This window comes from Pan paniscus, chromosome 10, assembly GCF_029289425.2.
Source record: "Pan paniscus chromosome 10, NHGRI_mPanPan1-v2.0_pri, whole genome shotgun sequence".
In the NCBI taxonomy this organism is placed as follows: Eukaryota; Metazoa; Chordata; class Mammalia; order Primates; family Hominidae; genus Pan; species Pan paniscus.
Window position 1 is genome coordinate 11062179 of NC_073259.2, and position 973166 is coordinate 12035344.

General features: G+C 46.7%; 11 protein-coding genes, 1 long non-coding RNA gene and 3 pseudogenes across 23 annotated transcripts; 7 read left to right on the forward strand and 8 right to left on the reverse strand.

Annotated features, from left to right (window-relative positions):
- Nucleotides 1-55370: 55370 nt before the first annotated feature.
- On the reverse strand, nucleotides 55371-439370 carry ANO2 (anoctamin 2). Its single transcript, XM_008973750.3, has 25 exons — nucleotides 438561-439370; nucleotides 418898-419082; nucleotides 417318-417644; nucleotides 350429-350527; nucleotides 328838-328989; nucleotides 326821-326875; nucleotides 324165-324216; nucleotides 303766-303821; nucleotides 302506-302547; nucleotides 295960-296024; nucleotides 247291-247425; nucleotides 240329-240489; nucleotides 235463-235545; nucleotides 228659-228769; nucleotides 144124-144198; nucleotides 131126-131321; nucleotides 111252-111363; nucleotides 108953-109010; nucleotides 108708-108808; nucleotides 95723-95868; nucleotides 75079-75231; nucleotides 74668-74720; nucleotides 72547-72728; nucleotides 62278-62383; nucleotides 55371-60289 (listed from the first exon to the last, which is right to left on the reverse strand). The coding sequence occupies exons 1-25, from the start codon at nucleotides 438580-438582 to the stop codon at nucleotides 60020-60022; spliced, it is 2997 nt and encodes a 998-aa protein (XP_008971998.1). The 5' UTR covers nucleotides 438583-439370; the 3' UTR covers nucleotides 55371-60019.
- LOC103786379 (dynein light chain roadblock-type 1-like) lies at nucleotides 79942-80515 on the forward strand (annotated as a pseudogene).
- Nucleotides 439371-442222: 2852 nt separating the features above from the next.
- On the reverse strand, nucleotides 442223-618226 carry VWF (von Willebrand factor). The gene is made up of 52 exons (XM_003820327.5): nucleotides 617976-618226; nucleotides 616697-616751; nucleotides 614723-614887; nucleotides 604370-604472; nucleotides 603878-604086; nucleotides 589135-589259; nucleotides 568611-568827; nucleotides 566883-567005; nucleotides 565591-565702; nucleotides 564557-564603; nucleotides 558404-558540; nucleotides 557513-557651; nucleotides 556223-556323; nucleotides 551111-551306; nucleotides 550127-550342; nucleotides 545776-546016; nucleotides 539960-540054; nucleotides 537524-537684; nucleotides 529575-529678; nucleotides 527871-528009; nucleotides 524633-524767; nucleotides 522521-522667; nucleotides 519088-519228; nucleotides 518770-518883; nucleotides 516820-516976; nucleotides 515928-516086; nucleotides 515088-515223; nucleotides 511553-512931; nucleotides 509942-510058; nucleotides 509704-509844; nucleotides 509271-509414; nucleotides 506670-506834; nucleotides 505274-505317; nucleotides 504804-504981; nucleotides 489253-489473; nucleotides 487668-487860; nucleotides 487115-487456; nucleotides 485096-485295; nucleotides 478903-479005; nucleotides 478385-478459; nucleotides 476459-476563; nucleotides 475102-475307; nucleotides 469409-469558; nucleotides 464905-465015; nucleotides 462518-462698; nucleotides 461434-461474; nucleotides 460793-460909; nucleotides 446850-446948; nucleotides 445745-445873; nucleotides 445198-445237; nucleotides 443136-443233; nucleotides 442223-442552 (listed from the first exon to the last, which is right to left on the reverse strand). The coding sequence occupies exons 2-52, from the start codon at nucleotides 616749-616751 to the stop codon at nucleotides 442364-442366; spliced, it is 8442 nt and encodes a 2813-aa protein (XP_003820375.3). The 5' UTR covers nucleotides 617976-618226; the 3' UTR covers nucleotides 442223-442363.
- Nucleotides 618227-695711: 77485 nt separating this feature from the next.
- Nucleotides 695712-734460, forward strand: CD9 (CD9 molecule). 5 transcript variants are annotated; one of them, XM_063593299.1, is made up of 9 exons: nucleotides 695712-696332; nucleotides 696637-696818; nucleotides 721643-721751; nucleotides 728845-728942; nucleotides 729624-729698; nucleotides 731430-731528; nucleotides 731677-731766; nucleotides 732392-732475; nucleotides 733965-734460. In XM_063593299.1, exons 2-9 carry the CDS (start codon nucleotides 696753-696755, stop codon nucleotides 734028-734030), a joined length of 687 nt encoding a protein of 228 aa, XP_063449369.1. In that variant the 5' UTR covers nucleotides 695712-696332; nucleotides 696637-696752; the 3' UTR covers nucleotides 734031-734460. The 5 variants fall into 5 exon arrangements, with proteins under 5 accessions (XP_063449369.1, XP_008971997.1, XP_008971996.1 ...); XM_008973749.6 differs by lacking the exon at nucleotides 696637-696818 and having other exon boundaries at nucleotides 696013-696332; XM_003820325.6 differs by lacking the exon at nucleotides 695712-696332 and having other exon boundaries at nucleotides 696536-696818.
- Nucleotides 734461-763633: 29173 nt separating this feature from the next.
- On the reverse strand, nucleotides 763634-767842 carry LOC117975357 (ATP synthase subunit f, mitochondrial-like). The gene has a single exon (XM_055095286.2). It carries the CDS (start codon nucleotides 766789-766791, stop codon nucleotides 766522-766524), a length of 270 nt encoding a protein of 89 aa, XP_054951261.1. The 5' UTR covers nucleotides 766792-767842; the 3' UTR covers nucleotides 763634-766521.
- Nucleotides 767843-791137: 23295 nt separating this feature from the next.
- Nucleotides 791138-826149, forward strand: PLEKHG6 (pleckstrin homology and RhoGEF domain containing G6). Of its 3 annotated transcripts, XM_055095280.1 has the most exons (17): nucleotides 791138-791215; nucleotides 791784-792025; nucleotides 809719-809924; nucleotides 811192-811347; nucleotides 812558-812722; nucleotides 813107-813202; nucleotides 813421-813471; nucleotides 813807-813956; nucleotides 814855-814965; nucleotides 815099-815248; nucleotides 815407-815544; nucleotides 815851-815970; nucleotides 816295-816427; nucleotides 816543-816658; nucleotides 823951-824096; nucleotides 824774-825466; nucleotides 825659-826149. In XM_055095280.1, exons 3-17 carry the CDS (start codon nucleotides 809787-809789, stop codon nucleotides 825666-825668), a joined length of 2373 nt encoding a protein of 790 aa, XP_054951255.1. In that variant the 5' UTR covers nucleotides 791138-791215; nucleotides 791784-792025; nucleotides 809719-809786; the 3' UTR covers nucleotides 825669-826149. The 3 variants fall into 3 exon arrangements, with proteins under 3 accessions (XP_054951255.1, XP_054951258.1, XP_008971993.3); XM_055095283.3 differs by lacking the exons at nucleotides 791138-791215; nucleotides 791784-792025 and adding an exon at nucleotides 806804-808414 and having other exon boundaries at nucleotides 811236-811347; XM_008973745.3 differs by lacking the exons at nucleotides 791138-791215; nucleotides 791784-792025 and adding an exon at nucleotides 806805-808414.
- Nucleotides 826150-826293: 144 nt separating this feature from the next.
- On the reverse strand, nucleotides 826294-840154 carry TNFRSF1A (TNF receptor superfamily member 1A). The gene is made up of 10 exons (XM_008973744.5): nucleotides 839309-840154; nucleotides 831616-831769; nucleotides 831262-831390; nucleotides 830888-831037; nucleotides 830590-830668; nucleotides 828378-828451; nucleotides 828123-828236; nucleotides 827792-827820; nucleotides 827301-827589; nucleotides 826294-827145 (listed from the first exon to the last, which is right to left on the reverse strand). The coding sequence occupies exons 1-10, from the start codon at nucleotides 839345-839347 to the stop codon at nucleotides 826835-826837; spliced, it is 1368 nt and encodes a 455-aa protein (XP_008971992.1). The 5' UTR covers nucleotides 839348-840154; the 3' UTR covers nucleotides 826294-826834.
- A 4243-nt stretch (nucleotides 840155-844397) lies between these two features.
- Nucleotides 844398-874440, reverse strand: SCNN1A (sodium channel epithelial 1 subunit alpha). The gene is made up of 12 exons (XM_008973741.4): nucleotides 873288-874440; nucleotides 861620-861887; nucleotides 859585-859775; nucleotides 853324-853427; nucleotides 852819-852982; nucleotides 852297-852395; nucleotides 851985-852102; nucleotides 846879-846957; nucleotides 846716-846773; nucleotides 846502-846557; nucleotides 846279-846354; nucleotides 844398-845805 (listed from the first exon to the last, which is right to left on the reverse strand). Exons 1-12 carry the CDS (start codon nucleotides 873878-873880, stop codon nucleotides 845425-845427), a joined length of 2187 nt encoding a protein of 728 aa, XP_008971989.2. The 5' UTR covers nucleotides 873881-874440; the 3' UTR covers nucleotides 844398-845424.
- An 8220-nt stretch (nucleotides 874441-882660) lies between these two features.
- On the forward strand, nucleotides 882661-890655 carry LTBR (lymphotoxin beta receptor). Of its 2 annotated transcripts, none has more exons than XM_003820319.4 (10): nucleotides 882661-883404; nucleotides 883538-883634; nucleotides 883972-884097; nucleotides 884178-884330; nucleotides 885013-885109; nucleotides 885294-885391; nucleotides 887342-887449; nucleotides 887745-887770; nucleotides 889201-889429; nucleotides 889749-890655. In XM_003820319.4, the coding sequence occupies exons 1-10, from the start codon at nucleotides 883309-883311 to the stop codon at nucleotides 890024-890026; spliced, it is 1308 nt and encodes a 435-aa protein (XP_003820367.1). In that variant the 5' UTR covers nucleotides 882661-883308; the 3' UTR covers nucleotides 890027-890655. The 2 variants fall into 2 exon arrangements, with proteins under 2 accessions (XP_003820367.1, XP_008971991.1); XM_008973743.4 differs by having other exon boundaries at nucleotides 882715-883404; nucleotides 887339-887449.
- Nucleotides 890656-910231: 19576 nt separating this feature from the next.
- On the reverse strand, nucleotides 910232-910669 carry LOC100981551 (large ribosomal subunit protein eL31-like; annotated as a pseudogene).
- A 27030-nt stretch (nucleotides 910670-937699) lies between these two features.
- LOC117975284 (signal recognition particle 14 kDa protein-like) lies at nucleotides 937700-938052 on the forward strand (annotated as a pseudogene).
- A 297-nt stretch (nucleotides 938053-938349) lies between these two features.
- LOC117975358 (uncharacterized) lies at nucleotides 938350-950811 on the reverse strand. Of its 4 annotated transcripts, none has more exons than XR_010108793.1 (7): nucleotides 950677-950811; nucleotides 949549-950188; nucleotides 947849-947964; nucleotides 946475-947359; nucleotides 946158-946284; nucleotides 942742-942913; nucleotides 938350-938893 (listed from the first exon to the last, which is right to left on the reverse strand). It is a non-coding gene; the product is annotated as an uncharacterized LOC117975358 (long non-coding RNA). The 4 variants fall into 4 exon arrangements; XR_010108792.1 differs by having other exon boundaries at nucleotides 947169-947359; nucleotides 950677-950809; XR_008620341.2 differs by lacking the exon at nucleotides 950677-950811 and having other exon boundaries at nucleotides 949549-950578.
- CD27 (CD27 molecule) lies at nucleotides 942920-950609 on the forward strand. 2 transcript variants are annotated; one of them, XM_055095291.3, is made up of 7 exons: nucleotides 942920-944431; nucleotides 944624-944760; nucleotides 945345-945432; nucleotides 949381-949560; nucleotides 949749-949838; nucleotides 950103-950222; nucleotides 950476-950609. In XM_055095291.3, exons 1-7 carry the CDS (start codon nucleotides 944296-944298, stop codon nucleotides 950598-950600), a joined length of 876 nt encoding a protein of 291 aa, XP_054951266.1. In that variant the 5' UTR covers nucleotides 942920-944295; the 3' UTR covers nucleotides 950601-950609. The 2 variants fall into 2 exon arrangements, with proteins under 2 accessions (XP_054951266.1, XP_003820361.1); XM_003820313.7 differs by lacking the exon at nucleotides 945345-945432 and having other exon boundaries at nucleotides 944624-944755.
- Nucleotides 950812-951053: 242 nt separating the features above from the next.
- On the forward strand, nucleotides 951054-961547 carry TAPBPL (TAP binding protein like). The gene is made up of 7 exons (XM_008973734.5): nucleotides 951054-951520; nucleotides 952276-952506; nucleotides 952656-952925; nucleotides 956643-956981; nucleotides 957908-958210; nucleotides 960094-960177; nucleotides 961275-961547. The coding sequence occupies exons 1-7, from the start codon at nucleotides 951457-951459 to the stop codon at nucleotides 961406-961408; spliced, it is 1425 nt and encodes a 474-aa protein (XP_008971982.1). The 5' UTR covers nucleotides 951054-951456; the 3' UTR covers nucleotides 961409-961547.
- VAMP1 (vesicle associated membrane protein 1) lies at nucleotides 961484-970188 on the reverse strand. The gene is made up of 5 exons (XM_003820314.5): nucleotides 969721-970188; nucleotides 965414-965540; nucleotides 965031-965189; nucleotides 964137-964188; nucleotides 961484-963733 (listed from the first exon to the last, which is right to left on the reverse strand). Coding segments are annotated over exons 1-5 (357 nt in total). The 5' UTR covers nucleotides 969723-970188; the 3' UTR covers nucleotides 961484-963716.
- Between the last annotated feature and the right edge of the window lie 2978 nt (nucleotides 970189-973166).

A 973166-nucleotide genomic window follows, 5' to 3' on the forward strand; every position in this document is an offset into this window, starting at 1 on the left:
GCATAATTTTTGCAATATACTAACCATATTTTGAACATATTCATTCATTTACTTCTGCTACAATTCAACATGCAGTCACTCAACAGATATCTGTTGAGCACCTCCTAGGTACCAGACACCATTCCAGGTATTCAGAATATATCCCTCGTGGGGTGCACAATCTAATAATAGAAGGAGATGGATAATGAAAACTTCACATCATAAATGTTAGATGGTGATAAGTGCTATGGGGAGGAAAAAAAGGGAGAAAAAAGCAGAGCCGAAGAGAGAAGATCCAGAATGCAGGTGGAGGGTAGAGTGCAGGTTGCAATTTAAAACAGGAGGATCAGGGAAAGCCTCATTGATACACTAAGATTTGAGCAATGACTTGGAAAGGAGGTGAGGGATGAGCCGCGTGGAAATCAAGGAAAGGGCATTCTGGGTACAGGGCCCTAAGGCACGAACGTGCCTGGCATGCATCTGAACACAGCTTAATTCTGGTGAGCATCTGATTGTGGCTTCTTTGGTCTTCCTTGGGCGTGCCTAAGGACTCCTATCTTTGTCTCATTTATATTAAGTTCATGAGATCTGTGCTTTCTACTCCAGCTTTCCACTCATCTTTATAAAACAGTAAGGACAAAATTAAATGAAATGTGCAAAATAACTGCACAAACTCTGTGCTGGGTGCCTGGTGACGCGGAACCGTCGGCTGGCACGCTGCGCCCCCACGTGGAAGCTTGCAAGGTTTGGCCCCCTAGGCACGGAAGTTCCTATCTGGCCCCTGGAAAGCAGCCCAGGGGGACCAGGCTTAGTGCCCAAATGTATGCGCTGTGCAAAAGAGAAACTTATAAAGTCAAGGACCTCGTGGCCTGTTAGACAAGAGCCCGAGGGCAGGGGTGGGGGTGCAGTGCTGATGGGGATGTGGGCCACACCCGCTAGCTTTCCTCCCCGAGCCAGAGACGATGTTCCTGTCCTTGAACAAGAGAGCAGACAGTGCCCCCAGGCAGCTGTGTGCATGGGGGGAGGAGGGGGTTCCGGGAGGGTGCTGTGCTGCATGGCCCTCGACGCAGATGTGCACTCGCATGCGCTTGGCAAAGGTGCTCCCCGCACTGGACGTGCATTTGTTTTTCCTCCAGGACTGTGTTCTGGGCAAGGACCTCCTGAGGCACCCATGCTGCAGTTCCCAGAGGCTTAAGGACGGCTGCGGGACATGTGGGCGTCTGGGTTGGTGAGTCTGGGAACTGGGGAGGGGGCGTCTGCGAAGGGAAGCCAGCCCACCCCAGTCATAAATGCCATACTCTTAGGGACACGCAGGAGTATTTTATTGTTTCATTGAAAACTGAGCCCCCAGCGCAGCTGTTCTGCCCATGAATTCCAGGGGGCAGGGACGGTGCGGGTAGGAGAATGAGGGGAGGCCAGAGGGAAGTGGGGACAGGGCCCGCTTGTCAAGTCTACGAGATCTTGTTACTGGGGTTTGGGGGAAATTGGATGCGGTTCCAGGGTTCAAATCTTTCTTGCCCCACACACCAGGGCGCTGGCTCCACTTAAGGCCATCGAGATGAAAGGGCCTGAGTGTTTATTCCTTTGTCAGCCCAGCAAATGGGTTCTGAGCCAACTCTGACAGTCTGTTTTCAAATAGGAAAAAGCGTTTTTTAAAAACTCTTTGTTTGGAGAGCAAAACCTGCTATGTGTTAAAGGTGACAAGCTAGGCTGTGCTGCAGACAGGAACCCCTCCCGGGTTGGCTCAGGGAGGCTTTTGCACTAGGCACCTCCTCAGATTACACCTGGCCATCGCCTCCCTGTCTTTCCACTTGCAATTTTAAGGGTCACCTCTCCAAGGATGCCTTCTCTGACCACCCAGCGTAGTTCCCCAGGCACTCCGTTACTGTCCTGCTGTAACCCCTTCCTGGCGATCCTCTTCGCCTGATATTTTTGTGCTCACTGATGGATGAGCTCTGCTCATGAAAATGCAAAGTCCCTTAAGAGCAGAGTCTGTGTCTGTTCTTTTGGCTGCACTGTTACCTGCACAGAGAAGAGTGCCCAACCGAGAGTGTGCATTCAATACGTATATTTTATTAGTTGGAATAAATGAATGATGTTTAAGACCTGGCTTATGCATTTTCTTTAATGAAGAGATGGAGAAAACATAGCATGCTGGAGCAGAAGGGAGATTGAGGAGAAGAATCTGGACCAGCAAAGAAAAAGAATTCCAATTTTCCTTCCCTCAAGGACAACCTGCCCATAGATAAGCGCCTTGAGACCAAAGCCCATTATGGTTGCTGCCAGGCAGCTTGGAGACACAGGAATGGCCTCCCAACATCCCTGACCTCGGTTTTTGATACCTTTGTAAATCATATCCCTAATCTGTCTGCTCCTGAAATCCCTCCCTCGTTTTTAAAATGTTTTCCTAAAACCTAATGAGTTTGACTTGCTCCTTTGCCTTTGGAAAGGTTGTCATTTTACATTTTAAAAGTCAAAAAGAAACGCTTCCTATCCCTCTGGATCCCCCTGGAGCCAACAGTAGCTCTGTGGCCTTGAACTAGTCACTTCCCTTCTCTGGGGCTCAGTTTTCTGTAAAGGGAGGAGGAGATGGTGCTGGCTGTTGTCCAGGTCCATGCCAGCTCTAAAAGGCTGTGAGCTTCTGATGCCCACCCCCCAGTGACACCCACAAAGGAACTGCCTTCCCCTCCAATGGGACAGCGTGTGGCCAAGCATTCCTGGGAAGGGCAGGAAGAAGAGGGCCTCCTTCTAGCACCCAGGCCCTTGTCTGCTTGTCCCCTTGTCATCCTTCCCCTGGACTATGCCACTACAATGCATCATGAGGACCTTAGATATCAAGAGTGGAAACGCAGGGTTGTTCCCCAGAGTAAACAGACTACAGAAATGGCCCAGTTCTCCACTCCTGCATGCTAGTCCTTCGCCTTTTGAGTTCACACTCGTCTCAGCAAGAGCTGGAGCCTATGCCCTAACACCTGAAATTTGGATTGGCTTTCTGACTGCTTTAGCCAAAAGAATGCACTAAAAGTATCAAGGTGTAGGTGTGGAGCCCAGGTCTCAAGAGGCCTTGCCCAACCCTTCTCTCTGTCCCGGACCCCTGTAGCTGCCATGAAGGAACACCGAGGCTAGCCTGTGGGAGGATGAGACACATGGAGCAGTGCCAGCTGACCCAGCCAACACCATTCTAGATTAACAACCATATTAGCCAACTGAGCCCCAGACATACGAATGAGTCCCAGCCAAGCCCAGCCAAGATCTGCGGGCCTGGCTCAGATCAGCAGAAGTGTGCAGCTGACCCACAGACTCCTGAGTCACGATCACCGATTGTTTCAGGATGGTTTGTTACACGGCAATGGCTAATTGACAATACACCCTGGATCTACCCCCAGGACAGCCCACATCTTAGTTTGCCTTCTTGAGCATCCTTGCACGTGGTCTGCCCTTTCTGCCTCTGTACTGCCTAGTTTATGTCTTAAAAATATCACTTCCCTCCTGTAAGTCTGGCCCTGTGTATAGAAGCATACAGGCAATCGCTTACATGAGAGAATTTTATTTTTCAGGGTCTCTCTAAAACTGGGCGCCATAATGTGTCAGCTACTTGGGCCAGCCATGGTATCTGAACCGTGGCCCAAAGACTTGGTCTTCTGAATTACATCACACATAGTACATGTCATATAGAGGAGCACACATCCTACCTCCTGTCTCAGTGGCATGATAGGTGAAGTGGAAATCGGGTGCAGGAATGACCTTTATGGGGCTGGGAAGGAGGCTTTGTGGGAATGCAGACCTGACAGAGTGTTCCAGGAGAGGCCTCCGTGAGGTCACCGGAACTAAGCAGGGATTGGAAGCAGAGCCCCCAGGCACACCCACACTCATAGTTTTGCTAAGGATTGACCCTGTTTTCTTGTGCAAGTATTTTATTTTTCTCTAATAAATTAACATTTATTAGAAGTCTATTGTAAACCAAGCAGGCATCAGCTAAGCCCAGGAGATGACAAAGATAAATAATGAATCCCTGCCCTGAAGGAACTTACTAGTTCATAATCCTAAAGGTGCAAAATACCGCTACAAGTATACGCCAATAAATCATTAGATTCGAATTCAGTTCTTTCTTCTAAAAGTCAGGAGGTAAAACCAGATTAATCAATGATCAACAATTAGAAAAATCAATTAGGGTGATGTTTATATTGCTTATGTATTTATAGTTCTTCAAGTTTTACTCAAATTACATTTCTCTTTGCAAGTACTATTAATATTCAAAGCCAAACATGATTTCCAGTCTTGTCCCCAACTGCATCCTTCTGTCTTACTCACCTCTATACATGATATACCTTCATTCACCTAGTTCTATACATATCTTATCCATAGCAAATCCTGTAGCATTACCCCCACAACATACACAGAATCCCGCCAATTCGCACCACCTCCACCTCCACCTCCACCTCCACCATCCCAGTGCAAGCCATCAGCACCTCTCACCTATTCTTTTGCAAAAAAATTGGTAACTGGTCTTTTTGCTTCCATCCTTCTCTCCCACCTTCTATTCTAACCAGCAGGCAGAAAGATCCTGTTCAAACATAAGTCAGATTAGGTTAATCCTTAGATCATAAACCCTCCGCTATCTTCCCATCACACTTAACATAAAATCAAAGGCCCCAGATGACTTGGCCCTGACCACCTCTCTAACCCTGCTCTAGTCACATGGGCAGTATTGCTTTTCTTTACATTCACCAGACATTCCTACCTTAGTGCCTTTGCACTGGTGCCTGTTACCCTCCTGACCGAGACCTTTTCATGGACCATTTTTTTATGGCATTTCAAGCTTTGCTCATGTTTCACCTCTTTAGAAAGAACTTCCTTGACCACCAGAGCTAAAATAGCCACCGTCACCACTACCCCACAACATCCTTCACTTTCTAGCCCTTTGCCCTGCTCTAGTTTTCTTCATAGCACTTACCACTGCCCTGTATTATACCATGTATTTGTTTATTTACTTGTTCGTTGCCATGATGAGATCCCTAAAGGCAGGGGTCTTGCTTGGCTGGCTGGTGTGCTACCATATGTTAAGTATTTGAACAGTACCTTGCTTTTGTCATCTACGTAATAAATGTTTGTGGAATGAATCCCTAAGTGTTCACATTCATTCTGCTAATGTTTGTAAAGATCTTATTTTGTAAAATAAGTGAATGGGCAAGTCTATCATATAGCTCAAACAATATCACTCTTGGAATTCAGGACATGAACATCAAATCCCATTGCTTCTCTAAGAAAAAGAAAACAATTTGGACCACTCACTTCCCTTCTCTGAGCATTTGTTTTTCCTTCTTCAAAGTAAGTAAAACCATCCCTCTCCCCTCCCAACCGAAAAGGTAAGTACTATAGTTACTTCCATTTTATCCATGAGAAAACTGAGGCCCAGAAAAGGCCAAGTCAGTCTTTGCTGTCTCAGGAGGAGGATTTAGAAGGTCAATTCTGCCCAGGAATTGAGGCCAGAGAAAATCACTCTGTGGATAAGTTTTGATGCAAAATCCGAGCAGACTGTGTTCTCACTTCTTATAACAGAGGGAAGCGCCCCTCTGCCCAGCCGGGCCCCATCCCCTGGAAGGGCAGGGTGGGACTTGCTTCCGCCTGTTCTGTGGACAGTCTCTGTGCATGTGGGATTACTAGAAGAACTTTCAGTCTCCAGGAGCTCCAAGGCCTGCACTTCCCAGAGCCTTCTCGTCAGGCACAAATAAACAGTTGTTAATGTCTTCCTGGGCTTATGTGCTTGAGGCCGTCACAACCAGGAGCTCTGAAACTGGCACAGGCCGGGGTGCAGACACCCAAGGCCTCCAGGCTGACAGCTGCATGGAGTCATTTTCAATTAGAGAATGACTTGGAAAAGAAAAAAAATCCAGCATCAAAGCCTATCCTGAAGCCTGCCTGCCCAAGGCCTGAGGACTCCCAGGTGGAGCCAGGACCCTGTCACTCTTCTGCTTGCAAGGAAAGCAGCCCACACTATGTCCAGCCGGGAAGGGGGCGGGGGTGGCTTGTAGAATCCTGCCCCTGGTGCAGGCTCTGTCTGCTTCTAGACAGGAGAAGAAAGCAAAGGTGCCTTTGTAGGCCAGCTGTCTTGGGGAGAGAGGCTCACTTTCTGCAAGCCCTGGTGCTCCCCAGAGAGGCCACAGCCCAGAGGAGTGAGCTAGAAATTTAGAATTATACAGAATTGAATGCGAGCACTGGCCTTGCTACATGCTGGCAGTATGACCTTAAGGCACAGACATAGGGATGGTGCAGTGCCTTAGGGCCAGAAACAACAGGCACCATTAACCAGGGCCGGGACTAGGATGGGACAAAGGAGGCGCTTGCTTCGGGTGTACAATTTAAGGAAACTTCAAAAAACTCAGCAATCAGATAAATTATATTTTAAGACAATATTTTTTTAAGTTAAAATTTATGTTAAAAAAATCCATGATGAAGAAAATATCAAAATTTTAAATAAAAACAGGCTCCAACAATACCATGCCAAGCCATACTGGAGTCTGAGGCAAAAGGAAAAACTGTGCTTCCCTATATATGTGTATTTGTGCATTTTTAATGGTTACTATTTTCCCAGAACATTAAATGAGTTTTAAAAATATTGAGAAGTGTCTAAAACTCGCAACATTATTTTAAATTTAAATATTTTATGTATATCAAATCCAGAATGTATTATAATTTTACTTTCCTGGCTTAAAATGGAAGCAAACTCATCGATACTATTTTCAAAACCTGCTTACTTACTTACGCCATTTTCAGTTGAAAGAATTGCCATGTTCAACAATTTCTGCTGACCAAGTGACTACCTTAAATAATTGTTAATTAACTTTAGCTCGCTAAAACTTCAGCTCGCTAAAACTTCTTTCCCTGGACAGCACTGTAACTAGTATTGTTTAAAAAAAGAATTCTCAAGGCCATGTCCAAGTTTAGATAAGACTACACTAAGCAAAATTCCTGACTCTGTTTTAGAGATTCAAATCTAATGCTGATTTTGTATTGTAATTTATTGATATTACATGTTAAAACTATTTCAGATGAAATTTCAATAGGACTTAAATTGTCAGAATATTTAAGAGTCCAATCAATGACTGATTTTTGTAAATAAGATCTATTCATGAAAACTTTTCTGCAGTTTTCTAATTTTTCTACACTTAAAAATTCAAAATCTGAAGATATTTAAATTTTGCATGTGTATTTCAAATGTGAACTTGAGACATTTAAAATTTTGATTTCTATTTGATCTAAGCTGGTTTCATTGTAATTGATACTCTTAGCCATGAATCATATATTTCCAGTTTCCTTACTTTTTTAAAATTTATTTCCAAATTTAGGAAGCATGTTTATATCTCATGCTAAAGTTTTACTTTCATCCAGCATGTCAAGTTATTTATTCTCATTTGTTATAACTCACAACTTTCACTTGAAAAAAGTTGATCAAAGTAGATTTTGAAAGTATTGTTGACGAATTTGCTTCCATTAAAGTGAGGAAAATAAAATTATAACACATTCGGTTTGAGATAAAATGAAATATCTAAGCTTAAAATAATGTTGTGAGTTTTGAGACATCTACTTCCCAGATTTTCAATATTTGTTCAACTAGTTCTGGGGGAAAAAACAACCATTATACAAACATGTATGCAGGGGCACTGAGTTTTCCTGTGACCTCAGGCTCCAATATGGGCCTGCAGCACACTGTGGTTCCCAGCGGGAGGAGAGAGGTGTTTACTGGAATTGCAGACACAGCAGGGAGTGTGGAGGGGGCTCACTGGCTGAGACCGCTGCAGGGAGAGAAAGAGCTGGGGGAGCATCCTGACCTCGCTTTCCTCCCTCCCTCACATCTCCTGCTGGCATTCTGCATGGGCTGGACCAATTGCATGCCAGCGGGCACTGGGGCCTGTTGGTGTGGTCCAAATGGGTCAGCCGGCAGCACCGAGCAGATGGAGAAGGGTGGAGAGTAGATCTGGGGCAGCAAACGGAAATTCTATGGGACACTCTTGGTCTTTGTGGATCGACTCAAAAACAGAAGGTGATAATAACTACCTTGCAAAGTTTTCCTAAGAGGGAAATAGGGCAATATATGTAAATTGCCTCAAATCTCCTAAACCAGGGCTTGTATTACAGCTGAACAGGAGTAAGCAACAGCTGCTGGTGGTAGAGGGAGAGTGAGGGGGAAGGTGGGATGGGACACCTGATGTGGTATCCCTTGCTCCTCAATCAGCCTGAGGCCACAGGGCACCACCTGGGCAAGACTGACCCCAGCAGGACCAGCTCTGCCTTCAGTGAAACAGAGTGGTGGGATGGAAGGCACTTTCATTTCCTGAGCGAGCCTCAGTTTCCTAAGAGTCTGATAGTGATAGAATGATGCCTATCTTGCAGGATTTTGAGGACTAAGAGAGATAATGTACGTTAAAGTACTTTGTAAACTATGAAACATGTGAATGTTGTACTTGGGGTGGGAGGGCTCATGCTCATTTCATCTTCAAAACAGAAAACCACACTAAAGCTGTGGGGACATACTGTCTTCTTTACTATGAAATCAGAGGCAGAAAATATTTTCCTTACTTTAGGAGGCCATGTGTATTGTCCTTGTTTGACAGACTACTGAGTGTGCAGAAGTAAGGAATTAAGAGATTCTAATATCAACTCTGCCCCTGTTTCGCTGAGATACTTTAAATCTGGGTGCTCCTTTTGTCTCTCAACTTCTCCGGATTAAAAACACGGACTGTGATATTCAGTAGAGTGCTTTGTGCCTTGCAGAAGATAAAGAGAGTCGTCTTGACAGCTTAAGACTTTGTCGGCCTGTGTGACCTGGTACAGAAGGAACGTGCATTCCACGGCAGAGTTCAAAACTATGGAAGAATGCAGACACATCTAGAAAGTTTCAAAAGTTGGAATGGAACATGGAATTATTTTCCATGGCCTCTTCTCCTGGGGCAAAATTAGCTGGAAAGATCGCATACTTAGACCCCAGTGGCAGAGCCCAGCACCAAGCCCCCTGGGCGGAATCAGAGGAAAGATGAAACTGCATGGCCACCCACCGTTTACAGAGGAAAGATGGGACTTACAATTGCTACATGATCTCAGAGCCCAGCCCTGATGGCCACAAGCACACCTGTGCACAGGAGTAATCTGACCAGCTGAGGGCAGATGCTTTGCAGGACAACAGAAGTGGGATCATGGGGACCTCTCTGTGGGTTTACCTGGTCCTGTTGTGCTTGACCCCGGCCCTGAGTCAGTCACCACTCCCCATGGCCTTCATGCCTTACCTGGACAGTGAGAGGATCAGATGAGCAAAGAGGTTCCACAGTCTGAGTGCTCGGGAGAATGACCTGGGAGTCTTTTAAAAATTCAGTTTCCTTGGCTTCTTATCCTGAAAATTCAGTCAGTAGACAAGGAGCACAACCCAGGAATCTGTATTTGTCACAATCAGCTGTAGTGATTTTGATGAGCCCAGGTGTTCTCTAGGGTCCTACCAGCCTGGCACTCGGGCACCCTCTTGCTCCATGGGTGAAAGCTCGAGAGATAATAGAGAGATAATCGGCTGGAACAGAATTTCAGTGGAAGGGTGGGGAGGGAGGCAGAGCTTCTCAGGCACAGGGATGTGCAGCTGGGAGAGGTGCAATGACCGAACCTTTTTTACCTATTCTCTGAGTCCTTGTTGGTTTTTATTACTAACGTCATATGAGATTGTTACATTGTCTTGGCTGTGCCTGTGTGTCACATATTATGCTTTCTCACCTAACCCCAGTAAAATCCCACCTTCATTGATCAAAACAGGTTGTTATCATATGGACGCTCAAATATTTTTATGCACCTTCTCAGTCTGCAGAGAATTCCACTGCAAACAGCTTATAAGGTCCATGTGTTTGGCTGTAGGTTCTTCCTCAAACTGGCTGCTTCGTAGACAAGCAGGTGCCTCGGGGACTGTGTCTTCACATAAGTCATGGTCTGTTTTCCATGGGGAGGCTGCAAGAGCTAGGGGGACAGAGGTGACAATGCAGAAGATGGAACAAAGTAACAGCACAATGGGAGCGTGCAGAGGCCCGGGGATAGGTCTGGGTGTTAGGAGGACAACCTGGCCCTACTGGGTAAGTCAGGAGGCTGCGGTCTTAAGGGGATGGGACTGAGACTGCAGAGACTGGCCCTGCAGAGGTATCAGGAGGCCTGAGGCACACATTTGTTGGGCTCCATCCTGAAGACAGATTGGGGGACAGGGCTTCCAGGCAGCAGGCAGTGATAAGTGGCATTGCCCCAGCCCATGACTGGACACCAAGATCTAGTCCCGCACATAAGGGCTGCTGTACCCCAGGCTCTATGTCTGGGCTTTCTGGAGAGGGAGGCCAGTGAGAGGAGCTCCCCTTAGCCAGTCCTACCTCATGAGATGACTGTGCTGCGCTGTTTTATCTTTTACAGCACTCTGAAGGACTGCGTTCCCCATTGCATGAGGGAAGAAACTGAGGGTGGAGAGGCTCCAGGACAGAGCAGGATGGTGCTGGTGTTGAACTCTGAGACGACGTGACTACAATGCCTGTGCCCTTTGCTGGGAGGCTAATCAGAACCCAGGAATGGGAGGCTGGGTGGAAACCCGGCCAGGGTGCGTCCCCCACGGCAGGCTGGAGTTGCTGATGGGAGGAGAGGACTCCATGGCAGGTGTGGGTCTCCTCAGCCTTCCAGGCCTTGGGTGGTGTTGGTTACACTAAGACTGGGGGATTGGGGTAAGGGGCCACAGCCAATGCTGATTCTCGATCTCTCTCCAGTGGGATGTGTGCTGCATCCCCAGGCTTGGTGGGGAGACCTGGGTGCAGGAAGTCCAGACAGTGGTGAAGCCAGCAGGGCAACACATGTGTCCAACCTCCTCCAACTACAGGTGAGAAAATACCACCCAGGACCTGACTGAGACCCCATCCGGCATCAGTCCACGTGAACCCAGTGTCTGCAGGGAAATTTTACAGTCAAAACCTGTGCAGTCTGCTATGAACCAAGGAATAAGGAGGCTGCTGGAAAAGCCATCATTTTGCTGGGCTATTGATGTTGGTGAGAGTTGATCACAGTTTGAAAGGTTCAGAAGGCCATGCCTGGCAAAGAGACAGATGGGAGACCTCTCTGGTTGGGGCGAGAATGCTGTGCTGTGTGGGATGGCTCAGGGGTGGAGGTAGCGAGCCTGTGCTTGAGCGGGGCCAACCGCGAGTCAAGTCCTGGGCTGCCGCGTGTCGAGTGCGGCGGCCATGGGTCCATCCATGACTTCTCTGAGTCCCTAGTCCCCTACCCGTAAAAATGGAAGCAATAACGCAGACTTCTTAGGTCGTTTTTTTGAGACGTGAGATAGACCACATGTGTAAGGCATTCAGCGCAGTGCTTGACTTGTGTAGGGCTCCCAAAGCTGAGCTATAATTGGGTAATTGCTGATGCTGCTCAGATTCCAAGGTGAAAGGAGAAGAGACACAGGGATGCTGAGGGGGAGTTGAGGAGAGGTTGCTGCACCGTCCAAGAGGACCATAAACAACATCACAGAGGAGGCACACGAGGGCTGCCTCACACTCAGCAGAAAGGCCAGAGTGAGGGCGTGCAGCTGGCTCGCAGAGGTGGGCTTTCAAATCCCAGAGGAATGGGCTGACTGCACTGCCCAGGCTGTGGTTGCTCCACACTGAGGACTTGGGATACCCACCTGCCTCAGCTTCTTGGATGATCTCCAGAATGCCAGGCAGCCAGACGTGAGGTCATGCATTTACTGTAGGGAGCTGTGCAGCTGGGTGAGGGGAGGGGGCTACCAGGCAGAGGCTCTGCCTGCCTCAAAGTGCTCCAGAGGGGCTGGGTGGGCCCCAAAGTGTTCAGAGGGACTTGATCAGAGGCCCTCAAGCAAAGCATGCCTTAGGTGTAGGGTCAGGGGAAAGGGCCCAGCCTCTCTGCCCTCCCATCTCCAGCCCTGCTTCCATCTCATGGGCCTGGGCCACGTGGCCCCTCCCAAATCAAGCTCCTGAGCGAGGTGGATGTTGGTGCAGACACAACCGACCGGTCTGCCATGCATGTGTGAGAACACAGGCTGCTCCAGCGGCCTTGCAGTCACCCACCCAGCACCTCAGGCAATGGAAACCCCCCAGGAAATGGCCTCGTGTGGGAAGGAGGGCACGCCCCCAACCCTGGACACAACCTCCAGGGTTGAGAGGAGAGGCGGGACCAGGGAAAGGCTGCCCCAGCAGATTAGGCTTTGAGACAAGGTAAATGAAGTCAGGGTCACAGAAGGGCTTCTAACCCAACCCTCTCACTTCACACGTGGGGAAACTGGCCCAGAGAGGGCAAGTAAACAAACAGCTAAGGAGTTTGTGGTTGTGGAAGGTTGTGAAATGGCCCCTCAAAAGATATTCCCGTTCTAATACCTGGAACTTGTCAGTGTTACCTTACATGAGGGGAAAACAGGAGTCTTTGGCAATGTGAGCAGATGAAGAATCTCCTGATGGGAAGATTATCCTGGGGTATCTAGGTGGGCTGTAAATACAGTCACATGCATCATTATAATCAGACGGCAGAGAGATCTGAAAACACACAGAGGAGGCCCCAGTGTGGAGACCAGTAGAGAGAGGCTTGAGAACACGGGCCTTGAACATCAGAGTTGGTGTGGCCATAAGCCACCGGACCCTGGAAGAGGTGCATAACAGATTCTCCCCGCCAGCCCCTGAGTGAGTGCAGCTCTGCCAACTCTTGATGTTGGCCCAGGGAAACTGTTTTCAGACTTCTGGCCCCCACAACTGCGAGAGAATAAATTACGTTGTTTTAAGCTACTAAGGTTCCAGTAATTTATTACGGCAGCCACAGGAAACTAATACAGTGTTTTCCCTGGGCCCGGCCTGGCCTTGGAGCTGTGTCGTCCTATCGGTACCCTGGACCCATAAGAGGGAGGGATGGCAGGGGCAGAGAAGGCAGGGACTCCATTTTCCATCACAAGCTGTCTCCACCAGCCTCGCTGAGGGATGGTGATGGAGATGTACCATGTCCTCACTTCTATTGCCTGAGGTGCTGGGTGTGATGTGGAGAAGACATAAGAAACTAACGGCAAACGTGCTCATTCTGTCCTGCGTGTGCAGCGAGACAGCCGGCAAGCCCAGGATGCAGGCCGGGCCCTAAACCCCAGCTTCCGGCTGTTAACTGGGCCTTTCATGTTGTCGAAACACAGTTGAGGGTATTTACAGTGGATGTGGCTACTGTGTGGCACATAGTATTGAGAGCATCACATTCAGCATCTCGCTGTGGCCCGAAGGGGAGCTCCTGGGATTGATTAGGAAAGAGCCATTTGGAGAAGACATTGTTAAAACTGTTTGGTTTTTCCTGCCCGCCGGCTGAGAAGGTCCTGGAGGAGTCCTGCTTCTGCTGACAGGGTAGGGTCCTGGGCCAGAGAACTGGCTAGAACTCAAGACAATAAGGCAGGAGTCAGTCAGCCTCAGGATATCTGAAAGCATGGTGATGTCAGTTCAGAAGACAGGAAATCAAACCTGCCTCAGTGGCCTGCCAGCTGTGTGGCCGTGGGCAAGGTGCTCCGCCTCCTGGAGGTGGGCACAGTGAGATGGAAAAGTGGACGTGAAAGGGCTTTTGTCAGCTGTGCAGGTCCAGACCGCCATGTGAGCGTGCGGGTTTTCCTCCCCAGCTTCTACTCCACCCTGGTCAGGTCTGCCCATGGAGGGTGAGAGAGCTAGGACAGGAAGGTACTCACGGCTGTCCCTCTCATGACTGTCAAACGGTGCCAATGTTATCCTAGGGCACACACACACATTTTCAAGGAATTGGGGTGGGGGGATGGCCTTGTCCCTTGAGAACTATCAGTCTAGCAGGGGACACTAAACACATATGCAGGAAATGACCTTATTAGAAAGCAACACACTGAAAAGTGCCAAGTGACACAGCTCGGACTGAACATGGAAATGCTCAAAGCCCACACAACTGGAGCGCAGGAGCAGGCTAGACCGAGTCAGAGGACACTCGACACTCTCCTGAAGTCTGACCCCGTGAACGTCAAGGCCCAGGCCCAGGCCTGTGTGTGAGCCAGGGCAGGAGAGTCGGATGTGGTGTCTGGGAGAAGACTCTCTTAACCAGCTTAGGGCGAAAAGCGGGAAGGGCATCTCTCTTCTAGTTACTAGGGTGGAAAGGAAAAGGGAAGTTCTGGGTTGGTGACACTGTGGTCCTCTGAGCAGGCGAGAGCCCAGCACTAAAATACGACAGTCATTCGGCTGGGAGGACCCGGCTGAACTTAGCACTGGGTAGGTGGGGTAGAGTAGGCCAGGGCCTTGGCAAGGAGGAGCCATGCTGCCCTGGAGCACATCTCTGGTGGGGCAGAGCCCAGCATCAGCTCTGGCCACTGTGGACAGAGGCCCATCCCCAGATGTGAGTCCTTGATCAACCCCGGGGTTCCGCCTTCTAGGGCTCACATAGCCAAGGGGAGCCCCAGCCTCACAGAAGCCACAGCAACTAGGCAGAAACCACAGGACTGGCCCACGTGGCCAGGCGGCCTCAGAGCCGTGGCCTGCTGTTGTTGGGGACAAGGGCATGAACATTAAAGATAGAAGCCACAGTAACTCATACTCCTCAGATTGCGGTAAACTGTGTTTGTGCATAAGGCTGTTACGGTTTTATTCTTTTCCTCTTTGTCTCCTTCATTCTTGGTCACCAGTTCTCTTACCCAGCCCTGATGTGTTTGGTATAAAGCTTTGAATGGGAACATACTTTAAAAATACATTTTAAATGGTGTGTGTGTGTGTGTGTGTGGGTGTGTGTGTGTGAGACAGAGAGAGATCTACATAAATGACATTGTGCTATGGACTTTCTGGGTTTTTTTCCTTTTTCAAAAAACTTACCTTATGTTTTAAAGACTTGCTTGTGATGCTGTATGACCCTCTAAGTCTCAGTTTTGACTGCAGCTGCCTGGTGTTCTGTGGTCCACATGCCTCCTTTTGTCTTACCATACCCGTGGGAATATGTGCCTCATCTGCACCCAATTTCTTGTTCGCATCCCCTGGTGACCAGGGCTTCGGTCCTCAGGTCAAAGCATCCTTAGTTGAGCTCAACTTTCCCAGGCTTATCTCCAGGACACCTGCACCAGCCTATATTCTGCCAGCAGGGCATGAAGCTTTCTGTTTCCCTGGTCCTTACCAACTGCCAACAATCTGACAGATGCAAAGTTTGGGTTGTTGTGATAGTTACCAGTGTGGGTTCAAGTCTTCACTCCATCACTCAGCAGCTATGTGACCACATAAAAGCAGATAAGCCACATCTATATGCCTCAGTGTTTGCATCTATAAAATGGAGATACTAATATAATTACCATAGGGGGTGGTCGTGAGGATCTAACAAATTAATGAAAAGTATTCAGTAATTACTACTACTAGTAGTAGTACAGGTAGTACTTCCTATTGCTACTACTAACATTATCAGTTTTAATGAGGTTTACCACCCCTTCATACACCTGTTAGCCATTGGGTTTTCTCTATGGTGAATTGCCTAGTCATACCCTTTTCTCATTATTCCATTGGGTTGCCATGTTTTTGCTGCTGATTTGCAGGTGTTTGTTGAACATTCTAGACACTAATCCCTTGCTTATTTTTGGTTCTTGCAAACATCTCTCAATCCGTTCCTGGTTTGTTAACTTTGACAGTGCTAACTTTTGTTGAACAAAAATTCTGATAATGTTAAATCTGTCTTTTTTTATTTTCTTGTGCTTTGTATTTTTGGAGTATTGTTTAATAAATCTCTTTCCATGACAAAGTTACAAATATATTGTCTATTTCTGTTGTTAATATTATGATTCTACTTTTCATAAATAAAGCATTAGTCTATCAAAAGTTAACATTTAGTTTTGGTCAGGCAGGTATATAATTTAATTTTTCTCAATATATTTCTTTTTATCTTCATGATTTTGTAGTGATTGATACATGTGAATTAATGTAAGGAATATATAATACAAATATAATTAGTTTTTTTGTCACTCAATTCTATTGCACTGGTCTCATTACCTATCACACTGATTTTGTTACTACACTACTATGGATTTGTAGAACTTTCATATTTTCCTATTGAGTAAGATGACCTGTCCTAATTGGTTTTGCTTTTACAAAATTTAACTAGCTGTTTTGGGATCTTTATTATTTGATACACATTTTGGAATAAATGTGTCATGTTCCTTAAAAAATCCATATGAAATTTAAATTGAAATTGCAATGAATTTATAGATTATGTTTGGGAGAGCTGGCATCTTTACAATGTTAGGTTGTACATTCATGAGCAAAATACATTTCTTCGTTTACTTTTCTTTTTTACTTAATTGAATTTTAACATATCTACCTGAGGATCTTATACATCTTTTTAAAAAAGGCTTATCCTAGTTCTTATTGTTATTTTGGTTGTGTCTCACTAATTTCTATATGTTTCTAATTGGATTTTTGCGGAAATAATATAATCTACTGCTTTTTATTAATTGAGCTTCTATCTGTAAGAGTTGGTGAACCCTCTTGTTAGTGCCAACAGTGTGACTGATGATTCTATTGGTTTCTCTATGTGGTTGATTCTACCACCTGCCAGTAGTGTAGTTTTTGTCTCTTCTCTTTCTATTGTTGTTTCTCATACTTTTTTGTTGTTGTTTTATTGCATGGGCCAGTAATTTCAGTACATGTTAAAGAGTAGCAATGACAAGCATTCCTTATGCTGAGCCTCGGCTTAAACAAAATGTGTCTAAAGTTTCTCTCTTGGGAATGTTTATTGTAGAATTTTGGTATTACTCTTAAAGTAAAGAGATTTCTATTAGTAGTTTTTTGTGAGAACTATTACTATTTTTACTATTACTCTAAAAAGTTGTTGAAATTTATTTAATTATTTTTCTGCATCTATCAAAGATAATCATATTATTTTATTCTCCTTTAGTCCATTAATTTTGTGAATTACTTTGAAAAAATTTTTATATTAATCTTTCCTGGAAATAACCACTTTAATCATGATTTTAAAAAAATAGAGAGTTGGATTCAGCTAACAAATATGTTTTGTGATAGGGAGTAATCATATATGTGTTCAAAAGTGAAATAAGTTGTTTGAACTATCATTTGCTGACTTTGGAATCAGGGTTATAGTAACCTCATAAAAAGTTGGGCAGCTTTCTCTCCTCTTTTTCCTGGAACAACTTGCATAAGATAGATATTTATATATTGTTTGAAGTTTAATAGCTCTCTCTTCTATAAAACTTTCTGAGTTTTGGGCTTTGTTGAAATGTGTGAATTTGGGGGAGCATTTAATATTTCAATTTTTAAAATAAATGGCTGGGCAAAAGCAGGTGGATTGCTTGAGTCTAGGAGTTCCAGACCAACCTGGCTACATTGCAAAACCCCATCTCTACGAAAAATACAAAAAGTTAGACAGGCGTGGTGGCATGCATCTGCAGTCCCAACTACTCGGGAGACTGAGGTTGGACCTGAGCCTAGGAGGTTCAAGCTACAGTGAACTGTGATAGTGCCACCACACTGCAGCCTGTGCAACAGAGTGAGACCCTGTCTCAATAATTTTTTTTAAAATTATGACTTATTTATTTAACTTTTCTTCTGCCAGTTTTGCTTTATTTATCAGGATTTTATTAATCATACCTAAGTTTTGAAATGTTTTTCTATAATAATCTATGATAGTCTTATTTAAAAAAAAAAAAAAAACTCTGTTGGGTCTTTGTTTTTTTTTTTTCATTCATTTTATATTTTTTCATTTGTGTATTTTCTTCTTTTCTTAAAATTTGAATGCCTTGCCAGAGACTTATCAGAAATATAAACTTTTTCACAAAACCAACTTTGGGTTTTGTTTGTTTTCCACTTTTCTTAGTTCTTCATTTTGATGATTTCTAAACTCATTTTTATTTTCTCATTCCTTCTAAGTTATTTGGGTTCACTCAACCTCTCTTCTTCTAACTTCTTAAGCTAAAAGTTTAGATCATTTGTTTTTGTTCTTTCTTACTTAGTGATAAATATACTTAAAGCTATAAATTTCTCTCAGAGAAATGATTTCGTTGTGTCCCACAAGTTTTGACATGCGGTGCTTTTATTTTGTTCAAGTCCAAGTATTTCATATTTTTCCCTGTGATTTCCGCTTTAACCAAAGGATTATTCATTTGTATGCTTTTTAGTTTCCAGGCATATGGGATTTTCCTAAAGCTATCCTTTTGTTATCGACGTCTAATTTTATAGCATTATGGCCAGAGAGTATAGTCTACGAGGTGATGTTGACTCTTTGGAATTTATTGAGCCTCCTTTGTCACCCAAGTTCAATGTTGACTTTTGTGAATGTTCCATGTTTTCTTTAAAAAAAATGCATTCTGTATTTATTAGGTGTGAAATATATTTGTATTAGTTCAAGCTTACTAATTGTGTAATTCAAACCTACCATTTGTTTTCTTTTTGTTGGTTTAATTGATTAGTTTCACAGAGAAATATGTTAAAATTACCAACTATAATAAATGATGTATCTGCTTATTCCTATAGTTATGGAATTAGTCCATTTTCATACTGCTATGAAGGAATGCCTGAGACTGGGTAATTTATAATGAAAAAGAGGTTTAATGGACTCACAGTTCCACATGGCTGGGGAGGCCTCACAATCATCGTGGAAGGTGAAGGAGGAGCAAAGGCACGCCTTACATGATGGCAGACAAGAGAATGTATGCAGGGGAACAACCCTTTATAAAACTATCAGATCTTATGAGACTTATTCACTATCATGGGGGCAGTATGGGACAAACCCACCCCCATGATTCAATGACCTCCCACCAGGTCCCTCCCACAACACATGGGGATTATGGGAGCTATAATTCAAGATGAGATTTGGGTGGGGACACAAGGAAACCATATCAGTTATGTCTCAGTTTTTAAATTTATATACTTCAAGGCTTTATTATTAGGTGCATATATATTAGGGGCCATTGTGTTATCTGTAGTACCAGATACTATTTTACTGATATATAGTACCTTTCTTTGTTTCTTTTGATAATGTTTACCTCAAAATCCATTTTGTCTGATAAAACTGACACCCTTGCTATGTTTTTGGTACATATTTGTTTGACATATATTTTTCATACATTTTTATATATTGAGTACATAAAAAGGTATTTCTAACATAACGAGGGTATAAAAATAAAAAAAATACTCACAAAGCCACTACTAAGCTCAAGTAGTAGAACATTAGCTCCCTGTGTGCTTCTCCCTGATCCCATCACTCTCCCTCAGCTTTCAAAGATAACCTCAATTTTTATCTATCATTTCTTCACTTTTCTTTATGGCTTTCATATATTCAGATATTCCTACACAGTAAATCATTCTATTTTTTTATGCTTTTGAACTTTGTATAAATAAAAAAAAACTATCTTTCTGTGACTTCCTTGTTTTGTTAATATTATTTCAATGACTTGCTTATGTTTATGTGTACAATAGTAGTTCATTAATTTTCACTTCTAGATACTATTTCATAATCACAATATGATTTATATATAATATATACATATAAAGTAACTATCACAATTTATTTATCTGCTTTTCTGTTGGTTTTTAGTTTTGGTATTTTGGTGTTGTTGTCTTTGCTATTTCAGCATTGATGCCATGAATATTTTTGTCTGTCTCTCCTAATGTACATGTGCAAGAGTTCTTCTACCATGGTTGGGATTTGTTGGACGGACTAAGGTTTGGACTGTAATTGCTGGGTATGCAATTCCTCAAAGGTAAGAACAACCTCAAAATACCATTTGAGTATCCCTTATCCTAAATTCCTGGGACCAAAAGCATTTTGGATTTTGGAATTTTCTTTTTTATTTTCAGAACATTTACATTATTACAATTTTAGAATTGAGCATCCCAATCCTAAAATCTGAAATCCAAAATGCTCCAATGAACATTTCCTTTGAGTGTCATGTCAGCACTCAGAAAGTTTCAGATTTTGGAACATTTTGAATTTTGAATTCTCAAATTAGAATTAGGGATGCTCAACATATAGTATAAGCATTACAATTTCTTACTCCATGTATTTTGACCTACCTTTCCTAAATTGTTTTTGTCTCTCTATGCTTCATTTTGGAAAACTTTTTGAACCTGCTTTGAGTCATTAATTCTCTCTTCAGCTGTCTAATTTACTGTTTTATCCATCTCCTGAGTTTTAATTTTAATTGTTATATTTTTCTGTTTCTAAAAGTTATATTTGATTCACTTTTGAAATCTAGTTGGCCTCCTTTATAATCTTTGGTCTTGATAATTTTTTAAAGTCAGATTTTCATTTATTTAAGCCCAGCAAATTTTTCTTTATAGGCTTCACATGATGATTCCAATATCTAAAGCATTTTCAGGTGTGATTTTGATTTTTTTCCCTGAGGCTGGAGATTAATAAAGAGAGAAACAGTAGTTTGCTGTGTGAGATTATTCCAAAGAAAAGAGCCCATTTCTTGAATGGAATTCCAGCCAGAGGGTGGAGGGGCTAATCCTAGGAACTAGGTTTGAGAAGAAGGTAAAAGGCCCCGACCTAGCCCTTTCTGTCCCTTTCTCTTTCTTTATGGTATCTACATTGAAAAACACAAAATGGGAAAGCCATTTATCTCTCAGGCCACTGAGCCATGGCTCTCTGATCCTCTGAGAAATAGCCCTTGGAGCCTGAGAATGCTCCCTGATTGACTCTTTACTGAAAAACTCAAAAATAAATGAAACTCCTAGAGCCTGGGATTAATCTTATTTTTTGTTTGCAGAGTCACATGTGGAAGAAGTATGTCATTTTCATGCTGGCTGTATCTTGCCAGTACTCTTAGAGTTCTGCTAGAGAAATATCACATTCCCCACCTCTGCTAGCCACGTAGCAAAAAGAACCAGGGGTGGGAGAAATGGAAGATGTCTTAGGAAGAGCCAATTCTAAATGAGAATTGTAAGCAAAGTTTATTTAATGCGTATCCAACAGCCATTTCTCCTTTGACCCTCCTAAAAGAACCTGACATTGTTCAGCTATCCACTTTCAGAGGGCTTATTCTTCAGGGGAGACCACGGTTGTTTCTTCATTCTTGACAAGAGATGCAAGATTCTTCCTTTGGACATTGTCATTTCTGGATGGGATGCCTGGAAAGACTGCAGCCAACTTCTGACCACAAGAGGAACCAGCCTGAAGAAACAGCCAGCCCATGGAAGAAATCAGAGTCAGGAGAATCACAAGGAGAGGGACCAGGGTCCCCACAAACCAAGCTGGCTCTGCCTGCAGCTTCCCATGTCAGAAAATAAACCCCCTTATTGTTTAAAACTCTTGAGTCAGGGTTTTCTGTGACTTGTAACCAAAACATCCTGATTCAGAGGTAGGAAAGAACACTTTAAAATCAGCCATAGAATGGAAGAGAACTAAGAGACAGGTTAACCCGCAGACTTTCCACATCAGGAAACTGAGACTGGCTCCATTGCTAATTCCTGTCACCACAGTTAATACTGGATTTGACCTTATGACTGGTTTGGCCAATGGAAACCGATGTAAACATTTGGCCATTGTCAGCTGAAGTGATACATGCTGCCACTGAGCAGGAACTGGAAGAATGAGTGTGTGCTTTCAGAACTGCCTTTTACCCTCTTCTACTAGAAAGAGGTGATTCCATCAACCTGGTTCAGAAATGTAAACTGATATAGAGGAGAACTGCAGGCTTCCTACTCTGTGAATGGCATGTATTGTGGGTAAGAAATAAACCTTTATACATGTAAGATACTGAGATTTTGGGGACAGAGTGTTGTTACTGAAGCAAAATCCAGTGAAAGCTGATCTATACATTAAAGTTAATTAATAGGTCAATGAATTATTTTTTTTTGAACTAGTCTGAATTGAATTCTGTCATTTGCAGCTACAAGGTTGTCATTAACATACTCTCTTATGTTGTTCTCTTTTCATTTGTTTACATTTTGCATTCCCCTCCAGAGTTTGAGCAGAGACATCATCTTGCTCATCATTGCATCTCCAGGGCCAAGGATGGTGTGAGCTCCTTACATGTCTGTGTTTTTATCACTTGTTCCCTGCCTGTATAGTGAAGCCATTCGAGATGGAAGTAGGTGAGGGATCTTTCTGGCCTTCCATAACTCCACATTACAGGTATTCATGATCAACTCTGAACATTCCACTCTGCCATTTTTGTCTCTTATCTCCACTGACCCAATCTATCTGATCGAAATGAAAAAAAAAAAAAAAAAAAAACAGAATGATGGCTTCTCAAGTGGCTTCAGGTTGAGCAGTTCTGTCAATGTGGCCAGAGAAGTAGGGGTGAAGAGGGACGAGACAGATATTAGCAAAGCTTTCTGGGCTCTTCTGAAGCACCCATCTCTTTATATAGGGACCTAACAATTGACCAGTTTTCTACTGAGGGTGCCATATTTTGTTTTTCTAAGTGGAGTGAAGTTCTTGGATCTAAAAAGAAGCTCAGCCCTTCTGTGAGTAACAGATGGGGAAAGATGAGCAAGTTCAGGGGGATAATCGGTGCCAGTGTGGTCCTGGTGAATGGATGATGATAGCACTGGAGAGATAGGCCCAGGGAGAAGGAGTCCACTGGCCCAGCCAGGCACTTGGGGAAGGAGCCAGTGACGTCACTGCAGTCTGGGGACACTAGGGCACAATGGGCAGCAGAGTTATCCTCCAGGTCTGCTGACACCAGGCAACCTAGTCTGTGGCAGGAAGAAAGGATCAAAGTTTGACATGGAGGAGAGTGTTCCTGAAATTAGATTCATGGTTTGTTTCTGGGTCTAAACACAAGCATATCCACGTGTGTGTAGAGCATAAACGTGTACACACACACACACACACACACACACTCAGCACAGCAAACATCTACCTGTCTTCTCTGAGATGGTTTAGAAAACGGTTTTGAGCCATCGATCACTCTGGCAGTCTGTTGAAGTCCGTAGACCCTTCTCAGTATGTTTTTAAAATATGTGGAATATATTCACACACACAGGACTAAAAATGAAACCAATGACATTAAAATACAGTTGTCAATATGACAGCAAAGTATGATTTTAAAAAACCTATTCAGTAATGCATTAGATAACAAGATACTGCAATGCTTCTCTACAATTTCATTATTTCAAAGTAATGATGAGTATGGATGATACTTTGAAATATCAGCAACAATTAGAATATGATATAGAACTATCTCCAAATTCTACTGCTAACAAAGACACCAGTGCCACAAATCATAATGTGATTTGTTGCCTATATTCAAATTAGAAGTATATACTGTAAGTTAAAGATCAGTAAAAATAAGGTTGTTTTTTTTTTATTCGAATTTTTGGGCCCTCTGAATTCTATTCTAAGGTGCCCAGGGATCACCAATTTTGGATAAGAAATCTGGGTTTAGAGATAATCCACCTGAATTTTTTTTCATATATTCTTGGGGACACATCCTGCCCTATTAGTTCATACCTGAAAGACCCAGTTTCTCCAAGTTCTACTCAAGGAGGCAAGCTGTTACCTGATTTGTTGCTCTGGCCCGTTGTGCCAGGGAACCAGACCAGGCTTTGAATATGCATGATTTGGGTTAACGCTTGTCACTACTCCCAGTGCATCACAGAAGGCCTGGTGGCACAGATGGGGTCTGCTCTGTGCCCTCCAACTCGGCAGGCCTGGGATCCATCCCAGCAGGAGCAATGGCACCAATCCCTACCACTACCCCCATCTCCAGCCCTTGCCTAACTCTATGTCCCCCACCTACTCTTGAGTCCTTGAAGCCATATGTCCATCTGAGGGCCACCAAACGCCTGCAGGGATGAGAGAAGATGTGGGCGAGGAATCAGTACTTATTTTGCACCTAATATGTACTGGGCATTGTGACAAGCACTTTGTGTACATGGTTGCCACAACCCTGTGGCATGAGTGATAGTACCCCATCTTGCAGATGAGAACACACAGGCCATGGTGAAGTATGTTGCATATGGTGAATCCCAGGCCATGGTGAAATATGTTGCATATGGTGAGTCCCAGGCCATGTATGGGATTGCAACATACCATGTATGTTGCATACGGTTAATGGAGCCCAGATTTCCCAACATAATGCACAAATTCCCAAAAGTGAGAGCACACCGGCGCTGTGAAACAGCTCATTCCACCTTTGGGTAGCTCTGGCTCTCCAAATACCCTTATTTATTCTGAGCTGTAGCTTTAGGAGAGGGATGGCTGGTACTAATGATTAGCTTTAATTAATGACAGAGTGCTCATTAATGTATAATTCATCCAATAATGTGTGTGAGTATTTATTAGGTGTAGGCACAGGAGATGCAGAAGAGAAAAGCAAAGCCCTTTTCCCCTTGAAATTCACATGCCAATGGGGAAAGACAGGGAACAAAAAATAAGCAAGTAAATAAATAGTATGCCAGATTGTTGGTAGACCTCTGGAGAACAATGCCCATAAGGAAGATAACAGTGTTGGGGTTGGTCTAGTGGCCACTATGGGCTTTTCTGAGGGAGGTGAAACTTGAGCAGAGATCTGCAGAGGTGAGGGATAAGCCTAATGGGAGAGGAGCCTCCCACACAGAGGGACACCTGTCAAATGACAGTATGGAAGCCACCGGGGCAGGAGTGAGCACACAAGGAGGAAGCTGGTAGCAAGGCTGGTGTCCAGCCACGGTGCACCTATGGGGGAATACTGACCATTGCACAACTGACAAACTTCCACACTGGCTGGAAAATAGCCACTCTTCTGAGCTCTCACATGCCACACCAGCCCTTCCTCCAAAAAGCTTAGACTCCTCATATCCCGCAGCTATAGGATGTGATGTTGTGAAATATATATTTGGTCTTCATCCCATTTCCTGACATACCACTCCTAACATCCTTGGAATCTCCAAAGTGATTTCTTTTTTAATACTAATGAGTTGACTGAGGGCTGGCAGCTCCTGGGTAGCTTCAGGTTGAGGCTGATCACAGGAAAGACCAAGGCAGGACTAGAAGTTTGAGACTTTCAGCCCCACTCTTCAACCTTCAGGAAGGGGAGAGGGGCTGAAGGTTAAGTTGACCACCAATGGCCAGTGGTTTAGTCAACCATGTCTACATATTGAAACCTCCATAAAAAAAAAAATAAATAAGGAATGGCTTCCGGGAACTTCCAGATGGTTGACTTCTGTGGAAGGTGGAGTCCTGGAAGGTGGTGTCCAGGAAGGGCATGGAAGCTCTGTGCCACTTCCCCATCCTCATCCTATGCATCTTTTCATCTGCATCCTTTATAATATCCTTTTTCTTCTTCTTCTTCTTTTTTTTTTTTTTTTTTTGAGATAGAGTTTTGCTCTTGGCGTCCAGGCTGGAGTGCAGTGGCACGATCTTAGCTCACTGGAACCTCTGCCTCTTGGATTCAAGTGATTCTCCTGCCTCAGCCTCCCAGGTAGCTGGGCTTACAGGTGCCCGCCACCATACCCTGCTAATTTTTGTATTTTTAATACAGATGGGGTTTCACCACGTTGGCCAGGCTGGTCTTGAACTCCTGACCTCAGGTAATCCGCCCGCCTTGGCCTCCCAAAGTGCTGGGATTACAGGTGTGAACCATAGCTCCTGGCCTGTAACATACTTTATAATAAACTGGTAAATGCGTTTCCCTGAGTTCTGTTAGCCGTCCTAGAAAATTAATCCAACCCAAAGAGGGGGCAGGAATCCCAACTTGAAACTGTAGGTCAGAAGTTCAGGACAGAGGTCTGGGACTTGTGACGTGTCTGAAAAGGAGACAGCCATGGGGACTAAGCCCTCACACTTGAAAAACCCATACATATTTGGTCACAGAAGTCTTTTGTGTTGATTGTTGTGATGTGAGAACAGAGGGAAAATGGTTTGTGTTGTTTCCAGGCTCCCCTATGGTAATGCCTGGCAGAGTTAGAGTGCTTCAGAACCCTCCTCAAGACCTGTAGTGGCTACCGGTTTTGAACTGGTCAGTGCCCCGGCCATACCATTTTGTGCTGTTTAGCATTTTGAATATCACCCAAAGTCAGAGAGGGAGCTTGGATCCAGATCGGTTGGTAAGGTGTGGGGAAAAGAAAGAGAGATCAGACTGTTAATACGTCTATGTAGAAAGAAGTAGACACAAGAGACTCCATTTTGTTCTGTACTAAGAAAAATTCCTCTGCCTTGAGATGCTGTTAATATGTAACCTTACCCCCAACCCTGTGCTCATGGAAACACGTGCTGTGTCGACTCAAGGTTTAATGGATTTAGGGCTATGCAGGATGTGCTTTGTTAAACAAATGCTTGAAGGCAGCATGCTCCTTAAAAGTCATCACCACTCCCTAATCTCAAGTACCCAGGGATACAAAACACTGCTGAAGGCCGCAAGGACCTCTGCCTAGGAAAGCCAGGTATTGTCCAAGGTTTCTCCCCATGTGATAGTCTGAAATATGGCCTTGTGGAAAGGGAAAGACCTGACCATTCCCCAGCCTGACACCCGTAAAGGGTCTGTGCTGAGAAGGACTGGTAAAAGAGGAAGGAACGGCTCTTTGCAGTTGAGACAAGAGGAAGGCATCCATCTCCTGCTCGTCCCTGGGCAATGGAATGTCTCGGTATAAAACCCGATTGTATATTCCATCTACTGAGATAGGAGAAAACCGCCTTAGGGCTGGAAGTGAGACATGCTGGCGGCAATACTGCTCTTTAATGCACCGAGATGTTTATGTATGTGCACATCAAAGCACGGCACCTTTTTCTTAACCTTGTTTATGACACAGAGACATTTGTTCACATGTTTTCCTGCTGACCCTCTCCCCACTATTACCCTATTGTCCTGCCACATCCCCCTCTCTGAGATGGTAGAGATAATGATCAATAAATACTGAAGGAACTCAGAAACCGGTGGGTCCTCCATATGCTGAGCGACGGTACCCTGGGCCCACTTTTCTTTCTCTAGACTTTGTCTCTGTGTCTTTTTCTTTTCTCAGTCTCTGGTCTCACCCGATGAGAAATGCCCACAGGGCAGACCTCCACACAGGCTGTGGAGGGGCAGAGGCTCCACACAGCCTCCAGCTTGGGGGCTTCCATGTCACATGGCCACCCTGGCTGCCAGGAGGAGAATGCAGAGAATGGTCTGTAAGGGAGCAAGGACTGAAGCAGGGAGGCCAGGCAGTGGCCGTAACAGTCCCGCAGAGATAGCGAGGGCTTAGGCGGGGTACCACTGGTAAAAAATAAATTAATTAATTAAATAAAATAAAAAATAAAAAGTCAAATTCTAGATATTTTTTGAAAATAGAGCTGACAGTATTTGCTGAACACAAAAATGCAGAGTATAACGAAAGAGAGGAGGTAAGGATGATGCAAAAGGTTTTGATGTGAGCAGCTGAAAGGGTGGAGTTTCCATCAACAAGCATGGGGAAAACAGTGGGTGGCCTTTCTAGCTTTGTCTGGCATTTGGGCGAAAGACTGGCCCTTGGACTGAGAAAGGCATTACAGGGTTGAGACAATTAAAGGTTTTTGAACTAAGTAATTGGAAATCAGAGTGGCCATTAACTGTGATAGGAATCCTGGGGGAGAAGTTTGGTTTGGGACATATTAAATTTGAGATCAAAAGTAGATATTCATAGAATGTCCAGTAGACAGGTTTCAAATCTGGAGTTTGTGTTTAAAACCCTGAAACTGGATGAGAAATAATGGAGTAAAGGTAGGGAGAGAAAAGATCCAAGGAATAAGCTGTGGGGCAAATTAGGAAAACCTGGGAAAGGAGATAGAGCAGGAACAATCAGTGAGGAAGAAGAACCAAGAGAGAGAGATGCTGTGGTGGCCAGATGAAGAAAGTGTATCAGGAAGGCAGAAAGGGCAACCAGCTGTCCCACATGCCATGTCACTGGTTATCCACTCAGACAGTGGCCTGCAACCTCGACAAGAGCTGTTTAGGGGAAGTAGTGGGGATACATGTCTGATGGGTAAGAGTTCAAGAGAACATAGGAGAAAAATTCTTCGCAGTGCAGACAATTACAATTTAAAACTCTGTGGGTGAATTTTACTGTAAAGAGGAGCAGGTAAATGGGGTAATAATTAGAGGAAGAAGGTTTTCTACATTTTTTCTTTTAATATGGGAGATATTAGAGCTTCTTTGTATGCTGATGGTGAAAGGAGCCGGGCACATTCCTCAGCCCCGAGCTCAAAACAAACAAGCCCAGTACAAACACATCCCATCCTCCCATCCCACCACATATCGCCATATATCTCTCAAACTTCCTGAGCCCAGTACAAACACCACCAGGAAAGTCTCCGATAAGGGGACAGCCGTTCAAAGTTTTACTGAAAGAGCGGGAACCAAAAGAATTCCTTTGTTCCCCTGTAACTTTCAGGCTATAAAAAGCAAACACTCGCATTGTTCAGGGCCCTCTTGTATGCTGTGGAATGGAGGGACCAGGTTCGAACTTGTAGTAAAGATCCTTGCCGCTTGGCTTTGACTCTGGACTCTGGTGGTCTTCTTTGGGGAACTAACGGTCTGGGCATAACATCTGGGGGCCCGTCCGGGATTCCCCAAGCCCACCAGACCCCTGGTCAACGGATCTGCTAGGATCGATCTACTGATAGGTGAGCTGGCTCATCTCCGTTTGTCTGTCTGTGTCTGTTCTGAATCCGAATCTGTGACTCACGAGGTCTGAAACTGGAGCTGGCACAGTCCTGGTGGACGCGCTATAGGACGGCCAGCGGGGACTGGTGGGAGACGTCCCCTGGCTCTCATCTGATCTATATTGTGATCTGAGCTGCCCCGGTTTGGCGGGCAGCAGCTGTCTCTGATCTGAGCTGCCCCAGTTTGGCGGGCAGCAGCTGTCTCTGATCTGAGCTGCCCCGGTTTGGTGGGCAGCAGCTGTCTCTGATCTGAGCTGCCCCGGTTTGGTGGGCAGCAGCTGTCTCTGATCTGAGCTGCCCCAGTTTGGCGGGCAGCAGCCGTATCTGAGCTGCCCGGTTGGGCGGGCAGCAGCTGTCTCTGATCTGAGCTGCCCCGGTTTGGTGGGCAGCATCTGTCTCTGATCTGAGCTGCCCTGGTTTGGCGGGCAGCAGCTGTCTCTGATCTGAGCTGCCCCGGTTTGGCGGGCAGCAGCCATATCTGAGCTGCCCGGTTGGGCGGGCAGCAGCTGTCTCTGATCTGAGCTGCCCCGGTTTGGTGGGCAGCATCTGTCTCTGATCTGAGCTGCCCCGGTTTGGCGGGCAGCAGCTGTCTCTGATCTGAGCTGCCCCGGTTTGGCGGGCAGCAGCCGTATCTGAGCTGCCCGGTTGGGCGGGCAGCAGCTGTCTCTGATCTGAGCTGCCCCGGTTTGGCGGGCAGCAGCTGTCTCTGATCTGAGCTGCCCCGGTTTGGCGGGCAGCAGCTGTCTCTAATCTGGGCTGCTCCAGCGCGACCGCGATCCAGGCAGCTAACTCCGACCCGGGCTTCCGGTGCGCGCTTGCGATCTGAACTGCCCCGGTTTGGCGGGCAGCAGCTGTCTCTAATCTGGGCTGCCCCAGCGTGACCGTGATCCAGGCAGCTAACTCCGACCCGGGCTTCCGGTGCGCGCTTGCGATCTGAACTGCCCCGGTTTGGCGGGCAGCAGCTGTCTCTAATCTGGGCTGCCCCAGCGCGACCGCGATCCAGGCAGCTAACTCTGACCCGGGCTTCCGGTGCACGCTTGCGATCTGAACTGCCCCGGTTTGGCGGGCAGCAGCTGCCTCTGACCAGGGCTGCCAAAGTGCGCCTGCGATTAGATATCATTAATAAGTCAGATCAGATTTCCTTTACAGGGATTCAAACCCACATTCCTTTACAGGAAGAGACTACAAATTATTACAGGATGGGTAATACCCAGAGCACTCCTCTATCTCTCCTTACGAGTAATTTCAAAGAAGTTAGAGCAAGGGGCCATGATCTTGGTATAGAAATCAGGAAAGGAAAGCTAATTACTCTGTGTCGCTCCGAATGGCCTGCCTTTGATGTGGGGTGGCCGCCCGAAGGGACCTTCCGACTTGCTGTCATCACTAGGGTAAAGTCCAAGATTTTCCTACCTGGGCGTGCGGGCCACTTAGATCATATCCCATATATCCTCATATGGCAGGACCTTGTTGAGAACCCGCCTCCTTGGCTGTCCCCTTTCCAATTGGCCTCTGAACCCTGTAAGGCACTGGTTGCTCGACCACTAAAATCGAAGCAACCAACTGCCCCCCCCATCCTGTTCTACCTGACAGCGGGGACCCACTGTTCACAGAACCCCCTCCGTACCCCTCCGGGCCCCAGGCCCCAGCCCCCCTGGCTGAGATGTGGGAGGGAGCAGGCGGACGGGAGGCGGCCGGCACACACGGGCCCGCTGAAAGGGAAAGTAACTTTGAAGGGCCGGCGGGGAGGACGCGAGGGCACACTTCGCGGACTAGCCCCCCTCAGCCGCCTGACTCCACGGTGGCTTTACCCCTTCGGGAAATAGGACCCCCGGATGACACAGGAATCCCCAGGCTCCAGTACTGGCCATTCTCCACCAGTGATCTGTATAACTGGAAAACTCAGAGTGCTCGGTTTTCAGACAACCCCAAAGATTTACTGGCTTTACTAGATAAGTGTCATGTTCACCCACCAGCCCACTTGGGATGATTGTCAGCAGCTCCTCCGAATTTTGTTCACCACGGAAGAGCGAGAGAGAATACAGATAGAAGCTAGAAAGCTGGTCCCAGGGGACGACGGTCAACCGACTGCCAACCCCGACCTCATAAACGCAACCTTTCCTCTGACCAGGCCGGCGTGGGACTATAACACAGCAGAAGGTAGGGGACGGCTACACCTTTATCGCCAGACTCTAATGGCAGGTCTCCGGGCAGCTGCTCGCAAGCCCACTAATTTGGCTAGAGTATATTCTATTCTGCAGGGGAAGACAGAGAGCCCAGCTACCTACTTAGAAAGATTAATGGAAGCTTTTAGACAGTACACCCCCATAGATCCAGAGGCTCCAGGAAGTCAGGCAGCTGTTGTAATGTCTTTCGTAAATCAGACAGCCCCAGATATTAAGAGAAAACTCCAGAAATTAGAAGACTTGGAGGGAAAGTGGATTCAGGACCTCCTTCAGATAGCCCAGCAGGTTTACAATAACAGAGATACTCCAGAGGAAAAGCAATTTAAGGCCACTGAAAAAATGACCAAGGTCCTGGCAGCAGTGGTACAGAAAGAGCATCTACAGCCAGAGTACACCCAACCTAGGCGGCCCCCCCCCCCCCGGCATGATAACCTGAGCAAAGACCAATGTGCTTACTGTAAGGGGGCTGGCCACTGGGTAAGAGACTGCCCCCTTGTCTCCGAATGATTGCGGCCACGGCTCTGATGGTGCAAGATGCTGATAAACTTGTCATGGGGCAAGAATTGCGGGTCGTTACTCCACATGCCATCGAAGGTGTACTCAAACAGCCACCTAATCGATGGATGAGTAACGCCCGGCTCACCCACTACCAAGGACTACTACTAAATCCTCACAGGATAATCTTCCTGCCCCCAACGACCTTAAACCCTGCCTCGCTGCTGCCCAACCCAGACCTGGACACCCCACTCCATGACTGCACCAAGATACTAGCTCAGGTGCACGGAGTTCGAGAAGACCTGCAGGACCGCCCACTTCCTGACGCCGACCTCGTCTGGTTCACTGATGGGAGCAGCTTCATGCATCAAGGCCAGAGGCACGCTGGAGTGGCAGTAACTTCAGAGACTGAGGTAATCTGGGCGGAACCCCTGCCCCCGGGGACATCGGCCCAGAAGGCCGAACTGATAGCGCTCACCCAAGCCCTTACCTTAGGGGCGGGGGAAAAAGCTGACAGTATATACAGACAGCCAATATGCTTTTGCAACGGCACATATACATGGGGCCATTTACAGGGAGCGAGGGTTACTGACGGCTAAAGGAAAAGAGATAAAAAAACAAGCAAGAGATCCTAGCCCTGCTAACAGCCCTATGGAGGCCAGAAAAATTAGCCATTGTACATTGCCCAGGGCATCAGAAACTAACTACTCCAACTGCTCAAGGCAACTTTCTGGCAGACCAAACTGCAAGGAATGTGGCGAAGGCTCCCAGCCGACTCCTTGCACTCCAGCTCCCTGACCCGGGCCCCCGGGACTTGCCATATTTCCCTGAATATTCAGAACAAGATCTCCAGTGGATTGACAAACTTCCCCTGAAACAAATCCAGAATGGGTGGTGGACTGATACTAATGACCAAACCATCCTACCAGAAAAATTAGGACAACAGGTGTTAGAACACATCCACCAAACCACCCACCTGGGGGCCCGGCGGATGATAGACCTGATCAGACGCTCCAAGCTCAAAATCAGACATATAGCTGAGACGGCCAGCAGTATCGTGACAAGTTGCAAAGTCTGCCAGCTTAACAACGCATACCCCCAATCTCAAGCTGCAGCAGGAACAAGGCTCAGGGGAACCAGGCCCGGTATCCACTGGGAAGTAGATTTTACTGAAATAAAGCCAGGAAAGTACGGGTACCGGTACTTACTTGTCTTTGTAGATACTTTTTCAGGGTGGACTGAAGCATTCCCAACCAAAAGAGAAACTGCTCAGGTCGTAGCAAAGAAAATTCTGGAAGATATCCTTCCCAGGTATGGCTTCCCCATCCAGATAGGGTCAGATAATGGGCCCGCTTTCGTCGCTAAGGTAAGTCAGGACTTGGCTTCCATCCTTGGGGCAAATTGGAAACTACATTGCGCTTACAGGCCCCAGAGTTCAGGACAGGTAAAAAGGATGAATCGGACCTTAAAAGAGACCTTAACTAAATTGACTATAGAGACTGGCGCTAATTGGGTAGTCCTTCTCCCCTATGCTCTGTTCCGGGCCCGTAATACCCCTTACAAACTGGGCCTTACCCCTTACGAAATCATGTATGGCAGACCTCCACCCCTGGTTCCTAGCTTAAAAGATGACCTGCTTAAGTCTGAAACAGAAAATGTCTCTGAATTCTTATTTTCCTTACAAGCCTTACAGAAAATTCACCAAGAAATCTGGCCCAAGCTGAAAGAGCTATATGAGACCAGTCCCCCACCGACACCCCATCCGTACCAGCCGGGAGACTGGGTCCTGGTTAAGCGACACTGACAAGAGACCCTAGAGCCCAGGTGGAAAGGACCACTCCAAGTACTCCTGACCACACCCACCGCCCTAAAGGTAGAAGGCATTGCGTCATGGATCCACTACACCCACGTCAAGCCAGTGGACCCAACCTCCGACCTTCTGGGGCCAATCACGGCGGCGGCTGAAGCACCGGACACGTGGACTATGGACAGAGCTAAGAACAACCCCTTAAAACTCACCCTGCGCCGGCAGCATAGCTCACTGCAAACATGCAGTTAGGTAATCTAACTCTAACATTGGTCGCCCTAGTGGCCGCTGGGGAAAACATAAAGCCAGCTCCTAATCCCTTTATCTGGAGATTCTGGCTTTATGAAAACCAAACCCACCCTGGGCAACCTCATAAGCCCGGGAAACTAGTGGCCAGTGCAGATTGCCCCTCCTCAGGGTGCAATAGCCCAATTTTACTAAATTTTACCGATTTCCCAGTAGCCAAACCAGTGGCACCAATAATATGCTTCGAGTATGATCAGACTGAATACAATTGTAAGCACTATTGGTGGCACCAAAGTGCCGGCTGCCCTTATAACTATTGTAACATCCATAAATACCAATGGTGGGGTGGAAAAGAACAGATAGATCCCAGATGGCCCTTCCATCGCAGACGAGATAGAGACCTTTCATATACATGGATAGTTAGAGACCCCTGGAACTCCCGCTGGACCACGCCTCAACACGGGGCTGTATACTACTCCTCCGCCTCCACATGGCCTAGCAGTCACCTCTATCTGTGGCGGGGTCTAGTGCAGGTACGGCCCCTGGTCCATGGAAATATCCAGCGACAAGAAAACCGCCTGACACAAGATTTACGTCCTTCTTCCTGGTTAAAATTATTGCAAGAAGGATTAGAACTTGCCAACCTTACAGGACTTCACAGCCTGTCTGGCTGCTTTCTGTGTGCCACTCTAGGGCATCCACCACTAACCGCTGTCCCCCTGCCATGGGGATCCTCCACCTCTGCCCAAGCTAACAACCACCGAAACCTCTCATATGCCCCTATCCCTAACCTGCCACTATACCTAAACCCCAGTCAAGAAAAGTTTCCCTACTGTTTCTCAGGAACTAATTCCAGCCTCTGCAACATCACTGCAACGCCCCCTAACATCACCTTAAGGGCTCCGTCAGGCATATTCTTCTGGTGTAATGGAACATTATCTAAAAACCTATCAAGCCCCTCTGTTACCAACCTACTGTGTCTTCCTGTCACATTAGTTCCCCGGTTAACTCTACTTACTGCCGGCGAGTTCCTAGGGTATACCGGTAACTGGACTAGTGCTGTTATTCACCCAGACCCTAGACCGAGACCTACACGAGCCATATTTCTCCCCCTCATTGCAGGAATCTCCCTCACCGCATCCTTCATGGCGGCCGGACTGGCTGGGGGAGCCCTAGGTCACACCCTCATAGAAAGCAACAAGCTGTACCAACAATTTGCCGTTGCTATGGAGGAGTCAGCTGAGTCCCTTGCCTCCCTCCAGTGGCAGCTCACGTCCCTAGCACAGGTAACCTTGCAGAACCGGAGGGCCTTAGACCTACTCACTGCTGAAAAAGGGGGTACGTGTATGTTTCTAAAGGAAGACTGTTGTTTCTACATAAATGAATCAGGGCTTGTAGAAGACCGGGTCCAACAGTTACGCAAGTTAAGCACAGAAGTAAGAACACAGCAGTTTGCTTCAGCTGCAGACCAATGGTGGAACTCATCTATGTTTTCTCTGTTAGCCCCCTTCCTTAGACCCCTGCTGAGTCTACTATTTCTGCTTACCGTAGGACCTTGTGTTGTTAACAGAATTTTGCCGTTCGTTAGAGAAAGGTTTAACACTGTACAACTCATGGTACTCAGAGCCCAATACCAACATGTAAACGCTGAAACAGAATCAGACTTATAAGACCCAAGATTGGCTCTAAAAATACCTGAAAAGAAGAGGGGGGAAATGAAAGGAGCCGGGCACATTCCTCAGCCCCGAGCTCAAAACAAACAAGCCCAGTACAAACACATCCCATCCTCCCATCCCACCACATATCGCCATATATCTCTCAAACTTCCTGAGCCCAGTACAAACACCACCAGGAAAGTCTCCTGTAAGGGGACAGCCATTCAAAGTTTTACTGAAAGAGCGGGAACCAAAAGAATTCCTTTGTTCCCCTGTAACTTTCAGGCTATAAAAAGCAAACACTCGCATTGTTCAGGGCCCTCTTGTATGCTGTGGAATGGAGGGACCAGGTTCGAACTTGTAGTAAAGATCCTTGCCGCTTGGCTTTGACTCTGGACTCTGGTGGTCTTCTTTGGGGAACTAACGGTCTGGGCATAACAATGGGAATGATCCAAGAGCCAGAGGAACCTAGTGATGCAAGAGAAGCGAGGTGGCTGCCTCCCAGAGAAGAGGGATGTGCAATCTGGTGTTGGGGAGGGTCCCAGATGGGACCATGGAGAGGACAGGAGGGCAGGCTGTGCAAGCTCAGGGGCAGAGAGGCTGGAGGATTGGGGGCCAGAGAGGGGAGAGGTTGTTCACTAATGGCTCCCACTCCTTCAGTGAAAGAGAATTGGGGTGAAGGAGGAGGTGCTAAGGGTTTGAAGGGAGAAGAAAGATAATGAAACTTTTACTCAGTAGAGTGAATAGGCTAGGGAAACACACTGGGCCTAGGAAAGAGACACTTCCAACCCGAATTTCCAGGATCCATGGAGCATGGGAAAGGAAAAAAGCTGCCAAAGAAAGGAATGGGATGGAGGTGGTGGAAAAGGGAAAAAAACAGAAAGAGGACTGAAGGTTTTAGGGACTGTAGATTTCATCCATTGCACAGTTGGCCAGAGGCTGTTGCATGGGCAACATGAAAGTGTAGGCTTCGGAATCAGGTACAGACAGGAAAAAGGACAGGCTACACTACTTACTACCTTCAGCAAGACACTGAACAACCTCGATTTCTTCATCTGTAAAATGAAAACCATAAAGCTTACTTCATGGCATTGTTATTAGGATTAAATGAAATCATGAACAGTTGACCCTTGAACAACATTGAATTGCGCAGATCCACTTATTTTGTTCTGCATCTGTCACCCCTGAGACAGCAAGACTAACTCCTCCTCTTTCTCCTCCTTCTCAGCCTACTCAACTTGAAGATGACAAGGATGAGGGACTTTATGCTGACCCGCTTCCACTTAATGAATAGTAAATATATTTTCCTTGTGATTTTCTTAATAGCATTTTCTTTTTCTCCAGTTTATTTCATGGTAAAATACAGTATACAATACATATACAAAATATATGTTAACTTTTTTGTCACTATTGACTTTTTAAAGTTTTAATTTTTTTATTTCAATAGTTTTTGGGGAACAAGTGGTGTTCGGTTGCATGGAAAATTTCTTTAGGTGTGATTTCTGAGATTTCGGTGTACCTGTCACCTGAGCAATGTACACTGTATCCAATGTGTAGTTTATCCCTCAGCTGGCTCCCACCTTTTTCCATGAGTCCCCAAAATCCATTATATCATTATGACTTTGCATCCTCATAGTTTAGCTCCCACTCATAAATGAGACCATATGATGTTTGGTTTTCCATTCCTGAGTTACTTCACTTAGAATCATGGTCTCCAACTCCATCCAGGTTGCTGCAAATGACATTATTTCATTCCTTTTTATGGCTGAGTAGTATTCCACGGTATACATAATATATACCACATTTTCTTTATCCACTTGTTGGTTGATGGGCATTTAAGCTGGTTGCATAGTTTTTCAGTTGTGAATTGAGCTGCTATAAACATGCATGTGCATGTGTCTTTTTCATATAATGACTTCTTTTCCTCTGGGTGGATGCCCAGGAGTGGGATTGTTGGGTCATTCTACTTTTGGTTATTTAAGGAATTTCCATACTGTTTTCCATACTTATTGTACTAGTTTACATTTCCACCAGCAGTGAAAAGTGTTCTGTTTCCTTTTCACCGCATCTGCACCAACATCTGTTATTTTTTTATTTTTTAATGATAGCCATTATTGCTGAAGTAAGGTGATATCTCATTGTGGTTTTAATTTGCATTTTCCTGATGATTAGGGATGTTGAACAATATGCTTGTTGGCCATTTGCATATCTTCTTTTGAGAAATATCCATTCATGTCCTTTGCCCACTTTTTGATGGGATTATTCATTTTTTCTTGCTGATTTGTTTGAGTTCCTTGTAGATTCTGGATATTAGTCTTGTGTCAGATGCATAGTTTGTGAATATTTTCTCCCACTCTCTGGGGTGTCTGTTTACTCTGCTGATTATTTCTTTTGCTGTGCAGAAGCTTTTTAGTTTAATTAGGTCCCATCTGTTTGTCTTTGTTTTTATTGCATTTGCTTTTGGGTTCTTGGCCATGAACTCTTTGCCTAAATCGATGTCTAGAAGAGTATTTCCAATGTTATCTTCTAGAATTTTTATGACTTCAGGTCTTAGATTTAAGTCTTTGATGTATCTTGAGTTGATTTTTGTGTAAGGTAAGAGATGAGGATCCAGCTTCATACTTCTACATGTGGCTTGCCAATTATCCCAACACCATTTGTTGAATAGGGTTGTCCTTTCCCCACTTTATGTTTTTGTTTACTTTGCTGAAGATCAGTTGGCTGTACAGATTTGGCTTTATTTCTGGGTTCTCTATTCTGTTTCATTGGTCCACATGCCTATTTTTCTACCAGTACCATGCTGTTTTGGTAACTATGGCCTTGTAGTATAGTTTGAAGTTGGGTAATGTGATGCCTCTAGATTTGTTATTTTTGCTTAGTCTCACTTTGGTTATCTCGGCTCTTTTTGGTTCCATTTTAGGATTGTTTTTTCTAATTTTGTGAAGAATGATGATAATAGTATTTTGATGGAAATTGCATTGATTTTAGCGATCGCTTTTGACAGTACGGTCATTTTCACAATACTGATTTTACCCGTTCATGAGCATGAGATGTGTTTCCATTTGTTTGTGTCATCTATGATTTCTTTCAGCAGTGTTTCATAGTTTTCCTTGTAGAGATCTTTCACCTCCTTTGTTAAGTATATTCTTAAGTATTAAGTATTTTATTTTATTTTATTTGCAACTTTTGGAAATGGGTTGAGTTCTTAATTTGATTCTCAGCTTAGTTGCTGTTGGTGTATGGCAGTACTACTGATTTGTATATATTTATTTTGTATCCTGAAACTACCGAATTTATTTATCAGATCTAGAAGCTTTTTGGATGTCTTTAGGGTTTTCTAGGTTTATGATCATATCACCGGCAAATAACAACAGTTTGATTTCCTTTTAACCTATTTGTATGCCCATTATTTCTTTCTCTTGTCTGATTGCTCTGTCTAGGACTTCCAGTACAATGTTGAATAGAGGTGGTGAAAGTGGGCATTGTTGTCTTGTTCCAGTTCTCTGGGGGAATTCTTTCAACTTTTTCACTTTCAGTATAATGTTGGCTGTGGGTTTGTTATAAATGGCTTTTATTACCTTGAGGTATGTCCCTTCTATGCCGATTGTGCTGAGAATTTTAATCATAAAAGGATGCTGGATTTTGCCAAGTGCTTTTTCTGCATCTGTTGAGATAATCATATGATTTTTGTTTTTAATTCTATTTATGTAATGTATCATATTTTTTGACTCACATATGTTAAACCATCCCTGCATCCCTTGTATGAAACCCACTTGATCATGGGGTATTATCTTTTTGATTTGCTGTTGGATTCAGTTAGCTAGTATTTTGTTAAGGATTTTTGCATCTATGTTAATCACGAATATTGGTCTGTAGTTTTCTTTTTTTGTTATGTCCTTTCCTGGTTTTTGTATTAGGGTGATACTGGCTTCATAGACTGATTTAGGGAGGATTCCCTCTTTCTCTATCTTTTGAAATAGTTTCAGTAAGATTGGTACCAGTTCTTCTTTGAATGTGTCAATAGAATTTAGCTGTGAATCCACCTGGTCCTGAACTTTTTTTTCTTTTGGTGATTTTTAAATTACTGTTTTAATCTCGTTGCTTGTTATTGGTCTGTTCAGAGTTTCTATTTCTTCTTATTTAATCTAGGCAGGCTGTATATGTCCAGGAATTTATCCATCTCCTCTCAATTTTCTAGTTTGTGTGCATAAAGGTGTTCATATTAGCCTGAATGATCTTTGTATTTTTGTGGTATTGAGTGTAATATCTCCTGCTTCATTTCTAATTGAGCTTATTTTGATCTCGCTTCCTTTCTTGGTTAATCTTGCTAATGGTCTATGAATTTTGTTTAACTTTTCAAGGAACCAGCTTTTTCTTTCATTTATCTTTTGTATTTTGTTTGTTTGTTTGTTTCTATTTCATTTAGTTCTTTTCTGATCTTTGTTATTTCTTTTCTTCTGCTGGGTTTGTGTTTGGTTTGTTCTTGTTTCTATAGTTCCTTTGAGGTGTGACCTTGATTGTCTGTTTTTGCTCTTTCAGACTTTTTTATGTAGGGATTAAATGCTGTGAACTTTCATCTTAGTACCACTTTTGTTGTTTCCCAGAGGTTTTGGTAAGTTGTGTCACTGTTGTTACTCAGTTCAAAGAATTTTTTAATTTCCATCTTGATTTTATCTTTGACCCAAAGATCATTCAGGAGCAGATTATTTAATTTCCATGTATTTGTATAGTTTTGAAAGCTCCTATTGGAGTTAACTTCTAGTTTTATTCCATTGTGGTCTGACAGGGCACTTGATATAATTTTGAAGGAATCAGAAAAGTAATTCTGGTAATATGACAAAACAAGCTTCTGTAACACTCCCAGAAGAACACATTAGCTCCCCATCAATGGACCCAAATCAAGAAGAAATCTCTGAATTGCCAGATAAATAATTCAGAAGGTTAATTATTAAGCTACTCAAGTAGATACCAGAGAAAGGTGAAAAACAACTTAAAGAAATTTAAAAAACAATACAGGATATTGTTTAAAAAATTCTCCAGAGAAATAGGTAACACAAAGAAAAAACAATCACAACTTCTGGAAATGAAAGACACACTTAGAAAAATACAAAATGCACTGGAAAGTGTCAACAATAGACTAGAACAAGTAGAAGAAAGAACTGCAGAGCTCAAAGACAGGGCTTTTGAATTAACCCAATCAGACAAAGACGAAGAAAAAAGATTTTAAAAAATGAACCAAGTTTCCAAGAAATTTGAGATTATATTAAACAGCCAAACCTAAGAATAATTGGTGTTCCTGAGGAAGAAGAGAAATCTAAAAGTTTGGAAAACTTATTTGGGGGAATAATTGAGGAAAACATCCCTGGCATCACTAGAGATCTAGACATCTGAATACAAGAAGCTCAAAGAACATCTGGGAAATTTATTGCAAAAATAATCATATCCTAGGCCCACAGTCATCAGATTATCAAAAGCCAAGGTGAAGGAAAGAATCTCAAGAGCTGTGAGGCAAGAGCATTACCTATTACTTGATAGGTAGCAAAACTATTTCAAGTAATATTACCAGAATTACTATACAGGAAAGAGCTGTGAGGCAAGAGCATCAGGTAACCTATATAGGAAAACCTATCAGATTAATAGCAGATTTCTCATCAGAAATTCTACAAGCCAGAAGGGATTGGGGTTCTATCTTTAGCCCCCTCAAACAAAATAATTGCCAGCCAAGAATTTTGTATTCAGCAAAACTAAGCTTCATAAATGAAGGAGAGATAAAGTCTTTTTCAGACTAACAAATGCTGAGAGAATTCACCACAACCAAGCCAGCACTAAGAGAAATGATAAGAATTTGAAATCTTGAAACAAAACTTTGAAATACACCAAAACACAACCTTATTAAAACATCTCACAGGGCTATAAAGCAATAACACAATGAAAAAAACCTAAGATATTCAGGCAACAAGTAGCATGATGAATAAAACAGTACTTCGCATCTCAATAACAACACTGAATGTAAATGGCCTAAATGCTCACTTAAGAGATACAGAATGGCAGAATGGATAAATATCCCAACCAAGTATTTGCTGTCTTCAAGAGACTCACCTAACACATAAAGACTCACATAGACTTAAGGTAAAAGGGTAGAAAGAGATATTCCATGCAAATGGAAACCAAAAGTGAGCAGGAGTAGCTATTTTGGTAACAGAAAAAAACAGACTTTAAAGCAACAACAGTTAAAAAAAGACAAAGAGTGGCATCATACAATGATAAAAGGATCAGTCCAACAGGAAAATATCACAATCATAAGTATATATGCACCTAATAACAGAGCTCTCAAATTTATAAAACAATTATTACTAGACCTAAGAAATGAGATAGATGGCAACACAATAATATTGGGGGACTTAAATACTCTACTGACAGCACTAGACAGAAAGTAAGCAAAGAAAAAACAATGGACTTAATCTGTACCCTAAAACAAATGGCTTAACAGATATTTACAGAACATTCTACCCAACAACCTCAGAATATACATTCTTTTCATCAGCACATGGAACATTACCCAAGATAGACTATATGATTGGCCACATAACAGGTCTCAGTAAATTTAAGAAAACTGAAATTATATCAAGTACCCTGTTAATCAACTTTTTATGTTATGGGTAAGGCTTCTGGTCAACAGTAGGCTGTTAGTTAAGTTTCAGGGAAGTCCAAAGTGATACACAGATTTTCAGGTCTGCAGGGGGTTGACGCCCCTAACTCCCATGTCATTCAAGGGTCAGCTATATATAAAAGTCCTTGACATAGTGAGCTCACAGCACAAGAGCCGTGCATCTACCTGAAGCCTCACAAGCCAAGCCTGGAGTGCCTCTGAGACTCTGAGCATGGCATCAGCACTTGGTGTGACCTGCCTCTTCCTGGATTAGCAGGCTCACCTCCCACTAGCATTTCTGTCTCACTTACCCTCAAGTTCAAGCTCGGCCTCTTCCTCCTGTATTTAAAGGCCCAGGAGAAGTAGAAGGAAGGGGGCAGAGACTATTGCTTGCCTCTGCAAAATCTATCTTCCTCTTTCCTTCACCAATAGACCCCTCCTTTTTAAGGTGATGGGGCAATGTGTCCAGCAAAGAAAACTACTGTTCCCAGACTTCCTTTTAGAGAGGAGTGGCTGTGTCACTAAGTCCTGGACAATAATATGTAGATAGAAGTTATCAGTGGGGCTTCCAGAAAATTCCTTTAGAAAGGAGTCTAACTCAGCAGGCAGTCTCCTGTTTTACTCTCCACTTCCTCCTTACTTTTCCCTGGAATGAAGGGATGACTGGAGCAGAGGCTACCAGGCAGCCCTGATGTGGCCTTGAGGAGAGGAGCCAGCACCAGTACTACTGCTTGATCCCTGCCACAGGAGCTGTGTTTGTTTCAGCTGCCTTCCAGCCATGCCCCTACCCACACAGTGAGAAGTACCCCCTTCTAAACCACTTTGCATATACCCAGGACCCCAGGATTTCCTGACTGTATGGCTCCAAGCCCATTTGCAAGGCTGTGTCGTCTTCCCTGGGTCTGTCTCCCCAGTATGGACCATGTCTTCAGTGTGTGCACTCCTAAGTCCTAAGAGATACCCTGGGAAGATAGCCAGGGAAGACTTCTCTAAGAAAGCAATATTTGAGCAGAGAACCAAATAAAGCACAGGAACAAGCAATGTGAGGATCTCAGCAAAAGAGCCTTGAGCACAGAGGCCTTACGTGCAGGAGACTGGCATGGCTGAGGAAGCCATGGGGCCTGCCCATCTGGGGTGCTGGCACTGCAGGGCTCATCTCAGATCCCACCCCTCCTTCTTCCCACCCAAGCCAGCCCACACCCCTAGAGCTACTTCACAGTGGTCATGGAATTCCACTTCCTAAAAACAATTTTGAATCAAATAAATTCCGAATGTAAGTTCTAAATATTAGTCTTTTGCCCTCCTGAAATATTTCAAGTATTTTGAACACTGTTCCCACCCCTGCCAAGGTTATCATGATACTGACTGGAGGCTGGGGCAAGTTCGTGTCGAAAGGCTGGTCTGTTTTATCTGTTCCAGTTGCCATTCTCTCTTACTCAGAACATGGTTTCCTTTCATCTCAGACTAATTTCTTCCAGGCCCTGAGCTCATTTGCCCATTTAGTCTCTGTCATACCAGTCTTGGATGAGTTTGATATGGTTCCTGGCCTGGAGGCAGGAAGATGAGTGAGGTAACCTCCAGAGAAATCCACAAGCCACTGGAATCATCGGTGTCTCTGAGTCATGCCACCACCAACCGGGCCAGAGTTTGGCATATTTCAGCATCTTGGGGTCCTTTCTTGGCGGGAGGGAGAGAAGGGGTGGAAATGAATTAAGTGTAGTCAGGGGAAATGCTGTAAGTGCTGTCCTCCCACTCCTGGAAACAATTTATTGCATGGAAAAGATAGCAGGTGTTCATTAAAGTGGGCTTCTCAGCATGTAAATCCATGATGTAGTGTTGAGAAAACATAAGTTGCCATCAGTGCAGATGTATCTTAGCCACTTGGTAGCCCTTAGAAAAGACCCCAATTGTCTCCCAGTAAATTCACTGGAACATAATAAAGGCAGAGGATCTCTAGGGCTCTGAGGCTGTAATTAATACATTTCCACAGGATTACATTACAAATGATAATTACTAGCATTTGCGGAGGTGGGATGGGGAAGTGGGGGGACATGATCAACTGGAGACACACAAACTTTTGTCTTCACTCTAGTCTTATCAGGAAATCTGGAAGGTCCAAAATTTTTTGATAAGATTTCCACCGAGAAGCCAAGTTGACAGACGCCAAAGATTTTCCCATCTTGGATCTAATTTATGTTCTGGAATCAAAGCACAGGTAGGCAGCTACCCCACTTGTTTCCTTTGGAATGAACTCAGGCACATTTCTCCTGGGTGTGTTTATGTTGACCACCTGCAGTGACTTAAAAGCCTTAAGCCAAGACGGGGCAACTCTTCAGGGTGGGGTGGGCAGGGCAGAGCGCAAGTGGGAATTGATGGGACTTCCAGGATTAGGTATCCAAGAATTGGTAGCTTTGTGTGTGGAGATATTTTAACATTTTGCACTTGGTGCACCTAAACTCCTAGCAATTAAAGGATCCAGAGCCCACCTGCTGTGATAAGCATCACTCCTTTATCTACTTCCAGGATCACAGGGAGGATGAGTGGGCCTCCAGGGAGGAGCTGGGATGGTCTAGGGGCACACTTGGAGAACTTGTGGGGTAACAGCCATTTATAATCTAATACCAAAGTATTTCCATATTCTTAGTCCCTGGTGTGGTCCTGCTGTTATGTGTCAACCAAATGTCAACTTTCAATCTCTCTGATGTAGCAAGGAAGAGAGATGCATTGAGCCTGGGAAGAGGAGAGCACTGTTGCTTTCTGACAAAAGCCTCATCATGGACCCACCTCCTAAATACTCCACGGCAACTCCAGCCCTACGTTTCCTCTTCCCTCCCTCCCTCCTTTCCTGCCTTCCTTTCTTGCAGCAACCAATCTTTACTGAACATAAACCATGTGACTGTGTTCCAGGCACGGTATCAGGCTTCAGATTCTAATGATAATGAATGTATGCCCACTTCCCTTAAGGGAAGTCATGCAGATGAGTGGGCTGTGTGTACCTTTCCATTGAGTGGGAGCTCTGCTCTGAAGCTGCCAGTGCCCAGGCAAAGCAGCAGGGGGTCGGTGGAAGAAGCTTGAAGAGCAGGGAATGTGTGAGAAGGCTGTGTCCGAGTCTGTGAAATATGGTATAAAGGAAAGAGCCAGCTATTCACTGTGTGGCCGGGAAGTGAGCAGCCTTGAGTGGGGAACCACAGGTCAGTGTAAAACCATGGGTTGCGACCTGGCAGCAAACCAGAGACAAGCACTCCAGATGCAGTGAAGGCACAGGGAGGGAAGAGGAGGTGACAGCAAAGGGTTTATGCAATTAAATAGTGGAAAATAGGGCAGGAAGAAAATTGGTAGCAGACTGGCATTGAGGAAATGGCATGGCCTGTGAGACAGACCGAGGTTTCACTTCTGACTCTTGAATGTATTAGCTACCTGCCTGTGGGTGAGTTAGAGAATGTCTTAGAGCACCACCTTTTCCATCCATAAAATTGAGTTAATGTTTAATGTATGGGTGTTGCAGGGATTAGAAATAATGAATATGATGTGCCTGCTATAAAACTGGTCCCAGTGAATTGGTCCCTATCTACCTTCCTCACTCTCACTCCACAGCCCTTCCAACCCCAGACCCACACTTGCTACGGAGTTCCCCCTCACAGAATGAAGGAGGTGATGGGGGAGAAGTTTATTGAGGGAGTTGGTGGAGCCCCAAGCCTGTGCCACATGGGCATGACCACAGCAGATCTGAAGTCTCCCTCCAGTCCTAAGGAGCACCAGGGAAGGGCATGCCCAGGGATAGGAGATGAGGCTGGCATAAGATTGTGGATGGAACCCCGGGCATGAAGCTGAGGGAAGGGCACAGAGCTCAGCCGAGTGGGGATGGTACAGATGCAGAGGGAGGCCAAGCCAGGGGTGGGCACCCCATGAAAGCTGGGCACTGGGGAAGGCTCGGCGGCAGGACCCACAGCCGGTTTGGAGTGGCACTGCTCCTGCTGGCACAACAGGGATTGTGTACTCAAAGGGCCTAGCTAGATATTCAGCAAAGTAGTGTAACCTCTGTTGTTTTAGTGAACTTAGTGAATTGATAACCCTGTTGTCAGTTACCTGACACACTCAGTATAGTCTCTGATCTCTCTCCCTAGTTTAACTGTCCTGTTTTTGTTTATTTTTAGTTTAGAGATGGGGTCTCGCTACACTGCCCAGGCTGGAGTACATGGCAATTCACAGGTGTGACCATTGTGCTTTACAGCCTTGAACTCCTGGGCTCAAGTGATCCCCCACCTCAGCCTCCCATGTAGCTGTATTTTGCTTATTTTAATAGCAACTTCAAAATTTATTATAATAGCAACTTGAAATCTCTTTTGAAAGTGGGTAATCTATAAAAAACCAGTATCTTCTGTTCTTAAAAATCTCTTTAACAACAAGATATGCTTTTTTCTGATCCTTTGCTTTCAGAACCACATCCCAGCCCCTTCCTATCCCACTAAACAGGGGCAGAGAAATGCCTACATAATATCTACCCAAATATAAATTCTTATTTGAGTTGGTGCTTTTTAAGGTGCATCTGATTCTTCATTTCCACCTTTACTAGGAATGGATTTGACACTACAGACCCTCACTGATCAGTGGAAGACACTTGTAGGGAAGTAAAGACACCCTTCCTCACTCACCAAGTCTCTACAGGTGCTTGGGCATTTTCTGACTAAGTGATCCTGGAATATAACTGCACCTGTGTGGCATCTGATATTATGGGTTAGATGTGTGCCCCTTCCAAATCTCATGTTGAAATGTGACCTCCAATGTTGGAGGTGGGGCCAGGTGGGATGTGTCTGGATTATCACGGCAGATCCCTCATGAATGGCTTGGTGCCATCCTCACAATAATGAGTGAGTTCTCGCTCTGACTTTACACAAGATCTGGTTGTTTAAAAGATGTGGCACATCCTCCCTCTCTCTCTCTTGCACTCTCCCTTGCCATGTGATACCTACTCCCCCTTCACCTTCCTCCACGATTGGAAGCTTCCTGAGGACCTCACCCGAAGCAGATGCCAGCACCACATTTCCTGTACAGCTTGCAGAACCATGAGCCAAAATTCACCTCTTTTCTCTATAAATTACTCAGTCTCGGGTATTTCTTTATAGCAATGCAAAAGCAGACTAATATATTATCTCTAACAAGTGGTGTGTCTAGAGTCACCCTCTTGGTTTCTAGATGTGTCATGAAGCTATAGAGGGATCATCCAAAAATCAGTGGAAAAGCCAATTTTCTTCTGAGGGATTTCAGTCTTGATGATGAAGCATTTCAATACAGAAGTTACCCTCTCCCACAATAAACTCTCTTTTCTTTGGTCGATATTTATAAGGAGCCACTTAAGGAAACCACAAAAACCGTGAAAAATTAGTTTAAATTAATTTTCTGAAAATCATGGTCTAGTGGCTGAAATTTATACTTAAGCACCACTCGATATGTTTTTAATGAAGTCAGTGCAATGTTTTTAAGAAACCACTACATATTTATTCGACGTCAAAGCAGGACATTTGTTTTAAAAGCCAAGGCATGTTAACAGAAGTTAGGGGGAAAAGACAATAATTATTTAGTGAATCCTGGGCAGTGGCATTGCGTTTAAGGTCTTCCTCAATAGTTGACTCATCTGGAAACCCAGTCCTGAAATAGAGTTTAGCAAACATAGTGATGGCAAGAATACTAACCAGGCAGTGTTGTGTCCTAAGCAGAGATGGTTCCCGCACACAAATATTCCACTTCCTGGCACATACGCCCACCTCTTGGTCTGGCGTCACCTGGATTTTGAGTTCATCATTGGCTACAGTAGTCTCTACCAATGGATCTTATACTAGACATAAACTTATTTTGGTCATTGATGATAATGTTTGTCTTCTTCTATTTGCATGTGTTCATTACAGTACCTCCCTGATATTGATATAGTGCTCTATGGCTTACCAAAGACAACCGTGAGAAGGAGGCAGGGAAGGGATTTCCATCCTCCAGATGGGGAAAGCAGCTCAGAGAAGTTATGGCATTTACCTCAATGGAGAGCAGGGACTAGGACCCAAGTCTGGCTCTGAAACAGAGAGCATTTTCCACTAGAATATGCTCCTTCATCACCATATGAAAACCTGTTGCCATACTTCACCCAAACAGGGACAGCTTTAGAAATATGCCTTTCCCTTTTCTCCAGTGAGGGTCAGGAGCAGACTCTGGGCTGCAGCAGGGTGCAGTTTGACTTCTGGCTCTGGTGTTCACTGGCTTTGGGTTCTTGAGCAGAGGCAGAGTTTCTCTGAGCCTCCATTTCCCCTCTCCTCCCACCCCATACACCATCTCTGCCCACTCAGATGAGAGACTCTAGGTTCAGTGAGGGCTGATATTTACATAAATGTGGGATAATACATCACTCAGAGGGGAGAGAGAGTGGGATCTTCTGTAGCTTAAGATGGGCAATTTCTTAGATTCATCTTGGTTTGGAGAGCTGCTTGCTGGGAAGGAACTAGACTGATTCTCCTGGACACTGTGAGATACCCTACTCCTAATCCAAAATCAGTCTTTATCAGAGTGGATCCACCATAGAGGGGATGTCTCCACATGGAAGAGGAGTTTAGGCTAGTGAACTTGGCTTAATACAAAGAGCTGGGAGTTCCTGGGGAAGAGCTGAATTTGGCATGGTATGTGGTGAGGCCAAGACCCTCCAGGATCTCATCTTTGTGGCACGATAGGGACAACCTTGGAGCCCGAGTGTGGCTCATGACTTCATTGTGATTAGAAATCTATTCATCAAGATGGGACCTAATTAAACTAAAAAGCTTCTGCACAGCCAAAGAAATAATCAGCAGAGTAAACAGACAACCCACAAAGTGGGAGATAATATTCACAATCTATGCATCTGACAAAAGGTGAATATCCAGAATCTACAAGGACTCAAACAAAGCAGCAAGAAAAAAACAATAATCCCATCAAAAAGTGGGCAAAGTACATGAACAGACAATTCTCAAAGGCATACAAATGTCAAGAAACATATGAAAAAAATGTTCAACATCATTAATTACCAGGAAAATACAAATTAAAACCACAATGAGATACCACCTTACTCCTGCAAGAATGGCCATAATTGAAAAATCAAAAAATAATAGATGTTGGCATTGATGTGGTGGAAAGGGAATGCTTTTACACCACTGGTGGGAATGTAAACTAGTACAACCACTATGGAAAACAGTATGAAGATTCCTTAAAGAACTAAAAGTAGATCTAACATATGATCCAGCACTCCCACTCCTGGGTATCCACACAGAGGAAAAGAAGTCATTATATGAAAAAGATACTTGTACACGCATGTTTACAGCACAATTCACAATTGCAAAAATACGGAACCAGCCTAAATGCCCATCAACTAACAAGTGGAAAAAGAAAATGTGGTATATATACACCATGGAATACTACTCAGCCATAAAAAGGAATGAAATAATGGCATTCATAGCAACTTGGATGGAACTGGAGATCATTATTCTAAGTGAAGTAACTCAGGAATGGAAAACCAAACATTGTGTGTTCTCACTCTTAAGTAGGAGCTAAGCTATGAGCACGCAAAGGCATCAGAATGATACGATGGACTTTGGGGACTCAGGGGGAAGCGTGGCAGGGTAAGGGATAAAAGACTACACACTGGGTGCAGTGTACACTGCTTGGGTGACAGGTGCACCAGAATCTCAGAAATCACCACTAAAGAACTTATCCATGTAACCAAAAAAAAAAGAAAGAGAGAGAGAGGGAGGGAGGGAGGGAGAGAGAGAGAGAAAGAAGAAAGAAAGAAAGAAAGAAAGAAAGAAAGAAAGAAAGAAAGAAAGAAAGAAAGAAAAGAAAGAAGGAAGAAAGAAAGAAAAGAAAGAAAGAAAGAAAAGAAAGAAAGAAAAGAAAGAAGGAAGAAAGAAAAGAAAGAAAGAAAGAAAGGGAAAGGAAAGGGAAGGAAAGGAAAGGAGAGAAAGAAAGAAAGAAAGAAAGAAAGAAAGAAAGAAAGAAAGAAAGAAAGAAAGAAAGAAAGAAAAGAAACCTGTTCATCAAGAGCAGCAATGTGGAGAGGGCAAGTGTCCCCACATGTGCCACATGGAGCATTTGCCAAAGAGGACTGAAGACTCTTCTGCTATTTCTTTAGGGGAGTCTGTGAAAACCTGCTCTGAATGAAGTACGCTCTGGGGAATTTGGATGAATCTAGGGCAGGAGACCTCAAGAGGGAAATGTGCATGACCTCTTGACCTAGCTTTGTTAAAAACCATGTGGGCATGCATGTGATTAATGGGGGAAAGAGGGACTTTAATCCAAGTTGGTGGTGTGGATCACACTAGGTAAGTGTAAAATGAGCAATACAAACTGTTCACAGGAGCTTATGAAGGCTGAACATGGAGATGAGTGGGGAGTTCTTAGCACAGAAAGTGGCTCCTAGTAGGTGGCATGGTGGTGGTATTACTTTTATCACACCCTGTCCACTGGCATTTCTCCTTAGGCCTCCAGCAGAGAGCGCAGGGGTGGCATGTGCAGTCCAAGGTGGGCAGCATCATATTCATAAGCCCAGGCTGGAGTCTAAACCCCAGAGTGGAAGTCCTTGTAGCTGTGTGACTTGGGTAAGTTGCTTAACCCCTCCAGGCTTCAGTTCAGTGACTATTAAAACAGAGTTAATGATGACGGGTAAATTTACAGTGAAGCTAGTATAGTTTTGACTTCAAGGTGCCTTTCAAGGGTGCCCAGTACTCTAAGGATATATGGATAGTGGAGGGGAAACAACTTTCTTAGAGCTTATATAGGGAAAAAAAGAAAACTTGATAGACATTTTCCCAAATTTGACAGTAAGATTCACATGAAATTACCAATAATCAGGTGTGGAACTGAAAGAAAATTTTCTAAGTTGGTATTTTCTATCAGAAATACAAAGCAAATGTTGATCAAACTTGCTGGAAGAAAGATTGAATTATCTTTTCTTCTCCTTATTGAAAATATTGTTATGAAAAAGCAATCAAAGAGCATGCAGCCAAGGATGTGGAGGGGAAAGCATTGAAATATTATAAACATATGTGTCAGTTCATAAAAAGTGAAGTTATTTGTGTTTTCTGATGACATGTGTGATATTAGCCTGAAATTTATATTTTGTTGTGATTTCCATTTTCATGCTAAATAAATACAATTGCACCTAATTCTATTTTATAATCGTGGGTGCTTTTTTTTAACAGTCTCTAAAATTATAGGATCTTCTATCCCCACAAAACCAGGATCTGCCCACTTTAATGATGCCACCTGCTTTTGACATAATGTACATGGAAAAGTGCTGTACTTCTGCTGTCCACATACGTGGAGAAGAACTTTACAGGGGTATCTGGAAGGAGACTGGGGACACTGAGAAGAAAGATAAAATCAAGGAAGGAAAAAAGAATCAAAAGAGACAAGTGGATCTAGAGAAGCCTGGAGTTGGCAAATGAGAAAGCCACGTCTGAAGGTGACAGGACAGGGAACGAGAAGAGTTTCCTAGAGAAGTAGGAATGAGGCCCGTTGAAAAGGGATAGGGAGGCCTATGTTAGGGTCTCATCTGTTTCTCAACTAGCAGCCTCACCCAGACCAAGCAAATGTGGTTCTTGATAGAAGCTGACACATACTCTGAAGAATTTGATGCAGGCCAACCAGAGTCCATCATGCTGGGAGAAAACTAGGAGCAGGTTATGATGTGGGATCCATGTCAAAACATTGCCTCTTTCCTTTAGGGCCTGTGGCTTCATTCCCCTAATTAGAGAGGACATCCTGGCTTGGAAGCCTCAGTCCTCCACTCCTCTCTCTGTTAGGCCGACAGGAAGTGAGAGAAAAGAGGGGCAATAAAACACGAAGGTTCCTGAACTCATGTGCAGAGCTGTCTTTTTGAATTCCCATCTGGCTTTTGCCTTGTACTTCCTTTCTGGAGATAAAGCTGTATAAGCCTTGGGAAGGTGGAAGAGTTAAGTGGGTTCCACCGGGTCAGGATGCAATTCCTGAGAATGACTTCCAGCCTGGTTCGGAAGGGATCTGTCCCTGGGAACACTACCATTTGCTGCTGTGGAGGAGAACAGGAAAGAAGAGGTTGGGGGCAGCAGGCTCACCAGATGTGCAAATAGGGCTGCCTTCTTTTTATTATGATGAGGATTACTATAGTTTCTGGGGAACAATAGGTGCTGTTTGGTTCCATGGATGATTTTTAGGTGTGATTTCTGAGGTTTTGGTGCACCAGTCACCTGGGCAGTATACACGGCACCTAATGGGTAGTCTTTTAACCCTCCCTCACCCTTTCCACCAAGGCCCTAGAGTTCATTATCTCATTCTTATGCCTTTGCATCCTCATAGCTTAGCTCCCGCTTGTAAGTGAGAACATACGATGTTTGGTTTTCCATTCCTGAGTTACTTCACTTAGAATCATGGTCTCCAACTCCATCCAGGTTGCTGAAAATGCCATTATTTCATTCCTTTTTATGGCTGAGTAGTATTCCATAGTACAAATATACCACATTTTCTTTATCCACTTGTTGGTTGATGGGCGTTTGGGTTCCAGATTTTTCCAATTGCGAATTGTGCTGCTATAAACATGTGTGTACAAGTGCCTTTTTAATATAATGACTTCTTTACCTCTGGGTCGATACCCAGTAGTGGGATTGCTGGATTGAATGGTAGATATTTTAGTTCTTTTTATTTAAGGCGGAGTCCTGCTCTGTCGCCCACGCTGGAGAGCAATGGCACGATCTCAGCTCACTGCAACTACCACCTCCTGGGCTCAAGCTCCTCAAGTAGCCTCAGCCTCCCAAGTAGATGGGATTACAGGCGTGGTGACGCCCAGCTAATTTTTATTTTTTAATTTTTATTTATTTATTTATTTGAGACGGAGTCTCGCTCTGTCGCCCAGGCTGGAGTGCAGTGGCGCGATCTCGGCTCACTGCAAGCTCCGCCTCCTTGGTTCATGCCATTCTCCTGCCTCGGCCTCCCTAGTAGCTGGGACTACAGGCACCCGCCACCATGCCCAGCTAATTTTGCTTTTGTATTTTTAGTAGAGACGGGGTTTCACCGTGTTAGCCAGGATGGTCTCAGTCTCCCGACCTGGTGATCAACCCACCTGGCCTCCCAAAGTGCTGGGATTACAGGCGTGAGCCACCACGCCCAGCCTACTTCTAGCTCTTTAAGGAATCCCTGTAACTGTTTTCCACAGTGGTTGCACTAGTTTACATTTCCACCAGCAGTGTAAAAGTATTCCCTTTTCACCACATCCACGGCAACATCTTTTTTTTAAATTTTTTAATTGTGACTGCCTTCTGAGGAAACGTCGGCGGCGCTTTCCAGACCTTCCTGGCTGAGCCGGAAGTGGCGGGTTCTGCTCTCTGGCGCCCTCTGCTGTAGCAGAGCGGATCAGATACTGCCATAGGCAGGGCAAGGCTGAAAATCACGGTCAATGATTACCCCCACTTATTTGGATTGGGATACCTGAGACACAATTGCCCAGGGCCTGAGTTGCAGAAGACGGTGGCAGTGTGGAAGGTAAGACTGAGTCATCGACAGTGATCCACACTCTTCACTTCGGCCATACTGTAGAGAACCTGTTGGATTGTACTTGACAGAACAGGAATGAATGTTAGAGCTTATCCAGCCTAGCCTCCTGATTCACTAGCCAAGGAATGTGTGTTGGAAAATAGACACTGCAGGTAAAGATAAGGGCATCATCGGCAAAGGAAGTGCAGGTGAGGAGGGCTATGGGTGGCTAGCCCTACTCTCTTCCAGAGGAACCGTGAGAGTTTCGTATGAGTAAGAGCTCAGATGCTGCTTGAAAAACATAGTGGGGAGGATAGATTGATTCAGGGGAAGGGGACAGAGAAAAGAGTAACACTGGGAGGAGTGTGCTTCTGAAGTATAGGGGAATGGGACAAGGACATCACATGTTGAGAAAGAAGATGATGGGCTGAAGATTAAAAACTGGAGAACCAAGCTAAAACTGGAGTGTTTTCCCAAAGCAACCAAAACAGTCAGAATAGATATGCTGAGATCCGTTCCTGTACTGGAAGAATACTTTTCAGAGATGAAAAGTAAGTAACTGTGCAGACCAAATATGATCATTACATTTTAGGCACATTAAATAAAAGAAACTCACATGGAGACACATCCCAGTGAAATTTTTGAGTTACAAGAATAAATTTCAAAACCCTGCTAGCACCAAAGCAATAGGGGAAAAAGGCTTACAAAGGCATATCAATCAGGCTTCTTCTAGAGGCTGTTCCTATGAAACCCTAGAAGAGTGTGGATTAATCGCCATAGCCACAATATTTTGAAAGGAAGAATGGTGATCTGAGAATGGTAAATCCAGCCAAGTCATTGTTCCAACATAAAAGCAATTTCAGAGATGTATATGCTCAGAGAATATACCACCCAAATACCCCGTGTCTTAGGTCAGTTTCTCTGGAAAGCAGAGTCTAAGACCTGCAGACCTTGCGTGCTAGAGATTCCTGGGGCATCTGCTTAGTGAGGGAAGCAGAATTAGGCAGAGGGAGAAGTCGAACTGCAATATGTTGCAACAGAGGCCTCAGCCAATCCCACAGAAAGCTCTGGAGCTGGAGTAGCATTTAGAGTTAGAATCAAGGCAAGGTGGGCCTTACCCCCCTGCAGTGATGAGTCACTGGATGTGGGCTGCCCCAGAGTGGGACAGTGACCATGGCCTGGGCAGTTCCCTTACAGCTGAGGCAATTCCAGAGTGACCCACCTGTGACCATCACCAGCTGAGGAATGAACACCTAAGTCCTGAGGGACTTTGGTGGCAACTTTGACACGACCTTGTTAATTTTTTTTCAACCTGAAGGTGTACTCAGGTGAACTAAGGGACGGATATGACAATATAAAAAGAGCAAAGAGTTTTCCTAATTCATTTTTAACCACAAACCCTGCATGGCTATATATTTCAAATAAGCTATGGGGCAAAGATTCGTCCCTTGGTTTCCCATCTCATTCTTTTCCTTGCTCCAGGAAATGCTTTCCACAGCCTGCTGGAATTGTTGTAGAAAAAAAAAACGGGTTCTTGTCACATGCCCGGGATAATTTAGGCACATGGACACATTGTAGGGTGAGTAGGGCAGGGTTTATTGGGTGAAAAGGAAAGAATCTCTCAGCAAAGTGAGAGGAGTTCCTGTTAACAGACCCCCATCTCACAGACTGAATCCCAGGTCACCACCCAGGCACTGGAGAGGCTAGGCTCCTCCCCTCTGCAAACTGCTCAAACTTCCCGAGTCTCTACCCCCTCCTCCCAGTGCAGGCTAGTGGAAGATTCTCCGGGGACCGTCCCCCTTATCTTCCTCCTGCATCTACCAGAATGTCCTACCACAATTTATGACCACTCAGAAGAGCAACTGGCACATTCCCTTTCTATTTTTCTTAACAATGACTAATCTACCTGCAAGGTTAGAATATTGTGCTGGGAGGATTAGCAAAACAAAAGAATCCTACTTCTCTCACTGAAAAGCAAAATTAGGCCATTTCATTGAGCAGAGATGTAGTGGCAATTTTCTCCATCTTTAAAAGCTTTCTTGAGGATAGAATAATTCCATCATCACAAGTGGGATGTAGTAGACCCTTTGGATCTGGAAGGGCTGTGAAGGAGAGCACGTGAAGGAACGTCTCATCTCTTACTTTATACTATTCTTTTGCACAAAGAGCACATAAAGAAAATAGCCTTAAGATTATTTATCTGAATCAACCATCAAGTTGATTTCATTTATTTTTGTTTTTCATAAGAAAAGAATGGCGAAACCACTCAGTGACAGACAACCCTTCATAACAGCGTCTACCTGGGGCTGGTAGATGTCTCTGTTAACAAAGTCTAGAAGTTAGTGTGTGTGGAGTGATTGCAATTGTACATGAAAATAAGTGAATGGGAAAAAAGACTGATTGCAAATTAGTTCTTGGAGGTAAAAATTCAGGTAATTTAAACTTTTTACTTGACATTTTATTTCTTGCATTTTCTAAGTCTTCTTCAATGAGCATGGATCACTTTTATAATTAAACCAAATAAATGCTATTACAAATCAATGAATGTTATTGTACATATACCATAGGATCACAATTAAACTGAATTATTAACTACTATTATTTCTAGAAAGGAGGAATTGGATAATGAGCAATTTCTTTTTCTTTCTTCAGTGTTTCAGATTTTTGCTCACAATTTTTTTTTTTTTTGCATGTCACAATGGAATAAAAAATTTTCATTATTTCCTTAAAGAGCTCAGGGAAGGAGTCTTCATTGTTTGCTTTATTTTTAAATTGAAAGTGCACCTACCATGTCTTCATCCAGGTTAGCAAGTCTGTTGGAAAGTTCTCTTTACTTAGCCTAAACCCCTACCGCTGCTGGGGTAAAAGCAAGCACATCTGGTGGTCTGGCTAGTAACATGAGTGCTACTGAGACTTTGGGCCTGGGGATGGGGGCAAATTATAAAATTCCTATATTCCTTCTAGTGGAAAAGGGGAAGAAAGTTGAATCCCTCCCGAGCATAAATCTGTCTATGGTCTGTGATACAGTGAAGTACACATTTGGACTTCATCCTTGTTTCTTGACATATAACTCCTAAAATCAGTGGAATCCCAAAGTGAAGTGTCATTTCGTATGCTAATGAGTTGATGGCTGGCAGACCCTGGGTAGCTTCAGGATGGGGCTGGTCACCAGAAAGACTGAGGCAGCATTAGAGGGTTGAGACTTTCAGTCCCACCCCCAACATGTGGAGAGGGGAGAGGGGCTGTAGGTTAAGTTGTTCAAGGACGGCCAGTGATTTAACCAATCCTGCCTACTGATGAAGCTTCCATAAAAACCAGAAATGACTGGGTTCCACAGCTGCCAGATAGCTGAACACTTGGAGGTTCCTGGAGGTGGCAGCCACAGAGCCCGTACCCTCACTCCCAGCACGCTTACCTTGCTCTTCTTTTTCCTTTTGCACAGCAGCGATCACCTTCTGACCCACTGTGTACTAATAGTTTGCTCTCACTGTTGCTCTGCCTCTCTGACCCACACACAGAGCATAAGCTCCTGAGGGTAGGCGGGAATCTATGTTCTGTGGGGTGATGTATCCAAAGCGCCTCACGGAGGCTGACAGATAGTAGAAGCTCAGTACATACTTTTTTTTTTTTTTTTTTTTTTTGAGACAGAGTCTCACTCTGTCCCCTAGGCTGGAGTGCAGTGGAGCGATCTCGGCTCACTGCAAGCTCCACCTCCTGGGCTCACGCCATTCTCCTGCCTCAGCCTCCCCAGTAGCTGGGACTACAGGCACCCGCCACCACGCCTGGCTAATTTTTTGTATTTTTAGTAGATACGGGGTTTCACTGTGTTAGCCAGGATGGTCTCGATCTCTTGACCTCGTGATCCACCCGCCTCGGCCTCCCAAAGTGCTGGGATTACAGGCGCCCGGCCTGAGGGATTACCGTGCCCGGCCTCAGTACACACTTTTGAATGAATCTATGTTTATTGGAATAAAAGGACTGATGAGACACATGTAGTGAAAAAAGTTGAAAAGACAGCACATATAGCATGAAAGGAAAATAAAAACTCAGGACCCCAAAGTAATCTGCCAAAAGGAAAAAATGAAGCTGAAAGCTGAGTCATGCAAGAAACTGCCTTTCCTTTTGCTCCTAAGCAGACAGCTACACAGAAAAGTCTAGATAGCTCCACAGGAAGCTACTCTATGTTCACCTTATCTTACGTAAAATGCCGATTTACTGAGCACCAGAAAAACACAAAATCGGCTGTTCTCCTACCTGCTCTTTTTCCCTTGTAACATGTGGATTCAGTAACGAGATCACACCCTCCCTCTTACCCACCCCCAGCCCACTTTTTACCTTTAAATATTGAAGCCCTCAACATCATCTTCAGAAAAAGGCACAGACCACAGACCTTCTGTGATTCTGTGTTCTTTCCTTCTGGGGATGTCCTTCGCCTTGGCAAAATAAACTTCCAAATTGATTGAGACTTGTCTCAGATACTTTTCTGCTTTAAAATAGCATAACTGTGGTTAAAAGAAATTAGATGTGTGTGAGGGGGGAATGAGAGTCTCCAAGACCCAGCAAGTGCCAATGCCAATTATAGATTTGGAGATTGTGGGTGATTTTATTTGCTTCATTGTTTGTTGGACTATCTGAACATTTCTTGGTACGCAAGCTTAACCTTTATGATGATACAAAAATGTTTCTTTTAATTTAAAAAAGAGGAAGAAAAACAAGTGGGTCCTGAACCAGCCATGAGCAGCCAGTGGGCCTGGAGATAGCACGGTTGGAGCCAAGTGGGTGTCTTGGCGGTGGAGGCAGCCCTCAACCTTGACCATGGACTGTCACTGCTTCCTGCAAATGTCAACACCACCCACACTGGCCGTCATCCCTGGGGATTGCTTCCTTTGATAGGCCTGGAATCTCCGTGTCATCAATGCTGCTTGCAATAACAACTTCCTCCCACTGGTCACCGCACTCTCCCCAAATCAGGTAAAGCCTATTGTCAAATGATGCAGTGTTCCATACTGCTGTAGTTTGAACCTCAGCTCAAGTGGTAAGTTTGCATATTAAGATGTGAGAGGCCGGATACGGTGGCTCACACCTGTAATCCCAGCACTTTGGGAGGCCAAGGCGGTCAGATCACCCGAGGTCAGGAGTTCGAGACCAGCCTGACTAACATGGAGAAACCCCGTCTCTACTAAAAATACAAAATTAACCAGGCATGGTGGCGCATGCCTGTAATCCCAGCTACTCAGGAGGCTGAGGCAGGAGAATCGCTTGAACCTGGGAGGCGGAGGTTGTGGTGAGCCGAGATTGCACCATTGTGCTCCAGCCTGGGCAAGAAGAGTGAAACTCCGTCTTAAAAAAAAAAAATCTGAGGAAATTAAAACTGGTTGTAAGATTTCCTGTACAGGAGTGGCCTGGTACACATTAGCCTACTGCTCTCACTAAGAGCTGTATCTATGTCCTATTAGTCCCACAAAAGAAGAAGCCGCTTTCCTGAGCGAGGGTTGGCAGTCAGTGCAATTCTGCATGTTCCTAGGAGGAAATCAGAAACGTGGTGGGCAGCACTGGTGACCAGCCAGCACCTACAGGCCCGCACATTGCCAGGTGTGCTCAGACAGCAGAACCATAGCTGTCATTTTTCCTCTGGAGTACCATCCCCCCTGCAGCTTCCACTCAGGCATTTCGTTGGACTCTAGTCCCGCTGACCTGCAAGGAACCAGGACGAAGTGATTGTGCAACAGATTTCTGGGCAGCAGGTGGGCCTGAGGTGTATGAACGGCAATGATGAGTGATGTTTGGCCCGTGCTTCCAACTTTACATCATGATCTCAGCACAGCACTCTGGGAAGCTGCTACCAATTGATTATGTTAGTATTGCAAGATGTAACCTCTTCAGCATCGGGGTTTGTCATTAATTTGTATTTAGAATGGTAAACCCCTTACCTCCTGTGCCTTCACACTTCCTGTCTACTTGTCTTACCTAATATTTCTCCACGGCACTTATTACTATCCAAAACACTGTACATTTAGCTTATCGTCTGTCTTTCCCCAGGATGTAAGCTTCAGGAGGCAGGGATTTTGTCTCCTTTATCTTCTGCTCTATCTCCAGTCTGAGAACAACGCCTGGCACATAGTAGAAGCTCAATAAATAGGAAAGGAAAGGAAAGGAGAGGAGAGGAGAGGAGAGGAGAGGAGAGGAGACGAGAGGAGGTGAGAGGAGAGGAGAGGAAAAGAAAGGAAAGGAGAGAGAGACAAGGCACCAAAGACAACAGATGCATCTTTATAAAGAATGTGTCCATTTAATTTATTATTTTAAATCTGAACTTTCATAAAATGATGGTTATCTGCATTTAGCTCCAAACGTTTTTGTGACGTGAAGTGGAGACAAGCCCAGGTTTGGACCTTTGCACCTTACTATCAGGTCCAGCGGCTGCACCATTCAGCCCTGTAACTTAATTTGCATCTGCTGAGACTGTGGCAGCCCCACTGCAAGTGACTCAGTTTTCTTGTAGTGATAGTAGGTAGGGGATGCTGTGCTCCTGACTGCATTTCTCTTACAGCTGGCCAAAGTCAGAAATGATGGTGAAGTACAAGAGGGTGCCCCAGGGTACATGGGAATGCTCGCGGTGCCTGAGACTCTGGGGTGCAGAGACCCCAGTGGGGTTCCAATCCCTCAAAAGGATGCAGCTTAAAAGGGGACCTAAAAGAAACTTAAGCTTGAAGTTTCTGAGATGTAGCATCATTTCTCTTCCTTCCTACACTCATTCTGTCAGGCTCTTTCTTTTTACACACTACCCCCTCTTCAAGACCCCATCAAGCCAGGCCCCTGCAGACAGACAGCACGCCATGTGGGTGTAGGAACATGCTTACGTGCATGTGCGTGTCTCTGCTGCCGTGCCCTCCTCTGCTGCAGGCTGAACTGCTCACACATTGGTGTGCTGAGAGCCTGACGATATCATGCTGCCCAGCTGGCTTTGGCCTGAAGGTGCTGAGCCAGCTGCCCGGCTCCTGCTTCGATCCCCGCCTCCTGGGCTCCTCAGGGACGGCTCATCCATCAGCTTGAGCTTCTCATGCTCCTCTTTCAGGAAGAAATCCACTAATAAGCTCTTCTCTTTCTTGATCTGGTCGCTGATGTCCGTGGGGATGTCTGGAATCATCCAGTCCACGAGGACGCTCAGGAACATCACGAGGTTCTGCAAAAAGCCAAGGAGAGAGGGGCTGAGTTGGAGAGGCCCGGCCTGGGGAGGTGGCGGCCCTGGAGCAGAATGCCTCCGGGTCAATCCTGGCTTTGCAACTTACCAGCCCAGTGATCGCAACCAGTGAGCATAACTCTACCTTGGTGTCCTCACCCATAAAATGGAGCGGAAATACTGCCTACCCTGGAGTGGTTGTCAGGATGAAACGGGTTCATACATGTGGAGCATCTGCCGCAGTGCCCGGCACAGAGCAGGACTCCGTCAGTAGTAGTTACTGCTTCTCCCCTTCCCCAGGACTTGTGCCCCCACACCATCCTCAGAGCATTCCCATGTGTCCAGTTCTTGCTTCTTGGCCTCTAAGCCTCCAGGCCCTCCCTGCTTTAGAAAATGGAAAGTGGCTTTCTAGCAAGTGGCCACAAAGCCCAGTGGCTTCTCCTGGGCTGTCACTGTGCCACTTGTTCCTCTCCTCCCTCCATCTGGCTCTCTCTATCCTCTACACTAGAGACAGACTTGAGGTTTTTGCCTTGACTTCGGGCCTTCACTGACCCAACCCACTGCTGACATTCACCTTATACCGGTCTCAGTCACGGCAGCCACCTCGGCTAACCCTGCCTGTCTGGGAACCCCTGCATCCAGCTTGCCCCGATTGGGTCTAGGCTTTGGCACACACTTGCAGTGGTCTTCCTCCTGGCTGCTAAGCCACATCTCTTTGCTGGTGCACACAGTAGCTAGGACTACCTTTTCCCCAGAGCACTTACTGTCTCAATGAATGAATATAGGACAACAATGCCTGGCATGGCTCAGTGAATGCATCTGATTCCCATCCATTTCCCCAGGCCACACTTCACCCAGCTTTACCCAACACACTCCTCCCATTGTGATACTCTTCCCTGGCTGCCAGTTGCACTCTCACATGCCTTTTCCCCTCTGAGACTGGGACTGAGCCCTTGAACCCTACATGTTCCTAGGGGTTCAGGGGAAGACACTGGGGACCAACTGCTGCTTCCAGAGGCTCCTGGGCATCTTGGGTGCTTGGGAGCTGCTTCACCAAGTCACACACTCTTCCTCTGAATCCACTCCTTCCTGTGTGAGTGAAATGTGACATGTGACATACGGGAAAGTGAGGAGACTCCTGGGGGTGGGGCAGCAGGGGATGTCTGAGCGATCATTCAAACATATCGCCTCCATCTCTCCAGAGGAAGAATGGCTGTCTTCTTTAGGTGAAAGACTAGCCGATGGGCTTCTCCACTTTCTGGGCTGGGGTCTGGGGGCAGGATACTTTAGAGCCCCCCAGAGATCTGCCTTCGGGGAATACAAAAGCCTGAGGGAGCCAAAGAGAAAAGGGTCTGGGCTCGTTCTCCAGCCCTGCTTGAAGACCGGGGGCACCCAGAGTGGGAATTGGGGGCCCTCGAGCTCAGAGAATCTCAGCGATGCAATTGGAGCTGTGGCTATTGTCCCAGATAGGAATCACTGGGCTCGAGTTTACTATTCATTCAGGGATGGCTCGATGGCTCTGGGGGCCCTTCTCACCAGATGTCTCAGTGGCTAAAACAACACTAACAAAGGAGGGAGCCCAGAGTGCAAGAAGAAAGGTTCCAAACCTGAGCTCTTTCATGGCTGCAGAGATGAGATGGGGCTGTTTGTCTGCCCCAGGCTGGGACTCTGGTTTCAATGGCCCTTTTCCTTTCTTTGCCTTAGGTTTAAACAGGAATCTGTCTCCACCCTGCAACTTATTCCACATCTGTCTTGTAACCTTACACTGTGTTTTATCCTCTGTCTGCAAAGTCCACCCATTAAAGAAAGCCCTCTCAAGAGTCCTCCTGCTTCAACCAGGAAAGGAGCCCTCACTTCTGCCTGCCACACATGAAGCTTTCTTATGTCACAGAGTACCACAGGAACCTGGAGGTAGGTGCAAGCAACGAGTGCAGTGTCCTTACTCCTGCAGCCCGGATTCGAATGGGCTATTCCCTGTCCCAGCAACTCACCTGGAAGATTATGACAAAAGCCAGACGGGCGGACAGAATAAACCAGTACTGTTTCGAAAACTCATAAGGGTTCGGGGCCCATGGCGGCTCTCGGTAATCCTTAAACCTGCCCAAAGAGAAATGTGGTGTTAAGATCGGGAGCGCATGGAGAAAAGGGTGGTCATTCTCTGGGTGAAACCTCGAGGGCTGGCTGGAGCATCAGGCATGCATGCCCTTGGCATTGACTTGAGAAGCAGGGGGAAGTGGGGGGAATCTATGGCCTAACCAACAAATTTCCAAAAAGGACTAAAGTCCAAGAAAGCCAATGTCAGCCTACAAATGTCCTAAAAAGACGTTTCTACTACCCTCTCCAATAGCTCCCAAAGCTTACTTTGGTGTCAGGCATCAACTCCCAAAGGAGCCCAGGGCATCTGAGGGTAGTCCAGGCCAGTGGGTCCACCTGGGCCTCCCACTAGCCTGTGGCTTCTGTGTGGGTAGGGGAGACCCAGACACCCTGAATGGTGCTCTGCAGCCGGGGGGGTTGGGGAAGATGCAGACACCAGCAGGCAGTCTTGGGCTTCTTCCCCTTCCAGATGCTTCAGGACTACGGCCACTAGAGGGGCTGGCCTTGCTTCATGGCTGCATTCTTGAACCAAAAAGAAGGCTGATCCAGACCAAGCTGGAGGCTGAGTGAATTTGGGATGGGAGGGTCATTAAGCATCACAGTTGATCAGTATTCTGTTTTGCTAATCATCTTCCTGATCTGTCTGCATGGTTTAAACTACAAAATGTTAACGCCTGACGTGAGCTCATGCCTCTTTCTCAGACCCATAGAGAAGCCTTGGGTTTTCCCTCACCCTTGCCTTTTCACCCCCATCCCAGAATGATTCATCTGAAAACTAGCTCATTTTCTCAGACTCACATTTTTCTAAGTCTGGAAAAATGACAAGGGGCTGGTACCAGAACTATGACCCTTCCTGGAACAGTTTTCTCCATGGAATTCAACAAATCTTTGCTCATCCTGGGCCAGAGAAAGAGGTGGGTGGTGTCAGGCCACCAAGCAATGATAGTGGCTGCCAAGGAAGGCAGGTAGGGACTCTGCCCTGGTCAATCCCTGAGCAAAGGGTTTTTCTGGAAGGTTTCACATTTCATCTTCACGACAACATCCTCAGGCAGGCATTGTTACCCCAGCATAACACAGGAGGAAACTGAGGCTTGGAGAAGTTGAAGTGTGTGGCCAGAGTCTCGTGACCAGTAAAGGTGGAGTCAGGGTAGGAATGCGAGTCTGGCTGAATCTGGGCTTTCTTCCCATTATCACAGGGCATCTTACCAGTGGCCGCAGTTTAGGGGACATTCACAAGTAGGTGCTCTTTGGTCCCTTCTCCTGCCATAAATGAATTAGCTGCCCTAAAAGGTCCACGCAAAAGCTAGTTTGTTTTCCATTGTCCAAAGAGAGATGAGAGAAGAAGAGAAGAGAAAAAGAGGAAGAGAAAAAGAGACGCACACACAAAGATAGAAAAGGGCGCAGTGATAGAATCAGCAACAGAAAGACACAACTGAGAGGTGGACACTGGGGACTCGACTAGGGCTTGGCAGGAGGCCAGGAGCTACCCTCTCCCTGCCCGACTCCCCCTCTCCCAACAGCTGATCACAGCTGCCGCAAGCTTGGTTTGACATCCGGATGAAAAGCAAAGCTAACTGCAGCCCAGCAGAGCACCACGGGATTCATCATAACCGTCCTCAGCTGAGGACAGAAACATGGCCAGCTCCAGATTATCCTTGCTGATGGCAGAGAGGGAGAGCGTGGCTAAATGAATAAGAACATCTTGGGGTGGGAAAAACCTCAGACTCACCTATCCTCCCGTCGCCCCCAGACAGGACGCCACGGCAACAGCAATTTATCTCACTCTTCTAGAGACCTCCAGAGAAGGGTGCCACACACACATACACACACACACGTGTGCACACACGCACACTCCTTACCATGGGGAAATCCTTCCCCGGGTTCAGCCCAATCCCTACTGCTACAATGAAAGTCCATTTCTCTTGTTCTCTAGCTGCATCTCTGCAGGAACAGCTGCTCACTGACCTCGGTATGCGAGCCACTGCTCACCCCTCTTTTTTCCAGTCTGAAAAGAATCCATAAATAATCTAATTCTGGTTCCACCTCTGCTATTAACTCACCCCAGCTTTTGGAAATGTCACTTTGTCCTCCCTCAGTGTCTAAAACATGTTTTAAGTTTAACAAGCATATCCATCTAATTGAGGATCTGCAGAAAGACTAACACAGAGATCTGTTCAGAAAACTCTACTTGAAAATAGCTCGATGCAGATAGGCTAACTGTGGCTCTGTTAGGAACTGATGGTAGGCCATGCCACAGAAAAGAACAGTGAGCAATTTAATATTCATCTGTTCACATTTCTTTCCAAAGCTAACTTTATAAAAACTATGACCTGCAGTGAGAAATACATTTTACATTCATGCACATACACAGACTGCAATAAAAATTACACAAAACATACTTTGCTGTGTGCAATGCACTAGAATGACTAGTATTTTCCTATTCTACTCTATCTGATCCTAACCCACCCTATGCTTTTTTTTTTTTTTTGAGATGGAGTCTCGCTCTGTCGCCCAGGCTGGAGTGCAGGAACGTGATCTCGGCTCACTGCAAGCTCCGCCTCCCAGGTTCACGCCATTCTCCTGCCTCAGCCTCAGTCCCTCAGCTGGGACTACAGGCGCCCGCCTCCACACCCGGCTAATTTTTTGTATTTTTAGTAGAGACGTGGTTTCACTGTGTTAGCCAAGATGGTCTCGATCTCCTGACCTCCTGATCCGCCCGTGCTGGCCAACCCACCCTATTCTTTAAAATGCCGATCATGACCCACTAAAGTGATTTCATAATTCACTAATGAACCATGACTCATAGTTTGAAAAACCTTGATTCTCCTAAGCCCCTACCACCAGGTAAATGACTCGTTGTTTACATTCCAATGTAAGTTCAGATTTCACAATTGTTTTTAAATTTTACCCTAAGAAGTCGGGCTTATCAAATCTTTCACTGAGTAACTTAGAAGACACTAATTAAACAAAGAGATAATTAGCTTTAAGAATAGAAGTGTTCACCAAAGAGAGTGGCTAATCAACCGAATTATTTCCACCACCGTGATGCTGCGTGTTTTGTTTCTAAACCCAGTGCTTAGCACTGGCGACAGTTCGTGCTTTGGAGGTAGCAGGTGAGGGGTTGAAAGCCCTGTCCAGCACTGTCGTTCTCTGTCCTCTTGCAAGTTACCTAACCTTCTGATGCCCGGCTTTCTCATCTATAAAGTGGGCCTGAACTTTCCATCAAAGAGTTGTTCTGAAGACGGAGGGTCAACGCCGAGTGCTCCGCACACTATCTGGCCCATCAGAGGAACCCAATAAATAGCAACTATTCTTTCTCTTTTTACTGGAGGTTACTTATGGAATACACCTTTTCTGTTAAAAGAGGACAGAGCATGTAGACCACGGCTTCCAGTTCCTCCTAGCTTTCCAGAAGGATTTTTGAACATGCAAGCACTAAATGCTGCAAGTTTTAGTGCAAATCAGGAGTCAGCCAAGGGCACAGCCACACAGGGCTTCTCTCAGGACCTCTGTCCAGGTAAATAGCATGAAATGGGCAAGTGCTGGCTGGTGGGTGGAGGCCGCCAGACAGCTCCACAACAGACCCGTTCCCATGGCTTGGGGAGTTCGGGCCTCCTAAAGTCCCACTGAGTTCCCCAGCACTGGGTGAGCCCCCACAACTGGTCAGCCTCCTGCAGCTGCTAGCCGTGGCCCCCAAAGAGAAGCAGAGTTTTATCCCCAGCATATTATTTTAGGGATGTTCCTGGATCTCACCCTCACCCCTCCAGTCCTCCTTCATTTTCCTTGAGGCTTAAATAACATAAATTTTGAGAGTTCCCCTGAATTTTCTAATAAGGAGAGACTTCCAATAATGAGACAACTAGCCTGTCTAAAAAGCTAGTCTGCACCTGGAGCGGCTACGCCAGTTACTACCTGTAAGAGACCAAGGAAGTCATTCCCCATTTCCGAACCTAGGTCCCTGATCTACAGAGTGGAACTCCCAAAATGTGTATCCCAGCGCTGAGCATAGAGGAGCTGTCTCAATCCCAGCCAGGAGTGAATAATAGATGTGTGTGCATGTGTGTCTGCTTGTGTGTATACCTTGCATTTTAAAGGAAGACACTGTGAGAATTAAATAAGACAATCTAGGTGAATATGATTTCCGGAGCTTTTGCAGAAAATGAACACAACAGTTTCTTCTGGGATAGAACAGCTGGGGTGGGGGCTGAGAAGTGACCCTTTTCTTCTTATATACATACACTATATGTGTCTATGAAGTTAATTACTTTTATAATTAAAAAGTTCAAAATGGTAAAAGATGAATGTAATTAATGGCAATACACAGTTGATTCAAGTACATTTTTATAGTAAGCTTTCCTGAGCAAAATTATAGTGTTAATTTGAACAGACTCATATAATAAATGAAACTGATACAGAAATCAACATTATGTTTTAGCTTTAAAATTATGTTAATATTTTATCTAGATTGTTCTAACTGTGAAAAATCACATTGATTGAATTGAGTTTGTACATGACTTAAAAAGATTTCCATTAACTCAAAATATATTTCATTATAAAACAAACCCATGAAACAATACCTTAAAAGTCCTACAAGTTAATACTATGTTAATGCATAGAAAAATGCCTAGAAAACATTCACCCGTAAGTATCACCCTATTACTGTTGGAAGGATGCCTGGGGTTGGGCAGGGGTTAGGGTGGAGGCAAAACAGAGGTGGAGTGGTTACCTGTAATGTTTAGAATTTTTGTAGAACTAGACTAATAAATGACATGTCATTAAACCTGAAGTTTAAAAAAAAGAAAAGAAAAGAATCTTTGAAGATTTTTTATTCCAAAGTCCCCATTTTTACAGATGAAAAAACTGAGGTACAGAGAGGAGAGAGACTCAGGGCTCAGATGTCCTCATCCTGTCCTCACTTGCAGGGTGACTAGTGACAGTGACATCTGCCACAATTCATCACAACACAAAATCACTGTGGGCAGGGACAGTGCTGAAGTCAACGATCAGTAACAGCTTTTTAATGAGCTTTTGTTATGTAATGAATCAGCTAGTAAATGCATTTCTCAACTCCAAATAGTGGCATGTAAAAAACATTTTAGTAGCCCCAGTGGAAATTAATGTCATGTTAATGCTGAACACAACTACATACAATATTTTCATACCATCTGAGCTACTTAAAACTGCCTCCTGGAATTGGCCCTTAACAAAGGAAAACAGTACAGGCAATTAGGAACTAATGAGTAGCATGTCAATCCAGTGGTTGATAAGAATCAGGAAAGGTGGCACTCAGAAAAGCTAACAGCCTCTGGTTTCGGTGGGAAGCAGATGGGAGGCAGCCACGGGCTGGAAGGGAGCACCCCTCTTCAAAGACTTTTCTCAGGATACGGGGTGTGCAAGCCCTTAGGACCTGCAGGAAAACCTGGCAGAAGCCATCACAGAAGCTGCTGCTGGATGCTCAACAAACACCTCCAAGCAGACCCGCTGGGTTGACAATGCCCAGGTAGGCTCTTCAAGCTCTGAGACGAGATATCTCTGCTCCCTTCCAGCTGAGCTGGGAAGTCAAGCCCACATCCGTCCTCCAGGACGTGGCGGCCCTTCGACCCTGTCAAATGCTGCTAATCATGCCTGCAGATTGATGTCACGGGACTGTTTACGGAGCAGCCCTGCCAGAGCAGTCAGATGACAGAGGCAAGCATCGCTCCAAAATGCTGGGAATGCATCTCAAACGGGCAGCCGGAGACTTGTCCTAACTTTTATTGCTATTTTTAAGATACCTCTATCCCTGGCGAGGCTGGGTTGGAGCCGGAGACCTCAGTTTTATTTGACCACATTTATCTCCAGAGGTCACTGAAAGCTAAGAATAAGAAGGGTCAACAAGTTCCCAACGCTATTTGCCAGAAAATCATGGCAAACCTTGTTTCCCACCACAGAAGCAGTTTTAACTGGCTCTAGGACTAGCTGAAGAGTTATCTCTGTTTCTCAAAATACTTCTCTATCATAGTCCCTTCTCCTCCTCCTCCCCTCTCTCTTTCTTCTCTCTCTCTCTCTCTCTTCCATGTACACATATATGTATACGGAATTATCTCAAGAATCTCAATTCCTGACTTAGAAAGACATCCATAGAGGTTATGCCTCTGCTTTCTAAATCTCCAGAGAATTGAGTGACCCAGACAAGTTCACACAGCAGGCAGTGGATAGGACTCACATGAGGCAGAGATTTCCATCAACAACCCTTATCAATCTAGGAAACGCAGCCCCCAGAGCACACCTATTTGACATATTATGTCTAGATCACATGCTGACCCTATTTTCTGAACATCTACCTACATTTCACAGTAGGGCATCTCTTTATGTTAAACATAACCCTCAGTGTAACCCAATGGTCTTCACACTGTAGGCAGAGACGTAACACCAATAAAAAGCTTGATCTCATCACTGCCCTCTGAAACCCCTACAGTGGTACCCTGTGGCCCTAAGAGAGACTCCACGCACCTCAACAGGACCAGCATCCTCTCCTTAATACGGAGTTTGCTTTTTTCTTTCAGCCTCCTCTCTCATAGCTTACCCCTCTCACCTGAGCCTGTCTCCCTGGAATACAGTGTTCTCTCGGAACCTCCATCACCACCTGACACAGCCCTTGCTGCCCCATGACCTACCACCCTCCCCACCCCACTTACCAGCCAGGCTGACGTGGCCACATGAGTGAGGAGTTTCAATGTGATCGTCTCCATGGCCATTCTTGTACTGTTCATTCTTCAGGTTTCATCTCCCTTGAAACATCCCCTAAACACTTAAGTCTGTGTTAGGTGCAGGGCCTCCCTCCTTAGGGATCCCTTAGCTCTCTGCTGTTGCCCTATTGTCAATCATTAAAGCTGTATTTTAATTTTAATTCCTTGTTTACTTATTGTCTGCTCCATCTAGAGCTCTTGAGGGATGCACTGTATCTCGCTCCCTATTATACAACCAATGCCAAGCCTTTAGTAGGGTCTCAAAAATATTTGCCTAATGAATCTAATCCTCACTGGTACTGAGAGAGGAAGGAAAAATGATGGATGCTTCAAAGTCACTTCAGCTTGATCTTGGGATGATTTATTTTCTGCAAATAAATTTTCTTGGCAGAAATATAGAATGAAAGTGCACTTTCTATGCATGTGCCCACTGATAATTCTGCCACTCAGTGTCAGATTTTTTTCTAAAACGGGCCACAAACAAGCCATGATCTTATCTACTTGCATGGGAATAATGGGGAGATGACTATCAGAGCCTTATAGCTGGCCGGAAAATCCAGTGACTCTGAAGGCAGATACAAGAAAGCTCAATCTGATCCACACATATTCACAATACCTGGTGTCCTGGGCATTGGTTGTTTTGGCTGAGTAGCACCCATTTGCCTTATTTCTCACCACAGTTCCTGGCAATCATACGGAACTTAAAAACACAGTCAACATTGACTGCAGTGGAGCTGGGAGGTGGGCAGAGACTGGATTTGGGCAGACTGGATTGAATGAAAACTTGCCTAAGATTAGATCTACCTTCAACTTCCCATAGGGACCATTAAAATTCCTATTGATTTAAGCCTGTTTCACCAGTGATATACCTGAAAAGCATATTCATAGGTGTTAGTGGAAAATCCGATGGTCAAGGGCAAGATCAGAGACCCTTGTGCTCTATGAGGACAAGTGCTTCTAGAGCAACTAAAGAAACAGACGATGTGAGCCTGGCTTTCCCACACGACAAGTCACACTGGTGCTGCCTCCCATTGGACATGGAGGTGGAGACCTGCGCTGTTAGAGAGATGTGAGCTTTAGACCCTGCTTTGAGAAGACCTAGATACTACTGGAAAGGCCTCGAGCTGGTCCAGACCCTCTGCGCTGTGGAACTATGTCGTTGGGGTCTGCAGACCCAAGTCCAGCACCATGGACAGACAGTCTAGCATGCCAGCCATGCAGAAGGGCCCCCAGGCAGTGCATGGCCTGGCAGCAAATCTGCCTGCAATGTGATTTTAGTATGAGAGTCAGACTCTTCATAGGCCCAGATGTGAAAAATCTTGAAACATTCAGGCTAATATAAATTGACACTTATGAGTAAATTTATTCATCCATTCTCGGGTCTGGTTCCTCATTTTTTATCTTTTCTTGGTTGACGACAGTGGAACCCTGATGTTGTTGTTCCTGGAACTGGAATACCCTTCTATTTAAACCGTAGATTGGTACAGTTGTTTAACTCAGCCACCCAGGTTGGGAAAACCAATTGGTGTTCTCTCGTTCATGGTCTCAGACCACAAATCTGAACCTACGTGGCTGTCTTACGAAAGGCTGGCCTTGGGCACCAAGCATGACAGACATGCCCAGGGTCATCACTGCTGCCAACACAACTGAAAACACAGCTTTTACATAAAATATTATTGGGGATGGTCTAAGAAAGCCCTATGTTGGTCCCACAATACCTTCTCTTAGGTTTTTGTTATTGGTGTAATTAACTATTCTGATTTATATATATGAGGTAGGATCTTTGGTCAAGTGCTTTATTGGGACTATCTTTTAACCAGGGTACAAATGGGTTGAATAAACTATTCCCCTCTGCTCTTATTCTCTTCATTTGCCCTTCTTGGGTAAATAGTGGAGAGTTTTCCATTTCTTGGCTTCAGTGACCCCAGTGCTGATGGCCTTCAATCAGGACTCTAAGTTGGATGTCTCCAGAAGTCCAGCTTAGTGTGTCAAGGAGTTGGGTGAAAATGGCCCCTTGGATTTCTTAACATCGTTTTAAATGTAACATGATTGAAATCAAATTCATCATATGTAGCATAAAATTAGACTCTCTCAGCGTATTCCCTCTCCCTATCAATGTAACCACATCCCAGTCCTCTGACTTCAGTCCAAGCTTTGGAGATAATCCTAGCTCAGCCACTCTCCTATGTCTACTGTCACCAATTCTGCAATATTTCATGTGAAATAGCTCATCTTCTCCTCTCCTCTTAATTCCTCCCGCCACCCTGGTTTATGCCCAGCACAGTTCATGTCTAAATGATGCAGCAGCCCAGCTGCGCTCCCTGGGTCCTACCAACTCTAGCCCATTGTCCTCACTGAGAACAGATCAATTTCTCTAAACCTTCCCTTTATCCTATCATTCTCTGACACTAAAAAAGTCCAGTGTCTTCCTATTGCATCACATTCTAATTCCCGTCAGATTTCAGGACTTTCCATTATGTACTTTATCCCATCTCTTCAAATTCAACAACCTTTTGGCTTATGCTGTTGTAGGAGTTTCTACATTTACTGTATTTCCTTTATTAATCCCTTTACTGTGTCTCCTTGCTAACCATATCACCTAGCCCCAAGTCTTTATCCAACAGCCCACATTTGTCCCCACCCCATGACTTTGCCCATGACGACTCCCCACCTAGAATGCTTTTCTTTTCTCTCTTACAACACCTAGCTGCCCCTCCAGGAGGCCCACCCTTTCCATTCTAGTCCCTCAAGTAATCTCCCTCTCCTCTGAGCACCCACAATGCTCATGGTCCATACATAAGCTCACCAAATAACCTGCTATTTCCTATCTGTTCTGCTTATTTTCTTCTCAACCAGACCACAGCCCCCTTGATGGTGAGGACAAGGCTCTTTGTCTGCTCCATAGTGTCTAGAAAAAGGCAGTCCATAAATATTTTTTGAGTCATTGAAACTGATTTATAACAATTGATTTATAACAACTGCAGAGAGAGCAGGAGACAGAGGGAAAGGAGAATGATGTACAGCCGTGTGTTGCTTAACGATGGGGATATGTTCTGAGACATGCATCATTAGGTGACTTTGCAAACATCACAGAACGTGCTTATACAAATCTAGATGCTATATAGCCTACATCACACCTAGGCTATAAGGTATAGTCTATTGCTCCCAGGCTACAAACTTGTACGGCATATTACTGTACTGAATGCTGTAGGCAGTAATATAGTGGTAAGTATTTGTGTACCTAAATATATCTAAATACAGAAGATGTATGGTAAAAATATGGTATTATAATCTTACGGGACAATCGCCATATATGTGGTCTGCTGTTGTCCAAAATATCATCATGTTGTGCAGGGTTGTAATTCTAGGTCATCCCCATAATTATTTGGATCTATTGCCTCTGGTCCTCTGCTGCCCTCCTCCTGAAGATTACTTTACCTGCAGAACTGAACCTCCTGGTCAAACTGTGAGTTTTCTGGCTGCGTCCCCTCCTTCAGCTGGCTGACGTTGAAAAAGGAGAGGGTGTGGTTGACAAAGCCGTGCAGAGTCCCATTGTGACTGTAGGAGTACTGGTACACCAGGCGGGGGATAAAGTCGGAGGTGATCGCAATGACAAAAGCCTGAGGGACAGAACCATAAGCACTGAGTAGCCAGGATTGATGCTAAAAAGGACTGTCCACTCTTAGGCTCCCCATCAGAAGGAGCTGCTCTGACTGATACAGAAGCTCATGCAGCATGATCAGGTCCCTGAGCTCATGCAGCTGAGTCACATGCCTTTTCCATCTTTGATGTGTATAAGTATAATAAGTCCACCAGGCAGTGGCTGTCAAAAGAGCACACGTCAACCACTGCAGCAAAGGATGCTAAGTCAATTTGGACCATTTGGTGCTGGAAGGATTAAACCACTTCTGAGATATCTAACATTGCTGTTGAGCAAGCCAAAACAGGGTGCACGCTTTCCTGAAAAAAATTACCTATAGTGATGAGGGTACTACGTAAGTGTAATGGGCAAGGAAATGGAATGCCCATGTACATCTGCCCCTGAGTAGTACCAGAAAGCCAGAAATACCAAGAATATGATTCCACAGTTTGCTTAATTTGACCATTATCTCTCAACACTTTTTAGCATGTCATGTAATAGAAGTTATTCTTGTATCCATTTTACTTAAGAAAATGGAGACACAGTGGAGAAAGAAACAGGTCCTGCTAGGTGGAGCCACACACACCCAACACAGCATCTGGCATGTCTAAGTGCTCTATAAATGTCCATGGAGCAAACCAAATGACAAATGAATGATTGCGTATTTGAACACGGGGGTACTTTCTGCAAAGAAAGTCTTAAATCTTTTTGGCAGGTGTTTATACTGCATCCTGCACCAACAATTAAAGCCCTTTACCAAAATGTAGTTCAGATATTGTTCTCTAAATGTGTATGTGAATGTGAACGGCCAGAACCATATTTGAGAGTGAATAACATCATAATCATAGCTACAACTTACTGGGCACTTGTTATATGTACTTTCATCATGCCATTTAACTTCCCAAATGATCTTATTTGGTGGGTACTATTATTATCTCCCATTTGACAGATAAGCAAACAAGTCTTAAAGAGGCCAGGGAAGTAAGACTGCACGTCATTTCGTACTGTAGATGGAAAGTGATTAATACTCAGGGCCTCTGTTCTAACAGACACAACTTCAAAGTAGCGGACTGATCTGTTTTCCAAATTGCACCTTATTTCTAAGCCGCGAGATGTGCACTTCCTACATCACAACATTCAAAATGCAGTGGGCTGATTTGCTCTGCCTCACCTCACACCTTCCAGCCATTTTATGTGATCTGGGTAGGAAATCAGGTCAGAGTCAAATCACTGTTTGCCTCCCAAGGGAAAAGGGCTGTGGCTTTCTTTGTGTGCACTGAGCTGGCTGATATGTTCCTGGGAGGTGGGACAGGAGGCCCTTCCTGGCCACTGTCCATATAGAATACAGCAGAAAAGGAGCTGGCTGGGGCCCAGCAGGATTTCCTCTGCAGTGTAGACATGTCTGGCAAGGGAGTTAAGGAGGTCACCACAGGTGGGACCCTTCTTCTATGTCCTATCTTAACCTACGCAGTGCCAGAGTCCACGGGGCTAATTAAGATTTTGCACTGACAACCTGGAGGAACGGTAATTAGGGATTGTAGCCTGGGCAATGCTCCAGGTATTGTTTAACTCAGGAGGAGAATAAGAAAGGAAAGAGATGAATAGATATGTGGAATTCTTTCCGCATTATTCTTGGCTCCGAGGAAAGATCTGATTTTGACCGTCAGGGCCAAGGTATGCATTCTGATGGATAATTACCTTTCTTTCTCTTTGTGAAATTAAAAATAAACCTACACAGCCTCAGCTACAGCATGATGAGTTACAAGGCATTTGTGAGCTGTTAACCAGAGCACTGTCACCAATAAAGCTACAAATGGAGAAGGCTGGGAGGTGCAAGGGCTGGCTTCCCACTTTGAAGACCTCAGCTTCTCTGGAAGTCCTTCCCACAGAGCGAGTGTGTCACGAATGTAAGTACTTACGTTGCTGATAACAGAGAACTTGCCAATTCCAGAGAGGATGTCAAACCAGATTCCTACAAGACAGAAAAGACAGCGTCTGGCTCACTCCCACCCTCGGCCCAGTGATGACAACGCTGAAGCTCCAGGTGATGTTTTGCAGGTGAACTACGGAGCAGCTTTGCTGGGCCCCCCAGAATGGGCTTGTCTGGAAAGGCTTAGGTAGCCCCCCCATCTGGAAGCTCAGATCACAAGTGGGGGGTGGATAATGCGGTCTCAGAAGGCGTCCCTGCACTTCAGGATATGAGGATGAGGGACCCAAAGGGAAGAGGGGCTTTCCCAGCCCTCTTGATTCCTGGTGTGGTGTGACTGTGGCCAGAGGGGACAGAATGGCAGAAGGATGGGCCTGGTGGGACCTCTAAATGGGGCACATACCGATATCTTTGGTTCTTACAGCATCCGGCCGTCTCAGCTCTGTAACAAACTTCTTTGCATCGAGCCGCACTTCAATGACATTGTTGAGGAGGGCAAACACAGGTGCCAGGGGAAAGGAGGCCACGAAGAGGGTGACGAAACCAAATTGGATGACTGCGAGAGAGAACAGCATGAGGGCTTCAGCAGGAACAAGCAGGACTCAGGTCCCTTCTGGCTTGCAGCTACGGCCCCTTGTCCTTTCTTCCTTGGGTATCTTTCCCATATGGGATAATTTTTAGTCTCCCTTTTCCTCCTGTGTCACATACACGGTATTTCTTTCTAAGCACCTGCAGGCCTGTTGGTCAATGCCATCACTTGGGAGCAAAGCTCTGGATTAGGCATGGTGGGGAGATACAAGAAAAAAAAGTCTTAATTCCTTCCTTCACCCTTTACCACCAGTCACTAATCCTACTGATCTAACTCAGGGTTTGGTAAACTTTTTTAGTAAAAGGCCAGATCATAATAAACATTTTTGGATTTGCAGGCCATATGGTTTTGTCACAACGACTCAACTCTGCCATTATACAGTAAAAACAGCTATAGACAGCACATCAACAAGTGAGCTTGGCTGAGTTCCAATAAAACTTTATTTACAAAAGCAATATATAAAGTGACTAGGTTTGGCCCACGGGCCACAGTTTGCCTTCCCTTGAAATAGCTTTAAAAACCACCTCCCAAATTTGGACTCTTCTTTCCATGTCTACAGTCACTGCCTTTGTTTAGAAAGTTTATTCATCCATCACGCATTTATGGAGAGCATTTATAAATGTCAGGCCCTGTACCAAGTATTTAAGAAGGCAAAGGTCTGTTCTTGCCTGCAAGAAGCTGGGTTTGAAAGGGGAGAGTTAAATGTAGGCAAACATGCGCAACAAGGTTTTATGTGTGCCAAGAGAGAATACAGAATGTACTAGCGATAGAGAAGGCCCAAATGGAGAGGAACGTACATTGTTCAGGGCAGGGACTGAATGGGTCTCCATGCGGAGTCCCTGAGCACAGTCTGGAAAGATGGGCATGCAGTTTTCTTGAGGATTAAGTCAAAGAGACCTTCTAAGCTATGGAAGCAGTGTGAGCAAAAGCATGGTGGCACAGCCCATGCCCATGAGACAGCTGGAAAGAGTCCAGCCCTACCTGGACCATTGCAACAGCCTCCTGACGGGGTTTCTTGTCACCATTCTCCCAGGATGCTAGAGTCTATCCAGCACACAGCCCCTCTCACCTGATTCTGTTATCTACCTGCTTATAAAAATTCCTGTTGGCTCCACTCTGTTCACTGAATATAATCCAAATTCCCTACCGCTGCATACAGGTGCTTTATAATCTGCCTCCAATCTGCCTCCCTAGCTTCATCTCCCAGCATCTCCCCAGCAACGACCATGGTCCTGCCTTCTCATCCTCCTAATTGTCCCCTGCCACATTAGTTCCTTCCACTCATTTGTGCACAAGCATACACTCTGGCTGGCAAGGTTCTATGCATCCCTGAGATCACTCAAATGCCACCTCCTTGGTGAAGCCCCATCCCTCCTCCTCTGGACCCCACCACCCTGTGTTCAGGCTTCTGTTGCAGCCATCACTGTGGCTTCTGTGATTGACTTGCTCACACATCTTTATTTCCCACTGAGAAGGCAAGGCCTCCGTCCCTTCTAGGGGTTCAGTACATATTTGCTGATGGAAACACAACCCAGAGTCCAGGAAAGTTACAATGTAGTAGGACTCCCCTACATACTAAGGGCAAATTATTAAACTTTTCTGTGCTTCAGGTACTTCGACTGTAAATTGAAGATAATAGTAATACCCACCTAATAGGGTTCCCAGAAGGGTAAATGATATTACATACAAAATATGTACAATGTACATACAATGTACAATATGTACAATGTTGGATACATAATAACTGTTTAATAAATGGTATCTATTATGTGTAATTTTATTCTTATTGGAATAAATATCAACATGTACAGATGACTGCAATGTGTACTGTATACTTATATGCTAAACAGACACAAACTTAAGGTTTAAGCACTGAATGAGAGAGACCCGACTTCTAGACCTGGATATGCTTCTAACTAGAGGTATGATTTTGGCCAAGCCTGTTTGTTTCAATGGGCATCAGCAACCTCATTGATAAATTGAAGGGACCGGTTTAAATTGCCTCCAACTCTGATTTGCTGTGATGCTATGGTTCGCATTGTCTTAGACAAGCTTCGTGAGTCTAGAATATTCAAATGAAGAATGAAAAAACTGACACAAATGGGAAAAAAATTCTGTTTCTACAGAGGGATAAGAGCAACCACAATAGAAGTTTCAGGAAAGGGAACAGGCATGGAACTTTCCCCAGCCCAACTGCTTTTGATTTGGCAGTTTGCTCAGCCCACAGTTGTGGGTCACTGCTCTTGCTGATTCAACCCTGTCCACTGCCATTGTCCTTGGTGCCCATTAGGTTCCCGCAGGCCCTAGGAGGCCGGCAGGTGCTGGTCGGTAGCAAGACACCTGCACCGAAATACACAGATTTGTCAAGGTTGGGACCTTAGAGTGATACCTGACTAGCTGGCTGGCCAACAAGGATTGGAGGGTGGTGGAGAAATCCCCAAAAACAAGCTCTGGAAGCCAGTTCAAAATGCAGGATCTCTCTCATCTTTTAAATAAAGCTTTGCTGAGGAATTCACTTTGGAGTCAGGAATGGGGATAAGGCCAGGGGGGTGTGGGGATGAATGGAATTAACAAGGAAATGAAAACAGATGTTAGACTAGCATTCTAAAACCTATAAAATGCATGTCTGTGTTTAAGTATATGGATGGATGTATATTTATGGAGTTATAAGCTGGTCTTCTTGATTCTAATGAGCTCAGTTCAGCAGGGCAAATGTTCTTATCATGAGTGACTTCCTCCAGCAGAAATGTGCAAACTCCCCAGAGCCTCCGCAAGGGTTTGGCAAGGAGACTGATGGGGAGGGAGAAGGGTGGTTTACTTCTGAGGGATTGCAAATGTACACAGCATGCCCTCACCACATTCGTGCACATGGTACTCTGAAATCTAACTTCCTTCCAGGGTTATAGGGAAAATGGGACTCTCCACTTCCTCTTCTCTCTTCATATGAACTCCAGAGGCAGACATGAATGCTGTCTTCTAGGGCTTCCCTGCTGATTTGCTTCTTTACCTTCACAAACTCTCCAGACATGGACTCTCTGGTGTCCCTCTTCTGTCAACACAAACATCTTCCAGTGCTGGCTTGATGCTCTCTAATAGCTCCTGTTAATTACCCCAGTCCCATAACAAAACGTCCCTCCTCCTTCCCCTCGCCATGTAAGTCTCTATGTTCAGCGCTGGGTGGCCTCAAGAGACTGGGCTCAGCAATGCTGGACCTGAAGTGACAAGATCCTCCTGTCCCCTCCTCTGGTGTTACTCCACGGTATCCTGGGCCAAGAACAGGCCCTCTCTGCAGACGTCCCATTGCTGCAGATGTCGCCTGCTCAGACTGGGTAACCTGAGCATTGCCAGGATTCAACCCAAAGAGGCAGAAACAAATAGGAAGTTTTGTTTTATTTGGGGGAGAATAAAACATAAAACCATAACTCTCTAGCATGTAAATTCCACATCCAAGACTCGCTCTTTTCAGTCAAAGGTCTAAAATGCTGGGAGTCCTTCTGGGCTCACTTCAGAGGATACAATGATACCGGCTTTTGCCAACACCAAGATTTGTTTCTAAAAGCAGCAAGCCTCCATCAGAATAAGAGCAACACCGGAAATCCTCCATGCGCTGCATAATAGAAGCCAGCTCGGCCTGACCAATAACAGATTAAGCCTGGCCAAGCCAATTAGGGAGGAAACTTTGAGTTGATTTTCAACCAAATCTTTATAAAGCCTGCTGTAAAATGCTCCAGTAATGCAGAGCTCAAAGGCTGGAAACTCCTCCATGCAAACCCCACTGGTTTTCTCTTCTCACCCTTCAGCAGCCAAGGATCTTCTAGAATAACCATCAGCCCTACACTGCCTGAAGCTGGAGACGTTTCTGCATCAGTGATTTCCTGAGTTTAGGTTAAAATAACAAGGAAGAGTGGGTTAAACTAACCAAGACAACATTCAACAAGGACGTTTCAAGACAATCTGTTTAGAGAACACAAACAGTATAGTAGATAAAATAGAATGGACTTGCCAGGATTGGTGGAGAAGATTTTGATGGAATACAATTCTGATTTTTTACTCATTTATTTAAAATTTTTCAGTGAACATATCCAGACCCATTTCCTCCCCACCCATGTTCTGTGCTAAGGGCAAATATTTAGCAAATATGTTGGAGATCAACTCCGCCTGCCTTCCAACCATTCCAAGACCATTTGTACTTCCCCAAACTCACCATGATTTCTACATTTCTGAGCCTTGGTACATGCCACTACTGTCTGTAATTTTCCTTCTCTTCTGGTCGGCTGAGTAGGATGCTATTCATCTCTCAGGCTCAACTCAAACTTCGCCTTCTGTATGAAGACTCCCCTCCACCTCCATTTCCCACCAGCACTGCAGGTGGAACTGGGTGCCTTGGGCATCTCTCATCCTCACTCCCATAATGCCTTGACATGCCTCTCTGTTTATTTGACCTGCTCCCTAGATGGAAAGCCCCTTGAGACCAGGGGCCTTATTAGATTCTTTTCCAAGTCCTCACTCACCATCTTTTGTGGTGCCTATCACATAGCAGATGCTCAAAGATTATCTGTTTCATAAATCTGACCTTATTTTCACCATTTGTGAAACACACACACACATACAAGGTCAAAAATGAAAATGTGTGACCTGAGAGCACTGCACTTGCTGATGGTGAAAAGAGAGGTAAACATGAAGTATGAACACCTCTACATCGCAATTCTCATTGCTGCAATCGGCACAGAAGACTTTGAAGAAAATTGTAGTAAAAACAGTTGGTTAGGAGAGTCCAATTCTAATGAAAATGATTATAGCTTTTAAAAAAATGCTTTCTATTGTTTAATAAAAGCAACACAGTCTGCTTAAAGAAGTTGAATATTGGGGGCTTAAGAATTCTCCTTTTTGAGTGTTGGCAAAGCAGGACTACCAGATCGGTTGTAAATATCAGAGGTGGAGGAGACACTGAAGTGACTTCAGAGCCAGAGGGGAGTGCAGAATATCATCACGGTGAACAAAGATGGCATTCCCATCAAGAGCACCATGGTCAACCTCATCACCACAGAGTGCGCCAGCTTCCTGCACAGCTTCATCCTGAAGGCACGGAGCACCATGCATGAAAATGACCCCCAGAATGATCTCACCTTCCTTCGAATTTGCTCCAAGTAAAATGGAATTATGGTTGCACCAGATAAAGACTATTTCCTGATTGTGATTCAGAATCCAAACGAATAAGCCATTCTCTTGGCTCCCTGTGTCATTCCTTAATTTAATGAACACCCCCCCCCCGCCGCAAGAATATTAATGTCGATCATGTCAACAGACTGGCACATGGCAGTTGCCTTAGAGCCCACTCGAACCAATCCAGTGACCATGTGAGGGCTGGCGGCTCTGCCTACCCCGCCAAACAGACTCCTGTGTGCACCAACCTTCCCCAGAGCTCCAGGAGGGCCCTTTCTCCTGACTAACAGGTTTTGGAGCAAGAGCTTGTGAGAAACCCACACCCAGCTTCCTTCTGACATTCAGTTCACTTTGTGGCCCTTGGAGAAGGCTGTTTTTCTTTAATTAAAAATAACTGAAATGCTTAAAAAAAGAATCCTCCTTCTTGTGAGCCATTAATGAGCAGTGCAAGGGAATCATGGAAGGACACACTGGTATGAGCTTGTCTTCTCACTCAGGAGGCAGTAAGTGAAAGATTCCGCTAGAAACAGCCCATTAATACATACTTATGTAAGAGTACAGCAGGGGAAGGTCATCACTGTTTATTTCATCAGCCCATATTTTAAGGCTGTGCCCAGGGATCCCCTTTTCCCAAGAGCAAGGGAAGCCAACTATGCTTTGGGCTGACAACGTCTGGCATAAAAAGAATTGCAAGTGTCGATTGTACATATAAATAGGAAAAGACAGTGAGAAGAAAAGGCACGAGCTATTTTAGATCCTCAGCATGGGCCTCCATTGCTTAGAAAAATGGTGAAGCCTTGACAGAAACATAAGAGAGTTCTCAACGTCCATCACTCACCATCCACTCACTCATGCATTCATTCAGCAAGCATTTACTGAGCACATTCTATATACTGGAGACCATGTGCATTGCTAAATACGAAGATGAGCAGATTACTGTGGCATCCTTCCAAGGGCTCAGAATATGCTGTGGGGAAGATGGACATGGAAACAATCCTTGACAGCCTCACGTGGTGAGAACAAAATGCCAGCATTAACAGTGCTGTAGAGCGCTGGGCAGAGGTAACTGACTGTCACCAGCAGACCCATGGAGGCTTTGCACCATTCATCACTGGGCTCCACGTGAAGAACAAGTAGAAGACGCATAAGAAGATTTGCTATATGGTTGGTAGTTAAGGTCGTTCCTGCAAATTCACTGATCCAAATTCACAAAAAACTACTTAGGAAATAAGGACAATATGTGGAATTCCTTTTCAGTCTGCATGGAGTCACCTGGGGGTTTACACAATGGATCGGGCCTGATTCAAAAAGCCTGGGAAGTCACAACAGGAAGGGACAGGCTTGAAGTCACAGCTTAGGTATTAAGAGTTTACTGCATGCAAAGCAATGCAATGCTGGGACAGATCAGCAAGGCACATTTGGCTCCGAGTTTTCTTCATTTCTTTGTGTTTAAAGGAGACTCAGTCCCTGCTTTTTCTCCAGTCCCACATCAAAGCTAGGGAGACTTGAGTTGGCAAGATCTACTGATTCACTTCCTGGAGGACAGACTGGTAAACTTCCAGTAAATATTTACTGAAAGAACAAATGAATGGTCTGGCTTTCTCACTCTTGTTTACATTATCCACCTGCAAGATGGGAGTGTGAAGGACAATTATTCATTCATCCTTCCTCCCATCCCTCCATCCTCTCATTTGGACTGTGGTAATGTGGTGCGTGAGTTCGAAGGGCAATGAAACCAGTCACGACTGGAATGAAGTTCCCAAGCAACAAATCATTACTGAGGACCTTTCTTTGCTTTATTCTTTCTCCTCTACCTCTTCCCAAAAGGTTTGTGCAAAAGTGAACAAAATGAAAATAAAATTAGGTTTATAGGATTTTAGAAAAAGGAAATAAGGAGCACAGAAAAGAGGACAAAACAAGTAAGAAAACTCGGGGAACCACAATGCAGCTATGTTTGAGCAGTAACGTTTACTCTGAGCTTCCCGGTTGTTAGAGCAAGAAGAAAAATGGGGCAGCAGTACATTTCTTCATCAGTTTTAAACTAAAAGACTGCCTTCCCTCCATTCCTTCCTTCCCTCCTCAAGCACTGACTAGGCATCTTCTGCATCCCAGAAGCCTTTTGTGGTACGCTGAGGGCTGTGGTATCCAGATAAACTTTTGCCTTTTTTCTTAAGTATGCATGGGGATGCAGTCTAGGGCAGATAACACCAAGCAATCTATGCCTCAGCAGCAAAAGGACAGAAATGACCTGGGACTCAACCTACTTCTCAGAAATGCTGAAGCCAGCCCCTCGATGCTGCCTCAATTGTGTTTAAACGCCATTTGGAGAAGATGGCAGGAGCCTCATTATCCAGTGGAATGACTCAGCGTGTGTAAACAGGATGGCCCAGGGAAAGGAATTTCCTGGTTCTTTGAGCCATTGGCTTGTAGCGCACACACACTTGCAGTTCTTTGTGACAGAATATGTGGGCCTCAGTGCTGATGGTTTCTCAGGTATTCTAGAAAATCTGATCACTTACATCCAGCCTCTGTTGGAAATTTGGAAATTACCCATTGCAGCCTTTACCGTCCATGACCAAAGAATATCAGAGTTGAAAAGAATGTGGTGTCACCTAAGTTATCCCTCCATCTGAAGCTCAGGCCATTCTGCTCCTTTAATAAGTGTCCACTTTCACCTGATCATTGTCAGGCAGGGAACTCAGTACCAGAGCCCGTCATTTTCATTGTTTTTGATTCTCTGTCTCCGTTTTAAGTCACCAGGACTCTGGAGTATTTGCTATAAAGCATTATCATAGCAGTAGTTGTCTAATATATGGGGTAGTTTTCCTGAACTATCCAGATAATTGCATAAGTTCATCAATTTATGCTGCTATAGGAGACCAGCTCTATGGATGACAGCATTCCCTAATTACCAGCACTTCAAAATAAGGAGACTTTGCACTGCAAGGGTTGGTGTAGGTTGTCCCAACTAAATCAATACCACAAGGATGTCTGGAGAGTTTTCATGAAAGGTAACGTCTGCAGAGTCCAACTGACAGCCCGTCCCCACACCCAGCCGGCCCAAAAGGTCCTCACTACAGGATCACTTCTTTCATTCTTCCTTCTTAAGAAAACATTCATAGAGCACTTACTGTACGCCAGGCCTTGCGGTGAAGTGCTGTGAATCAATAAGACACAAATCTCACCCTCAAGAAGCTTCCATCACAATTTAGTGAGTATCATGACCCTGGGCCATTGGTCTTCAGGTGAGAAGAACTGACAATCACATCATTTATTTATCTGAATGAAACGGTGATAAAACTTTACCAAGAGATTCTTTTGGGACTTGTCACTAAACTCTTCCGGGATTAAACTTGGGCCTACATCCTTCTGCTCAGGAGGAAAAGTCAAATGGCTGCAAGTGTCCAGAGAACTTAAGCTTGCAGCTCTTAAAGCAAATGAAGAATTTCCTCTCATCGGCCCTGAGGAAAACCCCACGACAGGGCTGTGAGGGGCCTGCGGCAATGGAACTTTGAAGCCCCATTTTGGGGTAGGGGACAGTGATGATTAATGTCATGGCCAACTCTTGGGCCAGTTTTCTTTCATCCCCTCCGAGATGGGGGAGTGGGAGACGATTCCTAAAGTCCTTCTTAGTAAGCCCTTCAGGAAAAGGTTTGATATTGGAGATTCCCTCGAAAGCCGGCTGCTACCCTCCCAGGTTTCTCCAGCTTAATCCCTCCCTCTCAGGTTTCCCTTTGTCTGGAGCCAGCTCATCCCCACATCCACCGGCCTGAGGAGGCTCCCCACCCCCACGCACCTCCTCAGGCTGATCCCAGCCTCCCTTCACCTCGCGGCCCCTCCCCCAAGCCTGCTGGGCCCCAGCCCAGGTTCCAGTTCAATTTAGAAAAATGTAAATATAATACATCTCCCCCTGCTGCCTCCCTCCGTTGATGACCTGCCCCACCATTCCTACTGACAGGCCCAGAGTGGGCTCAGCGCACTTCCTGTCTGCATGGGTGGTCCTGGGGATCTCAGGGAAAGAGGCTGACAGCTGAGAGCTGGGCCGGGGATCACCATGTCAAGCACACCAGAGGCGGGGGGCAGCTTTGGTTTCATTGCTCTCATTTTTGTTCAAAGTCCAAGACATGGGCTCATTTTTGTTCAAAGTCCAAGACATGGGCCCTTCTGGAATTGGGGAGGTCTAGCCAGTTGGGAAGGAAGGAGGAAACCTCACTTCATTCCATCCTTCCACAGAAGCCCAAGTTCCTATAGGTCTTGAAGAAAGTCTCCCATGGAATGGTCTGGAAAGGGGCTCTAGCCTCAATTCCACTAGTGAGTCATCTGGGTGACCTTAGGCAACTCACATTACCCTGGGCCTCTTGGCTTTGAGGTGCGTTGTTCAACTAGGATGTATGAACTACCATGTCATCACTGGAAGGCACCCTGAAGGTCAGCTGGTCTCGTGGTCTGAAACTTATTATTCCTGTCAAGACACTCAATGAAAAATGATGACCTGCACTTCCATTTGTGTATGCTGAAACGTCCCTTCCTCAAAAAACATCTAGAAATCTAAGAAAGTGAGGGTGGCACTGACTCTGTTTTACCTTGTATTACTAAAACATTGGCAGTAGTGCATTACTTGTGACACATTGCACAATTGGTCCACAGACCAGTGGGTTGCATCACTGCAGGGAAAAACTCATTCTCTGGTCTAATTCCCTATAATTTCCAGGAAAAAAGGGAAGCCAGGGAAATTATACGACGCCATGCCCTAGGCCACACTGCTAGATAGAAGCAGAGCTGCATTTGCACCCGAGTCTCACCTGACACCCTGGGAACATGGGAAGGAGAGACACTCACTCTGCCTACAATGGTCATCTAAAGATAAAAGAGGCAGCAGATGTGAAGGGGCTTTTACTTCAAAGACAAGGGTGCAGAGAAATCAGAAGTAATGATATGGTGACTACCGCCAAGTCTTAGTTATCCCTGGAGATGGCAGAAACTATTGCCCCCAACGAAGTTTTGACATCTGCTGTGGACTTCAGTCTTCTCTCCCACCAAGCTAGTTCCCAGAGCTGCTGCGATCTTTGAACTGCATGGGTGGGTTCACATTACACCTTCTCTTATTTCCCTGGCTTACTCGCTAGAAAGGAGTGCCTAATAGGCCTGGGATGGGGGAGGGGAGGAGGCAGAGGAAGAAAAGGGGTGGCAGGAGAGGGAGACAGGGAAGGAGGAAGAGGAGAAAGAGAAATAAGGATATCCACCTCTCTTGATAATCCACTCACTGGATTATCAGCCCATAAATAAATGAGAATTGACCACGGCTCAGCATCACTAGAAAGTGAGATTCCGTTAGCCTAGGTAAGAGAAAGCTGAAGACATAAATGATACACTCATTTATTCAGTTACCCCCCTTTACAGGCTTACCCAATATGTTTTTAGTGACTATGCCCTGGGTAGGGGGTGCTGGGCAAGGCCCTGCAATTTGAAGAATCGGCCCTTGGGAAATTAATTACCAAAGGCATCTCTATTTTAGGAGACAGCTTGTCTGAAATCCTGTGGGGCAGGGGGAAGGGGGAGGTGGTAAGGAGCAGGTGACACGAGAGCTGGCTTTGGATGCATGCATGAGAAGGCGCAGGCAAGTCCAGGGCCGGGAGAGCACTCAGGACAGGCAGGGCAGGAGGGAGCTGTAGGGTGCGGAGGATTCACTTTCCTGGACCACAGGACATGGAGAAGGACCTAGGATTAAATAAACGAGAAGGACGCTCTGGGAGGGCCTCGCTAGGAGCACGGGAACCCTGATGGTTTTTGGACACCGGAGGGATACGACCAACACTACACCTCGGAAGGAATAAATGAGGCAGTGGTGAGACGGTGGTGGCTGCAAGTGGCTGTGTTGAGGATGTAGTTAAAAAAAAAGAAAAAGAAAAAGCACCAGGGAGGAGGCAGAGCAGACACAGCAGATTCGTAAGATACCCTATAGCAAGCTTGTCCAACCCCTGGCCCATGGGCCACATACGGCCCAGGACAGCTTTGAATGTGGCTCAACACAGATTCGTAAACTTTCTTAAAACATTACGAGATTTTTTTTTGCTCATCAGCTATCATTAGTGTTACTATATTTTATGTGTGGCCCAAGACACTTCTTCTTCCAATGTGGCCCAGGGAAGCCAGAAGATTGGACACCCCAGCTCTAGAGGAAAGATTGTTGACACAGCAAGCCCACTGGATGGGAGGCACATGGAGACGGAACAGAGAATGAGCAGTGATGTTAGATTTCTCAGCCAGGGGCCTGGAGGATGGTGGGGCCATTAACGTGGCACAGAACTCAGAAAACAGTCAAGGGTATGAAGCCTGCAGGCAGAAAGGCTTAGAAAGGTTTCCCCGAAATGGATTCTGGTCTGGGCCCTTCCCTGCCTTGTTTGAAGTCTCGAGACAAGCCTGGGGCAGTAAGCGGGAGAAGAGCCTCCTGCATCCAGTTCAGAGTTTGCTTGGCCTCAGTAGGTGGTTTCTAAAACCCAAAGACAAGGCCAAAAGAATGAGGAGAGCAGGCGATCTTCGAGCACACCTCTCTGCTGGTCAACCGGAAGCAGCAAAGACCTAGCCTCTGCAGCAAGCATCACTAGGCAAACTATTTTCTAGAACAGTAGGTTCTTTCTTACAACTGTGTGCCCATATGGGGGCCAATGGAATTTCCCCTTTGTCCTGGGAAGGTCTGCTGAAAAATCAACTCACGATAAGGCAGATTAACAAGAGAAAAAACTAGCGGCCGGGCGTGGTGGCTCACACCTGTAATCCCAGCACTTTGGGAGGCCAAGTCGGGCAGATCACCTGAGGTCAGGAGTTCGAGACCTGGTCATGGTGAAACCCCGTCTCTACTAAAAATACAAAAAATTAGCAGGGCGTGATGGGAATGCCTATAATCACAACTACTCGGAAGGCTGAGGCAGGAGAATCGCTTGAACCTGGGAGGCAGAGGTTGCAGTGAGCCAAGATTGCGCCACTGCACTCCAGCCTGGGCAACAAGAGCGAAACTGTCTCAAAACAAAACAAAAACTACCAATGTGTTACTGCTATGCACATGGGGAAAATCACAGAGTGATTGCCCAGTATCCCAATGTAGTACAGGTGCTTACATACCCTGCTTCTTAGGGGAAAGGGTGTGGGAAGTGCGGATGATTTTAGGGGAATAGTAAGTGATTTCAGAGGAATTTCATGGGCTTAAAGAACATGCAATGGTTTGGGGCAAAGTCTATTGAATCTGCAGAGCAGACAATGATTTGTGACAAAAGTCTGTCCAGGTTTGTTGACCGACTTTAGTCTTCTTTCCTGCAATGTGGGTTCAGTTCATGAAAACTCAGGGAAGGGATTGGAAGTAATTGTTCTTTTCTTTAGTAGGTCCAGACTTTTAGGCAGCTAAGGGAAATTCAGCCTGCATGTTGAGAGAGGTAGAGGATTGAGAGAAGGGTGGGAGAGATTGTTCTCCTTGGTAGGTCTGAATGGTCCTTACATACATAGGGGAAAAATCTCCTTTAGCACTGTTCATCTCTAGGATCTTTAAATCAAAATACTTACTATGCCAGGGAGTCATACTTTGGGGTGAAGTTCCCTGAGCTCCTTCACACATCTCTCTCTCACACCAGACCCTGAAACTCTGGAGGGAACAGGCATGTCTGTTGTCTCTGCGTCCCCAGTGCCTGGCAGCAGTGCAGACACCACAGCGCTGCCCCGGGGGAGGGCAGGAGGGGAGTCACTACAGAGGCAGGGATGTGGCCTTGGAGTTGAGGTCAGAGCCAAGTCTGAAAGAGATCATCTCACCCTGTCCACTAACACTAATGACTTGACCCCTTAGGGAAAGGAATAAATTAAAATCAGAGGTGACTTTTCTTTGAGGGAAACTCTGATAATAAACATGGTTCACTTTGGTCTTAGGAGACTAAAATTATTGCACATTAAAAATTACACAAATATGTCCATAGTAAAGAAGGTGGCCCACAGGTCATGGGATCAAGAGAAGCGGGACTTCTATTTCTCTACCAATGAAGGAAAAGGACTTATGAGGCCATTCATTTAATAATTATTTCATTGAGTTATCAGGTTCTAGTACCCATGCTGAGTGTTGTGACTAGAGAGGAATAAGACATTGTCCCTGTCCCCAAAGCACTCACATGTTTGAAAGGGTGCAGGTACAGGAGAAGAGGGGAAGAGAAAAACTGAGGATGGGAGAATGAGAAAATGGTGCCAAGGGCAAATGTGTCTGAGCCTGCAACACTCAGCAAGCAGTCACGGGTAGGCGACATGGCATAGGCAAATTGGACGTGAGAGTGTGAGATAACCAGATACACACACGCAGGCCCGCAAGAAGATGCAAAACAAGAGCCAGCTTGGGATGACCTCATCTGCTACACTGGGCGTGTGAACTTTATCTGAAAAGAAGTCTGTAGCGTTGAAGGATTTTAAGTAGAAAAATGAATATAATCTGGCTTGCATCTTTTAAAAGCCGTTCTAAAAAGCAAGAAGGAAAGGTAGAAGGAGTGAAAAAGAAGCAGGGAGTCAACTTAGGATGCATTTCCAGTAATTCCAAGGAGAAATGGTGAGGGTTCAAATAAGAATCCAAAATTCTCAGTAGAGGCAAAGTCAGCGAGGTAAGTATCCACAAATAGAAACTCTCCCCAGTTAGGGTTCGTGCAAAGTCAGAAAGTAGTCATGGAGGTTAAGAGTCCACAGGCGTTCCTCCTGAACCCAGAAGCTCAGACTTGCCATTTCAGGAGACAACTTGAAAGCGGCCACAAGAGCTTTAACATCTGGTCTCTGAGAGGAACCTGCCCTATGCATTTCCTTGACACGGTGATTTCTACAGGCCTTGGTGCACACTTCCAGAGAGCAGGAGAGGCTGGGGGTCTCTGCCTTTCAAAATAATTATCTGGCTTTTACTCCAAATGAATGAATAAGTAAACATGCCATCACGGATGCACTTACCTTTCTGTGAGGGTTTGACAGGATATAAGCTCATGACCAAGAAAAATAAGATCTGCTCTCATGACTGTGTGAATGAATGACAGAAGAAATTCATCTCATCACCCACAGTAATAGCCCAAGGGCCTCAAAATTGTGGTTGCATTTAAGAAGCTGGGGGAAGGCTGTAAGGGAGATAATTGAATTCCTGAGGCAGGATTATAATAGCGATTATTTTTTGGATGACTAGAGGAACAAAAGCTTGTGGGTTTTAGATAAACAGATGACAAAAAGAGCCCATCTGAGAGTCCAGACTTGTCAATAGAGCCCTGAGGGCTTAGAGTTTACTGAAAGGACAAACATGTTGGAGTGTTTAGAGCTCAGGCTTCTGATTCTTAGGTATGCCTTGGGGTCTGGTACCCTCATTCTTTAACAATTAGGGCACAGCCTACACTCACAGTACAGGAAGAACCTCCAGAGATCACCGTATTCAGGAGCTTCAAACTGTTTTGAGTCAAAAACTTTCTAGATTTGAGAGAAACTGAACTCTGGACAATAACAACGGTGGCCAATGTTCATTGACAGTCTACATGTGGAAGCACTCTACATGCATCAACTGATTCCCAGAATAGTACTATGAGGTAGGTGCTATTATCATCAAACCTACTTTTCAGATGGGAGAATTGGACCTGGCTGACTTTAAGCCTCAAAACCAGAGTCATGTAGCTAGCATGCAGCAGGGTTAGGTTTGAAAGCCCAGTGGTTCAACGGCAGTACCCACCCCTAACCACACTTAGCTGCTCGATGAACTTTAATGAGGGTTATTCTGCAGCCCAGTCTTTGTACTTGAGAAAAAGTATGTCCTTAAAGGATTAAGAGGATAGTCCGGAGATAAAAGAGATGAACGAAACCTAATCCAGAAAACGCTGTCCTCACACTTAATAAAATATGAAATAAAATAGCCATGTCTCTAAAACACATCTCTTAAGATTGAAAGTCATAGCAAAATGGACTAAACAATTCTGTGAGCCAATCCAGCTTGAAAAACCCCTGTATGATTCCTCTTCCAGATAAGATTGCATCAATATCAACTGAATTGTTGACTCAATCAATATCAGGAACAACCTGAATTGCTGAAGAGACTGTCCTGGTCTCCAGACTTGCTCCTCCCTCTAGGTGCTTAATAAATGTTTGACGAACGAATTGATAAATGAATTCTTGCACCTGTGTTTTCTCTTTTCCTCCTGAGCCTTACTATCCCTCCTCTGCACTTGCTGCCCAATTTCCCAAAGAGTATACAGTCACCACATTGGCCAAGATTTTACAACTACTTCATATGGTCTGATGTGAAATGCAAACCTGTCTGGTCTTCAGGGTTTTCCACTAATCCCAGGTCTGTATCTGAACCTTCCATACCTCAAAACTACCATTTGCTTTTCCTTGTCAACAGTTACTCGTGGCCGGGTGTGGTGGCTCATGCCTATAATCCCAGCAATTTCAGAGGCCAAGGCGGGAGGATTGCTTGAGTCCTGGAGTTAGAGACCATCCTGGGCAACATAGTGAAACCTCACAGCTACAAAAAAATCAAACAAATTAGCTGGGTTTGGCGGTGCATGCCTGTAGTGCCAGTTACTAGGGAGGCTGAGGTGAGAGGGTCACTTGAGCCTTGGAGGTCCAGGCTGCAGTGACCCATGATGGTGCCACTGCACTCCAGCCTGGGTGATGTAGCAAGACCCTGTGTCAAAACAAAACAACAACAACAACAACAGTTACTCATGGCCAGGAGACTCGCTGCACTTGCCAGTCCTTTTCCTTGGAATGCTCTTCTCTGTTCTTATCATCTATATGTAGATCTCCAGAATCAGAAGAGATCTCGGGATTACTAAATCAACCTCCCACCTACAGCTGGAAACCTCTTCAGAACATTCGTAGTTCACCATCAATTAAGCCCTGCTTTGAAAATGTAAATCCTTTACTTGTCTTGTAAAGTTATTATTATAGAGTTAACTCTGTCAAGAAACCTTTTCTCATTAATTAGTGCATGCATGCATTCATTCATTCCCTCATCTTTGTGTATCAGACATACCGAGTGTTTGAGTTTTGTTTTTGTTTTTTTTTAGAGATGGGGTGTCACTCTGTCACTTAGGCTGGAGTGTGCAGTGGCACAATCATAGCTCACTGCAGCCTCAGACTCCTGGGCTCAAGCAATCCTCCCACCTCAGCCTCCCAAGTAGCTAGGACTATAGGTGTACAACACTACACTCTACTGTTTTTTTTCTTTTCTATTCTTTTCTTTTTCCTTTTTGTAGAGACAGGGTCTCATTATGTTGCTCAGGCTCATCTTGAGCTCCTGGCCTCAAGCAATCCTCCTGTCTCAGGCTCCCAAAGTGCTGGGTTTATAAGCATGAGCCACTGCACCTGGCCTGGAGTGTCTGTTATATGCCAGGAAATGTGCTAGACTCTGGAGGCTGTGAAGATGAATAAGCCATGGTCCCTACCTACTGCTCTTTAGAGTCACCCCTTGACTGGGTCTGTTGAAGAACATATATGTAAGCAATACTACCATAATTCAGTAAGATGCCATCAGCGTGTGTGCCAAACACAATACTAGGACAGAAACAAGTGATGATTTCTCTCAAGAGGAACTGGGGCTTGACCTGGGAAGACTTCCTAGAGGAAGCACCGTGTAAAACTAAGCTAAGGATGAGTCTAGAATATTCAGGTCAACAACGTGGAATGGAGTGGTGTAGGAGGCTGGGAATCCCAAGCTTCCTATACACTGATAATTCTTTCATATCACATGACTTCAGGACTCAGGATATCAAGTGATTTATACTCACTGAAAGGGTATTCTCATATATTGCCCACGCCTGGGTGAATTGTTCTTATTCTTTCAGAAAGCAATTTGGTAAAATCAATCAAGAACCATAGAATGACCATACCTAATCACACCTATGTGAATCTATCTGGGTGAAATAATAATATAAATAAAAGATTATGTGCACAAAGATAGTGCTTATAAACCCAGCACTTTGGGAGGCCGAGGCAGGAGGATTGCTTGAGGCCAGGAGCTCAAGATCAGCCTGAGCAACAAAGATAGAGGATTAAAATAGGGAGAATTGTTAAATAAGCCTTCACTGGAAGATAGGCAAGTGAACTATGGCACGCTTATTAAAGGGATTATTACGCAGCTATTCATTTTGAATGTTATGTGATAACTTAAAATATTTATCCATATAATGGGAAATAAAAAAATAAATGTGAGTATGATCAAAATTTTATTTTTAAATTCATGTACATACAAAAAGGGTCTAAGAAACAGCACCAAAATGGTTTAAAAAAATTAAAAGGTTGGATTTGGGAGACATGTTCTCTTCTGTTTTCAAGATTCCAGGTATAAGACTGTTTTATTCATTTTAAGGTGTGGGGTTTGGGGTTTGTTTTTCTTTCTGGTTTTTCAGTCTATGGTCTGAATCTCACTCTCTACAATCTTGGTGTGAATTCCTTCCCAAAGTCACCAAGTAAATCTTCTAGTTCTTTACTTTTTTTTTCATTCTTCTCATTTCTTGGTAAGCACCCAAGTTGAAACACATAATAACATGGTAGATGTGTATTCAGTGGCATAGCCCTGACAAAGTAGAGTATATTTCCCTAACTCTGCCTTCCTCAGGCTTCAAGACCATTAAGAGGAATAACACTGGACACTTAATACACAGCTTTTGTATGTGTTAGGCCCTCTTCTAAGCACTGTATTAGCACTAAGCACTAAGACCCTCTTCTATTCACAGATACTAATTCATTCACTACTCCTGACAATCCTATGATATTATTATCTTTTTTTAATAGACAAGCAAATTGAGACACATAGGAGTCTTGATAAGGGCAAGTGGATAACTTACACAGGGTTACCCAGCTAGTTGGTCAAAAGCTGGGATTTGAGCCCAGGAAGTATGGTTCAAGGGTCTCTGCTCCTCTTTGTTGTATTTTAATGTTTTATTTCTCTTTTTTTAACTTTTAAGTTTAGAGGTGCAAGTGCAGGTTTGTCACACAGGTAAACTTGTGTCATGGGGGTTTGTTGTACAGATTATTTCATCACCCAGGTATTAAGCCTAGTACCCATTAGTTCTTTTTCCTGATCCTCTCCCTCTTCTCATCCCCACCCTCTGATGGGCCCCAGTGTGTGTTGTTCCTCTCTGTGTGTCCATGTGCTCTCATGGTTTAGCTCCCACTTATAAGTGAAAACATCCAGTATTTGGTTTTCTGTTCCTGCATTAGTATGCTAAAGATAATGGCCTCCATCTCCATCCATGTTCCTTCAAAGAACATGAACTCATTCTTTTTCACGGCTGCATGGTAGTCCACAGTGTACTACGTTTTCTTTACCCAGCCTATCACTGATGAGCATTTAGGTGGAATGTATTCTTTGCTATTATGAACACGTCTATATACATAAACTAGAAAACTTTGGGGTCTCTGCTCTAATCACTCAAAAGAGGAAGCTTTGAAATAGCTGAACAGACAAGGTTGACAAGCATGTGAAACCCACACAGCTAATTGGTGGCAGCGGAAGTGGGACCACTGGCGTCAGAGGGTGGAGGCAGATAAACAGATCTCAGGGTTTCCTAATGTAGGCCCTTCCCCAAATGGAAGTCCCAATCTCTGGCAGCACTTTCTTTCATTCTGGGTAAGAGAATGGCAGATGTAGAATGGCGTCTGAAATATGAGCAATATCCTTTGTGTAAATACAGCATCAGAGAGGGATTAGAGGTAGCTCTTAGCCAAACATGAAAGGCATAAAGGGGCTACACATTTCCTTAAACCAGGTCTTGATATTTTCTTTACATATTGTTTCTGAAGCAGACTTAATGATTGTTTGTTCTCTGGTGAGTTGTTTCAGATTACAAAGTTGAGGCTTTCCCTAGAATTGTAGACATCCCAGGGCTAGGACAATATTTCCATGGCCGTCTGATCTAGACCCTGCCCATTACTCCACTGCTAACAAACACATGCAATTTCCTATAACAGAATAGGAGGAATGCCCATTAGAAATGATGAGTGAGGTATCCTGTGCACAAAAAGGTACTGACGGCCCTCTGCTACAAGTGACTAGGTGAAGGGAGCAGGAGTCATATGCAAGCACTGAATTAAACATTGAGTGATTTTTTTGATGGATCTTATTGATGGTTCCCCATTGAGTAAATGTTTAGAATGTTTAGACATTATAGCTAAGATCTTTATTTATTTATTTTTGAGACAGACTCTCACTCTGTTGGCCAGGCTGGAGTAGAGTGACACAATCTCAGCTCAGTGCAAGCTGCGTCTCCCAGGCTCAAGCAATTCTCGTGCCTCAGCCTCCCAAGTAGCTGGGATTACAGATGCCTGCCACCATTCCTGGCTAATTTTTGTATTTTTAGTAGAGATGGAGTTTCACCATGTTGGCCAGACTGATCTCAAACTCCTGACCTCAGGTGATCCACCTGCCTCTGCCTCCCATAGTGCTGGGATGACAGGCATGAGCCACTGCGCTCGTCTTATACCTAAGCTCTTGATCTTTGGTATCCTATGCTTTTAATTCATTAGCCCCAAGTCTTGGAAAGAGACTTCTCAAACATCCATCCCAATAGAAGATCAGGATTATAGTCAAGTAGCCAACAGTGCAAAGTCAGCTGGCCTAAGTTGGGACCCTTCTCATAATAAAGAACTCATGGCTTCCAAGCCATCTCTAAAATGATTGTGTTCCATCAGCCAGTACTACGTGTGCTCCTGCCTTCAAGCCTTATCGAAAACAACTAGAGGCTCTGCAACTAGAAATACACCTCTCACTCCCTACCGAAATAGACCCAACTTTTTGTTAAAAAGCTTTCATCTTATCCAGCCTTATCTGATCAAAGTAGGGGATGCTCTTATATATTCTCCAAGTCAAAATGTAGATATCCTTGACCCAAGTGTCATCGGATACTTTCCATGAAGGAAGACTTTCATGGAAACTATATTCTTAAATTTCAGATTGTACTATTTCCCTTTCAGCTTTATCAATAATAGAAACCATGGAAAGGGGCCTGAGAGATCAAACTTTAGTTTATAGATGAGGAGAGGAATCACAAGGAAAAGAGAACATCATCCTAGAATTATCCACCAAACTGTTGACTGAGCTGCTCCAGGTTCTCCTTCCAGGTCTCTTTCTGCCCCATTCTTCTCAACTTTCATGTGGCACTGAAGGGAACACTGAATAGCCATGAAGCTCATGAAGAAGCAGAGGCTGTCCCAGTCATTTTCCCCAATCCCCTACCTTCCCCCTTCAACCCCACAGACCCCTTGTCTGAACCTGCCCCCAGTGGAAGGCAGGACCATGGGTTCTCACTCATTTCCATGTACTCCGGAGTCAGTCCTGTGTATGGTTCCAAGCTGTAGTCTAGGTCCCACTGCTCTGGATGTTTCGAATGGGCAGAGTCAGTTTCTCCAGCTTCGGTCTCATCTTTCAGCTTTCGAAATAGTTTCTTTAGCTTCCTGGAAAAGAAATGGATTAAGTTACAAAAAGCCTCTGGAGAACAGGGTTGGTTTTGCAGACAGAAAAAAGAAAAAGAACACAAAAGTTTTGACACTAAAGCCATCTCTGATCCAAAAACAAGTAGAGATAGAGAGACACTAAAGAGACTACTTTTCTCCTAAAGGCAACCTGAGGAAGTCCTTTATCAAGATCGTGCAGACTCCCTCCACAAAGGATGAGGTTTCTTCAAACCCCAAAAAACTTTTGAATTCTTCCTGCTGTCTGACAAGCAACAAGAGAGTTGGCCCTTCCTGCCAATGCTGAGACGGCACCAGTCCTATTGTCCAACAGGTGATCTATCCACCCTCTTCATGGGGGAACACAGGGCTGTTCTCCTCCTAGGTGAAACATTTTTCAGGTCTCAATAACATTAATAGCATCATCTTTCCATTAAAACCAAGCTAAACATTGCCCACCACTACTATGGACTGAATGATGTCTGCTGAAATTCATTTGTTGAAGCTCTAATCCCCAATGTGACTGTATTGGGAGATATGACTTTTAGGAGGTAATTTAGATTAAATGAGGTCAAAAAGGTGGAGTCCTAATTCAATAGGATTGGTGGCTTTATGAGTAGAGGAAGAGAGAAAGGGATATCTCAAGACCATCTGAGGACACAGAGAAAAGGCAGCTACCTGTAAGAAGAGCCCTCATCAGAAATTCAACCCTTTTCGACTTTGATCTTGAACCTTTCAGCCTCTAGAACTATGAGAAAATAAATTTCTGTCAGTTAAGCCTATGGCATTTTGTTACAGCAGCCTGAGCAGACTAAGACAACTACATTCAGGACTTTTTTGGTCTAGAATGATAATAATGGCCCAATTTCTCAGGGTTGAAATAAGAATTAAGTGAAACAATGTTTATACAGTCCTTAGCACAATATCTGGACACAGTAAGCATTGAATAGATGATACCTATTATTATTTTTAATACCGAATGCTAAAATACACCTTAGGGTGGAGTTATTTCATACTTCCCATTGATGCACAATGTACAGGGAATGGAATTGCAGTTTTTGCAATTACTTTTTAATGGCAAAAACTGCAATTACTTTAAGCAGCAACCTAATAGTTGGGAGACAGTAAAATGGTAAGAATCAAAGACTTGAAGTGTTTAAACGGGATTTTGAAGTCCATGCTTCATCTGGATGTAGGAACCTCCCCATGTCCCCCAACATTCTTCACCCAAGACCACCCAACCCCTGTGTAGATATTTCCAGAGGAGCACTTCTGGTATGATTAGGCATCCCATCCTTGTTTGAAAGTGCCTCTAACAGCTAATGAAAATCTAATAGTTCAAAATAATGTTTTGATCAGTTTCTGGTCTAATATTCCTATTTCCTATCAAGAGGATGTAGTATAGTGGATAAAAGTCTCATCTTTGGTGTCAGAAATTGTATAAAACCAGATTTCACAAATCACCAACTATATGTCCATGGGCAAGTTATTACAACTCTATAAGCTTTAGTTTTCTTATCTTTAAAATGGAGAAATAAATATTAACTTACCCATAGGGTGAGTTAAAAGACATAATCTATACAGCATGCTTCATTTAGGGCTTGATACATGTTAAGAGCATGTACCAAGATACATGCTCTGATAGACATTTATCAAGATAAATAAAGATAGACAAATATATCATTGTTCCTATTATCATCTTTATCACAGAAGGACTTAAAGAGTGAGCTGAAATTCTTTAGAATTTCATAAGAAAAATTTCATAGTAAAAAATTTCTAAGAAAAAAGTAAGCAATAATTCTGTGATAATAAAAAATTGAAAAAAAACTAGATGGAGCCTACAGATTCTGAAGCTAAATATGTGAGCTGGTTGTGATCCTGCCTGTGAGTCAGAACAGAAGGAGAGGATGCAGGAAAAATCAAAGAGAGAGAGAAGAAAAGAAGAAAGGAAAGTGAGGGAAGTCTAGAACCAGAACTCAAAGTGAGACTTCTCCTCCATGAACAGTAAACAGATGACGTGTTCAAATCTTTAGTAAAAAATTAGTGGTTTTGATTATACATAGAAAATTGAATATAAACATATATTTATCCACTTCTGAAATGCCACTAAAATACCAATGAATGAATTTTAAAAAGTATAAAACCACAAATTAATGAAAATAGTCATGAATATAGTAGTGTGTGAGGAATGTTGATGAATATCTTGGAAGATGGACAGTGTACGAGGGAGTCAGCAAAGCTGTGTGACTGGTATCAACTGTTCACAGTGGAAGATGGTAGAGAGAAACAAGCCAACTCATGCTGCAAATCTCAGAAAGGCTCAGGAGTTGGAGGCACCAGGTATACCCAAGGCAGGGGGTGGTGACTGGTCAAAGCTCTGCTTAAGGAACAGTAGACGCCAATGTCTCTGTACGCATGTTGCCTAGGTGACTAGCACTTCCCAATACCAACAGGAGCAAGAAGTTTATTCTGAAGAGAAAAATGAGCCAGGAAAAATCTAGATCCGAAATGAATTCAATAAAATGACAGAAAGATTAAAATCAATACTATCTCTCGGAAAAAAAGTAGAACAGACATAGAAATGGGCAATAGGAAAGAAAACATTAAAAAATTAATTGATCTAGGAACTCTTTTTTTTTTTTTTTGAGACAAGAGTCTTGCTGCATAGCCCAGGATGGGGTGCAGTGGTGTGATTTCGGCTCACTTCAACCTCTGTCTCCCAGGCTCAAGCTATCATCCCACCTCAGCCTCCCAAGTAGCTAGGACTACAGGCATGCACCACCAGGCCCAGCTAATATTTTTTGTATTTTTAGTAAAGACAGGGTTTCACCATATTGCCCATGCTGGTCTTAAACTCCTGGGCTCAGGTGATCCACCCACTTAGGCCTCCCAAAGTACAAGGATTACAAGCATGAACCACCACACCCGGCCTGAAACTCCAACACTTAATCAGAAAGAGAAGACAGAGACAATGGTGGGGAAGAAAGTGCAAAAGAAATAAAAGAAAATGTCCCAGAGGTGAAGGACATGCATTTTCTGATTGGAAGGACCCACTCAGCATAATGGTGAAAAAAAAGCCTCCAGCAAAACATATCGTCATGAGATTTCAGAACTTTAGGAATGATGGAAAGGATTCTAAAAGCTTCCAGATCCAGAGAAACAAACATAGATCCTCTACAAATAATTGGGAATCAAAAATAGGTTACAATTCTCCAGATCAGCCCTTGACACTAGAAGACTCTTCAGAAATGTATTTACATTCAGAAGGCAAATAATTTTCAGCATAGACTCCTATACCCAGCCAAAGTATAGACGAAAGTCAAAGACAGACTAAAGACACTTTTAAGTATGCAAGGTTTCAAAAAAATGAACTTTCTATGCATGCATCCATTCTCATGAAGCTCCTGGAGGATGAATTTCACCAACCAAGGATATAAAGCAAGGAAGAAAACATACAGAATCCAGCAAACAGAAACCCCACAAAAGAAAGAAGGTATTGAAGCAACTCAGCTTGATAGCTCTATAGAAGGTTTAGCAAATGAGCAGTTCTGGTTTGCCCGGGAGAACAGAGGATTCCTAAAAATCATCTCCGGGAAAAAAAAATGTGACTAATAAGACATGTGATGTGTTTGATGAAATAATCTCACTGGCAATGGGGACATTTAAACAAAAGTGACCAATAACGACCAATAAAACAAGAGTGACCAATATAAGGGTGTTATAAATGGAGAAGTTTAGTGATTATGAGAACATAAAATAGAGTCCTAACCTGGCCTAAGGCAGCGAAGTTCTCTTTGAGGAAGAGATGTGTAAACTAACTTAATTTATTAAATAAATAATTTACTCTTATTATTTAAGACTAAATAATGAAAGATGGTAGAAGAAGAAAGAGAAAGGTGGAGAGAGTGTGAGGGGCAAAGAGGTTATTCTAGGCAGGGAGAGTTATTTATGCAACAGCCTAAGGCAAATGTGAAAATGGCTCATAGAAAGGACTGAAGGGAATTCAAAATGCTTGCAGCATAGAGTACAATCAAGAAAATCATGAGGCAGGGCGCAGTGGCTCATGCCTGTAATTCCAGCACTTTGGGAAGCCGAGGCGGGCAGATCACGAGGTCAGGAGATCAAGACCATCCTGGCTAACACAGTGAAACCCCGCCTCTACTAAAAATACAAAAAATTAGCAGGGCACGGTGGTGGGCGCCTGTAGTCCTAGCTACTCGGGAGGCTGAGGCAGGAGAATGGCATGAACCCGGGAGGCGGAGGTTGCAGTGAGCTGAGATAGCGCCACTGCACTCCAGCCTGGGTGCAAGAGCGAGATTCCATCTCAAAAAAAAAAAAAAAGAAAATGATGAAAGGTAAGTCTTGAAAGGTAGTGTAGGCTCATGGCATCAAAGACCTTGTACACCATATTATGCAGTGGTTCAGGCGAGAGATTATGGTAGCAGAGTCTGGGGTGATAGCAACAGACATGAAGGGAAGTAGATATATTTGAGACATGCATAAGAGGTAGAATTAAAAAGTGGATGGTGGATCGTACACAGAAGGGAAGGACAATGAGGAATCAGCGATGATTCTCATGGTCTTAGGGCATGTGTGTGGTTGGTGGTGCCGATGGCTACGATAGAGAATACAACGTAAGAGGCAGTTTTGATGAGGATAAGGAGGAGGAGGAGGAGGAGGAGTTGTTCTTGCCATGTCTAAGTGGGGAAACCCACGAGACAACTAAGTAGAGATGTCCAGTAGGCAACTGCATATCTGTGCCTAGAGCCCTGGAACAATCTGGGACTGATGGAGATCTGAGAATCATCGTGGAAAGAGCGGCGGAAGCCCTAGGAATGAGCAATGCCAACTATGGATAGAGCGTGCGTCAGAAAAGTTATGGGATGGGATAGAGGGAAAGGAGCCTTCAAAGGACAAAGAAGGAGAGTCATGGGAACAGAAGGCAACTGTAAGACTGTGTGGCAAAGGCAAGGGAAGACACAGGGGCTATGGGAGGGGCTTTGTGGTCAAAGTCCCATCCAGTGTGGGTAGGTCAAAACAAATGCAGGGGAAAATATCCACAAATAGTCCTGTGAATTTATCATTCCCAGATTTCCTCCTGGATATCCCAGTGACCATTAAAAAAATAATAATAAAGAAAGTCCCTCCAGAGCAGAATTTAATAGGAATCCTGGAAGTTGTATAACATACAGATGGGCTTTTGGAAACCTTCAGATTACGATGCCGACCGTATGATGCACTCACTCATTAAAATAACTCCTTTGATGTTACCCCCCTTGCTTTTCTTTTTTTTTTTTTTTTATTTGCTATTTTTCCGTCCCTTTTTAATGACAAGTCTCAGAAACTCTTTCCGGAAGGCTCAGAGCATTCCCTCTGCCTGTGCCCCACAGGGTCACCCCAGGACCATGGTGAGTGTCCATCACACCTTGGGCCTCCCTGCAGCAGGAATCTGGGCCCTAGACAGGTCCCTACAGACGTGGCTCCACAGATCTTTAGCCTCATTAAATAAAGAAGGCAGAACCTAGCCCTAAATGACCAAAGATGAGGAACACATCCACTTCTAAGCTATGTATTCCTATTCCTTTTCCTGATACCTGACAAGGTTCAAATTTGTTCCTTAAACTTCTGATTTATGGCCAGATTCCACTGTATTTGAGGAGAACACAGACCTCCCTCCCGTGTTGGCTTTAAAGAGAGCCTGTTTTATGTCTGGAAATATAACATTTATCACATTTACAAAAAGAAAGCAGAAAGTTTATGAAATCTTACTAGCTGTGTCCAGGGGTACATTTAACAGCTATTTTTGGATATGATCTGGAGCTTTTAGTCAGAATAGAGATGGCGAGACATTTTGACCGTGGCAGTATTGATCTGTCTATCTGCTCTGTCTGTCTCAAAGCATGCCCAGGAAACAATGTGGCACATGAAAAAGGTGGCATTTACCCTTTCACCAAAAACCCACCTCTCCGAATGAGAAGAGCCCATTTCCAATTTTGCTTCGATGTGGACCGGAGCTAAATTTGAGATGGAATTATAGCAAAGAGTTGGGCTGTGGTGTGGCATGTGTTTTGGGGGCACTATGCAGTCTGGATCCAAAGTCTATTTTGCATGAACATATATGGGAAAGGCAAGGTGCAGGGAGGGGAGGAGGGAAATTCCCATCCATGGATTCAGATAATAAATACCACAAGATCAGATTCAGCCACGCTGCTCGCCATGTATGAAGTAATCTCAGAAGGAGATGCGTATGAACATCATCCTGGGGCCCAAAATGTTTAAAACCATCCGATCCTCTCTGGGAAGCATCGGCCACAACTGTGTCAGGCCCCAAGAGCCTGGGGTTGGGTGAGTGGGGACCATTCAAAGCCAGATCACGCAACCAAGTTTTATCTATTATCATGGCATTAGTCACAGAGCTGCCTTTCAAGTGCTCGGTGACCCCATTTTACTGCCTCCCTTTGAAGCATTTTGTTTCCCATCTCCAGGGTCTCTAAGCCAGGCCTAGCAATGATGGGGGCGGCTGCTGCCTGATGGAAGATGCCTGGACAGAGAGTGGGGCTTCCACAGTGGTCCTGTCTGGGGCACCTGCCAGAAGTAGAGGTGGCAGTTCATGTGACCCTTTGGAAGATCCTGCACTTGGTCTTGCATCTCATTAGAGGCCCTTGGGAAGGAGTTATTTAGTTATTTCCTTTGCTGCTCTTGTTCAGTCTCTCTCATTACCATCAAGAAAAAAAATCTTTGGCTTGCTACTGGTATGCCTTTGACAACTGCCAGGGCTTGCACTCTCATTTTTTACAAAGAGAAGGCAGATCTTAGTCAGAAAGCCTTGGAGAGGAAATAATGTCATTGATTGTTTAATAATAATGGTTTGTTTTTGTTGTATTTCTTTTCACATCATTTCCTATTTATGGAAACTGATGGTGTTAGTTTTCCAATTTCAGAAATGTGAGGATTTTAATTAAAAAGCAAGTTGGTTTGGAGGAAACTAATATGCAAATAGCTGTTTGCATAGGTAATGGGGGGAAATTTAAAAGTTGATTAAAAAATGACTGAAGAGTGGGAAGCAATGTTCTAATTCAAGAAGCCTGCTAGATTGTAAGATTCTCAAGGCCATCAAAATTATGTTATTTTTTTCAATACACATACATGCACACACACACATGCATGTTTGTGCACACGCACATACAGAATCTAATGAGAATGTTGCACCCTCAGAGAAAGAGATAAATTATAGCTGACTACCTGGCCTACTAATAAGGGTCAATTAGATACTCTTAAACATTTAAAAATTTTCTTTGGAAGAATCTTAGAAAATTGCTTTTAGAAGTAAAGGATCAACTAAAGATGATAAATCTTTTAATTGTAAATTCTTATTACATTTTTATTCCCAAACATTCTTATCCAGCACAATCACCCATCTAACCCCCCAGACTTGCCTCTATTTAAAAAAAAAAAAATAAATCTGGCCTTTAAAATGAATATGTACCTCCCTTGGGGAAAGAATTCCATGTAGGCTCTGAAGGTACATAAGAGCTGTACTGCCCACTAAAAGCCACTGAGCCAGGAACAGAAGAGAAAACGACTGTCCCTGAGTTGTTCTCTCCGGTTTCACTCCCTGGAGTCCCAACACTTCCAAAGCATCACCGTTAAACACAAAAGCTTATGCCACACAGTAAAATGTTGGCCACCTGGAAACCCCAAGAATGGTTCTTTTTTCCTCCGATGTCCACATTTTATGTTTTCTGGATAGCTAAGCATTTATCCAAGCTGGTTTTTAGTTTAGTTTTGTTTTAACGTAAAAAACTTTTTTTTTAAAAGTTAGATGGAAATATTTCTAGAATAACTTTGCCAAGGTCACACAGTGAGTATATTGTAAAGCCTGGATTTAAACCCAGATCTGGTAGGCCAGGGATCCCCAATCCCTGGGCCACAGACCAGTACCCGTCCTTGGTCTGTTAAGAACCGGGCCACACAGCAGCAGGTGAGCAGCAGGTGAGTGAGTGAAGCTTCATCTGTATCTATAGCCACTCTCCATCCTCATTAACACCTGAGCTCTGCCTCTTGTCAGACCGGTGGCGGCATCAGATTCTCACAGGAGCGTGAACCCTACGTGAACTGTGCATGCGAGGGATCTAGGTTGTGTGCTCCTTATGAGAATCTAATGCCTGATGATCTGTTACTGTCTCCCATCACCCCCAGATGGGACTGTCTAGTTGCAGAAAAATAAGCTCAGGTCTCCCACTGATTCTACATTATGGTAAGTTGTAAAATTATTTCATTATATATTGCAATTTAATAATAATAGAAATAAAGTGTACAATAAATGTAATGCAGTTGAATCATCCCAAAATCACACCCCACTCCCCCGGTCCACGGAAAAACTGTCTTCCAGGAAACCTGTCCCCTGTGCCAAAAAGACTGGGGACCACTGTGTTAGGCCACCAAATCTTTGCCCTACAGATGTGTTGAAAACTACTGGGTCTAATTTTTATAATTTACATGACTCCTTCCTCACTGGCAGGCTCAATCATCATTTCTCTTCTGACTATGAAAGACTTTCTTTTTCTTGTTTATGTTTCATCTGTGTCATCCATGCCAGGTACTTCAACTCTGAGTTGAAGGGGTCTGATTTATTGAGAGTGGAAGATGCAGTAATCATAATCATAGTGATCTCGTATGACCAAACTCAAAATACAACCTTTATAATTGTACAAATTATAAAGAACTTTGGGGATAAAAGATCCTAGGATTTGGCAAAAGAATTTTTGTTCTACATCCTTGAATTTAACTACATAATTATGTTGTACACATTCTCTGGCAGAGTAGAAATTGAAAGGAAACATCTTTTGAAAGAGGGGTGGCTTGTATTTGGAATCAGCAGTGACCAGCTTTGCTCATTCGAGAGAAATTCATAGGGTGTTAGAGCTTGAAGACACCTTACATATGATTTTAATGCCACCATATTCATCAAGAGATGAGGACAGTTAGACTCTGAGAAGCAGCTTGCCCATGGCTTTATAAGTTACTGTGCAATTGCCATTGTTTAAAGGGTGGCATATTTTAAAACATACAAAGTATTAAGCACACACCAGTCATAAACAAGAAAATTTAGCCTTCAAGGCATACGCCATGTGCTATTTTCACCTGTTATGGGGTGGATGGAGTTGAGGGGTGGAGACATGCCAACGTGTTGTCCAAACACATGCCCGAGTTCTTGCCTCTCTTGTATTCTACAAAAGCCTTCTGGGTCCAGAGAGAATGGGCTAAGCTGTAGATCAGATGACCAGGGATGAAAAAATGGGCATTCCATGCCCACAAGCTGTAAATAATTCTACTCACAGCAAAATAACAATGTACTGGGAAGGCTGGTGTTTTTCCCAGATGTTTAATTAGGATGAAGACTTTTCTTTATAGCAGTTGTGGAGGAGCTGGCCTCATGGTTTCAAAGGGGCCAGATGTGGCTTTGGTACCATCTGTATATTCTCTGGTTGTTTTTCCATAACAAATGATGTCTCTCTAAGATGGTAAGCTCCTAGAGAACAAGTGTCATCTGCCTGGAACAAGAACAAGCATCATCTAGCTTTGCTTGACTTTATCACTGAGTGACTTTCTGTCAGAAAGCAGGGAACGGGGGGCGCAGCTTCAAAGGCTGAATTTCTCAAGGTTGCTGACTTCCTGACTGATGACTAGAGGCTGGCTTAGGCAGGGAGGTGGAGTGAGGCAACCAGACACCAATGATCCCGCCAATCCTCCCCAAAGAAAATACATGCCCAAGTGCCCTCTGAGGTTGTCCCACTACAAGGTCAGAAAAGCACCCTGCATGCTTAGATGACCCAGTGTTAGAAGGGAATGTTGTGGATTCTCATTCCTTGAAGCAGGGCTCTCATTAAAAATGATATTCTTTCCAGGTAAATTAAACTGTCTCCTTTATAACTTTAGCTCTACAAATATATTTTTGAGGAAGACCAAAAGGGAGCCTTCTCTGAGGACCAAGGGAGCAGGTGGCTGCAGTATAATTTTACATGGAATGGGGGATTGGGATATACATCCTTTAGTGGTTCCATTCAGCCCAAGCAACCTAGGACTCCACAATCTTTCGATAGATTTAGGGAGATTCTGGGCTTTTGCCCTTACCAGGTCCCTGACACACCCCAAGACCCTGGTCAAAGAACTGCCAGCTCATTGGGCCTTACCTTCTCTACCTGTAGCACCAACTGGGTCATAGGTGTTTGTGATAAACCAGAATTAGTCTATTGCTTGTTTAGAAAATGTATATTTGTATATAAATTTATATCTATATGAAATATAGATATATTTTATAAAATGTATACATACATTTATGTATAAATATATGCATTTATATATTTTATAAGTATATTTATTTATAATATACTTATATTATAAATAAATATAAATATATTATATATAAATATTTATGTTATATATAATATAAATATACATATTTATATTATATTTCATTTTTTAAGTATATATTACACATACTTATATAAATATATTTATATATAAATTTATATTACTTATATAAATACTTATATAAATATATACTTATATATTTATATATAAATATATACATGCATATATTTATACATAAATATATACATGCATATATTTATACATAAATATATACATGCATATATTTATACATAAATATATATACATTTTATAAAATATATCTATATTTCATATAGATATAAATTTATATACAAATTTTTATATGTATAAAACATTTTATATGTTTTATAAAATATATATAAAACAAATATATTTATATTTATATTTATAATATATTTATATTCATATATGTATATATTTATATATAAATCTCTGACCAGGGTCTTGGGGCATGTCAGGAACCTGGCAAGGGCAAATACATGTATGTGTACACATATATACATATATATATATATGAAAATAAATAACATGGAAAAGGCCCAGCCTATCATGTTCATGGCCCAGCTGGCCCAGCCCATCAGAGTTGTCCATACACACACACACACACACACACACCCCTAAGGGAAATTATTTCTATAAAGAAAATGATGGCAGTCCATCTTGTAACATATGATGGTGGCAGTCTTCTTTCAAGACACAGACACATCCTGGAACAAACTTCTCTGCTTTTTTTTTTTTTTTTTTTTGCTTTTTTTTTTTTTTTGAGACAGAGTCTTGCTCTGTTGCCAGGCTGGAGTGCAGTGGCATGGTCTCTGCTCACTGCACCCTCCACCTCCAGGGTTCAAGCAGTTCTCCTGCCTCAGCCTCCCGAGTAGCTGGGAATACAGGCGCACACAACCACACCCGGCGAATTTTGTATTTTTTAAGAGAGATGGGGTGTCACCATATTGGCCAGGCTGGTCTCAAATTCCTGACCTCGTGATCCGCCCACCTCGGCCTCCCAAAGTGCTGGGATTACAGGGGTGAGCCACCGCACCTGGCCAGAAACCTCTCTGCTTTTGAAGACTTCTTTGACTGCTCCCAAACTCCTGACCTTTACTTATTCTGAATTCTGAATTCATACATAGAATATGCGGTCATATGCAGTCTATTTTGTCTCCCAGACTAAAAAGTTAAGCTCTGAGAAGACAAGGGCCGTTTCATCTACATTTTTCTTTTACTGTCTTAGCCATATGAGCCATGAGATAGAGGCAGTGGTGTCCCCTGCAAGTCCCCCTGCAGTGTAAACAGTGTTATTCCTGGTTATGTAGCTCAGGGCCTACTCTCTGGCCTTTAAAGAATACAGTATTCTCTGTCAGCCACTTTATTCTGAAACAAATGCCCTTGTTGCTTAAAGTAGCCACCCTGAATTCCAACTGCTGCAGCTAAGAACCCTGGGCAAACACGAGGAAACATATTTGGAAAGAAAGTGATTTTAAAAGGTTCATTATTGGAGGACTTCTCGAAACAATTAATGTATCTCTAAGAGGATGAAAAGTGTGTCACAGAATCTTATGGGTCCTGTCTGACGATTACACCCATCCCAGAATGGTCATCTTTAAAGTGATTTTCAAAGAACCCTGGGCCTGGAACAAGCTGTCCATCCTATCCTCCTAAGCAGAACTGGCCCAGCCTCTCAGTTACCCCTGGGCATCTCTGTCATTCCCTAGCTCTCTGATGCTGGGCTGCCTAAAAGCATCCCCTGAAACAGATTCTTCTTCAAAACCACAAGGCAATAGGAAGGAAAAGCAGAGGGGGTTACATTTTTCTTTGACCTGTAAGCATATTTTAACTTGCTCCGTCCTTCTTTCTTTTAGGTCCAGTATAAAGTGAGTCCGTGTTTATTTTCATGACTATCTAAACGCAAAACCTGATTGAAAGAAGTCCTATGACATTTTCATAAAACCCTGGGAAGCATAGGGGGGAATCCACATGATAATAACTCATTCACCAACTATTCCACCCTCCCCTCCTAAGATTATGTATTCCACATTTTCTTCTTAGAGATTGTCCTAAATGATTCCATTACATTTCAATAATTCACATTCATCTATCCACCATACTGAACATCTCTTTTACTCACTCACTGAGAGGACAAATAGCATTAAGATATTATGCACTCCGGGGGCCAAGACATCTGACTCCTGGCTCTGCTACTTACTAGTTATGTGTACTTAAGCAAAGGGTAAATCCTTCTGAGCCTCCAACATCTCAAATCAGATTGGCAAGCAAAGTTTGCCCCATGGGGAAAGTTATTGGCAAACTGACAGAGAATTAAATCACCAAGCTGTCTAAGAAGAGGAAAGGCCATAGAAAACCTGCTGAAAGGCTGGCACTTCTGGGCTAACCCCTGGCAGCAAGGAGAGAGGTTAGAGGAGTTCATTACATACGGGACTCCAATCTCAAAGATGTTGTTCTGGATCAACTGCTTCCCCAACATGATGATGCTGAGCTGAATGCAGAGCTCCATGAGACAGCCCCCTGGAGCACACTGCAGGGAGAAGATAAGGAAAGGACCAGTTAGAACAAAGGGGAGCTCTGAGAAGCAGGGGCGGGAATGAAGCCATGCTGTGCTGGAGATAAGAATGGGGCTGGGTTGGGGTGCCAGGCATGAAACACCAGTGGCTGTACTTGCCTCTTCCATGCGGTAACCATCGAATACATAGACGTAGCTTCCAGGCCTGCCCACAAACCTGAAATCAAACAGAGTGGGAAGAGTTAGGGGAAGAGAAAGCATGCAGGGTGGCTCGAGGACATGTCTTCTGAGGGGAATACCACCACCACTGTCCTCTTCGAAAGCACTGGTCAGGGCGAGTGCTAGATCACTCAGGGATAGGAGTGCACACCGTTATCAACAAGTAATCCCCTATAACACCTGGGGTTCACTTCTTAACCAAGTCAAATGTCAGAGGATAGGAATAAGCTGGGCAGAGGATGAAGCTGGGCCTGGTGTGTGTGCGTGTATGTGTGTGTATGTGAGCCTAAACACCATGCAGTTTGGATTATCTCTAAGTGCACTGTCGTCACACCTTCTTCCCTAGCTGGTGTCAAGAACACAGCTCTGGTTGCAACTCCTTAGTAAGAGTTTCTGATTCCCAGGAAAGCGAGGGTGAGATGGACTAAAGTTGAGAATAGAGATTCCTGGGGTCAGAAAAGAAAAATCTTGACTTCTTGCTGAAAATATTCAAAGGAATAAAAGAAGCTTGTCTCATTCCTCTTCTAAGTAGAGTCTATTTTATTGGGGGATAATAAGACTGTGCAGGTCAGGGAAGCAAAATGGTAAAAGCCCACCATGGAACCAGACGGACAATCAGAATAATCCTACTTACTTGCAGGGTCATCCCTGTGGTCACCTGTTGAAATCCTACTCATCCATTTAAGGCTCAGTGTAAGGCTCAGTGTAAGCCTTTCCTTTGCTGAAGTCTTCTTGTTGTCTCCGTTTATAACTGTTCCCCCAACACTTTCTTTATACCTCTTATTAGATCACTTACTGGATATAATCACTTACTGGAGATGATAGTGTGCTCTTGCTAAGGCTATCTCTTCTAGTATAGCACAGTTCATCTAAGGGTCAGGATCCTTTTGTCTTGCCTAAAACGTCATATGCATGTAATTTGCTACTGCCACTAAATCGACATTGAAAGCACCAATGAAGTGCATACTTCTTAATATGGACAGTCTCTCTGCTTCCATAATTTCATGACAGCCAAGGGGAGAGGTCCTGAGAAGGGGGCTGTGGTTTGGATGACAAACACCTCTGTAAGAAATTATCAAGTGTGGATGATGACAGCTCATGCTATTGGTGCCTGCTTAATGAGCTTTTAGTTCTAGGGAAGCTTTCCTGATGTTGTTGGTTGACGCCTATTGGGAAATTTCCTTGTAAGTAGCCAACTAGCTTCATCATAAAAAATATTTATCAAAGTGATTTTACATCCAGACTGACTGTAAAATAAAGAATTTCACTGGCCTTTGTCCCCGGTTCCTGCATGAACATCTAAATCCTTGGAATTTCCCTCCATAGGAGTGTCTTTGTTATTCCTAGCAGACCCCTAGGACTATACCTAAATTTAGGCTAATGAGATTACTCAGGATGGGGGCAGGCCATGCCAGAAAGATCAACCATGTTGGTTGAGGCTCTGAGTCATGTGATACTAGCCCAATCTCAGGGCAAGGGAAGGGCATTGGAGATCGAGTTCACTCACATGGCAAATAATTCCATCAATCACAAATGACTGATAGAATCACAATCCAGTGTGCCAGGAGGGTGACACATCCTGAGGACATGGAAGCTTCATGATTAAGAACCTCCTAAACCTGGCTCTATATGTCTCTTCCATTTGCTGATTTGGATTTACATCCCTCTACTACTATAAAACTTCAGTTGTAAGTATAGCACATTTCTGAGTTCTGTGAGTCATTCTAGTGAATTATTGAATCTGATGGAGTAATGAGAGCTCTGGAATTACAGCCAGTGGGTCATAACTGCCGGTGGCCTGAGAATCCCAGAGCTTGCCACTGGTGTCTGAAATGAGGGAAGTCTTGTGAGGGGCTGTGCCCTTAACCTATGAAATCTGTATTAACTACAGGTAGTTGGCATCAGAATTGCATTACAAGATCCAGGAGCCACTGGCTAGACATGAAATTCCCTCCTGCCTCATCCTCAAAGTTGAGAGACACAAATTCTTTCAAAACTCTCTCTTCAGGGACCACAGCCAAATCCCTGTAAAGTGCCAGGGTCATCAGAGTCTGAAGATGCTAATTCAAAATGATTGCCTGCTAACATTCCTTCTCCATGGGAAGGCAGGTGAAAGTGGGGCGGAGAAGGGGCTGACGCTGAGTGGACAATGGGGACAGGCTGACCCTATTGTCCTGACAGTAGAGAATCCAGTCTTAGTGGCAAATTGCCTTTCTACACATGACACCATTATACTCACCTCCCCTTGAAAAAGGCCACATAGAAGATGGGGGAGTAGGCATTGACAAACTTGAGCAAGAAAGCTTTGAGGATCAGGCGCTCTTCAAAAGTCTGTTCTGTTTTCGGAACCTCTGTAAGAGAAGAGCGAGGCTGATGAGATTGGGGTGAGATTTCTCACCTCTCCAGAGTTTTGACGTAGACGTGAGCTACTATCTCTCAGCTGACTCCTTCACAGCAAAAATCACGAGACCCATCTCTCCGGCACATTAGAACTGAAGTCATCTGGGAGGCCCCAGGTGGTCTGTCAGGTAATACGAAGTTACAGAAGGATAAAAAATATAGCATCACTGTCTTTCTCCGTCCACCTTCCTCCTCTTGTCTACTCAAGCAGTGGTTTCACACCGCCCTCCTCAAAGAGGGCCATGAGCATGCAGAGTTTGCAACCACCCCCTTTTCTGCACCAAGGGGAATTCAGTTTTCACCTGTGTCATTTCCACTTCCATGAGATTTTACTTGAACCAAGGTCCCTGGTCAAAAAGCTTATTAGCCACTGAACTAGAGTTACAAGGGTACCATGACTTGATTCCTCTTTCTCTCCTTCATTTTTAGCAGAAACAATGCTGAATGAATTTGAGCATTAATTTGGACGAATGCAGGAAAGCATTCATCTGCATGTCCTGTGGGGAACCTAAGACATTTCCCAGTCATACACTCAAATGATGAAGGCTTGTTATAGACAAGATGAGGGAAACAAACAGCTTGAGCCTAAAGTTTGACTCGTAGGTCACAGGCCCAGGGTGTTCTATCAGGTCCAAGCAGAGGAGTCAGCTGGCATTCCCAGAAGGACTCAGAGACACTGAGCAGAAACCTCAGAGGTGCCTTCAGAAGACTAGAGACACAGGAACCAGTGGACAATGGTTCAGGACACTTCCGAGGGACTCCACAGACCATGACAAATGGCATGGCAAGGACAAGAGGTGACAGGGTGATCTTAGTCCATTTGGGATGCTATAACAAGCTACCATAAACTGAGTGTTCAAGAAAACCTGGCATTTACTTCTCACATTCTGGAGGTTTGCAAGTCTGAGATCAAGGTAGATTTGGTGTCTGGTGAGGGCCTGTCTTTTGGCTCATAGACAGCACCTTCTCACTGTCCTCTCACGGTCAAGGGGAAAGGCATCTCTCTCAGGCCTCTTACATAGGACTCTTTCCCATGTATGTATGCTCTGCCCTCATGACCTCATCACCTCCCATACACCACACCTCCTAATACCATCACCTTGGCAGTTAGAATTTCAACATAGGAATTTGGGGGAACACAAATATTAGGCTTATAGCACAGGGCCACAGTCTTCAGAGGTAGAAGAAAAGCACTCATACTACATCATATGGACCAAGAAGCACAGCCTGAAAGTGGGCTGAGCACAGATACATGACGACAAGGCCATGCCAGCTGAGGAGTTCTGCGTCCAGATGAGACTAGTGTATGGGCCCCCTAACTTGCCTGCTCCACAAATTCACATATAGCTTTTGTAGGAATCGCTGAAGAAATGGACACAAAACCTTGTTTCTTCCGTGGAATACCCTTCCCTCACCCATCTCCTTATGCAGAAATCCTTTACATCCTTTAATATCCAGGTGAGTTACTACCACACTCTCTAGATCAGACTGTACAACACTCTCCAGATCACACAGTACTGCATCCTCCAGACCACACAGTACCACAATCTCCAATTCACACCATACCAAACTCTCCAGATCACACAGTGCCACACTCTCCAGATCACACCATAACACACTCTCCAGATCACACAGTACCACATCCTCCAGGCCACACAGTACCACACTCTCCAATTCACATCATACCAAACTCTCCAAATCACACAGTGCCACACTCTCCAGATCACACCATAGCACACTCTCCAGATCACAGTATACCACTTTCTCCAGATTACACCGTACCGCACTCTCCAGATCACACTGTACCACATTCTCAAGACCACACTGTACCACACTCTCCAGACCACAGTGTACCAACCTCTCCAGATTACACCATACTGCACTCTCCAGATCACACTGTACCACACCCTCAAGATCACACTGTACCATACTCTCCAATTCACACCATACCAAACTCTCCAGATCACAGTGTACCACCCTCTCCAGATTACATCGTACCACACTCTCCAGATTACACTGTATCACAACCTCAAGATCACACCATACCACACCTTCTGGATCACAGTGGGCCACACTCTCCAGATCACACTGTACCACACCCTCAAGATCACAATGTACCACACTCTCCAATTCACACCATACCAAACTCTCCAGATCACAGTGTACCACCCTCTCCAGATTACGTCATACTGCACTCTCCAGATAACACTGTATCACAATCTCAAGATCACACTGTACCACACTCTCCAGATCACAGTGTGCCACACTCTCCAGATCACACAGTGCCACGCTTTCTTTCCAGAAGCGTTACTACATGCCTTCAGCAGGTAGTTATTTTTTTGTTTTCGTCCATTATGCTTTATATGTCCCTGTGTTAACTACCCACACCCACGCCCTTTGAAAATTGACAATAGTCATTATCACTGATTCCTCAGTCCATGTGTTTGGATTCTCCCTAAGGCAAGGATTTAGGAGGAAGTGGTTTGTTTGAGAGGGGCTCCCAGAAAGCTTTGTGAAGGAGTAGGATGGTGAGAATGAGGAAAGTGGAAACCTAAGATAAATGTGCTCATGAACAGGTTAATGCTGCATCAACTGGGGTTCAGTCCCACTGGAGACCTCCTAAGAAACTGTGTGAAGCACACCTCCAAATTTGCACACTGAAAGGGGAGACCAAACAGGAGCCCCTCCTTGCCTGAAGGTCACCTTTGGGGCTAACTCCCTGGCTCTTCCAGCCTGTCCTATGCACAGGTGAACCTGCTCCCACAATCAGAGGACGCCCATAGACAGAGAGTGGCAGGAAGCCATTGGTGCAAAGAGGAACCATCTGAAGGTCACCTCCAGGGTGGGCCAATGGGAGGTGGGTGCTGCACAAAAGCGTCTGCTCCCATCCTCTGTGTATGACAGAAGGCATCATACGTAGGTGTGCACTGTCATTATCTCACTTAATCCTCACCTCCCTGGGTGAGCGAGGTATTACATTTCACTTCTGTAGATGAAGGGAATTGAGGCCCAGAGAGGTTACAGCCTTGCTGGAGATCACACAGCAGATAAGTGACAGATGTAAGATGTGAACCCAGATCTGCCTGCCTCAAAAAAACTAGTTTTTAACAACACCACTTTTTGCAATCAGAATGTCTGACCCATTATTGTTTTCATCAAACACTCTCTTTCACCTCCCCACCTTCCACTCCCAGTGTAACCTGATGCGCCTAAGAAATATTTGTACTTGGCAGGTCACATTCATCAAGCACCAGCTGTGTGTCAGGTGCCAGGCCAAAATGAATGAAGTTTTCCCCTTCCTTCAAGGAGCTTCACTGAGCAAGGTCTCTGTGGAGAGGCTTTTGCTCACTGCCAAGTCTCTCCCAGATTGACCTGTCAGCAGCAGAGTATCATCTCCCGTCTCATGGCAGAAAGAGTCTTAGGGAAAGGCTGCATTGCCATGTTCCAGTTTCCCACACAGCACAGTGAGCCCTTAATTCACTGCCAATCCTACAACACTGTCTTGAATATTAGGAGATGATGCCACTGGCAGTGATGACTGCTCTTACTGGTGCATTACCAACAACCCTCTCACACTGCACAACTGCATGTGTAAAGATGGCCCTTTAGAGGAAGATCAAAGCATGTAGGCCTCCCCTGAGTCTTGGAGAGCCTCTAATGTGTCCAAGGCTTGAAGACCACCAATGTAGGGGTCTCTGTGTGGGGACTAAGCTGCCAGAGAAACCTCAATGGGATTGAGAACTGTAGTGAATAGGATTACTTTGCCGAGCATCTTCAACTGCATAATGCATTGTTTAGGAAATACCGTATTTGGTAAAAATGTTGTAAAAGATTTAATAGAAATATAGGTAGACACGTACAGATTTTAATATTAAAAATTCATCTATAGCAAGGGTTACTGCAGGAAGAATAACGCCGGAGGACAAGAGCACACCCCCAAGAGTCCTACTTGTGTGAGACCTCCCCAGGCTCCTGGGTGAGATAGGGAGGCAGAGATTGGCCAGGGGCTCATCACACACATTCCCTCCTCCTGGATACACAGCTAGATGGGGGCAATATGAAGGAGCTGTGGCCAGACAGACATGAGTGGAGGTGGCGTATGCTGCTTCCAAGCCTGGGCCTCAATTTTTCCTGTGAGGTCCTCTGCTCTCTCTATCTCTCTTCCCTCATCTCCTGTGGAAAATGTCAATAGTACCACTGGAAAGAGGAAGCCCAGATTCCTGAATTGCCATGTGGAAGGCTGTCCTCCAAACGTCTGGCTTAACTACAATAGGAGCAAGAACTAAATGTTGGAGGTTTACAACATTTCTCCTGAATGTGCTCCAACATTTAGACGTGCTGAAACTGAACTACTGCAGCTGGCGAGGGAAACTGGGACAGGCAGGTCCTGAGGTACCACTTGTAACTTTCCTAAATGAAGAGAAAGACTTGCCCCAACTCAAGGCCTCGTAAAGTATGGACAGTGTTTCTGAGCAGGCCCAGAGGTCACTGAGGGTGGCTAGGGCCAAAGTCCAAGGCCTATATGCCTGTTGAACCAGTGGTCAGTTGTAGGTGAGGAGAAATGTGTTTGAGAGAAACAGTGTTTGAGTGTGACACTCTAATACCGTCTAGTATAAATCACTGGGAATTGATGCCAACATTATCCAAACAGCACATCCTCCAAAACTGAGCAAGTTAAACAACATTTTGGAGTTCTAAGAAAGACCTGCAGTAATTCAGAGAGGAAATTTCTAAGCTGTAGATACAGTAGTAAAACAGTATTAGTGGAGAATGGCAGCAGAGCCAGGGGACCAACAGCATCTGTCATAGTCCAAGCTTGATCAGAGACCTATTAAAGAGACAGGCAGGGGTAAGACCCTAGGACCCACAGCCCTGGGAAGGGACTTGAGAGTGGGAAAGCTAAGCGATTCTTTGGCGCTACTTTGCAAAGAGCATTGCCCGCTAGGGAATCTGGAGACAGCGGCGTAATTCTACAGGGGTTGAGTTGGAATTCTACAGGGGTTGAACTGGAATTCTACGGGAGTTGAATTGGAATTCTATAGCAGGAGTTGAATTGGAATTCTATAGCAGGAGTTGAATTGGAATTCTATAGCAGGAGTTGAATTGGAATTCTATAGCAGGAGTTGAATTGGAATTCTATAGCAGGAGTTGAATTGGAATTCTATAGCAGGAGTTGAATTGGAATTCTACAGGAGTTGAACTAGAATTCTATAGGAGTAGGAAAAGCCTTCCGTGATATTCCTCTGCTGGTGGAAAGCTTTGTGGTTTTCTCCTTCCGGTCCTGCCTGGGTGGGTATGGCCCCCCGAGATAAAAGACCTGGGTGATCCTGCACTGCTTCACCAAATAATCATCTGGATAATGATCTGTGCTCAGCATTTACAGCTAGCACTGCCGCTTCTGTCATTTCTTCTACAGTTACGTATGTTAGCAAATGCCCCATAAGATCTTTAGCTTCTTAGGCCTTTCCCCTCTCTGCCACCAAGAGGCCAGGTCCTCCCTGCCTGATTTGTGCGTATCAGGTCCTCACCTGCCTGAACGTGCCACATCCCCAACTTCGGCCTGATTCTCATTCCCCTTAACTACAGGAGACAATTCTGAGGCCCAGTGGAAGTGTCTGCCATTGAAAGGTCACTTTCGGTTTCGAGATCTCATCACTCTGCACCCTCATGTGACTCTGAACCCTCGCGCTCGCCACACTCCCACTCTTGCCCCACCCCCGCATACAGTTTGGAGGGCTTCTCTCCATAAGCAAAGTCCCAGAGAGACATCTTCCAGGCAGACCCCAGCTATTGCCAGATGTGCTCTAGTATGAACATGCATTGAATAAATGAATGAGTGAATGAATGACAGGAAAAATGTGTTTGGAAGAATGAAAAAAAATTTTGTCCCATATTAAAAATTCCCCGTCGTATTCCAAGGAGGACAAATTCTAAGGAGGGACTCTTTTTCTGAGCAGATGACAGGTGTAACCATATGACAGGAGCAGCCAGAAGACTCAAACTCACCGACCTAACATAAGAGGCGGGGGTGCTGGAGTTGGAGGCAGGACCCGGAAGGGTGAGGGCCAGTGCGATGGGAGGGGAAGGGCAGAGAGGAAATGGACTGACAGGTGCGGGGAGGGCCCGCTGGGAATTTTCATTAAGTGCTGCTGTGAGGTTTGCAGTGTGACCTCTTCGTGTGCCTCTCCGCAGAATCTTCAATCATGATTCCTTGAAATTGTTCTGGATTCACTCTTGGGGGACTGCTGAAGGACTGGGTTCTACTTCAAGATGAGCATGGGGAAGGAGCAGAGACTGATCTGGGTAACCAACGAGAGAGATTAGGGAAACAGGCAGACACCGTGGAAGGCAGAGGAGGAGAAGAGGAAGAAGAAAGAGAAGGGAAGGGGGAAAAAGAAGGAGGGAGAGGGAGGAGGGATGAAAGGAAAGGGAAGGAAGAAAGGGAGAACTTTTCAATACGATGTTTTTTCTTTTTCTTTTTCTTTTTTTCAATAGGAATTTGAGCCTCTGTCCAGTGTGCCTGAGGCATCCAATTTAACAATAACACAATCACATCTCATCTCTTTTAAATATTTTGGGGGCAAGAAAATTTAAGCCCATGTCACCTAAAAAAATAAGTAATCAGATCTGAGGGTCCGAAAATTTGGAAAACATATCTTGAAAACATATCTAGAAGGTGATCGGGATGAGATGTGGAGTGGCATATGTCTTTAATTTTATTTTATCATCCCCTTTGAACTGTGTGTCCTCAGATCTCCCAGTCCCTACAGCAATTCCCTCCAAGTTCCCTGCAAAGAGGATCTAGTCATTTCAGAGGCCTTTCCTCCAACTGGAAATGAGTGATTCCCTTCCTCCATACTGATAAATCATAGGCCTGGCTATTATTTATGAGTTTTATTTCTAAAAAACAGCCTGTGCCTGTGCTTTAGGGCCATGAGCCACCATAAATAAGGAGCATTTCCAATAAACGATCCAAATCCATGTGACAGGCCACAAAATCAGCTCGGCGCCCCAGCTTGGAGCAGCTCTGAGTCACAGTGTGTGCTTGGCCGAGACTTCTGGGAAAGGGGCCTCAGGGAAGCACCTCCCAGTGAGGGAACAAATGAAGGTCTGAGGCAAGGAGGGTTGCCACAGCCTGGAGTGCCACTTTGACTTTTGGATCTCTCTCACAAGCCAACACAGAGGGCCTCACCTGCCTAGGACAGAGACTACATGGCTGAAGAAATGGAGCAAGTGGGCAGGTGCAGTGGCTCATCCCAGCACTTTGGGAGGCTGAGAAGGGCAGATCACTTGAGGCCAAGAGTTTGAGACCAGCCTGGCAAACATGGCAAAACTCTGTCTCTACTACAAATACAAAAATTAGCTGGGCGTGGTGGTGTGCAGCTATAATCCCAGCTACTCGGGAGGCTGAGGCATGAAAATCGCTTGAACTCAGGAGGCAGAGGTTGCAGTGAGCTGAGATCGTGACACTGCACTCCAGCCTGGACAACGATGCAAGGCTCTGTCTCAAAAAAAAAAAAAAAAAAGAAAAAGAAAAGAAAAGAAAGGAAGGAAAGAAATGAAGAAATGGAATGGAGCAAGTGTTTCCAGAGGCCAGGTGGGGTGGGGTGACATCTGAAGTTCAGGAAGGGCTGTCTGCATCTCAGGCCACTAGGCAGGATTCCTCATAAGACAGACTTCTGGAGGGGTCTGAATCTCAACCCCATGAAAAAATGGTCCAGCCTTGTGCTTTGAACAACTCCAAATACAGTACCTTTAGATTGCATGGCTATGGGGATACGATGGAGGGGAATCTAATGGAGAGAGGGTGAGGAGACAGGCAACTCTCTATTATTCACGTGCCCCCAACATAGCACCTCCGCCGGGAAGCACCCCAGGTTGATTAGAGGCCATCTGAAAGTTTCACCTGCTTCCAAACTGTGGAGCAGGATCCCAACAAAGAGGGCAGACTCCACTTCCCGCCAGAAAGGACAATCGGGAATTTCTGTGCAGAGCCATTCCCACCATCAGCCCTTTTCTTTTACGTGCTAATCCTCTGCTGCATCGTGTCATGAAAAAATATGAGTGCAAATGACCCAGCTGTAAACTGCCTTGGAAAACAATTAGTATGAAAGCCCAGCTTCATCCCAGGGGGCCAGCTCAGGACTGAAAGTCCCCAGAGCTCCATCTTAATCCTATGGAAACAGCACGGCCAGGAGAGGACGCCAGCTGTAGGCTCTGAATCTTGGAAAAGCAGCTCCTCCTGACTGGTGTCTTCGACAGCCCAGCCGGTAAATGCATAACGATGGCAGCAAAAAAGAACAAGAAGATGCCCAAGCAAAAGTGCCTGCTCTTCCCCTTACCTCTCCCTAAGGCAGGCCACGCCTTTGCAAACAGCAATGTTTGCTGACAGCACAACCATCTGGGCTACCCTGCATTTGGGAATGGGGGGCGGGTGGAGGGACTGTCTGGGTACCTGGTGTCATGCTGTTGCCTTGGTAGTGCCATGGGTAGGGTGGAAATCACCCTAGGAGAAGCCAGCCAGCTGGGTAACGAGGCAGCCAGCGCATGACCTGAGGGAGCTGAAAGCCCCTGAACTGGGGATCTAGAGGTTGTGCCTGAGATACTCCTGCGGCCCAGAGAGCTTCCTAGCACAGGGGACCTATCCCTCAGAGTCAGGAAGGTAACTCTTGCCCCTATGCAAAGGAGCATGAGACCTACTGTGCTGGCTAGCAGCCTAGGCCAGGGTGACAGCACCCCCAGCACATCTCCTTTTAAGAAAAAAGGGACCTAAACAGGAAGGGAGCACTGGAGAGAGAGAGAGAGAGAGAGAGAGAGAGAAACAGACAGACAGACAGACAGACAGACAGAGAGACAGACAGACAGAGGCGTATTCTGTTACGGGCCAATCATGAGAATCCTCCTATATCCAGCACCTACTATGTGCCAAGCACCATACAAGCACTTGACAACTTCCCTAAGATTTTTCTCCCTGTGGCAAGGACAGGAGTGAGGAGAGAGCAGGAAGGTGTGTCCTGTCCCTGATCACAGACACCCCCAACACCCCTGGGTCATCTGGCAAATGCACACACTGGTCTAGAACCTGAGGGAGGAGGCATACGGTCAGTCCATTCTCAGCCCACCCCTCATGTCTTCCCAGAGGAAAACAACCCACAGGAAATTCTCCTGCCTTTCCCACCATTATCTTTTCTCATTCGACAAATATCTATGGAGGATGATCATGTGCCTGGCGCTGGGCCCCAGCTGTGCAGTGGTGGACAATCCAATCAGCTCCCGCCGTGTGGAGCTTCCAGTCTAGAAGGGTGAGGGCGACAACTGCAACCGTTTTAGAGAGCGGTGAGTGTTGAAGGAATATGTAGTGAAATGAGAAGCAGAAGGAAAGGGCGATGGGAAGGCTGTTTTGGTCACAGTGGTCAGGAAAGGCCTCTGAGGAGGTGACCTCTAAGCTGAGACCTGCAGGGTAAGGAGGAACCAGCCCCAGGGGCTGGGGAGAGCTCCAGGGGGACGCATCAGCCTGGGCAAAGTCTTGATGCAGAGCCCCAAGGCTGTGCAAGGAACTGGCCAGTCCACACAACCGGAGCATCCTGAGCCTGGTGGAAGTACTGGGAGGGGGAATTGGAGAGGAAGGCCAGAGAGTAAATGTGTGGCTCTGTGAGCCACAGGAAGTACAATGGGAAGCTGTTGTAGATTTCTGAACAGGGGAAGGATGTGACGAAATTAAATTTTTAAAAAATCACAAAAAGTGAATGGTGTTGGGAGGAGTGCGGCAGGGAGACAGAAGTGGAAGCAGACAGACAAATTGTGAGTGTGTTGTTGTCCAGGCACAAACCAGTCAATATGAGGATGAAACTTGTGAAAAGTGGTCAGATCTGGGATACGTTTGAAGGTAGAAAGAACAATACTTACCAGCAGACTGGATCCTAGGGGTGAGAGAGAGAGAGAGCTCCAGGGAATGAGAGTGCCAGGGAGAGAGAGAAAGAGAGAGCCAGGATAGCACTTGGACTTTGAAGTGAGCATTTGGGTGGCTGCTGGTGCCATCTCCTGAGATGGGAAGAATCGGTGAAAGGCACCAGGTTTGGAGGAAAAATTAAGTGCTCAAAGTTGGACACATTAAATTCTTGGCCCCTGTGCTTCTCCTTGGCCCCTGTGATTCTGTTCCCCAAAACCCAAAACCCCCAAACCCCAGCTCATGACCCAAGGCCATTAGAATATTGTATGAACCGAGAATCATCCTTCGAAGTACCCAGCCAGCCTGGAGGAGTCAGCACCTCAAGCAAATCCAAGCCTCAACGTCAAGGTTGGATTGGGTGATTTCCCAGGTCCTTCCTGCTTCTGGTCTTCTGTGTTCTACAATATGATTCACGAGGCTTTGACGGAAGACTAGAGGGGGACTCTGGGCTGGAAGTCAGAAGACCTTTCTGTCTAAGAGTCCCCAGATAAGGGAATTTATCTTTCTGAGCCTCAGTGTCCTAATTCATAAAATGGTACCTTCCTTCAACATTTATTGGGAAATACAGCATGGAAAGCACCAAGCATGGTGTAAGGGCTCAAAGATTTGCTCTTATTATGATGGCACAGCAAGGCACTGCAGAGATTTGCACATTTGTTTCCACTTCCTTAGTAAAAGAAGTGTTAGCAAGTTAGCTAAAAATCCCCTACAGAGCCCTCTTAGAAGGTTGGGGAGTGCATTTTGGCATCACTTGGGGTGGTGAGGTCCCTAGGAATCTCGCTGAGGGCCAGGGAGGTGAAATAGGCAATCACAGGATCTGTTGCGTTTTGAAGATTGAAGGTGGCAAGCTGTGTGCTCCCAGGGTGAGTTCCCAGGGAGAGCAGGGGCCCTTGCTATGGGTCAGGGTGTCGGATGGCATCCTGGAGATGCGGGTGGAAGTAACATATGTGTCCTAGAAACAGGAAACCCTGACAGCTGCAGCCCCTAGACTGAGGCCAGCCTAAAGGAGAAGACTGTCCTCCCTGGAAGAGCCCATGCTGTCCAGGCCTGGAGTACGGAGGGGCCACCTCAGCCACAGTCCAGCCTCTCCCATCAGAGGGGTGGGGCCAGTGTCCAGCAGCAATGTTCCGTAGGAGTGAGACCCAAGGAGCGAAGGGCAGGTTCTACCCAGGCATCTCCATGTTTAACTTCGGATGTTGGCCTGACCCCTCTACCACTGAGGATTGCAGCAGGAAACAATTCCCCTTGGATGGTTCAAAGGAAGCGACTCTAATGAAGCCCTTACTCACAGCAGTGAAGAGACGAGGAGAGGAAATGGCATGGCTGATGCCCAGGAAGAACCAAGAGGGAGAATTCATCCTGCAAGAGCTGCAGTTATGAAGAGATGAATTTTCTCCAGAGATGTGGGAGCATCAGGGAGAAGCAGAGGAAAACACCCCAATTCCCTAGTGAGGTAGAGAGGGGATCTGGGGAGAAAAGGTGCAAACAAAGGAGGAGCACCACAGCCCTTCCTTCTCTTCTGGATGCTTTAGTCCTGGGCTCCTAGAAAATCCAAAGAGAAAGACAGGAAGATATTGGACTTCTTGCTAACAGGAGAGATGAGTGCTGCAAGGACTTTGTAGGGAAATGAGAGATGTGTTCATGGTCACAGCTCATGACTGGGAAGGAATTCTTACCAGTTATACTGTGTTCTAAACAGTAGAATTACTGACCATAGGCTTATATAACTGGTAGGGGTGCTCCACATACTTGGGCTATAACCGTACTCACATTGTTTTATTAGTAGTCACAGCCTCCTGCCATCCTCTCTGTTTCCCAGACAACATTTAGAATAATTTAAGCCAACATCATGGAGGGGGCCCCCCAACAAGCATAGAATCCCCCCTGGCCACACCCTGGGAGGTTCTTTCTCCCCCACTGCCTGAGGCCACCCAGAGAGCCGGGAGCCCCAGAGAGCCAGAATCCTGGTGCAAAGCAGGAAGAGAATACAAGCCAGCAGACCCAACTTTCAGGCCAGATTGCAAATGACCAGCACTGTGGTGTCCCCGCAGACAGGCATAGGCCCCATTCCCCTCTGCAGCCCACGCCGGCCAGGCCCACCCATGTCCTGTGCTGGACTCTGCCCCTGATCAGGCTCCGCTGCAGAGAGCAGACCCCCCATCCCAGAGCACTGCATCCAATAAAGCCAACACTTTCACCCCGTGCTCCAAAAACAAACACTGTTCACATTTAGAAGATTAGATTCATATATGCTCAAAATATTCTTCTTTAAAGAATGTTTGGTGCCCTGGCAGCCATTTGTATCTGTGACACTGATTTTTCCGCCGTCCTTTTCCTTTCCTCCTGCTCTTCTCTCCTCAGTAATAATATATTGCCTTTTGCTAGAGTAGCTTAGAATTGGAGGAAAAGTTTAGACTCAAGACTTCCTGGTAGGGGCCAGGCACACTGGCTCACACCAGTAGTCCCAGCGTTTTGGGAGGCTGAGGCAGGAGAATCACTTGAGCCCAGGAGTTCAAGACCAGCCTGGGAAACAAAATGAGATCCCCTTCTCTACAAAAAGTTAAAAAAAAAATTAGCCAGGTGCCGTGGCACACACCAGTAGTCCCAGCTACTCAGGAGGCTGAGGTGGGAGGATCCCTTGAGCTCAGGAGTTCAAGGCTGTTGTGAGTTATGATCATGCCGCTGCACCCCAGTCAGGGCAACAGAGTGAGACCCTGTCTATTTTTAAAAAGAGAGAGAGAGATTCCTGGTGGCCTTTCAAATTTAAAAAAAAATTCTTTCTTTGTTAAAACTTATAAAGCTCGCAGGACCCCAAAGCCTGTGGAGCTCCTCTCTCTCTGTGCACGTGGGACAGGCGGCTGCACTCACAGCTTGCCTCCCTGCTGTCCTCCCTGCCTGGGGCATCTGAACCACACGGTTGTCCCCATCCCCAGAAATACTCGACCTCTTGTCATTTACATATGTGAGTGCACTGCATTCTAAATCTTCTGGAACCTTTGTGGTGTTTCCTGTTGCTCTCCCAATAAATTTAAACTTTTCTGGGGAACAAGGACAGCTACATATTAAAAGGCACTAGAGTGTCATGGTTTTAGCAAGGACAATGAGGCCAGACTCACCACTTATCAGTTCCATGACATTGGGCCTCTGATTTTCTTCTCTGTGTCTTCAGTCTTCCTGTCTCTAAATGGGAGTATTAAGATTACCTACCCTCCTGGGGCTGTTTTAAGGATTAAACATACTGATATATGTAAAGTGCTTAGAACAGTGTTTGGTACAGGGTAAGCAGTGTGTGTGTGTGTGCGCGCGCACGCACGCGTGCGTGCACATGTGCATGCATGCATGTGTACAAGTGTGTGCGTGTGTGAGATATAGGGTAAGCAGGGTGTGCATCAATGCACACTCATGCACACTACTAACTGTATGCTTCGGTCAAGTTTCTAAACCTCTTCAGCCTTCTCATAAGTAAAATGAAAGAAATGACCCATTCCCAGTGTTACTGTCATAATGTGGGGCAAAGTATGCAAACCAGTGTTGGTATGAGGTGGGCCCTCAATGGAACTCATGGCCTTTCCCCATCCCTCCTTTCACTCCCATCCCTGGCCCCGCTTCAGGAGCATCTGGGGCAGTGACACTCAGGAGTGGGCTGTCAGTAATGTCTAAGCACCTCCCAAGCACAGCCATTTTCATAAAAACCTTGACTTGACTAATACTCTTTTTTCAAGCAACTACAATGAGCCCAACCCTGTGACTTGGAGAGGTTGGACGGCAAGGGAGGGATGAAGTGCACCGCCCCGTACACCAGCCAGCATTCTGCAAAGAGTTTTGAAAGAAAAGACAAGAAGGAAAAGGAGGTAGCAAGCCAACAGCATTTTGAGTATTCAGCCTAGAAGCCTGCCATCAGCCGTGCCTCCTCCATACTGCCTCCTATTTGAAGAATTCTCCAAAGCTAGAGTAGAGACAGGCCGCCTTTCCAGGCCAAGCCTGACCATTGCCTATGTTGGTTATGCTAAGATCCTATAGTTTTCCTGCTCCCAGATGTATGGCTCAAAGGCACAATACCCCACTGGGTCCTGACCTGAGGAGGAAGCACACCTTGCACCAGTCAGCTCCATTGCTCTTTCTTCTTGCCTCCTGCCTTACCCTCCTACCATGCTGCAGCCCTGTCCTGTTTGCTGTATGTCCAGAGGCCCAGTGACCTCCCCAGATTTTGCCTGCTTCCTCCCCTAGGACCCGGACCCTTTCTCTACAGCCACCACCTGTATCCCCTCCTGGAGTGAATGGATCACTGGGGACTAAGAGACTTTGTCCCACCCATCCACTGGAATCCTACCCCCGCAGCACTCAAACTCCAATACTGATGCTTGCTGACACTGGCAACACACTCTGTATACTGTGTCTTGGCCAGCCAGGCTCCCTCTAGGACACAGCTCCAAATGCATTCCCTAGAAAGCCCCCTTCCCACCACCCCAGGGTTCAGCTCAGTCCTGCCTCACCAGTGCTGCGTTGCCTCCAGATTCCAGCATGCCTTGCATCTACGCTCCTGAGTATTGTTATGGCAGCCAGGGGGACAATCACTGTTTTTATCCGCCGCTGCTGCTAGCGGTAGATATCATTCTCAAGAAAATTAACAAATCTTGCCTTCTGTGATATATATTTGCAGCAAGAATGGACCTCAGATAGGCCTGACACCTCAGCCTCTTGAGGGATGCTCCCAGGAAACTGGTCTTCCATTACTCAGCCCTGTGGGAAACACTTGGGGACTTATTGGGGTTATTGACACCAGCTGTTTGCACCTGTTGAGCAAAGCGTATACTCACAGCCTCCTCAACTATCAAGAGATCTGGGGCAGGAAGCCAAGCGGGTGTTAAACCCAGCGTGAGAATGGCAAAGGAAGTCTTAAGCCTGGCAGACTTCTCATTCCATTAGGTGGCATTATCCATAGCTTTATGTCCCCATGGAGCCTGGGGGAACCCTGTAACCATATCTCTGCCTGTGGGGATACTGCTGGGACCTACTTTGTGGGACCATCTCTGTTAGTGTGGGTATTCTTTGCCATTAAGGAAACTTCAAGTCTCCTGATACTCTTGGTGCCTCTTTCAGTCACTATCCCATTGTGTCAGCTTTGCACTGGCCTTATTCATCTCAATAAGATCACATCCTTCTGTAGGCAGACAGAGTTGAAATAAGGAATACATAAATGCTCACTGTAGCCTCTACTGTGACTTAAAAGATACCTAGCCTATGGGCATTCCTTGAAAAATGTCTTTTTACATGCATGAATGAAGAGAGAGACGTATTTCACCAATAACTGCATTGACAAAAATGTGCTAAGATCTGCCATGGGCCAGGCACTGCGCAGGAAATAAAAATAAATGAAAGACAGGGTCACTGTTCTCAAGAGCCTTGCAGCCTGGTTGGGAGCAAGTGACAGAGACTTTTCCTGCTTACAGAATGACCATGTACTTTAACATATTTTCCAAGTTCTTCATAATTAGGCCGATTCTAGCCAGTGATCTGTGAGCAGATGGGATGAATGACGACTTGGAGGCTGAAGCATTTAACAGCCCCAGTCAACTCTCCAACTGTCTTCCCCTGACATAGTGTCCACAGCAGCCCCCATCAGTCTGGGTCCCTGAGCAATTGTGTGCAGCAGAGACCCCCGCCTGATCGCACTAGATATGTGGGCTGAGCAAGAACACAGATGACTTTATGTGATGCAACCAAGATATTGAGATGAATTTATTACCCCAGCAGAGCCTAGTCTATTCTAACACTGGGAACACACATATATGTGTGATGCGGTAAGATCAGACAGTACCTGATCGGCATCCAATGAATAGTGTGGATAAGAGTCTCCAAGCTTAGCCTTGGTCTGCAGGCTTTGCCTTTACTGTTCCATCTTCCTAAGAGTTCTCCTTCTAGATCTTTTTGTGGGTTGCTCCCTCCTGCCATCCGGGTCTCAGCTATAAAGCTACCACCTTGAAACACCTTTCCTGACCAACTCCCCCAGAGTGCACAGCCCCAGACCACTGTCTGTCTCATCACACCTTCCTCAGATTCTGTGGAATGGCCCTGCTTGCTGTCCATCTTTCTCTGGTCACAGTGAAAGCAAAATGAGAGCAGGGACCTTGTCGCTTGTCTTTGCTGTGTTTCCAGAACTGTGCCTGGCACGGAGCAAGCACTCCATCAACAGCTGATGGATGAACCCAGAAACAGAGGGTGTGTGCCAGGGGAGTCTGGAAGTGGGAGGATGACCACTGACAGCCGAGAGGCCAGAAGAGGATTTACAAAGGAGAAGCCCTTTGAAGGAGGGTCACCGAGGTCGTTTTGGCAGTCACAGCAGCATGAGCAAGGCCGGGGTGGGACAACACAGGGAGGCTAGGGTGACCATGAGCTGAGTGGGTCAGTTGGGGTGGAGGAGCACAGTGGGAAGAAAGTAGCTGAGAGCTTGAAATGCTAACTATAGGTACTCCAGGACCAAGGGAAGCTGTCTGAGGGTGCTGACTGGGAGCAATGTCCCTAAACCCACTGTTCGGGAAAGGTTGGCTGGATGGGGATTTCCAAGCTAGAGGCCCATTGAAAGAGGCTGAGGACAATGGCACAGGCATTAGGCTGTGAAAACCATCCAGACAGAGGGGAGGACCAGAGGACAGGAGGAATATGAAGAAGGAAGGATCAGGAAATCTTTGTCCAAAAAACTTCCCCGATACCCACTGCCACACAGCTCAGGGAGCAGAAGGAGCCAAGTCTAGAGCTCAAAGCTTCTTTCCACTGGATTCTCAAATTCAGCAGTCCCTCTCTGAGCTCTCTGGGGTACCCAGTATAAGGTAGACAAGAGCAATGCCCCAGAACAATGCTCACTGGGGTTCCTGATGGAGACCCAACACACCACTTCAGTACAGATGGTGAGAAACTGACATCAAAGTCACACAAAAGAGATTCACATTTTAGAGGTAGAATCTGAGTCTGAACCTTAGTAAAGTTAGCATGTAACACTTCCCTTGCGGGCCATGCAGTTTTTGTGAAGATGAAATGGAGTTACAAATTTTATTTTAAGTTTAAAAATACTTTATGAGTATCACTCTCAGAGAGAACAAAATGTACTTGTTAGGATTTTATCTCCTTTCCAGGGCACAGACTTTCTTATGGAGTCCTGGACATTGATCTAACAGCCCAGGGTAGCCGCTTTGGTCTAGGCAAGGAGGGTGTGCCAGTAGAAACAGTGAACATAGCTTCATGATGTGAAAGCTCTGTTACAGCCCATTTTATTTATGGCTTCAAACAGAAGAGTTAAGGCCCCGCCTTGCATATGGGAAGTATTCACTAAATACTTATTAATGAGTTTTCTATTGTTGCCAACTCTATTTGTCTTTCATCTTTATCACTATCTACAGCAATGCAAGAAAAGTGAGACAATGTGACACAAATGAACAGGAAGAAGAAAGGTCTACATCACCATTGACTTTCTGTCCTTCTTTTCCCTACTTCCTGCCCACACACTCAGCAATACCCTTTACATTGGATCTCCTACCTCTCCCTATTCTGTCACATCCTATTTCCCTGCTAAGTAATTTTGCAGACAGCTCCCGTCATGCCACGCTCTTAAGAAAAATCTTCAGTGGTGCTAGATCAGGACCACATGGAGCGGGTAGGGGACATTTATTTCTACTCCTGGTGTTTCCTCCATGCGGTGGGAGTGTAATTAGTTGTAATGGCTCAGCTTGTCTTCCCCCAGCTCAACCATTTCTCCTCTTGGGTGAGAGAAGGAGGAGTAGCTTATCTTATTGTTAAGTCTAGAAGAGGACGCTGGCATTCCTTGCCTAGCCTCTTTTTCTGCCCTTCCTTGGAGGGGAGCAAAGGGCCTGCAGGAGGCAGGTGTTCTTCTATGCCTCTCCAAGTTCTAAGTTCACAGGGCTGGCCCATCCGCTGCTGCCTGCCATGGAGAGAGAATGTCTATTTGGCTCTCTTCCTAAGCTACTACCTCCCATGTAGCCGTTCTCAGTTTTACAGCTGATATTTTGGCTTTGTCTACTCTTGCCTTGATCTAATTTCTCAGCTGGTTCAGTAATCAGGCCAGGAAGATGGTACTGTTTATGGCTGAATGCCCCTGGGAACTCCAGCAAACACTTTTCCATTGTCTATGAAAAAAATCGGAGTCCTCAGCCTGGCATTTTAGATTTTCCATCAAAAAGCAAAACAAAACAAAAAAAAACACGTTCTGGTCAACTCCGTCGGCCCAGTTTCCCACTCCATCTTGCCCTGGATGTGCCCTGGACGTACAGCCCTGGCACCGGGCTCCCCTGGCATCCTGCTCACACTTCATGCTTTCTTTCTCCCGTACGCTGAGCTCAGCTCCTGTTCCACTGGTGTTTAGCTTGACCAAGACTCTCCCAACCACCCAAGTGGCTCATTTGCCACTTTCCTGCATGCCTTTCCTGACCCCAGGGATCTGATCACTCCCTTCAGTGCCGTGTTTCCCGCTTGGTTTCCTTTGCCAGGAATCTTCCTCTCCTCCTGCCCATCCCCTCCTCCCTATATGCATGCCTGTCTGACTCTCACTTATCTCTGGGCTCTCCAGTCAAATGCCTCTCCCTCCAAAGCCTCCTGAGTCCCCAGGAGTGTTGGATGTTCTTCCAAAGTGCTTCCATAGAATCCTGTCTATCATTAAATATGCTGAATTAAAATTCTCTGCTTATTTTTCTCAAGATGCTTATGAAGAAACACAGATAACATTCACAAATATGCACATGCCTGGAAAGAGCAGAGCTGCCCCTGAGGATGGTAAGCTGCCGATAGCAACACAGAAGTCAAAGCAAAGTGCTCACCATGGGTAGTGTTACAGTAGAGGCCAAGCAAGGGAAAGGCACAGACAGAGCAACTTTCCGGAATTCTCCAGTCATTAGGAGAAGGCTCTTGATGAGGTGGTTATCCTATCAAGGGTCCGTGAATTAAAGGCATCATATGTACTATGAATGCAATCTCCGTATGAGGTTAACAAGAAGCTGGGGCTCCTCGTTACTAGGGTCAGAGAGGGAAATCCCTACATTCAGAGAGGGAAGGGATGAATCCAGGCCACCCAGAATAAATACAATGGGACAGGGTCTTGACTGTCAGCTTCCCCCATCCAATAAGCATGAATGCCAAATGCCAAGATGTGGTGCTCGGGCAACAGCGGCTTGCAGCTCAAATGACACATCTGAATATTGAGGCCATTGCATTTTTCTCACTGGCTTGAAGCTTGGGAAGTCTGATATGCCTCTTTGAAATCTACTCAGTGCCTGGGGAATGTGTGGATTTTCTGGGGCCTCTGACAATATGGGGATAGATAAGACCAATAAGACCCTCTTGGGCTCAAGTGTCAAAAGGCTTTCCTCAACTTTATAGATGCTGCTGGGAAAATGAGAGCTAAAGCTCTGTAATTTTTAACAGGAAGTCTTGAGTCTGCCTTGCTTCCCAGGTTAGGCTAAAAAGAACAGACACCACGGTTTACCCTTAGGGGATAGTGAGTGCCCTGTCACATGAGGCAATCAACACAGGCCAGAGGATTTGATCAAGAACATTACAGGAAGGATTCCTGCCTTTAGAGAAAGCCCTTTGACAGCCCTACAAATACACATACGTTGCACTTCCCCATTCCTCTAATTAAAATGCACTGTACAAAGCATCCTGTCCCTGTCCCATTTTTTTTATTTTATCACCAAAAGCCTTGCACGCATTGACTTAAAAAGGGCCTAAGACAGCCAGAAGTCTCGGTGACACAGTACCAATTTTGGTGAGCCACTTGGCCACAGCGCCGTAGATCTCGTCCAGGATGAGGATGACCACGAGGTTGATGATGACTGCTGTTGCTGTCACTGTCACGCGGACATTGGAGCGTGTAGCCTTATTGAGAGACAGAGCGGCTGCAGTTGTTATTCGATACACTATCACCCCAAAGACGATTGAGAATGTCAGGGCAATCTGTTTGGGAAAACAGAGAGAAGTACACATCAGCAGGCAATTACCGAGCACCTACTATTTGCTCTGCCAACAGTACCATTTGCTGTTATCAGATATTATTAATCTGGAATCTTTTGTTGGGTAACAAGGGATTCCAGATATTATTAGTCTGGAATATTTGGGTGGGTAACAAATTTTTAGGCAGAGTTCTGAGTGGAGGTGCATTTTCCAGGGGAGAATGTCTTAATTTTTGTCAGATTCCAAATGATTTATCACACACACACACACACACAATAAGGATGAACATGCTGGACCCTGTGGAGTGTTCAACACACATGACGCAATTTCTTTCATTAGGGAGCTTTTGATCTTCTAAAGAGATAACATGAACTCCTTTTAAATAAACCATAGTAAATAATGCCCAAGAATGTATTAAGTGCTAAATGAAGAGTATAATTGCTGAAGGAACTCCAAGTACACGGGAGAAAGTAAATTTGAGTGGTCAGGGAATAGTTTGTGGAGACAGTGGGATTTAAAATGGAGTTTTCATGAGAAGAAATAGAAAGCCATTGAAGGTACCTGAGCTGAGAAGGGATGAGTTACAGCTTGATAAGTAGAGGCAAGAAGGTTGCTCAAAGGAGAAAAGAGGGAATACATCAGGAGTGAGATTTTAGGAATCTCAGTCCTCAAGATGAACAAAATATCACTGTAAGATTTCTCTACTAGGTGACTTGAAATGGAGGACTCAGATTCCTCATTTGATAGAGAAATGTCTAGCTGCTGTGCTCCAAAAGGAGGGTTATAGCCACGTGACCTCTAAGGGTTCCCCCCATTTCCTCTCTCTAGAACCTAAGAATAAGAAGGGACTCTCTTAGACCTAGATCTGCCCAACAGCCCTTCTTCCTTCTTCTGTCCCCACATCCCCTCCTGTCCCCATCGCAACCAAGGAAGGATCATTTCCAGGAAGCACAAGGATGCTATGAGAAGCAAGTACCCTGAGTAAGCCTCTTAGAGGGGATAGAAGAAGGAGAGACAACTGCCAGGTGCATGCCCCACTCAGAGCAAATTCTAATTTGCTTCAGTCAAGTCAAGACTTCTTCAAGAAAGAAGACTTCCTTCTTAGGACTCTTTCTGTAAAGGAAGCTGTTCAGGTCCTATTTCCTCTGCAGGACAGAGAATGGGCACTGGCTATGAAGGACTAAATAGAAAACGTGGGGAGAGAAAACGGCAGGTGGAAGGCTCCCTGAAAAAATAAGCTGTGCTGGACTACACACACACACACACACACACACACACGCACACACGCACGGGGAGGGAGGCAGGAAGGAGGGGGTAAGAGGAGGGGAGGAGAGGCACAGGAGGAAAGGGGAGGGGAAGTGGGGGCCTCTGGCTTGGGCAGTGCTTTGCAAGCAGTGTGAATGACACTCCAGTGGCTTGCTAATGGGTGGCAGATGTGTCCAGGTATGGATGTTTTCAGACCTCTGGGGGGTACCTGGGGTGTGCTGGTGGCAGACTCAGCTCTTTATCCTGGTGGGCTTCAAAAAATACCAGTAATTGCCCTATGGGCCGTGTTGTGAAAAAGAAGCCCTTGGTAAGGAAGGGAGAAAGGTGGCATTCTCTGGGTAGAGGAAGGCTGTGTGTGTTTGGGTGTGTGTGGGTGTGGGGAGAGGAGAGGTTAGATGGGAAAAACACTCTGTGTGAGGCCCCTCTTCTGCTGCAGGGTGGGGGTGGGGAGCGGCAGAAACACCAGCCTCCAGGACTAAGTAGGGACTACTACCGTGTAACTGGGAAAACCTGGACATGACATCACCCCTCTCCGACAATGTAGACATTTTCATTTCCCATTCCTCTGGGATTGTCACTGCCAGATAGTAAGGGCCTAGAAAATGTGGTGTGAGATTCTTTTCCCCAAAAATCACTTTTGCAGTGAAGACCAGTGATGAAAGTATTGATGAGGCTGGGGAGGTGAGGGTATTGAGGAGTGAGTGAATGTGTGTGTGTGTGTGTACGTGTGTGTGTATTTGGGGTTGGGATTGGGAGACGGACTAGGGGAAAAAAAACAATGGCAAAAACATCCTTTGTTTAGGGTCTTGTGGGAGGGACATGAAGGAAGACGTGGGGAGATCAGCTTCTGTTCTTCTCTAAGAGGCCCAGCTGCTAAACTAGAGAAGGAAGAACACTCTTTGCTACTCAAAATGTGGTCCAAGGACCAGCTGCATCAGCTGGAAGCTTGATTGAAATGCGGAATCTCAAGCACAACTCCAGACCTACTGACCTGGAACCTGCATTTTAACAGAATTCTTTTTCAAATTCAAGGAGCACTGTTCTACTTGTCTAGAAAAGCCCTCTTTCCCACCCTCCCTTCCTCCCTAGCCCCACCCCTGGCACACCTCATTTCAGCTCTCTGGTTCTTTGCAGGTTTACCTTCTCTGGTCTTAATTTCCTATCCCACTATAGAAATCAAGCTCTGAACCTCTCATTTGGTGTTTCCCAGGGCATCTCAAGATTCACAGAGCTTTCGAGCTGCAGGAACTTGCAGAGCACCAACCCAGTCACGTGACCATTTTGGAGCTGAAGAAACGGGCATGGAAAAGTGATGTGATTTGCTGAAGTCCACAAGGTGTGGACTACAATGCTACTCTTCTGGATCATGGTAGAAATTTTAAAATCTTAGCATTTAGGAATCACCTATGTACAGTCTTTAGTCTCATACATAAGGAAACTGAAGCCCAAGAGGCAACAATGTGATTGATCCAAGGTCTGGAGGGTATATGGTAGAGCTGAGATGTTAATGGTGATAACATCATCAATACCAGCTGAACCATTTGTGCCTTCTAGATGTCTTTATTCAATGCATATCTTCACTAGCACTGTTTCTTTTTCTTTTTTTTTTTTTTTTTTGAGACGGAGTCTCACTCCGTCACCCAGGTTGGAGTGCAGTGCTGCGATCTGGGCTCACTGCAAGCTCCACCTCCTGGGTTCACGCCATTCTCCTGCCTCAGCCTCCCAAGTAGCTGGGGCTACAGGCACCCGCCACCACTCCTGGCTAATTTTTTGTATTTTTAGTAGAGACGGGGTTTCATCATGTTAGCCAGGATGGTCTCGATCTCCTGACCTCAAGATCTGCCCGCCTTGGCCTCCCAGCACTGATTCTTATAACTACCATGCAAGATATGCCTTTAATAGGTGAGATTTAATGATGATTTAGGATTTGAACCCTGCTCCATGGTTCCAAAGTCTACAATCCCATCCTGACATTAGAACCCAGGTTTTCCAGCACTACATCTAGTACTATTTCCACCACTTGTGGTTACATTATTGATTTTCTTTTTCTTTTTCTTTTTTTGTTTGAGATAGAGTTTCACTCTTGTTGCCCAGGCTGGAGTGCAATGGTGCGATCTCAGCTCACCGCAACCTCTGCCTCCCTGGTTCAAGCAATTCTCCTGCTTCAGCCTCCCAAGTAGCTGGAATTACAGGCATGCGCCACCACGCCTGGCTACTTTTGTATTTTTAGTAGAGATGGGGTTTCTCCATGTTGGTCAGGCTGGTCTCCAACTCTCGACCTCAGGTGATCCGCCCGCCTCAGCCTCCCAAAGTGCTGGGATTACAGGCGTGAGCCACCATGGCCGGCCCACATTATTGATTTTCTTTATTAAGTTCAATATGTATTTTCTGGCCGCTTATTGTGCGACCCACTGCACTGGGTATATTCCATGTTTGTGGTCAATCTCTTCCAACTAGGTCAAAAGGAGGTTTGTCTTTTACCACATTCTGTGCCTTAAGCCACTTCACAGCAGCGCCTCCCGTAGAACTGGTTTGGTAAAGATTCGCTGGTCAGCAGCTCTAGGGGATCTGGCTGCCCGGCACATGGTCATTTTATTATGGTTCCTGTTGTTTTTGGTGTTTTAATATCATAAGTTTACTTCTGGGACATAAACAAAATGCAACATAAGCCAGGCTACAGAGTCCAGAGTCCTACTTGATGCCAAGAGAGAGACAGGTAAGAGAGGGGACCTCTTCGCCACTCTCCAGAACTTGCATTCTGAAGCAAAGTTGAGAAAATCATTGCACACATAGAACAAAGATGATCCTAGTAGCAGCTGGATGGAGTCACAGGCCTCCGTTCACGAGCTTCTGGTATGCTCTTAGCAGAGAGCAGGGGGATTAGTCAGAGAAAACTCCACAGAAAAAAGTTTTGGGACAGTTTCCTATGGGAAAGACTTAGAGGAAAGAATAAGAAGGAAGAACTTTCCAGAAAAGGGAAGAGGGGCAAGTAGCAATGCACAAGGCACAAGTAACCTCTGCTGATCCCCAGCATGGCACACGATAGTAGCTCAAGTATAAAAATACAGGCACACGCACACACTAGCAACTTCATCATCGACATAGTACGCTGCCTATCCACCTAGTTTATTTACCCATTCAGTCATTCATAAAATGTGTCTTAAGCTCCTCCTTGTGCCAGTCTCAGTTCTAGGTTCCAGTGGAAAAAGGAAACAGAAAGCACTACCCTCACAGAGTGGATCTTCTAGTGGGAAAACATAGACAATAAACTAATAAATAGGTAAAATAAGTAGTACCTTCAGCACGAGAAATACCGTGGAGACAAAGAAGGCAAACAGGGTAAAGGGATCGGTTGCAATTTAAAATAGGGTGGTTGGGGAAGAGATAGGTGAGAAAGTGACCTTTTACCAAATACCTAAAGGAAGGATTTAAGGGAAGGGTGTTTCAGGCAGGCAGTGGCTGACACTGAGTGAGCAATGGGACAGGAGGAGTGGGAGATGGGCAGGCAGCCAACAGGGGACCCTGTAGTGTGAGGATGTGGGCTTCCACACCTCAGGAGATGGGAAGCCATCAGAGAGTTCTGAGCAGAGGAGTGATGTGAGCTGGTTTAGGTTTTAAAAGTTAGCATGCTGATGATCTGTCAGGGGCAGTGTGCAAATACGGAGATCAGTGAAGGGACTATGATGAGAATCCAGGCTGTGGAGGAGGATTTCTGATGGTGGACTCCCAATATCCAAGTGTAAGAAAATGAGTATCTGAGGCAAAGGAGGAAAGCTCAGGCACCTAGCTCTAGAGGAGGGACATCGCCTCTGACAATCCCCCCCTTACAAGAAGAAAACAGGAGGGCCCATTCAAAAAGGAAACTTTAGCTGAACACACAGGATTGGCGGAGAGGAAATTCGTCATTGTCCATGCTGGTTTCTAACACAAGGAGGCAGATGAAATAGCACTGGGGCATTTCTTTGCTCTCATCACCCCATGAAAAGCATTCCCAACTGACTCGGTAGATTGGCATGCCTGAAACCTTCCTAATGCCCATGGTCCTGGCATCTTCTGCCTAGGTTCAAGCACAGGGGTGAAGACAGGAATGAGATGAGAGATACAGTAGGTGTCTTTGGCTTACCCTAACTTTATCACAGAAAATTACTTACTTCTAAGCACCACCCTGACCCCTTCATCTCATGCTCCACACCTTGTTCTAGGGTAACGCTAAGTCCTTTTTCTTTAGAAAACATCAGAGTGAACAGGCAACCTACAGAATGGGAGGAAATTTTTGCAATCTACCCATCTGACAAAGGGCTAATATCCTGAATCTACAAAGAACTTAAACAAATTTACAAGAAAAAAACAACCCCATCGAAAAGGGCGCAAAGGATATGAACAGACACTTCTCAAAAGAAGACATTTATGCAGCCAACAGACACATGAAAAAATGCTCATCATCACTGGTCATCAGAGAAATGCAAATCAAAACCACAATGAGATACCATCCCACACCAGTTAGAATGGCGATCATTAAAAGTCAGGAAACAACAGATGCTGGAGAGGATGTGGAGAAATAGGAACACTTTTACACTGTTGGTGGGAGCGTAAACTAGTTCAACCATTGTGAAGACAGTGTGGCGATTCCTCAAGGATCTAGAACTAGAAACACCATTTGACCTAGTGATCCCACTACGGGGTACATACCCAAAGGATTATAAATCAATCTACTATAAAGACACATGCACACATATGTTTATTGCAGCACTATTCACAACAGCAAAGACTTGGAACCAACCCAAATGTCCATCAGTGATAGACTGGATTAAGAAAATGTGGCACATATACACCATAGAATACTATGCAGCCATAAAAAAGGATGAGTTCATGTTCTTTGCAGGGACATGGATGCAGCTGGAAACCATCATTCTGAGCAAACTATCACAAGGGCAGAAAACCAAACACCACATGTTCTCACTCATAGGTGGGAATTGAACAATGAGAACACTTGGACACAGGGTGAGGAACATCACACATTGGGGCCTGTCGGGGGGTGGGGGGCAGGGGGAGGGATAGCATTAGGAGAAATACCTAATGTAAATGACAAGTTAATGGGTGCAGCAAAGCAACATGGCGCATGTATACCTAGGTAGCAAACCTGCACGTTGTGCACATGTACCCTAGAACTTAATGCATAACAAAATATTAAAAATTAAAAAATAAAGAAAACTGGGCTTTTTTTTTAAGTGGGAAAAAGAAATGGGGACAAGTTAGTGCCAAATAAGGATTTTAAAAAATCAAATAGGCAGGAAACAATACAATGTATTGTCCAATCTGGAATACTTTTGAGAGTAAAGAAGAAGTGCTATTAATAATTCCCCCTGGTCTGGAAGCTTAAGCCTGGACGAGCTTGAGCACCTGACTGTGAAGGGTGATGTGTAAAGGGGGCTCCCCCCATTCCCACCACTCTGCTCCCAGCTCCTGCCCACATGGTTCAGTTCCTGGAACTTGCTGGTGGCAGTTGTGGTACCCCAGGCATAGTGAGATTCTCAATTAGTTATTGGTTCTGATACAGAATCTTACATTTATATCAAGATTTGGAGTTGGGTGGGGTTGGGAAAGGGAAGATTTTACAAAGGAGAGATAATTATGTATTGTTTGTGAACAATCAAAATATTCCCACTTTCCAGTCTAGCTTCAGGAGGTATCAATGGAATTTTAAAAAAAGAAAAAACTTAGAACTTTGGCAAGATGACCCCACCATTGACCCAGTTTTTAGTATTTGTTGAATGGTGGTCCAGTGATCTATTTGTTGTTGATGATGATGAGGATGACAATGATGATGATACAGATTTTTCTCTCAGGCAGCAGACAAGCTCCTAGTTTCAGTCCTCTCCTTGCCTGACTTATCAGTGGCATCTGATACAATTGATTGTCCTGCCCCTTTGAAATACTTTCTTGACTTCTGGGACTCTCTATTCTCCCCTATCCCTTTTCAATTCTCTTTTCTGTCTCCTCCTCATGCTCCCAAACTTCAGCATAGCAGTGTCCTGGGACTTGGTCCTTGGACATTTTCTCTATCTACTCTCATTCCCTTGGTGATCTCATGCAATCTTATAGCTTTAAATGCCTTCTATAATGATTAGGTCTCCAGCCTGGACGTCTTCCCTGAACTCTAGACTCATATGCATCAGGAGGGCAACTGAGTTAAGGAATAACTGGCAGATTTTGGGCTGCTCAGGATAAAAGCCTTAGAGTCATTCTTGACTTCTTTTCAGTTTTGTACCACATGATCAAATTCTTTCAGTCCACCTTCAAAATAGAACTAGCATCTGAACGCTCTTCAATCTCACCCTGCCCAGGCCACCGCACTTCTTGCATTATCACAACAGATTCCTACTTGATGTCCCTCTTCCCACCCTTGCCTTTCTACCAGCATTTTCTCACCCCAGCAGCCAGAATGATCCTTTTGAAATGTATGTCAGGTCATGTCACTCCTTGCAAGACCTCCTATTAGGTGTTCTCATCTCACATAGAATTAGCCCATGTCCTTACTGTGGTCTCCAGGGCCCTACCTACAGGGCTCCTCATTACTTCTCTCACTGTGTCCCCCTGTGCACTCCCCGCTGCAGAGTGCTCAGCTCCAGCCACACTGTGGCTCTTTCCTGCTGTCCCTCCTGATGCCAGGCATTGCTCCCCTTGGGCTTCTTTTCTTGCTGTTTCTTCTGCCCAGAATGTTCCCCCTAGAATATCCATGTGGCTGGCTCCTTCACCTCCTCCAGATCCTTGATAAAATGTCATCTTAATGAGAACTTACCTGACCAACCTATTTAATATATGTATTTTGTGTCTTTTTAAATTTTATTGTGAACATGCAGAAAAATCCATTTTACACACACACACACACACACACAATGAATAAAACAAACACCAATATAGCCCAGACCAGCACTGCCAGCAGCTCTGAATTCCCTTCTCCCCCGTACACATACATGATCTCCCATCCCTGCTGCTCCTTTGGATCCAACCACTGTGCAGAATTTTATGATAATCATTCTCTTGCTCATTTGATAGTTTTAACACAGAGGTATGCATCCTTAAACAATATAGTTGAGTATTGTCTCTGAACTCTCTATGAGTAGAATCAAACTGTATATATTCTTTCGTCTTGTTTTTTTCACCCTTGATGTTATACATAGCTATTAGTTTGCTCATTTTCATGACTGTGTAGTATTTAATTGTATGAATATGCCTCAATTTATGTATCCATTCTGGTGATGACAGGCATTTGGACTGTTTCCAGGTTGAGTTATTATAAGCAGGGCTTCCATGGAAGTTGTTGTACATGTATTTTGCTGCTCATGTACACAAGTTTTTCTAAGACAGATATCCAGGAGTAGAATTTCTGGGCCCCAGGATATATGTACTTTCAGTTTCACTAGATAATGCCAAACTATATCCAAAGTGTTTTTGTTTTTTCAACTTATACTCCCTATAGTAGAGTTTAAGATGCTCTTTTGATCTATATCTTTTCCAACACTTGTTACTGACAGACTTTTGGGCATATATGGTATCTCATTGTGGTTTAAATTAGAATTTCCAGGATTACTAATGAGATTGGGTACCATTTTATAGGCTCATTGGCCATTTGGATTGCCTCTTTTGTGAAGTACATATTCATCTTTTTCCTATTTTGTACTGAATTACTGTTTTCCATGTTTTTTAATTCTTTATATATGTTAAGAAAAATTCTTTGAGAGTTATAGTTGTTGCAAATATATTATCCCATTCTGATAATTTGTCTTCTCACAGAGTTTATTAGGTATTTTATGAACTTAAATTCTTAATTCTAATATAGTCAAATTTACCAGCATTTTATTATGGTTGTGCTTTTTGTATCTTGCTCAAGAAATTCTTCCCTACCCCAAGGTCATGAAAATATTTTTTTCTTATATATTTAAAAACTCGATTGTTTTGCCTTTCACAGTCCCTCTTTAAAATACACCTAAAATTGATGTTTTTGAGTGGTGTGAATAAGGCCCAGTTTTATTTTCTTCTGTATGGACACCCAGCTGTCCCAGAAGCACTTACTGAGAAGTTCATTCTTTTCCCCACTTATATGCAGTGCCACTTGCATTAATCTGGTTCTTGGGTTTCTATTTTGTTCCATTGGTCTCATCATCTCTTCTCACAAGAATGTAACATTATCTTACTTATTGTAGTTTTATAATTAGAGTAACATATCCATCCTTCAAGAGTTTCTTGACTATTCTTAGCCTTTGTGCTTCCACATAAATCTTAAAATCAGTTTATCGACTGGACAATCTAAAGACCTTAGAACATTATTGTTCTATTTATTGTCCACCCAACTTACATAGTATTGTTGCATATATTTTAGTTCTATCTTTTCTAACCTCATGAGAATTGGCATTATTATTTTCACAGTCAAGGTTCATATAGGTTTTCTCACATATTTACCACTTTAAAAGTTCTTCATTCCTTTCTAAAACCATGGTCTTCCATATGGGATCACATCCAAGGTACATTCTTAGAATTTCTTTTAATGAGAGATTCGGTTGATAGCAAACTCTCAGTTTCTATTTGTCTGTAAATATCTTTATTTTATCCTTATCACTACATGATATTTTTCTTGGGCATAGAATTCTTAGTTAGAAATTGTTTTGTTTTCAGCACGTGAAGAGGGCATTTCATTGTATTCTGACTTCCAATGTGCTATAAAATATCAGTTGTAAGTCCAGGTGTCTTTCCATTGAAGGTAATTTGCCTTTGGATTTAAGGCTGCTTTTGAGACTTTTCTTGTGCCTTATATACTCTATAATTTCACTATGATGCATCTAGATGCAGATTTATTTTTACTTTTTCTGCCTGGGTTTCACTAGGATTCTTCAATCTATGGATTGGTGTACTGCATCAAATTAGGAAACCACCAGTCCTTATATCTCCCTCATTACCTGTTCTCTTTCAACCTGTTTTCCATATTGCCAATCTTTTTTATCGCTATGCTGTATTACGGATAATTTATTCCAGCCTGTATTGCAGTTTACAAATTCTCTCTTCAGCTTTGTCTAATTTGTTGTTAAGTCTATCCATGGTTGAGGCAGGAGAATCGCTTGAACCCGGGGGGCGGAGGTTGCAGTGAGCCAAGATTGTACCACTGCACTCCAGCCTGGGTGACAGAATCAGACTCCGTCTCAAGAAAAAAAAAATCTATCCATGGTCGTGTGTGTGTGAATATGTGTGTGTGTGTGTGTGTACACATATATATACACATATATACATGGCATATAAAAATCATATATATAACAATAATATTTTTGTTAATTTCTATATATATTTATTTCTAGCAGATAGAGGTTTATTGGTTAGTTTTCATTATCTGCTAGATAATTTTCAAAATAGTTTCTTATTCTTTGTGTATATTTTTAAGGTTGCTGTTTTAACCTGTGACTGATATTTTCAGTATCTCTGGTCTTTGCTGTCTGTTCCCACTGGTTCTTTCATATGGTGCTTCAACTTCTTGAGTAATTAGTTGTTTTTGACTGTGTTCTCTTTATTGCCCTTGAAAAATTCTTTTGGGTGATTTTTTGAGGCCTGGCATAAATATGCTTCCCTACAGAGAGAGGTTGTATTTGCTTCTGCTGAGCACCTGGGAGCCCTACTAGTGTTAGGTTAAGTTCACAACCTGAGGTTCCCTGATCCTCTTATGTGGTGACCCAGGATAGAAAGCCACAGTAGGGATTGCCCCTGGCCACTTCTTAAGCACAGGATTTTGTTTCCCCTTTTCTCCCTTTTCTGCTTAGATCCATAACAAGTTTTTTCTGTAGTCTCATAAGTGGGAAAGGGTGTGTATAGTTCAGTTTCATCTTTACTCTGAACATAGCCCTTTGGAGTTCTGATTTAATTTGGTGAGGACATCCTGTTACAATCCCCATTTGGGGCCATCCATCAACCCTAATTTCTATCCTCCTTGCTCCCATAAAACCACCAAAACCAAAGCCTAGGTTTGCCGAGATGGGAAAATGTTCTCAAGGTAAAAGCAGCTCTAGTGCCCAGGTATTTGTTTCTTTGGTTCCCATTTTCCTTTAGATTTTACCCTGGTATTACTTCCTATCCTGTCAGCCCTTCGAGGCTTTGAGAAGATTGAAAAATACATTTATCCAATTTTTAAAAATAAATTTTAGCAAAATGGGATGTTACAAATATCCTAACCTACTACTACTGGAGATAGAAGTCTATTTTACCTATTTTTTATTATTTATTTACTCATTTATTGTCTGCAAATTTTTTAAGAGAGGGATTATTTTGTTTTGTTTTCTGCTGTATCCCCAGTGTCTAAGCATGGTGTCAAGCACATCGTTTGACTCATTAAATATTGAATGAATGAATGAATAAACTCTTTAACAATAATATGCATATTGCGGGGGGCTTTGAAGTGCTAAATTAAACTTCATATCATTGCAGCTTAACACACGGCAACTCACCACATCCTCTTGAATAAATTCCACATGCCTTGCACTTGTTAAGCAATGAGAAGAAAACAAATTTAGACTTCTAAACTTTGGCAAGGCACCCATCAACTCTGTACTTCATCTGAAAAATGAGGAGTTGAATTGGTGATATCTAAGTTTCCTTCACCTTTTAAATTTCTGAGACGAAAACACAATTCCTGTAGTTAACGGTCATGATGGCAAAAATAACGGTAGTGGTAACCTCAGGCCAGAGTCAGAGTTACAACAGTTTCCAGACCAATTTTTGGAATAAGTGATCCCTCTTCCACCCTGCAACTAATGTGTAGGCCTACTTAGAAATGCTCTGAGCTGTGAGTACACACACTCCTTTGTAAAGCAGAACCTCCAATCTTGAATACTGTAAGGAAGATTTCCATAAAGAGATATGGGGTATTAGTAACCCTAACTTAGTCCTCTGATTTTTGCCTTCCCCAAGGTCCTCTAGCTTCAGATACTGTGGTCTTGCCCATGCTGGCAACGAAGAATGAACTGCTACCACTTTATTGATCTAACTCAAATACGAATCACAGGGTTTTCCCTGAGCTTTCCCTGACACAGCTGAGACCGTCTGGGTCTTGCAAAAGGGCTGTACCAAACTCTAAGGCAAAGCGCAAGGAAATAAACCCAGCAACTATAGGAAAGCTGAAGAATCACACTTACCGAGCCCAAGCTGGCTATCTCCTGTGGCTTCCAGACTCTGGTCTATCCACAAACGTCAGAGAGAGCCACCCCACAGCCCAAACAGGCTGCTGCAATTGCAGCCATCTTACCTGATTCCTTCTCCAAGTTTTTGGTCTGTCTCCAAGCAGAAGCACCATCTCACAACCCACTCCCTGGAAGTTCCAACTTCTAGCATGGGTGGTCAATGGCCTCACTATCAGACAAGATCCTGCCCCTCTACACAGGACTGTGGCTTCCCCTTTACCAGCCTCTCATTATTTCCACAGTAGAATATAATATCCACAGTAGTCACATAACAGCATCTACATGCATGCAGTCACAGGCAAGTGGTCCCTCAAGGAAATTACCATGAATAAGATGGAGGCAAAGTTCATCAGGTAACCTGGGAAACGATCCTTCCAGGTCAGTTTATCTTCATCATCCTGGGGAGAAACAGGAGAGTAGAGACAATCAGGAGGCACAAATAACAGATATTAATTTGCTCTCATTTGCATATATTTGCATGTGATTGATCATTATCACTCTATATAGATATATTTCTAGTCACTGATGCCTTACTCTCCATATCAACAACAGCCCTCCTAATTTTGTAATTTCTAGATAAGTTGGCATAGCCTGGAAAAACTACAGTGAAAAAACAAGATTTGATTTCAGCCTCACACTGGGCTGAATTTCTAGTTCAACCACTTATCAGCTGTGTGATCCTAGATATGTCTCTTATTAACATTTCTGACATTTATTTTTTCATCTGTAAATTGGGCACGGTAGTGATACCTGCCCTGCCTACTACACAGGACAGTTTTCTTTGTTTTGTTTGAGTGAGAACCATGTGAATATAGTAAAGCAGTGGACAAATGACAGATACGACCCAACCACAGGGCAGCATCCTATAAATAGATTATCTGCTAAATAAAATACCAACCACTGATCTCAGAGCCTAATCGTTGTGCAAATTACCCACAATTTTGTTCCTCAAAGAGGCTACATGTAGTATTATGTGCTCCCCCTCGTCACAAATCCAAACATTTTGAGGCACAGGTTAAGCTGATCCATTCAATCAACTTGGCTGAGAATCCTACCCTTTTCCCCTTGGACTGGGTCCAGTTCACCCAGGCCATTATCCTGCGACAATCGTTATCAGTAACCAGAGTCCTCCTTCAGCGTGCTCTGAGGACCGTCATTTGGTGGGGGACAGGGGAGGGGCTGCCAACAGCTATGAATGGTAAACAGCTCTGCTAATTAAACAGCTCTGCTGTATAAATTTAGTTCAGGCACTTGATTTCTCTGAGCTGCAGTTCTATAAAATTAGAATTGATACAGCTGTCCTGCCTACTACACAAGGTAGCTGGGAAGACCATCTGAAGCCGTGTTTGGGAAGGTGCCGAGAATATGGCAGAGCACTCCCTGCCAGTAACGCAAGAATCCAGGAGTACTTCTGCAAGGTGTCTGAATGGGGCTCAGCGGTGAGCGCTCCAGGGCCCCTGCTCTCTCTCCTCTCCCCTCCTCACCACTGATACTCAGAACACACCTGATTTGGTGCTAGCAACAGTGCCATCTAGCCTTTGAAAGCTTGTACTGTAAGTGAAGGACGTTCTTATACTAAAAGATTTCTTTCTAAAAATCCCTCTGGGGCCCACTGTGCATTGATCTTGGTGCCAGGCACAGTGGGAGACAGAAGAAAATTGACATGATCACTACTCCTGGGGAGCTCACAGGCTAAGGAAACAGAGATGACACCCACACACCGAAAGGTTTAAGAATCCCTGGTCAGTTTGGGAGTGAGGGTTATCTTGGGAGCGAGCCTGAAGGGAACTGAGAAGAGGAAAATTCTCAGTGCATGCCTGGAACTGAGCGATGGGTCGAGTTGGCTTACTAAATTGTGGTAGAAATGAGTGTTATAGCTGAATTCACTTAGTAATTAGCACTTGCATTTACAGATTATGTAAACAAGCAATAGATTCAGGTTTGCACAGACTTAGTGATAGAATCCGGTTGCTAGACTCTTAGCCCAATAGGCTTTCCATCACACAATGAGAACAAGGTAACTACATCTTGTGGCCATCCTGAAGAAATAGGAACATATGAACCTATTTCTGATGGGATTGGAACAAGACTCATTCATATTCTTCCAAATAAGGCCAAACATCAAGAGGGAGTAGAGCTTCTTTCATTTTCCTTCAGTATTAATTCTTAGTTTCACTCACACACTAACGTTTTCCTTAAGGGTATTTTTTTAGGGGGTGGGGATGGAGTCTCACTCTGTTGCCCAGGCTAGAGTGCAGTGGTATGATCTTGGCTCACTGCAACCTCCGCCTCCCAGGTTCGAGTGATTCTCCTGTCTCAGCCTCCCGAGTAGCTGGGACTACAGACAGGCACATGCCACGATGCCCCCAGCTAAGTTTGTGCGTGTGTGTGTGTGTGTGTGTGTGCGTGTGTATTTTTTTAGTAAAGACGGGATTTCACCATATTAGCCAGGATGGTCTCGATCTCCTGACCTCGTGATCTGATCCGCCTGCCTTGGCCTCCCAAAATAATGGGATTACAGGCATGAGCCACTGCACCCAGCCACCTAAGGGTATTTTTAAAAGATTTTTCTTTAAGCTGTTGACAAGGAAAACTGAGGATGGGCTGACGAATGATAACACTCAATAGGGATTCTGAAGAGAAATTTGAGGGGCCAGGGAGGGACTTTTCCTGAGCCCCCCTGGAGTCTTGGTTCAGCCCCACTCAACAGACACAGTCTGAACAGTGCCAATGGGCCAGGCTCTGTGCTAGATACTGAGGACACGCTGAGGAGAAGGTTCAGCTCTGCCCAGGAGGAGCTCAGAGACCACCAAGGAAACAAGGAAAAGCACTTCTAAGCTAAACCTGATTAGGAAGGTGGCATTACTATTTTGCATAAAAATGAGACATAACTAAAAAGCAACCGAATTAAATGTCCTCTCAAAGCAACTTAAAGAAAAAATGCTCATTTTTGATATAACATTCTAGTGGATGTTGAAAAATCACCCCTTCTCATGTTTACATTGGTGATCTCTTTTTTCTGGAAGTCACAGCTCCCAGCACACACACAGTGCTCATGCATTCAGACACTCCCAACATAAGAAGCCAAGAGAAACACAAAGATTGCACCACTGTCTTCCAAGCTCCCAAAGTCACTAGTAAAGATGACAGTGAGTAAAGTAGTCTTTACTTATAACAATCTGGCTCTAATAATAGAAGCCAATTAAAACTCTCCGTTCACGGATACATTAACAATATGAAGACTTGCAGCAAAATATCCTTAACTTAAATATACTCTGCTTAAAAATCCTATAGCCAGCATATAAGACAGTACAAAGAGAAGTAGGCTTGGAACCAGGACATCCAAATTCTGAACTCTTGGCTCTGGTACTTCTTAGGTGAGTGACCTTGGGAAATTCCCAGATCATCAGCTTCCTTATCTGTAAAATAATTTATGTGCCCTATCTGTAAAATATAGTTAGATCTATCACACCAAATCGCCATGCATTTAAAATTACCCAACCTATGAAGCAGGTCAAGAGAGTGCAGGCACACAGAGGTATGAGAACTCTTAGCACCTCTCTGTCCTTTTAAAATGGAAATAACACTTGTCCCACCTAAGTGGCCCAGGTATTGTGGGATCACATGAGTGCATGCATATGAGAGAGCTTTGTAAACTGGAAGGCTCATAAAAGTAAGGTCTAACCAGCTTCATGATTATATCAAAAGCAGGTGACTATAAAGCACTTAGCTAATGCAATCGTTGTTAAGACAGGAGCCTAGCTGTCCTCTGTGCTAGCTTCTTTGTCTCAGCTCTTTGTGTCTATGTCCCTTGATGATGGCTCCCATTCTGAGCCTCCAGACAGCAAGTAGCACAGTAATAAAACCACATAAGTGCCCTTTTGGCAAGCTAAACATTTGGAAATGAAATCACTGAAAAGGCAATAGGTGAGAGTGCTATTTAAACAAATCCCTTGAAGAATAATTTTGTAAAGTGGCAATCATCCTTGAGTTGTTTTCTTCTTTTCTTTTTTTTTTCTCTTTTTCTTTTTTTAGAGACAAAGTCTCACTCTGCCACCCAGGCTGGAGTGCAGTTTCACAATCACAGCTCACTGCAACCTCAAACTCCTGGGCTCAAGTGATCCTCCTGCCTCAGCCTCCAGATTAGCTGAAATTACAGGCATAGGACACCACAGCTGGCTTCATTTTTAATTAAGATATAATTTACACACAGTAAATTTCACCTTCATTAGTGTTTACTTCGTAAGTTTTGATAAATATATAGTCATATAACCACGACCACAATCAAGACATAGAACAATACCATCACTTCCCATTATTCTCCCATGTCCCTTTGTAGTCTATCACCTCCCCCAATCCCCAGAACCTGACAAGATCTGTTTTATGCCCCTCTGGTTTTATCTTTTCCAAAATGTCATATAAGTGGATTCATAGAGTATGCAGGCTGTTGAGTCTGGCTTCTTTGACTTAGCACAGTGCATTTGAAATTCATGTTGTCCATGTGGTTGCATGTCTTGGTAGTTTGTTCGTTTTTATTGCTGAATAATACTCCACTGTGTGGATGTACCACAGTACATTTATCCTTTCACTATCTGAGGGATGTTTGAGTTGTTTCCAGTTTTTGGCAATTATGAATAAAGCCATTGTAAAAGTGGCTGTGCACTGTTTTTGGTGTGAACATAGGTTTTCATTTCCCTTGGATAATTACCAAGAAATGGAATTACCAAGTCATAGGGTAAGTATATGTTTGACTTTATAAGAAACTGCCAGACAATTTCCCAAAGTGAGTGTACCATTTTGAATTTCCATTAATAAGATATGGTATTTCCTTCCTCTATTTTCTTTCTTTTATTAAATAAATTTTTAATTTAGAATAGTTTTAGACTTACAGAAAAGCTTCAAAGGAGTTCCCATATACCCTGCACCCAGTTTCCCCTATTATATTAGTTAAGTACATTTTTCACAACCAATGAACCGATATTGTACAGTATTATTAAAGTTCATACTTTATCCATATTTTCTTATAAATATAACATAAAATCTAATATTACTTAAATTTAATAATGTACCATTTATATTAGTTTTTACCTAATATCCATTTCCTGTTCCAAGGTCCCCTCCAAGAAAACACCTTATATTTAGTCGTCATGCCCCCTTAGACTCCTCGAAGCTGTGATAGTTTCTCAGACTTTTCTTGGTGGTGGTGACTTTGTTAGTTTTGAGGTGTACTGGTCAAGTATTTTGTAGAATGTCCCTCAACACAGGCTTGTCTGAAGTTTTTCCCATGATTAGACTGAAGTTATGCATTTGGGGGAGGAAGACCACAGAGGGAAGGGGCCATTTTCATCACATCATATCAAGGGTACAGGCTAGAATATGACTGATCACTGATGATGTCAACCTTGATCTCCTGGTGGAGATCCTATCTGTCAGATTTTTCTATTGCAAAGTTTCTTTTTTTCTCCTTTCCATACTTTACTCTTCAGAAGAAAGTCACAAAGTGCCCACATTTAAGGTGTGGGAATTACACTCCACCTCTCTGAAGGGGCAGTATCTACAGATTCTCCTAGGTTTTAAATCCAGATTTTTATATTTTGAATTTGCTTAAAGCAGGACTGTAAAGAAGAGATACTCAGTCATACCAATGTGAAACCAGTGCAGGTTACTCCCAACCCTAAAAAGAGAATGAAGACAATAAATGCCAAGTGGCCAGGACTGGAGTAGAACTGGGTTTGGGCTTCAAAAGAAGCAGGCTGTGGTCCTCATTCTTTGGGAAGCCCACAACGGACAGGAAGCCAAACCTTGCCATTGTCACTGGCCACTTCATTATCATCATCTGCCTCAACCCTCCAGATAATAACAAGAGGGCCAGGAATAGGTCAGACTGGCTTCTATCAAAATGTTCATACATTGACCCTATGTTCTGGCAAATATTTTGGGGGCAGTGGCAAAGAGAAGAGAAATACAATGGATTTGGAAATACAGGATGTGGGCTTCATTCCGTCTCCGCCTCTTTATAAGCTGAGCAACCTAGGGCATATTGTTCAAATTATCTGTGTCCTCAAATCAGCATCTCTAATGGGGTCTAATGGGACAACTGGTAACTTTCCTTACTGAGCACTCAATGAGTATACCACATATGTGACAGTACTTGGAAAATTATAAGTTCTGTATAATTGTGAGTTGTATTACTCTTGTTTCTATACAGGAGGCATACATTGAACATCAAATATGTACCAAGCATCATGCTAGCACCAGGCACTAGGCATACATAGAAGAACAGCTCAAATTCTTGGCCCTGGGTAGTAGCAGAAACCGAGAAAGATGAACGCAAATTATGACATGATGTGACATACAAAGTGTCATGGAAACATAGAGGAGGGAGTGACTTCCAGCCCAGAGGATTAAGGAGAGACTTCAATGACTAGGAGACATTTCAACTGTGATTAAAGAATGATTAGAGTTTCCCGGGATGAAAAGGGGGATGAGGGTATTCCAGAGAAAGCACCATATGCAAAAGCATGGAGATACCATAACACAGAGTACGATCAAATGGCTCCGTGTAATGAGAAGTTAGTATTATACACAGCAGCAGGGTTTTAGGTAGATAAGGTTAACTCAGATTCCTGACTATCTGGTAATCTACAGTGCATCTTTCATTATGACATGAAGGATCAAAAATCAGAACAGAATGAGACTTCTAACTAGCAGATAGCAAGTCATCTGACAGTAGGCTGGCAGGGGTCATAGAGGACAAATAATCCAGTCCCTTACTGATCAGATCAGTCCTGAAGTACAGGAGGAGAGGTGACACACCCATGGCTAGTGAGTGACTTCATTCCAGGCAACACCAGAACAGGGCCTCTGATTTTTCTGTTCAGTTGTTTAGAAGGCTGTTGCTAACTGGTTCCTTTATAAGGAATGGTTGCTTCTAGATTTTTAATTCTAAATAATATTCAGGGGCCTTTGAAACATGATTTATGTTTTAATGCCATAGTAGTTGATTTATTCTGATGGTGGAAAATATTGAAAGCAATTGCTTACTTGCATTCAGTTCTGTGTACTGTCTGAGGAGCGGAGCTGAGGTGCTGTCTGCCTATCACTTCCAAGCCTTTACTCTTCTGTCTATGAGAGCCTCTCCTTTGGGGGGCACACCATTCAGCCATAAGGACTTGTACTTTGTGATTATCATCTGCATCACTATCTTCCCCAATCCTGCCATCATCACAAGCAACTGAGATCCAGAAACTGACTTGCTCTTCAATGTCCTAATGTCAACCCTACTTCACTTTGGCCAGCAGCTCCTCACCACAGTCCAAGTAATGTTGATATTTGGAACTCTTCACTTCCTATTCTTCCACTACTCTTAGTCTCTTATTTACAGTCTGGCCCATCACTCCAGTCACACTAAACATCACACACATGCTTCTGTGCCTGAGTTCTTCCAGCAGAGCCACATAACAGTGCCTCATATTGAATCAGAGCAGCCATCCCACTTCTCAATAAGATAAGGGATCCTGAGTGCCACTTAAAAAATTACACAACTGCATGGATTGATGTCACTATGCAGTCACAACTGGCAACATCAGGTGGGCCCCGTTGCTGCCTGGCCATACTTTTCTCACTCTCCTATACACCCATCGGTTGTGTCCAAATTGCCCCTCTCTCTATGCAAGTCCCCTATTCTTCTATCCCTTTTCTCCCACTCATTACATAACCTCACTTTTTTATTGGGAAAAAAAAACTCAAGATCATCATGTGAGAATCTCAACGTCTCCTTTTGCCACCTACAATTTTATCTTCGTTTTTTCACATCTGGCCTTGCTGTCTCATTTGGAGAGATGTCCCTCCCTCTTGTTGACTGCCAGTCTTTCCGCCTTTCCTTTGAATCTCAGCCTCTCCTCTAGGACTTTGTTCTCCTTTACCTTAAAACTGTTTTCAGACTTTTGCAGGTACCTTAAAAATCACCCGCAGGACTTGTTAAAACAGATTTCTGGGCTCCATTCCCAAAGATTCTGATTCAGTGGCTCTGGAATGGGGCCTGAGAATTTGCATTTTTAACAAGTTTTCAGGTACAGTGAGTGCTGCTGCTGCGGTGCTGCTGCTAGTCAGGGAACTGTATTAACTCTCTTAAACCATTTCCTTCTGCTGGGTGTGGCCACCCAGCCTGCAGACGCACCAAAGAATAAGAGCCACCATTTTTAAATTGTTTGCAATGTGACTGACAATTGGCTATGTGCCTTAGACATATCCCATTTAATTACTGCAATAACTCGTGAGGTGTGATTATTATTCCCATTCTATAGCCGTAGGACCTGAAGGTTCCAGAAGGTTATGGAACTCGTTCACAAGTGAATAAGTGGCAGCTCTGGAATCCAATGTGTGTGAGTCCAGTGCCTTCCTTGTACTCCACAGACTCTCATGTCGTGCAATGCTCTGTCATCTAAAAAATACATGGACCATGAAGTAGCCAAAATATTGGAAGGAGTAAGAAGAGAATAGTGTGACCAAAACTCAGGAAGGGACATAGAGGCACAGCTCTTCTTGACAGAGAGATCAAGTAAGTTAACAGCAGCAAGGCGTCCATTAGAATTTGCCATTAAGATCATCTGCAACCTTTGTGAGGAAATTTCAAGGGAATAGTGGGAGTAAAACCAACACTGCAGATGATGAGGAAGTGGATGGAAGGTGAGGGGAGAGCAGCTATAGTTTGCTTTCTTAAGAAGTTAGAGGGAACACAGGGTTGCAGTGAGTTTAATACCAGCACTTCCCCATACTCTTTTCCTAGCTAAAAGTGACCACCCACCTGTTGAGGACCCTCAAATTCTTATCACCAGCCCAGATCTCTCTGTTAAGCTCCAAACTCATTTGTCCAACTGCCTAGTGAGCATCTTCAGTGGAATGTCCTAAGCTCAAATGTCACAAAAAGAATGGATCATCTTGTTCCTTAAACCTTCTTTTTTATCCTAACTCAACCACGTGAACTGAACCATGACCCTTTGAGCGGGCAACACCTGAAACAGAGGCATTCCCTTGGGTTATTTACTCCCACACACTCACATTTGATCAGCCCCAGGTGTCATGGGGTCTACTTCTTAAACCTCCTGATCTTCCTCTCCTGTCCATTCGTACTTCTGATGGCTTAGTTCAGGCCCTGCACAGCTGACTCATTCCCCACCCACTGTACCTATTGATTTTCTTGTCTTTCCTCTTCATGAACTGTCAGTTCCAGGAGAGCAGAGGCCATATAGCTGGTGTCTAAGCATAGTGTCAGATACATAGTGCAAGCTCTTTAATTGTTTGTTCAACCAGTGTGTCTCCTATCAGGTGCTATCAGGACCTCAGTTCTGAAAACAATCTTGGTAGCATTTAACCAGCCTCACTTAGATCCCTCTCTATGTAAGGAGGCATGCAGGGCATGGCCTAGACACTATTAGAATTCACTGAGGCCAGTGGCAGGTAGAAATAAAATGGACAGTTTCTCATCCCTGTCTTCTTGGACACTTTGTCTGCCTTGATTTCCCAGGACAGGGGACCCAGACATTGCAGCAGGCCGAGGTCATCTACGGATTGGGAGGTGACTGAAGTCAAACACCTGTGGTCAAAGACACCACAGGGAACTGTGGATGGAGAGGGTTGGCAGGGCCAGGACACGGTTTCTGAGGGAAGTCACTTGGGGGAGCCTCTTTCCATGAATGACTTCAGTAAACCAGGGCAGCTTAAATTGCATGACAGATAGGAGCTGGTCCCAGACAAAAGGACTCATGGCAGAGTGGGATTTAGAGATTGACTTGATGGGGGGTGGAGGTGGCAGTGGAAGGCTAAAGCCCAGGTTCAACTATGTCTGAGAAAGAGTCAAATAGCAGTAGTTTGTTCCAAAGTCCTCATCAAGAACACAAGCTCCTAAAGTTGATCAAGCACCACTTATGAGATTCCCGTGCTGGGTGCCTCCATGACACATTGTGATTTGATATGGCTGGCTTGAGGAGACATGAATATGTGGAGCGCTTAGGGGAGGGAAGGCTGAGAAACAGCGAAACTCCAGAAAGAGAGGAAAAATGTGAAGAAGTGCAATATACTTTTCCATTTTTTTTTTGTTATGCTTTTTTGAAATAGGATCTTGCTCTGTCACCCAGGTTGGAGTGCAGTATGCTTTTCCATTTGAGGGCCCTTGGGACATTGTCAGAGATGAGAATCAAGGAAAACCCAGGTGCTCCTGGGCTCAGGGAGGAGGTACAAGTGGCCATCTGGTCTCACATGGCTGAAGGTCTCTGGTTAATGAGCTTTATGTATTTTTATGAGCCAGCCCACTGTGTGCATCAGTTGCCCTGAGTGTGGGGGATTCCCCAGTGCAATTTCAGGTGGAGATTAATAATTCTGGCAGCCAATGCTATAAATTTAGCCTCTCACAGAATGGCACATGTTCAAGGGCAGAGAGGGGACTCTGACTGCTTTCACAAAATAAATGCAAGCCATACACTGAGAGGAGTTATGCTGTGATCTCCTGGCTTGTGACTTCAGGCCACCTTAGCCCTCCACATATATGTGGACTGAAACAAAGGAGAAAGAGATAGTGAGGTTCAGGGCCAGCAATCTGTGAAATGGGACCATAAAGTTACATTTGAGAAAAAATATTATTTGCTCATTTGTCTTTCTCTCCCTCTCCTCATCCCCCTTTTCTTCTTCCTTGCTGGAGCTGGGCATCTCACCATGTCCTGGGAATACTGCAGTATGGTCTAGCCTGGAGGTGGCTGCCTGGGTTCAATTCCCAGCTTGCACGCTAATTGAACGTGTGACTTCAGGCATGTTACCAACTTCTCTATACCTCCACTTCCTCACCCATAACAAAGAGATTGAAAATAGTGCCAACAGTATGAGATTGCTGCTATGGAGATGAAATGAAGTAATGCATGGAATATACATAGAACTGTCCCTGGCACATAGTTAAAACCCAATACTTGTTGCCTATCATCATCATCATCAACAACATCATCATCGTCATTGTTATCATCATCATAATCATACCATCAAAATTAACATAATCATCATCATCATTATCATATCATCACTATCATCATCACCATCAATATCATCATATCAAAATCAATATATCATCATCAACATCAATATCATCGTATCAAAATCAATATAATCATCAACATCAATATTATCATTGTCATCAATATCATCATCATTATCATCATTAAATCATCATCAACATCAATATTATCATTGTCATCAATATCATCATCATCATCATCAACATCATTATCATCATTAAATCATCATCAGCATCAATATTATCATTGTCATCAATATCATCATCATCATCATCATTAAATCATCATCAGCATCAATATTATCCTTGTCATCAATATCATCATCATCATCAACATCATTATCATCATTAAAATCATCATCAGCATCAGCAGCATCATCATTGCTTTATCCACCAGGGACCCTGTGGCGCCAACTGATAAGGAAACCCAGTTAATTATGGGCAATGTTTTCTACAGCACAAACCCAGGGGCTGCTCTTCTTATCCCAAAATCTCATAACTGCCTTGTGTGAACTCATTCCACCACCTGGTCCCACTGTCCCCTCAGACCCAAGCTGCTCGATGCTCTCTCTCTCTGCTGGGTGAGCTTTCAAGGCCTCTCACAAACAGCACCTACTATAGCAGCAGAGGTTCCCCCACCAACTTCATCATCTTCTTTCTCTCTTTAGGTCTCCCTCTTAATATACTTCCTCCTCCAGGAAGCCTTCATGGCCTGACCAGAGGAGTAAGGCCAGTATTTGAATGCATATCTTTCCTTTCACTGAGCATTAGCCTCCCATAGCTCCTGTCACCATAATGTCAGCCTGCAAAATGGTCTTGCTCCCCACAGCCCAAGCACACCCAGCCTCTCTGGAGCTGAGCCTCCAGGTCCCACCCCTCAGCCCCGTGGACTCACCTATGACTGACCCTCGAAGCCTTCCAGCAGTAGAGAAAGACTTCAGGGACAGGGCCTCAGTCTAGGAGGGAATCTTGGCAAAAGGGCATAAGGCAGTCATGTGGCACAGCACCTAAGTCTGCAGGCATGCCTAAAGCCCAGGACAGAACGCAGTGTAATTTGTGGCTAAAATGGAAAACATTCTTTCTTCCTCCCACTGCTTGGTTTTCCTAGCAGACACAGAAAAACACTCTGGCTCCCCCTCTCCCCTCCTGGGGTCCAGCTCACTTGCTCTGCTCTTTCTGGCTCCCCAGAGAGCTTGCAGCTCCACTTTCTTTTTCTCAGCTCGCTGCCTCGTCCTCCCTGGGTTCCAGTACTGGGCTGAGCTTCTCTGTGGTCATTCCCTAAATCCCAGCTGTTCTGCTGTGTACCCTGCCTGGATTGGGATTGGAGACGCCTCTCCCCAGTCACTCTCAAGGGAGGCCCTTTTATTTTGTGATAGTGGTACAATGAGTCTTTGATGGGTTGCTTCTAATGAGGTGGGAAGGCCTGGGGCAAGCAAGTCGTCATCCCTCTCTGAGCCTTCTTGTCTGCAAAATAGAGAGGCCAGCCTAAAGCTATCAGCAACCTCCATTAGTACTGCAGAAGGTCCCTGACTTAATGATGGTTCGACTTACAATTTTTCGACTTTACAACAGGTTTATCAGGCCATTAAATGCATTTTCTACTTTTAATATTTCTGACTTATGACAGGTTTATCCACCATAACCCCACTGTAAGTCAAGGAGCATCCTGACATATGAATCCTTGATATACAGCCTTTTCTATACCATCATACGAACATCTTAAGCCAAATGACTATGAACTTTGAATACATCTAAACCCTGTGCTGTGGCCTCCAATGCTTACCATGATCCGGGCTTTGACTCCTCTCCAACTTCATCTCTTGCCATGCAATCTTTTGTGTACTCCATCTCAGCCACACTGGCTTCCTTCCTGTTCTTAGAACACGCCAAGCCGGCTTCCGTAGCAAAACCTTAGCATGACTCCTCTCCTCGCTCTCCACCCAGCTCCTCCCTCAGCTCAGCCTTCAATTCTCGATTCCAGCATCACTCCCACAATGAGAACTTTCCCACGCCCCTTGTCCATCCCTGGTCCATGTTATTCTCTACCACAGCACTTATTGCTATCCAAAGTGATCTTGTTTATTTATTCATCTCCTAACTGACTTTTTAAGGAAAACATCAGCTCCATAAAAGCAAGGAACTCCAAATCTCATTCAACATGGATCCAGCACTTGGGTCACGCTGATCACAGAATTCATTTGCATGGATGACTCAGAGAGTGGATATCAGTTTGGAAACAATAGCCGGGCTCATTTTGGTGGTGCTCCATGCTCATAATATTGGGAATGAGTATTCAGTCGCTGTGTTGGTCAAATCTAGTTTTGCATAGGAAGAACCCCACAAAGCAATTTTGTGCCACTGCTTCAGGTGACACACCAGTGCCAATCTCTCATGGATCTGAGGAAAACCGAAGGAAAAATGCAAAAGGTTCATAGCAACCTCTCAACAGTTTGAGAAAAATAGTCAATTGCGTGGCCCACAGACTTGAAGAGCAGCTTTTCTCATATGCATTGCAGCAAGGAGTGTTAAGTGACACCCAGCTATGATCTGATCTACCCTCCTGCCTCTAGCGAGCAGGCCATGAGCCTCCTGTGCTCATCACAAAGACATCTACAACGGCCATCCTGCAGCCACACTCAGCTCCTCTGCCTAGTGCTTCCTGTCCCTTTGGGTCACATAGAATTTCTTAGTCTGAACTCCAGGCCTGCAGCTTAATTTGGGTCCTTTTCTTTATGTTCTAGCCCACAGACTGGAGAACGGAACCTTAGAGCATTTGTTTAAAGTTCTTGATGAAATCTCTTATTCTTATTTTCTTCAGGCTCAATACTCCTAGTTCCTACCATTAGTTTTCCTACTACATAAACATGGAAGGGAATCAGAATCCTTTGTTCCTGTCTGTATCAACTCCCTTCTGTGCCTTGATGGAGCTCTAAGGGGTGCCTACAGCTTACTGTGCTGGGGGTGGGTGGGGACTTGAAACACAGGCCTTCAGCCCAGGAGGATGGGAAGAGGAGAGCTGGGGCTTGGCACACAGTGACGCTCAGGCCATGGGGAAGACAGGCCACCACTGTGACAGGCAGAGGCTGGGATGGGACATGAGGGCGATGCCACTGGGTCCCACTTTAGCTAATCCATGGAATCACATGGGGGGCTTTTAAAAATACCCCGATTCCTGGCCCTTCCCTAGATCTGCCAACTCAGAACCTGGGGGAGGGCCAGGAATCTGTTTTTGAAAATGCTTCACGGGCAATGCTGGGAAATGCTGTTTTTTAACTACCTCTCCCTCGCTGTTTTTGCTCCAGGGCCTGTACTCCTGTGGCTTGTTCCTCTGTGAACAGATTCTCTGAGAGGAGCTCACAGGGTGGAAACAAGCTTGGAGACAATTCCCTCATGCATGGTGTCAACACAGGATCCGCCATGTCAGCTGTCAGGCAGCCCCGCCAACTCGCCAACTGGCTCCCATGGCGCCCCTCCCTTCTCCCCCACCCTCAAGCTGATTACAGGGCTGGGGCAGATACTGATGACACTCAGTCCAGGGATGAACTTCAGACCCACTGCACTCTCGCAGTTGTTCAGGGAGTAAGAAGGGCAAGAACTGAAGGTGGGCGTGCCACCAGGCCTGCAGCCAAAGCTTGTTTTGATTTTCAAAGCATCTGCTTGACACACCAGAAAAGACCTAGACCTATGCAGCTACCTTGCATTTTGTGAATTTATTGGGTTTTAAAATTCCTCACTACACACAAAGCACTTTAACAAGTACCTTAGATCCTACAACTTAAGAGATGGTTGGTGTCCTCCATTCAAAGCAGAGGTGCCAGGCTTCTTAGTGTGGAAAAAAAAATGACATTTTGAAATGTGTTGGTAATTTTTATTTAAAGATTGTGCCCTTTGAAATCAATTTCACATGCACAATAATGAGTCTTGCCAACAGCCATGTGCTCTGGTCAGAAAAGTAAAGAAACATTGTTCATTGTTTTGTTAGCAACATCAATCAGTTCTAGCCTCCACCTATGGACAGTCATCGCTCTTATGCCAGGATGCAGACAACATACATCTAAAATAGTGTTTGTTTTTTAACTAGGATGGCAGAAGAAACCATTTTCAGGAACTTGCAACAATAATAAACTGGCCAAAAAAAGACGCTGCAATTGGCCCTCATCATGGTATTTGATAACACTGAACTCCCCTAGCACGCAATGTTTGTTGGTTTGGTTTCAAATTTTGTTAACTAACAGAGAATGGTGGTTAGTTCTTCTTCTTTATTAAAATCAAGGGGCCAGAATAAATGGGATAGGACCCCAAAAAAGGCAAGTTGGGTAGGACATGGGGAAGCACTTCCTAGACCTTCTCCAAACCTGGGAACACCCTGAGAGACAAGTTGTCCATTATGTTTCAGGGGAACAGAATCATTTCCAAAGCTGGGCCCTGACACTTCCTGCAGACACACTCAGAGCCACTATAACACATACTGCTCAGTAACCAGTTCTGAAATGAGTAAGTGAAATGACCCGTTAAGAAGGATTCCTCCTTCCTGCGTGTCCTGCAGGCGAGGAGAGACCATGCCCCACACATGCCTGCCTCTTCTCTGGGCCCAGTGCTCTCCGTGTCCAGGAGTCTGCCCTGTCTTGCTAGGCTGAAGGCATCCTGGACAGAGTCACAGCTCAGTGGCAGAAGCAAGTCTGTGTCCTTGGCACGAGGGGCTTCAGCTGGGCATGGGCCTCAACTCAACAAGCCTTGGTGCAGAGAGGAAAAGCGGAGCCAAACAGAGGAAGAAAATTCCATTAAGCGGAGGAAATGAAGCAGGGAATGGTTACACTGTGGGTGAATGAGCAGGTAGAGTCTCTTTCCTCCTTTCTCATTCTCACCCACAGGGCCCAGGACTAGGCCCTGTGTGCAGGGGACTGCTGAATACAGCAGTATGTGCAGGTCTTAGCATTGGAGAGCAGACTGAATGAACTCCACACATCCAACTAAGACTCAGCTCCTGCACATGATCACCCACTCACCATCCCATGTGGCAAGGAAGGGAATACCTGAGACCCAGGCCCAGGTCCCTGAAATGCTGAAATGCTCAGCCCATACCCTGAAATGCTGATGGCAGGAACCTCTGCACTGCTATGGCTCCCAGAACTCATCTCATCCCACTCTAGACACCAGCCCCGTCATCAGCCCCCTCCAACTCCCTAGTGAGTGCTGAGTTCAGAGGAATTTGTTCTGACCCTCAAGAGGGGTTAAGATACACTGATAGGCTGGTTGGGTCAGGCCTCTCAGATGTCACTGGTGCAGTGGCCCTACCTGCCTAGACAATTGAGAAGAATCATTTTACAATGATTTTATAAGCATTCATGGTGTTGTGGGGACTGGGCTATGACCTTTGTGGTCCAGGATGCTTAGTGTTCTAACAGAGATAGACGGGCTATGAAACAGTTACAGTGCAGTGGAGTAGTTGTGATATAGCCATGGCCAGGATATTATGGAAGCATGGTGGAAGAGCTTCTAACTTTTCTGTCTTTGGAAAAGATTCAGGAAAATTCATACATGAGTGCTTACATATACTTATGCACATATGTGCGCACGCATGCATGTGCATACACACAAACTCATGCTTGGTGGTCTGGGTATGTGTTAGAACAATGACCCTATCTAGCTAAGGTAGTGGGCCAAGATTAATCATTCCATCCATCTATCTACCCATCCTTCCATCCATCCACCCACCCATCTACCTATCCATCCAGGCATCCATCATTCTATCCATCTATCCACCCACCCATCTAACCATCCATCCAGGCATCCATCCATCCATCCATCCATTCATATACCCATCTATCCATCCATCCATACATGCATCCATCCATTTCTTATATGCTTACTATGTTACAGGCTCTTTTAAGGATTCTTTACTTATCTGATTTCATTTATTCCTCTCAATAACTTTATGAGATATGAATTATTAGTCTCATCTTATACATAAGAAAATTAAGACCCAAGAAGTTTGGTTGCTTGACCAGGGTTACACTAGTACACTAGTAAACAGCTGACCCAGGCTTCTCATCCAGATATGAATAATTCCAATCGTATGTTCTTTTAATCTCTTCTGAATTCCCCATACTGTGTTCAGAGGAATTTGTTTCAATCCTCAAGCGGGGTTCTCTTCTCCCCCATACTGAAAAACAGAAAACTGGATTTTCCAGGTACTAACAGATATTCAATACGCATAGCCTCTCTCTCTCTTTTAGGGAATTTAATGGGCAAATTCATAGTAAAGGCTTGGAGAAGTCCTGTACTATTTTCAGTTTAATCCAGCTTTCACTGATTATGATCATCATTATTTGATCATGAAACTTTTTGGTGGCAAAATACCCAATTCCTTGACATTGGAAGAGTTCCTTTACCCCCTCATCTGACCTAAGACCAGAACAAGGACTTCTGTCCCTAAGCAAGGTCTTTTTTTTTTCAGGCAGCAAATAATGATTTGACCTTAAGCCAACCAATAACCCAACCCCTTGCATCTCCGTGACATTCTTCTTCCATATGCCCTTCAGCTCCGTTTCTTCCCTGAACTGCGGGATGTCTCTGCAAAGCACAGAGGGTGCAGGGGCTACTGGACCTCCAAGAAGTGATGGATTTGGTCTCCAAGTTGACCCCTTAAGAGATGGCTGCTGCCCTCTGTGGGTCTCATCACTGCAATCTTCTCATCCTATCTCCTGGCTCTGAGTCTCAAATGTTTACTGGCCCACGACAAGGACCCATTCCCATGGTATTCATGCCATCTATCTCCGACTCCACTGCTGGGTGGCAGGACAATGGCTTTGCGTCTGTGCTTCATCCCGCAGACCCCAGCTTCTTCCTCAGGGAGGAATCCATCTGTACTTATTTCTCTAGATTCTTTTCCTCCCTCTTGTAGTTCTTTCTAAAAATAGAGACAGACTGGCATAACCAACCAGCAATGAGTACTCCTGTGCCCGGAGGGATGTTATTTGTTGCCCCAGAAAGAGAAACTGCTTCTCTCCACCTGGAGCCAGGACCCAGGAGCCAATGGTGACACAGTAGTGCCTTCATCTGAGCGAGCCTCTCCACTCTGCAGCCTGCCCCACATTCCAGTCCCTGGTCCCACTCTGGTCCCACCCCACCCCCACCCCCACCCCCACCCAGGGAGTCAACACATCATCTCTTTGCACTCCAGGCCCTGACTCACTGCATGGTTGGGGAGTGACGGCCAGGGAATCCACAGCCTCAGCTGATCCAGCCAGGCTTCCTACTCTGAGCCACCCCCCTGTGCCACTGGCTGGGGGATTTTTTTCCAATGAGCTCAAATCATAACAAATGATTAACGCACAGAAGTGGCTGGAGTTGGCCTCCAGAACATGCACAAGGCAACTCTTTCCTTAGTGAACAAAATGCACAGCTTAATGTAAGAGCTTGCCCTCTCCTTGGTCTCATCATCATCACCCAACTGCAGGCCCTGGACAAAGGGTAACCAGGGCTCTCTGGAATCCTGGACATGCCAGGTCAGAATTTGTGGATGATGTGTTAGGTTTTGATTGTCTTCTGATACAGAAACAGAATAGTGAAGGTTGAGGCTGGGAAAGAGAAGAGAAACCTACCTCACTGAAAAGAGTGGGCAACCTGGAAAAAGCTACCAGGACAATGAATACATAACAGAAATGAAGAGAGTCTTTCTTTCTTTCCCACCCATCTTTGTTCATCATGCAGTAGAGAAACATTGATGGTAGGGAAGGAGTGAAGACAGAAGGGAAGGAACGAGAGCCTCAACTTCTGCTCTTCCCAAAGGGGGCCACCCTTGTGTCCTCTTCTTTCACCCCTTATTCATTTGGGCAGGTATCCCAGGACTGCCCGAGTCAGGGTTCACCATCACCACTGGTTGACAAGCACTCATGAAATGCACAGCGACCTGAGCTCTGCCATTATTTATCTGCTGTGTGACGTTTCATGACCCAGAAGGAAAAAAAAATTGTTTAAGCTCCTCGTTACCAAATTTTACCTTGAAAAAATAAAACAGTTTTCAGAACTATGCTCATTACTTAGTCCACCCCTTTTTTCCCCTGGTCTCCAAAAGTTGGCCATTTAGATGTTCTCAGATGAAGACTCTTTGGTGGCTGTGGGGCAAAGAATTAACCTCAACCAAAGAGCGCCTTTGCAGTAGCTGGCCCCCCCACCCACCCCAGCTTCTGGGAAGTGATCTCCATAGAATGCCCTGCCTGATGGGAGTGTCTTTGTTTGCCTTGGGGCTTTGGCCATTGGACAATCTTCTAACGAGATCTATGAAGGGGGTTTTGAGCCACATTGTATCAGGTCTACCCCCAGAAGGGCTAGTGACTGAAGGTCAACCATGCAGGTGGAATGTGCTCAAGCCTCAGTAAAAACTCTGGACACAAGGATTGCATGAGTGTCCCTGGCTGGCAATACTCTGAACTTACTGTCACATGCCAATGCTGAGAAAGAAACACTGTCCTGGCTTGATGGAAGGAGGACACCCAGAAGCTCTGCTGTTTGCTGCTTTCTGGGACCCCACCCTATGCATTTCTTCCCTTGGTTGAAGAAGGGACCTGCATCCCTTCCCTGTAATAAACCATAACCTTAAGTACAACAGACTTTAGTGAGTTCTATGAGTCCTTCTAACAAATTATCAGGACCCTTGAATTTGCAATTGCTGTCAGAAGTGTAGATCAAGTTCCCACACTTCACAGTTGGTTAGCTCTTTACAGTTGGCCTAAAACTTCAGTGTTAATATTGATTAATAGATAAGCAGATGGCACCTCTCCTGGTGTGGTCATTTTTAATCTGGTACATTGACCTAATGAAGACTCCTAGTTCATGAAAAGATTAAACCTAGTAGTCAGCTTCTAGGATTGTATAAGCGTGAGTACAAATTGCCATGGTTCCAGGGTCACAACTTTTGGAAGTATTGATAGCTCTTTTTAAAAAATGTTTATTTTTATTTCAAGTTCCAGGGTACATGTGGAGGACGTGCAGGTTTGTTACATAGGTAAACGTGTGCCATGGTATTTTGCTGCACCTATCAACCCATCACCTAGGTATTAAGCCCAGCATCCATTAGATATTTTGCCTAATGCTCTCCCTACCCCCTTCCATCTCCCAACAGGCCCCAGTGTGTGTTGCTCCCCTCCCTGTGTCCATGTGTTCTCATTTGTTCAGCTCCCACTTATAAGTGAGAACATGCGGTGTTTGGGTTTTCCATTCCTGGATTAGTTTGCTGAGGACAATGACTTCCAGCTCCATCCATGTCCCTGCAAAGAACATGAATCCATTCCTTTCTATGGCTGCATAGTATTCCATGGTATATATGTACCACATTATCTTTATCCACTCTATCATTGATGGACATTTGGGTTGATTCCATGTGTTTGCTATTGTGAATAGTGCTACAATGAACATACATGTGCATGTATCTTTGTAATAGAATGATTTATATTCCTTCGGGTATATACTCAGTAATGTGATTGCTGGGTCAAATGGTATTTCTGGTTCTAGATCTTAAAGGAATTTCCACACTATCTTCCACAATAGTTTAACTAATTGACATTCCCACCAATAGTGTAAAGCGTTCCTGTTTCTCTGCAACCTCACCAGCATCTGTTGTTTTTTTGACTTTTTAATGGTAGTTATTCTGACTGGTGTAAGATAGCATCTCATTGTGGTTTTTGATTTGCATTTCTCTAATGATCAGTGATGTTGAGCTTTTATTCATATGTTTGTTGGCTGCACGAATGTCTTCTTTTGAGAAGTGTCCATTCCTGTCCTTTCCCCACTTTTTAATGTTTTTTTTTTTCTTATAAACTTGCTTAAGCTCCTTGCAGATTCTGGATATTAAACCTTTATTAGATGGATAAATTGCAAAAATTTTCTCCCACTCTGTAGGCTGCCTGCTCACTCTGCAATAGTTTCTTATCATGTGCAGAAGCTCTTTGGTTTAATTAGATCTTGTTTGTCAATTTTCGCTTTTGTTGAAATTGCTGTTAGCAATTTTGTCATGAAATCTTTGCCCGTGCCTATGTCCTGAACGGTATTGCCTAGATTTTCTTCTACGGTTTTATAGTTTTGGGTTTTACATTTAACTATTTGATCCATCTTGAATTACTTTTGGTATAAGGTGTAAGAAAGGGGCCCAGTTTCAATTTTCTGCATACGGCTAGCCAGATCTCCCAGCACCATTTATTAAATAGGGAATCCTTTCCCCATTGCTTGTTTTTGCCAGATTTCTCGAAGATCAGATGGTTGTAGACGTATGGTCTTATTTCTGAGTTCTCTATCCTGTTCCATTGGTCTGTGTGCCTTTTTTTGTACCAGCACCATGGTGTTTTGGTTACTGTAGCCTTGTAGTACAGTTTGAAGTTGGGTAGCGTGATGCCTCCAGCTTTGCTCTTTTTGCTTAGGATTGTCTTGGTTATACAAGCTCTTTTTTTAGTACCATATGAATTTTAAAATAGTTTCTTCTAATTCTGTGAAGAATTTCAATGGTAGCTTAATGAGAATAGCATTGAGTCTACAAATTACTGTGGGCCATTTTCACAATATTTATTCTTCCTATCCATGAGAATGGAATGTTTTTCCATTTGTTTGTTTCCTCTCTTATTCCCTTGAGCAATGGTTTGTGGTTCTCCTTGAAGAGGTCCTTCACTTCCCTTTGTTAGCTGTATTCCTAGGTATTTTATTCTCTTTGTAGCAATCGTGAATGGGAGTTCATTCATGATTTGGCTTTCTGCTTGTCTGTTGTTGGTGTATAGGAATGTTTATGACTTTTGCACATTGATTGTGTATCCTGAGACTTTGCTGAAGTTGCTTATCAGCTTAAGAAGTTTTGGGGCTGAGATGATGGGGTTTTCTAGATATAGAAGCATGTCATCTGCAAAGACAATTCAATTTCCTCTCTTCCTATTTGAATATCTTTGTTTATTTCTCTTACCTGATTGTCCTAGCCAGAACTTCCAATACTATGTTGAATAGGAGTGGTGAGAGAGGGCATCCTTGCCTTGTGTTGGTTTTCAAGGGGAATGCTTCCAGCTTTTGCCCATTCAGGATGATATTGGCTGTGGGTTTGTCATAAATGGCTGGAAGTATTGGTAATTCTTAATGAAGACAGAAGCTAAGAGTTAAACAACCTTCCTCCATGCACCCTCAGTACTTGGTTCATGCTGTTGCCATTACGCTCATCACTCTCCACTCTATGTCATGTGACTCAGTGCATATGACTGTGAGCTCCCTGAGAGAAGTGATCTTACTCACCTTTCACTCTGACAATCAGAGAAGAAAGTAACTCACTAAGTGTCTGATGAATTGCTGATCCTTCGCAGACATAAGCAGTTGTGTCCATGAATACATGGTTATTACAACCCCATAAACAGGTTCTCTTTAAACTGTGAGCCCACATAAAACTTTACAAGTCTCCTGTTCCTCTCTAAGAAGATATTCAAAAGGAAAAATCAACACAGAGGCAGCAGAGCATACTGCCAAGAGCACACGTGTGGGATTTGGAAACCATGGTTCTAGGATAGCACCATATTCCTATGTGGCTGCATGATCTTAGGCAAGTCACTTGACCTGAGACTAGGTCATCTCATCCATAAGGCAGTGAGAAATATTGTACCCTCTGGCCATGTTACAGTAGGTAATAATTATAAAGCATGTACTATTAAATAGTTCAGATTCCACAAACATTTTCTAAGCATCTGCTATGTGTTAGATACTCTGGAGGGCACTTCCATGCCACTGTTCCATGCCATGAAGTCCTCATATTCTGGCATTGAGGGGTAATAATGGGAAGGGGCTGGGAGTGGGAATAGAGATGACACAAAACTGGGAGCTGACAATTACTGAAGTTGGATGAAAGAAAGTGAAGTTTCACTACATTGTTTTCCCTATTATTTCATGTTTTTGAAATGTTCCACATGTATTAATTTTTTAAATTTATTTATTTTAGAGATGGGGTCTCACTCTATTGCCCAGGCTGGAGTACAGTGGCACAATCATAGCTCACTGCAGCCTTGAACTTTTGGAGCCAGTTAATCCTCCCACCACAGCCTCCCAAGTAGTTGGGACTAGAGGCTTGTACCACCATTCCTGGCTAATTTTTTTAAAAAAATTTTATAGAGATGAGGTCTCTTTATGTTGCCCACGTTGATCTCGAACTCCTGGTCTCAAGTGATCCTCCTGCTTCAGCCTCCCAGAGCGCTGGGATTACAGGTGTGAGCCACCACACCTGGCCAAAATATGTATTTTAAACAATCCTCTCAACAATTACGTGAGGTGGGTCTCCATGGTCTCACTTTACCCATGGAAAACCAAGGCTCAAAGCGACAGAAGCCTGAGGTTTCCACAGAATGTTAGAGGCAGAGTCGTGTCTAGAGCCCAGGTTCCCTGCCTCCATGCAACTTCACACTTCCCACCTCCCTAGATTGTGATGCATGGCTGGCATCTTCCCTCTCAGAAGCACACTTGCCCTCAGAAAGGGGCTCCTCAAGGTAGAGGTTTGTGTCTACAAGAGGTAGACCACTGTAAGCAATGAGGGGAACAGCTCCCCACCTTCCTTTCCAGTGCTGGGACCTCTTTCTACACTCAGTATGAAAAATTCAAGAAATATAGGGGTTCCTCAAAGTCACTATCATCATCTGTGGACATCTGCTGAGTCCCCAAAGCACTGGGCAGGCATTGCTGAAGCATGCAAAGGTATACATAACACACAGGGCTTCCCACAGCAACCTCCTCCAACCCATTCACAATAAATATTTTAAAGTGTATTAGCAAACTCTGCCGAGACAAAAAGCTCATTGCAACAGTCTTTGTCCTCCAAAGGAATTGCTCTACAGTAGAAAGAAAGAGAGGTTTTCTCATCTCTTCTGAAAAGGAAGGAACTGTGTGTGGGGGGGGGGCAGGGGGGAGTGGCGTGTGTGTGTGTGTGTGTGTGTGTGTGTGTGTGTGTGTGTGTGCGCATCTCAGGGCAGAGGGGGCAGGTTGAGCTGAGCACAGAGAGAACTACATTTTTCTAAAGCCACCCTAGGGACATGCCCATCTGCAGCTCTGGGGCTGGCTGCAGCTTGCATTTGTTTGGAAGTTCAACCCTGGGATGTATACAATTTTCCCCAAATAACCCCTTGGAGGGAAAAATAACACAGTGCAAATGACAATGCTCGAAAGCCTAGAGATATACTCAGCCATTTTCTTTATGATGACCATATTTTGCCAAAGTCTGTGTCCTGGAAGTCTCTCCCCATCCATTAATGCAGTCACCCAATGGATTGCTTTCCCTTCCCATGTGTTAACCTTTCCTTGAGCTCTTGCAGCAACACATTGCTTGGCCAAACCAGAATACACCAGGGAGCTTGGAAGATATTGCCCAGTCACCTCTGCAACCTCAGAAACTCCCTCTGGTGCCTGTGGTGTCACATGCCACATCCACATAGCATTGCACATGGTGATCCCTAGGTTCTCGCTGAGGACTGGAAGGGACAGCCTAAAGGTTTCATCCAAGTTTCCACCTTAAGCTCTATCTCGGTCTGCAGGTCAACTGACTCTTCAAGCCTCCATTCCCCACCACACCAATTCCCCACAGCACTGCCAAGGTTTTTCACAGAGCCAAGAGATAATCAGCAGAGCAAAAGCTAAACCCAAAGCCATGCTCCCTACCCTCCAATCCAGGAAATGTAAAAATATATCAACTTTAAGGCCCTGGAAAAAAAGTCAAAACCAAGCTCTATAATTGTGGTCTGTTTACAAGGCATGCTGAGTTGTCGGTGCATTCTCAGAGAGGCTGTTCATGTCTCATGGAGCCGGGGAACTATGTTAATGGTAACAGAAGTCTTCATGTTCTGCAGTCTGTGCCCTTCTGAACACTCTTGGTTTGAAAAGCAAAGTCCTTAGGTTGGAGAATCAAATTCACAAATGTCTCCTTCAGTTCACTTTCCTTCAGTTGAGTTTGGACCCAGAGTGTGGACCCATGGAGGTCAGCTACCTGGTTTAAGGGAGTCAGCTCGTGTGTGTGTGTGTGCACATGCATGTGTGTGTGCACATGTGTGTATGTCTCTGTGTGTATGCACACATATTTTCACAAATAAGAAAGTAGACAAAGCAGAAGAGATCCAATACAGTGAAAAATCTCTGCCCAGTGACCTGGCACTGAGGACTATCATCCACCCCAGGCAAGAGTCTAGAAATGAACAATTTAAGGATAGTTTGGGAGCACTTAGTAAAAAAATTAATGATTAGGAAGAGCCAACATCAGTATAATAGAACAGGTAATGCCAACATGACTTTCTTTTTGTTTGGAAGTTCTACATAGTCTTATGTCTGGATTTTAGGAGGCCCTTCCCACGAATTACATTTTTAAATAGGTAATGTATTCCTACGGTTCAACAAAACCCAATATATCCATGGGGAGGAATCTTCCTCCCATCTATGTCTCCATCTGCCCAGGTCTCACTCCTACCTCTCCACTCCCCATAGGTAACCATGATTATTAATTTCTTGAATAAGCTTATGGATGTCATTGTGAACATGGAAGCAAATACAAATGTGTGTGCATGTTTATTCTTATTTTCTCCCTTTTTTATGCAAAAGGGGCACACTGAACCCCTTGCTCAGCAAGGCTTTTGTGGAGGGCTCATGCTAGTTTTGTGGACAAGAAATGGGGACTAGATGACACCATGCAGTAGCAGGCATGTGGCTAGCTCAGTGCAGAACCAGAAGTGGAATCTAGCCTGCTCACTTTTTGTCCTATGTCCTTCCCGCTTGTCTCCTGGGTCTGTGTTTGCCCACACAAGGGAGTACTTAAGAAGCATTGGCAGGCTTCTGGGAAGCAGTTTGTCCTTGTAAGTGGTTTAAAATCTCCCCTTGGCAATCTTGCATATAGCACTCATTTGCTTGGTAAACCTTTTTTCTCATAGATCATGGAAAGGTAAACTTTGAGCCCTTTGCTCTTTAAGTGAATAAAATGGCCTAACTGTACTAAAGCTTTATCCCAGTGCTTGGTTCATAGTAGCCACTTCATAAAATAAACATTAGTTGAATCTGAATGATCACCACATTCCAATTTAATGGCACTTGGATTAAAGAGATTCATCCTAAAGAGACAGGGAATTGGATCATTTCAGAACCAGTCCCGTGATGGTTTACTTTGGTAGCACAGCCCTTCTCAAGCCAGTGGTCACTTCCTATTCTCCTGCCAGAGAAGCAGAAACAACAGCTTCCTTTGTATTCAGTATTGATTTGGGGGATCGCATGGGTCCTTATGACTACCTGCTGGCAATATTCAGTCCAGCCCATGGACAAAGCTGAGATGGAAGAGCAGGGAGTCAAGGGAGGTCAAGAGACAGGGCAAGGCTTGGGGAAGGAGTGAGAAGTCCTCTTCCAGGACCAACTTTCCCACTCCTCTTCTGGTTCTCTGAGACCACCCTCCTCCCCTTTTCATCTCTGAGGCATCCTTACCAACCAGCAGTTCCTCTGCTCTAACATCAGCTTGATCTTTAAGGCTTGCCTCAGTCACATGCAAAAGAGGGTGATCCCATAGAGAAAAAAATATTTAGCTAAGATTCCAAAAGTGAGGGCAAATCCCTGGGAATTTGCTGTTTTTGAAGTAGACTATTACCACTCTCCACTATAGGTAATTTTAAGTTTGCAGTAGCTAATGGGCAAAGGAAAGAAGAGTAAAATAAAATTGTCATGGGATGGTAACTTCCTACATTAACCTGCAAGGTATCCACCTTTTCCAGGCCACCAGAGAATCTAAGTTCAAGTCCCCAAACAGGGAACTGGGCTCTCATCCTAATTCTTCCTTAAGGAGCCAACACAGTCATTACCTCCACATAAACATGTCAACTCTCCCCACGCACAACCATGAGAAATCTCTCCAGCCATCCAGAATGGAAGGAACTAACAGCTTTTGGCAAGCAGCACGGTCTCACATACAGAAAGTGGCTGGCACGTGGCTTGCACTCAGGTCACAGCCTTCTATCGGCTGTCGTGGCCACCTCTTCCTAGAAGAAGCTCTCCCCAGGAAAAGCACAGAATTCTGCTGGGTCACAGAGCCCCTCAGGTGTCAGTTCCAGCCACTCCCAACACACTTCAGGTGGGCCACCTTGACTGCAGTGGTTATGATTGCTGGGTTTGAATCCTGTCTCTGTCACTTGATTCTGGATCATTATTTCAATTCTCTAAGCCTCAGTTTCCACATCTGTAAAACCCTGTCCCCTGGGGAAGTTGTGAAGAGTAGAGGAAATTATCCTTGCAAAATGCTTAGCAGAGTATTGGTAGGTTGTTAGTGCTGAGTAAATAGTACTTATTTTATCATCATCATTACGGCTCTTAGGAACCCAGAGCCTGTGAGGTGGGAGGCAGTACTGCAGCTTGAAAGCTAAGGGATGGGCAGTCGAGTTGCCCAAGGTCACTCTGCAGCCTTACTGGAATGAAAGCTCCATAGAATAGGGGGGTTGTCTGTTGTGTTCCCCAAACCTACAACAGTTCCTGACCCTCCATCAATACAAGCTGAATGAATGAATAGATGGATGGATGAATGAATGTAACTGAGAAGATGGAACTTGAGCCTAGGTCAGTGTGACTCCATGGTCAGATGCTACACTCTTCCTGCTCCGTTTCCATAGACACACACACATATACACACATATCCTATTTGTCCTTGTAAAACCAGCATCTTCCAAGAGTTTTCTGCCAGCTGCAGCTCATCATACCCATCTCTTCCCATCGTGCTTCCATGATACACACAGTCTCTGCCACACAATATAACAATTTATTAGACCTCAAACTCTCTGGGGGCAGAGACCACTTCTCAGCCACTGGACTTCTTAGTCTCAGTCTCAGCTTAAATCAGGCTCTTAAGAAGCACTTTCTGGTTGGCTGGCTTCTTTTGGGGGAAAGGGAGCCAATTGTCACCTCCTCCAGCCCCTCGTATTTCCAAACCCTAGCCTTTCTTATAGGAAAGAGGAAGGGAACTCAACTTTACGCTTGACATTTTTCGCTGAGGAGCCACACTTGTCCTTAGCCTCATAACCCATTCCCTCGCCTTGCTGTCGTCAGTTCTCAGATCTGCCCTAAGGTTGGGATATAGGATAACTCTGTCCTGACAGACAGGAGATGTGCTTCCAAGACCCAGCTCTGTCATTATTTGCTATAGGAATGTTCTCCTTCTGGGATTCAGTTTTTTCATCTGTAAAATAAAGATCTCAATGATCTGTGCATTCTCATCTGGCCATGTGTGCAACTCATGTGCTTGCCCCAGTCTCAGGGCCACGGAGAGTGGGACACATGTACTTCCAGTTGTACGGCCCTTCTGAGACTGGGAGGCCTGTCTTGGTCCCACCCTAGCCTCCTCCTTCCATGAGTTTCCACACTTATTTCTCTCCAGGCCTCTCCTGGACACAGGGCTCTGGACTCGGAGCCACATCACATCTTCCAGGCTGACAATTCTGGGCACCACTTTGTTCCCCTTCCTCATCTGGGTTTCTGCTCCTCACCAGGGATGAGATATGCTGACCTTCCCAGTCACAGGATCAAGAGCAGACAAAGTTGCAGCAAAAGTCACTGATGGCCTCTCCTGGAGGGGAAGATGTTCTCTGGGCACTCAGATACCAAAGCAAGAAATATGCGTTTAGAAAGGCGTCAAGCCACAGAAACAAGATCTCATGGACATATGGAGAGAAATGAAAAGAACACTCAGCCATGGCTTAGATAAAAGGCAAACATGCTGGGCAGTCACTTGAACAGGCAGGGGATGAACAACAAAAAGATGCCCCTCTGTTTGGTTTTAGAAGCATCGTGCCAAAACGCCAGGCTAAGTATGGCTCCCTGTTCACAATAATTATTGAGTAGAAAACTCAGGTCACAAAATGTACAGTACATCTCGTTTTATTTACACCCACAAGCACACACATGCATGCAAGGATTAGGAGAAACTACACCAAAATGTTAACGGTGGTCAAATTCAGAATAATTGTTCTTTGCTTTTTTTCTAAAGAACTTATGTGAGTTTCCATTTTTTTTTCCTGCAGTAAACAAAGATTATTTTGTAAAGAGAAAAAATATAGTAACTTATTTTTAAATGCCCCTCATCCTAAGTTTTTGAAAGTAGAATACTAAAAATAAAAGGTTTGTCTCTTTACAACTGTACTGTAAAGATGACATACAATCAAAAAGAAGGAAACAGGCTGGGTCCGGTGGCTCATTCCTATAATCCCAGCACTTTGGGAGGCTGAGCCAGGCAGATCACCTGAGGTCAGGATTTCAAGACCAGCCTGGCCAACATGGTGAAACCCTGTCTCTACTAAAAGTACAAAAATTAACCAGGCGTGGTGGTGCACACCTGTAATCCCAGCTACTTGGGAGGCTGAGACAGGAGAATCACTTGAACCTGGCAGGTGGAGGTTGCAGTAAGCCAAGATCACATCACTGCACTCCAGCCTGGGTGACAGAGTAAGACTCTGTCTCAAAAAATAAAAAAAATAAAGAAGAAGGAAACATAGGAGCTTCAGGCATAAGAGAAGAGATGGGGGTCTCAGGATTGGGGGGGAGAATGATGCAGAAAAAGGAAGAGGCTCCATGATTCACATCTGGAACAGTGGGGTGGTGCTGGGGAGGCCTTTGGCACCCATGGGGAAGGAGAAGGTAGCATGAAGGATAAATTGCTGCCACAAACAGGAAATGCAAACCATTATGTCCCCAAAGGCAACAGTGTCAAGCCATTTACTATTTCAGAATATAAGCAAGAAATTATTCTGTCCCTAAAATCTAGAGACCCAAAAAGGTAAAGTGGTGTTACCATCCATGTGGAACTGATGTCCTCCTTCAAGGAAAAAGAAAGTTCACAGCACCCAAATCCCCTCTCTATCCCTATTCTTCTCCCATCTTAGGAAGAAACAAACTTGCAGAAAGGGGAGCAACAGATGTTCTGATTCCGCTGAGACCCCTGGGTAAGTGCCTCTGATGAGTTGGGAAACTTCTCTATGCTGTTCTCCACTCTGAGGAGCAGAGGTCATGAGAATCCCACCCACCTCCATCCCTGACCATACCACTGCACCACCCATGCCTACTGGAGGTCAAGCATTGGGAGAGAGGAAGGCTCAGCTACCATACCCAAAGGAAATGACTACCAGTGAGGATTTACACCTTTCAAAAGGTGCTTCATTCCTGGGAAAGAGAAAAGAAGCATTTGTCCCAGCTTTTCTTCAATGGAAAATAGGGCCCTCTTCCCTGCCATTCCCACTTCCAGCATGGGGGCAATTTCCCTAGATGGCTTCCCTTCTCCCATAGGCCACATCCTCTTAGCATCTTTGAAAGGGACGAGCAGCAGAGTGGCATTTCAATGAATGGAAGGTTGTGAAAACAAACCTGCAGTTTGGACAAGATAAGCAGGAGGGAAGATCAGAGAGGTAGGGAAGAAATGTACCCAGGGAAGAGTGAGAATGAGGGCACCCAGCTTCCCACCCTTAAGCCATCAAACCCCTCAGGTCTGATGTGGACCAAGCTCGCTTCTTTGTGAGAAGCACTACTTTTCAGTCCTGATTCAGAGGTAGTGGTCGCTAGATAATTGATGCTGGCAGATTTTTACATGTAGGTTCCTGGGGTGGCCTTAAAGATGTCCTGACGCTGATTGAGAAAGACTTAGTTTGGAACATGGGCTGCATACGCTTGATGGCTATATCTCTACCCTCCACCAGATGTGACAGCATCATTTACATTAGGAATTCTGAAGGGCTGTCCAACCAGAGATCTGGACAAGTGCCTGGACACTGGCTCAAAGCCTGCCCACACTTGAGCCGAGATCCTCAGGACGCCAACTGGGTGGCAGGGGTATCTCCAGGCTCTGGGTTAGGAAGCCAAATTCTCGGCCTTCTCTTTGCCAGAGGAAAGATGGACACATTTGGGGCCACAGTTTTTATGTAAAAAGATATATAAAGGCAAAGATTGGGGACTGAGTTCAAAATTTTCCAAGGGATTTACTGGAACGCATTTCTGAGGGGGGACTGAATGCCATCTTCTGTGCTACGTGGAATTAGAAGGACTTGCAATTGGTGAAGTAAACATATCTAAAGAGTATTGATTAATGAAATGATGAAAGAAAATCCTTGACTTTCTTTCTCCTTCTCCTGCCACTCTCTTTCACCTTCTCCTGATCAACATTTTTTATCAGTGATTTGGATAAAGAAAAATCCAGCTTAAAATTTGCAGACATCACTAGGTTGGAAAGCAGATAAAAACACTGCTTGGTAGTAGGTATATCCGTGAAGATCTCAGGTGCCTAGCAAGGTTGGCTGAACTTAACAAGGGACATTTGAACTGGTCAACTGTAAGGATCTACATTTAGGTTCAGAAAAGCATGCAAGTGGGTATCGCTCACATCAATGGCAGCTCAGGTGGACAAGCATTCAGGGAGCCAGTTGAATCTGAACTCGGCATAAGCCAAAAGTGTGATACGACCTCTAAAACTCAGACAGCATTGACATATGTGTAACATTTGGAGCAAATTAAGTAAGAGTCCTTCCTTACACTTTGTACAAAAATTAACTCAAGATGGATTAAATACTTAAATGTAAAATCCCAAACTATAAAAACCCTAAAAGAAAATCTAGGCAATACAATTCAGAGCACAGACACAAACAAAGATTTCATGATGAAAATGTCAAGAGCAATCGCAACAAAGGCAAAAATTGACAAATAAGATCTAATTAAGCTAAAGAGCTTCTGCACAGCAAAAGAAACTATCATCAGAGTGAATAGATGACCCGCAGAATGGGAGAAAATTTTTGCAACCTATCCATCTGACAAAGGTCTAATATCCAGAATCTACAAGGAACTTCAGCAAATTTACAAGAAGAAAACAAACAACCCCATTAAAAAGTGGGCAGAGGACATAAACAGACACTTCTCAAAAGAAGACATACATGCAGCCAACAAATATACGAAAAAAGCTCAGTATCACTGATCATTATAAAAATGCAAATCAAAAACCACAATGAGATACCATCACATGCCCGTCAGAATGGCTATCATTAAAAAGTCAAAAAACAACAGATGTTGGTGAGGTTAGGAAGAAATAGGAATGCTTTACACTTTTGATGGGAATGTAAATTAGTTCAACCGTTGTGGAAGACAGCGTGGCGATTCCTCAAAGACCTAGAACCAGAAATACCATTTGACCCAGCAATCCCATTATGGGATGTATAACGCAAGGAATATAAATCATTCTATTATAAAGACACATGCACACATATATTCATTGCAGCACTATTCACAACAGCAAAGACATGGAATTAACCTAAATGCCCATCAATGATAGACTAGATAAAGAAAATGTGGTACAGATATGCCATAGAACACTATGCAGCCATAAAAAGGAATGAGATCATGTCCTTTGCATGGACATGGATGGAGTTGGAAGCCATTATTCTCGGCAAACTAACACAGAAACAAAAACCAAACACCGCATGTTCTCACTTATAAGTGGAAGCTGAATGATGAGAACACATGGACACATTGGGGGAACAACACACACTGGGGCCTGTTGGTGGTGGTTATGGTGGGAGGAAGAGCATCAGGAAGAATAGCTAATGGATGCTGGGCCTCATTCCTAGCTGATGGGATGATCTGTGCAGCAAACCACCATGACACACTTTTACCTGTGTAACAAACCTGTATATTCTGCACATGTGCCCCAGAACTTAAAATAAAAGTTAATGAAAAGAAAAAGAATCCACCTGCACCCACTTTTGGAGTTTCTATCTGGGACCTACAATTAAGAGGGATATTGAAAAAAAGGAAAGAGGGGCCAGACTAGGAGAGGGTCTGGAAACATTGTTAAGTAAGGAACGGCTAAAATAAATGCAAGTGCTTTGGTAGGAATGGAAGATACTCAAGCAAGGCAGAACGGCTGCCTTCAAACATCTGAAGAACGGCCCTGTGGAGCTGGCTCTGCCTCCTCTGTGTGGGCTCAGAGAGCTGCCTTAGGAGTCATGGAAATTGTGGGCTCCCTGATCAAAAGGGGGAACAAGCTGCATTATAAAGTAGTGAATTCGACATCCCTAGAAGTATTCAAACAGACACTAAATGAGCACCTGCCAGAAATATGTAGAAACATTACTGAAAGCCCCTAAATTGTCCCTTCCAACTGGGACTCTATAAATTCAGGGTCATGCAATGATGAAAGAAACGATCCCAGGGAACAATAAGAATCAGATAGGGGATAAGTGGCAGCTAGGCACCTGCTGGAATTCTGGTCAGAGGTGGATTAATGGGAGGTGACTCACAGGTGGTCTTAGGCTATAGGAGGGAGACAAGGTTAATCTTTTATAAGAACCAGCCTCTGCATGACAGACCTGCTCTACAGGGAAGAGCAGAAGCGTTCCTCTGCCCCAAGCTCAAGGCGAGACAAAAGCAGAATAAAGGGGAACATGGGTACTAGTTCCAGGCCCTGGTAATAGCAGTGTCCTCTCTCCTCCCGACATTGGTTCCTGCCACACAACCTGCACACAGGGATTTGCACAGAGCACTGCCTTCTGCTCCTTGTGGGGAGGTGATTGCTAAGCAGGAAAGAGACTCCAGGTAAACCCAGAGCAACAGGCAGCATTTCAGGTGAAAGTCTGGGCTGAAAACAGCTTGCCAGCCATCTGATTTCAAGGAAGTCACTTCCGCTATGTGGTCTCAGTGTTATCTTCTGTAAAGTGAAGGCAGGATTGGTGAAATGTAAGGTTGGTCCCTCTACCACTCACATTTTTTATGAGTCATGAATTTCACTTTTGTCTCAGTGACATCAAGGTCACTGGACAGAAGATTTGGGGAAGGGCGGAGTGCCCAAGGTGCAGTCAGTATCCCACCAGGATGAGGCCAAAGCAGAGTGTCCCAGGAGACAAGGTCCTTAAGGAGTTTTTGGAGTTGGGGCCAGGCGTGGAGGAGACTTGACGGCTGAGAAATCCTGACCCCATTCATTTTCCCACTCACATCCCTGGGAATAATGCTAAAAGTGCAAGTCGCATTAAAAGTTAATGAACAAATGCCCTACTGTTCTCTGGGTCACTTCCACCCTGGAGGAAATGTACTCTCTTCCTCTAACCTTTTCCTTCCTTATTCAGTTTCATATCCTCTTCTTATTCCCTGGAGTCCATTACTACTTATAGACCCCTGTGGTTGTTTTTTGAGTCAACAAGCTATTAAGCTCTTACATCTTTTCCTTGAAGGTCCTACTTTTCTCTCATTACCCTATTTGACCCACAAATCTATATTTCCCTTTCACTAGGCTCCCAAGAAAGCAGACGGTCTCTTGGAAGTTCCTTTCATGGGTCCAGAGGATAAGAACAGATTCTGCTGGAAAACAGAGGGGTGGAAGGGATAATTGGGGAAAATTATGGAAAAAAGAGGTCCATTTCTTTCCCTTTCAACTTACTTTTAAAATGGTACCAGTTTCTTCACTTTAATCAAGTTTCCCTTTAGCCAAGGAAGAAGGAAAAAAATGAATGCATAGAGATCCATGTAGATCAGTGGCTCTTGAATTCTTTATCCTAAGATCTGTTTCTCTCATTCTATGCTTCCTATCCCACAGTTTGGCATTCTTAAATTTCCCCAACTCCTATATTTATCAAAAACAAAAAGTAGGCCAAGAATTCTGGTCTTTTGAGATTTTAAGAGATAAATGAGCATTTCTACTAGATTGAATTATAGACTCTTGATGAGTTATAAACTATATTCTCTGATCTATCTATCTCTCTCTTTCTCTTTCTCTCTCTCTCTCTCTCTGTCTGTCTCTCTCTCCTACTCCTCCACCCCAGCTCTCTCAGGCTGGAGGGCTAGGCAAAGGGTGGGGAATATGGGAGGTCAGTGGTGACACTGGGGCTGGAGGCCTGGGTAGTAATGGGTCTGAGATAAAAAGAACTGTGCTTATGGCAGTCAAGGGTTCGGGCTGGAGGCAAGGCTAAGAGCTCCTGCAGTTCATGCTGTTCAGTTCCAATGTCCTGGGAACTTCCTGCCCCCAAGCTCAGGTCATGTCCTGCAAGCCAAGAAATACCACGTTAGGCACTGGAAGAGCCCTGTATGTGAAGACAGTTAAGCTCAGAAACAAGTGACAGAGAAGAACTCAGCCATCTCTTTCCCTATGTGTTAAGGATTTTTTGAGCTGCTGCTACATGTCTACCGCCATGCCAACTAAAGTGAGAAATGAAGGGATAAACTGTGGATCTGAACCTTTAAGGAGCTAACCATCTAGCAGATATCTTTGAGCATTCAAAACAGATGCTCATCTGGGTGGAATGGGTAAAGTTTGATCGTATTTGGAAGCAGACGGAAGGACAAGATGATGCTGAGTTGTTCTTTTCCACACTCAAGAGAAAGCACAGAGGAGTGGTGGTGACCATGAGTACTGGGGACCGTGGACTCCTTGAGTACTGGGGACTGTGATGTTGTCACCAAAACCCCCAAGCCTGCCTCTTCTCTGCCACACCCTTGACCCAGTAGAGACTGTATACTGTGCACTCTGTGTACCCTGTGCACTCTGAAGTAGATGCCAATCCTGGATTGTAAGACATCCTACCTCCAGCTCTGCCCCCTATTATCATCATAAGTCTTCCATCTCCTTCTCTCTATTTAACTCCACAATTAAAGGTGGAAAATAAGAGCTCAGGTAAGAGCCTAAATTATCTTATTTTAGGGAAAAAGAAAAATCAAGAAAGAGGAAAAAGATTGACGTGTCTCTCTCCCACCATCAAAAGCAGGGATGAAGTGGCAGAGGTCTTTAGGAGATTCAAAAATATCAAGGAAATGCAATGTACACCCTTTGATACACAAAAAGCCCCCAAGGAACTTTAATCCAAATAAAGAGACAAGGCTTAGACAAGTGAGTTAAAAAACAGACAAGCAAACAACAGATTTAAATAGGCAAATCAGACCTTGGAGGAGGGCCATGGAGTCATCTCTGTGTTGGCCACATACACCGTATTTTTCTGAACAGCATCAACTTTCACATCCAGTCTCATGCCACATCACATGTCCATGTCCTAATTTTCAGTTCAGAAAACAGAGTCGCCATACCGTTTACTTATTTTAATTTTTAAAAGAAATCTTAGAGGAAACCTGGTGCTGAAACCATGGTAGACTACAGAGTCACCAAAAAGTCAAACAGATGATCGGTGTAAGAGAACTTTAGAGGAGGGAGGAGAGAGAACTCAGTGAGGACAGGGCAGGGTAGGGAGGGCTTCCTGGAGGAGGCAGGGCAGGGCTTGAAGGATGGAGCAGTGAGCACACTGGGCTGACCAGGTAGCCTGGCTCTTCCAAGGCTCAGCCTCCAAGCTGTCTTGTCTCCCCTCCTACTTTCATCTCTCTCTTGAGTCTACTCCATTTGGGTCCTTCCTGGGTAGCACAGTGTCCCAACATCTATAATTCACCATGGCAGATGTGTGCAGGGACAGGAGGGAGTGCAGGGGTGACTGTAATCCACTTCCCTCCCTACCACCACTGCAGTCACAGGCAAGGCATAGGCAGGCCAAGTATATGCCCTGGGACCCTTCATGCCAGGTGTCCCTCCCACACCTCCACTGAGCCCTGGGGCTCCTCTGCTCGCCATGTGGCACCAAGATCTGTCAGCAAGCAGCCCCACCAGAAATGCCAGCTGCTCTCTGGTTTTTCACAGCCTGGGTCACAGTTAACACCAGGACTGCTGCTCCTCAGAGGGATAGGGATCAGGGCTCCAATTAAAAAATATTCATTGAGTCCCTGCCATGGGCTTGACACAGGCAATCTACTAATGAGCAGGAGAAGGTCTCTGCCATGGAGAAGTTGATCATGCAGTGGGGGAAACAGATGAGTACAAGAAGTCAGTGCATGGACCTTGGACACTCTGCGGGGAGCTGCCCTTCTCTGGGGGCAGTGGGAGGACAAGTGGTCTTGGCTGAAAGTGAGCGGCTGTCCATCTAGAAATGTCAGTCCTCCACAGAGTACAACTTCTTCTCAGCAACTCTACTTGTCTTTGAGCAAGGCTTCAAAGTCTTGCTCAAAAACATCACTTCACCTAGGAAACCCACCCCAACTAGCCATATTCCACTCTAAACCTCTGAGCATATGGGACACGGCATGCCACACCCCTCTGCAGATGTTGCTGGTGCCTCTTTCCTATGTGCTATATTGACTCCCATTCTGATCACGACTCCCTTGAGAATGCAGCCCATATTGTTTACTTGTTTTCATGTTTCCTATAGAGATCCCAGAGAGAAGGTGGTGCTAAAACAGTGGTTCACAGCACAGGTGTTGGAGTCACGGGTTCTGGGTGCAAATTCTGGCTCTACTGCTTATTAGCCTGGGAGACTCAAGCACATGACCTGTTTTGGTGAGCTGCTGTTTTTCCTCTATGCAATGTATGTCATTAACCTACTGTAATGACCTAATGTAGGTAAATGGTCTAGTTCCTAGGCACACAGTAGGTTCTCAAGAAGTCAGAGTTCTTTTTGTTCCAGACACAGCAGAGACTCATGTGACCCAGCAACATCCTATGCCCACCTTGGCTCAGGTATGAGGCACGAGTCCTGTCCACTCCTGGGCTGGTGAGTGGCAGGAAAGGCCAAGAAAGCTCCAAGTATTTGCTCAGCCACTTGGAGAAGGGCCTGGTCCTCAGGTCATCAGGCTCAATGGGCTGTCTCTGAACCTGGCCATTCTCAGAGGACTGGGGAAGAGTGCTAGGGAAGTGGGGGCTTACAGGGTAGCAATAAGACTCTTGGCATGGCCCCAGGGGTCTCCACGAGTCTCCATGGTGGGGAAGGATGGGAGGGGCAAGGTCGCAAGACAGCTTGGCCCTCCCAGTCAGATCAAGTCCTTTCCTTCACTCCCAGCACTGCCCTCACCATGCCACCTCTGCCCAACTGGAACAGAGAAGAGAAGCCACAGGAAGAGCCTGGGGCTGGGCACAGTGGCTCAGGCCTGTAATCCCAACATTTGGGAGGCAGAGGCTGGTAGATCAGTTGAGCCCAGGAGTTTAAGACCAGCCTGGGCAACATGGCGAAATGCTGCCTCTACAAAAAATATAAAAAGTAGCTGGGCATGGTGGTGCATGCCACCCACAGTCCAGCTATGTGGGGAGCTGAGTCACTTGAGTCTAGGAGGTTGAGGCTGCAATGAGCTGTGATCATGCCACTGCACTCCAGTCTGGGCAACAAAGTGAGACCCTGTCTCAACAACAACAACAAAACAAAACAAAAAAACACAAAAAACACAAAACCGGGATGACTGCCTGTCGACTGCCTGGCTCGTCCAACAGAATGGTGACATAGGCTTCTCCTGCCTGCCTGGCTTCTGGAAATAGCTGCTCTGCCCACAGAGGGCTGGCCATTTCCCCAGTCCTACAGCTGGAGCAGCACTCCCCTCAAGGGCAGAAGAGAGCATTCTCTTAAAACCAGCTGGCTGCTTCCCATCCTGAAAAGGATCAGCTTTGGTATCAGGCAGCAGAGACAAGCCAGCTCCCAGGCAAGGGGGATAACCTCCACCTAGCAAGCAGGTGGGAAACTCCCCCAGGAGCAAGTCCCGGGTAGCTCTCGAGAACAGTAAAGTCCCCTTCCCCTCCCCACTCTCTCCACTTCCCTCTGCACCCCCACAACATGAAAAGCATACTTGTGCTCTTACAGGCTGTCAGCCAAACCTGTCAACCCTGCAGGACCACTACCCACATCATCAGCATCTTTCTTAAACCCCTATTTTCTGTGGTGCTAACTAGATACCATGGACAGGAATTTCCAGAGCTCCCCTTAGATGAACCTCAGTGTATAAAATTCCTATATTCCTCTTTCCCTCCCAAATATTTATTAAGCACATACTATGTGCTGGGTTAATAGGGAGACAAAGATAAAGCAGACTCAATTCCTTCCCTCAATGAGGGGAAACAGACTCCTACTGTTAAGGAGTGCCACAAACCATAGTTGGCTGTCACTCATCATAAAATAGAGGTACATTTAAGGACCACAGAAGCACACAGGGGAGCGATTAATCCCACTGAAAGTGTGGGGACATGTTAAGAGAAGGCTGGGGGGGCCTTTACTCTAGAGGCCACCATCCCCTCCATGGGCCCCTCTGGGAAGCGGGCATGTGGCACCAAAGCAGGCAGCAAGCGCCCACCCAAGGACACCAGCTGCGCTGACGTTCACAGGCTGGATCACAGCAGTGGTGGGAGCCGTGCTGTCCTGAGGACTCGCAACACCAGTTCCATCAATGCCCTTAGTTCCTTCCTCACACAGACAATGGAAATGCTATGAGCCCACCTTGTCACTTAAGCCTCAAGTGCATCCACCAAGTCCCGCTTAGTGCTTCTGGAAACCTGGGTAGGTTTTGCAAAACAGACTTGACAGCAAAGGTGAAAGATCCCAGCCCTAGCAGAGGACATATGGGTGTGCATGCACACGCCCTAATCTGGATGGGGGGAAAGGGTGACAGACACCCCCTGGATGAAAGAGAAAGAGGGATGCCATCTAGGAAATACAGAAAATCATTTTAACCAACTGAGTTAAGCACTTGGCACATCTTGGACTGAGAATAGTTGAGGAACAGTGTTTTAACCAACTGAGTTAAGCTAGGTTACCAAATGATCGGACAAGGCGCTGCCTCCACTTATTAGAATTACACACATTTCCTGTTCTACTCTCTTGAGTTATTTTCCACCAGCCCCACAACTCCATAAGGATTGCACTGTTCACCACCTCGTCCTGTGCCTGGTGAGAAAAGTAAGTAAATACGAATGAACGCCCTGCAGTTCTTTCACCCCATTGCATACAGGACAAAACGAAGTGAAAGTGAGTGCAACTCCACACTGAGAAGACCTCCCTAAAGGGAGGATTCTTGAAACCCTGGATATACTTCCAATGAAGCATGTGCAATTTCCTTGCTTAAGAAACTCTATGGATAGAGTTGGCATCCATCAGTCTGGGCTGGTCAGGTGGGGTCCTGATGGAGGCTTGGGGACACCCAGTCCCTCTTGCACGTTATGGATGCTTTGGCTCTAGGCCAGATGCTAGCAGCGTGCAAGGTGTCCTCTGCATGAGGCCCTGTTTCCAAGAACTTGGAGTGCTGCACAAATACCCAACATCTGTGCATTTCCACAACACCTTTCTCCAAGGAATTCAACATGCTTACAGACATGATCTCATTCATCCTCTCATTCCCTCTGAGGCAGGGAGGGGACCAGCATGATTACTTCTGTTCAGTATGTGGGGGAACAAGGCCCAGAGATGGAAAGAAAGTTTCTCAAGGTTACACAGCAAATACAGGACTGCCAAAACAACAACAACAACAACACCAGGAGGTCAGGTCCAATGTCCCACACTGGTTCCCTCTCCTGACTTTGCCTTGACCTTGTGTTGAGATTTAAAAGCATTAAAGAGAGGTATATATTATAAGGACTGCTGAATTAGCATCATGAACATCCTGTAAAATCTGACAAGACCATTGAAAAATTGTATTAATCATCACCCCACACTCTCTTCTTCTTACAGGTTCCTAGTTCAGTCTTTAGGACCTTGTGGGGGGAACAGAAACAAAGAATAAAATGAAACCTACAAACAACAACTGTGATGGAAAATATGCCAAAACTATACTCCAAATCGGGACCTGAGCAGTGGGGCTGAGCTCACCCATTCTCTTGGGGAATGGGGATGGCTTTGGAATGTGCAGTGCTTTGGGAAATTAGCAAAGGGAAGGAAGCCTGGCCTGAACTGGAGACCGGGAGGCAAAGGCTGGCTGAGTGCTACAAGAGGCCGAAGCAAGGACAACCCATCACCAGCAGGACTGGTCACCCCTCTCTACTCTAATCAGAGGGCTTTCTTAATTAATCCAAAGCCCCAGCTATAACCCTCACAAAGGATTTCTTCCAGTCAATCCTTAAAGCCCCAGCTGTCTCCAAACAAAGGTTTGACTCTTGTACTCCCTTATGAGGGAGGCTTAAAATATTGACTAATCCTATCTGCATCTACTCAAATCCTTGGGAACCTAGATATAATGAGCTGAGACCCAAAAGGTGAAAATCTCAATTAGACATGCTGCTTTATCTAAACCTAGAAACAATGGTACACAGTTTAATCCAAATTTGCCTATTACTCTGCAAACAGGTCAAAATGTAATAGGGCCTGGGCAGCATCCAGTTCATCCAAGTCTAGGGTGCCTCTAACTCAGGCCTTCCTGTTCCTTCACTTTGTTAAAGACAAAACTCTGACCCATGGGAGTATCCTTTTTTTTTTTTTTTTGGTCGGAGCTTCTCAAGTGCCAAGGAAGACTCTATGTCTCCTACCTAACACAGGAGGGTCAGCACACCTGCCTCCTATGTCCTTTTCCTGCTGTCGTGCACAAGAAGTGCAAGTCTTATGATCTCACTAGGTGTGAAATGGAGAGGCGTGGAGGAATGAGGGAAGAGAAGGTGAAAGCCACAGGATGTATTGATTAGGAAGATAACTGATTATTAATTAAGAAGGTAACTAGTGATCACTAGAGAGACCATTTTCAGGAGATTTGGGGAAAAAAACAAATTGTGAGGTTACTAAAGAAGCCAAAGGAATGTAAGGAAACCAAAGTGGGAATTTCAAGAAGAATGGTCTTGAGAAAAGGGAGAGGTTGGTACCAAAGGCAAGGGAACTTGAGGCAGGTACATATCTGAGGGAGAGTTTAATCAGAAGGGCAGAATCTTTGACCTAATTTTGGTTAGAGAACAGGAGATACGAGGAGTTAGAGATCATCAATGCAAAAGAAAAGAGATCATTTTAGAGTAAAAGCCCAGGAGTAGACAAGGAGAGATGAGGTTGTTAGCACAGAGACAGGCTTTTTATGGGAGGCATAAATTGGCTTCATTTCAGTGCCTTCTTGGTGAAATCTAGGATCTGCTGTTCTAAATGTGGGCCTGGCCTCTCAGCTCCTCCTAGATGTGCCATCCAGGCCAGGTTTCCTGGTTCATTGATGGTAACCTGGTGAACGAGATCCTGCTTCCAAGCTCTCACTGATACTGGCTCACCGCTGTGACGGGCTCTATCTTTCCTTCCAAACTCACCTAGGATCTCTGCATTTGGTGTGCTTTTCTTCCATCCCAGCATAACACACAAGTAGGTGGACACAGACTCCTGTAGGGGAAGCCTACAGCACTGGATAGGCTTAAGAAGTGACATCTGCCCTGCCACAGTCTTTGATCTTCCTTGTGGCTCAGCTTAAGATGTGGCCTTACTGAGTCCCCAGCCAAGTGTCTGGCACATAGTAAGCACTCAAGAAGTAGTTGTATTTGACTTCCCTTCTTTGAGTCTTCTAATGGGAAAGGATGTTTCCCAAAGCAAGGCAGATAAAATGTTTCTTATGCAAGATGCTGACATAAGACAAACTCCTATAGTGACTGCCCCATGTGGGCAGTGTGAGAGCAGCAGTGACATGTGTAAGTCTCAGACCACTTGCAGAAACTGGCTCTCCACAGACCCTGTACAAGCAGGCACAGCAGGGCAAAGTCAATTCTACAGTGATTCAAGCAGATTTTGGTGCTGAGAAACAGTTGACTGGCTGGAGTTAATGATGAAGTCACTCCCTAATACAGGCATTCTCAACCAAGCTTATGGGATTGAAGGCGGACACCAACACACTACAGGGAAAGTGGCAAAGGTCTCAAAAAAAACCTCAGAATCCAGTCCCAAAGTCAGCACCAAAACATCTGGCTTTGAAATTTCCCTCCTCTGAGCCTCAATATTTTCTCACTCTGGATTCCCCTGAAGAAACATACTCTTAAGAAAACAAAGCCAAATAAGATTGGGTGCCCTGACAGCTGCTACTGACTTTGGATCTTCAGGAGGAAATGAGGCAACCAAAGCTCTTGGCCAGCTTCACGTTAACACAACTTGGCCAGCTATGGATTCCTGAAAGTCAGCATCCTCAGCACAGCAAATGCCTCCTTTGCTCTGGGCCTGGGCTCTTCTGATTCCAGCTAAGGCATCAGCCAAGTCACCCTGGGGCAAGAGTTCCAAAGAGTGATTGTCCAAGGCTTCCCAGGGGCACCTTAAGCATCCCAAGTATCACCTCGTAATGCGGCATGGGTTGGCAAGAACACATAGGCTGGGAGTGGAGGGTGGGTGCAGCCTATGACTCTTCCCTTGAGAAAGACAGTCTCTCGCTCTAGGTCTCAGCTAACTCCTAAGCTCAGGAAGAATCACCTCCTTTCATCACATTTAGAATGTCACCCCCATCCTGAGCATAAAAATGAACACCAACAAAAACAGAAATCTAATAAAAATCAAAAATTACACCTAAAATAATTTTTCAATTTCAGATTGTCAGTCATCAGGCATTTATTGAACACCTACTAAGTGCTATGCACTGACACATACAGGGAGCATATGACAATGACAAGTCCAACAGAGCCCCCATCTCACAGGAGCTTACATATTAAAATGGAGAGACGGCTGGCAAAGAAATAAGCAAATAAGGCCAGGTGCGGTGGCTCATGCCTGTAATCCCAGCACTTTGGGAGGCTGAGGCAGGCGGATCACGAGGTCAGGAGCTCGAGACCAGCCTGACCAACGTGGTGAAACCTCGTCTCTACTAAAAATACAAAAATTAGCCAGGCGTGGTGGCACATGCCTGTAATCCCAGCTACTCAGGAGGCTGAGGCATGAGAATCACTTGAACTTGGGAGACAGAGGTTGCAGTGAGCCGAGATCGCACCATTGCACTCCAGCCTGGGCAACAGAGCAAGACTCCATCTCAAAAAAAAAAAAAAAAAAGAAGAAGAAGAAGAAAAAGAAAAAAAGAAATAAGCAAATGAAAAAGACCATTGCAGGTCCTGGTAGGTGGAATAAAGCAAATTCCACAGATGAAGGCAGGAAGACAGATCACTGCATCCAGGGCTGAGATGGTGATGAGGAGAGGGCAGAGTGAGGAGCAGGTAGCCAAAGCCATCATTGAGTAAGAGCCTTCCAGAAGAAGGAAGAGCCAGTCAAAGACCCTGGGGTGGATATGCACTGGTGTGTGTGAGGAACAGAAAGAAGAGTGAATGCAGGCCAGGCACAGTGGCTCACACCTATAATTCTGGCATTTTGGGAGGCTGTGACAGGCAGATCCCTTGAGCCCAGGAGTTCAAGACCAGCCTGGGCAACATGGCAAAACCCTGTCTCTACTAAAAATACAAAATTAGCCAGGCATGGTGGTGCATGCCTGTAATTTCAGCTACTTGGGAGGCTGAGGCAGGAGAATCCCTTGAACCCAGGAGCAGAGCCTGCGGTGGGCTGAGATCATGTGCCACTGCACTCCAGCCTGGGTGACAGAGCGAGACTATCTTAAAAAAGAAAAGTGAATGTAGTTCAAGAGTGGTGAATAAGGCGAAGCATGGAAGGAAAGAAAGATAGAAGCCAGATCCTGTGAGGCCTGGTGGGCTATAACGGGAAAAGTCTCCGGTGGGTTTTATGTGGGCGAGTGATGTGATCTGATTTACAGTTCAGAAAGCTCACTTCAGCTAACGTATGGAGACTAGACTCTAAGGGAATGAGGCTCCAGATACAGCAGGCAGGCGGATGATGCAATACCCCTGGCAAGAACTGCTGGGGATCTGGACTAGGTTTGCAGTATGAACAGAGTGAAAGATGTTCAGAGCAAGGATAGATTTTAGTAGTAGAGTCAAAGGCACTTACCAGTGGATTAACTATGGGGTTTGAGGGAACATAGAGAATCTAGGATGACTCCTACGTTTTTGTCCTCCTCATTTTCTTTATGTAAGATATTCAAGGAAGATCTATGTTTAAGCTGGAGATTTGGATGAACTTAAGTAAGATACTTAAGTTCTTTAAGCCACTGACTTCTTCGTTGGTTGATGTCAGGATGTTAGTGAATGTTAAATTCAAGAATATGTATATACTCCTGAATTTGTTGCCACAAATTCTTGGCTTCACCTAAGCCCTTCCCCTATGGCCAAGGGCTTAAAGATCCTACATCCAGGTCTTGTCTTAGGCCATATTCAGGCTCGGAAAATGGCAAGAATCTAAGTTCAGGTCCTGGCGGCAGTTCACAGTGCTCAAGTGTGGGCTGCCATGTACCTGCCATGCAGTTTTCCTGTGAAACCCCTGCATCAAGAAACAGCCTGATTTTGTAGTGAGATGTCAGTAGCCTAGGTGGTCTGGAGGTGTGATGGCACGAAGCTGTCCCCTGCGCCCCGTAGTAGGGCCTGAAGTTCATGAGGCAGACAGTGTGAGGGAATGCTTCCGCCAGGCAAAGGAAAAGAGAGACTGAGAACAAAGAAGATTGAAAACTATTGTTTCCGAGGGCCAATCACCTTGTTGTAAAAATCCTTGTTTATTAACAATAATGGGAGACGTTAATAACTCCCTTCATCCTGAGACATGTTCCTCGCATGACCCCCTGGGACTCCACTTTTTGTTGGTTTTCTTCTTATCTCACTGGCCACTTCTGCTCAGTTACTTCGGTGCATCCATCATCATCCCATCTCTAAACTTCAAACAGACATAGGGTTCATTTAGGGACATCTCCCTTCTTTATCTGCATCTACCCACTGGGTGAGCTGACAAGGTCTCATGGCTGAAAAATCATCTAAATGTCAGTGACTCTCCAGATAAGAGATTCCCTTGAATGTTGCACGTTTCTACGTGGATATGCAGCAGCTGTCACAAATGTCACATGTTCACAAGTAAATACCTGATGTCTTCCCTCACTGATATTCTTCAAGTTCATATCAAAATCTTGGCATCATCCTTGACCTCTTTCTTTCATGCCTCACACTCACTCCATGAACAAATATTGAATGATTTGCCTTTGAAACATAGTCAGCACCTGAACCTGTCTCACCATCTCCGTGGCTCCTACCCTAGTTTGCGCCACTGTCACCTCCCCTTGGACCACTGCAACTGCCTCCACTGGCTCCCCACTCTGTCCCCGCCCCCACGGTCTAGTCTCCACTAAGCAGCCAGAGTGAGCATTCAGAAATGTTAGACTCATCCTGCGGTCTTCTGCTCAGAGCCCTGGTGACTTCCCATCTCATTCGGAGTCAATCCAAAGTCCTCAAAATATCCAGAGACCCCCTTCAATACCCTGGCCCAGACCCTCTCCTTCCTTCTTCTCCAGCCACTGCCTCTCTCAAGGCTGGTCCAGCCACACTGACCTCTTTGCTGTTCCTTGCACGAGTTTGCTCTACATCAGGACCTTTGCATTTGCTGCTTCCTCTGCCCGGATTCCTTTCCCCTCACTGCCACATGACCAGCTCCTCCACTTGCATCTGGGTTTGCTCAGCTGCCATGTGCCAGAGAGACCATTCCCGGAGCAGCCCTACCAGCCTCTTCACTTTCTACTGCTTCACTCTGCTTTGTTTTCCTTCATGGTACATATTGCTAGTGAACATATTATCTGGTATTTATCTATTCATTTGTGGTCTGTATCTTCTTACTAGACTGCAAACCCCTTGAGGGCAGGGATTTGTTTTCAATGCTGCAGCCCCAGAGTTTGTGCCTGCAACAGAGTGAGGCCTCCATCAACATAGCAAAACTAGAAGGTGGCCAATCTGGGACTTGAACCAGCTCTGTTTGATTCCCAAACTCTCCACCATAAAAAAATGTGCCCCACCAACCTGCGCCAGTCCCCAAAGCTTCAAGGATCTCTGCTTCAGTTCCTTAGCAGAAGGGTTTACCGGAGACAGAGAGAGAGAGAGAGAGAGAGAGAATAAAACAGACACAAATAGGGACAGAAGGAGAAAGCTAGAGGAGAGAGAAGGAGAAAGCCACAGGAGAGAGAGAGTGTCAGATACAGGCAGCCAACATGGGTCCTCTTTGGGGAAGGATGAGCAGTTCAGACCCACTAGCGAGTGGTGAGCCAGGCCTCCTAAGACCCACGCTAGGATCACCAGCTCCCGAGTGTCCCCACAAAGAGTTTACAGAGAAGCAAGTTTCAAGGAACCAGATTTTTCCTTCATATGCCACTAACTAGTGAACAAATCCCTTCCCCCTCTCGGCCTCAGTTTCCCCATGTATAAAATGAAGAGGGTAGCCTGAGTATAGTTCTAAAATCTGGCTATTCATCAGAATATCGATTTCAAAATTTTGCCCCTGGAAAGAATTTAATTCTGGAAGTTTGCAGTGGAGCAAAGGAATAGGTTTCTGGTTTTCTTTGTTTTGTTTGTTTGTTTGTTTGTTTGTTTTTTAACTAGCATTAATTTTCATGTGGGAGGCAGCATCGGTGGCAGGGCTGAGAGCATGGCCCTGGGTCAGAGATGGCCTGAATTCAGTGCTGATGATGCCACTTACCGTTTGTGAGCCCTTAGTCCCTAACCTCTCTGTGGTCCAGTTTCCTCATTAGAGAAACAGGGATAGTAACTAACTCTGTCAAGACCTGGTATGAAGATGAAGTGAGTTGGCACTTGTAAAACCACTCAGAACCGTGTCTGGTGCATACTTAAGTGCTACATAAGTGTCTGCTGAATAGTTCCTCAAGCCACTAGTTTGCTGCTGGCTGTGGACAACTTTCAACAGATTTTTCTGATATTCCATGATTCTCTGCCCTACTGCTCCCTAGAAGAAAAAGGAAATGGTCCTCATTAAATTTTTGTGTTAGAGTAGAGAGCACTCCAAGCACCACTCCTGACTCAATACCGAATTGGCCTCAGCAGGAATTAGGCCCTTTTAACTACGACTTTGAACAACATGCCAGATCAGGCAGGGTTATTTGACATTGATATGGAATCACTGACTCGCCAAGTTGAAAAGAATCTTAAGATCATTGGTCAGCATTCTTTTCAAGTACACATGGAACTTAAAAAAAAAAAAAAAAAAAAGCACATTCCAGGTCACAAAGCAAATCTCAAAAGTACCAAAAAAATCAACATCATACATGCCACATTCTCCAGACAAAATGCAAGTAAATTAGAAATAGCCAAGATACAAACCTATCCACCCCTACATCAATAGAAATGCAAAACACACTTCTAAATAACTCATAGAGGGCTGGGCCCAGTGGCTCACGCCTGCAATCCCAGCACTTTGGGAGGCTGAGGCAGGCAGATCACCTGAGGTCAGGAGTTCAAAACCAGGCTGGCCTACATGGCAAAACCCCGTCTCTACTAAAAATACAAAAATTAGTTGGGCCTGGTGGCGCGTGCCTGTAACCCCAGCTACTTGGGAGGCTGAGGTAGGAGAATCGCTTGAACCTGGGAGGCGGAGGTTTTGTTGAGCCGAGATCTCACCATTGCACTTCAGCCTGGGTGACAGAGCAAGACTCCATCTCTAATAAATAAATTAATTAATTAATAAAATAACCCATAGAATAAAGAATTCATAATTGAATTTTTAAGATATGAGGGCAGGCTTTTTGACTATTTTGCTCACTGATGAATCCACAGAACCTAAAACAGTGCCTGGCACATAAATATGTGTTGAGTTACAGGGGGAAAAAATAGTAAATGAAAAAACTAAATGATAAAAAGTTTACATGCTTTTTTTTTAGTGTCTGCAAATTAATGAGTTAAACATCCAACAACAAAGAACAACAGAGTTCAGTCCAAAGAAAGAAAAAGGAAGGACATAATAAATAGAAGACCCTGAATGAAGGAAATAGAAGACAAACAATAGGAAGAATGAACAAAACCAAACACTGGCTTCTTGAAAAGACTGACAAAAGAGAGAAAATAGATAAATGTCTAACGCATTGATCAGACCTTTAAAAAGAAACACAAACAACATTTAAAATCACAAAGGCAACATAATTGCAGATGCAGCAAAGATGTAGCAATTCTTCAAAAGACAATTCTATGAAAAATTTCATACCAATAACTTGAAAATACATAAATAGGAAAATATAACAATATGGAATCAAGAAGAAAATGAAAACATGAATATAACAAAACCACTAAAAAAAGCCTGAAATTAAAAATCTGCTCACAAAACCCAGAAGTTGGCACACGTTTTTTTAAATGAGTTTTATCAAACTCTCAAGAAACACATAATCCTGCCTTTCTATAATGTATTCCAGAGAACAGAAAAAGAAGGAGCACTCCAAACTCATACTGTGTGGCTTGTACAATCTTGGCCCTGAAACCAGACACAAAATGCAAGAAAGAAAAACTCTAGCTCAACATCACTAATAAAGAGAGATGCAAAAATCCTAAATGAAATATAAGCATACCAAACATAGCAATATATTAAAATAAGTACATAATGACCAAGTTGGCTTCTGTCAGGAGTACATGGAGAGTTTAAGATTTGCATTAGTGAAGTTCAGTACCTTTGCAGGTTAAAGGAGAAAAGCTACATGATTATTTAAATTGATGCAGAAAAAGCATTTCATAGTTTAGTTTAATTTAAATTATGCTAGCAAAATAGGAACAGATGGAAACTTTCTGTAATCTGATAAATGGTATCAACAGAAAAACTATAGTAAATATCCTATGTACCAGTAAAATACTAAAAGCAGTCCATTTAAAAACAGGAATAAAATAAAGATACCTAGCACCTACATTTTTATTCAACACTGTACTAAAGCCACTGGTCATACAGTAGAACTAGAAAAGGAAACAAAATGTAAGAACTGAAAAGGAGCTGGGCATGGTGGCTCACACCTGTAATCCCAGCACTCTGGGAGGCCGAGGCGGGCAGATCACAAGGTCAGGAGATCAAGACCATCCTGGCCAACATGGTGAAACCCTGTCTCTACTGAAAATACAAAAAATTAGCCGGGCGTGGTGGTGGGAGTCTGTAGTCCCAGCTACTCAGGAGGCTGAAGCAGGAGAATGGCATGAACCCAGGAGGCGGAACTTGCAGTGAGCCGAGATCGCACCACTGCACTCCAGCCTGGGCGACAGAGCGAGACTCAGTCTCAAAAAAAAATAAATAAATAAAATTTAAAAATTTAAAAAAATAGAGGTTCCAAGATGGCTGAATAGGAACAGCTCCAGTCTACAGCTCCCAGCATGAGCGATGCAGAAGATGGATGATTTCTGCATTTCCAACTGAGGTACCGGGTTCATCTCACTGGGGCTTGTCAGAGAGTGGGTGCAGGACAGTGGGTGCAGCCCACCAAGCATGAGCCGAAGCAGGGCGAGGCATCCCATCACCCAGGAAACGCAAGGGGTCAGGGAATTCCCTTTCCTAGCCAAGGGAAGCTGTGACAGACAGCACCTGGAAAATCGGGTCACTCTCACCCTAATACTGAGCTTTATCCAACGGTCCTAGCAAACGGCACACCAGGAGATTATATCCTGCACCTGGCTCGGAGGGTCCCACGCCCATGGAGCCTCGCTCATTGCTAGCACAGCAGTCTGAGATTGAACTGCAAGGTGGCAGCAAGGCTGGGGGAGGGGCCCCCGCCATTGCTGAGGCTTAAGTAGGTAAACAAAGCAGCCAGGAAGCTCAAACTGGGTGGAGCTCACCACAGCTCAAGGAGGCCTGCCTGCCTCTGTAGACTCCACCTCTGGGGGCAGGGCATAGAGGCAGCAGAAACTTCTGCAGACTTAAATGTCCCTGTCTGACAGCTTTGAAGAGAGTAGTGGTTCTCCCAACACAGAGTTTGAGATCTGAGAACAGACAGACTGTCTCCTCAAGTGGGTCCCGGACTCCCGAGTAGCCTAACTGGGAGGCACCTCCCAGTAGGGGCCGACTGACACCTCACATGGCTGAGTGCCCCTCTAAGATGAAGCTTCCAGAGGAACGATCAGGCAGCAACATTTGCTATTCTGCAATATTCGCTGTTCTGCAGGCTCCGCTGGTGATACCCAGGCAAACAGGGTCTGGAGTGGACTTCCAGCAAAGTCTAACAGACCTGCAGCTGAGGGTTCTGACTGTTAGAAGGAAAACTAACAAACAGAAAGGACATCCACACCAAAACCCCATCTGTACGTCACCATCATCAAAGAACAAAGGTAGATAAAACCACAAAGATGAGGAGAAATCAGACCAGAAAAGCTGAAAATTCTAAAAATCAGAGTGCCTCTTCTCCTCCAAAGGAACACAGCTCCTTGCCAGCAATGGAAAAAAGCTGGATGGAGAATGACTTTGACGAGTTGAGAGAAGAAGGCTTCAGACAATCAAATTTCTCCGAGCTAAAGGAGGATGTTCGAACCCATCGCAAAGAAGCTAAAAACCTTGAAAAAAGACTAGACGAATGGCTAACTAGAATAACCAGTGTAGAGAAGTCCTTAAATGACCTGATGGAGTGGAAAACCATGGCACGAGAACTATGTGACACATGCATAAGCTTCAGTAGCTGATTCGATCAACTGGAAGACAGGGTATCAGTGATTGAAGATCAAATGAATGAAATGAAGCGAGAAGAGAAGTTTAGAGAAAAAAGAGTAAAAAGAAACAAAGCTTCCAAGAAATATGGGACTATGTGAAAAGACCAAATCTACAACTGATTGGTGTACCTGAAAGTGACAGGGAGAATGGAACCAAGTTGGAAAACGCTCTTCAGGATATTATCCAGGAGAACTTCCCCAACCTAGCAAGGCAAGCCAACACTCAAATTCAGGAAATACAGAGAATGCCACAAAGATACTCCTCGAGAAGAGCAACTCCAAGACACATAATTGTCAGATTCACCAAAGTTGAAGTGAAGGAAAAAATGTTAAGGACAACCAGAGAGAAAGGTCAGGTTACCCACAAAGGGAAGCCCATCAGACTAACAGCAGATCTCTCAGCAGAAACTCTACAAGCCAGAAGAGAGTGGGGGCCAATATTCAACATTCTTAAAGCAAAGAATTTTCAACCCAGAATTTCATATCCAGCCAAACTAAGCTTCATAAGGGAAGGAGACATAAAATCCTTTACAAACAAGCAAATGCTGAGAGATTTTGTCACCACCAGGCCTGCCTTACAAGACCTCCTGAAGGAAGCACTAAACATGGAAAGGAACAACCGGTACCAGCCACTGCAAAGACATGCCAAATTGTAAAGACCATAGATGCTAGGAAGAAACTGCATCAACTAACGAGCAAAATAACCAGCTAACATCATAATGACAGGATCAAATTCACACATAACATATTAACCTTAAATGTAAATGGGCTAAATGCTCCAGTTAAAAGACACAGACTGGCAAATTGGATAAAGAGTCAAGACCCATCAGTGTGCTATATTCAGGAGACCCATCTCACATGCAGAGACACACCTAGGCTCAAAATAAAGGGATGGAGGAAGATCTACCAAGCAAATGGAAAACAAAAAAAAAGCAGTGGTTGCAATCCTAGTCTCTGATAAAACAGACTTTAAACCAACAAAGATCAAAGAAGGCCATTATATAATGGTAAAGGGATCAATTCAACAAGAAGAGCTAACTATCCTAAATATATATGCACCCAATACAGGAGCACTCAGATTCATAAAGCAAGTCCTTAAAGACCTACAAAAAGACTTAGACTCCCACACAGTCATAATGGGAGACTTTAACACCTCACTGTCAACATTAGACAGATCAATGAGACAGAAAGTTAACAAGGATATCCAGGAATTGAACTCAGCTCTGCACCAAGCGGACCTAATAGACATCTACAGAACTCTCCACCCCAAATCAACAGAATATACATTCTTCTCAGCACCACATTGTACTTATTCCAAAACTGACCACATAGTTGGAAGTAAAGCACTCCTCAACAAATGTAAAAGAACAGAAATTATAACAAACTGTCTCTCAGACCACAGTGCAATCAAACTAGAACTCAGGATTAAGAAATTCACTCAAAACTGCTCAACTACATGGAAACTGAACAACCTGCTCCTGAATGACTACTGGGTACAAAACGAAATGAAGGCAGAAATAAAGATGTTCTTTGAAACCAATGAGAACAAAGACACAACATACCAGAATCTCTGGGACACATTTAAAGCAGTATGTAAAGGGAAATTTATAGCACTAAATGCCCACAAGAGAAAGCAGGAAAGATCTAAAATCAATACCCTAACATCACAATTAAAAGAACTAGAGAAGCAAGAGCAAACAAATTCAAAAGCTAGCAGAAGGCCAGAAATAACTAAGATCAGAGCAGAACTGAAGGAGAGAGAGACACAAAGAAACCTTCAAAAAGCAATGAATCCAGGAGCTGGTTTTTGAAAAGATCAACAAAATTGATAGACCACTAGCAAGACTAATAAAGAAGAAAGGAGAGAAGAACCAAATAGAAGCAATAAAAAATGATAAAGGGGTTATCAGACTGCTGGCCTCAAGTGATCCACCCACTCAACCCCACAAAGTGCCTGTAACCACTGCACGAGGACTCCTCACGTCTGTTTGATCCTTACCTGACTTACTTGGGAACCATCTTCCTTCTAGTTTGAATCCCTAATTACAGATATTTCCTGTGACTTTATCTTTGCTCCTCTTTTTTCTTCCCTATATAATCTCTCACTGGAAGAGCACAGCCACTCCCATGGCTCCAATTGCCTTTCAGATGCTCCCAAATCCATCCGTCCAACACTGATGTAGCATTAAACCAACTGCTTACAGGGTAAATCCTCTAGGATTCTAGTCATTTTCTTTTTTTTTTTTTTGAGACAGAGTCTCACTCTGTTGCCCGGGCAGGGTGACCAGGAACTAGTCACTCAAGCTCTCTGTTAATTTCCTCATCTCTGAAAAGCGGGGTCTATAGATATCATTTCCAAGCTGTTTCTAAATTTCTATGAATTCATGAATTATTGACTCTTCCTGACATTAGCTGTTTGTCCAGGATATCACTATTATTCTAGGTTTATCTTTGACTTATTTCTATTTTTGTGTGCTGATTCCTAATCTGATGCCAAATTTTGCCATTTTTCTTATTGAAATGTCTCTCAAATTTACCCCATTTTATCCATTTCCTTGGTTTTCCCTTAGTCCTGGACCTAATAAGTTTAGACTTAGATTACTTGAAAGGTATCCAGACAGGTTTTCCTGCTTCCTGTCCCGTCCTTCATTCAAGTCCTCTGACACACCACTTCTAGATTATTCATGAAAATATAATAAAAATTGTCACATCCACTTAAGAGCATTCTTATTTAATTCTATGTTATCTACTAAAGCAATTCCAGTATTTCTGGCTAGTTTAAGACCCTCCATGACTCCATGTGACTGATCTCTCCAGCTTTCTCACCACTCCTTAGCACTTAAACTGCATTGAAACGGGTGTCATTGAAGTCACATGTACCTAAACTCCAGCTTCTAAGCCTTTATTCATGCTAATTCCTCAAACTAAAATGGTCTCTTCCACTTTTTTCCCAAAGATGCACATTTTTCAAGGACCAACTAAAATTCCACCTATTTACAGCTTTCTCTAGCATCTCAAGTCTCTGTTAAACTTTCTTCTCACCCAAATACAACAGCAGCTAAAACTCGATTATGGATAATTGATTATTGCTTCTTAATTTTTCAAAGCATTGTTTGCTTTAATTTCCAACCGAATTAAAATATTCCTAAAGACAGAAAAAAAAAATAAAACAATAATAGAATTGGAGGTTAAAGAATGTGATTTTTATAATGTAAATTCTGTGAAACATGTTCAGAACTTCTGGCTTGTTGTATGGTCAACTTTCATAAATGTTCCCTCATAGGGGAGATTTCAGCACAACACATTCAGTAATTGATAATGTAAGAAGACAAAAAAATCAGCAGGTATACAGAAGATGTGAAACCACAATTAGCAAACTTGATCTAAAAAACCAATAACACTACACTGACTGCTGCAGAATGCATATCAAGCTCATGTTTTACAAGTAAATTCCATTAAAAAAAGTCAAAAGAATATCAATTTGATTCAACATATGATACCACAGCCATAGTAAAAACAAGCCACAGACTGGGAGAAAATATTTGCCATTCATACGATTAACAATGGATAATATCCATAATATATAAAGAGCTCCTATAAACCAATAAGCAAATGATGCAACAGCAAAATAAGCAAAAGAGAACAACAACTCACATGGCCAACAAATATGGAGAAAATGCTCATTCTTACTGGCAACCCAAAAAATGCAAAAAATAAAAAAAAAAAGACCATCATACTGAAAACAATGAAATTGATCTCTTCTGCACTCTATACACAAAAATAAATTCCAAGTAGTTCCAAGATTCATGTGGAAAAGCAATCTTCCAATATTTTAGGAAAATAATAGAATAGCTTTATGATCTTGCTGGATAGAGAGACATTTCTTAAGACACAAAAACATACAAATCAAAGAGAAAAGATCAGTACATTTGACTGCATTTAAGTTAAAATGAAATATCACTTCATAATCATCAATTGACAAAAAATTAAAATCTACTATCAGCAAGAACTGGTAGGGATATAGAATAAGAAGAATTTTCAGACAGTGCTGATGGGGGTATAAATTTGCTCAACTATTTTAGAGAATAATTTGATTATATCCTGTAAATGTGTGTGTACTCCATGAGTAATTCCATTCCTAGAGAAATTCTAACATAGACGCCTCCAAAACACATATGTAAGAGGATTCATAACTGCATCCCTGGTAGTAGAAAATAAGGAATCAACCTCAATGCCCTTAAACAGGAAACTGGGTAAATAAATGATGGCATATTAATCCATGGAATATGGTAATTCAGTTGAGATGAATGCAGGAGGCCTACATATATCAAAGTGGATACATCTAAGAAACAACGTTAAGAAAAACAGCAAAATACTAAATAATATGTATAGTATAATACAATTTAGATGAAGTTTACAAACACGCAAAAATATCATACAGTATTTAGTGTATGTATGCATAATATAAGTACAAAAATATGAAAATGGTAAACACAAAGTTAAGAGCAGTGGTAACGTCAAGGAAGGGAAGGAACAGGGTGAGAAAGTAAGGGGCGCCCACATGCTTCAATTATATTTGTAACGGCATTTTTCTTTATAAATGATCTGAAGCTAATAGGATAAAATGTATTTTATGGGCAAAGCTGTGTCATGGTTCCATGAGTATTCATTAGCATTTTTATTTTTATTTTTTTTGAGACAGGGTCCCACTCTACTGTCACCCAGGCTGGAGTGCAGTGGCACAATCATGGCTCACTGCAGCCTCTAACTCCTAGGCCCTGGGCTCAAGTGATCCTCCCAACTCAGCCTCCCGAGTAGCTGGGACTACAGGTGTGCACCACAACACCTGGCTAGTTTTTTAAATTTTTTTGTAGAGACAGGGTCTCCTTATGTTGCCCAGGCTGGTCTCAAAATCCCAGGCTCAGGCCATCAGCCCCTCAACCTCCCAAAATGCTGGGATTACAGGTGTGAGCCACCATGCCTGGCAGCTTATTCTTTAGACTTTTCTGTGTATACAAAATATTTCCCAACTTAAAAAAAAATAGTATCAGTTTCCTCTAACCATCCAATGCAGAAATTCCTCACTTAATGTTTCTGACAATATCCATTCACCTGTGTGACAAATAGTGGTCTATTTGATCATTTCCAGAATTGGGGAGCTCACTACAATAGAAGATTACTTATTCAGAATGTCCAGGATCTGATCTGAAAAGGATGAGTGCTATTTTTGAGGTTTTTCACGCTTAGATCAAAAGAACAAAAAGATTGGGTGTGGGGGTGGGGAAGAGGGACTCTTCAGCATATAATATATTTGTAGAACTGCAATTAAATATTTCAAAGCCTTAGCTACTTGACAAAATGGAGAAATGTATGGGAACCCTCACGACTCCTGCATTATGAAGGCTGCCATAATATCTATTAGAATCTGCATCCACCCCGCCCATGTGGCTTCTGCAGCATCACCAACCAGTCATTCACAGCTCAACAGGTCACATACCCACCATGCGCCCTGGTGAGAGCAACTCGTTCTTTACTTCTTATAATAGCATAGTTTTTAAATGGGTGGGCATAAAAGAATGCTGTTTTTATAACAATCCTGTCCTTGGAAGCTTCTGGTATTCTCAAAATCCTGGGGAGATGGCGGGGGGAGGGGGAAAACAGCCTTTTACTGAACTTTGTAATGCAGCAATTCTGTTGGTGGGCAGATTTGACAGTTAAAAAAGTTCTTCCCCAAAGAATCTGAAATCTGTCTTCCCTGAAGGCATTTGGACCTGATTCTGCCCTTGGAAGTCCCCACCGTGAGCTTCTTTAGCAAGAGTAAGTGCTTGGTGTGTGTATGTGTGTGTGTGTGTGTGTGTGTGTGTATCCAAAACACAGACATCCTATACATATTTCCAATTGTGCCCCATATTTTCTAAGCTTTCTGATGAAATGTTTTAATTTCTGAGTCTGCCAAGATTCAGATATGAAGGAACTGCATGCAAAGAAATCACAGATTATAACAAGAATTATTTGAAAAATACATAGACCTTAAGGTGGTTATATTTTTAAAAACATAACCTACTTTAAGTAATTAAAACTGATATATCAATTGTCTGTCTCTTCTGGGAAAATTGTACCTTAGGGTCAGAAACATAATTTCACTAACAGATTGTACATTATTATGGTTTATCTATATAGTTGGAATCCAACAAGGTTTCACTGAAAAAAATTATGACACTTTATTTTCTTAAGAGCTGGTAATTTATGAAGACCGCTTAGTCAGCATATAGGATATGTTTTATGGGGAATGGAGATTCCATGATAACATTGTCTTTTAGGGGGTTTATGCTGGGTGTTAGCTATGTGGGTAGTTAACTTATAAACAATTATAGATCTAATAGAGAGCAAATCAAACATTGCTCATCTGCTCACGGCAAGAGAGGAGAAAAAAGAAGAAAAACTTGAAAGAGAAAGAAGAAAAAAGGAGAGCAGAAAGAAAAGGGGGGAAGAGCATGAATGCTATCCACTTTAAACAAACAGCAAAGATACAAGGGCAGCAGACTTCTGTCCATGGGCTCCCAGGCCAAGAATCACAGGTACACTTCCCCTCGTCACCCACCAGGATCACGTGAATCTATCCACACACAGGGAAGGCCAGGCTGCACCCTCTGCCAGATGTACTCATCCATAGGAGCTGGTCCTCCAAAGGGAATGCAATACAAGGTCACTTCTGGGTACCTCAATGCATGCACTATTACATCTCCTTAATCCACGTCTAATACTATACAAACAACTATGAATTCTTACAAACCCCAACACTATTGCTTTTGACCACTCTGTGGCTTCCTAACTAGATATTAATGGAGTTCTCCAAAACCTATCATAACTGTTGGTTTTGCCTCTTAAATCCTGATGTTTTTGCTTCTCTAGTCCAGCCTTCAGCAGACAAGGTCTGTATTTAATTTATGACAATCTCTTCTGCCCAGCTTCAAACTGCCTCAGACTGTTCCAACTCCCTTCTTTCTACCATTTAAGATCACAAGCTCCTGTGGTTCTTTCCAAAAGCCAAATGCTGCCAGGTCGACAAGGTTCACAAAGCCCTGTGGCTTGGGAATGAGGAAGAGTCTTTGACCTTGCTTAAGGGTTCAAGCTCTTTCTAGGTTGACACGGTGCCCTTCTGGGGGAGATTCGGGATGCCATGGAAAGACGGGTGGCCGAGGGTCAGAGAAAGTGCATTGTACGCTGGCTTTGCAACTGCCTGGCCTGTTATATGACCCTGGAAATATTCTTTAACCTAACTTCCCGCTTCACAAAGCAATTTCATGCACATTACCTTATTTTCTCCTCGCAAAACCTCCACCAACAGAACAAATACAATCACTTATGTTTCTGTATAAAACTCTGAAGTAGCTGTCCATCTTGCTCAGACTAAAATCCAAAGTTCTGATGGAGGCTGATGAGGCCCTACATGACCCTGTCTCCAGCTGCCTCTCAGATCTCATCCCCTCCCCACTCCCTTTTGCTCTTTCCCATCCTGTCACACTGGACTCCTGACTGCTCCTCTAACACATCAGGAATATACCTGCCCCGGGGCCTTTGCACTTGCTATCTCTCTGTCTGTGCACTCTTTCCCCAGATATGCATACTTTGTGATGCTGTCTGCTCAAACATGCCCTTATCAGAGAGATCTTCCCTGTCCACCTTACTAAAAAGTATTGCCTTTCCCTCCAGCCACTGCCCCATTTCTCTTTGTCCCCTTACTTTGCTTCATCTTTCCTTAGAGTACTTATCACATCCTGATACATTATGTATTCATTTCTTTATCTCTGTCACTGTCTGTCCTCCTGCCACTGGAATATAAGCTCCTTGAGAATAGGCACTTGGCTTTGCTCACTGCTATAACCCCATGGTCTAGAGCAGCACCTGGTACACAGTAAATACTCAACAAATAGTTGTGACATTTGAGTTAATGGTGTTACCTCCTAAGTTATATGTGAGTAAATTGGGAGTCATGGAGGTTAAATAACTTTCCCAAGGACATAGAGCTACTAATTCACAGCCAATGCTCATGCTTCTCACTGAAACTTGTAAGACCGGGATTCTACTCCCAACTTCTGCACTTGCCAGCCAGGTGACCTTGGGACAATGACATCACTTTGAATCTTGAATTGTATTTAACAATATATGATATGGTTTGTCTCTGTGTCCCCACCCAAATCTCATTCGAATTGTAATCCCCACATGTCAAGGGAGGGACCTGGTGGAAGGTGATTGAATCATGGGGACGGTTTCCCCCATGTTGTTCTCATGACAGTGAGGAGTTCTCATGAGATTTGATAATTGAAAATTGACAGTCTCCCCTGCACTCTCTCTCTTTCTCTCCTGCCGCCATATAAGATGTGCTTTGCCTCCCTTTCACCTTCTGCCATGATTGTAAGTTTCCTGAGGCCTCCCCAGCCATGTGGAACTGAGCCAACTAAATCTCTTTCCTTTATAAACTACTCAGTTTCGGGCAGTTCTTTATAGCAGTGTGAAAACAAACTAATACAATATAGCTTTTCAAATGTGCACAGATTTACAATTTACATAATTCCTTTAGGTCTATATCATGTCTGTTCTTTATAGTCATTACCACTCGGTGAGTTAGGTAGGATGGGTCCATAGTATCCTTTATAGAGAGGAGAAGTTCAGAGGACTCAAGGTGGTGCATTTAGAAAGCATCAGAAGCAAGTTTTCTGACCCAATTCAGGACTCTGAAGTCCTCTCCAGATCTAATGTGTTCCCAGCTTTCCCCACCCCCAGAGGATACCCAATCAACTTTCTAGAACATCAATCCAATTCTCCAAATTAAACATACCTTCCAAGCTTATCTTTGAAACATTTCCAACATTTGAAGCCGGCTCAGCTTTCCCCTGGTCTCTCCTTCCTCTGAACAGATGGTGTATGTGGAATTTGCACCAGTCTATCTGACGCTGGTAAACTGTCTTGTGTTCATTTTTTCTAAATGATATGTTCTAAACAATATTTGTTGACAGACAAGACATCCCAATATTGTCCACTCCCATGTGTCCAGTGCCATCTGAATGCCAAATTTCTATTTCTGGCCCAGACTTCTCTTCTGAGCTCTGGACCCAACTGCCTAAATGACTTCTCCACATGGATATTTTATAAACACCTGGATTCAACACATCCAAAATTGAACTCATTATCTTTCCCCCAGGCTGCTTCTTTTCCAGTCTTCCCACGCCTTAGTAAATAAAATCACTACCTACCAGTTGTTCCAACTAGACGCCTACACATGGTTCTTTTCCCTTCACCAAACCCAGTGAATGCTCTCCTGAGTAATCTTCAGTCGTATCTACAGCTCCTTCTTATCCTAGAAGACACTGTCATCATCTGCTGATGGACTCCCCACTAATGTCTCTGAATATGGTGTTATGTCCCCCAACACTCTCCACAGAACATTTTACAATGCAAATCTGATTATGTAGTGCCCCTGTTGCTAAAATCCTCCAGTAACTTTCCACTGGCCTTAAGAAAAAGGTCAAATTCTTAGTCAGGGCTACCAAGCTCTGCATCTCTGCATGATCTAGCTCCTCTTTGACCTTCAACCTCATCTGGAGGAACTCTCCCAACACTTCCTTCTACCATGAAGGCATTCTCTCACCTCCTCCACCTGCTAAATGCACTCTCTGTTAAGAGTGACACAGCAAAGTGGTTCAGGGAATGTGCCTCAAAGTGCAGCTGCCTTGGTGCCAAGCCAGGCTCTACCACCTAACGCCCTGTGACCTTAGAGCCATTGTTTAATCGATTTCCTTATCTGCAAGATAGGGATAATAAAGGCACCTACTCATAAGCCCCATGTTATAAAGATTAAAACTGCTTCAAACAGGGCCCAGCACTTGGTAAGACATGCAGCATATGCTAGGTCCTCTCAAATCCTCTCTTCTGCCTTGCCAGCTCCTACTAAGTCTTAGTTAAATGTCAGTTCATCAGCACAGCCTTCCTCAACCCTTTAGACTAGCCTAGCTTCTCCTGTTACACAGGCCCACACCATTTGTGTCACTGAATAAAATGATGATACAAATAATTACTTCCTTGTTTAATGCCAGTCTTTCCCATGGACTGTAAGCTTCATGAAGGTGAAAACATATCTGTCTTATTCACTTTCGCATCCACGGCTGCTAGCACAGTGGCTGGCACATAGTAGGTGCTCAATAAGCACTTTTTAAATACATTATTCAATAAAACATCACCTGAGACCATTTGCAAATTCCCTTCAGGTTCACTTTTCCAAAAGCCGCCCCTTATGTACTATACCGAGTACATGATCAACTAAATGTGCTGTCCCACAGAGCTCGGTAGTTGTTCCCCTCTATCCAGTTTCCTCCCTCATGGTGTTAGAGCTCCTGGTTTTAACAGGGTCCATAGCTTTCTAGAAGAAAAACTATACTCTCCACTATACTCTCCAACCTTTCTTCCTGTTAGGAGTGGCCATTGCCTAAGTTCTGGGCTATGGAACACGAGATGTGCAAATTCCAGATCATGCCTTTGAGAGGAAGGAGTGTGCCCTCCCCTTCAATGATCTCCCTTCTCCTCAGTGTATTTTTTCCCAAAATATTTCTAGCTCAACTCCTTCTAAGTACTTAAACCTCATCTCTACTACAATCAGAAAGAAATCAAATCCTGGACTGGACTCAGGTTCCATTTGCCCCTGGGCTTGGTGCCAACCAGAGGCCTTCCAGGTAAGCCATGGGGAGCAGGAATCTTCCTCCTTGGCATCCTCGCCCCTTAGGCTTCCCCAGCTCTTTATGTTACCATACCCAGCTCTGTGTTCATTCTCAGTCTGGTCAATCCCTTTGAGAGTCTATTCATATTTTCTACAAGCGACACTTTTAGGACAAATGAGTGTGTCCATTAGCCTCACTCCTGCTCTCCTCTCCTTACCTTCTCCTCATCAGCTGTTCTGTAAGGACAGAGCATCTTAGGCCAGAAGGTCTTGGGGTCATAGATGAAACTGCAAGAGGAAATGGATAGGCGCTGGGAGATGGCCCAGGGATCCAGGACAGTGGTGGGAAATAGAAAAAATACAAAATGAAAGTGAAAATGAAGTGAGAGGGCAGGGCCTTGAACACGCTTTGGGTGAGTGAGCTGAGTTAGGTAGTTGGAGTTGAGGATTCAACAGGAGAGGAGAAATGCTAGCCAGGAGGCTGGTGAGTGAAGAAAAGTGTTAAGAAGCGATGAGATTAGTGTAATTACAAGTTATTCCTGCAGATGGGAAGACCCCTGTGAAAGCCCAAGAATGTAGAGACTTTGCTTCCAGAAAGCTGGGCCAATTGGTAAGAGGTGATTGCTGTGGAGAGAGGGGACAGGTCCTGGCTGCTGCAAGAGCAGCTCAGAGACACTAATGGTGTATTCAGATCTACAAAGAGAAAGAGGCCTGAGGCCTGACACTCAGGTCTCCCTCTTGTCAGTGATGCAGGGCAGAGATGACCAAGAACACTTAAGCCTCTTGTAAATAGTTTACCAAGCACTGAGAATTAGTTTGCATCCCCCACCCCCACATTTCCAAAAGAATATTTGATTTAATAGATTGTTTCATATAAACAGGCTTGTTAATGTCAGTTGGGATGGGGAGACCTCAAAGAATGGAGGCAGTGGTTAAACAGGAGCTGGAAGTCTCTTGCCAAATGCTTTTCACATTTGCCTTCTGTAAACAAAGATGAAAACCCTCTGAGTAATGTAAACTTCATGTTCCAAAGTACTATGAGATCTTCAAAGGACGGCTTTATTTATCCAGGCCTATGGATAAGGAAATAGCACACAGTAAGGCCACATGAATCATTTGGAGACTGACTGGTACATGGGAGTTCTGACTTCTAGGGAAAATGCTAACCACAAGTAGAGAGAGAGAATCAAGAAGTTGGGAGTCATGTTCTTATCAATTCTGTTTAAAGAAAAAAAATAAACTGAGGCTGATAGAGTATGAATGATTGTCTCATCCAAATCTCATTTTGAAATTGATCCCTAGGCCAGGCGCAGTGGCTCACGCCTGTAATCCCAGCACTTTGGGAGGCCGAGGCAGGTGGATCACGAGGTCAGGAGATTGAGACCATCCTGGCTAACACGGTGAAACCCCGTCTCTACTAAAAATACAAAAAATTAGCCGGGCATGGTGGCACGTGCCTGTAGTCCCAGCTACTCAGGAGGCTGAGGCAGGAGAATGGCATGAACCTGGGAGGCAGAGCTTGCAGTGAGTGGAGATCGCGCCACTGTACTCCAACCTGGGCGACAGAGCGAGACTCTGTCTCAAAAAAAAAAAAAAAAATTGATCCCTAATGTTGGAGGTAGAGCCTGGTGGGAGGTGTATAAGTCATAGGGGCGGATCCCTCAGGAATGTCTTGGTGCCATTCTCATGGTGATCAGCGAGTTCTCACTCTATTAGTTCATGTGAGAGCTGGTTAAAGAGACTGGGACCTCCCTCTGCCCTCTCTTGCTTCCTCTCTTGCCATGTAACATGCCCGCTCCCCCTTCACCTTCCACCATGAAAGCTTCCTGAGGCCTCCCCAGCGGCCAAGCAGACGCTGGTGCCATGCTTGTACAGCCTGCAGAACCATAAGCCACATGAATCTCTTTTCTTTATAAATTACCCGGTCTCAGATATTCCTGTATGGCAATGCAAAACTAATTCATACAGAGGCCCAGAGAATAAAAATTGCAGGTCTCATATATGTAAGATGCTTTAATTTACTGACCAGTTCCCCAAGACCTGCTCCTCTTTTTGAAATCCAAGCTCTCATTTGAAATATGGGGAATCTAGACAGTGCCTGTACATGCTCAAAAATGTGAAACTGCTTCCTTTCAGCCACTTGGGAACTTTAAAAATAATGTGCACGCAATCATCATACATTAGACAATACAGACTAGAATGTAGATTAACGAGTCTGGGTTCCTCCCCATGATTTGTAATATTCCAAGGCCCTCCTTTGGATATTCCTTGAAATCAATTAGCCTAAAAATGTACTTCTGAAGCAAACAAAACTGCAGAAACAGACTTCTTGACTGAACAGGCTTTTCAGAGGTCATGGTGTCCAAATCCTACCTCCAAGCACATGTATATCAGCCCAAGTTAATGATAAGGACCTACTAACGGCCCTTAGGTAGTTATTTCTTACATTTAACCAAAATGTTGTGCCGAGCTGCAGTGAGGCCCTGTGCTAGAAGCCAAAGAAACAAAGTCAAACAGAAGCTCTCAAAGATAGTTCATCTTGAAGGAAAGATAGGAGTATCAATTAATGCTTTAAAACATCTATAGTAAAATTTCTCCTAAAAGGAATATACAGGTTGCTACAGGGTAGTAAGCAGTTGAATTGTGCTCCACCCCCTAAATGATAGGCCCGGGTTCTAACCCCAGGAACCTGTGAATACGACCTGACTTGGAAAAAAAAAGAGTCTTTGCAAATGTAACCAAGTTAAGGATCTCAAGATGAGATCATCATGGATTTAGGGTAGGCCCTGAATCTACTTCCCAGTGTCCTTGTAAGTGACAGAGGGGAGAAGAGACAGATACAGGAGAGAGCCATGTAAAGATGGAAGCAGCGATTGGAGTGGTTTAGCCACAATTTAAGAAATGCCTGGAGCCACCAAGGGCTGGAAGAGGCAAAGATGGATTCTCTCCTAGAGACTTCAGAGGGAACGTGGGCCTGATGACACCTTGACCTTGGATTTCTGGCCTCCAGAACTATGAGAGAATGAACTTGTGTTGTTTTAAGCCCTCCCGTTGGCAGTCACTTGTTGCAGCAGCCATGGGAGATGAATACAAGACCCAAGAGCTAAGCCTGCCCAGAGAGTGAGAGATGACCTCCCAGAGCAGATGTCATTAGCCCTAAGTTTTCTAGGACAAGAAGGAGTGTGCTGGATAGAGAGAGGGAAAGCAGATTCCAAGCAAAGAGGCTTCTGCATGTGCACAGCCACCAACGCATGACACACCAAGAGACGCTCAGAGAGCTGCCAGGAGCTGGGAAATGTTCGGCAGAAGAGGCTCATGTCAGGGAGTGGGAGGTGAAGTTGGAGAGGTGGGCCACATAGGGCCTTGTGGGTAAAGCCAAGAAATTTGAAAATAATCCCCTAAACTCTGGAGAGCATGAGAGGATTTTAATCAAGGGAGTCACATAATCAGATCTGCATTCTGGATGGATACCTCTGACACAGTGTGGAGAATGGACTGGAAGGGAGCCTGACAAAGGTGGAGAGACCAGTTAGGGGGTCACTGAAGTAGGCCAGGCAAGTGGTGATGAGGCCCTGAACTCAGGAGATGAGCAGGAAGGGGTAAATACCAGAGATGGTGAGTGGTTCAACCCTGCCATGGGACTCGTCGGGTGTGGCAAGTAAGAGGAAAGGAGCAATTCAAAACAGCTCCAAAGTTTCTGGTGTAGACAACTGGGTTGTTCAAAAGTGTTGTCATTTAACAAGAATGAACCACATGCATTTATTCTTGTTTTACTTCTTTAACATTATTTTTACTTCACATATACAGATATGAGGTAAACTTTAGTGTTTAAAGTTCTCTGTGGGTCTCGAAGTTCTTTAAACATTCCCTTCCAGAAAGTAGAGGGCTAAGTGATGGTTCCTGTTTTCAGGAACTTTGGCAGGTGGCTAAGGGCAATGCTAAATACCCCCTACCCTGGGTGCCAACATTGTCATCGGCATTGTGACAACACAGGAATTAAATAGCCAAGAGGGGTCGGTGTAAAAAGAGAAAGTTTATAGACCTTCCTGGAAGAAACCTGGACGATGACACACGGTGGGCTCTGGGGAACTGGGAACTCCTGGCTTGTTTATAGAACTGTTGTTACCAAGACTCAAACTGGCAGTCCAACCACCTTCCAGATTTCAAGTTGCCAGACCTTTCTGCTGAATCCAAAACAAGGGAAACTCAGTTAATCTTGAATCCTCTGTCTACCCAATAGGCTGAAAGGACTGAGGGGAACGAGTGTTCCCATCTCCACCCTTCCCCTCAGGACTCAGATGGCCCAAAGATGTAACCTCATTTTTCTGGTGATCCACCTCAGGCCCTCCCTCTATCTGCCAGGTCTCCACTTCTGCCAGAGAAAGGAGACAGAAGGAGAGATGTTAAAACTGGAAGAAACAAAATCAAGTATCGGGATCTGGCCCAAAGCCTGTGACTCTGAGTAACTTCCCCGCTTCTCCTAGGCCTGCCTATATTCTCTTACACTGCCAATTGTCTAAAGTTCTGGCCCATTCTTTTCACTTTCCTACAAGTAGATTATCTGCCACTCTACCGGATCACTCCAGAGTTAACTTTGTCTGGCAAAGGCTTGAAGGACACAGAATCATTTTAGCCAAATTCACATTAGACCCCAATCTCTGCTTATGTGTCCGAGTCTCTGAGCCTAAAGGAAGGTCAAGGAGGAAACTCAGATGGAATGCGTTCCCCTTCCTATCCTCCAAACATGGATTAAATTAGAACAGAGAAAGCAGGGAGACTGGTCCCAGCATCTCTAGCTGGAACTAAGGCCATGGCAGGTTATACACCAAGCACAAGAAACACCAGCCAAGCACCACGACTGACAAGCTGGGTGCCACTGCCACCTTTGTTTCCTGCCTGTGTCTCCAGAGAGCTAGAAATAGCATGGAACACTCCAGTTATGGGATAAAGGCTAAAAAATACACACAACTGGGTTTCAATATGGTGCTCGCTGTGGTCCATAGTTATTGCTATTGTTGTAATAGTAGTTATTGCTGTTCCTTCTGCTCCTCTTTCTCCTCCTATTCTTTCTCTTTATTCTTCTCCTCCTCCTTCTTCTTCCTCCTCTTCTTCCCTTTTAATAAGATCTACTTATTTTAGACATGATTAAGAATTTACATTTTCAGAATTTCAAAGGTGCCCAGTTTGGATTCACAACATGCAATAGTTAAGAATGTGAAGAGCCACTATCCTCAACTACATACAACTGGGAAAGCAGGTAAGGAAAAGCATAAAACACATTCCAAATTCAAAGAGCCCTATCAGATTTGTTTGGGGGTTTATGCTGCATTTTCATGATTCAACAAAAGGGTGTGAAGGCACACCCTAGGTTCTGTGGGGAGATAAAGTGACTATCGATGGGAGTTCACTGTCAAATGAAGAATGGTACTAAAGTAAAGAACACCATATTAAAGCATTTATTAAGTGCTCTTCTGTGGATTAATAATATTTTCCATAGGTCAACACTGTTTGTGTGTACATGTTGTAAAGTTGAAAAAAAAATCGGCATCCAAACAATAAGAAAAATGTTCCCCTTCTCGGAATTCAGACTGACCCTACTTGTCCTCTAAATTGTTTCCAGAAGTTAAAGTCACTGAAGGGAGTTTCATACATTTTTTGGTCAATCATTTACCAACCAGGACACATTTCTTCTTGGAGCTAAAGCCATAAAGCCACAGCTCATCATTTGTCCCATTGACTCCCCTGCCAAAACCTGGCCTTAGTCCAACTGATAAAATACCTTCATTGAAGAGCTCTTGATCCATCCATTGCCCCAGAATTCTCTTTCGCCATTAGTGATGGGGTCAGAAGATGTGGACAGTTCCAGGATTTGATACAAGTGACCCACCCATTCCCAGGATGAGATAAATTTCTCCCTGGCCAGAATTGGACCCCAACATCTAAGATGATGACCCATCTATGCTCCAGGACATCTGTTCTCTCAGTGACACATGCAAGAAGAGCAACAGCCTCCTGCTCTCCAGGAAAGGCAACTGTCAATGGGAGAGCTCTTGGACATGGATTAAGTGACCTGACCCAACGTCACTCGTGATTAAGCGGTGACAAAAAGGCAATTCTATGAAAGCTGCCCCTCTATGCTGGTGATGTGTTGAGGGTCATATCTGTGTAATTCCTGCAGACAGCACAAAAGCATGGGCAAAGAGGAACCCAGAAACCGAATAAAGATCTTGAGCTTCTGGTAATCTATCCTCCTGATATAATGCTCCTGAAATAGCCCAGAATTCAGGAGAAAAACATAAGCACAAGTGTGTTCGTGACATGTTTAACCATTGGGTAAGGACTAATAAATCCACATGATAAAATATTGGGCAACTATTGAAATAATATTAATAAACCATATTTAATAAGATTGACAACTTCCTATGTTCTGAGACTAATTTTTAAAATCATGACACAAAATTAAGTATTCAACAATATTACAATTTACATTAAAAAAGGGTTATAGTGGTCTGCCTAGGAGATGAAATAATAGCTGATTTACTTTTCTTCTTTATTCTTTACTTCCCTTCTTAGGTTTTCCACACTTAGCACATATTATTTTTATACTCCAAAAAATAAAAGCTATTTAATTTGACTAAGCCATGGTCTAGGGGGCAGGTGATAAACTCCTTGAAGGAGGATGTGCTGAGCCAGAAGGTGGCCAGATCCCAGAGTTATTGTGTTAATCATTGACCCCTTCCTCACACTCAAGCACTGGAGGTGGGAGGCTGCAGTGTGGCCCCTGGCTCTTTCCATCCTGCAGTCCAGTCTCTCTGGTTGTCAGCACGCTGTTTCATGACTCACTACAGGCTGCTGGGTTGGTCACTTCCCTTAAAATAACCCAGCTGGCAAAGAGCACACAGTGGTGCTAGGAGGATTAATTCATTCATGTTTATAGACAAGCATGCTGAGATTCTTGGATGGGAGTCTTTCCATGCTAAGAAGTGCAAGTATTCAGCTGAGTACATTTCCAGGGCAAATTTCCTGCCACAAATTCTCTAAACTCAGTGCAGATGCCCAAATTCAGGAGAAAATTTATGTAAGCTGGCTGATAGACCATGCACCATTATAATAAAAATGAATTGGATGTCAAATGTCTACAGGCAACTGAACACTACCATGTCTAGCCTTCCTGGAGAATCACGAAGCTGTATCCAACAGGCCCAGAGGTGGACAAACTCTGGGCCATTGATGGGCAGAAGAATTTCTTGGCCCTGGTTGGGCAGTAACTCTTCCAAGCTTATGTAAAATATCTCCCACCACAGTTGCATAAATGGCCCAAAGGTGCTGTGGAAATCAATACAGGCCCACGGCCCTAGACCAAGCATAAATGAAACCATGATGCAGAAAAGCATGAATGTGGCATCAGAATGCTGGAAAAACCTGAGAAGTATTTTTTAGGAAAAGCATCAGCATCAGCTCCCAGATGCGGAATTGACTTTGGACAATCTGTGGATAAAGAATGACTGGTAAAGCAAACCATCCCACTGCAAAGGCCAGCATTCAGCTCAGGCTGTGCTGCAGCCAGCTTCTGACAGGGAGAAACAACAGGCATGAAGAGTATGTGGGAACTGTGCAGAGGCCCAGCACAGAGCAAGCCCTTGGATCGCTCTTCCTTCCCACACCTCCTACCAGTTGGAGGACAAGCTGGGGACAAGCTGGTGCACGTTTGTCAGAGAAAATGGAATGCCCAAATTGACCCAGAGGGTATGGAATTGCATAGCAGAGGTTCTCTTCTAATCGTACCTCAGGGATTTCCCCTGAAAGCCAAGGTAACAGAAATAAGGAAGACCCCAAGGGAGTTGGTTTTGGACATCTTGTCTCAGAGGTTTGATCTAAAGAGATTAGAGATGTAGAAGCCTAGTTAAATTACAGATCACCTCCCTCCCTGCAACACCCTGATCCGGTTCCCCAAACTTGAAGGCTCTGTAAGATACGTAAGTAACTTAACATCCTGAGCTTACCCTTCCCATGAAAGCACCCACTCCTCTTGCCTCCAGAGTTAGCACCTCCACTGACCCCATTTTCAGTGTGTATTTCACCTTGTACTCCAGATCTGGCCTGGATGGAATGACAGCGCATCATTCTCATTGTAGGCAGGAGCCTAGGAATATTAAATACATCCATTGATCTGATCTTGGATGTTCAAAAAAACAAAAGTGGAAATACAGATCCTGTGTTCTTGGGGAATATTATGGATTAAGTTGGCTCCCAAATGGAGCCAACTCTAAAGAAGTAACCCAGGGAACTGTTGACTTACATCAGCTTTCCTCTGGACTTTGTTCCCAATTATTCATGACAATCTCACTTGGGCTGCCCCATCTGAAAGAAGAGGGGACCACATGGGCAGGCTTCTTTCTTTCCGGTAAGGTTGGGAGAATCAGTAAGGAAACCACTAAACACATGGAAGTCCGGGATGGGGGAGCTGAATGTTAGCACAGATTCAGATTGCTATTTCTTGTCATCTTGGCATTTGGGTTTATGGAATAAATAAAAAGCCAACATGTCTAAATGGCAATAGCTTGAGAGGGAAAGAACACAAATGTGCTCCAGGTTCTGAAACATATTCTTCAGAATGTAAGGACATGTCCCTCACTGAAACAGAGCAAAAACATCAAACGTTAGCAAGCCTAAGTAAGGGGGAAACCGCCAAAGGGCATCTTTTAGATGTGGTGCCTCCTCAAAGACCCCATATGATCAAGGCAGGAAGTTTATGGTCCTTCTGCTGCTGAACAGAAGTGCCCAAGGCACAGGAACAGCCCCTGGGATACTTCAGAACAGGGGTGAACAAGGGTTTGGAGCATGTTCCCCATTCTATCATCTGTCACTTCCCAAAAACGTAGTTCACCCAATGTCCATAGAAATTCCTGGAGTCTGCTTTGGAGATGACAAAGCCAACAGTCGTGTAGTAGAAAGAACAAAGGAGGTGGGGGGAGGAAAGCACATGTTTATGCGAGGTAAAGGATTAAAATTAGTGCCAATCATTTTCCTGTTTACCCCCACATCTGCCATTTCCTGGTCTAATACATAATGTAAGCAGAGTGGATCTCTGAAGGGACACTTCTCAGAATCCCTTGCCAACTGGCTTCCAGCTAGATTCAGTCAATGGAAGGTACTGGTGCCAGATTGGCAGGTAGATAGATGGAAGGGGAACCCAGAGCTTCCCTCTCCTCTCTCTATCTGCTTCATGCAGTGGCTGTAACTCTTCATACTTCCATTACTTGCTGGACTGCCCTTCCCTTGGCGGCCCCAATTTCCACCGTGCAGTTTCCTGCATGGTTCCAGTTCCCACTAGAGGACCTGGCACTGGGCCACCTCCTACTGATGGGAGGCACCCCAGCTTCCTGCTGATGCTGTCTCTGGGTTGCTTGCCCACCCTTATTTAGCTTGTCAGCCCTTCTGACACCTTCCTAGCTAGCTCCGTATATTAAATTCCCTCCACTGAACTCCAGGATTGCTGATTGTCTGACTAGATCTTAACTCATGCACTTTAGGACTTAGGAGACCCTGATACCGTTAGTGTCTGCTCCAAATTCCCTCAAAGCTTACCAGGATAATTTTGAGTCCAACTTCCAACTGCCAGCGCCTTCACTTCTTTGCCTAAAGGTTTCTTTTTGGTGACCTGAGCCTTCTCTTCCCATGTGCACTTTCAAGGCAGACTAGAAGTGCAGGAGAATTAAGACACACACACTCACACACTCACAGTTGGAGCTGCCCATAACAGTGACTGACAGGACCTCACATAAACTCAGCTCTCTCACTGTTCTGGCTTGAATATATGAGTCCCTGAAGAATTCATATGTTGGAACTTAAACCCCAAGGTGATGGTGTTAAGAGACAGGGTCTTTAAGAAGTGCTTAAGTCCTGAGGAGCTCTGTCCTCATGAATGGATTCATTATCTGAAAAAAGAAGGAAGCACTCTAGTGTCCTTTTGCTGTTCGGTCTTCTGCCATGTGAGAACGCAGCAACAAGGCACCATCTTGGAAGCAGACAGCAGCCCTTACCAAATATTGAATCTGCCAGTGTCTTGATCTTAGCCTTCCCAGCCTCCAGAGCTGCGAGAAATAAGTTTCTGTTGTCTAGAAATTACCCAGTCTAAGGTATTTCACTGTAGCAGCAGAAACCAACTGAGACACTCACCCCTCATGCAATACCACTCTAAAGTGCACGTTCTAAATCAGCTCCCAGAATTCCCAGGAGAACTAAGCTCCGGTTGAGTTGTCCACGGTGGTAACCTGATTGACCAAGCACCCCTTCTGGGCTGCCTTCCCTTGTCTCTCTCACTTGCTCACTCCACTACTGGAGAGTCTACCTCCCCCAGAATTTTGCACTTGAATCACTGGCTCAGGGTCTGCATCTGGGAGAATCCAAAGTAAGGACATTTTTTTTTTCATGCTAGTTCTTTATTCTTTATGAAAGTTAAAGTAATGCTTGGAAATAATGTGGGGTCCGTTCAGTGACAGGACTGCAACGATTTGGACAGTAAGCCCCTTCTCACCAGCTAGAGCATGGCTGAGCAGGCTGTGGTGGTGGATGGAGAAGGAGGTTTTTGCAACCTCTAGCTGGGCAATGATTGTCAGAAGCGCACAGTCTCAAAGCCTCTGTGTCTCCATCCACAAAAGGGCAATCCCGTCAGTTTTCTTTGAAAGCTCCTTTTGACCATCATATCAAAAGAATGGCAGGGAGCCAGAACACATTTTGACCCTGGAGGAATTTTTTACACCAGCACTTTTGAGTTTCTGGCACATTAAGGGAGAAAGAGCAAGGGAACCTGGAGGGCATGTGTGTGTTTCCAGTGAATTCTAAGGAAGTGAAATAACGACCTTGGCCCAGACAGCAAAAGACAAATTTAATTTACGTGCTTCTGGCCATATATGGAAAAATCATTTAAACTAAAAAAAGAAAAGTCCAAACTACAAGTCAATTGTGCCTAACATCACACATCCCAGTGGTATGTGCTGGCCTCTCCTAGCAACTACGCTATTCCAGCATTCCCAATCATTGCACATATTTGGGTCTTGTGTTTTCCAAGAAGCCATGAGGGTCTGGTCTGAAATACCATCCTGAATCTGCCCAGCCTTAGCTCCGAGGCTGGATCCACAGCTTCTCCTCCCCCACTGCACTCTCATTTCACAGGCTGCCCTGTCTCTCTCTAGCTCTGCTTCCATAACCCAGGCCTCAGGGCTCTCCTTATTTGTAACTTCTTAATTGAGACCCTGGCCAGTAGAAATGTATACAGTGAGCAGAGGAGAAGGTCTTATTTTAGCCAGAACTCCTGATGCTAAGAATCAACTCTCAGTTGAAGTGGGCCAGGCCCCCCATCTGATGGCCTGGGCCACCCGAGGAGTCTACTTGGGATGCGTAATTCACAGGCTCCGTGCAGGGAGATGTTTATGGACGCACTCTACACATCTCTGGCATCCTTCTCCCTGAAGCCCGAACCACGCTGGAGATTGTAAGTAAAGCAACGTCCCCTGGATTAGAAGTTGTCGGGTTTATTTTTAAATACCAAGGATTTACAAGGGTGCCCATGATGAGAAACCCTCAGTGCCCTCCTACCATGCACACTCACGTGAATACACACGTGTGCACAAACATGCAGAGACGGCAATAAGAGAGAGAGAATATACACACTGGGGCAGATGCACTGTAAGGCCCAAGAGAGAAGTCCGTGGGAGGCCCAAAGAGCAAGTGTGGAGGAAGCCAGCCCACCTGGCACTTTCCTAGCCCACAGTTTCCACAGGCTGTTGCCATCCCCAAATAAATTCCTGCAACTTTAAAACTCACTATTTATCTTTTTAAGCTTTCTGCTCTTGGCTGTCTGCTTTACTCTTAAATCTGTGTTGAACATAAAAGTTTTTTTGGTTTTTGGTTTTGGGTTTTGTTTTTTGTTTTTTTTTAAGAGGCAGAGACTTGCTTTGTCACCCAGGTTTCAGTGCAGTGGCACAATCACAGCTAACTGCTGCCTCTAACTCCTGGGCTCAAGCCATCCTCCTGCCTCAGGCTCCCGAGTAGCTGGAACTACAGGCCCATGCCACCATGCATAGCTATATTTTTAAATTATTTTGTAGAGACATGGTCTTACTACATTGCCCACGCTGGTCTCAAACTCCTGAGCTCAAGCAGTCTGCCCGCCTCAGCCTCCCAAAGTGCTGGGATTACAGGCGTGAGCCACTGCGCCCAACTTAGGAAGTTCGTTATGCAGCTGTTCCCAAACTTTCTTGGTTCACAGTACCCTTAAGGTCCCAGCAACTTTTATGCAATGCTCTTAGGCTAAAAGAAATACTTAACAGTTCCATGTGTTAAGTAGTTAAGTCCAAATAACTTAATAAATATTTATGTCCTAACAAATTAATAGCCATTGGGGAAAATATGCATAAATTGAAATAAACAATAATAATTTATTTCATTCTTAAACCTAATTACTAGCTAACAGGATGTGTGCACCTGTTAGACAACTTCCAACTTTTCTAATCTTGGTATCAGATTGAACAGCAACACTCATGCTTCCTGTTCCACAATGATTTTGTGCAGTTCTCACTGGCAGCAACCACAGAAAAGTCAGCTTCACTAAAACATGATGACATTAAAAAACAAAGTACTGGCCGGGCACGGGGGCTCACGCCTGTAATCCCAGCACTTTGGGAGGCTGAGACGGGTGGATCACGAGGTCAGGAGATTGAGACCATCCTGGCTAACACAGTGAAACCCCGTCTCTATTAAAAATACAAAAAAATTAGCCGGGCGCAGTGGCGGGCGCCTGTAGTCCCAGCTACTCAGGAGGCTGAGGCAGGAGAATGGCGTGAACCTGGGAGGCAGAACTTGCAGTGAGCTGAGATCGTGCCACTGCACTCCAGCCTGGGCAACAGAGCGAGACTCTGTCTCAAAAAAAATAAATAAATAAAAAATAAAAACAGTACTATAGAACATTGACACTGCTGAGGTAATACTGTGCGGCGGCGTATGGATGTCAAGCATTGCTGGGCTTCCCTAAGAAATGTTTAGTAATTCCATGTCACTTCTGTGAGTTTCCTATGGCACCCTGGGGTGTCTCGGGTTATTGGGAACCATGATCTGATGAAATCATTTGTCCATGACTTTCGTATGTGTGTGTGTGTGCACGCGTAAATAAACCCACAACCAGAGCCCAGAACAAATATGAATTTATACGTGAATAAAAATGCATGAGAAAAGACCTGGAAGGGCACAAACCAAACTGCTAGCTCCGGCTACTTTTAAGGAGACAACATTGGGAGGAAAAGAGGTAGGTCAAGGGAGGCGTTTGTCAGAATTTTTCTGAAGATGCTTTCATGTATAACTTGTGTAATTATGAACAACAACAATGACAACAACAAGCAACCTTGCCATGTAAGAGAGTGCTAACTTCTGTTTAGAAAGGGTCAGTCCCAAACTCCAGCACACTGTGGGTACACTGTGGATGAGCGCTTCTGGCTCACTCACTGAAATTCCTTACGGCATTTTTTTCAGGGGCCTTTCTTCCTTTCTCATTTCCCAAGGCAGCAATTCTCTGGAGGTGGTAGTCAATCAGAATCACCAGTAGCCATTCCCTAACTGCCTCCGCTACCACCTCCCCAGAGTCCAGCTGCTTGCTCACAGTCCACTCACATCGCGGTGTGATGTGGTGGCCGTGAAGGCTGGCTCTCCCTTTGGTGGTTTGGAGCTGCTGCTTGGAGGCTGCTAGGCAAGGACTGTATTTCCCTGCCTTCGGCTCATCCAGGTGGAGCCTTGTGGCTGGTTTCCGCCAATGAGGGGAAGGGAGGCAGGATCCAGTTCTAAATTGAAGTCCTAAAGTACCCCTAAGGAGATCCACATCCTAGACTGCCCACATCTCTACCCATACATTTCCTTGCTACATGCATTTCTCTTCTCCTACTCACCCATTTCTCTTGGCTGGGGTGCCCCAGGGAGTGACTGGGGATGTGACTGGGACGAGAGATGAAAAAGGAGGCCACTCCATGAGAAATTACAGAGAAGGGGCAGGGCGGGTGGTGGGGGGGCAGGTAGAGAAAGAAAGAGAGAGAGAGGAGCCAGAGACAGAAACCATGCACTGTCAAAAATAAAAAATTAAAGCAAAAGTTTAAAAAATAGTACATAAAATTGTCAGGGGGCAGCCTTCAGCAACAATTCCACTTTTGTGACACAGGTTCCAGGGAGCTACATGTCCCCTGAAATGAAGTGACTTGTTTCATTGTCCTTATTACCAAATATGAGAAGGCCAAGGGCAGTGTGCACAGATCCTCTGAAGCACAGGACTGCAGAGCTGAACCAACCCGCAGCTTCTCAGCCCTTATCAGACCGGCTCAGGGACTGGTCTGAGAGCACAGGGGCTTGACTCCCCAACCGCCCTTCAGCTTGGGACAGAACCCAGGCCATTTTCTGCCAATTCTTCCTCAGCTCATGCAGGCGTACAGGAGAGAACAAAGGTCCCAGGTGTCCTAATTCAGCCCTTAATAGCCAGAGTCCATGAAATGCCCCTATAATAAGGATGCTTAGAGCCCTTAACCACCAGGCCATAAACAGATTTCAGAAACATAACCAGGCTCACATCTCATCTCAGCTTCTCTTTTACTACAAGAATCTCTGGCAAAATAAGGCTCTTTCTGTGCCTCAGTGTTTCCCTTTGCCAACGAGAAACCCTAAGAAGAGGCTGCGATAATTATTTTGATTCTTTATGTTTTTGACCCTCAAGTGGTTATTCGGTCATTTAGTGCCTCAAAAGAGGGCACAAGGGAACTTCATCTACTCAAAGAACTGATAAACCACCCGAAGCCTGCGTGGAAAGCCTGGACCATGTCTCCCTGGGCCCAGAGTAAGAGGCAAGAGGGACCCTCATCCCCTGCTCACTGGGACTCCCTTCTCCACTCACGCGCATGCTCCAACAATGTCCCAGCTTCCTGTTGCTGTTGTCCCAGCCTCCGCAAAGGCCCAACAATTATGCATAATTTATTCCACGTGTTTGTTTATTGTGCCTGCCAGAGGCGTCTGTCGTAAATGTTTCAGTGCTTTAACTTTAGATGAGTTTTCTTTTGAAATAATTGTCCCCAGGGTGATGAACTGAGCAGTAAATTAACACCCCTCTATCCACGGCCTCCTCTAGGCTCCTGTCCCCTTCTAGCTGCAGTGCTCAACATAAAACATTCATTAAATGAGCATTGCAGGTGGCTCAGGTAGGGATGGGGGCCCCGGGGCCTGCGCACTGGCTAAATCAATATGTAGGTGACAAGTTCCATGAAGAATCTCCCAGGACTAGTTAAATAGGATTCTGTTTTAAAGTCCTTTCAGTGATATGTTTCATAGAAGTATGAAACCTACATTTGCCATTAGCCCCCCATCTCTACTTGTTCATGTTCTTTGCATCTTGACACAAAAATATATCTTTGCTCCTCTTTGAAGCTTTCTGTTATCTGAGCCCATCTGTGTCACTCCAATGACACCATCACTCAGACATGGTCCCTCTCCTTGTCTCCCTCACACACACACACACACACACACACAGTAACACAATCTCACACCACTGGCACACTCACCCATCCACACACATACATACTAACACAATCTCACACATGCTCATGCCACTGACTCACTCTCACACACCCGCTCAAACACTCTCAACAGTTCAGGGACGGTCTGAAAAACTGACCATTGGTGTATTTATTCATTATGTCAGGGGTGAGCATTCCTGTGCTTCTTGTCAAATTTTTATTTCTCTTCCCCGATAGCCTCTCCAACCTCCAACCAAGGACCCCACTTGTAAATGATTTGTGGCTATGTGTTCTAAAGTTACATCGACTTATTGCCTGGACTTTCGTGCCAGCGCTTTGCCAGTTGCTTTCAGATAGATTCTGCTGTTCCTTTCCTCTGCTCTGTGCTGACCCCAAAAACTATATTTCCTTGAATAACTCATCAACTGACTTTTGGTTAGGTCTGGCCAATGGGAAGTAATGATGGGAGCCTGGGGGGCAGAAAAGGGAAATCCAGGGTATTTCTCCTTTACTTCTTCTATCTGCTTCAGATGGCATCTCCTCTGGGATTCCAGCTCCCACTGGGTGGTCCTGGCTCCTGGGCTCTGGTAAGGCCAGCTCTGCTCCTGTCCTTGCAGCCCTAAGGTGGTGCCCACTTCCTGCCATGCTAATCTCTCTACTGCCTCACTGTCCTGCTTGCCTCAACATCCCTTCTTCTAACACCTTTAGAATTAGCTCTTCGTATTGTCTCTGCTGACCCACGTAGAATGAGTTTTGTCTTCTTACTGTACTCTAATAGAAAGTTTATTGGAAGCAAAGGAGGCATGAGCTGAGAAAGTGCTGAGTGAAAGGTTACAGGGATGAGAGGCAAAGAATAGCACTGCTCCTCAACCTGCCAGCTCCAGCACCTTGCCATCTGCACTCAACTTAGAGCTTTACCATCTTGTAGGAACAGAGAGAATTGGTGACCTGCAGGGAAACTTAAGAAAACCTCCAAACGTGTCCGGGATACAGCAGTCTAGAAAAGATTCAAACTGATTTAGGAAAAAAAAAAAAAAAATCCACGCTATTCTTTTATTAAAAGTTCCGGACTCAGTATTCTTTCTTGAAAACACAATCTATACCTATATTTATATTCCTGAATTTTCCCTACTGTCTGTTGAACCTCTAGCAGTAAACTGAGCTAATTCTCCCCACTGTTGTCCTCAGTGGAAATAGAGCATCACCCCACTAAAATTTACACAAAACCACTAATGTGGGGTAGCGAATTTGTCTCTCACCCATCTTTCCAGTGAATACCACAGTCCTTTCTGCCTTTAGTTTAGGAAAGAAGAATCAAACATGACTTTTTAGGAGTGTTTGAGGATCTATTGAAGGAAAACTTTCAGCAGACACAGGAGCAAGAGGTTAAAAGCATTGCTTTTGAGTCAGACTGCCTGGCCTCGACTCTGGCTCTGCCATGTATTATCATTGATCAACTTATGTTCCCCTGTAGACCTCAGTCTTCTCATCTGTGAGTTGGGGATCATAATGGAAATAATAAAGGAAATAATACCTGCAAAGCTTTGCACATTACATACAATAAGCACTCCATAAATGTTACTTATAATTTTATCATTATTAACATCCTCCTATGCCCACATCCTTGAAAATCAATAAGAGAAGGTATAAGAGCTAAGTTACTACCATATAAATAAATAAGAGACAGTCCAATCCCCCAAACCAATGGGTTGATGACCAACATCATCTCTGCACATCAGCAAAGACTGACTCTCAGAACTGGAGAGGCTGTGTAATCTAATCTACCTGCATGACAGCTGAGGTGGAAGAGACCCAGAAGGCTCAGCTGCCTGGTAATGGTACCATAACTCCTACCCCGGGGTCCTTATATATGGTTATCCCCTTATTACAGTACAGAGCATTTCATTACAGATCAGTGTCATGTACATGAGATGTGAATTGTTTTCAGGGAAGCTGATACAGTTTGGATATTTGTTCCCACCCAAATCTCATGTTGAATTGTAATCCTCGGTGCTGGAGGTGGAGACTGGCGGGAGGTGTTTGGATCATGGGGGTGGATCCCTCGTGGCTTGGTGCTGTCTTTGCAAAAGTGAGTGAGTTCCTGTGAGATCTGGTCATTTAAAAGTGTGTGGCACCACCTCCCCTATAACTCACTCCTTTTTCTCTCTCCTGCTTTCAGTATGGGACATGCCTGCTCCCCCTTCGCCTTCCACAATGATTATAAACTTCCTGAGGCCTCCTTAGAAGTCAAGAAGATACCAGCACCATGCCTTTTCTAAACCCTACAGAACCTTGAGCCAATTAAACCTCTCTTTTTTAATAAATTACTCAGTCTCGGGTATTTATAGCAATGCAAGAATGGCCTTAGAGGGAAACCTTATAGAGAGAGTTTTAAACAAACCAAAAAAAAAAAAAAAAAAAAAAAAGCAATGGCCTACAGGTAACATGAGACTTACAGTGACTTAATGGTGAAAAACTAAATTTTTTTCTCCTATGGTCAAAAACAAAGCAAGGAAGTCCATTCTCACCACTTCCTTTTTTTTTTTGAGACGGAGTCTCACTCTGTCACCCAGGCTGGAGTGCGGTGGCGCAGTCTCGGCTCACTGCCAGCTCTGCCTCCCAGGTTCATGTCATTCTCCTGCCTCAGCCTCCCCAGTAGCTGGGACTACAGGTGCTTGCCACCACGCCTGGTTACTTTTTTCTTTTTTTTTTTCGAGACAGAGTCTTGCTCTGTCCCCCAGGCTGGAGTGCAGTCCCACAATCTCGGCTCACTGCAAGCTCTGCCTCCCAGGTTCACGCCATTCTCCTGCCTCAGCCTCCCAAACAGCTGGGACTACAGGCGCCCGCCACCACGCCCAGCTAATTTTTTGTATTTTTAGTAGAGATGGGGTTTCACCATGTTAGCCAGGATGGTCTCCATCTCTTGACCTCATGATCCGCCCACCTCGGCCTCTCAAAGTGCTGGGATTACAGGCGTGAGCCACCGCACCCGGCCTCACCACTTCTATTCAGCATTGTACAGGAGATTCCAATCAGGGCAATTAGGAAATGGGTGGAGCGAGCAGGGATAAAATATATCCAGATTGGAAAAAAGAAGTAAAACTATCACTATTCACAGATAACATGATCTCACAAATAGAAAATCCTAAGGAATCCATTAAAAATTATTAGAACTAATAAATGAGTTCAGAAAAGTTATGGGATACCAGATCAATATAGAAAAATCAATTATATTTCTATATACTGGCAGTGAACAGTCCAAAAATAAAATCAAGAAAACTATATTTTCAATAGCATCAAAAAAATAAAATAATTATCAATAAATTTAACAAAATATGTACAAGACTTGTACACTGAAAACTATAAAACATTGTTGAAAAAATAAAAGGTCTACATAAATAGAAAGATATACCACATTCATAGAAGACTTACTATTGCTAAGATGGCAATTCTTCCAAAATTAGTCTATAGATTCAACTCAATCCCTAGCAAAATCCCAGCTTGCTTTCTTATAGACATCGACAAGCTAGTCATGAAGTTCATATGGAAATGCAAAACACCCAGAATGGTCAAAACAATTTTGAAAAAAAAGTACAAAGTCAGAGGACTCATACCCCCAAATTCAAAACTTACTATATAGGCACAGCAATCAAGATAGGGTGGTACTACATAAGAATAGATGTATAGATCAATGGAATCTAATTGATGTCCAGAAATAAACTCTTACATTTATGGTCAATTGACTTTTGATAAGGGTGTCAAGATAATTCAGTGAGGAAACAGTCTGTTCAACAAATGTTGCTGGGACAACTGAATATCTACATGCAGAAAAATACATTTGAATACCCTCCTTAAATCATACACAAAAATTAACTCAAAATGGATCATAGGCCTAACTGCAAGTGTTAAAACTATAAAATTCTTAGAAGAAAAATTAGAAATATCTTAATGACATTGGATTAGGCAATGGTTTCTGAGATATAACACAAAAGCATAAGTAACAAAATTAGATAAATTGAACTATTTCAAAATTCAAAATTTCAATAAAGTGAAAAGACAATCTACAGAATTAAAGAAACGATTTCTACATCATATTATTTGATAAGACTGGTAATCCAAATATATAAAGAATTTCTTATATCCCAAATATATAAAGAACTTAATATATTCCAAATATAAAAATAACTCTTACAACCTGATAACCAAAAGCCAATTAACCCAATATTTTTAAGAGGCAAAGGATTTGAATAGATATTTTTCCAAAGAAGACATGCAAATGACCATTAACGATCACTAATGAAGTTCACATCATTAATCATTAGGGAAATGCAAGTTAAAACTACAATGAAATATCACTTCACACCACTGGGATGGATAAAATGTAAAAAACAGATACTAAGTGTTGGTGAGGATGTGGAGACGCTGGAAACCTCATAAATAGCTGGTTGGAATGTAAAACAATATAGCCACTTTGGAAAAATAGCATGGCAGTTCTTTAAAATGTTAAACATAGAGTTACCATATGACCCAGCAATTCTACTCCTACGTATATACCCAAGAAAAATGAAAGCATACGGCAAAAAAAAAAAACTTGTACCCAAATGTCCATTGCAGCATTATTCCTAATAGCCCAAAAGTAGAGACCACCCAAATGTCCATCAACTGCATCGATAAATAAAATGAAGCAGATCCACAATATAGAATATTATTTGGCAATATAAAAGAACGAAGTACTGATATATGCTACAATATGAATGAATCCTAAAAAAATGTTGCGAAGTGAAAGAAGCTAAGGACCGCATATTCTATAATACCATTTACGTGAAAGTCCAGAATAGGCAAATCTATAGAGACAGAAAGTAGATTAGTTGTTACCCATGGCTTGGCAACTATTGGGTACAGGGTTTCTTTTTCGGATAATTAAAATATTTTAAATATAAATTGTGTAGATAATTGCACAAATCTGTGAATATGCTAAAAACCATTGAATTGTGCACTTTAAATGGGTGAATTTTAGTGTATAAAATTAAATCTCAATAAACATGTTTAAAAAGTAAACGGACTTCGTATCTTTAAAATTAAAAAGAAAAAAGAAAAGCAAACAGGCCTTGGGGATCAGGCAGAGCTGGGTTTGATTACCAGCTTCCCCACAGCTAGCTACGTGGTCTTAAGCAAATTCGCGCACCACTCTGGGCCTCAGTAAATGGTAGCTTTTTACCATTCAACAGGAAGGAAAGTAAGGAGAGGTGAGGATATGCAGCATCAGGATTACAGTGAAGGCAGAACCAAGGTGATCTTCTGGGCTGAGACAAGCACATCCAAGACCACCAGCTAGAATTTGATTCTTTAGTCCCTGTCTATTCCTCAGAAGCAGGTGCCTTTCCTAAACATTCCACATGCAATGGTGCCCCTGCAGCAATGCTATGCGGTGGGTATTGACTACAACTCTTCCTGCAGACAAGAGCAGCATCCATCTTTATCTCCCACCTATGGCTGGATTTGGCAAGAACAGAAGCATTAACAATGTTAAAGAAACTGAGGAAACACAAGAAGGATCCTGACAATCAAATTCTAGACCATTTTTATCTTACACTACTCATTTGAGAAGGTCATTTCCCCCCAGTGCCCATAAGGCATTAGATGCTTTGAGCTTTGCATTCTCAACAGTGTAATGAAAATAGATGTTGAATGCTAAAACATAAACATATGTATCATTCATAATGCATTCAGATGTTTTTTAATTATTCATGGTTCCTGAAAGTTATTTGGCCAATCATGCATATATACCCAAGCAATGCTTATATTAGAACCACAGCCTCAGTGTACACAATTCCAGTTCCTTGGCATTCCCGTCTATGGAATTAAAATTCAATGAGTCAGTGGTCAATAAAAGTTACATGTGATTTCCATAAAATTATCCATTGTATATTGCTATGGGGTGGAGAAAGAAGTTTGCACGGCGTTGCCGAAGCTGACAGAACACAGAGTGCTTGCTTTCTGCTGAGGGTGGCGGTGATGATTAGTCTTTCCTAAGAATGAATTCATTATTTCCCTGAATAATTGGTGGTCTTGGACTTGGTCTTCGTCTAGGAAAAAAAATAACTCTGAGGGCCACCCCCTCTGTTCTGTTTAAGTACTGTTTTCTTAAAAAAAAAAAAAAATGCCAGCACTTTGGGCTCGAAAACACCACATTCTTCTGTTTTGATGCTTGCATAAATTTGCATGTTAACATGAATGGTTCCAACTTAAAGAATGTGAAATGAAATGAAATTTGAATTCAAATCCAAGATGGAGAAAAGACATATCTAAAAGCAACAGATTTTCAATCTAGTGGATTTTTTTTTTCAAGAACCAGATTAAGAAAGACATAAACTCTCCTCTCTCTCTCTCTCTCCCCACCCCTCCTCGCTTTCAAAGACGGGTGGCACACAGAGACAGGTATCCCAAAGAGCATCCCCATGTCCCCCCAACATACATACTCTGAGTTTTTTTACGAACCACAGCACAAATTCTGAAGCTCTGTTTTAATGACTGCATGCCACCATGAAACTGAGAGACATGACTCAGAGGACATGGTCACCATCATGTTTCCACGTTTGGAGGTCCACCAAGATAAAATGAAATGTAAGGAACATTGCACGAGTAGCTTGAGCAAATACAGGCATGTATTTGCCACTGCAGGCCCTAAGAGCCATTTCTTGTTCTATCCTTTGATTTTCCCATTGCAGTTGAAGGCTGTATGGCATAGCGGTTAGAGGCACAGACTAATAGACCTGCAGTGGAATCCCAGATCCACCTACCATTTACTGGCTGTGCGACGTCTGGCAAATGACTTCATCTGTGGACATAACTTTTTTCATGAGCCTTCATTTACATAGCAATAGTACCAGCCTCACAGACTTATTGTGAGATAACGTAATACACTTAGAACAGTGTCTAACATAGAGCAAGCGTTCGATAAGGATTAGCCGTGGTGGTGGTTGGTCTGGTGGGGTATTGAATGTTATTATTATTCAATATTTAGATGATGGTAGGAATCAGGCCTGAAACTGTTTCTCCTCTAACCTGCCCTCCCATTTTGACCAGATAGCACCGCTATCTGGAAAGAGAGGTCAAGTCATAGCGAAAGCCCATTGCCCATAATCTCTGGCTGCAGGACAATGCGAGATGTCATGCTCTCATCTCATCCCGCCCCACATCAACCCCTTCTCAAGCCCAGTCTCCCTTCACTAAGGCGTGCCAAACGAAATGACAACAGGATCTCAACAAGTAAAGAGGACCGTGAGCAGCAAGCCCAGCTTCATACCTCATCGCCACACTCCGTCGTGTTTGTTTCCAATTTCTGGACAGCAGACTTGTTGCTCTCCTTTAGCATTTTCTCTCGAACTTTGGTTTCATACTCAGGCCTGGAATGTTCCTAAACCAAAGAGCAGTGAGTGGTTAGTAAACAAAAGGAAGAATGACCTTGGCCTTAGGGTTATAACCAGACACATGTACATTAACGTCAGCGTTTAGGATTGGATGCTATTGGATATGAACTGCCCCACCACACACAATCACAAGGCATCTAGACATCACATCCTAACATAAGAACACAACGTGAGGAAGAGACAAGGGACACACAACACTCGTCATCACACTGAAAACCAAACCTGGGCACGTTCCTGGGGATAGCGCCGGTGTTGAGAAAAGAGAGAGGAAATGTTAACTGGATGGTTGATACGAAGAGGGGCCCAGTGCTTTGCAGAGCAGTTTCACCAGAGGCAGAGGGATATCCCCGGTCATCCCACCAACTATCGTCAGACCTCAAACTTTAACTTTCAACAAGCCAACTCCCAGCTGGAGAAACAGATGTGCCCCACAGCTGGGAGTGAGGGCAACAACAAAACTCCTTCCCTGCTCCATTATTCTCTGAGCTAAAATGGCGACCAATAAACATCAAAGTCAAGGGTGGCCATAGGGAATCTTAAAACTCACTTGCCTGGACCTGTTTGCTGTGCAGCCTCGGTGAGTAACTCATTGGCAAGTACAGCAATGCTCAAGAGACCTCACTGGGCCATTCAGCAACACAAACCTGAGTTGTGAGTCACCAGGCATGGGAAAGAGCACCTAACTAATCCAGAGGACCACGGTCAAATCAGTGCAGATGCCGGGGTAGGAAAATGCATAACTCACTTCAAAGAAAATTTAACTGTGTACACCTGGCCTCATTGACGGGTCTTCCTTACGGTTTCCAGCTCAAGAACAAACATCTACAGGTCTGAGGACTTCATGTTCCTGCATCGTTTATCGATAACTACTGGGCAGGGATTCAGGTACTGGCTCACGATGGGCTCTGCCATTCAGGGAACACACATGTCCTTATCCCTGTCCATATGTCAGAGATTCCAAAGGTCAATGGGCCAGGCTCTTGACCCGTCTCTGGCTTTCCCAAGACACGCCATGATGCAGGAGAGGACAGACCATGTAAGTGACTAACAAGCATAACTAAAACAACTGCAGGCGGTGCCATTCTATCCTCACCCATTCTCCGAGGGGACGTCAGTCCCACCCCTTCCAGGAGGACTTCTCCAACTGTTGCAACATACCTACCAGGTGGGGTCTCCTCCCTCTCTGAATTCCGAAACTTTTATAGCTTATACCACACACTGTAGATCTTCATTACGTATTTTTCTTTTATTTTTTCCTCGCTGTTTTGCATGTGAGAGTCTTCTTATTGTAACATAAAGATCAGCTACCTGCTCTGTATTATTCTATGTTTTGCACAGTACTTGGCACCATGCAGAACACACAGAAATCTCTGAATGCTTGTAAAGTGCACTTGATTTTGTCTCTCACCTTCATCCGTTCTCCAACACAGCATTTCCTAATGTGTGTGCCAAGAGAATTTCAGCTAAAAAAGGATTCCAAGGTCTAAAAGACTGGAAAACACTAGAACGTATCGACTTTCTGAGAGTCACAATGAGCACATTAAAAACTCTGAAAAGTACTACTGTCAAGAAGCTTGCTTAATTTTCCTAAGCACATCATTTCCCGCAGAGCAACTTTTGCCTGTAACAATTAATAACCTGCAGGAATACTTGGAGAAGTATGGTTTGAGGTTCTCCCCCATGGCCTCTGAAATTTGGTTGCTTTTCTTCTACGTTATTCCAATGGGAGATTTTAATTAAAAACTTAGCAGTATCTTTCAGTGAGTTCCAGAACATGGGTTCTACATCTCTTCAAGCCAGAGGAGCCTCTCCCCTTTCAGACCCTGCACAGGGGCTAAGGGAGGCACCCCTAGCTGACCGACAGGATGTTTCTGATTATCTCTGGCTTTCCAGGACATGATGTGGCAGCACACAGAGGAGTTTGCTTGAATCCCTCTAGGTGTGGCTGTGGCTCACCTCCCCCCACGCTGGGCCCCAGCTCAAAGCTCCCTCATCTTTTTTTTCTTTTTCTTTTTTTTTTTTTTTTGAGACAGAGTCTCACTCTGTCGCCCAGGCTGGAGTGCTGTGGCATGATCTCGGCTCACTGCAACCTCTGCCTTCCAGGCTCAAGCAATTCTCCTGCCTCAGCCTCCGGAGTAGCTGGGACTGCAGGCACATGCCACCAGGCCCAGCTGATTTTTTTGTACTTTTAGTAGAGATGGGGTTTCACCATGTTGACCAAGCTGGTCTTGAACTCCTAACCTCAGGTGATCCACCCGCCTCGGCCTCCCAAAGTGCTGGGATTACAGGCGTGAACCACTGCACCCGGCCATAACCCTTAACTTTTTAAAGCAAGCCTAGCTTCCTGAGCACTCAGACAGGAATCCGAAACTCAAAGAAGAGACAGGCTGCGCTGCACTCAGCTGAAGCAGGCCTGACAAGGACCTCCCTGTTTGCAGCCAAGCAAGTGGGGTGAGGTTATGGAATCCCTCAAATTGGACAACTGAGCTCCTGGCCAGAGCAGAATCCAGCCCCTGGGAGGGCTGCTTTGACACACCCAGCCACGGGCAGATCAGCCTGATACTCCTGATGTTCCCCAGATACAACAGCACTGGATGGGTTATCTGATGCTGAGTCATCACAGATCATCACCCCTCCCATCGAGACTCTGGGAACTGTTTCCACGTGGTCAGTCTCCCCAGGAGCCAGCTGGGAGGAAGAACCCAAGCCTGCTCAGGACCACATTTGTCTGATGTAAAGAGGTAAGTCCAGAGATACATCCAACAAATGTCTTCAACCAGGAGTCATCAAGCACCTGCTATACTCTGAGCTCTTTCCAGGCACTGAGGCTATACTGCCAATCCTAGACACAAGATCCCTCCTTCCCTGCAACTTATCTCCAAGTAGAGAAAAGGTACAGTGAGTAAACCAGCACACGAATGAGAAACTAGCAGATGAGGATAACAATAGCAGAAGAAATAAAGCAGAATGGCTGCTTCAGATTGGGGAGTTGGGGGAGGCCAATCTGAAGACGGCAATGTTTTCACTGAGACACAAAAGCCGAGAAGACAGGCCTTGCAGAGTCTGGGGGAAAAGCAGTCTGTGCAACAGGAATAACCAGGGCAAAGGCTGGAATGAGCTCGAGACAGAATGAAGGCCTGAGTAGCTGGAAGGTCTAAGCAAGGAGGAGAATGACACAAGCTGAGGTTAGAAAGGTAGGCAGAGGATTTGGTTTCCTGTGAAACCAGAAAGAAGTCACTGAGGATATCTAAGCTTTGATGTGATACACGAGGGGTGGGAGAGAGATGGGTGGGCAGGATATCTGTGTTCAGATAAGGCCACACTCTCTAAGAGGCCCAGGGTATTCCTGATGTGACAGAAGGTAATGGGCAAGAGTGACCCAGTGAGCTGAAGATTATCCCATTTTAGAGTATAAAACTCTGGAGGTCTGACAGATCTCCCTGCAAAAAGGACAAACAGGATCAGAGGAGTCCTTCAATAAGTCCCGTGATGATGTCCACAGGGACCCCCACAGGCAGACCTGCACTGGCCCAGGGGGGTGGGCCGTTGGGCTTGGTTGCTTCTTTCCTTCCCCACCCTCATAAGAAAGCAGTCTCCAGTCTTCTTCTGGCTTCTCTCTGGTTTCCAAGCCGGACTTAAGCCCTACTGCTTGTTCTACCCCTCCTGGGGTGACCCACCTGCTGGAGGCACCCAGGTGGGAGGACTAGAGGGTGCACAAGCTTTGGTGTATGTCAGTTGGCACCCTCCTTTCCCCTGGGAAGCAAGTGTTTCCTAGTGGATACCATGGGGAAGAAAGAAGTCTTAAGGTTATAGAAAGCTAGACTCTCAAGCATTCCTGATACTGGGAGGTGTCTGGTTAAAATAGAAAAAACTTCTAACCATGGCTTTCAAGGACCCCTGCCTCCCTCCCTCCAATGCCCAAGTAACATCTGCCTTCCACTCACTCCTCGTTTTGAATGTGGGTTAAATGCTTCATATAAGTCCTAGGACCCTTGTTCAAGTCATTCGTACCTTGTTATCCTGATCTTCATGCCTTCCCATGGCCTGGGAGATACAGATTAGCAATCAGGACCCTCCCTGACCCGGTCACCAGACTATACTTTGTCCTTGTCACCACTGCATACTGAGCCCTGTCCCCTGAAGCCAACTTGGCTTTCAAGATATCTTGTTGTTGCCTCGCTTTCCCAGGTCAAGGCTGCTGCTGTTTCTTTCTCGTGGGCGCCCCTTCTTCCCTTTGCTGCCCATTAAAAGCCAACCAGTCTTCAAAACCCTGATTTTTTAAGAATTTCCTCTCTACATTAGCCAGAGCAATTTCTCTCACACACTCTCCACTCTATTCTAAATATTTATAGACCAAAGAGCACCCTGCTGGATGCAGCCCTTTGGAGATCAGACACTACGCCTGAGATAATTCCATATTCCATACAAAAACCTAGTATGTAATAGATGCTTAATGGCCATGTTCAGAATTGAACTGAAATTGATGTGTGCTAATCCAAACTAGAAATGCATTAAAGGAAAAGTTGAGGCTGGCCTGTGCACATGTGCGGCACGCCAGTCACGTTACAGAACCAACCAGCCTTGCAGCAACCTCACACAGAGATCCCATCCGGAATGTCTCCTTAGGCCCTGGGTAAACCCAGTCTTGGCCAGGCCCGTCTCAGCCAGCACATGAGCTCCTCAAATCATGTACCTCCCAGGAAGTTACCATGGCTCATTGGGTTAAACAGATAAACAGGAAACCTGGCTACAGAAAGAAAAATGGATTATAATCTCACTCCTGCCAGGGACTTGTTACAGAGATTTCAAGGGTATTGAGTTATAACTGAGGCTTTTCTGATGGAGAGACTATGTTTACACTTGCTCTCTAACAGCAAGACGTGAGGGCTTCCTCAACTCTACTTAGCAGGCATACTTAACTTGTCTCTGGCCCCACACAGGCTTGGAGGCCAAAATGCATCTTCTTCTCTTTTTTGGAAACATTCTACAGCATTAGTGGAGTAGGCACTCTACCCTACCCACCTCCCCCAGCCTCCCTCTCTCTCTGTCTCTCTCATATATATGAGACATATTTCAGCTAAATCAAATGGGACCAATAATACAAACATTTCCCCACTAGATCACCCGCATTCAAACTTCTAGTGTTCTTTCTATTGGAAGGACCAGTTTGGGAACTTTCCTGCAAGAAATGAAACTGTCTTTATTATTCTCTGTTGCTTATCTTCCTAAATAATTTGAATCCTCTCTGAAGGCAGAATGCATATGTATATTCTCTCTTTCACCACAGAGTTCATGATAGTATTAGCCTCAGGGTATATGCGAAATACCTAGGACTAGAGTAGAGTGGGTACCCAATATATGGTAATGCAATGGGGTGGAGTGGGATGGGGATGCAATTAAGTGAGAACCCATGGGAGGTGGAGAAAGGCTGTATCATTACATCTCTCCTTCCAGCACTTTCAGGCAGCACACCCTGCACTGGTAGATTCCATTCCATGCTGCTGCCCTGCGGGTCCTGCCACTCTTCTGCCCACCTGCTCAAAGGCAAGTAGACTACTTAGAGCATTAAGGAGAAGAAATGGTGACATGCCACAGATGTGGGGACATACAGGCTTAGGAAGAGACTAAATTAGGGATTCCACTTCTTTCTCATAAAGTGTCAGGGCCACAAGGCCCCAGGTCCCTAGTCCAAGGCAATCACTGTAGGAGAGTAATGAGCAGGCTTGTGTTCCATGCAGCCACCTTACTGCTGTGGCCAGTCCTTGCAAGTGGGTACTCAGGCAACTGAAAGTGCCTCCTGGCCCTTCTAGACGGCCCTCAGCCCCTCACCCACGATATCCACACTATTGAGAGTCCCTGCTTGACATCCCATCCATGGTGGCACCCGGTGTCAGGAGGCCCTGAAGGTTTTAATGGTCAGAACAGAGGGGCTTGCTGAGCTTGGAAGTGAAAGAAGAGGGGAGGAGGGCTGAGTGGCAGTGGGGTTGCTTTTGGAGGAGCAGGAATTATGGTGGGAATAGATCATGGGAGCAAGCACGACACACTGCCCATCATCGGCTCACCAGCATCGAGAATGGGGGGCTAGTCCTCAGAAGAGCTATAAGGGAAGGCTGATTTATTTGCATTATTTAAAGATCATCTGTCCAGAACACTGCTCTAGAAGAACCTATCCTTTCCCTTAGCTCACGCCTCCCCAACTCCCCAGTTTCACACACAGTGCACTGGCTTATACCACAGAGGTTTAGCATTTCTTTCTTCATTCACAGACATCAAAGACAACCAGCACCTGACACCCTGCCTCTCCTTTGGCCCTCAGGAGGCCCCCAGGGCATTCTGACATATCCCTGATTCTCTGGCTTTATGATCTCAAGATTACCTCTTGCCTCTTGTTCTTGCATCTTCTGCCACCTCTTTCCCCAGAGGAGGGCACTGGGACATCTGCCCAAACATCAGGCTCAATGCCCTCCAGCTCAAGGGAAGAGGGGGTACTTGAACTCTTGGCCTCAGAGTAGGTCAACCATGGCCCAAGTCCATGGAGCCAAGCTACCCAGGCAGCCACTGTGAGACCCAGCCAGTGACAGCAAACATACATGGTTATCTCACTCAAGAGAGTCCATTTCCAGGGTCAAAACAAAGCAAAAGCCCACAGAAGTATGTGAGAAATACGTGAGAGAACTCACTTCTTCCTCTTCTATGCCAGTCAGGTCCCAAAAGTAGCCCAGTCGCATCTGTAGCCTCTTCCAGTTTTCCAGGAACATGGTAGCTTAAAAAGAACAACAACAACAAAAACCTTGATTGTTTTTGAAGAGTGGATTCTGTACCCTTTGGGCTCACCAGTGGAGGTGGGGGATAAGCTATTTTAAATTTAGGAGCTCTCTTTAATGCATTTAGCCTCTTTTTCCCACTTCTAGGTGAAACTGCTAGAAATACTCCACATCCTTGAGAGCCAATAGATATGTTACACACACACACACACACACACACACACACACACGCTCCTTTCTCCACTTCTAAGTTATGAGAGAAGGGTAAACACTGATCTGGAGAAGTAAAGTAAGGATGGCGGGATGAAGAAAATAAAAAGGGAGGGGTCTGCAGGATTTTTTGACAAGCCTCATCTTGCCTACGCATACATTCTTTCTTCCTTCACCTTCATCAGCACTGTCACTTTTTCCCTACATTTCTTTCTTTCTGTCCCCAGCACCACTTGCCTCATTTGGGCCCTAATCATCTCATTCTGAGGTTACATAACAGTCTCCTAACAGTTCTACCTGACTCCAGACTTTCAGCCTTCCAACCCATCCTGCATGTAGCTGATAGAATAATCTCTGTAAAGTAGTATGCATTCATTCTTCCATTTGCTTAGCAAATAGTTGTAGAATGCCTGCCACACCTACACATCCATCAGTTTGCCTGCCCCACCCACGGCCCTTTGAAGGACCAGCACGCCTTTCTCAGCATGCTCTAGGAAGAACCTGATACCCCCGCGAGCACAACCCTACAGCCATGGTTTGTTATACCAGGGCTGAACATCTGATCCAGGGCCTGCTGATAGAGCACTCAGATTCCCTCCTTTGAAAATTGAAACCAAAAGACACAAAGAGGAGCAGGGATGGGAGAGACCACGCAGCACCTGAAAGGAGGGAAGGCCTTCGTTTCCCACAGCATCTCTAGCTCCAGTTCCCAAGAGGCCTGGTTATATTTCATTTCCTACACCCAGGAGCTTGTCTCTTGCTTTCTTAAAATAAATCTCTTGTTATTTGAGTAAGTTTGAGTGAATTTCTAATCCTGCAAAAGCACCAGTCCCAACTAAGGTATCTGCAATGTACAAAACACCATTCTAGGCATTGTCAGGGAGATTGGGTGAACTTCATGTGGATTTTTCTTCTCAAGTTGTTTACAATCTGTGAGAAGGGATTGTGAACAACTACAATACAAGACATAAAGTGATCAGGGCCTTAAGAATGACACAGATGAAAAAGCTGTGGGCCTGCGAAGAGAAGTGCTACCTGCCAGAGGAGGCATCCGAGCTGATTTTTGAAGGACAATGGCATTTGGGCACTGAAGGAGTGGGCAGAGGAAGGGTGCCAACACTACCTGCCTACATGTTCAATGGCTCCTTACAGTCTAAGTTCTTCTCTCTGGATTCCAGGACCATGTATGTCAAGCCTGAACTATCTATCTGAATCGCTCATCCTGCCATTTGACAACATACATCCCATGCCCGCATTACAGCTGGGTCATCCCCTCACCGTCATCTCCATACTCGACTTGCGCACGTTGTCCCTCTCTCCTGTGCTATCCTCCAGCTTCTACCCTCATCCTATCCTGACCCAGCTCAAGTCCCCCTCTTCCATAACATCAGTCCCCATGGCACCCTGTCCTCCTCACTCCTACTGCCCTATGTTCATGGCACCCTGGAAAGGGAGGGACATGACATTCCCTGAGGCCATCCCTACAGATCCACCCCACCTCTAGCAGGAGCCTGAGCACACTTCACTACATGCCATGCCTGACTATTGGCCGACACTTCATGTTTGTGATGTAATAACAGGACTGTAAACTTTTCCTGGCTCTTAGCTGCCTATGTCTACCTCGGTCACAACACAGAACTAAGAATATCAAACACCTATGCACTGGTTGAATACACAGTTACTTAAAGCTGCATTTGTTTTACTTGCAGCTACATTATGGTGCACTGATTTGCATGTTTTCATCTGACATGACATTTTGCATACACTGATTTGCATGTTTTTCTCCCTTGGATTTGAGGCCTTTCTCGAGTGTGTGTATTCCCTCCTAACACTGGCTTTGGCCTGGGGATACTAAGAATGGTAGTAAGTCCCTCCTCTTCCTACTGCTCCTTCCTTGGTTCCCGAGGAGGGCTGTGCACACAACAGTGCCCAGAGTGCTGACCGACTGGTGTCTCCATGAAGGGAGGAAGTCAGACTGCAGGAATGATGAGAGGGGCAAAAGAGTCATGGATAGATGAGTCGTGAGGGCAAGGGAGGACCACCATACTGATGGAGAGCAGCTCCCAGTTCTGGGTGCACATCTATGCCAGGCACTATGCTACATGCTCTGCATGCACACTCAATCACATGTCACAAGAGCACTGTGGGGTAGGTAATATTTCACTCAATTTACAGATGAGGACAACAATGCCCAAAGATTAAGTAATCTGCCCAAGGTAACAGGGCACCTTGGTCAAGAGTGTTGACTTTAGTGACACAGAGCTAGGTTCACATTTACCTGCTACGGGATCCCTAGCTGGTAAGGAGCAGAACTGAGACACACATTAGGTCTGCCTAGGTCAGTGTCCTTAACCTCTATTCGGAAAAGAGTTCTGAAACCCTGTCTCTTTCCTTCCCTTTTCAGTAGGACTTCACTCTCTTTCCCAACATACCCTGGAGTTTGAAGTCAGACCCACAGGGGAGCCAACAGACTTGGGTCCTGCTGACTAGTATCCCCCAAGACCTCCTGACTCCACACCGCCCCTTCCACTGCCACCAGCAGCCCAAGTCTCTCTCTATGTACAGCCATTTCTTCCCAGCCTTATTCCCAGCAGACCTGGGCCCTGACCCAGGCCCACCCAGCACAGCACCACTAATCATAATAATCATGGTAATGAGAGGCATTACTATTATTTTTAATTGTAATTTGTAGACAATCTTGCCTAAAGGTTCTTGGCTGCTGTAACTGAATACACAATCACATAAAGCACAGCAAGACTGTCAAAAAACAAAACCAAATCCTACCCTATGCCAGGAAGTTCTGGCGCAATCTCACCCCTGGGTACTTTCCCTGCACTGTGATGTGAAAGGAAGACAGTGGGTCCAGGGGTGGGGTAGGAAATGACTGAGGATCTCGTAAGGGGTGGGAGGTAGCTGTTCATTACAGCTATCGAGGGAAGAGAAGAGGCAGTTGTTGAAACTTGAAACTAGGAAGTACAATTGAAAACCAAGTTTCTCTACAACAGGGGATTATGTGTCCCAAGAAAGTTCTTGAAAGATTATAGACCTGGAGTTATTAGGTTTCAGCAACTCAATGGTGGTAATATCTGCAAGACAAATTATGGGCATTAGAGTTGTAATATAGCAAAAAATGAATATGTATTCTGGGTTCCAAATCAGCTCAGGTGGATCTTGGGGTAATTCCACGATGCTCCTGTTTGATAAGGAGACACAGAGCTGCCAGTGACTTCCCAGGCAACAAGCCCCAACTTCAGTGTGTTCTACCGACCCTGCCTGTGAATAGTCCCAGGAGTCTATGGTCACAATTCCATTTCCTCCTGCTCCCTGCTCCAGCTCTCAATGGGCTGAACACTGCCCGTGTGCTCCCGGGACGCAGCTGCTCTCCCTGATAATAGAGAATAGAGTGTGCCCTGGAAATTTTTATTGGTGGCCTAGCAATATGGGAATCTTTCCAGTCAAGTTCTGCCTCCACCCAATTGAAGGTCCCCACAGGGAATGGAGGAAGGTTGTGTTCTAGTTCTCCTAAGAACCACCGAGAACAGGCCTCTCCCTCTCCTCCTTCTCCTCATACGCTCAGGGACGTGTGACTCAGGGCCCATCCTGGCATATCCTCCGGGCCCCATGGAGTCAGTGATAAATCAAACAGCCTCTGCAGCAGGACTGTGGTCCTGCCGGTCTGTGATCCAATGTGCAAACCAAGGGCCTGCACATTCGGTGATGAGTAAAGGAGCAGGCGGCTACTCAGATGGCCTGACACAGGTTGACTTGGTCCCTTTTCTAATACTCATGGGTGTGTCTTCTTAGAAATGCTCAGTTACCATGGGGTGGTTATCCCACGTTATTCCAGTTTGTGAGAATAGGAATATGTGTGTGTGTGTGTGTGTGTGTGTGTGTGTGTGTGTATCTGTGTGTATCTGTGTGTGTTTACAGTCAGATACCTATGGCTCAGAACAAGTTTATTACTCCATACTCTGGGAGGAAGGGAGGAGGAGAAAAATGAAGGAATTATTTTTTCCTCCACAAATCCCTTTGGTGGGAATACCGAAAGCATTACTCTGGCATTAAATATTAAATTAAACAGTGCAGGGACAGTACAGTCTACACTCATGATGCCCTAACAATCGCACTGAACAGGAGTCAGGAGACCAAATCTCAGCCCACCTTTCCCATGAGCTAACTCTGTGACCACGGCAGTCACTCCACCATTCTAAGTATTGTGCTGCACGATATCTACAATCTCACCTAAGTCAGTGCACCTGCAGGAGTCTTACGGGTGTGCTAGGAGTTTTCAAAACAGGCATTGGTTCAAATTCTGAATAAATCACACATGGGGCTAGTACATGGTTAGCATGACTACATCTGAGAGAAAACAGATAAAGACATGAAGGATATTCCTGTTTCCATTCACACATATGAGTAAAGAAAAGAAAGGTGTCATCCTTAAAATACTTCTTGTGATGGGAAGAAAAAATGTGAAAGCAAGTAACCTGAAGGGGATGAGCTTTACAGCTTGGTCACTGTGCCCATGTAAAGGAATCACCCATATAAGCAAGCCTGGTGATGGCCACATACCCCACAGAGCCATGAAGATAGAGAAGAAGACGGTGGCAGGGTTGTCAAACAGGTGGCTGGCCCGCGCGGTCCCACAGGCTGAGCTGAGGTTCCAGTAATCACAGGACTTGTCACACAGGGGACACATGGTGAAGGCATTCTGCTGGTCACACATCTCTCTGCTGCAATAGATGGAGGTTGTTGGGTCAGGTGGAGCTCAAGCATGGTCCACTCCAAGAAAAATACATCCCCCAAATAGCTCCCATTTCCAAATCTATGGTTGAGTTTTTCAACTCCATAAGTAAGGAATGTTAAAGAAGTTAGCATTGGATTCTTCACCTGGAGAGTCTTACTTATACTTTGTTCAAAAACAACAATGAAAAGATGGGGTATGGAGCTCCCTGTCACTACAAGTGTCCTGGAAAGTTAGTGAGATCTGTCAGAGACATTGAGCATTAAATGATGCCTCATAAAGTCCCTTCAGAACATCTGGGGTCCATGAGGTTGGTGGAATGGGATGCATCCACAGTTGTGAATAAATCACAGCCTGAAGCTGGATTTCATCATCCATTCTTCAGTCTAGGCTGTTTTTGTAAAGCCTACTGGCTGTCTCACAAACAGGTGATACTGGTCCCAAGTAGAAACAAACACGAGTGTGTGGCTAGACCTGTGCATGCTCTCACCTCTAGAAGGAGAAGTTCTACGTGGGGAAGAACGGAGTAGATCTGGGTGGAAAGCCCTTTTCTAAGGGCATGAGCTGGAGAGCCACTTGTAGAATGGAGATTAATAACCTCAACCTACTAAGAATTATTATAACCATGAAATAAGATTAGGGAGAATGAAAGAGCAAGGCAAATTCTTCCAAGATCTAGATTCTTTGATACTTGGAGCATGAACCAAATAATCTCTAATGGCCTGTATTCCAACCTATTCTTAGTGTATTTCCATTTAATGGACTGAGGAATATATTTGAAATTCCATTCATTCGTTAGCTGACTAGCTGTATCCAACAGATTTAGGCTCATATGAATGCTTGGAAATAAGAACCAAAGAATCAGCCCTGACTGACTTTCCCAATAACCCTCTATACCATACACTGATAGGAAAAATGAATGAACTCATCCCTCTGTTGTGTAATATTCTCCCAGGGAGATGGGAGGATGGTTAAGCTCATGGTTCAGGGGGAAAGGGTGGAGAACTTAAGATTTCACGAAAGCAAAGCACTGGCTGTTCTTACAGGGCAGCTGGAGACAATGATGGGGAGGCAGGGGATCCAGCACTGAGAACCACAGCTGTTTCCAACAGAAAGAAGCAGCAGAGGGCGCTAGAGAGCATGGCTCACAAGTGGGAGCCACTGCTAGGGAGAGCAAGCTGGTGCCCTGTGTGCTAAAGCCAGTGCTCAGAGGAAACCTCCAAAGCCAAAGGATGCCTGGGTCTCTTTCCCCCTTCATTAAGAAGTTGAAGGGTGGCAGATTTATTGAGGGCTGCCACTTGCTGTCAAGCCCCAGTTTCTAGGCTTCTGTTTTTAATGAGCTACTAAGTCCACAGGAGGGAAAGGCCTCCTGTGTGAGAGAATGGAAATTGTCGGTCCCTGAGGATAAACCCCAGTTCCTCCACTGACTCGCTGGCAAAGGTCAATAAAAATGACTCATCCACGTTGAAACTATTAAATAGTCATATCTAAATAATACATTCAGCTGTGCTAGTTTCACCTGGGCATGTTCTGCTGGGTGACTAGAGAACCCAGTTTATGTCTTCTGGGTCAGACCTGTGTTTGCTATGTATATAGAGAAGGAATTGCTATTTTCAGAGAGGAAAGTACCCCCTTAAAAAACAGATTTACACAGAAAATCACTTGTCTGTATAAATTCTAGTAAAAGACTTTCGCTTTTAAGTCACGTCCAAGAACATATGAGTTCCTCAATGCTGCTCTTCAAGTATATGTCTTAGGGACTTCATTTAACTCAGCGGTTTTTTCTTTTAAGCATGCACTGAGGAGAGACAGAAACCTAGTCAACTGAATCCTAGTTGGAACTAGTCAATGCTAAAAGGTCAGGAATGAAAAACGTATTAGCAGCCAAGCGGGTGCAAAGCACTTTGAAACCTAAGTGCTGTGTAAATTGCTGGTCTTTAAATTAGAGTGCAGGCAACTATCCATCATTTGTACAAGATGGCAGCCACCATGGTATGGATTCTCCTCAAATCATTTAAATGTGAAGTCAGAATGCTTCATATATGTATTGGGGGGTTTTTGATGTAATCACTTTTAACAGAATTCTAGAGGAATTCTGGCTAAGAATGACATCGAAATGACTTTGTATTTTGTGAGAGAGACTGCCTCTAGACAAGCTGAAAGATGAGGGAAGCCTGCCCAGAATGGAAATCAGGTCTAGGGTATTCACTAAGCTGCACAATACACAGGTTTCTAGTGAGAAGTAACTGTGGCTATAAATCCAATGCTGTATTCCTTTGATTTATTATTTTCTCCAGAAAGCCTAAGAAGCTTGATAAACGGCTTGACAGTCCATTGAACCAAGACCCTAAAGTGAGCAATGTTCTTCAGGGTAAATCATTGCTCATGGATTAGGTGATTCAGAGCCCTGTTAGCACAACGGGAGAAGGTACAAAGAGGCAATCATTCAGGAAATTCAGACTAAACAGCTGCTATTAAGGTCTCAGACCTAAAGTAACCAATCTTTTTTCAATATGGTTTAGATTAATCAGCTTTTTAAAAAATGTCCTAGTGTTCTCTGTTCATGTAAGTGCTTAACAAATGAAATCAATCCCTTGGTGAGTAGAGACAGGGAAGTTCTATAGAGGTATCATGCACGCATGGAAGTATTACTTACAGGCTTATGCTTATATCTCACATATCAAAGTTAAATTACTGGGAATAAAAGGTATCATTTAAAGCTCCACCTCATCAATGTCAGTTTTCTGGTTTTGATGTTGTGCCGTAGTTACCTAAGACGAAACCACAGGAGGAAACTAGAAGAAGTGCACGCTGGGCCCCTCTGTACTATCTTTGCAAGTTCCTGTGCTGTAAATCTAAAATTTTTCCAAATAAAAAGGTTTTAAAAAGTGAGAGAGAGTAAATTTCAGGCTTGATGACAAAATTAGCAACCTCTAAAATAATCCCAGGAATACTGTAAGTTTTTAATCACAGTTATGAGTGGCTGATAGACACAAACCCTTAGAGTATGCATTTCTTTAGATTCAATATTGGTTTTTAGAGAATATCCCTTTGTTTATAAGGAGTGGCATTTTCTGAGTTTCCATCAGACCCACAGAAGTTGGACTTCTGATGAATTTACAATTATGTTTAAAAAACAGTTCCTCTGTTTTTAAAGAAATCTATTAAAATGTTTACTTTTTTCTAGTATTTACACCTTCCTGACTTGCCAGGCCCCATCCTGAGTCTGAAAAAACAACATCCAAAACTTCAATTTTGTAGTAATTTTAAACGTTTTTGACTGTGACCTACAGTTAAAACAATCTGTTACATCAGATTTCAGTATGCAAATACATACCTTCACTCTCACAAACACACTTATAAAACTGAAACAAAATCTAATGAAGCAACACTTACCCATCCGTCTTATAATGAATACTAATATTTATTGCATTCTAGCTTATCTTACCCCATCTTGTTTTAGTCCACTTGAAAGCCCATTAAATTGATTCCACAACCCACCAGTGGTTGTTGTCATATCCACAGTTGTAGAACACCATCCACTCTGACAGGCAATGTGACACATCCGCGGTAATGACTGCACTTTACACTTGAATATCCCTGCACATGCAAGAATGTGTGTGAATGTGGCTGTGTGCATCTGTGTGCAGACATCTATCTGCACGTGCATGAGTGTGAATGTGGCTGTGTGCATCTGTGTGCAGACATCTATCTGCACGTGCATGAGTGTGTGTGAATGTGGGCTGTGTGCGTCTGTGTGCAGACATCTATCTGCACATGCATGAGTGTGTGTGAATGTGGCTGTGTGCATGTGTGTGCAGACATCTATCTGCACGTGCATGAGTGTGTGTAAATGTGGGCTGTGTGCGTCTGTGTGTAGACATCTATCTGCAAGTGCCTGAGTGTGTGTGAATGTGGCTGCGTGCATCTGTGTGCAGACATCTATCTGCACGTGCATGAGTATGTGTGAATGCGGGCTGTGTGTGTCTGTGTGTAGACATCTATCTGCAAGTGCATGAGTGTGTGTGAATGTGGGTGTGTGCGTCTGTGTGTAGACATCTGTGTGCGCGTGCATGAGTGTGTGTGAACGTGGGGTGTGTGCATCTGTGCGTAGACGTCTATCGTTGCAGCATGTGCAGACCACGTCCTTTCCAGCTGTAGTGGTTGCTGCCACGTGTATTACCATGTGGGGACCCGGGGCACAAGTTCTAAATCCTGATATAAACCAGCCCACTGGTGCCCCACCCACTGCACTGGCAAGGTATGGGGTTTCCCACCCTTGGTCAACCTGAGGCCAGATGTCTAGGGATCACAACTGGCAAGGGAAACCCAAAAGCCATGTTTTCTTAGAACACACCCAGGTAAGCCCACGTGAAGCTACTGAGTTGTGAAGGAGGATATGAGCCCTCCGGAAAACTTCTCTGCTTATTAGAAAAAGCAAAGACTTTGGAACAGGAGGCAACAGAGTTCAACTCCCAGCACTGACAACTATTAGTTGTTGATATTGGACAATTTATGTGACCTCATGTAGCATCAGTTTCTCAATCTCTGTTCAGTGGAAATAATAATGCCTGTTTACGGCGTGTATAACATTGATCTCTTACAGGATCAAATAAACTAGTTTATAACAATCGCCTAGCATTATGCCCCCCAGAAGGTAGATAGTTTATAAGTATTAGCTCTTCCCTCATGCCTCATGCTAGATGCACTGGGGAAAACACAGCCCTAATAACCCATCTCCTGTGATAAAGGTCCTAGAACTCCCAATCAAGAGCACTTGCCCTCGGCCTCCCTCCCTCTCCCCCTTCCTTTTTCCCTTCACCCTCCAAAAAAAAAAAAAAAAAAAAAAAAAAAAAAAAAACTTGACAATTGATACTAGAGTTTTATACCAAAAAATCCAAACTCTTGTCTCTTACACCAAGTGATTTAGCTTTATTCTAGATATTGACAATATAATCTTCAGTTGATTTGATTTGCAAACCATTTGCATAGATTGACATTGATTTAGTTTTATTCTAGATATTGACAACATCATCTCCAGGTGATCTGATTTGTGAGACCATTTCTATAGAGTATGCACCAGTAGGCAGGAAGCAGGTGAGCCAGGAAGCAGGTTTCTGCCCACTGATGCACGCATACCCTTCCTAAAATGCAGTTTTTGGTTTTTTCTTCAGAATGGCCACTACTTTCCCCATTACCACCCCCAACTCTAATGATCCGCCCAGTGTCCTCATCCACCTGCCTATGGAGGGAACATCAAGTTGGTACAAAGCTATCCTGCCCCTAGCCACAATGAATTGGTCCGGGGCCTCCACCTAAGTCAAACGGAGTCATAGTACTTTTTCACTTGAGACCAATCGAGTATAAAGCTCTAAGGTGTAACACCCATGAGCTACTAGCAGCAATGTTTAATCCAAATGGAGAAAATATGTAGTGTAACCAACAAATGCTAGAAAGAGTCAGAGGCAGGAGATAAATGGAGTCCCTATTCCAGTGCTCCTTGAATGCTTATAATAAATTTTCTTTTTCACTTAATCTAGTTCAAGCTGCATTTCTATCACTTGCATCCAAAAGAATATTAAAACATACTAACCATGCTTCAGTTTGCAAAGACAATTCTGAAGATGGCAAGAGTGTTTAAATTCTAAATATTAGCTAAGTGTCTCTTTTGTTCCTTGTACTTTATTTCCACATATTTTGATTTATTCAACAATTATTTATTAATCTTCTGCTATGTTCCAGACACAGTCTCCTTTAATCCTTACAACACTATGACTTAGGCGTCGCGATTACCATTTTACAGCCAAGAATACTAAGCTTCAGGGAGTAAACTGTCCAGTCACACGGCTAATATATAACATTGTCAGTCTAAGTGCTTCTTTCCTTTTCCTTTTTTTTTTTTTTTTCAGAGGGGTCTTGCTCTTTCGCCCAGGCTAGAGTGCAGTGGCACAATCAATCACAGCTCACTGCAAGCTCAAGCTCCTGGGCTCAAGCAGTTCTCCTGCCTCAGCCTCCCAATTAGCTGGGACTACAGGTACATGCCACCAAACCAAGCCCAGCTAAATTTTTTTTTTTTAGAGATGAGGTCTCACTGTGTTGCCCAGGCTGGTCTCAAATTCCTGGGCTCCAACAATACTCCCTCCTTGGCCTCCCAAAGCACTGGGATTACAGGTGTGAGCCACCATACTCATCCCATATTTCCTTTGTGGGTTCTCTCTTCCTCATAAAAACTAGCTTTGATTCTATCTCTTGGCACTCCAAGAGTCCCGCCTTGGGGCTATTCCTCTCTGCAGTTTCTGACTTCCTGAAACAGAGGCTGTGCCTTCCTCAGCATTAGAGCTGCTTGCTTTCTCAGCTTGCTTTATTCTAGCATCATCTGACCACAGAGATGTGATTTCTACTCAGTGTCACTCCCCACACCTTGCCTTGGGTCTTATGGGAAACCAGAGGAAAAAGAAGTGATGAAGTGGAGAGAGAGAGGAAAAAAGTATTTCTCTGGCATGATTTTTCTTACCAGGAATTATCTGCCTGCCCACATCAGACACATCCCCCTGCCCTGGAGAAGAGCTTGACTAGAAGAGGAAGTAGGCCTCGCCTAGCATGGCTCTGAAGCCATTCCCAGAATCTGTAGCTCCTAGATCTGTCTCTGGAGGAAAGCTACATGTGTCATAGCGAAGGAGAATGATAGGTGAGGGCTTTGGAAAGAGGCATGTGAAATGTACTTGTACTGGATGAAACTCCAAATTATTAACATATGGCAACTGAGCCCTTTTCTTTAAAACTGATTTACCTGGGAATATCTTCTTCAATTGTTGCACATCCATAAAGAAACACAATCACTCCAATTACAGAAGATGGGATGAGGAATGATGTATATAATCCCAGCCAGGCAAAATACAGTCCAATTTTTTCTCCAAAATACTTTCTGGAAAAGAAAGAAAAGAAAATGAAACACATATTAAGAACATCATATACTTTCCTTATTTCTGTTTGTTCTATGCCTAAGTGTGGGTCAACATAGATATTCATTCCTCTTGTGACGAAAACAAAGGGATGGAGGCTGCACGGGGAAGGGGAGGCTTCAGTACAAAGAATCAACAACTGAGCTTTTCTGGAATGACGTGCATTCCATTGGAATCACATTCACACACCTGTCTTGGCTGTTCATGTGAAATAGATAGCCAAGAGAAAGAATCCAGCCCCAACAGCAAACTAAAAATATGCCACACATTTTGGCACCTTTACCAAACATGAATAACACATCATCATTTCATAAGTGCCATAGCACTCAACCCATAAGAAAACACACCTTTTTGGAACTAGCTTATTTAAACAAAACACACAGATCATATATTTGGGCATGTATACTTGGGTATGCAAACCAACATACACACACTTATTGAAAAACGACTAGAAGAAATCCAATAAAATATTAGTAATGGTTTCTTTGGATGATGGGCTTATGGGTGGTTTTTATTTCTTTATTTTTAAGCCACTTTACTGAGGTATGTTGGCATACAAAGAGCTGTACGTGTTGAACATATACAACTTCATGAGTTTGCAGATAAGTATACACCCATGAGAACATCACCAATCACTCCATAAAGTTATCCAGTACCTGCAAGTTTCCTTTTGCTCTCACCCTTGTTTTGTTTAATTAAAAAATTCTTTTCTCTTGTGTTAAGAGCAATTAATGTGAGATCTACCCTGTTAGCAGATTTTTAAGTATACAATACAGTATCGTTAACTATAGGCTCTATATTAGACAGTAGATCTCCGGGCATATATGCATTGTGTAACTGAAATTTTGTACCTTTTGACCAATATCTCCTCATTTTCCCCTCTCTGCAGCCCCTGTTAACCACGATTCTATTCTTTGGATCTATGAGTTTGACGGTTTTAGATTCCTCATAGAGGTGGGATCATGCTGTATTTGTGCTTCTGTGCCTGGCTTATTTCACTTAGCATAACGTCCTCCAGGTCCATCCATGTTGCAGCAAATGGCAGGATTTCCTTATTTTTAAGGCTGAATAATATCCATTGTGTGTCCACATTTTCTTTATCCATCCATCTGTCAATGGACGCTTGGGTGGCTTATACCTTCTGGCAATTGTGAATAATGCTGCTATGAATATAGGAGTGCAGATATCTCCTCAGGATGTTGACTTTAATTCCTTAAGATATACATCCAAAAGGGAGACTGTTGAATCAAATGGTAATTATATTTTAATTTTTTGAGGAACCTCTCATACTGTTTTCCACAGTGGCTACATTGCCACCAACAGTGAACAAGGGTTCCCTTTTCTCCACATCTGCACCAACACTTTTTATCTTTTGTTGTTGGACAATAGCATTCTAATAAGTGTGAAGTGATATCTCATTGTGGTTTTGATTTGCATTTCCTTGATGAATTGTGACATTAAACACTTTCTCCTATACCTGTTGGTCATTTGTATGTCTTCTTTGGTGAAATGTCTATTTAGGTCCTTTACTTAATTTTTTTATCAGGCTATTTGGTTTTTTGTGTGTTTCTTTGTTTTGCCACTGAATTGTAGAAGTTCCTTATACATGTTGGATATTAATCCCTTACCAGATATATGGTTTGCAAATATTTTCTCCCATTCTGCATATTGACTTTCACTCTGTTGATTGTTTCCTTTGCTGTGTAGAAGCATTTTAGTTTGATATATTCCCATTTGTCTATTTTTGCTTTTGTTGCTTGTGCTTTCTGTGCCATATCTAAGAAATAATTGCCAAGTCCAATGTGTAGAAGCTTTTTTTCCCTGTTTTCTTTTAAGAGTTCTATTGTTTCAGGTTTTACATTTAAGTCTTTAATCCATTTTAAGTTGGGTTTTTGTATGGTATAAAATAAGGGCCCAACTTCATTCTTATGCATGTGGATATCCAGTTTTCCCAATATCATTTATTGAAGAGTAAGTAGTATGAACAGTTTAACAATATTGATTCTTCAGCTCCATGAACACAAGGTATACTTTGTAAACCAAAACTTATTCTGAGACAGGTCTCAATCAATTTAGAAGTTTATTTTGCTAAGGTTAAGGACATGCCTGGAAGAAAAAAACACAGAGTCACAGAAACAGTCTGTGGTCTGTGCCTTCCTCCAAAGATGAATTTAAGGGTTTCAATATTCATCGGTGCCTTTCTCCAAAGATGAATTTAAGGGCTTCAATATTTAAAGGGGAAATATTGGGCTACTGGGTTGGAGGGGAAAGAGGGAGGGTATGGTATGGTCATCCACATGTTGCAGGAGAAAATGAGCAGGTAGCAGAATAGTCAATTAAGTATTCATCTTGTGCTCAGCAAATCGGCACTTAATATAAGGTGAACATAGAGCAGCTGCCTGTGGAGATATTTAGCCTTTTATCTGTAGCTATCTGCTTAGGAACAAAAGGGAGGGCAGCTTCTTGCATCACTCAGCTTTCAGCTTAATTTTTTCATTTTGGCAGAGTGAATTGGGGTCCCAAGTTTTTATTTTCCTTTCACACCTTCCTTTTATTTATATCCTCTTTAATTTCTTTTATCAACGTTTTATAGTTTTCAATGTGCAAATCTTTCACCCTCTTGGTTTAACTTATTCCTACGTATTTTATTCTTTTTGGTGCTATTGTGAATGGTACTTTTTTTCTTAGTTTTCTTTTTAGATAGGTTGTTAGTGTACAGAAATGAAAATGATTTTTGCATGTTGATTTAGTATCCTGCAACTATACTGAATTTATTATTTCTAAAAGTTTTTTTGGTAGAGTCTTTAGGGTTTTCTGCATATAAGATCATGTCATCTGGAAACTAAGGCAATTTTACTTCTTCCTTTCCAATTTGATAGCTTTTATTTCTTTTTCTTGACTAATTGCTCTTGCTAGAAATACTACGTTGAATGTGAGAGGTAAGAATGGGCATTTTTGCCTTATTCCAGATCTTAGAAAAAAAACTTTTTTTACTACTGAATATGATGTTAGCTGTGAGATTTTTGTGAATGACTTCTATTGTGTTGATGTTAGTTCCTTCTATTCCTAATTCATTGACAGTCATGTTCCTTCCATTCCTAACTTGTTGAGATGTAAGTTCTTTCTATTTTTAATTTGTTGAGAATTTTAAATCGTGAAACAGTGCTGACTTTTGTCCATTTTTTTCTCCATCTATTGAGATGTTCATGTGATTTTTATCTTCATTTATTGATTTGCATATGTTGAACCATTCTTGTATCCCAAGGAAAAAAACCCTTCTTGATCATGGTGTCTGATCCTTTTAAAGTGCTGCTGAGTTTGATTTACTACTATTTTGTTGAATAGTTTTGCATCTACGTTCATCAGGGATGTTGACCTATAGTTCTCTTCTTGTAGTGTCTCTGTCTGGATTTGGTATCAGGGTGGTGCTTGCCTCAGGAAGAATTTGTAAGTCTCTCCTCTTTTCCTGTTTTTTGGAAGACTTTAAGAAGTATTGGTATTAATTTTTCTTTGAATGTTTGGAAGGATTCATCCATGAAACTATCTGTTCCTGGGCTTTTCTTTGCTGGGAGTTTTGTTTTGTTTCATTTTGTTTGTTTGTTTTCAATTATTGCTTGAATCTACTTATTTGTCATTGGTCTGTACAGGCTTCCTATTTATCCTTGATTCAATCTTGTTGATTATATGTTTCTAAGCATTTATCCATTTATTCTAGATTGTCCAATTTGTTGGTGTATAATTGTTCATAATAATTCCTTTTTATTTCTGTAACATCAGGTGCAAAGTCTCATCCTTCATTTCTAATTTTATTTATTTGCAACTTCTTTCCTTTTCATTAGTCTAACTAAGGATTCGTCAACAAACTCTTAGCTTCATCAATTTTTTGTTTTTCTGTTTTCATATCCTGTCTTATATTTATTTATCCCCTAATCTATATTATTTCTTCCCTCCTGCTAATTTTGGGCTTAGTTTTTTCTTCTTTTGTAGTTACTTGAGATGTAAAATTAATTATTTGAGATCTTTCTTCTTCTTAAATGTAGCCATTTACCACTATAAACTTCCTTTTAGTATTGCTTTTGCTGCCTCTCATAAGTTTTAATATGTTGTGCTTTCATTTTCATTTGTCTTGAGATATTTTCTAATTTCCTTTTTTGATTTATTCTTTGACCTAGATATAGTACTCTTGGTTGGCAGGTTTTTAAAATTTCAGTACTTTGAATATATCATCCTACTCTCTCCTCACCTGCAAGGTTTCTGCTGAGAAGTCCACTAGTAGCCTTATAATGGTTCCCTTGTTTGTGATAAGTCACTTTTTTCTTGTTGCTTTCAAAATTCTCTACTTGACTTTTGAGAATTCAATTTTTTTCTTTTTTATATTTATTTATTTATTTTTATTTATTTAATTTATTTATTTATATTTTTATTATACTTTAAGTTCTAGGGTACATGTGCACAACGTGCAGGTTTGTTACATATGTATACATGTGCCATATTGGTGTGCTGCACCCATTAACTCGTTATTTACATTAGGTATATGTCTTAATGCTATCCCTCCCCCCTCTCCCCACCCCACAACAGGCCCTGGTGTGTGATGTTCCCCTTCCTGTGTTCATGTGTTCTCATTGTTCAATTCCCACCTATGAGTGAGAATATGCGGTGTTTGGTTTTTTGTCCTTGTGATAGGTTGCTGAGAATGATGGTTTCCAGCTTCATCCATGTTACAAAGGACATGAACTCATCATTTTGTATGGCTGCATAGTATTCCATGGCGTATATGTGCCACATTTTCTTAATCCAGTCCATCAAATTCAATTTTAAGGTGACTCAGTGTTAACCTCTTTGGGTTCAATGTACTTGGGTACATTGAGACTTCATGAATTTGGATTTTCATTTCTCTTCCTAGATTTGGAAAGTTTTTAGCAATTATTCCCTTAGTAAGCTTTCTTCCTCTTTTTCTTTCTTTAGTCTCCTTCTGAGTCTCCAAGAATGCATATATTGGTTCACTCTATGGTGTCCCATAAGATCTTAGGCTTTCTTCACTTTTCAACCTTTCTGTTTTTTCTGTTCTTCCAACTGGATAATTTCAAATGACTTGTCTTTAAGTACAATGATTCTTTCTTCTGCTTGACCAAGTATGCTACTGAAGTTCTGTATTAAGTTTTTTAGTTCAGTCATTGTATTCTTCAGTTCTAGGATTTCACTTTGGCTCTTTTTTATTATTTCTATATGTTTATTGAACTTCTGATTTTGTTGACATGTTATACTCCTAATTGTGTTTAGTTGTCTGTTCTCTTGCAGCTCATTTAAGACAATTATTTTGAGTTCTTTGTCAAGCAGATTATGGATATCAATTTATTTAGGGTAAGTTACTGGAGTCTTTTTCAGCTCCTAATAAGGTAGTATCGAGAATTCCTGATTCTTTGTGATCCTTGTAGCCTTAGAGTGGTGTCTGTGTATTTGAGAAGTAGTCACCTCTTCCAGTTCTTACTGACTGCTTTCATCAGGCAAAGACCTTCATCAGTCATGCTGGTCAGAGATTATGGGTGGATCAGCTGCCAGAGTAAGCAGGCAGTGCCTGTGGGCAGACTTAAGCTGGGTGGGGTCCAAGGGTGGATCTGCTGCCATGGTCCATGGGTGGGCCTGTTGCCAGAGTCTGTGGGTGGGCTGGCCTGCTGCTGGGTATGTGGGCAGGTGGGCCTGCTTCCAAGGTCCACTAGAGGACTGGGCTGCTGCGCCACAGACAGAGATTCTGTTGGGATCTGCATGAGAGTAGGGCTGCATTTGGTTTCCATGAGCAGTCAAGTTTGCTGATGGGTCCACGGGCAGATGAGCAGGGCTGCCCCTGGGTCTGTGGGAAAGTGGGTGGATCGGTCACCAAGTCCCCTGCTCTGTGGAAGTGGTCATGCCATTGGGGACATGGGAAGCCAGCTTCCTGTAGGGTCTGTATATGGGCAGAGTTCCCTATGAGCAGTGAACAGGCAGAGCTGTCACTAGGTGTTCAAGTGAGCAAGGCTGCTTCCAGGCCCATGGCTGGTGGTTCTGCTGCCAGAAAGCATGAGCCTGCATTCTCAGTGAAGTTTTTCTAGGTCTTGAGCTCCACCAGGGTTCTGCAACCTCTTACCTAAAAACCAGAGCTCTCATAAAGGTCTATTTTGTATATAGATGGTTGCTAAACAGGTGTTTCAGTAGAAGGGTGAGGCCTGGGGACTTTCTATTTTGCCATCTTGCTGATGTCACTGTATTTCTTTATTTCTATCTTTCTGCACTTAAAATTTTTCTACTTTGTTAATAAATTACTTTTAGAATGAAAAGTGATTTCTTGTAAAAAGAAAATTTACCAACTCATATATTTTTATTACAAGTTTATAAAGTTTGTAAATTACCAGTTAAGCCTCTAAAATACAATTTCCCCTTAGATAAATATTGACTATGGATGCCTGATGAGAAAAATACAATCTACCAAGGAGCAATATATTTAATTTCCCAAAAGCCTGTGACGTAAAACACAAGAGGGAAATGAGAGCTCTGTCCACACATTGATAGAAGAACTAAAGGGTAAGAAGAACAGTGAATAGAATCTATTTACCCACCACCACAGGTTCTGCTTCCACTTATGATGCAGACAATTGCAAGAGAATATAGTTCCCAGCCTAACAACAAGAGAAATCTGGATAATCCGTGAAATTATAACTTTGCTTGAGCTCATCAGAGAGCTGAAGTTGTAAGGTAACCAGGAGAACTGAATTTTTTTTAAATGCCAAGTCCGTCCAAGGAAAACTGGGATATGTGAATAGTTTTACATTTGACAGAGAATGGGAGGATGCGATAGTCCCCGTAAAAGTAAGAAGAAATAGCTACAATTTTAAAAATTCAGAAAGATGAGTATAAGTTAGCATGACAGAGTGTAATAACTGGGAGCTTCAAACACAAGAGCAGTTTGCCCTCATGCACAAGGTCATTTCCATAGACCTCATAAGGAAGATAATGGGTAAGGTAAGAGACCAAAGAGAGTCAGTCCCCTTAAGTTGCACACAGGTATGAAAAACCATGCACTTCCTGGAATTTTCTCTTATTCAAATCGAAAGCCTTAAACGGAAGAAGGGACCTGACCCAAGGACCTAGGCAAAGACCCACTGCTTCTGAAGCCTGAGATGGGTTGCACATACAGCCGATGGTACTTGGTGGAAAGGGTGGAAACTCTCCTAGGCCCGAGATTCTGCAAAATTACAAATTAGAAGTCTGTTACTGCTGAGGAAGGGCAGGAAACTGTCTCCCACCCAAGAATCTGTACCAGTAAAGGACAGAGTTTAATTGTGAGGGGCAGAGGGAGGACATGAATTCTAAGAAACCGTCATTTCTGAGGCTTGAGTGCACAGAACCTGCCTAAGACTGAGACAGGCATGAGAACAAAACTGCCCTATTTCCCTCCACAGCCCCACTTATAGTAAATAAGTGATAAGCTCCATTTATCACTGAGCAACAAATATCAACAGCCTGATTCTAGGGGAGCGGGAGGGGCATGGAGAAATACCCCATTGTGGCACAGGCATGCAGGGACTGCTGAAATCTGAGAGTGGAAAAGAAACAATGAGGACAATTCAGCACTCCAGGGCTCACACAAAGCATAAGGTAATAGCGTACTATCACTGAAGGAATGTGAAGTTTGTAGTGCAGTGCACTGAAGGTGACTCTTGCAACAACAAAACCTCACTCAACCAGATTGACTCAACTCTCCTCACTACTGACCTGATGGAATGGAAGAGGCATGTAGGCATAATACTACTTACCTCAGTTTCCACTGTCATTTTATACACAATGTATGGCATTCAATAAACAAATAAAATAAAATAAAATCCCATTGTCAGGAAATAAGGCAATCAATGAAGCTAAGCTTGATTCAGATGTCAGAATGATGCAATAGGGATTTTTAAATAACTCTAATTAATAGATTAAAGCAGAATCTACTACAAAAGATGTATCAAAAGAAAATACAAAGGGAAAAAAGAGTGAGGAAAAACAAATCTAGCATTCGAGAGCTGCAGGACAATATCAAAGGATCTATCACACATGTAATTAGAGTTCCAAAAGGATAAAAGAAAGAACAGAGAAGAATATTTAAATATGTTATGGCTAAGAATTTTCCAAAAGTTACAAAAAAAAAAACAAAACAACAAAACACAAATCAACAATGTTCAGAGAACCCATGAAGAATAAATACAAAAACGAAAATGAAACCCCACATACTTAGATACATTATAGTCAAATTTCCGAAAACCAAAGATTGAAAGAGAAAAATTTTAATTAAGCTTGTGGGGGAAGGAAATCAGATACAACAGAAGATCAAAGTCATTATATAGGACTTATAACCAATTTCTTGGCAGAAACTATGCAAGCCAAAAGTTAATAAAGTGACACCTTAGAGCAGGGGTCCCCAACCCCCAGACCACAGACTGCTACCTGTCCGTGTCCAGTTAGGAAGCAGGCCACACAGCAGGAGGTGAGCAGCAGGGTGAACCATCATTACCGCCTGAGCTCTGCCTCCTATCAGATCAGCAGCAGCATTAGATTCTCAAAGGAGCATGAACCCCATCGTGAACTGCGCATGGGAGGGATCTAGGATGCACACTCCTTATGAGAATCTAATGCCTGATGATCTGAGGTAGAACAATTTCATCCCAAAACCATTCTCCCACTGTCCCCAGCCTGTGGAAAAATTATCTTCCACGAAACTGATCCCTGGTGCCAAAAAGGTTGCGGACTGCTGCCTTAAAGTATGGAAAGAAAAAAAACTATTAACTTAGAGTACTATATATAAATTAAATATCTTTCAAAAATGAAGGCAAAACAATGTCTATTTTAGGGAGTAAAAGCCAAGAGAATTTATTACCAGCAAATGTGAACTGTAAGAAATGTTAAAGAAAGATCTTGGGCAAAAGGAATATAATCTCAGTAGAAATCTGGATCTACACAATGAAATAGAGAGTACCGGAAATGGTGAAAACAATGACAAGTAAGAGACATTTTTGCTATTAATTCCTTTAAAAGGCAATTCACTACCTAAAGTAGGCTTTCTCAATCACCATTTCTGAAACACCATCACCATTATTTCTGCATTTCTTTCTGCATTTTAAACTTTTCTACTTTGTTAATAAATCACTTTTAAAATTAAAATCGATTTCTTTTGAAAACAAAATTTACCAATTCATTATATTTTTTATTCCAAGTTTATAAAGTTTGTAAATTACCAGTTAAGCCTCTAAAAAGCAATTTCCCCTTAGATAATATTAATTATGGATGTCTGAGGAGAAAAATGCAATCTACCAAGGAGCAATATATTTCATTACTCAAAAGCCTGTGACATAAAACACAAGAGGGAAATGAGAGCTCTGTCCACACCTTAATGGAAGGACTAAAGAGTAAGAACAGCGAATAGAATCTTATTTCAACTTTTATATTTTAAAAAGAAATTTTTTTAGAGAGCTCTCATCCTAAACAGCTGTCCTAATGGTACCTATGGTAAGATCGAATTGAAAAGAGGACACAGAAGAGTGTAACTGTTAGCTTTTAGGGGTTTCCTTAAAAAAGATGTAAAGAATAGAAATTAGAACAAAAGCCAAATTACACATCCACTATAATTCCTCCTTCTCCACCTACTTCTAACCTCCCTTTATCTCCAATTCCCTGTCCCTGGCCCTCCAGAAGGTCTTCTGGATATCTGGGCCCCTAGCTTAAACCCCTCTCCTCAAAATCTGGTCCCATCCCCTCAACAGATGCCTTTAACACCTAAAACTCCTCCAACTTTCCCAGAAAATCCTTTAAACGTTCAACTGCTCGCTTTAACTTCCCTGCAAGATTTACAAAAAGCACTCTTGCCTGATCTCCAGGCATACAGGTTACTTGTGTAAAAGTTGACAGCCAGGAAATAAGTCGAACACGGATTCAGGGGACTTGCAGCCTGGCAGGCTCTGCTCTACCTTATAACTCCTCTTACTTCCGCGGGGCTCTGTAGTAAAACTTCATCAGCTCCAGGACGTCCCAAATTTTGGACCCCCACAGAAAAAAAAAAAAAAAAAAAATTCCGTAGACTGTCCTACACTTAAAGAGAAAAAAAGCTTTAAAAGTTACCCCAGATCTCTAATAAGCAAATACTCATCCAAAACTCCTTCTTAGAGAAAACCTACATTTTCTTCCAGTCCCTTGGAATTGTAAATCTTACTACATCTCTGAAATGTAAATATCTAAGGAGTTAACTAAAACAATGTCTACACCCACCAGAGACTAAAAAAAAAGAAGAAAGGGGGAAGAGGCTCTTTATTTTAAAAATCAACTGCTATAAAAAGTCCTATACCCCAAATTTAGTCCACATCCCCCATAAGATTACTTAGCAAGGGCAAATGGCAATTTTTAATGTATTCTCCACAGATATCGGTAAAAAAAATTTGGCCATCTAAGCAGGTAACCTTAACTTATCCCATGTGCAAAAACATAATTTGGATCCAACTGCCCTTTTATAAACTAGTGAGCTTTATATTATTGTACCTGTCTTATCGTTAAAATTTTTAAATGAAAGCTATAAGATTTATTTGTGTCTGTCTATATGTTCACATATGTTTATCCATGTGTACATCTATGTTTACATGGTATAAAACTCCTTTTAAAAAGTTATTTTAAAGTTAGGCATAGCGATACATCAGTACTCATATAAACCAAATACTCCTAAAATTGCTAGAACTATAGAAACTAACCCAAATGTTTTTCAAGTTTACATGACTTGTGTGCTCTTTGGTAAATAAGATTACTTTAACATTGTTAGATTAATGAAAACAGCTCTGTCTTCTGAGTTAGCAGCAAACAAAACAAAACAAAAATATGTATTTAACTTCAGAGTTCTTGCTTTGGCAATAATTGTCTCACATGTATGTGCTGCAAAAATAGTTAACAGGAAAATAATTTGAGATAATGACTAGCTTTGATGTTTTATGAAATTTTCATGAGTAATCCAAGCATAATTGTTAAGAACAAGTAAATTAAATAGATGTAAGTAGAATAAAATTGTATAACTGTATTTTTAAATAAGAATTTTGTTTTATAATATGTTTACTTTAGATGTTTCTCAAATCTCTTTGGTAACTACATTCTTAGGGTGTTGCTAAGTTAAATTAAATGATGGATATTCATTGCATATCTAGATCATTTCCAAGTGAAGTAAAATACTGAAACATTAATCGCTGAACATAAGGTTTAACTTTACCTACTTTTGGCTTCTTATTACAAAGGAACTAAAATACCTGGGTCTGTTAGTAAATATTTCCTGTTTGACATTGAAAAATTGTTCTAAGAGGAAGCATATGTTTCTAGAAATTATGAAAAGTGTATTTATAAAATGTTACATAACAATTTGAAACTGTTTACCTCTTAGGTTTTCACTAGAAAATAAGGTTACTAAGAGTTAAAATTTCTAACTAAGTATATAAAATGATAAGAGAAACAACACTATATGCAAATATAAAAGGAAAGTAAGATGTTAAATGGTATGAGCATGTGGAGTTTTTTGTTAAAGAAGAGTAATTTTGTCTAGTTTAGAGATTACTTAAAGGTTGTTTCAGAATGAAGGAAGAAAGGATATAGATAAAACTTAATGATGATAGAAAGGTGGGAAGAGATAGAAAGTGAAAGAAAATCTTATGCTCAAACTGACTATAATTGAATGAATTTATTATAAAGGTATTAAAATGAGCCTTAATATCAAAAGTATACTGAAACAAAACTAGAATTTGATCTTCTCCTTTAAACTGTCAAGACTTTCTTGGAGTATTGATAAGAGATAGCGAAAATTTTTTCTTCGCCTTTTAAGTTAAACAAAAACTTGTGTCTTACCAAAATAATTTATTGTGCTTCATATTGTCTTTTATTAGGTCTTTAATTAATTAAGAAAACTGAGTCTTTTCAATATGAAAAGAGCTAAGGTTTTTCATACAACTATGTCAATTTCTGCATTTGCCTTGAAGTCTTTTAATTGTCACTCTGGTTAAATGAATGATATAGTAACTTTTGATACTATTTACTCAAGTGTTTTAAACTTTTGTTATATTGACAAACATTTTCTAAAATCAAATTCAAAATTAAATATTTTTGACCTTGAACCAACTTTGGGACATCCCACAGGGACCAAGAACTCTCAAAAGATCTATAAAAAATAACTATTAAAATAGGCTTATTTAATACGTTAAATTACATGGAAAGTACTGTCAAATAAGAAATGATGTTTAACCTTCTTTGAATTATGTGAGCATATTAACATGTGTTCCAGAAATTGTATGAAATTCCTAAAAATATTATATGTCTTCGCATAATGCTATTAGTCATAATTTTGGTTATTATATTAAAATGGTATATACTATAGAAATAAGCAAATTTTCTTATCAATCATGCCTTGCTTTTCTCTTCTTAATTTGTCTCCTGTTACCTGATCTGTCTCAACTACAAATGTATGAGGGTTGAGGAAAAATTGTATTTCCCCCCAACACTAATAATTAGTACCAGAAAGAGTCTGGAAACAATCCCTAAATATTTGGAAATTAAACAACATCCTTCTAAATAACCTATGGATCAAAGATGAAATCACAAAGAAAATCAGAAAATATTTTCAATTCAGCGAAAATAACAAAACAGCATATCAAGATTTGTAGGATACTGTTAAAGCTATGCGTAGAGAGATATTTGTAGTATTAAAAAACAAGAAAGTTTTGAAACAGTAATCAAAGTTTGTACTTTAGGGAAGAGGTGAAAATTCAACCCAAAGCAAGCAGAAAGAAAGAAATAATAAAGATTAGAGCATAAATCAATGAAATTAATAGAAAAAAGTCAATGAAACTAAAAACTGGTTGTTTGAAAGGATCAGTAAAACTAATCAAGAAAATAAAAGATAAGATAGAAATTTCCAGTACTGGGAATGAAAGAAGGGACATCAGTACAGTTCTTGTTTATTCATTATGATGTGCTAATGCTAGTTATCTTTTCATGGGCTCATCTTATGTTCTCCACTATTCCACATTATCTAACTCTGGAAGAGGAAAAATGATGCGAAAAGGTAGGAGAGACATAAGAGGTAACAAACACAAACTTCCCTAATGCTTTCATCTTGATCATCTTGCTTAACCTCACTTCTAATTCTCACAACATCTTTTCGAGATGAGAAAACTGAAGATCCCTGGTCAAATCGACTTGTCCAAAGTCACACAGCTAGTACGTGGCAGAGCAACAATTTTATCTTTTCATCTGACCCTTCCATGTCAATACAGTAATAGCAGCAATAGTAACTGAGGTGTATTGAGGACTAATTGCCAAGCTGTGTTCTAAGGAAATTGCAAATATTCTCTTACTTTTTAGTTCTCACAGCCCTACAAGGTAGTATGCTATTATCCTTAAATTACAGATGAGGAAACTGATGTACAAAAACATTCACTAACCCAAGGTTGCACAGCTGGTAAGATGCAGAGAGGAGATTCAAATCCAACAAGTCTAATGAGATTCCAGCTTTCAACCTCCACATTATAATGAATTCCAGGAAGGATTTAGAGAAGAAAAGAAAATGGTTGGGCATGAGACATGCCCATGGCAAATTTGTTAATTGGACAGGACTACACATGGCTACCCATCCATTACCAACACCACCACTGCCATCACCATTCACCCCCAGTCCCGCCCTCCCCTGTTCTCCTGCTTTTTTCCAACTCTGAAGCTGTACCACCACAGCATCTCATCTGAGGCATTCAATCGTTCAGAGACAGATTTCCCTAATGGCACTCTCTCCACTCACACAATTTACAAAATTCTCCCTTTGCCTCTTAGGCCTGTGCTTAAGGAGCCCATATGATAAATTAAAGCTTACTGGAGTACTTAGTCACTTCTTTCAGGAAAACATTTACATTTACAGAGATACAATGCCTCATCCCTTAAAGGAAGGAGTAGGATATTGTGAGAGACTCTTCTAACTATCCATATAAACAGTTGACTATTCTGTCTACCCATAAAAATGCTATCAGCCAGAGAGGCAGTCCAGGAACCTGAGCACAGAGTCTAGAGACCTGGAAAAGGAAGGAAGAAAGGGCAGAATGCATTAAAGTAAGAATGCAAGAAACAAAGAAAGAAAAAGAATTATACCATTTAAGAGAAACAGCAGCAAGGTTAAAAATTCCGATGCCCACAGGAACCAGGCAGATAACAAAATGATTGAAGCCGACCAGGCATAACCAACTGTACATAGCATCTCTCGATTGGAAAGCTAAAACCCAGGTACCCGGGAACAGTAACTACTCAGCTCCAGCAGTCCGGGGTGACTTGTGGGAAAATGAGACCAGCGTTGCCACATCCTACAATTTGCTAAGAAAAGTTAGAAATCTTTACTTCTAATTTTTAAACATTAGCAACTAATTCAATTGAAAAAAAAATTGTATAACTGGATATTGTCTATGAGATATTAATCGGTATTGGTATCTTTTGTGGTATAACAGAGATCACAGAACACAAGCTCTGGTGTGGGAAAACCTGGGCATGAATCTTGCCTCTGCTGTTTCCTAACTTTGGAAAGTCTCTCCTCAAGTTCTCTCAGCTTTATTTTTCCCATTTAAAACCACGTTAATGTGAAAATTGAATGAGCAAGGTATACAAGGACACAATAAGCAAGTAATAAGTGTTCACTTCTGGTTATTTCATTCTGAAAATCCATGAAAATGGAACTTTTGTTTATCAAACACCACTGTTGTGAGTGACAAAAACAGGCCACATAATGGGAACAGATATTTGCATACATATATCCAATAAGGGATTTGTACCCAGAATACATAAAGAACTTCTACATGTTGCTAAGAAATAGATAATCCAGTAGAAAAATGAACAGAAGACTAGAATACTTCAAGAAAAACAACATCCAAGTAATAAATAAATAGCCAAAGTGCTCAACTCCCTTAATCATCAGGGAAATACAAATTAAACCATAATGCAGTATCTCTACACACCCATCAAAGTGGCAAAAATGAAAAAAGATGGAAAATGCCAAGCATTGGCCAAAATGTGGAGAAACCAGAACTCCCACATAGTTCTGGCAAGCTATAAACAGGCACAGGTATTTTGGAAAAACTGCTTGTGGCATCTGCTAGAGCTGAGCATAGGTATCCGGTATGACCCAGCAAGTCTACTCCCAAGTCTATGCCCAACAGAAACACACGTATGTGCACCAAAAGACACATACAGGGAGGTTCAGAGCAACACTACTTATAACAGCCCCAACTGGAAGCTGCCCAAGTGATTATAAGCAATAAAATGGATAAATGCATTTTGGTATAGTCACCCAATGGAATATTATATAGCAATGAGAATGAACAAACTACAACTACACATGACCACACAAGTGAATCCCACAAATATAATGTTGAAAATGGAAGCCAGATACCAGAGTATATATGTATTGTATTCTTCTATTTATATTAAGTTCAAAAATAAAATAATTCTTGCGTTAGAAGTTGGATCATGGCCAACCCTAGGGAGGCATTAATGGAGAGCATGGGGACTGGAGTTTCCTGGGGTGCTGATAATGTTTTTCCTTCATCTGAGTATTGGTTGCATGGAAGATGCAGGAAGCTGTATATTTATGGCACGCACACCTTTCTATCTGTATATTATACTTTGGTTTTAAAAGTTTTAAAAGAGGCAGCATAGTCACATAATATGCACACCAGCAGATTCCCTGCAGGTCATCTTGTTTGTCCCTCTGCTCTCAGGCCAGACTACATTCAGTTCAGGTCAAGCATATGTAACACTCTGGCTCAGTCGGAGACTAACCTGCGAGGTGAGTTCTCATCTGAAGGCAGCACAGGAGGCCAAGCTAACAAAAGACAAGGCTTCCAAAAAACAAGGCAGTAAGCCTTGAAAAGCAAGGCTGGCATTCGGCAGCACAGCCCAAGGCAGGATGGAGGCCTAACAATGGCTGCACAATTCTCAGGAGATCAGAGGAGCAGAGTTGAGCAGGAGATGATTACCATGGAGCAGGCTGCCAACAAGGCGTGTACCTGGAGAGTCAGCCCTGTCAGCTGGAGGGCTAATTTCTGCTCTCAACTCTGCCAAGCTGACTACTGGCCCTGCTCCTTCCTCCCTGGACTTAGAGAAAGATGTCAGGCTTTCCTGGTCCCTCAGGAGACAGATGAAAGGCAAAAAAATGTGGGTGTTCTTAGTAGTGTCATGGGCAGGTGCAGGGATGCCAGAGAGAAAGTTCTGAGGCTTTAATTAAAGCTCACAGTGCTTGCTTCTCTGGAAGACAGCCTGGAAAATCCCAATGACAGAAGAAGCCAGGCAAGACAGCAAAAGTCTCTCCTTGGTGAACCTAAGAGACAGGGCCAACATGGTTTCTGCATGCAAAATCACAAATGTTCCTGTCCTCCACCCTCAACCTCCAAGATACTATAAATGGACTATGGTGAATAAGGAGTGAGTATTGGAGAGAAAGAGAGGAAATGAAACATTTATTCAGCACCTATATGTGCCAAGCCTTAAGCGAAATGCTTTATACACAGTATCTCATCTAATGCTTCCCAAACTTTCTAAGGCACGTTAAAAGTTAGAATTAGGATTAGATTCAGATGGTGAAACAGTTGATGGTATCTCAGTCTTTAAAAACAAACTCTTTGGGATAAATATTCCGTGAATTCAAGACTCGAGCTATTTGTCAGCATGGGCCCTTCCCCCCCATCTGCTTTATAAGGTAGCAGCTAGGTGCAGGTGGAACTGAAATTTTATCCTTCTGATGGAAAAGTGGAGGGCCTCTCTGGCCCACAGGCTGTGGCTGGGAATTTTCTTGTCTAGACCCTGGAGGCTAAGCTTGTCTCTGCTGCTCTGAAGCTGAGCTGGGGTGTCCCTTCCTTGTTCCACCCCAGCCCCTTCCAGTCCACTTGTTCATGAGAACCTCAGGATCCTCCAGACGCCATATATGGACTGTAGGGGGTGCAGCTACTATGTCATGTCTATGTACCGAGATGTGTCCCTCACCCTTCCTGATCTACTATCTGGGCAGTGCCAAGGCACCCTAACATCGTGCCAGACACTAGGCTTTTCTAAAGGACCTGTAATTTTCTAAGGGTGTTCTCTTGCAAACACTGTGCCCTAGGATTCACCCCAAAATATCTTTGTTCCTACCTCCCCTTGCTTCCAAACCCATTCTCACAGCCGCATGGTTTCACCCCAAGGGCAAGAATAATCAGTCCTCAACCCTCCCCTTCTCTTCCTCTCCTTCTAAGGATCTTCCCTCATTGGAAAGGCTTGTTCTCCCTTCCTGGCTGGTGGGAATTTCCCCAGGTCATATTCCCGCCACCCCACTCCCAGGGAGTGTTTGTCTTCTCTTCCTTTCCCTAGGGGCAAAAGGAAAAACAAGCAGAAGGGCTGTTGGAAAAGAAGAGAGTCTATATCAAAAGGGATTTCAAAATTTTTGTGAGCAGAGATATTTCATATTCATTAAACAATGCCACTAGTCAGTCTCCTTTCTCAAGACCCACAATTCAGGAATCATGGCCCTTCTCTCCAGTGAGCACAGACGTGCACGGAGGACTCACAGCCACAGCCCCTCAGACCTGGGCCCCTCTCCTCAGCCCTCTACTACCAGCTCTTGCCTTCTCATCACCAGCCTGGCCACCGAGGGACTGACCCAAGCCTGTACGGTAGGTCTCCTGACTGGCTGTGGAACAACAGCAGCTGGATTGTCACCACTCTGCCAAAACCAACAGCAGGACCCTGGCTGTCTGCCCCTGAGCTGGGTACGGGCCAGCAGACACAGTAGCCACTCCTCAGATCAACAGTGGGCTGAGGAGTTCTTAAGAACTGGAGAATTCTTGAGAACTCACAAGGGCTCTGAGTTCTTGATCCTCCCAGGAAGGCCAAGAAAAGGCCTCTTGCTAAAAAGCACATTTTGCTGCTATGGAGCTAGTTCAGAAAGTACAGTAACAAGAGGGCTGGGCTCGGGATGGCAGCGCTGTGGAAGCTGAGCTTAGCTTATGTCCTGACAGCTGGAAACAACACAGCAAATGGGATGAGAACTGCTCAGAAATTCCAGAAAGGCAGAGGAAGAAAACACACCATTTGCAAGGAGAGGACCCTAGATTTACGACACTGTCCTGTGCTGTGCCACTTTTAAGAAGACGTTCCCTCTCTCCAACCAATCCTCTCTTTAAGAAGGTTTCCAAATAAAGAGCCATCGTATGGAGCAAGGGAAGCTGCAGAGCCAGGCTGATGGGGTACAGGTGGGACCAGGAACCAGGACTGGCTGGCCTGGCGTGGCCTGTCACTGGCTCTGCAAGCAGCAGACGCATTCAGAGGAGCAAACAGGCCCAAAGACCAAGAAAGAGAGCCAGGGGCCAGACGAGCAAACACTGAGTTCAGGATGAACCAGAGAAATGAGGTGCAAGTGACACTTAGGTAAGTAAGTAAGGCATACAAGAGATGAGAGCTAGGAAAGTAAATTACAGCAAGAAAAACAAAGCAGGCAGAAACCGAGTCACAGCATTGGCAGAATCCTCATCTGAATCCAAGAGAAACGGTAAAGGCAAGTCCTGATTCCAGGTCTCCCTACCTACCTGTACATTCCTATCAGTGGGTGGTGGATGGACCTCCATTAACAGCCACACCTCCCCATCCAGAAGGAGAGGAAGATCTCAGAGTAAAATAAAATCGCTCCATTTCTGCGTGCACCCTTCATTCTAGGTACTCTGCTGAATGTTTTGCACGCATGATCCCTTAGGATCCTCACAAGAATCTAAGTGGATACAGGTGTTTGCAAACAAATGGCTTGTGAAGGGTCCTTTCCCTGGGTATTATACACAGCCCCACCTAAGGGCAGAAAGCGTGGAGAGCAGTGTGGTCTATGTTTCAGCCTCCACTAACCCCTCGGCTGGGCACCTATGGGCAATGTACAAAATTCACAAGCCTGTGTGGCAGCCCGAGAAGGAGAGATACTGTCTACATTTAATAGATGAGAGAATGGAAGCTTAAAGGTGAAACACATCTTGCCCAAGTTGACAAAGCCCTTAGGTTGCAGACCCAATATTCAAACTCTAATCTGTTGAGGGAGAAAAGCCCCTGCTCTTAACTACTAGGCCACATGACAGAAGCAGAGAGAAATGCCTTACAGGAGTTCATAGCACTGGAAATAGATTCCCAACGACCCTAAAATAGCCAAGAAACCCCATTTGCCAGTTATATGATTTGCCCCAGTTCATGGGATGGAACCACAGAAAAGCAAAGTGAATCATATTCTTCCAGCTCATTGGTTTCCAATCTCATGAACCCACCAGTCTACTTGACGTTTCCCCATGAGTGGCTAACAAGGGTCCCAAGGTTAACAAGATCAAAGTGGAACTCTTGGTTTCCTTGTTGCACTGGAACAATTCCTCTTCTCCCCAGTCTTTCATATTTCAGCATACAGAACCACATCTAGTTGCTCAGGACAAAAACATGGAAGTAATCATCTTTGGCTTTTTTAAAAAATCAAATTCCACTTCCAATTCATCAGTAAATCCTATAGACGCTACTTTCAAAAATACACCAAATCCAACCATGTGTCACCATCTCCACCACCAATACCCTGGCCAAACACGGTCCCTGCAAAGACCTCCCTGCTTCTACCCTTGCCCCATGCAATCTTTTCACTACACTTCTGTCAGATTCTTTCTTCCTCTGCTCAGGATGATTTTCTGACTTTATATCACATGTAGAAGAAAACTCAAAATACTTTTCAGGATCTACAAGGTCCTGTTGCATCTGGCCCCTCTTTGGCTCTGCTCCAGCTACATGAGGCACCTTACCATTCCTCAGACACACCACACCTGCTCCCACTTCCATGCCTCTGCCATGGTTGTGCCCTCTTCTCATGCTCACTCCCCTACCTCCTCCATCTGCTCCAATGTCACCTCCTCAGAGAGGCCTTCTGTGATCACCCCATCCCAAATGGCCCCAACCTCTCTTCCTGCTTCGTCTTTCCTCATGACAATGATCACTACCTAACATTGCTTTCTAAATTTGTGTTTTTGTCCCTTTCCACTGCTAGAATGTAAGCTCCATGAGAGCAGAGACTTGTTCTGCCCTGTTCACTGTTGTATTCTTAGTGCCTAGAATGTGCTTGGTGCATAGCAGTGGCTTAATAAGCATTTGTTCAATGGATGACTAAATCCTCATCAAAACCCCATAAGGTGGGTTATAAAGCCTATCCCTGTTCTGTGCATGAGGCAAGCGCAGCTCAGAGAGATTGAGTAAATTATGTAAGGTCACACAGCTAATGAGAAGAATTCAGACTCAAAGCTACCTAATTTCAACCTATGCTTACCCATGACATGTGTCTTTTAAGTAATAGTGTAGATGATAATGTAGATTTAAGCCTCCCAGCTTAAAAAGCGTTATCATTTATTTTCTATTTTATAAAAAAATGGAAGATAACCCTAAGGTTCATCTAAAACAGAATTCTCGGCTGGGCGCCGTGGCTTATGCCTGTAATCCCAGCACTTTGGGAGGCCAAGGCAGGTGCATCACTTGAGGTCAAGATTTCAAGACCAGCCTGGCCATCAAGATGAAACCTCCTCTCTACTAAAAATACAAAAATTAGCTGGGCATGGTGGTGGGTGCCTGTAATCCCAGCTACTCGGGAGGCTGAGGCAGGAGAATGGCTTGAACCTGGGAGGCAGAGGTTGCAGTGAGCTGAGATTGCACCACGGCACTCCAGAGCAAGATTCTGTCTCAAAATAAAAAATAAAAATAAAACAGAATTCTTCATTGAATGGTTTATAAAACCTTGTGACCTCCAAAAGGGGATTCACAACAGAAAAGACAGCGATGGTATCTGTTCCAGTTTTTATTTGTTAAAAAGCAATAAAAGAAATTATTTAAACATCATCTGTTCATTAATAAACAGCATGAGAGCTTCCAAGTACATGTCAAACAGTGATTAGAGACACATGTTCATGCCCCAGCTAGCCCTGCAATCATCTGTAGCCTGGTGGTTTGGGTTTCATTGTTTTTATTCTCATTATTGAATATTGCTTTACTTTTTACCCACAATAGATTTTTTAATAAAGAGGAAAACATAAAGAACACTGATGGTGAAAAATATCATATTAATGCAGAGCAAAAAAAAAATGACATGAAAGAAATCAATAAATTTTTCCTCTAGATGATGTTCACACAGATCCATAAACTGCATACAACTGATCAAAAGTATCATATGACAGAGAAAGAATTCCATTATGAAAACCCAATGTTAAAAGGGAAGGGAGTTATTACATCAATTACATCCGACTGGCTTTTCATTATTGGTAAAGATTGTCTCCACCTACCAAGTGTAATCTACACAGAAGTCCTTGCCGTAGTCGCCTAAATCTTCTCTTTCAGCTTATCTTTTGGGAATAAAAGATAATTATTAGATTAAAAACCAGTTAAATGTTTAACTCAAGGGGCAAACATATCAAATTTCATGTGAAAATAGTAGATTTTGTCTAATTTGACGCTGTAATATGATGATAAATTTTAATCTAAGTTTTTATATACATCATTACCCAAACCAAAGATGATATACTCTGCTATTTAAAAATGTATTTGTTGGAACATCTTGTTTTTTTCTTACATAATTTAATGTGATAGCATAAACAGCATGTGCCACACTTGTCAAAAAAGAAAAGGATAGACTCGCCTTTATGTATAGTGAATATTATAAAAGACTGTATGCAAGTGAACTTTACAGTACAATATCCCCTAATATATAGATCTAAACTAAAATATTTTTGCTGAAAATCATTTCTTCATCATATACCACATAATATGGATGTTAATAGCCACTCCCAAGGGAGTCCAGGGGATTAAACACGTGCTGTCAAGAAAGGGGTTTGTGTGGAGCTGCTGACCCATTCTCTGCCTTGCTCCACCTGGCCTGTGCCCCAGGAGGCTGATGTCTGTGGACTGCAACAACCAGGCTCCCTGGCTAATAGCAGGCATGAGCAGGAGTCAGCGGATGGGAGAGTAAAGAGAGTGGGGTGTTGATTTCCCCAGTTCCCTGGCTATGAAGTCCTGCCTTGGCAGTGGGTGCCACAGCTTCTATCAGAGCTTTTCTCCCATGCACCAGCTCCGGCTACAGCCCTCTCTGGGTTCTGTAGTCACTCCTTCTCTTGTCCCTTCCTGCCAGAGGTGTCAACAGCCCTCCCATTGTTGCTTCCCCATTTTTTGTTGATTTCCTGTAGTCCTCAATTACCCATTTGAGCATGTCACCTCTTCCTTGCCAAGTCTCTAAATAATCCAAGATTCTAAAGTCTAAAAAGGGGTCAGGGGAGTTAGAAACTACTTGTCTGTTATAATTGTTTCATTTTACGAATTGGGGAACTCAGCCTAAGGGAGATTACAAGACTTGTCCAAAATCACCACCAACAGCAAGGCAGAGCCGCAATTAGAAACTGGATCTTAGATGAGAAGATTTATATGAGTTAATTAAGTGCTTGAAACAGCACTTGCCACATGGAAATACTCAGAAATGTTAGCTACCATCATCATCATCTTTATCATCGTGCTAATTCCTAATTCAGTTATGGATTAGAAAAGGGGAAATGGATCAAAAATTCACAATCTTTCTAGCTTAAGAATTCAAAAAGTAATCCTATTTGGTAGATGGAGAGAAACCAAAGCCCAGAAAGGTTCTCTCCAAGGCTGAGCCACCGCCCCCTACAGCAGGAATGAGAAAGAGGCACCAAGGCTCACAACTTGGTGAGTGAGCATGGGATGCCTTCTAACCCCTCACATTCCCTTGGTCAGGTGCCTTGTTCAGTGAACAACCTGCACAACTGTCATACAATGGCCCTGTTTCAGGTCCCCCAGCAAGTTAGTGTCACTGTTAAATGAAAATGACCTTATCTCATTGAGTTGCTGTGAATATTCACGAAGACAGCATATGCAAAGTGCTTTAAAAACTCCAAAGCAGAGGATTCCAAGATGAATTACTGTGGCCTTCTTGCTCCACATCCTTCCAAACTGAAAAGCAGCCAGAGACTAGAATGAGAAGAGCTTGAAGAATTCTTTGACTTTGCTATTCCATAATGTGTGGGCATGGCAGAAAAAATAATAATAATAAACCTTTTCCACCTTATGACAAAAAGTTGTTCTTGGGCAGGATGCAGTGGCTCACACCTATAATCCCAGCACTTTGGGAGGGCAAGGTGGGCGGATTGCTTGAGCCCAGGAGTTTGAAACCAGCCTAGGGAAAATTGCAAAACCCCATGTCTACAAAAAAAAAAAAAATCCATAAAAATTAGCCAGGTGTGGTGGCACGCACCTGTAGTCCCAGCTACTCAGAGGCTGAGGTGGGAGGATGCCTTGAGCCTGAGATGGGGAGGTTGCAGTGAGTCGAGATCACACCACCACACTCCAGCCTGGGAAACAGTGTGAGACCATCTCAAAAATAAAAAAGTTTTTCTTCAGTGTTTTCAAGGGGAAAGAAAGAAGAGCACTAGGATGTGTAACAATTGTGCTAAGGAAAGAGTTATATTTTATGTGAAAAGTTTGATGAAGAAATGCCTTGGTACAAAGCACATCCTTTGCTAAAAGCTCACGGGCAATGTTGGTGTTAATGTTTCCGAAGGATACCTGATGCCTTGTTGGAACCTCTAGGAGAGCTGCGTCAGGACCCAGCCCTCCCAGGGACAGGGCTGCTCTTCACGGAGACAGGCTGTGCCCATCCTGAACTTCCAAAGCCCAGGTCCTGCCCCCAGGTTCATCCATGTGAAATTTCAACTGAGCCCTCATTCGTACTTCTTTCAAATTCAAGGTGCATTTCTCACCTTAGAAATAACCCTGTCAGTTCTGCACCTAGGCATTGCATCTCTTCTTGATGACTTTCTTTTAACCAAAATTTGTCGCCCTTTCCTCCACCAAGCAAGGAAAAAGAACATTTATTGAGCACCTACACTGTTTTTTACATACGTAGATGGTTTAATCCCTACTCTATGAGTCAGAAATTATTCCCCCAATTTGCAGATCAGGAAAACCATTTTCAAAGAAGCTAAATCCCTTGCCCAAGGTCACACATGCAGTCAGCTACACATCTGGGTTTCCAACTTGAGTCTATTTTGAGAGCCTCTGATCTATTCCATTGCCCTACTTTTTTTCAATTCCAAACTTTTTCTTTCCACTGCTAATTTCACCTCCCTTTTCTACCACTAGAATATTATTAATGGATAAGAGAATAGAAATAATTACATGCACACAGAGAGAGAGAGAGAGAGAAATTCTACAAAACAGGAACAATCTCCATTGTCTCATCTTAACCCAAAAGGTCACGTATGCCCGTATGAGTCATGTTAAAAATTATACAAGAATAAAGATGAAACACTTCCCAATGATTTTTCTGAATATCAAGATGCATCCTCCTGAACACCATCAATCCTTTTTTTTTTTTTTTTTTTTTTTTTTTTTTGAGATGGAGTCTCGCTCTGTCGCCCAGGCTGGAGTGCAGTGGCGCAATCTTGGCTCACTGCAAGCTCCGCCTCCCAGGTTCACGTCATTCTCCTGCCTCAGCCTCCTGAGTAGCTGGGACTACAGGCGTCTGCCACCATGCCCAGCTAATTTTTTGTATTTTTAATAGAGACAGGGTTTCACCATGTTAGCCAGGATGGTCTCGATCTTCTGACCTCGTGATCTGCCTGCCTCGGCCTCCCAAAGTGCATCAATCTTTTATTTAGATGTGTGTCAGAACAATTTTCTCCTTCTAATCTCTCCATGATAGACCTCTTTTGCCTCTGAGACTGTGTACTGGTGCAGAAACCCTTCTTACCTGAAGTCTTGCCCAGAACCAACTACAGTTTTTGCTGTGCTGACAGTAAAGGGCAGTAGTAAACAGAGGAGTGTGGGTTGAACACTGACACAAAAGCAGCTCTAAAAGCTGTCAATACCAACACCAGCTAAAACCCATCCTCACGTATCATGATTGAGGGTGAAGATCTAGGCCTGCCAAGGCTATTTACATGAGAGTTAATGAAAAAAGTCCACGCTCTATCTCCAAACCAATCAGTCCTTCCTCAGACCACACATCAATAATGAGCACTGTTGGCAAACATATGTCCCCATACCTCACCTGTCTCATTCTAGGACTTACTTCTGATGCATGGTACCACTCTTTTATCACTGCTATCCACAGTACTGACTTTGTGCACACCCTATCACATGCAATCTTCCCAAACACTCTTTGTAAAAGAAAGTGAAGGTCACAGGTGTTCGACGACTGACTCAGAGCCAAGCAGCTGTGGTAGGTGAATATGGAGACTTACACCAGGTCTTTGGCTACCATTGCCTGCTCTCTTGTTATGTAACTGGTTGTGTCTTGTCTACTTGGCTTCATTGAAAGTACCTCAAGGACTTATACATCTTTTTATTCCCACACAGGCATTGTACAAGGCCCTGTCCTTTCCAAGCACTTGACAAATCCCTATTGAATGTATGAACAAATGAATGTGTGACATGAGCATCTTCCACGTGTCAAGTAATGGCAAGTGGAAGAATGCATCAGCTGATGTGCATGAGAGACATTTAGGAAGAAAGCCATTCAGGGACGGTACCAGTTTCTGTCACCAGGATCCTGGTTACCCGGAAGAATCTAAATGTGAGTAACCTTTGCCTGGACTCGGCCATGAGCTTTCTCTTAGCATATTTTAACGTAAGGACTAGAGAATGAGAAGCTCCTTTGATCTTAGATACAGTCTGGGTCTCACTGACTTCTTCTCATTGGAATCTACATGTAGAATTTCAGCAGAACTTGAGGGTTAAGTCCGTGGTCACACACTTTCTCAACCTTGGCCTGACTCTGGAGGTGTCTGGGGGCAGAACAATGCCATAACCTGGAGGACAACTCCAAAGTTCGAGGAGAGGAGCCTCTACATTTGACAGACTCCAAAGAACTCAGCTTCTAGATCTTAGGGAAGGGTCACGAACCCTCCACTTAAACCTACCTGAAGTTCTTTCAGAACCTGGGACATATGACAGTGTATGTGCAAATACACAAAGAATAAATATTGAGGGGCAAGAAAATCAATGAGCTTAAAAATAATTAAATGTGGAAACTGATATGAGCCTGAGCTTGGAGGAAATTTAAAAGCCACTTTTTAACAGACAAGAAGTTTACAGGGTCCAGTTAGCTGTAGGTGAGGCACCAGCTTTAACCAAGAGTTGTCAGCATTACAGATGACAAGAAGAAATGATATTTAGCTCAGATAGTGAGGTCATAGGGCGGCAAAAAGCAGTATGCCTCATTGAGCTCTGCAGAGAAGTAAAGATTCAAGCATTTGTCCTTCACCTCATGTTGATGATACAGAGAAAGAGACAAGGTCATTGGGAGCAAAGGCTGCAAAAAATCAAGAGAAGAAAGAAGAGTAGTGTCCTCATGTGACCTTGGTCCTTTCAAAGCCTGGCAAGTGGCAGCATGAACTGAGGGGACCAAAAGGCCAATGTGGGGCTTGTAAACATGGTTCCTGAGACATCCAAAGGCTCTTTCCCAGCAATGCTTTCTTATTATTTCAGGGCAACTGCATCACAAACATATGGATTTGATTCCACCTCCCCACCCCCATCTTCCTCTCCTTATGCCAGAAAAGCACATACAGATTTTTAAATGAAAAGGAAAAAAACAAAAGAACGGCCAGGGACCAAAATGCATAGTATGGTTTTCAGAGAGCTTGGAACATGCTAGGAAAATCACTGTAGCTGGTCAACAAATCCAAATGGCAGCAGCACCCAGCCCTGTCATGAACGTTCACAGCCAGAAAAGTGACTGCAAGGAGGTGGGAGCAGACATTTGGTCTGCCCAAGGGGACAAAAAAGAAATAGCCCCCAAATGTCAAACACTGGGATGGGTAAGGTGACTCATGTGAGGGTGACTCCACCTCTGTCCTCAGACTTTATCAAAGGGATGGTGTCCAGCTGTTCCCCATCTCCTCTGGAAATGGAACAGAACAGCTTCTATTAGACAGAAGGGAATGCAATTTAGACATCAAAAGGAATGCCCAGTTGTAATCCACTGTTATAACAAAGCAGATTAATTGCATGCCTACAAGCCAATCTATTTATTAATATTTATTGAGTGTCTACTCTAATAAGACTAGCGTTATGTGTCAGACACTAATCTAAGTAGTTTTCAAATATTATTTCCAATCTTCACAATAGCACTACAAGATGGGTATTCTTAACCCTATTTTATAGATGAGGACTGAGAAAACAGAGAAGTTAAATGAGTATTATAAAGCTAGGAAATAATGGAAAACTAGGATTCAAACTCAAGTGTATCTAATTCCATTTTTTTCTTTATTCACTGTAATTTGGCTCAGTGCTAAAGGGGTTCTTTGTACCATCCTGCAGAAAGTGTCACATTATTTTACATCTGAATGAATAAATAAATGAAAGAATAAATGAACAAGTACAAATGATGGGTCTTGCTGCTGATGTTTATACCATATTTCCTCAATGCAAATATGCACTTCCCCACATCTAACATATCTGAAATCAAAATGCAATTCCAATAGATGGCATAGCATAATGTAATTGGCAGTGCTCTTTAGTGTTAGTATTACATGAAATAAATGTATATCTTACAATCAGCAGATTCTTAGAAGCAATGAAATATGGTCATCTCAAACCAAGACCAGTTCCACATGAAAGTGTAATGAACAATATGGGGCAATGGATGTTAAGTGCCAAATAAGGTATGTGTCATAGGAGATCAAGTGAGAAGAAAAAAATTTTGAGTCCAGAGCAGTCCAAAAACAGTAGGATCAATTGTAAATTTAAAGGCTTATAGAATTTTGATGGAGGTGTGGAATGATTATGTGAGGCATCCCTCTCAGAAGAGTGTAAGTTTCTTAAAGGTATGGATCTTGTCTGATTTATTTTTTGGTTCCCAAGTTCCCAGTTCTGCATTATTCAAGAAACAATGGGAGTCACTCCTTCCTGGAAGTATTGAAAAGGAAGGAAAGCCCAACCCAGCCAACATTTCTGATTATTACTGCCCAAGGGCAAAAAGAGTTGAATCAAATGGCCTCTGGAGAACCCTTCTAGATCCATCCAGGATTCTATACCTAAAATGTGAAACCTGATTGGTTGCTAATCTGATTAATTGTGAAAATTTAGTGTGCAATCACAGTGTCCAATCAAGAGTACACTCAGTAAGACTTTTTTCACTCCCTTTTCTTTGGTCAAACTCAAGCTTCTTTCTCCCATTTCTACACTTTTAAATCACTTCTCTCCCAACCTCCACAACACATACTAATACTGTCATTTAACCATAAATCAATCTCCCTTCTCCATTCTCAATTTAAATAATCTAAAATGCCTATTTTCTTCAGGAATACTCCACGGTTTTAGAAACAGGGACAAAAAGCCTTTAATAAGGACTTCCTCCAAACGCTCTTCTTTCTAAACCCTATCACAATAGATGTAACATCCAAAAAGAATTCCTCCATGCGAAAAGTCATGGGTGAAAATCTGCGGAGGAACAGGAAATTCACGTAGTCCCAAGGGCCCTCCTCATAAATTACTTAATAATTACAAAGGAAGACCAGTAGCCTCACAGTGGAGGAATCTGGCAGAGACTGTCATAATCCAGACCAGAGCTAACATCACCAAAAAAGAGACATAGCAATGGCATGCACCTCCTCTCAGGATGTTTTGGAAAGGAACAAAGTGACTTATGTAGGTGTCTTGCTAAAAGTGCATCATCTGAATGCAGTCATGAGGAAACATCAGACAAAGCCAAATTGACAGACCTTCTATAAAATGATCCTTTAGTCCTCAAAAATTTCAATGTCATGAGAGACAAAGAAAGGATTCCAGATTGAAGGAGGCTATATAGAGACATAACAACTAAATGTGACATGTGAGCCTAGGTTGATTCTCGGACTAAAAAAATGTAAATGCTAAAACAGGAAACAATTGGGACAACTGATTTCAAAATGGATTGTAGAATAGGTAATGGTATTGTATCAATGTTAAACTTCCTGATTTTGAAAATCAGATGTAAGAAAAAGTCTTTGTTTTTAGAAAATACACACATATATTAGATTACTTCAAGAGTAAAGTGGCATGATGTCTGCCACATACTCTTAATTGGTTCGATAATAACATGTCCATATTATTATTAATATACCTCTATGCATATACTCCTATAGATTCATATATATTCATATGCATCAGAAGAGTAAATGTGGCAGATGTGAACAACTGATGAATCTGAGTGCTGATAATAGGGAGTTCTTTGCATTATTTTTGAAATATCATTAATTTTTAATGGCGAAATTTTGCACCAACCTAACACATCTTATAAATCTGAAATTGTTTCAAAATAAAAAGTAAAAAAACAAACAAATAAAAACAGTATCTCTTTATTTTTTACAGTAGTCATTTGATCTGCGCCCTGGCCTCCAAACAGCAATGTCTGATTTCTTAGGCTCCAAAAGCCATCACAGAAGAAAACAGAGAAACTTCCGTTAGCACATCCTAGCTCTTAACACATTCAGTCATTCCTTTGATTTCAGTAGAGACTACAAGCAAACAAAGTGATAGTTGGAAATAATTATCTGAGCATGAAACAATTAGTGCAACAACCACAGAGAGAGAATCACTGGCCGTGTACGTGGCCGCAGGAGGATCCTTCGCTTGTAAACACACCAACTGGGAAACTCAGCCAAACCCCCTCTGCCCTCAGGAACTGCGAGTCTTAAATCAAAGTTACAAGGAAGGGCAGGCCGTGGGGCTGTGTATATTTTGAAGGAGGCCCTGAATACAAGAATAAATCTGTTCCTGGAAACAGCTTTTGGAAGGGAAAAAAGGAAACCTTGATGACTTTGTGAGATATTGGGATGGCTTACAAGGAGAAGCCAACGGGCGTCCTTCCCTAGACATCTTTAAAAGATAAGAAAGCCATCTAGGAAAATGTTACAATGTGTAAAATTTTCTTTCAAGTACTTCATCATAGAAAGTGTGAGAGTTTTGTCTTACTGAACTGAAGATATGGCTCAGGTAGCAATCGAGAAGGCTCAAGGCCAGGTGTTCAGACAGCCCAAGCTCAGAGGTGGCTGCTATGAGCATTGCTGCCCTCATATCACTATCAATGACCAGAACTTGGTTAATTAGCATGCAAAGTGTCAAAAATTGATTTTTATGGGTGAAGACAATGGCCTGTTGACTAGCATCATGAATGTTAGAAAAGGGCTCTCATTTGGAGAAATCAGACGCATTCAAATAATATGAACTGGCCAGACATATTCCATACATACTCCTCACTCTTGCTAATTAATATCTATGAGGCCTGTACCCTTTGAACTCAGGGGTGGTGCCCCAGGCTAAGCCACTAAATGGCCCTGTGCCTAGCTGAGTCTCTGGATTCTGTTTCTCTGATGTTGGTTACAAGATTGACAAAGTTCTATCTCTAGGATTGAGATGTTTGCCTGGAGTAAATCTTTTAGGCAAAGAGATGATCAGAGAATATAAAAGAACAGTAAATTTGGGCACCCTTAAAAAGGTCATATGAACTACTTCTTTTTCATACTTGCTAATAAATGTTTAGTCAATAAATATCACTTATTTTAATACTTCTTCAAGGACCACTATTGTCTGTCAAAAAAGAATTGTACATAAATGCAATGGTTTAGGTCAGCTTGCAACAGATGAAAGAGGTACGGTCTGCATAAATGGAAGGCAGCAGGCAAGATGACCTGTTGGTTGGCCTTTTTGTTAATGATCTGTAATTTAATTCCACTGTGGTCTGAGGATATATGCTGTATGATCTCAATTCTTTAAAATCATTGGAACTTGTTTTATAGGCTAGAATATGTTCTGTCTTGGTAAATGGTCCATGTGCATGTGAAAATAATGTTTCTGCTGCAGTTTGGGTATAGTATTCTATAAATATCAATTAGGACAAGTTCATTCATAATATTGTTCAAGTCTACTATATCCTTACTGATCATCTACTTGGTCTATCAAGTACTGAAAAAGATGGTATCACCAATATGTAACTGATTTGTCTATTTCTCCTTTCCGTTTTGTCAACTATTGCTCCATCTATTTTGAAGCTCTGTTATTAGGTACACACATATTTAGGATTTTTATGTCTTCTTAATGAATTAACCCCTTTGTCAATATAAATATTATCCATATGTCTGATAATATTCTTTTCCCAGACCCTACTGTCTGATATTAATATAGCCACTTCAGTTTTCTTTTAATTAGTGTTTATATGGTAGAGCTTTTTTCAACCTTTTTAACATATCTGTGCCTGTATATTTAAAGTGTGTTTCTGGTAAACAGCATATAATTGGGTATTGCATTTTTATTAAATCTGGCAATTTCTACCCCTTAATTTTGATGTTTAGACCATTTATACTTAATGTAATTATCATTATGGATTTAAGTTTCCTACCTATCTCGCTATTTTATTTTGCACTTGTTCAGAGCCACTGTAGGACTAACCTTGTTTTTTTCAGGGATTACCTGCCTATTGTCTAACATCTGAAAATAATTATTATAATTTTTAGCCATGTTTCCAGTTGGTTATGGCAGAAAAGCTAGTCCTGCACCAGTTACTCCATCATGGCCAGATGTAGACATAGGAAATCTGCATTTTATAGGTTTTTCAGGTGATTCTGGTGTGCTGCTGGAGCTGGGAGCCATTGCTTTAACCCAAAGGTCACAAGTTTAAATGGAATTGTGGAAATGTAAGCCACTGGATTGGCTATAAGGCAACAGGGGATGTTGGGAGTTGAAGAGAGCTAGAGAGCATGGGCTCCAGTGGAAAATATCCACATTTAATGTTTTTAAAACATCTTTTGAGCCAAATCTTAAAAATGTCTACTAGCAGAAATCTTCCTTGAGATCACAGAATGCCACACCTGTGTATCTTCCCTAGTACCAATCTACCACTTTAAATGGGGTGCCCGGAACAGAGCACAATCCTCCATGGTAGACTGACAGCTCAAAGGTGATGACCCACAGTTACCTATAATCTACATTCAACAAGTTCTTTACTTCAGTGTGAGACAAGTTCATGTTCTGGCAACACACTGAGAGCTCATGCTCAGGGGTGCTTAACTCACCTACACTCCCCATCTCTCACACAAATGCCTGCCAAATCAGACCTTTCTGTCCCGCATGCTGCTAACTGACTTTACATTTACCATGATTACATTTTATCTTGTTGGTTTTGGCTCAGGGTTTCATCTTGTCAAGCACACTTCAAATCTTGATTCTCTTATCTCTCAAAGTAACCTTTACCCAGATGGGCATCAGTTGAAAATCTGGTAGGTATGCCTCCTATTCTCAAGGACCCAGAGCAAGTGACTAGAGCCCATGACACAGCCCTCTTGACTGACGAATCAGTCCCACCTTTGTTCTTCATAATCTCTACCCCTAGGGGAACGGGGAACAGAAAGAGATGAAACACAAACAAGCCAACCCAGCTCTTAGGAAGTATCATGGCAAATTGCCAGGGTGATGGTGAATGTATAGTCTGCATGAGCACTTTGTATAAACATTCCCATGAATACTCCTGCCGCTCATTTCACCAGGTAACAGGTAATGTTAAAAATGGAGAAGATGGGGCCACCCTTGAGCAAGGCTGTGAAGTCATCATTTCTGTTTGGCTGTCACTCAGAAGGCCCAGCTCTGGTGCTAATTAGCTATGTGGTCCTGGGCTACAGAGTTTCCTTTCCTGAGCCTTGCCTTCCTCATCTGAGGTTTCCTTCTCAAGAAGCTATCATTCTTGTCCCACTCTGGAACCCCTTCTCCCACTAGGGGTCCAGCCTGTGCCCCACTTCCGCAAGGCCCTGCTTTGCACTGGCTACGACCTAATTCTGGGAAAAGTAACTAGGGGCAACTTTTCCTATCCCTCAAACAACATCCTTAAAGTTTTATCTTACCAGTTTTCTACTTAAAATCCTTCTACATCACTTTAGCTGAGTAGCCACAATCTCACAATCTGACCTTACCTGCCTTTCCTGCCTTACATCCCACCCTAAATTCATGCACACTCTTCATTCCAGCTACAGTCAGCTACTTGTAACCCCTCAACAATTGTGCTTTTTCAACCTTTCATGCCTTAATTCATGCTATTCCCCCCTATCTGGAATGTCCATCCCCCTCTCTATACCCAACTCATAGCAATTCATTATTCAAAACTCAGCTTAGCCACTGAACCTTCCAGGAGGCCTCCTCTGATGGATTCAGAAGCCCTTCTTGTGTCTGTCCAAGAGCCACTCTACATATTGTGTCTCAGCATTCATCATGCTGTTGGCTGACTTATCAATCACCTTTTCCAACTTGACTATAAGCTCCTTGAGGGCCAGGATTTTTTGTTAGCACCGTCTGAGCTGGTTCCTGCCACAGTGTAAGTATTCGTTGAATCGTTGACTAGACTGAATGATGAGTGAGTTAATGACTGAGCCAGTTATACCACATGGGTGGCTGCTTACTTCCTGCACTGGAGGGGCCAAGCCAGGCAAACTTAAGTCCCCATCAGAGCATCCTGAGCTCAGGCTTGGCCTCTTGGACTCTGCCTCAAAGCAAAAATCTACATGTCAGAGACTTCCCTGATGTGACTCCCTGGGCCTTTCACTGAGTTCTCCACCCTCTTCCTAAACCTCCTCCCTGAGCAGGACAAATTAAATGAAAGAAGGGCTGGGAAGCCTCCACCAATGCCTTACAACCAAGGAGGAGCCACACTCCCCAGATGTGCTGTTCAAGAGAAGTGCTCTGGTCCCTGGAATCCAAGAAGTCAGAGAAGCCTCCTGGAAAAACATCAACTGGAAAAATCCATTGCCAACCAGCCCTTCACCAGGCCTCTCCCCTGCCGAGTTTGCTCATTGCTTGAAGTCTGCAACTCACCAGTTGTTTATGTTCCTAACCCCGAGTTCAGGGGCATCTGCAATTTAATTTGAGCCATGGATAGACAGGGCTGCTCTTTGTTGGAGTTGCAAGAGTATAAACAACCTTCCAGGCTGAACTCTGCATGGCATTCCCCAGCTCCACCCCTACCCTGGACCTATAAATACCATCTATCACTTTCTAAGATCACCTCCAGCAGGCCCAGACAGTGGTAACTTGTCCCCAAGGCTGGAAGATGTCACTTGAAGTGAATGGAAAGAGAGTAGCTGGGATGGATTGGTAAAGACAGGGGATGAGAGGGAAAAGGGGTGAAGACTTAGGATTATTGGAGGAGGGAGAAGGAAAAAGTTCAAGAGGACCAGCGAGAGGTTTAGAGGGAGAAACATGCAGCTATAAAGCCTGAGGATAAATCTTCAGGGGGATACTGGGGGACAGCAAAGAGGGGTCACAGGGTTGGGCATGTTCCCAGCTCATTCACCACAGGAAGCCCACTTTGTGTCTCATCCTTCTTCACTGCTCACTGGTCCTGCAAGCCCATGCTGGAGGTTACTATCACTTCTCATAGACAGAGCACCCCATATTAAATTCATCACTCACTGTCCACCTGTAGGTGACACATCATTGGTTTATGTCACTGGTTGTGCAGATAAGAGCCCCAGTTACCATGAAGAGCAAATCTTGAAGGCAGTATCCAATGGCAACAGGACAAGGGAGCCCTTCCAGTCCTCTTGTACACACACACACACACACACATAAACACACATACAAGCACACAGACACAGTTCCCATGCACCACCCCTACGTGACAACTCAAAGCCATTTGGAGCAGCAGTCCCCATGCTGGTCCCCCGGGCCTTCCCAGAGAGTATCCTGGCCTTCATGCCAGGTCCCCTTGCCATGCAGCTGCCATCTACCCTCCAGGCCAGCAGCCCCTGAGATGCCACGCAGACTTTTCCATTCATCGTCCAGAGCTCCTTAAGTGCCTCTGATATACACCATGTGTCCCAACAGGAAAACACATACTCATCAACTCTACAAAATGCTCCAGATGTGATCAAAGCCAGAGAGGCAAAAGAAAACAGAGATGGGGGTGTTCAGGAAGGGGGAGAGGCTGGGGGAGAGGAAGAGAGAAATCCAGGGACTTGGTTGAGGGGACAGGGGGCGGTGCCCCTGGGGTGGTGCTTCCAATGGATGAAGTCTACAACTAGGTCCAGACTCTTTGATTCCAATCCCTGGTTCAACTTGACCCCCCTGTGAGATCCTAGGCCCTGCCCCCAGACCAGCTTCAGGATTGAGATTCTATCTCTGAAGAACCATAGGAAGTTAGTCCTGGAAGGAATGCTCTAGAGCACCTGGCCTACCCTTCATTTTTAGGTGAGGAAGGTGATGTGTAAGTAGACCCACCTAGAGTGTCATGCACCACCTCTGACCCCACACATCCTTCTAACTCCCGGGTCAGTACTGTCTGTATTAAACTTCAGTGGGTTACAGTGGCACACATTAAAGGCCCTTCATTTGAAAGAGGCCTCAGACATGATATCCCTGTCCCCTTGCCTCCTTAGCTCTATTGGAGGATTTTAGTCCCTTACAGAGTGAGAGGATGAGCCTGGATGGCTTTTAAGACCCCTCCCAGACCTAAAATTCCTAAGCCTTCAAGATCTATGGCAAGCCCCCCTCACTTAAGGAAACAGGGCTGTTTTGCTCCAAAACCTCCTAGAGTCCCTTTGCCATCACCGCTGCACATCCGATCATATTCTCCGCCTCCCCACCACCTCCCCGGGAGTTGTCTGCATGTCTCATCAACACAGTGCTCTTCCCTTAAAGTGGAGCAAAGCAGTTAAGATAACAGGCTCTGGTGTCAAACTGCCTGGGATTTGGGGCAAGTGACTTGTCTACTCTGTGTCTCATCTTGAAAATGATGGGGACCAGGATTGTGCCAAGTTCATAGAGTCACCATGACAATTCAATTAGATCATGCACACAAAGGGCATGGTAAACTGGTCCTTGATGAGCGCAGGCTGAGTGATATGTTCGCAGCAGTCATTCACATTCCCACTAACACAGCCACCATAGGTGAGCAGGGAGAGATGCTTCATGTCCACTGGAGCACAACCTGGTGAGACCATAGGTTAGTTATGATGTCAGGGGGATGAGGAGAGGAAGACAAAAGAGGCTCTGGGCTCAGAGTCATGATGGCCAGGCTGCCCACAAGTCCTTCAGAAGGACAAAGGGCACATAGGAGGAAACCATCCTGTTAGACACAAAAAGCACAATCCCAGTTCCTTTCCAGTGCCCCAGCCAGAAGAACCCCTGATCCTTCAACTGATGACAATGGGCCATGCCAGCACCACCCACACACAGGCACTCACATAAGCCAAACCTTTCAATGATGTACCCTTTCCTTAGGGTACGGTCCAAAATCCCTAACCAGCCCAAAAGCTCCTCCGTGACCTGGCTCCCCACAAGCATCTCCGCTACAGAGCTGAAGCTCCAGCATCCCAGTGCCTTCCCCCAGCAGTGGGGCATACACATGGTGGAGAAGCCAGACTCAGGAGTTCAGATCCTACCTCTCTCACCAACCATGTGACTTTGGGCCACTTAATAATGTCTTTGTGCTTCAATTTCCTCTTCTGTATAATGAGGATGATAGTATCGATCTCGACGGGGTGTTGTGAGTTAGCAAATGCCAAGGGGTAGAACAGTGCCTGCCACACAGCAAACATCTAACTGTTAGCTGTTGTCATTATTTTCCTCATCTTTGCCTGGATCATTTTTGTTTTGACCCATCCAGCAAATCATACTAGTTTAAATGTCGCTTCCTCAGGGAGATCTCCAATTAGGTTGGATGGCCTTATATCTCCATTCCCATTACACTTCTGTCCTCCTCTCTAGTCATCTCTGTCACACTTCCGGTTAACTATGCACTGTCTCCCCTGCTAGGTCATAAGCTCTGTGAGGCCAGACCCAGCTGGACCATAGGTCCAGACTTGCCCGAAACAGTCCCGCCTTTTACCTGTCGTTGCACTGTGGCAGCCTGGATTTGTGTCAGTAAATACTAACTCCTATGCTAGCCTTCCCAGCTCCATGGATTTGTGCTTGGCCACATGACTTGCTTTGGCCAATGGAATGCTAGCAAATGTGATGTCAGCAGGTGCCGCAAGAAGTACTTCATGTTTTCCTTCTTTCCTGTGCTCTGCTGAGTCTTTGTGAGCAGAATGTGTCCCAGAAGCTGTTGAATCTAAGCAAAATGTGCACACCTGGGGCAAACTAAACACAATCCACAGCCCAGAGCCAGGACCAACTAACTCTCAGCCTGAAACAGAGCTTTCCCATTCAACCCAAAGACACATGAACACAATACAGAAATGACCTTTGTTATAAGCTGCTGACCTTGGGATGGTTTGTTATGCAACATTAATGTAATAACAGTTAACTAGTACACACAACATCATTATTAATAGCTCTCACTTTCACTAGAAAAAGTGTCCCCAGTAGGATGATAAATTATCTAACTGCCCACCATCAGTCCATATCTATCTCGTTCATCACTTTAACTCCAGCACCTAATACAGTACCTGGCACAGAGAAGGTGCTCGATGAATAGACTGGATTAAGTTGAACTGAATTATATGTTTGTCTTTTGTTTTTGTTTTTGTTTTTGGAGACGGAGTCTAACTCTGTCACCCAGGCTGGAGTGCAGTGGCGCGATCTTGGCTCACTGCAACCTCTGTCTCCAGGGTTCAAGCAACTCTCTTGCCTCAGCTTCCTGAGTAGCTGGGATTACAGGCACCCGCCACCACACCCAGCTAATTTTTGTAGTTTTAGTAGAGACAGGGTTTCACCATGTTGGCCAGGCTGGTCTCAAACTCCTGACCTCAGGTGATCCGCCCACCTCGGCCTCTCAAAGTGCTGGGATTACAGGCGTGAGCCACCATGCCCAGCCTGAATTATATATTTCTTAAATCTCTTTCCTAAAACATCAAGTCTTTGTCCCACCTGGATGCTGAGAGGTCTGAGTCTGGGGGCTCTGCCTTCTTTTTCTTTCACATCATCCCCATAGAGATGCTCCTGATGCTGCTAGCCGGCTGTCAGAGCATCGGAGACCTAACCTTCTTAATCCACAGAAGTCAAAAGAGCTAGTTTTTCTAAAAGGGATGTGATCTCACGGGACTGGACAGAGAAGAGATCATCGCAGGATGAACAAAAGGAGAGGGATAGAAGCACAGTAAGAGAGATCTACGCGAGGCACCAGCTTGGGCTTTCAGGAGATGCAGTGCCTCTGAGTAGGGCAGGGACACCCTTAGTACATGGCTGATTCGCTTCTCTCTGCCATGCAGCTTACCTTCCTGCCCCAGGGCTGAGGACTGGGCAGAATGTCAGCCTAAGGAATTGCTGCCATTTTGTTAGAGTTGATGACAGCTGGAAATCATACCATTGCCCTCATCCAGACTAAAATGCTCAAATGAAAAGTTAAAAATCCCAGTCCTCCAATCCCCTGTCTCTCTTGACTAGGTTCAGTTGAATGTGGACTCTATGAAAGAAACCAGTAAGGATGAGCCTACATCTCTGAGGGTTTCCCGAGTCCCTGCCGCAGGCTGAGTGACTAAGGCTGAGCTCCCCAGTCTCTTCACGGCTGAGCCAACCAATTTGCCAGAGGCAGGCAGTAATTCCTGGCAGCCACCCAACTGTCAACATCTTTGAATACCTTGAGATAATCCCAAGTAGGTACTAGAAGACAGCAGTCTCCCAGGCAGGGATCTTGAAGGTTTGTGTATTTTTTTTCCTTTCTTATGTGTGTGACTTCCAGACCCACAGAATGCTGTGGTTTTCCATTTCTAAAACAGAGGCATGTGCCTGTACAAAAAGCCTGGGCATGCCGGGCTAATTAAATTTAGCTATCTTGCGGTTGTTGTTGTAACGTGTGTTCTGCTGATGTTATTCAGTGTGTTAAGACGTTTTCTGTTTATGTTGGTTACATAGCCATGTGGTGTGGGTGGAGAACATCACTCCAGGGAATATTATCAGGAGGACTGAGGTGCTCAGGGGTTCCAGGGACACGCGGTCAAACAGTGGCTCCCGGGATCAAACAGTTGAGCCGTGTCCCTGGTAACTCACAGGACGCCAGTCCCCTTGCTCCTTCTAAGGCAAGATCAGTCCCTCAGGTCTACCTGAGGTCTTGATTCCCACAGACAGAACTGCACCTGCCATCATGCAGCCTAGAGATTTTGTAGAAGAGATGCAACTATAGGGAGAGAAACTTCAACAGATCTGCAGGGGCTGAATGACTTTCCCAGAGACTCCCCAGGAGAGATGAGAGAAGAACTGAAACTCCTTGTGCCCACTCTTACCTGCCCAGCTGGGAATACGAGACCTGAAACCCTTCCTTTAGCCCTCTGTTTTTCCACCTGCCTAAATTCCAGAGAAACCACCTGAGATCCTCTCCTGAATTTCCCCCACCATCATGTCCCTTGTCTAGCTCAGCCCCGGTGCTTTCTTCTCAAGCCATTCATCTGCCTTAGCCCCTTTTCAAGTCTCTTCTCTCAACATTTCCTGACCAAGAATGCTTAAATCCCAATCTTGTAAATCCCCCAACTATATTTCTTCTCTTCTTCAAATCTCTGCTTCCTGCTTAAAACTCACCTATGTCGTAAGTCTCATTTTTGTGTAATCTGCTACCCTGACGCCAGTTACTAAGCCCTTCGAAGCCTCTCCCTACCTTGCCCAGCACTGCCACACAAAGCTTTGTGTGGCTACTTGATAGCTGGAAGCTACTTGATAGCTCTGTGACCTACCCAAGAAGTTTTCTTTCGTGAGGACCTTGTGTCCCATCAGTACCCTTCAAGCTCCCATTTTCCCCCTTCTTTGAGGCTTCAACACCACACCCAGTACAAAGCTCTGCATTCAGCAGATCCTGATGCAGGGACTGACTCTTGCGCTGTTAACAGACTCAGAGCTCTATTTTTAAGAAAAATATCTGATAGGGTGGATTTTTCATGACGTCCCCAAACAAGCAAGGGGGGCCAAAATACAGCTCTTCATAGTGAGGGCCCCCTGCTGTAGCATCCTCACTCTAGTCCCATTGCTGAGGCCCCTTGAACTTCAGTAACATCATTTCACTCTCACTGGGAAGCAAAAACAGTCATTTCCAGCACAAAAGCAGGCCCTCTACAAGCTCCCCCACCCAACAGAAACCAGACTCCAGGATGAACTGTGGAAGCGTCTTACTTTGCACACAGTGCTAACTTGCTTGGGTGTCTGGTTGCCGAAGCTGCAACTGAGACAAAGCAGTAAATTAGAATTGGGAACAGAAGCTACTCAGTTGACAAAAGCAAGAAGTGACAGCTGACAATCTGACAACATGGAAGGAGTCAGAAAAAAAAAAGATCATAAAAAATAGAAATGAAAAATCAAAAACATGGCATTCTGGGGTTGCTGAACAGAGGCCCTGAGAGTGATATTTTACTCCTGCTAGGCACAAAGAGGGATGTTCATAAAGATGGCCCCATCATAAGCCAAGGTCGACTATGGTCAGCATGCAGCCCGTACCAGAAGACCACACCATGGTTTTCCCTGGGAGATGAGTAATTGAAGGGATTAACACTAGAGGGCTGGAACCCCAGCTAGCCTGACATCCACTGAATGGAACTCTGTGGCACCTTCAGCTACAGAGTACTGTGAAAAAAATAAAAGTTTCTAGAGTTAGACAGGCCTGGGTTTGAATTCCAGATGAACTTGCTCTGTGGCTCTGGGAAGCCTTTACTTCACTGAACTCAGTCTCCTTGCCTGTGAAATGAAGATAAGAATACCCACTTCACAGGGTCGCCGTGAGGCACAGAGGTCACAGACAGAAAATGCATACAGTGGATTGATTTACAGTAATACAATATGATTATACTATATTTGTCAAAGCTCTTAAGCTAAGGAACCATATGAAATTCCACCACTTTAATGAATATTATAATTTCCCCCACAGGGAGTCAATAAATTCGTATTTAACTACAGCCATTTATTTTATTTGTATTATATTGTAATAGAAATAATTATTGTAATATAAATAAATGTATAAATACATTTATTTGTATTCATTTAGACCTACAGCCATCATCACAGTATTTGCACAGCTCTTCATCTGAATCCTCCCAGTAATACTGTGGGCAGGTAGCACAGGTGCTATCACCCCTATTTCATAGCTGAGAAAACTGAGGCTCAAGAGAGAATGACTTGCCCAAATATTACATCCACTGGAAACAAATCTGGAGGTAAAACTGAGTTCTTCTCACTCTTAACTCACTGCTCCTGGTCTAAAGGAATGTCCCTGGGCAGGTGCGTCAGGGTCTGACGAACACATACACAGGCACATTACCCATCTTTGGACTGTCAGCCTCACTCCTTCTCCATTTTGTTCTGAGAATAGGGAACTCTTCCTTGCTGAAGTCCGACTTTATAAAGACGCCTCTCCAAATCCTTGATCACATTACTTTTCCTTCTGTGAAACAGTTCCAGCCTGGTTATGTTTTCTTTAGGTGTGATGACCTAAGTCAGACACATGTGAGGTTTTACCATGATTCGGTAAATCACTGAGTGATGCAATCCTAGCTTGGTTTTAAAATGTATTCTGAGAATTCGAGGGGTCTGTGGTGCTGCATCACATCACACTGATGTTTCTAGAAAGAGTTACAATCATCCCCAAAGATCTCTGCCTGATGCATAGCTGATACCTCTGAGCCCATCACAAATGGCTAGTCGAAGGCCAATTTTCCCTCGTGATCTTTTCCATATGTTGTTTTCCTACAGCCTCACAGCTACTTTCTATAAATTTTCTCCATCAGCCTGTCCCTTTATTTCCCAGAAAACCCAGTGGTCATCTGCAAGCATGGAGATTTCACTTTGAACTCAAGCTCCTTGAGAGTGGGGTCATGCTTACATCATCTCCGTATCCCCAGGACCAGTGTCTGGATAATGCAAAATATGTGGTGGCTTAACTGCTTCAGCGAGGTGTATGTAAGGCTCCTCCTCTTCCAAGTTACCCCACCAGTGAGTCCCAAGAAGGACGATCACGATGATAAGGCTGTGTGGGGAACACACGTTGATATGGAAACGCAGAAAGGCCTAGGAGTATTTGGGGTGTGGGAAAGAAAGCTTAGGTATATGAGCACTGTTGTGGACACAATTGTTATTTTCAAATATTTAAAGGGTTGACCTATACAACAGGGTATACTTGTTCTGTGCAGCTCCAGGAAGCAGAACTAAGACCAAAATAAGGGAAATCAGCAGTTTTCCTTCTAGTTTCACGACTTCCTATGGGCTAGATATGCCCAAGACAGAAACAAACTGTCCCAGAGATAAGGTGCTTCCTATTCCAAGAAAAATCAAGCAGAGGCTGGGCATTTGCTAGATGAATATGCCACAAGAAAAATTCTTCATTCCTTCCTTCCAGGGCCAGCTATCCAACTGTCTGACCTCTAAGCTTCATTTGCCTCTGTGAGGCTATGGTTTGTTCCTAGAGGTTCTGGATAATTGAAAGCTTATTGTACAACAGGGCCAAGACAGCACAAACATATAGCTTGTCATATTTTTCAGACTAATATCAGCTTTTCCTCCCTGGGGCATGACATAAGCTGATCAAGGAGGCAATGAGCTGATGCCAGACAGCTCCTTCCTTCCCCAGCTCTGCCCTGGAATTCCAGGTGGCCATGGGGAACTTGTGGAGCCTCTTGGTGCCTTGGGATCCACCATCCATACCATGTGGCTGATAAGACAGGAAGGAGGATGAAAAGTTTAAAACAGGAGCCACCATCTCTGGAAGGCTGTTGTGAGGCTAGGAGGCCACCCTCAGAAGACCAACACAGTCATTAGCTGCCACCTTGAACTGGAGCTGGTAGCATTTTGAACTGGAGCTGGTAGCATTGTACTCCAACTCCTGTTTCCATTGGTCAACCACAAGACCAACAGCCTTCCCTCCGAAAGGGTACAATTGGAGGAGAGTGGCACTCCATGGAGGAAATGAGAGAAAGGAGACTGGGGCAGAGCCTTTCCACAGCTTGATGGGATTAACAGCATGACTTATATCCTGATCTATAAAATGGACCAGAATGTAACGGCATGGAACATAATCATCCTTGTTTCTGCCTCACCTCAACCAGCTGTTGCTGCTTTTCTCTGTCTACCCTTCTCTCACACCCTCAGAGGTAAAGGAAGAATAGACTTCAGGCCTATGAGGTATTATTTCCTTCCAGGCTGCAAAATGTTTTCCAGCTAAACCCAACCATCAAATGATAAGACCCGTGCAAATGCCATGGTGCTGATCCCACGTGTCATCTCTCCTTAGCTTCCCTTCATGCATCCAGCCTCATTTCCTTCCAACCCTGGATTGCCTGCTAATTCGTGGGGCAGAGCAAGGGACTTGGGCCAGGTTGGCAGGGAATCCTTACAGACAAGGTCTGCAAGCCAAGTTCTTGATCTCACCACTCCCAATCAACGGTGAGGAAAGATCTGGCTTTGAGTCAATGTGATTTTCAGTCATTAGTATCAGGCTAAACTATAAATCCTTACACAGGGCAGTCCAGGCTGGTTACAAAGACACACTCTTTCACCTCAGTCGTCCTTCAGAAAGCAACATTTCTGATTCAAGGGCCACCTCTTCCAGGAAGTCTTGTCTTATTCCTCTAGCAGCAATTACTCTTCAAATGTGATCCCATACTGCTAGGTTTGAACATTATTATAGTCCTGAGAGCCCTCGCTATATCCTGTCTTGCACACATTTGTCTCCTTACATAACTCCTAGATCTTAAAGGCCATAAGCTCTCCCTTCATCGTTGTTGTGCCTCCCCATACTGCCAAGCAAAGAGACTTGCTCACTGTAAGTATCAGTGAATGTGTATTGTGTCGAGCTGAATTGCCTTTCTCAATCCCAAAGAAAAATCAAGGAGAAAGCAGCAGGGCTAAGGAAATAAGTAATCACAGATTGATCAACGTTTTTCTCTCTCCAGTTCCTCCTCTAACCCAGCTGTGGCCTGGCCAGTCCTTCCCCAGCCTGGCCTGCTGAGAAGCCTCCTAAGAACATGGCTTCCTCGGTCTCCCTCCGGGGGTGCTCAGATGGCTCACAGTTCAGGAGGGTGGAAGCAGAGCCCAGAGACAAGGAGGGATGGATCAAACCACACAGTCTCTGGTGGCAGTGCTGGGGAACCCTGGCAAGGACGGTGACCTGTGCCTTGCAGTAGGAGGGAGATCCCATTCGTGGCATGTCAGGCTAGAGAGGGCTGGTAGAGATGTGTAGCAACGTTGGGGCACAGTGCCACCCAAGGGCTCCTGAAATGGTAACCCCATAGAGATCACTCTCAGATCCTCGTGGAAGCTGTTCCATATCTCAAGGCTCTAAGCTGGCACATTTCTAAGAGAACTCCAGAGCTTCCACATGGGTGGGCTTCATGCCCAGGGCCTGACTTTAAGTGCAGGAAGCCTCACTCATGAAGTGAGCACCCCAGGAACAGGTGGGAGTGAGTAGGGACCACTACCCCTCTTCAGACTGCAGGCCTGGTTTGGTACAGTGAAGCTCCCCATCCATTATCCCCTTGGTGAACTCCCACAAGTCAACAGGCTGCAATCCCTCTGAGCTGAGTACAGTTCTAGAACCCTCTCTTTCCCATGCTGTCACAGGCAGGCAGTGGCAGCTGCTTTAGAATAAACTTTTTGTACATTAGTTTCAGCAGAGTATAGTCAGAAGAGAAATCAAACTCAGAAGATGCTTAAGACCTATTGTTTTGTCTCATTCATATCAAAACGTCCAAGCTAAGAAAATCAGCCTGGGAGCAGATACTAACTTTAGTAAAAAGACAGATTACGGCCCTGACTAGTATTGGGTCAGACCTGTACAAATCGAAAAGGCCTCCAGTCCCCAAGTTTTCCCAGAAAATAAGGGCTATTTTCCTCCTGGGTTTTAGAGCATTGAACCAGAGAAGTGCAGGCAGAAATGTCCTTCTCCAGCTGTGAGGACCCTCTTCCAGCTCCCTAAAGGACTAGAAGAGCCATTTCACTCTAGCTCAGGAGTCATTCCTCATATTATCAGCCACAAGCCATGTTTCTGACAGGGCACAAGTGCTGCTGGCTGAAAGTGCCCAGGAGGTCTTCTGGATTGGGGTGCACTCACTCACCGAGGTTCCTGCTGGATACCTCTCTAGGGAACTTTCCAGAGAGCTCTCACACACACACTCACACACACACAGTCACACAATCGCTCATTCATACACACTCATGCACACACTTTCACATACACTCACACTCTCACACTGACACACATGAACACACTCATACCCACTCACACACATACACTCACACCGACACACGCATGCACACACACACTCATTCACACGCTCATACACATACACTCCCCGCTCACACTCACACACTCATGCATGCTCACACTCTCACACACACCCTCACATATACACTCTCCCAGACACACGTATTCTGTGGCACACACACACTCTCATACTCTTACACTCACACACATGCACTCACACACACACCCACTCTTGCACATACACACACACAAACTCACAACACACAGAGACACACTCTCACATGAACACATTCTCACACTCTCACACACTAACACACACAAACACTCTCATACAGGCTCACACACACACTCAGGCCTGCAGGCCCCAGGTCTCCAGAGCAGAGGCAGGATCGGGAGGAGAGCCCTGCGGGGCTGGAGGCCATCAGCAGTCTCACAGTGCAGCCTGCTGGGCACGAACGACACTGCAGCCGGGTGGAGGCAGGGGCCAGGGGTGCAGGGAAGGGTGTCTTGCCTCCCCTCTGTCGACTTTCAACATCCAGGAACGGTGTCTCAAACCCCAAGACTCAAAATGAGGCCTGAAGGCCTGCGGAAGGGGAAGGAGAGCTAGTTCCAGGGCCTTCCACATACAAACAGGTCTCCTGCCCCATGAGCTCTCAATGGCTCACACAGAGGTTTTAGAATCTTCCAAACAATTGGCACAGAGGAGGAGCACTAGGGCTCCAGAGGAGGAACAGAAGCTTGGCGCTAAAAATGAGGAGCTGAATACCCAAAGAAACGGGTGGGAAAGACCTTGGCCAGGCCTGTGCATGAATTATCATGTTCCGCCTGTGCCAGATTCCCCTGCTCCGTCACTCTTCCAACACAGACCATATGAGGGCAACTTCTCCGCGAGGCACACGGAGGGTGCCATGCATGGTAGTAAGTAGTCATGGAGCAAAACTGTCATGGTGTGGGGCCTGTGATGGCTCAGGAAGGGAGCCACAGGCTGGACTCTGCAGGCAGGTGGGCCCCGACAGGAGGTGGGAGGAATGATGGAGAGGAAGTGGCAAAAGAGAGAAATGATGCTGAAGAAGAATCCCCAAGACTCAGAGTTAGACTGGGGAGTGGGAAGTGAAAGTGACGCCAGTCAGGGATTACTGAGGTCTCGGGTTGTGTCATGATGAAGAAGAGGAAGGAGAGGACTTGGACAGAATCAGGGAAAGCAAGTTGGGACCATTTGGTAAAAGAGTGTAAAATGAGGAGTTTGCTGTGCTCACTGAGTCTAAGTAGCTGCTCCCTGCACGCTCCAGCCCACATTTCTCTCTACAAGTTCTCCAGGTACTCGCCCACTTCTGCCCCTAGTGCTCCCCACCACCGGCCCTTCCATCACTTCTCTTTCCAGCAGTTTCTTGAGGTCAGAGAGTTCCTTATGCCACTGGGATGACAACCACCATCACCATCTGCCTTGGCTCCCCACACACATGCTGCCCAGCGTCCCATTCTCCTGAGGCTCCTTCCTCCTCTCCCTCCTGACCAAGACTTGGCTTTGCCCAGGGGCCGTGGGAGTGTTCCAGGCCATCTGATCTGTGAGGAGCTGTACACAGCCTCCGGCCCTGCTCCAGTACACCGTGCCCTGTCTAGACAGATTTGAGCTCTCCATCCTCAGGAACCGCCAGGCCCCAGAGCAGGGCTCCGCTCCAAAGGCAATACTTCCCCTGCAGGTGAGGCTGCTTTGGTGGCCAAAACCGAGTGCATATTGGAGCCATTTGCCACTTAGCTGGCAGCGAGTCACCTGAAGTCTCTGCGGGAAAAGATAGGGCTCTCTGGTAGGGAGAATTTTTATTTTTTAATCGTACTTAAAAAAAAAAAAAAGAGTAGTTGGAGAAAACAGGCGACAGAGTGGGTGGCCACTTGAGATTCAGAGAGAAAGATCAAAGCCCACCAAGAATGGAATGATCAGCCTTGGTGTGGCCCAGAGAACAGTCTAGGTGGCCCATGCCACATGAAAGGCAGCCAGGGGACGGGAGACAGGGTGAAGGCGCCTGGTCACAGGCCCCGCATGTCCCTGCTCCCCCACCCAAGACCTTGGTTCACGGTCCTCAGCTGGAACAAACACCTGCTTCCAAGAGACATCCAACCAAGCTCTGTCCGCTGGGAGGGCCGCTGCATCTCTGTGTAGGAGGTGAGCTGCCCAAACTCTGGCCTCCACGTGGCTTTCTCTTTCAAAGAAGAAGCTGGAATTCCTCCCTCTAGACTCGATTCTCCTGGCCGCTGCCCCTCTCACAATCCCAGCCCAGGGCAACCAGCCAGGAACACGCTCTATTCTCAGGCTGATGAATTAGCTCATTAGGTGACTTCAGGGCAGTGAGTCCACCATGTCCACCATGGAGCAGCCTCCTCCTGCAGGCTCCAGCGGCCCATCTTTTCCAAATGAGCACATTCTACCATGTGAACTCACAGATCCCTCAGCTCAGCCTCCCAAGTTAGGACAACCAGGACCCTGAAGATCAAAGAGGAATTGGGGCTTGCCCAAAGAAATGGTAGCACTTAGTGGCCAGGCCCGGACCAGAACTCACGTCTCCAGACTCTCAGCCCAGTGCTGTCACACAGTACTGCTGCCCAACATTCCAACCAGAAGATTGAGTTTCTAGAGCCCTGAAGCCATTTTAAACTAGTCAGACCTACGACATTCCAGTAAGTTATTTCCAAGGACTTTTCACTAATGTTCAACAGAAGCTGGGGAAATGTCCAAGGAGCCAGAAAACAGGACATCATTCTGTGACAACACAGAAGGGAGGAAACCCAGGGCCTAGTCTCTCCTCCTTTCTAATTTGGAAAAGCCATAAAAAGTCCACATTCTGTCAGGCCAGCCAGCATATTCCTCATGTGATTTGCTAAATCCACCCTTTCCTGGATCAACACTGGCACTTGGGCATAACCCAAGAATCAGCTTCATCCAGGTTCTTCTCTAGGACAAGACTAAGGAAAAGAAATGAGACAGCTCCATGCACCCCTCCCAGAGAACAGGCAGGGAAAGAGACCAATGTTGAAGACCTCAAGGTGCAGGTCATGGTCTATCAATCTACAGTATCTTTTGCCCCACACAGCCTCCATGTCCCTCCCATGTCCCCAGCTGCTTCCCCACCCATGAGACACAGAGGAGGGGATCATAGAAGCTAGAAAAGAAGATCCCTCCACTTGAGCAAAGGACTGTCAGAGTCAAAAGGTTTATGATACATCAGGACTTGCATCTCCAGGATACTTCCAAAAGTTCCCTACCACCTCTTACCTGATGAGGTCAATAGGTTGGAACTTATAGAACACTCCATAGCGCGCCCATTCTTGATATAGCAGCTAAACAAAGAAAATAAGGAAACAGGTTAGAGGTAGAGATGGGAAACTTCACCTGATTTTGTCCATCCTAACAAGTCAGATTTTTATCCCCAAAGTCCAGCTTCTAAGAAATTCTCATGAGACATCCAGGGGGAGATGTTCAGAATCGGGAGGCTATGGAAACTGGCTTCTCCTTCCTCAAACAATAGAGATGAACTTCATCACACTCTGAGGCAGTCCTGCACCTGATTAGCAGAACCCCGTCTTCTTTATTCCCACGTCTTGCCTAGTCCAGCAAAATGAGCCCTAATGTTCATGATTCACTCATTTAACAAGTATTTATTGACATCTCCTTATGTGCCAGGCACTGTCCCCACACTGGATACAGCAGTAAGCCACAGTCTGCTTATACCCTGGTGTGGAGAGATAAACATAAACATATAAACAGATAAGATTTTGAAATCTTAATGAAGAAAAATTAATCAAGGTCAGGGAGTAGAATGTGAAGGAAGGGAGAGGAGTAGGGTGCTGTTGTAGACAGGATGGCCAGGGAAGGCCTCTCTGAGGAGGTGACATTGAGCTGAGACACAAAGGAAAGGGGGAGGGTGTCCCAGGCAGGACAGTCTTCTTGTGCAAATGCCCCAAGGCAAGTGCATATGGCACATCCTAGGAAGAACAGGGAACCAGTGTGGCTGGGGCAGAGTGAGCACGGGGAGAACTTGGAAGACAAAGTCAGAAAGAACCAGGATGGCCAGATCTCTTGGGGATTTGCAGGTCATGCTAAAATCTTTGTATCAACACTGGATGAAATTTGGGTTTTGAAGGAAGCCACTGGGAGATTTGCAGTAGAGGGAGAAACAATCTGACTGAGATTGCAGAAGGCTCACTCTGGCTGCTGTGTGGAGAACAGACTGAGAGTGATCAGAGGCATAGGGAAGTTACTGGAATGGTCCAGGGAAGAGATGATGATGGCTTGCACCATGGGGGCAGCAGCAGATACAGTAAGAACTAGTTGATTCTGCTTAGATTTTAAAGGTAAAGCCTGTAAGATTTACTGCTGGATTGGATGTGGGATGAGAGTAAATAAGAACTTGGCCTGAGCCACTGAGTCATGGTGATGCCTTTTACTGAAATGTGGGAAGGACAGGTTAGTGGGGGTGGAATTAAGAGCTCACTTGGGGATGCATTTTTTGAGATGCTCTTTGGGTATCCAGGGGCATGGTGAGCAGCTAGATATGAAAATCTGAAGTTCAAAGAAGAGTCCAGTACATTCGAGAGTTATTGAAGAGGAGGCAATTTGTAAAGTCATTAAATGATGGATGTTATTGCCAAAGAAGAGATAGTAAGTATAGAAGAAGCCTGAGGTCTGGGCCCTGGGCACGCCACCATTTAGAGGTCAAGAGGGTGATGAAGAATGAGTAAAGGAGAGAGAAGGAGAGGCCCAGTGATGTGGAGGAGAACCAGAAGTGTGTGGCATCCAGGAAGCTAAGGGGAGAAAGGATTTCAAACAAAAGAAGATGACAAGCTGTGTCAAATGTTGCTAATGGGTCAGGTCAGATGAGCAGTGGCCACTGGACTCAGTGGCTTTGAGGTCACTGATCACCTTGACAAGAGTGGCTCCAGGAGAGGGGTAGGGGCAAAACCAAACACATCAGGCCAGGCCATCTTGGAATATTTCTGCAGCAACTTTAGCAGGACTAACATGTGTCTCACTAAACCTGTGTATCAATCCCAGTAAATAAAATCATTCAGTAAAGGGTCATCATTAGACCTCATCTAGGTATCCATGCTGAATCAATATCGGCATTTTATTAGATTATATGTCTAGAATTGACAGATTTATAATACAGCTGCTATTTTGTTACATTATTTATTCTCCTACCACATCACACACATTTCACGAGGAAATCTGTCAAGGAGAACCTACTTTAATCCGGTACTTCGGAAGCCCATCTGAACATCAGCCCTACAGAGAGCCATCCTGTTTACCTAAGAATCTTTAAAGACATGATATTAAAATGGAAATGAGAACCAGCGTTCTTGCTTAAAGGTGATAGACTTTTATTGTCACAATGTCTTCCAGCAACTGCAAAACAGGACCAGAAACTACACAGGCCCTGAAAGGGCAAACTGCACCAGCATTTACCACCACTCGCAATGGAGGAAACCCAGATACAAAAGGGGTCACTCAGTGCATGAAGGCAGAGGAACATCTGAATTCATGAGCACTGCTCCTGCTCACTCCAGGGCAGTGGCTAACCTAATCTTATTCTTATTAGTACATCTCCTCCTCCCACAACTTGGGTGCTTCTACTGCCTGAGTTTTTACTCCCTGCCCTGAGTGCAAACCCTGGGCTCTCCAACACCTGGTTGTCATAGTGACATCATTTGTTGCCCAAAGGGAGATATGCTTGCGTCAGGAGATGCAGGCAGGGCACCCCCTCGAGAGCTATGGGACGTCACTGTCTGCCTCATAGGCTCTGACCTCCAGAGCAAATTCCTCCCCAAGTCATATGTCCAGGCAAAACCTGAGCTTGAGAACACCTATCTGCCACTGCCCTGAAGGCAAAAACGAAAAATGTCCCAGGAACCCTGTATGGCCTCAACGGAGAGCTGACCTCAGAAGCCTTTTCCCTGGTTGAATCCCAGATCTGCTGAAAGAGACTTCCAGAAAGTCCCTCTCTCACCACGGTCTCTTCTAAGCACAAAGATGTATCCACAGCTTGTGGATATAGACGAGGAGGAGCCAAGAGAACTATCTGGGCTTGATACAGAAAAGCTAGAAGCATACAGAGGAGGCCATGATCAGGCAGCCCCTGAAACAGACAGCTGGAGCTACAGAGCACCAAAGCTGGGAGGCGGTGCAGCAATTACGCCTGAATGCCCAGGCCAGCTCACATGCCTTCTGTCACCTGCAGGGGAGGCAGGGAGGGAGGTGGAGAGTGCTGTAGACCCTTCCCAATCTTTAAGAAGGTTTAGTAACACATAGTTAAGAGCAAGTGGATCATGCTGAAGTCCAGCTTGCAGGGTCCCAGAAGGGACCAGCAGTCAGGGTGAAGGGAGGCACACTCTGGAGTCCTACCCCATATGGACCAGCATGGTGTGAGTAAAGCACAGACACGTAACAATCCCTTTAAACTTGCAGAGTCTAGAGCCTTCTAATGCAGCTCTTAGTGAATCCACTTTCTCCCTTACAGGTTCACCATGTCCTCTCTTCACCAAATGGCAAAGCTAGCAAATAAACCAGGGAGGGACTACTGCTCCTTCTTAATGGACAGTGCCTGATTCCAGAGCCCTGGATGTAATCCCAGATGTGTCTGTCTGCCACAAGCCTTTACAGCAGGAACCATCCCACCTGATGGATCAGAGATAGAAGCAGCAAGTTTGGCTCCCCAGGGATCACATTTGACAGAGGTCATCAATTTAAGAATTTCACGAGACTATAAAGGAACTCAAGTGTTAAAAACCCTTTGCAACAACCCTTTGCAATGCCAGATAACATCAAGGTGTGTGGGACTCATGACCCTCTCTGAGGCCACAAGCTCCTCAGAGAGCAGCTAGACCTGAGACAGGCAGAAAGATGCTATAGCCACCTTGGAGGCATTCAAGGGACGGGGCAGCCTGAATGGAAGAGACTTAGATTCTACTCCCAGATGCCACACTAACCTATTCGAACATTTTAGCAAGTAACCCCACCTCTCTAGGTCTCAGCTTCTCCATACAGTAACATTAAAGTCGTGCAGCATGGCAAAATGAATCCTCAGTTGAAACCAAGAAGAAAAGTGCCTTTCTTGTGAGGAAGGCAAGTCTTAAAATGCAGGAGTGACTCTCTCCACAGTTTTCAGTGGGTCACTTACTAACTATCCACTAGGGAAGACATCCACCTGCAAAGGCTGGAAAATCCAGGACTAAGGGTTTCCAGAATGCTAAAGGAAGTCACATCCAAAGTTCTACTTTGCGTTCTCCCCTGTAAGTGGGTGAAGAAGCCACAGAGGGCCAGTGGGAGCCGGGCAGAGCTGAGCAGATGGTGACAGCCACTTCTCTGGGAATTTCCAGGACACTAGGCAGCTTTGGCAAATGGGGAACTAGGCAGCTGCTGGAAGCCAGGAGGGACCCATCTACCCCCACGCTGCACCCTCTTCCGGTTGTCCTGGCTTCTAGGAAGGCAGGAATTCCTTGTTCTCAAGATGGAGGAAGCCTCTTCTTAATGACCCTCCAGGAGGGGAAAGAAAGAGACTTCCAGCCCCTACCTGGGGCTGAGTCACAGAAGCTGCACAATAGCACCAGGTGAGCTTCAGGAGAGGGAGACTGACATTCTCTAGCGCCTCTTGGCTTGCCTAGAATCTGCCTGCAATGAGCCTGGGCCTTGGGGAGAACATGGGAACAGCCACAGATGGTAAGGAAGAGTGAAGGAGAACATCCAGGTGCTGGCAGGATGGGCAGGTTGGGACACCATGGCAAATAATCCCTACAGGCCCCAGAGAAGCCACCCTACACTGCAGCTCCCAAGACTTCTCCATGTCCTTCAGCTCCAAATGCAGGGGGTCCTTCCTTGCACCTAAGCAAAATGCTTCCTGCAACCACCTCGAAGAACACTTGACAGTTATAATATAATGAAAACAAATAAATATGCAGCACACACTTGGGCGTTTTTGCTCTTTCTCCTTCAGGATATGTTGTAGGCACCACCCACATACCACTAAAACTACAGAAACAAATCTAGCCCTGCCGTGAGAATCTCTCTTGCTTAACAGAAGAAGCTGTGTCAACATGACCACACAGCACTAGCTGGGATTTGGACACTAAGGTTTTAGTCCTGACTTCACGAACATTCAGGGACATTAAAACCAGTCTTCTCTCCTGGCTAGGTATCACCAAGACTGGCCAGCAAGCCCAAGGAAAGGCCACAAGAAAGGGTCATCTTGTCCTTCAAAGACTTGTTCACCTTCACGAAGCATCTTTCTGACATCAACTTTGGGAGTTATCCATGGAGATGCAATTCCATCCTGGCTGGGCTCTCCCTGCCTCCTAGTTCCCACCTATTCTACCAGGTGGAGTGGACCCTGACTTCATTATATCAGCCAAAGAGAAATATTTTCTGATGGGAAAATTTTTTGTTAAAAGGCATTGCTGTGGTTAACAGTAATTTCATATCTTTCCAGAGACAAATACATATTTTTATATCTACAACATATATATTGTAAATAGTCCACAATTTACTTCTTCCATTAGTGCAGGTAACAGAAGGCTGACTGATCTCTCCTATGACTTGCTGTGTGTTCCTGGTCTCCGTAATGATCCTAGACAGGCTGGGGTCACCACCTGTTTTCTTACGCAGGCAATGGATGGTGATCACCATTTAAAGGGAAGGAAGGAAAAATTAGAGAGTGGGAGGACAGAAAATGGTTGGGCGAGAGAGGTGAGATGTGGTGAGACATGCTTCCTCCTTTTCCTTTAAATCTGATGCGGGACTTTTCAGGAAATTAAACACCGAGACTATTAGCATCGGATAGAAAACAGATGAGGTTAAGACATCGCAATACTATAGCAGATTCCCTGGTCAGGCAGAGAGGGGACATGTGTAAGCAATCACCACAGTATTTCTGGAAAAGACCTTTTATGTTTTTAATACTTAACACTTCATAACAGGGACTAATAGGCAGGATAAAAAGAAGCCTGCTCAAAAGGCAACTTGGGGCATGAATGATTTTCCAGACAACAGAGTGGGGGAGGGAAGTTGCTTGAGCTTCAGCTCCTCAACCCTCCCACCATCGCCCACCCTCCTCTGCTCACTAGAGTTGTTGAAGGTGGGGAGAAGCCAGCAGGAGGATGGCATAAGGGGATCATCGGTGCATCCCCACTGAAGAGGTTGGGCCATTTTCCTTCCCCTAACTGTAACCTCCAATTCCTAGTTTCTTGAACTACAAAGCACAACTGAGCCTCCCTCACACTCAGATTGCTCATCTATAATTTGGGAGTGGCTATACTCCACCTGCCTGCCTAAAAGGAAAGAAGAATCACCTAAAGTTGACCCTCCAAAAGCTATAACGGCATGGATCATCGCATGTTTTAAGCAAGAGCCCTGGATTTGAGGGCTAGAGGTGTTCCGAGCACCATCTCTGTTTCCTGTGGCTGTGTGATGTAGGCCAAGGTGCTCAAGTTTCTGTGTCTCCGTTTCTGCATATATCAGTTAAGGAATTTGGACAGCCAATGTTTCTCAACTGGTGCTCTCTTGCCATGGGAGGGTGGGGTGAGGGCTGTGTGTGGAGGGCCATTGGATATATTTCACAACAGTTGGCATTGTGGCTCTCCAGGCACTAAATGCAGTAGCAACCACCCTCACATTTCCAAATACCTGGGTGGGGGAAAGGGGGGAGCTGGTAAAATTGTTGGAAAGTAGATAAGCAGGTAAAGAGAACATCTAAGACACTTCTAGCCACTTCCACACCCACCCGTAGTCTCGCATGCCCAAAGTCCAGGATGCTGCACGAGGCAGGCTTACCTTCCTGTCATTCATATCGTCCTCTGGACTATCGTATTCACCCTGTGGAGAAAAAGTGATGCTGGATAAAGCCAATGAAATTACCAGAAGCAGGTGCCAAAGGAGAAAGGATTTTCTTTTTTATTTTCTAATATCATTGCTTTTTTTTCATTCCCATTTAAGGAAGGTCAAAAGCATGGCATGGTAAGGGGCTGATATTCCATTTTCTGAGCCATCAACACTTGCCACATTTCCTGGGATAACTTCTCACATGAAGATGTGCCCCCTCATCCACTTCAGAGATCAGCCTGTGCCCCCTCGTAGCAATGCAATGGCAGAGCTCCAGACTTTAAATGGTTTAGCCCATCACATGAAAAGCACCTGTGCCATGACATGCTCACTCTGTCCGTAACTGCAGAACTTAGCAGTGCATATGCCACTGCAAATATGTCAGGAATTAGAAGACTGCCATCTGAAAAATTCCTGCTGGCAGTCAGGGAGCCCCACCTCAGCAGTCTCAAATGGCACTACCACATGGCAGGTGCCCAAGACCTGACCAGTCTGATGAATAGTGAAGCCACGGAGCATTTAGCTCAAGGACCAGTTACATTCTCGTAAACTGTCTTGAAGAATACCATTGCATTGTATCATGGTATGTTCGTAACATTATCTCCAGTCAAGGAGAGCTTTCATTACAGTCATTCTGTTTTCTTTACTTAACCAAAGCATTGTACAAGGAATTCTGAGAGATTTTCTTCAAAAAAAATTTTTTTTAAATGATGATCTTTCGTTAATATGTACCTGCATGTTAAGGAGGAATTTCACATCTGCACAAAACTCTCCCATACAAAATATCACTTTCAGGCAGCTAAGGAGACGTCTGACAGTCCAAGTTAGGGATTACTCAGGCCTTTCAGTCTCCTTCCACCACCATCCACCACCCTCATCAACATCTCCTCCCTTTAATCACCTCATGCCACATCTGTATAGTTACACTTTTGCTAAAAATAAAGCTAGGGAGTACAAGAAAAGCTCAAACAAAGCCCAGTTTATTGTGTCATCTGGGGAAATCATTGGCGAGACAGTTTGAGATGATTGGCAAAAATCAAACTGGGGATTATTGTCAGCAATGAGTGGTCCAGGGTCAGCCAAGGTATTTTAATGTCATGATTCACTCCTGCCTCACCCTGCAGGTATTCACCCATTTCACTGCCACTGAAAAGTTGTGGTTTTCAATGTTTTGAAGACTACAGAGAGCACGCTGATGAAAATAGTACTTACGTCATGAAGAGGGTAGGCAGCCTCATAGATATTGTTTGCGATCAGAGAGTTAATACCTACAGAAGAAAGGGAGATGAAAATAGTAACTCTGGAGCAAGCGTTTCTCAACTTAACCCCTGTTTTCTGATAAATAAGCTTTCACATGCCCCCCCAGTTGAGAATCACTGCATCCTCCTCTATATCATCCAGGCTAGAACTTTTTGTCAAGCTCTGGTTCTTAGTATAAGAACAATATTTTTTCATTCTCTAAATACAAAATTATGTTTTAATATCAAATATGCTGTCTCAAAGTTCACATTCCTCCTGTCTTCAAAGATTCCAGTCATTCCATTCCAATAACCTTCCACCACCATCAGGTGAGAATCTCTGTGCTCCATGACCGCATAGGAATGGTTATATGGATCATTTTAATCATGATCTATAAAATTGTATGAGAGCATCCGACTGCACTTTGAGCTCCTTCCTGCTGTTTCACAAGGCAGTGTTCGCTGTGACTGATCTGCCGCCTGGACCATAATATCCCTGAGGTGGGCAGGAAGCAACAGGGCAGTGGTTCTCAAAATGTGGTCTGGGGAGCCCTGGGAGTCCTCATGAGGCTTTCGGGGGTCCCTGGAGGAAAACTATTTTTCTAACAGCACTAACGGTTTCTAACTGCTTTCTCACTCTTCTTTCACAAGTACATAGTGGGGTGTTGTGGCACATGCTGACATCATCCCCTATGGCTAATGGCATGTGTGTTTGTGTATTCTTGCACTTTCACAATTTCTCAGCCTTAACTTCTCATGCAGTAAACATTGGTCGACATAGTCAATGCAAACACCCTTTGGGTGTTCCCAATAATTTTTAAAAGTGTGAAGTTACCCTGAGACCAAAAAGTTTGAAAACTATACAAGGGATTTATGTTTTAATTCCAACAGTGTCTCACACCACTTGCACATAGCAGACCCTACTAAACAAATGTGAAATGAACAAATGGCTCTGTCCCTCCAACTCCATTATACTCACAACAGAGAACCTTCTGCGCAGCATAAAGTCGTCGTTATTTACTTGTTTCATTCTTGGTTTTTTTCAGAGACTATAAAGTGGTCTGTGTGTTCTGTCTGAGTCGGGATGGTCTGTCCTAGGTCGCTGGCTTCCAGATGGGAGGGATTATGTCTCACCAACTCGTAGTACCAAGGATCCCGCCATACGAGGATCCACATTTAATCATGGAGGGGGAGGAGAGGGGGAATTTCTGGTACACAATGATTTCCCTTGTCTCGCACTTACTTTCTGCCCTGAACCATTCTTTCCAAAGAGACTGTAGACTGTAGTGAGATGAGGAGATAATTGGTTTTGGAGGGAAAGATGTATGATGTCCAAATGCTAAGAAATCTGCATTTGCATGGCTCTGAATAAACGCCGAGGTTGGATAACAAATCTAGACAACATTTACTCATTAAAATTCATGGCTTCCCACCTCCCGCTCTTACCCAATGCCCCACCCACATGCTCAGAGACCCACAGAGGATCTCAGACAATCCTCTCCCCTCCATCAGCCTCCTCTTCCTCAAACCTCGCCCCCATTTGCCACAGTTCCAGGACATTGGATGGCACAAAGACTATTCTCCAGGCCCCACGTGGGAGCAGAGGCCCGCGGCAGGCTGCCAGGTGTGCCCAGTAGAAGTGGCTGCTCTTCCAATGAGTTGAAAGCTAAGTGTTTTGGTACTGCTGCGTCACCAAAGGGCCAGTCCTTTCCTGATTTTAAGTTTCTTCCTTGGCATGCACATAAAACATGAGAAATAACTTTGTGGGGTGAGAGGAGCAGAGGGTGGGGAGAGGGAGTGCAGATGGGGGAAGGGTGCCTGGAGGTTCGCTAAGCTGCAGATTTGTCTGACTCACAAGACTACAATTTCACTCTGAGCATCATTACTCAGTTCAAGAGCCATAACCACAGCAATGGGAAGCCACCCTACCATAATCAAAGGGAGGAGTCCCAAGCCGGGAGGGGAGTTTGTGGGAGTTTGTAGTTAAAAGCTACAAAGTGCTGTAGGCATGGATAGAGGTTGAAGCATCACAGGCGGGTAGGGCCCCAGCTAGACCGCACCCCAGAACCTACCCAACCCAATCCATACAGTCACACCCCACAGTTGCCGTGGCAGCTGTATATACCCTTAAGACAGTCCCAAAACTCTGTGGAAAAGTCCAGCAGTTGTTTTCACCAACTTAGCTCATCTGCTAATTCTCAGCTTGACTTTGCACGGTAGCCGAGTGTCTGGAAGCATCCGACCATTAGATCGACAACCTGAACTCCTGGTCCCAGCTGCCAGATCCTCAGAAATGTCTCAAATTATTGGGACACTAAAGCCATGCGCCCTATCCCCCATCTCAAATAAAGCTTCCTGTGCACGGTGCAGCTGGAAGTGAGCAGCTTGCTTCACTTCCAGGACAAGGTTTGCTCATTGTTTTGTGTTCCCCAGAGGCCTGACCTGCGTCAGAGAGCACTCCTCTCACCTGTGTGTCTCACCGCACTTAGCTCACAGCTGGAAACACAGAAGAGATGGCAGCCCTAACAGTCACCGGCCCTACGGCTGCAGTTATCTCAGTACTCCTCTTGTTCATCGCCTTCCTCACTGCTTCGTTGAGCATTCTATGCTCATGAAGAAACTTTTACACTCCAGCTGATTGTTCTGCCTCCTAAGACAGAAAGTCAAGGTAAAAGGTCCTTTGCTTTGGAGCAAAGATTCAAGTTATAAAACCAGAGTTGTCCTGACTCAGATAACCAGAGCCCCCAAAATGCCGCAACTGGATGTTTCTCTGTTCCCTCTAGCTGTGTACTCCCTACTTTTCAGGTGGTATCCTGTGGGCGATCCCAATCAGTGGCCGATAAGGGAAGGGAGGAGAAAGTGCATTAGCGGAGGAGGAATGGGGCGGGAGAGGCATGTTGAAAAGCAAGCATCCATCCACAACTCTACCCAACAACAGGGATTTGCTTTGGCCTCCCCGTTCACCCAGACTTCAGAAACCAAGATTCTACCCCCAAACAAGCATGGAAATCAGTTTAAGACAAGAAGAAAATAATCAAACGTTTTTAAAAAAGAGTCCCTGCTTTGAAAATTGAAATTCTGATTTTTTTCTTTCTTTTCAGCAAAAAATGGGCTAATTGGTTCCATCATGCGCCATCCATCTGGCCATAATGGCAAAGCTTTCTTCTTCAGGATTGCATCTATATTCTTTCCTCTCAGCTCTCGACCCAGGGAGAGACAGAGAGACCCAACCTTTTGTCCTGTTACTTTCAGGATGGGAGACAGTGAGAAGAAGAAAGTGCTGAGGACATTTTCCTTTCCCTGTCTCCCTTAACAGGAACAACGTCTCCGCTCAAAGTATAGCCCCTGAGGAGCCCCTTACTGATCCTCGAAGTCAACGTGCCCATGTCTCCTTCAAATCACCAGGTACTTCATGCCTAGTGCTTAGAACTAAAAACCTCCAAAGGAAAAGACTCATGTTTCCTCCCTGCCCAGCATGGACCACACATCTGTGCAGCCTGACACAACCAGGCCCAGCAACACTGTCCCACATCCACAGGGGCAGGGCCAAGAAACATGACCAGGGCAGGCTTAGGCCCCGGCATTGGTACCTGAAAACACATACTTGTCATACAAGTATCTAGCATTGAGCTTCATAGACATATCTGGTTTCCTGGACACAAAGGAACAACCAAAGCACAGAAGTTTATGGTCTACCTCCCAAAGAGTCTCATTAAATCTACAAGTGCTGCTGGGTGACAGGGACTGCAGTGCCATTCCCTCCAGGCCAAACTCAAAGGAAACTTTTATCCATTGGGACAGGTACTTAGAGGAATGGTGCCATACTCCTGAAAATCCATTTGGTTTTGATTCTCCCCAGAACAGGGCCCAGTCCACCCGGCATTGTGCTTTCATCCCTGCACTCCAGCCGGACGTAAATCTAAACCAGAACTCCCAGACGGTGCATTTAACAGAGACTATATTTACCCATCACCAAATTGTCTTGACATGTGCTTAATTACTTAAATGCCTTTAATCCCAAGCCTTTTCTTCTAAGAAAATGTAAACCAGTTCAGCTGGATGAATGATAAACCAGATGTTTACAACACACAACACGGTCTGGCTTTGGTCAAAATAATTAAGACATCATCTCCTGATTGGGGAGGGGAGGTTCCCAAAGCATACATTTTGTTTAAAGACTCTGACACCAAAATGTCCACGAAAATATAGTTCCATCAACCTGTAATTTTCTGTCCATAAAAAAGCAACAATAACTTTCATATGAAGGAGCAAGAAAGGTGTTTACCCTCCTCTGATATGGTCAATGAGGCTTGAGTTTCTTTCCATGGCAAAGTGCACTAAAAAGTTATTCAATAGTAAAGTCAACTCCCAGGGCCCTGACAATTGACCTTAGGAAAGATGATATTGATTAAGGAGGCATCATGATCACTCCCACACTTCCACCACAATGCAGTACCCAAACTCACAAATATTTTCAGTCTCTGAATGTGATGGGCATTAATCCATAATCTCCCACTTCCAGGGGTAAATAAGAGAGAAAATAAGAGGGAAAGGTTGAGTTGTTTCTCTTGAGGTTATGAAAGAATTCTAAAAAGTTTGATCATTAGTCCAACCATACTTTTTCAAGGTCAACTCCTCCTGCTTTGCCATTTTATACTAATTTTAAACACCACCCCCCAAAAGAGAGAAAGGGAAGGGAAGGGTAAGGGAGGGGAGGGGAGAAGAGGGGAGAGGAAGGGATGGGAGGGGAGGGGAGGCGAGGCCAGGGAAGGGCAGGGAAAATAGTGCAGGGCAGGGCAGGGGAGTGGAGGGGAGGCAGGGCAGAGCAGGAAAGAGAAGGGGAAGGGAGGGAAGAAAAGGGAAGGAAAGGGAAGGGAAGAGGGAAGGGGAAGGGGAAGAGAGGGGAAAGGAGGGAAGGAGAAGGGAGGGAAACACAGGGCAGGGGAAAGAAAGAAGAAGAGGAAGGAAGGAAGGGAGGGAGGGAGGGAAGGAGGGAGGAAGGAAGGAGGAAGGAGAGAGAAAGAAAAAGAAAGAAAGAAAGAAGGGAAGGAAGGAAGGAGGGAGGGAGGGCAGGCAGGCAAGCAAAAGAAAGAGAGAAAGGAAGAAAGGAAGGAAGGTGGAGGAAGGAAGGAAGAGAGGGAGGGAGGGAAGGAGGAAGGGAGGGAGGGAGGGCAGGCAGGCAAGCGAAGAAAGAAAGAAAAAGAAAGAAAGAAAGAGAAAGAAAGAAAGCAAGGAAGGAAGAAGAAAAAGGAAGGAAGGTGGAAGGAAAGAGGAAGGAAGGAAGGGAAGGAGGAAGGGAGGAAGAGAGGGAGGGAAGGCAGACAAGAGAAAGAAAGAAAGGAAGAAGAAAAAGGAAGGAAGGAAGGTGGAAGGAAAGAGGAAGGAAGGAAGGGAAGGAGGAAGGGAGGAAGAGAGGGAGGGAAGGCAGGCAAGTGAAAGAAAGAAAGGAAAAAAGGAAGGAAGGAAGGGAGGAAGGAAAGAAGGAAGGAAGGAGAAGGACAGAAGGAAGGAAGGAGAAGGAAAGAAGGAAGGAAGGAGAAGCAAACAAGCAAGCAAGAAAAAGAAAGAGAGAGAAAGAGAGGAAGGAAGGAAGGAAGAGAGGGAGGGAGGAAGGAAGGGCAAGCAAACAAGCAAGAAAGAAAGAGAGAGAAAGAAAAAAAGAAAGAGAAGAAACAAAGAAAGAAAGAGGAAGGAAGGAAGTCGAAAGAGGAAGGAAGGAAGGAAGGAAAAAAGGAAGAGAGGAAGGAAGGAAAGGAAAAGAAGTTCCACAGACCTAGCTGGTGGCTAGGGCATTAAAAGGGACTGAATGCCAAATGTTCATACAATATTAGAAAACTAAAAACTAGGACCTTCACAGATAGACTTGGTTATCTTTGGGGGGTCAGAACCCCAGTGGTCAAATCCCCAGGAGGCAGGAGGCAGAGTACTTTGCAATACACTTCATATTCCCAAGTGTAAGTAGGTCATGAAGACTATGACAGTGCACCCTATCTTTATTTTTATCTTTTTCTTTTGTTCACTCTAGAGTTCCTAAAAATCACTGGGTAGATTATTAAATATGCAGATCTTCGGACCTTGCCCCTGCAGATTCTGATTCAGCAAATGTGGCATGGGACCTGGACAGCCAGGATTTTAGCAAGCACGCCAGGTGATTCTGATGCCAATTGCATGCAACCACACCTGACCACCATCGCCCATAATCACATGCAAAGAATTGCTATAGGAGTACAAACTTCTTCCAACCATCCTCACCAACTGCTCTGGATGCTCCTTATTCTCCATCTTCCCTTTCACTACAATTGTCTCCTCTCAACCTCTCTGAGGCCTGCGGACATCACGCAACCCCAAGTCCTGGCCACACCCCTGGTACCTGCTCTCTGTGAACTTTCAGGAAAGCCAGTCCCCTCCCTGGGCCTCGTTGGCTCATATGTACAGATCATGTGGCTCCTTTGAATCACAGAGTCTGGGAAATGTTAGAGTCAGAAAGAAGCTTAGAGAGCACTGAGAGGCCCCATTTGTTTTATGAGGGGAGAAACTGGCCCAGACAGGGAACATGGCTTGACCGAAGTTTTACAACTTGTTCATCCCAGAGCTGGAACTGGCACCCACTTCTCCAGCCTTGCCAGCTGTGTGCCTATCTTCCATCTTCCCCTTCCAGATATACTCTGTACGGTCCTCTATCTGACATGAACAGGCTGCTGTGCTCTCTGGCTTCCTACTGCTATCAGCAGTATTGAGACCCCTGGCCTTCTGCCTAAATAGTCACCTGCTCAAGGTCACCTCCTCTACCCAATTCCACGTTGCAGTGACCTCTCTATCTTTCTGCAGGTCTAGGGATGATAAGAGCTCTGCTATTGTTAATTCCAGGTTACAACGCCGTCCCTGGCATTCCCCAACTCCCTGCCTATCCCTTTGTAAATGGTTTCTCTATACATATGCCCACCTTGAATTATCCTAATTGGGGTGTGCTATTTGTTCCTATTGGGACCCTAACTGGTTATCTGGAATTGCCACCACCACGTCTTCTGTGTTATTTGCTTTCCTTGCATGTATCTGTCTTCTCACAGCCATGTGGCTTGCTCCCTGTTTTCCTCAAATATTACATCAGGAAGACCTTCTCTGACTACTCTATTTTAAATACCTTCCCACTCCCACTTCATTTTCATCTCCTTTATTTGCTTTATTCTTTCTCCTGACCCTTATCCCTACACGACATCCTATCCATTGTATTTACTTCTTGGTTTATTTTCTGTCTTCCATAACTAGAAAGTAAGCCCCTTAAGGGCAGGAATTTGTGTCTGTTGGATTCACTACTCCATTCCCCAGGTCCACAACATGAATGTCACATAGTAAGTGCTCAGTAAATACGTGTTGAATGAGTGAATGGATGTTATACTGGGAAGGGCTCAGCTTCCACCTCTTCTGGGAAACTTTTTCCAATAACTTTATCCATTTCCTAATTAAATGAGTTAAAAAGCAATGACAAAGAGCCAAGAAACCTAAGTTCTAAACCCAATTCCAAAGTTCTAGCTGTGTGTATGCCAGTTAATCTCTCTGTTGTGAAGTTAATTAACATCTGCTGAAGCTACTTTGCTGGCAGTTTAAAGGATCAAATGAGATAATGAGTGTTAAGATGTTTTGAAAAACATACAACTGCAAGCATGCAAGGAGTCCTTATTACTTTGGTGACAGTAACACCTCATTTATCAGAGGCCTCTTATCTGGTTATCTCAGCTCTCACAACAGAAAACCCAGAAACAAGAAAAAAATAAATGAGCAGCTAAAATAGATCTCACAAAACCTACTTTCTAATGCAATGTCCCTTTTCCACAGCAGAATCCTTCAGACCTCCTGCCATGCATTTTACACTCTCTTTACCCAAAATTCTAATGAGCTTGTTTTTCCATCTCCCACACTGCAAAGCGAAACTGAGATAGCAAAACTCGGGGAGGGAGGTTACCAGAGTCAAGAATTCAAGAAATCAGAGCAGTGTGGGGCAAACAATCCTAATAATGCTTTGATAATTCTTAAGAGAACATGAAAATCATTATGTTCTTAATGATGATCTTGAATAATCCAGAAAATTTGTCATACGCCTTTATGTGGAGAATATATGTAGACATGTTCTACATAAGACGCCTTTATGTGGAGAATATATGTAGACATGTTCTACATAAGCAAGCAGGAAATTGTGTGATAGACTTTAGAAAGATTTCTGTATAGAAAGATATTGCTGTAGGCAGCAAGAGCTACACCCCTGACCATATTCCCCCTTTCACTTTGGTTCAAGGTTAAATTTGCAGTTCAACTGTAGAAACTAGAAGACATTATGGTTTGAATATGTGTTCTATTTTCTTCCTCCTAGTTTTGACATTCTATTTTAATTTATTTTCTCTGGTTCTTATTTTTCAATTTATTTTTATACTATGCTGTCTTATTGTTTTTCTTGTAAGCCACCCCAGAGATTTTGTGGAACAAGGCAGGAATATAAATATATCACTACATACTACTTGTATATAGGTTAAGGCTTTGTAAAAGTAGGCATTCAATAAAAACGTATTGTCTACAAAGAAAAAAGAGACATTACTAGATAAACAGGAGTGTTTCCAAGTTATTACTATCTTTAGTATCTTTTCTATTTTCTAATATTTAAATTGGGTACAATGGGAAAGAGAATTAGCTTTGTAAGTTGGTTGCAAAAGAAATGACCATACAAAAGATAATCTGAGGGTGAAGGATCAATGAAAACACCTACGATTCCAAATCCAGTCCTGTTCTCCCTTTCTCTCTCTCTCTCTTTTTTTTTTTTTAATGAGGAAACAATCTTCTGGAGGTATATTAGCCGATTCTAGTCACTCATGCTTCTCTTCCACCCCTTATAAGCCAGAAAGAAAGGCAATAAAATCTAAATTTACCCTGTGGCTCAGGCCTCCATATTATCTTGGGGCCTCATGGAGTTATCACATTCCTCTTTTTTTTTTTATCTTCTAAATAAGATTGGTAAGTTCACCAAAGAGCTTAGAGGGCACTTGGTCTTCATGGGCAGAAGTCAACCCACTGGAAATCTGGCCTTTGGGTTCTCCTCTGCTGAGAAGTAGAGTTCAGTCACATGTCTCTTGTTACAAAGCTAGTAAGTCCTCAGTGGCTACTGTGAAGTTAACAGACTCTAAAGACTCAGCCTAATTCCACTCCTACTCTGTAGCATCCCAAAGGTATTGGAAATACGATTAGAGCAAGAGTACCCAAGTTCTAGACTCATTTCTGACTCAAGATGTAACCCTGGGCAAGTCACGTATCCTCTTTGTGCCCATCTGTAATTGGAGATGATCACTCCTGACATACATAAGTTTCCTGGGAGCAATGATTTACATTGATACTTAGACATATAGAGACATACACATGGACATTAATTGCCTCCTCCCCTGTGTCCCAACTGCACTCTGTATGTATCTCTATTATAGCACCTACCACATTGCCTCATCACAATCTGTTTCCACGTCTGTCTGCATGGCTAAACTAAGAGCCCCTCAAGGGTAGAAATTATGCTAAACTCAGCTTGGCATCCCTCCGTTTCTCTAACATCATTTGACACATAGCAGGTGCTCATTAAATGTTTTTTGAATGTCAAAAAGGAAAGACAAAATTATAAATACAACTCAAAAACAACAACAAAATCCTGACATTTGACTTTGAGACATCACCAAAAAACCCTCAGATTCTCACACACACAATAAAAAACATCAATGTTAAAGCAGAGGGCCTCTAGTCTCTAGTGGCCTTCCAACAACCTGGGGATTGTCCCCCAAAATAAACTTTTGTTTTTAGGACTTTCCAGTTTACAAAACAAGCTAACAGCCGCTTATTTCATCTTTACAAAAACTCTGCAAGATAGATATTATTATCCCCATTTTACATAAAAGTAAGCTGAGATGCAGAGAGGTTATTTGTCCATGAACACACATAGTCAGAAACTGACCAGAAACTGCTGTGGGACTAGCAGGCTGGGCATTTTTAAATTAATCCATTCAATCAAATCAACTGAGTAGAATGTGTGAGACAGGCAGTGAGGTGCACTGGGGCATAGAAGATGACTCAGAAATATCTCAAGGACTCACTGCCTTAGGAGTCTAAGCCATGGGTGTAGAAAACAAGCAAGAAAGAGATTCGGTTTGATAAGAGCTCCAAGGAAAGGGCTTTAAGGAAAAATCTGGAGGACAGCAATGTTTGATCTGGGGATAGGCATCACTGAGATTGGGGAAAAACACAGGCAGGACATTCAGGAAAAGGAAACAGCATGAGCAAAGATAGAGAAAAAAGTGGTCACATTAACAGGAAGAGGAGCAGGAGAGAGAGAGGAGAGAAGTGGACATGCTATTTTGAGGTTCTGGTGAACATCTAAGTGGTGGTATCCATCCAGCAACTGGAAATGCAGGGCTGCAATTGGTGAGAGAAACAGGAGCAAAAATAGATGGCTGCAAGTCATCTATATAGAGAAAATAGAGAGTGCAAAAGCCAAAGGAACTTGGAAGCTGACAACATCTAAAATGTGGAAGAAGGAAGAGAAATCAAGGAAAATGTGGCCCATGAGGCATAAACAGAAGGAGAGCAGTTGAGTAGGTCAACAGCACCTTCCAACAACTATCAGAAGATGGAGGTGCAGTAAAGAAGGCTTGGAAGGATGCAGGAAGTTGTGGAAGATGAAGACTGAGAAGAAAAAAACATGAACTATGGGAGGTGTGATGGTTAATACTGAGTGTCAACTTGATTGGATCGCAGGATGCAAAGTATTAATCCTGGGTGTGTCTGTGAGGGTGTTGCCAAAGGAGATTAACATTTGAGTCAGTGGGCTGGGAAAGGCAGACCCACCGTTAATCTGGGTGGGCACCATCTAATCAGCTGCCAGTGCAGCTACAATATAAAGCAGACAGAAAAACATGAAAAGACTATACTGGCCTACATCTTTCTCCTGCGCTGGACCCTTCCTGCCCTCAAACATCGGACTCCAAGTTCTTCAGTTTTGGGACTCAGACTGGGTTTCCTTGCTCCTCAGCTCATGGGAGCTTGTGATCATGTGAGTTAATACTTAATAAACTCATATTATATATAAATATATATATGGATATATAATAGGATATATATATATCCTATTAGTTCTGTCCCTCTAGAGAACACTAATACAGATTTTCTACCAGGAGTGGTTCTAGAGGAACAGAATATTAAGGATGGAGTTCTTTCATTGGTTTTGGGGTTTCTGGAGTTGGCTGCTTAATATGATTAGACCCCGAAATGCTAAGGACTCTACTTCTAATAGTATGGAGAACACTGATAGTCCTTGGCATGAACTGTTTAGAGAGTTATGCAAAATAAATGCATTTGACACTCCTGATTCACTGCTCATGACAGGCAAGGAGATTAGTGACTCTGTACATAATACCTTTGACCACATGCGGGGAACCAAGGAATATAATGAAGCGGTTGGTTGCTCCTAAGTTCAGTGGACAAAGTGATGAAAGAAAATGATGAACTCAGGGATTCTAACTCCCAACTTCAAAAGCAGATTCTGAGCATCAAATCTGCTAAGATGGCCCTGAGTGACAGTCTTATCTCCTGTAGACAAAGAGCTGAAATTGTGGAAAAACAGACACAAGCTCTTATCATGCGAGTGGCTGACCTGCAGTGAAAGGTGCATTCACAGCCTCTCCAGGTATCTACTGTTAAAGTCAGGGCATTGATTGCAAAAGAATGAGATGCAACAGTGATGGCCTCCCCTGAGGCAGTTGCCAGGCAAAATAATGTTGATTCTCCTCAGGAGCCACCCCCAACACCCCTGTTTGCTTCTAGACCTATAAATAGACTGAAGCCCCAGTGGGCCCTTAGATGTGAGGTTGACAGTATGACCCACGAGAAGGTGCACTACACTAGAAAAGAACTGCTCGAGTTTTCTAATTTATATAAACAGAAATCTGGATAACAGGCATGGGAATGGATATTAAGGATATGGGATAATGGTGGAAGGAACATAGAGTTGGATCAGGCTAAATTTATTGATTTGGGCTCATTAAGTAGGGACTCTGCATTTAATGTTGCAGCCTGGGGAGTTAAAAGGGGTTCTAATAGTTTATTTGCTTGGTTAGCTGAAATATGGATTAAAACATGGCCCACTGTGGCGAGCTGAAAATGCCTGATCTCCCTTGGTTTAACATAGAGGAAGAGATCCAAAGGGTTAGGGAGATTGGGATGGTGGAGTGGATTAGTCACTTTAGACCTACTCATCCTAGTTGGGAAGTCCAGAAGATATACCCTTGACCAATGCCTTGTAAAACAGATTTGTGAGGGCAGCACCTGCATCTTTGAAGGGCCCTGTAATCACTCTTCTCTGTATGTCAGATCTAACAGTGGGAACCACAGTCACTCAACTATAAAATTTAAATACAATGGGAATAATTGGATCCTGAAGTGGCAGGGGCCAAGTGGCAGCACTCAACCGTCAAAGGCAAGGTGGGTGTACCTACTGTAATGGACAGCAGAGGCAAAGCAGCAATCAGAATAATCTGACTTATGTAGAGCTCTGGCATTGGCTTATTAATCACAGTGTTCCTAGAAGTGAAATTTATAGGAAGCCTACTGCATTCCTACTTAATTTATATAAGCAGAAAACTTCTAGGTCAAATGGACAAAAGACTAATTTGAATTTAAAAACAGAGAATCATGGCCCATCAATCAATTTCCGGACTTGAGCCAGTTTACAGACCCAGAACCCCTTGATTGAAGGGGAGGTTGGGTCCCCTTGAGGAAGGACCCCACTATACTACTGACAATTTATGCTGTTAATCTTTCTCCCATCCTTCCCCAAGGAGACCTCCAGCCTTTTATCAGGGTAACTGTGCATTGGGGTAACTGTGCATTGGGGAAAGGGATATGATCAGATTTTTGGGGACTACTGGTCATTGGCTCTGAGATGACGTTGATTCCAGGGGACCCAAAACGTCATTGTGATCCTCAAGTTAAAGTAAGGACTTATGGAGCTCAGATAATTAATGGAGTTTCAGGTCAGGTCTGACTTACAGTGGGTCCAGAGGGTCCCCAGACTAATCCTGTGGTCATTTCCCCAGTGCCAGAATGCATAATTAGCATAGACATACTTAGCAGCTGGCAGAACCCCCACATCGGCTCCCTGACTGGTAGGGTGAGAGCTACTACGGTGGGAAAGGTCAAATGGAAGCCATTAGAGCTGGCTCTACCTAGAAAAATAGTAAATCAGAAACAATATCGCATCCCTGGAGGGTGTGCACAGATTAGTGCCACCATCAAGGACTGAAAGACACAGGGGTGGTGATTCCCACCACATCCCTCTTCAACTCTCCCATTTGGCCTGTGCAGAAGACAGATGGATCTTGGAGAATAACAGGGGATTACTGTAAGCTTAACCAAGTGGTAACTTCAATTGCAGCTTCTGTACCAGATGTGGTTTCATTGCTTGAGCAAATTAACACATCTCCTGGTACCTGGTATGCAGCTACTGACTTGGCAAATGCCTTTTCCTCCATTCCTGTCCATTAGGCCCACCAGAAGCAATTTCCCTTCAGCTGGCAAGGCCATTAGTATACTTTTACTGCCCTCCCTCAGGGGTATATCAACTCTCCAGCTTTGTGTCATAATCTAATTTGGAGAGACCTTGATCGTTTTTCCCTTCCACAAGATATCACACTGGTCCATTACATTGATGACATTATGCTGACTGGATCCAGTGAGCAAGAAGTAGCAAACACACCAGACTTATGGGTGAGACATTTGCATGCCAGGGGATGGGAAAAAAATCTGACTAAAATTCAGGGAACTTCTACCTCAGTAAAATTTCTAGGGGTCCAGTGGTGTGGGGCCTGTCAAGATATTCCTTCTAAGGTGAAGGATCAGCTGCTGCATTTAGCCCCTTTTACAACCAAGAAAGAGGCACAACACATAGTGGGCCTATTTGGATTTTGGAGGCAACACATTCCTCATTTGGATGTGTTACTCCGGCCCGTTTATCAAGTGATATGAAAGGCTGCCAGTTTTGAGTGGGATCCAGAATAGGAGAAGGCTCTGCAACAGGTCCAGGCTGCTGTGCAAGCTGTTCTGTCACTTGGGTCACATGACCCAGCAGATCCAATGGTGCTTGAGGTGTCAGTCACAGATAGGGATGCTGTTTGGAGCCTCTGGCAAGTGAATCACAGCGCGGGCCTCTAGGATATTGGAGCAAGGCCCTGCCATCTTCTGCAGATAACTGCTCTCCTTTTGAGAGACAGCTCTTGGCCTGTTACAGGACTTTGATGGAAACTGAACGTTTGACTATGGGTCATAAAGTCACCATGGCACCTGAACTGCCTATAATGAACTGGGTGCCTTCTGACCCATCTAACCATAAAGTGGGTCATGAACAGCAGCATTCCATCATCAAACGTAAGTGGTATATATGCGATTGGGCTCAAGCAGGTCCTGAAAGCACAAGTAAGTTACATGAGAAAGTGGCTCAAATGCTCATGGTCTTCACTCCTGCCACCCTGCCTTCTCTTCCCCAGTCTACACCAATGGTCTCGTGGGGAGCTCCCTATGATCAGTTGACAGAGGAAGAGAAGACTCAGGCCTGGTTCACAGATGAGTCTGCACAATACGCAGGCACCACCCAAAAGTGGACAGCTGCAGCAGCACTACAGCCCCTTTCTAGGACATCCCTAAGGACAGCAGTGAAGGGAAATCTTCCCAGTGGGCACTTCGAGTAGTGCACCTGGTTGTGCACTTTGCAAGCAAGGAGAAATGGCCAGATGTGCAATTATATACTGATTCACGGGCTGTAGCCAATGGTTTGGTTGGATGGTCAGGGACTTGCAAGAAGCATGATTGGAAAATTGGTGACAAAGAAATCTGGGGAAGAGGTATGTAGATGGACCTCTCTGAGTGGTCAAAAACTGTGAAGATATTTGTATCCCATGTGAGTGTTCACCAGCGGGTGACCTCAGCAGTGGAGTGGACAGGATGACCTATTCTGTGGACACTACTCAACCTCTTTCCCCAGCCACCCCGTCATTGCTCAATGGGCCCATGAACAAAGTGGCCATGGTGGCAGGGATGGAGGTTACACATGGGCTTAGCAACATGGACTTCCACTCACCAAGGCTGACCTGGCTACAGCCACTGCTGACTTCCCAATTTGCCAGCAGCAGAGACCAACACTGAGCCCTAAATATGGCACCATTCCTGGGGGTGATCAACCAGCTACATGATGGCAGGTTGATTATTTTGGACCTCTTCCATCATGGAAAGGGCAGAGGTTTGTCCTCACTAGAACAGACATTTACTCAGGGTATGGGTTTTCCTATCCTGTACGCAATGCTTCTGCCAAGACTACTGTATTAGTCCATTTTCACACTGCTGATAAAGATATACCTCAGACTGGGAAGAAAAAGAGGTTTAATTAGACTTACAGTTCCACATGGTTGGGGAGGCCCAAGAATCATGGAGGGAGGCACTTCTTACATGGCAGTGGCAAGAGGGCAAGAGAGAAAGAGGAAGAAGCAAAAGCAGAAACCCCTGATAAACCCATCAGATCTCATGAGACTTATTCACTATCATGAGAATAGCATGGGAAAGAACAGCCCCCATGATTCAATTACCCACCCTGTGTCCCTCCCACAACACATGGGAATTCTGGGAGATACAATTCAAGTTGAGATTTGCAGGGGGACACAGCCAAACCATATCATTCCACCTCTGGCTCTTCCAAATCTCATGTCCTCACATTTCAAAACCAATCATGCCTTCCCAACAGAGTCTTAACTCATTTCAGAATTAACCCAAAAGTCCACAATCATGCCTTCCCTCCAAAGTCTTAACTCATTTCAGAATTAACCCAAAAGTCCACAGTCCAAAGTCTCATCTGAGATAAGGCAAGTCCCTTCTGCCTATGAGCCTGTAAAATCAAAAGCATGCTAGTTACTTCCGAGATAAAATGGGGGTACAGGTATTTGGTAAATACAGCCATTCCACATGGGAGAAATTGACCAAAACAAAGGGGTTACAGGGCTAATGCACATCTGAAATCAAGCAGGGCAGTAAAATTTTAAAGCTCCAAAATGATCTCCTTTGACTCTGGGTCACGCTGATGCAAGATGTTGGTTCCCATGGTCTTAGGCAGCTGCAACCCTGTGGCTTTGCAGGGTACAGCCTCCCTCCTGGCTGCTTTCATGGACTGGCATTGAGTGTCTGCAGCTTTTCCAGGCACACAGCGCAAGCTGTCAGTGGATCTACTGTTCTGGGTTCTGGAGGAGGGTGGCCCTCTTCTCATAGCTCCACTAGGCAGTGCCCCAGTAGGGACTCTGTGTGGAAGCTTCAACCCCACATTTCCCCTGCACACTGCCCTAGCAGAGGTTCTCCATGAGGGCCCCACCCCTGCAGCAAACTTTCGCCTGCACATCCAGGCGTTTCCATACATCTTCTGAAATCTAGGCAGAGGTTCCCAAACCTCAATTCTTGACTTCTGTGCACCTGCAGGCTCAACACTACATGGAAGCTGCCAAGGCTTGGGGCTTCCATCCTCTGAAGCCACAGCCTGAGCTGTATGTTGGCCCCTTTCAGCCACAGCTGGAGCGGCTGGAACACAGGGCAGCAAGTCCCTAGGCTGCACACAACACAGGGACCCTGGGCCCAGCCCATGAAACCATTTTTTCCTCCTGGGCCTCTGGGTCTGTGATGGGAGAAGCTGCTGTGAAGGTCCCTGACATGGCCTGGAGACATTTTCCCCATGGTCTTGGGGATTAACATTAGGCTCCTTGCTACTTATGCAAATTTCTGCAGCCAGCTTGAATTTCTCCCCAGAAAAATGGGTTTTTCTTTTCTATCATATAGTCAGGCTGCAAATTTTCCAAACTTTTATGTTCTGCTTCCCTTATAAAACTGAATGCTTTTAACAGCACCCAAGTCGCCTCTTGAATGCTTTGCTGCTTAGAAATTTCTTCTGCCAGATACCCTAAACCATCTTTGTCAAGTTCATAGTTCTACTAATATCTAGGGCAGGGGCAAAATGCTACCAGTCTCTTTGCTAAAACGTAACAAGAGTCACCTTCACACCAGTTCCCAACAAGTTCCTCACCTCCATCTGAGACCACCTCAGCCTGGACCTTATTGTCCATATTGCTATCAGCATTTTGAGCAAAGCCATTCAACAAGTCTCTAGGAAGTTCCAAACTTTCCCACATTTTCCTATCTTCTTCTGAGCCCTCCAAACTGTTCCAACCTTCACCTGTTACCCAGTTCCAATGTTGCTTCCACATTTTTGGGGTATCTTTTCAGCAATGCCCCACTCTATTGGTACCAATTTACTGTAATAGTCCATTTTCATGCTGCTGATAGAGACATACCCGAGACTGGGAAGAAAAAGGACTTACAGTTACACATGGCTGGGAGGCCTCAGAATCATGGTGGGAGGGGAAAGGCACTTCTTACATGGTGGCAGCAAGAGAGAATGAGGAAGAAGCAAAAGTGGAAACCCCTGATAAACCCATCAGATCTCGTGAGACTTATTCACTATCACAAGAATAGCATGGGAAAGAACAGCCCCCATGATTGAATTACCTCCCCCTGGGTACCTGCCACAACATGTGGAAATTCTGGGAGATACAATTCAAGTTGAGTTTTGGCAGGGGGACACAGCCAAACCATATCAACTACCATCCGTGGACTCATAGAATGTCTTATCCACTATCATGGTATTCCATACAGCATTGCCTCTGACCAAGGCACTCACTTTACAGCTAAAGAAGTGTGGCAGTGGACTCATGCTCATGGAATTCACTGGTCTTACCATGTTCCCCATCATCCTGAAGCAGCTAGATTGACAGAACGGTGGAATGGCCTTTTGAAGTCACAATTGCAACACCAACTAGGTGACAATACTTTGCTGGGCTGGGACAAAGTTCCCCAGAAGGCCATGTATGCTCTGAATCAGCATCCGATATATGGTACTGTTTCTCCCATAGCCAGGATTCACGGGTCCAAGAATCAAGGCACTGAAGTGGAAGTGGCACCACTCACCATCGCCCCTAGTGATCCACTAGCAAAATTTTTGCTTCCTGTTCCCACAGCATTACGTTCTGCTGGCCTAGATATCTTAGTTTCAGAGGGAGGAATGCTGCCACCAGGAGACACAACAACAATTCCATTAAACTGGAAGTTAAGATTGCCACCTGGACACTTTGGGCTCCTCCTACCTTTAAGTCAACAGGCTAAGGAGGGAATTACAGTGTTGGCTGGGGTGATTGACCCAGACCATCAAGATGAAATCAGTCTACTACTCCACAACAGAGGTAAGGAAGAGTGTACATGCAATACAGGAGATTCGTTAGGGCGTCTCTTAGTATTATCATGCCCTGTGATTAAGGTCAATGGGAAACCACAACAGCCCAATCCAGGCAGGAATACAAATGGCCCAGACCCCTCAGGAATGGTTTGGGTCACTCCACCAGGAAGAAAACCACGACCTGCTGAGGTGGTTGCTGAAGGCAAAGGGAATACAGAATGTTTAGTGAAGAAGGTACTCATCAACACCAGCTACGACCACATGACCAGCTGCAGAAACGAGGACTGCAATTGTCATGAGTATTTCCTCCTTCTTTTGTTAAAAACATGTTTGTGCATGTATACACTTGCATTAAGAAATATCTTCATTTTATTTCCTTTTTCCTTTATCAAGTGACATAAGATTTATTGACCTCATATCAGCATTTAGGTATTGTTAACTTTATGTAATAGTATTTGGATTGGGGATGAGTGCATTTCCGGTTGTACGAAGGATAGTTGTATTACGTTAGGTGTAATTATGACCCTATTATTGCTTTTATTTGAAGATTATGTATGATCTCAGGAGATGTGTATGGGTTCAAGTTGACGATGGGTGGATTCGTGATGGTTAATACTGAGTGTCGACTTGATTGGACTGAAAGATGCAAACTATTGATCCTGGGTGTGTCTGAGAGGGTGTTGCCAAAGGAGATTAACATTTGAGTCGGTGGGCTAATGCTTAATAAACTCATATATATATATATATATATCCTTGATATATATATATAAAATTTCTCTGTTTTTTAAGCTAATTCTCTCACCCACTTACTCAGCCTCGCCTCATCAGCACCGTGTTCCAGACAAATAACATAACATGGAAGGTCTGATTTTTAAAAAGTGCATTGTTATTTGGAATCTTGTAGCAAGATGAATATAGCAAAGCAAATTCAAGCAAACATAATTGCCCTGTTGAGAGGTTAAGCACTATTCTAAAAAGACTATCATGGCATAAAACCCATTCTGATTCCTTCTCCAGCACTGTGCCCTGGGTACCCAGGCAGCTTACAAGCCCCACGACACACTCTCAAATATTAGCTAGCTAACATCATCATTATCATTGTTATTCCTGAGCCTGATCACCTCCTCTATTCAGTAGACAGGACTCCAAATGACTTTGAACTCTTTTCAACCTAAAGCTGCCTCAAAAGCCAAAGATTTGCCATCCCAGAGCGCATTCTGAAGGCAGCTCTCCCAAAGCTGTCAGAAGCCGCTTGGAGATGGCAGCACCTTGGGAACAAGGGTTCAACATGCAAAAATGACTCCCATGCAAAAGGTGTTTGTGCGTGACTTTTTGGCACATTTTTCGAAAAAGCAGTCTCATGGGGTTATGGGCACAGCTCACATTGCACCTGGGCCATCACAGATGTCTTCCACACGATCCATCAGGATCTGGACTGCCTGCCTTATACTGCCTGCCTTATACTTGGTCCCAAATGCTTCCAAGACAATTACCCTAATATTTAAGAAACGAACCACAGGGCAAACAGATTCAGCTGGATATGGTGAGAAGAATGCTGAAGTTAGAAGAGGCTCACTCAGACTCAGCCATCACGTGCTGTGTGGGCTTAGGACGGTCATGCCCCCTCTCTGGAGGTTCATCTCTTCTTACATAATATGAGGAGGTTGGACTAAAGGACCTCTAAGATGCTTTTCTTGGGTTATTAGAAACTACTGGAAATGGTGAAAAACAGAGGAGCCGCAGAATTATCCGGATAAAGTGGCAGGTGTGGGCGGTACAGGGAAAAGAGAAAGAGAAAGCCCGGAGACCTGGGAGGAGGGCCTGGGAGAAGTTACAACAGCCTGGGGGCAGCCCCACTGAGAAATGGGACCCCCGCTGCTCCTGGGGCCAAGGCAGGCTTCTCAGCCCAAGCTAAGCAGCCTCTCCGTGGGGGGCATTTGCTTGTTTTGTTCTTTGCTGCCGACCAAGGGAGCTGTTGAAAGCACGGGGCGGGAGCCGCCTCAGCGCCCGTCAGCACCCTGCCCGCGGGCTGGGGTCCTTACCCATCGTGTTGTTGGCTCGGGAGCAGGCTGTGCGCTTCAGGATCTCGTGCACCTAAAAGGGGACGACAGCAGAGCTGTGAGCTCCTAGCTCCCCCCCACTCTCCACCGTGTGTCACCCTCACCACTGCCTGGCAGGGGCGGGAGGCGCCCGGGCCCATTTGGAGCCAGGACGAAGCCAAGCATGTGCCTGGCTCATGGCCCGCACATCAACCCCACTCAGACTTGAGGACTTTGAGGAAACAAGGAATGTAAGCCCCGCGCACACATCCCCCGCCCCTTCGCCCCACCCTGAGAAAAACAAATGAATAAAAGGCTAGAAATGGACGGCAGTCACAGGAAGTAAGGAAAACAGAGGAGCCCACCCCAGACCACATAGCCTCGGGAGGGCTGGGAGGAAGCCCTGGGTCTGTGGAGTAGGGGACAGTGTCTGCCGCCCACGTCGGGGAACCTCAGGGAAGGCGGGGTTCTGTCTGGCGGGTCCCGGGGAGGGGCGGGACCCCTCCCCCAGCCTGGAGCCCGGCTGACAGGGAGAGCCAGTGTGGTAGCAGAAAGCTCCGAACGTGGAGGTAGGTGCAGAGGGTTCTGAGCAAACACCAGGAGGGGCAGCTTGCATCTGTAATGGGGCCATCTCGCCGAGCTGCTCGGGGACGCCAGCCGGACCGTGCACAGGAAAGTGCTCTGCAACAGCAAAGGAGCTACCTCTATGTTGGTCATTGATGTCTTTATTTCTCTGGTTTTTTCCTGCGTCCTCATCTTGCCTCCCTGATCAGAGCATATCATACACTTCCTTGAAGATTCATGTCTTAGAGCACAGTCCTAGGCACACAGCAGCTGCCGACTCAGTGGCTTTGCCTGCCTAAAGCCCTACATGCCCAAAACAGCCTACAGAATCCCCTGGCCTATGGGGCCTGCAGGGGACTGTGTTTCTTACATGGGAGGAAAGGGGTGCTTCCCACAAAATAATCAGGGAGGGACAAAGGTGGGTCAGTGTAAATCTGCTGGCCAACTAGTGACCTCCTGAGTCCCCAGCCTATGCCAGTCTATAAAGAGATGCCCAGCAATGAAGTCTGCTTTGCAACAAACAGCTGAGGTGCTCAGACACCCACAAAGAAGCAGGCACAGAGGAGACATCCGCAGATGTGGGTGAGGTCCTCCAACCAAAGTCCAGGGCAGAATAGACCCCAGGAAAAAACTCAAGGCTCTTTTCCCCTGTTCTCAATGTGGGGTGGACTGAGGAAAGGAAGATGCTTCCAGAAGGAGAGATGAATGCTAGAAGAAGTGTTATTCTATCATTATTTACATTCCCATATTCCAGTCACAGCCTAAAGGGAGTGTTAAATAAATAACTACGGGGCCCAAGAGTGTTTAATTCTGCTCCTAATATAGTGCAGTAATTCAACAGCAATAATAATTAGGAACAGCACTTATATGGCATTGTATTATTTTACGAGTACTTTGCAATTATCAAGTAATCTCCACAACACCTTATTACTCCCCCACAGTCGTGGGACCCAAGCCACAGTGAGATTTAATTGGTTTGTAATAGCATCAACCAAGAAAATGGGACGTTAATGCCTTTTTCCATTGGAAAAAAAAGAGATCTATGCCCATTTTAACTCTGCCTAAAACACTAGGCTAAGGGATCTGAGATTTCCTTGCCCATCCTGCAAGTAAGAGTTAATGTCATGTTTGCAGTGTGCCTGGGAAATAGCCTAGCCTCCTCTAATCACCTGTCCCTTCTTATTCATATATTTTCTTACCACCCTATTAGCTGGGAGGTCCTTCTAGGTATCTAATCCTCATTCCTCCTGTGGAAACTTCAGTTCTTTGGTAAGGATCAATGGAAACGCACTTCCATACGTCCCATGTGGGCATGTGTAAGTTTCTGGCATTCCTTGGGCCCCTCTTTCTCTCTTCTGCCCATAGGCTATGTGACCTCTAGGGTGACAGAGAATAATCGGTGAATGAAGCTGTTCTACAGCTCATGCAGGGGCCACAGAAACACAGGCCATATGCAGATTTTTATTAGAACCAATCATCCTACAAAATTCAAACACTTGACATGAAGGCAAAACGACTGTAGAAGAAGAGCTATGGTCACGAGCGTTGGCTTTCTATTGAATGGGCTGGTGATATTATTCTTGCGCAAATTGGCTAACTAGCATTCCTTGTTATAGAAATTCACATGACTCTGTCTTGGGAGTTGAAAGAAGGGAAAATGCATAAACAAACACAGCGGCCCAACAATCAGAAGGACTAGTTCTAATGCTAACGATCCTTGTTCTGACGCTAACGATCTATATAATTTTTTTCAATGCATTGCTTCTCAGAGCCTCAGTTTCCTCAATTGTAAATCAAGGGGTTCACCTAACTAACACCCGCACCAACTATGACCACCTCTGTTTTTCTTTTTTTTCTAAGAAGAAGTTTAATGGAGAACCCATAAAGAGAAGACGCTCCTCTTAAACCACGAGGGAGGGCAGTTATTTGCTGTTTCTTTTGGGGAATGGGGAAGCTCTTGCATACTCTTCTCTGTTGCTAGGCAACTCCAAGCAAATAACGGTGTGAGGTGGCAGGGCGGGTAAGATGCCCTGCCAACTAGGAACTCAGCCCTTTCCCCATCCTCTTTCCTAACACAGTACATCCATTTACTTACAATGCGGCTGCGGGTGGCATTATCAAAGAAGGTGTCCTTTTCCTGGATGTTGTACCTGGAGACACCAAGAGAGCAGATGGCAAATTCATTTCATTACCCTTGCCCTGAGACCACTGCCACCCCAGGCCCACAACAAATCTTTAGAAAGCAACATAGCAAGACTTATGAGGTGCACACACACACGATGTTTATGCCCTTCTTGACTCAGTAATTCTAAAAACACATTCTAGAAATTTATCTTAGGGAAGAAACTCAACACAAGGAAAGAAAAATAACATGAATAAAAATGCTTATTGAAAAGGTATTTATAACAAAGATTATAGCAATAAGATGCAATGCCCAAATCTATAGGATAGGGTATCATGCAGTCATTGAAATTTATAATTATGAAAACTTTGTGTAAAGAAAAAGATTACACCATGTTAGAAAAATATTATATGATGATAAGGTTCCAAATGGAAAGTATGTAGAAAAGATACTGGTGCATGAACAAAGACAGTGAAAAATACAAAACAAAAAGGGTATCATTTCAGGGTGTTGGATTATCACTCTGATTCTTCAAAATTTGATTTAATGTCACTGTCATCTCATCCATTAGAAAAATCTTAATTATGCAAGGGCTGGGTCTGTTTTTAACTTCTTATACTGAGCTTTCACTCAGAAAATAGCACATGGGGCATGTTTGTCATGCTGAGGAAGCTGTGCTAGAGGATGCACTGATGAAGGAAGGAAATACGCTCCCAGCACCCCAGGAGCCCCAGTCACTGGAATGTACATTTCTCCAAGTAACTGACACAGAGTAGAACATAGTAACATGCAGACCATTGCTATGAAAGTTCAGAGAGTGAAGCGCGTGCTTCTGGTTGGGAAGAGCAGAATACCCTTCAAAAGGAAGGTGTTGATGAACCAGTCTTGAAGGACAACAGAAGTAAAACGAACGGAGGTGCATGTGAAGTGACCATTCAGATGCCAGCACCAGCATAAATGAAGGCCCAGGGAAGGGGATGCAGGGAAGCACCACAGGACACAGAAAGAGCAGCAAGCCACCAGTCACCATGCAAGGCCCAGCTCAGCCACTTAGGGCGGTATGACCCTGGATGGACCTAGACTTTGGTATCTATAATAGAAGATAGTTAGATCTGGCCCACCACCTCGCAAGGGGACATGAGGACTCAATGAGAGGGTAAATATATGCAAATGAAACAGCATATTCATGTGTGTAGGATAATATCAAACACAGCAAAGATGGATAGGAGATGGTCTCTTATGGACAGCAGAAACACTGCTCCACAACTTCCACCTCCTAAAATGAGAAGGTCCTTCTTTCTGTCCTCTCTGCCCTTCCATGCCCCGGCCTTTCCCTCTCTTGCTCCATTTTCTCATCACCCTCGATGGTTGTTTATTTTCTCCTTAGCTCCTAGAGCAAAGTTGATGCTTGGCGGCTGCATCTCCCACTTCCCAGCTGTGGCTCCCCCTTCCAAACGTTTCCAAGTGGCTATCTCTGTGAAGAGCTTTTATTCACTCTTCCTAGGCAGGGTGCAGGGACAGGGAAAGACCCCTGAGAGTCAATGAGTGTACAAGTAGGCAGCTGGAATCCAGAAACCCAGAAGCTTCATCCACCTTCTCTCTGGTTTATCATATCCTGTTGAAACCCTATTAGACTGGCAATTGGGCAGAAGGTTTTCCTACAGAAGATACACAGGTGTCTGACCACTTTCTCACAGAGTTCCAAAGTTTATTGTTGGCTGCTCCCTGTTTTGCCCTCCATCCTGCAAAATGGTCAAATGGTGGATTTCCTGCTGGACAAGCACCCTTGGCTGTTTGGGACAATCTCACATGGGGAGGGGGTTCACAAAGCAGGCACAGGGACAATGTCACCATGAGAGCATGCTTCCTACTCTCTCTCCCAGGCACTGGGGCACCCACTTTGGGAGCCCCAGGGTTGAGTCATAGAACAGTATTCAATTTTCCTTCCCATCGCTTCCCACATCTCTGCTCCAGCAGCTTCAATACTCACAGGTACATCTTCTCCCTGGAGAATGGGTAGGAGAGGTTTTTCATCTTGTTGTTGCTGTGTTCTGGAACTCGGGGCTGCAGGGGCGAGCTCAGCTTCTGCAGAGCCGCGCTGAACTTCTTTGCAATGCCACCTCCTGCTTTGATCTCGTACATCTATGAAAGGAAGAGCCACAGGTCTGAAAAGGGGGTCACTTCCAGCAGAGAGGAATGGCTTCACAAAAAAAAGCTGCATGGACACAGATTCCCAGAGGTGAACATTGGAGAGAGGAAGAGACTGGGAGAAACAAGAAGGAGGGCCTTTCCCTTTTCCCCAGTGCTCTCACAAGGACCTGGACTCCGGACTCCTCTCAATCCTTTGAGCTCATGGAGGTGAGCAGTGTAGAGAAATAAGTGAGGAGTACAAACTTTCTATATGACTCGATATCATCTTAGAAAAACTGCACATCTACTATGTGACCCTAGTAGGTGCTTGACACAAATTAACTCCAATGCTTACAGCAACCCTGCTGGGTAGGTAATACTATTTCCATATGATGAGGCAATTAAGGCTCAGAGAGGTGAGGCGAATTAACAAAGGCCACATAGATAGGAACTGGGTGACAGAGCTTGGATTTAACTCATGTCAACCTAATCCAAAGTCTATACTCTAAAACTGCGCCACGCTTCTATGTGATCATCCAGCATCCCGTTCTTTATGTTTTTCTTAGGAAATATCTGTGTTTAAATGAGTTTGCTTTCGAAGTATTAAACATTTAATGAGTACCTGCCTTGAGTAAGGCATAGATTTAGTACCAAGGTAATTGTTAATATTTATAGTGCATACTGTTTTTTTAATAATGCATAGCGTGCTTTGCACACATTATAGCTTTGGATCTTTATAACCTGCAAATGGAGTCATTGAGACACAGAAGTTGTATTTCTCATAGCAAAGCTGTGATAAATTGATGATGGCCACAGATTTTTCACACATTCTTTTAAGAGGTAGCATCTCTGTTCCCACCCCCCCTTGAATCTGCATTGGATCTGTGGATGTTTAACCAGTGGAGTATAGCAGGAGTGATACTATGCCAGTTCCATCCTTTAGAACAGGGGTCCCCAATCCCTGGGGCCACAAACTGACCGGTACTGGTCCATGGCCTGTTAGGAACCGGACCACACAACAGGAGATGCGTGGTGGGTGAGCAAGCATTACCGCCTGAGCTCTGCCTCTTGTCAGATCAGTGATGGCATTAGATTCTCATAGGAGCGTGAACCCTATTGTGAACTGCACATGTGAGGGATCTAGGTTGCGTGTTCTTTATGAGAATCTAATGCCTGATGATCTGAAGTGGAACAGTTTCATCCTGAAACCATCCCTGCCACCACCACCCCTACCCTTGGTCCATGGAAATATTGTCTTCCATGAAACCAGTCCCTGGTGCCAAAAAGGTTGGGGACCACTGCTTTAGAAGACAGGCAGCCTCAGCCTTGGTTCGCCTTATCCCTTGAAGCCCTGAATCACACCATAAGAAGTCTACGGAGGCGTCCTGAGAGTACCCAGTAAGGGAAAGGCACTCAGCTGAGCCCAGTCTTCCAGCTGCCCTGCCAAGCAGCAGGCATACAGCTAAAGCCTTCCTGAACCCTCCCGTCCATCCCACCTCCAAGCTGGCTACCACCAAGTGACCCCAGTCAACACCACATGAAGCAGAATAATCACCCAGCCCAGCTCTGCCCAAGTTCCTGAACAAAAAATCATGAGATAAAATGAAATGACTGTTGCTTTAGGCTACTAAGTGTGGGCTAATCTGTCAGGCTGCAATAGACGTCCAGAATAAGAGGCAACATCCAGACACTCTGACTCAAAATCCTATTTCCTTCTCTACCATGATAGCTTCACATTACTTCAATGCAGAGGGGCAGTAAGACTGGTATGAAATACTTGTCTTCATACTTGGGCACCTGAAATGCTCACTAAGATAGAATGAGAAAATGCCACAAAAGATATATAAAGTACTTTGAGGGTTCAAAGAAAGGAGGCAGCACATTCAGTTGAGGAATTAGAAACATACTTCGTTGAGGGAGTAGCATTTCAGTTGGATTTGGCAGAAGGGTAATCTTCTTCCATTACCATTTTGTTCTTTAATAAAATAATGATAAGTAAGGACAGGGCAAGAGCCTCCCCAGTCTAACAACTGAAACATAACCACAGTTTATTTAGTTCTTCTAAACCTTTTTCTATGCATTTTGATTTAATTTCAATTACAAAATTAACACAGTTCAGGTAAACGAACAAGCTTAAAACATTAAAGTATATTAACTAAATGTTAGGAGTTTCCTTTGACTTCCAACTCAATTCCCACCCTCCTCTCCAAAAGGAACCTCACTTAACCGTTTGGAATATATTTAATCTCTACTCTTTCCGTATAGATAGAACTAGGTTCCTTCCTAAGCAACTGTGACCCTACTTCACATATTCCTCTATAATTTGCTTTTTTTTCATTTAGCATCGTATCATAGATATCTTTCCAGGACAGTTTGCATACAGCTACTGTAATGGATGCGTAGTATTACACAGTAGACATGAATACTAATTTGCTTAGCCATTTCCCCAGTGACAGGCATTTATCTCATTTTATATATGGTTTATATCTTGTTTTGGTTCATATTTCTGTTAACATTCACTTATAAATACTTTTGATTAATAAGGCTTAAACAGATACAAGCAAAGATATTCTAGGCAAACAAAAAAGTGGAAAGTTCAAGCTATGTTTAAGGAGGTTTACACGGGCTGGTTTGCTTGGACAAAGGGGTTCTGATGGGCAATAGTGACAATCTTCATGTGCAACAATCTTCTGTTGCCTTGTGCAGCAGATCTCCATGAAACTCAGTTGGGGCAAACTGAGATGAGTGCATGGAGATCTGCTACACAAGGCAGTGGAAGACACTGAACAGTGTGAACAGTGACAAAACCAGAGCTGTGAATTAAGAAGATAATCAAGTGAGTTGTGTAAGAAGATGAAGAGCAAGCCTGCCTTCTGAAACAAGGAGACTGTTGATTCTAGTAGCATATACAATTTACTAAGCATCTCCTGTGGGCCTGGCTTTCAATGTACTTTAGTGCTAATCTTAAAATATGTTGCAAAGCCAAGAGAGTTAAGTATCTCAGCCAAGATCACACAGATAGTGTAGACAAGCTAATAACCGATGGGGTTTAAAACCCCTGGCAAAGCCCGTGTTCTTGACTGCTTTACTCCACTGTTTGATTTGTAAAATGTGAGTTGTCATGGGAAAAGCAGTGTACAACTTACAATATTGCCTCTATTGTCGTAAGGTCTTGACCTTTCTACCAAACCTCTCCTTCACACACATTAGTCACTGCAATGTACAGAACTCACCTCTCAGGTGTCTCTGGCCTGGAGGGATGGAGACAGAAAGAAGACCACCTCACACTGTCACAGCACACCTCTTATAGGCTATTCAGTGCAGGTTCTGACCAGGCACCTGACCTGCACTGAGACTATGGAGTTCACCATACCATACCCACGTGTCTTTAAATGGCATGTGTGCGGTAATTAGTTTCAGAGTGGGAGGGAAGCTGATGGACTCTGTCCTCCAGATGCCTTTGAATGGCAGATTTGGACCAACCAGGACTATTCCTTTTCTGTCCACTCCTCTCCGTCTCCACCTCTGCTACCTAACCTAAACATCTTTTAGTAGTTTACAACAATAACTGGTCTATAACCAGTCTCTCCACATTTTCTCTTGCTAAGGGTTGCCAGATCGAACAAATAAAAATACAGGATGTCAAATTAAATGTGAATTTCAGATAAACAATGAATAATCTTTAGCATAATTAGGTCCCATGCAATATTTGCAACCTACTTAAAACTTTTTAAAAATACAGTTAAAACAATAAATTTTAAATGTAATTATATCCCATGTGGTATTTGGGACATATACTAAAAAAGTATGCCTTGTTTATCTGAAATTGAAATTTAACTAGGCATCCTGTGTTCTATCTGACATTTCTACTCTTGCCCACCTCCAATTCAGTCTCTACACTGGAGCCCAAGTGAGGTTTCTGAAGCAAAAATCTAATCTTCTTGCCTCCTCATTAAAAAGCCTTCAACAGTCACCCACTGCTCTTAGGAAAAAGACCAAAACTCTTAACACATCCCATGGAACCTGTAGAAGTCTCCACATTGACCTTTCCGTGTAGTTCCTGCTGACTGCACCCAGACACTGGCTGAGCTGGGCACATCTCGCCCCTATGGCTCCCACCTCACCACCCCCTACCCGCTGGCTCACCAAGCTCTGTTCACACTGAGGTCTCAAGTTATTGTCACTTCCTGGGAAAGAGCCTTTTTTGGCTTCCAAACAATGGCAAGTCCCACCTTCACTGTATTTCATAAGCCCTAATTCCTTTTTGTATAACACTTATCACAGTTGTAATTTTATACTTATTTGAGTGATTGATGAATGTCCAGCCATCCCTACCAAACCATAATCCCATGAGGACAGGATACTGTCCAAAATGTCCCCTATTGTTTTATGAATGAATGAATGAGAAATCTCTGGAGAACCAGCATTGATGACAGCAGTTGCTGTCACTGGAGGAGCCCAGACTGGGATCCAAACAGTCATAAGACAACTGGTCTGGTTTTGGTAGAAATAAACCAGGCTAGAGGTGAGCCAAAAGCCTAAGGCCTCTGATAGGCCAAAAGCCTCCCCCTCCTGCCCCTACCAAGTGCAAAGGCACCCAGGAGTGCAGCACCCACGGGGCCAGGAGTGCAGCACCCACGGGGCCAGGAATGCCTGCATTTAGTTGATGCAGATTTTTTTTTTTTTTAATGATTCCTGCCTTTTTTTTTTTTTTTAATTATACTTTAAGTTTTAGGGTACATGTGCACATTGTGCAGGTTAGTTACATATGTATACATGTGCCATGCTGGTGCGCTGCACCCACTAACTCGTCATCTAGCATTAGGTATATCTCCCGATGCTATCCCTCCCCCCTCCCCCCACCCCACAACAGTCCCCAGAGTGTGATGTTCCCTTTCCTGTGTCCATGTGATCTCATTGTTCAATTCCCACCTATGAGTGAGAATATGCGGTGTTTGCTTTTTTGTTCTTGCGATAGTTTACTGAGAATGATGGTACATAACGAAATGAAGGCAGAAATAAAGATGTTCTTTGAAACCAACAAGAACAAAGACACAACATACCAGAATCTCTGGGATGCATTCAAAGCAGTGTGTAGAGGGAAATTTATAGCACTAAATGCCCACAAGAGAAAGCAGGAAAGATCCAAAATTGACACCCTAACATCACAATTAAAAGAACTAGAAAAGCAAGAGCAAACACATTCAAAAGCTAGCAGAAGGCAAGACATAACTAAAATCAGAGCAGAACTGAAGGAAATAGAGACACAAAAAACCCTTCAAAAAATTAATGAATCCAGGAGCTGGTTTTTTGAAAGGATCAACAAAATTGATAGACCGCTAGCAAGACTAATAAAGAAAAAAAGAGAGAAGAATCAAATAGACGCAATAAAAAATGATAAAGGGGATATCACCACCGATCCCACAGAAGTTGATGCAGATTTCTAACCCATCAATTGTTTCAGGGTCTGGCTCTGGCAGACGTTCAGCTGAGAACCTCCAGGCAGTTCCTGAGCCTCACCTTGGCAATAGATCTGGTAGGGCTCACCTAGAGAAACGGGCTAAAGGGAGTGGGCTCCTGCGCTGTTTTTACTGGGACCAGGAGTGGGACTGGGGTAAGTTTCAACTGTTTCTTGATGGAGGATGCTCCATATCACTGAAAGGAATATTGTTGGCTGCCTTCAAGAGTGTGGAAGGCCAGAGTCCCACCAGAAACCTCATGGTAACATCAACTGCATAGCCCTGAACAAGACCCTACACAAACATCCCCAGGCTGAAACACCACAGCAGACTTGTGTTGGAAGAAATTTCCAGACTTCAGGGACTCTGTCGGGGGATGGAGCAGGTTCAAATCCACAATAAAACACACATAGGTCTCCCCTGTAGTACACACCATACACACTGGTCTTGAGGCGAGGGACCTGCTTCCTGTCTCCGAGCTGTTGTGTGTGTTACCTGTTCCTGAGACTTCCTCCCTCCTCTCCCGCCTGGATGACTCCTGCCTCTCCTTCACCGCAAGGCTCATGTGCCAACCCTCCCAGGAGCCCTTCCTTGCCCTCTCACTTCCTTCCATGCTTCCTTGGTACCCTGTGGATGAATACCCACCTCATAAAATACATTGTGGTTTGCTTTCCTTGACTTAAGCATCTGTCTCAAATTCTCAGTTGATTTGTCTGTCTGCCCAACAAACCATGGACTTACAGAGAGCAGGGACCCTGCCTGTGTGCTGGCACACAGTGGGGACAGGAGGCTGCCTCTTTGCTGACGCCAATGAGATGTGCAGCTTTGAGCAAGTCATACCCTTCTCCCAGCTTCTTCATCTCCGACGGGAAAACAAGGGAAACTCTACTTCCTACCATGATGGAGTAACAGGGACCCATTTACTCTCCTGCCTAAAACAACCAAAACACCCAAACAAAATACATGAAATAATGATTTTCAAGATACTGGACATCAGGCAATGAAAGGCAGTGATCCCTGAGAGATGGGAGACAGACAAGGGGAGCCCTGTGAGTCCAGCTCGCTGCCTTGGGAGAGGAGGGGAGACAGGTGGAGCCCAGGAAACTCCCTGAGTTGAGAAGACTGAGCTCTAAGTCTGGGGAGAGCAAGACAACTAGAGTTCACAGGACAGAGCACCCCAGAGAGCTACAGAAGGTCCCGTGTGAGTATTTAGCCCATGAGTGTGAGGAAAGTACCCAAGACTGGAGAGAGAACTGTCTGAAAGGGAACAGCACTTATGCCCACCAGCTGTACGGGAAAATTCCCTAATTCACAGGGCACTGGGTAGTGTGCTCAGATGACTCGGCAATGGAGGATAATCTGCCTTAGACTGAGCGCTACTCCAGACTCACCTAACAAATTATAAAAGAGAGAACTGGACTAAATACTTTAAAAAGTATTGTCCAAGGCTACCACTCCATGGCTCTGAACATTTAATGAAAAAGAAACATTCATTCATGGCACAAGCATCTCTGGGTACCTCCTAGATGTCCAATCCCGAGCTTGGTGGTTGATTGTGGTAAGCCCTGGAGAAACACAAGGATGATAACAAACCCTTCCATGTATGGAATGTTTTGCAGTGTACCCAGCACTTCCCTAAGCATCATTTCATCCACGGTCCATACAAACTCTGTCAGGTGTGCCTGCCAGGTAGGATTAGCATCTCTACCTTATAGATGAGAACACTGAGACTCAGAGGGTCTGGGAATGGCCACAGTCAGTGGTAAAATCATGCCAGGAGCCCAGGCTTCCTGCCTTCCCCTTCTGGAGCCCTTTCCTTCAACCTAACATCCTTTGATCCTTGGCTGGGCTCCATGGACTGCCCCTGAGAAGAAAGTAGTCTGTAGTGCCCCTTTCCACCCTGGCCAAACCCAGCAGCCCAGGCTCTCCTCTTTACTTCGGCAGGATTCAGGAAAGACACCCCAATCCTCTTTATTATTATTAATACAATCAGCAGTGGCATCATTATTACTGTTATTCTTGGATATCAGAGAATTATGAACAACCTCAGAAATGGCGAGACACATGTTAGCCAGCTGTTCCCCATTATGCCCTCCCTGGGTACATGATACGCCTTTCATGTGCTTAAAATCATAAATAATTTTTAAAATATGTTGCTGTTATTTTTTATTCCAGGGCTCAAATGTGGTTCTCATAAAAGCTCACTTTGGCCTCACTGTTACAGTCTAAGGGGTTTACCGTCTTTTCTTACTTCTTTTTTCCTCCTTGTCTCCCTCAGCCTCTCCTCTGCAGAGGGGCACAGCAGTGTGGTCTGAGGGCTGATTTGTTTCCTTTTTATATTAAAATCATGTGCTTTCCTGGGGTGCGGGGAATGAAGCTGCATATATTGGACAGTATACAAGGCACTGTCCCCATTTTACAGATTAAAAAACACTGAGGCGCAGAAAGTTTTACTAACATGCCCAAGGTGCACGAACATTGGGAGATCCAATGACCCCGAAGATCAAGGAAAAGGTCTAACAGTATAAGATAAAAACAACATAATCTTAATGACCCATGAGTCACTAATATCTGCAGAGGCCTAAGAGTGTCTCTCCCAGCAACAGGCAGGAAAGGTCACCCAGGAGGAATGCAGACCAGACCTAAGAACAGAACGTGTGCTGCAGCTGGGAGCACACGTGTTGACAGAAATTAACACCCATCGTCCGCCTCTTTTTATTTATTGATGCTTTCCTCTGCTCCTCCTCCAGTCGCTGGATCATCCAAGTTCCATGGTTATTACTTATGGTATCTCACTCATCTTGAGAGGTAGGGCTGGGCTGAAGACGATCATTATACCTTTCTACTCACCCTAAAGGCTCAGACACACAGAGAAGCCGAACAATAGGAAAGGGGTGCAAGTCACCAGCTGGGCAAGGATGGAAGATTCTGGAGCTGAAGAAGGGAGGAGCAAGAGAAGCCAAAAATGCCATGGAGTTCACCCACTGCTCTCCCCGCCAGGTGGTGCCTGCGAGAGGCACACAGGCACACACTGAGCCAGGACCTGAGGGGTTCCATGCTGCTGAAATCTGTCCCTGCTCGCTTGCTGCACATTCACGCATGCAAGAGAGCATTAAGCCTTTCAGCGATCAAAAGGGAAACAGCGCCAGGAGCAGCCAAGGTCAGCTACAACCTGGAGCCAAAGGAAGACTTTCTCTGTGCACACCAAGAACAGCGAGAACAGGGGCTGCCCATTCCCCTCCACCCCACCTGTGTCCACAGGTAAGTTTCCCCTCAGCAACAACACTGAGTGTAGACAGACAGTGATACACTTACACAATGCACATTCTCTAGTGTCTAATTCTGTATTTGCTTATGGTTTTTGATTCTGTTGTCAGTAGGTCCTCTACACATGAATGAATGTTTGCTGACTTATAAAAGTTGGGATTAAAACCAAACTTTTAAAATTACATGGCTGGCAAGGCCTCTTAGGCGCCATGCCTGCTGCCTCCCTCGGCAGCCTCAGCCCCTGCCCCTCTCTCTGAGCTGCTCCCACCCTGGCTCCCCTTGGTTCCACACGCAGTCCAGGGTTTTCTTACCTTGGGGCCTGTGGGCATGTCCTTCCCTCTTCTGGAAGGTTCTCACCTGATCTTCCCACCCACAGACTCCTACCCAGTGCTCACATTTCAGCTTAAATGGCGTCTTCTCTTCCTCTCCCCCACTTTCATCTAAATGATTCTCCTCTGGTTGGCTCTCTTGTCATACCCCAGTCTTTTTCTTCTGTTGGTGCCTCCTAATTTATTTTACTTTTTATTTTTTATTTTTTTGAGACAAGATCTCACTCTGTCACCCAGGCTGGAGTGCAGTGGTACGATTATAGCTCGCTGCAGCCTCAACCTCCTGGGCTCAAGTGATTTTCCTACCTCGGCCTCCTGAGTTGCTGGGACCACAGGTGCATGCCACCATACCCAGCTAACTTTTTAAAATTTTTTTTAGTTTTAGTAGAGATGAGGTCTTGCTTTGTTGGCCAGGTTGGTCTTGAACTCCTGGCCTCAAGTGATCCTCCTGCCTTTGCCTCCCAAAGTGCTGGGATTACAGGTGTAAGCTGCCATGGCCAGCCTTGCCTCCCAATTTATAACTAGCCATACAACATCTGAATCCTCCCCACACCGGTGGGGCCAGGGAACAGTTATTAGCACCACTATATCACCAGCCCTCAGCAAAGTGCCTGGTGTATGGTAATACTCAATAAATATTCATTGGATGGTCGGAGGGGTGGATGGAAAACGTAACTTTCCACAGGATCTCTTACACACAATCTGTCCCCATTAACTGAAGGAGTCCTTTAGCAAAGGTCCCAGATCAGGGCAGCTACAATGCTACATATGCCACCATGATGCCCTGCCCTTTTCTCGCAGGCAGCCCTCAGGGAGCACAGGATTCCTGCCTATTGCCCTTGGATGGAGCCTCTGAATCCATCTCAGCATCACCCTCCAGCACGCCACCACCACTGGGTGAGATCTGGTGTGCATGACTCACTCTTTCGTTCGCTACCAGCATTTATTTAGTGCCTGCTGTACACCAGGCACTGTTGTGGGTGCTGCTGATAAAACAGTTTAGAATAACTTGCTATTGTAACACATTTTCATATTCTTAACGTCACTGTTTCTGGGCCCTGAGTCACACTTGTCCACTGAAAGGCCTCCACGTAGTCAACCGGGCCTGGGGTCTTCCCAGGCTCATACGCACATCCGCCACACGGCCGTGACCATCTCAGGTTCCTCACAGGAACTGCAGCACTTAGGTACCACCAATTATTTTTTCTTATTTTTGACAGTGAGAAGCATTACAGAAAACAAAATGAATAAAAAGCATTCTGCACTCTTTCCAGTCTATTTAAACAGCAATCAAAGCAATCAAAGAGCATGCACCGAAAAGCCCATAAAGGTATTAAATATAAACCCTACCCTCCCAGCTGTCCCTCTATTGAAAACAAATGTTAGAGAACAGGCAATGACACCAAGAGGAAGACCCCACCTATAGCCAACCAACCCTATGTAAACGGCATCAGTTCTAGCTCATTTAAAAAGTTACTGACAATAATAATAACAAGAATCTGTCCAGAAAGTCATGTTGAAGACTGAGTTGGCAGCGAACCTCCTTCCCACGACCGAGGATCTGCAAGTTCTCCATCCTTAATAAAACTCAGGCCAGGCGCTGTGGCTCACACCTGTAATCCCAGAACTTTGGGAGGCCAAGGTGGGTGGATCACTTGTGGTCAGGAGTTTGAGACCAGCCTGGCCAACATGGTGAAACCCTGTCTCTAGTAAAAATGCAAAAATGAGCCAGGCATAGTGGCGCACACCTATAATCCCAGCTACTTGGGAGGCTGCGGTATGAGAATTGCTTGAACCTGAGCGACAGAGTTTGCAGTGAGCCGAGATTGCGCCACTGCACTCCAGCCTGGGTGACAGAGCGAGACTCCATCTCAAAAAAAATAAAATAAAATAAAATAAACAAACAACAACAAACTCAGAGAATTTCTCCTGATTTTTCTTTCTGGATGTACTGAACTATCAAAAACAGTTCTGATAAAGGAAGGAGTTGGTCAGGGTGAGGAGGGAACGCGGGGCAATTCCTGTTGCCGAATTTCATAGGGCCAGTGTACAGCTGTGAGCTGAAACATCTCTTATCATCCTGAGCGACTCTGCTAGGGATCACAACCCAAACAAGATGCTGGGCAGAGGAAGCATCAATGGGTTAATCAACCTGGTGTTTATTGAGCAAATATTGTTTGAGGAACACCATACTAGAGTTTGCAGGGAACACGTAAGAGATATAAACCATAGTACTTGCTCTCAGGGGGCTTATGATATATTTGGAAATACAAGAGTTAGGACCTGAAGCAGCTGAAGAAAAACTAACAGGTAAGATAAATACTGACTGTTGACTAAGAGTCCGGAAAAGGTAATATCAGCTCGGGCTGAAGGAATAAAGAAAGGTCTATGAAGGAGGTGAGATTTAGGCTGGGCAGCAAAGGATGAGTAGTATATGTTTATTCAGACAGGAATGGGCAGAATATTCTAGGACCAAGGACAAATACTTAAAGCATTTGGAAAGGCTCCAGCCCATGGAGGAAAGAGTAAAGCACTCTGCTTGGATGAGAGTCTAAATCAGGGAGCTCCATCTAGGCTACACAGAGAGGTGTGGTTTGGAGAAGAGCAGTCCAGCATGGGTAAACCCAGAGAAAGCCCGGTGACATTACCAGGCTTGGGGACACAGGGCAGTTTCAGAATAGGCACCACAGGCAAAGTGTACTACTGTATTTAGAGCAAAGCTTGAAGAGGTGACAGACGTACGACACTTTTACTCTTAGATATCTGTGAACAATCAGAATGTAACTGACCCCAAAAGGTAACTGTCCTAAGGCCCCTCAGCCAACATCAATAACAGAGGAAAAAATACATTCACAAATTGTCATTTGCTTTACATGTAGACCACAGCATTTTAAAGCTATGGTAGATAATTCAGGAGCTAATCTTCTTACTATACGGTTGAGAAAGCTGTCATCCAGGAATGTGGAATAACTCACTGAACAAGACAATATCATTTTTAAAAATGACCATTGAAATCTGTTGCCTCTCCCAGACCAGGATTCTTTAATCTAGGATGGAATTCCCCAGAGTATGTTCTGCAGAACATTGGTTCCTCAGGATATTCATAGGTGTTCAAGTGTTCAGCAGAAAAAGGCCTGAAAAAAATTGAACCAGTTTTTGTGTGTTTGTTTGTTTGTTTGTTTGTTTGTTTTTTACTACAAGGCTTCTCAAAACTTTGACTGTCCTGGTAAATTGTAATCATTAGTGTTTTCTGAATTTGTTCAACCATGAAATTTTTTTTTTTTTTTTTTTTTTTTTTTTTGTAAAACCAAAGACTAGGCTGGTCATGGCGCCTCACACCTGTAATCCCAGCACTTTGGGAGGCAGAGGTGGGTGGATAACTTGAGCCCAGGAGTTCGAGACCAGCCTGGGCAACATGGGGGAAACCCCGTCTCTACCAAAAATTAGCCAGGCATGGAGGTGTGTGCCTGTAGTCACAGCTACTCAGGAGGCTGAGGTGGGACAAACACCCGAGCCCAGGAAGTCAAGGTTGCAATAAACTGTGACTGTACCACTGCACTCCAGCCTGGGCAAGATTTTTTGAAACTTTGTCTCAAAATAAAAAAAAAAATGGCCTGGCACGGTGGCTTACGCCTGTAATCCCAGCACTTTGGGAGGCCGAGGCGGTTGGATCACAAGGTCAGGAGACCGAGACCATCCTGTCTAACACGGTGAAACTCCATCTCTACTAAAAATACAAAAAATTAGCTGGGCGTGGTGGCAGGCACCTGTAGTCCCAGCTACTCAGGAGGCTGAGGCCAGAGAATGGCATCAACTCAGGAGTCAGAGCTTGCAGTGAGCCGAGATCGCTCCACTGCACTCCAGCCTGGGCGACAGAGTAAGACTACATCTCAAAAAAAAAAAAAATATCCAAAAGAAGAACAAAGACTTTCATTCTAAAAAATATACTTTGAGAAATGCCATTCTAGACCACACTATCCACTACCTCAAGTCCAGTTATGGATTTTTCAGTAAAGTGAGAGAGCAGGAGCGTGGCTTTGGAGTCAGACAGACATGATTTTGAGTCCCTGACTATCTCCTTCAAGCTGTGTGCCCTTGGATAAGTTTATTAACCTCTCTAAGTTTCAATTTTCTCATCTATAAAATGAAGCTAACGGTCATATCTACCTCATGTCGTTGTTGTGAAGGTAAAAACAAATCACGTACATAAGGCTCTTACGAAATGGTCTAGCACATGGGATGCAGTATTAACTATATTTAAAACTCAATTTATTTATCAACTTATACTTATAAGACTTTTGATCTCAAGATAATTTGTTTTGACTGGCATAATTCAAAGCGGTTTTATGAATCTTTTTCCTCAAAGTCAAATGTAAGAATTATGAAATATGGACAAGCTTTAAAACATGCTAATATCCTTCTTTGCAGACACCTCTTACCGAGGCAGAAGCTGTTACTTAAGCCAATTACTGTATTTGGATATAGAAGTATAAATAGGAAAATAATTCTTGAGTGGAGTAAGCTCTTCTTGACATGAGCCACACTGGGTCTCCTTCCACCATTCATAACAAGGTGAGCCTCTACTTCTATTTCATCAAACAGGAATGGAACATGAAAAAGTCATCATAGACATGCCAAGGTCACGTAGGAAGATCCATGCACCAAGTCTCTTCCATAAAACTCCCAAACCCAATGACAACAAATAAACAAGACTACTCCAAGTTATCTTAGAATCTGCAAAGTGGATTCTTGGAATACAGAGAAAGCCAACAAGCCTACCAGAGACCTAGGTCTTCATTTGTCTGCTTACTGCTTCCTGCCCAGAAGAAGAGTGTATTAGTTTCATAGTGCTGCCATAACAAATTATCACAACAAAAATTTATTCTGTCATAGTTGTGAAGGTCACAAGCCTGAAATCAAGGTATCAGTGGGGCTGCACTCCCTCTGAAGGCTGTAAGGGAAAAATTATTTCTTGACTCTTCCAGCTTTGGATGGCCCCAGGCGTTCTTCACTTTGAGCCTGCATAACTCCAGTCTCTGCCTTCTTCACATAACCTTCTCCCCTCTCAAATCTCCTTCTGCCTTTCTCTTATGGGGATACCTGTCATTGGATTTAAGTTCTATTCTAAATCCAGGATGATCTCATCCTGAGATCCTTAACTAATTATATCTGCAAAGATCTTTTTTCCAAATAAGATTATATTTACAGGTTCCAGGGCTAGGACTTGGACGTATCTTTTTGAATGCCACTATTCATTCCCTCACAAAGAGGATTATTGACTTTGAAAGTACAAGCCTTGTGATGGTTCATTGTATGTGTCAACTTGACTGGACCACTGGGTGCCCAGATATTTGGTCAAACATTCTGGGTGTATCTATGAGAGTGTTTTGGGATGAAATGAGCATTTGAGTCAGTAGGCTGAGTAGAGCAGATTACCCTCCCTAATGTGGTGGGCCTCATCCAATCAGTTGAAGGCCTGAATAGAACAAAAAGGCTGACCTTCCCACAGGTAAGGGGAAACTCTTCCTGCCTGACTGCATGAGCTGGGACATCAGTCTTTTCCTGCCTTCAAACTTGAACTGAAACATCAGTTCTTGGGTCTTGAGGCTGCTGGAGCTTCTTCATTGGCTTTCCTAGTTCTCAGGTCTTTGGACATAGACTGGAACTACACCATCAGCTCTCCTGGGTCTCCATCACATGAACTTCAGATCTTGAGACTTCCCAGCCACCATAATTGTATTAATCAATTCCTCATAACACCTCTGTGTGTGTGTGTGTGTGTGTGTGTGTGTGTGTGTGTGTGTGTGTGTGTGTCCTGTTGGTTCTGTTTCTCTGGAGAACCCTAATACAAGCCTCAAATCTGGATAACTGAGAAATAAGAGGTGCTGCAGTCCTGGCTGAGTAGAGTCCCTGAGGCCGGGCGAGCACCATGAACCAGGAAGAGGTCCTCCTGTGAAGCTTTTGCAAAAGCCAGGGCTACCAAATCAGAGTCTCAACAGAGACAATAACAAGTACCTGAGAACAATTTCCAATCATTTCCAAAGCTAAATGGAATTACCTTTCCCTCCTAAAGGGCCACTGAAGCTAACTAAAATGCCAAGTTTCTTTGCTTTTTAACTGGAATTCTATCAGCTCAGTGTGGAAACACCAATTTTCTTCACACTGATAAATAATGCTTAATAGCAATTACATATGTTTTCTCTTCAGGAAAAGAAGATAACTTATTCTTTAATAAATGCAGTTTAGTAGACATAAACATTTCAAAACATGGGTTCAACCGAAAAGAATTAAAGTGTCAGTGGCATTTCTGCTCGAACCTTTATCTTTGAACCCAGTTAGCCCCTCAGAAATTTTCACACATTACTCTGTATTCAACCCTCCCTCAACTACACTTTAACATTACATCCTCAGTTTTATCCAGAATCAGTGCAAGCAATGATCACATGAAGAACATTGCAGAAGCTTGTGTGAACTTATTATTGAAAACATAGTCCCTTGTATTGTTCATGTCATTTACAACAGGAAAAATTTGCCTCCTTTGGCAAAACAGATGCTGATTCCTATAGACGACTGTGAGCCACAGTCCCTTCTGTCTTGGCTACCAGAAAGCCCAGAATGCAACTCTGTCTCTCCTGCATCCATCACCCTTAGTTTTAGTTTCCACTATCATCATTTCCCTTGCACTTCCCTACTTCCCCCCCTCCACAGTTACATGATTCTTTTTATCTGTCCTTTTACAACCAAAATTCTTTTGGTTGTCATCCATCTCAAGTCCATTTTAGCAAACAGACTAAGACATGAATCAAGTAACCCCAGGTTAATGGGGGCAGAGCCAATAGTGGAACTCAAGGTGGACCACTTGTCACATTTGCTGTCTCTCCCTTAAAATGGGTGCCTTCAAGCTCTGCCTCCTGCACCACGGGGCCCCAGCCGTCTTCTCACTGGCTTTCCCAGCAACTGCACCGCAGACCTCACAGGTGGAGCCGTCGTGTTTACAGACGCCCCAAGGACCCGCGCTCTAGGAAGTGGAAGTCCCCAGCACATAGTCCAAAGGCCATCTGTTCCTGCATCTCCACAGATTTCATGTCTGGATTTCTGGCTGCCTTGGCAGAGTTGAGGGACTGGGCCTGCTTCCCCCAACATTGCAGAGAAGAGAGAAGAGAGTCAAAGAGCAGAAACATCCCTAGTCTTGTACCAATTGTGCTGCCTGCATACCTTGCTATGAATAACAATACCAACAGCAGTAACAACGGCAATTCTCATGTGTTGTGTGTGCCTCTCTGCCAGGCATTCAGAGAACATCATCACCTCTTCCCTCCACAATGTGTATTACTCCCGTTTTGGAGACGCATGGAGCTCTGAGCCTGCTTTCCTAAAAAGGCATGACTTGCTGGAAGTTAACAGCATCTACTTGCGTGCAAAGGACACATAAGCTAAAGTTCTGGCATGCTCTGAGGGACAGCAAATGAGACCCCTGCAATATCAGTCACTCTATTAACAATAGCTACAAAAGCTCTGACGATTGGACAAAAGGGATTTTTCACCCATCCCAGGCATGTCACTTCTTCCAAATTTAGTGGACTCTGGCTGGATTAATATGATTTCACTGACATGAAAGTCGTCCCTAATAGCCTGCATCGACCTTGTCTCTGCTAGAGGCTTGAGGAATAAGAGAATGTAAAGGATGAGAAACGGAGTGTTCATTCATATATACAAAAAAAGCAAATGAGAAATCAACAGAAATGTTGACCACAATCTCTAGAAGAGCCATCTTGGTAATGAGCAGACGTAAGAAAGCACCTGCTTCCATACCGCCATTTCAAACCTTCTCAGGCTGCTCGGGGCCAAAGGCCAGGCCTTCCCACACCCTTCTGTGCATGGATCTTGAGTGTCCCTCACAAAATGCTGGCTCTTCTGTTGTTGTTTTTGGAAAACAAATGCTTCCTTCCAAGATTCCCCCTCCCAGTTAATATCTGTGCTCAGGACTTGGAGTCCCTGGAAACATTACAATGGATTTGTCCAGGTTTGAGATCTCGATTTTGTGATTTCCTCCCCATCTTCCCAGTCTCTCTGGACCCCACTGAGTTATGATCCAAACCTCCACTGCCTGGAGGATGCTTAACTGATCCCGCGCCATGCCTCATTCTTCCTCCACGCTCCCCTCGCCGCCAGGATGTGGCTCTCAGCAAATGTGGTTTTTTTCTCATTTTAAAAAGAGAGCATGCCACCAGCCTCAACACTAGCCCTCCACAGACAGCGAGTCTCGTCTTCCATTTTCCATGCTCCTCTCTCAACTCAGGAACTGGGTTTAACCCAGACCCCCACCCCTGGGATCAGAGCCTCAGATTAATTTTTACAAACATAGCATCCTACCCAGCATACCAAGTTATATCCCCCCTCATCTGTGTATAACACCCTCCGTGAGCTCCACTACAAGCCATTGCCTTCTATGATAAAAAGAAGATCTGGGGCCGGGTGCAGTGGCTCACGCCTGTAATCCCAACACTTTGGGAGGCTGAGGCAGATGGATCACTTGAGGTCAGGAGTTCGAGACCAGCCTGGCCAACATGTTGAAACCCTGTCTCTACTAAAAATACAAAAAATAGCCGGGCGTGGTGGCGCGTACTTATAGTCCCAGCTACTTCGGAGGCTGAGGCAAGAGAATCGCTTCAGCCCAGGAGGCAGAGGTTGCAGTGAGCCTAGATTGCACCACTGCACTCCAGCCTGGGTGACAGAGGGACACTCCATCTCAAAAAAAAAAAAAAAAGGAAAGAAAAAGAAAAGGAAGATCTGGGGCCATGTGGTAAAAGGAAGCCAAAACAGTCCCCCTGAGTCGAGTCTGGGACCAAGAAACTTTGGGAAAAAGTTCTTTCTGTTTTATCTGCAGCCTTGGGGGGCAATCACATGGCTTTGCCTCTCCCTACTCCCTAACCCACCACATTGACAAACAGAATTGGTGCTGGGCTAATGAGTTACTACTTGACACAGTATCCCATCACTGCATTGATGTCTGGGCACCTGCACTCCCCCTATGCTGCCCTGTGATTGTCGGCACCCTGAGGGCATGGGTTGTTTCTGCTCCCTCAGTGCCTCTCCAAGGACTTTCTTACAGAGGGAGCACTATCAGTGCTGGCTGCTTCTTTGGTCAGAAAGGAAGTTGACTGGGGGACTAAGAATTGAGAACACACATTAAAATATCTCAGAAAGCAGACACAACAAAATCCTGCATTTACACAGCACTGGTTAAGAATCAGATCCTTACAAAAACCTTCTACGAAAAATAGGACAGGTATGAGTATGCCCATATCATAGATGAGGCAACTGAGGCTCTGAGAGATGGGATGACGTCCCCAAACCACACAACGAATAACTGCAGAACCAAGGTTAGAAAGTCTCTTCTTCTGAGGACTCAACTAGTGCTGTGTCTACCAAAATGCAAAGTGGGGAGAGAAACCCAGAGATGGCTGCTTTATACTATGTTCTCACCCTCGCCAACTCATCTACAAGTTCAAATGCAGGTACCACCTAAAAACTACAGATGTAAGTTCCAAACAGTTAATGTATAGGGGCACTGAAACTCTGAAAGCCAATATGTCATTTATGCAAAACTATGCTCTAAAAAGCATAAGCGTGTGAAAAGATAAAGAAGATACCAGAGGGACCAAAGGCAAGCACTACCGGGGAAGCCAAGTCTGGGAGTGAGGAGGAGAAGGTGGCAGAAAGACAAGAGATGTAGAGGTGTCTGGCTGGGTGTGGTGGCTCACGCTTGTAATCCCAACACTTTGGGAAGCCGAGGCAGGCAGATCATGAGGTCAGAAATTCGAGACCAGCTGGCCAACATGGAGAAACCCTGTCTCTACTAAAAATACAAAAATTAGCTGGGTGTGGTGATGAGCACCTGTAATCCCAGCTAATCGGGAAGTTGAGGCAGGAGAATTGCTTGAACCTGGGGGACGGAGATTGCAGTGAGCCGAGATCACACCACTGCACTCCAGTCTGGGCGACAGAGCAAGACTCCATCTCAAAAAAAAAAAAAAAAGAGAGATGTGAAGGTGTCATAGGGTGTGCAAAGAACAGAGAGAGAGGCTAAGAGGAGGCATCAGAGGTGGGGGGTGGAAGGAAGAGAGAAGAGAAGGAAAAGAATGAGAGTAGAAAGATGGGAAGGAAAGCAAAGAAGGAAAATAAGCAAGCGGAGGTTGAAAAAGGACACACTTTTCCTATGTCTCTAGGTTTCCCCTAAAAGGATTACCCTGGGGGATGGAAATCATAACATGGGCATTAGAGTTTTGCTCACCTCCTTTCCAAGGATCAGCAGCAGAGATTAAAACATAGGAAACAAGACACAAACAGAATGAGGTTAAGAGAACATTACACATTCAGATAAACCAGAGAGAAAGGAGAATAATATATTGGAGTTAGAAGGAAGACAGAAGTAAGAGGAGATAGGGTTGGCCAAAACAGGACCCCACCAGGAGGAAGCAGAAGCCTCCACCCGAAGCAGAAGCCTCCACCCAAAGCTGAAACTAGTATCATGTTGCCAGAAACTCCAGAGAACATTAGCTAAAGAGAAGCAGAGATCCAAAACAAAGATGGCGCCCGCATTTGAGGGCTGCGGTATTAGGAGTGAGAGGACTGAAACTAGGAGACAAAAAACGCAGCAGTGCAATTGAAGGGGAAAGACACAGCGTATTCCTTATGAAACTAAGACACTTCAGGCATGTGACCCCCCTCCCCGACACCAAAAATCACCTTTTGTTGGCAAAATGTTTGTAGCTAATATTCATGTTTGTGTTTGTTCATGGTTTAATAAGCATTTGTCCACCTGCCGTGGAGTTATTGTCCATTGTAATAAATCTATAAGAACAGAACCCATAGACTTTATTCTTCTCAAGTAGAGGATTCATGATGGTATCAGTCACGTGCTGGTATTTGATGAGTGATTTTTGATGGAGATAGCAGATCTGTTGGTAATGAAAATGGTGTTAGGCAACAATGTAAATCAGAATGGTGTTGCTGACTATAATGATAGCACTGAGAGTCGGCATGGTGACGAGGGGGCAGGTGATCACAGTGGTGGTACAGAAGGCAACAAATATGGAATTCTGTTCACAGTGGGCAGCATGAAAACTATGATGATGGTAGTTACAAACAGCAAGATGATCTTTGCCATGGTAAGTCAGCACGTATACAACTACACTATGGAAAGGGATGTGTGTGTGTGTGTGTGTGTGTGTGTGTGTGTGGTGTATATAAGAGAGAGAGAGAGAGAAGGGGGGTGGAGGGAAAGAAAGAGAGACCACCCACAGTTCACCCATGGTTAAACTAGAGTGCCATCTGCCACAGGACCCTCCCTAACAGACATGGCAGATGGTCAAAGACAATAGCCGCCCCTTTCCCCTAAAATACCTAATGAATAAAGAATGGAGTATCTGTGAGCGCATGCTTCCTTTCTCTTTGGAGCTATTTGCTACATTTTGTTACGCAAGGAGACATGTCACCTAGAAATTCCCTGGGTAGATTTTTTTTTTTTTTTTGGTAGAGGTGGGGTTTTGCTGTGTTGCCCAGGCTGGTCTCAAACTTCTGACTTCAAGAGATCCTTCCACTTCTCCCCCACAAAGTGCTGGGATTACAGGCGTGAGCCACCGTGCCTGGCCTCTGGGTAGATTTTTAAATTATGTATAGACTATCCTGGATTGAAAAAAAAAAACTACCTCAAACATCATCTAAACTGTGTGGCTGTCAACCCAGATGTGCATCATCCTGGGGATTTTTTGCCTAACACTGATGAGAACGTCATTCCATACCAACCAAGTAGGTCAAATTCCCAGAGATGGGACACTGGCATGAACAGTTTGAAAACACTTACCAGGTGATCTTAATCAATTCACCTGATTAAGAACCTTCTGATTTACAGAAGAGATAAGTGAAACCCACCACAACACAATATTTAGTGGCAGAATCATAACCAGAATAGGTTTCTCCACAGCAAATTGGTGTTGTTTCCCCTGCCCACTGCTGACGCAGTCAGCGTGGCTTGCAGCCTTCTCTCATTACTCTATTCACTAAAGAAGTGTCTGGCTGTACTAGGACCCCAAGAAGAGAGAAAGGAGGTGAAACAGAAAAATGAAGAACACGGACAGGGACAATGTGTTGCTTCTCATGGAGCAAACCCAGCCAGTGCTCTGACGTAGGAGGATCTCCCTCCCCACCCCAACTCTTCCCCGTCCCCGTCCCCGTCCCCACCCCCCGCCCCCCCACCCCGGCATCATGGGTCCCTGGGGAAGCAAGTGTGATTTCAATTCCACAAAACCCACATCCCACCTGGCCCTATTCCCAAATTATTTGCATCCATCCAGCCCTCAGGAGGCCCAGAACCCAGGAGAAACATGCTCATACTTTCTTGGTAGGAACTTTGATCTTCAAGAATTCTGCCTCTCTGGCCAGCACCTGCCACGGGGCGTGTATCCGGACAAAGATGGATCCCTGGCTTTTATTCTGCAAGGTACAAAGAAAGAACAAATGGAAACACTTGTACGGACATAGCTTAAATTCCTGGTTCTTCAACTGTTCCACACAAGAAGCCCAACCCGTTGTTCTTCAGTTTCTCGTTTTCGTTCTCTTTAAAATTCACCAGGGACCAGTCCCTTCCCACCTGTACCCAGTTCATCAGTCTATTCCAAAAATGTTCTCATCGAAAACAGTAGGATAGTGTTCCCAAAGTGTGGCCCCTGGAAGTTTGGTAGCTTCAGAGCAAAAAAAAACAAAAAAAAAACAAAAAAAACAAGTTAAAACAATTTTGGTCACAGATTTGAAATATAAGCAATCATGATTTTCACGGAAATCTCATTACACTCTTAATAACAAGTGGTTGGTTTTCCACTGCTCACACTCAGTGAATAGCCTGCAACTTGTCTCCATTCACACGTTTTCATTGTTTATTGTTCAAGCTTGTATTTTTGTTCTACTGTCATGCTGTTATAGCCCCAAACCACAAAAGTGATCTACTAGAGCCTAGAAGTAATACTATAAATCATAATGACAATGGTACAATGCAGAATAATATAAACAGGGCTCCTATATGAATACAGAACATGAATCTATGTCTCAGGATAAGTGACTGTGTTGCGTGTTGATTTCTCTCAAAACATGAAAAATAAGGACAGAAAATGCAGTGATAAGTATTTGAAAGTCAGGTTTCATTGACCCAGCAATTCATCTGGCCCTTGTCACCATGACTGTTACAAATAGGTGTCAGATTATGAGAGGAAGGCACCTCATCTTCAAATAAACATTCACTTTTTTTTTTTTTCAAAACAAGCACGCACAGGGGAAAAAATACTTTCTGATATGAATTTAATTAATTTTGTCACTAAAGAACTAAAGAGGACCAAAACCAAGTAGGAAAAACTGGCAGAAGTCCCATTATTGGTGAGAAGTTTCTAAAACTACCTGCAAAATTAAGCACAAGCATTGTGTTTAAACTCCTTCACTGTGTTCAGAGAGAAGGAACGAGCTGATAGCGCAATCCTTCATTCCGCCCTCTGATCTTGGTTTAGTGTTGAAGACTATATAGAAAATCTTCAACTCACAGGCTCTGACTGTCTGCATTTTCAGTGTGCCTGGCAGAGAGAGAGATGGCAAATAGAAGACTACGTCCCCCCACTGAAGAACACTGTCTATGGAGGAGGTGCTCACATGTGCTTTTGAAATGATGAACAAAATAAAAAGATATTTTATGGCACTTATTAATGCAAGTGAAAACTATTTCTATTATTCTTCAATGGCAGCTCCAAAATATGTTCAGTAATTCAAACATCCAGAACCAAACCTCACTTTGAGGAAGAAAACTCATGACTTACAAGGCAGAAAAATGAAGAATAAACCAAGATTTCACAAGGAGATTGGACTATGGTGTGAAAGCCTTGGGTAGTCTAGAGTTTGAAAATATCTGAAAATAACAATTACCACAATGCATATTTATTGACTGTGTATTATGCGCCAGAACTGAGTTAGGCGGTCACGTGCATTGGCTCACACAATATTTGCAACTATGCTGTAAGGCCAGTACTACCACAATCTCTATTCCATAGCTGAGGAAAGCAAGGCAGGGAAAATGTAAATGATTTGCCCAAAGTTACACAGATAGTGCAATAAAGACAGTGTTCAGACATGACATGGTCACTCAGGATAATTAAGAAACACACCCAAGGACTGTAACACGACACAAAGACATGTGTTTAGGCTAAAATCAAATCCAAGGGTTGATAAGGAACCTATGTGGCAGCCCTAAAATGAAACCTTCCCAATCCCAAGTGTGACATCGTTCTGACAAAATACTGAAAGTGGCCTTCAGCAAGAAATCTCCCCAATTTTATCTTTGGTTATGCAGGACTGCTAGATAGAATCATCAATCACTTGCTGCTACTTCTAACTGTAATTTAAGCTTTTCCAATTAAGTGAAAATAAAGGGTAAGAAAAGAAACCATCTGTGGAGCTGACCTGCAAGCCCAGCTCTCCATCACGGCCCCAGAAATTATGTTTTTGGTGAAAGATGGCAAACAGCATCATCCCTCTCGCTAAGAGGAGATCACGAGGATTATGAATGTTAACACATTACCCTTTGTCTTTATTTTCAAACTGTGATGAATGCTGTTTTAACTTTCTTTAGGGTCGGTGGCTCAAGTGTGTAACAGATGTCCATTAAGTGGGTGCAGATGTTCTAAGTTTGAGGTAGGGTTGGGAGGGCAAGGGTCAAATTCCAAGATCTTGGTGGCAGACTGCTAGCTGTCCCCTGACAGCTGTTCTCATGTTCTTCATTTTTAACAAAGCACGTGGCCATCCAGCATTAAGACCACATCTCCCTTGCAATGAGGTGTTTCCATAAACAGTATTTCTGGCCAATGTCGCAAGGTGGAAGTATCTGGTAACCTTCTTCAAATACAGCAAGTAGGTGCTTTTTGCCCCGTCATTTTCTTCCGTCCCCTTAACCCGCTGCCTGGAAGATGGACACAGACATTTTAGACCTTAAGGTTAAAGTCCGGGCCAGAAACAGCAAAGTGTCAAGAGAGAAGCTGGCTCTGGCTCTAGAGAGTGTCATAGCAGCCCTGGGCTGCCTTTAGATTTTTATGTGAAAGATAGAATTCTACCTTGTTTATCCATGGTGATTTTAGAGGCTCTATCCATTGTAGCCTAATCTTACACTAACCAATGCAAAATCGTTTCCCAGTATGGGGTTAACTTCCTCCAGCAAAGCATGCATCTCCACTCTTCTCAAAAGGAACTTGTTTAAAATGAAAACAAAAGCAGGAATGCAGTTTTGTGGATCTAGTCATGTTCCTTTCATGCTGTGCAATATTGTTACCTTCTCATAAAAAGGAAAACATACCCACCATTGTGAAATATTAGCTGATGTGACTGGTTGTGTCTCCAAAGAAAAAAGTAACTCCTTGAAAGCTCCGGAGCACAACCATCACCAAATGAATCCCCCAGGAATCTAAACCTGAAGATTAACATGTATTGACTTTAAAATAATTTTTTCCTTGTCCCCCAGGCCACTCTGACATCCATTCTGCCCTGCCTGTGGGTGTGGGTTCCTTTAGGCATAGTAGGGGAGTGGAAGAGCTTGGAGCTTCCAAGTTAGACAGAACAAGATCTGAATCCTTAGTTATTGTGAATAGTCCTGCAATAAACATGGGGGTGCAGCTATCCCCTTGATATACTGATTTCTTTTCCTTTGGGTACATACCCAAGAATGGGATTGCTAGGTCATATGCCAGTCCCATTTTTCGTTTTTGAGGGACCTCCATTCTGCTTTCCATAATGGCTATACCAATTTACATTCCTACCAGCAGTATGTGAGAGTTCCCTTTTCACTGCGTCCTTGCCAGCCTTTATTTTTTTGGTCTTTTTTATAATAGCCATTCTAACTGGGGTGAGATGATATCTCACTGTGATTTTGATTTGCATTCCTCGATGATCAGTGATGTTAAGCATTTTTTCATATACCTGTTGTCCATTTCTATGTCTTCTTTTATGAAGTGTTTATTTAGATCCTTTGCCCAGTTTTTAATTAGATTATTTGTTGAATCAACCTAAATGTCCATCAAGAGAGGAATGGATAAAAGAAATGTGATAGATAGATAGATAGATAGATAGATAGATAGATAGATAGATGCCCACTGGAATAGTACTCAGCCATAAAAAGAATGATATCCTGCTATTCACAGCAATATGGATGAGCCTGGAGGACATCATGTTAAGTGAAATAGGCCAGACACAGAAAGACAAATACCACATGTTCTCACTCATATGCGGAAACTAAAGAATATTTGAGCTTATGGAAGTAGAGCATAGAATTGTGGTTATTAGAGGCTGGGCAAAATGTGGAGAGGGGAGGATGGGGAGAGGTTGGTTAATGGATCCAAAGTTAAGCTAGATAGGAGGAATACCTTCCAGTGTTCTGCAGCACTGCAGGGTGAATAGGATTAATATAATTTATTGTATGTTTCCAAAAAGTTAGAAGAGAGGATTGTGAATATTTACAACACAAAGAAATGATATATTAGGGGTGACAGATATGCTAACTACTCTGATTTAATCATTACACATTGCATATATGTATCAAAATATCACTCTGTATCCCATAAGTATGTACAGTTACATCAACTAAAAGTAAAAGGAAAAAATATATTTGTGACAGCATTATTTCTAATAGCAAAATACTGAAAACAACCAAAATTAATTATGGAACAAGATTAGAAAGGGAAAAAAACTATCTAGGTGTATAGCTTCCCTCATAGTTTAGAGATTCAAATAGAATCAGTAATTCCCACTAATTCTGGAATCTTCACCACCTGAAAATAAACGGAGACCTATGCCTCAATTATTTTTAAAAAAATTATTTGCCTCCAGAATTTTGCAGCTGTGGGAGCTTAGGCAAGTCACTTAACCAAATGAGCCTCACCTTCTTTATCTGAATAAGGAGGATGAGAAATGTTGCATGGCTGTTGTGAGAACTGCAGATGAAGTAGGTGAAGTCCCTGCTAGTGTGCCTGAAATGTGGAGTGTTCAATAAACGTCAGGCATTACTATAGCGATTAGCTCTACCCAGGTAAAACGACTGCTTCTTGACTGCGGGACAGTATCTGAAACTTCTTCTGTATTCTTCAAGCACCTAGCACGAGACTGCACACACAGCAGGTCCTCATTGGGGAAAACCAGTTCCCGTTAGATTAAAATTGTGAGTGAGTAATCCTGGTTCCTTTATTGCCTTTCACTTTTAAAATTATCTACAAGATTTTCAAAATGTCCCACATGTCCTAAAGGAAATCACAGGTTCAAAATACAGTGCATCTCCAGAATTTGGGGACAAGGTCGGAAAATATAACTTGCTGAAATCGACAGGAAATTTAACACAACATTAAGAGATTAGCCATCAGAGGATATAATCCATCCCTAAAGAAGATGTTATCAATAAGTAATCAATATGACTGGAGGGGCTCCCAAATCTCAACAGGCAACTAAAACTTCAGTTCGTGTAAAATGAGCTGTAACACATAATTTGGTCCTTGTCATCACAGAAGGGAGAACCAGGGCACAGATATTTCTGTAGGAAGGCCCAGGCCTGTCAGTCTAAGGTAGGTAATTTTTCCAGGGACATGCAATGTGAAATATATAACAGAGCAGGAAATGTCTCTAGCTTAGTTGAAATGTCTCAAAAAACTATGCAATCCTTTCACTGTGACTCCATTTTCATAAAGCCCTACAAACCCTGCTTCTCTAGTTCTTGTTATCAGGGAGAGTTACCCAAGAAGATGGTGTGAGTACTGTGGCCAAAGGAAATGAATACTCCTCAGTCAGAGCGTGACTTCTGAGTTCACCGGTCTCTCTCTTTTTTTTTTTTCCAAGATGGGGTCTTGGTTTGTCTCCCAGGCTGGAGTGCAGTGGCACGATCTTGGCTCACTGCAACCACCCCCAGATTCAAGCAATCCTCCCACCTCAGCCTCCCGAGAAGCTCGGACTACAGGTGTGTGCCACCATACCCAGCTATTTTTTAAATACTTTTTAAAGATGGAGTTTTGCCATTTTCCCCAGCCTGGTCTCAAACTCTTGAACTCAAGCGATCCACCTGCCTTGGCCTCCTAAAGTGCTAGAATTACAGACGTGAGTCACCACATCTGACCTGTCCATTTCTTTTAACTCATGATGTTCACTGGTTTCCCAGACCTGTCCTCCACTAAGTAAACTGGTAGAGAACTGAGTTCACAAAGAGGCTAAGTCACGTCTCATCTTGAACCTGTGCCCTGCCCAGTCTGCTGACGTCTCACTCCCTCCCTACCCCACTTCCTCTCTAAAGTTAACTCAACAGCAAGCCTGATAATTTGCACATGGTCTAAGGTACCAGCCCCTCTCACCCTCCTCCCCAGGCTCCAGCACCCAGCCCTTCTCACTGTCATCTGGCTGTTCCACCAGCTTCCTACCCTCGAGCCTCCTCACATTCTATCCCTCCATTGCAAAGCTCTCATCATCCCCCATCCCAACCAACTCCTATTTGGGTCTCAGCTTAAACATTCCTTCCTCAGGAAGCCTCTTCCTGAGCCGTGGATTATGCCTGGTCCCTTCCTCTTGCTTGTACCATTCCTTGTCTTTCTCCTTCACAGCACGGACCCACTATCACAATCATTGTGTCACTAGGCATCTCATACCCTTCTTCTCTGCTAGACCTGTAGCTCCATGAGGACAAAGAATGAGTCTGTCTTGTTGTTTGCTTTGTCCTCAGCAGCCACCACAGTACCTGACGTATAGTAAGTGCTCAGTAAATATTTCTGGCAACTTCAGTACACATATACTGTATTCCTAGTGGATTCCATTTGGATCCTGTGACCAATCTCTAAAAATTAGCTACCATGGCCCACAAAGTAATTGGTGACCTTTGGCCAACAGAATTTAAATCTAATTCAGTTTTGAGAAAATAATTCAATTACCCTTAAGTGTCATTCTTGAATGTGTCTCTCATATTGACAGCTAAAGTTACTAAAGTTTCCACCTGACCAGGAACTATCTAAAGATCGTGGAGGGCCTCTCCATCCTGTTGGTAGCCCCAGATGCTCACCGCATTTGCAGACTGCCGTTCCCTTTCCTAGAGGCCAAAGGAATTGACACAGCCTCACTCGTGCTCACAAAACACAACCTGAACTGGATATATCAGAAACTTTTCTGCCTCATAGGCTTCTGGGGGTGTTATAGCATTAAGGAGAAGAATCAGGAATACTCTGGAAAATAGACAAGGCTTCAAATGGCAGTCTTTGATGTCTTCACTCAGCAAGCATTAGACTGCCATGATGCTAGTCAACACCCCATGCTGATAGTTCAAGGCAGGGCCAGCTTAGGGACACACAGGAATTTCAGAATGATGAACTGATTTGGCCACAGGACTCTAGAGTTGGAAACACCTCCAAGCACACCTAACATATCTTTCTCCAGTAACAAAGGAAGACCTGCAGCCCGAGAGTCTGTGCTGCATAAGCATAGACACACAGCTAATTACAAGCAGATCCAGGTCTCCTGGCACCAGCATTCATCCCACCCTTCCATCCTAAGGGCTGCCAACCATCCACGGCAATCCTGCAGCCCCTCCCTTCACAAGAAATTAGGGAGGTAGGGGAAGGAGGAATGGGCTAGGGAGTGAGGGAAGAAGGGGTTCGTACCCCCAGCCACCTCTCTCCCGCACTCCAGGCTCCTAGCAGGGACTGCAGGCCGTGCTCCTGGTGAAGTTATCCTCATTGTTTTTGTCTTGTTGTTGTTATCCAAAGCTTGCATGTGGATAAACAAGACAACGTCCTCTCTCTAGAGAGACAATAGTGAGCGGGAGGCAGCCCCAGCCAAACACTGGAAACTGATACTCCTCAGGCCTCCTTCCCCACAGCCCTGCCAAGCCACCTCCATGCTGACCCAAGGGGCCTGAGTGTACTCTGGTCCCGGGCCCTGCTGTGAGGCAAGAACGTCAGCTGCAGCACATCGGCGCCCGGGAATGGCGCTGTAAGGAAGGGTGGGGGGATGAGCCTGTCGACGATGGAGGAGCAGAGAGGAGACAGACTCCTTTGGACTCCCCTAAGACATCACCAGTGCCCCCACTGCACCTGCTGGGAGCCCCACACTCTCAGATCATCACGATTGAAGCTCATGCAGCTGGAGGACAGGGGTGCTGAGACGGTGGCCAGGGCAGCCATCGTCACAGGCGAAGGAGGAGGGTGAGGTGTAGCCTTGAGACAGAGGGCTTTTGAAATAAGGGCAGGAATTCATCTGAGACAGGCCTCCCATCTGCTCCATTTGAGGAACACCATAGTCTACCTGTGTCATCGTGAAGATCAAAGCCTTAACTTCCTTTTGGCTCTCAAGAATGTACAGCCTCTGATTGGGAGCAGGCTCTGCCTGGTCCTCCTGAGACACAGGGATTTGGGATTAAGCAAAGGGAAGAACTTCCTGCCTAGGGAAGGAAAGGTGGAAATTTGCTCTGCTGGGAGCTCCTGGATGGGAGTACTGGAATCTCCTCTCCAACCCCGTCCTGCATAGGCCAAGGTGAAGGTGGCCAATAATCAGCAGAGGCAGAAGACAGAGCCAAATGCCCACCAAGCCCCATCCCAGAGACCCACTAAGACCAGCAGCAAGACCCTTCCTTCTTACGGAAAAGACTTCACCTGGTTCCCAACCAACGACCAGGGACAACCCAGGGTCCTATGGACATGAAAACTCAGCCACTTTTGTCGTATTTCTGGGTGCCAACCTGGACAGACACGCAGAACGGGTGATCTCCGGACCTATCACCACAGTCTCCACTCCGTGTATCACACGTCATTGCACTCCAACCAGAGGCAGCCCAGGAACAACTCCTCAAAGCCCAAGTGAAGAGGAAGCAGTGAGGGGGAGCCCAGGGAGACTGAGGAGTCCAACCCTCTGATAGGGTCTGACTCTGTCCCTGCCCAAATCTCATCTTGAATTGTAGCTCCCATAATTCCCATGTGTTGCGGGAGGGACCTGGTGGGAGGTAACTGAATCACAGGGGCGGTTTCCCCCATACTGTTCTCGTGATAGTGAATAAGCTCACAAGATCTGATGGTTTTATAAGGGAAAACCTCTTTCTTTCTTTCTTTTTTTTTTTTTTTTTTTTTTTTGAGACAAAATTTCACTCTTGTTACCCAGGCTGGAGTGCAATGGCGCAATCTTGGCTCACTGCAACCTCCACCTCCCAGGTTCAAGCGATCCTCCAGCCTCAGCCTCCTGACTAGCTGGGATTACAGGCACCCACCACCACACCCAGCTAATTTTTTGTCTTTTTTTCTTTTTTTTAGTAGAGACGGTGAGGGGAAACCCCTTTCATTTGGTTCTCAATTCTCACTTGTCCGCCACCATGTAAACACATGCCTTTCACCTTCCACCGTGATCGGGAGGCCTTCCCACCCACGTGGAACTGTGAGTCCATTAAACCTCTTTTTCTTTATAAATTACCCAGTCTCTGGTATGTCTTTTTTAGCAGCGTGAGAACAGACTAATACACCCTCCAACATATCAAGGGTGAGAGAACCTCCTCCCCACTCAACCCCTGAGCTGCAGAGGACCCCAAAGGCAGCATGGCACCTTGAAAGACCTAACCTATGGGGAGTCAGCAACAGAGTGTGACTAAGGCTTCTCTGGGTGTTATTCTACTTCAGAAATCCTACAGGTGGAAGAAATAGGGAATAATCCTCACCATGTAAGATAGGCCCCAGGAAGACCATGGGTTCTGGAGCCTGAGGACCAGGCCTTGGGTCCCAGCTCTGTCACTTACCAGCTGCACCATTTCCAACAAGCCACCAAAGCTCTCTCGGATTGACAGGCAATGTTAAATAATTGTAATAATTAATAATAATACCACTTGGAGGAGAGAAGGATAGACTTTACAAAAGGACCTGTGGAAATGTTTGGGGGTGGTAGATATGTTCATTATCTTGATTACAAGACAGTGATGGTTTCACAGTGATGGTTTTGAACATATGTCAAAACTCAACAGATTGGATACTTTAAATATGTGCAGTTTATTATACATCAGTTATACCTCAAAAAGGCTAGAGGGAAAAGATATGCAAAAATGTAAAACAATGCAACACTTCTTGTAACTTTGTTTTAAAAAATCATTATTTTTAATTATAATGTTTTATGTTAAATAAACATTATTTACTTAACAATATGTTATATATTTGTTAGCTTTTAATTAATAATAAATATTCAAAAGTGAATAATGATTTCATGGTATCTCAGAATCAAATAAGGTTGTACATATGAAGGTATTTTGTAAACTATGAAGTGTCTACAAAAGGATTTTTTAAAGAGCAAGTGCAGGGATAGGCACTGTGAAATCTCTGCCCTGGTACTCAAAGCACAGGGCATACCCATGTTCCTAGGGCCAAAAAAACACATGTCCTTGACCCCTGTGGGAATCCCACCATGTTTCTTGGATCCCACATAAAAAAAATCATAGCTGAGCCCACCGAGGCAGTAGCCCCTGGCATGTAACTGAACACCACCAAGTGAGGATGAAGATAAAAGTGAACATTTCTCTTGGGAGTTTACGATGCTCAAAGATAACAGGCTGAAAGTAGCCAGATGCAACATTTCTACAAAAAATGAGAGAATGACAATCCATAAGCCCCAAAGATGTTGGCAGAAAGAACAGGGCCTCTCCCAAAACTCAGGGAGGCCAGTAGGCTGGCGCCTGGGCTTCCAGCACACAGAACCAGCCCAAACAGGGGATCCTGGATGAACTGTGAGGAAAGACCCAAGGAAAATGCTGCTGTTTCCTATTCATCACAGTGAAATTGTTCTGGACAGTCGCCATCCTGCAAGTGGAATCAGATGCTGTGGATCCTAACTCTCAGCAATGGGTGTGCCTCTCCCTCACCCCCACCAGGACACGGAGAGCACTTCAGTGCCTGAGGAATGGAAGGCAAGAGAGCAATGGGCAAAGGGGTGCCCTAGCTCGTCATTAGTAGATACTCAGACCACAGATGATCAGTAGGTCCTGGCTGGCCTGGAACAGTCTGTGTTTATTCCTCTTGCCTCATCATCCCATCAAGTTTAGGATTTTAGCATTCTCAAAAATGTCCCAGGCTAGACAAGCAAATCACAGGATCAACCTGTGAGCACCACTACACTTAATAGCCATCAAACCTTTGAGCAAGAATGCCCAGTATCCCCTTCCTGTCTTTCATTTATTTGGCCCATGTGAAAAATATCCCACTCAGAGAGAAGCATTCCCAGGCATTTAAAAGCTGGTCATATTAACTCTGAAAGTATCCCTATCTCTTCATTATCTCTAATGTCTCTCCTGACTTAAAATTTGCATGATTCCTTGATTTTGCTACTTTTCTTCCAACCTCAAGACACCTCCCTAAACCCTTTATGTTATCAGTAATTAACTCCCCTCCCCCACAAGGATATGCCCCTGCCTTCTCTTAGCAGTGACTCATCTCTCCCTTAAAGAATCTTTACACTATTTTCCTATGATTCAATCATCCCAACAAAGTTCAATTCAACAAGTATTTATTGGGCAACGACTGTGTGCTTGGCAATGTGCTAAGAGTTAGGGCATATGAAAGAAATATAAGCCATCATGCCATCACACCATCATGCCATCACATCACCATGCATTCACACCATCATGCCACCACACCATCATGCCATCACACCATCATGCATTCACACCATCATGCATTCAAACCATCATGCCATCACATCACCATGCATTCACACCATCATGAATTCATACCATCAAGAATTCACACCATCATGCCACCACACTACCATTTCATCACACCATCATGCATTCACACCATCATACATTTACACCAGCATGCCATCACACCATCATACATTCACACCATCATGCATTCATACCATCAAGAATTCACACCATCATGCATTCATACCATCATGCCACCACACCATCATGCCATCACATCATCATGCATTCACGCTATCATGCATTCACACTATCATGCCACCACAGCATTATGCCACCATATCATATCATCAGGCCATCACACCATTATGCATTCACATCATCATGCAATCACACCATAATGCATTCACACCATCATGCATTCACACAATCATTCATTCACACCATCATGCCACCATACCATCATGCAGTCACACCATTTTCATTCTCTTTGGAAACCAGATAAATGATATCTAATACCTGGGACAGATCACGACCAGGGCAATTAACGTCCAAAGGGACAGGACGACAATGAATGATCATTTGTTTGTCATCTCCCCTTTCACTCACCAATAGTTGCCAAGTTTTGCTCTGAGAGAAACACCCCTACTGGAGCTCAGCCATATGTTTTTAGCAGAATTGATCCCATCCCAAATCCAAGGCTATGCCCAATTAGTTTGAGCCAATCAGCATATCCAACCCTCTGCCACAACGACTGCTTCTGGAATATGCTTGTAATGTGGTCAAAATCAATAAGATGTGAGGAAATAATGGCCAGGATTTCTAGGGAAAGCAGCTTTCTCCTTCCGTCAGACTCTGGGGGATAACAGTGGCCATCGATTCACTCCATAAAGGGAAGTCCTGGGTCAGCAAGGGGGATCAGTGAGAAAATAAAAGATGAAGTGGACCCTGCAGATGGTTGAGCAAAAAGATAGAGAAATTGGTTGTCTTTAGGGACATCATGGGAGCTGAGGGATCAAGCCTCACCAGATCTGCTTATGGGCTTCCTGATCACACGAGCTTATAAATTCCCTTTGTTGTTTGAGCTGGTTTGAGTTGGATGTTCTGCCAATATGAACAAGCATTCTCACTGATATAAAAAACTACTGGAAAGAGCTGACTCTGGGCTAGAGCCAGAGGGCATGTTGTGGAGGAGAGGGACCTTGAGTTGTACTTTGACCACTACATGATGAGATTTGCACATACCGTTGTGAGCGGCATGGAAGAGAAGAAGTGGATGAACACAGGTGCAGAGAGGAATGTGCAGCATGTAGAGACCAGCCGGCCTGAAACTGAATGGAGCCTGGGGATCCAGGGGGCTGAGACTGGCCTGTGCTGGCTGTACTGCCCACTACAATGCTGCTGCCAGTGCATTTCGCAACAGTGACCTTGACGGATCAACCCCATACTTTCACCCAGGTTCGTTATATTTTCAACAAGATAAAAGATGAGAGAGTCCGCCTAGTCAAGGAACCTTTAAGAAAATGCCTTCCTCTTTTCCCAGTGGAGCTCAAATTAGAAACTTCTTCCCACTCTCCAGTGAGACCAACAAATACAAGTGATAGCAGGGAGTTGGTCTAGGGGTTGGTCTGGGTTGGTCTAGGCTGCGATCAAACAGAATGATGGAACAAGCCTCCCATGTGGCACAGATCCAGGCTGTGACCTTCGGAGGAGGCAGTTTTCTGAAGACAGGCTCTGGCCTTCCTTCTAGGAGCCATTACTCCTTCATAGCAGAGATCTTACACAAAGAGGCAGTGTAGACTTTGAACATGTACAAAGAAGCTATAAAACCTTCTACAACATTGATCACAAGCTTTCTTCAGCTAAAGAACTCTTTCTCCAAATATTTCAAGGGGCTACCTGGTTGTGTTCCAGAGAACTACAGCCCCACCTGCTCAGCCCCAACTTGGGCTCCGAGTGGTTTCTGTGGCACTTGTATGCAAACCCCAAGAACTGTAGTCCTTAGAAATGGATGAGGTTTTTGACTGTCACAATGACAGGGAAACACCACTCATATTTAATGGATGAAGTGAGAGACACCAAACATGCTTCGATGTACTAGAAAGTCCTAGGAAAAATTAACCTTCCTGGAATATACAGTGCTCCACTGAGACTTCCCTAGGGCTCAGGTAAGTGAAGTTGAAAATTACTGTGCTGCCCCGCACATCTGTCCGACCTGACATAGAAGGCAGGATTAGCAATTATCACACAAGTCCCATGGCTCTGACTCCAGCAGAACCGGCCTTGAGAGATATTAAGGTAGAGCTTAAAGAACTTGGATTATGAATAAAGGCTATCGAATTAGCTAAAATCTAGATCTTGGATCTGATGTTGATAAACTAATCAGGGACACAGAAAAAGACCTAGCACTATAATGGAAAAAAAAAAAAAAACCAGTGGGTTTGATTACTTCGTGAGCTTCCAAAAATATCCAGATCAACCCAGCTGTCAAGAGCACTATGAAAATAATCCATTAAGAGTAAAAGGATGGTTACCAGAGCCTGGGAAGGACAGTAGGAGAGTGGGCAGGAAGTGGGAATGGTTAATGAGTACAAAATAAAAATGGAAAAAATAAGACATAGTATTCAATAGCACAATGGATAACTACAGTCAATAATAATTTAATTGTATATTTTAAAATAACTAAAAGAGAACAATTGGATTGTTTGTTACACAAAGGATAAATGTTTGAAGGGACAGATACCCCATTGTCCACAATGTGATTATTACGAATTACATGCCTGTATCAGGGTATCTAGTGTACACCATTAATATATACATGTACTAGGTACCCACAAAAGTTAAACATGTTTTTAAAATAAAAAATAATAATAATCCATTAGCTTAGAGTGTTCTGGAGGCCAGGGGATGAAGGTCATGTGGTCTCTAGAAGCAGGGCACATTAAAGAAGAGCTCAGAGAGACCCTGCTGAAAATCCCAGCTCTGCCACTTACTCCCTGTGTGACGTTGATATGTAACATGATCTCTCTGAGTCTCAGTCTCCTTTCTGATCAAGCAGAAAAATAAGAATCTGGAAGCAATAGTGACCTCATAGAGTGCTTGTGAATATCAGCAATAATGTAAGAAAGACACCTAGCACAATGTCTGGCACATAGTAGGTACTCAAGGCTAATAATAATTAGATTCTGCAGATGGTGTCTTCTGGCCAGAATAATTTGAATTAAGGGGGTTTGTGCAATCGAGTTTCCAGCATCCTCCCTTTTTTCCTAGAAAAAGCTGGCTCCTGGGGCATTTTCTCCCCCTCTATGAGGCGAAAGCCCAGTCTGGATCGTGTCCTCTCTATGCAGCCCAAACATGCTTTTCCACAGCCATGACCCTGCATGCACACCACATGGAACCAGTCCTGCCTGAGACCGCAGGTCTGGAAGAGAAGGGGTCATCAGCCCTGCTAATTAAATCTGCAGATGATAACAAACTGGGCGGCTCTGCAAACAGCACCAGAGAGGACAGGGATATAAATGAGAAGGGATCTAGGGAGTTTACAAAATACGGGACAGGAAATCACAAAATGAGATTCAATGCAGAAGAATGCAAGGAACTCCAACTGGGGGGAATAATCAGAAACATAGACCCTGGAGGGGAAGGGGAAGCTGGAAAAAGGCAGAGGTGATGAGGGCTTGGAGCGGATGGAAGACAGGTGGCAAATGAGAGAATGGGCGCAGGAGGTGAACAGGAAGTAGGGGTCGAGAAGCCTGCAGGAAGTCCAAATGGAAACTGTGGGTCCCATCCAGCAGGGCCATTCGCGCTCTCCAAGGCTCGCTTCCAAAGTCCATCCTCCACTCCAGCACCAGTCCGAGTAGCACCTCCTCCAAGAAGCCTTTCTGGACTTCCACAGCGAGCCCTACCAGTCTCCCTGCTCATTACTCTTCTGTGCTCGGCAGGGTCATGTTTGACCATGGGCATCATTCCACATCTGACTCTTTTAGCTTCAACCAGACTCTGAGCTCCATGGGGACAAGGATCCAGCCCTGTGACTCACTGTGCTCCTTCCTGCATCCAACTCAAAGCAAAGCCCAGGGTAAATCTTCAATAAAAATGAGGGTGGGCATCATCTCCAATAACATGACAAAGAGAAGAATTTCCCTCTCCAACCCCTGCTGGGTCAAAATTCTGTCTGAGATCTCTCTGTCCTTATCTCTAGGCCTCGGCCCTATCCCGATGCCTCATGCATGGCACCCCTCAGTCAACTGCTTGTTTAACCGTTACTCAGGCCAGGACACAAACCAGAGATCACTGAGGGGCCGGGGGAAAGAAGACAAATCACAAGTAGAGGGGAAATGATGAGGCGGATGTGTCCCTCATGTGACGGGGACTGTCCTCACATAGCCATGGTGCTGAGAGTGTTTTCTGCAAGACGAGAGTGGCTTCCCTGAGACACCTGCCCCCTTTCAGCTGATAACTTCAAAACCAATAATCATGATAAAAATAATCAGGACAATAAGGTATAACTCGTTCTCACGAAACTTGAGTAAGGCTTACCTGGCCCTAGGAAGAAACATAACTACTGCCTTGAACCACTGTGAAATCAAGCTCCTCTGAAGAAAGGCAGGAGCCCTCCCCACACCATCAGCCCAAGAATGCTGTCACTCTCACTAAACGTGTGTGTCTCAGGAGATGAAGAGAGTAAGTACCAAAGACTTGTTTTGACACTCAGCCCACCATGGCACCAGGGACAACAGAGGGGAAAGTAAAAAGGCAAATGTGCAGAGCAATCCATCTGCAGAGAAGCCTGGGGAGGAAGGTGTCTTTAGGGTACCTGCTGTGCATGGCAGGTTCATTACACCCCAAGCCAACAGGACTCTGACCATTCTGAGAGGCCTCTAGAGAAAGGAAGTCCACAGTGTTTCCTGCTCATCTGGATCCCTGCCCTTCCAGAGGTGCTTTCCCCCAGCCCAGGGCAGTGGGGGAAACACGGAGACCAGGTCCTGGTGCCAGCTCTGCCACTTCTCATCTTTGGCACCTTGGCAACGTCACACCTGAGTCACCCCAGGGCTCTGCCTTCTGCTTCCCTATACAATGACAGCATTGAACTATGAAGGTTCCCTCCCGCTGAAAGATCCTGTGACTTCACAAAGGGCAGGAATTCTCTCAGCACCTTAGCATGAAGAACTAGCCTTAATCATTCTACTGCAAATGTACTTTGATGGGCTGCAAAGCTCCAGCCTCCTGGGAGAACCCAGAAATGAGCTAGAACACAGAGTCACAGAGATTTCCACCACCTAAATAGAACTGCATCTTTTCTTGTCTTCCTTCCTTAAAGGTCCCTCCCTTCTTCCCATATTCTAAAACTTGAAGGGATCAAAGGTCCTACTCAGGATCAGGTACCTCCCTGCTGAAAGAGAAATGCAGCACATCCCAGCTGCTGAATGCCAGTATTTATTGAAGTTTGGTACTTGCTATCCTAACCAAGGTGGCCACATGCAGTGGCGCAGGTCATGCACTGCACAAAGGTGCTATTTCAAGGGGGTGCTACCATGGAGAAGATAGTTTATGTTCAATAGCATATTTACTATGATCGTTTTCTGGACGAGGGCAAAGTGTTTTGATCTAACAGAATCAGTATATTAATTTCAAAAAAACTGATTTTTTAATTAAAAAAGCAACTTGAGGAAGGGAGGCCTTTTTCTAATTGGCATAAAGGCACCACATGGGCTCGCCACGGCCCCAGTCGTTAGCCTGGATGCCGACTCACACGAAAACGGCCATAGAGAGATGGGAGCACTTAATGGTCTCTCTACTGCCCCAAAGCAAAACCTACAGTCAAAAATGGAATCTACAAAAGTCATCTACATAGGTTGTAAATGACACATAGGCCCAAGCAGAATCCCTCCTGGGGATATATATATTTTTTGAAGCTCAAATAAAAGAATAATTTCTTAAAAACTGGGTCCTTATTTTGCTCATCACTAAGTCCCAAGCACTTCGACACCTCACACAGTGTCCAAGTGTCCACATGACATTCTATACCTAGAGCAGAGTATGCACTCTAAACCAGGGGTTCCCAAACTGGTACCAGTCTGAGGCCTGTCAGGAACCAGGCTGCATAGCAGGAGGTAAATGGCAGGGAAGCAAGCATCACCACGTGAGTGCCACCTCCTGTCAGATAAGCAGCAGTATTATAACTCACAGGAGCACAGACCCTATTGTGATCTGTGCACGCAAGGGATCTAGGTTGCATGCTCCTTATGAGAATTTAATGTCTGATGAACTGAGGTAGAAGTTTCATCTCAAAACCATCCCCCTACCCACCAGTCCATGGAAAAATTGTCTTCCATGAAACCAGTCCCTGGTGCCAAAAAGGTTGGGGACCACTACTCTAAACGGTTTGATGGGATAAGCAAAACCAATGGATACAAACTCTGTTGTTTTTGCTTATGTCAGAAACCTACTGGTGGGGACTGCAACTATCCATGTCTCCTAAACTCATAGCCCAGAAAGAGACCCTCTGTGGTTGGGCTGGAAAGTCCAGCTTGTCCTACTCAGAATCTTTCACAGGCCTTCCCACAGCACATGCTCAGGAAAGCTGCATGAATGTTTCTGAGACCAGAGAAAACTGGAAATGTACAATCTTCTAACTTCTTTTTACTCATCCTGCAACCCACAGAGTCAGAGAAGCAGTCCAGAAACTAGCTCTAGGATGTCAGCCAGCTCTTAATGGGGACAGGTAAACAAGACAGGAGCAAAATGTATTTTCCATTGTCCTTTTTCCCTCTCGTGACCCCCAGCTTTTCCCCAGAGCTCTCCATAGGATCGCGCACCTGCTCTGGTCTCACTCTGACCAGTCTATGTCCTGGGCATCCAGACAGCAAGTACCAAAAACTCATCCTCATCCTGGCTTACCTGTCATTCAACCCACATCCTTTCCAGGTAAAGAAGTCCTTGGGATGGCCCCAAGGAGCTCATAGTCTAACCCAGGGTCCCTTACTCAGGGAATACCACATGGCTGTTTTTCAATCTATGATGAGCAACCCTTTTAAGGTATTGGAGGCTGATGAATATCTGACCCCACCCAGCTCTACTGTGACAGGGGCTTCGAAGGCTTCACCTCAAATCAGTGACTAACAGCAGATATCAGGCCCACTAGGAGGTCTAGGGGCCTTTCTGAAGAGCCTCAAATCATGCTACCTACATGCTGTTTGCACAAACCACTCAGTTCTACGTTTTAGAAGAGTGCACTTAATAGTATTGAAAATTACATCTTAATTTTTTTAAAATATGCTACCTGGACCTCCATTTCAGCCCACTAAGAGAGCCAGCCCTACTAGAGGTCTAGAAAATCTTTCTAAATAGTCCTTTTTCTAGGAAAAAGATATGCCCACGGTTCCGGGAGGAGACATGGTGTAATGCAAAGGAATGGGCTCTGGAACCTGTCAGCCCTCCAAGTTCCTATCTTTGTCACCTACGTAGGTACTTAACCAGGCTGAGCCCTGGTCCACAGAAAGGAAAAATAACACCTTTCATGGGACCATTGTGAAGATCCAGCGTGCAGAGATGTGGGAAACACTGCTCCCTGGTGTACATGTGGCAGGTGCACATATACGTTAGTTTCCTTCAGCAATAGGGGACTGTTTGCACTGGGGGCTCTCTTTGTTTCAACATTTGGTAACCTGGGCTAGATAGCACTCCATCCTTATTTGCGAGGCTACTGTAAATCACTAATTTCCATATTGTTGTAAATAAAACCAGATAAAGACGGAGTGAGGGCTGAGCAGTTTATAAGCCCTACCAGAATTATAACTTTGTTACTTTTGCCTAAGGCAGCTCTCTCTCTCTCTCTCTCTCTCTCTGTCTCTCTCCCTTTCTCTCTTTCTCTGCACCTGGTGTCCCCAGGCTCTTGAACTCTGGCCTCATGTTGCTCTCTGGCACTGTCACTAGGCCGGCGAAGCCACTGACTCAGGACAACCCATGGGTTGCTGTGCAGATGACAAATGAATCTGGGACTCTGTGGGCAAATAGCATCCAACTCACTTCACACTCTATGCCCCACTACACTCCAGGACCCGTCCACATCCCCAACCCGTCCCTGCCTCGCTGGAGGAATTTGGGCTGGGGCCCATCCAGCAGGCTAGAGGAAGCCAAGGAGAGCCTGCTTAAAGCCTGAAAGAGGCTGGGAGGAGCATGTCCTGGCGATTAAGGATGGGCTGAACTGGAGAGTCCTCTCTGGCTGCTCTTGCAGTCTTTCCGTCAACACGTCAGGACAAATGAGGTGTTTCTGTCAATCACTGAAGATGCATGGCACCCCGACTGAATCCTCCCTGAGCTAATGGGGCTGCTTGGGAGACATTCAGCATTGAAAGAAGCTCTTTGTGCAGGGGCAGTGAAGTGTTTTGCAGGAAAGCCTCAGCAGGTGGCCACAAAGTATGTGACAACTGCACCTGGGAGCTGCAAAGCCCCTCCAGGGCTAGTGGCAGCCTCGCAGTCCTTTAGAGGAGCCTCTCAGCTCTAGGGACACCAGCCAGAGCTGATGTACCCCAACCCAACCAAGAGACGCGCAGAGAAGCCCGGACCTCCCATCTGCATACTTGGGCAGACCAGGATAGAGGCCTCAATGCTCAGTGCTTTTACACACATCTGTGGAGTCCTCAGTATGAACAAGGAGGAACTCAAAGAGCTGGACCAGACACAGACTTTGCCCTCAAACAGCTTTTAGACTGGGGAATCATAAAAGAGGCTAGGAAAAAAGACCAGGAGGCTGACAGCTACAGAAAATTTACAAAAGAGAGGCTGTGAGGGATGGAACTTGAGCTTCCCAGCTCTTTCTCCTAAAGAGCTAGGCCACAAGGTAAGAGTCCCAGGGCTCAGTTCACAACCAGGGAAGAGCACCCTGGCTTAGGTCAGGACAGGACTGAGACCTAATCTGCCCAATTCACTAGCTGAGTGAGCTTGGGGAAGTCACGTCCCTTCCTCTCCCTTCTCTTGCCCTATGCAGGCAAGAGCTTGGATTAGAGGAACCCTGAGGGCCTTCCCAACTCCAGAGCTGCAGGCTTCTTTGGTGCTTCATATTCAATCACTTTTATCACCTCAACAGGGCCTCAAATCCATACAAGCCTCTCTGTTGTCACAGCCTCCTGCTCCTTGCTTGACTCTGTCCCCACTCTGCCTTTCTGTGCAGCTGCGAGCGTGCACCTCTGGGCTCTCGGCTCTCTCCAAGCGCCCCGTGCCTCATGCGACTTGCTGTGCCTTCTGGCATCCGCTTCCCAATCAGAAACCTCACACATGTCTGCAAAGCTCCCCCCAGCCAGATCCTCCAGCTCATCTTCCTCTGAATTGTGTTAGTTGTACATATGGAAATCCAGAGAGCCTCCAAGGATTAGAGTCCACGTCTTTTTTTATTTGGAACTCTTACCTGCCGACCCATCATCAAGGACAGGACTCAGCACACTTTTTCTGTAAAGTGCAGCCCACGTGGTTTCTGTCACAGCTACTCAACTCTGATGTTGAGTCACAAAAGAAGTCATAAACAATATATAAGTGAATAAGTGTAGGTGAATTCTGGTAAAATTTTATTTACAAAAGTAGGTGGGAAGCTGGATTTGGCTTGCAGGCCACAGTTTGCTAACTCCTGCTCTAGGACAGGCTTTACTGATAGACATATCTGCACCTGGCCCCTCTCTCATCACTGAAATTGTTTACATGTCTCTCTGCTATACTGGACTTCCTGAAGGCCAGCTCTGTGTCTTTTACCTGTTGAACCCCAGTGTCTGATACTGTGCCTTATATATAATAGGTGTCCAATAAATGCTTGTCCTCTTAATGCCCTGATCTGATAGTACCTGTTTCACGTCTCACAACCTAAGGAGATCATCACTAGGACAGACCATGAGATACTAAGAAGCACAGCAAGAAGATCCACCCACACAAGTTTGGATGATACCTGCCAGAGATTGCAGGGGAACGCAAGCTGGCCTGCTGGCCTCAGCACTGCTCTTAAAGGGTACTCCTTCCTGCTACATCAAAAGGCACATGAACTGATCAAAAGTTTGGACCAGACACTCCAGCTCCTGGATCCATTCCTCCATCTCCTCCCACACTAACCATCCCCGACTGATGGCCCTCCAAGGACTGGGATCAACCAAAGAAGGCAGCCATCTGTGGGAGCTTCCAGGCTCTTTAATCTTGAACCTGTAGCAGATGCCTAATAACTACCACTAACGCATTCATCATGCTGCACCGGTGACGGTCACCATCAAACACATCAGGCCGCTTGGCTCTCTCAGTATTCTTGTGATTAAGTGCAATGATCTCCAGTATACACAAGAGCAGACTGAGCTCAGAGAGGCTGTGAATTGTTCAAAATCACTGCAGTGAGCAGCACAACGTGGCCACTAGAAAAAGATGATAAGTCCTAGGCTACATCTAGAATGACGGAGAGGAACAGCCCCTCTATGACTGGTTCATTTCAAGAGGTCAGGAAAATCAGAGCTCATTCAGAGAAGAGAGATGAGAAAGCTAAAGAACTCAAGCCCATAGCCAATGAAAAATGAATGAAGGAACTTGAGGCATTTTACCGGGTAGAGAGAAGGCCAGGGCAAAGATGTGAGAGAAGAAGGATGGTATCTGGCTTCAAACTGCCTCTGCAGACTTAGTCGCTGTGGTGCCAAGGGGCAGGGCCAGCCCAGCTGAGGAGGAAGGAAGCATCCCCCTCAGTCTGCTATTCTGGCCATGGCCCAAATACCCATTGAAATTAAGTCCTAGAATATGATGGGGTTCTAAGAGCATTATTTTAATTACTTCACCTGCCTTTTTGGAATAAGACAGTATTTCTCCACATCTTCTTATAAGACCGTATTTCTCCACATCTGTCTTATTCCAAAAAGGCAGATGAAGTAATCAAAATAGTGCTCTTAGAACCGCATCATATTCTAGGACATAATTCCAACAGATGTGGAGAAATATGAATGCTTTTACACTGTTGGTGGGAGTGTAAATTAGTTCAACCATTGTGGAAGACAGTGTGGCAATTCCTCAAGGATCTAGAACCAGAAACATCATTTGACGCAGCAATCCTATTACTGGGTATAAACGCAAAGGATTACAAATCATTCTACTATAAAGACACATGTACTTTTATGTTTATTGCAGCACTATTCACAATAGCAAAGATTTGGATCCAACCCAAATGCCCATCAATGATAGACTGGATAAAGAAATTGTGGCACATATACACCATGGAACACTATGCAGCCATAAAAAAGATGAGTTAATATCGTTTGCAGGGACATGGATGAAGCTGGAAACATCATTCTTAGCCAACTAACACAGGAATAGAAAACTAAACACTGCATGTTCTCACTCATAAGTGGGAGCTGAACAACGAGAACACATAGACACAGGGAGGGGAACATCACACTCTGGGACCTGTCAGGGGTAGGGGGTTAGGGGAGGGATAGCATTAGGAGAAATACCTAATGTAGATGACGGGTTGATAGGTGCAGCAAACCACCATGGCACATGTATACCTATGTAACGAATCTGCAGATTCTGCACATGTATCCCAGAACTTAAAGTATAATTTTTAAAAAAGACAGTAAATAAACATTCTTTCATCAATTCCCACTTTAAAGTAAAGAGCAAATGGTTATTGAAGTGGGTTGAGTAGCGCCCTTACCCCGAAAAATTCATGTCCATGCAGAACCTCATAATGTGACCTTATTTACGGAAGAGGTTTTGCAGATAGAATTCGTTTAGATGAGGTCACAGTGGGTTCAGGTGGCCCTAAACCTAATGACTGAGGTCCTTATAAGTAGAGGAAAGGATACACAGAGACACGCAGAGAGAAGAAGGCAATGTAAAGATGGAGGCAGAGACTGGAGTGAAGGACTGCCAGCAGCCATAGGAAGCGAGGAGACGGCCGTGTGACGATTCTCCCTCAGAGCCTCCAGGAGGAACCCACCCTGCTGGCACTTTCATTTTGGACTTCTGGATTTTGATTGTTTTAAGCCAAGAAATTTGAGGTAGTTGTTCTGGGAGTCTTAAGAGAGTTAGCAACTTAGAAATATGATTGGGTTGAGCATTTCATGAAGAGGCAGTGTGATATGGTGGCTAGAAGAACATAACATGAGGGGCCCAGGCTGGGCTCACATCCCCAGCCAACCATTACCAATTATGTGATCTTGGGCAAGCTATTTAACTTTCCTCTGCCTCAGTATCCCCTGCTACAAAATAATAAAAGTATCTAGCTCATAAGATGGTTGTTTAAAGCAGTGGTCCCCAACCTTTTTGGCACCAGGGACTAGTTTCTTGGAAGACCATTTTTGCATGGACCTGGGGTGGGGGGATCAGGATGAAACTGTTCCGCCTCAGATCTTCAGGCATTAGTTAAATTCTCATAAGGAACGCACAACCTAGATTCCTAGCATGTGCATTTCACAATAAGGTTCACCCTCCTATGAGAATCGAATGCCGCCGCTGATCTGACAGGAGGTGGAGCTCAGGCAGTAATGTGAGTGATGGGGAGTGGCCGTAAATACAGATGAAGCTTCACTTGTTCACATGCAGCTCACCTCCAGTACCGGCCCACGGCCTGGGGGTTGGAGACCCCTGGTTTAAAGCATTAATACCTATGCAGCACTAAGAGTCATGTCTGTTATCAGGAAATGTACCACTATAAATTTCAGCTATTGCAATAAGCCAAGGCACACAAAGTTCTGGTTTTCCATTTTACTATAATCACTACTATGAATGGGAATAATAATTATGACTCTCTGTCTATTAAATGTGAGGCACTGTACAAACCAGATTGTGTGTGATGTATTTTATCTCCAATTCTTACGATAATGCTGTAAGGGAAGTAGAATAATCTTCATTTTATAGATGAAGAAATTGAGGCTCAGAGAGGTTGACTCATCTGGTGAGGATCACACATTAAGGAGTGGTGGAATCCAGATTCATGCTCAGGTCTATAGGACTTAAGTGCTTTTCCATAATACCATGCTGCCCCCTTGGGCGGGCACCAGTTCTGTCCCCCACTGTGTTACCAGCCCTGGCACAATGCCTGGGTCATAACAAGTATGTCCAAAACACTTGATAAATTAATTGATTCACTAATTATAAGATAGATGCATGCCCCTGACATTGGCATTATTGATTTTTCTCTTAAGCTGGATTCAAATAACATAGACAAATATAGACAACACAGACAAACACAGACAAATAACATAGACAAACAAATAACATAGTACCCAATACCAATAAAGCTAGAGATCATCGATCCCTCAATGAGCCAACAGATTACTGGGAACATCGCATTCCCACATTGATTTACACAGCATTTTATGTGGCCATACAAACTTGCTGGAAACAGGATCTGTTGTGACTTAGAGATGCCAGGAAAGGCAGCACCGAGATGTGAGACTCCCTGAAGAAACACACCGTCCAGTAGTACCTTCACTGAGGGTGTGGTTTTCCACAGGAGATGGAGCAGGGAACAAACGCATACCTTATAACATTTTATCCTCAAGCAGATTGCTAATCATGTCCTGCTCAGGCTTAACATTTGGTTTGAAGAAAGAAAGAGAAATTGAGCATCAGGAACACTAAAAGTGGGACAGTTGGTGCGTCTACAAGTGTGGAAGGCCTGCGAGAACATGACACTGTTCTTCATCCGTCTCCACTTAAAACATGGCTTGACACTGAAGCTGTTTGCATTTCCTGCTCCCCAGGCATAAGAATGGGGAAAAGGGAAAGGAAGCAGAAGCAGGGTCAGAGCTAAGGAGCCAAGTGAAGCTGATTCCACATAAACAATTTTTTCTTCAAATCATCAATAATCAGCAGATGAAGCAGCAGGCAGGTAAATAAGAAGGGACTGTACTCAAGCCCAAGAAACAAAGCCAATTTCAGAAGCCCTTCAGTTTCTTAGTGAACTTCTGACATGATAAGACAAAAGGAAAAGTCTAAATAAACAAGTTATTATAGCTCAGATACAGATCAGAAGAGGAAAAATAATCTTAGGGAATGGTATAGTCATAAGCACGTGCTAAGTAAGCTCTCTCTCTCGATACAAGACCTGCATGAAGCACTAGGGTTACCAGCACAAAAGACACTATTCTCATCGTCAAGAAGCTCAATATCTAGGAGGGAAACAGACATGAAAACAAATTATTACAATATTTGCAGGGTGCAATACAAGTGGGGAAGAGGAAACCTACGGGGTCAAAGAAGACTTCATAGAAGAGACAATGCTTGAGCTAAGACCAACATATTAAGAGAAGAAAGAGCATTTCAGATGGAGAGAGGAGCAGGGGCAGGGGCTGGAGGCAAGAAGCAGCATGACAAGTGGTTTGGTTTGACTCCAGCCTAGGGTGTGCATTTGGGGTCAAGTAAAAGCAAAGAGGTAGCCAAGAGACTAATTGTGAAAGCCTGGGACAAAATGCTTAAGAAGTGTGAACTTGCTCTGAGGTGCTTAGAAGCCATTGAAAGATTTTAATGAGGAAATGGCTTAATCAGATTTGCATTTGGAAAGATCACTCTGATACAGCATGAAGATGGTTTGGAGGGGCAAATCTAGAAACAAGTTCAATCACACAAGGGGAGATAGTGAGTGCTGGAATTAGATTGTGGCAATGGGGAAGGTAAGGTAGAAACAGATACGGGAAATGGAATTGACATGACCTGGTGTCCACCAGAACACGAGAGGAGAGAGAATCTAAGGAGGCTTCCAGATTCTGTTGTAGTTGACAGGGAGAATGGTTAAGACAACCAGCAAGACAAGGAATAAAGAAGTCGCAGGTTTTACAGAGAAGATACTGAGTTTTTTTATGAAGACCTTAAACTTGAGATGTTTCCAAAACATAAATCCAGGCATTTATGTTCAGGAGACAGACATAAGAGCCTGGGGAACGCAGGATAAGTGCGGGTTAAAGAAGAGCATTTGAGAGTCATCGTAGGTAATTAGATAGTAACTTAGGCCAAATAAATGTATGAAATTGCCCAGAAAAGTGTGTGTAAGAAGAGCAAAGGAAAGGAAAAAGGAGAGAAAAACATCTGAAGACAGAACTCTGAGAACACTGATACTTCAGTGACAGATAAGGAAGAAAGAACACATGAAAGAGAATAAGAGGAAGCCCATAGAGGCAGAGGAGATTCAGGAAAGAATCATGGGCTCCTGGACACCCAAGGGAGGGAAAATGTCAAGCAGGAGGAAGGAGTCAACTGTTTCAAATGCAATAGAAAAATCAAGTCAAGCAAGGATTGAATGGATCTTCTCAATTAATAGAAATACCAAAATAAATTAAATAATAAGGAGCAGATTAGGAGTGTTCCTAGAATTGAGTAGATTTGATAAATGATGGGTGAAAGGACAGATGGATGAAGAGATGGATAGGTGGATGGATGAATAGATGGGTGGGTGGATGGATGGATAGATGGGTGGGTAGGTGGGTGGATGGATGGATAGATGGATGAGTGGATGGGTGGATGAGTGGATGGGTGGATGAGTGGATGGGTAGGTGGGGGATGGATGGATGGATGGATGGATGGATGGATGGATGGATGGATGGATGAGTGGATTGAGGGGTGGAATGGGTGGGTGGATGGATGGAAGCGCAACTATATTGGCTACCCCAAAATGAATCTACTATCCTCATCATGGACTGGATTTATGATGATTCTTTCCAGAACCAGAGCAATGGACAAAGATGACCTCAGAGCATCCCTTCCAGAATAAGTTGTCTAGTATTCTATGTATGTCTACAGAAAAAAAGAAATGTGCAGTCTACAGAAAAGCAAGAAAACACTTTATAACTATTCTATTGAGAGGGGCCTTCCAAAGGTCACTCCATCTATCCCCCTTTCTGTGGCAGAATGTCAAGAGCAATTTTTAACACACACCATCTAATCTAAAGAAACCCAAATATGCATGCATCCAAATCAGACTTTCCAGAAGAAAGGGAGGAGTACATGTGCATCTACCCTACCACCTCTTGCCTTCTGGCTGGGGGAATGGAAAAACTCATCATCAGCATAGCTGCTGCCCCTGGAGCCAACGGCACAGCCACAGAGCCAAGTCTCTGTGAAATGCATCAGATCAAACTCAATGATCAATAATAAAATCAACAGCCTTCTCAAAGCCAAAGGGGTTGAAATTCAGAAGGGGCAATATAGTAATTTCTCCTGGGGCTATACAGCATGCTCATTTTTGAGATTTACAGCCTTTAACCAATCCTCTGGATGCAAGGCATCATGCTAAGAAGTCAAGGTTTTTGACTAGGTGAGAGACCAGGTTCAGGTGAGTCACAAATCAACAATTAAAGGGGTTTATGGACCCCCAGCCCCCCATCACTCCCTCCAGCTCCAACAGGAGAAATATAAACCCCTTATGAGGGCTAACCAATCAAACCATAAAATCCAATAGCCATACAGTTCAGCTGGAAGAATGTTCCTTTGTTAAACAAACAATGTGTCTGGAACACTTTTTGGTCCATTGTTCCATTCCAGGACAGAGACTGAAGCTATAGAAACAAATTAGTGATTTCAATCATGCTCATCCTGGACTGATCCTACTGGCACATGGAAACTTCCTGGCTGGGGCTGAAGAAGAGAATTAACTCTTTCAGGCAAAGGTTAGAGATGAGTGGGTGGGTGGCTAGAGAAGGCAAAGAAAGAGAATTCAAATGTAAATAACTATGGCAAGATAAAGGCAGGGCTGAATGACACTGAAAACAGACAAGTATTTTTTTTCTTCAAGAGTCATTAAGAACAGCAAGGAAAGGAACAGTCAGAAGCATTTCTAGGTTCACACTGAGATTTTATCTGACCTTCATCAACTCAGTCACTGAAGTCCATTACCTATCCTACAGTCTAAAGAAATAATGCCTCCCTCTAACTCAAGCTCCCATCAGGGCCCCAGGTACACTAGAAGGAGGTGGATATAAAAAACACTGGGTTTGTGGTCTTCATGCTGCAAATGAGAAACTGTTTGGAGTTATTTTCCAGAATGAGACTTCCTTCCTCTTGAGAAGCTTCTATGCTGCTCTATCTTCTCTACTTGAGGAAGAGAATTTTGAGAGGCATGGACCTTAATGGTACCTTCAAACAGAAAGGCTGGGACCTGCTCTTCCCCTCCCACAGGCAGAGAGTAGGGACAGAGCCAGCTTCAGGTCCTGGCCTGCTGGCTAGACAGAGGACATTCATAGCTTGGTCAGACATCAGAGGGACAACTGGCCAAAGGACTGGGGTCATGTGATGGGTCTTCTTTTCCAAGCTTTGGAGGAAACGTCAAAGGTGGGAGAGGCATCAGCTGGGTGGTCTGAAAGAGCAATTAGGAGGGAGCAAAAGGAATGGAGAACAGGACACAGCCAAGTCGCCCACATCCCCAAACAGAGCTGCCTTTGTTTTCCTGATGCAAAGGACACAGCAGCAGACTAAAGCCCCAGGAAAAAAGGCAGAGATCTTGATCAAACTGGGGCCAGAGGGCATTGCATAGACCACTTGGGGGTCCTCAGAGCCACAAAGGGGAGATATGCTGGACAGGAGGGCAGAGGAAGAAACAGAGGGGAAATTATGAGGATGAGGTTAAGAACTGAATGGGGAGACATGAGAGCAAAGACGGCTGCTGCGTGAGCAGAGATGCTTCCTGTGGCTTCCCTGCCAGGGTTCCAAGTGAGCCTGAGCTCCTTATCAGTAGGGAGCATTCACCACCCACCACGTGCCCCATTGGAAACCCCCATCCCCAGCCCCACTAACACACACAGCCTGTGTCAGCCTAAAATCTCATGAGTGGCTCCATTTTCCCTTTCCGGGCTTCCCGTCACTCCCTGCCTAGCATGCTGAAAACTGAGCAATTAAATATCTGAGGCCCAAGTGCAGAGCATACACCCCCTCCATTAGAACTGAGGTTCACCTGAGGTAGAGGACACATGTCCCCCAGGGTTTGGACCACCTACTCTACTGCTGAGCCAGACCTAGAGATGCCTTCTCATAAATACACAACCACTCTGTAGAAACACTCATGGAAATGTCATTTAGCTGTTTAATATGCATCCTGAGTAAACTTCTCTTGCTCAGTCATTTATGCCACTGATTGGAAATAGCACAAATCCTAGGGTGGTCTGTGCATGTGTGCGTGTTTGACATTAGGGTGGTGTGTGTGTGTGTGTGTGTGTGTGTGTGTGTGTGTGTGTGTGTGTGTGTGTGTGTGGTGTCTGCCCAGCTGCCAGGGTCTCTGGACGTTCTGCATGACTTTCTTCAAGCTTTGAGAGGTGGCCCCCATGGAGAAGCAGGGTGTGGAGGGGCTCTAGGCCAGGAGCCCAGGTCTTCACTTCAAGTCCCTGCTCCTCTACCACCAGGAACTGGGGCTTGACAAGACACTTTGCCTTCTTAGACCTCGATTTCCCCATCTATGAAATGAGGACTTTGCTGAGATGACTGATCTCATAGGTCATTTCTAGCTCTGACATTTTCTGGATTTCTTAAATCCACTTTAAATAGCACCATGTAATTAGAATTAATTGTTATAATTGCTAACATTGATTGATTGAGCCATGTGTGGCAGGAATTTCTCTAAGCCTTTTCTGTGCATTATCTAACTTAAACCTAATCCCAGCGTTGTCAGGTATATATTAAAATTCCTGTTTTACAGATTGAAAAAACCAAGTCACAGAAAAGTTAAAAATGTGGCCCAAGGTCAAACAGGTAATGAATAACAGAGTTGGGAAACCTATAGAGAGACAGTCTTCCTCCAGATCCTGCACACTTAACTATGACATTATATGGCCCCATTATAAAGGGAAGAACATTTGGAATCTGGGCCTCTCACCAGTCAAGGTGCAAGACAATACCAGATAACAGCCACTGTGGACAGTGATTCTAGCTGCCACCACCAGGACATTGCAAAATTCATGAGAAGAGGATGAAATTACTAGCCTCCATTCAAAGCACAAGGGCAGCTTCAGTTTCAGAGGTGTCATCCTTCTTCCTCTGTCCACCTGACCAGCCTCAGATGTGGGCTGATATGAATGCCAAGAACATAATTTAAAGTCTGTCCTTTCGTCCCCTTCCCCCATGGCCCTATCACTGCTATACCTGCAAATCACTCCTGAGGAAAAGCAATCACTGCATCATGGCAAGGTGGCCTGAAGGCAGGATTTGATAGGGCCCCATGGCCATCTTTGTACTGACCCAGGACAGCCGGCACTTTCTGCACCATTCCAGAGGTGGTGAGCAGGCAACAGTAACTGAAACACCAGGAAGCCCTTCCTGGTGCCCAGGCAAAGGTGCCAGCCTGCCTTGGGAAGATGGTTCCACCTTGCCTGAGAGTGTGCATTGGAAGGAAACAACAACCATTGAGATCCTTTTGTTCAACTCATGACCTAGGACAATATGCTGGACCTGCAGATTGCTCTAGACCATCTGAACAGAAAATGGACCAAACAAAAGTAAAAGGAAGCCAGCAGGCAAACCCACTCTCCTCCCACAGCATGATGAAGAAGGGCAAACACAGCCCCCAGCCAGGACTTCTAATGGAGAGCAGAGGGGACCCTAAAGCAAGAACACCCCCTGCCCACCCACCACCATCAGAACCATGTACAGAAATCTGGTTCTGATTTGCTGCAGCCATCCACTGCCTGATTCTACCAGAAAGCACTACAACATTCTTACTCCACTATTTCATCTCCCTATGGTCCAGCCTTCCCTGGCCTCATGTCAGATTAATATTCCTATTCCGTGGAAGCCGAACAAAATTTCCTTTGGTGGAGTTGACCTCTCCAATTGGCCCTGGCTGCCTGGAAGCTATGAAGCCAGTGGCAGCCACCACCCCATCCCCACTCCTGGGGTCTGGAAGTATAAACACACTGGGTGGCCCCTGACTCATATAGAAAGTTATTAGGAAGGAGTGAGGCTTTACAAGGTGTCAGAGCTTTCACCAAGCTTTCAGGTTGGGTGAGCTGATCTCACGGTTTTGCAGAGAAAAGAGCAACTGAATCAAAATTGCACTAAAGATTCAGCCCAGGCTATGTCTGAGGTTCATGCTTACTGTCCAGTGACCAAAGCTGGCCAAAGAAAGGTGGCTGCAAGAATAAAAGCAGATGATAACAATAATAACTCACTTTAAATGCGCAGATTACCATATATTAGGCACTGTACTAAGGGCTTCTAATGCACTATATCACAAATCATCTCAATAAACTCAACAAGTAGACACTATTCTTTTTCCCACTTTAAAGATGAAAAAAGAGTGAACCTAAGAAAGGTTTTCCCAGAGTGGCAGACAAGATTTGAATCCAGGCAGTCCAAATCCAGAGTTCAAGCCCTTAACCACTGTGCAACGTTACTAGCTAGCCCTGAGTTCTTTGAAATGCCCCTCAACACCTTGCAATCCTTAATGAGCCATGATGGGGATATTGAGGACTGTCCATGGCTAATTAAGATTCCTGAGCTAGTATATTTCTGCCTCCTTCTGGAAGACAGACCCTGACCATGGCTAATTAAGATTCCTGAGCTAGTATATTTCTGCCTCCTTCTGGAAGACAGACCCTGACCATGAATCAACACCTACTCAAGAAAGGGGTCCTTAGTCCATTAAGGCTGACTCCACTCAAAGCCAACGCAAACTTTATCTCATCTGTCTTCCTGGAGATCTGCACCACTGCTCTTCTCCATGGGCATAGGAAACCAGTGCTAACTGCACACCCTACTGCCAATGATGCCCAGGAGGTGTCCAGAGTAGGCCAAAAGGAATCCGAATAGAGTCCTGGCCTGGGACTCAGGAACTGTGTTTTAGGAGGAAAGACCCTGAACAGACCCTTCCCAGCCCATAAATCTAAGCTTCCCAGACCATCCTAAGCAAGTTTAAAAGCAGAGAGGAAAAGTAGAGATTTGAACAGATATGTGTACACCCATGTTTAAAGCTGCATGGTTCACAATAGCCAAGGCAAATGGAAGCAAGCAATTGTCTGTAAATGAACGAATGGATAAACAAAATGTGGTATATACACACAATGGAATATTATTCAGCCTTAAAAAGGAAGGAAATCCTGCCATTTGTGACATCGATGAGCCTGGAGGACATTATGCTATGTGAAATAAGTAGTCAGACTCATAGAAGCAGAAAATATAATAGTGGTTGCCTGGGGCTGAGGGGAAATGGAGAGTTGTTGAATGGGCATAAAGTTTAGGTTATGTTAGATGAGTAAGTTCTAGAGTTCTGCTGTACAACATAGTGGCTACAGTCAACAAAATAGTATCATGCACTTCAAAATGTAAGAGGCTAGATCTCATGTTAAATGTTCTTACCACAAATACAAAATGAAATTTAAAGAATTAAAAAATAGAGGGACACAAAGAAACTTTGGTAGATGTTGGATATGTCTATTACCTTGATTATGGTGATGGTATCAAGGGTGTTTGCATGTGTTCAAACTCAACAAATTGTACATATTAATGTATTTCTTTGCATATTAATTACACCTTAATATAGCTTTTAAGGAAATTCTGATATATGCTACAACATGGATACACTTTGAAGACATTATGTTAAGTGAAATAAAAGGACATGAAAGGACAAACATTGCATGATTCCACTTATATGAGGTCCTCAGTCAAATTCACAGAGACAGAAAGTATAACGGTGGTTTCCAAGGCTGGGTTGAGGGTAGCCGGGGCATTAGCGTGTGATGGGTACAGAGTTTCAGTTGAGGAAGACAAAAATGCTGTGGAGATGGATGGTAGTGGTGGTTGCGCTACAATGTGAATGTACTTAACGCCACAGAACTATACATTTTGAAACGGCTAAAATGGTAAATTTATGTAATGTATATTTAACCACAATAAAAGGAAACATTTATAGTAAATATTGTGTCTCTTGAAAGTGATCATAATTAAAACTTAGGCTAGGATTTTTTTTAAAGCAGAGAGGAATAAGAAATTCATAAAATCCACACATAAAGAGGAGATACATTCACTGGCCCCAAACCCCAATGAAATGTAATGATGGGTTCACTGAAATATAGGAAAGTGAAAGTTAAATCTTTTGATATTAAATTATTTAAGTAAGTAACCTTACCTAATACAGCAGCACCCTCAGTAAAAATGTGTGATTAGAGATCACTCACGAAGGGCCCCTGAGCCCAGCCCTGGGGATAAACCACTTCCACTGTGGGGGATGTTGCTCCTCAGGGCTGCCCATGTTTCCCTGCTCCTCAGCAGAGCCTGCCAACAGCGTCCAAGCAAATGAGGACTGACTAGCCCTGGGAGGCTCAACTAGCCATATCACTGGGTCACAACTTGTTCTCTCACTTCCATCATTTTCTCAGTCATCCAACTAATGTTTTCAGACATCAGTTGTTTCTGAGCACTGTATACGGCTTTAGAAATAAAGAAGGAAGGAGAGAGAGAAGGATGGAAACCCTTGGGAAGGAAGCAGAGAAGCTAACTCTTTTTTTGAGCACTTGCAATGCGCCAAGCACAGCTCTGAGCTTTTTACAAGCGTTATCCTCTGCGCCCCTCATGTAAGCTCTATGGGGTAGATACTAACATGCCCCCCGGCTTTTTTTTTTTTTTTTTTTTTCTTTTAGTGGAAACATGAAGTTTTATGAGAGAGAGAAGAAACCTTTGGTGGTGCACAGGGATTTGAATTCAGGTTTGTCTGCCCACAAAGCATGAGTGCTTAACCACTAAGTTACATTGTTCCGGGACAGACATACAGAGGTTGATTCTGTGTCCGCAATTGGTGGGTTCTTGGTCTCACTGACTTCAAGAATGAAGCCGCGGACCCTCGCGGTGAGTGTTAAGTTCTTAAAGGCAGGGTGTCCGGAGTCTGTTCCTTCTGACGTTCGGATGTGTTCGGAGTTTCTTCCTCCTGGTGGGTTCGTGGTCTCGCTGGATCAGGAGTGAAGCTGCAGACCTTCGCGGTGAGTGTTACAGCTCTTAAGGCGGCGCGTCTGGAGTTGTTCTTTCCTCCCGGTGGGTTCGTGGTCTCACTGGCTTCAGGAGTGAAGCTGCAGACCTTCGCGGTGAGCGTTACAGCTCATAAAAACAGTGTGGACCCAAAGAGTGAGCAGCAGCAAGATTTATTGCAAAAAGCAAAAGAACAAACCTTCCACAGTGTGGAAGGGGACCCCAGCGGGTTGCCACCGCTGGCTCCAGCAACCTGCTTTTATTCTCTTATCTGGCCCCACCCACATCCTGCTGATTGGTCCATTTTACAGAGAACCGATTGGTCTGTTTTACAGAGAGCTGAATGGTCCATTTTGACAGGGTGCTGACTGGTGTGTTTACAATCCCTGAGCTAGACAGAGAAGTTCTCCACCTCCCCACTAGATTAGCTAGACACAGAGTGTGGACACAAAAGTTCTCCACGTCCCCACTAGATTAGCTAGATACAGAGTGCCGACTGGTGCATTCACAAACCCTGAGCTAGACACAGGGTGCTGATTGGTGTGTTTACAAACCTTGAGCTAGATACAGAGTGCCGATTGGTGTATTTACAATCCCTTAGCTAGACATAAAGGTTCTCCAAGTCCCCACCAGAGTAGCTAGATACAGAGTGTCGACTGGTGCATTCACAAACCGTGAGCTAGACACAGGGTGCTGATTGGTGTGTTTACAAACCTTGAGCTAGATACAAAGTGCTGATTGGTGTATTTACAATCCCTTAGCGAGACATAAAGGTTCTCCAAGTCCCCACCAGACTCAGGAACCCAGCTGGCTTCACCCAGTGGATCCCACACTGGGGCCGCAGGTGGAGCTGCCTGCCAGTCCCGCGCCGTGCGCCCACACTCCTCAGCCCTTGGGTGGTCAAAGAGACTGGGTGCCTTGGAGCAGGGAGCTGCGCTCGTTAGGGAGGCTGGGGCCGCGCAGGAGCCCACAGCCGGGGAGGCTCAGGCATGGCAGGCTGCAGGTCCCAAACCCCGCCCCGCGGGGAGGCAGCTAAGGCCCCACAAGAAGTCAAGCACAGCAGCTGCTGGCCCAGGTGCTAAGCCTCTCACTGCCCGCGGCTGGCGGGCCGGCTGGTTGCTCCGAGTGCGGGGCCTGCCGAGCCCACGCCCACCCAGAACTCGCGCTGGCCCCCAAGTGCCACGCGCAGCCCCGGTTCCCGCCCATGCCTCTCCCTCCACACCTCCCTGCAAGCTGAGGGAGGCGACTCCGGCCTCGGCCAGCCCAGGTAGGGGCTCCCACAGTGCAGCAGCAGGCTGAAGGGCTCTTCAAGTGCCACCAAAGTGGGAGCCCACGCAGAGGAGGCGCCGAGAGTGAGCGAGGGCTGCAAGGACTGCCAGCACGCTGTCACCTCTCAATTCCACATGGCCCCTGCCCTCAGAGAGTTTACATGCTGCTGAGGGACAGTTGGACAAAAAGCAATTACATTACATTACAAAAAGACACTTGCTAAAACATGGGTCAGCATAATAAGTGTCCAGGAGCACAGGTGAGGGAATCAGGACAACTCCACAAAGGTGGGACTCTTAAACGACCCCTGTCTTACACGTGTCCCATCTCCTTCCCCAGACTGCCAGTCTCTTGGAGCCAGGACTGGGTTTCCTCTTTACACAGCCCCTGTGCTGGTAACAGCTGTGATATGCTGGCCACCAGACAGGCCATTAACCCAGGAATGCCAAAGTAGGGCTCTCAGGTAGAGGGGAAATGAAAGCTTTTAGGTCAGTGCCTGACTGAGAAGTCAACTCTTTCTTAAAGGAGGTATTAACTTCCTACTGATCATAGAGCTTCGCTCAATGAAGCACCCCGTCCAAGACCCTTTACCACCTCCTGGTGGCCTGGAGGACTCATGCGAGTTGCACAAATAAGGCAGGCCCTTAAGGCTAAAAGTCCAGAAAGGAAAGACAATCAGAGGCAATGTGTCTGTAGACAAGCAAAAGCAGGTTCACAGATGGGAAATAGGACTCACCAGGTCCCCTCCAGTCTGTGGCCCTGGGGCTTAAAATTCCATTTTTTTTTTTTTTCTGTCCAGACCTGCATCTTGGGAAAACCAGCACTGCCCAGAAGTGATTAATTCCCATGAGTATTGAGCCCTTGGCTGCATGGAAAATTCTTCCAGGGGCCTGGGGAAGATGACAAGGCCTCCCATGGCCAGAGTTCATTTCTCTACTATGGCAGCTGCTTGGAGGTGCTTGCAGCCTCATTGCCAACCCACTGGCACATTCAGGTCAATGCAGAATGTGCCTCCAACTTGTCACACTGGAGCACATTAGACAATGGAACAGACCCCTGTCTTAAGCCCTTTGGGACCCTGTCAGAAGAGGTCCTTCTACCTACAGCTCAGAGCAGAGGTTCACATGTCAGAATATGTCAAGAGACTGCTTTGTCTTTATAAATACCTTAATCTGAAGTTAAATATTCTTACGCAACTCTGTCTTCTAGGATTTTCCTAGAGGCACACATTAAATTGTGAGATAGAAAGAATTCAGCCTAATAATTTCTTACCAAGCCCTGTGTTAGGAACTTAAGAGATTGAAAAAGATGCAGTCCCCATCCTCAAGGTAGAGATGAACATGCAGTTTACAGCGCAAGTCAGTGAGGCCCATCATAAAGGCATGCATAGGAAACAGGGGCATCCCTGAGGAGGCAGCGGGGGAAGAATTCACAAAGGTACAATATCTGAGTTGGTACACAATCAGTTCATGGTTACTGATGGATAAATATCTTGCATGGCCTTCTGCAAAAACCTGGGCTGACATCTTTTCCTCCAGTGACTGCCTTCCTCCCCAGCACAGTGGAATATCTGCCATTCACTTACAGGATTGGTCACCTGCTGTCTTCTTTCCCTTGCAGTGACACAGAAAACATTGTTTGCCTTTCCCATATTTTACAAGTCACAGCTCATATAGAACTTGAATCTCCCAAACTCACTTCATTGAGTTTGCCTTTTTACTTGCATTCAGACCTCATCACGTTCCACTCTCTCCACCTTTGGGGTATGTCCATTTACAATCCTGATAGACTGTGTAGAGCTCACACATTTCTCTTCAGACACGTTCTCCTTCTATGCCACCTCAAAATTACTTTCTTTTTGAGTCAGCTTAGACTCAAGCAGTCCAAAACCCAGAAGGGGTCATTAGCATGGACAGAGAGAGCCGAGGAGAAGCCCTCTATTTCTGGCTTTAGAAAAAGAAAGTCATCTCTTAACACTCAGAAAGAGTGGAAGGAAGCCCCCATTGTTTTCTTTTCTCCATTCTTTCACATGCTAGACCACAGGCCCCTAGAAGGAGAGTGAGAGGAACATTCCTCTTTGCTCCCAAGAGGTCGGAGCAAACCCCTGTTGCTTTTTTCTCTGTGTGCGTCCTTTCACCACTTGGCCCCAGACACAGGTGCAGTTTTGGGAAGTATGTGGCAGAGGAGGGTTAAGTAGATTCCAAGATTTCTGGCTGAAGGATGGCAAAGAGGGTCTCAGGGGACAGGAAGGTTCTGCAAAGATCACGGAGAGGCAAGAGCTCAGCAAAATGCCCCCATAAGCTGTTCATGAACGCTTTGGCTTACCCTAAAGCTGCATGTGCATGGATCTGATCCTAAATAGCACACTATATACCCTAAGACAGTAAAGACTGAGCTACATAATACATCACTAACCAGGTCTCAACCTGGCCACTTGATAGCATCCATAGGATAGACTCAAATAGCATAAGGCTGTGAAAATGAAACTGATTTTGAAACTACCTACAGAATTCTGGTCAGAACTTGCAACTTCAACCCAACCAGATCAATTGCCTGATAAAACACAAATAGGATTTAAATAAAACCCAGATTTCCATAACATAATATTGAAAGTGTCCAGGATACAATTTAAAATTACTGAACATACAAAGAACAAGGAAATCTTTTGTGAGAAATGACAATAGACAAATGCCGATGACAAAGATATTGGACTTATCTGACCAATGCTTTAAAGTAGTCATTACAAAAAAGGCCCAAGAAAGAGCAAACACTCTTGAAATGAATAGAAAGAGACATTTTCAGAAAAAAAAAAAATAGAAGACACAAAAATGAACCAAATGGGAATTTTATAATTAAAAAATAAAATAACTGAATTAAAAAACTCACTGAATGAACTCAATAACAGAATTGAAGTGACAGAAGAGTCAGTATACTTGAAGAAATCAATAGAAATTATCCAACCTGAACAACAGAGACAAAAAAACATGTTGAAAACAATGAACGAAATATTGGAGACCTATAAGGCAAACCAAAAACATCTAACATTAATGCCACTGAAGCTCCAGAAGGTCAGAAGAATGAGTACAGCATAGAAAAAAATTTGAAAATATAATAGCTACAGACTTTCCAAATTTGGTGAGAGGTATAAACCAGAAACAGATTTATGAAGTTCAGCAAACCCCAAATAAGATAAACTCAAAGAAATCCACACCTAGACACATCATAATCAAAGTATTGAAAACGACAAAGGAAAAAGTTTTGAAAGCAGCCAGAGATAAACAATGCATTACTTACAGGAAAATAGTGATTTGAATGACCACAGATTTCTCATGAGGAGCCAGGAAGGTCAGAAGGTAGTGGAGCAACATTTTGAAAATGCTTAAAGAAAAGAATTGTCAACCAAGAATTCTATAACCTGTGAAAATACCATTCAGGAATGAAAGTAAAGACTCCTCAGTGAGGAAAACTAAGGTAATTTATTGCCAACAGACTTGGTTCAAAGAATTGCTAAAGGAAATTCTTCAGAAAAAAGGAAAATGTACCAAAAGGAAACTTAGAACATCAGGAATAAAGAACCAGAAAAATGTTAACTGTCTGTGCAAACAGACTATTCTCACTTCTTAAATTCTTTGAAATGTTTGACAACTGAAAACAAAAATTATAACACTTTCTCATAGAGTTTTCAATTTGTGTAACTATAATACATAAGACAAATACAAAGGAGGAAAGGCAAAGGAACTCCTAAGATGGTAAGGCTTCTTTACTGCATTTGAAGTGGTAAAATATTTATTCTAAGTAGACTGAAAAAAAACAAGTATATCCAAAAATCAACTCAAGATGGATCAAAGACTTAAATCTAAGAAACCACAACATTTCTAGAATATAATATCAGAAAACTCTTCTGGACATTGGCTTAGGCAAAGAATTCATACTAAGACCCCAAAAGCAAATGCAACAATAACAAAAATAAATAAATGGGACCTAATTAAGTTAAAAAGCTTCCTCACAGCAAAACAAATCATCAGCAGAGTAAATAGACAACATATAGAGTGGGAGAAAATATTCACAAATGATGCATCCAACAAAGGACTAGTATCCAGAATCTAGAAGGAACTCAAACAAATCAAAACGAAAGAAAACACATAATTCCATCAAAAAGTGGGCAAAGAATCTGAAGAGACATTTCTTTTCTTTATTTTGTATGTAGTTTTTTTTTCCTTTTTTTCTTTTTTTTTTTTAATTATACTTTAAGTTCTGGGATACATGTGCAGAACGTGGAGGTTTGTTACATAGGTATACACAAGCCATGGTGGTTTGCTGTACCCATCAACTCATCATCTACATTAGGTATTTCGCCTAATGCTATCCCTCCCCTAGCCCCCCACCCCACAACAGGCCCCAGTGTGTGATGTTCCCCTCCCTGTGCCCATGTATTCTCATTGTTCAACTCCCACTTGTGAGTGAGAACACGCGGTGTTTGGTTTTCTGTTCCTGTGTTAGTTTGCTGAGAATGATGGTTTCAAACTTCATCTGTGTCTGTGCAAAGGACATGAACTCATCCTTTTTTATGGCTGCATAGTATTCCACGGTGTATATGTGCCACATTTTCTTTATCCAGTCTACCTTTATGGGCATTTGGGTTGGTTCCAAGTCTTTGCTATTGTCAATAGTGCTGCAATAAACATACGTGTGCATGTGTCTTTATAGTAGAACAATTTATAATCCTCTGGGTATATACCCAGTAATAGGATTGCTGGGTCAAATGATATTTCTGGCTCTAGATCCTTGAGGAATCACACACTGTCTTCCATAATGATTGAAGTAATTTACACTCCCACCAACAGTGTAAAAGTGTTCCTATTCCTCCACTTCCTCTCCAGCATCTGTTGTTTCCTGACTTTTTAATAATCACCATTCTAACTGGTGTGAGATGGTATCTCATTGTGGTTTTCATTTGCATTTCTCTAATGACCAGTGGTGATGAGTTTTTTTTCATCTGTTTGTTGGCCACATAAATGTCTTCTTTTGAGAAGTGTCTGTTCATATCCTTCACCCACTTTTTGATGGGGTTGTTTGTTTTTTTCTTGCAAATTTGTTTAAGTTCTTGGTAGATTCTGGATATTAGCCCTTTGTCAGATGGATAGGTTGCAAAAATTTTCTCCCATTCTGTAGGTTGCCTGTTCACTCTGATGATAGTTTATTTTGCTGTGCAGAAGCTCTTTAGTTTAGTTAGATCCCCTTTGTCAATTCTGGCTTTTGTGGCCAAAAGCTTTTGGTGTTTTAGTCATGAAGTCTTTGCCCATGCCTATGTCCTGAATGGTATTGTCTAGGTTTTCTTCTAGGGCTTTTATAGTTTTAGGTCTTACGTTTAAGTCTTTAGTCCATCTTGAGTTAATTTTTGTATAAGGTGTAAGGAAGGGATCCAGTTTCAGTTTTCTGCATATGGCTAGCCAGTTTTCCCAACACCATTTATTAAATAGGGAATCCTTTCCCCATTGCTTGTTTTTGTCAGGTTTGTCAAAGACCAGATGGTTGTAGATGGGTGGCATTATTTCTGAGGGCTCTGTTCTGTTCCATTGGTCTATATATCTGTTTTGGTACCAGTACCATGCTGTTTTGGTTCCTGTAGGCTTGTAGTATAGTTTGAAGTCAGGTAGTGTGATGCCTCTGGCTTTGTTCTTTTTGTCTAGGATTGTCTTGGATATATGGGCTCTCTTTTGGTTCCATATGAAATTTAAAGTAGTTTTTTCTAATTCTGTGAGGAAGGTCAATGGTAGCTTAATGGGGATAGCACTGAATCTATAAATTACTTTGGGCAGTATGGCCATTTTCATGATATTGATTCTACCTATCCATGAGCATGGAATGTTTTTCCATTTGTTTGTGTCCTCTCTGATTTCCTTGAGCAGTGGTTTGTAGTTGTCCATGAAGAGGTCCTTCACATCCCTTGTAAGTTGTATTCCTTAGGTATTTTATTTTCTGAAGCAATTGTGAATGGGAGTTCACTCATGATTTGGCTCTCTGTTTGTCTATTATTGGTGTATAGAAATGCTTGTGATTTTTGCACATTGATTTTATATTCTGAGATTTTGCTGAAGTTGCATATCAGCTTAAGGAGATTTGGGGCTGAAACGATGGGGTTTTCTAAATATACAATCATGTCATTTGCAAACAGAGACATACTCCATCACATAAACACAACCAGTGAAGAAATGAAGAGACATTTCTTAAGAGAAGATACACAAATAGCCAACAAACATATGAAAAAATGTTCAACATCACTAATCATCAGGGAAATGCAAATTAAAACCACAATGAGATACCACCTCACTCCTGCAAGAATGGCCATAATTAAAAAGTCATAAAACAATAGATGTCAGCATGGATGTGGTGAAAAGGAACACTTTTACACTGCTGGTGGGAATGTAAATTAGTACAATCACTATGAAAAACAGTATGGAGATTCCTTAAAGAACTAAAAGTAGAACTACCATTTGATCCAGCAATCCCACTTCTGGGTAGCTACCCAAAGGAAAAAAAAAAAGTCATTATATGAAAAACACACACGCATGCATATGTTTACAGCAGCACAATTCACAACTGCAAAGATGGAGCCAGCCTAAGTGCCCATCAACCAATGAGTGAATAAAGAAAATGTGGCATATATACCATGGGATACTACTCAGCCATAAAAAGGAATGAAATAATTTATTTTGCAGCAAATTGGATGGAGCTGGAGGCCATTATTCTAAGTGAAGTAACTCAGGAATGGAAAACCAAATATTCTATCCTCTCACTTATAAGTGGGAGCTAAGCTATGAGGACACAAAGACATACGAATCATATAATGGACTTTGGGGACTGGAAGGGGGATGAGGTATAAAAGACTACATATTGGGTACAATGTACACTGCTCAGTGACAGGTCCACTAAAATCTCAGAAATAACCACTAAAGAACTTATCCATGTAGCCAAAAACCACCTGTACCACCAAAACTATTGAAATAAAAATATTAATCAAAACAAAAACAAAAAAAGTATATCTGTTGTAATCCCTAGATCAACAACTAATAAAATCACACATAAAGATGTATTCATAAACAAGTTCTCCAGATAATTCTGATAATGCTCAAATTGAGAACCAGTAGACTACACAAAAGAACTTTAAATCTTATTAAAATCCTGATTAGTATTCACTTATAACATTGAAACTCCAGCTTTAATACACACAGTGCCTTCAATTTTCCCCTCCTTTTAAGCCCCACCTTCTAGATGGTCAGAATGAAGATGAAAACAGTACCATTGAAGATAATGGGTGCTTCATAGGAACCTAAATGGGATGGTAACTAACACTGTGTAGAGATATTATCTGTCTCTAAAGATAGGAAATAAATTTACAGAAATAATTTTGATAATTCTCTAAATTTCCTCATGAAGGAGAGAAATAATTCCCCCTATTAATGATTTTTGGCAACTGAATCTCAAAGAAATTAAATATTTTATTTGAAGCCCCAACTGGTTGGGATCTGAGTGCACAGAGAATAGGTAGAAAGGTTTTTTAAAAAAGGATTTAAAACTGGATTAAAAGGGTAATTCGGGAAGAGTTTTGGAAGAAAAAAATTCCAGTTGAGATAATCCATAGTTTAAACTTTTGAAGACAATTCTAATTGGAAATATAAATTTTGGAGTTCTCTTACGATAAAGATGGCAACAGAAATGTTGAACATAAAATAAATCATCTTAAGAGTGACTGTAAAGTCACTCCTTAAGATTTTTAGGGTCTTAAATCTCCCTTTTTTGAAGAGAACCTAGGGACGAGCTTTGAAAAGTTTCAATATTTAATCATCAGATAGATGCAGAGACATGAGAGGTGTAAAAAAAGAAAAAAATAAATAAAAAAGAATTCATTACAGCAGAAAGACCCAGCCAAGAAGACTTAGAGGAAGCAGCCAGAGAAGCAGGAAGGAAGTCAGAAAAGTATGGATAGCATCAGGGAAAATGGTGTTTCCAACAGGAAGGAATGTCCTACTGTGCTGAATATTGCTCAAGGGTTAAGGAAGCTAAGAACTAAAAAAAGAAAAAAAAACTGCTCAGGTTAGCACCTACTAGAAACCCTGGCCACCCATACAAGAGCATCTGGGGCACAGCAGTGGAAGCAGAGGCAGATTGGAGTAGGCTGAGTGACAGGTAAAGAAATGGGCATAGTAAGTAGAAATAACTTCAAAAAAAAGTCTGTGAGAGATGCAGTGATTAAGATAATGAGATATTGGCACAAGGATAGTCAAACAGACTAAGAGAATAAAATAAAGTCCAGAAGCAGATCCCATACAAAGACAAAGTCTTGATTCCTGGCTTCAATAATCCAGCAGAGCAATGAGGAAGAATGGTCCGTTCAATAAATGACGTTGGGTTAATGGGATATCAAAGTGAGGAAAAATTAATTTTGACTCACACCTCATGCCACACACAGACCAAAAAAAAAAAAAATCAATTCTATGTGGACTGTGGACTTAAATGTGAAAAGTTAACAAATAAATGTTATGGAAGATAACAAAGAATATATTCTTAGCTTGGATAGGTGATAATTTCTTAAACAGAATACAAAAAGCACTGACATAAAGGAAAAGATCAATAAAATGAAGTAAAATAAAATGAGAACATTTATCCACCAAAAGAGTGAAAAGAAAAACCACTGAGTGAGAAGAAGATATTTGCAAAATATATACTCAACAAAAGATGTACCAAGTATAGATGAAGAATCCCTTCATGTCAATATGAAAAAGGGAGACAACCCATTTTTTTAATGGCTATAAGACTCAAACAGGCACTTTAAAAAAGAGGATATCCAAATGGCTGGAAAAAAAATATATGAAAAGGTTTTTATCTCATTAGCAGTCACCAGATATTGCAAATTAAAACCACCCTGACATACCACTACACATGTATCAGAATGGCTAAAATTAAGATGACTGACAATATTAAGTGTTGGAGGATGTAGGGAAACTGGAACTCTCCTACACTACTAATGGGGAATATAAATTGATGCAAACACTTTGGAAACTTTCCAATAGTGTCTACTAAAGCTGGTCATCACCTGCCATATGACCCAGCAATTCCACTCCCAGGTGTGTACCCTTTAGAAATGCATTTACCAAAAGACCTGTAAAAGAATAGTCATAGCAATACTATTCATAATATCCTAAAACAGAAAACAACCCTAACGTCCATCAACAGTACAACAGACAAGGAAAATGTGGTACATTCAAACGATGAAATACTATCCAGTAACGCATAAACCACTACTACACACAACCATATAGATTAATCGCACACACTTAATGTTGGGCAAAAACAAAAGCTAGACACAAAATACATATTATATGATTCCATTTATACAAAGTTCAAAAACAGGCAAAACTCATCTGTGATGCTAGAAGTCAGAATAGTCATGACCTTTGGGTGGTGGGGGTGGGGTCATGACTAGAAGGAGGCCCAAGGGGGACTTCCAGAAAGCTGGAAATGTTCTATTTCTTCATCTGGATGGCAGTTCCTCTAGTTTGTCCACTCAGTGATAATTCACCAAGTTGTACACTAAAAATTTGTGTACTATTCTGATATATGCTATACTTCCAAAAGAGGCTTTTTTAAAAGCCTAGCTATAAAGGAGAGGAGAATGAGAAGGCCATAGCTAGAGGGGTTAATGGGGTTTAGAAAGAGGAGTTTCTCAAGGAAAAAAGTTGAGCCTGTAAAACCAAGCTGCAGCCCAAGAAGCAGCTCATCTCTCATTAAGATGGAAGAGACTCCCCCTGCTGTTCACCTGAGCCAGGACTCCGGAGTCCGCCAACACCTTGGCCATGCATAGTAAGTGCATAGTAAACTCATTGATTGAGACAGTCGCCTCTGGGTGATGCTTCCAGCTTAGAGGACTGGCAAATATCTCTTTCATTGTCATTCCTAATCACACCTCAGAGGACTAGAGACTTCATCTTATTAAGAATTCTAGCAACTCAGCCAAATAGCCAAAGTGCATGATTCCCATCTTCAGAGAGGAAACAGACACACTTAGTGGGTTAGCAGCTGTCCCCTAAAATCACACGGTCCCTCAGAGACTTTGGATTCTGAGATGCTCAGTCAGGCAACTCCGCAGAGCCAGGGGAATAAGAAAGCAGTCCTGTGTCATGCAAAGTCACAGATCTCAACTGGAGCCCCAGCTTCACCTCCGCAAGCCTCTGTTTCTGTAAAATGGGAATAATAATCTAACAACAATTGCTACTTCACAACAATTTTGTTAATATATACATTTGGCATGGACTCAGGTGACCAACAAATGTTTGTTCCCTTTCTCCTCTCCTTTCCCTAGGGAAATTGAAGATTCTTAGAAGAGAGAAACAGCTCCATTTTGCAAAGAGCTCTGCAAACCAGGGATGCAAAGGTCCCTCGGATTCCAGATAACTGTTCTTAGAACCATGTCATCTGCTGGTCTAGCACAGAGTCTGCCAGTCTCTAGGACAGCTCATCCCTTTTCCTTTGCACAGTGGTTGTTCAGTTTATGCACATGGGTTTCTGCATTTCTACATGGTTTGGGTGTGTGCGCTTTTCCCAGATCAGGAAGGAGGGATGGTGGGAGGGGGAACACACAGCAGCACAAGTGTCTGTGTTTGTGTTTCAAGCTGCAGCTGTTTATTTCCCCAGAAGAATTTAAAAATCATTCCAAATTCATCAGCATCTTCTGAGGAGCCCTCCTAACTAGCAACATGTTCAATACTCCAAAGCTGCGGTGGATAGGAAGCAAGAGAATTGGGAAGGGGGACAGGATGCATGAGTTCCGTTTTTCAGCAGTTCCCCTGTCACCCAAGTTCTGATGGTCTCTCATAAGCAGTATCCAACTCAACCCACATCACAGCCCTGGATTTCAATGTAATCACGGACAACCAAGAGCCCTGAGAGGATGGAGAGGCACCACTATGCCCAGCTTCATCTTCTAGCTCTGGCTCAAGGTAAAGAGTGAGGAAAAATGCAGGCAGGCTGAGACTTACTCCCTGGAACACATGGTTGTTTGGATCAGGCATCCGTTTCTGAGCCCCTCCTAGTCACAAGAGATTTCACTTTCCATGCCCAGTGTTTAGCACCCATCTAGAGGGCAGAGGACAATTTAAAAATGCGTTTGTGAATTTGAGTATGTTACTGAACTTCCATGGGCCTCCATCTGTAAAATGAGACGCTGATTAAAGACTCTCAAAGGTCCCTTCCAACTCTTTCTGAGTCATCGAGGGCTTACCATAAAATAAAATGGAAAACAACAACAACAACAACAAAAAAACTAAAGTGAACTCTCCCTTTTAAAAAAAAAAAAACATGGGGGAGCATTTGCTCTACCTCCGCATTTAACGTGTGGCCCCTGCCATCCTGGCACAGCCTGACCACAATCCCCTTCCCCATAGGTGGGGCCGGGACAGGAAATGGCCAAGCACACAGCATCTTCCCAACCTCCCCTCTGGTGCTCAGTCACTTCATCTGCTGAGTATTTAATTAGAACTGGTGATGGCTGTTTGGAAAGAGTCAAGGCCAAGAGGGCAGGAAGGCGTCTCCTTGTTCTCGGCTCAGGAGACTCAGAGAAAGCCCAACAGCTGGGACAGGTCTCAGTCTAGGTCATTCCCCTGCCGGCAGCACTTTGATGGCTTTTTGTATTCATCAATTCAGACATTCTCCTGGGGAGGGCCTTGACTTCAGATGAGGTGGGGCCACTCTCAGCAGGGTCACTGATTCTCCTCGTCCCATTCCCGACACGCTTTGCTTTCTGAAGCCTGGAAATACACATTTCCATACCGAGCAAGGCTGTAGCGGTGGCTGCAAGAGGGACCTGGAGATGTTAGCAAACCCAGGCAGGAAGTAACAATGAGCAGATTCAACCTGGAAAAATGCGGCCTTTGCATCTGGGGATAAATAATCAGAAACACAAATACTCAGGTGGGAGGGAGATGCTTGGAACAGGAAGCAGCCAGACAGCATTTGGACAGGAGCTTGCAATGTGATCTGGTGACAAAGAAATTGCTGGGGGATTCATGAGCTGGATGCATGGAGGTGATACCCCAACAAGAACAAGGAAGGAACAAGGGGGAGGCCAAGCAGCTGTTCTTTGCCTCCCTGGAGGCCACCACTATGTGGACCAAGGGTTTGAGATGGCAGCAAGAAAGGTTCAGGTCAGACTCTAGAAACATAGGGAGATATTACGTAAGGGCATGGGCAAGCCCCCTGGGAAGAAGTCTGAAGGACCCTGACATGCACAGCCTGTCCAGAGCTGGGGGCATGGATGAGGTGACCTTCAAGCATCTGATGCACACGACTGCACGATTCTGCAGAATACGGTGAGTGGACCTGCTCGGTAGGTGTTGCAGGAGACGAGAGATGGAGGAACTCAAACCAGCCAAAAATGGAATGGAAATTCAAGAGCTGGGAAAAACCACATGACCTGTTCTGAGTTGGAGACAAAGCTGGGAAAGGAACTCCTATTTGCAGATACACAGAATCCCTCCTCCTCAGGCCCACAAGGAAGATATTTTCCAATCCTGTTGCTCCATTGCCTAGGACATAAGAGCGTCAAAATGAGGCTCCAGAGACAATTCCCCATGTAAATTAGACTCCGAGGGGCCAATCACACAGATGCTATTTGACTTATTCCTTTGCCAACATACAGTTGCTCTGGAGGGATTTCGGTTAGATCTTAGGAAGAACTTCCTCCTGAGATTTGAGATACTGCATGAGCGAGCAAAAGAGGCAGTTTATAGTCTCTCTTCCTACAGTCAGTTTATAGGCTAGATTACACTCAGAGATGTATAGAGAGGAAATATCCCCTTCCACTACAGCATAGTGAGAAAGCTACAGTGCACCTCACTTCGAACAAACTTGATATCTGAAAGTCCAGGATTAAAAAGCAGATCAATTAGGTTGCTTATTCACTTTTTTTAAAAACTCACGATAACAAGCTATATTAATACACTTAAATTTGGATGTGAGATTTAAGAATGGCATTCAAAATAGCTAGGCTGGACAAGATGGTTCATGCCTTTAATCCCAGCACTTTGGGTGGCTGAGGCAGGAGGATGGCTTGGAGCCAGGAGTTTGCAATCAGCCTTGGCAATATAGTGAGACCCCCATCTCTACAAAAGAAAAATTTAAAAATTAGCTAGGCATGGTGACATGTGCCTATAGTTCCAGCTACCCAGGAGGCCAAGGCGGAGGAAGACTTGAGCCCAGGAGTTAGAGGTTTCAGTGAGCCATGATCGCACCACTGCACTCCAGCCTGGCCAACAGAACAAGACTCAATCACAAAAGAAGGGAAGGGAAGGGAATGGGAGGAGAGGGGAGGGTAGGGGAGGGAAGAGGAAGGGGGGGAGGGGAGGAGGGGGGAGGGGAGGGGAGGAGGGGGGAGGGGAGGGGAGGAGGGGGAGGGGAGGGGAGGAGGGGGAGGGGAGGGGAGGAAGGGGAGGGGAGGGGAGGAGGGGGAGGGGAGGGGAGGGGAGTTCTAGCTCAAACCAGGGCACAAAGGTGGATGACTTATTGATGGACCCAGGAATGCAAAGGTCTCTATGATTTTAGCTGAGTCTTCCTAGGGACCATCCAGCTTCCTGGTGAGGTATATGACATGGGGGTCTTAGCTCTTGGAAGAGCTTTAGAGACTCTAGAAAGAAGGAAGGACAAAGGCTGCTGTCTTTCTGAATGCAGACTCTCCACAGCACCGGACAATTGGGCAGTGTTGAAGTCTCATGCTGGTCTGTAAAGCCAGGCCAGAAGAGGAACTGGGAATAATTAGGATGGGAGATTACATCCAACTTACAGGTAGGTCATCCCAGAGGCCAGAAAAAGACAAAAGAGTTTGAGGGATCTTTGGACCTGATATTAAGAAACTCTAAGAACAGCTAATCCTGAGCTTCTGATATATGCCAGGCACTGCACTGGGCTCTTTAACATACATTATATCATTTAATTATTTGTTTCCTGGACAAATATTAAGCACGCACTATGTGCCATCCTTCTTCAAAACAATTCAGCCAGATTACTTATATAGAGAAGAAAACTGAAGTGATGTGAAGTATCATATAATTTCCCCACGGTTATATGTCCTCTAGTGGCTCAGCTGAAATTCAGATTCTGGCTGGCATTCTCACTGTGCTTTACACCAGAACCTTCTTCTTCAAGAAACCTTCCCAGCTCTGCCACTCTTGGTTCCAAGCATTACAGTAAGACAGCTAGGATGTGCAAAGATGTGTGTGTGTGTGTGTGTGTGTATGTGTGTGTAGACAGCAAGGTCTGTGCAGACAATTCACAATTATCCAAACTGGCAGAGATGATGAGTGGTAGCACAGATAAACCGCAGCCCTTTGGTCCTTTGGTCCTGGAGGGATTTGTACTCTGCATTTGAGAGTGGAAGATCCCAGCATATCTGTGTAATTCAGCCTGGTTTAGGCTAAGATTAATGACTGAATTAGCTCCCACTTCTGAGCATCCTAGCAGCAGGAAGGGGTGACCCAGAATGCAAGAGGTGGTGAGCAGATTAAGCACTCACCCTCCATGAGTAGCCCCCACATGGAGGAAACCCACACATGTACATGGGTCATCCTGCATGACCCTGGGCAATTTCCTGCCTTCTGCTTTCTTCATTAAACACTGACCTCCCCAAATGTGCCCACCACATGATCATCCCCTCTTTCTTCATCCCAGAGCAATGCAGGCCTGTGTGCTTGAAGAGTGTTCCAGCCCAAATGTTGCCTGGCTGCTGCAGCATTAGTCTCCAATGTAAGCAGCTTATGGAAGCTGGAGTAAAGAAGGGGGGACTCCCATCTGGGACCATGGTCCTTGAAAAAGGAAAGAGCCAATATGATGTGATTTCCAGAACCTGCTCCACCTGCTGGTGCCCAATACACCACCATTCACCTAAGGCTTTGATCCCTGAGAAAAATGCAGCTGCCGCAAAGCAGGGTTACACTGAAGGGTCTGAATGAGTGGGATTGGAAGGAGGGAGAGTGATGGGAAAACCACACGGAAGGGAAGCCACAGAAGAGGAAGGCTGAGTGTGCCCAGGGCAGACGCCTCGCAGGCCCACCATCACCTCTCCTGATGCCTGTAGCACGAATGAGCCGCGCACACACCTGTGGGTTTATCCCAGTACTGCTTCCGGGGGCAGCTGACGTTCCACATCGTCCTGTCCTCCCTGCCAGAGCCCCAGGTGGCTCCTGGCACCACACGGCCCCGACACGCCACAGCGCCCGACGCTCCTTCTCAATCTTCAAATTTTGCAGCGTCATCCTCTAGCCTTGCTCCCCCTGGGAAGCCTTGCTACCTCTCACCCCTGCCTGCTGGCTCCAGACCCATACACCTGTCTCAGGGGCAGTCCTGAGCAGACTGATTCTCACCACAAACACAGCCCAAGGGTAATTAAAAGGGATCTGCAGGGATCCAGCTCTTTCCCAACCCACAACCTCCCACCTAGGCTGACAGGAGGGAAGACAGGATCAGCAGAACAAAGGGAACAGGGAACAAAATGATAAGAAGAGGATACTCTCAAGTTCAGAGGTGTTCTTCTCCTCCCCTGAACTTTCTTAAGTGGCTGACAATCCAAACAGTGGACTCTAGGACTCCCCTTTCCCCATGCCAAGCTCAGACAGCAGGAACCTCATCCCTGGAGAGGGACGACATGGCAGTGACTGAGAGCTCAGGCTCAGGGTTTGAATCCCTCACTGGCAGCAAGGGTTCCCAGCGGGGTGAGGCTGGGGGATAACGCTGAAAGAATTGAAGGGAGCACCAGGTGCTGTTGCGTGTTAGGGCCACGTGGCACCTGGAGCCACCTGGGGCTCTGGCAGGGAGGACGGTGTGGAATGTCAGCTCCCCCATCACCCTGGGGGCAGTGCTGGGATGACCCTGATCAAGTTATGTAACTTTGGTTTTCTTATCTGCAAAATAGGGGCAGTGGTAGTATAAGCTTCATGGAGTGGTTTTAAAGATTAAATGAGTTACTTTATGTTCCTAGCACAGTAGAAGCATCTCTTATTACTAATAACTTCAAAAGCAGAAGTACAGTGATCAGAGAGGGAGGGGCCCAAGATTCATGAGGCCCCAGTGGCAGGAAAGAGAGAGCAGGTATTCCTGGCAACACTGAATAGGAAATTCCTGATGACTGGAAAAGTAAGATCCCACCACCAGAGAAGCCTTCGGGATAAGGAGACAGTTCCTGACATACTGTCCCTAGGAAATCATGTCTGCGTCTTTTTTCTGAAGAGGCCATGACAAATCCGAGGCCATGACAAATCCAAGTCCATGACAAAGTAATCATTATGACCTTGGAATTTGCCCAATGGCACAGAGCCAGAGAAGGTTGAAAGAAAGAAGGCCAGAACTAGAAAAGAAGGAAGGGTGGAAAGATAGAGAAAAATCTGCTAACACCCCAGGGCTCAACCTCTTTCCCCAACAGGTCACCAAATCTCCAAAACACTGGACCAGAGGACAGCCTGTTCAGGGACTCAGGTTTACCCCACAGGTATCCTCTCTCTCACCTTCTTTCCCCCATCCCTTCATCCCACCCCGACTTCTAGCTTTGCTCTCTTCAGGCGTCTCCTCAGGGTGGGTGGCTCTGAGCGGGCTGCAGATTGCTGTGGTGTTTTCTTCCCAGACTGAGGAAGGAGATGGGAGAACCAAAGGCAATACTGCTATTGAATGAGAGGCAGGAATTGGAGAAGGTTTCAGTGCCGGAAAAGGATAGGAGCTGACGCGCAGAGATCCCAGGCTGCTATAAGTGGGGGCAGGGCTAGGAGAAGGCACCAAGGGCTTCCTCTCCAGTTGGCCTTCCCTGTCAACTCAAGCTCCTGGGCATCTCTGCCTCCCTGGAGCAACTCCACAATGTATTATCTTTGCTAGGCGTTATGCTTTGAATCATTCAACAAACAGCACTAAAGGCTATTATATTATCAATGTGTCACACATTGTTAAAAAAAAAAAAAAAGAGGCCATCCATGGTGACTCACACCTGTAATCCCAGTACTTTGGGAGATGGTAGGATCACCTGAGGCCAGGAGTTCAACAGCAGCCTGGTCAACAGCATAGCAAGACCGCATCTCTATTTTTCAAAAATAAAATAAAGGCCAGGCGCAGTGGCTCACGCCTGTAATCCCAACACTTTGGGAGGCCAAGGCGGGCAGATCACGAGGTCAAGAGATCGAGACCATCCTGGCCAACATGGTGAAACCCAGTCTCTACTAAAAATACAAAAATTAGCTGGGCATGGTGGTGCGTGCCTGTAGTCCCAGCTACTCAGGAGGCTGAGGCAGGAGAATCACTTGAACCTGGGAGGCGGAGGTTGCAGTGAGCCAAGATCGCACCACTGCACTCCAGCCTGGTGACAGAGTGAGACTCTGTCTCAAAATAAATAAATAAATAAATAAATATAAAATAAATAGAAATAAAAATAAATTAGAAAGACACAGTCTCTGTTCTAAAAGTCTTCAATCCATTCAGCGGTAAGCATAGCTCTAGAAGGTGTACTAGGTGCTTTGGTAATGTTGCCCAAGTACAGAATGAGGGGCATTAGATGATGGATGGATGCAACATAGCATCAAATAACGTTTTTAAATAACAAGAAAGTCCGTTTTCAATTATCCTGCAAAAATAAAGTCTCTGTTTGTTTCCAATATGTCTTTAACCTCTGTGATGCTAGCTAAGCTTCCTTCTCAACAAAGAGTAAGCAGGCCCCGGTCTCGGATCTCCTGCAGCCAACAGTATCCAGCTAGAAATGAATGATGTTGTTTTGTTTCGGTTGTGCCTATTTTTATAATTATTGTCTATCTGTTGGCCAGTGATATTGGTTCTCCATTTCTGATAATGATAGAATGTTTCCCTTTAAAATAAATTTAAGTTTCAAAAGTGAGCCAATTTAACAAAAATATTCAGCAAATAATAGTCCAGATAGTAAATGGCTACGCCTAAATTTAGGAATCTAGTAAGTAGTGGTATTCAAACTCATAACCATGGTATTCAAATAACCAGTATTTGTGAAACCTTTTACTCTGGGAGCCCAGAAAAGAGGCAATTGGCATATATGCCTTGAACTGTTAACTCTCTGTTCATGAATTTTCTAATTTCCTAACAAGACAGTAAACTCCCTGCACCTTCTCCCTTTGGGGATGCCTAATCCACTCATCAGGCAGTTTCATTCATTCAGAAAATAGGAAGGAAATTCAACTCAGCCCATAAAGAGGGGGAAAAAAAAAAAGGAAAATTGAAGCACAAAGCTAGACAGGGTGGGAGAGCCAACTTTGGCTTATTTTATGACACATTACAATTCATGAAGTATTTCGCCCATGAACGGTGTGGGCTACAGATCCCAGATAAGAAAATAGACCCGGCATGGCTAAGAACCTTGCACAAAGACACACATCAGTGAACCTGGCCCTTCACTCTCCATACCCTAAGTTCTTCTTGCTACATTGTGCTCCTGGGGAGCCCAGTGGGGAAGGCAGCTCCCACGCATACCACTGATGCTCTCAGCCTTCAGCAGGCAGAGCTGGGTTGCCAGACCCTGCTCACAGGCGTGGCCTGAGTTGGTCTGAATGCAACCTCCCCAACTCCACAATGCACCGTGAGAGCAGTACATAACAACACACACAAACTCATAACCACACACGGGCAGCGTGTGCAGGGAGCCAGCAGCAAACCCACACCAGCTCCGAGGACCCTGGGGCTTCCACTCTGAAGCCTTTGGGGGTTCCCGTGTCTGCAGAGAACAACAGAACAGCACACCCATTAAATTCCACTCCTTCTGTTTCCTGTTCCTGAAAAGCTGCTAAGACTCACAAGTCCTCTCTGAGGCCTGAGAAGCCTTCACCCTCCAATGGCCTGTGGATGAGCTAAGTGTAAGTTCCCTGGGCTGGAAGAGCCCAGAAAGAACAGATAAACAGCATTGGCTAAAATATCCACAGTCAAATAGAGCCCAGCCCTTACCACCTGAGAATAATCAATTCCTGAGTGGAAACTCAACAAGGCAGTAATACAAATACCAGCAGTCACCCTATCCAAGCCGAGAGTCCGACTGCCCAGGGTGCTGGGCTGGACAGAAAGTCCAGCTGCTGGCCACAGTGGAGTGGTTTGCAGTAGCCGAGACTCCCAACCCAGTGATGCTCAAGGAATGGTAAACACATTCTGGGAGACATCAGAATGGACCCAGGGTTCCTTAGGAGGCATTAGGCCATAAATGGCAATTTCCATGAATCATCATGGAACCCTCTGACTTTAGCTAAGCTCCTGGGCAAGCCAAGAGAGGTAAGAGAAGATGAGGCCTCCTAAGTGCATCTGTCCCGCTCAGCAGACAGTGACACAGCTAACATCCCCAACAGCTGCTCTTCCTTTTGCTTCCATTGTAACTGTCGCTTTGTTTTCCCTTACAATTGTGTGCACAGAATAGGGAAGGCAGGGAATAAGTGGGGTGCACCATTGCTTGTATTGGTGCCTGAATGTAAACAGGAGCATTATCTCCTCTGGAGAATGGCCTTCACTCCACACAGAATCATGAGTCCACTCAGAACAAGAGTCATCCGCCTTTTGAGCAGAATGCATCATTACATGCTGTAGGTCCACAAAATAGCAGAGCAGGAAGGGGCCTTGGAGACTGGTGGGAGCTAGGAGAACATGCACAGATCATGATGCTGTTTGCAAGATCCTTTACAAAGGTTCTTAACGTACCAGCATGCTTAATTCCACCATTAAAACTAGGAATAATTCTGTAGAAAAACCCACAACCCAAACTAAGCCTAGAAATTAAACATGATTGGCCAATTCCACATGCTCCCATTAATATTCTCTCACTTCTCGCCCCCTCCTTTTGCCCTCAACAAGTACTTACTGGCAGGCAAGGGGTAACAGCTTCCAAAGGTTTAACAAAAAGATATGTTAGAACAACTGTAAATTGAGAAAACTATCTTTACTCATGTTACTTTTTAGTAAATTGCAAAAACATTATCAATTTTTTTATTTTGGTATAGACTACCTTACTCCAAGTCATGGGAACACAGTACTGTCAGATACATAGCTGGAGAATCCCTGATTTCACACCCAACCTTCTCTTTTTCCAGAATAGAAGTCGAGATCCAGAGAGAAGCCAGTTGGCAGCAGACAAGGTCCTAGAACCCAGGTCTTCCAGTGCTCAGCTCCCTTCTTGGGTTCAGGCACACCATGGACTAAACAACATGCTTCCAAAGTGCAGTTAGCTGTGCACACAGAGAGGCAGCTGCACAGCAGCACACAGGAGCCCAGCATCATCCCGTGCCCCACAAGTGCACCTGCAGCAGGACTCTTCAGGAGCCCTCTCTGGGCAGTGCGTGCCCAGAGAGCAGGCGGTGGGCGTTCCTATTTGATCTCCCTTCATACAGCAGCCAGGCAGGACTGCCATGCTCTACCTAAGGCTTCTCCTAGGCTTTGGGGAATATGTTCAAGGGCATGTAGGCATTTTGGGGCCATGGAATGGAACCTCAGGACAGTCAGATAAAATCTATGGACCCTACTCAGAATGTTTTTAAATGTATAAAATAATTATCCGAGGCAACAAGGAGACTAAATGTATAGAAACAGAGTTATCCAAATAGTTAAACATAAATTTGTGATATAGTAATAGACTTCCTTCTCTATTAACACATGAAATAATGAGACCTAGAGACACATCTAAAAATTGGCATAATTTCTAAGTAGAAATGAGTATAATTTGTTTTCAAGATTTGTGCAACAAATTTGATATGATACAAATCTATGTGTTTGTTGTTGTTGTTTTGTTTTTTGAGACAGTCTCACTCTGTCACCCAGGCTGGAGTGCAGTGGCACAATCTCGGCTGACTGCAATCTCTGCCTCCTGGGTTCCAGCGATTCTCGTGCCTCAGCCTCTGGAGTAGCTGGATTACAGGCACGTGCCACCAAGCCTGGCTAATTTTTGTATTTTTAGTAGAGACAGGGTTTCACCATGTTGGCCAGGCTGGTCTTGAACTCCTGACCTCAGTGGATCCACCCATTTAGGCCTCCCAAAGTATTGGGATTACAGGTATGAGCCACAGAACCTGGCCTCTATGTGTTACTTCTATTAGTGACAGTCACAGGAACTCATCTTAATGTAGGTTTTTGCCTATATTATTAATTGAAGTAAATACTAAATGTCAGTTAAATGTTGATGAAAATAAAGATGTAATTTTCTATCATTCAAGTTTGTGTATTCCATCCCTGAATTCTATCCACAAAACCCTCAAGATTCAAGAACCCTTGATGCTGTCATATGGCCCCAGGAGTCATCAGATATAAGCACACTAAGAAGCTGTCCAGGGGTAGCAGGGAGACTCTGTCTGCAGTGAAGGAGGACACTTAAGGCTGAAGTGGCCCCAAGAACCACCCTCATCATCTGTCAAGCCCAGATATAACCATTCTGTATCCTCAGACCTCAAAGCCTTAAAGACTCTGTCTACCACGTACACCACCCACTTCAGCTAAACCTTTCAAACTTGCACGGTCCACGCCAGCATCTCAGCATCCTGAGGGTGAATTCTTCCTGGAGATCTGACAAGGGTAGGAAACACAGCTCACCCACTCCTGCTGGACCCCAGCATCTGCGGGCAGGGAGAGGGAAGTTGATTTCACCCAGACCTTCACAACAGAGTTAAGCCTTCCCAGTCCATCAGACCATCGGTCACTCTCCCAGGACTCTTTTCTCACCTCTGTTACTGCACTTTTAGACCCTATTTGATTCTCCCAGGTCAGGTCTGCTTCCCTGGAAAGCAGGGGCCATGTCTTATTCACCTCAGCATCCTCAGCTCCCAGCCCACCCAGGACCCAGCACCTAGTAGGTGCTCAGTAAATGTCTGCTACATGAAAGCAGGAGAGAGGGGCCAGAGACTGAGCCTGGCAGGTCCCTCCTGGCAGTTGCTTTACAGCTGCTGTGACTGCCCAACCAGCCCCAGACCGATAAAGACCCTGAACGTATCAAGTGACAAATGTAGAAGGGCTTTCCTTCTCAATGTGTGTCTCAGAGCCCAAAACATCTAGCAGTGCCATGAAGAGGGACAATTAGCAAGATAGAAACCAACTGTCCCCCGAGTCTCTCTTCACCAAATGCAGACATTAATGTGAATGACAGTAGGAAGCACGGGTGATACTCAAGATATTTAACAACCAGCATAACACATTGCGAATCAGGGCAGGCACCAGCCACGAACACCAGGTACAGTCATACCAGGAATACCAGTCGGATAGGGAGATAATAACTTTGCTAGGAGGAAGACAGACTAACGCAAGGAAGCCAGACTCCCTTAGCTTATTTGTCTGCATAGACTCTATAATGTCAGTATTTAATCTGATTAAGGCATTAACCAGCAGTCTGACCTTGTGCCAGTCACATGTTCTCTCTGGGCTTCAGTTCCCGCTCTAAGATGAAATTGAAAGAAATTATCTCAAGCTGTTACAACTATAATGTCCTATGATCCCATCTTCTCACACATCACAGGTGGCACCCAGTAACAAAGAAAATCAGCAAAGCACACAGCTGGCTAAGGTGATACACAGACCAGAAACCCTTGACGAGGACAACCGTGACATTCGCTGAGCCGTAGCATCTGGTACTGCAGTTTGGGATATGGCAGATCAAAGCCCAGAAACCTCCTTCCAACCCCTTCTGAGGAATCCTAGAGATCTCCAGAAGCACCCTGTCAGTTGGTAAAAGACTCCAGACATAAAGGACTTGGAAAAGAGCCACACCCAGCTCCCTTCCTCCTCCGTGTAAACCCTCCGCCTGCTTTTCACTAGACCCACTGCCCAGCTTTGTGCAAAACCTGGACACTGCTCATCTCTGTGGGTGGGTGAGTGCCGCCTCCTGGGGAGCATAAGAGAATAAAGAACAAGAGGAGCAGAAGCAAGGAGACCTTGTTTCAAGGCCCAGCCCTGCTACTCACCCACTTGACAAGGTGCTTTACGTTCCCTAGTCGGTGAGAAAGGACATTAGCTGCTCTAACCTCCTCAGGGTTGGGGAGGTTGGGGTAGGGGGAGGCTAAAACGAGCATCAGAGGAGAATGCTGAAGGTTAATGTTTTCATTATAGAGTCTTTGGAGATGGAAATAGACATGTACCTGGATTTGGGGGCTTGGAGGCTTGCCTTGCCCCTCCCTGCTTTCCCTGTGCATCCCCACCCCAGGCTTCCCGGAGGCGTCCCCTCTGAGATCAAATCCAGCCAGCCCTACTGCGCCTCCCTGTCTCAGCTGTGCAGTCCCAGGGGCAGGGGCTGCAGAGTTCTTTGTTGGGTTCCCCAAAGATCCCTCGGGGTAGGAAAGAGGCAAGGGAGAAGCCCAAGGTCCCAGCCTGCTGCCTCAGGGTGGGACAAGCGGGACAGGAACACAGCCAAGGCCAGAGGGAAATCATCGCATCTTCCCCAGTCATTAGTGTGAGCAGCAGCGGCACGACTGTTCCTACACTCAGGAGAGCATGGCAGCGTCACGAATAAACAGTAGAGACGAGGCCATCATTAAAACCCATATTTGCATTTTCCCCGCGTTTGCTATATCCTTTCCTAGGAACACAAGCCCCTGTTCCACTCCAGAGGAGAAAATAGCCTCATTTTATAATGGAGTCAATGGGGGCCTGGAGATCCCCATCCCATAGAAATACACCACGCCCCGATCCAGCACCAGCAGCCTGCCCTCTATGGATGTCCAAGACGGAGCAACGGGCAGGAAGGCCTCCAGGGGACGCTGTCACCCTAGAAAACCAAACAGCAAGGTTTTCCTAATGATTCTAAGCCCTAGTTTCCCCAGCAAAGCAAAACCAAGCCAGACTTGAGAATTATAAGAGGAGAACTGCTTCAAGACAAGTTTTATATAGGTAAGAGTGAGGAAGACAGCGGCAAGTCTGAGTGTTCGCCCTGTGAGGTGATGGACTGATCTGGGTCCCTAAAAATGGTCACCCAGGGCCAACCTGTGCTTCAGAGGCCACAGAGCAGCCTCCAGGGAGGGCAAAAAGCCCAGAGTCCAGTGGGCTCACAGCCCTGGCGCCACACGCTCCTTCTGGAAAGGAAGAATAGGTACTCCGTAAATCAGTCCCGCTTTGAATACGTAACTGCTGGCCTCTGCAGAGAATCTCCATGAATTCTGGGGAGGGAGGAAGAGAAAACTACTATAAAGTGCTTGGTTGGTTCTCCTCGGGATGACAAGGATCCCAGAAGCTCCAAAGCTCAGACGGGGTTCAAATCCCAGCAGGACCCCTTAGTGGCAGCGTGACCTTGGCCAAGCCACTTGGCCTCTCTCCTCCAAGATGGGAATAACACCCCCTTGCAGGGTATTCATGAAGACTAAATGAGCACAAGTGAAAGCAAAACCACACGTGATGAGGCTCACAAAAGTCACGCAGAAAAGTCCGTTTTCTTCCTTAAAACTATAGATTAAATCTCACTCTAAAGACAGAATTTCTGAAAATCACCCCGACCTCTTCCTGAAAAGGAGGTGGAAAGTGGGATGGCGACAGAGCCTGAGAAACAGTGGCAGCTGGTTTTAAGAAAGTGAAGCCTTTGGGACGCCGAGACAGGCGGATCACACAGTCAGGAGTTGGAGACCAGCCTCAGCAACATGGTGAAACCCTGTCTCTACTAAAAATACAAAAATTAGCCGGGCATGGTGTTGTGCACCTGTAATCCCAGCTACTCAGGAGGCTGAGGCAGGAGAATCACTTGAACCCGGGAGGCGGAGGTTGCAGTGAGCCAAGATTGCGCTACTGCACTCCAGCCTAGGCGACAGAGTGAGACTCCATCTCAAAAAAAAAAAAAAAAGAAAAAGAAAGTGAGGTGACATTCTGATTTTCTCAGTCCTCTCTGCTAAATGGGCCTCGCTGGGAGGGCACGATGTCACACACCCAAGATATCCCCCTTTGACTCAGTGCTGCAATTCAGGTTGACATGCCGGACATCCAGGCTCTGCCAGACCTACAGGGTGAGGAGTCAGGGGTCAGAGACATCTCATGGCCTAGGAGGAGGGAGTCTCCTCTCTGCAGAGAAAGGATTTGGGCGATTCCTGGATTCGCACCTGATACCGAGACAGAGTAGGGCTCCACCTCCCGAAAGCAGCTGTGGGCCCCCAGGCTTCCCTGATGGTACGCTGTCCCTTCCAAGAACAGCCCGTAGACCTGCTGGCGATGCCAGGCCACGCTGAATTTTAAAGCCAACTTCTGCTATCAGTTCCCTGGTGGTCCCCCAATCTCAAGAAAGCCAGCCCCTAGTAAGGGGGCACCTGGCCTCCCTGTCATGCCGTTCTCCATTTCCAATTTCAGCTATCTAGCTGCCCACAAGGATGAAGCTTGGGGCCATGTCTGCTAGGATTTCAGGGCCTGCAAGGTGAGAGGTCTTTAGCTAAAAGTCTACAAACATGCCCTCCTGGCTTCCACAGGATTGTACTGTGCCTGGTTCTCAGACCCCTCCCTCAGGTGCCCCTGGTGACACCCATGAATGTGAGTCTCTGCCTCTGCCCTGCTCGCTCTCTGGGTCAAAGCAGGAAGTTTCTTTAAGAGACAGTGGCAGGAGGTGGGCCAACCAGACCTCCCCAGAGCTGTGTCAGAGCCTGTTCAGCTCACCCACTCGCAGTCCCGCCAGGACTACAGGAAACTCTCTGGACACTCAAGGCTGGGGCAGTCTCCTGAACTGCTTAAATTAGCTCCCCACTCTGACGCAATGCACAGCACCAACAGGTGGCCCTCATTTATATGAATTGGTAGTGAGGGTGCAGACGTCTCTGTCACCCGTAAGCATCTCCAACGGTGTCTTTAAATGAAATTCTAATCAAACGGTCAAACTAAGAAAGCAAATGTTCATACTTGAAAGAAAATTTAGTATTTTATCAAATGACATATAAAGACATTTGATAAAATGCTGAATTGTCTTTAAAATATGAACATGGACAATATCAATACATGGAAATATGCACAAAAAATGAAAAAGTGAAATGCCAAATGGAAGGTATGCACCAATTATCATCCTGTCAAAAGCATGCCCAGGTATCTAGGAGGGTGGGAAGTGAATTCTCTGCTATTCAAACAGAGTTCAGTGGACGCGAAGTTCTTTTGATCTGTAAGGCTAAGTGAATCATTTTTAATGGGTCTCTGATAGGAACCCATTTGCTCTCCATTTGCCTTAAAGTCAATGAACCCAGAGCCTAAAAGATAGCCCAGCTCAGAAGGGTGGGACAGCTGAGCAGGGGGGGCCACCGCACCTACTCTTCAAACTGCCACCAGGTGCAGTCAAGCAAGTCTCCCTCTCCTGTGAAGCCCCCATTCCAGGCTGCTGCTCACAGCCAAGGCCAAGCATCTTAACGTGGTGAAAAGTTGTTCAGAACCTCACAGCCTCCAGCTGATGAATCTCCAACCACAGTTTAACACCAACATGGCATGGAGGGAGCAGGGGATATCACAGAATGCTGCCCCAAAGGAGCTGACGATTCATTCTCGATCCTTTTTTGCAGTGGCACACAACTGGAAGCAACCTAAGTGTTCATTATTACTAGGGGAGTGACTAGGTACACTGTGGTGGCTGCAAACTGCTCATTCATTAAAATAATGGACTCTGGGCAGGCACTGTGGATCACCCCTTTAATCCCAGCACTTTGGGAGGCTGAGGTGGGTGGATCTCTTGAGGTCAGGAGTTCAAGAACAGCCTGGGCAACATGGTGAAGCCCCGTCTCTACAAAAAATACAAAAATTAGCTGGGCGTGGTGGCACACACCGCTGGTCCCAGCTACTCAGGAGGCTGAGGCAGGAGGATCACTGGCACCTGGGGAGTTGAGGCTGCAGTGAGCTGAAATCACACTGCTGCAATCCAGCCTGGGTGACAGAGTGAGGCCTGGTCTCAAAAATAAATAAAAATAAAATAATGGAATCAATGTACATGCAGAATGTGAATGGATCTGAAAAATAAAGTGCTAGAGAAAAAAGTAAAAAACAGAATGGGCTATAAAACAGTACCTTCTATGTAAATTAAGAATGCATACAGTTCTGAGAAACTGTCACCACCAAGAGAAGTCTTAGGAGACCTGACAACTCTGAATAGAAAAATTGCAGCAGGTTAAAAAAAAAAAAAAAGGCAGCAGTAAGGAAATCTGAATAAAATGCGAATTTTAGTTAAAGATAACGTGTCAATATTAGTTCATTAACTGTAACAAATGTATCCTATTAATGTAAGGTGTTAACAATACAGGAAACTGGGAATGGGGTAGATGGAAACTCTCTGTACAATCTTCCAATTTTTCTGTAAGTCTAAAACTGTTCTACACAATAAAGTCTTCTTTTTAATTTAAAAAAAAAAAAAAAAAAAAACACTGTATCTTTTCCAGAATGACGATGCCTTGGAATGACTGCCTGCGAGGTAGCAGGCAGTGCAGAGTCAGGGGGAGATTTAAATAAATAACCCAAGTTATTGTGCAGATCAGTGATAGCAATGTGCCATGGCTGAAAAGTAGAGTAAACTCAACGCTTTACACGCGAGGTCCCAGCACTGATCATAATAACTACCTTTTGGAAGACAGAGACAACGCTGCAAGACACTAGGCCACAATGAGAGGTGGAGGCCTGATGACAGGGACGCTGGGGGAGGCTGTGTCACCTGGAGTAGCCTCATGAAGAAGTGCTGAGTGGCCTTGAAGCCATGGGTGGGGGCTGAGAGGGAGGAGTCTGGGTGGTTATACGACAGGAACAACAACCCAGGACCCCAGTCTAACACTGGTCAGTCGCAAGAGCCATCTCTTTGCCCTCCAAATTCCCAGCCAAAGCGGGGAACATCTGACAGAAACCAGAATGAAGCATGGTGGGGAGACGGGGGCAGCCAAGATGGGCAGTGGTGTTGATAGTAGCATTAAGGGTGGCCAGGACCGTTACATTTTAATTTCAGATCCATAGTGAATAATTTTTAGTGTATGTCCGCAATGTTTCATTGTACATGCTAAGAAAAAAAAAGTATTCACTGTTGAACTGAAACTCAAATTTAACTAGGCATGCTGCATTTTTGTTTGCTAAACCTGGCAACAGTAAATAATAATAATAGCAGTAATAATCTTTGTTAGTGTTCTAGGTACTTTATTTAGTTACCTTATTTCATCTTCATAATAACCCAGTGAAGAAAGTACTGTTATTATTATTCTCTTTTTTCTTTTCTTTTTTTTTTTTTTGGAGACAGGGTCTTGCTCTGTCACCCAGGCTGGAGTGCAGTGGTGCCATCTCAGCTCACTGCAACTTCCACCTCCAGAGTTCAGGCAATCCTCCTGCCTCAGCCTCCAGAGTAGCTGCGACTACAGATGCGCACCACCACACCCAGCTAATTTTTTGTATTTTTAGTAGAGACAGGTTTTCACCGTGTTGGCCAGGCTGGTCTCAAACTCCTGACCTCAAGCAATCCATCCGCCTCACCGTCCCAAAGTGCTGAGATTACAGACATGAGCCACTGCACCCAGCCCTGTTATTTCCTTTTTATAGACCAGGAAGCTTTACCAAAAGGATGAGGTAACCTAACCAAGGTCATGAGCTAGTAAGTCAGGCCTGGAATGTGAACATATGTAATTGGCCTTAAGAGCTCACCCTCTTGAGCACAGACATACTGCTTCCCAACCAGGCAGCTGAGTGAAGCCCTGGCCTCTGCTCCCTAAGACCCAACAACAGAGGTACGCACTGCAGCTCCCACATTGGTAAGTTCCTGGAGCTCCGAATGCATCTTTACCTTGGAGAGACCATCTCAGCAGACCCCAGCTGGAGCCACCAAGTGAGCTCTGGGTTTCAAAAAGTGAAAATCAGCACTCCCACAGCAAGGAAGCCTAACGCATCCCTAAGAGAGCTCCCTCTTCCTACATGGGTGGAAAGACTAACCCAAGAAGAGTGTCTTCTGCCTTAAGGGTCTGGCAAAGCAGCACAGGCCAGCACCACGAGGCATGAGCCAGGCCACATGCCATTCTGCCTAGGGATAGGGGAAAGGAAAGGATGAATGACCTCTGGGGATCCTTTCCAGTTTGAGGAAAGCATTAACTTGAATCTTTTTTTTTTTTTTTTTTTGAGACAGAGTCTCCCTCTGTCGCCCAGGCTGGAGTGCAGTGGCACAATCTCAGCTCACTGCAACCTCCACCTCCCAGGTTCAAGCGATTCTTCTGCCTCAGCCTCCCAAGTAGCTGGGACTACAGGCAAGCACCATCACGCCTGGCTAACTTTTTGTATTTTTAGTAGAGACAGTGTTTCACCATAGTGGCCAGGCTGGTCTTGATCTCTTGACCTCATAATCCTCCAGCCTCAGCCTCCCAAAGTGCTTGGATTACAGGCATGAGCCACCGCACCCAGCCAACTTAAATCAGGCAAACTTCTGATGAAAATGGCACCTCAAGCCTCAGCATGACACCTTTTAAAATCATCATGATGAGCATTTATTGAGCACCTATTATGTACCAGACATTGTGCTGAAATTTTCATTGCTCCATCTAATGATGAGGCATGTTTAAGTATAATCCAGCAAGGCATCTATTACTTTGCAGATAAGGGACCTGAGGTTCAGGGAGGTCATTCATATACTCAGCTGACACTTATTAAGCACCTATATGTGCCAGAGTCTGTCCTGGGTGCTGGGGATGTGCAGCGAGCCAAACAAGATCTCTGCCTTCATGGAGCTAGTGGGAGCACAGATAAAAAACAAACAAAAAAAGTCTATCATTGTTATTCCAGGTGGCAATGCTAAGTGTGATGAAGAAAAGTAAGGCAGGATCGAGGGACAGAGAGGGACGGGGTGGGGGTATTTTGGCTAGGATGGTCAGGGAAGATGTCGGGAAGGAGGTGACATTTGAGCACAGACCTGAAGAGAAGGAATGTGATGCACAGGTCTGAGGAAGAGTGCCCAAAGCAGAGAGGGCAACAGCACAAAGACCTGAGGTCAAGGTGCCCAAAGCAGAGAGGGCAATAGCACAAAGACCTGAGGTCAAGGTGATCAGCCCACACTCAAGATGAGGCCCGTGACCTGCAGGAAGGTAGGGAGGGTGGGAAGGGTAGGAATGAGTTTGGGGGAGATGGCAAGGGAAGATCATTTTTTTTTCTTTTTTGAGACGGAGTCTCGCTCTGTCGCCCAGGCTGGAGTGCAGTGGCGCGATCTCGGCTCACTGCAAGCTCCGCCTCCCGGGTTCATGCCATTCTCCTGCCTCAGCCTCCCGAGTAGCTGGGACTACAGGCGCCCAACACCACGCCCAGCTAATTTTTTGTGTATTTAGTAGAGACAGGGTTTCACCATGTTAGCCAGAATGATCTCGATCTCCTGACCTTGTGATCCGCCCGCCTCAGCCTCCCAAAGTGCTGGGATTACAGGCGTGAGTCACCGTGCCTGGCAAGGGAAGGTCATTTTTAAAGGATCACTGTGGTGTGGATAAATGGATGGATGGATGCATGCATGCATGCATGGGTGGGTGGACAGATGGGTGGATGAATGGATGGATAGGTGGATATGTGTATGAATGGATTTCCATGGATTCCCTTGCACTGACCAGAGGTGAGAGTATCTATAGCTTATAGGTTGATAAAATATGTCCTATGTATGTCCCAACTCAGTTTCCAAATACGTCTCAAATCAGCTCCCTCAGGGGACCCCAGACAAGCACATTCCTTAGTGAATGAGATTGATATAGAGGATTTTTATTCCAAAATTCAACAAGGAAACTAGGTCTTCCTCCCAAGGAAACCATATGGTGAAGGCCACTAGATGTGGCCTGAGAATGTCAAGAAGAAATTTCTTGCCTTTAATGTCTAACTAGGCTAACTCCCAACTCCCAAAGAACAGATTGGCACACCACCGCCCCACCACTACTACCTGGAATCCCCTAATCAGGACCACTAGCAACACAAGACTCTTTCTCAAGTCCTTGGGCAAGAAAATCTGGTTTCTCCAGGCCAGGCACGGTGGCTCACGCCTGTAATCCCAGCACTTTGGGAGGCCGAGGATGCCAGATCAAGAGGTCAGGAGATCGAGACCATCCCGGCTAACACAGTGAAACCCCATCTCTACTAAAAAAAATACAAAAAATTAGCTGGGTGTGGTGGCGGGCACCTATAGTCCCAGCTACTCGGGAGACTGAGGTAGGAGAATGGCAGGAACCCAGGAGGCAGAGCTTGAAGTGAGCCAAGATCGCGCCACTGCACTCCAGCCTTGGTGACAGAGCAAGACTCTGTCTCAAAAAAAATTAAAAAAAAAAAAAAAGAAAGAAAGAAAGAAACAAAATCTGGTTTCTCCAGCAGAAAAAAAAGTCCACCTGCCAGAATAAAGCCTAGGCTCTCTGTCAGGTGGCACTGCTCACTAGGAGCCCGGTTCTGTGGTACCATTCCATCTCCAAGTCCCTGGCCACCCGCCTGACTCACCTCCAAGTCTTTCTCAAGCTCCAGTCCAGCCTCCATCAGATTGTGCTCAAATTCCTCCCGCTGCTCCTTCCTCTCCTCCTCCAGGGCATCGAGCGGCCCCAGCTCAATGTCACCTGGGTCCCCAGCATGAGGCTCCTTGCCTGTCTCCCCATTGGAGACGATAGCCAGCGAGTGGCCAGGGAAGCCTTGGGCCAGGTGCGCCCCGCGTTTCCGGTAGTGGTAGGCAAGCACATAGTCGACCTTCCTCTGACTGTCATGGAAGTGCATGCGGCTAAGACGGGCCTCCAAGGACACAGGCTCATTGGCATCCAGATAGTTGTTGATGACCTGGCCAGAGAGAGAGGAGAGGCAGGGCAAGGTCTGGTGAGAAAGGGGTAAGAAACAGAGGAGGCTGATCTATGCTCTGGGCTCAGGGAAACGGACTCAGAAGCAAGCCCCTCAGGCCCAAAGGCCCCCAGTGCCCCCAGTAAAAGGACCGAATGGCCTAAGTTAATCTGTCATGCCAGCTTGGGAGGCCCTCCACCCACCTGTTGACAGTCTGGGCATCGGTGCCTTCACACATGCTCCAGCGTCCATGCACACACACACTCACACACAGACTGTACCTGCAGCAGCAAACCCCTCACAACCGCACTCCTGCCTCCACACACAGAACCACACGCCCACGCCTGCACACACACATGCAAGCACCTGCAGATGCACACGCAGCCACCTCTACCCTTGTCTCCCTGCACCAGCACTCCTGCACCATACAGGTGAAGGGGCCTGTGTACACGCGTATCTACCCGAGTGCGCTCTAACACACACACCCCCTTCCACAGGCACCATGGCCCACACATGCTCACCTCCTCGCAGATCTGCACCTCTGCCTGCAAATACACTACATATTTAAACACAGAATACTCACAGGCAGGTTCTCTGGATCCATTGGAACAAAGACCAATTTCTAGTCACCAGACCCGACCCCTACCCTCCCACCCACGGGAATTCACCAGGCACTATTCACAGCCCCACATCCTCCTCTCCAGCCACTGGTGAGGACCCTGTCAAAGACAGCAGCAGGGAACTGACTTCTGCTGTCTTCCACTCCAGAGGTGGGGAGGTGGAAAGAAGAGGAGGAGAGAGAACACGATGAAGCAGGGGAGGGACCGGCCTCTCCCTGTGGGTGTTTCCCTGTTTATTACTGCTTTGAAACCCAGCTGCCTCTGCAGCCACCTGAGAGGTCACCTGGGCAACCAGATGAAGCTCCAGGCACAAGGGAGAGACTCAGAGCCACCACAGCAGAGAAGACAGTTGCTCAGGCTTGCAGGAGGGGAACCAGGGGGCCTGCAGACCAACTGGCAGCATCGACTGGCCTCCCACGCCTCCTCCTTTCCTGACCCTCCTCTGACCAGAACAGGGCACTGGGAAAGTGTGCCTGACTTGGAGACAGAGAAGAGAAAAGGCCCTACCCAAACCTAGGTCTCTCTCTTTCACGCACACATGTGCTCCCAACTGGAGGATACCCCGGACCAGAGGCTCCTTGGTGGCCTGCAACAGGGCTGGCCTATCCCCCCACCCCACCCCCGCCCAGTACTCACAGAGCTGCTGCGGGTGCTCTCTCCACCGCAGGGCTGGCCAGGATCTCCGTTGGAACCGCCCTGCAGACCTGGGGCCCCGGGACCTGGCATCTTGAGACACTGCTGTGCATGTTTGGGGCCCTGGCCCCCTCTGGACCCTGCCTGAGGGCTCAGCCGGCGTGGGGAGCCAGGGAGCAGGGGTATATCTGTGAGAGGGAAAGACAAGGGAGGCAAAACAGCCTCAGGTGAAGGAAATCCAAGACACTGAGGTACTGAGTGTACTCAGACACTAGCCCTGAGAAAATGGCCCATTTTGCTTCACAGCTGCCTCCTTGGTTAGTCCCTAAAGCCCAGGTTCACACTGGCCACAAGGGAGGGAGCATGGAAAAGGAAGTGCGGCCCCCCGACTGCATACACACACGCACACACACATACACACACACACACACACATACGCACACACACAGCGTGGAGCCACCAGCAGGAGCTCCTTTGGATCATGGCTGTCATAATCTCTCATAATTCCCAGATAAGAAAGGGGTGGCATTGAGCAAGCCAGGGTGGTGGGGGGGCACTGCCTGGAGAGACACCTTGAATTAATACCAAAGGCTTAGGCTTTGGGCCTCTCCCGTGGCAGCAGCACCAGCCGGCACCCTGGCCAGCCCCCACCTCCCTCGGGGAGAGAGCAAGGACAGACCAAGGGGGCCCTCTGAACAACTGAACAAAGGACTGTCCTCCAGTGCCCTTTCAGGGTCCTCACGCACCTGCTGCCTCTACCCAGGCCCCAGAGGTCTGCAGCCCCTTCTCGGCAGGAATGCAGGACCACTTCAGAAAAATTCTAGTGTCTCCCCTGAAGGGAAAGGTCCCCAGTAGGTGATGGAATGACCGCATGTTAGAATTGGAGGGAACTGAGAGAGCAGATAGTACAGCTGCACTTTGCACAGACCCCACTGGAACCGCGAGTTGCCAAGGTCTCAGGGCAGGTCAGACTCAATCTATTCTCTCCTCTGAGAAACACTTCCTAGCAAAGCAACACAGCCAGTGCCCAGGCTTAAACCTCAGCTCTGCCACTTGCCAGCTCTAAGACCTCTTTGTGCTTGTTCTCTAGCTGTAAAATGAGAATCTCAAACTTGCAGGATTGCAGTGAGAATGAGAATAAGATAATGCCTGCAAAGCACCCAGAGCAGTGATTAGCCTGACGGCATGTGATCAAAGGCTGTGATTAGAATCGTTAGTGTTTGCATTTTAACCTCCAAGTGAGCAGAAGTAACACCTTATGTCTCCAACTCAGCCCTAAGCACCTGCTCAGTGAATGAATGAACAAAAGCAACTCTTCCGGTCTGTTGAAACAGAACTCCTGGCCCTTTGCCAACTTGTGGAGCAGCCCCTTAGGTGCTCAGCCCTCCAGCGCAGTTTCAGGGGTCCTAGAACATTCGGTCCCTGCACTTGAGAAACATAATCTCTTTATGAAGACAGAGCTGACATGCAGGAAACACAACTGTGACCAGCAGAGGAAAGCTTTCATCATTCCCTTCTATACTGTGGGCTCTAGTCCACACTGTGGGAGACCAGAAAGACTAAGTCAAAGTCGGCTTCTGGGGTAACTGAGCCAGAGCTGGGTCCTGGAGGGTGGGTAGCTTCTGAAAGGCCGGGAGGCACGGGAGGCACTCCCTAGGGAGACAGCACAGAAGGGCAGGCGTGGGCACGCCTTGTGGGAGGAAAATGAAAACTCAGGACCCCATATCACTCTGCCGAAAGGAAAATATTAAGCCGAAAGCTGAGTCAGGCAAGACGCTGCCTTTCCTTTTGTTCCTAAGCAGACAGCCACAGATAAAAGGCTAGATAGCTCCACAGGCAGCTACTCTATATTCACCTTGTCCAAAGCGCAAGATGAATACATCATTGATAATTCCCTAACTGCTCCTTTTCTCTTGCAACATGCAGATTCCCACAGCCTCCCTCTTTCCCTCGCAGCCTGCTTTTCCCCGTTAAATATTGAAGCCCTCAAAATGATCTTTGGAGAAAGACACAGACCTCTCTTCCAACCACATTCTTAACGGTGGCAAAATAAACTAAATTGATTGAGGCCTGTCTCAGATATTTTCTGGTTTACATGTGATGGGGCTCAGGCTCAGGGCTCTAAAAAAGGGGCTTCCTCCCTTGTGCCCAATCTCGCCTCCTCCCACTTCCCTTGTGCCTTCCTGCATGCCTGCCCCACAAGTGCCTGAGAACAGAACTTGGAACAGAAGGACTCTACCCCAGAGAAGACCTGGAAACCTCTAGATGCATGTCTAAAAAGCCCAAGACCACTGGATACATCACTGGGGAACATGATAAAGACGATGTTCACTCAAGGGCCACCCTACCCTGGCAGCTACATTCAGATTTGCACCTGTGGCTCAGAGTAGCTCAGATTCAAGGGCAATGCAAAGCTTTGGTCCAGCTGCTGTCCAGGAACCACCATCCCCTAAAGGTGCCACCTGGAGTTTGAGGCTGACATTCAGGGCCCTCACTAGCCATCGCAGTTGCTCCCCCGGCTCGCTCTCTGACACACGGATCCGGCTGCCTGGGAACTCTGCTTCCCTTCTCTCCCTCTCCCCACAAGTGATTAGAGCACAGCACACGGTTCAGCCATCCCAGCCGTCCCAGCTCTGGAGAGGCACTCCAGGCAATAAAGACACAAGGGAGCCACCTTCAGACGTGAGAGGAAGGCCAAGGGGAACGCGAGTGACGCCTGCCCTCAGGAAGGGGAAGGGTGGGGCAGGTGAGCACACACCTTGAGAACTCCCTAAGAAGCTTAGAAGAGGTGAATGAGGTCAATTAGAAGGAAAGGCCATCGTACACAGCCTGTGGAACGTGTCACCCATTTGGAAAGAATCTTTCCTTCCTTCACCGTTGCCTTGGCTCTCCTTCCACGCTGCCTTGAACAACAGATCCTTGGGTGTTCATAACTGCAATGCCGTGAGGGTGGGGGCATGGCTTACCCACGTCTGGGTTGAGGAGATGGATGTCGTAACGCTGGGGCCTGGGCCTTTCTCCACGTTCCAGCTCTCTCCCTGGGCACTCTCATCCACTCCAGAGACCTTCATTGTCACCTATTGCTGACGACACTCAAGTTTCACTCTAACTCTTGCTCTCCTGCAGGCACCAGTTCCACACATTCCCCTGCCTGCTCAGCATCTACACTTGGATGTTTCCCAGCCCCTCAGAGTCAACATGCCCAAATCCAAACATACGATCTTCTCCAAAACAGGATTCTTTTTCAGCATTTCCTGCTCCTGCAAATGCTCCACCAAACAGTCAACGAGTTGGAAATCTAGAAGCAGCCTTGATAGCTGTTTTTCCTCATGCCCCATGTCCAATTTGGTACCGATCCTATAAACTTTACCCCTGAAATATCTGCCAAACCCCTCTGTTCTTCATCCTTCCATGAGTCCCACCCTAGTGCCAGCTCTCAGCCTCCTTCACCTGGAGGACGGCGATGCCCTCCTAACAGGTCTCCCTGCTCCCTGTCCCTGTTCCCCACAAGGCAGCCAGGGGTCCTTACAAAACATCCATCTGGCCATGACACCCTAAGAGCACAAACTTACAGGGCTCCTATGGCTCTCGGGCTGGGACCCTGCATTCTGCCCCGCCAGTCTCCACCCCCTCTCTCCTGCTGGCTCCCTGGGGTTCCGCCATACACCTCTGCTCTAGCACACCACGCTCCCCAGCCCAGCATCCTACATGCATTCTTCCCTCTGCCTGGACCATGCTTCCCTACACACTCTTCATCTAGTTGTGGGCCACCTACTATTTTGGTCCTTAGGGACCCAGAAAATCCAAAGCAATCCATTCTTGCTTCAAAAAGCTGCTAATCAAGGTGTAAGACCGGAATATTCAGATACTACTAAGAAAGCTAATTTCCTTCCAACCTAGACATGAGTAAGGTTCCACAAGTTGGGTTGTGCAGGATTGGGAGGAGGTGCAGGCCACGAGGACCCATGTGATGTTGTCGGAGGAAGGCCTCACCACCAGCACCCTGCCCCAAGACAAGCCCTTTCTCTGAGCTTAGTTTTTACTTCCGTGATTTGGGGGAAGGTGTCATTATTATATCTTTTCCTCATAAAGTGAGTGTGATGATACAGTAAGAGAAAAGATAAACATTCCTTGGAAGTACATGAGCTATGAAAAATGCACAGGATAGTTATCAAACCCTACTTCAGGACGTCCATGCTGCCTCCTTCATCCGTCTCTTCTCCACTTCATTCCAGCTGCTCTGCTTCAAGTCCCTGGAATTCCCTTTCTCTCCCAGCCCACTGCCTGCTCACCTGCCACTTCCTCCTGGAAGCTTCCCCAGACTAAGCAGGAGAAGCACTGGCTGTCTGTCCCCACCATTATTAGTACAAGTGGGTTTACTCATCAGGGATGACCACACATTTTTTAATCCTTTAGGTACAGTCTTGGCTGTTTCATATCAGTGGCCTCAGGCGAGACCTCTGTCCCTTCTCATTGGAGCCAACCTCACCACTCGCAGGACTGCAGGTACCTTAGGTCACTCTACAGAGGCAGATGAAGAAGGGGTAGGATCAGAGACGTTGAGAGAAAAGAACAGAGACTGAAGGATGGAGAGGCCCAAATCTCAATGAAAAAACAGGTGAAGCCTGTTTTCAGAGTCTCCCCAAACCAGTCCTTCCGAAATCTCCTTTCTGGGCCTGCCCAAAGCCCCTCCCCAGCTTCTGTGCCCTGTATTCCACCCTCCACTGTCCATCTACCATCAGGGCTTCCAACGACCATTTCCTCATTTAACCTCTGGCTCTTTTGCTAATCAGCTAATTTACACCAAAGTACAAACAGCCCATGCTACGTCCTGATATTGGTAAAAAGCATTTTGAAAACATTAAAAGGTTCTGCAGAAGGCAGAAGCCCACATGCTGATGGGGCAGAGGTCATAGCCTGAAGGCATCATCTCTAATGGGGTGAGAGGAAGATGGCTGAGAGGCAGGAGTTCTGGCTGGGACCTCCAAATAATGCTATATCCCCAGACAGTCTGGCAGGAACCTTCAAGGTCACTGCATAGGCCGAGAGCTAGAAAGGCCCTTCTGAACAGGGGGGAGGGGCAGGCACAGAATGTGGAGAGCTGGTAAGAGTGAGAGAAGCTTGGGCATGTAGCTGACAGGGGAAACACCAAAGCCAAGGAGACCAGGAGACACAGTCAGGAGCAAGACAGGGCCAGACTGTGCAGAGAAAGGGCAGAAAGTGAGTTCACTAAGCATGGAATAGGGGGCAAGGTGAGTCAGCAGGGACCTAGGCAACTTCCAGAGCCTCCAAGAGAGACCAGCAGCAGGAGGAGGAGGTGTCCTGAGGGAACTGGACTTCTGGGCAGTTGGGCTTTTCCTCTGAGTTTCCCTCTTGGCATCATTACTGTCTCATTCCTAACTCCTGGTGGCTGAAGTATGAACGGCCCTGAAGTGAGGGGCCACCTCCATCCCCAACCTCCCAAAGCCACTGCTTCCAGCAAAACCAGACAGGCCCAGGGCTGCCCTGTGGGAGACAGAGCATCCGCACTCTCCCAGGCTTCTGCACTAGTCTACTTTCCTTCCTCACTAGTCTACTTTCCTTCCTCACTAGTCTACTTTCCTTCCTCACTAGTCTACTTTCCTTCCTCACTAATCTACTTTCCTTCCTCTCTAGTCTACCTTCCTTCCTTACTAGTCTACCTTCTTTCCTTATTAGTCACTTTCTTACCAGTCTTCCTTCCTTACTAATCTATCTTCTTTCCTTACTCGTCTACCTTCTTTCCTTATAGGTCTTCCTTCCTTGTGATTACCTAGGGCTTGATGGAAGGAGCTACATTCTATCTAGCTTTAATTCCCAATGTTTTATACAATACCTGGGAAGTTAAATGGGTCTGCAATGAATGAACAGAGATGTGAAATACTGCACGTATATCATCCCCACCCCAACCTCCCAAAGAATGGTCATTTGCTGTGCTTGGAGCCTGGCATGATGGTGTGGGTAATGGGAGTATAGGGGGAAGGGCAGCAGTGGATGAGTGTTGGGAGATGAAGTGGTCCAGACAGGTAGGTGCGGACTCGATCATGAAAGACTCTGTATGTCATATACGACAATTTGGTCTTCATCCTAAGAAGAGTAGGCAACCATGGTCCTGCTGAAGGCATGCCCTGGTAGAAGCCTCAGAGAGACCTGGGTGCTTTCAGATTGAAGACCCTCCCCCTGGACCCCTCCTCAAGTGCCCTGGGCACTTCATTTCAGTTAGAATCAACATTTACACCCAGGTCTCATCCTGCTTCTTGCATGAATTGGACCCAGGACAACAGCCAAAATTTGAAGCTCCAGGCTTAAAATTTGGGCCCAATGGCCCTCCTGATTACCCCACCCCTTGCCCCAGAGGTCCTGCAGAACAGCACTTCCCTCAGTCTCTATATGCAGCCACAGTAACAGGACTGCTCTCCAGTTCCCTCCATACTCACACACACATAAAATCCATTTGCAAATCCGCCTCCTGGGCTCTGCTTGTCTTATAGCCTTGGCTCAGAATTAGCCCTCTCTCTCCAATGCACATGCCCCCCTTTCCTGATGATGCCACCACCACAGTTTGCATCCTTGCCTTGTTCCCCTCTGATAGAAGTAAGCTGGCCTCCCTACTGCTTATCTTGCTTCTCTCTCATCCTGGGCTCACACCACAGCTACTATTACCATTTTGAAACAATCTCACCAAGTTAGTCCCACTCTGTGGTTTCCTACTCTTCTTAGGATGAAGACCAAATTGTCATATATGACATACAGGGTCTTTCATGATCGAGTCCGCACCTACCCGTCTGGACCACTTCATCTCCCAACACTCATCCACTGCTGGCCTTCCCCCTATACCCCCATTGCACACACCATCATGCCAGGCTCCAAGCACAGCAAATGACCATTCTTTGGGAGGTTGGGGTAGGGATGATATATATGCAGTATTTCACATCTCTGTTCATTCATTGCAGACCCATTTAACTTCCCAGGTATTGTATAAAACATGGGGAATTAAAGCTAAACAGAATGTGATTCCTTCCATCAAGCCCTAGGTAATCACAAGGAAGGAAGACCTATAAGGAAAGAAGGTAGACTAGTAAGGAAAGAAGACAGACTAGTAAGGAAGGAAGACTGGTAAGAAAGTGACTAATAAGGAAAGAAGGTAGACTAGTAAGGAAGGAAGGTAGACTAGAGAGGAAGGAAAGTAGACCAGTGAGGAAGGAAAGTAGACTAGTGAGGAAGGAAGACTAACAAGGAGATAATCTCCAGAATGGGAGGAGAATCAACATGAAAGTATGAAGAAGGATCCATGGAAGCAGAAGCCCTCAGCTCTCCCTAGAGCTGTCAGGGAGGCTCCCAGAGGACACGGCTTTTGCATGCATCTAGAAAAATTAACTAGGCATCTACCAATGGGCAAAGGAGGAAAGGAGACTCCAGGAAGAAAGGCAGTGATTTGTATGATCCATTGCAATAGGCCTCGGGCCTGGCTGGTTGAGATTATGGCCCTCCTGAGAGCAAGGACTGCTAGCCTCCTCACCCTCATTTTCTGCCTGCAGAGTCCCCACAAGGGGCCAGCTACATGGTGAGATTTGAGGGGCACAGAAAGGGCCCTATCTGGTGTATAGTGCACACTTCTTAACATGGCCTACAAGGCCCTTTACCATCTTTCTTGTCAACCTTCCCACTGTCATCTCCTGCTAGTGACTCTCCTCTTGTGCACACACAGCCACACATGCACAGAAACTCCAGAGAGAATGAACTGCCTGCAGCTCCCAGAAGGTGATCTGCTTTTTTATTTGCCCTTCTGTCTCTAAACTTCTCTCCCCAACCATACAACCACCCCAAATTCCACTCTGTTAACGAGGTTGACAATTTATTATAATGTTAAAAGATTTTAAGCAAGAGAACAACATAATTAGATTACATTAGAAAGATGGCCCTGGCTGTAGTGAGGATAAATGAGGTGCCAGGAGAAGGATGGATAAATGGATGGGTGGGTGGGTGGATGGACAGGTGGGTAGGTGAATAAATGGATGGACAGATTCCTAACTGCTTTTCTGATACAGGTACCCTTTATAAAATTCACAAAATTTTATTTCACTGGTCACACTGCTACTCAAAACTTCCACTGTCTTGAGGCTTACAAACAACTTGGCATTCAAAGACTTACACAGCTGACTGTTACATGTCTCTGCTGCCAAATCCCTCCATCAGACAAGAACATTCCTCTTTAGTCAAACCTGTCCCCAGACTGATGCTCACTTTGTGCCTCTGCCTAGGCAGTTACTTCTGTTTGGCATGTCCTCTCCACTAAGCTAAGTCATACCCAGGTAAAGTCCTACTCCTATACCACGCCTTCCCTAACCACTGAAGGAAGTCCTCTAGAAGTTCAGATTTGCCTTTTATATCTCTGTATTCCTAGCACAGGACTCTGGATGCAATAAGAGCTCTAAAAGCTTTTGGAGGTAACGATGTAGAGAACTGAGGAATCCTTTCTTGTGAGTGAATTTTCAAACAGGATGGATTCCCCTGTGCTGAACTGAACATAGAACTGCCCTACTAATAACAACTACAACACTAATCGCTAACACTTTACATGTGTCAGACACTGTTTTAAACACTTTACATGTATCAATTTATGTAATCTTCACGATAACCCTGAGGTAGGTACCATTGTTGTCACCATTTTACTGATGAGGAAACTGAAGCACAGAGAGGCCAGGTAAGTTGTCCAAGATCACCAGCACACTCAGTCCACACTTTTCTCCACTAAGCAATGCTGTGCAAAAGGAAGATAAATGGCCAACATTACTTGGTAAATCCCTTCCTGGCCGGACATTCTTAACATCCCTCACCCTTTAAAAAGGTCTTTTTACAAATAGCATTTATAGTCAATGATCAGACCCAAGATCCTAACAGTTAAGACCAAGAGAATAAGAATAAGAGAGAATTATCTTATTGAGAATGTAATCGAATGAGAAATTCATTTCAGGAAGTGCTTCTCTCAATGACAAAACTTACAAATTGGGACTTGGATGAGTTGCCTAAATGAAACCTACTCATTGGCAGCCCATCCTACACTTTGGTTTGGAGTACGGCTGATGAGATTAAGGTATAAATGCCCCTCCTTACATGTCATGAGGAAGTAGCCAGTGTACAACATAAAATGGGTCAAAACTGGTCTGTTGGCTCATTAATTATAACCTGTTTTGCAACAGATTTGCTCTGTTTGCTCTTCCATTGACATCCTGGGTATATTCAATGGGCTCCCTCCGTGTCCCTCATCATTCTCCACCACCCATAAACATCTCCCATCTCTTCCTCCTGGGTGTAACCAAGATTAATGATATCATTCTTATTCTCATCTCTCCAAAGTAGGAATAGGTTTCTCCTACCCAAAATGCACTGGGACTGAGGTTAAAGCCTAAAACAGCTCTTCCAATCATAGCTCCCACTCTCAGGCTACTGAGGACTTTGGAACTGGGTGAGATGCTGGGGGTTATGGAAGGATGCAGCAGACATGAGGGATAGGAACAATCCTGAGAATTTTATAAAATATCCCAAATATATTTATTTATAATCTGTAGGAAAGTGCTCAGAAAAATGCCTCTGTTACAGCTTTTTTAACTGGTATGAGTGAATTCATATTGTATAGACAGTGAGCTTAATGGGCTAGTTGCACACTGCTTGAGGATAGGCATAGTACCTATCTTGTTCACCACTGTATCCTAAGCCCTGAGCATATGACCTGGTACATAATAATCTTTGAGGGCAGAGTGTGAGAAAAGGAGGTTCAATAGCAAACATCCACCACAATGGTAACACCATGTGAAAGTCGAGAGGATTGTTCATGAAGGCGCTGGAGACACACCTAGGGACTCCCATCATTACTGGGTCAGACTTTAAGGGTGACTGGAGATAGCATGATAACTAGTGGGGGAAAATTTTGATAAATACATTTTTTATTTTCTCATAACTTCTCCTCCACCAGGCTACTGTGGTCTAGCCAAATGCAGATCGCTCTTATTCAAAACCAGGATATGTCCTCATTTGAGCATCTGTGAAATTATGGCCACCATATCCCAAAGGACAAAACTGGGAGAAAAAAAGTTCTGGAGAAGGGGCACAGAAGCATACAAGACCTATTCTGTGTGGAGAAGGAGCCTGTCATGGGAAGCCAGACTTAAAATATTAGGATTCCGCAACTGGAAAAAGACAAATGGGAACACAGAGGGGTTCTCAACCTTGGATATTCATTCGAATCACCCAAGAAGTTTAAAATATTGATGTCTGGGTTTCACCTCCACAGATTTGGACTTAATTTATCTGGGGTGATTCTATGGTACAACCAGGGTTGAGACCATTAGTCTAGAGAATCACTAACAGAGTCAAAACAGGGAGCACAGATCTAGTCACAGATCTTGAAATATTAGAAGAAAGAAGCACCACTATTTGGGTGGATTTACATTTCCCTAATGACCAATAATGTTGAACATCTTTTTACGTGCTTACTAGCAATTTGCATATCTTCTTTGGAGAAATGTCTATTCAGAGCTTTTGCTCATTTTAAAATCAGGTTCATCTTTTTATTGTTGAGTTATAAGAGTTATTTCTATATTCCAGATATAAGTCCTTTGTCTGATATATGACTCACAAATATTTTCTCCCATTCTGTAGGTTGTCTGTTCAATTCTCTTGATGGAGTCAAGAGAAGCACCTGCAACCAAAAATGCTCTTTTGGAGCATTTTTAATTTTTATGAAGTCCATTTTGTCTATTTTTATCTGATGTGTCACGGTTTGACTATCTGTGTCTCTTCCAAAATTCATATTGAAACTTAACCCTCAATGCAGCAGAATTAAGAAGTGGGTCCCTCTGGGAAGGATTAAGTCATAAGGGCTCTGCCTTTACAAATGGGTTAGTACCCTTATAAAAGGGCTCAAAGGAACAGGCTAGACCCTCTTTTTGTCCTTCTCCCCCGAAGTAAGGACACAAAAACAAAGTGCCATCTTGGAAGCAGAGAGCAGCTGTCACCAGATACTGAATGCTGACACCTTGATCCTGGACTTCCCAGCCTGGAGAACTGTAAGAAATAAATTTCTGTGCTTTATAAACAAGCCAGTCTCTGGCATTTTGTTAGAGTGAGCAAACTGAGACAGAATGCTTATGGTTTTGGTGTAACATTAAGAAAACATCACCTAAACCAAGGTTGCGAAGATTTACTTCTATGTTGTCTTCTAGTTTTATCGATTTAACTACTACATTTACATCTACAATTCGAGTTAATTTTTATGTATGAGTGAGGAAAGGGTCCAACTTCAGTCTTTGTACATGACTCTCTAGTTGAATTCAGCATAATCAAAGCTCCAGAATTTTTATAGAATTTTATTTTTATAGAATATTTACTTGGATGCAACATCATCAAAGCTCCAGAATTCTATACTATAAAGTGACAGGCACTTAGGTTGTTTCCATATCTTGACCACTGTGAATAATGTTTCAATGAACATGGCAGTGCAGATATCTTTACCAGGTAGTGATTTTACTTCTTTCAGTATATACCCAGAAGAGGAATTTCTGGGTCATATGGTGGTTCCATTTTTTTATTTCTTTAGCAACTTCAAACTGTTTTCCACAATGACTGCATGAAACTGCATTCCACCAACAGTGTATAAGGGCTCCTTTTTCTCCACATTCCTTCCAAAAGAGTTATCTCCTGACTTTTTTATAATAGCTATCCTAACAGGTATGCGATGATATCTCACTGTAGTTTTGATTTGCATTTCCCTAATGACTGGTGACGTCGAGGACCTTTTCATATACCTGTTGGCCACTTTTATGTCTTCTTTGGAGAAATGTCTATCCAGGTCATTTGCCTATTTTTTAATTAGGTTATTTGTATTTTTGCTATTGGATTGTGTGAGTTCCTTATATATTGTGAATATTAACTTCTTATCTGATACACAGTTGCCAAATATTTCCTTCCACTTCATTGGCTGCCTTTTCATTTTGTTTCCTTTGTCTCTTTTTCATGGATCACTTATTTCTATTTATTTGCATGTCTAGTAAGTTTTATGGTATACTGGACATTGTGAATGATAAAACATTATCTTCCTATTGAGGGGGTTGGAATTTTTTTTTTAACTTTCTAGCAGGAAGTTCAACTATGGGCTGATCACTTTGAGCTTATGTAGGAGTTTGCTGTTGTTGTCAGGGTATGCTGTGGAAAATCCAAGGTGTTTCTCAAGAGGCTCTAACCTGGAAGGGTTCAGCCTCTAAACTCTTGTCTTCCCTATTGATCTTTCTAGGCTTGGCCTTAGTGTTCTTCAGGGACCATCCAGAGTAAATTTTTCTCTACCGCGTGCTTCTTACTCCTAAAACAAAGCCCCTGGGGGTCTCAGCTACATGTCTGGAATGTTAGGACATGTGTGTTAGGACATGCTTATGAGGTCTTGCCACTCTGGCTGGGATGGACTTTCAACATCTCCCAGTACCGTTCGACTTCTACCATTTCTGTTCTGATCTCAATGCTGCAGCAGCTTCTCTCTGGCAGACTTCATATGCCTCACCCTGTGCATGTGAAGCCTCACTCTTAGCCAAGGACTCACGAAGGGTCCCCAAAGAGCCCTCTGGGCACCTCCTTTCACACACATTCCTCCTCTCTGTGTTCTTCCCCATAATTTCCAGGCATTTACTAAGCATTTCCAGGCATTTTGCTGCTCCAAATTTTTATCTCTGTCTTCTCAGTTCAGTGGGATCCTTTCCTCCATGTGGACTCCAGATCCCTGACCCCTGGTAAACAGCCTGCACTCAGAGGGCTAAATTTCTCTTCTTTCAGGGATTGTACTTCTATGCTGGTGCTTGTTCAGTACCTGAAAATAATTGATCTACATATTTTTTTCCAGTATTATAATTTATGACAGAATGTCTATCCCAGGACCAGTTATTCCATTATGGCCTCAGCCTCCCAAAGTGCTGTGATTATAGGCATGAGCCACTGCACCCAGCCTATTTTATTTACTTATTAAGATAAGCTAAGGGGCAGGCATGGTGGCTCACGCCTATAATCCCAGCACTTTGGGAGATCGAAGCAAATGGATCACCTGAGGTCAGGAGTTCAAGACCAGCCTGGCCAACATGGTGAAACTCCATCTCTACTGAAAAAAATACAAAAATTAGCTGGGTGTGGTGGCAGGCACCTGTAATCCCAGCTACTCAGGAGGCTGAGGCAGGAGAATTGCTTGAACCCGGGAGGCAGAGGTTGCAGTGAGCCAAGATTGCACCATTGCACTTCAGCCTGGGCGACAAGAGCAAAACTCTGTCTCAAAAAGAAAAAAACAAGATAAGCTAAGATCCCAACCTTTTTTCTTGTCCTGAGGTAGGCCACAGGAGCACCTGTAACCAAGGCCAATATTTTTTTTAAAAAATAATTTTGTGGCCAGGCAAGGTGGCTCAGGCCTGTAATCCTAGCACTTTGAGAGGCCGAGGCAGGCGGATGATGAGGTCAAGAGATCAAGACCATCCTGGCCAACAGAGTAAAACCCCGTCTCTACTAAAAATACAAAAATTAGCTGGGCGTAGTGGTGCGCGCCTGTAGTCCCAGCTACTCGGGAGGCTGAGACAGGAGAATCGTTTGAACCCGGGAGGCAGAGGTTGCAGTGAGCTGAGATGGCACCACTGCACTCCAGCCTGGTGACAGAGCAAGACTCCAACAAAAAAAAAAAAAAAAAAACAACTTTGTGTTTCCTCAAGAACACTTGATTCAACATAATCAAAAGCTCCAGAATTCTAAACCACAAAGCACAGAAGAGATGACTTTGCCTAGAAGTTTCTCTCTGCTCTTCTTTTCAACATTTCAATTTGAGCACCTACTCCATGAAACACCCACTCATTGAGCACCTACCATGTGTCAGGCTGCAGTAAGGATCAAAGATGAGTTAGATCCATCCTCCATCCCTGCCTTTGAGTATCTCTCCCCACCTGTGGTATGCAGAAGTGTGAGGTGGGTTAAATCTGTTAGGTTGGTGGAAAGTTGGGAAAGGCTCTGTTGAGCAAGGCTTAGAAATATGGAGATTTGACATGAACAGTCACTCAGTGGACTGGGTTAATGCTCTTATAAGTAATTTATTATTATCCACACCGATGGTGAAGGATACTATATGAGTCACAGTAATGCCATTCCTGTTTTCCGAAAGGTAGAAAGCGCATGGAAGAACAGGCATGGAAGGCTTCCAGGGGCCAGGGCCAGAAGTAGCACATGTCACTGTTCAGATTCCTTTGGCTAAAATTCAGTGTCATAACTAACTGTAAGGGAGGCTAAGAAATAAGGTCGAGCTGTGTGTTCAGGAAGAAGAGGAGAACATGGATTTTGGTAAGCAGCTAGTAGTCTCTGTCACAGAGGCCTACCAAAAATGAAAAGCTTGGTGTAGCATGTTCACACCTTATATTGTGTTAAAGTTATACATTTCCACATTTATCTCCCCAAGTAGGCTCTGAGATCCAGTTCAGCACCCAGGACAAGGCAGGGATATGGTAAATGCTTATTAAATGGTTTTTAAATCAATGGATGGATGGATGGATGGATGGATGGATGGATGGATGGATGGTGAGCTTGTGTGACAGTAGTTGGCCAACAGATTCTGTTGCTTCTTGAGGCTCCTCCTGGAATGCCACATATCGATGTTGTCAATTTAGAGAAAGATGCTTGCCTTCCCGTTTGATATGGAAGGTGGGCATGCCTCCAGTACACCTATAAACTGGATCAAATCATTTAGGCACAAGTTAACTACATTTAGCAAAATTTAGCATTTGAATTTAGACAGATTGTATAGAACCCATTCTTGCACCCTCTGATTCTTAAACTGGTATTATCATCAGTTCTCTAACGTATGTTTTAGAAGTCGAAGAGCCACACAGAAGCCGTCCAAGTGGAGGGTCCTCCCCATCATTGAGGCACACACTTCTAAGACCAGGAAGCCTAAGCATGCTTGGGGATTTGCAGGCAGAGGAGCTTTTCCTTCTCCAGTGACAGGCTTGTCTTGCTCCTGGGTTCAGGCAAAACCACAGTAACACACTACTTCACATCCATGAGGATGGCTATAATAAAAAGATGAATAATAACAACTGCTGGTGAGTTTGTGGAGAAATCAGAACCCTCATAAATTGCTGGTGGGAATGTAAAATGGTACAGACACTTTGGAAAATAGTCTGACAATCAAAGTTAAACATATGACCCAGCAATTCTTCTCCTAGGTATATGCCCAAGAGAACTAAAAAACATGTACACACAAAGACTTGTACTTGAAAGTTCATAGCAGTATCATTTATAGTAACAAAAACTAGGACACACAAATGCCTATGAACTGGCAAATGGATAAACAAAATGTAGCCTATCCACCCAAGGAAATAGATTTCAGCTATAAAAAAGAATGAAGTACCAATATGTGTAACAATACACATTAACCTTGAAAGCATTATGCTAAGTGAAAGAACACAGACACAAAATGCCACACTTTGTATGGTTCCATTTACATAAAATGTGTAGAATAGGCATATCCATGGAGACAGAAAGTGGATTCGCGGTTGCCAAGGGCTAGGGGGAGGGAGGAAAAATGAGTGACTGCCATTGAGTGTGAAGTTTCTCTTTAGGATGATGCAAATGCTTTAAACTAGATTGTGGTGATGGTTGCACAACTCTGTGAATATACCAACAGCCACTGAACTGGACACCTTTAAAGGGTACATTTTATGGTATGTGAATTGTATCTCAATAAAGCTGTTTTTCAATGGAATTCCTAGAATTAAAAATTACAATTATGGAAAAGAAAAATCCATTGGGTGGGATTAACAGCAAACTGGAGACGGCAGAGAAAGGATCAGTGAAGTTAAAGATGGATCCAACAAAAGTAATCAAATCTAGAGAGCAGAGGATAAAGATTGGAAAAATTTAACAGCACCTCAGAAACTAGTGGGGCGATACCAAACAAGCTAACATTCATGTGACTGGAGTTCCACAAAAAGAAAAGAAAAGCAGATCAAAAATAGTTGAAGAAGAAAAAAAATAAAATAAAAATAGTTGAATAAATAGTGGCTGAAGTTGTCTCAAAATTTGATAAAATACAATAACTTGTAATAACAGATTTAAGAAGTCCAGCAAACTCAAGTTAAAAAAGAAAAAGAAAACCACACCTAGATACATCAGAGTCAAAATACTGAAAACCAAAACTGAATATCAAATCTTGAACACTACCAAATTCAAAAGAGATTATACATTAATAAGATAATGAAGAATATTTAAATATGAATTTAGGCTAGCTTCTCGTCAAAACAATGGAGACCAAAAGAGTGATACCCAGAGGGCTGGGGCTGGGGGTGGAAAAAAAGCTATCAAACCATTCTTCTATATCCAATGAAGTATCCTTCAAAAATAAGGATGAAATAAAGACATTTTTCATAAAAACACAAGTTGAGAGAATGTCACCAGCAGAACTGCACCTCCAACAATGCTACAGGATGTTCTGCAGGCTGAAGGGAAAGGATAACAAATGGAAATGCGATTAAGAACTCTTCCTAAGAACTCTTCCTGATGGAGTGCCGCGTATCCCTTTCTTACACAGAGAAGGAAAAAGAGACTCAGTGTCACTGCTCCAAATAGACTACTAGCCATTGAGTGTTCCCTATGACTAAGTCACTACTTTTAGGATAACAGGTTTAACCTATTAATTAGTTATGATATAAATTTCATGGTTTTCAAATAGCATTTTTTAAAGTGTAATGGGGTAGAATGGACCAGAAAAGAATTAGGCAAAAACGTTCCTCTTTTAAAATTAAAAATAATATGATAAATGCCCATGTGATAAATAATACTCATTTTAAAAACCTACTAATGAAAATACAGCTCGTTATGTTGGGCAATGTCTTACATGAATATCACCATGAACTCGTGATATTTTAGTGTAGATAAACCAGTCTCCTTTCATTACATAATGACAGCCATGTTACTTACTGTCTTCCCTTTCCCTTTGAATGCCAGGAACACGTGGCCTGAGACACAAGACCGCACACAACCTGGCTGGCTCTTACCTCTCTCCCTCTTGATCCCTCTGCTGCAGCCCTTAGCTTCCCCACAGGGGAAGCTCCACAGCCCAAGCATCTCCTTGCCATGGGTTCTTTTGCCTTTACTTCCTTTGCTAGACAATTCTCCAGATATCTGCATGGCTTGTTCCTTCATTTAATGCAATCTCTGTTCAAATTCATCTCCTAAGAGAGGCCTTCGCTAACCACTTAGTTACGAATAGTGATGGAGAATAGACATTTCTCAAAAGAAGATATATAAACAGCCAACAAACATATGAAAAAATGTTCAGCATCACTAATCATCAGGGAAATGCAAATTAAAACCACAATGAGATAACCCACCTTACTGCTGCAAGAATGGCTATAACTAAAAAGTCAAAAATTTTAGTAGATGTCGGCATGGATGTGATGAAAAGGGAACACTTTAACACTGCTGGTGAGAATGTAAACTAGTACAACCACTATAGAAAAACAGTATGGAGAGTCTTTAAAGAACTAAAAGTAGAACACCATTAGATCCAGCAATCCCACTACTGGGCATCTACCTAAAGAAAATGAAGTCATTATATAAAAAAGACACATGCACATGTATGTTTATAGCAGCTCAATTCACAATTGCAAAGATAGGGAACCAACTTAAGTGCCCATTAACTAACAAGTGAATAAAGAAAATGTGGGATGTCTGTGTTTGAGTGTGTGTTTGTGTGTGTGTGTGTAATACTACTCAGCCATGAAAAGAAACAAAATAAGTCTTTTGCAGCAAATTGGATGGAGCTAGAGGCCATTATTGTAAGTGAAGTAACTCAGGAATGGGTAACTAAATATCATATGTTCTCATTCATAAGTGGGAGTTATGCTATGAGGATGCAAAGACATAAGAATGATATCATGGACTTTGGGGACTCAGCGGGTAAGGTTGGGAGGAGGGGTAAGGGATAAAAGATTACATATTGGGTACAATGTACACTGCTCGGGTGAGGAGGCACTAAAATCTCAGAATTCACCACCAAAGAACTTACCCATGTAACCAAAAACAAAACCCTGTACCCTAAAAACTACTGAAATTTTTAAAACAATTTTTAAACAATACAGATGGATTATACCGTGTACTAGAGACAATAACACCGTCCCTAGCAGCCAAATACCTGCTATGCATGTGCTCTAGCAACGTCATACATAGGGTGGGATGGGCTTCTCTCAGCCCACAGAATGGGCCCACAGAATGGGTAGCTTTCCAGAAAATTAGGTCTTTGTTACAGAAAATTATAGACACACTCCCCAGTAGGCCCAAATGCCTCTCACCCTGCAGCCTTGCCCCACAATGGAAGATGAAGAGATGGCACACCTGGAAACTGGACTAGAACTTGAGGTGTGTGTTTGGATCCCACCCTTACCCCTCACACAGCCTCTACAGTCAACCAGCAGAGTGGCTCTGGTACCCACATAGAGGCAACTCAGACAGCAGAAGCAGTTGCTGGAAAGGATCGAATCAGGTGCTTGGCTCCGGAAATGACGGGTGCACGTTAAGACACACTGAGAGGAGCAAATGAGCCCTGGATGCCCAGCAGCTGAGCCAGGGTGACAGAGAGACTGGGCAGGGGCTCTGATGCCAGGTTCCAAGGACAAAGGCTCGGCAGGTGGAGGGCCAAGAGGACCACAGTCCTCTGGAAGCACCTTCACCTTGTCTAAGATCCTCCCTCCACCTGCCACCTGCCTTTGGGCTGAGACCCGACCTTGCTCAGTGGGACCTTCTGTCCCAGACGAGGTTCCACATGGTCCCGGGGTGGTATTTCTCCACATCTGCTCACAAAGTATCAGGACTGTGACTGACACCACCTCCCAGTGCACTCAGCTCATTGTTCATGCCAAAGGAGCGAGCATCTCCCTCTTCATGCCTGTCTCAAGAATTACCAGAAACACAACAGCCGACAAAGTCCCTGTCCCAGGCAAAGTCAGTCCTGCCCAAAAGCAATAAAATAACGTCTTCCTTCTCCATACTCCACCTCAATTTGCTTTTCTTCTAAGAAAAGTCCCTAGGGAAGGTATAGCTGTGTTTCCCTGCAGCCTGGGGTGTAAATGCCTGATCTTGGAACCCTTCCTGAATGCAGTTTTGGGTAAGACACTGGAAAAAACTTCTGAAACTGAGAGGCCACTCCAGGGATGCCAAAGTCAAATTTGCTCTGTCCTCAGCGGACCGTTGCTGAGTTAAACCCAGTCCGGCTGGTTGTTTACTTATTGTTTACTTACCTTCAGATGCTGTAGGCTAAACGTCCCCAGGACTTGTAACAAATAGAGGCAACATCACAGAGGTGGGGATTGGTAACCAATCACAGAGAAGCGGCCGCCCCAAACCTCTGTTGTCCTACCTTCCCTCTCGAGTTTAAAAAAAAAAAAAAAAGTCTCGGAAATTACACCGACGTCCCTCAGAGTCCCTACCCTGGAAAAACGGGGTCAACTTCCCGCACCACCCTGCCCAGGCTCCCTTGGGGGGTCCCCAATCCCGAAGGGTGGGAGTTCGGATGCCGCCTCCTTCACTCCCTCCCTCCTACCACCTGTAGGAGGCCAGGACCAGGTCCAGCCGGAAAACTCACCGCGCGGCCCGGGAGTCGCCATGATGTGGACGCAGACCCCGCCGGCCCGCGGCCGCGCGCTTCTGGGCAGGCTTATGCCGCCGCGGGGTTAATTCCATCGCGGCTCAGCTCCGTCCCGGCGCGCCCGCCCCTCGCCGGCTGCCGCCGCCTCCTCCCCCATCCCTCCCGGCCGCCGGCGCCGCGCAGCCACAGCCCAGCTCTCCCCGCTGCGCCCTGGGCGCCCGGGCGCTGGGAGCGGGGCGTCGAGAATGGAGCGCGGTCCCGCGGCCGGGTTGAGTCCAGGACACACTCGGGTCCGTGGGGCTGAGGGGCGAGGCAGTAAACGCTCCCTGCTCCCCCAGAGCCGGGGCAACGCCCCACAACCTGCTTCGAGTGTAAAAATTCAGCCGGATTATCTCATGAACTGTCTGGCTGATTAGTTTCCAATCCTGCCAGCAAAACCTTCTTCCCGCCGCCCCAAAGGGTCATCCACTGCCCAGGAGTTAGCCCTGCGGCGGGAGTGGGGGCGAGCCCCTGGACGGCGGATCTCCCACACCTGTCTCCATACTAGGTGGAGACCAGCTGTCCTCGGTTAAGCAGGACAAAAGGGAGAAGAGGCAGGTAGTCGGTGCACAAGGGACCGCAAAACAGGAGGGGCTGCCAGAGGCAGGAGGAGGGGTCCATTTTATAAGAGCTCTCCCATGAGACGCTAGGAGGGTTAAGGAAGGTTGAGGGAGTAGATGATGGAAGCTCCATCCCCAGAGGGGAAGAGGAGTGCCATCTCCCCGGGACAGTTCACGGACCTGGGCAGGGGGATGGGAGGGAAAACCTCCAAAGGGCCCTTCTGCACGATGGAATCTGCAACTCCAAGAAGCACAGAAGTAAAACAAGTTCATTAATACCATGGACCCCCAAAATGAAGAAGTACCATGTTAAGGTCAAGTATGCCATTTGTGATCACTGACCTTCAGCCATGAAGATTTTCTCTCCTATATTGATAAGGTAGGCTGGTCATGATAGATCCCACTTTATAGAGAAGGAGCCTGGGGAAGCAAAGGGTAGTAAGTGACACCACAGTCAAGGGCAGAGCAGAAGGAAAACCACAAGATGTGATGTCCCAACCCAGGCCTTTATTCCATCCACTGCAAGTACTACCGGCTAATGCTTCTACAGGACTTCCTCTCCACCCAACACCCTTCTCAGTGCTTTCCCTATGGTAGTTATTTTAATCCTAACAATAAGTATACGAGGCAATCACTGCAGTGTGCCCATTTTACAGATGAGAGAACTGCAGTGTTAAATGGCAAGTAACTTGCTTCTAAGAGGATCCTAGGATTCCAAAGCAGGCAGCCTGCCCTGGAGTCTGTGGCATAACACTCTGCTATTCTGCTCCTTTCTGTCCCTAATAACCCCTTTCTCCCTGTCTACTTCCAGGGACCGTTATCATGTCTTTTCAATCCCCAAACGATTGAAAAATGGTCACCATTGCTCTTTCATTCATTCCCTTTCTTCTTTCCCTCCAGCAGTTTCTTAGTGTCTGTATACTCCTTCCTTGAGACTCTCCTTAAAACATCCACTTTGGGGCACTCTGTCTTGCCTGGTCTGAGGGTGAGTAAAAAAGAGGGTCCCTGAAACCAGGTACAGATAGTGCCTTTGGAATACCTGTAAATAAAAGAAGACTGCCGAGACACCGCTCCGCACACACTAGCCCCACAAGTTTCTCTTCTTGCATCCTTTTTACCCAGCTCTCTTCCATCGTTTTGGGTTTTTTTAAAATAATCAAAACATGCAGTTTTCCGATTCAGCTTTTTTCTTGACGGTAAAATGATATATCAGTAAACATGAGAAGTTCAAGCTAGCAAGACACAGGCAGTTAGAAAATCAATGACCTATGCTGCAGTGGTAGCCTTCCTGCTGAATTTCTCCAGAGCTGATGCCTCCAATAACACCTTGTCCCCAGCTAGAGTGTTAGGCAATCAGTCAGAAGAGTGACAGTTAATTCCCTGTCCCTGGATCTGGTTTCCTACCAAGAGAGACCTTAGAGGCTACCCAAAGTTGGGAGTGGGGTGATGGATGGAGAGACAGTAACCTTTGAATTACTGAGTAGTTATATAAAACTTCTATCCATTCTTCCTCCCTTCTGCCCCACTAAACTCCCCACCAAGCCTACTCAGCATAATCTATGCCATTTTCCTGTAATGTGGCTTCTCTTAAGGTTAAGCTCAGGCAGTAACAGAAGTGGTGGGAACTTAAGGATGCAGCAGTCACTGGTCCCCATGTCAGCACGGGAGGAGTGTAAGCGACAGGGATGGTGTGGCTCTGATGGGGTAGCCTGGGAGTTCTTATCCAGGTGTCAAGGCACCTGGGTTCTGAACCTGGCCCTGCCACCCAGCAGTTATGACCTTTGGCAAGTCACTTGAATTCTCTGAGCTGCTTTCATCACTTGTAAAGGAGTGGAGGAGGGACAGTGGACTAGATGATGTCTAAGTCCCTTTTTATTCCATTATCCAGTACTTTCAATGAGCTGAGCCTCTCCTGTGTCAAAAGTATTTGGAATGAAAATCAATTCTTCATCAAATTCTTGTAATCCAGGACATCCCCTTCTTTCTCATGGGTATTCTCCCCAGCAAGAGTCCCCACCATCTTGCCAGCATGTACATGAAAATTCTTCCATAAATTTTAAGGAAGGACCATCTCTAACTGCAAGTGACAGTACCAGTTAGTGATTTGGGAACTGGATGATGTTTGGTGTTATCTACACCACTTCCTCTTCCACTGAAGGATGTCTGGAGTACGTAGGACCTTGGCATCAAGCATAAAGCCTGAAAGAAACCTAGCCGGTCCAGCCCTCACCACAAAGGAAATCCCTAATGCTCTGCTGTTAACATTAGAGTCTCTTATTCCCTACCGAAAGCCTTGATCTCCCCATTGTTATTCTCGCCACTTCTTACATGATTACAGAGCAATTTACAGTTACCTAAGGACTTGCAGGCCCTATTTTAGGCTGAGGTTGTTTATCCTCACCACCTTATGAGTGAGAACAACACTCCTGTTTTCCAGATGAGGAAACTGAGTCTGAGAACCACCAAGGGGCTTGTTTGAGGCCACACAGCTGAGCGAGGGCCATGTGTGGAGCCCAGGTCTGCCTCCAAATCTGGGGCTCATGGCCTCAGGCTGAGTTGGGGGACCACACTACTGCACCTGCCAGCACCCTGTTTCCAGGTCCCCATCAGTCGTCAGCACCTCTCCCTCCCACAGGGGCCACTATGGGTACACAGGAACCCTGTGAGCCATGGGCTCAGAGAAATCCTTGCACACCTGGTCAGACACCTTCTCCACACTGCCAGCCATGTGACAACAATAGTATCTATCTCAGCAGGAGCCTGGCTCCAGGACCCACCCTTCTGCTATGTTCAGAAGCCCCTCCATTCAGAGACTGGAGAATCCAGTGTTGCTGGGAAAATCCCTTTTACTTTGTGCTGAGTTTCAGAAGAGGCCTACCCCATGCTATGCCTTTCCCACCCCTGGAGGCAAAGACATCACTCTTCCCCAGAGGTTGGCAGTATCTCACACTGACACTGAGGCTTGCAGATGGGGCCTGTGCTTCCTTCCTCAGAACCAGTCTCAGAACTCAGCCCCTGCCCACCGTTGCCATCTCAGCCCTACGACACAGTGCACCAGCAGCCTTTTGCAAGATAAGAGCTCAGCCTTTATTGTGGGCTCAGAAGGGCACAAGAGCAGAACATGCAGAGGACTGGCAGCACTCTGGCCTGGCCGTCAGGCCAAGGCAGGCAGCAGCAGGCACCCATGCAGCTGCAGCAGCCTCACTTGCTGCACTTCCTGGGGGAGCATTTGCACTCCATGGCATTGAGAACCTCATGGTACACAACAGAGCCATTGGTGCAGTGCAGGGCCACCTGCATGGGCTCCGTCCGTGTCGGAGAGCAGCAGGAGCACTGGTCCTGCACATCGTTGATGTCAATGGAGTACATGGCTTTGCTGGCACATTTGCCCTGCAAGAAAGCAGAGGAACATGGGAGCTTCACAATGGTGGGAAGTCCTGGCTTAGGCAGGGCTCTGGGGCAGCCTGCTTTCTCCCTGACCCCCTCCAAGCAAGGCAGGTCTGATCTCACCCAGAAGCACCCAGGACAGCTAGGCAATTTGTAAAGGAAGATCATAGGTCTGACATGTCCTCTTCTCTATGGTAATAATATCATACCCACACCCCTCTAGCTGCAATTTTTATGCATGTTAATGCATAAAATGTTTTATGCCTGATTATGCATGTTTTATGCAGGAAAATTTTATATATGTTTGACTGATCTTCAAGAATTGTGGCCCCCATCTTGCATAAATAACTCTCCATTTTCTGTAAAGGATTTGCTGAGTCTTTCCTCCATTTTTGTCTTTTTCCTGGAGTCAAAAATTTCCAGTTACTTCAATAAAACATTTGCTTTAAAAAAAAATGCTTCCAGTTTATTTCCCTTCTCTTCCCTGCAAATTTTCCAGATCCTTCTAGAATGTAACTAAGGATAGGTATCCGAACACGGAGGCTCAGCCCTCCGCACCCAGCCCTTATTGAAGCAGAGCCCTTACCTGGCAGTAGTGGATATCCACCTCTACTTCAGACTTACAGCTTCCCACCTTGACATACTGCAGCCTGGCAGTGATGTCGTTGCACTCAGGCTCCTCACCTACAGGACAGGTGAGAGGTGAAACTTGAGGACTGGCTGGGGTTCTAGAGAACACTCTTCAGCCCCAGTGCCCTCACTGGGCTGGAAATAGGTCCCTTTCACAGTAACCAAATAAAGCCAGCCACAGGGAGGGAATTCAGTTATCCTGGTTCACCTCAGCTGTTCCTGGCCCGAAATATGCAGAGATATAGTTATTGCTGGACTTAACTCACTTAATGGTACAATTTTAATTGCAGGAAGAGCCTAAATTCACTGTGCTATGGTGATGTAAAATGAGGAAGACTTGCCTTTGTATCATTGTAGACTCTAAAAACCACATGGCTAAAGCAACCCTCTTGTGCTTGTAACTACATTCAGAAGCTAATGGGCAATGAAGTAGTCAATAAGTATAATTACTATCTGTTCATTCCTGCCTTGGGGTAAGAGGAAAGGCGAAGTCATGGTGATATAAGGGCATACCCTGCCTCTCTGGGGACCGAGAAGATCCCTAGGCACCTTTGTGAAGGCCTCTGTTCGGGTACTGCTGACTCCAGGTTGCTGACATGGGGGTTTCCTTTCACACAGGGGTTAGTGGCATTCAGATCTGAATCTCTACTTGGCCCACTGGGAATTCAAAAATTTAATCCCAGCTCACCATTCCAGTCTGAACACTGGGAGTTTTCCGTCCTTAGATAGCTCCAAATCTAAATCAACCCTAACTACATATTTGTCTGCCTCCGAATTTCCAGATAATTTCATTGTAAAGGGAAAGCCTGCCAATTACATTAAGAGGATGAATTAAAAAAAAAAAACATTTAGACCAGCATACTATACTATGTTGCTGTGGATTTAAGGCCCTGAGCCTGGCTTATTGTCCTTATTAAAGATCTTGAAGCCTCTTGAAAGAGTTGACCAACAAAGACCCTTTGTGGTGGTTTTGTAGGTAACAGTCTCCTAATCAAATTCCACGTGCAGTGTGCCTAGAGAGAATTCTTCTTCTCTGATGGTTTCCTGACTTCACATTCTTAAACCATTCAAATGGGAATCATAGAAAGACATGCTTTCAGAGTGCTTCCTCGATCTGAGATTTGGTTACAGCAATTGCAGGGGCTGTCAAGAATGAATGATTGAACACTGAAGGTATTCATGTTTTCACTCTTCCTTTCTCTATCTGTAAACAAGCATGGACCTGTGAACCCAGGACAAAAAAAAAAAAAAAACCCTAACCTAAAACAAAAAATCTTAGTCCAGGCAAGTAATTCTATATTCAGAAACTATGGCATTAGCATTGGGATCCTGAAAGTTATTTGTGCTCACGAACACAAGCATGTATGGGAAGAACACTGTCTGATGTGCAGATTTGTGTCTCGTCTCCAAAGCTGCTGCTGTGAGCAATGAGAACCAATCGGTAGGACATAACTACGAGGTAAAGAGGAGCTCAGAGTGAAGAAGAGGGGGTGATAAACTTAGGCCAGCCCCCACAGCACATGTGGGCTGTTGTCAGCCAGCTGTTGGCTTCACTTTCTCTTTGAGATAGCTTTAGCACACTCATGAATAGATATGTGTTGAGAGTCTACTCTGTCAGGATCATAGATCCAAGGTGCCTGTCTTCAAGAAGCTTTGGTTAGAGAGGGAACATATCGTCCCAGGATAGGACTATGAGCAATCAAAGATCCTATGAGGGAAAAGGCACATAAGAAGCTGGAGACAGGAGGGAGTTTGCAGGAAAAGGGGAAAGAGATTGCTCCATGGGATCTAAAAGGGAGTTCAAGAGGGCAGTCTGATGACATCCAAGGAGGGGAGGCTGCTCCCTGCAAGACTGAACATAATGACTGACCAGTGGTCACGAAATATCTTTCTGAAATAAAGCTTACTCCAAAGAACAGTCATGGGGCTTGCTAATGGGTTTCAAGGAGCAAGCTGCAAAGAGCCCCTAGACTTGCTCTGATGGGTTTCAACGGACAAGATATTAGTAACGTACTCACATGTGTCACAGCAGGTGCCTGGAATTTTCATAATTTTACCCTAAGAAAACAGCAAAATTGCAGGTTAGGCACAAACAGTACAGAGTAGACAGCTTTCAGGTCACTCCGGGCCGATTTTTAGCTCCGAACTCACAGCCCTGTGCTTAAGTGCCCAGATGTAAACTATGCTTTCCTATCATAAATGTGAGCAGCTTGACCACCCTACCTGACCAGGCTGAAACAATTTTGATGATTCTGAATTCTCTTCCACTTGAGTCATCAGGATCTTCATTCCCAGGGAGACTAAAAATCAGTTTGATCCCACATCTTATTCAAGAATCACACACTCAGCCTCCCTTAAGGAAAATATTTTTTTAAAACATCCTATATTGCAGAGAATTTTATCTCTCTGTAGGCTTTGATTTCGTAATCTCACTGATTCTTCAACTAGGCCAGAGATGTGCCTCAGACACTGAGAAATTATGCCGGCGCTGGGATGCACGCTATTCAGAAGAATCTTGTTCTTAGAGATTGAGACAGTAAAGAGGAAAGCAGAATGAGTACTCACTCCCTCAGCCAGACACTTGTGTTCATCAAAGGGTGGGCAGCCTGTGACCCTCTTCTCCCAGAAGTACTCTCCTCTCTCATTGACCTTGCAGAAGTGAGTATCACAGCCATCCTGGAGCGTCTCATCACGCTGGAAGGAAAGAGGAGTGGGTAAAGTCAGAGACAGTGTTTGGTTCACAAAGCCACTTCAAACCATGAGCTTGACTCCATGGAGATGATGAAACAATCTGCAGAACCATGAAACAACAAGACAGTGTATAATAAAGCCCCCACACCCAGAACACAGACCAGAAGTGGAGTCCCAGTTTTACAGCTTGTATCCCATGAACAGGGCTGCTATGTAGACTCTTCCGACCAGTTAAATGCTTGAAGGATTGAGATATAGCAACAGCAAACTGGCTAGTTGATAACTGAACTAGAGATGAACGAAGGGCACTACCTCCCAGCCCCACCAGCTAGTCCGGACTTCATAGATCAGAGTCTGTTTCACGCTGATGGCCTGTCCAGTCTTACAGACGCCCAAGGCTAGAGAAAATCTTAAAGATCAACCACCTCCAGGCCAGGCACGGTGGCTCACACCTGTAATCCCAGCACTTTGGGAGGCCAAGGTGGGCGGATCACGAGGTCAAGAGATCGAGACCATCCTGGCCAACATGATGAAATCCCATCTCTACTAAAACTACAAAAATTAGCTGGGTGTGGTGGCGCGTGCCTGTAGTCCCAGCTACTCAGGAGGCTGAGACAGGGAAATCGCTTAAACCCAGGAGGCGGAGGTTGCAGCGAGCCGAGATCGTGACATTGCACTCCAGCCTGGCAACAGAGCGAGACTCCATCTCAAGAAAGAAAAAAAAAAGATCAATCAACTCCAAATTGTGAGGCCCTACACCAAGTACACTCTTGTCAACAAGAGCAACAAAATAACTAAATAAAAGAGAAAATTCTGTGCCTGCAATAAGTCATCTATCTTTTCTTTATATAATCAGAAAGAAGTAGAAAAATAAGCCAATACTGAACCAAACTTAGCCCCTCTTTCTAGAAGAAAAATTTCCAAAAAAGGAAGCAAGATGGTGATATGTGAGGGAGCCCTGCGTTCAGCTTGCTCCTACCTTCAGTGTCATGATCTGTCCTCCTCTTAGCTGAATGGTGCAAGCCGTAGGCAAACATCTCCCACAACATTCACCTGTGTTATTTTCTTCCTTGTAACCCTGTATCCAGAGGGGGAAAAGCAGCCACAGTTAACCTCCTTAAAACATCCCAATTATAAGAAGGCTGATTTTGCTGGCCTCTCATCTCTCCTATCCAGTAGTTTCACCTAGAATTCAGAAAGTCAACATCCAACTCCAACCAGCTTTTGTCAGTTCTCAGTCCCCTAGGTAGCATTCCTTCACTCTGCATGTGCACATCTCACTCAAGTTGTAGCAGCCAGACCTATTAAATGAGACCTTTTCCCTGAGCTTCAGACTTACAAATTCAATTGTTTACTGGACAATTATTTTATTGTCATCTTGAGACTTGCATCCAAAAGGAAATTTGATTTTTGTCCCAAATCTCATCCTTCTCTGGTATTCCCTATTTTGGTAAGTGGTGTTAATCACCCAGTCTTTCAAACAAGAAATCTGAGAGTTATCCTTGACTTCCCCTTTTTTCTCATCCCCTGCTTATCACCAAATCTTGCCAAAAATGTATCTCAAACTCATCCATTGCTTGTCATGACCAGTCTCCTCTTTCATCATCGAGTCTAAATAACCATCATCTACCAGGGACTCTGGTAATAGTCTTATTTTGTCTTCCTACCTTCATTCTTGCTCCCCTGCTACAGGTTACCACACATCTGCCAGAATGACCTTCTTAAAGCCTACGTCTACTCTTGTGACTCCTCAGCTTAGAAACTTTTGATGAGGTTCTGGCTGTAGTTACGGCACAGTGGCTTGTATTGGACTAACCTTCCTGCAGATGATGATAATAAACAATTGACGAAATATTTAAAGCAACTGTTCAAAAGCACTGGAAGAAGACCAAAATCAAGAATAAAGTCTAGATTATTTGATCCTTGAAAAAAGGAACCATAATGGACAAGATTCATGTTTAAATGGCTTTTCCCATGAGGGCCGTCTGTATGGCACTGGACAGCCAGAACTCAAGCAGAAAACTGTAGTTGTATCTGCCTGAGGACTCAGTAGACAGTTTGGAACTGCTAGAATAGCTGGAAACTAAAGGGAAAAATGTCAGAAAAGAGGAAGTCAGAAACAAGAAGCCCCTAAATCTGCAAATAAACTCCTCTGAACTCTTTGGTTGATCCCTTAATTATACATCTATAGGAGAGCCTACAAGAAGCCCAGAGACAAAACAACAGCTGGAAAGCTCAAACACCTGAGCAGAAATTTCAGTTACCACACACCACATGGCAGAGAGTTTGCCGTCTGAATTCTAACGAGTTGGAGGGGCTGGGTAAACACCTGGGTTTCTACTGGAACTTCATAAGGGACAAGCCTTCAGAGTAAACACTGTGTCTCAGGACTAAAATATTCAGCCTAGGGCTAAGAAAAATGCTGAAATAGACCTTCCCTAATGTAGTTTAAAAATCAAGACTTCTATAGTTCAAAATGAACCACCAATAATCTAACCACATTCTAGAACCAAACTTAACCTTTATTATAAAGAAACAACAGAATTAAGAGTCTCTTCAACAGATCTTCCACCAATGTCTAATACACAGTAAAAAAAAAATTTCATGCAAAGAAATAGAAAAATTTGATCTATACCAAGAGAATTATCACTTAATATAAACAGACACAGAAATGGCCCCAATATTGCAATTAGCAGGCAGGAACATTTTTTTTTTATTATACTTTAAGTTTTAGGGTACATGTGCACAATGTGCAGGTTAGTTACATATGTCTACATGTGCCATGCTGGTGTGCTGCACCCATTAACTCGTCATTTAGCATTACGTATATCTCCTAATGCTATCCCTCCCCACTCCCCCCACCCCACAACAGTCCCCAGAGTGTGATGTTCCCCTTCCTGTGTCCATGTGTTCTCATTGTTCAATTCCCACCTATGAGTGAGAATATGCGGTGTTTGGTTTTTTGTTCTTGTGATAGTTTACTGAGAATGATGATTTCCAATTTCATCCATGTCCCTACAAAGGACATGAACTCATCATTTTTTATGGCTGCATAGTATTCCATGGTGTATATGTGTCATATTTTCTTAATCCAGTCTATCATCGATGGACATTTGGGTTGGTTCCAAGTCTTTGCTATTGTGAATAGTGTAGCAGGCAGGAACTTTAAAATAACTGTGATAAATATGTTAAAGAGTCTAGAGGAAATGACGGATATAATGGAAAAATAGGGAATTTTAGGAACAATCTGGAAACTTTAGGAAAAAAATCAAATGGAAATCTTAGAACTAGAAAACACAATACTCTAAATCAAAAACTCACTGGATTGGATTAACTGCAGACAGGACACAAGAAAAGAAAAGATCCTTGAATTTTAAGACAGATCAATAGAAATTACCCAAACTGAAGCATAGAGAGGAATAAAGATGTAAAAAATATAAATAGGGAGCCCCAGGGACCAGTGGAATAGTATCAATGGTTTAATAATAAACAGTCATGGGCCAAAAAACAATGTTTCAGTCAACAACAGACTGCAGGTATGACAACAGTCCCATAAAATTATAATGGAACAGAAAAATTCCTATCACCTAGTGACTTCATAGCACAACACATTACTCCCATGTTTGTGGTGATGCAGGTGTAAACAAACCTACTGTGCTGCCAGTCATGTAAAAGTATAGCACATGCAATTACGTACTTGATGATAATATATGTTACTGGTTTATGAATACTTTAGAGGTACTCCTTCTACTTATTAAAAATATAAAAAGTTAACTGTAAAACAGCCTCGGGTAGGTCCTGCAGGAGTATTCCAGAAGAAGGCATTGTTATCACAGAAGACGACATCTCCATGAGTGTTATTTCCCCTGAAGACTTTCCAGTGGAACAAGATGTGGAGGCAGAAGACTGATATTGATTATTCCAGCCCTGTGTAGGCCTAGACTACTATGCGTGCTGAGTTTTCATTTTTAACAAAAAAAGTTTAAAGATAAAAAAATGCCTATAGTTCCACCTGTTTGGGAGGCTGAGGCAGGAGGATCAGTTGATCCCAGGAGTTTAAGCTTCAATGAGCTATGATAATGCCTCTGCACTCCAGCCTGGGTGACAAATGAGACCCTGTCTCGAAAAAAAAAAAAAGAAGTTAAACAAATTAAAAATTTCAAAAATAGGAAAAAGCTTGTAGAATAAGGATATAAAGAAAAAATATTTTTGTACAGCTGTACAATGTGTTTGTGTTTTAAGCTAAGTGTTATTACAAGAATCAAAAAGCTTTTAAAATTTTAAAACTTTATAAGTAAAAAAGTTACAGTGAGCTAAAGTTAATTTATTATTGAAGAAAGAAAAATATTTTGTAGTAAATTTAGGGTAGCCTAAGTGTGCAATGTTTATGGACTATAGCAATGTCCTAGGTCTTCGCATTGACCCACCACTCACTCTCTGACTCACCGAGAGCAACTTCCAGTCCTATAAGCTCCATTCTTGGTAAGTGCCCTATACAGGCATGTCATTTTTATCCTTTATATATTTTTTACTGTACCTTTTCTATGTTTACATGTGTTTAGATATACAAATGCTAATCATTGTGTTACAGTTGCCTACAGTATTCAGCACAGTAACATGCCATACAGGTTTGTCACCTGGGAGTAACAGGTTATACCACATAACCTAGTTGTATAGTAGACCATACCATCTGGATTTGCGTATGTGCACTCCACGATCTTTGCACAACAAAAATCACCTAACGATGCATTTCTTAGAACATATCCCCATTGTTAAGCAACACGTGAATGTACGTGTAATTAGAGTTTCAGAAAGACAGTAAAACAAAATGAAACAGAAAAAAATTAAGGAAATAATAACTGAAATTTTTCTCAGTTTGATCAGAAAATCAACCCACAAATCCAGGAAACTATGAATCCAAAATAGAAAAGGTAGGAAGAAAATTACACAAAAGCATATACTCAAGCTTCTGAAAACTAAAGAAAAACTGTTAAAGCATCCAATAGAAGGAGGGAAATGCATAGAGGAAAACAACAATAAAAATGGCGGCTGACTGGTCATCAGAAATAGCACAAGCCAAAAGACTATGAAACGTACTTAAAGTGATGAAATTTAAAAACAAACCTGTCAACCTAGAATTCTTGATTCAGTAAATGAAGGCAGAATAGAGACACTTTCAGATAAATGAAATCTTAGAAATGTGTTGTCATCCAGCCCTGCACTAAAAGAAGTTCTTTAGGCTGAAGGGAAATGATATAATATGGAAATTCAGATATATAAGAAGGAAGAGCACTGAAAATTATAAATATGTAGGTAAATATAAATCATCACTTTCAGTTCACTTTTTAAATTCCATATAAGACAAATGACTGTTTAAAGCAAACATAATAGCAATACCTTGTGGAATTTCTCTCTTCTTATGTAGAAGTAAACTGTATGACAACAAATGTACAAATTATGGAAAAAGTACATTGTACATGAAATGTTATATTATTCAATCAAAGTGTACTGTGATAAGTCTAGAGCAACCACTAAAATAGTAATATGAAGAAATACAGTGAAAAGGCCAATAAAGAGATATAGTACTAAAAAAAAGAAAAAAAAGAAAAACTCAGTTGAACCAAAAGACAAAAAAGAATTAACAACAGAACAAGTAACAAAGAAGACAGCAGATAAAATGAATAACAGAAGAATAGCTTTAACCCCAACCATATCAATATTTACATTAAATGGAGATTGTCACCTTTAGATTTTAAAAAGCAAAATTCAATTAGTATGCTGTTTTCAAGAGACGCACTTTTAATTTAGATAGATAGGTTGAGAAGAAAGATGTAATAGACAAATTAGTCAAAATAAGAAAGTTGATATAGGTGCATTAATACCAAACAAGGCCAGTGAGGTGGCTTCATGCCCGTAATATCAGCACTTTGGGAAGCCCAGACGGGAAGATCACTTGAGCCCGAGAGTTTGTGACCAGCCTGTGAAACATGGCAAAACCCCATCTCTACAAAAAATACAAAAAATCAGTTAGGCATGGTGGTGCACAACTGTAGTCTCAGCTACCTGGGAGGCTGAGATGGGAGGATCAGGAAGTCAAGGCTGCAGTGAGCCATGATCATACCACTGCACTCCAGCCTGGAAGACAGAGTGAGACCCTGTCTCAAAAAATAAATAAATAAACATAAAAGATTACTCTTCACTTAGGGGAAGCAGGGAAAGGATTTTTACCTGTTTTCTTTCACTAATTTGATCCCTCTGCTTGGATAAATGATAGTAGATACCATATATGTTGAATGAGTGAATAACTGACTGTAATCCTTAGTTTGTTATCTTGGTCCATTGTTGCCAAGCTTAGATAGGACTAGAGACAGCCTAAGATGAGGAATGTTACCAAAAATAAAGGAGGTGGCTGGGTGCGGTGGCTCACACCTGTAATCCCAGCATTTTGGGAGGCTGAGGTGGGAGGATCGCTTGAGCCCAGGAATTCATGACCAGCCCGGGCAACACAGCAAAACTCCATCTCCACAAAAATTAGTTGGACATGGTGGCATGTACCTCTAGTCTCAGCTAGGTGGGAGGCTGAGGTGGGAGAATCACCTGAGCCTGGGAGGCCAAGGCTGTAGTGAGCCATGATTGTGCCACTTCACTCCAGGCCTGGGTGACACAGTGAGATCCTATCTCAAAAAATAAATAAATAAAAAATAAAGGAAGTTATTTGATAATGACAAAAGAATAGATTCATCAAGACATAAGAATACTAAAGAGGTATGCATCTACAGAACTTCATAATATATGAAGCAAAAATGGATAAAACTAAAGGGAGAAATAGGCTAATCCACAATCTTAGTCAGTGATTTTTATGTTCTCTCAGTAATTGATAAAAACAAGTAGGAAAAAGACAAATGAAGATATAGAGGATTTGGAAAACTGTAAGAACCAATATGACCTAGTTGGAAATAATAAACTATTACATTCCAGAACTGCAGAGCATACATTCTTCTCAAATGTACACAGAATATTCACAAAGACAGACCAAATTGTGGGCCATAAAAATGTAAACATGGATAAACAGAGACTGGATAAAAAAGTAAATAAATGTCAAGATTTTGAAATCTTAGAGATTATATTCTATGACCAATTTCAATATAATGAAATTATATTGAAATTAGCAACAATAAAGTATTGAAAAACACACCACCATATTTGGAAATTAAATAAAATACTTTTAAATAACCCATGGATCAAAAAATAAATATTTTTAACTAGCGGTAATAAAAAACAATATATCAAAATCTGAGGAGTACAGCAAAAACAGTTCTTGAAGGAAAATTTATATTTTAAATTTTGTATTAGAAAATCATGAGCTAAGCTTCCATATTAAGATGCTAGTAAAAGAAGAGCAAATTAGACCCAGTCATTAAATGACAAGACATAATAAAAATAAGGGCAGAAATCAATAAAATAGAAAAGAAAAATATAAAAAGTAAAACAACAAAGGCAAAAGTTGGATCTTTGAAAGATTAATAATATAATAATATATAATATAATAATTAATATATAATAGACAAATTAGTCAAAATAAGAAAATCTCTAGCTAGATTAATCAAGAAAATAAAAAGAAACAAATTATCAATATTAGAAATAATAGAAGGTTTACAACTACAGATTCCACAGATATTAAAAGTATAATAAGGAAATGTTATAAACAACTTTGTGTAACTAAATTTGACCAACTTAAATACACGGATAAGTTCCATAAAAAACTGATTTACCAAACTAATTCAAGAAGAAATAGAAAATCCGTTTTTTTATTTTAAAAGTTGAATTTTATATATAAATCTTTTCCACATGAAAAGCTTCAAGTCTAGTAAGCTTCACTGATGAAATCTGCCAAACATTTTAGGAAGAAATAATACCAATTTTATATAAGCTCTTTAGAAAACACCACCATATTTTGTTGGATCTAGCATAACCCTGACATCAAAATCTAACAAAAGCATTAAAGAGAAGAAAATTAGAAACCTAACACTCTTAACATAAACAATAAAATCTTTAACAAAATATGAGCAAATAGATCTAGCACTGGATGTGAAACAGGATAACACGTCATGAAGAAAGGGGATTCATCAAACGAATGAAAAGTTGGCTCACCATTTGAAATCAATCCATGCAATTCCTCATGTTAACAGAATTAAGGGGGAACCATATGGTCATCTTAAAATATACAGCAAAACTGTCTGACAAAATTTAAACCAATTCATTGTAGAAACTCTCAGCACTAAAAAAATAGATGAGAACTTCTTCAATATGCTATAGGACAGGGGGCCCCAGTACCAGTCCGGTCAGTGGCCTGTTAGGAACCGGGCTGCACAGCAGGAGGTGAGCAGCGGGCCAATGAGTGAAGCTTCATCTGTATCTACAGCCACTCCCCATCACTCACATTACCAACTGAGCTCTGCCTCCTGTCAGATCAGCAGCCAGCATTAGATTCTCACAGGAGCCCAAACCCTACTGTGAACTGCACATGTGAGGGATCCAGGTTGCGTGCTCCTTATGGGAATCTAATGCCTGATGATCTGTCACTGTCTCCCATCGCCCCTAGACGGGACTATCTAGCTGCAGGAAAACAAGCTCAGGGCTCCCACTGATTCTACCTTATGGGAGTTATATAATTATTTCATTATATATTACAATACAATAATAATAGAAATAAGGTGCATAATAAACATAATGCATCTGACTCATCCCAAAACAATCCCCCTGACCCTAGTCGATGGAAAAACTGTCTTCCACGAAACTGGTCCCTGGTGCCAAAAAGGTCGGGCACTGCTGCTGTTGAACACACAACTATATCATACTTAATGAATTAATTCCCTCTAAGATCAGAAAGAAAATATTCCCATCAGTTCTATTCAATATTGTACTGATTATATTAGCCAGTTTGATAAGCAAGAAAAACAAAACAGAATGTATAAAGATTTCAAAGGAAGAACTAAAAGCTGTCTTTATTTGAAGGTGTCATAACTGCTTATGAAGAAAATCCTTAGGAATCTGCCCCCTCAAAAAAAAAAAAAAAAAACACTATTACTACAACTAATAAGTGAATTTAGCAAGGCTGAAGAATACAAGATCAAAATATAAAAACTAATTTTATAAAAGCAACAAACAAAACATAAAATTTAAAAAAAACTTCCATTTGCAATATCGTCCAAAAACTTTAAATACTAGGTAATAAGTGTAACAAAATTTGTGCATCTACACAAAAAAAATCATTGCAGAGAAAAATTAAAGGAGACTGCTAAGATGTGAATGTGTGTGTCCCTACAAAATTCCTATGTTGGGATTTAAACTCCCAACTGATGATATTAAGAGATGGGGCCTTAGTGATTTAAGTCATGAGGGCTCCACTCTCCTGAGTGAATTTGTGCTGTTATTTAAAAAAAAAAAAAAGTCAAAGGGAATGCCCTAGTGCCTTTTGCCTTTCCACCTTCTGCCACATGTGGATGCCATGAGAAAGCACTGCCTATGAGGAACAGGCCATCATCAGACATCAAATCTGCTGGTACCTTAATCTTGAACCTCCAGAACAGTGAAAAAATTAATTTCTGTTCTTTACAAATTACCCAGTCTCAGGTATTGTGTTACAGCAGCACAGACTGAGAGCAAGACCTAAATAATCGAAGAGATATACTATGTTCATAAATTGAAAAACTCAACATTGTCTAGACATCCTTTCTCTCCAGATTAACCTATAGATTCAATATAATCCGGCACACTTTAAACATTTTTTTAATAAAAATTAACAGGATGACTCTAAATTTATATAGAAATTGAAAGGACATTAAATACCCAAAACAATCTTGAAAAACAGCAAAGTTGAAAAACTTAAATTATCTAATTTCAAGGCTAACCATAAAGTTACAGTAATCAAGACAGTGGTGTGACCATAAGGATAGACAAAGGATCAGAAAAAAAGGAGCCTAGCAATTGATCCATACATACACTTTTTTTTTTTGAGACAGAGTCTCGCTCTGTCGCCAGGCTGGAGTACAGTGGCGTGATCTTGGCTCACTGCAACCTCTGCCCGCCGGATTCAAGTGATTCTCCTGCCTCAGCCTCCTGAGTAGCTGGGATTACAGGCACCTGCCACCACACCCAGCTAATTTTTGTATTTTTACTAGAGAAGGGGTTTCACCATGTTAGCCACGATGGTCTCCATCTCTTGACCTGGTGATCCGCCTGCCTCAGCCTCCCAAAGTGCTGGGATTACAGGCGTGAGCCACCACGCCCAGCCGGCGTTTCATTTTTTACAAAGGCACCGACATAATTCAATGAGGAAAGGATCATCTTTCAACAAATGGTGCTGGACCCACTGGATGGCCATATGGGAGACCCCTACTTTATACCACATTTAAAATTTAATTCCTCATGGATCATAGACCTAAATGTAAAACTAAACTATAATGCTTCTAAAAGAAAACATAGGATACTATCTTCATGACCTTACAATGGACAAAAACTTCTTAAACAGGACATAAAAAGCACTAACCATAAAAGAAAAACATCTATAAACTGAATTTTATTGAAATTAAACTTCTGATCTTCAAAAGACACAATTAAGAAAAATAAAAGCTGAGCCACTGGCTGAAAGAAAATATTTCATTAGATACCTTATAAAGGACTAGTATCCAAAATACAGAAAAAAACTCATAATCAATCATCAAAGGGCAAACAACCCAATTTAAAAATGGCCAAAATCTTGAACAAACACATCACAAAAGATGATATGGCCAATAAGTATGTAAGATGCTCCACATCATTAGCCAACAGAGAAATGCAAATTTAAAATACTAGAAGATTCTGAAATTAGAGAAGCAGTAAGGAAAAAATGCTAGAAGATATCACTTCACAATGGCTAAAATTGAAAAGCATGACAATACCAAGCATTGGTGAGGAAGTAACTGGAACTCCCATAGAATGCTGGAAAAAACTTCTCCCTGAGAAGCATGGTAAGTTGCAAATTGTGTCTCTGCTGTTCTCTTGTATCCCCAGCATCTGGCCCCTACTTGGCACCCCTACACTCACAGAGGAGATAAGTTCAGCTAGGAACTTGATTTCTTGTTTGTTTTGTTTAGTTTTGTTTAGTTTTTGAGACAAGGTCTCGCTCCGTCACCCAGGCTGGAGGGCAAGTGGTGCAATCATAGCTCAGTGCAGCTAGGGACTTGTTGAAGCGGCATAAGGTAGGAGCGCCTTATTTATATCTGCATCGGACAAAGAAGCAGCTTCGAGACACAGGACTGGGAGAAAAACAGGGCTGGCAACTTTTTATTTTGCAAAGTAAGAGTGTTTTAAACAATTTTAATAAAATAAAAACCAAAAAGCAGCCAGGCGCAGTGGCTCATGCCTGTAATCCCAGCACTTTGGGAGGCCAAGGTGGGTGGATCACAAGGTCAGGAGATTGAGACCATCCTGGTTAACACGGTGAAACCCCGTCTCTACTAAAAATACAAAAAAAAAAAGAAAAAAATTAGCTGGGCATGGCGGTGGGCGCCTGTAGTCCCAGCTACCCAGGAGGCTGAGGCAGGAGAATGGCGTGAACCTGGGAGGCGGGGCTTGCGGTGAGCCGAGATCTCACCACTGCACTCCAGCCTGGGCGACAGAGAGAGACTCTGTCTAAAAATAAATACATACATACATACGTACATACATACATACATGCATACATACATACAAAAAGCTACCAAGCTACCATCTACTGTCTCATCATTCCCTAAAAATTATTATTAGCGTTGCTTTCAGAAGAAAAAAAAATTATAGTTCTTTTGACCCTTTCCACCTTCGTACCCCCGAAAAACAGAAAGAATGTAATCACATAATCCCAGAATTTTTTAAAGAATCAATTTAGCTTTGTGAGAAACCAACTCTGTCATCATTCTTTTTCTCATTTTGCCACATTTAGTGATCACCATTCAGAGATCCATTCATTGGGGTCCTGAGGCTTTTCTATTGTGAATCACCAAGTCAATTTGGAGCACCCAGACAGACGACCTGTCCCAAGATCAAGGTTAGGAGTCAGTAAGCTTGCTCAGAGATTAATTTAAACCATTTGCTCTCATAAATCAAGCCATAAACTTGACGTGTCTTCAGGAGCAGGCAGAAGGAAAAGCCAGTGAGGACAGGGCAGTCAGGGAGGCAAAATCCACACAGCAGGAGGCAGAGGGCAAAGTTAGGCCAAGAAAAGGAAAGGTGGAGGGCAGTTATGCGAGAAGAAAGATTTGGAAGAAAAGGGAAAGGAGGCAGAAAATAAGCCGAAGGGGGCAACAGTGTTAAGGGTGTGGCAGGGGCTTGGAAGAAGCAAGGGAGGGAGGAGAGAGCATGGAAGTGAATGGAGGAAACGGCCTGCTCTGCAGCATGTCTCCTACCCGGCAGGTCCAGACCACAGCTGCACACGATGAACAGGACTTGTTTGGGCACTGCTGGATTTCCTGGCTGCTGCTGGCTGGGGGTATGTGTTCCACATTCCCCCGTTCAAGGGGAGGGCAGAGCTGCCCTTTGGGTTTTCCCCAGAACATTTGATCACTGTAGGAAACATCCTTCTCAGGAGCAGCCTCTTCCTCCTCCTGCTGAGCAAGTTCCCAGCCAGCCCCAGAGTTCACTTGTTTAGGTCTGAGCAGCCAATTAGTCCTGCTTTCCTCACACAGTTGTCCTCCTAAAACTGCCTTGCACACCCCTCAGGGCCCCTTTCCATGTATTTCATCGACTGCTCGCAGCCCTCCCATCCATCTCCCCATGTTTCCCTTTTCTCACCCCGGCTTCTGGCTGCCGGTTATTCATTCACCATGCCCTTCCCTGGAAGGTCTATTCGACATTCAACCCATTCATTGCTCAAGGTCCACTCAGGGTTGCCCTCCTCTGGGATGCCTTTCCAGGGTTCCACAGCAGAGTGACCTCTCTTCCTCATGCTTTCTTTGAGCGGTCAGCTGTCAAGCCTCATCTCAACCATTCATCAGCACAAACTGCCTCCTGCTGCTCTCCCTTTAGGTAAGAGCACTGGCTTCCCTGGGAGGCAACGGAAGACTCACATCTCGGGCAACGCTGGCACTTCAGCCCAACGTGGGCAGTTCAAGCCGACCTACCTAGACCTAATTCACCACAGCTACCCCCAACCCAGGAGGTGTCCCAGAGACCCTTCATGGCAGAAGACGTAGTAAGACTAGCGGAGGACGCTGAGCTAGAACGGGATCAGCAGAGGCCGGATTCAGCAAGGCTTGAGAGATGCATAGAGGGAGGGCGAATCTAAGGGATCTCAAGAGAGAGGAGGTGGCTTGCACTCCCCTGGGAGATACCAGAATTCTGGAGAAAAAGAAGAAGAATACACAGGCCAAATGGGGCCATGGATTTTTGAGTATTTGGAAACCTACATCTGAGACTGGATTCTAAAGGTGGATTTCTCCAGATACGGAGGAAGCGGCTGTGGCTCCCTCTGAACACCAGAGGGCACTGCAGGGAGTGAGCGGGCCTGTCCTCCAGAGAGCAGGCTGCAGTGCCGTCTCCACAGGCTGGCATTGAGGTGGGCGGCCTGCTGTCTCCTGACTGCCCTGATTGGACTTCAGTGGACATCCCAGGAAAAAGGGATGCCACACGACTCCAGGCAGCATTGTTTCATTCCATATGGAAGCCCAGATGTGTTCTAGGAGGGTTGTTACACAATACACACACACACACACGCACACACACATGTGTGCACACAACTGGGCCCCAAATCCTAAAACATCAACTGGGATTTTTAAAAAAATAAGCAAAAGGAAAACCACATACTTACCTTCTTCCTAATTAAGGAATGCTCTCTCTGAATCATTCTCTCAGAAACAGCTGTGTCTCCTACAGACCCATCCGCTCCATACTTCTTTTATTAAGCCCATACTTTGAGCATGATACCTCTAATTGCCATGAAGAACACAGATGTAGAACATCTACCTGTCCCTTGTCCTCAACAGTGTAAAACGCACCTGCACGACCTCTTGGCCCCCACCCCCTCCCCTCTGGCCACTGTGCTGCCTGCTTATAAGAGGCTCCTCTCCACCTTGCTGCAGCCCCGACTGTCTCACCGAGCTGAGGGAGACAAGCACTTCCCTGTACCCTCTGAGAAAGCCATCGCCATAGTTCATGCATCTAGCTCACAAGAAACTCCTCTGACCAATGGCATTTTCTAAAACAGCAGAAGCCCCACATCCAGAAGGGAGCTTGAGGAAGAAGCCAAGGCCCCTCCTGAGCTGCAGGCCCTGCCCTGCCGCCATGGGCTCAAAACTTCCCAGTGAGGTGTTACTAAAAGTCACAGCTGAAACCCACGGAATGCCAGTTTCATCTCCCAAACTAGGAACAAGGAGTCCACCTCTCAGAACCACCTCAAGGAAGTATTCAGAACAAGCATCGTCAGCATGGCCTGGCAAAAACAGGGTGAAATATTTGAAACCATCCAAATGTCCCGCAATAATAGCTTGGTTGTATACACGAGGCACATCCATTCAAAGGAATGTTGTGTAGAGCCTTGCACATAGGAGGTGTCTGATAAATATTTGTTGACTAATTTTTAATATTTTCAAAGAACAGTGGTGCTGTTTCTTAAAATATATAAAGGGATACAGAACTGTAAACATAGTATCATAAGCCTGGCAAATACTGTGTTTATTTTGAAAACTCAGGAAGAAAATGTTTGCAACTTATAAAACTAAAATTATAATTATTTCTGAGGCATGCGGTTTGGGTGGGTGATTTTTAGTCTCTTCTTTATTATTATCAATTATTGTTTATAATCAGAAAATTATGAGAGATTTATTTATTTAAAGACCGCAGTGAGGTCCCACTGCCTGGGTCCCACAAGCGTCCAGTCCATGCCCTCGGTCCCCATTGAGCCTCTCTTACCAGGGGGCAGGGGTTGCAGGTGGTCTTTCTGCACTCCAGCTTGAATCCAGAGATGACCCCCACCTGCACCATGCAGCGGCAGGTCGTGCACACATCGATCATCACAGTCTTCCCGGGCTGGAAGCAGAGGCACCAGGGTCAGGCCCCCCAGCATCCCCCAACCCCCCACTCACCTCACTCCCATACCCTGTCTCCTGCCCACCCACCCATAGCTCCCACGAGCCATCACTCTGCTGCTCCTCCTGTCTCCTATGGCCCACTGCCTTCCTGTCCTCTCACCTCCAGTATCGAGATGGTAAGAGTGAGAATTTTCATGCCAAAGAGGCAGCCCAGGTAGTGGCAGAGGGGACAAACTAAAACGTGCACAATGACTTCAGAGTGCTTCTCTGCGCACAGAAGAAATGTACAGGTGCCTGAGGTGGGGGCCAGGAAGTGAGTGTGAGACAGGCCAGGAGAGTCAGGAAGATGGTCCTAGCCTGGGTTCCATGATGCCAGGCACGTCCCACAGGCAGTGGAAAGCTGGGGTTAGGTCTCTCTGGTTTCCTTCATTTCTGCTTTACAATGACTTGCCTGCTCCCCTTCCCGCAGTACCCCCTTCCCTGTCCCCACCACTTGCTCTGGAGAAGAGGGCAGCGGCTCACCCCAATGACAGTGCCATTGAGCATGCAGGCCTCCATGCGCTCTGGGGGAGAGAAAAGTGCAGAGTGAGAGTGGGCAAAACACACCCTGGTGAGACCGGCGAGCAGGCTGCTCTCTTTGGGGCTCCTCCTCCGTGTCTGGGCCTCCCTCCTGTATCGGTCGGCCCTTTCCCCCCACCCCACAACCCAGCGCTGGGGGTCCTACTGCTGGAGCCCACAGCAGCCTCCCTTCCCCATGCAGCCCACATTGAGAAGAGCCCCGTACGTTCTCCAAGTGACAGCGCTTGCTTATGTGAATTTACATTTAAGAGATGGGATGAATGGGAGGATGTTTGGGTTTATGAAACAATGAAACGCTACTCTTGAAATTCTGAGTTTCAAGAATTCAGTGGCCAGGCACAGTGGCTCATGCCTGTAATCCCAGAACTCTGGGAGGCCGAGGTGGGCAGATCACTTGAGATCAGGAGTTCAAGACCAGCCCAGCCAACATGGCAAAACCACACCTCTAATAGAAATACAAAAATTAGCCGAGCGTGGTGGCGCACGCCTGTAATCCCAGCTACTCGGAGGCTGAGGCAGGAAAAGTGCTTGAACCCAGGAGGCCAAGGTTGCAGTGAACCAAAATAGTGCCACTGCACTCTAGCCTATCCAGAGATAGCGCCAATCACTCCAGAGTGAGAATCTGCCTCAAACAAACAAACAAACAAATAAATAAAATTCAGAGCAGGATATGGTAGAAAGAACTCGTTTTTGTTGTTGTGGCCATTTTTTTGTTTGTTGGCAGCGTTGGGGTGGCAAGTTGAATGCCTTCCCCTGGGTGAAACGTCACAGCATTACAAAGGTGGTCTCCAAATCAGAGAAGCCTAGGGCCGAATCCCAGTCCTGCCATGTAGTGATCTTCAGGAAATTCCTATGGTTTTCCCATTTTATTTGCTTTCTCATAAAAGCAGTAGGAGCAGATGGGAAGATTTCGGTCCTATCCATTTCCCTAAGTTGCTAAAAAGGCAAAGAATTCAGGAGCCAAAAGTGGAAAGAGAGGCTTAAAGGTGGTGCCCGTTCCAGCCCAGCCCCAGCCTGCATGCCTTACCACAGCGACAGCTTGGGCAGCACGCTGAGGTCTTACAGTTCAGCTGAAAGCCCGAGGGGCAGACAGGGACCTCCAGCTGGGGGCAGGAGACGTTCCTTTGTTGTATAAAGACCTCCTCCTTCACTCGGACACACTCATTGATGAGGCAGGGGTTCTCCGGGGAGGCCCACTGGGAGCCGACCTGCAGGGCACCAGAGTTAGTCCAACAAGCTGGGGCAGGGCTGGAGCCCAGGGTCCCAATGGGAACGGGCTCTTCTCTCAGGAAGGTGGTTTCTAGACGTGAAGCCTGGCTTAACATGTAAGTCCCACCACAGGGTAGGGCCCACGGAGGGGATGAGTGGGGCTCGTCTCAGTGAGCACCACTCAAACAGTTTGGGTCAAAATCACCTGACTGAGGCACCCAGGCAAGCAGCCTGGAGAAGCCAGGGGACTCACCCTCCCTTCCTCAGCATTGGTTTGAGCTGAGCTCAGACACTCCGGCCAAGCAGCAGCAGTGTGGGCCATCAGTGGGAAGGTACAGCCGGGAAGCTCAACCCATTTCCCAGGCTGGTGCCGCTTCCCACAGTCAGGGGAGACAGGGAGCTGGCAGAAGCCTGGGAAGGCTGGCCTGGGACCCCTGCAGCCCTGCAATCTGTCCACGAAGACTGCACATGGGTAGCCTGACCCCAAGGGTTGTCACCATGGGCAAGAAGCACTGAAAGGGCCCAAGACCATGGTTCAGAAAAGTCACCAGGAGGATCTTCCCCAGAAAATGTCACTCCGAGTGCCCTCTGTGTCGGCCAGCACCCAGATATGTAACTAGGTGCCCTCTGCCGCCATCTCAGGCCCTGACCTACTTCTCCTGGTGCCTGCTTATTTCTTCTCCTTCCAGATGAGGTGTAGAAAATGCCAAACACTTGCAGCCATTCTCTTCACCCCCCACTCCTGACTCCCTGTGGCCAAATCTTCCCACTGCAGGCCTGATTCCACCCTCCAGACTTCTCCCTCCTCTGATTACTCACTCACTGAGCCTCGGCCACTGGCTCATTAAGAGGACCCACTGCCACCACCCCCGCTGACCCCTGACATGGTTCAGCAGCAAAGCCATTGCCAACACCCAAGTCTTTTAGGTAAGATGGAGACTTGAGGTAAAGGAGAGAAGCCCAGGTGACCTTATGCTTTGCAAACACTGATGAGGGGCAGGGTGGGGTGGGCCTTGAAGGGAGACGAGAGATGGGGAAAGGGGCAGGAATACTGAGCGCAAAGGGACCAGCTCTCAGCCCCACCAGGATGGGGCAGCCCCTGATCTGAGCTGGACCTTGACCCTGCGGAGAAGGAACAAAACCTGCCTCCATCCAGGGCACATGGGAGCAGAAGCACTAAAAGGTGGGGAGGGGAGAACACAGGGAAGAGAACCCATAGGCAACTCGGACCAGAGGGGGAGGTGGAAACTCACCTGAAAAAGCCCAGTGAGTCATTCTGTTATCACTGGGGAGGAGAAAGGCAATGGGCCTGGGTAGGAGATGGGAAGGCTCAGGACAAGATAGCAGACCTTTGGCCTTCCTCTCGAAGGGAAGCGCATTGGTCTTGCTGGGGAAGACAGAGGCAAGGCCCATATGGGCAGTTCACCTGTTCCCAGCACCAGCTCCCAAGGCTGCCAGGACTTGGCACCACCCACCTTATCCTTCTGACCAGACTGAAAGAACTGTGATTCTCCTAGCATCTGGACTAAAACCGCCAAAGACGGAATCCTCTGTGTTTAAGAAAATGGCTTGATGAGCATCAGAGTCTAAGAGAGAACCTGGCAGCACATGGGGGACAGCTGAACTGCTCTGTGTTAGAAAAGGGACTGGCGGGGGTGAGCCAGCCAGGAGAGGACAAGAGTGGGGCAATGGGGGGCTGGCAAGATGCCCCAGCCAGACCTGCAGAAATAGCAGAGGGACTGTGGGAAATACTGTTCCTTTTCTGGGTTGTAAAGGTTTCCACCTCTCTAAAACCACCAAGGAGGTTTCAGTAGAAATCAGTGAAAAGGTCTGAGGACCCTGCCTGGGTTGATGTGGTCCAGAACAGTACTTGCAGCCTGTGGCACTTTGGAGGGGTGGTGAGGCCATCCCAAAACCAGCCCCTCAGCCACAGCACCTCAGATTCACAGGTGAATGAGAGAGCACGAATCCCCCCGGGAGGGCCCTGGGCTTCTCCCAAAATCTACAAAATGGGAAGCCTGAGGCCGTCTTAACTAGTTCCTAAGGGGCAGGTCATCCCAGCTGGCATCTGGATAACACCAACAGCTGGGTGAAATGCCCAGTGGGGAAAGCAAAGGGCAGGGAATGAGATGAAACCAAGGTCAACGCTGGTCCCTGGAGTGGCCCCAATCTGCCCTCCTCCCCGTCCCGGGGGCCTGGACCTACACTCTTCCAGGAAGACTGGGAGTCCCCCCGCGGTGAGCCGGTCACCACCTCACAGGCAGATGGCAGGCACCTTCCACAGCACTCGCCTTCATGCAGAACGTAAGTGAAGCCCTGGAAAAGCAGAAAAAACAGAGTAAGGACAGGCCAGCAGCAAAGACACAGGGGCTCTTACCTACGCCTCCTGCGTACTGAGCCCTGGGGTTGTGCCAAGTGATCACTGGTCTGGGCATTTTCATCTTTGTTGTCAGCCAGCCTCAGGGCCATGCCAAGAAGCAGCAACCACTAGGTCACTAAACGAAGTCTTACATCAGCTGCAGAGATATAATTCTGCCCCCTGAAAGATCCCACTTTGAGAGAGACCATGATCCAGTCCATAGGAGCATTAAAGACAGCCCAGAGTTCCCTTAGCAGCAGCTTACTAATCTGGCCCTTATCATGGCCAACTCTAGGGACCCTCACTGACCGGGAGGCACACTCAGGATGACTGGGATCCAGTCTCCACTCTCGCAGGGCTAGCCTCCCATACGAGACGAACACTCGATCCCAATACTGCTCACCAACGTGCAGATTTGGGCTTCCCCAAGAGGTTACTTGACATTTACCTAGTAATTTATAGGGTACGGTGTTCTTTACAAAAGAAAAGTGAGATGAGAGAGCAACAGACAAAGCTTCCCCAGAAAGCATGCCAGGGAGACCAGCATCCTGGGAGTTTGTCAGCCCATCTTGCCTCTAGAAGGTCCTCCAATCTGGCTAAAGCATCATGAATATGGACTGAAAAGTCTATACAAAGAATAGTCAAAGCAATGACAGTGTGTTTGTCCCAGGAGCCAAGAGAAAAGAACCCAGGACTACGTTCCATCTTGGAGCTGTGTCCTTAAGAGAGAAAGAGTAACCACAGCTGTTCAGGACGGGTGTGGATGGCAGCCTGCTCTGCTCCCCAAGCACTCTCCCGAGCAGGGCCGAATCTGAAGATGCACAACACGTGTGCCTCTCTCCGGACGGTCTCAACACTCCTGAGACTTGGCTCAACCCCACCCAGTCTCCACGAGACCTATTGATATCCCCGCCCACCTCCCAGCAGTGTGCAGTGAGCTGTCTCCAGGCTTTAATCAGCCAAGATTCTAGTCATTTACTGTGCACCTATGATGTACTAGGTACTACGGAGGAGACAACAAATTAGGATGCCTCAATCTGTGTACACACCCTCCACGATACAGCAGAACATTCAAAATGCCATTAAAGAAAAAAAACAAGGTCTCAGGGGGTCAGAAACAAAGACTCAAAGAACACAGAAGACAGTAATTAATACCTTTAGGGATCTGCTGTCATTCTCGTGCGCCTCTCTAGAAGGCTGAATGATCGAGATTTGCATATTATTTTTGTTTCCTGTTGCCTCTCACCATGGGCAAACAGTGTCAATATTACGGATGGCTCCCAGGCCAGATGTCTGTTCCCACAGCCCCACTAGCTTCTCAAACCCAGACACTTTTAGCCATCCTTCCAAATTTCCATCTTTCTAAGATTCCCCTCCATACCCCACAGCAACCCTGTTTTCTGGCTGCACAACCAGGGTCCAACCTATATTTTTCAATTCTTTATTTTCCCTTCCTCCAACAAATTCCCTCGCTTATATTGACATTTGATATCTTGTATCAAAATACACATCCCAGGCCCTTCTCCTGGCTCTCTTCTCCATCCTGTTTTCATTGGTTTCCCAAATAAGAATGAAACTAAGTAGGTCTACTAGCCACCCAACCTGAAAACATATGCACTGAAAAATAAATTATGAATGTATCTAGCAGCACAATCCTTTAAGCACAATTGCTATAACTGAAATGGAGGTGGTAGATGCCAAGCTCTGGTCACTTGTCCCCTCTGAGGCAATCTGAGGAGCACGGTTTGAAAAGCTGACTTCCTGGGTCAGACTGGCCCTTGCAACACTGGAGTTGCGGGTTGTACCAGCCTAACAGGACGGGCTCTGGGCTCGGGTCAGGACCCTCCAGTGTCCACAGGCTTCATGTGAGCTACAGGGGTTCTGGCCAACCCCATTCCCTGGGGTGGCCCTGTTTCCTGTCTGATACTGAGAAGAACAGCCCTCCCTCTTCTTCCTCCTGAGGAGTATCACAGAGTAAATAATATCTAATGGACTTCCTTCGGCTTCTCAGAATACAGTTCCTACACCTTGACTGAGCCTCATTCAGGAGCCTACGGGTGAGGAGTCAGATGGCAATCAGGCTTCATAGAAAATCCCCTCAAAGGCTTGTACAGAGGTGCAGGCCTCCTCTCTCTATGGACATGGAAGCAAGGCCATCGCCTGAGGCCCGCTTAGAACATTCCTGAGAAGCCACCAATGCCCCTGCTTGCCTGCCACCATTCCTCTGACATGAAGAGCAGAGAACTATGGAGGAGCTTGGGGAAAGTGTGTTTCTGCAGACTGTGGCTTCAGGGTGATGATGGTAGTGTTGTTCTTTCTTTTCTGTCACAACCTAGACAACACATGGACCGGCATATATGAGCCCAAGTGCCTCTGAGGTCGGACCAGAGCTAATAATGCTCTAACAATATTACCCTCTTTGCAGAATGAAGTCTGAGACCATCTGTAACTTACTTAAGCTCCCACCTCACTCAACACAGTAGAGATCGAAGCCCAGTCTCCCACGTCCCCTGAGATTTTAAACCACGAGGCTCCCTTCTCCGCCCCAGAAGATGTGAACATTCAGCCTCTAAGACAGGGCACTCGATTCCCTAGAGCAATCACATGGTCAAGAGTTCTAGACATGGTTCCTCCTCCACTCCTGCCCTGACCTCCCTACTCATCTTCTTTTTGAAACTGCCCCCAGCTTTTCTACGCAGCCAGGATTATACCCCAGGACCTGCAGCTCCCCCAATAGTTGACTGGACCAGAGCATGAACTGGACAGTGGACCCGATCCAAGGGCTGAGCTGGGCCTGTCAACTTTCCTCTTGAGAAGTTGATCAGTGAAACACAAAGACCAAGTAAGTCAGATTGGACAGGGATGAACCATGGATCTGAAAAGCTGTGTGGAGTTGAAGTGAGATTTAACAAAGCTGTGTGTAAACAAAATGTGTGAGAAAGCAAAACTTCTGCACAGAGGAAGCTGGCCTGCAGTGAGGAGCTGGAGCAGACGGACAGAAATACCGGCTCTTAGGACAAATGGAGAGACATGCTGTAGGACCATGGTGCCCACCTACAAATCCTGCACTTCCTGTCTGAAAGATCCTCCTGTATCTTTTCTACAAATCCCCTTTTATTGTAGCTAGCCTGAATGGGTTCTATTCTTTGCAAGCAAAACTCCCCACTGAAACACGAAATATATTGGTTGTCAATTTTCTAAAAATGACCTCTAAGCAGCACTCTATTTGACAGCAAGTTATTTCCCTGGCCTCAGATGGCCTGTGAGAGGAGAAGAAAACCAAAGGGTTTCCAAAACTTAGTGTTTCCCACAGGAACACCTGGATACCACAGCATCATCCTCTCCCAAAGGTACTGAGCACCTCCGCTCACTCTCTGTACCCAAATGCAGGTAGAATAGCAGGTGAAGGGCCTGGGTTTCGGGATTTGCCCTCAGGCCCTCCTCCGTCAAACAATTCACCTCGAAAACACCTTCAGGAACTCTGCCTTCACTGCCATTGACATTTGCAAAAGCAACCACAAGATGGATGTGCTCGCCTGCCCTGGCACCTCTTCTCTTAACATCATTATCTGCTGATAATAATGTAGTAATAATAATCGCATTAAACCAGCAAGCAGAATTTGACCCACAGTCCTCCCTGCAGACTGTTGCTCCCTTTTTCTCCAGTCTGATCCATCCTAAACATGCAAGAATAGGGCACCCCAGCACACACAGGAGCCTCAGGGGCAGCCACCATGAACTGGATTTGGGAAACAGGGATCATGTTTTCCGTACCTCAAATTATAAACATGGTCTGAAAATCAACAGTCTACGTGGAAACACCAGAGTAAACTGAAACCAGGACGATCCTAGAAAATTCAGAGCATACATTTGTTCTAGGGACAGGCGAAGGTGATACATGAGGGTGGAAGAAAAAGGAAAACTTCAAGTCCTCTTTTCTAGGCATTTAGTCCTCCCCATGTCTCTGCTCAAACCTACTCCACCAGTCCTTTAGACTTAAGGCCATACAACAGACGTGACCATTAGCCAAGGACTGAACTGCAGAAGGATGACGCAGAAATCCTTTGCTCATGCTTTTTCTTCTTACCAGCCCTAACCCGCTCCCTCTTCCTCACCCCTAGCCTTGAACCAGAGGTCACTAAAGAACCTTTCTTGCCCTTCCTCGTGAACCCGGGAGGCAGAGCTTGCAGTGAGCCGAGATTGTGCCACTGCACTCCAGCCTGGGAGACAGAGCGAGTCTCCATTTCAAAAAAAAAAAAAAAAAAGAACCTTTCTTACCCTTCCTAAGATGCCCTCCTCTACTTTCCCGCTCTGATAGCTGCAGGCATGCCCAGCCCCTGCCCCACTCACCGACCGACAGCTGTCCTCACAGGGCTTCTGGGAGCACTGGGCCACGCGGAGGCCCATCACGACATCCTCCATGTCGGTGCAGGTGCACACATCGCAGCCCTCCTCCCAGAACTGGCCCACAGGGTAGATGGTGCTTCGGTGGACACACACCTGTAGACATAAGTTTTCGTGAGTGAACTCATTTGGTTCATTGAAACAAGTGGTGAGTTAGCACCTACTACACAGAAGCCGCTCTAGGTGCTGAGAATGTGGCAATAAATAAAACCAAATGTGGTCTCCGCCCATATGCAGGACTGCTTATAAAGCAGATTTTCCTCCTTTCCCTGCCCACCAGCCTTAGAAAAGCTATGACCAGTCTCTCACGGGTGGCCCCTCGTGAGGCCTTCATGGTCCCACAGACTTGAATACAACACACTGGCTGCCTTGGTCTCCCTTCTTCCTGCCTTAACTGCACTTCACTCCTTCCTATGTCACCGAGAAGCTGTACCCACATGCCCAGACCCAGTAATGTCCTTGGACTTGGAGCCCATCCTCATCGAGCCCTCTGCCCACTTACGAGCAAATTGGGCAGGGGCTATGAACACATGTCCCCTTGCCCACGAGTGACTAGGAACATAACAAGCAAAGACTCTGGGACACAGAGCAGGGGATATGTTTGAGAGACAAGGGATCCTATTGGGAAGAACGATAGGCTCTGGTAGAGACGTGGGAAAACAGAGGAAAAAGGTTGGTTGAAAGGGAAACGTGGAAAGTCTGGGATGCACGCCACAGACAATGCTCGGACATCCTTTTGTTGGAATGAGGAGCTAAGGAAGCTGTTTGATCACGGGACTTAGTGACAGTTTTGAAATTAATCCCAAGTATGCCCTCCAAAGTTATGCAAAACAGGTCTCCACCCTGTGAATGTCATAATAGCAGTTCAAACATTTTGAAACCATTATCATATATCTTCTCAGTCTTCTAGCTTCTGTATAATGAACTTATTGAATGAGACCCCTTGTTCTATTAAAAGGCCTGCAGGAAAATGTTACCATCCCTATGGAGAAGAATTGTTTAGCAATACTTAGCAAAAGTAAATGTGTATTTACAATTTGACCCAGAATCTCACTTCCAGGAATCTATCCCAAAGACACACTGGCAAGACCACAAAATGACAGATGCATACGGCTGTTTGTTACTGCAATTAGTAATAGCAAAAGGCTGAAGCAACTCAAATGTCCACCAATAAGGGACTTGTTGAAACAAAACTATGGTGCTGCCATGCAATGGAGTACGATGCAGCTATAAGAAAGAATAAGGCAGATCTCTACACACTGATACAGAATAATCTCCATCAAATATTGTTAAATGAAAAAGAACAATTTAAAATATAATTCATAATATGATTCCTTTCTATGAGAAATGGGAAGAAATATACATGTATAAAATTCAGTTATATTTTCAAAAAGAGAAAAACTAATAAAAATTATAAAGGCTGGGCACGGTGGCTGATGTCTGTAATCCCAGCACTTTGGGAGGCTGAGGCGGGCAGATTGGTTGAGTTCAGAGGCTCCAGATTGGCATGGGTAACATGATGAAACCTTGTCTCTACAAAAACATACAAAAATTAGCCGGATGTGGTGGCATATGTCTGTAGTTCCAGCTACTCAGGAGGCTGACGGGGAGGATCGTCTGAGCCTAGGGGGTGGAGGCTGAAGTTAGTTGAGGTCGCATAACTGCACTTGTGCCTGGGTGACAGAGCAAGACCCTACCTCTCTCTCTCTCTATATATATATATATATTATTATATATATTCACATATATAAATTATAATGCACATATATATTATATATTATATATATTCACATATATAAATTATAGGGTGGAGGAAGGAATAAGGTAGAGAAAACACAGAGTAAGACTCCTGGGAATATGTCTTGTTTTATAATTTGGGGTTTAAAATCATGTAAGTGTTTTACACCATAGTAATTTTAAAATTTAAAAGAAATAAAAAGCAATCCCTAAAAATGGAAAACAAATTGAAATATTAACTAGATATCGTCAGTGGCACATAATTATTATTTATAATAATTATATGATATATTATATCATAATATAATTATAATAGTTATTTCAAATGACTTCAAAACCTAGTATTTACACAAATATCCCCCAATGAGGTTTTTTTTTTTAGGATTAGAAGAACTGAAAGGAAATTTTATGTATTTATTTATTTTTTGAGACAAAGTCTCACTCTGTAGCCCAGGCCAGAGTGCAATGGCACAATCTCGGCTCACTGCAACCTCCACCTCCCGGATTCAAGCGATTCTCCTGCTTCAGCCTGCAGAGTAGCTGGAATTACAGGTGCGCATCACCACACCCAACTAATTTTTTCTATTTTTTAGTAGAGATGGGGTTTCACCATGTTGGCCAGCTGGTCTTGAACTCCCAACTTCAGGTAACCCGCCCACCTTGGCCTCCCAAAGTGCTAGGATTACAGGTTAGTTTTGAAACTATTACAGGTATATTGCAAGATAAAGCAAATAAGTAGTTAATTATGTTAGGAAACCAGAATTTTCAACTTAGAAGAGAAATGATACAAGCAAAAAATCAAAGAAGTAAAGTCCTGTAATTTCATTTGAATCAAAAATACCACTATAAATTTACGAGTTTTTATCCTCTCTTAAAATATGCATTTCTAAGCTCTGTTCACCAAAAAGGTCTGAAGGCAATGGCAACCCAGGAGCCATAAATATTCTTGGCACCCAGATCATACCACCTAAATACCACTTTCACTAAAAGGTAGGGGGACTTTTGTCAAAATGGCAGATCCAAGGACTAGGGCAGGAAATGCCCAGGGTGAGCCCAGCACGCCTTTTTGTTTCAGAAAGCAAGAAAGCTACGAAAGACTCATGAGGCCATGCCAACAGGCTCCAGAGCCAACTTAAAAGAGCCCCCATTTACCCCAGGGAGGACAACTTGAATATCAAAAAAAAAAGTTTACAATGAATCAACACACATCAAACACATAAGAATCCATGAGTTCATAATGAAGCTAAAAACAAAAAACCTCTTTGGCTGTCCTTGACAGTTGCTGGAGCATCAACTCATGGCTATGAAAACTGGAAAAGAAAAAATCAAGCACTTATTCTACTTTGTCTAAAGTAATTTTATTTCAGGGTAACTGAAAGCAGTTGGGAGAAAGTTCTTTCTTACGGGAGAATTCCAGTTAATAAATGCAATCGGTATGATAGAAGTAGAGAAAAGTCACAATTTTGAAACTCCTAATGACATACTACATCTTAGACAACAAACACTTATAAATATTAAAACTATAAACTAAATTGTTGATGGGGTAAACTTCACAATGCAGAAATAGGTTGCTTCATCTGAACACATAATCAGTCCTATCTCTGAAAGTGGGATAGTTGGGCCAGGTGTGGTGGCTCATGCCTGTAATCCCAGCACTTTGGGAGGTTGAGGCGGGTGGATCATAAGGTCAAGAGATTAAGACCATCCTGGCCAACATGGTGAAACCCCGTCTCTACTAATAATACAAAAATTAGCTGGGTGTGGTGGCGTGTGCCTGCAATCCCAGCTACTCAGGAGGCTGAGGCAGGAGAATCGCTTGAACCAGGGAGTACAAGGCTGCAATCAGCCAAGATCGTGCCACTGCACTCCAACCTGGTCACAGAGTGAGACTCAAAAAAAGAGAAAAACGAGGCCAGGCACGGTGGTTCATGCCAGTAATCCCAGCACCTTGGGAGGCAGAGGCGGGCGGATCACAAGGTCAGGAGATCGAGACCATCCTGGCTAACACAGTGAAACCGTGTCTCTACTAAAAATACAAAAAATTAGCCGGGCGTGGTGGCGGGCGCCTGTAGTCCCAGCTACTCAGGAGGCTGAGGCAGGAGAATGGCGTGAACCCGGGAGGTGGAGCTTGCAGTGAGCCGAGACTGCACCACTGCACTCCAGCCTGAGCGACAGAGCGAGACTCCGTCTCAGAAAAAAAAGAACAACGAATGAAAAGAAAGAAAGAAAGAAAAGAAAGAAAGAAAGAAGAAAAAGAAAGAAAGAAAGAAAGAAAGAAAGAAAGGGAGAGAAAGGAAGGAGGGAAGGAAGGAAGGAGGGAGGGAGGGAAGGAAGGAAGTGACGTAGGTAGGTAGGGAGGGAGGGAGGAGGACAGCTGGACATTATGTGCCTCTGGGTGTGATGCACATGGCACCCTTGATCAGGTATTCTTGCCTCCCTACTGCATTGACCTTGAATGTAATGAATCCCCTGGGTCTAACTTCTAGTCTACTGGAAATACAGGGGATAGAGGAACACATTATGCAATACCATAAGGTGGCTGCTAGTCAAATCCAGAATTCATGACATTCTACAGGACAAATGACCCAGCTTCCCCAACAAATCAAAGGCATAAAAATGGGGAGTGGCATTACTATAGATTAAAGACACACAAGAAACATTAATAGAAAAACAGCAAGGCAGGAGGGGTGGGCAGGAAGATGAGAAGGAGAACAGAGATATAAGAAAGCAGCAGCAGCAACTGTAGCCTCCTAGACTTGTTCCCGCTTCTCCAAAACTGCGTGCTTAGAATCCCTGAGCTGGAAGAGCGTCCAGAGGGGAAGAGAGGTCTTAAGCATTTCAGACAAATAAAGATCTGTTCCAGCCCTAACAGGCTCCAAGGAGAGATGACTGCAGCTTGTCTGTCATTCATGTCAGGACTTCCCTCAATGCAGCAGCTGTAACTATGCTCAGGTCTTCCTGCTGCAGTTCTGGCTCATTTCAGTTCTCACGCCACCACTTTCACGCCCTTCACTTCCCTACTCCATCAATTAAATCTTTAATGATAGCTAATCTTGGTAGCTCTTTCACCTATAAGACTGCTGTTTGTAATGAAAATCTGTACCATTCATTGACACTTTATTATATTCAGTTTATAGACTATTGTCATATATACTAACAAGGGCATACATAGGAACTTCATCTTAACATTTCTCCCGTAGCACCTAGCACAGTGCCAATTCTGTTAGAACATAGTAGTTGCTTAGTAAATATTGGATGGGCAGATGGATGGATGAATGGATGGGTGGATAGATGGATAAACTGACAGCAATAAATAAATGAGTAAACTATTAACTGCTCGTAGCCAGGTGTGGTGGTGTGCACTTGTAATCTCACCTACTCGTGAGGCAGAGGTGGGAGGATCACTTGAGCCCAGGAGTCCAAGACCAGCCTAGGCAACATAGCAAGATCTCATCTCAACAACTAAATAAACACATATATATATGTATGTATAACTATTAACTGATCTCTAAATAATCCGTGCAATCATGTTATTTCCTTAGCTAACCTAAAATAAGCTTATAAAGGTAAAGACCATGTCCTGCACATTATTTGTAACCTCAGCACCTAGCCGTGCTTAGTACATAGTAGGCTCACAAGAAATGCCTCCTGAGTTATCTAAATATCCACTCAGGCTGAGCTGGAATGCTGACTGCCCCCCCACCAAGCCTTGTAGCACTTGGTTTGGGCAAGAAGGGAATGCTGGGTAGGATGCAAATCTTCCATGAGGAGCACATGTTGCTTAGTAAATATTGGATGGGTAGGTGGATGGATGAATGGATGGGTGGATAGAAGGATAAACTGACAGCAATAAATAAATGAGTAAACTATTAACTGATAGTTAATAGCCAAGCAGTCCTTACCTTGTCGGGAAGGCAGGTGGTTGTGGTACAGCCACAGTCATTGGTGGCGGTTGAGGCCAAGTACCCAAGGGGACAGCTCACTGTGGAGTTGACACAGTTGCAGGCACACTCATACTCATCACAGCACTGGGTCTTCCGAAGGGTGGGCAAACGGTGTGGGGGGCAGGAGGGTGGGGACACTCTTTTGCACTCCTCCTTCCTGCAGGCTGAGGGTAGGACAAGGCCACACTGAGCACTGCGCCCAGCCAGGGCTGGTAAGTATTCAGCTATGCTATAGGGTGCCAGGGAGCTTTAGACTCAGAAGATTAAGTCAGAAATGTGTGAGGGCCAAACTCACGGGCTGGGAGTTATTCAATGTTACCAAAAGCAGTCCATCTGCAGAAAAATATGAACATTAATCAAAAAGGGAAATGTGAAGCTAGGAACTCTAATGGAGGAGAAGTGAAGGCTGCTCAATCCCTGCTCTATCACTTTCCCACATACATCTGGAAGGGGCGGGTTCCTTCAGTCTCAGAGGTGTCAGATGTAGAATCTCTAAGTCCAGTAGGTCTGGGTGCACCACGCCCTGCTAAGCACTGTTCTATGCCAGGAGCTTCTGTGATCCTATCCCCACCTCAGTACCTAGAACAATAGCCTACAGTTTAGGTCCGCCAGCAATCAGTGTGGAATGAAAGATTGCCAGCAATCTTGTCAAAGCCACAATGTCACTTTTAAAAGACCAAATCCTGTCCCTGTGTCCTTTGCCTGTTTCCAGCTCCCTTCAAACACAATGTGCTCTCCTCCCACCTTGAAGTCTCACATCTAGGAAGTCGGGTGAGTGTCCACATCAGCAGGACAAGAACGCCAACGGAGTTAGAGTGGGGATTCTCCGGAGGTAAATACAGAATTTGGTTTCTTGTCGTGTCTTATTTTAGTCCATCGCTATGTTTAAGTTATAGTATATAGTGATTACATATATACACCTTCAGAGGCGAAAAACTATAAATTTGTTTGGGAATAAGATCCAATGATGAGGGGAAGTCAAGGAAACATTCCCTCCCCTTGACGACATACAGGAGGATGGGCGTAAATAAAGATTAGATTCGGAGGCCTCCTCATCTCAGCCCCAGCTGCTTCTTCATAAACCCAAGACGGAGGTGCCTGTGCCCACACCTGGTATCCTTCAGCAGCGTGCAGCCGGAAGGATTCCGTGCAGGTGTGACCCTAACCCCTGTGTTCCAGATGTACTCCCAACCCAGATTCAGCTAGGTAGAAACAGGAAGTGACGTGATCTTGGAAGAGGTCCCTGAGGAGGTTGGCCCCCCTCACACCAGCAGAGAGAGGCCACACCACCCCTCCTCATCCACAGAGGCCTTACCGCAGGTGAAGTTGGGTCTGCACTCGCCAGGGTTGGTCAGTGTGGGCTGGAGGCCACGTTCACAGTGAGGCACTGGGGGCAGGTCACAGCTCACTGGGTCACACACTGAGGGCCAGAAAGAGAGACGTCCATGCAGAGTTCAGAAAGGTTACTCTTTTATTACCTGTGAGTGGGACGCTACATTCCTATTCATGCAGACTTCTACTGTTTTAGGTAAGTGATGATGATGGAGACAGATTACATGGGTTAGGATTGATAGATAGATTAGATAGATAGATAGATAGATAGATAGATAGATAGATAGATAGATAGAATGATAACTAGATACATGAGATAGATTTGATAGATACATACATACATACATACATACAGGATAGATAACTAGATACATTAGATAGATAGATAGATAGATAGATAGATAGATAGATAGATAGATAGATGGATGATAGAGGATAGATGATAAATAGATACACAGCTTAGAGAGAGATAGGATAGATGATAAAACATAGGATAGATAGACAGATAGATATAGAATAGATGATAGATACATATGTTACACAGAGATAGGATAGATGATAAATAGATACATAGGTTAGATAGAGATAGGATAGATTATAAATAGATACACAGGTTAGATAGATTAGACAGACAGATAGATACATACATAGATATGGGATAGATAACTAGATACAATAGAGATAGATAGATAGATAGGTGATAGAGGATAGATGATAAATAGATATATAGCTTAGATAGAGATAGGATAGATGATAGATACATAGGATAGATAGAGACAGGATAGATGATAAATAGATACATAAGTTAGATAGAGATAGGACAGATGATAAATACATAGGATGGATGGATAGATAGATAGATAGATAGATAGATAGATAGATAGATAGACAGATAGATAGACAGATAGATCAATCCAAGTCACATACTGATTATTCTTATCATCCACTAGGGCTTTCACATCTCAGCCAAGTCAACTTGGATCCTCTAGACCTGTTTCCTCTTCTGGAAGGTGGGAACTCTACCTTATAGGATCAGTCTGAGGAGTTCACAAAATAATAAGGGCAAAGTGCCCAGCACATTGTAGGAGACTAGTAATGTCTATAAAATGAGGGGCTTGAAGTAAATGATCCCTCTAGTTCTCTCTACTGCTAACATTCTAAGACCTCCTTTACATTAATTGTTCTCAAGCCACATCTCCCTCCCCTACAGGACTTCTATTTCTTTCTGATCAATTTCATGAGTACAAATAAGTTTCTCCGATTATATGATTTTCTTTTAGTTCCTTGGACTGTCCCCTGATCTATCTGCTCTCCCTTCAAGATCTGCATCACTGCAAATTGTACAAGCCTGTGCGTTAGGTCTTCATCTGTACAAGCAATAAACACACTGGACAGGACTGGGACAAAGGCACTAATGATTTCCTGCCATGCTAACCGTAATTCCATCAGCTCTGAATTCACGGACTTATACCATTATTCAGCCCACTATTCACAGAGCAGCCTGCAAGGCTAGCATGAAAACCTCTAGCAAACAACCTGCTGAACTCAAGGTGCCCAGTGTGTGGTCTTCTCTATATCTAGCAGCCTCAAAATCTTATTGAAAATGAAAATGGGTTGCTTTCGCATGACCTTTTCTTCAGTATATCTCCATAGTCCCCAGTAATCACCCCATTCTTGTATTAATCCTGTCAAACCTGTGTTTAGTAATTTACAGTAGATTCTTCTAGGAAGCAAATCCTATTCTCCAGAGGTAACCCTTTCCATTTTTTTGGAGTATCCAGTCGGTCCTTACCCACCTCTTTTCACACACCCTGTGCCTGAGAACAGAGACACCTTTCAGCACCTTCAACGTGGTGCCCCCTGGGGCTGGGGTTGGGCCCTGGAGACATCCCCCTGGTGGGACACATACCACACTCATACTCGGGGCAGCACTGGTCTGCATTCTGGCGGAGGCGGGCTACTTCACACAGGCCACACGTGGGAGCTGGAGGAGAGGAACGGCCACAAAAGTCAGAGAAATTAGTGGTGGGACAGCCTCGGAGGGATTTGAAATGTTCTTGCTCACTGAAAACTAGTACGAGTTCTGTATGGTCATCCCACAAGGATCCAGGTCACGGGACCTCTGACAGATGAGTGTCCCCATGTTCCTGTTGACACCCTCACATTTACCCTCCAGGGGACTCTTAAGTCTGAGCGTTGCTGGGGACCAGAGGCGAGGGTTAATCTGAGAATGTCGACCCCAGGTGCAGAATGGGGCTCCCAGGCCCAGCGATGGGAAATGCAGGCTGGGCAAGGAAGCCCACCCACTCTAGGACTCTAGGTGCCAGTGTTTGAGTCTGCTCTGCCAGAGGTGAAGATGGGTGGCTGGGGGGCCTTGCAGGGGCCCTTGTTCCTCCATGAAGGCACCAGGGAGGGGACGACTCTCACCTTTGGCCGTGGGGCAGGGCTGCGTTGTGCAGTTGACCTTCCGCCCGCTGAGGCACGTGCAGATCTGACAGGGCTGGTGGTCCGGGACCCAGGCTTCCAGGAACTGAGGGCAAAGCGAGGTTCAGAAAGGGCACAGGACATTCTAGGTACGAAGCCCAGAATTCACAGAGGTCAGCTCTCCCTGCCTCCGGCAAGGGCCAGTCCCTGAGCCAGCCCTCTGACAGAGCCTCACAGGCAAACAAAAGCAGGCTGAAAGGAGGTTGTGAGGTTCTAATGGCTTTCAGAAAGGTGGTTGCCACATTGCTTTGTAAACTAACATGCGGAAATTTTCACTACAGCCTTCTCTGTTGGCAGCGCTAAAACCAAGCAAAGAAAGAAAAATGAGAGTTCTTGGATCGCACTGCTAGTCATTTCTCAAGCCAAAGGAGAAATTGGGATGTTGCTTGGGGAAAAAAATCCATTTATTTCTGAAATTGACTTCAGACAATAGGGTAGGAAGAGCTGTGGGGAGGACAGCAAAACTCCTGAAAGCATCACATTCTTGATGCCCGCAGTGACTCTAGAGGCCTGAGTGCAGTTCTCTGATTTTTCAAACGGGAGACGGCCCAGGGCAGAGAGCAGCCTTCTCGAAGGTACACACAGCCCCACAGCACAAGGCTTTGAAGTCAGGAACTCCCGAACTCTAACAAAGGCTGCATTCCGCTGTGCCTCAGTTTCCTCACCTGTAAAATGAGCATACTCAAGCCTGCCTTGCAGGACTGTTGTAAGGAGTGAGAAACTGTGATTAGCACAGGGTACACAGCAAAGAGCTCCACTAATAAGAAGCAGAGCCAGGACTCAGTCTCCCTCTGGATTCAGCCATAAAGTTAAATTTAAACTTAAAATTAAATTCAAGTGAAATTGCCCCTGAAGAAACACATTCTTATCCAGTAGCTCAAAGGCCTCTAAGAAGTTCCCAGGTCAAGAAGGTCTTACTTATTACTTCCACAGTCAGCAATCAGTCAGCTAAGAAGGAAGATCAAATACCCCCAAGTAAGGCCCCCTTCCCCCAAAGTGCCCTGCCCTCCTTCAGGATTAACCCCTCTGGTCCTGCCCTTGACACCTTTCACTCACTCAATAAATGATAGCAGCTAACATTCAGATGCCACCTGCTGTGTGCCACTGTGTTGAGGGCTTTATTTAAATCACTCATGTAATCCTCACTGCAGTCCTACGGTGAGGGTATGTTTTACCACTGCCCTCACTTTTCCAATGAGAAAGCTAAGGCACCTGCTAGGTTTACACGGGCACAGCGACAGAGTGAGGATTTGAATCCAAATCCATGGTTTGTTTCTTTGTTATGTTTTGGTTTTTGTTTGTTTGTTTGTTTGTTTTGAGACAGAGTCGCACTCTCTCGCCTAGACTGCAGTGCAGTGGCATGATCTCTGCTCATTGCAACCTCTGCCTCCCGAGTTTAAGTGATTCTCCTGCCTCAGCCTCCCAAATAGTTGGGACTATAGGCATGCGCCACCATACCCAGCTAATTTTTTTATTTTAGTAGAGACAGAATTTCACCATGTTGGCCAGGCTGGGTCTCGAATTCCTGACCTCAAGTGATCCACCTGCCTCAGCCTCCCAAAGTGCTGGGATTACAGGTGTGAGCCACCATGCCCGGCCCAAATCCATGGTTTTAAACCACCATGCTCTGCTGCCTCCCACAGGTAACTAATAATAAATATGTTCAAGATATTTTTCTAAGAGTTTTACATTTATGTACTTTATTTTCCTAATAATAACACTACCAGATAAGTAGTAGTATCTATATTTACAAATAATGAAACTGAGACACCAAGAAGTTAAGAAATTTGACCAGTGGCACATCCAGGCTTCGAACTTAGCATTCTGGCCCCAGACACCACAGGCCTAGCCTCTTGCAGCACAACTGCTTCTCATCAACAGACACAGTGCCCATCATGGGCAGGTCTGAACACACCGTCCTAGCCCTCGAATGGCTGACAGTCAGGTTGAGGAAATAAGACTCATTCGTGAAAATCTGAATGAGAAAAATAAATTGTGATACACATACACCGTGGAATACTACCTAGCAATGAGAAGGAGAAAACTATCAAAACAGACAGCATCATGGATGAATCCCAAAAGCGTTATGCTGGGTGAAGGAAGCCAGGCAGAAAAGAAGTGCGTAGGCATGATTCCATTTATGTGAAATTCCAGAAAACGTAAATGAATCTATAGTGACAGAAAGCAGACCAGTAGTTGTCTAGGGTTGAGGGATATATTTAAAAGGGCATAAGCTAACCTTTGGGGGATGGAAATTCATTATCTTGGTTATGTCAATGGTTTCATAGGTGTGTACATATGTCAAAACCTATCAAATTGTACACTTTAAATATGTGCTGTTTGTGGCATGTAAATTATATCTCAATAAAGCTGTTTGTAAAAATAAAAAATAAAAGAGCAGTAAGAGTGCAAAAGGAGAGTCCACTAAGATTGGGCACTCCAGAGAGTCTCACAAGGGCGCACCTATGAAGCACAGGAAGACTTGGGCAAAGGGGAAAGGAGGAGGAATTCCAGGTGGGAAACAGCTAACAAAGGCACAGACGAAGGAACACTCCCGCAGTGCCCGGCATCGCAGGTGAGGCAGGTGGCTGAAGACAATGGAGGAGGCCCTGCCTCGCAGAGAAGAGCTAAATAAAGACAACCCTGGTGACAGCATGCAGGATGGAAAAGGGAAGGACTAGGAATAAAAACCAGAAAAGACACAGCGGCTGCCACTCCAGCTGGGAAGGTGGAGGGAGGGGCCCAGGGCGCTGGCCTCGGAGGGCTGGGGCAGGGGGTCGAATTGGCAGACATGAGGGGATGAGGAAGGAGAGAGTCATGTTCTGTATATGTTTCAGTGTTCTTTTTTCTCTCCTTTGAAACGTAGACCTCAGATATTTAAACTCAAGAATAAATCACACAATTTTCCAACTATCCTGAGAATGGGTAACAAACAACAGATGACCAAAAGCAGGTGTCCAACCTCCTCCGCCGGGGATTTTCATTTCCCAGGAAGCTTAAGCCCTGCCCAAGGCAGGGGAAAGAATAAAAATAAAAAATTTAAAAAACAAGCTAAGGCCAAGCTTCTAAAAGCAACCGTAGTGGCTCTCCAGGCCTGGCCAGGCTATGCAGCAACGCGGCCGGCAGATGGCACTGCTGCACAAGCCCAGGCCAACTGCAGGCAGGCAGTCGCAATCGCCAGGTTCCAGGGCCCAGGCGTGACTATCACCAGGCCAGAACCGGTATGAGAGCCAGCAGGAGTTAAAGTCTGAATGAAGGTGACAAAAGATCGGCCTGCAGAGAATAAGGTGGGAAAACTGACATTTTCAAGGCCCAAGGTCAAAGAAGGACACAAGCAATTCGTCATGCACCACCCACCACCAGCCAATGTGATGGGGGATGCAAATGAAATGCAAACACTGAGCCCAGCTAGGGACAGCAGAGACTAAGGGAGAGGGAAGGAGGCTTCGGGCCAGAGCTTCTGGGCCATGGACAAGATTCCTGCTAAACTTGTGCCTGTCAGTACAGCACCCACCACCACCAGCAGCTCCACTGAGCCAGGGAGCTGTGCAGGCTCTTGGTCCCTTCTGATCCTACTGCAAAGGCTCACCTCTTTAGACTCTGTTTTGTAAAATAAACAAGAGCTATGAAAACTAGTGAATATTTTGCTCTTCTGAAATTACTACAATAGTTTTATACCCTAGTTTATTTCCCTGAATAAAAGGTTTTCTGGGCTTTATTTTTCAGTTTAAAAAAAAAAAGTTTCTTTAATGGAAATGTTCTTCATATTAGGTTTTTATTCTTTCTCTGCTTTGAAAGTCAAAGTTGAAAATGCACGTGGCTGGATATGATGTTTGTTTTCATTCATTTAAACTGTATTTTCTGAAATCACTAAAAGTGGCTGTGTTGTTTTCAAAGTTTTCAATTAACTAATTTTATTTTACCTGATTTTAAAATATATTTATAAGACGGTTTCTACATCCAAAATATTTGGATGGAAACTTTATACAACTTGAATGCATATTCTAATGTGTTGGACTGAAGATGAGGCGGGCAGTGAAAGGGGAAAATAGCGCCAGAGAGGAGAAGCAAAGGATAGGGGTTTGGAGACACTAAGATAAAGTTCACAGTCTTCCTGCTCTCAGGACCTTGCAGACATTTGACACTCATGAGCCAGAAATGCTGCAAACTTGAGCTCACTTCTCATCACAGAACGCCAAGGAAAAGATCATTTCTGTCTCCTTCTGAGAGCAAGCATTTTGCCACTACTAGTAAAACCAGTCTGAAATTACCACAGGTTGCTAGCCCCATATGTAAATTGGTCCACATCATTCAAGCCCTGCAGGAGCTCAGGAGCTATACAAATCAAGGAGAGGAATATAAGGTTTTGTCAACTCATTTAGGGAATATCACAGAACAGGCAATTACTTAACTTGGCAAGTTGAAATATGGCAGTAGAGTAGGACTTTAGCTCATCTATTCCACGGTGAGGACAAATTGGATCCACTAGGACAAAGCCCAACAACTAAACTAGAGCAGATGAGATCACTATAAGTGACTATAAGTAATGGCCCTAATGGATACCCATGCTCCAATGAACATGAGTTAGCCCAGAGTTCAGCTCACAGTTCCAGTGAGGTCAATGGCAGGGCTAGGACACTATAGGATGACTGATGCTATGAATATAAATCCCAGCTTTATCACCTCATGCCACTGAGCCTCAGTCTCATCCATTCAATAGGATGTGCGATTATGACCCTACAGAGCTTTGGGGAGAATCATATAAAATGGTCCCTATCCTGGCTTATAACATCAGGGACAGAATAGTGTAGTTACTGAAATGTTGTTTTCATTATTCTGCAGGCTGGTTAGCTACATTTACCATGAGTTCTGCTATTCGTGGTTGAACACAGTGGTAAGTCACTCTACTTGGTCCACTTAGCAAGAATGGTCCTCCTTGGCGATGTAGACATTAGGTCTTGAGTGCAGCCCATGATCACAAAACACATTCTCCTTTCCTAGAAGCCAAATATGCTTCTATCTCTACCACGGTCTGTAGTATCACTGTCAAGGATGAAGGACAGGGCCACTGCACAGATTCACATGTGCACGTTCACATGTGCACAGACACACACTGCCCCAGATCCTACAAATATACACGGGGTCAACTTTGAAGAGAGATGACAGCCATTTTAGGCCAAGACGGAGGAGTCTGGTAAATACACTTTCAAAATACACTCAATAACTCCCAAAGAGCTAAAAAAAAAAAAAAAAATTGATGACTCAGTGACTCCCAAGCAAATCAGCCCAAAAAAGATGCAACAAAAGGGCCATGTCATATAGTGGAAAGAGCCAGATCTTTGGAGTCACATAGAGCTTCAAATTCTGAGATCAACTCCATTACTTATAAATTGTTTCCATGGGTAACTTACCAAGCTCTTTAGGTCTTAGTTTCTTCATAGGATTTTTGTATTTACGAGTGACACAGGATACAATGCTGTATTCTGTGGAATCCCAGTCCCAAGGGATTCTCACACACACACAAGCACGCACACACATGCTCCATGATCAAATAAGTTTGAGAAACAAAAACTCTCTTAAATATCTGCAAGGTACAGTAGTATATTAAAAAGACTAAAGAGTTCTGCAATAAAGAAACCTGTTTAACTATGGTTAGCTGGTGTTCTTCAAACTCACTTGACCACAAGTAACTGTTAATACCCTGCAAAATACACCTTTGAAAAACACTGAGATAATGAATATATTGTGTTTAGCACAATCAAGGTACATAATCTCTCTTAACAATGGCAGACATTATGACACAAAATATTCTTTTCCCTTTCCCTCCTGGATTTCTGTATCATTCTGCTTAAATGACTATAATAATAAAGACAATAGTAGTAACAATCATAATAATAATGTGGTAACAACACTTTGATGTTTAATCCCATAGATAATACATGACAGATGCAGGATTTGAACCAAGAGCTATTTGAATGCAAGGCCATTACACAATACTGCCTCCCTATCCCTAATGATCCCCGTAAGAGTCAACCCTGCTGCCACAGTTGGAAGAGGCCAATCACTGGTGAACATGTCTCCCTTTTGACCCAAGAGGGAAGCAGCCCCATGGGAAGTGAAAGGCCCAGGCTCCTACCTGGTGCTGGACTCCATCCTCACCAATGCACTGAGTGCAGGCCTCTTCAGGGACACAGCTGCCTTCCAACATGACTTTATCTGGAGGGCAGAAACAGCCTTCGGAGGGATGGTCCCCACAGGAGCTCACGTTGCCATCACAGTGCCGGGGACAGCCATGCTCACAGTGGTTGTAGACCAGAGATGGTGGGCATGACATAGCTGTAGACAGAGAAGGAGGTCACTTGCCAAGGCCCACACCAGCCAGAGTGAAATGGGCACAGCTGATTCAACATGGTTAATCAACAGACAAACTTGCCAGGGCAGAGACGGCTATTTTCCACCAATCTTCATCCTCCCCATCTTCCATAGAAACAGAACTTTAGGCTGGGCATATGACCACCAGAATGAGGACTATATTTCCCAACCTTTCTTGCAGCTAAGTGTCGTCACATGACTAGTTCTGCCCAATGAACTGTAAAAGAAAGTATAGTATCCCATGGCAGCCTCCAGGAGTCCATTTTAAAAGACAGCTATGCATGCTCCTTGTCCCTCTTCCCTCCTTCCCTCAGCTTCCTGCTTGGAGCATGAATGTGATGGCTAGAACTCCATCTTAGACCATGAAGAAAAAGACCACACCCAACTGAGGGCAGAGCAAGGAACTAGAATCCAGTTTGAGGCCCAGAATCAGCTGGAGCCACCGCCTCCGATCAATTGTATGACAGAAAATTTTAATTCTCTGCTACTTGCAGCCAAATCTAGTCCTAACAAATGTTGTGAACCTGTGTGTCCTTAGTAGGTTTTGTTGTCCTTTTTTGAATACATATGTCTTTTATGCTTTAAAAGCATCTTTAAATTAGGAATCCACAGCTTAGAACTGCCTTGGGAGAGAAGCTACAAGGTGATTCATTTCCCTCGTTCTGATTCGCTCAACAACTTCCTCACATCCTCAAGGCACCAAGGCAGGCAGGTGATGGAGGAAGTTTCCAAGGATTTGGAGCACCAAAGATTTCCCTCTGTGTGCACAGTACATAACCAGGAGGTACACAAAGAAATCAGTATGCAGAGAAAGTGCTTCCAGTAACTTAGAAACTAACATTTGCCCCTTGATTTGCAGGCTGATTGGGAGAAGGCAGTATCATCCACATGGCCTCAGAAAATCAGAGTCCAAAGGAACCTACAGGTTATCTAGGCCAACTATCTCATTCTAGGATGCAGAAACTGAGGTCCAGAAAGACTAAGAGAACAGTCCATCTACCAGCTGAGTTGGGACTAGGATGCCCAAGTCCTCCAGACCCAGCTCAGAGCTGCTGACAGTTCCATGATGATAAACTCTGAGGCTCTAACAGGCATGTACATATTGATTTCCCTCAAAAAAATAGTCGAGGATTATATTTGATGACTGAGGGTTTCAAGTTCAGTATTCTTTTCACTCCAGCACCCCTGAGGGACAGGAGCCATATCTGATTCATTTCAGTTTCCCCTATACTTTAAATAAATGCCAAGTCCAGATAGGGAAGCTGACCTTGCAGAGGGGCTGTCTGCACTAGCAATCCTGCAGTGTTTATAACTGAGAAGACTCTTGGCAACCAATGATTCTACTTGCACTTCAAAATCCTGCTCAGGCATGGACTACACTGTAAGCGTGTGCTAAAGCTTGGTGGAATTTCAAATTCAATGTGACTAGTTACACAGCGCTTTACAGATGCCTACATGTGTCTAACACATTAAAATTGCATTTGTCTGAACTATAGAAATACTAATGGAAAGGACCATGCATTAATTTACATAAAAATTATACATGCAGAGTGTGTGTGTATATATATACATATATATGTGTATATATATATATACACATATATATGTGTGTGTATATATATATATATCTTCCATCTTATTTGATCCTAACTGGAATCCCAGGTCATACGAAATACAGGGATTTTCATCCTTATTAGCCAGGTAAAGAATCTGGGGCACAGAGAGCCTGAGCAAGCCCAGTTAGCTGGTCTCCAGGATTTTCAGAGGTAACTTGGAGACTCACCACAGAAATCAGGTGTCCTCCAGTCAACGCAGACCCCGTTGGTCCTACAGAGGTGGGCATAAGAGGCGATCACCTCACACACTTGCTCCTGGTGGCAACTGTCCTGCTGGCAGATGGCATAGAATGTGGCTGGAGCCAGGACCTTGTGGCATTCAGCAAACAGTGGTAAGAGGAGGACCTGGCAGTGGGAGCTGTTGGGGACAAGACACTGCTCCTCCAGGATGGGCTGGCACGTCTGCCCTGGCCGCTGCACAGTCCATTCCTGAACAAGTGTTTTCCAGTCTGTGGTGACTGTGCCATCCCTCAGCATGAAGTCATTGGCTCTGTTCTCATCACAGATCCCTAGAGAAACAAACAAACAAAAAAAAGATAAACTGAGTGGCCCTGGGTACAAAAACATTGATGCCAGAGACAGGCCATTCTTCATCCTCACCAGAATCTGACCCTTGCTACTAGACCCTGAAATATAAGCATCCAAGAGCCTCAGAGTAGAGCAAGTAAGGTTTATAAATGTATAGCAGGGGGAGAAGAGGAGTTGAGAAAATGTTCTTACCACACAGACCATACGTCTTTGAAGCAAAAGTCTTGGGGCTGAGCTGCAGTTGGAACTCATTGTTTTGTGGAGTGAATGTGAAGATGTGACCAAGGTGATTGAATCTGACCTCATGCATGATGGCACCATAAACGTTGACTTCCATGTTCCCACCCACGTAAGGAACAGAGACCAGTCTCCCATTCACCGTCACCTGCACAAAGAAGAAAGAGCTCATCCGTAGTCCTAGCAATGAGGAATCCTAGGTTTTTAGGGAAGTTACTGAGAGTTCCTGCACATTCATCACACTCAACTGCAACATCAGCCACAAACCTTGATATTTGTCGGCAGCTCTTCTAAGATAAAGAAGACCTTGACTAGAAAACAGAGCTTGACTTTACAGAGCTTGACCAGAAAACAGGCTGTTGTAATACTGTACGGGTGGCCATGCACCAAGAACCTAAAAGCCTGGAGATTAAAAGGAACCTTGAGTCTATGTGACTCAACAGGGAAGGGCAATGCCTTTAAGACAGGCTGGGAAAGTCGCCTTATTGCCAACTCATCAGAGCAGTGTCTCCAAGAGCATCTAGCAGCTGTGTCCAACCCTTTGAATACAAGGACATTTTTGCTTCTCTGTGGTGGTGGATATCAGAAAATTATGCCCAGACCTTTTTTTTAGCTCATCAGCTATCGTTAGTGTTAATGCATTTTATGTGTGGCCCAAGACAATTCCTCTTCCAGTGTGGCCCAGGGAAGCCAAAAGGTTGGACACTGGTGTTTTAATGGGACCACTTTAAGTCTTCTTTGTGTGTATGTGTGCCACTAGACGCTCTTTCTTGGGCAGCCCCACCATATATCATATCAAACACATTAAAATGTACTCACATTCCACAATGAATATAATTTTGCTGTAAAATTTTTGGAAGGATTTTTTATCATTTTGATTTTTTTAATTTTTGGCTATGAGTTACTCACTTGATATATGACTTAAGATTTTTCTGCAATTATTGTTCAAATTCAGGAATTCTTGCGAAGTGAGAAAATCTAGCTTACAAGTTGTTTTCACACAATGAAATATTTACGATTTCTACATGAACAAGTAAAGAAGTTGGCATAGTGTAACCTTTTGTAAGCATTTAATCAATCATTTATATATATATCAGTTTTGCAGTTTTCTTTTCAAATTTTGGAGCCTGACATTTTATGTAGGCCTTAAATATTTTCAAAAGACCTAATTTAGGCCGCAAATGTTTCCCTTTGGAAAGCTTACAGGGTTTAGGCATTGGACTCATAATACCTTCCGAGTAAACAATCCTGATGCCAATCCCAATTCTCCACCAGTGCCAGAAACTGGCACTAAATTCACAATTTTATGCTATCTAAAAGTGATTCCATCTTGCAAATCTGAGCCCGGAACAACATGAAATCACGCCAAGACAAGGGGATGGCAATAAACCCCTCTAAGAAAGTGGTACTCCTCTCCTCCACTTAAGCAGAAGGCAGAGCTCCTAACAAGAGCATCAACTAAAAGCAACTGCCACCAGGTCCAGGTGGTTTTCCTGACATTCTATTGCCTTGCCACGGATCCACAGAAAGTACTTCTCACCTCCATGTCACTGTGCAGCTCGACGGAGAGGGCACTGTGCTTCACCTCGATGGATTTCATGCAGCCCTGCCTTGCTCCAGGGCTGCAGGCACCATTATGGAGAATCACCTCCAGGTCCTGCTCCTTGTTTTGAAATAGGACATAAGAACAGCTGCCAGTCAGCTTGAAATTCTGCCCATCAAAGGTCACGATGTGCCGAGTGGAGCTGCCTGTGCACACGCCTGGACAGAGAGAAGCAGAGGATGGATGCGACGTTATCCAAGCCCCCATGCCTACTACATGCAGACAGGCAGGTGTGACCAAGTTGCACACAGATAAATACAGTAGAGAACGGAACAGGCCCTTTGAGGTCATATAGAACAATTTCCTCCTTTTTTTACAGATTAGGAAACTGGGGCTCTGAGAGGTAGAGAGGTTTAGGTAAGTAACACTTGGCCGTTAAATATTTTCCTGTTACATAAAATGTGGCAAATTATAGAACCACACTTCTAAGAAATGTAAATGTACAGTGTGAATAATCCATTCTACAGGGATGCCTTGGCCCAGAAAACAAAGTTAAGTTCCAGAGGTGTTATGACTCGTGGAAATTAAGAAAAGCTAAGCAAGCTATGAGCTCATGATCTCATGGTAAAGAAAATTCACCTAAAGACACGCGTCCTTTCAGCTGCCAAGTGACTAAGGTAATGGTACAAGTGACCATGTTGACTTAATCCCTTAAGAGATCGCATAGGAGAAATATTTCCAGAGCCAAAAAAAAAAAAAAAATGGTTGAGTCTCAATGCTCCCTCATTTGACCCTGAGTCATTCACTTAATTGGCAAATTCTCAAGATTCCTATTAAAACATTATTGGTGAATACTGATCATTTTGCACCTACATAAGATGATTTGGTAAAAATCCTCACATTGAAGGCACCACCACCATAAATGACTTGAAAGCTAATCTTGGACCCAAGTAAAGTTGGAGACAAGCTTTCCAGACAAACCATGACCACATCTACAATGGCAGGTGAATACATGCCCAAGAGCTGAGACATAGATTCGGTGGAGCAGGGAGGCCCCACTAACATCCCTCACTCATAGCCAAGCCTGAGCCAACCTCTCCCTATGGGGGTTACTGTCAAGCAGCACAACCACTGACAAATGATGGGTCTGGAAGCACCATCAGAGCTAAGCAGCCTCCCCAGAAGTTCTACTAAAAATCCCCTACGTTCTGAGCAGTCAGTCATTTCCAAGTGACACTACTGAATACTACTGGCTTACTAACATCCATGCTGCAAGTGATCCCCAACATGCAGCTGTTGATATTGGCACATCAAGGAGTCAGCCCAACTGCCATAAGGATGGAATAAATCACAAGGCAAAGAAATGGTCTTAGCTCACACAAGGCAAGTTAATGAGAATGGCTCTGCCCACCCTAAGATGAACTGTGACTGTGTAATGGGTACTTTACAGCCAGAGAAACTAGGGGTTGGTTTCTGTTTCACTTGCTTGCACTGTGACCTTGGATTAGTTACTCAACTTTACTGATCCTCTCCTATCTCCTCTGCATAATAGGCCTATAATCGATACCTTTTAGTATTCTTGTGAGAATTAGTTGCAATATAGATGAAATGCCTACCTAATAGTGCATGACTCACATGTGCATGTTTAACAAACAGATCTCCAAATCTTTATGAATAAGACACAAAATAAATTCAATAGTTTGTAAATTGCTGTATTGTAGGTATATTAAAACTTGAGGTCCTTCCATCTCCAGAATACCAAATTACCTCCCAACAAACCATCACATTATACTCCAGTTTAGTGATTAGTTTTAATGAGCCATATATATTAACACATTCCAATGTTCAGGACATAGAGAAAGTTAGGCCGAACCAATTAAAAATTAATACATTAGAGTTATATAACAAAATGTTACTGCACAGTTATAAAATATTATCACAGAGTAAAGCATATCACTCATAAATATCTCCTGAAATCACTTTATCTCATCTCTCTCCTTTTCTTCAACATCTTCTTACTCATTATCTTTCCAAGTGACAATGCAAATATTTGTGATTGAATATTATATTAAAACTTTTGGCTGATTGTCAAAATGTAATGATATCAGATACTAAAGTGAATTGTTAGCAAAACGCAAATGTTCAAAAAGACATCCAGGTAGCCAAAGTGGGCCCTAATACTTCAGCTATTAATATTGTCAAGTTGGCCGGGCGCGGTGGCTCACACCTGTAATCTCAGCACTTTGGAGGGCTGAGGCAGGCGGATCACAAGGTCAGGAGATCGAGACCATCCTGGCTAACATGGTGAAACCCCAACTCTACTAAAAATACAAAAAATTAGCCGGGCATGGTGGCGGGCACCTGTAGTCCCAGCTACTCGGGAGGCTGAGGCAGGAGACTGGCATGAACTCGGGAGGCAGAGCTTGCAGTGAGCCGAGACTCCGAGACTCCATCTCAGAAAAAAAAAAAAAAAAAATATATATATATATATATATGGTCAAGTCAAGGAGCCAGCCCCAACGGTCATGAGAATAAAATAAACCACAAGGCAAATAAATATGTAGGGAGATATATATCCTCTGAACACAATGAAGAACAATAAGAACAAATTAAATTACTATGAAGAAAGCATGCCTTCAGCATAACTAGAAAACAAGAAAATACCCAAATTTTATTTATTTTTATTTTTATTTTTTTTCCAAGAGAAGTGTCACTCTTGTCACCAAGGCTGGAGCGCAATGGCGCAATCTCGGCTCACTGCAACCTCCACCTCCCTGGGTTCAGGCGATTCTCCTGCCTCAGCCTCCCGAGTAGCTAGGATTACAGGCATGCGCCACCACACCTGGCTAACTTTTGTATTTTTAGTGGAGACAGAGTTTCACCATGTTGGCCAGGCTGGTCTCGAACTCCTGACCTCGTGATCTGCCTTGACCTCCCAAAGTGCTGGGATTACAGGCGTGAGCCACTGCCCCCAGCCAAAAACATCCAAACTTTAAAACAGCTGTAAATAAAGTAAAAGAGAAAAAACACCAAATCCCACCCAGCAAAAATCCCTCATCCTCTAACTGTTAGCCTTTGTCATGAGCAAGGACAATCCAAGGAAAACTGAAAAGAAGAGAGAAGAGAGTGGGCAGCAAGCCTAAAATTTCTCTATAACCACCACTACCACCAGAAAGAAAAGCCTATCCTAAGGGCAAAAATATTTTGAAGTATCCCAACAGACCAGAGCAGGTGCTAAAAACACACGCAATATTTGGTGACAACCTGAAAAGCATAGTTTCAAGGGGACTGGGAGCAAAAAGAAATGGAAAGGTGCTTGGAAAGTGACTGGAGACATAAAAATAAAGCAAACGGGAAAGTCAGGGTCCAGAAAAACCTGAAAAATCAGAGGCCACACAATCCTTCAGGATCCACATGTACACACATACACACACACACACACACACACACACACACACACACCACTAAGGAAATGACTTTTCTATACTAATAGAAAGGAAGGTCACTGAACCAGAAATCTTGTAAAACCCAAAATTCACAAAATGAACAGATTAAGCAAGTCCATAAAAGCTTCTTCAAAAGATCAGAAAATGAGAACCAACACTCCACATCTAATGAAAATTCCACAAAAAGGAAAAAACAAAAAACAAAATGTTATGACATAGAAGAAAACTATGAGACAATACTCAAACTGAATTAAATATACTCAAACATCTGCACAAATGAAAAGCACCTTGAATCAGAATTTCAAAAACTAAGAAGAGAAATGAACAAAGACAAGAATAAATAAAAATAGAACTCAGTGAACTTGGTGGGGGTGGGTAATAAAAGTGCAAAGTCAACTCTGAAATAAAGACTAAATTATAAGTACCCAAGGAAGATGACATCAAAATAAAAATTTAATAAAGAGCATCAGAGAAAAGCAAAAAAACCAATCAAGAGAATGAAAATGAGTTAATGAAGAAAGTATAAAGGGCAAAGAGACAGTAATGAAAATGTAAGACAGGAGAAAAAATGGAGTCTTAAAAGAGAAAACAAAACAATGGAACAGAACTAACACTTAAAGAATATAACTCATGAAAACATTCTGGAAATCAAAAAAGAACCAAAGCTATGTATGGGAGTCATGTGCCAGATGTCCGGAAAAATTAATCCAAAACAGTCAACTCTGAGACATATTACAGTACACTATTAGACTTCAAACATAAAGAAAAAATTTTCCAGGCCTTCAGGCAAAAAGATCAAATAATTTACAAGGACAAAAGAATTATATTGGTATCAGAATTTTCAAAAGCAATATACAAAGCAAGGCAACAATGGAGCAGCATTTTTCAGAAATTTAGTGAAAGAAAATGTGAATCAAGAATTCTGTATTCAGCCAAGGTGCCCTTCTAGCATCAATACTATAGAAAAATAGTTTTAAATACATAGGAATTAATGGAATTCTGTACCCATAAGCCCTTCTTAAGATATCTACTAGAGAGCCGGGCGCGGTGGCTCACGCCTGTAATCCCAGAACTTTGGGAGGCCGAGGCGGGTGGATCACGAGGTCAGGTGATGGAGACCATCCTGGCTAACACGGTGAAACCCCGTCTCTACCAAAAAAAAAAAAATACAAAAAATTAGCCGGGCGTGGTGGCGGGCACCTGTAGTCCCAGGTACTCGGGAGGCTGAGGCAGCAGAATGGCGTGAACCCAGGAGGCGGAGCTTGCAGTGAGCAGAGATCGCGCCTCTGCACTCCAGCCACAGAGCGAGACTCTGCCTCAAAAAAAAAAAAAAAAGAAATCTACTAGAGAACATTTCCTCCAACTAAGAGATGACTAGGAAATGTTAACAAAACAACTAAAGTGAGCATTTTTATTTATATAGTCATAGATCTAAAACTAAAACAAAGGAAGAATGGAAGACTAATGTGCAAATGTTATATGCTGTGACAGTAGAAATAATAGAACTCGACAATGGGAGGAGAGGGGAGGGAATAAGAAAAGTTAGAATAACCTCACTGATTGTTGGATAGCCACAGGTAGAAGTTAAAGAATGCTATTAAAAACTGAAAAACTGCTTAATGAATGCTTAGATTTAAAAATATGGGCCTGAAGGCATTTTAGAAAGGTATAACTTCAAAGGTAATGACAGGAACAAAAGCATAAACCTTCCTAGACACCTTAACATATCACCACATTTATAAATGAAAAATATATAACAAACAATTATAAAATATAATGATGAAAGAAGATCAAACACAAGATGGCAATAAATGAGAATGGGCTTAACTTGTCTACTAAAACAAAAAGGTTTTCAATTCGGCTCAAAGGCAAGACCCAACTATTGCTATGTAACTAAAATTCAGAAAGGCTAAAGTAAAGGGACAGACAAAGGATATCAAACAATAAGAAAACAGGGATGGAGATTTTGATATCAGACAAAGTAAAATTCTAGCCAAAAAAAGGATTAAATGTGACTAATAAGAGCATTCTGAACAGTATAATTCACAATGAAGCCATAACAGCTGTGAATATCTACGCACCAGACAACACAGCAACCATCTCCATAGAGCAAAAACTATAGGAGAAGCAAGGAGACATTGGTAGACAAACTAATAACAGGATACTTTTAGACATCCCTTTCAGAACCAGTTAGATAAAATGGGGAAAAGGTAAGTAAGACTATAGAAGACAAACATTAAAATCAAAATATGTAGTTCTCATGGAGGGGTGACAGGAAGACAGCGAGGGATCTCATACTCTACACCTGATAATAGAGAATACACCTTCACAAAAATTGATCATGTATTAGATCACGAAGAAAATAACAGTAACTTCCACAAAGTAGAACTATTACAGATACTCTCGTCAGAGTATAGTAAAATTAAAAATTTTTAAATTATTGTTTAAAAAGATCTTTACATTTGGAAATTTTTTAAATTTATGATATAAATCCTGGGTGAAAGGGACAATAAAAACAGATAGTACAGAATTTCTTTAGAAAATAATGATAATAAATATACTACATATCAGACTCATTGGGATACATATAAAGTGATCCTAGGAAAATTCATTACAGTAAACATTTCTGTCAATAAAAATAAAACAATGAAAATGAATGCAATTCCCAGTTCCAATTAAATAGAAAAGCACAAAAGGTAAACTAAAAGAAAATTCAAGGAAAGAAGTCATAAAATAGCAAGGATAAAAGCAGAAATCAATAAAGTAGAGAATATAAAAACAGTAAACATAATTAATAAATTGAAATCCTGATTTTTAAAAAAATCCAGAAAGACAAATCATGAGTTAATTTGATCAAGAAAAAAGATAATAGACATATATAAATTAACAAATGACAAAAGAAAATCACTATTTAAAAAGAATTTTTAATATTATAAAAGATTACTGTGAAAATTTTACTTGTACCCTAGAGTATATACAAACAATAAACAAAATTTTAGTTTAAAAAAAAGACTACTTTGAAGACCTCTATACAGTAAATGTGAAAATCTAGATGAAATGGATAAATTTCTAGGAAAATGGAGATTAACAAAATTAACTCCTGTAGATAAAAGACAAATCTTAAGCACACCAATTTACATGGAAGAATTAGAGTAAGTTAGTAGGAATTAAAGAAAGTTACTCCACCAAAAAAAAGAAACAAAAAACAAAATACCAACCCCAAATGATTTCACAAGGAAATTTTCCTAAACTTCCAAAGACCTGATAGCCTGATGCTCCATAAATTGTTCCAGAGTACTGAAAAGGAGAGAAAACTTCTTAAAGCTTTTAATGAAACCAGTTTTAACACCAATATCTACACCAGATCAAGACAGTATTCCCCCACCACAAAAAAAAACAAAAAACCTACAGGGTGGGAGACGGGGAAGATGGTGGAGTAAGAAGCACCAAATATCTGTCTCCCCACCTAGACAACAATAGCATTGGCAGAATCTGTCTCATGTAGTAAATGAACAGAAACTATCCCTGAGAAAGACCAGATGGTAGACTTACTGAAGAAAGACTTTAAAACAACTGTCTTAAAAATTATCAAAGAGCTAAAAGAAGATGTAGACAAAATCAAGAAAATGATGTATGAACCGAATGGAAATTTCAATAAAGAAACTGAAATCATAAAAAGGAACCAAAAAAGTTCTGGATATTATTGTAATCTTAGTTTGTGACTTCACTTTTTGTTTTCTACATGATTTAAGAGACTAATGCATTAAAATTTATATATGTCTATGTTTTTGAACACACAATGTATAAAGATGTAATTTTTATGACATCAATAACTGAAAGAGTGTGGGGATAGAGCTGTATAAGAGCAGAGTTTTGTCTGTTACCAAAGTTGAGCTGGTATAAATTCAAAGTACAGCGTTATAACTTTAGGATGTTAAATGTAATCCCCATGGTAGCCATAAAGAAAATAGTTATAGAATATACACAAGAGAAAGGAAACGGGAGTTAAAATGTTTCACTACAAAAAAAAAAAAAAATCAACCAAACACAAAGGATGACAACATGGATGAACCTTGAAGACATTATGCTAAGCAGAATAAGCCAGTCCCAATAGGAAAAATGCATAATTCCACTCAAAAGAGGTGTTTAGAGTAGTCTCATTCAGAGAAACAAAAAGCAAAATGGTTGTTGCCAGGGGCTGGAGGAAGGGGGAAATGGGGTATCATTGTCTAATGAATAAAGCATTTCAGTTTCACAAGATGAAAGAAGTTCTGGCAATGGATGGTGGTGATGGTTGCACAACAATGTGGATTTTCTTTCTCTCTTTTTTTTTTTTTTGAGACGGAGTCTCGCTCTGTTGCCCAGGCTGGAGTGCAATGGCGTGATCTCAGCTCACTGCAAGCTCCGCCTCCCAAGTTCACACCATTCTCCTGCCTCAGCCTCCCGAGTAGCTGGGACTACAGGCGCCTGCCACCACGCCCGGCTAATTTTTTGTATTTTTAGTAGAGACGGGGTTTCACCGTGTGTTAGCCAGGCTGGTCTCAATCTCCTGACCTCATGGTAATGTCACTGGATATATACTTAAAAATAGTTAAAAGGATAAATTTTATGTTATATGTATATTACTGAAAATTTAAATAAGTAGTGTTAAAATTGCAGACCAAAAGTACTTATGAATGTCAAAACCAATGTACTAAATAAAATATTACCAAACAGAATCCAACACCACATTATGAAAATAACAAAGCATAGCCAAGTGGGATCAACATTAGGAAATTCCTTCAAATAATATACCATATCAATATATTTAAAGAAAAAAAATCAAGAGATTATCTCCATAGATGCTGAAAAAGCCTTCACCAACACCAAAATTCCACAATCACTCTTGACAAAAAAACACTCAAAAATGAGAATTGAGGGATACTTTCATAATATGATAAAATACATGATAATGTGTGTGCACGTGTGTGTGTGCGTGTGTGTGTGCAAGATACTCCACTGCTATTCAACATTGTACTAAAAAGTTTATTAATGGAATTATGCAAGAGAAATTAATTGGAGGCACAAAAATTGACAAAAAAGAAAAACATTTCTATTTGCAAATGACACACCATCATACCCAGAAAACCCTAGAGAATCCATGATAAAACTAACTCAATAATAAAAGAATTCAGTAAAGCTATAGGATATGGAATTAACATATACAGATATATATATGTTATATATATTGATATCAATACCCTTTATATACACAAATAATAAGTAGTTAAAGAACATAATGGAGAAGAAAAAAGTCTCATTTACAATTGCAACAAGGAAGATTCAATACTTGGAATAAACTTAGCAAGAAATATGCAAAACCCAAATGAATACACCTGAAAACACTTCTAGAAGACAGACAAGTCAGCTTGAATAAGTGGACAAACTTGTTCTTGGATAGGATGATTTAACATCATAAAAATGCCAGTTCTCCCAAAGTTAATGTATAAATTTAATGCAATTCCAATAAAAATACCAACAAACTTTTTATGGAGGTAAACAAGTTGACACTAAAGTCTATACGGAAAAAACAAACATAAAAGAATAGCCAGGAAAACACTTTAGAATAAAGCTATGCGGAGGTACTAGTGCTACCAGACAATAAAACATACCATAAAGCCTTTAATGACAAAATATTAGAGGTATTTCCTCTAATTAAGACAGTGTGGTAATTAAGACAATGTGGTTTTGGTATATGAATAGCTTACAACAAGTGGAATCAGAAAAAAAGTTCAGAAATAAGCCCATGCACATATGAAAATTTGATTTATGATTATTATTAAGTCTTATCTCACATCACTGGGGCAAATATTAACATGTCAATAAATAGTACTGCAACCTATATCACAGATAATGAGCTAATAGTTCAAATATTTAACATAACGAATAAGATTAAAACCCAATGGAAAGTAGAAATAATGAACAAATTTAGGGAAGAAAATAGACATCCAGCTTCAAGAAGCCCAAAAGACTCCAACTAGAATGAATTTAAAGAAGTCCGCTACAAGATATATTATAATCAATTTGTCAAAAGTCAAAGACAAAAACAGAATTTTGAAAGCAGCAAGAGAAAAGCAACCTTTCATATAAAAGGGGGCCACGATGAGACTATTAACAAATTTCTCAGCAGAAACCTTGCAGGCCAGAAGGGAGATGGATGATCTATTCAAAAGAAAACAACGGGCAGCCAAGAATACTCTCTCTAGCAAAACTGTCTTTCAAAAATAGAGGGGAAATAAAGACTTTCTCATGTGCACAAAAGCTGAAAGAGTTCATCACCACTATACCTGCCTTATAAGAAATGCTAAAGGGAGTCCATCATGTTGAAATAAAAGAATGCTAGGCAGCAACATGAAAACATATGAAAGGTAAAACTCCTGGTAAAGGTAAATATATAAACAAATATAGAATATTTTAATACTATAATGACAATGTGTAAATCTTTGAATTCTGGTATAGTACTTAAAAGACAAAGTTATAAAAATAACTATCACTATAAAAATCAGTTAATGAATACACAACATTAAAAAATATAATTTGTGACATCAATAACATAAAGTGGGGGAGAGGCAGTAAAAGAGTAGAGTTTTTGTGTGCAATTGAAATTAAGTTGTTATAAGCTTAGAATAGACTGTTATAAGTATAGGCTGTTTTATGTAAGCTTCATGGTAACCACAAAGAAAATATCTATAGAAGATACACAAAAGGAAATGAGGAAGGAATCAAATCTCATCATTACCCAAAAAAATCAATGAAACACAAAGAAGGGCAGGAAGAGTAGAAAAGAGGGACAAAAAAGCTACAAGACTGACTGAAAATAATTACCAAAATGGCAACAGTAAGTCCTTCCCTATCCATAGCTAAAGTATAAATAAAATAAACTCTCCAATCAAAAGCTATGAAGTGGCTGAAATGAATTTTTAAAAATAAAATAAAACAGCCAGGTGTGGTGGCTCATGTCTGTGATCCCAGCACTTTAGGAGGCTGAGGTAGGCAGATCATGAGAGATCAGGAGATCGAGACCATCCTGGCTAACATGGTGAAAGCCCGTCTCTACTAAAAATACAAAAAATTAGCCAGGCATGGTGGCACGTGCTTGTAGTTCCAGCTACTTAGGAGGCTGAGGGAGGAGAATCACTTGAACTCAGGAGGCAGAGGTTGCAGTGAGCTGAGATCGAGTCATTGCACTCCAGCCTGGGCAACAGAGCAAGACTCCATCTAAATAAATTAAGTAAATAAATAAATAAAATATAAAACAAGATCCAACTATGTGCTGTCTACAAGAGAGAGACTCACTTTAGATTTAAGAATGCACATAGGTTTAAAGTGAGAAGATGGAAAAAGATATTTCATGCCAATGTTAACTAAAAGACAGCACAGGTAACCATACTTAGACAATTAAACTTCAAGTCAAAGATGGTTACAAGAGACAAAAAAACGGACATTATATAGTGATAAATGCATCAATTCACCAGGAAGATATAATTATAAGTACATTGCATCCAACATTAAAGCACACAAATATAAGAAGCAAATATTGACAGAAGTGATGATAAATATAGAACAACATAATAGTGAGAGATTTTAATATCTCACTTTCAATAATGGATAAAAAATCCAGACAGAAGATCAATAAGGAAACAGAGAACTCAAATAACACTATGGCCCAAGTGGACCTATCAAACAAATACAGAACATTCTACCCAACAACAGCAAATTATACATTCTTCTCAAACACACATAGAACAGTCTCCAGAATAGTTCACATGCTAGCCCACGAAACAAATCTTAACAAATTTAAGGAGACTAAAATCATACCAAGTATCTTTTCTGACAACAGAATAAAATGAGACATTGCTAATAGAAATAATTTCAGAAAGTTCTCAAATATGTGGAAATTAAAAAACACTCTTGAACAACCAATGGGTCAAAGAAGAAATCAAAAGAAAAATCAGAAAATATTTTGAGAAAAACAAAAACTAAAGTACAACATAGCAAAGCTTATGGGAAACAGCAAAAGCAATAAAAGGAAAGTTTACAGCAGTAAATGTCTACAGTAAGAAAGATCTCAAACAAATAACCTAATTTTACAATGTAAGGAACTAGAAAATGAATAAACTAAGCCGTAAGTTAGTAGAAGGAAGGAAATAATAAAGATTTGAGGAAAAATAAATGAAATATAGAATACAAAATATCAATAAAACTTAGAATTGGTTTTTTAAAGGTCAACAAAATTAACAAACCTTTAGCTAGATTAACCAAGACAAAAAGAGAAGACTCAAATAAATAAAATCAGAAATAGAAGAGCTTACATTACAATTGATAGCGCAGAAATAAAAAGGTTAGTAAGAGACTACTATGAACAACTACACACTAACAAATTGGATAACCTAAAGAAATGAATAAATCCCTGAAACATACAACCTACCAAGCCTGAATGATGAATAAACAGAAAATCTGAACAGCCCCATCATTAGTAAGGAGATCAAATTAGTAATCATAATCTCTCAACAAATAAGAGCTCAGATGCTTTCACTGGATAATTCTACCAAAGATTTAAAGAAGAATTAATGCCAATCTTTCTCACACTCTTCCAAAACACTGAAGTGGGAAACCTACTTTATGAAGCCAGAATTACCCTGATACCAAAGCCAAAGACTTTACATTTAAAAAAAACTACAAGTCAATATTCCTGATGAACACAGATGCAAAAATTCTCAACAAAATGAAAGCAAACTGAATTAAACAGCACAATCAAAGGATAATACACTCTGACAGAGTGGGATTTATCCCTCAGATAGGAGAATGGCTCAACGTCTAAAAATCAATAAAGGTGATACACAGCATTACCAGAACAAAGGATAAAAATCATACTATCATGTCAATAGATACAGATAAAGCATTTGTCAATATTCAAACACCATTTCATGATTAAAACATTCAACAAACTAAGAATAGAAGGAAATTACCTCAACAAAATAAAGGCCATTAATGAAAATACCACAGCTAACATCACACCGAATAGTGCAAAACTAAAAGCTTTTCCTCTAATCAGGAAGACGGCAAGGATGCCCACTCTCACCACTTCTATTCAACATAGTACGAGAAGTCTTAGCTAGAGCAATGAATCAAGAAGATATGAACATCACCCAAATCAAAAAAGAAGTAAAATTATCTCCATTTGCAGATGACATGATCATATGCATAGAAAACTCTAAAGATTTCACCAAAAATTTGTTAGCAAATTCAGTGAAGTTGAAACAAATTCAGTTGCAGAATACAAAATCAACATACGAAACCATTTGTTTCAATACACTAACAATGACCTGTCCACATGAAAAAGAATGAAATTGGACCCTTATATCATACACAAAGTCAACCCAAAATCAAACTTAAACACTGATATGTAAAACCTGAAATTATAAAACTCCTAAAAGAAAACACAAGAACTTTGCAACATTGGTCTTGGCGACGATTTCTTGGATATCGTTGCCAAAAACAAGGCAACAAAAGCAAAAATAGACAAGTGGGACTACATCAAACCAAAAAGCTTCTGTGCAGCCAAAGAAACAATCAACAGAATAAAAAGGCAGCCTACAGAATGGAAGAAAATATTTGCAAACCGTACATTTGATAAAGGGTTAATATCCAAAATATATTAGGAACTCATACAACTCAATAGCAAAAAAAAAAAAGGAAATAACCCAATTTAAAAATGAGCAAAGGACTTGAAAAGACATTCATCCAAAGAGACATCCAAAAACTCAATTATATGAAAAAATATCCAACATTACTGATCATCAGGGAAATGCAAATCAAAACCATAATGAGGTATCACCTCATACGTGCTAGAATGGCCATTATCAAACACACACACACACACACACACACACACACACACACACACACACCAGGAAATACCAAATGTTAACAAGAATGTGAAGAAATTGAAACCCTTGTGCATTGATAGTAGGAATGTAAAGTGGTGTCGCCACTACAGAAAACAGTAAGAAGGTTCCTCAAAAAATTAAAACTGGTATTAGCATATGACCCAGTAATCCCACTTCTGGGTATTCATCCAAAAGCATTGAAATCGGGATCTCAAAAAGGTACTCATACACTTCCACATTCACTGCAACATTATTCACAATAGCCAAGAGTTAGAAATAATCCAAATGCACATCAGTGGACAAATGGATAAAGAAAATGTGGTATATACATGCAATGGAATACTATTCAGTCTTCAGAAAGAAGGAAATCCTTTCATATGCCACAACACAGATGAACTTGGAGGACATTAAGCTAAGTGAAATGAGCCAGTCACAGAAGGATAACTACTGCATGAATCCACTTATAGGAGGTATCTAAAATCGTCAAATTCATAGAAGCAAAAAGCAGAATGGTGGTTGCGGGGGCTAGAGGAAGGGGAAAATGGGAAGTTGCTGTTCAATGGGCATAGTTTCAGTCACACAAAACAAAAACTTCTAGAGATCTGCTGTACAACAACTTGCAAATAGCTAACAATATTGTATTGTACACTGGAAAATTTATTAATAGGGTAGATCTCATGTGTTTCTTATCACAACTCTTCTAATGGGAAAATGGGGAAAGGCATGAGCAGAAAATTCACAAAATTAGACCAAAAAATGGCAATTAAACATATGAAAAAATGTTTAACCTCACTCATCATTAGATAAATGAATTTCAAGTACACTGAGATACTATTTCTTTCCTGAAAAGTAAGAAATTTGCAAAAAAATAAATAAAAACTGTAACAACACACTCAGCAAGGCCGTGGAGAAGCATGCACTCTCATACCTCGCTGATCGAAAACCAAACTGATGGACATTCCAGTTTTGCACAACCACATCTCACCTGTTAGAGGAGAATCTGGGAATGTCTAAGGGGAACTTCATATGCACTTATCTTTTGACCCAAGAATCTCACTTCTAGGAATCTACCCTGAAGACACACCTCCAACCATATGAAAATTCGTATGTTCAGGTTTACTCATTGCAGCATTGCTTGTCATTACAAAACACTGGAAACAGCCTAAATACACATCCATAGAAGAACAGTTGGGTAACCTATGGTACACAGTGAAGTATTAGGAAGCTCTCTTTGAAATGACATCGAGTAATTTCCAGGATATGCTTTTAATCACAAAAGGCAAAGCTCTTTGTACAGAGGAAAGCTGACTATACCCTCCTTCCCAGAGGCAGTCAGCCCAAATTGGAACTGGGAGGTGTTTTAACTCTAATCAAATTCAAAGTTTTGATTATTACACAAGAGTGGGTATCTAGTTATCAACTGAGACTTTGTCTTCTGACAAAGTAACTATAGAATTCTTTATGAATAAACAGAAGAAACCTAAAGTCTGGTGGAGTTTTCACCTAGACCAAGAGGGAAATTTATCTCACTAAATAAATTCTAAAGGGGGAATGAGCTATAACATACAGTTTTGATTGCATCCCACCAGTTATGCCTGTTCAGCATAAAGGTTACAATCCACTGCTGAGTCATGGTCACCATAAGCAGTCACTGCTCCCAAACATGAGACAGAAGGCTAACCCAGCCCATGGATGACATGCTCTCCACAAGTGTACATGAGATGGACTTTAAATATTTCCTCCTCTTAATCCAGGCCGCCTTGGTGATGTACTGTTGCTATAGGTGTGGTTGGAGAGTTTTCTGGAAGCATCTCTCTCACTGCTATACTTCCACTGCTATACCCTGAATACATAGATTCCTAAAGGTTGACTTGCCAACAGCCAAGCTGAGCATTGACCTCAGAAAAGCAATTCTTCCTTCCAGTTATGCATAACCTGGGGAAGTGCCTTCCAAAGACAGAGAAAGAGGGCGGTGATCCCTGAGACTGGCTGCATGCATGTCCAAAGAGCACAGGAGGAAAGGAAGGTGAGTGAAGGTAGCACTCACTGTGCATGTGGTGATGAGGGAAAGGGTACTTCTGGGCTGGTGGGTGCCTGCTCTACTTTTCTGCACAGCCAAGCTAAAAGCACTGCCCCTTTGATGCTGCCCTGGCTGGAGAAGCAAAGGACTCACAGGGGCAGGTCCAGCGGCAGCCACAGGTCTCTTCCACTTTAACAGGGGACTGGCTGTTAGGGCATGAAGGCCTCAGCCCCCGGTCACAGTTGACCCGATGACTCTTCAGCAAGGTCTGGCCATCTGGCTGGCAAGTCACGGTGTGGCACTGGTCTGGCAAGGTCCAGACATCCCCAGGCTGCAGAAGAAAACAGCAGATTCAGGCAGGGAATAAGATGAGGTACTCCAACTCTAAGCCCATCTGCCAGACAACTGACCCCTAGAATTGAACACAGGCCTACACAGCAAGGAGGCCTCCTGTATATGAGACAGGAAGCAAAACACAAGATGTACAGATGGACCCGCAAAAACAAGATAATAGTAAGAGGAAGCACCGGACTAAGACCAAAGGAGGAAAAATTAACCAGTGGGAACAAGAGCCCCAAACACATCTCTAATCTTTCTTTCAAAGTCAACAGAAACGAACTTACCCTCTTCTCATTCCCATCCTCGTCCATGCAAATCCTAACAAATCCTGCAACAGACACAAATAAGACCTTAGTTCCCATCTTTCACCCAGAAATTCTGAACCATTCACACTGTCTGCTTAAGCAACCTGGTCTAGTTTTTGAAGTCAACTCAACTCTGAAAAGAATCTGAACAAGGTTAACAGTGGAGACATAGGGACATGAGGCTGAGGTGGTCATCCTGTGGTTCTTCAGACATGCTCTGCGGTTGTTAATAATTATGATGCCAACAACAGCGATAATATGGCAATAACTACAGCTTACGCTGTCATTATGTTGGTTCACATGTAGATCACGCCAGGAATGGGGAAGGTGGGGAGATGAAGCAAGATCCTGGAAACCTGAAAGAGATCTACTTGAAGATTCCTACCAGGAGAGCTGCCATCTCTCTGTACAGCTAATGTTATTAGCTATTAAGTCAAAACTTGCATAGAGTTATTGCCCTTTAAGGGAAAACTCGTATTGACTTATTCCCCTGAAGGACAGTAGCTTTATGCAGGTTTTGACTTACATCTAGTAACGGGAAAATATACAAACCCAGGCCCCCCCCACAAAAAAAGCGTGTGTGTGTGTGTGTGTGTGTGTGTATTTTTTTTTTTGAGACGGAGTCTCACCCTGTTGCCCAGGCTGGAGTGCAGTGGCATGCTCTCGGCTCACTGCAAGCTCCGCCTCCCGGGTTCACGCCATTCTCCTGCCTCAGCCTCCCAAGTAGCTGGTACTACAGGCGCCCGCCACCACGCCCGGCTAATTTTTTGTATTTTTAGTAGAGACAGGGTTTCACTGTGTTAGCCAAGATGGTCTCGATCTCCTGACCTCGTGATCCGCCCGCCTCGGCCTCCCAAAGTGCTGGGATTACAGACGTGAGCCACTGCGCCTGGCCAAAAGCATATTTTTTAAGTTTCTAACCTAAAATCAACTTAAACTATGGTACTCTGATATGAGTCTCCGTGTTATTGTATTTCTAAAGCCCTTTATACCCATGTTGAGAGTTAGTCTAGGCCCATGGGGAAGAAGACTATATCTACGGAACGCTGGGGTTCCTTGCTTATGTCTTCTGATTCTTTTGTCCAAGATCCCTCTAACACAAATAAGCTTAGGCTCCCTCTGCCAAGTTCACATGGACAATTAGAGTGGAAATAGGACCATACACAGAAAGCTTTCTGCTGGCCCCATGGGGGCTTGTGGTATACACCTCCCATGAACAGAAACTTAAAGGTCCTGGTCTATATAATAATCTTCATTCAAGGCCAAATCTTATGCATGGGCACCCTGGGGTCTCTTGAATAGTATTTTTGTTTCTTTGGCGGGTTTGTTTTGGAACTTTTTTTGAGGGAAGTAAGAAAGGTATTATAAGACTCACCAGAGCACAGTTTGTGGAGGAAGGAATTGCCCAAGGTGACCATGGTAGGGAGGTCTTCGATTCGCTGGAGCTTCACCACGTTGGAGTCGCCTGCTGGGCCGGCCAAGATCCGTAGCTGGGCTGCATCGTAGCGATCTCCAATTCCAATAGGGAACACTGTCACTCCTAGAGTTAGCAAAGAGACAAGAAAGGATCTCTGGGCAAGAAGGCTCAAAATGGACTGGCCTGACGTTATATCCAGCATCTGAATACAGCCTCATGTTTTCCAGGCTGGTCACATACACCAGCCCTATGAGGAAGATGTTCAGTCAACAGATATTAATGAGCTGCTACTCTGTGTCAGGTACTATTGTAAGCAATAGGGGTATAGCCGTGAACCAAGCACATAAAGTCCCTCCCTGTCCCCCGTCCTCATGGAGAGATAGACAACAAACACACAAAGTAAATATATAGAATTTCAGATGTGGATAAATGCTTAGGAAAAAAACAAAATGAGATAAGGGGGATGAGAATGCCCAGGGCTGAGGTGTGGGTTATCGTTGCATATATGGCAGTTGGAGAAGCATTTGGTGAAAAGATGGCATCTGAGCAGAAACCTGATGTAAGGATGGAAGGAGCCAAGAGGATGTCTGAGGGAGGGACATCCCAAGCAGAGAGAAGAGTGAGTGCAAAGGCCCTAGAGCAGAAATGTGACTGCATGCTCCCGGGGGCTGGGGAGAGAGGGACAAGCAAGAGAGGGAAAGGGCGTGGATCAGGCAATGCTCCATTGGCCACAGTAAGGGCTCACCATGTTCTGTGAATGAAACAAAGCCAGCCAAGACTACAGAGCAGAGGGACAGGAGCTGATTTTGATATTAAAGGGCCACTGCAGCTGCTGTGCTGAGAATGATCTGCAGGGGACAAAGGTGGAAGCTGGGGTTCCAGTTAGACAGCTATTTCAATAGTCCAGGTGAGAGATGATGGGGACTCGGATTGAGGTGACCCTAGTGGACATGGTGTGGGGAGGTGTGACTCTCAAAGTATTTTGAAGATGGAGCTATAGCTTGTTCGTGGCTTGCATGGAGGTATCAGGGAAAAGGAAGAAGAAGCAAGGATGCTGAGCTTTTTGAACTGAACAACTGGAAGGTTGGAATTGCCATTTTCTAAGATAAGAAAGACGGATGTGAAAATCAGTTTAGTTTTGCCTATTAGAGCATGCAAACTGAGTTGAGGTGAGGCTGGAGATACGAATTTCAAAGTCAGAGATGTATAAATGTATTTAGACCCATGACACTGAACTAGACCACCAAGGGGGTATATGTAAGAAGAGAAGAGAAAATATCACAGGGCTGAGCCCAGAGAATGTGCATGCTCATTTACACATGAGAAACCGAGGCTTTGGACGGTCAAATGACTTGCTCTGGATCATATCTGCTTCAAGACCACAACTGCTTTCATTCCCAGTGAAAATCTTTCTTTGGATTCTTGATACTGAAGGAGAAAAAATCTCCATCCTGAAATTCCTCAATTCAGCTCTCCAGAAAGTTCTAGGAATTTGCAATGTGCTTCAGGTTGGAACGGATTTTCTATTAGCAGCTTTTCAGCTCTTGTAAGTTCGTTATATTATCCAAATATATATCCTTTCCCTTTTAGTGTCCTTTACCCTAAAATCATAGATTTCATAAACATGTCACATTCATTCACTCAACAAACGTTAAATGGTCACCTATTTTGTGCATCATACACAGATGATACAAAAATAAGCAAGATCTTCCCTTGCCTTCAAAGAACTCCCAGTTTTTTGCAAGGAATAGATATGTTACAAATACAATACAATACAATACGATTTGCACATTTTGAGTAGCTCATATGTGACATAGAGAACGGAGCAAATAACTTCCTCAGGAAGAACATCAGGAAGACAGCGGAGAAAAGACAGAGTTCTGACAGCACTCCTAGGCAGAGTTCTGAAAGATGAACAGTTCTCCAGGTGGCCACGAGGGGACTCAATGTCACTCCACTCACCCAGACCTCCTTCAGCTGGGAGGTGGTCCCTAGACTCTACCACCTGTCCCAGCTCACATCCTGTTGATATTAAGAACATGATAAGCACATGTTCTTATGGAGCACAAGGCTGGACATCTGGATCCTTCCCTTTCCTACAGCATGATCCTTTGTCTCTCATCCATCAACCCTGCCAAGCCCATTACCTGGTACCAGGAAAGGACTCTAAATACATGAAAGTCCGCATTGGTTCTCAAGGCCCTACAACGAATCACTCTGGCCTCAGACATGACATTTTAGTAAGGGACCACGAATCCTACTTTAGAAAGAAAGGGCATAGAGGTATGATCACTCCTGGACACAAAGGGAAAATGTGCAGAAATTAAAGGTTATAATTAGTTATAAAGATATAGGATCAACACACACTTTTTATTGTTTGGTTTCCTAATCACATCGTGGTTGGATAATTTCCTGCTGTTTGAAACCAGGACAGAGGTTGGTATTGAGCATATTTAATATCAGCCACAACATCCAAAAGTAACCCCAGCCCACTTTTAATCCTCTATCATTTCTGAAGTCTCGCTCTCCTGAATTGAGGACTGTACACCAGATTCTTACTGTTGGACCTGGCGGCATCAGCTGCTGCACCCACTGAATCCACAGAGACGTCCGTGACCAGGATGACCACCGCCTTCGAGGCTCCCGGCCTGGCACCATGCATTTCTGAAGTCAAGTATCGCACAGCAAAGCCCAAGGCATCCCCTGAGGATGGAGAACAGATCACGCCAAGTCAGTACTGACTGCGGCTGGACACCCTGTCTTAATGGTAATGGTGGATCCTTAAGTCACTTAAAAGCTGAATCATTCAGAGACTCCAAGGAACACCCAGTTGAGATCTGGAGAGACGTGGAAGAGCATCTAGCCCCTCACTTCCCAGGAGAAGAAACTAAGGCCAAGGAGCAAAGTGACTGGCCGAGGTCACACAGTCACTTATGCCAAAAATAAGAACCAGAATGCAGCTTCTGCATCCAGCCTGTGGCACCAACGTTACCAATTTGGCTGGGGCCTCCCTCCCGCTGCATGACGTCCACAAGGCTCAGCAAATGGGCTTTCTCCGGGACCACGTTCCATGGCACGTCAATGGTGGTGATGCTTCCATACTGCAGCACTGACACCTGAGTGAGACGAGGCCCTAAACGGAACGAGAAAATGCGGATTATTTTGAATCAAGTAGAGCCACAAAAAGAGCCTCTTCGTCACCTGCTGCTTCAGGTGCCTCGCTCACCCACCTATATTGGCTTTTGAAATGAAAGCCTTGGCGAAACTCTTCATTTCATCAAAATAAGAAGCTGGGAAACTGGAGGAGCCATCCAGGAGAAGGATCACGTCCAGGGGCTGGCTGCAGTCTGCAAAGACAACCAGGAAGGTGAGCACACAGGTGCCAGCAGGGACACTGGCCGCCAGGCCTACAACCTGACATCCAATAGGATCTGCAGGGCGTGCTGACCACGTGGCACCACCAAGGGGGGCGGGGTGTGCCTTCGTGAGTACAAGGGCAATGTGGGCCAGGGAGGAGGGGATGGGGAGATGGAGTTCCTGGGTCCGGACTACCTCAGATTTAGAGACACTGAGAAGACTCCAATTCTACCCAAAGGAAGTTTAAATGTCTACAAATAAAAGCAGCAGGCATAGGCTTCCTCGGTAAGAAGGGGCCGCCACTCTTCTAGAAATGAGTAAAATACTGGCCTGGCAATACAAGGAGACTGCAAAAGGACATGGAGCGGCAGCCCGTCCCTGGACAATGAGCTGCTGTGTCCTCAGATCTTGCAGGGCAGGTGAACGTACTGTGATTCTTCCAGCTATAAATGCCTAGTGCTCCTGTTAGTGTCTGAGCACATCTGAGATTTGATGAAATGATGTAATTGTTGTTTTCCTCAGCAGAAATATTACAAGAATTTAAATAAATCTATGGCCGTGAATAAAAACAAAAACAAAGAAACAAAAGTACTGACAAGTGTGTGACTCAAAAGATACTAAAAGAAGGCTTATTATTCTGGGATGGTCCCAAACACACCGAATAAAGATGTTCAGGAACTAGGAATGGATTAGACGCCAGTGTCAGTAAAAGGTAGTAATAACAGCAGTGGGAGCAAGCATTTTTTTTTGAGCACTTGTCATGTGCCAGATACTATTTTAAGCAAGTAGGTGCTATTATTATCCCCATTTTATAGATGAGGACACACAAAGATGTGTATCCTTTGTATAGATGATATACAAAAAGGTTAAGTATTTGCCTCATCCTTTGTATAGACGATATACAAAGAGGTTAAGTATTTGCCCAAAATTACCCAGCTAGCAAGTGGCAGAGATAAGATTCAAACTAAGGCAGTCTGACTCCAGTGTCTGAAGACTGCACCTGCTACCTGGCACCTGACATCCTGGTCTTGCCCTGAAGAATGTCAGCTACTCGGAATAATTTCACCCACCCAGTGTGGTCAAAACGAAGCTTATCATCACCACCTTTAACAGAGGTTACCTTGAAGGTGGAGGGTGGAATTCGGTGGGGAAGAGGCTGTGTGATAAAGTAAGACTTGCATTTTTTTTTTTTTTTTACTCCTTATTGGCACTGTTTAAATGTTAACAATAGGCTTCCATTACCTTTGAATGTACAGAAGCACACACAATAAGAAAAGATCTTCCCCTGAAAAAGGATCACAGTTTGTCTCCCTGCCAGGGAAGTGAGGAAACACAGGCCCTTTGAAGGCCAGTTTCAACCAAGGCCACACAGACCAGGGAAGCCAGGATTAGAACCCGAGTCGTATCTTGGCAGATGCATGTAGCACCAAGGCCAGGCCAGCCCTCGCCCAGCCCTCCCACCTGCACACAAGGTGCCAGCATACCAGATGCAGGGGAGAGGGTGGGGATCTGCAGCCCCTCTCCGGAGCAGCACCTCTGCAGCACCAGGTCAGGAGCCTCTCGGGGGAGCGTCTCAAAGTCCTGGATGAGGATGGGGGCATTGGGCCAGCCAATCCTCTCCAGCTCCTGCACGTTGGCATTAGGGCCCACTCCAATGGGCACCACCTGGATGTCTCCAGGCAGCCTCTTGATCTCATCAGAGGCAGGATTTCCAGTGACCATGTAGACCAGGTTGGGCGCCTGCTCCCGGTCACCCTGGCTGACCAAGAAGCTGTGGTCGGAGAGGTACCGCAGGGCCAGCCCAGTGTTGGTCCTGTTGCCGCCCTGGTAGCGGATCTCTCGCACCCGCTGCAGGATGTCCCCTTTGGACTGTGCCTCGCTGAAGGGGTACTCCACGGTCACCATGTAGGAGTACTGCAGCACCGTGACGTGGATGCTGTCCTGGCCCACATCCATCCGCTGAATCACCTCCTCCATGAACTCCTTGCTCCTGTTGAAGTCGGCTTCACCAATTTTGTCCGATCCTTCCAGGACGAACGCCACATCCAGAACCATGGAGTTCCTCTTGGGCCCCAGGGTCGAAAGCCCCAAGAGCCCCAGGCCCACAGTGACTTGTGCCACGTGGGGGGGCAGAGTAGGAGGAGGGGCTTCAGGGGCAAGGTCACAGAGGTAGCTAACAATCTCGTCCCTTTGCTGCTCCAGCTCATCCACACCGCTCAGCACGAAGGCCTTGTTCTCAGGGGCCTGCTTCTCGATGAGGCGGATCTGCTTGAGGTTGGCATGGGGCCCAATGCCCACCGGGATCACGATGACCTTCTTCTTCTTCAGGCCCTGGACGTAGCGGACAAAGTTCCGGGACATCCGTTGGGGCTCCTGGCTGGCCATCAGGAGCAGGGCGATGCGGGAGGCTTCAGGGCGGTCGATCTTGCTGAAAATTTGGAACAGTGTGTATTTCAAGACCTCGCTGGTGGAGGCCACCTGGCTGCCCGCATACTTCACCTGGCTGGCAATGCGCCGCAGCTCTGACGGTCGCTTCCGGTCCTTGAGCCCGATGTAGGCGTGGGAGCCGTCGTGGTACTCCACCACGGCCACGCGGACCCACTTCTGGGAGATGCGCAGCCGCTCCATCATGTCCACCACAAAGGCCTTCAGCACTTCAAACTCAGCCTCGGACAGCCTGGAGGAGCCATCCAGCAGGAAGACCAGGTCCAGTAGCCTGCTGCAGTAGAAATCATGCAACGGCGGTTCCGAGATGTCCTCCACATACGGAGTGGTGGGGCTCACCGGGGCATCTGTGGGAGGCACCACCAGGCCTCCCGGCTCCTGGCAGGCTTCACAGGTGAGGTTGACACCATCACAGTGGCTGCAGAAAAGAGCGAAGAAATTAAAATGGTTCAGGAAGAACCTGTGGACACTTCTGAGCCCTACAGTGTACAACCACTTCCATATTTCCACAGAATCTCCTCTGTTCCACCTGAACTTGAGATCCCATGGACCATTCCACATCCAAGTGAGATGTTATTGTTTAACATCTGTCCCCAAATAGCATGCCCCCCGCCTTCAAAACACACACATAGCCGACTTCCTTTGATTCTAGAAACCAAAGCTTTAGCCCATCCTAGGACATGAAAAAATATACTCGTTGTTCTAGGCCATCCACACAGCCACTCAAAGCTGATTTCTTTTCAACCTACATCTTTAGCAACATGAATACTTAATTATAATCCAAGCCTTCTTACAAGTGTCTCCAAGAACAAATGTTACTAAAATGTAGATGCTAACCTGTGCTTGTACATGTTCTGTTGAAGATAAATGCTTTACAGTACATATTCTAACAGAACGTAAATTGCATGAGTTTTAAAACATGTTTGATATGTTGGGCCCTAACGAAGAGAGAAAAAATTGGAGCAAAAACATTGTGGAAAGATGAATAAAGATTCAAAACCCCAGCTTTATCTAGCAGAACAAATTATTTGGGAGTAGCAGACAGGGGTCGCCATGGTGTCAGGCCTAGGAAAAGACATTCACTCATTCCTCCAGCAGACATAGGGTGAGCACCTCTCATGTGCCAGGTACTGGCCAGGCTCTGTGCCCAGCCCCAAGCACACACCACAAGTCTGTAGTAGAGCAGTGGCCCCCCACACACAAATTCCTACACTACCATGCCAAATTTTCAGGCTCTGCTGGTAACATCACCTTTTTGCCAGTGTCCCGGAAAGTGGCACGGCCTGCCAGCCCACAGGTGAAATCAAGTGGCCATGTGGTGGAGACCAATATGGGCCAGGACCATCTCCTCTTTGGACTCTCAGCCTTGGAGGCACCTGGCCTTCAGCACTCCCAGTAAAGCTGACAAGGCGGCAGCGCCCTGAGCCTGGGAAGTGTCCCCCTGTGGCTTGATACCAGGTGATGCCACCAGCCTGCTGTGGGACTTCTGTCCACACACTGCTTGCAGCTTCAGCGTGCACCGTGGCAGCTGCCCCTGCCCGTGTGCCAGCAAAGGAGGTGGGGAGAGGGCTCAAAGCTCTCATGCCCTTTTGACACAGAACCCCAAGCCAGCATCAGAATCACCCAATCCTTTGCTCCCTACAGTCCCTGTTTCAGCATAAAGAGTGTGCGCAGGTAGAGTCTTACTAGGAAGTTAATTCCTCCTTCCAGTGATCCACGAGATTTATTGCTTCAATCCTTGGTTAACAGTGCATGACTGACATACTTTCTAGTTTCCTGTGTTTGCTAGAAAACTCACCCCAGACAGTGTTCATTCTTGTTTGTACAGATGGCGGCGGCAGGATCTGACTCTGGCAGCTGTGACCATAGCCCCTCCCCAGCGAATTTACGTTCTCAAGTTTAAGCTCCCAGAAGACTTGATTAGTGTCAGGGAGTGGTGTTGAATAGATCTGGATTTTAATAAATGTTCCCAACTTATGAGCAGGACTTCAGAGGGCTCAGAGCTCACCCTGAGGACTCCTTCTCACCTCCCCAAAGGCCAGTTTCCCAGAGGCAAGTCCAGTGAGAAGCCAGGGTGAGAGCAACGAGCACCTTCCCTCCCCATTATGACAGCCACACCCTGCCACCTTGACTATGGCCCCCACGACGTTCATGTTACCTGAGGGCCCTGGGTTCCATCTCACTTTCCTCTCCTGAGTCCCCACCTCCAGTATATGGACACCTGTGCTCAGACTAGTCATGACCTACAAGGACAATAAGTGACCATATCCCCACCTTCAGTGAGAAAAGCAAAAACCTGTTAGGACTTAAAAACCTATTAAGAGCAAAAACACTGTGGAGGAATATATGTGGAGGAAGCAGTCTAGTCCATCCCTAAAGAAAAAGAAGCAAACCCTAGGAACAAACAAAACAATAAACTACATTAAATAATGAATTAAATAAATAAACAAATAAAATAAACTCAGTCTCTCAACTCATGTGGCTAGGACTTTTTACCCAAAACCTAGTCTCTAAGCTGGCCCCTGGAGAAGCAATAAGATTCATCACTTCAAACAACCCAGGAATCTGTTTTACCAAATCTGGCAGTGCTCAGGGTCACTGGGATTCAAGGTGACTTTCTTTCCTGAGGCAAAACGCCGGCCAGCCACCTCACACACTGGACAGTCTTTGGGGTCAACGCAGGTCTGCAAAAGCTCATCCAGGATTTTCCCTGCAAAAGAAAGCTCTCATTAGGAACCAAAACGCTCCCCTTTCCCACGAGGAAGCCTCATTTTTAACTAAAAGGGAGGAGCCAACTCCTCCTCCTGCCCTAGAAGCCAACTCCTCCTGCCTGCACTCCCAGGGGTCACCCCGTCACTCAAGGAGCATCTCTCCTGCTTGTGCCTTGATTGATCCCTCTGCAAAACTGGGAGCGGGGATTCCTTCACCCTACCTCACCTCCCCAAGCCTCAGGACAAATGAAATCTTATCTCCGGGGCTCTTTCTGCTCTTCTGAATAACACCTTCAGTAACTCTAGAGCTGTGCTGTATCATAGGATCGTCACAAACTGCGTGTGGCTATTGAAGTTAAATTAAGTAAAATTCAATAAAATTCAAAACTTCAGTTCCTCAGACACACTTGTCACAGTTACATTCAATACAACATTCCCCCACTGCAGAAAGTTCTATCGGCAGGGGCTGCTTTAGGTGAGAATCCCATAAATAGGCACAGAAAAGCATTTTGGAGGAGCTCGACTTGAGAAAAATCACGACTGGCCTGACTCTGATGAAAGAACCCACGGAACCTGCGGCAGCCTTGCAGGTCAGAGATAGGACGTGGCAGGTGGAGGCTGAGATGAAGCAAGACCTAGAAGCACCTTTCCATCCATCCCTATCCCATCCCATCAGCCCGACCCCCAGGGATAGAGGCCTCACCTGGAGGGCAGTGGGCATGGCAGCCCTCCACACACTGCACAGGGCAGGCCAGCGGCTCAGGGTGCTGGCACGTGACTTGACAGGCAGGTGCACAGCTGTTATAGCGCCACTCACACTCATACCCGTTCTCCCGGAGATTCCTCTCCTCGCAGCTCTGGGCTGTGTAGACAGGAGACAAGGCTGTGGCCACAACAGGCAAAGCCTCCAGGACTGCAGACCCGTGTGGTGATGGCCTGCGCCATCTGGAGATAATGTTGGGGAACTAGGGGACTATGGGCGTCACCAATATTAGAGACTTCTGGATTGTTGAAGCACCTAAACCAGAATCTATTGGTTCTGAATTCATTTCTTTTTTTAATTTTTGTACAGATGGGGTCTTGCTATGTTGCCCAGGCTGGTCTTGAACTCCTGGGCTCAAGGAATCCTCTGGCCTCAGCCTCCCAAAACACAGGGATTACAGGTATGAGTCACTGTGCCCGGCCCAGTTTTCTACATAAAAACATTAAGTTGCTTCTGTCCAAAGAAGGAAGATTCTATAGACATGAATGTATGAGTTGATCACTCATATTGGCACATATAATCACGCCTAATTAAAGACATAAATCGACTTCCTTCTTTTCATCAGTATTCCCTCTTCTCCCCTGCCAGAATCTCTCCAGAAGAAAAGTCTCCACATGTTCATGCCTTGAATCCATGTCCCACCTCACCCGTAATATAAACTTCTTACGCAGCCAATGTCTTAACCCTCCTTAGCCCTTGGCCGTCCAGTCCCATACTAACACTCTGTCTTCTCTCGCCCATGAACACATCCCCCTGCACTCACAAGGTCTTCAAGCATAGACACATGGGAAGAAGGGAGGGCATCTGAGAACATGAGGGCATCAGGACTCACGGCACAATGTGGCCGTCCTCCAGGTCACCACCTTGCCATGCTGGGCACACACGTGGGCATAGGCAGCAATGGTGTCGCAGAAGCAGGCGCAGTCCCCAATGGACTCACAGGAGCAGGTGTCGTAAATGCAGACATCCAGGTATGGCTCGGGGTCCACCTGCAAAGGCAGCCTCAGGTGGCCCAGGCCTATGGCCAGGTGTCAGGAACTCTGGCTCTTAGTCTGGGTGCAAATGTTCTGCTGGTCAATTTAAGGATAAGGGGGTCCAGGTAGAAGGAGAAATGTAGCTCAATGGTCTCAAAGAGGGAATGAGTGGGAAGGCAAGGTTCATAGTTTCTAATCTGCATTCCAGCAAGAAGAGTTGAATAATGCAGTGCTGCTGGCCTTCTGCAGAACACAATGAGCCTGAGGATTTTCCAGAAGAACATTCCCTCTGTCCCTCTGCCTACCTCCGTGCTCAGCCACCCATCTGTCCTCACAACCCACTCTTAGCCTCATGAGCATGTGGGTGCTTTTACAAAAACACAAACACACATATGTGCTGGTCACTGTCTTTCTTTGCCTCAATTCAGCAAAGAGAATGGGGAAATACATCAGGCCCTGCAGCTGCCTCACTGCAGTGCTATGGGGCAGGTATGCAGGACAATAGGGCCTAGACTCTGATTCCAAATCCAGTTCAACCAGTTCCAACCCTTCCTCATCCCCAAAACACGCCTCTAAACACACTGGACTTTTTCAGGGCAGTTATGACAGAAAATGAATTCAGACACTGAGTGGGTCATTGTTTCCAAGACGTTCCAACAGTCTCAATGTCCCCAACTCCTCCCCTGTCCTCACTCTTCCAACTCAGATGCCCAGGATTTCCACCAAACCAGGGAATGTAAGTATCCTTCGGAGTCCTCAGAGACTGAAAATCACTGCATAGATAGAAAGAGAATTGAGATCCATGTTTTCAACCAGTCTCTCCCACATTGGTGGTGTTACACAGCAGCATGTATGTGTGCATGGCTGTGTGTGTACACAGACTTCTGTATTCACATATGTCCATGTACAAGCCCACGTCCACATGTGTGTACACACATACATGCAGCAGATAAGAGACAACTGCACTATGGTCGGGCATGGTGGCTCACACCTGTAATCCCAGCACTTTGGGAGGCCGAGGTGGGTAGATCACCTGAGTCAGGAGTTCAAGGCCAGCCTGACCAACATGGTGAAACCTTGTCTCTACTAAAAATACAAAAATTAGCTGGGCGTGGTGGCAGGTGCCTGTAATCCCAGCTACTCGGGAGGTTGAGGCAGGAGAATCGCTTGAACCCAGGAGGCAGAGGCTGCACTAAGCCAAGATCATGCCATTGCACTCCAGCCTGGGTGACAGAGCGAGACTCTGTCTCAAAAAAAAAAAAAAAAAGAGAGAGACAACTGCACTTAACCTTGGGGAATTCCTCCTTGTCATTAGAGATGAAGACACAAAAATAAGTCATAATACGAGGACTCAAAATCACCAAAATTAAGGCCAGAAAAGAATTTCTGTGAGACAAGAAATGGGCACCAAGGGGTTTTGGGGGGTGGGAGAGGAAGGTCTTTTGGTCTGGACAAATGCAGCAGTGACAGGAAAAGGAAATCTCTGGCTCTGGTGTTGAAAACAAGATACTTCAATAAGAGAACAAATCCTAAGACTGGGGCTGAAAGAGAAGCGTTGGCACATGCCAAGGGGAGTTACTTCTCATGCAGAAGGAAATGTTTTGCCAGGCATTGCTTCCCCTAGAAACTGTTGATTTTACTTTTTGTTTCCCAGATTGAAAGCCAAGAAAAAAAGCCGAAGTGGTGTCTTGGTGCAGATCATGTCAAGACACGAGGGTAGTGTCCACGTTAGAAGGTCACACTCTGTGTCCATACCACCAGGCCAAGCCTTGGGACCATCTGCTTCCCACTACCCTCAAAGTCCTCACCAGCTTGTTGCAGTCCTGGAAGACGTCACTGGTAAGGATTCTACAGGAGGAATCCACCATCGTCTGCTTCATGATGTTGTTATGGCAGGTGGCAGGGGATGAGTCCAGAGGCACCTGGGAACCAGGCAAGAGATAGGCCAGCCATCAGCTGGTCAAACTGGGGTTATTCAGCCCAGAAGGATCCAAGAGACCCTCCTTCCCACCCTGTAGCCACCTGAAGGTCATACCACCCACAACCCCCCTTCCAGCCCCCATGACAATGGGGACATTCCAGGAAGCAAGCTCTAGGGCTCTGTCCACACAGAGACCCAGACATACTTTTCTGGTGTCAGCACACTGCGAGCTCACTTTCCAGGAGTTCCCAAAGTCCACAGGGTCTTCCTCCACTTGGAGGTTGCTGCTGGTGAGGTCATTGTTCTGGATGCCATCAAAATTCCCACACAGGCCACACACTTTCTCCTTGAGAGACAAGTTGAGGGATGAGCACCGTCAAGCCCAGGAGCATGCTCTCCGGCTCAGGGGAAAGGGGAACATTCCTGGCGGCAATGGAGGCAGAGGGCATTCGAGGAAGAGGAGGAGGAGCAGGACAGAGACTCAGAGGAGGCCCGAGGTGAGCAGCAAAGCCTTGCCATTGCCAAGACCTATTCCTGAGCTTCCTTGCTGGCCCCATTTTATTTAAAGCTATGGAAACAGAGAGGCAACATGCCCATGTCACATAATCAGCCAAGGGCAGAGGTGGGAATCAGGCAGCCTTGGCCCTGAGATCACTGGTGGGAACTATCACTGTCCCCAACAAGCATAGAAGCAGAGAGAGGAGCCAGGTACACTGCTCCACCAATGGAGGTGTAGGAGTCCAAGGAGGGAAAGTTATAGAACTGCCTGCCTCTGGGCAGGTGAGTCCCCTTGCCTGGAGAAGTGCAGCCTGTTCAGAGCAGGCTGGGCAGAATTCTGCTCTCTCATAAATGTAATCAGGAAGATATATCTCACCTGTCTCCATGTTCACCCATCATGGAGTGCAACATGCAACAAGTTCTGAAAAAGTAGTTACGAATGAGTGAGAAACAAGTGAAAACTACACAAAGAGGAGGGATAAGTTCTAGTGTTCGGTAGCACCACAGGGTGACTATAATTATCAACAGTTTATTGTATATTTTCAAGTAGCTGGAAGAGCAGACTTTGAATGTTCCCAAAACAAAGAAATGGTAAATGTTTGAGGGAACAGATATAGTAGCTACCCTGATTTGATCACTACACACTATATACATGTACTGAAATATCACACTGTCACCAGTAAATACATACAGTTAAATGTCAACTAAAAATAATAATAAAACAAAAAAACTACAGAAAAAACTGGAAATATTTGGCCTGGAGAAGAAAAGGTGCTATACTTTTACAACATACTTAGAGCCCTGATGTTGAGACAAAGAGAAAAAATGTATTCTATCTTGCTTCAATAAGCTGCATTCGGCTTGGTACAAGGGGTGTAAGTCACCAGGAAACATAGAGGAAGAATGTTCTCACTGTTGGGCAAAAGGCCAACGATCTTCCCATGGCCTAGTAGCCCCCATGGTATGGCTACTGCCCCTCCCTGCCCTCGTGAACTACCATTACCCCCAAGTCCCTCCTCTGCAGCCACACTGACCTCCTTGTACAACGGCTGCAGACGCCTACCACCTTAGGGCCTCGGCACGTGCTTGTTCCGTCTGCCTAAACTCTCTCCCCTAGATACTGGCATGACTCATTCCCTCCCTTCCCCAAAGATTCTGCTCTTACATCCCCTCTTCACAGGGCTCATCAGCCCAAACTATCTATAGTAACATTCCCGCTAGGATATAATCTGCACCAGGATTATGGAAGGCAAAACAGTGGCTCCCATGAGATGAAGAGTTTAACCTGGATTATCTGTGTGGGCTGAATGTCATCACAGGGTCTGATCAGAGGGAGGCAGGAGGGTCAGAGTTCAAAAGGTGCTGTGACAGACAGAAGCAGAAAAGGAGAAAAAAAGTAGAAGATGCTACATTGCCAGCGTTGAATATGGAGGATGGGGCCACAAGCCAAGAATGCAGGCAGCCTCCAGAATGTGAAAAAGGCAAGAAAAGGGACCTCTCTCAGAGCCTCTAAGATGAATGCAGCCCTGCCCACCAATTTTAGCTTTCCGACCTCTAGAACCATATGATAATAAATGTGTTGTTTTAAGCTATCAAGTTTTTGGTGATTTGTTATAGCAGCAATAAAAAAACAAATACATGGAAGACACATACACACACACACACACACACACACACACCCCTAAACAAAAAAACTTTTTTCCCCTGCTGTATCCACAGCACCTAGGACCATGTTTGACACATACAGGAACTCAGTATTTGTTGAATAAATGAATGAATGAATTGTTAATGCTTTCTGGGACTGAGATGGGCTGCCACAGAGAAGTGAGGGCAGTGCTGCCTCACTGGCTTATACAAGCTGAAAATGGATGGTGTTATCAGGGATGCTGTGGAGGCCATTCCTGCCTGACTAAACCAGTGGCTAGAGTAGCCAGAGCCACTTGTCACATACATGCCACTTAAAGAAATCATGCAAGTTCCAACAAACTGTTGGACCCTAAATAATGGAACCGTTCTCAAAAGTTGGTTATTAGCAATTTTACAAATAGCTCTCAAATTATGCTGGCCCATGACTCAATGATAAGGCAACACCCTAGAATAGTCTGCAGTGTTATACTAATATTGTGCATGATTGGTTTGCTGCTGTAGGTTAAGAAACCTAAAGAAAAGTTGATATTGTCATTCAGATTCAAGAAATACAGAGAACACCACAAAGATACTCCTCAAGAAGAGCAACCCCAAGACACATAATTGTCAGATTTACCAGGTTGAAATGAAGGAAAAAGTGTTAAGGGCAGCCAGAGAGAAATGTCGAGTTACTCACAAAGGGAAGCCCATCAGACTAATAGCAGATCTCTTGGCAGAAACCCTACAAGCCAGAAGAGAGGTGGGGACCAATATTCAACATTCTTAAAGAAAAGAATTTTCAACTTAGAATTTCATATCCAGCCAAACTAAGCTTCATAAGTGAAAGAGAAATAAAATCCTTTACAGACAAGCAAATGCTGAGAGATTTTGTCACCACCAGGCCTGCCTTAGAAGAGCTCCTGAAGGAAGCACTAAACATGGAAAGAAACAACCGGTACCAGCCACTGCAAAAACATGCCAAATTGTAAAGACCATCGATGCTACGAAGAAACGGTTATCAATTAATGGGCAAAATAACCAGCGAACATCATAATGACAGGATCAAATTCACACATGACAATATTAACCTTAAATGTAAATGGGCTAAATGCCCCAATTAAAAGGCACAGACTGGCCAATTGGATAAAGAGTCAAGACCCATCAGTGTGCTGTATTCAGGAGACCCATCTCACATGCAGAGACACACATAGGCTCAAAATAAAGGGAGGGAGGAAGGTCTACCAAGCAAATGGAAGGCAAAAAAAAAAAAAAGCAGGGGTTGCAATCCTAGTATCTGATAAAACAGTCTTTGAACCAACAAAGATCAAAAGAAGGCCATTACATAATAGTAAAGGGATCAATTCAACAAGAAGAGCTAACTATCCTAAATATATATGCACCCAACACAGGAGCACCCGGATTCATAAAGCAAGTCCTTAGAGACCTATGATCAGGGAGCAGAAAACACTCCAAAGGCCAAGTCCCCAACAAGATGAAGCAAGAAAGCCATTGACCTGGTATGTCTGCTTCAGAACCACGGAGATGCTCAGGTGGCGGTCCCAGACCACGGAGAGGGCTTTGCCCAGCAGCAGAATGATGTACCGGCCAGACTCCACCACCTCAAAGTGAGTCTCATCCTTCATGGGCCTCTTCACATTCACCTGGAGGAAGACAAAGCAAGAAATCCAGGAGGATGAAGGGCAGGCTCGACAGCCAGATCCTCCCTCCACTCTACACCTGCCCATCTGTCTTCAGTGCCCATGAGTGCAGGCACTGCCACCCCTCCAGGACCCCACCTGCCACTGCACCCCTGCAGGGCCAGCCCCACGCCAGGACATGTCTGTGACCATCTCACCACCACCACTCTCCAGGCATCCATGACCAAGAGACGGTAACAGAGGTAGCAGCAAAATCATGATTATGAAATTAAAGTACTATGAAACCAATGAGCAGGTATTTTATTGACAATTAGTCATTAAATATAGTGGTCTCCTAGATAGGTTTTCAACATGGCAATGATTTTAAGCATCTCTAGTTGATTGTTTAAAAATCTATTCCTCTATAAAAATAAGCAGTAGACTCTCACCTTTCTTGTATCCCACCACCTCCCCCTCCCCAGAGCCACTGTCATCAGGAGACAGAGCTGAAGAAAAAGGAAACTGAGGTGCTCAGTGCTAGTGCTGGGAATCACACACTGCAGGTTCAAGAAGGGCTCTGACCTGAGCCTCTGACTTAGCCCAATCCCTGCCAGTGCTGTACCCTGGAGGCCCATTTCAGCATGTGTGGCGGACTCTCCAATTCATCAGACTGAGGCTGAGGCTGAGAACTGCCATCATCCCTTTGCAGAGGTCCTCTCATTAGTAACATATCACAAGCAGTGCAGAGCTAATCACATGTGCAAATCTATCCCTCACATGTCTGCACACCTCCTGTTCAGCATCATCACTGCCACTCTGCCCTAAATAGAGCTGTTCTTTGAAATGGAGTTGACACTGCTGACTCACAGTTAATACGTTATGCTTGCTAAGCAGTTTTCTTCCATAATGGTGAAGAATTCACCTCCCAACCCCTGCTGTCAATGGTGGGTATTTGGAAGAAGGCAGAGCTGCAGGCTGAGGCCATGGGAGAAAATGAAGATACCAGGACAAGTTTGTGCCCAGAGCCTGGGTCTCCACAGCACTCCACATAGTCAGAGCAGCAGATCCAAAACTGTGGCCTGGGGATGACCTGCAACTTTAAACACGGGTTCCTGGGCCCCACCCAGACCTACTGAGTCAGAATCTCAGCATGGAGTTCCAGGAGCCACATTTTAAACAAGATCTCCTAAGGGAGTCTTGTGTACACTTATGAGAACTACTTTTTAAGTTCTTAGTACACAGGGGACTGAATCAGTTTACTCCTCTTTTGAGCTCCTTTAAAAATGTTTATCTGGCCAGGAGTGGTGGCTCACGCCTGTAATCTCAGCACTTTGGGAAGCCAAGGCAGGTAGATCACCTGGGATCTGGAGTTCGAGACCAGCCTGGCCAACATGGCGAAATCCTATCTCTACTAAAAATACAAGAAATTAGCCGGACACGGTGGTGTACACCTGTAGTCCCAGCTACTAAGGAGGCCGATGCAGGAGAATCGCTTGAACCCTAGAGGTGGAGGTTGCAGTGAGCAGAGAGATCACACCACTACACTCCAGCCTGGGCAAAAGAACGAGACTCCATCTCAAAAAAATAAAGTATTTATCTGAAAAGAACAGAAAAACATATGAAACATATCCCATAACATCATCACTTCATACACACACACACACAAAGAAACCCGGCTACCCTCCAGTCCCCACCCTACTCTAGAGGTGAGCACTGGTTCTTCCCACGTTTGTGCAGACACATGTGCACATCCTTCACACACACTCTGCACTGTCGCTAAAATGGGATTGTGTCATCCCTATTGTTCTGCCACTTGTTCTTCTCATAAAATAATACGTCGCGGTCAGTTGCAATAGCTCTGCCTCATCCTCTTTAATGGCTGTGCGTTATTCCATTCACACGAGCTCTAAATGAATGCTTGGAAAATGTTCCTATTAAGTGGCAGAAGCACAAAGCGGGACATGAGGGTGGAGATGAGGCTGCACTTACCTCCCCATCAAACAGCTCAATCTCTCCTCCCTCCACCAGGATGGTGACCCGTTTCTTGCATTTCACTGAGGGGTGGCTGCATCCCTTATTCCCCACTAGGATCCGAAAGGTCCCAGGGTTACTGCCGCAGTAATCCTGGGGAAAGAGGAGTGCCAGGAGAAGACCATTATCCCCACTGGCTCTCACCAGACCAGAAGATTGGCATCTCTTCATCACAGGCCTTTGAGTACGTGTCACAGGATCTTGCCATGTCCATGGCTGCGCATATGTGCCTGTGTGTGTGTCTGGGGGACGGGGGATATGCCCAGGTGAATGCCCTCAGGTGTGTCAACCTTGCCCACGACAGATGAGCCAGGTGCCTGCAGTGAGTGGGGTGGGGGTGGGGAAGGAGGGGGAGGGAAGGAAGGTGACATGTGGCCTGCTTCGATGGATGCATCAGGCTCAAAGGCCTTGCCTAGAGCCCATTAGAGTCCCACTGGAGCCTTGCCTAGAGTCCCACCCAGGTAACTGGGACAGTTTGACCACAGGGCACTTTATGGCTCTGAATTCTGGTTGAATCCCTCTGCACTGCTGGCCCAGAAATGGAACCAAAGATGGTTTGACACAGCTCCATGGGTCCTGAGCTACCAAGTCGAGATGAGTAGAGAGGATAAGGAGCTCTGGTCCTTGTTGGTCAATTGCATAGAAAATTAAGCAAAAGGGGACACATTCCTGGCAAATACCTCCCCCATGGTGGCTATTATTGTGGTGTGATGAAAAAAAAAGATAAAATGTTCAACTTAGAAAAACAGAGTGTGTCGCTTGAACCCAGGAGGCAGAGGTTGCAGTGAGCCGAGATCACACCACTGCACTCCAGCCTGGTGACAGAGCGAGACTCCATCTCAAAAAAAAAAAAAGAAAAGAAAAGAAAAAAGAGGCCGGGCGTGGTGGCCCACACCTGTAATCCCAGCACTTTGGGAGGCTGAGGCGGGCGGATCACTAGGTCAGGAGATTGAGACCAGCCTGGTTAACACGGTGAAACCCCGCCTCTACTAAAAATACAAAAAAAAATTAGCCAGGCATGGTGGCGGGCGCCTGTAGTCCCAGCTACTAGGGAGGCCGAGGCAGGAGAATGGCATGAATTGAGGAGGCGGAGCTTGCAGTGAGCCGAGATCGCACCACTGCACTCCAGCCTGGGCAACAGAGCGAGACTCTGTCTCAAAAAAAAAAAGAAAAAATAAAAACAAGGTGTGAATCTTGATTCTGCCACTTATTGGTAACACTGAGCAAACCACTTACCTTTCTGACACACACACCCACACACACACATACACCCAAATACACACAGGCACATGCATACACTCAAACACACATATACATACATCCATGTACTCATACACACACACACACACATGCTCACACATACACAGATGCACACACATACACCCATGTGCTCATACACACACACATGCACATACATACACATACATACACACACGTAGCCACACACACACACATGCTCACGCATACACACATACACCCATGTACTCATACACACAGTCACACACACGCACATGCATACACCCACACCCACACAGACATGCTCATGCATACACACATGCACACATACATGCATACATATGTCCATACAACACACACAATCTGACCTCTAAGATTCCATTCAACTTAATGGAATTGTCAGGTTAAATGGCTTTGTGTTAGGTCGATGCATGGCGAAGGTTAAAAGAGGAAACAAGGGTGTAAGTGCTTTATTTGTCCTTATCTTCAGCTGAGATTTCTGAAAGAGGGAGTTAGGTCTTGATGATACTCCCCAAAGGAGGATGGCAGAAAGGGGAGGGGCCCCAGGACAATGCATCAGAAGACAACAGAACCAGCTGTAGGAAAGGAAAACAAGCCACACACAAGGGGCACCGTTTGGAGGGGGAGTCTTTAAAACTGGTCCACTTGGGAAAGCTGGCCTGGGCAGGGAAGGGCTGGGAGCAGCAGATGCTGACCGGCTGTCTGGTCCTTGCTGCACTGAATTAATTTTTTCCTGGATGTTCAGATTTGAAATGGGCTGGGTAGTTGTTCTGCAAAGCTGGTGTCGCCCCGTCTTTTGCTGCTGAGGCTGGGAAACTTCCATACAGAATCTCTGGGAAAGCTCTAAAGGGGCGCATATCCCCCCAGATCATAGGTTCCCTGCCTGGTCTGCATGCCCTGTGTCCCCAGCACACTGCCTGCCTCTCTGGGCCAGCCCGGGTGTGAGGTGGGGACTGTGGAGGCTGCTGTTGGCTCCGCCCCATGCCCAGCATGCTCTACACGAGTGGTCGGTCCACAGTCACCCACGCTGCCTGACTCACCAGCTCCTGCAACTCAGCCTCTGGGGCTGGGGCTCCTATGGGTTTGTGGTCTTCCATTCAGACCACACCAAGCTCCCGCCCCTCCTCCTCCTGGGAATGGAGACAGAGGGACCATATTTGTTCAAAGCTTCACAGAGTACAGCGCCTCAGCTCTGGTGAGAAAAGCACTCATACTTCCTTGCTTACACAGTTGATGTCAACCAGAAAGAGAAACTTACAAGAATCCACGCAGTGGGGAGTGGGAGGCAGAGGGGCTGCTGCCCACACTCACCGGTGAGGATTCCTGGATCGTTCTCATCTGCTGGGCAGGATGACTTTCCTGTGTCCCATCCTCCCACTCTTCCCATTCTGAATTGTACCAAGTTAGACATTAAAATGGCGGAGAATTCCACAAAGCCATACCGTGGGAAGCAAACTCCAGGGGTCATTTCCACCATCCCCCTGTCCAGGGCCACTGCACAACACCTGCAGACTGTGCACTGCCCAGGGTGCTGGAAGGGAGGCTGAGCGGGACTGACTTCCCAGCCCAACCCACTCCCTGAGCTATGCACCCTGACTGAGGCTGTGTCTACCAGAAGGAACAGATGCCTTTTTCTAATTCCACATCTGTGCTAATGTAGACTAGCAGTAGCCTTTCTCCCACACCAGTCCTCAACAACAAACAAGCTTCTGTCTCGTTTTATAAGTCCCCAGGTGAGCAGAGGGAAAATGGACAACCACTTTGAGCTTCAAATCCCCTACCGCTTCAGGCACTTCTGTGAAGGATTGGGAAATACTCCAGTAGAAACCAGACCCCAGAGTTGTTTCTGCAGACAGACCCGCAGAACCCAACCTGAGGCCACACCTCCCACCCCTTCTAGAAAGAAACAGCACCCTCTCCCCATCTCCCCACCTCTCACCTGCACCAGAACGTACTGGCACTCCCCGGGGAACAGGTATTTGAGCCCGTCGAAGGTGAGGTAGTGGGCCATGCCGATCGTGGAGCACGTGGCGTCACACACATGGTCTGTGCAGTTCCACTTCCGGTCCCGACAGACACTAGGAGCAGTCATGGCAGAGATGACAAGTTGGGCACCTTGGGTTTGAGGGGCCCATCTGGGCCATGGAGACAATGAAGGAACACAGAATACTCTGGGTGCCTCCCAACCCTCCAGGAAGCCCAAGGAAGTTGAGGACCTGTAGCGTGGAGTGTGGACTTCATAGGCCCAGCATGGGGCCCAGCAGGAGACAGGAAAGCCTAGTGGCTCTCCCTAAAAGGGGGAAACTGAGGCAAAGAAGGGAAGGGGTTGTCCAAAGTGAGCCAGGCAGCCAGGGAGGAGGCCCGGATGCTCTTTAGGCCTCCTGTTATGAATTCGCTCAGCCTCACCCTGGAAGCCACATCTACCTGAGATTGGCCACAGGGTGTCTGTAAAACAGACACACTGATGTTGAAAGCCTGAGGCTAATGGGAAAAACAAGACAGAACAGTGGGAAAGCCCAGAGTATAGAAAAGAGTGATGAAGTACGCACTTCTGCCAGGAGCAGTCCTGTGTGCATAGCTACACGTTAAGATGTACACAGCTACACGTTGTTAAAATCTATAGTGATCTGCCCACTGCCACGTGTCCCTCCCTGCCACCACCCGTAACCAGAGCTGACATCAAGAAGCCCACTTGTGCGTCAGAGGTGGTAAGCTCAGACCTCAAGCCCAAGAGACAGCCCTCTCTACCTCTGTCCAGTAGGCCTCTTTCCAAGGCTGTGCACAGCCACCAAGTCAAAGGCAGGCTGAATGAGCAGGGTGAGGGGTTACGTGCAGGATGGCCAAGGAAAAGGGAGAAGGCAACCAGCCACCCTCACCTCAAACCACGCCATTGCAAGCACACTCATGAAGTGCTCATGGGCAGTGTAAGGCCTGCAACGAAAGGACCCTCCAGACCCCGTGCCCACTGGCAGCTTGGCCCCAAATGCAATGACTGGTGGCGCGAGGTCCCTGTCTTCCCCGGGGCCCATCTCCCTGAACAGAAATACAAGCTGAGCATTCCTAATCCAAAACTCTGAAGTCCAAAATGTTCTGAAACCCAAAACTTTGAGCACCAACATGACACCACATGGGTGGCTGAGAGGGTGACACCTTTACTTTCTGATGGTTCAATGTACACAAAACTTTGTTTCATGCACAAACATTAAAAATACTACATACACATTAAATACATATTTAAAATATTGTATAAACTTACCCTCAGGCTATGTGTATAAGGTATATATGAACCATAAATAAATGTCATGTTTAGACTTGGGTCCCATCCCTAAGACACCTCATTATGTATATGCAAATATTTCAAAGTCCAAAATAATCCAAAATCCAAAACAGTTGTGGTCCCAAGCATTTCGGATAAGGGCTACTGTACTAACCTGTTGAATAGTGTCTATGCAGGATGGACACAGGTGATGAAAAAGATTCTCCCCATTTTACAGATGGAGAAACACAGGCACTGAGGAAAGGCAGAGAGTAACCAGGTTCCCACAGGGGGCTGGAGGCAAGTGCGGAAGGTCCTGTGGCCGCGTGCGCCCTCACTCCACCCGCAGGGCCTGGGTCCCCGGCGCAGCCCCTCACTGAGCCTCACCAAGTGTTGCAGCCTATCTTCACTGTTTCTCCGGGGGCATACTCCTTGCCCTGATGGAAGCAGGGACACCTTTCCAGGGCCACACATCTGTTTTCATGCCGGACCTAAGAGAAAAGAATCCAAAAGTCCTCAGGGCCACAGTGACTGATCTAAAGCCCTCCTCCAGCCCACTCCAGGAAGTGTTGTCTGAGACTTGAGCCTATGGGGAAGCCCAGCACTGGGACTGGCACCAGGACCAGGGCTGAGCCAGGGGGACAGCTTCCACTGCAGGCCAAGCCAGGACAGGGATCCTATGCCCAGGCCAGGGCTTGGCAAACATGGGTTCCCATCTACATGGCTCCTCCCTGTCAACTAAAGACACTGACTGCCCTCTGCCCTCTCGTGCCCTGCTGGGGCACTGTAACCTGGACATTTTTGCAAAGGTACTTCAAAAAATCATGTCCAGAGGCCTTGAAATGCACATATTCTTACACCTAGCCATCCCAAGGAAAGGATTTCTCTGAGGGAAATAGAATTATGGACAAAGATTGATGGAGAATTATTTATCATTGCAAAAATAATTGGAAACACTTAATAGGAAAATGACTAAATCCATTGAGGAATCACCAGGCGCCAGTATCCTATGGTGCTATTACAATGGTCGTTTGGAAGAATCTTAAATGAAGTGAGAAATACTTATGCTGTTAATTTTTAACACAGGAAGAAAAACTGTATATACATATGGTTCCAAATGTATATATATTTCACAAAAAACTAGAAGGAAATACAGAATCTGCCTCCAGGTGGTGAGCTGGGATAGGCGAGTGGGAGGATTTTATTTTCTTTTTCGGTTTTAAATTTTTTTTCCAAGTGTTCTTCAATGAGCATGTATTATGTTTATAATTAAAGAAAATGAACACTATATTGAATAAAATTAATAAGTACTTAATACTCTGGAGGTGAGGGCCAAATATTGGGCATAAGTAGAAATCGATCAGAACTAGAGTCTGGGGGCTGGTCCAAGCCACAGGCCCCCTCCTGCCCAGTCTCCCGTATCCCGGTTCACTCTTCATGGGGTATGCTCTACCTCCCCGTCCTCACCCCTCGGGAAACTACTTTCGTGAGCATGTTGTATTCCTCCAGTCTGTTGGGGCTGAGAAAATAAAAGAACTAAGAACTACCAGCCCCAGAAGAGTCAGCCAAACCCACTCTGAGCTCAACATGCAGACACGCTTCTGTCCCGACTCCAAGGGGCAGCCCTGGGTGCCTGTCCTGGTGTGGCCTAGCGTTGGGGGTTCTCAAAGAGGCCTGGGTCACCCCCAGGTGAAGGACTGTGGCACCTTGGCTCCAGAGCTCCCTGCAGGGCGAGAAGCTCCCGGTCTGAACAGTTCCAGCTCCACGTGACCCAGTCACTCCCCAGACAAGTCTGAGCTCCCAGGCCTGGAGCTGGACAAATCCCTGGGAACAGGGCAATCTTGGGCTGAACAAAGGGCTTTCAAGGACCCAGGCTAGAATCGTATGTGAGCATGTGTGTGTTGGGGCGGTTGGGGGGAGGGAAATAGGAAGAATCCTCCACTGCTTAATGCCATCTTCACCCAACCTCAGGAGGTGTTCCCGCATCTCTGGAGGCCCAGCTGATGGGTCAGGATGACAGTGCAGAGCGTAAGATGCAGGTTGACCCCACTCTTGGTAGCTCTTACCTCCCGGAACCACTGTTTTTGGGAGGGAATGAGCTTAAGCACCCAGTAGGGAAGATGGCACCTTGGGGGGAGCTGGGGAGGGCTGAAAAACCTCTCTCTAGCAGAGCATTCAAAGCCTCTGTCACAATTAGGGTTCATGTCCACATCGCCCCGTCCAGTGTCAGCTCTGACTTAAGCCTGAGGCCCGCCACCTAGTGGCTGCTATAAGAATGACTGAGGTATCCCACGGATGCCTTACAGTCAACGGAAACCAGATAATACGCCTCCTTGTGGCAAATACCATGTGGGACAGACATGCAGGGATGGTCTCCAGGAAACAAAGCCAGGCTCCCCTTACCTCAGCAGCACATGTTGCCCCTCACCGTTGGGCAGGCCGGGTTGGGGGCTCCCAGGCCTCTTGGTCTGCATGCTGCATGTTTTTACCTCTCGCCACGATATTCAACCCATGGGACAACCCACCATGCATTCATGGCCCAGGGAGACCCTCCTGTCACCCAGGTGTGGGTCTATGGAAGCCCAGCCCTCCTCCAGCGGACAGAACACTCCAGTCCCAGCTCAGGTGTGAGATAACAACGCCATGACTGCAGCTGCCACCTCCTCCTCCTTCTGAGCACCCACTGCAAACCACGTGGCTGCTCTCTGCCCTGACTCGTGTTAGCAAGAGGAGGTTATTAATTCATGGACAGCAATATTATAATAGGACCTTGATATTAAGTGAGGACTGCTATGAAGGCCACAGTGGTGTGGAGTTAGGTCATAAGAGAGCTGGAGAAGAGACAAAACATAACCGTCAACGAGAGGAAAGGGTTTCCAGGACACAGCACGAGACTTCCTGACTTGGGAGAGAGCAGGTAACAATAGCCCAGCTAAAAACACCCAGAGAATCCCAAAGTGGCAAAGACATTCAGGGAGGTGGAAATTCATGGAGGTAGATAGGCGTGGAAATAAAGGGGTGATTTAGGAGATGGATGGGACGCAGAGGGGAGCTGTGCAGAGAGGCAGGGCAGGCCAGCGCAGCAGTCCCTGGCCAAATTTTGTCGCAAGTCACTTAAACCTCACAGTTAAAATGAAGAGAACCACCTCTGTCTAGTGTTTTTCCCTTCGGGACATCAGAAGGCTACTAAGATAAAGTCTATGAATGTCCCCTGAAGACTTCAGAAGAAAGCCTGGCAAAAATACTCGTCCCATCACTCACCAACTCATGACATCTTCAGTCCGAAAGGGGTCAGGCTGAGAACGTGGTCCTACGTGTTGGTCCACTCCAAGAAAATTATAAAGTAGGAAAATACTGGTCTTGTTACCTTTCTCTGAAAAGGCCCCATTGTCCCCAACTCTCCATACATGAACACCATCATGACCCACTCTCCAAAAGCTTTTTTACCTTCCATCTGCCCCTCGTTCATTCTCCTACCCCATCAGTACTTTCAGGCCAAAGCAGCTGAACTCAGCCAGAAGCTTGCGAGGAGGAGAGTGATCTGATTAAAGCACTCCTGCTGAGCGTGATGACTCCTCCTATGAAGACTTATGAGGTTCCGCTTTTTTTAAACCTCTCGCTTGTTAACCAAAATGAATTTTTGCTTATTATATTTCAGTAAGCCCGACTGAGTGGCAAATCATGGACCATGTAGGAGATATTTCTGAAACAGGCCCTTCTTTGGATCTTTTAAAATGTGTAACGCCCACATGTGAGGCCGCCTCTGGATGGGCCCATGAACCCAAGCTCTGAACTTTAAGAAGTGGTGCCCAACTCCTTCAGTCTTCACATGGGGCCAGTAAGGAAACTGGACATCCTGGGATCAGGGACATAACCACACTTCTCGCCACCAAGAGGCTCCTAATACCAGCATTTTGGGAGATGTAGCTGCTAGGTTTCAAACAGGAAGTCAGCATCTCCCAGACAGAGGCCTAACTGTTTCAGATTAGAGGAGCCCTGGTCTCAGAGTCAGGAGACCAGAATTTCCACTATACAACTATGAAGGCTTGACCCGGCTCTGTTCCCTTTCTGTCCTCAGTCTCCTCCCGTGTGATAGAAGGGGCCGACATAATGGGACCTCAGGGTTTCTTCTTCTCCGCCCTCTACTATGCTCCCAGAGTTACCCTTGCGGCCGGACTCAGGAAGGGCGAGCAGGGCAGTGAGTTGTGCTTTGCTGTCACCTAGTGGTGGTAGCAGGTAATAGTCTAACTTAAAGAGATGGATGCTTCAGGCAAGCATGGCTCCAAGAATTTCTGAACTAGAGAAAAATACCTGGGAGATCTTCCAGCACAACCCCCTCATTTTACTGATCCGGCGGGTCTCAGAAAGTGAACACTGGGATCTAAAAAGTTGCTCCTGTGTGTGCTAATTCCCTGCAGCATCTCTGTTCATGGCAGGATTCACCGTTTCCCACCACGAACTTACTGTAATAGTTAGTGGTCATTAAACCACCACTCACTAAGCACCTCCCATGTGCTCGCTGCTCTCATCTCCAGTCTTCCCAACAGCCTGCAAGCCAATTTTACAGATAAGAAAATTAAGACGCCAAAATGTTAAGTGACTTGCCACTCACTTAAGTAGATGTTAGGAGACAGGATTCAAACCTGGAAGTGTGAGGTTCCGATACCATGCCATTTCCAGGCGGTTTCTCTGCCCTTCATTTATCACGGTGCGGACCACTTAGCAAAGGGACCCCCATCCTCCTCATTCCCATGCCAGGAGACCTTTGCACGATGGCAGGAGCAGATACAGCCTGCAGCTTGTGGGGTCAACCAGAAAACCTCTGCTCTAAGCAGGTGCCAGGCCTGGGACAAATCAGAAAGAGAGGGGTTCTTTCTCTGCCTCCGCCAATATTTTCAAACAGGTGCTTCTGGGCATACGGTGGACACTGAGAGACACCTTAGAGGAGGAGAGACAATCTTCGGCTGAGAACAGGGCTGCTCAAAGTGCATTCCCTGGGCCAGGGCCAGCCTGTGAGGACGCAAGCACAGAAACTAAGAGAAAGTGTTTAGAAAATCTTAGGGAAATTTGGCAGAGTCATGTTATGTCTGTTATATGTCATAAAAAGTGGGAAGTAAGAGTTTAGATTTAGGGATCATGAAAAAAAGGAAAGAAAACATTTTTTAAGGCCGGGCATGGTGGCTCACACCTGTAATCCCAGCACTTTGGGAGACGGTGGTAGGCAGACCACCTAAGGTCAGGAGTTCGAGACCAGCCTGGCCAACACGGCGAAACCCCATCTCTACTAAAAATAAAAAAATCAACTGGGTGTGGTCGCGTGCGCCTGTAATCCCAGCTACTCAGGAGGCTGAGACAGGAGAATCACTAGAACCTGGGAGGTGGGGGTTGCAGTGAGCCGAGACCATGCCACTGCACTGCAGCCTGGGTGACAGAGCAAAACTCTGTCTCGAAAAAATTAAAAAAAAAAAAAGAAAGAAAGAAATTTTTTTTTTTTTGAGACTGAGTCTCGCTCTGTCGCTCAGGCTGGAGTGCAGTGGTGCAATCTCAGCTCACTGCAACCTCTGCCTCCTGGGTTCACGGCATTCTCCTGCCTCAGCCTCCTGAGTAGCTGGGACTACAGGCGCCCGCCACCACGCCCAGCTAATTTTTTGTATTTTTAGTAGAGACAGGGTTTCACCGTGTTACCGGGATGGTCTCGATCTCCTGACCTCGTAATCCGCCCACCTCAGCCTCCCAAAGTGCTGGGATTACAGGCGTGAGCCACTGCGCCCGGCTGAAAATATTTTTTAGTTGGGTGGGAACATATTATTTTTGTCATTGCTTTTGTTTTATTTTTATGAGAATTCATTTTTATTGTATTTACAAAAGCATGGGTCCACAGCAGGCTGGAAATCTAAGAAAAAGCATCCTTTACAGGTCTCTCCTATGGACAGCAGGAGGAACTGATGGGTGCAGCCTCTGAGACAGGCTTGGATAGTTGCAGAAACAACAATGAAAGCTATTCCTACACTTCTGTAGAACTCTCTGGCTTTAAAGTGCTTTCACACACATCTCCTTGGGGCCCGCAGCCATGCGTCATGGAGGCAGAACAGGAATTCGGTGTCTACATAACACATGAGGTGACTGGGCTTCCGGTAAAGACTGAAGGATTGCACAAGAGCATGGAGTGGGAAAGCAGGGAAGCCTGGCCTGACGGGTCTGCCCTCTGCACCCCATTCCTGCTCCTTGTGCTCTCCACAGATCTGCCCCCGGGAAAAAGCCACTTCCCTTTCCCCTGTCAAGTCCTCAGAAGAATGCAGAATCCGTGACCCCTTCCCCAAGCCCTTAGTGACATCCCACAACCCTGCCCCTTCACAAGGGACAGACTGGACAGAGGAACACCCCGAGGGATGATGTCTGCACCATCAGATGGGCCCAAACAGGGTGTTTCCAGGCCCAGCCCCATTTTCTTTGTGTTATGGCCAGGAACACGTGTCCCGTGCTGCAGGCGGCACGCTGTGCACCCTTAATAAATTACACGGACTTCTCTGCTCTCTCGAATCTGGCCTCAATAATTTGCACACTCGCCGGCATCGTAAGGAAGCAGTTGTGAAAATAACCGAATCTCTTACAACATGAACTTGCAAGTTTAAATCCCCTGTGGCTGAAGTGCGAGTCACCTCGTCACATGACAGGTATCCAAGTGCTGTCCTCAGAATGCATGCCCAGTGCTTCAGGAATGAAACGAGCGCCTCACAGGACAGCCACGGCCTGTATTTGAGGTCTCACTGTCCTCTTTTTTGGATTTGGGGTCATAATATAATTATTGTGGTTATTAATATTTAAGGCTATCTGTATTTTTTCCTTCATGACAAAAAAGTTTGTTTCAAAGCATATCCAATGCTGACATAGTCCTCTGAGTGATGTTCCTTTTCCTGCTGAGTATGATGAAGAGACAATGATCTACGCCTCCCCCACACCAAAACTCTGAGACACTCTACCTAAGAGGCCCCAGGGATAAAGAAGAGCAATAAGGAAGATTCCCCTGCCCTCTCCTATTTTTTGTTCCTACCCAGGTCTGAGATTCCCCACCTTAGAGACCCTTCGTGATATCCACCTTCTGATATCCACCTTCTGCTAAGGCACCAAACAACCCTTCCAGTTCAAAGGTGCTCATTGGCCAATCGCTAGCTCTCCTCATCAGAAAAGATGGTTCCAAAACCCTCAGAGGCTAAGACAGAGGAGGGGAGGATTAACAAGAGTTGGTCTCTCTGTTTGGGAGAAGAAAGAGTTGAAGGGGAAGTAGAAAAGTAAGCATCTGTCCTTCACACACTGCAATCCCAGCCTTCCTGAGAGACACTGGTAATTGAGTCCACATTCCCTCTACAGAATATTGACAGGTCCCACAGTCCAGGACACTTCCCCTCAAGCGGAGTCCTGGGCATCACTAAGTCCCCTCCACAGCCATCTGAGAGCCACCCTCTCCCATTCTGGCCTCCACAGCCCCTGCCCCAACTCCTCACCATTCACTTTGGGTATAAGGAATTGGAGTCCGGGAAAACAAGAAGACAGGATGCATTTTGAAAGAGAAACATCTGGAAGTTGCATCCTTCAGGGTGTATGCATAATCTATTTAATACTACACTGGCTAAGATTAGACTTGGGAGGGAGATAAGGAGGAGTAGGCATGTCAGATCATTGCCACCAGCAGCAGAACATCCACATGGGAGCCAGGAGTCATAAACCAGCACGGCCTTGGATGCACGGCCTCCATGCCTGTTTCAGGCACAGCACCGGAGTCATGGAATGTTAAGGGCCGGCCAAGACCTCACGACTCACATTACAGATGAGGAAAACAAGCTTCATTGTGGGGAAGAGACTTGTTGGGCCCATGGCTTGCTAGTGACACGGCAGGGACATCAATGTCTTTTTTTGAAATAGAAAATTATATGCATATACGTCAATCATATGCAAATATATGTGTGTCCCTCCATTTTCATAGCATGGAAGGCAGCCCCTGGGAAAATTCTAGTGGGAATGCTTGTTTTTACTTGTACGTATTTTCTGGAAATTCTTTGCTTCCTATGGCACTCCTGTAAGCTAAGTTCTTATATTTTTGTCAGATCCTGTGAGGATCAACCCCAGGCATTTTCCTAACAACTCCCTCCCTGACTTTGGCAGCTGACTCTGCCACAGAAGAGCCTCCCTGCCTCCATGCCCCCATTACCAGCACCACCTCCATTATTATCCGTGTTTAGCCCTTGTTTCTTCCTCTCTCCGGCTCCACAGCCCCCTCACTCATCCCTGCCTACAGGAAAACTGAAGGGCAGGCACCAGCTCTGTGCCTGGTGACTCACCATGCCCGGGGGGCAGAGGCAGCCAGAGACACAGCCCATGCTCATGCACTCCAGGTCGTAGTTCTGGCACGTTTTGGCACACTCGAGCCCTTCAGCCCGCAGGTTGTCAGCGGGACACACCAGCTTGACCATGGGGGGCCGACAGGATAGGCTCCTTTTGCCTTGAAGGTAGGAAAAGCAAAGAGATGATTAGTGGAGGAGAGAATGGACCTACCTTCCACACTGTCCTTTGGTCCCCTAGAGTCTGTGACTAAATTCAAGAGACTCAGAGTTGCCCACTCGCGGGGACCAGCGGCTGCCTGAGCCAGGGTCCCTGTGTGGGACTGGGAGGGCATCTTCTCACCTGGGCTTCTGACCTCTGGCTTACATTGGTGGCAGCTCTTCTGACCCCAGCTCTCATGTAATGTCCCATACTTGTCATCACCCTTAACCTTGCTATAGCAGGTTACATTGAATCAGGATGCATTGCAGAAATTTCCAGACCCAGGCTTGAAAAGACCTGAGTTTGGGTGCTAAAAAGGAGTTTTAATGGACCCAACAGAATCATTCCTAAATGGTTACAACTAATGTGGGGAGAGAAGGCCATTTGACCACAATGGCTTTAAAAGAGATCTCCGCTCGCGTCAGCCCCTGCCCAGCCACTCCATGCGAATTTGCAACACCCGCAACACTCCATCCCTGGACACTCCAATCTCCCCTCCCTGCTGCTTCCCCTCTGATATCCTATATATGTTCTTCTCACCATCTGATATACTACACATCTCACTTACTTGTTCACTGTCCTCCCCAAGCCACTGGGCCCACTAGAACGCATGTTCCATGAAGCCAGGGATTTCTATCTACTTTGCGCATTGACATATCCTACTTCGTGGCAATTAGTAGGTATCAATGGCTAATTGGGTAATACTGACAGCAGATGACTGACACAGCACCTTTCTTTCCAAAGCCCAGGTGCACTTAATAGCATTTGTATCACATACTCGCTCCTCTGGGCAAAACAGTCAAAATTTCTAGCCTTATTTTTATATGGAAACTCTTGTTAGAAAACTGAAACTCCAAAAGGCTAAACGGCTTTTTCCCAATCTGCACAGAATCCCAGGAGTTTCCTGACTTTGAAAAATATTACATTTTCCAGTGACCAGACTAGAAGATTCTGAGCAGAAGCACGGAAGGTAGGTCTGAGAGGCAGAATGCAACAGAGAGTGGGTGTGGGGGAAACTCTCTGAGAGGGACAGAAGAAGACACAGAAGGATGGAGTGATCTTGAGGTCACAAGTTCTGGTCTCAACCTTTGAGCCACCCATGCCCTCGGGATCTTGCCCCAGCTCTAGGCTGAGAGACGCTCTCCAGTCGGTCATGCCAGGAGCCAGACCTGTCACGCAGGGCAAGCCAGGAAGCAAACACCATGGCACAGAACTGGGTCCCTTGGACAGAAGGAGCCTTGTGGAAAGTGAGAGGCAGAGAGGGAAGCAGTCAAGCTGGAGATTGAAGATAGCCATTTATCTCTCTCCCACTGGAAGAGTCCTTTCTAAGCAAGGATAAGCCTTCTGGAAGCAAATAAGGGTGCTGCGATCCATAAATGTAAATGTGAAACCCCCAGTACCAGGTCAGCCCCTTCTCCCTTCCATGCCTGGTCCTTAAACAGTACAACAGGCCAGGCGTGGTGGCTCATGCCTGTAATCCCAGCACTTTGGGAGGCCGAGGCAGGCAGATCACTTGAGGTCAGGAGTTCGAGACCAGCCTGGCCAACATGGCAAAACCCCGTCTCTACTAAAAATACAAAAAATTAGCCAGGTGTGGTGGCGTATGCCTGTAATTCCAGCTACTTGGGAGGCTGAGGCACGAGAATTGCTTGAACCCAGGATGCAGAGGTTGCAGTGAGCTGAGATTGCACCACTGTACTCCAGCCTGGGTGACAGAGTGTGACTCTCAAAAAAAAAAAAAGACAGTGCAGCCACCGTTAGGACCTTCGAATGGAGAGCAACGGACCCAACCCTTCTCTTTCTCTCTTTCAAACCCATCCAAGAAGCTTTCTCAAGAAAGAGCTGTCTTCATCAGCATGTCCATAGGAAACAAGAGGCCATCAAAGAAGGGTGACTGTCATCACAATCAAGGCCACCAACTCACAGCTATCCACTGGGTTAAGGTCTCCACGGGCAAAATAGGGGTCTCATAGAATTTATCTGCAGGTCTTTCCCCTTACACGAAATCAAATACTCCTTGCCTCAATGGTCGGGATTGACACATGCAAAGACATGCCTTGGCCTGAAAGTCACTCACACAAACCCAGAAATAAAGGCGATCCTGGGCGAAGCCAGACCCATGCCTGGGTGCCCACGCACATCTGACAGTGTCACCCAGCTCTCTCCCGCCATTCCACACGTGAGGAATCTGGGCAGGATGGAGTCAATGGGCCTTCCAGGGGGACAGTACTCACTGCGATGAGACAGGGGACTGCTGAGGACAGCGTCGGGCAGCAAGCTTCCAGGGACTCCACTCATGGTACAGTGCATGAAGCCATCCTCACAGTAGCTGCAGAGAAGAAAATCATAGCCGAGCTTCACGAGACTCGTCTATACTCGCTGCCTCCACATCTTCACCTCCCACTCACTCTCTGCCCCTTCCAACCAGGTCCCAGTCCCATAACCCCTCCTGAAGCACAGCTTGCTAACGTTACCAATGGATGATCCCCACGTCACTAATTCAGTTATTTGCTTTTTTCAGTTATTTGCTTAATTGATCCCATTCAACATTATTCATCACTGTTGAACACTCCACTCTTCTAGAAAAAAAATATTTCTCTCTCCAGGTTTTCCTCCCACTTCCTTGGTTCCTCCTTCTCAGCCTCAGCTTTCATGTGCCCCCACTGCCTGGCCTTTCAATATTGGCCTTCCCCAGGCTCTGTCCTAGGCTCGCTCCTCTTCTCACACTCTGCTGCCATCCCCAGCTCCAATCACAGACATGACTCATAAATCCACATCAGCAGCTCGGACCGCTCCTTTGAACCCCAGACCCATATACTCAAACGCCTACATGGTCTCACTAATGTAGTGAGTCTCAAACACACCTCAAACTCAGTATATTCAAAACTAAACTCATGATCCCCCGACCAAAGCCAATTCTCCTCCAGGGCTGATTCACTGAATGGTGATGCCATCCATCTGGCTTCGCAACCAGAAACCCAGGATCATCCCTGCCACTGTCTTCTCCCTCATCCTCTGTATCTGATTCATCATCAAGCCCTTGGACTTGGCCTCCAATATACCACTGAAATTCATATCCACTTTATCTCCACTGTCATGAGACAAGACACTATGACCTCTTGCCTGGACTACGTAAAAGTCTCCTAACTGACTGCATATTTTTATAAAACGTCTGCGGTTGCTTTGTATGTATGTTTAATTTGTATAAATGATATCACATAGCATGCTGTGTTTTGCTTTTCCCACTGAGCACCGTGTTTGTAAGATTCATCCCTGTGAAGACATGGACCACTTGTCTGTGACTTCTGTTGCACAACACACCTTTTACCCACTCAGTGTCCCAGTGATTGACATAGGTTGTCACCTGCTCCTCACCACCACACACAAAGCTGTGCTGAACATCTGCAGACATGTGTCCTAATGAATGTGTATAAGGATTTTAGTCTATCTGCACAGAGGCAGAAGGGCGGGGATAGCAGGTGTGAACACCTGACCTGCACATGATGTGCCAAGTACTCTCCTAGATGACTCAACCAGTCTATGCCTTACAAAAGCAGATGAGGCCCCCATGCCCCTCAGCTCTGCATTATCCAGATGTCTAATTTTTCCAGTCTAGTATGAAGTCATACTCATTGCTTTAATTTGCATTTCTCAGACTGTAATAATTTTATTCAGTTTTGTTTTGCTTTGTTTTGTTTGGAGACCAAGTCTCACTCTGTCGCCAGGCTGGAGTGCAGTGGCTCGATCTCGGCTCACTGCAACCTCCTACTCCCTGGTTCAAGCGATTCTCCTGCCTCAGCCTCCCAAGTAGCTGGGATTACAGGCATGTGCCACCACACCCAGCTAATTTTTGTATTTTTAGTAGAGACGGGGTTTCCCCATGTTGGCCAGGATGATCTCGATCTCCTGACCTTGTGATCTACCCGCCTCAGCCTCCTACAGTGCTGGGATTACAGGCGTGAGCCAACGTGCCCTGCCTGTTTTTGTTTTTTTGAGACAGAGTCTTACTCTGTCGCCCAGGCTGGAGTGCAGCAGCATGATCTCAGCTCACTGCAACCTCCACTTCCCGGGTTCAAGCAATTCTCCGGCCTCAGCCTCCGGAGTAGCTGGGATTACAGGCACGCATCACCATGCCCAGCTAATTTTTGTATGTTTAGTGGAGACAGGGTTTCATCATGTTGACCAGGCTGGTCTCAAACTCCTGACCTCAAGTGATCTGCCCACCTCGGCCTCCCAAAGTGCTGGGATTACAGGCGTGAGCCACCTTGCCCAGCTGACTGTAATGATTTTGAACATTTTTAATGCAGCTGCTGTTCAATAAATATCTGTTGAATGAACAAGAGAATCAGCCCTTCCCTTTCTGAGCACATGCAGAACCCATGCCTTCTTCTGGTTTTTAACTAATACCTAGTTTTAAGGGAGAAAATTCCACCCGCCCCCGTAAATGTCATGTTCAATCTGTCATTTGGACATGACCCAAAAGCTTAATTTTCTAAAAAGCCTCAAAGATAGGTTTAAAATCAACTCCTGGCCCTGAGCCTGGTCTGCAGAAGAAGAAATACTCCGTTGTGATGGCCGCTGGGATGACCAAGCACGCGGTCTGCAGAACCTCCAGGCCATGGCATTTCACCCTCCTGCCACCTTTTCACGACCACCACTAGCACCTGCTCCAGCGAGGCTCATTCTCCAGTGTGTTGTCTAAAGAATAAAAATAAACAGCGGCACACAGGCCCCGAGGTCCTTCCAACACACCTCCGTGAAACCCAATTTTCTAAATGAAGTGGAAAGACAAGCTGCTGAATAGCTTTCAGCCCTGGTGCCTAAAAGAGAGACAAGGAGGACGCAGACATGGAGAGGTCGCTGATGTCAAACCCTAAAAAGAGCCCAAAGCCAGGGTCACTCCCCAACCCTGTTCACCCAGGGGCCAAGGCGCACCTTCTCCCACCTTCTCGGTTTTAGTGAAATAGCCAGCAACAGTTGCTGCCCTCCCAAGTCATACCAACTTCCTATAGTCTAGCCTCTATCCTTACCACTGAAACACAGAGGCCACCATGACCTTCTGATCGCCAGATTCAACCGTCTATTCTCACTGTAATAAGGAGAGTTCAAGAATCCCTGGGCTCTAGTCACTTGCTGGCTGATTTAGGAAAGTGATAGTCTCTTTAAGCCTCAAATTCTTTACTAAAAAAGCAAGTCCTGCCTGCCCAACAGTGTTGTTTTAAGGTCCCAGAGAGAAACTCCTGGAAAACTATAGCCAGACAACTGTAGTAAAACAGCACTGGGCTAAGGCCAAGTCAGCAGTCCTGCAGAGGAGGTCCTTACTCCCTTCTGCCCTTCATTACCATGATATGGCACTGCTCTGGTTCTGCCCTTTTTACTGGCCTTTGATCTTTGGCCTCTCTCATGCAATCCTCTTTTTCTTCCTCTTGCCCTCTGAACATTCCCCCAAGTTCTGACTCAGTCCTCTTTTCTGCCCTCTGGCCCACTCCCCTTAGGGATCCTCACTACTCTCATGGCTGAAACTGTCACCTCCATGTACATCTTTCTCTCCACCCCAACCTCTCACTCACCTTCCAGACCCATTTCAAGCTGTTGATTCCATTTGTTCACCAAGATGGTAACTCAAAGTCATTAAGGCCAAAACCAAAGCCATCACTTGCCCTCTACCTCCAGAGGGCCCTCTTGCTGTTCTTGCGTCACTGTCCTCACAGGCGTTCAAGTTCAGAACTCCAGAGCCATCTGCAACAGCCCCTCCTCCTCTCAAACATCCCACTAGTCCATCTGCTTTCCCAGCGTCTCTGGCTTCTGGCTTCCACTCTCCATTTCTACTGCTATTGCTTGATCCAAGGCCTCACTACCTTCTTATCGGTCAACGTCAACGTTTTCCTGCAGATGCTCTCCCTGCCATCATACCTCATGCAGCTCCCAAAACCCACCCCCTGAAGTTACTCTTGGATCCTATTTGCTCCCTGCTAAGAACCTTCCAGGGGCCCCATTCCTACTGCTCCAGCATCAGTGCTCACCCCCTCACTTCTGAAGACCCCTGAACCTCATCCCAACTTCCCTCCAGTCTTAGTCTTCCTTCATATAGCATGCGTTCATGCCAGAGGACTTACCTTGGGGATTGTGGAGTACACCTTGTGCGTTTAGTCCCTAGACTTCTGCTCCACCTCAAAACAATCCTCCAGGCTGGGCGTGGTGGCTCATGCCTATAATCCCAGCACTTTAGGAGGCCGAGGCGGGCAGATCATTTGAGGTCAGGAGTTTGAGACCAGCCTGACATGGTGAAACCCCGTCTCTACTAAAATACAAAAATTAGCGGGGCGTGGTGGCAGGTGCCTGTAATCCCAGCTACTCGGGAGGATGAGGCAAGAGAATCGCTTGAACCCCAGAGGTGGAGGTTGCAGCGAGCCGAGATTGTGCCACTGCACTCCAGCCTGGGCAACAAGAGCAAAATTCAGTCTCAAAAAAAAAAAAAAAGAAGTGAACATGGATTGAATGTTAGACGTTATTAAGGAATTATTGTTCATGTTCAGGTTAATAATGGTACTATGGTTACCTTTACTTTTTTAATCGTTTATTTATTGAAATACATACTGAAGTGTTTGCAGGTGAAATGATGTAATATTTACAGCTTTTTTAAAAAACTATTCCAGCCACACAGCAGAGGAGTCAATAGACAAAATAAGAATGGTAAAGTGCTGATAATCATTGAAGCTGGGAATGGATACGTTGGGGCTCCTTATACTATTCTCTCTACTTTAATGTCTGTCTGAAGTTTTCCATAATCAGGACTTCTTTTTTTCTTTTTTTTTTTGAGATGGAGTCTCGCTCTGTCACCCAGGCTGGAGTGCAGTGGCAAGATCTCAGCTCACTGCAACCTCCGCCTCCTGGGTTCAAGCAATTCTCCTGCCTCAGCCTCCCAAATAGCTGGGACTACAGGCACCCGCTACCACACCCAGCTAATTTTTTGTATTTTCACCGTGTTAGGCAGGATGGTCTCGATCTACTGACCTCGTGATCCGCCCACCTCGGCCTCCCTAAGTGTTGGGATTACAGGCGTGAGCCACTGTGCCTGGCCAATCAGGATGTTTCTAACTGGTCTTCCCTAGTAGACTATCAGGTACTGTGTCTGGTGACTGGATTTCCCTCTGTCACCCGGGCTAGAATGCAGTGGCGCGATCACAGTTCACTGCAGCCTTGGCTTCCTGGGCTCAAGCAATCTTCCCACCTCAGTATTTCAAGTGGCTGGGTCTACAGGTATGCACCACCATGGCCAACTATTTTTTTTTCTTTGTATATAGGGACAGGGCCTCACTATGTTGCCCAGGCTGCTCTCAAACTCCCAGGCTCAAGCATTCCTCCCACTTCCACCTCCCAAAGTGCTGGGGATTACAGATGTGAGCCACTGCCCCAGCCTGGCTCATCTTTAGACCACCGATTCTTAGCCAGAACTAAGACAGAACAGGTGACAGGTAAGTGTTTGCTCAACAAATGTCCTGTTGTAAATTTCTTCCATGCTCATGGCAACCCTGTTGAAACCGACCGTCACAGAAGGCCTAGGCAAAGAGCTGCAGGAAGCAAGCATGATTTGGAGCTATTTTGGGGAAGTGCATGAAGCAGGTCAGGTTAGCAATGCCCCATGGAGGCAGCGCTGCAGTGGTCCATGTTCTTCCTGCTCAAATGCTTCAGCTTGAGAATACTGAAAGCAGGCCGGAAAGGAGGGTGACAGGCAGATCTCCCTTTTCCTGTTCCAGAAAAGGAAAACTGAGACCTAAAGCCCAGAAATGGGGGCCAACACATAACAGTTGGCAATAAAACTCAAGAACTCCTACTGCCAGCCAGGAATCCCAGTTCCCTGTGTAGTAAGGAAGTCAGAAGACCTGGACCAAATCCCAGCTCCGCTTCTGACTTGCTGTACAGTTCTGGACAAGTCACTTCCTTCCTTGGGCCCCAGTTTACCCATCCATGAAGTAAAGGACTTGGGGGTCCCGTTTTCCTCCCCAGCTCTGCTGTTTTAGAGGTCCCTGACACTGCTGCCTGCACTTACCACATGGTATGATGGTCTGAGAAGATGTCTTCTGGCTGGAAGATCTCACCATCATAGTAACAGGGGCACTGGGCCTTGGGCACGCAGTCCCCCCTCTCATCCATGTAGAGCCCTGGGGGGCAGAAGCAGCCCTCCAGGCAGGCCTCATTGCATTCCTCATCCGGGTAAGAGAGAGAGCGGCAGGTCAGGTTGCAGGGGGTCCCGCACTGCAGGTACACCTGGCCTTTCGGGCAGTTCAGCTCTAGAAGAGAGAGGAGCTCAGCGGGAATGTTGGACAGCAAGGACTGTGGTTCTAGGACTTGCCACCCCTTGTAGCTGTGACCCCCAATTATTTAATTAAAATTTTTATTGAGATAATTGTAGACTTGCTTGCAATTACAAGAAGTAATGCAGAAAGATCCCAGGTACCCTTTACCCAGTTTTCCCCAAGTGACCCCCAATTATATCTGTATGGTCACCAACTTCCTTTCCCACTATGAGCAAATGTGTATTTTTCAGCATGCAGATATGTATTATAATTATGGAGGCACACATTTTCTCCTTTCCTCAACCACAGGGAATGTGCATTAGTCATCTCTGAATTCCCAAAGCCTAGGATGTAGTAGAAATCCTGGCAGGTTTTGAAGCTGTGAATATTAAAAAGTACTGGGAATGACGGGCAAGGGCATACCCCGTGACAACAATGAGTACCATTTATGGAGCACCTACTGAATGCCTTGCTCTTATGTGGGCTCTATGCCTCATGCTGAGTTAGCTATCATCACCCCCTTTCAAGAAACTTAGGCTGAGTGACTTGTTAGGGGTATACCTCACAGGAAGAAGCAGAGGAAGGATTTGAACTCAGCTCTCTGCAGCCCTAAAGCTCATGCTCATAACCATTACTCTCTAGAAAGAAAACAGTCCCTTTGAGGACATGCTGGTCCCAAAGAGGAGGGACACTCATACCTACCACAGCGAAATGGGCTGCACCCATCTGCCCACACCCCTCACCCTCCCTAGCCTCCCACAGAAAAATACTGCAAGAGACACAAGCCAGGAGGAAGTGTAGCAAAGTGTCAATGCAGCTAAGGGAACAGGCTCTGTATCCCAAATACCTGGGTTCACGCCCAGGTCCACCACTAGCTGGCTGTGTGAGCTTGGGCAGTATCCTCACTGGATGGAATAACAGTATCCACCCAGTCTTTGTGAAGGTTGAATGAGCTAACACATTTAGAAGAATGTCTGGCACGTGGAGAATGTTCACTGCTAATAATGTTCACTGATAATAATTATTATTCTTATTGCTAAGGAAACAGCCCCAGCTCAGCGGTCCCAAGAAGGAAGGAGTATTCCAGGGAAAGGCCTAGGCCTCAGAAGCTCTGGCGTTCTGGTGACAAAATTCCTTATGGGCAGGGTAGAGGACAGGGAAGGTGTGGGGAGCATTCTGCCCTTTCAAAATGCCTTCCCTGTGCAGACCAGCTGCTGCCCAAGAAATGAGAACCTCACCCTGGGCATGCTTCTTCTGAGACCATCACAATCCTTCCCCTCTCTGTTCAAATCCATTGCTCCAGCAGAAACCTACTGGCAGGGCATTTCACAGATGTTATAAAAGTAAGCCTTGGCCGTGAACCTGAACAATGGAGTGGGGCGCCTCTGGAGAGACCCTGCAGCCTCCCGCTCCTACAACCACCCTGAACTTGGTGTTTGAAGGTAGCTGGGAAGGGAGGGCCTCTTTAATCCTATTAGACATTGATTTTTCTCTGCAAGAATGGAAAGGTTGGATTATTGGATGAATACTGAGGGAGTGTAGGTTAAGACAGGATGTGTTAGACAATAAAGATGGAGACGTCTTTCAACCACCTGCGCCTACAATGACAAGGGCACATTTTACCCATTAAAAAGCAGCTAGACTTGAGAACTTTCTTTGTTCTGATAGGCTATCTCTAGAGCTGGCTTGGAGCCTTATTAAATTTCTCCTTTAGCCTTCTTCCCCAAAGAAACAATGCACATCTCAGTTTAGCAGACACTTCTTGTGTATCCACTGCATGCCAGGGGCTATGCTAGGCCCAGGGAGGCAGAGATGGCCAGCCCCGGTCCTTGCCTTCAGAAAGCCTGTGGTCCTGTCTTCCCATAGGAAGCACAACCAATTTGCAAGAGGAAAAAAAATGTGTGTGCTTCTCATCAATCTCCTCACACCATCCCACAAAGTAGCTACATGGTAAGTCTGTGCTCCCTGAATGTCTCCAATTGATGTGACCTCTTCTTACGAATAGATTCACTGGTTTAGGGAGCTCTGTTCATTTCTCTGGAAGAGAAAGTGGAAGTGGGTAGAGGGGACAGCTGAGCCTGAGCTCTTCTCCAAGTCAAGAAAAGATTGGGGCAAGAACCCAGGAGACTTACCCAACTGCCTTGGGTACAAAGGGACAGCCCAAGGCCATCTGGTCAGCCTAGTCTCTTGTCACATAAACCCACAGAGACAGACCCCTCTTGTCCTTAACAGTCTCCAGGGAAAGCTCCTTCCTACACCCTTTCTACCCTATCATAATGCCTCAGGAGTCAAGACATTCTTTAACTGAATCTTATCCCCACTACTGAAGCATCAGCCCGTTTCCCCTGTTCTGTTCAGCGGAGGTTAAGAACGGCTGTTCATGACAGATTAAAGAACATTTCAGTGGGCCCTTAGCATTCCAGAAGAATGTCCTAAATTAGGAAATCCTGCGGATGCTGCCGCATACTGATAATGCATCATTTCTAACATTGGTGGACAAGCAAAGAATATTCACAAGCAGCATCTCATTCACTCCTCATTACTTTCCCCAATTTCTAAATAGCAAATGCTAAGGAAGAAACCGAAGTGCAAAGGGGTTCCATGAAGGGTTCAAGGTCACATAACTGGTACCTCACAGGAAAGTTGCCAGTAAGGACCCAGACCCAGTTGTCCCAGCCCCTAGCCTGTGGCTCCCCAAGACATCCCAGAGCTGGAGGAATGGGGAGGGCACAGCTGCTGCATTATGTGCTTGTCCCTTTCGCCCTTACTGTTGTCTCTGCTCCTCTTTCATATGACATTTCTACAACTCAAAACATGAGTTGGCTCATTGGACCCAAAATAGTAGCACTTCTAGGGTCCCCATGCCTACACTGCTCCTTAAATATAGATGCTAATTCCTTTCACTGTTTCTCATAACTCCTCTTCCAACAGGACCATCTACTTTATTTATATATATATATATATATATATGTATACACACACACACACACACATACACACACACACACACACAGGGTCTTTCTCTGTTGGCCAGGTCAGAGTGCAGTGGTGCGATCATAACTCACTGCAGCCTTAAATTCCTAGACTCAAGCAATCCTCTTGCCTCAACCTCCCAAGTAGCTGGGACTACACCTACATTTTAATTTCTAAACACATCTACTTTACCCTAAAAACCAGAATATCCACTATGCCTTATTCTTAACAGAATATACTCGTCACTTCTATGCCTACTATGATTCTACCATTGGAAACAAGTCTTCTCTGCCAAGAAAGCAGCTTTTTAAAACCCTAGACAAGTACACGTCCTCCAGAAAGCCTTCCTTGGTTTTCCCTGCCCTGAATCTACTCATCCTTTTACTTAGTAGGATAGGTATCTAGTAGGGCGGCCGTTTCCATCTGTGACCCTAACAGGAAGTTTGGAGTTCTACGTCATCACTGTTGCCCGACCACACTGGGCATGCAGCAAATGTCCCCAGAGCAATAACAAAAACAAAAAAGTGAGCACAATCCAGCCACCCAAGGGACCAGAGAGTGGGAGCAGATACCAACTCTGGTGCCAGAAATCCAACAGTGCAGAGTGAGAATCTAAAGCCAACTGGGGACAGTGATGTAATTCACCTTTACGTAACTTTATACAACGCCAGAGGTTTTGTCCATCGGTGGTTTGCCTGGAGTTACAAGCAAAGGGTTTGTATTGAATTTCCCATTGCCTTCATCAGACTCTCAAGGGATGCGGAGACCCAGTGGGATCTGGGACCCACTCGCTCCACAGCCTGACCTTACGTGTGCTGAACGAACACTAGGTGGCAGCGGCCACGGGAAACCCAAGCTTTGCAGGGACCCCCAAGTTCTAGGCCTCCAGGTAGGAGGAGCCAACCTGTCTTCCTGGAACAGGCCCGAATCATCAGCCCGTCCCCACCGCCTGTCCTGCTGGGAGGTGGAAGGGAAAAGTGGGTGCAAATGAACCGTCCTCCCCACGCATGTTTGTCACAATGCCCTACGCCCTCTTTCCACAGGAAATAACGCAGAGAAAGGGCTTCGAAAAGCACACGTGGACGGATTTGGGGGGCGGCCCGGAGGGCTGCGGGCAGGGAGGGCACGCACCACAGCGGCCTGGCTCGCGCCACGCGACGCTCACGCCTCTCCCCGCGCAGGCCGCGGCATAGCTGGCCAGGGCGCCGCACAGGCACTCGCGGCCGTCCGAGCAGGAGCACACGTCGTAGCGGCAGTTCCGCAGGTAGGGCAGCGGGCTGACGGCACGATGGCAGGCCTCGAATGTGGGGGACGTCAGGACCGCGCACGCCTCCTCGGAGAACCTGGCTGTGGGGCGAGAGGAGCGAGCCTGGGATGTGGTGGGGAGAAGGGGGGTGCCACGCCCTCCCGGTCAACACTCCCCTGGAAATAGCCCAGTGCTGCTAATAGAGGGCTGCAAGGTCACGCAGAGAAATCTGCAAATGCCACCCCCACCCCCAAGTCCATTTATCTTACAATCATCTAACGCTGAGTTTGTAAGCTGCTGCTGCAGGAGACTGGGAAGGTCGAAGGACGGGGACTATGGAATTTATTTATTTATTTATTTTTTCTGTAGAGACACGGTCTTGCTCTGTCGCCCGGGCCGGAGTGCAGAGATGCGATCTTGGCTCACTGCGGCCTTACCTTCCTGGGTTCATACAACCGTCCCACGTAGCTCCCAAGTAGTTGGGATTACAGGCGTGCCCCACCACGCCCGGCAAATTTATTATTATTATTATTATTATTATTATTATTATTTTAATAGAAATGGGGGCTCCCTACGTTGCCCAGACTGGTCTCGAACTCCTGCCCTCAAGCGATCCTCCCGCCTCGGTAGACTTTTTTTTTTTTCTTTCCCGGGGGTTGGCCCGTGGAGGGCGCCCAATAAAGGGACTTTGAAGAGCAAATGGCCCAGTTCAGTTGATCAAGTGCTGACGGTAAGAACAAAGCCCCACCCCTTTGCTCGCTCCCCGCCCCCGCCCTCCGCGGTGGGAGCACTGCCTCCGGAACGCACTGCACTAATGTGGAGACCTCGAGATTCTGCGAGGTCCCTGCCTTGCCTCCGGGTTCACATACTCATGCGCGGGTTGAGGGCGCAGGGATCGCTGTGCTGCTTCTGCAGGTCCTGGCAGTCCCCGTGCAGCTTCCAGGCGTTCCCGAAGTCCTCCACCCGGGGCTCCGCCAGCCCAGAGGGGGTAAGGAAGTCGTCGCCCTGGTTGCCATTGTAATTCCCACACAGGCCGCAGGTCTTCCCGGCGTAGACGGGGGACAGCTGCAGGAGAGACCAGGCCACTCTGGAGCCGCTGCCGCGAAAGCAGAGGCATAGTTGTTTAGCTAATGAGATGGTTTTAATAAAAAAAAAAAGTTCCCCGGGTGAAAAATAAATATGAATGTAATAAAAGGCAGCTAAGCCCTAGGCTGCAAAAGGGGGGGTGAAAAGTGAACTGCAGTGTAAATTTACCAGCTCCATCCCTGTTCCCAAATCATCAGAGCCCTGTACTGCCACAAGAGATTTTAGAAATTATCAGATCATCTAAGGATGGAGAAGGGAGGCCCAAAGAGGCAAAGTGACTTGCCTAAGGTCGGGGAGGTAGTGGCGGAGCTAGGGTAAGTAGGCAGGTTGAGCCCAGCCCGAAGCACTCTGCCCTCTGTGCCATCCACACCAGTGGGCCTGACCCCCCCCACCCAGAGTCACGTGCAAACTCAAGGCCCCTCTATATAGGAAGACTTCGCATTGGTCACTCGGTGTGGGCCCAGCAGGCTGCCAGGTGTGGTCCAAGCCCTCCGGGAGCTCACGGTTAATGACAAGAAACACCTCCCCACAACCTGCTGCCTGCCACTCAGGCCCTGGGCATCACTGAAGAGAAAGGGCCACGAGCCACAGAAGACTCTGAGGGTGATGATGGGTAGGAGCAGGAGTCTGCAGAGGCTCTGAGGCAGCCTGCCAGGGTGACAGCAGCAAAGCAGAGGCACAGTTCAAACTCCAGGCCATGAGCATGTGGTTTACTGTCCATTCTCAGAACTGAACAAAGTTCTGAGCCCAAAGTGCACATTCGGGGACAACCAGCAGAGTGGAGCCCGCCCTTCCCCCACACAGCTGAGGGCATCTGCTGGTTTCTACGGAGAGGACCCCGATTTGAAGGTGGAGCAGGGGCTGGGACCCAGGAGTCCTGACTCCCTCTCCACATGTCATTACCAAGGTGGGATGACCTCTCTGCGTTCTGAATCCCTCAGGGGCTAGGGTCAGCTCTTAGAGCCCCTTTTCAGCTTCCAGCTCCAACCTAACAAAATGCAGGGTTAACAATCCAGTAGAAGGTCCCAGGCCCATAGAAATCGAACCCAAGTAAACACTGTTAAGAAAGGGGACAGAGTAATGTTTCCTTGTTTGCTTGACAAATACCAAATGTTGTCACATTAGGCCTTCTCCCACCTCCTTATTTAAAATTTAAATCCCCCCAATCCTGGCACATCCTGTCCCTTTCTCTGCTTTATTTCCCCCAGGATCTATCACTTTCCGATCTATAATATAATTTACTTGTTTGCTTTGTTTATTGTCTGTCTCTCTCCATTAGAACTTAAGCTAAATGAGGCAAGGATTTTTGTCTGTTTTGTCTCACTGCTGTAATCTCAGCATCCAGAATGGTGCCTGTCTTAGCCCTTCCAGGCTGCTATAACAAAATACCACAGACTGGGTGACTTATAGACAACTGATATTGATTGCCCACAGTTCTGGAATCTGGGAAGTCCAAGATGAAGGCATCAGCAGATTTGGTGTCTGGTGAGGACCCTGCTTTCCGGTTCATAGATGGTGCCTTCTAGCTGTGTCCTCACATGGTGGAAGGGGCTAGCAAGCTCTCTGAGGTCTTTTAAAAGGGCACAAATCTCATTCTTCATCATCTCCCAAAGGCCCCACCTCGTAACACCATCACCTTGGGGGTTAGGATTTCAACATATAAATTTGGGGAGGACACAGACATTCAGTCCGCAGCAGTGCCAGCAGACACTCAGTAAGTGTTTGTTGAATGAATGAATCGTTGAACAAATGAATGAATAAGTAAGTGAATGACTAGGTTCTCCTCCTGATGCGCTGGAATGCAATGCCCGCAGTCAGGGCACCCTGGGCAAGGCGGCATAACTGGTGGTGCACCTCCATTCCCTTCCCGCCTCTCAGCATCTTTTCTCTCTCCTTTCTCAGAGTTTGATGCTCCCCAAAGGCGTTTTCATTCACCCCCACCAGGCCAGCCATCACTCCCATGCCCCACTCTAAAACCAGGTCTTCTCCCATCCCCTTGGCTTGTCTCGGAGGTCAGCTCGGCCAGGGTTAGGAGAGTGGGGGCGACACTTAGAGACTCTCTTAGTGTCACTTAGCGACACTCACTATTTGAAATAAACCTCTGCTCAGTGACAGTTCTGACTAAATGAAGCCTGTGCAAGGATCTTTTCCACACCGCTATGCCTAAGGCAGAGCTGGGCCCTGCAGGGCAGCCAGCAGGGCAGGGAAACAGCACACAGAGGATGTGATTTCTGCTGGCTGGAGCCTTGCTGCCTGGACCGCCAGCCCCACGGGGACAAAGCGTGCACACCACACCCAGGTGAAGGAGACCAGGGGGCCCCTAGCAGCACCTCCTCTTGCACCGCCTCTGCCCCAGCTGGCCTCCCTCCAGCTCTCGCCTCCATACTTCCATCCCCAAAAGCCCTGGTGTCAGTATTCTGAGGCTCCCCACCTCCTGCCCCAACTCAAACACCCCCTTTCCTGCTTCATAATAAAACCCACAAGATAGCCCCTTTCCATGAGCCCCAGGAATCTGTGTAAAGAAAAAGAAAAAAGAAAAATATATATAAAAAGACAGTTCTATAGGCCATGGGGTCATCTGACCCTGTCCTGAATCTTGGCCAAAGAAACCTCTTCTTGTTAGCTAAACTGACACAAACCCACCCCAAAGATAACCCTACATCCCCTCCCACAGAAAGAAGTTGGCCTCTCTTCTCCTCAGGGGAGAGACAAAGACCAAAGAAACCTGAGGGGAGGAAGGGCAGCTGCCCAGGATGAGAAGTTACGGCCCTGCTGATCAAGGGGAGAAAGTGCATGGGTGGAGAGCACCCTCTCTGTGAGGTGGGAAGATGCTGAGAAAGTGGACTGGCTGGCCGGGCGTGGTGGCTCATGCCCGTAATCCCAGCACTTTGGGAGGCTGAGGAGGGTGGATCATTTGAGGTCAGGAGTTCAAGACCAGCCTGGCCAACATGGTGAAACCCCATCTCTATTAAAAATACAAAAATTAGCTGGGCATGATGGTGGGCACCTGTAATCTCAGCTACTCGGGAGGTTGAGGCAGGAGAATCGCTTCAGCCTGGAAGGCAGAGGTTGTGTTGAGCCAAGATCGTGCCACTGCCCTCCAGCCTGGGCAACAGAGTGAGACCCTCTCTCAAAAAACAAAACAAACAAAAAGAAAGTGGACTGGCTAACGTGAAGCACCCCCTTGAAGACCGGGGTGCAGGAGGCAAGACTGGTCAGGAACCAGGACCCGAGTTCTGGTCCTTGCCCTGTAACTAAACGACCGTGAGGCCTAGGGCAAGTTACTCCTGCTCCAGAAATAATGGCTCTTTATTTCCTACTGGAAAAGGGAGGTTGACAAGAGGATCTCCCAGACCTTCCTGCTTTATGGGCTGTGGTTGCAGGTTTATTTTCATAAAAGGAAAAAAAAAAAAGGAGTTAGTTTGAAATTCCCTCAGGAGCTCTAAGACAGGAGAAAGAACATAGCCACACGAGGATGGAGGACGCCAGGATCTCCTGGGTGAAACCTGCCACCCTGCCCCTGCCACCCAGGATTATAGCAAGGACCCTGTGGAGCACAGGACCCCAGGAGGCAGGAGGAGGCTCTCCAGGGATCCCAGGCATAATCTAGCGCAGTGGTTCTCAAAGTGTGGTCTTGAGACCCATAGGGGTCCCTGAGACTTTCAAGGGGTCTGCAAGACCAAAACTACTTTCATAATACTATGAAGACATTATTTGCCTTTTCCCTCCTCATTCTCTTACAAGTATAGAGTGGAATTTTCCAGAGGCCACATGACATGCAATATTGCAAAAGATTGAATGCAGCAGTAGATATGAGAACCCAGCTGTCTCCTATTAAGCCAGCCATTAAAGAAATTTGCAGAAATGTGCAGCAGTGGTATTATTCTTGTTGCTTATTTTTGTTCTGGCAAACAGTTACTTTTCCCCAAAACAGTGATGTTTATATTAATGTGTAGTGGGTTTATTATTATAATTTTTGAATGAGTTAATAAATACATATTTTAAATGTCTCTAATTTAATTTCTAATCTGATAAATACCAATAAATATAATCCTCCTACAAGATCTTGAGGTCCTCAATAATTTTTAAGAGTGTAAAGGCATTCAAGACCAAAAAGCGAGAACCACTTTTTGTTCTGATGGGAAAGGCATGAGGCAGAGAACTAATCCTCGCTCTGCCATGACAGGGTTGGTGGGGGTCAGAGTGGGATCAGTCCTCTGATCAGAGGAGTCTATCCTAGCCCTGGAAGTTCTGGAGTGCTGCACCATCCCTCCACTTCCTGTGCCCTGGTTGCCTCATTTATAAAATGGCAGTAATATTTGCACTGTCCACCTGCCAGGGTCATTTCCAGAGAAACAGTGTTGATGGAGGCCCAGTGAAAAGTATGGATTGCTATCCAGTGTGATTCCAGGACCACCAAGAACAAGAGGAAGTGGCCCACACATGCAGAGTCCCAGTGTCCAGGGGAAGAATCTGGTGGTTTCCTGAGCAACCTTTCCCGGGCAGGCTTTCTCTTAGCTGAGAGTGCCAATCTGGCTCTTCCCTTACTGCCCACAGTGGGCACCCAGGGAGACACCCCTGCTCCCGGGCCTTGTTTCAGCCGGGAGATTGGACAGCAAACCTGCTCCCTCCCCAGCCCCACAAGAGCCCACCCCAGTCTAGAGGCCCTTGGGATAGCAGAGCCCAGCAGGAAGAATCCCCAGGGCCAAGAAGGGGCATCCAGAAAACAAACACCAGCCTCATAAACAAGAGAGGCCTGTTTCTCGCTCTGGGGGTGTAGGCCATGAGGAGAAAGGAATTCTTCTCCCACCACACAAAGCCATTCTACCCAGAGCACAAGGGGTACTTTGTAAGGGTTGGGCCGCAGGGAGCCAGTACCCCGTGAGGGGACCTACCTTCACCAGCAGCCTCCCGCGGCCATCCCAGTCCATCTGCAGGTCCTCCCCGTAGCTGAGGCGCACGGAGGCCGTCACTGTATGCTGGATGCGGAGGTCACCTGGAACCCAGCAGGACAGGACTCAGGCAGAGGTGGGGAGAGGACAGTGTGGTGGCAGGCAGATGTATTTGGGAGGAAATGGGGTGTCTCAAAAGGACGGTAGCACGAAGAGCAATGACTTAGGGGCAGACAGGGTGGCCACGAGGTTTAAGGGGGTGTCAGGAGGAAGGGTGATCAAGGTGGACAGAGCGCAAATAGGGTCCCCCAGGAAGAAGCCTCTGCACCCCCGCTATGACCTGCCATTCCCCCTACTGCCACAGGAGGGAGGCAGAGGCTCCTGCATCCTGGGCTGTAGGCAGGTGCCCTGGAGCAGAGGGGGATCTCTTTAGCATTGACACCACGACACCTGAATGTGCCTGGGACACTCTGCCACTGCACACCACCTCATGTCTGAGCGATGCTGTGTACAACACTGAATACAGCAATTGTTGCTTCTGTGGGAAGGTGGCCACAGATAGGAGCATACCCCTTGCCCTGGGGGAACAAACATATCTTATAAGAAGACACACAGCATAACACCCATGGACGTGCTGGGTACCCACTAGCCCAAGTTCATCCGCTGTGTGCAATGCTAGGATAATGGGCGACAAAGTGGCCAGCAGTTGTGGAGAAGAAGGAAGAGTCTGAGAGCCACTTTGAGTGTGAAGTTTGGGAGCTTTACCATGCAAAAGCAGGTTTGCTTTGACAGGCACAGTGCAACCCGGGTGAAGATACTGGACAGGTAGGTTTTTTGCTACCTCTAGACAGGCCAGAGGGTCACCTGGCCTCGCCCCAAGTGGCATCCTCTGGTGTGACATCACCAGCCACCCCCGATCTCTCAGCATCAGCCTCTGCCCCTGTCCCACCTCAGAGCAAACCAGAACCACCTGCCCAAGACTCAACTCACCCCTTTGGTTCAAGCCAAATAAAAATCCTCTCGGTTCCCTTTTCCCATCTACACTCTGTCCCAGGCCTAGAGCAACCTCTTCATCTATAGGCTTCCTTCTCTAGTCTTCCTCCTCCAGGAAGCCTTCCTTTCTGGGAGGGATGCATGCCAAGCACCCCACCCTGCCCTCCAAAGATAACTCTCCATCACATTCCCATGGAAGACGCATGCAGGTCCTTAAGGACAGTGGCCAGGGCTGAGAAGGAGGGTGCTAAGGGATGGGCTGTGCCAGCCCCAGGCCTGATGGAGCAGGACGAAGCATACCTTTCAGGAGGGGGAGCTGGACGTCCTGGCCATCCATGGCAACTCCTGCCCCATGCTTCAGTTTCACTAGGCTGTTGTGCAGGCCACGCAGCCGGACGGTGACGGAGCGGGTGCACACAGCGTCGCGGTCATCAGCACACTGCCAAGAGGGAACACAGGGTGACTTTGCTGCACCCCCTGCCTATCCAGCTCCCCAGCCCAGGACCCTCTTAATCAGAGAAAGGCCTCAACCCAAGAGCCTCTGGCCTTCTCATAACCTACAACTCCATTCTCCCAGAATACTCCATGTGAATGGGGCCCCCTAGAGTTGTGCAGCAAGAAGGCTTGCTAAGTGCATCCTTGCACACGCCTTTTCCCAGCCTGGCCCAGTCTCTTATAAAGAACCATGGGCCTCTGCTTCATCGTGTTCCTTGGACCTACTGTTCCAAAGAGAATCAAAGACTTTGATCCTCAAGGAAAGCCCTGTGCATTCTCTTCGTCCTCATCTTTGCTTCCATCCCTACAGAAAGGAAGCCACACATGTACCACAGAGTTCAGAACAGAAGACCAGCCCTCTTTGCCCCCACCCCAGCCATCCCCAGCTCCAAACATCAGAGGGTTAGTTATGGGGGCAACAGGCTAGACCCAAGCAGGATGCGTCCACTGGGTGGGGAGCTGAGCCAGCCCTGAGGAGGCATTATTGTCAGGGCAGGATGCCTTCCGCCAGCATCTAGGGAGAGAGGGGATGGGCTGGGTTTCTGGATGAATGAGGAGCTAACTGAAGTCTGGAAGAGACCTCCCTCATGCACAGAAAGCAATGCCCCACGCCTTCCAGGGGCTGCCCATTCAGCCTAGCAGCTATGCAGCACCTTGGGCTACCACCCGACCAGCAGCCGGGCTGGCAAAGCTCACCTGGACAGTCTCAATGACAATGGAGAAGGAGTGGTCCTGGCAATCCCGGGCCAGCAGGTACTGGCAGATCCCACTGAAGGTGAAGTATCTGTTGTCAAAGCTCTTGAAGTGGGATTGACCTGTGACAAGGCACTCCCCTGGAGAGACACAGAGGAAGGGAGAAGAATGGGAGGTGAGGGCACTTCCCCTGGGGTGGCCAAGGTGGAATGCATATGCAAGCAGGGTGCCCTCTCCCCAAAACTGCATGGACGTCCTTTGCCCAAACCAGTCTAAAAACAAGTTCTACGAGAAAATTCGGTTCCTGCTCCTAAAACTGCAAGATGTCAGAGCTGGGTCATTCAGGTCGAGGCCTCATTTTACAGATGGGGCAACTAAGGAAGGTGACAGAGCCACACTCAGTCAGTGGTGGAACCACGCAGGAACCCACGCTCCTGCTTCCAGGCTCCCTGCAGCCTCCCCTCCTCCCTCACAGCTCACTGCCATGTCCCACGCTTCCTGCTGGCCTCAGGGCCACACCAGCCTCAGACTGGTGCCAGCGGAATGCTTGGCCAGGGGGAGGCTGCCCAATAGCACAGGGTTCTCTGAACCTGAGTGTGGAGGGGCTCTGGGACACAGTGTCACCCCTGGAGAGTCCCTGGAGGCCAGGGGGCAGAGTAGGCAGCCCAGAGGCAGGATGAGGTGAGAAGGTGAGGCGGGACAGTCTTGGAGCTCAGCAGTGAAAATGGGGACTCCATCCTCCTCACCAGCAGAGGGGCAACTCTAAGGCCATTGCTTTCTGCGTCCTCAGAGGGGCAAGCCCACACTGTGACTCCAGCCAGGGCCAATGGGGAACCAGGAGGCCATCTGCCCATGATCTCACCACCACCCAGGCAGTGCTGACCTCGGCAGCGCCAGCTTCCCAGCCCAGGCTGACACATCTGTGGGTGGGGACTAGGACTCCCCTTCATCACCCTGCAACCCAAAGCCCTCAGCTTGTCCCCACCCTAATTCCCACGCCACCTCCCCCACGCCCCAGCCTAGGCCCCATACTTGTGGCCCAATGCACCTCCAAACTGAGATCACACATCCTGGAAGGTGTCCTGGCAGGGGGAGGCCTCTGCCAATGTCTCCAGTGATTCTCCATCAACCTGCCTGGCTTGAGGCAATCCCATCTTCAGGGCCAAACATGGACCCATTAAAGCTGAAAAGGGCATCTGGATCCCTTCCCAACCTGCCCTATATATTTCCTCCACCTGCTCTCATCTTTGCTATCTACTCTACAGAAAAAGAAATATATAGAGAGAGACCATTGCCATTTGGTGAAGGAGGAAGACTTTTCCCACCCAGTCACTCTACGGTGCATGTGTGAGTTCCTTTCTCTAAGGATCAAAGCAAAGATGAGGACACATAGAGTGCGCAGGGCTTCCCCTGAGACCCTCCAAACAGCGGAAGCTTGGCTGTCTACAGCATTACCTCAGCCTCCACCTGAAGTTCCCCCTTTGGGGAACAGATGCTAGACCAATGCTGGAGAGACAAATGTAAGAGGGTCCTACAGACCATCCTATGTGGGCCCAGCTCCAGGGGCTAATGCTAGCCCTGTCACACAGCCAAGGGGTCCCCAAAAGGCACAGAGAGATTCTAGCTTGTCAAGGACAAGCTCCACAGGCCCTCACTGTCTGGCACTTCATGCTCGCATGTGCCCTGACAGGCCCAGCCAGGGGCCAGGCTAGACTGTGCAGTCCTGGACCCAGGTGTGGGCCTGCCTTTGGGATGTGTATGAAGGCAGGATTAAGGATGAGGTGCCTCAGGGATGTACACATCCCTCTGCCTGGTCCCCAGGACAGCGGATCCCTTCCAGGACAGCATGGGTCAGAAGGGCACATCCAGCCCAGAGGAAATGAGGAGAAAGTGGAAAGGCCCCAGATCACTCCCATCAGCATGGCCCACCTTCTCCGCTGCCCCCTCTAGAAGAGCGGGAGTGAGGGGTGACTCTTCGTGGAGGACAGAGCAGGCCACAAGATAGGGGCCAGGATCGTCCCAGCCCATTCTGGAGGTGCTGTAATTTCAAGTCCAGTGAGGTCTCAGGAAAGCCTTTTTGAACTGACCATTTTTCAGAAATTATCATCATTCTACAAACATAGTAATATGGTCATTTGTGTCAAATGTCTTGACCCCAGGGCAGTAAAAATGGGTGGGAATTCTTCCCCCTGCCTTTCTGTGTTTTCTCAGAGCACTCTTATCTAAGCAAGAAAATGGACTTCTGTCTTCTTTAACAATACCCAGGAAAAGAAGGGTCAACGAGAAATGTGCAAATATTCGAAAGGAAAACTTTCAGGGCCAGCATCTAATCGTCTCATCTGATTTCCTTCTCTGACCTTCACTGACTTGTGTTCCCAAGTTTCTCGCAAATCAGAAGTCTAAATATTATATGAGCTTATCTCCTCGGTACAACTGAGCAACAGAGCCACAAACACAGGAAAATGGGTGGGTGAGCTGCCAGGTAGCCGTTAGCCACGGGAGCTAGAACGTCAGCCAGAACTATGGGCCATGCGAACACGCTCACCCATCCTCCACCCAGGATGGGACACTAGGATATTCCCCATCAGTCAGCAACAGGCAGCCCCCGACGAACAGCGGGCCCACCACTAGATGGAGATGGGCACTGGAAGTTTGGCGAATGAATGAAAGGCAGGTGATTCCTAAAACCGCATTAAAAAAAAAAAAAAAAAAAAAAAGAACATCCAGGCTGGGCCGTCATGGCTCATGCCTATAATCCCAGCACTTTGGGAGGCTGAGACAGGCGGATCACCCAAGGTCAGGAGTTCGAGACCAGCCTGGCCAACATGGTGAAACTCCGTCTCTACTAAAAATACAAAAAATTAGCCGGGTGTGGTGGCAGGTGCCTGTAATCCCAGCTACTCGGGAGGCTGAGGCAGGAGAATTGCTTGAACCCAGGAGGCAGAGGTTGCAGTGAGCTGAGATCACACCACTGCACCCCAGCCTGGGCGACTGAGTGAAACTCTGTCTCAAAAAAAAAAAAAAAAAAAAAAATCCAGAAGTTAAAGCAGATCCATTTCTATGTGAATAAAGATCCTGCCTCATGAAAAAAAACAAAACAGAATCTCATCTAATGGAAGCACATTACCTCTTCTAAACAAACCCTTTGGTTTGCAGTAGTGAGCCCTGGACGCGGCTGCCCTGCTCCAGACCATTTGTTTCCCCAGCCCCACAACCCTCTACCTCCCAAAGCCTTCCCTGCAGAAATGCCCAACCCACAGGCCTTTAGCAAAGCAACTCAGACTTCCACCAGATGCAAATTGTCACCAAAGCCTGCAACATAATCTCTACCAAATGTGCAAGATGCATTTCTTTTTTTTTTCCTGAGACAGTCTCGCTCTGTTGCCCGGCGTGGAGTGCAGTGGCACCATCTCGGCTCACTGAAGACTCTATCTCCGGGGCTCTCACAATTCTCCTGCCTCAGCTTCCCAAGTAGCTGAGATTACAGGCATGTGCCATCATGCCCAGCTAATTTCTGTGGGTTTTTTGTTTTTGTTTTTGTTTTTAGTATAGACAGGATTTCACCATTGGCCAGGTTGGTCTCAAACTCCTGACCTCAAATGATCCACCTGCCTTGGCCTCCCAAAGTGCTGGGATTACAGGCATGAGCTGCCGCGCCTGGCCCAAGATGCATTTTTTTTTCTTTTTCTTCCTTTTTTTTTTTTTTTTTTGCGTGTGTGTGTGTGTGTGTGTGTGTGATAGGATCTCTGTCACCCAGCAGGCTGGAGTGCAGTGATGCCATCACAGCTCACTGCAGCCTTAATCTCCCAGGCTCAAGCGATCCCCCCATCACAGCCTCCCAAGTACCTGGGACTACAGGCACACACCACTATGCCTGGCTAATGTTTGTATTTTTTGTAGCCATGGGGTTTCACCATGTTGCCCAGGCTGTTCTCCAACTCCTGGGCTCAAGCGATCTGCCCACTGAGCCTCCCAAAGAGCTGGGATTACAGGCGTGAGCCACCATGCCTGGCATAAGATACATTTCCAAGTGCTCCATGGAAACCATCTCATTGATTGCTCCTATGAAGTGCTCATTATTATCCCCAGTTTACAGATGAGGAAACTGAAGCATAGAGAAGTTCAACTCATCCAAGTTCCCAAAGAAACTGAACAGGGATCTGAATACGGGCAGGTCTGTCCAGCTGCAGAGCCCAGAGCCCTTGATGCCACCTAAAACTGCCTCCCGGGTTGGCTCCTACCATTTCTCATATGGCTGATGTCATTCTAATCCTCCTCCAGGGGCTGCAGAGAAGCTCTGGCCTGCTCCTCACTTTACAAGCAGAGCCAAGCATATCCCCTCCAGAACCATACTGCCTATTCTTCCCATCAGAAGCTCTATCTGCAGTCATCACACTGGGAGCATCAGACAGCCCCACTGCCTGCTGAGTCATCGCAGGGTGTGGAAATATGCTCGTGTGCGTGGGTGCAAATGGACCGGGAGGCGATGATCAACAAAACTCCCAAACTAGAAAAAGGTGGTCAGAGCCAGGGCTTTGAGAATGCAGAGAAGAGCGTAGTGGTTTTGTTGGCAAAATATCAAACCACTTAGTAGACAGAATTGACACTGTTTATCTTTTCATCAAGACATCAAGAGAATGTCTTACATCCTCAGCAAAGTCATCTTCTAGATTTTGAATTGAAGACCAGAGGACTGTATTGTCTGCCCCAGAAAACAGTCAATCATGTACATAGTTGGTGTTCAAATAGTACTTGGATGAATGGACAGTTGGAAGGATGATGGACGGAAGATTCACCCTACAGTAAGTACTTGTTAAAAATTCCTAATCTGGTGGTTACAAACGTCTAAAAAAAACACACACAATAAACTGAATTCCTAATTCCATCCACTGTGGCTCACAGATCTCATACAATGAGTGCTTATTATTTAAATGTTAAAAGTGTTTTCACAGGTTAACTGCAGCAACTCATATGTCTTCCAAAGAGCTCCTTTAGTCTTGGACATGGTGTAATTACGCTCAGTGGAGCACAGATATCCCTTTCAAGAGCAATCTTCTCTCCTTCGTGCCTTCTTTAAGGGTTACACAAAAGATAACCTGGCTGGGTGACCATCTCTTTGCAAGACTAACTGATCTAGCCCACATCTAGTTCCAGAATTTTCCCAGTGTAGAGGGCACTGGATGAGGTCCTGAGTCATCCTAAAGTCTTTAACTCACAGACCCTAAATACAATCCCAGGTATCCAAGCTCAACACACTTCAGGCCACCAAAGGTTAATACTGGGAAGGAGAAGAAAGGGAAGGGAAAAAGTAAGAAGTCAGGCAGTTGTGAGTTCAAGCCCTGGCTCTGCCTCGTAGCAGCTGTGTGACTTTGGGCAAGTCATTTAACCTCTCTAGGTCTGTTTCTGCTTTCCTAAAATGAGAATAAATTGCACCTGCCTCACAGGTTGTAACCGGAAAGTGTTTAGCACAGTGGCCAGCACATAGAAAACACCACGTGAGTGAGCACAGAGGGCAAGGTCTGAGGTCATTGGAAGGTGGGGCAGAAGGGAGCTTTGAATGGGCAAGGTTTGCAGTAAATAGAATAGAGTTGGGGCCAAACAGAGGAGAAAGCAAATGGCAGAGATTGCTCAATAATTTTTCCTAAGCAGATTTTCCAGGGCAGGGACAGGATGGGAGGAATCATTTGGTGACCTGGTTTTCCAAGCTCTTGGACCATGCCATGGTCTTCAAATTAGGCATTCTGGAAAATTCCATTAGAACTGTCACTTCAAGCCTAAAGAATTACCAGGCCCTTCTACCTCTTAATTTTCCAAAGAATGTGTATCCTCTTTGTTTAGTCAATCATGACCATACAGGCCTTACAGCTCATCAACCTTAATCGTTTCAGCAAACAGGTAATAAGGACAGACAATAACATCTGAACGCAGGTGCATTCTCCGCTTTCAGCTGTTGCAGGGCTCCCACCTCTGGCCTGTGAATGGGTTAGCATAGCTGGTACCTGAAACCAGAGCTGGGGTCACGTGGTTGCAGTCAACCTGTGCAGAGAGGGCAACTTCTCACTGCCTTGAGTTGTGGCCCTCCCTGTCTGGTAAGAGAGGAGGAGACGCCTCCCCGATTCAGGGAAGGAGGAACAGAATGAGCGGCAGGTCGCCTACCTGGACATTCTTCATTGCTGCAGATCCACTGGCTGTTTCGGCAAATGCTGTTGGGGGGAAAAAGCACAGGTCATTGGTGGTTCTGCAAACACAAGGGTATGCAAATGGATTTAGAGCTCATGGTAGTTATCACAGTCCCCAAACGAAGGGATGTGGGAAAAGAAAGGAGCTGGTGCTAGCAGAATCTTCATAGGGTTAAAATTGTACAGGACAGAGCTTTGGCCACAAAGGAATCTTAGAGATATTACCCAGGGGAAGAAACCCCAACAGAGAAAAAGAAGAAAGAAAAAAAAACTACCTGATCCCCCTGAAAATCTACTCAGATACCAAGAAGTCAAATTCCTACCCCACACACAGTGAGTGGCAGAGAGCAAGAGAGCAATATGGAAATGGGTAGCTCCCAGCCCAGAAGTGTGGTGGGCGGTGGCCGACTGAGAACCTGGGGGCTCAGTGCACACAGAAGGCTGCTAAGATAGCAAAGGGAGGAGGCCTGGGGACCAAACGAGTTGTCCCTGCTGTGCAGGAGACTGGCAAAGCCAGCCAGAGGTGACATCCAGGGGTGCTTCTTGAGAAGACAGAAGCCAGGCTGGGCCTGGCCTACTGCAGGGACCAAGGGAGGGCAGACTGGTGTGAGTTTCCACTGGCCACTGCAACTTCCTACCACCTAGCAGATGAGAGATTTCAAGGAGAGAAGGACCTACGTGCTGCTTAGTGATACAGCCCTCCTCCAGGGGGAAAGGATCACTTATGAAAGCATAGTTTGGAGGGACAGCTAGAGATGATGTTTGCACGTGAAGGATCCTGCCCTTCCTGACCTCCCCATCTTCAAGGCTTATTTATCTGTAATATACTCTTTGCTCCCCATCATTGCCTGCCACACCTGTCCCTAGCCCCCACCAGTAGCCTCCAACCCAGTCTCTTCTTTCTTGGCACGGTCCAGGTTCTTTTCCACCTGCCACCACCCCTGCTGACCCAGCTTCCCTCCCCAGTCCCCCGGGCAGGTCTCCCAGAGCACGCTGCGCAGCCCCCATTACCAGGTGTTGCAGTCTCGAGAGAGGGAGGCGCCAGGAGGGTAGCGCTTTCCGGAATGCACGCAGGGACACTCGGTGCTCTCCACGCAGAGGCCTTCATCCAGGAGCTGTCCCTCTGGGGTCAAGGGCATCAAGACAAAGGCCTCAACATTGTCATTGCGTCACTCATCCCACAACTATAGAATCCCCAGGGACAATGGTTGGGTTTCTTCCAGGAAGCTCAAAGAACTTGTTCTGTGGTGTTTATCTTTCACATAATGCAACATAAGGAAGGGAAATTCCTCATCTCCATTACTACAGATGAAGACATGAGCAAAAGGATTTTGTTCCAGGTCATCCAGTAGGGGAGGCACAAGTCTGGGCTTAGGGCTTCTTCCAGGAAGCTCAAGAATGTGTGTGCTGCTTCCCTTACACATTAATGCAACGTGAGAAGGAGAAGACTACTCATCACCATTCCACAGATGAAGGAAGGGAGTCAAGAGTTTTGTTCAAGTTCTTCCAGTAGAGAAGTCATCAGTTGAAACACACAGGACTCACTCTCAATAACTTTTTTTTTTTTTTTTTGAGACCGAGTCTCGTTCTGTCACCCAGGATGGAGTGCAGTGGTGCGATCTCGGTTCACTGCAACTTCCGCCGCCTGGGTTCAAGTGATTCTCCTGCCTCAGTTTCCCAAGTAGCTGGGATTATAGGTGTGCACCACCACCCCCAGCTAATTTTTGTATTTTTAGTGGAGACGGGATTTCACCATGTTGGCCAGGCTGGTCTCAAACTCCTGAACTCAAGTGATCCGCCCAACTCGGCTTCCAAAAGTGCTGAGATTACAGGCATGAGCCACCGCGCCCAGCCTTGCTCTCAGTAATTAAACAGGTGTTTTCCCCAAAGCCCACCAAGCCTCCCCTGAAAAGACTTTCTAGTTCAGAGCCCTTTTTCAGCTGAGCTCACATGACAAACCCAGATCTTTTTCCCAGATCGGTTCCCTGACACACCTAATTGAGAAAACAGCTCAGCTCAGATGGGCCACGAGTTCCCCAAACAAAGTTACTGTTGGGGCCCAGGCCACCCTCCAATTTCCCTCAACACAAGTGTGTTCATGGATACAGTACAACAGAACAACGTACATTAAAAATAAAGACCAGCTCAATCCTGATCACGCTGGACAAAGACATTTTAAAACTTAATAAAAGGCTTCTGATTTCAGCAACGGGGAACAAACACAAGTGGCCTTCATCTCGCTTCCCAAAGCCAAGGGTGCTGGCAAGGTCTCTGATCTGTAAATAAAGTGGGAAGTTCATTACCAGGGCAGCTGCAGCCATCCACGCATCGCTCCTGACACATTTCATTGATGTGCAGGCTCTGGCAGGTCCTGGTGCAAGGGGACACACACTGCTTATACTCCATACCAGCAGGGCACACTGGGCCTGAAAAGGAACATCAAAGGGGTCTACCCAGGGCAGGTCCCACCGGTGCGTCATCTCACCAGCCATGCCACAGCCTGAGCCTCTCGTGCCCACTCTGACTGCTCCCCTCTGTCTTCAGGCTTCCAGGGCCTTCTCACCCCCAGTGAGCCACGTGCCCCCCTGAGGCCACCCCTCCCTTAGATGAACATCTTCCATCTTGTGAGGCCCTTACCAAGACCCATCGGGGGCACCCAGGACCCCCATCCTTCCCCTTGGTCGCCTGCTCTCCATGTACAACTTGGCATTCTTTTCCTCCCCTTCACCTAAAACCCTTTCAGAGTGACACCAAACTCCTCTAGGCTCAAAACAAGTGGAGTCCTACTACAAAGCAAGGAGCCATGATGCCCTCCATCCCATCCCTCCTCCTTTTCCCCATGAAATTGGCCCCAATCAAATGCCCCGCCCAGCACAGGGCACATTTGCCTGCATGCTGACACTCATTCCATATTTATTTCCACTCTGCCACAAGGCTGCCTTCACAGATATCACCTAAACACTCTCTGTTCTTCCCAATGGAACCAGCTCCTCACTGCAAGGACAGGCTCTCCTCCTTCCTCTCTCTACCCTGTAGCTGAGCGACATTCAGGCCAACTGAAAGACCGAAACACATAAGCACTCTTTTCTGGGCTTTCTGACACCAAACTATTGCCCCTTAACCCTTCTCCAAGATACATCAGGTTATCTCCCCTACCCTACATTCACAGACCTAAAAAAATATATATATATAAAAATAAAAAAACAGCCACTCGGCTTTACAGAGAAGAAACCAGCTGCTAGCATCCTCCTTCCTCACACCCCCACCACAGGCAGAAAGTTCGAATTCAGCAGCTATTTGCCACACACTGAGACACACGTGTGCAGTGTAAAGATGTGGCCGGCTCAGCTCATCTGTGGAACCATCGCAGACTGCTTATCCATCTGCATGGCTTTTAATCACTGGAAGGGCTGGGGAAAGAGGAGACTTCTTGCAAGGTGACCCCAGAAGTCCCCACTTAGTCCTGATAATTTGGGGACAGTGACCATAACTAGGCACCCATTGAGACTGGAAGATGAAACACAGAGCACCACGAGTAAGGCAGGAGGGATAGCGGTCATTAGCCTGGAGGAGAGAGATTTAATAAAAGAGAAGAACTTAATGAATGCTTTCTGCTCTCTCAAAGATCACCACACACGGACAGGCAGGTCAGCGTCCTGCTCCTCATCAATTCGGGCGGGCAGGCAGTGAAGACAAAAACCAAAACCGCAACTGCCAAGATCTTGGTGGGAAGCAGAGAACACTGTGTGAGTGCAGGGGTCGGATTTCCTGAGGGAAGTCAGGGGGCGCCAGGGGAGGCGTGGGGGCGGGACGGAGGCAGGGGCAGGACACAGGGCTTTGGGAAGCCCATTTGACAGAGGGCAGGAGCCATTCAGGAAATGGGTCCGGGACACGTGGCTTTGCAGTCACTGGCTGGCTGGGTGTGGTAAAGCCGCACGTACGTGACACAGCCTCGAAGCACCCTAAGGGACACCACCCAGGACAGACCGTTCATCCCCGGCAGGGCAGGACGGGGCAGGGGGCTGACTTACTGCACGCGCTGTGGTCGGTCCAGCCATACAGCACCATTCCCTCCTGGGCACAGGTCCGGGCGTACTCCAGGAACACAGGGCAGGCGCACTCCAGCCCCCCAGCACACTCACACAAAGTCTTCTCACACAGGGCCACGAAAGGCTCGGGGTCCACCAGAGGGTGGCAGCGGGCAAACACCGAGGTGCTCTTCAGAAGCTGGCACTGCTCCCACAGGCCCTGCAGGAAGAGGGGCCGCCTCAGCGGTATGCTCCGTTAGTGTCTCCCTGAGTGTGGCACTGAGACTTAGCCCTGCTAGGGAAATGAAGGCAGCTCCCTCGGCACCTGGGACAGGCTGGCACCAAGCACATGCATGTGTTCAATGCACCAGTCCATCGACCAAGGAAAAGATGTTGGACCCGTGCAATGTGAAGTAGACCAAGGCTAAGGTTACAACCTAGACTGAGTCCTGGAAATGCAGAGTCCAAGGCCCTGGATTGCCATGGTGGGCAGTGTCCTAGGAACGGACAGAGGATGGAGAGAAGCACAAAGAGCACGCGCCCTGGAGTTGGCCTGGGTGGCTGCAGAGTCCAGGAATGCTGTCAGCATCGGTTCTGCACTGACCTGTTCAGCTCCCCTCCCTGACCTTGATCTTCTTCACTATGAATGAGGGGGATGGGACAAGGGGCTTTATAGAGATTCCTGGGTCTCACCCTAGGAGATCTGAATGCAGTAGTTTGGGGATGGGGTTCAGCAAGATTATTTTTTTTTTGAAACACTCCCCAGGTGATTGCTGGGGCCAGACGGGACCAGTTTCCGTCAGCAACAGCATGCGCTGATTCTGTGGAATGTCCCAGACACACTGCAGCAGGCACGAGTATTCTTGGTTCTACCGCTTTGCTGATGCCCTCAACCTGATAACACAGGCAGCTTTGGAATTGTCATCATTTCCTACTTCTGCTCACTCACGAGTATCAACGACCCTACGTTTTACCTAGAAACATCTCTCCATTCTGTATGTTAATGACTCTAAATACACCTTTTTCCCACAGTGTAACATCTCTGAAGTTGGATTGCGTCTTAGGATGGCTATCGTATTTGAATTGGTAGGCTTTTGTTTCTGAGCGATACACAGAACAATGGTGTGTCTTAGAATCCATGATGTCTTTCTTAGCTTTGGCACAACACAGAGTCATGGATATATATGATCCCCATGATTTCTTTCTTGCATAACTTCTTGGATGCATAATGCAATACTCTCTGACTGACAAAGCTGCGAGTTCATGAAAAAACTTATGATCTTCAGCTAAAAAGAAAAAAGTGCAAGAATATCTCAATGGAAGGACTGGGTCCTGAAGGGTAAACTGGAGCCAGTCGGTGTTTGGGAAAGGGGACAGCAAAAAAGAGGAAAGAAACGACCCGTTTTGAGGAGAGGGAAATTCAATCAGCTCGAATGGTACCAAGGGTCTCCAGAGCAAGCCTGTATAAATCTACAGTCGGGGCCAGGGGCCAGGCCTGTGGGCCTCCCGTTTTGCGGCGCCACAGAAAGCCCACAGGAATAGAAACCTGACCCCATCTGCTCACCGTTCTCGAAATCCAGTCGGGCAGCACAGGGATGTTGGTCCTAAGGAAATCAGTGTCCTAGCCCCACTGCCTGGTGCTAGGGCCCTGCCGCTTGCTAGGCCTCCACCCACTCCACCATCAAAGCCAAGCAGGCAGGCCTGGAAAAGATGCCCACACTTGTAATCCCAGCACTTTGGGAGGCCAAGTCGGGCGGATCACTTGAGGTCAGGAATTTGAAACCAGCCTGGCCAATATGGTAAGACCCCATCTCTACTGAAAATACAAAACTTAGTGGGGCGTGGTGGCGCATGCTTGTAATCCCAGCTACTCGGGAGGCTGGGGCAAGAGAATTGCTTGAACGGCGGGGCAGGGGTGGAGGTTAAAGTGAGCTGAGATTGTGCCACTGCACTTCAGCCTGGGTGACAGAGCGAGACCCTGTCTCAAAAAAAAAGCCGGGTTCTCTTTGCACCTTAGGAAAGCACCCACCGGCACGGGCTGCTCAACTGCAGAAGTGCAGCGGGTAGGCTCATGGGGACAGCCATCAGCTGCTCTGCGTCTCGGGGCCAACAGCAGCCCCTCCACGGCCCTGCCTTGCCCAATCCCCTTCTGCCGGGCGGGCACCCACGGTGTGGCTGTGAAAAGCCTAGGCCTAAGGCCCAGCTCTGCCACTTACTGGCGGTGGGGACTTAGGCAAATCAGCTCACCTGGTCAGAGAAGAGTGTCCCAGAGTGAGAATGACCTGTGGAAATGACCAGTCTCAGACGGCCTGTTGGGGCCACGTGAAGATGCCACAATGTCAGCACCACGTAGGCCAGCCATGAATGCAGGCCACTGTTGTGGGTCCCAGGACCACTTAGGTCTCAGGTGGTTACATGCAGCCTTCCATTGGTCACCCTGAGCATTTTACACAAGGGGAACCTGAGGGTTCTGAAAGCAATGACGAGGGAGATTGACAGAGGTGGGCAGGCCTGCCTTGGCCTCATCATGACTTCCACAGCCCCAGATTCAGCCCAGCGTCTTCCCCATGCTAGCGTGTGAGCTAGGCTGTTTACTCAACCCCTCCTCTGCAAAACAGGGGAGAATAGTAACAGTTCCTCTGTGACAAGACTAGTGAAGACTGAACGGAATATGCACGTGGAAGACTTACCTTAATAAATGATGACCCCTATCATCATCATCATCATCTTCATCATCTCCTGGCCTCCAGAGAGATCCCTCCTGCCACTAGGCTTACCCTCTAGAATAGTGAGCAGGTCCCCAGCAGGACAGAAGGACACCTTTCTCCTTTTCCCCTTATCTCCATCACCCTGGGCTATACTGAGATGAATGGTTGCCGAGCAACATTATCACTTCCTAGTATCTAGCGTGCTCCTTAGGGAACAGAGGGGCTGCTTGTATTCATCTTTCATTTGGGAAGTTCACACTTCTCCAGAACAAAGTGAGTTTCTAGTAGCAGGGAGGGAACCTCTCTTCTTTGCAATAGGCAGAACTTCCCATCCTCACTGCCAAGTTGGGGCTCAGGGAAGGAGACCGAGGCCTGTGTCTTTCCCTCCATTCTGCCATGCTGCCTACCCCATCAAAAATGTCATTCAGAGAATTACGTCACTGAACTCAGAGTGCAGATGAGGGTGTCCCAGAGAGGGTCACGTGCTCAGGCTATTGTCTAGCCTTTTCCCCACCCACAATTTGAAACTAGAGAAAACCTCAAAAATGCACTCCCTGGGGTTTTCCTGGTCATTGCTATGACTGCTGCCATCACCTGGGCTGTAGCAGAGTGGCTCGGAGCAGTCCCTGCACCACAGGACTGATTCCTGAAGGCACAGGGACAAGGAACCAGGGATTCTCACCAGCAGGACACAGTACCAGCCAAGGGAAAGAAGAGACCCAGGAATCCAGGCACCCTCCCCTCTCAGAGCCGTGACCAGACAGAGCCCAGCATGGCCCATCTCCAGCATTTCCAAATCACTCTTTTCCCACTCAGAGGGATAATGGGAACAGTACTCCAGCACATTTCCTGGGAGGTCCCTAGAGGCATTAAATGGCTTATAGAAAGCCTTAGCAAGAAGGGTGTTTCTGATGATTTGCCTGCAGGATGGGAGTGGATTTCTGCAGAAACAGCCACCTCCCTTCTTAGAACAATTCCTTTGGCCTCCACTGTACAAACTTCTGAAATCTGCCTAGGGTTTCTTTCTCAGCAGAAACAAAAGATAAAGTCTGTCCTCCCATTTTGTCCTTCAGTCTTCCTCTGGTCAGGCTTGGCCTGAACTTGGTCCACCTGAGTGGGCACAGCTGAGAGCCAGGCAGGACTTGCAGAGGTCTGCCCAGCACCCGCAGCTGGATCTGCACTCACCTGCAGCCATACCACACGGCATGTTTAGGTGGCTATCTCTGCTGCTCCCAGCTTCCCTGTTCTGCCACAGGTAGCCCTGCCAGACCAGACCAGGTCCTGAGACAGGACACAGAAACAGGTCCAAGGGCCGGGTGCGGTGGCTCACACCTGTAATCCCAGCACTTTTGGAGGCCAAGGCGGGCAGATCAAGAGGTCAGGAGGTCAAGACCATCCTGGCTAACACGGTGAAACCCCATCTCTACTAAAAATACAAAAAAAAAATTAGCCGGGCATGGTGGCGGGCACCTGTAGTCCCAGCTATTCGGGAGGCTGAGGCAGGAGAATGGCATGAAGCCAGGAGGCAACGCTTGCAATGAGCTGAGATCGCACCACTGCATTCTAGCCTGGGCAACAGAGTGAGACTCTGTCTCAAAAAAAAAAAAAAAAAAAATAGGTCCAAAGAGGAGTTGGCGTCTTGTACTCTCAGGCTCGTGGCAGAGACACTGGGATGCAGGTAGTGACCAAAACATTCACTCAACAAGCATTAGCAGTGTGGCCTCTGGGTCTCCAGCAGGGTGTCCAAGCCCATATAAAATGCAAGTCTAACTATGTATGTCCCACCCTGGCTGACAGGGCAAAGCTCTAGCTCATTAGGAGACAGCAAAGCCAGGAAGCTCACCCTTCATGATCTGACCCCAGCCTGGCTCTCCAGCCTCACCCTCCCTGCTCCCCACCTCACACACTGTGCCAGGCTCAAGGAATGCAATAGAAAGCAAACAGATCCCCCTCATAAAGCCCAGCAGGGAAATCTGCCCTCTACCCATCCCATCTGCCCTCCTGCATTTCCCCCTTCTTTGGCCCCCACTAACTCCCACCCCACACTTCAGATCAAGAGCCTCCTTTTCCAGGAAGGCTTCTCTGACAGGTCCTTCTCCCCACTCTGCCGAGTTAGGTGTTCTCACAGCCCTCTGGGGGCCTCTATTCTTGTACTGAAATGGTCCATTTCTGTGGCCGTCTCCTCCATTTCTCTGCAAGCTTTTCAAAGACAGGAGCTGTATTCCCAGGGCACTCATGGCAGGCAATAAGGATATGCTGAATCAAACCTAACAGTGATGAACGCAGACAGGAGTAAGTCATGCCTTTCATGCCCTCCAGCTCTTAACTGGCATTCAGTCTACCTGAACCGGGTGTTTCCATGGGGATGTTTGCCTAACAGCCTGAAGACTTGGTCCTCACCTAGAGGTGTCTTCCCAATGGTGCAGCCAATGGCAGCAGCAAGAAACCTGCAGCTGAGACGTCAGGGAAGGCTGCCTAACAGAAGGCAGTCTGCACAGGGCCCTGGATGCAATATAGGACTTAGGCTGCAGGGCAGGAGGGAGGCCATGCCAGGTGAAGCCAATGGCATAAGCTCAGGCAGGAGAAGAAACAGAGTCACCACGGCTGAGCCGAGCACTGAGACTCCAGCCCAGTCTTGCTGACAGATTCCCCAGGAAAGGCACAGCTGCCCGCTGAGAGGCTGTTCCAAGTCTGTGGCCTCAGCTTCTCTTAGCAGGTAGTTACGGCCCCATCATAATCCAAACCCAACCAAGCTCTCCTTGAGTAGGTGTCTACTTTCCGCCTGTTCCCACGCCCTCAGACCCTTCCGCGTGTGTTCCTGCCTGCGCGAAGTTCTCATAGGCCCCTTTCTCTCACTCCCCCTAGGTTATGCCCTCCATGGCTTAGAAACGGCTACGTGTGCCCTCTTTTCCTGTGGGAATTGGCACAATCATGCACACCAGTGGGTGGGGTGGGCAGCAGGAGCCAGGCGGGATGCCTAGGCCAGGCATCTCTGGCTCTTACCATCCACTCAGTCATGGGGGGCTGTTGGCTCATAGAGCTCCCTGCCCAGAAGGCCCTCCACAGATTCTCCGCCCATCCTCCTGCATTCAGGAAAGGCTGAGGCAAACCTCACCTCCTTCTCCACAGCTGACCTCTCTCCTAGCCCACCTAAAGTACTTTCAGAGACCATCTCATCACCCATGCCACAAATGGGTCCTTCAGAGGCCTGAAGACACCTCCAAAGAACACGGCTCTCCTCAGACAAAGGCTGATACAGACAGCCTTTCAGATTTAGAAACTGAAGCATGGAGTGGGTAAAGGATTTACTAGGCCAGTGGTGTTTTTTTTTGTTTTGTTTTGTTTTGTTTTGTTTTGTTTTGTTTTGAGACAGAGTCTCGCTCTGTCACCAGGCTGGAGTATAGTGGCACGATCTCAGCTCACTGCAACCTCCGACTTCCTGGTTCAAGGGATTCTCCTGCCTCAGCCTCCCAAGTAGCTGGGATTACAGGTACGCACAACCATGCCCAGCTAATTTTTGTATTTTTAGTACAGACGGAGTTTCACCATGTTGGCCAGGATGGCCTCGATCTCCTGACCTCGTGATCCACCCGCCTTTGCCTCCCAAAGCTCTGGGATTATAGGAGTGAGCCACGGCACCTGGCCTAAGTCAGTGGTTCTTAAGGTGAGGTCCAGGGATCGCCTAGGACTCCCAAGATCCTTTCAGCAGTGCACGAGGTCAAAACTGTTTTTATAGGCCGGGCGCGGTGGCTCACGCCTGTAATCCCAGCACTTTGGGAGGCCGAGGCGGGCGGATCACGAGGTCAGGAGATCGGGACCATCCTGGCTAACACGGTAAAACCCCGTCTCTACTAAAAATACAAAAAATTAGCCGGGCGTGGTAGCGGGCGCCTGTAGTCCCAGCTACTCGGGAGGCTGAGGCAGGAGAATGGCGTGAACCCGGGAGGCGGAGCTTGCAGTGAGCCGAGATCGCGCCACTGCACTCCAGCCTGGGCGACAGAGCGAGACTCCGTCTCAAAAAAAAAAAAAAAACTGTTTTTATAATAATACTAAGATGCTATTTGCAATTTTTTCTCTCACTCTTTCACCAGAGTGCAGTGCAGTTTTCCGAGGCTATGAGACATGAGATATCCCAACAGATTTAAATGCAGACGCAGATAAGAGAGTCCAAATGATGTATCTGAAGCCAGACAGCAAGGAGATTTGCAAAACTGTAAAACAGTGTCATTTTTCCCCTAAATTATTTTTTGGCTTGGAATTTATCGTTCTTTTTATTTTAAAATATGGTTTTTTTTTTTGAAACGCAGTCTCACTCTGTCGCCCAGGCTGGAGTGCAGTGGCACAATCTCGGCTCACTGCAACCTCTGCCTCTAGGGTTCAAGCGATTCTCCTGCCTCAGCCTCCTGAGTAGCTGATATTACAGGTGCACACCACCACGCCCGGCTAATTTTTGTATTTTTAGTAGAGACTGGGTTCCACCATGTTGGTCAGGCTGGTCTCAAACTCCTGACCTCATGATCTGCCCGCCTAGGCCTCCCAAAGTGCTGGGATTGCAGGCGTGAGCCACCGTGCCTGGCCTAAAAATATGTTCTTTACATTAAATATGATGAGCTTGTTATTTTAAAATGAATCAAAAAATGTTTTAAATTTCTGTTTTAATATCTAATATGGTAAGTATCAAGAGTTATGACCCACATAAACAAAATCTCTTTAAAGTCCTTCATTATTTTTTAAGAGTATACAGGGGTCCTGTGATTAAACAGTTGGAGAACTGCTATACAATCATTAAATTTTAAGTTTAGCCGAAAGTTGCCTCCTTACATATTTTAAGTTAGGCCTAAAGGTTTCTCCCTACATAATGAACTGTAACCTAACTGGAGATGTAAAGACACTGTAACCTCCTCTTGGGGCAGCCCACTGTTCAAACCACGTTCTAATAAGGCAAATGTTGCACTGTAGCCAATCCAACTGTTTCTCTACCTCACTTCCAGTTTCTGTAAGTCACTTGTCTTTTTCTGTCCATAAATCTTCTTTGACCATGAGGCAGGCCAGAGTCTCTCTGAGCCTGTTCTGATTCGGGGGCTGCCTGGTTCATGCATCATTCTTTGCTCAAGTAAACCCTGTTAAATTTAATTTGTCTGAGGTTTTTCTTTTAACACTAGTGATGGGGTGCAAACCCTGAGTGCCTGAGTCCATTCCAAACCACAAATTACAGTTTTCCATCCTGCCCTCCCACTCCTGTTTCCTAGCAATCAGATTAGAGGACAGGGTCATACAGTGGCTGTAGCTCAGGTTTTAGAAGCATGGTTGGGCTAGAATCTCAACCCATCACTTTCTTTTTTTAGATGAAGTCTCGCTCTTGTTGCCCAGGCTGGAGTGCAATGGCGTGATCTCAGCTCAATGCAACCTCTGCCTCTCGCAACCCATCACTTTCAAAGTGTGTGACTTTAAGAAAATGATCTTGGCCAAGTGCAGTGGCTCACACCTGTAATCCCAGCACTCTTGTATTTTTAGTAGAGATGGGGTTTTGCCATGTTGGAAGGGTAGTCTCAAACTTCTGACCTCATGATCCACCCACCTCGGCCTCCCAAAGTACTGGGATTACAGGCGTGAGCCACAGCAACCGGCCTGATCCCAGCACTTTTGGAGGCCAAAGTGGGCAGATCACTTGAGTCCAGGAGTTTGAGACCAGCAATATGGCGAAACCTTATCTCTACAAAAATATCCAAAATTAGCCAGGCGTGGTGGCATATGCCTGTAGTCTCAGCTACTGGAGAGGCTGAGGTGGGAGGATCACTTGAGCCTGGGAGGCAGAGGTTGCAGTGAGCCAAGATTGCACCACTGCACTCCAGCCTGGGCAAGAGAGCGAGACTCCGTCGCAAAAAACAAAAAAGAAAAGGAAAATTATCTTGCCTCTCTGCATCCTCATTTCCCTACCTGTGAAAGAGGGGAAAAGTGGAAGAGGTTGAAAGTTGTCCAGGAGCTATTCTCCCCTTCTTAGTCACAGAATCCTCAGTTTTCAATTTCCCACCCCCGTGGGGCACAGAGCTGCTAGGAATAAGATTCCATTTCTCAGCCTCCCTTGCAGCTGGGGGCAGCCATATGACTAAGCAATACCCAGTAGGCTATAAGCAGAGGGGTCTTGTGCAACCTCCACCAAGTGTCCTCAAAATAAGGGACTGCTTCTTCCTTAGTCCCTTCTCTTTCTACTGCGGGAATGTAGTTGTGATGCCTGAAGCTTGAGCTGGCGTTTTGGTGCACGAGGTAGAAGCCCCCACTGGGGACAACAGAGAAATAAGACAGAGGGACCCTGGATCCCAACACCATGAGATCTTGCATGGCCCTGGACATCCTACCCCAAACTTCTTTACATGAGAGATAAATAAACTTAGATAGTATAAGTCCTGTCACTCACAGCTGAACCTACTCCTAACTGACACAGACAGCAATACTTGGACCTACCCTAGATGGTTTCTGCAAAATGAAATCAAATGAGATGACACCAGGAAATCAAATGCTTATAACTATTCTCATTTGCCTGCAATCGGTACTGGCTCCTCAGTTCTCTGCTAAACCATTCTGGCAGGGATGCAAAACAAGGGCCAGCTAATTTGCACACTTCCAGCATCTCCCTGGCTCCAAGGCCCTGCATCAGCTACTCCTGTCTTCTTTCAACTCCTGTCGGCGGTGCCAGAAGCTGCGGGAGAGCAGCTGCCCCAGCCCATCCAGCCATGACCTCACCATGCCTGGGTTGGTGTGCAGGCCCAATTGTGGCCCATCTTAATCACATTTCCAGTTCATTAAAGAAGACCAGGCATCTTCCCTGGAGACATCAGGTGGGTGCAGGGGAGGAGGAGGGAAAGCAAGCACATCTCCTCAGTGGCAGGCAGCAGGAGGAGAGAAAGCAGAGCCAGAGATCTGAAGCTTAGCTATTGTGTTTGCTCCCAAGCAGCTGACAAAGGAGAGGGAGGGGGACATTCCTAGGACTGAGTGAACAAAGAAAGGAAAGTCTAATACATAGAGTGCAATATTGTTCCACAAGCCCTGATCTTTCTAGCTCTGGGATGGGTGCCCTGCAGCAGCCCCTGGTAGGTATGGAGGCGCCTGGAGTCTGAGCTGCTCCAAAGTAGTGGGTTCAAGAATTCACCCTGCAGCAGGGAATACCTTCTCATTGGTCAGCCTGTAATGATGGGTGGGGAAGGGTAGCTGATTCTATTTATAACTTCTGGCGGGCCCAAGATTCCCACCCGCATTCCAAGATTCTGACTCACAAGGACCTGGTGAAACCGGTTGATAGATTTCCACCAAATGGATGGTTTCTGCAGAGCTTGACATTCCTCTCTCTAAGATAGCTGGGGTCCAGTGCTCATGAGAAGTAGGAGACTTGGCCATGGAGCTCTCTAAGGGACCCTCCTCACCTTCTCCTTGGGGCTCCTGGAGGCATCTGAGCAGCTTCTAGGGATTAGGCCATGCTGGCTGGAAGGACAAGGACCAGGCACCATTCCCTGGTTCCCAGTCTAGGGCCTACCAAGCTCTGGGGATGGAAAGCAGCCCTTTCTGAATCACTCACCCATCCTGCTCCCAGCAAGAAAAAAGCATCAGCTCTGTGACAGGAGCTAATTCCCCTAAGCTGTGCTATCACTTACCATTCACTTGGTGATTTGTCATTTACTAACCCCAGACAGTCTTTCATGGTTTAATTTCTCTTACGTGTCTTGTCCCTTAGTCTACCTTGTATCACCCAAGCCATATGAAACATCTCAGTGAATATGCACTTATGGGCACCATCAGATTCTTGTCCATTCTGTTCCTCACCAGCGAAAAGGAAAAGGGAAAGGAACCCACCTGAGAAATAGTTTGTTAAAGGATTTTGGGAACATTATGTTAGGGAGGCCTTTGAATTGAATGCTTGGGTGCTAGGACCTTATCCAACTCTCCTCAAGGGCTTGTCAAATGAGCAACATAAAAGGCCGAGTTCCAATGAGAACACATGGACACAGAGAGGGGAACATCACACACCAGGGCCTGTGGGGGTGGGGGGGGATGGGGGGTGGGGGGGTTGCGGGGGGTGGGGGGGCACGGGGGGCGGGGGCAAGGAGAGATAGAGCATTAGGACAAACACCTAATGCATGTGGGGCTTAAAACCTAAATGATGGGTTGATAGGTGCAGCAAACTACCATGGCACATGTATGCCTATGTAACAAACCTGCACGTTCAGCACATGTATCCCAGAACTTAAAGTAAAATTTAAAAAAAAAATTTTTTAAGGCCAAGTTCAAGGGAAATCTGCAAAACCCCATGGTAGCCACTGACCTCTGCCATGAGGCTAGACCCCCAAGGGAACAGTGGCCAAGGTCACCACTGTTTCACCACAACCATTGGCTCCCTGCCCTTCTCCCATCCTGCACTCAGGTGAGCCAGTCTGCTGTAAAGAAAGGGTGCCTATCCATGGGGGGTTCCGTGGAGCTCTGTCTACCTCTGAGAGGCAGAGTAGGAAAGTAACTTACACGAGGACATGCAGAGAATTGGGCCAAACCAGGGACTGCCCCCTGGATTCTTGGACCTCATAAAGCACTTGAAATAAGTCCTCATTCCTTAGCCTATCAATGACTCAAGAGAGAGAGACTTGAGAGAGCAGTTCTCATCAAAACGGGGAAAGACACGTGTGTACTTATTGCAAACCCCAGCTCTGAGCTCAGTGTCACTGGGGCATAGTGGGTGGGCACCCCAACTCTAAAACCAGGGCCGTCATCTGACAACTAACTTCTCTGGGATCCTGCGTTCCAAGGGTCCTTCCTTGAGATCTACTGACCTTCTCTGGGCCAGGCTCTCCCCTGACAACTGGACTCTATGAATCACAACTATGCTACCAAGCAAACAAATGTAACAAAATTCTTCCCAGTCTCCAAGAAAAGTCCATTCCAGACCAAAACTGCCAATTAAGTGAATGGAAGAGGCAAGGAGAAGAAGGAGGGAAGGCAGAAGTGGGCCTAGACAGTGAGACCCAAGTCTGCTGGGCTTACATTGCCTCCCTCCATGCCTGTGAATTTCCCTTTCAGAGTCACCATGAGCAGAAATAGCAGAAAGGGCTGGTAGGTCCTTTGCAAATAAAAGACTTGAGCAATATTTAATGAGAACATGAAGAGTGAACTGCTTTGTCTCTAACAGAATGGGTATCTTCTGTGCCTTTTTGGGCTACTGAGGAGGCATGCTGTGATTATTCAAAGTCAACATGACTGTTTAAAATGTTAGCTCAAGCAGGACAGGTGATTTTCTGGGAGGAAGAGGAATCACAGGTGAACTGCATGCAGTTTCAGAGGAGGCAGAAAGAGTTCTACAAGATAATGGAGGAAGCGAGAGAATGTGAAGACATGAATGGCCAAAGAAAATAAGGCTTGTGTTCACCTAATAAACACCAAATTCAGAGACCAGTGGAAAACAGGAAATCTGAGGCTATTCAGTGACTGACGGGACTGCAATTGATGTGAGCTCCTGAGCCAGACCAGGAGAAACCAGACCTAAAGCACCTGCTTCTCCAGTATTCAGGGACACGGAAGGACAGGGCTTTAGCTTCGAATGGGCATACAATGAAAGAAGGAATTTACCAGGGAGTCAAGGAGGGCTGCCTAGGGCTGAGGTCTGCAAGATGGCTGGGAAGCGCCCAGCAAGGGTGTCTCAAAGACTTAACTCTTTTTTTTTTTTTTTTTTTTTTTGAGACAGAGTCTCACCCTGTCGCCCAGGCTGGAGTGCAGTGGTGCGATCTCGGCTCACTGCAAGCTTCGCCTCCCGGGTTCACGCTATTCTCCTGCTTCAGCCTCCCGAGTAGCTGGGACTATAGGCACCTGCCACCACGCCCGGCTAATTTTTTTTTTGTATTGTTAGTAGAGACGGGGCTTCACTGTGTTAGCCAGGATGGTCTCGACCTCCTGACCTCGTGATCCGCCCGCCTCGGCCTCCCAAAGTGCTGGGATTACAGGCGTGAGCCCCCGCGCCCGGCCAAGATTTAACTCTTACAGTCAAGGTCACAGCATAACCTGTCTACCCAGACACAGTTTGTGGAGAGCATTCATGCGGCAGGTAGGGGGTTGAAGTAGATACCTGCTAGATTCTCAACCAACTCTGAGTTCTTATGAGCCTAAGATTCCTAACATTGATGAAAAGAAATTTCTTCCACTTCAGACAGCTGTCGGAGGTTGCTGCTGCTGCTGAATGAGTCACCACTCTACGGTAGGTAGAGTGGTAACTGGTGCACTCAGTTTCTCAATAGAGACTGATCGCCTTGAGGAGGTGATCCTGAGCGAGGAGATGATGGTCACAGTGACTGTGCCTCCCTGAGGAAGCCGGGCCAACACCATCACGTGTCATGATGCAAGCCACACAGTCCACCAGTCCACACAGTGGCAACACACCAAGTGACTACTGTTCATATGGTAGACATTGTAGAGGTATATACATGTACATTATATGTTCAGTTATTATGTTTATCTTGGCCATTTCCCGGCAGGTGGTGGTGAAGTTTCTTGAGAAAGGGGTGCCTTTGGCCGGGCGCGGTGGCTCATACCTGTAATCCCAACACTTTTGGAGGCCGAGGCGGGCAGATCATGAGATCAGGAGATCGAGACCATCCTGGCTAACACGGTGAAACCCCATCTCTACTAAAAAATAGAAAGAATTAACTGGGTGTGGTGACAGGCGCATGTAGTCCCAGCTACTCGGGAGGCTGAGGCGGGAGAATGGCGTGAACCTGGGAGGCGGAGCTTGCAGTGAGCCGAGATCGCACTACTGCACTCCAGCCTGGGCGACAGAGCGAGACTCTGTCTAAAAAAAAAAAAGAGAGAGAGAGAAAGGGGTGCCTTTTTCTAATTAGCAAAAGCATGCTATGAGCTGGATGCAGCCCAAGCCCAGCCCCCCGGAGCCTTGGGCTTCCTGTTGCAGACAGGACTACAGGACAAAGCCAAGATCCCTTTGTAAGGTTCAGTCCTTGCTGGCCTTCCCCAGTCTGATCGAATTTTTTTAAAGTGATCTAAGGGTCTTTCTTTCTCAAAGGTACACTTTGTGATAGTTACCTGCAGATGAACATCAATTATCTGAATGTTCATAGCTTGGGGCTCCAAACTCCAACCGTCTTGCCTTCAGTTTGAAAAGCTGAAAAAACTGCAAATTTGCATGCAATCAAACAAGGCCATTATCAGTCCCAGTGGAGACAGGCATTGGGTTTTGTTGGCATAACAAGGAAACATTCATTCCCTAGGTATAACTAACAAGTAATATGACCTGGCTCTCAGAATGAGCTGACTCCTTGCTATGCCCTAGAAAGACGGAAAGCACCAGAGGGTTGGGGAAGTAGATTCTGGAGGCTGTCAAGGAAAGTTTCAAGGTCAGTGTGAACTCCCACACAAAACACTCTGCCACCCCGAACGGCCCTTGGAGCCACAACAGCAGACACTCATAAATGATGCGGCATTTACCAGACCGGACTTCTGAACCTGGGGGCCCTGCGGGACTACACAGGCTGTGAACAATTCAAAAGGCCATATTAATCACCTCTTGGGAGACGAGTCATTGTGCTTCCGAGCCAGTGAAAAAAACCTCGGTGGTGGGCAAACACTATCTGATTGGCTGAGGACAAAGCAGTCCTCTCTTCTCAGGTAAACAACCTGAAACCGGGAGTTCTGAGCTGGGAGGAGCTTGTGCCTCTGGGAGGTCTCACGTGTTTGCAGCCTCAGCCCAACACGAAGAACCTGGTACCCGGTTTTTTCAGCTGTTCCCAGGACACTGGTTAGTAAGGACTTTAATGCACCCAGGAGACAAAGCGAGTAGCTAGGGTACAGCTGGAGCCTCAGAAAGGTGCCCCGGGAGGCAAACAAGGCTTCTCCTGCATTCTCCCTCCCCTTTGTCTCCAGGAGACAAACCTCCCAGTCTCCCTCCTCAACCCAACCTCAGGATCAGGTTCTCCACTTGAGAATCCTGTCTTTACCTCCCACTCAGTATGGATACATGAGATCATTCCTTTGTATTCTGAGGGTAGGGAACATTTGTCAAGTACTTACTCTGCGCTGGGCTATGTTTGCAAAATAAAATGAGACCAAAAATAATAAATCTTTGAAGGCATGTTTCAGTATTAGAGGTACCTCCACCGCCACCCTGACCCCACCTCACCCACTGAGGCACCCACCGCCTCCCCTTCATCTGCCTGGAGAACATTGAAGGGCAGCCGAGGGTGACCCACCTGCCAACAGCACAACTGTATGTTTGGGAAAAAAAGAAAGAAATTATGAAAATCTGTCCTCTTTTTTTTTGAGATGGAGTCTTGCTGTGTCGCCCAGGCTGGAGTGCAGTGGTGCAATCTTGGCTCACTGCAAGCTCCGCCTCCCAGGTTCACGCCATTCTCCTGCCTCAGCCTCCCGAGTAGCTGGGACTACAGGCGCCCGCCACCACACCTGGCTAATTTTTTGTATTTTTAGTAGAGACGGGGTTTCACCATGTTAGCCAAGATGGTCTCGATCTCCTGACCTCGTGATCCACCCACCTCAGCCTCCCAAAGTGCTGGGATTACAGGCGTGAGCCACCGCGCCCGGCCGAAAATCTGTCCTCTCTTACACAATACCTCGAGTGCACTCAATTTGAAATCCATCTGGGTTCACAAACAGCTCTAGAAGGAAGGCTGGTTCCTGTCACTTACCCACTTGGAGGTGTGGAGATATCTGGGCACCTTGTTTTCCTTCTAACCTCAAGCTGTGCTCGGCTACCCAAAAGGAATGGGTTATAGTTGGGAGGGGGAAGGAGAAAAAGAATGCGTGTTGAAACTTGTGCTTAAAGCCCGGCGTGTGCTTGGCCTGCTTCTGCCGGCTCCCATTCTCAAGGCAGGGGCACTCCAGCGGAAAACACGGGACAGTGGGAGAATATGGGGAGCCAGCTAACAACTCCTCCTCCTTCCTCGTCCTCCTCCTCCTCCTCCTCCTTCTCGTCCTCCTCCTCCTCCTCTTCCTCATCATCATCATGGCTCTTAACAGTTGAGCCCCACTGGGCTAAACTCTATACATATTATCCCTCTCTTACCTTTTCAATGACCCAGCAGGTACTATTTCTGCTTTACAAATGTGGAAACTGAGGCTCTGCAAAGGCACGTGTCTTGCCCAGATTCACAAAGCCAGTAAGTGGGCTGACTCAAACCCACACCCTTAGCACCACGCCCACGCCGAGGCCCAGGGTGAGAGACACTCAAGGGGCTATCAAGGGTATGGTTCAGGCATTTAGAACTTTGACTGGAAAGAAGAGGAAACTCCTCCCTTCCACAAGACAGCACCGTCCCCTCACGTGCTAGAACTCAGTCCGCCTTTGTTAGTGCCGGTACTGGGCTAGGATCCAGGTGATGCAGACTTTGATGGACTAACCAGAGGACCTAGCACCACCAAAGTCCAAGGGAAAAAGTCTTTTGGAATGTACTTGTTTATAAGGTGGAGATTGTCTGTTCACAATTTAGGCAGCTGGATTTAGCATCAACTCAGAATATTTTTCTGGGTCTGACATTCTCCTTGGTCAGAGGTCAAATTGTTCCATGAAGATGAAGACTCACTGAATTAATAACCAGCTAAAACGAAGCTTTCTCGTGTTACCGTGATGGGGGTTGGGTGGGAGGAGGGAGATGTGGGTGTGTTTTATTTTGTTTCTGGAATAGGAGAGGGCTGGGTTTCTCTACTTATGTACTTACTTAGATAAATCAGATTTCTACAAGTAAAGGAGTCTGGATTATTGTGGAGGTCACAATCCCTAGATAAATTACACCACCAATTTCCATTCATCCACCCATCCAATATTTATTAAGACCTATTATATACTGTCTCTATAGCCCAATCCACAGAAACACATAATGAAAGAGTTTTGGTTTTGGTTTTGTTTTATAGACAGGGTCTCACTCTGTTGCCCAGGCTGGAGTGCAGTGGTGCAATTGTAGCTCACTGCAGCCTCTACCTCCTGGGCTCAAGTGATCCTCCTGCCTCAGCCTCCTGAGTAGCTGGGTCCACAGGTATGAGCCACCGCACCAGGCTAATAAAGGGTTTTAGAACTTAAAGAAACCTTAAGAACCTGCAAAGCCCAACTCCCCAAGAGAAACACAAGGGCCCACTGGTAGAAATAACTTGAGTAGCCTGAACCAATGTGACCCAAACAGGAAAGGGAGGGAGCCAGGCAGGCCATGAGTCCTGGCTCTGCACCTTGCTAGCTGGCGACTTGGGGCAGCTACTTAACCTCCTATGGCTTGTTTTCTCATGGGATGAACAAAATCACAGAGCACCTGCCCTACTGCTCTGCTGATGGGCTGCGCACTCGGGTGACTGCAGCATGCACTCACGTTCTGCAGAGTGGCCCATGCCCAGACAAAGGCAACTGTGGCCTGTCACGTCCATCATGACCATGGTCCTGGGTATAGGCAGGGGCCATCCTCTTTGTGCATGTTTGTAGGTTTTGAGAAAAAAATAAAATCCTAAGCCCCCCTACCGACTAAACGGACTCCCCCTTGGCCAAAGGGACCCCAGAGAAATATTAAAACTGAGTTCCTGGCCATGATAGGATGGGAGGTTGAACACCCCTCCTTATACCCTCTCCCTCGCTAACCGCCATTAGACTTTCTTTCCTAAGAGTTAAACAGAACTGGCCCAGCAGGGACTCCCTTCCCTTTTTGCGGGTTTTTTTTTTTTCTTTTGAGACAGGGTCTCACATTTTCACCCAGGCTGGAGTGTAGTGATGCAATCTCAACTCACTGCAGCTTCTGCCTCCCAGGTTCAAGCCATCTTCCCACCTCAGCCCTCCCATTAGCTGGGATTACTGGTGCACCACCATGCCCAGCTAGTATGTGTTTGTGTGTGTGTGTGTGTGCACGCGCGCGTGCCACCATGCCCAGCTAGTGTGTGTGTGCGCGTGCCACCATGCCCAGCTAGTGTGTGTATGTGTGCATGTGCCACCATGCCCAGCTAGAGAGAGAGAAAGAGTGTGTGTGTGTGTGTGTGTGTGTGTGTGTGTGTGTGTGTGTGTGTACTGACCAGCATTCCTTCCTGGTAAGAGACCACCAACCACGAATGGTTCTGGCTGATTTACAGAGGCTGTGTACAAGATGCCTCTGTGTCCTCCATTTCACCTTTTGACCTATAGAGGCTAATTTTAATGCATTTAAATGTTAAGTCTCCATCCCAAAGTGAATGTGGGACATATGTAACATGTATGTTTGCTTACTGTATATGCAAATGCCTCCTCCCATTATGAATATTCATAGCTCCTCCCATAACCTGTTAAATATGTATACTGAGCCAACCCTTTTGGAATAAGTTTCTATTCCACCCCTTTCTCCCTTGAAGTGCCTGCTTTCAGTTTCTACCAGAGGCTACACTTCCCAGCCTGCAGGATGGCCAGCCTGCAGGCCACAACTCTGAATAAGAAAAGCCCTCCTCTCTAAGTTTATGAACCTTGTGATTCTTCAGTTGACATTTTTGACAGTGTGGTTGCTCTCTGGATAAGTGCAGGAAGGTGGTGCTGTCAAGCAGAGCAGCTTTGTAGAGGGTGTCGGGGCACAGCGTAGGTGTTGGGGCACAGCGTAGGTGCCCATTCAGAGCCCGAGGACTCATCCACCAGCTGTCCAGTGTTGGCTGCCAAGGGCTCACCACTGAGTCATTCCTCAGGAATGGCCCTCAGCCCAAGGGAGTTCCACCTCCTTACCCAGGGCAGCCCACATCCAGTGACCAACAGGGGCCACTCCACCTTCCAGAGCTCCTTGAAGGATCAGCTGAGGCCCCGCTGAAGCTCTATCAATGCTATCACAAGCAGTACAACTTCTCCCACTGCCCAACTCTGCTTCTCTCACTTCCTTACCAAGGCTGCTCGAGAGCTCCCCAGTAAACCTCCTGCATACAAACGTCCCGCCCAGGGAGGCTGACTCACAGCACCACCAAGGAACCTTGCTCCTCAGATGACGAGTCTCTGAGCACAATCCCAAAAGGGCAACAACCCCTGTTCCCTACAGGAGTCCAGCTTCACAGCTGCACCTACCTCCTCAGCCCAAGTCAGCCTGTTCCACACTGGGGAGGGAATTACCCACTGAGTGAGGTCTTGCCCCACATAAAGCATTCTTGCCCCAAACACCCACACACAGGGAGGCACAAAGACCATCTTTACCTGTGGCAGGTGAAGGCAGAGTGTGGTCTGGCCACCCCTACCCACCTCCCCTTCTCTCCAGTGTGAGGTCCTGGTGAGTGAGATCATGAATGGCAACTCTGATGCAGACAGAGCTGCTACAAGGCTACCTTGTAAGTGGCAACAGGGCTCTGTGGAAGGGGTGGGGCAGTCCTCCCAGCCTGGCCAGGGTTGGCAGGCATTAGCACACACAGGAGAGGAGAAGGCCATGTGACCACAGAGGCAGAAATTGAAGTCATGAGCCCAAAGACAGGGAATGCCGCTGCCACCCAAAAATGACGGAAGCAAGGACCTAGAGCCTCTGGAAGGAGCAAAGCCAGCCAACACCTTGATCTCAGCCCAGGGAAACTAAATTTGGACCTCTAGCCTCCAGAACTGGGAGAAAATAAATGCCTACTGTTTTAAGCCATTGAGTATGAGATAACTTGTTACAGCAGCCTCAGGAAGCCATCCTGACATCCAAGCTGTGTCACTTCGGGCACAGCCTCTCGCTCAGACTCCCTTCAGTGTCTGCAACTATAAAGTAGTTTTCCTTCCAGCTGATCTGGTATGAGAGGAGCCTTTCCCTCCTATTTCTAGTTTACAACAGCCACTTAAGAAAGAAGTGGCTTTTTTCTATTGGTAAAATTTCAGACACCTAGCAGGTGATGATGGAGATATTTGGGGACAAAAGAGGGCACTGGAGTCTAAAACAGAAAAGCATAGTTACTTATTGCTATGGTTCAACTGTCTACGTCCCTCCAAAATCCATGTGTTGGAACCTAAACCCCAAAGTGACGCTATTAAAAGGTGGCACCTTTTGGGAAGTGATGAAGTCCTGAGGGCTCTGCCTTCGTGAATGGATTAGTGCTCTGATAAAAGAGGCGGATGAGAGCACTTCAGTGTACTTTTTTTCTTTTTTTTTAATTGAGACAGAGTCTGGCTCTGTCACCCAGGTTGGAGTGCAGTGGCACGATCTCAGTTCACTGAAACCTCCGCCTCCCGGGTTCAAGTGATTCTCCTGCCTCAGCCTCCTGAGTAGCTTGGATTATAGGCACATGCCACCACGCCCAGCTAATTTTTTTTTTTTTTTTTTTTTGAGACAGAGTCTCACTCTGTCGCCCAGGCTGGAGTGCTAAGCTCCGCCTCCTGGGTTCACGTCATTCTCCTGCCTCAGTCTCCCGAGTAGCTGGGACTACAGGCGCCCAGATGGTCTCGATCTCCTGACCTCGTGATCCACCCACCTTGGCCTCCCAAAGTGCTGGGATTACAGGAATGAGCCACAGGACCCGGCTTCAGGTCACAGCAAGAAGGTCCTTGCAAGACACTGAATGCTGGCACCTTGATTTTGGGCTGCCTAGCCTCCAGAACTATAAAAGATAATTTATGTTCCTTAAAATTACCCAGTCTCAGGCATTTGTTGTAGCAGCACAAATGGACTGAGACACTACACCAAGTCATTAGCCCAGACTCATTTTTAGAGCTTCAGGCTCGAGATGTATTAGAATTAGACTCTAGCCACAGTTAGTTTTGGAGGAAATGGCCATGCGTAAGTCCATTCCTCCCCCAGATGGAAGGATATGAGACTGAGTCCTTCTGTCTTTTAGATCCAGAAATCACACACCATCCAGGTGCACCCAGGCCAGGCCACACCCACCTTCTGCATTTCCCCAGAGGAGATGTTGCATGAGCTGCTGGGAGGAGATGCCCGTTCACACCACTGTTCTCCACTGCTCAGAGCCCATGAGTTGGCAAAGTCATAAGGGTCCGAGGTCAAGGTCCCTGTGGAGGAAAGTTTCAGGAAAATAATGCTTCAGTTATGCCTGTCCCAGAACTTCTGGGTGAAAATTCTAGGTCTGCTGGTGGTTTTGTGTGTTTTGTTTTAATTTTTTATAAAGAGACAGGGTCTGGCTATGTTTCCCAGGCTGGAGTGCAGCGGCTATTCACAAGTGCAATCCCACTACTGAGCAGCACAGGAGTTTTGACTTGACCCATCTCTGGCTTGGCTGGTTCACCCCTCCTCAGGCAACCCAGTTGTCCCCCGCTCCCCAGGAGGCCCCCATATTGATGCATAGTGCTCTGCAGCCCAGAACATCTGGGCTCAAGCAATCCTCCCACATCAGCCTCCCCAGTAGCTGGGAATGCAGGTGTGGGCCACCACACCAGGCTCTAGGTCTGTTTTTACCTGAATCAAACTTGTATTAAATTAAACAATAAGCATGCATACAGTGCTCAACCTAACACCACAGGGCATGGGCATCAGAGCTCAGCAGACGCTTGGAGACTGAAGAAGGATGGATGGATAGATGGATAGATGGATAGATGGATAGATGGATGGATGGATGGATGGATGGATGGATGGATGGATGGACGGTTACAATTACGATGAGGGAGATGAGGTGAAAGATGATGAGGAAATGCCCTTTCCCTGTCACTTCTCCATGCCTTCATGTGCCTTTCTCCCTCCATGTGGAATGTTCTCCTCCCCCTTATTGCCTTAACTATCTCCATTCCTTCTTCAAGATGCAGCTCAAGAACCACTGCCTCCAGGTGTGGTCCTGGTGAGTGAATGGTCCTTTCTGAACAGCTCTACTCCCATTTCGCACCCCAGCCTGTATGGGTGTCACCTTCCCTGTGCCCCATGGCACCTGGGCATCCCTCTACCAAAACACTCATCACCTTTGGTTTGTATTCTTTTTGCTCATATTCATCTCCCATTCAACTGTGAGCTCCTTACTTAAGGGTATGGGCTGTGTCTCTTATCTCTAAATTCTTATACAGTGGATTACAAATGCTCAAAATATTTTTGCAGAATGAAGGTAAGAATATGACATGGAACCTAAACCCAGTCCCCAAGTCACTGCATACTCCAGGCTCTCACAGCATCTGTGCTTTAGTACTTATAGTGCTCATGCTACTGTCAGCTACTCACAATAGACTGTGAGGGCCTCATGGACCTACATGGCCTGGTGCAAAGTAATTGCGTAATCTGTATTACAAAGGCAGTATGAGACTACTACCTTTGCAGTATTGGGATGAGCAGTTTTCTGCATAGCCAGGCCTGGAAGAGTGAAGTACGTCTCAAGGTCAAGTAATGCATTTGCAAATAGTAAATAAACTGTCCCCAGGGAAGGAAAATATAAATGAGACCTTGGAATATAGTCAGTTGGTATGTGGGGGTTTGATAGGCAGAAAAAGATCCCCCCCCCAACAAAGATATATTCACTTCCTAATCCCTGGAGCATGTAAATATTATCTCATATGGCAAAAGATGTGCTTGAGTTAGGGATCTTGAGAGGAAGAGTTTCTCTTGGATTACTTGGGTAAGCCTAAATGCAATCATCTGTATCCTTATAAGAGATGGGTAGAGGCCGGGCACGGTGGCTGACACCTGTAATCCAGCACTTTGGGAGGCCAAGGAGGGTGGATCACGAGGTCAGGAGATCAAGACCATCCTGGCCAAGATGGTGAAACCCCGTCTCTACTAAAAATACAAAAAAATTAGCCAGGCATGGTGGCACGTGCTTGTAATCCCAGTTACTCGGGAGGCTGAGGCAGGAGAATTGCTTGAACCTGGAAGGCGAAGACTACAGTGAGCCAAGAATGCACCACTGCACTCCAGCCTGGTGACAGAGCATGACTCCATCCCAAAACAAAAGACAAAACAAAACAAAACAAAACAAGACATGGGCAGAGGGAGACGGGCAAAGACACACACACAGGAGAAAGCAATGTGAAGACAGAGGCAGAGACTGGAATGATGTAGCCATGAGTCAGGTATGACTGCCCATGGTAGAAGAGGCCAGGAACAGATGCTTCCCGAGAGCTTCTGGAGGGAGTTTTGGCCCTCCCAACACCTTGATTGCAAACTTCTGACCTCCAGAACCATGAAAGAATAAATTTCAGTTGTTTCAAGCCACCGAGTTTGTGGTAATGTGTTGGTAGCCACAGGAAACTGATACATGGGAGAAGCCAAAGGCAAGAGAACTTAAATTTGTGGCATGTTGACTGTGTGCCAGACATTGTGACAGGTACTCTCTGGGTACTCAGTCACTCCATATCACACAGGTTTTGACACTTTCTAATAAACCACATTAAGGACGGGACATAGAGGAGGCTTCATTTTGTTGCCTGGGCAAAGCCCCTCTGTGACCCTGTGTGATCTGGGCTGATCCCAATTCCTTATGTGCAAATAAGGAGTTAGACTAGATGACTTCTAGGGTCGTTTTTAGCCCTGACCATCTATGAAGTGAAACTTTACGGGCTAGATCTGAAATGAGACATACACTGTCCAAGAGATGGAATTACAAATATTCTTGCTTAGAGAAAACTCTCTGAAAGCCTAAGTAAAAGCCAAGCTAAGCAGATTCCTAGAAGTCAGGAAGGAAAGTTAACTGTTTGGGGACAAATATTATTGAGTCTTTAACAACCAAAGACAACTAAACCCCCAGTCCTTTGAGGATGGTTTCTGAAATATTACCAGAGTCCTGAATTTTTACCAACAAACACCAACACAGTATAGACTTCATTTTCAGTTTTTAAACCTTAAAGCCTGGGAATATGAAAGATATTTTAGGGCTGGGACCTCCATTTCTAGCAACATGACAGATTAGAAAACACTGAAACACGTGCCACTACAATGAACAAATGCCCTATTGAATTCATGACTAATCTCACAAAAAAGTATAAGAAATTTCAAAAGACAAGCCTGGCGCAGTGGCTCATGCTTGTAATCCCAGCACTTTGGGAGGCCGAGGCAGGCGGATCACGAGGTCAGGAGATCGAGACCATCCTGGCTAACACGGTGAAACCCCATCTCTACTAAAAATAAACAAAAATTAGCCAGGTGTGGTGGCAGGCACCTGTAGTCCCAGCTACTCGGGAGGCTGAGGCAGGAGAATGGTGTGAACCTGGGAGGCGGACCTTGCAGTGAGCCAAGATGGCACCACTGCACTCCAGCATGGGCAACAGAGAGAGACACCATCTCAAAAAAAAAGAAATTTCAAAAGACAAAAAGAAAGAGGGGGAAAGGATAAGGAGAGAAAAAGGAAAAACAGACCTGGTGAGTGTTGAAGTCAGGGCAAGGCTGGCAATCTTGCCAACGGAGGGGTGTGGGTTTAACAGCTTTGGATCTCCATGATGTAGGAAGGAGATCCTGAGACCCCCATTGTGAAGCTGGGACCCTTAAAGGATAACAACACCCTCCATGAGAAAGTTCACAAGAAAAAAAAATCTACTCTAAGAAACAATGGGCTGGCCACAGTGGCTCACATCTATAATTCTTGCACTTTGGGAGGCCGAGGCAGGTGGATCACTTGAGGTCAAGAGTTCAAGATCAGCCTGTCCAACATGGTGAAACCCTGTTTCTACTAAAACTACAAAAATTAGCCAAGCGTGGGGGTGGATGCCTGTAATCCCAGCTACTCAGGAGGCTGAGGCAGAAGAACCACTTGAACTGGGCAGAGGAGGTTGCAGTGAGCCCCGATCGCGCCACTGCACTCCAGCCTGGGGGACAGAGCAAGACTCCATCTCAAAAAAAAAAAAAAAAAACCCAAGGAAGCAAAAGTTTGTTAACCTAGTCTAAGCTCTGGATAAGTGAGGAAAAACGTCTCCCTCAGTATCTGTACTTGTGGGAAAGCCCTCATATGGATTTGAGATTCCTATTTATACTTCTTATAAGATTTAGTAACTCCATATTGAAATATTAACACAAAACCCTTCAAAGATGAGTTCACAGTCGAAAATTATGAAACATGATGAAACAGTCCACTCTAAGCAAGAGTCAAAAGACACAGAAATAATCTACAACTATCTGATCTTTGACAAACCTGAGAAAAATAAGCAATGGGGAAAGGATTCCCTATTTAATAAATGGTGCTGGGAAAACTGGCTAGCCATATGTAGAAAGCTGAAACTGGATCCCTTCCTTACACCTTATACAAAAATTAATTCAAGATGGATTAAAGACTTAAACGTTAGACCTAAAACCATAAAAACCCTAGAAGAAAACCTAGGTATTACCATTCAGGACATAGGCATGGGCACGGACTTCATGTCTAAAACACCAAAAGCAATGGCAACGAAAGCCAAAATTGACAAATGGGATCTAATTAAACTAAAGAGCTTCTGCACAGCAAAAGAAACTACCATCAGAGTGAACAGGCAACCTACAAAATGGGAGAAAATTTTCACAACCTACTCATCTGACAAACGGCTAATATCCAGAATCTACAATGAACTCAAACAAATTTACAAGAAAAAAACAAACAACCCCGTCAAAAAGTGGGCGAAGGACATGAGCAGACACTTCTCAAAAGAAGACATTTATGCAGCCAAAAAACACATGAAAAAATGCTCATCATCACTGGCCATCAGAGAAATGCAAATCAAAACCATATGAGATACCATCTCACACCAGTTAGAATGGCGATCATTAAAAAGTCAGGAAACAACAGGTGCTGGAGAGGATGTGGAGAAATAGGAACACTTTTACACTGTTGGTGGGACTGTAAACTAGTTCAACCATTGTGGAAGTCAGTGTGGCGATTCCTCAGGGATCTAGAACTAGAAATACCATTTGACCCAGCCATCCCATTACTGGGTATATACCCAAAGGACTACAAATCATGCTGCTATAAAGACACATGCACACGTATGTTTATTGCGGCATTATTCACAATAGCAAAGACTTGGAACCAACCCAAATGTCCAACAATGATAGACTGGATTAAGAAAATGTGGCACATATACACCATGGAATACTATGCAGCCATAAAAAAGGAGGAGTTCATGTCCTTTGTAGGGACGTGGATGAAATTGGAAATCATCATTCTCAGTAAACTATCGCAAGGACAAAAAACCAAACACCGCATGTTCTCACTCATAGATGGGAATTGAACAATGAGATCACATGGACACAGGAAGGGGAACATCACACTCTGGGGACTGTTGTGGGGTTGGGGGAGTGGGGAGGGATAGCTTTAGGAGATATACCTAATGCTAAATGACAAGTTAATGCGTGCAGCGCACCAGCATGGCACATGTATACATATGTAACTAACCTGCACATTGTGCACATGTACCCTAAAACTTAAAGCATAATAATAATAATAAAGACACAGAAATAGCAAGATTAGAGCTTCAAAAACTTCAGATAATAAAATTTCTATATAAAGGTTATAAAACAAACATATTTAAAATTATTGTTGTAAAGAAGAAATGGAAATTTCATAAAAGAACAAGATAATAAGAAAAATAATAGAGTAGAAAAAGAGCCAGGTTTACCTTCTAAAATTACAAATATAGTTAATGAAATGAAGAGAAACCTCTATTGATGGTGGTTAGACATCACCTGCCGATTAGACACAGTTGAGAGAGAATTAGCGGATTAGAAGATAGATCTAAGTAGAGATGAGCTGATAATCCCCTTCTCCAGGAAAAAAGCAAAGCTCTGATTTGTAGCATTTGCTGGTTTCCATTGTGTAAATACTTCTACCATGGCCAGTTTCAAGCTACCAATGTGATATCAGTGAATGTGGAGCTGGGAAGAGATACACACAATCAATTCTCACCAACCAGCATGAGCACAACACTTGAGCCAAGCAAACGACCTAAAAAGCAACACAGAGGGATAAAGAGCTTAAAAAAAAAATGGAAGTAAGGTAAAGATTAAAAAAGGGATGAAATAAAAATATCCAGGCCAGGCGCGGTGGCTCACGCCTGTAATCTCAGCATTTTGGGAGGCCGAGGAGGGCAGATCACAACGTCAGGAGATTGAGACCAGCCTGGCCGATATGTTGAAACCCCGTCTCTACTAAAAATACAAAAAATTAGCCAGGCATGGTGGTGGGTGCCTGTAGTCCCAGTTATTCAGGAGGCTGAGGCAGGACAATTGCTTGAACCTGGCAGGCGGAGGTTGCTGTGAGCCGAGACACGCCGCTGCACTCCAGCCTAGGCGACAGAGTGAGACTCCATCTCAAAGATAAAAAAATAAATAAATAAATAAAGTAATCCAACATATTTCTCATAGTTCCCAAAGGAGAAAAAAATGACTGAAAATGTTCTAAATCTGATGAAAGATAGGAAGCATCAGGGCCAGGCGTGGTGGCTCATGCCTGTAATCCCAGCACTTTGGCTTTTTAGAAAATTAAGCTTTTGGGTCATGTCCAAATGACAGAGAGAACATGACATTTATGGGGGTGGGCGGAATTTTCTCTCTTAAAACTAGGTATTAGTTAAAAACCAGAAGAAGGCACAGATTCTGCATGTGCTCAGAAAGGGAAGGGCTGATTCTTTTATTCATTCAACAAATATTTATTGAACAGCAGCTGCATTAAAAATGTTCAAAACCATTACAGTCAGCTGGGCAAGGTGGCTCACGCCTGTAATCCCAGCACTTTGGGAGGCCGAGGTGGGCAGATCACTTGAGGTCAGGAGTTTGAGACCAGCCTGGTCAACATGGTGAAACCCTGTCTCCACTAAACATACAAAAATTAGCTGCACATGGTGATGCGTGCCTGTAATCCCAGCTACTCCAGAGGCTGAGGCAGGAGAATAGCTTGAACCTGGGAGGTGGAGGTTGCAGTGAGCCGAGATTGCTCCGCTGCACTCCAGACTGGGTGACACAGTAAGACTGTCTCAAAAAAACAAAAACAGGCAGAGCACATTGGCTCACACCTGTAATCCCAGCACTGTGGGAGGCCGAGGTGGGCGGATCACGAGGTCAAGAGATCCAGACCATCCTGGCCAACATGGTGAAACCCCGTCTCTACTAAAAATACAAAAATTAGCCAGGCATGGTGGCAGGCACCTGTAGTCCCAGCTACTCAGGAGGCTGAGGCAGGAGAATGGTGTGAACCTGGGAGGCGGAGCTTGAAGTGAGCCGAGATTGCGCCACTGCACCCAGCCTGGGCGACTGAGCGAGACTCCGTCTCAAAAAAAAAAAAAATTAAAAATAGAATTGCCATGCTAATGGATCAGAATTCATACTGTTAAAATGACCATACTGCCCAAAGCAATCTACGGATTCAATGTAATCCTTATCAAAGTACCAATGTCATTTTTCACAGAATTAGAAAAAGCAATCTTAAAATTCATATGGAACTGAAAAACAGACCGAATAGCCAAAGCAACCCTGAACAAAAAGAACAAAGCTGGAGGCATCACAATATGTGACTTCAAAATATATTACAAGAATATAGTAACCAAACAGTATGGTACTGGTATAAAAATATACACATAGATCGGCCAGGCATGGTGGCTCACGCCTGTAATCCCAGCACTTTGGGAGGCCGAGGTGGGTGGATCACGAGGTCAGGAGATTGAGACCATCCCTGGCTAACACGGTGAAACCCCATCTCTACTAAAAATACAAAAAATTAGCCGGGTGTGGTGGTGGGCACCTGTAGTCCCAGCTACTAGGGAGGCTGAGGCAGGAGAATGGCATGAACCCAGGAGGCGGAGCTTGCAGTGAGCCGATCCACGCCACTGCACTCTAGCCTGGGCAACAGAGCGAGACTCCGTCTCAAAAAATATATATATATGTGTGTATATATACATATATATGTGTGTGTGTGTATATACATATATGTGTATATATACATGTATGTATATATACACACACACACACACAGATCAATGGAATAGAATAGACACCCAGAAATAGAGCCAGTTGATATTTGACAAAGCTGACAAGAATATATACTAGGGAAAGGACACCCTCTTCAACAAATGTTGCTGGGAAAACTGGATTGCCATATGCAGAAGAATGAAACTGGACCCCTATCTCTCACCATATACAAAAAAAAAATCAACTCAAGATGTATTAAAGACTTGAATGTAAGGTCTGAAACTATAAAAATCCTAGGAAAAAACCTTGGGAAAACTGTACTGGACATTGGCCTAGGCAAGGAATTTCTGACTAAGACTTCAAAAACACAGGCAACAAAAACAAAAATAGATAAATGAGACTTCATTAAACTAAAAATCTTCTGCACAGCAAAAGAAATCATCAACAGAGTGAAGAGACAGCTTGCAGAATGGAAGAAAATATTTGCAAACTTATTCATCCAGCAAGGGACTAGTATCCAGAATACACAAGGAACTCAAACAACTCAACAACAATGAAAAATAACAAATAATATCAGCAAGAAGTGGGCAAAGGACATGAGTAGACATTTTTCAAAGGAAGACATACAAATATCTGACAGGAATATGAAAAAAATGGTCAACATAACTTGTCATGAGAGAAATGCAAATTAAAACCACAATGAGATATCATCTTACCCTAGTCACAATGGTTATTATTAAAAAGACAGAAAATAACAGATGTTGACAAGGATGAGGAAAAAGGGGAACTCTTACACACTGTTGGTGGGAATGTAAATGAGTACAACCTCTATGGAAAACAGTATGGAGATTTTTCAAAGAACTTTAAAAAAAAAAAAATAGGACTGCCAGGCGCGGTGGCTCACACCTGTAATCCCAGCACTTTGGGAGGCTGAGGCGGGCATATCACGAGGTAAGGAGTTTGAGACCAGCCTGGCCAACATGGTGAAACCCCGCCTCTACTAAAAAAATACAAAAGAAAAAAAAAAAATGAGCCGGACGTGGTGACATGCGCCTGTAGTCCCAGCTACTCAGGAGTCTGAGGCAGGAGAATTGCTTGAACCCAGGAACTGGAGGTTGCAGTGAGCTGAGATCAGGCCACTGCACTCCAGCCTGGGCAACAGAGTGAGACTCTGTCTCGGAAAAAAAAAATATATAGGACTACCATTCAATCCAGCAATCCCACTACTGGATATCTACCCAAAGGAAAAGAAATCAATATATCAAAAATATACCTGCACTAGTATATTTATTGTGCATTATTCACAATAGCAAAGACATGGTATCAACCTAAATGCCCAACGACAGATGATTAGATGAAGAAAATGTGGTACATATACACAGTGGAAGACTATTTGGCCATAAGAATGAAATCGCATCTTTTGCAGCAACATGGGTGGGATTGGAGGTCATTATGTTAAGTGAAACGAACCACAGAAAGTCAAATATGACATGTTCTCACCAATAAGTGGTTACTAAAAAATGTGTACACACAGACAGAAAGAGTAGAATGATAGATATTGGAGACTCAGAAAGGTGAGAGAGAGTGGGAGTGGGGCAGATGATGAGAAATTACTTAATGGGTACAAAGTATATTGTACCCTCAAAGTCCTGACTTGACCACTACACAATCTGTGCATGTAACAAAATTGTGCTTGTACCCCATAAATTTATACAATTTTTTTTTTTGAGACAGAGTCTCGCTTTGTCGCCCAGGCTACAGTGCAGTGGGGCAATCTCGGCTCATTGCAACCTCCGTCCCCTGGGTTCAAGCAACTCTCCTGCCTCAGCCTCCCTAGTAGCTAGGATTACAGGCATGTGCTACCACCCCCAGCTAATTTTTATATTTTTAGTAGAGATGGGGTTTCACATGTTGGCCAGGCTGGTCTTGAACTTCTGACCTCAAATGATCCATCCACCTCGGCCTCCTGAAGTGCTGGGATTACAGGATTACAGGCATGGGCCACCACGCCCGGCCTTATACAAATTTTTAAAAAGAAAAAATTTAAAAAATGTTTAAGAAGAAATTGCATATCAAATTTTTCTCCTTTTAAGTAAAGAAAAATAGATATTGTAAAAGGAATATTTTAAAATTTCACATACCTGAAAAACAAATCATGAAATATATGAAGAAAATAGAATTGCCATTAGAAATCATCCAGGAATTCTGCCTCTGGGAATATACTTAAAAGAATTGAGCCGGGCGCGGTGGTTCATGCCTGTAATCCCAGCACTCTGGGAGGCCAAGGTGGGCAGATCAAGAGGTCAAGAGATGGAGACCCTCCTGGCCAACATGGTGAAACCCCATCTCTACTAAAAATACAAAAAAAAAAAATTAGCTGTGCGTGGTGGCATGCGCCTGTAGTCCCAGCTACTCAGGAGGCTGAGGCAGGAGAATCACTTGAACCCGGGAGGTGGAGGTTGCAGTAAGCCGAGATCAGGCCACTGCACTTCAGCCTGGCGACAGAGGGAAACTCCGTCTCAAAAAAAATAAAGAAGAATTGAAAGCAGGGTTTTGAAGAGTTATTTGTACACCTATACTCATAGCAGCTTTATTCACTATAGGCAAAACGTGGAAGCAATCTAAGTGTCTACTGATGGATAAATGGATAAGCAAAGTACGTACGGTCTGTATGCACAATGAAATTTTTTTTTCTTTTCCTCAAATTCCTCTGATACAATGGAATATTATTCATCCTTAAAAAGGAAGAAAATTCTGACATACACCACAACATGAATGAACCTTGAGGACATTATGCAAAGTGAAATAAGCCAGCCACAAAAAGACAAATGCTGTATGATTCCACTTATATGAGATACTTAGACTAGTCAAAATCATAGACAGAAAGTAAAATGATGGTTTCCAGGAGCCCAGAGGGAAGAATGGGAAGTTATTGTGTAATGAATATAGAGTTTCAGTTCTGCAAGATGAAAAGAGTTCTGGAGATGGATGGTGGTGATGATTGTACAACTACATGAATGTACCTGATACCACTCAACTATATACCTAAAAATGGTTAAGATAATAAATTTTGGCCAGGCGCGGTGGCTCACACCTGTAACCCCAGCACTTTGGGAGGCTAAGCGGGGGCAGATCACCTGAGGTCAGGAGTTCAAGAGCAGCCTGGCCAACATGGTGAAACCCCGTCTCTACTAAAAATACAAAAATTAGCTGGACATAGTAGCGGACACCCGTAATCCCAGCTACTAGGGAAGCTGAGACTGGAGAATTGCTTCAGCCCGGGAGGCGGAGGTTGGAGTGAGCTGAGATCACGCCATTGCACTGCAGCCTGGGCAACAAGAGTGAAACTCTGACTCAAAAAAAAAAAAAAAAAAAAAAGATAGTAAATTTTATGTTACATGTATCATAGCACAATAAAAAATGCGGCGGGGTGTAGAAATCTATACACAAATGTTTACACTGGCTTTGTTCATAATTTTCCATAATTGGAAACAACAAAGCGTCCTTCAACTGGTGAATGGGTAAACAATTTGTGGTAACTACTCCTTAGCAATAAATAGGAACAAACTACTGATACATGCACCAATATGGATTAACCTCTCACGGACCATGTTAAATGAAAGAAGCCAGACTAAATACTGCAAATAGGGTATGATTACAGTCATATGAATTCTGGAAATATCAAGACTACAGAAACAGATAAAAGATCAGTGGCCACCAGGGGCTAGGTGTTGGGGGAAGATTTGACTACAAAGGAGCATGGTGATTTTGAGGGTGACAAAACTGTTCTATAGTTTGATTGTGGTGGTTACATGACTCTACGCTTTTGCGAAAACTCAGAGAACTGTATGTGAAAGGGTGAATTTTACTGTCTGTAAATTAACCTCAATAAATCTGACTTTTGAAAGAACAATAATAAAATAGAGCCATGTGGTGCTTCCATGACACACATCTGAAACAAAATCACATAGAAAGGTTGAAAGAATGGAAAAAGATACATCAAACAAACACTAACCAAAAGAAAGGTGGAATAGCTATACTAATATCAGACAGATTGAAGGCAAAAAGCATTGGTAAAAATGAGAGTCATTACATTAAAGGAACAATTCCCTAGAAAGATTCAATATTTTTTTTTTTTTTTGAGACGGAGTCTCACTCTGTCGCCCAGGCTGGAGTGCAGTGGTGCGATTTCAGCTCACTGCAAGCTCCACCTCCAAGGTTCATGCCATTCTCCTGCCTCAGCTTCCCGAGTAGCTGGGACTACAGGCACCTGCCACCACACCTGGCTCATTTTTTGTATTTTTAGTAGAGACGGGGTTTCACCGTGGTAGCCAGGATGGTCTCGATCTCCTGACCTCATGATCCGCCCACTTCGGCCTCCCAAAGTGCTGGGATGACAGGCGTGAGCCACCGCACCCAGCCAAAAGATTCAGTATTTCTAAACACTAATAACAAAGGCTCAAGATATACAAAGCAGGCCGGGCACGGTGACTCACGCCTGTAATCCCAGCACTTTGGGAGGCAGAGGCGGAGAGATCACTTGAGGTCAGGAGTTCAAGACTAGCCTGGCCAACATGCTGAAACCTCATCTCTACTAAAAATATAAAAATTAGCCAGGCATGGTGACACCTGGATGTAGTCCCAGCTACTCAGGAGGCTGAGGTAGAAGAATCGCTTGAATCTGGGAGGTGGAGGCTGTAGTGAGCTGAGATCTCACCACTGCAATCCGGCCTGGGTGACAGAGCAAGACTCTGTCTTTAAAAAAAAAAAAAAGAAAGAAAGAAAGAAATATATATATATACACACACACACACACACACACAAAGCAAAATTTGACAGAATTACATGAAGAAAGTGACAATTTCACCACCATTATAGAAAAATTTAGCTCTTTTAGTAATGGGTCATTAATAAGCAGACAAGAAGTAGTACACATACAGAAGATCTGGAAAACACAATTAAAAAGCTTAATTCAAGAAGTATAGATAGAGTCCTGCACCAATCAGAGAATACATTATTTTTGAGCATACATAAAACACTTGTAAAAAAAAAAAGGCTGCAAACAAGTCTACAATTTTTTAACTAGGCCACAATTTTTTAACCAAATTTAGAAATCAATTTAGTTACAAATAGGTAACTTTAAAAACTTCAGGCCGGGTACAGTGGCTCACGCCTGTAAGCCCAGCACTTTGGGAGGCCAAGGAGGGCAGATCACGAGGTCAGGAGTTGGAGACCACCCTGGCTAACACGGTGAAACCCTGTCTCTACTAAAAATACAAAAAATTAGCCAGGCATGGTGGCGGGCGCCTGTAGTCCCAGCTACTCAGAAGGCTGAGGCAGGAGAATGGCGTGAACCCGGGAGGCGGAGCTTGCAGTGAGCCGAGATCGCGCCACTGCACTCCAGCCTGGGTGACAGAGCAAGACTCCATCTCAAAAAAAAAAAAAAAAAAAAATTCAAACTTTTGAATTTTTAAATGTACATAGGTTCAGAAAGAGCTCAAAATGGAAGTTAGAAAATTTAAAACATGAAATATGTTACGTATCAAAATTGGTACAGCTGGGCACAGTAACACACACCTATAATTCCACTAGGAAGGCTGAGGCAAGAGGATTCCTTGAGCCCAAGAGTTCAAGATCAGTTTGGACAACTTAGCAAGACCCTATCTCTAAATACACACACACAGAGACACACAGACACACACACACACGTGTATATATATATACATATATACACACACACGTGTATATATATATACATATATACACACATATACAGTATATATACATATTTACACAAACACACACATATGTAGAGTGCAACTAAAGTGATATTTAGAGGGAAATTTATAGCCCTAAATGTACATATCAGACAATAAAATCAGTGCTGGAGAAAACCAAAAAATAAACTATCATGCTATTTTCCAATATGGTACATTCCAATGAAAGGAAGAGTCAATTGTTTCTCTGCATGTTTACTCTCTAATCAGAAAGTGGTTGGGTCATAAGGAAGAAAGATAACATATGTAAGTGTTTAGCTTTGGCAAGGGAACATCACTAATTGAATGTTTATGTAATTGAAATTAAAGAAGATTGAAATATTCATCTTTAGTGTTTTCTTTTTTTTTTTTGAGACGGAGTCTCGCTCTGTCACCCAGGCTGGAGTGAAACGGCGCAATCACTGCTCACTGCAAGTTCTCCCTCCCGGGTTCACGCCATTCTCCTGTCTCAGCCTCCCAAGTAGCTGGGACTACAGGCACCCGCCACCACGCCTGGCTAATTTTCTGTATTTTTAGTAGAGACATGGTTTCACCATGTTAGCCAGGATGGTCTCAATCTCCTGACCTCATGATCTGCCTGCCTCGGCCTCCCAAAATGCTGGGATTACAGGGGTAAGCCACTGCGCCCAGCCTAGTGTTTTCACATTATCCATATTACCTTCTATTGCTCGTGAACACACACATGCACACACACATAAACTGGCCTTTTTGGATGGTGGGGAGGACCGACCACCCATAGATTTTATCCACTCCACTGTAGTGGGCTGAGGAGGATCGACTCAAACTACCCAGCATTGACCAACCATCTGCCACGTGCAAGTTGCTACAGAGAATTCAAAGTTGAACGAAGTCAGCTTTGAGGAGCTCTAAGACCTGGTTTCACTAGAGGTCTAGGCATTGGAATGGAATGCAAAGAGATAAGGTTGGCAACGTAAATTGAGGTGAGGTCACAGTGAGGCTTGAATGCCAGGGAAGGCATGTTAGTGAAGGTTTATGAGCAAGGAAATAAAAAGCATGGCCACACTTTAGGGAAATGGTATCCCAGAACATCTTACCTTCTTGGGTCATAAAGTCATCTTCAGCAAAGATGTTAAAGTTGCCACACAGCCCGCAGGTCTTGTTGAAGTATCTGTCTGACAGCAGGACTTGAAAGTTGCCGCTGCCATCGATCCTGGCCACAAAGCCATAGGCCTCACCGGACAGCTTGTAGTACCCAGCCTCAGTTTCTAGATACAGCCCTTTGGAGGCATAGGGCATGGAGACTCTGGAGGGCAAAGGCTAAGTTCAGAAGTGGGCTTCTCGTGCATTTTCTGGATGTCTCTCCCACCTTCTAACCCCAACCCCATGTTGTAGGGTTCAGAACATGGTGCAAAGTGGCTGAGGACCTAGACCAGCAATCGGGAGACCTGGCTCTCACCCAGCCCTGCTACTCACTTCCTTGGAACATTTGCTTCGATTCTCTGGGCCCCAGCTTCCTCATCTAAAAATGAGGGGGTTGTGTCAGGGGATCCCTAGGGTCCTTTCTAACTCAGACATTGTTGGCTTACCTTTGGTCCCCCTGTGTCACGGTACCATTGACAAACAAATGGATGTCAAAAAATTCCCCAAGATACACGGAGAGGCTCACTCTCTTGCCATTCTGGAAGTCCCCTGAAAGAGAAAAAAGTCAATAGTAGTGATTATTACTCCTCCCAAAAAATGAATACATTGATTAAGAATCATTATCTACATAACCTTTTCTCAGCAGAAAACACCCCAAAAAGTCTTTACAAGCGAGCAACAAAAATCTCCCTAAAAATCTCATTTTCTCACCCATTTTTCCATTCATCTAAAAATAATTATTGAGTGACTTCTGGATACATTGCCCTCAGGTAGGCTCTCATACATCACAAAAGAAAAATCTAAAAGCATGATCTCTTGCTTCTGGGAGTTTACAACCTGCGTATAAATAGAAGACAAACATGCGACAATTGAGTATATTGTAAGGCAGCAAACAAAAAGGCAACACTGTGAGTTATTGGTAACAGGTGCTCTAGGAGAGTGTTATTCATTCATTCATTCATTCATTCATTCACTTATTGAGACAGGGTTGTGCTCTGTTGCCCAGGTTGGGGTGCAGTGACGTGAACATGGCTCACTGCAGCTTCTGCCTCCTGGTCCCAGGTTATCCTCCCACCTCAGCCTCCAGGGTAACTGGGATCACAAGTATGTACCACCACATCCAGCTAATTTTTTTTTTTCTTTTTGTAGAGACAAGATCTCACCGTGTTGCCCAGGCTGGTCTTGAGCTCCTTGGTGCAAGTAATTACAGGCATGAGCCACCCCCCTCTGGCCTAGCAGTGCTATTTAAAATGGTATCAGTCGGGTGCGGTGGCTCACGTCTGTAATCCCAGCACTTTGGGAGGCTGAGGCAGGCGGATCACGAGGTCGGGAGATCCAGACCATCCTGGCTAACACGGTGAAACCCCATCTCTACTAAAAATATGAAGAAAAAAAAAATTAGCCAAGCGAGGTGGCTGGCGTCTGTAGTCCCAGTTCTTTGGGAGGCTGAGGCAGAAGAACAGCGTGAACCCAGGAGGCGGAGCTTGCAGTGAGCGGAGATCACGCCACTGCACTCCAGCCTGGGCGACAGAGCGAGACTCTGTCTCAAAAAAAAATAAAAAATAAAAATAAATAAATAAATAAAATGGTATCTTAGGACAGCCCAAGTCAGAATCCCTGGGCTGTTTGTTTAAAATAGAGATTCATGAGCTCCACCTAAGTTTACTGAATTTGATTATCCAGGAGTTTACAGATCTTGTGGGTCAAATGCCTTACACAGCACATGGAATTAATAAGGACACACTAAATGGTTGACAATGGAAATGTCTGAAGATCCAGATACATGATAAAATAGGCTCTGAGAATGGTGTGGTTGTGAGGGCTGAACAGGGTGACAAGGGTGATGGGACGGTGGCCGGCATGAAAGAGGAAACACAGGCAAGACATTTTTCACAGCGTGACCAAAGCTTAGCAAACCTCACCTAGTTTCTGAGAACTGCTACTCGTGGTGGGTCTTTGATATTCAAAGATAACTAATTGGTCATAAGAATCAAAAGACCCAGAAGGGAAAATAGAAAGTCTGGTCTCAAGCCTCGGAGACTGAGAAATTAATGGAAATAGGAAAGATAGGGGCAGCCAGAGAAAACAAAGAGCTGACATGTGGGGCACAATGCCTTGAGGTCCTGAAGGAATGGGGCATAGGACTCAGGGGTAAAGTTGGTCTTAAAAATGAGCAAATCTCTCTTCTCCTAGAAGGGATAGGGGAGTGTGGGCTTCTTCTTGGCAAGAAGAGGCTAAGATGTCCGTGGAACCAAGCCCAGAAGACCTGGCAGGTCTGTTGACTCAAGGTGTTGCTGCCATGGCCAGAACCGCAAAAACAGGGAGCTGGGGCAGGGGTCTCCTCACTCCTAGCCAGGAGAGGAAGAGTCCCCAGCAGGGCTCTGGGCTGAACTGAGGCTGCAGGAGGACAACCACACACACAGACAGACACACACACACACACACACACACACACCCCACACGCACACACACCATGCACACACATAGCATGCACCCTGGAACACACAAACACTCCAAACCAACCCGAAGGAGCTACAGAATAGACTTGTTTCTGGTGGAAATTCAGTGAGGGCTCTCCCACGTAAATAATAAGTCTATTCTAGGAATAGTTTTAATGATATGCCAGCAGCAGCAGCCACCAGGAAAGACACACAGACCACTCACAGTCCATAAACCACATTCTGCGGAGCTCCAGATCAACACAACTGGGAGAAAATGGAGATGCCTGCCAAATGAAAGGGGACTTGTCCTGTTTGAGCTGAGGTGTCTCCCTTGCTCTGCATTCCCACCTAGAACAGTTTTTACAGCAAGCAAACCTTTAGAAGCTGAACAAACTTACTGACAGCAAGAAATTGGCCAAAGAAAAACAAACAACTGGAAAAGTGATTGCGTAGAGAAACTTTTTTTTTTTTTTTTGACACAGAGTCTCGCTCTGTTGCCCAGGCTGGAGTGCAGCGGTGCAGTCTCGGCTCACTGCAAGCTCCGCCTCCCGGGTTCACGCCATTCTCCTGCCTCAGCCTCCCGAGTAGCTGGGACTACAGGTGCCCGCCACCATGCCCAGCTAATTTGTTGTATTTTTAGTACAGATGGGGTTTCACCATAGCCAGGATGGTCTCGATCTCCTGACCTCATGATCTGCCTGCCTGGGCCTCCCAAAGTGCTGGGATTACAGGCGTGAGCCACCGTGCCCTGCAAAGTAACTTTTTCTTTTTTTCAGTAATTTATTTATCAGTAATGGTAGAATCTGAGTGAGGAGTATATGGATCTTGAAGTCTTTCAACTTTTCTGTATGTTTCAAAATTTCCATAAGAAAATGTCGAAAAACCAAACAAATGGGACAACCAGGTAACAACCTCCAGTTTGCACCCTCTCCCTTCCAGGGCCCTAGGCATTTGCACTGGGCCCAAGACCAAATCCCTCCCTCGGCCTTTTCTGGGGCTGGGGCTCTGAACACTACACACAGCCCAGAATGAGCCCATGTGACAGGGCAGGGACCCACTCCACACTCCTCACTGGAGACCTGCCAGAGCAGAAGGCTCCACCCGCCAGATGGCAGACAAATGAGCCCACGAGGTCTGGGCTCAGGGGTCTGTGTCCCTATTACCACTGAGCCTGTCTCCCCATCAGTGAATCCTCCTTCCATCCCATCTCACAGGGAGTTCTGCCTCGGCTTCACTGGGTAACTCAACCAATATGTCACCTCCGAGCCAAAGGCATCTCCCTCCTGGAAATGGGAAAGGAACCCCCGTGAGCCCCTCCTTGGTGTTTCTCCTTCGCCTGGGGATGCAGAAAGGGTGGGTGGGACCAAGTCTGCCAGGGACTGTGGCTGGAGAATGGGTAGGGAACGCTTCAGAGGCAGCCAGGCAGCTTGGGGTTGGCATGGCCCTGTGGCTGCTGATCTACAGCTCTTAGAGGCTTCCAAAGATGCAAAATCACTTAAGCAAGGTACTCGTTCCACAGGAGGCAGAGCTGAGCGGGTGCCACAGGGGAGCCCGGAGGTCACTATGGCTGTAAGTTTGAAAAGTAAGGCCTGCAAGGCTGAATAAACCAAGAATTCAGCAGAAGCAGAAAAATCAAACAGGAGAGAACCAGGAGAAGTGTATGGGAGAGAAGGAGAGCCCCAGCCCTCCTAGAGTAAATAACAGAGGAACCTGCCCACATAGGCTGCGGGGCTCAGGGCTGGCCAGGCGGCAGACCCTGGGGTAACTTGCCTATCATCACAGAGCTAGTCAGTGATGAAGAGCTGGGACTCAAGCGAGTGCTGTTTTAAGTATGTCAAGGGCTTGCTCTGGGCAGCCCCAGGAGAGACCAGCATCAGGAAGTCCAAGGGGCAGCCCAGGGCTGAGCCCGTGTGAGGCAGCTCCAGGCAGCCAGGGGACATGGGGCTGGCTGCCCTGGGAGCTTCACCTACCACAGGAACTGGGGCTCCTGAAGGGGATGATTCAGGTTCTGGTAACCAGCCCCCATCCACCCAGAGACAAAGCAAAAACAGGAGTCTAGGGGCAGGAGTGGGGCTGCATCGTGCCCTTCATTGAGGATTGAACTGCATGGCAAGGAGAATTCCTGGCCCTGGATGGCTGAGGGGGCTTGAAGAGCAGTCAGTCCACAGCCGGAGCAGGGGAGTGGCAAGGGAATTTGGGGTTTTGTTTTCTTTTGTTTTGAGGTCTTGCTCTGTCGCTCAGGGTGACATGTAGAGATATGATCACAGCTCACTTCATCCTCAAACTCCTGGGCTCAAGCAATCCTGTTGCCACAACTTCCCAAATAGCTGGAACTACAGGTGTGTGCCACCATGCCCAGCTGATTTTTGTATATTTTTGTACAGATGGGGGTCTCGCTATGTTGCCCAGGCTGGCATCGAACTCCTGGGCTCAAGCAATCCTCCCGCTTCAGCCTCCCAAAGCATTGGGATTACAGGCATGAGTAACTGTGTCCAGCCTGGCAATGAGATTTTCCAAAGTGTGATCTAGGGAAGCCTATAATTCAGAAAAACATACTATGGCAGTAGGAAGGATCTAATAAGCGGCTCTTAAACTCTTTTGCTCAGAAAGCACAGTAAAAACACAACTTACTTTATGACTCAGGACACACACACACACACGTTTCATATCATATTTACCCTTGCCGTGTGCCACGCACTCTGATATTTTCTGATGTTTTCTAACCTTTTCTGTCTTTTTAAATGCTAGTTATAACCACTCAACTCATTTTAGGACCCATGGCCCATGACTCAGTTCAGAAAACAATGATCTAGGCTGACTTCACTTTACAGACGGAGAAACGAAGGCCTAGGTTTACAACAGGGTTTCTCCACTGCATTACTATTTCATTCAGCGCCAGACACTTCCCTGTGCATGGTGGGAGAACCAGCAGCCTCCTGGTCTCTACCCACTAGATGCCAGCAGCACCCACTCCACAGTTGTGACAACCCAAAATGTCTCCAGACACTGCAAAATGTCCTCAGGGGGAAAATCACCCCGACTGAGAACCCCTGGTTTCCACTGTGGAAATGGAGCAGAGCCTACACTCAGGCTTTTTTGACTGTCCAAATCCCCTTTTTGCAACACAAAGCTGCGTAACAGGGCATCGGAGTGTTCTAGATTGCGCTAACCACTAATGCAGGGAGAACTCCAGACCAGCCTTGCATTTTATTTCCCTCATTCCCTCCATGCAGAACTCAGGGGGATCAGATGATGTGCAGCCATTAGGAAAACGAGCCATTAGAAATCGCCGGTGAGCCCAGGAGAGACCCCTGCACTCCACAGACCTCCAGGTTAGCACTTCCTATAACTCTTAGGAAAAGAGAGGCTGGCTGTCACCCCAAAGAGGCAAGACAAGCCAGCGAAGCTCTCCCAGAGGCTCCCACCAGGCCTGCTGAACGCAGTGATCAAGGCGCTGAGTGAGGAGTAAGCTCCTAGCCCACGTATTAGAGCGAGAGGAATCCTGGGACCTTCAGAAGCAGGCCAGGAGCTGGAACTACCGTCAGACCTGGGCGCTTTCTTAGGCTTGAGGGTGGAACTCACTCATCTGCATTTCCACTAAGCACTCTACCTTCTATGCCCGTGATTCTGGTGCAGGTGACCCTCCCTCTAGAGAACAGGGGTCTGGTCTGACCATGCCACGGAAACTAAGGCTCCCCGGGGGAAGTGACTCAGCAGGCTGTTGGTTGTTGATGGCTCTCTCTTGGCAGGTATGAGAGCCAGATCCTGCAGCTGTAGCTTAGGAAGAGCAGTCTCTACGGAGGAGCAGGAACCAGGACTCCCATAGTCTCTCTCTGGCCTCTGTGCTGTCTGGCAAACAGCCGTGTCGCCTTGGCCTCGAACCCTGGAGCCTGCCTCACCAGGAGACAGAATCAAGGACGGGGGCCTCGCCTTGGCACCAGGTGGCCCTTCGTGTGCGTACATAAACACTTTACCCAGGATATGAATAAGGTCCACAGGCACTCGGGAGGAATGTGGATGTGCAATTTACGGTCAAGGAGACAGGATGTCATTGCAGAACAATGGAACAGAAGGTAGGCATGTGCACGGAAACTGAAACTGCAGGGCCCAAGTCCTGGGCTCCCTCCCCTGACCCAGTGCCCCTGGCTGCCCTGATGCACCAGTGCCAGCCCACCCCCCCTCTAATTCTTCCTCTTCTCCCACACACCCCAAACCTGCCACCACCAACAACAAGAGGCAAAGCAGCCACCCATTCTCTATGATGTTAGCAGCACGGTTTTGGTGAAAATGAAATCAATTTACATTAAAGTGTGTTTGATCCATAACCTTGTTTAGGCAAACAATCTCCCAGAAAATGGACACTTCACAAGGGCAAACAGCTTATAAGAAAAGAATAATGACCTGGTGGGGAATCCCACCAAGGGGTTTTGAGGTAGACAGGCCTTCCATGGCCCTTCAAATTCCTCTGTGACCACTGAAACCCAGAAAACGGTGGCCCGAGAGGCCAGACCTCTAGCACAAACCTGTGTGGATTACGAGGGGGAGATGAAACTCAAGTGACCCTGACCTCGTGGAAATGCCTGGGGGCCCAGCAGCCCCTGTCTCTGCATGGCGATTCCAAGTGAACACCCCATGTTAAGCTGGCTGCTTTCAATAACTCAGATTGGCTAAGCAGTCACATTTTCAGATAACCTGTCTCCCTTGATGCTCACAGTATCTCCATTTTAAAGATGAGGAACCGAGGCCGAGGCGGGCGGATCACCTGATGTCGGGAGTTCGAGACCAGCCTGACCAACATGGAGAAACCCCGTCTCTACTAAAAACACAAAATTAGCAGAGTGTGGTGGTGCACGCCTGTAATCCCAGCTACTCGGGAGGCTGAGGCAGGAGAATCGCTTGAACCTGGGAGGGGGAGGTTGCAGTGAGCCGAGATCGCACCATTGCAATCCAGCCTTCCAGCCTGGACAACACGAGCGAGATTCCATTTCAAAAGATGAGGAATTGGAGGCTAAGACAGCGCAACTGCCCTCGGAACACTCAGTGAAGAGGGAGAGCAGAGGAGAACATGGGTTTTCCGACTGCAACTCTGCCTCTGTCTGTGCTTCCATTTCCTGCTGGGGGCAGAGCCACCCAGTTCTGTGGGACGGAAACCAACCAGTGAGCACGAGTTGATGAGCCCAGTGCTGGACGGGTGGAATGGGCAAGAGGGCTTCCTGAAGGAGGTGACAGAGACAGCCCAGAGGCACCAGCACACGCTACATGTCCCCACCTGGGAGGGCTACCCTGACTTGGGGAGGGGTCTGGAGTTGGGCTCAAATAGGGGAAGGGAGCTTTTTCAACATGCTGACTTGGCTCTCTGAGCCCAGAACATGAACTCTGTGCCTGGGACTAAGGTATTAGTATGTGTTGTTTGCCAGCCCGTCTCGGGGCAGGGAGTCCAGAGCAGAGCTGAACTAACAGAGATTATGGAGTCCAGACAGCAATCCACCCCCCCACCCCCGCCCCCACCCCGGGCACTGCAGTGTCTCCATCAAAATCTTCCTCTGGTCACTTCTTTTTTTTTTTTTTTTTTTTGAGACAGAGTCTCACTCTGTGCCCAGGCGCTGGAGTGCAATGGTGCAATCTCGGCTCACCGCAACCTCCACCTCCCAGGTTCAAGTGATTCTTGTGCCTCAACCTCCCGAGCAGCTGGGATTACAGGCAACCACCACAACGCCTGGCTAATTTTTGTATTTTTAGTAGTGACGGGGTTTCACCATGTTGGCCAGGCTGTTCTCGAACTCCCAACCTCAGGTGATCCGCCCCCCTCGGCCTCCCAAAGTGCTGGGACTGCAAGCATGAGCCATTGCACCCGGCCTCCTCCGGTCACTTCTAACCCTCCATTCCCACTGACAACCCCAGAGCCATCACAGGTAGTGGTCTGTATCAGCTCTGCCGTGATTTATAAAATGGGAAAATCCACTTTAAATAAAATCTGGGGTCACCAAGGTAGGGAGGGCATGAGCCTTCAGCTTCCCAGGGGCAGGGGTTCAGGGGTTCTCTTCAGCTGCTCTTCCAGCTCCTCCCCAGCTGCAGCCTCTGAAGCAAGTTGGGACCCTCACGGTTGGTGTTGAGGGTGACTTTCTTGATTTGTCATGCCCTGGGGCGCCTCTGGCCTTTTCACTACCTCCCTGGTTACCACGGCCAAGGCCATTCCGCCTCCTACCTCTCTCCTTTTCAGGACCGTCTTGGCAAAGAACCAGTTTCCTCTCACCACTTCCCTGCTGCACAAGACCCTATACTAATTCCTCACAGCCTGCGGAATCGACTCAAATTCCCCATCAGACTCCAAGACCCTACACTGCAGCCTCACCCGATGGTACAGCCTCCCAGCCTACTCTCCTCCAGTCCCGCACCCTCAAAGTCTGGTTACCCACTCTAAGAGCAGCAGCAGCAGCTGGGAAATTGTTAGAAATGAAATTTTCAGGCCCCCTTCCATTTCTACTGAGTCAGAACTCCAGGGGCAGGGCCCAGTGATCTGTTTGTCACAGCCCTCCGGGTGGTCCTGATGCAGCCTGGAGTTTGGCAACTGCTGCTCCAGCCACACTGACCTCCCCAGGGCTCCATGTCAGGAGTACATGCCCCTTCCAGCCTCCCCACTTCTCATGCTGTCCCCACCGCATGCAGCACCCTCCCCTGTCCTCTCTGGCCAATCAAAGCTCCTTCCCCAGGGCTCCTCACACACACTCTGTAAACATCTTCAGGCCAGGCGTGGTGGCTCATGCCTGTAATCCCAGCACTTTGGGAGGCCGAGGCGGGTGGATCACCTGAGGTCAGGAGTTCGAGACCAGCCTGGCCAATATGGTGAAACCCTGGCTCTACTAAAAATATAAAAATTAGCCAAGCATGGTGGCACCTGTAATCCCAGCTACTTGGGAGGCTGGGGCAGGAGAATTGCTTGAACCCGGGAGGCGGAGGTTGCAGCGAGCCAAGATCGTACCACTCACTGCACTCCAGCCTGGGCAACAGAGCAAGACTCCGTCTCAAAAATAAATAAATAAATACATAATCTTCAGCACAACAGAGAACTCGGTGAGCTAAGCACCAGGAAACACAGATGAGTGAGACATGCTCCTTGTCCCTGAGGAGCTCATGGAGGAGTGGGAAGGATGGCAGTGCCCAGAAGTCATATGTGATAAGTTTCCCAGCAGAGTCAGGGCAGGTAGCAAAGATGGCCTCAGGGAGACAGCAGGAATGCGGGGAGCTCATAGCTATAGCCAGGTGCTAGACAGAGCCTAGCCCAGTGCTGGGCACACGGAGGACCCTGCGTCACTCCCCGCTGACTGATGGAGAAATGACCCCAGGAGCCCTACAGCCCAGATCTCAGGTAAGTGTCCAGGTGTTGCCAAAGACTCCCTCCTTGACCAAACTTGAGTGGGGCACTTCTGAGCCCTCTTCTAGATTAAGCCCTGGCCTTGGGCTATGTCCTTGGCCTGCTCAGTCCAGTTTTTTTGTTTTTTGTGGTTTTTTGTTTTTGTGTTTTTTTTAGATGGAGTCTCGCTCTGTTGCCAGGCTGGAGTGTATCTCAGCTCACTGCAACCTGGTTCAAGCGATTCTCCTGCCTCAGCCTCCCAAGTAGCTGGGATTACAGGCACACACCACCACACCCGGCTAATTTCTGTATTTTTAGTAGAGATGGGGTTTCACCATATTGGCCAGGCTGGTCTCAAACTCTTGACCTCAGATGATCCACCCACCTTGGCCTCCCAAAGTACTGGGATTACAGGCATGAGCCACCGTGCCCGGCCTCAGCTCCACCTTTTATTGTCTGTCAGGCCTTGGAAGGATCATGCAACCTTCATGAGCCTTGGTTCTCCATTGGTAAAACTGGGATGACTACAGCTACATCCCAGGGCTGTTGTGGGGATGCAGGGACATGGCAGGGACAGTACCAGCCCTTCTGCAGGAATACAGGAAGTCCTCAGCATAAGCTGATGTTCTGATCCACAGGCCACCAAGAAAACAACAACGAGTCTTCCCTTTGGCAAGGAGTTTTACACGTTCCAAAGCACCTTCTCTAGTTCATCATTCGCCTTGATGCTGTGGAGTTCCCAGGGCATCGCCTGGACCCAGAGCAACGGACACAGTGGACTACCAAAGATGAAGACTCTCTTCATCCATCCCACCCGGCTCCCGTGGGGAGAGACCCGGGGAAAGCCAAGAGGGGCTACGTGTCACAGAAAGGCTGTTCCTCTCCTTGTTCTCGGCAGTGACCTTTCCGCTCAGACACGGTCCCAAGAGCAGGAATCCTCCCCCACACCAGGGCTGAGCTCAGCCAGCCCTCCCTCTGAAGTCCTCCCTGCAGTGCCCAGAACTCACCAATAATCGAGAACGAGCGTTTCTGGCAGCCCCCTGCCAGGAGGTAACTGCAGTATCCCGCAAAGCTGTACATGCTCCCATCAAAGGTGTTGACGAAGTCATTTCCGAAGAGGCTGCATCGGGCCATGGATGACCTGCCGCGAGTTCCTTCTGCACAAAGGGTCCCTGGAGGGAGAGGCCACAGGTTGGGCTGGTGATCTCAGGCCACAACTGGGACCATCAGCTCAAACCTCTCTGGCCTCGTAGAAATTAGACTGCCTCTGATAGGAACTGGGCTGTGGGGAGGTATTTTCCATCCTAAATGAGACTAAAGCTGTTGCTTTCAGCTCCCAGATATGACCCCAGACTCACAGCAATAACTAAGGAACAGTTTTTCAGGAAATCCATTAGTTTCAATGACATTTACTTACTGATTTAAAATGTCATCATGTCCATTATTAAAAATGTGGGGCATACAGAAGAAAACACAAAGAAGCTGGCCGGGCGCAGTGGCTCACGCCTATAATCCCAGCACTTTGGGAGGCCAAGGTGGGAAGATCACCTGAGGTCAGGAATTCAAGACCAGCCTGCCCAACATGGCGAAACCCTGTCTCTACTAAAAATACAAAAACTAGCTGGGTGCAGTGGTGGGCGCCTGTAATCCCACCTACTGGTGAGGCTGAGGCAGGAGAATCACTTGAGCCCAGGAGGCAGAGGTTGCAGGGAGCCAAGATCATACCACTGCATTCTAGACTGGGCGACAGAGCGAGACTGTCTCGAAAAAAAGAAGAAAGAAAAAGAAAAAGAAAAGAAAACACAAAGAAGTTAAAACCATCTGTAACCCAACATTCAGCGATGATTAGAGTTAACATTTCAATGTTCATCTTTCCATTTTGTTGTATAGCATATATACAGCTGTGGGTTTTTTATAAATTGGTGACCACCTTGTGCAAACTACCTATAACCTCTGTTTATTTCTCAATAGATTGTAAACAATTTGTCGTGCTAGTGTATATACTTCCAATATGCGGTTTTTAGTGGCTGCATTATATTTTGCATCTGAATGTCTATAGTATAGCCCTCTATTGTTAGGTTTCTAGCATTTTTCCATATGTTTTAATATTATAAATAGATTGCAGTGAGCATCTTTGTACATAAATCTACTAGCATGTCTTGGGCAGGTTAAATTTTAAACAGATCAGACTGTGTGCCTGACATATAGACTCTCTGAAGTGTGAACTCTTCCGGCATCACAGGCTAACTCCTTCACTGACTATGGGTGTGTGTGTGTCGGCAGGTGGGGAAATACAGCAGTAAATCTCTAAGTGTTCTGGGTTCCCCGGCAAAAGACCCACCTAGTAGGAAGATGCAGAGAGTGTGACAAATGTGTGTTTTTTTTCCCAGACTCACCTGTGGGCAGTAGCTGGATGCTGCTGACCTGAGAGATCTAAGTGGAAAGTGCCCAAGGTCAAAAGTCCCCTCCCACCATTTGCAGACCCAGAATCTTAGCAAGGGAAGGGCAGCAGTATGATGCAGTGCAGTGGAAAGGGTGTTGGCCTGGAACCCAGGAAGACTGACCTCTGATTTTGGCTCTAGGAGACTTTGGAGCAGTCATTTCTCCTCTCTGACCCTCAGTCTCTTCACTGTACCATGGGAGGTTCAACTAGGTGACCTCCACAATCTCATCGAAAACTAATAATCCATCCAAGTCTTGGATTCCTTCCTCCTCATCCTGTGCCCCCATAATATAGGACAGTTCTGTGCCACCTTTATGCTTCTTAATTCCCCAACAGGAGATGGCATTTGCAGGCACCTGGTCTCTGGAATACAAGTCAAGGGTGGGAACTCCGCAGAACCTTCACAGGAGGCAACCAACAGCCTAAGTTAAGGCTGGGCACACAGGTGAGCTCCAGACACACCTGCTGATTCCCGGAAAGGTGTCACTCCAGATGGCCCTGGGGCAGGAATGAGAAATGGAGGCCCTTTTGTACCTACCTGGCAAAATGAGGGCCAGAGCAAGCAGTACCCCGGCAAATCTGGCAGGAATCATCTGCAAAGAAGCAACAGACGTGAGCTGGTCATTGCTGCCCAGGTAGGTGGCTGCTGGTGTGGCGACTGTCAGGGCATGCAGTAGCAAAAACATTTCTTTAAAGCAGGAGAAAAGATTGATCCTCGTGACCCCCTTTTCCCCTTTGAACATGGACTTCTGGCCCACGAAAAAACCCCTGGCCAGTGCCAGGCCCAAGGGTAACAATCACTGTGAGCTGGGACCTGTGGGCACCTTTCCACAGACAGCAGTCCCAGGCCCAAGACAGGAGGAAAACGCTGCCTTCCCTCCAGGCCCGCTGGGCCTCACATCCCTGCCTCCTGAAGCAGCTGGGAGCTAACACACACCTCATTCCTTCCTGCCTCTGCATCCAAACTGGCGAGTAGGAACCGTCTTACACTTGTGTGCCCACCACAGCAGCCCAGACATAGAGAATGCTCAGGAACCACCAACTTGACGGTTTGCTTGTTGGCCCCTGACTCTGTACCACCAGTGCCTTCACAAGAGCAAAGGCTGTCTCCCTTGCCTCCAACCCCAGCACCTGGCAAGATGCTTAGCACCCAGGAGATGCCCAGCAAATGTTTGCTGAGTTCATCTGAAAAAATGGACAGGAGTCCAGCGGCCCTGGATGCAGGCAGACTTCCCCACTGTGTGACCCCCAAGAGAGGGACAATTAATCCTGGCTGGCAGAGCGTACCCCAAGTCCCTTAGAGCCCCTGCCATAGCCCCTCTCCTCGGGAAAAGTTGTTAAATGAAGTGCAGAATCTGCTGCCTGAGATTCACTGGGGGTGACTCCCTTCCTACCTAAGGTCCCATCCAGCCAAAGGTGAAATCAAGCCAATCTGTGATATATCTGTGGAAGGAACACTGAGATGTCAGATACTGCCAGGTCTTGGTCTCCAAGCAGGTGTCCCCTCCCAGTCCTAACATGCAGGTACATTCAGCTGCTCCCAGGTTCTCAGAGGTGAGAGCAAACTTCATTCCAACTCATTTGAGTGAAGTACTATCAAACAGTAAAACCCACTGCATGAAGAAAAGCAGCCCCAGGACCCTCAGAGGCAAGTGGAGGAGGGAGTATTAGGATCATCCCTGGCTGAATTGAATTGCCCCTCCAAACAAAGCCCTTCTAGTCCAGCGACAGAGAACTCCAGCTCCCCAGGGGCAGGGCTCAGTCAGTCCTGCATCTTCCTCCCACAACTGAGCCAGCTCTCCTTCCAAAGGCCATACCTTCCCCTGCAAATGAGGGCTGCGGGTATCTCCAAGGTCCCTGGGAAACTCAGCTGCTGGACAATGGTGCCGCCCACCCTAGGCCATGCTCTCAGCTGCTGCAAAGGCTCAATCAGGTCTGCTACAGCTCCAGACTGTCTTGCTGTTATGTAGCCCAGGGGCTGTGGAGTCCCCACTGCTGGGGGAGATAAAGCCCAAGCTGTGACATCCACCAACCACCCTCCCTTTCCCACCACAATAGCTGTGAGCTGCCACAACAGGGGATTGGCCTCCTTTTAATTACCAAAAGGAAACAATGAAAGGAAATGGTATTAGAAGTACCTCCAAGCTGATAAAGCTTTGTAGAGTTTGGAGGGAGACCTCCTGGCAGCTGCCTTAATTAACTGCCTTGCCCTCCCCAAACACCCCCTATCCCTACACCCCCACACTTGATCCCTGGTCTTCCTAGAGTGCCCCACCTGTGTGGGATAACCAGGAATGCTGGTTGTCTCAGGGCAAGCTGATACAGGCCAGGGGGAATCACAGTAGAACAACACAGCTTCCTGATCCAGCTTCCAGGGCTGGACTCCAGGGAAGTTGAGAAAAACACCTCAACCTGAGCCAATTTTGCTGCTGTGTTCGGAGGAAGGGGAGTACTAACACTTCCTATGCACCCCAGGTATGAAGGATCCGGTCCTGGCCCTGACAAAAACAGTCCATTTGGATCCTGGCCAGGGTTGAATGGATCGGCTAAAGACGAAGGTCTTGGCCACAAGCCTAAGCCTTTGTAAAATGGTGAAGGTGGGGAGTGATGGTTTGAGTCTAATACTTCTACTGTTGCTACATTCTAATAATTCTAATTCTCAAGGACATTTCCACCCACTTCTGGTACCCTGATCTTACACACACACACACACACACACACACACACACACAATTCTTCTTCCCAGCCTCCCATTCCCAAAAGCCTAATTCTCAACACCATCTGCTAAACTAATTCCTACTAAAATAAGTAACTGATGCAATGGGCAGGGGTGGGGGGAAGATGACTCTCGAGCTGGGATTCCAGGCACTGAGACGAGCAGCCTGAGGCATGTCTGGGTGTGGAAGACCTCCTCACTGCTTCTCCATGATACCTCCTGCCCTAAGACTTTGAGAAACCACTAGGTTCCAACCTCCTCCCTTCCCACATACCTCACACTCCGCTACTCCCTTTACCGCCCCAGGAGAGGAGGATGCACACTCCCAAGGAAGAAAAATGGCACAAGAGGCAGAATCAGCATGAGACAGTAGAAAAGGCCACTGGGGGGCCGGGCGCCGTGGCTCACGCCTGTAATCCCAGCACTTTGGGAGGCCGAGGTGGGCGGATCACGAGGTCAAGGGATCAAGACCATCCTGGCTAACACGGTGAAACCCCGTCTCTACTAAAAACACAAAAAATTAGCCGGGCGTTGTGGCGGGCGCCTGTAGTCCCATCTACTTGGGAGGCTGAGGCAGGAGAATGGCGTGAACCCGGGAGGCGGAGCTTGCAGTGAGCCAAGATCGCGCCACTGCACTCCAGCCTGGGCGACAGAGACTCCGTCTCAAGAAAAAAAAAAAAAAAAAAAAAAGAAAAGGCCATCGGGATTTCCACTTCCAGCTCTTATTTAAAAAAACTAAATAACTAATCTGAAAACCCTTTCATTACAAAATACCTTTAAATGCTGTGCTAAATACAACAAATGTTCTTTAAATCCACAGTTGATCTGGGAGGAAAGTAAGGAATATCTTAAAGGGTCAATGAGGAAGAGAAGCCTAAACGAGCATGAGGCAGGGTAGGCCCATGGGTGGCCTAGCGTAGGCCAGTCTGGGAACCCTCCAGACTGGAGGCCGCACATTACAAGAATGGGCAGTGCAGCTACGGGCCTGACCCAGAGGGAGAACTAGAACGGAGATCCCTGCAAAAGCTGAAAGTTTGAAGGGAAACATCTTCCAAACAGTGGACCAGGAAAAAAATCCATCCCCCAACCTAGAAGATAAGGAAGTTTGCCTGTCTCCACTTGTTTTGGGGCGGGGTGGGGGGGGAATTAAGTCTTTCTTTAGAATATTCTTTTCTTTTTTTTTTTTTTTTGAGATGGAGTCTCGCACTGTCCGCCGGGCTGGAGTGCAGTGACGCAATCATGGCTCACTGCAACCTCTGCCTCCCGGCTTCAAGCAATTCTCCTGCCTCAGCCTCCCAAGTAGCTGGGATTACAGGCGCCCGCCACCACACCCAGCTAATTTTTTGTATTTTTAGTAGAGACGGGGTTCCACTATGTTAGCCAGGCTGGTCTCAAACTCCTGACCTCGTGATCTGCCCACCTCGGCCTCCCAAATTGCTGGGATTACAGGCGTGAGCCACCACGCCCAGCCTAGAATTTTCATCCTTTGCACTTATGCAAATAAAGCTCTCTTGACGATGAATTCAAAATCACAAATTTTTCAACACTTGAGAAAACAATCTACCATGAGCAAGAATTAAATCCCTAAGAATTTCAGATAATAAAATGATCAGAGAAAGATAAAAAGAAAAAAATGAGTGTTTAAAATTATAATAGAGGCTAGGCACGGTGGTTCATGTCTATAATCCTGGCACTTTGGGAGGCTGAGATGGGATAATCGCTTGAGACCAGGAGTTCAAGACCAGCCTGGGCAACACAGCAAGACCCTGTCTTTACAAAGAATAAACTTTTATCAAGGCAGGGCACAGTGGCTCACGGTGGGTGGATCACAAGGTCAACAGATCAAGACCATCCTGGCCAATATGGTGAAACCCCATCTCTACTAAAAATACAAAAATTAGCCGGGCGTGGTGGCACGCACCTGTAGTCCCAGCTACTCTGGAGGCTGAGGCGGGAGAATCGCTTGAACCCGGGAAGCGGAGGCTGCAGTGAGCCAAGATCATGCCACAGCACTCCAGCCTGGTGAGTGAGACTCTGTTTAAAAAAAAAAAAAAAAAAAAAAAAGAACAGAACAGGAGGAAAACTTGAAAAAGAACTTTAAGGCCAGACGTGGAGGCTCACACCTGTAATCCTAACACTTTGGGAGGCAGAGGCAAGAGGATTGTCTGTGCTCAGTAATTTGAGACTAGCCTACACAACACAGCAAGACCCCATCTCTACAAAAAATAAAAATAAAAAATTAGCTGGGCCTGGCGGTGCATGCCTGTGGTCACAGCTACTCAGGAGGCTGAGGTAGGAGGGAGGACCCCTTGAGCCCAGGAGGTCGAGGTTGCAGTGAGCCATAATCGCGCACTCCAGCCTAGCCAATAGAGTGAGACACTGTCCCAAAAAAAGAAAAAAAAAGAACTTTAACAAATGTATATAGTAAATTAATTGAAAATTTCAAAAACACCAAACATTTTTGGGGGAAAAAAAAGCTGAAAAATGGTTCTAAAGAAATCACTCAAATATAGAGATGAAAAAATGGAAGAGCAGCCAGGCACAGTGGCTTATGCCTGTAATCCCAGCACTTTGGGAGCCCAAGTAAGGCAGATCACTTGAGGTCAGGAGTTTGAGACCAGCCTGGCCAACGTGTTGAAATCCCATCTCTACTAAAAATACAACTATTAGCCGTGCATGGTGGTGCATGCCTGTAATTCCAGCTATTCAAGAGGCTGGGGCAGGAGGATTGCTTGAACCCAGGAGGCAGAGGTTGCACTGAGCCAAGATCACACCACTGCACTTTGGCCTGGGTGACAGAGTGAGACTCCATCTCAAAAAAAAAAAAAAAAAAAAAAAAATGGAGGCAGAATTAAGAAACATGATAGAATTAGAAGATCCAAAGAGAAGTGCTGAGAGAAGAAGTCCATTTGTGGAGAATTCTATATGCAGTGTCTTAGTTTGAAGTCCCAGAAGCAGACCCTGAGTATTTTAGTGTAGATAATTGATTTGGGAGGACAGGAAGCATCGGCAGGGAAGTGGGAATGTGATACGGGGCAGGGAAAGCAGTCGATAAAAGATGTTTATTATGCCAGCCACCAAGTGGACAAGAAAGCTTCCTTCTGGAGGAAAGTCTGGGAAAATGTAAGATCCATGCCTCCAAATCTTCCCACTCTCGGGTCAGGGAGCAGGGGAGTTTCTACACTTACTCCTTCCTGTCAGTTATTGTCAAGGCTGCTTCAGGAGGCATTCAGCCCTCAACACTTCTGGCCCTCAGGCATGGAGGAGCAGCCACTGGTAGTCTAGAAGAAACGGAGAGTTGGGGTTAGAGGGCCGTGGGAGGGGGACTGTAACATCTGATCTACCTGTAAATTATTGTTCAGAGTTGAGGAAACATACTTTTTTTTTTTTTTTTCCGGAAAAACAGAGAGTGGGCTTAACATTAACAGTCCTTTCTGAAGAAACTACTAAAGAAGGAATTTCAGGGAGAAAAAACATTTTTTGTTATTGTTTTTGAGACAGGGTCTCTGTCACCCAGGGTGGAGCGCAGTGACACAGTCACAACTCACTGCAGCCTCAACCTTCTGGGCTCAAGCAATCCTCCCACCTCAGCCTCCCTAGTAGCTGGGACTATGGGCATGCACCACCATACCTGGCTAATTTTTGTATTTTTTTGTAGAGACAGGGTTTTGCCATGTTACCTAGGCTGGTCTCAAACTCCTAGAGCTCCTGGGCTCAAGCAGTCTTCCTGCCTCGGCCTCTCAAAGTGCTGGGATTACAGGTGTGAGCCACCTCGCCCTGCCAGGAAGAAGAAAATTCAGCCTAGAAACAGGATGCCAAGAAAAGGTAAATAAATAAAATAGTAAATATGGGGGCAAATATGAGCAGGCAGTCATTATATAAAACAATAACAATGGTAATGAATAAGTTGGAGAGTTATTAAAAATTAGAACCAAAATACCAGATAGCAATGACACGTAAGACAGGAGTGAAAGTGTATTAAGGTCCTTGTATGGCTCAGAAGGAAGAAAGAGGTCGTGATCACTTTAGACTTTGTTAAGGCTATACTGCATAGTAAGATTTTAAGGGAGGCTACTGAAAGAATAGAATTGAATGTATGTTTTCCAAACCTATCAGAAAAAAAACAAGAAATTTTTAAAAACTAGATTGATCTAGGAGAAAAATGGAAAAAGCAAGACAAATAGTATAAAATGTAAAATGCAACAGTACAAAAAATTCAAACAGATCAATAATAATAAAAAGGTAGAGATTATCAAATTGGATTTCTTTAAAAAGGCACACAATCCAGCAATGTTCAAGAGACAGTCCTAAAATATAAACACACAAAAGACCGTAAGGAAAAGAAAGGAGAGGCAAGTGATGGCCAAGGAAAAGCGTTTTATACCACTATCACACACACTGGACCTTAAGATCCAAGTCATCATTAGCACCAAAGAGTAGAAAAAGGTGATATACAGATCAATGCACCAGGAAGATGGAATCTATAGATTTATGTGTACTTCATAATATAAGCTTAAAATTTATTTTAAAAAACGATTAAATTATAAAGCAGAAAAGCTTTCAGTTTTGTAAAAGTCAACAACACCCATTTATGGAAAACAAGTAAACAAAACACTTAAGTAACCTATAAAAAGAAGGGAAGGTCCTTGGCCTGAGACACAGAGCATATTTCATACTTATGGTAAAATGGAAGCCACTTTCCCTTTAAAAACCAGAACAAGGCCGGGCGCGGTGGCTCACGCCTGTAATCCCAGCGTTTTGGGAGGCCGAGGCCTGTGGATCACGAGGTCAAGAGATTTAGACCATCCTGGCCAACATGGTGAAACCCCGTCTCTACTAAAAATACAAAAATTAGCTGGGCATGCTGCTGGCGCGCGCCTGTAGTCCCAGCTTCTAGGGAGGTGGACGCAGGATAATTACTTGAACATGCAAGCATCTTTTTTTTTTTTTTTTTTTTTTTTTGAGACTGAGTCTCGCTCTGTAGCCAGGCTGGAGTGCAGTGGTGCGATCTCGGCTCACTGCAAGCTCCGCCTCCCAGGTTCACGCCATTCTCCTGCCTCAGCCTCCTGAGTAGCTGGGACTACAGGTGCCTGCCACTACGCCCGGCTAATTTTTTTGTATTTTTAGTAGAAACGGGGTTTCACCGTGTTAGCCAGGATGATCTCGATCTCCTGACCTCGTGATCCACCCGCCTTAGCCTTCCAAAGTGCTGGGATTACAGGCGTGGGCCACCACACCCGGCCGACAAGCATGTTCAATGTCATCACTGCTAGTCAATATTGGATCAGATGCCCAGGCCAGCAAAGTAAGAGAAGAAGAGAAAATATGAGGTATGGAGCTTAGGAAAAAGCAAAATAGTTATTATTTGAAGATATGAATGTGTACATAGAAAAATTCAAAAGAATCTACCTAAGAGTTTAGAAGTTTGCCGCAAGATTCCTTTTTAAAATCTATTATGTTCCCATATAGTTATAAAATACAATCTTTGAAGTGGCCCTATTAGTAAAGTAGCAATTACTGCAGATACTTAAGAATAAATAGAATAGGCCGGGCGCGGTGGCTCACACATATAATCCCAGCATTTTGGGAGGCCGAGGTGGGCGGATCACTTGAGGTCGGGAGTTTGTGACCAGCCTGGCCAACATGGTGAAACCCCGTCTCTACTAAAAATACAAAAAATCAGCCAGGTGTGGTGGCGCATGCCTGTAATCCCATCTATTGGGGAGACTGAGGCAGGAGAATCGTTTGAACCAGAGAGGCAGAGGTTGCAGTGAGCCTAGATCATGCCTGGACAACAAAGCAAGACTCTGTCTCAAAAAAAAAAACAAAAAAACAAAAAAAACTGTCCAATATTACGGAGAAAATCATAAATCTTGTCCCAAGACATAAAAGAAAACCCAATGAAGAGACATGCTGTGTTCATATTTACTAAGTCACAATATTGTAAAGATGCCAAATATCCTCAGATTAATCAATAAATTAAATACAATTTCAATCCAACAGGGTTTTTCATATAATTAGACAAGCTGATCCTAAACTCCATATGGGAAGCAAAATATCAAGAATAGTTAAAAACGCCTGTAGTTCCAGCTACGACTAAGGCAGGAGAATGGCGTGAACCCGGGAGGCGGAGCTTGCAGTGAGCCGAGATTGCGCCACTGCACTCCAGCCTGGGCGACAGAGCAAGACTCTTGTCTCAAAAAAAAAAAAAAAAAGAATAGTTAAAAACAATTTCAAATGTGGCCCGGCACGGTGGCTCACGCCTGTAATCCCAGCACTTTGGGAGGCCAAGGAGGGCAGATCACCTGAGGTCAGGAGTTCAAGACCAGCCTGATCAACATGGAGAAACCCTGTCTCTACTAACAATACAAAATTAGCCGGACGTGGTGGTGCATGCCTGTAATCCCAGCTACTCAGGAGGCTGAGACAGGAGAATGGCTTGAACCGGGAGGCAGAGATTGGGGTGAGGCGAGATCCCACCATTGCACTCCAGGCTGGGCAACAAGACCGAAACTCCGTCTAAAAAAAAAATGGCCAGGTGCGGTGGCTCACACCTGTAATCCCAGCACTTTGGGAGGCCAAGGCGGGCGGATCACGAGGTCAGGAGATTGAGACCATCCTAACACGGTGAAACCCTGTCTCTACTAAAAATATAAAAAATTATCCGGGTGTGTGGGCGCCTGTAGTCCCAGCTACTCGGGAGGCTGAGGCAGGAGAAGGGTGTGAACCCGGGAGGCGGAGCTTGCAGTCAGCCCAGATTGTGCCACTGCACTCCAGCCTGGGCGACAGAGCAAGACTCCGTATCAAAAAAAAAAAAAAATAGAAAAAGAAATGGACAAACAACCCAGTGGCAATAGAGAGTGATATGGAAAGACAATCTACAGAAAAGGAGGAAACGCAGTTGGCCAGTAAACATACCAAAACCAGGTTGGGCATGATGGCTCACGCCTGGTAATCCCAGCACTTTGGGAGGCTTAAGCGGCAGGATCACCGGAGGTCAGGAGTTCGAGACCAGCCTGACCAACACGGTGAAACGCCTAGTAAAAATACAAAAATTAACGAGGCGTGGTGGCGCACCTGTAGTCCTGAGAGGTGACAGCCTGCTGGCAGCCCTCCCAGCCCTCGCTGGCTGTGGGCGCCTCCTTGGCCTTGGCGCCCACTCTGGCCGCACTTGAGGAGCCCCCCTTCAGCCCGCCGCTGCGCTGTGGAAGCCCCTTTCTGGGCTGGCCAAGGCTGGAGCCGGCTCCCTCAGCTTGCAGGGAGGTGTGGAGGGAGAGGCGCGGGCGGGAACCGGGGCTGCGCAGCGGCGCTTGCGGGCCAGCGCGAGTTCCGGGTGGGCGTGGGCTCAGCGGGCCCCCCACTCAGAGCGGCCGGCCAGCCGCGGGCAGTGAGGGGCTTAGCACCTGGGCCAGCAGGTGCTGTGCTCGATTTCTCGCCAGGCCTTAGCTGCCTCCCCGGAGCGCCGCCCCCTGCTCCAGGGCGCCAGGTCCCATCGACCGCCCTAGAGCTGAGGAGTGCCGGCGCACTGCGCGGGACTGGCAGGCAGCTCCACCTGCAGCCCCAGTGCGGTACCCACTGGGTGAAGCCAGCTGGGCTCCTGAGTGTGGTGGGGACTTGAAAAACCTTTTTGTCTAGCTAAGGGATTGAGAATACACCAATCAGCACTCTGTCTAGCTCAAGGTTTGTGAATGCACCAATCAGCACTCTGTGGCTAGCTGATCTGGTGGGGACTTGGAGTACCTTTATGTCTAGCTAAGGGATTGTAAATACACCAATCAGCACTTTGTATCTAGCTCAAAGTTTGTAAACACACCAATAAGCACCCTGTGTCTAGCTCAGGGTTTGTGAATGCACCAATCGGCACTCGGTATCTAGTTAATCTGGTGGGGCCTTAGAGAATCTTTATGTCTAGCTAAGGGATTATGAATGCACCAATCAGCACTCTGTATCTAGCTCAAGGTTTGTAAAAGCACCAATTAGCACTCTGTATCTAGCTCAGGGTTTGTAAATACACCAATCCACACTCTGTATCTAGCTAATCTAGTGGGGACATGGAGAACTTTTGTCTAGCTCAGGGATTGTAAATGCACCAATCAGCACCCTGTCAAAACTGACCAATCAGCTCTCTGTAAAACAGACCAATCGGCTCTCTGTAAAATGGACCAATCAGCAGGATGTGGGTGGGGCCAGATAAGAGAATAAAAGCAGGCTGCCAGCGCCAGCAGTGGTAACGCGTTTAGGTTCTTTTCCACCTTGTGGGTTCTTTGTAATAAATTCTAGTGCTTGTCATTCTTTGGGATCACACTATCTTTATAAGCTGTGACGCTCACTGCAAAGATGTGCAGCTTTAGTTCTGAAGCTATGGAAAAGCATGAACCCACCAGGAGGAACAGAAGAACTCTGCGTGCGCTGTCTTAAGAGCTGCAACACTGAACAGCGAAGGTCTGCAGCTTTATTGCTGAGTTAGCAAGACTGCGAACCCACCAAAAGGGAAAAACTCCCAACACATTGGAACATCAGTAGGGACAAACTCGGGACACGCCGCCATTAAGAACTGTAACAAACACCGCGAGGGTCTGCGGCTTTATTCTCGAAGTCAGCCAGACCGAGAACCCACGAATTCCAGACACAGACTCAGCTACTCGGGAGGCTGAGGCAGGAGAATCACTTGAACTCGCAAGGCAGAGGTCACAGCGAGTCAACATCACAGCATTGTACTCCAGCTTGGGCACGAGAGCAAGAGCAAATCACCATCTTAAAAAAAAAAAAAACCCCAAAACCTGTTCAACTTTGCTGGTCATGAGGGAAATCTAAAATAAAACCACAATTAGTTACCCAGTTCTCAGAATGGCAAGGAGGGGGCTCCTGAAATTTCTATATGTTGCTGAGGACAACAGGTAAAGCACTTTGGAGAAAGTGTGGAAATATCTATAAAATGTAAAGATGCATTTCCCCACAGTCCTGTGACTGCATGCATAGGCGTATCCCCTAGAGAAACTTTTCACGCACGTGCACCAACCAGCATGCGCAGAATGTTTACTGCAGCAGAGTCTGCAATCAGAGATGTGTAAACAACCAGGCTAAATATACTTCAACAGAAGAATTAATAAATTGTACGTTCATCCAGTGAAATAACAAATAGCAATTAAAAATAATCTAGGCTACATGTATTAACATGGAAAACCCCCCAAAATAATGGTAAACAAAAGCAAGGATCAGAGGATACGTACCATTTACATAAAGGTAAAAACCATGTAAAATAAAACTATATATTATTGCTTACAAATATGTTTAATTGGCTAAGCATGGTGGCTTACACCTGTAATCCCAGCACTTTGGGACGCCAAGGCAGGAGGATTGCTTGAGGCCAGGAGTTCAAGACCAGCCTGGGTAACATACAGCGACCTCATTTTTATGGGGAAAAAAAAAAACAACTAGCCGGGTATGATGGTGTGCATCTCTAGTCCCAGCTACTCGGGAAGCTAAGGTAAGAGGATCACTTGAGCCCAGGAGTTGAAGGCTGCAGTGAGCCGTAATCATGCCATTGCACAACCGTCTGGGCAACAGATTGAGACTCTGTCTTAAAAAATAAATGAATAAATAAATACGTTTACTTACAGTAAAACATGCAGGTGGAGTGATAACCTCTAAATTCGGGATACTAGTTACCTCTAGGGAAGAAGAGAGAAGATGGAATCCAGAGATTGGGACCTAGGGGGCCATACCTCTCTGTAAATATTTTGTTAATTATTTCAAAAGTATAAAGCAAATATGGCAAAATGTTAACATGCAGCAAGCTGGCTAGAATATGGGTGTTTCTGCATTATCCGCTCTAGTTTTCTCTGTGGTTGAAAGTTTCACTTAAAAGATAAAGCTCTGAAGCCAAGTGACGTGGAAATATTGGCTTTGCCTTACAAATAGCAGGGTGACCAACATCCTGTACATAAATCCTCACACACACCGCCCATTTCCTTGAAACAAATTCCTAGAAGTAAAAGAAATTGCTCGGTCAAAGGGCACAAAAATTAAGCCTTTTATATATCCTCCCAAGAACTTTTACCAATTTACCCTTCTATAGCATTATTATTTTTTATTACAGATTTCGTAATGTAAGTAGCAAAAACTATTATAAGATTATTACTTTAGGCCGGGCGCCGTGGCTCACGCCTGTAATCCCAGCACTTTGGGAGGCTGAGGCGGGTGGATCACGAGGTCAGGAGATGAAGACCACGGTGAGACCACGGTGAAACCCCGTCTCTACTAAAAATACAAAAAAAAATTAGCGGGACGCGGTGGCGGGCGCCTGTAGTCCCAGCTACTCTGGAGGCTGAGGCAGGAGAATGGCGTGAACCTGGGAGGCGGAGCTTGCAGTGAGCTGAGATCGCGCCACTGCACTCCAGCCTGGGTGACAGAGCGAGACTCCGTCTTTTAAAAAAAAAAAAAAAAAAGGTTATTACTTTAATACTCATTCCTTTCATTATTGGGAGAACATTTTCTAACATTGTCGATGTGTATTTCTTCTTTTGTGAATTTCTTGTTCATGTCTTTAGCTCGTTTTTAACTGAGATGCTTATCTATATTGATCTATAAAAACTCTTTAAAGATTAAAAATGTTAGTGTTTTCTCACATTGATATGAGGATTTTTTTTTTTCAGTTCTTCACTTTAATATATATTGATGAGGGGTTTTTTTGTTGTTGTTCCTGTTTGTTTTTTGATGTACAGGAGTTTGAGGAATCATCTCATGTTCTTTTTCTTTTTCTTTTTTTCTTTTCCTTTTTTTTTTTTTTTTTTTTTTTTGATATGGAGTCTTGCTCTGTCACCCAGTCTGGAGTGCGGTGGCGAGATCTCAGCTCACTGCAAGCTCTGCCTCCCAGGTTCACGCCATTCTCCTGCCTCAGCCTCCCAGGTGGCTGAGATTACAGGCATGTGCCACCACACCCAGCTAACTTTTGTACTTTTTAATAAAGACTGGGTTTTACTATGTTGGTCAAGCTGGTCTCGAACTCCTGACCTCAGGTGATCCGCCCACCTCGGCCTCCCAAAGTGCTGGGATTACAGGTGTGAGCCACCATGCCTGACCTAAGGATCTAGTAATCTAGGGTGATCTATCTCGCCATCCTTAATTACATGTTCATAGTCAGGTTGACAGAAGAATCCAGGGGGTTATCAGGTGCTCAGTAAACAAACTCAAGGATCTGAAATCTTCACTGCATCCCGCTTGCTGCTTCCTTCTTCCCAAGCCCATTATGACTCCTTTAATGACCAGCAGCCCAGCGACTTTCCTCTGGCATGGCCTCAAGCACTGCTTCAGCTCCACCAGGAGCACCAAGGCACTAGAGGCCAGGCAGGAGCAGCCCAGGTGGAAGGCCCCAGGGCGAGGAGGAGCCCCAGCAGCCTGAATCTTTCCCTTTCGGTGGGCCCTTCTTCTTCTCCAACCTCGCATCCAACAGTCAGCACATTTGCCTTCCTCCTGCACCCTTGCTGAGCACACACCCACATCCACCCTGACCCCACACCCTGCACCCCAGAATGTCTGCTTGGTCCCCGGAGGCATTGCTTCCCAGACACCTCTTGTGTTCAGCTCACACTGTTCCACCATCCAAATGTCCTGCCTCCTCCCCGCCCCTCCTCTCTCCTGTTCATCCTTCCATGTCCCCCTCCTGCAGAGGGAGAATTTGTCATTTGGTGAACACCTTGCAAGTACCAGATACTCTGCTAGCTGCTTGTGAACACTGTGTTCCTTCATCCTCCTCTGTGAGTGTCCCAGCGCTGCTGTAACAAATCACCACAAACCGAGTGGCTTAGAACAGCACAAATGTCTTCTCCCACAGTTTTGAAGGGAAGAAGTCTGAAATCAAGGTGTCCACAAAGGCTGTAAGGGAGAGACCTTCCTCATCTCTTCCAGCTTCTGGTGGCTTCAGACTTTCCTTGGCTTGTGGCAGCATCACTCTAATCTCAGCCTCTGTCTTCACATGGCTCTCTCCTCATCTCCCTGTGTCTCTCCCACTGTATATTTTTATAAGAACACCTGACATTGAATCTAAGTAATCTGGAAGGACCTAGTAATCTTTTTTTGTTTTTTTTGTTTGTTTGTTTGAGTCGGAGTCTCACTCTGTCACCCAGGCTGAAGTGCAATGGTGCAATCTCAGCTCACTGCAACCTCCGCCTACCTGGCTCAAGTGATTCTCTTGCCTCAGCCTTCCAGGTAACCAGGATTACAGGTACGTGCCACCACACCCAGCGGATTTTTGTATTTTTAGTAGAGACAGGGTTTCACCATGTTGCCCAGACTGGTCTTGAACTCCTGACCTCAGGTGATCCACCCGCCTCAGCCTCCCAAAGTGCTGGGATTACAGGCGAGAGCCACCGCACCCAGCCTCTTTGTTTTTGTCAAGGTGGAATCTCACTCTATCACCCAGGCTGGATTGCAGTGGCACAATCTTGACTCACTGCAGCCTTCACCTCCGAGGTTCAAGTGATTCTCCTGCCTCAGCCTCCCGAGTAGCTGGGATTACAGGCACCACCACCACACCCGGCTTTCTTTTTTTTTTTTTTTTTTTTTTTGGTATTTTTAGTAGACAGGGTTTTGCCATGTTAGCCAGTCTGGTCTCAAACTCCTGGCCTCAAGTGATCTGCCCACTTCGGCCTCCCAAAGTGCTGGGATTACAGGCGTGAGCCACCACACCCCGCCTAAGGATCTAGTAATCTAGGGTGATCTATCTTGACATCCTTAATTACATCTGCAAAAAGCCTTTTTCCAAGTAAGGTCACATTCACAGGGTCCAGGAGTTAGAATGTGGACATGTCTTTTGGGGGTCACCATTCAATCCACTGTACCTTCTAACAACCGTTTGAGGGAAAGAGAGCGTTACTCTCATTTTATAGTTGAGGATGCTGAGGCTCAGACAGGGTAAGGGCCTTGCCTAGGATCACACTGCTACCAAAGGCAGCCAGCATCTGAATCTACCTGATTACCAAGTCCGTGTTTTCTCCACTATACCTATAACTCTTCCATAAGCCTTTTCTCCTTTCCTCCCACCCTTCACCCCCCCTTTTCCTGCCTTTGAACCACCTCTGGGTGTTTCTGTGGCCTTCTCATCTTTTCATGCATTTTTCTTTTTTTTGAGACAGAGTCTCGCTCTGTTGCCCAGGCTGGAGTGCAATGGCGCCATCTTGGTTCACTGCAACCTCTGCCTCCCTGGTTCATGCCATTCTCCCACCTCAGCCTCCCGAGTAGCTGGGACTACAGACGCCCGCCGCCACACTCAGCTAATTTTTTTTTATATTTTTAGTAGCGACAAGGTTTCACCGTGTTACCAGGATGGTCTCGATCTCCTGACCTCGTGATCCGCCCGCCTCGTCCTCCCAAAGTGTTGGGATTACGGGCATGAGCCACGGCTCCCAGCCTTTTCATGCATTTTTGTTTGTCTTATCTCCTCTAGTCTGAGCTCTCCTTAGAACAAGACCTTGCCTTACTCATCTCTGTATCTTCCAAAGTGCTCTGTCTGGAGCATAGCACATGGTAAATGCTCCATAAATGTCTGTTGAACTCCCTGCTAGTAGAACAATGATGTGGGTTAATTAGCATATAGTATTAAAATGTAGCTACAGAACTGAAACTGCAGATAAAAAAAATTGCTTAATACCCAAGGAAGTTGTTGCCTGCTCTCCAAATCATCAGCAGAGAAGACAGCACTCGTCACTGTGGTTGGGGAAATTGCACGGTGAAAGTCATAGGATGGCTCTGCAAGGGGGCAGGGACATCAGACTGGGGTCACGTTCCCATGTGGTATTCTGCGCCTGTAACTCATATGACACTGTGGCACTATTTCTAAATAACACTCAAGTGTCTGTTTTATCAGAGTATAACACACTTGGCTGGAATAGTTCACTTACTGATATTCCACAATTTATGTAACCAGTTCCATATTATGGGATATTTATTTAGGTTAGTGCTACTTAAGATTATTTTCTCGGAATACAGGGGAACAGAGATGAATGCGGTTGGAATCCTGCCCACAAGAACTCCCGATCTCCTAGGAAGAGAGCTGCATAAACCCACCATGGCAGAGGAGTGCACGGCCGCTGCAGGGAGGCACAGAGGCCACGGGTGCAGGCTGCAGAGTGACCGACTCTCCAACCCCTTCCACCACTCAGCACGCCCAGAATTGCGGTCATCGCAAGTACTATTTTCTTCGGAAAACTGGAAGTCAGAGGCCAAGCCATCAAGTTTTACATTTGACAATCTAAGCCTAGTGATTTTAATCGATATTTTATACGTTATGCAATTGATCAATTAATAAATATGAAAATCATCCAAGGAAGCTCTTCTGATGATATTTTCATGGAGGGTGCTAGTTTTCCTGAAATTATATAAATAAGGTTTTTTTAATGAATAAAAAGTTGCTATTTGAAATTAAAGCTGTAGCCATTAGCCAACAGCCCTAAGCTCCATGAGAGTATCTGAGCTACGTTTCCATACAGTCTGGGGTCCTGAGAGCACTGGCCTGATGCTCCAAGTGCCCAGAGCACTTCAACTCTTCTGTGACCCGTGGTGACTTCTTCCCTCCTCTTACGTCATACCATTCATTTGGCAGGGACTCACAAGATATCTTTGGAAAATTTTTGTATTTTTTACAAACACGTCATGCGTTATTGCCTTATCTGCCCATCAGATTACTAGTTCAATGAAAATAGGAATGGAATTTGGAAAGCACACTGCCTTCCCAGACTATACCCACCTCCTGGCCTGAGGCAGGACCCTTAGCCAAAGGGACCTTCCAAATTGGCACACCTGGCTCCAAGCTGGAACCCCGCAGGTCCTAAGCCACGCCCCCCCGCCTCGCACTGGAGCTTCCTACGGCAGGGGGTGGTGTACCAGAGGGGGCACTCCCACTCCAGGGAGCACCCCGAGGGCAAAAAGGAGCCCTGGGCCCTTTCACCACAGAGATAGAGCTCTACACCTAGAAGTCTCCCTGTAGCAGTCTACAAAATAAAAATAAAGAGAGTGCATTAAGAAAGAGCTGTACACACAATGCTAGGGGGTCAGAGGAGAGAGAACTCAATTCATCCAGGATGATCAACACTGAAGGCTTCAGGAAGGGGTTTGGCCTGAGTAGGTGGGTAGAATTTTTTTAAATAATTTAATTACTTTTTTATTATTATAAAAGTGACATGTGATCATTGCAAAAAAACAGAAAATATGGACAAAAATCACCCAAAAGCCCACTTCACACACACACACACACACACACACACACACAAAGAAAAAACCACCATCAACAGTCGAGGCCAGGTGCAGTGGCTCACACCTGTAATCCCAGCACTTTGGGAGGCCGAGGCGGGTGGATCTCCTGAGGTCAGGATTTCGAGACCAACCTGGCCAACAGGGTGAAACCCCAACTCTACTAAAAATACAAAAATTAGCTGGGCGTGGTGGCGCACGCCTGTAATCCTGGCTACTCAGGAGGCTGAGACAGGAGAATCGCTTGAATCCAGGAGGCAGAGGTTGCAGTGAGACAAGATCACGTCATCGCACTCAGCTTGGGTGCTAAGAGCAAAACTCTGTTAAAAAAAAAAAAAAAAGTTGAGCATATTACTTTTCGTTTGTAAAAAACGTATATGCCACCAGGTACAGTGGCCCATGCCTGTAATCCCAGCACATTGGGAGGCCAAGGCAGGAAGATCGCTTGAGCCCAGAAGTTTGAGCCCAGCCTGGGCAATGTAGCAAGACCCCCATCTCTACAAAAAAATTAAAAACACACCAGGCATGGTGGCACATCCCTTTAGTCCCAGGTACTCAAGAGGGTGAGCTGTGAGGATCGCTTGAAACTGGAAGGTTGAGGTTACAGCGAGCCGTGATCCTACCACTGAACTCCATCCCCAGCCTGGGTGACAGAGGAAGACCCGTCTCAAAATCAATCAATCAATTAAAAAAAGGTAAAAATTAAAAATATATGATTAAAACATGTATGTGTAATATAATTTTTTTTTGAGACAGAGTCTTGCTCTGTTGCCCAGGCTGGAGTGCAGTGGTGCCATCTTGGCTCACTGCAACCTCCACCTCCTGGGTTCAAGCGATGATTCTCCTGCCTCACCCTCCCAAGTAGCTGGGATTACAGGCACGTGCCACCATGCCTGGCTAATTTTTTTTATTTTTTATTTTTTTTTTTGAGACAGAGTCTCACTCTGTCGCCCAGACTGGAGTGCAGTGGCGCGATCTCAGCTCACTGCAAGCTCCGCCTCCCGGGTTCACGCCATTCTCCTGCCTCAGCCTCCCGAGTAGCTGGGACTACAGGTGCCCGCCACCACACTCAGCTAATTTTTTGTATTTTTAGTAGAGACAGGGTTTCACCATGTTAGCCAGGATGGTCTCGATCTCCCGACCTCAGGATCCACCCGCCTCAGCCTCCCAAAGTGCTGGGATTACAGGCATGAGCCACTGCTCCCAGCATATAATTTTTAAATAAAATTTTCCTATACAGAGGGTTTTGTAATCTTTTCTGTATTGAATATATCACAAATACCTTTCAATTCTTCAATATTTTTGTATTTTGTTGCTTTTGTTCACTGTATAATAGTTCACTTACTGATATTCCACAATTTATGTAACCAGTTCCATATTATGGGATATTTATTTAGGTTAGTGCTACTTTTTTTTTTTTTTTTTGAGATGCAGTCTCGCTCTGTCGCCCAGGCTGGAGTGTAGTGGCACAATCTCGGCTCACTGCAAGCTCCACCTCCTGGGTTCATGCCATTCTCCTGCCTCAGCCTCCCTAGTAGCTGGGACTACAGGTGCCCGCCACTACACCCGGCTAATTTTTTTGTATTTTTAGTAGAGATGGGGTTTCACCACGTTAACCAGGATGGCCTCAATCTCCTGACCTCGTGATCCACCCGCCTCTGCCTCCCAAAGTGCTGGGATTACAGGCGTGAGCCACCACTCCTGGCCTTTTTTTTTTTTTTTAATTAACAATGCTGCAATGAACATCTTTGAAGCTATATCCATGCACAACCCTCAGGAGTACTCGCACAGGATGAAATCCTACATGTGGAGCACTGGGTCAGCCACCATCCACATTTTCAGTAAGGCCTTTGCCAATAAGGCCAAATGGCCTCCCTGAAAAATTGCAATGGTTTATAATGGTTGCAATGGTTTAACTACCCATTTGCTGAGTAGGATTTTGCCAGGTGGAAATGAGGGCAAAGGCACATCAGCTGCAAGGAAGTAAGTAGAAGCTTAGAAGCAGGCAAGCTCTGAGCATGCTAAATCAGTAAGTAGGTGAATAAGCCAGTTGTTACAGCCTATAAAGGAGACTCACAGGAAAAGAGACCAAAGAGAGGAATAAGAGGCAAGTCCTCAGGGACCTAAACCAATGTAGGGGTTTGTGTTCATCCTGTGACACCAGATGAGGCCCTCTGGCAGCAGTGGCATGTATTGTGAGAGGTCAGATGGAGAAAGGGAGATCCATTAGTGGTTGGTGGAACCTTCCCGGACAGGGAAGACAAGGGCCTGGAGGAGACCATGGGCTTGACAAGAGAAGAGCAGATACAGCCAACCATGTAACACATTACGGTAGCAGAAGAACAGCCAAAGATGTCTACATCCCATCTCAAACCTCTGAATGCTACCTTACATGGCAAAAGGGATTTTGCAGATGTGAGCAAGTTAAGGGTCTTGAGATGGGGAGATGATCCTGGCTTATCCCAGAGTATCCTGCTGGGCCGATATAATCACAAGAGTTTTTATAAGAGGAGCAGGAGGGTCAGCATCAGGGAAGGAGATGTGATGATGCGAGCAGAGGTCATGCAACGCGGGGCCATGAGGCAAGGAATGTGTGCCCCTGGAAGTGGATAGAGGTGAAGAACAGGTTCTACCATAGAACCTGCAGAAGGAATCAAGTTCTTCCAACACCTTGATTTTCATCCAATTCGAGCTTCTTACAGTTAGGAATTGTAAGATAAATTTGTGTTGTTTTAGGCCACTAAGCTTGTGGTCATTTGTCACTGCAGCAATAGAAAACTAATATAGGCCGAGATATCATGCCACACAACCTGCTCCCTTGCCCTCGTGGAGGGTGTCCCAAGGCAGCTTTGCCAAATAATTGAGAGGACAATTAGTGCTGTGAGGCTCAAGGAAGAAGGATCCCTGAGGACCACAGTATGAGGGCCATTAGAACTTGGGCTGATGTAAACAGCATTAAGCACAAATGGGAAGGGTGCGTGACCTCTGCGGGCGCATGGGGCAGGGCTGCTCAGAGGCAGGGGGATGGGTAAATTGACCTCTGCCTGTCTGAGGAGTAAGTTCTCCAGGTAACTAGTACAAAAGCAAAAGAACCTCAGGGGAGGAAAGGTTTTCTAGGAGGACCCATCTTTGTCTTTTCTTTGTATATTTGTAGCATCTCTCTTATGTAAATTCTGCAGGAAAGAGAATTTTATTGGCAGTATGCGCCAAATAAATAAACACAGCAGTATTTCTTAGGCCGGACGACCAGCTCCCAGCATAAAGTTGTAGCCCCCAGTGGAGAGGAAGCTGTCCTCCTCTACTTCCTCTCTTCTAAAGACAAACATCTTGTGCAAGAATAACATGCTCACTTCCTTCACAATCATCAAAATAGAGAGGACCCACCCACGCTACAATGTCAGAAGAATGGTGCAGCTTCAGACTCATCTTCCCAGGTTCTCAGGAACGATGACACCACATTATTGCTGCTATCGAGCTACAGAGAACTCGGACCATTACATCTGGTGGCGTTCCTGGCCCCAGTAGTAGCACAGCAGGATTCCTGACCCCAGAATCACTATCTCAAGACCTGGGGTTCTAATTTGAGAGGCAGAAAGTTACAGCAACTCAAATTTATATGCATCTTACAAAATAGCTTCAAAATACATAAATCGACAATTGACTTCAAAAAGGCTTTCTCAATTATCCATAGGTCAGGCAGATAAAAATCAGTAAAGATAGAAATTTTAAAAACGATGATTAGCCTAGGCAACAAAGTGAGACCTCATGTCTACAAAAAAAAAGAAAAAATTAGCCAGGTGTAGTGGCACACATCTGTCATCTTAGCTATTCAGGAGGCTCAGGCAGGAGGATTGCTTGAGCCCCGAAGTTCCAGGCTGCAGTGAGCTATGATTGCACTGATGCAGGGCTAGTAAGCTCCCAAATTGGGACTTAGCCCTGGAAGATTCTTGGCTTTGCTCAGGAAAGAATTCAAGAGCCAGCTGGTGGTAGAAGAAAACAGCTTTATGGAGGCAGCAGTGTGACAACTTTATGACTACTCCTGCAGAGCAGGGCTAACCCCTAGGCAATGTTTTGAGAGCACCAGCTCAGGGGCAGGTCAACAGTCATACATATACCCACTTTCAATTACTTGCAAGTTAAGATATTGAGAGGTGACAGCATGCTGGCAGTCCTCAGAGCCCTCGCTTGCTCTCAGCCTCCCCTGCCTGGGCTCCCACTTTGGCGGCATTTGAGAAGCCCTTCAGCCCCCCACTGCACTGTGGGAGCCACTTTCTGGGCTGGCCAAGGCTGGAGCCCGCTCCCTCAGCTTGCAGGGAGGTGTGGAGGGAGAGGCACGAGCGGGAACCAGGGCTGCGTGCCGCGCTTGCGAGCCAGCTGGAGTTCCGGGTGGGCGTGGGCTTGGCGGGCCCCACACTCCGAGCAGCCGGCCAGCCCTGCTGGCCCCGGGCAATGAGGGACTTAGCACCCGGGCCAGCAGCTGTGGAGGGTGTACTGAGTCCCCCAGCAGTGCTGGCCCACCGGCGCTGCGCTCGATTTCTTGCCGGGCCTTAGCTGCCTTCCCTCCGGGCAGGGCTCGGGACCTGCAGCCCGCCATGCCTGAGCCTCCCACCCACTCCATGGGCTCCTGTGCGGCCCAAGCCTCCCCGACGAGCACCACCCCCTGCTCCACGGCGCCCAGTCCCATCGACCACCCAAGGAATGCGAGCGCACTGCGCGGGACTGGCAGGCAGCTCCACCTGCAGCCCCGGTGCAGGATCCACTAGGTGAAGCCAGCTGGGCTCCTGAGTCTGATGGGGACGTGGAGAGTCTTTATATCTAGCTCAGGGATTGTAAACACACCAATCAGGACCCTGTGTCTAGCTCAAAATTTGTGAGTGCACCAATCGACACTCTGTATCTAGCTGCTCTGGTGGGGCCTTGGAGAACCTGTGTGTGGAAACTCTGTATCTAACTAATCTGACGGGGACATGGAGAACCTTTGTATCTAGCTCAGGGATTGTAAACGCACCAATCAGCGCCCTGTTAAAACAGGCCACTCGGCTGTACCAATCAGCAGCATGTGGGTGGGGCCAGATAAGAGAATAAAAGCAGGCTGCCGGAGCTAGCATTGGCAACCCGCTCTGGTTCCCTTCCACGTTGAGGAAGTGTCGTACTTTCGCTCTTTAGGTGCACACTGCCTTTAAGAGCTGTAACTCTCACCACGAAGATCTGTAGCTTCACTCCTGAGACCAGTAAGACCACGAGCCCAGTGGGAGGAACGTACAACTCCAGATGCGCTGCCTTAAGAGCTGTAACACTCACCGCAAAGGTCTGCAGCTTCACTCCTGAGCCAGAGACCATGAACCCACCAGCAGGAAGAAACTGAACGTCAGAAGGCACAGACTCCAGATGTGCCACCTTAAGAACTGTAACACTGAGGGTCTGTGGCTTCATTCTTGAAGTCAGTGAGACCAAGAACCCACCAATTCCAGACACTATGGGTTATTCAGAAATTTCTAGAAAAATGGTAACTTTTAGGTCGTTGCCATGAAAAGAGGTGATAACTTCTCTGTGTTGCCATGACAATGATAAACTGACATAGAACTTGTAGTCAGGTTTTTTTTTTTTTTCTCCCCTCCCCGCAGCCGGAGTCTTGCTCTGTCACACAGGCTAGAGTCTAATAGTGCAATCTGAGCTCCCTGCAACCTCTATCTCCCAGGTTCAAGTGATTCTCCAGTCTCGGACTCCTGCGTAGCTGGGATTGCAAATGCCCACCACCACACCCTACTAATTTTTGTGTTTTTAGTAGAGATGGGGTTTCACCATGTTGGCGAGGCTGGTCTCAAACTCCTGACCTCAAGTGGTCCATCCACCTCAACCTCCCAAAGTGCTACGGTTACAGCTGGGAGCCACCATGCCCAGCCAACTGGTGGGCATGTCATGGAGAAGTGTTTTTTCCCTCTCTTCTCTGCTTCAGCCAATCTTCAATCTGGTCCAGAGTAAGATCCTGCTTCCTACCTCAGCACCACTGCATTCCAGCCTGGGCAACAGAGTAAGATTCCCTGTCTCAAAAAGCAAACGGGCTGGCCCGGTGGTTCACACCTGTAACGCTTTGGCAGGCCGAGGTGGGCGGATCAGTTGAGGTCAGGAGTTCAAGACAAGCCTGGCCAACATGGTAAAAACACATCTCTACTAAAAATACACACACAAAAAAATTATCCAGGCATTTTGGCATGCACCTGTAATCCCAGCTACTTGGGAGGCTGAAGAAGGAGAACTGCTTGAACCTGGGAGGCGGAGGTTGCAGTGAGCCAAGATAGTGCCACTACACTCCAGAACGGGTGACTGAGACTGTCTCAAACAAAAACAAAAAACAATGGTTAAACCCTATTGCATTTTTGGGCATTTATGCCAGAAAAATCTAAGTAGTTTCATGCTAAATCTTGTACGTGAATGTTCACAGGTTTTTTTTTGAGACAGAATCTCGCTCTGTCACCCAGGCTGGAGTGCAGTGGCGCGATCTCGGCTCACTGCAAGCTCCGCCTCCCAGATTCACGCCATTCTCCTGCCTCAGCCTCCTGCGTAGCTGGGATTACAGGCACCCGCCACCACCACGCCCAGCTAATTTTTTGTATTTTTAGTAGACACGGGTTTTCACCGTGTTAGCCAGGATGGTCTCGATCTCCTGGCCTCGTGATCCGCCTGCCTCGGCCTCTCAAAGTGTTGGGATTACAGGCCTGAGCCACCGCGCCCGGCCAAATGTTCACAGAAGCTTTATTTGCAATAGTCAAAAACTGGAAGAGGCTGGGCGCGGTGGCTCACGCTTGTAATCCCAGCACTTTGGGAGGCCGAGGCGGGCGGATCACGAGGTCAGGAGATCCAGACCATCCTGGCTAACACGGTGAAACCCCGTCTCTACTAAAACTATAAAAAATTAGCTGGGCGTGGTGATGGGCGCCTGTAGTCCCAGCTATGCAGGAGGCTGAGGCAGGAGAATGGCGTGAACCTGGGAGGCGGAGCTTGCAGTGAGCCGAGATCGCGCCACTGCACTCCAGCCTGGGTGACAGAGTGAGATTCCGTCTCAAAACAAAACAAAACAAAACCTGGAAGCAACCCAAATGTCCTTTATTAGGTGAAGAGTTAAACTGTTGTACATCCACACCATGAAATACTACTCAGCAATAAAAAAGAACAAATGGGCCGGGCGTGGTGTCTCACCCCTAATCCCAGCACTTTGGGAGGCCGAGGCGGGTGGATCACGAGGTCAGGAGATGGAAATCATCCTGGCCAACACAGTGAAACCCCGTCTCTACTAAAAATACAGAAAATTAGCTGGACGTGGTGGTCGGCGCCTGTAGTCCCAGCACTCGGGAGGCTGAGGCAGGAGAATGGCGTGAACCCGGGAGGCGGAGCTTGCGTGAGCCGAGATCGCGTCACTGCACTCCAGCCTGGGCGACAGACCGAGACTCCATCTCAAAAAAAAAAAAAAAAAAGAGAACAAATTACTGATACACACAACGTGGATGGATCTCCAGGGAATTATGCTGAGTGAAAAAAAGTCAATCCCCAAAGGTTATATCCTGCATAATTTCATTTATATAAATTAGAGAAATGGAGAACAGATTAGGGCTGGGGACAGGGGAGAGGCTGAGGGACTATGAGACGAGTGTGGTTGTGTTTATAATGAAACCGACCCAATCATCCCATAGATAGGTTTTTTTTTTTTTTCTGGATAAGCATAGAAATGGACTTTTCTAGTCTTTGTTTTCTAGTTTTTTTGTTTTTTTTTTTTTTTTCTTTTTTTGAGACGGAGCCTCGCTCTGTCGCCCAGGCTGGAGGGCAGAGGCGCGAGCTCAGCTCACTGCAAGCTCCGCCTCCCGGGTTCACGCCATTCTCCTGCCTCAGCCTCCCGAGTAGCTGGGATTACAGGCGCCTGCCACCATGCCCGGGTAATTGTTTGTATTTTTAGTAGAGATGGGGTTTCACCGTCTTTGCCAGGGTGGTCTCGATCCCTGACCTCGTGATCCTCCTGCCTCGGCCTCCCAAAGTGCTGGGATTACAGGCGTGAGCCACCGCGCCCGGCCTTTTTTCTAGTCTTAAAGCTTGAAAAACTTAATTTGTTTTATCTGAGTTCCCTCCTCAGGAAAAGACCTTCAGGCCTCTAAAAAAAAGTATCAAAGAACTAAAACTCACCAGATCACCACATCCAGACAAGGAAATGCCTGGACCCCTCATTCATCATGATTGTTTCCTTGCCCCTCCCTAGTTCCTGTTTTCGTAGGCATTGTTACATTTCTTCCCTGTACATAAACCCCTACTTTTTGTAGGTCAGGAAGATGGGTTTGAGACTGGGCTCCCATCTCCACTCCTCAGCTGCAGGATTAAAGATTTTTTCTGGCCAGGTGCAGCGGCTCATGCCTCTAATCCCAACACTTTGGGAGGCTGAGGCAGGCAGATCACCTGAGGTCAGGAGTTCGAGACCAGCCTGACCATCATGGAGAAACCTCGTCTCTACTAAAAATACAAAATTAGCCGGGCATGGTGGAGATGCCTATAATCCTAGCTACTCAGGAGGCTGAGGCAGGAGAATTGCTTGAACCCGGGAGGCAGAAGTTGCAGTGAAGCAAGGTCAAGCCACCGCACTCCAGCCTGGGCAACAGAAAGAGACTCAGTCTTAAATAAATACAGACAGACAGACAGACAGACACCAGCATGACATTACATAGTGTAGCACAGCTTTGCCTAAAGGGAGGGGAAAAAAGGTGCAAACACTGGGCTAATTCAGAGAGGAGACTTCTCTTACTGGGTGGCTCATTCCCAGCACCCTCATCCAGAAACCTAAATTCAGAATCCCTGCTACCTAGATTCCCGGACCTACTCTACAACAGCTAGTATTTATTTGGTATCTGGGCTAGGCTCTTGGGATACGAAGGTGAGTGAAAAAACACGCCATTCTCTGCCCTCATGGAGCTTATGATCTGTTGACAGGACCGACATTAATCCAAACAAATTACAACTACAAATAGTGATGAGAGTAAGACACGTGGTGCCAGGGAGGCATACAGGTAATAGAGTATTCCCACCCAAACTGAGGGGGCCAGGGGGTGTGGGCAGAGAAGTCCTCCCCGAAGAGGTACAACTGAACTGAGTTCTATGGGATGAGTAGGAGTAAAGCCAGGCAAAGGATGGTGGGCACACTTCAGGCCATGGGAATAGCACGTGCAAAGGCCCAGCTGCAGGAGGAAGCTACCTACCAAGACACTGAAAGACAGTCTGTGGCTGCAACACAGATCAGGGGAAGCACGGTGGACGACAGGGCTGGAGAGGTAGGAAGCGGTCAGATGAAACGTTACTCCTTTCTGCGATGCATTTTGGTTTTCAGGGCAATTTCCCAGACCACAGACCAGATCTCATTAGAGCCTTACGCCACCACCATGAGTTAGCAAGAGCAGGCAGTATTGTTCCCAATTTGCACATGAAGAAGTGAATGCTCAGCAAAGTTGTCAGAGGCATTCGAACCAGAGTGACTCCATTTTGAGTGAGGACTAGGAAAATGACGCTGAGACTTGCTGGGCTGCATTCTCAGAAAGTTAGGCATTATTAGCCTCTGCATGAACAAATTAATCGTGTTTACTGAACAGGCCCAGACTTGGGAATGTCCAGATAACCTGGTACAAAGGTATTCCTTTTTTTTTTTTTTTTTTGAGACGGAGTCTTACTCTGTTGCCCAGGCAGGAGTGCAGTGGCACGATGTCGGCTCACTGCAAACTCTGCCTCCCAGATTCAAGCAATTCCCTGCCTCAGCCTCCCAAGTAGCTGGAATTACAGGCGCCCACCACCACACCCGGCTAATTTTTGTATTTTTAGTAGAGACAGGGTTTCGCCATGTTGGCCAGGCTGGTATTGAACTCCTGACCTCATGATCCACCCACCTCAACCTCCTAAAGTGCTGGGATTACAGGCGTGAGCCACTGTGCCCAGCTGAACAAAGGTATTCCTAATTTTGCTTTAAAGATAATAATATCAATTCCTGCAAAATATAGTAATTAAGAAAAATTAATCCTTTATCACAAACCTTGTAGCAGAGCACATCTCCCCATATATACAAGCATTGTACGTAGGGTGGATGCGTTCCTCCTCTTACTTTCGGGAATGTCCTACTGTGTCTATGGAGTGGATGTTCTTTCACCACTTTACTTTCTTAATAAACTTGCTTTGCCTTTGCACTGCGGACTCACCCTGAATTCTTTCTTGCTCGAGATCCAAGAACCCTCTCTTGGGGTCGGGATCGGGACCCCTTTCCTGTAACATATTTCTGGCGAACACAGAAGGGACTATAGTGCAGAAACCGTGACCCAACGGCTACCTTTGGGTAAATGGTGGAGTCCTGTAACAAAGTGACTTGCCAGAGGCCACGCAGCGAGGGAGTCGAACAGCCTATGCTTACTCCTTGCCCTCCAACTCCTGGCCCAGTGCTCTCTGCTCCCACTGCCTATTCCTGATCCTGTCCAGTCTTCCTTATGGTTCAGCTGCCAAATCCCAAAGTGGAGGCATCAGGTCTCACAGTTGGAAAGGACTTTAGGGAAGGACCCCTCTTCTAGGATTCTCCCAATTTGCATCTTGCAAAACTGAAGGACCCCAGGGTCTCTGGATGAGCTCTTCCTGATTTACTCTAAGATACAAGCAAAATCCTTTTAGTTCAGACTTGATTGGTGGGGAAAGGCCTTGGGATGATGTGAGCTGGACCAAGCAATCCCTGCCTTTAATTTCATTAGTCCACAGTTCCAGGCTTCTACTTTGAGACACAGAAAATTTCTCTTGTGAACCAGGCCACATCCTCTCACAGGAGGCTTTTACTCACACATTCACACGCCGTGAGAACTTTCTCCTTGTCTCTGTGCCTTCCTGAAACATAAATATCATTAACTATTTAAAATGGACTTTCATACTACAGATGGTGAGTTGATTTAAGGAAAATACACTTATCTTATTCATCTTCCTCAAATACTACAGGACAAAGTTTTCTGTTGTTCTAAATTTTTGGCTTCTCTCTGTGAAACTGAATTACCTGCTATAATTTGCACAGAAAATGTAATGCATCCTCCACTGTGGGCCTTGAGCAAGCTGCCACCTTCAAGCCATTCACCAAGGGTGGAACCCCTTGCTCAAAGAAGAAAGCCAAAGTGTTTAAGATACTGACCTGTAGCAAGCAAACAGTGAGACATAATCACACCCTTGATTTGAACTAATAGCGTATATATTTTATCACAGAATCTTAGAAATGACAGAAGTCTTGGGCTGGGCACAGTGGCTCATGCCTGTAATCCCAGCACTTGGGGAGGCCGAGGCGCGCGATCACCTGAGGTCAGAAGTTTGAGACCAGCCCGGCCAACATGGTGAAACCCTGTCTCTACTAAAAATACGAAAATTAGCCGGGCGTGGTGGCTGGCGTCTGTAATCCCAGCTACTCAGGAGGCTGAGGCAGAAGAACTGCTTGAACCCAGGAGGCGGAGCTTGCAGTGAGTGGAGATTGCGCCATTGCACTCTAGCCTGCGCGGCAGAGCAAGACTCCATCTCAAAAAAGAAAAAAGAAAAAAAAAAAGTCTCAGATAGAGTCCTGGAGGTCTGAGGCTCTATCTGCTTCCTCCTCCATCTTGAGAAAGTGACTGACCGTCTCTGGCACTCTTTTACCCAAAGTAGCCAGGGTGTGTGTGGTTTGTAATTTTTTTTTTTTTTTTTTTTGAGACGGAGTCTCACACTGTCGCCCAGGCTGGAGTGTAGTGGCGAGATCTCGGCTCACTGCAAGCTCCGCCTTCTGGGTTCCCGCCATTCTCCTGCCTCAGCCTCCCAAGTAGCTACGACTACAGGCGCCCGCCACCATGCCCGGCTAATTTTTTGTATTTTGTTTAGTAGAGACGGGGTTTCACCGTGTTAGCCAGGATGGTCTAGATCTCCTGACCTCGTGATCCGCCCACTTCGGCCTCCCAAAGTGCTGGGATTACAGGCGTGAGCCACCGCACCGGGCCGTGTGTGTGTAATTCTTATCTGTGTTTTTAAATGTGGATTTCCAGCTTCACTTGGAAGACTGGAAGTTGTTGGAAATGCGGGTCTTCTCTCTTGGGATGGGCATGTTCTCTCCAGTTTCCAGCCCCTTCTACACCCTATCACATCTCCAACATGAGGTCCAAACCAGTTGTCATTTATCTTTTTACTTACTTCGTCTTTTTATTAAAGTACAAAAACATTTCTTTGTAGCACTTCTCTATCAAGAGGGGAAAAAAATAAGACACACCAAGATAGCTGTAAGTTTCAAGAAAAATGAGAGGCCGGATTCTTTGTAGAAGCTGAAGAATATTCCTCTGCAATTGGTTGGCTTCCTCAGTGGTTCGGCTTCAGGATCCCGCAGAGGTTGGCTAAGGCCCAGTCAGCCAAAGGCGCCAGCACGAGTGGGACTGGAAGATCCACTTCCAAGACGGCTCATGCACGGTGCTGCCCAGCTGGTGCTGTAGCTGGCAGGAGGCCTGGATTCCCTGCTGCATTGGGTGACCAGATTTTCCCAGAGCAAGAGTCCAAGAGAGAGAAAAATGAAAGATACAAGGTTTTTTATGATCTGGCCTCAGGAGTCTTATTTCCACAATATCCTATTGGTTATACAAGTCAGCCCTACTCAACATCAGACTACACAAGGGTGGGACTGGTGAAATAAGATTCACTGGAGGGCTATCTTGAAAGGTGGATACCACATAATTCCATGACGTTTATAAACGACATACCTAAAATATAAGGACATGAAAGTGTTTGAAGCAAAGCTGGAGTAGTTGTTAGTAATATGAGACAAAATAGACTTTGGGGAAATAAAGCATTATTATGGCTAGAGAATGACATTAAATAATGACAAAAAATACAATCTACTAAGATTATTATAAACCTAGTAAAATAAGAAGATATGATTATAAAACTAAAAAATAAGCTTAATAAAATAGGTTTAAAATATATAAATTATAAAAATTAAAAGAACCCAGGGAGAAGTTGCCATATTTGCCATCATAGTGGGAGATGTCAACACACCTCTCTCCGTTACTGTTAGATCAAAGAGACAAAAAATTAGAAAAGACAGAAAATTTGCACAATACAATTAATCAGCTTGATTTATTGGGCATAGATAGAATTCTCTACCCAACAATTAGGGATGACACATTTGGAACATATATAAAAACTGACCAGGCCGGGCACGGTGGCTCACCCCTCTAATCTCAGCACTTTGGGAGGCCAAGGCAGGTGGATCACGAGGTCAGGAGATCGAGACCATCCTGGCTAACACAGTGAAACCCCGTCTCTACTAAAAATACAAAAAAATTAGCCGGGCATGGTGACAGGCGCCTGTAGTCCCAGCTACTCAGAAGGCTGAGGCAGGAGAATGGCATGAACCCAGGAGGTGGAGCTTGCAGTGAGCCGAGATCACGCCACTGCACTCCATCCTGGGCGACAGAGTGAGACTCCGTCTAAAACAAAACAAAACAAAACAAAAATAAACAAAAAAAAACTGCCTAAGTACTAAACCACAAAGCAATTCTCAACAGATTTCAAAGAATCAGTATCAATGCGTTTCCCTGCATAATACATTTAATTAGAAGCAAATAACAAAATATAATTATGTTTTATTCCCATATGGCTAGAAACTTCTAAATATATTTCCAATTCATGGTCAAAGAAGAAATCATCATGAAAAATGTAAAATTCAGTCTATTCTGCTATAATGCATATAAAATGCAGAATATTATCAGTTTAATATGAAAGTCATATTAGTTCATATTATGAACTAATACATAGGTGCAAACTTTCTGATAATTGAAGAAGCCTTTAAATACATTTTTTTTTTTTTGAGATGGAGTTTCGCTCTGTCGCCCAGGCTGGAGTGCAGTGGCGTGATCTTGGCTCACTGCAAGCTCCGCCTCCCGGGTTCACACCATTCTCCTGCCTCAGCCTCCCGAGTAGCTGGGACTACAGGCGCTCGCCACCACACCCGGCTAATTTTTTGTATTTTTAGTAGAGATGGGGTTTCACCGTGTTAGCCAGGATGATCTTGATATCCTGACCTCATGATCCACCCGCCTCAGCCTCCTAAAGTGCTGGGATTACAGACGTGAGCCACCACGCCTGGTAAATACATTTTTAAAAGCCAAAAATTTTTCACAGTTGATCTTCTTTCATGCATATAATGGCTGGTGTAGGGCCTTGAGAACTGCTAGACTTCCTACTATGTGAAGGTATCTACAGAAGCTTCAAATATAGGTCAAGAAGCAATGAAGGTATTTCTATTTTACCCTGACGTATTAAAAAATCAAGAAATCTAGTTACTAGATCATGTTTTTAGTTTTGTTTGTTTGTTTGAGATGGAGTCTCATCCCGTGGCCCAGGCTGGAGCGATATGGTGCAATCTCAGCTCACTACAATCTCCACCTCCCAGGTTCAAGGAATTCTCCTGCCTCAGCCTCCCAAGTAGCTGGGATTACAGGTGCCCGCCACCATGTCCAGCTAATTTTTTTTCTTTAGTAAAGATGGGGTTTCACCATGTTGGCCATGCTGGTCTCGAACTCCTGACCTCGTGATCTACCCTCCTCAGCAATCCAAAGTGCTGGGATTACAGGCGTGAGCCACCCCGCCCTGCCTATGTTTTTAGTTTTAATGAAATTAATCACTATTAGAAACAAATGCCCTCAAAGACCTATTTCTCAAAGCTGGAATCGTAAATCTCAGGACTCAAAACTACAAAGAATTGACTGACGATGGTGCTGATGAAGGGATACTGGTCAAAACTTAATCACATGGCCATATCTACCTATGAGGGAGGCTGGGAAATATAATCTTCAGTTTTGTATCCAGCTAAAAACTGGGGTTTTGTTGTTAAAAGTTAGAAGGCCAGAATAACCATTAGAGAACCATCAGTGGACTCTGCCACAAAGAAAATTAGCTCTAATTCAGATGATGTCTCCAATACAATTTTGACTCCAAAACCAGACATGAGCAGTATAAGAAAAAGAAAATCCCTGGCAAAACTTACTCATGAACATAGGTGCAAAAGTCCTAAACAAAATACTCGCAAGTGAATCCAACCGTTTTATTAAAAACGAGAGTGCGTTATGACCAAGTTTTATTTATTCCAGAAATTTAGGGTGGTTTTCACATTTAAAATTGTATCATTATCATATACTACATTAACAAATTAAGGGGTAAAAATATAGGCATCTCCATAGCTGCAGAAAAAGCATTTGCCAGATTTACTTATTCATCATAAAAACTCTTAGTAAACTAGGAATTAAAAAAAAAAAAATTTAACCTAATTAACAAAACATGTGTGACTCATGATTCTAATAAGGAAATGTAAGAAATAGAAGATCAGTTCCCTTAAAAATAAAAAAAAAGACAAAGATGCCAACTCTTGCCACTTCAATTCAAGCTACATTGGAAATTCTGGGCAATGAAACAAGAGAAGAAAAATAAATCAAAATCATAAAGATCAGAACTAGGGCCGGGCGCGGTGGCTCATGCCTATAATCCCAGCACTTTGGGAGGCTGAGGCGGGCGGATCATGAGGGCAGGAGATCAAGACCATCCTGGCTAACACGGTGAAACCCTGTCTCTACTAAAAATACAAAAAAAATTAGCTGGGCGTGGTGGCAGGCGCCTGTAGCCCCAGCTACTCAGGAGGCTGAGGCAGGAGAATGCTGTGAACCCAGGAGGCAGAGCTTGCAGTGAGCCGAGATCATACCACTGCACTCCAGAGACTCCGTCTCAAAAAAAAAAAAAAGACCAGAACTAAACAACTCTCATTAATGACATACAATATCATTGTCCCAAAAGAATCTACACATAAAATATTGGAAATCAGTAGACATTTTGGCAACATCAGATATAAGATGAATATTTGAAAATCCACTACATTTCTATATACCAGCAACAGAAATATAATTGTAAAAAATTGTAAAAAAAACTCATGTAACACACAACAAAACTATAAGTTACATAATAACAGATCTAAAAAAAAGATGCTCAGGATACATAAGAAAAAATATAATATTTATTAGAAGGCATTAATTAAAACCTAACTAATATGAGAGTTATACCGTGGATATTTAGACTCAATATCACAACAATGTCAGCACTGTCCAAACTGAGATATAGACTCAGTACAATGCCAATCAAAATTACAAGTTGATTCTGATATATGCAACAGGCCAAAATGCAATGGGCCAGAAATAGTCAATTTACTCTTCAAGGAAAACAATGAAATGGCAGGACTTACCCAACATCAGGACTTCTTATAAATCCATAGCATTTTAGACTGAATAATATTAGTGCAGGTATAGACAACTTGATCAATGAATTAGGTTAGAAGCCAAAAAGCAGACCCACAGATATATAGAAATTTTTTAGATAACAGAGATCAATTGTAGGTCAATTGGAAAAAGTTGGGCTGTTCAATAAACGATGATTATTCTAGCATATACTCTTACATATACTGCTGGTGGGATTGGAAATTGGCAAAACAATCTGTGAACTTGAGCATTTACATGCCCTAGAACTCATCGATTGCACTTCTCTAGAAGAAACACTGGTGCATGGGAACTGCTGCATACAGAGATTTATGCAAGAATACTCACAGCATTACCGTTTATCACAACCAAAAAAAAACTATATACAATATGACACCATTTTTACAAAGCTCAAAAACAAGCAAAAGTAAACAAGTAAAGTTTGTAGATACAAACATATGTGATGAAGCTTTTTTTTTTTTTTTTTTTTTGAGACAGAGTTTCACTCTTGTCGCCCAGGCTAGAATACAATGGCGTGATCTCGGCTCACTGCAAACTCCGCCTCCCGGGTTCAGGTGATTCTCCTGCCTCAGCCTCCTCAGTAGCTGGGATTACAGGCGCATGCCACCACACCCAGCTAATTTTGTATTTTTAGTAGAGATGGGGTTTCACCATGTTGGTCAGGCTGGTCTCAAACTCCTGACCTCAGGTGATCCACCCGCCTCAGCCTCCCAAAGTGCTGGGATCACGCCCGGCCGATGAAGCTACTTTTTTAAAGCAAGGAAATAACAAACACAAAAACTCAGGGTAATAGCTATCTCTTCAAGGGAGACAGGCATACAGAACAGGAAAGAACACATAGGCACATACAACCCTGTTGATAATGTTCTAATTCTTAGATGGGGTAGTGGGTTCACAGATGTTCATTTTGTTAGCATGTCTCATAATACATACTTTGCATTTGTTATTTTATATATAAAATTGCTAAAGAAGAAAAAACTCCCTCAAAGAAAACAGCCCCCACTTAGCAACAGTTAGGAACAGTAAGTCCTCAGTTATAGAGGGTGAAAGACAGCTTCTTCAGCAGCCAATTTCCAGCTGAATTTGACTTGAGCTGCTAGATTCGGTCAGAAGCCTGGGTGGGCAAGATGTGAAGGAGAATCAAGCCAAAAGGTGGAAGCTCACTCTGTACCCTGGGAAGTAGAGAAGGGCAGAGGCTTGCCCAGTGCCACACAGCTCACTGATGGAGAGTCAGGGTTCGCGGACTGACCAGTGACGTGCAAGGAGCCAGAAGGGAAGACGTGAGGGGTGGTGGGTAGCACCGAGGCCGGCCAGGCCAGGCACAGGACTGCAGCCGTCTCTGGCATGCGGCCCAATGCTGATCACAATCAGATTCCCACCAGAGCGGAAGAACAGGACCCCGCCAGCACCTCCCAGATCCAGATCCAGGCTCAGACAGGAACCAAGCAGAACTGCTATCATCTTTGCGGATCAGGGTTCCTGAAGATTAAGGAACCAGATGTTAGGGCTAGAGAAAAAAAGGGTGGGGGCCGGGTGCTGTGACTCATGCCTGTCATTCCCACACTTTGGGAGGCCGAGGCGGGCGGATCACTAGGTCAAGAGATCGAGACCATCCTGGCCAACCTGGTGAAACTCCGTCTCTACTAAAAATACAAAAATTAGCTGGGCGTGGTGGGCGCACGCCTGTAATCCCAGCTACTCGGGAGGCTGAGGCAGGAGAATCGCTTGAACCTAGGAGGCAGAGGTTGCAGGGAACCTAGATCGCACCACTGCACTCCAGCCTGGTGACAAGAGCGAGATTCCGTCTCAAAAAAAAAAAAAAAAGGGTGGGGGGAAAAATTTCCCTTTAGGGTGGTTGTGAAGAAAAGGGTACCCGGTTCACCCTGTAGAAATACTGCCCTTGGGGCTCTCTTTTTATCCTATCCTACATCCACCAGCCCTTAGCCTAAGGCTGCCTGCTGCAGTTTGAGGACAGGACAGACACCTTCCCACTTATCCATCAATGTCTCTAATGTCATCGGTAGCACCCAGTGTCTTAGTTCAGGTTTTTCTCCCCTCCCTTCTCCAATGTTCTTATGGCACTACAGCTGCTGGGAAGAGTTCCGTATCTATATGTCCTGCCTCATTTTATGATTATTTGCCTCATTTCATGATTATTTGCCTCATTTCATGATTATTGCATTCCCTTTGGAGGGCTGTCAGCGTGTGAAAGTCAGGCCCATGTCTAACTTCTTTTTTTTTTTTTTTTTTTTTTCTGAGACGGAGTTTCGCTTATCACCCAGCTGGAGGGCAGTGGCTCGATCTCGGCTCACTGCAACCTCTGCCTCCCGGGTTCAAGCGATTCTCCTGCCTCAGCATCCCGAGTAGCTGGGATTACAGGCGCCCACCACCATGCCTGGCTAATTTTTTTGTATTTTTAGTAGAGACTAGGGTTTCGCCATGTTGGCCAGGCTGATCTTGAACTCCTGACCTCAGGTGATCCACCCGCCTCAGCCTCCCGAAGTGCTGAGATTACAAGCCTGAGCCACCACGCCCAGCCTGTCTAGCTTCTTTTTATTCCCTAGCAGCTTATTCAGAATATTATGCATAAAATATCTCAATATTGATACAACGTAAACTGTTTAAATCTGGGGAAGAAGGAAAACGCTGTAAAACTACTATTGCCAGCCACTAACCCTTTGGTATAAATTAGCTTTCAGAAGTTTTTTTGAGGTATATTTTGTTAAGGAAATTGAAAGACAGTTCAAGGAAACTTTCTTTTTAATTATAAAGTTTCTTGAAGCAAAAGGGGAAAACAATATGTGTTCGTTCAGAGAAGGTTTTTTGAGGGGGGAGGAGACAGGGTCTCACTGTCACCCAGGCTGGAGTGTAGTGGCAGTATCACGGTTCACGGCAGCCTAGACCTCCTCAGACTCAAGCGATCCTCCCACCTAAGCCTCCCAAGCAGCTGAGACTACAGGCACAAGCCACCTCACCCAACTTTTTGTATTTTTTGTAGAGACAGGGTTTTGATATGTCACACAGGCTGGTCTCAAACTCCTTGTCTCAATTGATCCACCCACCTCAACCTCCCAAAGTGCTGGGATTACAAGCATGAGCTACTGTGCCCAGCAAGAGACGATTTTTTTTTATCATGATTTACTCATGTCCTAAAATACTACAGAGACATTAAAAATAATGCAATCTCTACAGACTGACATGGAAGGATATCAGACATGTTACTAAGTTGAAAACAAAACAAAACCTTGCAAAACATTTACAGCGTGATCTTATTTTTGTTAAAAACAAAATTTTTAAAAATACATCTGTGTTGTGGAAAAGTTCTAAAAAGATATCAATGAAATAATAAACAGTTATTTCCCCTAGGGCATGGTTTTTAAATGTATAATGTATATGGATTACCTGAGAGTATTGTTAAAAATGTTAAAATTCAGATCCTGATTCAGTAGAGCTGGTGGGGCCTAAGAATCTGCATTTCCAACAAGCTCACAGGCAGTGATCCTGGCTTGCAGAGCCAATTTTTACATTTTCAGGAATTTTGTGGGTCTGTTGCTAAATACATTCATTATTAAATACTAAAGTATATATAATCATCATAAAGCAAGTTACATTTAAGACAGAGATAATGACTCAAAACTCATACTTCCTAATTATTTTATATTTTACTATTATCTATACCCTTGAGGTTATACATACCAATGTCTGTATCTGTGTGATGGAAATGACACATAATGGTGTGTTACTGTGAAGTCTTCCCAGTTTTCCATTGAGTAACATCACGTGGGTGGCATGAAATCTGACAGGCTGGAAATAGTTACACCACAGAAATTGGCAAACACTACAGGTCATGGCTTTTCTTCCAAAGAGCCACTTGTTAATCATTTATCAACACACCACTGCTCCCAGGCACACAGCACCAGCCTAGGACACGAAATTGATGTGGGGAAAGGTATTTGGTGTTTTTTCCCTTTTATTTTTTGTTGACGATAATTGTCCATTTTTATGGGATTCAAAGTGGTATTCTGATACATGCATATGATGTATATTGATCAAATCAGGGTAATTAGCATATCTAACATCTTGAACACCAATCACTTCTTTGTGCTGGGAACACTTAAAATCCTACCTTGCAGCTTTTTGAAAATATACTTGAAATTATTGTTAACTACTTTCACCCTACAGTGGTACAGGACACTAATGCTTATTCCGCTCAGCTTATCCAGCTGTAAAACTTTGTATCCATTAACCAGCCTCTCCCCAATGTGGGGAAAGGTTCTATGAGTGAGAGGAGGAATGGGTGCAGACCAGGAAGGCTATGAACATTAAAGATGAATTTTTCTACACCAAGATTGTCTGTATTCCTAGCTCGTTGGTAGCATGGAGTACTTAACAAGTATTTGCCAACTAAGAGAATGAATCAATGCTGGCTGTGAAGAGAACCAAGTAAAGTTTCCGTTGGAAAGCACAGGAAGCCCACTTCACTCCCACAGGAGCTGGGGATGAGAAAGAGTGGGGGTGGGTATCTGCTCCTAGGGGGCCCTGGCAGGGGAAGCCCAGGACTGGCCCTCTTGCTGACTGGCACCTCAACATTTCCTGTACGGTTTTAGTTGCTGCACCTGAGAGGCAGTATGTACTTAACTCCTCCCCTGGAGGTCAGCAAGAGAGGCCCACGGCTGCCCAAACTACTGGCCAAATAAACAAACAGCCAGGCCAGGAAGCAGACAGCGGGGCCCCAGTAGACTCTGGGACTGCAGCAGCAGCCACAAAGTCTGGAAAAGGCTGAGCCAGAACCCACACCCCGATCCCTTTTCTCACCCCCAGCCCCTCCCCTGCCACCAGAACCTTCTGTCTAATGCTATCTCTCCCTCTATCCCCTGCCTTACTCCTCTGACCCCTCCGGGCAAAGTTCCATGATTAATGGAACCATCCATTCCTCAGCTCCTGCCCTTTCCCTTGCCACCAATCCGAACTCTCCAGAACTGAGGTCAGAGCAATGGCCTGGCTGGCCCGGTGGCCATCTGAGCAGACCCAGGCCAAGCACTCCCTCCCCGTCACTCTCCGAGTATTGCTGTCGAAAGTGGAGGTACAGATTGCCAGACAAGACACACAAAGAACTTACACTTAGTGGAGGGAAAAAGCCAAAAAACAAGAAAGCAAATATAAATCAGATGGTGATAAGGGCTAGGAAGAGAATAAAGTAATGTAAGGGGGACAGCAAGTGACAAGAGTGGGTGGTATTTATGCAGAATAGCCCCGAGGGCCTCTGCGACAGGTGCCACTTGAGAAGAGACCTGATATTGAGAGGTGACAGCGTGCTGGCAGTCCTCACAGCCCTTGCTCGCTCTTGGCGCCTCCTCTGCCTGGGCTCCCACTTTGGCGGCACTTGAGGCCTTCAGCCTACTGCTGCACTGTGGGAGCCCCTTTCTGGGCCGGCCAAGGCCGGAGCCGGCTCCTTCAGCTTGCAGGGAGGTGTGGAGGGAGTGGCGCGAGCGGGAACCGGGGCTGCGCGCAGAGCTTGCGGGCCAGCTGGAGTTCCGGGTGGGCGTGGGCTTGGCGGGCCCTGCACTCGGAGCAGCCGGCCAGCCCTGCCGGCCCCGGGCAATGAGGGGCTTAGCACCTGGGCTAGCAGCTGCGGAGGGTGTACTGGGTCCCTAAGCAGTGCCGGCCCACCGGCGCTGCGCTCGATTTCTCGCCGGGTCTTAGCTGCCTCCCCGCGGGGCAGGGCTCAGGACCTGCAGCCCGCCATGCCTGAGATCCCCCCTTCCGTGGGCTCCTGTGCGGCCGGACCCTCCCCGACGAGCACCGCCCCCTGCTCCACTGGCACCTAGTCCCATCGACCACCCAAGGGCTGAGGAGTGCGGGCACACAGCGCGGGACTGGCAGGCAGCTCCACCTGCAGCCCGGGTGCGAGATCCACTGGGTGAAACCAGCTGGGCTCCTGATTCTGGTGGGACCTTGGAGAACCTTTATGTCTAGCTCAGGGATTGTAAATACACCAATCGGCACTCTGTATCTAGCTCAAGGTTTGTAAACACACCAATCAGCACCCTGTGTCTAGCTCAGGGTTTGTGAATGCACCAATGGACACTCTGTATCTAGCTGCTCTGGTGGGGCCTTGGAGAACCTTGTGTGGACACTCTGTATCTAGCTAATCTGGTGGGGAGGAGGACAACCTTTGTGTCTAGCTCAGGGATTGTAAACGCACCAATCAGCACCCTGTCAAAACAGGCCACTTGGCTCTACCAATCAGCAGGATGTGGGTGGGGGCAGATAAGAGAATAAAAGCAGGCTGCCCGAGCCAGCACTGGCAACCAGCTGGAGTCGGCTTCCCCAGTGTGGAAGCTTTGTTCTTTCGCTCTTTGGGTGCACGCTGCTTTTATGAGCTGTAACGCTCACTGCGAAGATCTGCAGCTTCCCTCCTAAGCCCAGGGAGACCATGAGCCCACAGGGAGGAACGAACAACTCCAGATGCGCTGCTTTAAGAGCTTGTAACACTCACCACGAAGGTCTGCAGCTTCACTCCTGAGCCAGTGAGACCACGAACCCACCAGAAGGAACAAACTCTGGACACACTGCCTTTAAGAACTGCAGCACTCACCGCGAGGGTCTGCGGCTTCATTCTTGAAGTCAGTGAGACCAAGAACCCACCAATTCCAGACACAGTGTGACAGACAAGCCATGGAGAATCTAGACAAAGAGGGCTGCACGCCAGCACTGTGAGGCAGGAACATGCCTGCTGTGCTCTAGGCACCCCCAAGTGAAATGCTGAGGGGCAAGGTGGGAGCATCAGCTAGGGCCCTGGGGGCCACGAAAAGAATTCGGAGTCTCCTCTGAGAGAGATGGGGACCACTGGAAAATTGCGCAGAAAAGTGACATGGTCTGATTTACGTTCTAAGGAAATCGTTCTGGGTGCTGTGTTGGGAACAGACTGCATTGGCGCGGGTGGGGATGAGGGTGGAAGCATGGAGAGTCATTAGGGGGCTAAAGCAAAGTTTAGGCAAAAGATGATGGGGCCTTAGAGCAGGAGAGGAGGGATGGGAAGGGGTGATCCAGTCATATTTTGAAATAGCTCTGGCAGGATCTGCTGACGAAGTTTACATGGGGTGGGGGAGAGAGAAGGGTGGAGGATGGCCCAGGTTTTGGACCTGAGAGGTCTGAGTCTGTATCAAAACCAGCCTGCAAGGCAAAAATGGGTCTCGTTCTTCCTCACCATATCCTCAGGAATGTGGAGTGGGTGCCGGGCCAGGACGATGATCAGGGAGAGAGGAGGGGAGCAAGGACAAAAAGACGACATGGGGGAAGCGGTAGGGGAAGAAGGAATATCTACATGGTGAACATTCCTAAAGTCCTGCCTCCCCCACGAAGTCTGTGGGACTAATCTGACGAGTGATGACTTCCTGACCCTTCTCAAGGGAATTCTTGCACCTACCTCCCCTCCACACTTCCCAGCTTCAACTCCCATCCTTGAACAAAAGCAGCACATTAGTAACCCGCTGGTTGAGAAGTAACATAGGTCACTGTGGGGTTCACTATCACATGGTCAGGCTATAAAGGACCTGCTGCAACAGCCCCAAACACCCGGGAGGAAATGAGCTAGGATGCATTTCTCCCTCATGGAATTCTCTGAACATAAGTAGTCCAGGGCTGCTCAGCAGCTCCACAGGGCAGAAAGCCAGCCCCAGCTGTTCCACCCTGGGAGACTGGCCTCATCTCATGGGCTCAGACAGCCCATCACCACATCTGCCCTCTGGACGGCCAGAAGGAGGAAGCTGGGGCAGGGGCGTGCAGGGATGGAGCTGCGGGTCCGGGGAATGAAGGAGGGAGGCCCCTGCCGCTTAAGGACATGCCCAGAGGTTGCCTCCACCCCTTCTGCTCACATCCTATTGGCCAGAACTTGTCCCTTTGGCCACCCTGGGTGTAAAGGAGCCTGGGAAATAGAGATTTTATTCTGGGGAGTCATGTCTTCAACTAAATCAATGACTATGGTAGAAGGAAAGGCGAATTTGGGGCCAGTCATGGTGGCTAACACCTGTAATCCCAGCACTTTGGGAAGCTAAGGAGAGAGGATCACTGGAGCCCAGGATCTCAAAACCAGCCTGGGCAACATAGTAAAACCCCGTCACTACAAAAAATAAAAAATAAATAGCTGGGTGTGGTAGCATGTGCCCATAGTCCCAGCTACTAGAGAGGCTGAGGTGAGAGGATCACTTTGAGCCTGGAAGGTCAAGGCTACAGTGAGCCGAGATCACACCACTGCATTGCAGCCTGAATGACAGAGTGAGAACCTGTCCAGAAAAAAAAAAAAAATTAGGGAGACTGCTAGCTGCTCTGGCACAGGGATGTCCAACGCAGTTGCATTTGACCTTAGTGTTAGGTTCCTACTCCCTGTGTGAGCCTCTCAGGACGGAGCCCAGCTTAATTTTATGCCTAGTGTTCCATTATTGGAACGCTAAGCATGCGGGAGTTATTTATATCCCACTGCTCTATGTCATTGCCAAGGTCTGATTTTTCACACGTCTGCAATTCAAAAAAATTGCAACTTCCGGCATAAATGGGTTAATCCCCTTCATTTTACGCACAGACTTTTCCAGCATATAAAGCATTGTCACCCGCATAATTGTACTTGGTCTTCACAATATGCCATGAGGTAGGTAGTTTAATTCAATTTTACCCATAAGAAAAGCAGGGTTTAGCAAGGTGAGGCGATTAGCACAGGGCCACAGGCTGATGAATGCTGGGATTTGAACTCAGACCTTCTCTCCAGAATATTTGCTCTCACCCCTCACTAGCAGGGAGTAATGGGGTTATTGTGAATGTGAGGGTGAGTGGATTTCTACCACTTATACCACCACCACCAGAAGCTTTCAGGAAAGACAGCAGCTAAAGATGGGTGTGACTTGATAGAGCACAATCCCATCACTCTCACAGACACAGAAAAATCTGCTCCAGCCCTGCAAATCAGCGTGATATGGAGGGAAAGGCACAGGGCAGAGCAGCCAGGATGAGGCCTGGGACCAGGCCTGACTCAGCCAACATCCCCCCGTACAGACAGCCTCCATGTCCAAAACTGCATCTGTGATGATCAGCTTGTGTCTGTGCCACACCAATGTTTAATTTTTTTTTTTTTGAGACAGAGTCTCCCTCTGTCGCCCGGGCTGGAGTGCAGCGGTGCTATCTCGGCTTCCTGCAAGCTCCGCCTCCCGGGTTCACGCCATTCTCCTGCCTCAGCCTCCTGAGTAGCTGGGACTACAGGTGCCCACCGCCATGCCCAGCTAATTTTTTATATTTTTAATAGAGACGGGGTTTCACCGTGTTAGCCAGGATGGTCTCGATCTCCTGCCCTCGTGATCCTCCCGCTTCAGCCTCCCAAAGTGCTGAGATTACAGGCATGAGCCACTGTGCCCGGCCTGTTTAATATTTTTAATATCATCCCTGGTGAATCTGTTCCTGGTCGGTCCCATAGTGTCCTGTTGTGTTGAGAAAGCTCTCTGAGCTTCAGTTCCACATGTACAAAAAAGAAGAAGCAAACCTTCCCCTCCCAGCCACCCCCAGCTCAAAGCACACCAGCACAACCAAAAGAGGTGACATCCAAGGTCCTCCTGAGCCCTCGGCATCATCAACCTCAACAGCCTCCCTGCCATACCCACAGCTCATCCATCCCAATTTCCAGTCCTGTAGCTGCAGCTCCCCACTGCAGGCCTGCAGACCACTCCTGGAGTAGGAGGAGTAGGAGTAGGCTGCAGCCCACTCCTACGTGCACAGCAGCTTGGGAGAGTGGGCAGAAATTGCAGGGCCTTAGGATATCCAAGTGGAAGGAACTTCAGAGACTGTCTAATCCCACGGCCATGGGGACCCTGAGTGGCAGAGCCTTGATGAATGTGCATGACACAGAGGGGGCAGCCCTCAGGCTTTCTGCATGTTGCCCTGTCTAATTCAGGAGTAGCTAGGGGACCCTCGAGGCCCCACTGCCTGGCGTTGATCCCAGCTCTGCCATCCATATGGCCTCAGACAAATTAGGCAGCTTCTCTGTGCCTCAGTGCCTCAGTAAAATCTAGACAATAATGACAGCGGAGCACCCACCCAGTATGGTGGTTGTGGTGAATAGATGAGTTAATACGGCCAGGTATGGTGGCTCATGCCTGTAATCCCAGCACTTTGGTAGGCCGAGACGGGAGGACTGCTTGAGTCCAGTTCGAGATCAGCCTGTGCAACATATCAAGACTCTGTTTCCACCCAAAATAATAATAATAATAATAATAATTAATTAAAAATAAAATAAAATTTTCTTTGGGAGGCTGAGGCGGGCAGATCACGAGGTCAGGAGATCAAGACCATCCTGGCTAACACAGTGAAACCCTGTCTCTACTAAAATATAAAAAATTAGCCGGGCATGGTGGCATGCGCCTGTAGGCCCAGCTACTCTGGAGGCTGAGGCAGGAGAATCGCTTGAACCTGAGAGACGGAGGTTGCAAAGAGCTGAGATCGTGCCACTGCACTCGAGCGTGGGTGACATAGTGAGACTCTGTCTCAAAGTAAATAAATAAATAGGCCGGGCACAGGCTCACGCCTGTAATCCCAGCACTTTGAGAGGCCGAGGCGGGTGGATCACGAGGTCTGGAGTTCGAGACCATCCTGGCCAACATGGTGAAACCCCGTCTCTACTAAAAATACAAAAAATGAGCCAAGTGTGGTGGCAGGCGCCTGCAGTCCCAGCTACTCAAGAGGCTGAGGCAGGAGAATCGCTTGAACCCGGGAGGCAGAGGTTGCAGTCAGCCCAGATCGCGCCACTGCACTCCAGCCTAGCAACAGAGCGAGACTCTATCTCAAAACAATAAAAAATAAAAATAAATAAATAAAATTTTCAAAAGATGAGTTAATACAGTAAATTCTTGTCTTCTTTTCTTCTTCTTCTTCTTTTTTTTTTTTTTTGGAGACGGACTTTTGCTCTTGTTGCCCAGGCTGGAGGGCAGTGGTGCGATCTCTGCTCACTGCGACCTCCCGAGTAGCTGGGATTACAGGCGCCCACCACCACACCCAGCTAATTTTTTGTATTTTTAGTAGAGACAGGGTTTCACCATGTTGGCCAGGCTGGTCTGAAACTCCTGACCTCAAGTGATCCGCTTACCTTGGCCTCCCAAAGTGCTGGGATTACAGGTGTGAGCTACCGTGCCTGGCCAATACAGTCAATTCTCATTATTCATAGTGGCTGTGTTTTATGGAGTCACTGCAAACACTGAATTAGTGAATGCCAAACCAGTGCTCCTAGGGGAGATACAAGGGGAGGTTCCTGTGAGCCTCTGGTCACATTTTCATCAACAAATCAATGCATAACATTTTCTTATGTGTGTTTCTGTCTAACGACACCTTATTTAATATATATTGCTGAATAATTCACATTGAACTCATAGCCAACAGCACTATAACTCATGCCTGCACGAAGCTTAACTACCAGACATATTTTCTCCACATGGCACATCACAGCTTTCTCTCACTTAGGAACTCTGGACAGCACTTCAGCATGATGCTGGGACCATTTTAAACAGCGGAATCACCAACACGCAGCAGAAAAATGCAAAACACATGGTACCAAGTAGACCTTGAAAAGGACACTTGCTTGTGGTATGAGCTGAAACAAGAAGGCAGACTGTCACCTTGTTCACCCTCTGCTGGGAATGTGCACATCCTGCCAAATTTTTCTCTGCTCTGTGTTCATGGATGGCCATGCAAGCACTGTGAGTATTGATTTTGGCAATACAAGTAAATTGTATGGAGTAGACAAATTTTTATTTTTTTATTTTTATTTTTTTGAGATGGAGTCTTGCTCAGTTGCCCAGGCTGGAGTGCAGTGGTGCTATCTCGGCTCACTGCAAGCTCCACCTCCCATGTTCACACCATTCTCCTGCCTCAGCCTCCCGAGTAGCTGGGACTACAGGCACCCGCCAACACGCCCGGCTAATTTTTTTTGTATTTTTAGTAGAGACGGGGTTTCACCATGTTAGCCAGGGTAGTCTTGATCTCCTGACCTCGTGATCCACCCGCCTCGGCCTCCCAAAGTTCTGGGATTACAGGCATGAGCCACCACACCCGGCCAGAGTAGACAAATTTTTAAATACAGAATGTATGAGTGATGAGGATCAACTGAATATAGAAAGCCCCTAGAATAGTGCCTGCCCAGTAGGAAGCATTCGATAAATCGTGTTACTTTGTAAGCTTTACAACAATCTGCTGAGATATTGCTATTTCCATTTTACAGATGAGGAAAGTGAGTGTCCAAGAGGTTAAAGACCTGGACCTGGTTCCCATGGTTCGTCAGTGGTGGTGTTGGGACTTGATCCCAGTTTCAGACCTGGTTTAACTATTTTGTGCATTGCCTAGAACGCGGGCCCCTTCCATGCTCCCTCTCCACAGGAACACAGGCATGGGTTGTATGTGATACACACGCACAGGCAGGCCCCACACACAAGCAGAATTCCTGTGTTTACTCCTTTCACAAACCTCCTTAACTCTGAGGAGACTTAGAAACAAAGAGGGGGCCAAGCGTGGTGGCTTACGCCTGTAATCCCAGCACTTTGGGAGGGCGAGGCGGGTGGATCACGAGGTCAAGAGATCGAGACCATCCCGGCTAACACGGTGAAACCCCGTCTCTACTAAAAAATACAAAAAATTGGCCAGGCGTGGTGGCGGGTGCCTGTAGTCCCAGCTACTTGGGAGGCTGAGGCAGGAGAATGGCGTGAACTCGGGAGGCGGAGCTTGAAGTGAGCCGAGATCGTGCCACTGCACTCCAGCCTGGGCAACAGAGCGAGACTCCGTCTCAAAAAAAAACCAAAAAAAAAAAAAAAGAAAGAAACAAAGAGGTTTCCCAGCTTCCTGCCCAGGCCACGGAACTCCTCCCTCCGGCTGCAGAGCTCCCACCTCTTCTCCCCCATTTCTGCCTCAGCATCTCCCACCCCACGCTGGTCACTGAGGCAGCCTGGCCAAAAGGAGCTGATAGCAGGTCCTCTCAGCTTCCTCTGCAGCTCAGCCAGGGGCCACAGCTGGGCCTGTCCAGCCTCACTTGACCAAGAACCGAAGTCCCAGGAGAAAGGAAAGTGAGGCCAGGATGGTGACAGGGTGGAGAAGCTGGGCCCTCAGTGAGCCCCCACAGAGGGTAGGACACAGAGGGACAAGTGTGAGGGGCAGTAACTGCCCGTAGGAACAGTGGCCATGGGAGAGACACCGTGGTGCCCACACCCCAGTAGGTCCTCAGTAAAACTAACATCCACCTGGGCCGCACAGGTAGCCCTGCCACCCTCCAGGGCCCAGGATTCTTTGAGTGAGTTTTAGAACGCCTCTGAAATCCGGGGAGATATGACAGCCCACAGCAATTTGCATTTTTTGCTTTCCTGTTATCAGAGGTGACTAAACTCTGGCCTTCAGGCCAAATCCAGCCAGCAGTCTCCTATGTGCAGCTCACTAGCTAAGAATGGTTTTTACATTTTTAAAGTGTTGAGTAACAGGAGAAAATCTGGGGTGAGAGGAAGAGAGATCATATGCCCCACAAAGCCTAGAATATTTACCTGATGAAGAAAATGTTGCCAGCCCCTGACCCAGATGGATTTAGCAGTGGAAGCCCTGGCCAACCAAGTGTGAGTCAGGGTGGCCCGAACACCGGCCCACATCCACCCATCCCCAGTGTAGACATCAGGCACGTTATTCAGCCTCTATAAGGCTCACTTTTCCCTTCTGCAAAGTGGAGGCAATAACAAGAGCTGTGTCCCAGGGCTGTGAGATTACATTAGGTGTCGTCTATGTCAAGCCTTTAGCCCTTGGCATCCTGGGCTACTGTGTGGGCAGAACATGGGTGCCGGTGATGGCAGTGGTGGCGGTGGAGAGGCGGAGAGGAGGGAAAAGGTCCCTTCCTGACCAGCTGCTGTCTCCATATCTCAGAGAAATGAGGAAACTGAATCATGGGGGTGACTCATCTGAGGTCACCAGCTATAAATAGTCCAAAGACTCATGACAGACTGCAAGCAGGTTCTAGAGTCCTTCCGTCCACAGCCCCTATCTGTGTCTACCTCGCCCACACACACCCTTTCCTAGACTTCTGTCTTGGGCCCCATTCTCACGGGACATTGCTCACTGCGGCCGACTGATTGAACGCCTCTGTTGTCTTTTTTTGCGGGGGGGGAAGATGGAGTTTCACTCTTGTTGCCCAGGCTGGAGTGCAATGGTGCAATCTTGGCTCACTGTAACCTCCGCCTCCCGGATTCAAGCAATTCTCCTGCCTCAGCCTCCCAAGTAGCTGGAATTACAGGCATGCGCCACTACGCCCGGCTAATTTTTTGTATTTAGTAGAGATGGGGTTTGACCATGTTGGTCAGGCTGTTCTCAAACTCCTGATCTCAGGTGATCCACCCGCCTCGGCCTCCCAAAGTGCTGGGATTACAGGCGTAAGTCACCACGTCCAGCTGCCTCTGTTGTCTTAGATGCCAACAGCTAAAGTTATTTCATATCTCAGGGGCATTTCATTTCAACAGGTACATTCTAAACCCCCAAATATTCACAGATATTCACCTCTAATTGCTTGTCAGGCACAATGACAGGACCAAAGCATCCCTTGATTTTCCCAGGTTCCTCCCAACACTGGAACCAACATCTGGGGTCAGCTCTCCGAATTCTCACAGTCTCAGATGTTTGGCTCACACTCTGGAGTAGACGGGCAGATGCAAGCACATGGCTTGGCTGGGGAGTTCAGTGTAGCTGTGTTGCAGCTTCTCAGGCCTCCATTCTCCCGCTTGCCAGCCTGCTTGATAGGGGTAGGGTCCCTCAGAGGGGACATGAGGCCCCTTTGATCCCAGAATAACAAGAGAAAGTCTGGGGGAGAGCAGGAGGTACTGAGATTCTTGGTACCTATACTTTATGAAATGAAGAAACATCTAAACAGGGTTGCAGAACTTGTGGTCTATTTGATCCTCGTTAGTATAGTGGTGATCATAAAAAAAAAAAAAAAGAGCTTGTGATCTATTTGAAATAGCTACATGGCAAAGTTAACGCTTTTAATCCCAAAGCATAATGCAATCTAATGATGCTAACCCACAAAAGCAATTTCAGGATGTATCGCAAACATTACTTTATCCTGAACTCTTAGGCAAAGTCATGCAGCAGTGAGATGAATGGGAGTTTCATGTTGAACGGTGCATATTGTTTTCCGTTCTGTCGGGGCATCTCTGTGTCTGATGCAGCATTACTTTTCAGGGAGATGAAGTCCCTGAAAATGAGACCCAGGTCCCGAGGTGAAGCTCCTTCTCTGGGGTGCTCCGCAGGGATTCCTAGATGGCTGTCCCCCGCTGCTGAGCCACGCTGAGCTGGCTGCTCTCACTAGAATCCTGGAACTGGCTCTTCTCTCACCTGGGCACTCCAAAGGCCACCAGCATCTCCTCCTACTCAAGTGCAATTTTTTTTCTTTTATTTTTTCTGTTCCAGGACACTTGTCACCACCCTGCCCTGTCCTTTCTCCTCTCTTCCTCCCTCTTAGGAGAGTTGCCAGAGTTGCCAGTTTCTTCTTCTTCTTCTTCTTCTTTTTTTTTTTTTTTTTTGAGATGGAGTCTCACTGTCACCCAGGCTGGAGGGCAGTGGTGCAATCTCGGCTGACTGCAACCTCCGCTCCCCGGGTTCAAGCAATTCTCCCTCCTCAACCTCCTGAGTAGCTGGGATTTCAGGCATGCACCACCATGCCCAGCTAATTTTTGTATTTTTAGTAGAGATGGGGTTTCACCATGTTGGCCAGGTTGGTCTCGAATGCCTGATCTCAGGTGATCCGCCCACCTCGGCCTCCCAAAGTGCTGGGATTACAGGTGTGAGCCACTGCGCCCCACCACCAGTTTCTTCTTTTGGTGCTCAAAAAATGATTCTTCAGAACATCATGGAAAGGGAGCAAAAAAAATAATAACTTTACACTAAAGAAACAGGTGACCAAGGTGAACACCAACAGCCATAAGTCACGTTGTTAGTGCCCTTGATATCATGGGATGAGAATGACACTTACCTCTGTGGTCTCCCTCTCCAAAACCCAAACGCCAGTCCACTCAAGAGGAAAACATGAGACACATCCCAGTTAAAGGATATTCTGAAAAATCCTGACCAGCACCTCTCAAAATAGTCCAGATCACCAAAAACAAGGGAAGTCTGTGAAACTGTCACAGCCAAGAGGAGCCTACAGAGACATGATGACTAAATGTAATATAGAATCCTGGTGGGATCCTGGGACAGAATGGGGGCAATAGGTTAAAAAAAAAAGAAAGCTGAATAAAGTGTGCACTTTAGTTAATAATATTAGTTCATTAACAGTGACATATGTACCACACTAATGTAAGATGTTAATGACAGGGGACATTAGGAATGGTGAAAAGAGATGAAAAAGAAATAGAAAAATAGAGCTGGGTGCAGTGGCTCACGCCTGTAATCCCAGCACTTTGGGAGGCCGAGGCAGGCAGATCACCTGAGGTCAGGAGTTCAAGACCAGCCTGGCCAACATGGTGAAACCCCGTCTCTACTAAAAATATGAAAATTAGCTGGGCATGATGGCAGGTGCCTGTAATCCCAGCTACTTGGGAGGCTGAGGTGGGAGAATCGCTTGAAACCAAGAGAAGGAGGTTGCAGTGAGCAGAGATCAAGCCATTGCACTCTAGCCTGGGTGACAGAGCGAGACCATCTCAAAAAAAAAAAAGGAAAACATTTAAAAAATTAATAATAATAGGGACACTGGGCACAGGGTATATAGGAATTCTCTGCACTATAATTCTATAACTCTAAAATTGTTCTAAAATAAGAAAGTTATTATTTTAGAAAATACTCTTGAATGAATGGCTGTGTTCCATCCCTCCCCATCTCCAAAGCACAACCCACCAGGTTTACATAACAGGGCAGTGCAGCAGCGAAGTCAAGAGCACAGACACGGCCAGGCGTGGTGGCTCACACCTGTAATCCCAGCACTTTGGGAGGCCAAGGCGGGCGGATCACGAGGTCAGGAGATCGAGACCATCCTGGCTAACACGGTGCAAACCCCGTCTCTACTAAAAATACAAAAAATTAGCCGGGTGTGGTGGCGGGCGCCTGTAGTCCCAGCTACTCGGAAGGCTGAGGCAGGAGAATGGCGTCAACCCGGGAGGCGGAGCTTGCAGTGAGCCGAGATCACGCCACTGCACTCCAGTCTGGGTGACAGAGCAAGACTCCATATCAAAAAAAAAAAAAAAAAGAAGAAGCACAGATGCCAGCCTCTGGCCCGTGAGGTTTGAGTCCTGACTCTGCCACTTACTGCTGATATAGACCCCTCAAAGCTTCCGTCTCCTTTATATTAATGGCGGCGGGGGGGGGGGGGGGGCAGGTGATAACAATAGCATTTATGTCGCGGAACTATCAAGAACGTAATTAAAACTCTTAGTGCAGTGTCCAAGTCAGAATATAGGGGTTAAGAACCCATGGCTCCGAGATAAGAACCTGTGGGAGGAGGACTGCCTTCCGGGAGAGCTCTGTTGGCCGGATGCCCTCCAGGTCCCACACATCACGCCATGAAGATGGCTGCCTCCTCCTGGGGAGGATGGAGTTGAGGAGGAGGAGGAGGAAGGCGGCGTCTGGGATACCTCCTGTAAGTGCCATGCCTGGGGCCTCCTTGGAATGTTGGGGAAGTACAGGGTGTTGCTGTGATCGCTACAAAGACATCCTGGTCTCAGTGTTCATGACCGGGGCACGCTGGTGAGCACAATGCCCGGAAGAGCCACGCACGGCCCAGCAAAACAGACGGCGTGCCTGTCCGCTTCCCCTCGCCGCCCCAGACAGCTGCTCACCCAACCCTGCTGAGGCATCGCAACCTTTGCCAGGAATGCTGGGCATACCACCCCACAAACAGAGTGCAGGGTAACACGGGCCTCCAGTGCCCCCGCCAGCTGGGCCCCAGTACGGCCATCCAGAGTGGCCAGGCCAGCATTGCCCTGGGACAATCTGGCTTCCTCGGAGCCCATCCCCTCGGCATATATGGAGCATTCTCCATGAGCAAGTCCCTGAGGGCCGCTTGCTTTCCTGCAGATGGATGGAGGTCTGTGATGGGCCTGAACTGGAAGTCATAAAACACGGGTGTGAGTTCTGCCTCCATCTCTAATGAGCCGGATGGCCTTGAGTAAGTCACTCACCTTCTCAAGGCCTCGGCTTCCTCCCCTGTCGCTGGGAGAAATTGTGTCTGTCTGAAGTATCTCACGGCCTGGGAAAATCAAAGCGAATCATGTGGATGCAGGTACTTGGTACGCCCTGAATCACCACCCCTGGTTACCCACAGGAGCGTCTAAGCAGGCCTGCAAGGCAGCCTGCAGCTTGGCCTCTACCCGTGTGATGCAGCAAACACACTTGCAAGGCATGTTCTACTCTTCAAATGACGGTATATAGAACCCGCGGGTACTTATAAGGTGAAGATTGACCCTGTGTGAATGACAAGGAGGTGATTCCTGAAGTTCCAGAGGGAGGAAGGGATTTGCTCAAAGTCACCCAGCAGGTGAGTGACAAAGCTGGCCCTTGGACGAGCTTCCTCCTCCCGTGTCTTTCAGCCTCACAGAGGGACAGAGTTTGACTGCGGGACTCAGCCTGAGGCAGGGGACAGAATCCCTGAGTGTGCTCCTGGCCAGTGGCTTCATCTCTCATCTCTCTGTGACTCTGTTTTCTTTAGCTGTCTATGGAAAGAATAAGCATGAGAAGCATTCAATTTGATTCAAACTGAAGCACTGCACCTGCTTTGTGTGAGACACTTTAGCCACCTCAGGGGTACACACACAAAAGCCCACTGTCCCTGCCCTCAAAGAGCCTATCATATAATGACAGTCACTAAAATTTGAAGATCTCTTTACAGTTCACCTTTACTTCTGATATGGTTTGGCTCTGTGTGCCCACTCAAATCTCATCTTGAATTGTAATCCCCACGTGTTGAGGGAGGGACCTGATGGGAGGTGATTGGATTATGGGGGCGGTTTCCCACATGTTCTTGTGACAGTGAAGGAGTTCTCACAAGATCTGATGGTTTAAAGTGTTTTGCAATTCCCCCCTCGCACTCTCTTTCCTGCCTCCTTGTGAAGAAGGTGCTTGCTTTCCCTTCGCCTTCCGCCATGATTGTAAGTTTCCTGAGGGCCTCCCCAACCAGGCAGAGCTGTGACTCAATTAAAACTGTCTTCTTTGTAAATTACCCAGTCTCAGGTGTGTCTTTATAGCAGTGTGAGAACAGACTAATACACTTTCTCTCACTTTTTCTTCAAAATGATAGGCAGTGTTATTGAAGCTGTTTCACAAACGAGGACCCCCCATGGAAGGAGCTAGGCTACGTGGGAGAAATGATATTCTGCTGGCATCCCACTACACTTTCTACCTGAGGCATCGTCCCTAAAACACTAGGACATCAGGAAAACCTAATGATGACTACTGTTTCATTTAGGGCCCTCTCAGCTGCAAGTACAAAGACATAGAAACCAAGTATTGGGTTTTTAGCTGAGAAGCCCAGCATCAGGCTGGACCACCATCTGCGCATCCTGTCGGGGGTTCATACACAACAAAGACCTGATTTCTCTCCCGTTCTCCACTCAGCTTTCATGGTCTCCTGGAGCTGAGATCTTCTCAGCCCACAGGTGATGACAGAATGGAGATAGTGGTTCCGGCTTCAATGCTTCCAGGTTCAAGTCCACGGGGAAGAACCCTGCCTCCCTCTCAGAAGGCTCAGCTCCAGTCCCCTGGGTTCCAGTAGAAGCCCAAGCCCCTCCAGGAACCCCTTACTGTTATTGTGAAGGCGGAATATGGCTTTGGCTAATTGAGGCCAACTCACAGAGCTAGATCAATCCCCCCAAACCACAGGGGCGGAGGGTGGGACCAGATAGGTTATTAAGGGAAATTTGGGTACTCTTTTACCCAGAGGGTGAACAGATGCTAAATGGCCCAACTATGCACATGTGTAGCCATCCACTGCAACAATGCATAGTAGTTGGTTAATAAATTTATTTTCATTTACCAATTGATTTATCAGCAAAATGAATAAAAACTAAGGCTACCTGCAAGAAAAGGTAATAAAATATGTAAAAATGAATTAAACACTGTAATCTGCCTCAAGTGGATTCAGTGGCTTTGTCTGTGATTCCCTGAACCTGCTCTCATTGGATAATTTTACCTTATTAGTGTATACACCACAACCTCAGAAGGCAACTATAAGAGCCAGATGTCTGGATAGCCATATGGAAAAAAATGTAAAATTTGATCCATTCCTCACACCATATACCAGAATAAGTTCCAAATGGATCATGAATCTAAATATAGAAAAAGCAATGATACAAGTATTAGAAGAAAGGATGGGTATTCAACCCGTGTTGTTCAAGTTTTAAAAACCAACAACAACAAGAAAGGATAGGTAAATTTCTCTGTGAGAAAACGTAAATAAATTTAATTATATATATATATATATATATATATATGTAATATAGCCAAAGATACCATACACAAAGTAGAAAAAGAAAATAATGGAGAAAACAGTTGCAACCAGTTTCACAGAGAATGGGTCATTGTCCCAAATATTAAAGGACTTTTAAAAATAAAGAGGCCAAACACAGTGGCTCATACCTGTAATACCAGCACTTTGGGAGGTCGAGGCGGGCAGATCACTTGAGGTCAAGAGTTCGAGACCAGCCTGACCAACATGCTGAAATGCCGTCTCTACTAAAAATACAAAAATTGGCCAGCGTGGTGGTGTGCACCTGTAATCCCAGCTACTCGGGAGGCTGAAGCAGGAGAATCGCTTGAACCTGAGAGGCAGAGGTTGCAGTGAGCTGAGATCACACCACTGCACTCCAGCCTGGGTGACAGAGTGAGACTGTCTCAAAAAAAAAAGAGAGAAAAGAACCAATAACCCTACAGAAAAAAATGGGCTGGCAAAATGAACACTTGCTTTCAATTTTATGAAAAAAATGTTCAACCTTGCTCATAATACAAGAAATGAAAAATTAAAACTACACTAAGATGGCCAGGCGCGGTGGCTCACGGCTGCAATCCCAGTACTTTGGGAGGCCAAGGCAGGCAGATCACGAGGTCAGGAGCTCGAGACCAGCCTGACCAACACAGTGAAACCCCGTCTCTACTAAAAATACAAAAAAAAAACCAGCCGGGCGTGGTGGTAGGCACCTGTAATCTCAGCTACTTGGGAGGCTGAGGCAGGAGAATGGCGTGAACCTGGGAGGTGGTGGCTGCAGGGAGCTGAGATCCCACCACTGCACTCCAGCCTGGGTGACAGTGCAAGACATGAGACTCCATCTCAAAAAAAAAAAAAAAAAAAAAAAAAAAAAAAAAAACTACACTAAGATAACTTTTAGATTGTCAAAAATCCGAAAGTTTGACAGTATACTATTTTGGCTACAGGGAGATTAGCCCTTTCATATGTTGCTAGAAGAAATATAAAATGGTATAACCATTACGGGAATTTGGCAATGTGTAGCAAAATTATATATGCATTTAACCATTGATCCAGAATGTATCTGGGCATTTATCCCACAGATACTGTGTATTAAAAAACAGAAAAACATATGCACAGGTTTGTAATAGCAAAAGACAGGAAATAACCCAAATATCCATTGGTAAGGAACTGTTAAATCAACTAAGCAGTAGAATACCATGCAACTGAATAAAGAAGTAGAGAAATGAGGGCTGCCCTCATCCCTAGGTGAAAAAAGCAAAATGGAGAAAAATGTGTGCAAAATGTTTCCACTTATCCCCGAAAAGAGGGGTAAAAAAAATACAGATATTGGCTGGGCACAGTTGCTCATGCCTGTAATCCCAGCACTTTGGGAGGCCGAGACGGGCGGATCACAAGGTTGGGAGATTGAGACTATCCTGGCTAACATGGTGAAACCCCATCTCTACTAAAAATACAAAAAATTAGCCGGGCATGGTGGTGGGCGCCTGTAGTCCCAGCTGCTTGGGAGGCTGAGGCAGGAGAATGGTGTCAATCCGGGAGGCAGAGCTTGCAGTAAGCCAAGATCATGCCACTGCACTCCAGCCTGGGCAACAGAGCGAGACTCTGTCTCAGAAAAAATATATAGATATAGATATAGATATAGATATAGATATAGATATAGATATAGATAGATATCTTACATTTCATAAAACAGATAATAAAATAATAAACCATAAACTAAATTGAAGGAGATGAAGGAAGCAAGGGAGAAGAGATACCAAGACAGAAGCTAATATTTTAATCAATGCATTAATACTTCATTTTGTAGATTTCACTCTGGAATCATTAAGTATCTTATGATTTTTTTAAGGTTTTTTTTAAGGTTTTTTTTTAAGAAACAAGCTCGGGGCCAAGTGTGGGGGCTCACACTTGTAATCCCAGCACTTTGGGAGGCCAAGGCAGGAGGATTGAGCCCAGGAGTTCAAGACCAGCCTGGGCAACATACTGAGACCCCCATCTCTACAAAAATTTTAAAAATTAGCCAGGTGTGGCCGGGCGCGGTGGCTCACGCCTGTAATCCCAGCACTTTGGGAGGCCGAGGCGGGTGGATCACGAGGTCAGGAGATCGAGACCATCCTGGCTAACACGGTGAAACCCCGTTTCTACTAAAAATACAACAACAACAACAACAATAGCCAGGCGTGGTGGCGGGCGCCTGTAGTCCCAGCTACTAGGGAGGCTGAGACAGGAGAATGGCATGAACCCGGGAGGCGGAGCTTGCAGTGAGCCAAGATTGCGCCACTGCACTCCAGCCTGGGCGACAGAGCGAGACTCCGTCTCAAAAAAAAAAAAATTAGCCAGGTGTGGTGGCACTTACCTGTGGTACCAGCTACACAGGAAGCTGAGGCAGGAAGATCACTTGAGCCCAGGAGGTCGAGGCTGCAGTGAGTCCTGTTCATGCCATTCTACTGCAACCTGAGCAATTGAGCAAGACCTTGTCTAAAAAAAAAATAAGTAAAATAAAATAAAATAAAAAGCAAGCTCTGAAATTAAAAATAAAACAAATAAACTTAACTGTAATCTTCTTGGTGACTAGAGAAGCAGTACTCCAAGTGACTTGAAAGTACAAAATTCAACTGTACATCCCTAGTGCAGTCTATCTCAAGGAAGAGAAGACATGGGGAAAATTGTAAGTGTTTTCAATGATCATATCATTGAAGATAATGCTGGTATTGTCATTCCGGAACTGCCGAGTATGTACTGTGGGATAAAGCAAATGCCTGCGTATGTTCTATCATCCTTAGGGTACTTAAGACTGAAATTCTTGACATGAGACAAAGGGGACACAGGTGTGAGATAGAAGAGGTTAAGTAAGAACTTCATAGTCTTGAGTTTGAATTGGAAATATCAGATTTTATGGTTAGTTATGTAGCAATTGTGGACCGATACCGTCGGTCTTTTACGATCGAAGGGATTCATCTTCCCCTACCGCTCACTCCCCCATCTACCAAATAAATCACCAGAGCTCTACAGCTCTAATTCAGAACTCCTCCCAGCTCTGACCCTGCTCTCCAGCCCGACTGCCACTGCCTCGATGCCGGCCCACCAGCCCTGACCCGCACTTTGTTTTTTTTGTATTTTCAGTAGAGACGAGGTTTCACTATGTTGGCCAGGCTGGTCTTGAACTCCTGACCTCATGATCCGCCTGCCTCAGCCTCCCAAAGTGCTGGGGTTACAGGTGTGAGCCACCGTGCCCAGCCCTGACCTGCACTTTTAACAGTGTCTTTGCTAGCATTGCTGCCTCCATCTCTCCCCAGCTCCAGTCTCCACCATCACCAGGATGATTTTCCCCACCAAATGCTGACTAAGCCATACTCCTACTGCATCAAGCAGGATTCCAGAGAGAAATGAAACACCCAAAGGGGTTTTCTAAAGAGAGCTTAAATCAGGGATGATTTACAGTGATGGGGGTAGAAGTGGTGAAGCACCCAAGGACCAGCCACAGCTGAAGCCTTTACCACCTACGCCTGCCTGGTATCTATCACCAGAGTCAATGCCACCTGGAGCCAGGGGAGGGGGAGCCCGACAGGAGCTGTGGCCGCAGAGGAAGGCAGCTGCCATCAGAAATGGGACAAGGCAGTGGGAGACAGACATCCCTGCCTCTTTCTCTTCCTGCCCGCCAACCAGTGGGCAAAGGAGCCTGGCTGGAGCAGTCTGTAGAGATGTCAGAGGAAGATAGAGAATGGAGGCGCTAGGGGAGACAGGGCAAACTAAATAGCCAGCACACCCACCTAAGGCCACTATTCATTCCCCATGCTCTCAGGAGCAAGCCCAGGTTCTCCGGCATGGCATACCAGGCACGCATGAGCCGACACACTCTCTCCCTACGACGTTGGTTCCTGCTAGTGGCCTCCCACCATCCCCATGCCCAAGTGACAGTTACCCCCAGACCTGCATAGCCCTCTCACAACTTCCCACCTTGCCAGACCCTATTCCCTCTGCTTGTATCACACCTTCCCTTTTCCACCCTCTCCCCTTCTTCACATGTCAACCTCCTATTCACCCTTCAAGGCTTTTTTCTGATGGCATCTCCTTCATTCAGCCTTCACCAAGTCCTGCACTTAGAGTATCTCCTCTGTTCCCACAGCCGTCTACACAGGCCTCATCGGAGCAGCCATGGCCTTGTTCTAAGGCTGTTCACTTGTCTGTCTCCCTGTCCGTACCGCAAGCTCCTTGAGGTCTGAGACTGGGTCTATTCATCTCTCCATCCTCGGCCTAATGGTACTAGACACATAGTCAGCCCATAAATATTTATTGAATCAACCAATGAATAAAAGAGAAGACTTTTGTGTCTTTGTTTCCCATTCCTTTTTTCCCCCACTCCCACAATGGAGAAGCGTCATGGGGCAGGAATAAAGAGAAAGAGGAATGTGTACCCCATATTCACGCCATACTCTCCTCTCCCCATCCAGTTCCAGGCTCTGCCTTATACAACAAGGGAACCTTTCTCCTTGGCCTTTCTATTGCTGGACAGGTACCAGGTTTGACTCAGGGGACCTGAGGAAAAGGCTTTATCCCCCAGAATGCCTGCCCTGACCCCACAGAACCAGGGTTGCCTGAGGCAGCCCCAGCCAGACTTTCTGCAGTGGGAGCCGTCTCATCCAGGAGACGCCACACTGCTCGTCCTGGTCAGAGGCTGCTCAGAGGCTGCAACTGCCCCTGGCTATTCTAAGAACAGGCAATTTGTCAAAACGTCTCTGAACAGGCCCCAGGGCCAGCCACTCCTTCCCTCTTCCTTCCTTCCCCATCCATTCATTTACCCATAGGTATTGAGTGCTCCCAAGGGCCCAGGACTGGCTTCCCGGACTTCCAGTCCAGCAGGAGAGACACATTGAGCAAGTAATAACAAGTGTGACGAGGCTATAGGGAAGACAGAAGGAAAAGGAGGCCATGGAGGGAAGGAGCAACCAAGAACAAACGAAGGGAAAAAGGCAAAAGCAGAAAGAGGCGTCACAGGCCAGCCCCTCCCCACTCTTCCCTGCATTCCAGAAACCAGAGGGCCTGGAGAGGAGGCACCAATGAGCCACAGAGATGCATTGTATTCATTTTCTGGGGCTGCAGTAACAGAATGCCACCGACTAGGGGGCTTACACAGCAGAAATGTACTGTCTCACAGCTCTGGAAGCCAGAAGCCTCCAGGCTCCTTCTGAGCACTGTGAGGGGGTCCGTCCCATGCCTCTCCGCTGTCATCTGGGGGTTTGCTGCAGTCTTTGGCATTCCTGGCTTGTGGATGGCATTCTCCCTGTCTTCAATCAGCTTCCCTTTGTATGTGTCCCTCTACACATGGCATTCACGTGTGTGTTAAAAGTTACCATTTTTAAGTAGTTCAGTGGCCTTGAGTGTATCCACAATGTTGTGTCACAATCCATCTCCAGAACTTTCTCATCATCCCAAACGGAAACCCCACATCCATTCAACACTGACTCTCCATACCCCGTTCCCCAGCCCCTGCTCACATCTATTCTACCATCTGTTTATGAATTTCACTATTCTAGGCAGCTCCTTCATGGAATCACACAGTTTGTCCTGATGTGACTGGCTTATTTCACTGAGCACAATGCCTTCCGTTTTCATCCATGTTCACATGGCACTATTTTATAAAGGATCCCAATCATAGAGGGCTAGGGGCCCACTCTCCTCTAGTCCAACCTCATTTTAATTTAACTAATTCCCTCTGCAGCAACCCTATCACCAAGTAAGTTCACATTCTGAGGCACCGGGGATGAGGACCTCAACATAGGAATCTGGGGGGACACAACACAACAGGTGTGCCGTGACCGAGACAGAGATGGGAGGAACAGAAAAAGCCACCCTGACAGGCAGCATGGGTGGGGTGATGAGCAAGTTCTTGTTTTGTTGACCCTTAACCCCTCTGTACTCCCTACAGGAGCCACTTCCCTGGCGCGCTTCCCCAGCCCGGCTGACTCACTGGACAGGAAAAGGAAGGGCAGGAATTCAGGCCGATGAGCCAGGGACCCTCACCTCTGGCCGGGCCTGGCACAGCCTCCTGGGGAGCCCCCACACACCAGCCCTCCCGGCACCACTCGGTGTGTCCTGCCTGGCTGATGGGCAGCCACGTATGCCCCACCCTCCCCTGACCATGCCCACTTACCCAGGGGCCCAGCTGTCTTGGCTGGCAGGCTTCCATTGCAAGTCACTCCTCCATCCACACAGATCACTCACGTCCCTCATTCCATCCCTCGTTCCACAGAGTGTGTTGACACCCACTGCGGGGCAGGCCTGGCTGCGGGGCAGGCCTGGCTGCAGGCCTGGAGATGCAACAGCAGCAAAAGGAGCAGCCCCTGCCCCAGGAGGCTCCCATTCAAGTGAAGGAGGCAGACGAAAGGCCACAACAGTCGAGTGCACGCTGTCAGATGGCGATGAGGGCCAAGGAGGCACGGCAGCAGGGGAGGGGATAGGGAAGGCCCCGGTGGGCTGGGCTGCGTGAGCCGCCTCTGACAAGGGTGCCTGGGAGCAGAGGCCCAAAGGATTGGACAGAACCAGCCATGTGGATCCTGGGGGAGAGGATCCAGGCTGAAGAAGCAGCAAGGGCTCAGGCGAGAGCGGGAGTGCCCCCGTCCTTTCCAAGAAACACCCACGAGTCCAGGGTCTGTGTATGTGTGTGCGCCTGTGTGTGTGTGTCTGTGTGTGTGTATCTATATGTGTGTGTGTCTGTATGTGTATGTGTCTGTATGATGTCTGTGTGTCTTTATGTGTGTGTGTGTGTGGGTCTATGTTCCTGGGTGTGTGTCTGTATGTGTGTACCTATATGTACCTATATGTGTGTGTGTCTGTGTGTGTATCTATATGTGTATGTCTGTATGTGCATGTGTCTGTGATGTGTCTGTGTCTCTATGTGTGTACATGTGTCTGTATGTGTGTATCTATATATGTGTCTGTGTGTCTGTGTGTGTCTGTGTGTGTGTGTTTGTGTTGGGAAATGGCAGTGGCAGGTGCACTATATGGTGGAGACACTGGGTTTTAGGCTTTAATGAGTTTGGGTTTTACCCCCAAGAAACTGGGGGTAAAAGAGGGAATAAAAGCAAAACATCCCATGCCCTCAAGGAAAGTCTAGTCCAGGATTAGAAGTGGGGCAGTCCCAGGAAGGAGCCATCTTGACAGTGAATTCACGCGGAAGACGCGCAAACCCAGCTGGCCTGGAGAGACAGAGGGGCTTTGCAGGGCATGGGGAAGCCAGCAGGTCCCAATCGAGAAACCTGGTTTTCTGTCTGTGTTGGTTGAAGACTCTTTGTCCCAGAAGGAGTCGCTTGTTTGCTTGTTCATCTTAAGTTTAAATTGAGAGAGGTTAACAGCTTTTGCCTCAGAAGGCAGGCTGGCCTGGCAGGGTGTGTGTTGTGAGGTGCAGAAACACATCTTCCCCAGCTGGCCTCACAGGCCAAGAAGCAGATAATGTCTTCCTTCTGCCAGCTTCCCCGCAGCTTGGTTTTCCTGGGACAGTTCCTCCGCTGGAGGAAGGGACAGGGGATGGGGACGGGGATGGAGGAGGAGTTGGGGAGACCCTTCGGAGAGTGTGGCAGAAACACGTGTGTACAGGCTGGCACACGAGTCACAGAGGCAACAGGGTGGCTGCGGGGAGAAATGTGAGCAGAGCTCATGCAATTGTCGTGAGTGAGTGCGCTCTCGCGGCTCTAAGGATTTGGGAAAACAACTTGCAGATCCAGGCATGTTTATGTAGGGAGGGGTGCCGTATGCTGGACCAGGTCCAGAACTAAAAATAACACAGTATTTCTGTGCCCAGCAAGAGCGCTAGCATCTGTGGGGTTTGCGTGGTGGGAAGAGTGTGGTTTCAGCTGAACCAGGCGCAGTGTGACCAGACAGTAGGAGAGAAGGCCAGGCCTGGGTGGGAGGCCCCAGGATGGGCGGGGAAGGACTGAGGGTGAAGGCCATCCCAACTCGCAGCAGAAAAAGCCTCCAGGCGGTCACGGGCTGCCCATCTCGTGAGGCCAGATGGGGGTCCTCCTGCATATCTGAAACAGCACAGAGCATTGGGGCAGCCTCCAAACCTCCCCTATAAGGAGCAGTTAAGGGATCCAGAGGGCGTGGCCTGGAGCAGAGAGAAGGGAAGCAACATGTGTGGGGCATTCACGAGTGCAGGATGCCTTCCCCGGGCTCCCATGATGATCCAGACAGGTAGGCGTTTTCCTTCCCTTTTTGCAGATTGTGAAAACAGCGTTCAAAAAAGACTCATGGGCCGGGCGCGGTGGATCACGCCTGTAATCCCAGCACTTTGGGAGGCCAAGGCAGGCAGATCACGAGGCCAGGAGTTCAAGACCAACCTGGCCAACATGATGAAACCCTGTCTCTACTAAAAATACAAAAATTAGCCGGACGTGATGGTGGGCACCTGTAATCCCAGCTACTCAGGAGGCTGAGGCAGGAGAATCGCTTGAAACCGGAAGGCAGAGGTTGCAGTGAGCCGAGATTGCGCCACTGCACTCCAGCCTGGTCAATAAGAGTGAAACTCTGTCTCAAAAACAAATAAACCAACCAACCAAAAACTCTTGTAACCCTGGGGCCACCCAGCCACAAAGAGGCAGGGCTGGGACAGGCCCCTGCAAGTCTCCTCTGGAAGGCCAAAGGGCTGCTAATAGGAAGGGGTGGCAGACTCATCCCATGTGGCTTCAGAGGGCAGGACATGGACAAAGGTTATGGGAAGGGAGGGAAACTTTCCAATAACCAGACTGCACAAGAGTGGAGTGGCCTGCCTCAGGAGGGGTAAGCTTATGCAAAAGCTGACTGTTGGGGACATTGGGAGGGACTCTGAAGGTCCCCACCACTCTGAATCAATGCTGTGTGGGAGGATGCCAGGGTCCACTGGACCCATGACGTGCCTTTAGCGTGGGAAGCAGGGAACCTCAACTTTGGAAAGAGTGAGGGCACAGTGACGTCCAGCCACTCCCAGAAGCCGTCTGTTAATAGAGCAACCCCTCGGGTGGTGTGCAATCCTAATGACCAGCCCCAGGACATCAGAAAGAGGGTCCCTGCCCTCACCCTGCTGACCACAGTCTAGGAGACAGGGCTGCACACAGACGGAACCAAGCACACAAGACGAGAGAGGGTGTGTACCGCAGAAACCAAGGGCTCGTTTATGTGCTGCGTTCTCAGTCTGCAAGGAGTCAGAAGAGAGGACAGTGAGGCCAGGAGAACTCAGGGAACACTCCTTGTTGTAATCATCACAGTTGTGTCACTCATATTACCAGCTGTTCTTTCGTGAGCATTCTCTATGTGCCAGGCTAAGTGTTCTGTATGCACTGTATGATTTAATCCTAGAACAACACTATGAAGCAGGAGCTCTTAGTATTCCCCTTTTACAGATGAGGAGGCAGGCTCAGAGAGGTGATGTAACTTGCCCAGAATTATACAACTAGTATGTGGCAGAGCCTGGACTCAAGCCCAGATCTGTTGGACTCCAGACCCCGTGTAGAACCATAAGGAACTGATGCTGCTTCGATCTCTGCACTGATACGGAAATCTCTCCGAGATATCATGCCGTTGTTTTCTATTGTTGCTATAGCATATTATCACAAGTTTAACACATATTTATTGCACTACACTTCTGGAGGTCAGCAGTCTGACACGTGGGTCTCACTGGGCTAAAATCTCAATGTGGGCAGGGCTGTGTTCCCCTCTGGAGGCTGCAGGGGAGAATCCCTTTCCTTGCCTTTCCCAGCTTCTAGAGGCTGCCTGCGTTCCTTGGCTCCTGGCCCCTCCTCTGTCTGCAAAGCCACCATTGTCATGTCTCTCTAACCCTTTGTCCCAGTTCCCTCTGACCACAGCCAGGAAAGATTCTCTGACTTTAAGGATCCATAGGATTAGATTGAGCCCACTTGGATAATTCAGGATACTCTCCCCATCTCAAAGTCCTTAATCTTAATCACATCTGCAAAGTTCTTTTTGCCAAGTAAGGTAACATGCACACCTGGCAGGGATTAAGGTGTGGTCACCTTTGTGGGGGCCATTATTCTGCCAGCCATATAAAAAGGAGAGAAAAGAGGCCAGGCGCGGTGGCTCACACCTGTAATCTCAGCACTTTGGGAGGCCGAGGCGGGCAGATCACCTGAGGTCAGGAGTTCAAGACCAGCCTGGGCAACATGGCAAAACCCCATCTCTACTAAAAATACAAAAAAATTGGCTGGGTGTGGTGGCTCACGCCTGTAATCCCAGCACTTTGGGAGGCCAAGGCGAGTGGATCACAAGGTCAGGAGATCGAGACCATCCTGGTTAACACAGTGAAACCCCGTCTCTACTAAAAACAAACAAACAAAACTCTACTAAAAAAAAAAAAAGAGAGAGAGAGAGAAAAGAGCAAGGTGCCGAATCAGTAGCAAGGTGCTTCTTCTGGTGTTAAAAAATTCTTAAATGGGGAGAATAACAATATATACTAGTATTTGCATAATGAAGGATACATTAAGGAACCAGTATTGGGGAAGAGCTAGCCTGATGGGGACAAGACTGGATGGAGATTTTTGCTGTCGTTATGCAAGTGTTCAAACACATGCAAAAGTAGAGAGAACAGTATAATGAATCCCATATACTCATCGCTCAGCATCAACGATTTTGCATTCTTATTGCATTTTATCTCTCCACTTTTTGGGAAGGGGGCTGAACAATTTAAAGCAAATCCCAGACATCATATCATTCTACCCATAAAAACTGCAGTGTGTATCTCTTAAGAGATACGGTTTTCTCAGAAACATAACCATGGCCGGGCGCAGTGGCTCATGCCTGTAATCCCAGCACTTTGGGAGGCCGAGGCGGGCAGATCATGAGGTCAGGAGATCGAGACCATCCTGGCTAACATGGTGAAACCCTGTCTCTACTAAAAATACAAAAAAATTAGCTGGGCGTGGTGGCAGGCGCCTGTAGTCCCAGCTACTGGGGAGGCTGAGGCAGGAGAATGGCGTGAACCCGGGAGGCGGAGTTTGCAGTGTGCCGAGATCGCGCCACTGCACTCCAGCCTGGGTGACAGAGCGAGACTCCGTCTCAGAGAAAAAAAAAAAAAAAAACACATAACCACAATGCCATCATCACACGTAAGAAAGTTAACAATATTTCCTTAACATCATCTAGTCCTTAGTCCATATTTAAATTTCCCTAACTGCCTACAAAACCTTTTTTTTTAATAACTGGTCTGTCTGCATCAGGATTCAATAATCAGGCCCACACGTTGCCCTTGGTGGACAGAACTCCTAAATCTCTCTTACAGATTAACAGTTTCCAGGAGAAACACGTTTCCCTCTCTTGTATCTTTATTTTTCAGTTATATAAACAAATGATCTATTTTTAAATGAAATTTAAAATAAAAATCTAATGCTTCATGGAGATAAGACTCCCAAGGGGTCCCAAAAAGTGGTGGGTGAGGGGAAGCCTCAGTGGAGCTCTGGGCTGGAGCGGATGGGAGGCAGAAGGCCCCACCAAAGCTACACGTGGTGAACAGACTTGGGGAGTCTAGGCTGTGACATTCTGGCTTCCTGGCCTGCTTGGAGGTGGTGGGGAAGTGGTGGGAATGCCAGCGATACAATTTAGCCCTGAGGAAAGTCCCCAAAGTCAAGAGTGCTGCAGTCACTCTATGTGGGTAGGGTGGGAGAGCCACAGGAAACCCACCATCCCTCCATCAGAGCCATATCACACTCCTAGACCCAGGTGTTAAACCAAAGCGTGCCCAGATTGGACAACCAGGAAAAATGGAGATGCGCAGAATGTGCAGGACGGGGGGGTTGGCTAAACTGGAAGTCGGGAGGTCCAAGTCCTACTCTAGCTCTGCCACCAGCCACCTGCACAGTCCTGTGAGAGCCACCTCTAAACACATTCCCTCTAGTAACCACGGCTGGGAGAGGTGGAATGGCAAATAACATCTATTAGTGTTTGCTTGTATTTGCATAAAGAAGGGCACAATAAAAACCAAAGCAGCATCAAATGAGATCCTGGGTATGGAAAAAGGAGTGTCAATTAATATTGTTAACAGCCAGATCCCCAAACCCCAGTCCTACCAAGTTCCCAACATTATCCCTAATTTAAGAGAGGGGTTCTGCAGGATGAATAGGAGTTTGCTGGAAACAAGAAAGTTATTGTAGAGAAAGAGAATGACAGGGTCAAAAACAGAGAGACAGGAAATGAGCCCAGTGAGTCCAGAGAATTTTTAAAAAGGCAAAATACAGGCCGGGCGCATTGGCTCACACCTGTAATCCCAGCACTTTGGGAGGCTGAGGCGGGCAGATTGCCTGAGGTCAGGAGTTCGAGACCAATCTGACCAACATGGTGAAACCGGTCTCTACTAAAAATACAAAAACTAGCTAGGCATGGTGGCAGGTGCCTGTAATCCCAGCTACTCAGGAGGCTGAGGCAGGACAATCACTTGAAACTGGGAGGCAGAGGTTGCAGTGAGCCAAGATCGTGTCACTGTGCACTCCAGCCTGGGCGACAGCGAGACTCCATGTCCAAAAAAAAAAAAAAAATGCAAAATACAAAATGCAATGTGGAAACTTGGATTGGATTCTGGAACAGAAAAAGGACATCAGTGGAAAAACTGATGAAATCTAAATAAAGTCTGCAGTCTAGTTAACAGTATTGTACCAATGTTGATTTCTCAGTTTTGACAAATATACCACGATTATATAAGACGTTAACATTAGAAGGAAGCTGCACTATCTTTGCAACTTTTTTTAAACTAAAATTATTCCAAAATTAAAAGTTTATTAAGAAAGAGGGTTGGCAAGAGGTGGAGATTGCAGTGAACTGAGATCATGCCACTGCACTCCAGCCTGGGTGACAAAGGGAGACAAAAGAAAGAAAGAGGAAAAGAGAAAGGAAGAAAGTAAGAGGAAGGAAGGAAGGAAGGAAGGAAAGGAGGGAGGGAGGGAAAGAGAGTTCGAGGTATTTAGGGAAGTAGAGCTGTTAAAAGCTAGAGCAGGCCAGGCATAGTGGCTCACACCTACAATCCCAACACTTCAGGAGGCCAAGGCGGACAGATCCCTTGAGTACAGGAGTTGGAGACCAGCCTGGGCAACATGGTAAAACCCCATCTCTACAAAATATACAAAAATTGGCTGGGGGTGGTGGCGTGCACCTGTAGTCCCAGATACTTGGGAGACTGAAAGGGGAGTCTCGTTTGAGTCTGTGAGATCGAGGCTGCAGTGAGCCATGATCTCGCCACTGCACTCCAGCCTAGGTGACACAGTGAGAACCTGTCTCAAAAATAAACAAATAAAACCAGCTAGAGCATATAAGGTGCCAGAGTGGGAAATCAGGTGCTGGACGTCAGCAGAGGCTGGTTTACAAAGGCCCGTGCCACACAATGAGGTTCAGACTTCCTTTGTCTTTAGGCAGTGACTCCATGGCCATATTCTCCCTCTCTCTAAACCCTTCCCACAGGCCACAGGTAGACATTAGTGACAGCTTCTTACCTTCACCGTATTTTACCTGCCCATATCTACCTGAACCTACACACGAAAGTCCCATCTCTTATACACAGACACACATGCAGACACGTGTGCACGCACACACTGGCCCTCTAGGGGGAACTTTGTCCAACCCACCCCAGATACAGCTGGGAGAGACAGCGACCCTGCCTCTGGGTGCTTATAGTTTCTGGAGCATCAGCCAAACATTATATGAGACACAAAGAAACTGTCAGCAAGATAGATTCAGCAACTTCGTTTGCCCTTTGATATGAATAAAACCTTCTCAGGACCAGCTTAGGCTAAGCTGTGTGGAAATGGGAAGCAGGCATAGAGCTGAGCCCAGTGGCCCCCAGCACTGCCCTGTCCCCACCTGTGTCTTGCTACGGCTGCCTGGTCAGCCCTGCTCTCAGATATCTGGACCCTTGCAACTCCTCACTTCCCTAACTTTTCCTCACCTTGTTACCATCTAATGATTGGCGTCCACCACATCCTATATCACCAGTTAGGAGGTGAGTTTCTCATGAGCAAAACTAGTGTGTGGCTTATCCTGGGCACCTCCCATGGCCTAGCACTCAGGTGTTCAGTAAATGTGGGGTGAACAGGACCCAGCATGCTGGGCAAAGACACTCAGCAGACAGAGCTGAAAATGCTCATCTTGCCAACATTCTCCAAGACTCCAAGCCTTGGGGCTATTTAGCATTTTATAACAACCAAGTCCACTACTCCTGTACTCTGTGATTAAAATTGAAAATCAAGTTTGTAAGCACCCTTATAGTTTACAAAGCACTTACACATCCAGGATTTCATCTGACTCTTACAACAGCAAAGTAGGAGTTTTTACTAAGCCCATTTTGTGGATAAGGAAATGGAGTCTCAGAAAAGCAAAGAGACTTGCTCAGGTCATCTCTGCTCCCAGGTAAGTATGCAGTAGGGCTTGCACCTGTGACTTCTAATTTCAAGCCCCATGCTAATTGCCTACAGCTTCTCTACCCTCTTACGCAGGAAATACCACAAATACATAGCCCCCAGAGTCCCTGCTCCTCCACCTGAAGCCAGAACCACCAACCAAAACAGAAGCCAGCAGCCACAGAGTGAAGAGAAGCTGCAGCTGCTACCCATGGGCTGGCATTGCCTACCACTGAGCCAGGGGCAGGCCGCCTGGGCACATACCCGCCCATCCCCACCCCTCATGGTGGAGAAAGAGCAGTAATCATCCTCGCTCTGCAGCTGTGGAAAGCGAGCCTCAGAGGAACAGACAAGCACCAGCAAAGGCAGGACCCAATTGCAGGCTCACCACCTGTCAGCAGCCCTAAGACTCAGAGTCGGCTTGCAGGGAGGCACCTTCAAGATGGCACAACTGCTGAGGAGTCATCTGCAGCCCCTTCACCCACCTCTACAGTCAAAGGGCAAAAACGGCAGCGTAGTGCCAGTCCACATTTACCTACCACAGGAAGCAGCAGCTTAGCACCTGGGCTCTGGAGCCAGGCCACCTGGGTTTACATCCCGGTTCTGCTGCTTCCTAACAAGAGCATGAACCACCTGTGACTTGGCTTCCCCATTTGTAAGATAAGACTATCAACCTCATAGGGTCGTTTGTGGGTTGAGTTTATATACAGCAGTTAGAACAGCATTAGTTACATCTTATGTACCCATGCAAGTGTTAGTTCTTCAGACCTACTACATTGTCTGGAAGGTACCTACTGTGGGTACAACAATAGCTGGTAATCTAGCTGCAGAGTATTTATTTATGGGGAAGGGGTCTTGCTGTGTCGCTCAGGCTGGAGTGCAATAGCACCATCTCAGCTCACTGCAACCTCCGCTTCCTGGGTTCAGGTGATTCTCCTGCCTCAGCCTGAGTAGCTGGGATTACAGGCACCTGCCCGAAGGGATGGGTTGCTCCTCCACAGCTGTGGGCGCTTCTCATTAGGTGGAGCTTCTTATTAGGTGGAACGAGAGACTGGGAAAAGAGACACAGTGTAGAGAAAGAAAAAAGGGGGCCCAGGGTGTGTCTGGAATTAGTGGGTCCTTGGTCTACACTGACTTCAAGAATGAAGCCACAGACCCTCGCAGTGAGGTGAGTGTTACAACTCTTAAGGTGGCGCGTCTGAAGTTTGTTTCTTCTGACGTTCAGATGCGTTTGGAGTTTCTTCCTCCTGGTGGGTTTGTGGTCTTGCCGGCTTAAGGAGTGAAGCTACAGACCTTCGCGTTGAGTGTTACAGCTCTTAAGGCAGTACGTCTGGAGTTATTCGGTTATTCCCAGTGGGCTCATGGTCTCACTGGCTTCAGGAGTGAAGCTGCAGATTTTCGCAGTGATTGTTACTGCTCATAGAAGCAGTGTAGACCCAAAGCGTGAAAGAACAAAGCTTCCACAGTGTAGAAGGGGACCTGAGCGGGTTACCACTGCTGACTTGGGCAGCCTGCTTTTATTCTCTTATCTGGCCCCACCCACATCCTGCTGATTGGTAGAGCACAGTGGTCTGTTTTGACAGGGTGCTGATTGGTGCGTTTACAATCCCTGAGCTAGACACAAAGGTTCTCCATGTCCCCACCAGATTAGTTAGATACAGAGTATCGACACAAAGGTTCTCCAAGGCCCCACCAGAGCAGCTAGATACAGAGTGTCGACTGGTGCATTCACAAATCCTGAGCTAGACACAGGGTGCTGATTGGTGTGTTTACAAACCTTGAGCTAGATACAGAGTACCGATTGGTGTATTTACAATCCCTGAGCTAGACATAAAGGTTCTCCACGTCCCCACCAGTCAGGACCCCAGCTGGCTTCACCCAGTGGATCCCACACCGGGGCTGCAGGTGGAGCTGCCTGCCAGTCCCGCGCCGTGCGCTCGCTATTCCTCAGCCCTTGGGTGGTTGATGGGACTTGGCACCGTGGAGCAGGGGGCGGTGCTCATCGGGGAGGCTCGGCCGCACAGGAGCCCATGGAGTGGGTGGGAGGCTCAGGCATGGCGGGCTGCAGGTCTGCAGCCCTGCCCCGCGAGAAGGCAGCTAAGACCCAGGGAAAAATCAAGTGCAGCGCCGGTGGGCCAGCACTGCTGGGGGACCCAGTACACCCTCCGCAGCCGCCGGCCCGGGTGATAAGCCCCTCATTGCCCGGGGCCGGCAGGGCCAGCCGGCTGCTCCGAGTGCGGGGCCCGCCAAGTCCACACCCACCCGGAACTCCAGCTGGCCCGCAAGCGCCGCGCACAGCCCCGGTTCCCACTCGCGCCTCTCCCTCCACACCTCCCTGCAAGCTGAAGGAGCCAGCTCCGGCCTTGGCCAGCCCAGCAAGGGGCTCCCACAGTGCAGCGGCAGGCTGAAGGGCTCCTCAAGTGCCACCAAAGTGGGAGCCCAGGCAGAGGAGGCCCCCAGAGCGAGCGAGGGCTGTGAGGACTGCCAGCATGCTGTCACCTCTCAAGGGGACCGGCGTTCAGCATATGGAGGATCCTGCCGGCCTCTGAGTTCCCTTAGTATTTATTGATCATTATTGGGTGTTTCTTGGAGAGGGGGATGTGGCAGGGTCATAGGATAATAGTGAAGAGGTCAGCAGGTAAACACGTGAACAAAGGTCTCTGCATCATGAGCAAGGTAAAGAATTAAGTGCTGTGCTTTAGATATGCATCCACATAAACATCTCAATGCCTTAAACAGCAGTATTGCTGCCTGCATGTCCCACCTCCAGCCCTAAGGCGGTTTTCCCCTATCTCAGTAGATAGAACGTACAATCGGGTTTTATACAGAGACATTCCATTGCCCAGGGACAGGCAGGAGACAGATGCCTTCCTCTTGTCTCAACTGCAGAAAGGCATTCCTTCCTCTTTTACTAATCCTCCTCAGCACAGACCCCTTACGGGTGTTGGGCTGGGGGACAGTCAGGTCTTTCGCTTCCCACGAGGCCATATTTCAGACTGTCACACGGGGAGAAACCTTGGACAATACCTGGCTTTCCTAGGCAGAGGTCCCTGTGGCCTTCCGCAGTTTTTGTGTCCCTGGGTACTTGAGATTAGGGAGTGGTGATGACTCTTAAGGAGCATGCTGCCTTCAAGCATCTGTTTAACAAAGCACATCTTGCACCGCCCTTAATCCATTTAACTCTGAGTTGACACAGCACATGTTTCAGGGAGCACAGGGTTAGGGGTAAGGTTATAGATTAACAGCATCTCAAGGCAAAAGAATTTTTCTTAGTACAGAACAAAATGGAGTCTCCTATGTCTACTTCTTTCTACACAGACACAGTAACAATCTGATCTCTCTTTCTTTTCCCCACACCCACCATCATGCCCAGCTAATCTTTTTTTTTTTTTTTAGACGGAGTCTCACTCTGTCACCAGGCTGGAGTGCAGTGGCGCAGTCTCAGCTCACTGCAACCTCCGCTTCCTGGGTTCAGGCAATTCTCCTGCCTCAGCCTCCTGAGTAGCTGGGATTACAGGCACCTGCCACCACGCTCAGCTAATCTTTTTTTTTTTTTTTTTTTTTTTGAGATGGAGTCTCACTCTGTCGCCCAGGCTGGAGTGCAGTGGTGTGATCTCGGCTCACTGCAAGCTCTGCCTCCCGGGTTCACGCCATTCTCCTGCCTCAGCCTCCCTAGTAGCTGGGACTACAGGCGCCCGCCACCACACCTGGCTAATTTTTTGTATTTTTAGTAGAGACAGGGTTTCACTGTGTTAGCCAGGATGATCTCGATCTCCTGACCTCGTGATCCGCCCGCCTTAGCCTCCCAAAGTGCTGAGATGACAGGCGTGAGCCACCGCGCCCGGCCGCCCAGCCAACTCTTTTAAACAGATGCATGAAACCTGAAATTATCACCCAGGACAAATCTTGTAAGAGTCTAGTGTATAATTCAGAATGAAGTTGCTACAGGAGTGTCCTGAGAAAGAGGATCAGAGCAGACTAGGATGACTGAGGGTGCTGGGGAAGGCAGGGGCTGGGCTGACCTCAGAGATGGTGCAGGCTGCTTGAAGGGCAGAAAGGAGGAAGTGCCAAGAGCTGGGGCTTCGGAAAGAGGAGGCGGGGACCCAGGCACAGAGCTGGGGATGCATGTGGTATTCCAAAAGAGTGAACAGAATTGCAAACAGAGGTTAAGGCGAGAGAGCAGAGGGCCTGTATGATGATCTTACAATTGAGACATCGGCTTTTCATACATTCAATAAATATTGTGCACCTACTGTATGTCAGGCACTGTTCAAAGCCCTTGGGATACATAGAGAACAGAACAGCCATGCGGATTTTGCATTCTAGCTGGAGGAGACAGGTAAATAGCAATGCACATACCAAGGAAACATTCCACTCTGTGAGAAGGTGAATGCTATGGGAACATTGTCTGGAAGCAGAACAGGGGTAAGGGGAGTTGGGAGATCTTTGAGCATGAAAGAGTAAAGCTGAGCTTCGGGAGTCTGGTGAAAGGATGATATTAAATATTGCTTGTTTAGGATTGCTCCCCGCCTGCCCCCAACCCCCATATACTAAGGAGGACGGACCCTGAGAGCCATGATTTGTTTTGCTGAGCAGGGCGAGGGGAGGTGGGGACACAAACGGAAAATGCCAAGTTTAGAGCTAAATTGCTCCACACAGACATGTGCAGAGGACATCCACAGGGCAGGGGGCTGGCTGGGCTGGGGGGCAGATGACAGGGGTGGCTGCCACAGATTGGACGTTTGAGAAGAGCTATCCAGAGGGATTCTTAGAATGGTTCTCTCTGGCATGTGAGAGGGAACCCCTCATCCACTTATCCGTGAAACCTTCATAAAATCCTCACTGGACATAGGCGGTTTCCAGGTTGAGTGTGTGTGTGCTTAATGCAAGGAAAAGAAGGGATGGGTGAGAGGAGGGCAGCCCACCCCCAAGGATGCACGAAGCAAGACTCTCTGGGTCCAATGTTGTGTCCATCCTGGGCAGGTGAACAGCAGCGAGGCAGGGCAAGGGTAAAACAGCCGTTTGGGCTGCAGATGAGCTTCCAGGATGCAGCTCCCTTGCGGATGGCAGGGCATCAGGGGGAACAAAAGATCAGGATCCAACCCTGGACTGAAACTAGAAGCCCTGAGGTCTGATCTGTGCTCTGCCACTCAATCACTACAACCCGCCTTTGCCCTGGTGCCTCCCAGCAATGACGTAAGAACAGCTAAGAAACAGGAATCACATTCACTAAGCAGCTGTGAGGCTGGGGGAAGGAGGAACCCCAGGTGATGGGAGGTATTGGTGCTGACTGATTAGAGACAGGGAGGGCTGAGGAGAAAGTCAACTGCGAGCCTAGGAAGCCCTTGGAGATATGAATTCTGATCTTGATGTTTACATTGAGATTACTATATTTCCTATTGCTTCGGTAACAACCACAAATTTAGTGGCTTAAAGCAACACATATTTACTATTTCACAATTCTAGAGGTCCGAAATCTAAAATGGGTGGGCAGGGCTGTGTTGGATCCCTCTGGCAGCTGCAGGGGAGAATTCGTTTCTTCGCCTTCTCCAGCTTCTAGAGGCTGTCCTTGTTCCACAACACACAGCTGTGCATCACTGCGACTTCTGCTTCTGTCGTCACATCTCCTTCCCTGGCTTTGACACTTCCACCTGTCTCTTATAAGAACCCTTTGGATTCCACTGGGCCCACTGGGATGGTCCAGGCTATGCCATGGAAAGTAACACATTCACAGTTTTGGGGATTGGAACGTGGGCCTATTTGGAGGGCCATTAGAAGTGGAAACGGGCCAGGCACAGTGGTGCACGCCTGTAATCCCAGCACTTTGGGAGGCTGAGGTGGGTAGATAACGAATTCAGGAGTTCAAGACCAGCCTGGCCAATATGGTGAAACCCCGTCTCTACTAAAAATACAAAAATTAGCTGGGCATGGTGGTGTGCGCCTGTAGTCCCAGCTACTTGGGAGGCTGAGGCAGAAGAATCACTTGAACCCGGGAGGCAGAGGTTGCAGTGAGCCAAGATCGTGCCACTGCACTCCAGCCTGGGTGACAAAGCGAGACTCCGTCTAAAAAAAAAAAAATTATTAGCCGGGCATGGCAGCGCACACCTGTAATTCAATCTGCTTGGGAGGCTGAGGCAAGAGAGTCTCTTGAGCCCGGGGATGGAGGTTGTAGTGAGCCGAGATCGAGCCACTGCACTCCAGCCTGGGCAACAGAGCGAGACTTGGTCTCAAAAAAAAAAAAAAAAATCTGCAGGCTCTTGGATATCAGGACTTGCATTTACAGAGAGATGAGTTAAACAGAGAAAATGGTGGGAGGCACAAAAGGGGATGAGTGCTCCAGGAGAGGTCTGAGAGAGAAGGGCAGGGGCCTGAGAAAGCCCCACGCCCAGCCGTCATTCTGCAGATGTTTGCAGAGGGCCTGCTCTGGGCCAGGAAGGGACCGGGAGCTAGGGAGAGCACAGAAATTAATCAAATGCAAGTGCACCCTCGAGGAGCTCACTACCAAGAAGTGGACACATAAAGGAAGATGATGATGACCAAAGAATCACACATGCGAGACTCAAGGTAATCCACGGAGAAAAAGACTGGAGTGCTCCAGGAAGGCTTCATAAGGTGGTGCATTTGAGCTTAGAAAGAGGAACAGGAGAGAAGCTTCTAGAAGTGAAGGAGGTGAATCAAGATGGCCACTGGTGTGGTGGCTGGAAGGGCCTTGGTGGCCTGTGAGAGCGAAGGTCCTACCTGTTGCCTTACAAAGCCATTGCCCACAGCTGGAGGGACCTGGGGCATGGGTGTGACGGCTCATTAGGTCACCTGGCCTCTGCGTGTTCAAATCTTACCACCAGGGGGGGCACAAGAGCCAAAGTGGACCCTGAGCCTGAGCTGGGGTTTCTTTCCCAGAAACAGGACGCCTTCAGGGAAGGGAGGAAAAGCTTTCCCACTCCAGCACCACAAAGCCTGGAAGGCCTGGCTGCTTCCATGTGATTTCTGACTCAGGGGCTTACCCATATTTTCCTCTTCCAGTTAAGGCAAAACATAATTTTTCCATCGCTCACCTTCCTGGTTGCCTGTAGCACTAACTGCCTGTAACAAATGCACTTTGGCCCAGAGGTTTATTGTGACATAGAATGTCAGGAGGAATGAAAGACACCTCCTGATCCAAAATGCTGTGAACCAAAAAGTATCTGAGACAGGTCTCAATCAATTTAGAAAGTTTATTTTGCCAAGGTTACAGATGGGCGCCCAGGAGGCAGATCTGTGCCTTCTGCAAAGATGATTTTGAGAGCTTCAATATTTAAAAGGCGGCTGGTGGGGAAAGAGGAAGAAAGTTTTTTTAAGGTGTGGGTAGGTAAGAAACAAACAGTTGCATTCTTTTGAGTCACTGATCATCCTCTCACTGAATGCACAATTTACATGGCAGAGGAGGGTAGAGAAATAAGTCACTTATGCCTTGTCTAGCACAGCGAATCTTCATTTTTACATTGGAGGAAACAATCAGATATGCATTTGACTCAGGTGAGCAGAGGGATGACTTTGAGTTTTGTCCTTTGTTCTGTACCTGTGAAGATATGCTATCAATTTACATTGTCATGGTGAAATTCAACAGAACTGTTTTAGGGCAAATATCATAGGGTCCACCAGAAATTTCCTCATGGGCAAATTGTGAAAGAAGTGCATAGCTGCTTTTTTTTTTTTTTTTTTTTTGAGACGGAGTCTGGCTGTGTCCCCCAGGCTGGAGGGCAGTGGCGCGATCTCGGCTCACTGCAAGCTCTGCCTCCCGGGTTCACGCCATTCTCCTGCCTCAGCCTCCTGAGTAGCTGGGACTACAGGTGCCCGCCACCACGCCCGGCTAATTTTTTTGTATTTTTAGTAGAGACGAGGTTTCACCATGTTAGCCAGGATGGTCTTGATCTCCTGACCTCATGATCCTCCCGCGTCGGCCTCCTAAAGTGCGTGGATCACAGGTGTGAGTCACAGCGCCCAACAAGAAGTGCATAGCTTTTTTTTTTTTCTTTTTGAGACAGAGTCTCACTCTGTCACCAGGCTAGAGTGCTGTGGCGCGATCTCGGCTCACTGCAACCTCCAACTCCCTGGTTCAAGGGATTCTCCTGCCTCTGCCTCCCGAGTAGCTGGGATTATAGGTATGCGCCACCATGTCTGGCTAATTTTTGTATTTTTAGTAGAGATGCGGTTTCACTATGTTGGCCAGGATGGTCTCGATCTCCTGACCTCGTGATCCGCCCACCTTGGCCTCCCAAAGTGCTGGGATTACAGGCATGAGCCACTGCGCCCGGCCGAGAAGTGCATAGCTTTTTAAAAAATCTTTGTAGCTATCTTATTTAGGAATGGGAGGCAGGTTTGCCTGTGGCAGTTCCCAGCTTGATTTTTTCCTTTGGCTTATTGATTTTGGGGTCCTAAGATTTATTTTCCTTTCACAATACTCTTGTACAGGTGAGGAGACTGAGGCCCAGAGAGGAGGCTGCCTGCCTAACATAGACCAAAGGGTCAGAACCAAGAGTAGAACTCAGACCCCCTCACTTCAGGCCCAATGCTCTCATCACATAAAAAGGATGCCTTGATTATACGAATGTGGCACTGAACTATATAGGCTGACCCCAATTCTTTCTTCAGTGTAAACAATAATAGGAATAGGAGCAACAGGCAGCTTTTCTGCAGCGCTTCTGTGGCAGGCAGGTTCTAAGGCCTCCCTGTGGATTTCCTCTGTCAACACTCATGTTTACCCTAATAAGTCATTTCTATTATAAACTTAAATATTTACTGAACTCCTCCCACCAGTAATTGTTAACTTGGGAGAAGGGGGAGATGCGATAAAATCTTTCTTTTCCTAAGACCTGTCTCCCAAGATAGATGGACGCAGGCCCAAAAGGGCACAACGGAACACTGACTGTTTTCCGGCCTCCTTCCCACCCTCCAGGGTGCTTCACACTCCTCCTCTGTGCTGGAATCATCCTGGACACTGGTTAGGATGTGTAAAGTCAAGCATCACCAAAATTCCTCTGCTTGTCCTCTTGGCATTAGGCTCAGTTTAGGCCCTGCCTCTCCTTCCTTGTCCTCCTTCCTCCCCATGTACCACTATCGGTTTCCCCAGTGCAGCCAGCTGCCCGCTTCTGTGTCTTTGCATATCCAGTTCCCTCTGCTTGGAATTCCCTCCTCCACATTGACTACTGACTCCACCTTCCCAAGTCAAGTCAGCTGCTGCAATGTCCCCTGCTCTGGGAAGCCTCCCGGACTCAGATTGACGTGGGGATGTGCCCTGTGCCCCTACTTGTTACTAGCTTCTGCTCTCTGCCTCTGATCTCTCCCTCCCCTTCCCGCCCTGACACCTCATGGGGTTTTGCCCTGCCTTCTCCAGCCTTTATCCCATTGCCCCGCCTTCATTCATTCTTCTCTCACCTGAACTACTCCACAGCCTCCTAGCAGATTTGCACCTGGTCCTCAGCTCAACTTTCATCTACCACTGCTCCCCTCATATTACCTGATTGTGTCTCCCCAAATACAACATCTCCATGTTCCACGCAATCCCCTAAAGCACTGAGCCAAGGACTGGAGATGCCAACAATGGTCCTGGTTCTCAAGGGGCTTCCTAACTGCCCCTCCGGCCTTCCCCCACCCAACTACCTAAAACACAGGCAGAGAACCTCTGAAAACACAGCAGATCCAACCGTTCCCCTGCTTGAACCTTTCGGTGGCCCCTAATGCTCAGAGTGCAAAGTCCAGGAGCACAAGGCTCTTTCTCACCTTCCCACAAACCACCCCGTGACTCCAGGCTCCAGCCCAGAGCCCGGACAGCCCCTGCCCCAGCCTTTGCCCAGGATTCTCCCTTGGCGGCAACTTTCCCTGTGGTTCTGCAGCATCATCTCCCAGTCTGGGTCAGAGGCCTCTCCTTAGCCTCTTAGCCCCCAAGCCTCTCCCCGTAACTGCACCTATCACCCTCAAACCATTGTCTGGCTGCCTGTCTCCTCCCACACTGGTCCCTGAGCAGAAACAAGGGCTAATCCACGTTTTTCAGCTCCTACCCCTAATGAAATACCCTAATAGATACTGAAAAATGTTTTTGAACCAATGAGACAAGTCTACTGATAATAAACAGGCAAATAACAGCAATGTGCTAACAGTGGCTGTTTCTGGTGAGCAGAATTTTGAGGTCTGTTCCTTTCACTTCTTGGTATTTCGGTTGGTTCTGTAATGACTGTATCTTGCTTTTGTAATCATAAAGGACAGTAAAGGAAACTTCATTTTGAAAATAATACAAAGGGATTCTGGGACTTCAAAAGAAGGGGACTCTCCTCGTCCACTCCAGAGAATCAGGAAAGGAGTGTTTAAAGATCCACAGAATTCCTACAAGTGACGTGGGGGGGGCCAGCCAGCCAGGGCGCATGCCGGCCAGCGAGTGGGGTGGGCTCTGGGTCCGGGAGAAGTCAGATCAGTGCTCTGTACAGGGCCTTGAGGGCAAGACGAGGAATTTCGACTTAGGTCCTTGAATCTGGAGAGCCACAGAAAGTTTGTGAGCTCAGGAGAAGCGCTCCAAGCTCGGCATCTGGAGCAGTTCAAGGCAGCAGCGAGCAAGTCCAAAGACGCAGGAGGGAGGGTGGGGTGGAGGAGTAGAGAGAAAAGAGAAGCCCTCTACAAACCCTTTTTCCCTCTGGGGCAACTAAACCTCAAGTGCAGGAAGCGCTTGGGGACTGCCCAGCCCCCAGCTGTGTTATTATTCGGTGATAGGTACTTGCTAATTACTTCCAAAAGCCTCCCATCTGTCATCCCACCCAGACTGCGCGCTTCTAATTCCTCCTACCCCACATGCTGTGCCCAATGAAAAGTATGGTCAGCGAGCGAAGGTTTGCAAGGAGACAGACGAGGGCGAAATTAAGCCAGGCGGCTTCCCTTTAAATCCTCGCAAAGCAGAAGGGCCCCTCACTCTGGCAGCAGGCCTTGGCCAAGGGGCCTTTAGTCCAGACGACCCGGGGAAGAGTCTCCCAAAGCAGAACGCCCGGTCCGGCGCCCAGACCAAACGCGGGGGAACCGGAAGGGCGAGGCCTCCACGCAAGTCCGCGGTAAAAGTGGCAGGGAGTGGCTGCCTGCAAAGACCCCAAGACGGCTGGAAGAAGGAGTGGGTGGCGGGTGGGGGTTAGGGCGACTAGGCGGGGAAACAGGGAGAGGGTCGGGCTCCGCGGGGCAGCTGGGGCCGGGGCTCGCCGGACCTGGGCGGGGGCGGGGGCCGGGGGGGGGGGTGCGGCCCGGGCGGGGCCGGTGGGGCGGGAGGCGTGGCCGGCGGGGGGAGTGGGGGCGGCTTTTCCCGGCACATGCGCACCGCAGCGGGTCGCGCGCCCTAAGGAGTGGCACTTTTTAAAAGTGCAGCCGGAGACCAGCCTACAGCCGCCTGCATCTGTGTCCAGCGCCAGGTCCCGCCAGTCCCAGCTGCGCGCGCCCCCCAGTCCCGCACCCGTTCGGCCCAGGCTAAGTTAGCCCTCACCATGCCGGTCAAAGGAGGCACCAAGTGCATCAAATACCTGCTGTTCGGATTTAACTTCATCTTCTGGGTGAGTGAGCGCGACTGCCGCGCGCTCCTCTCAGGGGCCACCTGTTCGCGGGCCCCGGACACTGGCCGCGGCCGCGAGTGCCGGCAGCTGGCACTGCCCTCACCGGGCAGGCACCGGGCGGGAAGAGAGAGCGCCCTGCGGCTGCCAGCTGGCTCCAAGGCCGGGTCCAGAGCCGGGCGGGACGGCCGCGACGGGCGCATTCGGGTGGGGGCTCATCACCGCCCAGCCGGCGTGGGGAGCCGGGCCCTCGTGAGATGAGGCGTGCGGGAGGGTCCTGAGCACTTGAGCTCGCCTAGGATTTGAGCTGGGGTGTGTGTCTGCTCCCAGCCCAAGCCCCTCCGAGTGCCAGAGGGGAAGGCAGGGAGAAGCGGAGCACCCCTCTTTGGGCCAAGGCCCAGGAGGACTGTGGCGAGCAGTATGGCTCGTGACCGGGTGGGGTCTCCCAGGTAGTAGGGGGCGCCAGGAAGGGAGGGTGCGGGCACGGCGAGAGCTCAGCCAAGAGCGGCTCTCACTTTTATGCAGGAGCGGCAGGGGTGCCTCGGCCGCGGGTCCGGCCCCGGGACCCAGTCCCTGAGAGTCGGGGGCCCCTCCACCCTTGAGGAGGAACCTCGCAGGCCCCCGTTCCCTCAGACTTTGATTCTGAGCCACCGTGAGAGCGCCAAACTCCCTGGTAGCTACCTGAAAGACTAGCTTGTCTTGATTTCTTTCAAGGACGATAAGTATCTTCACTGGAGAGAACTCAGAGTTCGGGAGAGGAGGGGGCAGATACCTATCTGCGCCTCTAGTGGGATGAGTCCTGTGTGTGCATTTCCGGGAGAGATCAGGTGCCAGCCAGCTGCCCGCCCAGGAGAGCCTTGGCCTTGCCCTCTCCCCTCCCCGCCAGCCCAGGCGGCCCACCCAAGGCCAGGCAGGGCGCAGAGCGGACGTTCATCTGGAGAGGCCAGCGGGGCCAGGAGCTCCAGGGACACCTGCTGCAGGCCACTCAGCCTCTACAAATGGGAAGGCTGAGAGGCGACAGAAACAAGGAATAGGAAACCCTTGTGTCCTTGTTTCTATAGCCACATTCCCTGCACACACATGACAATACTTGCCGCTCTGCAGGCAGGAAGAGAGTCTCTATGCCACTCTCAAGATAGATGGATGTAGAAACAGGTGCATGCCACCAGAGTCTTGTAACAAAAAAGTGCACTTGGCCAGGCACAGTGGCTCATGCCTGTAATCCCAGCACTTTGGGAGGCTGAGGCAGGAGGATCGCTTTCATCCAGGTTCAAGACCAGCCTGGGTAACATAGTGAGACCCCATCTCCACAAAAAATAAAAAATTAGCTGGACGTGTTGGCATGCACCTGTGGTCGCAGCTACTCAGGAGGCTGAGATGAGAGGATGGCATGAGCCTGGGAGGTCAAGGCTACAGTGAGTCATGATTGCACCACTGCACTTAGCCTGGGTGACCTAGTGAGCCCTGTCTCAAAAAAAGTAGAAAAGAAACAAATGCACTTATTCCCCCTGGAGCTGGTCACTGAGGTCCCCACAAGCCTCCTTAGGGAAATCTAAGATTTACTCCTCCCCAGAGCTGAAGGGGTGGTTGAACAGTTTTTCCAATTTGCAGAGACTGACCTCCCCCAGTGCATGAGTCACCATAACACACACCCCAGTGAGGACAGCATATAGGTGTGCTCCTTCCCAACCCTTGACTTGCTTTCAAAAGACCCTGCTGGCCGTGGGCACCCCTCCTCCTGTGTTGCCACCCACCCCAGCAACCACCCAGCTGCCACGCTTAGCTTCTTTCTTTCACCAATCCCTGGCGGCAGAAAAGTCTGCGGGAAGGCAGCTGGCCTCACCCACCCTTGACCTTTGGGAGTTTTCCTCTCCCCTCCCAGGTACAGTCTCTCCCGGCTGGTGTGTTGGTTAGTCCTCAGCTGTCTGCCTAGACTGCATCCAGGTTTGGGACTGCAGGGAAACACAGACTGCCACAGTGTTCCTCCCTACCCCCATCTGCCCCATGGCATATGCAGGAAGCTGATGCGAGGCTCCCAGGGCCACTGGTATCTACTCTGTCTGTGGCCTGCTGGCCTGCAATCTGTCCATACTGTCCTCAGCCTGCCACCCCACTCCTATTCAGAAACCCCTATGCCTGGCCCCAGCCTAGGTGCAGCTGATGACCTATGTAGTCTGAAACAGAAATCACTCACACTGGAAATGTTTGGAATGACTTTTGAAGATCATGCAGTCCAGCTCTCTTATTCATAGTGAGGCAGCAGAGGAAGAGAGATGGGGTGATTTACCCAGGATCGCAGAGACAGAGCCAGTATTACAATTCCTGGGGCCCCTACTTTACTTCTGTCCTCTTCCGTCTTCATCAGAGGCAGGAAGATGGGCAGTAGCTATGTTTTCCTGAATTACTGTTCATTTGTCCTGTATCTGGGTCCCTATGGAGATGAAGCCCTCATCCCTAGGAGATGATGTAATGAAAAGGAAGACTGTGGTCGGTCCACTTGTGCAGAGTGTTAGTCTTTAGAGCCTTTCTTGTTCTAGTCCCATGATGTAGCCAAGAGCAGGAAGCATTGTCCCCACTGTACTGATGATCAGGAAACCATTTCCCAGAGAGGTTAGGTGACTTATCCAAGGTGATGCGGCAGGGTGGTCTCAGAACTAGGTTACTTTACCCAACTGGTTTTGGCTGCTGAGTGGGAATGGGAGAAGGGTGGGAAGAAGCTCCCAAGACTCCCTTAAAGAAAGCTGTAACCTAAGGGAACTGCTTGGGTGATTATGTTGTCACCACATCCGTTTCTCTCTTGAGACCAGACATTTATAAACTTGGCATTTGGAACCTGATGTGGGCCTTGAAAAGCAGGAATTGTGAGGCCAGTGCCCAGCAGCACTTTGCACAGAGGCTGCTGAGAGGGGGGTGTCCAACAGGCATCCAGAGAGAGGCCAACCTCAGTGGAGTAGGATGGTTATTGGGGGGCTGTGCCTCTTCCCTGGCCTGATCTCATCCCTGTGGGTCACTCCCTGATGGCCACAGCCAAACCAGCAAATCAGTCTGTTCTTCCACCACCTCCAGAACCGGCCCTCCTAGCTCTATTTTGATTGTTTCTACATTTCCTTCAGACCTCCCTGCCCGCCCGCCCACCCCCCAAAAAACAGTTGAGAGGGAAAACATCTTGCTGATGTCCATGTGGTAGACACACAAGTATTTCTCCAGCTGAAATGGGGGAACCAGGGTTAGGGCCAGTCCAGTCTGACACATGCATGTCTGCCCTCTTTCTGGTCAGAGAGGGGGGGCAACTCCTTAGGGCAAAAGAGGGAAAGGTTTGGCTATACTGACAGAGCCCAATCCCCTCCCCACCTCCCTCAGCCCCTTTGCTTACTGTCTCTCACCCCTCGCTCACTGATGGAAACAGCAGTGTGGGGCTGGGAGTTCTCTTTCCCAAGAAACCGTATCCTCTAGACCTAGGGGAGGCTGGTGCGAAACACAGAGACCTACACTGGGAATTCAGAGACCTGGATGTGAGCCCAGCTCTGTCCTCAACTCACTTTGAAACCTTGGGTTGGTCACTTCTGTGCTCTAAGCCTCAGTTTCCTCATCTGTAAAACAATAGCTTGGAACAAATGGTCTCAAAAGGTCCTTTCAAGCTCAGTCTATGAACCCAACACCCCTACACATACCACATACAGCAGTAGAACTCTCCTACACAACCCAAAATAGGAACCAATATTGGGTACGATGTATACTATGTTGGTGATGGCCACATTAAAAGCCCAGACTTCACCATGTGTAACAAAACTACATTCGTGTCCCCTAAATCTATAAATAACAATATAATAAGCAAAATACAAGCCCTGAATTGGAAATGGGAGATGGATACCAAGGCTTGTCCTCAGAACTCAGCTTTTCTTGGCCTTTACCTCTGGAGCAAGAGCCCAGCTGGTGCTTTTCTTTCCTGTTGCTTCTCAGTTCCCTCTCCTCACCCTGGTGGGTCTCTCTCAGGGGTGTTCATTGCCCGTATACCTTAGTACTTGGCCTAGTGGTCAAAGCACCAGTCCTGGGTTCCATGTCTCATCACCAGATGGGGCTGGTGACCACCCCGCATGGTGCTGTGAGAGTTAAATGGGGAGTATGTGTAGTGCACTTAGTGTAGTAGATTGCACCAGACGTATCTTCCAACAGTAGCTATTGTTATTCACTAGTGGAGAGTAGAATGAGGCCCTGGGGAGGGTGAGAGCAGTTCTCTAAGAAGTGTGGAAGTCTAAACCGCAGATGTGGCCAGGAGGACCCTCCCAATCCACACACTGGCCTCCCTGCCTCTTCCTGTATCAGTGCCAACTTTGTCCTGTGCATCAAAACCCTGACTCCATTTCATGGGTTGCTACTGCTCATTTGGCTGCGGGAAGGCCCCGCTTCTGAAAATAAAATTGCCTGTCAGAGAAACCCTAAGGATCAGGATTCTGGATCTGGGCAGGGCATGGACAAGTTGGGTGGCAGTGGCAAAAGCCCCTCCCCACGGTCTGCCTTTTCCCCCAGAAGCAAGTTGCTGGGACTGTTGCATAAAATGGCTCCCACCTCCAGTGCCCAGACAGCCTGCGCTGGGGTGAAGCTGGCTACACGTGCACTGAAGCTGGCAGGCTTGGGGAGAGGTGAGCTGAGGCCAGGTATCTGCTTCCTTTGCCCAGGATTTTGATGGTCTCTCCCCTACACCCATAGTGGGTGTGAACAACAAAGACCCAGTCTTTTGATGGTGGTGAGGATTCCTCTGCACACGCTCACACTCACGTTCTCTACCCCCTTCTTTTCAACGTGGCCCACAGCACGATTCTAGACCCTGCTCTATTGTGCTCGGAGGAAGCAGCTGCTGGCTCCAGCCCGAATTTGGGAGTGCTTTGATATGCAGCCCTCTCTAGGGCCCCGCCAGTACTGACTGTAGATGAGCCCTCTGCGGCTGCTGGGCTCACAAATCAGCCTTCTCACCCCTTCCTCCAGGAGCAGTGTTGGATGAGAATCTCCCCCTTACACACATAGATCCTGTGTTTGTTTTGTCTGCTTTTGTTTGTTTGTTTGTTTTTGTTTTTCTGTTCTGTTCAATTTTATAAGGAGGCATAGCTTTTGGACTTGGTTGCAGGGTTGGGTTTGGAACTTAATAATACCTTGGATTGACAAAGGCGCCTTTTCTTCTAAAGAACACAAACCTTGATGGTTCTTGCCTGGGTGTGGTTCTCACCTGGGTGAGCCTGGCTGTGAGGGTAGGGGGCCTGAGGTCACCCCAACCACAGCTTCTGTGGTCCTACTGGCAGCATGTTCTAGACAGACCTGTGTGGAGCTGGGGAAAGGAGAGCGGAGAGGTTTGAGGAAGCTGCATGTTTATGTTCTGTGTTCCTCCCTCCCCCAGGTTGGGGTCAGCGGGACTTTATTTGGATCTACCACAGGTCTTTTCAACCAAAGCCTTGCAGAAACAGGCTTTACCCCGTACACACAGAAGAGCAACGACTTCCTTGTTAAGAGTCTGAAAATCTGGGTGACAGCCTGTCAGACCCATGGCCTCAGAGAGCGGGAAAAATCCTTTGCAACTGGGAAGGAAATTCAGAAGACAAAAAAAAAAATGCAGGGGAATGGGGGGCGGGGGCTAGTCTTTATACATTTCTTTTTTTTTTTTTTTTTTTTGGAGACGGTGCTGACTCTGTCACCCAGGCTGGAGTGCAGTGTTAACAATCATGGCTCATGGCTCACTGCAACCTCAACCTCCCAGCTCAGGCGATCCTCACACCTCAGCCTCCTGAGTAACTGGGACTACAGGCATGTGCCACTACACCCAGCTAACCTTTTAATTTTTTTGTAGAGACAGGATCTCACTATGTTGCCCAGGCTGGTCTCAAACTCCTAGGCTCAAGCGATCTGCCAACCTTGGCCTCCCAAAATGCTAGGATTACAGGAATGAGCCACCGCACCTGGCCTACATTTCTTAAATTTATGTTTTAAGGCCTGACTGCAGATTACTTGCCTGTTTTATTCCATGGAAAAAGTCATGCTGGTCCAGGGACATTCTCATTTTCCATCAAGTGATGGCATGCAGCCGTAGAAAGCAACATCCTGTCCCCAGATGAGATAATCTTTTTGTGATAATTTTATAATAATTGTATCTATCTGGTAATTTCCTCCCCCCGCCCCTCCAAAAATACTTAGTTGTGGATAGTTTTTAAGTACTATATCCTGTCATCCTAGACTAATACATCTTAACGTTTTTAGGGAAATTCCTTTTTAGGGAATTCCTTGGAATCAGTACGACCTGCCTCCAGAAAAATGTTATGTCTGTTGCTGGAGGCCCATAGACTTTTTTTTTTTTTTTTTTTTTTGCCTTTTTCTCCATTGCCCAGGCTACAGTATAGTGGCACCATCATAGTTCACTGCAGCCTCAAACTCCTGGGCTTTACACAGTCCTGGCCTCAGCCTCTCAAGTAGCTGGGACTACAGCACACACCACTATACCCGGCTAATTTTTTTGTACAGAGAGGGTCTCTCTATGTCGCCCAAGCTGGTCTTGAACTCCTGGGCTCAAGCAGTCCTTCAGCCTCGGACTCCCAAAGCACTGGGATCATAAATGTGAGCCACCACGCCCAGCCTGAGCTCATGCTGTAAATGCCCCATATTGGTTTTTCTCCCTCAGTTTCCAGACAACCCCTGCTCTGTCCTGAGTCCCATATTTCTGCTATAAGAAGCAGGTTGCCTCACTGTCCCCGGGGGGCTGCAATGGGGGCATCACAGGGGACTTTGTGAAAGGCATTAGAAACGATAAATTCCCTAGTGATCAAGTGCAGCTCAGATGGGACAGCTGGCCTCCCACCCGTCCCTCTGACTCTCAGCTTAATCATTGCCTAAGGAGTGGTTTTCACTCGGTTAATTTAATGAGTGCTCTGTATTTCTAGTACACACGAAAAATGCAACTGTATGATCTTCCAGCCAGGTTGGGCCTCTTGGCTTAGCTTTTCCCAGAGCTTGGTGCTTCATCTTTGTTCAGGAAGAAAGGAGGTCTGTCTCTCTTCTCCTTCCCTCCAAATGCAGACGGAAAGGCTTGTCCTCTGAGGACTTGCAGAAAGGAGGAATGTCTCAGGAGGGATCATGTGGGGAGCTGCACTCCCAAGGAGTTGAGAAGCAGCCTGGTTGAGTAACTGGGAAAGGCAAAGCAGCCTGACTTGGAGAGGGGCCCGGATTAATGTGATTCCAGAGGATGTCCCGGTACAGAGAAGTTTGGGGACTACTGACTTGGAGAAAAATCAGAAACCCGGGTCTTAAGAGCCCTTCCTCTTCAATCCTTAAGCCAGGCATTGTGCCTGAGGGAAGAAATAGTGGCTCTTATGAGCTCTGCTAGAAAAGTAACCCTTCAGGCCAGGCGCGGTGGCTCACGCCTATAATCCCAGCATTTTGGGAGGCCGAGACAGGCGGATCACCTGAGGTCGGGAGTTTGAGACCAGCCTGGCCAACATGGAAAAACCCCCTCTCTACTAAACATGCAAAATTAGCCAGTCATGGTGGCAGGTGCCTGTAATCCCAGCTACTTGGGAGGCTGAGGCAGGAGAATTGCTTGAACCTGGGAGGCGGCGGTTGCGGTGAGCTGAAATCGTGCCATTGTACTCCAGCCTGGGCGACAAGAGTGAAACTCCATCTCAAAAAAAAAGAAAAGAAAAGAAAAGTAACCCTTCACAGCTTACCCAATGCACATCCAAGTTTCCAGTGAACACCTCTGAGCAGGCTAAGCGGCTGGTGGCTCCTGCCAAGCCCTCTCCTGGGAACTGAGCTTCACAGCTTCAGGTGCCAGTCCCTTGCTGACACTCCCAGTCTAAGCTGTGTGTTAGTCTCCAAGTTCAGAAACAACACAATACATGGGTCATAGGAGAAGAACCTCGACTGAGGCTAAAAATACCATAAAGTTAATCAGGCAGTTTTATTAATTATGAATTTATTAATTCAAAACCTATTCAAGGATTTTAGTTTTTTTTGTTTGTTTGTTTTTGTTCTTTTTTTTTTTTTGAGGTGGAGTTTCACTCTTGTTGCCCAGGCTGGAGTGTAATGGTGCGATCGCAGCTCACCGCAACCTCCGCCTCCTGAGTTCAAGCCATTCTCCTGCCTCAGCCTCCTGAGTAGTTGGGATTACAGGGGTGTGCCACCATGCCCGGCTAATTTTTAGTAGAGACGGGGTTTCTCCGTGTTGATCAGGCCAGTCTTGAACTCCTGACATCAGGTGATCCACCCGCCTCAGCCTCCCAAAGTGCTGGGATTACAGGCGTGTAGTTTAATGTCTTTTAAACCTAAGTTGATTGAATGTAGTATGATAATACAGTGTACTGATTTATTAAAACTCTAAATGAAAAGATCAGCAAAATCATACTATTTGTGAACTCATCATTGCTTTTTTTGTTGTTTGTTTTGAGACAGAGTCTCGCTCTGTCACCCAGGCTGGAGTGCAGTGGCGCAATCTTGGCATACTGCAACCTCTGCCTCCCAGGTTCAAGTGATTCTCCCGCCTCAGCCTCCTGAGTAGCTGCGACTACAGGCACACGCCACCACGCCCAGCTAATTTTTGTATTTTTAGTAGAGATGGGATTTCATCATGTTGGCCAGGCTGGTCTCACCTCAGGTGATCCACCCACCCCTGCCTCCCAAAGTGCTGGGATGATAGGCGTGAGCCACCACACCGGGCTCGTCATAGCTTTTCAAGTCAATAGAAATCTGGTGTTTGAATCCACATCATGTCTTCCCTTGTAGGTGGGCAGTTGCAGTGTGTAGTGTGCATGCACACCCCAGATTTATGCCCAACTCCACTGGATGTTTTCTGGGTGGGGAGTCATCCATACCTCCCTCAGCGGCCCCGTTCCTAGAGACGGGAGGCCCTTCCCACTAAGACATATTCCTCCTGCTCTCCATGGTGCAATGTAAACATCTTTCTCGCAATGTGGGCCTGTGGATTTAAATTTATTACTGTTAAGCTCAGATGTTTTAAAGCTTCCTGTCTACAAGCCTGAGAAAATCTCTTCATACTCTTCTTTCCTCCTCTCTAGTCAAATTGTAGCCCTGGCTCCCTAAGACACAACCCTTTAGAGACCCAGACTGCAAATTTCTTTTTTTTTTTTTCTGAGATGGAGTCTCATTCTGTTGCCCAGGCTGGAGTGTAGTGGTACAATCTCGGCTCACTGCAACCTCTGCCTCCTGGGTTCAAGCGATTCTCATGCCTCAGCCTCTTGAGTAGCTGGGATTACAGGCATGTACCACCATGCCTGGCTAATTTTTGTGTTTTTAGTAGAGATGGGGTTTTGCCACGTTGACCAGGCTGGTCTCGAACTGCTGACCTCAGGTGATACGCCCACCTCGGCCTTCCAAAGTGCTGGGATTACAGGCGTGAGTCACCGCACCCAGCTGGGACTGCTCATTTCAAATAGAAATTAGATTATCTTCCAGGATGAGGAGGGACACTTTGGCCTTCTTTGTCATGGGAGGCTGGCACTCTCCTCTAGGACCCTGGGGTGTGTCTTGAGAGCTCGTGCCCAGGGCTATAACACAGAGAGGCCTGTGCTGATGTCATCTTGTTCTTCTGCCCTTTGCTGGCAGGGTGGTTCTGGGGAAGGGCAGAGGCTCCGGGTCCCACTCTGGGGCTGTTTTCACGGGGGATGGAAGGACCATGGCCATTGAACGGGCTGCGGTCCCGTCTATGGACACAATGCCAATGGGCAGCTGCAACAGTGCAGCCAAGGGGAGAGGAGGGTGTGCGAGTTGCCCTGGAGAGTCCCTTCCCAGAGTGCTGCCTCTGTCCACCCTGACTATATGACCAGTGGAACCAAGGGTGTGGCTGAAGCTCTCAGGACAAAGGCCAGGGAGAGGAAGCACCAGCTGTTTCTTTTAGACTCTCTTCGAGCACCCACTACCCCCACTGCCCCCGAGCAAGGCCAGCTGTAGGTGGCATCTCCAGCCCAGGTGGCCATGCAGCTGCCCTGCTGTCAGGGAGGAGGCGCGTCTGCAAGCTGTCTTCCTTCCGGTGCACATGGGCTCCCTTGTGGCCTTTAAAGATCGAAAACACCACTTTGAAATGGGATTAGATATGAATGGGGGGAAAACAGGCAAAAGGGAAAAAATTCTGGCTTCAGAATAGAAGAAATGGATCAAAAACACAAACAGCTTAATAAAATAATTGAGAATTGGGGCTCTGCAGTCAGACCATTCTGGGTTCAAGTTCTAACTCTGCCACTTACTTGCCCTGTGATCTCAGTTGAGCAACTTTTTTTTTTTTTTTTGAGAAGGAGTCTCGCTCTGTCGCCAGGCTGGAGTGCAGTGGCACGGTCTTGGGTCACTGCAACCTCTGCCTCCTGGGTTCAAGCGATTGAACAGCCTCAGCCTCCCAAGTAGCTGGGATTACAGGCACGCACCACCACGCCTGGCTATTTTTTTATATTTTTAGTAGAGATGGGGTTTCACCACGTTGGCCAGGCTGGTCTTGAACTCCTGACCCTGGCGGGTGATCCGCCCACCTTGGCCTCCCAAAATGCTGGGATTACAGGCTTGAGCCACCGCGCCCGGCCCGAGCAACTTAACTTTTGTGCCCCAGTTTTTTCATCTAAAAAATAGAAGACAATATTACCTCTGGCGGGCCTGTTCTGAAAATTAAATAGTTCTGGGGAAGTGCTTAGGGTGGGGTTGTGGAACATAGATAGCAAATATTTGAGTACTTGCTGCTAGTAATTAGGTGACCTAATATGAAGAAGGAGCTCCTGGCAGAGGGGTAGGGCAGGTTGATAGGTTAGACAAGAGTTTGGGGATCTTGGCCTCCCTTGCTGGCTTGGGGCTTGCAAAGATCCCATGTTGGAGCAGGAGGGCCGTTCCACCAAGCGGTGCCGGAAGTGCTTTTAGCCGACCCTGCCACTCCAGGCACCACATGGCATTGCTTGAAAACTGTCAAGGAAGGAGCATCTCCCACCACTCAGGGCCACACACGCATGTGACGGCCAACTCTGCAGATGGAATGAGAGCAAGCTGCTGCAAGTGGCTAGAGTGTGTCAGCAAGAGTGTGTGCAGTCATCGCCAGACAGCTCGGCGAGGCATACACAATGGAAAACAAATGTGTGGTATTCTGGAATTTAAAGCAAAACATCCAAAACAATCCCCCACATCAGATGATTTTGGTTAAGATCAGAATGCCTGCTTTCAGTGGAAAAGGGATTTATGGGCTGGCCAGCGTATGCTACGCGTCTGGCAAGCAGGCAGTGGAAACTTGAAATGGGATTTCTTGTTTAGAAAGAGGTTACCTTGGGCTGGGGCCTCCCTCCCCATCAGCCCCAACATCCTAACGCCAGCACACTTCACTGAAGCTTTTCTCCTCTCCAGGGCAGAGGAAGGGCTCCAGGTTTTTAAATGATGCTGACTTTGTCCTTGAAAGGAGGGAAGATTTCTCAACTCGAACTTGTTCAGACCAGGTAGCTGCCTAATTTCCAGAAAGATACGCTGAGAAAAAGCTCACGGAGTTCCTCATCCTCTGCCACACCCTGGAGAGGGGACCAAGCTGTCTCCCTTCTATCAGGGAGGAGACAGGTCAGCAAGTAACCGATCTCTGCATGGCATGTGCTGTGCACGGGACAGAGGAAGAGTGCTGACAGCTGGGTCAGTCATGCCTGCTCTGTGACCACGGGCAAGTCGCTTTACCTGTCGGAGCCTGTTTCTTCATCTCTCACAGGGATGATCCTAACTAGCTCTCAGGCTCTAAGGCAGCCCACTAAGAATCAGAAGGGGCAGCAGGGCCTCATAGTGTAATTCTAGCCTCCTCCCTGGGAAACCTCTCATGCATTGCATTACTGTTGCTCCCACAGGGAATGTTCTTTTGTAAAGTAATGGCCTGCACCAGCCTGAGGCCAGGCTCGAACATTTACACACAACGAGCCAGGCATAGCAAGGTGGTGGCACCCCCAGGCTGTAGCTGTCTAGGGCCACCTTCACCCTTCCACCCAGGAGCCCCCCAGCTGCACTAGCACCCCTGGAAAGGGAGGCCACAGAGTCAGTAGGCAGGCTAAGCATTTGCTTAGGGCACCAACAATGCAGGCAGCTCAAGGAATCCAGGGAAATAGGCACTTTTTTTGAGCTTTATCTTACAAGTTCAACTTTTTTTATGTTGAATTGTATGGGTTGTGGGGTAGGTACCATAGACATCTCAGTGTCTAGAGCACTAAATGGCCACAGAAGGCAGAAGTTGGCCTCCCCAGGGACCCGGCTTGTCATGGAAAGTTGGGTTTAAGTGTATGTGTGGACCCCTCTCCCCAGCCTGCCCTTATGGTATAAAAGAGCGACATATAATAGCAGCGGCCATTTATGACCCAGGGACATTGCTGGGGTTGGGGGGAGTGGGCCAGGAGCGGGCAAGGAGTTGTCTTGATAGAAACGCTGATTCCCGTGGGGAGACAGCAAATTAGTCACTCTCCTGAAGCCTTACTTTCCTTATCTGTGTAATGAAGGTAATAACACAACCAGCGTCTTACGATTGTTACTGGGACTAAGGGGATATTTAATGTAAAGCTATTATATGGGCCTGGCTCACAGGCAGAGCTCCTGTGTTAGCTTCTGCTGCTGTTGCTGTAGTTGCTGTTACTGGTACCTCTCCTTAACATTTTTCATAGATTGAGGTTGTCTAAGTGTTCACATTCATCCATATCTTCTCACTTCAGTTCATGAAACCACATCACACAAGATCAGTCAATGCTGAAATTTACCTCCAGTCTTTCTCCCTCTCGAACACGAATTGGAGGACGTATCTTTCCACCTGTCTATAAAACACTCATTTCTGAGACTTCCCCAGTTTGGGGAAGACGGATAAAGAAGGGAATCAGTTTTGCACTTTGCTGGAAATGCCTGTAAGAATGCCCCATTGGCAGAGACTCGCTTCGTGGAGCTCAACTTGGAAATTAATTTACAATGGAAATTGAAGGAAAATCTACTTCATATCCACACCAAGAAGGGTGGCCTCAATGCTTCTCCTTCAGTTCACTCCTTGTGCCTTCCAAAAGGAAGTTGATTCTTCATATGTAGAATTTTCTGGACACCTAGAACACCCACACCCAGAAACCAGGTCCCAGAGGCATGCAGAGCCACGGTCACCATTGCTTGTGTAGACACCAGGGGTAGGAAGTGGAAGGAAGGTAGCGCCTGAGGGCGCAGCTTCCCAGGGACCACCACCTCTCCCAGCCTCAATGGCGGGAGAGAGCAAACCCAAGGGAGAAGCTACTGGTCAGCATCTTCCCTCCCTCCCTCTTGGCCCCCACCAGGGCTAGGGTCAACACCCCAAATTGAAAGCATCTGTTGTCAAGCTGCAGCAGGCAGGGAAACCCTGTCACCAGGTTAAGGCTTAAGTCAGAGCATTTTGCCAAATTCAACACGTCCAAGCCTCCCACTTGTCCCCCAAGAAAATTTCTCAGGGATTCACATCTTTTCCAGTCACCCCCTGGCCAGTGAGGAAGCACCGTGCATCGAGAAGAGCATGGCTTTGAGTCGTCTATGTGGAGCTGGTTCCATCTGAGCTCTGCCTCTTCCTGGCTGTGTCTTTTTGAGTCAGTTGCTTAAAATCTCTGAGCCTGATATATCCATAAAATGAGGGTGATGAGAGGATTCAGTGAGAGACTGTACATAAACCACCTCCTGTAATGTGTCGGGGGCGTGGGTCCTTGTACATAGTAACTTCTACTGTTAAATTGCTACTATGGTGTTATTTTCCCTAAGCTAGACAACCTGCAACTTGACCATTAGCCTCTTTTTTTTTTTTTGAGATGGGGTCTCTGTCACCCAGGCTGGAGTGCAGTAGCGCAATGTCAACTCACTGCAGCCTCGACCTCCTGGATTTAAGCCATCCTCCTTCCTCAGCCCCCCAAGTAGCTGGAACTACAGGCGTGTGCCACCATTCCCAGCTAAGTTTTTGTATTTTTTAGTAGAGACTGGGTTTTACCATATTGCCCAGGCTGGTCTCCAACTCCTGAGCTCAAGCATTCCGCCCCCCTCTCAGCCTCCCAAAGTGCTAGGTCAGGTCAGAGGCCTGACCATCAGCCTCTGCGTGTATTCTTTTAAAAAATTGTTTTTCTAGAGTTCGGGGAGGTTTGAGGAGAAGTCCAGTCTCATGCATAACAGCGAGCTGGCCTAGGGAGCACAGCCGGCTGCAGAATTCAGGGGGGAGGTTCTTACCAGGAGTGCCCTGCTGCAGGTTGTGGGAGCCTCTCACGGGCCCACTGAGTCACCAGGGCCTGTTACTAGAGGAGAGTTCACGCAGGCAGGGCCTGGGTGGTGGATGTGCATTTGGGAGCCAAATGCAGGTTCCAACTTGAGCCCTTTACCATGACTTCCTGGCTCAGTGGGTTCAGCACAGAGTTGTCCAGCCGCTCTCTCTCCTTTCTTACCTCTTCCTGCCTTCCCACCTCTCTGCATCCTCACCCTTAATGGTCACAATGCCGCATTTCCAAGGTGACCCCAGATTCCCTCCCCGTGGCTCACAGTGCTGGTCAGAGCATTTGAGCCCCCAAATGCCCCACTCTCCAGATCGGAGTGTAAAGTAGTAGGTGCCAGTCCTGCTCCCTCGTGGGGCTGGGCAGTGAGCTCTCCCTAACACACACAAAGCACCTCCAGCTCAGAGGAAGCTCACACCTCCCATCCATGCCTTCAGGCTTTTCGGCACTGGCATTTAGAAAGCTATTCTCTGGATTCAGAACCCCCAGAGAGAGCTTTTCTCTGTCCTTCCTGATTATTGGTGTGTAAATGAAGGCCTAGAGTAGTGGTTCTTAAACTTGAGCGTGATGAGAGTCACCTGGGGGGAGGTGTTGGAAAACAGAGTGCCGGCCCAGCCCCACTCCAGTTTCATGAGCGGGTCTAGGAGGGAACTGCGAATTTGCATGTCCAGGTTCCTGGGTCATCCTGCTGCTGGTCTGGGGTCATTTCGAGAGCTGCTGGACTGGCATAGAGAAGAGTTTCCTGGGTTGCCTTTGAAGATAAGAATTTCTGAAGGTTTGAGCACTGCCTTCAGACAGTGGCTCGGTAGAAGTCCCAAGAGCAGAAGTTGTCTGGAGAGGAGAGATGGCCCCCAGGATGCGCCTGACCAACCAGTCATACCTACAAAAGGGAACTCTGGTTCTCTAGGGCTGTGATCTCTGGGGCTTTTCAACTTGGCTGTAGTAAAACTAAAGTTAGTAATATGCCCTGTTGTCATCTAGAAATTCCGCCATGAGCTATTACAGTAGTTTAGTTGGGACGCTTAAGGAGAGCAAGTCGTGGCAATTTCTTCTGCTGATTACAGCGGAGTTTTGGTTTTCTTGTTGCCGGTGTTTACTGTGTGGTGGAGCTGGATAAGGGAGCACCCCAAAGCCTCTAGTCCTGCCCAAGTGGCTTTGCCCTTCCAAAGACAACAGCCCCAGCCTTCATTTGGAGGTGGGAGAGGAGGACACAGAGAGGGTTGGAGGAGGCTGTGGGCATCGGGATCCTGTTTGTTCTTGCTGGCACTGCCTGGCCCGGCTTCCTGAGGAGTGAATCAGCCCATCCAAGGCTTGGCATGCAGTAGTGAGCCAAGGGTTGCCATGGAGATGGGCGAGGCCCAGAGCCCACAGGTCTGGGTGGCCTGACTTGTTTTTAAATGTTGAAGTCTGTGCGAACAGGGAGGGCCTATCTCCACTTCTGTGGCTTTCTTAAAGCGTGACTGGTATTTTGGGGCCTGGAAAACTGCTGGTGTGGGAAACTTGCATCCCCAGTATTTGGTGTGTTGCTTACTTCCTGGGTGCTATGGACAACTATGACTAATGCTCTCCCAAGTTTAGTAGATGACAAAAACAAAAACCAGGGCTGACAAGCATCTTACTGAAGGAGGGTGACAAAGAGGTCAAGGTTTCCTCTCCTGCCCAACCCAGGAAAATCCCCTCTCTCTCTGTTATCTGCTGCTGTAATAACTCCTTTCAGCAGGGTTAATTTGCCCACGGAAGCAGTTTGTGATCCAAGGAAGGACAGAAGCCTAAAATCTGAGCCAACAGTCTCCCTTTAGCCTTCCTTCCCCACTTTCCTTTGGCCATTCCCATCCAGTCTTAGTGGAGCTCTCTATGGCAGTTTGCGGGTGTGAAGCAGATAAATTTATCCATTTTCCTCCACTACCCAGCACTCACACAGACTCCCACAGAAACCAGAAAACAGAACCCCAGTGTCCTAAATTCCCCTGCTGCCACCCAGCCGCCTTCTCCGATCACAGGAGGACACAACAGCCGTCCACAGAGGGCCCATGAATTGACCCAGTGTCACCTCACGTCTTTCTCAGGGTTTATTATTATTGTCATTTTTTTTCCCTATGGAATCCGGCTGGCTGTAACACTTCACAGTTTTCAGAATGTTTTACATGCATCACTTTATTTAATCCTCTCCTTCAACCTACGTTGAAGGCAGGACAGGTATCATACTTTTTTTTTCCACAAACGAGGACTATAACGTTCAGAAAAGCTGAGGAAAGTGTGTAGTGTCAGAGAGCTCCTAGGTAGCAGTGCCAGAATTAGAGCCCAAGTTTATATCCATCACAGTCCAGTCATTCTCAACAGAGGCGTGCAATAGAATCCCTGGGAGCACAAAGAGTCCCCTGGGATTGCTGAGGCAGGTGCATGTTTAGAAATCCCCCAGGTAGGCTGGGTGCCATGGCTCACACCTGTAATCCCAAGCTTTGGGAGGCCAAGGTGGGTGGATTGCTTGAGCTCAGGAGTTCGAGACCAGCCTGAGCAACACGGTGAAACCCTGTCTCTACAAAAAAAAATAAGAAAAAAAAAATTAGCCATGTATGGTGGCTTCCACCTGTGGTGCCAGCTACTTGAGAGACTGAAGTAGGAGGATCGCTTGAGCCCGGGAAGCAGAGGTTGCAGTGAGCCAAGATTGTGCCACTGTACTCCAGCCTGGGTGACAGATTGAGACCTGTCTCAAAAAAACAAGTATTTTCCCAGATGATTCTGATGCCCACCCCATAAAGAAGCAGGCCCTAGGTGGCACAGCTGTGCAGGCAGCAGCTCACTAGTCTTTCTATTAAGCCACCTGTCCCTTGTTGAAAATTGTGTATCATTTTGACCATGGGCTCAGCAGAGTAACCAAGTAGCCATTGCTTTTCCAGGAGGACAATGGGAAGTTGGGAAGAAAGTTCTCCCTCCTTCCTGGACTCCATCCACTCACCACTGCCCACCTCCAACCCCTCCCAAAGTGGTAGATATGGCCACCTCAAGGCCAAGGCATCCTCAGCGAGAAATCACTGTGAGCAATGATCTGCTCTCCACTTTCTGGGCTTTCCAAGGCAGCTGAATAGAGGAAGCATAACAAATATTTTGTCCTTTTTAAAAAATGGGCTGGGTACAGTGGCTCATGCTTGTAATCCCAGCACTTTGAGAGGCCAAGCTGGGTGGATCTCCTGAGCCCAGGAGTTCGAGACCAGCCTGGACAACATGGGGAAACTTCATCTCTACAAATAATTTTTAAAAATTAGCCGGGCGTGGTGGTGCACACCTGTAGTCCCAGCTACTCAGGAGGCTGAGGTGGGAGGATCATCTGAGCCTAGAGAGGTCGAGGCTGCAGTGAGCCATGGTCATACCACTACACTCCAGCCTGGGTGACAGAGTGAGACCCTGTCTCAAAAAAAAAAAAGTGTATGGCCAGTCAGTACATATTACAGAAGATGGGACCTGGAGGAAAATGGGGCCCACGCCAAGAGCACCAGTTTGTTTGACCACAAAGGATTTTTCTTTGCAGTAGGATTTGTCCCATAGGCAAACTTGGCTTCTCCCACCCGGGGAGTGGCATGCAGTATGCCCTCCCCCACACTGAAACCACATTCAACCCACTGCTCTTTTCCTCTTCCTCTGGGTTACCTCCTCTTTTTCAGCACACCTACTTGAAGAATTTCCATCAGGAGGCCAGGCTGTACATACGAACCTCCCCAGGTTCTAACTGGAACTGGTTTTGCACACTTGGCATAGAGTCCCCAGAGCAGCCAGGTGCCCCTAAGCTCCGTTACACTTTGATGTTTTTTGTTTAATCCTCCTTTGAAATTGGAAATGTTTCCTGTAACTCCAGGTGTGTGTTTCAGTGTAAGATTTCTGAACCTGTCCCTGCAGCAAGATTTTGCAGTGTGAGTCACTGAAATTCTCATCTTTGCGTGGGAGCCTTGGGTGAATTGTGCTCTCAGTGGTGAGTGGGTGTGGCAAGGGATGACCAGGACACCATTCACTGTGGGCCTGAGTTTGGGGCACTCTTGGGTTCTCATGTCTCCTGAGGCTCACATAAGCCCCAGGTGACCAGCTTACCTGTGTTCGTCAAACATAAGAGTGTTTGACTGGACTTCTTTGAGGGATGGGGGTGCTGGCAGAGTTGCAGATAAAGACCGAGGACAGCAATGCATGGGTTGTTTTTTTGTTGTTTTTATTTTTGGAGATGGAGTCTCGCTGTGTCACCCAGGCTGGAGTGCAGTGGCTCAATCTCGGCTCATTGCAACCTCTGGCTCCCGGGTTCAAGTGATTCTTCTGCCTCAGCCTCCCAAGTAATTGGGACTACAGGCACACACCACCACGCCCGGCTAATTTTTGTAGTTTTAGTAGAGACGGGGTTTCACCATGTTGGCCAGGCTGGTCTCGAACTCCTGACCTCAAGTGATCCGCCTGCCTTGGCCTCCCAAAGTGCTGGGATTACAGGCATGATCCACCGCACCCGGCCTGCATGGGCTTTTTGTAAACTTGGTTTTCCAAAGTTTGTATAAGGATTTGCCTGTAAGTCACATTGGGACATGCTTCACCAACAGAAAGGGAAATTGTTGTCATCCCCCAAATATTCCCCAACCAACCTTCATGGGGCTTCCTTAGTATTTACTCTGGGCAAATAATTGTTCTTTGTGGTTTCTTTTTTTTTTCTTTTGAGACGGAGTCTTGCTCTGTCACCCAGGCTGGAGTACAGTGGCGTGATCTCGGCTCACTGCAAGCTCCGCCTCCCGGGTTCACTCCATTCTCCTGCCTCAGCCTCCCAAGTAGCTGGTACTACAGGCACCCGCCACCACGCCTGGCTAATTTTTTGTGTTTTTAGTAGAGACAGGGTTTCATCATGTTAGCCAGGATGGTCTCGATCTCCTGACCTCATGATCCGCCCGCCTCGGCCTCCCAAAGTGCTGGGATGACAGGCATGAGCCACTGCGCCTGGCCTCTTTGTGGTTTCTGACTCTTGTGAGACATTAGAAGATGGATCTGGATAAAAGGCCTGATGGGAAAGGAAGCTGGTCCAAATGAAGAGGACACAGGAGAGGAGATCTGGGTGGATTTCAAATACTTTTTCACTGAAGTAGTCATTCATTTATGGAGTAATTACTTACTAATGACCATCCGTCCAAAGCATGGATGGGGCAAAGGAGATAAAAGAATGACTCAGAGGTCCCCTGGACCTCAAGGAGCTTGTGCTCTGCTGAGATGGGAGGCAAGCCCCAGATAGAGAAAGGGCAGAGAGTGTGGAGCATGGATGCTGGAGAGGACAGGACGGATGCGACACTGGCCTGCTCACGTGCTTGGCTTGCTCAGGGGTTGCATTTGCCATTTGCATGGGAGGAATGGGAGGAAATGGGTGGGGAAGCAGCAGGCTTGGCTTAGGCGATCACGACAGCATTCTAAGAGGGACTTGTACTAGCAGAGGCACAATGCACGAGGCTGAACTCGGGAAACTTGGAGAGATTGCATCTAAGGAGCAGACAAGGAGGAGGCAGGGTTCAGTGGTGTCAGCTGCTGTGGGATCCCAAGACATAAGGATTCAGCAAAAGTCTTAAGACTCACCACCCCTTTCGGGTTGGGAGAGATGCAGTGACGAGCCAGTGAGGACTTGGAGGTGGTTAAGCCGCCAGCTCAGGGGTGAAAGGAAAGCAGAGAGCACCCTGAAGGAGCTGCGAGGTTGAAGAAAAAAAGGGTTCTATTTCTGGTTTTCTTCTGTTTGGATTTTTAGGTTAGGGAGACCTGTCTGTGTCTTCGCAAAGGTCAAAAAAGGGGCAGAGGCAGACCTGCACAGTCAGGAAAGAGGTTAATTAGTGGAGCAGGTTCTTGAAGGAGACAGGAAGCTTTGAAAGAGAGAGACCCCTGCTTCTTTATTATTGTTTTATACACTTTGTTTTAGAATAATTTTAGATCTACAGAAAAGTTGCAGAGATAGTGTAGAGAATTCCCTCATCCTCCTCCCCAGTTTCCCCTATTGTACCATCTCATATTACTGTGTTTCATTTGTCACAACTAGGAAACCACCGTTGGTACATTCTGTTAACTGAGCTCCGGACTTAGTCGGATTTCACTAGTTTTTCATGTAACGTCCTATTTCTGTTCCAGGGTCCTATCCAGGACACCACAGGACAGTTGTCATGCCCCCTCAGTCTTCTCTGGGCTGTGACAGTTTCTGTCTTTCCTTGTTTTCCATGACCTTGACAGTTTGGAGAGAAGTGCTAGGCAAGTATTTTGTAGACTGTGCTCAGTTGAGGTTTGGCTCATGTTTTTCTCAGGGCCTAGCACCAGTGAAGAAACGAAGAAATTTCCAGTAAAACAATGGGAAAAAATGACCCTTTTCCTCTCGGCCCTCTCAAAGGGATGGAACCATTTTTGGGCCAGATAGCAAAGGAGCTTTTCCCAGCAAAACCAGAATGTTTCCATTTGGCTTTTCTTGGAAACAAAAGAGGAAACCATGCGCAGGGCCGCGAGCTGGGAGTAGAAGCTATGGGCTCTCTCCTGCATCCCCACATCCCCGCCCGACCAGCTGGGCATACTGCAGGTTGCCATCCTCTCTCCAGAGCCCTGGGAACAGGGCACTGTCTCATTCAGCATCCGCATCAAACCTGCTCGGCTCCTGCGATGATAGGCTGGGGTGGGGCAGCCATCGAGGAAATTACATGGTCAGCATGCCGCCATATGTCTGTCAATTAACCTGGGAGGAAGCCATTGACCGCTTGGCCTCCCGGACTCCTATATTCTCATTTATGGAGTCCCTGAATAATTGACTTGGCACCCTCTTTTAAGGGTTAAAGCTCTCTTTGTTTCTTGCTCCTGCCCCCTCCCATTTAGTTTCTCCTATTATTAAAGTAGCTGAAGCTGGGCGCAGTGGCTCACACCTGTAATCCAAGTGCTTTGGGAGGCTGAGGCAGGAGGATTGCTTGAGGCCAGGAATTTAAGACCAGCCTGAGCAACATAGCGAGACCCCTGGCTCTAAAAAAAAAAAAAAAAAAAAGGGTTTAAAATATTAGCCAGGATTAGCGGCATGCACCTGTAATCCCAGCTACTCAGGAGGCTGAGGTGGAAGAATGGCTTGAGCCCAGGAGTCCAAGGCTACAGTGAGCTATGACTGCACCACTGCACTCCAGCCTGGGCGACGAGAGCAAGACCCTGTCTCAAAAAATAAAGCAGCTGGGGTGAAAGCCGGATGGGGGCAGGGGAGCCCCTCTATGCCACACCAGAAAGTGAGTTCTCCTAGAAAATACTTCAGAGCGCCTTAGATAGCGCTGCCTGACAACCATGAAAGGCATTATTGGGTGGCACTGGTTATACAAGTTTTGTGACCCTGTGACCCCAAGCCATTGTGACTCAGCCAACTGGAGCAATGTCTCCAACAGTGTTACAGAAAATGGGGCAGCTAATGGTTCACATAGCATCCCCTCCGGCCGGTGAACTCAGTCATTCTGTCAGAAAAGGCAGCAGGGTTCACTCCTGACTTTTGTCCAAGTGTCCCCAGTCATGCCCCTGGCCCTCCCTTTTCTCTGGGTTACTTGAACCTTTCTCCTCTCTTATTGTGAGTTGTTAAGCCCGTGAGACCGAGACCTATGGCAGCTTTTCCCATTTCTCCAGAGCCAGCTGCTTTTCCTTCCTGGTTGTAGTGAAATGTTGTAGCTTTGACAACCAAGCCGCATGATGTAAGGTTTAAGGTGGGGTCCGAATGCGGGGGACTCCCGACTCCGGGCTTGGCCTGGCCCTTGGCCAAGATAAGACCTGAGATGCTTCCTTTTCCCTCGTGGTTCCAGTTGTCCAGCCCAGCATCCTTCTTACCACCTGTGCACAGAGACCGGATCAATGACTGGGCTTAACATATTGGCTCAGGGTCCTCGACATTGGGGCTCTCTATAAGATAGAAGGGGCCTTACCCCTGGAGGTTCCACTGGGGTACCCTGTCATTATCTGAGCGTGGAACATTCCCAGAGAGACGCAGCTCCTGCCCGTGAGAGGCTGCTGTGCAGAGCGTAGCTTTACCTCATCTTACAGCTTAGTTCCTTGGCAGGCCTGGGATTGTTTTCGTTCTTTTCTGCGACTCAGTTTTCCCAGCAGATAAGGGGTGGGGTCATAACTTCACTCATCAGGGGAAGTAAGATGACTTGGGAGATAATTGCTTGATAAGCACAAGCCTAGAGCAAAAAGGACAGTAATGAGCACTGTCTCGCTATCTCCCTATGCGCGCAAGAGCATCACAAGACCAGGGCGAGAGGGAGGACCAGGGTGAGAAACAGGTTGTGGCTGAACGTGGACCAAAATTGAGCTCCGGCCTACAGTTTTCAGGTTAACGCTTTTATGTCCAGGAGGCCAACAGCCTCAGTCTTCCATTCCCAGGAGACTGACTGGGCCTCCATGGGGTTGGGGTGGAAGGAGGGAAGGTATCACCTTTGTACTTTTTTTTTGAGACGGAGTCTCGCTCTGTCGCCCAGGCTGGAGTGCAGTGGCGCGATCTCCGCTCACTGCAAGCTCTGCCTCCTGGGTTCACGCCATTCTCCTGCCTCAGCCTCTGGAGTAGCTGGGACTACAGGCACCAGCCACCACGCCTGGAGAATTTTTTGTATTTTTAGTGGAGACGGGGTTTCACCGTGTTAGCCAGGATGGTCTCGATCTCCTGACCTCGTGATCCACCCGCCTCGGCCTTCCAAAGAGCTGGGATTACAGGCGTGAGCCACCGTGCCCGGCCCACCTTTGTACTTTTAACGCTCAGGGACCTGGGGGGGACCCAGGCCAGGACTTGCCACATGCAGAGTCAAGACCCGCCCAGTGTGTGCTTGTCTAGTCCCTTGTGTACGTGGATTCAAGCCACATAACTCTTCTAGCCCAGCACGCTCCCAGCAGGGCCCGCCTCCCCGCCTAAGCTAACTGCGGCGCTCTTGGTCTGGGAACCCATGGTCTGAATGCGAGTACGCTGCTGGGTCTAGGACGGTGGAGACTCACGCTTCTCCCCAACCAAACAGTGATCTGCTTGCTGCCTTTGGATTAGGCCAGGAGACCCTCCCTCACTGGCCTTTTATTAAGAAGGAAAATCAGACTCGTGTTTGAACTCAGAACTCTCAAGTTCATTTGAACTCTCAAATTCCTGTGCCTGTGTGAGTTTTTCTCCTCTGCCTTGTCCAGCCGCGGGGCACGTGGCGTCGTACAGTCCTTACCAATATTTGGAGCTGCCTGCCCTAAGGTGCGGCTGAGAGGCTGAGAAGATGCTGAGTGACAGTCCACAGGCTGGGAGTGCAGGGCTGGTGGGGCTTCATGCTGGTAAAGTGAGGTGGTTCTCCCAGAGCCCATTTGGTACCTTCCTCTTCAGATGCACTTCTGATATTATCTTCTTTATTCTTTAGCCATACCTAAAAGGCAGGGAAGGGCCGCATCTCACAATCCCTGCTTTACAGATGGGAACACTGAAGCAATAGAATATGAAGCTAGACTCTGCAGCCCCTCGTGGTGGAAGCACACCTCCCTGGCAGGAGCAAATCCCCTTATGCTCCTGGGGGGTAGGTGAGTTTGTGACTGCTGCAGGCGGAGGTCTGGGTAGCCCTTCCCACTATTGCCACATCCGCTGTCCACCCAACATGCCCACACTCACTGCCATATCGTAAGGGAAAGGAGAGGAGAAAAGGAGGAAGGAAAGAGAGGCCTGTCCACACCATGGGCTATCACCAGCTCCTGGAGCCGAGAACCAAGGTCCCTGATGAGCGGGCTCTGACATAAGAGTGCCTCTGTTGAGGAGGGTGGACCAGCAAAACCTGGGCCCACCCACTCCTGCGTCCAGCCGGCTACCACACTGGAGGCCTGTGAGTCACTCCCCCGGCAAGCCCTGGTACGGGTGACGACGAGGGAGCTCAGCTGGCACTGGGGGGACTTGGCAGGAGGCCTCCTGCACAGCATCTAGTTCAGCAGTGCCAGCGAGGGGAGGCCCTGACATGTCATTTACTGAGCAGCAGGTCTCCGGGGACATTGCAGCTGCCCTCCCTGGTGCATGTGTGTCCGGAACCGTGTAACCATCACCCAAGTCAACAGTTAGAATACGACACCCCCAGCCACATGGCACCTCCCTGAGCATAATTTCCTCCTCCACCTAAACATCACCACTCACCTGATGACAATGCTTTTCCTTTATCATTTATAGGCACATGTAAGCGTCTAGCTCTGTGTGCATCCCTAAACAGCATAGCGTTTTTAACTACATGGAATCATATTGTGTGTGTGCCTGTGGCTTTGGCTTCTTGATTTAGCATTGTGAGATGCACTCATGGTGTTGCGTGTAGCTAGAGTTACTGGTTTTCACTGCCGTATAGTGTTCTGTTGCCTATAAAATACCCCTTCGGCCAATGGGCGGCAGGTAGGTCACTGTTTATTCCTCGCTTGCTGGTACTTTTAGTACCTGCATGAATCAAACACACCCCGTAATGGCATCTACAACTACCAGGCGTATATGAGGGGCAGAGACCAAGGGTGGTCACAAAGTCCTTTGCAAGTCTCACCCTTCAGCGCGTGGGGACTGCGTTGTTGCTGGCAGCCAGAATTAATGCTCACGTCCTGTATGTCTTGCAGCTTGCCGGGATTGCTGTCCTTGCCATTGGACTATGGCTCCGATTCGACTCTCAGACCAAGAGCATCTTCGAGCAAGAAACTAATAATAATAACTCCAGCTTCTACACAGGTGAGGGACGGGGAAGGCTCAGTGAATTCAGACCCTGGCTCCAACAAAGTTCCTGCAACTTTGGAGGCCCCATGTTGACCCAGGGACTTGGGCTTGGGAAAGACTTTTGCTCTAGCCACGCTGGCCAGTCGTGTCCCTTTCAGGTTGTGCAGTTTTTGTGTGTGTCGTTGTGCCTGGGAATTTGCGTTTAACTGATGTGGTTTCTTTTCCTGATGGCCAAGTCAGGCACGTTGATGGTTCTCTGATGTGATGTAGCCTCTGCCAAAGTTGTACTCATTCTTGAGGGTTTACGAACCTCTGTTCTCATCTCTGATGCTCTCTCCTGATTGTCTTCTTATCTTGCATCATTTCCTTAATTCAAAAAGCTTTGTCCTGGGGATCTGCAGTGCTGGAAGAAGATATAGACAGCTTTCCTCTTCACCGTTCAGATAGGGACTCTGAGACTGGGAAAAACATCAGCCTCCTGGAAAACACAGCAACAATAGGAGAGACTAGAATGGACTCTGCCCAGTCCTTTGGACCCCTGGTACTGGGGTAAATGCTGTAGTGTTTAGTTTTATTTGTTTGTTTTTGACATGACTTTTGCTTTGGGAGAGAGGCTTCCAGTTTAAACCTGCCTGGGATCCTCTGAACATGAACAGACTTGGCAGGTTTCTTTCTACACTCAGGCTTCTTGGCAGCCTTGCTAGACCATTCTATCCCTCTCGTTGCTGTATCACCACGTCAAAGCTTCCTTCAGAGGAGGGGGAGCCTGGTGCCTGCCAAGTGCAGTTGCCCGCATCTGCGTGAATTCAGACTCTGCGGCTGTACTCTGCCTGGCTTGGAGGTAGGAAACTTTTCATTTGTGAGAAACAAAGGAAACCTCCTATTTTTAGGATGACGCTGACATGTTGTCAGGCTCAAAATGTAAGTTTGGTCACTTCCTTCCCACCCACCAAAAAAGTTATTTTTACAAAGGAGGGAGAAAACAGTTATCTCCCAGTCCCTCAGGGAGAAGCAAGGCTGGCCAGCCACGTAGACCTTCCCTTTCCCACCTCTTGAACTGGGTAGGGAGAGTCTTTAAAAACAGCTCCTTTGGTTGCGTAACATTTGAGCCCTGTGGATAGTTTTGCTGGGTTTACTGCTTTTTATTGTTAGCTGGGGTTTTTTGGGGTGTGTCTATTATCGGAAAGAAAGTGAGAGAAAGCACAATGTATGTTTAGAAAAAAAACTACACATACACACAGAGTTTTTGGGGAACAGGTTTCTATAGCGCCCTGACTTGTTTCAGCAACAGACCATTTTTTGCGAGTCTGTGACAGGCTTAGAATGCTGTCCTGCAGAGCAGGAGGGAGGAGCCGGGTGCAGGTGCTGGGGAAGACTCTCCACACTCCACGCCATGTTCCAGAAGGGAGCCCTGTGCTGGGGGAGCAGGTCTGCCGGCAGGAGCAGGCACAGTCAGGCCTGCTTTCCTAAGCAAAAGCCCTGTGGCCGGCGCGTGTGTCTCCAAAGAGAGACTCAGTCCTCCCTTGTCCTGGCTGCTTCTAACAACTCACTTTTTCTTTTCTGTTACCCAAAGCCTCTATGGCTGATTCTTTATATTTTTAGATGTGGGAGTTAAGAATCTCATGGGTAAGAGGATGGAACTGGGAGGAAGACACTAACAGTTTTATTTATTTATTTTTTTTTTATTTTTTTGAGACGAAGTTTCAATCTTGTTGCCCAGGCTGGAGTGCAATGACACAATCTCGGCTCACCGCAACCTCCGCCTCCCAGGTTCAAGCGATTCTCCTGCCTCAGCCTCCTGAGTAGCTGGGATTACAGGCATGTGCCACCATGCCCAGCTGATTTTGTATTTTCAGTACAGACGGGGTTTCTCCATGTTGGTCAGGCTCGTCTCCAACTCCCGACCTCAGGTGATCCTCCCGTCTTGGCTTCCCGAAGTGATGGGATGACAGGCGTGAGCCACCTCGCCCGGCTGGAAGACACTAACATTTTTGAGCCCCATTCTTTGTGTGTCATTCATTGTCTTGTGTGTATTATATAATTTAATCCCCTTAACTCTACGAGGAGTATGGAATGATTCTCATCTCACAAGTGCAGAAACCGAGGCCTAGAGACCTGAAATAACTCGTCTAAGCTTATATTCCCTCAAGAGGCAGGGCCAGGCTTTGAACCCAGGCCTAAAAGAGCTGCTTCTCGGGTTGTCATTGCCAGGTTGTGGGGTCTCCCTCTGTACGAATGGAAGAGATCTGTACTGGCTGAATGTGCCCCATTGGCAGGGATGGGGTGGGGCTGTCTTGGCCCTTTTACTTCACCCAAATTGCAGTCAGGGAGAGAAACCCCTGCGTCGGTGGCCCAGCCAGCAGCTGACAGGTGGGAAAGCTGCAGGGTGGCAGGAGAATGGTGAGTGCCATTAGAGGAGCTGGGGCTCACCTCTGGGAACCTCACAGGATTCAGATCCTGCAGGTCATTGCAGGGCCCTCCTGGTGGCCGGTGGTCCTACCTGAAGTGACCAGGAGGGTGATTTGAAGGCACAACCCCAAAGAGACACAGATCCCCTAGTTGGGGTCTAAGGGCCACTGTCCACTTAGCTCTGCCAGGGAAATACAGATCCTTTGCAGCGACACCCCGTTCGGGGAAGAGAGCGGAGCTTTGAAGACTTCGTTCTGCCTGCAGAAGTGCCGGCAAGGGGGATGATGCACGTAAGGTTAGAACAGCAGCACTGTGTCTGGGCACAGTGATCCGCCCTGATCTCAGGTGATCCGTCCACCTCAGCCTCTAGCACTTTGGGAGGCCGAGGCAGGCAGATCACCCGAGGTCAGGAGTTCGAGACCAGCCTGGCCAACATGGCAAAACCCCACTTCTACTAAAAATACAAAAATTAGCTGGGCGTAGTGGCGTGCACCTATAATCCCAGCTACTCGGGAGGCTGAGGCACAAGAATCTCTTGAACCTGGGAGGCAGAAGTTGCAGAGAGCTGAGATCACACCACTGAGGCTCTGTCTCCAGCCTGGGAGACAGCGCGAGACTCCATCTCAAAAAAAAAAAAAAAAACAGCAGCACAGCACTCTGAGCACTGCTTAGGTCTGAGCTATGCCCTGAACGTCACTGAACGCTTTAGGAAATAATAATTGTCATCCATGGGCAAAGGGCCAAGGAGGCGTCGCTCTGTGTCCCCTTCCCCACGAGGCTGTGAGACCAGCCTTCTGTATTGGCCCAGAGCCCTTCTCCTAGCAGATGAGCTTGGAGTGCCAGCCACACCCTAGCTGCTTTTCCAAGGGATAGTCATGGGGTGACCGCCCCTTGCACTGGGCCACCAACTGTCTGCAGAGCAACCCACAGGCCAGCCTGACCATGCAGCTGACTTTTCAGGAAACCTGAACAGCCCAGGGGTGTCTTTTCTCCAGCAGGGCCACAGCTTACCAAGTAGAGAAAGAGTATATAACCAGGCAGAAAAGCAAGTGAAAACCTTTCCAACATTCAGAACAGTCTATGGTAAGTCCAGAGCAGCTGACAGCCTTATATGGGCCTTCTCTCCAGTCCAGGCCTGGAGATTCAGCCCGTCAGCAAGATCCCTAATCCCAGGCTGCAAACTTGTTGGGGAACTTCATTTTCTTGGTCCTAGGCCAGCAGCCTTTCCCAGCTCCCTGGTGTCCCTCCAGAACCATGGCTGCTGAATGAGGGCATCTAGGGGGGCTCCAGCCAGAGGCCGTGAATGCCCCCCCTTCCTCGGCCAGCCCCCTATCCATGATGAGGTGCCTGGTGATTTTCAGGACACGCGACACTTGGCCTTAGTAAGCTGGCATCCCCATCCTGGCTTGTGACCTGGGGCAGTTCATTTTATTGCTCTGGGCTTCATTTTTCTCCCTCCTGAAACCAGCACAGCTTACACAACCACGGCACAGCTTACACACCCACTCCCCTCTGGGGCAAAGAAGTACAGTGTGTGGCAAATGGAATTCCATTGTGGCACTTATTCCCGTGAACTCGGGAGGGCGGGAACCAAGACGAAACCAGGCGGGGCAGAGGTAGGGCAGAGGTAGGGCTCCGTTGAACACCTGGTGGAGTTATTTGGATATAATAAACTTTTATTGCAGGCCAGAGGCCCTACTGGATTTTGTTCTCCTTCACACAAACAGGCGTGGTGAGTGCTGTTTGCAGGACAGAGCTGGTGTAGGGACGGGAGCCTGCTGTGTCCTCTCCCTGGCCTAAACTGAGAGCCCTGGTGAACAGTGAAAAACACTGTTCCATTTCTTGTGTAAAGGACACGCTGGCATGTGCTACTGCTGCTACACCAGCCTTTTTTTTTTTTTTTCTAGGCCTGTAATGTCAGCCTGAAAAAAGCAGAATAAACAACCCTTAAGCAAATTAATACCGTAATCCTAGAGAAGGCTCTGTGATGGATAACTTTTTCCATGAGTCAGACAGCAAGCTAACATTCACTTGTTTTATAAAGGGGAACACTTTGTCATTTATCAACAGCAGCCTTGGCTAACAAGCTTGGGGTGTAAGCGATGAGTAGCTTCTCCAAAGGGAAGCACTGAATAGCCCTTGTAAAAACCAGCCCGAGCCCTGCAGTGGTTCCGTGACTTCCATGGGGCCTGCTTCCAGATGAGCTGTCCTATAGCTTGCCGGCTGCTGCTGAGTCCCCGAACACAGCTGCCAGGGGATCGCTTCCCTTTTCCCGTGACTAGAGAGGGCTAAAGCTAGGCACTGCAGATCCGTAGCCATCCACGCAAGATTTAAAGCCCACAAAACCCTTGATCCTAAAATCTTCCTCTGCTGAGCCCTAGCATGAATATTTAATATTAACCACAAGCCCCATTAGGAGCATGTTCTCTTTCTCTGCGTGGGAAATACTTTCTCTTTAGTAGCTCACTTGCAGCTAATCCAATTCCCTTGGCCTCTGCCAGGACCACCAGGTTCATGAACTGGGATCTGGACTTAGAGAAAACATGTCTGCCTGTTCGTTCCCACTCCACGGTATTTCATGTGTTTGTAAATCCTTTTGATCTCTTAATACCTCCTGTTTATTCAGCCCCTGCTATGGAGCTCAAAGGAGTGATCTCATCCTTCCTTGACTTGCCCCCATGAGATGGGGAGAAACTGGGGCCTTTCTACTGTCCCCATGTGAGAGAACCAAAGGAGGCTGCCCTCTTACCCAGTGCCCCATGCGTGGGGCTGCACAGCCTCCCCAAGCCCAGCTTGTGGCCTCACAGCGTTTGACTGCCCAGGAAGATGCGACCTGACTTGAGGACAAGCTACATTTGTCCCCTTGCCCAGTGTGGGCCAGGCATGCACAAGAACAATACCCATATTCTTGCAACATGGGGTTTGCCAGTAACCCCACGTGACTTGACCTCACGACGGATGTGGGGGAGAAGGGGGAGGAACAAATGCTCTCTGTGTGCATTCTGCTCTTTGCTGCCCGTGAGCCTCAGCTGTGGGCAGACTGCATGGTTTGTTGCCTGCAAAGTCTCACCCCTGCTCGGGGTGCAGATGTGGGACAGTGAAGTCAGCGTGTCACCTGCCGAGGGTTCTCATCGAGTGTCCTGCTGTGTATTGTGGGGAAACATCACAGACTTTCTCTCTCGCATGTGTGTTTTCAGCCCCTACATCAAGGATATCTCTCTGGTCCCAGTGAAAGGACAGTAGGGATACAGCAGCAGGTTAAAATTCACCATGGTGATTATTAATGATTGTTACTCATGCTTGGTATAATTGAGATTAACAACAGCTAGCATTTGTTGTGCACATGTGGATTATATCACTTAATCCTCACAGCAATCCTGGAAGTGGGCATTATTGCTACTCCTGTTTTACAGATAGAAAACTGTTGCACAGAGAGGTTAAGTGGCTTCCCCAGAGTCACAGATCTGGTGCTCTCAACATGTGACAGTAGCCTCTCCCAAGGCTAGATAGAACATGCCTGCAAGACAGGGAGGCACAGAGACTTCGCTGCTGGTTTTCCTTTGGGACCCATGTAGGGCTGGGGTGCTGATTAAGGGAATAGTCCCTGCAGGACAGCTGTGGCTTCTCAAGAATAGAACTGTGGGGTGGCCCCTCTGGGCATTCCTTTGGTGGGTTGTGGAACGAATGGGGCCAGTGCTGCTCCACTGTGTTTATGTCCCAGGAATTTGCATTGTTCTGGGTTTGGGCAAAAGTTATAGAAGTTGCTGCCCTTCTCTCACCTCCTTTCCATGAGCCACTCAGATCAAGGGCTTAGTAATGGTGTCACTCATCCTCTCCTTAGCAGGGAGGAGCCTCTTCACCCTTAACCTGCAATAACTGAGTTGTGACTGTTAAGATCTTGTTAGCATGCTATAGAGATGTTTTGAAATTTCCAGGAACATACCTCTTTAATTTTACTAGTAAGGAAATTGAGGCCCAGAGAGGGAAAATGTCTTACCCCAGGTCACACAGCAATTAGCATCAGTGTTAGGGCCAAAAGAAGGGTCTTCTGACACCCAGATCTGTGTCCTTTGCACTAGAGTCAGGTATTGGACCTTTGCCAAGAGGTGCCTTTGGGTGTTCCTAACTGTATGTGCCTAACCACCACCCAGCAACAGGGCAAAGAGGCCCCCCTTCTGGGAACAGGCAGAGTTGGTTCCCCCCACCCCTGGGTAGGGGGGTGCCTAGGTGTGCACGGCCCCTTCCTGCTGGAAATCTGCTCTGACAGCGTCCTCTGTAAGGCAGGGTCCCAGAAGTTAGCCAGAGTGTGGAAGGTGTATGCTAACTAGCTTGAGTGGATTCATCTTGCTGGAAAGAGCTGACAGACTGGACCGGTTTGCATTCCGAATGTAGGGATTCCCATGGATATTCTCTGTCCTGGATTGAGGGCTAATGGGCACCTTCCAGAAGGGCTGAGGGTAAGGTAGGAGCGTGAGCTTGATGAAGCAGAGTCATGCAAGAGAGGCTGGTGGGAAGGAGATCTGGGGCAGAGGTGGAAGAGGAGGCTGTATTTTAAGGAAAGGGAACTTCTTCCCTGAGATGAGGGGAATAAGGAGGTGGGGAGGCAGGAGTCAGGCAGAGGGAACCAGGAATTGCCGGAGATGCCTGGGCCTCTGAACTGATGTCTCCACGCATGTGTGCTTCCTCTGTCCTCCCGCAGGAGTCTATATTCTGATCGGAGCCGGCGCCCTCATGATGCTGGTGGGCTTCCTGGGCTGCTGCGGGGCTGTGCAGGAGTCCCAGTGCATGCTGGGACTGGTGAGTATCCCCTTGGCATCCCCACAGCCACCCTGACTCCCACCAACAAAACCTCAGCAGGCCCAGACCCAGACCACAGAACAGACGGAGGGGGATGGGGTCAGGAAGGTACCCAAAGGGCATGAGCTGTCCTCAGCCTGGGCCCCTCCCCGATGTGAGGCGTCGCCCCTCTTCCTTTCTGGAGCCTGTCTTATCGCTTCCCCTAGGCAACTAAAAGGACTTTGTTTCCCCCTTTTCTCGAGGACCACGTTTGCTTTCTTTCCCTGAATCCACAGGTACCTTTGCCTTCTCCTTCTTGTTTCAAAATCTGTTTTGGTCTTTTCCAAACTCCACGGAGTGGATTCGCTCCCTTTACTTGCCCAAATCTCGTGTCTTTTGTGAACAATAGTAGTTTCCTGCTCACTGACTCTTAACTAACGCCTTGTAAATGCTAGTTCTGGGCTCAGCTGTGCTCAGCTCTTTCCTCATGTCCGGGCACCTTGCCTCACTGTGGCCTCTATCCTGGGCTTGGTTAACTGCCTGTTCTGTGAACTTCTTCCCTGCCCCTGCTAGGCTATTCATTTGTGTCACCAGATGCCTGTTCCCAGAGAGTTGTCCTTCTTCTTTGTCCCAAAATACCCTTTGATTTTCCTGGCTGGTTGGCTGGGACTGTTCTCACCCCGTCCCCTCGTTGCCTTCCAGTTCTTCGGCTTCCTCTTGGTGATATTTGCCATTGAAATAGCTGCGGCCATCTGGGGATATTCCCACAAGGATGAGGTAGGTTTTTCCCATGAGATCTCTTGGGTTTGGGAGTTGGGGGATGGGGGACAGTGAAGCAGGGGGCAAGTCCTGGCTGGGCACTTTGTTCAGCTTTCAGCTATTGACCAGGCCTCTTATCTCATCGCGTCCCTGTGTGCCAGCGAATGTGCCCTCCTCGGGGCAGGGAATGTCAGTGCGCTTACTGTCCTGTCCGAGATTGTGCCAGCCATGGTGTTGACTCATAGTAGATGTTCAGAAACTACCCATTGGGCCTGTGTGTGTGTCTGTCTGTCCATCTCACACCTCAGCAGCCCCTCCCCACAACTTTTAGAAAGATTACTCAGGAAATACAGGCTTTCTGTGGGCTGGACACCCTTGCCTCCTCCTCTGATCTATAAATAACGTGTTCAAGTGCTGCCCCCATGAGCCAAGTGCTGCCCCCAAGCCTGTGCAGGGTCCACAGATGTTTGAACTATGGGCCCCACATCCGGAGACTTGGCCATCTAGTATGGGGAAAAGACATGAAATTGATAAAGGTCATAGAGGTGATTTATATCCAAAGTACTATGGGATTTGAAAAGGTGGGGTTGGGAAGGGAATCTCTTTTGGCTTCATAGAGAAGGGAGCCGTGACCTAAACCTTGAATGAGAGATGCGTTCAGGAGGAAAGTTAGTGGAGGCAGGGGACTTCCAGTCAAAGGGGCTGAGCATGGCTGAGCTTGGGCTTACGTGGGGAGCCCTGCAGAGTTTTGGACCAGGATGGGCATATCAGAGTAGTGTTTTTGGAAGGGCTGCCTTGTCATGTTCAGCAGGAAGGGGGAAGGAAGAGAGATGCTGAGATGCTGGAGGCAGGAACCCTATTGTTTTGTTTTGTTCTTGAGACTAGTCAAGCACGGTAGTGAGAAACAGGGAAGAGTAGAACAAGGACTTCCATCTGTAACTGACGTGAGCAATCCATTGAGATAACTCACTACTTTTAGCCCAGCCAAGGGAACTCTGTTTAAAAAAAAAAAAAAAAAACACGTCTGTAAGCAATAACAGCTACAGCCATAGAAATAGGAGGGGATCATTGTGAAAAATGTCAGACAGATGCTGAAGGAAAAATGCTGGCTGTTGGTCTGTTAACTGGATGAGGTGAGCATCAAAGGGGCAGACAGACATTAAATTGGGATGCGCCAGGTGCAAGCACATAATAATACATCCCCTATATTATGATACAATAGCTGGCACGTGCTCCAGATTTACTCTGTACTGGACATAGTGGTAAAGGCTTAACATGCAATATCTCATTTAAATTCTCACAAATAATCTATGAGCTGCAGGGACAAATGTGGAAACTCCATACAGAGAGGCTTAGTAATTTGCCAAAACTCAAACCTAAGTGAAGAGAAAAAGAAGATGGAAGCCTGAGAAAATAGTCAGGTCAGGAGTAGTATTTCAATTATTATCATCCTCTAGATCGTAGAGATTCAATTTAGGAGCCAAGTAGAGCTGAAGGACTGACCAAAGTGTAAGGGACAGGGAGAGACGGCCCGAGTGGGTTTCTGGAGGATGTAGGAAGAGATGGGAAGTGCCCAAAGGCCCTGAGAGAAGGCAGTGCTAGTGGCTGCCATCTGCCTGGTGACATTGTCCAAGCACAGGCATCTGGTGGCTGAGAGCTTAGAGAGAACAAGATGGAACGCGTAACATTTGTTCGTGGAGGAAGATGTGAAAATGCTGTCTCTGCCCCTCTCTTGTCTGCCCATTGTAGGTGATTAAGGAAGTCCAGGAGTTTTACAAGGACACCTACAACAAGCTGAAAACCAAGGATGAGCCCCAGCGGGAAACGCTGAAAGCCATCCACTATGCGGTATGTCGCCTTGGCAAAGACACCCTCCTGCGCTTTCTCCGGATTGTGTCTGCACACAGGGTGCTGACTGCACCAGACCAGTGCAAACATTCTAATCGTCTTTTTAAAATTTGTTTCTCTCATCCCCATCCCTGCCTTCTCGCTGTAGTTGAACTGCTGTGGTTTGGCTGGGGGCGTGGAACAGTTTATCTCAGACATCTGCCCCAAGAAGGACGTACTCGAAACCTTCACCGTGAAGGTAAACTCAGACCAGGATCCTGGTGTCCCTGCCCCCATTGCTCTGGACAAACCCTGCAAGCATGAAAGTGACAGCAGCCAAGTGCTGCTTCAGAAAGACCAGTTCTGCCTGTGAAAGGGCCCCAGGGCACCCATCTCTTTCTCTCCTACTTTGGGCCCTCTGTTTACTCAAGGGCAATAAAACAAAGGCCGGACCGGGGAATGACAAGTGTTCTGGCACCGCCCACTGCTGCCAGCCCGGAAGCTCTCAAGGGCAGGCGTGCTTCTGAGTCTTGGACTCCCGCTCTGACTTTGTCAGTGGCTCCTGTCTGTAAGCCAGAGTTAATGTCCAACTCCAGAATAGTAAAAAGTGACCTTACAACCATATCAGAAATAGACCCCCAAGCAGGGCCCGTCCCTCCTCCTTCCCTGCTGTCCTGCCCAGATTTTAGGGATCCACTAGCATAGCCATCCCTTTGTTCCCCTTTCCATCCACCAGCCGGAACTTCTCTTATCCCCGAACACTCCTGTCCCCAGCCCACCCTCTGCCCACCAGTTCTCCCGGGTGAGACGGGGGCCATGGGAGGGAAGAGGTGCCCTGGGAGGAAGGATTGTGTGTGACCCAGGTCTTGGTTTGTCTCCCCAAGTCCTGTCCTGATGCCATCAAAGAGGTCTTCGACAATAAATTCCACATCATCGGCGCAGTGGGCATTGGCATTGCCGTGGTCATGGTGAGTGGCAGGACGTCGTCCCAGGAGGGGGACTGAGGAGTTCACGTTGATTCAGCCCATGCTCTACCCAGACACCGCCGCACTCTGTGCATTTGTCAACTCACTTTGTCCTCGTGCCCTTAGTATTTCCATTTTACCACTAGGGAATGGAGAGACAGAGAGGCCGATGTTCTGATCAAAGCTTCTCACCTCCTGAGTGGAGTATCTGAGGCTCCCCCTGGGTTTCTAAAGAGTCGACTCTCTTAGCTGTTAAGGTTCAGGGCACATGGGTGGCAGTGCTGGCGCTGCTAGTCCTCAGAGCATGTCTCCTCACGCACCTGCTGTTCTTCTCCCTAAGAAAGTAGTTCACTAGAGGCTACCGGCGTGGGAATTGTTCCATTTCCTGAAGTGCATCTGAACATGGGCAGCCAGAAGGAGTCTCTCGCTAATCAGCCCCTAGAAACCAACAAGGGCCAACCAGGTTCCTTGGGGTCATGTCCTCTCTTCCCATGAGGGAGAGCCCCAGACGGAACATGGTCCTCGCTGGGATGGCCTTGGCTCACTGAGTCTTCCCCCACCCCCGCCTGCCTCTGCCCTCTTGCCAGACTGCCCCCAAAGAGAGAATCGCCTCCTTTCTTAGTGGTTATTTGCACCCTTCACCGGCATCTTAAGAAAGGCATGAAGCACCTTTCAGCAAAATATACGACAATACCTTCTTTTTTTTCTTTTTTTCTTTTTTTGAGACGAAGTTTCACTCTTGTCGCCGAGGCTGGAGTGCAGTGGTGTGATCTCGACTCACTGCAACCTCCGCCTCTCTGGGTTCAAGCAATTATCCAGCCTCAGCCTCCCGAGTAGCTGGGACTACAGGCGTGTGCCACCATGCCCAGCTGATTATTTTTAGTAGAGATGGGGTTTCACCATGTTGGTCAGGCTGGTCTCGAACTCCTGACCTCAGGTAATCTGCCCGCCTTGGCCTCCCAAAGTGCTGGGATTACAGGCGTGAGCCACTGTGCCCAGCCAAGATATAACAATACGTTTTAAAATAGAATATTAACACTTTGGGAGGCCGAGGCAGGCGGATCGCACCACAGCACTCTAGCCTAAGCAACAGAGCAAGACTCCGTCTCAAAAGAAAAAAAAAAAAAGAATATTAAATAACATACACACAAAGACAAATGCAAAAGTACTAACCTGTATGGACTAGGACTATAGGAAAACCTGGAATTTGAGCATTAAATTTGGCTCTGAGCTTACTTTCCCACCCTGAAAGTTCTCCAAGGAAAATGCTTGTGCAGCTGACTGCCAACCCCCCCAGATTCCTCACGTCCCACATCCTTCTCATTATCTGGCCTGCATCTCTCCTGCTTCAGCACCTTCTGACTCGTTTGGCCTCCTGGATGCCATTCTCCTTGTCATTTTTCTTGGACTGGGTGACCCATGTCTCTCCCTTTCCCTCAGCCTTCCTTCAGATCAAACCACCCTGATCCTCATGTTTCTTCCTATCTCCTAGATATTTGGCATGATCTTCAGTATGATCTTGTGCTGTGCTATCCGCAGGAACCGCGAGATGGTCTAGAGTCAGCTTACATCCCTGAGCAGGAAAGTTTACCCATGAAGATTGGTGGGATTTTTTTGTTTGTTTGTTTGTTTTGTTTGTTGTTTGTTTTTTTGCCACTAATTTTAGTATTCATTCTGCATTGCTAGATAAAAGCTGAAGTTACTTTATGTTTGTCTTTTAATGCTTCATTCAATATTGACATTTGTAGTTGAGCGGGGGGTTTGGTTTGCTTTGGTTTATATTTTTTCAGTTGTTTGTTTTTGCTTGTTATATTAAGCAGAAATCCTGCAATGAAAGGTACTATATTTGCTAGACTCTAGACAAGATATTGTACATAAAAGAATTTTTTGTCTTTAAATAGATACAAATGTCTATCAACTTTAATCAAGTTGTAACTTATATTGAAGACAATTTGATACATAATAAAAAATTATGACAATGTCCTGGACTGGTTTTTGTTTCGTTTAATTATTTTGAGAGCTATTTGGTTTGCAAATGTCTTTCAACTCCTATTAACTCCACCTGCATTTTTTTTTTTTTTTAAAGACGGAGTTTTGCTCTTGTTGCCCAGGCTGGAGTGCAATGGCCCGATCTTGGCTCACCACAGCCTCCACCTCCTGGGTTCAAACAATTCTCCTGCCTCAGCTTCCTGAGTAGCTGGGATTACAGGCATGCACCACCACACCCGGCTAATTTTGTATTTTTAGTAGAGACAGGGTTTCTCCATGTTGGTCAGGCTGGTCCCGAACTCCCAACCTCAGTTGATCCACCCGCCTCGGCCTCCCAAAGTGCTGGGATTACAGGCGTGAGCCACTGCACCCTGCCCCACCTGCATTTATATGAGAAGTAGATTGGGAGGTTGCTCACCCCAGTTTACTAATGAAGAAATCTAGATGTGGAGAGATTAAAGGATTCTGATCCAAAGTCACACAGGTGTCAACAGAGGAGTCAGCACCAGCACCTGGTCCTCAGACGCTCATTCAGCAGTGAGGTATATCTTGGGGATATGACAGTACACCTCACACCATGGTGGCAGGAACTTTGTTGTATTCACTACCTAGCACCTAGTATCTGGTGCATGGTAGTGTGTAGTGTTCAGTATTTTTTATCAGTTAATATTTTTTGGTTGAATGAATAAATGAGTGTGTACCCATCAGGGTTTCATCAGAGAAGCAGAACCACTAAGAGGTACTTGTTTGAAGAGATTTGTTGTGGGAATTTGACCTTACACAGTCACTGGCACTGGGGCTGCTTAAGCAGGCTCTGCAGACAATCGGGAAGGACAGACGGATGTAAAGTAAGGGAGGACAAGCCCAAGCAGGAGCCCTTGAAGGCAGACACATCCGTCTGTGTCAGTTCTTTTTTGTTTTTTTGAGACAGGGTCTCACTTTGTTGCCCAGGATGGAGTGTCATGGCCCAATCTCAGCTCCCTGCAGCCTTGACCTTCCTGGTCTCAAGCAAATCCTCCCACCTCAGCCTCCCAAGTAGCTGGGACTACAGGCATGAGCCACCACACCTGGCTAATGTTTGTATTTTTTGTAGAGAAGGGTTTTGCCATGTTGCCCAGGCTGGTCTTGAACTCCCGGTCTCAAGCAATCCACCTGCCTTGGCCTCTCAAAGTGCTGGGATTACAGGCATGAGCCACCGGTGGCACCTGGCCCCGTGTCAGTTCCTGCCTCTGCTGAGGTGAGCCAGCAGAGAAGCCACAATTCGTGTGAGCTGTAAAATGACTGCTGCTTCACTTCCCACCTCCAAACCTTCCACAAGTTTCTCCTCTGTGCTCCACTCTAACCGGAAACACACGGGAAGGGAATTCTGGGAAGTGTGGTTCAGCTTACCCAGGTGGACAGATCACAAAGCCACCGCTGCATGGGAGGTGTGGTCCGTGCCCAGACTGCACTGTCGTGGGCAATTCGGAGGCAAGCAGGCAATGATGGCAGAGTGGGATGAACAGGAGAAAGGTGAAGTGCAGAGGCATAAGAAACCGATTTTTATGTTCCACTCCTTGATTCCATTTGGGTTCCTCCTTAACACTACAAAAAGAAAACCAGGAAAGAAGGATCAGAATGTCCCTGAATGCCATTACGTTCAAACATCAGAACACCAAAGTTGATAGCAGCATTATTCACAACAGCCAAAATGTGCAAACTCGAATGTCCTTCAACAGATAAATGGATAAACAACACGTGGCCTATCCATATGATGGGCTAGAATTCCACCTTAAATGCTGCAACATGGATGAATCTTGAGTATGTTATGTTCATTGAAATAAGCCAGACACAAACGAACAAATATTCTACAATTCCCTTGATAGGAGGTACCTAGAATTGGTAAATTTATAAAGAAAGTAGATTAAAAGTAACCAGAGGCTAGGGAGAAGGGAAAATAGGGAGTTACGGTATAATGAGTACAGAGTTTCTGTTTGGGATAATGAAGAAGTTCTGGAAATAGATGGTGGTGATTGTTGCAAAACTTTGTGAATATACTTAGTGCTTAAAAATTGTTAAAATGGGCTGAGCACAGTGGCTCACACCTGTAATCCCAGCACTTTGGGAGGTTGAGGTGGGAGGATTGCTTGAGCCCAGTCCAAGACCAACCTGGGCAACATAGTGAGACTGCAACTCTACAACAAAAAAAACTGGCTGGGCATGGTGGTGCACACCTGTGGTCCCAGTTACTTGGGATGCTGAGTTGGGAGGATCACCTGAGCCTGGGAGGTCAGGGCTGCAGTGAACCAGGATCTCACCACTGCACCCCAGCCGAAGCAACAGAGCAAGACGCTGTCTCAAAAAAGGAACAAAACAAGGGTCAAAGTGGTAAATTGTATATTATATTTTACTAAACACACATACAAAAATAGCTGGTATGGCATTGTTGAGTGTCCTTGCTGCTCTGTGGCCCTAGGTCCCTTATTAATCTGACGGCTGACGACTGTTCCCGTTGTGGAAGTAACAGGTCAACCATTTATTTTATTTTATTTTATTTTATTTTATTATTTTTGGGAGATGTCGTCTCGCTTTGTCTCCCAGGCTGGAGTGCAGTGGCACAATCTCAGCTCACTGCAACCTCCGCCTCCCAGGGTCAAGCCATTCTCGTGCCTCAGCCTCCCGAGTAGCTCGGACTACAGGCACCCACCACTATGCCCAGCTAATTTTTGTATTTTTAGTAGAGAAGGGTTTTGCCATGTTGGCCAGGCTGGTCTTGAACTCCTGACCTCAGGTGATCCACCCGCCTTGGCCTCCCAAAGTGCTGGGATTACAGGCGTGAGCCACCACGCCTGGCCAACCATTCATTTTATATAGGAATGGAGGAGACCCCTGCGTGTAGCCTCCAGCTCCTTCTAGAGAAAGCAGGTCTCAGAGGCTACAAGCACATTCCATGCTGCAGCTTTGCTGAAGGGTAGGTTAGCGTGGAACAGACTGCGGCTACTTAAATCCCGGAACACCTGGGGCTATCTATATCCTGCCATTCTGTTTGTTGTTAATAATGTAAGGACAAATGGGCTAGCTTAAGCAAAAGTGAGCAATTAACCCAAGAATGAAAATGGTTGAGCCTTAGGAAGATTCCAGAAACATGGACCGAGAACTCCTATAGCTCTCCATTTCTGCGCTACTATATTTTGCTCTTCGAGGAGACCAACTTTGTTACTCAGCCGCTTCCCGACCGGCTGCCCCCCAGCTCCCAAGCTTACACAGAGGCAACCTCCATTAGCCCCACTTGAAGTTTTAGGAGAGAAAAATTTGACCCAGTTTGAGTCAAATGTCTACCTCTGTCCCTTCAGCTAGCAGCGGGCAGGGAGGGGTGCGTGGAGTAAACACTCAGCCACCCTCTGTGACCTGCTGATTGGGCCCAGCGCCAGAAGACAAGGGATCATTGAAAGCTGGCAGACATCCCAAAAGGAGCTGGCTGTCCACAATCAGGCCGAAACGAGCCTCCCTTGACTCTTGGCGGACAGGGCCAGGTGTAGCTCTGCAGTTTAGGGAGAACCAGGACGGCCTGCTGCTCTCGGGTCCTGAAGGGCCTTGGAGCAAAGGCCTTTAGGAAGTTTTAGGTCACAAAAAGGCAACAGACACTGCCAAAAGCAACAACTGCTTTGGGTCCAGAAAGAATCTCCTTGAGCGTAAGAGAAGCAGTTGTATGGAGGTGTTGGCCTCTTGGCTCAACTGTGAAAAGCAGCCCAGGGGCAACAAATTTGAATCAAAGCAGCTGGATTTAGTAAAAGGCTATTACTTTACCCAGTGCCCTCAAGGACTGAAAGTGCTTTAATATCCATAAACCCCCTGGACTCTCCTCCCAAGGCCCTACTCTCCAAAACCACGTCCTCCAGAGGGAGTTGAGTGGCCAAGGGTGGGGCCAAGACTCCACATAGACCCAGGGGCTCATTCCATGATGCTATCATTTCCTAGAGTCCTCCAGGTGTACAGGGAATTGTTTCACTGACAGATAGGCCAGGATATCTCATAAGCTTCTTGGGCACAAGTTGGAGTGGTATGGGTGGAATTCCAGCACAATTAGGCATATCGTGGTTGGGTGAACACAACCATACAAGGGGGAGAGGTCTCGACCAGTGGCCTGTGCAGTCCTGCCATGTTCTTTCCTGGTCAATGTTTTAAATGATAACTTGGAATACTACTAAATACGGCCGGGCGCAGTGGCTCACGCCTGTAATCCCAGCACTTTGGGAGGCTGAGGTGGGTGGATCACTTGAGGTCAGGAGTTCAAGACCAGCCTGGCCAACATAGTGAAACCCCATCTCTACTAAAAATACAAAAAATTAGCCAGGCATAGTGGCAGGCACCTGTAATCCCAGCTACTCGGGAGGCTGAGGCAGGAGAATCACTTGTACCCGGGAGGTGGAGGTTGCAAGGAGCCAAGATCGCACCACCACTGTACTCCAGCGTGGGCAACAGAGTGAGACTCTGTCTCAAAAACAAAACAAAACAAAACAAAAAAACAGGCGGGGCACGGTGGCTCATGCCTGTAATCCCAGCACTTTGGGAGGCCGAGACGAGCGGATCATGAGGTCAGGAGATGGAGACCATCCTGGCCAACATGGTGAAACCCCATCTCTATTAAAAATACAAAAATTTCCTGAGCGTGGTGGTGTGTGTCTGTAATCCCAGCTACTCAGGAGGCTGAGGCAGGAGAATCGCTTAAAACCAGGGAGTCGGAGGTTGCAGTGAGCTGAGATCGCGCCACTGCACTGTAGCCTGGCGACAGTGAGACTCAGTCTCAAAAAGGAAAAAAAAAGACTTTTACTAAATACTGTATTATTATATGCATATTTCACAAGGCTCTGAGAAATACCCAGTACTTTGAGTAACAGACGTATATAGTTCAAAGAGATCTCAGAGACTGGAATAATAGAATATGACACCCAAAGGATATATCTCAACAGGAATAAGTAAACAAAATCAAGCAATCCATACAATATGTTTAGCAGCCTTTCGTCCTTACCACAGCACTTTAAGTTAGCTGGGCAAGCATACGTTTGGCTGGTTGGGTAACAGCCGAATTCTCATATGTTAAGTCTGGAGGGAATTAGAAGTGTTGATTTAGCAGCTCTGCTGTGTGGAAGATGGCATCTCTGTGATTCTCTTGGCTTGCATCTCTGTGATTCTCTTGGCTTGTATCCCACGGTCATAAGGTAGCTGCTGCGGCTCCAGCCATTTCTACATTCACAGGTAGAGGTAGGGGAAGAACGACTGCTAAGGCCGGGCGCGGTGGCTCATGCCTGTAATCCCAGCACTTTGGGAGGCCAAGGCGGGCGGATCACGAAGTCAGATCGAGACCATCCTGGCCAACATGGTGAAACCCTGTCTCTAATAAAAATACAAAAAAATTAGCCGGGCGTAGTGGCGGCCGCCTATAGTCCCAGCTACTTGGGAGGCTGAGGCAGGAGAATGGCATGAACCTAAGAGGCAGAGCTTGCAGTGAGCCGAGATCATGCCACCGCACTCCAGCCTGGGCTACTGAGTGAGACTCTATCTCCAAAAAAAAAAAAAGAACAACTACTAGCCGCAATGATCTCTTCTATCTCAAATGCAAAAGCTTCCCCTGGCAAGCTGCAAGTCAACTCACATTTGTATATCATTGACTAGAAATCTGTCACGTGGCTACTCATAGCTATAAGGGAGACGGAAAATATGAGCATGTAGATTTCTTTTCAGTCTATAGTGAAGTTTGGAAAATGACAAGTGAGTTAAAGGTATTGTATTCCATTTCACATTTGGAGAAAACATAGGGTTGAGAGAAGTTAAATATTTGCCCCAATATCGTATAGTTAATAGGCTGGATACAGGTTTGAATCCAGGACTATCTTTCTCCCAGTTTCATTGAATATTTCGCACAGTGCTGCCTTCCAGGATTAATATCACAGGAGGAAACTTGACAGGGACATCCTGGAACATCTTTTGAGTGGAAGAACCCATTACATAAATGCAGGATGAAGAAAAAATTTCATTTGAAAAAGATGTGGAAATTTAGCTTACCACAAACTTAATAGAAGCCAAAACTGAAGAGAGGATGCATCCAGAGAAGTGTCCAGATGGAGACAACTGAGCCACAGATGTGATAGTCAGCCCTAGGGGAATATGGTGCTCTGTTCTGGGGCGATTCCTCAAGAAGAAAGGTGACCATCTACAGAGACCTGGAAAGGACAGAACTTTTTTAGGAGGGTAGGCGGCCTGCCTAAAAACCTTGTCACCCAAGAGGAGAGTGAAGCACCAGGGGATTGTAGCCTGGGGGAGGGGTCATCCAACAACACAACTGTCTTCGTTTTCAAATATCTTAAGGGCTGTAAGATGAACCAGAATGTATGTTGTCCCAGAGGCCAGAATGAGAACTGTTGGGCAGAACTCTCCGGTAAGATTTTGGCTGAACATAAAGGAAACCCCTTTAAACCAGGGCTGTCCAGCAGAGAAAAGGCTCCCCATGAGTGGAGGGCCCCAGGACATAGAGGGGACTCCAGGAAAAGCTACAGAGAAGATGTTGCTGATTCCCGCATCCATGGGAACTTGAGGCCTTCCATCTCTAGGAGCTTATAAAAATGTGGGTCTGCAAGCAAATACCCAGGAAAAGCAGCTCTCCCCCCCTCTATATTCATTTACGGGGTGGGCGTGAGGGAAGGACCGCTAGTAAAAATTAAGTAATAGGAACAGTGAACATTTTTATGGGCAACCCCAAAATATTTCAAAATAATATTTTATCTCTGAAATTGTTGCTTTTTTTTTTTAATATTTGATGCCATGGTTGGGCTCTTTAAGATGCAAGGAAGAGAGCATTCAAAGCCTTAAATGAGCTTGGTGGAAGGATATTCATCATCTCAACAGCTATACCACCACTCAGGAGTTTCTGCACTTTCTAAGCTGAATTCTGCAGAGACCCGAGACAGTAGTTCATGGGAGTCCTGCATATGGCATCTGCCCCAGCATCTCCACTTCTCTTTGCATCTCACAGGCAAGCTCCTTTAGCAGGAAGGATCTAAGTAGGTAGTTTGTTTCCAACCAATAAGACGCAGCCTTATTGGCACCCCTTGGCAGAACACTACCAATCCCTGGTCCAATTGCCTGTGGCCAGGGAACAGCACTGATGTTCGGGATGCTCCACAACCTTCCAAGCACAAAAATGTAGGCAGAAAGAACGCCCTGGTGCCGTGACCAGCTCGGTCGGGGAGACCCTAACCCAGTGGCACTAGAGGAATTAAAGACACATACACAGAAATATAGAGGTGTGAAGTGGGAAATCAGGGGTCTCACAGCCTTCAGAGCTGACAGCCACGAACAGAGATTTACCCACGTATTTATTAACAGCAAGCCAGTCATTAGCATTGTTTCTATAGATATTAAATTAACTAAAAGTATCCCTTATGGGAAACCAAGGGATGGGCCGAATTAAAGGAATAGGTTGGGCTAGTTATCTGCAGCAGGAGCATGTCCTTAAGGCACAGATCGCTCATGCTATTGTTTGTGGTGTAAGAATGCCTTTAAGTGGTTTTCCACCCTGGGCAGGCCAGGTGTTCCTTGCCCTTATTCTGGTAAACCCACAACCTTCCAGCATGGGCGTTATGGCCATCATGAACATGTCACAGTGCTGCAGAGATTTTGTTTATGGCCAGTTTTGGGGACAGTTTATGGCCAGATTTTGGACGGCTTGTTCCCAACACCCTGGGACACATTTCTGGTTCAAGCTGACAGGCTCAAGGACTGCCTGGGATGGCCATTCTGACTGAGCTCACAAGGTAGTGTTTGTTTGTTTGTTTGTTTTGAGATAGAGTTTCGCTCTTGTTGCCCAGGCTGGAGTGCAATGGCAGGATCTCGGCTCGTCGCAACCTCCATCTCCCGGGTTCAAGCGATTCTCCTGCCTCAGCCTCTGGAGTAGCTGGGATTACAGGCATCTGTCACCACACTCAGCTAATTTTGTATTTTTAATAGATACGGGGTTTCTCCATGTTGGTCAGGTTGGTCTTGAACTCCTGACCTCAGGTGATCCGCCTACCTTGGCCTCCCAAAGTGCTGGGATTACAAGTGTGAGCCACCGCACCCAGCCTGTTTTTTGTTTTTGTTTTTGTTTTCAGACGGAGTCTCGGAGTCTCGCTCTGTTGCCCAGGCTGGAGTGCAGTGGCGCTATCTCGGCTCACTGCAAGCTCCGCCTCCCGGGTTCACGCCATTCTCCTGCCTCAGCCTCCAGAGTAGCTGGGACTACAGATGCCCGCCACCACGCCTGGCTAATTTTTTGTATTTTTAGTAAAGATGAGGTTTCACCATGTTAGCCAGGATGGCCTTGATCTCCTGACCTCATGATCCACCTGCCTCGGCCTCCCAAAGTGCTGGGATTACAGGCGTGAGCCACTGCGCTGGCCCCACATGGTAGTTTTGATACCCCAAGGGGCTTTGGTGTCTCAGAGTAAATAGCCCTGACATTCTTGTCAAACAGTACCTGATGAGAGCTGTTTTTCTTAATCATTCTCCTTAAATTGACCACAATCCAAAAGAGGTAAGACTGTGTGTGGGGCTTTTTGAGAAAGAGAGGTTACCAAGAGGGTCTGTGAGCCATAGAAAGTCAAGTGGCAGAGTCAGCTGCAGGTTCACCATTCCCAAGCCAGGCATCATTAGAGTCTAAGGACTTTATTCCACCAATCTGAGCTCTCTCCTGTCCCCTTCAGCCATGATTTGAACCCACCCAGGGATAAGGGACCCCGGGGTGGCTTCCACCCTACCCACCTTCAGTCTTTAGGCCGTCTTGGTGAGGCCTCAGCATCTAATGTAATTGTCTTCACTCAAGTCTTGGCCATCAGACCCCTGGAGAGCTAATTTGATTTCTTTCCTTTTAAATTAGATTTCCCCAAACCATCTGCTTCCACTGTGGAAATGCAGGCAGGATCAGCAATTTTTTTTTTTTTTTTCAGACGGAGTCTTGCTCTGTCGCCCAGGCTGGAGTGCAGTAGCATGATCTCAGCTCACTGCAACCTCCGCCTCCTAGGTTCAAGCCATTCTCCTGCCTCAGCCTCCTGAGCAGCTGAGATTACAGGCGCATGCCACCACACCCGTCTAATTTTTTGTATTTTTAGTAGAGACAGGTTTTCACCGTGTTCCCCAGGCTGGTCTCAAACTCCTGAGCTCAGGTAATCCACCCACCTCGGCCTCCCAAAGTGCTAGGATTACAGGCGTGAGCCACCATGCCTGGTCAGGATCAGCTCTTATTCCAGTATAGAATCTCCACTACTCTGCAAGGAGCCGAGGACCCAGAGCTGACCTGGCCAAGCAAGGCAGTGTGTGACCCAGCGAGGCTAACACACCCGGCAAGGACAGGCAGCGGTGCTCATAGACCTCAGCATAGTTTGGGCTGAACAACTGATCCTCTGTACTACACTGGGAGCTGGGGAGGCATGGGGATCATTCTCCATTCTTAACATATGGAGAAACAGGGCCAAAGAAAAGGGTCACTGATGCCGGGGACCACAAAGCTCCAGCCAGCCTGGAGAAGAGCATGGTTACAGTAGAAAGCACAGAGACATGGGAAATAGACCTATGTACAACTTATGTCTCAGACACTTGACTAGCGTGTCTTCGGCCTCAGTTTCCTCATATAAATTGGAGCTAATAAAACATATCAGGCCAGGGCCAGGAGTGGTGGCTCACGCCTGTAATCCCAGCACTTTGGGAGGCCAAGGCGGGTGGATCACGAGGTCAGGAGATCGAGACCATCCTGGCTAATATGGTGAAACCCTGTCTCTACTAAAAATACACAAAATTATCTGGGCATGATGGTGGGTGCCTGTAGTCCCAGCTACTTGGGAGGCTGAGGCAGGAGAATCACTTGAACCCAGGAGGTGGAAGTTGTGGTGAGCTGAGATTATACCACTACACTCCAGCCTGGGCAACAGAGTGAGACTCTGTCCCAGAAAAAAAAAAAAAAAAAAAAAAAAAAAGAGACAGTAGAGATCATATACCTGAGTAGGTGCTGGGTTCATCTGCAGATCAGTTATGCACCTCCTGAGCCTTCTTGCTGTGGCAGTGCTGGGTGGCCGTGGCTTCCATGAGGAGTTGGGGTTGCTCAGTGGGATGCGGGCCAGAGTCACGATGCTGACATGAGATGACACAACTTTGATTAAGGTTTATGGTAAAGTCACAGCTTTAAGACTGCACTAAAACTGATGACATTTCTGAAGCTTCTGACCAAAAATGTGGAGCACATAAAAGAAAGTCAGTTAAGGTTAAGAAGCATTAGAGCCAGGCACAGTGGCTCACACCTGTAATCCCAACATTTTTTAAAATTTTTATTTATTTATTTATTTATTTGAGATGGAGTCTCACTCTGTCACCCTGGAGTGCAGTGGCACAATCTTGGCTCACCACAACCTCTGCCTCCCGGGTTCAAGCAATTCTCCTGCCTCAGTCTCCTGAGTAGCTGGGATTACAGTCATGCGCCACTACGCCCAGCTAATTTTTTGTATTTTTAGTAGAGACACGGTTTTGCCATGTTGACCAGGCTTGTCTCGAACTCCTGACCGCAAGTGATCCACCCACCTCAGCCCAAAGTGCTGGGATTATAGATATAAGCCACTGCACTCGACCCTGATCCACTTTTCTTAATCTTTTCTTAAAAGAGTTATCAGTAATGAAGAAAACGAGCAGGAGAATGAAGATGAAATGCAAAGACAGTATTCAGCAAATTAAAGTTAGGAATCCCCTGAATCTCTTGGAAACAAGAGAGCTGGTTTCCTGAGTATTTGCTTGGAGACCCACATTTCTCTAAGCTCTTGGAGATGGAAAGCACATAGGAGTTCAAGTCCCTATCAGTGCTGCAATCAGCAACACTTTATCTCTAGCTTCTCCGGGAGCCCTCATTGGCATGGATACCTCTCCATCACAATCCCCTGATGTTGAAAGAGACTCAGGGGAACTTCTAACTCTTCTGCCATGCACCCTGCCCCAGCCAGACCTAGAAAAACCTAGACCCAAATTCAGTGGCCACCACCATTTTATATCAGGCTGCCCTTCATTTCCTTCTGGACCAGCACGGAGTCCCCCATCACCTCCCATGTTCCCAGATCCTCCTGCAGATACCAAAGTGTTGGAAGGTGTAATAGGCGTTTGGTCACGAATGACATCTTGACCACTCTCTGGGTTTAAAGCAAATACAGAGGAGGAGGGTAATAGCACTTCAGTTATTTCAAATCTCTCTCTCCCAAGGAGAGGAGTATGTTTTCAGCCCTGGCTGACACAAGCAAATGTTTCATCATTTTCTCTATAATAAGAGCTAGCTATTATATCTAGTATAATTTATATCTCCTTACAATTGTAGTAGGTTGGAAATTGTTGAATAACCAATGTATAAACACAGTCTAGCCAAGAAAACAGAATCCAAAACAGGTAATTCATCAGAGAGAATTTAATATAGGAAACTGGTTAAGCAAGTATTGAAAAACCACTAAGAGAACAAAGAAGTAATGCAGAAATCATAGCCAGGGAAAACAGCTGGCAGCCCTAGGGCTGCGGGACAGAAGGAAGAGATGGGATTATCAGATTCTAGAAGCCCAGAGGAGGGGCTCTGCAGAGTTGGGGTTCAGACCTTGAGGAGGGGGCATGTCCCAGCTGTTGCTGGTGACTCTGGGGGCTGTGGAGAGGTGACTCTTAAAACTTTCCTGAGGTGAGCAAGCAAGAAAGGAAAAGCTGGCCACCTCCTCTTCCCCACAGCCTGGCTTCTCCCAGCAGAGGGAAAGCTGTCATAACTTGAATCGGAATCTTTGACAGTTACCTACAATTGAGCATCATCATTCTAGAATTAAGACTGTGTTTTGCAGCTTGAAGTCACTATGGGACTTCTCCCTAAAAGGGATCAAGAAAGTCTGAGACTGGTCACATATCTATCTTGAGCCAGGGAACAACGACCCCCACTGACCACAATTTAGGAAAAACGTGAGACAGAAGAAAGGTGCTTTAAGATCGCAACCCACCAACCCTGCTTGTTCCACCTACCAGGTGCAAATACAACATGCATGGCACATAGGAAACACAAAATACACGGCATTTTTCCTATGGAATCCTATTGACTGAAATGTAAGAGTGTTGAACTCCACCTCACCAAAAGATTACAAAATCCTCGGGTTCCAGTTGTGCCAGGAGCAGGGTTGTCCGAAAGTGACTCTGAGCTGGGTTGCATGCACGGAGAGCTCATTGGGATCCAGGATTCCCCTTCTCTGAGTGGGAGGAGCCACCCCAAGCTCAGCTTCCCACAACTAGTAGCTTAACAGGGAATTGCAGCATTCCCTGGTCCGGGAGTCTCCAGGGCCTGGGCTTGTTCCGGCAGCTGTCACCAGTTAGCACTTAAATCCAGACTGCCTGGCCCCAAGCAGTCTGTGGGTCCTTCCCTTAATAAGGCTACTTTCATATTTGCCCTGCAAATAAATGCCAGGGTCCCTTCTCTGGAACATGCCAACTCTGTCTTGCCGACCCTTGCTGGACCTGTAAATTTTCCCTTCTCTTACTCCACCTCCTCGGAAACAAATAAAAGGTCTTCTTTTACCCAAGCCATTGGTAAATCGTGGGATTCATCCTCATCCCTGATGCTTTACAGGTGGGGACCCAGATAGAGCCCGTCTTGCACAACGGTTCCAAGTTAACTCCAGGGAACACGTGACAAGGGTAGATTGACTCAGACACACAGGGCCCCTATATTTGGGTCTTCTCTTTCTACCCAAATTTATAGACCTCTTCACACCAAATGCAGACCCTACCCCAACTGGATCTCCTTTGAATCAGCTTTTTTTTTTTTGAGATAGAGTCTCGCCCTGTAACCCAGGCTGGAGTGCGGTGGCGCGATCTCGACTTACTGAAACCTCCGCCTCCCAGGTTCAAGCAATTCTTGTGCCTCAGCCTCCCAAGTAGCTGGAATTACAGGCACCTGCCATGACATCTGGCTAATTTTTGTATTTTTAGTAGAGACGGGGTTTCGCCACGTTGGCCAGGCTGGTCTTGAACTCCTGACTTCAGGTGATCCACCCGCCTCAGCCTCTCAAAGTGCTGGGATTACATGCGTGAGCCACTGCGCCAGGCCTGAATCAGCTCTTTACCTTAACACATACTGTGCCCACCACCACCCACCTAGAGTCCCTCCCTCTCTTCCTCATGAGGTCCTTCCTTCCCTCCAAGGCCCAGCTCAGAGCCTCCTCAACCCATCATCAGACCTTGTGGCAGAGACCTCCTGCTGATCGTCAGAGGCCCTGCCCCCTTTATGGAGGGTGCAGTCAGTGCTGGAAGGGGCTGCCCAGCCAGTCTCCCTGCATCTGCAAGGGATGATGGGACCACTTCTTGCTGGTGGAATAAAAGTGGAAGTGGTGAGCGTAACTTCCAGCACAGAAGCAGGTGTGTCTTCTCGGCTCTTTCTCCTCTAACAGATCAATGGAGGAATCTAGAGGAAGGAAGAAATGATCTCGGATCCCTGAATGGCCTTATGAAAGGCACCTCAGCAAGACTGCTTGTGCACTGGCGGGGACGCAGGGAGGGGTATCTTTTTTTTTTTTTTGAGATGGAGTCTCGTGCTGTCACCCAGTCTGGAATGCAATGGCACAGTCTCGGCTCACTGCAACCTCCACCTCCTGGGTTCAAGCCATTCTCCTGCCTCAGCCTCCCGAGTAGCTGGGACTACAGGCACCTGCCACCACGCCTGGCTAATTTTTTGTATTTTTAGTAGAGATAGGGTTTCACCATGTTAGCCAGGATGGTCTTGATCTCCTGACCTCGTGATCCACCCGCCTCAGCCTCCCAAAGTGCTGGGATTACAGGCGTGAGCCACCGCGCCCGGTCAGGATATCTTGTACTAAACACTAGGAATCCTGGGCTTGTCTGCTCCAGCAGCCGGCATTGCACCCCTCATCGCAACCCATTGCTACTTTGCTTGGCCTTCTATGGCCATCTGATGCTGCACGTTACATGAGGATGTTTTGGGTGACAAGCATCAGAAGCCCAAAGTCAAACTTTTTTTTGAGACACGGTCTTGCTCTGTCACTCAGGCTGGAGTGCAGTGGCGAAATCACAGCTCACTGCAGCCTCCTACTCCCAGGCTCAAGCGATCCTCCCACTTCACCCTCCTGAGTAGCTGGGACTACAGGCGTGTCCCACCAAGCCCGGGTACTTTTCTTGTGTATGGGTATTTTTTTGTAGAGACAGTTTCACCGTGTTGCCCAGGCTCGTCTTGAACTCTTGGGCTCAAGTGATCCACCCATCTGGGCCTTCCAAAGTGCTGGGATTACTGGCATGAGCCACCGCACCCAACCCAAACATTTTTGAGCAATAAGGAACTTCTGTCACATACAGGAAGGTCCGAGGAGGGGGAGTTCCATGGTTGACCATCCTTAGCACATCGGTTTTTGACTTTGTGTTTATCCTTTCAAAGACACAAGGTGGCTACCACAACTCAAGGCTTCATGTCATCATGATATCTATGTCTAAAAGCTGGAAGAGAAAATATTCCTTCAGTGTGTCTCTTTTTTAAGAACATGAGCCGGGCGCGGTGGCTCATTCCTGTAATCCCAGCATTTTCGGAGGCTGAGGCAGGAGAATGGCTTGAACCTGGGAGGCAAAGGTTGCAGTGAGCTGAGATCACGCCATTGCACTCCAGCCTGGGCAACAGAGTGAGACTCCCTCTCAAAAAAAAGAAAAGAATATGAAAGAAAAGAATTCCCGCAGAAGACATCTTACATCCTGTTGGCCAGATATGATCACATGCCCATTCTTAAACCAGGCAAGTAGGGTGGGAGGAATTACCACGGCAGGTCAGGCAAAGCAGTACTCATTCCCCAACGCCCAGGGTTGGGAGGGTCCTGCCTCACCTGGAGCACGTGGCCTCCAGACACCCAGAGTCAAGTGGGACACAGCAATTTAGTGGCCCTAACACTGAGAGCCAGACTCATCTATCCCCCACATTGTCCTTTCATCATCTCAACCTGTGAAAGGTATAAACTGCTGGGCAGGAGATCTGTATTTTGAAGATTTTATAGGGAGAGGGTTGGAGAGAGAGTGATATTTTACCAGACACTAAAACCTTCAAGAAATGATGGGGAGTGACCCAGGAGTCAATAAATAATTGCAACAAGGTGATTCTTACTTCGTGCTCCAAGACGTCTGTTCTTTCCTGCTTTGTGACGCAGGCCTCCGTGCTGGCATTTGTGAAATGCAGATAACCCGTCTAATCTCTAAGGTCTCCAGTACTCTGGTTGTAATCTCCTGAGGCCAGGAGCTGGGTCTTCAGGTCTTCACTTTCTCTCTATGTCCCCAACACAGCTCTGGGGGCAGGGTTGACATGCAGTGTGGACAGTAGCCATTCAAGAATTTTAACATTTTCAGGCCAGGTACAGTGGCTCATGCCCATGATCCCAACACTTTGGGAGGCCGAGGCAGGCAGATCATGTGGTCAAGAATTCGAGACCAGTCTGGCCAACGTGGTGAAACCCCGTCTCTACTAAGAAAATACAAAAATTAGCTGGGCATAATCCCAGCTAATTCGGGAGGCTGAGGCAGGAGAATTGCTTGAACCCAGGAGGTGGAGGTTGCAGTGGGCTGAGATCGTGTCACTACACTCCAGCCTGGGCGACAGAGCAAGACTCCATCTTGGGGGAAAAAAAAAAAGAATTTTAACATTTTCAACTCTGTGAGAACCCCACTCTTCATGAAATGGAGTGATTCGTAGCTGTTATCAAAGCGTGAAATCTGAATTTCATGCTGTGAGAATGGTCTGCAAGAGTGACTCAGATAACTGGTGAGGGAGGCTGTGGGGTACATTGCAAAGGCCTTGTAGGGAGGGAGACAGACTTGAGCTCAAACCCTGGCTCTGCCACTTACTGAGTGATCTTGGACAAATCACTTAACCTCTAAACTCCTGGCTCTCCTCTATAAAATGAAGGGCAGGCTGGGCACAGTGGCTCACGCCTGTAATCCCAGCACTGGGAAGCCAAGGCGGGTGGATCACTTGAGGTCAGGAGTTCGAGACCAGCCTGACCCCATGGTGAAACCCCGACTCTACTAAAAATACAAAATTAGCCAGGCATGGTGGCAGGCACCTGTAATCACAGCTTCTTGGGAGGCTGAGGCAGGAGAATCACTTGAACCTGGGAGGCGGAGGTTGCAGTGAGCCAAGATTGTGCCATTGCACTCCAGCCTGGGCGACAAGAGCGAAACTCCATCTCAAAAAATAAATAAATTAATTAAATAAAATGAGGGGCAATTCCTACCAAACAGAGCATATGGAGAGACCCAGTAAATGATGGCCAGCCTTGTCATTATGCTGCTATGATCACGAGGTGCCCTTGGAGACAGCAGGAGGTACGAATGAGGAAACTCGGCACTGGGGCTGGACCCAGAGTGTTGGAGGCGGGTTGCTCAGGCTACTAAGGCAGTTTGGGGTGCACTAGTGAGGAAAGAGCCAGCAGCAGGCCAAAGTCCAGGAATGGGCAGGAAAGGGTAGAATTAGAGATCTTGGAGGAAGGACTAAGCACCGGCCGTTGCAACCATCTACAGACTCACTGGGACATGTCTTGAAGATTTTCACGCCCGGTAAAATTTCTGTATTTGAGCACTACCCCTAGAAAGTCTTGGTAATTTCAGGATTTACGATAAAATCTTTCCAATGACCTGGCCTCTCGATTTTTTGACCTCCTCACTCACTCCTGTGGCCAGAGGCTTTCAAACTTGTTTGTCCATGACCCAACCATATGTGTGACTCAGTACACACAGGCACCATATAGAAATACACACATCTGGCTGGGCACGGTGGTTCATGCCTATAATCCTAGCACTTTAGGAGGCTGAGGTGGGTGGATCACGAGGTCAGGAGATCGAGACCATCCTGGCTAACACAGTGAAACCCTGTCTCTACTAAAAATACAAAAATATTAGCCGGGCGTGGTGGCGGGTGCCTGTAGTCGCAGCTACTCGGGAGGCTGAGGCAAGAGAATCGCTTGAACCTGGGAAGCGGAGGTTGCAGTAAGCTGAGATCGTGCCACTGCACTCCAGCCTGAACGACAGAGCAAGACTCCATTTCCAAAAAAACAAAACAAACAAACAAACAAAAACAAAAACAAAAAATCCACATCTACATATATAAAATTGAAATGAAAGTTTTATGATATGATACATATCCTTGCTGCATGCAATGTGCTCTGCTATTTTCTATTCTATTCTATTCTATTTCATTTTTATAGATGCTGGTTTTAACCCACTAACTTAATTTTATGATCCACTAATGGGCTGTGTCTCTCAATTTGAAAAACACTGCCCCAGACTTTTTTTTTTATTACTTCACTCCAGTTTTAGAGATTGAGATGTTGATGGGAGCCAGGTGCACTGGTGTACACTACAAAGGTGCACCTGTAGTCCCAGACCCTCAGGAGGCTGAGGCAGGAGGGCCACTTGAACCCAGGGGTTTGAGACCCCATCTCTACATTTAAACTTTTTAAATTTTTTAAATGTTGAGGAGAAACCAGCAATGAAGACTGAGATGAAGTAGCCAATAAAGTAGAAAAAAGAGACCCTTCATTAGCTCAATCCAAGCATCACAGTCTCCAATCCCTTTCTGTCATTCGAACTCACTCCAGTCCTACCCTACCCAAAACCTCTCATCCACTGACCTTACCACCTTCTCCTTGTCTCTCACATCCTCCTGATGTCACTTCCCCTTTATCTGATTTAGATTACATAGGGCATAATAATCTATTACTTGGGCTGGGCGCGGTGGCTCACGCCTATAATCCTAGCACTTTGGGAGGCCAAGGCTGGTGGATCACCTGAGATCAGGAGTTCTAGACCAGCCTGGCCAACATGGTGAAACTCTGTCTCTACTAAAACTACAAAAATTAGCCGGGCTTGGTGGCAGGCGTCTGTAATCCCAGCTATTCAGGAGGCTGAGGCAGGAGAATCGCTTGAACTCGGGAGGCCGAGGTTGCAGTGAGCCAAGATCGTGCCACTGCACTCCAGCCTGGGGGACAAGAGTAAGACTTCATCTCAAATAATAATAATAATAATAATAATAATAATAATAATAACAATCCATTACTTGATTTGTTTAATAAATAGTTACTGGCCGGGTGCGGTGGCTCACGCCTGTAATCCCAGCACTTTGGGAGACCAAGGTGGACGGATCGCATGAGGTCAGGAGTTCAAGACCAGCCTGGCCAACATGGCGAAACCCCGTCTCTACTAAAAGTACAAAAAAATTAGCTGGGTGTGGTGGTGGGCGCCTGTAATCTCAGCTACTAGGGAGGCTGGGGTAGGAGAATCGCTTGAACCCGGGAGGTGGAGGTTGCAGTGAGCGGTGATCACGCCATTGCATTCCAGCCTGGGTGATAGAGTGAAACTCTGTCTCAAAAAACAAACAAAAAAAATAGTTACTGAGGGCTCACTCTGTGCCAAGCACTGTTCTAAGGTACTGAAGATACAGGAGTGAACAAAACAAAAGACTGGCCTGTGAACATGTTTTTATTGGGGGGAAACAGACAATAAGAAAATAAACAAGGGCCAGGCGCAGTGGCTCACGCTTGTAATCCCAGCACTTTGGGAGGCCAAGGCGGTCAGATCACCTGAGGTCGGGAGTTTGAGACCAGCCTGACCAACATGGAGAAATCCCGTCTCTACTAAAAACACAAAAGTAGCCGGGTGTGGTGGTGCATGCCTATAATCCCAGCTACTCGGGAGGCTGAGGCAGAAGAATTGCTTAAACCCAGGAGGTGGAGGTTGCGGTGAGCCGACATCAAGCCATTGTACTCCAGCCTGGGCAACAAGAGCAAAACTCCGTCTCAAAAAAATAAATAAAAATGAAGAAGGAAAAAAGGAAAATAAACAAGAACATTTAAACTGTTTCAGTGTACAGGCATACCTCAGAGAACATTGCAGGTTCGGTTCCAGATCACTGCATTAAAATAAATATTGCAATAAAGTGAGTCACACAAAGTTTTGGTTTCCCAGTGCATATAAAAATTATGTTTATACTACACAGTAGTCTATTAAATGTGCAATGGCATTATGTCTAAAAAATATGTACATATCTTAATTTAAAAATACTTTATTGCTAAAAAAATTATGCTAACAATCATCTGATCCTTCAGCAAGTCATATCTTTCTGCCTTAATGGATGGCTGCTGACTGACCAGAATGATGGTTGCTGAAGTTTGGGGTGGCTATGGCAATTTCTTCAAATAAGGCAACATGAAGTTTTCTGCATTGATTGACTCTTCCTTTCATAAAATATTTCTTTGTAGCCTGCAATGGTATTTGGTAGCATTTTACCTGTAATAGAACTTCTTTCAAAATTGGAGTCAGTCCTTTCAAACCCTGCCACTGTTTTATCAACTAAGTTTGTGTCATATGCTAAGTTCTTTGTTGTCATTTTCACAATGTTCATAGCATCTTCACCAGAAGTAGATTCCGTCTCAAGAAACCACTTTCTTTGCTCATCCATAGGAAGCAACTCCTCATCTATTAGTTTAGTGCAAAAGTAATTGTGGTTTTGCCATTACTTTGAATGGTTTACTAAATATTAATATTAAAGTTTTCTCATGAGATTGCAGCAATTCAGTCACATATTCAGGCTTCACTTCTAATTCTAGTTCTCTTGCTATTTCCAACACATCTACAGTTTCTTCCTCCACTGAAGTCTCGAACCCCTCAAAGACATCTATGAGGGTTGGAGTCAACTTCTTCCAAACTTCTGTTAATGTTGCTATTTTGACCTCCCCCCATGAATCACGAATGTTCTTAATGGCATCTAGGATGGTGAATCCTTTCCAGAAGGTTTTCAGTTTACTTTGCTCAGATTCATCACAGAAATCACTATCTATGGCAGCTATAGCTTTGTAAGATGTATTTCTTAAATAATAAGACTTCAAAGTCAAAATTACTCCTTGATCCATGGGCTGCAGAATCAATGTGTTAGCAGGCATGAAAACAGCATTAATCTCCTTGTATGTCTTCATCACATCTCTTGGGTGACAAAGTGCCTGTCCATGAGCAATAATATTTTGAAATGAATATTTTTTTCTAAGCAGTAGGTCTCAACAGAGGGCTTAAAATGTTCAATAAACCATAGTATAATGGTTAACAGACATGCTGTTATCCAGGATTCATTGTTCCATTTATAGAGCACAGCAGAGTAGATTTAGCACAATTCTTAAGGGCCCTGTAATTTTAGGAATTGTCAATGAGCATTGGTTTCAACTTAAAGTCACCAGCTGCCTTAGCCCTTAACAAGAGAGTCATCCTTTCCTTTGAAGTTTTGAAGCCAGGTGTTGACTTCTCCTCTCTAGCCATGAAAGTCCTAGATGGCATCTTCTCCCAGTAGATACCTGTTTTGTTTACATTTAAAACCTGTTGTTTAGTGTTGCCACCTCATCAGTTATCTTAGCAAGATCTTCTGGATAACTTGCAGCTTCTACATCAGTACTTGCTACTTTATGTTGTATTTTTAGGTTACAGAGATGGCTTATTTCCTTAAACTTCATGAACCAAACTCTGCTAGCTTCTAACTTTTCTGCAGCTTCCTTACCTTACTCAGCCTCACTGAATTTAATCAAAGAGAGTTGGAGCCTTGTTATGGATTAGGCTTTGGTTTAAGGAAATGTAGCTGATTTGATCTTCTATCCAGACCACTCAAACTTTCTCCTTATCAGCAATAGGTTGTGTTGCTTTCTTATCATCTGTGTATTTACTGGAGTAGCACATTTAATTTCCCTCAAGAACTTTTATTTTTAATACACTAATTGGCTGTTTGGCACAACAGGCCTAGCTTTCAGCCTTCTTCGCTAAGCTTAATCGTTTCTGGCTTTTGATTTAAAGTGTGAAACGTGTGACTCTTCCTTTCACTTGAACACTTAGAGGCCACTGTAGGGTTATTAATGGGCTTCATTTCAATACTGTTGTGTTTTAGGGGCTAGGGAGGCCAGAGGAGAGGAAGAGAGATAGGGAAATGGAGGGTCAGGTCAGTGGAGCAGTCAGAACGCACACAACATTTACTGATTAAGTTCACCGTCTTATCTGGGCACCATTCGTGGTGCCCTAAAACAATCAGAATAGTAACATCAAAGATCACTAATCATGGGTCACCATAACAGATATATTAATAATGAAAAAGTTTGAAATATGGCAAGAATTACCAAAATGTGACAGAGACATGAAGTGAGCACAGGCTATCGGAAAAATTGTGCCAATAGACTTGCTGGACACGAGATTGCCACAAACCTTCAATTAAAAAAAAATGCTGGGTGCAGTGGCTCACGCCTGTAATCTCAGCACTTTGGGAGGCCGAGGCAGGCGGATCATGAGGTCAGGAGATCGAGACCATCCTGGCTAACACAGTGAAATCCCGTCTCTACTAAAAATACAAAAAAATTAGCCAGGCGCGGTGGCGGGTGCCTGTAGTCCCAGCTACTCAGGAGGCTGAGGCAGGAGAATGGCGTGAACCTGGAAGGCGGAGCTTGCAGTGAACCGAGATTGCTCCACTGCACTCCAGTCTGGGTGACAGAGCGAGACTCCTTCTCAAAAAAAATTTTAAAAAAAGTAATATCTGCAAAGTGCAATAAAGCAAAGCACAATAAAATGAGGTGTGCTCATAACAGCCAATGCAAAGGCCTGAGGCACGAGGGTGCCTGCAGGTCCCAGGCACAGCACAGAGACCAAATAGGCTGAAACAGAGTGAGCAGGAGGAAGAGTAGGCCAGACACGGTGCTCACGCCTGTAATCCCAGCACTTTGGGAGGCTGAGGCAGGAGGATGACTTGGGGCCAGGAATTCAAGACCAGCCTGGGCAACATAGTGAGACCCCGTCTCTATAAAAAATTTAAAATTACTTGGCTGTGGTGGCTCTCACCTGTAGTCCCAGGTACTCGGGACACTGAGGTGGGAAGACTGCTTGAGCCCAGGAAGACGAGTCTACAGTGAGCCATGATCATGCCACTGCACTCTAGCCTGGGTGACAGAGTGAGACTCTATCACAAAAAAAAAAAAGAAAAAAAATATATACACACACACACACACACAGAGACATATATATATATGTGTATATATATGTATGTGTGTGTGTGTGCATATATATATACACATATAAAAGAGAGAGAATAATCGAGAGGAGATCAGAAGGGAAGTGACAGGCAAGATGATCTCATAAGTCATTCCAAGAACTTTGGGTTTTGCTCTGAAGGAGAGGGGCAGTCATTCATTGCAGGGTTTGAACAGAAGGAGTGTCTTGATCTTGTTTATGTCTTAAAAGGCTCTCTGTCTGGAGAGTACATTGTAAGGTCACAGAGGAGGACATCAGTTAAGATACTGTTGGATTAATCAAGATGAGAGATGATATGATAGTGGCTTGGACCAAGCTAGCAGGGGAGGAGGAGTAGGAAGTGGTATGATTCTGGGTGAAACTTTTTTTTTTTTTTGAGATGGAGTCTCACTCTATTGCCCAGGCTGGAGTGCAGTCGCACTATCTCGGCTCACTGCAAGCTCCGCCTCCCGGGTTCACGCCATTCTCCTGCCTCAGCCTCCCGAGTAGCTGGGACTACAGGCGCCTGCCACCACACCAGGCTAATTTTTTTGTATTTTTAGTAGAGACGGGGTTTCACAGTGTAGCCAGGATGGTCTCGATCTCCTGACCTCATGATCTGCCCGCCTCGGCCTCCCAAAGTGCTGGGACTACAGGCGTGAGCCACTGTGCCTGGCTGGATGAAATTTTTAAGACAAAGCTAGTGGGACTTACTGATGGGACAGACTTAAGGATTATTTCAAGGTTTGGGGCCTGAGCAGCAGAAAGCATGGAGTTGCCTTTTATGGATATGGGGAGACTTCAGGAGGAGGTTTGGGGGTGAGGGAATCAGGAGTTGAATTTTAGCCATATCAAGTTAGCTATCCAAGTAGAGAAATATGGAATCAGAAGTTCAATATATGAAGTTCAGGCAGAGGCTTCGGTGAAGGAGCTATAAAATGGAAGATATTAGCATATGCTTGATAGTAAAGCCATGAGACTGGATGAAAGACCTAAGGAACAAGTGAAACAGGAGAAAGAGGTCCAAGGATGGAGCTGAGAGGTCAAAGGAGACCAATAGAGAGTAGTCACTGGGGTGAGCAGAGAATTCGGAGTGAAAGCTCCAGAGATGCAAGAAAGGGTTTCCCAAATGCAAGAGTGAGGACCCAGGTCAAATGCTGTGGATGGGGTCAAGTCCAATGAGGATGGAGATTAATCTGAATCTTTTTTTTTTTCTTCTTTTTTTCTGAGACAGACTTTCACTCTCGTCGCCCAGGCTGGAGTGCAGTGGTGTGATCTCAGCTCACTGCAACCTCCACCTCCCTGGTTCAAGCGATTCTCCTGCCTCAGCCTCCTGAGTAGCTGGGATTACAGGCACACACCACCACACCTGGCTAATTTTTGTATTTTTAGTAGAGATGAGGTTTCACCATGTTGGCCAGGCTAGTCTCAAACTTCTGACCTCAAGTGATCTGCCGGCCTCAGCCTCCCAAAGTGCTGGGATTACAGGCACGAGCCAGAGATGCTTACTCTTTTTTTTTTTTTTTGAGACGGAGTCTTGCTCTTGTCACCCAGGCTGGAGTGCAGTGGCACGACCTCGGCTCACTGCAACCTCCGTCTCCTGGGTTCAAGCGATTCTCCTGCCTCAGCCTCCTAAGTAGCTGGGATTACAGGCACCCAAGATTATTATTAGCAATCAGGAAATGCAAATCAGGTCCACAAGGAGTTAATAATCATTGTCTTGGTTCAGGCCACTATGACAAAGCGCCATCCCAGGTTTTGATCAGAGGGATACATGATCTTTTTTTTTTTTTTTTAATAGGAGGGGCTGAGAATCCAAGAACCCAAAGCATCCCGAGTGGAGGGCCACACTGTGGACTCCAGGATGGGTGTTAGAGTGCACCTGAGCTCAGAGACTGAGACACACCAGCGTCAAGTACAATTTCCAGACCAGACCCTCCTGCCCCTGGCGAGGGCACCCACTCCCTGTGGACAAGTCACAGAGCAGGATGAATCGCAGGGCTATTTGGGATCAGAGCCTGGAGTCTGCTGCTGAGGTGACTGAGATCTGTCCCCACAACACAGGCACCTGCCTCAGGCCAGACAGGTGGAGATGGCCTCACCTGGCCAGTCCTGGGAAGGGCAATGCTGCAGTTGGCCTCAGACACTGCCCCATTCCCACTCCTGTGGGAGAAGAAACCAGACTCCACCCTCAAAAGGGCACCTAGGGAGGAGGAGGCCTGCTTCTTGGTGTAAAGAACTCTCGTAGAACACCTTCCCACCCCCAGGACACCCAGCGGGAGCCTGGAGCCAAGATAAGGACTCTGGACGAGAGAAGGTAGAACTTCACTGCAAAGGAATGTGGGAGGAATTTGACTGCATTTCTGAGAGGAAGAGGGTAGCAATAAGAGAGGGCAGAGAAAGGAAGAAGAAAGGGGTGGAGCACCAAGTAACAGGGCACCAGAGCTGTGGAAATGTTCAAGAGAGGCTGGTTTTACAAGAGCACATTGTCTACTATCTCATTTGCAGCTGTCATTGCTGCTCTGTAATTTCCCTTCATCTCTCCAGACCATCAGCAAAGCTTGCCACAAACACAGGTGCAACGTGATGGAGCAAGGAGTGGGTGGATTTTGAAATAAAGGAAGAAGGTTGCTGGGTGGACAAATGGGCTAAGATCGCTCTCTGGGCAGAGGCAGGAACTCAGGGGCCAGAATGACCAAGAAAACACATTCCAGCATATCCCAGACAACTTAAGCACCTTAGGAAGACATTAGACTTGCCATGTGGGGGATGAAGATTTGAGCCACTCTTGTTCAGATCTTGAGGGGTGGGGAGACCCCAGGTGCCCATCATCCCCTTTCCATGCACAGTCATACTTCCACCTGGTTCTGGTGGGTGACCTCACACACCTCTTCTCTGGTCACCCAGGTGACACGCAGGCATCACTCTCATGCCCTGCCTTCTGATGGCATGGCACGGCAACTCCGTGCCCTGAGATACCTCTCCACTCCTTGGAGCCTCAGTTTCCTCATCGGAAACGGGAATCTGGCACCTACTACCAGGTCTTAGGGATTAAACAGGAAGCCCCCATGATGATTACTTTTATGTGTCAACTTGCCTGGGCCACAGTGACCAGATATTTAGTCCGACATTCTGGATGTTTCCCTGAAGGTGATTTTGGATGATAAGATTTAAGGCTGGGCGCAGTAGCTCACGCCTGTATTCCTAGCACTTTGGGAGGCTGAGGCAGGCAGATCACTTGAGGTCAGGAGTTTGAGACCAGCCTGGCCAACATGGTGAAACCCCGTCTCCACTGAAAAAAAAAAAAATACAAAAATTAGCCGGGTGCAGTGGCGGGCGCCTGTAGTCCCAGCTACTCGGAATGCTGAGGCAGGAGAATCGCTTGAACCCAGGAGGCAGTGGTTGCAGTGAGCCTGGATCGTGCCATTGCACTCCAGCCTGGGTGACAGAGCAAGACAAGCAAAAAAAAAAAAAAAAAAAGATTTCAGTGATGGACTTTGAGTAAAGCAGATTGTCCTCTATGATGTGGATGGGCCTCATCCAACTCGTCAAAGGCATGAAGAGAACGAGAGACTGACCCCCCCACAGCAGGAGAGAATTCTGTGGTGAACTGCAAGAGGGGGTCTTCCCTGGGTCTCCCACCTGACAGCCTACCCTGCAGACTGGGACCTCACCAAGACTCCATAACCCACGAGCCAATTCCTTAAAGTAAATCTCTGAATATATACATATATATGTCTACACACGTGCACACGCGTATCTTATTGGCTGTTCCCTGGAGAACCCTGACTAACACAGCCCCTCACTGTGGCCAGCATGGGCCGGTGGTTAGTCAAGGTCACTGTCTCCAGGGCTGTTGTGAAGCTGAATGTAGATCAGTTTTGCACAGAAACATGTGAGGTCTTATCAGCACACCCGGCCTCCCTGCTAGCAGGAGGGAAGCACTGTAATCTGATTCCCAAGCAGCTTTAGAAAGGTACCTCTGTGGTAGAGGCCACTCCATCTTCATAAGCAGCTACTCTGATTGCTCTTCTGCTGACCAGGGGCAGGCTTTCTTGCGGGTGCAGGATTGCTGGCTGAAACATCACCCTCTGCTTCCTCCAGGAGAGAAATTCCCAGCTATATCCAAATGTTCCAGAGTATAAAACCTGAGACGCTTCCATCGAGCTAAAGTGGCTTAAACAGGGAAGTGGCCTTAGAAATGCCCTGGCCAAGGCTCTTGTTTTGCAGATGGGAACAGAAGTGCAGAAGGCGGAGGCCATTTGCACAAGGACATTGGCAGCAGCAGCAGAAGCAGGGCCCACTGGCGTCGTGCCAGCCCTTTCAGGTAACTTAGGTCAATGAGAAACAAACAGGTTCCAGAACTTTCTCTAGATCATACTGCAGCAGGTGGTGAAGTGGGGATTTGAACCAGGTTCACCACACTTTGAAACCCATGCTCTCTTTACCACCGCTTGAGACACCCAAACGCACACATGTATCGGCACGGCTACGTCTCCCGGTCTGTTTCTAGTTTCACGTTCCTCCCTCTTGGGCCAAACCACCACTGGGGACTCTTTTCTTCCTACAGCTCCAGGCAGCGCTGCATCATGGAAAGGTCACTCAGCTCACATTCATGGCATGCTTTCTGTATGCAAGGCAGATCAGATCTAAGGGCAAACAAACGTACCCAAACCCAGGGGACTGAGCACAGACAAATAAATAAGCAATTACAGTACAAAACAAGAAGTGATCAAGAGATACAGAGGACCCAAGAGCCCTCAGAAGGCCACTTACACTGCAGGAGGGGCCTTAGGAAATACTTCCCTGAGAAAGTGACATTTAAGCTGAGACCAAGGTATTAATACTACAAAGGAGTTACCTAAGGAAGGAAGACAGGGGGTGAGGGAGGGCCAGCCACACAGGCTCTAGAGCAGGCGGCCTGGTTTTGAAACCAGCACCAGCACTGCCTGCCTGTGCCTGATGCACTCAGTGCAGCTGCACTTAACTTCTCCAGCCTCAGTTTCCTCATCTGTAAAATGGCTAGTAAGGCTGCTCATTCCTGTAATCCCAGCACTTTGGGAGACTGAGGCAGGAGGATGACTTGAGTCCAGGAGTTCAAGACCAGCCTGGACAACATAGGGAGACCCCATCTCCAAAAAAGAAATAGACAAAACGAAACACAACAAAATGGATAGTAATAGTACCTGCCTCTTTGGGTTGTAGTTGGGAAAATTGAGTTAACACATCCAAGTGCTTAGAACAACAACTGACACAAAAGGTTCCTTAAATGTTCAATTAAAATACATGAAGAAGCGGCCGGGCATGGTGGCTCACGCCTGTAATCCCAGCACTTTGGGAGGCTGAGGCGGGTGGATCATGAGGTCAGGAGTTCAAGACCAGCCTGGCCAAGATGGTGAAACTTCATCTCTACTAAAAATACAAAAAAATTAGCTGGGCGTGGTGGCACGCGCCTGTAATCCCAGCTATTCGGAAGGCTGAAGCTCAGAATTCCTTAAACCTCGGAGGCGGAGGTTGCAGTGAGCCAATATTGCACCACTGCCCTCCAGCCTGGGCAACAGAGCAAGACTCCGTCTCAAAAAAAAAAAAAAGTATATATATATATATGTGTGTGTGTGTATATATATGTATGTGTATATATATATGTGTGTATATATGTGTATATATATGTGTGTGTATATATATATGTGTATATATATGTGTATATATGTGTATATATATGTGTGTGTGTATATATATATACATATATATATATACACACACACACACTAAGAGGCTAGGTGCGGTGGCTCACGCCTCTAATCTCAGCACTTTGGGAGGCCAAGGTGGGCGGATTACCTAAGGTTAGGAGTTCGAGACCAGCCTGGCCAACATGGTGAAACCCCATCTCTACTAAAAACATAAAATTAGCCAGGCGTGGTGGTGCATGCCTATAATTCCAGCTACTCAGGAGACTGAGGCAGGAGAATTGCTTAAACCTGGGAGGCAGAGGTTGCAGTAAGACAAGACTGTGCCATTGCACTCCAGCCTGGGCAACAAGAGTGAAATACCGTCTTGAAAAAAAAAAAAAAGCAAGCACATATGAAGGGGCCAGGCATAGTGGCTCACACCTATAATCCCAACACTTTTAGGAGGCTGAGGTGGGTGGATTGTTTGAGCCCAGGAGTTCAAGACCAGCCTGGGCAACATAGGGAAACCTTGTCTCTACAAAAGAATACAAAAAAAAAGCTGGGCTTGGTGGCTCATGCCTGTAATCCCAGCTACTGGGGAGGCTGAAGCACAAGAATCACTTGAACCCGGGAGGCAGAGGTTGCAGTGAGTGGAGATCACGCCACTGCACTCCAGCCTGGGTGACACAGCGTAACTCCATCTCAAAAAAAAAAAAAAAAGGCCAGCAGTGAGCTGTATTTGCACTGCTGCACTCCAGCAGAAGTGGTTTCAGGTGCCCAAGAGGGGGTGGCGGAAGGGAGGTGAGGTGGAGAGCAGATGCCCATAAACAGGCAGGTCCACGTGGGAGGGAAGCTCCATGAGGAGATAATGCCTTCAGCAGGGAATGGGGAGGTGGCTGGGAGTAAGCAGAGAAGGCCAGACACATCCTTAAGGGAAAATGGATGAGAAGCTTTTGAATCTGTCTGGCTGACAATAACCGCTCACCACCTAGGACTAGACAATTCACAAGACAGTTTCTTAACACGTCCTCATTCCAACCTCAACAGCCCCAGGGAACAGGCTTGTCATTCCTCTTTGTGGGAGGGAAACTGAACCGGAGTGGGATTAAGGCCCTGGGCTTGTTCGTGGGGTCTTAGACCTAAAACCAGGTCTTCCAAGTGAGGCTGTCCTGCAGGTCTCACATGCACACGCACACACACGCACACACATACACACACGAATACACACACACCCTCCCAAAGGGTCCCGGGCCCTGCTCACTAACCCCCTCTCCCGCTCGGAAAGGTGCCCTGGAAGGCAAGTGGCAGAAGTGACTTTGTTGTGGGGATGATCTCAAACCTGCTCTCACTGGGGGGAAAGTTAGTTAATTATTCACAAATGAAAAAAACAAGGTGCAGGGTAATGGGAATAATATGCTAACATTTGGGTACTAAATAAGGGAAAGGAGGAATGTGTACAAGAGTGTTTGCTGATAGGTGCACAAAATGTTTCTGGAAGGATGCCCAAATTCTGGTAAGGATGGCTGCCTCAAGGGAGGGAGCTGCCCAGAGGGAAGGAAGGGGACTTTTCAGCGTGTACCCTTCTGGGCCTTTGGAAATTTGATGTGGTTACAGAAGCAAATTATGTGCTTTAAAATACACACAAGTGCTTTGGTTATGATGAATAACAGATTACTTAAAACACACCCACGACTGAGGTATGTTGTGATGTCAGGACTGAAAACCACGTTCCCCCCTGGCCCCTCCTTTCCCTCCCCACGGTTCCAGTTGTGGGAGGCCACAGGCCCGAGTGTCATGATCCTTGTGAATGAAGGGGGGCAGACCACATCAGGCTCTGCAGCCTAGACTGTCCTGTCTGCCTCTTTGGGTGACCACAATCGTACCCACTCAAGCTAGACTGGAAAAGAGGGGAGACCAGGAGCCGTGGCTCATGCCTATAATCCCAGCACTTTGGGAGGCCGAGGTGGGTGGATCACCTGAGGTCAGGAGTTCAAGACCAGCCTGGCCAACATGGTGAAACCTCATCTCTACTAAAAAATACAAAAATTAGCCAGGCGTGGTGGTGGATGCCTGTAATCCCAGCTACTTGGGAGGCTGAGACAGGGAGAACTGCTTGAACCCGGGAGGCAGAGGTTACAGTGAGCCGAGATTGTGCCATTGTACTCCAGCTTGGGTGACAGGAGCAAAACTTCATCTCAAATAAATAAATAAATAAAAATAGGGCAGTGGAGCACAGGTGTGGTCCCAGCTACCGGGGAGGCCAAGGCAGGAGGACTGCTTGAGCCCAGGAGTTCAGTGAGCTGAGATGGCACCACTGCACTTCAGCCTGAGTAACAGAGCAAGATCCTGTCTCAAAAAAAAAAAAAGAGTATAAACTCAAAAATACACATCAGTGTAGTATGGGAAGTTAATATTTTTAAAAATAAGATAAAATAATAATAAATTAATTTAAAAGTAATAAAAAATTTTTTAAAACAGCACGGGATTCTTGTCCAGAATTGACAACACAAAGGGACTGAAGCGTTCCGGGCCCCAGGAGCAGCCATGCAGCAGGCCTCTTAATTCAGAGAGCAGACAGCGCTCAGGCACCCACGCCAGGCCGAAATGGTCATCTCTCTAGTGGGCTACCTCTTTTTCTGCTTTTTCAATGTGTCTTCCTGCTTCTGCCCCCTCTACCAGGAGGCCCAGCTCATCACATCGCTCAGAGGCCAAAGCCCCCCAGTGACCCCTGGTCAGCTGTGATGGGGCTGCCCTTGGGCAGGGTGCCCAATGCTGGGCCAGTCAGCTGAGGTCAGAGGGGACAGGGCCATGTGGGTCAGAACAGGAAATGCACACCCTAGGAACGGGCAGCAGGGAGCCGGGAGAAGCTCAGTTTCTCTCAGAGGGGGCTGTAGGCGGGGCATTCATGTGGTGGACAAAAAACCTCCAGGACGCCTTCAGTCCAGCAGCCTTAGTTCACCTCTCCAGGCCAGCCTGGCCTCACCTGACCTCCAGGCACTGCCTTCCCTGGATGTGTACTTGGGAACAGAGGCGAAGATACCTTCCCCCATCTAAGAGCCAGGAGAAATATCACTGATATTTGTTACAAGGGAGAAGCCCCAGCTTTATAAATACCTGCCTACAAAGGGCCCTCACATGTACCCCTCCTCCCTTCCCTCCTCGGCCCCAGCCTCTGGCAGCCACCCCACTTGCTGCCTTTGCCAGGGCTCCAGCAGTAGTGAAAATATTTGGAGATTTTGGCCAACCCACGATGCAAAAAAAAAAAAAAAGAGAGAGAGAAAAATAAACCACCAAGAAAGCATGGGATTTTAAAATCAGAAAGACCTGGATTTCCTTCTACCTCTGCCACTCGCTAGCTTTATGATCTTAGATCAGGCACTTAACCTCACTCAGTTTCTTCACCTGTGAAGTGGGAGGGACAACACCTAATTCACAAGGTTGTCAGGAGAATGAAAAGCGAAGATATACATGACAAAGCCAGCCCACTACTGGGCACACAGTACAGGCTCACAAATGGCTGCCCCACCATTCCCTTTCTCCTTACATTTTCTTTCTTTTTTTTTTTTTTTGAGACAGAGTCTCACTCTGTCGCCCAGGCTGGAGTGAAGTGGCGTGATCTCGGCTCACTGCAAGCTCTGCCTCCCAGGTTCATGCCATTCTCCTGCCTCAGCCTCCCGAGTAGCTGGGACTACAGGCACCCACCACCACACCCGGCTAATTTTTTTTGTATTTTTTAGTAGAGACGGGGTTTCACCATGTTAGCCAGGATGGTCTTGATCTCCTGACCTCGTGATCTGCCTGCCTTGGCCTCCCAAAGTGCTGGGATTACAGGCGTGAGCCACCACGCCCGGCCCCCTACATTTTCCTTTCCTGTCCTCCTTCAGCATCGCAGCCACACTATATTCCTCATTAATCCCATATATTACTCAGGACTCTTGCTTGCAAGTGACGGTAAACCTTATTCAGACTGGCCAATGAGTGAAAGGAAAGTCTTTGGCTTTGTGGACCTGAACCATCCAGGCACACTGGGCTCCAGGGTACACACGGTACCACCAGCGGTTGGTCTGGCTTTGGACATTTACCAGCTCTGCTTCCCTCATTTTCAGGTGTATTCTTCCTTCATTCATTTATCAAATATTTCTTTTCTTTTTTTATTTATTTTTATTTTATGTTTTTAAATTTTTTTTACCAGTCATCTTTTATTTGGGGGTTAATTCCCATTAGTATATGACAGGATTCAGCAACGATCGAGATTGTGTTCCTCACAGAGGGGCTCAGGCCTAGAAGGTCGTGGGGTACGGGGTGCAGAGCGTGTCCTCTTCAGTAGTATTTGTGGAGCCACCCGTGCTTGAGATGCTTGTAGGAGAGGCAGTAGCTGAAGATCACGTAGCATGCCAGCACCATGGTAATAACCCCCGAGATGCTCCCCTTCTTCACATTGATGTACTTGTTGTAGTACCGGTAGCAACTTCTTCGAAACGCTCCGAAAATGCCACTAGGGCTGAAGTCCCGCGTCAAGATCCAGCTTGGCAGCTCCCCCAGTTTGACCTCCAGAAGTTTCTTGTCCTTCAGTGGTATGACTGACGCCATCTTGGATTCGTGGTGTCTTTTTCTTTCATTTCTTTTCTTTTCTTTTCTTTTTCTTTTTCTTTTGAGACCGGGCAAGAGGAGCAAAACTCCATCTCAAAAAAAAAAAAAAAAGATTCCTCATGGGCTGCAAGGTGCTGGCCAGGGCTGCTGTCATCTCAAGGCTCAACTGGAGAAGGAACGAGCCACTTACTTCCACGCTCACTCACAGGGCTTTGATGGGTTCAGTTCTTCACCAGGTGCTAGACGGAGGGTCTCAGTTCCTTGTTGGCTATTGCCCAGAGGCCTCGCACAGTTTCTCCAACATGACAGTTTGATGAATCAAAGTAAGCAAGCCAAGAAGGAGAGAGACAGAGAGGCTGCAAGACAGCAGTCACAGGTTTTCATAACCCAATCTCAGGAGCAATATCCACTACTTTTACCACATAGTCTTTTTTATTTTTTATTTTTTTTTTTTTTTGAGACAGAGTCTTGCTTATCGCCCAGGCTGGAGTGCAGTGGCATGATCTCGGCTCACTGTGAACTCCGCCTCCCGGGTTCACGCCATTCTCCTGCCTCAGCCTCCCGAGTAGCTGGGACTACAGGCGCCCGCCACCGCGCCAGGCTCATTTTTTGTATTTTTAGTAGACACGGGGTTTCACCGTGTTAGCCAGGATGGTCTCGATCTCCTGACCTCGTGATCCGCCCGCCTCGGCCTCCCAAAGTGCTGGGATTACAGGAGTGAGCCACCGCGCCTGGCCTATTTTTATTTTTTTAAGAGAGGGTCTCATTCTGTTGCCCAGGCTAGAGTCCAGTGGTGCAGTCACGGCTCACTACAGCTTTAACCTCCCAGGCTCAAACGATCCTCCCACCTCAGCCTCCCGAGTAGCTGGGACTACAGACGTGCACCACCACATCTGGCTAATTTTTGTATGTTTTGTAGAGACTAGGTTTCACTATGTTGCCCAGCGTGATCGCAAGCTCCTGGGCTCAAGCAATCCCCCATCTCAGCCTCCCAAAATATCGAGATTTACAAGCGCAAGCCACCTGCCCCCCAGTTTTGCAGTATCCTGTAGGTTAGAAGTAAGTCACCAGGTTTAGCCCACGCTCAGGGGAGGTGATTACACAGGGGCGTGACCACCACGAGGCAGGGATCACCTGAGGCTGCCTACCTCAGGGGCCAGTGCAAGAACTTTAGTTTCACTCTAAGTGTCCTGGGAAGCTATTATGGGGTTTTGAGTAAAAATATAGCATAATCCAACTTATGTCTTTACTTTTTTTTTTTGAGATGGAGTCTCCCTCTGTTGCCAGGCTGGAGTGCCGTGGCACGATCTCGGCTCACTGCAACTTCCACCTCCCGGGCTCAAGTGATTCTCCTGCCTCAGCCTCCTGAGTAGCTGGGATTACAGGCACGCACCACCACGCCCAGCTAATTTTTGTATTTTTAGTAGAGATGGAGTTTCACCATGTTGGCCAGAATGGTCTCAATTTCCTGACTCCGTGATCCACCCACCTCGGCCTCCCAAAGTGCTGGGATTACAGGCGTGAGCCACCGTACCCGGCCCAACTTATTTTTAAAGGTCATTCTGAGACCGAGGGCAGTGGCTCACGCCTGTAATCCCAACACTTTGGGAGGTGGAGGCGGGCAGAACATGATGTCAGGAGATCGAGACCATCCTGGCTAACACGGTGAAACCCTGTCTCTACTAAACATACAAAAAAAAAAAAATTAGCCAGGCATGGCGGCAGGTGTCTGTAATCCCAGCTACTCTGGAGGCTGAGGCAGGAGAATCACTTGAACCCGGGAGGAGAAGGTTGCAGTGATCCAGGATCACGCCACTGCACTCCAGCCTGGGCGACAGAGTGAGACTCGGTCTTAAATAAATAAATAAATAAATAAATAAATAAATAAATAAATGTCATTCTGACTGGTGTTGAGCATAGACTGTGGGAGGTGGGGAAGGTGGGAGTTAGGAAACTAGTGAGGAGGGAGGAGGTCGAGCAGGATTCCAGGTGGGAGAGCCAGCTGGCAGCCGTGGACGGGGTGAGGAGTGGCTGGGTTCGGATCTGCCTTGCAGGCTTTCCTAATGGATTGAGTGTTGGTGTGAGACAGAGTCAAAGGTAGCTGCAAGGGGTTTGGCTCTGTGCACCTGGAAAGGTGCAGTGTTGAGACATGCAGCAACAGCTCCCCACCCAACTCCATATTCCCCAGCAACCTCAGCAGAGTGAAAAATCCTGCTTCCCAATGACTCCAGCTGGAACATAGGGGAACACAGTAGGCACTCACCACTCACTGTTGAGTGGTAAATAAGTTTATTCAACAGCTGTTTATTTCAACCTACTCGGCACCAGGCCCCATGTCTACACAGTGAAGACAGACACAGTCTTTGCATTTCTGAAGTTTGCAGTCAAGCTTCTTATCTGATGAAACTAAGGCAGGTAGAGAAATGAATGATTGGCTATGACACCCCCCTTCCTGGGGAATGTGGAATCTTTCCCGAAAGTTTTTAGACCACAAGAATGGCCCTCTAACTTCAGGTTTCAGCCTGGCTATTTCCAGGCAGGGCAGCCTTCTGGGTGCATCTCAGATTACACCTGGGAGGCCACCCCACCCACACATTCAACCTGCCAGAGCCCTGACCACAAAAAAAGGTGTCCTGAGACAGCCGCCCGCCTTCCTTTTTTTTTTGAGACAAACTCCATTGCCCAAGCTGGAGTGCAGTGACGTGACCTCAGCTCACTGCTCAGCTCAGCACTGCTCAGCTCGGCTTGGCTTCCAGGGCTCAGGTGATTTTCCACCTCAGCCTTCTGAGTAGCTGGGACTACAGGCATGCATCATCACGCCCGGCTAAATTGTGTGTGTGTGTGTGTGTGTGTGTGTGTAGTTTTTGTAGAGACAGGGTCTCGCCATGTGGTCTCAAACTCCTGGGCTCAGGCAATCTGCCCACCTTGCCCACCCCAAGTGCTGGAATTACAGGCATAAGCCACCGCGTCCAGCCTCCCCCTTCATTGTTGAGACATTCTCTGTAGCAGTCAGGGTCTCAGCAGCAAACAGAATGTATCCAAAAGGGGTGACCAAGGAGAATTCAACAGAAGAGCTTACTGTGGAGAGGTGGGCAGGGTTGAGGGAAGTCCACAAGGAACAAGGGACAGTGAGGCCCACTGCAGCCAGCAAGAGCCGAGGCCCCCCCTCCAGGGCTGGGGAGCAGGAGAAGGAGCAGGGAACCCGAGCCAGGAGACCTGGAGCTTCGGTGGGAGCTGCTGACAGGAGCTATGGCCTTCAGGAGAGGGAGGTAGCCACTGCCCACCAGCAGCCCAGCAGGGAGTGGGTGTCCCATCTACTCCCCTCTCACCCTCCGATTCCTGCTGGTGCCTCCCGCTGGCTGACTGGAACCCAGAGGGCAAGGGAGCCCGTCAGAAGCAGCGGAGAAGTCAGCCTGGTGGGCCCTGGGGCATGGGGAGTGGGGTGGAGTGTGTGTCTGCGGGGCACACAGGGAAGGGCCAGCACATGCTCTTTATCCCAGAAGCCCTACCTGCTTCCTTTGGTCAGGCTGGGAAACTGAGGCAAGAGCAGCTCAGCCTGAGGAATCTGAACTCCACACCAGGCAGAAGCCTGAGGGGTTCGAGCTGGGAAAAGGCACAACCACCATTATGCAGTTTGGGGCTGGTGGGGAGGGGTGTGGGTGTTTGTCTGGCTATCACCATGGCAACCACGCTAAGCTGCCATCCAGGTCAGGCCAGGGAATGGCTGGAAGTCACTTTTTCCATCACCTACCCATTCAGTCCCATCCCTCTTTCCTTCCTCCTTGGCCCCAAACGGAGTGACTTCCCCTGTTGCTCCATTCCCAAGCATGAGAACAATGGATGCTGCTGGCTCAGGGTAGGGTGATAAGCTCGGGCTGGCATGCCATGTTGTAGGCGGAGGAAAATAGAGGGGAAGAAGTTACAGAGGGAGATGGCACAGGGGGTACCAGATAACCCAGAGCGAAGGAGGGAGGATTGCGGCAGATGGCCGCTGTCCAGGAGGGGTGACCTGCCACCTAGAACATTCAGCCTGTGGTCAGCAAGCAGCTTTCATTGGTGTGGTGACACCACAGCATACCAAACTCTGTCCTGCCCCTGCCCCTGCCAGTGGGACAAGGAGCAAGGCCCAGGATGGGAGGGGATTTTAGTATTCCCTCCTTGTAAATGCACCAAAAATGGTTACCAGGGAGCTGCAGATTCTAGACAGACAGGGCACCAGGTCTCCCTCCAGGAGGGACTCCTAGAAGAAGGATGTTCCTTTTTGCTTAGAAAGGCAAAGGTGGGAAGGGAGGGGGCCATAGCCTCACTCAGGGGACTTCACTGTGACACAGGCTTTTGATGCTGGTCAGTCCTGCTGGGCGAGGTTACCCCAGGAAGCAGGGCGAGGGCGGCCTGCCAAGCCACTCTCCTCTCCCACAGGCCTCCCCTCAGCCCTGCTCTGCAGCCCCTCTCAGGGCCACTTTGCTTTAATCCTCCTCTCTGCCCTCCTAATTCCAACCTGCCCCCCTGAGCTCATTTAGTTCAGATTCCTCCTCTGCATAAAGTCTTCGATCGCTGGCTATATAGGCTGCACTACCCCGGTGAAATTCCAACACATTCACTGCTTAGAGCACGCAGTTCTCACCCAGCATGATACAGTTACCTTCCTATGTGGATTGCCTTACTGCCCTACAAACAGCCCAGAATTGCCTCAAACCCACCTCCATGCTGGGTGCATACAGCAGGCACTCAGTGCACACACTCGGATTCAATGAGGAGCAGAGGCAAGATTCTAGGACCTCCCATTGTCAGAGACTTTAATATCAGCTGCTGACATCTTGGGGGTTCCCTAAAAAGGGCAATTACCCCTCACTCTGCCAACGAGGCAAGAGAAAGCTCCATCAGGATCACATTGGTGTCACTCACAGTCACCAAAGCATGTCTTTGCAGACTATCTTATTTGAACCACATTGCAATCTTGTGAGGTACCCATTTAACAGTTGAGGAAATTGAGGGTCAAAGAGGTTAAATGGTATGTCCCAGGGTACAGAGTGAGTCTAGAACATAGGTCCCTAGACTCCTAGCTTAACACTTGGAACCCAGGAAAAATACCTGCTATCCAAAGAAGAACAAAAAAGGCTATCAAGCCAGGCACGGGGGCTCACGCCTGTACTCCCAGCACTTTGGGAGGCTGAGGCAGGTGGATCACTTGAGGCCAGGAGTTCGAGACCAGCCTGGCTAACATGGTGAAACACCATTTCTACCAAAAATGAAAAAAAATTACCCGGACATGGAGACACATGCCTGTAATCCCAGCTACTCGGGAGGCTGAGGCACGAGAATCACTTGAACCTGGGAGGCAGAGGTTGCAGTGAGCCGAGGTCGTGCCACCACACTCCAGCCCGGCCGACAGGGCAAGACTCCGTCTCAAAAAAAAATAATAAATGCTATGAAGCTGGCAGATACCAGACCCAACATTACTCCAGGGTGGAAAGCAATACTGAAAGAGAGGGAGAAACAACTTGCCCCAGAGGAGGGGAGATGCGATCCCTCCCTCCAGCTCACACAGGGAAGCAGACACACGCATGGAGAAGCAGACAGATGTGAGAGCTCATGACAGTTCCCGGGCTGCCAGCAGGGCCGCTCTAAGCCCTCAGAGTTCAAGGGTCCAACCCCAGGTGAAAAGCTCAGAGGAGGGTCTACTCTGCCCAGAACCTCTGAGGGAATGAACACCACTGGGAGGGGGAGAATACTGGTGCCTGGTAAGGAGAGAAATCCAGTAAACTGAGGCAGGGGCCAGAAGAGGCTGAGAAGGGACAGGACTCCAAAAGCAGCACTCACCTCTAACCTCTATTCCAAAACCACCCTAGTGGGAAAATCCTGGGCACTCTACCAGTGAGAAGAAAGGGAGTCCACCCTGAAACATAGCTGCACAGGAAAATCACAGGAACCGTTTCTTCGAAGTATAGATTCCTAGGGCTACCTCAGCCTAGCTTGTGGAAATCCTGATGCCCAAGGAGAAGCACAGATTTACTCAATCGGAATCTCTCGGGAGGGCTCAAGCACGAGCATTCCCTTTAAGTCCACTGTATCATTGTACAATCAAGGTTGAGAACCACCGCTTTCAAAAGGCCGGGGGAATCTGTGTGTTGAACGTGTCTCGAGAGATTCTAATGAACCCCAAGTCAGCCCTGCTCTGCTCACGGGTAAATGGGAAACCTTGCTAAAGATAACCCACCCCAAATCAGCAAGTGTCGTCTACAAAACCAGCAAGGGGGCGGGTGCGGTGGCCCAAGCCTGTAATCCCAGCACTTTGAGAGGCCAAGACAGGCAGATCACAAAGTCAGGAGTTCAAGACCAGCCTGGCCAACATGGTGAAACCCCATCTCTACTACAAATACAAAAAATTAGCTGGGCATGGTGGTGCGCGTCTGTAATCCCAGCTACTGGAGAGGCTGAGGCAGGAGAATTGCTTGAACCTGGGAGGCGGAGGTTGCAGTGAGCCGAGATCTCACCACCGCACTCCAGCCTGGGCAACAGAGCGAGACTCCATCTCAAACAAAAAAACAAACAAACCAGCAAGGGGAATGGCGGGCGCCAGAGACCAGGTCCTGGGGCCATATGGAGAGCTAACAAGGAGAAAAGAGTGGCAAGTGAGTCTCTTCTGGCCCCTTGGCACCTGGGAACAACCAGAGAGCTTGGTTCTCTGGTGGCAGGAGCAGAGCAAGCAAGGGCAGCAGATTTCCATAAGGAAAGTGGCTCCTCCTCCCACGGCTGGGTTTAACACTTTGCTCTTCAGACACTGTGAAGGGCTGAACCCTTGATAGTAAGTATGTTACCAGACTCCACCAATATCTGAACACGGCCTCTAAAGTTAGGGAGTCGGGGGAACTCCTGCACTATATTTCCTAGCTGTGTGCTCTTGAGAAAGTTATCTCGCTTCTCTGAGCTTCTGTTTCTTCAGCTACCATATGCAGATAAATAATAGCACCTTATGTCCTTGTGTGGTTGTGAAATCAAATGAGATCATTGATGCCTGAGGAGCACTTGGAACAGTACCTGGCACACATAAAGATCAGCTAGTAGGCATAGATATATAAATATCCATATGTGTTTATATAAATATGCATCTATAAATATAATTATATACCTCAAATTATACACATAAAATACAGTTGATCCTTGAACAGCACATGCAAGCATTGGGGCATCAATCCTCAAGCAGTCAAACATAATTTTTTTTTTTTCAATGGCAACGTTCTCGCTTTTGCCCAGTCTGGTCTTGGACTCGGGTACTCAAGCAATCCCCCAACCTCAGCCTTCTGAGTAGCTGGGACTACAGGCTCCCACACCTGAGTATAGCTTTTGGCTCCCCTAAAATTTAACTACCAATAGCCTACTGTTGACTAGAAGCCTTGCAGATAACATAAACAGTGGGTAAACACGTATTTGATGTTATATGTATTATATATTGTACTCTTACAATAAAGGAAGGTAGAGAAAATATTATTAGGAAAATCATAAGAAAGAGAAAGTGTATTTACTATTCATAAATGGAAGTAGATCAGGCATAAAAGCTGAGGAAGAGGGGGAGGAGGGAGAGGAGGGTTGGTCTTGCTGTCCCAGAGTCAGCAGAAAATTCTCGAATAAACGTACTCTCGCAGTTGAACGCCCTGTTGCTCAGGGTCACCTGTATCTGTAAAATGCAATCTTAGTGGAGCGCTGACTATACGCCAGGCACTATTTTAGGCACTTTGCATGCACCTTGTGAGTGGGAGGCCCAGCAGGGCTGACTTGTGAGTTCTGGGACTTTTGGAGAGTCCCTGCGTCCGTCCGTGGGCGGGATCTCCAAGGTGAGGCCGGTGGCCCAGGTTTGGCAAGTTTTCTGCAGCTTTAACACACTCGGCTTCTGAGCCAGATCCTGTCAGGACACCTTCTTCAACCTGCCAAGCGGGGACCCACCCAGGAGTTCCTATTTTTTCCTGATTTGCTCTGAGAAGAGGCCGAAACACCGGGGCACACCCAAGAACGGAGCGGGCTTTCTCCCCATGCGTTAGCCAGGGGGCACGTTTCCCCCGCGGCGGCCGCCCGTGGCCGGGCCTTGGCAGAGCTGTCCCTCGAATCCGGGCCGAGCCGGGGCCGGCCCCGAAACCCGCTCTGGGAGGGAAGCCACGCCCGGCCCCAGGAAAGGAGCGACGGGAGGGTCCGCGGGAACGGCCCGGCCCAGGCCCGCGCGCCCTGCCCTGTGTTCCCGGGAGGCGCGGTCTCCTGGCGGCAGGGGAGTCCCGGGAGGGCGCAGGGCGGCGCAGAGCCTGGGATCCCCGAGGGTCAGGGCGAGCCGGCGGCCAGGGCGCGGCCGGGCGGGGAAGCCAGGGGCGGAGGGGGCGCGGTAAGCCCACGGAGGGCTGACTCATCCTCGCGCCGCCCTGACTCACCCGCGGCCGCCCTGGCAGGCCCGTCCTGCCGCGCCCCCTCGCGGCCACGCGCGGAAGCGCAGCCGGGGTGCCCCGCCCCGCCCCGCCCCGTCCGCGCCCTCCTCGGAGCGCCGAGCTGGCTTTGAGCTCTGGCGAGAAAGCGCCAATCGGCGGCAACCCGGGAATCCAAGGACATATGGGGTGCATTGGAGTATTTTTCAATTTTCTTGTAGATAATGAGGTCTCGCTCTGTCGCCCAGGCTGGAGCGCAGTGGCGCGATGTCGGCTCACTGCAACCTCCACGTCCCAGGCTCAAGCGATCCTCCCGCCTCTGCCTCCTGGGTAGCTGGGACCACAGGGGCGCGCCGCCACACCCGACTAATTGTTTCGTTTTTTGTAGAGGCCGGGTATTGCGGTGTTGTCCAGGCTGGTCTGGAACTTCTGGCCTCAGCCCATCCTTCGGTCTCGGCTCCCAAAGCGCTGGGATTATAGGCATGAGCCACTGCCCCCGCGCCCACTTCTGCTTCTAAAAAATGAGTTTCAGGGCCCTCTCCTGGTACCCCAAGCCAAGGCCAAGTGGGAACTGGAAGCTGGAACAGCCCAACTACCCACCCAGCCTGCAGAGGAGAGACCAGAAATAGCCCTTAGCTTCCAGGGAGATGGCGAGTGACCTGATCCTGCGCCTGGTCGGCAGGCCCTTGAGAGCAGTGGCCTCCTCTGTCTTGCTCTCCACCCGATCCTGACTTGTAAGCCCCGTTTGCCCGCATAGTCCCACAATAGAAATGTACGAAATGAATGGATGGATGAGGGGCTCTGGGGTGCAAGGGAGAAGGAAGCAGGCAGAAAAGCCTTCCTCATCGGGGGCTTCCTCCTCCACCGTCATCCCCAAGGGACTAAGGTCCTGAATGTGAGTGCCCAGCAGATCCATGCCTGGCCCCAGCACCCTGACTCACAGCCCTCTGCCTGGGACAGTTACCCATTTCTCCTTCCCGGTGGAGCTGGGTCCTGAGATGGTGGCGAATTCACTGGCGTTGAACAGAGACTGGACTAACGAGGGTGACCAGCACTTACCCGGTGCCACCTACCATTGTGCTGAGCCTTTGCGCATAGTTTTGTATTTAATACACCTACCGTGGGCGGGAGAGGGCTGCTATTGTTGTGCCCATACTAGGAGAAGGGAGTGAAGACTTAAGGAATGGCATAAGGATAATTTGCATAGCTCTTAGTTATTTGAGCAACACATTCATTTAATTCCACAGCAATGTGGGGAATGAGGGACTCTCCCCTGCTTTCCAGGTCAGCAACAGGAAAAACAAATTATTTGCTCAAGGCCACACAGCCCCAGTCCTCAAACACCAAGTTCTGGCCTTTTTCCATTTCCCGCCACTGCCACTCCACCTTTCCCCACCCCTAGGCAGCAAGAGTGACTCACTCTCTGAATTCACTCCACATCCCAATTCCAGCACCCATGAGTAACTCTCCTTTTGGATAGCTTTGCACCAAGAACAAACCTAAACAAACCCTCTGCTGGGAAGTGAACTCCTCCTTCTGTTTTGTTCCTGCTGTGTCTCCAGTTCCTAGAATAGCCAGCCTCTGGGGCTCAATAGGTTTGTTGAGTGAACGAGACCTAGACCAAAGGACGCCAGGCAGTGCCTAACAGACCTCCAAAAGACTGGAGGAGAGGGAAGTGAAGGAGTGGGGGTGGGAGTCAGTTCTGGTCCTAAACCTCCCCAGAAAGAAAAGAGATACTTCCTAGCATTCCTTTAGTGGCCAGTCTTCATGCCTCATATCCTATGGGGTCAGAAAATTCTTCCTCAAATCTAGCCTTGATCTTATTCTCACATTCCCCACACACCTTAGGGGCAGGAAATGAGGTTGGTGTCCTCCAGGCTCCACATGGCTGCTTCCAGAAGTTACGCCCCACCCCCACCCCCACCCCCACCGCACCCCCTCCTTATGAACATCCTTTCAGGGCATCCCATTCCAGCGCTCTCTCCTCGTCACTGTCTTCCTCTGGCCTCCTGCTCGGCCCCTGGCTCCCGTCTTGCTCTGCACCCACTCCTCTCATTATTCTAGGCAGCCTCCTCATCCACACGGGGGACCTGTCTGCCACCAGGGCCTCCTTGTTCCTTGTCCTCTTCTGCTCTGCTGACCACTTCCTCCACCCCAGCCTCCCACTCCTGGGGCACATCCTGACCTTGTCCTTTACCTGAAACTGACCTACCTCCGAGGCCCTGTCTCCATCCCCCTCTCTGTCCACCTGTCCCCCAAGGCCATCCCTCCTCTGGCTTCTCTTCTCACGTCAACCAGTAGAGAGACAAGGGTTCCTCATGAGAGCCACTCCTTTGCAGAAGTCCCCCATTCCCTTCCCTCTCTCTCCCTCCCGTCATACTCTCCTGACAAAGCCTTGCCCCAGATGAACCGCTCCAGGCCACGCCAACAGCGCCCAGCATTGGTGGAGGAAACACAACCACCAGAGCAGATGAGGGCACTGTCACTTCTTGTCATCACCCTCCAGTGGGCTCCCAGTGGCACCAACAGACCTAAGATGTTTGTGAAGTTGGTTCTCGCCCAACTTCACAAACTGTGCATGTGGCCACCATGCACAGTCTCCAGTGGCCTAGAACTCTTCTCCCCCAACCACGCCCCCGATTTCACCTGACACACTGCTCCCTTCGTGGGGAATGTAGAGTCATCAGACAAGAACTTTCTTAACTTCCTAAGGCCAAATTCACCACTTACATGAGACCCTGCCTCCTATTTCTTTCCTGATAGCACAAAAGAGGGGCCCCTAAAAGCCAGCTGTCCACAGGCACCCTGGACTCTGTCCTCTCATGTGTCCCCACTCTGCTGACTGCATCTTTACCCTCTCCCTGCCAGATCTTTCCTTCAGTATCAAAACATGCATTTGGGGGCTGGGTGCGGTGGCTCACACCTGTCATCCCAGCACTTTGGGAGGCCAAGGCGGGCAGACCACCTGAGGTTAGACGTTCGAGACCAGCCTGGCCAACGTGGGGAAATCATCTCTACTAAAACTACAAAAATTAGCCGGGCGTGGTGGCGCTTGCCTGTAATCCCACCTACTCGGGGGGCTGAGGCGGGAAAATCGCTTGAACCCAGGAGATAGAGTTTGCAGTGAGCCGAGATCGTGCTGCTGCACTCCAGCCTGGGTGAAGGAGTAAGACTGTGTCAAAACAAAACAAAACAAAACAAACAAAAAACATGCATTTGGTAACACGGGCATCTTAAAAAGCCAAAACGATCACCCAAAGCACTCTCCTTTCCACCTCCCCCTCACTCACGACTGCCCCGTTTCTCTGCTGTCTTTCAGAGCCCAGCTTCTCCAGAGCTGCCTGCTCACGAGGCTGCACTCCCTCTGGCCTCTGCCACTCCCTCCCGGCTGAAACTGCTCTTGTCCAAGTCACCATCAGCCTCTGCGCTGCCTGCCGAGCACAGTGGGTGCCTCGTCCTCTCCCCATCGTCCTTCACAGTGGTCGCCTCCATTGTAGGCCGCTCCCCGCTCAGTCAGCTCCTGGCACTGAGCCTCCTGCTTTTCCTCCCACTCTGTGCCTCCTCCACCCAACTCTAAGCATCAGGGACTGGTCTCGGCCCCCTTCCTCTCCATTTGCAGTCTGCCTAGGCCTAGGCCATCGCTTACCTTAGATACCATCCCCAGCACCTTGACTCCCAAAGTCTCTCTCCAGCACAGACTTCCATTCAGCTCAAGACTTATACCTGACTGCCTACTTGACCTCACCACTTGAAAGCCTCCAGGACCTTAAAACAGAGCCTCACTGTCCACCCGTCCCATCAGCAGGCCCACACCACATGACAGGCCAGCCCAACTCTGACCCGGACCACAGAACACCCTTGCACTTTTCACTGCGCCCAATCTCTCCTCCACCCCAGCCAGAGTGATTCTGGAATTTGTACCATGTTCATGTATTTTATAATTTCTAAAACATTAATTAAAAATAAAAAAAACTTGAAAGCAGGGTATCAAAGAGATACCTGTACACCCAGGTTTATAGCAGCGTTATTTGCAACAGCCAAAAGATGGAATCTGCCGGGGTACAGTGGCTCACACCCATAATCCCAGCACTTTGGGAGGCCAAGGCAGGAGGATCACTTGAGCCCAGGAGTTCAAGACCAGCCTGGGCAACATGGCAAGGCTCTGTCTGTACAAAATTTTTTTTTTTTAATTTTAAAAATTAGCTTGGTGTGGTGGTGCTTGCCTGTAGTCCCAGCTACTCAGGAGGCTGACGCAGGAGGATCACTTGAGCCCAGGAGGCTGAGGATGCAGTGAGCTATGTTTGTGCCACGGCACTCCAGCCTGGGCAACAGAGTGAGACTCTGCTGCAAAAACAAAACAAAACAAAATAAAACAAAACAAAGAAACAAAAAAAGGAATCTTCCCAGTGTCCATCAGCAGATGAGTGGATAAACAAAATGCTACATACAGTGGAATATTATTCAGCCTTAAAAAGGAAGGAAATTCTGACACATGCTATAACATGAATGAACAGTGAGGACATTATGCAAAGTGAAATAAGCCAAGGACAAGCACTGTATGATTCCACTTAGCATCGTCAAGATCACAGAGACAGAAGTAGAATGGCGGTTGCCCGGGGGAGAGGAGAATGGGGGGTTATTGTTTAATGGGTTCAGTCTTTCAGCTTGGCAAGGTGCAAAGAGTTTTGGAAATAGGTTGCACTGCAGTGTGAACGCATTTAGCACAACTGAAATGTACCCTTAAAAATGGTTAAGATGGGGCCAGGCGTAGTGGCTCACGCCTGTAATCCCAGCACTTTGGGAGGCTGAGGCAGGTGGATCACCTGAAGTCAGGAGTTTGAGGCCAGCCTGACCAACCTGGAGAAACCCCATTTCTACTAAAAATACAAAATTAGCTGGGCATGGTGGCGCATGCCTGTAATCCCAGCTACTCAGGAGGCTGAGGCAGGAGAATCACTCGAACCCAGGAGGCGGAGGTTGTGGTGAGCGGAGATCACGCCATTGCACTCCAACCTGAGCAACAAGAGCGAAACTCCGTCAAAAAAAAAAAAAAAAAAGTTAAGATGGTACATTTTATGGTTGTTGTTTTTTTGCCATTATTAAAAAGAAAAACCCATAAATTAGCTCAAGTTTCTTTCTCCCTTGCTTTCACTTTTTGGTTCTTTGAGAGGAAGCCTTGCTCTGTCGCCCAGGCTGCAGTGCAGTGGCGTGATTTCGGCTCACTCTGCCTCCCGGGTTCAAGTGATTCTCCCGCCTCAGCTTTCACCATGTCGGTCAGGCCGGTCTCGAGCTCCTGACCTCAGGTGATCCACCTGCCTTGGCCTCCCAAAGTGCTGAGATTACAGGCGTGAGCCACTGGCCCAGCCTCTCCCTTGTTTTAAACTCCACGGTGGTGTACTGTTTCCCTTAGAATAAAGTCTGAATTACTGACCTGGCCTAGAAAGCCCTGCTGACTGCACCCCCTGCCCAGCCAGGCCGGGCTCTCCCTCCCTGAAGACAGTCCCGGCTTCACCTTGAGCTAATATGCTGTTTCCTCGGACAGGCCTCCCCTAGCCAGTGTACCTGCAGGTTTCCCCACAGTCTCTGCTGTGCCCTGTTCATTTCTTTTGGAGCACAGTTCCCAGTGTGTAGCTACACGCTTGTGTGTTTAGTGTCTATCTCCAACCCCCACGACCGCCGTCACCACCTCCTCCAGGCATGAAGCTCCCCGAAGGCAGGAACCAACGCTGCTTGGTCGCCAGACTATCCTCAGCACCCAGCACAGCTCTGGACATGTCCTTGGTGCCTTCCACATCTTTGCTGATGAATGGGTGAGGCTCTCTCTCAGTGCAGCAACAGCGTAGAGCTGGACACTCCAGGAGCTGAACCCCAGCCTCACCACTTCCTAGCTGGGTGACCCGGGCAATCTTTAGCCTCTTTGAACTTCAGGCTCTTCATTGGTAAAATGGAGACATCTTGCAAGGTAGTTTGAGGCTTGTATTAAATAACCTATAAAAAGTGTTTGCCCCTGGTCAACCAACTGGTCCCTAACATCACTGTATTCTACCCCTTCAAGGGGATACTACTACTTAGGCAATAATTCTTGACTTTTGGTGGGAGAAGACGGTCACATACACCTTCGAGAACTTGATTACAACTATAAACTACCTCTAGATAGAGGTATATACACTTACTCAGACATATATATATAAATTCTGAGGTTCACTGACCATAAAAAGTCCTACCATGGTTGCCAGGTTAAGAACCCTGAATGTAAGGAAAGAAACGAAATTAATGTGGTTAAAGAGCTGAAAGCTCTTTGGGTAGCCGTCAAGAACACGTGGAGAAGAATAGGAACGCCAGACCCAGGGGGTCCAAGGCTGGCGTCCCTAGTGCCACAGTGCCCTCTGGTGGTAGATCATAATCATTGCTGCGTACTCCCAGGCCAGAGGAAGAAATGTAGGACTCGGAAAATGCCGGAGTCCACTCTGTCTCCCCTCAAGCCTCCAGATTTGTACACCCATCTGTCCTTCAGTCATCTTCCCCACAGCCCATCTCTTAGGAATTTGATATCTCTTAAGGCAGTGAAATGTTTCTCAGAGTGAGGCCCAAGGACAGTTTACTCAACAGGTCCGCAGGTAGACAGATAGTTTCAGAGGACAAAGTGATCAACAATTTTGTTCCCCTACTTTTCACAGATCTGAAAAATGACAGCGATTATGGCTGTCACAGAAATATCATTACGTTCTAATAATGATTATGTTTTTAGTAATTATTACAATCTTAAAATTGGCACAAGGGGTTTCCAGGACTGCTTGAATTACCTTGACTAATCCTTTTGTTGGCTTGTTTGTTTTTTGAAACAGGGTCTTACTCTGTTGCCTAGGCTGGAGTGCAGAGGCTCAGTCTCAGCTCACTGCAGCCTCAACCTCCGGGGCTCAAGAGATCCTCCCACCTCAGCCTCCCAAGTAGCTGGGACCACAGGCATGCACCACCATGCCTGGCTAATTTTATTTTTTGTGGGGACAAGGTCTCACTATGTTTCCCAGGCTGGTCTCCAACTCCTGGGCTCAAGCAATCCTCCTACCTCAGCCTCTCAAAGCGCTGGGATTACAGGCATGAGCCACTGTGCCCAGCCACCTGGGCTAATCTTATTTTCCATCCTATGCATGTTGTTGTTTATATTTTAAAATATGCTTTATGCATTCATATGGTTGTGCAATATCTCCAAATTACAAAAGTTATTAAATGGCTCAAAATTGCTTCACTGACTCATCAGAGTAGCAATGAAAATGAAAATATATATCTGACAGCTCAGAATAATGTCATCCACGTAAACAGTGAACAGGATTTCACTGGGAATATAAAATAGCTGTATGTGCTAGGAAGAAGGAAAAATGTAAATGATTATTTAGCCCAAGCAGCAAAGAGAAACTGTAGAGAAGAGCTACCTCAGAGAGTATCTAGAAACTGGGTTTTACTGGCTATTCACTCCTTGTCCCCAGTGAATTATCTGCTATGAAATGTCAGATCTTGGCTCAAAGTCATCAGATCTTTTGTATCAGTCACAATCAGAGTCTACTGATTTTTTTTTTTCCAGAATAAGCAGAAAGCAACATTTCCCAGAATAAAAAATTAATTTTGTGCAAGAATATAGCATATCCTTCAAAACTGCCCTCACTCTTACAGCTGCAAGTCACTGGACGGCAAAGAAGTCAGACAAACCAGCTGGGAGGTTAATGACATTAATACTTACAGAGAAGCAGTTTTATCAGATGCCACTGTTGCATGTCACATAACAATGGCAACCAGCACACAAGAGCAAACACCATGATGTGTATGTGCTAGCAGAGTCCTTTTTTTTTTTTTTTTTTGAGACAGAGTCTCGCTCTGTTGCCCAGGCTGGAGTGCAGTGGTGTGATCTCAGCTCACTGCAACCTCCAGGTGATTCTCCTGCCTCAGCCTCCTGAGTAGCTGGGATTACAGGCACGCGCCACCATGCTTGGCTTTTTTTTTTTTTTTTTTTTTTTTTGTATTTTTAGTAGAGACGGGGTTTCACCATGTTGGCCAGGCTGGTCTTGAACTCCTGACCTCATGATCCGCCCACCTCGGCCTCCCAAAGTGCTGGGATTACAGGCGTGAGCCACCGCGCCCAGCGAGAGTCCTCTTTATGGCTGCAAAACTCCTGATGTACAGACTGAAATGGCTTTCGTGTGACTCAGGCTGCAGTCACGAAGGACACATTCCTTTCAACATGGTCATGTGGAAACAGGCAGCATGTACAAGGGAATGCTTCCCCGTCACTCCAACGCCCCACCCCACACACACACACCATGAGCTGCTCTGACCCTAGAGAGCAAAGGTGAACTGCGTTTTGTTTTAATTTGGCATTTTAATTGAGATACAATTCACATAATTTAAAAGTCACCATTTTAGGCCAGGCGCGGTGACTCACGCCTGTAATCCCAGCTCTTTGGGAGGCCGAGATGGGCGGATCATGAGGTCAGGAGTTGGAGACCATCCTGGCTAACACGGTGAAACCCCGTCTCTACTAAAAATACAAAAAATTAGCCGGGCATGGTGGTGGGCACCTGTAGTCCCAGCTACTTGGGAGGCTGAAGCAGGAGAATGGCGTGAACCCGGGAGGTGGAGCTTGCAGTGTTGCAGTGAGCCGAGATCGCACCACTGCAGTCCAGCCTGGGCGACAGAGCAAGACTCCATCTCAAAAAAAAAAAAAAAAAAGTCACCATTTTAAAGACCAGGTACAATGGCTCACACCTGTAATACCAGCACTTTGAGAGAACAAGGCAGGCAGATCGCTTGAGCTCAGGGGTTTGAGACCAGCCTGGACAACATGCCCAAGCTCCATCTCTACAAAAAATAAAATAATTAGCCCGGTGTGGTGGTGTGCACCTGAGGTGGGAGGATCACTTGAGCCTGGGAGGTTGAGGCTGCAGTGAGCTCTGATTGTGCCACTGCACTCCAGCTTGAGCGAAAAAGTGAGACCGTATTTAAAAAACAAAAAAAAAGTTAGTCCGAATTCTCTCCCTATGCTGTCCCCTGGCAACTGCTAATCTATTTTCTGTCACTATGGATTTGCCTATTCTGGACATTTTATATAAATGGAATCACACAATATCTGACTGGCTTCTTAACAAAATGTTTTCAAGCTTCACGCATGTGGTAGTATGCAACAGAACTTCATTCCTCTTTATGGCCGAATAACATTCCATTGTATGGTTATGCCACATTTTGTTCATTCATTAATCACATCACTGGATGGACATTTGAATTACCTTGGCTAATTTTTTTTTTTTTTTTTTTTTTAAGAAAAGTTCTCACTCTGTTGCTCAGCCTGGAGTGTAGTGGTGTGATCTTGGCTCACTGCAGCCTCAACCTACCAGGCTCAAGAGATCCTCCCGCCTCCGCCTCTCAAATAGCTGGGACTACACATGCCACATTTAGTTCATTCATTCATCACATTGCTTGATGGATGTCGGGGTTGTTACTACTTTTTGGTATTATGAATAATGCTGCTGTGAACATGTATGTACAAGTCTTTGTGTGAACATGTTTTCTCTTCTCTCAGATATATACCAACAAGTGCAATTGCTGAGTTATATGGTGATTCTATATTTAACTTTTTGAGGAGCTGCCAGACTGTATTCCACAGCAGCTGAATCACTTTACATTCCCACCACCAGTATATGCGGGCTCCGATTTCTCTATAATCACACCAACGCTGTTTTTTTGTTTCTTTTTTTTTTTTTTTGAGATTGAGTCTCGCTCTGTCACCCAGGCTGGACTGCAGTGGTGCCATCTCGGCTCACTGCAACACTGCAAGCTCCACCTCCCGGGTTCATGCCATTCTCCTGCCTCAGCCTCCCAAGTAGCTGGGACGACAGGTGCCCGCCACCACGCCCGGCTAACTTTTTGTATTTTTAGTAGAGATGGAGTTTCACTGTGTGTTAGCCAGGATGGTCTTGATCTCCTGACCTCGTGATCTGCCCGCCTCGGCTTCCGAAAGTGCTGGGATTACAGGCGTGAGCCACCGCGCCCGCCTGTTTTCCTTTTTTTTTATTGTATAGCTATCCTAGTGGATGTGAAGGGATATCTCATTGTGGTTTTGATTTCCATTTCCCTAATAACTAATGAAGTTGACCATCCTCTCATGTGTTCATTAGCCATTTCTATATCTTCTTTGAAGACTATTCAGATGCTTTGCTCATTTTTCAACTTGGGTTGTCTTGACTGTTGAGTTGTAAGAGTTCTTTGTATAGGCCGAGCACGGTGGCTCACGCCTGTAATCCCAGCACTTTGGGAGGCCAAGGCGGGTGGATCACCTGAGTTCAGGAGTTCAAGACCAGCCTGACCAATATGGTGAAACCCTGTCTCTACTAAAATAACAACAACAATGACAACAACAAAAAATAGCCGGGCGTGGTGGTGGGCACCTGCAGTCTCAGCTGCTCGAGAGGCTGAGGCAGGAGAATCACTGGAACCCAGGAGGTGGAGGTTGCAGTGAGCCGAGATTGCGCCATTGCACTCCAGCCTGAGAGACAGAGCGAGATTCCATCTCAAAAAAAAAAAAAAGAGTTGTTTGCGTATTCTGGATGTTAGGCCCTTATCAGGTAGATATTTTGCAAATATAGTCTTCCATTCTGTGGATTGTCTTTTCACTATCTTGTTGGTATCCTTTAACATACAATGTTTTTAATTTTAGTAAAGTTTGATTTATCTTAATTTATTTTTTCTTTGATTCTTGTGCTTATTTCTAAGAAACCATTACCTAATTCAAAATCATAGAGATTTTCACCTGTTTTCCCGTTTTTTTTTTTTTTTTTTTTTTTTTTTGAGACAGGGTCTCCTTCCGCTGCCCAGGCTGGAGTACAGTGGTGCGATGGCGGCTCACTGCAGCCTCAACCTCCCAGGCTCAAGTGCTCCTCCCACCTCAGCCTCCCAAGAAGCACACCATCATGCCTGGCAAATTTTTTTTTATATTTTGTAGAGGCAGGGTCTCACTATGTTGCCCAGGCTCCACCTATATTTCCTTCTCAGACTTTTATAGTTTTAGCTCTTACATTTAGATCTTTGATATATTTTGAGTTAAGTTTTAGGTATGGTATGATATGAGTTCAAATTCATTCTTTTGCATGTGGACATCGATTTGTTTCAGCATCATTTGTTGAAAAGGCTATTCTTTCCCCCACTGAATGGTTTTGGTAATGTTGGTAGAAGTCAATCGACCATAGATGAGTGGACTGGATTCTGTTCCGTCAGTGCATGGACTGGATTCTATTCCATCCGTGTGTGGACTGGATCCTCTTCCGTCGGCGCGTGGACTGGATCCTCTTCCGTCGGCGCGTGGACTGGATCCTCTTCCGTCGGCGCGTGGACTGGATCCTGTTCCATCGGTGTGTGGACTGGATTCTATTCCCATCGGCGCGTGGACTGGATCCTGTTCCGTCGGTGTGTGGACTGGATTCTATTCCCGTTGGTGTGTGGACTGGATTCTATTCCCGTCGGCGTGTGGACTGGATCCTGTTCCGTCGGTGTGTGGACTGGATTCTATTCCCGTTGGTGTGTGGACTGGATTCTATTCCCGTCGGCGCGTGGACTGGATCCTCTTCCGTCGGCGCGTGGACTGGATCCTCTTCCGTCGGCGCGTGGACTGGATCCTCTTCCGTCGGCGCGTGGACTGGATCCTGTTCCATCGGTGTGTGGACTGGATTCTATTCCCATCGGCGCGTGGACTGGATCCTGTTCCGTCGGTGTGTGGACTGGATTCTATTCCCGTTGGTGTGTGGACTGGATTCTATTCCCGTCGGCGTGTGGACTGGATCCTGTTCCGTCGGTGTGTGGACTGGATTCTATTCCCGTTGGTGTGTGGACTGGATTCTATTCCCGTCGGCGCGTGGACTGGATCCTGTTCCGTCGGTGCATGGACTGGATTCTGTTCCGTCGGTGTGTGGACAGGATTCTATTCCCGTTGGTGTGTGGACTAGATCCTCTTCCGTCGGCGCGTGGACTGGATCCTGTTCCGTCGGTGTGTGGACTGGATTCTATTCCCGTCCGTGTGTGGACTGGATTCTATTCCCGTCCGTGTGTGGACTGGATTCTGTTCTGTCGGTGTGTGGACTGGATTCTGTTCCATCCGTCTGTTTATCTATCCTTATGCCAATATCACATCGTCTTGATTACAGTAGCTTTGCAGTAAGTTTTGAAAATTAGGAAGTATGAATCCTTTAACTATGTTCTTTTTCAAGATTGTTTTGTTTATTTTAGGTCCCATGCAATTCTGTATGAATTTTAGGATCAGCGTGTCCATTTCTGGGGTTTGGGGGGACAGTTTCTATAGAGATTGCATTGAATCTGTAGATAAATTTGGTATCAACATCTTAACAATATTAAGTTTTTAGACAATAAACATAGGCTGTCCTTTGATTTTATTTAGACCTTGTTTAATTTCTTTCAACAATATTTTTCAGTGTACAATTATTGCATTTCTTTGGTTAAATTTATTCCTGGCAGGGCGCGGTGGCTCACGCCTGTAATCCCAGCACTTTGGGAGGCTGAGGCGGGTGGATCACGAGGTCAGGAGATTGAGACCATCGTGGCTAACACAGTGAAACCCTATCTCTACTAAAAATACAAAAAATTAGCCAGGCGTGGTGGCGGGCACCTGCAGTCCCAGCTACTTGGGAGGCTGAGGCAGGAGAATGGCGTGAACCCGGGAGGCAGAGCTTGCAGTGAGCCGAGATGGTTCCACTGCACTCCAGCCTGGGCGACAGAGTGAGACTCCGTCTCCAGAAAAAAAAAAAAAAAACGCTTATTCCTAAGTATTCTATTCATTTTGATACTATTCTAAGCAGACGATCTTCTTAATTTCATTTTCAGGTTATTCATTGCTAGTGCATAGAAATGCAACTGATTTTTGTACATAGAAGAGCCCGGAACTAGTAATGTAAGTGATCTTGTATCCTGCAACTCTGCTGAACTGTTTTATAGCTCTAATTATTTTTTGTAGATTCTAATTATTTTTGTAGATTCCTTAGGGTTTTCTATATATAATATCACGTCATTTGCAAACAGAGATAGTTTTACTTTTTCCTTTCCATCACACAAGTTTTTCTAAATGCAGGATGACACTTTGTGACATTGATATGCTAACGAAGAGCATTCATCTAATTGCAAAGGGTTTGTTCAAGTAGTGTATCTTAGTGACACACCAGAACCTATGACTCAGGACCAGCATTTTACAACCTTAATGTTAGAAATAAAATACCAGGATTTCTTGAACTTAGAACTCTGGCACAGTTGCAACATCAACGCTTTACTATTTCCCAACATTGGATTTTTTTTTAGAAAGAAATCAAAAACATATTATTGAGTATATTTTTATTATTGAGTATATTTTAAAACCACTGAGATTAAAAGGTAAACTTCATGTTATGTATATTTTACCACAATGAAAAAACAGTTGAAATTCCACATCAGAACATGAAGTACTTTCCAATGAAGCCAAGGGTTGGATAAGAAATCTATTTTCCACCATCACCCAGGGTTAAAACAATCTTCCAAATTTTGAATGTAGTGTACTTACAGATGTAGATCCTGGTGGTGCGGCAAATCACCTTCCCCGAGAATGTCCATCACAATAGTCTGACACCAAGCTGAATATAAACAATCTAATGAAGATGACAATGTCCTTCTCCTTGATTTAAAACAGAGACACCGTTGTTACTTTTTTCATGTTTTAATACATTATTTTAAAATTTGAGACAAAATTTCTTTTGAGACAGGGTCTTGCTCTGATGCCCAGGCTGGAGTGCAGTGGTGTCATCATAGCTTACTGCAGCCTTGACCTCCCAGGCTCAAGCAATCCGACCACCTCAGCCTCTGCAGGCAACTGGGACCACAGGTGGTGCCCCACCACACCAGCAGTGACAATTTTTTTTTTTTTTCCAAGACAGGATCTCACTCTATCACCCAAGCTGGAGTGCAGTGGCATGATCTTGGCTCACTGCAACCTTCGCCTCCCGGGTTCAAGTGGTTCTCCCACCTCAGCCTCTCAAGTGGCTGGGATTACAGGCGCCCACCACCATGCCCGGCTAATTTTTGTATTTTTAGTAGAGACGGGGTTTTGCCATATTGGCCAGGCTGGTCACGAACTCCTGACCTCAAGTGGTCTGCCTACCTTGGCCTCCCAAAGCACACAGATTACAGGCATGACCCACTGGTGGCGCCTAGCTGACAATTTTTTAAGTTGACCCAAAATTTTGGCACTTTGTGTGTATTAAACACCCATTAAAATGACCCACGAAAGCCCAAGTTTGAGACATTTATTTGATAGAAAGAGCACTGGGTGGCCAGGCGTGGTGGTTCACACCTGTAATCCCAGCACTTTGGGAGGCCGAGACGGGTGGATCACCTGAGGTTAGGAGTTCGAGACCAGTCTGGCCAACATGGTGAAACCCTATCTCTACTAAAAATACAAAAAAATTAGCTGGGCGTGATGGCAGGCGCCTGTAATCCCAGCCACTTGGGAGGCTGAGGCAGGAGAATTGCTTGAACCCAGAAGGTGGAGGTTGCAGTGAGCCAAGATCCTGCCATTGCACTCCAGTCTGGGTGACAGAGCAAGACTCTGAAAAAAAGAAAGAAAGAAAAAGAGAGAGAGAGAGAGAGAGAGAAAGGCAGGTAGGCAGGCAGGCAGGCAGGCAGGCAGGAAGGAAGGAAGGAAAGAAGGAGGGAAGGAAGGAAGAAAGGAAAGAAGGAGGGAAGGAAGGAGGGAAGGAGGGAGGGAAGGAGGGAGGGAGGGAAGGAAGGAAGGAAGGAGCGAGCGAGCACTGGGCCACGTGTGGTGACTCAAGACTCTGTCAAAAAAGAAAGAGAGAGAGAGAGAGAGAGAAAGAGAGAAAAGAAAGAGTGAGCACTGGGCCAGGTGTGGTGGCTCAAGCCTGTAATCCCAACACTTTGGAAACCCAAGGCAGGAGAATTGCTTGAGTCTAAGAGTTAAAGACAAGCCTGGGCAACACAGAGAGACCCATCTCTGTTTAAAAAAAAAAAAGTTTAAAGAAAGCACTGAACTATGAGCCAAGAGCTCTAAATTCTAGTCCGTTTTTGACCTTGGCTATGTTAAGCAACCTTTATAAGCCAATGTTTACTCATTTTCAAATGGATTGATATTTCTTGCCCTGGCTTCCTCACAGGGCTTCTGTGACAAGCAAATGAGAAAATAGATGCACAAATGCTTTGTAACCTATAAGGCTTTGTGCAAATGTGTGAAATGAAATAATCTTTCCAAAGTCCACCTGTCCCTCTAGCTTCCCTTTCTCTTGGTTCCTTTATACAACATATATACATCTCTGCCTGTTGCCAAACAACTGCTTCTCCCAGCTTCACATTTATGTATCTGCCACCACTTTGGGGAACAAATTCTGCTTGTCCCTGGTGGAGAAAGGGGCCAGGTCTCCTAATCCTGCTCTAACTCTTCCTGGAGTCTCTCTCTCTCCATCTCCTGGGCTCCTCGTCTAGTTATGCAGAGGGAACAGGGCTTCTGATCAGCTTAGAGCTGCCCGGTTCTCTCTCACTCAGTGGACGTGGTCCCAGCCCTGACTGCAGAGATCTGTCCCTTCACTCCACTGAGCTCCTTGTCCCACCCTTCCAAGGAGCCCCACATCTGAGATTCCATAGACAAAGACACTCCCCCAACCCCCCCACCCCCCAACCCCACTGCTGCAGGCTGGGAAGCTGCGAGGAGCTGGGAGCCAGAAAAGGAAGAGAACAGCCCCACCTTGCAGACCCCACCCTCTAGGAATGGATTTATGCTTCATTGTTGGTGGGAACCATAGCAACCACAGATGATCATGAGTCAGCAGATAATAAACAGGATTCTTTACAAACAGAGGTTGCCTGGGGCAACCCTGGGAAGGTGAGGCCCTGGATTTCCTGGTCTGGCCTCTGAGAACCTCCTAGCACCCCAGAACTCCCAGACAGAATGTTAGGTAATGCCAATGAGCACAGATCAATCATCTGCACAAGTAAGTCCTTCTGGGGTTCCTATTCCAGACACTCTGGCACTCTGAGCTCCCCCATCCAAAGCTTCTTTCCGTTCCTCAAACTCACCATGTGGTCTCTTGGCTCTCAGCTTTCCTACCCAAGTCCCCAACTCCTTGAAATTCTCTTCCCTCTTCTTACTCACAAAATACCTATTCATTCTTCAGACCTCGGCTTAAATGTCAGGACTCCGGCATAAATGTCCCTGATCCCTGAAAGTGTCAGAAACCTCAGAAAAGAGGGCCAGGCATGGTGGCTCATGCCTGTAATCCCACCACTTTGGGAGGCTGAGGTGGGTGGATAACTTGAGGTCAGGAGTTCAAGACCAGCCCGGCCAACATGGTGAAACCCTGTCTCTACTAAAAATACAAAAATTAGCTGGGCGTGGTGGCAGGCGCCTGTAATCCCAGCCACTCGGGAGGCTGAGGCAGGAGAATTGCTTGAACCCAGGAGGCGGAGGTTACAGTGAGCCGAGATCTCACCACCGCACTTCAGCCTGGGTGGGAGAGTGAGACCCCAGAAAAGATGAGATCTTATTTCTCCCTCACATAGTCTGAAGACGGAGCACTTTCCATGGAGTGCTGATGAAGTGCCAGGGTCCTAGGCTCCTCCTGGTGTGCCAGCCCTCGGACAAGTCTCTCAGCCTCAAGGTCCAGGATGGCAACATCTGTCCAAACAGCAAGATGGAGAACAGGACAGGATAGGAACGAAGTAGGAGAGGGGCCAAGGACTCATGCTGGCATCCCGCCAGCCTTTTGACACGAGTCACCCTTCCGCCACTTTATAAAAGAAAGGTAGGCAATAGCAGGGTAGTGAAAACCGTTTCCCCACCACCGCCAAGGCAGGGAATAGAGGCTGCATTGTCCTTAGAGAATTGTAAACGAGTAACCAACCAAAAGTTCTTTGTTATCCCCTGGGCCAGCAATCCTAAACAATGTCAGTGATAAAACATTCCTCCCTGAAAAAGTATTTTATTGGTCTAAGTTCTAAATCTAAATAAATGCTGTCATTACCACTGAGTTTTAATTATATGTGAACTTCGGCCGGGCGCAGTGGCTCACGCCTGTAATCCCAGCACTTTGGGAGGCCAAGGCAGGTGGATCACCCGAGGTTAAGAGTTCGAGACCAGCCTGGCCAACATGGTGAAACCCCTACTAAAAATACAAAAATTAGCCAGGCATGGTAGTGCACGCCTGTAATCTCAGCTACTCAGGAGGCTGAGGCAGGAGAATCACTTGAACCTAAGAGGCAGAGGTTTCAGTGAGCCGAGATTAGGCCACTGCACTCCAGCCTGGGTGACAGAGTGAGACTCCATCTCAAAAATAAATAAATAAATAAATAAAATGTGAACTTCAATTTAACTTGTTTTTATAACTTAGCATTTAAATAACATTATCGGCCGGGCGCGGTGGCTCACGCTTGTAATCCCAGCACTTTGGGAGGCCGAGGCGGGTGGATCATGAGGTCAGGAGATCGAGACCATCCTAACACGGTGAAACCCCATCTCTACTAAAAATACAAAAAATTAGCTGGGCGTGGTGGCAGGCGCCTGTAGTCCCAGCTACTCGGGAGGCTGAGGCAGGAGAATGGCGTGAACCCGGGAGGCGGAGCTTGCAGTGAGCCGAGATCGCGCCACTGCATTCCAGCCTGGGCGACAGAGTGAGACTCCGTCTCAAAAAAAAAAAAATAGATAAATAACATTATCTCCTATGCAGAAATGAAAGCTGAAAACTCGTTATTCAGTGGGCCCCCGATACCCGCAGACTCAGCTCCATGCGTTTCTTCCTTCTGGCTGGTCAGTGCCTCCGTTCGTGTGGAGCTGCTAGGGAAGCAGGAGCTTGGGAGAGCCAGAGTGACACCATTTTACACTCAACTCCATCTTTTTGTTTTGTTTTGTTTTTTAATTTAGAGACAGGGTCTCCCCGTGTTGCCCGGCTGGTCTCAACTCCTGGTCTTAAGTAATCCTCCCGACTCGGCCTCCCAAAGTGCTGAGATTATAGGTATGAGCCACAGCACCTGGCCAATCAACTCCCATCTTAAAACTAGAAAGGCACACACACACAAAAAGCTAGAAAGGCACATTCCTTGCTGGTAACAGCCTACAGTCATGGTGTGTTTACAGTTGAGGAAACAGTCTAAAGATGCCTACAAAAACACCCTCCGACAACAATGGAGAGTCCACATGTCCCGATACCCGTATCAACATATGCTCTGAAGATAATCATAGTTACACCTTGATGTATTAATACTTACACACTAAAACGTCAAGGACAGTTTTCTTTAAATCAACAGAGTAATAAACTCTCTCATGCAGTCTGCTCACCCACATGTAGACACAGCTTAGTTTAACCTTTACATCGACAAGACCCCTATACAAGAAAAACTTAAAACAAAGCCAGGGCAGTCCTCTGCTGGCTTTCTGAGGACGCCCTCCTGTGTAACAGGATAGCTTTCAATAAACTCTCTTCTTACTGCACTCTGTGACTCGCCTTGAGTTATTTCCTGCACGAGATCCAAGAACCCTCTGGGCTCTGGATCAGGACCCTTTTTTCCACTAACAGAACCACGTTATCTCTGCCTTTGGAAGGTAGATTCAAAAGACACAATGATAGTGCCCTGATTGCAAAGACAAAGGAATAACTTGAGTTATTTTTCTCTTATCTACTTGGACTTTCTATTTGTGTTAAAAATTCAAAACAGTGAAAAGGAGGCCGGGTGTGGTAGCTCACAACTGTAATTCCAGCACTTTGGGAGGCCACGGTGGGAGGATCACTTGAGGCCAAGAGTTCAAGACCTGCCTGGCCCACATGGCGAAACCCTGTCTGTACTAAAAATACAAAAATTAGCTGGGCATGGTGGCGCACGCCTGTAATTCCAGCTACTCGGGAGGCTGAGGCATGAGACCTACTTGAACCCAGGAGGCGGAGGTTTCAGTGAGCTGAGATTGCACTCCAGCCTGGGTGACAGAGCGAGACTCTGTCAAAAAAAAAAAAAGCAGTGAGATGGAAGGCAAATTACAAGTTGTAATATTTTTGTTTTATGAGGGCCAATATGAAAACTTCAATTCATGATTATTGCTGAAAATAACTTTTGTAGAGGAAGGGGGTGTGTTAAGAAATAATCCATGCTGGTCAGGCGTGGCGGCTCATGCCTGTAATCCCAGCACTATGGGAGGCCAGGCAGGTGGCTCTCTTAAGAACAATCATAATAATAACCCATGCCACATAGAACACTTCAGGCACCACACGACCTCTCAACTTTCCCAAATTTTAAGATAGAATGCTTGGAGCGTAAAAGCTTCATGGCCCTGAAGAAAGGATGCTTCATAACATCGGTTTGAGTTGAACCAACGAGTGGATAAAGAAAATGTGATATATATTATGGAGTTGGAGACCATGATTCTAAGTGAAGTAACTCAGGAATGGAAAACCAAACATCGTATGTTCTCACTTATAAGTGGGAGCTAAGCTATGAGGGTGCAAAGGCATAAGAATGATATGATGGACTTTGGGGACTCAGGGGGAAGGGTGGGAGAGGGTGAGGGATAAAAGTGTACAGTGTACACTGCTCAGGTGATGAGTATAGCAAAATCTCAGAAACTACCACTAAAGAATTTATCCAGGTAACCAAACACCACCTGTTCCCCAAAATCTACTGAAATAAAAATTTAAAAAATAAATAATAATATCAGTGTGGGCAAGTCTTCGTTTAATGAAATCACCACAAACCTCTTGTAGGTCTTCGTGTCTTCTCTGTGCTATATATATATTTTTGTAAAGGGCAAAATGTGAAGTTAAGAAGATGTGTTGGGATGTTGTGGGCTCAGATAGGGTGAAGCAGGAGTAGGGACAGTATTACTTTCCATACCCCTAAAGCTCCCCAGGAATACTTGAGTGCTAAGGGAGAGTCAGGTAGTAAACACTGATAGTGATAGCACCTTAAGTCATGCATGTGATAAGCTCGAGGCAGAGCTCCATGCCTTATCTATCTTAAAGATCATCATGATTCTTAAAAGCACCCGGACAAGGCTGATCTCCTGTGAAGCTCGAGGCAGGCAGAGCAGCTTCTGAACCCTCACACAGAGCCCAGGGCCAGGCTGTCTGCCACCCTGGCAGGACTGCTCTTCTCTGAATATTTTGCACAATTTCAAGAAGAGGGAAGTGAGGCCAGGTGTGGTGGCTCACGCCTGTAATCCCAGCACTTTGGGAGGCTGAGGCAGGCGGATCACAAGGTCAGGAGTTCGAGACCAGCCTGACCAACACGGTGAAACCCCGTGTCTACCAAAAATACAAAAATTAGTCGGGCGTGGGCAGCGGGCACCTGTAATCCCAGCTACTCAGAAGGCTGAGGCAGGAAAATCGCTTGAACCCAGGAGGTGGAGGTTGCAGTGAGCCGAGATCGCACCTACTGCACTCCAGCCTGGGCAACAGAGAGAGACTCTGTCTCAAAAAAAAAAAAAGAAGGGGGAAGTGAAAAGTTTCACATTTACTTTCAATAGATGAACATTGCCTCCTCCAGTTAAACAAACATATATCAAAGGCACTTTAGTGTTCTATATTTACTAAGACTCGTAGGAAAAAAATCTTCTTTCCCTTTTGCTCCCAATTATTGAATAATGGAACGTCACTTTTTTTTTTTTTTTTTTTTTTTTGAGACAGGGTCTCACTCTGTCACCCAGGCTGGAGTGCAGTGGCATGATCTTGACTCACTGCAACCTCCACCTCCCAGGCTCAAGCGATCCTTCCACCTCTGCCCCCCAGGTAGCTGGGAATACAGGCGGGAGCCATCACACCCGGCTAATTTTTGTTTTTTTATAGAGGGTTTTCACCATGTTGTCCAGGCTGGTCTCGAACTCCTGGCTTCAAGTGATCCACCTGCCTCGGTCTCCCAAAGTGCTGGGATTACAAGCGTGAGCCACTGAGCCTACCTCAGTCATTAAGAAAAATTTTTTTTACATGTCTCCAATTTGCTATCATTTATCAATCACTTCTCTGCTCATTTATTTATTCCTACCATGTTCTTAGATTAACTTACCACTGAGAAATGATTCTACTGTAAGTAATGCATTGAACAATGATCATGAATACATCTTTTGGAAACCTCCGACTTACTGGTGATATATCTTCTTGTTAATTTGCTCTGCACCCTAATTATCTAGCAATAAATAATTATTCATCCACTGATACACTCGATTATATCATAAACATAAACCATACTTACAATATATCAGGTAATGTTCTAACTAAGTACTTTATATATTAACTCATTTGGTCCTCACCACAACCATGTGACGTAGACACAAATATTATGAAGATTCTGTGGCACAAAGAGGGTAAATAACCTGTCTAAGACCACACAGCCCATAAGCAGCAAAACCAAGATTCAGACCAAGGCTGCCTAAATCCACACATGAGCCAAACCCCCGCACATATTGCCTCTCTTTGAAAAAATTTGGGGGTACAGAGGTAGCTCTGTCCATCTCACTGGGGAAGAGTACAATCTCAATTAACTTTTTCTTTTTAAGTTGAATATATATTTAAGATATATTTCTGCCATCCTGGACAGCACAGTGAAACTTTATCTCTACAAAAAATACAAAAATTAGCCAGGTGCAGTGGCAGGTGCCTGTGGTCCCAGGTACCTGGGAGGCTGAGGAGAGAGGATCACTTGAGTCCAGGGAGGTCAAGGCTACAGTGAGCCATGATCACACCACTGCATTCCAGCCTGGGCAACAGAGCAAGACCCTGTCTCAAAAAATAAAAAAAATACATATAGATATATATAATTTCTGTTTTAATTATATATCAATAATTCTAGTGATACGCAGAGAGAATGTGAGAGACCAAATGGGGCAAAATATCAGTAATCGTAGGTAAAAGGTATACAAAAGGTCATTATATTGTTCTTGCAAATTTCTAAAACTTTGAATTTTTTAAATAAAAAGTTAAAATTAAAGGGAATTATTTCATCTTAAATGTTAACAATAATATGCTAAACGTTACATTTTAAAATATAAAAAAAGATTTTACATTCAAAAATATACAAAGATGTATGCAGTTTTTCAAAATGCTATTGATAGTAGTAATAGATCCAAAGTTTGAAGGCAAAACAGTGTTTGTTTTTTTTTTTTTTGAGATGGAGTCTCGCTCTATCGCCCCGGCTGGAGTGCAGTGGCGTGATCTGTGCTCACTGCAACCTCTGCCTCCCAGGTTCAAGCGATTCTCCTGTCTCACCCTCCAGGGTAACTGGGATTACAGGTGCACACCACCACGCCCAGCTAATTTTTTGTATTTTAGTAGAGACGGGGTTTCACTGTGTTGCCCAAGCTGACAACACAGGCTCAGGCAATCCACCTGCCTCGGCCTCCCAAAGTGCTAGGATTACAGGCGTGAGCCACTGGCCACAGGCAGTTTTAAGGAACATACCTGCTTTTATCTCATTGGCCAGATCTTGCCAATTTGATTGGCCAGGAAATCAAATTCTAAGATGGGGATATGAAGGTAAGAGGTTGATTTGGAAGTCTCTTGAATTTGACCCTTGTGGAGAAATGAAGCGGGATTAGGCGGTAAGCGAATGATGCAGCAGCCACAAGCAGCTCTGCAGCTAGGATGGCCCTGCAGAGTTGCCCCCAGCTGGAACAAGGGGCCCAGACTTTAATACTTCCACATCAGCCAGCCCGTGGATACAGGCAGCCCCAGGAAAGGGAGCAGAACCTTGGGTGAAGCAGTTCTTCAGCTGAAGCAATCTCTGGGAGAGGAGACACAGCTGAAGCTGTCAACAGTATCCACTACATTCCCATTTTACAGACAAGGAAGTTGAAGTATACAGCAATCAGCTGCGTGTGGTGGCTCACGCCTGTAATCCCAGCACTTTGGGAGGCCAAGGTGGGTGGATCACTTGAGGTCAAGAGTTCGAGACCAGCCTGGCCAACAATGTGAAATTCTGTCTCTACTAAAAATACAGAAATTAACCAGGCGTGGGGGCATGCGCCTGTACTCCCAGCAGCTCGGGGGGCTGCAGCAGAAGGGTCACCTGAGCCCGGGAGACCGACATTGCAGTGAACCGAGATCACGCCACTGCACTCCATCCTGGGAAACAAAGCAAGACCCTGTCTCAAAAAAAAAAAAAAAAAAAAAAAAGAGTATAGCAATTAAATAACTTTCCCAAGATCACAGAGCTGGTAAATGCTTGTATCCATTCTCCAACACCACATTAGTGCTGCATAACAAGCACCCAAAACTATCTACTAACAGGCTAATAATAAAAATGTACTTTTGCACATGAATCAACCAGGTTGGCTAAGTCATTCTGCTGATTTGGTCCAAGTTAGTCAGATTTCAGCTGGGCTCCCTCGTACGTTTGTGGCTATGGGTCAGCTTTCCTCTGCCTGGTCTAGGATGGCCTTAGCTAGGATGACTTACTCTCCTGCACGTGGTCTCTTGTCCTCCTGAGCTTGTTCCTCATCATGGTGGGAAGCTTCCGAGACAATGAATGTGGACAAAGCCTTTGGAGCTCCAAGACTAGAAAGAGTCCATCATCACTTCTACCACATTCTATTGGCCAAAGCAAATCACAAGGCCAAGCGCAGAGTCAGTGCGGAAGGATCTTACCAAATAGCATAGACACTCAGAGACGTGAAAAATCAGGGACAAGCAACCCCATAGTGATGGAGCCCGAATGCAGACTCCAGAGACCTCACTCCTAGAGGTCTTACTCCACAGTCATCTCCCAAGCAAATCTTTAATTAGTATCTATGTCAAGTTCCACCTAGCCTGGCACTGTGAAAGAGCAAGGTCCTGCTTTTAAGGAGTTTACGGCCTAGATAAGGAGAGGAGACACCCACCATGAAAGTTTGGTAACAAGAAAGGTAAGGCAAATGTAAGAGGGGCATATGTAGCAGGAATCAGGGGCAGAGGAGGTACTGTGTACCATGTTGGTCCAGGAGGGTCTGGGCAGGGATTAATTCAGGTCTTGGAGAATGTGCAGACTTGAGTCAGATGGTAAGGAGGGATTCATACTCGCACCTCCTCCTCCTCCTCCTCCCCCGGTACTGATGGAGGGAAGGGAAGGAAAAGAGACAGAATGCAGGGCCTGTGAAGATAGTAGTTTTCTTTCTTTCTTTTCTTTTTTTTTTTTTTTTTTTTTTTTTAATTTTTTGAGACGGAGTCTTGCTCTGAGTCACCGAGGCTGGAGTGCAGTGGCGCGATCTCAGCTCACTGCAACCTCCACCTCCCGGGTTCAAGTGATTCTCCTGCCTCAGCCTCCTGAGTAGCTGAGACTACAGGTGCGTGCCACTATGCCCGGCTGATTTTTTGTATTTTTAGGAGTGACGGGGTTTCACCATGTTAGCCAGGATGGTCTCGATCTCCTAACCTCGTGATCTGCCTGCCTCAGCCTCCCAAAGTGCTGGGATTACAGGCATGAGCCACCGCGCCGGCCTGAGGAAAGCAGTTTTCTAAATCCCCTCTCTGTTGTCTCCTCAGCCCCTTAGGGTTTCCTTTTATCTGCTTTGGCCATGCATTGACAGCCCAGCATGCCGAGGACAACAATATTTCATTGTTACATGGATTTACTATCCTCCTTTTGAGGACGTGGGTGAAACATCTTTGTTTTACTGAGCAGAAGGGCAGACGAGATTACCAAAGGGAGGACAAGAGTAGATGGCTCCATAAAGGAAAGGGAATGGAGCCATGGGAGGGGGAAGATCAGGAAGAGGGGTTGGAAGGAGACAGAAGAGGGAGCAGGAGAGGAGAGGACTGAATAGATACTATGAGGAAGAATATTTTGGGGAGAGCGGAGTGAAGATGCTTATTAGGAAACGATGCCGTGTAATAAGCAACAGAGCCCTGGGCTCGGGCTCCAGCCAACAGCCCTCAGTAAAGACCAGCCCTGGCCAGCAGCCTTCAGTAAATACTTCTCAAAGCTTTAGGAGTTAGATTTCTTGTGTCTTCAAATGCTGAGATGACGTTTAGGGCTGAAACAAGGCAGTCAGTTTTATCTGGTTTCCTTTCCATACACTAGGCTTACCTAGAGCAACTTGTTTATTTTCCTATTGGATAGTAGTTAAAGGTGCCAGCTTGGGAATGAGGCAATTGAGTTCAAATCCTGACTTTTTTTCTTGCTAAATTTGTCATCTTGAACATGTCATGTAACCTCTCTGAGCCTGTTTCCTCCCCTGTGATAGGAGTATGATAGTATCTACCTCATAGGATTTTTGTGAGGATTAAATAAAATAAAACATATAAACTATGTGCCTTGCACATAGTTATTGCTTTAATAAGCTAGCTCTGGCTGGGCGCAGTGGCTCACGCCCGTAATCTGAGCACTTTGGGAGGCCAACTCAGGAGGATCCCTTGAGGCCAGGAATTCAAGACAAACCTGGGCAGAGAGGGAGACCCCCTTCTCTACAAAAAATTAAAAATTAGCCAGGTTTGGTGGCACACACCTGTGGTCTCAGCTACTTGGGAGGCTGAGGTGGGAGGATCACTTGGGCCTAGGAGGTTGAGGCTGCAGTGAGCCATGATCGCACTACTGTACTCCCAGCCTGGATGACAGAGCAAGACGCTATCTCTTAAAAAAGAAATAAATTAATTAATTAAAGTTAGCTATTGTTATTATTGTAATGATCCAATGATTCCAAAATTTAGTTACTTTATCCTCATTTTACATACAAGGATGGAGATACAGACAAATCAAATCCAGCTGCCCCCAAAGCCCGATGAAGGGCTTCCCTATGAACCAAGACCCTGGCATGAGACAGAGATGGCTCCAAGCCTCTGAGCCCTGCACAGTGCATTTGTATTCTAAAAACAACAAACCAACAAGTGCAGGAGCAGTAAGGGAGGCAGAGATCCGTCATTTAGGCAGGCAGAAATGATTAATGCAAAATTAAGGTAGAAACCGACACAAAATGGGCCAGGCACAGTGGCTCATGCCTGTAATCCCAGCACTTTGGGAGGCGGAGGCAGGCCGATCACGAGGTCAGGAGATCGAGACCATCCTGGCTAACATGGTGAAACCCCGTCTCTACTAAAAATACAAAAAATTAGCCGGGCATGGTGGCGGGCGCCTGTGGTCCCAGCTACTTGGGAGGCTGAGGCAGGAGAACGGCGTGAACCCGGGAGGCGGAGCTTGCAGTGAGCCAAGATCATGCCACTGCACTCCAGCCTGGGCAACAGAGTGAGACTCCGTTCAAAAAAAAAAAAAAAGAAATCGACACAAAATGGATGCAAAGTCAGAGGCAGACATCTGTCCTACATACTCACAGTGGTCTCCTGTTTGGCAGCTGGCAGCTGGACCAAATGTCTGCTCTAAAGCCTTGTTAGGTATAGGAATTGACCCAGCTCTTCCACATCCTGGCTTTGTGACCTTGGTGAAGCTATTTTACCTCCGAGATTCAGTCTTGCACCAACTAAGTAGGATGATACCGGTAGCATCTGCCTCTTGGGTTGTTGTAAGGAGAAATGGAATGATGTCTTCTGAGCATCCACTCAGTGCCTGGTGCACAGGGTGGTTCCTCAGACCTTGTTGTCTGCCCATATGAACACAAACTGAGAACACAGTCTCTGAAGGAAGGCAAAAGGATCCAGGGCTTCTAAACCTGCTAAAATGACTGAACTGTGGTTCAGTTATCCAAAGAGGGGTTCATGATACAGAGAAGCGTATTCCCCAGAGTACGAGGAAATTAAATTTAAGCTGGAGGTATTTGGGTCAGAGATGAGAAAGAACTTCCTGAAAGTCAGGGTTGTCAAATTAAATTAGTAATGATGATTTAAGACTGTCGTGCTGCTAGCGTCTACTCTAACAGGAGAATACCAGCTCATCTGCCTGGGCTAGGCAAGGTGTGCCATAATGAGATGGACCCAGACAGTCAGCCACCCTGGGCAAATGGGCCTCGAAATACATGTGCCCCAAGTGAGGGCTGGCTGTGACCCTGGACTAAGTGACAAGGGCCACAGAGCTAGTAGAAGTTGGCCATGGGGGAAGGGCTGTTCTAGCTTTGAAGACATTTGCAAGGGTTGACCCAGAGCCTTAAACTGCCTAGGTGCGTGGATATTTGAGTCATCCTCAGGTGGAAGAAACCTGAGAGGACCCAGCGTGAGTGCAGACCTGAGGGAGGAAATCAAATGGCCACTGGAAGGAAGGGGGCTTGAAGGAAGTGACCCCACTCACTGAGCAGAGCCACTTGAACAAAGGCATTGGCCCTGGAAGAAGCATGGCTGGAGGTGTTGGGCACAGGCAGGAGCCATCCGTGAAGGGCATTAGCCTGCGCTCCTGTGTGGGTAGAAGTGTTGGACTACAAACCACTTGGGGCCCATTCGACTCAGGAAGGCCAGGCCTTGGAGGCTTGTCCGCTCCTGCCCCCAAAGACCAAGACAATGCAATGAGGCTTCATTGCATTTCCAGGGGAGGCCACTAGGGGAGACCATGGCTGTCAGGTGCCATGGGGCAAAGACAGAAGGCCAAGAAATAAAATGGCTGCGGACATCTTTCACTTTGGATATGCCCTTGTCATTCCGGAAGGCCTGAGCAGCCTGGAAAGAGAGAAGGATGGGGAACATTTCCACAGCTGGGAAATTCAGTGCCATGGCCTCAACGTCACCTGCTAAGGAACCTGCTGGGGCTCCTGAGCCACAAAGGCCCTATAGGTCTGGTTAAGATTCCACAGCCCTTGGCTTGGCGCGGTCACTCACGCCTGTAATCCTAGCACTTTGGGAGGCCAAGGTGGGTGGATCACGAGGTCAAGACAACAAGACCATCCTGGCCAACATGGTGAAACCCCATCTCTACTAAAAACACAAAAATTAGCTGGGCGTGGTGGCGCGCTACTGTAGTTCCAGCTACTTGGGAGGTTGAGGCAGGAGAATCGCTTGAACCCGGGAGGCAGAGGTTGCAGTGAGCCGAGATTGCGCCACCACTACACTCCAGCCTGGCGACAGAGCGAGACTCCATCTCAAAAACAAACAAACAAACAAACAAACAAACAAAAAGAAAAAGAAGAAAAAAGATTCCATAGCTCTTGGTCCAGCACCTTTTCCTCCTTGTCTACCCAGCCGACTACTACTCATCCCTCAAGTCCCGGCACAAAGCTTGCCTCCTCTAGAAGCCATCCCTAGCTCCTCTATGTAGTAACTGGTCCTTCCAAAGTGTTCCTGCAGCTCCCAGTTTATCCCTTCTATGTCTAACTTCCATATCAATATTCTGTTCACCCATCTGTTCATCCAGTGTTCTGTTCACTACAGGGCATGTTGGCATGTGCCTGTGGTCCCAGCTACTCGGGAGGCTGAGATGCGAGGATCACTGGAGCCTCGGCGGTCTGGGCTGCAGAGAGCTGTGATGGCGCTACTGCACTCCAGTCTGGGTGACAGAGTGAGACCCTGTCTCAAAAAAAGAAAAAAAAATTCCACAGCCTCTCTGGGGCCGCATGTCAAAAGGGTGCCTCAGAGCACAGACCTGGACATCCAGACATCTGACTGGAAGATATGCCACCGTAAATCCCAAGAAGGTAGATCCACCCGACTGTCTTCTAGTCACTTTCGCCATCAGCTTCCAACAGAGGCAAAGGCCTTACATTCTCAGTGTCCCAGTCTTGGCTCAGTGCAAGACAAGTGACTGATAAACCTCACGCTAAGGCAGAAAGAGCCCTCTTTCCCCTGGGGCAGACATTGCTAAGCCATCTTAGCATTCTTTCTGCTGAGCCAGCCACAGAATCCTTCTTAAGTTAATGTTCCAGGAACCCACCACCTATCAGAATTAGCCCGCAATTCAGGATCTGAAAGAATCTGGAATTTTAAAAAAAGAAAAAGAAAAAAGAATTGGCCTGCGAGGTAAACTTACATGGTATGTTTGTCCTAATGGAGAGGAACATTTAGGTGCATCAAAGATGTCCTGATGCTACAGTAATCAAGCAGGAAAGGAAACTGAAATTATGGAAGAATTCCAGGTATCTAAAAAGCAAATGTGGTTCCTTTGGGTAGGGACAGAACAGTACAGGCCAGTCTATCTGCAAGTCATTCTGTCTGGGTCCTCTAGCAAGTCAATCCAGTTCAATTCCCAAACACCATGCCAGTCTTGTGTTAGGCTGGTCTCTGCCCTCAGGCATAGGCGGCACATGCTAATATCAACTTAGTAGGGAGAACAAGAGTGGTGCCTTTTAAAGAAACATAGCGGTCAAGGCAGCTGCAAGCAGGGAGGAAAGTGATCAGCCTGGCTGCGGGATTATTAGGAAAGGCTTCGTGAAGGAGGCAGTCCTAGGAAAGACCTCGAAGGAGGTAAGTGGAGTCGGAGGACAAGGCACCCAGCTGAGGGGAACAGCTTGAGCAAAGGCATGGAGTCAGGAAAGTCGAGGCCGACCCAGGGAATGGGGACACATGTAGGGATTGAGTAGGGAAGTATAACTGAGGTCAAACTGCGGAGGTCCTGGAAGGCCACAAAGAAGGTTCGTCCTCCTAAGCCACCACCCAGAGACCCTCGGCTCGGAAGCTGGGATATTCCCAGGGAGCCAAGAGGGTAGACCCTCAGGAGGCCTTTAGGGAAGTCTGCCCTTCCCCAGTTTCTTTTTAAACATGCTCTTCCCTCCTCCAGAAATGCCCTTTCCTCCTTCTCAGCCCAGCTGACTGCTACTCATCCTTCGAGTCCCAACACAAAGCTCGCTTCCTCTAGAAGCCATCCCTGGCTCCCCTAGGTAGTAACCGGTCCCTCCAAAGTGTTCCCACAGCTCCTGACTCAGTCATTCTTGGTCTAACTTAAATATCAATGTTCTTTTCGCCCATCTGCCTCCCCACTAGTCTGTAAGCCCCTAGAGGTCAGGGCCTCTTATTCTTTTCTATATTCCTACTGTTTTACACATTGCCAGTAAATGTGGAAGGAAGGGAGGAGGGGAGGAAAGAAGAAACGGGAAGTACCAGTTCTGGCCTGAGGCACCAGAGGCTGTGCCCTGTGGCCCGTTCTCCTGGTATTCATCTGCCTCACATGACCTGGCGCCTCCTAGCTTGAACCCTCAGTTTCTGCCTCGCTCTGGGCAGGGAGGACACAGCTCCCATTATCTGCCTCCTGTTGCTAGTGCCTGCCAGCCCCTCATTAGCCCAGATGGTTCCCACTTCTGCCCTGAGAGATATGGGCTCAGCAGAGGTCCAGGCACAAATGAGTTTCCCTGACCTTCCTGCCTGGTGAGCCCCTTATGCCAACCCCAGGCAGTTATCCTCAGGCTGCTATTGGACAGAAGCATTTGATCCTCAGAGCTCTGACTGTGGACACACACTTTACCATCAGTTATGGGGTCAATCCAGGGGCCTAATGAGGAGCATCTTACCTGGGAGAAAGTGAGGCATATGACTCAAGCTAGACATGTGAGGAAAGGCTAGGACAACCAGGAATAAAGAGAAGTATCCAGATGGCATACTCTGGTCCAAGGACCAGGTGGCCCCTAGCCTCACTTGGCAGAGGCCAAGCCTCCAGCCTCCCAATTCTTTACATTTCATTCAGCTCCCTGAGAATGCTCCCCTCAGCCTGCCATAGGAGTGTGCTCTCCACAGCACAGAGGAGTCATGGAAGTGGAGACTGTGAGAGTGACAGAAAAGAAACAGAACATGGAGGCCTGCCTCCTAGGCCACACACCTGTGCCCGGCCACACCTCTGGCTTCTAGACTCCAGCTTGCCCTGGGAACCTCTCCTCCCAGGGAGGCTGAAGACAGGCCCTGGGGCAGTAGTGGGTGGAGACTGGACCTCAGCGCCTAGAGGGAAGTGAAAGGGTTAACCACCCCGCCACCCACCACCACCTTCCACTGGGCCCGTCTAGCCAGCTCACCCCAGAGCACTGTAAGCCCAGGCTTGTCTTTGGTGCTCTCTCAATTTCATCTTCCCTCTTATTCCTCCTTCCCACTCCTTCTGGGAGACACTGGGAGGAGAAGCTAGGGGCCATTGGCACCAGCTGTCTCTGGGGTGTCATTTAATACTGTCCGTAATCACCACCTCCTCTCCTGGCTTATTAACTCTTTCCCTCATGGCTACTCTTGTCATCCCTGGACATCTCTCTATCTCTGTCTAGCTCTCACCACACACACACACACACACACACACACACAGTGAATGGGAAGAGGGAAGGGCTAGGAACTAGGCAAACTCTGGTTTCTTGCCACTGCAGTTCCTTTCCCACCTGACTTCACCCCTGAAAACTAGTCCCACCACCAGATGGACCAGGAGCAGGAGACAGGCTGGTTCAAGGAGCTGGAGGAAAAGAGGACACTTCTGAACCAGCAGAGCAATCACACAACAGCAAGCTCAGAGAAAGAGAATCCCAGAGGGCAGATTTGAGGATGGACACAGGGAATACAAAATTAGAAACCGCCCAAAGATATAGATTCCTCCTCCAAACGAAATAGAGTCACCAGAGTCCGAGTGAGGACTAGAACACTCTGATCATATATGTGTTTCATATCCTAGATGGGAAAAGGGAATAGAGGCCTTTTCCTCTGGCAACTCAAGGAGATTCTGCTTCTGAAAGTGTTTCCTGAACTTCAGGATGCTCTGAAGAAGTAAGGAGCCGTATCAATCACTGTTGAGTCCATTGGCAGGAAATAGACCACAGGCAGGGTGAGGGGCTGGGCTCTGAAGAAGTAAGGAGCCATATCAATCACTGTTGAGTTCATTGGCAGGAAACAGACCACAGGCAGGGTGAGGGGCTGGGAGCCTCAGACCTGCCACCCGCCAACTACAGGGTCTTGGGTTTCATGGTTGTGAGATTATAATGACCACACATCCACAGGACACTTCCATCTCAAATATCCAGTGCTTCTGTCAGACGAGGTGCCATGATTTAGAGAAGTGAAAAGGTGGGGAAACCGAAGCAGGAGGATCGCTTGAACCCAGGAGTTGGAGACCATCCTGGGCCACACAGCAAGATATTGTCTCTATTTTCTTTTTAAAAAATAAATTTTAAAAATAAAAAATAAAGAAAATAAAGTACGGTCCTTTCATGCAATGCCCAGCATGTGTCAGTCCTTCCACAGCATCTTTTTCTTTTTCTTTTCTTTTTTTTTTTTTTTTTTTTTTTTGAGGTGGAGTTTCACTCTGTTGCCCAGGCTGGAGTGCAGTAGTGCTGTCTTGGCTCACTGCAACCTCCACCTCCCAGGTTCAAGCGATTCTCCCGCCTCAGCCTCCCAAGTAGCTGGGACTACAGGCGCCCGTCACCGTGCCCAGCTAATTTTTGTATTTTTAGTAGAGTCGGGGTTTCACCATATTGGCCAGGCTGGTCTCGATCTCCCGACCTTGTGATCCGCCCGCCTCGGCCTCCCAAAGTGTTGGGATTACAGGCGTGAGCCATCGCGCCTGGCCCCACAGCATCTATTTTAGCAGCCACCGCAAGGGCTGGGTGACCCTGGTGTAGCCGGGAGTGGGCTTATTTGCAGGTGAACTGGGAGGGTGCCCCCACCTGAGTCTTAGGTCATAGGAGAAGTGAGGGTCAGGCCTCAGATGCCTATCCCTGGAGCAAAGGCAAAGTCCAGGACAGCCTTCCACTATTACCTTCCACCAGGCAGGCCAGCCGGTCCTCTGAGAGATAAGGCTCACACTTTGGACTCCACAGCAGCGACGGGGCCCCCTGCCCCTCCAGCTGGCAGGCGGGCTCCCTGCCTGCTTAGGGGTCTAGGCCGAGGCAGGGGGAGGACGGGAGAGCCGGCCACTCGCCGCGACCAGCAGGAGAGAGGGGTGCCTGCCACAGGTTGTCACCCTCGCCGCCTCCCCCGGCGGCGCCCCGCCCCTCACTCAGCCCTCATGACTGCAGCGCCTCGCGGGGGTCTGGCCTGGAGTGGAGGGCGCGCGGTCCCAGCCCTCCCGCTCGGCCGGCGGGTGTTGAGTTCAGGTGCGACCGAAAAGGGGAAAGGAGGGCACCGCCACGTGAGCTGTCCTCTCCGGGGAAGGCGGTGGCTGCGTGAGGGCGGGGGCTGCTCGGTCCCCAGGGCCCCGCCCCTCTGCCCCGAGCGGCGCTGGCAGTAGGGAGGGGCCAGCCCGGTCCCCGCCCTCCTCGCCCGGACCCGCGCTGCCCGGCTCCCGCGGGCCGCTCGATCCCAGTCCCAGGCTGGGCATCGGGGCTGGCTGGCATCGCCGGGGAGCCGACGGCGACGGGGAGCCCCGCGGGCGGGGAGGGCGGCGCAGGGCAGCGGGTGCGGTGACACCTGTGGGCACAGGTGAGCGGCGGGAGGGCTACGCGGCCCGGGGGCGGGGCGGCCGGGACCCGGGGCCTGGAAGCCGGGGCGAAGGGGAAGGAAGGCCTGGCCTTCCGAAGGCGGGAGGAGGGGAGCCGGGGGCTGGGCTGAGAAAGGACCCTGGGTAGGGAGCAGTGCGAGGGAGACAGCGCCCTCAGAGGGAGGACTATTGGGAGGCGGCAGGAGGGACAGCGAACGTTTCCTCCTCTGCTCCTGAATCGGAGGAAGGTGAGGGAGGGCTGAGGCAGGACCTCAGGCCCACCTGGCCGGGCCACAAACACCTGCGCAGCCTTCTTGAGCCCACCGCCCCTTAGGAGTCCTCTCCTCTTCCAGGCCCTGCCCACTCGAGGGCGGGCCCTCCCTCCAGGTTTAGGGGGGAGGGATGGAGCCCCACGCCTGGCCCCCAGCTCCATGGTGGTATTCCCAGAGTCTGGGGAGGACCAAACATATAGCCTGAAACTGGAGAAACTCTATTTGGCTGGTCTCTAAGGGCAGTGGCCGGACAGCTGGCCCCGCTCACCTCCCTGTCTGTGGCCAGGAGGGTTCAGGTAGGAGATGGGCAAGCCTTTCAGTAAAGGCCAGACAGTAAAGATTAGAGACTTCGCGGCCTACACCGTCTGTCCCAACTAGCAAGAAGTAGTCACAGGTTATTAGGAGACCAGCAGAAGAGGACGGATTCCAACAAAACTGTGTTTATGGACACTGAATTTGAATATCATGTAATATTTACTTGTCCCAAAATATTGGTGGCTTTTTTGCAGGGGGGGCAGCAGTTGTTTCAACTATGTAAATATGTAAAGGCTTACAGGCTGTACAAAAACTGGTGGCAGACTGGGCTGTCTCCAGCCACCCCCACTCCCAGCCCACCCCACCCACCATAGCCTCCCTCCAGCTTTTCCCCAAGCTTTATATGGGGAAGGGGATGGGGTTACATCTAGGTGCAAGGAGAACCCTCCCACCTGGGTGTATCCAGAAAGCCCGAGACCTGTCTGTGACCCTTGTTCCCATTTGAGACCAGTGCAGGAGCTTGTACCCCAAATATGCACACATGTGAGAGAGGAGGTACATCTCCAAGGGGCTTCTTGCCCAGTATGTACCTGGACCTACCCTACTCCCGCCAAGTCATAGATGAGGCAGCCATGTTCCCCCCAACAAGTGACCAAGCCCTTGGCCCTCTCCTCCCCCACTATACCCTCCCTCCCAGGCCCCCCACCAGCCTTGGTCTCCCGCCTGGTGCCATTCACTGATTGGGGATGGCCCTTCCATTCCTCTTTTCTCTCTTGCAGCCCTAGGGGACCTCTTTCTCCTGGACATTGAAGATATGGCCCTTTGGAGGTGACCCAGGAGAGAAGGGATGAAGGCCTTTGGTCCTCCACATGAGGGCCCCCTCCAAGGACTCGTGGCCTCCCGCATTGAGACTTATGGGGGCCGGCATCGAGCCTCTGCTCAGAGCACTGCTGGCAGACTCTATCCCCGAGGATACCCTGTGCTGGTGAGTCCAGGCTGTGCCCCAAAAGTGACCTGGTGGGGCAGGAGGGAGGACACCTAGGCTGTGGAGTCTCTGTCCCCTTACAGGTTCAGAGGTTGAGCTATTCCTGCCCCTTAGCCTACTCTTCTTTCCTGGGTTGCGGGGAAAGAGGAGGGCAGTGACAGGGCCAGGCTCCAGGGACATCACACCCCAGTCCCAGACAGCTGGGCAGGAGAGGCGGAGCCAGGAGAAGCCAGGCCCTCCGAGGAGTGCTGTTAGACAGGTCTCAGACAAAGAGCTGCGGGTAAGGTCATCAAACCCCAGAGCTGGCGCCTCCCAGGCTCCCGCCTCTGCTTGGCAGGAGTTTGAGGCCTCCCTGAGATCTGCCTCTCCCTGAGTCAGGATGAAGATGAGCAAAGGTTCAGGGTGTCCCTACTCCTCCAGTGGTGGGTAGGGACAGGAGGGTGCCTGCCTTGGCTCCACCCCTGGCTCCACCTGCCTGGCTCTCCTCCAGTCCTAACCAAGCAGAGGGGTGTGGAAGCCAGGTCTGTCCCTCAGCCTGCAGGTTTCCCCTCCACCTTGAGGACAGTTCTGCTTGCGGCTGGGACATCCCCTGCCTCAATGCACGAGAATTTTGCCCTTGGAGATGGGACTTTCCTAGGCTGTGGGTGAGAAGGGAGACTTGGAAGTATGTGGGGTAATTCAGGCCACAGGCAAATGAAGGAATGTGACCAGGCCTGCCCTGGGAGGAGCTGTGTGGCTGTGGCCTCAGCCTTTCACACAGAAGGGCAGCCACTCCCAGCTGGATGGGATGCAGGCTGCACGCCCCTGGGGAGGAGGCTGCACATGTGAGTGCCCTCATCCCCATGTGTGAGGGAGGCTGGTCATAGACAAGGAGAGTTACGAGAGACCAGAATGCTGTGTGCACCATGCCTTGTCCATGCACCCCCCATGGTACGGAGAGCAGCAGGCAGTGGGGGCACACACACCAGAGCCCAGGCATGTGTGTGCCTGTGCACCTGCTCGGCAGGAGGCCCCACTTCTTCCCCAGGCCCACTCAGGGAGCCAGGCTGTCATGCCTCTGCCCACTCAGCTTAGCCTTGCCGGCAGTGGCCGCTGTGACTCGGGGCAGGAGCAGCCCACACCAAACTGGTTTGCAGGGAGAAGTGAGCCAGCCCGACTTACCAGGGTAGGGGAACAACATCTAGAGCCAAGCCTGCCCCCCTACTACCTCTCTGGGGTTTCTGGGGAAAGGGAGGCACCCCCAGAACTTCCCCTGCTCCTCTCCCAGGATCCCAGTCGCCGACACCTCCAGCAGTATGTCCCCTTTGCCAGGGGTTCTGGCCAGGCCCGAGGCCTGTCGCCCATGAGACTGCGAGATCCAGAGCCCGAGAAGAGGCACGGGGGCCATGTGGGGGCTGGCCGGCTTCACTCCCCCAAACTCAAGGTAAGGGGGTCCCTCTCCTCCCATCCCCACACATACGGCCCCAATTGTGATGGCTCCACAGATGACCAGCAAGCTCCGGGAGCTGAGAACACAGGTCCAGGAGGCTGCTGCCTGCCAGTCAGACATGGCTCTGCCTAGGACCTCTCAGGGATATATCTCTCCTTGGTCCATGCATGGCAACCAGGGACTTTGACTTGAGACACTTTGATTAAATGTGGATAAACGATTGATATTGAGCTTTCAGTCTTTGAAAATTACCAAGTCAAATTACCAAGTTGCTGAGAGTCAGGTATGCTCCCTCTATCCTCAGTGCCACATCATCCTTCACTGCCACTGTGAGCCTCACCTCTCCTCCCGAGCCACATCCGGATGGAGTGAGTGAGGGTCAGGAGTGTCTATTGCTCACATTCTTGGTACCAAAGAAACCTGTAAAATGGGCCGGGCGCGGTGGCTCACACCTGTAATCCCAGCACTTTGGGAGGCCAAGACGGGCGGATCACCTGAGGTCAAGAGTTCGAGACCAGCCTGGCCAACATGGTGAAACCCCGTCTCTGCTAAAAATGTAAAAAAAAATTAGCTGGGTGTCATGGTGGGCGCCTGTAATCCCAGCTACTAAGGAGGCTGAAGCAGGAGAATCGCTTGAACCCGGGAGGTGGAGGTTGCAGTGAGCCGAGATTGCACCACTGCACTCCAGCCTGGGCGACAAGAGCAAAACTCTGTCTCAAAAAAAGAAACCTGTAAAATGTAAGCCATGCTGCTTCATAAAAAATGCCATCTTATAGGCGAATGTCAAAGTGGGGCCTGAGACCGCTGGTTCTCTAAGTCTTGTTCTGATTCACTGAAGGTCCCTCTGAAGTGTCTGTTTCTGTCCCTCCCCTACCTCATTCTGATTCAGGAGACCCACGGAAGGCCTCTTTCCTGTCAGGGAGCCTAGATCAGACCCCTCTCCAGGGACCTTTCCACAGACCAGGGTGCCTCTTCACCCACATTCCAGCAATGCCTTTTTCCCTGGAATTCCAGCTGGGGCCGACCCCTGTTCTCTAGGCCTCCGTGTCCCCACTCATACTCAGTGCTGCTTGCCATCTCCCATTCCAGACACACACACACGCACACACTTTAACATACATGCACACACACACAGCCCTCCCGGGGCCCTGTGGCTGGGTGCCAAGGATGTGACCAGAGCTGATGCCCTTGTTGGCTCCCCCAGGAACTCACCAAGGCCCATGAGCTGGAGGTGAGGCTGCACACTTTCAGCATGTTTGGGATGCCCCGGCTGCCCCCTGAGGACCGGCGGCACTGGGAGATAGGAGAGGGTGGCGACAGTGGCCTGACCATCGAGAAGTCCTGGAGGGAGCTGGTGCCTGGGCACAAGGTGAGCCTGAAACTCACAAGGTGAGTCCGTCCCCACGGCGTGAATGCACACACAGATTCTGCTCTACAGGAGGGAAAGGCCTTGGGAAGTGGGGTCATGTGGAAAAAACATCTGGAAACACGTTGATCTGGGTTCAGATCCCAACTCTGCCACTTACTAGTCAGACCTTGGTCAAGACAGTAAAGTTCTCTGGGCCTCAGTTGCCACATATGTAAAGTGGGGATAATACCACCTACACATCGGAGCACTGGTTTGAGGATTAAAAGGTCATGGTCATGTACAAAGTGCCTAGAACCTATGAAGTGGATCCAGTCGCACTTAACAGCTGGTACTTGCCATTCTAATTGTCATTCCCCAACTGAGCCAGCGTTCTCCCCACCCCAGGAGATGAGCCGGGAGCTCTGCCACCAACAGGAGGCCCTGTGGGAGCTCCTGACCACCGAGCTGATCTACGTGAGAAAGCTCAAGATCATGACTGATGTGAGCCCCCCGCAGCCCCAGCCCCGGTCCCATCTTCCCTGCATGAGCCCCCATCCTCCCAGACTGGAAGGCAGGTCACTGGGGGAGGGAGGGGCAGGATTTCAGGCCAGTCTGGGATGCAGGGAGATAGGTCAGCAGTACTGAAGTTGGTGGGGGGTGGGAGGTGACGACACTGAAGGGCGCGCTGGGTCCTGAGACCCTCATCTCCCTCCCTGCAGCTGCTAGCCGCCGGCCTGCTGAACCTGCAGCGAGTGGGACTGCTGATGGAAGTGAGTGGCTGCTCAGGAGGGGACCCTGGCACAGCCCGACCTCTAAGCCTGGGGATGAGGGTGGGCCCTCCAGCCATCCCTGTCTGAATTCCCACTGCCCCGTTTTTTGGGGCGCCTTGCCCTCCCTACTTCCCTGTTACTGGGGACTCCAAGCAGGCCACAGGCCCCCCATTTCCCAGACTGGCATCCTTGAGATCTTCCAGGCCCAGTGCCCAATTCATCCTTCTTCACCCCCGCCCCTGCTGTCCAAGCTTAAGGTCCTCACTTTTCCTCAGCCAGTGCCACCCCTGGTGACCTTCCAAAAGTGTGCTGCTCAGTTCTGCTCCCTCCTCCAGGTGTCAGCTGAGACCCTGTTTGGAAATGTCCCCAGCCTGATTCGAACCCACCGGAGCTTTTGGGATGAGGTGCTGGGGCCCACCCTGGAGGAGACTCGGGCCTCGGGCCAGCCTCTGGACCCCATTGGTCTGCAAAGTGGCTTCCTGACGGTGAGGCCTGTGAAGGGCTGTGTCTGGATGGGGCAGGACTCGGAGCCCTCGGGGGTCCTGTGTGTAGGGCATGCCCACAGTATGCAAATCTCTGTGATTTGAGGGGCCACAGGACACAGCCCCTACCCCTAATATCACCTCACCTCCTCCCTTCATGCCACAAGTCTGACCTCTGTGCCACAGGCTCCTTGTTCTTCTGGAGGCCCTCATGAAATGAAAATGCAGCTGTCTCAGGGAAGGGTCACACCTTGGCTCCCATCAACTACAAAAGCTGGGTGCAGCAAATGAGGCCTAAGTGAGGGGACCCTTAGGAGGACCTGGGTGGGTGTAAAAGGCCACAGGAGGCACCCAGGGCATGGAGAAGAGTGACAAGAGAAAGCAAGAGGGCCTAGGATCCGACTTTCTTCTACAATGTTACCTAGCCAGGACAATGTGGGCCCTGCAGGAAAAAGTTGCAGTGGGGTAGAGAGGTAGGCGTACTGCTCCTGGGAGCCTTAGGTACCCCCTCCATAGGAGCAAGGCTTCTGAGCCAACTCTTAGGTCGCCACCCCACCCCCAGGGTGAAATGGGATCCGCAATGTCCTGACAACCATCCAGCTGAATTATTGATGGTGGGAGAGTAAGTCCAGAGCAGCAGGCCCCAGCAGCACTGTGGATAGAGGGAGCTCAGAGAGCTCTGGGTCAGTGTCGGGACCTCAGGCTCCTTCGTGGAATCCAGAGAGAGGGGCCTAGCCTCGAGAGCATTCCTGGGAGGATCCTGGGAGGGAGGGACTGTCAGGAGCTGGGCTAAGGGCCCCTGTGAGGCTCTCTGCACCTGCTCCTGGGTCCTGCAGCTAGAGCCTGTATTCATGGCCTTCTCCCCATGCCTGCTTCCCACCTCCCGTATCTGTCTCTCCAGTTTGGCCAGCGGTTCCACCCCTACATCCAGTACTGCCTCCGAGTGAAGCAGACCATGGCTTACGCCCGAGAGCAGCAAGAAACTAACCCTCTCTTCCATGCCTTCGTGCAGGTGGGAGAAGGGGTGCTGGGGAGGGGGACGGGTGCATCTTAGCCGGTCGGTCTCCAGCTGAGCCTGAGGCTGAGTTCACCACTAGGCAGGGCAGGAGGGAGCAAACCCTGAGCCCCACCCACCTTCCCTGCAGTGGTGTGAGAAGCACAAGCGCTCTGGAAGGCAGATGCTCTGTGACTTGCTCATCAAGCCCCACCAGCGCATCACCAAGTACCCACTGCTGCTCCATGCTGTGCTCAAGAGGAGCCCCGAGGCACGAGCCCAAGAGGCCCTGAATGCCATGGTAGGTGCCCCAGTGGGGCTGGGACTCTGGTGAATCGGGGACTGGGAGGGGGGTCTCTTTCTTAGTGTGTCCATGACAGTGTGGCACTGTGCTGTGGCTGGCATTGGTTGGGAGGGGTGCTGAGCCGTCCCTCCTCCCACACCCCCAACCCCACCTAGATTGAAGCCGTGGAGTCATTCCTGCGACACATCAATGGGCAGGTCCGCCAGGGCGAAGAGCAAGAGAGCTTGGCGGCTGCAGCACAACGCATCGGGCCCTACGAGGTGCTGGAGCCACCCAGTGATGAGGTGGAGAAGGTGAGAGGGCAAAGGGAGGGGACCCAGGAAAAGCAAGGTCCCAGGGATACTGGTGAAGGGGAGGGCTGCAAGGCCAGAACACCCCGTACTTGGGTGCTACAAGGGTGTCCATCATTCCTACCCGGTGGTGACAGTCCAAGGGGTACAGGTCAGAAGAGCAAAAAGGAGGCCCTGGGAGGCTTTCTCTAGCCCATGGGGGAAGGATACAAACAGAAAGATGTTGGTGGCAGAACCAGGAGCCGCCCTTGGCCAGGAAGTCCAGGCAGACTGCCGAGCGCCCTGACCCCTCCCCTCTGTGTCCCTCAGAACCTGCGTCCATTCTCCACCCTGGACCTGACGTCCCCCATGCTGGGGGTTGCGTCTGAGCACACCAGACAGCTGCTGCTGGAGGGACCCGTGCGAGTGAAGGAGGGACGAGAAGGGAAGGTGAGGGTGCTGCGGACAGAGTGGAGGGGATGGGGCACGGTGGGAGAAGGTAAGAGGTAGAAACGCCGGAAGTGGGAGAAGAGGGGTTTGGGGAAGAGGATGTGGTTCTGGCTAAGCCCCAGTCATTTGTGTGACCCTGAGCCAGCCACTTTGCCTGCCTGTAAAGTGAGAGATGTGACCAAAGCGACGCCCCTGGCCACTCCCGCATTTGGGCTCTGCGTGTGTCCCTGTGTGCCTGCGCACCATGCCTGAGCCTCCTCCCGGACCAGCCCTGCCCCTGGCTCCAGCTGACCCTGTCTCTTTCCCCTACGCCCCCACCCCCAGCTGGACGTGTACCTGTTCCTCTTCTCTGATGTGCTCCTTGTGACCAAGCCCCAGCGCAAGGCGGACAAAGCCAAGGTCATCCGCCCCCCTCTCATGCTGGAGAAGCTCGTGTGCCAACCCCTGCGAGACCCCAGTATGTCCTTCCTTCAGGGAGTCTTTTCTTCTCCCTCTTCTCAGCGAGGGGAAGGAGAAGCTGGGATGGAGATCAAATAAAGGCTGGCCTCTTGAAGGTTGTCTCCTCCATCCAGACAGCTTCCTGCTGATCCACCTCACTGAATTCCAGTGTGTCTCCAGCGCCCTCCTTGTGCACTGTCCCAGTCCTACAGACCGTGCCCAGTGGCTGGAGAAGACCCAGCAGGCCCAGGTATGGGAAAGCCAGCAACGGGGAGGCATGGGCAGGGGTCCCCGGAGCTCAGAAATGGGAGCACAGTGGTGGCTCACACCTGTAATCTCAGCACTTTGGGAGGCTGAGGCAGGTGGATCACCTGAGGTCAGGAGTTTGAGACCAGCCTGGCCAACATGGTGAAACCCCGTCTCTACTAAAAATACAAAAATTAACCGGGCGTGGTGGTGTGTGCCTGTAGTCCCAATTACTTGGGAGGCTGAGGCAGGAGAATCACTTGAGCCCGGGAAGTGGAGGTTGCAGTGACCTGAGATCGTGCCACTGCACTCTAGCCTGGGTGACAGAGTGAGACCCTGAAGAAGAAGGAAAAAAAAAAAAGAAGGAAGGAAGGAACGAATGAACATGGGAGTGCAGAGGGGAGGAGGAGAGAGGCTGGGGTGCATTGAGGTTCAGACTGGACAATCTGATGTGCCCCAGAGAGGGAGGCAGAGCCTCCACCATCCATCAGAAGACAGAAAAAGCCTTTGGCCAGCTACTGTGCCAGCCACTGGGAGAGCCCAAGATACAGCATCCCTTGAAGGTTTGTACAGCCTGAAATGATTAACTTCTAGAAGTCATCTTCCATTCGCAGACATTTACAGGGCACTTGCTGAGTACGGCACTAGGGCTAGGTGCTAGGGAATCAGAAAAGAATAAACCACCATTCCTTCCCTCAAGGCCTAGGTGCTGCAGCCTGGTTGAGTAATTAGTATACAAACAATAGAGAGAAGTTATGTAGAATGAAGCTGGGACAGAGAAGGGAGCAAGGCATTGTCTGCTGGGTCTGTTTGGAAGGGACACAGAGGAGCTGATGTCTGAGCACCATTTGGGAGGATACCTAGGAGTATGTCAGGGAGTCAGGGTGGAAGGGAAGGGCATTCCACATGGAGGAGCAGAACGTGCAAAGGCCGGAACTGTGAAACAGTTGTGTGTGTTGAGAGAACTGCCCCCATTGGTATTGCTACAGTATCAAGTACAAGAGTAGACGCAGCAGGGAGAGGCTAGGGGGTAGGTGCCACCAGGTCATGCCCATCTCTGCATGTCATGATAAAGCATCCTATAGATGAGCTTTGTCCTTCGGATGACAGAGGGCCGGTGAAGGAGTCAGGCAGGGGAGTGATGTGAGCAGATAAAAAGCAGGAGGAGTTCAAAAGAAGAGAGATGCAAATGGAGCTGTATTAGGTCCCACAAACTTGGTGGCCTAAAATGCATCAGAAGCTTACTCTCTCACAGTTCTGGAGGCCAGAAGTTTCAAATCAAGGTGTTGGCAGAGCTGAGTTTCCTCTGGAGGCTCTAGAGGAGAATCCATCCTTGCCTTTTCCAGCTCCTGGCTGCCCCAGGCGTTCCGTGGCTTGTGGTAACAAAATTCCAAACTCTTTCTCTGTCTTCCCATGGCCTTCCTCTCTGTATGTCTCTGTGTCCAAATTTCCCCCTCCTTTCTCTTACAAAGATGTGAGTATTAGATTTCGAGCCCACCCTAAATCCAGGGAGAACTCATCTTGAGCTCTTAGGATCTCTGCAAATCTGCGAAGACTCTTTTTCGAAATCAGCTCACATTCACAGGTTCCAGAGGGTAGGACTTAGATATATCTATCTTTTGGGGGGGCCACTATTCAACCCACCACAGGAATGGAATGGCCAAAGAGAAGTGAAGATTTGAGTTAGACTTTTAAGGATAGGAAGACCATGAGCAGAAGAATCAGAGGACCAGCTGGGCTGGATATATTTCTGGAATGACGGCCATATCTGCCTAAGTCTGGAGCACAGGGTTTGTGTGAGTGCGTGGTAAGAGGCCAGATTCTGCAGAATCTCAGAGCTGCAGAACCCTGTGGCCTGGATGCGCTTGAGTTAAATAGGGTCAACAAGAGACAGCCACCGTGAATTCTTTTTTTTTTTTTCTTTTGAGACAGAGTCTTACTCCATCACCCAGGCTAGAGTGCAGTGGCATGATCACAGCTCACTGCCGCCTCAACTTCCTGGGCTCAAGTGAGTCTCCCAGCTTAGCCTCCCAAGTAGCTGGGACTGCAGGTGTGTACCACCACACCTGGCTAATTTTTTGCATCTTTTTGTAAAGACAGGGTCTTTCCATGTTGTCCAGGCTGGTCTTGAACTCCTGAGCTTAAGCAATCTGCATATCTCGGCCTCCCAAAGTGCTGAGATTACAGGCGTGAGCCACCGTGCATAGCCCTGCCATGAATTCTTGAGCAAGGGTGAAATCAGTGTGTTTCCTCTTGAATTAGGTTTTCAGGAAATCAGGTAGCAGTGTGCTGGGTGGGCTGGAGGAGGGAGAAATTGGTGACAGGAGGTTTATTGTACTAGTTTGGGTGTGAAACATGGAAGGTTTAGTGCCACAGCCTTAGGGAGACATTGCAAAAAGGGACAAAAAACAAAGGAGAAGAAAGGAGCTAAAGAAGAGGGAAGAGGCCAGGCGCGGTGGCTCACGCCTGTAATCCCAGCACTTAGGGAGGCCAAGGCAGGCCGATCACGAGGTCAGGAGATTGAGACCACGGTGAAACCCCATCTCTACTAAAAAAGACAAAAAATTAGCTGGGTGCGGTGGCGGGCACCTGTAGTCCCAGCTACTTGGGAGGCTGAGGCAGGAGAATGGCGTGAACTCAGGAGGCGGAGCTTGCAGTGAGCCTAGATCGTGCCACTGCACTCCAGCCTGGGCAACAGAGCGAGACTCTGTCTCAAAAAAAAAAAAAAAGAAGAGGGAAGAGAAGGGGGAGCCTTAGGGATACTTTGGTTAAAGTCTATACTGAATTCAGAAAAATCCAGGTTCAGACACCGGTCCTACCAGGTCCTAGCCATGTGACCTTGGGTAAGTTATATGACCTCTCTCAACTTCAATTTCTTCATCTGCAAAACAGATATACACAATGACTACCTGCTTCCTAGGGAGATTCAAAGCTGTCATTCGGCTTAGGCACACAGCCTGGGGCCAGCACTGGGCACAGGCTCAGGAACTCCAGATACCCAGCGGCAAAGAGCACAGTTGGCCTCCCGAAGCTTCAGCTTGGAAGACTGCATTGGCAATGGGACCCCAGACAGAAATGCAGTCATTAGAAAGGGAAAGGGAAATGTGTTTGTTTAGTTATTGCTTCCTCAGTGAGGTGGCTTTACGGTAGGAATATTTAAACAGCAGTGCTTTGAAATTGAGGCAGCCAAGATATAACCTAGTGGAGATATCTTAGGGGCTTTGGGAACAAAAGAAACAGAAACAAAGACCTGGAATTCCAGTGAAAAAGGAGGACAAAAAACACACCCCAAGGGGAGGCAGGTGGGTTTTGTGATGACAGTGGTCTCCCATCTGCCCTGTCCCCTGCTTCCGGCTCGGTTCACTGTCCCCCCTGCATGGCAGGGACTTCTCTCCATCACTTCCACCTAAGCCTAAACACACTTTCCACTAGGCTGGACTGACTGGCAAGTGACATCATTTTGGTGGTTAATCAAATTTTCTTGGCCAGGCGTAGTGGCTCACCTCCTCTAATCCCAGCACTTTGAGAAGCTGAGGCAGGCAGATGGCTTGAGACCAGAAGTTCAAGACCCAGCCTGGCCAACATGGCAAAACCCCATCTTTACAAAAAATACAAAAATTAGCTGGGCCTGGTGGCGCATGCCTGTAGTCCCAGCTACTCGGGAGGCTGAGGTGGGAGGATCACTTGAACCCGGGAGATACAGCCTGCGGTGAGCTATGTTCCCACCACTGCACTACAACCCAGACAACAGGGTGAGACCTTGTCTAAAAAAAAAAAGTTAAATAAAACATTTTCCTGAAGGCTAGAGGCTCAAGGGGAGCCCAGGGACAAAAGCGCAAGCTAGTGGCATCGGTGTTCCTAGAGCCCCAACTCCCCAGGATAGCCAGCGGGGCTGGCAGTGAATGGCAGGCTGCCTTTTTTCCTTCGGAACTGCCACCTCCACCTTCAGAACTTTCTCCTCTTTTTTTGGTTTTTAGTCACAGAACAACAGCCAGACCCTCACCTTCTCCCTTTTAGAATCCCAAGGGCTACTGAAAATTACGGGTATTTTACTATGCAAAACAACTCAGTCCCCTGGTAGTCTCACTCCAGGCTAACAGGAAAGATCTGTCAAGATCTATAACCAAGATATGCACCAAGGCTCCCTGGCCTTCCTTAGCAAAACAAAGAAAACTGAAACTTTGAAATGACTTTTCCTGCTATTGTCTCACACCAGATTCTTAGGGAATCCTCTCTAGAGCCATCAGTCTTTATACACTGAAGAGGGCAGTAGAAACTCTGTTGGTCCCTTTCATAGAGCAATCCCCAGGGGGCAGACTATTGTTTTCTCACCTTGGCAGAAACGTTGACTTGCAGATTGATTCCTAGCGGGTCTAGCTGTGATGACTCACACTTTTAGAGAAAGTACGCTTCTCCAGGGAGAAGAGACTGAATCTTGGGGAATGCCCAGGGACTGAGAAGAGGAAAAGGAACAGAGACAGGAACAGAAAGAGCCGTCAGAGATGGCGACCAAGAAATTAAAGCAGGGAGACTGAAGGAGGCAGCCGAGGCTAAGAGCCAGGGTCTGAAGGAGAGGCCCGCGCAGCTGTCAGGGAGTTACTTCACCTCTCGGGGAGTTGCAGTGCACGCAGGACAGACAGTCCGCAAGTGGCCAGGCACAAGGCCCAGCACTGTATGGGCACTCCATAAATGTTTGCCATTGTCATCATTAGAAGAAAGGGGTGGTCTTTGGGGCCTGGGTAGGGCCTGCTGCTGACTGGGGAAACACATCCGCCTCTGTTGCTCAGGAAGTCAGTGGGCACCTTTCAGAGTTCGGTTTTAGTCCGGCACTGGGGAGTTCCAGGAGGAGAGTGGGTGAATCTAGGAGCCACCCCAGAGACAGCAGGGAAAGGAGGCATTTCCTCTCCACGGGTACAAAGGAAGAAGAATCCCGCTGGGGGCCCTCCCTTCCTCTTCTCAGTTTTGTAGGGGTGTCACATTCTGGCTTAAGCGCCAATTTCCTTTTTCTTTCCCGTCCCCTCTGCCCCCATGTGTCTCTCCTCTTAACCAAGCCGAGAAAATTCTCCCAGGGTTGCTGGAGAGGCTTTGGGCTCGCTGGGAGGCACCTCCAAGAGCCCCATCCCGCCCATTCCCCCGACCCCCTACCCCATGCTCAGGGCTCCCCCTCGCCCCCCTCCCCCCCGCCGCCTCCTCCAGCCTCTTCCTGGGGTCGGGCAAGGGGCAAGTTTAGCAGAGATGCTGGCATTGAACGTCCCTTACAGAAACCCTGCTTCCTTCCAGTTCTTCTTTCACGTAACATCCCTCCCTTGGCACCCGAAACACAAACCTGAATTTGGGTCCTGTGGGGCAAAAGGGCACCCCAGCAGGACAAGCAGATCGGCCCAGCGCCTCCACCCTCTCTTTTCTCACTTCTTCCCTCCCTTCACATGGAGTTGGGAGATGAGGCCTGGGAAAGAGGGAGTCCTGCCCCAGGTCCCGGCCCTGGCAGGTTTCCTACCCCCAGGTCCCCTCCCCTGCTCCGGCCAACAGACCACATCTTATGAGAATGCTGTCAGCCTTGGGAATAAGTGACTGGAGAGCCAGAAAAAGCAGAATCAGAAATATAAGCCTGGTGTCATTTTCCTATCCCTGTTCATCCATTTCGTCTCTTGTCCTGACCCAGCTGCCCCCCGGGTTTCTTGAGAGGCTTTGGGAAAGTCCAGGTGCCCAGGAGTTGCTGGCTCATATACTTCAAGCTGGGGAGATAGTGGAAATATTTAACAATTAGTATAGCATGGGCATCAACCAATCAGAAAGGAGCGCTGCACTAGAGATCCTCTGCTGTGCCAGAGGTTATCTCCCTTAGTTGCTAGATCATGGGGATGGGGGAAGTGGTTGAGGCCCAGGCAGCAGCCATTCCCTTACCAGCATGGAAGACTTCAATATTTTAACAAGGATATGGCCACACCAGCAAGTCCTGATATCAGTGCTGCCCACAGCAGCCACCAGTACCTCCCTTTTGCCAAGGCTTGCCTCCGCCTCCAACCTCAGCTCTGCCACCTTCTCTTCCCTCTCCCTCCCCCTCCCCCTCCCCCTCCCCAAGCCAACAACCTTTACCCTTCAAGGCTGTCCTTGAAAGTGTTGCAGTGACTGAACCAGGACTCAAAGAGCAAGGCCCTGTCCCAGCTCTGCTTCTCCATACCTGTGGCACCTTGAGCAAGTCACTTCACCTCTCTAGGTCTAGGTTTCTTGTCTGTAAAATGGGCTAACATTCATGTTCTCCACACCACAGGGCAATGATGTGTATCAAATGACCACATGTGCAAAAGTGCTTTGAAAATTTTTTCTCAGATGGCGCTATTTCCTTTTGATGGTACCTGTATGAAATCGCTGAGGGAGGGAGAAGGCAGACAATATAATGCGTCCTCTCCTCAGCCTTCTAGGAACTTTCCTCCCTCTGAAGGACAGCAGAGTCCTCAGCCTGGGACAAAGCCCACCTCTGCCCACGTTCTGCCCTCCTGCTCCTCCCAGCTTCAGGGCAGAGGCCCAGGTGGTAGGAGAGGGATGCTTTTGAAGGAGCAACCAGTACCAATTCAGAACACTTATTCTACCATCACCACCAACCAGGGAGGGCTTCCTGAAGGAGGGGGAAGACCTGATAACAGGTCTGCCAATGGGACATGAGAAGCAGGAAGACCTGTACAGGTGGGAAAAGGGCCATTCTGTTCACCCCACTCACCCCCAACACTAGCTCCCGAGTTTGGTGCCACCAAATCCCGGCACCACCCCACTTTCTTACGGTAAGAAGTACCCCCTCAGGCAGTTACTTAACCTTAGAGTCTCCATGTCTCAGTAGTAAGGTGGGGTAAAAATATCTGGTTCATGGGGTTTTTGTAAAGATTAAATAAGGTAATGTAGGCCGGGCGCGGTGGCTTACGCCTCTAATTCCAGCACTTTGGGAGGCCAAGGGGGGTGGATCACAAGGTCAGGAGTTTGAGACCAGCCTGGCCAAGATGGTGAAACCCCGTCTCTACTAAAAATACAAAAATTAGCCGGGCACGTTGGCGGGCGCCTGTAATCCCAGCTACTAAGAAGGCTGAGGCAGGAGAATCGCTTGAACCCAGGAGGTGGAGGTTGCAGTGAGCCAAGATTGTGGCACTGCATTCTAGTCTGGGTGACAGAGCAAGACTCAGTCTCAAAAAATAATAATAATAAAATAAAATAAGGTAATATATGTAACGCACTTAGCAGGGTGCCTGGCAAACAGCAAGTGCTCAATAAATGAGAGCTCTTAATAATGAAAGTGTCCTGTCCCAGGCCGCCCTACAGAAGCTGAAGGCAGAGGAGTATGTTCAACAGAAGAGGGAGCTCCTGACCCTCTATCGGGACCAGGACAGGGAGTCCCCCAGCACCAGGCCCTCCACGCCTTCCCTGGAGGGCTCTCAGAGCAGCGCAGAGGGGAGGTAAGGCTCACACGGACTACAAGGTCTCCCCGAGCAGGAGGAGGGAGCCATAAGGCTGAGAAATGGCATTACTGCACATTTTTGGTGGAATTGGGAATAGATAGAGGAACGCAGGCGTAGGGCAGGGTAGGGAATGTCGGTACCAGCTGTGTTGGGTTGGAAGGTTGGTACCAGCCGTGTTGGGTTGGAGGTGGGGGATAGGGCACAGACAGCCTACAGAGTTAGCCTGCCTAGAGTCACACAGGAGCACTGTGAGAGGAGCAGGCTCGAGAGTGAAGGTAGGTGTGGATCTGCAGAATATTAGAGCTGCCAAATCCCCGGGGAGTGTGAGGTTCGTCTATGATAGCACCACTGCTTGGCAGCAGCTTAAGGAGAAAAGAATCGATCATTGAGGATAACATCAGGTAAGTTCAGGAACCACTCAGCAAAAACCTGACTACCCACTCAGTACAAGATCCTGGACCAGATGCTATGGATAAAACAGTGTAGAGGCAGCCCGTACTCTCTTAGGAGCTTAAAATCTAGCCAGCCAGATGAGAAAAACAATCACAGTGCGATGGAAAGATGATACCAAAATAAGTTTGGAGGAGGGGCCATTTCTGGATGTAGTGATCAAGGGAAACTCCCTGGACTTGAACTTGACCCCTACGCATCTGACTCTTTGCCATTAATTGTAGGACTCCTGAGTTCTCGACCATTATCCCCCACCTGGTGGTGACAGAAGACACAGATGAAGATGCTCCCCTTGTGCCAGATGATACCTCAGACTCTGGCTACGGCACTTTGATCCCAGGCACCCCCACGGGGTCCCGCTCCCCACTGAGCCGTCTACGCCAAAGAGCCCTTCGGCGGGACCCTCGCCTCACCTTCTCCACCCTGGAACTCCGGGACATCCCTCTGCGTCCCCACCCTCCCGACCCCCAAGCTCCTCAACGCCGAAGCGCCCCCGAACTGCCGGAAGGAATCCTAAAAGGAGGCAGTCTTCCCCAGGAAGACCCACCAACCTGGTCTGAGGAAGAAGATGGGGCCTCCGAGCGACGGAATGTGGTGGTGGAAACACTCCACAGGGCCCGGCTTCGGGGCCAGCTTCCCTCCTCCCCAACCCATGCTGACTCTGCCGGGGAGAGCCCCTGGGAGTCCTCAGGGGAGGAGGAAGAAGAGGGGCCTCTGTTCCTGAAAGCTGGCCACACATCCCTGCGCCCAATGCGGGCTGAGGACATGCTCAGAGAGATCCGGGAGGAGCTGGCCAGCCAAAGGATTGAGGGGGCCGAGGAGCCCCGGGACAGCAGGCCACGGAAGCTGACTCGGGCCCAGCTGCAGAGGATGCGGGGGCCCCACATCATTCAGCTGGACACCCCTCTGTCCGCATCGTAAGTGCTGGAGGGAAGCTGGCCTGGGAGGGGGCAGACGGGGATGTCTGTATGGTGGTGGAGGGGTGCAGTATAGAAAGAGGGCAATGCAGGAACAGGGGCTGAGGCAGGAAGGGCTCTCTGCCTCACTCTTCACCTGACCCTCACCCGTTGCCACTGACTGTCGCCTAACACCCCCTCCTGTCTTTTCAGAGAGGTATGAGGAATGCAGAGGACCTTTGGCATGCATCTCTCCCAGAGGAGATCTCTCCCCAGTAGTGCTGGTCACCCTCCGGCATCTGTGACTCTACCTCAAGGACCACATTTCCCAAAGGAAGCCTGGCCCAGGCACCCTGCCTCCTGCTCTGTTTGGGGATCAAGAACTGTAAATTTATGTATCATAGGTGCACCTGAGCCCCACAGAAAGTTGTGCATAAAAATGACTGCCCTGGCTGGGCATGGCTGCCTGTAATCCCAGCAGTTTGGGAGGCTGAGGTGGGAGGATCCCTTGAGCCCAGGAGTTCCAGACCAGCCTGGGCAATATAGGGAAACCCTGTCTTTACAAAAAAAATTTTTAAAAATTACCCAGGTGTGGTGGTGTGCCTGTGTCCAGAGGCTGAGGCGGGAGGACCCCATGAGCCCAAGGGATGGAGGCTGCAGTGAGCGCACTCCAGCTTGGGCAACAGATGACGGTGTTCAGAACAAGAACCTGCTACTCCTCTGTCACTTGGCATGATGGTGATGGGCTACCTGGCCCTAGTGCAGGGCTTTTCCCATCTCACCCCTCAGGATCTGGGCCTCTGCCCCCACCTCCCATCCCGACAGACCACTGTCTCCAAGAGCAGAGCTTTAACTTCAGAATTTTAGTGTATGTACAAAAGTCCACAGCTCCAGCTGAAGGCCCCGTTGTTCCGTGCTCGCCCCTGCCTTAGGACAGTTCAGCTTGCTATGTGCTTGTCCAGGCAGAGGGCACAGGAGTGCCAAGTTTCTATTAGTGTAACATGATTGATTTAAAAACAAAACAAAACAAAACAAAAACAAAAAAAACTGCTTATGTACTGTGAAAAAGGCTCAGGGACGAACCAGGGGCCCCCGAGCAGCCTTGCTGGTGAGGACACCCAAAACGGGCATGAGGCATAGCGTCCCTCATCCTCGCAAACCACCCACTCAGGCTCTTGAGCCCACGGCGCACCTCTCTCCGCGCGCACAGCGCTGACTGCCGGCGGCGCGCAGGCAGCTGAGAAAAGCTATGTACATCGAGGGGTTAGCACCAAGTAGGCGGCTGCTAGCTCCTGCTTGCCCCTCCAGGACCCCTCCTTTCCAGAAAAAAGTGGGGTTGGAAGGCGATCTCGCAGGACGGTCCTTAGAGCTGCCCGCAGGGGCGCAGCCTCATCTGAGAAGACTGGGCGCGGGCGGGAGGGCGGCGGGGCCGCAAAGCGCCTCCTCGATGTCCTCCAGGCAGCCCAGCAGGTCCATGTCGCGGAGCACGCGTCCCAGCAGCTCCAGCGTGGCCTCGCGCCGCGGCGTGCGCCGTCTCCAGGTCGCCAGCATGCTGTATTGCGCCTCGCGCAGGCAGCGCCCGTTCTGCAGCTCCAGCCGATCGATCTCGTGGTCGCTCAGCCCTAGGCGCCGCACGAATTCCTTCCAGCGCAACGGGGGCACGTTCTCCACCACGGCGTACAGCGTCGCGGGGTCATCAGCTGCGGGGACGCGGGCCGGTGAGCCTCGGGCGGCAACCCCAGGCCCCGCCCCGCATCCCGCGCCCTCCGCCTCTCGTGGTCCCCTCTGGGAGCGCCTCCCGCGCCCCCCCGGCCCTCCCCCAGCCTCCTCGTCTCCAGCCGCAGGAGAAACTCACTGTCTAGGCTCTGTGGCTTGTGGGCGCTGTCCTCCCACTTCTGAAGGGGGTTGGGGATGGGGTCGGAGGCGAGGGCTGTTGCAAGGATGGGGTCAGCCCCCTGATAGGGTGGTGCCACCTCTCTGCGGGGAGCCGCAAAGTTGGGACAGTCACCGGGGGTATAGGTGGAGCTGGAGGTGAAGGTGGAACTGGGCACGGGACTGAAGCCCAGGGTGGGGGTGAAGCCTGGAGTGGGACTGAAGCTTGGGGTTGGGGCCAGGGGCTTAGTAGTAGTTCCTTCAAGCTCCCCCTGAAAGAGAGAAGGTGGCGCAGCATTAGGTGTGGCAGCGAAAACCAGCCCCGGCCTCTTTATTCTACGTGGGGGTTGGGACTTAGAGGGAATGAGGCGAGCCCCCCGGGGAAGTGAAGGATGATTCCAGGGGATCTGAGCATTAGGCAATTATAAGGAATGGTCAGGGACATTTGGGAGTAACTCTCTGATTTCATCTCACCTCTTTTTCAGGTGTCGATTTCCCACAAACTGAGGAAAAAGAAAGAAAGCATCATAAATTTCACTTCCTCTCTCAGCCCTGGCACCCTGGACTCAGCTGGCAGTGGGGACTTGTGGTGACATGCCTCAGGGCCTATGTGGCCCCAGGGACGAGAGAGCTACTGATGCAGCTCGACATCTCCCCAGCCATCCAGGGCCACCTTCTGCCCAGAGTCCCCAGCAGTATGAACTGAGGGGACACTCCTCACCTCCCTCCACACATGTCCGTCGCACCCACCCATGTCCTCCCTCACCCCCACCAGCTCCCTCTCCCTCCCAAAGGCCCCACTCACCAATGGAGTAGAGCTTGGACTTCCACCGTTGGTAGCGATACATTAAACCAATGAAGAGGAGGGATAAAAGGCAAAGACCAAAGAAGATGACCAGGGGCAACAGCACTGTGGTGCCTGCAGACAAAGCAGGTGTTGGTCAGAGGAGCGAGCAGAGGGAGGCCGCAGGGATAGATGGATGGGTGGGATGGATGGACGGGTGGGGGCAAGAAGAGGGAGAGGGCAGGTGAGCATGGGCACCAGGTCACTTCTCCTCACCTGAGTCCTCAGTGCCCTTAACATTCTCAATCTGGGGTAGGCACAACTTCGTGCACTCCAGGCTTTTCTTACAGCTAAAAGAAGAGACGGCACTGGTGAACAGAGGCCCTACCATTGGAGGAACACAGAAAAACAACCACACAGATTGTTGGACATCCTTTCTTTACAAATATTTTTGCTGTCTCTTGATATAATTTGTTTTGGGAACTGATGCAGAAGAATGAAACACAGTTAATCATAGAATCATTTAATTTTAGAATTGGCAGGGATCTTGAAAAGGCTGTGTAGAAAATGTGAAAAGCAGTCAGGGTCAGGGTGTAAATTCCAGTTCATTCCTTGGCTAGCAGTGTGAATCTAGGCAAGCCATTAACCCCCAAGCCTCGGTTTCCTCATCACCACAGGGATCACCCACCTCTCAGGATTGAGGATTAAGCAAAATCATTATGCCTCATTTAATAAGTGCTTGAGAAGGTAGCCAGCTAGCTGTTATGGGATTGTTGTTTCGTCACTGTTTTGCTGATAAGAATCCTTTGGCAAAAAGAGAGGTTAAAGGGCTTTTTCTTAAATGACACTGCTAGTTACAGTACCTGACTTCGGGGAGTCGGGGTCAAACATGCATGTGAAAAATTTAAAAACACATGTTACTGGGGCAGCCAGAGAGCACCCTGTAGAACTAGCAGGTCTTCCATGTTGGGAGTTGTCACTGGACAGTGTGGAGTGATGAGAACTCTATGGGGTGGTGCTGGAAGGAACTTGAGAGAGTGAGTTCCCAGCAGGAAGCTGAAAGCAGGGAGAGGCACTTTAGCCCACCACTCAAGCTCACGGTGAGAACCACATAGAATGGTATAAAAGTGATTTCAAGAAGAGATGAAGCCGGCTGGGCGCAGTGGCTCACGGCTGTAATCCCAGCACTTTGGGAGGCAGAGGCAGGTGGATCACCAGGAGTTTGAGACCAGCCTGACCAAGGTGGTGAAACCCCATCTCTACTAAAAATACAAAAATTAGCCAGGCATGGTGGCACGTGCCTGTAATCCCAGCTACTTGGGAGGCTGAGGCAGGAGAATTGCTTGAACCTGGGAGGCAGAGGTTGCAGTGAGCCGAGATCGCGCCACTGCATTCCAGCCTGGGTGACAGAACAGGACTCTGTCTCAAAAAAAAAAAAAAAAAAAAGATGAAGATTAATGGAAAATAAATAGCTTTGTGTCAGACGTGTTGTAGGTTTTGTTTGTTTCTTTGTTTTTGGTTCTCACAAATTCACCAAATGAATGTCATTATGCTTACTTTAAATATAAGGAAGCTAAGGCCCAGGCCAGGCGTGGTGGCTCATGCCGGTAATCCTAGCACTTTGGGAGGCTGAGGCGGAAGATCGCTTGAGCCCAGGAGTCTGAGGCCAGCCTGGGCAACATAGTAGGACCCTGTCTCTACAAAAAGTAAAACATTAGCTGGGTGTAGTGGTGTGTGCCTGTAATCCCAGCTACTCAGAAGGCTAAGGCAAGAGGATGGCTTGAGCCCTGGAGGTGGAGGCTGAGCCACGGTTGCACCACTGCACTCCAGCCTGGGTGACAGAGTGAAACCCTGTCTCAAAAAAAAAAAAAAAAAAGGCCAAAAGAAAAGTCAGGCTCAGAGATGTTAAGAAACTTGCCCAAGGTCACATAGCCAATAAGTGGCTATGCTGGGGTTCAAACTCTGAGAGCCCTCAGAGTTTATTCTTTGCAAGTGAGTGACAAGAACAGCTTCTGTGGAGCCAGGAGTGAGGAGGCCTGGACAGTGACTAAGGAGGAAATACCATATTGCATCAAACCTAAGACGCCATCAAGAATAAAAGGCACTTTTCTTTACATTACTACCCAGACACAAACAAAGCTGCCAATTCAACCATGATGAATCACCAGTTATAGGAGGTTTGATTTCAGAGCTATAAGAGTGTATGTCCTAGAACCAATGAGCTATGTAGATCCAAGAATCTACATATCTGAGTTGGAAGGGCTGCAAGCCCTTGGGGCATGATCTTCCATCCTCAAAGACTTCTTCAGATTTGAAGAGCAAGGGGAAGGACTGCCTGGTGTCTTAACGAAGTGTCTCCTACTCAGCCAGTAGGACCCTGAGCACTCTGGTGCATCCTGGCATCTGTTGCCCAGCTAATGGTTCCCACCAGTCACCCGTCCCAACCCATGCCATCATCCAGTGCCCAGCAGCTCTCAGAGATACTCACTTACTACAGGAGACACAGTCGTTTTCTCTTAGAAAGAACCCTGCATGGCAGGTGCACACGGTGTTCTGTTTCTCCTGGCCTGTAGGGAGAAGTGCGGCACAGCTAAAGGAGGAGTGCCTGCACCCCCACCCCACAGGACAGAGGAAGTGAAGAGGGACAGGGTGGGGGCGGCCAGAGAGGAGTTGGTTGTCAGACCCACAGCATACAGGAGGGGGAAGGAAAGGAAGTGCCACCGCATGGGGAAGGGGCCAACCCCTGGGGTGGGGAGAGGGCTTGGCCTCAGGAGAGCTGCGCTCACAGGAGAGGTGCACGGTCCCATTGAGGCAGAGGCTGCAATTGAAGCACTGGAAAAGGTTTTCACTCCAATAATGCCGGTACTGGTTCTTCCTGCAGCCACACACGGTGTCCCGGTCCACTGTGCAAGAAGAGATCTCCACCTGACCCATTTCTGGTGAGGGGAGAAGATGGAGTATGAGTCCTGCATCCTCCTGTCCCTGCATCCCCTTCCTGATATACCCCTAAGTGTGTGTCTGTCTCTGTAATACACACTCACATCCATGCAGTGTCCCACCAAAACACACACCTTCCTGCCCACACCCACCAGCCTGCACACAGACAGGCACCCACACACCACTCAAGACCGGCCTGACTCTCCTGCCTGTGCACACTCACCCTTTCGGCATTTGGAGCAGCTGAGGCAGTGTCTGAGGTGGTTTTCTGAAGCGGTGAAGGAGCCGCTCTCACACTCCCTGCAGTCCGTATCCTGCCCCGGGCCTGGACAGTCATTGTACAAGTAGGTTCCTGTGAATGGGGCCGCAGAGTTAGGCTGCGGGTGAGAACACAAGGAAGGAGCCCCATGCTAGGGACAACAGCCAGGGCCGATTCCCTGAGGTCTCTAGGAGAGGAGGGAGGGAGAAAATCCCAGCCCAGGAGAGACAGCAAAGTTAGGGAAGAACAACTGGAAGAAGCAGAGAAAGAAGCAGCACCCCAGACCTGAGGGCATTCACCGTTTCCACTTGCCCCTACCTTTGTGGCACTTGGTACAGCAAATAGAATTATTTTGAGGGTGGATATATTTTCCTTGGGGACACACACTATCTCTCTTCTCCCTGTCCCCTAGGTGAGGGACCAGTCCAATAACCCCTGAGGGGTATATTCCCACCAACAGCTCCAGGAGCACCTGGGGAAGAATCAGATAGAGGAGACACCATCAGGAGAGGGAGGGATGGGAAGCTTAGGGGTAGCAGATCTAAAACTTCCCTGGCTCAAGTCCTTCCTCAGTGAAACATTCTGCCCAGGCCACGCCACTCACTAAGTTTAGAGTTCTTCCTTGAAATTTAGACAGTTGGGACCATACAATCTGATGCTTAATTGTTCTCTAGTTGTCCTGTGTGTTCATTTTTGCTCCCTCAACTCAAAGCTAGTAGGCCCCAGATCTAAGCTGTATTTTTTTTTTTTTTGAGGCAAGATCTTGCTCTGTTGTCCAGGCTAGAGTGCAGTGATGCAATCACTGCACCCTCCACCTCCCATGCTCAAGCAGTCCTCCCACCTTAGCCTCCTGAATAGCTGGGACTACGGCCGTGCACCACCATGCCCAGCTAATTTTTTTTTATTTTTAGTAGAGGCAGGGTCTTGTTATGTTGCTCAGACTGGTCTCAAAATCCTGGGCTCAAGTGATCCTCCCACCTTGGCTTCCCAAAGTGCTAGGATTACAGGCGTGAGCCCAGCCCTGTATTTTATCCTTACTGTGAAATCCCCCACAGCAGCTAACAGTGCTGGACACAGGGCAGATGTTGAAAGGATGTGTTTTTGATTGGGAATTGGCAGGTTACTTCAGTGATGGCCCCTTCTTCCAACAAGCAGCCCTAAAGATTGGGGCGGTGTTTCTCCATCTGGGTGCTGGGTTCACCGTGTGATCGCTTTGCGAACATTCACAGAGGTAAACAATGAGGATCTATGCACATCCCAGGAATATGTTACACCATGAAAAGCTTTCTGAAAAAGTCAGCTGGCGGTGGGGGCGAGTGATGTTCCCGTGAGCACCACTCCTGGGGAGTGGACAGAAGAAGGAAGTTTATTTACATGTTTGTATCAAACCTCAATCTGCCTCCCGCCCTCACATTCCCTGGCCCATCCCCTCCACCTCAAAATTTACAAACACCCGGGGTTGGCAAGGACAAATGGGGAGGAGAGTAAAAGGGAAAGGTTGGGGATCCTGCATGGGTAGACGGGGGACAAAGTTGAGACGGGGGCAGGAGTGGGCAAAGGTGAGCAGGACATAGGCAAATAGAGCTGGCCAAGGCTAGCGACCCAGCTTGGATGACTGTCAGGTCAGAGCTGAGGGCGTGCTGGGGAGTTCTGGAGCCCCCTGCACGCCATGGCATTCTGGAAGGTGTGCTTTGCAGTCTCAGGCCAACCCCACAGCAGCTAAATGGCTTGTCCTGTTCTGGCATCAGTGCCAGGAAAGCAAAGCCAGGAGTGAATATTTAGCTCTAACTTGGACTTTGATCTCTGCCAGCTTCGTTTCTGGTTTTCCCTGGGCTTCATTTTTTTTTTTTCTACTATAAGAGACACTTTGTGTAAAGATAAGAGGGTGTCCTCAATGTCTGTTAAACACTGGGGAGCAACTGACTCACCAGATCACAGAAACCCCAGGGCAGGGAAGGAGGGTCAGGCAGCCCACAGCCACCCAGCCTCACCAACTCCACATTTCGGAGCAGGAGGCCAGTCACACCCTGAGTCAGCCACGGGGAGACGCTGCAGCTGTAAGCTGTGCAGGCCCGGAAGTTCAAGCCTCAGCCGCAAACAGGGGAAGCCACACACAGAAACACAACAGCAGCCCCCGCAGGTGGAGGCGTGTGCCCCTGCGCAGAGGACAACAACCTTCCCCTGCCCACGCCAGCCAACACCGTGCCACCTCTGCTGAGAACAGGACTGGGGCTTCCAGGGCAACAGGAAGGGTTTGGGGCGGTGATGGGAAGAACTTCCCAGTCCTGAAAGTGTGGTTCCTTTCCCCGAAGAAGCCACTGGAGCACCTAAGGTCACTGGTACTTTGAATCCCATCCAGGGGGCTTGAGGCAGAGTCACGATGAAGAACTGGGGGACGCCAGCCCCAGACAGCCTTAAAGGGAGCTTTTCAGGGGCCTCTGGCCAGTGGGGGGTGAGCCTCCCTGGAGGGAGGGAGGGAGAGAGGCTTTCTCAGGCCACGTGTTCCCTTCTCTTTCCAGCACTCTGGGGGTTAAGTCAGATCCGGGAAAGGGAAATCTTTTCCCAGCAACTCCGCCCCAGTGACTCAGGCCAGAGGGAGGGAGACCTAGGGAGGGGAGAGGGAACTAGCAGCTTCCCCAGCTCCTCAAGGGTCATGAGTCAGCAGAAAGGCAGAAGGCACCAGCCTGCGTGCAAGTGGGACTCCATCTAATCCCTTCTTCCTATGGCCAAGTCCCTCCTTCCCATCCCCACTCAACCCCCATCCATCCCCTCCCCATGCAAAGAGCCAGGCCACAGACCCTTGTCCCACTTGGCCCACATGTTCCGGGAAATGCCTCCCTCTCCCCATTCCATCCCGAAGGGAAGTCTCCCTCGACCCTGGCTTCCGCCCATCAGGTCTGTGCCCTCCCTTCCCTGAGCGCCACTTGGCTCCTCCTAGCCCCTCAGCGGCCTTTAACTGAGGCCCCGCCCCCGCTCCTCCTCCCAGTTCAATAAGTCTCCAACAGCTAAACCCATTCCGTGAGCTCTCACTCCATCCCCCAACACTCCCCAGTCCCAGCAGGAAGCAAGCCAAGGCTGCCCTCCCACCCTGGGTTCACCGCATTCCCACAGCCTGGCTGGTTCTGACCAGTTGTGCTGGGTTTGGGGGCCTCCCTGGGGTCCCCAGACAATCCTTAGGAAACAAGGCCAGTTCTGAGTCTCCACAGCCCCTCCCCAAGCCCACTGGCAATACAGGAAAGCCTCCAGAGCCCTGAACACCCACTTCCAGGAACGAGGGAGCAGGCAAGAAGGGATGCCGGATGGAAGAACCAGCCCTGCTTCCTAGGCTTCCCCTGGCCCCCAGAATGCTCCAGGTCAGCCCTCTCTGATCCCTAGGAGCCAGGGCCCTCAGACTCCCCACCACTTGGCACCACTGCTGGCACCAGCTGGCCCCAGTGAGCCCAGTCCTCAGCAGTTGCGTAAATGAAGCAAAACAGGAGAAACAGGAGGTGAGCTCTTTAGGCCCAGACTCCAGCCTGGAGCAGAAGGGCAGGAAGCTGGGGTGCCTGTGGAGAGACAGTTGAGGGGGTGGCCCAACACCCCTCCAACTCCCCCACAATTTCCGCCAGAGGAGGCTTTAAAGTGTGACTTCCTGTGCTGGGGCTGCAGAGTGGGGAGGCGACGCTGAGATCGGCCTTGTGGTCTGACCCCGATCCAGCCACCTTGCAGGGACCCAATTAGTCTTCCTTTCCCCCTCATTCATGTGTCTGTTCATTTAATGTCAAGGTGTTGGGGGAGGTCATGGCAGCTTCTCCTCCAGGGCCCAGTTGAGATCCCATCTCCCTCCCGTGAAGCCACCACTGACGATGTCTGTTTCCTCCACCCCAGCTCCTCAGACCCATAGTCCCTGTGAACTCGAAGCACGTGAACTGACCCTATCTGCTTTTGGCTCTTATCATAATATGGTTATGTTGGGTGACAGATATGATCTCCCCAAAGTGACCACGAACCTTATAAGATGAGAGATCAAAAAATGTCTTGGTCAGAAAGTGTCTTATCCTCCCCTGGTGTCCTCTCAGCTCCCAGAACCAGACCTCCAGACTGGGAGCAGATAAATATGGATCAACTGATCGATCTAATGATACATCTGTCTTCCACTCTAGTAGAAGCCAGTGATTCCCAAAGAGGGAGGTGAGGAGACAGCACCCCTGGTAGGAATATATTTATCTCTGGGGGAGAGTTTTCAGACCATCCCCCCACCTCCCCACACACAGGCACACACACCCTTACTGAAGAGTCTGGTGTGCTCCTCTCCTTTTGAGAACCACTGATGAGTGAACACAATGTGTCTGAATGATACAAAGGCAGAAAGAAGTTGCAGCACCTCTCCTCCAGCTTGGTAGGCGCACCCTTCCACGTGACCATTTCCCTGACCCTTAACATGCCCCAGACGGAATTCATCCATCTCCTCACCTAGACAAATGACACACCATCGACTTCCCGGACGAATGCTGAGAACTTGCCACGCTCTCTCCCCAGGGCCCCATCCCTATCCCTGCCGCCATCCCATGTGTCAGTTCATCTTGCGAGGCCTCGCCCTGTGATCTCTCAGTCCTCTCCGCATTCCTGGGTTGCCTCACACCTGGGGTATTGCAAGTGTCTTCTAGCCTCTCTCCTGCTCCCATCCGTCCTACACACTTTTTAAATCTTCATTCAGGCTTTAACTTGCACGCACAAGTGTGTGAACCTTCCTCTCCATCTCCAGGGCCTGGCTCCAAACAGCATTTCCATGGTCATGGAAATGATCTGAAGGAGACTTCCAGAGATGCCTCACTACTTTTTTTTTTTTTTTTTTTGAAACAGGGTCTCACTCTGTCACCCAGGGTGAAGTGCAGTGGCACAATCATAGCTCACTGCAACCTTCACCACCAGGACGGAATGTAGTGGTGTGGTCAGGGCTCACTACAACCTCCACCTCCTGGGCCCAAGCCATCCTCCCGAGCTCAGTCTCCCGAATAGCTGGGATGACAAGCACGCCCCACCATGCCCCGCTAATCTTTGTATTTTTTGTAGAGACAGGGTTTTGCTGTGTTGCCCAGGCTGGTCTCGAACTCCTGGACTCAAGCAATCCACACGCCTCGGCCTCCTGAAGTGCTGGAATTACAGGCATGAACCACAGCACCCATCTGAGATGCCTCACCTCACTTCTAATCACAGTCTGGGCACAGAATGTGCCCTAGGAGAACAGCTTCTGAATAAAGGAATGAATGAATTCCTGCACCTGGAACCATATTCAACACTCTTCCTCCATCCTCTCCCCCACTCCCTCTAATTCTCCCATTCACATTTCTTAGTGTTTCTCAACATGGTTTTTCCACTCCCGAACCAAGGTGTCTGGCTTCCTGCCACCCTGCCCATCAACACAAAATCCCATCTCTCCATTCCTCTCCTCTTCCTCACATCAGTATCCAACTCTGCTTCCCTCCTTTATAGCTACCCTGACAGGCAGTGACTTCAGATGTCAGCTCCACATCCACTTTTCTATGAGGCTTTCCCTCCGCCATCCCATCTGACACATCTCTTGTTCCTTAATTCATTCAGCAAATAGTTAAGGGGCACAGTTAATGTGACAGGTCCCGTATGGGTGCTAGGGATGCTGAGGTGGATAATACACAGCTCGTGCTCTCAAGAGCTCTCACTTGAGTCAAAGACAGTCAGTTGTAGGCACCGAGATCTATACAGGGAGTGCTGCAGTTGCACAGTGAAGGACACTGAAGCAGCGTGGGGAAGCTCCTGAATTTTCTGGAGCTGAGCGCAGGAGCTGAGACCTGCTAAGCAAGGAAAGGCAGTGGACTAAGGCTCATCTCCTTCCCCAGTTCCTCCTCCTCCCACTGGTGCTCCAGGACACCACATCACAATGCATTTGTGGATATTTTCCTCGGGATTGCTCTGAAATCATTTTTCACTGTAAGCCATCTTGGTTACTAGGCTGTAAGCTCTTTGAGAGCAGCAAAATCCTGTTTGCTTTGCCACAGTCTCTCCTGTATCATTCTTCCCTACTCCCCTACCCCACTTCTCTCTCTCTCTCACACACACACACACACACACACACACACACGTGAGCTCTGCATTGCCCACTGAATGGTGAGAAATTCAGAAGGATGTTGCATTCCCTTTGTTTTCCCTTTCCTCCAGCTCCAGGCCAGGCTTCTGTCCCTTAGGAGACATAATCCCACCTGGGCTGAAGCACCCCAGGACGCAGGCACTTCCCTTTACCTGTTCAGGCTACCTTTACCCTCTGTTTTCCCAACACAGGTAGCCACCCAGTAATTACTACTAATCACAGCAATATAAAAACTTTATTGAGTGCTTTCTATTTGCTACAACCTATTCCCCTGATGGACTGTCAAAGCTGTGGGCAGGGATTTTGTTCTCTGCTGTAATCCCAGCACCTATCACAGTGTCTAGCCCAGAGCGCACACTTAATAAATCAAATGAACACTTAACATGTATCAGTCTATTCAATCTTCAAAACAACAGTATGAGGTCACGACTGTGACACCCATTTTGGAGATAAAGAAACGAAGGCATGGAAGGTTAGGTTATATAAGCTGCTCTTGTTCATGCAGGAGGTATGTGAGGGAGCCAGGGGCCGCCCCCAAACAGAAAACAGAAGCAGGATGTCAGGGCAGCTGGCTGGTGGGGAGACCGTGGGGGAAGGACAGTGGGAAGAAGGGAAGAGGGGGTGGGACTAAGGAGGCAGGAGGAGGCAGAAGGAGAAGAGTGAGACTCTGACCAGAGACGTGCTGCCTGGGGACCTGGGGCTGGGACCAGAGCGGAGCAGAGAGGAGGGGAAGGAGGATTAGCGAGAAAAGATTTCAAAAAAAGAGGCTCTGAGAAGTCTGAGGAGAGTCTGGGGAGATTGCTGGAAGAAAGGAATGGTAGGAGAGGAAGAGTATAAGGCACTAAAGAGAGGGGAGGTAGGCGCAGCCTTCAGAGGCCGGGCAGGGCAGGGCCACAACAGGGCAGGGAAAATCTGCCCGACTAGATGGGCCCAGGACATCTGAACAGGATGATTCCCGGACCAAGACGTGGAGGACGATCAAGGATACATTGAAACAAGGCTGAGGCCAGAGAAAGGGACATTTTCCAGTGACGAAAACAACTTTCTACCAACTTCCCCAAACTGAACTGTAGAATAAGATACCAAGGGATTGTTGTTTAGGTCTGTGAGAAGCAGCGGGGAGGGGAAGCTGGAGGACAGGCCCAGGGACACTGACCAGGTGGGGGTAGGACTAGCTCCCTGGGAAGGCTCAGTCCCACAGCGGCCACCTGCCTAGCAGCAGGCAAAAGGGTAAAGAATGTCCCCAGGTGAGAGGCCGGGGCTTGGCCAGGGCACTGGGGACACTGTCCACTGGGTTGCCCTGCCCCATCCAGTGTCCCAGCCCATTCTCAAATACCTCCCACCATGAGCATCCCAAACCCACCACACCAGCCCATCCCCACTCCTCAACTCACTCCCCCACTTCACCAGCCGCCAAAATCCTGCCCTACAGGGTGTGCTCCACCAAGTTCCACAGGCAGCCTCGCCTCCCCACGGCCCAACACCCTCCAGGCCAGCCAGCTGACCGGAGGGACAGAATTCAGAACCGTCTGGACTCCCCGAGCGCTAACCTTCCTACTCCCACTCCCTTCTTTTGCCCGCCAAATCTGCCCCACCCTGGGCCTATCTCCTGCCCACATTCCCTTGGCCCCCCACAAACTTCCACGGCTGTCAGGGGCCAGGGCTTCCTTTTACTCTCTCCCTTTCAAACTTCTCCCATTCCCCTGCCTCAGCGCAGCCCTTACTCCAAAAGGCGGATGAATGGGGAACCCCACACTGGCAGTGGCTGAGGTTAGGACCTGCAGGCCTGAGGCTGGCGCCAGGACCAGGCCCGGGCAGGAGAGGCTCGGCCCCCTCCCGGAGAGGGCCCACGCCGGCCGGAAGGTGCCTCGCCCACCAGCCCACTCTTCCCTTTGTCCCCGGTCTCACCAGTGGCAGCAGCAGGTCAGGCACGGTGGAGAGGCCCATGCCAGACAGCTATGGCCTCTCACTCCCCCATTTGGGCTCAGGGCAGTGTGGCAGCGGCAGTGCTGGAGGCTTCCCGGGACTCGGTCTGTCCAGGACGTCCCAAGTGCCTTGGGGTGACAGTTGAGGGTTGAGACTCGGGCATAGAGATCACGGCCTGGTCCCAGTGATCTTGAACCCCAAAGGCCAGAACTGGAGCCTGAGTCCAGAGAATTCTGAGAAAATTAAAGCAGAGAGGAGGGGAGAGAAGGTGGGAGGGGAAGAGTGAGGCGGTGTTGCAACAGCGGGACAGGAAGAGCTGGAGGAGGAGGCCACAGGAGGCGGGAGGAGGAGGCCCAACGTTCTTTAACTCTTTGTAGTCCACTCACAAGCACAGGAGTCCCAGATCTGGCTGCCTTGTGCCCCCAACCCACCAATCCCACCACTCCCAACCAAACACCAAGGGGCAATAAGCCCCTTGCCCGCATCACTAGCCTTTCCCAGATGGATCACAGCAGTGAAAAGATCCAGAGTTTGGGAGTCAAATTCTCTGGGTTCTAATTCAGAATGCTTAGCTTTTTAGCTAAGAATGTGTCTTGGACACATAACTGAACTTCTCAGACACATAACTGAACCTCTCTGGATCTGTTTTCCAATTCGCAGAGTGGAGATAACCTGTCTCCTGGGGTTCCTGTAAGGATTTGTTCAGATGGGAGAGATATAGATAAGCGTCCGACACATGATAGGTACTCCATGTCCCTTAGTAATCCTCCCCTTTACTCCAGAGTTCTTCACTAGCCTCCTAGTCTCCCTCTTTCTTGGGAATTTACTGATCCAATCCAAACCTCAAAGTAAGTCCCAACCCTCGTTTTCTGCCCTGACTGGCTGCCTGCCATTCCTCACCCCAGGTCTCATCCAGTCTCTGCCTGGCCAGGTCCCCCCACCCTGCCCCACTGTTGATCCTGGCTCTGCCACCAATCATGCGACATCAGGCAACTCCTCTCCTAAGCCTCTGTTGGTTCCTTGTTTATTAAACAGGGGTAACAATGTCTGCCCACCTACATGGGGAAAGTGATGCCATGAGAATCAATGAGACATATCCACGAAGCTGCCGTGGAAATAAAGATACCTCCATCAGGTGTTCCTAGCATATTCCCAGTGCCCTTTTCCTAAATATTCCAATACATCAATTACAACTCACCTTACAGATCATCAACTACAACCCCCTAGGTTTTTTTATTTCTTCGTTTGCTTGTTTTTCATTTTTGTTTTTGTTTTGAGGGTCCGCTCTGTTTCCCAGGCTGGAGTGCAGTGGTACCATCACAGCTCACTGCAGCCTCGACCTCCCAGGCTCAAGTAATCCTCCCACCTCAGCCTCCCAAGTAGCTGGGACTATAGGTGCATACCACCACACCTGGGTAATTTTTGTATTTTTTGTAGAGACAGGGTCTCACCATGTTACACAGGCAGGTCTTGAACTCCTGGGCCCAAATGATCTGCCCACCTCAGCCTCCTAAAGTGCTAGGATTACAGGTGTGAGCCACCATGCCCACCCAACTGCCCGGTTTTATAGAGGAGAAAACTGAGGTCCAGAAACCCAATGTGCCAGGAGGCAGAGCCAACAGAGAACCCCAGACTCCCGACTGCCGGTCCAAGGGCCCCTTTGGCTATGAGAGACACACTGCCACTTTTTCTGTCACTGAGTCAGACCCCACATCCTGACTCTGGTTACTTTATGCCATCCTCATTGATGCAGACATCTCCCAAGAGAATCCTACAACAAAGGTACCACATTTACCCAACTATCTTCTTGGTACAATGACCTTCCCTACATCCAGCCCCGCCCAAGGGCCTGCAGCTGCTGAGGCTGCTAGAAATGCAGGCAGACAGAGAAGAGGGAGGTCCTAGGGCTTTGGAACTTGAAACCAGAGCTCCTCACCCCTTGTCCCTCCGAGATGACCTCCCAGCCCCAAGTCCACCATCCCCTGGCTCTTCCTGGCTTCCCCTCTGTGATCCGTAGATGAGAATGGAGCTTCAGTGTCCCTCACTGCGGGGGGAGCTGACTTTACTCCACCCCATCGTCCAGCTTCTGGAGAACTGTAGGGTTGAAGCGGGATTCAGAAAGGAAGCAGCTCACCACCATCACAAAGGGAGACCCCAGGGACAGGAGAAGCGAAGCCAAAGCAGTGTTCTTGAAGAAGCAGGAGCCTCAGAATCAAGTGCAAGTTTCCAGTATGAAGCAGCGAGAGGAACCTCGGTCTGCTCATCTAAAAAATGGGAAACCTGCTGGTACCCTTCACCGAGCTAGCTTGATGCTTAAATCAAGCATATAAAGTGTTTAGCAAGTGTTTGCCATATATTAAGCATTTAGTAAGTGGTAGCAATTAATTTTTTTTTTGAAACAGGAGCTTGCTGTCACCCAGGCTAAAGTGCAATGGTGCAATCATAGCTCACCTAACCTAGAACTCCTGGCCTCAAGCTAGCCTCCCACATCAGCCTTCCGAGTGGCTAAGACTACCATCGCACACCACTATGCCCAGCTAGTTGTATTAATGATTAATAACAACTTCAGAAGGATAAGTGATACAGGGGAGTGTGGTATGTGAGAGGGCGGCAAAAAAAAAAAAAAAAAAGGCAGAGCATGGTGGCTCACGCCTGCAATCCTAGCACTTTGGGAGGCTGAGGTGGGCTGATCACAAGGTCAGGAGTTCGAGACCAACCTGACCAACATGGTGAAACCCTGTCTCTACTAAATATACAAAATTAGCCGGGCGTGGTGGCGTGTGCCTGTAATCCCAGCTACTCAGGAGGCTGAGGCAGGAGAATTGCTTGAACCCAGGAGGCAGAGGTTGCAGTGAGCCGAGATCCTGCCAGTGCACTCCAGCCTGGGTGACAGAGCAAGACTCTGTATCAAAAAAAGAAACCAACTTCAATGTCCTATTTTTTTTTTTTTTTTTTTTTGATAGAGTTTCACTCTTGTTGCCCAGGCTGAAGTGCAGTGGCGCAATCTCGGCTCACTGCAACCTCTGACTCCCGGATTCAAGCAATTCTCCTGCCTCAGCCTCCCGAGTAGCTAGGATTATAGGCATGTGCCATCATGCCCGGCTAATGTTTTGTATTTAGTAGAGACGGGGTTTCACCGTGTTAGCCAGGCTGGTCTCAAACTCCTGACTTCAGGTGATCCACCCACCCTGGCCTCCCAAAGTGCTGGGATTACAGGCATGATCCACCACGCCCGGCCTCAATGTCCTATTTTTAATGTTGTAAGGTATTTCTAATAGTCTGTGCAAAGCGCCAAAGCCGTGACACATAGCCTGGCACAAAAGGAGAATATTTTTCAATATTTAGGATACCTGCTTATTTACTCAATAACTTTACAACTTTGACATGTCATATTACATTTTTCAATAAAATTTTGTTTAGAAAAAAAAGATGATGAGAAGTGAGTGGATCTAGGAATATGAAAAGCTAACACGTTTCGTGGAGGAGGTGAGAATGAGACCATCATCCCTCCAGGGACAGAAAAAAATCATGGTCAGAGGAGATGGAGAAACAGGAGAGGGGCAGACTAGAGATGACAGAATTGGCTGTTAGGGCTTGTAGAGCAAAGGATGAAGAAAACAGCTACAGAGAGCAGGGACCTTCCTCCCCCATCACGGCACACACACACACACACAGGCACATGCTTAACCCAAAGGGTCACTGGACTCCAAGTCCAGATGACGTGGGTTCTAGCCCCAGACCTGCCATTCAGACTCTATGTGTCACAGGGTGGCAGGGTGAGTCATAGAAAGGGAGCTGGGTTCATGGCAGATTCTCTAAGAATTATGAAGCTCAGCAAGTCACTTCAACTACTAAGCCTGATAAGGAAAATGAGTCAACTTGAACCCTTTTATCGCTAACAGCCTGATTCCAACTCCTAACCCCAGGGTCCAGGAGTAACCCATAGACAAGCGAATGGAGATAAGGAGACAGCTCTGGGGAAAAAAAGCAGGAGGAAAGAGAAGCAGGAGCCTGGGGGAGCTGACTGCAGTCATCTGTAATACATCTGGCTATGTCCGGCAGGTCCTCCTGCCCCAGCCAGAGGAGAGGGCACTGGGGACCAGGTGGGCCAAGGCTGAGGCTGAGGGGCAGACAAGTGCCGTCTGCACCTGAGGGCTCTGACGGAGGAGACTGCAACACCATTTCCCCTTCATCAGCTCAAGTCCAGGAAAGGGAAGTCAGCAGTCGTCACACCGTTTCAGGTCATGACCCTATCTACCTTCCTACCCCTGTCACCAGCTCCTTCTCCTCTTTCCCCGAAAGTCTCTTCCTCCTTTGGCTCCTCAGAACAGGGAGACTGCAATTAAGATGAATAAGACTAAGGTGGCAGGGACAGAATCCCCAAAGATGGTGAGAAAGGGTCACTTCTGGATTCCAGGTCTTATGCTGGAGTGGGGGAGAAACAAGGATCGGAGAGCTGGAGTTCCACTCGCACATCCTTCAGCCCCTCCCTGGACCTCAGTCTCTCCTTTACTAAAGCTGGGAGGTTTCCCTGTGCCCCTCTCTGCAATCATGTACCAATAAGACCATATAAGGCTTTGCATTTCCAGGAGAAACTGGCCTGAGCCTCATCATCCTCCACCACCACCAGACAGCTGATGGGAGGCAGGCAGATGAGGGTTCATTGCCGCCAGGTGGTAAGTGGGACTTGGCAAGTGGAGTGGGGGATGGGGAGGTTAGTGATGATGGTGACTAAAGCAGAGAAGGAAAAGGAGGTTCAGACAGTGGAGAGGGCAAGTCTCCCCAAACACTGTGAGGTAGGTCCCCTGAAGGGGTGGCATCATGTCTTCCCCCTTCCACCCTAACATGGCCATGGGCACATAGCAGACGCTCAGCAACGCCCATGGAGGAATTCACCAGAATGTTTGTCCCTCTTAAGACCCCGTGAAGAATGGTCACTTCCATGGTGCAGCCAAGGGGCATGGGAGTCTGTACCCTCTCCCAGCCCCAGGACCTCCCAGAAGCTTGGGTGATGACTTGTATCCACCCCCTACCCTCTTCATGATGCCCCATCCAGCTCTCCAGACATTCCTTCATGCAACAAACATTTATTGAGCTCCTGCCTTCTTGCTCCAAGCAGGATGATGGGCTAGACATGGAGCATACATAAACGGGCAAGATTCAGTCCCTGACCGCAAGGCACTTACAGTCTAGTTGGGAAGGGAGACACAAATGTACAAGAAAGTATGGTGCAACAGCAACACTCCAGCAGATGTTATAGTGTGCTACGGGAGCCCAGGAGAAGGCGGAGTGATCAATTTTGGGGAAGACAAGATGTGGCAGAAGCGTTCACAAAAGTAATGGTGTCTGAGCAGGGTTCTAAGGGATGCATAGGAGTTCTCTGGCAGATGGTTGGGGAAACTTTCAGGCTGAGGAAATATCTCAAGCAGACATGTAGAGGTATGAAAGACACAGGGCAGAGGCGCCGGGGCATGGCTCTGTGAGGGCATGGGTATGAGGCTAGAGGAGCCCTGGGTCTGCCTTTACTTACACGGGTCTGCTCTAGCCCTAGCCCTCGGCAGTCAGGGAAGGGGAATTGCCTAAGTAACAAAGGGGGCTTTTGGGTGGGGTTTCCCACCCAAGTTCAAGAGGAGGAGCAGACATCTGTGCTACTGGAGAGCAGTGTGGCCAGGCCAGTCGGGGGCTGGCTTAAGCCGTCGCTGGGCAGGAAACCCGTGCATGCCTGTGTGCACCCTTGGTTGTGTTTTGTCCTGGTTATCAGCGGTTTCTTAGGAAAGTTCCTTGTCAAAGCTCCAAGTTTCGCTTGGCTGATCCAAGGGAAAAAGAGACTTAGCTGCAGTTGGGTGGGGAAACCAGAGTGTTCAGAGGCAGTACCAAGGGGTACAGGGCTGGAGCCAAGGCACTTCTGGGCAGCTTCATCGGCCACTGTTCTTGGAGCAACTTCCTGAGCCCCTTACCCATCTTGCTTCCCCTCCACACATCAACGGCAGTTTGGGCGGCTCTGGGAGGAAGCCCTGCACATCCTTCAATCTTGCCAGGGCCAGCACCCTCCCACCAGAGGAGCATCTGCCTTGGTGCGAGGAACCTCTCCTTCCCTCTCAGGGCCCCCCCAGAGGACAGGCGGAGGAACCGGCCCCTGTGGAGCCCCCTGGAGATGGGCGGGGGCCCAGGGTGGCATAGGCAGGGGGAGGGGCTGTCAAGGCTGGAGAGGGAGCAGGGCCTGGCTGGGACAAGGACAGAGACGTGGGGTGGGGGCAGAAGTGGGAAGGAGGGGAGGATGCCAGGGTGGAGGCTACCTCCTGAGCACCCCTGCCCCCTCGGCCTGGAGACCAGTATCGGCTTCGGAACCTTCGGAGCAGCATGAGGAACGTGATGACCAGCAGGTCAAAGATGAGCTCAGCCATCTCCACCACAGACAACACCGAGGAGCCGAACCACAGGCTCCACTGGCTGCCCAGGTTGGACAGGAGGGTGACCATCTGTGAGAGGAGAGGTACACTGACAATGGGACAGAGGGTTCTGGATGGACTCTGGCAGAGGAGCCCCCTTCCCTCCTCACCAAGCTGTCTCCCTTCATCCCCGAAGACCCCCGAGTCCTCTCAGCCTCTCAGCAGCCCCCTGGGCTCTTTGTCTCTGCTCCTGGCCAGTGTCACCCAGAGAAAACTGATAACTGGCCCACAGTTAGGGGCAGCTGAAATGGGGGCATGGGTCAAGCACCTTCACCCCAGCATCTAGCATACCTGTCCCTCCCACCACCCCCAGAGACCTTATGCCCCGGCCGAGCTCCTTCTTCCAACCCTCCCAACCTCTCCCTTGACCCTCTTCTTTGTTCCCCTGCCTTTGAGACTCAGAGCCTTCTGGCCCACAGAGACAACCTTTTGGTTTTCCCTGACAGCCGCCCTGCTAAGTAAGACCCCCAGAGGATCACAGGCTCCATCCAGGCACGACCTACCGTGACAGAGGGAGACTCAGAATTGGTTTTGTAGTTCAGCTCCTTGAAGAAGATGTTGACTTTGGCCACTCCATTTCTTAGGTGTGGGGCAGAGGGTGGGAAGAAATGGTAGAGGATGAATTTCCTGGACCTTCCTCTAATCAACCATATCGATCCCTCTTCCTAGGTCTATTTTCCCTCCCAAAGATTCCTTTCTTGTGGCTGGGACCAGGGCAGGACTGACCTCTTGTTGTTGACGGTGTAATTGTTCTGTCGCGATAGCATCTGGAAGACCCATTCCTAGGAAAGAATGGGGGTGTCATCAAGGTCGCTCCCATATGCTTCAGGCTTACAGGGATAGGGTTGTGTCAAACACACTCATACACATAATACCCAGAGAAGGCCACAGCATTACATGGGCACACACATCCCCCACCCATCCCTTCCCCACACTCTACCTGGGATGTCACCGAGGGCCATCGTGAGTAACCAGCAGAGAGCTGGTAGCTGGTCACGCTGGGGATGGAGAAAGGTGCTCAGTGTTGGGGCAGAGCTCTCCCAAATGCTTGGCTCTGTAACCTGTATTCTACCCAACCTGTACCCGGGGAAGGGGACACTAACCTGCATGGCTTCCGGCACTTGGTGAAACAGCCCAGGTGGTCTGAGGAGAAGTCAACCTGGAGCTTATAGTAGCAGTACCCTGTGGGTACAGAGAGATGCCTGTTCTCCTAGGGCACCTCAGCTTTCTCTACCCCACACCCAAGAGGTCTCCCAAGATCCCTGGGTACCCACTTTACAAGAGCATTATTTAGCATTATAATGATGTCTTATGAGTGGCAGTACCAAGAAGCGTTTAAGAAATTAAGCTAAGCCAGGGACAGTGGCTCAGCACTTTGGGAGGCTGAGGTGGGAGGGTCGTTTGAGGCCAGGAGTTCAAGGTTGCAAGTGAGCTATGAGTGTGCCTTCGTACTCCAACTCTGGCAACAGAGTGAGACCTTGTCTCTAAAAAAAAAAAATTTTTAATAAACAAATTTTTTTTTTAGACGGAGTTTCGCTCTGTTGCCCACGCTAGAGTGCAGTGGCGCGACCTTGGCTCACTGCAAGCTCCGCCTCCAGGGTTCATACCATTCTCCTGCATCAGCCTCCCGAGTAGCTGGGAGTACAGGTGCCCGCCACCACGCCCGGCTAATTTTTCGTATTTTTAGTAGAGATGGGGTTTCTCTGTGTTAGCCAAGATGGTCTCGATCTCCTGACCTCGTGATCTGCCCGCCTCAGCCTCCCAAAGTGCTGGGATTACAAGCGTGAGCCACCGTGCCTGGCCTAAAAAATAAATTAATAAAGAAAGAAAATAAGCTAAGTCAGGCGAAAAACAAAACAGGATACACCAGTGTAAGGAAATATATGCTATGGACAAAAACATAAACGCCATAAAGAAAAATGGGAACAGGCCGGGCGCGGTGGCTCACGCCTGTAATCCCAGCACTTTTGGAGGCCAAGGAGGGCGGATCATGAGGTCAAGAGATCGAGACCATCCTGGCTAACATGGTGAAACTCCGTCTCTACAAAAAATACAAAAAATTAGCCAGGCATGGTGGTGGTTGCCTGTAGTCCCAGCTACTCGGGAGGCTGAGGCAGGAGAATGGCGTAAACCCGGGAGGCGGAGCTTGCAGTGAGCCCAGATCGCGCCATTGCACTCTAGCCTGGGTGACTGAGCGAGACTCCGTCTCAAAAAAAAAAAAAAGAAAAATGGGAACAATAATTGTATAAGAATAAGGGAATTAAGCCACAATAACATACCACTTCACACCCATTAAGATGTGTGTTATTTAAAAAAAGACAATAGGCTGGGTGCGGTGGCTCACGCCTGTAATACCAACACTTTGGGAGGCTGAGGCAGGTGGATTACCTGAGGTCAGGAATTCGAGACCAGCCTGGCCAACATGGTGAAATCCAGTCTCTACTGAAAATACAAAAATTAGCCGGGTGTGGTGGTGCACACCTGTAATCCCAGCTACTTGGGAGGCTGAGGCAGGATAATCGCTTGAACCTAGGAGGTGGAGGCTGTAGTTTGCCAAGATCGTGCCACTGCACTCCAGCCTGGGCAACAGAGTGAGAGTCTTCTCAAAATAAATAAATAAATAAATAAATAAAAATTTAAAAAGACAATAACAAGAACTGGCAGGATGTGGAGAAACTGAAAACCTCTTATACTGCTGCTAGAGATGTTCAACGGTGATGTCACTTCGGAAAACAGCCTGGTAGCTCCTCAAAAAAGGTTAAACATAGATTACCATATGACCTAGCAATTCCATTCCTAGGTATATACCCAAGAAAATGGAAAACATGCGTCCACACAAAAACTTGTACACAAATGTTCACAGCAGCATTATTCAAAATAACCAAAAAGTGGCAACAACACAAATGTCCACTAACTGATAAATGGGTAAACAAAGTGTGGTCTATCCATACAAGGGAGTGTTGTTATTCAGCCATATAAAGGAATGAGGCACTGCTATTGCTACCATACGGATGAACCTTGAAAATATTATGCTAAGTGAAATAAGGCAGACACGAGGGTCACACACTCTAAGATTCCATCTATATGAAAGATTCAGAATAGCCGGGCGCCGTGGCTTATGCCTGTAATCCCAGCACTTGGGGGCCAAGGCGGGCGGATCACCTGAGGTCAGGAGTTTGAGACCAGCCTGACCAATATGGTGAAACCCCATCTCTACTAAAAAATACAAAAATTAGCCGGGCTTGGCAGCGTGCGCCTGTATGTAGTCCCAGGTACTCGGGAGGCTGAGACAGGAGAATCGCTTGAACCTGAGAGGCGGAGGTAGCAGTGAGCCAAGATCGCGCCACTGCAGTCCAGTCTGGGCGACAGAGGGAGATTCTGTCTCCAGAAAAAAAAAAAAAAAAAAGATTCAGAATAGGCAAATCCATAGAGAAAGAAAGAATCGTGGTTGCCCAAGGGCTGGCAGTGGTGGAGGAGGGGAGGGAAGCTTGGGACTTGCTAATGAGTACAAGGTTTATTTATTTATTTATCTGAGACAGGGTCTCACTCCATTGCCCAGGCTGGAGTGCAGTGGCCTGATCATGGTTCACCGCAGCCTTGACCTCCTGGGCTCAGGTGATTCTCCCACCTCAGCCTCCCAAGTGGCTGGGTCTGCAGGTGCACACCACCATGCCCAGCTAATTTTTGTAAAGACAGGGTTTCGGCACATCGCCCAGGCTGGTGTCGAAATCCTGGGCTCAAGTGATCTGCCCACCTTGGCCTCTCAAAGTGCTGCGATTACAGGCATGAACCACCGTGCCTGGCCTGAGTGAGTACAAGGTTTCTTTTGGGAACACTAAAAATATTCCAAAACTGATTATATGATGATTGCACAACTCTGGGACTATACTTAAAACCTAAAATTAAAACTAAAATTTGACTAAAATGAAGCTGTACGCTTTAAACGAGTGAATTGTATGGGATATAAATTATCTCAATAAAGCTATTACCAAAATAATAATAATAATAATGGAACTGTAGATTCACCTCCTCCCCTATTTCCCAAATTCTAAGTAAGGTTATTTTGTCATTATTGCTACTTTTAGTTCCTCAGTCTGAAGTCCTTCTTCATTTCTGACCCAAATCCCTACCAGGGCTGGAGATCTTTAGGAAGAAGGGGAAGCAGCTGGCCCTCTTCTCCGGGGAAGTAAGCCCTAGGAAATGCAACAGACTGTGCTTTTAGCCTTACTTCCTCTCTCATCCTCACAACTTCTCAGCAATCAATATTGTTATTTTTCACTCACAGATGTGCAAACCCACAAAGTAGAAATAATTATTTGAGGGGAGGGAGAAATCACAGGTGGCATCTCCTCTGTCCCAGTCCTGTATACCCTGGGACGTGTCACATCCTCCCCCTGGACCTTAATTTGCTCATCTGAGACAGGAGATGAGGCCAGATGGCCTTTGGGTTTCCCCCAGTTCTGATGTGCTACAATCCTCTAAGGTCAGAGAGACAGGAACCAGGAGGCCACGACTGGAAAGTCCAGGCAGAAGAGAACTGCGGAGCCAGCCCAGGGAAGGACAGAAGCGGAAAAGTCACCACAGACAGGAACAAGGTAGGGATGGACGCTGAACTCTGGGGTGAGACAATCCGCTGCCTTTGAGGGCCTCTGTGTCTCCAGTGCCCACTACCATGTCCCCTCCCGTGATGGCCCTCCGCCCACCCTGTGGGACAGCTGGGCCCAGGGGAGAGCCCTGGGAGGAGGAACTGCAGGGGGAACAGGCCAGCTGTGCCAGGGAAGAGCATGAACTCCAGGAATGCAAACCCTTGCAGCTTACATATTTTCTTTTTGTGATTTTCTTTCTCTCTCAGCTTCCTGGCACACGACTTCCCTGCCAAACAACTCAACTGTAGTCAAAAGGAAAGAGATTTGTCTAGTCCTATACCAGGATAAGGAGGAGATTCCAAGGTGCTCCAAACTTTACTGATTGTGCCCTTGTTCAGGTAAAAAAAAAAAAAAAAAAAAAAATCTTAAATAAACAGGTCCAATACATGTATTTGATTTATAAATTATATACCTCTACTATTGAATGGATACAGTATGTCCATTCTAAAGCACATAAGATGGCAAATGTGAAGGAATGAGATAGACCCATGTAACTTTTAATATTTTCTTCCTGCTCCCCAGGGAAGTGTTGTGTACCCCACCCAGTCCCTCCGGAGCCTGCCCAGCTAAGCGCCCTGGGCACTGAGCAGGGAAGCTGTGGGCAGAGCATGCACTGAAACCTTAGCAGCCAGTGAGGAACCGCTGGAGGTTTTCTCACGTGCTCTTCCTTCCTTCTGCTGCAGGTTGTTTTTATTTTTATCTTTATTTTTATTTTTATTTATTTATTTTTTTTTGAGACTGAGTCTTGCTGTCGCCCAGGCTGGAGTGCAGTGGCACAATCTTGGCTCACTGCAGGCTCCGCCCCCCAGGGTTCACGCCATTCTCCTGCCTCAGTCTCCCGCGTAGCTGGGACTACAGGCGCCCGCCACCTCGCCCGGCTAATTTTTTGTATTTTTAGTAGAGACGGGGTTTCACCGTGTTAGCCAGGATGGTCTCGATCTCCTGACCTCGTGATCCGCCCGCCTTGGCCTCCCAAAGTGCTGGCATTACAGGCGTGAGCCACCGTGCCCGGCCTGCAGGTTGTTTTTAAATGGGACAATTCCTTGACAAACACACAAAGGCCAAAACAGAGAGACTGCAACACTGACAGGGAGGAACAGAGATAGAAGAGAGAGGGAGGCCGAGGTGGGTGGATCATGAGGTCAGGAGATTGAGACCATCCTGGCTAACAGGGTGAAACCCCGTCTCTACTAAAAATACCAAAAAATTAGCCGGGCATGGTGGCGGGCACCTGTAGTCCCAGCCACTTGGGAGGCTGAGGCAGGAGAATGGTGTAAAGCCGGGAGGCGGAGCTTGCAGTGAGCCGAGATCACACCACTGCTCTCCAGCCTGGGTGACAGAGCGAGACTCCATCTCAAAAAAAGAGAAAAAAAGAGAGAGAGACTGAGGGAGAGGGAAACTGACAGAGGCAGAGACTAAAGGCTGAAAAACAAGAGCAAGGAAGGATTCATCCCAGCAGGTGGGAGCCAGAAGTCATCCCCACAAGCAGGGGACAGAGAGGAAAAAGTGCCTCAGTGAGTACTGGGGTCAGTGGGGCAGGGTGGGGGCTCCCTGGAGTCTCACCCCAGGAACTGTGCTTTCTGTAGTCACAGTACTCCACGTTCTGGGGCCGCGGATAGAAGATGTAGGCACAGCCACACTCCTTGATCATGCTCTCCTGGAAGCAGGAGTGAATACACACCTGGAAGGGAGGAGGGTGGAGAGGAGAGGGGGTTCAGGCCTGAACTCAGCAGTTCTCTGCACAGAGCCTCCATCCTCTTTCCACCACCCCCCAGTTTCCCTCTCTCTCTCTCACATACACAAACCCCTCCAGCTTTGCAGGACCAGCCAGGGCAGGCCTGGGAGTGGCTGCCACGGAATCAGGTTGGGCCTCACCTGCTGTGTGTACTTTGAAGGGTAAAGGTTCTCGACAGGAACATCACTGCCATTCTTGGTGCAGTCGCCATAATCGCCCCCAAGTCTGTCCAGGGTTTCCTATGAACCCACATACACCAAGAGATCAGAGGACAGAGCAAGTGCCTCTGGGTTCTCTGCCTTCCCTCAGTTCCAGGTTGTATCTCACACCTGCCAGCCCCTCCTACTGGCCTCACCCTCTCAATACATGCTTCCAGCCACCCCCATGCCCACCCACTGCTCATTTCAAGGCCACTAGGCCCAGAGCATCCCCAGAAACCCTAAGCATGCCTTGAATGCCTTCTCAGCACTTGTCCCCCAGGGTCCACCCTGCAGGGCTTTACTTCCCAGTGCCAGCCCCTCTGCCCCTCATTCCTGCTCCTGAAGACCTCCACATGCTCAAGGCCCACCCCACATGCTCTCCCTCTCCAGCCTCCCATGCCTCCCCGCTGCCCCTCTGCAATCTGAGGCGCTCCTTCCAGGCCTCCCAGTCAGCATCCTTGCCTTCCTCATGCTGATGGAGGTCTCCACGCCAGGCCGCAAGTTAAAGCCACCATCATCCATAAAGGCAGGTTCATCCTGCCCGTGCACCATTACCCGGGCCCCAGTCACTGTGGACAGCAGGGGAATGAAGTCATTCTGCTCTGCGCGCAGCATCAGGGACAGACCTAGGGGTGCAGAGAGAGCAGAGTTGGCAGAGGCGGGAATCCTAGAAAAGAGTTAGGAGATGGAAATCCACTCTCCCTTCCTTGCCCAGTCTCTAAAGCTGCAAGAGAAGCAAGTTCAGGAAGACCCGCAAAGGGACCTGGCAACCCCTGAGCTGGAATCTGGAGGCAGGAGGAAGACCTGGGACGGGATTCCTCTCATGCCTGGAACGGACTATGTGGCACCTATTGGGGAGAGACAGCAGACAGGACCCCTCCCAGCAGCTCTAGGAGGTGAGCTCAAGGTAAGTACAGGTGAGTGGCTGAAGCAGAGGGCGCCATGGAGCAAGCAGGGAGCTTCTCACCATTGTTGATTCCAGGCATGGAAGACATCCAGAGGTTGGAGTTGTTCTTGTCATTGAAAGTATAGCAGTTTCCATACATCGGGTGGTGGAAGTGAGAGTAATTCCTTATCAGGAAAGAGAGAGTAGGGTCAGAGAGGAAAGTGTAGGTGGTGCAGGGAATAGGGAGATGAGGCAGAGAGAAATGTCCACTCTCTTAAACTCCTACAGGACTTGTGCCTTTCAGAGCCATTTGTTTCCTGATCACCTACTATGTGCTGGCACAATGCCGAGAGCTTTACTCACACTCCCTCAGTCACTCCAACCAACAGCCTGTGAGAGTCTCATCCTCATATCACAGAGGAGGAAGCTAAGGCTCAGAGAGCTCAAACAGCTGGCCCAAGGTCACACATCTACCTTCTAGTCCAGGCTCCTCTCACCAGGCCATCTGGGTTCACCGGCATTGACTTCCGTGCTGCCTTGTAACTTCTCTCTTGTTGCATTATAAAGATTCTTGCATGTCCCTAACTGCCCATGCATCTAAGTGTTAGTTCCCCCATTGAATCATGAGCTCCTTGATGACAGGAGCCACATCTCATTCATCTCTGTGTCATCTCTGGGTTAGTTGCATAGATCCTGTCATCTAGGAGATAGAGGAGATGATTAATAAATAGTTGTTGAGTGAGGAATGAATGAATGAATGAATGAATGAAGGGGAGGAGGGGAGCAGGGTTAAAGGAGAAAGTGTGACCAGTGGTGAGCACGGAGCTGAGGGGAGGAAGATCAGTACCAAGTGTTTCCCGGGAGCCTCTTGCATCAGTATGTCTCAGAATGGTAGGTCCAAAACTCATCTGTGACAGGTGTGGGGACAGAGAGAAAGCAATCACAGAGGCAACACAGCTGCAGTAGGACTGCAATTTCACAGCAAATCACAGGTTCCAGAACAGGGAGGCTGTGTGGGTTGTAGCACAGCACATGTGCCACACGGCACAGAGAGGATCTGTGTTCTGCTACCCTGCCATCTTGGAGCTAGCGACGGGAGCCGGGCAAAGACGGAAAGGGGACTTCGGCCAGTGAGCAGCAGAGGAGGACTAAAGAGAAGAGGGAGAAGAGGCTGGCCAGAGATAAAGGGTGGGGTTCTGGTTGTACGGTCTCGAGCAGGTCATTGTTTCTAAGCTTATTCTCCTCCTCTGTAAAATGTAGGGTGATTCTGTAAAATGAGGAGATTGGAACTAGGTGATCCGGGATATTCCACTGGCCTTGAAGAACAAAGGCACAGAGGCGTGACATACTGGTGCACATTCTAGGATGTACTGGGAAGTCAGCACTTCTAGAGCCCAGGCTAGATGCAGGGAAGGACTGAAGGAGAGGCTACAGAGGTGGCCAGTCCTGAAGGCTGGTGAGCCCTTCTCACACAGAGAGGGGACAAGTATAATGGTGGGTGCCACCCCCATGGAAAGCAGGCACAAGTTTCATCAGAGGTGGAACAACACGGATGGGTTTTAAAACATAGAGCTTCGAAAAAAAAAAGTGGTGGGGCACAGTGGCTCACACCTGTAATCCCAACACTTTGGGAGGCGAGACAGGTGGATCAGTTGAAGTCAGAAGTTTGAGACCAGCCTGGCCAACATGGTGAAACCCCGTCTCTACCAAAAATACAAAAATTCGCCAGGCGTGGTGGTGGGCGCCTATTATCTCAGCTAGTCGGGAGGCTGAGGCAGAAGAATCGCCTAAACTTGGGAGGTTGCAGTGAGCTGAGATTGCACCACTGCACACTACAGCGAGACTCTGTCTCAAAAAAAAAAAAAATAGTAAGAGGTGAAATGAGATCTATAACACAATACCATTTATGTAAATTAAATACAGATTTTGCAAAAACACATAGAGATACACACTAAGCACATTACTATAGTGGCCTATGAGAATCAGTATAATGTGATGGTTAAGAGCACAGACTCAGCCAGGCGCAGTGGCTGACGCCTGTAATCCCAGCACTTTGGGAGGCCGAGGCGGGTGGGGTCACCTGAGGTCAGGAGTTTGAGACCAGCCTGGCCAACATGGTGAAACCCCATCTCTACTAAAAATACAAAATTAGCCGGGCATGGCGGCACATGCCTGTAATCCCAGCTACTCAGGAAGCTGAGGCAGGAGAATCACTTGAACCTGGGAGGTGGAGGTTGTCATGAGCTGAGATTGTGCCATTGCACTCCAGCCTGGCCAGTAAGAGTGAAACTCCGTCTCCAAAAGAAAAAAAAAAAAAAGAGCACAGACTCCAGAATTAAATTCCTTGTATTTGAATCCTCGGGCTCTAACAAGTATTAGATGTGGGACCAAACAAGTTACTTACTTAATCTCTCTGTACCTCAGTTTCCTCAGCTGTAAAATGGGGATAATAAAAATATCAACCTCACAGGGGTGTTGAGCATGAAATTATGCTTAGAATGGTGTCTAGCCTTAGTAAGAGCTGTATTAGCTCACTAGTACGATTACAGGGATTCATTAAGATGGCTAAAGTCAAAAAGACAGAAAATAGCATGAGGAGGAGGTAGAGAATTTAGAACCTTCATACATTGCTGTTGGGAATGTTAAATGGTGTGACCATTTGGAAAAGTCTGGTAGCTCCTCAAAATGTTAAATATAGAGTTACCACATGACCCAGCAGTTCCACTCATAGGTAAACACCCAAGAGAAATAAAAACATAGATCCATGTACAGGATCCACAAAAACATGTACAGGAATGTTCATAGCAGCATTAATCATAACAGCCAAAAAGTAGAAACAATCCAAATGTCCATCAACTGAGAATGGATAAGCAAAAATGTGGGCCGGGCGTGGTGGCTTATGCCTATAATCCCAGCACTTTGGGAGGCCGAGGCAGGAGGATGGCTTGAGCTCAGGAGTTCAAGATCAGCCTGGGCACCATAGTGAGACCTAGTCTCTACTAAAATTAAAAAAAATTAGCTGGGCATGGTGGCATGAGCCTGTAGTCCCAGCTACTTGGGAGGCTGAATCAGGAGGATCGTTTCAGCCCAGGAAATCAAGGCTACAGTGAGGTCTGATTGTGCCACTGTACTCCAGCCTGGGTAACAGAGTGAGAATCTGTCTCAAAAAAAAAAAAAAAAGGTGGTGTATCTACACAATATGATAGTATTCAGCCATAAAAATGAAGTTCTGATCCATGCTACAACATGGATAAGCTTTGAAAACGTTATGCTAAATGAAAGAGACCACTCACAAAAGACCACATATTGTACGATTCCACTTACGTGAAATGTCCACCATAGGCAATCCATAGAGACAGAAAGCAGAAGAGTGGCTCTCAGGGCTTGGAGGAGGGGAGAAAATGGGGAAGAACTGCTAATGTGTACAGGGTTTCTTTTTGGGGTAAGGAAAATATTCTAAAAACAGGTAGTGGTAATGGTTACACAACTCCAAATATATTAAAAATCACTAAATTATACATATTAAAAGGATACATTTATGGTTTGTAAATTATATCTCAATAAAAGTGTTATTAAAAAAAGATTATAGGGCGGGGGAAAAGGGTGTAGTTATCGGGGAGGAAAGGGGTGAGAAAGCCATGCTAAGGAGCGCTAACTTGATGCTGGAGGCTGTGAGAGACACTGAACGATTTTAAACAGGAGGATACAGTTTGGATGTTTGTCCCCTCCAAGTCTCATGTTGAAATGTGATCCCCCATGTTGGAGGTGATCCTAGCTGGGAGGTGTTTGGGTCACAGGGGTGGGTCCCTCTTGAATGGCTTGGTGCCCTCCTCACAGTAATGAGTGAATCCTCACACTATTAATTAGTTCACCCGATAGCTGGTTGTTTAAAAGTGCCTGGTCTCTCTCTCTCTTGCCCCCTCTCCTCCCCTTCTACCATGAATAAAAGTTTCCTGAGGCCTCCCCAGAAGCTGGAGCAGATGCTGGTGCCATGCTTGTACAATCTGCAGAACCCTGAGCCAATTAAACCTCTTTCCTTTATAAATTACCCAGACTCAGATATTCCTTTTTTTTTTTTTTTCAGATGGAGTCTTGCTGTGTCGCCCAGGCTGGAGTGCAGTGGTGCGATCTCGGCTCACTGCAACCTCCACCTCTTGGGTTCAAGCAATCCTCCTGCCTCAGCCTCCTGAGTAGCTGGGGCCACAGATGTGTGCCACCATACCCGGCTAATTTTTATATTTCCAGTAGAGATGGGGTTTCGCCATGTTGGCCAGGCTGATCTCTAACTCCTGACCTCAGGTGATCCGCCCATCTCGGTCTCCCAAAGTGCTGGGATTACAGGCATGAGCCACCGTGCCCGGTGAGATATTCCTTTATAGCAACGCAAAATGGACTAACACACAGGACTAACTGGAATAGTTACATGTGGTGACGTGAAGTAAGGATGAAGTACAAAGATTCCTGTAGTTGCAGAAGGAAGGGAGGATTTGGAGGCAAAAGAACGCAGTAGGGTGGAGTGGTGGGTATAACAACCCAGGCGAGAAATGAGGCTCTGAGCTGACCTAAGCGCCTAAGTGCCAAGATAAAGATGAACCATGGACTTTCTGTTGAGGGGGAGGCAGGCACACAGAGCAAAGGGAGGGCATCGGGTGAGGGCATAGGGAAAGCACAGGTGTCCATGGACTTTCTGTTGAGGGGGAGGCAGGCACACAGAGCAAAGGGAGGCATCGGGTGAGGGCATAGGGAAAGCACAGGTGTCCAGGTGACGGTCAGAGGAACTTGGTGGCAGGTGTGGGCTGACTCAGGCTTAGGTGTTGCTACCATCTTACTTCCCAGCTGGTAGTTTCTGTCCTCAAACAAATGCAAAGACTAAAAACAGAACAAAATCGTGTACTGGGCAGAGTGTGTGTGAAGGGTAAGAAGTGACACCTTGCCCTGTGGCCATTCTTCAGCAACAGGGGAGGGAATGCCCCCTGTAGGGTGGAGCCAGGCAGAGGCAGGGAGATGGCTCCGGAAAATAAACGAGCAGGAGGAGAAGGCAGGGGAGGAGGGGGCCAGAGGTTACAGAAGGGGACCCCCCCTCGCCTCAGCCTCTCCCAGCCCTCAGAGAACCTGCAGCTGCTATGAGCTGCTTGCAAGGACATTATAACAGGGGTCCTCACAGAATGAATGCCCGAGGGGTAGTAGGGTGGGAAGAATCCTTAGCCAGGGCCGGCCCATTCCCAAGGGCAAGTCACTTCACCTGTCTGAGTACAAGAGTAATGAAACCCATCATTTACTGTGGTCTATAAAGTGCCCTCACGTTTGTATCTCACGCACTTGGTACAGCTCTTGAGATGAGTGTTATCGTCATCATCTTCGTCACTTGAGTAAAAGTGCCAAAGGGGCATGGATTATATAGTTTTTCCTTTGATGTAGTCCAAATGCCTAGAACAGTGACTGGCACATAGCCCAGATAGTCAAAACTATTTGTTGAACGAACACTGAATGAATCTCATTTTTTGTTTTACTTCCATTTTACAATCTAAGAAATAGGCTCTAAAGGATGACGTGATACATCCAGAGTCACCTGGCCAGGAAGTGACAGAGCTAGAGTGGGAACTTAGGTTTAGTCCCTCAACCCATGCCACTCCACCTCACTACTACTGCCAGCCTCAGCTCAGGGAACAGAGTATGAGACAGATGATCTCCTAGGCCCTTTTGAGCTTTGATGCTAGGGAGAAAGGGGCCTTAGAAAGACCAAGACCCTGGCCAGGCATGGTGGCTCACGCCTGTAATCCCAGCACTTTGGGAGGCCAAGGCAGGCAGATCACCTGAGGTCAGGAGTTGGAGACCAGCCTGACCAACATGGACGTTGACCAACGTCTCTACTAAAAATAAAAAAATTAGCCAGGCGTGGTGGCGCATGACTGTAATCCCAGCTACTCAGGAGGCTGAGGCAGGAGAATTGCTTGACCCCGGGAGGTGGAGGTTGCAGACAGCCGAGATTGCGCCATTGCACTCCAGCCTGAGCAACAAGAGCAAAACTCCATCTCAAAAAAAAGAAAAAAAAAAAAGACCAAGATCCATGCTTCCAGCCTTTGGTTTCTCAAAGCCCTAGTCTTCCCAAGGCATCCTGTGAGGCCACTTCCCTCAGATCCAGCAGTGCAGGGAGCAGCAGGAGTTCGTAGGGTGCTCTCTGGGGCAGGGTGTGGGCCCAAAGCCAGTGCTTCCCCCTGGCCTGCTGGCACTGGCATTTTTTTAGTCAACACGCATTTCCTGGGCCCTGCCCATGCAGGGCGTGAGGCTGACCCAGGGAAGCGGACCCCGCAGAGAGCAAGGAGCCAGGCAGGACTGACTCACGCCTGGTTGCAGGAGACCTGGTTGAAGCGGCAGGCGAAGATGAAGTTGCCCAGCGTGTCCTTCTCCAGGGATGGCAGAGTCTCTGGCAGCCTCGACAGGATGTTGATGTAGTGGAAGCGGTACCACTCCCTCACCGCATCCACCCCTGATGAGTATGTCTGGTAGAAGCAGTCCGATTTGTTCTGGTTGCACTGGACACAGAGACTAGAGTCAGAGGGGAAACGCAGCCGGGGATAAGCCCCTTGGCAGGGCCAAGGGCAAAGAATGAGTGATCTGGGGTTCTGAGGACTGACGGACAGGAGTCGGAAGCCAGGAGTGGGGAAAGACAGAAGTGGAAGAGAAGCAGAAGTCCCTAGGAGCATGGACCAGGGGAGCATGGGATTAAGGGAGTTGCAGGCCAGGAAAGGAGACCAGTAGCTGCACACACACGGTTTTGGTTCATTTATACCTCCCCTGCCTAGGGTGGAAGGAGCAAGACTTTCCCTCCCATTTCACTGATGGGAAGACTGAGGGATCAAGAGATCTGTCCCAGCAAGAGCTGGGACTAGGACTCCAGTCCCCAGCCCACTCTTACTAATGGGAACTTCCCTGTCTCCTTTCCTTGGCTCCTCCCTCATTTTCCCTTGCTCCTTTCTTTCTTTTTTTTTGGCAGACGAGCTCACTCTGTCACTCAGGCTGGAGTACAGTGGTGTGATCAAGGCTCACAGCAGCCTCCATCTCCCGAGTTCAAGCAATTCTCCCATCTCAGCCTCCTAAGTAGCTGGAACTACAGGCTTGTGCCACCACATGGGCTAATTTTTGTATTTTTTTTTGTAGAGATGGGGTTTCACTATGTTGACCAGGCTGGTCTAAAACTCCTGGGCTCAGGTGATCTGCACGCCTAGGCCTCCCAAGTGCTAGGATTACAGGCGGGAGTCACTGCACCCAGCCTTATTTTATATTAAAAAAAATAAAAATTGGGACGGGTGCGGTGGCTCACTCCTGTAATCGGGCACTTTGGGAGGCCGAGGCGGGCAGATCACCTGAGGTCGGGAGTTGGAGGCCAGCCTGACCAACATGGAGAAACCCCATCTCTACTAAAAATATTAAAAATTAGCCAGGCATGGTGGTTCATGACTGTAATCCCAGCTAGTCGGGAGGCTGAGGCAGGAGAATCGCTTGAACCCAGGAGGTGGAGGTTGCAGTGAGCTGAGATCGCGCCATTGCACTCCAGCCTGGGCAACAAGAGCGAAACTCCGTCTCAAAAAAAAAAAAAAAAAATTAAGTTTCCTTTTTTTTGCTTGTTTTTTGAGATGGAGTCTTGCTCTGTCGGCCAGGCTGGAATGCAGTGGCTCAATCTCGGCTCACCGCAACCTCTGCCTCCCGGGTTCAAGCGATTCTTCTGGCTCAGCTTCCCGAGTAGCTGGGATTACAGGTGAGTGCCACCAAGCCCGGCTAATTTTTGTATTTTTAGTAGAGATGGGGTTTTACCATGTTGGCCAGGCTGGTCTCGAACTGCTGACCTCAGGTGATCCACCCGCCTCAGCCTCCCAAAGTGCTGGGATTACAGGCATGAGCCACCGCCCCCAGCTAAGTTTCCTTTTTTTACTGTCTCCTTATTCTCTATCTTGGGCTGTTAGCCCAGTTCTCCATCACGCTGGAGGGTCCTAACTGAGTCCCACTAGTGGGCACTGGAATTCAGAAAGTTGCATTTTCCTTCCTGAATCAAGGACCAGAAACAGTAAAACAATAATAATAATAATAATAATAATAATAATAATGCATTTTCCATAATAAATTTGACTTCCTACCCCTGAAACGCTTCTACATAGGACCCCAGGGAGGAGGCCCCAAAAGCTTGGGCACCAAGAGGTGTTATTTTAATTATCTAGTTATTATTTGTATTTATTTACTTTTATTTGCCCGCGAGCCCACGAGGCCCCGCGTGGTGTCACTGGGCTGCGCGGGCGGGTCAGGAAAGGAGCGGAGCCCATGGGTGGGCGGGGCCAGGGGCCGGCGAGGGGCGGGGCGGGTCCCTCGGCGCTGGGGGCCTCACCAGCTGGAAGCCGATCTTCCAGTCCTTCCAGTCCACCTGGGGGTTGTTGTCCCGCACGCTGGAGGCCACGCTACGGGCTCGACGGGCCCCGTGAGGCGGGGGCGGGACCCTCAGGCGCTGCAAGGGGTGCGGCAGAGTCCCCCGCAGGTCGCGACGGCTGCGGGAGCCGGCCACGAGAGTGGTGAAGGAGCTGTATTTGTACAGGTCAAAGAGCGTCTGCTCTGTGATGCGGTCCAGCTCCTCCAGCTCCTCTTTAATTTCCGGGTACCTGAAGGGGCGAGGGGAAGAGGGTCAGGCCAGGGGCCCTGGAGCGAGTGTCTGGCCCCTCCGGGGTCAGGGTCCTCATCTGTGCCCCGGGAGGCCGGTCCATCCCGGAGAAGCCTGGGCGGGGCTGGGGTCGTCGTGGCGCCTCCTGGCCGTCCGGCGGTGAAGGGTAAACAGGTGTGTCCGCCGGGAAGGCGGAGGCCACGGCGAGCCCAGCCGGGACACTGTGGACTGTTTATTGAAGGAGAGAGGCAGGAGGCGCCTGTCGTCTGTGGGGCGCTCTCCCCCTCGCCCGGACCTAGAAGGGAACCCGGAACTTGTCTGCCCTTTCCCAAAGAGGGGAAGGGTGAGGGCCTCGGCCTTGGCGTGACTGCGGTACCCAGGTCATCCCGCCCTGATCCCCGCAGGCGAGTGTCGGTGGCCTTTTGTCTTGAGTGCCGCTTGGCACCGAAATCAAGAGTTCACAACTGAACTTTTAGAATCTCCAACTCTAAAAATACAGGATGCCCCACCCACCCCGCCTCCCTCCTCCAAAGACTGTTCTAATGTGTTTCGGGTGTGGCCTAAACACCGTAAATTAAACACAGCTCACTGTAAATCCCTACATTCCTTCTTAATACAATTACTGTTACCATCTCCATCATGAAAGTCCAGAGTAGCAGGGCCTGAGGGATGTAATCTACCAAAACAAAACAAATATAGAACTAACAAACTGAACAAGGTTGCAGGGTACACAACAAATACACAAAAAAAATTAATTGCATTTAGGCCGGGTGTGGTGGCTCACGCCTGTAATCCCAGCATTTTGGGAGGCCGAGGTGGGCAGATCACGGGGTCAGGGTATCGAGACCACCCTGGCTAACACGGTGAAACCCCGTCTTTACTAAAAAAAAAAAAATACAAAAAATTAGCCGGGCTTGGTGGCGGGCGCCTGTAGTCCCAGCTACGCGGGAGGCTGAGGCAGGAGAATGGTGTGAACCCGGGAGACGGAGCTTGCAGTGAGCCGAGATCGCGCCACTACACTCCAGCCTGGGAGACAGAGCGAGACTCCGTCTCAAAAAAAAAAAAAAAAAAAAAAAATTAATTGCATTTCCGTCTCAAAAAGAAATTAATTGCATTTCTACATGCTGGCAACAGAAAATTGGAAAACCAGAAATACAACAGCAATATTAAATAACATAAACAACATCAAATACATAGAAATAAATGTAACAAAAGATGTGCAAGACTGAAAAATATATTGAAATCCTTGCTGAAATAAATCAAAGATCAGAATAAGTGGAGATATATATATATATGGATTCAACACAACCCCTATCAAAATTCCAGCTTTTTTTTTTTTTTTTTTTTGGACAGGATCTTGCTCTGTCACCCAAGCTGGGGTGCAGTGACACAATCGCCGCTCACTGCAGCCTCCTCTTGGGCTCAAGCAATCCTCCCGCCTCAGCCTCCCTAGTAGCTGGGACCAAAAGTGTGCCACCACACCAAGCTAATTTTTATATTTTTTGTAGAGAGGGGGTTTCACCACGTTGCCTGGGCTGGACTCCAACTCCTGAGCCCAAGCAATCACCAGCCTCAGCCTCCTAAAGTGCTGGGATTGCAGGCGTGAGCCACTGCACCTGGCCCCAGCAGGTATTTTTAAAGAAATTGACATACTGCTTCTAAGACTTATCTGGAAATGCAAACAATCTAGAATAGCTAGAAAATTTTAGAAAAGAAGAGCCAAGTTGGAAAATGTATTCCTCCTGACTTTAGTATTTACTATAAAGCCACAGTAATCAAAACAATGCGGTTCTTGGTAAGGAGAGACAATAGATCAGTGGAATAGAATAGAGTCCAGAAATAAACTCATGCATAGATGGTCAACTGATTTTTGGCCAAAACACCAATTCAATTCAGTGTAGAAAATAAAATTTGTTAGCAGGTTCTGCTAGAACAACTGAATACTGTATTGGAAAAAAAATGACCCTCAATCTCTACCTTATACTATACAGGCAAAAATTAATTCAAGAAGGATCATAACGTAAACATGAAATTCAGAACCATAAACACTCTAGAAGATGGAAGATATCTTCCTGACCTTGGGGTAGGCAAAATTCTCTTGTAAGAAAAATATCTAACAAATAATCCCTAGAACAACCCTATGTAGTAGGCACTTTATGAACAGACCTACCTTTTTTTTTTGAGACGGAGTCTCAATTGCCCAGGCTGGAGTGCAGTGGCGCGATCTCGGCTCACAAGCTCCGCCACCAGGTTCACGCCATTCTCCTGCCTCAGCCTCCCTAGTAGCTGGGACTACAGGTGCGTGCCGCCACGCCCGGCTGATTTTTTGTATTTTTAGTAGAGATGGGGTTTCACCATGTTAGCCAGGATGGTCTCGATCTCCTGACTTCGTGATCCGCCCGCCTCGGCCTCCCAAAGTGTTGGGATTACAGTCGTGCGCCACCATGCCCAGCCGAACAGACCTACATTTTTAAAAGATTCTGACCCTGTACACAGCTAGTGAGAATATAAAATGATACGATAATTTTGGAAAACAATCTGGAAGTTCCTCAAAAAGTTAGATATAGAGTTACCATATAACCCATCCATTCCACTCCTAAGAGAAATGAAAGCATATGCCCCCTCCAACATACACACACAAATGTGCACAAATGTTCATACCAGTATTATTTCTAATAGCCAAAAAGTAGAAATAACCCAAATGTCCATCAATTGATGAACATATAAATAAAATGTGATGTATCCATACACTGGAATAATATTTGGCAAATAAAAAGGAATTAAGCACTGATCTATGCTACAACATGGATGATGCTTGAAAACATTATACTAAATGAAAGAAGCCACTCACAGAAGACGACATATAGCCTGATTCTATTTATAGGAAATGTCCAGAATAAGCAAATCTATAGACAGAAAGTAGATTAGTGGTTTCGCAGGGCTAGGGGTTAATAGATGGGAGGGAAAGATGAATGCCTGCTAAAGGGTATGGGGTTTCTTCTGGGGGTGATGAAAATGTTCTAAAATTGATTGTAGTAATAATTGCATGATTCTGTGAAATATTTTTAAAACGACTGAATTTTAAGTAGGTAAATTGTATGGTATATGAATTATATCTCACTAAAGCTGTTTTTTAAAGGAAAAATACCTAATGAAAAGATCATCTTGATACATAAAGAATTCTTGTAAATTAACAATTAAAAAATTTTTAAATCACCAAAAAACATATACAAATGGTCACTAAACACCTGAAAAGCTACCCAACATAATTAGTCCTCAGGGAAATGCTAATTAAATCCATAAGCAGTTACCATTAGAAAGGTTAAAATTAAAAAGGCTGACAATACCAAGTGTTGGTGAGGATGTAGAGAGCAACTGGAATTCTTCTAAGCTGCTGATGGGAGTATAAAATGGTACCACTGCTTTGGAGGACCAGTTAGTAGTTGCTCATAATTTTAAACATGCATATCTACCTTATGACCCAGTAATTTCATTTCTGAATATTTTACCAGGTCCACTCCTAGCTACTACACAAGGGCAAGACAAACATAAAGATTTGTACATGAGGCTGGGTGCAGTGGCTCACACCTGTAATCCCGGCACTTTGGGAGGGCAAGGTGGGTGGATCACCTGAGGTCAAGAGTTCGAGACCAGACTGACCAACATGGAGAAACCCTGTCTCTACTAAAAATGCAAAATTAGCCGGGCGTGGTGGCACATGCCTGTAATCCCAGCTACTCGGGAGGCTGAGGCAGGAGAATTGCTTGAACCCGGGAGGCGGAGGTTGCAGGGAGCCGAGATCTCGCCATTGCACTCCAGCCTGGGCAACCAGAGCGAAACTCCATCTCAAAAAAAAAAAAAAAAAGAAAAAGATTTGTACATGAATGTTCATAGCCATTTTATTTATAATAGCCAAAAAGCCTGAAGCAACTCAAAGGTGTGTGTTTGGCATTCTAGAAAACTTGCTCATTACTGCTAACTAAAAGAATGGCAATCCGTGGGGCATGGTGGCTCACACCTGTAATTCCAGAATTTTGGAAGGCCAAGTGGGTGGATCACTTGAGCTCAGAAGTTTGAGACCAGCCTGGGCAACACGACGAAACCTTGTATCTACAAAAAATACAAAAATTAGCCAGATGTGGTGGTGCACACCTGTAGTCCCAGCTACTCAGAAGACTGAGGCAGAAGAATTGCCTGATCCTGGGAGTTTGAGGCTACAGTGAGCCGTGATCGTGTGACTACACTGCAGCCTGGGCAACAGAGCAAGACCCTGTCTTAAAAAAATAAAAAATAATGGCAATCATAGCTAGCATTTATTGAGCACTTACTATGAGCCAGGAACTATGGTATTAGAATGTGCATTATTTAATTGTTAAAAGAAGAACGTTAGGCAAAATTAAATTTAACAGAGTTGACTTGAGCAAAGAACGATGCTCAAATCAGGCAGCCCCTCAACCAGAATAGGCTCATCAAAACCACTCAGCAATAAAAAGGAACTGATACGTGCAAAAAACACAGGGAAGAATTCCAGAAACATTAAGCAAAATAAGTCAGACACACATACAAGAAAATACATACTGTATGATCCCATTTATATGAATTCTATGAACAGACAAAACTAGTTGATAGAGATAGCATTCAGAAAATGACAGTGGGAGAGGAAGAGGAATTGATGGAAAGGGGGCACCGGGTAATGGGAGTGTTCAACATCTCGACTGTCAAACCTGAGTGGGCACTCAAGATTTGTTCATTTTATTGTACATCAATTATGCCTCACTTAAGAAAAAAATGCCAGTGCAGGGTCTTACTTGCCAGATTTAGATTTAATGGGTCTGGGCTGGAGCCAGAAGAAGGTTGTTTGAAAGAGCCCCCACGTGGTCCTAACGTGCAGCTACATTAACCACCGTCTAGTCCAGATCTTCACTTCCTCTTCCATTCAGCTCTATTTCCATCTCTACCAGAAAAGTCTAGCTGGCTGGGCCTTAGGCATCAGCTCTGGCAGCCCCTGAACTTCTCACAGGAGAAAATGTAGCTCTGGTTGAAGGTGTGTTTGGCATTCTAAGAGACTTGCTCTTTATTTATAATTAAAAGAATGGCAAGCACAGCTAGCGTTTATCGAGCACTTATTATGAGCCAGGCACTGTGGTATTAGAATGTACATTATTTAATTGTTAAAAGAAAAACTTTAAACAAATTAAATTTAACTTGAGTTTCACTGAGCAAACAATGAACCTCGAATCGAGTGCCCCCCGCCCCCAACCGGAATAGATTCAGAGTGACTCTGGGGGCTGCTGCATGATTAGATAATATTCGTGGACAGGAAAAGGAAAGTGACCCACAGAAAACGGAAGTGAGGTACAGAAACACCCGGATTGGTTACACCCCCGGCGTTTGCCTTATTTGGACAAGGTTTGACAAGTGGGCTGCCTTTCATTGGCCAAAACTCTGTGATTGCTATAAAGGTAGGTTATAGTGTGTTTACATATCTAGTTAGGTGGCAGTTCACTATGCACGAAGAAACCTTTAGGCCAAACTTTAAAAATGTAAAGAGGCAACTTTAGGCTAAAACTTATTTAACGTGATTTAATCTTCAGGTACCGCAGTATACCGTTAGCCACTGTTAGCTAACACAATTGTCATTCCCTTTTCCAGGTGAAAAACCTGAGGCATGATGACTTATTCCAGTTGGCACAGCTAGCAAATGGGTCAGACAGCACTCCAACCACCACACTGCCCTCTGGTCCGTCCCTGCTACCTCTGGCTATTTTAGGAGGGCCACATGGTGCCCCAGAAAGAGCACCCGAGCCAGAACCTCTCTGAGATGTAGGGCCTGGTGTTCCAGCCACACACTTTCTGTCTGTGTAACTCGGGGTAAGTGACCCAGCCTTTCTGACTCTCAGTCTGAGTTCCTTATCTGTAAAATGGGCATAACACTAGATCTGCCTACCGCATGAAGCTCTTGGGGGGTTAAGTGAGAAAATACTCAGTGACACAAAGTGAAGAGACCATCGACTATCAGGAAGACACAGAGGAGCCAGGAGCCCAGGAAAGCGAATTGCCTTTCTCAAGGTCACACAGGAAGAATCCAGAACCCCCACTTGCCTGGAGTTATTTCCACCACATCCTGGCTGGGCCTCCCTTTCCACTCCTTCCCCAGGCTGGCTCAAGTCCCTTCTGCCTCCTGCTCCTCCCTCTCTCTCATCACCAACTTCAATCTGGTTGTCACTTCTCTGGCCACACTCCTCTCCCCTGGGGAGCCCCCATGCCATCTCTGTGCCCAGCTTCCTCCTCCATGCTGCCACCCTACATGCCTCCCTCCTGCCACCCTACGCACCTCCCTCCTGCCACCCTACGCACCTCCCTCCTGCCACCCTACGCGCCTCCCTCCTGCCTGGCCTCACTGATGAGCCCCCCACTGAGCACAGCCTGGGCTCCCAGCCCTTGATCCCACACACACACACCTGTGACAAGGCCTCCAGAGGAGGCTGGGTTCCATAGGGCCCCACCTTCACTCTCCCAAAAGGTCTACTGCTCCTCTTTTTTGGCATAAGATAAGACGGAATGGCCGGGCGCGGTGGCTCACGCCTATAATCCCAGCACTTTGGGAGGCCGAGGATGGTGGATCACGAGGTCAGGAGATTGAGACCATCCTGGCTAACACGGCGAAACCCCGTCTCTACTAAAAAAGTACGATAAATTAGCTGGGCATGGTGGCGGGTGCCTGTAGTCCCAGCTACTCCGGAGGCTGAGGCAGGAGAATGGCATGAACCCGGGAGGCGGAGCTTGCAGTGAGCCAAGATCGCACCACTGCACTCCAGCCTGGGCAACAGTGCAAGACTCTGTCTCAAAAAAAAAAAAAAAAACAACTCTCCCTCCCTGACCCCATGATACTAGAAATTCCTACAGCAGGAGGCAGAGCCTTTGAGTTGACACCTAGAGCTAAGAGAATTGACCACTAAACAGAAAGCACATTGAAGACATCCCATCTTGTTTTGAGGAGACCAGCGGCTGGAGGGAAGGGATAAAGAATGCCCACAGTGGGTTCCTCCAGACAGTCCAGCCCTTCTGGCCTTGACCTCCTCCTCAGGTCATGCTCACTGCCCTCACTCCCATCTGCTCTGGCAGGCAGCCCTACATTGGAGGGTGAGTCAACCCTTACGCAATTCCATCGGGCAGGCATTATTATCCCCGTTTTACAGTTGAGGAAACTGAGGCCTATCAACTAGGCAAGTTCCCCAGGGTCACTCAGCCAGGAAGGACTGGAGCCAAGATGTGAACCCAGGCCTGTTCACTCCACGGCCCCTGCTTTTTCCACTGTGTCTGCCTCCCAGCTCTGAAGCATCTGGGATCAGGCAGCAAAATCTCCTTCCCCTGCAGCTGGCCCTCTCCCCTCTAGCCCCTCTTCCGTGTCCAGGACAGAGCAGCAGGGTGCAAGGACCCTGGGAGACTTGGAGGCTGACACTCTGCTCTCTCCTCCTCTTCCCTCCCTCTTACCCCTGGTGTCCTCCTCTCACAGAAGAGCCCATGCTCACCTTGACAGCCGTGGGACCTGCCTAGGCCCCATCCCACCTGGGATGAGAAGGATCCAACCACCATGGCAGGGTTAGAGGGAAGTCAACTCTTAATAGTCCAGGCTTTTTTTCCTGCCAGCCCTGCTGAGCACAGCCTGGTGTCCAGACTGCCCAGGGAATGCAGGGTCTGCCCGCCATGTCAGGGGACTGCAGGCAGGGACGGCCTCCCTAGCTCAGGGCTTTCCCACCCTCCCCACAGGAGCTCTCTCTGGGAAATTGCCCCTTGCTTCACCCACTCCTGGCCTCCTGCTGTGCCATTTCCAGGAAAGAAGCTACCATGACCTCCTTCATTGTTCAAGAACCCCAAGTTCTTAGGTCCAGCCTAAACCATTCCTGGGACTGGATGAAAAATATGTCTGTGGGCTCTGTTTTCCATGACTGTAGGTATGACTGGCCCTCTCCTTTCAGTGAAGAAGCGCTTTGTTGACCAGAGAGAAAGGGGCTGCAGTGGCCAACCCTTCCCTTTGGACTCAGCACTTCCTTGCTTAGTCTGAAAGGTCTTCAGTGCTTTGTCCCCTTTCCTTGAAGTTAGAAAGCAGCACAGAGTCCTGCATGTCCACTTCTTCTCTCCCTCTGCTGGTGGCGACCCTCAGCAGGTAGGCAGCCCTGGGCAGCTCTGCCTCACTCCGGTTCCTCTAGCTCATCAACCGATCTCCTCGGTAGGAGTCACTCACTGCGCTCCCGGTGATTCACTCACTGGGGCTCATTAACCTGTTTACCTCCCTGCCACTCTCCTGAGTAGGAGTGGCCCTGGATCCCTCCCTCCTGCACGCCTGACAAATTGTCCTCCAATGACTGCTGCTCTGCCCGCTGGGCTCCCACCAGCTGCCCCCGACCCTGGGAGGTCTTTGCCTGATCCCTACTTAAAGTGTAATGGGTAAAAGAGCTTTGAAATCAAACACACTTGGTTTGTGACTCAGCTGCTAACCTGAGATGCCCTGGCTTTTCATTGGAGCGTGGCGGGGGGGCGGGGGGTGGGAGTGGGGGGTGGGGGTGAGGGTGACGGGTGGGGGTGGGGGTGGGGCGGGGGGCGGGGGATGATTTTGAGTCCCAGTTTCACCACTTGTTGTCTGTCTGAAGTTGAGGCAGTTACTTAACTCTCTGGGCCTCAGTTTCCTCATCCATAAAATAAGAGTCATCATGAAACCTACTTCCAAGGTGTGTTATGAGAATTAAATAATTTAAAGCAGAGTCATTTGATTTAGATTCATTTGTAAAAAGTCTGGCCCATAAATATATACAAACGTTATTACTGTTTTTTTTTTTTTCCTTTGAGACTGTCTCTCAGTCTGTGGCCCAGGCTGGAATGCAGTGGCGTGATCTCGGCTCACTGCAGCCTCGGCCTCCTGAGGTGATTCTCCTGCCTCAGCCTCCCAAGTAGCTGGGACTACAGGCATGCGCCACCACACCTGGCTGATTTTTGTATTTTTAGTAGAGACGGGGGTTTCACCATGATGGCCAGGCTGGTCTCGAACTCCTGGCCTCAAGTGACGGGCTCTTTTAAACAACCTTGTTTGAGCTCCATCCCAGACCCCTCAATGCCTGCCTTGGCCTCCCAAAGTGCTGGGATTACAGGCGTGAGGCACCATGCCCGGCAGTTATTTTTTAATTTAATAATAAATAAATAAATAATGTATGTTCCTTTGCTCAAATTATTTCCTCTTGCCAAGCCTTAATTTCCTCATCTAAAAAAATGGGAATAATACTGCCCACCTCCCTGGACTTGTCAGTGTTAAATGAGAGAGTGTCTATAAAGCACCCAGCTTTAGGGTGTAGCACATAATGTGACTACAAGGTCAAGTGCGTAGTGCTTGGTGGGTGTTGCATTTCCTCCCGCTGTGCTGGGGAGCCCTTCCCCGACTCCTCTCCTCTCCTAGGTGTTCTCTCCCTCCCAACTCCCACAGCAGCCCTTCAGGAAGGAGGGATTCTTTCTGGGCAGATGGCTGCCTCCCAGCCTGCAGGCCCCAGAGGCAGGGCTTATTACTTCCTTTCCCGGCTTTTTCCTGGACTGTCTAGGGCCCCGCATCCAGCAGAACCTAAGAACTGTGCAGGCCTCGCCCGATTCACCCCTGCCCTCCCTCTCCATCTCTCACTGACATATTTTCAACCACAAATATTTATTGAGTGCCCACTGCCCCGCCTGCTGTCCTTCCCCTTCCTGCTGGGTCCCTCCCCTCCACCAAGGCCTAAAGGGGTGAAGACGTCTGCAGGCAGCAGGGGGAGAAAAATGAGGCTAAGAGGAAGGACCCAAGAGAGCTCTGAAATGAGGTGGAAGCCACATCTGACTGGAAGTTTCATTCACTCAAAGCCCCACATCTTGGGTATTAAAAAGAGGCAGAGTTTTGGGATTAGGCGTAAACAGGATGAGTCACAGGTCAGTCACTCTCTCTGTGATGTTGTGACTTGCCTCTCTTTGCCTTAGTTTCCTCAAGTGTAAAATAGGGATAACAATAGCACCGGGCTTGTAAGATTTGAGAATGAAATGACATACCCAAGACACCTTTGCAGCGTCTGTGCACACGGCAGCTTCCTAAGGAAATGGTCCCTACCTGGGACATTATACAGAGGTTAATCAACGAAATGACCTGGCTTTTTTTTTTTCTCTCTCTCTCTCCAGGACAGGACGTCCCACCCTTTCTTAGTCCGTAACACACCTTTGGACATGAGGGAATATACAAAGGGGCCTCCACCCACAGCGTGACCAATCCCCAGCATCCAAAATCGCACACATACCAATATGTGCACACACACACTCACACCCACACCCATAAAGATTTTGCACTCCTTGAAGGTACACTAACTCACCATTTTTATCATACTTATCCCAGTGTGCCACAGTTACTGGCTTATATGCCTGTCTCTGCTATCTTATTTTATCTGTCTCCAGAACACAGCAAACTACCTGGCCTTCAATAAAGGGCTTATGAATTATTCATGAATCCATTTTGCCAGGTGCCTAGCTCTGTGTCTGGCTTGACGCAGGTGTCCCCAAGGTGTGGCATGGCTGAGTGAATACAAATAAAAGGTATATAAAAGCACTCAGCCCTGCCCTCCTCTCTTCTCCACGCTTACCACCTGCTCCGGTTTCCAGACCCAACATTGGCAAAGAGCACCGATGAAACCCAAAAGTTCAGGACACACCCAAGCACGTAAAGGTCAGGCACCTGGGCAGGTCAACAGTGCACCATTTTAGCCTGGGTCTTTTGGGGGAAGAGCTTCACAAGGAGCTGCTCTCTAGCCTGACCCATTCTCCTTGTTCTGTAAGGCCCCTGTCCCCAGCCTTTGGGCTCACTTGCAGCCCTAACCTCTACGATCCCCCGCTTTGCTTTCTCCATAATAAATTCCCCTTCTAAACAAAGACTGACAGCACCACCTCCACAGCACCTGCACGGTCTCGCCTCCCCTCACCTAGCCTCACCCCTCCATCAGACTGTCCTGCTGAGGTGGACAAGGTCTTATACTTTGCTGGCATCTTGCTCCAGAAAAGGGATGCAGCTGAGCACACCCCTGCCCTTTTGCAAGCACTCCCTCCCACTTGCAGGAGGGAGAAGGGAATGGGAGGGAAGGAGAAGAGAGGGCAGGGGAGGGCAATGCTGCTCCAACAGCCACACTCTGGGTGAGCCTGGGGTGCTAGGATGGCTCCACTGGGCAGGGACGCCAGTCCAGTAAGCTGGAGGCTCCTCATTTTGCCAGCAGTGAGCTCTACCTGGGACAGGGGTGTCGGTTCCCACCCTCAGGTCTGAGGCTCTGCCTGCCCAGCGAGCACCTCAGCACCCTGGACCACCCTTCCAGGCGCAGGCACCAGGGAAGGGGCAGAGGGACTAACCGACCTGTAGGGATTGAGGGTGCAGATGGTCACTGCGGGGAAGACGAGCTTGTCCGAGTTGAGGTTGATGTTGAGGCTGACGGGGTAGCTGAAGTACTCTCCGAAAAGCAGGCCGAATTGCCAGTACATCATGCCAAAGGTGCAGAGCCACAGCACTGCCCAGAAGGCCGTCTTCATGCGGTTGTGCTGGGAGCACACCAGGCGGATGGCGCCGTGGATGGTGGTGTTGTTGCAGAAGAACTCGAAGAGCTCTCGGTAGGAGCGGTGGAACTCGATCAGGGCCTCCTCCTCCGCCGTGGGCTGCTGGGGCGCCGCAGGTTCGGGGCCCAGCCCCTGCTCCTCACGCTTGTCCCCCTTCATGAGCCCTGGAGTGGACTGTGGAGGGCTAGAGTCCTGCTCCTCCAGCTTGTTCCCCTCCATGAGCCCTGGTGTGGGCTGCAGAGGTCTAGGGCCCTGCTCCTCCAGCTTGTTCCCCTTCATGAGCCCCGGAGTGGATTGGGGAGAGCAAGGGTCAGGGTCAAGGCTGAGCTCTGGGCCCTGAGTGCCCTCTCCCATCACCCCTGGAACCCGAGTGAGGCTGCCCCTGGCCATGCCCATGTCCCACCCTGCGCCCACATTCTCCCACTCCTCCCTCCCTCCTCCACCTTTCCTGGAGCCAGCAGACCTGCGGGAGTTGGGGCCAAAAGTGCCGGAGCTGGGCTTCCCTAGAACGGCCTCTCCTCTGCTTCCCTGATAGGGCCACCTTTCGAGTTTTGTCCTAGCACCTCCCTTTCTGTCTCTGCCCTCTTCCTTTGGTCTTCTTCCTCCAGGATCTGTGTCTCAGCTCCTGCCTCTCACTCCCTCTCTATCTGCCTTCTGTTTCTCTTTGGGTCTCTCCTGCTCTCCTCTTTCTGGCCTGGCTCCTCTCTCTAATTCTGCCTCTCTTCCTCTTCCCCCATTGCCTTGCCCCCTCTCACTCTAGGCCCTCAGCTCCAGCCTCTGGCCCTGACCTCGAGCTGTGTCCTGATTCTGTCTCTGCCCCAGGACTACAGGGCTCCAGGAGGTCTGGGCTGCCTCCAGCTTCCCACTCCCAGGTTGCGGCTGGACTGGGACTGGTTCCTTTCCAGTTGAATCTGGCAGCCAAACCTCTCCTCCCCCTCACCTGACAGGTGCAGCGGCCTGGCTGGGGCGCCCGCCCGCCCGCCGGCCGGCCAGGGATGGAAGCGACAGGAGTCTCATTAGCATCTCAATTAAAGGTGAGCAGGGCGGGGGGAGGGGCTGAGGAGGAGTCTGAGCTGGGAGTTTTCCGAAGGAAGGAGGGCTCCCGAGGGCAGGTGAACTGGGAGTACTGGACCTGAGACGGCGGACTCTGGGCAGGGGCTTTAGATGCAGACAGGCAAGGAGGCTGGGGGACAGGATGGCAGGTGGGGGGCAAAGATCTGAACAAGTAGAAGGATCTTGAGCCCACAGCTAGGAGGGCAACACAAGGAGAAGGGGCCAGCCAGGCTGAGAGGGCCTGGGTGGGGAACCCGGAGGACAGGAGGGCAGAAAGAGGGAGACAATAGAGAGGGACAGCGAAGGACAGAGAGATAGGGATGGAGGAGGGGCAGTGAGTGAGTAGAGGCAGGTGGGGGGCGGTGGTGGGGGCAAATAGAAGGAGCCAGCACCAAAGGGAGTCTGTCTCCAGGAAGGAGAGCAAGGGGGGAGTCCCAAGTGTGCTTCCAGGAGCTAGAGGCTCAGCAAGTGGGCAGCCCTCCAAGGGCACCCACAGGTCAGCCTCACCCTCAGGCCCTGCAGAGAAGAGAGAAGAGAGAAGAGGTCTCTGCAGGTCTCCTCCCCGCTCACTAAGTGGGAGCAGCGCACTCAGGTGGGACGCATCTGCCTCCTCCCGGTCCCTCCTCTTTCCTGCTGATTCCTCGCCACCCCCTCCAACCTTGTCCAGACCCGGGAGGGGCCCAGGTGAAGCTGGGGGCTAGGCGGGGCCCTAGGACATTCTGTTCTTTTTTACACTGTTGGCTGCCAGGCCAGGAATGTGTAATCGCCCCTGCTGTGGTCACGGAGTTGCAGGAATGTGGGCAACCAGAGGCAGCGCGAGGGCCACGCAGGACACTGTGGGCACAGACCCGGAGCCCAGGAAGAGGCAGGGAAAGCAGGCACTGAAGGTGCAGGGAGGATGTGGCCAGCACTGGAAAGGAAGAGGGTGGGCATGGCACACGCCCAGACAGGCCCTGGGAGGAGGAGAAATTCATTGATGGGGCTATATTTTTCTCCAAAATCTCTTTCCAAACTTAATGCAGCAAAAGGATAAGGAGTGGAGTGCCAAGTGGTGAGCAAGGAGAGAGAGGAGGGTCAGAGAATGAGACCCAAAAAGGGCTGGAGGAGACTCGGGAGAGCCACCCACACAACCCAGGCCCTGCACGCGGCAGGGAGGGCTGCCGCTTCCTCACGGGCCCCACAGGAGGCAGCCCAGAGTGCAGGAATGTGGTCACTGGCTTGTCCTGCCTCCCTCCACAAGCCAGCAGACAAAGGCCCAGCCTGAGCACTGATACACACGGGGGGAGGAGATAGGCCTGCAAATAGGTAGCTGCAATACAATAAGATAAGGTTCCTATTTGTACACTTTAAAAGATCGTCTTTAAAACGGACTTCTAACAAAAGTGCAGATCTCAGATTTCTCAGAGATAAGACATAAGAGCCAAGAAATAAGAGCCAAGGGCTAGGGGAGCCTAGGGGCTCACTGCAGGAGACTCAGGAAGCCTTCCCAGAGAAGGTGTCATCTCTGCTGAATCTTGACGAGCAAGGAGTTTAGCAGGCAAAGAAGAGAAAAGGCAGTACTCCAGGCTCAGGGTCCAACCTGGTCTGTGGCTTCCTCTCTTGCGGCTGTCTCTTGCAACTTCTTAAAGTGAGAGCTGGTGTCAACCAGGATTCCAAACCAGGTTCCCTTGCTTACCTTGATACTGCTCATGATACCTCCCCTTGGAAGGGACAGCTGGATTTTTCTTCATTGTCCTAATGAAGAAACTGACCCTTCCCAAGGATAAATCAGTTTTCTGAGGTTAGAAAACAAAATAGGAGCAGAGCTATAAACAGAATTCAGAATTCTCCTCCTCCTCTGGGGTTATCTACTTAGCGCTTTTGCCATTTACTTCCTGAGACAGACTCATGGGGGATCGGGGCTCAGGTGCACCTGGATGTGAAAGCCGGGAAGGCCTCCCTCACTCCCACACAGAGCCTGTGGATTCGTCTGCTCTCTGGGTGCTGGGTTATCTCCTTGGCTCTGTGAAAAGGTCTCTGCACTGTCCCCACCGCCCCACATATCCCAGAGACCCCTAGAAACTCCAGTCTCCCTTGAGCCAGGTCCTTATATTGGGCATGGTCCTCCCTGCAAATAAGGTGCTCAGCACCCTGGCTGTTTGATCTCAAAGGTTCTGAAAAGCACCTCCCTGCCTTTTCTATTTGCTAGCTCATGCCTGAAATCCAACCACTAGCTTAAGGCAGCATGGCAAATACTTTTCATATCAAGGGCTCTGTGAGAAGAACTGCAATGCCTGGTCTGGGCTGAGCCAAAGGGTGGTGACCCTGCCACGTCCTGCTGGGTATGGGAGTGGCAATGCGAGCCTAGTGCTGCAGCATTCTAGACCTGGAGCGGGCTAGAGCAGGCTTGGTGTTGTGAGGAAAATAGAAATCTGAGACCTGGGCTTTGATCAGAAGTCCATTTTAAAGATGATCTTTTAAAGTGTACAAATAATACACAAATATGTTTTTGTCACAGTACAATTTTTCAGCAATACAGAAGTATATAGAGCTTCCCTTAGTCCCCTTCCTTTCCCTCCCCAAAGGGGAGCCACCATAATTTGTATATCTGTCTATATCTTTTTGTGTGCCTTTATAAACTTACATGTATTTTTAAAAAACAAAATATAGAGTTCTTTTTTTATAAGAGAGACCATGCTATAGGTATGTTTCTACAGCTTCCATTTCTGCTTTTATTTTCTTATTTATTTTAGAGACAGGATCATGCACTATCCTCTAGGCTGGAGTACAGCAGCATGATCATGGCTCACTGCAGCCTCCAACTCCTAGGCTCAAGCAGTCCTCCTGCCTCAGCCTCCCAAAGTGCTGGGATTACAAGTGTGAGCCACCATACTCAGCCCCTATTTTTGCTTTTAAACTATGTGACTTTGAGAAAGGCACTTGACCTCTATGGGCCCCGGTGATCTTACCTGAGAAAATGGAAGGGCAAGAAGGGGTGGGTAAGGCAACCCAGATGGGCACAAAGACTTTTTCCAGCTGACCTTGCATCTAGCCCCCTGCTTCATGCATGAGGGGACTGAGGCCCACAGAAGCAAAGTGACTTGGCCACAGTCACCCAGGAGTTAGGGGTGGGGTCAGACTGAAAACCAGGCCACTCCTTTCCAAGCCCAGTTCTCCTTCTCTGACTTTGAGAGAAGTACAGTTTTGTTCTATAAGAAGTCAAGAGCTTTGTAGACTCTGTCTTGGAAGGACCCCATGCCTTCCCAGGACTACCCCCAGAGTCCCCCAGAGCCCCAGCCCTTCCCGCCAACCCAGGGCTGCCTTCCCCTCCCAACACCAGCTATCCTCTAACCCTGTGGTGTGGCCATAAAATATGCACGGCTGCAGGGAGAGAAGTGAAACCAGAGGGGCTGCCGTGGGATGAGGGTTATGAGTGCAAAGGGTCTTCCTGCCTCTTGTTCTCCGCGGACAGGAGATGACGGAAGTAATCACTCCACCCTCCTAGGGAGAGCCTATCTCTGCACTTACCACTGTTTACTATTATTTATTATTATTATTATTTACTATTATCCTGATGTACGTGTGTTTGTACATATACATCCGTTTGGGGTCCCTGACTTCCCGCAACACAAGGACAGAGACCAGGCGTATTCATCTTGGTGACCTCAGTGTCTAGCGGTCACTGTTTGCTGACCCAGTCTGCAGAAGACAGCAGAACTGGCGTCTTTCCTAGTTTATCTTCGACAGAGCGGGATATGCTACGAAAAAGCATCTGCAAAACTTCAAACATCCTAACTTCCTCTGACAACCCATTTATTTGTGGTCTATTAATTTATCTAAATTTTCTTCACTTTTCCCTGTTCACTTCTATCCTTTCCAGGATAAGAATCAGTTACTTAGTTAAATGCACTCTTTATTCTTACTACTTGGAGCTGATTAGCCACTTCACACTGGGGGCTGCCCACTGTGGAAGACAACAGTCCTTTCAGCTGCCCTTATGTGGTACAGATTTCTCTTTCATTTAAAATGATGGACCAGAAAAATGCCACTCTTCATCTAGCCCCCTGGCAGTTTACTTAGAAGTTCACTACTAGAAGTTGGCCGGGCATTGTGGCTCACGCCTCTAATCCGAGCACTTTGGGAGGCCGAGGCGGGTGGATCATGAGGTCAGGGGATCGAGGCCATCCTGGCTAACACGGTGAAACCCCGTCTCTACTAAAAATACAAAAAAAATTAGCTGGGCGTAGGTGGTGCACGCCTGTAGTCCCAGCTACTCGGGAGGCTGAGGCAGGAGAATGGCATAAAACCGGGGAGGTGGAGCTTGGAGTGAGCCAAGATCGTGCCACTGCACTCCAGCCTGGGAGACAAAGCAAGACTCTGTCTCAAAAAAAAACAAAAAACAAAAAAAGAAGTTCACTACTAGAAGTTTATCACTTTGATTGAAGACAGGGTTTATCAACCTTGGCACTATTGACATTTTCGGCTGTATCATTCTTTGTGGTGGGACAGGATGATTCTGTCCTATCTACAATCCTGTGCAGGATGTTCAGCAGCATCCCTGGCTTCCATCTATTAGATGCTAGTAGCACCTCCTGAGTCATTGTGACCAAAACATCTCCAAATATTGCCAAATGACTTCTGGGGGGCAAAGTCACCCCCGTTGAAAAGACTGGGTTAAGGCATTGTCACCACTGAAAATGCAAATACTCTGGAAAAGGACAACCCTCATCTGTTATGCACTTCTGGGTGTTTGCCAGACCATTTCCAAGAGCACTGGTCAGCTAAGAGCAGAGTGGAGAAGAAGAGAGAAAGAAAAAGTATTTAGAAGAATCCATTCCTGGCCGGGTGCAGTGGCTCATGCCTGTAATCCCAGTACTTTGGGAGGCTAAGGTGGGCGAAATGACTTGAGACCAGGAATTCAAAACCAGCCTGTGGCCAACATGGCAAAACACCATCTCTACTAAAAATACAAAAATTAGCCGGGCCTGTTGGCACATGCCTGTAGTCCCAGCTACTCAACTTGGGAGGCTGAGGCCAGGAAAATCACTTGAACCTGGGAGGCGGAGGTTGCAGTGAGCTGAGATTGCACCATTGCACTCCAGCCTGGGCGACAGACTGAGACTCTGTCTCAAAAAAAAAAAAAGAAGAAGAAGAAGAATCCATTTCCATCAGCCCCCTTTCTGGATGCCTCATGGGCCTGTGGAAAGAAGGCTCTCTCAGCAGCTCCTTCGGAAGAAGGCCTGGGAGAAGAGTCCCACCCTCACACACCTTCTAGGCGTCCTGGGGTGCTCGGTCTGGGTCTGGTGTTGCCCAGTGGAAATCAGTCTCAGGAGACTCTGGTGAAAAACACAAAAGGACAGGAGTAAAGACAATGCCCTGCCCGCGGTGAACCTGTGGATTTCTCACCCCTGGAGTCTCCCTTTATCCTCCTGGGGATGGCTGGGCATTATAGTAGCCATTTATTGGTAAGATTTGTCTTTCGTGATCCAGCTGGGAAACAAGAAACACTCTAAGTCTTTCAAACAGAAGAAGTTTAACACAGAGAACTAACTGGTACATGGGTGATGGAGGAGCTGAGAAGCCAATGGGAGGCAGCTCAGAAAACAGCAGAGCGGGAAGCAGCTACCATCTCTAGGCCTGGAAATACGGCAGGGTGATGTAGCATCAAAGACCAAGAAGCCTCCAGAGCCATTTGGCAGGAACTAAATAGTGTGGACTACTGGTAGGAGATGGGATTATCGAAGTGGGGAAGGAAGGAAGACAACCAACTGCAGGTGAAGCCAGAAAGCAGAGAGGAGAGAAATATCCTGGCTGCTACACTCCTCCCATCCCACCTCCATCCCACAGACCTGCAAGCAAACCAGTAGCTGACTGGCACAATAAAGAGGCACACAGAGATAAAGTGATGGGGCCAGGATCAAAACCCAGATCTCAGGGCTCGTTCCTTAGGGTGTAGAGAGTCCATGAGGGCTGAAGCGCCAGCTTACGGCTGGCAGCAGAAAGAAACATACAGTCCAGCCAGCTGGGGTTAAAAGGGGTCTGGACATAGTGGTTATCTGTGAAGCAGGAAGCTTTGACTGGGAAGGGCATGTAGCAAACGTTTGTAGTGCAAGGAACATTCTGGGGCCGGGTGCCATGGCTCACACCTGTAATCCCAGCATTTTGGGAGGCCAAGGCGGGTGGATCACGAGATCAGGAGTTCAAGACCAGCCTGGTCAACATGGTGAAACCCCGTCTCTACTAAAAATACAAAAATCAGCCAGGCATGGTGGCAGGCGCCCGTAATCCCAGCTACTCGGGAGGTTGAGGCAGAGAATTGTTTGAACCTGGGAGGCAGAGGTTGCAGTGAGCCGAGATTGCACCACTGCACTCCAGCCTGGGCGACAAAGCGAGACTCTGTGTGGAAAGGAAAAGAGAAAAGAAGAGAAGAGAAGAGGTGTTCTGGAACAGTTGGGGGATATGCAAGAATACACAAAAGTGAAGACTCTCTGAGCTGTATCTGTAAGATCAGTGTACCTTACGTGTTTCATTGTATTATATGTTACACCTCTATTAAAAGAAAGGGTCTCAGCAGCATAAGACAGGGTGGGGAAAAAAAGAAAAATAGAAAAGAGAAAGAGTCCCTGTCTTTTAGGGTAAAATCCTGAAATATTTTCAAATGAAATGATATGATGTCTGGGATTTACTTCAAAATAATCATCAGGGATTTGAAGAGTGTGTGCGTTGGTGGGGGAGGGGGTATACAGAATAAATGAAACTGACAGTGAGTTGAAGCTGGGTAAGGAGTATATGGGAGACTCCCAATATTACTTTTTCTCTTTTGGTATATTATCTTGCATGTGGAATTTCCACAGTAAAAAGTAAAAAGAAGAGAGAGAAAAAAGGACCTAGGGTCGCTACACACACATTCCTTTATGTGTTTAAGAGCTCAGCAGGGACTGTCATCCCAGCCCCCAGCGCTAGGGCCCTGGAAGGCTCAGCAGCCCCGCGCAGTGCATGCTATTCTGATACTGCTGCGCTTTCCAGCCATCTTTGGCCCATCTGTACGGTGAGCTGCCTGCACCAGGTGAGGGGAGAGAGCCTCACAGAGTGAAATGCCTACAGCCTAGGCAGGTCCTTTCCCCCTTTTGTGACCTCTCCTCCCCATGCACACTTCCCATCACCTGCACCTGTCCAGACATCAGACCTGAAGTTAGACAGACCAGTGTAAGGATGAGTGCTGAACAGAGTCCTTCAGGGAGGGGGATAGTGCCCAAGTGACCTATCTCAAGAGAAGTTAGCCCCTCATCCCAAGGGAGACATCCCTGAGCCACAAGGAGTTGGCAGGACTGCTGGAATGAGTTGGGACCTAGACATCAGGAGACCCAGACTGTAGCTGGCTCTGCGGTGGACTGGCTCTGTGATGTGGCCATCACTCGTTTATTCCATAAATACCTATTGGGCACATGGTATGTGCCAGACTCTGCTAAGCATGGGGGAACACAGACTTGAAGATTCAGCCTGGGCCATGGTGGCACTCACAGCCTGGTGGGAAGCAAACAAGACAGCCAGGTACAGAGGGCAGTCTTCACGGGGACTGTGCAACCTAGGGCAGAAGACGCCTTCCAGAGCCTCAGTGAAGCCTCAAGGACAGGTGGGAGTTAGGAAGATGGAAACTTGGGGACCAGAGAACCACGTGTAAAAGGGGGCAGCTGCAAGTAGCTCCACGGGTGGGTGGGGTGTTGGGTTGAGGGAGATGGGAGGATGAAACAGGGCAGGAACGAGACCAGGCCACCCTGGAATCCCGGTTCCCTTATGTATCACCCTTAGCCTCCCTCTCCATGCTTAAGGTGAGGGGGCTGGACTGCGTGGGCTCTCAGCTTTCTCCAGTTCTAAGGGGTTTGAAGGTTCATGGGCAAAGAAGCCAGAGCAGAGGGCCTGAGTGTCCAGGTCCAGCCTGCTGGCCCCAGGACTCCCCTCCGCATATCCTCCCCCTCTCTTTGGGAGGGAGGTTCCCTGAGGACAGGGAGCAGGGCAAGCTGCACAGCTCTCAAGGGTCTCCTAGGTGACCTGTGCCCACTCCTGTGCGGATTGGGCTGGGTTGGTAGCGTGGGGGGCTGGCTGATTTGCTAGTCCCTTGTAATTTGTCTGAAAAACTCCCACAGTAGGGCAGGACAACAGGGGAGGAACCCGGGCATCTGCCAGCCGGTTCTCCTCGGTCTCAGAGTTGCTTCTGCGGCCTTGCAGTCCCCGCGCCCTGCCCTCTCCATGACTGCCCGTCCTGGGCCCCTCGCTTTCCAGATCCCGCACCCAGCTGTCCCTTGCGCTCTCTGGAACTCCCTCTGCTCTCCCTGCGAGGCTTGTCCAAGGGCTGACCCCGGGCCTGCCGCCCTTCCCTCGGCTGGGCCAGGGCTGTCCGCAGTCCGCTCTCCCGATCGGGCTTCCGAAGAAGGGAGGAGGCCGGTTCCGGCCCCGCGGCCCTCACGTGCTTTCCCGGCCGCCCCTCCCGCCCCGCATCGAGGCAGACAAGCCTGTTCCTCTTCCCTTGGCTGCGATTGCGACAGGCCGGCCTGGCTCCCAGCGCTCCCTGTCCCCGCCCCGCGGCCAGCTCGCTCCACTCCCACTTCCTGAGCTCCGCCGTGGGAGCCCTGGAGGCCCGGCCTGGCCGCTCCCGGCCCTGGGGTGCACATCGGCCCTGACTCCCGTCCCAGGCTCTGGGCTCGGGCAGCTGCCGCCACCGCTGCCCAGGACGTCGGGCCTCCTGCCTTCCTCCCAGGCCCCCACGTTGCTGGCCGCCTGGCCGAGTGGCCGCCATGCTCCTGCCTTGGGCCACCTCTGCCCCCGGCCTGGCCTGGGGGCCTCTGGTGCTGGGCCTCTTCGGGCTCCTGGCAGCATCCCAGCCCCAGGCGGTGAGGAAGGGGCCTGGTAGGAGTGGGCGAGGGTGGGCAAGAGGGATCTGGGCAGCCGTCGCTCCATTCCCTCTGCCCTCCCAAGCTGACCCCTGACTAATTCTTCTCTCCTCTTCTCCATCTCCCTTTGAAGGTGCCTCCATATGCGTCGGAGAACCAGACCTGCAGGGACCAGGAAAAGGAATACTATGAGCCCCAGCACCGCATCTGCTGCTCCCGCTGCCCGCCAGGTGAGAGGCAATGGCAGGACGAACCTGGGCCTCGGAAGTGGGTCACGGGGGCTCCAGCCCCCTTGCGGCCTCAGAGGGAAGGTGGGCACTGTCCCCCAGGAAAACTGGCTGCTGGAGACGAGCGTGGGAAACCCTGGACATCACGTGGAGGAGACGGGACTGGCCCTCCCCACTGGGCCTCCTCTTTCCTTACCTCACTGAGAGGGAGCCGGAGGGCCACTGGCAGGATGATGAGGGGCCAGAGAGACCGAGGGAAAGGCCAGGGTCACACTACAGGCAGCAGAGGTGAGGGTGGAGCCCCGTCTCCTGAGACTCTACTGCTCCACTCACGTTCTAGGCACCTATGTCTCAGCTAAATGTAGCCGCATCCGGGACACAGTTTGTGCCACTTGTGCCGAAAATTCCTACAACGAGCACTGGAACTACCTGACCATCTGCCAGCTGTGCCGCCCCTGTGACCCAGGTGAGTGGGAATGTGCCTGCGGGGGGGCTGGATCCCCTGGAACTTGGCCCCTCCCTGAGCCCTCCCGTCTCCCCCGCCAGTGATGGGCCTGGAGGAGATTGCCCCCTGCACAAGCAAACGGAAGACCCAGTGCCGCTGCCAGCCGGGAATGTTCTGTGCTGCCTGGGCCCTCGAGTGTACACACTGCGAGCTACTTTCTGACTGCCCGCCTGGCACTGAAGCCGAGCTCAAAGGTCAGAGGTCCCTGAGGGGCTGGATGTGAAAAGGAGGCTGGGTGCCAGGGATCTCAAGTGGGAGCAGGGGTGTCCACGGCGACCCCCCCAGATCCTTGGCTTAAAATTCCTCTTCTCATTCCATGCAGAGGCTCACAGAAGGGTTCTGGAGGGACATGGAACTGGGACAGGTGCAGGGGGCACAGGAGGTGGTTCTTCTCAGTACTGGGAAGCTTGGGCAAAATAGTAGGCAGTAGGCCGGGTGTGGTGGCCCACGCCTGTAATCCCAGCACTTTGGGAGGCCGAGGCAGGCGGATCATGAGGTCAGGAGATCGAGACCATCCTGACTAACACAGTGAAACCCCGTCTCTACTAAAAATACAAAAAATTAGCCGGGCGTGGTGGCGGGCACCTGTAGTCCCAGCTACTCGGGAGGCTGAGGCAGGAGAATGGCGTGAACTTGGGAGGTGGAGCTTGCAGTGAGCCGAGATCGCGCCACTGCAGTCCAGCCTGGGCGACAGAGCGAGACTCCGTCTCAAAAAAAAAAAAAAGAAAAAAAAGGCAGCAAAGCAGAGCTTGGGAAAGGTGAGAGCTACGCAATGGGGTGGATGGGCATCCTGAGGCTTAAAGGAAACTCACAGGCCGGCAAAGGGCTCCTCCTTTTTGCCCATTCACCCTGGCTGGCCTGCCTTTCTCTTGCCAGATGAAGTTGGGAAGGGTAACAACCACTGCGTCCCCTGCAAGGCAGGGCACTTCCAGAATACCTCCTCCCCCAGCGCCCGCTGCCAGCCCCACACCAGGTGAGTGCGGCCCCACCCATGCTCCTTCCACCCTCTGAGAAGCCTCAGCTGCTAACAACCCCCAGCGCCTATCCTTGACACCACGGACTGGACTCACCACTTTCAGCCTCCCCGCCTGCCCGCTGGAGTCGGGACACTGGTGGGCCAGGGCGTGAAAAGGTCATCATCTTTTTTTCCTCTGCAGGTGTGAGGACCAAGGTCTGGTGGAGGCAGCTCCAGGCACTGCCCAGTCTGACACAACCTGCAGAAATCCATCAGAGCCACTGCCCCCAGAGATGTCAGGTGAGGGACCAGGGCTGAGGGACACGGGGGGGGGGGGGGGCGCGTTTGAAAATGCCTTAATGTTCCACGTCTTAAAAAAAATGGGGAAAAGATTAACCCTTCCCTCCCAGAATTGGGCAAGAAGAAAAGTTCCTTATAGAAAAAATTGGAATATCTCTAGGCTAGTTTACACACACACACACACACACACACACTTTTAAAATTATATATACTGTAATACTATGTCAAGGAACACATCCCACACTGAGATGTAATGATAACTACTATTGTCATCATTTTGGGCATACAAACATTACACAATCCATTTTTTTTCCACACAGTCCATTAACTAGACCAAATACCTCTTTATTAGACTATATACTTTTATTATTAGACAGAAGATTCCCATTTGACTCTTTCTTGACTGTTTCCTGTGGACTGATTGGCTTGCTAGCCTAGTAGATGACTATTGTTTCTAATGACTGTAACATCACTAATTGGCAGAAGGTTCACTGTGTGTGTTGGGCACTCTGTAACCACTTTACATTTACTAACTCATTTAATCTTCTTAATGATGCTATGAAGTAGATTCTATTATCCTCATGGACTGAAGGAAGAAACCGAGGCTCAAAGAGGTTAAGTGATATACTCAAGATCACCCACCCAGGTGGTCACTGGTGTTATTAGAACCTGTACTCAGGTTTTCTTACTCCAGAGCCCATGTCATAATACATGCACTACAGAAAATTAGAGACTTCAGATAAGCAAAACTAAAAACTCACCCACAGAGCCACTACCTAGAATATCCACTCGTTACATTGTGGTATGTATCCTCCCGGACATTTTCTATGCATGTTTATACATACTGGGTTTTGTTGTTGTTTACTAAAAGTGAAGTAATTTTAATATTTCGTAACCTGATTTTTTCATTCCACAATCTAAGTATTTTTCTGTGCCCTGTTAATTTTTAACTATGTATCAAATAAAACTGGCATTTTAGAGCTGGAATTTTAGAGAGTATGTAAGCTAACCTCATCCTATATATGAAAAACTGATGCTCAAAGAAGTGAAATGACTTAAAAGTCACACAGCTGGGCAGGAAACCGTGGCCCAGACTCCCAGTCCAGTTTCTCCCCAGGCCTCCCTTCCCATATTCCCTTAGGCTACAGATTTACATGAATGAGAAGAGGCAAAATGCCCAGCATAGAAATGCAGGAGTCCTCCCGCCCTTCCCCAGGTGTAGCTGACGGACACTGGAGGCTCCATGCTATTGCTGGCAGCACTGGTACCCAGAGAAAGAGAAATTACCCACTGCTACAGATCACAGCTGGAGAAGCCGAACTCCAGCCTCTCTTTCTCTTCCCCTCCTAGAACCTGCCCTGAGCAAGGGGGTGGAGAACTTGCAAGCCCTGCTCTACCAGGCGGCCACAGGCAGTTCCGAAGCAAGTTTCCCTCCTCTCTCACCCCTGTAAACACCCCCACAGGTACAGGTACAGCAGGGCAACCCTAGCTCCTCTACAGCAGCCCCTCTGTATGATGGCTGAGGCCACAGAAATGTGGCTGTAGCCTGTGTCTGTTTACAACTCCAAGTCCCACCCTTCCCTACTGTCTCCCAATCCCACTTCCAGACCTTGAAAATCAACTGCCTAAGCTCCCATCCTGCACACGCAAGCCTGCCCAATCCTGGTCTCTGAGCAGGAGGGCACCCACACCACCCCCAAACATGCCCATCCATGATACAGTCTCTCCTGGCTGCCAAGAGGTCCTCAAGTCCAACTTAGTTCCCCTTCTCTATAACCCAAGGGAAGTTTCTCTCATTCTGCCTTTAGGAGCTGCATTGTGGCTAGAAGGAAAAAAGCTGCTCCCTTTTCTCTGTCTGGGTTGCCCAGGGATCTGGAAAGCTCTTCCTTCTCCTCCTCCCCTCTGCCCTTCTTGGGGCTGTGATCACCCTCCTGTCTGCTGTCCTAGCAGGAACCATGCTGATGCTGGCCATTCTGCTGCCGCTGGCCTTCTTTCTGCTCCTTGCCACCGTCTTCGCCTGCATCTGGAAGAGCCACCCTTCTCTCTGCAGGAAACTGGGTAGGAAAGGGTTGGATGCAGTGGATGGGTTGGCAATGGGAGCCGGAGGGAGGAATATTCAACTTCCCCGGTGCAACCCTCCACACCCTCAAGACTCCCAATGCCTACCCCCAACATAGACATCCTTATCTTCATCCAGCTGCTTATTCTGAGGCTGGAGATGAGAGTGACAGTGGCTTGTTCTTCTGGGCCCCCGGGTGGTCAAGTTGCTACACCTTGTGCTGGGATGTGGAGGCTGAAAGGCTAGGTCTGAGGCCTGCCGGGGAGCCTACACCCATTTCATTCTCCATTGCAGGATCGCTGCTCAAGAGGCGTCCGCAGGTAATGGCGGGGGCTGAGAAGGCAGCAAGAAGGGGAAGAGGTGATGAGGGTACAAGGTGGAGCAGACAGGAAGAGAGTATGCAGGCTGACTCCACACTCATTCATTCATTCAACTGATGATTTACTGAACATGCCACGTACCAGGCACTGTCCTAGGCACTGGGCGTACAGCAGTGAGCAAAACACAGTACCTCATTTCCTGGAGTTCACATGCCCATGGAGCAAGAATAAGTTAAACTATATATCAGGTGGTATAATTGCTAAACAAAGCAGGGAAGGGGTCAATGAGTGACAGTGGCAAAGGATGGGGGTATTTTAGACAGAGTGGAGAGTGAAGGCCTCTCTGAGAACCTGATATTTGAGTGGAGAGCTGAAGAAGCAAGGAGCCAGCCATGGGGTTATCTGGGGAGAAAGTGTTCCAGGAAGAGGGAGCAACCAGTGCAAAGACCCTGAGGCAGGGGGCATGGGGAGGAGCAGAGGCAAGTGGTGAGTTGCCAAAGCATGCGGTGGGGTGTGGGAACTAAAGAAAGATGAGCCAGCCTGGGCAACACAGCCAGACCCCATCTCTACCCAAAATGTTGTTCCAAGTTAGCCAGGCAGGGCCAGGTGCAGTGGCTCACGCCCAAGCTCCCATCCTGCACGCACAAGCCTGCCCAATCCTGGTCTCTGAGCAGGAGGGCACCCGCACCACCCCCAAACATGCCCATCCATGATACATGTAATCCCAGTACTTTGGGAGGCCGAGGCGGGTGGATCACCTGAGGTCAGGGGTTTGAGACCAGCCCGGCCAACATGGCAAAACCCCATCTCTACTAAAAATACAAAAATTAGCTGGGCTTGGTGGCAGGCACCTGTAATCCCAGCTACTCAGGAGGCTGAGGCAGGAGAATTGCTTGAACTGTGGAGGCAGAAGTTGCAGTTGAGCTGAGATTATGCCACTGCACTCCAGCCTGGGTGACAGAGTGAGACTCTGTCTCAAAAAAAAAAAAAAAAAAGTTAGCCAGACAGTCCCAGCTACTCAGGAGGCTGAGGCAGGAGAATTGCTTGAACCGTGGAGGCAGAAGTTGCAGTTGAGCTGAGATTATGCCACTGCACTCCAGCCTGGGTGACAGAGTGAGACTCTGTCTCAAAAAAAAAAAAAAAAAAAGTTAGCCAGACAGTCCCAGCTACTCAGGAGGCTGAGGCTAGAGGATCACTTGAGTCCAAGATTTCGTGAGCCTGCAGTGAGCTATGATTGCACCACTGCACTGTAGCCTGGGTGACAGAGCCCGACCCTGTCTGGAAAGAAAGAAAGAGAGAGAGAGAAAGAGAGAGAGAGAGAAAGGAAGGAAGGAAAGAAAGAGAAAGAGAGAAAGAAGAGGGAGGGAGGGAGAGAGAAAAAAGGGTCTGGGGCCCTCGTCATTGTTTGGGTCTCCATCTCTTTCCTGCAGGGAGAGGGACCCAATCCTGTAGCTGGAAGCTGGGAGCCTCCGAAGGCCCATCCATACTTCCCTGACCTGGTACAGCCACTGCTACCCATTTCTGGAGATGTTTCCCCAGTATCCACTGGGCTCCCCGCAGCCCCAGTTTTGGAGGCAGGGGTGCCGCAACAGCAGAGTCCTCTGGACCTGACCAGGGAGCCGCAGTTGGAACCCGGGGAGCAGAGCCAGGTGGCCCACGGTGAGTCTGGGGCAGGGAGAAGAGAGGAAGGATGGGGAGGGAGGGATGGCTGGCAGGGAGAGACTGTGGGCCAGATGAAATAAAAAGACCAAAACAGAGGCAGACAGAGACCCCACTGCCAGTCAGTGTCACAACTAGAGAAGAGGGAAGAGACTGGAAAACCCAGAAACAGAGAAATGAACACAGAAGCTCAATAAACCAGCAGCAAGCAGGAGAGGGGCGGGGCCAGGGGAAAGGCGAGAAGAAGGCAAGAATTCAAGAAGCAGCGGGCCTGAACTGGGGGCCTTCCTTCCTCAACACTCTGCCTCCCTTCCTACAGGTACCAATGGCATTCATGTCACCGGCGGGTCTATGACTATCACTGGCAACATCTACATCTACAATGGACCAGTACTGGGGGGACCACCGGGTCCTGGAGACCTCCCAGCTACCCCCGAACCTCCATACCCCATTCCCGAAGAGGGGGACCCTGGCCCTCCCGGGCTCTCTACACCCCACCAGGAAGATGGCAAGGCTTGGCACCTAGCGGAGACAGAGCACTGTGGTGCCACACCCTCTAACAGGGGCCCAAGGAACCAATTTATCACCCATGACTGACGGTGTCTGAGAAAAGGCAGAAGAAGGGAGGCACAAGGGCACCTTCTCCCTTGAGGCCGCCCTGCCCATGTGGGATTCACAGGGGCCTGAGTAGGGCCCGGGGAAGCAGAGCCCTAAGGGATTAAGGCTCAGACACCTCTGAGAGCAGGTGGGCACTGGCTGGGTACGGTGCCCTCCACAGGACTCTCCCTACTGCCTGAGCAAACCTGAGGCCTCCTGGCAGACCCACCCACCCCCTGGGGCTGCTCAGCCTCAGGCACGGACAGGGCACATGATACCAACTGCTGCCCACTACGGCACGCCGCACCGGAGCACGGCACCGAGGGAGCCGCCACACGGTCACCTGCAAGGACGTCACGGGCCCCTCTAAAGGATTCGTGGTGCTCATCCCCAAGCTTCAGAGACCCTTTGGGGTTCCACACTTCACGTGGACTGAGGTAGACCCTGCATGAAGATGAAATTATAGGGAGGACGCTCCTTCCCTCCCCTCCTAGAGGAGAGGAAAGGGAGTCATTAACAACTAGGGGGTTGGGTAGGATTCCTAGGTATGGGGAAGAGTTTTGGAAGGGGAGGAAAATGGCAAGTGTATTTATATTGTAACCACATGCAAATAAAAAGAATGGGACCTAGATAATTTATTTTCTTGGGATTTATACAGAAACACTATTCCATGGAGACAATCTCAAAGACAAAGGTCAAGACACTAAAATATAATCCCATAAAGATATTTCAGTGAGGAACTGGTGAGTATAGTCCAGGTAATAACAGTCTCGTCAGTGATGGCTGACAACGTGCCAGGCAGTGTTCTCAATGCTTTACAGTACTAACTTACTTAATCTTCACAATAACTCCCTAAGGTAGATATGATTCCCATTTAACAAATGAGGAAACTGAGGCACAGAGCGGTAACTTTCCCAATTCAGCTGCAAATGACAAAGCTGGGATTTGCACCTAGTTCGTCTGGCTTTTAGAGGCCTCTTAGGGGAAAAAAAAAACCTTCATATACCACGCCCTTCCAGAATTTCTTTGAACGGGTAGAATGGTCTGGCCTTCTCAAATAATCAGATCTCTTGCATGTTCCACAGGTGTTACTTTTCAGTCAACTCTCAAACATCTAGCCACACGCGAAGTGAAAAATGTTCTCCAAGGTTGATTGAAGGGAAATGTGTGCAATTTTTTTTTTTTTTTTTTTGAGACAGGGTCTAATTCTGTCACTCAGGCTGTTGTGCAGTGGCACTATTATGGCTCATGGCAACCTTGAACTCCTGGCTCAAGGGATCCGCCCACCTCAGCCTCCCAAGTAGCTGGGGCTATAGGTGTGTGCCACGACGCCCAGCTAATTTTTTTGTATTTTTAGTAGAGATCAGGTCTCCCTGTGTTGCCCAGGCTGGTCTCGAACTCCTGGGCTCAAGCAATCCTCCTGCCTTGGCCTCTGAACATGCAGTGATTACAGGCGTGAGAGCCACCGTGCCTGACCTGAGGTGTGCACTTTAGACATAAAATGAGAGAGGCCAAGTTCACATTTTGTTGGTGAGCAGAAATCTAGGCTGGCCTCCTTTTGGTTCAGAAAGAGTATTTATGATTTTTACTTTTTTGGTTTCTTTTTGTCTTCTTTTATTTTTTCCCCCAAAAAGGACTTTAAATCTTCTCAAGCCCTCTTATTAGTAAATGTTTGCCCCTCCCCGCCCCTGAATTCTCTCCTGTGCTCGGTAGAGAGGATCTTAGCTTGCAGGATTGTTAGGGAGCTGCTGCCAGCCGGCTGCTCCTTCCATAAAAGGCCACTCTCATGGGTCTGATATGAGGAACTCTGTCGCTGGGGCTCATCAGGGTGGGGCGGCTGCAAAACACACACCTCAGAAGGCGTCTGATCCAACAGAGTGGATGGGTCATTTAAGGTTGACTGTGAAAATATCACATCCAACTTCCTTTTTTGAAAAGTAAATAATGGTGAGCTGTATCTTTAAATAAAGTTAAATCCTCCTGCCCCTGCAATATGCTGGGGCCAGACCTCATGAATTCTTAATAATTGTTCTAATGTGTTTAGATAAAAACAAATTTTATACATTTTTTTCAACAAAATAAAAGGAGGAAAATATTTTGAAAGAAATGATGCTAAAGCACAGCGCTTTGTGACACCATTCAAATTTATAATTATACCTGCCTATATTTTTTTAGAGACAGGGTCTTACTGTGTCGCCCTGGCTGGAGTGCAGTGGTATAATCGTGGCTCATGTAGCCTCAGCTCCTAGACTCAAATGATCCTCCTACCTCAGCCTCCCACGTAGCTAGAGCTATAGATGCGTGCCACCACACCTGGCTAATTTTTTTAAAAATTTCTTTTTTAAGAAGTGGGGTCTTGCTATGTTGTCCAGGCTGGTCTCAAACTCCTGGGATCAAGTGATCCTCCCACCTCAGCCTCCCAAAGAGCTGAGATTGCAGGCATGAGCCACTGCACCTGGGCTGCCTAAATTAATTTTCTAGGGCCGCCATAACAAAGTACTGCAGACTCGATAGCTTAAGCTGCAGAGATTTATCTTCTCACAGCTCTGGAGGCTGAAAGTCAGAGGTCAACGTGTTGGCAAGGTTGGTGTCCTCTGAGGCCTCTCTCCTTGGCCTGCTAATGGTGGCCTTCCTGCCACCTATGTCTTCACACGGTCTTGCCTTTGTGCATGAGTGTGTCCTAATCTTCTCTTAGTGGATTAGGGCTCATCCTGATGACCTCATTTTAACTTAATCACCTCTTTAAAGCCCCTGTCTCCAAATAAGGCCCCATTCTGAGGTCCTGGGAGTTAGGGCTTCAGCACGTGGATTTTGGAGGGAGACACAGTTCCACCCACAGCATTACCCATGTCTATTTTGCCAGTGTGGAGTCAGTACAGGCTCCAGGACACATCCACAGAGCACAGGCCACGTAGAGGGGAGCTCCTGTCTAGAAGGAAAAGCTGGCAGAAAACCAACAAAGACAGCCTCTTGATGGTGGTCTTCAAAAGATGCAACAGGATGCAATGGCAGTTGACAATGGGGTAACTGTTGGTTGTCAGAACCCTAATCCTCTACCACAGGGAGGAGAAAGCTGACACCAAGTCCAACCCACATCAACACGGGGGTGGGACACCCGTGAGGGGGCCAAGGCTGTAGTCCAGAAGAAAGGTGGATGGAACTGGGGACAGAGCAGTAGCACAGGGAGATGGGGGAGGATGGGGTAATTCAGAATTTCCCTTTTTGAGAGTGGCATCAACACAATGTCAAAGTAGGAGTTCTCCGGCTTCTCTCCTCCCCAACAGAATTTCAACTAGCAGCAATCCTGTGGCAAGTTTACCACCCTGAATATCCCAGAACTTGGAGTGAAGCTTTGCATCCCCTGGGATGGCAGAGCCAAGAAAAACCATGAGGATGGTAAGGGGATGGCTGCTTTCTGACCACGCCACTCCTCCCCAAGCCCGCACAGTGCCACACGCAGAGGAGTCCCTGGATGCTCGGTTTCTCCAGTGGACACAGTGGATGGGAGGTGGGCGTTCGGCTTCCCCACCAGTCTGAGACTTCACAGGAGACTCACTCTAGTCTTTTCCCGCAGGAAGCACTGTGAGTACCGGCAGGGTCAGCCCAGCAAGGGTCAGTAAGAACTTCCCTTTTCAAAAGATAAAGCGGTTCACATAGACAGCTGTGGTGGACTCTTTCTGCTGCCTGCCCAACAGACTTCTGCACATTTCCTAAGGACAGAACCGCATTTTTGTACTAGAGCAGAGATTCCATGACATCGGGAGAAGAGGCCCTTCCCCCAATCCCAGGAGCCAATAAACTCATTCTTCTTTGCAATTGTACAATGACATGCACAGGGAAGTCTTCCTTTCCAGGGTATAAAGCACCATTAGGAGAAAGTTTTTGGCTTGCCTTGGCCCTTATTTTTTGTTTTGGGGATTTTGCATGTGACAACATCATTCCTGAGCTGTGGCAGCCATCTTACCATCATGAGGAAACAGCCACGGGGATAAAAAGCCAATCCTCTGAGGACCTGGAAGAAAGGACAGAACCTGGCTCCCAAGGCATCACTGAGACCCAAATCAACAGTAAGTCAGCACAGCACCTACTTCTGGGCTTCTTTTTATGAGAGAAAAAAAAAGTTCCCATTTGTGTAAATCATAGTGTTTGGTGTTCCTTTTCTTTTTTAGTTTTAATTGTATTTATTTCCTCTCTTTCGGATGGTTGATTTATTCACATGGGTCAAAATTCAAAAAGTATCAAAGAGTAAACAGTGAAATGTCTCTCTTTCACTCCTATCCCCCAACCACCGAGGTCCCTGCTCTGGAAGCAACCAATGTTACTGTTTCTGATGCTTTTCCAGAGGTAATTTATGCATATTCAAACAAATATACATAAATATATTCCTTTGCTTTTTTATTTCTACAGATGGTACTACAGTAGTCCCCCCTTGTTTGTGATTTTTTTTTTTTCTTGTTTGTGATTTTGCTTTCCATGGTTTCAGTTATCTGCTGTCAACTGTGGTCCAAAAATATTAAATGGAAAATTCCGGAAAGAAACAATTCATCTGTTTTAAATTGTGCACTGTTCTGAACAGCATGATGAAACCTCAAGCTGTCCTACTGAGACAGAGTAGGGATGGGACTCGGGCCCCACTCGTGCCCTACCAAGAACCTCTATTGTAAGCTGGGGTGGGGGTGTGTGGCCAGTGAGGACCCCAACCAGACTGTCCAGACCTTGCACCATGAATCTTGCTCAAGGTACTATACCCACTCATCGCAGACCCTTAGAGAGACTAAGATGAACAACGTCCCACCATAAATCTTACTCCAGGTGCCAAACCCACTAGTTGTAGAAATTAAAATAAGCAGCTCCCACCTTGAATCTTACTCAAAGGAGTTAACCCTATCTCCCGTATGTATACCACAGGACCAGAAGAATGAGCGCTCCTTTGCCTTATCTTCATTATAATACTAAAAATCACACTGGGGTGGAGACTTAACATGCTAATGAGACACACGATGCATAAAGAAGCATGTTATCAAACTGAACAGGTGCCAAAATTTCCTCATCTCTACCTGCTCAAACTCACTCCCTTCTCACTTTAGTTCCTTTAATTCTCCTTTAGTTTCTTTAGTTCTCTTGAGTCTCTTCCAGGAGCCAGCCAGAGAATTCTCTCTCTCGTGCTGCCTCCCTTATGCCCTGCATAAGCTCTAATAAAGCCTTGTCTGGGAAAACTCTTTTGGCCTCATGTTAACTTCTATTGCATTAACAACCCCCAAGACCCTGTGGTTGGTAACACTACTCCTGTCCCTTCAAGACATGAATTCTCCCTTTGTCCAGCGTCTCCTCCCTGCAGACGCTCCCTACCCCTTAGTCACTTACAAGCCTTCCCAGTGATCAGACCAACTGTTGAGATATTGCATGCTTGTGTTCAAGTCACCCTTATTTTACTTCATAATGGCCTCAAAGCACAAGAGTGGTGATACTGGTCATTCAGATATGCCAAAGAGAAGCCATAATATGCTTCCTTTGATGACTTTGCTAAGATCTGCATAACAATGCACCTTCTATTCATGAAGTTGTGAAGCAGAAAAAAAGAAATTCAAACTAGTTTTGCTGTCACACCTTAAACTGCAAAAGTCATGGTGCATGATAAGTGCTTAGTTAAGTTGGAAAAGGCATCAAATTTCTGGGTGGAAGACATGAACAGAAACGTGTTTTGACTGACAGCAATCGGGTTCAGTGCTATCCACGGTTTCAGGCATCCACTGGGGGCCTTGGAATGTATCCCCCTTGGAGGAGGGTGGACTACTGTACACGATGTTCTGTAAGTTCTTCCCCTTGCCTTTTTCATTTATTAAAAGAGCTTGGCCATAATACCATATTAGTACCAAAAAAAGTTCTCATTCATTTTTCTATCTGTGTGGTATTCTATCACATGGCTGTACCATTTAACTGGATCCCTTTTGAGAATTTTTAATTCATCTCCAACCTTTACTATTACAGACAACACTACAGTAATAACCTATGTCATTTTGCACATGTGGAAGTACTGCTACAAAAAAAATTGCTGGAAATAAAATTTCCTGGTTAAAAGGTACATACATTTCGTTTTGATAAATGTTGCTAATTTGTCTTCCATAGAGATGGAATATCGGAATTTTTTTTTTTTTGAGATGGAGTCTCGCTCTGTCGCCCAGGCTGGAGTACAGTGGCGCAATCTGGGCTCACTGCAAGCTCCGCCTCCCGGGTTCACGCCGTTCTCCTGCCTCAGTCTCCCGAGTAGCTGGGACTACAGGCGCCCGCCACCTCGCCCGGCTAATTTTTTTGTATTTTTAGTAGAGATAGGGTTTCACCGTGTTAGCCAGGATGGTGTTGATCTCCTGACCTTGTGATCCGCCCGTCTCGGCCTCCCAAAGTGCTGGGATTACAGGCATGAGCCACCGTGCCCGGCCGAACATCGGAAATTTTTAAGTGTCCATTTCCTTACATAAACACCAACTTTGATGTGTTATCAAATATTTTGATCTTTGCCAAACTGAAAGATAGAAAAAAAAAAAGTTATCTCAGTGTAATTTTTATTTGGATTTCTTATTGCGAGTGAAGTTTTTCACTTCACTGTGAATGAGTATTTCATTTCATATGAGTGAACATTTCATATGTTAAAGAGCCAGTTGTAATTTATTTTCTACTGACTGTTCATATCTCTATTTTTCTTTTTTTTTTTTTTTTTGACAGGGTCTTGCTCTGTCACCCAGGCTGGAGTGCAGTGGCCCAATCACAACTCTCTGCAGCCTCCACCTCCCAGGCTCAAGTGATTCTCCCACCTCAGCCTCTCTCCAGTAGCTGGGACTACAGACACACACCACCACGCCAGGTTACTTTTTAAATTTTTTGTAGAGATGAGGTTTCACCATGTTGCCCAGGCTGGTCTCAAACTCCTGAGCTCCTTCTGCCTCAGTCTTCAAAGTGCTGGGATTACAGGTGTGAGCCATCACACCTGGCCTCCTATATTTCTATTAGTTTTCAAATGTTACCTTTTTATCTCCAGTCATCTATTGAACAATAATTTTTTCTTCACTAATTTAAAACTACTGTTATGAAAAGCCAAGTTTTTGTGCGATTTTGAATTTACTTCTGGATTTTCAATTCTCTCCCATTGGTCGGTCTTTTCAATTTGCCAACATTACAGTCTTTCAATTGTTTTAGCTTTATATTTTAATATCTATTAGGGCCAGTAGCTCCTTTTACTCTCTGTTTTTAAAAATTTTTCTAACTATGTTTTCTTCCTTTTCCACATGAATTTTAGGACCTGTTTATTTAGTTCACTCCCCCTCCAAAAGAAAGGCTCCTTTGAGGATGTGTTTTGAGATTGTATTGAATTTACAAATCAATTAGCGTGTTGGGTTTGTTTGTTTGTTTGTTTGTTTGTTTTTAATTTGAGACAGAGTCTCGCTCTGTCACCCAGGCTGGAGTGCAGTGATGCGATCTCGGCTCACTGCAACCTCCGCCTCCCGGGTTCAAGCAATTCTCCTGCCTCAGCCTCCTGAGTAGCTGGGATTACAGGTGCATGCTACCATGCCCGACTAATTTTTGTATTTTTAGTAGAGATGGGGTTTCACCATGTTGGCCAAGCTGGTCTCGAACTCCTGACCTCAAGTGATCCATCTGCCTCAGCCTTCCAAAGTGCTGGGATTACAGACATGAGCTACCGTGCCAGGCCGGGTCTTCTTTTCAAGAACATGATATGCCTTTCTATTTGTTGATACCTTCCTCTTTGTGTCCTCAGTAGCATTTTAATGTTTCCTTAATATGGGCATTTCTCATTATAGTCATTCCTTGGTGTTTTACCTTTATAAGTGCTATAAAAATGGGATTTTTTAGTTTTGTTTTCTTTCTTTTTCCCCAGCCACCTACTGAATTCCCTCATGATCTATAATAGTTTTTTTTGTTTTGTTTTGTTTTTGTTTCTTTTCTGAGACAGAGTCTCCCTCTGTCACCCAGGCTGGAGTGCAGTGGCGCGATCTCAGCTCACTGCAAGCCCCGCCTCCCAGGTTCACGCCATTCTCCTGCCTCACCCTCCCTAGTAGCTGGGACTACAGGCGCCCGCCACCACGCCCGGCTAATTTTTTGTATTTTTAGTACAGACGGGGTTTCACCATGTTAGCCAGGATAGTCTCGATCTCCTGACCTCGTGATCTGCCCACCTCGACCTCCCAAAGTGCTGGGATTACAGGCTTGAGCCACCGCGCCCGGCCTATAACAGTTTTTCAATTAATTTTCTTAGGTTATCACCTACAAATAATGCTAATTTTGTAATAATTTTTCTAGAAACAAGTTATTGCCATGTTGCCCAGGCTGGTATCGAACTCCTAGGCTCAAGCAATCTGCCCACCTTGGCCTCCCAAAGTGCTGGGATTACAGGCGTGAGCCACCGCGCCTGGCCCGAATATTTTTAAATCTCATCTAAATGCATCTCATAGTACCTCCAGAACAATAGTAAATAGTAATGGACAGCTCTGTCTCAATCCTGATTTTAAGGGCAATACTTCCAGTATTTTCTCATTAAGCAGCAGTTGAAATACGTATATTTATTTTATTATGCTAAGGAAGTATCCATATCTTATTATTTCATAATAATCCAATGGATAATGAATAAATAATAGAAACAGAAAGACCAGATCAGAGGCTACTGCAATAGGGAGATGGAGAAAGGCGGAAGGTTGGAGATATGCCTTAGAGATAGAGTCAACAGGATTTATTGGTGGGCGTGGGTCCCAGCTCATATTTTATGGCCCTTGGGTATTAGTTTGTTTAATCCGAGCCTCACATTCAAATTAACATTTGGTAAACATTAAGTGAGTATTTACTATGTACTAGGCATCTTAAGATACAACAGCCAACGAGACAGACCTGATACATAAACTTCTGGAGCTTGTAAAATAATCACAATTATTGCTTTTGTAGACAAGTGCTACAAAAGAGAAGCACAACGTATAACCAGTGACCGATTCTAGGTCTGGAGATGAGGAAATTCCTCCCTGAGGAAATTTAAGATACAACCTGAAGAATAAATAAGGGCTAGCCAAATTGAAGGGGTGTTGGAGAGGACAGCTCTGCTGGTGGGCTAAACGGTATGTGCAAAGGCCCTGTGATAGGAAGAATAGTTGGGCTGGAACTTGGGAATAGAGAGATGAAGCTAGAGAAGTAGGCGGGTAACACGTCATTCAGACTTACAGACTACAGCAATTTTGAACTTTACCCTAAGAGCAATAGGAAACCAGTAAAATTTTTTTCCAGTGTAGTAAAGTATATATATATAAATATATATGTTATATATGTGTGTGTGTGTGCGTGCGTGTGTGTGCGTGTGTGTATATATACACACATACATATAAAATATGTATATATAGTGTATATATACACACATATATATAAAATATGTGTGTGTGTGTGTATATATATATATATATATTTTTTTTTTTTTCACTCTGCTGCCCAGGTTGAAGTGCAGTGGCATAATCTCGGCTCACTGCAACCTCTGCCTCCCAGGTTCAAGAGATTCTCCTGTCTCAGCTTCCCTAGTAGCTGGGACTACAGGCGTGCACCACCACACCTGGCTAATTTTTGTATTATTAGTAGTGATGGGGTTTCACCATGTTGGCCAGGCTGGTCTCGAACTCCTGACCTCAAGTGATCCACCTGCCTTGGCCTCCCAAAGTACTTGGATTACAGTCATGAGCCACTTCACCCGGCCTGTAAAGTATATAAAGTATATTAATCTTAAGTGTATAGCCTGAAGAAGTGTTACATAGGTATATACCCATGTTACCATCACAGAAGATATGCAACATCTTACTTCCTTAGAAGATAACTTCATGCCACTTTCCACTCAGTCATGCTTACTGCTTGAGTTCCAGTTTATATTCTGGCAGACATATGACATCCCAGAGAGATCCACTTTCCTATTTTGACTTATATCCCCATCAGTTAGTATTTGTTTGTTTGTTTGTTTGTTTTTAAGATGGAGTCTCCCTCTTGTCGCTCAGGCTGGAGTGCAGCGGCGCCATCCTGGCTCACTGCAACCTCTGCCTCCCAGGTTCAAGCGATTCTCCTGCCTCAGCCTCCCGAGTAGCTGGGATTACAGGCGCCCACTCACCTGGCTAATTTTTGTATTTTTAGTAGCGACGGAGTTTCGCCATGTTGGCCAAGCTGGCCTTGAACTCCTGGCCTCAAGCCATCTGCCCATTTTGGCCTCCCAAAGTGCTGGGATTACAGACATGAACCATCACGCCTGGCTCATTTGGGTTTTTTTTCTTAATGAGTTTTTAGTTTGGAAAAATTTTAGAATTACAGAAAAGTTGCAAAGATAGTACAGAGGGTTTTGGTATACCTTTCACCCAGCTGCCCTTAATGTTAATATCTCACATAGCCATGATACATTTGTCAAAACTAATTAAGAAATTAACATTGTTGAAACATATCAACTAAACTACAGATTTTATTTAGATTTCACCAGTTTTTTTCCTTAAATCCTTTTTCTGTTCCAGAATCTAATCCAGGATACCACATTGCACTTAGTGATTATGATCCCTTAATATTTAGTCTTCTCTGATCTGTGACAGTTTCTGTCTTTCCTTATTTTTTCATGACCTTGGCAGTTTTTTTGTTTTTGTTTCTGTTTTTCTTCAGAGACAGGATCTCACTCTGCCACCCAGGCTGGAGTTCAGTGGTGTGATCATAGTTCACTGTAACCTCGAACTCCTGGGCTCAAGCAATCCTCTCCATCTTAGCCTACTGAATAGCTAGGGCTACAGGCGTTCACCACCATACCTGTCTTTTTTTTTCTTTTTTTTTTGAGATGGAGTCTTTCTATGTTGTCTTGAACTCCTGGCCTCAAGCGATCCTATCGCCTTAGCCTCCCAAAACACTGGGATTACAGGCATGAGCCACCACACACATGACCAACCTTGGCAGTTTTAAAAACTACACTTTTCTGATTAATTATTTGGTAGGCTGACATGCCATTTGGGTTCATGTGATGTTTTCTCTTGATTAGAAACTGCCAACCTAGGCCAGGCACCGTGGCTCACGCCTGTAATCCTAGCACTTTGGGAGGCTGAGACAGGCAGATCGCTTAAGTCCACAAGCTCGAGACTAGCCTAGGCAACACGGCTAAACCCTGTCTCACAAAAAAAAAAATACAAAAATTAGCCTGCTGTGCTGATGTGTGCTTCTAGTCCCACCTACTTGGGGGGCTGAGGTGAAAGGATTTCTAGAGCCCGGGAGGTCGAGGCTGCAGTGAGATGTGATCCCACCCTGCACTCCAGCCTGGGAGACAGAGCGAGACTGTCTCACAAAGTAAAAAAAAAAAAAAAGAAAAGGAAACAGGAAAAAGCAACTGCCAACCTGTCTTCCAAAGTGACTATATCATTTTGCATTCCCAAAAGCAATGAATGAGAGTTCCTGTTGCACATCTTCACCCGCATTTGGTGATGGTGGCAGTGTTTTAGAAATTCTAGTAAGACCAGCATTTGGTGATGGTGGCAGTGTTTTAGAAATTCTAGTAAGACCAGCATTTGGTGGTTGGTGGCAGTGTTTTAGAAGTCGTAGTAAGACCAGCATTTGGTGGTTGGTGGCAGTTTTAGAAATCCTAGTAAGACCAGCATTTGGTGATGGTGGCAGTGTTTTAGAAATTCTAGTAGGACCAGCATTTGGTGATGGTGGCAGTGTTTTAGAAATTCTAGTAAGACCAGCATTTGGTGATGATGGCAGTGTTTTAGAAATTCTAGTAAGACCAGCATTTGGTGATGGTGGCAGTGTTTTAGAAATTCTAGTAAGACCAGCATTTGGTGATGGTGGCAGTGTTTTAGAAATTCTAGTAAGACCAGCATTTGGTGATGGTGGCAGTGTTTTAGAAATTCTAGTAAGACCAGCATTTGGTGATGGTGGCAGTGTTTTAGAAATTCTAGTAAGACCAGCATTTGGTGGTTGGTGGCAGTTTTAGAAATTCTAGTAAGACCAGCATTTGGTGATGGTGGCAGTGTTTAAGAAATTCTAGTAAGACCAGCATTTGGTGATGGTGGCAGTGTTTTAGAAATTCTAGTAAGACCAGCATTTGGTGGTTGGTGGCAGTGTTTTAGAAGTCGTAGTAAGACCAGCATTTGGTGGTTGGTGGCAGTTTTAGAAATTCTAGTAAGACCAGCATTTGGTGGTTGGTGGCAGTGTTTTAGAAGTCGTAGTAAGACCAGCATTTGGTGGTTGGTGGCAGTGTTTTAGAAGTCGTAGTAAGACCAGCATTTGGTGGTTGGTGGCAGTTTTAGAAATTCTAGTAAGACCAGCATTTGGTGGTTGGTGGCAGTTTTAGAAATTCTAGTAGGACCAGCATTTGGTGATGGTGGCAGTGTTTTAGAAATTCTAGTAGGACCAGCATTTGGTGATGGTGGCAGTGTTTTAGAAATTCTAGTAGGACCAGCATTTGGTGATGGTGGCAGTGTTTTTTTTATTTTTTATTTTTATTTATTTTATTTATTTATTTTTTTGAGACGGAGTCTCGCTCTGTCACCCAGGCTGGACTGCAGTGGCGCGATCTCGGCTCACTGCAAGCTCCGCCTCCCGGGTTCACGCCATTCTCCTGCCTCAGCCTCCTGAGTAGCTGGGACTACAGGCGCCCACCACCACGCCCAGCTAATTTTTTTTATTTTTAGTAGAGATGGGGTTTAACCATGTTAGCCAGGATGGTCTCAATCTCCTGACCTCGTGATGATGGTGGCAGTGTTTTAGAAATTCTGGTAAGACCAGTATTTGGTGGTTGGTGGCGGTGTTTTAGAAATTGTAGTAAGACCAGCATTTGGTGGTTGGTGGCAGTGTTTTAGAAATTCTAGCAAGACCAGCATTTGGTGGTTGGTGGCAGTGTTTTAGAAATTGTAGTAGGTGAGCAGTGGTACCTCATTGTGGTTTTAATTTTCATTTCTCTAATGACAAATGCTGTTAACCAACTTTCATATGCTTATTTGCCATCCAGGTATTTTATTTTCTGAAGTGTCTCTTTAGATCTTTTGCTTGTTATTAAATTGGATCATTCGGCAGTGTGCAGTGGCTCACGCCTATAATCTCAGCACTTTGGAAGCCCTAGGCAGCTGAATCGCTTGAGGTCAGGAGTTCGAGACCAGCGTGACCAACATGGCGAAACCCCATCTCTACTAAAAATTAGGCCGGGCATGGTGGCTCACGCCTGTAATCCCAGCACTTTGGGAGGCCAAGGTGGGTGGATCATCTGAGGTCAGGAGTTCAAGACCAGCCTGACCAACATGGAGAAAGCCCGTCTCTACTAAAAATACAAAATTAACCGGGCATGGTGGAGCATGCCTGTAATCCCAGCTACTCGGGAGGCTGAGGCAGGAGAATCACTTTAACTGGGGAGGCAGAGGTTGCGGTGAGCCGAGATCGTGCCATTGCAATCCAGCCTTGGCAACAAGAGCGAAACTCCATCTCAAAAAAAAAAAAAAAAACGCAAAATACAAAAATTAGCCAGGTATGTTGGTGGGCATCTGTAATTCCAGCTACTTGGGAGGCTGAGGCACAAGAATTGCTTGAACTTGGGAGACGGAGGTTGCAGTGTGCCAAGATTGCATCACTGCACTCCAGCATGGGTGACAGAGCAAGACTCTGTCTCAAAAATAAATAAATAAATAAATAAATAGGGCCATTTTGTTGTTGTTGTTTGTTTGCTTGTTTGTTTTTGAGATGGAGTCTCACTTTCTCACCAGGCTGGAGTACAGTGGCATGATCTCAGCTCACCGCAACCTCCACCTCCTGGGTTCAAGCAATTCTTGTGCCTCAGCCTCCTGAGTAGCTGGGATTACAGGCACACGCCACCACACCCAGCTACTTTTTGTATTTTTAGTAGAGACTGGGTTTTACCACGTTATCCAGGATGGTCTCAATCTCCTGACCTCGTGATTTGCCCACCTTGGCCTCCCAAAGTGCTGGGATTACAGGCATGAGCCATGGTGCCTGGTTGGGCCATTTGTTTTCTTATTCTGTTTTAAGAAGTCTTTATTCTGGGCCGGGCGCAGTGGCTCACACCTGTAATCCCAGCACTTTGGGAGGCTGAGGCCGGTGGATCACGAGGTCAGGAGATTGAGACCAGCCTGGCCAATATGGTGAAACCCCATCTCTACTAAAATATAAAAAAATTAGCCAGGTGTTGTGGCACGTGCCTGTAATAATCCCAGCTACTCAGGAGGCTGAGGCAGGAGAATCGCTTGAACACGGGAGGCAGAGGTTGCTATAAGCCAAGATCACGCCACTGCACTCCAGCTTGGGTGACAGAGTGAGATTCCGTCTCAAAAAAAAAAAAAAAAAAAGAAAGAAAGAAAAAGAAGAATTATTTATTCTGGATACAAGTCCTTTATCAGATACATCATTTGCAAATATTTTCTCCCAGGCTGTGGATTGTCTATTCATTTTCTCAACCTATCTTTTACAGAACAAAAGTTTTTATTTGTGATAAGGTACAATTCATCATTTTTTTCTTTATGAATTGTGTTTCCAGTACCTGAAAACTTATCACCAAACCCAAGGTTACACACACACAGGGTCTCCTGTGCTTTTTTCTAGATGTCTTACTTTTTACATTTAAGTTTATGAGCCATTTTTTGGTGTAAGTGTGAGGTACGTGTTGAGGTTTTTTGGTTTTGTTTTTACATATGAATGTCTAATTTTTCCAGCACTGTTTGTTGAAAAGACTGTTCTTTCACCACTGGATTGCCTTTGCATCTTTGTCAAAAATCAGTTGACATTATTTGTGTGGGTTTATTTCTGGTCTCTCTATTGGCTCTATTCACCTAAGTTGTCTACTCTTTCGCTAATACCACACTAACTGCTTTCTAATAAGTCTAATAAGTGGTAGAGTAATTTCTCCTACTATTTTTTTAGTTCCTTTTCATTTCTTTCCCTTTTCATATAAATTTTAGAATCAGTTTGTCAATTTCTATCAAAAAAAGCTCCCTATGATTTTGATTGATAATGCATTGAATCTATAGATCAAACTGGGGAGAATTAACATATTTACAATATTGAATTTTCTAATCTATGAATACAGTATATCTTTCTATTTATTTATACCTTTTTTTTTTTTTTTTGAGGCAAGGTATCACTCTGTCACCCAGACTAGAGTGCAGTGGTGCAATCATAGCTCACTGCAACCTTGAACTCCTGTGCTCAAGTGATCTTCCCACCTCAGTCTCCTAAGTAGCCGAGAGTACACGCACATGCCACCATGCCTGAGTAATTTTTTATTTTGTGTAGAGACAGCGTCTTTCTGTGTTGTCCAAGCTGGTCTCGAACTTCTGGCCTCAAGTGATCCCCCTGCCTCAACCTCCCAAAGCACTGGGATTACAGGTGCACCCAGCCCACACCCAGCCCCTACCCAGCCTACACCCAGTCATTATTTATATCTTTGTTGATTTCCTTTTTCTTTTCTTTTTTTTAATTTAGCCAGCTTTTTTTAAATTTTAACTTTTTTTTTGGAGGGGAAAGGGAGTGGTCATGGACATACTGAAGTAGACACAAAAATATAGAGAATACTGCACTTCCCAGGGCTCGTCACGTGTGCTTCAAAAATTACCAACAACTTGCCATTTTGTTTCATTATCTGCACCCACAATGGCGGATGAGGGAGTCTAAAAAATATCCCAAACATGAAATCTCAAAAATGTGATTTTAATCATGAATATTTTCACAAACATCCTAACAGATATGAATATAGAGAAAATACACTAAGATTTTACACCTAAGAAAATTTTTTAAATGACTTATAACATTATCCAATACCTAGCCCTTAAAGAAAGGAAATCCTGAATTGTCTGAAATATTTTTTATACTGATTTTGTCTGAATGAGGTCCCACCAGCTCCAAATATGGCATCTGATGGCTGTTCCTCTTAAATCTATTATAATCCATAAATTTACCCAAGTCTCCAAGTAGCCTGTCTGCTCTTTGAAAAAGGAATTGAGAGACCATAATCTGAGTGAAAATTCTCACTGATCATGGATTGTCATTGCTTTTAAACCATTCTTTGAAAAGTATTGCAGAAAAAAATGTTTTGTTTTCTTTTTTTTTTTGAGACAGAGTCTCACTCTGTCTCCCAGGCTGGAGTGCAATGGCGCAATCTCGGCTCACTGCATCCTCCACCTCCCAGATTCAAGCAATTCTCCTGCCCCAGCCTCCCGAGTAGCTGGGACTACAGGCGTGCTCCACCACGCCCTGCTAATTTTTGTATTTTTAGTAAAGACCGGGTTTCACCATGTTGGCCAGGCTGGTCTCAAACTCCTGACCTCCTGTGATCCGCCTGCCTCGGCCTCCCAAAGTGCTGGGATTACAGGCGTGAGACACTGCGCCCGGCCAAAGGTGTGTTTTTTATGAGAGTATTTTTAAAAACACTCAAATTGTCGGTCACAGCTCCTTGCCTATGCGCCTAAAAAGAGATAGCCCAAGACAGACGGGGGAAAAAAATGGGGAGACAGAAACAAAAAGAAAACTGGCAGAGGAGAAGTCCAAAAGCCCAACTCCCATAAGTCAAGACTTCCCACAGTTCTCTAAGTCAGCAAATGAATGTAATTTAAACTGCTTTAAACGTCATACAAAAATAAATCCTTTTTAGTAAATCGATAAACAGAGGCATCTCCGTGACGACTGGTGGCAGCATGTACTCCTCCTTTTCTAAAACAAGGAGTTCTAAAACAACTCAAGGCAGCAGAGAGCCCTGAGTTGCAAACATGAAAAGCATAACTTTCTCAAGTTGGCTGTTAAGTGTAATAGGAGAGGCACCACTCCACTCCTACCTCTCCTTTCTTTAACCAATGCATTTTGGCTACAGAAGAAATTATGCCTATTCTTAGTCACTATTCAGCACATATACAATGTCGAAAATTGAACAGTACTCCAAGAGGGTGCAAAATGACTACATGCCACTTTAACTGAGGCTTCCAAAAATTGAGATTCCTACTTATAAGGAATGTGGTACACATTAGAACTACTGAGTCCCATGGTCATCCATGCATTACCTTACCCTTTTCGTATAACTTATAGAAATGGGTCCAAAAAGATGTTGTGAGATATGAGGTATGAAGTGTTCAGTAAGTTCATTGATGGTCCTGCTAGCAATAGCATGTAAGTGAAGCATATCCAAATCTAGAGTAAGTGTTTATCTCAGTGAAGACAAATCCCTGCCCCATCCATGACAAAATACTTGCAAGAATACAAGAATACTTCCCCTGACATATGGGACACTAAGCAGCATCAGTATGCAGAGGTCAGCCTTGGTGAGCTAAGTCTATACTATAGAGCTCAAGTATAACCTCTACCACTGCCTGCCACCCTGGTCACATTTTTTTTTTTTTTTTTTGAGACAGAGTCTCACTCCGTCACCCAGGCTGGAGTGCAATGGCGTGATCTCAGCTCACTACAACCTCCGCCTCCCAGGTTCAAGTGATTCTCCTGCCTCAGCCTCCCGAGTAGCTGGGATTGCAGGCACCCGCCACCAGGCCCGGCTAATATTTGTATTCTTAGTAGAGATGGGGTTTCACCATGTTGGCCAGGCTGGTCTCAAACTCCTGACCTCAGATGATCCACCCACCTCGGCCTCCCAAAGTGCTGGGACTATAGGCGTGAGCCACCACGCTGGCCACATTGTTTACAAATAAATCACTTGGGCAGTAAGTGGGGTGATACGAAGAGACTACATGACAGCCATATGGTTGATGTGTACCTGATTGCTGATAGCCTCCTCTGAAGAGTGGGAATTTCGATTAGCATTCACGTGGGACATTATTCTCATATTCTGGGACCATTCTGGGAAATTCATCCACATCACTGTTTCCTGAAACTTCTTGTCAACACAACCTTCACTTTTGCCCACTTAAAATCTCTGTCTATCCACACCATTAGCCATGCACATTCAGTTTAGATCAGTATCTTAGATCATGCTCCTTCCAGAAAAAGTAAACAATGACATTCAATACTCCAAATTCTGCTGAGTGGCAGCAATTCTTTCCCTATTGCCAATTATGGACATATTTGACTGGGGTAATATTATTACGGCTTCTAATACTACTGTTACAATTGGCGTCAGTAGTATTAGCCAACATATGTTGAATGCTTACTATATACAGGACAGTGTTCTAAGCATACTAAAACTATTCGCTCATGAGAGGCACTATTACCTCTCCATTTTTAAAATGAGGGAAAAAGCCAGAGGAAAATAAGAAGAAAAAAGCCAATTTGTCTGGAACTGGTTAGTAATGGGCTGAACTTGTAGCATTCAGTTTTTCTTTTCTTTCTTTCTTTTTCTTTTATTTATTTATTTATTTATTTATTTATTTATTTATTTCTTGAGACAGAATCTCCCTCTGTCGCCCAGGCTGGGAGTGCAGTGGTGCAGTCTTGGCTCACTGCATCCTCCGCCTCCTGGGGTCAAGCAATTCTCTTGCTTCAGCCTCCCAAGTAGCTGGGATGACAGGCGTGTGCCAACACACTGTGCTAATTTTTGTATTTTTAGTAGAGACGGGGTTTCACCATGTTGGCCAGACTGGTCTTGAATTCCTGACCGCAAGTGATCCGCCCGCCTCGGCCTCCCAAAGTGCTGGGATTACAGGCAGGAGCCACCGCGCCCGGCCCCATGTTGATTTCTTTCGTCAGTATTTTGTAGTTTTTAGCACACATATCTCCCACATATTTTGTTATATTTATACCTAAAAACTTCATGGGGGCTGCTATTGTAAATGGTATTCTATAAACTACAGTACGTTGTTTCTTTGTATAGATCCAAGATTTTGATTATATTTCTTCTTCTTCTTTCTTTTTTGAGACGAAGTTTCACTCTGTTCAACCCAGGCTGACACAATCTCGGCTCCCTGCGACCTCCGCCTCCCGGGTTCAAGCGATTCTCCTGCCTCAGCCACTTGAGTGGCTGGGACTACAGGCACCAACCACCATGCCCAGATAATTTTTGTGTTTTTAGTAGAGACAGGGTTTCACCATGTTGGCCAGGCTGGTCTCAAACTCCTGACCTCAAGTGATCACCCGCCTTGGCCCCCCAAAGTGCTGGGATTACAGGCGTGAGCCACCACACCCAGCCTCTTCTTAGAGAACTTGCTTTGGCATTTATTATAAAGTAGGTCTGCTGGCAATCAACTTCCTCAGTTTCTGTTTGTCTGATAAACTTTTAATTTTGGCCTGGTGTAGTTGCTAATGCTTGTAATCCCAGCATTTTGGGAGGCTGAGGTGGGAGGATCGCTGGAGTCCAGGAGTTTCAGACCATCCTGGGAAACGTAGTGAGACCCCGTCTCTAAAAAAATAAAAATAAAAATAGAAAACTCTTAATTTGGGCCAGGCACAGTGGCTCACGCCTGTAATCCTAGCACTTTGGGAGGCCAAGGTTGGTGGATCACCTGAAGTCAGGAGTTTGAGACTAGCCTGGCCAACATGGCGAAACCCCGTCTCTACTAAAAATACAAAAATTAGCTGGGTATGATGGTGGGCGCCTAGCTGAGGCAGGAGAATCGCTTGAACCCGGGAGGCGGAGGTTGCAGTGAGCCAAGATCATGCCACTGCACTCCAGCCTGAGCGATGGAGCGAGACTCCATCTCAAAAAAAAAAAAAAAAAAAAAGATATTACTCCATTTAATTTTGCTTTTATTGTTTCTGACTAGCAGTCTGCTGTAATTCTTATCCTCGCTCCTCGGTAAGATATTATGTTTTTTCCCCCTTGGCTGACTTCCAGATTTTCTTTCTCTTTGGTTTTCAGCAGTTTTAATATGATATCCCTAGATGCATGGGTTTGGGGAGGGGCTGTGTTGTTTTGGTATTTATCCTGCTTGGTGTTCTCTGAGCTTCCTTGATCTGTGGTTTTCTGTCTGTTAGTAATTTTGGATAATTCTAAGCCATTATCTCTTCAAATGTTTCTCCTGTCTTATTCTTTTTGTTTGTTTGTTTGTTTGTTTGTTTAACTAAGTCTGAATTAGACAAATCCTGTCCAAGTCTTTCTTCTCCTTCTGGAATTCCAATTATGTGCATGTTAACTCATTTGGTATTCTTGGATGGTGTCTTCTTTCTTTCTTTTTTGTTGTTGTTCTGTTTTGTTTTACCCATTCTTTTTTTGCACTTCAGTTTGGGTAATTCCTCTTTTTTTTTTGCAATTTTATAACTTTATTTGATGTATTTGACTATCAGCGATTAGTTCTCATCCACATTGACTGTCTGTAGATTTTTGAAAGTGGTAGCAAATACATAGGTAACCAAAGTATAGAGCTTATTTGTGAATCTTCATCCTCATTACGTTTTCTGGACAGCCGCACATGGATTCGGTGTCGGACATTCCTTATTCCTTTGGCCCAGACAGCTTTGTTGAGCCTGGTATCAATGCGCACATCTGGAGTTTCCATCTCCTTCATGGCAAATTTCTGAATCTCTTTGAGTGCCTGAGGGGCACGCTTCTTGAAGCCCACTCCATGGATGCGCTTGTGAATGTTGATGGTGTATTCTCGGGTCACCACTTCGTTGATGGCAGAACGGCCCTTTTTCTTCTCGCCACCCTTCTTTGTGGGAGCCATTCTGCCATGTCCAAGTTGGAAAGGGAGTTTGGGTAATTTCTATTGACCTCTACACCCAAGGTCACTGATTCTTTTCTCAGCTATACTGAGTCTACTGATGAACCAGTCAAAGGTGTTCTTCATTTCTGTCACCACGATTTTATTTCAAGCATTTCCATTTTATTCTTATAGTTTCCTCTGCTGAATTTATCCATCTTCTTTTGGCATGTTGTCTACCTTTTCCATTAAATCCTTTAACATAATAATGTTACTTTAAATTCCATGTCTGATGTCATATCTGAGTCTGGTTCTGATTATTTTTTTGTCTTTTTAGATTGTGTCTTTTTTTTTTTTTTTTGAAATGGAGTATTGCTCTGTCACCCAGGTTGGAGTGCAGTGGCATGATCTCCGTTCATTGCAACCCTCTGCTTCCTGGGTTCAAGCAATTCTCCTGCCTCAGCCTCCCCAGTAGCTGGGTTGACAGGCATGCGCTACCATGCCTAGCTAATTTTTGTATTTGTAGAGAGGGGTTTCACCATATTGGCCAGGCTGATCTTGAACTCCTGACCTCGTCATCCGCCTGCCTTGGCCTCCCTAAGTACTGAGATTACAGGTGTGAGCCACCGTGCCCAGTCCAGATTGTGTTTTTTCTTTCCTTTTTGTATACCTTGTGGTTTTTGTTGAAAGCTGGATATGCTGTATAACACAACAGATACTGACATAAATATTTTGTATTCTTGAAGATAAGCATTCATTTCTTTCTGCTGCTTCTCTAGTATAGAGATTTCCGTTAATGTAGTCAGGAGGGCTGGGTTTGAAGTTTGCTTTTGCACCAACATATATTATTATCCTCAGTGCATCAGGGGCTTAAAATTCTTCTAGTGGTGCCTTGCTTTTGTCTCTTGGATTTGTATCTTCCTTTTGCACTGTTCCCTAAATAAAGTCTGTCTCTTGCAAGTTCTCCCAGATACATTCTTGTGTTATTTTTCACTGGAGGCCTGTCATGTGGTGGTAGGCTATGAAGGAGGTTATGTGTTCCCTTGTGTTATGATTGAGGCTCAGCCTTAGGTAGGCACTATGAACCTGGATCTTGGGAGTGTGGCCTTCATAATTGCCCTTCCTCCAGGTATAATGGTCGGCCTGGCAATTATTCTGGTCCTCACTAAAAGGAAGAACTTCTTCTTTTTTCCCCTGTTCCCTTCCCCTAATTTCAGTGGGTTTCCACCAATGCCCTCTGCCCATAAGTTTTGTGTTTTCTGTTTTTTTGAGACGGAGTCTCACTCTGTCCCCCAGGCTGAAGTGCAGTGGTGCGATGTTGGCTCACTACAACCTCTGCCTGATGGGTTGAAGCGATTCTCCTGCCTCAGCCTCCTAAGTAGCTGGGATTACAGGTGCCCACCACCTGGCTAATTTTTGTATTTTTAGTAGAGATGGGGTTTCGCCACGTTGGCCAGGCTGGTCTCAAACTCCTGACTTCAAGTGACCCACCCACCTCAGCCTCCCAAAGTGCTGGGATTATAGGCATGAGCCACAGCATCCGGCCTGCCTGTAAGTTTTTATGACCTTCCCCTTGCAGATGAAGTCTTGTCCTAAAGGAATGGAGTCTTGACCATAGCTGCTGTTCTGTTCCCCACCCCCAGCAAGCACCATGGAGCAGAGGGTGTCAGAATTCTCCCGTTTCACCTATCTTCCTGCGGGTGATTGATGGGGGTCCTGAAAGCAAAGCCTGAAAGAAAGCACAAGCCTCCCTTTGTCTGCAGCTTCCAGGGGCTTCATACTCTCTTAATCACCAACAGTAGGCCACTATTAATTGTTAAAAATTTGCAGCTTAATTTTCTTACTTAAGTAAGGAATGCTCAGGTACTGTTTCCCCCTGTAGGTACCTGTCTCTCTCTCGGTTTCAGGTTGTTTGCCCTGTGACCTCAATTCTCTTAGGAGATCCAGAAAAGTCATTCATGTGCAGCTTTTCCAGCTCTTTTCTTGTTGCATAGCTGGGAGCAACACTCTTGCCATCGTTTCAGTTTGGACCAGAAGTCCACTAAAGGACTTTAAGCAGGGAAAGGAAATGTTCAGATATGTTTTTTTTTTTTTTTTTGAGATGGAGTCTCGCTCTGTTGCCCATGCTGGAGTGCAATGCCTCAATCTCGGCTCACGGCAATCTCCGCCTCCCAGGTTCAAGTGATTCACCTGCCTCAGCCTCCCAAGTAGCTGGGATTACAGGCGTGCACCCCCACACCTGGCTAATTTTGTATTTTTAGTAGAGACTGGGTTTCACTATATGTTGGCCAGGCTAGTCTTGAACTTCTTCAATATTGTGTTGGCTATTCTGGATCTTTTGCTTCTCCATATAAACTCTATAATCAGTTTGGCAATATCCATAAAATAGCTTGCTAAGAGTTTTACTGGGATTGCATTGAATCTATAGATCAAGTTGGAAAGAACCGACATCTTGACAATATTGAGTCTTCTTCTCCAGAAACATGGAATATCCTTCCATTTATTTTCTTTGATTTCTTTCATCAGAATTTTGTAGTTTTCCTCATATAGATGAATTTTTTTTTTTTTTGAGACAGAGTCTCACTCTGTCTCCCAGGCTGGAGTGCGGTGGCACGATCTCTGCTCACTACAAGCTCAGCCTCCTGGGTTCAAGCAATTCTCCTGTCTCAGCCTCCCGAGTAGCTGGGATTACAGGCGCCCGCCACCACGCCCGGCTATTTTTTGTATTTTTAGTATAGGTGGAGTTTCACCATATTGATCAGGCTGGTCTAGAACTCCTAACCTCAGGTGATCCACCCACCTTGGCCACCCAAAGTGCTGGGATTACAGGAGTGAACCACTGCACCCATCCCCCATGTGGATCTTGTACATATTTTGTTATACCTAAGTGTTTCTTTTGGGGGAGGCTTCTAATATACTTGGTATTGTGCATTTAATTTCAAAGTCTATTTGTTCATTGATGATATCTAGGAAAGCAATTGACCTTTGTGTATTAACCTTGTATCCTGAAAACTTGCCATAATTGCCTACTGGGGCTGAGCGTGGTGGCCCAAGCCCTGTAATCCCAGCACTTTGGGAGGCTGAGGCAGGGGGATCCCCTGAGGTCAGGAGTTCAAGACCAGCCTGGCCAATGTGATGAAACCCCGTCTCTACTACAAACACAAAAATTAGCCAGGCATGGTGGTGGGTGCCTGTAATCCCAGTTACTCAGGAGGCCAAAGTAGGAGAATCGCTTGAACCAGGGAGGCGGAGGTTGCAGTGAGCGGAGATCGTGCCACTGCACTCCAGCCTGAGCGACAGAGGCAAGACTCTGCTTCAAAAATATATATGTATTAGTCTGTAGTTGTATTTCCTTGTAATGTCTTTGTCTGGTTTTTATAGTAGGGTAATGCTGGACCCATAGAATGATTTAGGGTATTTCCTCTGTGTCTGTCTTCTGGAAGAGACTGTAGAAAATTGGTATAATTTCTTCACTAAATGTTTGATAGAATTACCAGTGAACCCATCTGGGCATGATGCTTTTTGTCTTGGAAGGTTATTATTTATTGAATTTCTTTATAGATATAGGCCTATTCAGATTGTCAATTTCTTCTTGTGTGAGTTTTGGCAGATTGCATCCTAAAGGAATTGATCCATTTCATCTAGGTTATCAAATCTGTGGGCACAAAGTTGGTCTTTATTCTCCTTTTTTTTGAGATGGAGTTTCGCTTTTGTTGCCCAAACTGGAGTGCAATGGTGTGATCTCGTCTCACTGCAACCTCCGCCTCCCAGGTTCAAGGGATTCTCCTGCCTCAGCCTCCCGAGTAGCTGAGATTATAGGCACGCACCAAGATGCCTGGCTAATTTTTTGTATTTTTAGTAGAAATGGGGTTTCAGCATGTTAGCCAGGCTGGTCTCAACTCCTGACTTCAAGTGATCGACCCGCCTCGGCCTCCCAAAGTGCTGGGATTACAGGCGTGAGCCACTGCACCCGGTCCTCTCCTTTTAATTTCTATGGGCTCTGTGGTGATGTCCCCTCTTTCACTTCTGACATTAGTAATTTCTGTCTTGATTTTTTTCTTGGTTAGTCTCACTAGAGGCTTACCAATTTTATTAATCTTTTCAAAGAACCAGCTGTTGGTTTTGTTGATTTTCTCTACTGATTTCCTGTTTTCAATTTTATTGCTTTCTGTTCTAATTGTTGTATTTCTTCTCTTCTGCTTGCTTTGGATTTAGTTTACTCTTTTTTTTTCTAGTTTCTAAGGTAGTTGATTGTATAATAAATCTTTCTTCTTTCCTACTATAATGCATGCAATGCTATAAATTTCCCTCTAAGCACTACTTTCGTTGTATCCCACAAATTTTGATAAGTTGTGTTTTCATTTTCATTAGTTCAAAATATTTTAAAATTTCTCTTGCGATTTCTTCTTTGACCCACGGGTTGTTTGAATCACATTGTTTAATTTCTAAGTATTTTGAGATTTTTCAGCTATCTTTCTGTTATTGATTTCTACTTTAATTCATCGTAGTTTGAGAGCAGGCATTGCATAATTTCTATTCTTTTAAATTTGTTAAGGTGTGCTTTATGGTCCAGACTGTGGTCTATCTTGGTGAATGTTCCATGTGACTGTAAGAAGAATGCATTGCTGAGTGAAGCAGTCTACAGATGTTCATTATATCCAGTTATTTATGGTGTTGCTGATTTCAACTACATCCTTAATGATTTTCTGCCTGCTGGATCTGTCCATTTCTGGAAGAAGGATGTTGAAGTCTCCATCTCTAATAGCGGATTCATCATTTCTCCTTGCAATTGTAACAATTTTTGCCTCATGTATTTTTGATGCTCTGTTATTAGGTGCAACACAGCAAGGATTATGTCTTCTTGCAGAATTGACCCCCTTATCATTATGTAATGCCCCTCTTTCTGCCTGATAATTTTGCTTACTCTGAAGTTTGCTCCATCTGAAACTAATGCCCCTCTTTCTGCCTGATAATTTTGCTTACTCTGAAATTTGCTCCATCTGAAATTAATATAGCTACGCCCACTGTTTTTTTTTTTTTTTTTTCCTTTTTTTTTTTTTCAAGATGGAGTCTTGCTCTGTCTCCCAGAGCTGGAGTGCAATGGCGCAATCTCAGCTCACTGCAACCTCTGCCTCCCGGATTCAAGTAATTCTCCTGCCTCAGCCTCCCAAGAAGCTGGGATTACAGGCACACGCCACCAGGCCTGGCTAATTTTTGTATTTTTAGCAGAGACGGGGTTTCACCATGTTGGGCAGGCTGGTCTCGAACTCCTGACCTCATGATCCACCCGCCTCAGCCTCCCAAAGTGTTGAGATTACAGATGTGAGCCACTGCACCCAGCCCCACTATGTTTTAATTAATGCTAACTATATCTTTCTCCATCCACTCACTTTTGGTCTGTATGTGCCTTTATATTTAAAATGGGTTTATTGTAGACAACATATAGTTGGGGCTTTTTAAAAATTCATTCTGACAGTCTCTGTCTTTTAATTGATGCATTCAGACCCCACTGACATTCAAGGTGATTATTGATATAGTTGGATTCATACCTATCATATTTGTTACTGTTTTCTCTTTGTTGCTGTTGTTTGTTCCTACTTTTATCTTCTGCTCTTTTTCTGGCTTTTGTAATTTTAAGTGAGCATTTCTATTATTCCATTTTCTCTCCTTGCTCTTAGCATATCCGCTATACTTATTTTTTCCCATTTCTTTTATTTTAGTGATTGCTCTGGAGTTTACAATATACAGTTAAAACTAATCCAAGTCTGCTTTCAAATAACACCATACTACTTCACATGTAGTGCAAGTACCTTATAATAACAAAATAATCCTAATTACTTCCCCCCATCCTTTGTATTACTACCATCATTCATTTTACTTATGTGTAACATATATATATATGACCAAATACACTGATGCTATTATTATTTTGAACAAACTATTGCCTGTTAGATCAATTAAGATCAAGAAAGGCCGGGTGCAGTGGCTCACTCCTGTAATCCCAGCACTTTGGGAGGTCGAGGCGAGTGAATCATTTGAGGTCAGGAGTTAAAGACCAGCCTGGCCAACATGGTGAAACCCTGTCTCTAGTAAAAATTAAAAAAAAAAAAAAATTGGCCAGGCATGGTGGCTCACACCTGTAATCATAGCACTTTGGGAGGCCAAGGCGGGCAGACTGCCTGAGCTCAGGCATTCAAGACCAGCCTGGGCAACATGGCGAAACCCCGTCTCTACTAAAAATACAAAAAATTAGCTGGGCGTGGTGGTGCACACCTGTAATTCCAGCTACTTGGGAGGCTGAGAGGGGAGAATCACTTGAACCCGGGAGGCAGAGGTTGCAGTGAGCCAAGATCGTGCCACTGCACTCCAGCCTGGACAGCACAGCGAGACTCTGTCTCAAAAACATAAAAAATAAAAATAAAAATAAAATTAGAGAGTCCAGAAAATTAAAACGAGAGAGTCCAGAAAATTCTCACAGCACTAAAGTCTTATAGGGAAATCAGTTCTTTCCTTCATCTTTCTAAGAGATTCACTCATAGGTGCACTAAGCACCTGCTGGCATCAGGTACCATGCTAGGGACAGGAATGTCTGCGACATGATTCCTACCTTCAAGAAGCTTGTAGACTATTGAAACAAACAAACATTGATACAATGTGTAACAGCATATGAAGCACAAGTTCTATCACTTTTCATCCTCATTACAACTCGCCATTTCCTCCACTTTTCAGATGTGGAAACTCTTTGACCACAACCTTCAATTCTTGCTCAACCATTCCCACTATGCCTCAGCCCCTCGCTCAGGACTGCCAGTCCTCTGCCTCCTCTGCTTGGTTTGCAGGCATCAGCTCCTTCCATTTTCACTTCCCTTTCTGTCCATCTTACATCCTATAGTCCACTGTTTTTGTCACTCTTTTGTTGATACTATAAAGTCCCTTGCTTTTCTGGACTTTAATCACACCTTTATGGAAACATCCCGCTTCTGGATGAACTGAACTATTTCCCTCTTCACATTTGCAGTGAATCTCTGAGTACCACGGACAGTCTCACATGTTGTGACTTCAAGTTTACGGTCCCACCAGGGCCTTAACACTGCCTGGCGATCCTGCTACATCCCAGTGACCAACCTGCTCCTTCCCTCCATGCAATGAGTGCTTACACCTCCTCTATGCAAACTTCCAGATGCTACCTCATCATGCTCTTGCTGTCAACAGATGACATGGAACCCATCTTCACCAAAAAACTCAACATCCTCCTTTACAATGACAGAGGTCCAGTTGTTGACAATACCAAATATGAGCAAAGATATGGAGCAACTGGAACTCTCATAAATTGCTGGTGCAAGTGTGTGGGGGAAACTCCCTCTGTGTTTTTCCTCTACTCTCACACTGCAACATTCAACATAGAAGAAGACTTCTATAGCCAAATGTGTTGCAGGGGGTTCCCTACACACCAAGTGGCAGACACCAGCTGGTTGTCCTCTAATTCAGTTGCCACACTGTCTTCCCGACGCTGTCTCCCACAGGTTGAGGGCTTAGTCCCCAAGACTGCCCCCTGTCACACCAGTCACAAGCCCGAGCCTCTGGAACTTCTGATCGACCGGCTTCAAGTTGGGGTTCCCATGACCCCCTCTTTGGGTTCAACTAATTTGCTGAAGCAGCTCACAGAACTCAGGGAACTTACTTATGTTTACAGGTTTATTATAAAGGATATTGCAGAGGATACAAGTGAAGAGATGCACAGGGCGAAGTATGGGAAAACGGGCATGGAGCTTCCATGCCCTCCCCGGGGGCATCACCCTCCAGGAGCCTCCACATGCTCAGCTACCCAGAAGCTCTCTGCACCCAGTCATCTTGGGTTTTTATGGACGCTTCAAGACATCAGCATTCCTTCTCCCAGGGCATAGGGTGGGACCCTCTCACTGGAGGGTATGTAGACCCACAATCAGAAAGGAGGGGGAACATTAGAGTCCTGCCTTGGAACAGGCAAAAAGAGGGCAGGAGGTCAGAGGCCTGCCCCTGAGGCCCAACGCACCCAACATTATAACAAAAGACTGTAACAGGGGCTTTTGGGGTTATGAGCCAGGAACCGTGGATGATATCCAATATACATCATAACACCGCAGCAAGTTTAAAATGTTACAGCTACTTTGGAAAACTCTTTAGGAGTTGCTTATAAAGCTAAATATACACTTACTCTATGACCAAGCTATTCTACTCCTAGGTATTTATCCAAGAGACAGAAAAACAAATATCCAAAATACTTGTATAAGAATGTTCACAGCAGATTTTATTTATAATAGTCAAAAACTGGAAACAACCCAAATGTCCATCAACAGGTGACTGGATAAATTAATTGTGGTCTATTCATACAATAGTGACCTACTATATTCCGCTGTAGTAACACACAGGTACACACAATGACATGGCTGAATCTCAAAACATTATGTTGGGCAAAAGAAGTTAGATAAAAATAAGCCACGGCTGGGCGTGGTGGCTCAAGCCTATAATCCCAGCACTTTGGGAGGCCAAGGCAGGCAGATCACTGGAGGTCAGGAGTTCAAGACCAGCCTGGCCAACATGGTGAAACCCCGTCTCTACTAAAAATACAAAAAATTAGCTGGGCATAGTGGCAGACACCTGTAAGGCAGGGATCCCTTAGGATCCCTGTAAGGAGCTGAGGCAGGAGGATCCCTTGAGCCTGGGAGGCAGAATTTGCAGTGAGCTGAGATCACGCTACTGCACTCAAGCCTGGGTAACAAAGTGAGACTGTCTCAAAAAAAAAAAAAAAAGAAAAAGAATTCACAGACCATCCTTGCAACTAAATCTTTGCACACATTTTATTTCCTTAGGATAGACTCCTAGAAGTGGAAATGCTAAGTCAAAGAGTGTGAGCACTTTTAAAGCCTTTGAAACCTATGAGAACGTTGGCTTTGAGGCTAGACAGACCTGACCTTGAATTCCTGGCTTATGGCGTGTGGCCTTGAGCCCACCACTTCCGGGTACTGTGCGTGTGCCCAGTACTCCTCCTTGTCCCTCTATTTGGCTACTTATCACATTCTACTTTATTATCACTATTAATCCATGGGTCTTGCATATTATAAACCCCTAGTTATAAACCCCTGAGGGCAAGGCCTATGCATATTCATCCCCGCATCCTGCCCAGCACCCAGCACAGAGCTCAGCGTCCAGGCCAGGGGCAGTTGGTGCTACAGGAAGAGTAACGGCCAGGAAGGAAGGCATCCAGGTTCCATTCCCAACCTGCCCACTACACACGGTCATAGAAAAGCCTCTCATGACCTGGCCCCATTACCTGGGCAAACTCATCACTTCTCACTCTGTTCTTCAGCAGTTCTGAACTTGTGCTTCTCAAGAACTAGTAGATCCCAGAACACACCTTACTTTTTTACATTTCCATGCCCTCACCCACTTCTCAAGACTGGTAGCCCATATTGTGCCTTTGTGGAAATTAGGAAAAGGTGCCACTTCCCCCTCGTGAGGCTAGATTCCAGACCCTACTCATCCCTTGACTGGCACCATACTGGCCTGACCAACCTGCATACTATTTCAACATAGCCTGGAGCAAACACGCTGGTCCACCCAGCAAACCCCTCCTCATCCATCAAGCCACAGCTCAGCTGCTACTGCCTCCGTGAAGTCATCTTCAGATACCCTCACAGGTTTCGCTGGTTTCTCTGCTAAGCTTCCACTGCTTTTTAAACAGCCTCCATTAAAACAATTATCTTTTTCGAATCGTGGCTTTTGGCCAGGTGCCGTGGCTCATGCTTGTGATCCCAGCACTTTGGGAGGTTGGGACGGGCAGATCACTTGAGCCCAGGAGTTCGAGACCAGCCTGGGCAACATGGCAGAACACCATCTCTACCAAAAATACAAAAAATTAGCCAGGCGTGGTGGTGCACTTGGTCCCAGCTACTCAGAAGGCTGAAGTGGGAGGATCGCTTGAGCCCAAGAGGCAGAGGATGCAGTGAGCCAAGATCTTGCCACTGCTCTCCAGCCTTGGTGACAGAATGAGACCCCCATCTCAAAAAAAAAAAAAAAAGGAATTATGGTTTCCCCTACATATCTCCTTACCTCATGAGATTATCCTCAATGTATTTTCATCTTTTATTTCTTTTCCTTTTTTTTTTTTTTTTTTTTTTTGAGACAGTCTCACTCTGTTGCCCAGGCTGGAGTGCAGTGGCGCAATCTCGGCTCACTGCAACCTCCGTCTCCCGGGTTCAAGGGATTCTCCTGCCTCAGTCTCCTGAGTAGGTGGGATTACAGGCATGCACCACCACGCCCGGCTAATGTTTGTATTTTTAGTAGAGACGGGGTTTCACCGTGTTGGTCAGGCTGGTATCCAACTCCTGACCTTGTGATCCGCCTGCCTCAGCATCCCAAAGTGCTGGGATTACAGGCGTGGGCCACTGCGCCCAGCCCTCTTTTATTTCTTATACAAAGCCTAGTTCCTAACACATAGGAAGTGATTGATAAACTTGTTGAAAGAATGAGGGACGGTTTTCCTCTCTGGCTCTCATGTTGCTTGTCTGAGAATAAAGGAATCAGAACAAGATGCCTGAAGTTCCTGCCAACTCTAAAATACTCTTTTCCAGTATGCATTAAGTAAATATTAGTTAAGTAAATAAGCAATACCCACCAAAAGAAAATCCCTTTAAAGGTGTGTCTTGAAAGAACATGAATCAATTTGTTTGAGTTTTCTTCTAGAAGCAGTTTGGTATGAGTTTTTGGAACCTCTTAAATGTTTTGCCTTGCCTCTGGAAACTTTCAGAGACCATCTGAGATCAGCCAAAAATAGAGTTTAAGAAGAATTGCTTTAGGAAATCCTTCCAAAGAGTGTCTTGTCTTTCATCTCATTCAGATTCCTCAAATTAGGCAATTTGGAGACAATCTCTGTCTTGAAATTATGTAAATTACCCATCTCTGTTATTTGTCTTTCTCGGATATTTTCAAAAAAGAAACGTCTGTTTCTTGACACAAGGCAACTCTTTACGCATCTTTGAGGCTAACGCTAACGTTACTTCTCTGATGAGAAGAAATTTTACCCTGTGTCCTTTCTTCCTCTCCAGAGAGGCTGTCCTTAAGTGGACACTGTCAACCTCCTCAGACAGTAGCAATTCTGTTTGAGGGCTTCAAGCCCCTGAGAAGCTAATAGGACCAGAGATCTAGAAGTGGAGCTTTTACAAACCATATGGGCTCATGCATCCCCAAAGTTCACAAACTCCTTAAAATTCTATTCACAATATCGTATGCATGCGTGCACTATTTTTTTTGTTGTCGTTGTTTGTTTGTTTGTTTGTTTGAGATGGAGTCTTGCTCTGTCGCCCAGGCTGGAGTGCAGTAGTGTGATCTCTGCTCACTGCAACCTCTGCCTCCTGGGTTCAAGCAATTCTCCTGCCTCAGCCTCCCCAGTATCTGGGATTACAGGTGCTTGCCACCATGCCCGGCTTATTTTTGTACTTTTAGTAGAGATGGGTTTTTGCCATGTTGGCCAGGCTGGTCTCGAACTCATGGCCTCAAGTGATCCGCCTGCCTCAGCCTCCCAAAGTGCTGGGATTACAGGTGTGAGCCACCACACCCAGCCTGCATGTGCATTTTCCTTCCCTCCTTCCTTGCTTCCTTCTTTCTTTCTTTCTTTCTTTTTTTTTGAGACGGAGTCTTACTCTGTCACCCAGGCTGGAGTGCGGTGGCGTGATCTTGGCTCACTGCAACCTCTGCCTCCCAGGTTCAAGCGATTCTCCTGTCTCAGCCTCCCAAGTAGCTGGAATCACAGGCGCCTGCCACTACACCTGGCTAATTTTTTTTTTTATACGGAGTCTCGCTCTGTCACTCAGGCTGGAGTGCAGTGGCGTGATCTTGGCTCACTGCAATCTCCGCCTCCCGGGTTCACACCATTCTCCTGCCTCAGCCTCCCGAGTAGCTGGGACTATAGGCACCCGCCACCACGCCCAGCTAATTTTTAGTAGAGACAAGTTTTCACCATGTTGGCCAGACTGGTCTTGAACTCCTGACCTCAGGTAATCCACTCACCTCGGCCTCCCAAAGTGCTGGGAATACAGGCGTGAGCCACCGCACCCAGCCACAGGAGCTTTTACGGTCAGATCATAACCAGGCGTGGTGGCTCACTCATGTAACCCTAGAACTTTGGGAGGCTGAAGTGGGAAGATTGCTTGAGGCCAGGGGAGTTGGAACCAGCATGGGCAACACAGCAAGACTCTGTCCCTATTTTAATTTTTTAACTTTATTTATTTATTTATGTATTTTGAGACAGATTCTTGCTCTGTTGCCCATGCTGGAGTGCAATGCCATGATCTCAGCTCACTGCAACCTCTGCCTCCCGGGTTTAAGCGATTCTCCTGCCTCAGCCTGCCAAGTAGCTGGGATTACAGGCACGTGCCAACGCATCCAGCTAATTTTTGTATTTTTAGTAGAGATAGGTTTCACCATGTTGACCAGGATGGTCTCGATCTCCTGACCTCGTGATCCGCATGCCTCAGCCTCCCAAAGTGCTGGGATTACAGGTGTGAGCCACCGCACCCGGCCCCTATTTTAATTTTAAAAAGAAAACAAGATCAGGTCATACTTTGGTGCATTCTTTTTTCTTTCTTTCTTTCTTTTTTTTTGTTATTTGAGATGGAGTCTCGCTCTATCACCCAAGCTGGAGTGCAGTGCTGCAATCTCAGCTCACTGCAACCTCTGCCTTCCGGGTTCAAGCGATTCTCCTGCCTCAGCCTCCCGAGTAGCTGGGACTATAGGCACTCGCCACCATGCCCAGCTAATTTTTGTATTTTTAGTAAAGATGGGGTTTCACCGTGTTGGCCAGGATGGTCTCGATCTCTTGACCTCGTGATCCGCCAGCCTCAGCCTCCCAAAGTATTGGGATTACAGGCGTGAGCCACCACGCCCAGCCTTTGGTATATTCTTTTAGGTTATGTTAAAGATAGATTCTTCAAGTCACAGATAGGAGTACTTGGGATCACCCCTCTGCCCCCACCAGTGGCCCTCCCTTAGGGGGTTCCTCAAATTCTTTGAACTTGCTGAAACCCAGCCTGCTGTGCTGACACAAGAGAAGCCCTGGGAGGATACCCGACGCCTGGCACCTCTGCCCTTATGTCCTTTTTTTTCTGTTAGAATCCCATTTTGTTTTCTTTTTATAGATGTAGGGAGTACAGTGCAGTTTTGTTACATGGATATATTGAGTAGTGGTGGAATCTGGGCTTTTAGTATAACCACGATCCGAATAGTGTACATTGTACCCATTGGGTAATTTCTCATCCCTCACCCACCTCCCACCCTCCCACCTTTCCAAATCTCCAATGTCTACTATTGCACTCTCTGTGTCCATGTGCACACATTATTTAGCTCCCACTTATAAATGAGAACATGCAGTATTTGACTCTGTCTCTGAATTATTTCACTTAAGGTAATGGCCTCTAGTTCCATCCATATTGCTGCAAAAGATGTAATTTCATTCTTTTTAATGGCTGAGTAGTATTCCATGGTATAAATATGCCACATTTTCTTTATGCAATCATCCATTGATGGGCCCCTAGGTTGATTCCATATCCCTGCTCTTGTAAACAGTGCTGCGATAAACGTATCTTCAAAGTAACAGCCTTGAAGCCCTAACTGGGCTCCTGAGAGGGCCACGTGAGACAGTGTGAAGAGCGAAATCACTATTCTGCCACAAGAGGGCACCCAAAGCCCAGACAGATGGAACGACGCGCTTCCTGCCTCCATTGGAATCAAGCGCATGACTGGATAGCAGAGGCTCCTTGGGCAGGGAGCCACAGCTTGAAGGTCCCAGTTATGCAACTGGCCCCAAGGCCCTTCTACCCCTTCCCCAGGGGGCTTCACCAGCTCCTTTTAGGACACAGTTTGTGTATGGTTCTTGCTGGCTTCAGTCCCTCCCGTAGAGGTGACCCTGAGTAGCTGGGATTACAGGTGCCTGCATATGCACCTGTAATCCCTCCTCCCTGGGGAAAATCTCTGCCCTGGTTGGGTAAGATCCTGACCCTGCGTGAACGTGGCATGCGCTTCTGTTCTCCACTCCCTGGAGTTCCTCCTGAGGCCGTGCAGGATCCTGTCCAGTGCTCACAGGCATGAGCATGACTTCAGGGTTGTGAGCAGAGCCCTGCAGAGGTATGCATATGGCTATGGAGTGGTGACCCACTCGGACAGAAAGAATAAGGAAAGCATCCAGTAGCCAGGCCAAAAGGAAGAGGCACCAAGAAGGGCTGCAGCTTGAGGGTGGAGATTCCAGACTTCCAGATACTCTAGTGGGGGTACGATTTGGACCCAGGAGGCAGGTTGCAAATCTAAACCCATCAGAAGCATATGGACTCTTCTTTTGATTAGTTGTCAATGCGAAAAATTTTTTTTAATTTTTAAAAAGGGTATAGACTTAGACAAACTCAGAACTATTAAATTTATAATGTAGTTTGAAACATTTAAGGGAACATTGTCCTAAACTGAGAACTATATAGATGTACGCAGGCCCAAATCTGGCTTCCTAGCCTCAAATCTGGCAAATAAATAAGGTTAGCCTTCCTGAGACGGTAATCACAGATCACGGTCATACACTGCCCACTTGAGTAAAACCGTTCCCCTTGGGGACGAGTGTTCTTTTAACCCCAAGACGGTTTGGAATCAATCTTTATGATGGCTTTTACCCTCTCAACTTAGCTGAGATGAAACCATATTTCTTGGAAATTAATCCCTGTATGGTTCTGGGTGAGGGCTGGCCACAAGAGAAATGTAAGATTTGAGAGGTAGGAAAACAGAATGGGAGTGGCCGTCGTGCTCTGAGGCCAGCATGGGGTGACAGTCATCTGCTGGCTCACCTTGTCTGCACGGATGGCAGCCAGACTGGCAGCTCTTCCAGCTCCCGTCAGATCGCCTCCTTCAGCTTCTCTAATTCTTGGCCACACATAAGTGCAACTCCGTGACAAGGAGTGCTAGGTCCTTCTGCAGACACCCATACCATCGGGGTGGGTGGTGGTGAGGCGCAGACGCAGGCTCCGGATGGCCTTTGCCCTGCCCCCACTTCACATCCAGTGCTTCTCCCAACTGACCCATAGTGACCTCAGGTCCACCACAGATACAGAGGCCTCCAAAGACTCCTTCCCCAGCTGCCATGATTGATTAAGGTCTAATCTCTAAAATAAGTTCCTTATTCCATAACACTCATAGTGGTTTTGACTCTCTGGTCAAACCTTAACTGATAAAAATCAAAAGTGATGAAGCAAATCAAACTCATGCTAAGTTTCAAACAGGTTTTAACCACTGCATGCATTTGGTACTTAAAGTTTTTGTAATGCTTAAAAGAATCTGACATATATTAATACTTAAATAGGAAATGCATGAAACTACAGAAAAAAAATAAAAAAAATTTTAAACAATTTGACATAGAAGTATTATAGATTAGCCTCATTATTATATTAATATTTAAAATGTATAATTGCCGGGCATGGTGGCTCATGCCTGTAATCCCAGCACTTTGGAAGACTGAGGCGGGCAGATCGCTTTGAGCCCAGGAGTTCAAGACCAGCCTGGACAACCTGGTGAAACCCTGTCCCTACTAAAAATGCAAAAACTAGCTGGGCATCATGGCGTGCGCCTGTAGTTCCAGCTACTTGGGAGGCTGAGGTGGGAGGACTGCTTGAGGCGAGGAGTTCGAGGCTACAGTGAGCCGTGATCACACCACTACACTCTAGCCTGGGCAACAGAGCCAGACCCTGTCTCACAAAACAAAACAAACAAACAAACCACACAAACTTGCAACATCCTGCTTCTTGCAGCTCTCCCCATCCGGCCCACCCCATTCCTTTGGCGTGAAAATATGATGGGGTCTCCTCAGCCCTAGAAGCACCCACACCGTTCAACCTAAAGCTCCCACTGACTAGCTGAGCTCTCATACAGGTGAGATTTGTCACATACGCCTCCCATACAACTCTTCCTAGTAGATTTCTTCACTCTTTCCCTTCCATTCTGAGCACGGCCCCACTTAAGGAACTCTCAGCTCTCATGTTGCCCTATCCCAGTCAAGAAGGAAGTTGCTGGTGATCAAGTCATACTCCAGTGAACACTGACTGGCACCTCTTCTGCATCAAGTCCTAGCAGGGCATTCACCCGAGTTACCAAACATGGCTGCTCACACCCGCCCTCCGAGGCCAGCATCTGCATCCCCATGTGACAGTGGAAACAAACCCACAGAGCCTGAGCAACTGAGCAGCCAGCAAGTGACTGAGCAGAGAGACGGCCTTGGACGCAGGCCAAGCAGCACAGATTTACTCGAATCATCCTCCACTCCTTCAGATTTTCACCAGCTGATTGATCCTTGGACTTCCTCCCCAGGCTTCTCTGACATCACCAGCCACCAGGACCCTGCCTATGCCTGTGGCCTGCAACATTCCTCTATGTACATCAAAGTAGGGAGCATCAGGCCGGGTGCGGTGGCTCACACCTATAATCCTGGCACAATGAAAGGCCGAGGTGGGCAGATAACTTAAGACCAGGAGTTCAAGACCAGCCTGGCCAACACGGCGAAACCCCATCTCTACTAAAAATACAAAACAATTAAGCAGGGATGATGGTTGCCTGAACCCGAACCCAAGGCTGAGGCAGAAGTTGCAGTGAGCCAAGATCGCGCCACTGCACTCCAGCCTGGGTGACAGAACTCCAGCCTGGGTGACAGAGGGAGGCTCCATCTCCCAAAAAACAAAACAAAACAAACAAACAAAACAAGTAGACAGCATCAATTCTGGCCAACTTATGGGTAAAAGAGAAGGCTGCCACAGCCCTTGCCCTTTGGGAGTGCCTGTCCCTTCAGTAGCTGCCCCAAAAACCCTGCAGAAGAGAAGGGTCAGAGGAAGCACCTGTAATAAAGGGTGAGGCCCCACCAACCCACTCTCTTCCTCTCCTCTCCTAGCCGAGGGAGCCATCAGAGGCAAAGGGAGTGTGGGAAAGATTAGTCAGATATGTTTCCCTTTGTGTCACAGAGTCAAACTCTCCATCCGTGACTTCAGAAAAGTCACAAGAGAGCCCCAGCAACGGCCCACAGGGTGTCATAGCAACACGCCTACACCTCAAGGTGCCACCTTCCAACTCTGGAGAAAACAACTGCCTTCTTCAAATGTCAACTGCTACATGGGCAATGAGCAACTTGAAAATGAAATTCGGGGCTGGGTGCAGTGGCTCACACCTGTAATCATTTTGAGAGTCCAAGGCGGGTGGATCACTTGAGCCCAGGAGTTCCAGACCAGCCTGGGCAATATGGCAAAACCACATGTCTTCAAAAAAATACAAAAAGTAGACAGGCATGGTGGCACACACCTGTAGTCCCAGCTACTCGGGAGGCTGAAGTGGGAGGATCACTTGAATCCGGGAAGTGCAGGCTGCAGTGAGCCGAGGTTGCACCACTGCACTCCAGTCTGGGTGACAGAGCGAGACACTGTCTAAAAAAAAAAAAAAAGAAAAGAAAAAAAAAAAGAAAGAAAGAAAATGAAATTGAAATTAGGGGCCGGGCACAGTGGCTCATGCTTGTAATCCTAGCACTTTGGGAGGCCGAGGCAGGCGGGATCACCTGAGGTCAGGAGTTTGAGACCAGCCTAACCATGATGGTAAAACCCTGTCTCTACTAAAAACACAAAATTAGCCGGGCATGTGTGGCGCATGCCTGTAATCCCAGCTATTCAGGAGGCTGAGGCAGGAGAATCACTTGAACCCAGGAGGTGGAGATTGCAATGAGCTGAGACTGCGCCATTGTAGTCCGGCCTGGGCAACAAGAGCGAAACTCCATCTCAAAAAAAAAAAAAAAAAAAAAAGAAATTAGGAAAAACAACTCAATTTACAACAGCATCAAAAAGAATAAATACTTAGGCATACAATGGCCAGGTGCGGTGGCTCACATCTGTAATTCCAACATTTTGGGAGGCCAAGGCAGGCGGATCACCTGAGGTCAGGAGTTTGAGACCAGACTGGCCGACATGATAAAACCCTGTTTCTACTAAAAATACAAAAAATTAGCCAGGCGTGGTGGCAGGCACCTATAATCCCAGCTACTTGGGAGGCTGAGGCTGCAGAATCGCTTGAACCTGGGAAGCAGAGGCTGCAGTGAGCTGAGATTGGGGCGCTGCACTCCAGCCTGGACAACAGAGTGAGACTCTATCTCGAGAAAAAAAAAAAAAAAAAAACTTGGTATACATTTAACAAAGAAAGTGCAAGACTCATACATTGAAAACTAGAAAACATTGTTGAAAGACATTAAAGAAATCCTAAATAAATGGAAAGACATCTGTGTTCATGGACTGAAGGTAACAATATTTCCCAATTTCATCTACAGACTCTATGCAATCCCCATCGAAATTCTAACCCTTCTTTTTTGCATAAATGGACAAGCTGATCTTAAAATTCACATGCAAATGCAAGGGACACAGAGTAGCCAAAATAATTTTGAAAAAGAAGAACGAAGTTGAAGTCCCAATTTCGAAACTTACTATAAAGCTACAGTAATCAAAACCATGGTATTGACCTAAAGACAGACATACAGATCAATGGAATACAATTTAGAGTCCAGAAATCAACCCATACATCTATCGTCAATTAATTTCAACAAGGGTGCCAAGACCATTCTGTGTGAAAAGAATAGTCTTTTCAAGAAGCAGTGCTAGGACAACTGCATATCCACAAGTAAAAGAATGAAGTTGGACCCCTACCTAAAACAGATAAAAAATTTAACTCAAAATAAATCAAAGAACTAAATTTAAGAGTTAAAACTATAAAACTCTTGGAAATATAAGTGAAAATCTGTATGAGTTTGGATTCGGCAGCAGTTTCTCAAATATGACGCCAAAAGCACAGGCAACAAAAGAAACAGTAGATAAACTGGACTTCATCAAAATGTGAAACTTTTTTTTTTTTTTTTTGAGACGGAGTCTTGCTCTGTCGCCCAGGCTGGAGTGCAGTGGCGCGATCTTGGCTCACTGCAAGCTCCGCCTCCCTGGTTCACGCCATTCTCCTGCCTCAGCCTCCCAAGTAGCTGGGACTACAGGTGCCCACCACCACGCCCGGCTAATTTTTTGTATTTTTAAGAGACGGGGTTTCAGCATATTGGCCAGGCTGGTCTCGATCTCCTGACTTCGTGATCCGCCCGCCTTGGCCTCCCAAAGTGCTGGGATTACAGGCATGAGCCACCATGCCTGGCCCAAAATGTGAAACTTTTATGCATCAAAGGGCACTATTAAGAAGGTAAAAAGACAACCCAGAGAATGGGATAAATTTTTTTTTTTTTTGAGACGGAGTCTGGCTCTATCGCCCAGGCTGGAGTTCAGTTGTGCGATCTCGGCTCACTGCAAACTCTGCCTCCCGGGTTCCACACCATGCTCCTGCCTAAGCCTCCCGAGTAGCCGGGACTACAGGCGCCCGCCACAACGCCTGGCTAATTTTTTTTTTTTTTTTTTTTTTTTTTTTTTGTATTTTTAGTAGAGACGGGGTTTCACTGTGTTAGCCAGGATGGTCTCGATCTCCTGACCTCGTGATCCGCCCGCCTCGGCCTCCCAAAGTGCTGGAATTATAGGCGTGAGCCCCCGCCCCGGGGCAGAGAAAATATTTTCAAATCACATATCTAGTAAGGTCTAGAATTCATAATATCAAAAAGAAAAAAAAAAACTCTTGCAACTCAGCAACAAAAGACACAAATAATTTAATTTAAACACGGGCAAAGGACTTGAATAGACATTTCTCCAAAGAAAATATACAAATGGCGATGAGCACATAAGAAGATTCTCAACATCATTAGTCTTAGTGAAATACAAATCAAAACCACAATAAGATACCACTTCACACCAACTAGGGTAGTTATAACTTTTCAAAAATAGAAATGTATCTGTGATATTTGCACATCTTTGTGAATACAGTAAAAGCACTGAATTGCACATTTTTAAATGATTAAAATGATTCATTTTATCTCAGTAAAAGTCTAGCCACTGAATTGTACATTTTTAAATTATTAAAATGATTCATTTCATCTCAGTAAAAGTCAACAGGCACCAGGGATCCCTTCAGTTTGGGCTGGAGGTCAGTGCAGTTTGGGGGGTCATCAAATGCTGAAGCAGAAGGAGTTTAGGGGTCACGCAAGTCCCAGCTGCCATGTGACAAGTGAGGTAAAGGACACACCCTCTGTGGAGGTCTGAAGTCCCCTGACATTAGTAAGGGAGGGACAGCAGAGATCTCCCCTGTCACCACGAGGCTTTTCTCAGCCCCCAGGGCAGATGGCAAGTGTATACCATGTTTGGCATCCCTGTGATTGGCAGAGGCAATGCAGGTTGGGTCTGGAGGACAAGATTGCTGTGGGGGAGAGCCAAGGGTGGACTTCAGAACACTGGTGGTGACATAAGGGTAAAAAGACCTTGGTCACAAAAGAGGAAACACAAACAGCGTGATCATGGAAAGATGCTCAGCCTCCCCGGGAATGGGAAGAGTGCACACTGAAACAATGAGACAGCATTTACCTCCAATGAGATGCTCAGCCTCCCCGGGAATGGGAAGAGTGCACACTGAAACAATGAGACAGCATTTTCCTCCAATGAGATGCTCAAAAACAGTTTGCTAATACGAAAGCCTGGCAGGACGTGAGGAAATATGTGCTATCATTCCACTGCTGGTGGGAGTGTGAATTGGTAGGGCCACTCTGGAGGGCAACTCGCCAGCATCTGTTAAAGTGAAAAATGTGCACACCCTATGACTCAGCGATTCCGATGCCCCGCACTTATTCTAGAGAGACACTCCCACATGCACAGCGAAGTATGAGATGTTTATGCAACACCACTTACGATAGTGCATTGTTGGGAACAACCTAAGTATTCAGGAACCAGGAGAATGGCTAAAAAGCCTCTGCACATCCATTCTCTATTTAACAAAACGAGTAGTTCTAGAAGTATAAAATGAAATGATCTCCAAGACATATAACTGGATTAAAAGCACGAAAAGCAAATCGTAGGATACATACTGTATATCATTTATGGAAAGAACAAAACAAACACAAAAATACAACTGTGCTGGGGCCGATGGACAATTGTGCCTGGCAGGCTGAGTCATGAGGCCAGTTAACAAGCCTTTCTCTATCTGCAAAAAGAAGTACTTTAAAAAAGCAATATAAGAAGAACATGGACCAGGGGCAGTGGTTCATGCCTGTAATCTCAGCACTTTGAGAGGCTGGGGTGGAAGGATTTCTTGAGGCCAGGAATTTGAGACCAGCCTGAGAAACATAAAGAGACCCAGTCTCTACATAAAATTAAAAATCAGTCAGGCGTGGTAGTGTGCACCTCTAGTCCTACATACTCTGCAGGCTGAGGTAGGAGGATCTCTTGAGCCCAGGAATTCGAGGCTACAGTGAGCGATGATTGTGCCACTGCACTCCAGCCTGGGTGAGTAAGCAAGGCTGTCTCTAAAACACAAAAAGAAGAAGAACATGGAACTGCCAGACTTGGGCTATTTCATTTCCCAGAGATAATTTTTTACCGCGTGGAGAGAAAATGGGTGGTTTATTCCTTAGGCTCTATTTCTTGCTCTGTGCTAGAATTATCGCAGCTGTGTGTAAGATTTCCTTCGGCAAATATAGGTAGCCTGTGATGCCCCAAATAAGAAAGGAAAAGACAAAGTCAGATGTTACTGCTGTCGGTCATCTCAGGTATGCAAAAGAGAGGCAGGCCCCTTGCCAGGGAGAAGGAACAACCAGATGCTGTCCATGAAGCACTCTCCTACCTCTCCTAAGACAGGGGTCGCCCTTGCTCTGAAAAATTCAAGCAGAGAATCCTCAGGAGGAGTGAGGCCAAGAAATCAGAGTGAGAAATATTTGATTATTGCTTAATAACATTTTAAGTAGAAAATAAAATAATTTTTTAAAACAGGCTGGCCGGGCATGGTGGCTCACGCCTGTAATCCCAGCACTTTGGGAGGCCGAGGCAGGTGGATCACGAGGTCAGGAGATCGAGACCATCCTGGCCAACACAGCAAAACCCCATCTCTACTAAAAATACAAAAATTAGCTGGGCATGGTGGCATGCACCTGTAATTCCAGCTACTCGGGAGGTTGATGCAGGAGAATCGCTTGAACCTGGGAGGTGGAGGTTGCGGTGAGGCAAGATCATGCTATTGCACTCAACCTGTTGACAGAGTGAGACTCTGTCTCAAAACAAAAACAAAAACAAACAAACAAACAGGCCAGGCATAGTGGCTCACGCCTATAATCCCAGCACTTTAGGAGGCCGAGATGGGTGGATCACCTGAGGTCAGGAGTTCAAGACCAGCCTGACCAACATAGTGAAACCCTATGTCTACTAAAATATAAAAATTAGCCGGATGTGGTGGGGGGCGCCTATAATCTCAGCTACTCGGGAGGCTGAGACGGGAGAATTGCTTGAACCCAGGAGGTGGAGGTTGCAGTGAGCCGAGATCATGCCATTGCACTCCAGCCTGGACAACAAGAGCGAGACTCCACCTCAAAAAATAAGAAGGAAAGAAAACAATTTTTAAAAACATACACATATGCCTAGCACAGTGGCTCATGCCTGTAATCTCAGCACTGTGGGAGGCTGAGACAGTTGGATCAATTGAGGTCAGGAGTTCAAGACCAGCCTGGCCAACATGGTGAAACCCCATCTCTACTAAAAATACAAAAATTAGCCGGGTGTGCACACCTGTGGTCCCAGCTGCTTGGGTGGCTGAGGCAGGAGAATCACTTGAACCCAGGAGGTGGAGACTGCAGTGAGCTGAGAATGTGCCACTGCACTCCAGCCTTGGCAACAGAGGGAGACTCTGTCAAAAAAACAAAAACAAAAACAAAAAAGAAAAAACACCCACAACAACACACATAACTTTTTTGTCTAGGAAAGTTCTGGAAGAATACTCAATAATCTGAAAACAGTGCCTACACTAAGGAGGTAGGGAGAGGACCAGGGATTGGGGGAGGAGATTGATCAAAGGGAACCTGAGTCTTCTCTATAATTTTCCTTTTTTTTCATTTTCACCTCCAATTTTTAAAATATAATTTGTACTTTTTATTGTGAACTAAGATATGTAAAATAGTACATAAAAATAACACATTGAAAACCCACGTTCAGATCAGAAGATTAGCAGAACCTTCGAAGCGCCCTGATCACACCTTCCCTCCTCACCGGGGGAAGCAGCTCTGGCTTGTGTCTATCACTTCCTCACTTTCCTTTCTAGTTCTACCATCTGTGTGCACCCTGAACAGCAAACTGCTTCATTTTGCCTGTTTTTGAACTTTATAAATGGAATCATATGTACTTTTCTATGCCTTGCTTCTGTGTGTTTGTGCACTATCACTTAACATGTTTTTCTATCTATTTATTTATCTATATTGTGGTAAAATATACATAAAATTTACCATTTAAACTATTTTTAAATGTATAATTCAGGGGGCATTAAGTACATTCACGATGTACAATATTATATTTTTGACATTCATGCAAATTAATCTACATGGCTACATGCAGGTGGTTCATATTCATTCCTCTGAAGTATTCCATTGGGTGAATATACAACAATGTATTATCCAACTACCGTTCCCTCCTTCCTTCCTTCCTCCCTCCTTCCCTCCCTTCTTTTCCGCCTTTCTTTCTTTCTTTCTTCCTTTCTTTCTCTTTCTTTTTCCTTCCTTCCTTCCTTCCTTCCTCCCTTCCTCCCTTCCTTTTCTTCTTTCTTTTCTTCCTTTCTTTTGCAGTGGCGCGATCTCGGCTCACTGCAACCTCCACCTCTCAGGTTCAAGCTATTCTTATGCCTCAGCCTCCAGAGTAGCTGGGACTACAGGCATGTGCCACCACACCCAGCTAATTTTTGTATTTTTAGTAGAGATGGGGTTTTGCCATGTAGCCCAAGCTGGTCTCAAACTCCTGGGCTCAAGCCATCTGCCCGCCTCCACCTCTCAAAGTGCTGGGATTACAGGTGTGAGACACCACACCAGCTTGCTTGCTTGCTTGCTTTTTCTTTTGGAATTACAAACAGTAGTGCTTGAATATTTTTGCATATGTCTCCTGGGGCACAGGTACAAGCACTCTTAGTGCATTTACCTACTGATGAAAATGATGGATTTTGCTGGTTTAATTTTTTATAAGGAGGTGATATGAATATTGCTTTTATAATTAAATTTCAATTTTAAAAAAGAAGAGAAAGCAGTTGGGATGGGTTCATAGAGTGAAAGGGCAGGGAACGGTCTATGAGAACAGAAGAAGACAGGCAGGAAGGGCGGCTGAGCCATGCCTGCAGGCTGAGCATGGAAGGTACTGTGAGTACACAGTCAGATCGGCACAGGAAATGAGCACCTTTGAGGCGTCCACTCTGCAGGGGCTCGTCAACAGTAGACTGGGGTTCAGGAGACCTGGGTTCTCTCCCAGCTCTGCCACACAGGGAAAGTCATTTCGCCTCTGCACCCCACGGTTCTGATAGCTGTAGAGTGAGAAGGTAAAGCCGAAGGTCGGAATCATTTTCCAGCCCTGCTGGCTTGAAATCCTAAGCGCGTGCCTGTGATCCCAGCTACTTGGGAGGCTGAGACAGGAGAATTGCTTGAACCTGGGAGGTGGAGGTTGCAGTGAGCCAAGATCTTGCCACTGCACTGCAGCCTCGGTGACAGAGTGAGACTCCATCTCAAAAAAAGAAAGAAAAAAAATGCCAGGGGCCCAGGAGCCTACTGTGAGAGGAAACGTCCCGTCGCCTTGTGAAATCATGATTCTGCGTGATGAAGAACCGAGTATGAATAATACATACAGAGCAGACATATCGCCTATGCACAGCTTGTTCAATTTAGTGAGTCGTTCTGTCTCTTTCACACTCCTTTGGTTTAGTTCCCAGGTTAACTAGCTGTTCCCTCAACCCCATTTCTTGGGACTTGCAGCCTCAAATACCAAGGAAGAGAGAGGAGGAATGAATATTTATTGAGTACCCAAACAAGACAAGGCCAGACATTTCATTTCTATTGTTACCCTTAACTGTCCCAACATGCTGCAAAGTGCACGACACTATCCTCAAGCAGATGAGGACTCAGTCAAGAGGTTGTGGGACATGCTGGACATGATGCGGGTAGTAGCCGGCAGAGAGGCATTTGGACCACCAACCTGTCTGGTTGTGAAAGTCAAGCTCTCTCCGCCTATCCCAGGATCCTCCTGTCTCAGTGGGTTTGGGCCCTGGAACCACCCTTCAGTTCCAGGTCAAGACTGCTCCCTTCATAGCGACATCTTTCCCTCACTGTTTGTCCCCTTGCCTGGTATCTGAGAAATTCCTTTTATAGGTCTTGCCCTTCCCTGGCTACATAGACTGAGAGTCAGAAAACCTCAGTAGTCAGCACTCAAACCTTACACCTATCAATTTACATAATATCTGATTTCAGAAATTAGCTTTACCTCAGATCAAAATTAATCCTCTAAATCACAGATCACGTAAAATCACAAGTGTGACAAGTCCCAAAAAAGAAAGTGTGACCAGGCTCACGCCTTGTAATCCCAGCACTTCGGGAGGCAAAGGTGGAAGGATTGCTTGAGCCCAGGAATTTAAGGCCAGCCTGGGCAACATAGCAAGACTTTGTCTCTACAAAAAGATAACAAATAAAAAAAAATTAGCCAGGTGTGGTCCCAGCTACTCGAGAGGCTGAGGCAAGAGGATTGCTTGAGCCCAGGAGATTGAGGCTGTATTGAGCTGTGTTGCCACTGCACTCCAACCTAGGCAACAGAGCGAGACCCTGTCTCAAACAAACAAACAAACAAAAAAAGAGGCTGGGCATGGTGGCTCACGCCTATAATCCCAGCACTTTGGGAGGCCGAGGCAGGCGGATCACGAGGTCAGGAGATTGAGACCATCCTGATGAACACGGTGAAACCCTGTCTCTACTAAAAATACAAAAATATTAGCCGGGCGTGGTGGCGGGCGCCTGTAGTCCCATCTACTTGGGAGGCTGAGGCGAGAGAATGGCCTGAACCCAGGAGGCGGAGCTTGCAGTGAGCCGAGATCGCGCCACTGCACTCCAGCCTGGGTGACAGCGCGAGACTCCGTCTCAAAACAACAACAACAACAACAACAACAAAAACATAACTATAGGTCTGTGCTCGGCCAGGTATGGGGGTAAAATTTATATTACCCACATGGTTGGGAAACCTCCTTTATCCCCAAAAAAAGAACATGAAAACTGGTCTCAAGCCAGTGACATCCCTGGGGCGTCTGACAAAAGCAACTGCAGAAACACTGAAGGGACATGTACTCAACCCAACCACCAAGGTGGCCCACAGAAAAAGCCTGTTGAATATGCACTTTCTTTCCCTCTCTCTCTCTCTTTAATGGAGATGGGGTCACACTCCGTCACCGGCACTGGAGTACAGTGGGGTCTCACTATGTTGCCCAGGCTGGTCTCAAACTCCTGGCCTCAAGCCATCCTCCTGCCTCAGCCTCCCCAAGTGCTGAGATTATGGTGTGAGCCACTGTGATGGGCTTGAAGATGCACTTTTGATTCAAAATTAGAAAACACACCTGAAACAGTCTGACCTAGAGAAACTTTTTCATCTAAGTCAGTCATAAAAATCAAATATTTGTGCTTAGACTCAGATCAATCTATATAAAGTGTTGAGGAAAGTTTTTTAATAACAAAACACATTAAATCATATTGCTCTTAATATATTACTGTTAATGTTTTATTATATTGTGGAAAATTTTGTTACCTATTAATATTTTAATGAGAGCAACTAGATCTTTTATGTTGCAAATAAGTAAATGCGATATCTTTAAAAATTGTTTTTCCTATCCTTATCTCATTCTTTTTATTTTACTTTTATTATTTTGTTGTTGTTGCCCACACTGGTCTCAAACTCCTGAGCTCATCGATCCTCCCACCTCAGCTTCCCAAAGTGCTGGGATTACAGGCATGAGCCACTGCATCTAGCCAATCTCATCCTTTTTATGTTTCTGTATGTGACTATGTAATTCTATCTCATCCTTTAGAACTTTAGAATGTCTACATATACTTACATAGAACCTATTTGAGTATATAATATATGATTAATTTATTTAAAATATTGTGGGGAGTCGAGCCAGCGTCGCCGCAGTGATGTCGTTGGAGAGCAAGCAATTCCTGACGGAGCTGACCAGACTCTTCCAGAAGTGCCGGACGTTGGGCAGCGTCTATATCACCTTGAAGAAGTATGATGGTCGAACCAAACCCATTCCAAAGAAAGGTTCTGTGGAGGGCTTTGAGCCCTCAGACAACAAGTGTCTGTTAAGAGCTATCGATGGGAAAAAGAAGATGAGCACTGTGGTGAACTCCAAGGAAGTGAGTAAGTTTCAGATGGCTTATTCAAACCTACTGAGAGCTAACATGGACGGACTGAGAAGAGGGACAAAAAGAGCAAAAGGAAAAAGACCAAAGCAGCAGCACAGTAAAGGGCACAAATTCCCTGCTTTCACCAATTAACCACTGAATTGCTATTTTTTCCTTTGGTTTTTACTTTTGGCCACATAGCTAGGTTTCTGGTTCCCCCACAGTAGGTGTTTTCACATAAGATTAGGGTCCTCTTGGAAAGAATAGTTGCCATGTTTACAGGGTAGTTGTGGTAAGAATCTAGTTTATTTTACATGTGGCTAATTGGTCTGTGCTGCATGGTTATATACTCCTGGATTATAGATTAGAAGTCTCTGAAGTCATCTCTGTGAAAAGCAAGCTATCATTAAACATGTCTGTTTATCGATCAATCAATAAATAAAATATTGTTTATTTGGGGATACATGCTGAAAATCATTTTATTGATGGGGTACAAAATAAAAAAAAAGCAGAGACTACTGAATTAGAAATATACATTTTTTCAGGCACAGATGGAACATTTACAACCACATACTAGGCCATAGAGCAAATCTCAAACAAATGCCAGAGGATTCATATGTATTCATTTTCTACAGCTGCTACAACAAATTACCACAAACTTAGTGGTTGAAAACAACCCAAATGTATTATGTTACAGCTCTACAGGTCAGAAGTCTAAAACAGGCCTCACCAGGCTACAATCAGTGATGGCAGGTACAGCTGCCCCTGGAGGCTGAAGGGTCAAATCCATCTCCTTGCCCCTTCCAGCTTCTAGAAGCCGCCCACATACTGAGGCTCATGGCCTTCTTCTTCCAACTTCAAAGTCAGCAACATCTTGATCCTTCTCATGCAGCTGCCTCTCTGGCGCTGTCTCCTCTGCCTCTTTGCCACTTACAAGGATGCTTGTGATTACACTGGGTCTACCTGGATAATGCAGAATAATCACCCATTGCAAGGCCAACCTTGATTCCATCTGCAGCCTTAACTCCCCTTTGCCATATTAACATGCAGTTCAGGGGCGCAGATGTCCTCGGGGGACCAACGTGCTGCCTGCCATGCTACACAGACAGAGTGCTCGGGCCACAATAAATTTAAAATTAAAATAATAAACAACAAAAAGTTAAGCCCCACAGATCTGGAAAATTTGTAATGCATTTATAAATGAAATATAGGTAAAAATAAATAATAACGGGAAAAGCAAATCAACAATAATGAAAAAAACAATATAGCAAAGCTGATGAGATGTAGCTAAAGTAGATCTTCAAGGGAAGTTTATAGCCTTAAATGCATATATTAGAAAATAAGAAATTTCTAAATTAATTAAGCATCCAATACATTAGAAAAAGAATGGCAAAGTATGCCGGGTGCAGTGGCTCACACCTGTAATCCCAGCACTTTGAGAGGCCAAGGTGGGTGGATCACTTGAGCTCAAGAGTTCGAGACCAGCCTGACCAACATGGTGAAACCACGTCTCTACTAACAATACAAAATTAGCCAGGTGTGGTGGCGCACACCTGTAATCCCAGCTACTCAGGAGGCTGAGGCAGGAGAATCACTTGACCTCAGGAGGAGGAGGTTGCAGTGAGCCAAGATCATGCCACTGCACTCCAGCCTGGGCAACAGAGCAAGACAGCCTAAAAATAATAATAATAACAGTGAAACAGCTACACACAAGCAAATCAAGTTCTACCAGGCTTTCAAGGAACAGATTATCCCTATTGTATATAATCTGTATATAAAAAAATAAAAAATAGCACTTAAAAACCAAGTGGTCAAAGCAAGGAAAATAGAATCGTGTCACAGAAACCAAGGGAAGTAATAATTGTCACGTAGGTGGAGAGCTGCCAGATCCCACATATCTCGGTTAAACTTTGCTTCCTGGATGAGGCACTCCCTACCCCTTAAATCCCCCTATTAGGGGTATAGACACCTATATTGCACCCCAACTCTCTCCTTCATAGCAATAATGACCATTAGTAACTAATTTTAATTTTGTTTTGTTTTTTGGGTTTTGTGAGATTAGGTCTTGCTCTATCTCCCAGGCTTGAGTGCACTGGCATGATCATGGCTCACTGCCACCTCGACCCCCTGGGCTCAAGTGATCCTCCCACCTCAGCCTTCCGAGTGGCTGGGACCACAGGCACGTGCCACCACACCCAGTTAATTTATTTTTATTATGTGTAGAGACGGGGTGTCACTCTGTTGCCCAGGCTGGTCTTAAACTCCTGGGCTCAAGCAATCCTTCCGCCTCAGCCTCCCAACGTGACTGGGATTCCAGGTGTGAGCCGCCTCACCTGGCCAATTTTACATTTGTCTTTGAGATTATATGATCGATGTCTGACTCTCACACTGGTGTGTCAACTCGTCAGGGCAGAAACCACATATTTGTCTGTTTGTTTTTCATCTTTGTGCCCCATTACTGAGCTGGTTCCTAACACAAAATGGATGTGCAAAAAACGCTTGTCAAATGAATGAGGAGGTCTAAGGGGCCTTGAGCCCTCTGACGTTTCCATTTTATAATTGTGGACAGAGCCGCTACGGCACAAAGCTAAGCTGGACCGTCCAATGTTTAGCCAGTGCCTTATGTGCTAGGAGACACTGGGAGCTGTGCTGGGCTTCTGAGGAGTGGGCAGAGGCTGGAAATACCCATAGTTGGTCAGTCTCCTGTGTCACCCAGACTGGGGAGGTGCAGAAATGAAAATTACAGAGCTGCGAGGACCCAGAACCTCATGAATGAGCTTAACTCACTGTCCTGACCAGGTGGCCTCTCAAAGCCTTGCTGGGAAGGAGGCTTTAAGGTGGTGGGGGCAGCAGTGCTGGTGGTGGTCGTCGGGGAGGAAGCAATGGGGAGCAGGGGACAAAGAAGGCCAGACAAACTCAGAGCTGCAGGTGATGAGACTCAGGAGCCTAAGTCAGGAACAGTGATTGCGGACATCTTTGTCCTGTAACAGAATTTCCTCCTAAGGAAAGGTCTCGCAGAGACTGGTCCTGCTGGGCGCTTTAACAGGTTATCGATTCATAAAAATTGGAGAAAAAAGACAAAGTCTGCCACACCTAACAGCCTTCTGTTTAGAGCTGGTTTAGAGGAAACTTTAAGCAAGTCTTGTGTCCGACAATTTGGGCCTGAGGCAGGGTACAGGTAAGGGAACAGACAGGAGACACGGAGGCAAGAACAAGACTTCAGCTGAAAGAGAAATCAGAGCCAGAGGCGGCCACAAGAACACCCAACCTACTGGAACTCATGCAGGTGGACAGCCTGCCCAGGACTTGCCCTGAGTGGGAAGCAAGGAGCATCTTATCTAGATTTTAAGGAGCAGGGTGCCCCTGGCTGACATCTAGGCTACAGTCACTGGGCCAGGTGGAGGGTTGGTCAGGCCCTCTCAAAAGTCATGAGAGGCCGGGCACAGTGGCTCACGCTTGTAATCCCAACACTTTGGGAGGCCGAGGAGGGCGGATCACTTGAGGCCAGGAGTTTGAGACCAGCCTGGCCAACATAGTGAAATCCCGTCTCTACTAAAAATACAAAAAATTAGCCGGGTATGGTGGCCGGTACCTATAATCCCAGCTACTTGGGAGGCTGATGTATAAGAATCGCTTGAACCTGGGAGGCAAAGGTTGCAGTGAGCTGAGATCATGCCACTGCACTCCAGCCTGGGCAACAGTGACAGACCCTGTCTCAAAAAAAAAAAAAAAAAAAAAAGAACCAAAAAAAGTCATGAGAGTCCGCAGAGTTCTCAAGAAGGGCTGCTGTGGGCCTGTTTCTGGAAAGGAAAGAAAAGCAGGGAGCTGTTGAGAAAATACCATATGTTTTTATGCCCCAGCCAGGCATGGGGGAGAGGCTGACCCCAAAAGAGAAAGTGGTTGTGTGAGATTTCAAGGAAGATGTCAGGCTGCATCCCAGGGCCTCTAGACAAAAGGAAGGGCCCAGCCAGGCATGGTGGCTCGTGCCTGTAATCCTTGCACTTTGGGAGGCCGAGGCAGGCAGATCACCTGAGGCTAGGTGTTCTGGTCCAGCCTGGCCAACATGACAAAACCCCATCTCTACTAAAAATACAAAAAATAAGCTGGGCACGGTGGCTCTCCCCTGTAATCGCAGCCAAGGTGGGCGGATCAACTTGAGGCCAGCCTGACCAACGTGGCAAAACTCCATCTCTACTAAAAATACAAAAATTAGCTGAGCGTGGTGGCACGCACCTGTCATCCCAGTTACTCGGGAGGCTGAGGCGTGAGAATGGCTTGAGCCTGGGAGACAGAGGTTGCAGTGAGCTGAGATTGCATCATTGCACTCCAGCCTGGGTGACAGAGTGAAATGGAGGGAGGAAAAAAAAAAAAAAAAGGAAGGTCCCGTCCAGGGAGCCAGCCTAGGATGGGGAAGGCTCACCAGAAGTGGATGCAAAGAGTGCTGGAGATGAGCTCATTCTATTTGCCTAGGAAAGAAAAACGTCCAGAAACCTGGCTTTCCTCCTCTTGGCCGAGGCCCTCCAGGAAAGCCAGGCAGACCCTGCTCCTGCTCTGACCCCCTGGAGAAGTGATATGTAGAAAAGAGGAGATGGGCTTTGGCCCAGAGGACAGCAGCCTTAGGCTAGTGAGCAGTTCCCAGTCGGTTCAAGGTTGCTAGGCTCAGCGAACTCCAAGTCCCTGTTCGACAAGTTTCTTCCTAAAGGTCCCCAGTTCCTCATGATTCTTCTGAGGGTCTCATCCATCCTCCCAGGGCCTGCTGTCAGCTAGCCACCCCACTGCCCCATGCCTGCAGTGAAGACATTTACCACAACCTGGAAATGGCTGGTGACAGAAAAGTCCTCAGGGCCACAGCACTCTCTGCGGTGGGAATTCAGGTGCCTTGCCTGATGGTGACAAGGGTAGTTTTGCATAAACAGCTCTCTGAATCACACCCAGATGTGGCTTCTGACTTGAGTGGACCCCCATGAAGAGCTGCAGAGGGGGCTGGGAAAAGACAAGAGAATGGAGAAAATGAGGAGAAAGGAAACTACAGAGTGAGATAGAGAACAGATCTGACAGGTGTGACCACAGCAGTGTGACATTTATGAACAGTGTGGAAACAACGGCAAAGCCCCTGAATTAAAAACTTCCTGGGGAAATAAGCCACTCCACATATCGGTTGCTGAGGAAAGAGTGGAGGAGGCTGTTGACCCGTGTGTGTCCCCATGACTCAAAGAGGGAAAAGTCTAGCTGTTTCCAATATCCCAAAATCAGTCTTGCTGGGAGAACTGGGAAAATAAAAAAGAGATGAGCCCCGTAGGAAGCTACGTTTAATCCCAAGCGCCCAAGGCTAGGAGAGAAGATGCTCCAGGTGATCCAGGACACCAGTGACTGACACAGCCAGAGGTGGGAAGGGGAGGATAAAGATGGCACAAAAGAGAGGAGTGAGCAAGGGTCTGAGAGGGAAGGCCATGTGGGCAGTAGGTGGCACCCACATCAGAGACTGACATGAGGATTAAAGGAGAGCATAGGTGATCTGTCAGAGTGTGACAGAAGAGAGGCAGCTCTACGCCCCTTGCTTGCAATTCTGAGCATTCTGTAGCAAACTCGTTTGGCCATCAAACCAGACCTCAGTTGAGACAAGGCTATTTAAGCTTCTTCCCAGTTGGTGTAAATATTCAATAGTTTTGCTGCAGAAATGTTGCGTTTGATTATGAGACTACCCCAACTCCCCAAGGGTGTTTTGTGGTGCTAGTTTCTGTATAAACCTGAAAAATTCTGAATTCCAAAACTTATCTGACCCCCAAAGTTTCAGATAAGAGCTTGTGGATCTGTGCTGAATTCTGGTTCTCCTTCCTTCTTTCAACTGTTGTCTGTGAAAGGAGGGATGCAGGTATGGGAGACAGGAGACGTGCGAATTCGTTTGTAAACTGTGGACGGGGGGGGTGGGTGGTGGTGGGGGGGTAACGTGGGCACCTTTGTGCGCAAGTGCATGAATAGGAGGGGTGAGCGACTGTGTGTCCATCACCTTTTTGTCAAAGAAGCAGGAGTCAGTGGGCTACATGCTTCATGAGCAGGAGAGGCGGAAACTAAGGAAGGCTCATGTGTTGGAGGAAGCATGTTTGAAGAGCAGCAGGTCTGACAGAGTTTGCTCTTTAATACTCTCCCCAGCACACGGAAGGGGAAGGGGGTGGAGGTTGCTGCTATGAGAGAGAAAAAAAAAACAGCCACAATAGAGATTCTGCCTTCAAAGGTTGGCTTGCCACCTGAAGCAGCCACTGCCCAGGGGGTGCAAAGAAGAGACAGCAGCGCCCAGCTTGGAGGTGCTAACTCCAGAGGCCAGCATCAGCAACTGGGCACAGAAAGGAGCTCCCTGGGCAGGGACCATGGCACGGCCACATCCCTGGTGGCTGTGCGTTCTGGGGACCCTGGTGGGGCTCTCAGCTACTCCAGCCCCCAAGAGCTGCCCAGAGAGGCACTACTGGGCTCAGGGAAAGCTGTGCTGCCAGATGTGTGAGCCAGGTAAGAGGGGGCCTTGGTAAGGGCCAGGTGAGTGGCGAAAGAGAGAGGACTGGGGTTAATACAGTAAATAGGCGCAGGGTGAGACTGAGCTCAAGCAAGGAGGGAAATCCTGCAGCTGTGGGGAGGCACCACCTTGAAGAGGGCAGAGAACCAGCCCTTCTCAGGCCTTGATCCCTTACCCTCTCCTCCCAGGAACATTCCTCGTGAAGGACTGTGACCAGCACAGAAAGGCTGCTCAGTGTGATCCTTGCATACCGGGGGTCTCCTTCTCTCCCGACCACCACACCCGGCCCCACTGTGAGAGCTGTCGGCACTGTAACTCTGGTGAGGTGGGCAAGGGTGTGTAGGTGGGGACACTGGACAAGCATTTGGGGGAGCAAGGCTGGTGACGGGTTTGGGGGTGCAAGGAGGATGAGGGGGCCAAAGCTTTGGCCTTCTTCAAGGCTCACAGCAAGTGGAGCCAATGCTGGGAAATGGGGCACCCTAGGTGGGGCATGAATTAACATGGGCAGACATCTAGTATTTCAGGAAAGGGATAAATAGAATTTGAGGGATTGGTGAGAATGGGTCTATGGATAGGATCAAGACAATAAAATGAGAGAAGTGGCTCTACGACCCCAGATTTCGGGCAAGCAACCCCCAACCAATAAACTGACTGTGTTCCCAGAGTGCACATGTGTAGGTTGGCCATTGGGAATTTGGAATACATCTTTCTAAGGAAATAACAAAACAACCCAATAGGTAACGACCTTTTTTTGCACAAAAGCCAATTTGAGAAAATGAGTATGTATGTAGCCTGTGTTTTTATTTTATAGTTCCAAAAAAAAAGTTTTTTTTTAAACTAAGAAGTATAATATCTGCAGTTGTGCTTATGAATGCTGTTATTATTTCTCCATCTTCGCTACAATTTCAGAAACTACGGCCAGTATACACTAGAATAGCAGGCTTTAAAGCGGCCCCTTTGAACAAATGTTCTCTAGCAAGACACTTTTTAGAACTAGGTAACTGTAACTATTAAACTACCTACTTGCAAAATGTGTTTGGTGTCACTGGGTCTCTTGGTACTGGGTTTTGTTTTGTTTAGTTTAGAGACAAGGTCTAGCTCTGTCACCCAGGCTGGAGTGCAGTGGTGCAATCATAGCTCCCCACAGCCTTGAACTCCTGGGCTCAAGCAATCTTCTTGTCTCAGCCTCCGAAAGTGCCAGGATTACAGGTGTGAGCTACAGTGCCTGGTCCCGTAAAAACAAAAACAAAAACCAACACCAGATGTGGTGGCTCATGCCTATAATCCCAGCACTTGGGAGGCCAAGGCAGAAGGGTATTTGCATATTTTGTAGAGACTTGAGCCCAGGAGCTTGAGACCAGCTGGGCAACATAGTGAGACCTTGTCTCTAAAAAAATTGGCTGGTCATGGTAGTGCACCTGCAGTCCCAGCTACTTGGGAGGCTGAGATGGGAAGATCACTTGAGCCCAGGAGGTCCAGGCTGCTCACACCACTGCACTCCAGCCTGGGTAACAGAGCAAAACCCTTTGTCACACACACACACACACACACACACACACACAAAAAGCCAGAGCAGTGGCTCACACTTGTAATCCCAGCACTTTAGGAGGCCAAGGCAGGCGGATCCCTTGAGCCCAGGAGTTTAAGAACACCCTGGGCAACATGGCAAAACCCTGTCTCTACTAAAAATGCAAAAAGTTAGCCAGGCGTGGTGGCACGAACCTATAGTCCCAGCTACTCAGAAGGCTGAAGTGAGAAGATCACTTGAGTCCAGGAAGTGGAGGCTGCAGTGAGCCGTGACTGTACCACTGCACTCCAGCTTGGGAGACAGAGTGAGCAGAGTGAGACCCTGTTTCCAAAAAAAAAAAAAGAAAACAAAAGCTTTTCCATTGCAAATCAACCAAAAAGGAACATCTTTAATACACAAGAAATATTCTTCAGTCTACTTAACTTAAAAATGTAACTGTAATAGATGCTTTTCTCTTGGCAGCAGCCCCTACAGGGTTGGAACTTTTCCTAGTCAAAACCCCCCTACTCACTCTGCAGACACTTCCTGAAGGTCTTCGCCCCATACTGAGCCCATCTTCAGTCCCTTCACTTGTTCCAAACTAGCCCAATCCATGACCCTTCTCTGGGAGCTCAGCCAACAGATCCCAAAGTACCGCAGCAGCACCTGGCTGCAGAAGGACCCCCGGGAAATGCAGCCAGGGGTGAGAAGATGGGTGGGCTGAATGAGCTCGGCCCTCTCTGGGCCTTAGTGCTGGCATCTGTGAGATGAGGACATGCCTGAAGTCAGCCTGGAATTTTGAGCCCAGGTTATACCTGGTAAATAGAACTCCCAGGTCTCCGGATACTCACCACTAAAACAATAGCACCTCATTGTTTTTGTTTTGTTTTGTTTTGTTTTTTAATTATACTTTAAGTTCTAGGGTACATGTACACAATGTGCAGGTTTGTTACATATGTATACATGTGCCATGTTGGTGTGCTGCACCCATTAACTCATCATTTACATTAGGTATATCTCCTAATGCTATCCCTCCCCCATCCCCACACCCCACGACAGGCGACAGGCCCCAGTGTGTGATGTTCCCCTTCCTGTGTCCAAGTGTTCTCATTGTTCAATTCCCACCTACGAGTGAGAACACATTGTTTTGAACCCCCCCCCCAGCAGCTTCTTTAACCCCTCCATTTCCCTTTTGGTGGAGACCCTTAGTCATCACTCCTCCCTACCACCAGTGCTCTCCCCTCCTGCACTGTCCCAGGCTTCCTCATTCTTCCCTTGCAGGTCCTTATCCAACATGGCTCACAATTCCTGGGAAGCCACAAGGAAACCAAATTCTAGTAGCAACTCAGAGTCAGCATTCATTAGCAGGTCACAGGGCCATAAGGATGCCAAGAAGGAATTTGTCCCTCTCCTTGTCCTGACAAAAGGCATAAGTAGAAGAAAATTGTTAGGTTTGGTTATGACCTTTGACATTCTCTCTTTGACATCCTCCCTTTCTGCACCCCTCTTCCACCTGTCAGGGCACCTAGGACTCCCCGGGTCCCCACAAGTGTCTGCCCTAAGGCCCACCAGGCTTCCTTGCAGCCTGTCCCACATCTGGGTGTCACTGCCTTCCTCTGAATCACCCTCCTCTCAAACCAGTCACCAGCGAGCCCAGCCCAGCCCAGCTAGTGCCCTACCACCCCCGCCCCCAGGATAATTAACACCCAGCCACCCAGCATCGGACCCCTACACTTGAGCAAAATGTATATTTTAAAGGCAAATTCTCACGCCTATAATCCCAGCACTTTGGGAGGCCAAGGCGGGCGGATCACGAGGTCAGGAGATTGAGACCATCCTGGCTAATACAGTGAAACCCCATCTCTACTAAAAATACAAAAAATTAGCCAGGTGTGGTGGCACACACCTGTAATCCCAGCTACTAGGGAGGCTGAGGCAGGAGAATCACTTGAACTCAGGAGGCGGAGGTTGCAGTGAGCCAAGATCGTGCCACTGCACTCCAACCTGGGCGACAAAGCAAGACTGTCAAAAAACAAACAAACAAAATAAAGGCTAAGTAACTGTAATCAAGTAACTATTTATTATTTATTTATTTTAGTGTATCCACAGGTTGTGCAGCCATCAACACTATCTAATTCTATAACATTTTCGTTACCCCAGAGAAACCTGTACCCCTTAGCAATGACTCCCCATTTCCTCCCCCCAACCAACCCCAGCCCCAGCCCCAGCCCCTGGGAATCCCTAATATACTTTGTTTTGTTTTTTGTTGGTGGTGTTTGAGACAGGATCTCACTCTGTCACCCAGGCTGGAGCGCAGTATCATGATCTCAGCTCACTGTAACCTCCACCTCCCGGGCTCAAGCGATCCTCCCACCTCAGCCTCCCCAGTAGCTGGGCCTACAGGTGTGCACCACCACGCCCAGCTAATTTTTGTATTTTTTGTAGAGACGGGGTTTCACCATGTTGGTCAGGCTGGTCTCAAACTCCTGAGCTCAAGCAATCCACCCACCTCAACCTCCCAAAGTGCTGGGATTACAGGCGTAAGCCACTGCACCTGGCTATTTTCTTTCTTTCTTTTCTTTTTTTTTTTTTTTTTTGAGATGGAGTTTCACTCTGTTACCCAGGCTGGAGTGCAGTGGCGTGATCTCGGCTCACTGCAACTTCCACCTCCCGGGTTCAAGCAATTCCCTGCCTCACCCGGCTATTTTCTATTTGTTGATCTGCTGCTGGTTATCCCTGTGAGCCAAATTTGTACAAATTCTTAAGCTTTACAATCATGCGTGCCTCTCTGTACGTATATTATACTTTAATTAAAAGTTATTAAAGTATTGGGGCCGAGCACAGTGGCTCACGCCTGTAATCCCAACACTTTGGGAGGCTGAGGCTGGTGCATCACCTGAGGTCAGGAGTTTAATACCAGCCTGGCCAATACAGTAAAACTCCGTTGCTACTAAAAATACAAAAAATTAGCCAGGTGTGGTGACGGGCACCTGTAATCCCAGCTACTCGGGAGGCTGAGGCAGGAGAATTGCTTGAACCCGGGAGGCAGAGGTTGCAATGAGCCAAGGTCACGCCATTGCACTCCAGCCTCGGCAACAAGAGCAAGACTCCATCTCAAAAAAATAAATAAAAAATAAAAAATGTATCAGGGAGTACAAGAGAAAGTCATATAAGCTCTTTCTACTTTTCATGGTTTCTATATCTGAACCCATGAATCTTCCTTCTGAAATGTCCAACTTTCTTCTTTAATAACAATAATAATGGCAAAGGCATTGGGGGACTGTGAGCAAAGGGCAGGCCTTTGCAGGGGTGGGAATAGAAAGGGAAGCACGTCCCTAGAGGTGGGCCTGGGATGGGGGTTGGGGGATGAAGCAAGTGGACCTTGAAGGTCTCCACAGGTCTGAGTGTCCTATGCTCCCTGGTCCTCTCTTCCCCCAGGTCTTCTCGTTCGCAACTGCACCATCACTGCCAATGCTGAGTGTGCCTGTCGCAATGGCTGGCAGTGCAGGGACAAGGAGTGCACCGAGTGTGATCCTCTTCCAAACCCTTCGCTGACCGCTCGGTCATCTCAGGCCCTGAGCCCACACCCTCAGCCCACCCACTTACCTTATGTCAGTGGTAAGTTCCAGGCAACTCTCTGTGCCATCACGTGGGGTAGCGGTGATACCCCAACCAGTACTCCCCACTCCTACCACTAGATAAGGTCAGCCTGTTTCTGCCTTCCCATCCCATCCAGCACCTCTCAGGCCTTCAGATGTGCCCTATGGGGTTCCCTGCTGCTACTCATTCTGTCTCTGTTTTTCCAGAGATGCTGGAGGCCAGGACAGCTGGGCACATGCAGACTCTGGCTGACTTCAGGCAGCTGCCTGCCCGGACTCTCTCTACCCACTGGCCACGTGAGTTTTCTCCTTAATCCCCACCGCTAGAGAGAATGCATACATGAGGGGCCAGGAGGGAAGCCAGACAGAAAGCTCCTAGGATTAGGGATAAAAGGAGGGGAAAAAGCAGAGTCCACTGTTTAGGAGAGGAGTTGGCCAACGGTGGCGGGTGGGATAGAATAAGGTGGGGGAAAGGGGAGAGGCAAGGTGACAGGAGGGCTGGGCTGAGGGAGCCAAGGGCTAGACCCTCCCCTAACCCCTGTGTGTCCCCTCCTATTACAGCCCAAAGATCCCTGTGCAGCTCCGATTTTATTCGCATCCTTGTGATCTTCTCTGGAATGTTCCTTGTTTTCACCCTGGCCGGGGCCCTGTTCCTCCATCAACGAAGGAAATATAGATCAAGTAAGAGACAGAACACAGGTCTCCGGTCCTGCCCTTGCACCACACCCCACTGGCTCAACTCCACTGCCCACGCCTGGAATCTCACTGAAACCCACCAGCTCCACTTCACCAGCCTTGGTCCTACCCCTTCTCTCCCCTTAGCTGGCGTGCTCCTGACACCCCTCCCCCAAGCGCACCCGCCTCTACCCATCTCCTTCTCCCGTCTCCCCCTGCCCCCACTGCTGGCCAAGACTCATCGGATCTCCTTCTGCAGACAAAGGAGAAAGTCCTGTGGAGCCTGCAGAGCCTTGTCGTTACAGCTGCCCCAGGGAGGAGGAGGGCAGCACCATCCCCATCCAGGAGGATTACCGAAAACCGGAGCCGGCCTGCTCCCCCTGAGCCAGCACCTGCGGGAGCTGCACTACAGCCCTGGCCTCGACCCCCACCCCGCCGACCATCCAAGGGAGAGTGAGACCTGGCAGCCACAACTGCAGTCCCATCCTCTTGTCAGGGCCCTTTCCTGTGTACACGTGACAGAGTGCCTTTTCGAGACTGGCAGGGACGAGGACAAATATGGATGAGGTGGAGAGTGGGAAGCAGGAGCCCAGCCAGCTGCGCCTGCGCTGCAGGAGGGCGGGGGCTCTGGTTGTAAAACACACTTCCTGCTGCGAAAGACCCACATGCTACAAGACGGGCAAAATAAAGTGACAGATGACCACCCTGCAGCTCTCCAGCTTCCTCTCTGAAATTCCAGTCCCAAAATCCAGTTTCCTGGCCGCCTCCTGGCTCAGGTCAGGATCTGGCAGAGGAGGTTTCTCGGCCGGTTATGTTGGGGCCTGCTCAAGGGCGGGGGTGAGAAAGGTCCCCAGGCTACTGTGGATCCTGTGTCTGACTTCAGATCCCCTTTTCCCACAGTTATAGCTCCACTTTTTGGGGACAGGTGGGGAGCAAAAGGGTGCAGAGGTCAGGTCTCGAAATCACCAGGGGATTTCCGGGTGAGGTGGGTGGTGAGAAAGGAAACAGCAAGCAGGGCTCTGGCAGCTGCTGCAGACGGCTTCACACAGGGACGCGGGCTGCCATCTTGCTCTAAGTGAAAGTGAAAGAAAAGTCGGCAGCAGAGGGAACAGGGAAGAAACCTAAAGGCCGCAGGCTGCCAGGTGTGCTTGGAGAGCCCCCTTCTTCCGCCGGGCCTCGCAAGCAGCGTAGGACTGTGGAGAAGGGCGGTGGGCAAGGAGGGAACTCGAGAGCAGCCTCCATGGGCACACAGGAGGGCTGGTGCCTGCTGCTCTGCCTGGCTCTATCTGGAGCAGCAGAAACCAGTGAGTCTGGGAGTCGGGGAGAGCTGGCTGGGAGAAGAGCTACTAGAAGCCCCAGGGTGCCACCCTCCCCGAGATTCCAGAAGAGCAAAGGGGCCGGGGATGACCCAATCGCCTTCTAAGCCCAACAGGGGAAAGGCTCAGCGGCTGGCAAAGGAAGGAACCAATAGTGTGTGTGGAGGGAGGGTGGGGACTCCACAGGGAAAATGCTAAAGAGGGGCTGCCTCTGTGGCTGTGGTCAGGAGCCACTGTCCTACAGAGAGGGCACTGGCCTGGGAGCTGACACTTCAGAAGAGGAAAGGACTCCCCAGGTGAGGAAATCACTTGGAAGGTGACCTTGAAGGCGGGGGAGGGGAAGGCTACCCGAAATGGGAGAAAGCAGTGCAGGCTGTCAGTGCCCCAGCAACAGTAACCGTCCAGTCTCCTCTCTCTGCGGTGGCACTTGCTTGTTTTCTGAGAATTCCTTTGACTGAAAAGATAGTCTTTTATTCAACAGTTGGAAATGCAAGTATAAACTCCTCTGAGCAAGGCAAATCCAGGACTTTAACTCTCACCAAGAAGTATTTGCCTGGACTAGCAGGTGCTCTCCAGAAAGCTGGTTTGGGGATGACGGGAGAATAGAGGGACACAGAAACAGCTAGGATCTTGGATGGCAACTTTTACCCTTTGATGACTCCACAGTTTGAGGGCGGGGGCAGGAAGCAAGTGTGGAGTAGCTTTCTGGGGAAGGGGGTGCTCACCCCAGCCTTTGTCTGCAGAGCCCCACCCAGCAGAGGGGCAGTGGCGGGCAGTGGACGTGGTCCTAGACTGCTTCCTGGCGAAGGACAGTGCGCACCGTGGAGCTCTCGCCAGCAGTGAGGACAGGGCAAGGGCCTCCCTTGTGCTGAAGCAGGTGCCAGTGCTGGACGATGGCTCCCTGGAGGACTTCACCGATTTCCAAGGGGGCACGCTGGCCCAAGATGACCCACCTATTATCTTCGAGGCCTCAGGTAAAAGCCTTCCACCTGTGTCCTTGGTCCTCCCGGGCTCCCTCCACCAGGACAGCCCAGGTCCCGATTACAGCCACACATACTGCCTCCCGTTGGCCCTGGTGTTCTCATGCTAATTTGCCCTCTGTGTGTGCCCTGCTTCTCCCCAGTGGACCTGGTCCAGATTCCCCAGGCCGAGGCCTTGCTCCATGCTGACTGCAGTGGGAAGGAGGTGACCTGTGAGATCTCCCGTTACTTTCTCCAGATGACAGAGACCACTGTTAAGACAGCAGCTTGGTTCATGGCCAACGTGCAGGTCTCTGGAGGGGGACCTAGCATCTCCTTGGTGATGAAGACTCCCAGGGTCGCCAAGAATGAGGCTCTCTGGCACCCGACGCTGAACTTGCCCCTGAGCCCCCAGGGGACTGTGCGAACTGCAGGTAAGAAAATGAAAAGCAAGGCCAGGTGTGGTGGCTCACGCCTGTAATGCCAGAATTTTGGGATACCGAGGTCGGTGGATCACCTGAGGTCAGGAGTTTGAGATCAGCCTGGTCAACACGGTGAAACCCCGTCTCTACTAATACCAAAATTAGCCGGGCATGGTGGCGGGTGCCTGTAATCCCAGCTACGAGGGAGGCTGAGGCAGGAGAATCGCTTGAACCCGGAAGGCAGAGGTTGCGGTGAGCCGAGATCACACCATGGCACTTCAGCCTGGGCAACAAGAGCGAAACTCCATCTCAAAAAAAAAAAAGAAAAGAAAAGCAAGTCACAGAAAGTTTTGCTTTTCTAAAGTGGTAAGATATGGGGGACAGAAGAAGAAAGGGAACAAATCCACCTCCATCCACACTGGTCACCTCAGGGCACCCCTAGGCCTTGGTCCTTTCTTCCTAAAAACCCCTGAGTCAGGCCAGGTGCGAAGGCCCATGCCTGTAATCCCAGCACTTTGGGAGGCCAAGGCAGGTGGATCACCTGAGGTCAGGAGTTCAAGACCAGCCTGGCCAACATGGTGAAACCCCCTCTCTACTAAAATACAGAAATTAGCCGGGCATGATGGCAGGTGCCTGTAATCCCAGCTACTCAGGAGACTGAGACGGGAGAATCACTTGAACCTCAGAGACGGTGGTTGCAGTGAGCCGAGATTGCGCCACTGCACTCCAGCCTGGGCAGCTGAGTGAGACACCGTCTCAAAAACAACAACAACAACAAAAACCCTGAGTCCACAAGAGAATGCTTCGCAGCCCCTACCTGAAGGTCCAGGCACACAGACAACCTGTGTTATTTCCAAAATGGAGATCGTTCTCATCTCACTGGGCTGCCGTGAGGAAATAAGACACATGATGCTATTCTGTACATGGGTGCTGTCCACCGTAGTCTTATCGAGCCAAAACCCGGTTTTCTCCCAGTGAAAGGCTAGGCTGCTCTGGTGCTTCAGGGGTAAAGCTCAGGGATGCATCATTTGTTCATGATCTTATTAGTAAACCCAGTACTTGCCCTCTCCAGCTCAGCACATCCTCGAGGGCACAAGAAATTGAGAACATGATGACAGGGTTCCCCAGAGCCCATTAATCCAATACTCTGTGCCGTGCTTCTTTGAGTCTCCAAGAAGAAACAGCCAAGTCCAGAGAAAATTAGGGGCAACCGTCCTATCCTTGGAAAACCCCAGAACACTCTAACCTCTCTGTGGTCCAACCTAAATCTATCCTGACCCATTAGAAAAAGGTCTTCATGTCTGTCCAGTGTCTACCATACTCCTGGCATGCGTAGGTATTTCTCTCTTTTTATTCCAAACCTACAAAAAAAGGTGAAATAATAATATAATGAACACCTATATACCCTACACCTAGATCCACCAGTTGTTACCAATTTGCCACATTCTCTCTCCCCCGACTCCTCGTGTGTGTATATGTGTATGTGTGTATTTTCCTCTGAACTGAGAGTAAGTTGCAGAAGATAACACTTGAACCCCAAACGCATGTTTGAACCCCCAATACATCCATAGCATGTATTAGTTTACAATGAAGGACAAGGATGTAATCCTTCATAGTTACAAAGCCATCATGTCAGAAACAAACCAAAGTGGGGAAGTAGTCTACCCGTAGTGCAGGCAATAAGGGAGTGCAGACTGTAAAATATTTCAGAACAAAAATAAAATCAGCTAAAAGTCAGATGGCTTTATAGTCTCACCATCTCCCGACATTGGCAATTCTGAATATTATCAGTGATAAAATACTCCTCCCTGCTAGGGCAGACTGTCCCTATCTCCCCACACGACTGCCTAGTATGCCACAGATCTTCATACTTTTAGATATTTTTTAATTGATATGATAATAGTCTCAACTATAAAGTCCAGGGCATGGTGGTGCACACCTGTAGTCCAGCTACTCAGGAGACTGAGGCAGGAGGATTGCTTGAGCCCAAGAGTTTGAGTCCTGTCTGGGCAACATAGAGAGCGAGACCCTCTTTTTTTTTTTTTTTTTTTAACAGAGTCTCATTCTGTCTCCCAGGCTGGAGTGCAGTGGCACGATCTTGGCTCACTGCAACCTCTGCCTCCCAGGTTCAAGTGATTCTTGTGCCTCAGTCTCCCAAGTAGCTGGGATTATAGACGCCCGCCACCACATCAGCTAATTTTTGTATTTTTAGTAGAGATGGGGTTTCACCATATTGGCCAGGCTGGTCTTGAACTCCTGACCTCAGGTGATCCACCCATCTCGGCCTCCCAAAGTGTTGGGATTACAGGCGTGAGCCACTGTGCCCAACCTAAGACCCTTCTCTTTAAAAAATAATTAAATGTCTCCAAATTCAAATTTCTCCACTTGTCCCAATATTTTTTTTTTTTTACTGCTTTCTTTTTCTAAGTACACAATTCAAACAAGAATCATGCAGTGCATTTAGTTGTGCTGTCCCTTGTTTTAATCTAGAACATGTTTCATAGAATTGACATTTTTGAAGGGTCCAGGCTAGTGGTCTTGTAGAGTATCCCAACATTTAGATTTGTCTGATTGTTTTCCTCATTTCCTCATGACTGGATTTAGGTTAAGCATGTTTGGCACAGATACTACTATCACATGCTTTTTTTTTTTTTTTTTCGAGATGGGGTTTCACTCTTATTGCCCAGGCTGGAGTGCAATGGCTCGATCTTGGCTCACCACAACCTCCGCCTCCTGGGTTCAAGTGATTCTCCACCTAAGCCTCCCAAGTAGCTGGGATTACAGGCATGCGCCACGACATCCAGCTAATTTTTGTATTTTTAGTAGAGACGGGGTTTCTCCATGTTGGTCAGGCTGGTCTCGAACTCCCAACCTCAGGTGATCCACCCACCTGGGCTTCCCAATACCATGTGTGTTTTTTTGTTTTGTTTTGTTTTGTTTTTTTAATACCACGTGTTTTTTTGTTTTGTTTTGTTTTGTTTTTTACATTTTTTTTGAGACGGAGTTTCACTCGTCGCCCAGACTGGAGTGCAATGGCGCGATCTTGGCTCACTGCAACCTCCACCTCCCAGATTCAAGCAATTCTCCTGTCTCAGCCTCCCAAGTAGCTGGAATTACAGGCACCTGCCACCATGCCCGGCTAATTTTTGTGTTTTTAGTAGAGACAGGGTTTTACCATGTTGGCCAGGCTGGTCTCAAACTCCTGACCTCAGGTGATCCATCCACCTCGGCCCCCCAAAGTGCTGGGATTACAGGCTTGAGCCACCGCACCCAGCCACCACGTACTTTTTAAACTATTGTTTCTAGTCTTCACAGCATCCTTGCTTAAGCAGGTGAGCTTGGTAACACCTAGTGACTTGTCAAAGGTCACGGAGCCAGTAAGTGGAACAACCAGGGTTTCAGAGCTTTTTCTGCTACTCTAGTAGTTCTTACCTGAAGATTGATGGTAACTCTTAATTTTGCATATCTATTTTTCCTGGTGGGAGATCCATAGCTTTCACTAAATTATCCTAGGGTAAGTGATCCCAAAATGGTGATGGCCATCATGTGTACCATGCTACCTTTCCAGAGCCCCATTTCTTTGTGGTTCCATGTGAAGGAAAATAAGCTCAACCGGCCTGTCAGGAGAGGAAGAGGCAGGTGTATGCCCACAACATGACCACAGCTTGGAGATCAGGTGACCTCAAGGAGGAAGTAGCCCACAAATCACCCCTCTTTTCCTCTTCACAGTGGAGTTCCAGGTGATGACACAGACCCAATCCCTGAGCTTCCTGCTGGGGTCCTCAGCCTCCTTGGACTGTGGCTTCTCCATGGCACCGGGCTTGGACCTCATCAGTGTGGAGTGGCGACTGCAGCACAAGGGCAGGGGTCAGCTGGTGTACAGCTGGACCGCAGGGCAGGGGCAGGCTGTGCGGAAGGGCGCTATCCTGGAGCCTGCGCAACTGGGCATGGCCAGGGATGCCTCCCTCACCTTGCCCGGCCTCACTATACAGGACGAGGGGACCTACATTTGCCAGATCACCACCTCTCTGTACCGAGCTCAGCAGATCATCCAGCTCAACATCCAAGGTGAGGCTAGGACATGGTTATCCCAGGGAAGGGGATATAACATGTCTACTGGGAGCGTTTCCAGATTGGGACCCAAACGCAAGAATGATTTCCTGAGAAGCAGGCTTCAATCCCACAACTTAAATGCCATCTTCACCATGGAAGCACAGATGGCATCAGATAAGGAGTCCCGTTGGACTCCAGGATTATTCCACCAAGAGATTTCCAGCCCAGGATCCTGCTGCCCTGCTGTGGCTAGCTGTCTCCATCACCCCAGTCCTTTTGGACCACATCCTGAGGAGCAGCAGCAGCAAACCAAGGCAGAGCAGTGGAAGCGGTTCTGACCATTATCACTGCTATCCTTTAAAATCTCTGGCTTAGAGGCCAGGCGCGGTGGCTCACACCTATAATCCCAGCACTTTGGGAGGCGGATCACGAGGTCAGTAGTTCAAGACCAGCCTGGCCAATATGGTGAAACTCCGTCTCTACTAAAAATACAAAAAATAGCTAGGCATGGTGGTGCGCGCCTGTAGTCCCAGCTACTCAGGAGGCCGAGGCAGAAGAATCGCTTGAACCCCGGAGGTGGAGGTGGAGGTGAGCCAAGATCATGCCACTGCACTCCAGCTTGGGCGACAGAGCAAGACACCATCTTAAAAAAAAAAAACAAAAACAAAAAAACAAAAAAAAAAACTGGCTTAGAATGACAGTAAGAAGCCAGCCAATCTTTAGTTGGCTTTACTATCTATCAGTTTTCTGGAAAATGTAACCCTGCCACCTTACGGCCTGCATCCAGGCGGGCCCCTCACACACCCCCGCCTTGGTACACCACCAAGGGACACCGTAGCCTCCACAGTCTACTCTCATCTTGGCAGGAAGAAAAGGCTTCAGGCTCCTCCGCTGTCCCCAGTTAGATCCATGTGTAATCTTATTCCTCATTCTTTCTCCAGCTTCCCCTAAAGTACGACTGAGCTTGGCAAACGAAGCTCTGCTGCCCACCCTCATCTGCGACATTGCTGGCTATTACCCTCTGGATGTGGTGGTGACATGGACCCGAGAGGAGCTGGGTGGATCCCCAGCCCAAGTCTCTGGTGCCTCCTTCTCCAGCCTCAGGCAAAGCGTGGCAGGCACCTACAGCATCTCCTCCTCTCTCACCGCAGAACCTGGCTCTGCAGGTGCCACTTACACCTGCCAGGTCACACACATCTCTCTGGAGGAGCCCCTTGGGGCCAGCACCCAGGTTGTCCCACCAGGTACTGGGAGTGTCCTCCTTTTCCCCACCTCCACACTAGGGCTCATGGCTCTCCTGCCCCAGCTCATCTATGGCCTTGTTCTGCTGCCCATCCACTTTGTTCGCAGCCCTGGCTTCATGCTCCTGCCTCTGCTCCTGGCTATTTTCCCAAGGCGGCAGCTGCCACAGCTTCTACCACACATCCCCTGAGACTTCATTATACTCCAGCCTCCAGGGTGTCAGGCAATGTGCTTAAGGCTGGAGATCACAGATGAATAATTCCTGATCATGCCCTCCAGGAGCTTAGTCCAGTAATAGAGACAAGACTAAGTAGACAGAGAAGATGGCATTTGAGCCAAGTTAACTAGCTTAGAGGGAAGGGAACACTCAAGATAGAAACAATAGCATATATGAAAGCCAAATCATAAAACAGCCTAAAGAGAATTTGGAGAATTGCAAGTAATTCAGCACAGCTAGAGCCTAGGGTATATGGGAAAAAGGGAAAGTGGCTCTGAAGCTTCGGAGGTAATTCTGTTTATTGAGCATTTACATGAATCAAGCAGTGTAGAAAGCACTTAAATGTATGATTTCATGGATCATGACTCCCGTTTTACAGGTGAGTAAACAGGCACTTGCAGATGTCAGTGAATTTGCCCAAGGTCACCTATCAATCAATGGTAAAGAAAGAATGTGAAAAACAGGCAACCGGATTCCCCTTACGGGCTTAATTAAACCCTGTAGATCTCACTGGGCCTTCAAGCTGGAACTTCCTGAGAGCCATAGCATGCTGTTGAAAGGTTTTATTTATTTATTTATTTATTTTATTTTACTTTTTTTTCGATACAGAATCTTGCTCTGTTCCCCAGGCTGGAGTGCAGTGGTATGATCTCAGCTCACTGCAACCTCCATATCCTGGGTTCGAGCCATCCTCTTGCCTCAGCCTCCCGAGTAGCTGGGATTACAGGCGCGCACCACCACGCCTGGCTAATTTTGCGTTTTTAGTAGAGATGGGGTTTCGCCATGATGGCCAGGCTGGTCTCAAACTCCTGACCTCAGGTGATCTGTCTGCCTCAGCTTCCCAAAGTGCTGGGATTACAGACATGAGCCACCGCACCCTGCCTGTTGAGAGGTTTTAAGCAGGAAAGGGACAGGAAAGAACCCGCAACTTGAAATGGAAACATCCAGGAGCACTGGGCATTATTTGGTTGCTCATTAGACTGTGAACTTCCCCAAAACTGAGGTTTCACTTCAGCTCACATCATTCCCCAACTATTTACAAAATCCCAGTTAACTGGTGGTTTTTTGTTTTGCTTTGTTTTATTTTGCTTTGTTTTGAGATAGGGTCTCACTCTGTCGCCCAGGCTGGAGTGCAGTGGCACGATCTCAGCTCACTGCAACCTCTGCCTCCCAGGCTCAAGTGATTCTCCCACCTCAGCCTCCCAAGTACCTGGGACCACAGGCGCACACCAACATGCCCAGTTAATTTTTTGTATTTTTTGTACAGACAGGGTTTCACCATGTTGCCCAGGCTGGTCTCGAACTCCTGATCTCAGGTGATCCACCCACCTCAGCCTCCCAAAGTTCTGGGATTACAGGCATGAGCCACTGTGTCCAGGCAAGTTAAGTGCTAACAAATAAACCCACCTAAATCTCACTTGCAAAGCAATTTTTAAAACCTTGTCCTTAGGTGGGAAGAGGTAGAGAATTCTGTGTGGAGTAACCCACAAGTATCCAGCAACCTTGAATAAGTACAAATGCTGCTGAGTGCCTTGTTCCAGGCTCCTCAACCAGGGACTCACACACACAATCCTTAGCTCCTCCTCCCTGGGGTGGACACTGCAGGTGAGGGCTCAGCTCATGATTCCTGCGCACGATGATCCCCGCCCACGTTGCTCTCACCTACAGAGCGGAGAACAGCCTTGGGAGTCATCTTTGCCAGCAGTCTCTTCCTTCTTGCACTGATGTTCCTGGGGCTTCAGAGACGGCAAGGTAAGAGCCTGGGTGCCCTTGGCTCTGGCCCTGGCCCACCTCACCCACTCTAACCACCTCCCCACCCAGACCAGGGTGGAAGCCCAGATGCCCCAAGCTCCAGCCACCCACCCATCACAGCCTCCTGCTTTTGAGTTTGCCCTAAATGAAAATGAAACCAGTCGTGTTCCCTCTTGTTTTCTCCTAGCTACCTCACTAAAGTCTGTCACTCTCCTGCCTCAGAGTAGAAAGAAAGAGTAGTCACGTGCTCCCAGAAGGACTCTAAGTCAAGTCGCAGAGCTAAAAATACATGAAGGTGGCACCAGCTCACGGGGCACTGGGCCTGGCTCTGCAGAGGCCTCTGCCTTCCTTCACTGTGCACCCTGGGCTCATGTACCAAGGCAGAGAACAGGAAGAAGTGAGGGGACAAGAAGAAGGCAGAATGTCCAGATGGAGGTTAAGACCAAAGAGCCAGGTTGGTGGTGTGATGGTAGGAAAACAAAGCTGGAAGAAATGGAGAAGGAACAAGTGAGGGACAATGAGGCATGGGTTGGGGCTGGGCTACCCCTCCCAAACTCAGCTCTGTCAAAATAAAAGCCCTTTGTGTCTGCTGCGACCAAGCTTTTCCACTTTCCTGTCTTTCTCCACACTGGTCCCAACTGAGCCCTGTCACCAAGCCTAGCGGCTCCAACTTGCAAAGTGTTTAAGTATGAAACAAAGGCCCTCAGAGGCACCCCCGGGGCTCCATCTCAGTTGCACCTCAGCTGCAATTAGGGTTCTGCTCCCTCGGGTGACTGCTGGGAGGTTCAGGATACCTGCAAATGCCTCACTCCCTCAGCTGCAAGGAGAGACTTCTCCTTTTTATTCGTTTCTAAAATGTGCCTGGTCAATACGGTGGAACTCAGCATACCAAAACTGTACATGAGGATGATGGGGAAAAGGGGGTAAGGGGGTGTTCACTGACAGCCTTATCTGGGCACATCCCCTGGGACAGGACAAGCAGGCCAAGGACCTAGGAAGGAGCACAGGAGGCAGATGGAAGAGGCCTGAGGGAACCTGTGCTTGTTTGCCAGTGTGAGATGCCCACGCAACTTCCTGTCTTCACTTCCTCTTACCAGCACCTACAGGACTTGGGCTGCTTCAGGCTGAACGCTGGGAAACCACTTCCTGTGCTGACACACAGAGCTCCCATCTCCATGAAGACCGCACAGCGCGTGTAAGCCAGCCCAGCTTACACGCTAAAGTGACGTGAGACTACTAGAAAGAAACGACACCCTTCCCCCCAAGCCCCCCCCAGCTACTCCAACCCAAACAACAACCAAGCCAGTTTAATGGTAGGAATTTGTATTTTTTGCCTTTGTTCAGAATACATGACATTGGTAAATATGCCACATGCCTTTGGTGGAAGTACAACTGTTGTTATTACTCTATACAAGTATGAGATCAGGGTTAGGAAAAAAAGACAAAGAGGTGATGACAGACACACAGTGGAAACCCCACATCGTCTCATGGCAAACCGAAGAACGGGATGTGGGAAGCTCAGCTTCATTTGACTGCAAAGTCCCGGGGTTTTGTTGCACATTTACTCATGCACATGGGTGGTGGGAGGAAAGGGGGATAGCAAAGACACACAGAAGAGGGTACAGGGTGGGTGAGAAAGAAAGTAGAAGGGCTAATACCCCCAAAGAACAAGGCCAACTACACCTGGTGAGCCTCAGAGGGACAGAAACCCAGGAATGATTCCTGTGATAGGGCTGGGAGAGCCAAGAGGATGGATTCGCTCCAGGCTTGGGACACATCGAGGACAGTGGTGGTTCTTCTCCAGCGGTGACCCCCTGCATTAGGCAAGGAGGAGCCCAGAGGAGAGTGGAGACCTTCGAGGGGGGCCGTTGGGAGGGTACTGACTGCTTTCTTCCAGCTCTTCAGTCCCGCCCTTGGGCAGGACGAAGGGAATGTGGGAAACAAGGGCGAAGGGAAAGGAAGGATGGTTTTGCGCAATGAAATGCTGCTGCATGGAAAGTGGGCATCCAGACCCTGCCCAGCATGGCCTCAGCCTCTTCCTGTTCGTGGACCGAGGGAAGAAGGAATAAAGGGCCATGGGCATTCCCCGCTCTGTTCCCAGCCTGCCCTCCTCCCCTTGCACCTGGGCTTATCCCACATTAATAGCCCATCCTGAAGCTCAGCAATTGCCCCGAAGATAGGCTGAGCAGATCCCATCCTCAGGTTCCACTGTCTGTACACACAAACCATGCAAAGAGGAGGAAGAGAAAGGAGGCAAAGTAGAATTCAGACAGGAAAGGGTGGTTCAAAGGGGAATATACTACAGGAAGAACAGAGAGGCGGCTCTCAAGGAGAGGGCCCCATGACAGCACAGCAATACACAAGCACACCTGTCACAGGCTGGCACGCCTCCCCCCAAGGTGGGGCTGGTGGGTCTACATGACTTCTCTGCATCCTGAGGATCGGCCGGGCCTCAGGAAGAACCTCTTGCCTCATCCCTGTCTTTGGCAAGTGCACGGGTGGTGTGGAGGAAAGGATTCCATGGGTGTCCAAAGATCTCACACTGCTAACACCCTCACGCTCCTTCATCAACAGGAAGAGAGGAACAGGACCCTCTTTAACGAGGGCAAGGAGTGGCTTCCTCTGAGCTTGTTACTTTCAAATTAAGCACTTGACTCACTGTTTCTCTATAACTAACAGGCAATCTCTCTCTTTATGCCAACAATTAACTGGGAGCTAGGTTAAATTATTTGGCTAGATAAAACTACCAGCTAGATGGATTTATTTGGTGCCCTCATACAGAATGCTGTAGAAAATGTAAAGAAGAGAAAGCTCCTTCCAGCTAGAAGCACATGGGACTGCTTCTAGGATGGAAACAAGTCCTGCTATTTTCACAATCCCTAAGTGTTCTCCAGGCCTCTGGAGAACAAAGTCAAGTTGTAAGATCCCCAAAGACACGGAAAATCCTGGACGAACAGATTAGAAATAACTACAAAAAACAAGTTTTTACTTTCGAAAAGGGTACTGCACTGAAACCAAGTTGGACTTTGGTCCACCCCCAGGACCCTCTCCAGGCCTGGCCCAGGAGGGAAAGCTCCACATGACCAGGCAGCACTGAGTGAGCTGTCATCTTCCCAGCCCCTCCCTAGCTCCTACCAGTGGCCAGGTTTTCTAGAAGTCACCATGGGCACCGATACTCTTCTCCTCCCAAGTCTGGGCAGCTTCATGGGTACTTCGCCTCAGCCACTCCCCTCCCTGCCCCTTCCCTTGGCCTCCAACTCTTTGGGGCTTTGGGGGAACTTGAGAGTACAGAAAAAGCAGGCGGGGAGGAGGCGCCAGCTGTTGCTCTTCGGGTAGTGACTTAGATTGTGCCACGAGCAGCATTTCTAGTGTTGAGGGACAGAGTGCAAATGAACGCAACGAAAAAGGAGGAATGGGTGATGGAGAAGCCTGGGCTGGAATGGAGGACGGTGGGTGGGGAAGTGTGTTGAGAGAGCAAACAGAGGGCAGAGGACATGAATGTGGATGGCAATGGAGAACAGGGAAGGGGTGGTACATTCTCAAGTAAAAAAGTAGACTGGACACAGGAATCAGGAAGTCCCAGACGGAAAAGAGAAAGAGACAGGAGAAAACAAGAGGGCAAATTACACCAAGTTACCAGACATTCAGGTCTTTCCATTGTTAAGTGCCCCATCCCCATGGTCTCCCTCCAACCCAAGCCAGTGACACACAGCATAGCCCCACTTCCTCAGAACAGGAGGCGCCATCTCCCTGCAATGCTTTGCAGGGGGAAGGCTTGTCCATTAAAGAAATCCCTTGTCTCTGCCCTTCCCCCGTCCCGAACCAGATGACGATCCCATAGCAGCGGTCTCCATACCTCAGTCAGAGCAGCCCCACTCCCCAGGCAGGCAGGCAGGCAGGGAGAAGACTCCAGGACCTTCCCACCTCTTCACCCCACCAGCAACTTCAGCGATACTTACTTACAATAACTACCACGATGATGGCACAGATGGCTCCCAGCATGATCATCATCTGAGGAAACATGGACAAAAAATGAGCCCTTGGATTTCAGGAATGAGGAAAAGAGCCACATCTCTAGCGGGAAACAGAATTCCTTCCATCCTTGGGACAATGGAAAAAACCACCCATCACCCAGGAGACCTGCAGGCCTCTTAGAGAGGCCCTACCCTTCTGCTTCCCAGGGGATCATAACCGCAGTATGTCTGTAGCTTTTCAGATTCATCACAGGACCTGCATTGAGCTCCTTTTTGCTTAGTTCCTGGTGTCTTGGGGCTTTAGAAGGCATTCCAATAGAGATACAGACTCTGGATATTTAACCAATTAGTTCAATTTTCACTGTGAAGTGTTCAGCTCATTCTCAAAAGTTGCAGTTATTTAAAAATATATATTTCAATCTGAGAAAGCTGATTTAAAAGAAAAAGAAAAAAAGTATATATATATAAATGTATATATATGTATATATACATATGTGTATATATAGTGTGTGTGTGTGTGTGTATAATATATCTATATATGCCTGAGCCATTGTGCTGATGTTGGGTGTGTCTGAGGATGAGACAGGTGAAATTTTTTGCAGGCAACTCCTTTGGGGTAAAGCTCCTTAACTAACCATTCCAAACTCCTCAGGGTATCACTTTTTCCCTGATAGCGGTTCTAAATACTCTAGCCTACCCTGGTGGCCAATTCTGGGTAATGCAATCTCAAGAGGAGGCTTTCCAGATTTCCTCCCAAGCGTTATGCTGGTCAGAGAGATCCTGCACCATTAGAGGGAAGAAATGTAGAAGCTGAGGGTTTTCTTGCCTTCTACCAGTGGAAGCCCAGGAAAAGATGGAGGAGGGGACAAGAAAATTCACCTTGCAGTTTTTCCACCAATACTTCCTCTTTAGCTTTGCAGCACTGCTCTCAAATTGTGATGCTCCTGCCTGCAAGGCATCAGCTCGGTCATCCAGCTCTGACAGCTTCTGGTCCCTCTCCAGGACCTTGTCCACGTTCACACGTATGATGTCCACCACCTGAGGAGGGCACAGAAACAAAGCTGCTAAGCTTCCTGCCAGAGACAGAGGAAAGGACAACAACCAGAGAATCACAAGTCTGGCCCTGTGCAACTCTAAAGGGTGCTTTGCCTCTCAGGGCCTTTGACTATTCTCCTATGAAAAAAGGAGAAAAGATAAGAAGTTCCCTTTTGTTTCCAAACTCCTAGATTTGGAAACTTTCAGAGAAACAGCTATCTACCTACCTCCTCCACTTGTGCCTGGGTTTGCTGTAGTCGTCTGTTACTGGTCATGTTAGGAGGAGGGCCAGGGGGACCCCCACCTGGGGCAGTCCCTTCTGTCCCTTCAGCAGGTGGCTGAGCTGGAGCAGACCTGTGGAAAGACATGTGCAGAGTACACAAAGTGACCAAGACAAGAAAGAAGCTGGGCGTGGTAGCACACACCTGTAATCCCAGCTACTCAAGAGGCTGAAGTGGGAGGAGCGCTTGAGCCCAGGAGTTCGAGGCCAGCCTGGGCATCATAGCGAGACTCCATCTCTAAAAAAACAGACAAAAAGAAAGGACTCACATGCATCCTCACCCCAAACCACTTAAACAATTATGATTAGGCTATACAAAACTAGAATGGATTCTTGCTCCTTGGCAATCTGAAGTAGGGAGACAAACCATAGAGGCAAGAAGTAAAAGATGAAAGACTCTGCAACAACATTTGGATGGGGTTCAGGGACATCCAGGATGGCATCAAGACATCTTATCTGGGGCTATCCTTTGACTCAACTCAAACAAGTCCTCTGCCATGATGGCTACAGGGACATATGGCCTAGCCTTGTCCTAAATGGCATTTCCCCGCTGATATGGTTTGGCTGTGTCCCCACCCAAATCTCAACTTCAATTGTATCACCCAGAATTCCCCCATGTTGTGGGAGGGACTCAGGGGAGGTAACTGAATCATGGGGCCCATCTTTCCGGTGCTATTCTCATGATAGTGACGAAGTCTCATGAGATCTGATGGGTTTATCAGTGGTTTCTGCTTTTGCTTCTTCCACATTTTCTCTTGCTGCTGCCATGTAAGAAGTGCCTTTCACCTGCCACCATGATTCTGAGGCCTTCCCAGCCATGTGGAACTGTAAGTCCAATTAAACCTCTTTTTCTTCCCAGTCTTGGGTATGTCTTTATCAGCAGCATGAAAACAGACTAATACAGTAAATTGGTACCAGTAGAGTGGGGTGTTGCTGAAAAGATACCCAAAAATGTGGAAGCGACTTTGGAACTGGGTTAACAGGGAGAGGATGGAACAGTTTGGAGGGCTCAGAAGAAGACAGGAAAATGCGGGAAAGTTTGGAACCTCCTAGAGACTTGTTGAATGGCTTTGACAAAAATGCTGTTAGTGATATGAACAATAAGGTCCAGGCTGAGGTGGTCTCAGATGGAGATGAGGAACTTGTTGGGAACTGAAGCAAAGGTGACTCTTGTTATGTTTTAGCAAAAAGACTGGCAGCATTTTGCCCCTGCCCTAGAAATTTGTGGAACTTTGAACTTGAGAGAGATAATTTAGGGTATCTGGCAGAAGAAAAGACGCAGTACTAAAGAAAAAAACCATTTTTTTGCGAAGAAATTCAAGGCAGCTGCAGAAATTTGCGTAAGTAGCAAGGAAGCTAGTGTTAGCCCCTAAGACCATGGGGAAAATGTCTCCAGGCCATGTCAGAAGCCTTCACAGCAGCCCCTCCCATCACAGGCCTGGAGGCCCAGGAGGAAAAAGTTATTTTGTGGGCCAGGCCCAGGGTCCCCATGCTGTGTGCAGCCTAGGGACTTAGTGCCCTGTGTCCCAGCCGCTCCCACTGTGGCTGAGAGGGGCCAATGCAGGGCTCGGGCCATGGCTTCAGAGGGTGGAAGCCCCAAGCCTTGGCAGCTTCCACATGGTGTTGAGCCTGCAGATGCACAGAAGGCAAGAACTGAGGTTCGGGAACCTCCGTCTAGACTTCAGAAGATGTATGGAAACGCCTGGATGTCCAGGCAAAAGTTTGCTGCAAGGGCAGGGCCCTCATGGAGAACCTCTGCTAGTGTAGTACAGAAGGGACATGTGGGGTTGGAGCCCCCACACAGAGTCCTCACTGCAACACTGCCTAGTGGAGCTATGAGAAAAACGTCACCATTCTCCAGACCCCAGAATGGTAGATCCACTGGCAGCTTGCACCGTGCGCCTGGAAAAGCCACAGACACTCAAAGCCAGTCCGTGAAGGGAGCCAGGAGGGAGGCTGTACACTGTAATGTCTGTCAGCTCATCCCTTTTTATATTCAAGTTATTGGTTATGGTTATTGGTTTATATGCCCAGTTATTGGTTATGCTTCACACAAGATGAGGAAATCAGGGCTGCCATAAGGGCAGCTTGGAAAATCACCAAAGGCAAAGTCTATGTAGGTGGAGTGAGTCAGGACTGTTTGTTTGCTTTGTTTTTGGCAGAGAAAATGGGGGTTTCACTTAGATAGAATCTGGGGCCCAAAGCAATTACATTAGTTATGGAAACTGTTCCAAGAGCATAGACAGGAAGCAAAAATGCTAGAAATTGTCCTCAATGTGCATGCATTATAGACATTCTGTCCCTTCCTTTTCTGGATTTGACAGAGTCTCAGATGACTCCCTTGGTTACTTACATCCCAAAGAGAGATCTTGGTTTACTGTACTATACACACAGAGAATGTTCTCTCATTCTGTACCACTCAAAGTTAGTGTGTGGTCTTCAAGACAAACTCCTCTCCATGTCCCAAAACACGGAGGCTAAACTCACCTCCTAAAGAATTCCCGGAAGTATAACCTAAGTCATGAGATGTTCTCGGCCAAGGAAGCACCCACAGGCAGGGGGGAGATCTCTCAAATTTGATGGAGAATAGAAATTACAGTAAGAACTCCTCAAACAGAAGCAGAATCTCACCAAACATACTTCACAGGAGCAGTCCAAGAGTAAATGCAACAAAAATGAAACCACAAAGTCACCTAAAAGGAAATTATTTGACTAATTACAATAGAACTAATACCCAGAAGCTCATTCTCCTTGATTAAGTGAATTTCTTTTAGTCTAAAAAGAAAGAGAATAACTCCTCAGAGAGGCTATGGTAGCAGATTACACCTGACTCATTCCCCATTTGAAGAATCACTTTTCCATTTCCCTCTAAGGTGCAAAGGAGGTAAAGCAAAGATAGACACAAAGTCATGGGAGCCACAAGACTCTTGTCCTGCCACTGAGCTAGCTAAGCAATCTAGCTCTCGACTTAAGGCAGAAAATTCAATGAGTAGGTAGCAGCCAGTGTTGGAAGCAGTCCAGGATGGTGGCACCAATGACAAGATTAAGGTCAGAGACCTCGTGATGCCCCGCTAGCCACCACGATTTTTCTGTTGCCTTCTGTTCATCCCACGTAGATACTATCTGGAAGCCCCCTCCCCAAAATGAAAACAACTGGAATTCTACAGCTTGCCCAAAATGCATAGAACACTCATATCTGGTTAAAACCATAGAGATCAAAAAGAAAAAGTGAAATGGCTATGAAGTATTTGCAAGGCCAATTTCACTTACTACTTGTTGGGAGTTGGAAACACTGAACAGTAAAATATCTAGGGATAATTACAACCCTTATGTAACACAAGTAAATCCTTCCCTTTTTTGTCACTTAGAGAAGCAACATAAATACATCTAGGACCAGGCCAGGGTAGTAATCAGAAAGAAAAATCTGTATTAGACATATTGAGGTCTTGACAGAGAAGTACTTCGTTTGTTTAGCCGTAGTTTTCCCTCAGGATCTTGCGAAGGGGGTGATGTTGAAGACTGCTGGAGACTAAACTGTGTGTGTTGGAGGAAAGGGGGAAAGCTCAGCTCTCCCTATTTCTCCTCCAACTATTTGGTAAGACTCGGTGATAGAAAAACATCTCCTATACGAATGGCCGTGGTATGAATAGCCGCTTGGGATGACAGGCCACTATCCCACTACCCCTTGAGTCTTTCTGAGCTGCTCACCTGGTGCCAGAGAACTGGCAGATAAGTTTCTGCAGCTTTGCTCACTGCCATGAGGGGGGCTAGACATCACACTTTGGGTGAGGGGTAAACAAGTCCAGAGATTGTAGGGCAACACAAGTTACCAACTGGCAGTTGCACCCATGACTGTCTTTCCTGAGGCGCTGAGTAGTGATTTAGCCAGATGACAGAAATACCTTTCGAGTCCCCTGCCCAGTTGTCTCCATCCACCACCCTCAGCCCCCGCCCTCTCCGAGTCTCCACTATACCAAAACCAGAATGAGGCGCCACTCAGACGAGAGGAGAGGGTGCAATGATTGTGGGACCCCTGCGCCCCTGCCCCGCCCGTGGGGTGCTAGCTGTGGCTGGTGCGAGAATGGGGTGCTGGCCCCCCTCCCTGGGGGTGGCCCGGTCCGGAGACGGCGCGCGGTGGTAGTTCCCCGCGTTACTGCAGCTGCTGCATTGCGCCATTTTCCGTCCCGCAGAGTCGGGAGCTTGGGGCGAGAGTTGTCAAGGAGGTGCCGAGCCCCCACACCAGAGTCAACTCACATTTTTCTGACAGAGAGAGTGAGGGTCTGTTCCTCTCCGGAGGCTGCGGCGAGACACCCGGCGAGGGACGCTGCGGCTGAAGTGGACGGAACTGCCAAGCTCTGCCTCGCGCCGACCACCCCGCGGTCTAGCTGCGGTGGAACTTACTGCAGCTGCCGCGCCGGCCCCCGCCTTTATTAGTGCTGACCACGCCTCCCGGATAACGGTGACAACCCCGCGGCCCAATCCATGCCCAGGACGGTCGCCCAGCGCTACAGGCCTAGCCCGCCCCGCCCCTGCCAATTGCCAGTCACAACTCTCCTCTCATCCGACTCCGGAAAGGAGCGGTTGCTGTGAGGGTCCTTCAGTGATCAATGCGACCATAGTTTGCGCTCCAGTCTGGCGGAGGGACGGGGCGGGGTGGAGATGAGGTCTGTCCCTTCGGAGGGCGCTTCAGCAGTTTGTTAGGCATTTGTGGTGCCTCCCAACCAATCGCTGGGCAGTTACTGAAGACCGTGCCCGCCCCTGCCCCACCCCGCGCCGGGATTCGCGCATTCAGCTGGAGGCGGTGGCTTCCTGGTGCGCGCCCAGCCCTGGTGCCCTGCTCTGGCCCTCGCTCCGCACCACCGCCCCGCCTCTGACTAACGCTCTGAGAGGGTGCAGGAGCCTCGAGACACAGCCGCAAACTCCCGGTGCCAGATACCGGATGCGGGGTTCCGTCCCAGCAAAGCAAGCACGAAGCTTTCGTTCGTTCGTTTCTTTCAACATAGCCTTCCTAAATTGAACTCCCTCCCAAACCTGCTCCAGTCGAGGTTACCACATCGACTCAGTTGCCCAGACCAGAAACGTGGAAACCATCCTAGATTTCCTCCCCTTCACTTTTACCTCTCCCCCAGTAATCTGCCAAGTCGAGTTGATTTTTCCTTCTTGGCATTCCAGTGATTATCTCCCCTCTGCTCACTATTATCCCTTTCCTGGACTCCATCAGTTGGAAAATTCACCATTATTTTATGTCCCGCTAAGAAAAAAGGTTACAAGGCCGGGCGCAGTGGCTCACACCTGTAATCCCAGCACTTTGGGAGGCCGAGTCAGGCAGATTACCTGAGATCAGGAGTTCGAGACCAGCCTGGCCAACATGGCGAAACCTCTGTCTCTACTAAAAATACAAAACAGCCAGGCGTGGTGGCGGCGCCTGTAATCCCAGCTACTCGTGAGGCTGAGATAAGAGAATCGCTTGAACCCGGGAGCCGGCGGTTGCAGTGAGCCGAGATCACGCCACTGCACTCCAGCCTGGGCAACAGAGCAAGACCCTGTTTCAAAAAAAAAAGAAAAAAGGTTGCAAATTATCTGTGACAAATGCTTTCCTTACCACTTAGCATTTTTGTTTTACATGTATTGAAAATATGGGTTTATATACATACCGATTTCTATATTTCACTCTTGTGCATGCATAAAAAGGGAAATAGAAAACAATAACATGGTAACTATCCCTAAAACTTCACAGAGACTGATTGTTAATGATTCATTTTTTTGACTCAGTCTTGGATGTCCACGAATTTCCACGCAATGTAGTCCTCTGTGCATTTCATAAGGGCTTTGGTGATGCAGCATTTCCTAAGAGTGTTCCTCTCCAGGCTCTAGAGTTTTCTTCCAAGCCTCAGACACCCATTTGGCAAGCTTTGATGCTCATGAGCAGGTATGACAAATATAGTTTGACTGCTGTCTGACTAATAGCTAAAGTGAAACATCCCAATTAGAAGATATTGAAATGCAAAAAAACAAACAAGCACACACAAAAAACCCAAGTGCCTCCTAAGATCAATGATACATCATTCTGCTTCCAGTCTTGCCATCCTTTACATCTATTCTCTAAAAAGTCCACCAAAGTTATCTATCCAAATGCCACAAGTCTTCTTAAGGAAACAATTGCACTTGGAAACATAATGCATTCATCATATGTGTTTATCCCATTCTCCTCCTGAAACCACATCAAAATGGCAAGTTAGGGGGAAAAATGACAATTTGGGAAAATTTGCAAAAAATTATAAGCCCCCAAAGACAAAAAGAATGGGGCCGGGCGTGGTGGCTCACTCCCATAGTCCCAGCTACTTGGGGGGCTGAGGCGGAAGGACAGCTTGAGCCCAGATGTTCCGGTTGCAGTGAGCCGAGATCACGCCACTGCCCTCCCACCTGGGTGACAAAATGAGACCCTATCTCCAAAAGAAAAGAAAAAGGGCCAGGCACAGTAACTCACACCTGCAATCCCAGCAATGTGGGAGGCCAAGGAGGGCGGATCACTTGAAGCCAGGAGTTCAAGACCAACCTGGCTAACGCAGCAAAATCCCGTCTCTACTAAAAATACAAAAATTAGCTGGGCATGGACACCTGTAGTCCCAGCTACTCAGGAGACTGAGGCAGGAGGATCACTTGAACCCGGGAGGCGGAGGCTGTAGTAAGCCGAGATCTTGCCACTGCAGTCCAACCTGGACAACAGAATGAGACTGTCTCAAAAAAAAAAAAAAAAGAAAGAAAGAAAGAGAAAAGAAAAAAAAAAGAAAAGAAAAAAGAATGGGAGGAAATATTTCTGGCAGCATGAATGCCTATTTATCCCCACCAACTTTCCCCTGAAAAAAAACTTAAAATCATTGAATGGTGACTCACGCCTATAATCCCAGCATTTTGGGAGGCCAAAGCAGGAGGATCACTTGAGCCCAGGAGTTCAAGACTAGCCTGGACAACATGGTGAAATCCTGTCTCTACAAGAAATAGATACAAAAAAATATAGCTGGGTATTGTGGCACACACCTGTAGTTCCAACTACTTGGGAGGCTGAGGTGGGAGGATTACCTGAGCCTGAGGAGGTCAAGAAAGCAGTGAGCCATGATCACACCATTGCACTCCAACCTGGGCAACAGAGTGAGACCCTGTCTCAAAAAAACGGGGTTGCGGGGGTGGCATTTTTTAAACTTTTTTTTTTTTTTTTTTTTTTTGAGACGGAGTCTCCCTCTGTCGCCTACGCTGGAGTGCAGTGGCGCAATCTCGGTTCACTGCAAGCCCCACCTCCTGGGTTCACGCCATTCTCCTGCCTCAGCCTCCTGAGTAGCTGGGACTACAGGCACCCGCCACCACGCCCGGCTAATTTTTTGTATTTTTAGTAGAGACAGGGTTTCACAGTGTTAGCCAGGATGGTCTCGATCTCCTGACCTCATGATCCACCCGCCTCGGCTTCCCAAAGTGCTGGGATTACAGGCGTGAGCCACCGTGCCCGGCCTTAAACTTTTTATTTTAAAGTAATTATAGATTCATATAAGGTGGCCAAAAAAAAAATACAATACAGGGAGGTTCCCCTAAACCCCTTTACCCAGTTCCCCCAACAGTAACATCTTGTATAAATACAGTTTAAAATTATTAAAATATTAAAACCAGGAAATTAACATTAGCAAAATCCAGAGTTTATTCAAATTTCA

Bases quoted from the DNA above. Each gene is read 5' to 3' on its own strand.
- PLEKHG6 (XM_055095280.1), top strand. From the start codon at position 809,787: ATGAAGGCCTTTGGTCCTCCACATGAGGGCCCCCTCCAAGGACTCGTG. The intron at 813,957-814,854 runs GTGAGGCCTGTG...CTGTCTCTCCAG, and splicing joins TGCAAAGTGGCTTCCTGACG to TTTGGCCAGCGGTTCCACCC. The intron at 816,659-823,950 runs GTATGGGAAAGC...GTCCTGTCCCAG, and splicing joins AGAAGACCCAGCAGGCCCAG to GCCGCCCTACAGAAGCTGAA.
- LTBR (XM_008973743.4), top strand. From the start codon at position 883,309: ATGCTCCTGCCTTGGGCCACCTCTGCCCCCGGCCTGGCCTGGGGGCCT. The intron at 884,098-884,177 runs GTGAGTGGGAAT...CTCCCCCGCCAG, and splicing joins GTGCCGCCCCTGTGACCCAG to TGATGGGCCTGGAGGAGATT. The intron at 884,331-885,012 runs GTCAGAGGTCCC...TTCTCTTGCCAG, and splicing joins CACTGAAGCCGAGCTCAAAG to ATGAAGTTGGGAAGGGTAAC.
- ANO2 (XM_008973750.3), bottom strand. From the start codon at position 438,582: ATGGCGACTCCCGGGCCGCGCG. The intron at 324,217-326,820 runs GTAAGTAAATGG...GTCCCCTTTTAG, and splicing joins ATGCCACCCGCAGCCGCATT to GTGCACGAGATCCTGAAGCG. The intron at 74,721-75,078 runs GTATGTGCCCCA...TCTGTCTTGTAG, and splicing joins TGTAAGAACCAAAGATATCG to GAATCTGGTTTGACATCCTC.
- CD27 (XM_055095291.3), top strand. From the start codon at position 944,296: ATGGCACGGCCACATCCCTGGTGGCTGTGCGTTCTGGGGACCCTGGTG. The intron at 949,561-949,748 runs GTAAGTTCCAGG...CTGTTTTTCCAG, and splicing joins CCACTTACCTTATGTCAGTG to AGATGCTGGAGGCCAGGACA. The intron at 949,839-950,102 runs GTGAGTTTTCTC...CTCCTATTACAG, and splicing joins TCTCTCTACCCACTGGCCAC to CCCAAAGATCCCTGTGCAGC.
- VWF (XM_003820327.5), bottom strand. From the start codon at position 616,751: ATGATTCCTGCCAGATTTGCCGGGGTACTGCTTGCTCTGGCCCTCATT. The intron at 550,343-551,110 runs GTATGTGAACCC...CTCGCCCCACAG, and splicing joins CGCCCTCAACCCGCGCATGA to CCAGGTTCTCCGAGGAGGCG. The intron at 528,010-529,574 runs GTGAGGCTCAGT...GACTGCTCCTAG, and splicing joins AAGATAGGCTGCAACACTTG to TGTCTGTCGGGACCGGAAGT.
- SCNN1A (XM_008973741.4), bottom strand. From the start codon at position 873,880: ATGGGCATGGCCAGGGGCAGCCTCACTCGGGTTCCAGGGGTGATGGGA. The intron at 861,888-873,287 runs GTCGGTTAGTCC...TCGCCCCTTCAG, and splicing joins TGCACCCTCAATCCCTACAG to GTACCCGGAAATTAAAGAGG. The intron at 852,396-852,818 runs GCAAGGATGCTG...GTGGGTTCATAG, and splicing joins CCTCCATCAGCATGAGGAAG to GAAACCCTGGACAGACTTGG.
- TNFRSF1A (XM_008973744.5), bottom strand. From the start codon at position 839,347: ATGGGCCTCTCCACCGTGCCTGACCTGCTGCTGCCACTG. The intron at 830,669-830,887 runs GTGAGCGCAGCT...TTCTCCCTACAG, and splicing joins TGGGACCGTGCACCTCTCCT to GCCAGGAGAAACAGAACACC. The intron at 827,590-827,791 runs GTGAGATGAAAT...TCTCTCTTTCAG, and splicing joins AATCGACACCTGAAAAAGAG to GGGGAGCTTGAAGGAACTAC.
- TAPBPL (XM_008973734.5), top strand. From the start codon at position 951,457: ATGGGCACACAGGAGGGCTGGTGCCTGCTGCTCTGCCTGGCTCTATCT. The intron at 951,521-952,275 runs GTGAGTCTGGGA...CTTTGTCTGCAG, and splicing joins ATCTGGAGCAGCAGAAACCA to AGCCCCACCCAGCAGAGGGG. The intron at 952,926-956,642 runs GTAAGAAAATGA...TCCTCTTCACAG, and splicing joins GGGGACTGTGCGAACTGCAG to TGGAGTTCCAGGTGATGACA.
- VAMP1 (XM_003820314.5), bottom strand. The intron at 965,190-965,413 runs GTAGGTAGATAG...TGCCCTCCTCAG, and splicing joins CCCAGGCACAAGTGGAGGAG to GTGGTGGACATCATACGTGT. The intron at 964,189-965,030 runs GTGAATTTTCTT...ATGTTTCCTCAG, and splicing joins ATTGGTGGAAAAACTGCAAG to ATGATGATCATGCTGGGAGC.
- LOC117975357 (XM_055095286.2), bottom strand. From the start codon at position 766,791: ATGGCGTCAGTCATACCACTGAAGGACAAGAAACTTCTGGAGGTCAAA.
- CD9 (XM_008973748.6), top strand. From the start codon at position 696,753: ATGCCGGTCAAAGGAGGCACCAAGTGCATCAAATACCTGCTGTTCGGA. The intron at 728,943-729,623 runs GTGAGTATCCCC...GTTGCCTTCCAG, and splicing joins CCCAGTGCATGCTGGGACTG to TTCTTCGGCTTCCTCTTGGT. The intron at 729,699-731,429 runs GTAGGTTTTTCC...TGCCCATTGTAG, and splicing joins GATATTCCCACAAGGATGAG to GTGATTAAGGAAGTCCAGGA.